Here is a 1069229-nt window from a genome sequence, read left to right on the forward strand (position 1 = left end):
TCTTTACTTAAAACCGAGAGTAGCAGTGGAACTAGCAATCTCTCAAATCATAAAAATATTTTCACTACACTTTCACTGTGTACCTATACAAAGAAGTTAAAATAATTCATACTAGTAATGTATTATATGTAGTCAGATTATTTTTAAATGGCTGCTGTAATGTACAGTATGGCCTTTTCAAAATATAATCTTGAGCAGTAGTCTAATTTCAAAGGTTGAAAAGTCATGCAGACTGATTGCTTTCATTTACTTTCCTGTCATTCGTATACTGTCTGCAATTGATGACAGGATGATATTAATTACACTGGAATCAACCTCATACATTAATAAGTTGCAAGACATAGCTTTTGAGTATGCATATGTATGTACCTATTCCATCTGAAATTCTCCCATTTTGGGCCTGTAAAATATTTCTTTTTAAAATTTGGGGAATGGAAGGGTTGATATGGAAAGGACCAGGAATTAATGCAAGTACTGGCAACAGTGGGGTTTCCAGTGTACTCTGGGTAGCTTTCAACGCAAAAGCTTACAATTTAACTACACTGTGCCATGCTCTTTTGAGTATGGAAAACAGGGTACCAATACTGCAACGTTCACTAGAAGCTCAGCTGAGATTATTGTATTCTCCACCTTTTATCTGGCATCTGTTTGTAATTACAATGAGCTTTGTTTACTGTGGATAAGGACAGTCTCTAAGGAGGACCCCAAAGGTCAGTGACTAATTCAGTAAACCACGCTGCCTCTTCATGACTGCCAATTGTTCTCCTAAGTAGCTGCGTTCTCTACATTGCAGGCGACTATTCATGACAACTATTCTCTTCTCCTATGAACCAGCATTTCAGTGGTTACATAGTGAGGGATTCAGTACTGGTGCTCAGAAACAGAAATCCAGTAAAAATTGCATTTCCCCATGTTGCCTGGTGAATTTGGAGAGATCATAAAGGGGAAAGGCCTTGCACGAAGAGGCTAAATAACCAATGCCCATCATAATAGAAATCACAGCCCGCCTTCACTATTCAAGTAACTAGCTTATGAATTCCTCTCACTATAAAAATCTAAAATAGGAATTCAATCTGTTGTTACTGAACTCTGCATTTGATTGACCACAAGTATCTGTATAGGCACAATAAGCTATCAGGTTAAAATAATGTTTCTTGCAACCACCAATCTTCTCTAATCCATAACTTTCTGAAAATTTCCCCCTTTAGGTTGAAACTGTCCATGCTTGATCATCATAATAAACTGGCTACATTTATTGAAACCACTGAGTTTAAACCAGGGGAGATATGCAACATTTGGTTGCACAACACTATTACTCTACAGTTTTAAGAGTTAAGCTGCTCTTGCACTCCTGAGATCTTGACTCCATGAAGTCAATTGCAAAACTCTCATTGAATTCACTGAGGACAGGATTTCACCCTCCGTCTTGGTCACGACATCTCTTAATCACCAGTCTATTACCAGAACAGTTTCTGTGGGACTGCTCCTTTCTGACAGGCCAACAATTCAATAGTTCATGTCCTTTTTCTCCATAACATCACCAAGAACTGAAGACAGATAAATCACATGCTTTCATGAATGGCAACAATATGTATTTTCTCAAATAAAATTGACAGATTCAATCCAAATGAGATAACAATACATTTAAAAAAACAGAAAACCACACATAAAACTCAAGAGATTGTCTAAATGATTCCTAAAAAAATGTCTGATGCTAACTGAACCCATAGAAACATTGGTTACAAAAGAAGGGTCTAAAAGGCTAACATATTACAGTCTCTATTTGACAAATGAGCTTGAGTCTCCTAAAGCTGCACTATGAAGTTATACATTTCCCCCTCTCTATAGAAAAGAATTTTGGGCTGGTCCAGGCCAGACAGAGAACCTCAAACTACTTTCATTCAGTAACTTGATGTATGTTCTTAATATTCCCATGTCATGGAAGTGATTGTTTCTAAAATAGATTAATTAATTCTACATACTTATAAGGGAGAACTAGCACTCTCAGGGTAAGGTATTATAATTCTATTAATACAGATAAATCAAGTATGTAAAACACACAACTCTCAGTATTTTGATGTGGAGTTTTCTCCCATTTTATCCTTTCCCCAACAAATGCACAAAATAAAATTAATGCAAAAAATTATATTAAAGAAACATTCAAGTTGCAAATGAAAAGAAGCCAGGAAGAAGTCAGGAAATAAAAAGGTTAAGGGTTTTGTAAAATGCTAGTTCATTCATGTTGCACATACTATATGCAGTATTTTAAAGTGTTCGGTCAATTGTTAAGCACGTAACTTCTCTGTAGTGCACAAGCTGTATGGATCAGTTCACTATAACAAAAAGTAAAGATTGTATAGTATTTTCTGATTTTGGTGTTTATTAAAAGCAATATGTTAAGGTTGTAAAACTAAAGCATTGCTTAGAACATTCTACCATATTAATTCACCTTTACATAGGAACAAAGATGTCAATACATGCTGAAGTCCTATGGATATTAATTTACCCTCGGAAAAAGATCACAGTGGTTTCTTCTTCATCTCTCACAAAATGTTTAATTAAAACCTTTGTAATACAACAGTCTTGTACCAAGTGTAAGGGCTACTTTAGGTCTCAAAAATATGTTGATACAAGACAAAAAAAACTATAGGTTTTTTTTCCATTAAATAAATTAAAAACTCAAAGTTGTGGCATCAGATGAAGCAATCAGTACAGGAGGCAGCATGTCTCAACTGAGTGCCCTAGCCACTGGACTGTTCAATCTCTCAATCTCTCCTGCTGATACTGTTCCACTTTGAATAAATTATGAAAGAATCATTGGAGCAGGGGCGACCGGACCCTGGGTCTCCCACCTCCTAGGTGAGTGTTCTAATCACCAGGCTACAGAGTCATTGTGATAGTTGTGCACAACAGCTCTCTTCCCCACCCCCACTGAGTCTCTCATTATTTAATCACAGTGCAACAGCTTCAGCATAGGACCAGAGATTTTAGGCTACAGTCTTTGGGGGCAGCTAAGCAGCATTTTTGTGAAAGTGACAGTTAGGTGCCTAAGTCCTTTTGTGAATCCAGCTCTTACTTCTTAGCACCTTAGGAATCTAGATAGCAGAAAATTTCTCCAACTTTTTATCAAAATCTGGGATCTCAACCACAAAGACAGGCTGTAATTTGAGTTAGTTTTACAGCCTTTCAGTCTTTCAAGATTTCCGTAATTAGTGAGTAACTATGACCTTCCTTAAAAGCTTTACAAATACATTAACACCAGGGCTATTTAGAATGTTCTGCCTTTATTTGATCAGATGGGAAGCTAGCTATCTGAATGTCAAATTAATTAAGGCGGGACAAAGATCTTTGAGCTAGGAGGACGGAGGAAATTGTCATGTATGGAACAAACCATTATGGGTCAAATTATATTTGGCCCTGTGTGGGCAAACCCAGGGGAAAGTACCACAGCCCAGCACAATCCTGAAGGAGGCCAGCATCAATTGTCTGACTATACTACATGGGTGGATGAGAGCTAATGGTCCAAAGCAGATGTGCCTAAGAAAGATCATGGAAGGCCATGGTACACCGAACACTAGACAACACTGGAAGGAAACTTGTTACACATTTTAACCTGCTTGCCCACATCCCTCTGTGCTTCCTTCCCCTACTCACTGAACATCTCTGCCTTTTACAGACATAATTTAGCCCAAGCCTAATAAAAAGGAATAATGGATAAAAGATAGCCCCAAATTAAGGTTAAATTAAAAATAAAATTCAAGTATCTATACACAAAAACAAAGAGCATAGGCAATAAATCTGAGGAATGTGGTCATGTATGTGAGAAAGTAGACAGAATGATGCCTAACATACATAAAATATGATAGGATAAATTGACAGAAATGGAATTTCATTATTTATGGATAGAATCTATGGGCCTGGGGCAGGGTGATGACTCACTGGCATGGCGCTTCCTACTGGTTGTCTCAGGAATTAGCTCTTCCAGCCCAGAGCACCCTCTGCAAGCCAGTGTCTCGCCTGCCGCTGGCCCCTCATGTCCCTCCCAGACTCCAGTGCCCCTTTACATCACGGTTCTGCCCCCAGCAGCAACTCACAGGCTCTGGGTCTCCCCTCCCAGGGGAACCCCCAACCCTCTATCCCCACCTTGCCTCAGTGGCTACTGCCAGTCATCATCTAGCCCCCACTCCCTGGGGCAGACTGCAGTCTGTAAATCACTTATCAGCAGGGGAGGTTGGACCAGCTGCCTCTACCTTTCTCTGGGCTGCCTCTCTGCAGCCCCAGTACCATTTGTAGGCCTTTAACCAGGGTTGGTGCAACCATTTAGATGACCTAGGTGGTCACCTAGGGTGCTGGAATTTGGGGGGCGCCATTTTCTTTGGCAACGACCGCGGCGGACGGATCTTCGGCCGCCCCGCTCGCCGCTTGCATTTAGGCTGAGCGAGCTGGGGCAGGGGAGCACGGGGGGTGGCCACCTGCAGCAAGTAAGGATGGGGGCGGCATGCAGGGGAACTCCCGGCCCAGCTCACCCCTGCCCCTCCTCCTCCCTGAGCATGCTATGGCTGCTTCACTTCTCCCGCCTCCCAGGCTTGCAGCATCTAAGCTGATTGGTGCCACAAGCCTGGGAGGTGGAAGAACGGAAGCAGCGATGGTGTGCTCGGGGAGGAGGCAGGGCAGGGGTGAGCTGCTTCACTTCTCTTGCCTCCCAAGCTTGCGGCGCCAATGAGCTTAGGCGCTGCAAGCCTGGGAGGCAGGAGAAGTGAAGCAGTGACAGCATGCTCTGTCACAGGGTGCTCGTGCGCGGAGCAGGGGTGAGTTGGGGCAGGGGGAGTGCCTCAGGGCGGAGGATGGGGAGCTGCCTCAAGGGGGGCGCTTCAGGGCAGAGGGAGGGAGCTGCCTCGGGGAAGGGGAGGGGCTCAGGGGAGGGGCACGAGGGGGGCACAAGGTGGAAGTTTCACTTAGGGCACGAAACATCCTTGCACCTGCCCTGCCTTTAACTAGGCCTGCAGCCTGGGGTTATGCTAGGCTGGAGCTCCTCAGCTCCCTCTGCCCTTCCCCAGCACTGCTCCACCTCAGGTACCCTGCTCAGCTCCCAGGCAGCCAGGTCTTTCACTCTCAAAAGGCTAGAGAGAGTATATTTCAGCTTCTGGCCCACAGCCCTCTTATAAGGGCCAGCTGGGCCTTGATTGAGCTGGCCACAGCTGTGGCTGCTTTCCCAATCTTTCCCCCTGCCACAGCCCCCTTCCAAGGCTGTTTTAAGCTCTTCAGGGCAGGAGCGGGGTGACCACCTCACTAAAAGGCCAATTCAGAACTTAGTTTTCATTCAGTCCATACTTAGGCAAAACTCTCAATGAAATCAATAGAACATTCAGTAAAGATCTCAGGATATGACCCTATTGGTTAAAAAAAAATGAAAGGGTTGGGATGCATTTATATTTAAATTATCGGTACATGTACTGACATAGAATTGCCTTTCAGAAGGAAAATGCAACAGTAAATCTTTATGAATTAATGTAATGTAGGAAAAGCAAAGTGGATGGGTGACAAACTGCCACAAATCTGACTCAAAATACATAGGGGAGGGGGTGAAGAGATCATTCTAGAACACACAAACATGATGAATATATTTGCATAAAAATTGGATCTCTGTGGACTTCTTGAAATATTTGGAGAATAATTTCTTGTTCCAAAAAGTAGGAAAACATACCAGAGATATTGCAATTTTAGATTCAGCCTTGATATAACAAACAGTAAGTGGAAAGACTAATGCCATATGGAAAATATATATATTTAAATATTATACTTAAGAGTGGAGAGGTAACAATTCTTGCATTCACATTACTGAAAAGACTTCATTGAGGATAGCATGAAGTGCTTTGAAGTGATAAAGAGAGAAAGCAAAGAAGGGCAGTAACAGTAAGAAAGTTGGAAGGTACCATACGAGGAACAAGGTGAAAAGGAGACATTGCTTATACAAACCAAAAAGTATATATGAACTCTCTATACCCTTTTTCTGTTTTAAACAAACCAGATGAAAGAGGGGAAGACTTATTCAAAGTTGACCAGGGATACATTCAAAGAAGTAATGGTCTTCACCTAAAGAAGAACAAGTTAAGATTAGATACCTAGAAAAACTTCCTAATAAGAGCTATTACTCAATGGAACAGCCTGCCAAGAGAAGCCACAGAGACATCAGAGGAAGTACTTAGAGAGAGATTAGATAATACACTCAGTTTTGGGCCCCACACTACAAGAAGGATGTGGAAAAATTGGAACAAGTCAAGTGGAGGGCAACAAAAATGATTAGATGGCTGGAGCACATGACTTATGAGGAGAGGCTGTTTAGTCTGCAGAAGAGAAGAATGAGGTGCAATTTGGTAGCTGCTTTCAACTACCTGAAAGGGGGTTCTAAAGAGGATGGATCTAGACTGTTCTCAGTGGTAGCACTTGACAGAACAAGGAGTAATTGTATAAAGTTGCAGTGGGGGAGGTTTAGGCTGGATATTAGGAAAAACTTTTTCACTAGGAGGGTGGTGAAGCACTGGAATGGGTTACTTAGTGAGGTGGTGGAATCTCCTTCTTTAGAGGTTTTTAAGGTCTGGCTTGACAAAGCCCTGGCTGGGATGATTTAGCTGGGGACTGGTCCTGCTTTGAGCAGGGGCTTGGACTAGACGGCTTCCTGAGGTCCCTTCCAACCTGGTATTCTATGATTCTATACCATTAAGCCACTCAAACTATTTTAGCTCTGCCTGGTAGCAACACCTTGAGCAAATTAGATATTCAGACTACCTCATCCTTCCATAATAATTGTCTTTTTAGCAATCACCACAAAATCAAAGTATTAAGCTTAACTATGCCATGGTTACACCAACTGTGGGTTTCTTTATGTTCACATGCCACCCACAGAAAAGAAAATGCCTACTTACAAATTCCCAATTGAACAAACAGCACACACCAGGCAATCATTCCCCAGTCCTCTTTCAGGCCCTAATACTGGGAGCTACAGAAAGCACTTAGAACTTTGCTTCTGGGCCCTACAATTACATATTAGCCACTTATGCAAGTGTCATTAGGCACAGAAAGCTTGCCTGCATATATCAGAATCTTGGTCCAGATCATGAAATCAAAGCCCTTGCAATAAAAATATGATTGTTAAATGGAGACTGAGCAACTCACTTAGTATTGGTGACTTACATATGAAACTAAATATTCTATGTTGCCAGAAAGCCTGCAGCAAAAGGAAGATAAGAGGCCGATATCTCTACAGTGCCAGAATTAAGATAGCTTGTCTATCTTACTTGTGCATTCCATCCCTTTAAATATTTGGGTTTATTTTTTAAATTTAGCTTTAAACTCTCTGAATTTGCATATAGGCATGTGTGTTGTCTGAGCGGAGAGAAAACAGACCATAAGCTTGAGTAGGAAACTTGAGAATGATCTCTTATTCAGTGGTCTTTCACTTTATCAAGACCCTCATGCAACACATCCTGGTCCTCTCTAAGAACCTGAAGACCAATAACTATCAATTCAACTTAACTCCACAGATTTGATTATTTCTAGTAGTCAATTGGCCCATCCATGATGGAAAAATTGTCACATAAGGAGTTTGAAGAATAAGGCACTGATGTGATATTTTGCCATAGGATATATTATTCACAGAAGCAGATATAAATGGCAAAGTATTGACAAACATGAAGCTTAATTAACTCCAATGTCTAAGAAAACTTTTCTGCTTCTAAACTGATATTTAGGTACTGGAATGTATTCATTGTCCTAAGGGCTCCATTACCCAAGCTCCAATATTTGCTCACTTCAATGTTTATTTTCCCATATTGCTTAAACACCTCTCATTATTCTCTCTTTTCCAATAATGTTGGGAGTGTAACTGAAAGGAGAATTCAATATAATTGCTCAACCCTTTATGGTAACTGCTGTGACGCTTATTTTTATGAATTTGGACAAACTACCAGCTGTCTTCAAAAGCAGAACATGATTGCACTTTCCTTTTAAGCAGGAATGTTTAGTTTAAAGACAGTCTTAGAATTATGCAGTTTGAAGAGAAAAAGAAAAGTTTGCTTTTGCTTTTGGCCAGGGGAGTTATAAGGGGACTGCATTTTTACTGCCTGTGAGGTACCAGATTAATCTAAAAATATTAGCGTTCATATAAAGAAAATCCAGGAAGTAAAAGGAACTTTTATTCTCTCAGAAACAGTCCTGTTCCTCTCACCTTTCAATCATACCATATAAGCTTTCTGTATGTTTTGGCACCAAAAAAGTACTTTTTTTCCCTTAAAAGCACAGGAAATTCTCTCTCATGGAATATACACTATAAAATGAAGCATGAAAATGGACTTAAATCTTTAAACAGTTAATTTTATTTTACATAAACAGCTGCTACTACTGTCAGAGGAAGCTAAATATACTGCAATTTAATGAAATTAAAAAATGAAAATGAGCCAAATGTGCCCTTGCTAAATACACAGTGAGATGCATGTAAATGAAGCCATCTCTCTTAAAGGCCTGCCTCCTTCCATTTGGAAGGCAGGGGTTTAAAAGTGACTTGTACCATTTAAAAATAAATTAGCTCTAAATTACGTGCTAAATACCTGGGAAAGCAAGGGTAAAAGCACCTTATGCTGAGATCCCATCGTCCGTCACTAGCTAAGCAGGAGTAAGATTGGTCAGTATCTGTAGAACAGACTCCTGTTAAACACCTAAGCGCTGCAAGACATAAACTTGGGTGATGCAGTAGAAAGTACTCTTCTCTCTGAGTGCACAGGAAACCAAAGGGCCAGCATGGCTCCGGACTAGAAGACCTTTCCAGCCCTACATTTTTATGTTGTTTCAGGGCATTGTAATACTGGAGAGATGGTTTCATGTCTCATCTAAAACACTAATGTCCTACCTGTTTGTGGTTATTGATCCCATGACAATTTTCAGAAGGGTACAAGTATTATCCTTTGTCTCTTAGCTACATTCAAATTCAGGTAATTACTTTCTGCATAGCTACATTTACCTTGCAATTTCAATCATGTGTAATTATCAGGGGCAGGCCCCAGCACACCAAGTGCGTGCTTTGGGCAGAAAGCCACAGGGGGCGCTCTGCCAGTGCCACTAAGGCAGTAGGTAGGCTGCCCTCGGCAGCTAGCCTGTGGAGGGTCCGCTGGTCCCACAGCTTCAGAGGACCTCCTGCAGGCACGTGCTTGGGGCAGCAAAATTCCTAGAGCCGCCCCTGGTAATTATTCACTTCTTTACTTGTACTCTGTGTACCACACCTGAATGAAGTTTAGCACCTGCTGTGTTGCCTTGCTGAGGTGCAGAGATCTTTGCACAAGAGACAACATTTTCAGAAGTGAAATTCAATAGGAGTTCAGACACTTACATTCAGTCAAAGGTGTTTAGACACCTAGCTCCCATTTCAATGGGAGTTAGGTGCCTAATTACCTTTGAGGATCTGGGCCTTAGGCACTTTTCAAAATTTTTGCCTGCATCACTGTAACAAAATGCAAACCTGCAGCTCACCCTCTGCAGTTCAGAGCCATTTCTTCCATGACAGAGGATAAACTTTGGTTTCTGCAGCAATGTCTAACATCCTTCCACAACAATTATCACTACTCAAACACACCTGCCATGTTATATACCAAAGGTAGTTATGTTCCTTTGGTGGGTAAAGTGATTCAAGTATAAAAAAGTACTTTAAAATTCTATAAAATGTTTTGTAAAAGCAGCAAAGAATCCTGTGGCACCTTATAGACTAACAGACGTTTTGGAGCATGAGCTTTCATGGGTGAATACCCACTTCCTCAGATGCATGTAGTGGAAATTTCCAGGGGCAGGTATATATATGCTAGCAAGCAAGCTAGAAGTAACGAGGTCAGTTCAATAAGGGAGGATGAGGCCCTGTTCTAGCAGTTGAGGTGTGAAAACCAAGAGAGGAGAAACTGGTTCTGTAGTTGGCAAGCCATTCACAGTCCTTGTTCAATCCTGAGCTGATGGTGTCAAATTTGCAGATGAACTGAAGCTCAGCAGTTTCTCTTTGAAGTCTGGTCCTGAAGTTTTTTTGCTGCAGGATGGCCACCTTAAGGTCTGCTATAGTGTGGCCAGGGAGGTTGAAGTGCTCTCCTACAGGTTTTTGTATATTGCCATTCCTAATGTCTGATTTGTGTCCATTAATCCTTTTCCGTAGAGACTGTCCAGTTTGGCCGATGTACATAGCAGAGGGGCATTGTTGGCATATGATGGCGTATATTACATTGCATCTGAGGAAGTGGGTATTCACCCACGAAAGCTCATGCTCCAAAACGTCTGTTAGTCTATAAGGTGCCACAGGATTCTTTGCTGCTTTTACAGATCCAGACTAACACGGCTACCCCTCTGATATAAAATATTTCGATTCTTGCAAAAAGCTATACATAGCTTTATAAAATCCCTACATGAGACTAAAATTTACTTTTTTTCATTCTAGGACTTCTGCAGTCATGGCTGGTCAGATCACAATGCACTTTGACACACCAGCATGTACATATCTTTTTGGTTTGGCCAACCAGGATATTGGAGCTGAAGGAATGTTGTTTGTTTGTTTCAGTGGTATGGATGTTTCTTTCCTGAGACACAAGTCAGCTTGAGGTTTCTTATTATTTCCAGCAAATGAGAAGATAATTGAAACCTTTTCTGCACTACAACCATGTTTCCTGTCTCAAGAGAGATTGGCAGATCTAGTAACACAGAGGAAGATGAAAATAAGGAATCATGTGCTCAATACTCCGTGTTTAAGGCTTACCTCATATCCATTCATATTGTTGCTGCAAAGACCATTCTACCTACCCATCATTTTGACGTGGAGCACTTCTTTTTGAACCCCACCATTGACTCCCTCTTCTGTACTGCATAAAACAAACTGCTTGTTTTGACTTTCCTGACCCTTTACAGTCAATTTCTGCCCCCCACACCTACCCACCTATCTCTCTCATTTAGTATCAAGCAGTTGATTCTTCCTCTGATCAGCTCATGTCAGCCTTCACTACACTACCCACATCAGTCTATCATGGCAGCCATTATTGTCTCAGTGTTTCCTTGTATTCCACTCTCCCCCAACTGTTTATATCCATCCACTGTTTCTTGATCTATACTTAGTGTAAGCTCATCAAGCAAGGACTGTCTTATTGTTCTGTGTTTGTACAGCACCTAGCACAATGGGGTCCTGGGCCATGACTGGGACTCCTAGGCACTAAATAAGAGCTCATAATTAATAACAATGATAACACAGTGGTCTGCCAATGGTAGTGACAAGGTTTGTTTGTTCTGCAGACATCTGTCCAGTGAAAAATAAACTGAGATCACCACCTTGGGAACTGGTTAGATTTCTGGCAGCTTTTTGGCTGTCTAAAAAGATGGGGGATTCTCTCTGGGGCCCATCAGCTTTGGAATTCAGCCCTTAGCTTAGGCTTGAGGTAGCAACTGTGTTGACCATCTGGATACACTGCAAAGTCCATCTGTAAGAGCTGGTTTTTGGGGAGGGCTGAGATAGGGGCAGACTGCATTTTTGTTTTGCATGATGGGAGTGTCATTTGTCCAAACCGAAGTATGTCATGGAAACATTGGTTTAGACAAAACTTTTCTCAGGAAAGATTTCTTAGTTCCAGGATAGAATTTCTGGTAAAAAACACAATGACACACATCTTAGAGTAGTTGATAATCTGGTGGATAGGGCATTGAGAAGGGAGACTCAAGTTCAATTCCCTTCCCTACCTGATTCTGAACCTGGGTCTCCCACATCCTAACTAAAGCCCCTACTAATCAAGCTATTGACTATTCTGGGAGTTTCCTCATCCTGCTCTCCCCTGCCCCCACAGTCCTGGGCCTGAGAAACCTTCCCAGTGAAATTTTTCCTTGAAACATCTGTTTAGATGAAATGGCATTTTTCAACAAAATGTTTTCTAGAAAATTTTTCTATCTAGGATCAAAAACAAACCACCACCTAAATGTAGCAATGACAATAGGACCTGCATTTCCTATCTGTACTTTTTTTATTCCATTATTAGATACATAGTCAAACTGGTAAGGATCTAAAATGAGAACTCACATCAAGCAAAATTGCAAACATTTATGAAAGACATAGCAGGGTAGATTTTTGAAAACAAATGGCACTTGGGCACCTAATTCCCATTGTCTCTAAATGGCTATCGAAAGCCATCTGTGCTCTTGAAAAATCTATCCCAAAAATCTATTTTGCAATTAAATGGAGGGTGAGGAGAAAAACTCTTTTCCTTTCCAATAACAACAAATCAGTTGGAGCAGTAGTTTGACATTGTGAAGATAGCTTTCTGAAGAAAAAAAAGAAAAAAACAGTACTGACTGTTTTTGAATGAACCTTTGGCCCTCAGGAAGCCGGGGATATTTGCAAGGCCATTTCCAGGCAGGACACAATAAATTAGAGAAACACTTTAAGGATCACTCAGCAACAAGATCTGTGATCCCTAAGCATGCATAACAGAATCTGTCAACAGCAGGAGAGAGGCAGAAGATTTTCAGTGATGCCCCAGAATTGCCATTTCTATAACCTATAATTACTCAAATAATATATAGTCTATCATCAAATGCTTTTGCAGAGATAGATTTTTTTTTTTGCTCTTTTCGAAAACAACAAATTGACTGATGTCAGAAACCACAGCAGGGTGGGGTTACTGAAGCTGAGCTGTCAGTTGGCATTAACTACCAGAAACTCACGGGTCAGATTTCATTCATTTCAATATCATGGGTTGAAGTCTGAAAGTAGTCTAAATCTTTGACCCTGAGTTTCCTCCCATTCCATGGCTCTTGCCAGAGGGAGTCAGCTGCTCAGTTCCCAAAGTCAGTGCAGCATTGCAAAGCCTGCAGAAGTGCAAAGTCCTAAGAAGCCTCTTGCATTACTTGTGCCTAAAGCCAACAGAAAGTTTTTAATGATTATTTGTGTTTCTCAAGCCATCCAAACTTTACAGATGTCACCTCTTTATTTAGATGCTCCAACTCCTAGCATCTCAAGTCATAGCTCTGAAAGGGCATTAAGCACAGAATGCATAGCCCAATCTGTTCTTTCCAAAGGATAGCAATCTTCCTATACAACATGAGCAGAACCAGAGTCTCCTGTCAGCACAATAGCCATGCACCACAATATGCTGGTTTAATTTGCTTTACATATGGAAGATTTTATACAGTTTAAAGTGTACTGAACACAGTTCCAAGCTGCAGCTGAATTTTATGGCAAGATTTACCCAAAACATATGACTAAATGATAAAACAATAGTGCTGTTTCCGAGGTATTCATGATGGACTTAAGGTTTGATAATTTTCTTTGAATAAATAAGAACAGAAATAAGCTTGCATAGCAGAAGATGGCTGTGGGAATCAAACACAAGCAACAGCAAAATACCCATCTCAAGACTTTTGATGTGGTTTGCAAGCCCTGTTTTAAATGGTTACATATGCAATATTACAAACTAATGCTAAGTATTAAAGATACTTCTGAATACTATGTATTACACAGAGCACAGTAAAGAATCTCTGCAATGCACTGGAAAAGTCTATCAATAAACACTATACTGCAACCCATATTATTGTCTACCTTCACTATTGGCCCCAGCTCCAGCTCCTACAAATATGCTAAATAAATTTCCTAGAACAGAATGTGCACAATTTCCAGAAACAAATAAAAAGCATGTAGAGTGGCACACTATCCTAAAACTACATGCAGAGCTTCCACTGATTTTAATGGGAGTTGCATGTATAGAATGTATCCCTATAGAAACAAACAGCCACAACTCTTACACATTAATCAGAAAAAATGTTAAGGTACTGAGTGTAACTTGAACAGATAGCTATCCTAGGCTCTCGCTCATTAACCAAAAGTCAGGCACAGGGCCGGCTCCAGGCCCCAGCGTGCCAAGCGCATGCTTGGGGCGGCATGCCGCGGGGGGCACTCTGCCGGTTGCCGTGACGGCAGCAGGCAACTCCAGTGGACCTCCCACAGGCATGCGGAGGGTCCGCTGGTCCCGTGGCTCCAGTGGAGCATCCGCAGGCACGCCTGTGGGAGGTCCACCGGAGCCATGGGACCGGCGAGCGGCAGAGCACCCCCCGCAGCGTGCCGCCATGCTTGGGGTGGCTAAATGGCTGGAGCCGGCCCTGGTCAGGCAGTCCTATTCTTTAGTGTCTGTGCAGCAGCAGAATAGTTTTCATGATTCAAGCCTCTGGGTCAAAGAACTCTTTAGTCTATTGAGAACCAGAAAATGATTTGTAACCAGTTTTTGCTAAAAATAATTCTCTTTGCTACCTGAGTTGCCCATCAGGCAGCGTTACTTAGAGCACTTTATAACTGCTAGCGGTATGGTGTCTTAACAAGTCAGTGGTGAGCACTTTTAAGTTCTTCAAAAAGAAATTACTTCACAGATTCCACGTCTGCTATTGTAATTTACACCACGGTGAAAAAAAGACTATCAGGTGAGGTAGAGAGAAGGATTAGTGAACCAGTGTATTACACATCAGCAACTTCATTCTCCCCACTTTCATCAACCCACTCTTTTCCCTCTTAAGTCCCTCAGTGTCCTTCTCCTTCCTCTCAATCCCTCTTTTCCTTATTTTCATTCCCTCCCCCACCCCCCAGCTCACCTCTTTGTATCAAAGACATAAATTGTAATGGGACAGGAGGTAGCCAGCTCACTAGATTCAAGTTTGCCCCATCCATTTCAAAGTTTAAAGAAGCTAAAGAACAGATATTTCTCTTACTGCTCAGCTGTGTTTATTTTCCACTGCCTGCAGCACTACCATTGTCCTTCAGATCTGTTTATTTTCCATCCACTGCTTGCCCAGCAGCAGCAGCAGCACAAACACAATCTAGATAGAAAGCTTTGCCCCTGTCCATCACAGCAGGAGCCATCCTCAGTGTCTATTGGGTTATGTCAATAGAGTTACAGGTGGGCAGACCACAGAAAACAAACTACTATAGGTCTAGGATTAGAACATACATAGCAGAGTCAGGCATAGAGAGGACTGGAGATGGCAGTCAGTTTCATTTGGTGGAAGAGATTGGGAATATGGAAAGTAGTAGCAAAGAGAGGACAGTTACAGAATTTGGGATGGGTTAATCATAATCTCTTATAGTTGCTTTTTTGTTGTTGTTTTTACAGCTATTGTCATTCATCCTTTTGATTCTCATGTATTCAATAATTACTGGAGAATGGCTCTGGACTCTATGAGTCATCCTCATACGGTAAGATGGATTCATTGCCTGATATTTCTGCTCAGATCCAGATTGGAGAATCCCTGTTCAGATGAGGAATGCCTATTTGCTGGCTGACCAGGCTCTCCTCCACATTTGGAGATGACAAGATTAAGAGCCTCAGGGTATGGCTACACTTACATTTGTGCAGCACTGGGAATTACAGCTGTGTTTGTACAGCTGTGTAGGGACAGCGCTGTAGTGTGGCCACACTGACAGCTACCAGCGCTGCAGTGTGGCCACATTTGCAGCATTTGCAGTGCTGTTGGGAGTGGTGCATTGTGGTCAGCTATCCCACAGAGCACCTCGTCCCATTTTGGCGCTATGGGTTGTGGGAAGGGGACGGAAGGGTGCGGGTCATTCCACTTCCTGTCCCAACACCCCGTGGTGCATCGCTACAGATCCCAGCAGTTTGGCACCATTATGAGTCTGCAGCGTGATTTCTGTTAGAAATGGAGCCCGAGCTGCTGAGGACCTTGCTGATGAATGTTGTCAGCACATCACGTTTGGCAGTGGAGCTATTCCTTCAGCTCCAAAGTGACAGTGAGGAGTCAGACGATGATATTGATTCGCCTGATGTGCAAGACACTAAATTGCTTGTGGCAGTAACGGACGTGCTCAGCACAGTGGAACACCGCCTTTGGGCTCAGGAGACAAGCACTGAGTGGTGGGATCACATCGTCCTGCAAGTCCGGGATGACGAGCAGTGGCTGCAGAACTTTCGGATGAGAAAAGCCACTTTCATGGGACTGTGTGAGGAGCTCGCCCCCACCCTGCGGCGCAAGGACACGAGATTGAGAGCTGCCCTGCCAGTGCAGAAGCGTGTGGCTATTGCAATCTGGAAGCTGGCAACTCCAGACAGCTACCGATCGGTCGCAAACAAGTTTGGAGTGGGAATGTCGACCGTTGGAATAGTGTTGATGCAAGTTTGCAGGGCCATTAATCACATCCTGCTAAGAAGAACCGTGATTCTGGGGAACGTGCAGGACATTGTGGACGGCTTTGCACAAATGGGTTTCCCTAACTGTGGGGAGGGGCGATAGATGGGACGCATATTCCTATTCTGGCACCACCCCACCTGGCATTCGAGTACATTAATCGGAAGGGGTATTTCTCTGTGGTTCTCCAAGCGCTTGTGGATCACCGTGGGCGTTTCACTGACATTTACTCAGGATGGCCTGGAAACCTGCATGATGCACGCATCTTTTGGAACAGTGCCCTGTTCAGGAAGCTGCAGGCCGGGACTTTTTTCCCAGACTGCAAGATCACAGTAGGGGACGTCGAAATGCCCATTGTGATCCTTGGAGACCCCGCTTACCCTTAATGCCATGGCTCATGAAACCGTATACAGGGAACCTTGACAGGAGCAAGGACTGGTTCACCTACAGGCTGAGCCGGTGCAGAATGACTGTGGAGTGTGCTTTTGGCCGTTTAAAGGGACGCTGGAGGTGTCTATATGGGAAGCTAGACTTGGGGGAAAGCAGCATCCCCGCTGTTATATCCGCGTGCTGTACCCTCCATAATATTTGTGAAGGGAAGGGTGAAACATTCAGTGAGGAATGGACCTTCGAGGTTCAACGCCTAGAGGCTGAATTTGCACAGCCAGAGAGCAAGGCTACTAGAGAGGCCCAGCACAGGGCTTCAAGGATTAGGGATGCCTTAAGGGAGCAATTTGAGGCTGAAAGCCAACAGTAATGTTTGGTGCCTTGCACGGGTGTGAAGTGCAGTGGTTACAATGATTTGCAGTGCCTGTTTTTCCCTTGGGGTACAGTATTTTTCACTGTCTGCAATAATAAAAACTGTTTTAAAAGCCAAGAAATCATTTATTCAAAATACAGTACATAAAAGGGCAGGGGGGTAGGGTGGTGAGCTGTACATTCAGAAGTTTGAATATGTCCTGCCTGGATTGCTGTGCAATGCCTGCTGCACTTCAGGATTAATATGCTGCATGGTGATGGGGGTTGAGTGCATAGGGTAAGAGTTGTAGTTCTCAGGGCTGGTAGGTGAACGTACAGGTGTTGGAGACAGGTGGTGGTGGTAAGAACCAGGCTGCTGGAGAAAGGTGTTTTGAGCAAACACTGGGGCACAAGGGAGAGAGCTTGTGGGGGGGGGGGGTTAGCTCGGTACTGATCTGCCTGCATGGCTACGAGAGACTGCATACAGTCCTTTGGCGCGCCAGGAGGCTTATCAGCTGCTTTGTGCTTTTCTTGGTAGCCAATTCCTTTCTCCTGCTTTGTGTTTCCCTCCACTAATGCATTTTCTCTCTCCAGTCCTGCAGCCTCTTACTCTCTCTGGCATACTGATTCATAACTGCTTTCACCAAATCTTCTTTGCTTTTCCTTGGTTTACGCCTCAAGTTCTGTAATTTTTCAGCAGGCTGTGATAGGGCTGGAGGATTCAAGGACACTGAAAAAAACAGAAATAGAAACATTTAATACAGAGGCTGCATTGTTTATTATCACAGTGAAGGAGTTTGTAGACTATTTGTAGCATCATTTACACATAGCAAACATAGCACAGAGAGGCCACTGCAGCGAAGACATGGTGAGTAAGGTGGTGAGTGTTTCTGCCGCGACTCACCTGGGAAGCGGAGCTGCTTGAGTCAGGGCTCACTGGGGTTTCTGTACATTGGGGAAAGCAGAGAGCAGCTGGGGGGGACCTGCACTGAACACTATCCCTACATTTTCAACAGGATTTTCTACTGCCAGATATATCACTGCTGCGTGTTACCTGGGAAGAGAGGGAGGGTCTTCTACATCAATGTGGATTCCGCCCTGGTCTCTATGCAGCTTGCCTGTGTGCAGCAATGGTCCCCCCACCCCTTGCGGCACAGTGGCGCGGATGCGTTAGCCTGACTGGGACAAGGACCACGGTGGCTCTCCCTATAAACTTGCGCAAGCGCATTGCCCACGCTCTCGCTGAAACTTTTGAAGAGATTACTGAGGCCGATTACAGAGACGTGATAGATCAAATCAATGGGCTATTCCACATCTAGGCATGCATGCATGCAGCCATAACCCCCCCTCCTCCTCCTCTCCCAAAACATTTCCATCCTTAAAATAAAAGCTGCTTACCAGAAACCCACTCCTCTGCTTCTTCTTCACCAACAAGTTCCAGCTGCTGCAACTGGCTAGCTTCCTCCTGGCTTGAGAAGAGCTCCTGGCTGCATGCCTCCTGGGACTCCGACGTGTCTCCCTCCACCCCAGTAGCCTCACTCTCGGCTTCCTCTACACCCTCCCCCACTTCTCCCTGCTCTGAACTCTCCATCGTGGTCCTCAGATTGGCAGTGGGGTCACACCCGAGTATGGCATCCAGCTCCTTGTAAAAATGGCAGGTCGTGGGGGCAGCTCCTGAGTGGCGGTTTCCCTCACGGGCTTTGCAATAGGCACTCCACAGCTCCTTTACTTTAACCCTGCACTGCAATGCATCCTGTTCATGGCCTCTTTGCAGCAAGGACTTTGATATCTGGCCATAGGTATCATAATTTCTACAGTTGAAGCGCAGCTGTGACTGCACAGCTTCCTCACCCCAAACACTGATGAGGTCCTGCAGCTCGGAAGTGTTCCATGCTGGGGCTCGTTTGGGGCGTGGAGTAATGGTCACTGATTGATTGATTGCACTCCACACCTGGCTGAGCAAACAGGAAGGGGATTTTTAAAATTCCTGGGGAATTTAAAGGGTGGGTCACCTGAGCCCAGGGCAGTGGAGTGCGAAACGATGAGCAGAGTGGCTGAAAAGGTATGCTGGGATACCTCCTAATACTCTGGAGGCCAATAAAAGCACTTTTGGTGGCCACACTTGATGACTAGCGCTGCATCACCAGCGCTGGAATCGCTACACCCCAAGCAGAACAGGTGTACAGCCAATGCTGCAGCCAGGGAGTTGCAGCACTGGCTGTGCTTTGCAAGTGTGGACACAGAGTGAGTTGCAGCGCTGTAACCCCATCACCAGCGCTGCAACTCTCCAGTGTAGCCAAGCCCTCATTCTTCCTTTGAGCATATGGTTTCCATTGATGTCAACAGAAGCCTCATTCATACTTCCACCAATAGAATTTGTCCTTTAAAGGGTAAACATCAATTTGTTTTCAAAACTCTTAAAACTTTCCTCATTACCAGTGTAAAGCATTATTATAAGCAACTACTTAGCTCACTGCTCCTGTAATAACATTTGCTTTGACATGCAGCACCAAAAACTGGGAAAGGTGATGCTGGACTGGTCCTTTAATTTAAATGAATTCCAAATCTTGCTGTACCAGCAAATTAGATCAGCTTTACTGCCTATCATATTTTCATCTGGAAGATTTTTTAAAATGTATATTTTAGTTAATTTGTCATTTTCACATAACATGTTTTTGGAAATTTTCATGTGAAGTTTTCATATCATGTGTCACTTGGACTGCATTTTCTTTGAGAAACCAAGTTTTCCAGTCTCAACCCTTAAGATTCAATGATTGTCACATCTGGCCAAAGGGCACCAAAAGTCTACAGCTAGCCTAAAATCACGCCCAACCTCCCGCTGCCCCCCCAAAATAGAAAAACATATGATGCGTTTCTTTTCTGTTCTACTCAATCTACCAACATCTTTAAGTAGATAGATAAAGAAACTAGTGGATGATTAGATACAAAGATTTTTATATACTCACTAGCAATGAGTACAATGTACAATGTGAAGAAGGTCTGAAAAGCCCAGGCTATGTTCTCAGAATTGACAATTCACAGCCTCCGTGTTTACCTGGACTCCTCACTGCTTCTGGACATCCAAACAGGCATAGCCACATAAAAAACACCCTATTACACCATTCCCTTCACTGATTCCTGATAGTTAAATTCAAGGTTCTGAACCCCATCTTCAAAGCCTTCTGTGGAACTGGCCAAATTTACCTGGGGAACCACCTCAACCTGTATGATCAGGGCCTCCCATGACAGCTACACTCCACTGAAACAATGGGACTATCAATTTCAAAAGGTTAAGCTGCACACACAAGAGACAGAACATTTTGGTGTGTGGCCCACAAATCTGGAACTCCCACCTGGAATTGATCAGAATGACCATGACCTTCAAAGCAACATGCAAAACCCACTTCTTATAGCTATTAAATAGATATATCTGATTCTGTGAAAACTCTGAGAATCTTTTTGTTCCATGTAAAATCTGATAGCAGTAGTTTTAGAGAGAAAGAATATGTGAACATGTGCGCACATACTACATAAACCACATTAAAGTTGCACAAACTGACAAGCCAAGCAATTTTAAGTTAACCGACACTCCATCCATAGCTCACACCATTCCTGTTTAAAAAAAAAAGAAAAAGGAAAAAAGAAAAAGGCCTAACAGCTCTGGAGAATGAAATATTAGCCTTAAGCTTGAAGTCCCTGGATTGTGTCTGTTTGCGTCACCACCTAAATTTCTGTGGATTTAGTTTCACAGACTGAATTTCACATTATTAGATGCATGTTTGTGTTCTGAAGTCCTTGCTTTTCTTTAAAATAAATGGCGGGGAGAAAGAAGAGTAAAGTACTCCTCAAATAATAACATTAGAGAGCTGAGTCCAGAACAATTACTCTTGTATTAGAAGGAAGCCTATGAGGAGAGAAAGAAGATTTACAAATGCAGGCCGAAGAAGTGGTTAGATTTCTGCTATTGTTTTCAGAGTGGGTTTCATTCCATAAAATACAAAGTAGTTTGATTAATTAGACACATATTTGGATGTGAGTACCACTCTGCCACCTCCCTTCCCATCAAGTTCAGCCAGATAAACCCTCCAGGTCAGATCCTCAGGTGGTTTAAGCTGGTGCAGTTTCACAGATTTAACTAGAGCTATGCTGATTTCTAACAGCTGAAAATTTGGTTCTCCAGATATAAATTCAATAGTTAAAGTCTTTTAACCACAACTTTTTACAGAGAATTATAAAGTGTACAGTCCACCATCTATCCGATGTGATGTGACCCTCTACATAAAACATAGTGTCTGATTGCTGACAGGCACAGCTGTGCTTTCATACAAATTGAGACACAATTACCTCTAAATTCAAGTCTTACATTCCAATCGGAGTGTCTCATTTCTATGCTACTCCTGAAGCTTCGGTCCACTGATGATCTACATCAGCCATTTTGGTTATTCAGTCCAAGCTCTGCCTATGAATCCTAGACAAAAATAATTTAACACTCTAGAGAGACTAGTGACAAAATTCAAACAAACTTGAATGCCACATAAATGCTTCCTGTGCCACTCAACAAATGTCCACCATATAGATGATAACGCAATTTCTTGCAGGCCATCCACTAACAAACCCAACCTAAACAATACCCGTTATGTTATTTACCTTCTCTGGTCCACCACATAATGTTACCTAGTGGAAATTATACAGAAATTGATACAGAGCAACTTTGCATCTGAACTAAGCAATATCCTTTTTTGAGCCAGACAAGTATCCCCCAAAAGTGATTCATGCTCTCATAAAACCTGTCTGATGAGTGGAAAGGCCAGTGGGACAATGAAGGAAGAGGAAGGAAGAAAAAAAGACGTGAGAATGAATAGACAATGCATTCTAGGGGCGATCCAGAGAAAATGGGAAGTGGAGTGATAGCAAATATTGTTCTCTGCAATCCCTTTGTTTTACATTGTTCACATTTTGGAAAACAGAGGTATTTGAATAATTTGAAAGAACTTGCACTCTGCTCTAGAATGAGTTAGCTTTAAGGATCTCTCATTAGAGGCTCCAGTCAGGATCAGAGGCCCATTGTGCTACATATTGTGTAAACCGAGAATCAGAAATGAAGGACTGTAAGGGATCTCAAGAAGTCTGCAAGTCCAGACCCCTGCACTGAGGCAAGACCAAGTAAACTAAGACCATCCCTAGACATACATAAAAAGACACTGAAGAGCTTACAATCTAAGATGGGCACCAATTAAATGAATGGATCTAAAAACGTGTTTTTATTCTTGACTGGTCTGGTTTGAACTCACTGTCTCTGTGATGACAGAGCACAAGGGAACACCAAGGATTATACTGGACTCATTGATTACGTGAAGGTGGTCATCAGTTGTAACAGTTTCACAAGTATTAACTTTCCCCTTTAATTTTTAATTTGAAGGAGGGGGGAAGTCCCACCTAAGGAAAACATTGAAAACCAGCACCCTATTCCAAAGATCACTCCACCCTTCATTTATAATTAGGGTAGGAGCAAGGTGATCCTGACCCCCTAACACCTGCTTGTGACTCCTACATTGAAAACTCCTGTCAAACCCTTCCCTGGAGAGAAGAGCTTAGAGCAAATGAATGCTGCTCAATGTAATATTCTGCAAGGGCAGAGGCACATTCAACAAGAAAAACCGCAACCACTTCTCTGAGCTCAAACTTTTGATTTAAAACTTTGTCCCTCTCAGCATATAAAAAGAATGAAGAGGCATGCACTGGGCTTATCTTTATCAAGAGTTCACAATGTACAGCCTTGTCAAGAACTTTTTCAGTTCCGTTAGCATCCTTACCACCACAACATTTTCCCCTTCAACAAAAAATGGTGTCCAAATGTCTCAGGGTGAAATACAGTCTAGTTGCAAGGCCACAGTGTCAACATCAATGAAATAACAACACAGCCATACTAATCAAGTCATGCTGCAAGAACTGGATTCTTAGAAAATTTCCAAAAAAAAAAATTTCCTCTGTAGCACTTAGATTAATAGATTTCAAGGCCAGAAGAGACCATTAAATCATCTAGTCTGTACTCCTGTATATAACACTGGCCAAAAAATTTCATCCGGTTACCTCTGTATTGAACCCAATAACTTGTGTTTGACTAAAGCATAACTTTGTTTGGCTTCCAGAAAGGCATCCAGCCTTCATTTGAAGACATCAAGAGATGGATAATCTATCACTTCCCTTGGTAGTTTATTCCAATGGTTAATAACCTTCACTGTTAAAAATGTGTGTCTTATTTGTGAAGGAAATTTGTCTGGCTTCAGCTTGCACACACTGGTTCTTGTTATGTCTTTCTCTGCTAGATTAAAGAGTCCTTTAATACATGTTATTTTCTCTCTATGAAGGTACTTATCTACTCTAATCAATCACCCCTTGCTCTTCTTTTTGATAAGATAAACAGATTGAGCTCTAAGTCTTCCACCGTAAGACATTTTCTCCAACCCTAGTAACATTTTTGTGACTCTTCTCTGTACCTTCTCTAATTTTTCAACATTCATTTTAAATTGCAACACCAGAACTGTACATAGTATTCCAGTATCTGCCTGACCAATTCCACATGCTGAAGTAAAATTCACCTCCCTACTCTTAATCACTACTCACCTTTCTATTTCTACATCCAAGAATCACATATGCAGTTTTTGCCACAGCATTACAGTGGGTGCTCATGTTGAGTTGCATGTTCCCGCTGACCCCTAAATCCTTTGCAGAATCATTGATTTCCCACATACAGTCCTCCATTCTGGAGATATGGCCTGTCTTCTTTTTTCCTAGATATATAACTTTGCATCTGACTGTATTTAAACATATTTTCTTTGAATAGACCCAGTTTACCATGAAATTCAGATTCCCCAGTCTGGCTCCTCATTATTTACCACTCCATCAACCTCTCTCTCATCTGAAAGTGCAGATTTTGTATTTACTTCTAGATACGTGATGAAAATGTTGAATAGTCTTGGGCCTAGTGCCGATTCTTGTAGATCCCCAGTAGAAACATTTAGTGTTAATGTTAGTAGCACATGACATTTTGATTAGCAGTTAAATGCCTTTCAAAAGCCTAAGTCTATTGCGTTTACCCAGCTACATTTGTCAACCAAACTTGTAATCACACCAAAAAATGAAATTAGGTTTGTTTGACCAGACCTATTTTCATAAAACCACATTGACTGGCATTAATTACATTCCCACTGTGACTGTGTACCCCATAAGGCTTTATGGGGGGTGCTTGCAAAGGTATATATGATGTAACTGGAATAGAGTTTTGCTACATATGCCATGTAACATATCTATGTAAAGGTTATGATCTACTGGTTATGTTCATCCTAGTTGTATGCAGGCACCATGTGTGTGTTCAGAGTTATGAACATTGGCTGTATAATTGCTTGATTTCTAAGTAGCTTAGTTAGAACATTTGGTCACTCCTTGGGAAAGGAATGTGCTCCATCAGGAAGCATTTAACAGACAAAAGAACTTGGAAGACTCCAATCCACATAAGAAGTCTACCTGAGGACATTCAAGGTAGCATGTGGGTAATGGCTGCTCTCTGCAAGTCCTGAGTCATGCATGGGCAGGTGACTTGCCCATGTGGTTCCAAATCTCCATTTTGTGACTGGATTCTACACAGGGGGAGGAGGGGGTCTCCACCCACAAGAGAGAGCCTATTTAAATCCCTAGGAGACTCCTCCAGAGGAGGTTCAGATGGCTAAAGAAGGAGCCTCTCCACCCCCCACAAGATACTGAAAGGAAACTGAAACAAGGGACAGTGTGCAAGGAGTGTGAGTGATTGCTGGACCCAGGCTAAAAGGAGATTAGCCTGTAAAAGGGAGCATTCTGGAACTGGTGAGGAACTGATCTGTATTTAGTCTGATTAGACATAGATTTGCACATTTTATTTTCTTTTGCTTGGTGACTTACTTTGTTCTGTCTGTTACGACTTGGAACCTCTTAAATCCTACTTTCTGTATTTAATAAAATCACTTTTTACTTTTTAATTAACTCAGAGTATGTATTAATACCTGGGGGAGCAAACAGCTGTGCATATCTTTCTATTAGTGTTATAGAGGGCGAACAATTTATGAGTTTATAATGCATAAGCTTTATGCAAGGTAAAACAGATTTATTTGGGTTTAGACCCAATTGGGAGTCGGGCATCTGAGTGCTAAAGACAAGCACACTTCTTTCTGTTAGCTGCTTTCAGGTAAACCTACAGCTTTGGGGCAGGTAATTCAGACCCTGGGTCTTTGTTGGAGCAGACAGGAGTGTCTGGCTCGGCAAAACGAGGTGCTGGAGTCCTGAGCTGGCAGAGAAAACAGGAATAGAAGTAGTCTTGGCACATTGGGTGGCAGTTCCCAAGGGGTTTCTGTGATCCAACCCGTCACACCCATACTTGAATTCTTATTGATTGAATCCCATATCAGCTTTTCCATTATTTTATCTGGGACTGATGACAAGCTGATAGGTTGACAGGCCTATAATTCCCCAGGTCATCTCACTTGCCCTTGTTCAACACTGGCATGACTTCAACAGTCTTTCAGTTTTATGGAATCTACTTACTGTCAGTGGACAAACAGCCAGTCCTCCTGTCTGGGTCCTTCCCATCCACAGTAGACAAATGTTATAAATTGCGCATTTGATATCTAGAGTTTCATCCAGTTGTACTGAATAATGCCGGCTCTTCTGAATTCTTCTAGGCCGCTGTTCCTGAACGTCTCTGAATTCATCATCTGACTGCATCATTGGAGAAGGGCATTGCTTTGACTTGACTGGTAGCAGCAGATCCTGACATAATAATAATCACATTCATTCAAAACCTAGGCAAACTCAATGTTTTTTCAATTATAATGAGAATTGGTGTCTTTCACATGAAGTATGATGCATGGAGGGCTCACCTGTTTACAGCATCATTACCATTAATAAAACAGTCTTCTGATTTTGTTTGAAGACTTCATGGGTTTTCTTTCATAAAGATGGATGGTTATTCTCCAAATAGCTCAGTGCGCCTTCATTTCAAGGGTTGTATGCATGCCCCAGAATCCTTTACTAGCTACTGCAACAACTCTTTTGAAGTATCATGGTACTAGACAAACATTTTGGTTTGTGTTTGGTCTGAGTTCAACAGAAGGGAAGAGGTGGATCTACCGAAGGAAGAAAGAAAAGGAAGGTGGTTGATACCATCCTACGTAACTCCATGGAACACAACAGGGAGCAATCACTGAAATCAATTAGTTGCTCTTTAAGGAAAAGGAGGAGCAGCTACAGGCAGGTCCTAGCAGAACAAAGAGACAAAAACATACCCAGTTGCTTGGCTATAGGAAATTGGCCATCTCCATGACATATATGTTCCATTTCTAAATGCTATGTCTGACACATTAGACTGTCCTGGAAAGAGGAATAATAAAAAAAAAAATCTTGGAAGGCATTTGTTAGCCTGGAAGGAAAATGTTCTGAAATGTACAAGAAACTTTTGTCAATAGATTTGAATGGAGGAGCAATGCAATGGTTAAATTTAAGTGACATAAATTTTAGTCACACTTATTATCTGTCTTTAGCATTCTGAATTAATTGCAACCTATTCAAAATCTGGTATTTTCAATTAACTGAAGCTTATTCACATCTGGCAAGCTAGCAAACAGAGAGAGAGAGAGAGAGAGACAGAGAGAAAGAGAGACAGAGCTTAGCATTTGGACAGCCTGGGAGAGCATCAGTGTCACTCTGGGAATGTTCCTGGCACAGTAGGAGGAAAACATCAAAGACATTGCAGATTTAAAACTACCTCCAAGAGTGCAATCTGTAGTGACAGGAAATGGAAAAATCATCCTCCAAAGAGACTGTGAAGGAAGAGGCTCTTCCAAGATGATAGTGGGTTCTGCACATAAAGCTTGTATCCTGTCAGAATTCCACTAAAGGAAAATGTACAGCTTTGGCCCTAGGTCAGAAGCATGTCTTCAGGGCAGCCCAGAAACCACAGGAACCAAATCAATTTTGGAAGGCATAGTTCAGTAAGGATGTCTGGTCACTTGCATGGCACATCTAATATATTAAAGGATAGAGTAATCAGGACACTAGCCTGTGACAACAACAAAAGGCTAATAAGGGTCTGAGATGGAATCCTGAAGAGCTGTGAGAAGACAAAATCAACTAGAATAACTATCAGAGAGTCGTCTGAAACCATACCGAGTGTGCCAAAATAATACTCATAGTAACCCAGCAGTGTCCCTTCAAAGTTTATGTTGCCTAAGCATGACTGATGGAATCAAAAGCTGCCAATAAACACAAGAAAAGCAAGACGATAGAACTTTGATACCAATGTAGATAGAAAACCTTTATAGTCCATGCACGTATTCTGTGTGCAATGCTCATGCATAATGCACAAGTGAAATTTTTCAGAGAGTACGTGTTATTGAGGATTCATAGGAAGTATTAATTGACATAAGCTTTTGATATGACAAATTCTGTGCATAGGATGGATTTTTGTAAAGTAGGGAAATGGCTTCATAAGCAGCTACGTATTCAAAGCCTAGCAGTCTGGCTATTAAGAACATACCAAAATCAATTACATTAAAATACTCACAATTAACAGATGCAGGGAGTACCAAAGTGAGAAATTTCCTAAGTAAATCTGTGACAGCAACCCTGCCTCACACACGTGGTCTATACATTTTGATATTGCACAGACATCTGAGAGGACTCTAGTGAAATATAAACACTAGATTATTCTTATTAAACATTTATATATTGCACCAGCAAAGTGTACTGAGAATGAGGACATGGGCTTTGATCCTTGTTTACATCTGAGCTGAACTTGGCGCAGCTCTGTTAAGAAGGCCAAAAATTGCCAACTTTATAGCTTCCTTATCCTGAGGCCAGCCATGGACTGATTCAGTCCCTGATGTAAATTAGAGCACATGCTGAGCTGGTCTAATTTACACACATCTGTCCATAGCCCCAGGGACCTGTTCCAGCTAGTAAGGATCAGCATTAAACAGACACAAAGCAGCCATAGCAAGGCTGAGAATATGGCCCATTGTCACTGACCTAAGGATCTTTCAGCCTATTCCTATATAAATTATAATATTTACTAGGGCTATCAAACAATTTTTTTAAATAATCACAATCGCAAGATTAAAAAAAAGTCTTGATTAATCGCAGTTTTAATCACACAGTTAAACAATAAGAATACCAATTTAAATATATTATGAATATTTTTGGTTTTTTTCTACATTTTGCAAATATATTGATTTCAATTACAACACAGAATACAAAGGGTACAGTGCTCACTTTATATTGTTATTTATATTACAAATATTTGCACTGTACAAGATAAACAAAAGAAATAATATTTTTCAGTTCACCTCATACAAGTAATGTAGTGCAAGCTCTGTCTTGTCAGTGTTCTAATATGGTCTGCGCTGACTTGCACTGAAATAGTTTGTCTTAAGCTGAGTGATTTGGTGCATTACCTTAGTCAGCCTAGTAATGTAAAGCTTGTCTCTTTGGCCATTCACTACCATTACCCCTGCTAATACCATCATTATATGGTCTCCATCAGAGATGGACCTAAACCATATATCTAGATGTGAACATCCCCCATATCTGAGAAGTCTGGATGCGGTTCTATCTTTGCTGCTTCATGCCATCTCTTCATCTTCAGAGAGAGACATTTACAGAGTTTTTCTGCTGTAACTTGCAATCTTTTTGAAAATGCTCTCCATAGACTTAAATGAAAATGTGTTTATCTTGTGCATTGCAATACCATCATAGTGACCTTAATGACATTTTTATAACAACGCTAATTACTATTTAAATGAACAAGTAAATGAATGACATTAATAAGTTGTGAAAGTTACTGTAGCATCTGTAGTTCTTTTCACACTGATGTCTTGGCCAGATAAAAACATTTTATAATAGTAAGTTATTAAATATAAATTGTTTTCTAAACACATGAAATAAAAAAAAGTTAGCAATAGAATATTACACAGCCAGAGGAACTCAGGCAAGGGATTGTAGGTGACTTATGTTATCACTGATATTAATTTTTTGTTTTTCTTCATATTTCTGTCATTGTAGTTTGGAAAGAGGTCCACTGATACAGAATTTAAAGGGAACTAGTTCACATTAAATGGGATGACATGCTGCAATGTAACTCACTATTAATTAGGGAGAACTTTTTTGAGGTTGCAAGGGACAAAGATACCCATTGGAACAAATGCAGAGGTAATATGTAAAGTTATCTAAAACAATCTCTCACACTTCCTTAGATATTGGTAATAGATTTAAGGGAATCCTAACTGATTTGACTTATGTGCAGGAGAGCTCTAACAAGGAGTAAGGAGATATATACTGAAGTAGCATCCATGAGCATACCTCTCCTGCCTCCTCAGCATGAAAGCATCAGCATCTCAGATTCCCTTATGCACTAAATCTAGGAGAGTTTGAAACAAATTCAGACATGACTAGGAAAGGCTAGAGAGTTTGGTGCAACTTGCAGTTTAAGGGCACAAGAAGAATCCATATCCTATACCAGTTTAGACTCTCTCTAGACTTAGACTCTTTTATACTCGGATTTAATTTTTTTTTGATTCCTTTAGACATGCCAGGTCAATTTTAGAGGTAAAGTGTAAATTAGAGCCCTGAATACTAACTAGACTTCTTTAGGGCTGCTTTCATTCATTCTACCGTAACATACTCCTCCTTCTGACCCCTTCATGGGTAGGCTATATTAACAGACTCTCTAACACATCAGCAGAGTGGATGTAAGTAGATCTAAGGGATTTTGAATGAAGTGGAACCTAAGTTTGTGCAGAGGTGTAGCGATTACAGACACCCAACACACTGTGCTTGGGGTGAATGTCAGACAGTCTATTTCCTGTTTATATAGACTTATTTCCTTGCTCTTTGCCCCCTGGTGGCCACTCTAAACATACACAACTAGTACCACATCCCTCCTTCTGGGAAGGAAAGGCTGTTAAAAACTTTATCGAAACTTTACTTTAAACAACATACAACAGGAACTATATATCAAACACAAACCAAGAATAAAAAGGTCTCTGATGGACAGGGTAGACAGCCTGACCCTTCATTAGGGATTTAATCTGCCTTTACATGAGGGATTTAGCCTGACGTTATAAGACATTCGGCTATTAATCCTCTAAGCATATGCTCTGGCAGGTCTTACCAAGCTAAGGAGGTGTCAAGCTAGCATCCAAGGTAGTAGGAAGGCCGACTGTACTTCTATTGCTCTAGGACAACCAGCCAAAGTGAAAGGGGCACCACAGCTACAGGGCACAAGGGCTGGCACCCCGAGTGCACAGCTGCAAAAATTTTCTGCCAAACAAGCTACACAAAGAAAAATAAACCGGGAAACTGAGCACAGACTCATGCATCGTCCTGACCAACGCTAACAACCTGGGGTAGCAAAGGTGAAAAACAGAAAATGGCTAAAAGAATAGTCCAACTATTTGTTGTAAGTCATAGCACAAGAACACTATCATCTGATCCGTACATTGATGCTTACATTGAGGTCACAAAAATCAATAAAAGCGAATGTCATCAGGATATGCAAAACAAGAAAAACAAAATACTTCATTGGTCAATGGAAAAGTAGAGAGCCAGTATTCCTAGGAAGATCATTTGACAGTAGAGCAAGGACTGGAGTCTCTGGATTCATTGTCAGGAAAGAAACAGTCCCAAGGACAGTGAGCTACGACATTATATCACTCTGAATAGCAGTTCTCACACTTCAGATGAAATGAAGGAGAATGATTAAAATTATTCAGGTATATGCTTCCACGCAGCAAGTGGAATATCGGCAAAGGACACAGCATAACTGGAGAACAAATTGCGGCAACTGCAAACACTTTTGCATGATATTGGGTTGGAAGTGAACATGCCAAAGATGAAGTGGATGTGGAATGAGCATTGTGTAGCAGTTATCATCACTGTAAACGGGAAAGTAATCAAGGAAGTCAACAAATATATTTATCTGGGTCAGAAGTTGAACAGAGACAACTTATTTGAAGGGGAATATAGTAGGAGAAAGATGGGGTAGGCAAGTTTCAACAGAATAAAGACATCTTTAATGGATGATGAACTGCCCATGAAGAAAAAGAAAGAACTGTTTAACTCCACTGTTCTGCCAGCAATGATATATGGAGCAGAAAGATGGTCAACGATGAAAGCAGAGGAAGAAAAATTCACTGTCAACAAGAGAGCAATGGAAAGGCGAATGTGCAAGATATCGCTCTACGATCATATATTGAATGAGGAGATCAGAAGGCATGCAGAGATGGCTGATGTAGTGCAGGCAATGTATGATGCAAAGAGAAGATGGGTGGGTCATGTAGCTTGCAGGCAAGACAATAGATGGACAACCCATATCAGTGACTGGATCCCCAGAGACCACAAGCGACAGCTGGGCAGACCAAAAATGTGCTGGGCCAATCCCATGACAAAACTCTTTGGCCAGAAATGGAAAGAACGTGCTCATAATGAAATGGAGTGGTGTGGCATTGACTTGCGTTCATGGAGGGACAGATGAGGACAAGCTGGACAAAGATAACTTTCTTGAATTCTCAAGCTCTTATGTAATCCTCCAGGAAAGCAGGAGTCTGTCTTTCTCTTACTGAATATCCAGATTATTCCTCAATTTTCTGCCATGGCTTGTCTGGCAGAGCAGACATTAACAATGGTTCTAGTGAGCTGATTCTCAGGCAAGCACAAATATCACATATTTCAAATCTGTTGTAGTCTGCACTCACCTCAGCACATGCTTCTGGGTTCTCAGTGCTTTCAGGCCTCTCTTCTGCCTGTTTTACGTTGGGGCAGCTCTTTGCCTGTTCTGGTTGGGGTGGAGGCTTATTTTTCCGTTTTCCTTTCCCTCTTTTCCTTTTTTGCAGAGACATTCTATGATCTGTTGGGTGTTTATTCGATCCCACTCTGACATCAGGTAGAGATTACAGAGACCCAGCACACCATTGCTGGCATGAATGCCAGACTGTCTTTTACCTGACTCTTACTTCCTTGCTTTGAGACACATAGTGGCTGCTTTAAACATTCACAACTAACACCACAGGAGTTTAATATACCACATGGTTTCTGAATGTAGCTCACTGACGCCAGACTAGGCATTGGAGGTGATTATGCCTTTTGACACTTACTCTCTTGTTTTGAATACTGTCAACAGCCAACCCCTTTAAAAATGCTGCCTGTAGCAAGGTGGTTACCCTGCTCCTGCCCTAAAGGGCTTAAACCAGCCCTGGGAGGGGGCTATGGCTGAAGAAAGCAGCTCTAAAGGCTGGGCTGATTGGGGGAAGTGGCTGAAGCTGGGACCATGCCCCAAACAGACTCAGCTGGCCCTGTAGAGGCGGAGAAGCCAGGGACAGACAGAGAGTCTCCCTCTGCCTGTAGAGCGAGATGGGCCTGGCTGCAGGGAGCTAGAGACAGGGTAGCTGAGTGGAGCAGGGCTGGGGAAAGGCAGAGTTGCTGGGGAGCTCCAGCCTGGAAAGCCCTAGGCTGCAGCCTAACATTGGGCTAATAGGTACTGGGGGTTGCAGAGGACAGCCCAGGGGTAGGCCAAGGCAGCAGGTCCAAACCCAACCTTGCCAGTGATGAGTAGGCTGATACTGCAGTCTGCCCCAGGGCGTGGGCCTAGACAATGACTGGCAGTAGCCTGGTACTGGGCGAGGTGGGGATAGTGGGTGGGGGTTCCCTGGGGAGGGGAGACCCTTAGACTGAGGGGGGGGTTACTGCCAGGGGGCAGCACCCTAGTTAAAGGGGGACCAGGGTCCAGGGAGGGACACGGGGGCTAGAGGACAGGTGGATCACAGGCCTGTAGAGGGCACTCCGGAGCTGGAACAAGCTAATTCCCTGAGTCACCAGCAGGAGGTGCTGAAGGGGTGAGTCCGCACCTCTACAGGGCCATTTTACATTTATTGAGGGTAAGTCTATGCTACCTGCCAGATCAGCGGGCAGCGATCAATCCAGTGGGGATGGATTTTTTGCATCTAGTCTAGATGCGATAAACTGATCCCCGAGAGCTCTCTGGTTGACTCCTGTACTCCAGCGCTGTGAGAGGCACAGGCAGAGTCAATGGGTGAGTGACAGCAGTTGACTCACCGCGGTGAAGACACTACGGTAAGTCGATTTAAGTACGTCAACTTCAGCTATGTTATTCACGTAGCTGAAGTTGCATAACTTAGATCGAGCCCCTCTCCCTCTCCCTCCCCCCAGTGTAGACCAGGAGTTAGGATCTCTAATAATTGAAGCTCTCACTGGTTTCAACTAAATGTAAGAATGGGCATAGCTGGTATATTATTAACGTTAGTGGTGTCCTAATGACATTCAAACCAAAATTTTTTTTCTTACTGTCATAAACAGATAGTTAAGGGTTAATGTCTCTTTTACCTGTAAAAGGTTAACAAACAGGGAACCAAACACCTGACCAGAGGACCAGTCAGGAAACAAGATACTTTCAAATCTCAGTGGAGGGAAGCCTTTGTTTGTGTTTTTTGGGTTTGGCTTTGTTCTCTCTGGGTCCTGGAAGGAACTAGACATGCAACCAGGTTTCTTGCCAATCTCCCTGCTACAGTCTCTTATATATTCAGAATAGTGAGTATTAAGTAAAACAGGCGGTTATAGTCTTTTGATTGTTTTCTATATTTGCAAATGTGTATCTGGCTGGTAGAGTTCTAATGTGTATTTGGCTGGAAGTATTTTAAATTGTATTTCTGCTGAAAGAGGCTTTTTCTCCAGTTTCTATAAGCTGACAGACCCTGTAACTTTTACCATCTAAATTGCAGAGATAACTTACACTTTTTTTCTTTCTTTTTATTAAAAGTTTTGCTTTTTAAGACCTATTTGATTTTTCCCCTTGTTCAGGCTCAAGGGAATTGAGTCTGCACTTAACAGGGAAGGAGAAGGGAGGGGCAGAGAAGGGGGGGAACCACCCTGATTTCTCTGTGTTGTGATTCAAGGAGTTTGAATCACGGTGATCTCCTAGTGTACCCAGGGCGGGAAAGATCTGGGAGGAAGAAAAGAGAAGGGGAGAGAAATGGTTTATTCCCCTGTGTTGTAAGACTCAAGTAATTAGGGTCTTGGGGTCCCCAGGGAAAGTTTTTTGGGGGACCAGGGTGCCCCAAAACACTATATATTTTTGGGTGGTGGCAGTGTATCAGATCTAAGCTGGTAATTAAGTTTAGAGGAATTCATGCTGGTACCCCAATTTTTTGGACTCTAAGGTTCAGATTGGGGAAATATACTATGACACTTACATTAAATTAATGAAGAGGGTAAATCATAAATACCTGTGTCATTCATTAAAATATAACTGTAAAGTTATTGGATGTATATTTTGTACAGATTTGTTTGGGATGGTCTGTATAAGCTAGACAGAAGCCACTGATAAACATTTTTTTTAAAATCTTTACTACATCCTTTTGTTAACTGAGTAAATTTGAAATTTCTATAATGAGTCAGCCATGCTAACAGTGAATTATTTTGGCAAACTGAAGTGAATGTTCATCACATACTCAAATAATGCTCACATCAAGCAATACTTCACCCACCCAAATGAACTTCCTCACCTGTATTTGAATATTGACTTTCTACTAGATCACACTAATTAAAAGAAACAATATGAAACCTATGCAGAAAATTAGAAAGTTAAAAATATGAGGGACTGGATTGTGCATGATATTCAAATTGGGACTGTGCTGGGGTTTCTACCTCACACAAGACCGGAAGGGGTTAAGATGGCCAGGTGGGCCAATTAACTCCACAGATTTCATGGGGAGGTGGGGTCAGGGGATTAATTGGGAACAGGCTCAACTTGGAAGGAACAGATGGGGCTTCCATAAAGTCCAGAAGATGACAAAAGAAAGACTTCAGGGAAGTAGGCTGCAGTCACTCCCTGCGAGAAGGGAGATGCATTAGGGGCTACAGGATAGTCCACAGTTGCTCCTTGAGAAGAAAGAGTTGTTGTTAAATATCTGCTGTTTGGACTGGTAGTGTGTTTTGTTCAGACTATTGCTGTCCAAACTGATTCATAGTTTGTACACGTTTTGATTGAAAACCTATCTGCTTGTCTTGCTTAGATTGTGTTTTGGGGATTGCTGTTCTGGGGCACATCAGTACTATAACAGAAACATTTGTAATAATTTTAATGATACATTTTTGTTTCTAAATTAATTTTTGTCAATATTAGATTGCACAGTGGTTAGAAAGAAAGGTTACTATAAACTGAGTCTCATTAAGAAGTAAGATATGTCTTCAACCATGTCACCAATAAGTAAAGTTACCTAAGCCTGGGCTCACCAACTTGTGCAAACATTGTGGAATAATTACAGTATTAGGCCATCTGACTGGTGGGCAGAGTATTCTCTTGCACTGTAGTACAGCATAAATACACCATTGATTAAACCCTCTGCTAGTATAAATTGGTACTTGTCCACTGAAGCCAAGAAAGCCAAGTCAATTTATACCAGAAGAGAATTTGGCCCTATATGCTTTACAATTTCCTTTAAAAATCATATACTTGCCATATGGGTTTTCATTAGTCTAATTCATCAGCCTGACTTTTTATAGCTACACTACCAAGACAATAGCACTGAGTAATTCTATACCATTGAGTAAATCAAAATTATTAGAAGGCTACAACTATCTTCTACAAACATAGCTCCAGCACTGCATACTAATTTAAAGTTATTGGAGCACAATTTATTTTTAGGACAGATTCAGTCTTCCATTTGGAAGTCCATATATTATGTTCATTTTGATTGCTACAGCTAATTAGCAGTTTGAGGTAAATAGAGGAGAGGCAGAAAGACGGCATATATTAACTTTTATTTACATGGCTTGAGGGAGGAAAGAATTACCCAATACTTCAATGATATTTCCATGAAGACCTAAATTAAGAAATTGATTCATGGATACATTTTAAAAGAACAATTTACAAGTAGAATTGTGCCGAATGAGTCCAAAGTAATTCAGTCACCACAGAAAAATCATTGTACTGCTCACTTCAGAGGAAATGGTTATGATGTGTAATTTGATATGAGAGAGGGATCGAAATAGGAACCAAATGTCAGGGAAATACAATGTGGCTGCTGGCAGATAGATTTGGTTGAGATGGTAGCCGACAGAGCGGGCTTGGGAATGATGCCTGAAAGAAGGGAGCAGAGGGAGCTGTTCACTGGCAGAGTGAACTAGTTTTAGGAAGAAGGGATAGAGCATAAGGAACTGGAATACAGTGCAATAAAAAGGGCCATAAACAGCTGGCCTGGGGAAAAGCAGAAATAGTTAGAAGTTCGGGAGCAAGGACAGCTGATAAGAATGAAGATAGTAAGAGCTGGCAGGGTGACAGTTATACTGTTCCGGCAACAGAATGAGCCATAACTAACAAGGAGAAGGAAAACGTTGCAGGGGCTTTTAACAGAAATGCTGCTGGTGCAAAGAAAGCATAACAAGAGATCTGGCCATAGATGGGTATCAGGAAACGAGAATGTAGGTGGTCAGGCCTAGTGTTCAGAGTCCAAATGCCAGAGCCCAGTGTCAAGGCAGGGTCAGAGCCAGGGATTGGAATCAAAGGTCAGAACTGAAGCCAGAGTGTGAATGTCAGAGCCAAGAATTGAAACAGAGCCAGGAATCAGAATTGAGGGTCAGAACAGGAGTCATGGAAGGCAGGAGCAAGATGTAACATCATTGCAACAAAGCTGGGTGCAGGACAGGGTCTAGACTGGAGTGAGGGTGGGTGCAGGGCAGAACAGGATTTGGAATGATGCACACAACAGGAGACAGAGAATCTATAGACATGTCTGTTGAGCAACTTCTGATCCTCTGCAGCTGCTAGGCTTAAGAGCAGGCCACCTGATTGACTTATCCAATCTGATGACTGGGCAGGCACAACTGCAGGCCCCCGTTCCTGACAGTGGGCTACAATGGAAAGTACTGCAATGGGAAGGCAGTAGAGAAATCTGTTAGGAGAGCAGGACTCTGCTTTTGAGAGGCTGAACAAAGTCAGAGGTTTTCTATCCTTTGGAATTTCCCTAGTAATGGCCTCTGAAAAATCAGTCATTGTCAGGGACATACAACAAAGCTTCCCTACTTCATAACACTGTTGAGAGGCTGAGGTAAGGCTTGGCTCAAACAGTCTCATCATTTTGAAATAAAAGAAACGATGTCTATTTTTGACATTGAGATTATGCATCTGGAAAGGGATCCGGGGATCATAGTGGATCACAAGTAAATATGAGTCAACAGTGTAACACTTGCAAAAAAAGCAAACATTGTGGAATATATTAGCAGCAGTGTTGTAAGCAAGACACGAGAAGTAATTCTTCCACTCTACTCCGCGCAGGATTATTGTGTCCAGTTCTGAGTTCCACATTTCAGGAAAGATGTGGACAAACTGGAGAAAATTCAGAGAAGAGCAACAAAAATGATTAAAGGTCTAGAAAACCTGACCTATGAGGGAAGATTGAAAAAAATTGGATTTGTTTAGTCTGGAGAAGAGAAGACCAAGAGGCCATGATAACAGTTTTCAAGTACACAAAAGATTGTTCCAAGGGGGAGGGAGAAAAAATGTTCTCCTTAATGTCTAAGGAAAGGACAAGAAGCAATGAGCTTAAATTGAGGCCAGGGAGGTTTAGGCTGGACATTAGGAAAAAGTTCCTAACTGTCAGGGTGGTTAAGCACTGGAATAAATTGCCTAGGGAGATTGTGGAATCTCCATCATTGGAGATAAAAGAGCAGATTAGTCAAACACCTGTCTGAGATGGCATAGATAATAGTCCTGCCATGAGCGCAGGGGACTGGACTAGATGACCTCTTGAGGTCCACTCCAGTCCTACCATTCTATGCTTCTGTGTAACCGTGGTTTGCTCAGGGTGGCACTTTGTTCCCCTCTAGTGGTGGAAAAGCCAGGTAGAGATTGATGCGTCTGATATAGCCTGGGCTAAAAGAGATGTGTCTTTTAGCTCAAGTAGTAGAAACTCATGCATTAAACTCAAGAGGTCATTTCTGTTTCATCCCCATTGCCAATACCCCTGAGTGGGTCATCATTACAAGTGGAGGCACCACTAAGATGACCGTATGGGGTCATCTCAGCAAGAGCAGCACTGAGAGGTGGAGCCCATAGCAGAGTGTGGAAAAGATCCTATTGTCAGTGGTTAGCAAGTTAGCAGACTCAAACTGTGTAAATGGAACCTATGTTGATACCTCCAAAATGTGGCGCAAGGACAGAGAACAGTTTAACAAAACTGCCAAGCAGATTGTGCAGAAGTCCTTTGGGCTTTAAAAAGAAAAACTGCAATGTTTTGTATTTCTCTCTAGTTGACAGAGAGCAGTATTTGGTGCTGATAATACCAAGGTGGCAGGTTCGAATCTTGTGTGGGTCACCACTTGTAACACTGACCCACATAGGGGCATCAGCAGTGGCGATCAAACCTGGATGAGCCTTTACTGCCTGAGCTAAAAGACACATCTCTTTTAACCAAGGCTGTAGCAGGCTCATCAATCTCTAGCTGGCCTAACCACCACTAGAGGGGGACAAAGTGCTGCTCTGAGCAAGCAGAGTTAGAGATAACTTATAAACACCTGCAGCCTTATTAACAAACTTTTTAAAAGAAGTATCCCCAAGTATATAGATGATTTCAGGTCTGCTGTACCTTTATTAGAAGACCAGTTCCATTAAGAAATCAATTTTTGGTAAGTCCCTCGAATATCGCTTAAGATAAGTTTTAATATAGTTTGTAAAGCCTTCCAGCAAAAAGGTGCTACATTAATATATTAACATCATACCCTTTCTGCTACTCATGTAGCAAGCATTTGCACAGTTCCATCTTTGCAGGTGTCTAAAATAGCCTATCTAAAGTTTTAAACTGAATTAGTTTTAAACTATTTTCCTTCTCACTCTGCTTCACATGAAAGGGAGGGATATAAAATATATAAAACTTCACGCATCATCATCAGAACAATATCCAGATTCATTTTCCATTTAGCTGTTATACTCAGAGATGAAGGGGGGGTTACTTACATTAATTAAAGTGGAAGTTAAATGAAGCAGAAACACTTGATAGAATGGAGAACAGCTTGTTGGGAACATCCACTATCCACTAAGATTATCATACACACCTGAGCAAAGTTTTTGAAGTTTTCAATGTCAGGGCTGCCCAGAGGATTCAGGGGGCTTGGGGCAAAACAATTTTGGGGGCCCCTTCCATAAAAAAAAGTTGCAATATTATAGAATACTATATTCTTTTGGGGGCCCCTATGGGGACCAGGGCAAATTGCCCCACTTGCCCTCCCCCCTTCTGGGCGGCCCTGTTCAATGTTGATTTAGGTGCAGTGTATATTTTTCTCAGAATTGTTGGAAAAAATATGAAATCCCATAGGTACCACTATAAGTTTCAAAAACTGACATCACATTATGTTATCCATTTAGAGAATATCATCATGCCGTCTGATCGGGAGATAATATTTTGTAATTCTCCTCTCATGGGTTAGATATACAATAGAAATCAAAGAGCTTCAAAGCTGAAAAAGGGTCATCCCAGTTTCATGCTGCCAAATGTCCAGGGCAAACCAATTTATGAAGCCACAGTTCTCCAAATCAAGTGCAATAAATGACAACTGTGGTCAGTGGCTGACCTCGCCTTACGCATTTTGTATTCATGCTTGCACCATACTCTGTTGAATAAGTAATAAGTTAATTATCTCAGAATGTATGCACATGTGCCTATTGTGTTCCCATTGGCTATACAAGCCATAGGTCAAACAGAAGCGAAGGTGGTTTATTCTGCAGTTTGCCTGCATCTGTGTTTGCTGACAGACTATATAAAACAACATCTTAAGAGCTAATGCAGAAGTTTACAAAAATGTTCAGAGTACACAACTGATCTCTAAAACCCCTTGGATTTTTTCCTTTTTGTATTAAAAGAAAGTTTAAAAATTGTTAACAAAATCCAAGTGGACTTTTCAGTACCCAACAAACCTACTGTCTGTCTTAAGAATGAACAATACCTAATGATTTTAATTATACTTTATATCTTAGTGACCATAACACATATGTGAGAGATGCCTCTCCAAGGGCTGCAAGTCCCTGAACTGTAGGACAGAATGCTGCTAATCAAAAGGTGCAACAAAGGATGTATTTCCACTTGGTTTCTCTGTACGCTCTCTGAAGAATAGAAGCAGTTTATCTTTGGAGCAGCTAGTCTCCAACAGCTAGTCTCCTCAAAGGCTTTATCCAGTTGTGTGGTTTTCCCTATTTCTCCTAGAGCAATAGGTAGTCCATTCTCACCATGTTTCTAGCCAATAAACATGGATTTACCAAGAAGTTCTAACAAATGCATCTGTAACCCCAAAGGCACTAAAACACATCCTATGAATCCCACAGACAAAGCACACTGGGCCAACATTGGTACAACATCACTAACTGCTATTTTCATTTGATTCAGTGGAGTTACATGGGAGATTATTTGGCTCATTATAACAACTGTGAATCTGTTCCACAATATCCCCTAATCTTTGTTAGCAGATGTCTGCCTTTGGACCACATGCTGGGTATAATTCTTCCATTGCTATTTCAAGTGCATGGTGAACAATTTAGCAACTGTCTCCTCCTGTCTGAGGAGCATCTGGCACAGGCAGATGCATACTGATCTTTTCTAAGAAAGAATTGGGTATCTTTAATGAATTATGGATATCAAAATATTTGCATTTAGAACATGGTGATACCTCCTTTATCAATATTTGCATATTTGCTTCTAGATGTTTAGCCGCCTATATGCTTTATAGGAATTTCATAATATAAAGTAGACGTGACTGAATTTATATTGACATTAGAGAAAGAGCAGTTTCATAGTGTCAAGGTCTTTCTCAAAAAACCTCAATTTAGCTTGCAAGACTGTCTTATTCTCATCAACTATATCTGTCACCCTGAAGCTCTCATCCTACAGTAGTGTAGTTCTTGTACTCTGTGTCACTATGTATAGTTTGGAATAATGTCTCAGACTAAACCTGTCTCAGGCCGATGCTACAATTACTTTCCAGTCACTAGTCACGCAAATACCTGAAGAGGAGAACAGTGGAAATGTGTGTAGAAATTTAAAAAAACAAGACTGTATTAATAGCAAAGTTAATGTTATAAAAAACTGTTAAACACAAAAAGTGTATATATTGAAGGATTTGTATATTTTAAGCGAAGCTGATTAAACATATTCTTCTTTTGCAATTCTTCCAACCATTTTCCACAGATTTTGAAAGTGAATTTCTTTCAGCTTTTCAGTAGCTCATTCTTATGGGTGAAGGTAAACTTAATTCAGCTTTACTCACATTACTTATTTGTTCTTCATTTCCCCTCATAGTATATCATTGAAGCTATAATATTAAAGGGCCTGATCCTATGGTCATTTCAGTCAATGGCAATAATAAATAACAGTCTTTTTAAAACTCAGATTAGAAATTAAATTTGCCTAAACTGGATCAAATTCTGATCTCTCAGGTACAATGATGCAACTCCAGAGTAATTCAAACTTCTAGTGAAAAGCCAAAATAATGCCAAATTCCACAAACTTCAGTGGAATCATTTCACCTTAAACACTGATATAAATCAGAACAGAATTGGGCGCTGTGCTTCAGATCCTTCAATAAAGGATTAAATTTGAGAAATGCATAAACTGGGGGCCAGATTCTACACACCATGAGTATGTGTGTCATATCTTGGCACAATGTGTTTAACAAAACACAGTTGCCTATACTTCAATCAATTGATGGTTCCAAATTAATTAACAAAATTAAAAATTCTAGATTGCCATTAATTTGTTCGTTTCTAATTAGTGTGGGGGCAAGACAATCCATGGGGGAAGGTGACTGAGAAAGTGTCTCATAACCTTGTTTCCTTAGCAATTTACACAGAAAATTAAGGTACTCTGACATGTCAAACTTACAATATTTACTTTATTGGACTTTAGTTTCCTTTTACTCTTTTCATATTAGGAAACTCTTTCAAAACTTCTGTAGTTTCTTTGCCTCTTTCAAATCCCTCTCTCTCTACACTCTTCGGCATATATTAGATTTTAAGTTTGCTACATGAATTAATTCCTTGTGATATGGTCCCACAGTTGGCATTTTACTGATCTAATAAAACCACAATAAAAATATTGTATACAACTTAATATTGAAACCCAATTATTGATTTTTAGGGCTTAATTTTCCAAGCAAAAGGTGGCAGTATGTTTGAAATTCCTGCAACCAGAGCTCTGGCAGAGTACCAGCTAGTCAAAGGGACATACGGTTAAAACATCACATTTTCCCTCACCACTAACAGAGCCAGGAAATGATGTGTGTTTTATATATATATAAAATAGATGTCACTCAATCATCCCCCACCTTGCTAATTATTTTTATTCAACAGTTACTTTTTCAAGAACAGAGATGCCAAGGTTGAAAGCAGGACAATGGCTTCACCGTGTTGACATCTGCTATGGTTTCAACCCTGACAGGCAGGCCATTTTTCAACACCATGATTTGGTTTCTGGGCCAAAGTGACATTTCTCTGGATTCCAGAACAACTTTGGGAAAATATTCTGATTTGAAGATGAAATCAGTGAAGAAGTCCAAAATTACACAGGTGTAATGGATATTGGAATCTCTCTGGCTCTATCTGTCCTATGATATTAACACCTGCACCATTTTTTGCTTCCATATGTTAGATGGTTTGACAGCAATCCTGACATTCTGGATTTTTGGGTTCATCAGGGAGTTCATAATGTAATCACAGTGTTCTTAAAATAAAAAATGAGGGGCTGATCTATACTTTTCCATCAACATCATTAACTTTTGGAACAGTTGCATAACATACTACAGTCATATATTTGATTAATGGGGGGTTGTAATATGTTATTTATTGAATATTTTTCTGTACATATAGGATGTCAAGCATACAGAAAGCACCAAGCAGCAAAGCAAAGCAAATCCAGAGAAAAGTCCAAAGAATGCCTTAGAGCCCCGCCTTTTCCAGTAAGATTTTAAAAAAGAAATACTTATTTTCCATTTTCCTTCAGCCTTATGAAAACAACTGGATACACGAAGAGATGGCATAAAAGAGCTTGTATCAGGAAATTGAACAGAAAAAAGTGGAAGGAAGAAAACAATGGATGACTGTGCCCTATCTTATTTCTAGGAAGTCTTCCCAAATGTCTGACACCTTCCCCAGCATTAAGGCATCTAAAGAGGCTACTTTATTCCTATCCAATAACAATTCCTTAGTGGGGATTCCAGGGGGAGGGCTTTGCCATTGACATGGCAATATCATTAAGCATAATGGCACTTTTTACCTAATCATTGAGTTTATTAATGTCAGTAAAATCATGCAACAATATTAAATTATTGGCATAAGCATGTGAACAAAGGATCTTGAGGCAATATTTGAGATATTCAAAGCAAATTATGTGAAACTTTTCACAGATTTGTGTGAAGTACTGTTTTGTGTTACAGAAAGAGGATGGAGTAGATGTGATATATTTTGCATGCAACTTCTAAGAAGCCATTATCATATATTTATCTTGTAATTTGGTTATGTAGAATAGGCAACAAAAAAACTATTGCATTTAACTATGCTGTGGGATCAATAACTGTGTGGAGGGTGAGGGTGTCATATTGTGTCTTGCTTCATGGGGAGACTCACCAAAATAAAGTTCCAAGGAGATCTTTTGTCTTGAGATAAGTACGCCGACTGTCAGTACTCAAGAACAATAGAAAGCAACAAAGTATGACAGCTATTACTTATTATAGAATGGTACCTAAGATATTTGTTAGATCTTAATTCAGGTGCTATTTTCTCTGTTTAATAAATTCAAGAGTGGCCTGCAAGTCTTTGGAAGTGATTTTCTTTGTAGACCTATCATACCATGTTGTATGATCTTAAATACTTACCTTTTCTGCATTCTGAAGACTGTTTTCAGTTGACTGATTAATTTCCATCACTTGGAGAAAAAGTTTAAAGAAAACTAAATTATAATAATATCTCAAAAATCTGGTTCTCCCCCATTCAGGATACAAATTACAAATCTTAACAATGAATTCCAAATATGAAAACTGCCATATAATTATTCTGATTAGGACAGATTCAGAACTGTTGAAAAGCGACATTTAATGAAGGGAATATGATAGAGGGCTACAAAATCATGAATGGTGTGGAATAAATATTTTCCACAATACAAAATCAGGGTTCACACGATGAAATTAATAGGCAGCAGGTTGAAAAGGAAATACTTTTTTACACAACATATAGTTAACATATGGAACTAATTGCTATGGGATGTTGTGATGGCCAAAAGTATAAGTGGGTTAAAAAAGAACTAGATTAATTCATGGAGGATAGGTCCATCCATGGCTATTAGCCATCATGGTCAGGGATGCAAATCCATGATTGGACAACTCTAAACTTCTGACTTCCAGAAGCTGAGAGGGGAAGGTGAGTGGATCTCTCCAAAGTTGCCCTGTTCTTTACTGGCCACTGTCAGAGACAGAATACTGGGCTCGAGGGACCATTGGTCTGACCCAGTGTAGCCATTCTTATGTTATTATGAAATTGATTTTAACTCAAGGCTTTATTTATTGCTCAGCAGTATTTGAAGTCTTCTTCTGAATTTGAAAAAGAACATCTATAACCTGCTCATGATGGAAAAGACAGACCAGCAGGCTCTCCTCTACATGCAACAATAATCCTAAGCCATAAATTTTGAAGATATTCAAACAGCAAGAGTGATTTACCAGTATTTTGACTTTAAAAATTGCCTCTCAAATTGAAGTAAGAAGACTGTGAATGCACTGTATAGTACCATACTGAGTAAGCAGTATAGATAACAAATATGCAGTATGTCTGTTCTAATGATGAACCCAGACTGCAGAGCGATAACACCATGTAGTCTCTCACAAAGCTAAGAAAATTACAGATTGCAGCATGCAAGATTACACTGTGCTAAGCAGTGTCAAACTCCATTGGCAGTTTTCATCTGTCAAATGTGTAATTACACGAGGATTATTGTTAGAAAAAGCACAAGATCTGGATAATGTGATCTTATTACCAACTCAGTCAGCCATTCATCTGAAAACATTTAGCAGATGAATGTGCATTGGATTAAAATAAATTATTTTTTCTCTTTTTGTGATGTGGCACCACTACTGTCCTTGTTTACAGAGATTAATAAAATCTTTGTGATACTCTTCTGATATGAAAGCCTCATCTCATAACTGGTATGGATGAGAGAACAGGCACATCAAAGCTAAGTAGTCCTGGCACACTGTGCCAACACCTGCCTGATAGCAAGACATAAGACAGCTCCCACTTCAAATTTCCTTGTAATGCTGTTATTTAAATATGTTGTTTATATGTATTAATCTGATTACCTTAGTTTGGAAGAAGGAATGAATTATCTCATCAGTATTCAGAAACATTATCATAGCATGAAAAGGAAAACTAATATGAGGATGACTGGATTTAGGGGATTGATAACAGGGCATGAAGCCTTTTCTACCTAAGCCAACGGCTTAAATCTGGCAAAGGCCAGTAATATCAGAAATTCATTGCTCTCTGAAGGTCTGTAAAGCAACATGCATATTTATGATGTTGTATAAATAATTGTGACTTTTCAGAGACCTGTGTGGTGATGGTCTCAGTCCAGTTTCTAATAGTTAGCTGTACATACCCAGTTACTGTTCCTTTCTTTGTCAAATTATAAAGAAAATATTATGGTAGACAATCCAAATCATTTGTAATAAGTAACTGAAATGATATACATTGGTTTGTCAGTTACTGATGGCATTATTTGGTTGTAAAGAAAGTAATAAAAATATAATGTCAATGAAAACTATTACCAACAATAGAACCTGCATCCTTGCCAGCATTCTTAAAAGAGAGACAAAGTATCAGCAATAACTACTGAAGTCAATGACTACTCAACCCTATTTTGAGACAGGGGTAACAACTAGAACCACTCAGGAAATTTCAAGATTTTTTTTTCAAAGTTTTGAATGTCAGTGAATAAAACAGATCAACCTTTTAGCAAAAATGTCAACTCATTTTTCAACTTGACCTACACAGCATTAACTTTTGTTAATCCTTTTTTAATCCAAGTGACAAGAAGCAGAAAACAAAAGTTCATTCGGAGCCCAACACTCATGTTTCACACCATTACATCAAACTCAAGTCACATCATGTACAAGCCACATAAAACACAACAAGAAGGGGAAGAATAAAAGAACAATGAAAATGAAAAGGTTTAACTGTGCTGTGGAGTTTTTCCTCTTTCAGTCCTCCTTAAATTAAAGAATGCACACACGGCATGTCGCCTAGTCACAGGCATAACTACCTGCATACAGGTTTCCTAGTGGTAGCCATGTTAGTCTGTATTAGCAAAAAGAACGAGGAGTACTTGTGGCACCTTAGAGACTAACAAATTTATTTGAGCATAAGCTTTCATGGGTTAAAACCCACTGCATGCATCTGATGAAGTAGGCTCTAGCCCACGAAAACTTGTGCTCAAATAAATTTGTTAGTCTCTAAGGTGCCACAAGTACTCCTCGTTCTTTTTACCGGTATACAGTATCTATATATAATTGGCTGATTGGGATATTGCAGATGGTATTTGCTAGCTAACTTGAAGCAAGACCAGACAGATGGGATCACCCACTTGTTTCAGAAAAAGGTTTTATTACTTTAGCAGTTATTCTATCCTGCTGTCATAGATGTCATGTGTAGCCAGCTACTTTAGATCCTGCTGGATTATAATAGAAAAGCTGTTGGTCTTCATGTTTGTAAGTGTGACTTAGTCAGTAAAGTGATAATGTAATATAGCACCTTCTGCCTCCTTTTAATGTGTCAGACCAATCACTGCTTACAGTGCTGAAAAAATAGAATTTAGTTGATGATGCATAAAACAGATTACAAAGCTTGTAAGTAGATTTTAGTCTGATTTATGCATCATCAGTAATTTCATATTGCAGAATTGTTTACTGTGATGATGCAAGAGGCAACATTTCCGAATACAGCTGGATTCAGAGATTCTACATTGAGTCTGCAGGACAGATCTGAGGGAGAATCTTTTAACCTGTAAATGGAAAATGTTTGCTATGGAATCATAAGAAATAAAAAGGTTACTTTCTCCAGGTCCAAACTAAGTTCTTGTTTGTCTGCTTCTTCAGACAGTCTGACTTCCAGCAGATTATATTTGGGTAATAGAAATACCCTCCATCCCTGATGCAGGAGGATAACACTATTTGTTAAACATAATCAAAACATAATGCTCTTTTAGCCCTGATCCAAAGCGAACTGAAGTCAATGGGTGTCTATCCTTTATGGCTGGGGGCCATGGATTGGGCCCGTATATCACGTTTCAGTGTAGAAACTTAGAACATCTCAAGCTGCTATACTCAAGACACATCATTTGTGGAAATGAAAGGGACTTCCAAGGAGCTGTTGAGGCCTTTGCTAGGTTATGAGATCTTTATGTGCACATTCTTCATGTCCCTAGCAAAGTCTTAATTCTATTAACTGACTATGGGCTTGTTTACACAGTAAATGGAGCCAAAGTAACAATTTATTGTAATTCACACTTCTAGTGATTTCAGTTCAAGTCTGTGGGCTGGTCCTCACTACAGGGAGATCAACTCTGCTGCAATCCATGCAGCAGGGATCGATTTAGTGGGTCTAGTGACGACCCACTAAATCAACAGCAGAGTGATCTCCGAGTCATCCCCAGTATTCCAACTCTCTGAAAAGAGTAAGAGAAGTCTACTGGAGAGCGTCTCTTGTTGACGCAGTGCAGCAGGGCCAGATGATGACATGCTGTGTCCTTAAGCTATGTCAAGTGTAAAAGGCTCCATACCATAAAAAAAAGAATTTATTATTTTCCACAGAAAGGACATTGAAAATATAAACACGAAAGCTTTATATTTGCATATATACAAAGGCAAAGTTGTAAAAATAGAATAATAATCTTCATTTTCAGCAGACCTCTCTGTAACGATATGACAGAAATAAATTTTATACAAATTATTTGAGCTAATTGCATACGTAAGTAAAGTAGAAGTAAACAATACAATATAAAAACTACAAAATAAAAAATACAGTAAATAATACAATTTACTAGAAGAGTTCTCAGGAGATTATTCTTCTCTGTTGGGGCTTTTAAATTGTGGAATTCCTTGTCTGAATACCCAATGAGACGCTGAGAGGATATTAGATGGCAATAGAGGATACAAGAGGCAATAGAGGATATAGAATATGGATAACCCACAAGCTTAAAGCTCAACTATTAGTGTTATTGATATGAATTACACCCAGGTAATAAGAAAACCATCAGAAAATTGTATGCAGGGTGTATTTTTCCAATATATTGATTTGTTTTTATAAACAGTTATGCTGAATTACCTAATTTCGGTACTAAAATTAGTAGCAGAAAGTTTTTATTTAAACAAGCAAAAAAATGCTATATAAATCTCAATATTTATAATATATCTATACAACAAATTATTTATATATGCCAAAAACCTGTATTATTTTACCAGGATACTTCTGTGAAAGTGCTATTTTGTCTATGCTCTCACAAGAAAACAAGAGCGGATATATAATTTTTTTTACACCATGAATAAGGAAAATTATCCTTCTTTTCATAGAAAAAAATGAAAAAATGTTTGATTAATTTTGTTAGGGAAAGACAAAGTTTATCCAGACTATATAAAAATATATTTACAAATGTTTGTTCTGGATTTAATTTTCGCTATGAAAAAATGAATTGCTGGAATTTTTCTTTTGTCTTACCATAAAAATACAACATATTATGCATATGATATGTGATTTATAAGTTTATATAAGACTTTTTACATAGCATACTACCTAAAATAAATTATCTTGTGTGCTCCAAATCCAGCTAGCAGAAAATCCCAGTCTTTTTTCAGGCAGACATCTCTCTTCATGTTTGCTTCTCTATCCTCTGTCTTCCCAGGACCACTAATTAATCTCGAGTAAACACCTTGGACACACAGAATGACAACAAGCTATATGCATGAAAGAGAAAAAGAATTTACTAGAAAAAAGACTGGTAATCACTAGAAAGGCATTGAGAAAGTGAGAAAAACTTGTCCATATTCAAGCAAATATAATGAATATTATAGGCTTTAATAGCCTATAAATCATATATGCACATAGTTTGAAAAAACTTGCTCACCAAGTACTCAGAATATTTTGATATATATATATATATCTTCCTTCACTTCTCTCAAAATCCTCTCTTTATCCTTTGGTCAGCACTCTCTGATATCTACTGTGAAGGTTCCCGAAACTAACGAAAGGAAGCCAACACAAATTTATCCTCCTCAGGATCCACTTGACCCAAGTCCATAAAACAATCACTTGCAAACTCAGTCATGTGAAGCATGGATAGTGCATGAAGCAGAAAGCGATGTGCACATTCAAGTACACAATTGTATGTATGTACAGATCAAAAGAAGAAAGAACACACTAAGATACAAGTAGGAACTTGGCAGGATTGCTTCATGACACTGCCATCTCCGACCTCACATTTTTCCCCGATTTTAATAGGCAGTGTGATTATTTATTTAAACAGTTATGAAGGCATGGTCAGAATTTTACCAGTAGTACCTGACCAACAAAACACTGCCTTAGGAGACTGATAGCAGACTTACTCATAGAAATACTAATTTTAAAAGTGCAATTATTTTTTGTCAACCCTGGCCTCCCACCTGTCAATAATGAACAATTAGTGAAGGGTAAGAGTAGAGTATGGGTATTTGTGTAGCCAGATGTGCATATTTTTGCTATATTTGAATGAAAATGTTTACATTTAGAGAGAATCTTCTTTTTCCCATATCTCCCTTATTTATCAACTGATTTTGATAAAATGTGAAATGGAGTCAGTTTTTTCTTTTTTAGAGGCCCCTCATATTGCTGTATCTTAGTCAGCTTATGCTTTAATCCAGCCCTGCAGCACAGGGAAGACACCGGGGTAAATCAACCTAAACTACATTGACTCCAGTAGCGTAACTCAAGTCAGCTTACCCCCATAGTGAAGACAAGCCCTGTGTGCGAACACCTCTTCTGGAGTAAGAGTGCTCTGTTTTGATATAAATTGATTTGATTTTTATTGCTGACTTAACGCTTGACATTTCTCTGTTCCATTTGCCATTTATACAGGCTCAGATGTGCCCATGGTTTTTCGCCATTCCTTCCGGTCCATGGCACAAGTTCATAGGTCTTGGAGCTCATCCTTTTCTCTTGATAGAGTCTTTTAATCATGTCCGCTGTCTTCCACATCCTTTCTTGCTGTCCTCTTCTTCTTATGCTTTCTTTGCTGGTTGTTCTTCCATTCTTTTCACATGCCCAGCCCACCTCAAACATACACTCTCCCACCCATCTCCTTTTTCACTGTTGCCATGTACATTGGATTCTTCTTTTCAGTTCTCCAGATCTCTCTCCTTTATACTTCCCAGTACACAAATACTTCTGATTCAGCTTCTCTCCTGAAACTTCAATCAACACCTCTTCTTCCGCCTTCCTTACTTGCATAAGTTTTCTTCATGTTTACCTTCAAACAATGGTCTTCAAACATAGATGCCCACTCTGATGCCATATTTACAAATTTCTCTTTGCTGTCAGCCAAAAGGGCCAGATTGTCAGTTAGTTTTTTGTGTCTCCTGATAATTAACTCCATAACTAGGAGGAAGAGAAGTGAACTCAGCACACTGCCTTGTCTCAATCCCATCGTCACATCAAAGCTCTCCAAAATTCCACTTATTGTTATCACTTTAGCTCTTGATCCTTGATACAGCTCCTCTATCATTATCATGTCTTGAAGTCCCCCTCCTATCTGCCTCAATACTCCAAACAGCAGCTCCTAAGGAGCCAAGTCAGATGTTTTCTCAATATCAATAAATGCTGCATAGCAGTTATGCCCTCCATTTATCATTCTTTCAAACTTTTGTCTCATTGCAAATAATGCATCTATAGCCAGGGTCCTCAAACTGGGTGTCGGGACCCCTCAGGGGGTCGCAAGGTCATTACGTGGGGGGGGTCACAAACTGTCAACCTCCACCCCAAACCCTGCTTGCCTCCAGCATTTATAATGGTGTTAAATATATTTTTAAAGGGTGTTTAATTTGTTAGGGGGGTCGCACTCAGAGGTTTGCGATGTGAAAGGGGTCACCAGTAAAAAAGTTTGAGACCCACTGATCTATAGCACTCCTTCCCTTCATAAAGCCGTGAGTTTTCACTGACTTAAGTTACATAGAGATGGGACACTCTTAGGATTTGTCCACATGCAAAAGTTATACCACTTAAACTATACTGGTATACTTAAAGGGTACAACCCTCCAAGTGTGGATGGAATTATATTGATATAAAGGTGCTTTATACTGGCATAATAATTCCCATACAGGGAGGGGGAATGGCTATACTGGTATAAGTCACCTTTATATCAATATAATTGTGTGCTCCCCAGGAGTTACTGTTTACACACTGGAATAACTATTTTTTTTAAAAATTGATAAAAAATTAAACCACACCCCTAACCAAAGTAGTTATACCATTGCAAAAGTGTGTGTAAACCAGAGTGTTTATGTGCACACCTGGAGAGAAATAATGAAAAGGTGTTAATTGCAACCAATTCAGTTTCATTTACTGCACAGTCTGATGCTCGCAGTCCTGTGACTTACCTCACATTTGGTGCTGTGAATCAAATCCATGGCTTTATAAATAGGGCCCTACCAAATTCACGGTCCATTTTGGTAGAATTTTTAAAATCACAAATTTCATGTTTTCATGTTTTCAGCTACGTACATCTGAAATTTCACGGTGTTATAATTATAGGCATCCTGACCGAAACAGGAGTTGGGGGGAGGTAGCAAGGTTATTGTAGGGCGGTTGCAGTATTGCCATCGTTACTTCTGCTCTGCTGGTGGCAGCTGTGCTGCCTTCAGACCTGGGTAGCTGGAGAGCGGCAGCTGCTGGCTGGGTCCCCAGCTCTGAAGGCAGAGCCACTGCCAGGAGCAGTGCAGAAGTAAGGATGGCCTGGTATGGTATTGCCTCCCTTACTCCCTTACTGCTGCTGCCTGCAGAGCTGGGCCATCAGTCAGTAGCCGCTACTCTCCAGCCATCCAGCTGTGAAGGCAGCGCAGAAGTAAGATAGTAATACTGTGACCCCCTTAAAATACCTTGCAACCCCCCTGCAACTCCCTTTTGGGTCAAGACCCCAAACTGAGATATGTTGGTCTCCCCCCATGAAATCTGTATAGTATAGGGTAAAAGCACACACAAGACTATATTTCACAGAGGAGACAAGATATCACGGTCCGTGATGCATTTTTCATGGCATGAATTAAATGAATTTGGCAGGGCCCTACTTATAAATCTTTCATGTAAACTAATGCCATCACCAGAAAAACTCACAAAAATGTCACACACACACACAAAGAAACCTGTGTCTGATGTGTGAACTTTCACAATTTTAATCAAAGGGAAGGATTTTGATAAGGGAAGGTTTTTTTACATTTCTTTGGAGTGAGGGTTAAGCTACATAAAATACTGGAAATGATAACAGTTTGCCCTAGATTCAGCATTACAAGTATTACAAGTCTATCAGTTTTTATTTCTAAATAAATGCAAAAAAATTGATAATTTTGCCAACATGAACAAAAGATTTTCCACCTTTACAGTTTTCAAGAATGGTAAGAGATATGGGCTGGCTCAGTTTGTGTGAAGAACAAGATTTACAATGATTATCTAACACGTCTGACAGCCTCACTGGTCTGTTGGAACTGTTTTCTATTGAAGGGCTTCATCCTGCAATTACTCCATGCATCTAACTCTCACAGGGATTTGCACATCTGGAGTTGCTACAGGATAGGGATTATATTTCATAGGCCACTGTGGTTCACTTTGATTCTGAAACTTAGTTCCCCTCACAAAAACTCTTGCAGAACCTGCTGTAGTTTCACTGGAACATATTGAAGGCCCTATTTCAAGAACTTTAGTTTCATATTTTTGATTTTTGAAATCTATAAAAAGTTTAAAACAATTCTACAGTGTGTGAGGGGAGTATTTGTTTTAGCTGGGTTTTTTTCCCCCCCAACAATATTTAGCATTTTTTCTTCTACTAGTAGCAATTAGATCTGAGTGAACTGAAAAATTTAAAAACAATTTTTTTGGTTCAAACTGAATTTTTCAGTGGGGGACGGAAGGAAGACACAGGTGATTTGGGGTTATTTCCAGATGTTTACACTTTTTAAAAAAAAGAAAGGAAAAAAGCTAAACTGCTAATCAAAATGCCATTTCAAAATAAAGTCAAAAGGACTTGTTGCAAAACGGCCAAAATAAACCATTTTGACTTTGAGCTGAATTCACCCCAAATTCATAAATAGTTTAGGTGACACAAAAAAATGCTTATTTTAGTGAATATATTATTTGCCATAAAAATGTTGCCCAGCTCTAGTATCAACCCCAGTGCTGTTTTGATTACCCCGACCACACTGACTTTACAAATAATACCCAAGTTCAGCTAAGTTTCGTTTTTGTTTTTAATAAAATCATGTCCTGGTAAAGCTACTGCTGTAATATAGCCTATGTTTCTCTTTTAGTAAGGAGACTATTCACAAATGCTGAAATCTAAGGGATTTTTCAACTGTTGTGCTGAGATTCAGTGACAGAATTCTTCTCTAACAAATTTTAAAAAAGGTTTCTTCAAGCAGTTTCAGATAAACAGTAATTAGATGAGGTCGTTAGTGCTTTGGCAAATAACCTGTTGGGGCCTGACAGCAGCTCTTCTTAAGAGAGAATAAAACATTCTGATAGAGTGAAATAAGAAGGAGAAAAAAAGGAAGACCATGTTAAATATTTACAACTTGTCTGCATGCCAGAAGAAAGATTGCCGGGGTTCTGGAAAAGGGCTCTTTTTCTAAATGGCTTGCTGAGCCTTCAGATAGACTCTTTCTGTCAGCATATTTCAACAGTTTTCTTTATGAAGTCTGTCTGGGGCTAGGGGAAGAAGTACTCAAGTTGTTCTATCCTGCATCGTATGAACAGCCTTTAAAAGAAAAGAAACCCCACAACATACTATTATGTGCAATCATTTAGACAGCACTGCAAGTTTACACACCACATTCAGAATAAGATGCCTTCTCTGTGCCAAAGAGTTTACATGCACACTTCAAAAAAAGCCAAGCTAAAAAGCATGTCTATTGCACTTTTAAAAACTGCAGCAGCAACTGATGCCCCCCAACAGCAGTAATGAATAGGGGCTGATGTCCCAACCACCGCTGCAGAGAGCGCATAGGTGCTGGAACTAGGGGTGTGGGGGTGCTGCAGCACCCCCTGGCTTGAAGTGGTTCCCATTATATACAGGGTTTATAGTTTGGTTCAATGGCTCTCAACACGCCCACTGTAAAAATCGCTCCAGCACCCCTGAGAGAGCCTGTATCAGCTGTGGCCCCACCACTTGATTCATGTACTTCAGCTCTTTAATTCTATAAAGTCTTTCAAGCTACAGACTTTGAATCCCCTTATATTTAATTCCCACCTTCAGTTTTCCCATGTCTCCAGCTACCTGCAGTATCCTCAAGCTTCTCCTCTGCAATCTCTAGTTCCAGTCTTCCTTCCTAGCTACAAGTTTCCAAGTTCCTGTCCTCTTTTCACATACTCTCCCTGTGCTCTGCTAGCACCTTTTCTAATGACACCTAACACTCTTCTAGCTGTTACTATAATGCCTCCAAAGGTCAGTAACCCTCCCAACTTCCAGCTTCTTCTGAAATCATACATCCTATGACATTTCACCTAGACCATAGGTTAGCGAAGCTTGACTTATCTAGCAAGAAACTACAGTTGCTGGCAAGGACTGGTTTCCATTCCCTCTTCAGAGAAAGGAACTGACAGACAAGAAATCAGATTCATTTACTGGATGCTGTGAGACTTTGGGTTGAGCACAAAAGTCAGATCTAAACCTTTTGGTATTTGAAAAAAGCACAAGCACCACTGAAACGAACAAAACACTGGAGGCAATTTACAGCACTGATTTTTTGAAAGCAGAGGAAGTGGAAGATTTAATAATTTGTTACACTTCTCTCAGAAGCCAGTTCTTAGTCTTTTTCACAATAATTAGATCTTTGTAGTCTAACAAAATAATTCCTGTGAATTAAGGGTGGAGGAAAGGGTTGAGCCCACAGGAATGGAGGAATGAGTCTGGTACACCATAGAAAAATTAACTGCAGTTTACCTGGGGATGGTCATAGGGACAGACACAAGCAAAGCAACTACTTGGTGTCCCAGGTTCCTGTGCTCCAAAGGCTTTTCTTCACTAGGAAATCTTATGTTTAGCTACTGTCACATTTCATGATGTCAGCTAATCATGGTTAAACAATTCTGAACTTGACTGGGCTTTGTCTACACTGGCCAATCAGTCACGGTCAGCACCATGTCAGCTAAGTCTTCCCCTAACAATTATGCTTACGCACAGTATGTCTACTGCAACCTTCATGTTGGGGTCTTTGTGCAGCTAGTTGGGGCGGGGGGAAGTTTATTGATCCTTTTAGGGGCTTCCTTACAATGTGTAGGAAGAAGGGAGAAAATCTAAAGGGATAGACAAGAAAGGCAGGATGCAGATGGGACCAGGTCAGGAGAAGATTGCTGTCTTTGTGCTTAATGGAATTGTGTGTGTGTGTGGGGGGGGGGGGGGGGAATTTATACCTCATGGAGCCCTAGAGAGGCCTTCTTTTACCTGGATCGGGTCAGATGACCAGTTCTTTTACCTGGATTGGGTCAGATATCCAGTGCAGGCACTTGACATGGAAGGAATACAGTTAACAGATCAAATGTATTGGGAAAGGATGTAAGGAAAAGCAATCCTTAAGGGAGGTGAGGAAGGGCAGCTCTGAGCTCTTACATCTGGAACAGCTGTGAGCTGACACCTCTCTTCTCTTAGCCCCCTTTCACCTCATATGAGGTGAGGGCAGCAGGGTCCCAGCAGCAAGAGGGCTGAGACCTGGATGGTGATTCTGTGGAGATGATTAAGGAATGATGATGACCTGCACTCTAAGATGTGTTGCTGGTATTTTAAGTGAATAAAGTTGTGGCCTAATTAAACCACTTCCATTGCTTCCTGTCTTCTTCCACTGTGGCAGATAATATTTCCTAGCAAAGAAAAGCTCTAACAATTTGCAGCCCCATAAGCTAAGGCTACTTCTGTGCAAACCTAATTATTTTGTTATTTTCTCTTCCTTGCTGTATTTCATAACAAATGAAAATAAGTGTTCCCTCCACTCCTATACAGAGCTGTACGACATGTTTTTCCCAAAAAATAGCAAATTTACCAAAAATGCACTTTGAGGGGACCCTAAACTATTTGTGAATTTGACTTAAATAAATGGAATAATATCAACCCCCAAAAAATGTTTTTGTGATTGAGGTGGCCATGCACAAAATGGCCAGAAAAGGAGGAAGTAGTAATAGTGCCTCCTTTAGAAGCTTTAGCTCAGTGGTTAGGGCACATACCTAAAGCAATTCCCCACTCTTGCTGATGTGAAAAAGGGGATCTCCCACATTACAGATACATGCTCTAACCTCTGAGCTATGGGATATTCTGATGTATGAGTCTCTTCTGTTAAAGTTGTTCCACTGTATATAAGTAATTAAACAGTTACTGGAGCAGGGTCTCCCAGGTCCTGGGTGAGTGCTTAAGAAGAATGGAGTCTCTCTCTCTCTCTCATTGACTAATTATTTATTCAAAGTGGAACAGCTTCAGCAGGACAGACTGAGAAAAACCCAACCCAGACTTCCCTATGGCCTGCAGGATTAGGCCACTATCCTGCTACAGTTCACATCCCTTCTCTGCATCAGGCAAAGTGAGGAATTAAAACCACATCCCAGCAGAGTGCCTTAGATCCTGGATGAAAACTCATCAAGGAGACACCATCACCTCCTCCCTATGAATCTAGCCCTTTAAAAATTCCCGGAAACAAAATGTTTCAGGTAGAACAAAAGATTTCCTCAACCCAAAATGGACTTTGATTCAGGAAACATTTCTGGAATTTTCAAATTTGGTTTGACCCAAACTGGATTATTTTTAAAAAATGTGATACTGAAAATGCATCTTTCACCCAGCTCTACTGCCATATGTCCCCCTTCTCTATAAAAAATGTTCTCTGGTTGAAGCCATTGGAAAAATTCTTATTAACATAATTGGGAGCAAAACTCTGCCAACACCTCTTTAAAGTAAGTGTCCACATTGATTTAAATGGAAAGCTTTCAACTGATTTATGAAGTATGTCACAAAATGTCATTGAATTTATCTTTTTCCATAATATTCAACAAAAGTCCTAGTTTAAGTGATAGGTATTTCACATCAGTTACAGCAATTAGCAAAAGTGAAAAGGGATATCCTGGAGTATCTGGCAGGTATCATACATCCATAGTACTGATAGAGCTTCCTGTAGCCAGACATTAACAGGGTGTTGTGTTTGGTGCCCACTTTCCTGGGCCCCAGGTACTTTCAGCCTCCTGAGTCTAAACAGAGTGCACTACCCCTGGGAGAGGTTTCTAGACACACACTCGGTGGGCAGATCCTTTTTCTAGCAACCCCTTTTTGAGAGCCGAGACCCCATGATTCAACTGCCTAGCCCTAATACTAGTTATAGCTACAGCAGAATTCCTGATAGCTTAAACAGACCCTCTCCTAGAACTCAAGCCATACTCTGGGTTCACAGTTTAACTTTTCAGGGTCACATGATAGGTAAAAGCAAACAGACACACAGGCAGACTTTGCACAGAATTCTGTTGTTCTTTACCTAGATAGAATGAGAAACACACACATATACACAAAAATACATCTACCTCCATTTCACTGCCACAGTTTCCTCACCACTCCGAAACAGTCTTTCAGTCCACACTCCTCTAAGAAGTCCCAGATCCTTCCTTTCCTCCATGCCCTTGGCTTATCATCCAGAACATGGATTCTCTGGTCTGGTCTAGTTCTCTTCCACCCCTCTCCCTCAACTTCTTCTGCTTCTGGTCTCTTCTCCAAATATCTGGGGAGCAAGAAATGGTCTCTTTTATAATCTCACACCCCCTTTCTCAGGTGATCTCTATTTAACCTCATTAGGTGATCAAAGTCCCTCATCAGATGGTCTGTTGCTAAGATTCAGCTCACCTGGGCAGATTGGCTGCCACACAGAAGAACTAATACTTTGTCCAAGGGTGCTTCTGTCTGAATAGAGGGTCACCAAGATTTAACAGCCTTCTCTAGTTAGTCCTGTGCCACCATCTCTTGGAATTTCAGTCCGACATGGAGATCAAAAGACAACAGAGAAGGAAGCAAGCCCCGTATTCAAAATGAAGTCTTACTTGTGTACACATGAAGAGCTCCCAGTACCAAACAGAACTAGTAAATTTTGTATAGACAGATTCCCCAAATCACCACAGCAGGAATAGGAGGTTGCTGTGTATTTGTTTCTTTAAAAATACAAAGAGAAAATGTACATTTTACAGATAACCCTTTTTTGGTAAATATTTTTCTTCAGCTTTTCAGTCTTATATAGGGATCAGAGTCTCTTACTAGTGTTAGTTTATTGAACAGAGGCATCCCCTTGAGAAAAGATTTTAGCTGTATACAGCATGGCCACTGTTAACCCCAACTACTCCCAGTGCAGTAAATCTGATTCCAAATTCCATTTTAAGGACTATTATTTGCTTTACCTCCTACCTAACAGGGTGAGGCAACAAGTCCTCCCATAAAAGAACCTAGTATTTTACTCTTGCATTCAACATTTTAATGGCTAAGCCTAGTGCAAACAGAATGGCACTTATGTTAGAAAAGGCATACCCCTTTCGTGATTCCTACATTTATATTAGCAGACCAAAGAAAAGTACCAGGACATTGTTTAAATGTGCTGTTTTTACTAAACTGTTCTTAATTAATTAGGCATTTAAAAGTCATAAAAACCTAATGCTATATATCACGATACAGGCCCATTGTAATTAACATTCTGTTTAACATTTGAGTAAAAGTGAAAAGAGAGAGATGAGGTGCTAGTGTCCGGCTCATTTCAAATACAGTAAGTCAGATTCAAGAGAGAAGAGTTTGTGTATCCTCAAGAATATTGTTAAACAATTACTAGGCTGTGCTCTTTCAACCAATTATATAATGAAGAATGTTGATGATTTCTAAAAGTAACTGTTGCTGTTTTTTTAACTCAGTAATGTGTAATAAACACACACAAACAGCTATGTCCAGTGCTGTGCCAGCTGATAAAAGGAACCATCATACACATAACTGACCATAATACAATTGGCTGTTTGCTCCAACTCCCTCTGCCCCTTACTTCATGTTCTCCAACCTCTTTTCACCCACTCTCTTCCTTAGTCTTTCAATCTAGCTCTCCTAATATAACCCCAAAGCAGGATTGAAACACCAGAGCAAAAACAAAATCTTACATGACATTTGCTGATCATCATCTGTTCAGTCTGCTTGTGTGTTATATCCCTTTCCCTTTGTCTGCTTTGTCTATTTATATTGTAAGCACCACTGGGCACGAATTCTGTCTTATTCTGTGGTTGTAGAGCACCTAGCACAACTGGGTTCAGTTCTTTCCTAGGTACTATATAATAAACATGGGGTTTTTTTTAAATTAAGAAGCTGGAGACAGTAGGTGTGTCTATCTTTGATAAATGTGGTTTTGGTATTTGGATATGGTGTAAACACCTATGATACTAGCCATTTTGTATTGGTGAAAAAAATAATTGCACCTTAATTCTAGGCTGAATTTGTAGAGTTTCAGCTTCTAAGGATCTTGTGATGCCTTTGTCTGCTAGATTAAAATGCCTTGTCACAGAGAAAAGTAAAACAAGATCTAATGGCTGGTGGCTAAAGCTAGACAAATTTAGACTAGATATAAGATACATTGTTTTACTTGAGATGGTAATTCATAGATTCATAGAGTTTAAGTTCACAAAGGAACATTAGGTCATTTCTGACCTCCTATGCATCACAGGCCATTACATTTCACCCTGTTACCCCTGTCTTAAGCACATCTTCCAGAAAGTCATCCAGTCTTGACTTAAAAAGAATTCACCACTTCTATTGGCAGTTCATTCCAATGTTTAATCAACTTCACTGTTAAAAATGTGCCTTATTTCTAATTTGAATTTGCCTGGCTTCAGCTTTCCATCATTGGTTCTTGTTATTCCTTTCTCCACTGAGTTAAAAATCCCTTTAGTACCTGGTATTTTCTCCCTGTGAAGGTACTTATACACCATAATCAAGTCACCACTGAGTCTTCTTTTTGATAACAAACAGATTGACCTATTATGTCTTCCTTCTCCCTTGTTGTTAATATTAATTGTGTGGGCTATCTGGTCACCATTAACCTTTTTATTGAAGACTGGAGCAAAGCAGGCTCTTGAAGCCATCAGTTATGAGCTCTCTTTCCTGGCTCAGTAGAGTATCTACACTTTCCTTTACCTTTCTCTTGCTCCTAATGTACTTATAGAACCTCTTCTTATTACCTTTTATGTATCTTGCTAGCCTTAACCTTTCTGACTTTGTCTTTACATGCTTGTGCTTTTCTTTTGTATTCCTCCTTAGCAATTTGTCCATGTTTCCATTTTTGTAGGGTTCCTTTTTGATTTTCAGGTCATTAAATAGCTCCTGATAGAGCCACATTGGCCTCATAGTATTCTTCCTTTTCTTCTCTTCACGTCAGAGTAGTTGGTAGTTGTGGGATTACTACGGTCTCTTCAGAAACTGCCAGCTCTCTGTCTCTTTTATCCCTTAGATTTTCTTTCCATAGGACCTTTTTTGAAGTCTATTGTCCTTATTCTGTTGCTCTCAGTCCTTCCTTTCCTTAGAATAACGAAATCTATCATTTCATGATCATTATCACCCAAATTGCCTTCCATCTTCAGATTCACAACCAATTCTTCCCTGTTGGTCAGAATCAAGTCTAAAATGGCTGTCCCTCTGTTTACTTCCCGCACTTTCTGGAAAAAAAGGACTAGTCAAGTTCAGAATTGTTTAACCATGATTAGGTGACATCACAAAATGTGACAGTGGCTGAAACATAAGATTTCCTAGTGAAGACAAACCTTTGGAGGACAGGAACATTGGATGCCAAGTATATCCCTATGATTGTCTCCAAGTAAACTGCAGTGAATTTTTCTATAGTGTACCAGACTCATTTCCCCATTCCTATGGGCCAGACCCTTTCCTCCACCTCTAATTCACAGGAATTATTCTGCTAGACTATAAAGATCTAATTATTCCAAAAAAAGAGGCTAAGAGCTGCCTGTGTGAGAGAGGTGTAACAAATTACTTAAATCTTCCACTTCCTCTGCTTTCAAACATTCGATGTCCTAAATTGCCTCCAGTGTTTTGTTCTTGTTTCAGTGGTGTTTGTTCTTTCTTCAGATTCCAAAAGTTTTAGATCTGACCATTGTGCTCAACCCATAGTCTCACAGCATCCAGTAAATGAATTGTTTTTTTCTCTGTAGTTCCATCCTCTGAAGAGGGAATGGAAACCAATGTCAGCAACTGTCATTTCTTGCTAGATAAGTCAAGCTTTCATTAACGTATGGGCTAGGTCAAATGTTTGTTTCTGAAAATCTTTACAATGTCTCATGTGGGCAGCCAGAATTTTAGGCTACGAAAATCACTACTAGCATTTGAAAATTTAGGCTGAATAGAAGTAAATCATAATTGTAAATCATATTTTCAAATGTGTATGTCAGCGTGCTCATGTTGAAAATTGTTTCCTTTGAACTTTCATACCACTCAGCTTAGTACAGTAGTATAGCTTGCTATTAAAACAAGTACTAGCTTGTTTTATAGATAACAGGAAAAAATCACTTAGTACTGTTCCAGACCTATGCTTGGAGGGCTGGCCCCCAGATTTGCAACTTCACCAGCCAACAGGATTGTACCATCTATGTAAAACAAGAGCAGGTCTGCCTCTATTAACCAAGGAATGATTGCTGCTATGCTGAGACTACTCTCATTGGGTGTTGGGTGCTCCTTTTCTTCTCTTACAGCCCTATTTGAGCTAGTTTTTGTTCCCATAATTGGGTACAATTATTCAGTGGCCATCTGAATGTAAATATCTGTCTTTACTGGAACATTTTCCAAATAAACAAATCTGCTTTTAGAATACTAATGTAAACATAGCCATATTTCCCTTCTTTCTTATTCCAAGTACAGTGCAAGAAATTTGAAATTACATCTTTAAGAAACCAACATTCTTTTGACAAATGATATATTATTTCTTCATTAACATAAGTACTCATGCATACGGTAAATCTATAACAGAATTAGCAGGTGTTTATGAATGGATATTTGTTTGTGGATACAGCATTTATGTTTAAACATGAGAACTGCTGCACTGATTATTTTTATATCTTCTCCTGGGTTTTTCATTTCATTTAGCAATGCAGAGATTATAATTATGATTCTCCTCTTGCTTACACCACTGTAGACTGGGAGCAGCTCTTTTAAAGCCTATGCAGTTACACCAATGTAAGACTGGTATGATTGAGTGGAGAATTGAGGCCCATGTTTCTAGCAACTGTACATATGTTCACAATGCATTACAGATGCTTAATATACTTTGTTCATTTTGTGAGTATATATTTAGAGTCTTGACATACAAAATTATATACACGAATAATTCAACAAATCTCTTAACTAGAATTTAGCTGAAAGCTGAAAGAATACATCATCAGCAGAGCTAAATTAACTGGGCTTTTATGACTTTTAAGATTAAATTACTGACATAAACAAGATCTGAAATTCCTCCACATAGCATACCACATAAACATCAGCAGAGCAAGAGGTTGAATATTTTCTTATACTGATTGTATGTGAGTGCAAAGAGGATTTCTCAGCTATGGTCATGTCTCATTTTCATTCACAAGGATAATAAGATAATAATAAGGATAATAATATCGGTGTATTAAAATAGCCAATTAATTCAATTGCTGACCTTGAGATACTGGTGTGAATTTATATTAACAGGTTAGCTAATTGTCTCACATAAAAAGGATAACAAAAAAAGCAGTTTACTGAGATTCTGCTAATGCCAGTTTCCAGCAAGAAGTCTGCAGCTCACAAGAGTTGTACTTTTATTTAACTTTACCTGTCTTGCTTTTAATTGGTCCTTGAGGAACAAGTTACCAAGCAATGGATCCAGTCACCCCATAGGTCCTGTAACTAGGAGTGCAGAGTTCAGCCTTAATTCTATGCTTCATAATTAAGCAACCAAGATGAATACACATACACAGAGTGAAACACAAGATCCCTTTGTAGTTTCACATATTTCCGAAGTACATTTTGATGTTCAGTGATGTACAGGGGGCCTTTTCTTTCCCTTCTATTATATGAAATAACAGAAAGATGCAGACATTTTGAAAGCCAATGTTCTGTTGTCAGGGGCGGCTCTATGTTTTTTGCTGCCCCAAGCACGGCAGTCAGGAGGCCTTCAGTGGCATTTCTGCAGGAGGTCCGCCGGTCACACAGATTTGACGGTGGTTCTGCGGGTGATCTGCCGGTCCTGCGCCTTCAGAGTACCCTCTCCCGAAGCCATGGGACCGGTGGACCTCCCACAGAAACACCGCTGAAGGCTGCCTGACTGCCACCCTCATGGAGACCAGCACACAGCTTCCCCCTCCCCCGGCTTGCCGCCCCAGGCACACGCTTGCTGCACTGGTGCCTGGAGCCCCTTCTGTCTATTGTATGTGTACAACATGGAAATTAAGTTAAATATCAAGCTTTTTAGGGTTTACGACAGTATTTTTTTAAAAAAACAGACCAAATCCTGCTGTCAGTTACCTCAATGTGACAATCTGGAATAAACCCACTGCCATTTCTGGAGTCACTCCAGATTTTCACTAGTGTAACTGAGTAGAATTTGGTCCATGTGGTTTAACTGTGTGTCTTCCAGTTCAGTGATTTTTATTTTCATTGTGTTTTTACAGCATGCCCCTATTTATTTTCATAATTTTTTTCATTGTTCTAATTCAATCTATACATTTCAGAGCTAGATCCAGCCTTCAAACCCCATAAATGGGATCTGTAGTCTGAGCTAGGCCAAATACATATAAAGAAATTGACCCACCACAAAATTGGATCTAAGTTTAAATTCCAATTCCATAATGCTTCCCTTTGAAGTCTGTATTATTCAGTCCTGGAGTTCTAATTCACATCCATCTCTAGTTTAGCCCCTTTTAATTATTTTTTTTAGGTCCTTTAGTTTTTCTTTCATGGTGTGTTCAGGAAGTTTATTTTTGTTAAATAGTGAGTTATAAATAAGAATTCCAAACTGATTATGGACTCAAAGATAATAAAAAAATATCCAGGCTGTATACCCTTCTATTTCTTGGTGATAACATGACAAATCCGCTAGCTAAAAGTAGAGGTGGGGGCACATTTATGTACCTCTCTCATACAAATTGAAAGAGTAGCATTAGCACTAGCAAAAACAGAACACATTTAGTCTTCCAGTTCCCAATATAAATTTCACTTTTTGAAGGTTTCAGAATTAAAGGCAGGAAGAAAAGATTACTCATCAAAAATGGTCCATATTGTATATGTATATATGTTACAAACATATATAAAATGTGTGTATATGTAGGTACATAGATATATATATATACACACACACATATGCACGGACACACAATTTTAACCTTTAAATTGTAATTGTAAAAAAAGTCCTCTGGGAACAAAGAGGCTGGTCTTGTGAAACATGAATGGTAAACTTGTTTTCTCTTAAAAATATCTTTGGCAATTCTGTAGTCTTTTCTTAAGAAAATAATGCCCATCTCCAAACTATGTCTCTAATTTACAACAACATAATAAAAAAGATAAAAAAATTATTAGCAATGGAACAGACATTAAGAAAGAGACAGAGAGAGAAAGAGAACGTTTGCCATACCTAATTAAAGTTTTTGGAGACTAAGCATGCACTTTGTGTAACCTTTAGCCATACTATTCTTACCATTTTGGTTTGGGTATGTTCCAGAGTTTTGCTAAAAGAGTTTATTGTTCTTACATTTAAAAGAGAAAAAATGGTCTTTAAAGCACAGATTTAAAACGAGAGGTCTAAGGCCAACATTCCTTTTTATTACATTGCCCAAAGACTGCCTCTTTGTTGCAAAGATGATAACGCAAAAGTAGATTAGCAAGAAAGACTAACTATGCACTGTGGAATAAACAATCTGTAAATCATTATTATTATTATTTGTATTACCATAGTGCCTAGGATCAGTTGCTTACACATTTTCAGGGAATATTTTATGTTAAACTCTTCTAACTTAGATTATTTATATTCTTTTGCCCTTTAGGAAAACAGCAAACTTTGCTGACCATTGCTTTCAACCAATTTCATGTCTAAATGAAAAGTAACAATTACAGAAACATGGGGTGTTTTTACCCCTTTTAATGAACCATCTTCTGTTTGTGAAAAAGACAAGCTTTCAAGATACACAGAACTTCTTTTCCATATCTGGACTCAGGCTATGTCAACACTGCAGCTTATGTCGATAGAACTTATGTTGCTCAGTGTGTGAATAAACTATCCCCCTGAGCGACATCAGTTACACCGACATAAGTGTCAATGTGGACAGTGCTAAGTTGGCAGGTGAGCGCTCTCTCACTAATGCATAAAATCAGTCTAAAGTTACTGTAGTTAGACTATTGCTTGTGCATACTTAGTTTCTTGCTCACCAGGAGTGCTTGTTTCCATGCACACTACAGTGCACCATGGGTAAGTATCTCAGTGTGCAACCAAGGCCAGCTCCAGCATTTTTGCCACCTCAATCAGAAAAAAAAAAAAAAAAAAAAGACACAATCGACTCTACCGCCGCCGCTTCATTCTTTGGTGGCAATTTGGCGGCAGGCCCTTCACTTCGAGAGGGACTGAGGGACCCGCCGCCAAATTGCCGCCAGATGTGCTGCCCCTCTCCATTGGCCACCCCAAGCACCTGTTTGCTGCGCTGGTGCCTGGAGCTGGCCCTGCGTGCAACTTGCCACCATCCAGAACACTGGTTTTTGGAGAACTTTTGGCAATGCAGGGTAGGGCAGAAATGAGATGCACAAAAGTGACTTAGACTGCAAAGTCAAGTTCCCATCATGCAACTTTCTCTATCCCATAATTTTTGCACCTGTTTTGAAAATCCCACAAACCTGTATGAGACTTGCCACCATTTCTGACAGAAGCATGGGAGCTGCACGGTTCAGAACTATTGTCATAAGTGTTGCAAGAACAGGAGGCACAATCCTCCAGTATTTGCAGAGCTGCAAGAAGAGCTGGGGAAACATGATGGTTTCCAGGAGAGCAGATTGCTGTGGGACATAGCAAGGACCAAATCAAGACTGTTGGTGATGTTCACAGAGTAGCTGCAAATGGTAGAGTGTTGCCTCTTGGCCCAAGAATCGAGCACTGACTGGTAGGATCGCATCATAATGCAGGCTTCAGATGACAAGAAACATCCTATTGCAGTGGATGAAATAAGGCTGCCATCCCTAGAAGCCATCAGCAAAGGATTGGAGAGTAACTCCATGAAAGGTTCATCGAGATCTGAGGAGGATTCAAGGGACATCTTTGTGTACCTATACAAACCATGCTGTATCCTCCCTCCCACCCCCACCACCACCCCCACAATTGTACAAGGCAATGAAAAACAGATAGCAACTCTACCTCTCTTTGTTGTACTGCTACCTCTTCTAGTAGCAGTAAATTAATGAAAAGTCAGTAGCTGTGTCCTGCTAAGTTGGGGGCACCATCCCTGTAATGGGAAATAAATGTACACACTTACCCAAGTTTCCTTTCACTGCACTGGGTTCACTCAGGCTCGACTGCCAGGACTGACTGGACAATGCTAGAGACAAAAATAGGTCCTGATTCACGGCATAGCTGTGACAACACAGTCACAGATCCCCCATCCTCCTCCTCCTCTAGTTCCTCAGAGGTATCCACAGTGGTCTGCAGGGTGGTGGTGGTGTCTCTGCCATGGATGGCAAGCAGCTCTTGGTTAAAGCAGCAATCTGAGGCTCAGCACTGATTCAATTGTTGACCGCCCTGACCTTCTGTGCCTATCACTGTAAAAATCTGCAGAGCTAGAACCTGGGACCCATTCCATATCACCCACTTCGAGGCTTAGGCTCACAGCCCCTCACAGCCCACTGACTGGCCGATAACAGTATGTAAGCCAGTAAGCCTTGATGAGGAGCTGTCTGAGCAACAACACAGACTGCCTGCTTCTTCTCCATGCACTGCTAACAATAGGCCCTAGATACCAGCTTCCGGCCTTGGCTCATCCTTGATCTTGCTTTCCAGTTGTCTGTAACCTGGTGCCTGACCCCAATCTCCTGGTAACCCGACTCTGCATGCCTCCTGACACCTACCTCTCGGTTTTCTCTCTGGCCTGTCTCAGACTCTAACCTCCTGGTAACCTGACGTGTCTGCCTCCTGATGCCTGACTCCCAACCTGCTCTCTGGCTTCCTGAGGTCTGACCTGGCTTGCCTCTTGCTCTGACCACTAGGTCAGACTCTTCATGTCCCAGGCATGATAGTCACAGTTCCTTCACTTTCATGCAGCACTCTTGCTGATCCCTGTCATACCCCTTCTCTTACATTCCCTGTGCAATCTATTTGTAGATGTCACCTTTCAATGACTGGTCCATAGCTGTGTTTGCACAGCCTCTTCCCTGCACAGGCCCAGGAGATCCAGTATCTTCTTATCTACTTGAGGCCACAGCACATCTGGAGCATGTAGCTTACATGGTCAATTGGGTAATTGCTAGGATTGCCAACTTTGGTTGGACAAATTCCTGAAGATTTCATCAGATGACATAATCTTTAATTAAAAGGTTAATCTTTAATTCCTGGAGACTCCAGGACAATTCTGGAGGGTTGGCAACATTAGTAATTGCACACAATGCTGGAGAACTGCTAGTTGTGCCCACCAAGATGGACAATAGGAAAAAGGCATTTCAAATATTTACGGGTTTTAAGAGTGGGAGAGGGTCTCCTGATCTCCATGACCCCGGGGAGTCATAGACCTGAAGAAGAGCTCTGTGTGGCTCAAAACTTGTCTCTTTCACCCACAGAGGTTGGTCCAATAAAAGATGTTACCTCACCCACTTTGTATCTCGAATACCTTGGGATCAATACAGCAAACAAAAAGCAACAATGACATTTGTGTAAGAAGAATCAGCTTAACGGTATTCAATACTTAAGTCCACTGCATTAACAGATGTCATTGGTTCAGATTATCCAGAGTTTAGTACACCTCTACCTCGATATAATGTGACCTGATATAACACAAATTTGGATATAACGCGGTAAAGCAGAGCTCCGGGGGGGTGGGGCTGCACACTCCTGTGGATCAAAGCAAGTTTGATATAATGCAGTTTCACCTATAATACAGTAAGATTTTTTGGCTCCCGAGGACAGCGTTATATCAAGATAGAGGTGTATATAGAAGTTGCACTAGGTTGTGTTCCTTATCTCATTAATGAAAATCTTACAAGTACTTTTGTTGTATGAGCCTGAGTGGAGCAAGGATACAATTTATAAAACAGTATCTATGAATGTGAAGCTGTTTTAGTATTCTGTGGATCTCAAAGTTACTCTTTTCCTTTTCACGCATTCAGCAAGACCTCCGATAAACCACCACAGTGGCAAAGCTATTAGTTAAAGGAAATGTGAACTTCCACATCATAAGGTAGGGTGTATAGGTAATCATGAAACAATTTATACAAAGATTAATTGTTACTGTAAGACAGGTAAAGCGAAAATCAATCAAGAGATATCTACTGGACAGTATTAGATTTTTATTAACAGATGTTTCTTTGAAGCAACTTTAAAAGATAAAGCTTCCCTAGGAAAAAAAGTCATCCTAAGCCATGTGTCCTTAAAAGTTTAATTTACATTTCTTGGATATTAGTGCTAACAACCTATGGTAATGAAACCATATTTCTATTTCACTAGATACTAGAGTTTCAGAAACATGATTGTCTTACCTATGGTAAATGCAAGCACTTTATTAAAGAACAAGACTTGTGTGTTTAACTCATTCATTTAAGTCATTTCTAATTTTTTTAAAAAGTCTTCTTCCTTGCATTCTTTAGCTGGATTAGTGAAAGCAAACATGAATAATAGCAGAACACAATTACTGCAGGTTTGAAACACAGCTGCAAGCAGCCAAAAGCAACACAAAAGGAACAAGTACAGATCAAATTTCTGGAAAAAAAATTCTAACCACAGTTGAAAAGCTAATAGTCTTTCCCTGGGTCAGATTTTACCACCATAACAGAAAAATTAGTAAAACAAATTAAACTTGTACACCTGTACTTTAATATAGTAACAACTGAAACCAAGTTATTTTTAAATTAAAAATATTTACAATTAAGTGTTACCTGCCATTTTGTAATGAAACTCTAATGATACCTTGATAAAGCTGGTTTTTAAGGTGGTAAATCAGTTATCTAACTTTGCAGGGAGAAACTACTATTCATTTTTGGCCAATTGGTAAATCCATTTTGCCTCCTCATGGTTTAAACAGCATAAGTAAATTCATGCCTAATAAAACTCCATTATGTCTTAATGATGTGTGCATATTGTAAAAGTTACTTAATTCAGAAGAACCAATGAATTTCACAAGATTTGTTATTCATTTAGGGACAGATATCACCAATGGTAAAATCCTACTTTTTTTGAGGTCAATGTCAAAATTCTCACTGATGTCTTTGGGGCCAAGGGTTCATCTCATGAGTTGTGATTTCAACAGGACAACTGACAGAATACGGTCTTTGAGTTAGTTGATCTGTCTCCATAATCCCACTGTTGGGGCCCAGCATTATTTTTTCTTAAGAGAAAAGCTTGCAACGACTAGTCAAATAATTATACTGACTCTTTCATTAAAAGATAATTGAAATAGAGAAGGCATGAGAAACTAACACATATTTGGCACTGCTTTTAATTAATCTTTCTACTGTTGCACTTATTTTTCCATTGCTATTGCCAGGAAGGCATGAAAATGGTGAATGCAATTCTGTGTTGTAAGTACAAGAGATTTAAGGCTGAAAGGCAATGAAGCTGCTGGTGTTTGTCATTGTAGTCTCAAACATTGTAAAACTCTTAATTGCAACACTACTGGGGCTAATATATTCTACATTGGCACAGAGTTCCACTCTCATGGAGGATTCAGAGTAGCAGCTGTGTTAGTCTGTGTCTGCAAAAAGAACAGGTGTACTTGTGGCACCTTAGAGATTAACATTTATTTCAGCATAAGCTGTAGCCCACGAAAGCTTATGCTGAAATAAATTTGTTAGTCTCTAAGATGCCACAAGTACTCCTGTTCCTCTCATGGAGGAGTTAGCAAGATTGGGGCATATGACTGTAGTTTAATTTTTAAAAGGCTCTAATTGGAGAAAAGTAATAATCTCTAATAATAATTACATGCAATATACAATTTATTAATATGCACTAGTCAACAATGCCAAAGTTAGGCACTCAAAATCCATCTTTAGATAGCTAATAGGTGGCTTGAATTTGGGTTGGAATTGTAGATGGTTCAGCACCTCTGAAGTTCTAGTGACCTCTCTAGCTGCTTATAAATGGGATTGGGTGCCTAAAGTCAGGCAGCCATTTTTGAAAATGTTAGCCAATGTACAAAGAATGGACCATTACTTCAAGATATTTGAGCAATACATAAACTGAGGGCTTTAAATAGTAGATACAATTACTGATCAGCTCAATGATATTTTCCAGTGTCAGAATGATTTATTCATACGGGTTCTTATTCCATGAGACAGATTCTTCTTAAAAGAGAACAGTGGGAGGCTTAATGATTGTGGATAGCTTTGCTAATGGGTGTGTCTAAACTAAGTTTCTGTATCCAATTCTTATAATGGAAATCAGTGTTTTGGAGAATGAAGCTGCACTGAAGGAAAACCCACACAGTATGAACATTTATTCTATCAAATATATTTCAGTAGATAACACAACACAGTGGGAGATGAAAATGTATACAACTTTCAACAGGAATATAGAGTTTCTCTCTCCTTATTTGTAGAGATCTACTGTTTACAGTATCAAAGTGAGAACTCTAGGAGCAAAATAACAAGACTTCTAAGTTTCTGTATCAACTATTTTGTGCAATACAATTACCCTGGCACTGCAGCTGATACACTTGGCTGATGTGCTGCTCACCACATTGCAACCTGTCTACAGTATCTTGCACGACATACAGGGAAGAACTAAGAATTGAAAGCGGCTTGCTTTTTCCTATCAGATTTGGTTAAGTAATCTAAAATAATAAACCCTTAGAGTGGCAATAGCCGTCTTTTAAGGTTTTTCCCATACATATCCAAAGCTCCTAACATTTTCCTTTCTTTTGTTCTTTAAATCTTATGTAAATTGTAAAGAGTAACTCAAATTCATGAAATGATGTGCTGCTTGTAATCAATAACGTTTGGACAACTTGTCATATTCACAGTAGTAACTTCTTGTTGTTGGCAGTATAGAGGTTCCCATTCCTCCTCAGGAAGCTCCTACCACTTGCCTACTATTCTACCCTTCCATCCATTATTTATTTATTTTTAAATAATGATTCCTGCTGATTCCAGCTCCAGCAGTACTAAGGGGATGCCATTAGCGAGGAGGCACTAAGAACAACCACACTTTGACCATGTTCCTAGGACTGCCTCTGCACAGGGGCTTTATTAACGTCACATCAGCACTTACCATTGCTGTGCAGTACTTTAGTGTGCTACAAACTACCGTCATTTCTAGACCATTCCCCAAACCCTTTATGACCAACCTTTGAATTTGCAAAAACAAATGAGTACCTGTCTTGCAGCTGGGGATTCCCAAATGCCACAATTTATTTGCTGCTTTAAAACATGGAACAGTGTTGGTGAAGCCATAGAAAGTGGTGTGGGTCATGAGCATTAGGAAGGCATGTACCTGCAGGAATCTGGAGCTTTGTGAAATTTATGAACCCATTTCCTGTAAATAAGGGTCCACATCCCACCCCTCCTGAGTTGAGTTTTTTTCCTATAAAATGGTTTTCCTAGCCAAAGCGAAGCCTGTGCAATTTGTTATAATTAGAAGGACAAGCACTAAAAACAAGGCTAGTATGTGCCCTATATAAAACCATATGCAGCATACACATTCCCTTTTCACCAAGAGAGCTTCAATTCCTAGCAAGCCACCTAGTCATTAGGTTTACACTCTATTATCCATTTTTGCCATTAGCATCTCTACTGTTCAAAGAAGTGAGCTGTAGCTCACGAAAGCTCATGCTGAAATAAATGTGTTAGTCTCTAAGGTGCCACAAGTACTCCTGTTCTTTTTGCAGATACAGACTAACACGGCTGCAACTCTGAACCCACCATGGTAAGTGCATGTAAGTATGTCGACTTCAGTTATGTTATTCACATAACTGAAGTTGAGTAAGTTAGATCAATTTACCACAGTAGTGTAGACCAGCTCCACGTAACAGAGAATTCTGGACTTCCAGTCCTCAGCACATAGAACTAGGGAGCCCCTTTAGTCTATTCAATAAATACTGATATTATTACTTTATTTGTGGTGTACAGTATGCAGTGGTAAGGCTTCTCTCTATAGACTGCATTTTAGGAGTAGAATGGGTTCTCGGGTCAGTCTGTAGAAAAGTCCCTTTGAGCTAATTCAGGATGGCTGTTGATAAAGAGGAGGCACAAGCACTCTACTCTCTTATGAAGACTTCATTTTTCTTCAAATCTAAAATATCAATCAGCAGTGTAGTTGCTAGGGCACTAGATTGGGATTTTGAAAATCTGAGTTTAGCCACAAATGTGTACAGTGATCTTGGGCAAGTCACTTCACCTCTGTGTCTGTTGTTTCTTCTTCCCTTTCTTTGTCTGTCATACAGACTATGTTCTTTGGGACAGGGACTTTTTAATCTCTTACTATGTGGGGTCTACACATGCTGCTGTAACACAAATAATAAGGCAACTGAACTGAAAGTATATTTCCTCTGTGGAAATGTCTATGGAAAAAACAATTTACTGTATATTGCACCCAGAAGAATACCACACCACTTTATTACCATAGGAAAAGATTATCTGCATGGCACAATTCATTTAGAAAAGAAAGTGAACGTTAATGATAAAGCCATCCACTCCTCCTATAAATAATCATGCTACTTCCAGTATGACAAGACCAATCCGTGACACAACACATCAAAGTTGCTAAAGTCATTTGGTTCCTCTGGCTATGGCTATTGCTTCCAAGATGTACAGAGGCCAGGGTTTATGCATCTATTTTTTGCTGCCCTATTTCTCCCTTATTTTTAAATTCTTTATTGACTTCATCTCACCTTAGGCTCAAAAGATATAATACAAGATTACTTTCCAGGTGACTTCCCCGAGCTCTACTAATTAGTCGAATTCTTTCTTTGAAGCACATACAAGCCATCAGTTAAGCCATCAGTTGAATGAAAAAACACCAGGCAAATTTTTGTCAGTTTTATGATGCTGTTTATTACTTTCTGTATTATCTCATTTAGAGATGAGGATTACTGTGCACTTCAGGTAATCCATGTGGATCCTTATTCAACCAAATCAAGGTACATCAAGGTTGCATGATGTTAACCTACCATTTTGGTTCCGATGTATGGGAATGCATGTGTTTTAGGGAAATTACAGCATATAACAAAACTAACATGTCTTTATTCAACAAGTTCACTTGCAGTGGTTATATCTGCACCTCAAACACTTTAATAAGAAATGAAAGTTAGGACCTAGTCCTTGAGTGGGAATCAAAGACATGCTCAAGAGTGCATTTCTCAAGAGGCATTCAGAGCTCTGGAGAATCAGAGACATAGTGTGCAGCTATCACAAGCTATTCAATTCAGTGGGATAAATATTCTTCTCTGATGAGAAAAAAAACATTTTGTATGCACAATACTGTTTGCCCATATCAGGCACATTTTATTTTTGAATGCTTCTTTTTCAAATCTGATGCAAAGAAAGGATGGTAGAAGAAGTCTCATTAATGCCTGAGCAGTTTTGATTTTTTCAATAGCCTAAGCTGACATTGTAGGCTTTCAACAGTACAACAAATAGTGGATGCAGATGTTGACACATACACATCGAAGCAACTTTTGCCAGTTCCCAAGCACATTTTTATGCACATAGATCACATATGACCTCCCATGTTGCTCACTAGGCAGTATTATTGCTTCACAAACATTATGAGATGTATGAGTCAAGCACCAGACACGTCTGCTTAGTTCATATTCCAGATCACAAAAGAGTCAGACACTGAGAAAGATAGCCTTAGAGCTACTTCTGTGAGAAGGCAGCTTCCACACAAATCCCTTGAAAACTAAAGTTTGATTTTGCAGAGAAGCAAATAAACAACAATCTAGCATATATTTACAGTATAAATATATAATATAATGTATAATATAATGTTTTGGAAAACAATGAGCAACTTGAAAAGAAAAAAAAATACTGAGTAATAAAATCCCATTCTCTCCCACTCCTGGCATGGAAGAAATGCAACAGCCATTGGGTTATTCCCTACTTACACTACTTCTTTCAGAAAAATAGTCGTAGTTTTTCCTTTGATTCTTAGGATGGATAAATTATTCATGGAGTTCATCAGAAGCCCTCCCAGTATTAATTCAGCAATGCAGTCAAACACGTTGTGACTGTTCAAAATTGCTAAACAGTTTTTACTGTGGACACTAAAAAAAGGGAGCCAAAAAACCCCAGTCCCCTTCAATCATCTCATAAAAAGGGTCAGAGAACAACTGCCTTGAAAAATCCAAACCAAGTCTAACACACATTCCTCACATTTGCAGCATTCCAGACACAATTAGAAGGAGAATAGAGAAGAGACTTGACCAAGTGCAGTATAAACAGCAATTACCAAAATGACAGCCAAGTTTATATCCCACGAACACATGATAAATAAGGCTATGCCAGCTAAACAAATCCATGTGAGGCAAACAAGTTCTTTCATGAGCCATGTTATCTCTATCAGAATGTTAAGAGGAGCAAGAGATTCCCTGAGCCTGAGGTCATCTGCAAGCTAAGGGAAAATAGTCATCATGGAAATAACACCTTTTTATCATCAGTTTCTAGCCAGAGAGTTTTATTCAAAATAGCCATTAAAAAAAAAACAAAAATCAAGACCCTGTTAATCAAGGAAGAGGGAAAAAATATACTACAAGAATATAGATAAATGTTATACTTAGTCTGAAAGCAGTTCAAAGAATGGCAACAATCCTGTTTACACTCAAAAAGAATTTGCAAGACCCTATGAAGGGAATGTTTCAAAATATGTTGAGAGGATCCTTTAAAGTATTTGATGTCTGTGTAAAATTACTTTTGCAATGGGATAAAGTTGCTAACTGGTATTGTAAAAAGAGTGCTAGCCACATGTTTGGTGTCAAAATTCCCTTCCCTTCACATCAGGAGCTGGAAACTCCACTTGAAACTCTTTGGGTTTACACTATTAGTCAGAGTATTCATAGCAAATGTGTGTCCAAGGACTCCTTATGATTTCCTCCAGTATATTCATGAAAATATTTCATTGACTAAATATTGGCCTATAATTTATGAGCTATTTGTTGCAAGTATTCAGGGTCCAAAATTCTAACTCTCTGGATTGCTTGGTAACCTGGGCCAATTCAAACAAAATATGCTTTAATACAGCCAAATGCAATGTTATGCATTTAGGAACAAGAAATGCAGACTGTACCTACAGAATGGGGGACTATAATCTGAAAAAGCAGCAACTCTGAAGAGGACCTAGGGGTCAGAGTCAGGAGCAAGCACTGGAACCTTAACAGAAGTGGAGGGGGGCATGAGCCCCTCACCCCATGGCCCTGCCACTGCTTCTGCTCTCCCCACTAAGGCCCTGCCCCCTAGTCAGGCTGGAAACTGGAGCTGGGCTGAGGTAATTGCCACCCAGGGAGCCTGGGCCACCACGGGGAGCCCCAGACCCTGCACCTGCCCTGGGTTGGGGGGCTGTGGTGCCTGAGAGCAGCCCCCAGCCCATGTCCCCACTTCCTGGGACACACCGCCTAGGGCAGGTGGAAGGTCTGGGGCTCCCCAGAGTGGCTCCCTGGGCAGCTCTGACCATGGCCTAGCTCCAACTTCTGGCCTGCCCAGGGAGTGGGGCATTGGGAAGAGGAGGAGCAAGGGCAAAGCCACAGAGAGGGGTGGGACCTCTTGGTCAGGGGCAGGGGGCACTAATGTAATCCTTGGTTATATAAATAGAGGAGTAGAGAGTTGATTTTACCTCTGTACGCAGTATGAGTGAGACCTGTACTGGAATACTGCATATAGTTCTGGTGTCCACATTTTGAAAAAGGATATTGAAAAACTGAACAAGCTACAGAACAGAGCAACAAAAATGATTCAAGGGCTAGTGAAGATGCCTTAGACTAGAGAGCATCAAAGAACTCAGTCTCTTTAGTTTATCACAAAGAAGGTAGAAGTGATTTGGTTATACTGTATCAGCATCTTCATAGGAACTAAAAGGGATCTTTTTTCTGGTTGCACAAACTAAAAGCATAAAAGAACCAATGGCTAGAAGCAGAAGCCAGGCACATTCTGAATTAGAATTAAGGCACATGTTTTTAACAGTGGGGACAATTCATCATTGGAACAAACTATGAAGGTAATTGGTAGATTCTCTATCTCTTGCCCAGACCAAAGAGAACTAGCTCACTCACTGCAAATCTAACTCAACAAACTTATCAAAAAATAAAGACATAAATCAACTGTGAACTCTGTGGCTCAGAACCTAAATTTTCAAGACACTCCTAAGATGGTAACATGAAAATCAATTTCCTCAGGAATGTACTTCTCAGTAAGGACTATTTCAATGCCAAATTTCAACTTTCCAACCTCACTGGTTTTGGCTGCGGTGCTATTAAAACAAAACAAAAAAATTTAAGAATAGGAAAAAATATTTCCCTGATTCATAGAGTTGAATAGTTTTTAAAAATAATCATCTTTAAGAAACAAAGCCTAGAATATTATAAACTAAAAAGTGAATGTTTCAGAAAGTTGAGTTACTAAAAATAGAGTTTAAGATTATTAATGTAATAAAGTCTGGAGCTACTCAAAAGAAAATCTATATGTTACAATTACACTTTTAAGTGTAATTCTAAAAAAGATCCTTCAGTTGGGTGAGGCCCCAGAAGCAGTACAAGGGGTGAGATTCTCACCCCCACTCTGACACCTTTATGCTGGGCAAAAGGGCCAAAGCAGAGTAAAAAGCCTCAATCTGGCTATGAAAGATAGCCTGCATCTGTCTTCCAAGGACCCCATCACAAACCCTGGGGTTTGGTGGGGTGGGGATGCAACATACAGCACTGCAGAAATTCCTGGCAGAACTAAGGCCAATTGAGCAGCAGGGTGATGCTGCCAACAGGCTGTGCATAGCTGTCTAAATTACATCAGGGACAGCTCCAGGATCAGGAGAGTGCAAGGATGGTTTAATGCTAGCTTAGATCCTCTCCCGCTGGGCTGCAAGTTCTGTGCCTCTTGCGGTATGTCTCTGTGGCTCACTTTTTCTGGCAGCATGTAGTGCACATACCCACATAGGTCCCCTAGCACCAGTATAAATAGCAGCATAGCCAGTGAGAGACTGCTCAGGCAGGTAGAGTAAAGATAGGCCTGAAGGGTGAGGGTATATATGCATGCAAGTACACACCATACACGCTCTCTATTCGCACAAGCCGTGCCTCCCCGTCTATACTGCTATTTTCAGCACTGCAGCTAGTTGCCCAGGTACAAACCCATCCAGACCTCCCAGGTACATACTCAGGCAGCTAACCTGAAAGGCTACCCATGTTACCCCAGCAACCCTGCTATTTAAAGAGAGCAGAGCTAGCGCATATGTCTGGCTATGGGTACGTCTAGACTACCCACCATATTGGCGGGTAGCGATCAATGGATATCGCATCTCATCTAGATGGGATATATCAATCCCTGAACACGCTCCTGTCAACTACAGAACTCTACCAGCATGAACAGCAGTAGCAGAGTCGACAGGGAGTCCATCCCGCGTCATGAGGACATGAGGTAAATCGATCTAAAATACTTCGACTTCAGCTACACTATTCATGTAGCTGAAGTTGCGTATCTTAGATCGATCCCTCCCCTAGTGTAGACCAGCCCTATGGTTCCCAGCTGTAATGTAGACGTAGCTCAAGAGGTGTAGTACTGAGTCTCACCATTCATGGTGAGAAACATCTTCGTTTGTTTGTTTGTTTGGAGAGCAGAAAAACAAAAGCAGGAAAGAAAAGAAAGTGAGTAAAGAGGGAAAGCAAAGGGAAGACAAGTAGATTTGACAAAAAGCCCATGATTTTTACTGTTCCTTAGCCTAAAATTTTTCATTGCAACCCTGGAGATAAGCTCAAAAAATTGACAGGACAGTTACAATTTATCACTCAACTTTAGAAATGCCAGACTGCCATTTCTAAGGTTTACATAAAAACAAAGCTTTCCCCTGATTTTAATTTCTATTGGTTGCAAGTCAGATTTCATTAGTAATCTATTTCTTTTAAAACAGACAGAAAAGTCGACTCTCTATTGTTTGAGGCGAATTTGGTTCATCCCATTCCAAATTATTCTGTCCAACAAACAAATCCATAAATCCATTTTGACAAATGCCATCAGATTAAACAATGGCCTTATGCATTTTTAGATCAAGAACTGTCCTTAGAGGAACCATGGGAGTTGAAGTTAAAAAAAGGGGAAGAGGGAAAGCAGCTTTGAAATGTCTGAGAAAGCCACTGACGTTGCTCCTATAAAAGCAGCAGAGTTTAATCTGAAATGGTTACCACCTGGAGGAAGTTCTTCCTCATTTCATATGGAAATATAAATTCCTTCCCAGCTAGGTAACTCTAATGGGTTTTAGTGTACCTGCCCCTTCAGAGAATGTCCTTCTGGCAGAGAGCTTCTCATTCTCTCATCCACACATGTGTATGGGGACAATCCCACAAATTACAGTTTCATCTCTGGGGTCAGGTGAGAAGGGAACCTGGACCTCACACCATGGGGGTTTCCCAGAATGCACAGTGATGCTGCACTGAATGATCTGTGCACGTGCGTACTATGTGGGTAGCAAAAACTACAATAATGTTTTATTATTTTGGGGGGAGCTGCCTAACACTTTCCATTCTACAAGATTTATGCAACTTTTTTTTCCTCAGAGGTTCCAGCAACTCCATTGTTTGCAGCAGCCCTCGGTGATGCATGCAGCAGGGGAAAGTCCTTGGGCTAGAGAAGAGCTTCTTCTTTGTGCCATGAAATTCTGGTCAGATTTATGTGAGATGAACTTTTGACAATCTGTATTCCCTTTCTCTCATTTGCTTTCCTCAGGAAACTTGTGGCAGCATGCTACAACACACTCACTAGAAACATTCTGACGTGCTACGCCCATACCACCACCGAAAAGGGAGAGTACTGAACAATGCTAAGCACAACTGGACCACCCTCAGACTCTGCATATAGCCACAGTAGTTCCTGGTACTCCTGACCCACAGTAGCTCCTTGAACTCCTGGAGAGAGAGAGAGAGAGAGAGAGAGAGAGAGAGAGAGAGAGAGAGAGAGAGAGAACGTGAGCGAGCACAGGTTTGTGCACCAGGCTGTGCTCCCCTCACCACTTCTTAGGGCCCCAGCTGTCTGTCTTGCCCTCACCCCACCTCCATCCCCAACCTTCTTTGCCCTCTACTGTAGTTATTCCTGTTACTCGAGTGGTAGAAGCTTCAGTGGATGCTAAAGGTTCAGAGTTCAAATTCCACTAACTATACACGAAGGAGGAATTGTTACAGTTGTATAATAAAATTTGATTTTACCCTTCTCCTTTCAATACAACCTAGTTTTTGTACACAGATTCCCTATGTTAAAAGAGCATTATTTCACTTGTAAAGTGAACCACTTGAGTTGCAGGATTTAAGGTTGCCTGTGCAAAGAATCTTCTGTATTACAAACAAGGACACTAAAACTTCCTACTTAATCAGTCTCTCCTTCCCTCTTAGTTCTTTACTGCCAGATAAAGTTACTTCCAGCTGTATCTGTGGGAAGCAAATGGTGTTATGCAGTGGCTAGCTAAAAAGTACACACCTGCCATAAACTTGAGAATATCTCAGAGGGGTGTATTGTACTGTGTTCCCAATTTGCCATGGAAAGATACAATGAAAAAAAGAATTGTGTGTCAACTACCATATGTTTTCAAGCATCTGTAATTTTGTTATATATATTGTGCAGATGTGTAATTCACAAAAACACACAGTCTGATTGCCATTTAAATTATGGCCCCTTTACATTGCTTTGGCAGTATAAAGGGGCCTTAGGGCACAAATTACATTTACACTCAGTCCAAAAGATCTTTTACACAGCCAGAACAGTCTAAAGCAGCCACAGTGTAAGTGAGAATCATGCCCACAGTATTTTGAGGGAGACTCCTGTAAGGTATCGAGAACGATTTATTTGCTCTTGTTCAATAGAAGAAAAGGGAAAAAGTTTTAATTTCCTTAAAGCAACATTTGCACTTTGCATAGAATAAGTCTGCAGATAACAGATTAGGTTCAATTCATACAAACTATGCATCGTTAAATTGTGATTATGATTCATTTGCTCATGTGGAATGCAAAGTATTCAGTGATGAGTTCCTTATCCAACACCCCATTCCCACCCCCCACATACACACACTCCAACCCCCAACAGTGAAACCTTGAGAAAAACAGAGTGTTTTCTCTACTCATAGCAGCTGTAGTGTGTCATCCTCTGATCAGAGGAAAATATAATGAAAATAATCATTCAGCAGTAAGAAGGTGGTATCCAGTGAAGATAACTGGGAATGAAAATAGACAAAGGGCCTGATCCTGGTCCCAATACTGTTAAGGGCCTCCAGGGCTTGGTTCTCAGATCCACTTGTGGAAGTGAGCAGAGGGAAGCTGGCTTAGATGAATCTAAGAAGCCTGCTTGCCTAACCAGAATCTCTTGGAAAAGGGATAAAACTGCCATAATGTGTTACTTCCCTCTTGGCCCCTGGCAGAAAGGGTATTCTCAAGAAAAAGAAGCAGGAGGCCTGAGCAACCCCATACCCAGCAGTTGACAAAACTGTGAGCACTCTGCATGGTGCTTATAAGAGCAGCAGAAAACGGATTTAAAATCTCTGTATGCCCTACCCAAGCAAATTCCTTGCTACTAGAGATCTGCAGTGAATCAACGCCCGCCATGAATGCACAGTTTAAGCCCAGTGAAGCAGCATTTTCTAAAAGAAAGAATGTCAATTTTACAAAAGGTAACAACATGACTCAGTCCTGAAATCTGCCCAAAAGCGACTCACCTAGACTTCTAGAGGACTAGGTCCACATGCATGTTTCAAATAAGCTATTCCTTTTACAGGGCTAGGACTGTCTTTTTACTGTGTGTTTGCACAGTGCCCGCACAATGAGGCCTCAATCCTGACTAGCAGCAAAGAATCCTGTGGCACCTTATAGACTAACAGACATTTTGAAGCATGAGCTTTCGTGGGTGAATACCTACTTTGTCAGATGCATGTAGTGGAAGTTTCCAGGGGCAGATATATATATGCAGGCAAACTAGAGATGATGAGGTTAGTTCAATCAGGGAGGATGAGGCCCTGTTCTAGCAGTTGAGGTGTGAAAACCAAGGGAGGAGAAACTGGCTTTGTGATTGGCAAGCCATTCACAGTCTTTGTTCAATCCTGAGCTGATGGTGTCAAATTTGCAGATGAACTGAAGCTCAGCAGTTTCTCTTTGAAGTCTGGTCCTGAAGTTTTTTTGCTGCAGGATGGCCACCTTAAGGTCTGCTATAGTGTGGCCAGGGAGGCTGAAGTGTTCTCCTACAGGTTTTTGTATATTGCCATTCCTAATATCTGATTTGTGTCCGTTTATCCTTTTCCGTAGCGACTGTCCAGTTTGGCCGATGTACATAGCAGAGGGGCATTGCTGGCATATGAGGAAGTATATTACATTGGTGGACGTGCAGGTGAATGAACCGGTGATGGTGTGGCTGATCAGGTTAGGTCCTGTGATGGCGTCGCTGGTGTAGATATGTGGGCAGAGTTGGCATCGAGGTTTGTTGCATGGATTGGTTCCTGAACTAGAGTTCCTATGGGGCGGTGTGCAGTTACTGGTGACAATATGTTTCAGGTTTGCAGGTTGCCTACCGACCGCTATGCCTACCTTCATGCCTCCAGCTTCCATCTCGGGCACATCACACGATCCATTGTCTACAGCCAAGCACTGAGGTACAACCGCATCTGCTCTAACCCCTCAGACAGAGACCAACACCTACAAAATCTCCACCAAGCATTCTCAAAACTACAATACCCGCACAAGGAAATAAGGAAACAGATCAATAGAGCCAGATGTGTACCCAGAAGCCTCCTACTGCAAGACAAACCCAAGAAAGAAACCAACAGGACTCCACTGGCCATCACATACAGTCCCCAGCTAAACCCTCTCCAATGCATCATCAGGGATCTACAACCCATCCTGGACAATGATCCCGTGCTTTCACAGGCCTTGAGTGGCAGGCCAGTCCTCGCTCACAGGCAGCCTGCCAACCTGAAACATATTCTCATCAGTAACTGGACACAACACCATAGGAACTCTAGCTCAGGAACCAATCCATGCTCGTCCACCAATGTAATATACGCCATCATATGCCAGCAATGCCCCTCTGCTATGCACATCGGCCAAACTGGACAGTCGCTACGGAAAAGGATAAACGGACACAAATCAGATATTAGGAATGGCAATATACAAAAACCTGTAGGAGAACACTTCAGCAAAGCTGGGGAGAGATTTGGGCTGAATTTCCTGATTCAATTTGAGTTCCTTTTATAAATAAAAGCCAACTGCCAAGAAGAGAATAAATCCTGGCCCACTTCAAAGTGTGAGGAGCAGCAGACACCTGAAGGAAGACACGTGTTCACAGGTAGCTAATGCAGAAACAATGATGGAGATGTATGCATAAGCATAATAGAACCCAGGAGACACCAAGAGCTTGGCTACAACCTCTATCCCACTCAAGAATATGATATAATGTGTCCTACAAGTAAATGTCCATGCTCCACCCCTCTTTAAGTGGCCACAGCTACAAGTTGGGTTCACTCAAGTCCATCTGAGGTTCTCTTTCCTCCGCCCTTTATTTTTCCCACACCAGGATTTCTTCTCTCAACCCTTCCTTTCTTTCCTACATTCCTAGTCATCTTCATCTTGCCTGCTGGTCTTTCCCATCACCTCTCCATTTGTCCTCCCCCAACATTGAGAGATTTTCATCCACTTCCTATTGTCCTTCCACTCCTCTCTTCACCCCTTCCCCTGCCTCTGCCAGAGCTCCTCCCAATAGCAACCCCTGGATTTTTTTCCTAGACTGTAAGCCCTTCTAGAAGAACATAAATTTCCCCAAACCTTAGAAAAATGTAGCAATAGACAAAACATATGAGCAAAAAAATTCTGATTTAATGATTCCACAGAACTTTCATTCAGCTCTACATCATAGCACAAAAAACAATTCACTCTTCAGAACCACATAACACAAGGTGTGGGACATACATATCCGCAGGACTTCTTTACAAATGACTACACTGAAATCTGGTGGAATGGCATTGGAAAGACAAATGTTCATGTTCATAAAGATAGATCTGTCAGCAGAATTTGACAGTTGGCCACAACACATTGCAGTTTTGCCTGAGAGACTCGGTAGGATAAATGGGACCGTGAATGCTGGCTCTGAGCCTTCTTTGCAAGCAGGTCACAGAACTGTTCCTCTAACTGCAGGATGTAGCGCCCTGAGAGCACACACCTGTAGAGTCCCATAGGGCATAATGCTAGTCCCCAACCTATTCATTCAAACCTGTCAAACTTCCAGGAGAGACTGCAAGATGTCATGGGCTTGATGCCAGCAGTACACAGATCACACTCAAAATCTACTGCTCCACATCAAACAGACAGCACCATCATCCAGCTTTCCCCAGGCCCAGACAAGTCACACTTCCACATGAAGTGAAGCTGTCTGAAAAACAAAACCCAAGTAAGAGAATGGTGATTGTGGTGGGAAAAAAGTCTTGTGAGCAACTGGATACAACCATCTCACCCTCCAATGAGATCATCGGCGCTCTAGTTGTCAAAGTAGTGCATAGCCTTGGGGTCCTTCTGAACACTTCACTGCTCTTGGACACTCAAGCAGCAGCAGAAAGGCTGTTTATAATCAGTGAGAATAATGGCCAGACTTAGCCCTGTGAACACACGTTGAGCACTTACAGAGTACAGCAGCAGTGAAGCCTGCATTTGAAGACTAAAGTTACTAACACAGTGGAACTCCAGAGGGTGAAGTAAGCTGCAGTCTTTCCTCCTGAGAAACATGGGGTGATTAGAACACACCAGCCTCATGCCTCATACACTGCACTGATTCCCTGTCCAAACTGGATCCAATGTTAAGTCTTGAACTTCAAACCATCAGTGAGCTGGACCCTGGCTTTCTCAGCAATCATCTCTTTCTTCATGACTACGATCTTCCATGGCAACTGTGATCATTAAGGAAGCTATTGCCAACTATGCCTAAAGTTAGAGTCACAGGGGGAGGGCTATCTTGTCATTTGGTCCATGGTTGTGGATTCCATACCACACTATGTTCCGAATTATATGCAGAACCCATCTCTTTACATTAACTTGCTTCCACTACAAATTCTAGAGGTGGAAGAAGGAAAACAAACATTTCAAAATGTCAGCTTCGCAGCATTACTTGACGAAAGCAATCACCTGACTGAATGGTTGTCTTAATTCAGCTCATTCAAATGGATATCAAAGAGATAGGCAGGTTAGAACTCTAGATCATATAAGGGATATATAAAATATTTACCAACAAGCAACATCGAAAATATCTTCTTCATGAAAGTTTATCTAGTGTGTAACATTGTTGAGTGTAATGGCAACTCTGGTGTTGATCCACAGCATGCTGTATTTAGTAGTTAAAAAAATAGAACTTATATAATGTGTTTTCTGAGGGGGAAAGAATAAGCAAGCAAACATACTACAGTCTTCTTCAAATCAGTGGCAGAGTCAGGATTAGGACTCTGAAGGAGTTGCATCTTATTAATAAATAAAAGTTTTGGAGTTTGAATACCTCATCATAACTAAGCTAGACTAATTCAGATATTCCTTGCTATGGTCAATTTGTCTCGTGCATAATGTCATTCAAAATAAGTTATATTTGTTTTGCTTACAGCAGCTGAACTTGTATAGACATACATTTTGCCATCATCTTACCATCATAAAAGACGTCTCAAGAGATCTGCACTCACAGCTTCATGGGCTGACTGATGACACTACATGTCCCATGCAAGGGACTAGGGAAATGGTGAATTCACATTTTACAAGAAAGCTTATGAGGAAAAAAAAGTTTCTTCCAATCACTTTTGCAATAAATATCCCCACTATTTGAAAATATTTTTCAGTTTGCCAGAGGCACTAGTAAAACCAACTGCCTAACATTAAATCTTTAGTGGGTTAGCTATTTCAGCTTTTTCCATCATTTCTCTCATCCTTCTCCCACTTTATTTTTAATTGTAGGAATTATTTTTAATAGACCGTGTGCAAGTTATATGTGGCATGACAAGAATGTTGGTTAAAGACCTGCTTTTCTTTGCGTGTGCTGGCTCGCATTATTCTAAATTTGAATTTGCTATATTTTTTTTTCCAAAAAGAGAAAGCATCAGAAAATAAGCCACTGTTTTAGTACACAATGGTTTTACTAGAAAATGGCCTAATCTTTAAAGAATCGTTACCTTCAGTTTAGTGAATTATAGGTTAAACTAAGGGCTTACAAAGACAAAACCAAATAATGTATCCCTAGTAAATTCACAGACAAAAAAAATTGTTAACTGGAATTAAAATGGAGAGAATGCCATAGTTATTAAAAAAAACATGCATTAGAAATCTTGAGTTAAGATTAAATTTTAAACTCCTACTCTGTGAAGTGGAAATACACAATTAAGACACGGAAATAGCCTTAATTCTGCCCTGCAACAATTCCAGATTATAATTCTTCCTGTGCCTTTCATACCAAGGGCTATCCCTTGAAAACTCTTCATGTAATTCATGGCTTGCATTCATGGCCCCTATATTGTTGGATGTGTTAGCAGTGGCTCAATGGATTTTTCTAGAAGTCTGAACTTTAGACCCATAAGTATAAACATTCTTGCCAAAAAAGCATACGACTACAGAAAAGAATTTAAAATATACCGTATATACTTGTTCATAAGCCAATTTTGGGGGATAAAAAAGTGAAGCATGAAAGAGCAGGGGTTGGCTTATCAACAGGTCTACACCAAAATTTGATGATTTTAAGCTCTATTGAATTATTCAATTGAATATCTAATACATTGTCGTTTTGTTTACCTGGAGCGTTCGCAGGCACGGAGCCCCTCAGTTCCCAGGGGTCACAGTTCGCCGTTCCCAGCCAATGGGAGCTGCGGGAAGTGGCAGCCAACGGGTCCTTCAGCCCGTGCCGCTTCCTGCAGCTCCCATTAGCTGGAACTGCAAACTGCTACCACTGGGAGCTGAGGGGATCTGTGCCTGCAGACACTCCAGATAAACAAAATGCCCCAACTTGCCAGCGGCTTACCCTAACAGGCCTGGAGCCAAAGTTTGCTGACCCCTGTTGTAGATCACTGATAATGGAACATCAATTCTGGATTCATTTCTTTAAAAATTTGCTAACATTTTATTTTTACTTAAATTGTATATTTGTTATGTTATAATTGAGATAAATGTGGTATTAATATAAATAAAACATATGGATTTCCATTATAAAAATTTCTCAATTCATGTCCATGTAAACAAAGCACTTAAAAACATGTGCTTCCCTAAAGTTCAATTTTCCTAATACTAGCTGTTTGCTTTTCCTAGTATTGTTCTACTACAGGATTATATTATAATTATTTTTATAGCACGTATTTATATTGATTGTAAAATAATTTATTGATGTCAATACTGCAGCCATTTAAAGTTGCAAAGACTTTGTTTAGTGGACTAGATTGGCTTGAAATGAATGCTAAAAGAGCACTGCTGCAGATCTGCATGACATTTGACCCATGCATTTCACAAAATGCTACACCTTACAAGCCAATCAGAAAAATACAATGAATGATAGTACTATGGAACTGGTGTGAGTCCGCTACTCTGTAATTTGATCTCTTCATGCATTTCTACCAATGGACCTCATAAATCTCAAGCCAATCTGAAAATATAACATGCAGAATCAATGGAATCTGTAATATAAATTTAAATAGCCTATCGCCACAGACATGCCAATCTACAGGGCTGCTTTGAAATAAAGAATAATAATTTGACAGTGATAAAGCAGGTGACATTCTCATATAACTAAATTATTATAAGATTTTCATACCAGTATTTAAAATGAACAATGGTGAAATCAAAAGAAAATGGTCTGCTTATCATGCAGCGTTCAAACTTAAAGTTGTTTGAATATGCAGAAGCAAACAATAATTGCACAGCTGCTCATGAATTCTGTATAAATGAGAAGCAAGGAAGAGACTGGTGAAAAAAGAAAACACTAAAAGACATGGCAAGAAGCAGGAAAAAATGTCCAAAGAGGTGCGCTTCATTTCCTGAGCTGGAGAAAGATCTCAATGATTGGGTTGTTGAATGTCGACAAAATGGGTACGTCGTCATTAGAACTGGAATTCGTCTGCATACTCTGCAAATGTTGAAAGGTGACAAATACCGGTCAGTAAAACTGTCAATGTTTGTTGCATCAGCAAGTTGGCGTACTTGCCTCATGAACCGTCATGGTCTCTGTCTTCATCAGCGAACAAAGATAGCGCAAAAGCTGCCGAGAGATCTGGAAGAAGAAAAACAAATCTTTCCAAAGGTTTATTATAAAACATCAAAAGGAATATGCATTTGACCTGTCACAAATAAGAAATATGGACAAAACACTGATGATATTTGATCTCCCGAGCAACAGAACGGTAACCAGTGTTGGTGAAAAAACAGTTTAATTAAAACCACTGATCATGAAAAAATCCATTTTACGGTGGTTTTATTGTGTTTGGCCAATGGATCAAAGCTCCCTCCTGTTGTTTTTAAAAGAAAACCTTGCCTAAAAACCATGAGATTTTCTTCTGGTGTCATCGTACGTGCACACGAAAAGGGATGGATGGATAAAAGTGGGACTATTGAATGGCTGGAAAAAATGTGGAATAAGAGACTTTCAAGAAACCTGTATCAGAGGGTAGCCGTGTTAGTCTGGATCTGTAAAAGCAGCAAAGAATCCTGTGGCACCTTATAGACTAACAGACGTTTTGGAGCATGAGCTTTCGTGGGTGAATACCCACTTCCTCAGATGCATGTAATGGAAATATCCAGGGGCATGTATATATATGTGTGCTAGCAAGCAAGCTAGAGATAACGAGGTCAGTTCAATCAGGGAGGATGAGGCCCTGTTCTAGCAGTTGAGGTGTGAAAACCAAGAGAGGAGAAACTGGTTCTGTAATTGGCAAGCCATTCACAGTCTTTGTTCAATCCTGAGCTGATGGTGTCAAATTTGCAGATGAACTGGAGCTTTTTTTGCTGCAGGATGGCCACCAATGTAATATACGCCATCATATGCCAGCAATGCCCCTCTGCTATGTACATCGGCCAAACTGGACAGTCTCTACGGAAAAGGATAAATGGACACAAATCAGACATTAGGAATGGCAATATACAAAAACCTGTAGGAGAGCACTTCAACCTCCCTGGCCACACTATAGCAGACCTTAAGGTGGCCATCCTGCAGCAAAAAAACTTCAGGACCAGACTTCAAAGAGAAACTGCTGAGCTCCAGTTCATCTGCAAATTTGACACCATCAGCTCAGGATTGAACAAAGACTGTGAATGGCTTGCCAATTACAGAACCAGTTTCTCCTCTCTTGGTTTTCACACCTCAACTGCTAGAACAGGGCCTCATCCTCCCTGATTGAACTGACCTCGTTATCTCTAGCTTGCTTGCTAGCACACATATATATACCTGCCCCTGGATATTTCCATTACATGCATCTGAGGAAGTGGGTATTCACCCACGAAAGCTCATGCTCCAAAACGTCTGTTAGTCTATAAGGTGCCACAGGATTCTTTGCTGCTTTTTCAAGAAACCTGCTATGCTTGTCTGGGGCGTGGGGTGGGAAGACAGAGGGCTCCGCACATTTCCCTTGCCTGCAGGCACCGCCCCCTGCAGCTCCCATTGGCTGGGAAAGGGGATTCGCAGTCAATGGGAGCTTTGCGGGAGGTACCTGCAGGTGAGGGCAGTGCCTGGAGCCCTCTGCCGCCGCCTTCCAGGGGCCTCAGGGAAGTGGGGCCAGCTGCTTCCAGGAGCAGCGCAGGGCCAGGGCAGGCAGGCAGCCTGCCCAAGCCCCACTGCACGCCGCTGCCACCCCGGAGCTGCTCCAGGTAAGCAGTGCCAGGCCAGAGCCAGGACCCTGAACCCTTCCTGCATCCTACACCTCAACCCCCTGCCCAGAGCCCCCTCCTGCACTCCACACTTCTCCTCCATCCCAACTCCTTGCCCTGAGCCCCTTCCTGCTCATCGCATCCACTCCCACACCTCCTACACCCCAACCTCCTGCCCCAGCCCTACATTCATAGCCTTGCACATAATTTCCCCACCCAGATGTGGCCCTTGGGTTTAATTCTGTAATAGTATACTTGTCATAAATACTGATAAGGAGGACTGACATACAAATGACAACACAGCTTTTCAGGGAGTAATCATAGCAAGGGTTAATATTGTGAATATATCATTAGAGTCAGAGGAGGGGCATATCCCAGAACAAAGAAATAAAAAGGCAAGAAACTAATGCAAGACAATTAGTTTGGTTAAGTAGTATATTAGTCCTCTTTGCTCCTTTGAGTGCTTACTACTGTAAAGTTAATTGTTGTTGATATTGGAAATATCAAGATTTTGTGTATTTTCATTATGAGAATATAGCCATTCAAACATATGGGGAGGGGGAGACACAGACATTTTTATTAAACAAGTCTCAAAACTTTATAAACAAAAAAGTATGTAGTCTAGCCACAGGGCTACAAACATTCACATAGACGGGAATCAGGGGTCAGATAGAGAGCTGGAAACAGAGCGTGTTTGGCTTTACAGCAAAAACATGAAGGGAAAAAAATTGTGGTACATTCTTCCTCATCTGATGAACCACTTAAAATTATAGCTGTGGTATTTAGTGAGAATAGGTCTGCACAAAAACACCAAAGGAATAACATTCAAGAGTCCTAGTTTCTCCTGTCAAGTTCAGGCCTGGGTAGATAGCAACAGTGGGATTTTTTTTACTCTAATCCGACTAGAGTCACTCACCCATCTCTCTAAACAAAACAAGTTCAGAGTTGCAGTATTCTTTGAGTGACTTTAAAAAAAAAAAGGAGAGAAGGTCTAATGGTGCAAAGTAGTAGCAGATTAGGTTGAGGGGGTAGAACAGCAGGAAAGGAAGGAGGAGGGAGTGGGTTTGAAGCCATTCATGTTATAAATATGTCATCCAAGACATTTCCTGGGGTTCTGAAGGGAATAGGAAACCATAGATGGTAGTCAAGTGGTTTGTCATCAGAACTCCTTACCAGATGTCTGACTCTATAACGTCTAGTTTATAGAAATACATTGCACTGTATAGAGCCTTCAAATTGGATGTTCCCATGCAAATACTGAAATCCACAAAGACAACTCTGAATTGAAGGGTGGACAGTGGACACCATGAATTACAGAACTAGTTGGAACCAATTGACACCACCACTTCAGCAGACAGCTCCAATTATTTGCCAGTTTACTAAAGGGATTAAGCCAGATACCAACCCAGCTGAACTGTGGCAGGGGTGTGGGGGAAGGTGCCTTTGAGTCTCCAGTCCTCAGCCAGTTTAGCCCCCCTATATGCAGGGCCAGTTCCAGGCACCAGCAAAGGAAGCAGGTGCGTGAGGCGGCCCATCGAAAGGGATGGCAGTTCATCTGTTGTTGGGGAAGCGGCGGCAGCACCTTAATCTGTCTGCTTCAGTCTTCGGCGGTGGGTCCTTCACTCCCTGTCTTCCTGTTCGATGGCCCTTCGGCATCAGCTCAATCTGTTTTTTCCTTTTTTATTTCCCCCGCCCCGCTGCTTGTGGCAGCAAAAAAGCTGGAGCCAGGCCTGCCTATATGCCATTTAGAGCAGCAAGAAATTATTCCGGCAGGCATAGTTGCTGGAATTCTATGCCTGCTTTTCCTCACATATCATGATCACTGGGACGAGGAGGGGATGCGGGATGTAAGTTTTGCCAAGGGGACCTATCTGGGAAAAACACCTATTTAATAGGAGAATACTGCTCCAGCTGCAGTGAAGAGAAGCTTGGCAGGGTAGCAGACAGTAGGTTATAGTAGTTGTTGAAATACAGGAGGGGACAGAAATGAGCCAAACTTTTGGGAGGCTAAGTTTCAGTATGAATTTCTACATGCAAATTCAGGGTAGCAATCAACAGAAGGGGCAACATGAACACACAAAAACCCTGGCACATACTGAAATCCAGGGTTATTCCAATATTATATGAAATCCAGTTTCATTCTTGTGATTTATAAGGCCTGAGCACTCTGTGGGAAACCAGACCTACAGTGGCGGCTCCCCTGGAAAATTCTGCAGTACTGCGCACATTAGCTGAATTATGCCAATAAAATTATTATTAGTGAAATAACAGACATTTAATATGTCATCTGAATTTCAGGCATCCACAACCCACTGAAATGAATGAGAAAGTTCACATCTTCCCAAACGATTGTTTCAGGCTGTATAACAAAACTGAGGCTGATGTCACTTCATCAGTTAATCTTCACAACCTAAGGGCAAGGAGCCATTATTTTCAATGAAAGTGGAGATTCTAGAACACAATACCATGACAAATTCTGCAGCTGAGAAAACAGAGAATCCTGTTTAAAAAAAAGTAACTGAACTCAGATAAAGTAACACCATAATATCCACTGTTGTCTGTTTATTCTGTATGTTAAATAGGCTACTTGCCTATTAAATATGTATTTTACTTTCCTCCTAAGAAAATATTTTAGTAATAGGTTATCTTAGAAGGTATCACACATGTTAAAGAGTTACAGATATACTTTTTGCAGCCAAGAAGCTCGGATATTGAAAGATTGTAACATTTTGGGAAGAAGGACTGTGGTTCGTACACGAGCCTTGGCCTTGGGAGACCTGAGTTAAGTGTTTTGCTCAAGGTCACCCAGGAAGTGTGTGGTGCAGCAGGAACCTTAGCTTCTCTGTGCCTCAGTTCCACATCCATAAAATGGGGATTAATGGTACTTTCCTATCTCACAGGAGCATTGTGAGGATAAATACATTGAAGATTCTGAGGCGTGATGGGGGTCATATAAGTAACGGAAAGAGTGATGTGATAGTTATGCATATGGGGAGGTAAACATCATGAAACACTTTTCAAGTTCAGAATTTACAAAACTAGTTTAAACTCAGACTCCTCGCCCCAGTCCATCCCCTCAACCCCCTCTCCTGCTCGCCCACCCCTTCCCCCTAGGGCTTCAACTTTAAAAGAAAATCTTTTCTAGTTGGTCAGAACACTGAGCTATACATTAGACAGAGATTAACCACGTATATCATAGTTAGGGCCAGCCACTAGTGCCATGCTAGTTTGCGGCAGATTATTTTCTATTTTTGCATTTTAATTTCTCTCTCTCTCTGCCTGCTCATTTTTTCACTTTCCCTTAGGTAGAAATGAAAACACACTGCTAGAACTTTACTCAAACTTTTAGACTCATGGTGTTCAAGTGGGTTCAAAATTAAGTAAAACAAGTTCATCCTCCTTTCCTGCTGAGAAACTCAGACAGACTCAGTCTGTCTGCCCCTCAGCTAACTCAAATTATTTGCTTGTAGCCAGGCTCCTTCTGGGCTGTCCATCCCTGCAACATGCCTTGCACAGTGGGATTCTTTCCTTCAGTATTGGTCTTTTTGGCATCATCTGGTACTACTAACTTTTGTCTATCAGAGGTGCTCTGACTTCAGACATAGAATCTTACTTCATATTGTTCCTGCTGAATGCTTATTACCAGCTAGAATGTGGAAGTAAAATAATCCAGGCAAGAATAATTCAGCACCACTGAACCATAACATTCAGAAACTGCTGAACCTCTACTACATACAGAAGACAGTCACAGAATCTGAATCTTGTTGGGAACTTCCAGCTAGGGAATACTTCCTTAGACCCAATTACTGTTTCCTGAAAGAAGAAACGCCATTAATCAACTCTAATAACTGACATCTTGTCAGCAAGGGAAACAAGAGGAAGGCACATACTAAAGCAGAAATCTGTCCCTCTATGTATATATGAACTATTTTCCTATGCATGCCTAAAGGTTTACCACTAATACTGTAGTATTCACAAGGGGCACATTAAATATTATAAAATTAAAGTTGGAATTATTGGAAAATAGAGCTGAACAAAAGTCAGAATTTCCATCCTGTGGGAAATTCTGATATTCTGACATATGTTTTAGTCCCAAATCAAGATAAAAAAATGAAACCAATTTTATTTCATGGAATGAAAAGATTGACCCAATCTGAAATTAAACTGCATCTGCCTAAGGTGCCATGGGGCCTCATAGGAGTTGTAGTTAGGGTATTTTGTGCCCTCATTCTTCCCAATGAGTTGGGCTCCCTGGATAGACAACTCTCACGATTGATCTACAGACTCATAGTAATGTAAATGACAATGCCCTAGCAAGTGACATCTTTTTCTGGCTACCTAACTTACCCCAGCAGTTTCAGGAATATCTTTCTCTGTCTTTTTCCTCTCCTAAACTATTGTGTTGCTATGTGTTATTGAACAGGTACATCACATTAGAGTGCGAGGAAAGTAAAAAATTGATTGGATGACCCGGTAAGGTCTAACTTCTATGACATATTTTGTATATCAGTCTGTTGAATGGGTAAAGAACTTTGGGATTCTCAGGATTAAAGGCACTATTACAGATGCAACCTATACACTATTGAGTAAATGCAGTCAAGTCTGGCACCAGAACCTAAGAATCCAACACTCTTATTCACTCCCAGGTGAGGGGGGGCTATGATCTCTTTGCAGATAACTTGACTGAGACAGCATGCCTCACATTTTTCTGTAGTTATCCCTCTGGCCATTGGAAGGCGGGAATGCCACAGAAAAATCACTGATTAGCTCTCCTCAGTAGACCACCACCACATGTGGTATATAGGTTTGCGGATAGAAGGAAGAAAGTGAGAAGTAAGGTGGAAACTCTGAAAAAGTAAATGAAGTAAAAACAACATTTACAAAAATCCAATGAAGAGGGAAAATCTTAGTACAATTACAACCATAATGGTTCAATATGAGGCCATGAAGAAAGCAACTGAATAGAAAATCCACTGTTAAAATCGTTTTGAGATTTGAAAAGAGAATTTTTCCACTTAATGCTCATTGATCTTCCGAGCCTAGTTTAGTAGGCTCTCTTTTTCTCTTGACATCTGAGGTTTCAAGCCTTATTTAATTAATAAAAAGCAAGGACCAAGCTTTCAGATGTCTAAAAATAAATATCTTCTAGACAGACACTTCCAAAAAAATAATCCCTGTTCATATTTTTTGCTGTTCTCACGTGAATGCTAAAGGTTACTGATTTAGTTTAAACATAACATTTTCATGGTTCATAAGAAAATCTGTATTATTTTACATTTTTGGCAACTTTCATTATTCCCCAGTGCTTCCTAGAAGTACTTATACTTTCCTGCTGGTGAGAGAGACTTTCCATGAAACATTATAAATATAGTAATTATTAACTGTGTTTTGTTTTGCTAATGTAGAGATAATATCCTAAAGGGAGTAAATCTATTCAACATGCAGCCCTGTGGCTACATTTTTCAATGTGAAATTGTTACGTTACAAAGTAGAAATTTAAATAGGTATTACAGGTCTGGCTTTATAAGAAAGAATACTACTAGTTAACTGTAATGGCTCTTCATCTCTCACATCTGACAGAAGTCTGATTCAACTTCTTGGGAATTGCAAGGGAGGTTGTTCATTAGAGTGTGGTTATGCTTTGAAAAATAACTCAGAATGGAACTGTGAATGTGTAGGGCCAAGGCTACGCTTTAGAGTATTGTAAATATCAGTATTTACATGAGGTATGTAGAGCGTGACAGTCACTATACATGTAGGTGCTAAGATTTACACTGTTTAGTCTTTCATCTCAAAGTCTGCACAAAGCATAGACCCTAGTTTGCTAACTCCCACCCATGTGTGCAGTGCACTTTTTCAGGACTGGATCCTAAACACACAGAGAGGGAAAAACCACTCAAATGCAGCTTCCCAGCTGTGCAGAACATCTCATCGACACAGAACACGTTGCACAACAGTGGAGTGAAGGGCAAACTATTACTCTGACAAGTACCACCAATGTTTTCAACTCAGGGGAGGAGCTGTCATGACCTCCTTTTATGGTCTTGATTGAATGGATCACTATTCTACAAAGAAATTATAGAGAAGTAATAAATCTCTATTTCAGAAGAGTTGAATTGACCTCCTGAGATCTGAAGTGTGTAATGCAAGAAATCTAGAATTTAAAACAAACACTTTAGGCTTAATCTGCTTAGCCATCTCCTATTGCAAATGCCAAAGAAATGACAGTTTCTTGATCTCATACATAAAATAAAGCCTAAATTCCATGGGCCTTCATTGAACAAGACTCCCCTTGCCTCCAATGTATATTTTACTCAATTAAAAAGGACCACAGAATTTGGACCAAAGCAGCATTTAATACTTGCTCTAACAGTGGAGTAAAAGGTCTGTTCTATTCTGTAACTGGACTTCTGCATCAATGCTTCCTCTGAAAATAGGAAGTTGCTCTTTTGACCAACAGCTCACCAAAACAGTCAGTTTTTAGAAAGATGCTGTCAGGTTAAGAAACATTAAAACAAAAAACTAAATTTCCTTGTTTATTTCATTCTCTTATTTCATTCATTATTTGCCAGGAGTCTTACTGAAGTCAATAGAGTCGGCCTGTACTAGTAATACTGCAGGACTGGGGCCTAACAGTGTGCACAGTCTGTTTGTGTAAGGATGTGCATCAGAGTAATTTTATCTGCTGGAATTTTGGGTGTTAATGAGAAAGAACTGCATGTGCAGCCAGATCTTTAGACAGGCCTCATCTCAACCACCATTTTTATCTGCACAAAAAATTACACCCACAATTTATCACTAGCAAACAATAGTACTTGTCAGCTTTTGCTTAGCAGTGCTTGGAAGTACTTTGGTTCAGGCTTCAGGCCTCAGATTGAGCCTCTGACATAAGAGTTTATATTTCAGGGCCTCATCTTACTATAGTACTTAGATGTAAAATTACCTTACCTTCTTTGCAGATATAAAATTAAATGCCTGTTTATGACAACTAACATTTTTGTCTACTATTTATTGCTAGGGCAAAAAGTTTGTGGGGCACACTCCCCAGAAGAGAAGCCCATTTTAATTCCTGGTGTGTCTAAGAAAGTCTAGGTCAGTCAAAGTATTACTGTAGGAAATTCTCCGGATGCTAGACATTTATATCCTGAAGTACAATATTCACACAATTTAGTAGTCTACTTTTAACTTATTTCACAATTTTCTCAAAGTCTGGTAATTGAACTAGGGGATTCTTTACAAGATGGGAGGTATACAAAAAATTGTACAGAGAGAGTATTAACATATAGAGATGGCCACTGGTATGACAGTGTGGCAATTCTTATGTTCCTTTAGCAAGTAATGAAATCCACTCTCTCTTGGAAGGTATACAGAGTTCCATTTGCAACTAAGAAAGGTGACAGTCCATATAGAATAGGCCTGAGAACATTTTACAGTGTGATTAGAAGTCTAGAGAATAATCTGAAAGAAAGTTAACATTAGAAAGTTAGAAAAGGGTTAGCCATTTTTATGGCCAAGTTAAACAAGTCAGCTTGCTTTCCTCACAGAGTTCCCGGGGCTTATGAGTCCTGGAATCTGGGTGAGAGAAGTCAGCTCTGATTATTATTGTTTGTGTTGGCCATTTAAAATGACTATCACTTTTCAGATTGTTATAAAGCATAGATTTAACATCTTTACAAAGTTGACCTTTTTTCTTATTTGACTTTTTTGTACATATTTTAAATATTTTATGATTAGATATCACTTATTTCCCTTCCTCTTTAATGTCTCTCTCAGTTTGATATGGGTAGACATTTTAATAATATCTTAATGGAAATATAGGCAGTCTGCATACAAATCAACTTTTTTTTTATTCATCCTCCTACATAGTGCTTAATCTAAAAGTGTAGTCAGTTATTGCAAGGGGACTAATGTGCAATTGTCATGAAACAAAGATGTAGAAGAAATTATGTTTAACTGTTAAATTAAAAATTTCATATTTTCTGGGTTTTAGAAGTTTGAGTTTTTGCAAAGCTTGAAATTCTGGAAGGGCACAAGCTATAACTGGCAATCTTAACTTTGTATTAAGAAGGTTTTTTTTTAAAACAGAAAGAAATGTTTGTTGGTAGCGGTTAGTTGTAATTCTCACCTAGGTTTGCAGTTGATATGCTACTATGGCTAGGAACTAAACAAGAGACCTAGCTTTTATATAGTGCTGTATAGCAGTAGCTCTGCTATAATACAAGCACTTTATCACTGTACTCTCTTCTGAAATGGAGGCCTAGGTCACTTTTTAAAGTAGGTCTCAGTTCCTACAGTTCTGAGGAAAACAATGCCTAAATACTTTTTCGAATCTGGGCTGAAATTATTTACTCAAGTCCAAGATGAAAGTCATTCCATACAGCCACACTGGAATAAAAGACCCGCAGCAGAGCCACAGCTGGGCCAGGTCAACTGACTTAGGCCCACAGGCCTCTGGATGTAGGGCTAAAAATAGCTGTGGGAGCCTGCAAGCCCACATTTGTACACAGCTATTTTTTAACCCTACATCCTGAGCCTCATGAACCTAAGTCAACTGACCTAGGTCAGCCATGAGTGTTTGTGTGTGGAAACATGCAAAGAAACAACAGATCATCTAGTCTGACCTCATGTATGTCAGAGGCAACTAAACATCACCCAGCTACTCCTATGCCAACCCCAACAACCAGAAACAAATCAAATATTACAGCTCTCAGGAGACTAAATGATCATGTTGCACAGGGAAAGAACAAAAGGCAAAGAACTGAATCCAGATTCCCCAGCTACCAGTTGAGCGACCTACACAGTGCAAAGACAAGTTTGTGTTTACTTCTTCATAAACATAGTTATGCAACTAGTAATGTAAAGACTCCTGCCTGTGTATAAAAAGAGAGCCATCTAACATTTGTTAATGTTATCCTGACTATACACAAGATTTCCTCCGAAATCTAGTTCTAGCTACAATCTTGTAAATATTGTCCAAGGCTCTCTTTGGACAGCTAACAGAAGTTTTCAGATCACAGGCCCTGGTTCTCATGGGGGACTTCTGCTGGGAGAGCAATACAGCAGTGCATAGACAATCCAGGAAGTTTTTGGAGTGTGTTGGGGGACAATTTCCTGGTGCAAGTGCTGGAGGAACGAACCAACTAGGGGCTCTGGCTCCTCTTGACTGTGCTGCTCACAAATAGGGAAGAATTGGTAGGGGAAGTAGAAGTGGGTGGTAACCTAGGCAGTGGTGACCAGGAGATGGTTGAGTTCAGAATCTTCAAAAAAAGGAAGGAGAGCAGCAGAATATGGACCCTAGACTTCAGAAAAAGCAGACTTTGATTCCCTCAAGGAACTGATGGGCAGGATCCCTTGGCAGGCTAATATGAGGGGGAAAGAAGTCCAGAAGAGCTGGCTTTATTTTAAAAAAGCCTCATTGAGGACACAGGAACAAACCATCCCAACATGAAAAAAAAATAATAAATATGTCAGACAACCAGCTTGGCTTAACAGAGAAATCTTCAGTGAGCTTAAACATAAAAAAGAAGCTTAGAAGAAGTGGAAACTTGGACAGAGAACTAGGGAGAAGTATAAAAATATTGCTCAAGCATGCAGGGGTGTAATAAGGAAGGCCAAAGCACAATTGGAGTTGCAGCTAGCAAGAGATGTGAAGGGTAAAAAGAAGAGTTTTATAGACTCAGACTCTAGGACTGGAAGGGACCTCGAGAGGTCATCGAGTCCAGTCCCCTGCCCTCATGGCAGGACCAAATACTGTCTAGACCATCCCTGATAGACATTTATCTAACCTACTCTTAAATATCTCCAGCGATGGAGATTCCACAACTTCCCTAGGCAATCTATTCCAGTGTTTAACTACCCTGACAGTTAGGAACTTTTTCCTAATGTCCAACCTAAATCTCCCTGGCTGCAGTTTAAGCCCATTGCTTCTTGTTCTGTCATTGGAGGCTAAGGTGAACAAGTTTTCTCCCTCCTCCTGATGACACCCTTTTAGATACCTGAAAACTGCTATCATGTCCCCTCTCAGTCTTCTCTTTTCCAAACTAAACAAACCCAATTCCTTCAGCCTTCCTTGATAGGTCATGTTCTCAAGACCTTTAATCATTCTTGTTGCTCTTCTCTGGACCCTCTCCAATTTCTCCACATCTTTCTTGAAATGCGGTGCCCAGAACTGGACACAATACTCCAGTTGAGGCCTAACCAGCGCAGAGTAAAGCGGAAGAATGACTTCTCGTGTCTTGTTTACAACACACCTGTTAATGCATCTCAGAATCATGTTTGCTTTTTTTGCAACAGTATCACACTGTTCACTCATATTAAGCTTGTGGTCCACTATGACCCCTAGATCTCTTTCTGCCATACTCCTTCCTAGACAGTCTCTTCCCATTCTGTATGTGTGAAAATGATTGTTCCTTCCTAAGTGGAGCACTTTGCATTTATCTTTATTGAACTTCATCCTGTTTACCTCAGACCATTTCTCCAATTTGTCCAGATCATTTTGAATTTTGACCCTGTCCTCCAGAGCAGTTGCAATCCCTCCCAGTTTGGTATCGTCCGCAAACTTAATAAGCGTACTTTCTATGCCAACATCTAAATCGTTGATGAAGATATTGAACAGAACCGGTCCCAAAACAGACCCCTGCGGAACCCCACTTGTTATACCTTTCGAGCAGGATTGGGAGCCATTAACAACTACTCTCTGAGTACGGTTATCCAGCCAGTTATGCACCCACCTTATAGTAGCCCCATCTAAATTGTACTTTCCTAGCTTATCTATAAGAATATCATGTGAAACTGTATCAAATGCCTTACTAAAGTCTAGGTATATCACATCCACCGCTTCTCCCTTATCCACAAGGCTCGTTATCCTATCAAAGAACGTTATCAGATTAGTTTGACACGATTTGTTCTTTACAAATCCATGCTGGCTATTCCCTATCACCTTACCACCTTCCAAGTGTTTGCAGATGATTTCTTTGATTACCTGCTCCATTATCTTCCCTGGCACAGAAGTTAAACTAACTGGTCTGTAGTTTCCTGGGTTGTTTTTATTTCCCTTTTTGTAGATGGGCACTATATTTGCCCCCTTCCAGTCTTCTGGAATCTCCCCCGTCTCCCATGATTTCCCAAAGATAATAGCTAGAGGCTCAGATACCTCTTCCATTAACTCCTTGAGTATTCTAGGATGCATTCCATCAGGCCCTGGTGACTTGCAGGCCTAACTTTTCTAAGTGATTTTTTACTTGCTCTTTCCTTATTTTCTCTTCTAAACCTACCCTCTTCCCGTAAGCATTCACTATACTAGACATTCCTTCAGACTTCTCAGTGAAGACCGAAACAAAGAAGTCATTAAGCATCTCTGCCATTTCCAAGTCTCCCGTTACTGTTACCCCCTACTCATTGAGCAGTGGGCCTACCCTGTCCTTAGTCTTCCTCTTGCTTCTAATATATGTTAGCAATGAGAAAGTGGTCAGGGAAAGTGTGGGACCCTTACTGAATGGGAACTTAATGCTTTTTTTCCCTTGGTCTTCACAGACAAGGTCAGCATCCAGAGTGCTGCACGGGGCAGCACAGTATTTGAAGGGGGTGAGAAGCTCTCAGTGGTGAAAAAACAGGTTAAGGACATGCACAAGTCCATGGGGCCAGATGCAATGCGTCCGAGGGTGCTGATGTGATTGCAGAGCCATTGGCCATTATCTTTGAAAACTTGTGGCGATCAGGGGAGGTCCCAGACAATTGGAAAAAGGCAAATATAGTGCTCATCTTTAAAAAGGGAAGAAGAAGAATCTGGGAAACAGACCAGTCAGCCTCACCTCAATCTCTGGAAAAATCATGGAGCAGGTCCTCAAGGAATCCATTCTGAAGCACTTGGAGGAGAGGAAAGTGATCAGGAACAGTCACCATGGATTCACCAAGGGCAAGTCATGCCTGACCAAACTGATTGCCTTCTATGATGAGATAATTAGCTCTGTGGATATGGGGAAAGTGGTGGTTGTGATATACCTTGACTTTAGCAAAGCTTGAGATACGGTCTTCCACAGTATTCTTGCCAGCAAGTTAAAAAAGTATGGATTGGATGAATGGACTATAAGGTGGACAGAAAGCTGGCTAGATCATCAGACTCAATGGGTAGCGAGCCATTGATCAATGTCTAGTTGGCAACCGGTATCAAGTGGAATGCCCTAGGGATCAGTCCTGGGGCCAGTTTTTTTTCCTCAACATCTTCATTAATAATCTGGATGATGGGATGGATTGCACCTTCAGCAAGTTTGCGGATAACACTAAGCTGTGGGGAGAGGTAGATACGCTGGAAGGTAGGGATAGAATCCAGAGTGACCTAGACAACTTGGAAGATTGGGCCAAAAGAAATCTGATGAGGTTCAACAAGGACAAATGCAGAGTCCTTCACTCAAGATAGAAGAATCACATGCATTGCTACAGACAGGGGACCAACTGGCTAAGTGGCAGTTTTGTAGAAAAGGATCTGGGGATAACAGTGGATGAAAAACTGGCTATGAGTCAGTGTGCCCTTGTTGCCAAGAAAGCTAATGGCATATTGGACTGCATTAGTAGGAGAATTGCCAGCAGATCAAGGGAAATGATTATTTCCCTCTATTCAGCACTGGTGAGGCCACATCTGGAGTATTGTGTCCAGTTTTGGGCCCCACTCTTCAATTTGTCCACATCCTTCTTGTGGAGAGTGCAGCGGAGGGCAAGGACTTATGAGAAGATGCAGAGGGAAGTGGTCTTATTTAGTCTGCAGAAGCAGGGCTGCCCAGAGGATTCAGGGGGTCTGGGGCAAAGCAATTTCAGGGGCCCCTTCCATAAAAAAATTGCAATACTATATTCTTGTGGGGGGCCCTGCGGGGCCCAGCACAAATTGCCCCACTTGCTCTGCACCCACGGACGGCCCTGGGAAAAATAAACCTTCTGCATCTCAGCACAAACCCAGTTTTGAGAAAACTTCTTTACAAGATATCACTGGTTCTCAGCATCAGCTAGTGCTAAAAGGCACTAAAGCTCATTAAAAGGGCTGGATAAATATTTTCTGTCAAAAACTTTCTGGATCAAAAACTAGAGGTTTTTAAAAAGCAGGAAAAAAATCACGGACAATGTCTGCTTTTCTTCAAAATTTGTTGTGGTTTTTTTAATTGTAAAGCTGAAATTAGTCTGCCAAAACCTGAATATGGTTTGAGGTTTCAGAAGTGTGGGCCAAATATTTGACTGTTTAAAGTTACAAAAATTCTGCTTAAAAAAATCCAAAAGACTTTCGAACCACCTCAGCTTGTGACCAAATGCCTGAGCCCATCCAGTCAGAGGTTTTTCCAGTTTCTGATATTCTGCTGGCTTCCTTGATTCATAATCGGTCTCCATAACTTTGGGTCATTTAGGTTAGAACATAAGAACAGCCACACTGGGTCAAACCAAAGGTCCACCCAGCCCAGTATCCTGTCTACTGACAATAGCCAATGCCAAGTGCCCCAGAGGGAGTAAACCAAACAGGTAATGATCAAATGATCTCTCTCCTGCCATCCAGCTCCACCCTCTGACAAACAGAGGCTAGGGACACCATTCCTTACCCATCCTGGCTAATAGCCATTAATGGACTTAACCTCCATGAATGTATCTGTTTCCTAGAGACTGGCTCCATGGGGTCCCTCACAAACTGGAGACAGTTACTGTGGGTTTGTCTTTAGCATAGACTATGTACATAGTCCACGAACTGAGCATTTGAGCTTGTTCCAGAATCTGGGATGAGCCTATGCTGTGAAAACTGAATTGCTCAAAATAGCACATGCATGTGAATGGACAGAGGGTGCTAAAATTAAATTAACCCAGGGGTTCTCAAACGGGGGGCAGGACCCCTCAGGGGGTCACAAGGTTTTACTGGGGTCACAAGCTGTCAGCCTCCACCTCAAACCCCGTTTTGCCTCCAGCATTTATAATAGTGTTAATTATATTTAAAAAATGTTAATTTATAAGGGGGGTGGTTGCACTCAGAGGTTTGCTATGTGCAAGGGGTCACCAGTATAAAAGCCTACTTTGAAGCCTCAGGGAATGCAGGGGTGGGGAGGTCTCCCTTGGTAGGGTTGGGAAGGATATTGCTCTTCTCATGTGATCCCTCCCCCAGTGGCTAACATTAAATGAAGCTACCCTCCCCTGACATGAATCTCCCTATGGCACTGAAATTAAATATAGACTGTAATTTGGCATTTGAGAAGTGCAAAGGGATAGTAGCCCTAATGGAAAAGCTAGCAGCTTGGCTCTTCTGCAAGTCTCAAACTCCTGAATGAGCTTTAGGGTAGGGAAGGTTGTGCCTCCAAAAACAGCCTGGCCCTGCCCCCTATCCATCCCCCACCCACTTTCTGCCCCATCCTGCTCCTTGTCCCCTCATCATCTCCCAGAGACCCCCACCCCCAACCACCACCCCAGGACCCAACCCCTGCTCCCTGTCCCCTGACCCTTATCTACCCCCCACCCTCTCGCCGAGTCCTGACAGACCCCAGTAACACCCACAATCCAACCCCCCCATTCCCTGTCCCCACCCAACCTCTGCCCCCTCCTTGTCCCGTGACTGTCCTCGGGACTTTCTGCCCCTTATCCAACCCCTTCGGCCCTGGCCCCTTACCCCCAGCTCCCCGCTCACCCGGAGTCTCAGCACATCCAGGAGCATCACTTGACAGCTGTGCAGCATGGCTCTGGCAGGGCCTGAGCTCCACCCCGCTTAAAGCCACGTGGTAAGGGGGTGGGACTGCAAGATCCAGCAGGGCCTGTGCTTCCTCCACTCAGCCTAGAGCTCACAGCCCCGCCCTCCTACCATGCAGCTCTGAGTGGGGCGGAGCTCAGGCCCGGGCGGACCTATGCTGCGCTGCTGTCGAGCAAAGCTCCTACATGAGCTGAGGCTCTGGAAGAGGGGTGGGGTGAGGTCAGGCTAGGGCCGGAGAGGGAGCCTCAGCCATTCCCGTGGGGGCTCCTGTAGAGCCTGGGGCAAATTGCCCCACTTGCTCCCCCCTTTGGGGGGCCCTGTGTGGAAGAGAAGAGTGAGGAGGGATTTGATAGGAGCCTTCAACTACCTGAAAGGAGGTTCCAAAGAGTATGGAGCTCGGCCGTTCTCAGTGGTGGAAGATGAAAGAACAAGGAGCAGTAGTCTCCTTAGAGGTTTTTAAAGCCCAGCTTGACAAAGCCCTGGCTGGGATGATTTAGTTGGAAGTTGGTCCTGCCTTGAGCAGGGGATTGGACTAGATGACCTCCTGAGGTCTCTTCCAACCCTAATCTTCTATGTTGAAATAGAGAGCCTTCTTTCCTTCCTAAACTACAGTGTGTCACATTGTTTAAATGTGTGTCATGGTATAATTCCCCACTCTGAACCTTAGCGTCCAAAAGATGGGGTACCAGCATGAATTCCTCTAAGCTCAATTACCAGCTTAGTACTTGTAGCGCTGCCACCAACCAGGAATTCTAGTGCCTGGTACACTCTGGTCCTGCCAAAACCTTGCCCAGGGACCCCCAAGACCCAGACCCTCTGGATCTTAACACAAGGAAAGTAAACCCTTTCCTTCACCGTTGCCTCTCCCAGGCTTCCCCTCCCTGGGTTACCCTGGAAGATCACTGTGATTCAAACTCCTTGAATCTTGAAACAGAGAGGAAAATCCACCTTCCCCCCTCCTCCTCTCCCCGACTCTCCCTGAAAGAAAACCTCTCTCTCCCCCTTCCCTCCTTTCTCCCCACCAATTCCCTGGTGAATCCAGACCCCGTCCCCTGGGGTCTCACCAGAATAAAAAAAAACAAATAATCAGGTTCTTAAACAAGAAAAGCTTTTAATTAAAGAGGGAAAAAACAGTAACAATTATCTTTGTAAATTTAAGATGGAATATGTTACAGGGTCTTTCAGCTAGAGACACTGGGAATACCCTCCCAGCCTAAGTATACAAGTACAAATTAAAATCCTTTCAGCAAAATACAAATTTGAACTCCTTCCAGCCAAATACACATTTGCAAATAAAGAAAACAAACATAAGCTTAACTCACCTTATCACCTAGTACTTACTATTTTGAATCTATAAGAACTTGTATCAGGGAGATTGGAGAGAAACCTGGTTGCATGTCTGGTCACTCTCAGAACCCAGAGAGAACAACCACCAAACATTAACAGCACACATAAAGACTTCCCTCCCTCAAGATTTGAAAGTATCCTGTCCCCTGATTGGTCCTCTGGTCAGGTGACAGCCAGGCTCACTGATCTTGTTAACCTTTTACAGGCAAAAAAAGATATGAAGTACTCTTGTTCTATTAACCCTTACTTATCTGTTTATGACAATGTGCTTTAAATGTTTTATGTTGAAGCAATGTCTTACTCATTAATACGAATAGGAGTTTTGAAATTAATCTGTATTGGCTAAGAGCAGGCTTGAAGTATTTTTTATCTGGAATAAAAAGAATTAATGCAGACCCATTTCTCTGGTCAAAAAAGATTAAAGAAAAAAATTATGATCTATTGAGATGTTCCAGTACACTATCTGTATTCCAGATTTCTGTTTGCTAGTTAAAATGTTTCTACTGCTCTTAATTTTCTATCATTCCTTCTTTTGGGACCACTTTGTCAGGACATGTTAAAGAAGTTATGCTTATTTATTGACATTATTCAGCCTAAGCAGCAAAATCTGAACATGCCAAAAAATTCAGACAGGTTCATTTAGATATTGTTCCTGCTTCAACATTTTTCAGTTGATTCAAATCTCATGTACACTGTGCTTTAATTTTTGAAACCTATTTGATTTAATGTAGAATCCAAACTGAAAGTTTTACACCTCCCTCCAAAAATCATTTAATCTAATGATTGATCTTAAATGTCAAATAGCTGGAATGAAAAATCACCATTGCACATATGATATAAACTATTACAATCTACTCCTTTAGAAATGTCACTAGAGAGAAATCAGGAAAAATCTTGGAAATAAAACAATTCAGAAACTTTACATGTTACATTCATAATAATTGCCATAACCTAGGTCATAGCACTGGTGAAAAGAACTCTGTATTTAGCTTGAAATATGGTAAAAATGCAAAGAACTATCAATTTGTTAAAAATCAATTAGCCAGAATATAGTAAACATGGAGGCCCCAATCATGGATGTTACATTGCACAAGTGAACACCCACTGTAATCTTTTGTAACTTACATGTTCAAATGTTCCCCATTAATATTATATTGTTAAAGATAAGCATGCAATAAAACCCAATTTAGTTTTCAGGTTCAAGCCTCTAGGTCAAAATTTAGTCAGTAGAGGACCACTAGACAACACTTTGAATGATGCAACTAAACTTTATTTTAAAAGAAAATGATTAGTTAAGCAAACAGGAATGCAACTACCACTTATACTATTTCATCTTTGAGTGTATCAGAGGATGATCAGTCCACTGACAAAAGACTGAAGTATGGCCTTATAATCATGAACCGAAACGTACCCTTCAGATGTTAATTGGAGTTCTCCCTCAATTTAGCAAGGCTACTTCTTTTATAGTACATTTGTAATACTAATTAATATTAAACTGTCCGATGGCATAATTATATTACCACCACCTCCTTAGTGCTTCTTTACTTTACACATTATTTAAAAAACTAACATGTGCTTCAATGTCCTTTCCTATTATGAATGTTTTATTAAAATTCTCTTTGATGATTCCTTAAGAACACTCAAAAACCATGCTCAAACCAGTTATAACCAAGACATAATGGCAGCATAACCTGGGCTGGTGCAAGGATGTTTCGTGCCCTAGGTGAAACTTCCACCTTGCGCCATCTCCCACCCCAATCCCCCACCCTGAGGTGCCTCCCCCACGGCAGCTCCCCCGCTCTGCCCTGAGGTGCCCCTTTGCAGCAGCTTAGGCGCTGCAAGCCTGGGAGGCGGGAGAAGTGAAGCAGCTATGGTGTGCTCGGGGAGGAGACGGGGCAGGGAGTTCCCCTGCATACCGCCCCCCCCTTACTTGCTGCAGGCGGCCCTCCTCGTGCTCCCCTGCCCCAGCTCCCTCTGCCTAAATGCTGGCGGTGACCAGGGTGGCCGAAGATCCGGTCGCCATGGTCACTGCCGAAGAAAATGGCGCTCCCCCAAATCCCAGCGCCCTAGGCGACAGCCTAAATGGTTGCACCGGCCCTGAGCATAACCCTAGGTGAGGGGTCGGCAACCTTTCAGAAGTGGTGTGCCGAGTCTTCATTTACTCTCTAATTTAAGGTTTCACATGCCGGTAAGACATTTTAATGTTTTTAGAAGGTCTCTTTCTGTAAGTCTATAATATATAACTGAACTATTGTTGTATGTAAAGTAAATAAGGTTTTTAAAATGTTTAAGAAGCTTCATTTAAAAATAAATTAAAATGCAGAGCCCTCTAGACCGGCCAGGACCCAGGCAGCGTGAGTGCCACTGAAAATCAGCTTGTGTGCCGCCTTCGGCATGCATGCCATAGGTTGTATACCCCTGCCCTAGGTAATACCCTTGCTAACTCTTACATTCCCATAACACTCTGTCTCCAACTTATCTCTAACTTTCTCACACTAGCAATTTCAATTTCCCATACTCCTCTATACTTAGGCTAAACCTAGCTCCAAAACCTAAATTCTACTTGTGATGGGCTAAATCACAGAAACCCCTTGGGAGTTGCCAACTGATGTGCCAAAACTACCTCTGCTCCTGTTTTCCCTGCCAGCTCAGGACCTCAGCATCCTGTCTTGCTGAGCCAGACATGCCCATCTGCTCCAACACAGACCCAGGGTCTGAATTACTTGCCCCAAAGCTGCAGACTTGACTGAAAGCAGCTTACAGAAGTGTTCTTGTCTTTAACACTCAGAAGCTCAGCTTCCAATGGGGTCTAAACCCAAATAAATCCATTTTACCCAGTATAGAGTTTATATGGGGTAAACTCAAATTGTTCACCCTCTATAACACTGAAAGATGCACAGCTGTTTGCCTCTCCTCCTCCCCAGGTATTAATACATACTCTGGGTTATTATAATTAATAAGTAAAAAGTGATTTTATTAAATACAGAAAGTAGGATTTAAGTGGTTTCAAGTAGTAACAGACAGAAGTAAATTACTAAGTAAAATAAAAACAAAACACGCAAATCTATGTCTAATACAGTAAGAAACTTAATACAGATAAGATCCTCATCAGTTCCAGAATGCTCCCTTTTACAGATTAATCTCCTGTTAGTCTGAGTCTAGCAATCACTCAGACCCCTTGAAGTCACTGTCCTTTGTTCCAGTTTCTTTCAGGTATTTTTGGGGGTGGAGAGACTTTTTAGCCAGCTGAAGACAAAATGGAGGGGTTTCCCACAGGCTTAAACAGACTCTCTTGTGAGAGGACACTCCTCCTCACTCCTACGGAAAGTCCAGCTCCAAGATGGAGTCCTGGAGTCACCTGGGCAAGTCACATGTCCATGCATGACACAGTTTTCACAGGCAGAAGCCATTACAAGATACCATGTGGGCATGTCTCCAGGAAGACTTCTTATGTAGATTGGAGTATTCCAAGATGCATTTTTCCTTAAGTGCTTCCTGATAGGAATTAACTTTGTGAAGTGCCCATTCACCAGGAACTGACCAAATGCTCTACTAAGTTTATTTAGAAATCAAGCCATACATGGCCAATATTCATAACTGAGTACAAAAATGATACATGCATACAAATAGGATTAACACATTCAGTAGATTATAACCTTTACATAGATGTTACATGGCATATGTAGCACAAAATATTCTAGTTATGTCATATATGCATAAAGTATATTTCCATAAAGCCTAATGGGGGGCACCGTAATTTCTTAACCTAAACTACCCTGTAAGCTACCCGGAGCCCAACTGCTCAGAATAAATTGCAAGATTAGGGCATAATTCCAGGCTTGGATTTTATCAGTTAACATGCAGAAAAGGATATTTGGTTTTATATAGTGATTTGCATAAATATGAAAACCTCAGTGTTCTTTACGAATTGAATACTTCCAGGGTTATAACTCCATAGAAAAAACCCAGCAGAAATTAAGTGCTCAGCAATAGTTAACATATAGCCTGGGATAGTTGAAGAACCTTCTTTTATTAGAAAAGTGTGAATTTTAGCCAGACCTACTCTTTTTAGAAGATATTAAGCTTCTCCTTAAGCAGGTTGTGGGGTACCATTGGCTTTTTTCCCCTGATGATCTGCCCAAACTTCTGAGAAAGATCTCTTTTTTAATGCTATGAACATTGTTTGGAATGAAAGATGATACGGCATACATCAGCTTCAGCCCCCCTGAAGCTACACCTCTGTGTAGTGTTCTAGCTAAGGTCATGTGAACTCCAGACACTGGAACCATCATGTTCATGCAATCTAAATGAAAATCAGGCATGGAGAAATTGAATTGTGTTCCACTAGCACAAATTCTGCCAGTAAAGGGAACCATTGCAAGAATTGAGAGGCACCTCCATCTGAACACACCCATGTTAGAATTCTGTCTCATCCCTGCCCCCCCCCCCCAAAAGGCGCATCAGCCTCTCCCAGAAGCTGATTCCTCCTACATCTCACTAGTGAGAAGTGACTCAGTTTGACCCTGCCCCTGGAAATTCTTCCTTCTCTCCCCAGGCTGCAGGGCCATTGGCTAGCTACTACATAGTGTTAGTTTATTCAGCCTTAAAGCTCCCCACCCCTCTAGATTTTTCTCTGCATCTGTGGGGAGAGACTACAAGAGGAAATGTTTTAATAAAGAACTTATTACTGAAATTCTGGACTCTGGACCTGCATCTGTTAGACTGCAGTTTCTGGCAAGATCATTCAAGCAACTGAGCAGCTACTGAATACTTTCCTTAACAGTAAGAGTCCCTGGAAGCTATAGCATAAATGCTAATTTTCAGCTAACAGACCATCCTAAGCGCTTGTAAAACTGTGAAGCTATAAATCATTTCTCTATGTGCTGTTATAAAAAGCAGTAATATATAAATTAGCATTACAGTTATAGAATTATTATGCTCCATAAATTATAGAGCAGGCCCTCTGACACACATCGCTGCAAGGCTCTAGGGTCTTCTAAAGAAACAGATGTCTCAGGGGAGATTAGAAAGTTTTTCTAAACACAAGATTTTGGGTGGTTTTATTGTGTGCAGACGAACTTGTTTTATCTTCTGAGACATCATCCACTGTAGAATGCACAAGTGGAGATATGGTTAAGGGGTGGGTAGATGCACTGAAGTTTAAGTTATGGGTGCAAAGTTCAGAGAGCCTAAACCTGGCTTGCATCTTTGACAGGAGGATGTTTATATTGACACAAGACCACAGAAGCCTGGACATGGGCAAGAGCTAATTCCTAGAGTATGAGTATTAGAAAAAAAAAAAAAGAGTTGCACAGGTTACTGAGGTGGCTGCAGGCCAGACCCCTGCTTTTCATCATGATCCAATAATAGAACCCCCAGAGTGCAGGCTCTTCTTGCTTATCTACTTCTGCTTCATCAGCCCTGTGAGGCAGAGACAGAAGTGATGGGACTTGCCCACAGTCAGTGCCACAGCTAAGAAGAGAACCTCTGGTCCCCTGATCTGTATATATTTCATATTCTATCTACTGGTCACTGATTCTTCTAAGGCAAAGTGGTTATGTGATTGGCCCAAAGGGAGTCAGCATCAAAGCCAGAATTAGAACTCTGTTTCCCCATCCTGCGGGTAGGCAGGCCTCTTCTGGTAAAGTTTACTTATGTTTTATAAATTCATTAAATACCTGACAAGGGTATACAATGAGCAACCACTTCTGATGTACGCAGACACACTGACATGCAGACAGTTTTAGAAACTAGATTTCCAACAAAGTCAAACATGAGGGCCTGGGGATACCTGCTGCCAAAGGGACTTTGCACTCTTCTGCAAAAATTGACTAAAAGGGAGGAGTCATTAGAAAGGAATGGGGTTCACCTGAATAAATCCAGAGATCTAATATAAAATCTGCCACTCAGCAGTGAGTCCTTAACTGCAACTTTAACTTAGCAGTGAGTTTTTCAGAAACAGATCACCTCCTCTTACCATGATGACAGGATGCAGGTATCTGGGGAAAAAAAAATAGAAATCCAATATTCCTTTTCATTGTTTGCCTTTACATTGTTAGGCAGCTGCTGAAATTCACTCTCTAATAATAGACAGTCACCTGTGTGTTCTGTATTTTCCAACAGCTGCCACGTCCCCAGCACATTCATAATTCTCCTTTTCCTGCCACAAAAGGTAACTTCTCCACATGTTGACACTATCAAGGAAAAAGGAGACTGAAAAAAATATATTTCTTACTTGAGTTCAGAAGAAATCAGGATAAAATATAGAAGGAATGTTGCAGAGGATTATGGATTTACTTCTATCAGAAGGCTCTGTCTTAGTCTGGAATCAGTTTACTCTATAACTCTATAGTATAATCACTCAGAGCTATACACTTATTTTAACAAGTAGTGAAGCTCAGGTAAAATGTCAGTCCATAAATTATAGTGATAGTAGCTTGACTGTGCAGTTATAGGTCTTAAAGAGCTTTCTTCACAATTTGCTAATTATTATAATTATGTTTTTTTGATAATTTTATATGACCCTTTTTATAAAAGAGTACAAATAATTTTTAATTGAAGTTTTACTCGAGTTTAGGCAAAAAACATTCGGCACTCACACAGTAGCTTCCAGGAAGCATTACTATTTAGGACAGTACTCAATTATTCATTTGCTTGACTGGTCAGACCAGAAATTGCAGTCTTCAGAAAGATACAGTCTTCCAAACAAAACAAATGAAGCGAAGATAAAAAAAACAAATGAATAGGAGTTCAACAGCCCCTTTTCTAAAAGAATGTGTTTCTCCTTGCCATTCTTTGGTATTCTACTGGAAAGCAAGAGGAAGACCAAGGACAGGGTAGGCCCACTGCTCAGTGAGAAGGGAGAAACAGTAACAGGAAACTTGGAAATGGCAGAGATGCTTAATGACTTTGTTTCGGTCTTCACTGAGAAGTCTGAAGGAATGTCTAACATAGTGAATGCTTATGGGAAGGGGGTAGGTTTAGAAGATAAAATAAAAAAAGAGCAAGTTAAAAATCACTTAGAAAAGTTAGATGCCTGCAAGTCACCAGGGCCTGATGACATGCACCCTAGAATACTCAAGGAGTTATTAGAGGAGGTATCTGAGCCTCTAGCTATTATCTTTGGAAAGTCATGGGAGACGGGAGAGATTCCAGAAGACTGGAAAAGGGCAAATATAGTGCCCATCTATAAAAAGGGAAACAAAAACAACCCAGGAAGCTACAGACCAGTTAGTTTAACTTCTGTGCCAGGGAAGATAATGGAGCAAGTAATTAAAGAAATCTGCAAACACTTGGAAGGTGGTAAGGTGATAGGGAATAGCCAGCATGGATTTGTAAAGAACAAATCATGTCAAATCAATCTGATAGCATTCTTTGATAGGATAACGAGTCTTGTGGATAAGGGAGAAGCGGTGAATGTGGTATACCTAGACTTTAGTAAGGCATTTGATACGGTCTCGCATGATATCCTTATCGATAAACTAGGCAAATACAATTTAGATGGGGCTACTATAAGGTGGGTGCATAACTGGCTGGATAACCGTACTCAGAGTAGTTATTAATGGCTCCCAATTCTGCTGGAAAGGTATAACGAGTGGGGTTCCGCAGGGGTCTGTTTTGGGACCGCCTCTGTTCAATATTTTCATCAACGACTTAGATGTTGGCATAGAAAGTACGCTTATTAAGTTTGCGGATGATACCAAACTGGGAGGGATTGCAACTGCTTTGGAGGACAGGGTCAAAATTCAAAGTGATCTGGACAAATTGGAGAAATGGTCTGAGGTAAACCAGATGAAGTTCAATAAAGACAAATGCAAAGTGCTCCACTTAGGAAGGAACAATCAGTTTCACACATACACAATGGGAAGAGACTGTCTAGGAAGGAGTATGACAGAAAGAGATCTAGGGGTCATAGTGGACCACAAGCTTAATATGAGTCAACAGTGTGATACTGTTGCAAAAAAGCAAACGTGATTCTGGGATGCATTAACAGGTATGTTCTAAACAAGACACAGGAACTCATTCTTCCGCTTTACTCTGCGCTGGTTAGGCCTCGACTGGAGTACTGTGTCCAGTTCTGGGCACCGCATTTCAAGAAAGATGTGGAGAAATTGGAGAGGGTCCAGAGAAGAGCAACAAGAATGATTAAAGGTCTTGAGAACATGACCTATGAAGGAAGGCTGAAAGAATTGGGTTTATTTAGTTTGAAAAAGAAGACAGAGGGGACATGATAGCAGTTTTCAGATATCTAAAAGGGTGTCATCAGGAGGAGGGAGAAAGCTTGTTCACCTTAGCCTCTAATGATAGAACAAGAAGCAAGGGGCTTAAACTGTAGCAAGGGAGATTTAGGTTGGACATTAGGAAAAAGTTCCTAACTGTCAAGAGTAGTTAACACTGGAATAAGTTGCCTAGGGAGGTTGTGGAATCTCCATCTCTGGAGATATTTAAGAGTAGGTTCGATAAATGTCTATCAGGAATGATCTAGACAGTATTTGGTCCTGCCATGAGGGCAGGGGACTGACTCGATGACGTTTCGAGATCCCTTCCAGTCCTAGAGTCTATGAATCTATGAATCTATAAACGGTGGCTGCCTCACGTGGACCATCCTAATCTTCCATCAAATTTAGTGCTTTCTCTCCCCTCACAGCAGAGAAGAAAGTAACTTAAAGGACCTACCGGTACGCCGGAGTCCTGAGCAGGGGGCGGGGCCTCAACTGGAAGAAGCAGGGCCTCAACCAGAAGAGGCATGGCTTTAAATCCCTGGGCTCTTTAAATTGCTGACAGAGCCCCAGGGCCTCCCAGCTGCCACCTCTACTCTGGGGCTCAGGCGGAGATTTAATAGTCCACTACTGTAGCGGCGCCTGAAGCCCCTGGCCCTTTAAATCACCACTAGAGCCCCGCCACCACTACCCCAGGGCTTTGACAGCAGGACTCGAGCGGTGATTAAAACATCCCGGGGCTCTGGCTGCCACTACTGCCCTGGGCCCTTTAAATTGCCACTGGAGCCCCTGGCCACAACCGCTACTCTGGGAGCTCTGGCAGTGGGGCTCCAGGGTGATTTAAAGGGCCCATGGCTCCTCACAACAGCCAGAGCCCCGAGCTCTTTAAATCACTGCCTGAGTCCCCAGGGTAGCAGCAGCAGCCAGGGCTCTGGCAGTGATTTAGAGGCTCCAGGTCTCCCGGCCGCCACTACTATAGCGGAGCCCGGGACCTTTAAATCACTGCCTGTCATAAACAGATAGCTAAGGGTTAATGTCTCTTTCACCTGTAAAGGGTTAACAAACAGTGACCTGCAACACCTGACCAGAGGACCAATCAGGAAACAAGATACTTTCAAATCTAGGTGGAGGGAAGCCTTTGTTTGTGGGTTTTGGGTTTGTGCGTTGTTCTCTCTGGGTCTTGGACGGGACTAGAGATGCAACCAGGTTTCTGCCCATCTCCCTGCTACAGTCTCATATTTACTTTGAATTGTGAGTAAGAAAACAAGGCGGTTATAGTCTTTTAATTTGTTTTTCTTATTTGCAGATGTGTACTTGCTGGAAGTAGCTTAAATTGTGTTTCTGCTGGAGAAAGCTTCTTTCTATTGTCTATAAGCTATAAAAAACCCTATATATTTACCATCTTGATTACAGAGACAATTTTTATGTTTTTCCTTCTTTATTTAAAGCTTTCCTCTTTTTTAGAATCTAATTGATTTTTTGGTTCTCTTTTGTAAGATTCCAGGAAAGGGAGTCTGCACTCACCAGGGAATTGGTGGGAGAAAGGAAAGGGAGGAGGGAAGAAAAACCTGCTCTCAGCGTTTATCTCTGTATCTCTCTCCGGGGAAAAAGGGAGGGGGAAGGGGTGATTCAAGGAATTGAATCACGGTGGTCTCCTAGTGTACCCAGGGCAGGAAAGAGCTGGGAGGAAGAAAAGGAGGGAGAAGGGAAATGGTTTATTCCCCTTTGTTTTGAGACTCAAGGAATCTGGGTCTTGGGGGTCCCCAGGGAAGGGTTTGGGGGGGACCAGGGGGATCAGGCCCCAAAATTCCTGCTTGGTGGCAGCGCTACAGAATCTAAGCTGGTAATTAAGCTTAGGGGAATTTATGCTAGTACCCATATTTTGGATGCTAAGGTTCAAATTTGGGAATTATACTATGACACTGCCCAAGCTCCAGGGCTCCTGGATGCCTCCGCTGCCGGGGTCTTCAACAGCAGGGCTCTGGCAGCGATTAAAAGGGCCTGGGGCCCTTTAAGTCGCCGGCCTGGGAAAGCCGGTACGTCCTACCAAACTGTATTAGCTTACTTTCAGCTCTGCTTCACAGTAAGTCCCATGTTATGGTGTAAGGGGTGGATGCTTCTCCATCAAATTATGGGTCTGACCATTGCCCACCCTGACACTGAAGTTTCCACTCTTTCCTCTGTTCTCCTAGGTAGATCCCAACCTCAGAGAGAATTGTATGCGTAGTCCCAGGCAGGAAAGTAGATGGATTTTAGGGTCACCGATCTGCCATATAGGAATGATTAGGGGGGGTTCATCACAACTTCTCCTCTGAGGAGATTACTTTAAACAAACCCTATCAGCATGCTTATGCCTGGCATTGACACTTGTACTGAGACTTTCTATTTAGCCCTTATCAGCATTACCAGGATCCCAAATAGAATACACCGAGCATTACTAATGCTAGCACTTGGTGATTTTGAATAGCTACCCCCACTGGTAGTAACTGATCAAAGTGGCAAACCAAACTTTCCCCAGTAAACAAGTCTAGATAAATTGCACATACACGCCTGACATCCTAAGGCAGATGCTTGTTCTTGTTCTTTGCCTGTAAGGCACTCACAAGTTTGCCAAATTAATTTAAGATCAGTAGGCTCCTAGTATAAGATTTAGCATCGAGAACAAAAATAAAATCATAGTTTTATGTGTACAGGGCAAACAACAACATAATTACCTAATGCCTTCCTAATGAAACCACAACAAAAAGAAGTTGTGGAACTAACACAACATTTGCCACCACCACATCGTTCACTGCCCATGTGTCTTATCGCTTTCCTGTACCCTTTGGATGTCTTATCTATTTAGCTCTTTGCGGCATGGACTGTCTATTACCCCCAGCACAATGGGGCCCCAATCTTGGCTGGTGTCGAGTCACTACCATAAAAAAAAATACAAATAGTACTAATTGCTCAGTTCAGACAACACACATTTCAGTGCCAGGGATCTTTCCAGTACAACTGAATTTACATAGAGCCTTTCATTCAGTGTATTCTCCAAATGGTAAGTAAGCCTCATGAGACCCACTGTGGAAGCAGATACCTATTATACCCCTTTTACAAAAGTGAGTAAACACAGAGGGCTCTTATAGGCCATAACCACAGAAAGGGTCAGAACAGAGGGACACTGACAGCAAAAGTTCCTGGAATTATTCTTCCTTTGCTGAGGTGAAGCAGGGGAATGCTTCTAGGATCCTTGGAGGAAACATGTTCAGGAACTCCTCCTTTTTGGAACTACAGTACGTACTCCCTTCTGGTCTTCAAAACAAAATAGGGTCCAGGACTCTCTTGCTGGGAGTGTCTAGAGTTGTAGGATGCACTACAATTTCCCTAATAAGAGAGAGAATCTAGATGTGCAAGGTGGTGGCAAAGCAAAAAGGCTCACTGTGCCCTATGAACCCTCTTGTGCACCCACAATCTGGTCCAGAGAGGTTGAAAGAGACTTACCTGTGTCATATACTCGGTTAATTTCAGAGATGTCAGGAGCCCTGATTCCCCCTCCCCTAAACTATAGTGATAACAGTACTACGCACTGCATATTGAATTCTTCCAATGAATTTCCCTTCCCCCCATTGAACTGCATGGATCTGAAGAAATTGAGAATCATGCAAGATGTTTCTTCTCCCACCCAATTCCCATCTACCATTTCCCTGTCAATCAAGTCTATTATTTTCTGCTATGACAGTGTGACTCTCTACTTACTTCTGTTGTTCCCACTCATTAGAGAAAGAAAATTAATGAAGTCTGATTTTTCAAATTAGTTCAAAAGGGCCTAAGCCTACATTTCTCACTCAGATATATAGTCCCATTCATGCATCACATCAGTAAGGGCTTGTAGAAAACTGACTCACTGGCTGGCACGGTCTCTGGTAGCTGGATGCAGCATTGAGACACCTTCCATCTAGGAGCTATTTAGGCCCTGTGATGGTCTGGTGTTTCTAATGACTCCACCCTCAAGAAAGGTCACATTCAGTCCCACCATTTCTTGACTAACCCAAACCTCCAAAACAGTAATTCGATGACCTTACACCAGGTCTTTGGCCTAACTTTGTGCTCAGTAGTCTTTACACTCCTTATCTCCAGGTCTCTTTTATGCCACCCCCTCAGTGGTGGGTAGGGAAACCCAGGCCTTCACTCCAGTCTCAGTTCTAATCCAGGGATCCTGTAACTGCACCTAAGATCTGCTTCTTCAAACTCCTTCTTGCCTATCTGGACTTACTTCTTACCTTGGGCTGTCTTTAGGCCCTTTTCCTGCCCGAGGCTCATTCCTTCACAGGTGCTTTACTCTTCCCCAGGCTTTGCAGAGGCTTTTCCTAATCTTGTATTGAACACCACATGTTAGAGGGCTTTCCCTTCACCCTCCTACTTCCCTGGTTCTTGTCACGCAGACAGCAAGCAGCAAGACCATAAGTCTGAAGTGCAGACAATGGGATGTTTATTGGGATTAATTTCCAATAAGTATGATTCCAGTTTCCCACCCACTTCCTGTTTGACCCCAGTTTATATACTAATATTCGCAGCTATACCTTAACCAATCATTTTACTGAAATTTAACTAATCAGTCCTAACATAGTGTAACATTATTCTCTAACCAATTATATCCCACTTCCCTAATTAACTTATACCTAGCAAAACTACATTATACAGCAGACAGAAACAATTAGAGAACCAGACAGATTAACAATAGAAAAATGGGGGCCACAAGGATAAAACAAGGGTTTCACAACCACCACCATTGATAAGTGATTTCTTGCCAGACAGGATGCTATCAAACTAAGTTTTCTTTAGCCGTCTTAAGATCTGTTTCTTTATCTGGTGGTAATGAGCACTATCAGGACAGGATCATTTTCCTAACAGCCCAATACCATCTTATTTCATTATAAAATAAAAATTAAGATACTTCAATTTTTCCCCCATTGTTTGCTTAAACTAAAAGAATGAAATTTATTTATGCTTGGAGAAAACATGGCTAAGTAAAACAAATAAAGTTCTGGCACAGCCTGTTGCATTAAAAAAAAAAGGCCAAAAGACAGCAAGCTTTGATTGAAGACACAACCATGCATCAATAAAATAATTGACCTGTACCATGAGATTTAAAAATCCGGTTCTCTCTTGTGGCAGAGCTCTGACCTTGCCTCCATGGGTCCTGCACTTCTGGGCAGCTTATGCTAGCCTCAGTGGCTCACTGTGACCCTCTACATAGCCCTTCTCTCTCTAGGGCCAGGGTTACAGTCTACTGAGTCCTTTTCATCATAGGCCAGGAAGGAGGTTGGAGAGAGAACTCCTACAGTCTCTATTGTCCATGGGGGCTTATTTCAGAACAGTTTAGCCTCCTATCCTGACAGGGGCCTGACTTACCCTCCCAGGAGATGTTCCTGTAGTGGTGGGTTGGGGGGAACCTGGGCCCGCCCTCTACTCTGAGTTCTGGCCCAGGGACCCTAATGGTAGCAGCTGTTGGCAGCCAACCTTTCACTGCAAGAGTTGCTACATTTCCCTAGGCCACTTCCCCACAGCTCTCCTGCTTCTCCCTTCTTCATTCTTACCTTAGGGCTCTCTTAACAATGGTTTGAGGGTGTCTTCATTAACCAGCCTTTCAGCTGCACTTCCTCTCCCCTGCCTGACTGGCGTAAGCCCTTTTCATAGTATCAGTGAGGCCTTAGAGTCAGGTGGTCACATTAGCTTAATGTCCTCACCTGACTCTTTGCAGGGTAGATAGAGTCAGGTGTTCTCATTAGCCTGGAGCAGCCCTTGCTCTGGTCAGCCAGGGAACAGAAAACTTTGTTGTTCATTAATACCAAGTATAAACGAAATTTCCACTACATGCATCTGACGAAGTGGGTATTCACCCACGAAAGCTCATGCTCCAAAAAGTCTGTTAGTCTATAAGGTGCCACAGGATTCTTTGCTGCTTTTACAGATCCAGACTAACACGGCTACCCCTCTGTTACTATACCTTCTATTTTAGTCTCAGTGCATATGGTCAGATTTGGTCTCTCCGAAGGTTAGCTGCAATGGGAGACTAATAGGAAAAGCATTCTGAACATATCTGACATGACCCATGAAAGTAAGTGCCTCTGAAAGATTCTAGGCATTGGTTAGAAAGACTTCATCACCGAAACAGCAGCGTGTTTCCACCAGAATCAGAAGGAAGCATTGGATATATTTGGTGCATGTATTCCAAATGTGAACACAGAGTTTCACATGAAGCTATCAAATGGAAACCAACTGGTGAGAAAATGAGGTCACCCAAGAGAAACTAACCCTCTGAAGGGGGATGGAGGGGCAGAACACTCAATCGCAGCACCATAGAGCAAATAGAAGCAGCACAGAGAGGAATGGAAGAATCTAGATTTGTTCTTGTGCACCAACATGGGCACAAGAGTCACTTCTCTATTGCTTAATTCTTGGATTGTCCTCATGGATTTTCTTTGAATCCTCTGCAATATAAAAAGATTTGTTCAAGAAGATAGGAGAAAGTTAGCGTGTGCCCATTGTTGAAGAGGACATGTTAATTCCTAATATGTTGGAAACAGTTCAAGGTTAGTTCATCTTAACAGAAATATGAGCCCCGGCTAGTTGTGATACAATGGCAGAGCAATTGCCGGTGGAACAAATGGGAAATGTTTGTAGACAACTGCACACCAATTGTTGAAAGAAGTGTATTCACCGGGTAAATTTTTTAATATAAGTTATAACAATATAAGTTTAGATGTAGTGACAAATGAAGTCCATTAATAGTACAGTTGAACTTCTTCATTTTTGTAACTAGCAGAGCCCATCTTACTAAAATGTCTTTATAACCAGTATATATTGCCTGGAGAATGGAACAAGTCACAGGAAAACAGTTGTGAATATGGGAATTTACAGTTTATTAACAAAGAACAAACCTATTTTGTGTCTCTTCAGTGAGTCATTCATTGTAAGATATAGATTGCAATGCAAAATGAGTAGGAGCACCCCAACTAAAGTTGTGAGCAATGGAATAATTACTAGACACATAACAGATGGCCACTATGACAAGGGGCACATTAGTTTCATGTTTATATTAAGAAAGAGGAGGAACTCAATGGTTATGTGAGGGAGTTGTAGGAAAGAGCTCAAAAAAAGCTATGGAAAGGTGGGGAAATTGTAAAGATTTGTAAGTGTTTATTCAAGTGCCAAGTACAGTACATTGGTGAAATGTGGTAGAAATGGAAAAAGGGAGGGGAGGGAGAAACACCTGATGTAAGCGTTACTGATTTCATTTCACTAGTACAGAGTATTGATTCGGTTCATCTGACTTGACCGACAACAGCACCACCCCCCAACTTGCATGTTCATTAGCATCAGTTGCACAAATGAGATTTAGATAAGAGGCCAGAGGAGGAAGATTACATGTGCAATTCCATTCAAAGTGTAAACAAAGGTGGCAGTTCATCTTCATAACAAGGATGATGAATTTCAGAAATAATTGGGACTAGGGAAGGGCTGTCAGTAATGTACTGCTACCTTTCACAACATCTTTATATTTAAAAGAACTCTGGCTATGATTATACTGCAGAGTTAACCGAGGTGACTGGCACTCAGGTCCAGTGATTTCCCTAGACCCCCCCCAGTTTTGTGAGCTAGTTACATACCAGTTCAGTGACTGTTTGGAAATCTGAATTTAAACTGAAACATTAATACACACTTCAAAAGCTTATACAGTGTATGATAAAATGTGTATCTGAAAAAGTATAATAGATTTGAAAAGTACAAACATAGACTAGCTTTCTTATACAGCTGTTTTTTATGATGTCAATGCATTCATTTCGGTGGTGTTGGCCAACCTAATAATTTCAAATGATGATTTGTAAGCAAAGTCTAAATGAGCTCTCCCTGACAGCTAGTGATGAGCTGGGGCTGCGGGGAAAGGTTTCAGGGCCAGATTATATTTCCATTCACACCTAATCTACCTATATATCCAGCAAACAGAGCTGTGTTGTCCAAGTGATAGATTTTGGCTGAGGTTGGGTTACAAACCACTCGAATGTGGGGGGAATGAGGTATGAAATGTTGTTCTTATTGTAAGAGTAAAGGGCAGTAGAACTGTAGCCTGTGATGATTTTAAGACATCAAGAGAGGGTGGGGACCTGTCCCTCTCCACTATTTAAAGACAGAGCTGATTAGGCTCCATAGATAGTCTTTTGTTCTGTTAAGTGACCACTGCAGCTGAAATCACTGACAATCAGGTCTAAGTGCTTAGTCCTGTTGTGGGGACAGTCTTTTTGTGTAAGAGACAACCCAGACTGCACTAGCAGCGAGCGAGGTTCCCGCACTGAGAGCTCAGCTGAAATCACTGAGAGCTGGTGGAACCTCAAGAGACCAACTCGCAGAGTCACAGTGGCAGGTGGCAGCCAGCAGCCGAAGGTGACTGTGCAGGGCCATTGGCAACAGAGTGGTGGAGTGAACGGTGGCACAACGAACAGACGTGGCCAGAGCGAACAGTGAGCAGCTGGAGGAACAAGCAAAGTGCCTTCTTGTCCCCTACCTGGAAGGTGTACTTACGTGAAAGCACCTCTGAACTCTGAGTCTCCACTGACCAAGGACAACACCGGTGAGTGGAGTGTGGTGGAGGGAAAAGTGAGGGGCATGTTAAATAAACATTTGTTTGTTGGACTATATTTTAGTCACTTTGCTCCAGAATGCTAGATTTGTGACTGGGAATGGAAACTTATATAAATATGTTTCCTAGTAGGCCAAGATTTTTAAAATGCATTGTTTGCCAAGGTTGTTTTCTCACATTGTTGCTATCTTGGGAGTTCATTATGTTGGGGAGTTTCTGTACTAAACATTTTCATTATTATAATTAATTTTTACATAAGAATGGTCATACTGGGTCAGACCAATAGTCCATATAGCCCAGTACCCTGCCTTACAACAGTGATCAAGGCCAGGTGCTTCAGAGGGAATGAACAGAACAGGTAATCATCAAGTGACCATCCCGTTGCCCATTCCCAGCTTCTGGCAAATAGGCTAGGGACACTCAGAGCATGGTGTTGCATCCCTCCCCATCCTGGCTAATAGCCACAGATGGACCTGTTCTCTAGGAATTTATCTAGTTCTTTTTATAATCCTGTTATAGTTTTGGTCTTCACAGCATCCCCTGGCAAAGAGTTCCCTGGGTTGACTTTATATTGTGTGAAGAAGTACTTCCTTTTGTTTTTTTAAAACCTGCTGCCTATTAATTTCATCGGGTGACTGCTAGTTCTTGTGTTATGTGAAGGATTAAATAAAATTTCCTTATTCACTTTCTTCGCACCAGTCAAGATTTTGTAGACCTCTATCATATCCCCATTAGTCATCTCTTTTCTAAGCTGAAAATTCCCAGTCATTTTAATCTCTCCTTCTGTTTCATACCCCTGATCATTTTAGTTGCCCATCTCTGTACCTTTTCCAACCTTTTAGGCTGAGTGACCAGATCTGCACACACTACTCAAGGTGTGGGTGTACCATGGATTCATATAGAGGCAATGTGATATTTTCTGTCTTATTATCTATCCCTTTCTTAATGATTCCCAACATCGTTGGCTTTTGTGACTGCTGCTGCACATTGAGTGGATGTTTCAGAGAACTATCCACAACAACTCCAAGATCTCTTTCATGAGTGTTAACAGCTAATTCAGATGCCATCATTTTGTATGTATAGTTGAGATTGCTTTCCCATGTGCATTACTTTGCATTTATCAACATTGAATTTAATTTGCCATTTTGTTGCCCACTCAGCCAGTTTTGTGAGATCCCTTTGTAGCTCTTTGCAGTCTGCCTGGGACTTAACTATCTTGAATAGTTTTGTATCATCTGCAAATTTTGCCACCTCACTGTTTACCCATTCTTCCAGATGAATATGTTGAACAGTACTGGTCCCAGTACTGACCCCTCAAGGATACCACTATTTCTCTCTCTCCATTCTGAGAACTGATAATTTATTCCTACCCTTTGTTTCCCCATCTTTTAACCAGTTATTGATCCATGAGAGGACTGCCCTCTTATCCCATGATGGCTTACTTTTCAAAAGTTAATTTAAATTAAATCCTTTTTTTAAAGAAATCTAGATCTATTGTGTGTTTTGGTGTAACTTGCATTTTCCTTATGTTAAATTTGCATAATCCTAACAAAACATTTACTTTATTCATATATCTCATTGGACCTGACACCCCCCCTGTAAATTCAGATACCCCCCCATTTCAATTCCTGGGGAAACCACTGCTCAGGTCTGACCACCTAGATTACAGTTGAGCCTGGGTATGCATCCCTACTGCAAAGCCCCACCCATCTTACTGTTGTCTGTTTCTGCACTCACCCCTGTGGGTGGGAATTCCATGGTTCCTTACGCTGAAACACTGTAAGGGACTCTGTGGAAAGGCATTGGAGGACTATCAGCATTTGAGACATGTCTGCATCTTCACTGCCAGTTGGGTAGCTTCCAGTGCAGAGGTTCTGCAGTCTGACTGTCCTAGGGCAAGGGTGTCAAATGTGCTGCCCATAGTACAGTTTCATCTTGTCTGTAGACTTCCCAAGAATTTTCAGACTTGTCTACATGACCCTGGAGTCTGCACTATAGGTGTGATTTTTAGAGTGCAACAATGTTTTGCACTCTAACTCCCCCATGTAGACTCTGCTAGTATGCAACAGGACTATATCAATGCACATTAAAGAACAGTTAGTATGCACCAGCAGGGTTCACTCAGGAGGAATTAGAGCACAGTACACCGGTGGACTCTACAAGCTGTACCCCCATAGCCCAGATTCCAGCACAGCAATCCTACAAAACCTCATGTGCAGCTGTAGAATCACTTTGATGCATTTAGCAGTCCCTGGAGAGGTATAAATCTGGTAGAAGCTGGTTCATGTCCAGACAAGGGGCAATGGCAGTGAAGACTGCTTACCTGCTGGGTAGAGAGTAGATATCCCAGCCTGGCATGTCAAAGAAGAGGAAACTTCAAATAAGTCAAGGGTGAATGCTTATTGCAGCCAGTAAACTCCCTCCTTTACATAAAATAAAAGGGGGAGAAAACACTTCTCTTCTTTCATTTCTTTATTCAGCTTGCGACAAGAGGCCCTCATCTTTTTCAGGCATTAGCCGTCACTAAAATCTAAAATAGAAGTTATTGCAATATGGTTTCTCTTTATTTTTATCTTAATTATTGTTGAATATGGCACAGGCCTGCCATATGAAATGAGTTTGACATCCTGTCTTACAACAAAAGGACACAAATTACAGCATTTTCACTCTAATGAGAGAGCCATTATGTGAGACAAGATCACTGATCAGCAGGGATCCTAGAAATCTGTTTGCCAAGGGAAAAAATGCATAATTTGTGTTTACACAAAAAAAACTCTCATTTTTACATTTTGTAAAAACATATATTAACAAAATTTTATTGAAAGTACCAGTGTCATTTATTCAGTGTGCACAATCTCTCCCTCCTGTGGCGGGGATTGCTCTAACTTGCACCAGCACACAACGAAACAAGTTAGAGACATAACTGGTAGGCAGTTCTTAACTTCTCTCCCTGCCACCACCTCCTACTCTACCAGCATCACTCCTTCTGTCTCCTGGATTGCTGTGTGCAAAAATGGGAGCCTTCCATTACTAGATGCCCCTCCAAGGCTCAGACAAAAAAAAAAAAAAAAAAAGTTAAGTTGTGATCCTACTTTTCCTGGTGCTCCTGAAGCAGACAGAGCAACTCTCCTCTGTGTATTGCAGCAGACAGTGGGGGAGGGCTACAATTTACCCCCTCAGGGCTGACAAGTAGCCCCTATCCACATGTTGGTACCCACACACACTCTAATAGCACTGTCCATTACCCGTTTACTGGCTACAGATAGTTGATTAACTCTACTTTTCTTACCATAGACAGTAGCACCTTCTAATTTCATTTTAAAATAAATGGCTGACAGAATTCATCAAGGAACTCTAAATTTCACTGTCAGATGAATGAGATGGTAAACGTCCCAGCGGGGGGGGGGGGGGGGGAATTTTTGCTAAGAATTTGTTGTCTGAGTGGCTCCAAAATTAGGATAGGGCTAAGTACAGTACAATTCTGAGTACAAAAAAAGATTTGTATGTGGAAAAAAACTCATTGACTGACAGGAACAGATTCAGGCTCTTTATATTTGACATGCTAATTTCTAGCCCAAATTAGATTATAAACCAAGAGTAATTCAAGGGAGTTACTGATAAGTCTAAAGAACAGTATTCAGCTCACTATGTAAATGAAAACTGGACTAGACATTGTACACATTGGACTTCCAGTAGTCAGTGTTTGTCACTTCTCTTCCCTCTAAATATCCATGTCAACCAAAAGTTGGAAGCTTTATGTACATGTAAGCAGTCTTAGATTGCATCTGGCGGTGAAAGCATATCAGAACCAGAACAGTATGTATTAGTTTATTCCAAATCCCCAAAACAGTAGTTAAAGATTCTAAAACAAGGTTTTTCCCTATAAAATCTGTGAAAGATTAATATCTGAAGCTAATCACATGTCAGCTCTGGTCCTCCAACATCACAAAAGCAAACTGTAAAAAAAAAAACTTAACAGTAAAGATCAAAGGGAGAAGGAGGATACATGTGCCAGCAGGAAGCCATCTTGCTCCATCTACAGACTCTTCACTCACCTCTTCTTTTGAAGTTAAAATAATCAAAATGGGGCTCAAAAATCCCATCAGAAATGCTAACTAACCTAAAGAGGGACCTCTTTGCTTTCCATGAGAATCCAAGCCAGCTGACTCAACTAAGTCAAAGACTGAAGCAGCTGTAGTTCTGCAGAACACATCGCAACACTGAAAGAATTCCTGAGACTTGAGTGACAGGGAGATTGGATACAATTTCAATATAGATTAGCGGCCTCTCTCGGCATCTACCATGTTAAATTTCATTTAACAATTACAAAACAAAACTCTTGAATCTAAGGAGTGAGGTTACCACTCTGAAAAATAGAACAGACAAATGCAAAGAGACAATCTGTTCCAACTCGTATTGAGCTCAGACACACTGCTTCCACCATTACAGAAATTGGTCCAATAAAAATATTACTTCGCCTATCTTGACCCTCATATCCTGGGACCAACAAAGTTAAAACAAATATTGCAAATACAAAGAGCAATAAGATAATCTGGCAAACAGGTTTAAGAGAAATGGCTTTGGTATGAGAATCATGAAAATACTTGTTGGGAAAAATACAAACTATTTTTCTTCAGAAGTTCCCTCCTGACATACTTCACCAGTAGCTCCTTTTACTTGATCTAGAAAGCTCAGATGGTATTAAGCTGAAAAGAGTTGGAAAGGGACAAACCCAGATGCACTAGGCCTAGTTCTCCATCACACTGAACCTTACACAGCCATTTACACCCATGCACATAGATGCTGGAAATGATTTCCATTATATACAGGGTTTACAGTTTGGTTCAATGGCTTTCAGCATCCCCACTATACAAAATGTCCCAGCACCCCTGCCCATGCAAAGTGGGTGCAAAATGTTTTCAAACTGGAGTGTTTATATTTTACATCTATTCTGCACAGGTATAAATAACTAACTACACAAGCCAATGCAGATTAAGGCCAGTTAAATTTCAGCTGCTAAAATTAATGATAGAATTAAAAACAGTGCCAGGAAAGTAGGAGAAATTGCCATTAAATCTTGTATCTCCATTTTTCCTGTTTTTAACCTGAACTGTTTCCCCACTCCCAGAATGGAGGGCCGTGGGGAAAGGGATGTATTAAGATAAAAGGAGATTCTCAGAGACACCAAAACTGGACACTGTCTCAAGTATCCAGCTATCATAGTTATAGACTCAGACTCTAGGACTGGAAGGGACCTCGAGAGGTCATCGAGTCCAGTCCCCTGCCCTCATGGCAGGAACCGGGTGAGTTCTGCAAGGTACCAGCAGAAGTTGGCTGTTACTTGAAACCTCAAAAACCAGTAACACCATAAATAGTACATTTTTAAGTGACATTTAATATTCATCCACAATACTCAATATCTAGAAAATACCAGTGTCCTTATTAAAACCTGTCATAAACAGATAAGAAAAGTTAATAGCACAGAAGTACTTTATATCTCTGACGGTAAAGGGTTAACAACTTCAGTAAGCCTGGCTGTCACCTGACCAGAGGACCAATCAGGAGACAGGATACTTTCAAATCTTGAGGGAGGGAAGTTTGCGTGTGTGCTGTTAGTTTTTGGTTGTTCACTCTGGGGGCTCAGAGGGACCAGACGTGCAACCAGGTTTCTCTCCAATCTCCCTAATACAGGTTCTTATAAGTTCAGACTAGTGAGTACTAGGTGATAAGGTGAGTTAGGCTTATGGTTGTTTTGTTTATTTGCAAATGTGTATTTGGCTGGAAGGAGTTCAAATTGGTATTTTGCTGAAAGGATTTTAATTTGTACTTGTATACTTAGGCTGGGAGGGTATTCCCAGTGTCTATAGCTGAAAGACCCTGTAACATATTCCATCTTAAATTTACAAAGATAATTTTTACTGTTTTTTCTTTCTTTAATTAAAAGCTTTTCTTGTTTAAGAACCTGATTGTTTTTTTATTCTGGTGAGACCCCAGGGGACTGGGTCTGGATTCACCAGGGAATTGGTGGGGAGAAAGGAGGGAAGAGGGAGAGAGAGGCTGATTTCTCTCTGTGTTAGGATTACTTTCTCTCAGGAAGAGTCTGGGAGGGGGAAAGAGAAGGAGGGAGGAAGGTGAATTGTCCTCTCTGTTGTAAGATTCAAGGAGTTTGAATCACAGTGATCTTCCAGGGTAACCCAGGGAGGGGAAGCCTGGGAGAGGCAGTGGTGAGGGAAAGGATTTACTTTCCTTGTGTTAAGATCCAGAGGGTCTGGGTATTGGGGGTCCCCAGGCAAGGTTTTGGGGGGACCAGAGAGTACCAGGCACTGGAATTCCTGGTTGGTGGCAGCACTACATGTTCTAAGCTGGTAATTGAGCTTAGAGGAATTCATGCGGGTACACCATTTTTTGGACGCTAAGGTTCAGAGTGGGGAATTATACCATGACAAAATCAGAGGCCAAGATTTAAAAGAGAGCTTAAAATTTACCTTCCTATATATACTTATATATACTTTAGCTAACTGATGGATTTTTGGAAGCGCTGAGCGTGCACAAGGACACATTCACTTCAATGGGAGCCACTGAACACTGAGAGGTTTTAACAGGCATTTTGGTGCCCAACATTAAGGCACTACAAATCTTAATCCTAGTTCACTAGAGCTGTGGCAGATTGAGGCCTAGCAGAAAGACCATGTACTAGAGTCACACACACGCTGTACTCCACCAAAAAAAATTGACAGTAGAGAAAGTCTGCTGTTTCTGGAACTGCTCCAACTCTAATTTCTAATGAGACAAGCCCCCCCCACCCCACCTTCTCAAAAAGGAAGGCATCTTGCCCAGATTGACCATTTGTAACCACATTTTGGGTTCATTAATGGTCAAAGATGGAAAAAACTCACTGTCTTCCAGCATATCAAAAACCAGTTGCATCCAAATCACCCCATTTACTCCACTGTATTCAGAGAATAATGGCAGATTCTTATTAAAAAAGTGAATTCACAGGTCCAATATCCAGAGACTGCCTAAAGCATGGATCCTGCAAACTATTTGCTTTAGTGTATCTTTCAGGAGTTTTGTTTGTCTGTGTTTCAAGATGTATTCTCAGTTTAAAAATTTGGGTAATTGTATAACCACCATTATAATAAAATGGAGAGTGAGAACATTGGAACAGCAGACTAGACAAACTGCTAAAATCAGCACAGAATCACAATTCCTAAGCAATAGAAAACCTTATACAAACATTCCTAAATATATATATCCAAACAATGGCTGACTATAGCCCAAGTGGTCCACACCCAGTTGTGAAATAAACATTAATAAGTTTTAGCAGCCACAAGAACTTGGAAGCAAATAATGATTTCCCCCCCTCAGGGCAGTTTATTGAAAATACACTTCATAGCAAAGGCTGAAGACTATAATGAGCTCAAGACTGGAACTCACTTGCAGCTATAAAAAAAGCTGTAGCTGTAGTCAATGTATTTTCTTCAAATTCTACTCATAACTTCCTAGCTGAATTCTCTCTCTGTACCCACAGGCTTTATTCTGCAACCATACTTTTGTCAAATCCAGAAAACCAGCTCAAGACTTCAGAAAATATTTGCTACCCCATCCCATTTGTCTCAATACAATAATATTTTTGGCAAGAGCACAGGCATGATTGTTTTCACTAGTCCTCCTTAAGAAGGTCTGCCCAGCATAGGAAAATGACTACAAGAACAAATCCTCACTTAACTGACAACATCTGTACACTCTAATTTTGTGGTTACTTGTTCTAGCATGTTTCATTACGCAGCTAAAAATGAAGGAGCTCAAGCATATTGCAGAAGGAAAACTTTTATATTTGCTGTGCCTTAGAATGGCAGCAATTCTTTGCATTCAAGTGCCCAATGGGCGGTATTTTGCATTGTAGATGAGCGGACTCACCCTTGCGGCACCTTCAGCCACAGCCCCCTCCCAGGGCTATTTTTAACCCCTTCAGGGCAGGAGCAGGGGTCCACCCTGCTACACACCCCCCACCTCAAGAACCCCTCCACCGGTGGTTGGGGTGTTGTCTAGCTGCCCAGCTTCCTCCTCAGCTGGGCCTGCAGAGAATCCTTCTCTGCTTGCAGGCTCTCCATCTTTTAGAGCCACCTGCTTACTTCCTCTATTGTTTGGGTCCCCACTGTAGACCTCCCTGGTCCTACGTGGGTCCCCACTTCCATTTGGGTTCCCACATTGGCCCTTCTGGCCCCTATGTGGGTTCCCTTTTTTAGGTGGAGCCTCTCTGCCCCAGCCCCTTTCTCTCTGGGGGCCTCAGTCTGCACTACCCCTTCCTGGCAGCTAGTCCCAGACTGAGCCTTAGCTTCTGACAGGCCCCCTCTCTGCCACAGGGGGAATGTCTCTTTAGGTGGCCTTTGGTGTGGCAGTGGAAGCACCCTTGGCGCTTTCCCCCTGTCACGGCCCTATCACAGCCTGTTTTTGTGTGGGCCCTAGCCCTTCCTTCTGGGCTGGCCCAGGCCTTGGGAGCCCTGTAGGGGCACTCTCTCCTTAGGTGTTCCCACTCCCCACAAGCTGGGCCCCCCCCCCATTACTCTCACAGGGGGCACCTTGTCTGGGTGAGGCCTCTCTGCCCCAACCCAGTAGGGACACTCCCTTCTCCAGCATCCCCGTCACTCACAGGCAAAACGGTCTTTAGGCCCCATACTGGCTTCCAGCCCAAGGTGCCTGACCCCCACTGCGGTCCATGTGCCCTCCCCCACAGCAGTTGAAGCAGCCGCACTTGCTGCTCAGCAAGCCAGGCCATACAGGCTCTCCAGTAGTAGTCACTTTTAATTTTCTCCACTATCTCAAAGTCCAGGCAATAGTCCCACAGTCCTTGTCCTGGCTCCTTGTATCAGGGGCAGATTGCTGTGCCCACATTCTCCACCACATGTCGATGAGCAGACACCCCTGTGGCACCTCCTGCTGCCGACTCCTGGGAATTAGCTTGTTCCAGCTCTGGAGCACCCTCTTCAGGCTGGTGATCTGCCTGTCCTCAGGCCCCCATGTCCCTCCCTGGACCCAGTGCCCTTTTACATACAGTGCTGCCCCCTGGCAGTAACCCCTCCAATCTTAGGGTCTCCCCTCCCCAGGGAACCCCCACCCTCTATCCCCACCTTACCTCGGTATATGGCTACTGCCAGTCATCATCTAGCCCCCAAACCATGGGGCAGATTGCAGTATCAGCCTACTTATCACTGGCAAGGAGGGTTTGGACCTGCTGCCTTTCCCTACCCCTGAGCTGTCCTTTGCAACCCCCAATTCCTATTAGCCCAATGCTAGGCCACAGCCTGGGGCTTTCCAGGCTAGAGCTCCCCAGCTCCTCTGCCTTTCCCCAGCCCTGCTTTACTCAGGTACCTTATGTCCTGCAGCCAGGCCTATCTCCCTCTATAGCTAGAGAAAGACTCTGCTTCTGGCTTCTCTGGCCTTCTTATTAGGCCCTATTGCCCAGTTTGGGGCATGGCCCCAGCTGCAGCCACTTCCCCTAATCAGCCCAGCCTAAAAGCTGCTTTCTCCAGCCACAGCCTACTCCCAGGGCTATTTTTTAACCCCTTCAGGGCAAGAGCAAGGGTCCACCCTGCTACATGCATGATCAATATTTTTATATTTAAACCTTAGGGGCACTTGACTTTTCACACACTGAGAATAGTATGGCATTTAACTAGAGTTCAGAATGCTAAAAGTAAACGGTTTTTGCTGCAGCTGGTGATGACAATTTCCGGTAGTTAGACTGACAAGTATGAAGAACACTAATTAAATCTAAACCACCTAAGGGTACAATCATCTAGAGATTTTATTGTGTCTTTTACAGTCTATGCAGGTGTTTCATCCTTTTCCCCATGAGTCTTCTACCCTGTAACATGAAGAATCAATTGTATTTTCTCTGTGGCATTCTGCCAGTGAATGCCCAAAGTAGGCAACATACTCATAAGTGAACCTCAAAAGGATCAGAGATATTTTTGGTTTGGATAATCATCCAAAAGTTTGAGGTCTTTAGTCCCATATTGAGTCTACCCATGTGACCTAAAAATCTGCCAGATCAGACATGGAAGAAATGTCTGGCACTTTTAATTTCAGAGATGTATGAAAGTGCAATTGGGAAGGGGAAAAACACTTTATTTTTCAAACCTCAACATTTTTTGTTTAAGTTTTACCTGTTAATAAAGATATGGGATTTATTTTGTCTAAACCCACTAACCTTTGCCTTCCATAGGTACTTGAGCATTTCAGATTTTTTTTATTCCCATTCGGAGATAGCACAGTGTTCACTCCAGTGTGTAGAATGGATACCCTATCTTGGGTAGACTGTGTAGACTGTCGGTCCTTCATCAGTTAAGACTGAGCTGATCACAACATGTCTTCCAATCTTCTCTCGCACTGGCCATCCTTCTCCATCCTTGTCCATATCTCCTTGTTAGGAAGTCATCCCATCTCTTTGGAGGCCAACCACGTGGTTGTTTCAGTTCTTGCAGATACCACTCAGATATCGCTGCAGTCCATCCGTTGTCACTGAGTTGGGCCACATGTCCCACTCACCACATTTTGCATTTTGGATACCCTATCTTACTATAGAAAATACCTGTGTTTCAAGAAGTTCCTATAACCATCTCCCACGGAAGCCAGTTCTGTCCTCTGTTATACAAGTACAACCAATTCAGCAGTGTAAAAAAGGGCAAGGTTTGCTTCATCATAAAGATATAGGAACTTGTTCTATTATATAAAGAACCATCTCCCTCCCAACAATCCTTATCCTCCATCCTGAATCAGTCCCAAATTTCTCTGAGGTTCTGAAATGTTTGGATAAGTTTGTCACTGCAGATGTATACTTTCTGCTGAACGTGCTCACCTCATGATTCTTTGCATTGGTAGGAGATATCCACAACTGTAGTGTGCATCTTTTCTTTAAAATATAAATAAATAAGGCACGGCACTTAATAGGACTGATCATGTTCCCCTTGGCTTTAACAGCAAGATCTGGCCCAAAGATTTGATTTAAACACTGAGGATGTAACAAATGGGCCTTCTCTTCAGCTTCCAAAGTCCCCCTGCCACACCTAGAGTTCTTTGAAGACAATGTATTTCCCACATAGAGGTGGAGGGAAAACCTACTGTCCCTCAACCCGTGGACTCGCAGTGTTTCCCTCCCTCACAGGAACTGCCTCCTGCTCCATAGAGCTCTCTGACTCAGGTGCCCTCTTTAAAACTTAATTGGGATCAGCTGACCAGGCACAGGTGCTCTGACCCTGCACCCTTTTAAAGGGACAGTGTCATCCTGTGACAGAAGGCTACACCACCTGTACTTTACTTGGTGTGAAGAGAGAATAGGAGATTTAAAATGGCTTCAGTACACTGCAGGGATCAAATGGAAGCAACAGTACAATTTACATACCAATCAGTTAGAAGAGGTGGGCTGTAACAGGGGGGAAAAAATCAACCTGAACAAAGGGCAGTTTAATTATATATCAATGTGCAGCCTCTTGGTGGTTATTTTTCCTACCAGCTCCACCCTTCTGACCCCACAGCATGTAAGTTAAACCTTTAGGTGGTATAAAAGTCTCTTAATTCGGTGCAAAAATGCTTTCTGGGGGTAGTGGGGAGAGTTAGGAAAGATACTTTATGTTCACCTCTTACAAGTGATCCAGAGAGGGGAAAAAGAAAATGGAAGTTTGGTATTTTTTCCCCACTAAATTTGAGTCTAAGCTCTACTGCAGGTGGACACCAACGTGAAGTGTGACTTCCTCATTCCCTGTATGTGTACAAAGAAATACAAAACTGCAAAGCAGATGTCATACTACGTTTGTTTAACAAATTAAATATAGATACTCAAATGAAACGAAATGATCAGCTCTTTGTTATTGCAGTAGATCCAAACCAGTGTAAAAATCCATAGAATAAATAATCTATATAATCCTCTGGATAAAGTAATTCAGCAGAATAACTTGTATAAACTCCAAGAATTTGCCTATGCTTCTACACACAACTAAGTCCTCATCTTTAACTTGAATGGCAAATACACAGGGCATGCTGCCTTCTTCCATAGAGCTATGCTATGCCTGGTCAGGATTGTAGACACAGGGGTCCATGGCTTCCAAAGAGGTTGTTGCTGTCACACAGTTCTGTTTACAATTTCAGCTCCCATTTTCATAATTGATTTCTTTGCATTAATACATTCAGGCTTTACTTAACCTTTGTTCAGAACAGAACATTTTCCTTGGTATTGTGGGTGCAATAAATCCTATAGTCACACGGCAAATATGATTATTTGCTCCCCATACATTTGTTAGTACTGAAGCCCAGCCCATTTAAAGCAATCCTGAGCCCGCCCTTTTTTAAAAAAGCTAACAACATTCCCCATTCACAGATGTGTAATTTGAATTATGGACACTCAAATTAGCTGGAAAGTAACCTTTACATTCACAATTCTGAGTCATGTCAAGCACCAGCAATTCCCACTAAGGTCAACGCGAGATGCTGATCCTGAATGGGCTGGATCATATTTCCTCCTGAAATCAATTGACGTTTTACTATCTGCTTCAGTGAGAACAAAAGCATGGTCATAGAAAGTTTAGAAACAAAAATTGTTTTGCTATCATCGCTACTGTAACCAGAAACTTAGTTTGCAACAAGTTCCACCTCTCAACAGCCACCTCAACTGTTTGCGAACAAAGGCAATAGGAACATGCCATCCCATGGATCAGCCATATATCTGAGCCAAGTAGTCTGACACCTAATTAAAAAAAAACCTATTGAACACTATGGATCAGATTCCAGATTATGTACCATTTATACTATATGCAAGTGGATATGCAGAGTGTAAACCAGCATAGAATTTAGCCCCATAAGTACATGTTGACAGAGATGTACTATTCTCTTCAGTTAGCCTGTGGCTATCCTTGCTCTTTTTGTTGTTACATACAGATACCAAGAAATGCAGTACATTTTAAGAAAAGTTGGCCTTGACTTTTGGAATTTCTTTTGGTTTTTGTTTTTGTTTGGGTTTTTTTTCGTTTTTTGAGGCGTGAGCTCACACAAGGGGCTAATTTCATTTTCTGAATTGGTTTACCAAGCTATTATTCTGTGCTTCCTTCATATTTCTCATAGCTCAACATTTTCAAGTCAGTTACAGGCCTTTAATACATAAATTTACCAGAGAGCAGTTCTGCTTTAGCATTCACTTACCATTTGTGAGCTTTGACAGTCTCCTGGCGGACATATTGGGGCACTGAAAGCTCTTAGTACAACACACATACACAGTACAGTATGAAAGACAGAACACTTTAAATAAGGGACCCTTGTAGACTTCTCCCCTAAAGTCTGAAGCATTTTACACACACACACACACACACACACACACACACACACACACACACACACACACACACACACACACACACACACACACACACAGCATTCTGTGCACGACAGCTCATTAACAAAGTCTGGGAAAGAGTTACTAATAGAGATTGAGCATGTATTTCCCTCAGTCTGCTCCAGTTGCTGTGTGGTAACTCTAAAACCCCTTTTCAGAGTGTTTGCCCCAGCTAAAGGGGCGGTTGTACCTGGCCCTGCAGAATAGGAGAGGTCAATAGCAGGTACAAGGGACATTCCCTTTCCTTGTGTCATACCCCCGTACAGGGCCAGGCACAGTTCCAATCCTTGCCCACTCTGCCCCTTGCAGAATTGGGGTGAGCCTCCCAAAAGGTTGTGAACATCCTCAAGTCTCACTGAACTGTAGTTCTGGGAGCTGAGCTTTTAAGATGCTCAGGCAGCCTGAGCACAATTGCCAAGCGTCTCTACCCACATTGCTAGGAACTTCAAGTTGTGTTGAGTGGTATAAGAAACGGGGGACACGGCACGGCCACAGAAGCTAGCCCAAAGCAGGTGGAGCTGACACCACATTCTGCAAAGTGGTATTAATGGGGTAACTAGTGCCTGCATGCCCCAGGTGATCCCTTGGACGTACCACCTTTCTCAGCACTCCCCCAACTCTGTGCTTTCACAATTTAACCGTAAGCAGGTGTAGCAACCATAGCACAGCCTTCTTCTAACACAGCAGTTAATGACCCACGGCTGTCTCATGTCAGCTGATTCAGGCTTTCGGGGGTCAGGCTAAGGGGCTGTAATATTGTGATGGGGAAGGGTCCCAGAACCCAGGCTCCAACTCGAGCCTGAACGTCTGCACCACTATTTTACAGCCCCACAGCCTGAGCCCTGTGACCTTGAGTCAGCTGACACTGGTCAGCCACAGGTGTCTAATTGCTGAGTAGACATACCCTAAGTCAGTGGTTCTCAACCAAAGGTATGCATACCCCTTGGAGTACACAGAGGTTTTTCCAGGAGGTACATCAACTCATCTAGATATTTCTCTAGTTTTACAATAGGCTACATAAAAAGCACTAGCGAAGTCAGTACAAACTAGAATTTCAGACAGTTACTTGTTTATACTGTTCGATAAACTATACATTGAAATGTAAGTACAATATTTATATTCCAATTGATTTATTTTATAATTATATGGTAGAAATAAGAAAGTCAGCAGTTTTCAGTAATAGTATGCTATGACAGTTTGTATTTTTATGTCTGAATTTTGTAAGCAAGTAGTTTTTAAGTGAGGTGAAACTTGGGGGTACGCAAGACAAATCAGACTCCTAAAAGGGATATAGTAGTCTGGAAAGGTTGAGAGCCACTGCCCTAAGTGACGTCTATGTCATGGCTCCCTGTTCTAAAATCCTGACTACGGTGGAGAAAGGAAAAAAAATCAAAGTTTTTACTGGCTTTAAAGTTTTTAAGACATTCAAAACTCTTCTCTAGTTTATGAAGAAAATCCCGATTTGCTAGAGCATTTCCAGACATTTTGATAGAAGACCCAGTCAATCAACTAGCGAGAAGGAAAACTGAATTCTCTCTCTATTTTACAGTAAATTGAATAGAAACTCTTGCATAAAGCTGTTCAGCCTATTTCCTCCAATGTATCCTTCACTTTAGAAGAGTTTTAAATCCGCACAAGAATAAGGAAAACTAAGGTGGGTGAGGTAATATCTTTTATTGGGCCAACTGTTGGTGAGAGAGATGAGCATTCAAGTTACACAGAACTGAAGAAGAGCTCTGTGTAAGCTCAAAAGCGTGTCCCTCTCACCAAGAGAAGTTGGTTCAATACAAGATATTACCTCACGCACATTGTCTCTTTAATATCCTGGGGCCAACATCACTGCATATAAGGACACAAAAGGCAGACAAAACTAAGTATTTTCCTCACTATTCTAAAAATAAAGGGGATACTTTAGAGAAGTCGTATAGCAAATAAACTAGAGAATTTCCTTTCTTTAGATTATTCTATTAATAATGCATAGGTCTTATTTATTCACCAGATGAGCAAGTGAATTTTATTTAATAGAAATACTGTATAAAGTATCAGTTATATATGGTCTATCTGCTTCACGGGCCAAACCCAGAGCCCCAGTCCACTCCAGTTAGCCAAACCAGGTAGATGTGTGGTGACACAGGGAAGAAATCCTCTTCCCTAGGACACACAGCAGCTGTGGAAGCTGTTATGACAAGGCTGCTTCAGCCCAGTGACTGAAGTTTATGTAACAGGCTCAGTTCCTCACTGCCTTAACATTTCATGTAGTCACACCAATGCAGTAGGAATTCTGCTTTAGTGGCATTCTCTGCTTCTTTACATTAGTGCCAGAAATTTACACTCCCTTTACAAAGCTATACTTGACTACACAAGTAATAAGATACAAGGGCAAAGCTCCCAGACTTACAAAAGGGGCCCATTCTGTTCAGCTAAGGGTTAGTTTTTAAAGGTGCCTAAGGATGCAGGTAGGTACATTTGAAAAATCTTGCTGGTTGCCTATATGCATCATTAAGTGCCTAAATAGCTTTAAAAATCTGGCACTAAGTGTTTCAGATATCATGGGAAAGAGCCACTAAGGCAAGCATAGCCTAGCTCAGTGGATTTTGAGCATTAGCCTACTAAACCCAGAGTTGTGAGCTCAATCCTTGAGGGAGCCATTTAGGGAACTTGGGTAAGAAAGCTGTCTGGGGATTGGTCCTGCTTTAAGCAGGTGGTTGGACTAGATGACCTCCTGAGGTCCCTCCTAACCCTGATATTCTGTTCTGTAATACCTCAGAACAAAGAGCTGATTTAACACTGTAGGATGTTAACAAGTAGTTCCTCTATGTCCAAATATTGTCCTTTAGCCCCCTAAGTGATAGTTTTGTCTATCATACTTGGAAGCTCCATTCTACAAATAGTAGCACTAACTACATGTGACGGGATGCTCAACTCATTACTAGGACAGTGCTTCCTTCTCGCCATTCTGGGGATTAGCTTCATGAGGTTGATGCCTCTTCCCGCAGTTGCACGGTGTCTCTCTGCCTCTCTTTTGGTCTACAGCCCCTCTCTTGTTCCACAAGCTGCTGCTATCTCTTCATGACTATAAGTGCTGGAACTAAGAGTGCTGGTAGTCCTGTTGAACCTCCTGGCTTGAAGTGGTTTTCATTATATACAGGGTTTACAACTTGGTTCAATGGCTCTCAGCATCCCTCCTTCAGCAGTCCTAGGCACTCTTCCCATTCGCTGCACCATAGTGCCACTCCCTCAGTCAGTGGCAGGAGACCCGAGAGCACCCTCTACACTGGGTTCCAGCTCAAGGACTCTCTAGTCAGCAGCCAAGGACTGTCCCCTCCTGAAACGTGCAGCCTTTTCCTGAGCCTCTTCCCTACCTTCTAGCTCTAGAGTTGCCAACTGTCTAATTGCACAAACCCAGATACCCTTGCCCCATTCCCTGCCCCTTCCTTGAGGTTATGCACTTGCCTCGCCCCTTCTCTGAGGCCCCACCAACACTCACTCCATCCCCCTTCCCTCCATCACTAGCTCTTCCCCAAACTCACTTACTTTTACCAAGCTGGGTCAGGGGTTTGGGGTGTGGGCTCTGGGCTGGGGCTGAGGGGTCAAGGTGCAGGAAGGGGCTTTGGGCTGAGCCTGGGGAAAAGGATTGGGGTGCAGGAGGGGGTGTGGGTACAGGCTCTAGGATGGAGTTTGGCTGTGGGAGGGCCAGAGGGGAACCAGGTAGTGCTATGAGGCAGTGCAGGAAAACCCAAGGGCCCTTGCGAAGGTCTCCAATATCCAGAGGCCCATCCGCTACTTTTGGAAAACACAAGGCTGGCAAAAGGCAAGACCTGTAGTTGATGGGATTCTAACCTCTGTGGGAAGCAGCCAATGGATTTCTACTCCATTGCCTTCACCTGTGTGTGACTTGGTTTACACCCCAAACCCTGCAAGGCCTGACCCCCTGACCATGAAGAGCAGCTTTCCCTCCCTCTCTTGCAGCATCACGTCTCAGTGTCTTTCCACATCCCTACAGTGGCTGAACATACCTTAAGATGGCAGGTGAAGTCATCTCAGGACAAAGCACTGAGACTTAGAGCCGAGAAGAGCTGGTCATCGCCATGCCAGAAGTATGCCAAAGCTTGTAGAAAATGACCTGGCTCAGCTAGTCAATAAAAGAGCCTGTCTGCGTCCAGAGTGGAGGGCCACACATGGTCTGACAGTGGCAGCGTCCCGCAGCAGTCCTTGGCCAAGGCCACAAAGGCTCGCTTCTTCTGTCCCATATGAATGAAGCTCTCCATGGTGATATGTTAGCCCCTGCAGTGCCATAACAAGGGCAAGGCGAGTGAGGCACTTGTCTCAGGAATGCAAAGCAGAGGGGCACAGTTCTACCACGATCGGGGGAGGGTCCCTGAGTCCCTCTCAGAGGGAAGGATCTGCCACAGAACTGCCAACGCCGCTTCATTCATTCTTCTGTGGCAATTCGGTGGCAGGTCTTCTCTCTGAGAGGGACTCAGGGACCCATTGCTGAAGAGCCTGGAGCAAGCCCTTGCCTCGAGTGAAAAAATTCCTTGTTATGGGCTCTGAGCCCACATCTTATCTGTCTGCTTTCACTAGCAAAGATGGTAATTTGGTACCCACCCCAGTGGCCTAATGGATAAAGCACTGCCCTTCCAAGCCAGTGATTTGTGGGTTCAAGTCCCACCTAGGGTGCTCTCTGCTCAGATTTGTGCTTACAGCCCTTGGCTTGACAAAAAAAGGCAATTGGAAACTCCTCCAGCTGCCATGGCATGTATTCAATGAAGTGGGTATTTACCCATGAAAGCTCATACCCTAATATGTCTGTTAGTCTATCAGGTGCCACAGGACTTCTTGCTGCTTTTACAGATCCAGACTAACACAGCTACCCCTCTGATACTTGGTAGCTACTTGGCAGCCTGTGGGAAAGTGGGCAGCTTCCTGAAGCCCTGGGAGACCCTGGAAGGCAAAGCAGGTGTCTCTCTTTTCTCACTCTCCTGCCTCCATGGACTGCAGACAAGTTGGGCTTTCTGGCTCTCTTGAGTCTCAGGGAAAGATGGCCCCCAAGCACAGCATGACTGGCAGAAAGACAAAAGAGCAACCACCACCCTCTTCTACTTCAGGAAGCCCTGCTGGGGAAGGGCCAGATGGAAACTGCTTAGTGCTGCGTGGCATTGCAGGAGCACCAAAGGCCCCTTGCAAAGGTCTCTGATATCCAGAGGCCTGTCCACCACTTTTGAAAAACACAAGGCCGGTGAAAGGGAAGGCACGTAGTCAATGGGTTTCTAAGCTCTGCAGGCAACACCCAATGGATTACTACTCCATCTCCTTCATCTCTCAGCCATGAATATACAAGCACAGCTGCTTTGCTGCCTACATGCCAAAACCTGCATGGGCTGACTCCTTGATCATGAAGCACAGTTCTCCCTCCCTCTCTTGCAGCATCACGTCTCAGTGTCTTTCCACATCCCTACAGTGGCTGAACATGCCTTAAGATGGCAGGTGAAGTCATCCCAAGACAAAGCACCGAGCCTTAGAGCCGAGAAGAGCTAGTCATCGCTATGCCAGAAGTATGCCAAAGCTTGTAGAAAATGACCTGGCTCAGCTAGTCAATAAAAGAGACTGTCTGCGTCCAGAGCAGAGGGCCATGCATGGTCTGACGGTGGCAGCGTCCTGCAGCAGTCCTTTGCCAAGGTCACAAAGGCTCGCTTCTTCTGTCCCATACGAATGAAGCTCTCCATAGTGAGATGTTAGCTCCCATCTCATCTGTCTGCTTTCCTCAGAGAAGAGTGTGACTTGGTACCCACCCCAGTGGCCTCATGGCTAAGACACTAGCCCTCTAACCCAGGGATTGTGGGTTCAAGTCCCACCTAGGGTGCCCTTGTCTCAGACTCTTGCTTGTGCTTACAGACCTTAGCCTGACAAATCACTTTACAACTCCCCCAGCCTGCTGTGGCTAGTTGACAGCCTGTAGGAATGTGGGCAGCTCCCTGAGGCCATGGCAGGCAAAACAGGGCTCTCTTGACAGGTGTCACTCTTTTCTCAGTCTCCTGCCTCCATGGACTGCAGACAAGTTGGGCTTTCTGACTCTCTTGGGTCTCAGGGAAAGATGGCCCCCAAGCACAGCTTGACTGGCAAGAAGACTAAAGAGCGACCACCACCCTCTTCTACTTCAGGAAGCAAGAGCCAGATGGGAACTGGGCAGCGCTGCGAGATGTCCCAAGAGCAACAAAGAGCCCTTGCGAAGGTCTCTGATATCCAGAGGCCCATCCGCTACTTTTGGAAAACACAAGGCCAGCAAAAGGCAAACCCACATAGGGGAAAGAACATAGTCAACAAGATTCAAACCTGCACATGCAACACCCAATGATTTCTACTCCATCACCTTCACCTCACATCCATGACTACACAAATGCGCTTGTGCTACAGCTTACCAAGGAGAATCTGGAAGGCCTGCCCCTTTTACCATGTTTTCCCCCACACCCAGGTATCTTCTCTGAGCCTCTCGCTTGTTTTTACTGCTCTTCCCTCAAGAAGACAAAGCAGCTTTCAAGCCCCCACTGCTGGCATCCTTTGACTGGCACATGCTACCCCCCCGCCCCCCCCGGAATTTTGTAGCATGTCTCTGCCCCTCACATACTCTTCCTGTTTGGCCTCTACAGCCGAGCTTCCTTGTCGAGCACCCATTTGGAATGCTGATGGATGCCAAATTCAGGAGGAAGTGTTTAGACAAGAAAAATGAAGAAGTGCTAGGCTGCTTGTGAACATTATACAAGTAAAACAGGCCTTTTTAGTCAACACTCAGCCAGGGTAAAACACACACTGCTCCCTCCTGGAGCTGTGGTTTCCTGTTACTCTGACCTACTCTTACTTGTTGCTGCCCCAGCCTGATTCAATGGTTATTACAGAGCACAAAAGAGGGAGCCTCCCTCTGATCCATTGCAATACTGCTCCATTCATTGGCCAGCAAGGTGCACTCATCTGGGCCAGATCTAGGCACCAGTAAAACAAGCAGGTGCTTGGGGAGGCACATTTCCAGGGTGCAGTATTCTGGCCATCCTTTTTTTTTTTTTTTTTTTAAACTCACATCCTCCCCTCTCACAACCCTGCAGAAGCAGGGCCATGGAGCAGCTGGGGATCCAGCATGGGAGCTGAGAACCCATGGGCCCTGTAGTTCCTTGCCTAGCTCCCTGCCTACAGAGCTAGCCCTGGAGCAGGGAAAGAAAAGACTGTTACTCACCTTTGTAACTATTGTTCTTCGAGATGTGTTGCTCATATCCATTCCAGTAGGTGTGCGCGCGCCGCGTGCACGTTCGTCGGAGACTTTTACCCTAGCAACACTCGGTGGGCCGGCAGGGCACCCCCTGGAGTGGTGCCACCATGGCGTCGGTTATATACCCCTGCCGGTCCGCCGCTCCTCAGTTCCTTCTTGCCAGCTACTCCGACAGTGGGGAAGGAGGGCGGGTGTGGAATGGATATGAGCAACGCATCTCGAAGAACAACAGTTACAAAGGTGAGTAACCGTCTTTTCTTCTTCAAGTGCTTGCTCATATCCATTCCAGTAGGTGATTCCCAAGCCTTACCTAGGCGGTGGGGTCGGAGTGAGATGTTGCGGAGTGTAAGATCGCTGAGCCAAAGGCGGCATCGTCTCTTGATTGCGCAACGAGTGCATAGTGAGAAGTGAACGTATGCACTGACGACCAGGTAGCTGCGCGGCATATCTCCTGGATGGGAATGTGTGCCAGGAAGGCGGTCGAGGAGGCTTGAGCCCGGGTAGAGTGAGCGGTGAGACGGCCAATTGGGACGTGGGCCAAGTTGTAGCGCGTCCAGATACAGGACGTTACCCATGATGAGAGCCTCTGAGAAGATATAGGCAGACCTCTCATACACTTCGCCACCACTATAAATAACTGGGGTGAGCGTCTGAAGGGTTTTGTCCTCTGGATGTAAAATGCGAGGGCTCGGTGGACATCCAGGGTGTGAACCTGTTGGTCCTTATGTGATGCATGCAGCTTTGGGAAGAAGACCAGTAGAAAGATATGCTGATTAATGTGGAAGGCAGAGACCACCTTGGGAAGAAAAGCCGGGTGCGGGCGTAGCTGCACCTTATCTTTGTGGAAGATCATATATGGAGGGTCTGCCATTAAAGCATGGAGCTCCAAAACTCGCCTGGCCGATGTGATAGCTACCAGGAAGGCCATCTTCCAGGACAGGTACAGCAACGAGCAAGTGGCTAAGGGCTCAAAGGTTGGGGCTGTGAGCCGAGTCAGAACAAGGTTGAGATCCCAGGTAGGGAAAGGAGGCTTAACCGGTGGGTAGAGGCGCTCCAAGCCCTTAAGGAATCTCGAAACTATCGGGTGAGAGAAGGTGGAACTGTTAGACTCCCTCTGATGGAAGGTGGAGATGGTGGCTAAATGCACCCTTATTGAAGAGAGTGCCAAACCTTGTTCCTTGAGGTACCACAAGTAGTCCAGGATAATAGGGATCGAAACAGCCTCTGGAACTAGGGAACGTTGTGTACACCAAAGAGAAAACCGCTTCCACTTGGCGAGGTATGTCGTCCTCGTGGAGGGTTTCCTGCTTCCCAAAAGGACCTGTTGAACCTGGGCAGAGCAGCGGAGCTCGGATTGGTTCAACCAGACAGTAGCCACGCTGTCAGGTGCAGGGACTGCAGGTCTGGATGGTGAAGCCTGCCGAAGTCCTGCGTTATAAGATCCGGGCAGAGTGGCAGTGGTATCGGAGTCATTAGGGATAGGTCGAGCAGCATGGGATACCAGTGCTGCCTCAGCCATGCCGGCGCGATCAGAATCAGTCTGGCCCTGTCCCTGCGGAGCTTGAGCAGGACTCTGTGGGAAAGGGTGGAAATGCATAGAGAAGATGTCCCTTCCAGGGGATCAGGAATGCGTCCGACAGAGAACCCGGGGAGCGGCCCTGAAGGGAGCAGAACACCTGGCATTTCCTGTTCTCCCTGGAGGCAAATAGGTCTATTTGGGGAAAGCCCCACTTCCGGAATACAGAAAGAAGGATGTCCGGACGGATGGACCATTCGTGGGACAGGAAGGATCTGCTCAGGTGAGCTGCGAGAGAGTTCTGGACTCCCGGAAGGAAGGAGGCTACAAGGTTTATCGAGTGGGCTATACAGAAGTCCCACAGTCGCATCACCTCTTGGCAAAGGGGGGAAGACCGTGTGCCCCCTTGTTTGTTTATGTAATACATGACCGTTGTGTTGTCCGTGAAAATTGCAACACAACGGCCCTGTAGATGGTGTTGGAAGGCCTGCCACGCCAAGCGGACCGCTCTCAGTTTGCGAACATTGATATGCAGAGTCAGCTCTTGCAAGGACCAAAGGCCCTGGGTGTGAAGGTGCCCTAAGTATGCACCCCAGCCTAGGGATGAAGCGTCCGTCGTTAGCGACACCGAAGGCTGTGGTGGGTGGAACGGGCGACAGGCACACACCAGGGAGGGTGTCAGCCACCAGTTGAGGGAGTCGAGGGTTTTTGTTGGGATTGTGACTATCATGTCCAGGGCGTCCCTGCTCGGACGATAAACTGAGGCAAGCCAAGTCTGGAGAGGGTGCATGCGTAGTCTTGTGTGCTTTGTCACGAAAGTGCACGCAGCCATGTGGCCGAGTAGGGCGAGGGTGTACGGACAGAAGTTGTTGGGAAGGCTTGTAGCCTCTGGATGAGAGAGACTATAGCCTGGAACCTCTGTGGAGGTAGACTGGCCGTTGCAAGATTCGAGTCCAGCATGGCTCCGATGAATTCTATTCTCTGCGTAGGAAGCAGAATGGATTTGTCTAGGTTGAGGATCAGACCTAGATGGGAGAATAGGTCCTTGATGACGTTTATGTGTGCGGTAACCTGAGCCTTGGAGGTCCCTTGAATAAGCCAGTCATAGAGATATGGGAAAACGTGAACTCGACGGCGACGGAGGTAGGCGGCGACTACTGCCATACACTTTGTGAATACTCGAGGGGCCGAGGAGAGGCCGAAGGGAAGGACCGCAAATTGGTAGTGATGACGGTTTATCACGAAGCGAAGGAACCTCCTGTGTGGGGGGTAAATTGCAATATGAAAATATGCGTCCCTCATGTTGAGAGCAGCGTACCAATCTCCGGGATCCAGGGAGGATATAATGTTTCCCAGGGATACCATGCGGAACTTGAACTTTGTGATGAATTTTTTCAGAGCTCGCAGATCCAGGATGAGCCGGAGGCCCCCTTTCACCTTGGGAATTAGAAAGTATCTGGAATAGAACCCTCTTCCCCTTAGGTCCTCTGGAACCTCCTCTATAGCTCCCAGCACAAGGAGTCTCGAAACTTCCTGCAGAAGGAATTGCTCGTGAGAGGGGTCCCTGAAGAGGGACGGGGAGGGAGGGTGGGAAGGAGGGGATGAAATAAACTGAAACGGTAGCCACACTCCACCGTGCTGAGAACCCAGCGGTCCGATGTTATCTGGGACCAAGCAGGGAAGAATGCGGACAGGCGGTTGGCGAACTGAAAAGGATCCTGGGAGGGAATTGGTACAGTGCTCCCGAGCTCACCCTCAAAAGTTTGGCTTCGGTCCCGCCAGTGGTTTGACGGGGCCGGAGTTATTACCCCCTTGCGGGCCAGACTGGCATCTCCGGGGGTTATGGCCTCTCCTTCTGGAGAAGTCCTGTCTTGGCCAAGGTGGTGGATAGGGGCGCTGAGGCTCTGGGCGGAAAGGTCGCCTCTGAGTCTGCGGCGTATGCATTCCTAGCGAACGCATGATCACACGGTTGTCCTTTAAACTTTGGAGGCAAGGATCCGTCTTTTGGGAAAAAAGGCCCTGACCATCAAATGGTAGGTCCTGTATAGTATATTGCAGCTCGGGTGGTAGACCCGACGCTTGTAACCATGATATGCGCCTCACAGCAATCCCGGAGGCGACCATTCGCGCTGCAGAATCAGCGACATCTAACGAGACCTGGAGGGAGGTCCGTGCAACTTTTTTCCTTTCCTCCAGGAGAGCCGAGAACTCCTGGCGGGAATCGTGTGGGACTAGTTCTACAAACTTCCCTACCGACTCCCATGTATTATAATTGTATCTACTCAAGAGAGCTTGCTGATTCGCCACTCTGAGCTGGAGGCCCCCCGCGGAGTAGATCTTCCTTCCCAACAAGTCCATGCATCTGGCTTCCCTCGATTTAGGCGCAGGGGCTTGTTGGCCATGGCGCTCTCATTCGTTAACGGATTGGACTACTAACGAACAAGGGGGAGGGTGTACGTATAGGTACTCGTACCCCTTGGATGGAACATATATTTGCGCTCTACCCCCTTGGCTGTAGGTAGAACGGATGCCGGGGTTTGCCAGATTGTATCTGCTCGAGCCTGTATGGTACTAATAAAGGGGAGGGCCACCTTTGTCGGAGCCTCCGCTGATAGGATGGTGACCACTGGGTCTTCCACCTCAGGAACTTCTTCCACGGGTAGATTTATATTAAGAGCGACCCGGTGGAGGAGGTCCTGGTACGACTGAAGGTCAATTGGGGGCGGTCCAGATGTGGCCATCCCCGCTACTGCCTCGTCTGGTGACGAAGAGGAAGAGACCCCGGGGACCAATGGGTCTTGAAGCGACTCTTGGTCCTGTGGAACGTCCTGGGGTGGGTCTTGCACGTCCGAGACCTGCGCCGGGAGATGTTCTGTACCCGCCGGAGGAGGTCTGCTCACTGTGGCCTCTGGCACCCTATGTTCGGAGGGCCCCGAGCACGGCGGTGGATATGGGGCACCTTGGCTCTGATGGTAGGCCCAAGGAGTCCAAAAGGACCACTGATGAGGGTCCTGCTGATTGTCTGAGTCCCCATAGGATGCCGATCCAGGAGGAGACTGATGGCTGACGAGATGGCCATGGTGGGGCGGAGACCGGTAAGTGATGGTCTCTGCGTCCACTGGAACCGTCCCTATGCGGTGCCGGGGAGCGGTGCCGAGACCCTTGACGGTGCCGAGATTGCGACCGGGACCTGCGACCAGCGTGGTACCCGGAGGTCGACCGGTGCTGGGAGCCGTAGTGCCGAGATCGGCTGCGGGAAGCCCGGTGCCGCGAGTGCTGACGGGACCTGGAGGGGTGCCGGTTGTGTCTGGACAGCGACCGGGACCTCGAGCGGTACCGCAACGGGGAACGGTACTGGGACTGCGAGCGGCCGCGGGATCGAGATCGATGGCGGGACCGTGAGCGTCTGCGGGACCTGGACCGGGACCGAGAGTGACGAAGTCCCATGGTACCGGGTGAAGGAGGTCTTAGAAGGGCCGGCTTGCCTGCGGATTGAGGGAACCACACCGGCGGTGCCGGGGGTCGAGGCAGCTCAGGCTCCGTTAAGGCGATCAGGTGCCGTGCCGTGGAGAACGTCTCCGAAGTGGAGGGCACGACAAGCTCAACCATGGCCCGTGCCGGGGGAGCTGGTAGGCACCGGACTCGACGGCTTGTCCGAGGCTGGAGTCAATGGTGCGGCGGAAGTCGACGCCGCGGCAGACGGCAGTGCCGGGCGGTCAGGCCTGGCTAAGCGCTCTGACTGCGGTGCGGACACAGCAGCCGCAGGAGGCTTGCGCTTCTTGCTTGAAGGTGACATTGAGCAGTGCCCGGTAGAAGCTGGTGCCGGAGAAGGTCGGTGACTCGGAGTCTTCACTGGGGAGGTATGCTCCGGTGCCGAAGAAGCAGTTGATCTAGGTGCCAAAGCCGGTGCCGAGGAGTGGGGAGTCAGTGCTGCCTCCATCAGCAACTGCTTGAGGCGAACTTGCCGCTCTTTTTTAGTTCGGGGCTTAAAAGCCTTACAGATCCGGCACTTATCTGTCAAATGGGCCTCGCCCAAGCACTTAAGGCAGGCTTCGTGCAGGTTGCCAGTTGGCATCGGCCGACGACAGACCGCGCACGGTTTGAAGCCTGGTGAGCCGGGCATGGGCCCATTACCGGGGTCGGGGATGGGGCTAATCCCCAATCCCGTCAAACTATCTACAATACACAAACTCAACTACTAAATACATTAACTAACTACAATTAATCGAACTATATACAATATAAGAAAAAGACGAGTGAATCGCTAGGGAGGTGGAGAACAGCAAGGTGCGCTCCACAGTTCCAACGACCTACACGGGCGGTAAGAAGGAACTGAGCAGCGGTGGGCCGGCAGGGGTATATAACTGACGCCATGGCGGCGCCACTCCAGGGGGTGCCCTGCCGGCCCACCAAGTGTTGCGCGCACACCTACTGGAATGGATATGAGCAAGCACTCGAAGAAGAACTACGTTTCCCAGCAATCCCTTGGCTGCTATCAACGGGAAAGGGAGGGGGCAGGGAGTGAGGTAGGTGTGTCATGCTGCAGCTTGCTGTAAGTTGAAAGGGGTGGCAGTGTGAATGGGGAACAAGTGTGCCCAAGAAGTAGAAGGCTTTGGCCCAGATATCCCCTTCAGAAGACATCCCCAGACTGGATTAGGGATACTGCTGTGACCTCACCTTGCAGCCCCCAAAGAAGGAATTGGGTGGACTAAAAAGACAATGTCCCTCTCTATCTGAAGCCTAGCAAGGCAGGTACGTGGATTCCACTAGAATTTAAAATGAAAAGTAAGGGAAGGAAGGCTCTGCTAGGGGACTTCAGCAGCTTTAGATACAGTACCAGGCACGTAGTAGGATTTCCACTTCTGAGCCATGGAAGCTGAAATTGACTTTTCCTTTCCAGATTTAGCTAATATTCAGAAAGGGAGTCTAGCACCTGCCTTCCAGATTTGAACACCCTCAAAATTCAGGAGTGCTCAAGCTCAGTTTGGGCAGCTGTTACTTCATTTCTCCCAAATCAAATAAACTGATCCACTGTAACTTGCTGTAGCAAAAGTTGGATAAAATTGAACCAGAAATGCTTCCCAGTGGTTTTTAGGACTGGAATTGCTATTTTCAACAGCCATTGCCTTTTTTTTTTTAAGTTTTATTTGTTTAAAAGGAAGACAGTGATATTGCATTGGCAAGTTTACCATAGAAACAAAGAATGGAACGAAAGAATAATAAAAGCATCTCAACTTTTCCTCATTTATGTAGGACAGTCTTATAATATGCATCCAGATAACCTCCAATCACACAAGCTGAAAATTGTTCCACTTTACTGCAGTTCTGTAACCATATAGGAACATCCTGTCTGTGTTCTATGCACATCCAAAATTCCTGATGAATGACCTGCCCTGGGAGCAAGTTACCAGTGACCCAGGGTTGGGACAGCAGGAGGGTGCAGGTTGTAGGGGAGAGCCCAGGGCTAGGGTGGCAGGGGAGTGCAGGTGGGGGGAGGACACTGGTGGGGGTGAAAGGAGGGAGCCCAGTGCTGGAGAAGCAGGGGGTGTGGGTGGGGGGCAGCCAAAATTTTTTTTGCTTGGGGCGGCAAAAAACCTAGAGTCGGCCCTGGCACTCACACATCAAGGAATTAATACTTTCGAGGCAGACTGGCCCCAGATACTGAACACACCTTGGCTTTTCTTTTAAAAGGCTTCTTATTCCAGAGTAGGTACAATTTTCAGTTGTGCCCAGACAGATTAAAATACAGGTGAAGAGACCAATAGGGAAAGCTGCACTGGGTGCAGATCTGGCTTTGGGCTGCTGGTGAGATATGCAATGGTGAGGAAATATGTCCACTGTGATCTGTGCTTATAGCAGTCTGGGCTGTGACCCAGTTCCTGACACCCTTCTCTACGAGATCGGACCATCACCTCTGTGATATGTCCAACTAGCCACTATAACCATGGCATTGACATTGTCTCACACTGAAGCGCAGCATAATCTGATTTCACAATCACCACAGCCATATACTTTCTTCTGTCTCCACACTTCGGCAAGTGGGGCCTTTCCTGGCCAGACGTCAAAGGTCATAGAACCATAGAATTAGAAGGGACCACAAGGGTCATCTAGTCTAATCCCCTGCCAAGATGCAGAAAGTATCATGCTGTCATAAACCTAGTCCCAGATTTGGACCTTAGCGTCCAAAATATGGGGTTTAGCATGAAAACCTCCAAGCTTAGTTACCAGCTTGGACCTGGTAAAGCTGCCACCACCCAAAAAATTAGAGTGTTTGGGGGCACTCTGGTCCCCCCAAACCTTCCCTGGGGACCCCAAGACCCAACTCCCTTGAGTCTCACAACAAAGGGAAATAAACCTTTTCCCTTCCCCCCTCCAGGTGTGCCTGGAGAGAGACACAGAAGCAAGCTCCGTGAATCTAAACAGAGGGACTCCACCCTCCCTGTTCCCAGTCCTGGAGAACAAAATTACCAAGAGCTAATCTCTCTTCCCCCCTCACCCAGAGGGAATGCAAAGTCAGGCTAGTAAATCTAACACACACAGATTTCCCCCTGACTTCTTCCTCCCACCAATTCCCTGGTGAGTACAGACTCAATTCCCTGGAGTTCCCCACTAAAGAAAAACTCCAACAGGTCTTAAAAAGAAAGCTTTATATAAAAAGAAAGAAAAATACATAAAAATGGTCTCTCTGTATTAAGGTGACACATACAGGGTCATTTGCTTAAAAGAAATATGAATAAACAGCCTTATTCAAAAAGAATACAATTCAAAGCACTCCAGCAACTATAGACATGTAAATACAAAAAGAAAAACAATAGAAACCTTACTGTCTTACTATATTGTACTCACAACTTGGAAACAAGATTAGAAAGCAGGAAATAGAAATCCCCTCATAGCCGAGAGAGAGTCAGGCAGAAGACCCCAGAACAAAGGACTCACACACAACAAACCCTCCACCCAGATTTGAAAAAGTCTTGTTTCCTGATTGGTCCTCTGGTCAGGTGTTTCAGAGTACTTCTTTCCAGGGGTAAGAGACATTAACTCTTAGCTATCTGTTTTGCCTCTTATCAGCTGTCATAACATAGCTTCCCCAACAGAACAATACTTCCTGCATGGGACTTATACAAACAAGCCATGCTGCTATAATCCTTCACCTTTAAAGGGGCATAATCACAATTTACTCGGCAGAATTTAGCAGGAAAAATGATCAGGTATAAGACAAACTAGTCAGGAAGCAAACAATAATCAATACTCTTCTTAGAAAAATAAAAATCATAATGTAAAATATAAAAAACAGAAATCTTACAATGACCCACCTCACCCCCCCAAAAAAAATGGCTGTCTGTCTCCCTCATATAAAAGCCAGAGAAAGGGTGGTTTCTGCTTATACAGAGTTAGATGCTATTGGTAATTTAACTTCTAGATAATCCATCTCCGTGGTAAATTCATTCTTTGTTTATACCTGAATTCTTTTATTCTACGATGTGTCAGTGTGAGCAGCAGCTGTTTATTCTAACCACAGTCCCACTGTGGCGTGATGGAAAACCCCCAGTATCACTTTTTTGAGAAACAGTAATTCAATTTTATGTCTTTCTGAATATGTTTCATGCTATTAAGCCATTGCAGTATCCATATTTATGTTACAATTATTTTTCAGGCCATTTTTTTTTCAGTATCTATCAATGAGTTTATAGGGATGTTAAAGGATTGTGTAAAAATTAATGTGGCACCTACTAGAATCATACAAGCCTTTATTGTCTACATACTGTTCCGATAAGCAAAAATAAATGCATTACTCTATAATATCCAAACTCATATCATCTAAAAAAAAATAGTAGGGGGCGCAAATATGCTTGCTCACCCAGGGCGCTAAAATGCTCAATTACAGCTCTGGGCAGAATGTGCAGACACTCTGAAATGTGCAGACAAGCAGTGCTTTGAGAAGGGGACTGCCAGATGCATCTCTATGGTCTAACAATCTCCACTGTTCTAGAAAGCCCCACCCACACTGCCCTAGCACACGACTGTTAGAAAGCAGAGTCGAATGCAGTGAGCCTGCCCCACTCACCCACCCAAGATATATCCAGTATGCTGGTACTACTAGGAGAAAGAGTCGGAGGGGAACCCCTCTATTGACCCTAATGAAGAGAATCCACTGCTGGCACTTGATGGAAAGAGGGGATCCCCATGCCTTGCCTCTGTGGGACCAGGTGGGCTTCCTTGCCAGCTCCACTCCAAGTTGGGAGAACGGCCCTGGTGTGGAGGCAATGCCACAGGAGTCCTCCCTTTTCATAAAGTGCATAGGGCTTTGCTTTGTCTTAATCTGGCCCAGAGTGCAAAAACTATAACAAATGTAGTGCAGTCTGTGGCTGCGTTATTATTAATTATTATTATTATTATTGCCTTCCTGATGTAAGCAGAGACAGGATGAGCTCTACCCTGACATCTGGTGGTGAATTATGGGAAGTGTGGAAAGAATTTCAGGAAGTGTGAAATCTCAGATATTTGCATGGGCACGCCCAGCATAGCCCAAGGCAGCCTGGGATGGTTATTTTGACAGCTCTGGGATCCCCAATTTCTTTGTTATTGGGGCAGGATAAATAAAGTGTTGCCACCTGATTATGTGAATGAGGAACTACGAGACTGCTTTATGACAGAGATGTCTCAATATAAATTAAGTGACACTTGCTAGACAAGGGACATGGGTTCCACCCCCCCCCCACCCCCACCCCCGTGACTTGAGAGAGGTTGAGGATTGGTGTGTGTGCCAGATGGTATGGGCCCCTTTTGAGGGCCTGGAACACCAATTGCACAGCCTCCTCTCTCCACTGTAAAAGAGTAGAGCTAATTTTGTATTCCATTAGGAGACCATCTAGAGACGGTTAAGCTGAATTCATGTTCGGCCAATGGTGCACCAGCACCAGGGCTTCCCTACTAAGAGCTGAAATCACTGAGTGCTGTGTTAACTAGTGGGGAAGCCTGAAGACCTATAATTAAGCGGCTGGCAAGAGCGGAGCAGTTTGCAGCATGTTGGAGCAGCCCATGGAACAGTGAGCGGAGTGAAGTGGTTTGCAGGGACATTTGGAGGAGCGGCACAGCTGGTATAGTGGAGCTGGTCGTGGTGAAGGCTGCAGCAGAACTCCATGGAGAGGCAGAGCAGTTGGCGCTGGCCCACGTAAGGTGCCCCTTAACACCTTGTGTGGACTTTCCCCCCCGCCATTTCCACCCAGGCTGTGGGGGTAAAACTCTGCAGATAAACTTTTGAATTCTGGGGTGGCACTGACCAGAGACTTTCGGGTTGTTGGTCTTTGGGGTGATTGGGCTTAAGACCCTAAGGGGGAAAGGACATTGCCAAAAGTACTTGGAGGTGGGTTTTTGCTTATAGTTTGTGTTATAATCCTTTTTGTGGTGTTTCTCCAATGGGATGCTACGTTGTTTCCTTCCTTTATTAAAAGGATTTTGCTACACTCAGACTCCGTGCTTGTGAGAGTGGAAGTATTGCCTCCTAGAGGCGCCCAGGGGGGTCTGGTATGTAAGTGTCCCAGGTCACTGGGTGGGTGCTCGAGCCGGTTATGCATTGTGTTATTGAAATGGAACCCCTGGATACTGAACCTGGCCCTTGTTGCTGCCAACTCAGAGGGGCAGAAGGGTTACACCATGAAGCAGCCAGATTCCCTCAACACTGCACAGCACTCTCTGGTGAGTGTAACCAGGTGGAGGGAGGAAACTGTGCTGGGGAAGTGTCCAACTTTCCTCTCTGTGTAGGTCACTGGTCTCTTAACTTTTGAGAGTTGTTCGCCCTCCCACCTTCATTCCCCTTGTCCATACCCCTCTGCCTCCACCCCCTGGAGCAAGGGCCAGGAGCTGGGCTGCAGCTCTTGTGGGGGAGCAGACAGGGGGAAGGGGACTGAGGCTGGGGTCACAGCTGGGGGTGGGGCTGGGGACGGAGCCACAGCCAGGCCACGATGGGGGCAGCAGCCAGGCCCAGGACTGACAGCCAGGGCCTCAGCCAGGGCCCAGGGTCCAGGACTGCAGCTGGGCGCAGGGCTGGAGCAGAGCTAGGGGCATGGTGGGGTTAGGTGGCACCCTAGGGGAGTGTGCCCCACAGTTTGGAGACCTCTGGTGTAGGTCATGAAAGACTCACACTGAGTTCGTTCAATGCTAGTTTTAAAAACTTATTTATTAGCATCTGAATAGTACAGGAAATCCTCTAAAAGTGTTAGGGACAAAATACATACATTTTCCCTACTAATATTTTCTCTTGCATGCTTATGAGTTTATATTGTAGGTGCTTTCAGTTATATCTAGGCACAATATAACAAAAGTCATCAATGGCCAGTGGATAAATCTTGAACACCCTGTTTTATGGAAGGACATGTTGCCTAATGCCCCCAGAAAGTCATGTTTAAAATGAAGCAGCCCTACTGTAATTGAAATCATATGCGCTAAGGCAATGGGTCTCAAACTAGGGCCGCCGCTTGTTCAGGGAAAGCCCCTGGTGGACAGGGCCAGTTTGTTTACTTGCCACATCCGCAAGTTTGGCCAATCGTGGCTCCCACTGGCCACGGTTTGCCACTCCTGGCCAATGGGGGCTGCAGGAAGCGGTGCAGGCCAGGGGACGTGCTGGGCCAGTGGTGTAGGGATCGGTCCTGGCTGGCAAACCACCAGAAACCGCCCCCTGCAAAACCCCCTTTTGCCTTTGCCACAGAATGCTGATTCGTCTCAGAATGCTGACTCCATATTATCACAAGATTAGGAAAATACCGCACGCTCTGCCCACATGCAATGGGTGAGGGGAAAAGGGGAAGAGAGAGTCCTCCACCAATGCGAAACAAGTAAACAAGGCTGTAAGCTATGCATGATGCTGTAACTGAAAGAATAAAAAGGTTGCCACGCCTCACGGCGGGGCGCTTTCCTGAACACACAAGCTGTCTGCGTCTGGTTCCTTCCCGCATCTGGTGACCCCGACGTGATTCCAGCCCTCCGTACCCACCGGCCGGTCGAGCCGTGGTGCACCTCAGTGCGTCTTTGCGCACTCCCTCGTGAGTATGGGGGGGGACTTGTCCGTGCAACAGAAGGCTCATGCGAAAGAGCTGGTTAAGTTACTCAAGGTAACTGGTCGCATAACAGCAGCACAGCAACATGTGGAGGCTTTACTCCATGTTATAGAGGTTAAGTGCCCTTGGTACCCCGAGAGAGGGTCTCTCGAGGTTTCTGACTGGCAAAAGATAGGCGAACGGCTTCGAAAAGAGCCGCGAGCGCCCATCCAACACATCTTGCTGTGGCAACGCTGCGCAGAGGCAATCGGGCACTTGTGGAAGGAGGCGCCCCCGCTTGCCTCTCCCACCACTACCCCAACTTCATCCCAGGTCACGGAACCTACATCCCCTTGTCCTCCCCTTAGGGCGACGGCTCCCAGTCCTACCCTTTTCGATCCCCCATTGCCGTCGCCTCCTTCTCCTTCCCCTTTGCCCTCGCCGGCTCAGAGCGCGGTGCAAGCCGCTCTCCAGCAGGCGATGGCGACAGGAGCTTCCCCCTTGTTGGAGGAATGGGAGGGAGAACTCCCAGCCCTTTATCCAGTTAATTATAGCTTAAACGAGGCCAGGGAGACAGTTGCTACACATAGCCCATTGCCATTCAAAGTTATTTGCGAACTGAATAACGGGATTCGCCAATCCGGCATTAAGTCCACTTATGCGGAGGGTCTCGTTGAGGCAATAGGCACCATTTATACCATGATACCGACAGACTGGAAACACCTGTTCCGAATGATTTTATCTCCCGCCCAGTATTGTGTGTGGGACAGTGAGTTCCGGGCTGCAGCAGTGGCCTGCTCCTCCGCGGCAAACATTCCTGACCAAATTTATGGGTCGGGACAGTTTGCGGAGGTGGAGGCGCAAATAGTGCTCCCAAAAGAATCCTTCCAACGCACCGCACTCTGCGTCATGCGAGCGTTTCGTCGCGTCCCCGCGACTGGCAAGCCCTTGTCGTCATTTACCAGCATTAGGCAAGGGTCTTCTGAGCCATTCCATCAGTTTGTAGATAGATTAAAAGAAGCCATTGCCCGACAAATTGATAACCCAGAAGCCCAAGAAGAGCTCATTCGTCGGCTGTCGGCAGAGCAAGCTAATGCCGATTGTCGCCGCATTCTCCAAACAGTCATTCACCGCGCGCAATACTCTTTGGCGGACATGATCCAGGCTTGTGCCGAGGTGGGGACACAGACCCACGCCATGGCATTGCTTGCCGGAGCCTTGCGCACCGGCAACAAACCTCTGGGCAATTGTTTTAATTGTAACAAGCCGGGCCATTTTCGCCGGGAGTGCCGGGCGCCGGGGGGAGGGGCTAGCCGCGAGCGGGGACAACCACCAGGAGGAGGGGGTGGAACCCGCCCGAACAAAAAATGCCCCAAGTGTAACAAAGGCTTCCATTGGGCTAATCAGTGCCGCTCTACCCCCTCGGGAAACTCCCAGTCGGGCTCCCCTCGGGCCCCGGTTTAACCGAGGGAGAGAGCGGTTTCCCTCCCCCTGCCACCTCTGGCAGTGCGGGCATCGATCTGGAAAACGCACAAGACATGAATTCTCAGCTCCCCGGGGAGGTACTCCTAATGCCCACTCAACTTCGGGGCCCCCTCCCTCCTGGAACGGTGGGGCTTGTGCTCCCCCGTTCCTCCGCTCACTATAAAGGCATTATGACCGTCCCAGGGGTCATTGATGCTGATTATACTGGCACCATCTATGCCCAATATTGGGGGCAGCTTCCGCTGTCCCTCAAGAAAGGGGAGTCCTGGTCCCAATTGTTATTGCTTCCTTACCATTGTCCTGCAGTTTCCCTACAGGAACGCACAGGGGGATTTGGCTCCACACGCGCTAACCCCCTGCAACCCACCACCGGCGAAAAGGTAACACCTGACTCAACTTACCACCCTCAGGTCGCCGCCGTGCTCCAACACATACACAATCGTAAGCCTACCTGTTCTTATCAGATCCACGGTAAGGTTTTGACGGGGCTCTTAGACACTGGGGCTGACGTCTCAGTAATTGCAGATAAGGAGTGGGACCCTTCCTGGCCCTCCGAAGTGGCCCCTTCGGTGTGGGGTGTTGGAGGTAGCCAAGCCTCCAAACGAAGCAGCAACTGGCTACCCGTGGTGGACCCTGCCACACAACTAACAGTGGCTCAGATTAAACCCTGTATCCTTCCCATTGGGTTTAACTTGTGGGGCCGAGATCTCCTTTCTCAGTTAGGAGCTACGCTTGTATTTCCTTAAACTCATGCACCCGTATCACAATCATTTTTACAACGAAAGCTGGCCTCAAACCGAGGTTTACACGGCTTTTGTTAGCCCCCTCCTTAATAATGGCATACACTGCGGTGACTCCGATCCAACTGCACAAAATGCCTATAGAGTAATATGTGACCCCTCTTACCGCAACCGGTTGTTTGTCCGACGCTCTTACTCACAAACCTCCTGCTCTGCGGCCCTACGCCCATTTCTGTATATTCGACAAATAGGGGGCCACTTTGAAGTGTACTTTATAGTCGCCCTCCCGGCCGACCAACCGCCTGCGGCGTTTTATGAGGAGGAGTACGGCGAGGACCGTGACTGGTGCCAAGCCTTAAGTACCCTACCTCCCGACTGGGAACAGTTGGACCAACATTATCGTGAATTCTCTCTCTATCCACCCATTTAATTAAGGTAATTTTCTCTGCCTTCATATGGCAGCTGCTTCCACCGCCTTAGCCCTCTCATGGAAACCTCATTCCCCTGTTTGGGTGGAACAGTGGCCTCTCCCCGCCGAAAAACTGGCCGCACTCAATGCCTTAGTTCAAGAACAATGTACAGCCCGACACCTTGAACCCACCACCAGTCCCTATAATACCCCTGTTTTCGTGATAAAAAAGAAATCAGGAAAATGGCGGCTACTGCATGATTTGCGAGCCATTAATAAAATCCTAGAGCCCATGGGCCCCCTGCAATGCGGCTCCCCAAATCCCAATCTTATCCCCCAGGGTTTTCAGTTGGCTGTAATTGATTTAAAGGATTGTTTTTTCTCCATCCCACTCCAAAACCAAGATAAAAAGTATTTTGCTTTTACAGTTCCTGTTCTTAATAATTCTTGCCCAACTCAACGTTATCAGTGGACTGTACTCCCTCAAGGCATGCTTAATAGCCCCACCTTGTGTCAACATTATGTAAACACTGCCCTAACCCCCTTTCGGCAAAAGTTCCCCTCTCTCCTTGTTTACCATTATATGGATGACATCTTGGTTGCCGCCCCTGTCCTCCCGAAGGAGTGGCTTAGTCAATTAACCTCTTCTTTGCAGGGTTACGGGCTACAAATTGCCCCTGAAAAGGTTCAGATCCATGAACCCTTTCAATATTTGGGCCATAAACTTCACGCCACCTACTCCGTTCCAATCCTTCCTTCTCTTCACATTCCCAACCCTGTCACTTATGTGGTTTTACAACAGCTTTTGGGAGCTATTAATTGGCTCCGCCCCTACTATCAGATTACCACTCAGACACTGCGTCCCCTCTTTATGGCCCTCACTCAGGGTAAACATCCCTCAGATCTTATTACCCTTTCTACCGAACAATTGGCTGTTTTAACTGCATTAAATCAGCTTTTAGCCCAACGCTGGGTGGATCGTGCCTGCGAGAATGTGCCACCAAAGTTAATCTGTCTTTGTGACACCCTGCAGCCCTGCGCCATTGTGGCTCAGGAGCCTGCTGCTGCCCCGCTACATATTCTTGAGTGGCTTTACCTCCCACATTCTCCTCCTAATACCTTGTCCCCCTTGGAACTTATGATTGCCCAGCTCATTACCAAAGGCCGACACCGTTGCCGCGCCCTTTTTGCATTGGATCCTGTGGAAATTGTCCTTCCTCTCCCATTGCGCAGCACCGAATCAGCCCTTGCTTTTTCTGATGCCCTACAACTGGCTTTGGCAGGTTTTGTGGGTTCTCTTTCCTATCACACTAGCAAGGACCCCCGCTTACATGCCATTCGTCACATTCCCACTAAGTTTCGTAACCTTTGCCAACATACCCCCATAGCTGATGCACTTACAGTTTTTACTGATGGCTGCCCCACCCGCGGTGTGGTTTCCTGGCGTTCTGACACACAATGGCATTCAAAATTTACTACTCCCCAAACCAGCCCCCAGCGAGCAGAACTTGCTGCTCTCTGCTTAGCCTTTTCTCACTTCCCCAATGTTCCACTTAATGTTATTACAGACAGTCTTTATGTTGCAAATGTTGGTACTGCTATAGCTGGCAGTTATGTTACTCCACTCATGGAGCGGTCACTCCTTGCCCTTTTCCTTACCCTCCAGCAATTGTTACGTGCCCGGACCCATCCATTCTTCATTGCACACATCCGTAGCCACCTCCCCCTCCCCGGGACGTTATCTGAAGGCAACGCTTATGCTGATGCACAAGTGCGCATTTCCTGGGTTCACTCCCCTACCTCCAGCCACGCCTTTCATCATCAAAATGCTAAAGCGCTTGCGCAACAATTTTCCATCCCATTGGACGAAGCTAAGGCTGTTGTCCAACAATGCCCGCAGTGTTCCTCCCTTCATTCCTACCCTCCCACTGGCGTTAACCCCCGCGGCCTCGGTGCCAATCAACTTTGGCAAATGGATGTTACACGTTTTCCCCCTTTTTCCCCTTGGAATTTTCTTCATGTCACTGTTGACACTTACTCCGGTTACCTTTGGGCCACACCCCATAAAGGAGAACGTGTTCGACACGTTATCAATCACTTTGTTCGTTGCTTTTCTGTTATGGGCATCCCAGCCAAGCTCAAAACAGATAATGGGCCTGCATACTGTTCTCAGCAGTTTGCTGCATTTTGCTCCCGTTGGGGCGTTGTGCACACCTTTGGCATCCCCTACAATTCACAGGGCCAGGCCATTGTGGAGCGTGCCAACCGCACCTTAAAAACAGCTCTCCTCCAACAAAAAACAAAAGAGGGAATTCCGCCCACCTTGCCAGACAAGGAGGAGTGGTTAGCACACGTCTTATATACAATCAATCATTTAAATCTTGTTTTTGATGGTACCCATTATGTTTCCCGCTTACAAAAACATTTTAGGTGCAAAGAAGAACTCCCCGCCCCAAAAGTGACGTATCGGCAGCTCCCCGGCACTACGTGGAGTGCCCCAGTTCCTTTGATAACCTGGGGGCGGGGATACGCGGCCGTCAGCACACCACAAGGACCGGTGTGGGTTCCAGCTCGTTACATACGTCTGTGGAAGGAGGACCCCACTTGCAACCCACAGCATGGCGTGGCACCAGAGCCTTAGCGATCCCATTCCTGATTTTAACCCGTTGATAACTACAACAGTGACTTTGTCTCAAGAGCGATACCGCGGTCCTCCCAATGCTCCAGTGACATGGGGGCAGATGAAGTCTCTCTCCCAACAGGCTGACCACCTGCTAAAGCAACAAGATAAGGAGAAGTCTCCGGAGAATTTCTTACTTGCCCTCATTGCTTGTTTAAATGCTAATTCTTGTGTTTTATTGAGCATAATGATATTTGTTGTTTGTCTGCCCTTGGGATCCGGGGTAGCACATCCCCCCTATTCCCCAGCTACCAATGTATGGGAGGTTCTGGCTCTTTCTATTAATCGTACTGATTTCTGCCTTTCCCAGCAAACAGCAGTAGGACAATTACTTGGTACATGTCTTATTCCAGTTTGCCATGATGCCAATGAAATAGAAAATAGTACCTGGTTTTATTCCAGCCTAGAAAGCAACACCACGATTAAGAATTTGGGCTTTTCAGCTTATCATAATTGGGGACCCCAGTCCCAACGTCTTCCAGATGGGGCTGTTCAGTTGCTTACCCCTTATGTTGCTGATTTAAATGCCAGCTGTGCACGTATGACCAATTGCACAGCACACACCTGTGTCACTCTCCCTGCCACCCCCCTTAATTGTTCCAGGCCATATAATATTTCCTACCTTTACAAGCACATAAAATTACCCCCTGGATGGTTCTGGACATGTACTGACCGAACCTTTAATTATATCCCAGCTAATCTTACTGATGGCACCTATTGCTGCATCAGCCGTCTGTCCCTCATTCTTATCCCCCGGTCCGAGCATACACCACGAGCAAAGCGTTCATACACTCAGCTGTCAGCTGATTGCAACTCCAAAGTCGATCTCCTGTCCAAAACCGAATATGTGGCCCTGGCTGCCTCTTTGGTTGGTATACCTGGCTTAACAATTATGAATAGCAAAAATCTTAACCGGTTAGCCTGTTCAGCAGCTAAAGCTCTTAATGCCACGTCTATTGCAGTGGCATTGCTTAATGAGGAACAAATGCAGTTACGCCATGGGTATTTTGCAAAATAGAGCTGCTATTGATTATCTTTTGCTTTTACATCATTATGGCTGTGAAAAAGTTAATGATATGTGTTGTTTTAATATTTCTGATCATTCTTATGCTATTGAAAATCAGTTAGCCATTATTAAGAATCTTACTGCTCAAATTCAAATTGATAGTGACCCATTTTCCTCCTGGTGGGACTGGCTGGCTAGCTGGCTGCCAGGATGGGGTTGGCTACATCAGCTAATAACCTACGGAGGACTCTGCCTCTTATTCCTCGTGCTCACCTGCTGTGGCATTCAGTGCATTCCCTCCTTAATTTCAATGTGCACCCAAGGGTGCCCATGGTCCAAACAAAAGCCTGCCTTTTCCTTTTAAAAACAAAAGGTGGAGATGTAGGGATCGGTCCTGGCTGGCAAACCACCAGAAACCGCCCCCTGCAAAACCCCCTTTTGCCTTTGCCACAGAATGCTGATTCGTCTCAGAATGCTGACTCCATATTATCACAAGATTAGGAAAATACCGCACGCTCTGCCCACATGCAATGGGTGAGGGGAAAAGGGGAAGAGAGAGTCCTCCACCAATGCGAAACAAGTAAACAAGGCTGTAAGCTATGCATGATGCTGTAACTGAAAGAATAAAAAGGTTGCCACGCCTCACGGCGGGGCGCTTTCCTGAACACACAAGCTGTCTGCGTCTGGTTCCTTCCCGCAAGTGGGAACCGCGATTGTCCGGATCTGTGGACACAGCAGGTAAACAAACTGGCCTGGCTTTCCCTGAACAAGCGGCGGCCCTAGTTTGAGAACCACTCTCCTAAGGTATGAATAGGAGGATTCTCATGTGCTAATCAGGAGGGTGAAGGTAGTTAGCCATTGTATAAACATGGACATGTATTTATTACTTGAGGAATGAGCAGGACATTGTGCACCATTGCTCGTAATATATACACTTGCTTTATCTCAGGGATTGGCAACCTTTCAGAAGTGGTGTGCCGAGTCTTCATTTATTCACTCTAACTTAAGGTTTTGTGTGCCAGTAATACATTTTAACCTTTTTAGAAGTTCTCTTTCTAGAAGTCTATAATATATAACTAAACTATTGTTATATGTAAAGTAAATAAGGTTTCAAAATGTTTAAGAGGCTTTCCTTAAAATTAAATTTAAAATGCAGAGCCCCCGGGACCAGTGGCCAGGACCCAGGCAGTGTGAGTGCCACTGAAAATCAGCTCGGGTGCCGCCTTCGGCAACTGTGCCATAGGTTGCCTATCCCCTGCTTTATCTGTTCCCTTTTGCAACCAGCAAGATTAAAAGTGATCAATATTCTGGCATTTGCTGAAGTTGCACTGTTAGAGGGCTTTCCCTCAACCCTCCCACTTCCCTGGTTCTTGTCACACAGACAGCAAGCAGCCTAAGACCAGAAGTCCAAAACGCAGACAATGCGATGTTTATTGGGGTTAGTTTCTAAGCAAGCATATTCTGAAGCCCTTTACACCAGTCAGGCTTAGAGTCTGTTCCCCGGTGTTCCTTGCCCAGCTGTGATGCCACAGAACGTTTACCCCACATCCTCTTTCCCGGCTCTGACACCACAAAGGATTTACCCAGTGTCCCTGTTCCCTATTCCCTGTTTCCTGAGAACAAGGCCTCAGACTATCCTAGTGAGAGAAGGCCCAAACACAGACGGACTTGTGAGTATGAGTCTTTGTTTTATACCTCTATAACTAGCTAAATGATAAAAATACTCCTAGGTTTTTTAAGTATGGGCCTTTACACTCAGACCTCAATATCTATATTCTAACAGGCACACTCTCTCACATTTAATAAAATGAAACAGTCAGTTTTAAGTGGGTTTGATCCAGCTACCAGTGGATTTTTAAGTGCACTGTTATGTTTGTCATAACTGTCCTACTCAGATCTGAACTTTAGAGTTCAGAACATGAGAAGCTAGCATGAAACCTCCAAAGCTTAATTACCAGCTTAGATCTGATAGCACTGCCACCAATCAGGAATTTTAGGGCCTGATACCCTCTGGTCCCCCCAAACCTTCCCGGGGACCCCAAAACCCAGATTCCTTGAGTCTCACAACAAAGGGGAATAAACCATTTCCCTTCCCCCTCTTTACCTCCTCCCAGATTTCCCCGCCCTGGGGACCCTAGGATACTCCCTGCTTCAAGTCCTTGAAACACAAGTACCAATAGATCTGATCTCTCTTCCCCCTCACCCAGAGGGTATGCAAAGTCAGGCTTAGTAAATCTAACACAAAGAGATTTTCCCCCTCCCTTCCTTTCTTAGTCTTAACCAGTGAAAAACACTTAAACAGGTCTTAAAAAGAAAGCTTTATATAAAAAGAAAGAAAAAGGACATAAAATGGTCTCTGTATCAAGGTGACAATATACAGGGTCAATTGCTTAACAGAAAAAATGAATAAACAGCCTTATCCAATAAGAATACAATTTAACACATTCCAGCAACTACACACATGTAAATACAAAAAAAACAATATAAACCTATTGTCTTACTATCCTTGTACTTACAACTTGGAAACAGAAGATTAGAAAGCCTGGAGATTCCTGTGGTCACTCTCAGAGCCCGGAAAAAGAACAGACCAAGAACAAATGACTCACACCCAAAACTTCCCTCCACCCAGATTTGAAAAAATCTTGTTTCCTGATTGGTCCTCTGGTCAGGTGTTGTTTGTTACCCCCTTCCAGGTGAAAGAGACATTAACCCTTAGCTATCTGTTTATGACAATGTTGTGAAACGCTGCACAGGAAGCGCTGCACAGGATGGAGAGCCTTTGGTCACACAATTCTTCAGTTTTCATTTCAGAGCAGTGCATATTTTAAACATGATGGCAACAAGCAGGACAATATTATTTAATGTACTGAACCACAGCCTTTAATGCCTCTTAAATAAATATATATCCCTTCTCCCAAAAAATAAAGTCTATTTTCACTCTTCTGTCTCCACAAGAGCATTATGTTCAAAGAACAAGAATGAAAGTGAAGCAAATAGATTCCCAGGGACCTCTGGTCTATGGAATTTTTCATCTGGTAACCTCTTGGTTGGAGAATTCCCATACTTAAAAAAAAGGAGAGAGAGAATTCACAAGTACTGACACGCAGCAAATACTTGGATTTTAGATGACCTAGTTATGCAACCCATGTCCTACTTTGCTGAAAGTAACAATATGCTCCTAATTTCAAAGATGAAATTCTTAATAAAAAGTCCATCTGGATATATTTAAGAGACCCACATAAAACAGATGGGTGGGGAAGCTGGTAGTATTTTGATTTTAGCCGTATATAAACAGTCATAGCAATTTTTGTGTGTTTATTCATTGTAATAATCCAGGCATTCAGCATAGTTCTTGTTGATCCAATTAGAATGGATTTACATTAACTTAGTTGTGCTGTGAGCGTAACATTTTCTAAGTTCCAAAAAGTTCTGCTTCGGTTGGCATGCTAGTGCCTTTTGATACTCCTGCCAAATGAACAATGCCTCATACTGGGTGACTGGAAGCAAGTGTAAGAAATTCCAGAGACACCATGCAAATCTTTGCTAGATAGGTAATTTTAGACCGTATAATCGTATTTCTGTTGCAAATTAACTTCTGCAAGTACCAGATTGTGCCTCCAAGATCGAAACCCTCCCATGTAGAAGTGGGTGGGAGGGGAGAAGGTCAGCTGCCTCTGCAGCATTGTCCTTCTCTGCTTTCCAGGCCACCACATGGGGTTGGGAAGTGCCTAGAGCTGAATTACCTTTCCCACAGATCCCCCACCACAGCAGGGATCCTCCTTTTTAAGAGAAGTAACAGGGGTACCAGTGGCTCAGAGTGGGGATGGGGGAGGTGCTTGGTGTTGCCATGGCATCAAGGGGAAGAGGAAGGCATGCTGAGGGGCCGGAGCTATTGCAAAAGTATGGTGCCCCCATATGAAAGGCCTTCACTGGCTATTGATCCCCTAGTCTGCTGCGGTGGCCAAGTATACTCCTAGTCTCTTAAAAGTTTTCTGAGCCACGAGACACAAATCAGAGGCCTCCTATGGGTTTGTTTTGAGACCTGAGTTCCAAACCCTAATCTAATTCTAACCTGGATCTGAAGAGGATCCTGTGGCCCATTTTTTAGTATAACTCACTGGAGTGGCAAGCACCACTTGGCATCGATTTAGTAGACTATTGTACAAATGGTTATTTTTAAACAATGGACTTTTTCAGGCTACATATCTATCTGCAACGATGCGGCTCCCATCACCATAGTATCCCAGCACTTCACAATCTAATGTATTTATTCTATCAGTCATGAAGTAGGGAAGCAGATGGGAAACAGGCTAAGTGAGTTGCCCAAAGTCACACAGGAATTCTGGGGCAGAGCAGGGACTTGAATTTCCATCTCTCAAACCCTAAGCTGGTGCCCTGACCACTGGACTAAGGTGGTCCTTTGAGGCACAGCATTTTTTTTTAATACCCATTTCAAATATCTGTCATTTCCCCTTTTATCAGGCACTAATCTGATAAAAAGTGGTACTTCCCCATATTGGGGGATGGGTGGATGCAGAGGATTTTTGGCTCTTACCATTAAACAAAGCTGGGGAATTTATTCAGTTTGTCTCCTCCTACTCTCCCTTTTCCTTATGCTTGCTGTTCCGCTGCCATCTGCATCCTTTAACATTCCTTGGGCCTGAATTTAAAATGATAATCCCCTCTCTCATAGTCTGACAGTTACATCTCCTCTCTATACACAGCCTAGGAGGAAAGGCAGGCAATTGTCTGAGGGGATTAAGATTTATACTGAGCAGGAGGGCTGCCTGACTTCCGCAGCCTCCTCACGTGGGCCCTAGACTCCTGCCACCTCTTCTTTGTGTGGCACTGCTCTGAGCTGGAAGAGATACTGTATCAGTGTCAAGGCTGAGGGACAGAATAAAGAAAGATTTTGTTTTTTTTTAAATCAAAAGGGCATCAAAGGCAAATCTGGCTGGCAAGTACACATCAGTTAAAGTTGGAGTGACACTGGGTTAAATTCTGCACTCATTCATATAGTGTGAATCTGGCATAACTATTAGTGTTGTATTAGCCACAGTGAGGTTATTCAGATTTGTACCAGCATAACAGAGAGCAGAGCTTTGGCAAAGTCTAAGTACAGAGTGAGTGCAAAAGTCCAGAGGTGGGAGGCACTCATAAAAACTGAAAAGATGTGGGACTTTTAGTGTTCAATTGTCCTTTTAAAATACAGACCTTTAGCAACGGGACGTGACTTCTGTTCATTGACATGGCTACAGCCCTTTGACTGCACTGGAAACTGCACTCTTGTACTCAGGTGAAGCATTTGAATCTGTGCCAAGATTTAAAAAAACAAACAAAACAAAAAGCACATTTTAAAGGCCCATCCCATCATTTTTATCTTAATGTCTCTTATAAGACAGGAATGTTATTCATGTGCCAGTATTTATACAAAAGCTTCTACTAACAAATGAAGGGTTCAAATTCCAGGTTGTTAGTGAGAATTATTCCAAGGACTCTACCTGCTGCCTGCAGCTCAGGTAGTGCTGAACTACTGCTCTGTCCTTGCTTCAGTCTGACGCAGGTGGCTATTCCCTACTGAGCTGAAGTACTTGTCTTCCCTTCCCTGTCAGTTATTCACAAAGTAATAGGCCAGGTTTGAACTTGGCTGCCCATTTCTCCCGGACCTGCTGACTTGAGAGACACAACGTTTACTTTATTTAAACCAGAGTTGTCTAGAACTAATAGGGTTGCACTGACATTTTTATTTCACTTGTCAAATGTGTGCACCTGACTCCTTAGTTATTCAGGCTCACTGGGGAGAGTTCTCCTTTTGTCCAGGAAAGTGAATTTAGTGCTGATGGAAGGTACCAGATTGACAGCCTTAGAGGCTGAAGACTACAGTTTACGCACAGCACATACACTGCATGGGTGGCATCACTGCATGCTTTCCCACACTGCCAGGTGCTTCAAGAGATTTATGTTCAATGTTCATGGTGACAAAGGCCATGTAACCACTTGGCTGGGGAGTGACAACATCTGGGAGTGTGAAGCTAACTTACAGTAATCAGACCTATGATCCGCAAGTCACCTTGAAGTATTCCAACTGTTACTTGCATTATGCAAAAGCAAAGATCATAGACTTCCAGTTGTCATATCAGGTGTCTGAGCAAGTTTTGCATCATTTCCACTGCTTTATCTAGTCAAATTCAATTCATACCAGGGTAGAAATCATACCATATTTTCCCTAAAGGACTACACTTTCACCCTACCCAGTTACCGCCAAGACAACGAGTAATTACTCTGGAAATCATTGCTTCCTTATTAGTGCTTGTGGTCAGGGGAGTCATTTAGTGCTCAACAAAGATGTGTGGTCAACATCTTTGAAAATCAGGCACAAGGGCCAGGTTTTAAAGATATTTAGATGACTAGAGATGCAGATAAGGTTTCTTGCGGGATGTGCTTTTGAAAGTCTCACTAGGTGCCTATCTGCATCTTTAGCCACTGAAATACCTTTTAAAAAATTTGCCCTAGGTAGCCCGAGTTGGGCACCCAGAAGTGAAAGCACCCCTAATTAGTGAACATTTTTGGAAAACGTAGGGCCTCAACACCACTGGGTGCAAGTTGGCCCTTAGTAAAATGGAGATCATATTTCTTCTACCTCACAAGGCCATTGTGAGACTTCATTCATTAGTGTTTGTAAAGTACTTTGGCCCAGATCTCCAAAGTTAGGGGCCTAACCTTTGGGGATCTGGGTTGTTGGACAAAGAATGAAAAGTGTAAATCATCTATTATCTTCCTGTCCTGACATAGCTTTCGTCTAGCTACCATATCCTAGATCCTCCTCTACAGTCCTTATTTTGACACCATATTATGAACATAAACTGCATCTACCTCAAAGTTTCATCCAGTGCAGTTATAACCACATTACAGCTGCTGTCTGCATTTTCACTTGTGCTTTCACTCTAGTGTGACCATAGTCAATTGTAATCCCTTGTATTTATAGAATTCCACTACTATTCAAGTTAGATTTTTTTATACTATGGTGATGGGCACAGTGTAAGAACCTAAGTAAGACAGAAGACTAAAGAAGGTGGGTGGGATTTTTGGTGTGCTTGTTTTATTTTGGTAACTTCCTAATAATTTAAATATTTTGGCAAAGGTTGAAATGAAATGTGTTGCTTTTGCACATGATCCTGTGAACTACCAGACAGGACTAACTTGCTACTACTACCTGCTTTGTAGTGATAATAACAGTAGGCTCTTATAAAGTGTTATTTATCCATAGAAAGTCCTAGCAAGATCAGGCCCAGTATTTCATAGCTCTGTTCTGTTTTTAACCTTACTGCACTGATTACAGCCTGCTAAGTTGCTGATAGTATTGGAACCAGGACCATTAGGGTACGTCTACACTGCAATTAAAAACCGAAGCTGGTCGGTGCCAGCTGACTTGGGCTCTTGGGCTAAGAGGCTGTTTAATTGCAGTGTAGACATTCAGGCTCAGGTAGGTGCCCAGGCTCCAGGACCCTGTGAGGTGGGAGGTTGCCAGAGATCAGGCTGCAGCCCGAGCCAGAACATCTACACTGCAATTATACAGCCCCTTAGCCTGAGCCCCATGAGCACAAGCCAGCTGGCATGGGCCAACGATGGGTGTCTAATTGCAGTGTAGACAGAGTCGTAGTCTTTACAAAGATTACAAGAAAGCCTACTTACAGCTTTCCTCTGAGCTCCTGAACAGGCCCAATTTTCCTTACTGTCAGGAAACTGAGCCAACAGCTCCATTATGGGGGTATACTTTTGCCAGCTGTGGAACCTGGCTGCCTGAACAATGCCTTGCCTGGTTATTTATTACTGGCTATGAAGTAGCCTTTGGTTGTAAGGCAGACTTGGTTCCTCATCTCACCCTTTTAGAGCGTCAGGAAGAAAATGAGGAGAAAAGCCACGTGACTCTTCCCTATTCAATACCTGATGTCCCCAAAGATATCATATGATTTGGTCCTGCAGTGAACAGAGTGTTTTTGCATCAGTAACCCCACTTGGCAGACCATTGCACACATTTATTTTCTGCATGAAAAAGTGCTTTCTAATCCAAAATTATTTTCCCTTTACCTCTTTTGATGGCGTCTCCACTGCTTATCTCTGCCAAGTTAAAAATAGTAGCTTGAGCTGAGATGGTCTTTCCCTTTGATGAACTAAGAACTTTTAAAGTTTAAATTAAAGCTTCTTTCAGGCATCTTTTTTAAGAAGCAGGATGAATTTAGAATGTTATTAGCAAGACTTCCTACTTGCTGCTTTAAGTACTACAATAAGTTATGAAGGCTGGTACTCAGATAATTCGATAGTAAATAAGTTAGGCAGGAAGGAATTTGCTGTTAGCAACTGGGAATTGGGACTTCTGGGTTCAGTTGCCAGCTCCATCACTAACTTACTGTACAGCCTCACCAAAGACACTTAGCTTGACTTTGCCTCAGTTTACCTATCTGTAAAGTGAGCATATTGCCTACCCAGTTGGTAGGGTGTAGACAGTTTTGGCAATTTCCTGGATTTGGGAGACCTGATTGAATTAAGATTGGGATCCATTATCTTAAATGCAAAGATGATGTATTATTGTAGTCTGGGTTTGCGTGTAACCTTGCTAGTGGGAAGATGTGATGTGAGGCCTGGGCATTCAGAGGATGACACTGAAATTGTGCCAGACAATAATGGACTTTTGAGACACTAAGTGTGAAGTGGATTTCCTAGAAAATACCTAGGGAGAGATTAATGCAAATCCTCACCCCCACCCCCTGGTTACGCAAAACCCCAGCCTTTTGAAACTGCACCCTGAGAAGTAGGTTTTTGTTTGCTAATTACCTGTTCTTGAAGATGAGATCACAGGCCCAAGCTGTATTAAGAAACAACTGAAATGCCCTCGGTCTGAATCTGAGACAAAGAATTTGTAACCATGAAGAAAACTCACTTGAGGGTTTAGAAGGACTGACACCTACCAAGAGCAGTAGAATTGGGGTGACCTCCGGTAAGATTTTTAGCATGCATGTATGTTCTTTTACTTTTAATATGTTTTCACTGTAATGCTTTCACCTTAAGAATAAATGTGCTTGCTTAGGCCTTGTGTACGCTACAGAGTTTTGTCAACAAAAGTTATGCCGCTTTAATTAAACCGCTGTTGCATGTCCACGCTAGCTGCTTGTTTGGGCAGAGTGCATCCACACTAGCAGCTCTTGCATCGCCAGAGAGAGCAGTGCACTGTGGGTAGCTATCATACTGTAAAATGGCTTCAGGGTGTTTTGGGAAGGGTTTGCAGTGCCTCATCGGGCAGGCACAGTGTCACATGATGTAGGTGTCTCAATCCCATCATTGCATGGGCATCCTACTATATTGCTGCTTTTCAACTGAAGTGTGTGTGTGGGGGGGAGCATGTGACAGGAAGTGTGTGTGGGGGGAAAGGCAGAAACAGAGTGCATGTTGGGGAAGTGTTTGAGAGATTGTGTTGGGGGAGAAATGTGTATGTGAGAGAGACAGAGCTTGTCTTGGGGAAGTGTGTGTGTGTGTGTGTGTGTGTGTGTGTGTGTGTGTGTGTGTGTGTGTGTGTTGAGGGACAATGTCTGCATGCTGTCTCTTTAAGTTCAGCAACCAATCCCGAGGGAAGGCAACCCCCCCTCCACATCAGCCCCTGGTTCTGCACAGCACAGCAGTCTCTCTCCCCAGCTCCTCCCTGCAGCAGCACCCCACTCTACCTGCCTGCCAATTCCACATTAATGATTCGATGATTCCCTCTGAGTTCTCAGACAGCCTTCTCAGCTGCCAGGAGCGGCATCCTCAGCAGCTCTGTGAGATCTCCAGGCTGAGGAATGTCAAAACTTTTCAGAGCTTTGAAAGGGGAGGGACGCATGCCTGCAGGGCAGCCAAGTTCAAAACAGTGAGCAGAGCAGTCACGGTGGGCCTTGTGGGATACTGAGGGAGGCCAGTTATGGCAACATAACAAATGGTAGCATCTACACTGATGCTTTGTCACTTTAACTTTGCCGCAAAAATGGTTTATACCTCTTGTCGAGGTGGTTTTAGTTTGTTGGCAGTCTGACTTGCTGGGAATATGACAATGGAATTCAGGGAGCAGAGCAGCCTTAACACCCCAGTCAGTAGGGGAAAGAAGCGGGTCTCTGCCAAAGGGAGGTGATAGCTGAGGAGTTGAGAGCCTAGAGTGGGTGCTCTTGGAGGATCACTACCGGAGAATATGGGGGCAGTTACCCTGAACTGTGACACGTCACTTCACCCCTCTATAAAATGAACATATTGCCAACCTATTTAGAAAAGCTGGACACGCACAAGTTCATGGGGCCAGATGCATTGCATCCAAGGGTGCTGAGGGAGTTGGCTAATGTGATTGCAGAGCTATTGGCCTTTATCTTGGAAAACTCGTCCTGGACGATTGGAAAAAAGACAAATATAGTGCCCATCTTTAAAAAAGAGAAGAAGGAGAATCCAGGAACTACAGACCGGTCAGCCTCACCTCAGTCCCTGGAAAAATTATGGAGCAGGTCCTCAAGGAATCTATTTTTAAGCACTTGGAGGAGAGGAAGGTGATCGGGAACAGTCAACATGTATTCACCAAGGGCAAGTCGTGCCTGACCAACCTGATTGCTTTCTATGTTGAGATAACTGACTCTGTGGATTTGGGGAGAGCAATGGACATGATAGCTATCGACTTAAGCAAAGCTTTTGATATAGTCTCCCACAGTATTCTTGCCAGCAAGTTAAAAAAGTATAAGTATGCCCAGTGGTCTGTGATGGGATGTTAGATGGGATGGGATCTGAGTTACTGCAGAGAATTCCTTCCTGAGTGCTGGCTGGTGAGTCTTGCCCACATGCTCAGGGTTTAGCTGATCGCCATATTTGGGGTCGGGAAGGAATTTTCCTCCGGGGCAGATTGGCAGAGGCCCTGGAGGTTTTTCGCCTTCGTCTGCAGCATGGGGCATGGGTCACTTGCTGGTGGATTCTCTGCAGCTTGAGATCTTCAAACCACAATTTGAAGACTTCAATAACTTGGACATAGGTTAGGGGTTTGTTATAGAAGTGGATGGGTAGGGTTCTGTGGCCTGCTTTGTGCAGGAGGTCAGACTAGATGATCATATTGGTCCCTTCTGACCCTATAGTCTATGAGTCTATAAGTATTGATTGGATGAATGGACTATAAGGTGGATAGAAAGCAGTCTAGATCATCGGGCTCAATGGGTAGTGATCAACGGCCTGATGTCTAGTTCGCAACCAGTATCAAGCGGAGTGTCCCAGGGGTCTGTCCTGGGGCCGGTTTAGTTCAACATCTTCATTAATGATCTGGATGATGGGATGGATTGCACCCTCAGCAAGTTTGCAGATAATACTAAAATGCGGGGAAAGGTAGATATATTGGAGGGTAGAAATAGGGTCCAGTATGACGTAGACAAATTGGAGGATTGGGCTAAAAGAAATCTGATGAGGTTCAACAGGACAAGTGCAGAGGACGGACGGAAGAATCCCATGGACTGCTACAGGCTGGGGACCAACTGGCTATGTGGCAGTTCTGCAGAAAAGGATCTGAGGATTACAGTGGAGGAGAAGCTGGATATGAGTAAACAGTGTGCCCTTGTTGCCAAGAAGGTTAATGGCATATTGGGCTGCATTAGTAGGAGCATTGCCAGCAGATCGAGGGAAGTGATTATTCCCCTCTATTTGGCACTGGTGAGGCCACATCTGGAGTACTGCGTCCACTTTTGGGCCCCCCACTACAGAAAGGATGTGGGAAAATTAGAGAGAGTCCAGTGGAGGGCAACGGAAATGATTAGGGGGCTCAGACACATGATTTATGAGGAGAGGCTGAGGGAACTGGGCTTATTAATCTGCAGAAGAGATGAGTGAGGGGGAATTTGATAGCAGCCTTCAACTATCTGAAGGTGGTCCCAAAGAGGATGGAACTTGGCTGTTCTCAGTGGTGGCAGATGACAGAAAAAGAAGCAATGGTCTCAAGTTGCAGTGGGATCTCAAGTTGAAGTCTAGGTTGGATATTTGGAAAAACTATTTCACTAGGAAGGTGGTGAAGCACTGGAATGGGTTACCTAGGGAAGTGGTAGAATCTCCATCCTTAGAGATTTTTAAGACCTGGTTTGACAAAGTCCTGGCGGGGATGATTTAGTTGGGTTTGATCCTGCTTTGAGCAGGGGGTTGGACTAGATGACCTCCTGAAGTCTCTTCCAACGCTAATCTTATATGATTCTACTTTGGGGTGTTAAGAGTGATAATCTGTCTGTGTTTGCAAAGTGCTTTGGATAGAAGGTGCTAAACACAATTAACTTGTTAATGGCAGGCTTAGGGCCCCATGCAATGTGAGAGGTCAGTGATATCATGATCCAGTGTTAAAACACCCTGTAGCAATACACACATTTTCCTTTCTTTTCATTAATCACCACACATGCCAGGAAACATTCTTGTCACCACAGCATGGCCTTTGCCAAATGGGAGAGGTGGTTCTCAGGCAGGCCACACTCTGCCCTGCTCTTTCATTCTGGAGTACACACCTGGATTAGCTCAGTGTGGCAGGGCTAGACTTTCTTGAGTGGTAACAGCTAATTTAGACTCCGTCATTTTTTATGTATACTTGGGATTATGTTTTCCAATGTGCACTACTTTGCATTTACCATCAATGAATTTCGTGTTCCATTTTGTCACCCAATTTTGTGAAATCCCTTTGTAAATCTTTGCAGTCAGCTTTGGACTTAAGTAGCCAGATCAGACCCACCTCTGGGAATCTCCTCCAGCTGCAGGAGGCTCTGGACCCCAACCCCACTTCCTGCTCCCATCACTCCGCAGCCATGTGGGGGGAGGGGTCACTGCAGAGGGAGCAGCCGTGGAGTTTCTTGCAGCAGGAGGAGGTTTCCAGACCCAGCTCCAGGACCAGCCCCTGCAGGAGAAGAAAGTCCTGTCTCTCCCCAGTGCAGCTGAGCCCAGCGCACAGTAGGACCCCCAATCTGGGGCACCCCCCAGCCAACTGCACTGGAACCGGGCAGGCGAGAGGCCCATACCTCTCCCCCTTTTAACATAGGCATAGTTATCAGCTCCCTCACTAAAAAGTGCAGCCCCTGCTTGTTTTGGTGCAGGGATGGGGAAGGGAATACAGAAGGAAGTGGATATTGGCCTAAGTTTAGAGTATATTTGTTAGGTATATCTGCCTCTCACACTCCCTCATGAAATTTGCTACCTGTTTGCTACCACCTCTGGTCCCTTGTAAGTTGGCTTTTTAAACTCTCCATTCTCCCTGAGTTAGCTCCCCCTTAGCTAAAAGGATCAATTGGGCCCTGAGCTGCTGTTTAACCCCTTCTATCCCAGGGTGGGGTTTATATACCACATCACACTCAGAGATACAGCCAGTTTGGTGGCTATCTTCCGTCGGAAAAACAAAATATAACAGAATTCAGTAATTGGGCTAGGAAAGCCCCTCTCTATGCCAGCTACAGGGACCCAGGCAGCTCAGAATTGAGGTGTTCTAGCAAAGCTATAAGGGGAGATGTGCACTAGTCTGCCCTTTCTACAGTACTTTTGATTTTTGTCCTTCACTTTCCCCAAGTCTTCAATTCAGTCATTACCAAGAAGAACAAGGTGTTAAGCTGGCTCCCAGTTGCAACAGCCATGTGATGAACTGCTGTTCTACCAGCCCAGGCAGCAGGAGTCCAACAATCATTCTGATCTGGGGATTCCACGTGATGGCTTATGCTACAATCACAATTTCAGGCTGACTTTTCCTTTTCCAGTGAAATTAGTTGAAGGTATGAGAGAGGGAGCTTTGCCTTAACTAGGAGCCTCTACTACTTCCCTTTCTCTTTTACTTGTCTCAGCTTGTAGTTACTTATTGAAATGTTACAGCCACCAGTTTTGCCAACATTCTCCTTTCACCACCCATCTATTGGTTAGGCCAAGTTTCCTTATGGTGATCAGCTACCGTTTTCCCATCTTCTATTTTACCAATCAATTAGTATCCATACACTGAAGATGCTGCTACTTTTGTAATGGCTCCCTCTCTTTCAGGTGCCAATGCATAGTGGAAGGTAACCAACAGAGAAACAGATTCACTGTAGCATGGCCTGGATAATAAACTATTTCCCTTCGAAGAATGTTGTCACACCAGGAATTTAATACTTCTCCATAAGGCCTGTAAGAGGGCTGTTTGATGTTAAGATAAAAAAGAGTTACCCACCTTTTGTAACTGTTATTCTTTGAGATGTGTTGCTCATGTCCATTCCATTTTAGGTGTGCGCACCCATGCATTGGCATATCAGGCACCATTGGCCCTACGCTCTCTTGGTTCCTTCTTGCTGACATCTCCAACAGAGGGGTAGGAGGGTGGGTAATGGGATGGACATGAGCAACACATCTTGAAGAATAACAGTTACAAAAGGTGGGTAACCATTTTTTCTTCTTTGAGTGCTCGCTCATTTAGATTCCATTCTAGGTGACTCACAAGCAGAATCCTCGGAGGTGGGCTTGGAATTTACCATCTTGCAGTTTGAAGCACTGCTCTGCTAAAGCCAGCATCGTCTCGAGCTTGCTGGGTCAGCGCATACTGCGATGTGAATATGTGGACAGACGACCGGGTCACAGCCCGACAGATTTCCTGGATCGGCACCTGCACCAGAAAGGCTGCCAATGATGCCTGTGCCATAGTTGAGAGAGCTATCACTATCGCTGGTAGAGGCACTTTAGCCAGTTTATAGCAGTAGCGAATGCAGGCCCTGATCCAGGATGAAGTTCTCTGAGCAGAAACTGGGCAACCTTTTATCCTGTCTGCTACTGCCAAAGACAACTATGTCAACTTGCGGAATGGCTTCATTCTATCTGTATAGAATGCCAGCACTTTCCTGACATCCAAGCCGTAAAGTCTGAGCTCCTCATCTGATGCATGAGGCTTCAGACAGAAGACAGGTAAGTATATGTCTTGGCCCATATGAAACTGGGAGACAACCTTGGGCAGAAATACCAGGTGTGATCGTAGTTGAACCTTGTTCTTGAAGAAGACCATACAGGGCAGATCCAAGGTGAGTGCCCTGATCTCAGACACCCTGCAGGTTGAGCTTATAGTGACCAGGAAAGAAACTTTCCAGGAGAGCAGCAGGAAGGAGCAGGTAGCCAAAAGCTCAAAGGGGGCCCCATGAGCCTGGACAGCATGAGGTTCAAGTCCCAAAGAGGGACAGGGTCCCAGACATGTAGATAGAGGCGCTCCAGACCCTTTAAAAACCTTGCTGTCATAAGATGGGCAAAGAAAGACCTGCCCTGGAGTGGAGGATGCAATGCCGAGATGGCTGCCAGGTGGACCTTGATGGAAGATAGGGACAACCCTTGAAGCTTGAGATGCAGCAAATAGTCCAAGACTCCAAAGCCCAGCACGTGAACCGCTTCCACTTAGCTACATAGGCAGCCCTGGTTGAGGGCTTTCTGCTGCCCAGCAAAACCTGTTGGACCCCGGCCGAGCATGCCTGTTCTTCTGTGCTCAGCCACATAGGAGCAAAGCTGTCAGATGTAGCACCGCCAGGTTTGGGTGCAGGAGGTTGCTTTGGCTCTGAGACAGCAGGTCTGGCTGAAGAGGGCAGTTGTTGAAAAGTCCAACAGCGTACTGAACCAGTGCTGACAGGGCCACGTTGGGGCCATGAGGATAATCTCTGTCCTGCTTCACTTTTACCAAGACACTGTGGATTAACAGCACCGGTGAAAAGGCATACACGCGCGCCCTCAACCAAGGGATGAGGAAGGCATCCAAAAGGGAACCTCTATCCAGATCTTGTATGGAACAGAACCCTTGGTACTTCCTGTTCTGTCTGGACAAGAACAGGTCTACCTGGGGAGTTTCCCACCTTTGGAAGATTACATCTACAACCTCTGGATGGAGAGACAATTCATGGTGAGATGAGAAAGTCCTGCTGAGCCAATCTGCCAGGACATTCCTGGAGCTGGGTAGGTGGGCTGTGACCAGATGAATGGCAAGCCGCACGCAAAGTCCCAAAGGCTGAGCATCTCTTGACAAAGAGTTGAGGATCTGGCACCTCCCTGCCAGTTGATGTAATACATTGTGGCTGTATTGTCCATCAGGACCTGCACCACTTTGCCTCTCAGGTGGGCAAGAATGCCTGGCAGGCCAGGCAGACCACCCTGAACTACCTCACATTGATATGGAGGGCTAAGTCGTCCCGCAGCCAGCGGCTCTCTGTGCAGTGCTCGCCCAGGTGATCTCCGCAGAGACCAGGATTTGAGACAGGGATGGAGTCATGACGGGGACCCCCTTCGAGCACTGACTGGGAGTCCAACCACCAGTGCAGGCACAGTATGACATGGTTCAGTACTCTGATCACTTGGTCTAGAGCGTGTTTGTTTGGGGTATAGACCAGCTACGCTTGGAGAGGCCGTAGGTGTAGCCGAGCGTGGGGAACCACATTGGTGCAAGTGGCCATGTGACCCATCGGGCATAGGCAGGTGTGGGCCATACTGAGCAGGTGGTCCCTTATCACACAGATCAGGTCTGACAAGGCCTGAAAGCGTGCTTCTGGAAGAAAGGCCCTGGCTCACATGGAGTCGAGAACTACCCCAATGAACTCTATGCAGTGCCACAGTGCCAGCGATCGGGACTGGCATCGAGACAATGACCTGTGGGATGGCAATTTGTGCTGGTAGTAGGGGGACCAGCGCCTCCCTCTTGGTGAACTGCATTGGGACGAAGGTGACCGCGACTGCAGTGCCAGAGATCGATGGCGAGCATCTGTCGACCTGGACGTAGGCTCCAGCATCCATCAGTCCGGAGGTGGAAAGCATGCCGTTGTCTCAGGGGCACTCCACTGCTCCCTCAGGAGCCTTATTGGTCGGCTTGCCCTCTTGGAGAGCCTTTGCAAATGCTTGTGGCACCTGCTGCGCTAACTGCCTGGGTGGAGACCTGAGCTGCTTCGACGCCTAGGAAGCGCGTGTTGGTGACGGTGCCATGAAGGAAGATGTTCTGGTACCACTTGCAGGACTCGGAGGAGGACCTTTTACTGGGCTAATGGCCCTCACTGGAGAAGACTGACTGCAGGACTCTGGGGTGAGCAGACAGCCCAAGGCAGTTCCTTTGCCCACTGCCCTCTGGCCTTTCTTCACTGGTTCCAGGGAGCAGTGCTTCTGCACCTTCTTTTTCAGTACCGGTGACGAGGAGCGGTGCTGGCCGGTGCATGGTGCCGGTGTACTTTTTACTGATGCCAAGGTGCTCAGTGACTCATGCCGAGAAGGCTCGGACTCTGGACAGAGGACGTACTTCATAAGGAGAGTCTGGAGCCGAATATCCCGCTCTTTTTGCATGCAGGGCCGAAAGTTCTTACAGATACAGCACTCGTCTTTGACGTGTGCCTCGCCTAAGTACTTGAGACAACTGCCATGAGGGTCACTAACAGGCATAGGCCTGATAAAGTCTGCACAGGTCATGAAACCCAGAGAGCAGGGCATGCCCTGCTGGGGGAAAAGGCCCAGCTGGGACTTTAACAACTAAACTATTAATGGGTACTTAACACTAATTACTAAGGCCTTGTATATAGTTATTCTTAAGGCACAAAGTCTGAAGGAGAAAACCCGCTAGTCCTTGTCGAGCAAGAAAAGGCACTCTAACTGACCCCCCCGGGGCAATAAGAAGGAACTGTGAAGGCACCTGATATACTAGAGGATCGGCATGGCATTCAAGGGGTGCCATAGCTGGTCCTATGGATACCGCTAAAGCAAAAATCTCTTGACAGCCACACACGTGAGCGCGCACACACCTAGAATGGAATCGACATCAACAAGCACTCGAAGAATATTTAATGTGATAAGGAATCATTCGCTGTGCTTCTATATTGCACAACAGAATGAGAGTTAAGGCATTAAATGGAAATAAAGTTAGTCTTTAAATCAGTTATTCTTTAGCTCCCATTACAAGAAAGTCTTCTTGCAGCTTTATTGTGATCTTTTACATAGGCCTAGTTTTCTCTACTGCTAGGAAAGTGGGCCAACAGCTACATCATGGAGATGAAGGAGCACGGTAGGAGACAGACTAGAATCACAAATACTGGTACATTTTCCAGACGACAACAACAGACTACCAGTCACACAATAAGCAGCTCTGGAAAGAAGGAAACCAGAAATTTTAGCCTGTCTTCACAAACTCAAGTGCCTAAAATTAGATGTCCACTTAGGCACCTAAATAAATATCACGATGTTCAAAACATGTTGAGCACCTGCAGCCTCTACTGATCTCTCAGTAGAAGCTGGGTTTCTAATGTTAAGCATCCAGGGTGACAAATTTCGCTTCCTTCAACTATTCTCAAAGGCAGGGAGCTGTGGCTCCATGACAGGCTCCCCTTAGCTCACAAGAATGTCCAAACCCCACATCCTTGGGTTCAGTCTACAGATTAGATGAGACTATATCTGGATGGGAAGAATTAAGAAGCAGCTGTATTCTACAGTTTATGCTCCCTCCAGGACCAAAATATATACGGAAACCCTCAAAATAATTAATGCTTCTCCAAGCAGTATTAGTCTGCGGAAAATCCCTTCCCTGTTTTATACTGCACAACTGTATGCAAGATCTCAACAGAACCATGCAGCGGTGTGGGAAAAAGCTGTAAGGGATTGTGAAGAGCAGGTTGCCCTTCAGAGGTCCTGGGAGCAGAGTTCTCCTTAAATGCCTTTGGGGACAAGTCCCATGCCCCTTCTGCTGCTTCAAAGAGGAACATTAAGAGGAAATACTTTGAGGTGACCCTCTGTCCCCATCCTGCAGACTTTGCCACAGGAGGGTATAGTATGGGTTTAAGAAAGCTCAGAGCCTAGAAAGAAAACATGAAAGAAATCTAAAGCATTACAAAAATTGGTAGATATTGATAGTAATTTTATCAAAGGCTCTAAGGAAGAGCCAACACAGTGACTCAGCTAGGACTTTGCCTTCCTATTGGGAAAGATACAAGATACTAAAAGATAGAGACCAAGTCAGTACGGGAAAAATGAGATTTTTTTTTTTACTTATTTCAGGCTAAAATGGCGGCAACCGTATCTGCTTCTCCTTTGGACTTTGCTGGTGCAGGACCCAGGAAACCTCTCTGACCCACACTCATTCACCTCTTGTTATTGATCCCTTCCACCACCTTTGATATTCACTGTATAGTTTAGCTATTGATGTTGACACATAAGAATTGGTTAGATAATTAAAATTATTCTAGATTTTGCTACAATAAGCAAAAGCCCTGAACAATAGACTTCTATGGGGATAGAATCTGCCCTTTGATTGTGTTAAATCAAGCTGATAAAAACGGAGACTCTCTAGTTTATTTTTTTTCTAACATTGGAACAAGGCAACTGTGTTTTAATGTTAATTAAATTAAATAATGAACCAGTGTTTTAATGTTCATTTTACGTGCTACTGTATGTACTTACGCTTTATAGCCCTATGGCCACATAGTCTGACCACTGGTTTTCAAGTTGATGTGATTTAGTAGTACCTTATCTGTCTAGCACATGAAGGTAGCTGTGCCTCAGATTTTCCTTTTGGCTTGATAGCTTAGTCCTGCAGCTGAACTGAAAATCTCCACCCCTTTCAGGGATAATTAAAGTCCATACTCTTTAACCAGTCTCTTTCCCTGGTTTTCACCCCCCACCCTGACAATCTCAAAATCTTCTCCCTTCAAGGTACAACAGCAACACCATCTTGTTCCATCGGAGAATAAAACGAGCTTGCGCCTTCCCAAGTTCCAGCATCTGGCCCTTAATATTGAAGCAGGTGTCAAGTCGGACTACCAGCTCCCCCTGCTAGTGACCTCTCCTACCTCCAAATACTTCCGGCTACAAACACTTCTTTCTCAGGGCACCTCAACCAGCTCTTGTCCTTTTTTAGGTGTCTTCACAGGGCTTTCCTCTGGCTTTTTTCTGAAGTTCCTCCTGCAGGTTCTTTTTCTAAACACTTTGGCTAGAGAAACCTAGTCACTTTTACCCCTTTCCTAGTCCCCTTCCAAAGACTCAAAGCAGATCGTTCTCCTTTCCTGATCCCTCTTGGACTGAGGGAAGTACTTCTTTCTAGCCCTGCCCTTTTCCCAGCAAGCATGTCTGTGAGGCCTACAGCTCCCAACTATCCCTGGGAACTAAAACTCTCAGAACACATAGTATGGGAACAGGATACTGTTGGATATAGGTCTGCCTTTAAAGGGGCAAGCACACTTGTTACAGCTCTAAACTGGTCTCTGTTCATTTTATTCTGCCCCATCCAGCTGCAGTTAATACACAGAAATGAGGTGATCTTGGGCAAGTCAACAAAATTTGTTCTATATTTATTTTTGGCCATGCAACTGAGTATTGAACTACATGAAACCAAGGACGTCTTCCAGATTTGGTTTGTGTTGCCATCAATTTGCATCAATTCCAAACACACGCACGCTTGTTATAATCTCGCGCACACACACAAAAGATGCAAAAGTAAAAATATTTTCAAGCGATAGAATAACCGCTGAACATCTTTCTCTGAAAAATTGTTTAAATGTATCTGCTTCTGTATTTGGAAAGGGATTCAATTTGAGGACTGGATTTCTATAACACAAGTCCCTCTCGCAGGATAGATTATGCTATTATTGGACCTGAGCCGAGGTTTCATCTATAGAATACAGCTGACAGCAGTTAAGTCTGAGGTGGTTTTGAGATTATCTAGAATTCTTGAATTGGCCGGTTGAAGCCATTTTCCTATTGTGTCTATGCACCACATGTACTCTCTTTTTATATTTCATTCTCTTTTCTATTATTTTTGGTTCACTTCTGCTCACAGTTCACATTTAGCAACAAACGCGTGCCCTATAGTTGCACACAGTCTATAAGCAGGAATCTGTCTCTATGACCACCCGCTCACAGTTGCAATGCAGTGCGACAGATTTCTGTTGTTGCAGAAGGCCTAGTTACTGGAAACTCAGATTTTTTATTTAAATGTAGTGTTCATGCAAGGAGACAGTCTGCCTGACAGCATCAGGGACTGCGGTCTTTTAGGTATGTCCAGTGGATCAAATTTTGCTCACCTTTACTCTGGTAGATATTCCTATTCATTTAATTGGGAATATGCACCTGAGTAAAGGCAGGCACTTTGAAAACTACTAATAAAAAGTGCTACAGAAGAGCTAGGTATTATTAGTTTAGGATCAACAGTGGGGATAGCCCCACACCACTTACATGTCTTAACCCTGATCAGGACGGATGCCCCTTTACAAGAGAGAAGACAGTTCATTGCTAAAGGTGACCATGGCTTTGCTGGTTGTGTTCACCAACTATCAACTCTTTTCCCAAAGAGCACCAACCCATCCATCAGATGATAACTTTGAGTTGCTAATGACTTGGGCTGGACTCAAACTACTGACTCAGAAGTGAATATTACAGACATGTTTTTGTGCCATGTGGACACTAGTTGAGCAGCTGCTGGAACACAAGATTCTAAAACAAAATAAAAAAATCATGGTCATCTTTTTCAATTTCAGCATCATAGGGTGTGCTTTGATTGGTTGCTTAGTTTTACGTACGTGTGTAAGAAAAAACCCAAAGTCAAGACCCAATGAAGACAATGGATGTTTTCCCATTGACTTGCCTGGGACCAGGAGTGAACCCTGGAGCAGCCAGCACATCCTTCGGCCCACGCCACTTCCCGCAGCTCCCATTGGCCTGGAGCGATGAACCGCGGCCAGTGAGAGCCACAAGCATGCTGAACTTGTGGAAGTGGCAGGTAAACAAACTGCCCCAGCCCGCCAGGGTGCTTACCCTGGTGAGCTGCGTGCCAGAGGTTGCCGACGCCTGATTTATATTAATGGCCCAAAGCTTTCTAACTTGGGTGCCTAAAGTTAGTAGCTAAAAACCATAGTTAGACCTGATCAACATTAGAAAAGTTGCACTGCTTTAATTAAATCTTTTAAAATTGATCTTGTTATAATCTTATAAACCTCATATACAGATGTACTTGAACCAGCTTAAACCTTGCATAAATCTGTTTAGTTACACTGAGTTAAGCCAGAGTTATGTGTCTGACTTAGAAGCCTAAAAGTATGTCTACACAGCAAAGAAAACGCATGGCTGCTTCATGCCGGCCAACTTGGGCTTGCAGAGCTTGGGCTGCAGGGCTGTTTCATAGATGTATAGACTTCTGGACTTAGAAACCCAAGCTCCAGGATGCTCTCACTTCACAGGATCCGAGAGCTCAGGCTCCAGCCTGAGCCCAGAAATCTACACAGCAGTGAAACAGTCCCGCAGCCCAGGCCTTGTGAGCCTGAGTCCGCCAGCATGGGCCAGCCAAAGTGTCTAGTGGCTGTGTAGGCATACCCTTAGGCATGTAGGAACCAAGTCCTATTGATTTTCAGTGAGACTAAGTCACCTTTGAAAATGCTCCTACGTAATTTAGGTGCTTTTGAAATTTTTACCCAATAATAATAATAATATTAATAATAATAAAAATCACTGACGTTTATGGGGTTTATTACAATAATTATTACAACAAAAGAGCAAAAAATACTGCAATGCTTTTGCTTAGCTTTTATTCCATCGTTATGGCACAGGATAGAACTTCAAGACAACATCATTGAATAAGTCTTCAGCTTCATTAAAATTAAGACTAGCATGTTTTATAAAAATCTTTTTATATGATACATTTTCCCTTATGTGAAAAAAAAAAATCCTCTTAAAATACTGAAGTACATTGCCACCTGCTGGTCATAAACATTTTTGCAGTTTAATAACACCAGAACTTGTGTAACAGCAACATCTAACAATGTAACATATAGTTATTGAACAAAATACATTTCCTCAAATTTTGGCACAATATTTATACAAAAAGCTGTGAACTTCTCCAAATGGCATTTTCATTTCTAAAACACTGCATGTGACTCTTCTATGAAAATACATGTAAATGCTTGCTTCGATTGCTTTGTTTTTTGTTGTTTAAAAGGAAAAGCCATATTTCTTTCTATTGTGTGCCTTATTTATTTATTTTTTTTAATTTGGATTCCAGTTCATTTTTTAAAAACAATATATAAAATCATACACCTATAAATATATATTATATATTATATACTGTATATATAAGATTGTAGTTGATCTAGAATGGGAGGGTAAATTTTTGCACTAAATCTGTGAGTTTGGTTTAGGCACAACCTTACTCTTGATTGATTAGCTGAACTGCTTCCTAACAGAATCTAAAAAATATATATATTCTTTTATAGCATTGTATCAAATTTTAATTTTGTTCACAAACTTATATTTATAAGAAAAAATATTTGGTAAATAAATTTCTCCCCTAGCTTACTACTACCCTTATAAAACATATGGCTTTTCATGTTTCATTCTATTTTAGTGTTTTTTATAGGCAGTGATCAGAAGGACATTTCCCCCCTTAACAAATTGTTTAAAAGCACAGAAACCAGCTTGTGCACTTTCTACAGAATTCCAACGCATATTATGGTAACACAAGTAAGTGCAGTGATTTTTTTTTTAAAGGCAGTCCTGATTGTCATTTGTATATGAACACATAATATATGATTATCATATATAACCCAGACTATACAATCATCAAAACTGCAGACATATAAATACACCTTAGCAACACCAAAGCAATAGTTTTATCTTACACACAGTTTATGCATACAAAGTTGTTAGACTGAAATGTTCATCTCATTTTTCTCTCTTAAAAGCTTGCTATGAAACAGGAACATACTGCATTTGTAAATGGACTGCTTGACAGTGCTATTTAAGATTTAAGGTGAACAAAATTAAAAAAAAAATGAAATTTACTTGGTATAAAACAAAAAAGTTTTCTAATGTCACTAGTCTTTCCCTATTCAAGAGAAGCGTAGGCTTGGAGGGCAGTTCTCTGTTAAGAGTCTGATCATACAAGGGTTTCAGGGAGGGCATCTGGGTTATCAGCTGATAAAAGCTCCCAAATTTGCCACCGCTCTCTTTGCCAATCGTGCCAGTCTGGCTCTGATACATTTTTATTGTTCTGATTATTGGCTGGAGTGGAATTGGTGTTACCCACTTTGTTCTGTGAGGCCTGCCACTGCTGACTGGAGGTGGATTGGTCAGTTGATTCAGCTGCTGGTCCTCCTGCTACTGTGGTCCCTGAACTTTTTTCTGGTCTTTGAAGTCTCCACAATGAGTGCACTGTTGAAGAGAGAGTTGGTCGCTGGGACAACGTAGAAGTTTGTTTTTTTGGGCCAGGATATGGGGGTGGTGGCCTCTCCTTTCTACTTATATCTTCTTGTCTCAGGTATGAAGGTTTAGCTGTTCTCGGCAAACATCCCACATTTGAGTCATGCTCTGTAAGGTCCTCTGCACTACTGAAAGTCAAATGCCGCTCAGACCTTGAATTGGACTGATCTGAATTCCTCCTGCCACCTTCAATTTGCGAAGTACTGCAAACGCGAGACACTGGGGGATGAGGCCTACATTCAGGAATGGCAGCAGCAGTCTGACTCCTTCGGATTATTTGCTTTCCATTATCCAATTCTGTGGCACTACCCTGCCACCGAGGCCAATTTAATGATAGGTTCCCTTGGGAAAGAGAGCACTGTCCAGGTCGCAATGAGCTGCATTCATAAATGTTTCCATATGAACCTGAAGACCAGAATGAGACAGAGAACATCAATATGACACACTGACATTTTACAAGTTACCACTGACTTATTGCATCCTATTGGCAAGGTCGGTGTTGGACCTGTATTATCTGAACTGTACCTGTTGTATGAAGTTGGTGACTTTAATACTTAGCACTGACACAATGCCATATAACTATTATACAACATTCCTGTGAGGTAAGGAGGTGCAGATGGAAGAAAAACTGAGGACAGGGAGTTAAGTGATTTGCCCACGGTATACAAGGTGTTAGTAGTGGAGTCAGGATTTGAATTCAGGCCCCCTGCCTCCAACGGCTGTGCTTAAGCCCCTAGCATACACTGCCTTTCAATTCTATTGTTCTGCTTTAAAGGAGATGAATTTCTATTACCTTATCTTGTGGCTCATTTTTAAGTGTTGTGCCTCTCTTTACCTGATATATTTGTAAAATAGTAAAGTAAAAAAACAAAATGGGAAGCAGAGGAATTGTTTAAAACCCCCTAAAGATGTGTCTAGAATGAATATCCACCATTTAAAAGCATACAAATGAAGGCCACTGATCTTATAAACATGCATGCACATGTTTAATTTTATGTACCATGAGTAGTTCTATTGGCTTCAGTTCATAGCGCATATGAACGTGCTTAAGCCTTTGTAAGACTGGGGCCTAGAAAGTATCAAAGAAATGTAATACCTGTCATTCCTTGATCTTTGGAGCCACATTTCAGTGTTGAATGCCAGGTGCCCCAGATATTGAAATGATCCTCTGGAACATCTACAGAAGAAGTAAAAGAACATGAAATGATCCCTTATAAGCACTTAATAGAAACACATGACTGGAACAATAAATAAATTAAAGGTAAAACTTTATCCAGCAGCACAAGATAAAAGAGCAAACATACTGATAAGCTGGATTTCCTGTACACCAGAGACAAAGAGCCAAATCTTGTTCTTAATCATTTAGGCTCAAATCTTGCAATGAGATCACTATGGAGAAGACCCATGAGCTTGCATGGAACCCACTGTAGAATTGGGGCCTTCCTTAAGTGTGTGACAAAGACCTCCCAGCATCCAGGATTTGGGGAGGCCTAAAGATGCAGATAGATGCCTAGTGAGATTTTTAAAAAGTGCCTAAATGAATTAGGGGCATCAAACTCCCATTGACTTCAATGGGAGCTAAGCACCTAACCTGTTCAGGCGTGTTTTGAAAATTCATCTGGCCACCTGTCTGCATTTTTAGGTGTCTACAGACCTTTGAAAATAATGCCCCAGATCGCTATATTTCCTCAATTTACCCATTAAGTACTCAGCAATTTTGATGTGAAGAGCCTTCTGGAGTGCTGGCAGCATACCAGTATTGGAGCATGAGCTGTAGTCCTTCACAGAAATAATCAATCGAATGGAATTTATAACTTGAAAGAATGTAATCGTTACAGCTTGAGGTGCCATCTGGTTACAGAAACAAGCAGTTAGACAAGGCCTGCACTATAACCAAGTGTGGGGAACACCCCTGGGAAGATGGGAAGGACAGTGGCAGTGCAAGGATCCCTACGCTGTTCTGCTAGCATGGCAGGGTTGAAGAGCGATGTGTGATGAGTTTTACTTTCCTAAATGGTGGCTTCAGCTTTCAAGAGTTTGGGAAATGCTACACTCTAATGAGCACAAATGCAGCACAATGGTATGGGGGCAGCCAGCAGAGATCACAACGTGAGTTGAGGGGCAGAGCCTTATGGCCCAACTTGGAAGGGAAGATGTCAGCTGTTCATTATAAAAGTAATCTATTGCTCCATTATATTACTCTTGAAGCATAGCACTCTTTACCATTCTTGCTGCACAAGCGCCATGCTCTCGCGTATCTAAAAGGTCAACAAATAGTGAATCCTCCATTATGTGGTGGGGAAGGATCCACAGGATCCTATATGGATCCAATTTTTATCATGGCTCAAGTACAGCGAGAGAAATTACACTGCTGGATAAGTAGGTCTGAAGAGGAGGAAGCGATTCTGCCACAAGGGGGAGAAACAACACACAACACGTCCTTATAAACAGCATGTGAAACAGACAGCATTCAATGAGCAAAATAAATACGTGCAGGTCCTACTTTACCTTTCCCAGCCCATGATCCAGGCGAATTCTCTCTTGATTTAGATTGCAAATGGCCAACCAACATGTATTGTTCAGGTACCTTGTACAGCTTATCTGAACTGAGGGCAACATCTTCTTGCATTGCCATCAGCGACCGTTCAGACAGTACCGGTGAGTTGTTGTCATAAGGGGAGACATCTCCGCTTGAGGCTTTGTTGGAGTCCGTGGAAGAATGCCTCCCTCCCATAGAGTATGAACCTTCTGATCGCAGCATCTCAGGGCTTCTGACAGAATTTGATAAACAAACATTTGTTAAGATACAGTATTCTGAGTCCATTAGATAAAGCTGCATTTTGACAACATAAAGAAAGGACGTGGTCATAGCTGCTGAAATGAAAACACTTTACAAGCAATACGGAGGAGACTTTTCCACAAATTTAAGGGATTAAAACTTGCCACAAAATGGCCAGCAGAGGCCAATAAACTTCAATGGATGTTGCAATTTAAAACAAAAACAAAAAACTGTACAGCTCACCCCTGGAAAAGAAACACACTGAATAGATTCCTTATATTACCTTGGCCATTTTGCCCTGATTCTGAAACACTTATGCTTAACATGAAGCATGTGGGATTATGCACATATTAAAATGTTTGCTGGATTAGGGTCTAATTAAAGTAAGATCTGGGAAAAGAGGGGTAATACATCCAGTTAGCTATGGCAAGGTAACACAAGAAACAACGAGGGGGAAAAGAAAGCAAATGATGTGAGAACATAACTTTAGTTATATGTGAGCGTCATATAATGTCTTACCTTGAATGATCTTTGTTATATTCTCTCTCTTCTTGATAGAGTTCCTGATAAAGACTTACTTAAATGGAAACTGTCACGTTTGGAAAGGTCCATATTTTCACTTTAAAAAAAATCCCTTCTAGCCCTTCTAGTATAGAACAACCCTACACTAAACCAAGGTATGGACAAATAGAACATGCAGAACACTTTGGGGGTAGACATTTAATTTTCAGCTTCCAATGATTTATTAAAAACAGTTTAAAAATATGATTTGTAAAATACCTTGAACCATGTTCTATATACTATGCTATAAACAAATAGCAAACTACTTCATTTTCTTAAAAACAAAACTTCCAGATCTTTTTCACCTAAAATGATCCCATTAGTAAGTGGATGTTTACTGAACTCCAGTATTTGCTTTCACTTATGTAGTTGTGGCACTCTCTATACTTAGATAGGAAAATGAGGAGGTTCTTTGAGATGCGTGGTCCCTATCTGTATTCCACTGAGAGTTTACATGTGCACACCATGCATCTGGAACCGGAGATTTTCACAGTAGTAGGGTCTGTTGGTCCATGCATGAGTCCTTTTCTTGCCTCCTGGTTTTGTCTGATGTGATAAAGGGCGGGGTGGACCAACCCCAGGTCTCCAATTTCTTCTCCACTGTAAACCGAAGAGATCCGCAGCAGATGGGAAGGGGGGCAGAAAGTGGAATACAGATAGGGACCACGCATGATGGCAGGTGGCCGTGGTCAAAGGCTGGGCTCTCGTGGAATGGGCCCTCACTCAGCGGGGGGGGGGGGGGGAGGAGGGAAGGGCGAAGCAGGAGGAGGCAGTGCCAACAACTGATAGAGTGTAATACACCCCAAAATTCCCTTGTAGATTCTCTGTGAAGAGACTGCCTGCCACTTAATACTCTCAGCTATTGCAATAGACAATTTAGAAGATTTCTTGATCGGTCTTGTTCTCTGCAGGTAGAAAGCCAAGGCCTGACGGACGTCGAGGGAGTGAAGTCATCATTCCTCTTTCAAAGTGTGAGTCTTCAGAAAGAAAGCAGGTAAGTGGATTGGTTGGTTCAGATGAAACCGGGGATGCAGGCACAGGGAAACTTTATCCTTATGGGAAGTAGTGAAAGGAGGCTCCGCCATCATGGCCCCAAGTTCACCTACCCTTCGCCAAAGGGCGGTTTCATTAGTATCAACAGAACTAGGTTAAGATCCCACTTGGGGGGCGATAGGTTGTATGGGTGGGAAGGTTCTGATGAGGCCTTTCCAAAACCAAGCAGTCAATAGGTGTGTAAATATAGAGTGTCCTCGCACGGTGGGGTGGAAGGCACTAATAGCTGCTAGGTGGACCTTGAGAGACTTGAGGGTGAGACCCGATGCCTTCAAGGACAGGAGGTAATCCAAAAGAAGGGAAATCTCCACTTCTGGGAAAAGGACTTTCTGTTGGGCCCAGAAGGCGAAGCAGTTCCACTTGGAATGGCAGGAACACCTAGGGGGCTCTTTCCTGCTGCTTGAGAGGATGTCTTGCAATTCTGATGAAGTCTAGGGACTGTTTGGTGTCCAAAGTTGATTTTTCAAGGTTGATGCTGGAGCAGGGGTGAGTTCAAATGGCTGGACCCTGTATTGAAAGGGCTGACAGACTACCGTGAACCTCAGGAACTGTTTGTGGGCCAGATAGATGTCTTTGTGAAAATAAATGTCCTGCATATCGAAAGCCGTTGCTTTCTTCTAATGACGGGATGATGGCTGCTAAGGTGACTATACAAAACTTGGGTTTGCGGATGAAGCAACTGAGATGATGGAGATCCTGGACTGATCTCCACCGCCCTTCTTTTTTGGGTATCAGGAAGTAAGTTGAATAGAACCCCCTCTTGATAGTCCAGAGGAACCCATGCTATTGCCCCTCTTTGTAATATGGAGTCCACTCCAGGGTGAGGATGCTGTTGTGAGAGTGGTCCTTGAGGAGGGATTGGGGAAGGGGTTATGGACAAGGTAGCATAATGAACTCAGTCATATAACCACAATGGAGAACATTTAGCACCCGCTTGTCCATTGTTATTGCACTCCAAGCTGGTAAAAAAGAGTGCTAACCATCCCCGAAGGAGGTGGGGTGGTAGTATGGCAGCAGACAATGTTGCTGATGGGTCTCCAGGGTTCCTCAGAAATATCTCTTCTGTGGGGGTTGCATCTGGGAGGAGGAAGATTGCGAGGATGGTCCTGAAGAATGAGATCTTTGAGTTTTCTGACTCTTCCTTGGTGGTTTGTAAGGCCATTGATAGAAAAACTGGGAGGTTCTGTAACACTGTGCGGGCTATCAGCAGATGAACTTACGTTTTGGTGCTGGTACGTAAATACCCAAGGAATGGAGTGTAGCTCTAAAATTCTTGAGGCTGTGGAGGAAATTGTCTGTTTTCTGGCTGAAAAGATGGGATTCATCAAAAGGGAAGTCTTCAGTGGTATTTTGTGAGCCACCACTCTCTCCTCATGACAATGCCCATGGCCAGTTAGCATGATGAGGTATCTGCCACATCTATTGTTGATTGGAGTGGGGTCCTCACTACCAGGGCCGGCTCCAGCTTTTCTGCCGCCCCGAGTGGGGAAAAACAAAAAGCTGATCGACGGCAGTTCAATCGCATCGTTTCATTCTTCGGCAGCAATGCGGCGGCGGGCCCTTCACTCCCTCTCTTCCTCTTCGGCGGCACTTCAGTGGCAACTCAAAGAGAGAGAGAGTGACTGAGGGACTCGCTGCCAGATTCCCGCTGAAGACCCGGAGGTACTGCCCCAATACCGGACGGACTGCCGCCCCTTTGTATTGGCTGCCTCAAGCACCTGCTTCCCTGGCTGGTGCCTGGAGCTGGCCCTGCTCAATACCAGTTTCTCCGCCTCAATTATTGCCTAGAAACAGGCTCGGTTCTTTTGTGGGAGTTTCTCAGCAAAGTGCCACAATTGCTGTAGTTCAGGAAATCATATCTGACATGTAATGCCAGATAATTTGAAATCCTGAATTGAAGGCTGGCTGAAGAGAAGACTTTGTGGCCTAAAAGGTCCAGTTGCTTGCCCTGCTGGTCAGAAGGGGCAGAGCGTGGATGCTGTTGCCCAGCCCATTCTATCGCTGCCTGGACCACAAATGAATTGGATGGGGTATGAGAACAGAAACTCAGACCCCTGGCCAGATACACAGTATCTTCCTCCCTGCCCCCGCTTTGCAGTAGGCATACATATCACTAGTGTATGCTAAATCATGCAAGCTGGCTCAAGGATAGCATTGCTGATTGGTAGAAATACTCTGCCTGACACTGATGAGTGAAGTATATCCAGCAGCTTACGCTGAGTTCCTCCAGGGGAGTGTGAATCTCTCCAGCCATTCTACGCAGGAGATCCTGGAATTGGTGGCAGTCAGCAGGAGATGGTGGGTTCCGGTGGTACTATTGGAACCGGACTGGGTGGTTCACCTTCCATTACAGGACCTAAGCATCTACTAAATAGGCAAAGCCTCCCCGATGGAACGGATGGGTTCCAAGGGAGAGTATTAGCGCCAGGATCCCCCATAGAGCCAGCATTACGGATCTGGAGAGCGCTGAGGAGGGTCCCACAGTGCAAGAAACAGGTGGCTCCATGGCAGCTAGAGTGAAGGATACTGCCATGATGTAGAAGGCCTCTGTTGGTAGTTGTAGTGGTGGGAAGGGATGGAAAATCACTGACTCTCATCCAAGTCCACTGAAGATGTAACTTGGAGACCAGTTCCATCAGCTGTACCACTGGAGCCAGCAGAAGCACGTACACTGCCAAAGCAGGGGAGTGAGGAGTGCCTCAGATGTAGCATGTCTTGTCCTGGAGACAACGTCTCCCTGGAAGCAGAGGCTCCAGAAGACATGGGGCCCTTGGCTCTCCCAGGGCAAATGCTTCCTGGGGCTCTGGTGCTTTTCCCCAACTTTCCCAGAGTCAAGGGCACTTTTTCAGTCCCTGGAACCGGAAAAGCAGCAATGGTCTTCCCAAGAGTGGATGACTCTAGCTCTGAGAGATGCCAGTGTTGACTGTGTGTGCAGGTCTACACTCAGTGCCAGTGGATCTGTCAATTTATGCAGCTTCTTTTCGTGCTTGTGAGCTTTAGGGTGCACTCCGTCCCCATGACTGGAACTTGTGGAAGGACGCTCTCCTTTCGTAGGCTTAGGGGAAGACTTACTGCCATGCTACATGCACGCTTCCTTACCTCCTGACTAGGCCCTAGCATTGGGTCCATAGTGGTGGTACAGTTGGTGCTGACCTTGGATTCCATAGTTTAAGGCGCACTCCTCGCAGCCTCAAACTGATGTACGGGGGGATTGCCCAGCCAGGGGCCAAATGAGATCTCACGGTGACTTCCATTAGGTACATCTGGAGATGGAGAGCTCAGCCTTCTTGGGTATGGCTGGGGAAGGACTGGCAGATACTGCACCTGGATGAAATGTGGGCTTCTCCCAAGCAGTAGAAGCAGGGTTGATGTTCATCTCTGACAGAGACGGAACACGGGCAGCAGGCACAGATTTTAGAGCTTGGGGTTTTCAGCATAATCCAGTATCCACACATGGGTACAGAGGGAAAAAGGGGAGTGTTCATAGGGAACAAAACTCCCCAAAAAGGAACCCCCATCCTAATCCTAAAATAGCAAACTACTAAAACCTACCATAAAACCAATAAAAATGTAAAAACGTTAAAAGTAACTGTACAATTGTATATTTTTAAAGTTTGTCACATGCAAGAGGACACTAATAGTTCCAACCTAGACCATACAGTGGTGAGAACGAACTGGAGATGCGGTCAGTCCGCCCTGCCCTTTATCATCTCAGACAAAACCATGAGGCAAGCCAAGAGTGTATACACAGATGAACGGACACTAGTACTTTAAAATTCTCCAGCTCTAGATGCATGGTGTGCATGTGTAAACCCTCAGTGAAATACAAAAGGGACCATCAGTTGAAGAAGAAACCATAAAATACTTGGATGAATTTAACTACTGCCTGTGTAATTAGCAAAATTTTAATGGCCCCTGCTGTATTAGCTTCTCTCCAACATTGCAATCTTGAATATATTACAGTTCTTAAAGTTAAATTAACAGGAAAAACACATTGTCACATACGATAAGTAATTAAACGATCATATGCTTTCATGCCTGATGTTTCAAACAGATTTTTCTTTTATTTGCTTCATTCTGAGAAAGACTTTTAAAGAAAAACATGCAAAATAAGTATGACATAGGTACACTATATGAAAGAAAGGCAGATTATGGGGTATTAAAGAGATAGTAAGAAGAATCTGTATCATTAAAGGAGGATGAGTAATGGGAATCCCTATAAAAATATCTTTTACAAGTTATGAACTACGTGAAGGAAAGAATAAGAAAAATGAATCATAGCAAACCATGCCATAAAGCACAAAGTAGAAGATGTGTTAAAACAATGACTCTACTAGTATCAGATCCCAAGCTTTGAAAATCCACTAAGTTTGTCTATTAAAGACTAGTTCAAAAATACCATTTCAGATTCCAGAGCAAACATGAAATGTCATTAAGGAGCCTTGTTCATTTCCTCGAAGGGACTGATGTCCTAAATTTATGTAATGTCACTCAGATACTGCTAGGATGGCTGCATTATAAATACTACTACTACTACTAATAATACTAATAATGAATCATTCTACTCAGGATCCATTCCTATCTTCCCACTGGAATCAAGAGCCATAAAAACATAAAAACCTAGACAACATGTTCGTCTGAGCAAGGAGTGTCTCTCTCTTTCTCAATATTTTAAGGCTTCCAAAAAAGAATAATCATAATTCTCTCTTGCAAGAAGCAACTCTTATATAGTGCAATGGTGTAGCAGCATCTGAGACTGGAATGAACTCCCCCAAGAACTAAGAATCATCACAAATCTCACCATTTTCTACTGCAAATGTAAGGCACAGTTCTTTGACCTTGTCTTTTCTAACAAACACATAGCAACAGATAGAAAGATACACACAACAAAAACAAGACACTCCACTGCACATGCCTCTTTCTTTGGGGAGAGGATGACAGAATAAACATCAGGTGACGATGTGTAGTCATACGGCTTAATGCACTACTTCAAGGCACTCAGATATTACAGTGATGAGTGCTATATGAAAACGTATATAGAATAAAATAGAGAATACAATCTCTAAGTATTATAGGGAAATATATATTCCAATTCCAGTTGGAGAGGGATTGTATGACTTAACATGCAACCTTTCACCTCTATGTCACAGATTAGTATTGATTAAAAGCTAGGGCTGTCAAGCAATTAAAAAAATTAATCGCAATTAATCGTACTGTTAAACAATAACAGAATACCATTTAAATATTTTTGGATGTTTTCTACATTTTCAAATATATTGATTTCAATTACAATACAGAATACAAAATGTACAGTGCTCACTTTACATTTATTTTTATTACAAATATTTGCACTGTACAAAACAAAAGAAATAATACTTTTCAGTTCATCTAATACAAGTACTGTAGTGCAATTTTTTTATCATGAAAGTTGAACTTACAAATGTAGAATTATGCACAAAAAATAACTGCATTCAAAAATAAAACAAAGTAACATTTTAATGCCTACAAGTCCGCTCAGTCCTATTTCTCGTTCAGCCAATTGCTCGGACAAAAAACTTTGTTTACATTTGCACTTCTTGTTCATAATGTCACCTGAAAGTGAGAAGAGGTGTTCTCACGGCACTGTTGTAGCTGGCGTTGCAAGATATATACATGTCAGATGCGCTAAAGATTCATATGTCACTTCATGCTTCAATCACCATTCCAGAAGACGTGTCCATGTTGATGGGTTCTGCTCGATAACAATCCAAAGCAGTGCAGACCGACGCCTGTTCATTTTCATCATCTGAGTCAGATGCCATCAGCAGAAGGATGATTTTTTCTTTTGGTGGTTCGGGTTCTGTAGTTTCTGCATCAGAGCGTTGCTCTTTTAAGACTTCTGAAAGCATGCGCCACACCTTGTCCCTCTCAGATTTTGGAAGGCTCTTCAGATTCTTAAAGCATGGTTCAAGTGCTGTAGCTATCTTTAGAAATCTCACACTGGTACCTGCTTCGCGTTTTGTTAAATCTGCAGCAAAAGTGTTCTTAAAATGAACAACGTGCTGAGTCATCATCCGAGACTACTATAACATGAAATATCTGGCAGAATGCAGGTAAAATAGAGCCGGAGACATACAATTCTCCCCCAAGGAGTTCAGTCACAAATTTAATTAACACATTTTTTTTAACAAGTGTAATCAGAATGGTGGCTGAAGCATGAAAGGGCATACGAATGTTTAGCATTATCTGGTATGTAAATACGTTGCAATGCCAGCTACAAAAGTGCTATGCAAATGCCTATTCTCACTTTCTGATGACACTGTAAAATGAAGTGGGTAGCACTCTCTTCCGTAAATGTAAACAAACGTGTTTGTCTTAGCAATTGGCTGAACGAGAAGTAGGACTGAATGAACTTGTAAGCGCTAAAGTTGTGCATTGTTTTGTTTTTGAGTGAGTGCAGTTATGTAACAAAAAAAATCTAAATTTTAAGTTGCACTTTCATGATAAAGCGATTGCACTACAGTACTTGTATGAGGTAAACTGAAAAATACTGTTTCTTTTGTTTATAATATAGAGTGAGCAGTCTGCACTTTGTATTCTGTGTTGTAATTGACATCAATATATATGAAAATGTAGTAAAACATCCAAAAATACTGAATAAGTTTCAATTGGTATTCTGTTGTTTAACAATGCAATTAAAACTGTGATTCATGCGATTAATTTTTTCAATTGCCATTAATTTTTTTGAATTAGTCGCGTAAATTAACTGTGATTAATCAATAGCCCTATTAAAAACCATTATCTAAAGAGAACTTCAAACAAAAAAATCTATCATTTTCAAATATTTTTACTCTATGATGACTACTTAAAAATGGTAAACCATAAATGGTCTTAAGGAACTATTTTTATTTAGAGGTAATTTAGATTTGATTCACTTTGCAGCTGGAGACCCCAAAGCTTCATCGTCATTAATGCGAAGTACAAAAATGTCAGGGAAATTATCCAAAAATCTGATGTGGTAATTAGTGCAATGTTAATAGTAATTAGCACTTCTCAATGCCCAACCCTATTACCTTTCCCTGATGTTTCATACAAGATACTCAACTTTTAAGAGAAGTGGAAAATGAGGAAACTCTGTTTTGTCTGCCTTTGAGGAGGAAAACAAAGAGATTGCTATGTTATGGCTAAAACAGAGTCAAGAAATTTTTCAGTGGCATTAAAAACATAGATGTGGAAGGCTGGTCCAGTGCATGCACCAGTTGTAGTAGCCACAGGATAATTTGCATGAGAATAAAATGTTGAAGTTGGTTTCATAGCTTAGTGTGTGAGAACAATTAATTCTTTGAGAATGGAGCTTGTCTATTGAATTATTAAGGAATATGTAAAGTTTTCCATCCCATGGGTCCAAATTGAAATCCATACTCAAGTACATGGTCAGCAAAATCCATTAAGGAATGTGGTTATATTTTGGAGGCTCATTTTGATTAAATCTATGTAGACATCTCCCTTGTTCTCTACTGCCTCCCTCTTCTCGCAGGAAAAATAACCAAGATATATGTGGCCAAAAAAATGCTCCCATGTCTTTAAATGGAAATTATTTTCTGCAACATACCCATCCCTTAGAAACAGCACATCCCTTGCATTAACACTGAGCCAATATTCTTAGCCAAATTCTTACCCAAAAGTTTCCAATCACAGCTGAAAACATACTTGCATCAACATAAATAGCAAAGAAAAGTGAGTCTTTCATAAATCAGTTGGTAGCCAGATAAAAGAAAAACGACAAAACATATTTCTATTCTCAGGGACATTTTAATATTCTATTTTTTAAAGTACAACAAACAGGTAGTACTGCACCTATTATCTCCTTCTGTCACTGAAAACCTTTCCTTGAGGGGTGGGAAGAGGAACTTGTGATTTGCACAAGATATCCACTGTCCCCTGCATGTGTGCATGTTGGCTGAAAAATAAGGATGCACAAGGAAAGATCAATAAGCTTTTTAGAGTATTCAGTGAAGGATTTAAGAATAAACCTTCACATGCACAACGTTTTGTAACTTAAGTCTATGATAAATCAGAACATGTATCCATACGTGAACACAATCATACATCTCTATATACTAGGGGTAGGCAACCTATGGCATGGGTGCCGAAGGCAGCACGCAAGCTGATTTTCAGTGGCACTCACACTGCCCAGGTCTTGGCCACCAGTCTGGGGGGGGGGGGGGGGGGGCTCTGCATTTTAATTTAATTTTAAATGAAGCTTCTTAAACATTTTAAAAGCCTTTTTTACTTCATATACAACAATAGTTTAGTTATATATTATAGACTTATAGAAAGAGACCTTCTAAAAATGTTAAAATACATTACTGGCATACAAAACCTTAAATTAGAGTGAACAAATGAAGATTCGGCACACCACTTCTGAAAGGTTGCCGATCCCTGCTATATACCATAGATGGTGAGGTCTAACATAAAGGCATACATTGGCATACATCTGAAATTATGTGACCGTACGACACCACAGAAAAATCATTGTTAGTGGATTTTAGAAACTTACTATTTATTCTGGAAGCAACCACAATGTGCTAGGCACTTTCCACATCCACAAGATACAGTCAGTCCATCCCGTCCCAAATAGTTTTCAATTTAGGAAACTCCTAAAAAATTATCTTAAATAGCTTTACCATAAATAATAATGTTATGATTTTAAGGTCTGATATCCTGGGACCTACTAGGGCTAGAAGGAATCCTATTAGAAAGCTGGCAGTCTCACTATTCCAAATATATAAAGTTATAGCATCAAGGCACATGGGTATAGGCAGGAATAGATCATCTATTTAACAGAGAAGAATATGAATATTTTGTGTACCATATTTATTCCGGTGACTGGCAGGGTTGTTTTTTTTCTTGCCCTTCATTAAACACACCGCTAGATCTGTCCATCCACTGTCAATACACTTTCTATTATAGCAATCAGAGTATTAGCAATGTCGTGTCTACTTCGGAAGCTTATGAATGTGTATGATAGGAAGAGGGCAACAGACTGGTCAAACTGCTAGCCATGATTCTGTTAAGGCACTGCAGGGTATATGTCAATGATAGTGTAATACATGTGCTGTGTTACCAAAAGCACAAGAGCACAACAAACACAAGACATGTACCAGTGGGTTACTAGGCTATAGTGCATTGAATATATTTATGTACACCTAATGGTATGTTCTCTGCAGCAGTACACAAACCTTTCTTAGAAACAGTAAAATTTTGTCTTCAGAAAACAATGTTGAAGAGGCGTAATTTCTTTAGAAGAGTCAATGTCATAGGGAGCACTCTCTGACTCCTTCAGAGAATGCAAAAGAACTGAGGAAAACTAGAATCTTTTGAACACTTCCAATGGAAAATGAAAATTCCCAGCAGGAACAGAGATCATGAAAAAACATATTACTCACGATGACTGGGAAGCTTTCCTTCTCAGCAAATAGTCCACAACATCTGGGTCAGTCTCTAACAAACTAATTAGCACTTCATTCTGTAGGTCAGGGGGAACCTACAATGAAAACAACATTAAGAAGTTAGTTGCAGAAGAATATCCTACAGTGTATTTTCATTTTTTATTATGCCCATTTTAAAACATGAGACTTGTGCATGAAAATAAAATTGTGCACAATTATATAAAATACTATGTAAATATAAGTTGATATAACTATGCATACATAAACTCATACACAAGAGAAAAATATATATAACACAGATGTATATAGGACTAAAAATCATCTTGTATGTCAGTGTTAAGTGACCACTATCAAGTATCTCATTGGTTTCCAGTACAGGTCTGGACAAAACCTATGGATTTCAAAGGAACTACTTGTGGTCGTACAGCTCCAAAGCTCTGGTTTAAAGAACTCACATTTCCACTTAAAAAGCCAGTGGAGCTTATAAAATCCCCAAACAAATAACTGGATTTCTTTTCTTTTAGAACCTGGAAAACTAAATGTGAAATTCTATACTGGAAGGACAGAGTATTCTAGGGCGTTTTTCTTATATATTGCCCAATCCCTTTTTGTTTAGAAATGAGAACATGGTGGTTGTACCTCCACACGTGTCCAGGCTTGCACTTGCTCTCTCTCTCGTGCGTGCATGCATGGCATCTACAGAGCAACATTCCATAGATGGAGTTCTAGGTCCATAAGTCATTTCAAGGCCTCTTCTGTGACATTGTGGATATCATCCAATTCACCTTTGAATCCATATTTACGACACTGCAGTATGATGTGTTCAATGGTTTGGATATTCTCACCGTAGTTGCACGAAGGGGAGTCTTTGATTTTTTACTTCAGCATCAAGTGGCTGCATCTTCTATGGTTTGTTTGGATGCAGTTCAGTGTGGTCCAAATTCTGTGTGGCAGGTTAAAATCGGGAGGGTGGTTTGTTGGGTCAGTAGTACAGATGCTTCCCGACTTACGCAAGCGTTCCATTGTGGAACGCCTTGCATAACTTGAATTTTGCGTAAGTTGGAAACTTATACCCGACCATTACGCAAAAACACAAAAACAAAAAAACCTCCTATTTCTAGCTTACGGAACTTTTTCCGAAAGTGAGGATTTGCATAAGTCGGGTTTGCATAACTTGGGGCGGGGGGGGGGGGCGTTTGTAATGTGCTTGTTTAGAATGGTAGATGATGTGCACACACTTTGCCATTCCCTGGCCAAATCCAGAGGCATGAGGTGGTCACATGTTTTTTTCAATTTCAGGCATTGTTAGGGTATGTTATCCATAACCGTCTGAATAGGAAGTGCTGGGTAATCTTTGGCATGTTTAAGTTCTCATGCTATGGCTCTAGCTCAATGGATAGCTGGAGATTCAATGTTTGCTAATAGAGATAGCCACAGTAGAGATGCTGATTTTAAAGTTCTCATGATGATTAGCATGGTCTGATTCAGCTGCTTACCCACAAGTTGGGTATGGCAGCTTCTTGCCTACACCGATGCACAGTACTCTGCAACTGAGTACAGAAAGGCCAAGACCAATGTTCATAGCACTGGGACAGTTGATCCCCAACTTGTTCCCACTAACTTCTGAATAATGCTGATGGGAGTCTTCACTTTAGAGGCTATTTTTTGAGGTGGTCATGAAAGGTCAGTGTGTGGTCAAGAATGATACTGAGATAGATTGGGTATGGGTCATAACGCACAGTTTCACAACAAAACAGAGTGGTTTGTGCAATTCTGTTGTCTAGGTGGAAAGTAGAGACTACTGATTTGCCTGAATTTGGTCTCAGCTGCCACTTTTGGAAGTACTCCTCCATGATCTTAATGTCAGATGTAAGGGTCACTTCAAGTTCTTTACAGATATGGGGCTGAGTTGCGAGTGCAAATCATCAGCATATACAAATTTCTGCACTATTGTTTCAGGCATATTGCTTGTGTATACATTGAAGAGTGTTGGAGCATCTACAGAGCCTTGTGCTAGCCTATTTAATCTATGAGGTATATGTACATCCTTCAGTTGCTAAGCATGCAGTTCAGCAGCCTGCGAATCCGCATGCAGGGGATCACTTTGGCCAGTTTCAGTAGCAGACCTTCCTTCTAGGCTGTGTCAAATGCTGCTGACTGATCAATGAAGGCTGTACCAGTCTTGAGTTTCATTGGAATCCTGCCTCGATGTATGTAGTGAGGGCCAGGACCTGGTTGCAGCACATTCTTTGCAGTTGAAAACCAGCTTGCTTCTTGGGTAGGCTGGTGTCCAGTGGGCCTGATTCTGTTCAGTTATCCAATTACTTAATTTCAATGGGAGCTGCTCAGTGCTAAGTACTTTTGAAAATCAGGCCATTTATTTAGGAGCCTAAATCTGGATTATCAAAGGGGCCTAAAGAAGTTAGTTGTCCAACTTTCACTCAGGGGCACAAGTGCCACAGGGCAAAAGTGGGACTTCAGTGGTGCCTAGGCCTTGGGAACTGTGCACCTAACTCTGCTTAAAAGAGAACTGGATAAATTCATAGTGGTTAAGTCCATAAATGGCTATTAGCCAGGATGGGTAAAGAATGGTGTCCCTAGCCTCTATTCGTCAGAGAATGGAGATGGATGGCAGGAGAGAGATCACTTGATCATTGCCTGTTAGGTTCACTCCCTCTGGGGCACCTGGCATTGATCACTGTTGGTAGACAGATACTGGGTTAGATGGACCTTTGGTCTGACCCGGTACGGCCGTTCTTATGTTATGCCTTAGGTCCTTTGAAAATCTCAGTCCAAAAGCCAGACTTTAAGCATCCATTTTGTTATACAGTAGCTTTTGGGTGCCTTTGATACGGCTGACCATGAAGCACACCTGGAACAGCCAGAGTTGTTAGCAGAGAGAGCTAAGCCTTGTTTTGGAATAGCTCTTATTGAAATGATACACAGGATAATATTGTCAGGCTGCTTATCTACCCACAAGGTCCTCCCACATGTGGTGCCATACGATTCTCTTCTCTCCCTCCCTTCTGTTCAGCATTTTCAGGGGCAGATAGGGTGAGGATCTGAATATTTCTGTCTCATGTTTGTGAATGATAGCCGACTGTCTCTCCGTTTCATCAGACCTGGCAGGGCAGTTGTTGACCATCTTACACAGCACATAACTAAGACTGTGACTTAGATGATGGTAAGCTGGGTGACCGTCTATCTGGTCAAGACTGAGTTTACAGAATCATAGAAATGAAGTGCTGGGAGGAACCTTATATTGCCCCTGCACTGAGGTAAGACCAAGTAAACTCAGACCACCTCTCACAGGTGTTTGTCCAAACTTTTCTTAAATCTCCAATGACAGGAATTCCATAACCTCTCTTGGAAGCCAATTCCAGAGCTTAACTACCCTTCCAGTTAGAAAGATTTTCCTAATATCTAATGTAAATCTTTACTGAAGCCCATTTCTTCCTGTACTACCTTCAGTGGGCCTAGGGAACAACTGATCACTGTCCTCTTTATAACAGCTCTTAACATACTTGAAGACCTCAGTCTTCTTTTCTCAAAACTAAGCATGCCCAATATTTTTAACCGTTCCTCAAAGGTCAAGGTTTCTAAACCTTTTATTACTTTTGTTGCTCTCCTCTGGACTCTCTCCACTTTATCTACATCTTTCTTAAAGGCTTTTTACTCTTTAAGGATAGTTAAGAGGCTGTGCCATCTTCTTTTTGACTTGGACCTCGCCACAGAGACACATGACCTATCACCTCCCAACTGAATTATTGCAATGCATTCTACGTGGAGCTCAACCTTAAAACCACTTGGCAATTTCAACTGCTGCAGAATATGGCAACTTGTCTTGAGGAGGTAGCAAGGGTTCGCTCACTGGGAGCATGTTGCACTAGTACTCAAGGATCTGCGCGGGCTGCCAGTGTGTTTTCCAGGTGCAATTTACATACTGAAGTTTTATCTACCAAACTTTAAATGTGTTGGGTCCAAATTACATCAGATAATTCATTGCTCCCCGTGCAATGCTGTAACAGAGAAATCACCTGAGGAACCTGAACTAACCATGTCTGGTTTGTTCATGATGGGTGGATCTGGAAGCAGAACAGTCTCAGGGGGTGGCTACAATGAAAGACGGGCAGCTGGCCTGTGCTAGTGAACTTGGGCTCGTGGAGCTCAGGCTAAGGGGCTGTTTACTTGTGGTATAGATGTTCAGACTCAGGCTGAAGACTTGGCTCTAGAACCCGGCAGGGGGTTGGGGTGTCTCAGAGCTCAGGTTCCATCCCAAGTCCGACCATCTACACCACTATTAAACGGTTCCTTAGCCCGAGCCCTGCAAGCCCAAGTCAGCTGTCATGGGCCGGCTGTGGGTGTCTAATTGCAATGTAAACATACCCTTAGTAAACTATGCAGTCTATTTCTGGCCTCAGTTTGTCAGAGTTAACAATCAGATGATGTTCAGGTCAATCTGCACAGTTCATTTGTTCTCCCAGGCATTTACTGGGAAATATGAATAGGATTCCTAATAGATTCCTTAGGGATGAGGGGGTGTTTGGGGAAGTATTTGGAGAGACATAATTTGTATTTCTTTGGACTATGTAGTAATTGTCATAAAACTTTAATATTTATAAATGCACTCAAGGCACAGAATGGGCACAGGCTTGAACAACAAAGGAAATACTGGTAATTGGAGATAAATAAATGCTCATTAATTAAAATAGATATAAAATCTTTATAATAATTGTGCATGTCCATGCACAATTTTCTCTTTTGCTTACATTTTGGGTGTTTGTTAATCAGTCCTTAAATAATCAATCTTCTTTCTACAGGAGTGCCCTTTTGGAATCCTACTGCCATAATCTAGCCTTGTGACCTCTCAATTTATGTGGCCTTTGTGAACAATAGATTTGATTCTAAAGAAAATTTTAGGGGAAAGCAGAGTTTGCTTCCTCCTGCATACTACGTTGAGTAAGTAACATCAAGTTGCTAATCATAAAAATATTCAGTAAACAGGACTTTGGCCAAAATAAAAAAAAGTTTGAAGTGTCAACATTTTTCCTTACAAATATAAAACTAAACAATTCCCTGAAAACTCTAATAGATTTATGGGAAGAAAAATCTATAAAATGAAAACAGCCAGCTATATAATGTATGTAGAATTTTAAAAAGGGTGAATGAAGCAACTTAAGCCTTGATCCTGCAACTGGATTTAGGCTGGTGGACGTTTCATAACACCCAAGTTTTGTTTTTCTTCATGTATAACATTTTATGCAAATATAATTCATTTGCATACATGTGAATGATTTGCATACAAACTGCTGAGGGTAGGTCATGGAGCTGCACAAAACTTGGCAGTGGTGGTGGGAATGCGCAGAGATGGAAGCTGTGAGGTTGCTGGGGCTGTTGATAATGCTGGTGGCTGCTGGGAGGAAGGTGGGTGCTAGGGTTCCAGGAGGGCAGGGGACTGTCAAAATACAAGATACATGGTGGTAGGGGCTCTACAGGTAACTAGGAATGGTGTAGCTGAGGAACCCTGGAGCTGTTATGAGGTCTCATCTTGTGCTATCTCCCAGCTGCCCATTCTTGACTTAGGTCTAGCAGGAGGACCATGGAGCAGTGTTTTTCAAACTGTGAGAACTGGCCAGTGGGAATGGGGGTGGGGCAGTGCCTGTGGACAAGAGTTGCACAAATCTGCTTTGCGCCTCTGCCTGAGAGTCGGACCTGCTGCTGCCCGCTTCTGGGGTGAAGCGCAGTCCGCGATGCCAGGACAGGTGGGAAGCCTGCCTCTGCACCCCAGCTGCGCCGCTGACCAGGAGCCGCTGGAGGTCAGTCTGCGCCCCAACCCCCCTGCCCCAGCCCTGAGCCCTCCCCACATTTGGAACCCCTTCCTGAACCCCATATCCCTCATCCCTGGCACCACCCCAAGCATGCACCCCCAGCCCAGAGCCCTGACCCACTCCCACACCCCAACCCCCTGCCCCAGCCCACAGCCCCCTGCCACACCCTGAACCCCTCATTCCCAGCCCCACCCTGCTGCCCTCACCCCTGCACGCCAGCCCTGAGCCCCTCCTACACCCCAAACCCCTCATCCCCAGCTCTGTTGGGTCACGAGCATCAACAATTTTCTTCAACTGGGTTCCCAGAAAAAAAGTTTGAAAACCACTGCCATGGACAAATGGTGGCTGGCGGCCTGCGCAGTGAATGCCATAGTGGCCTCTATCAATGACAATTGGGAACTGCAGGCAAATGCCTGCTGCCTCGCTGCAGCTGAGCTAGATATGTGAGAATTCACCTGAGATGCAGGAGTGTGTATCGGGGGTGCTAAATGCATGACACTTGGCAGCTTGGACTCCTGCACCCATGCAGAATTCCAGTGGAGTCAATGGGACACGATGTGGATGTATGAGTCTACCTACTGGGATCCAGTTGCATGACGGGGGCCTTAGTTAGGGAGTTGGAGAGCAGCAGTCTTTTATAGGCCCCTATCCTATATAACTGCACCTCTAAATCCCACTGCAATCAAAGGGAATTTGGGAACCAACATAAATGCACAATTGAGCCTGGACTGGTGGCAAGGATATCTCTACTATAGTAAATTCACTTTAGATTGCTGGTATTAATCTGAATTGCTGGAATCTGTTTTAGAAAACTAAGCATAATTATCTGGGTTCCTTCTGACAAACAGTATCTTCTTGACCCAGAAATAACTCAAAACCATTCTGAAGTCTGTGGTCTGGGCCAAATATCACATTGTTTCTATTAGATTTTATTTCACTAATCTTGCTCCACTCTCAATGCTGAAGCCAGTCATAGTGTTTAAAAAAACAAACTAAACCAAAAAAATCACCCTGGCAGTAATGCACTATATGTTATATACTGTGGCTGCATGCTCTAGTCCAGCTGTTTCTCAATTTGAAAGTAGTACAAATGTCAAACAATAACTATAAACAGCAGTCCTGGCATTCCCCCACTCCCTGGGGTTTGGCTAACAATTTGCTGCTGCCTGATTGGGAATCATCAGAGTTCTGCTACAAATAAATTTACGGGTCTGTTCCCAGCAACCCAGCAACTTTGCAAAGGATGCAGTGTGCTAATTTCACAGAGAACAAAAAAACATTTAATTGAACCCCAATAGTGACATTAACAAAATGAATACAGACCCATGGTGCTCCTATGAAACAATAAATACAAGACGTTTGAGGCTACTAAAAACAACTACTGACATGGAACGTAGTTTCATTCCTGAAAACAGGCACAAGAAAACAACAAACCACTCTGTATGTTAAACCCTGGGAAGAGCAAAATCTCCAGAGATGCTTGTGTGCTGTACATTTCAGAATGTTTCAAACCAATATACTTTAGTCATATAAAGAACATTTGGGTAGGTATAGTTTCCCCCTGCATCCAGCTATCCATCTAGTCTGGCATTCAGATACACAGACTTTAATTTCACTCCAAAAACGGAAAAGCTACTCCAGAAAACAAAAGAAAATGATTTCTGTTTTCCCTGCACTGTGTTTAACCTTCAGATAAAAATGCTAGCACTGAAGAGAGAAAGGAATAAAACTGTCACAATTAAAAGAGTCCACATGTAGGTTAGTCAATCCCTAAACCCCACCCTTTCCACTTTAAAAATCTGAATGTGTGCCTAGAGGGTAATGTGCTGAAATGTGGCTGTTCCATAAAATGTTCGTTCAGCGAAACAAAAATAATAATACTTCAACATTTGTTTTATGTAAACTTGCTGTAACAAAATCATTATTGCCAGCACTGCTCCAAGGAAGCAGCAGCTCTCACAGGAGCACAGCTCCATCATTTTTTTCCCTAGAAGGAAAAATATACCAGAAATGTTCCTGAACTGTAAAAGCAAAAGAAAAACAAATGGCTGAATGTTTCACTGGAACAAGAATAAAAAATAATGCACAGGATGTAATGGAAGGAAGTACAGTATGAGAAAGACAGAGCAGCTCATCTGATGCTGTTATTGGACCTGGCAAGCAGTGTTTACTCTCACTTTCTCATGCCCTTCTCTCCCCAGCTATGTCCTGCCCTGCAGTATGTTCCACATTGTGTTACATTCCTCAAACCTATGCTATCACATTGCATATTTTCCTATCTTCTCTCCAGCTCCCATCTATGCTCTATCATTACAGGTCCCTTTCTTTTGTCTTCCTGTTTTGAGAACTGATCACCAGCAGTGCAATGAATGCTGCTACTTAGTTATAATGGAAAACAAAACAGAACAGAACAGAACACACAACTATTCTTACCTTTCTAAGACTTAAAAAAGTTTTCTTTTTCTTCATGACATTTGTGTGAATTTAGTTTCCTTAAAATGAAGGAAAGATACCACTGACAATTCAGACCTGCACTAGTCTGTTATTCCAGCCCAGAGGCTCTCTTAAGCCAAGATCATAAATCATACTAAACTGAGTGATAGTTTTGTAGACCATAGGAAGAAAGACAAGATGCCAGGAATGTGATTTAACTAGGCCACAACTTTATTAAGTAATACATCTGGGAACTATGCAGCAATAACTTGTCTAGTACAGGTCATCCTTTCCTTATAATCCAAGCTTTTCTTTACCGCCCAGAATGGTGCCCTTGGGCAGAGAGAAGGGCTTATAACTAAGGCTACATTTTAGTCATGGGTATTTTTAGTAAAAGTCATGGACAAACCACAGGCAATAAACAAAAATTCACAGCCCGTGACCTGTCCATGACTTTTACTATATACCCCTGACTAAAACCGGGGGGGGGGGGGGGGGGGGAAGAGCAGCCTGAGTGCTGGGGGGGGGGTGGGGGAGATGACATGGTGCTCAGCCTGGGAACCACACTGGTGCTGGGGAGGGGGAGGCCGGCAGGCTCCCTACCTGGTTCTGTGCATCTCCCCCCACAGCAGAGAGTGGGTGTGGGAGGGGGCAGGGTGTTGGGGCATAGGATGGGGGTGAGGCAGGCTCTGGGCAGTCTTACTTGGGGAGCTCCACAGAAGCAGCAACATGCCCCTTGCTTAGCTGCTAGGTGGAGACATGGCCAGACAGCTCTGCGCGCTGCGTCCACCCCAAGTGCTGGCTTCGCAGCTCCCACTGGCCGGGAACCGCTGCCAATGGCAGCTGCAGGGGTGATGCCTACAGTCAGAGGCAGCCATGTCTCCACCTAGCAGCTGAGAAAGGGGGATGTTGTCACTTCCAGGGAGCCCCCCAGTTAAGTGCCGCCCAGAGCCCACCTCACCCTGTCCCGTGCCCCAACCCTGCCTCCACCCACCGCCAAACTCTGCTGCTGCTGGAGGGGTGGGGTGGGGTGGCCTGAGACTGCCTGAGCTGCCCCTGAGCCAAGCTCACTGCCACTGCAGAAGTCATGGAGGTCACGGAATCCGTGACTTCCGTGACAAACCCACAGTCTTACTTATAACTTCTCCTTTTGGATGCCTAAGAACAAATAGGCTTATGCTGCACTCGTTCTGTCCAAACAGTCAGCCTACTAAGAGCACCCCTCAGACCTGTCTCTCCTCAAGTCAATGAGGGGTTAGGGGCTGGCACCAATCCTTGAAGTGGCTAAAGGTTTCTCTTTCCCCTCCTGGCTCAGACAAAGGAATTTTCATTAATTGTATTACACTGCTGCATTGTTTAACTCACAACTTAATAAATAATTCAGTCCCACAAAAGCAGAAAAAATCATCTAGGAACTAATTTAGCATCTTCCTCTAGATATATAAATATTTGGTGCAGCTTAAACAAGTTTCCTTCCTAAATCTTTAGAGAACCTGATCAATCAGGATACATTCCCCTTATGTGCAAGAAGCTTTTTATCTACCCATTTTTAATGCTTAACCCTCATTACAAAGCTCGTTTCCTAAAGTAAGAAGATGTAGCCTGCTTACCAATTGCATTCAACCAATGCTAATCATTCCTTCATATAACAATGTTTGCTTAATTTATTTGAACGTAGTTCAATTTAACTTCTCGGTAACACCGTCTAGGATATCCTGACTTGAAGAGTCAAATGCAAAATCAGTTGGTGTAATATTAAGGAACATTCACCTACCATGAAAAGGGTTTCATAGTTTTCAATCATCTTTTGTACAACAGCAATGATTGCAGTACTCTCCTCAGCTCGAGCTGAACTCTGAACTGTGAATTCTTTGTCTGTAGACTTCTGCTTGTGCAACAGGTTAGGCCCAAATATCGTGGCCAGATTCAGTGATGTCATTTTGTTCCCAATAACCTAGAAGAAAAAGAATATAAATTAGGGACATGTTTTCTCTGGCTGTCCATCATTAGTTGATATTCTCTCTCTCTCTTTGACCTTAAAGAAGTTCATTGCTTCCAAAACTTTCATTGCTTTCATTGCTCTCCTCTCACAAAGCCCGGAAGTAGAAGAATAGGACCTAACATCTAACCACATAGCCCCAGCAAAGTACTACCGCTTTAGGCTAATTCCATGGGGGAGGGGAGGGACAGTACTGCTACTCTTACTTCTGTGCTGCTGCTGGTGGCTGCCTTCAGAGCTGGGTGCCCAGGCAGCAGCAGCCACTCTCAGAGCCAGACGGCTGGAGACCAGATTTCACAGGTAAGACCAGCTTTCACAGTCTGTGACACGATTTTCATCACCGTAAATTTGGTAGATCCCTAATTATTGTGTCTGCACTTTTCCACCAACTGCTAGCTGAGTGTGAAAATAGCAGTATTTTGGATGGGATTTTAAAAAATGCCTAAGCACCATAGTACTATTGACTTTCAATAGGATTTGTCCTCCTAAGCCATTTTAATGTTTGTGAAAATTCCATCCGCAGACATCCAAATATCTGATTGCACTAAAAATTGTTTAGGGTTCCTCAAGGAGCTACAGCTAGAAGCCATAAATAATTAACAATAAATAATGACTGTGTTTTTTACCCAAACACCTCAAAGTGCTTTACAAAAGTAGGTGTGTCATGGGGTGAGATCCACAAAGATACTTGGCACCTAAACCCCAGGCCTAGGTGCCTAAGTCCTGCTTTTGGCTCTACTTCGATGATCCACAAAACTCTCACTAAACACTGTGGGAACCTAAATTCACTCAGCACCAAAGTTTATAAAGTAAAATTTCTCTACGTTTCTGCCTCTAGGCTTGTGCACTGCTGTCTCCTTTAGGTGTCTGGATACCTATACCCCACACAAGCCCCAGAGCAATTCACGAACCAGGGAAAGAGAGGCATTCGGTCATCTCCGTTGCGTGCTGGGCCTGATTCAGTAGGTGTCCTCTGCGCACACCTACTGGATTGGGTCTCATTCAAAATCTAGACGGTGGAGGCACCCACTTTATAACATTTATTCTAGTGGTTAGAGCACTTACCTGGGATGTGGGAGACCTGGATTTAAATTCTCTCCTCTGACAGAGGGAGAGGAAGGATTAGAACAGGGGTCTCCTCTAACATTGAGCTAAAAATATCAATGGAGGACCCTGCTCCTCGGGCCATTTGATGTGGCAAGCCTAATTCCAGGAGAGGGGTTCACTAGCAGAGATAGGCACCTAAGTCCAAGCTGCAGGGAAGTGCTCATCTCTGAGAGAGGGGAGAGGCTTAGCATACACCCCTCTCCTCAGCTTCTCCCATTGGCTAGTTTAGGCAGCTCCCTGCATAGCATGCTGGCTTTTGTGGGTTGCGTTCTTAGGCACTTATCTCTCCCCATTCATTGTATAAGGAGCCTGGGTGCCTAGCTCAGGCTTTCAGGGTTGCAATGTTCTTCTGTGATTTTTCTAGGTGCCATGACACTCAGCACTGCAATGTTTAAACCTCTTCATGGATCCCACTCATTATCCCAATTTTATATATGGCAAACATGAGGCAGAGAGAGGTGAACTGACTTGCCCAATGTCTCACTGCAAGTCAGTGGCAGAGTCGGAAATGAAAGGCAGGTTCTTTGACTCATAGCCTTTTGTTCCATATAATATAATGGGATGAAACGAAACTAGGAAAAAATTAGGCTAGATTGAATTAGCTATTTCTTAACAGCGAAGTCTATTAGGCTCTGAATCTCCCACAGGAAGTGGTGGATGCCTCATTGATTGAGTCATTTAAAAACTACAATACATAACAGTCTCAGGAATATACTGTTGTAAACAACTGGACGGCAATGGGGAGGGCAATATTAAGTCAATTCCATCTTTAATGTTTATGATTCTAGGCTCTCAGTTTCTCATCTTTTATAAATATGTCCTTAGAACAGGGAGTAATGGAAGTGAAAGAACATGAATGATATGAACCTACCTCCTGGCCATCTTTGTCTGTGCTGTCTTCTGCATGGCTAGCCACCGTAAAGAGGAACTGCAGGAGTCTGTGTAAGGTGTCGCAGTTACAGGGAGGTAGAAGATAAATAAGAAGCTGTAAGGTGCTTAGTTGTTCATCTGGCTCTAATACTAAGAGGAAAAAAGAAAAATCTGAGAAAAACATTGAAACTAACCTAAATGGAATGTACACACACTCTGTAATGCTCCAGCTAGAAGAATAATATAAGAAAAGAATTGTATAAGGAGTTCACTGACCATGTTTCTCATACATTTTTAAAGGTAGGCTGATATAACTTCAAGTACATATCAGTTGCACAAAATATTTCTTTTTTATTCTGTGATCCTGTCTCAGCCAATAATGGAGTTGTAGAATTAATAGTGTCTGCTGTCTCAGATTTAAATTCTGCTTAAGTTATGGAAACAAAAGTAGGGTTTGACCTAATGTGCCTTACTGTCACTTTACATATATATTTATACTGGATATTGGTGGCTGCATGTACAGGCATCCAGGAGAATTTTAGTTTTAAAGTATTCTATTTGAATTTATGCTTTAACCATTTTTAATTAGTTTTCTTACGACTTTCTTTCCTGGAGCATGACTGGGAAACCTGAAAAGCAGCAAGAAAGAGCACATAAATTCTGCACTGTTTGTAGTCAGTTCATACATCTAAATGCAATGTTAATCAACAGTAGAGATGGGCCTGAGACAGGATCTCAAATCTGAAACCCAAAGAAGGATCTCAGTACACATATGAGTTTGCAGCTTGAACATCTTTCTTATATGGGCTAAATTTAAACACTCAGAAATCTGGCAGAGCTTGAATTCAGATTTTCAGCTTGAGACCTCGACAGGCAGGAGTATTTTGAACCATGGTTGTGAGTCCCGTGAATTATCATGAAGTTTGAATCTGAGTGTAAAATTTGGATCTTGGGTTTTGGCCTGTGTGATGGGGTGGTGTCCAGTGGTCAGTCCACCCAATCACGTAGCTTGTCTCTTTAAGGTTTGAAAGGTCCTTATATAATAGGAGTTATTGACAGAGAGGACTCATTCCTGGGAATAGGTGGTGCTTGGAAGAAAATCTCAAGGAGACTTGTGGAGGTGGGAAGGCAAGACTCCCCTCTCACTTAACCAACTGGGAATGAGCTAGGAGAAGGGGACCATTAATGCTATTTCCTCCCTCACAGCAGGAGAAAGCTGCCAAACTCTTTGACTCTGAGAATTAGGTGGGGCCAACTACGGGAGATGTCAGCTAAGGTCGTACAGTAAGTTTAACTATCGCCTGCTCCAGGAGGACAGATGAGGATTCCTGGCTTAAGGAGTGAGTTGAAAACTGCCTGAATTACCCAGCTCTAGAAGGAGGGAGGAGGTTCCTGTCTTACAGAGAAACAGTGTCTTTTGAAGTACACCTGGTCCAGGAGGAGGGCTGCGGAATCCTGGCTTAAGAAGGAGAGTGATAACCACTTGCATTACCCAGGCTCCAAGGAAGAAGTCCTGAGGCCCAGTGCCACACCAGAGGAATAAAGAACTGTGAGCTGAGGAAGGGTGAAAAACTTTTTGTTTATGTTCATGTCAGACTGCTGTTGAAGGGACTTTGAGTACCCCAGGAGGGGACTGAACTTTCAGGTGTGCAGGCCAGCGGCTAGGCCAGGGAAGACCCAGACAGGGGTGACCGACAGGAGGAGGCGACCCAGAGGAAGGCTAGCAATCAGGCACCCCACCGAGGGCACTGGACAATGAGTTCCTTTTGGACATATGGGGTTCACTCTGGGCCAGGGCCCCATGACAGTCTGGGTTAATTCCAGTCAATAGCTGAAAAAGTTAAAAACCATTTGTAATGCCTCTAAGGCAAAACTCCTGCAAGAGGAGGCAGGAGAAAAGAAACAATTCTTTGGCATGATTATTTTTTTTAGAGAGGAGCTGTATGTCACTGCTCAGAGGTTTGGAACACTAGAAATAATCCAAGCATTAGTGGATTAGTGGGCAGAATGGTAACAAGTCCATGAAAAATGTGGCATAATCAATGGCTCTGTCATTTATCTCATTACTCCATAAAGCCCTCAATCCAAAATTCGGATCTAATGAGGGAGACTCTTCCATCTGAGCAAGCCTCATTCATTTTAATGTGACTCTGCATGAGCATAACAATCTGCCTTTGCTGATCCAATTACAGAATCAGGGCTTAATATATTAACGGATACCACCACCATGTATATGGTGTATGTATGCACGTGGATAGATAGAATGTGATTTTCTATATACACTGAATAACCTCCATGCTGCTGAGAAATTTTTTTCTATGCTCTATCTATCCAGCATCAAAAGCAAGTAAAGCCCTTTGCAACATATGAGAAAATCCACAAATATTTGTAATGAACTGGAAGTAGAGGGGACTAGGGCTCTTAAATAAAGTGTTATTAGTGGCCTTGTGGAGCCTGTAGAACTGAGCTTGTGGAAAAACACTAAAAGAAGAGGTTGTAAAGCTCACAGAGAGTGTTGATGAAGGCGGAGTAAAGTTCTTTGGTGAGAAGTGGATCTGGCATGTCTCGTAGAAATTCTTTTAATAAAGCAGCAACATCATGGATGCTGTGTTCTTCTTCTAGCACAACATCTACACCACGGTCAAACTCTTCCCGTAACTGGAAAAAATCAGGACAAAAGAATAGTCACACCACTGCATCCTCATTAGTATAGTACATTACCTAAGAGAACATATTTTTAGATATGGATTTACCCACATTAACATTTCATGTTTGCTGTTCCTGGGAAGGATAGGCACACAACTCACATTTAGTTGCGACTATTTCCATTATTATACATAATCCCCGATATGTGCCAGATTCATTTTTTTTAAAAGGGGAGGGTGGTATTTTTGTTTTTCAATTAATTTATAGTATTCTTTTATCAAAAACAGAGTGCAAATGAATTTAATGCTCATGAAAATAAGAGAATAATATACTTGCTGGAACCAGTTATAATAAGAGTATGTAGTACTCCATACAGCCTTGCTCCATTATCCCTACTATTCAGCTCCTGAGCCCTTCAGGAGCAGAGAGAGACTATAAGTCATGCTGCATAGTGTAGCAATTTTCACAATAGGACTAAATAACTAAGAAAAGGCCAACAGTCAAATTTCTCGTGTGACTGGAGATTGCATTGGAAACCAGATGTCTAGAAGCAAGAAGCCAAGTTTGCGAACACATTGTGGCACCTTGCTCTGCTATTTCCTGCTTCTCCTAACCATTTATTTATCTTCACAAAATGATCACCATTAAAAAGTGAACAAACAGCAAAGTGACTTCATCACAGAATCTGAGTTCTAGGGTTGTTTCTAGTCACAATCAAGAGCACAAGAAATGAACAAGTCCAGAATGGCTGGCAGCAACAGATTTGCCAAAGGGGACATGGTGAGTCCATGGGCTTGTCTACACTACCATGCAGGGTCGATCTAAGATACGCAACTTCAGCTACGTGAATAGCATAGCTGAAGTCGACGTACTTAGATCTAATTACCACAGTATCTTCAGCGACTACAGACTAGTATAGACACGATAAATCGACCCCCACTGGATCGATCGCTGCCCACTGATCTGCTGGGTAGTGTAGACAAGTCCCATGTCACTAGCCCTGCCTCTTACTTATACACTGCCAATTTTGCATAGGGAGTGCACACTGAACCCTGTAAAAGATTGTCACAGTCCCCTTTCCAGTATGAGTGCTACTCCAGCACCCACTGAAGTATTTTGCATGTCTTCTTCAAACTGAATGCTCCCCGTTAGTCTTGTATTCAAAACTGAAATAGTGATTTATGAAATTACGTTTTCCAGAAGTACAGTACTTCAAATCTTTGCTAGTATGCAGGGAAATTTCATATATTTAAATCATCCCAATGACTAATTATAGGAAAATGTGGCTCAGAACAAAAAATGAGAGCTCCTCTCCCCCCCCCCAACCTACTTGTAGTGGGACTGAGATGTTTAAAGGAAATCATAGGCAGAAGAGCAGGCAAATCACCAGGAAAGTATATCCCTGCATTGATCTTAGTCTTGAGCAATGGAAAATCATGTAAGTGTAGATGAGTGTGGAAAATGCCACATTTTCTAATGAAAATTTGGTTCAAAGATTGACACTTTGGGAGTGTTTACGGGCCTGGTGTAAAAACTGTGGGCCCTCCTTTCACTGTGAGCCTTGCTATTAAGTGAGTGAGCATGAAGCCTAGACCAGCCAATTTCTTCTTAATCCATTATTACACTTCCCTGTCCATGAGACCCTGCTTTGTGGGTATCATTTTTCCAGCTGACGACTTCAAGGGATTCCATTCACAAGCCAATGCCAATCCTCAGATTGTGTGGCAGAGTTACCATCAAGCATCATAAATAGAGCTGAGTGAATAACTGATTTTTTCGGTTTAATGGCCAAATCGAAAAAAAAAACCCAAAAAACCCAAAGGAACCTTGTTCTGGTTTATTTAAATTAACATTTTCAAAACAAAATATTGATTTGAAATGATATTTTCAATGAACCCCACATGGTGAGGCAAAGCATTACCATTACTTCTAATAACACCACCTAGCTCTTATATAATGCTTATGGATTTATAGTACACAAAAGGTCACCAGGATGGCCTCCAAAGGGATGCTGTAATTAACAGAACATCAGACATATGTTGTCCATGGAATTATTTCAGTTTGAGATATAATACAAGAAGTATAAAAAGGCAATGTCTTTCCATTTCTCATTAAGAGATCTCTCAGACACATTGCTTTTAATTATAGTGTTTTCATCAGACTTTAGGAAGCATACCTGGTAAGCATTAAAAAATGGCTTCCAACTGAGGTTTAAGAGACTACAAGTAAAATGGGTTATATATTTGCAATTGCTCTAATACTTCCTTTCCCGCTCAAAAACCCAAACAAATCCACTGGCACACACATTTCTTTGTTCTTTGCAAATAAATTCACCTGAAATAGAAAACTCTCACTTCAGAAAACCCTTGTCCATCTTGTATGCAGGAAAGCCTGTGAACAGCTGTAGAAGCACAACTGAAAAAGTGTTTTGCAAAGCCTTCTACGGTACAGAAAATGGATAGAATTTTAATTGAAATCAGACCCTACATATCCCCCACTCTATCTTCATGATGACAGCATTTATTATTGTTATTGCAAAAGGTCCAGGCATTTCCATGTTGTTTGATAAAAACATAAGTTGATTTAATAAAAAAAAATAGTTTTATTTAATACAAAAATACCAAACTGTTTTGCCTTGCTAAGTTTTTGAAAGCTTGGTAAAAGGAAAAACAGGTAGTAAATGACTTTCGAAGTGGAGGTTAGCTCATTGCCTAGTTAATGACTGCCCAGCCTCTGGTTCATTCCATGGGAATGATATGATTGTAGGTTTGCACTTGCCATTCTTTAAACAACAGATATTTTGCAGTTAAAGCCTGTAGCTCAAATAGTAACTTATTTTTCCATGATTTTGCCAGTTTAGTGGGTGATCTGTAAGCTATCCGGGAAGTATAAAAATATCTAACTTCTTGGTACATAGCTCAACTCAGCTGTCAGAACTGGCATACAGGAATCTACATCTCTACGGGATATTGAATCCTGCCTTTCAGAATGCAGACAGCAGAGCTGGATTACCCACCGGAGTTCACCTTCAAGAGAACCAGCCCTGTGTCATGCAAGACCGCAGGTTTTCAGGATCTGGCTCATCCTGCTCCTTCTTTTTGCTTTTTTGTACCATATTGTTTACTTTGATACCTCCCTGTAACTGCTCTACCTCCAAATTTAGTATAACGGGTAGTGATCAATGGCTCGATGTCTAGTTGGCAGCCGGTATCAAGCGGTGTGTCCCAGGGGTTGGTCCTGGGGCCAGTTTTGTTCATCATGCTCATTAATGATCTGGATGTTGGGATGTATTGCCCTCTCAGCAAGTTCATGGATGACACTAAGCTGGGGGGAGAGGTAGATATGATGGAGGTTAGGGATAGGGTCCAGTGTGACCTAGACAAATTGGAGGATTGGGCCAAAAGAAATCTGATGAGGTTCAACAAGAACAAGTGCAGAGTTCTGCACTTAGGAAGGAAGAATCCCATGCACTGCTACAGGCTGGGGACTGACTGGCTAAACAGCAGTTCTGCAGAAAAGGACCTGGGGATCATAGTAGACAAGAAGCTGGATATGAGTCAGCAGTGTGCCTTTGTTGCCAAGAAGGCCAATGGCATATTGGGCTGTAGTAGTCAGAGCTCTGCCAGCATATCAAGGGAAGTGATTATTTCCCTCTATTTGGCATTGGTGAGGCCACACCTGGAGTATTGCATCCAGTTTTGGGCCCCTCGCTACAGAAGGGATGTGGACAAATTGGAGAGAGTCCAGCGGAGGGCAACAAAAATGATTAGGGGGCTGGGGCACGTGACTTATGAGAAAAGGCTGAGGGAACTGGGGTTATTTAGTCTGTAAAAGAGAAGAGTGAGGGGGAATTTGATAGCAGCCTTCAACTACCTGAAGTAGAGTTCTAAAGAGGATGGAGCTAGGCTGTTCTCAGTGGTGGCAGATGACAGAACAAGAAGCAATGGTCTCAAGTTGCCATAGGGGAGGTCCACGCTGAATATTAGGAAACACTATTTCACTAGGAGGGTGGTGAAGCACTAGAATGGGTTACCTAGGGAAGTGGTGGAATCTCCATCCTTAAAGGTTTTTAAGGTCAGGCTTGACAAAGCCTTGGCTGGGATGATTTAGTTAGAGTTGGTCCTGCTTTGAGCCGGAGGTTGAACTAGATGACCTCCTGAGGTGTCTTCCAACCCTAATATTCTATGCTTCTATACCTAGCAGAGGTTACAAGGCTATCCTCTGTCACCCATCCTTTAATGTGTGTGGCTGCTGTGAGGGAGTGAGAGAGTTAACTCCCAGCTCTGTCTTTATCATTGGACCCACCCCCAGGGTGCAGAATCTTTGCTTTCTCAATGTTCAGCTGACACTGGGACTTGGACGGGAGAGACCTGATTGAAATTAATAGGGGTAAGAGAGGTGATGCTTAGGAGGAGGAATTTGGGGGTTGAAGAGGTTGATTTCTCCGTATATAATTTAACATTCCGCAACTTCTGTGCAAGATATTTGTAATTTGGGTTTAATTTGTGATCATCAACTCTTTCTGGAATCTTAGATAGAACTGGCAGCCAAGAGTACTCCCCCTCCATTCAGTCAGGTATTTGTCAATTTTTTTTTCAAACCTGAATCTTGTGACTGAAGTCTACTCAAATCCCATGCTCTACACTGCTTCTTCAGGTGTGAGATGATCCAGACTATACTGAGTTTGCTAACCTGATGAGACCTTGATACCAATTTCACCAAAGGTGAAGGTGGGCAGTTAACATTGGGCAGAGGGAGCAATTCTTATTTGACCATTTTTGAACTTGGAAAAATCAGCTTTGGTTCAAGATTTAGGTTAGAATTCTTGTTTTCGTTGAACTATTTTGCTCCTTCCTGACCAGAAGGGGACTGGGGAGCTACCATAGATAATATCCAAATACCATAAAGTCACTTCCACAAAAAGCTCTACTTTCATCAGCTCTGAGGAGGAAAAAATAATCACATTACTGGAAATTCTATAGGTGAATCATCAAAAACAGTCAAGTTCATGTAACTAAATGTCTGCTCACCTGTCTGACTCTCTTTTTTGAGCTTCCAACTCTGAATATTCCCACTGTCTGGAGACCTGCAAGCATAGCATATCAGTAGCCTGTTTCACTGTTTAAAACTCGGTCAGAAGCTGCATTGAAACAAAAGCAATCTGAGCTATGTGCATTAGTACCACAGCAGAGAATAAAAGCATCTTTCTAAACATGTGTTTACCCAGCTCAGGAAACTTAAGGTGCCTCGGGACAAGGAGTTTATCAATTTAATAAAACTTTTGGATTACCTGACCTGCCTAACTGTAGCTCAGTGCCACTTTTTGTGCTATCTTTTCAGGAAATGTCAGTGCTACATCGACAGGCAAATAGGTGGATTTTGTGGTGGCAATTTTGCTTCAAGGGGCAGCACACCCAGGAGTGATATCACAGGAAGGAGAGAGGCAGGAGAAGTGTCCACAACTAACAGGGCTGGGACACGGCAGGGGGGGAGGGGGAGGGGCACAGAGGATAGGTCTTAGGACACTTCTAGCAGTCTGGGATTTTAGGATTCCCCCCTGGTTTTGTGTGTGCCTCTGAGTGTTTTCCTGAGGAGGCAGGAGAAGCAGGACATTTAGGTTGAGCAAGAGCTGAGACGAACTTGACCTGACGATAGGGTGACCAGACAGCAAATGTGAAAAATAGGGATGGGGGTGGGGGGTAATAGGAGCCTATATAAGAAAAAGACCCAAATATTGGGACTGTCCCTATAAAATCAGGATATCTGGTCACCCTACCTGATGGTAGATACAGCAGAGACTGGCTGGGGAGGAGGTTTTTATCAAAGGGGAAAATGAAAAGAAGTTGTACTTGTACTTTTGGCAGGTTGCTTTTTAGTTGTTAGTCAGTCTGGTCACTTAGACTGTAAGCACAATGGGCGGGGGCCTTTACGTGTTACCAGAATACAAATAATTAATATTTTGATGCTATATGAATATTCATGAGATATTCACTCACAAGCTAGCGAACATCAGTAATCAAAGAATTTGTCAACAGGTCTCACTTTACAAGCAGGTTGTTGTTGAGTGATAAGAATTTGAGATCATAATAATAGTTGATCAAATGCCTAGGTAAATAATGTTATTACCATGAAGTGGGTTAAAATATACCATCAATGGGTTAAATATGTGTATCACACTAAACATTAAAAGAACATGTGTATATATGCTTCTCTGAGTATATAATGTTTAGTTCTACATATATGAACCCTAATAAAAAATGTATCTTTCTACCTAAAGCAAAATGAAATACACTTACCATGTTTTTCTAAATGCTGGCAGCAGCTATCTACAAGCCGGGGAACCTGTCTATAAATAGGATTCAGACTTAGTTTCTTATCCCTTGCCTTTTCTTTCTTGCTTTGAGCTTCAGCTGGCAAAGAGAGTTGTAGAGCTTCTAGCAGTCGGGACTGATTGTCATCAAGATCTGTAATAGAGTCCACAGACATTGCGCCCTGTAAAGTACACATACATGTACAATCAGTAAGGATGGAATCAACTAAACAGCTCCCTTCCTCCAAGAGCATATATAATGAAGTCTTATATATTAAATAACATACATACAAAGTGCCCTTGATTCTCCACTTCATGACACTGTTTTACACCAATGGAGTTATACCAGTATAAAACCAGTGTTCTGGAGTGGAGAATCAAGCCCACTATAAAAAGAAGCCCAATTCACTGTTACTCTGCACTTTGTGTAATCACCTATACTAGCGTAAAGAGGGTATAAAACAGTACCAAATGTTTTACTCCTGCTTTGTGCTCATTTTTACTAGTGTAATTGCATAAGTGCAGGACAGTTGTAAATCAGGCCTAATGTATGTGTATGTACATTATCTATATAAACATATACATATGCGTGTATGTATATATTCACACTTTTTTACTGGGCGCACATCACTATTTTTTCTGCAATTGTGTAATAACCCCAGTGAAAAGGAATGCAAAGTACATTATACACACACACGCTTTATATACACAGACACATCTACAGTACTTCAGATAACTCTGCATGTATTTTTACTTTTGAGTTGTGAAGGACCAGGGATAGGCTCTCCATGGAGCTCTTTGACAATTCAGTCTTTTCTATTCTAAATATTTTTAAAACATTTAACATTTTAATAAAATCTTTAAATACATATATTTTTGAGCTAGAGGAAGGCACAAACTCCCATGCACTGAAAAAGGCTTAAGAGGTAAAACACTTTCAAAATTTGACACCTAAAAATGAAGGTCAATTATTCTCAAATACGAAAATTATTAATATCTCTATGCAGTGTTGCTGTAGCCACGCTGGTCCCAGGACATTAGAGAGACAAGGTGGGTGAGGTAATATCTTTTACTCGATGTTGGTTCAACAAAAGATATTACCTCACCTACTTTGACTCTCTAATATTTCTATAACAGTATTACATTTGATAGACTCATCCTGTTTAAATTCCTAGGCAAAAATCTTTTGGGGATACAGTTAAGCTTATAGATCACAATTAAATTTTTTTTTAGTAAGTGTTTTAATTCCATTGACATTTATTTGCAATCTAAACTGTTTCTTAATTAATGTTGGCATAGTAATTTCCTTTTTTATTTACAGATTATTTAAAAAACATATATAAAAATATAAAAACATCTACTGTAAACATCTACTGTAAATTTATAACTACAGATGTGATGTGAAGGAATTCAGTACATATTGTGCTATGGAACATAAGCCACTGTAGAATTAAAATCCAATACTCTGCTGGAAACCCTGGTAACCTCTTTAAATGCAAGATGTTCTGCTGACAGAGTATACAAATTCCACAACCTGCACTGGTGGAATATGTAAGCCCATAGAACCTCAGCAGTTCAGATGACAGAAGTTACTAATTCTGCTGGTACAATTCTCTATCAGTCCATGACTGAACTTTATAAATATTTCTTGCCCATGGACAAACTTATAAAGTCCACTGGGATCTGACTGAAAATTAAAATCTTTAATAACATCTAAAATAAGCATATGACCATCTCAGAAATAGTTCTTTTTCCTGGATCTCATAGAAGACTTATGAATAAAAGAATCTCGAAGTTGCTAGACTGATTCTTTTTTGAGATTCAGTTTTACAAAAATAATAAGACCTTTCACAAAGTCAGCTTCACCTCGATTTTCAGTTTCATTTCCTCAATGTCTGACTTCCCTCAATTCCTCCCAAAGCAAACACACACACACACACACAAAGATACATTAGCTACTGATCACATATGTAAACTTGCATGTGGAAATGACTTTTTTTGAGGATTCTGGACACAGGGGGTGTCAAAATTGGGTTTACAATGGAGATCTTCTTTTAAAACACCAACAATGTAGGATGAGATTTTCAAAACATTCAGATTTGGCTTAACTCTGCTCCTGCTGAAGGGCATAAAGAAATTCCTATGGACTGCAGTGGCAGCAGATTTCAGTTAATGCTGAGAGCTACTGAAAAACCCCACCCACAGTCACTACTGCAGATCCAGAAATACTGCTTGACACTGCCATCTCAGGAGAGTTTATTCCCCCTACACAACTTGCTTAATAAAAGAGATGGGACTGTGCTCACACTATTTAACAGAGCATTTTGGCATATACAACGTATTAACATAGGGCCAGAATCATCCCTGGCATAAGCAGGTGAAAATCTATTGAAGGCAATGGAGTTGCACCACCTAATGACAATAGCCCTTTTGGTCCACAGACATCTGTAGGATTCCATCATAAAGTTCCTACAAAGAAAAAGCAACAAAGGTGGGTCTCAGTTAGAGACTAATGACTAATGTCCATGTCCCATCGCCACCATAACTGGCATGGAGCCTGAGCTGAGAGGCCAAGGATTGACTATGTAAAATTAATCACCCGCTCATTCCTTGCAATACTCCCTCCAAGTCAGGGTCGAAGCACATTAGCAGGTGATGCTGACAGGATTGCACTGCTGCTTTCACCTTCAATACACATTTGACCATTTACTTTGATATATTTAATGAGAAAAGAAATTTGGGACTCCCAGAATACATTGCCCAGGAGGTAAAATGTAAGAGGCAGAGTACCCAGAGTCAGTATTATGGAATGGAACAGTTTCCAATGCTCTCTCTTTTCATCTGTGATGCTGGTAAAATATCTTCCAGGAGAAAGAGTGTGGGAGTAATAGGACAAGAACACCCCTGCAAGTTTACTTCTGCATCAGAGCATGTATTTCAAAATCTGAAGTCGAGGGTGCAGTATGAAACTATACCATACTTTTCTGTAGGCCCAAGGAGTATCCAGTCAGAAGTAAAATACAGTATGTGTCTCTAGGGATGACTGGAGAAGGAGAGTGATAGGCTATTATCAAATCTCAGGAAAGCAAAACTACTTAACTATATTTAAAATATGTTTGCAACATACATAGATATTTGGAAACTTATAGAGGACTTGGCTAAAATCCAATATATAAATCTATCTATCCCATTTTAAAGGAGATTGAATGAAGAAGAGACAATAAATCAGTGTCTTTAGAACACAATCTGAAATATGGTAACAAGAGTACTATTTCGGCAACTTCACACAAAAAAACCTCCCCGAATACTTCATGGGTTTCTTGATAGTATATTTTTCATTTTCACTAAGCAGTGACTGAGAGAGGACACAACAGCCAACTTCAAAGGGAAAGGAATTATTTATGGTAGAGATAGAGGTGATGAGATAAAACTAAGAGGGGATATCTAGACTGAATATTAGGAAAAACTATTCGATAGCGAAAGGCCTGAATGTGGAATAGTCTCCCACAGGAAGAGGTGGTAGCTGCATCAGTTGCAACATTTCAAAGTGGGTTAGAAAAAGCACTGGAGAATATCCTGAATGGATAACGAGGAGTCCTTGTGGCACCTTAGAGACTAACAAATTAATCTGGACATAAGCTTTCGTGAGCTAAAATCCACTTCATCAGATGCAACCTAGCTTATGCCCAAATAAATTTGTTAGCCTCTAAGGTGCCACAAGGACCCCTCGTTGTTTTTGCTGATACAGACTAACATGGCTACCACTCTGAAACCTATCCTGTAAGGAACACTTCAATAATGGCTGGGGAATGGACTAGACTGACTTAATGAACTGTAGAAGTTAAAGACAGAAGAGAAAATGTGAGGTTGTAATAGTTAATCATTCAAACACAATCTAATTAGAAAATTAGGGCTGCTTCTACTTCAACTGCTTGCCTTGGGCTACACTTTTATTTATCTCTGAGGTGAATGGTATGATATTACATCACCATGATTGTGTATTGAAACTTCAGCCACAGCACTCTGCAAGCTGAAATACTGGCTGCCATCTCTCTTGTTCATGCCAACAAGGTGTCAAAAACACAGAAAGCTAGGAACTTAGCATGGGGGTGGGGGGGCGGCAGAGAGACATATCTTTTAGATGAAAGATTAAACCTAGGTTTCTTCTGCTCATCCCTGATGGCAGTCCAAGTGGAAATTAAATATCTCAGAGAACTTTTTGAAAAGCAGTAGGGGATGGCTCCCATCTCCTGATCAATAATTCTCTCTCTCACTAACACAGATTCCAATAACTATGGCTGAAATAACATACTACTGAATTACTGTCCCACTTACTGTAATTGTTTTGTAATACTGGAATCTAACTTATTGCTTGTTGTACTTTGGGATACATTGTATTGAATACTGCATAAAATTCATTTTTATTTTGTTAACCGTATACTTTACAGAGTCCCAGAAGGTACTTCCCCTAAAAAGATTTGATGTGGGGGAGGTGGAGAAGACTGAAGGCCGCTGAAGATTCCTTGGGGATGTTTCTTTTTCCCTTAGATCCTCTGGTATCCCCAACACTTAGATTAGTTAGCAGGGTTTAATTTTTCTCCCCATTTTTCCACATAAAAAGGTAACGTGAGTAGCATTTATGACAGCTTGTTACAGTACCTTCTGGGTTTTTTGTAAAGAGCCCAAATTATGACATTATTTACTTTACTGCAATGTTGCATCAGTTCTGAGCACGGCATCAAGTTATAAAGCCCAAGGGATGAAACCCCGCAAATAAGAGGCTTATCAGATATCCATATCATATGCAGGAGCAACATTCTATTTCAATTTAGGCGTTAATACTTAGATCTGACTCCCACTGACATCAGCACTGGTTGGGTCAGGTCCCAGTGCTCAAATTCTCTGGCTAGCACATGGCCTGAGGAGCTGGGCTGGGCATTACACAGATGTGAGCAGTGGAGGGAGGAATCTTCCTTTGCAAACATCATCTTCTGCACTGCATGGTGATTGCAGACACCTGTGCTGCCCCTAGACTTCTGCCCCCACCTCATGCCACAGAGTCACACTTGTTCTGCTGCCAAGGGAGCCCTCAGGCAGGGGCCTGATTTGCCACCAAGGGCCTGATTTGGATCTCACACATGGTTTATCCTACTGTTATTTTCACTAACTTTAATAGAATTGCTCCTGATTTACTCTGAGGTATGTCACATCTGAATCAAGCCATAATTATTTTTACTAGTGGATGCTAATAATTAGATTAATTAATTTCTGGTTTTTTGGACTCTAAATTAGAATATTAATACCTATGAACATCAGTCACATATGTGTAGTCCATCTACCATCACCAGTTGAAAAAAATACACAAGGTCAGAACCTGCAGAACTGGATGGGCCAATTCAAATCAAAGTGGAGGAAAACTGAAAGCCTCGTATTCCTTATGGTGTTGTAATAATCATGCAGTGTCCATCTTATTCTCTCCTATCTTATTCCCAGTTGGGAAAGAAGGCTGACTATCAAGATTACAACTTCCTCCATTAACCAGGGCTGGCTCAAACCACAACCAGCTTCATTTAAATGTGGTCAGATACCATCATGCACAAGTTTCATTTTTGGTGCTGAACAGAGCCTGAGGCCCCTGCAAGTTCCCCAAGTGTGCATTAAGCTGTTACGGGCAAACTTACCCTTCTCCTGGCACGTGGTGCTGGCTCTGGTGTATTAGGGGAAGTGGACTCATTTGGTGTTTCCGAGGTCGAGCTAAGAGATGAGTTACTGCTTGAGAGTTCTTTGTTCTGTCTTTTAGTTCCAAATGGTAAGAGAGAGGCTACAAAGTCTGACACATCTTTCTGCTCTTCTCTCTGAGAATCCTGCTTGAGTTTGTAGGCCCGGTCATTAGCAATTACTTGGGACAAGGGCATTCCAAAAGCCTGCGGTATGAATTCTGCAACAAGAATAGAATTATTTATTTGTTAAATTTGTTTCACTTTATGCCATACTTGTAAAAATAGTGATCATCCCAAGACTCTTGATGTCTTTGACAATTTTCAACTATATAACAATGTCTTTAAGGTAACAGCTCCCTCTCAGTAATAACTCCCAGATAACTATATACTAGCACAGGGGTTGGCAACCTTTCAGAAGTGGTGTGCCGAGTCTTCATTTATTCACTCTAATTTAAGGTTTCATGTGCCAGTAATACATTTTAATGTTTTTAGAAGGTCTCTTTCTATAAGTATATATTATATAACTAAACTATTGTTGTATATAAAGTAAACAAGGTTTTCAAAATGTTTAAGAAGCTTCATTTAAAATTAAATTAAAATGCTGATCTTATGCCAACAGCCTGCTCAGCTTGCTGCCAGCCTGGGGTTCTGTTCGCCTAGGTCGGGAGCAAGCTGAGCGGGGCCACAGCAGGACCCTAGATCTGGGGTGGGGGGTGTTCAGGGGTCAGAGAAGTGGGCTGGGAGTGTGGGGGGGTTCAGGGCAGAAGGTTGGGTGTGGGAGGGGGTTCAGGGGTCAGGGTTGGGGGTTGGGAGGTGTAGGGAAGAAGGCTGTGGGGGGGGTTCAGGGGTCAGGGCAGAGGGATGGGGGCTGTGGGGGTGCAGGGCAGAAGGCTGGATGTGTGGGGGTTCAGGGGTCAGGGCAGAGGGCAGTGGGAGTGTGGGGGGTGTAGGGCAGAAGGTTATGTGTGTGTGGAGGTTCAGGGGTCAGGGCAGAGGGCAGTGGGGATGTGAGGGGTTCAAGGCAGAAGGCTGGGTGTGTGTGGGGTGCTCAGGGGTCAGGACAGAGGGCAGTGTGGTTGTGGGGGGAGTCAGGGGTCAGGGCAGAGAGCTGGGGAGTGTGAGGGATGCAGGGCAGAAGGCTGAGTGTGTGTGGAGAGTCAGGGCAGAGGGCTGGGGTGCTTGGTTTGTAGGGGTGCTCCCAGCCCCCTGCCCTGAGCTGCTCATGGCAGGGGGCTGGAAGGGATATGCCCTGTTCCACCCCTTCCCCAAGGCCCTGTCCCTACCTCTCTCTGCCTCCTCTATGGAGCTGTGTGCACGCTGCCGCTCTTCCCCCTCCCCCTTGCTAGGCCATCAGCTGATTGGTGCAGGGAGGGAAGGGGGCGGGGCAGGAAAGCACCGTGCTGGGGGAAGAAGCAGGGGAGGGGGGAAGCTTGGCTGCTGCAGGACCAAGCTTCTGCCTCCTGCCCCCACAGGAGAGAGTGGTGGGCGGAGGGGCTGAGTGGGGCTGGGACCGCGGCAGTGTGCCACTCAAAAGCGGCTTCCATGCTGTGTTTGGCACGTGTGCCATAGGTTGCCGACCCCTGTACTAGCAGCACAGTGCAGAGGAAGCATAGTCTGTGGTTAAGGCACTATAATAGGCTTGCTGGGAATCTGGATTCTGTTCCCAGCTCTGTCATGTACTCCCTAGGTGACGCTGGAAAAATCATTTCAGCCTAGTCTATACACAAAAGTTGTATAGATTTAACTATGCTGGTATAGATAAAGCAGTCTGACCCCCATGATGTGGGCGCAGCTATACTAGTATAATGGTACTTTATGTTGCTGTAGCTATTTCTATATGGATAGAGGAATAAGCAATAGTAGTATAAGGCACCTTTATACCAACATAACTGCCTCGGCACTGGGGGCTTTAACAGTGTGTGAGGGGAAAATATCATCCCCTAACCAACATAGTCATACTGGTAGCAAAATGGCATAGACTAGGCCTTAGCATGAATTTTTCAAAAGTGCCTAAGATGTTTTGGCTAAAATGATCAGCAGTGAATTGGTTAATAACACTGTCATTTAAAGTGTTGTTGTTAAGCTTTAGAGCTACAAGCCATTTTAGATTAATGGAGTCAGTTCATTTGTCTATTAGAGCTATTGGTTCAGTCCAGTTTCTTAAGTTACGTAAAATACTATGCAACTAAACAGAGTAAAATGTTTATTAAGTCTTTGAGACCAATTCATCCCTGGTGAAAATGGGTGCAACTCCATTAAAGTCATTGGCTTTGAACCCACATATATCAGAGCTGAATTTGGCACACAGACAACACAAACAGGGATGCAGAGGAAGCTATTCCAGCTTTAAAAACAAAGGACAAGCAGGAATTCCTATACATGCATTTTCTGTCACACTTTTTAGAAATACCCTGCTTCTACCAGACTTCCTATTGGGACCAAATGCCCAGCTGTATTTTGTAGAACACCTTTGTAAGTCTTAGCATTTTCACTGAGATTAACAAGGCATTGAAAAAAAAAGTGTACTCCCTGAATCTTGAATTAAAGCATTATTGTATTATCGTACCTAAGGTCACAGACTCTGTTTAGCTCCAGTTAGAGTCATTATCACTACACTTTAGAAGTAAAGCATGCTAAGACACAAACCAATTTAGTGACCAGACTAAGCTAAAATTGGGAAGCTGATCCACCCACATCAAGTGAGTTTGGAGGAGACTAATATACTGAATGACATTTCAAAACAACTTGCTTTCAATTTAGAACAGGTAAAAATATCACAACAGAATATTTAAGTTTTAATTAAGCCGTATGTACTGTTACTAATTCACCCCTAAATGAGATCACCTTTAAAATAATAAGATGTTAAAAATAAACACATGGTATTGTTTTGGGTTGTCTTCTGATTTTTTCTCATTTAGGGACCCCAATTTGGAGGCAAACATTTCAGGCTGAAAGTTCAACTTTAAAATGCACACACACTAACACAGACCTCCCTTCTGGTGTTTAATGGAGGACTTCATTTAGCCAATTGTTAACCCCTATGGTTGTGGAGCTGTCATTCATTCCTTTCCCGATTTCCATTTCTATCCCTCTCCTGTCTCTTCCTCATTACTCCAACCCTTTTCCTGCCCCCCACATTCTCCTTCCTCTCAGTATTTCACCCGCCTGACTTTGCCTCCCTGCTTCCAAGGTTCCCTGCCTCCAAATTGTTCTCTCTGCTCCCACGGTGACCCTTACACTGTGTCATTCTACTGTATCTACAACGTCCTCCTCCACCTTCCTACTGCCTCCTTTATTCAGCTGCCCCTTCCCTTTTCTGGGGAAGGTCATTAAGAAATTGGTGTTTGACCAACTCCAGCAGCCAATGAGACCTTCCAATATTTGGCTCCCACTCAGTCATGCTTGGCATTGGGATGCGATATAGAAACAGCATCGATCTCTTGCCCAACTATCTCCTGGCTACGGAAGTCAGATGATACTACTAGCTGTACCTTAACACTGTTGATCATGGAGTGCTACTAATCTGAATCAGGGACCTTGGCTGGTCTGGAAAGAATTGCCTTAAAATGGCTCCACTCTTTCCTGGTCACAAAAGGTACTCTGGGGCAACACTCTTCCTCCTCCAAGGCTGCCAGCTGTGGAGTTTGATTGTGTCACCCCACCTGTTCAATATGTATGTGCAGCTACTAGGGGAGATTCTCGAGAGCTATGGCTATTGTGCCATCACTAAACTGATGGTAGTCTGCCGTATGCCTTCTTCTCAGAAGATATTAGCCACTTATCTGATTTCTCAATGTGTGGCAGAGGTGGGGACCTGGATGAAAAATCAGCTGGCTTTGGTTCAGGCTAGATAAGAGGAAAGCGATGCTGGCTGGCAGTAGGAATCGCTTTAAAGAACTGGCAAAACCAGTAAGTTCCTCATTTCAAGAAATTAACCTGCCTGTTATCAAACTGGCTCACAAGCTCAAGGTCTCATTAGAGCAGGAGTAATCAGAAAATATTTTTCTTTGCTAACCAAGAGACGGTGCCCATTACTCTCAGATGGAGACCCAGCAGTTATCTATGCCTGTGTTACATCAAGGCTAGACTAGTGCAATATGGTCTACTGCAAAAAACTACCCTGAAGATCAATTGGAAACTTCAGCTAATACAAAATGTGGCTGTAGGGGGGCAACAAAGAAAGCCACCTTCATAGACATGCCTAACAGAGAAGAAGTTGCTAGCAGCTCAAAGTGGGGACCCAACATCTTTGCTAGAACTAAATTTAAATACTGTGGTACCAGGCTGTGAACCTGGGGGTATGATCTGAGCAAATCCTTTAGAAATCTGATGGACACAGGATTTGAAAAAACTGACTGGTGATCTATGGGAGGGTGGAAAGCTGAGATAGTTCCCTCAGAGTCCATTTGCAGCTAAGAGCTAACCCTTGTTGTTTCAGAAACAAAGATAGTCCAAGATATGGTAAATCAGAGCCATAGTTGGGAGGACCCTCTTTGTATGGACCAAATGGAGAAGCTCTTCCATTTAGCAAGGTAAGTAGACCAAATTGAAGGCTTCCTACTATTTAGCAGAACTTCCTGCACCTCCTGAGACTCCAGAGTAAACTCATTCTGAGGTTGTCAGCCTTGAAGCATCTACACTGTCAGATGGAGGGCCTTAAGGTCAGGATGAAGGAAGCGGCCCTGGTCTTGGGAGATCACATCCACACCTCTGAGGAGTGAGAGCAGAGGTCTGACCAATAGTGTTAGCAGAGTCGAAAACCAACACTGATAGATTCATGCAGGGACTATCAGAATAAGGAAAGCAGCATTTTGCTTGACCTTGGACAACACTTTGAGAAGGAGAACTTGCAGGAAAGCATACCGCAGACCTTTTGACCAAGATAGCAGGAAGGTACCTGTCAGTGAAACTGGACTGTGACCTGCTCAGGAATAAAATAGATGACTTTTTTTTATCTTTTGTTGCAAATAGGTCCCACCTGGGGAGTTCCCCACAGCCTTAAAATGGACCTGGTCACATTTGGTTGAAGAAACCACATGGAGTGACCTGCAACAACCTGCTCAGGAGATTTGCCAGAATGTTTCCAACTCCTGGAAGGTAAGCGACTCTCAGGTTGATAGAACTGGCAATGCAGGAATTTCAAAGGAGGATTGCGTCTTCATATAACTTTAACTAATGCCCCACCTCTGGCCCCTTGTTTGTTTACAGAGAACATGGCTGCTGTGCTGTCTGTGCGTATCAACAAATTCCATCCCTCGATATATGGAAGGGCCAGCACACAAGCTAAACAATGTCCTGAAGCTCCCTGCTATTTATTTGGAGACTTGGATCCTGAGAAGACCAAAGGCCCTGAGTGTGAAGCGGACCTAAGTGAGCTCCCCAACCTAGATCCAATACATCTGTGACTAGAGTGGGTGACTGTTGTGGTGGGGCAAAAACAACTCCCTCACAAACATTTGCAGGTTCTTTGAGGACACCAGTCCAGGGAGGACAAGACCTGAGCAGTCATTTGAACCATCATATCCATGTAACAATGGGCCTGTGAGCACACCGAGATGAGACACCTGTAGTTCTCTGAGGTGTAGCCTAGCATGCTGCACCACATAAGTGCACGCCGCCATATGCCATAGACGTTTGAGGCAATTCCAAAACAAAAATGACAGGGCATGCCTTTACATCTTGAGCAATGACCCACATTGTTTGGAACCTCTGCTCCGGCAAGAAAGCCCTGGCCTCTGTAGAGTCCACGACTGCCCCAATTAATTCTGTTCTTTGAACAGGTGTCAGAACAGATTTCTCTGTATTGATTAGGAGCCCCAGCATGTTGAAAGTGGACTGAAGAGTGGCTATATTGGAGAGTTCCTGAGACCTGAACCAGTCTCTCACTAGCCAGTCATCCAAGTAGGGAAACACTTGGACTCCTGATCTTTGCAAGAAAGCTGCTACTACAGCCATGCATTTTGTGAATATGAGAGGGCTGTTGACAGGTTGAAAGGCAGTACTGTGATCTGCCAGTGGGATCCATTGACCATGAACCTGAGAAATTTTCAGTGGCTCTGGTGAATCGCCAGGTGAAAATAAACACCCCTTAAGTTGAGAGCAGCAAAGCAATTGCTGGGACCTAGGGAAAGGATAATGCTAGAGTAGCAATCTGGAATTTTGTTTTCTTTAGGAATTTGTTTAGCTGCTTCAGAACTAAAATAGGCCTGTGATTCCCCTCTGCCTTCAGGATTAGGAAGTAACAGGAATAAAATCCTTTCCCCCTGAATGACATGGACACTTCCTGTATGGTCCCCCCAAGGAGAAGAGACTGGATTTCCTCAGTAGCACACTCGCGTGAGAGTGGTCCCTAAAGAGGGACAGGGAAGAAGTGGGAAGGGGTGATAGAAATAAATTGAAGGGTGTATCCCAGTTTCACCATGCCTCAGACCCCCTGATCTGTGGTGATACAGATCCATACACTTAGGAAGTAGTACAGGTGGTTGGCAAAAACTGAGGTGAAGAAAGATGGTAGTTTGGTAAGTGGTTGACTGCTGTCAATGACAGGTCAAAATGATTGTTTAGACTCTTTAGAGGACCAGTTTGCCAGAACTGGCAGTTGCAGAAGAGTGTGGAGGTGGAGGTGCCTCTTGTAACTTCTGCTCCTCCTTTTGGACAGGTCTTGGGAATGCAGTGAGAAGGACTTAAATAGTTATGACTGCTGTGAGAGGAATGGTTTTCTTTATGTTGCCAGTGTATAAGTCCCCAGAGACACAAGGGTCACCCTTGAATCCTTAAGGTTATGAAGTTTCTTATTTGTCTTATCAGTAAAGAGTAGGGGGCCTTCAAATGGGATGTCTTGAATGGTTTGTTACACTTCCAGGAAAATATCTGTCAACTGCAGCCAAGATGAAGATCATATAGTGATGGCGGAAGCTATAGCTTGAGCCACACATTCCATGACCAGGCTCATTAGCAATGTTGTTTTGGCAACTAATTTGTCCTCCTCCAACATCATAATGAACTCCTGATTTGTCTCACCAAAAAGCTTGTCTCTGAATTTCAAGATTTATCCCAAAGGCTGAAATCATATTGACCCAGCAGAGCCTGCTGGTTCATGATCCTAAGCTGTAAACCTCCTGTGGAATAAAGTTTCCTGCCAAACAGATCTAGACTTTGTGTTTCTTTCCCTTTCAAGGTAGAGGCATGATGTTCCTGTCTCTTTTTTTCATTGGCAGCAGCATCTATCAGGGAGTCTGTAGAATGGTGATTATAGAAGCGCTCAAATCCCTCTGAAGGGACATAGTATATTCTCTCCATGCTTTTAGCACTGGAAGGTAGGGAAGATGGAGTTTACCATAAAAACCTGACAAAGTCCAGGACAGCCCCATTAATAGGGAAAGCTACCCTAGAATGTCCTGAGCAAGCTAAAATGTCCACGAGCCTGGGTGATCTTTCCTGTACCTCTTCTGGTTGAACATCTCCAGGTACAGCCAACCCCATCAACAAGTCTTGATGAGCTCTGGAATTATTAAGAGCAGGACTAGCAGACTCAGTCACTATCTTCTCATCAGGCGATGAAGAAGAACAGACTAAGGCTTGTTGAGGAGCTCCCTTCTCCAGTTCCTCCATAGGAGAGTCCCTGAGCATTCTGTCTCCCCTGTACAGCCCTGATACGAGGGAAGGGAAGATAGTGACCTTGCTGCAGATGCTCCTGGCACCTAGGTGATATAGAAGGGTGGGAAGGGAGTAGAAAGAAGACTCAAGAGGGCCACTGACATGGAGGCGGGACCCAGCTAAGTGCAGGCCATTGGTCCTTAGAGTGCTGAGGCTGAGGCTGATACCACAGTGGGCAGACCTCCCACTGGGGCTCCTGGCATGCTTAGGTCAAGACACATATGATCTGACCTCTGAGTCTGATGAGTCCACTTCCTCAGACTATAGAGGAGCCGACCCCATTGGTACCAGGAAGACTAGCAGAGAGTCTGGAGACGGGGGGACCAGCAAGATCATCACTGGCATCCCTCTAGATGGCACCCTATAGAGAGGAGACAAGTGTAAAAGCCACCGGTACCAAATGGTGCTCTGGGACTGAAGCCACAACCGTGGGAGAGTGCACTTACAATCTTGGTACTGAGCAAGATTCTTAAAAAGCAGGGGAAGCCGGCCCCATCAGGTTAAGAAACAATCTGGCTCCCTTGAAAGCCTTGGGTGTAGAGGACACCAGAAAGGGCTCCGGAGTCTGCAGTACCAAAAATGTATTGGTACTTCAGGGATTGGGCTCAGCAGACCTTTCCCAGGCTCCAGAGTCAGTAATCCCTCCTGAGTGACAGACTGTGTCTGGGGATGTCTCCTCTTTGAACACACCTCCAGGTCCCTGCCTCAGCTCATTGCATTCACTGTAAACTTCAAAGGCCCTGGTCCCAAGACTTTGGGAGATGTATGTTGTTTCTTCTTAGGTACCGGCGATGAGAATCTGCCTCTAGACTCAGTTAGAAGAGGGAGAGCACTCTTAGCCAACTCATACTTGCTTGGTTCTCTTTCCGAGTGGGAAGGTTCCAACAGCAGGCAAAGCGCAGACTCCTTAAGCTGATACTTGAGTCTGAAAGCCCTGTTCTTTTTCAATTGGATTTTGAACTCTCTACAAATGTCACATGTCACTCACATGCACCTCAGCCAGACACTTAAGGAAGCTGGGGTGCGGGCAGCTCACTGGCATAGACTTATTACATTACTGACAGTCTTTGAAGCCAGGTATTAGTCCAGAACCAAGCCCAGTATCCAACTAGGAAACCACTCTCGAAATTTAAGATCCTAAACTTATTATATCTCAATATGTACAAACACACTACACGAGATCAAAAACTAACTCTACAGGTATCATATACACTATAAGAGGGAAGACTTGGAGATACGAAGATCAGAGGTCCAACAACTGTCACTGGTATAGGAAGGAACCGAGGGAGATTGGGGTCAGTGTGGCCCTTTACACATGTGTCATGGTGCCAGGGCCCAGAGGGCATTTCTGTTGCCCCGATGGATAGTGCTGAGGGAAAAAAACTCTGACAACTGTGCATGAGGTGCACACACACCTACAGTGGAATGGGCATACACGATCACTCAAAGAAGAATTAAATTCAAGAGTCTGAAGACTGGAGGCAGGGTGAAACTCTGGCTTCACTGAAGTCAGTGGCAAAACTTCCACTGACTTCAGTGGAGTGAAGATTTCACCCTAGATGTTCTCAGTGAGGGATCTGCTACTGGAACTTTGCTAGCTGGTCTAAGATCATACGGCCTTCCACCATGCTTTGATTTAGTAAGTCTTTTTCTGTGTGAAGGATTTTGATTTTTTTAAATGAAGAGTCCCTTAAGCTCTTAGTTGACATTAGTACAGAAGTGACATAATGTGTTCTTTAAAATTGCTCAGATGCTTAGAGATCACAAGAGGCACGTTTTAGAAATGTAATAAAACAAAACACAATAGGGCACTGACAAAGCCTGAAACAAAAATACTATAATAAAAAAAACTTTTTGTATTTATTATGGAACTCTTCTCTTCTTAGAATAACCCAAGGCATACTGACAACATTAGTGTTAATTATTACTGAAGCAGCCTAAGAGTAAACATAAGAAATACTTTTAAATTCACAGAAAATGGGTGGAAAATAAGCATGGAAGAAGAATATTTCCAGAATTTCTGGCTGCAAAGACCAATCAAATATTTATTCAAAGAAGTGCTTTTTCTCTAGAAATAACCAGCAATGCCCTTGGTCAAACAAATCCACCAGGTACAGCCTTCTTGATGTTCAGGAGGCTGAATTGGGCCCTAAATGTTTACATTCCACACAGAAACACAGGCAAATCGGATAATTCTCAGTTGCTGAACAAATCAAGTTTAAAAGTTTCATGGTCCATCTCTAGTGTTTTTTGAAAGCATAAAATATTTAAAATAAAACGGAACAATCCTACTGTACCATATTCCAGAGACTTAAACTCCCACAATGATGCCACTATGCATGTACCTTCTGAATTTTATTATGTGGTTCTAGTTTAGTGTTCAAGGAAAATACCTCACTATATGTTTTTAAGAGAAGGCTGTGGGAGAGGGAGCAAAGAATCAGCTCACTGATAAAATCTTGCAGGAGAAATCCTTTTGAGGCGGCATCTATCTCTGGAATGCAAGGGTGCACAGTCAAAGAAAGGATGCTTAAACTAACACCCATATCACTGTCTAAGGACAGATGAACGGCTCTATTTCTCCTGTCATCAAAATTAGAAGTGAATTTGTAAGGAACAGGATCTCAGCTGTCAGCATGCCAGGCATCCCATTCAGATCAACACTGACATTTTATTACTCGCCCGAACTGAGCACTCTCACTGTCAGCAGCAAAACAGAATGTTTGGAAAATGCTTAGGGACACACACAGACAACAAGAGGGACGGCCAGAGTGACTATAAATACAAGGAGGTGGAGAAGAGAAAACACTGACTACAATGTTTGGGTGGGGTGCTTGCTCTAATGTTTAGCTTTTCACATCCGGCAAGATTTGTTGTATCCTGCTGTGATGAGTCACTCAAAGTAGTTCAAACAAACAAAAAGGTACTTAAGTTTTTGAGCCTTTTCCTTTTCAATTAAATGATGATAGATGTAGCTGTCAAAAATGACAAAACACTGATATAAATCTAACTAAAGAACATGCAGTTTTCTTTCGCTGCCTGTGATGACCTTAGAAAACACTGGGACTTATCTGGCTACTGATACTTTCACTCCTGCAGAAGTAATAAAGTATATATCTATTTATATGTAGATATAGATAGATATAGCTATAATCTGCTGTTAAGTGAGTAGAACTAGATCTGATCCTGAAATATCAGTGATTAAATCACACAATACCCAGTAAAGTATGTGTTATTGTGCCCCATTTGATAGACGAAGCTAGACTGTACCTCTAGGGCACCGCGATTTGTTGAGGATAGTGCAGGGATGCACCATCTGGGAGAAATCAAGGAGAGAATGCACCTCTTGGAAAAACAATGCTTCCCAAGCCTGCTTCCCCCAGTGTGCCTGCCCTGCCCAAGGGCTAGCACAGAGGGAGAAGTCCCGGAGGGCAGGGAGCAAGGCCACACCTTCTCCCTTCCATCTGCTGCCCCTTTTCAGGCACTGTTCATCCCCGGGGAATCACAGAGGTAACTGTGTTTGGGCTCCCTGAAGCGCAGGGTCTGCAACTGCAGCAGGCCCTGCACAAGGGATGCTCCAGGGAAGGGAAGGCTCTTTGCACCAACATAAAGGTCGGCCATAATCGAGCCCATAATGAATGTTCTGGAAACCTAGACACATTGCTCTACCTGTGTTATTTCCTTCCTTGCCCTAACTGTGCCCCCTTCCCAGCTCTGAAGAGAGGAGCTACTAGCCCAATCTCTTAGGCTGGGTCACTAGTCGCAGGAGAACTTGGGACAAGTAACCGTGAATGAGTGAGTGCTCGTGACTCATTTTTGTGTGTAGTATGGCCCACATCCATAGAGCTGAGTGTTTGTTTTGTATCAGTTGCGCTATATTGGGAGACATTCTCTTTATAAAATAAATGGTAGAAAGTCTTGTCAAAAAAACATCACACACGAGATGAGGATAACACTCTGCTCATTGTGAAGCATAAAAGAAGGGAGGTTAGCTGTGACCTGCACTCAAGTAACATAGAGACCATTATTTGGGGGACTGGCTCATTAATAGTCATCACAGTGTAATCACATCCTCACAGAGGGGAACAATACCAAGAGGCACATTTTAGTCACTGGGGCTCATATGCTGCATGTACAGTGGAGAGGAGAGCAAATCCACAAGGGAAACTATGGTGAGGACCTGCAGAGTTGGAAAGTGGTTAAGCCTGATAGTGGCCCAACTCCTCCCTTGGCCACATCACCCACTCTGCTAAATATAATATACTGCTAAATATACAGAGACAGCCCTTTCATGCCTCAAACCTGCAGCCAATCCACATGTAACAGCAGCAAAATGGCTTTCTAAAGGGGCAGCACTACTCCCAGTGAGTGCTTTGTGATTCCCTTCCACAGAGTCACAGCTCAGGGCAGTGGCTATTGTTCTTGCAGGCTGGGGAGGGAGCTGCAAAGCAGTGCAGGAGGGAACCCTTCTGTTCAGATGAGCATACTCCACAGCTGGGGACCAGGATCCTTACGGACTCTTGGCCCTTTGCTCCCTTTTTCAACATTAATGCCTACCTATCTGTCAACTCCATCAATCCAGCAGCCTCTGAAGAAAGAAGGGAAAATGGGGTCTCTGTGGCTCATATAGAGCAGGAAATTTTCTCCACACATTTGTTCCCCTGTATGTTATTTTTTGCAGGAGTGGAACATATAGGCTTCTGATATTAAACTTCAAGATAGAGTGTTTGGAAAGGGTGGGGGAGGTGTTAAGCGAGACACATTTGAAACAGCCCAAAGGGGAAAAAATAAGAAATTAAAATCCATAGAATCAGCACAGAAACAGGTAAAAATGTGTAGTTAGAGTTATTATAAGTATTACAGAACACCAGGAAGTAAGTAAAAACAAGAAGGAATAAGCACAAACAATATGTTGCCCTTTGCTTGTGGTAATGATTCAGCCCTACGTAGCAAGATACATTCAAAAAAACATATCCAATAAAAAGCAAAAATTCAGCCTAAGATATGCTAACAGAATGGGAATTGTTGGCAGGTAACATGCTACAGCTAAGAAAAAAAATCTGAAGAACAAATACCTTATATAGAGAAAAAAATATTCGTAAGTATCTAAGCAGTACTGTAAGAGCCTGCCAGAGTCAGTGGTTGGATGAAACAAACTTATACACAACAAAGAAACATTTTAAAAGGCTAGAATGATGAAAAAAAAAAAAGATATTGTTTAAATGATCTTTTTCATAGTGAAATATGGGGAAAAGAGTAATCCTAGGGCAAGCATTTACATGTAACAAAAGTGAGAAGATATCTTTTCATAAGAAAGAAAGAAAGAAAAGAGGCATTGAAATAGCTCTGGAAGTACAATTCTGGAAAATAAACGTTTTTGATGGTACTATAAAAGTAATTGAACTGTTACAAAATACATAATTCATCTTTACAATCAGCTATTACACTAGAGAACAGTACACCCGCTGAAGGACAACAAGGAGATAAAATTTATTTAGGGCTTCTCTACATGGTGTGTTAGTGTGCACTAACGTGTCACACAGTGACTATCTGAGTGGACCCTGCTAAAAGTTCCCTACTGCACATTGCCATAGGACTGTGACCTACATCAACAAACACTAGGGAACTTTGAGTGTGCCTCAGCAGGGTCCACACACAGTGTGCGCCGTGGAATTTGCATCCCAGCTGGTGCACATTAATGCACTACACAGACATAGACAAGTCCTCAGACTCTCAAAAAAGCTTGAAAATAAAGATTTTCTCAAGACTATTAAAGAAGCTCAAAACCCTGTGATGGAAGATAAAATCCTGCCACACATTCAAAACTGGTTAAGAGATAGAAGACAGAGTGTAGGAACAAGTGGCCAGTTCCTTGTGCATAAGGAGTTTATGGTAAAAAATGTCACAAATCAGTTCTAGAATCAGTGTTGTTTACCATCTATTAACCAGCTTGAAAATGGGATGAATAGCAAACAGAATTTTCTCACAAAACTAAATTACTTAGTTTACTCAAGACTAAAGAAGACTGTGAGAAAAAAAAAACCTAGGAAGCTGAGCAACATGGTAGGTGATTAAATTTACTGCAGTCAAGTGCAAGGTAGCACACACTGAAAGAAAAAATTAAAATATGGTTATTCTTTGTTCAAAAAGGAGAAAAGTATCAGAGTTAAATAAAGTATAGGAATAAAATATCAGTGTTATGCGCACCTGACGAATGGAGGTTGTTTGTAACTCTGAAATGTTCGTAACTCTGAACAAAACATTATGGTTGTTCTTTAAAAAGTTTACAACTGAATATTGACTTAATACAGCTTTGAAACTTCACTATGCAGAAGAAAAATTCTGCTTTCCCTTTATTTTTTAGTAGTTTACATTTAACGTGCATAATGTAAACTACTAAAAAATAAAGGGAAAGCAGAATTTTTCTTCTGTACTGTATTTGATTGTTCCCCCTCTGCTGCCTCTGTATGTGTTCAATGTTACATCTGCTACGCTTAGTGACAAACGTAAGGTTTTACTAATATTTCTTCTCTTATCACTCCAGAGTGACACTGCTGCAGGAGAGTAAACTAGATTCTATTCTGTCAAATGAATCATCAACAAGTGTTTTTTTTTAAACCAAGTTCCAATTACAAGCAGTTAGCTCTCAAGAGCCTAAGGATTTTTGCAGGCAAGTAATCTAGTCTTAGAGTCATGCTGTTGAATGCAATAGCTTATAAAGTGTCAACTATCCACAATTCAGTGGAGGATGAGACCCCTCATTTTCCATGTACTACCAAGACCTTGTTGGATGATAGTCTTTTGGCGCAGTTGCCTCCACCTGGCTGCTGTATTCAGTGTATGTGTAGACTGCTTCTATATGGTCCTGAATAGTTCAATGAATAGAACAACTATAGTCATAAGAAAAATAAAATTGAAATAAATTAATACTTCACTCTGTTGTAGCATGTAATAATCTGCACTGCACTATAATTTGTTCAATTGTATTTTAAAACTGAATTTTGGTTATAAGAAATTCCTGGAAAAGTATGGTGATTAAAAATATGGGTAAATAGATAAGGCCAAAACCTGGAAATTTGACGAAAGGCAAGGAAAATTAAGTGTATTTGCATTAACTTATTCAGCAAATAATGCTCATAATTTAGTTAGGCTATTGAATCACCTAAATCAATTAGAAAAACTATTACAAAAATCTTTAAAAATAAACATGACATAGGTATTTCATTTTTTTCTGAAATTTATCAGCAATCTTAATGTGATAAAGCTTAATTATAACATTTATTCACACACGTTTCAGATCAACCTGGAGCCTTATTGATGAGTCAGGAAAAAACGAACAAAACAAACTGAAACAAACATGTGCCCTTTCTAGAAATGCACAAATAGTTAAAAAAATTACACTGGCTCAGTAGCTATATTAGTTACAAAATGTCATTTCAAAGCTCCATTCTTCCAGTTAATTAGTATATCAACATTCATGTCAGAATGCTAAATGCCATTAATACTCTTTCATAACTATAGTTTTTGATTCCAGGCCAACTTTTCTAGACCATCTTCTAAAACAGTGACTGCAATGTTAGACACACAATTATCTACAAGCACAAAACTGTGGGTGCAACTTTAGAGTCTGGTTTTAGGTGTCCTCACAAATTTGGCTATATATGTGTCACCCTGAACTTATCTGAAACTGACTGTACAGTAGCAATGATAGTTTGCCATGTTTTAAACAATAATTTCCGCTTGCTAGGACAAAAATATTGCTTGCGTAACAAAAGTTTATGTTGCACAGTGCAGCTAGATTATGGCAATGACAAAAAATACAATATAAAATATAGTATTTTTTCTATTGGGGAATAAATGACTAGATAATGTATTAGTTTAGGTAACACAGTCCTATTGCAGAAGATACCCATTTCAGTATACAAATTTCATAAAAATGTACAGCTATTAGATACATATGTACTTCTTTAATCTTCACTGTACCTTTATCTCTGTTTTTCTCCTTCCCTAATGAGTCCAGTTTCTTTCTTAAGGATTTTTTCCTCTTTTGTCCATCTATAAGAGAAAGAATAAGAAATATGTGAGGAGAAAGAATAGTTAAAGTAGTGTTATCCATAAACTAGAATATATACAGTTAAATTGTCAATTGCATGAGTGGGCACACTGAGAGAGGAAAGGGTATAAGAAGCCTTTTACGTGTACGTATACGTGTGTGTGTGAGTGAGAATGAGACAAATTCCAGGGACAGTCACAATCCTTGAGTTCAAGAGAGCACTGAGACTCTTTCCATTCTGTGCCCCTAAGAGGGTCTATGGAGGAGGTGGGACCATAGTATGCACATCTACCCACACACCAGTTTGCACAGTGGAAAGATCTCAAATGATACGTAAGTATTAGGTTTCAGAGGGGTAGCCGTGTTAGTCTGTATCAGTAAAAACAACTAGAAGTCCTTGTGGCACCTTAGAGACTAACACATTTATTTGGGAATAAGCTTTCGTGGGGTATAACCCACTTCATCAGATGCATGGAGTGGAAAATACAGTAGGCAGGTATAAATATACTGCACATGAAAAGACGGGAGTTGCCTCAACAAGTGGAGGGTCAGTGCTAATGAGGCCAATTCAATCAGGGTGGATGTGGCCCATTCCCAGCAGTTGACAAGAAGGTATGAGTATCAACAGAGGGAAAATTATTTTTGTAGTGACCCAGCCACTCCCAGTCTTTATTCAGGCCTAATTTGATGGTGTCAAGTTTGCAAATTAATTCCAGTTCTGCAATTTCTCGTTGAAGTCCAAATTTTTTGTTGAAGAATGGCCACTTTTAAGCCTGTTATTAAGTGTCCAGGGAGATTGAAGTGCTCTCCTACTGGTTTTTGAATGTTACAATTCTTGATGTCTAATTTGTGTCCATTTATTCCTTTGCATAGAGACTGTCCAGTTTGGCCAATATACATGACCGAAGGGCATTGCTGGCACATGATGGCATATATCATATTGGTAGGTGTGCAGGTGAATGAGCCATTGACGGTGTGATTGATATGGCTGGGTCCTATGATGGTGTCCCTTGAATAGATATGCGGACAGAGTTGGCAATGGGGTCTGTTGCAAGGATAGATCCCTGGGTTAGTGTTTCTGTTATGTAGTGTGTAGTTGCTGGTGAGTATTTTCTTCAGGTTGGGGGGCTGTCTGTAAGTGAGGACTGGCCTGTCTCCCAAGGTCTGTGAGAGTGAGGGATCATCCTTCAGGATATGTTGTAGATCCTTGATGATGCGCTGGAGAAGTTTTAGCTGGAGGCTGTAGGTGATGGCTAGTGGTGTTCTGTTACTTTCTTTGTTGGGCCTGTCCTGTAGTAGGAGACTTCTAGGTATCCTTCTGGCTCTGTCAATCTGTTTCTTCACTTCCCCAGGTGGGTACTGTAGTTTTAAGAACACCTGTAGGTGTTTGTCTCTCTCTGAGGGATTGGAGCAAATGTGTTTATATGTGAGGGCTTAGCTGTAGACAATGGATTGTGTGATATGGTCTGGGATGAAAGCTGGAGGCGTGAAGGTAAGTATATTGGTCAGTAGGTTTCTGGTATAGCGTGTTTATGTGACCATCGCTTATTTGTACAGTAGTGTCCAGGAAGTGGATCTCTTGTGTGGACTGGTCCAGGCTGAGGTTGATGGAGGGGTGGAAATTATTGAAATCCAGATGGAATTCCTCAAGGGCCTCCTTCCCATGGGTCTAGATGATGAAGATGTAGCGCAAGTATGGTAGCGGTACAAGCTGAGGAAGCATTGTTCTAAATCAGCCATAAAAATGTTGGCATACTGTTGGGCCATGTGAGTACTTACAGCAGAGCTGCTGACTTGAAGGTATAAATCGTCCCCAAATCTGAAATAGTTGTGGGCAAGGACAAAGTCACAAAGCTCAGCCACCAGGTTTGTCATGACATTATTGCAGATACTGTTCCTGATGGCTTGTAGTCCGTCTTTCTGTGGAATGTTGGTGTAGAGAGCTTCTACATCCATAGTGGCTAGGACTGTGTTTTCTGGAAGATCACCAATGTACTGTAGTTTCCTTAGGAAGTCAACGGTCTCGAAGATAGCTAGGAGTGCTGGTAGTGTAGGGCCTGAGGAGAGAGTCCACATAGCCAGATAATCCTGTTGTCAGGGTGCCAATGCCTGAGATGATGGGGCATCTAGGATTCCCAGGTTTATGGATCTTGGGTGGCAGATAGAATCCCCTGCTTGGGGCTCTAGGGGTGTCTCCATGTAGATTTGTTCCTGCGCTTCTTCAGGGAGTTTCTTGAGCATATAGTGCAGTTTCTTTTGGTACCTCTCAGTGGGATCAGAGGGTAATGGCCTGTAGAATTTGGTGTCAGAGAGTCGTCTAGCAGAGAGTGGCCTGAGTATTAGGTGTTATTGTTAGACAAGTGGAAAAACCAGATTCCACAATCCTACTACTTATGCCTCACCTGTAGTCATGGGGCTATATTTCAGTTACACTGATACACAGCTAATATCTTGGGGACAGGTAGGGAGAAAACCAAGACTCAAGGAAGAATACTGATAGTCATGTCAGATGGTTGCTATTTGACCAACTTCAAAAACCAGATTCATCAGACAACGAGTTTTCAATCTGTGTATGTCCAGATCAGTTCCGATGGATAAGAATTTTAGAAGAACAATTGTTTCAATATAGTACATTTAAAAAAAAATTCTATGAGGTATTAGGCCCTGAAGAGTTCATGTTGCACGGTAGGCAGGTTTCTTCTTGACTCAAATATTTCAAAAGCCTGGCTACCATTATTTTCTTAAGAATATAATGAAAAGTCAACAAAAATGACTTTATAACAGGTATAAACTCAATGCTCTAGGTTAAGTTATGTGCCTGCTTTAACTTGTCACTTTTTTGTGTTCTAATGTCAAAAAACTATAATAGACCTATACTGAATGTATGCACTACTCTAGCTAGTGATTAATGCATGTTTACTCTTAACATGCTGTTTTTGTAATACACAAAAGAAAACATGTACTATATTTGTTTCATTTGTATGGTAGCAAGAGCAACAAATATCGCCTCAGCATGTTTTCTTATACAAAGCAATTTCACAAAGAGGCTTTATGATTAGGGTTATTCAGCAGACATCTTACCATATAACAGTATTATTCATACTTTTTACCATTAGGTAGACAGAGCTATTTTTATGCACTTTCAAATATAAGTCTGAATACTGTCCCTGTTACAAAAAAGCATAACAGATTTTAGAATAAAATGTCAAATTCTGCTCTCAGTTACACAGTGTAAATCAGAAATAATTCAACTCAGGTTCAGAATTTGCCCCACATTTGGAGATATCCTCCATGTGAATTTCTTTCTTTCTTTCTTTTCTTTTTTTTTTTTTTTATAAATGTCTACTGATTTTGGTATCTCTACATTTTAGACATTGAAACTTCCATTCTATAATAGCGTTGCAGGCAACCAAAAGACATGCTTTCTGCCCAAATAACATTACGAAAAGGACCATATTTAGAGCAATGCTGTTTTACTCTCAATATACTCAGCTGAAAGTGGTGTCAAGCACTGGCACAAGAAATATGGGCAAAATTCTAAAAAATGCACGAGTAACACTTGCTGCACACAAAAAATCAGGATTGAATACATGCAAATGTATGTATGCACGCAAAGCCCCAATTTACACACGAGTGAGCCTTAGCTTCTACATCTTTGTGATGTGCCTTTGCAAGTTGGGACATAGTGCACAAGTTGTCAGGACCAGAGAAGGGGTTTGCATCAGAAAAAAGGACCAGTTTGGGTGGCGAGGGGTGAAAGAGAATCCAGAGAAGAGTCTTTAGCAGAGTGTATCCTTGGGGAACAGAAAGAAAGCCTTAGAATACCAGGGGAAAGTTACTCATCAGGTAGTGTAGGTCATCATCCATTCCCTTCCTTTGAACTTTAGCTATGAGTTGATGGTGGATATAAAGGAAAACCTGTGAAATGGGTTGAAGAACAAGTGGTGGGAGAACAAAGTGAAGGATATCCAACAACTTGCCTACGCCCATGACATGCATGGATTCTTCAATACTACCAAAGCCCTCTACAGACCCCGCACCCAAGGGCTAACTCTCCTTCGATCCAGGGATAGAGTCAACATTTTCAAGGACAACAAAATCAATCAATTCATGATGGAAGGAACACTTTGAAGACCTCCTGAATCGTAACTCCAATGTTGATGAAAACATCTTAGATTTAATCCCTCAACATCCCTTCAAGGAGAACGTTAGAACCCCATCAGCACTGAACAAGATAAAGAAAGCCATCAAACAGATGAAAGGCATCTGGAGCTGACAGAATCCCTGCCAAAATCTTCAAAGGAGAAGAACTGGCTTGTCAGCTTCACACCCTAATCCTCAATATCTGGAATTTAGAAGCAATCCCAGCCAACTTTAGGCATGCCATGATTGTGACCATCTTCAAGAAAGGAGACAAATCAGATTGTGGAAACTATAGAGCAATCCCCCATTGTCCACCTCCGGAAAGATCCTTGCCAAAATTCTCCTCAACTGACAGTTTCCCATTGCTGAGGAAATGCTTCCAGAATCATAATGTTGATTCAGGCCATTTTGGAGTACCAGCAACATGATCTTGACTACCCGCCAACTTCAGGAAAGGTGCTGCAAACAACACTGACCTCTAGTCAGGGCCTTCATCAATCTCATGACAGCATTCGACTCCATCAATCATGAGGTCCTGTGGAGAATGCTCCTCAAATTTGGATGCCTGGCAAAGTTTGTTGCCATCCCCCAACTCTTCCATGACAACATATCTTTGATGGTCATCAGCAATGGATCCAAAATGGACCCTTTCTTAGTCAAGACAGGAGTCAAGCAAGTCTGTGTCATCACTCCAACCCTTCTCCATCTTTCATCACTGACAAGCTCCCCTGCAGACTTGACATCCAGTACAGAATGGATGGCAAGCTATTCAGCCTCAATCCTAGACAAAGATTTTGACTAAATCAGTCACTGAAGTCCAATATGTGTATGACTGTGCTCTGTGCGCCCACTTGCAATACCTTAAAAAAAAAAACAGTCAACATTATCTCTGAGGCCTATAACCAGCGAGGCCTCACACTCAACAGCAACAAAACTAAATCAATGAGGAGTCCGGTGGCACCTTAAAGACTAACAGATTTATTTGGACATAAGCTTTCCCGGATAGAAAATCCCATTTCTTCAGATGGGTTTTTTACCCACAAAAGCTTATGCTCAAATAAATCTGTTAGTCTTTAATGTGCCACTGGACTCTTTGTCGTTTTTGTGGATACAGAATAACATGGCTACACTTCTGATACTTAACAAAACTAAAGTGCTCCACCAATAAGCTCCAAACCACCATCAATGGTGCCTCCACTATATCTTCCGAAATAAGAGGGATGACCGACGCACCAACCTCAGCATTTTGTCCCAAGCCAAAACCTCCTGCATTGAAGCTATGTTGGGCTGGTCATGTTCTTTGAATGCCAAACAATTGGCTCTTAAAGCAGGTCATGTTCTCACAACTGGGTCAAAGCCAATGGATGAGGAGAATGCAAAAAAAGCACTTCAAAGAACCCTCAACGCCAACATGAAGAAGTGCAACATCAACATAAACTCATAGGAAACCCAAGCCTTCATCCGACAAAAATGGAGAAGGATCTTGAGGAAAGGATCCCAACATTGTGAAACCCAACAAAGAGAACAGAAAATGGAGAAATGAGAAAGGAAGAAAGAACACGCTGCAGCCCGACTCAACAATCTAGATTCTCACTATCCACCAGGAAATGTCTGTTCCAACTTTGGTAAGATCTGTGGATCCCAGAATGGTCTCATTAGTTACCTGCAGATCCACCGATCACAACTGGCTATCATTTTATGGAAGACAATCATCCTCGAATTTCGAGGGATCACTGATCATAGATCCATCATCAGACCTATGAACCGGTACAATAGCTGAGGATCTGCCTCAAAGACAAGAAAATAAAGTGTGAAGGTTCAAGTGAGACAGATGGAAAAGTAAGACATTTGAGAATTTTGTTGAAGAATCTGATGCTAGTAGCTCTGTTCCAGCCAAGGGGACGGAGAATCAATTTTTTCCCATCAGAACACATGATTAAATCAAATATATTTCATATGTAAATAGTTTGGTAGCGATTTTTGATGCATTCATTTTGGTTATGTCAGGCATAAGGCATTCTGGAAATATTTGCAACTACTTAGGGACTCAGCACACTAAGAAAGCTTTGGAAATCTTACCCTTAACATTCTCCAATCCACTAACAATAAATAATAATGCTTTGCATTTATGTAGCACTTTATTTAATTTCTGTATAGTGCTTTGAGAATAGAAGTAATCCTCAGAGCATTCCCCAGAAATAGGTAAGTATTATTATCCCCAAGCAAAATTTACTCATTCTCCTCACTGTAGTGCTTTGAAGATTAATTACCGAATATCTGCACAGTGCTTTGAAAGTGTAGTGCTATCTACAATGAAATATCGTTTAGTATTCTAACCTGTGGTTAGAAGGTACTTAAACCCCAAAGCAACCCCCATGCCCATCGAGCTATTATCTAGCCTTCAGCATATATCAGGGGTCGGCAACCTTTCAGAAGCGGTGTGCCAAGTATTCATTTATTCACTCTAATTTAAGGTTTCGTGTGCCGATAATACATATTAACGTTTTTAGAAGGTCTCTCTCTCTCTATAAGTCTAAACTATTGTTGTATGTAAAGTAAACAAGTTTTAAAAAATGTTTAAGAAGCTTCATTTAAAATGCAGATCTTATCAGTTTAGTGCAGTGGTTCCTAACCTGGGGTGCACGCACGCACCCCCTGGGGCAGGGCCGGTGCAAGGATATTTTGCCACCTAGGCGAAACTTCCACCTTGCCCATCAGTTCATTGAGGGGCAAATCCCCAACGAGCCTTTATAGACCCCAGAGGCCAGCCATGCCCAGGGGCTGCTTCCCAGACCAGGTTCCTCCCTCACTGCCCCCTGAACTGCCGTGGAGGGTGCATAGCCCCTCTGCGAGCCCTCCCAACGCCACCCAGGTGGTCCTCGCCCCGAGTCCACTCACTGGCTTTGCTGAGCTTGGGCCACGGCAGTAGCTCGGCAGGGAGGAGCCACCTTCTGGAGGCACCAGAGAGCCAGTGCGTCCCGCTTGCGGCAGCAGAGAGCCCCAGCCATGGCAGAGCCGGCATGGTGCAGGGGGCAGCAGCTCTGCAAAGATGGTGGTGGCACTGCTAGCAGGGAGCAGCTGCGCCCTCCCACCCCTCCTGCCCAGGCTGTGGCCCGGTGCCCCCCCGGGGGTGCCTGTAGGCTGCAGTGGATGTATGTGGGTACCAGCCCCCATGTGCCCCCTGACTCCCCCCTCGTCCAGGGTTACCATATTTCAACAATCAAAAAAGAGGGGAGAGACCTGCCCTAGCCCCCATCCACTCCCTCCCACTTCCCACCCCGATTGCCCTGGTCAGAACCCCCCCACACTCCTTGTCCCCTGACTGCCCCCTCCTGGAACCCCACTCCCTATCTAAGCCTCCCTGCTCCTTGTCCCCTGACTGCACCCTCCTGAGACCCTCCCACCCTAACTGCCCCCCTAGGAACAGGACCTCCTACCTGTCCCCTGACCGCCCCAACCCTTATGAACACCCCCACCCCAGACAGGCCCGCGGGGACTCCCATGCCCCATCCAACCACTCCCCACCCTGTGACAGGACCCCCAGAACTCCCAATCCATCCAACTCTCTCCCTGCTCCCTGACTGCCCCCCCGGACTTCCCTTGCCAGGCCCATGCTGGTGAGTCGCTGGCTCCACATGGAGTGCTGAGGCAGTGGGGGAGCTGCGGGAGGGGGAGCTGCGGGAGGGGCAGCGGCGGCTCACACTTCCGGGAGCCGCAGAACCCGAGTGCAGTGAGCGGGGAGTTGGGGGGCGCACCTGCCCGGGCTGCGGCCTGGTGCCCCCCTGGGGAGGGGCTCCTGCAGTGGATGCATGCTGGTAGTGGGCCCCGTGCACTCCCTGGCGTCCCTAGCCGCACTCAAGCTCTGCAGCTCCTGGAAGTGTGAGTTGCCGCTGCCCCTCCCGCAACAGGCTCAGGGCCCCGTGCCCCGGCAGCTCACATTCCCGGGAGCTGCAGAACGAGCATGGTGAGGGGGGAGCCAAGGGGCGCACCTGCCACCAGTATGGGGTCCTGGTCGCCGGCCCTGCTTCCCCCAGCTGGCTGCGCATGCTGAGTGGGGCCGGCGGCCAGGACCCTAGCTGGAAGCCACGTGCCAGGCAAAATCAGCACACGTGCCAAATGCCATAGGTTGCTGACCCCGGCATATATTATCAACATTTTATTTCTATTCTCCCTTTGTCTATGATGTATTAATTTATATTAATTTTAAAAGCTAAATTAAAAGAATACTAGGGTTGCAAGGTGAAGTACTTAAAAAATCAGGAAATGACAAAATAAAGTATGCTTGCTTAATTTTATTCCCATGTGCTCATGCATTATGAGAGTCATTAATTATACCACCACTTTTTTGCAGAATTCCTGCCTCAATGAGTGTGCAGGTCAGAAGGAGCACAGAAATTAATCATTTGTTCAATATTTGTTATTTTGCATCTTTCTGCCTCATTCACTACCCAATTCTATGTTGTTCACTGTCCAACAATGCATGCTAAGGCCAACATTTTGAAAAATAAGAGACTAAGCCAGGCTGACTAGTCCATATTAATAAGTGATCTTTTTTATCAAAAGTGCTTTATCAAAATCAGCTGCAATTATAGCCAATTGGTGCTGTTGGGTTTTTGGCATTTTTGAAAATCAGGTCCCCTATGTATGTCCGTGGTTCTGAACCAAAGCCACTGCAGTCAACTGGAGCCTTTCTGTTGAAGTCAATGGAATTTGGACTCGGCTGTAAATAAGGTTTTAGGAACCTAACTTCAGGCTCCTGTTTTTGGAAACATGGGAAATTTATGCCTAAAAAGTGAATGTTAGACAAAATTATAAGCATCTGAAAAAATTCTGCAGACTACAAAGTTGCTTAAGCAACTTTATCTCTAGGTGTCTGTGACGCAGCCTATCAGCCCCACACTGACGAGGCAAGGATTCAGGAGCTGCTCTGGACACAGGAAGCCTCCTCAGCTCTGTTGGCAATGCTCCCACTGGAGGGAGTATTCAAAAGGGAGTGGCTCAATCTGGGCTGAACAAGAAGGAGAAAGTTGTGTACAGCAGCCTCCTGTCGAGAAGCCACCAGAACTCCAAAAAGCCAGGACTGGGCCTCGCAGCCAAGGCACCGAGAGCTGAGAGTGGCGACTTGCTACTGCCAGGGGAAGGGGTTCCAGAGACAGACCAGAGAGGAGCTCGCGATGGACCCCAAGACCTATTTATGATGATGACAGAGACTAGAAAAAGGGTAGGAAGTGACCCATGGAACATGCATGAGAGTACAAGAGCATAGGCCATGCATAAGTCTACTGTTCTGAATGGCCCTGGGTTGGAACCCAGTGAAATAGGGTGGGCCCGGGTTCCAGGATGTTTGGGCTGACACTGGCCAGCCATAGGTGTTTTATTACAATGTAGACATACCCTAAGGGTCAGATTCTGCTACTCTTACTCAGTTTGAGTAGTACTTTACTCCTCTTAGGGAAATCAATAGGTCTTTTTGAGACGATATTGTGGTTAGAAGTTGATAGGTGTTTGGCTGTGTGCGTGTGTTCCCTCTGTGTGCCGCCACAGCCCTGAGCAGACAGCTTGCACGGAAGACCTTGAGCAAACCACCCAATGAACACAAGAGCTTTTAAGGGACGAAGGCACCCAGCCTGGTTTATTGTCGACAAAGCATGGCACTAGTATCCCACAGACTCTGCCAGACCACTAATACATGTATGACCGTAACAATGGACCAGCTCAGTGAACAATGGGACTTTCCATTCCTCCCTAAGGCCAGAGAACGATACTCTGAGATACATCTTTATACCTCGATATGAACAAGTTAGTACTGTCCCTTTGACATAGTTAGTTACTGCCCCCTGACGTCACTAGTTATCACCCATCATCTTGTATATGTTGGTTCGATCAAAATGTCTCTATTATGTACTGTCATCCTGACCATATCTTTTAGGAAGGGTCAGTGCATTCCTGTTATTCTTGGAGAATGTTTTTGTACCATCCTTGATATTGGGATATTCTGGTACCACTTGATATAGGGATGCTTTTGCGTAAATACTCTGTCCCTAGCACTTCTTAGGAATGTGTATTTCTGCAATATCAGCCTTGTTCTTGCCAAATTTTGTTAGCAGGTCCTGACTCATACCAAGCCTCTAATACAAGGGCTTATGTCTTAGGCTCTCTTCCTACTACAGATAATTTTTTTACATCTAAGCTCATAGATTATATAGGATATCACAATCAAGCCTGAAGGGACTTGCCCAAGATCCTCCAGCAAGTCAGTAGTATAGCTGGGGTTAAAGTCCAGGAGTGCTTGGTTATCTGGAGTTTAGGTCATTACACTATTCAGCTTTAGCACAGCCCTCCATTATATGAAATTAATTTTTAATTAAAGTAATATACAGTAAAATGATAACAGCATTAGTACCTGCCATGTTATGTTACTGAGAAAACAAACTTTCTACTATTGTATGATATGATAGAATTATTCCCATCGTAATACGTTTCAAGAATTCTAAAACAAGAATATGATCCTACCACTCCTATTATTCTTATGCAAGGTCTGTATGAATAAGCCACATGACAAGTCTTTCTCAGTAGGTCATATGCAAAGAAACTTGAAGAAAAGGAAGAGGTGCTTTTTTCTTTTATGAGCACAGAGTTTTACAGAGCCTTTCACTTATTTTAATTCTTAACTGTTTTCAACGAAGGAAATATTCTCTGTCCCTTATGGGGCTACTGAGTAAAGAAATAAACCCATTTATCTGGTATCTTTCTTTTTCTATAAGATGTGTGTTTCTTGTCCATTTATGGAAGAAAACAGGGTTTGTTCTACAACAAAGAGCTATTTTCATCCAGTGCGGAGGGGATTTATCTGGGAGATAAATATCATACCCATGGCTTATTCAACACAGAAGAAGATGATAAATCTGTAATTGAAGGATATGTGATTTTTAAAAATATGGAAACAATTTAATATTTCTCTATAGGAGCTGTAAGTACGGTAATTTTAATTTAATGGACTATTACTAAACAAGTAAATTTATTTGTAAAAAAAAAAATAGGGTGGATTTACTTGAAGTGCAGTCCCACTCTGAAAAGTGGCTACAAATGGTTTCATGAATCAAGTTTGTTGTCTTATGGATTTCCATACCAAATTTGCTCATTAAAAATTATTCTGTCTCTATATGCCAGCCCTGAATACCCAGCCAGGGACCAAAAGTCTTGTGATTTGTAGATCATCACTTAGAATAAAGATTCTGAAATCAAAAGTTAATTAACAATTTGGTTGACAATGCATGAAAGAGAATAGAGTCTGCCACACTTTTCCATAGCTGTACTGTGTTTGGAGCAAGAAACTTCTATTGGTCACTAAAAAAAAAAAAGCAGATTTGCTTCTGGGTACATACATGGATCTAACTTGAAGAATAAAATGGTGCAGTTTTTACACAGTCATTTTTCTGACCTTAACTGCACTTTAATAAATCCTCCTTGCAATGTTTATTTAGATTAATACTGTTGAAATGCAAAGTCCCCATGTAGTAGCTTTCAAAGCTCTGCCAGCTGTAACACAGATGGAAGGTGAATATTTTCATCTAGAAGGTCATGGGCTAAAGTTTTTGGGATGTGGGGCATAAAGCCATTAAAAAAATTGAAACTCTGAGCCACAGATGTCCCCAGGCTGCTCCTCCTTCTTCCCTCCACCAACACAGCCTCAGAACCCGAACTCGTTGCGTGGCCAACTTAAATTCTGCACACCCTTTTGGCCTACATTGTGCTATGTTTATTTTGTGTTGAGTCTAGTCCCCCCACTCTGTGCCTATTAACCTGGCACACTTTCAGACTTTCCTTTTACACTGTAGAATAGCTGTTAAGCAGATAACTGTATTTAATGCATTTTGCTATGATCTTTCACATGTTCTGTTGAAAACTGCCCCTCAGCAATGCTAGCTTGAAATTGTTCCCTTTGGTCTGGAGGAAGGTGTTTAAGAAAAGAACCAAATTTTGCATAATTGCACATCAGTGCCTGCTAATTCACGACATGGAATTGTAGGGTTGCCAATGAGTAAGATTTTCTCTACAGAAGATCTAGGCACTTCTGGTGTCTGTCATTTGGAGTGGACTTATATCATTGTTGTTTTCCCTGTTTGTTCACTGCATCAACTACCAGAGAGTCGGGTGGAGGGTGAGAAAATAAGAAGTCAGAGTCCTTGGTGGGATCATAATACATTTCATTGGCTCTCTTACATTTAGAAGTTACTGTGGCCCAGGCTTGCCAATGGTTTTCGCAGGTTTCATCAGGGCCTCATTGATAGGAAGGGTAACTTTGGATGGTGTCACAAAGTAAACATGGTCCAACAGTTTGTTGAGATTCTTTGACATCCTCTAACATATATCGTCCTCATCACTGCATGAGGCTTCCTCTTCCATCTATGGCTGACAGCTTTTCAAACTGCCGAAAATCCATCGGCCATAGACGGAAGAGGAGGCCTCATGCAGTGATGAGGAAGATATGGTAGTCTGAGGGATAGCTTTTATCTGCCCTGGCCTCCAGATGCTCAAATGTTTCCTCCTGTTGCTGGGGTGGAAAAGCTTGAGTTTCCCTAACATCTAGGAGAGTGTTGCACTGAGGTGCTACAGAGCCTCAGACTGGGAGTACAGAAGAGTTCGCCTGACCTGGTTTCAAAATGGCCCAAAGGGAGTGCTTCATCATTAACGGTTGCAGCTTGATTCTCCAGATCTTCTATGCCCTGGATCTGAGGGCTAAACTCACTTCTGTGAGATATGCAACTCCCCTAAGCAGCAAATGCACTTAATATGTCTGCTGCTGACCAGGATCACCTGTCTATATGTGAGGCAGAGTTTAAATCCTGGCAAATAGTGTATGGCCCTCCTAGGGAGGATTTCCCTGGAGGAAATAAAACAATCTTCCAAATAGCTCCCTTTTATGGACCCAGCCACCCAGTTAGCTATAAAACTCCTGCGAATAGCTGTTCTCTACTTGCTTTACCTGTAAAGTGTTAAAAGAAGTGAGTGGACATCTGGCCAAAAGAGCCAATGGGAAGGCTAGAACTTTTAAAAATTGAAACAAGACTCCCCTCTGTCTGCCTGTGGTTGCTCTTGGAAAGAGGCAGGCAGGGCTGCAGTTATGCTGTAAGAAACTTGGGCCAGGAATGAAAAATTATCGGTATCATACCTAGAAACTACTCAAGTGAAATCCCAGATATGTAAGTAGACCAGGAAATATCTAGGAAGACGCAATTAGGTTTATCTCTTTCTATTTCTTTAAGGCTTGTGGACTCCTCTGTATGAAGCCCAAATGCTTTTGTTTTACTTGTAACCTTTAAGCTGGACATCAAGAATGTTCTTCTTGATGCTTAATTCTTGAAACTTGTTTTTTTTAATCTAGAAATAGCCTGAGTTTCCAGATATATTTTCTTTTTGTTTTTAATAAAATTTACCTTTTTTAAGAAAAGGATTGGATTTTTGTGTCCTAAGAGGTTTGCGCACATGTTGTTTAATTAGCTGGTGGCAACAGCTGATTTCCTTTGTTTTTCTTCTCAGCTCTTCCCCATAATGGGGATGAAAGGGCTTGAGGGTACCCCACAGGAAGGAATTCCTAAGTGCGCCTTCCCGAGTTTTGCACTTGGGTGGTGGCAACATCTACTCCTTCAAGGTCAGAGAAAAGCCGTAACCTTGGGAGTTTAATACAAGCCTGGAGTGGCCAATATTAATTTTTAGAATCCTTGCAGGCCTCCACCTTCTGCACTCGAAGTGCCAGAGTGGGGAATCAGCCTTAACAGGGGCCAACTTCTGTAACTGAGGGCAACAGTGGGACTAATGTTGTGAATTGACAGGGTCACAGTGTAAAGTAGTTGACGAAACAGGAGTAAGACTATAGTCACAGAATTATTATTTTTAGATTGGAGGAGTGTCCAAAGTGTGCTAGGAATTTTCCCAAACTCAAAGGTGGGCAAAGTTCCTCTTCCGAAGAGTCCATAACACATTAGGGACTTCCGTACTGCCATTGATTTTAAGTGGAAGACATTCAAATACTACGGTGATCAGTGGCAGTATAAAACCCAAGGACACATAGAGCACCATCTCTTGTAATGGGTAATATGAAATGTCAAAGCTGTGTACAGTACTGCATCAAGACAAATTGCAGTACAAGAAAATAATTCAGTTGTGTTCACAATAAGGAGGAGCCTTGCTGCTCCAGATGGCTTTAAGAGGAATACAAATTACAACTCTAAAACAGCTCTCAGCTCATTATAAACAAAAACTAAAACTTGTAATTGTCTGCTGGCTGGCACTGACTGAATAATAATAATAAAAAAGGTTTTACAAATCTTATGACTAGAAATTATATTATATTAAAATATAAATGAAAGCAGTGTTTAAAGTGACTCTCAGTTTGATCATAAGAAGATACTTAAAATATACTGAACTGAGGAACACACTTATTATGTCTCCAAGTTTGTTTCAGTTCTGTGGTTTCTAGAATGAGGCTGATCTGAATACAGTTCGCTCTCTCCCTTGGAAAATCCCACAGCAGGGGTTCAGGTGGGAAGAAAACTCCATGAGGTTTCCCTTGCAGATTTTCCTCAAATTCTTCTCTTCATGAACAGGGTTTGCTGTGAGAGAGTCTCCAAACTCTCTGGATCTTGAGGGATCTGCCAGAGGTTAGAGATTGTCTGCCTCTAAGAACAGTTCCAATCCTCCCTTTTCTTCCTGCCTGTGGCTGCAGAGTTTCATTGGCAGAGACCCCTCATCTGCTGTTGTTTTTGGCATCTCCCCTTAAAGAAAGAGCTTTACAAAAAAGATAATACAGCATCAGGCTCATTCCCCGCTGGTCTGATGCACATCCCACAAAACTCACCCTATTCCTTCCCTAGGTACAGATTCCTTCAGAGCTCCCTTGGGCATGGGACCCAATGAGATGGTAGTGCTTCTGTACACAGGTCTGGGGACCCCTTCTGTACACAGGTCTGGGGACACATTACAAACCCTAGCAATTTAGATATTATTCTTATGTACACTTGTTGGCATTTATTCTATTAGCATTTCATTTCAGTCATCCGTAGCATCCATCATATTAATAATGCACAAACATTATAGAATCATAGAATCATAGAACTGGAAGGGACCTCGAGAGGTCATCTAGCTAGACCCCTGCACTCAAGTATTACCTAGACCATCCCTGACAGGTGTTTGTCCAACCTGCTCTTAAAAATCCCCAATGATGGAGATTCCACAACCTCCCTAGGCAATTTATTCCAGTGCTTAACCACCCTGACAGTTAGGAAGCTTTTCCTAATGTCCAGTGGCAGCTCCAAGCACCACCGCTCCAAGCATGTGCCTGGGGCAGCAAGCCGCGGGGGGCACCCTGCCGGTCCCTGTGAGGGTGGCAGTCAGGCAGCCTTCTGTGGCTTGTCTGTGGGAGGTCCGCCGGTTGCGCGGATTCAGCGGCAATTCGGTGGTGGGTACACCGAATCCGCGGGACCGGCGGACCTCCCGCCCGCAAGCCGCCGAAGGCAGCCCGCCTGCCGTGCTTGGGGCAGCAAAAAAGCTAGAGCTGCCCCTGCTAATGTCGAACCTAAACCGCCCCTGCTGCAGTTTAAGCCACTTGCTTCTTGTCCTATCCTCAGAGGTTAAGAAGAACAATTTTTCTCCCTCCTCCTTGTAACAACCTTTTATGTACTTGAAAACTGTTATCATGACCCCTCTCAGTCTTCTCTTCTCCAGACTAAACAAACCCAATTTTTTTAATCTTCCCTCACAGGTCATGTTTCTAGACCTTTAATCATTTTTGTTGCTCTTCTCTGGACTTTTTCTAATTTGTCTACATCTTTCCTGAAATGTGGTGCCCAGAACTGGACACAATATTCCAGTTGAGGCCTAATCAACACAGAGTAGAGTGGAAGACTTACTTCTCGTGTCTTGCTTACAATACTCTTATCTCTTATAGGGGTTTTTTTGATATACAGAAATATGTATATGGATCACACACACCTCATGAAAGCTTCCAAATTCTGGTGCATTTGCTACTGGAATTGCTGTGGGCCATCTTTATCCTGAGGCTTTCAACTGTACTTTCACTTTACAGTACTAAAATAATTGTTGGAAAAATGACCGCACTGAGGTAATGCTAATTTCTGATTAGTTTGATAATACAGAAAAGGTTAATTCACAGACAATGTCACTGACATACATAATTCAAAAATATAAAGGAAAAAAAGGTCTCTCTTCTACCAGATCTTTTCAATAAATAAATCCATCTGTAGTCATCTTATCTTCGCTAATCAGCATTTACAGACTGAATTCAGACTTATAGCACCAACTAAAGCTCCTCCGCTAAAACTGTCCAATGAAGAAACTTCAGAAATTACTCATATACAAGGGATGCAAGAGAAATCCTCTCCAGGAATATTTAATTTATGTATTTAAGACAGATGTTTAGAAGTCACATACAAAGGTGATAGAAATAAAATTGGTATTTCAGCTAAATTACACAGCATAATATGCTCTTCAAAGTGGGAGACCTTGGCAATCAGTAAAGCAGAATATGTAGAACAGTAGTCAAAATGCTTCTATAGATGGAGATGCCAGTGTGCCAGTGTTATTAATACAACTTCACAGGTTTCCCAAGTGTAGTATATTTATTTTTGTTTTATTCTTTGGCTTTGAAGATAAAGAAGAGAACTATAACAAACAATAGTAATTGAATAAGAAGGTCACTACAAAAAGGTCACCACACAACTATATGGATCACTTTGCAAGGACTGAGTCCACAGAGATTAACATGTCTATGATCTCAGCCTCTCAGATTGTTAACTTTATGCATGACTAGTATCACTGATTACTGACAGACAGCATATAAATATAAGCGTGTGCGCAAATTTTTGCAGGATCAGGCCTACATCAAAAACAAAAGACATATCCTCTGACTGCCTAAGTCTTGGAAGACAAGGAATGAAGAAACATAGCTCTCTCATCTGCTGTATGGCCAACATCAAAGCTTTAAAAAAAACAACCACCCACAAATCATCACTTAAAAAAGAAATAAAAATCCCCAAACCATACTTTGAATCCTTGTAATTTGCCTTCTGCCTTTCGGATGCATTCAATTCATGTTTTCAAGCTTTTCTCCACAACCACAGATTTTTTTTTTTAAATGAAAGTTGAGATTCTCGTGTAAAATTCTAATAATGAAACACTAAATTTATTTTCGTTACCTTGTATCAATTGTAGATGTAGAACATCTACCTTAAGTATTATTAAGGAATTATGTTGGAGAGGATTTCTCATGATTATCACAAGAGACAATTTCTAAAGTCAGTGGGCTCCATGCAGTTATAAAAGGTAGGTGTGCAGGGATCACTGCAGGATTAGGATGTACATGAGCACTAACCCACAAAATCCAACCTCTAAGTGAATAATAGGCAGATCCAGAATTCCTTTTGCCTCATGGTCATGATATAAGCTCATGCAATTCAGTTTCACAAAATGGCGAATAAACCTGTTGTATGGAAATCTGGATCATCATACGTCTATCTACATGTATATTTGGAGCATCAGTAAGATCTCTTCCTGCAGTAGCATGCCCACTGTGAGGTAAAAATAGTTCATAAAAGTCATTTTTGAAAGCTAGCAGTCCCACTCTCACAGCATATCTTGTATTTTATTATCTACATGAGTGTTCTCATGACCCTGTCAAAAAGGCCCTCTGACATCTCTATCCATTCTGTAGTTGTATGGTGCCTCACGCAATATGGTCCTGCTTGATGACTGGTGCTCCAAGGCAATACCAAAGTACAAATAATAGATAATAATTAGAAAGACAAAGGTTCCCCTTCAGGCAATGAGGCAGAAGACATTTCTCATTGTGAATAGATAAACAGAAAGAGCTTTGGATCTAAAATGCTGAGTCTGTCTAAAATGCTAAGGCCTGAGGGCTTGACCCTATACAGTGCAGGGAAAAGTACTGCATGCATAAACACAAGGTTAAAAAGTGATTAGTGGGACAGGGAGAGCTGGGGAAGTCAATCTGATGAGCACGGCAGACAGTGCTGCTGTCCTGCCTTTGAGTTAGACCTGCCTAATAATGGGAGTAAGACTTTAGCATGTAGTTAAACACCTCATAGACTCATAGATTCATAGACTTAAGGTTAGAAGGGACCATTATGGTCATCTAGTCTGACCTCCTGCACAATGCAGGCCACAAAATCTCACCCATCCACTCCTGTAAGAAACCCCTAACCGATGTCTGAGTTACTGAAGGCCTCAAATCGTGGTTTAAAGACCTCAAGGTGCAAAGAATCCTCCAGCAAGTGACCCGTGCCCCATGCTGCAGAGGAAGGAGAAAAACCTCCAGGGCCTCTGCCAATCTTCCCTGGAGGAAAATTCCTTCCCGACCATAAATATGGCGATCAGTTAAACCCTGAGCATGTGGGCAAGACTCACCAGCCAGCACCCAGGAAAGAATTCTCTGTAGTAACTCAGATCCTATCCCATCTAACATCCCATCATTGGACATATTTACCTGCTAATAATCCAAGATCAATTAATTGCCAAAATTAGGCTATCCCATCATACCATCCCCTCCATAAACTTATCAAGCTTAGTCTTGAAGCCAGATATGTCTTTTGCCCCCACTACTCCCCTTGGAAGGCTCTTCCAGAACTTCACTCCTCTAATGGTTAGAAACCTTTGTCTAATTTCAAGTCTAAACTTCCTAGTGTCCATTTTACATCCATTTGTTCTTGTGTCCCCATTGGTACTAAGCTTAAATAATTTCTCTCCTGCCCTGAAATTTATCCCTCTGATATATTTATAAAAAGCAATCATATCTCCCCTCAGCCTTCTTTTGGTTAGGCTAAACAAGCCAAGTTCTTTGAGTCTCCTTTCATAAGACAGGTTTTCCATTCCTCGGATCATTCTAGTAGCCCTTCTCTTTACCTGTTCCAGTTTGAATTCCTTTTGATGAAGATAATGATGCCCATATCTCCTCAGACAAGCCCATGCTCCCCAGCCTGCCTTTAAAACACTGCATATTAGCAAGTAGAGCTGGCTGGAAAACGGAAATCTAAATTTTCAAGGGAAGGAATTTCCAGGAAAATTCCAACTTAGCAAAACCAAAACTACATTTTTAGCATGCCTGCCTCTCTGAAGGGCTCTTGTTAATTTCACTGGTAGCAGAAAGTAAAATACACAGCCTTTCAGGCAGGCTGCCAGAAGCTGAAAGCCCAGGCTCTCTGTGTCTCCCCAGACCAACTGCCAGAGAGGCAGCTGGACATGTGGACAGCAGGGGCACTCACCCTCCCTGCCTCCCCTCAAGCTTGGCTGCAGCTTCCCAACTGCGCACCTGTCAATTTTTCTCCCTCCTTCAAGGCAAAAAGGAAAGCTGACCAGAGCCTTCCAGGTGGGCAGCAGTCCTTTAGGTTTACCTGACAGAAAAAAAACATCAAAATTTTTCATCAGAATTTAAATCTTCCCCTGGAGAATTTAATTTTCTATTAAAAATAATTCTGACAGAAAATTCCGTACCAGCTCTGTTCACAAGTCTGACAGGTGAGGAGCAGATGTGAGCTAAATGTGAAGGATTATGCGTAGTTCTTAGCCTTTTGGCTCCATTCATAGCTTCCATTAATACTTGCTTACGCTCTGCACAGGGACTTACAGGACCGTAGTACAGATATTTTTATAGGATACAAACGGGCAGATGGCAGCATTGATGAAAAGGTGGTTATAAGCATCTGCATTTACAGTGTATTGGTTATGCTAGCACACATGCATTAATGTCTTTAAAGTTGATGTCAATCTCTATAACTACAAATGTCAGAGTACAGTTTACTTAGATGCTTCCACTGTTTTAATATTTTAAAAATACACAATACCACAGTCAATGATTAGAACACAATGACCAAGTTGGAGCACTTACAAAAATGCAAGCAGAGATAAAAATCATTGTCACCCTCATGTTAAGGAAAATGTGTAATGAAATACAATGAACAGTAATGTAAACAAAAAACTGGTTCAAAAATCTACTCCCTGCCAAAATAAACAAAAAGCAGAGAACACATAATTCTGGATACCCATTTTTATTCATAGCTGAACAGAAATATGCTGGACACAAAATGAAGTACCACACAATAAAAGTTCTGAAAGCTAAACAATCTACCTTTGCTCCATTTTAATGACAGGGTCTTGTTTCAAAATTTATGTTTTATTCTAATAGTGCCTTGATTCAACCTAAAATACTCAGTCACTTCATAGCTGCGTAATTCCACCCTAATTAAAAGTTCTATATTACTCCATAGTATTGATTTTCTGTGAGCCGAGATGCAGCACCTCATAGCTTGTGAAATCAGTTACCAAACATGAATGTAAAATCAGGGTTGTTTAATTTACAAGCTACTCAGCCATGTGCAGCTGCACATAAAAGAGCAAGATACGCTACAGTCTCCTTTTTGGAAATGCAGAGGTTTTTCTCCTTAGCTCTCCAAGGCAAATTTAGATGCTTTCATTAAGTCAAGATTAATTTTAATGATGATTAATTCGGTGACCTGCACACTATATTTTATAGGCATTATTTAAAACATCAAACATGGTAAATTTCCATTAGCAATCAGGCTTGCTTCCCAGTCCCCGCCCATGGTATACTACTACAGTATAACGAGAAATTTGTTCAAAAACCTGATATTATTTGCTGTAATTACTGAAGTTATTATATGCTGCACTAATTTTTGATCAAGTACATAATTAATTATGTTGATAAACATGGTTATTCTATGCAGAGGTGACACTGCAAAAATATATTGGTTGACACGGTTCATCTTTTTTGTCATCTTGATGATATTGACAGATAGTTTGCAGTCAATTTTGGAAGAATAAGAAAATTCTACAGCTCACATTGGTACTATTCTTGCATTTTTTTTCCCAGCACATTTTAGATACACTGAAATGAACCCACAAGTACAAAGTAAGCATATGGTGCTATAAGTATAATGTAAATTTACTTTGGAAAGCAATGCATGTTAAAACACAAACACTACATAAATAACACGAAGGTTCTGACACAAGCCAACAGAAGCAAGAATATTCATTGCTGAGACTGACACTCTGGTCTTAACTCAACCTGTTGCATCCAGGTATAGAAAAAATCCAAATTTTAGGCTACCATATAGGGCTCAAAATTAAAAATTGGGTATATCAATCTTTTATTTTAGTTGGGAATTGGTCCTGCTTTGAACAAGAGGTTGGACTAGATGACCTCCTGAGGGCCCTTCCAACCCTGATTCTACGATTCTACGATATTTGAGTGATCAGATTGGTGCAAAAAGGTGGAATTAAACACTTAAATGCTTGATTTGTTTGAAGACTGGGCCCAAAACATTTGCCGTAATGCTTTCCTTGTAAAAATGAAATCTCCACATAATTATATAATAATAATAATTTTTGTTGGCTCATAATATTAGAATGATATTGGGTTGTTAATAATAAATAATAATAGATTTGAAATAATAACCTTCTGATGGTCTTTTTTATTTTTATAACCTCTAAACTGGGTGTATCTAGTCCTTGAAATATTACACTGTGAACAAAAACAAAATTGTTCTCAGGTAGATATCCTGTGTTCCAGGTGTTTTGGGCCAGAATGCATTTTATAAATGCCTCTGCATTTAAAAGAAGGTGTTTAATGAAAACATTGACACAAGAGTAACTGAGCCTGTGCCACTCAAAAAAACACATTTCTCTAGCTGACTCAAATTTTACACTGTTGAAGCTAAATGTACATTCCCAAACAATCAGAAAAAATCAGAGGTCAGTAGGTGGTTTATCCATTTACTTCTCTCAAACTCCTATCGGGGACTCTTTCCCCTATCCCAGTCTCAAGGATCCTCCTTACCCACTAGCCCTGGAAATCTTCATTACCTTAAAATCTTCTAGTGGTTTTGCTTAGTGGCCTGCAAATTGGTTCCATGTAGGGTGACCATATTTCCCTACACTGAATACAGGTAAAATTACTCGCATTCAAGCGAGTTCAATGGCAATCAAACAGAGCTATGCAGTATAAACATTCAAATTTAACATTAAGTTGACTGAGCCCCTGTTAAAAAGAAATACTGTGCAGTTGAATTCTTTTTATCTTCTTATCTTTAAGGCTTTAGGGCAGGCCTGCACAACATGTGGCCCGCGGAGGCTCACTGTGCGGCCCGTGACGGGGAATCAAAGGGCTCTGGGCTGCCCGCAGCAACGGGGAGCCCAGAGCCCTTTAAATCCCAACGACGGCCGGGAATCAAAGGGCTCTGGGCTGCCCGCAAAGATTGCTGGCCGTGGCTGAGATTTAAAGGGCTCAGGGCTCCCCAGCGGCTGCAGGCAGCCCAGAGCCCTTTGAATCCCGGCCGCGACTCCAGCGGATGGACTAGGGCTGGGATTTAAAGAGCTCTGTCTCCCCTCCGCAACAGGAGCTCTGGTCCCTTTAAATCCCTGCTCCAGCCCTGCAAAGCTCTGGTTTCCCCCAGCCACCGGAGCCCCAGACCTTTAATTTGCCCCTGACAGCTCCCAGCCACCTCTTCAGCAGGGAGCCCCTGATTGATTTAAAATCAAGTATCACCTCCCCACCCCCAACCTTCCTTTTTGGCCCACAGCTGTTTTGGTGGGGCGTCACTGGGGAAGGACGGTTTGTTTCTGCAGGGCTAGGCGGTGCTGGGGCGGGGTGTTTCCGTGGGCCGGGAAGTCCTGGAGGGGGGGTGTTTCTGCAGGGCTGTGGGGTTTCGGCCCTCAGCTGTTTTCTTTGGAGTAATGTGGCCCTCGCCACTTTTCGAGTTGTGCAAGCCTGCTTTAGGGTTCACACAGGGAGGAGTGACACACACACACCCCTACCCTCCGATATACACACGGGGAGAGGTCACATACACACACACGGAGAGGTGATACACATACACTCCTGTATACCTCTCTCACAAGGGGTGGATGACTGACCAAGCCAACTTTCCCTGCCCAATGCTCTCCACTCTCCATGCCTGGTTGGACTCCTGGGACAGACCTGCCTCTCCTGGTACCTGGTGCCGCATCTTCCAAAGGCAACACGTGTGCGTGTGTGTGGGGGGGGGGAGGCAGGGTCACATGCCCCTCCTCCCAGATTTCTGCCAGGGTTACCAGACTGTGGCCAGCAGCAGCTTTTTGGCAATGTGCGGAAGGGAAGGGACGGGAGCTGCTTCCAGCTGTGGTGGGGGCAGAAAGGGAGGGACCTGGCCTATGTCTTTGCAGAGCTCATCTCTTCTTCTCTACTTCCCTCCCCACTCCCTCATGGCTGCAAGCAGCTTGTCCCTTCCTGCTAGCACAATGTCAAAAGGCAACTAACAACTCCAGACTGCTGCTGGCCACCGACATAACCCAGTCGCCTTCTGTTCCTTGGCTACAGCGTGGGCAGGAAGAGGTTAAGCCCTAATGATGCATTGTACAGCAGGGCACCTGACTGCAGGGGCTTCAGCAGCCTCAGAGCCCAGGAGCAGCTCCACACTCCCTGGGGGCAGGATCCAGGGCGGGGGAGGGGAGCAGGTGAAGAGGGTGCTTATCCCCTGCCCCGGGGGCTACTGTGGAGCCTGCAGGTTCAGGGCTTGAACAGGCTGGAAATCGCTTTGCCCCCCTCCACTCCAGAGCTTAGCTGAGGGGTGGAGAGGCTTCCCTGTGCCAGTGCTGTGCAGGACTTTGGCACATGCAGGGTTCAGCTCCTCCTGACCAGTGCCCCGAGCCAGACGGTCTTGGGTTTTCCTAGGGTGCCAGCCCAGCCAGAGGCAGTGGGGGAAGGAAGGAGCCTGCCAGCCAGACCGCTGGTGAGCTGATTGCTCCGACCAGAAGCTTGTTCTCCACACAGCTGTGGGAATGGGACGCCCCCCACCAGGGGGATATGGAGGAGCGAAACGTAACCAGCTCACAGCCAGTGCTGGCCAGAATGCAACAGGGGACGGGGCCAGTGATGAGCTGCCAAAATATTAACAACAGGTTCCCTCCTCCTCACCCCACGAGGGGGTCATGGCCGCCCCCGAGACTCCTGCCCCATCCACCCCCCCACGTTCCTTGACGTCCCCCCAGGACCCCTGCCCCATCCACCCCCTTCCCTGTCCCCTAACTGCCCCCTGCTGCCCCATCCAACCCCTCCTCTCATTCCTGATTGCCCCCAGAGACCCCTGCACCATCCAACAACCCCTTCTCCCTGTGCCCTGACTGCCCCCAGAACTCCTACCCCTGACTGCCCCCGTCACCCCATCCAACCCCTGCTCCTTCCTGACTGCCCCCCCAGGACTCTTGCCCCCAGTCAATCCCCCTGTTCCCTGCCCTCTGACTGCCCCACCCCTATCCACCCCCCTACTATCCTCCAAACTCCCCTGCCCTCTTCCAACACCCCCGCCCTGCTCCCTGTCCCCTTACCTTGCTGCTTGGAGCCGCGGGGCCGGGACCAGCACCGGCGCCACGGGGCAGGAGCTGGGACCAGCACCAGCGCCGCGGGGTCTGGGCCGGAGCCGTGGGGCCAGGACCAGCACCAGCACCGCGGGGGCCGGGCCAGAGTCGCAGGACCAAAGCTGGGGGCACTCGGCTGGGGCTGGGATAGGATGGGGCTAGGGGCACTCGGTCAGGACCAGGAGCCACAGGGCTGCAGCCAGGGGCACTCGGCTGGAGCTGGGGCTTGGACCAGGCTGGGGCTTGGGGCGCTCGGCCAGGGGTGCCAGGCTGGAGGGAGCCGCTTGGCTGAGACCAGGAGCTGGGCTGGAGGGAGCCACTGAGCGGGCCGCACTTTTCCTCCACTCCATGTCCCAGCTTACCTGCCTGCTGCTTGTTTCAGGCTTCCTGCGAACATCTGATTCGTGGGAAGCAGGGGATGGGGAGGAGAAGGGGGTGGAGCATTCAGGAGAGGAGGGGGAAGTGAGCTGGGGCCGGGGTGGAGTGCCAGAGAGTTTGTTAAATAAAGCCCTTATAGAACCGGTTGTCCTGGAACAACCGGTTCCAAAAGGCCTTCTAAATTTAACAGCCGGTTCCTGTGAACCAGTGCGAACCGGCTCCAGCTCACCACTGGGCGGGGCCCTGCTGACCAGCCTTGCACACCCACCCTATTGTTGGCCACAAGACCCTTCCACTCCCCACTGGTGGGTGGGTGGCTGGCAAACAGGGGTCAGGCCAGCAGCAGGACTCACCGGTACTGATGTGAGTGAGGCAGAATATACGGGACAATTTGCCTGTTTTTAAGAAAAAGTCGGGACACCTGCAGGAGGGCTTAAATAAGGGACAGTCCCTTGAAAAATGGGACATCTGGTCACTCTAGTTCCATATGTTTTATGGCCTTCTCTGACCTCCAAGGTTCACCAGCTGGGTATGGAGGACTTTTTTCATGGGCGGCAGATACCATAGGCTGAGGGAAGCTGTGTCTCCCCAAACAGCCTGGCATGGCCCCACTCATCCTCCATCCCCAGGCTCCCTCCTGCAATTCCCAGTGCTCTGCCCTGGCCCAGGCTGGCTGGGAATCAGGCCGGCCAGCCTGCTGCAGGGACTCAGGGAGGCTGATGCTGGGGCCAAGATGCCCACCCAACCCTCGGACCGTGCCCTGGCGCTCCAGGGCTGGGGGCGCTGCTGCTGTGCCATGACTCAATGACCTTTCAAGATCCCTTCCAGTTCTATGAGATAGGCATATCTCTATATAAAAAATGGGAGAGGGGTAGCTCAGTGGTTTGAGCACTTGCCTGCTAAACCCAAGGTTGTGAGTTCAATCCTTGAGGGGGCCATTTAGGGAATGGTGGTTAAAAAAAACTGTTTAAGGATTGGTCTTGCTTTGAGCAGTGGGTTGGACTAGATGATCTCCTAAGGTCCCTTCCAACCTTGGTATTCTATTATTTGGGCACCCAGCTCTCCAGGGGTCAACCCAGCCACCTGCTGCTGGGGCCATGGAGGGGGGGCTCTGGGTTCCTGCCAGGGACAGGGAGGGGAGAGACTGCAGGCAGGAGAAGAGGGGCCAGGGTCTAACCTCCCCCAGCAGCCAGGTCTCCAGCCACCCATGACTTTTGGGCAACAGGAGGCCTATACACATCTAGCAGACTGATGTTACCTCAGTGGCTCTGGGGATGCCAGGACCATAAGCCCTTGTGTTAAGTTGCTATGGAAACCTGAGGATTTACCTAGCTACAGACTGAGCCATTTAGTGAACACATCTTTTCACTGACAACTGTGCATAAGGGTCTATGGAGAATTTCAGTTCGAGAACAAGTAAGGCAGTTGAAAGAGCACCAGTGTTCCTTGGATTGCAGCACTTGTCTGCAAATGGGAAGGGTAGTGGCCACATCAAGCAATCCTCTGTCATCAAAGACAAGGGTGCTGTCAGGGCTGACCACTCTGAAGCATCAAGGAGAAAAAGTGTGGGTCACTCAGCCCCAGACTATGTTGAACTAATAAGGAGGGCAGGGATTGTGGGCTACCACTTGAGAACTGCATCTCCCTCAAAAAAAAACCCCAAAAAATAAAAACAAAGACAAAGCCAGACATCACAGGTAAGGAATGGATTCTCTGGCCCACAGGTAAGATGGCCCACTGGTGATCAAGGAAGAAAGGGCTAAGGAGGTAACTGTTAATATTTGGAGTTCAAATACCACCTGAAATAGCAGGATCTCTGAATAACATTCCCATTCCCAATCCTAACCTCACTGGAATACGAGTTTCCTCTATAACAGATCTATTTCGAGCAAGTTATTACAAAACTAATTCTATGTGCTTTTCAAATAAACCTGATACTTTAAAAAAAAACCCACAAATATTTTACTTAAGGGGTTGTATTTCCATACTGTATGGGATTCCCATAAACATCAATAAAACCATCACCCACCTTAAATCTCTCCCTTTCTGTGACGTTTACAAAAACCTTGACAAAAGTTAGGCCACTGGCTATTGTGCTAGTTGATATTGTTTTCTTGTACTCTCCCATCTGTATGGCTGTATCTATCGGTTGTCTCTTATATTTAGGTTGTAAAGTGTTTGGCATTGGGACCATCTTTTTTGTAATTTATTTGTACAGTGCATAGCACAATGGGGTCTTCCTCCATCATTGGGTCTCAAATATGCTACTGCAATACAAATAATAATCAGAAGAAAAAATTGCCTATAACAATATAAAGCTTTAAATTCATTTAGAGCACAGAAGAATAATGAGTGATCTGCTTATATTTTACTATCGACCTACAGATTTCTAGGACAAAGGCATTGTCCTGGACCTTCAGCAAGGTCATTTCAACGGTGTTGCTATGAAAGCACATGGTATTACTCGTACGTTCAGCTGCAAATTTAAAACAACAGCCACTCTCTAGGCATATATAAAAAGAGAACTTATTTTTCAGTCTCAATGCAATAATCATACGCTGCCTCAAACTGTCAAAACTAATCATAAATGAAACCAATATACAAAAAGCCATTAGTCTTTGTGTGCATCGTTGTTTTATTCTCAAGTGAGTTTTCAGCTTATGAAATGTGCCAAATAGAACTGTAAAGCTTGGACAAAAGCAGTATAAATGTCTCCACAATAGCCTGCTCATACAGCTCAGTACCCACACAGAAGGGCCACCTTTACAAGTGATAAAGCCACATGCTCTTCATGCTCATTTAAGGTTGAAATACTAGTGTGATGCTTACTGATCATGTCCCAGTGCTCTTTGGTGTGGAGGAGTGCAAGCCGTTTCATGCTGCTGAAGAGATCTATGATAATAGTCACTTAAGCTGTCCCTGGGAGATCAGGATGTGTCATCCCTTTTTGCAGCACTCCCTTGAGCATGCTGCAAATTCCTCTCTGCTCTTCAAAAGGAAGCTTCCCTCTGCTATTACCCTAACTTCCTCTGCACACAATTGTGGACACAACCTCTATTTCCTCCCTCTGGCACTCGACCCAACCCCTCACATGAAAGAACTTCCAGATTCATCTAGTTTGCACAGTAATTTGAAGATGATGACTGGGAGAAGTCAGTCCTGGCTGCCATCAAGACTCTAGATTCTCACAGAGTTTAAATAAGACAAGACCATTAAATTGTCTAGTCTGACCACCTGGTTAACACAGGACTTTAAATTTCACCAAGACATCCCTGTACTGAGATCAAATAAGTTGTGTTTGACTAAAGAATATCTTCCAGAAAGGCATCCAGTTGACTTCAAAAGATGCAGAATCTACCAATTCCCTTGACAGTTTGTTCCAATGATTAATCACCATACTGTTATTGTTTAAAAATGTATGGCTTATTTCTAATTTTGAATTTATCTGGCTTCTGCTTCCTGCCATTGGTTCTTGCTTTTCCTGCTAGATTTAAAGAGTGCTTTATAGTACGTGGTATTATCTCTCCTCAATGGTGACTGTAACAAAGCCACCTCTCAATCTTCCTTTATATAAGCTAAACAGACTGAGCTCTCCACGTTTTTCACAGGAAGGCATTTTCTCCAGCCCTTGAATAATTGTTGTGGCTCTCTCTTGCACCTTCATTTTTTCAATATAGTTTTTAAAGGACACCAGAACAGTATGCAGTATTGAGGTTACCAATGCTGTATACAGAGGTAAAATCACCTCCCACCTCCTATTCACTACTCCCCAGTTTCTACATCCAAGGATTGCATTCGCTTTTTTTGCTACAGCATCGCACTGGAAGCTCATGTTGAATTGCTTGTCTGCTCTGACTCCTAAGCCTTTTCAGAGTCGCAGCTTTCCAGGATATGGTTCCCCATTCTGTAGGTATGACCTGTATTCCTTGTTCCGAGATGCATATCTTTGCACCTGGCTACATTGAAACGTATTTTATTTGAATAGACCCAGCTTATCGAGAGATCAAGATCACTCTATATATCTTTCCATCTTTGTGTCGTTCACAAAGCAAAAATGATTTTACATTTACTTCCAGACAGATACTGATTTACTTGCTAAAAATACTGACTATTGATCCCTGCGGATCCCCAGCAGAAACACCCACTAGAATCAACTATGATCCCCCCCGACAACAACTTTTTGAGATCTGTCAGTATCATAAACAGATAGTAGGAGTTAATAGAACAGAAGTACTTTATATCTCTTTTGACTGTTAAGGGTTAACAAGTTCAGTGAGGCTGGCTGTCACCTGACCAGAGGACCAGTCAGGGGACAGGATACTTTCAAATCTTGAGGGAGGGAAGTTTGTGTGTGTGCTGTTAGTTTTTGGTTGTTGTTCTCTCTGGGTTCCGAGAGTGACCAGACGTGCAACCAGATTTCTCTCCAATCTCTCTGATACAGTCTTTTATATGTCCAGAATAGTGAGTACTAGGTAAATAAGGCAAGTTAGGCTTATGTTTGTTTTCTTTATTTGCAAATGTGTATTTGGCTGGAAGAAGTTCAAATGTGTATTTTGCTGAAAGGATTTTAATTTGTACTTGTATATTTAGGCTGGGAGGGTATTCCCAGTGTCTCTAGCTGAAAGATCCTGTAACATATTCCATCTTAAATTTACAAAGATAATTTTTACTGTTTTTTCTTTCTTTAATTAAAAGCTTTTCTTGTTTAAGAACCTGATTGTTTTTTATTCTGGGTCTGGATCCACCAGGGAATTGGTGGGGAGAAAGGAGGGAAGGGGGAGAGAAAGGTTAATTTCTCTCTGTGTTAGGATTACTTTCTCTCTCAGGGAGAGTCTGGGAGGAGGAGAGAGAAGGAGGGGGAAAGGTGCATTTTCCTCTCTGTTTTAAGATTCAAGGAGTTTGAATCACAGTGATCTTCCAGGGTAACCCAGGGAGGGGAAGCCTGGGAGAGGCAACGGTGGGGGAAAGGGTTTACTTTCCTTGTGTTAAGATCCAGAGGGTCTGGGTCTTAGGGGTCCCCAGGCAAGGTTTTGGGGGGACCAGAGTGTACCAGGCACTGGAATTCCTGGTTGGTGGCAGCGCTACAGGTTCTAAGCTGGTAATTGAGCTTAGAGGAATTCATGCTGGTACCCCATCTTTTGGACGCTAAGGTTCAGAGTGGGGAATTATACCATGACAGTCAGTTAGCAAGTTCTTAATTCATTTACTATGAGCTCTATAGATATTGTATAGTGCTAATATTCTAAATCAGAAAGTCAAACACCTTACAAAAGCAGACTCAGGACTTTTGGTGGTGCTGCAGCAGTAGGTACCGTAGATGGTACTTCCTTTGTGCGACTGGAAAAGTGGTGTTGAAAGAGACTAGAGGAGCAAAAGAAATGTGTCCTGTTCATATTCCTTTACATAAAGGTAAAGGAAGATGGTAACATGCTCAATTTTGGGCATTACAGCTAGTGGCACCAATTGAATAGTCTAACAGGACTGTCCAGAACTGCTTGAACCGACTCTAATGCTTTGCTTCTACTGTGAAGCCCCTTGCTCTGTGCTCTGTCTGGGGGCAGATACCCTGTTGGCAGAATCATGGAATTCAAGGCCCCATTTCTATGCCACTGTTGACTTTTCAGACCACAAGCCAATAGTTGTATAAGTTCATCTCCAGAATATTGGAGGGAACACTGTATGTGATGGAAAGTTTGATACATGGTTTTTATTTTGCAGCACATACACACAGAGGGTAGTTTTTGTCTCCCCAAATGCCTCTTTCATTTTGTAACATGAAATTTCAAAACTGACTACAATCAGCTGGATTGTTATCACAGTAATAACACGATCTGCCTAATTGCACTGAGATGTTTACTGCGCTGTTATGATGCCTATGTGATTATGGTATGCAGCCACATTACCAGTAAGAAATATAATTGAGCAATTTGGGGGCAGCCAAGGGACTTATTCATCTGACTCTGCACAAAATTCTGTGAAAACATCAACTAGTTTTCATACCACAGTATTGTTTGTAGACTCTACAAACAAAACATTTCCTATTTGTGATGTCATAGATTCAGTTTAGGGGAGAATCAATGGCATAGAGGAAAAAGTACAAGACAAAATATTTTTCATACTGGCCCATTTGCACAGGGCAATTTCTCCAAAAAAAGCCAGATTCAATGCCACTGAAGTCAATAGAAAGACTCTCACTGACTGCAATGGGCACTGGATCAGACCCAAAGATGCCAAGTTTATGACTGGCCCTGAGTGGTACATAAGTGCATGTGAAGAGGGCATATGGGACCTTTCCTTCTTTATGCCCCTGCAGGGGCAAAGCACAGTGAGGCAAAGGAAAGGGCAAAGTGGAATTGAAGAGCCATGCTTTTACCCTAGCAAACTGCAGCAGCGGAGATGGCTGGTCCCAGAAGGCAGTTGACACCTTACCCTCTTATATAAGGGCACAGTGACTGCTCTTTCACAGAGCTTGAGTACGGGCTGTTTCTGCTTCAGGTACAATGGATCCTGGAGCTCCCACTAGGACTCTCTAAGATGAAGTTGTGCCTTTGAGGCAAAATAGAGCCCAAGCAGTTTTCCAGAATTAAAGTCCCTGCACTGTTTCTTCCATTCCAAACCGTGTGTGTTTAAAGTGGAAGTAGAAGATCATTAGAATAAAAAGTCCAGGCTAACTAGTTTGATCAATTGCGTCTTTACAGCTTGCTAGATCAAAGAAAGAAAGGGGAGGGGGAGGAAAAACACAAAAATAAAAATAAAAAACCCTAAGGCCTGAACCTAGTAGTCTCCACTTTGGCCCTTCTCCCAACTCAATATATTGCCATATATCATTAGTCTTCATTTAAGGCCTTCAGCTGGCATTCAATCCATGTGACAATGCACACATCCAAGCCAAATGGAATTCTTTGTGTGATTTTCATGTGACTTTAAATTGTTTACTAAAATTCAGCTACATGTAATTTGTGACTACATGTAATTTTTGGTAGGAATCTCCCCAATTCTCCATGGCTTTTCACAAAAAAATTCTGAGTGTTTCAATACATTAAACAATGAAACAAATGCACATCGTTCAGATTTGCTAGTATGTACACAGTACAGTATTCCATTTTTCCAGGATTCTCTCAGCTGTGGTTTTTTCAGCAGCTGTATTTATGCAAGCTTCATTAGTTCCTAATTGCCCATATATTTCCTCCGTACTTATCTTGTTAAAGACCAATTACAAAAAACATTTCAATAGTTTAGCCATTTGTGCTCAGATTACACATTGGTGGGTGCTTTATAAATACGTTGATAGTTTTTAGAATTAGCATCAATTTCATCTTCTTAATGTATTAATGGGCTTGCTTTCTCTCCATTATTTATTACATGTTATCTCTATTGCTTTAACTCTCAGATTCCCCTTTAAGTTTGGAGCCTCTTTGTTCAGGACTACACAGTCACGGCCCCCAAGGAATTTACCATCTACCATAACATACTCCAGTGTTTCCATTCCCACTGATATTTGTAAAAGTCCTTCTTATTCTCCATAATCCACTTAGCTATCATTTAATTATGTTGCTGTCTTGATGTACTCTTTACTCTGCGAGCCTTAACTGTCTTTGTATATTCTTGGTTAGCTCCCTCTCTCTTCTCTATTTGCACGACAGGTTTGTTTGGTCTTTTTTAATTTCACATTTGGCCAATCTCACATGACACTACATTGGCTGCTTCTTGGTTTTTGCATGTTCCTTTTCACAGGAATTGTAGATTACTGTGCACCAAAGATGGTTACTTTAAGACTGTTCAAGATATCTTTCAGACTCATGCACTTCAAAGTGATTTTATGCTTGGCTTTCTCTCCCCCTCATCCCTCTTGCATCCCTTCTCCCTCATCATACAGGACATGGAGGGTCATTGCTCGCCACTGTGGCAATCAGACCATGGAGATCCTTCACTGCCCCCCACATCTCAGGTATCTGTAAGGCCCCAGTTTAGGAAAACAGTTAAACACATGCTCAAGCCCAACCCTATTCACCAGAGCACTTCTGAAGAGGTTTAACTTTTATCATGTTAAGTGCATTGCTGACTAGAGATGGTCTACTGCAGGCATAGTCAATTATTTTTTGTCAAAAAGTCAAAATTTCTTGGCCAAGGTATAGTCAAGGTCCAGACTCCAGAGAAACATTTTTCATCCTGCCAGTGCCCCTGTTCAACAAACGCATTCAATGCTGTGCAAAGTACCCAAGACCTATTGCTTATATTTTTAGTGCATTAAATGAAAAATAAAATCAAACTACTACATAACCTCCAAGAAAGATATAATAAATTACCTCCGAGACTCTGAGAAAGCACATAGCTAAAATGTCAAATAGATGGAAATATTAGTATTAAAACACTTTCAGACAACTGTTTAAGCTTTGAATTTGTTTTGAGTTTACAAGGAGTATTAATTCTGATTTTGTCAAATAAAATTATTGTAGGTATATTACCCCCTACCCAGCTTAGGGTAACTATATTTCAAGTTCCCCAATAAAGGACACTCTCGGCCGAGGGGGGAGTTGGGGAGGAGGGGAAGAGCTGAAGGGGAGAGTACAGTTTGGTGGGTGCTGGAGGGGATATTTGGGTGGTGCTGGAAGGGTGTGCATGTACTGGGAGGGGTATTTGGGGGATGCAGGAGAGGTGTGTGTACTGGACAGGGGCATTTGGGGGGTGCTGGCAGGGGTATGTGCAGCCTCACTCTTGAGATAGGGAGCAGTGTTGCTCCCTGTCACGGTGGCAAAGCAGTTGGTGCAGCCCATCAGTCTACATCTCTCAGCAGGCCTCTCCCCCTCCCCAGGGCAGGGAGCCAGAGCCTGGCTCTGTCACTCCTCTCAGACAGGCTCTGAGGCCCTGTGACTGGCCAAGAGGTGCTTTGCAGCTCTGCTTCCCTGATAGGAGGGGTGGCCCAGCTCCTCCCAACCCACCGATCACCCACCAACTTCCCACCACCCCAACAGCACCTGCTTGTTTGCCCACATGGCCCACTTGCCCCAGGGGGATTACTCCTGATGGCATTCTGCACCAAAAAAATAAAAATTCTGCACTCAATATTTTAAAATTCTGCAAATTTTATTTGTCAAATAAATGTGGAGGCTCCAGCATGGCACTGGGGAGCACAGCCCATTGGCTGCACAGACGTGGGAGACCACTTTGCAGCTCCCCCTGGGTCACAGACTCAGCAGTGAGGCTGCACCCAACCCTGACATAGTGCAAGGATCAGGCCTGACTCAGAAACACACAAGAGCCCTGTCTCTCTATGCCAGGTGCACCAGGTGTGGGCAGGCAGACTCAGCCAGGCAGTATCCAAGTGTGGAGGGGCTTAGTGCGAGGGGATCCAGGTGTGAGTTGTGAGGGTTCTGTGTGGGGCAATCTGGGTGTGGGCAACTCAGCAGGGGATCTGGATGCACAAGGATTCGAGGGGGGCGCTTCTGAGTGCAATGGTAATTGGACTCTGCAGGGGGGTCCAGGTGAAGATGGTTGGAGGTCAGCAGGAGAGGGGTGTGATGGGGATAGAGCTCGGCAGGGGGGGTCTGTGGGGAGGGGGTTAGTGAGGGAGTCTAGATGCCGGGGGGAGTGGGGTTCAGTGGGGTGGGGATCCAGGTGCAGCTGGCTGGGGCTTGGAGAAGGGGCAGTGAGGCTCGGTGGGGGAGGTTCTGGGTGCGGGGGGTGAGGCTCAGCAGGAAGTTCTGGATACACGGGGGTTTGAGTGGATGGGCAGCAGCATCCCGTACAGTGATCCTTCCACCTGCAGCCGAGGAATGACAGGTGCAAGAAGTGGGGAGAGTTTGCAGAGCTTCCTGCAGCCGGGGGAAAAATCTAGGAGTGGGTCTGACACAGTCCTGGATGCTGTGCAGGGGAAGAGGAAGTATCATCCTCTCCAGCCCAGCCAGGACCAGTACCCAAAACATACTGCTGGGGAGGGTCGCATGACTGCTCTTGTGGCTTCCCTTTGCTTCCCCGTCAGAAAGTCACTTTTCTGTGGGGAAGCAAAGTAATCTGCAGGGGACATAAATTCTGCATATATGCAGTGGTGCAGAATTTCTCCCGGAGTAGGGAATGCACCTGCATAAACAGTTGCCGTGCAGCCTGGCCCATCCATCGGCCCCCTGGTGAGGGAGACCTGCGTTGGGGAAAGGGTACGCGCCACATGGCTCCAACCATCGCTTGGCATCAGCCCATTTGACCTTTGCAGTCCACTCAAAGCTGTTGGTAATCTGGATTTGGCCCATGGTCCACCTATTGACTACCCTCTGGTCTAGTGAATCTGAGCCTAGGGAGGAGTCAGTTGAGAACTTGTCTCTCTAAAAGTGACATCATTTGAGCAATGACAGCAGCCCCTCACTCCAAGCAGGAAACAGATGTGGGAAAGGCAAATCTGGTCTAAAAAAAATTTCCCTTTTTTTTTTTTAATTATTTTTTTTTTAAATATACTGGGGTGGAGAGGCAGGGACAAATAACCCAAGGACTTCACTCTCAGGCTGTGTTTTCACTGCAAAAAAATAGGTGCATTTTTACACTGCAGTGACTAACTTGAGCTAGCTATCTCAATGTAAAATCCCAATGGATACAAGGCGCAGGTAGTTTTTAACCTCAGTGTAACTAATAGAGATAAATGTCATATATGCATGGACACTGGAGGAAAAAAAACTATCCCAGAGGGCTGCTGTTTGAAGCACAGATTGTCCTGCCATGGTCATTTTTCATAGAATATTAGGGTTAGAAGGGACCTCAGGAAGTCATCTAGTCCAACCCCCTGCTCAAAGCAGGACCAATCCCCAGATTTTTACCCCAGTTCTCTAAATGGCTCCCTCAAGGATTGAACTCATAATGCTGGGTTTAGCAGGCCAATGCTCAAACCACTGAGCTATTCCTCCCCCCAATAATTAGAGATATACCAATCACCTAGAACTGGAAGAGACCTTGAAAGGTCATTGAGTCCGGCCCCCTACATTCACTAGCAGGACCAATTTTTGCCCCAGATCCTTAAGTGGCCCCCTCAAGGATTGAACTCACATCCTGATGGTGAAATGTTGTTTGTACAAGGAGGCAATGTGACCTAGAAGAATAAACACTGAACTGGGATTTAGGAGACCTGGGTTCTAGTTCTGGCTCTGCCAATACCCTGCTGGGCAACCATTCACTTCACCTCTTGTTCCTTAGTTTCCCACTCTGTAAAATGGGACTATTGATACTTGCCTCCCTTTGTAAAGCAGTTTGAGATCTACTACCAAAGAGCAGCATACCATTTTCTATCTTTGCAATCATCATTTTTAAATCAATAAAGACTTTTCATAAATTCTCACACACGCACACTTATACATACATACACTTATATGTAAGTATGTACTAATGAGTGTTGTGTTTCTGTGTAAACATCAGCACAGAGACAGATAAAAGCTGTTCCCTTGTGGATTATCAACCTGCAGTGCCCAGAGTTCACGTTCTCCAATGCCTGGTATTACCAAGTTGGTTGGGTCTCCTCACCATCTGTAGACTTAACACAGGAGCACAGGAAATTGCAGCAGGGTGGGTGTGCAGAAGCTCTAGCAACTCCACAAGGTATCACTTCAGCTGCTCACAAGGCTGCCTGCACTTTCACAGCATTCCTTGCTGGTAATAGTGAGCAAGGAACAAGAGTACTATGCAGATGCTAATTTTCCAAATGAAACATCTCAAGGTATTTGAATATTAATATATACTCCGAAGTCCAGGATGACATTTCCTGTCTCGGTTTATATTCTTTACCACTGGAACTGCAGACAGATAATATTGCAGTGTTGGTGGTATCATTTGAATGATCTGTAAAACTATATTCATATCCCTAAATCTTTCTTTAAAAGGCAAGGGAGCTGTAGTGGTACTCAGAGAAGCTGACTGTATCTACTGATGACACACTCATGCAAAACTGCTCCGGTGTTGCTGGTAATTCTGGATTTATCAACCTGGGCAGAGATTTGAGGCAACTTCTGTAAGATTTTAAGAAAAGTCAGGCTGATGTCTTTCATCTTGTTCATATACAGTTTATTATTTGTACTGATTAGTGGCATTTTGTGTTTTAACTTCAATCAGCTTTGATATATCAAAAAATTGGTCCTGTGGCATCCCTACGCATGTGCTGCTGCCATATTTATGAACAACATCTTGAGCTGAATAAAGCTAAAGGTGTGAATTTAGATGCTTCTTTTTATCCCTTAAACAAGTGCAGAAAACATGAAGAAAACAACAGATAAACAGGTCTGTAGATTTATAGGGCCTTCAGAGTCCACAGAAGGAAATGGTAGTCTTTCCATTGGCTTCAATAGATTTTAGATCTGATACACAGTAACAAAGACAATGCTTTACAAGGGTACACAGCATCTCAATTCTGAAATCCCCCACCTTACAGCACCCAAGGAAAAGTTGAGCTAACAGGTCAATTTTTCAAAAGTGACTAATGATTCTGGATATGTCACTGTTTCGGTGCCGAATTTTAGACTCCTCAAATGGGCCTGATTTTCAGTGAGCACTAAGAACGCACTTTCAGGGAAATAAGGACAAATTATGGAATTACAGAGCAGTCAGTTTAACTTCAGTACTCGGAAAGATAATGGATCAAATAATTAAACAATCAATTTGCAAACATCTAGAAGATAATTAGGTGATAAATAACAGTCAGATGGATGTGTCAAGAACAAATCATGTTAAAATAACCTGATAGCTTTCTTTGACAGGGTAACAAGCCTTGTGGATAAAGGGAAAGCAGTAGATGTAGTATATCTTGACTTTAGTAAAGTTTCTGATACTGTCTTGCATGACCTTCTCATAAACAAACTAGGGAAATGCAACCTAGATGGAGCTACTATAAGGTGGGTGTAAAATTGGTTGGAACACTGTTCCAACAGAGTAGTTATCAGTGGTTCACAGTCATGCTGGAAGGGCATAATGAGTGGGGTTTCAGAGGGATCAGTTCTAGGTCTGGTTCTGTTCAATATCTTCATCAGTGATTTATAAAATGGCATAGAAAGTACACTTATAAAGTTTGCAGATGGTACCGAGCTTGGAGGGGTTGCAAGCGCTTTGGAGGAGAGGATTATAATTCAAAATGATCTGGACAAACTGGAGAAAAGGTCTGAAGTAAACAGGATGAAATTCAATAAACACCAATACACAGTACTCCACTTAGAAAGGAACAATCAGCTGCACACATACAAAATGGGGAATGACTGCCTAGGAAGGAGTACTGCAGAAAGGGATCTGGGGGTCATGGTGGATCACAAGCTAAATATGAGTCAACAGTGTAACACTGTTGCAAAAAAAGCAAACATTCTGGGATGTATTAGCAGGAGCGTTGTAAGCAAGATACGAGAAGTAATTCTTCTGCTCTACTCCACGCTGATTAGGCCTCAGCTGGAGTATTGTGTCCAGTTCTAGGTGCCACATTTCAGGAAAGATGTGGACAAACTGGAGAAAGTCCAAAGAAGAGCAACAAAAATGATTAAAGATCTAGAAAACATGACCTAGGAGGGAAGATTGAACAAATCGGCTTTCTTTAGTCTGAAGAAGAGAGGAATGAGAGGGGACATAATAGTTTTCAAGTACATAAAAGGTTGTTACAAGGAGGAGGGAGAAAAATTGTTGTTCTTAACCTCTGAGGATAGGACAAGAAGCAAAGGGCTTAAAATACAGCTAGAGAGGTTTAGGTTGGATATTAGGAAAACTTCAGTATCTGAATCGGGTTACACAAACATCTGTCAGGGATGGTCTAGGTGATACTTAGTCCTGCCACGACTGGACTAGATGACCTCTCAAGGTCCCTTCCAGTCTGATGATTCTACGATTCTGAAAACTAGGACCTTTTAAGGTCTCTCAGTTGGATACCCATAAACTGAGCCACTCAAAATCACTAGTTACTTTGCAAATCTTGATAACTTACAATGAGGTTGTTATGACCAAGGAAAAATATAATATATGATCATGCCAAGCAGCAACCAACATACTATATTTTTCTTCCCATGTTACTGTGACATGTAGTTTGTGGTTTACCAAACAGATGTTTAAACTTTCACCCTACTAAATAGAAATAATTGATGGAGCCTTACCTTTGGGAATAGTAATCTGACAACCTAGGTCACAGTCCTGCTGCAACTGATAAAAAGCCACTTCCTGTAGTCGGGCACGCTCCAACTCCGAAAGGCTTTGAACAGGAACTGACTTCAGCCGAACACTGCGTCCTGACATGCTGTTCCACGTGAAGTCACCCTACAGGAAATCAATTGGAAAAACATAAAGCATCATATGCACAGTTTAAACAAACATACCCTTCTCTTTTATTGGTAAGAAAAATGACACAGGACCTTTTCTTTAAAAATTCACTTCTTGGATAGTCCTGACCTTTGAAATGTCATCTTTGTTTTCCCAGAATCAATTAATCTATGCAAAAAACTAGGGCTGTCAAGCAATAAAAAAAAATAGTGATTAATCGCAATAACAACAACAATAGAATACCATTTATTTAAATATTTGAGGATGTTTTCTACATTTTCAAATATATTGATTTCAATTACAATACAGAATACAGAGTGTACACTGCTCATTTTGCAGTATTTGCACTGTAAAAAAACAAAAGGAATAGTATTTCTCAATTCACCTAATACAAGTACTGTAGTACAATCTCCTTATCATGAAAGGAGAACTTACAAATATAGAATTATGTACCAAAAAATTGCATTCAAAAATAAAACCATGTAAAATTTAGAGCATGCAAGTCCATTCAGTCCTACTTCTTGTTCAGCCAATCGCTCAGATAAACAAGTTTGTTGACATTGGCAGGACATAATGCTGTCCCTTTCTTGTTTACAATGTCACCTGAAAGTGAGAACAGGTGTTCTCATGGCACTGTTGTAGTGGCATGGCATGAGATTTACGTGCCAGATGCACTAAAGATTCATATGTCCCTTCATGCTTCAACCACCTTCCAGAGGACATGCATCCATGCTGATGATGGGTTCTGCTCGATAACAATCCAAAGCCAGTGCGGACTGATGCATGTTCATTTTCATCATCTGAGTCAGATGCCACCACAAGAAAGTTGTTTTTCATTTTTGGAGGTTCGGGTTCTCTAGTTTCCACATTGGATTGTTGCTCTTTTAAGACTTCTGAAAGCATGCTCCACACCTTATTCCTCTCAGATTTTGGAAGGCACTTCAGATCCTTAAACCTTGGGTCAAGTGGTGTAGCTATCTTTAGAAATTTCTTTAGAAACCTCTTCTTTGCGTTTTGTCAAATCAGCAGTAAAAGTATTCTTAAAATTAACAACACGGGTTGGTCATCATCTGAGACTGCTATAATACAAAATGTACGGCAGAATGCAGGTAAAACAGAGCAGGGGACATACAATTCTCTCTCAAGGAGTTCAGTCACAAATTTAATTAACTCTTTTTTTTTTAAACGAACGTCAACAGCATGGAAGCATGTCCTCTGGAATGGTGGCTGAAGCATGCAGGGGCATATGAATGTTTAGCATATTTGGCACATAAATACCTTGCAATGCTGGCTATAAAAAGTGCCATGCAAATGCCCAGTTCTCACTTTCTGGAGACATTGTAAATAAAAAGAGGGCAGCATTATCTCCTGTAAATGGAAACAAAGTTGTTTGTCTTAGCGATTGGCTGAACAAGAAGTAGGACTGGATGGACTTGTAGGCTCTGACGTTTTACATGTTTGTTTTTTAGTGCAGCTATGGAACAACAACAACAAAAAAAATCTACATTTGTAAGTTGCACTTTCACAACAAAGAGACTGCACTACAGTATTTGTATGAGGTGAATTGAAAAATACTATTTCTTTTATCATTTTTACAGTGCAAATATTTGTAATAAAAATATACACTTTGATTTAAATTAGAACAATACAATGTATACAAAAATGTAGAAAATCATCCAAAATATTTAATAAATTTTGATTGATATTCTATTTTTTAACAGTGTGATTAAAACTGCAATTAATCGTGATTAATTTTTTTAATCACAATTAATTTGAGTTAATCGCATGAGTTAACTGCGATTAATCGACAGCCCTACAAGACACCCAAAATAAAACAAAACAAAAGCCCACCACATAATTTCTACCTGAAAACATTTACCTATTACTGTTGCAAAAACATTAGGATTCCTAAAGAACCCGGGGTGTGGTGTGGTGTAGTGTGGAGGAGGAGAGTAACTGATTTTCCCAAGTTTCGTTTCTTTAGGCATTTAACAGCACTTTTTGTATACTCATTTCATACTGTTTTTCCTGTATAATCAATTTAACATACAGAGAATTCACTGGACTCTTTAAAATCCATGGTTTATTTTCCATAAGTGCTGATCCCTTTATGTTGGTCTGAAGAGGTTATACCAACAAAACAAACCTCTTCCCTACATATTCCCTCTCCTCCTCATGGTATGTCATGCCTAGGTTTATGCTGATTGAATGACAAGTTTCTAAACATTTGTCTAAACAGTCCTAATCAACATGTGTTAAAATAAATATAACTATACAACATGAAATGCTATATATTCAATAAATACCCACAGAGTTAGGAAATCTAATCAAGAGATTTAGCTATTCTGTCTCCCAGCTTTGGTGATGAATCTAAAATATTGGTCCATAGGCCAATATTTCATTATGATGAAGTAAGTAATTTTTTTTGTTAACGAGTAATAGTGAAATATACATATTTGCTTCAGGGTTAGCCATGAAATTCAAAACTAAAGTTTCACAATGGAAGCAAAGTCTAAGGGGACATTTTAGTGGCATTGGGGCAGAAAGAATTCCTTTGGTTCTTGAACAAATTCTGACCAAATTAAAAACAATGGTCCAGTTGTTTGAGCTGAGACTAGATGATCACAAAGGTAATTTCTGGCTTTATAATCTCTAAATCTTGAACACACTAGTGTGAACAGGGACAGCTGCCAGTGAGCATGATGCCCACCCCAGTTGGCAGGGCTGGGGTGGTACAGACATGCCAGAGGAGCTGCCCGCTGCGGTTCTTGGTAGAGGTTCCTGCGATTCCTGCAGCTCCACAGATATCCATAGATATGCATTTTGTATACATGCAGGACTCTACTACTAATAATGAGAAGTATTGACCACTCCCTTCTCAGACTTCCTACAAGACTATCAAATGTAACTGTCTACTAGGACCAACTTTTGCCTCTGCAGAGACAGACCTTGGCAGTAGAACAAGAGCAGGTCTGCTGTGCAAGGAGGGGAATAAGATTCTTGGGATTCACACTGTGTAAGGCACAGCTCTGTGAGTGCCTCCTGTACTGCAGACCAGGGCCATGTAGGGAAGAGGCAATGGACAGGTTAGGAAAACGGCACATATCAACCTATTTTACTCCCATCCATATGGGGAGGCATACTTGAAGAGATCCAGCCATTGGGTGAAGTGCCTCCTTGGAGAGGCACCACAGCCAGCTACTGTGGAAGATTCCTCTCCCCCTACCCTGAGCATCTTCCAAGGACTTAGTTCAGTTACTTGCTGTTGAATATGTATACCTTACACATACATATGCATGCACACTTTACTTAATTTGTTATAAAGTGTTTGTCTACATGGAGATGTTAGTGCACAGTAAGCTATGGTGTGAATTTAAAGCACACTAGCTACTCCATACTAATGCTCCAAGTGAACACTCTTCTACACACTGAAAGTGCCCTTAGGTGGTTTAGCTTAGCACATTTCCAAGGTGCATTAAGCTAATGCACGCAAAAGGCATTCTTGGGGTATGTCTACACTTGCAGAGTTTTTGCTTTGAAAGTAAATCGCTGGTTTGTGCACTCGCTTAATTCCTCAAGCGTCAGAGTGTGTCAACATTAGCAGCACTTCCATTGCAGATGAGAGCAGCACCCTAGGGCACCTATCCCACAGTGCAGCTCTCTCCATTTTGACAATGGGTCTTGTGGAAAAGGGGCGGTGGTGATTGCAGGGCATCCTGGGTCCCTGCACAGCCTCCTCTCCCCAAACACTGATCAGCTCCAGTAGCTCGGCATTGCTCCAAAGCTCCCAGGGCATTACAGAGGGAGGGGTCGATGTTGTTTACCTAGCATCAAAGCAGCAGAGCTGTTGGCCAGAGTGGTCACTTGGGCACTGTGGAATATCCCCCAAGGCTAAAAGCTGTGTGAAGAGGAAGAAAATATCTTCACATGCACATCCCCACCAAAGCATCACCGGTAAGAGCTGTACGCCTCTTGTGGAGGTGGTTTTCTTTTTTTGGTGAAACTTCTGAGTCTTACTGACAAATTCTTCAAGGGATCCAGGATTAGGATTTAGGTTATTAATTGCCTACAGCAACAGATTGTGGGTTTAAAACATAAGCAGGTGCAACCATCAGGAATCTGAGGTGTGCACAGTGTGCCGGATGTGGCCCCTAGTCATATTAGAAACTGTAAATAATAATTTTGATATAAGATTAGAATGATGATTTTATACTACAGCATTATTGTAATAGGGAATGGCTTTATTCCCTGCCATGTTAATGTTACAGGGTATACAACAAAGACTGTTACTATCAGCTGTACTTTTAATTGGTCATTTGTTCAAGTCCATTGGAGATACTTAAGATCAAAAGCAATTATGCTGGTTTGGTTTTTCTCCTGAACTACCAATGCTTCGCTGACCTTGGTAGTGTTTAGAAGTGTATTCACTGTAAAATAATTAAATATTTTTGCACATTATAAAAATTATACTGTGGAAAACATGGCGCGCGCTAGATATAGTCTTACACAGTTTTAACTTTCTTTCCTTAATTACTTCTATAAACTTGAGAAACTAAGTATACAACTGCCACTATGTAAACCTTTGGCTTACATTGGTAATTTATTTCAAATCCTTCCAAAATTGCTTCCAGGCCTCTCAACCATAGGAACTTTAGATTTTGACAGTTTATAGCCCCCTGACTCAGCTTTCATGTCTGTACATCTAATCCCTCTTTTCCTCACTTTCCAGCTGTTGCCATTTGTATGGACCAATAAAAATACATAAAAGAAAGCAAATAATTTCAGTACAACTTTAGTCCTACCACGTAAAATCAGTATACAGAATACTAGACATAAAATAGGAAGTGAATGAAGAATTAAGAAAAAGGAGACGTAAATATCACTAAATGTCCATTATAGCACTAAATGAACATTAAGGACCAAATCCTCTGTCCCACTAGGTACTTAAAGCTATTGTAAGTTTTTCCTTTTGGGCTTCTCCAAATGTGCAGGAATGACTGGGTGGTGTAAAGGTGGTGTTCTTTTTTGGCATCACTCTCTTAGCTTCCCCTTGCATAGCGGGCAATGAGGAATGCTCAGAACTCTGGGGATCCCCTGGGAGCTGTTACAAGCTGGTGCAACTCAGAGCACTGGGGTGGCCCTCAATTGCGCAGGGTGCCAAACTGGCCCCAGTATAGTGGGAGATCAAGGAATGATGAAAACCCTTCTGAATGCTGAGACTGCATAATAACAACAACAACAACATGTGGGAAACTAAGGGATAGTACATAGCCCAGAAACAGACCTGGTAAAAGATCTGAAAACCAACATACTAAGCACCAGGACTCTTAATTATTATTCAATATGAAAGTCTGACTTTACTAATGACTTCAACAGACAGGGTGAAATCCTGACCCCACTGGAAGTCAACAGCCAAAATCCGATAGACTTCTATGAAGCCAGTGTTTCATCCACAACATTTAACATCATGTTATAAACATCCTAGTACAGAGTCTCCCATTATGATCAGAGGCTTTGTAATCAATACCTTTCTTCTGACATTATTACATTTTGAAGTTCTGTGCTGATATTGAATTATCTCACCCTATGGAGCTACATAAATAGTTTACCTAAACACAATACACAGACTAATATTCTGTACATTCAGCTAGAGAAATCTGTTAGGCCATGTCTACACTACCCACCAGATCGGGGGATAGTAATTGATCTATCAGGGATTGATTTATTGCGTCTCATCTGAATGCAATACATTGAACCCCAAATTGACGTCGTACTCCCCCTCGGCAGGAGAAGTAAGCAGGGTCAATGGGGGAGCTGCAATAGTTGGCTTGCTGCCGTGAGGACAGCCAGGTAAGTTGAACTAAAATACTTCGACTTCAGCTATGTGAATAGCGTAGCTGAAGTTGCATATCTTAGATCGATCCCTCCTCTAGTGTAGACCAGCCCTTAGATTTGGCAAAAGATCACACTTTACAAACTATTGTTTTAGTTGTCAATTGTTTTCAAACAGTAGTTTGAATGTGACAATTTTAAAACACACACACACTCAGAGTTATCTTCCTCTTTTGCTAAATGCTCTGAACTGCCAACTGAAATCAGATGGACACAGGATACACGTTGCTAAGTTCTGCATAGCAAGACACCATGTGTAGAATACTGGAATGCTGACATCACCCACAGAGGAGAATGAATTCACACCCACACCAGAAATACATCACTAAGCAAGTCGACACGACCGAGCCCCAGGGTACATAAAGTTGTTGACTTTCAGTTATCAGGAAAAAAAAAGTGTCCCACTAACATTAGTATAAGAATAAAGAAGGATTTGGGAGCATAGCCCAGACAAGGGGAAAAGTGATTTCCCACCATCTTTGTCAATGATTTCCCAAAGTCATCAGACTGCTCCGAGTTGTTTCTTTAAGTTTATATGTAAAAGCATTTTCATAACAGAGGGCAATTATGGGCTAAATGCATAATTGAGAAGTTTTCAGATATGGTCCTTCCATTTCCAGACAAAACTGTTTATGATGTAAAATAGATACAGCCTGTATCTACTATTGTTAAGCCTTAGCATAAAGATAATTCAAGGCTTCTGAAGACTCCATCTGAACCAGTGGTCCCCAACCTTTTTCGTCTAGTGGGCGCCGGCCGACAAGCCACGGAGGACCGTGGCGGCTGACGAGCATCAACTGAAACGTCGCCGACAAGTGGCAACGTCAATAGGCATTGCCGCCAAAGTACCGCCAGCAAGCAGCATCATCCAGAGGCGTTGCTGCCGAAAATCGGTGGCATTTTGGCTGCGATGCCGCTGGATGCTGCTGCTTGTCGGTGGCATTTTGGCAGATGCTCATCCATGGGCCAGTACGCAGGCACACTTAGATGCCCTGGCTGGTGCCATGGTGCCTGCAGGCACCGCGTTGGTGACCCCTGATCTGAACTGTCCAAATATTTGTGACCCTCTTGTCAGAACTAATATTTATTTATAATAATAAATTTCAAAACAATGAGTCAAATTCAACAAAGCTGGCTCAGCCAGGAAAGCCCATTGCAATAGATGGGAGAATTCATCTCTCCATAGGGCTTCCCCCTGCTTTGAATGGTTATTCATCATTATTATCTGAGTCACTCTTGTAACAACAGAATTGATGTTTTTCAATATATCAAAGCTGATACATTATCTGACGTCATTTTTCTGAAGCTTGAACCTGGTCACATACAACTAAAGCACATACTTTACTTTCAGAACAAGAGAGAGTGGTCACCATTATGAACATCAGTATTTATTAATCATCTCCAAACAGGGGTATCTGAGATACCATTGTTGTGTCTTTACCTTTAAAGCAGGAAAACAGCCATAGTGCCTTAGTCTACATTACCATGTCACTCAGGGGTATGAAAAAACACCCCCAAGTGACATAAGTTACATCAACAGAAGTGCCAGTGTAGATGGTACTATATCAGTGGGAGAGTTTCTCCTGCTGACATAGCTACTGCTGCTCATGGAGGTGGTTGAGCTCTCTCCCGTTGGCATAGAGTGGCTACATAAGCAATCTTACAGCAGTACAGCTGTGCACTATACACTCATTAGTTTAGACACAGCCTTAGATCCCTTCTGTTTAGTAAGTGTTAGCAAATGTTGACTTTTTAATGGTACTCTTTTGTCCATGTATAATTGGGTAATAGTTCTTTATTAAATGTACAAGTGGTGAAGTTTCCATTTTAAAATATTAGTAATGTGTGAACTCTTCAACCTCTGTGGGTTCTGGCTCACCATAAGAACACAAGAACAGCCCTACTGGGTCAGACCAAAGGTTCATCTAGCCCCGTATCCTGTCTTCCGATAGTGGTCAGTGCCAGGTGCCCCCAAGGGAATGAACAGAACAAGTAATCATCAAGTGATCCATCCCCTGTCGCTCATTCCCAGCTTCAGGCAAACGGAGGGTAGGGACACCATTCCTGCCCATCCTGGTTAATAGCCACTGATGGACCTATCCTCCATGAACTTATCTAGTTCTTTTTTGAACCCTGTTATTGTCTTGGCCTTCACAACATCCTCTGGCAGGGAGTTCCACAGGTTTACTGTGCGTTGTGTGAAGAAGTGAGAAACCATATGAGAAACACGGACATAACAAATTCTGCTTGTTCAGAAATTGGCTTGAATACCTTTGTGCCCCGACAACACTGATAACGTGGTCTCAACTTTGGAGACAGTATTTGCTGGTTATTGCTGCTTGCAGAGCCAGCAGAAGATGTACACATTTTGTGGCTTAGTGGACACAGCAAGACCAGTGCCCACTTTTTTGGTCTTTAAACTTTTTCAGTGATAGGGTAAGATTTAAACAAACAAACAAACAAAACACACAAAACCCTAAAATTAAATTTAGAATACAGAAGGGTTTGTTTCTCCTCCCTTAGTCTAATCAAGTTAATTTTAGCTATATAAAATGTGAGGCCTAAATAATCTGGGCAGTGCTACTCTAATAAATTCTCCTAAATAAATACAATCATATGTAGATCATGTTGTGTTTACAGCTTTATTTGTCCTGGAGTAGTAGTAAAACTGGTAGAAAATGTGATGCCTCAGGATCAGGAAGGCAGATATTTTAAAATAAATGTGGATAATGCATAAGGTGAGCTATTATTACTGCAACTTTGCATACAATAAGAAGTTACAGGATGGCTGCATCAAAGGCTGCATAAGAACATAAGAACATAAGAACGGCCCTAGTGGGTCAGACTAAAGGTCCATATAGCCCAGTATCCTGTCTTCCGACAGTGGCCAGTGCCTGGTGCCACAGAGGGAATGAACAGAACAGGTAATCATCAAGTGATCCATCCCCTGTCGTTCATTCCCAGTTTCTTGCAAACGGAGGCTAGGGACACCATTCCTGCCCATTCTGGCTAATACCCTTTGATGGACCTATCCTCCATGAATGTATCTAGTTCTTCTTTTAACCCTATTATGGTCTTGGCCTTCACAAACGTCTTCTGACAAGCAGTTTCACAGGTTGACTGTGCATTGTGTGAAAAAATACTTCCTTTTATTTGTTTTAAACATGCTGCCTACTAATTTCATTTGGTGATCCCACATTCTTGTGTTATAAGAAGTAGTAAACAACACTTGTCTACCTTCTCTACATCAGTCATGATTTTATAGACCTCAATCATATCTCCCCTTAGCCGTCTCTTTTCCAAGCTGAAAAGTCCCAGTCTTATTAATCTCTCCTCATACAGAAGCTGTTCCATACCCCTAATCATTTTTGTTGGCCTTTTCTAAACCTTTTCTGATTCCAATATATCTTCTTCAAGATGAGGTGACTAGATCTGCACACAGTATTCAAGGTGTGCACATACCATGGATTTATATAGAGGCAACATGATATTTTCTGTCCTATTATCTATCCCTTTCTTAATTATTTGCAGCATTCTCTTTGCTTTTTTGACTGCCGCTGCACATTGAGTCGATGTTTTCAGAGAACTATCCATAATGACTCCAAGATCTTTCTTGGAACAAGTAGTATGATCTCCAATACTACTACATTCAGTGGGAAAGAACTGGCAACCCATACAAACAGGACCTAGCTAACCTGCTTTTATCATGTGTGTGCACAATACTGCCAAAATCAAGTTTTAAAAGTCATGAGATTTTAAAATTAGTATATTTGGAGTTCCTTTATTTATTTTCAGGCTTTTGAGCCTAAAGGTTCATGTTTTCAAGTTTTTATCTGCAATCACCTGGATTAGAAATTTAAATTATTTAAAAAAATGAAAGCTAAGATTCTCTTGTAATCTCATGACTCCAAGAATTGGGCCTTTAAGAAAAACATCAAATATCACAAGACTTACAATAAGATTGGATGAGTTAGTAACGTGTGTACTGCTGTGTGTACTTATATACAGGGATATCTGTGCACTGTTCATGCATCTCTATTTAGCAGAATAAATTTATAAATGAAAACAATCTGCATTTGCCAATTTAGTCCCTGCTATAACTCAGTTGCATTAAAAATGATTATATCTACACTATTCATGTCTACTCTCTCTCTTACCTGATCCATTACAATAAAATGTTGGATCACTCAACTTTTTAGCAGCCTTTGAAACCTGTAATTCAATATAAATCACTCTTTGTACTGTATCAGTGACCGCTCCCGATTCAAAACAATACTTTATGTAAAAATCTGCCATCGTTAAAAGAAATGACCTTGGGACTTAAAATAAAAATTAATTTGTTGATCAAATGAAAAAGCTATAGTGCTAATCTATATGCTAGGGCTGGCTGGAAAACAATTCTGTGTAGTTGGGTGGGGGGGACGGTTGGACTGATTCCAAAATTTGTTTTTCTTCTATGGCAGAACAAAAATGAGACCTGAATTTTTTTGCAAAAAAGAACAAGTGCAAGAGTTCCACCCCAGGCGCCTGGTAGTTCAGGCACTTGCCTGGCATGTGGGGAACCCAGGTGCCTGCTATGATTCAGGAAGAATAGAGACTTGAACCTCTCACCTCTCAGGTGAGTGCCCTAGCAACCAGGCTATTCTGGTGTCTCTTGCATTCTCATCTGCAACTTGAGAAACCTTTCTGACATCATTTTTGTTGAAACCAGTATGTTTCACAAAACACATTGGTTTCAACAAAAGAGCATTTTTGATTGGAAAAAGTTTCATCAATTCTTTAACTAGATCTACCATGCCCCTACATGACAGGTTATGCATTCCATCCAGACTGGATTTCTGCAATGCCCTGTAAATGGGGCCAGTTTTGAAGATAACTGGAAACTTCAGCCTGAACAGTACATGGCTACTCACTTATAAGATGCTCCTTATGAAAAGTGGTGTATCAGTTGCTCTGCAGTTGACTAGCTTCCAGTTTGTTTCCAGCTGCAACTGAACTCTGCAATTCCTCTCCGAAAGATTTTAAGTTTTGCTAACCTTCAGGCCTGTTGCAAGGTCTACTTATTGCATCAGGTTTTCCTCTGAGTTGCGGGAGTGGGGGGCTGAGTTTTGAAGGAGGCTTTTATGGTAAGGGGAGGTTTTTTTGAGTCTATTTGAGTTTCTGCTGTTATTTACTCATATTGCAATTATTTTACAACAGATGTACAGTATAGACATCTAAAACTGGTAACAGGCACACTTCATACATTGAAAAAATAAATAAATACCTCTTACGGATGAAGAATTTTTCAACTCATAGGCTACATAACTGCTCTACCCATTCATCTTTGTTTCACAGACTGTTCTCACACCTATACTGCTCATGTGTTCTCTCTCTTTCTCACATCCCCCCAATCTGCCCTGTCCTGCTAATTGATTTATAAAGTAGAAGGCTCTTGGATAACAACTCAGAATTGTACCACTCTGAGTAGTCAGTTGCAACCTTTTGACAAGGACCCAATGTATTAAATTATTTGGCACTGCCATATCTTCTGTATTCCAATTCCTAACCACAACAAGCAGATGTTTTAATGATTACACTGCTCAAAAAACCCCTCTCAGAGCAGAACTTAAACTGAAAATCATAACAGTGGCCATTAGCGCAAATATAGAGTGAAGGCTGATGGGCACTCACAAGTGCTCCCATTTTATCAGTTTGCCCTCATTTACGCATTGAATTAGTGCTGGCTCCTTTTGGGCTGATTTCTCCTGCATTTGGGGATCATGCAGCACATATGAAATGTCACCACTTCCGTGCTACTTGGTGAAAACATGTTTACAAAATTTAATCTGCTTATTTGCAGTTGTGGACATGACACTAAACTAGTTTGATGGCTCACTGTACAAATATTTGCTCTGACACTAAAGCTGATAGTGTTCCTTGATTTTCTTTATAGTTCCATAAAAACAACATGGAAAATTAAAAATAAATACAAATAAAAACATTATACATCAGCAGGAAGTATCAAGAGAGGAATCTTTTATAAATTACCCTCTAATCTCAGGTACCCCAAATTCAGACTATGTGCCTGCTAACTCGGCTGCAATTTCATCGTTTGCTTTAAGCAGCCCATTTGTTTTGGACAGGGAGAGGGAAAATTAGCCCATAAGTTCCCAATGTTATGAAAAACAGAAACAATTGCTAGAGTTACAAGCTCCTCCAGGACTGAGCCAACAGATGAACAGCTCGTATTCTACACAACAAATCATTGCAACTAACTGGAATTTAGAGAGACATGAAGGCAGTTTAGCTAGTCTATAAAACACAAGGCTTACAGTATATGGTGTTTTGCATAAAGGAATCTTTGCAGTTATAATTGTATATTTTGGGATTACAGAATCTTCACACACACTTAGAAAAACAATAAACTTACACAGATTTCAAAGCAGCTCAGCATCTGATTAAGCCATTTAAACAAAATCAACTGAAACATACAATGCCATCGATGGTTACATGAATTTTGCTTCTCTCAGGCTAGCTATGAAAACATGGATGATCATGAAACTAGTCTAAAAATAAAAGGTCTTTGAGTGCCTTTAGTTTGTTGATGGAATAGATTTCAGAGCTTGGTAAGTGGTAGGCACAAACTAAGTGCCAATTTTTTTCTTACTAAGCAAGAAGTGTTTGTTTTCTTAAAATTTAGCTACAGCAAATAAAAATTAAAATGCAGGAAGTTAGAGTCATCACAAACACTCCATTTCAGTTATCTCTAGCACACTACATATATACACATTTTGTTTGCTTACCCATTAACTAAATTCTGCAGTGTCTCCGGTGTCTTTTCTAATTTGGTCAAGCCACACTTGGAACAAGAACTCGATTTAGAATTTTTGTAAAAAATAATGCAGTTTTCCTGAAACTATGTATCAAGTGTCTGAGAAATAGTCCAGCTGGAGCAACTATGACTCCCACCATACCTTTTGCTCCCAGAGACTTCTACTATCACTAATCTTAGGAAACCAAAAACAAAACAAAATAAAATAATCTTTTCATTTCTCTGCTTCAAAGTAAGCTCAGCAAGTTCAGTGAGTTATGCCATGAAGTGAGTGTGTGTGTGAGAGCGAGTGACGAGAGAGAGAGAGAGAGAGAAGCAGACAAATTGCAACTGGATTCCCTGCTTCTTATTTCAATGGGATTGTTTTGAAGAAGTACAAGGAGTGGTTAAGAAGGGGCATGTCTCCCTCCTCTCTCTCCCCCCATTAAAAAAAAAATCCTTCTTCCACATGGCTATACAAACTCATAACTGGACTGTAACCGTGCAAGCTTTCCTTATTAGGAATAGACCAAAGAATGTTGGAAGCATCTGGTAAAATCACTTTGAGCATGTTAAGAAGCATTTGATGTTTTCCCTGTCTTTCCAAGATAGATAGGTTTTTTTTAAGAATTGTTTTCTAAACCTCCTCTGCCCTAACAAGCAAAACCTATACCCCAAACATCTTTTAAACAAAAGCAACAAAGAGGCTAAATATTTTATGGTTTGCTAGGGGAAAAATTCCTTAATAAAGATTTTGCTTCCTAAATAAACTCTATTGTATTCACAGTCTATGAGTACTATACTGCCATTTATAAAATGGAGGTGGGAGGAGGAGGAGGAGGACTAATTAAAAACAAACTCTGAATCACCAGTTATGTTGATTGCAGTTCTATTCCATATGGCACCACTATAAATGACATCTTTGTTTCTCAGCTGATATGACTTTAGCTCATAGAACTGCTCTCCCAACAAAAGGAAGACAGAGATTCCAGTTCACAGGGATTGGCTGATTGTATATCATCGTCAAGTTATTTGGTATTGAAATAAAAGGTTGTTTGTATGATTCCTAATCAAATTCAGAGCCCACCCCAGGCAAAGCTGCACTGTTAAGACTGTTAATGCACATCAGCAATTTCAGGGAAGAGAGATTAAAATAACATTGAAGGATAAAATGACATTTTAAAATTGTAAAAGCAGCAAAGAGTCCTGTGGCAACTTATAGATTAACAGACGTATTGGAGCATGAGCTTTCGTGGGTGAATATCCACTTCGTCGGATGCATGATATTCACCCACGAAAGCTCATGCTCCAATACGTCTGTTAGTCTATAAGGTGCCACAGGACTCTTTGCTGCTTTTACAGATCCAGACTAACAAGGCTACCCCTCTGATATTTTAAAATTGGAAACACCGGATCCTTTAAAGTTAAAGTAAAATATTTTAAAAAAAATCAACAACATTGGAAAAGATGGACATACACCCAAATGTTAACACCATCCTCCAACACTGCCTTGAGAACACTAGAAAATTTGAAATCACCTTATCCATGCAGAATATACAGCTTCAGATTATTAGTGACCCTTTTAAAAAAAAATCCTTCTTTTTGTTGTAAAAGAGCCCTGCCCTCTCAGAAAGGCAATTTAACTATTCAGACATTGAAAAGGCAGCGCAACAAAGGCAATAATGCCTCACTGTTTGCATAGGGTAAAAGTCATCCCTGTGCAGCACCAGACCTATGCACCATTCAAGTTTCACTTCAGCCCTGTTTCATGAGGCCAAGGTACCAACATCCCACTTGAGCCCTTTGGGTATTATGCAACAAATGTAAGCTATCATTAGACAAAGAGCCAGCATGCAGTCATAATGCATATAAAACCTCAGACAGAATATAAATCATTACATTAAAGGTGGCTCAAAATCTTCCAACAGAATGTTTTTCTGTCAGAAAATATCAATGGATTGAAATGCTCTGAAAATACTTAACTCTAATGCTAGCATCCTTTACACCTTAGCCCTTAACTGGTTGCGTATCTTATGTATTGCTTTTGTTTAAAGGATATCAACACACACACACACACACACACACACACACACACACACACACACACACACACACACCTACCTGCCCCTGGAAATTTCCACTACATGCATCTGACGAAGTGGGTATTCACCCACGAAAGCTCATGCTCCAAAACGTCTGTTAGTCTATAAGGTGCCACAGGATTCTTTGCTGCTTTAACATAAAGTTTGACTCAGGGTAGGAGAGGAGGGCTGCTTGAAAAATAATTAAGGAACTGTCTATCTTAGAAGGATGCCTGACCTCTCTGCTATACTATTAACGCTAGCCTCAATCACCTTGCTCTCCACTTCTGCCCCAAGCATCTTCATGCATCCTTCCATGTACCTCTGTATGTGTGGAACATTTTCCCCAAACTTATCAATAAAGACCTGTCCTCCTTCAGAAGACCCAACCTAGGTCAACATTTTCAAATCTGCCATGCACTTTACACTATAAACTGCTTTCCAGTAAATTACCTTTCACCTTCACTAAGTATTCTATTGTAACAGCCTATAGAGCCAGTTAGGACTGCATGGTTTTCACTGTGCTGCACACTATGGTCACTAATTCATGCACAGAAACATTAATGAGAGAAACAGAATCCTTCCATCCAAGAGCATGATCCAAAGCCCATTGAAGTTCATTGACTTCAATGGCTTTCAGGCAAGCCCCAAAAAGCATATGGTCCTCCAATTTGGTTTTTAAACGAGACTGTTTTATCTATAGCTAAATAAAAGCCTTTGAAACACAGCTGAGAAGTTCTAAAACCATTCAGTAAAGAAGAATAGTATATGCATACACAAACTAGCCAAGCAACAACTTAATTCCATTGCAATTAAGGTTGAACACCAACTTTTTTGAAATATGCCCTAAAAGACTGTTTAAACCTCAAAACTCAGCCAAATTCATGGAAGTTTCAACTAAATAATTTATCTCAGCCTTCAGATTATTGTAGTCAATGATCACATTCCCTGTTAAGCTATACGTATTTAGTGTTTTAAATATTTCCTAAAAAGCCTTCTCCATCCAATAAATCTTTTCTTGTTAGTCTTCGAATTTTCTCCAATTTCTAGAATTCTGTTATTCAAATATCCAGAACTGAGCACAATATTCCAGCTAAGGTCATTTATAGTGGAACTCTCATCTCTCTGGTGCGTATTGCGGTGCCTTTGCATACAGAGACCAATAATCACACAAGACAGATATGCAGTGAATCATTCAATTTAGCAACCCTTACTGAAGTGATTAACTATGAAAGCCATCATCTTCACCTTGAACTTGTAATCCAGTTACTGGAAGCTGGAAATACATCTTAACAGCAAAAAAAACAAACAAAAAAAAAACCCTCCTTCCTAATCACTCATAGGTTCCAATGTATTAATACCTTTTGGCTTAAATAAAGATCCCAACACATTCAATAGTTAGCAGTCAACATGTCAAGGTATTTTTTGGAGAATGTCACTATATCTAGATGAGTTTATCATTACATTCCTTGTTCTAGACATCATCATATTTGAGAAGGGTTCTTACACTCCAAACTGCTTTTGTTTACAAGTGGCTCCTAGCTTTCTGAAAAGTTTTCCATTTGGGCTGAAATTTTCCCAGCACAGTCTAGCCCTAAACTTTGAGCAAAATCCAACCATTCAGTTATGAGTTCTGTGAACAAGAAAGAAAATACACTTTCCCCATTATTTAGATTTGGTTCTTTCGCACTCAGACTCAAAACTATTTATCCTTAAGACTTGAAACTGAGTATGTGGCTAGACCTCGGTAAGTAAATAAATAATATCACTTTAAAATGATTAAACTAGTCTCAAAGTTCTAAAAGTTGAAAACTTAATTTTTGTGAATGTGCACTATATAACTTTTCACTAATTTTGAATTGTGCAAAATTCCAAGAACCAGTCCAGAGCCAGAATAGGGTTGACAAACTTCCAGGATTGGCCTGGAGTCTCTCAGAATCAGCACTGATCTCCTGGTGAGTATTGAAAGAAATCCGGGAGATTTTACTAGGATATTTTAAGAAAATGACATTACGTTCTGTTGGGAAAAATAAAACCTCTGGGAATAGCTTTAGGCAGAGTTGGCAACCTTAACTCCCACTCCAGAGAAGTGAAGGAGCTTATGCAAAGGGTCAGCCCACTCTCCAGTGGCCTCAGGGGAATAAAAGAACAGCTTTAGAGTAGTGTTGGTCTAAAAATTTCCATCAAAGTTGTTTTACAATGGGAAACTGGGTTTGCAATTAAAAAAAGAAGTGTGTGAAAAGTGCCTGCTTTCCATGAAAAAAAAAATGTATTCTGTTGAAGAAATAAGACAGTTTTTGGCTGAAAACCAAATGTATTTTGATTCAGAATGGCTCTGCCATGCCTCATGGGACTTGAAGTTCAAACACCTTATGCTAACATACTTCCCGAATGAGTCTGGCTCTCTGACCAAACTACTATTCCCATGATGAACCACGGCCAAGGATTCCTAGGACTTATCCCCACCCTTCACCAACAAGGAAAAGAGTGGTGCATCATTGAAGATGCAGCCTGGCCAGAAAGCCTGATCCATAGGAAAGACTGGGAGCATAATGAACCCAAACTACAACTCTCATGAGGCATGACAGCACCATTTTGAATACAAAGATTTCAATTTTTGATTTAAAAATCCACCATTTTCTGACCAGCTCTATTTTAGAGCCACCTTAGCGCTAAGTGAGCAGTAGTGCAGCTGAGGATTTGGCCTAAGGGTGCACAGGAAAACCATGATCACACTAAGTTATACACATTTAGTTCTGATGGAGTTCACAATTATTACATTCAGTCACTCATTCAAAAAAAAAAAAACAAACCAAACATTATTTATGAGCCCTATACAATATTAACCTTCGTGGGTTAAAATAAAAGAGTGAAAGACACCTGTGCATACAGCAGAAGCAATGTCAAATCGACTTAATATAGCTAATCAGTTTAAATGTTTACCAATTACTTGCTTTCAGAATATACACTGTCAAATTTATGAAAACTGTTAAGTAGTATATTTACATATCTTTGTAAAAAAGAGATCTTTTCCTTTAGTGTACCTCAATACACCTCAGTCAATTGATACAAAAAAGATGAATAATGTGGACAACATTTGATTTAAACAAGTGCTGCAATGTCATCTTGGCATCAGTGAATATGCATGAGGTAGGCTGGCTTACTCTACAAGATAAAAGAACAATTTATTGAGTCAGATAACTGCATACATTGTATAATAAAAACACTTATTTGTCTGCTTCCAAATCAGCAATGACTGGAAAATACCTACCACCCTAAATTACATACTGAAAACTGAGCTCAAAGTGGGTGGTTAGTCATTTACTTACTAAGATGTTTTACCATGGAATTTGCCTTCACAGTCTGCAAGAAGCACCATTATTTTTAACAGATGTCATTGTGCCCTAACTTACTGTACACTTTTTTCCACAATGTGGATAGGCATCAATGTATTTTTCATGTGTCCCAGGACACCTCTCAGTAGGAAATACTAGGATTCAGTTGATAATCTTTGGCAAACTATTTTAAATTAATAAGTGAATTTGAGAGAAGTCTTTATCTCTTAAGTAAACTTCTGCTACACTTAAGGTTGTCACCTTTCTAATTGCAGAAAACCGAACACCCTTGCCACGCCCCCTGCCACAAGTCCCGTCCCCTTTCCTGAGGCTCCGCTCCCCACTCACTCCAGCCCCCCTCCCTCCATCACTTGCTCTCCCCAACCTTCACTCACTTTCATTGGGCTGGGACAGAGGGTTGAGGTGCAGGAGGGGGTGACGGTTCCAGCCGGGGGTGCGAGCTCTGGGGTAGGCCAGAAATGAGGGGTTCAGGGTGCAGAAGGGGACTCCAGGCTGGGGCAGGGGGTGCAGGCTGTGGCTGGGGATGTGGGCTAGAGGATGAGGGGTTTGGGGTACAGGTGGGGGCTCAGAGCTGGGGCAAAGGATTGGGGTGTGGGAGGTGGTGTGGGCTCTGGGGGGGCATTTGGGTGCAGGAGGAGGCTCAGGGCTGGGTAGAGATGTGGGAGGAGGTGCGGGCTCTGAGAAGTTGCTAAGGGATGGGGTAGGAGTCTGGGGTGTGGGAAGGTGTGTGGGCTGAGGACTCTGGGAGGGAGTTTGGGTGCGGGAGGGGGTTCCGACCTGGGGCATGGGGTTTGGGGTGCGGCTCTAGCTTGGCAGTGCTTAACTCAGGCAGCTCCCAGTTCGTGGTGCTCCCGGAAGTGGCTGGCATGTCCAGTCTCTAGGTGTAGACATGGCCAAGGGGAACCATGGCCAATGGGAGCTGCACACCCGGCACTCGGGGCAGAGGCAATGCGCAGAACTTCCCTGCCCACCCCTGTCCCTAGGGGCCGGACATGCTAGCCGCTTCCGGGGAGCTGTGCAGAGCTAGGGCACGCAGGAAGCCTACCTTAGCCCCACTGCGCTGACGACCGGACTTTAAATGGCTTTAGAGCCTACATGTCCACTCAGTCCCACTTCTTGTTCAGCCAATCGCTAAGAGAAACAAGTTTGTTTACATTTCTGGGAGATAATGCTGCCTACTTCTTAATTACAATGTCACCTGAAAGTGAGGACAGGCGTTCGCATGGCACTGTTGTACCAGCATCGCAAGATACTTATGTGACGGATGCACTAAAGATTTATATAATAGAATCATAGAAGACCAGGATTGGAAGAGACCTCAGGAGGTCATCTAGTCCAATCTCCTGCTCAAAGCAGGACCAACCCAACTACATCATCCCAGCCAGGACTTTGTCAAGCTGGGCTTTAAAAACCTCTAAGGATGGAGATTCCATCGCTTCCCTAGGTAACCATTCCAGTGCTTCACCGCCCTCCTAGTGAAATAGTTTTTCCTAATATCCAACCTAGACTTCCTGCACTGCAACTTGAGACCATTGCTCCTTGTTCTGTCATCTGCCACCACTATGAACAGCCTGGCTCAGGGTTCCCAAACTTGGTTTGTGGCTTGTTCAGGGCAAGCCCAGCCTGTGCCGCTTCCTGCAGCTCCCATTGGCTGGGAACGGCAAACCACGGCCACTGGGAGCCTCGAGCGGTCGTACCTGTGGACGCTCAGGTAAACAAAGCATTTCACGGCCTGCCAAGTGCTTACCCTGAACGAGCTGCGAATGAAGCAGGAAAGATGTGTACACAAAATGCTCAGGGATAATGTTTTAAAAAGCAAGGCCCGCTGGCACACACAAACATGAGAGCATTTTTTGCATGCAGACCTCCAAACTCTCTTTCTGAAAACTCGCCCTTTAAAATCAACACAGCTGAATGAAAGGGTAAGCAAATAGGGTGGCCACATTTACAAAGCATTTGAAGCAGAAAAACAACACCAACATAGGGGGCAGACTGAAAATCTGTTTTTGCATAAAACACAAAAGCTTTCTGATGTTCTCTTCTCTCCCTTTTACAATTTGCTGTTGCTGGTGTGCCGGCTAAGTGCCCTCTGCTCCTATTTAAACTCTCTAATTGCCAACTAACAGCTTTCTTTAATCCAATTATTTTAATCTGTCCGTGTGAGGCAGATGCAGCAGCTGCTTAGCTCCTCTTACCACTCTTATTAATACCCTAATTAAAACATGCATTCATCAGTTGAAAGACCCATTCAAACCTCTTTAAATCTTACTTTCCATTATGGCTTTATTAAGGAAAGAGCTTAGTAAAAAGGAAAAAAATCAACATCCTAGATTTTAAGAGATTGACAGTGGCTGAAAATAGGCATGCAAAGACAGGAAGCTGAAGAGGTTTGTTGCAATAGCCTTGTAACAATTAATTATCTGGAAGAAGAATACAATTTGTCTCCATGTCCTGCTGTGAGGACAGAAGAACTGAACCCCTGGCACAACAACACAGCAAAGTGTGAAAACCTCTGTCAAAGCATAACTGCATCAAATAAATAACAATTCAGTACAGCCCAATACTTCTATTAAAATATAAGACTACAAAACACTATCATTTTGGAGATTATAATAGCTATATATTTCTCATCAGCATTATGTCCTTTACTAAGAAGAGTAATTTATATATTTAGTTGATGTAATATATTTTATTTAAGATAAACCAAGATAGTAAAGCATTTAAAGTCTGCATTTTAAAGTAGCAAAATCATAATGCTGTCTATAGTTATGTAAAGTCACGATTGCTACATGCCTATAGCGCACCAGGAATGGTTATGCTGGTGTAGGCCCCATTTGCAGCTAGTCTGCATACACAGGACCACCGTGGATTTCTGTGGGCGTTCCATGCATTGGAAGGCTTTCATCATTTGGCCTTTTGTCTATGTAAAGTATTCTCACATTCTTTAGTTTGATTAGTACACTAACATATGCAAAACAAGATCATTTAATTCCTGTCCAGAGATGGTGTTTCTGCAAAAACATATTGTTGGGCCAAATTATCTGTTGGCGTAAATTGGCTTAGCTCCATTAGCTTCAATTGGCATAGCTCCATAGGTCCATTAGCTGCTCCATGTGGGGAGAGTGTGGGGGCCCAGGCTGGGCCAGGGGGATGGATTGGTGGGGGGGACACATGACCAGCCACATGACATCCCCTTTAGATCGTGTCCCCACCCCAGTATGGAGAGGCACCAATCGTCTATGGCAGGGCGTGGTTGGGGGAGGGGGCAGAATGGGAAAGGAAGAGATGGTGTAGGGGCAGGAAAAGGTGGGGTGGGGCTTTGGGTGGGTGGGGGGTGGAGTCAGGGTAGGGCCTGAGATGGAGCAGGATGGAGCACTCCTGGGAAATGAGAAAGTCAGCGCCTGTGGCCCTAAGTGTTATTTACTCACATTGTTCAAATCCTGCACTGAATAAAGAAATGTTTGTTTGTTTTTTAAATGGTGTCTTTTCTGTGTCTCTTCTCACTATACTATATGAGTGCTGCGAAAAAGTTAATGAATTTTCCTCAAAAAATCCCCAGGAGGCTAGAAAGACATTTAACAGAACCATGGTAGGGGGTAAGTAAGGTAAAGATTGCAAGTGTCCAGAAATTCTGAGATTCTCAATTACTGGCTGACCAAATTGAGATACGAAGGGTCTGATTTTTTAGAGCAGCTGAGCACCTACAGTTCCCTGTGGAGCTCTGAACTTCTGAGGTGTCTCAAGCTGGGCACCAACAACATGAGAAAGACACAATTAGTGGTCACCTCCAAACATTTCAGTTTAAATTCATTGCCCGACATTACATAGGAACTCTGTGGCAGAGCCAGAAACATAACCCATTTCTCCTGGATTCTGAACCAGTTCTTCAAACAACATTCTCATTCTTTTTCGTTATTGTTGTTCGGTCGTTTTAAACAGACACACACCTTCGTGCCTCATTCACACTTTTCAATTTGTGAAGTAAATAAGGCAGAGATTCAACCACTGCATTCAATGCACAACTATCTCATTCAGAATCCATCCAGGAGACATAGAAATAGCCTTGAACTTTCCACCCCACAAGAATTTACTTAATTTTATTTCTGTTATTGAAAATGTCAGCTGGAGAAGAATCTATTCTTGCTTAGTGCATCGCCTGATGTAATTCCGTTAAATCTAATTGTCATCTATAGCAGTCAGGCTGGGTGGAGTCATGGACTCTATCCCTGGGAAGAAGGAAATTACAGATTCAACTACTGCAGGATTATTCTCTCGTAACCACTGAGTGCAGACTCTACAGCTTCACATCCTAACAGGCTCATAATTCCCAAAAGAAAGCAACTTTACAGGCTCATTTGGGCTGGATAAGCCTCTTAAAATGATAATGAAATATGCTAGGCTGTGTGTGTTTCTCTCAATTTTTAATTATGCTAATACTTCTTCTCAACCTCGGTCTATTTTGGTGCCAACCTCTGTGAAAGTAGTTCACAGCATCATTGCAATTCAACCTTAAAACTGCTTCCTGACGATCTCTGGTACTAAAGGCATGCACTCACTCCCACTGGAGTGGTATATTTGTCATTTACTTCAATGGGAGTAGGATCAACAACAAGAGCCTCTGAAGTAATAGATGCAGCAAAAAATACTTTAACAAATATTAATAAAGTTTAGGCAGGGAACGTGTGTTAATCTATTATTGTGAAGCACTGTGTTGTTAAACAAATATTATCTTAAACTAGTCTCTTGTCCTTTTCTGCCTTCCATTGTCCTCCCACCCAAAAATTATTCCTGAAGCAGAGCTTCTGTAACCCCAGCCAGATGCTGCTTTAAGTCCTCTAAGGAGTATGCTATTGCCAATCTATATTTTGTGAAAGGGGCTTTGATACTATGGTGATAGGCAGCATACAATACAAAATGGAAACATATACCCTCTAGAGATTGCAAAAAACATAGTCAATATTGCCCCATCCCCAGACAGAACAGAAAACAATAATAAGGATAGCATCCATTATTTCATACTTTCAGGAACAAAATTAATGGATTTAAAAGAAATGATGTTTCTCGGGTCTGTCTTACCATTATAAAATTCCATTTTTTTCCTACTAGACAACAGGTTCTGCTGAATTTTCTCAATTTATTGGCAATGAGAAAGAGAAAGTCAGTTATAGCCTTATTTTCTTGTATAGGACTGAAATAACACTTTTTCCAGATTTCCACAGAGAACTAAAGTTTAGTGGAAAAGTGCCCAGTAGCCAGAAACATTTGGAAATCAGTTTTACTCTTTCCCTCCCAAATAGGGTCTTCTGTAAATGTGCAGAAAAGAATTGTTTCCTTTTAGCAGCAGGGTGCACTCTTTTAAAATATTTATTCAAACATTCATTCCGGGGTTTGAAATGTATATGTTTCAGGAAAGTGTATAAATAAATCCATTATACAATATTCCAAGCTTGCATGAAAGTCTCAATCAAGACGTGCTTGGTTTTTGACTCTCAAGAAAATTAGACTCAATAAGGTGCAGTCCTGCTAGGTCACATACTGGAAAAATAGAATGGATGAGTTCACTATCATATTTTTATGATGTATTATTTGTATTGTCCTGTACATAGATTGACTGTAAATAAAGGGATGGAAGCCTGCAGGGGGAAAATTTCTGCTGCACAGAACCAGAGCTACGAAGAAGATAAGAGACAAAGGTATCAGCTATGTGTAAACTTGCATTTTCTAAGTATGAATGTGTGCCCCAAATTCCTGATTCTGTTAAACTCTTCCAGCAACTACACAAGTACACCTAAGCTCTGTACATCATGTTTCATGCATACCTTCCCACCAGAATCTCTCTGGAAATGTGCATACTTTTGTCATTCTACCATAAGTGTGAAGGTAAGAAACAATTCAGTCTACAAAATAAATGCTTTTTAAAAAAAACTTTGGCCTCTTCAAAACACATTCTTGCACTATATAAGTTTTAGAAAAAACACAAAACACAAAAGCCACATAAAAGGAACTGAATCAGCTAATTTACCCTACCAGGAAAAAAAGAAAATTGAGTGGGTTATGGATTAGCAGGTATAGTATTTAATACACCAATTGCATTGTTTTCTGCTCATTTGCCATAAACAAATCTGAACTAATTTAAGAGAAATGTTGTTTAATTTAGCAGTGTTTCATCATCCTGTAAAACAAAATTCTAACATGCCGTCAGTGTACCTTTAAGAAAGTGCCATTCCATGGGTACAGGAAACTCTGGCTGAAGTGAAGAGTTGAAAAAGGTTGCATTTAGTGCTTAGTTCAGGGGAACGCCTCTTTCTTAAAGGAATAGCAGTTTCCCATGTACCATGTCTTGGCTCATGAAATTATCAGCCAAACTCTTTCTGCAGCCCATGGAGATTCACAGCCTTATGTAGAGTGCTCTCTACTTAAAAACTCTGTAGGAGAGATGAACTGTAAAACACTGCTTCATGCCCTTGCTCTTAGCATACTGTGATTGTATGACCTCACTTCAACTGCTTGAGTTTGTTAAGTTAGCCTTCCCCAAGAACTCCGAGTGTGTTTAGATAATTTCCCCCTATCTTTCTGACTAAAATAGTTAACTTACTCATTCTCCATTTGCTAATTACATTTTATATTCACTAAGCCTGCAATAATTCTGCTGAAATAAACATATGCGGGTGTACATAACTTCTGGGAGAAGAGGGTTATTTTTGTTTGCTTTTGAATATACTCCATGTGTTCTCCATTTTCTCCTCGATCTTTTATCCTAGGAACTCAGAAATAAAATAAAGGGAATGTATTGAAAAGATAGTCAACTTGAAAATTCATCAACTTTCAGGTACGAACCTGCCCAGAGTCCTCAATTTTTGAGATTTTAACATTTTTCTATTGTTTTAAAATATTTTTCTTTATTCCTGTTGCTGTGTGCAAAACCCAACACAAACAGAAAGGGAAACTGACTGAGCATCCACAGCAAACAGTAAAACTGATTGTTCTCAAAGACCTACCAAATACATAGAAAAAAACAAAAGGCGAAAAATAGAAAAAAAGAAGATCTGTTCTTCAAATGTCACATAGTTATTTGAGATGTTTCTTGTAGCAAGTTAGTAAAGGATTTCAGAGAACATTATGATTTTTAAGATGACAGTGCCCCTAGAACAGTGCATGTTCTTTTTTGACTCTGCAATCCTAAATCAGGCTCTTCTCTCTTCGTAAGGTGCTCGAGCATATTCTAGCAGATAAAACAGAAGTATTCATTTTCAAACCCCCCCCCCAACTAGAAATACTTCTTTTTCATTACAAACAAAAGATGCACAGATAGTCTCGACTGCATGTTAATCACTTATAGCATACCTACAGCTGCTTCTGTTTACATTAACTTGGTATGAAATGCACTGTTATTCTTGAAGTAAATATTGACTGAGCAGCAAAGAGTTTTAAACACAAAATGCTTGAAAGGTCAGCTGCTACATTACAGTTAAAGAGATCACATTATTAATGAAGATGGTATTGAGCATTTCATCTGAGCATTTCATTCCATATTTTAGATATATGTCTCAATTTTACTATAAAAAAATACAGGGCTTTCATTTTCCATAGTTCTTACACCAGATTTGATCTCAGTTATACTAGTTTGAATCCAGTGTAATTCTATTTTAATAAATGGAGCTATTCTGGATTTATGCCTGTGTGGCTGAGGTTAGAATTTAGTCCATTGTCTTCTGAGATACTGCAGAACATCTCAAAGCTGCCAGAATTGGTATAAACTCCACCAGGTAGACACCTACCTTGCCAAGAACATTTATTTTAGGTTAGGCCCAGTTGAAAGAATTTCCATACCCTGTTGACAAATACTACAGATTTTTAAGCTTCAAAAGCCAAACAACTTCTGTCGATATGTATATGTAAAACATCAGATACACTCCCGCCCTCCACACATCACCATTGTGTCTGAGCTTTGGAATTCTATTTTGTAATTCTTGGGATTTTGTTTCCCCAATAAAATACTACACAACACTAGCATTAGCAGCACTGCCATCCTCAAGCATCCAAAAAAATCAAGAGTCAGCCCCAAAACTCACAAGATATTTAAAAACAAAAATAAATGGGTTCGGTTTATTAGCCTTCTGGTTCCTCAGACTTTTGGATACATGCTTTCAGGCTTTTCTCCACAACCATGAGAGCTGAAGTGTTGTTTTTTTAATGGAAGTTAGGAGTCTCACTTAATGACCTCTCTACAGGAACTGGGGATTCAAGGGAAAAAAAACACCAAATACCAAGCTGGCAACTCTGTGTTAGTATAATGTAAAGTTTTAAATATCAAATAGTCCAAAAAAATAAGGTAATTCCTGCAAAATTAACTTGGCCACCATGATAGCCTGTATCATTTTCTATTTTTGTATTCCTTCTTAATGTGGCAAGGCACCTTCTCAGTCTCCCCAGCCTCCGCTGCTTTTAGCCCTGGTGAGACAGGCTTGGGTAATCTGGTCCCCCTTGGGACACAGAGGAAGTCTGTTCCTTTCCTCCACCAGTCCTTTTAGAGCATAGTTCTCCCTTGTGGGAGAGAATACTGCCTCTCCTCCTGGTGAGGCTCACTGTCTTGCTGCTCCTAACCTCTTAGCAGCAGGGCTCCTTCTTTCTGTTCTCTCTCCCCTCCTTCCTCCCGGGGAGGGTTTAAAAAGGTCTCAGGCAGCCCTTAGTTGGAATCAGCTGATCCTAATTAACTTCAGGTAGCTCCCTCTCAGCTGATTCTAACTGATACCTTGGCAACCCCTTCTCAGCTGGACCTGACTGACCCATAGTTACCCCCCAGTTGATAGGGAGGAGGGCCTTTTAACCCTCTGAGACTGGTTTCTACCCCTCCCTTGTAACTGTCTGGCCTGAGTTTATCACATTAAATACAAACCTTATGTGTATTATTGTTTATATTATTAATGTGTGTGATGGAAATGGAGCTGCTCTGTAATTATTTATCAATATTATACACTGATGTGGTTATTGAGCTGTTTACTGTATGATTATACTGGTTTAGTTTAATAGTGGTCTGTAAGAAAAAATAAACAGGACAGAGAGAGCAGCTCAAAACAATCCTCCCCTTAGTAAACTCTCAAGGGTTGTTATGGGACAATGGAAGACCCACTGGCTCCAAAGCCTCTGGTCTGGCTTCTGCTGATCCTACCAAACTGGTTTTGACAAGTAGAACCAAGGCCCAAGAACTGACAAAAACAAAGAAACGCTGTTTGGATTAAAAGGGTTTCTCTCTCTCTCTCAAATCGTTGTTGGGGACCCGTTCAAGGAAGTCAGACTGATACACAAGCAGTTCATTGGCCAACTTGGAACAATTACTCTCCCACAGATGCTTTTTTGCTCTTATGGTGTGGTGAGGCCAATTAGCACCCAAGAGTGTTTCTCCTCTTGGCCTATTCCCTGCTACGCCCTGGCTAAGTGTCTCTAAAAATCTGGGACCTCTGCACTCTTTCAACATCCTGTAAATGTCAGCTGGCCTGTCCACCTTTGTTCCCATAAGGGTAGACCCATCTTACGTGCCCCTCACACCCATAAATCCTGCATCCAATCAACTGGATCATAGATCTCCACCTGTTTTTATGCCCAGGACTGTCCCATTGTTGCTGTGGCTGCCAAGCCTCATACCAAAACTTCTGAGTCATTGGTGCAACTCCGTGGACCAGCTTAGGTCAGACATATCATGATGGAGGATCTGGTAGGCATCGCTCTGAACTGTCATCCCTCCATGATGGCAGAGGATATCTTGGATCCCACTTCTAGTACTACGTGTTAATGGTTGCCTTTGCTCTGCAGCACTGTCCCGAAGCGAAACCCATGAAGCCTGCCTCAGTTTCCCTCCTTCTCTGAAGGATCACTCACAATCCAGCCCACCTGTTTGTCCTTTGTCACAACCATAGCCTTCTGGCTAGCTGTTAGACACCCTTTCCCTTTTCAGGGTGCTAAGAAGTCCATCTGACTCAGGGGGTACAGTCACTGGCTAGTGACTGGTTAGTTCACTGGTTAGTTCACTTGCTCAAGGCCTTAATGGATCCTCCTGTTGGGTCTGGTAGGCCCAAGCCCACCCACTTGCTGGGTCCCAGTGGTTGGTGCCAATCTCTCAAGCCCCAGCCTGTTTTCTATTATGGTCCTCTTGCAGTGCATTCCTCAGGTTCACCTTATGGTCCTCCCCACCCCCAATTAGTTCTCTAGCTTGGACAGTTCATCAGGCCAGCCTTCTGCTGATATCTGCCCAGTTGAATATCTCTTGAGGAATAGAAGCTGCTGCTAGAGACCTCTCTACCACCCAATAGGAGGCAAAAAAAGGATCAATTATATCAAAACAATAAAATCGGAAAGTTCTGTAAAAGTGAAGCAGAACAGGCAACTTGTGACATGTAAGGATTTTCTGTACTGTTTAGGAATGCTGGCAATTATTCCTGGTGATTTTGTTGTCAGTTAATGCAGATGGGCATTTTTCACTCCATGCTTTTACCATAGCTAATTACCATCTAACCAAATGACCATCCATCTACATCTAGTCTCACTTGCTTACTGGAGAAAACTATCCTCAACATCTAATTAGTGAATGCTTACAAAACTTTGAAATTACAAGTTACACAAAACCTCTGGCTTCATTTACATTACTATTGCATTTTCCAATGGTAACATGCCTCAACATCTAGGCTTCAGGAATCTTTATGTGGTCTCTGTGAATGAAACTGCTCATATTGCCCTTTCATATGGTGAACAATACTGTATCAGACAGATACATTTTTCTTCTGGTTTCCATATTTTCCCCCTCCAGTAAAATTTGGCACTGGCTCCCTGAGTGCCTTATAGTGTTGCCAAGCACACAGTTCAACTGGGTCAGATGCTTGAAAATAGAAAGCTGTTTGGTCATGGACTGATATGTTGGGTCATCTGCTCTGACTCTTCTGAACAGATTCCTAGGAACAATCTCCACTTACGTAGCATACGTACAGCTCAGCATATCCTCTTGTGCCATTTACAAGCAGAGTGGGTAGAATGGCTGACTGACAACTAGGACCATTCCATAAACCAGTGGCGACTCACTGTGATTATAATTGGCAAAATAACATTCTTAAACTGGAACACTTTTAGTTAACTTATTTGTTCCACAGACATCCAATCCAGATTTTTTTTCTGAGTGCTGATTGGCTGCTTTAGATGTGAAAATGGCTTAAATTGTGCAGAAGTAGGAAGAGTTCTAAAGCAGGAAGTAGGAAGAGCAGAACCTGTACTCATCAGAGTATTCTAAAGGTAAGTGTGACCCACTCATATAATGTTATTTTATAGCAAATTTAAAACTTAAACCTTCTCATAGACCAATTTAAGTAAGCTATTTCTTGTTCTGTATTTCCTCTGATGTCAAACTGTTAAAACAGAGCAACAACAACAAAAGGAAAAATATTAGTGTGTGAGTTCAGTGACATTTTGGGAACAATACCAACCCTGGATTTTGGTATCTGATAAATTTACTTTTTAGAAGTAATTAGAAGTATCGGCAATTACATATCGGTAAGTGTAATGTCAGTACTGGGCAAAATAGTTGAAACAATAATAAAGAATAAAATTGTCAGACACATGGAAGAACATGAATTGTTGGGCAAAAGTCAACATGGTTTCTGTAAAGAGAAATCATGTCTTACTAATCTCTGAAGGGGTCAACAAACATGTGGACAGAGGGGATCCAGTGGATACAGTGTACTTAGATTTCCAGAAAGCCTTTGACAAGGTCCCTCACCAAAGGCTCTTACATAAATTAAGTTGTCATGGGATAAGAGGGAAGATCCTTTCATGGACTGAGAACTGGTTACAAGACAGGGAACAAAGCGTAGGAATAAATGGTAAATTTTCAGAATGGAGAGGGGTAACCAGTGATGTTCCCCAAGGGTCAGTCCTAGGACTTATTCAACTTATTCATTAATGATCTGGAGAAAGGAGTAAACAGTGAGAGGCAAAGTTTGAAGACGATACTAAACTGCTCAAGATAGTTAAGACCAAAGCAGACTGTGAAGAACGTCAAAAAGATCTCACAAAACGAAGTGATTGGTCAACAAAATGGCAAATGAAATTTAATGTGGATAAATGTAAAGTAATGCACATTGGAAAAAATAACCCCAACTCCAGATACAATACGATGGGGGCTAATTTAGCTACGACTAATAAGGAAAGAGATCTTGGAGTCATCGTGGAAAGTTTTCTGAAGGCGTCCACGCAGTGTGCAACGGCAGTCAAAAAAGCAAACAGGATGTTAGGAATCATTAAAAAAGGGACAGAGAATAAGGCGGAGAATATCTTATTGCCCTTATACAAATCCACGGTACGCCCAGATCTTGAATACTGCACACAGATGGGGTCTCCTCATCTCAAAAAAGATATACTGGCATTAGAAAAGGTTCAGAGAAGGGCAACTAAAATGATTAGGAGTTTGGAACAGGTCCCATATGAGGAGAGATTAAAGAGGCTAGGACTTTTCAGCTTGGAAAAGAGGGGACTAAGGGAGGATATGATAGAGGTATATAAAATCATGATGAAAACCACAAAACCAAATGAAATTAGTGCGCAGCAGGTTTAAAACAAATAAAATAAAGTTCTTCTTCACACAGCACACAGTCAACCTGTGGAACTTCTTGCCTGAGGAGGTTGTGAAGGCCAGGACTATAACAGGGTTTAAAAGTGAACTAGATAAATTCTTGGAGATTAAGTCCATTAGATAAATTCTTGGAGATTAAGTCCATTAAGTCCTGTCTATTAGACAGGATGGGTAAGAAATGGTGTCCCTAGCCTCTGTTTGTCAGAGAGTGGAGATGGATGGCAGGAGAGAGATCACTTGATCATTACCTGTTAGGTTCACTCTCTCTGGGGCACCTGGCATTGGCCACTGTCGGCAGACAGGATACTGGCACGGATGGACCTTTGGTATGACCCAGTATGTTCTTGCAAAGCACAGATCAATATCTTTGATTAGTAAGAAGGCCTGCGGTACATATCTAAAATACTTCACAATTGAAGATTATTATCCTTATATTTCAAAACAAATTTTTAACCTAAGATTGTACAGTTTAATTTGGCAAAATGAATTACAATAATTATTCTCTTACGTATTTTTTTTATTTGCCCATTGCTGTGGTATAAGCCTTTTCATAGCCTAAATTGGGTTCTTTAATTATTTCAAATAAGAAGAGTGAAACACTGCTCCTCTCCAGCTGTAAAGGCAAGAATGAAGAAAGACCTAACCATTTGGCTAAGTGTCCAAGATTTCACAGTGGCGCTCACAGTGAATGTAGTTTGAAAAAGTAGATGCATCTTGCCATTCTTTTTAAATGTGGCCAAATTTATGCTTTAATGTATTTCATTCAGAACTGACTTTCATTGGTGTGAAATATCTTAATTGAGGAAGAAATATTTTAATTGAAATCCCTATTCTTAATGCATAAATAATGTATAAAACATGTTCTAACACTGAAAACTTCTGTCTTGGAGAAAAAAAAATTTTAGCATCTTAATTCTGCACAAGTAAATACTTTCAGCTCATGGAATTCTGAATGGTTTGTGGTGGAGAGGGCACAACATGTAGTACTAACAGGAGAAATTGTTTTTAGGATTAATGCACAGCAACAAATTCTAAAGCAATGATTTGGCCATTTCTCTATTCTAGGATAAAAATAAATGAGAAGACAAAATAAAACAACTAGCAACAGCAGAAGAGATTCAGCTATTCTAGTGAGGGAGCAGTCCCCAGAACAGCTTTTCAAGAGAAATAATTCTATCAGTTTTTCTCAGAAATCTCTTGAAGGTTTTGGAACAACACAGTTGTAAAAATTCAGCATAGCAAACTTTAGACTTCAAACTTTTTTGCACATTCTCCATTTGCTAAAACCTGGTGTTTTTTGTTTGTTTGTTTGTTTGTTTGTTTGGGGGGAGGGGGGAGGAGAGGAGGGTGTTTTTTGATTGTTTAACTACACCAGCACTCTTGTCTGAGAATCTTTTAAAAGTGTGTTGGCAAGTTCTGTTATGTTACTTTTGAATGACATTCAGCCCTTATGCCTTTAACTATGATGAATGAGGCTTCAAAGTTACAGGGAAGTGCCTGCAGAGATCACAGAAGTCTTGGAGGAGACAAAAAAGGTTCAAATAATCATGTTCTGTCTCAAAATGATATACAAGATCCAAAGGCATTATATCACTAAGACGCTGTTTCCACCCAATGCTTAAAAATGAATGACGTAACTTTCCAAATGGTCTATAGAAGACTTACCCTTGACAGTTACTGATAGTTTAATATAAAACAGATTCAGATGCTAACATGTTTGCACTGGTCTTTTCTGGTAGAACTAACCAGTACAAAACACTTTCCCTTCACATTTCAGGTACTGTACTTTGAAAAAGATGGAGGGTTGGACCTTGGTCACTTGCCTCCTAGGTTTCAACATTTGCTGTACTAGTGAGTATTAGATCAGCCTGTAATTCAGTGCTCAATTCCATTGACCTTGACAGCAAGTAATATCTTGAATTTGCAAATAGTGAGTGCAACATTAACACAAGTATAATTACATATGTACAGGCTTTATACAGGCAAACTTCACAGAACTAAGGATTATTAATTTTCGTAAAATACTTTGAAAAAAGTCTAAATCACGTAAGTCAGTAGTTCTCAAACTTTTGTACTGGGGACCCCTTTCATATTGCAAACCTCTGAGTGCAACCCTCACCTTATAAATAAAAACACATTTACACCATTATAAATCCTGGATGCAAAGCAGGGTTTGGGGCGGAGGCTGACAGCTTGTGACCCCCAATGTCATAACTTCCGACCCAGAGGGGTCCCAACCCCCAGTTTGAGAACCCCTGACGTGATACATATTATTACTACTACTACTACAACATCTGGAAGAAAATCCTGCTTTCCAGTGGGTTACTCTATCAGTCCTGACTGAACTGCTAAAAAGAGACTGGCATTGTAATTGAAAATCCATCCTCAGAATGCCTGAAATACAGCATAGGTATGGAATGCCATGGAGGTATGCTGAGGGAATTGGCAGCCACTCCAGGCCAAAGATTTGGATTCTTCCCCTAAGCTCTCAAACCCCAGTTTATGTGGTCTTTACATGAGAATGAAGGGGAGGTGGCAGCACTGAATTAAACCCTAATAGCAGGAAGGCTTTATGTAAAAATAAGCCATCTGAGCATGACTGCAGATAGAAGGCAACTTTAAAATTTAGCAAATCACTTACACATATGCTTAATGTGACTTGTTCCATTGATTTCCATGGGGAAAGCAAGAAAGCAAGAAAGAAATTCTGTCCTACTAGTACAGAGGACTATTTTGCATGTCGGTGTATAGCAACATGTAAAAAATTACTGGATACTTGAAAAGGAAGATCTGTTCCAGAGAAAATATGACCATGGCATTAGGAAAAGAGAATCACAACTTTGCAGTTTCCTAATCTCTGCTTTTTCTTAAAAGTATACAAATATTTTCAATTCCTCTGAGACTCACTGGCTTTACATTTTAATCACAGATTGCAGAATAAAAATAGGAAGGCTGGGGATGCAGACTTAAATGGTCTTCAGTATGCACAGTGTATTTAAATCTCTATCTGCAAAATGACCTAATCCTAAATTATGGAACTGAACAGTGACACTACAGCATATTCAAGTATGTTACTGTCTCTTGTTAGGTTTCAAAGAGATAGCCGTGTTAGTCTGTATCAGCAAAATCAACGAGGAGTCCTTGTGGACCCTTAGAAACTAACAAATGTATTTGGGCATAAGCTTTTGTGGGCTATAACCCACTTCATCAGATGCATGGAGTGAAAAAAAGTAGGCAGGTATAAATATACAGCACATGAAAAAATGGGAGTTGCCTTACCAAGTTGGGTGGTCAGTGCTAATGAGACCAATTTAATCAGGGTGGATGTGGCCCATTCCCAGCAGTTGACAAGGTGTGAGTATCAACAGAGGGAAATTTAGTTTTTGTAGTGACCCAGCCACTCCCGTCTTTATTCAGGCCTAATTTGATGGTGTCAAGTTTGCAAATTAATTCCAGTTCTGCAGTTTCTCATTGAAGTCTGTTTTTGAAGGTTTTTTGTTGAAGAATGGCCACTTTTAAGTCTGTTATTGGGTGTCCAGGGAGACTGAAGTGCTCTCCTATTGGCTTTTGAATGTTACAATTCTTCATTTCTAATTTGTGTCCATTTATTCTTTTGCATAGAGACTGTCGGGTTTGGCCAATGTACATGACAGAGGGGCACTGCTGGCATATGATGGCATATATCACATTGTTAGATGTGCAGGTGAACGAGCCCCTGATGGTGTGGCTGATGTGGTTAGGTCCTATGATGATGTAACAAGAGATCCACTTCCTGGACACTACAGTGCAAATAAGCGATGGTCATATAAACACCACTCTATACTGGAAACCTACTGACCGCTATACTTACCTACATGCCTCCAGCTTTCATCCAGACCACATCATACAATTCATTGTGTACAGCCAAGCACTAAAATACAACCGCATTTGCTCCATTCCCTCAGACAGAGACAAACACCTAAAGGATCTCTATCAAGCATTTTTAAAACTGCAATACCCATCTGGGGAAGTGAAGAAACAGATTGACAGAGACAGAAGGATACCCAGAAGTCACCTACTACAGGACAAGCCCAATAAAGAAAGTAACAGAACCATCACCTACAGCCCCCAACTAAAACCTCTCCAGCGCATCCTCAAGGATCTACAACCTATCCTGAAGGATGATCCCTGACTCTCACAGATCTTGGGAGACAGGCCAGTCCTTGCTTACAGACAACTCCCCAACCTGAAGCAAATACTCACCAGCAACTACACACCACACAACAGAAACATTAACCCAGGAACCTATCCTTGCAACAAACCCTATTGCCAACTCTGTTCATATATCTATTCAAGGGACACCTTCACAAGACCTAACCACATCAGTCACACCATCAGGGGCTCGTTCACGTACAAATCTACCAGTGTGCTATTTGCCATCATGTGCCAGCAATGCCCCTTTGCCACATTCAGAATGAGGTTGATCCTGTGGAATGTCATTCTCACCAGGCTCATGTAGTCCTCCACTTGGCCCTGGGAGCGGCTCTTGATCAGCCAGTCATCTAGGTACAGGAATACTTGCACTTGCTGCTTCTGCAGGAAGGCTGCCACAACTGACATGCACTTGGTGAACAGCCGAGGGGCCACCTAGAGGCCGAAGGGGAGGACCATAAACTGATAGGGGCTGTTGTTAACCATAAAGCAGAGGAATAGCCTGTGAGATGAGATTATGGACATATGAAAGGACACATTCTTCAAGTTGAGGGTGGCATACCAGTCCCCTGGATCCAAGGATAGAATAATGAAAGCCAGAGAGACCATGCTGAACTTCAATTTCATTAATCTCTTTAGGTTTCACAAGTCTAAAATAGGCCTGAGCCCACCCTTGGCCTTTGGGATTAGGAAATACTGGGAGTAGAACCCTCTGCCCCCAACTCCAGAGGAACCTCCTCTAATGTGCTGACTTGTAGGAGTGATTGCACCTCCTGCATTAGAAGTTGCTCATGAGAAGGTTTCCTGAAGAGGAAGGGGGAAGGTGGGTGGGAAGGCGGGAGGGAACAGAACTGGAGAGAATATCCCAATTCTACCGTGCTCAAAATCCATTAGATAGATAATTTCATGGAGGATAGGTCCATCAGTGGCTATTTATCAGGATGGTCAGGGATGGTGTCCCTGGCCTCTGTTTGCCAGAAGCTGGGAATGGGCAACAGGGCATGGATGACTTGATGATTACCTGTTCTGTTCATTCCCTCTGGGGCACTACATTAGCCTTTTTCCAGTCATCCGGGACCTCCCCCGATCGCCGTGAGTTTTCCAAGATAAATGGCCAATGGCTCTGCAATCACATACGCCAACTCCTTTATCACCCTCAGATGCAGCGCATCCAGCCCCATGGATTTGTGCTCATCTAGCTTTTTTAAATAGTCCTGAACCACGTCTTGCTCCATGGAGGACTGATTACCTCCTTCCCATGATGTGCTGCCCAGTGCAGCAGTCTGGGAGCTGACCTTGCTCATGAAGACAGAGGAAAAAAAAAGCATTGAGTACATTAGCTTTTTCCACATCCTCTGCCACTAGGTTGCCTTCCTCATTCGGTAATGGGCACACACTTTCCTTGACTTTCTTCTTGTTGCTAACATACCTGAAGAAACCTTTCTTGTTACTCTTAAGATCTCTTGCTAGCTGCAACTCCAAATGTGATTTGGCCTTCCTGATTTCACTCCTGCATGCCTGAGCGATATTTTTATACTCCTCCCTGGTAATTTGTCTAGTCTTCCACTTCTTGTGAGCTTCCTTTTTGTGTTTAAGATCAGCAAGGATTTCACTGTTAAGCCAAGCTGGTCGACTGCCATATTTACTATTCTTTCTATATATCGGGATGGATATATTCTATATATCGGGATGGTTTGTTCCTGCAACCTCAGTAAGGATTCTTTAAAATACAGCCAGCTCTCCTGGACTCTTTTGCCCCTCATGTTATTCCTCCAGGGGATATATCACTCCCAGTGCTTTCCCCATATCAACAGAGCCAGTTATCTCATCATGGCATGTACAGCTCCTCCCCCGCCCCAGTTATGAATTACACAAATTAAATTAAAACAAAAACAAATTAATTAACTACAAGAGGTAGATTTTAAGTGATTATAAGGGATAGCCAACAGATCGAAGCAGATTACCTTAGTAAATAAATAAAAAACGCAAACTGGGCTTAACACACTAAATAGGTATGATATAAATCAGCAAATTCTCACCCTGAGTGATAAACAGGCAGGCAGATTCTTAAGACACAAGTAGCCTTGGCTTTCCCAACTTTTCTTACACAGGCTAAAGATCCTTCTAGCCTGGGACCATCACTTCCCACAGTTCAGTCTTTGTTCCTCAGGTGTTTCCTGGTGTGTTGTTGTAGTGAGCATGAGGTCCCCCCATAATGTCATTTTCCCCCTTTTATATCTTCTCCCCACTTGCTGGAAAGCTCTTTTGCTGTGACCTGGGTCAAACAGTTCCCATTTTGTAGTGCTACATCTGAGAGGTTTCCATTATATACAGTTCCTGGGGTAATCCTTGTGCTTGTGTGCATTTCCTCAATAAACCATTAACTTTGTTTGGTCTTTTTACTGGTGTACCTGAAAGGCTGCTTGTGGGTGTTTTCAATCTCTGGACACGTTTCAACAACACATTCATAGCCATATTTCACATACGATGATAGCACATACAATCCAATGAGATATTATTGTCTAGCAGATCAAGACTTTTAGAATGACACATCACAAGGCATACTTTGCATAAGACATATCCCAATTACTTGACAGTGGCAAATATTGGGGTGTCAGGATGTTATGCCTATTAAAGGAACTGTGATGGGAAATCCCTTGGCAATGGACAGAAGAACTGACCCAGCATAACTGACACAGGCCTTGTGTCTAAACAAAAGCTGCATTTGTTTAAATAACTTGAATTAGTTATTTAAACCAATAGAAACCTCTATGTGGTCACATATCAGTTTATGACTGGTTTACATTCGTTTACTTTATATCAAAGCTAGATCATTGTAAGTTTCAAAATAAATTTTAAATTAAATGAAGGCAGTTTGCATGAAACACCAGATCATAGTGCCATAAGACATGCCATACCAGATAAGGCCATTCTTCTACCCTGCCAATGGCTGATGATGTTAACTGGTATTTCAGAGGAAGACAAAGAAATCCCATCGTACATCTAGCAAATTGTGCAACGCTGTACAAAGAGAAGAATATATTTTCCAGGACCTTGAATCTTGGATGAAAATGTAAACAAACTGACAACACAACCTTTGTAACAGATACAGTTAATAACATGCTGTCCTAATATGTTTTAAAAGAAAAAACCCATCCAATACAGTATATTGCTTCAGAAGAGCAAAAGAAGAGAGCAGTCACAAATGAGTTGTTTTAAAATCTATCTACAGATGATTGACATTCTAACTGCATAGCATGTTTTTGCAATTTATACTTTTTTAAAGTCGTATTAATTCTTTTATTCTAAATATGAGACTTCCACTCTTGTCATGCCTTAGAACCATTTCTAATCATTGGCATTAAAAAAAAACCCCTAAAACTAAAACTAACAAAAAACACGCGCACACATAACCTACCACTACTGTGTTTATGTATGAAGCTGGTTTTAATTTAGTTCTTTTCTCCTCTTCTTTCAGGATTAAAGAGACCAGGAAATCAGAAAAAAGCAAAAGTATTCTAGGCATTTTCACTTGCTTTCAAGAATCCAACATTCCACTGCAGTCAATGATGCATGCTTCCATTAACTCTACTTCTTAGTGAATGCTATAGCACCCCCCCCCCCAAAAAAAAAAGGAATAAAAAAGTACAACTAGCAAACAATAAAATGTTTAAAAAATATTAAAGTGCTTCTGTGTCTTTTTGTTGAAGCTAGAGCTTAAAAAGACAAGCTCTTGACACACACATATCAAGAATAATGTAATTATGGGATGTCACTTTTTACAATATATATAAAAAGAATGGAGTGCAGTATAAATTTTAACACCTAGAAAACATCTACCTCTGTTTTGAAAAAATAAGGTACAGTGCTCCAGGTTTCACAGAATGATCTTGTAAGGGTAACTTATAACTTCAAATAAGATGCAGTTAAAACAGGCGTGTGTATCATATACACAGTAAATGTCCTTTAATGAATTTGAATTGCACTATGTAATTTTATACAGAGAGAATTTGACACACACTGCTATGATGCAAACTGCTTAGAATGCAATTATGATAAATGCAGCATGAGGTTTGAATCTTTGGAGACTGTTTTCACAGATTTGTTTTTGCAAATGATTTTAACAACCAATGCCAGATCACATGCATTCCCTTGAGAATAATACGCATGTCTGAATTCCTGTTTTCTGGAACAATCAAAACTGGAGGGAAGTAAAATCAGTGGGTTAAAACCACTGGCTTCACTCACTCTTTTCCACAAGAGACCATGATTCCCACTGTGGTGATCTAAAGCTTAACGTATACATTGAAAATTAATGTAAAAGGGTTAATGATTCTTCAAAAAGCCAATTAAGGTTCCTGCAGTATTGCCAATTCTTGCGATTTTATTGTGAGACTCGTGATATTTGGTGAGTTTTTTTAAGCAACAGCGCCAGGAGGCAATGAGATTTAGCACTCATGGTTGTGGAGAAAAGCTTGAAAATGTGATCCGATCATACCCTTAAGGCTCAGAAATTAGAAGGCAAATTAAAAGAATCTGAAATCAGTTATTTTGTTTTTTAATCTCTTGATTTTTTTAAGCCAATCTTGTGATTTTTGGGACCTGACTTACTACTTTTAAAGGCTTATGGTTGGCAATGCTGTTTATTACCCTTTAGATATACATAATCACAGGGAGTTTTATATGCTGGTGTTGTAAGTGCTAAACACACTTCACTAATCCCACAAGGGCAGATTGTGGTCTGCCCTGTCTGCTAGCACAAGGGAGTAAGGAGACATAGCCCTTACCCCTTACTCCCTTAAATCAGCTACCATTACTGCTGTGCTCAATGCAGAAAGAGAAGAGCTGCTACATTCCCCCACAGAGGTGAATGGGGAGGTTCAGCGGATAGGAGGAGTCTACCCCCAACATGCCAAGCAGCACAGCTGCTCAGCTGTTCTGATGCATTGGACAACATATGCTAAGCCAGGTATAGACCCATTACTCCCTTCCCAGAGCAGCAGGAAAGCCAGGAGGAAGACTGCATCTCTGAAAGTTAAAATCACCCACCCAGGCAATTCCTGAGCAGTGCAACACCGCTTGTCCCTTTACTCTAGGCTCGTGGCAAATTGAGGACTGAGCTCTGAAGAGAGTGGACAATTAATGAGTAGCACCTGCCCTGACCAAGAGCCAAGAACTCTTTAGTTCTAATCCCAGCCCTGGCTTGGGCAATCTTAACCTCCCTATGCCTCAGATTCTCAAATGGAGATAATAACATGTACCCATAGTATGGGGGAGTTTATGAAGATTAGTTAGTCAGTAACAAATACTTAAAAGTACTTTCTTATTTAATACGATGAATGCATTATTTAAGTGCTATCTTGTCTCCATCTTGGGGTGGAGGGAGCCGAACGTCAAGGTCAAGGTCAATGGAGAGGCCCCTGTTGACTTAAATGGGACGTGGGCCCACCCAACTTTCCACACATATTTGATGAAAGGCAAGTTAGAAATATTTGCCTTTCATGTCCAAATTAACCCTTTGTCCTTGCTTTTTTACCTGAAAAATTCCATAACAATTTCAAAATAATAGTATCACCCTGAAAAAGAGAAGTAATTATCTGCAGTTGCCTCAAAACAAGTCCTATTTTTCCTTATCTGACCCAGTGGACACATGATCTTTTTGTATGGTTTGAGAAAAAAACAAAACCACCTCCTCATACACACATTATTTCTGACACACATGATGATTTTTTCCCCTATACATTGAAAAAAGTCTATCTGCAGGAATGCCTGCATTGCAAAAAAAAAAAAAAAAAAGGCAAGAAAACAAGGTTCAACTTTTTAAAAAACTGCACCTACAATTACTCCTACTCATGAAGCTCAACATTTACTAATGGAGGACAACGTACAGAATCAAATGTGGTTTTGCAAAGCACAGGTGTATAAGCTGCACAAATGAAAGAGTGAAGCTCTGTAAAATGCCAACATGATGTAGGACCCTAGGCCCCTTTTGAAAAAGTGATTTTGGCCCAGATTTCTGTAGGTGTTGCTCCACTCAGCATTGCAGCACTTAAGTCTCATTTTCAAAAGTGACTTATGCACTTGAGAGTCTAAGCCTCACTGAAAGTCAATGGGCCGCAGGCTCTAATGTGCTATGTCAGGAGGTAGGGTTCCTGGGGCTGATCTAATACGCTCTAACTTGCAAGTGTAGCCAAGGCCTTAGAATGGGAGACAGAGGAAGACACAGAGGAAAATGGGGCAGAAGTAGGGTGGGATGAAAAAGTCATGTTTTTCCCAGTTGGAGAAAAAGAGGGGAGAATCCCTGGGACTATCACTAAGAGAGGGAGGAAGCGCCTCCTGAAGGGAGCTGTAGAGGCACATGACAGGAAATCTATGTTCTACTGAAAGCCGTTAGAGGGAAGAACAGGCCAGCTGAGTTGTCGTAGAGATGTGAGCGGGGTAACAAGCAGATCGGATGTCTTCTCTTACAGATAAAATGAGGAACAGAACCTACAGTTGTCCATTGAACAAACTATAGGGATAGCAAGGTAGGGGCCCCTCTATAAAAGCAAATACAATAATGAGTGTTTCAGAAATGGGGGGTTGTGTGGCATTTCAAAGAACTGTTGGTCTTTGTGATGAACAGCCTAGATGCTTCTCTGAGTCACAGTGTTTTTCAGGCTTTTATTAAGGGATTCTTATTTATTAATCAAACAAAAAGCTCTACTTTAATGCCAATTGAAGACACAACCTCCAGCAGCCAGGGACCTGTCCCCTCCTTCTCAACACAGTTTACTTGCAAAATTGTCCCTGAAACTTTTTTAAAATGTTGGCAACTATGTCTGACATTTTGATTTGCTCAGGATGCCCCTGCTTCCTTTCATTTTCTGCTGTCCTCTTCCCTGCTGCTCTACTCTGCTGTGAGCAGCCTAGTGGGATGGTAAAAACCGTCTAGAATCCTGATTTCTGAAGTGTTTGGTGCCACCATTCCAAGCTAATTTTTTAATTTGAATTCATTCTGCTGCTGCTAGTGAGATAAAGCCCACTGAAGATGGGGGAGAAGGCTTCCATTGCCTCAATGGAGAGAGCAAAACGTGAGGAAGTAAAATGGAGGAGAATATATGTGGCATGTAGCACATTGTTCATAGAAGATACTTTGAATTTTCATAAGGACAGCTGCCAACTCCCAAGCAGAAAAAGGGCAGGTTTATAGACTTCAAGTGCAAAATATTAAACTCAGTTTTTTTTCAAAGTTTGACAAAGACACGCTCCAGTTCATGACATGCTCTAGTAAGTTCAAAGAGCTAAAAATGACACACACCGGGCTGAACTGAATTCAGTTTACAATTTATTTAAATAACTCAACTCAAAATCAATAAATCCTGGAAGACCTTTGTATCAAAATAAATATCGGAGAGGTATAAGAAGCATTACATCTATGGTCAGGAATTGATAACATAAACTGCAAACATGAAAGGAATTAGATTTCTTGGAATTCAGGCTGTGTTATGCAGAAAATTCAAATTATCAAGTCCTGGTTTTAAAGGAACAGCTTCAACTTAACTATTGTCTCTCTCCACTTCCTTTCCTACTCCCTCGGGGTATGTCTACACTACCCGCCAGATCGGCGGGCAGTGATCAATCTATCGGGGATCAATTTATCGCATGTAGTGTTGACGCAATAAATCGATCCACAATCGCTCTCCCATCAACTGCTGAACTCCAGCTCGGCAAGAGGCAGAAGCAAAGTCGACAGGGGAGCCGCAGCAATTGACCCTGTGCCGTGAGGACACGAGGTAAGTCGAACTAAGGCCTGGTCTACACTACGCGTTTAAACCAAATTTAGCAGCGTTAAACCGATTTAACCCTGCACCTGTCCACACAATGAGGCCCTTTATATGGATATGAATGGCTCTTTAAACTGGTTTCTGTACTTCTCCCCGACGAGAGGAGTAGCGCTGAAATCGGTATTGCCATGTCAGATTAGGGTTAGTGCGGCCGCAAATCGATGGTATTGGCCTCCAGGCAGTATCCCACAGTGCACCATTGTGACCACTCTAGAAAGCAATCTGAACTCGGATGCATGCCAGGTAGACAAGAAAAGCCCCGCGAACTTTTGAATTTCATTTCCTGTTTGCCCAGCGTGGAGCTCTGATCAGCACGGGTGGCAATGCAGTCCCAAATCCAAAAAGAGCTCTAGCATGGACCGTACGGGAGATACTGGAGCTGATTGCTGTATGAGGAGACAAATCTGTTCTATCAGAGCTCCGTTCCAGAAGACGAAACGCCAAAGAATTTGAAAACAATCTCCAGGCTATGATACAGAGTTCACAGCACAGTGCTGTGTGACAAGTGTAATGGAAAGCCAAAGAATCAAATGGACGCTCATGGAGGGAGGGAGGGGGTACCGAGGACTCCAGCTATCTCACAGTCCCCACAGTCTCCGAAAAGCATTTGCATTCTTGGCTGAGCTCCCAATGACTGTAGGGTCAAACACATTGTCCGGGGTGGTTCAGGGTATATCTTGTCAATTTACCCCCACTCTCCCCCCGTGAAAGGGAAAAAAATTGTTTCTTGACTTTTTTCAGTGTCACTATATGTCTACTGCATGCTGCTGGTAGACGCGGTGCTGTAGCACTGAGCAGCAGCATCCTCTCCCCTCCCTTCCCTGATGGTACAGTGCAGAAGGACTGGTAGCCATTGTCGTCATCAACCTGTGCGTGCTCCTGGCTGGCCTCAGGTGAGGTCGGCTGGGGGTGCCTGGGTAAAAATAGGAATGACTCCCGGTCATTCCCAGCAGATGGTACAGAACGGCTGGTAATCGTCTTCATCATAGCAACTGGGGGCTGAGCTCCATCAGCCCCACCCCCCTTTCATGTCTAAAGAAAAGATTCTGTACTGCCTGGACTATCATAGCAGCAGGAGGCTGGGCTCCTCTCCCCGCCACCGTTTAATGTCCTGTCTGGGCTATCTTAGCAGCTGGTGGCTGCCTCCCCCTCATTTTATCTCACTAAAAAGACAGTGTTTCTTATTCCTGCATACTTTATTACTTCATCACACAAATGGGGGGGACACTCCAACGGTAGCCCAGGAGGGTTGAGGGAGCAGGGAAGCAACGGGTGGGGTTGTTGCAGGGGCACCCCCTAGAATGGCATGCAGCTCATCATTTCTGCGGGATCTGACACGGAGTGGCTGTGCTCTCTGGTACACTGGTTCTCTAGTACACTTGCCCCATATTCTAGGCAGAATTGACTCTATTTTTAGATACAACATAATAGAAGGAAAGACTTGAGGAGTCATTCCCATTTTTGTCTTTGCGCCCCCCGCTGACCTCAGCGAAGGTCAGCCAGGAGCACCCGTAACAGCAGCAGACAGTACAGAATGACTGATAACCGTCATCTCATCGCCAATTTACAATGGCATGGCAGACGGTACAGAACGACTGATAACCGTCTCTGCTATCTTGCAAAGGCAAATGAATGCTGCTGTGTAGCGCTGCAGTACCGCCTCTCTCAGCAGCATCCAGTACACATATGGTGACAGTGACAAAAGGCAAAACGGGCTCCATGGCTGCCATGCTATGGCGTCTGCCAGGGCAATCCAGGGTAAAAGGGTGCGAAATGATTGTCTGCCATTGCTTTCACGGAGGAAGGAATGAGTGACGACATTTACCCAGAATCACCCGCGACACTGTTTTTGCACCATCATGCATTGAGATCTCAACCCAGAATTCCAATGGGCGGGGGAGACTGTGGGAACTATGGGATAGCTACGGGATAGCTACCCACAGTGCAATGCTCCGGAAATCGACGCTAGCCTTGGACCATGGACGCACACCACTGAATTAATGTGCTTAGTGCGGCCGCGTTCACTCGACTTTATACAATCTGTTTTACAAAACTGGTTTATGTAAAATCAGAATAATCCCATAGTCTAGACATATCTTAAGATAAGTCAACTTCAGCTATGCTAGTCTCATAGCTGAAGTTGCGTATTTTAGGTCAATCCCCCCCGCCAGTTTGATAGACTTTAGTTTATCTGGAATTAACCTCCATCTAGAAAAATTCCAGTGGGAGCCCCTGGAGCACACAGTCTTCATTCCCCTGGGCTGGTCAGTGTGGAATGGGGTGGAAGAAACACCACAACTCTCATGTTCTGTTGGCAGAGACTAGCACCACCATGTGGACCAAACCTGCAGAATCCTTGGACTCTCTGAGCACACAGAAGCCCACTGAGCTGGACCTCACTACGAGTCACAAAGGAAGGGGAGGTTACTTGCCTACAGAGCTATCCAACCCTTTCTTTTACCCACACACTGAAATTTTCATGCCAGCCTTTTACTTTTAAGCAGAATGACAAGCCAAATTTCACCTAGCATCAAATATGCAGACTGAATCTCTCCATTTGTTTTTGTCACCTAAAAATCACAGCAAAGCAAGATCTGGGTGCTCTCAACTACAGAATCCAATGGAGGGAAATGAAAATGACTACAGGGCTGGGGCACATGACTTACAAGGAGAGGCTGAGGGAATTGGGGTTGGGGTTGGACTAGATGATCTCCTGAGGTCCCTTCCAACCCTGACATTCTATGATTCTATTTAGTCTGCAGAAGAGAAGAGTGAAGGGGGGGTTGATAGCAACCTTCAACTACCTGAAGGGGCAGGGAGGTTCCAAAGAGGATGGAGCTCGGCTATTCTCAGGGGTAGCAGATGACAGAACAAGAAGCAATGGTCTCAAGTTGCAGTGGGGGAGATCTAGGTTGGACATTAGGAAACACTATTTCACTAGGAGGGTGGTGAAGCACTGGAATGGGTTACCTAGGGAGGTGGTGGAATCGCCATCCTTATAGGTTTTTAAGGCCCGGCTTGTCAAAGTCTTGGCTGGGATGATTTAGTTGGTGTTGGTCCTGCTTTGAGCATGGGATTGGACTACAGGACCTCCTGAGGTCTCTTCCAACCCTAATATTCTATGATTCACCAGAACTGGAGACAGAGATTTTAGGGAAGGGGCCGGGGGAGAGGAAAGCCCAGGGGAGCAGGGTGAGTTAATATCTTAATTCTTCCAGAACAAAACTCATCTGTTAACACTCACAGCTGACTGTCAAATCTCAACTTTTCCAAGCTGCAGTGAATGCATTCTATGCTTTATTGTTCTTGTGATAAATGTATATTTCTATTAGCAGAATATGTACAGACTGACCGTGAAATGTTTCTAGCAGTACGTACTATACCAGTTAATCAACAGAATTTACACAGTCATTCTCAAAGCACTGTACAAACATTAGTTAATCAATGAACAAAGAAACAAGGAAATGTAATGTAGGATTAATGTTTCCAGAATTATACAGAAAGTTAAAATATGCACGGTAAGAGTTTAATTTATATGTTTGATTTTACCACTTAATAAAATTTGATCCCTAAGTCATGTCATCTCTCTGAAGGTGATGTTGGGGGAGAATCAGGAAGCAGCCACTGACCCAGAGCCAGAATCTGCTTGACAGTAGACAAAGCTGCTTCAAAAGTGCTTACGGTGTGCAGGCTGTTCCCAGAACTCCATCAACAGACAGACAATTCCCTGGAATCTATTCTGGGTTAAGCAGGACGCTATTGTATTTCTGAGAGAAGTTGTTGCATGCTAAACAGGCAAAGTAAGCCCAGGAACTGGGCACACAGCAAAATTAAACATAAAGCTTAAAAAAAAGTGTGGCCTCTGACCAGGTCTGTGTTATTTTAAAACAGCTCGGAAGTTCAGTCTGCTGCATCAGCCCCAACAAATCTTATACAGTAGAACCTCAGAGTTATGAACACCTCGGGAATGTTAACACCTTGGGAATACCTCTGAAATGTTCGTAACTCTGAATAGAACATAATGATTGTTCTTTCAAAAGTTTATACTGAGCATTGACTTAATACAGCTTTGAAACTTTACTATGCAGAAGAAAAATGCTCTTTTTTCATCTCCACTGCTGCCTGTTGTGTACTTCCAGTTCCAAATGAGGAGTGTGGTTGACTGGTCAGTTTGAAACTCTGGTGTTTGTAACTCTGAGGTTCTACTGTATCAGACAAGAGCAACAGGACAGCACTTCAACCATCCCTCTCCAAAGTACACTAACTGTCTTGTGGGGTGGGAGGAGTAGAGCCACCTCTGTGTCAACCACGAAACCCCCCTTAGACTAGGGTACTTCCCAAAGCCAGTCAGCCCCTTTATGCTGCCACAACGGTGTACGTGACCCATAAGGGACTTGTAAACCAGGGACATAGACCCTGAGGGTTCACAGATCCAGGCAATCTATGATAAGTATATGGCCCCTATTATTGTAGTATCTGAGCACATAACCTTTAATGTATTTCTTTTTAAACACCCCTGTGAGGCAGGTATTATCCCCAAGGTCACACAGGGGCTCTGTGGCAGAGCAGGGAATTTAATCCAGGTCTCCTGGGTCCCAAGGTGGTGTCCAAATCACTGGATCATAGTTCCTTCCATTTATTGAGGAAGGTCCAAGTCAAGCAGTTCTGCTTAAGCAATACTGCATGAGGAAAGAAGTGCTCTCTCAGATAACCAGGTCCCAAACCAGTAAGTGCTTTATATGTTAGCTCTTAAATTAACCTAACCTCTCAAATTTCACTTACAAGCTGATAGCCACATGAGATCACAGAACACTGTCGTAATGAGCTCTCAATACAAAACTGCAATTAATAAGTGTACAACTGCCTTCTGCACTATTTACAGCTTTCTAATGGTCTTAAGGGTAGCTTTATGCAGAGCACATGGCATTAGTCTAGTTCAGTGGTTCCCAAACTGGGGCTCAGGGGGTTCCCAGGAAAAAAATCCCTAATGGCGGGCAGGGATCCTAGGCAGCACGAGGCCAGCAGCTTGGAACCCCATGACTTCCAAGAGCTAAGCAGATCAAAGCAAGCATATCTATCTCACTGAGGAGATTTAAACTACAAGACTCCTTATAAGAAATGGAAAGGGAGGTGGATATTTTTTGCTGTTCTTAAAATTAAATAAGCAGCTAGCATTGTTTTTAAAATTATTATGAAAAACAAGTTTAAGCTTTGTTGTAACATGCATTGTTTGTCTGGACTGCTCAAGCCCTGAATGCTTGTGTAGGAGGAACTCTTTGGATTGGCTTCTTAAATACCTTCATGCTGTTTCACATCTGATACTCCTTGATGAACCATAGGAGCCTTGTCTTATAACAGGCTTATTCAAAGTGATACAAACTACAAAAGTGAGATCATGGAAGAGTGTTGCCGTTTTCATAATGTAATACATAAGAACATAAGAATGGCCATACTGGGTCAGACCAAAGGTCCATCTAGCCCAGTATCTTGTCTACTAACAGTGGCCAATGCCAGGTGCCCCAGAGGGAGTGAACCTAACAGATAATGATCAGTGACCTCTCTCCTGCCATCTGTCTCCACCCTCTGACAAACAGAGGCTAGGGACACCATTCCTTACCCATCCTGGCTAATAGCCATTAATGGACTTAGCCTCCATGAATTTATCCAGTTCTCTTTTAAACCCTGTTATAGTCCTAGCCTTCACAACTTCCTTAGGCAAGGAGTTCCACAGGTTGACTGTGTGCTGTGTGAAGAAGAACTTCCTTTTATTTGTTTTAAACCTGCTGCCCATTAATTTCATTTGGTGGTCCCTAGTTCTTATATTATGGGAACAAGTAAATAACTTTTCCTTATTCACTTTCGCCCACACCACTCATGATTTTATATACCTCTATCATATCCCCCCTTAGTCTCCTCTTTTCCAAGCTGAAAAGTCCTAGCCTATTTAATCTCTCCTCATAATGGGACTTGTTCCAATCCCCTAATCATTTTAGTTGCCCTTTTCTAAACTTTTACTAATGCCAGTATATCTTTTTTGAGATGAGAGGATCACATCTATACACAGTACAGACACGTTTGTTGACCCCTTCAAAGAACTCTAATAGATTAGTAAGACATGATTTCCCTTTACAGAATCCATGTTGACTTTTGTTCAACAATTTATGTTCTTCTACGTGTCTGACAATTTTATTCTTTATTATTGTTTTAACTAATTTGCCAGCTATTGACATTAACTTACCGGTCTGTAATTGCCAGGATTACCTCTAGAGCCCTTTTTAAATATTGGCATTACATTAGCTATCTTCCAGTCACTGGGTACAGAAGCTGATTTAAAGGACAGGTTACACACCATAGTTAATAGTTCCGCAACTTCACATTTGAGTTCTTTCAGAACTCTTGGGTGAATGCCATCTGGTCCCGGTGACTTGTTACTGTTAAGTCTCTCAATTAATTCCGGAACCTCCTCTAGTGACACTTCAATCTGTGACAATTCCTCAGATCTGTCACCTACAAAAGCTGGCTCAGGTTTGGGAATCTCCCTAACATCCTCAGCCATGAAGACTGAAGCAAAGAATTCATTTAGTTTCTCCGCAATGACTTTATTGTCTTTAAGCGTTCCTTTTGTATCTCGATCATCTGGGGCCCCACCGGTTGTTTAGCAGGCTTCCTGCTTCTGATGTGCTTAAAAAACATTTTGTTATTGCATTCTGAGTTTTTGGCTAGCTGTTCTTCAAACTCCTTTTTGGCTTTTCTTATTGCATTTTTACACTTAATTTGGCAGTGTTTATGTTCCTTTCTCTTTACCTCACTAGGATTTGACTTCCACTTTTTAAAAGATGCCTTTTATCTCTCACTGCTTCTTTTACATGGTTGTGAAGCCACAGTGGCTCTTTTTTAGTTCTTTTGCTGTGTTTTTAAATTTGGGGTATACATTTAAGTTGAGCCTCTATTATGGTGTCTTTGAAAAGCGTCCATGCAGCTTGCAAAGATTTCACTCTAGTCACTGTACCTTTTAATTTCTGTTTAACTAACCTCCTCGTTTTTGCATAGTTCCCCTTTCTGAAATTAAATGCCACAGTATTGGGCTGTTGAGGTGTTCTTCCCACCACAGGAATGTTAAATGTTATTATATTATGCTCACTATTTCCAAGCGGTCCTGTTATAGTTACCTCTTGGACCAGATCCTGTACTCCACTCAGGACTAAATTGACAGTGGCCTCTCCCCTTGTGGATTCCTGTATCAGCTGCTCCAATAAGCAGTCACAAAGTTTTTTTTTAAATTTTGTCTCTGCGTTTCATTTGATTCTAATAAAAATACTGTAACGATAAATAATTAATAATAAATAGTGTGTAATAAGCATGTCACAAAAACAAATTTTATATTTCCAAGATCACTGATTTTATAATTTATACTCAGGTAAAGGAGAAAATCCCTGGAAATATTCATTTTTAGGAGAGGGTTCGCAAGACTTGACATTTGAGTGACAGGTGTTCACAGATTGTTAAAGTTTGGGAACCACTGGTCTAGTTTCAAAAGTGACAACTGTAAAGATACCTGTACATAGGCAAGCAAGAGAAAAGGACAAAATTTTCTCACCAAATGCATATGGCAAAAAAGTGCCCCTGGCTACTGCAGCTACCTGATTATCCATAAGCACACGTGTGTCTACGAAGATCCTGTTTAGACAGCCAACCGGCATAGTACGTGATGGGCACATTCTTTAAGTTGGTTTGTTAATATCATCGTCTTTTCTAGCTGCTTCTCTCAGCCAACTAATACTATGTCTTATCTAACTGAGCTGCAATTTACTCATCCACTTCTGAGGCCCCATCTCAATACAAAGGCTTGGTCTTCACTGATATCAAGGTAGCTCTTTCCAGGAAGATCACTAATAAGTGATAGTTATCTCACTGTAAAATCCTAGTGGAAATAAGACACTTGTAGATTTCACAACCAGGTAAATAATACATTCCCCACCCATGTATGATCATGCCTGGTTTTACAGATAACAAAAATAATCATTAAAACGGTACAAAATTAACTTAGCCAGCAAATCAAAGCAAGGTCAGAACATGAGAATGGCCAGAGAAGCTTCTTTCTATGACTCACTGCCTCTAAGAATACACTCTTAACCTTCCATAAAAACCCTGTCAAATAAAGGGCATTTGCAATATCTTTTGCATATCTTGGATTGTAAGTTTCTCAGAGCAGAAGAGGTCTGTGAGACACCATGTTAACTTACACTGCTATGCTTTATAAATAATTAGCCTTAATATTAAATTATTAAAACAATAATAGCCCAGATACTCCTCAACTCTCCAAATGATTGTCAGGGCAGAGAGAGTCCTCTCCAAAATCTCTAAGGAAGGGGAAAGACTCAGACAGGATGGCTGGTATAAAAAAAGTGCTACTTTCCATGGCATAGAAATTTAAAAGGAGTGGTAGAGACTTCCATCATCAACTTAAACCATCATTTTAATTATTTTTCTGTTTTCATCAGAGTAAGCCAAGGATGAGTTGTTATTTATTTAACCAAACAGTACTCTGTGCTCTACAAAGCTGTAAATATCGGCGGTAGGCCAAATTAAAAACAGACACCACAGTTGGGGTGTTTTTAAAACAGGAAAACACCTTCTTCTCCCCGTGGTCCTTGTTTCACTACACTGAACAAGGCAAGAACAACCCTCCATAGAGGTTCTCTCCTCAAAACAGTTTTAAAGAAACCCACAACTGTGTGTCAATACATAGATTTCATAAAATAGCAGCAAGACCAGGTCCCTCCTCATCTAGGGAAAGGAGAGCAGGATTTATATCTTCTCTCATCTCTATACCTCCTTGCCAAGAAAACTACATGTCCCAGCAACTGTGCTCCCTTGGCTCCCAGAGAAGAGACAACCAGGAATGACTTCGAGCTTGCCTTGTCCCATACCAATGAGAGAAGAGGGGTTGCAGTCAGCATTGCTCATGGAACCCCAGTCTTGGGGGCCTAAAAGTAGAGTCAGCAGTAATGGTTTTCCACCAACACCCTCCTGAGTATGTTTTAAGAAGCAAAATCTGAAACAGTGTGGTACTGGCCCACAGATGTTCCCTCATAAGCTTCAAAGAGCTGACATACTCCATTAAAGTAGGTTTGGTCCTTGCCTTGAAGAGCTTTCAATCTAGTTCAGACATATTTAGTACAGTGGTATCAGTATGAGTTCATGGTGCGCAATAAAGTAGCAATGAACCATTTTGAAAGGCTCCACAAAAGAGCATTTGGAAGTGGAGATTGATTGAACACGGCTTTGTTAACATAGAAAGAGAGAGCAAGGAAACATAGGCTCCATGGTATCTGAGAATGGCTGAGCTAATTATGGCTACATACTGTTTCTCCCTACATGATTAACATTTTCACATGTGGGTAGCAGGACTTGGATTTGTTTATCAAGAGGTTTTCAAAGTGTAATTGTAGTTTATCTTTTCCTGCCAATTCTGGTCATCTGGTTTTGCAGATGGAATTTCCAGTGAGTGTCAACCCCTCTGTAGCAAAGCTCTTTTTAAAAATAGGCATTGTCCTTTTTAAATAGTGAGAACTAAGAAAATTCTTTCATTCTGACTTTATGTGTGTTTAATCTAGAGAGCTGTCATACTATCTATGCTGTTCTGGTGAGAGAGAAAACCTGCTGCCTAGCCCCTACCCACATTGAGAACAGAAGAAAGTCAAGATAGAACTTAAACGATTTCTAGACTAATAAATGTAGTCTAGCAATGTATTGTAAAGACATAACAGACCACATAAAGCTCCTGTTACGAGATTCACAATTAAAAGTGTATCTTATTTTCAACGTTGTCTGTAACTTTGTCAGAATTCCCACCTATGATGTGGACTGAGTTCAAAAGAAGACTAAGCCCCATTTAAAAATATTGCATATAGATCTTAATTTAAAATCTTGAGCTGCACGATTGGGCCTGTATATCTTATTCAGGCACTCAGAAACCCATAGATCTGAATTCTGCACATGCTGAGCACATTAACTTTAATCAGAATTAATGGAGTTTGCGCAAACAGTAATTCTCAGGAGTCACAGCATAGAATTATAGAAGATCAGAGTTGGAAGAGACCTCAGGAGGTCATCTAGTCCAAATCCCTGCTCAAAGCAGGACCAACCCAACTAAATCATCCCAGCCAGGGCTTTGTCAAGCCAGACATTAAAAACTTTTAAGGATGGAGATTCCACCACCTCCCTAGGTAACCCATTCCAGTGCTTCACCACCCTCCTAGTGAAAAAGTTTTTCCTAATATCCAACCTAGACTTCTCCCACTGCAACTTGAGACCACTGCTCCTTGTACTGTCATATGCCACCAAGAACAGCCCTGGCTCCATCCTCTTTGGAACCCCCTTTCAGGTAGCTATCAAATTCCCCCTCACTCTTCTCCTCTGCAGACTAAATAAGCCTAGTTCCCTCAGCCTCTTCTCATAAGTCACGTGCCCCAGCCCCCTAATTATTTTCATTGCCCTCCACTGGGTTCTCTCCAGTTTGTCCACATCCTTTCTGAAGTGAGTGGCCCAAAACTGAACACAATATTCCAGGCGTGGCCTCACCAGTGCCAAATAGAGTGGAATAATCACTTCCCTCAATCTGCTGGCAGCGCTCCTACTAATGCAGCCCAATATGTCTTTAGCCTTCTTCGCAACAAGGGCACACTGCTGACTCACATCCAGCCTGCCGGGACTCCAGTGTGCCATTAAAAATACTGCCGACGCGGCAAGTTGCAGGGTCCGCGCTCCCGGGCTGGAGTGCCGGCCAAGCGCAGCAAGCCGCCTGCCCCTCCCCAACCTCCCCTAGAACCCTGCCGCCGCATGCAGCGCTCTGGGGGCTGGGGCTGCACGCTCCTGTGGGGCAGCGTTTGGCTCCGTGGGGAGGGAAAACCGCTCCCCACTCATCCGGAGCCCTGCCGCAGCGTGCACAGCACTCTGAGGGGTGGGGCAGGGCTGCGTGCATGGCGGCAGGGCTCTGGATGAGCGGGGAGCCTCATGCTAAGGGGTCCGGGGATGGTGGGGGGTTGGATAAGGGATGGGGGCAGTCAGGGGACAGGAAGCAGGGTGGGTTGGATGGAGGGTGGGATCCCGGGGGGGTGGTTAGGGGTGGGGGTCTCTGGAGGGGGCAGTTAGAAAGTAGGGGGGGTGGATGGGGCATGGGAGTCCCGGGGTCTGTTATGGGGTGAGGGGTGGACAGGGGTCAGGGCAGTCAGGGGACGGGGGCAAGGAGGGTCCTGGGGGACAGTTAGGGTGGCAGAGTCTCTGGAGGAGGTGGTCACAGGACAAGGAGCTGTGGAGTGTTAGATGAGATGTGAGTTCGGGGGGAGGGGGGCTGTCAGGAGGCAGAGGTGTGGAGAGGGGTTGGGGCAGGCAGGGAGCAGGGGGAGTTGTATGGGTCCAGAGTTCTGGAGGTCCTGTCAGGGGGCGGGGAGTGGTTGGATGGGGCATGGGAGTCCAGAGGGTCTCTCTGGGTGCGAGGGTGTGGATAAGGGTTGGGGCAGTCAGGGGACAGGTAGGGGGTAGGGTCAGTCAGAGGACAAGGCAGTCAGAGGACAAGGGGCAGGAAGGCTTAGATATGGGGTGGGGTCCCAGGAGGGGGTAGTTGGGACAAGGAGCGGGGGTGGGTTGGGGGTTTTTGGGGGGGGGCAGTCACCCAGCCCTCTGCCCTGAGCCCTGACCCTTCCCCCCCACAGCCCTCTGCCCTGAGCCCTGCACTCCCACACCCCCACAGGCCCCTGCCCTGAGGCCTGTACCACCCTCTGACTCCTTCACCCCCTCCCATGACCCCAGCCCTGATTCTGGCACCCCCACACATCCCCAGCCCCCTACCCTGACACCTGCACAGCCTCACATGCCCCCAGCCCTCTGCCCTGACTCTTGTACCCCCTACATCCCCAGCCCCTCCACATCCCATGCACCCTGCACATCCCCACCCCCACCCTGACCACCAAACGGGAGCTCCTGCACCCCCACTCACATTCCCACCTGCATCCCTCACACCAAATGGGAGCTGACCAGGTAAGTGCCCCCACACTCAAACCTCCTGCCACAACCCTGAGCCCTCTCCCCCATTCTAGCTCCTGGCCAGACCCTTCACCCCCAACCCTGTGCTCGGTCCACTCCCACCCTCAGCTCAGTGCAGAGAGAGGAAGAGAATGGGCCAGAACCAGGGAGAAGGTAGGTACCCACTGTATGTGGGCAGGGCCGGGACCCCAGACTGGCAGCGGGCTGAGTGGGTCCGGCAGCCGGGATGCCAGCTGGCAGGATCTGGCGAATGGAACCCCTGAGCGGCAGTGGGCTGAACTGCTCAGCCCGCTGCTGGTCTGGGGTTCTGGCTGCCAGACCCTTCCCAGCTGGGGTCCCAGCTGCAGGCCCCACTCAGCCCACTGCCGGCCTAGGTGAACAGAACCCCAGATCAGCAGCGGGCCGGTGGCATAAGATCAACATTTTATTTTAATTTTAAATGAAGCTTCTTAAATATTTTGAAAACTTTATTTTACAATACAACACTAGTTTAGTTATATAATATATAGACTTGTAGAGAGAGACCTTCTAAAAAAAATTAACATGTATTACCGGCACACGAAATGAAGACTCGGCACAGCACTTCTGAAAGGTTGCCGACCCTTGCTCCAATGTATCTACCTCTCCCTGCAGCTTAGTGTCATCCATGAACTTGCTAAGGGTGCAATCCATCCCATCATCCAGAACATTAATGAATATGAAGAACAAAACTGGCCCCAGGACCGACCCCTGGAACACGCCGCTTGATAACGGCTACCAACTAGACATTGAGCCATTGATCACTACCCATTGAGCCCAATGATTAAGCCAGCTTTCTAGCCACCTTACCCAATCCATACTTTTTAAACTTGCTGGCAAGAATACAGTGGGAGACTGTACCAAAAGTTTTGCTAAAGTCAAGATATTTCATGTCTACTGCATTTCTCACATCCACAGAGCCAATTATCTCATCATAGAAGGTAATCAGGTTGGTCAGGCATGGCTTGCCCTTGGGGAATCCATGTTGATTGTTCCTGATCACCTTCCTCTTCTCCAAGGGCTTCAAAATGGATTAGTTGAGGACCTGCTCCAGGATTTTTCAAGGGACTAAAGTGAGGCTGACTGATCTATAGTTCCTGTAGCGAGGCGGTGAGATACCCCACAGCCCCGCTGAGGGACAAACCTCTCCCAATCCCGCTGTGGGCGGAGCCGCTGGGTCCTGCGCTCACCCCTCAGAGGTCATGGCGCAGACCTGGAAGTATAAAAGCTGACCTGCAGAGCTCAGTAGTCCCCCAGCCACCGCCGGGACCAGACGTCTGTGGCCGCTGCCAGCTGGCGCTCACACCCGGCCAGCTGAGCCTGCCTCATGCTTGCTACCCCGAGGAGGACTGGCCGAGCCTGCCTCGTGCCCGCTACCCTGAGGAGGACTGGCCGAGCCTGGCCTGCACCAGCTACCCCGAGGGAGGGCCGAGCCTGCCTCTTGCCCGCTACCCCGAGGAAGGGCCGAGCCTGCCTCTGGCCAGCTACCCTGAGGAGTCGCTGAGCCCACCCTCACACACTTACCCAGAGGAGCCAATGGTGTTCGAGTCCTCGTAGCGTCACCAGCGGTCTCAGGTACCCAACAAGTGGGAGAGTGGAAGTAGCCCAGAGGCAGAGCCAATGTCAGTGTGTTGCTGCCAGGATCCCCACTGACAGCAGCAAGTTTCTGCCGCTGCTAGGGCCCCGGACTGGGATGCAGTGGAGTGGGAGGGCCTGCGTCCCCCCTGCCACTCTTCCAAGGGTGGCAGACTCCCCCTCTCCCTGGCCTGAGGAGGCCGAAACCTACTATTATTGACTCAGTGTTTGTTGCCCCACCCTGATCTAGGGCTAGGCTTAAAACTGTTGCTGCTCAGCCCTGCCTGAGGGCTGAGCATATTGACTCAGTGTTTGCTGCTCTGCCCTGACCTAGGGCCAGGCTTAAGACTATTGGTGGCAAGGCGGTGGGATACCCCACAGCCCCGCTGAGGGACAAACCATAGCCGAGCCACGCTACATGTGGTACCAGAAGTGGGGACTCTGCCCAAATGTGGGCACGAGCCCTTGACCCCTGTGAGAAAGGGTCTGGGGGAGAGCAATCCCCCACCGGAGACATGAACTTGGCCAAGCTCTTTGCCTTTTTGACGGAGAGCCAGGAGCAACAGCAGGCGGCCCAGCTCCAGCAGCAGCAGCAGCAACAGGCCGCCCAGCTCCAGCAGCAACAACAGCTGGTCGAGCAGCTGGGAGCCCAGCAGCAGCAGCTGGTTCAGGACCTGACAGCACAGAACCAAGAGTTCCTGCGACAATGTTTACAGCAGTGGGCGACGGCGCTGCCCCGGCCCACACACCTTCAGCCGGGAGGCATGGACGGACCCCTCGGCTAACCCTGCCCGTAAGACTGACCAAGATGGGCCCGCTGGATGACCCCGAAGCCTTCTTGGTGACATTAGAAAGGGTGGCCCAGGTCGCCGGGTGGGCCCCCGACCAGTGGGCCACCCTCCTGGCCCATATTTGACGGGGACAGTGCAAACAGCGTATCGGGGTCTATCCACGGAGGATGCCAGGGACTATACCCGGTGAAGGCAGCGATTTTGGATGCCCTAGATGTCAGCCTGGAAACCTTCCGGCAGCAGTTCCAGAGTCTCGCCTACAACGCAGGCGCCCACCCCCGCTTGGTAGCTCAGGAGCTGAGAGATCTGTGTCAGCGGTGGCTACAGCCCGACAGGCAGAACCCCGAAGAGCTCATGGAACAAATTGTCCTGGAGCAGTTCCTCCACATCCTCCCGTCGCGGGGAAGGGCTTGGGTCCTCCGGCACTGGCCCCCGACGGTCGCGGCCACCATCATCCTTATGGAGAACTTTTTTGCAGCAGAAACCCTGGTCAAGCCGGGTACGCGGGGCCACCCTCCAGGGCTCGAGCGCCCCAACCCCAAAAGGCGGGTGAACACCCGCACCAAGCCACGGACTCCCCCGTGGGGTCAGGGACCCCGCTATAGGTGTCCCAAGAGTCCGCCTCGACAAACCCCTGTGGGCCCCGAGACCGGAGCTAGCCGCACCCAGAGGAGTCCCGCTACGAGCCAGAAGAGTGGTTCGACTCGGCCCGGATGGTCCGAAATTGGGCCGTTTCTCCTGTGGGAAGCATGGCACCTCCAACAGGACTGCATGGAGATGGAGTGCAGCTTTGGACACGTCTGCTGCAGAGAAAACCGGGCCCAACAGCCGCAGGCTGCCAAAGTCACTGTGCCCGTAGTCGTCGGGGACTGCCAGATGTGGGCCCTGGTTGACTCTGGCTGCAGGCAGACACTAGTCCGCCAAAGTCTCGGCTTCCCTAAAGACCCTCGACTGGGATCGTCCAGCTGCAGTGCATACATGGCTACGTTTGACTGTACGCCAGTGCCCAGGTCCCACTTACCGTGGACGGAGTCATGCGAACCATCGTGGACAGCCTGGCCCCACGACTTGCCTACCCCATGATCTTGGGGCGGGACTGGCCAGAGTTTCCGGACGTCCTGAGGACACATATGCAGGATAACCCGGAGGTCACCCCCGCATTGGAAGGGGACTGCCCCGAGGATCCCACAGAGGAGGCTGAAGAGGTGGGGACTAAGAGGCAAGAAGGCATGTCGGATGACCTCCTGCTGATGCCCATCGACAACCCCCTGATCGACACAGACTTCTGCCAGGACCAGAGGGAGGACCCCACCCTGGGCCATGCTTACGAACAACTCGCAGCGGTGGACAGCACCCCAATTGATCCAGCCCGGACTAAGAGCTGGCTCCACTTCGAGCTACGTCACGACTGCCTCTATCGGGTGGATCGAGATTCCCGCACCAGGGAGGTCCAGACACAATTGTTGGTGCCTCGGTGCCACCGACGAGCAGTAATGCAGCTTGCCCACGACATCCCGGCAGCCGGGCACTTGGGCCAGGAGAAGACCCTCGCCTGAATTCTGTTTCGGTTTTTCTGGCCCGGGGTGCACCAAGAGGTGCGGAACTACTGCAGCTCCTGTCCGGAGTGACAGCTGGCCGCTCCCTCATGGACAGCCCTGGCCCCCTTAATACCCATGCCCATCGTGGAGACACCGTTTGAGCGGGTGGCGATGGTTCCTATATATTCTCGTCATCGTGGACTATGCCACCCGCTTCTCTGAAGCTGTCTCGCTCCGGAGCATCACTGCCAGGACTATTGCCGATGAACTGGTTAAGGTCTTTACCCGGGTGGGCCTGCCCCAGGAAATCCTTACCGACCAGGGTACCAATTTTACCTCCTGGTTGCTGCGGCAGGTCTGTGAACTCCTCGGGATTAAGCAGCTGCGCACCTCCGTATACCACCCGCAAACTGACGGCCTGGTGGAGCAGTTCAACCGGACCCTGAAAGGCATGCTGAGCAAGTTCTCTCCCGAAGACCTGCGCCGATGGGACGAGTTGATCCCACCATTGCTCCTGGCCGTCCGCGAAGTGCCCCAAGCCTCCACCAAATTCTCCCCCTTCGAGCTGCTGTATGGCCGGCGTCTGAGGGGCTCCTCGACTTCATGAGGGAGACCTGGGAGCAGACCTCGTCCTCAACCCAGGGCCTTCTACAGTATGTCCTCCAGCTGCAGGGCCGTCTCACCTGTGCTGGAACGCTAGCTCGGGAGAATCTGAAGACGGCGCAGGAAGCCCAGGCCCAGACCTATAACTGAGAGGCCCGGGCTCGCAAGTTCCAGCCGGGAGACCGCGTGCTGCTTCTCTTGCCCTCTACCGAATCCAAGCTCCTGGCCCGGTGGCAGGGGCCCTACGAGGTGGTCCGGAAGGTTGGGCCAGTCACCTATGAGATTAACAAGCCCAACCGCTGGAGGAAAACTCAGAGGTATCATATCAACCTCTTGAAACCCTGGCGAGAACGAGAAGGCCTCCTGATCAACCCCTGCACCCCAGAGCCTGAGTTAGGGTCCCGGGCTACCCTGCCCGAGGACCCCACGACACCTCAGCTCGGGGGTCACTAACGGAGGAGCAATGAAAACAGATTGGATGCCTCCTACAGGCATTCCGTAAGACGTTCACCGCCCAGCCAGGCTACACGACCCTCGAGCACCATACCATCCAGACTGAGCCGGGGGTGGTGATCCGAGAGTCAACTAGGCCCTTACCCTATCAGATGCGGCAGGTCATCAAGGAGGAAGTTCGGGTGATGCTAGAGCTGGGCGTTATCGAACGGTTGCAGAGTGAATGGCACAGCCCCGTAGTCCTGGTTCCCAAACCGGACGGCACCCAGCGCTTCTGCATCGATTTCTGCCATGTCAATTCTATTTCAAAATTTGACGCGTACCCGATGCCACGGGTAGATGAGCTGCTGGATCGGTTAGGCAAGGCCCGTTTCCTCACGACCTCGACCTCAGCAAAGGGTACTGGCAAATCCCCCTTGACCCAGCGTCCCGGGAAAAGACCACGGCCTCGGGCCTCTACCAATTCACCTGGATGCCCTTCGGTCTCCGTGGTGCCCCTGCAACATTCCAGCGCCTCATAGATCGCCTCCTTCATCCTCATCAAGAGTACGCAGACGATGTCATCATTTACAGTGATCGCTGGGAGAATCACCTGGAGTGTGTGGCGGCGGTCCGGCGGTCCCTACGGGCTGCAGGGTTGACCGCCAATCCCAAGAAGTGCCATACTGGGTGGCAGAAAACCACCTACCTGGGGTACGCTACCAGGAGGAGACAAGTGAGACCACTCATTGGAAAGGTCCAAGCCCTAGCTGCATGTCCACCCCACACCACAAAGTGGCAGGTGCGCCAATTTCTCTACCGGAGGCTCATCCCCGACTTTGCATCCATTGCAGCCCCTTTAATGGGCCTCCTGACTAAAACCAGTCCCCGACGGGTGGAGCAGACCCCGGAGTGTGACCGTGCCTTCTGGGCCCTCAGAGACTGCCTTTGCCGCTAACCCGTCCTGTACAGCCCTCGTTTTTCCCGAGGATTCATCCTCCAGACCGACGCCTCGGAAGTGGGATTAGGAGCAGTCCTGTCTCAGGAAGTGGAGGGTGAGGAACATCCCGTCATATATCTCAGCCAGAAATTATTTCCGTGAGAACGTCACTACGCCGTGATAGAGAAGGAGGCCTTGGCCGTAAAGTGGGCCTGTGATGCCCTGCAGTATTACCTTCTGGGGGCCCCCTTCCTACTTGTCACCGACCATGCCGGGCTTCGCTGGCTAGCCCAAATGAAAAATAATAATATGCAACTCATGTGGTGGTATCTGGCGCTACAGCCGTATGCTTTTACCGTCCGCCACAGGGCCGGTAAGGACCATGCTAACGCGAACTTCTTGTCCCGCCTGGGGGAAGTGGATGGGTCTGACCCCAACAGATGGGAGCCAGTCTTGAGAGAGTGGGGTGTGTAGTGAGGCGGTGGGATACCCCACTTCCCCGCTGAGGGACAAACCTCCCCCAACCCCACTGTGGGCGGAGCTGCCGGGTCCTGCGCCCGCCCCTCAGAGGTCACGGCGCAGACCCCGAAGTATAAAAGCTGAACTGCAGAGCTCAGGAGGAGCCCAGCCACCGCTGGGACCAGATGTCTGCGGCCGCTGCCAGCTGGATCTCACACCCGGCCAGCCGAGGCCTGCCCCGCGCTCACTACCCCGAGGAGGACTGGCCGAGCCTGGCCCACACCAGCTACTCCGAGGAAGGGCCGAGCCTGCCTCTGGCCAGCCACCCCGAGGAGCCGCTGAGCCCACCCTCGCACACTTACCCAGAGGAGCTGATGGTGTTTGAGACCGCTGGTGACGCTACGAGGACTCAGGTACCTGATGAGGGGGAGAGTGGAAGTAGCCCGGGGGCAGCCGACCCCCTCTGGCTGCAGCACTGCCAGAGCCAATGTCAATGTGTTGCGGCCAGGATCCTCACTGACAGCAGCGAGTTTCTGTCGCTGTTAGGGCCCCAGGCTGGGATGCAGTGGAGTGGGAGGGCCTGCGTCCCCCCTGCCACCCTTCCAGGAGTGGCAGATTCCCCCTTTCCCTGGCCTGAGGAGGCCGAAACCTACTATTATTGACTCAGTGTTTGTTGCCCGCCCTGACCTAGGGCCGGGCTTAAGACTATTGCTGCTCAGCCCTGCCTGAGGGCCTGAGTGTACTGGCCCAGTGTTTGTTGCCCGCCCTGACCAAGGGCCGGGCTTAAGACTATTGGTAGCGAGGCGGTGGGATACCCCACAGCTCCGCTGAGAGACAAACTGCGGCCGAGCTGCACTACAGTTCCCCAGATTCTCCTCCTTCCACTTTTTGAAGATGGGCACTATATTTGCCTTTTCCAATCATCCGGGAACTCCCCTGGTTGCCACGAGTTTTCAAAGATAACGGCCAATGGCTCTGCAATCACAAAAGCCAACTCCCTCAGCATCGTTGGATGCATTAGATCCGGACCCATGGATTTGTGCATGTCCAGCTTTTCTAAATAGTCCTTATCCTGTTCTTTCACCACTGGGGGCTGCTCAACTTCTTCCCATACTGTGCTGCCCAGTGCATCAGTCTGGGAGCTGACCTTGTTTGTGAAAACCTTGTCTGTGAAAACCAACATTAGCCGAGTACATTAGCTTTTTCCACATCATCTGTCACTATGTTGCCTCCCCCATTCAGTAAGTGTCCCACACTTTCCCTGACCTTCTTCTTGTTGCTAACATACCTGTAGAAACCCTTCTTGTTACCCTTCACATCTTCTGCTAGCTGCAATTCCAAGTGTGATTTGGCCTTCCTGATTACACTCCTGCATACTCAAGCAACATTTTTATACTCCTCCCTAGTCATCTGTCCAAGTTTCCACATCTTGTAAGCTTCCTCTTTGCACTTAAACTCACCAAAGATTTCACTGTTAAGCCAAGCTGGTCGCCTGCCATATTTGCTATTCTTTCTATACATTAGGATGGTTTGTTCCTATGCCCTCCATAAGGCTTCTTTAAAATACAGCCAGCTTTCTGGACTCCTTTCCCCCTCATATTTGCCTCCCAGGGGATCCTGCCCATCAGATCCCTGAGGGAGTCAAAGTCTGCTTTTCTGAAATCCAGGGTCCGTATTCTGCTGCCCTCCTTTCTTCCTTTAGTCAGGATCCTGAACTAGACCATTTCATGGTCACTGCTGCCCAGGTTGCTACCCACTTCTACTTCCCCTACCAATTCTTCCCTGTTTGTGAGCAGCAGGACAAGAGAAGCATGGCCTCTAGTTGGTTCTTCCAGCACTTCCACCAGGAAGCTGTCCCCAACACTCTTCAAAAACGTCCTGGATTTTCTGTGCACTGCTGTATTGCTCTCCCAGCAGATGTCACTTGATATCTTGCAGGTATCAAGTTCACAGGGCCTGATTTCCCACTGCCTTGTATCATATTCATCTGTATAAAGCACATTTAAAATTTCAGCACTCACCCACTTTGCATGAGAGTAAATGAGTACTGTATACATACTGCAGGATAGAGGAGAATAGGGCCCATTTTATCACAATTAGCAATTGCACCTCAGTCCAGCTTCCCTTTGAATAAGCACAATGTTATACCTGCTAAAAACTGTGCTTGCAGAAATTGTGCCTACTGACCCTGCCGTTAAGATAACTAAGCACATGGTTACACATGTAAATCAAACATTCAGTCATCTAGTGGTAGGATTTTGATTTGCAGAACGCACAGAGGGAGGCAACTTCTGAAAATGTGGGCCATAATCTGCTTTCATAAATAACATTTTTCTCTGCCCTTAAAAATGCTGAAAAACGGAATGTTGCTTATTTATAATCAAAGATTAGCATCAGCCTAGGAAATAAAGATTATTTATATTTTAAAATATGTAATTCAATCAGTATTAGAATAGTCAAACCCCTGTTCAGCGCTATTTTGAAAAAAGTCCTGCTAACTATATTGAGCCATTCAAGATGCATCAGTTTTTAAACACAACTGTAATTTCTTCAATAATTTTGATCTGGAAAAAGGAAGAGAGTTCTTCTCTTTTATATTCCATATGACAACATAACTATTTACTATTGATTATCTTAAATACTGTCAAGAGCTAGCCCTGGGTCACAAAGTGACTTGGGCAAGTCCAGTCACTATATGCTTGTGATGGGATTCCCCCATCTCCGGTAGAGAATGGGAAGAAACCCAATTAGAGACATGCTCCATGCCTGTGGGGTGATTGACTGGTTACCTCCCAGCCAGAGAGGGCAGAGCTGGGTGAAGATCCATTAGACACCTGGGCCTTATAAGCAGGCTGAGGAGCTCAAGGAGGGGAGACAGCAGAGAAGAAAGGACACTTTTGCGGAATTAAAGGAAGCAAGACAGACTCTTGTGAGGAAAGTCCTGAGGGAGGCCTGAGAGCAAGACAGACTTGTGAGAGAAGAATTGAGAGGGAAGTTGGTGATCTGGATGTAGCCCTGCGAAGGGGAAGAGGACCTCCTTGTTTATGGTCACTGGAACTTATAAAAACATTAGACTTTTGATACCCTGAAAGGGGATGGGGCTGGAAAAATAACCTAGCTGGAGGGTTAGGCCACAAAATGCAAACACAGAGGGCAAGCTGGAACAGTATATAGAAAGCAGCCAAAAGTGGGAGCTAGAGGTGCAGACCAGTTCAATGCCATATCTTGACTGAGGGAGGTGCTACACCTGAGCAGAAACAATGACAATCATCCTTTTTTAATCTCAGATTTCCACACTTATCACCATCATCAGTATTTCTATCTGTTTCATTTGACCACCTGCAAGTAACTTCCCTTTTTTTTTTAAGCTGTGGCAAGACTTCCTGACATGGACCTTCGAGATAGAAGCCTCGGTGCATTCTGAGAGCAAAAGAAAGTTGGACATGGATGGCTGAATTGGATACTGCAATACTAATAAGTTAAATAGTTTGCATTTTATTTCATCTCAATGTTTGGCTAGCCAGAATTTTACAAATATACCATATGCCTGTAACTTCCTTAAATGTTGCTGCCAGCTGGCTCAATATATGCTTTGTTCAACTGATTCAATCAATCCTTTGTAATTCCATACAGTAGGGGTCCCTGGACTTTTCATTATAATGAACATGTTGATATGATTGAAGCCCAAAAGTCAAACCAAAGATTGATATGGCTCATCAAACCCACCTTTGAAAGGGACCAAATAAATCCAAAATTATCTAAAAGTTCTCCCCGATATGAGTATGCCCTACTCCAAAAATAGTATTAAAAATGTAGAAGGCTTCCTCTAAAAGACATGTCAGAACATTTGAGGAAAGTTTACATGCCTTCAAAGAAGAAAGTGCCCCTACTGTACTTGTAATCATTATCTGATCATATTCCTTGCAAAAATATTAGGATAGCTCAAACTATCTATTCAAAAGTGCTTTTAAATTATAATTAAAAGGAGGTTGGTTTCATAAACACCTTTTACGTTCTCGGTACCCTAAACTGCTTTCCAGGCAAAGAAATATTTACCCTTCACCTTTAACCCAAGAACTAAGACTATTAGTCAAGGTGAAAAAAATTTATTTAATGAAACTTACTATTAGGACAGGTTGAATAGCAGAAGAAATATTCATTGACTATATTCAGCAAATCCTACTGGTATTCATGTAATAATACACTTACCAAGTAGTATGTGACTAACTATATGGCTGGTCGAATACTGCAAAGTAGTATTTGTCAGATGACTTAGCTGATGACCTGCGAAGTTAATCAAAATGCTACCTTCAACGACTGCTACTTGACAACTTCTACTTCTGTTACATACTTTCCCATTCTTGCTTGACCTCAATTTTTCTTTTTCTTTCCGTTCCTGAAGACAGAATGGTCTTCAGTGTTGCTTTAATATCCTCTTTCCCTTCCTCTCTCTCTAAAACCCTTTCCTCTCTCTTTTTCCACCTGTTCTCTTTCTCCCCTGTATTCTCTCTCTTTTTCTATTCTCCCCCACAAAATGTATCTGTTCACATTTCCCTTTTCTAATATCACATCATCTCTTCCCTTCTCTCTTGCCTAAACACACCCATCCATAGACCCACTCACCCATGTGAAATTTTAACAGATACGTAATAGTCAAATGAATAAATACACCAACCACAAATGGATTGGGGACTCTACTGTTCAAGGGCAATGTGAAAGGAGGCAACCCCCATTCTTTCCTAAGTTGCTGGAAAGAGATGGTGAATGTTTTCTCTCATTATGCAGTATGGCTCCAAGCCTGTTTCCCACTGAAGTCCCAGCTTGATAGGAAACGTCATGGATAAAACTAGAAGGTTCGAATCTTGCTGGGGCCTGGGTAGAGCTCTCTACCTCAGACTCTCCTTGCTGATGGCTCTTCACTCCTTCCTCAGTGACTCATCACTCCTCAGCACTAACCTACCTCTTCCGTCTGCTGAGGGGACCTGTTGCCTGGCTGTGTAGCTCAGGGGGTTAGAGTAGTCATACTAAAATACAGAGGTCACAGGTACAAATCTTGCTGGATCTGGGTAGTGGTCTGTGCCTCAGACACTTCTTGCTGGAGGCTCCCCGCTGCTTCCTCAGTCTTCCCTTTAAATTTAAGGGCCAGAATCTTATCTCTATTACAGCCGTGTAATGTAGAATAACTGGAGTTACTCCAGATTACATTAGCGTAACTGAGATGAAAATCTCTCCTTTAAGAGTTGAGTTAATTAATGTATAAAAATCCATTAATCACTTCTAATTGCCCCACTGAAGTCAATGGTAAAACTCCCACTGAAATCATTGGGAGCAGAGATAGCCCAATGCTGAACACTACTGAAATCCCACCATTAAATTCTAAATACCCCACTGTATGTTGAATATCAGGCCTGTCTGTATCTATGTATTTATACTTTTAAAAATATAGTGGATTTACATATATGGGACCTGATTCTGAAACTCCTACACTAGCAAAACTTCCACTTATGTTAGTGGAAAGCTGTGCCTGAATCACTGTAATGGTTTTCACTGAGCAAGGTCAGATGTCAATTCAAAACATAAAGCTTTCAGAATTTCCGTGCCTGTCCATCCATGCAAGCCAGTTCTGACATACAACTTTGTGAGCACACGGAACTTGGAAGGGCTTGCAATGTTCTAGTCCCAACCCAACTCTCTCCAAGCGGGGTTTCATTACTCCTCATTTGCCACATGATGAACAACAAATGATAAGCAAACGATCGTTTCACAGTAATAGGAAAGAGTTTCTAAAACTTGCGCAGAATACACACAAAGTCAAAGGGAAAACAGGAAAAGCGAATCACATTTAAAAATAGTAAAAAACAAAACACCCCTGGTGCACTTTCATTCAGTTCTAACATAATTTACTCAGGCAGAGCAAGGAATGCATTTTTTTCCTTGTAAAGTATGCTTTTCGAGATTCTTGAATCCTAGCTTTCTGGTGTATAAATAGATCCCTCTCTGCTATATCCATAAAGATCATACAACCTCACTAATATGGCTGAGTTGAACAAAAGAAGAGCCATTTCTGGGTTGATCTCAAATTATGTATTGTATTTAAAAAAAATTGGAAAAGTCTTAAAAAGGGGAAGCTGAACAACTCACTGAGACTTCTTACTGTTATTTATCCTAGCATCCGTAAAAAGTGTAGTTGCCTTAGCAACTGTTACATCATATTCTACATTCCTTATCTCTAAGACACAGAACTTTCTCCTAAACATACACATACAGATGCAGCAATTAGCTATTTGAAACACATGAACTTTGGTTCTTTTACAACGTTTAAAAGGAAAGATGTGTTAGAATAAACTGATAATCCTTCTCAGTGCTGTTGCTCAGTTTATATCTTCAGAGAGATATATTTATTAAACTATTCATTTCAAACAGAAGCAAGTATCTGAAACCCTGGCAACATGCAAAAGCAGCAAAGAATCCTGTGGCACCTTATAGACTAACAGACGTTTTGGAGCATGAGCTTTCAAGGGTGAATACCCACTTCGTCAGATGTCAGAGTGACAGTACCTGGAAAACTGCACACTTGCATTTTTATCAAACTATATAATTATATTTTACCAGTGCCTCTGACTATTCAAAAAGTTTAAATTCTCAGTTTCTTCTTCCCTGGCTTTACATTTCTTTCTCTGTTACTCTTTTACTACCTTAGACTTTGTAGAGAGTTCCAGTCTACATAGGTCCTTATATTGCATTCATAACTGTAGAATCTGAGCACATTCCAGTGGTTCATTAAGTGCTATGCCTAACATCTGTCATGTGTTTGTTCTCTCATCCTCTTCCCATGGGAGAAGTGCGTGCAGTGGAGTATTTTGTTTTGAATTTTTATATCTTTATACACACATACGTATATGCTTATGTCAGAGAAGGCCAGGTCAAAGAAATGCGCACTGCCCTTAAAGTAGAAGACAGTGAAGTTTGGAAGGGTACCTAGCTCCTCTGAGTGTTCATTCCATCGTCTTAGGCTGGCTGCTGAGAAAGCTCAAAAAATGCTATAGGGCAGACCACATTCTCATGAAGCAAGTCTGATGAGAGGGTTAAAAGATATTTTTCTCCACTGTGTGACCCTCCAACACCACGGATAACCTGAGAGCCACTGAAAACTGTTACATATGCCAGAACAGCACTAAAGTCTGCAGCATCTACGTTACAATTCTGATCCCGCTCAGTACTCGGACTCACTAACCAGGGATTTCATCCAAAATATTTTAGCATGTTTCCCATCCCACCTGCCATGGAGCCAAACTGGGGCTGATCAGTAGTATTACATCTGACTTAAGAAAAAAATAAAAGAGAAAAGCTGATAAGCTTCCTGTCTACAGAAATGCGTGAGACCATTTGGCCTGACGGAAAGAGAAAAATTAAAATGTCTGAAGCTGGCAGATGGGCTATTTCTGGATACATATCGGGGCACAGCAAGTTTCTCCTCAGAAAGACGAAAAAAAAAGAAATATGTTATGCGTCATTTGCTGTAGCATAAGCTTACAGGTTATTCTCTCTGGGTATTCTTTTAAATTGTTGCTGCAATAAATACGATAGCATTACAAGAAGTGTTAACGACTTAGGCATGAAACAAGGAAATGTAAGAAAACCTCCCAAAGAAAGTTTCCCCTTCATAGTCACCTGAGCATAATTCCATTTAAAAAGCAATGAAAGCCAACCGCTTTCTTATTGTTCTGCTCCTTAAAATTTCAATTCCTCCAGTTTCGTCAGAAGCGGCTGCTACTGAAAGCTAATGCACTGTAATTACCCAAGTTCCTGATTCTCTATGAAGGTTCAGCTCTGAAGGAGACAAAAATATTAAAAGCACAACAGCAAATGACCCTTTTGCAAAGGAAAGATAGGAGCCAATATGGCTCCATCAGGAGCACCTGACTGACCCAAAAATCAAGAAGAAATCCTACAAATAGAGGAAATGTGGATAAATTGCTACAGATGAGTACAAAAGAATAGCACAAGCATGTAGGGACAAAAATCAGAAAGGCTAAGGCACCAGATGAGTCAGACCTAGCAATAAGAAGAGAATCTATGAATACATTAAAAGCATGAGAAAGATGAAGGAAAGTGTAGGTCTTCTACTTAGTGGCAAAGGACAGTTAATAATGGATGTCATCAAGAAGGCTGAAGAGTTTAATGCCTATTTTGCTTTAGTCATCACAAAAAACCTTAATTGTTTCCAGATACTAAACACAATTAATATTTACAACAAGGTGTAAGGAACACAAGCCAGTATAAGGAAAGAACAGTTAAAGAATATATAGATAAGTTAGATGTATTCAAGTCAGCAGGGCTTGATGAAAGCAATCTTGGACCAATTAGCGATTATCTTTGAAAATTCACGGAGGATGGGTGATGTCCCAGAAGACCGGAGAAGGCAAAATACAGTACCTATCTTTATAAAGGGGAGCAAAGAGGACCTCGGCATTAGAGATCAGTCACTCTAACTTCAATACCTGGAAATATACTGGAACAAATTATTAAACAATCAGTGGATAATAATATCTGGAGATATACCTATCTCATAGAACTGGAAGGGACCCTGAAAGGTCATTGAGTCCAGCCCCCTGCCTTCACTAGCAGGACCAAGTACTGATATTGCCCCAGGTCCCTGCGTGGCCCCCTCAAGGACTGAACTCACAATCCTGGGTTTAGCAGGCCTGTGCTCAAACCCATCCCCACCATTGAAGGTTTTCAAGAACATGTTGGATAAACTTCTGTCAGGGACGGTCTAGTTATATTTAGTCGTTCTTCAGTGCATGGGAGCCAGATTAGATCATGTCTTAAGGTCCCTTCCAGCCCTACATTTCTTGTAAAACTGCCTTCCCCAGATTGCAGTGAAAAAGTTTACATTGAAACAAAAAATTCTAATAATAAATACAATTTAGATTCAAAAGAAAGCACTTTTATAACTGAAAGCAAAATAGAATATATTTTAAATTCTACAGATTTCCAGCTACAAGCATAAATTATCTACCAGAATATCTACAGAGTACTCTAACAGCCTTCAAAATAAAGAATCGACTCAAAGTAATATTATATACATTGTATTTTTGTAATCAAAGAACATTATACTCATATTAATGGGAAAATGCACTAAAACCATTATGTGGTAAATTTTTGTATAGTTATTGCAGCAGTTAATACAAAAGACTATAAGCTTTCTTTGATCAAACTTTCTCTTAAAAAAAATAAAAGTGTGTGTGGGGAAAATCTATTCTACTATCTATGACCAGAATAGAACCATAGCGTCACTTGAAATTAATAGTGAATTTCCCAAGAAACTCTTACTATATGTTGATAGACAAGCTGATGACTGTTGAGCACAGCGCATCATGGGATGCCAACGCAATGTTCCCATTCTCCCCTGTGACAATGTTTTGGTCCCATGAGACATTGCACAAACTTCCCAAAACACATTGCGGCAAGTTGCACTTTGGGATATTTACCCATGATGCACTGCTTTGTGCATCGATGCAGGCACTGCTAGTGAGGATGCACTTCATCAAGACAATGAGCATGGCGTGGCCTCACACAATCAACTTAATTCAGAGGCTCAAGGTCAAATCAGATAAAGTCGACTTAATTTTATAGTGTAGACAAACCCTAGGTTTGGGCTGGAAGGAAGCACCTGTCTGTGTTTGGGATCCACAGCGGGAATCCTCTCCTGCAGTCAGGCACCGAAGCTGTTTCTTGCAAGAAGGGTGGCAGTGCATATCTAACTGTACACTAAACAAGGGGAAGGGGGCAGAAAGGGAGGCAAAGTGTTTCCTTGTTACCACTAGCCCAGTAAGAGGGGAAATCCCAATTCAATTCCCCTCTGCCTGATGAGAAGAAATGGTTTTAACATAGATTTCCCTCCTTTCAAGTGAGAGCCCTAACTACTGGATTATAGTAGTATATCACTCTCCCTGGCCCAACACATATTTAATTATTTATATATAGTGGAATAGCTTCAACAGGAGAGACTGCGAGCCTGCACACCCACCTCCATCAGGATATCCCTTACTCTAGTGGTTAGTGCATTAAGTGGAGATATAGCTGTTCAAATCTCTTCTCCTTGGGCAGATGAGGAAACTGAACTGGGGTCTGCAATCTCCCAAGTGAGCTCCCTATAACCGCTACACTAAAGTTTATAAGAGAGGCCAACTGGCCCTCGAGCTGGGACTATTTTTTCAACAGCAGAGAGGCAGAAGTGCTGTTCTTGTGGTCAGTGTTGTTCACAGCATGCAGCAGCAACATGTTGGAGCCACAGTTTAGGAGCAGGGGCACACTCAGTGACCAGCGTGCACTTCCACCTCCCCACCTAGGCTGTGGCTGTATGGGTTCCAAGTGGCAGCAGTACTAACACTGAACCAGCCACCAAGTCCACAGCAGGTGAGTCAGGTTGGGAGGCAGGCACCTAATGGGAGACAGGAAGAGAAGGAAGAAAACATCTGCAGGCATAGGAGTAAACTGCAGCAGTTGAATAGTTCCAAACTAGGGTTGCCTTGTTTTTAAATATCCACAAAACAAGATTGGGAACTGCTGAGTGCTGCAAAAAGCAACAAGAAATACTGCTGGCGAATGTAGGTGAGTACTACTTAGTATTAATAATAATATCATCAGGAGGACAGGTGGGATGGGGATACTAAGAATATAGTCCTTTATTTTTGAAATAAAAACTTGGCAACCCTATATCAGACCCAGCACTGACTCCTGCAAGACCCATTCTAGGTATGCTCTCCCAGTTTGAAAGCAAATCATTGATAACCACTCTTTGAGTATGGTCTTTCAACTAGGGCTGTCAAGCATTTAAAAAAATTAATTGAGATTAATCACAATTAATTGTGCTGTTAAACAATAATAGAATACCATTTATTTAAATATTCTGGATGTCTTCTACATTTTCAAATATGTTGATTTCAATTAAAACACAGAATACAACGTGTACAGTGCTCATTTTATTTTTTTAATAGAAGTATTTGCACTGTAAAAAACAAAAGAAATAGTATTTTTCAATTCATCTAATACAAGTACTGCAGAGCAATCTCTTTATAATGAAAGTTGAACTTACAAATGTAGATTTCTGAACAAAAAAATCTGCATTTAAAAATTCTACTTCTTGTTCAGTCAACTGCTGAGACAAAAAAGTTTATTTACATTTGCAGGGGATAATGCTGCCCCCTTCTTGTTAACATTGTTGTAGCCGGTGTTGCAAGATATTTATGTGCCAGATGCACTAAAGATTTATGTGTCCCTTCATGCTTCAACCACCATTCCAGAGGACAGCTTCCATGTTGATAACGCGTTCTGCTCGATAAAAATCCAAAGCAGTGCAAACCAACGCATGTTCATTTTCATTCTTTGATTCAGATGCCACCAGCAAAAGGCTGTTTTTCTTTTTCGGTGGTTCCGGTTCTATAGTTTCCGCATTGGAATGTTGCTCTTTTAAGATTTCTGAAAGCATGCTCCACACCTCATCCCTCTCAGATTTTGGAAGGCACTTCAGATTCTTAAACCTTGGGTCGAGTGCTGTAGCTATCTTTAGAAATCTCACATTGCTACCTTCTTTGCATTTTGTCAAATCTCCAGTGAAAGCGTTCTTAAAATGAACAACATGGGCTGGGTCATCATCCGAGACTGCTATAACATGAAATATATAGCAGAATATGGGCAAAACAGAGCACGGGACATACGATTCTTCCCCATGGAGTTCAGTCACAAATTTAATTAACATAATATTATTTTAACAAGCATCATCAGCATGGAAGCTTGTTCTCTGGAATGGTGGCCGAAGTATGAAAAGGCATATGAATGTTTAGCATATCTGGCACGTAAATACCTTGCAATGCTGGCTGCAGAAGTGCAATGCAAACAACTGGCTCTCACTTTCCGGTGACGTAAATAAGAAGAGGGCAGCATTATCTCCTGTAAATGTAAACAAAGAGCAGCATGTCAGAGATTTACTGGATTGTATGTGAACCCGTGTTATATCAAGTCACGTTATATCGGAGTAGAGGTGTATATGAAAATGTAGAAAAACATCCAAAATATTTAATAAATTTCAATTGGTATTCTATTGTTTAACAGTACAATTAAAACTGCAAGTAATCATGATTACTTTTTTTTAGTTAATTGCGTGAGTTAACTGCAATTAACTGACAGCCCTACTTTCAACCAATTGTGTACCCCCCTTATTGTAATTTAATCTAGACCACATTTCCTCAGCTTGCTTATGAGAATGTTATGTGGGACTGTGTCAAAAGCCTTATTAAAACCAAGATCTACCACGTCTACTGCTTCCCCCCATCCATCAAGCCAGTAACCCTCTCCAAGAAGGTAATTAGGTTGGTTCAGCATGATTTGTTCTTGACAAACCCATGCTGACTATTCTTTATAACCCTATTATCCTCTAGGTGTTTACCAATTAATTATTTAATAATTTATTTCAGTATCTTCTCAGGTTTCAAAGTTAGGCCGACTGGTCTACAATTTCCTGGGTTCTCTTTGTTCCCTTTTTTAAAAGACAGTATACTCCCACTGAACTGAGAGTAGTCCCACTGACGTGGACAACTCATATTGGCTAAAATTAGGCACATGCATATGTCTTTGCAGGATTGGGGGCCTATGTTTGCGTAGCATCTGAATGGGCTCTTATCCGGTTGGCCTCTAGGTACTACTGTAATCCATGCCCACTTTGTGTGGCACTCTGTCCCTCTCTAGCAGCACCTACACCACCTAGAAATTGATGAGTCTGCTGCAACCTTGGGTAAGAGCCAGGTGTGACAGGTTGCTCCTCCCTCCCCTCCCCCCTGGCATACCACCCAATGTACTGGGGTCCCACTGAGCCTGCCCGTTCTTCCCGCCTGGGCTCCCTCACCTTGTCCTGCTGTGCCAGGCTTTCAAGCCTCCTCTAGCACACACACAAGTAGGGACACACCCAGCTGCAAAGGCACACAGACACTGAGATAAGCTCTGTGTGGGAAGACTCAGCTCGGGGATTGCCCAGCACTCAAGTGCACACCTCCTTTGGGCTACAAACCCAAAATTGCATTGTCTTGCGCTGCACAGAGAACTGTACAGTGTAAGCTCATGAAATTCACGCTCTCCCTCAATGTGAAGGAAGATATGTACAGCTTCCCCCCCGGTTATGAATTACACAAACTGGTTTTAGAATCAACAAAAAATAAGGTTTATTAACTACAAAAGGTAGATTTTAAGTGACTATAAAGGATAGCAAACAGATCAAAGCAGATTACTGAGCAAATAAAACAAACAGGCAAACTAAGCTTAATGCACTAAAGAAACTGGGTACAAATAATAATTTCTCACCCTAAATGTTGTTTTAAGCAGGTTACAGAATTTCTTTGGGTACAGACAGCTCTTGTTTGCAGCTTAAAGCTTCAGATATATCCTTCAGGGGCCAGAAACCATTCCAAGCCCGGGTTCAGTACCCCCCTCCATTCCCTTTTGTCTTGGTTTTTTAGATGTCTCAAGCAGTCATCCTGGGTGTGGATTCAGTGAAGCAGAATCTCTGATTAACTCACTCCCTGGACTTAAATAGGATTTACATATGGGGGGAATCCTTTGTTTCCCAGTTGACCCTAACCCCCTTCCAGTGGAAAAATACCAGCAGTCCAAGATGGTATCCCATACCAGGTGACATGATCACATGACCCTGCAGTGTCAAAGCAGCATCCCAAGAAGCTTCTCAGGAAGGTGGGAGATTAGTATCTTCAAAGTCCTATTGCCCTTCCTAATGTCCTTTCCACGTTGATTGCCTACCATCTGGTGGGCGTTCCCCAGATGCAAACACTTTTGTAATTGATACATAGTCCATATTCCTAACTTCAGATACAGAAATGATACATGCATACAAAAAGGATAATCACATTAAATAAATCATAACCTTTCCAATTATATCTTACATAAAATATCTTAGTTAAGCCATACTCATATCATAATAATAACTCTATGAAGAGTATGGGGGTGTAGTGCCACACCTGGTCACTTTGAGCTCATGCAGTAGAGGCTCATACATTTAGCTCCAGAGCTCCCAGGTTCAGTCCCACTCAACAAAGACAGGGGTCTGTCAGTGTTACACTACCACAATACAAATGTTTAATGATAGTTTACACCAATTCATCTGAGAGCAGAATTTGGTCCATTGAATTAATTACTACTGAAGATACTTCAGAAATTCAAATACCAATAGGATTTGTTAAACATAAAAGAGGGAAAGAAAGGGAAAAGGTACCACAGCTGTGCTATCGTATATTAAATATCAAGTTATGATGTTGCTATAGCATCTCACTTATGAATGCATAGCAACATAACATTCTATGATCTGGCTTGATAAGTTTTCTTTCACGGTTCAGAAAGGAAATGATCTCATCACAAGCCTTCCGTAAATATTACACTCAGACAGCCATAAATTCATTGTGAAACTGTATGTGACAAATATTAATTCTTGTACATAAAAAACACCTTCAATGGGGAATATGCTGTAAATGAAATTAAAAGAAAACAATCTATTAGCAAGAGGTATGTATGTATGTATGTATACTGCTGTGTAATTTCAACAATACACACAAGAATGTGCGCTTCTTAGTCCATTGGCACACACCAGAGGAATGAATGCTCGTAAAATATAAATGAAGAACTCATCTGTAGAGTTACAGCTTATATTTTAATAGCTTGCCTGTAATGAAATGACTCCAGATTTACATTAGTGTAGCTCATAGCTGAATATCACTCTTTTTAAAAAAGTCATTTTTTAAACCATAATAGTTTTCTACATGTTGTATGTTAGACAAAAATAAGCTTGTACATATTTAAGAAATATTGTGATTCCCTGCTCTCTAGAGTCTCAAATACTGCTGATGCTATTGCTTCTTCCTCCTTTTTGCTAATGAAAAGAAGTGTGTTTGAGGCCTGGTCCACACTACGCTGTTAAACCGATTTTAACAGCGTTAAATCGATTTAACGCTGCACTCGTCCACACTACTCTGCTCTTTAAATCGATTTCTGTACTCCTACAAAACGAGAGGAGTAATGCTAAAATGGATATTACTATATTGATTTAGGGTTAGTGTGGACTCAAATCGATGTTATTGGCCTCATTCTTTTACAGCAGCTACCCAGAATGCACTGCTCCAGAAATCGATGCTAGCCTCGGACCACGGACGCACACCACCGAATTAATGTGCCTAGTGTGGACGCGCACAATCGACTTTATAATATCTGTTTTATAAAATCGGTTTTAGCTAATTCGAATTTATCCTGTAGTGTAGACGTAGCCTAAGTTGTCAGAAGCCCAATGCTGCTTCCCTCTTCTGCTTTGACTAATTCAAATTGACAGGTACAGTGCTCCCATTCTGGTTGGGCCTTCATAGCTAACTCATTTCAGTGAGGTCGCTGAATAGCCAGAGATTGGAACTGGCAAGCTATTGGTGGAAAGGCTAAATGTCCCATTAGCAGATCAGTGAGTCATTCTGTCCCCATTCTGTGGTTGTGTTGTAACATTAGCTTGCATTGTTTCAGCAGAATGTAACCTGTAGGTGGGTGTGTGAGTGCAAACAGTACTACCTCTAAAAACATCTTCAATTCTTTTCAGGAGTGAAGGGGAAGAGAAGTAAAATCAACAGCTGAAGGAGAAGTGTGTGTGGAGTAAGCTGAAGCAGTATAACAACAGGAGCAGTGAGGGGAGGATGGAAAAGCACTAGTAAGAAAAGCTGCGATAACAGTGGGTTTAGGGCAGCTGCATCTGTGCCAACACAGGAGGCGTTGGTAACTGCAAGTACTATAGCTACATCCTTTTGGCAGAGCTTCAGATGAGAGGGCATGCTTTGAATCTTTACATTCTTTGATCTACCAGACAGCTCCCAATGTACCCCTAAAGTGGAGAGGATGACCTAAAAGGCCAGGAAAATAAAAGAGCAAATGGACTGGAACATATTATTAATTGGAGCTTATTATACTTATTAGAAATTTAAAATTTCAAGGAATTCAACTATAATTGTTTTAATTTCATGGTGCCCATTTATAACAGTTTAAACTTTTTAGAAAACAGTTTTAGACTTCACTTAATTCTGACTTATAAAAAATGCAACATAAAGACCCATTTCCGGGTTGGGCTTCAAGCGTTGATGATGCCAAATTAAAATCATTTTGAAAATACACGGTCTAGATGGGATATATGCTTTTAGCAATAATATTTTTTAAAAGCTATTAGGGATCAGCATAAGAACAGATTCACAATGAATTTGATTACTCTCTTTATTCACTGTGGACCAGTGCCCAGAACAAAAAAGAAGAGATACATTTAGGAGGATTGTCTCTAGACAGTCAAAAAATAGCTCCAGTAAGTGACAGGTGCAAGGAAAACTGCAAAAATAGGAACAATGTTGTCATAGTACTTAGTCAAAACAATAGCCTCCTTTCACTATCTTCCTCACCCTGGAAAAGAAAACTTATGCATAAATACTCATTCCTAAACAGCCCCCAGATAGCCACATTTCTCACCAACTTTGTAGATCTCTACTATAATCTAGTTCCTATAACATAGGAAGTTGCTTGTTTGTTTTTTTTTCATAAAGTTTGAAGTCCTGCAAAAAAAGAGTATTCTCAATAGAAAGTGGTGAGATGTGTAAGAGTTATGGAGAGGTCATCAGGGCTTAAAGTCCCTTTCCCCCCACATTCCAAATCAGCAAATAAACCAAAAACAAACCTACGTTTATTTTTTTGTTCAGTGCCTGAGTTGAAAAAACCCAACCCTAGGTCTCTTTGCATGTCATATAATAGGATACGTGCCAGTCCCTATTCCTCCACTTCTCAGAGAATGTGGTAAGGAAGGGATGCTTATTCTTTCAAGTCAAGCTCTGTGTGTGGCTATGCACTCAAAACGACATTCCCATGGTGGAGACATGCACAATTTGACAACATTCAATTATGTTAAATAATCTTAAAATAGACAGAATGAGAAAAACATGCAGTGCTGTTTTTAGACTTGTTCAATAGTGCTTTTCCATAGTGTGGCTTTTTTGTTTTTTCAATGTGGGATGTATTAGTTCATGTTTTAATGGATCTGTGGTCATTTTTGGTTCCACAGCCAAGTTTACAAAAGAGTTGCAAACTCTATTCCCCGCCTCGGGGTGGTCAGCTTCCCTTTAGCATCTGGGGCCGGCTGGGAGGCAGTGGTGAGTGGTGTCAGGGCCAGCTTTAGGCCGATTCGGCCGATTCCGGGGAATCGGGCCCCGCACCTTAGGCCCCTTTTTAATTTTTTTTTTCACTTACCCCAGTCCCCGGCTGCGGTCTGCTCCGGGGTCTTCCATGGTCCCGCTCCTTTGAGCGAAGCGCCGGCAGGAGCGTGGCGCGGCGCGGCCCCGCTCTTCCAGCTAGAGCTCCAGCCAGGGCGGTGGGGCTTGCTGCGCTCCAGTCGGGGCTCCAGCCAGGAGAGCGGGGTGGCGGGGCTTTGCCGCTCTCTGGCCAGGAGAGCGAGGCCCGGCAGCTTCGGCTGGAGCGCAGCAAGCCCCGCTCTCCCGTCTGGTGCTCCAGCCAGAGTGTGGCAAGCCCCACGAACCCGGCTGGAGCTATGGGCTCTTTAAATAGCCCCCAGAGCCCTGGGGCAGTGAGGGGCTCCGGGGGCTATTTAAAGGGCTTGGGGCTCCAGCTGCCTTTGCCACCCCGGTCCTTTAAATAGCCGCTGGAGCCCCGCCTCCTCCATGCAATCCCCAGCGCTCCCGCAGCTATTTAAAAGGTCCAGGGCGGAGTAGAAGGGGGTTTGGGGGCTACTTAAAGGGCTGGGGTTCCAGCTGCCTCTGCTGCACCCCCTGACCTGCCCACACCAGTCCAGCCCCCCCTGCCTGCAGCCAACTCTGCACCCCATGCCCACAGCCAGCCCCTGCCAAACCCCCTGTCCTGTCTCCAGCCAACCCCTGCCACACACCTCTGTGGCCTTGCTCAAAGCCAGCCAGCCCCACACACAGCCCTGCCCACACCAGCCCTGCAAACCCTGCCCGTCCTGCCCACACCCATCCCCGCACACCCTGCCCTGTCTCCAGCCAACCCCTGCCACACACCCCTGAAGCCCTGCCCACAGCCAGCCAGCCCCACACACACTGCTGCCCGCACCAGCCCTGCACACCCTGCCCAGCCCGCACCCCCTGCCCTGTCTCCAGTCAACCCTTGCTGCACTCCACTGCCTGAAGCCAGCCAGTCCTGCACTCCTCTGTCTTCAGCCCTGCAAACCCCTGCTGCACCCCCCTGCGGCCCTACCTGAAGCTAGCCCGCCCCACACCCCCTATCTCCAACCAGCCCCATACCCCTTGCCCTACCTCCAGTCAGACCCTACCTCCAGCCAGCCCCATGTCCACTGCTGCCCTGCAGTTTCCAGGGCAGTAACCCTGCACACCTGCTTCAATGAGGGGGGCAGGGAGCAGCTGGGACCAACACATGTGCACACCCCCAGGGAGTGGCGGGGACTCACACATAGACTCATAGACTCATAGGTCAGAAGGGACCAATATGATCATCTAGTCTGACCTCCTGCACAAGGCAGGCCACAGAACCCTACCCGTCCACTTTTATAACAACCCCTAACCCAGGACTGAGTTATTGAAATCCTCAAAATTGGTCTGAAGACCTCAAGCTGCAGAGAATCCACCAGCAAGCGACCCATGCCCCACGCTGCAGGGGAAGGCGAAAAACCTCCAGGGCCCCTGCCAATCCACCCTGGCCCCTGCCAATCCGCCCTGATATGTGAAACGGCAGTCATTAATAGCCAGTCAACAGCATATATGATGCAATGTATATAATATATAATTTTATTATTCATATAGTTATGGAAAGTAAATAATACATGACAGAAATGAAAGGCTTTCTTTTCCACTTTCTTTTTTTTAAGTCATCCCTGCCAGGGCTACACCAAAAATGTTCGAATTGGGCCCCGCACTTCCTAAAGCCGGCCCTGAGTGGTGTGGTAGAAGATGTTGATAACTTCCACTCTGCCAGGGAGCCTTCATAACTAGGGTGACCATATGTCCTGATTTTATAGGGACGGTCCTGATATTTGAGACTTTATCTTATATAGGCGCCTATTACTCCCACCCCGTGTCCCGATTTTTCACACTTGCTGTCCGGTCACATAAAATGGGTGCCACTACCTGGGGTGAAGGCATGGACAGGGTAGCCAAAAGAGGCACTATGGACCCCTCAACAACCTGTACTGCCTGGGTTCTTAATAGAGCTGCCTTAAAAAAAACAAAAAAACATGTTTTCACAAACCCAAAAGAAGGTCTGCACGTTTCAAAAATGAACTATTCTTCATTTGTTCAAAAAAAAAAAAAAGTCAGGTTTTGATTTTTCCTGCCTTCACCCTTTTCTCTCCCCCCATTTCCTGCCTCAATGCTGCCATTATTCTGCTTTCTCCTTAGGGGAGGCCAAAATGAGGGAATGGAGAAGGCAAAACCAAAATAAAAAAAAAAACACTTAACATCCAAAAAAAATCAGTTTCATCAAATTAAATAAATAAATAAATAAATAAATAAAAATTAACATTTAAAAAAAAATTAACATTCAGTGACAAAAATCTGACACCCCTCTGCTCCAGTTAGTGTTAATCAGGCCGAATGACTATAAGTAGGCCATCAGAAAGCGAGTACTATGCATTTTCAGCAGCTGAACTGCCATTTATTTTTATAACAATGTGCTGAGTCATGGAACTACAGATAGGAACATATACAAGCATGTGTACATCAAGACTTCCTCACAGTATTTAAGTTGGTGAAAATGGATCCATCTCAACTTTGCTCTACACAGATCATTCCCCCATGTTAGCCCACACTCCCATCATCTTCCCCCTCATTCAACTTCCACTATCCCCCGCCCCATCCACCCTCAAGTATCTTGTGTATTTGTCAAACAGCATAGAATAAAAAAACAAACATGGTATGGAACAATATAGAGGAGTAAAAACACGTTTGAAAGTGGTGCTGTAATTGATCCAAAAGAAATTGCAGATGATTAAGCTGTGTTGTTGACTTTTCTATTCAGGTTTCCTATTTCAATATTTTTTTTTCTGATAAAGGAGGAGAAATTTAAGCACAATAGATGTAACCACTATGTCACTTACATACGGGGGCCACGGATCCTTAGGGCTGCCAGGAACAAGTTTCGATTCTTGCTCCCAGCTCAGCACCTCATTCCAGGGATCAACCCCCATGATGCCACCGTGCCCCCCACCTCCTCGCTCAGGGGACCAATCCCCTTGCCTTGCTGTGCCCCTGCCCCAACCCCTCCGGGGACCAATCCCCTCCTCTACCCTGTCCCCCACCTGGGCAGGCAGGCAGGCAGGCTCTACGTCAGCTCCTCCCAGCCCAGCTCTGCAGGCAGCAGGTGAATCCTGGGACGAGGAGGGAGCGAGTGAAGGGGGTGGGGTGGGGCGAGTGATGGAGGGAGCTGGAGAGAGGAATGAGCGGGGGCAGGGCCTGGGAGAACGGTCAGGGAGGGGGCAGTGGTGTTGAGTGTTCAGCAATTAGAATGTTGGCAACCCTAAAGATGGAGTGATGACAGTACCATAAAACTGCACTTCAATGCTCACCACATTTCTTCATCTTTTAATGAAAAACAGTGATGAACAGTAACTACCTGTGCTCTTCAAGAGACTGGAAGGACTAACATATAATGCTAAAACATTGAGCAGATCCTCACGTGCTGTAAATTTCCTCAGCTGGTGTAAACTGCCACACAATTTACATCAGCTGAGGATCTGCCTGCAACTGCTTTACTTTATATAATAATTCTGAGGCATCACATGAAGTAGAAAATGTTAATTAAATGCTATTGCCAAAGTGATTTGTACATTTCATAATTTGCTCAGTCATGAAGTCTTACATGTCTGCTGTTAAAATGTGATGCATTTAGCAAACAGCTGAAGAGGCTGTCCAAAAGGGAAGGAAACAGAATGGTTCATTTAATCCATCTTCCTCTTTTCACCATACTCCCCACTGGACGGGGTGTAAACAGAGTGCCACAGCTATAAATATACCTGTTTTATACAATGAACACACCCTTTTATTGCTTATGATGAAATTTCCACAAGAAAAAAGTTAGAGAGAAACAAAGCAGCAACGGAAAATTATTTTAGTAGCAAATGTGTTCTGGTTCCTTAAAACAGTATAAGAAACTATCATCTTTTATTAAATTACAACTGTAGTTGTATAAAGGTAAATCCTGAGTTTTGATCAAATTAATGTAGTATTTTCATTCCCTTAATGTAAGGTTTTTATCAATTATATTTGCAAAAGGAAAGCAATATATGAGTTTTCAGCTCAAGCTGATTTAACATCATATCCATCAGCTTGTCCAGATAAGTGGAAATAAGGAACTTGACAATTTTTTCAAGTTGGAAACAAGCTATACAGCTAACTTCATTTTTAAATTACAAATCCTAGTATTGATATAAAGTTTGTTCTTGATATAAGGCACTATGTCATGGAAACAGTTTGATCTGTTTAACTCATATAATGAAACTTGAGGCAACAGCATTTCCAGAAACAGAAACCTCTTAGAGAACTTTAAAATAATGCAGCGAATTCTTTCCATAGCTGAAGTGAGGTAATAAAGTAGTGTAACGTTGAAACGACTGAAGGTTTTAACCTTCTAAAAGAACCCTTTCCAAAACAATAAAACCTTACACTAAACTAGTAATCTATTCCAGAAGCATTAAACTTTCTTGAAAGGCTGACATTCATCATCTAAAGCTCACTTAGGCCAGAGAGAAACATACACTGTAAAATTTAAATGTTCTGATGCCATTCCAGGAGAGAAAACAGTGTGTGTTTATGAGACAAGAGAAATATGTTGAAACAATAATTTCCCCCAGGATCCAGTTTAGTTATTAATTTTGCGAGGCATGGAATACAAAGGATCCTAACTATTGCTACTGTATTTTCACCGCTAATTAGTAGAGAGAGAGAGAGGCTGGTTTTGGCACTCTGTATGGAGGACCACAACTGATATTCCTTTTTGCTTCACAGAATGAAAATGCCATTATGCAGGCTCTCACCGCTTAAAGACAATAGAGGTTCATTTGCAACCATTAACTGTTTTCCCTTCAGATAATATGCTGTAATACTAATTTGTAAGAATCACCAATGACATAAGGCCTGATCTTACGATCCTTACTTACAAATAATCTTTATACGAGTAGTCCCATTGACATTAGTAGGGCCACTCACACAAGCCAGAATTAGAACTGGGCCCTAAAAATCTAACAAAGAGATTGAACAATCTGATAGATCTTACTTAGTGCCATACACAGAATCAGAAGTCTTTGGCAATCCAACTGGCTCACTTTCAGTCAAGGTTAGCAGCCCAAACTTGAAAAAAAAAAAAAAAAGGGAGGGGAGAGAAAAAGCTCTATTCAATGCACAAATCAGTTTTTGTGGAAGCAGTTAAAAAAGAACAGGAGTCATAAAAGTAAACACGGGGGGGGGGGGGGTTGCTAGGAACAGAGAGAGAGAGAGCTTCTTTTTCCGAGGGAGGGAGGAATTATTCAGCACTCAGATATCAATGTGATTACACTGTGGTACAAAAATCTTGGTGAGCAGACAGAAGAAAAGCCTATTCCGATGGGATAGAATTCCTCTGCCTCTCTATTACACTGTTTCCCTTTCTCCTGTCTTGTTTCTTACTATCCTCATTGTGCTCATCCTTCCTCTGCTTTTTACATAGTTTTTTCTCATATATAAGCATTGTCTCTTGTTTCTGCCAATCCTGATGTGTTATCATGAAGAAATGAAGCACTTCAGTTGGAAACAGTGCCCCCTTGTAGTGGAGGATGCACTGCATCTAAATGACTACATAACTCAGAGAAAGTTATGAAAAATGCCTGTATCTTCCGGCTTCACTTTTCGAAGAATGATTTGCTCATTAGAAGCTCTAGCAAGGCCATTCGAAAAGCGGTTCTTTCTGGATGTGGTCCGGTGGATCTTCTCCACCTTCCAAAAAAGGAAAATCCAACATATTGCAGACATTATGCCTATGATTTTTTCCCTTCTTTAAAATACTTTTATCAAAAAGTTCTTGAGATTTCAGGAAGCCCCAAGCTCCTGGCTCCCTCCACCAGCCCTTTTTATTGCTGTTCTTCAGGTTTAGTTTTCTGCTCTCAAGGGCACTTTTGCTGCAGGATACCAGGCTTCAGTAAGATATAAACTTGTCCAGTATATGGACAGGTTGCTGATATTTTGTTTGATGTGCACTGCATGTTCTCAGGAACCATACTGCACACACCTGATAGTGTATATAGCACTCCAAAACATCTGATAGTGCTGCCTAGCTGAATTTACTTAAACGTTCATATTATACTGGTTCTACCTCCTTTCTTCTTTTTTTTCCAATCTCTTTTTTCTCTTCTTTTTCTTATGTTTGTATATCTTCCTCCAGTCCTCTCCAATTCATACTGCAAAATCTGACAACATCGGGGGCCAGATTACGGACCTTCCTGTGCAATGATGCAAGGGAGTAAAAGAAAAGGCATCCCCTAATTCCACTGAGGAAATGTACTATACCACCACTTCTTCACAGAACTATCATGTCTCCCAACATACAGGGAAGGGGCAGGAGATTGGGAGTGGGCAGAGCCTTGACTCTGCCCCGTTCCCATGAAGCTGGTGGCATAATTACACTAGTGCATTGGAAAGGGTATGCTGCAGCAGGTCTATACCAGATGTGCTTATTCTCTCCTCAGAGCAGCAGGAAGACTGGGAAGCTACTCTAGGACAGCATAACAACATGCTACCTCTTACTCTAGGCTGCATCACAAACTAAAAACCTAGCCCTTAATTCTTAAACTGTGTGGCCAATTTTAGGATCTCAGCACCTCGTTTTTTTCATATTGACACAGCGGCTTTGTCACCATATTCACTTATGACTACAATACAGTTCATACGTAAAGGAGCATTCATCTCTTGAGTTTCTCTCAGCGGCAGCATGCAATACCACTCTCTCATTCTTGCCCTGGTGCCCTCGGCAGGCTGCTGGCCAACCTCGGTGGGTCTTCAGTGGCTTGGCCCTCCAGCCAACTCACAAAGTCCAAACAAACCCCTTCCAGCGTATTAAAGAGTCCTATAACTAACAATCTATTTGCCTTTGCTGGGATCTTCTGCTCTGGCTCTGGACCCTTTAAAATTAGCTCTTTGTTCAGGCTCTCAAATAAGTTCTGTCCCCTTCTTGGAAATTACACCATTTTGTCTGTGGCCGGTGGGGGAACCCAGGCACACACCTCATGTAGGATACAACCCAGGTATCCTATACACAGCAGCCACACAACTTTTGCTATGAAAATAGCGCAGCTGAAGTCAACATACTTAGAGCTACTTACCGCAGTGTCTTCTCTGCGGTAGGTCAACTGCTGACACTCCCCCATCAACTCCACCTATGCTTGTCACTCCACTGGAGTCAACGAGAGCGTGCTCGGCGGCTGATTTATTGTGTCTTCACTAGACGCAATAAATTGACCCCTGCTATGAGGCCCCCGCAGCTCCTTTTATCTGAGGCTGCTGAGCTCTGATTGGCTGTTACCAGGTCCTCTAGTTGTGGGCGGACCAGATCTCTGTGGTTTGTAAAGATGGCTGCTCCAGAGAGTCCTCTCTCAGCAAGCTTGGCGGACCCACATTTGTTGCTCTTTTCCTCTCAGCTCAATGCTTCTTGGAATGAGGTGTACTAGGACAGCGGGACCTCCACTAAGGAACCGCAAAGGCTGAAGACCCTCGTCACAGCATTAAAATCTCTCAGGAACAGAAGAGGCCCAGACATTCCACTAACAATATTATGTAGCCAATTTTTTTACAATTGTTAATTACAAGAATTTTTTTAAGATTATCCCAGTTAAGCTTCCTAATGCTCAGCAGCTTTACAATGGGTGCCAGCCTCACATCAGCTTGCTTGCATTGTATAATAAAGTTATAATACAGAGACAGCACTGCAACAACTATGATGGATGCATGTGCTCTTATTAATAGTTCACATGTGTTATTGGAATGTACACATTTTGGCTGTAATACCTTTAATTATAGATTATGTACTACCCAAACATCACAATATATTCCATGTGTATGGAAACAGCCATGCCACGTTTGTCTTACTTTCACATCACCTTTACCCCAATCACTTTTTTTTTTTTTAAATAGAAACAGGTTTGTATGCATAGGAATGCATCCTAGACCATAATCTTCCATTGGCTGTATGGTATACAGGATTGCCAACTCAATTTTATAGTGAGTCTCGTGATATTTTTTGTTTTTCTTCAAGACTCATCTCAAGTCCTGTGACTTTACGTGAATCTCAGCTTCCATTTAAGAGGGGGAAAAGTTTCTAGCCCTCATAGTTGTGGAGAAAAGCTGTGACCTGAGTGTACCCTATAGGCACAAAAACCAAAGGGCAAATAAAATTAACCCCAGAATTTTTTTAATCTCATAATTTTTATGTTAATTGCGTGATTTTTTGAGGCCTGACTTGATTTGCGAAGACTTGAGGTTGGCATTCCTGGATATAGAGGTGAAAAGTTTATAGTAAATTACAACCAGTAGATACTGCAGATCACCAGCATACATTAAGTGTATCTGAGTGCACACCTTCTGTTATTGCACAGGATGCATTAGGTTCCCTTGGTTTGAAAGGCTGATGAGAAGGGTCTTCTCTTTAAGGAGTTGTTAGTGGTGAAATTCATATATACAAATAAATAACTTCACTCATATGAGTGAGTACTCATGTTGATTTCAATGGGACTATTCTTGTGAGGAAAGTTAAGCATGTTCCTAAGTTTCTCCAGGTTTCTCCATGACTGGGGCTTACATTCCCCGCTACAGATTTCAGAATATTTGTATTACACACACAAAAGTGTGTAATATAAGCCATTTTTACTTCAGAGCATTGTATACCAAAGCTGAGAGTAGTAAAAACTAAGAACATATAACGCTTTTAAAATTCTACATCTTCAGTTCTACACCAGCTTTGCCACTTATATTGTGTAAACATTATTAATGGTGGAGAGTCAGGGGCAGTTCAGAATGTTTTAATACTCCCTCAAGTACTCCCATGAGTTCTGCTATGAATGACAAATATGTACCATGGCAGCATTTGAGGAAAATATTGTTAGATTCATAATGTCTTTAACTCTGGCAGTCAGAAATACAGAAACCTAGTATTATACAAATATATAAAATAACAGCTAATTCTCTCAAATAACTGCATAAGAAGCTTTCCACTTCTTTTACTGACATGGGTTTCAGGATATCTGGAGGATCCTGATCCTCCTACACTTTCTCCCCGGGTGTGCACTCAACGGTAAATGGATGCTCTTTTTAGATTTCCAGATGCTCAGATAATACGGTAGTGATCATGGCAGAAATGAATAGATGGGCTAGATCAGTGGTCCCCAACGTGGTGCCCGTGGGCACCATGGCGCCCGCCGGCGCATTTATGTGTGCCCGTCTACTGCCCAGCAGGGGAGAAAAGCTGCAGCCCCGTGCCTGACGGGGACAGAGAACTCAGGCTGCAGGCACGGTGTTCTCTGTTCGCGGCAGGTGCGGAGCACCACCTAGTGCCCAGCAGGGGAGACAAGCTGCAGCGCTGTGCCTGCCGGGGACAGAGAACTCCGGGGCTGCAGGCTGTGGGCGCTGGTGTTCTCTGTCCTCATGGCTTCTCTCCAGCTTCTCTCGAGTCATATATTATGTAATATTAAATGTGATGATTTTCATATTATTTAATGTACAAATACAAAATAAGCCTTGAAAAATTGTTGGCACCCGTCACACTCTTCTGAAAACATGAATGTGCTACTGGCCACAAAAAGGTTGGGGACCACTGGACTAGATGCACTTAGGATGGGATTCATGCAATGCTGATTTCCACTCCTGGTTTATATTATACAAACTTCAAGCTTCAGGTCTCACACATAATTCTAGCTCAGGGGTTCTCAAACTGTGAGTTGTGACCCTAAAGAGGGTCACCAGTGCTGGTGTTAGACTAGGTGGGGTCCTGGGCTGAAGCCCAAGCCCCACCTCCTGGGGTCGAGGCTGAAGCCCATTTGCCTGGGGCTACCCCCCTCCGCCTGGGGTGCTAGGGCTCCAGCTTTGGCTTCCCCCTTTCTACCTCCTCCCAGCAGTGGCTCCAGGCACCAGCGCTCCAAGCGCGTGCCTGGAGCAGCAAGCTGTGGGGGGCACTCTGCTGCTCCCTGCGAGGGTGGCAGTCAGGCAGCCTTCAGCAGCTTGCCTGCGGGAGGTCCGCTGGTCCCACAGATTCAGTGGCAATTCGGCGGCAGGTACGCCGAAGCCGTGGGACTAGAGGACCTCCCGCAGGCGCGCCGCCGAAGGCTGGCTGACTGCCATGCTTGGAGCAGCAAAAAAGCTAGAGCCACCCCTGCCTCCTCCCCCACCACATGCCTGGGGAGTTGGGGTCAGGCAGCCTCAGGCTTCCCCTCCTAGGCTCTCCCTCCTAGGGTTGTGTAGTAATTTTTGTTGTCAGAAGGGGTCACGGTGCAATGAAGTTTGACAACTGCTGTTCTAGCTGTTTCAAACTCAAGCTGACCTCAGACAAGTTAAGTGTATCTTAGCACCACTCCTCCCTAAAAGCTGTGAGCTTCTAACAGGTCAAGTTTCCAGCACTTGAGAGGAATGATGGTTCAGTGGCAAGGATGCTAGGCTGAGTTCAATTTCCTGTTCTGCCACAGACTTCCTGAGGGTCAGTCATCATTCTCCCTGAGCATCAGCCACGCCCACTCCCCATCTCCCTCCCCCCATAAAATGAGGATAATAAATGCTGACCTCTACAGATAATAATACATTCAAACATGCAAATAGCTCACCTACCATGGTAATGGGGGCCATATAAGTACTTAACATATAGACAGAACTCTCCTCTAGAAAGACACCAAAATCTGCATCCTGCAGATACTTGAGCAACTAGTTGATACATTCTGAATGTACCAGGACTACAATTATTACTTCTGTCATAATGATATTAACCTGTGTTTGTGGTGCTAAAATTCCTACTCTGGTTAATCTAGTCTACCTACCGACATCCTCCCATAATTTCAACTCATATTATTTTTCACTTCTCCCGACAAACCCCATTGTTGAATGTTATGACCTGCCCCATCCACGAGATGGGCAAAATAATCTTTGCATATTTTGGACCAAATTAATTTGCGATCTAAATTCTTTGAAGCCCAAGATGAATTTAACCCCTTAGAGTCTTAGGGTCATTCAAGAGAAGAGCTGAACTCTGTATAAACATATTGTATGATTATTATTGTGATTTCCCTCAGCACAGAATGGAATCTAAATAAGCACATACAGTTTAATGAAAAGCTATTTCATAGTAGCTAAAGCGAAATCTCCATGTGTACTCTACAAATTACATTAGTTAATCAGAATCAAACTTAACACTGTATTTCTCTGACAAAGGTCTCTGTGGCATACAACTGCTTTAAGCATTTTAGTAAATGCATACAATTTCCAGTACTAATTATCAAAACCATTCATGAATCTCAAAGCATTAAATGATATTTTATGACAGCAGATGGCATCATTTAGTTATTTTTAACTGTGATGCTTTGTCTGTTTACAGTACAGCATAATTTGTTTTTGGAAGCTTGGCAGATGTGATGTCAGCAAACAGTATTCCGGCCCAAAGAAAAGATATGCATCAAAAAAGAAGAAAACAGTGATTAAACCATCTCATTGGCCTACCTTGGGTTTAACTTCACAAAATCCTTACAATCGATATTATTTATCTCAGTTACACCTGACATTCCATGATGCATCCTAATTTTCTGATCCTGCAAGTAAGCCCCCTAGAAGCCACCAGCTGATTACATTCATATCTTGACATGATCAGTTTCAGTAATGTCTGCTTTACCAAAACATAGGAGACAAGACCTCACCTCAATGGTAATTTATGGTCTCCTTTTCCCATCTGTTCCCACTGGGATCATTAACTATTAGAACCACATCAATCTAAATTGCTTTATAATACCACATTTAAACTGCCAGTTTCTAGGTAATTCTCTTTAGAAATATTCACAACATTTTTCCTGGTTATACACAAAGCAGAGGATATAATGTGCTATTAAGACACATTTAAGAAATTCGTACGCCTCAGCCGGAATAAAAACTTTAATCTTTGCAAAAAAGAAAAGACCTTGTGAAACTGTGGGAATTAAAAATGACACTAATTCAGATTTAAAGCAACAACTGCAATTCACATAATGGTAGGAAACTGACTCAATTCTTTGTACTCATTCATCGTTAAGATGGAAAAACAACTTATGAAAATAGGGAACTGGAGACTACGGCAGCCTCACAAGTGGCTGAAAAACAAGATCTGTTATTCAGCTTATCTTTTTGTAACTTCTCTCTTGGTATCTGACCACAGTGATGTGAAAAAAGGCAAAAAGATAAACACATTTTTGTCTTTTCGAGCATAAAAACTTTGAAAGGGGGAGCAGTAAAAACAGAGAAATCTCTGCACAGTCTCAAACTGTTTTTGAAGAAATGGGGATTGAGAGAAGGGAATGAATTGGGCTATTTTCCTTTGCAGAAGAATACTAAAAACATTATGATCCATCACATGGTGTCTCTAACGTGCCCATCACTGTGGTTCCCAAGATCTCTCTCTATACATAACATAAATAGTTATATTTTTCCAAATGGGTCTGTTACATTTTCTGCATAGTTACACAACAAAATTAATAAATAGAGTGGTTGTTGGCTGTTTTCAGCATCGGATTGTTTTCAGGTAGCCCTGTTGGAACCTGCAAGGCTTGTAAGAGTTCTGAGACATTCCTCCCAGAAATTTCTGAATGTCTGGCTACTTGGTTTGGTGTTGGTGATGTTGGTCTGTTAGTCTATAAGGTGCCACAGGATTCTTTGCTGCTTTTAGGCCAGGTCTACACTACAGACCTATATTGGTATATTACACGGGGGGAGGTGAAAAATCCACACCCGAGTGACGTAGTTATGCCAGCCTAACCCCCTGTGTAGACAGAGCTGTGTTGACAGGAGGGGAGGTGGAGAGAGAAGCTCTCCCTTTGGCGTAGTAGCATCTTCACTAAAGTGCTATAGTGCTTCACTGCACGTGAAGAAAGGAAAGCCCTTAATCCTTGCTCATCAGGAATAGTTGGGATGTTAGTGAAAGTTTCTGCCTTCTTCAGCATGCATGCGAACAACTTGCCTGGCTCTACATAATTCTACTTTCTATTCAAGAGCAAATTCTCTCTCAACCACCAATCCTACAAACAGATATGCCAGTACACACTCTATGACCCACATGGAGTCCCGATGAAATTAATAACGCTGCCTGGATGAGCGAGGATTCACACTAGAACAGTTGTTTGCAGTAGAGGAGCCTTCATAAACTCAAATTTATGGTGAACTAGTTTCTGCTCTGTAGACTTATTTCTCTCCCCCTTCCATAAATGAAGAGAGGCTGATTATTCTTCCCCAATGTAGGACTTGAATGCCTCCCATAACATGGCCCAAGAACAGTCAGATTATAACCTGTATTTGGTATTCTGATAACATCCGTATATACCCAAGTGAAGACACTAGTTACTTGGTATGTATTTAATAGCAGCTGTATTCATAGGCTTATATGTCTTCTGCCTGTTATATGAGATCTTTAATAAAGATTTAATTATGAAAGCCAACATAGTAAAATAGCTTAGTTGCACAAGTTATGGATTTCAACAGAAGAGTGAAAAGGACTAAAGAGAGTATCAAACACTTGAATTAAGAAAAAAGATTTTAAAAAATTAAACATTTTGTCTTAATTTTTTTTCAAATCACAATGATAGCATGAAGCTCACTACCAAAGCATTTATCCTTTATCTACTCAGAGCCGGACAGGAAATGTTCTTTTTCAGCCACTCTCAGTGCATGCTGTTATACTTCTGAAAGACAAGCTAGGAAGTTTGGGGAAAAAAAACAAAAACAAAAAAACCCTAAATCTCTGACATGTTGTATAACCACACTGAATTACAGGATTCCCTTCTTTTTTTTTCCTCTTTGAGTTCGTCATTTTAAAGAGAGTATCAGCACTTTCTGTTTCTAAGTATTTCATATTTCTTGGTCTCATGACATATTCAGATTTTTCCCCCCCACTGTTATACCAACATGCCTGAACCGAAAATTGGAGGGACCACTTCTAAGGTACAAGGTAGTGTTCTTTACCCATTTAAACCATGTATTTTCTCCTGAGTCCAGTTTAATATGGCTACTGTTCCAAAAAAGTAATGGACAAAGATTATAAACTAAACTCACACAGCCAGTCATCCACACTGGGTATCACTACAATCATAACTGTAACCAAACTAGCAGTTGGCATAGACAACTGTATCACTTTTCAGCAGTTCTCAAACTGGGTCAGGACCCCAAAATGGGTCGCAGCCCCATTTTAATGGGGTCACCATGACCAGTATTAGACTTGCTGGGACCTGGGGCTGAAGTCGAAGCCTGAGCTCCACCTCCCATCCGGGGTGGTGGGGCTCAGGCTCTAGGGTGACCAGACAGCAAGTGTGAAAAATCGGGACAGGGGGTGGGGAGTAATAGGAGCCTATATAAGACAATGCCCCAAATATTGGGACTGTCCCTACAACATCAGGACATCTGGTCACCCTATCAGGCTCTGTCCCTCTCTCCCCCAACTTGGGGCGGCGGAGCTAAGACTCTGGCCCTCCCTCCCTCCACTTGTTGTCAGAATGGGGTTGCAGTGCAATGAAGTTTGAGAACCACTGACTTAGGTACTTTGTTTCAGAGTAGCAGCCGTAATAGGGTAAGTCTACACTATGAGATTATTCCGATTTTACATAAACCGTTTTTTTAAAACAGATTGTATAAAGTCGATGAACGCGGCCACACTAAGCATATTAATTCGGCGGTGTGCGTCCATGTACCAAGGCTAGCGTTGATTTCCAGAGTGTTGCATTGTGGGTAGCTATCCCATAGCTATCCCATAGTTCCCGCAGTCTCCCCCGCCCATTGGAATTCTGGGTTGAGACCACAATGCATGATGGTGCAAAAACAGTGTCGCAGGTGATTCTGGGTAAATGTCGTCACTCAATTCTTCCTCCATGAAAGCAACGGCAGACAATCATTTCACGCCCTTTTTCTCTGGATTGCCCTGGCAGATGCCATAGCATGGTAATCATGGAGCCCATTTAGCCTTTTTTCACTGTCACCATATGTGTACTGGATGATGCTGACAGATGCGGTACTGCAGTGCTACACAGCAGCATTCATTTGCCTTTGCAAGGTAGCAGAGACTGTTACCAGCTCTATTGCACCGTCTGCTGCTTTGGAAATTGGCGATGACGGTTATGAGTCATATTGTACCATCTGCTGCTGTCATGGGTGCTCCTGGCTGGCCTCGCTGAGGTCGGCCGGGGGCGCATGGACAAAAATGGGAATGACTTCCCAAGTCATTCCCTTCTTTATGTTTCGTCTAAAAATAGAGTCAGTCCTGCCTAGAATATGGGGTAAGTCTACTAGAGAACCAGAGAACACAGCCGCTCCGGGTCAGAGCTCCAGATATCCCGCAGAAATGATGAGCTGCATACCATTCCAGGGGGTGCCCCTGCAACAACCCCACCCATTGCTTCCCTCCTCCCACACCCCTCCTGGGCTACCATGGCAGTTATCCCTGCATTCATGTGATGAAGTAATAAAGAATGCAGGAATAAGAAACACTGACTTTTTAGTGAGATAAAATGAGGGGGAGGCAGCCTCCAGCTGCTATGATATTCCAGGCAGGACATTTCTATTACTCATTAAAAGGCGAGGGGGAGAGGAGCACAGTGTCCTGCTGCTATGATAGTCCAGAATCACCATTAGACATGGGAGAGGAGCTCAGCCTCCAGCTGTTATGATGAGGACGGTTACCATCCCTATTGCACTATCTGCCAGGACTGAATCTCCAGGACCCAAAGCTTAAAGAAGGGAATGACCGGGAGTCATTCTCATTTTTGCCCAGGCACCCCCGGCCGACCTCACCGAGGCCAGCCAGGAGCACTCATAGGATGATGACAAGGACGGCTATCAGTCATATTGTACCGTACTGTCTGTCACCGGGGAGGAGAGGGGAGAGGATGCTGCTGTTTAGCGCTGCAGCACCCCGTCTACCAGCAGCATCCAGTAGACATACAGTGACACTGAAAAGAGGCGAGAAATCATTTTTTTCCCTTTTCTTTGAGGGGAGGGAGGGGGGTAAATTGACGACATATTCCCTGAACCACTGGCGACAATGTTTTTGACCCTTCAGGCATTGGGAGCTCAGCCAAGAATGAAAATGCTTTTCAGAGACTACAGGATAGCTCGAGTCCTCAGTCCCCCCTCCCTTTCTCCATGAGCGTCCATTTGATTCTTTGGCTTTCCATTACGGTTGTCACACAGCACTGTGTTGAGTCCCTGCTGTGGCCTCTGTCTATCATAGCCTGGAGATTTTTTCAAATGCTTTGGCATTTCGTCTTCTGGAACGGAGCTCTGATAGGACAGATTTGTCTCCTCATACAGTGATCAGATCCAGTATCTCCCATACGGTCCATGCTGGAGCTCTTTTTGGATTTGGGACTGCATGGCCACTTGTGCTGATCAGCGCTCCACACTGGGCAAGCAGGAAATGAAATTCAAAAGTTTGCGGGGCTTTTCCTGTCTACCTGGCCAATCCATCCGAATTCAGACTGCTTTCCAGAGCGGGCACAATGGTACACTGTGGAATACCGCCCGGAGGCCAATACCGTCGAATTGCGGCCACACTAACCCCAATCCAACATGGCAATACCGATTTCAGTGCTACTCCCATCATCAGGGAGGAGTACAGAAATCAGTTTTAAGAGCCCTTTATATCGATATAAAGGGCTTTGTTGTGTTGACGGGTGCAGGGTTAAATCGGTTTAACGCTGCTAAATTCAGTATAAACGCGTAGTGTAGACCAGGCCTTAGTCTGGATCTGCAAAAAGAACAGGAGTACTTGTGGTAGCTTAGAGACTAACAAATTTATTTGAGCATAAGTTTTCGTGGGCTACAGCCCACTTCATCATCAGATAAATAGAATGAAACATATAGTAAGGAGACTACACCTCTACATCAATAGAATACTGTCCAAAGAATCTTACCACATTATAGGTGAAACTGTGTTACATCAAACTTGCTTTGCTCTCCCAGAGTCCACAGCCCCCCCCCCCCCCCGGAGCACAGCTTTACTGCGTTATATCCAAATTTGTATTATATCAGGTGGCGTTATATCGGGGTAGAGGTGTATATATACACATACAGAGAACATGAAAAGGTGGGAGTTGCCCTACCAACTCTAAGAGGCTAATTAATTAAGAGAAAAAAACTTCTGTAGTGATAATCAAGATGGCCCATTACAGACAGTTTGACAAGAAGGTGTGAGGATACTTAACATGGGGAAATAGATTCAATGTGTGTAATGGCTCAGCCATTCCCAGTTTCTCTATATTCAAGCCTAAATTAATTGCATCTAGTTTGCATATTAATTCAAAGTTCAGCATTTCTCATTGGAGTCTGCTTTAGAAGCCTTTCTGTTGCAAAATTGCCACCTTTAAGTCTGTTACTGAGTGACCAGAGAGGTTGAAGTGTTCTCCTACTGGTTTTTGAATGTTATGATTCCTAGTGTCAGATTTGTGTCCATTTATTTACATAGCGACTGTCCAGTTTGGCCACTATACATGGCAGAGGGGCATTCATTGCTGGAGATATATGCCTATGTTACACTCTTGCCACAGATTTACTTCAGGCTCTTATAACTGGTTTATGGGGTGTCACTTGCAGCAGCTCCAGAAAAAGTAATTTTCTGCTCACCTCTTCTAGCACTTTGCCACAGTGACATGATGCAAAATCGAAGAACTATGTCCTCTTTTCTCCCTTCTCCCTGCTTTTAGACCTGGTGTGGGGAAAGGTGGAATGTCTCAGTATCCAGCTGTATCAGTACAAACAAAAACCAGACTCATTGACATTAACCATACAAACCAAACTAAAAGGCCTGAGAACCTTTTGGCTGGAGCCAAAAGTCAATTAAGCAAATCAGAATAGAAAAGATGCTCAGCACAATCATATATTTTTAGCTATTATACCTGTTCAACTTTCTGGTCTAAGGCCCCGATTTACAGGACTGAACTTGTCTAGAGAAGGGCTTTGGAACTTCTGGTAAAAAACAAAAGGCTGAAACAACTGTTTTAATGCAACTATTCTCATTTTAAATCCCTGGAAATCCCACCTTAAGGATATTTGTATGCAAAACATACTGCTGTACTTACCACTTGATCTGTGCATAATAAATATTATTACTGCTTATACAAACAAATGTCATTTGAAATTCTTTGTAAACATATTACGGTACATTGCTATTTATAATAGGTGGGGTTACTGTTTGCGTTTTACCACTGTACTTTTTACTAAATGGTACTAGCTCCAAGCACCAAAGCCTGAACGATATTGTTACATTAAGGCTAATCATGAAACCTAAACATTAAAAAAAAAAAAAAAAAAGACAAAAAACAAACAAAGAACAAGTTTTGTACCTAAATCTGATCTTTCTAATGGTAGTCTGGGAATTAGAAGAAATTTTTATTGAGAGTAGATGGCAGATTAAATTACAAAAAAAGTTGTGTGTGAAAACAAAAACAGTGTTTTTCTAAGAGAATTTTCTCAGCTAGCTTACATATTCTAAACTGTTCAATATTTGCCATATAAACGTACACAGCTTTCTTACTTTCAAATTTTCCTGATGATCATCTTAACCTTATTTGATATTAATTTCACTGAATATTATAAACATATAGAGCAGAATATTTAATTTGGGGTATCCTCTGTTAGCAGTAAAAAAAAAAAAACACTTCAAAAACAAAAATCGACCACCCTTTGGTGTCTTGGACAGCATCCTAATGTCCAAAAGCCAGATAATGATCTGGTACACTGCTGTAAATTGAGAGTAAATCCAATTTAAATTGATTTAATCTGGATTTAAATAAGTGTAACAGAGACCAGAATCGGGCCGCAAAGCTAAGCGTTGAGCCCATAATGGTTTCTTATTCATTTGTCTATACTTTATTTCCAGAAGCTGATCCACATTTATAAAACCAGTTGGGATACCTTCAGAAAAAACGCTGTTATACAATACGCACATTTTATTCATATTGCAATTTAGCTGACAGAAAACTTTTAAATATGATAATGACTGAGAAGGAAGCTTTGACTTGGGTTTTTAATTTAGCTAGTCATTTACTACCAGATAGGCGTGGGAGTCCCAGGAGACCTGTCAGGGGGCAGGGGTGTGGATAGGGGTTGGGGCAGTCAGGGGACAGCGAGCAGGGGGGGCTGTATAGTGGACGTGGATCCGGGGGGACAGTTAGGGGTGGGGGGGGTCCCAGGAGGGGGCAGTCAGGGGACAAAGAGCGGGGGGGGGGTTGGATGGGTTGGGGATTCCGAGAGGGGCAGTCAGGGGGAGGAAAGTGGGAGGGGGCGGGGGCCAGGCTGTTGGGGGAGGCACAACCTTCCCTACCCAGCCCTCCATACAGTTTTGCAACCCCAATGTGGTCCATGGGCCAAAAAGTTTGCCCACCCCTGCCTTAGACACTTTTCAAAAAATTAGCCTTAATGCATACCACCCTGGCGAAGCTCCAGAAAGTAGAGAAATAGCCTGGTTACGATATCACATTTTTTAAGGGTCCACCATCCAGTTTCCTGTGTGCCTGTAAAATTCTTTGGCTGGTTTGGAGGGATTGGGCAGGTTAGCCTCAATGCAGCCCTTGTACTACCCAGCCACAGGATCCAGCTTCCACACACAGTGGCATCTTATACTTTTTCTCCCCACTGTGCACCCATGTAAGGTCAATCTTACCCTTAGAGAATACTGTGTATGCTACTTTCACTTAAAGAAAATGATGTTATCAGTGGTAGGACCAGCACTACAACTCATTTGTTCTAGTTCCATTCTTTATTCACCACTAAGCCTCATGGCCTTCTTAATTGGCTGGAGGGCCTGATGATGAGTGATGGGAAGAACTCTCTGTCAGAGCTAAACAGGCTTTGTTCCAGTTCATTGCTTTTCTTATATAGTCTTTCATGGTATTTATATTGGAGAATCAACCAGCACTTAATAATGCCTCAAAAGAGCAACACATTTCCAGATTGCCAGTGGTCAGGTTCCTGGGTCTTTGTGCATTTAATAAGGCTGTCAAACGATTAAAAACAATTATCACGCAGTTAAACAATAAGAGAATACCATTTATTTAAATATATTTGGATGTTTTCTACATGTTCAAATATGTTGATTTCAATTACAACACAGAATACAAAGTGTACAGTGTTCACTTTATAGTTATTTTTCTCACAAATATTTGCAATGTAAAAAAAAGAAATAGTAATACAAGTACTGTAGTGCAATCTATCATAAAAGTTGAACTTACAAATGGAGAATTTTGCACACAAAAATAACTACATTAAAAAATAAAACAAAATGTAAAACTTTAGAGCCTATAGGTTCACTCAGTCCTACTTCTTGTTCAGCCAATCGCCCAGACAAACAAGTTTGCTTACAGTTTGCAGGAGATAAATGCTGCCCGTTTCTTGTTTACAAAGTCACCTGGAAGTGAGAATAGGCATTCGCATGGCACTATTGTAGCCAGCATCGTGCCAGATTCACTAAAAATTCATGCTTCAACCACCATTCCAGAGGATGTGTCAATGCTCATGATGGGTTCTGCTTGATAACGATCCAAGGCAGAGTGTTCATTTTCATCATCTGAACACCTGTTCTCACTTTCAGGTGACACTGCAGATAAAAAGCAGGCAGCAGTATCTCCCATAAATGTAAACAAACTTGTTTGTCTCAGTGACTGACTGAACAAGAAGTAGGACTGAATGAACCTGTAGGCTCTGAAGTGTTACATTGTTTTGGTTTTGAGCACAGTTATATAACAAAACAAAAATCTACATTTAGATTTTTACACTTTCACGATAAAGAGATTGTACTACAATACTTGTATGAGGTGAACTGAAAAATACTATTTCTTTTGTTTATCAGTTTTACAGTGAAAATATTTGCAATAAAAATAAAGTGTGTATTCTTTGTTGCAATATAAATCAATATATTTGAAAATTTAGCAAAAACATCCAAAAATATTGAATAAATTTAAATTGGTATTCTATTGTTTAACAGCGCGATTAATTGTGATTAATTTTTTTAACCGCAATTAATTTTTTTGATTTAATCATGTGAGTTAACTGCAATTAATCAACAGCCCTAGCATTTACCCTAAAAAAGTGACTTGACTCTAAAAAAAAATCAAGAACATCAAAAAGGAGCTCCAATCACAGGTGAGGGAGAATTATGAGCAATTCCAAGCAGGTACGGCCTCTTTTGGATAAAACCTTGAATTCTTATGCTAGAGATAGTAAGTACCATACACTGGCATACAGTAAGTACTAAATGACAGGCACTAATCATGGTCCCAATGCCATTATACTGCAGCTGAGTGAAGAATGCAAGGCCTTGAAAAGTCATATTAACAATGCAGAAAATAAGCTTAGACTAAGGAATGTCAATTTGGTTAGGAGAAGCTAAAACAATCTTTTCTGAATAGATTTTGAGAGTCTGGAGAATACAAAGGTTTGATTTTCCTTTAACAATGCATTTCTGCTGCTATTTGTTGTAGGTATTAGAACCCCTCAGCTTTGTGAAGTGAAAACATGTCTTCCGTGTCTATTTTGAAGGCCAAGTTAGTAGCATAATATTTAGCATTTTTTATCACCAAAGCACTAAAAAGATGTCACCTAATACACTGACCTGCCTACACACACCTGTGATGTAGCTTATTATTACCGCCAATTTACAGGTGAGGAGACTAAGGCAGAAAGGTTATGTGACTTGTTCAGTGTTCCAATGGGGAGCCAGTGTCAGAGCCAGGGCTAGAATGCAGGAGCCATTAACTACCAGTCCTGTGATCAGACAACACCTGCTTCTCACTGCAGAAATGGGAATGTGGTTTTCAGGGTTCAAAACTACATTCCCATTCTGCTCCAAATGTTTTTAAGCAATTTTTCAGACTTGTTGGGGTGGGCTACCATATGTGAGGATGTTGTATAGGTTTTTTTATGTTAATTTCAGGGTTCATTTAAGCAACCAAATGATTAAGATTCTTTCTCCCTTGGCTGCTTAGAAACGGACTGATTTTAGTAATGGCTACAATAAACAAAACAACAAATTTGTTTGAGGGTTCAAATGCTCAGGAAGCCTTTTGCTGTCTGTGGTTCAATCTGTTTCCTCTTGAGATGTAGTCTAATATGCGGACTTCCTTGTTACAAATTTGCGTGCATATGGAGTTTTATATTTTCAATTAGCCCTACAAAGGTTTGGGCTGGGGAGGGGTGAGGGAGGGGTGGTGGAAATATCTCCTTTCATGAAACATGGAGTTTATCAGTGGGCAAGTCATGAGCTGATTAACGTATACGCACAATGCAAGAAAACAAGAGATGATGTAAATAGGAATGGCTAGAAATAATAAGGTTTTGATACTTTATTCCATTTCGCTTATAAAAGAAGTCACTAGAAAACTAGGGTGAACTTCATGCTCTGCTGAAATCAATAGGAGTTTTGTCATTGACTTTAATAGTACCATGATGTTATCCCTGTGGTTTCTTAATAATTTCTGCCATGGTTTCCACATCACTGAAATGTATATACCTTTGCCTTCCTTTCTAATTAAACAAGGGCCTTGGGGAATTACTCTGGTGAAAAAAAGTTGATTCCACTACAGCAGTGTTTCTCAAACAGGTCTGTGGACTCCTGGGGTCTCCCAGAGGAATCGAAAGGAGCCGTGGACCCTGCTGAGAAACTCCTCCCCTTCCCTCCCAGGTGCGCCTCCAACATGCTGGGGAACAGGCTTGTGTGTCCTGGCTCCCTAGTGCTCCCGGAAGTGATGAGCATGTACCTAGGGCAGGGAGACCAGAAGGTCTTCACATGCTGCCCCCACCTCGAGCACTAACTTCACACCTCCCATTGGCCAGGAAATGAAGCCAATGGGAGCTGTAGGGCGGTGCCTGCAGGCAGGAGCAGTGTGCAGAGAATCCCTGGCTCGCCCGCCTAGGATGTGCCAGAGGGATGTGCCAGTCACTTTCAGGAGTGCCCCAAGGTAAGCGCCATTGCCCTTACCTTCTCCCATACCCCAACCCTCTGCCCCAATCCAGAACCTGCACCCAAACTCCCTCCCAGAGCCTGCACCCAGAGTTCACACCCCCTTCCACACCCAGACTCTCTTCCAGACCCACACCCCGCAACTCTTCTGCACCCAGACTGCCTCCCAGAGCCTGCACCCCACAACCCTCCCGTACCCAAAATCGCTCCAGGAGCCTGCACCTCCTCCTGCACCCAACCCCCTGCCCCAGCCTGGTGAAAGTGAGTGAGAGTGGCGGAGAGCGAACAATGGAGGGAGCGGGGCTGGAGTGAGCAGGGGCAGGACAAGGGCATAGCCCCGGGTAAGGGGTTGGGAAGGGGGCAGGGCAAGGGCTGAACAGGGGAACTTGGGGTTCCCTGTAAATTTTTAAATAAAAATTGGGGTTCTTAGGTTACTAAAGTCTGAGAACCTAAAAGGAAAAGCTTGGAGAAATGTAAAGTAAGTATGTGTGTGTTGGATGTATGAAGGAGGCCACAGAAAAAGAAATAACATAAGCAGGCAGAAGATTAAAGAGGGAAAATATAAAAGATAGGGGATGGAGGAATAGCAGAGAATGGACATAAGGTGATAACAGTGGAGAGAGGGAAAAATAGGAGTAGAACATTATAAAAAAAATAAGGAAGTGCTTCCACATAAGTGAATGACAACATAATATACAAACATCCATCCAAACTAGCCAAAATTTGATATATATGCTTTTTTTTTTTTTTGGTTTGCTGATTGGAATTAAAAATCTTTGGCAATCCCTAACTGTGTAACAGCCTTTAGATAACAATTACCATAATTAGAGAAGCCCTGGAGCTGATAAAACTTCCACTGGGAGTTGAACTGGCCTCTGACTGACTCCAGGGCCAGAAAAGAGCAAGGGTGGTGTACTCTGACTTCTCCACCTACATCCATTTAAGTTATGCACAGAGCACTACCTCTGTGCTATGCAGAAGAAATCTTTCACTTCTGTGCTGTTTGTTACAGCTTTGAACTACACTCTGTGTGTTGGATTTCAAAGAGATATAAAAAACTATACTTTTACATATGAAAATGTGAACTCATCTTTATATGAAACATCGCCCTCACTGAAATTACACTCAGGTTGTTGATTATATCGGGTGAGATTCTAAAACCTTTATTGTCAAAATCAACAAGTATATTTGTGAAGTAAGGCACTATTCAATGTGAGCAATGGTGTCAGAATCTGGCCCACTGTAAATTCATGAATATCAGAAAGGAACACAAGATGCAGATTACAAATGCCTATTTTAGAGTAATTCTGGGAAGCATCTTCTCCACGCCCTAATCCCAACCTGATTGCTTGTTTTCACTCTTCTATGTACAAGCAGGTTCTCAGTGTATAAGGAGTTCCTTTGAATTCTCTCAAAGCTTAATTAGAGAGGAAAGCAGTTTATCCAATTCCTTTATTGAACCCATCACTAAAAACAGAGATCATTTCAGTCTGGACATTGTAATACTCCACAGCAGGCGTTCTCAACCTTTTTCTTTCTGAGCCCCCCCTTCCCCCAACATGCTATAAAAATTCCATGGTCCAGCTGTGCCAGGCCCAGCGTTAGGGAGTAACACAGGGGGCAATTGCCTGGGGCCCCATGCCACAGGAGGCACTACAAAGCTGCATTACTCAGGCTTTGGCTTCAGCCCTGGGTGGTGGGCTTGAGGCCCCAGCCTGCAGTCCCACACTGTGGGGCTTTAGCTTTCTGCCCTGGGCCCCAGTGAATCTAATGCCAGCCATGTTTGGTGGAGCCCTTGAAATCTGCTTAGGGCCCTGCCCCCCTGGTTGAGAACCACTGCTCTACAGGTATTAACACTTGGTTGCAGATGAACCAAATTCTATGTCAATTACATTGATATGTTATCAAGATAAAGTCACTGAAGTTAAATTAAGTTATTCCAGATTTACACCATTGTAACTGAGAACATCATTAATTGCTATTTATATTGTAGTACCTTTTGCATACTGTGATTAAAAAAAAATAAGAGAGAGGCACCAAGTCTCAAAGCCCAGCTCAGTTGACTAAGGGCTCACAGGACTCAGGCTGCAGCACTATAAAATTGCAGTGCAGACTTTCAGCTCCAGCCAGAACCAGGTTTCTGAGACGCTGCGAGGGGAGAGGGTCTCAGAGCCCAGGCCCCAGCCCCAGCTCAAATGTCTACACTACAATTTTATAACCCTGCAGAACGAACCTGGCCTGAGTCAGCTGACCCAAGCCAGCCACAGCTGTACCACAATTTTTTTATCGCAACATGGACATATCCAAAATATTCTAGGAAACAAACACAGAAAAAGGCTCAGTCTCTTGCTCTGCAAAGCATACCCTAAAAAAATGTTGATCCAGTGCTAACCACTAATAGGACATTGTGAAAAAAATAAAATAAAAGTCAGAATTTGCATCTATCTGATTTCCAATGAATACTGAATCGTTCTGGAGCACCTGAACTTTTATTTGAAATCAAGAGGAAAGTTCAAAGGAAGAATAATTTCCATTTCTGCAACAGCACAGAACACAGTGACAGAATTCATTTGGTGCATTAATCTTAACATTCCTTACAAGTGACTCAGGACTGCAGGGGAAAACATTCCCACTATTTGATCAGAGATACGTCATGTTTCCCAAACAGAATGGCTGACAAAAGCGCTAGCTGCACAGTTTTACCATTCTCACTCTCTTGATACGTCTGTTTGCAGACCTCCAGCTGTTCAGAATGTCAAACAGCTAAGGAAAATAATGTTCCATATACCAGGAAAATTAAACTAGTCCACAGACAAATAATTATTATAAGCCAGAGAATTCATAAACAATTATTTAATGATTTATGATCATGATAATCCTGAGTGAAAGCTTTTTAAAGCCACAAACAGCAACAAAGTAACAGAGAAAATATTTTTTTCCATAGCAATATTGGTTTAGACACTGAAAATCCATAAACATATGTTACATTGGGGCAGAACTTGAAAAAGCCACTCAACAATAGAGAATAGGAAATTTCCCTGGTGACTGGGGGAATACAGAAGGACAAGAAGCCATCAATTTTTGCGCAACTGAGCTTTTACAATTACCTGCATAAATGCTACTGTATATACTTGATTATAAGCCGTTTGTTTATAAGCCAACCCCCCAAGATAGATAAGTAAAAATAGAAAATTTTTATTACTTGTTCATAAGCCGACCCTATAATTCAGGGATCAGCAAACTGGTTCCTGGGCCATCAGGATAAGCCGCTGGGAGGCCAAGAAGGTTTGTTTATTTCATGTCCGCAGGCACGGAGGTAAACCTAAGCAAACAAAGTGTCCTGGCGTGCCAGCTGCTTACCTTGACGGGCTGGGACAGCAACTGGTGGGGAAATTTTTTTTGGCGGGGGGGAGAAGCTGGGAGTCTGGGGAGTAACCCCTGTGACCACCCCCCACATGACCTCACCCCTAGCCCTGGACCTCCACACTCTCCCCATCCCATCCTTCCCACCTTAGCTGGGGCAGGCCAAGGGAGAATGTCTCCGATTCAGCTGGAGCTGCTCCGGCAGGCTGGGCAGTGCGGCCGCAGTCTGCTCCAGTGGGCCAGACCGGGCGGCACAGCCGCAGCATGTTCCAGCAGGCTGGGCCGGGCGGCACGGCAGCAGCATGCTTTGGTGGGCCAGGTGGCGCAGCCACAGCCTGCTCTGGGGGCGGTGCTGAGCGGCACAGCTCCAGCCTGCCAGACCCAGAGCTGCAGCTGCTTCGGAGGCTGGGGGGAGAGAAGCATGGCCAGAAGTGGAGAGACTTTGGCCTCGCCTCTTACCTTCTGTCTCTGCTGGCTGTGCTGCCTCTCCTTGCGCTCTCTGTTGGGGGGAGGGGCTGCGTCCCACCTCTCCCTCTCCCGTTCATAAGCCTATCCCCTTCTCTGGTGCTTCCCTTTTTTACTAAAAAAATTTGGATTATGAAAGAGTATATATGGTAAGTATTTTTAATTAATGTTAAATTTTACAGAAGTGCTGAATATATGCAATTCTCATTAACTTTCATGGATGCTGAAGGTGGGTATCAACTGTTAAAATAAGTTTCTAGCCCCTCTAAATACAAATGTAAGTTTCATATGTGACACAATGCAATACTACTTCTTCAGTCTGCTTTCCCATGTGGAGCTAAGATGCAACTGACAAAACTGGAACTGGTTTCACTGCAGCTAGTCACCCCTCTATGGGCAGCTGTGAAATTGACAGGAATCATATCAATTTCATGCTGTAGCTTGCAGAAGCAATTGGCAGTGTTATATCCTTGGGGGCAGCCGGTTTAGGAAGAAATCACTTGAGGCCAGAGAGCAGACAGATAACAAAGCTACCATTTATTTACAGACACGGAGCTCACCTAACCGGCCGAAGCTGGCTGGCCTATCCTCTAATAATCTAACTCAGTTGCCATAGGAACAAAAACCATGACAACCAAATACACAACATATTCCTCCCCCCTAATAAGAACATCCCCTAAATAAAACACACACTAGACTAGAGAAGGAGGGTAGACTGCCTCCATTCCCAGCTAAACTCTGGGGATTATTTTGCCCCATAACTGTGGGTTCACCCTAGCTAAAGATGCAGCCGATGAGGAGGCCTTCTGTCTCTAGGTGAATTACGGTGAACTTCTGGTATTGTTGCACCCAAAAGTACCATGGGCTCAGGGTCCGCAGCACGAACGGGTGAGAAGATGGTATCAGCTCGTGCTCGGCAAAGGGGTATCTCAGCCGCCAGCAGTAATGGAGGAGAACAGTCAGGAACAGGTGATTCGTGATTCGGTGTCTCACCAGAAAAGGTGAAGTCAGACCACTCAACTGAAGGTGTGTCCTGAGGACTGGCAGGACCTGACAACAGTTGATCTATATCTCGTCGCCAGGTAAGATTCTCTGCAGTCTGGACTGTGTAGGAAACAGATCCTGTTTGAGAGATGATTGTGGCAGGGACCCATTTAGCTCTGGAAGCATAACTCTGAGCCAAAACTGGCTGTCCCGAGCTAAAGGTTCGGCCTTTTGCTCTGGGAGCCCATCTGATGACTTGATATTGTTGCTGACGTTGCACAATTTGTCAGGGTTCAGAAGGTTTCAGCAGATCAAAGCAAGTGCACAGCTGTCGTCCCATCATTAGAAAGGCCGGGGATGCCTTAGTCGTAGCATGAGGCGTGTTTCTGTAGGAAAGAAAGAAGGTATCCAGATGCTTTTAAATGGAGTGTTGTCCCCTTACTGATTTCAAAGCGTGTTTCATTGTCTGCACAAATCTTTCAGCTAATCCATTGGTGGATGGATGATATGGTGCTGATGTGATGTGGTCTATCCCATTTGCCTTCATAAAATTTTGAAGCTCCTGAGAGACGAACTGCTGTCCGTTGTCGCTCACAAGTTGTTCTGGCAGACCAAAACGACTAAAGAGTCCTCATAGTTTTTGGATAGTACTCTCTGCAGTAGTGGACTGCATTATAGAGACTTCTGGCCATTTAGAACGGGGATCTACTGCCACCAAGAACATGCTTCCTTAAAGGAGGCCAGCGAAGTCAATGTGAATACATTGCCACGGGTTTTCAGGCCAGTCCCATGGATGTAGGGGTGTCCACTGGGGTGCATTCCTCACACCCTGATATGACATACAAGCTTTTGCCTTTTCTTCAATAGCACTGTCCAATCCAGCCCACCAAAAATAGCTTCGTGCAATTTCCTTCATGCGCACTATTCCACAGTGACCGGAATGTAGCTGTTCTAACATCTGTGATCTCAGTGGTGGTGAAATGATGACACGTCTCCCCACAACAAACAACCAGATTGGACCGATAACTCCGTCCTCCTGGACATGTAGGTAACAAGGTCGGGTGAGACCGGAAAGGTTTGTCGAGATTTTCCATGCATCACCAGGTCCATAACTTAGGACAATACTGGGTCAACGCTTCTTTATCTGAGTCGCAGTGATGGGTGTATTCTCTACCTGTTCAAAGCAGAAGATTTCCTTTTGGGCACTATCTTGACGTTTGACCACCAAAGGCAATCTTGAGAGGCCATCTGCATTGCCGTGCAGAGTGGATTTCCGATATTTGATTTCATATGTGTGTGCTGAAAGTAACAATGTCCAACGTTGCATATGACTAGCAGCTAATGGAGGAATGCCTGTGTAGGGTCCAAAAATTGACGTCAGAGGTCGATGGTCTGTGAGAAGAGTAAACTTCCGTCAAAACAGGTACTGATGAAATTTCCGAATTCCAAAAACAATTCCTAATGCCTCACGTTCGATTTGGGTGTAGTTAGTTTCTGCTTTGCTTAGAGTGTGTGAAGCAAAAGCAATAGGTCTCTCTTCTCCCGAAGGCATAACGTGTGAAACGACTGCTCCCACTCCATAAAGGGAGGCATTGCAGGCCAATTGTAGGGATAAGGATGGACCAAAGTGTGTTAGAACTTCAGAATTTAGCAATGCATCCTTAGCTTTGTTAAATGCAACATCACAGGCTTCAGTCCACTTCCAGGCCTTGTTCTGCCCAAGGAGCTCGCGAAGTGGTTTTAGCAGTGTGGCTAACTGTGAGATGAACTTTCCATAATAGATCAGTAGTCCTAGAAATGAGGGCAGCTGGCTTACATTTCGAGGTGGGGGAGCGTCCACAATAGCCTTAACTTTTGCAGGGGCCTTATGAAGACCTGCAGAATCAATGACGTGTCCCAAATATTCAAAAGAGGGCTGGAAGAATTCACACTTGTCTTTGTGAACTCGTAGGCCATACTCTTCCAGTCTTTGTAGGGTAGCCTCTAAATTCTTCAAGTGATCCTCTTCATTCCTTCCAGTGACCAGGATATCATCCAGATAGCACTGAACTCCTGACAAGCCACACAAGATCTGGTCCATAGCCCTCTGGAACAGGGTGGGAGCAGAAGTTATTCTGAAGGGTAGGCGACAGTATCGATAAAGCCCCTTATGAGTCACAATAGTCAACAGCTCTTGGGACTTTTCATCGACGTGCATCTGTAAATATGCTTGACTCAGATCAGTCTTACTCAACTTTTGTCCTCCAGCCAGGCCTGCGAAGAGGTCATCGAGGCGGGGAAGCGGGTATTGCTCTTCACACAACACTGGGTTGACAGTGACTTTAAAATCACCGCAAATCTGGAGAGAGCCATCTTCCTTCACCATTGGAATAACAGGAGTGGCCCATGGGCTATGGGTAACTGGTATTAGGACTCCATTGGTGACCTGGCACTCCAGGTCTGCTTCAACTTTTGGCCTGATGGCTTATGGCCCAGATCCTCTCCAAAAACAGCAGCATGTTTCCTTAGTATAGAGGTTAGACTAGTTTCTTCTTTAGTCATCCGGTGCACTTCTGCCCAGTTCAGCTGAATCTTCCCAAGCCAAGACCTACCCATTAAGGTTGGGTAATTATCTCTCACCACAAACAGTGGCAATTTAGCAGCCTGTCCATTGAGCTCCACCTTAACATCAATAATGCCCAACATGGGCACAGCTTCTCCCGTATACGTCTTCAGAACAGTTTTTGTTGCCTTAAGTGGAAGATGCTGTAGATTTTCTTTATACACAGTCTCGGAGATCAGCGAGACGGCTGCACCGGTGTCCAGTTCCATGCGTACAGGTTTGCCATCCAACAACGGGGTTACCCAGTATTCATGTGAGCCCACTGCCAAGGACAAAACATGCAGTGGTACTTCCTCTTGCGATGAGGTGTCACCTTGATCATCTTGGGTCTGCTCTAGGGTATGTAGGGTTCCTCTTTTTGTCAACCAGACCACAGGTCTCTTTTTCTTTTGTTTACTGGCACACTCAATGTGTCCCTTTTTGCCACAGTGTCGACACACCAGGTCCTTACACCAGCATTCTGATGCAGGGTGAACCACCTTACCACAGCGGTAACATTTCTGACTCTGCACAGTTTTGTGGGGAGGTTCTTGTGACACTTTTTGCACCCTAGGGGATGCACCAATGTATTGCGCCTCCCTTGTAGCTAGTTCCATGGAGAAAGCAATATCAACAGCCTTCTGTAATGTAAACTGAGCCACTGTCAGTAGGCGCTTCCGTATAGCTTCACTGTACAGGCCACACACTGACTGTCACGCAGGGCATCATTTAACATCTCTTTAAATTCACAGTGTTCTGCTAGCTTTTTTAAAATTGCTACAAATTGTACAACTGTTTCATCTTCTTTCTGGTCTCTTTTGTGGAATCGATATCTTTCAGCAGTTACCAGTGGTTTGGGGGAAAAATGGGACCCCAGGATTTCCACAACGTCACTGTAAGATTTAGTCTCAGGCTTAACAGGGTGTAATAAGCTGCGTAACAGGGAGTAGGTTTTAGCCCCTACAACACTTAAGAATATTGGCACCTTCTTCGCTTCTGTAATGTCATTTGCAATAACAAAAAGCTCAAAACGCTCAGTATACACAGGCCACTGCTGTATATTCTCATCAAAAGGTTCCAGTGGCCTGGTCAGAGTAGCCATGATTTTTAGTTTCACTTTCACAGTCAGTGCAAACAAGTAGTTTTTTTTGTTTGTTTATTTTTTTACCTTGACTTCTACTTCCTTCTGTTACGGGAGCAGCACTGGAATCCCATCCATCATCGCCACTTGTTATATCCTTGGTGGCAGCCGGTTTAGGAAGAAATCATTTGAGGCCAGACAGCTAACAAAACTACCATTTATTTACAGACACAGAGCTCGCCTAACCGGCCAAAACAGGCTAGGCTATCCCCTAATAATCTAACTCAGTTGCCATAGGAACAAAAACCATGACAACCAAATACACAACAACTAACATGGCTACCCCTCTGATATAGTGCATAATCAGCTGTAACCCAAATCACAGGATGCAGACTACAAATGCTTATTCTGGGAAGCATCTTCTCCATGCCCTATCCCCTGCCTGATTGCTTGTTTTCACTCTTCTATGTACAAGCAGGTTCTCAGTGTATAAAGAGTTCCTTTGCATGGTCTCAAAGCTTAATTAGAGACGAAGGCAGTATCATAACCTTATTCCCAGATCTGGACCTTAGCGTCCAAAATATGGGGGTTAGCATGAAAACCTCCAAGCTTAGTTACCAGCTTGGACCTGGTACTTGCTCCCACCACCCAAAAAATTAGAGTGTTTTGGGGCACTCTGGTCCCCCTGAAGAACCTTCCCTGGGGACCCCAAGACCCAAATCCCTTGAGTCTCACAACAAAGGGAAATAATCCTTTTTCCCTTCCCCCCTCCAGGTACTCCTGGAGAGATACCCAGACACAAGCTCTGTGAAACTACACAGAGTGACTTCCCCTCTCTGTTCCCAGTTCTGGAACAAAAAGTACTTTCCTCTTCACCCAGAGGGAATGCAAAATCAGGCTAGCCAATTCAACACACACACAGATCTCCCCGATCTCTTCCTCCCACCAATTCCCTGGTGAGTACAGACTCAATTTCCCTGAAGTAAAGAAAAACTCCAACAAGTCTTAAAAGAAAGTTTTATATAAAAAGAAAGAAAAATACATACAAATGTGCTCTCTGTATTAAGATGATACAACACAGGGTCAATTGCTTAAAAGAATATTGAATAAACAGCCTTATTCAAAAAGAAGACAAATCAAAGCACTCCAGCACTTATATTCATGCAAATACCAAAGAAAAGAAAACCATAGAACTTACTATCTGATCTCTTTGTCCTTACACTTAGAAACAAAAGATTAGAAAGCAGAACTACTTCTCCAAAGCTCAGAGACAGCAGGCAGAGAGAAAACAAAGACCCCAGACACACAATTCCCTCCACCCAAAGTTGAAAAAATCCGGTTTCCTGATTGGTTCTCTGGTCAGGTGTTTCAGGTGAAAGAGACATTAACCCTTAGCTATCTGTTTATGACACGCCCCCCAAATTGCAGACAGTGGGGAAGCTCACTGGCGGCAATTTCCTTCTAGAACTTGAAAATAAACAGGTTAATACAACACATGCACCTTTACATATACTACTAAGTATATAACCAACAGACTTTTACATTTTAAGAACACTTTTTAACTACTGGATTCTGGGAAACTCTCACGGGAGAGTGCATCAGCAACTTTGTTAGAAGCTCCTGTGATGTGTTGAATTTCAAAATCAAAATCTTGGAGAGCTAAACTCCAACGAAGAAGTTTCTTGTTGTTCCCCTTGGCAGTATGAAGCCACTTTAGTGCAGCATGGTCAGTTTGTAGTTGGAACCGCCGTCCCCAAACATATGGGCGTAGCTTTTCCAGGGCGTACACAATGGCATAGCATTCCTTTTCACTGACTGACCAGTGACTTTCCCTCTCAGACAGTTTCTTGCTGAGGAACACGACAGGATGGAAGTTGTGATTTGTTGCTTCCTGCATGAGCACTGCTCCTATACCACACTCAGATGCATCTGTGGTTACTAGGAATGGCTTGTCAAAATCCGGGGCCCTGAGTACAGGGTCAGACATGAGTGTTGCCTTAAGTTGGGTAAAGGCCTTTTGACACTCATCAGTCCACTTAACTGCATTTGGCTGGGTCTTTTTGGTCAGGTCGGTCAATGGGGCAGCGATTTGGCTGTAGTGTGGTACAAATCGCCTGTAGTATCCGGCCAAGCCTAAGAAGGATTGGACCTGTTTCTTTGACCTTGGGACAGGCCACTTTTGGATAGCATCCACCTTGGCCTGTAGGGGGTTTATGGTTCCTCGACCCACCTGGTGCCCCAGGTAAGTCACTCTGTTTTGGCCTATTTGACACTTTTTGGCCTTAACAGTTAGTCCTGCCTGCCTGATGCGCTCAAAGACCTTTTCCAGGTGGAGTAGGTGTTCGGGCCAGGAGTCTGAAAAAAATGGCCACATCATCGAGGTAGGCAACTGCAAATTCTCCCAGTCCAGCTAGTAGACCATCTACCAGCCTCTGGAAGGTGGCGGGTGCATTTCGAAGGCCGAAAGGAAGGACATTGAATTCATACACCCCCGCATGGGTGACGAATGCTGACCTCTCCTTGGCAGGTTCATCTAGCGGTACTTGCCAGTACCCCTTGGTTAAGTCTATTGTAGAGATGAACTGGGCACGTCCCAACTTTTCCAATAGCTCATCGGTGCGTGGCATTGGATAGTTGTCCGGACGAGTTACAGCATTTAGCTTACGGTAGTCCACGCAAAAGCGTATTTCCCCATCTGGTTTGGGTACCAGAACCACTGGAGATGCCCATGCACTGGTAGATGAGCGGATTATACCCATCTGTAGCATGTTCTGGATCTCCCGTTCTATAGCAGCTTGGGCATGAGGAGACACTCGGTAGGGTGGGGTTCTGATTGGGTGAGCATTACCTGTATCAATGGAGTGGTATGCCCGTTCAGTCCGTCCTGGGGTGGCTGAGAACAATGGGGCGAAGCTAGTGCACAGCTCCTTGATTTGTTGCCGCTGCAGACGTTCCAGGGTGGTTGAGAGGTTCACCTCTTCCACGCCACCGTCTTTTTTCCCGTCGTAGTAGACACCGTCAGGCCACTCAGCATCATCTCCCTGGACTGTAAACTGACAAACCTGTAAGTCTCTGGAATAGAAAGGCTTGAGAGAATTAACATGGTACACTTTAGGCTTTAGTGAGGAATTGGGAAATGCTATGAGGTAGTTTACAGTTCCCAGGCGCTCTTGGACCGTGAATGGCCCTTCCCATGATGCTTCCATCTTATGGGCCTGTTGCGCCTTCAAGACCATAACCTGGTCTCCTACCCTGAAGGAACGTTCTCTGGCATGTTTGTCATACCAGGCCTTTTGCTCTTCCTGAGCATCCTTTAGGTTCTCTCTAGCAAGGGCTAAAGAGTGTTGGAGGGTGCTTTGTAGGTTGCTTACAAAGTCCAGAATGTTAGTTCCTGGAGAAGGCGTAAACCCCTCCCATTGCTGCTTCACCAACTGTAATGGCCCCTTAACCTCGTGACCATACACAAGTTCAAATGGTGAAAACCCTAAACTGGGATGTGGTACAGCCCTGTAGGCAAACAGCAACTGCTGCAACAGTAGGTCCCAGTTATTGGAGAATTCGTTGATGAATTTTCGTATCATGGCCCCCAAAGTTCCATTGAACCTTTCCACCAGGCCATTGGTTTGATGGTGGTACGGGGTGGCAACCAAGTGATTCACCCCATGAGTTTCCCACAGTTTTTCCATGGTCCCTGCCAGGAAATTAGACCCTGAATCTGTAAGGATGTCGGAGGGCCAACCTACCCTGGCAAAGATGTCTGTTAGGGCCAGGCACACAGTGTTAGCCCTGGTGTTGCCTAGAGCTACTGCTTCTGGCCATCGGGTAGCAAAGTCTACTAAAGTCAGTACGTACTGCTTTCCTCTGGGCGTCTTTTTTGGGAAAGGGCCCAGAATATCCACAGCTACTCGCTGAAATGGACCTCTATTATGGGGAGTGGCTGGAGAGGGGCCTTGACGTGGTCTTGAGGCTTCCCACTCTTTGGCATACCTCACAAGACCGGACATACTTGGCAACATCCTTGCCCATCCCCTCCCAGTGGAAGGACTTCCCCAACCGGTCCTTGGTTCGGTTCACCCCAGCATGGCCACTGGGATGATCATGGGCTAAGCTTAAGAGCTTCCCCCGGTACTTAGTTGGAACCACCAACTGTTTTTGCGGCTGCCATTCTTCCCGGTGTCCACCAGAAAGAATTTCCTTGTATAAAAGTCCTTGGTCTATAACAAACCGGGATCGATTAGAAGAGCTGAGAGGCGGTGGGGTGCTCCGTGCCGCCGCCCACGCTTTCTGAAGGCTGTCATCTGCTTCCTGCTCAGCCTGGAACTGTTCCCTTGAGGCTGGGGTCACCAGTTCTTCCTCAGACTGTGGACTTGGGCTTGGTCCCTCTGGAAGCGATGTAGGTGATGGGGTTGTTTCCGTTGCTGGTGAACCGCTCTCCGCTGGTGCACCTGAGGGTATTTCAGGCTCTGGCTGAGCCTTTTGGGTATGGCTGTCTTTTGCTTCTGCCAGTTCTGGCTTGCTGGCGCCCTCTGGCGTTGAGTTTGAAGATGTGGTTGCACTTGCTGGTGCTGGTTGCTGTTCCAGTTCCGGGCCTGGGACTGGAGATGCTGTGGCTGTTTCAGTGGTAGGCATGGAATCCGGGTCCACTGCCTCTGTCTGGGTCTCTGGTAACACAGACGGGGCCTCTGTGGACGGCTCAGGAACAGGAATGGGTCTGGAAGCTTGCCTGGTTTGGCTATGTGTAACCATTCCCACTCTCTTGGCCCGCCTCACCTGGTTGGCCAAGTCTTCCCCCAGTAGCATGGGGATAGGATAATTGTCATAGACTGCAAAAGTCCACATTCCTGACCAGCCTTTGTACTGGACAGGCAGTTGAGCTGTAGGCAAGTCTACAGCTTGTGACATGAAGGGGTAAATTGTAACTTTGGCCTTTGGGTTGATGAATTGGGGTCAACGAAGGATTGGTGGATAGCTGACACTTGTGCCCCCGTGTCTCTCCACGCAGTAACCTTCTTTCCGCCCACTCTCAAATTTTCCCTTCGCTCCAAGGGTATTTGAGAGGCATCCGGGCCTGGGGATCTTTGGTGTGATGGTGGTGTAATGAATTGCACTCGCATGGTGTTCTTGGGACAGTTGGCCTTGATATGTCCCGGTTCATTACACTTAAAGCATCTTCCATCTGATGGGTCACTGGGCCGAGGTGAGTTACTGGAGACTGGTGAGGTTGAAGGGTAGGGTATCTGTGGCTTTACTTGGGTGGTATGTGGGGTCTTTGGCTGTCCTCGGTTGTAGGGTTTATGGTCTGTGTGCCCCCTGTGGTAATCGTTCCCCTTGACAGTAGCTTTCTTGCTTTCTGCCAGTTCCATCCATTTGGCTCCAATCTCCCCCGCCTCAGCGATATCTTTGGGTTTTCCATCTTGTATGTACCGTGTGATGTCTTCAGGAACACCATGCAAGAACTGCTCCATTTGTATGAGGAGGTTCAGTTCTTCCAAGGTTTGAATGTTGTTTCCTGTTAGCCAGGCCTCATAGTTTTTTGCAATGTAGTAGGCGTGTTTGGGAAATGACACCTCTGGTTTCCAATTTGGGTTCTGAAGCGCCGACGGGCATGATCTGGGGTTATCCCCATCCTGTATCTGGCCTTGGTTTGAAAAAGTTTATAGTCATTCATTTGCTGCTTAGGCATTTCAGCTGCCACCTCTGCTAAAGGTCCACTGAGGTGTGGCCTTAATTCTACCATGTACTGGTCTTCGGGGATGCTGTACCCAAGACAGGCTCTTTCAAAATTTTCCAAGAAGGCCTCGGTGTCATCACCTGCCTTGTAGGTGGGAAATTTCCTGTGCTGTGGAGCAATAATTGGCGCCGGGTTGTTAGGGTTGGCTGGAGTCTGTTGCTTAGCCTTTTCTAATTCCATGGCCTGTTGGTGGGCTTCCCTCTGGAGTTCTATCTGTCTTCTGTGGGCCAACTCATCGTCTGCTTGTTTCCTTCGGTAGGCCACCTCTTCTTCTTCTAGTTTTCTTTTGTGTGCTGCCTGTTTGATTTGTTCTTCTCTTTCTTTCATCTCCATCTCTTTTTGTTTTATTTCCAGTTGTCGCCTGTGTTCAGCTTCTTTGAATTGGTCTTCGGCCTCCATTTTTGTCTTGGTAGACATGGTTCCTGTTTTCTTGTGTTGGGGTGCCCTCCGGTGTTTATCTTCTGCACTGCAGGCTCTGTTGCCTCCTGAAGTCTGCCTAGCAACAGTGCTTTTTTTCCTTTTCTCTCTCTAGCTAATGTTCAATGAAGGGAAACCAGAAAAACCACTTTATTTGCATGCATATAAGTGCTGGTACTTGCCTCCTAATGGGAGGGCTATTGCATGACAAAAGACCCTTAACAGTTTGGTAATGGCTTCTTGCTTATTATGCAAGCCACAAACTGCCAGAGAGAGCAGAAAAAAAATTCTCTCTGGTTCCCTTTTAAAACCAACTGTTTCTCTCTCTGCTAAAAAGCCCTTAGCAGAGAAAAGAAAAATATAATATTCCTTCTGGATTCTGTCTATATCCCACCGCTGCCACCATATTATAACCTTATTCCCAGATCTGGACCTTAGCGTCCAAAATATGGGGGTTAGCATGAAAACCTCCAAGCTTAGTTACCAGCTTGGACCTGGTACTTGCTCCCACCACCCAAAAAATTAGAGTGTTTTGGGGCACTCTGGTCCCCCTGAAAAACCTTCCCTGGGGACCCCAAGACCCAAATCCCTTGAGTCTCACAACAAAGGGAAATAATCCTTTTTCCCTTCCCCCCTCCAGGTACTCCTGGAGAGATACCCAGACACAAGCTCTGTGAAACTACACAGAGTGACTTCCCCTCTCTGTTCCCAGTTCTGGAACAAAAAGTACTTTCCTCTTCACCCAGAGGGAATGCAAAATCAGGCTAGCCAATTCCACACACACACAGATCTCCCCGATCTCTTCCTCCCACCAATTCCCTGGTGAGTACAGACTCAATTTCCCTGAAGTAAAGAAAAACTCCAACAGGTCTTAAAAGAAAGTTTTATATAAAAAGAAAGAAAAATACATACAAATGTGCTCTCTGTATTAAGATGATACAACACAGGGTCAATTGCTTAAAAGAATATTGAATAAACAGCCTTATTCAAAAAGAAGACAAATCAAAGCACTCCAGCACTTATATTCATGCAAATACCAAAGAAAAGAAAACCATAGAACTTACTATCTGATCTCTTTGTCCTTACACTTAGAAACAAAAGATTAGAAAGCAGAACTACTTCTCCAAAGCTCAGAGACAGCAGGCAGAGAGAAAACAAAGACCCCAGACACACAATTCCCTCCACCCAAAGTTGAAAAAATCCGGTTTCCTGACTGGTTCTCTGGTCAGGTGTTTCAGGTGAAAGAGACATTAACCCTTAGCTATCTGTTTATGACAGGCAGTTTATCTAATTCCTTTATTGAACCCATCACTAAAAACAGAGGTCATTTCAGTACGGACATTAATACTCCACAGCAGGCGTTCTCAACCTTTTTCTTTCTGAGCCCCCCCTTCCCCCAACATGCTATAAAAATTCCATGGTCCAGCTGTGCCAGGCCCAGCGATAGGGAGTAACACAGGGGGCAATTGCCTGGGGCCCCATGCCACAGGAGGCACCACAAAGCTGCATTACTCAGGCTTTGGCTTCAGCCCTGGGTGGTGGGCTCGAGGCCCCAGCCTGCAGTCCCACACTGTGGGGCTTCAGCTTTCTGCCCTGAGCTCCAGTGAGTCTAATGCCAGCTATGTTTGGCGGATCCCCTGAAACCAGCAGTAACCCAAATTTAGGTGCATAAATTTAACAATACAGTTTAGATCAGGGATTGGCAACATTTGGCACGCAGTCGGGTTGGTTTGTTTACTTGCTGTGTCCACAGGTTCGGCCAATCGTGGCTCCCACCAGCCATAGTTCACCACTCCAGGCCAATGGGGGCTGCGGGAAGCAGCATGGGACGAGGGATGTGCTGGCCGCTACTTCCCGCAGCTCCCATTGGCCCAGAGAGGGAACCGCGGGCAGTGGGAGCTGCAATAAGCCGAACCTGCAGATGTGGCAGATAAACAAACCGGCCTGGCCCGCCAGGGGGCTTACTCTGGCAGGCTGCATGCCAAACATTGCTCATCTCTAGTTTAGATATTAGCATCCAAGTATTCAGACATGTTTACTAAAGTCAAAAGGCATCTAAGCAAATAGTAATGGAACAGCCAGTTTACAGAAGCATGTTCCCTTTAATAACCACTGTAATTTACACTAGAAAAACCTGCAGAAGGATCACATACGACAGGTGCACTCACCTAGGAGTGATTAGGAGAACTTCCTGTGAGTGCCTGGGGGAAATGTGTAGCTAGAGGGCATTACAACAGTTGGACTAAGCTGCAAAAGGTCTCCATTCCTTTTCCTATAGACCAGCTCTCCTCTTACCATCTGGCTCTCCCCCTGGGACTTGCAGTATTTATGATTATTATTATGTATTATTTGTATTACAATAGCAACTAGGAGTCCTTAGTCTTGATGGGGGCCCCATTGTGAAGGGCAATGTACGAACACTCACACTGAAATCCTGGCCCTCCTAAAGTCAATAATAAAACTTCTTTCACTTCAGCTTGGCCAGGATTTAACTTTTAGACAGTGTCCGATCTCCAAAGCTTTACAGTCTCAGGGCAGAACACATAGGTGTAGTACACAATAGAAAACACATAGGTGTAGTACGCAATAGAAAGATTACTGGCGGAATGGAAAAAAGGGCTACCACAATACACACACATGGTTACATGACTAGCAACATGCAAAACGTGTAGCTATACATTTAAGTTAATGAGAGAACATAACTACTGTAATTGCCATAAATCAGTTTAGAATTTAATGTAGGTCTAGAAAAGAAACTCGTGATTCTGAGCTGTGATTTGAAGGGCAGGCTACTAGCACTAGCAAATAATTTGAGGGTGCATACGATGCCTAAGGAGCAGCATGGAAGTAGGCCCAAATATGTTGGTGGGAAAAGCAGACAAATAGGTGATGGCAACATTCATCATTGGTAGGTCAGAGGGGACAGGTCACAAAGCAGTCAGAAATGGGCAGGAAGATGCTAAATTAAAAAGCACCGTCTTGTAAACCTCAGATGGCAATTTAGTCACCTTAAAATATTCCACAATGCCGTTATTTGAGAGTTTGGCTCTGTTCTAGTTTTATTCTTCTGAAATGATAATCTTCAATTCAGAATGATTTCCTCTACTTTATATACAACCATTTACAATTCGTGTTATTCCCAGAACGTTTTTCTCCTTTATTGCAATCGGTGCCTGAATGGAATTAATCATTTTCATCCAAACAGGATTTCTCTACAATCAATCTTTTCAGTACCAATTTTAACCATGGACCAACATCTATATGACGTAATCTACTGAGACTACCAGATAAGGATGAATTTTATTACCAATAATTTTAATTGCAACCAAATAAGACAAATTATAAAAACTAAAAATCTTAAGGATCATAAAGCCAGTTCCTTTTACTATCAACATTATTTTTGTCTTTTGTATACGGCTAAGCATTTTGCCACTTTACGCTGCAACAGAACAGAAATGTTTACATGCATATAGTGTTCTTTAATCGTTTTGTTTCTCTTGCCCCACACATCATGTCAACAATTCCACTGCTCAAAATTTCTCCTCAAAATTTACACTCAGAAATCAAGACATACCAAACTGAAAACACAACTCCAGGATGTAAGACATTTTGCTATTCCAAGGAAACTCACACAGCTCTCTTGTGCCTGTTTCTCACACTACAGCTAATGACCTAAGACAAAAGGATGAAATCTGAGCAACTAACAATGTTTTTCATTTATCTTCAATCTGTCATTCTGGTTCACTAAGCCTTTCATCTTTTTTTTTTTTTTTGGGGGGGGGGGGGGAAGGTTGTTGTTGTTGAGCTCAGCACAAGAAAAGATAAAGTATCTCCAAGCCATGGCTTATTACAAGCTTTCAAGGAAAACAAGAAAACTGCCTTAATAACAAATTATATATCTGAAGCGAACAGACATTTAAATGAAAAAAGAAAGTGCAGGTACCCAGCTGGTATTCACGTTAATAATCTCCCTGTCAACAGGTAAAATAGAGAGACAACATTATAAAGTACATCTGCATTAATCAGACCATGTAGTTGCTAAGGTGATTTTCAAAAGGGCTAATTAATGCCTGTTTTACAAACATAAATTATATAGATTAAAAAGCTAGTGCGTAGGTATGTGTAAATAAATTAGTTATGATGGAGTTATTCCCAGGTAGAATGCAAGAAATCAAGTTTTGTCTACTGTTGTTCTAACAAAATTAAGGAAGATGAGGAGCAGAAACCTGAAGGCCTCACTCACTTGCTTCTCTTCATGTTGTCTGTGTCCCCAACAAAAGAGAGGAGGAAGAGACACTATTCTGCTCACTTTATTCTTTATTCTGCTCACTTATCCTACTGACCCTTTTTCTTCTCAGATCCACAAACAAACAAAACACAACACTGATTCACTGGTATCCGGAATAAGGTAAGCCCTTATATAGTGGAAAGAAGTTCAAAATTTCAGCAGAGGGGAAATTTTGACTTTCACAACACGTCAACTTCAAGGAAAAGAAAGCATCTAACAAAATTAAGTGGTGTTTATCCCTGATGCAACTATTTTGTACTTTTAATTGCCTATCCTGCACACTGCCCAGGATCCATTCAATCCAGAGCTACTATGCATCTTTCAAACCTCTGAACAACTTTCATATATAGGATAGTAATGGTCAGACATGGAGACCGATTAGATAGAAACCCCCACAAATAAGATTTATTTCTTTCACTAAGGCTATGGCTACACAAGAGAGCTAACAGTGGCGCTGCTGTAAGCTCTCTAGTGTAGCCGCTCCAAGCTGAAGGGAGAGAGCTCTTCCATCAACGTAATTAATCCAACCCCAACAAGCAGCTCTCCCGCCAACATTGCAGTCTCAACACCGGTACCTAGGTTGGTGTAACTTATGTCGCTCAGAGGGATAGCTTATTTGCACCCCTGAGCATCGTAAGTTATTCCAACATAAATGGTAGTGCAGACATAGCCCAGAACATCACACTGTTTGGTTATTCATAAAAGACAATATTCAATCCTGAAAAAGTAACTATTTTAAAGTCAGATTGTACATAACTCATCAAGGCAGAAACACAAACCGTACATCAATATAATGTTTGGAGTTCCCACTTTTCTAATTGTCTAAAGAATCTGTACTGTATTCTGGTGGTTGGCAAAGATACCTGAACTTCAAGTCATCCTAATGTATCCTATAGTACAGTGGTCACCATCCCATCAATTGCGATCAACTGGTCAATCCTGGAGCTTCTGCCAGTCAATCGCTATCTCCAGGCCGCTAAAAGTTCCACGGTGCAGTGGGGCTCACGCAGGCTGCCTGCCTGCCATGGCTCCATGCCACTCCCGGAAACAGCCGGGCTATTACCATGTCTCTGCAGCCCTGGGTGGCACTTGGGGGGTAGGCAGCTCCCTGTGCTGCCCCTACACCTAGCACCGTCCCCGTAGCTCCCATTGGCCAGGAACCAGCCAAAGGGAGCTGCAGGAGTGATGTTTGTGGGCATGGGCAGCACATGGAGACCAGCTGCCCCCATCCCAGGGGCCGCAGAGATGTGCCAACAGCCAGCCGCTTCCAGAAGCGATGTGGGGCCACGGCAGGCAGGCAGCCTGCTTGAGCCCTGCTGCACCACAGACCCAGGAGCCGCCTGTGGTAAGCACCTCCCAGCCAGAGCCTGCACCCCACACCCCCTCCTGCACCCCAACTCCCTGCACCAGTCCGGAGTCCACTTCTGCACCCAAACTCCCTCCCAGAGCTTGCATTCCTCACTCCTGCACCTCAGTCCCTTGCCCCAGGCTCAACCAATGCACACCCCAAAGTGGAGAATGTTACACTGATTTGTGACAATCCCTGAAGGATTTTGGATCTATAAGCCACAAATGACACTAATAAAAAGTAAAACTCATGAAATGTCCAGTGGATTCTATGAGGTTAGGTGCAGTGTGCACCATATGACCTCTGAACCCAAGTTTGCACCCCTCCCAGAGCTTGCACCCCAACCCTCTACCCCAGGCTCAGCCTGAGCCCCCACACACTCCGAACCCCTCAGACCCTGGCCCAGAGCCTGCATCCCCTCCCGCACCCCAACCTCTGCCCCAGCCCGGTGAAAGTGAGCGAAGGTGGGGAAGAGTGAGTGATGGGAGGGGGCGGAATGGAGTGAGCGAGGCAGGGCCTCGGTGAAGGGGCGGGGTAGATCCTGGGTTGATCTTAAATTCAAAAAGTGATCATGTGCATAAAAAAGTTGGAGACCACTGATACAGAAGAATTGCTATAGATAATGTACGGAGATTTTTTTTTTTTTAACTTTTTCCTGTCACTCCAAGTTCTTTTCATAGAAAATATAGAAACATAGCTTTCATTGGCTGAAGAAAATGAAAAAATTATGCCAAATATTCTCCTTAATTTAAAAATAGGGGAAATTTGCAGCACTAAAAATTAGATGAGGTGCCCACAGAAAGTCTGGGACTTTGCCAGAAAGACAACTCAGGTCTCCTTACACCTCACTCTGGCTTCACCACAAGACCCTCAGCCTTGATCTGAAAGTAGTAAAACTTTGTATAGCTGCTACAGTTTTTTTCACTCTGAATTTAATTTTAAATTAACAGCTGTCAAGCTCCTGTTACTTATGCTGGAAAAGATGCTGTTTCAATAAACAATGTATTGACTGAACTGGAGCTCTGAGAACTTTAAATCTTGCTGGCAGTGATATATTTTACAGTCTCTCTCCAGTCACAGCTCATCCAACATATTTGCACTGTGCATGTTCCTATAATGGTAAAGCACAAACTGAGGGTGAAATCTTGGCCCCATTGAAATGAATGGGACTTTTGCTATTAACTTCAATGAGGCCAGGATTTCACTCTTAACATTCCCGTTATACTCCAGTTCACTTCTAGTTTGGATTGTCCAGCATGACTACTTTCATGCAAGATAAATGGTATCATCCTTTATCACCTTCATTGGCTTTCTCATCTCTTTGACTCCATTCCAGACCGCATTCCTGCTTTTCAAACTCCTCCAGTGACTCAGAGACCCCTGACCCTAAACCTATTTGCTCCACTGCTTGCTTACTGTGCTACCCTGGGCTTCTTTTCTGTCATCTCCCAGTGATTCACTTGGGCTGCCCCATTGGTCTAGAACTCTCTTCCTTTCTCCCTCATCCCTTCTTCATTCAAACCAAGCTATCTGCCTTCATGCCTCATTTGTGTCCTCTTCCCACACCAACATCTCTATCTACCCTTTCCCTGGAACTCCCTTCCTGACCCTGCCCATGTCTGTCATGCCATCTCCCATATGTCAGGCAGACCCTTATTAAAACTCACTAGAAGGTTCTTAAAAACTATAGCTTCTAATATATAGACCCCTCCATTCTAATATATAGACAAAAACATGGTTAGTTTCAAGATGCCTGCAATGCCTCCCAATTGCCCTCACTGACATATTGCCCATGTCCTTCCCCTCTCCTAACCCAACATGTGTTTGTCATGTCCTCTGTTCTCACTCTCATCAGAATGTAAACTCTTCTAGGCCTCATTCATTCTCATTTACACTATGGACCATTTTACACCACTTATGCCATGTAAACTGTATTCCTGTGGAAATTCTGTGACATTGCGCATGTGTAGAATTTATGTCTCCCGCAATATATCTGCTTCTCTGCAGAAAAATGATTTTCTGATAGGGAAGCCACAAGAGCAGTCATGCATCCCTCCCCAGCCGTATGTTTTGGGTGCCCAGGGCAGCCGGCAGAGAGGTAAATCACTGTGGGGCAGGACGGGGGAAGACACAGATGATGGCTTCTACCCTGCACCAGGCTCAGCTGCTAATCCCAGCTGGTTTGGGGAGGACAGGACTTCCTCTTTCCCTGCAGAGCACCTGGGGACATGTCAGACCCACCCCCAGATTTCTCCCCCCGCTGCAGGAAGCTCTGCAAACCACCACCATCCGCTCCATGCTTCCTGCACCCATCGCAACTCAGCTGCAGGGGGAGGGATTCCTATACAGGGAGCTGCTCCCCCATCTGCCCAACCCCCACAGATCTAGATCCCATTGTACCCAGACCTTCCCGCCAAGCCTCACTCCCCACGCACCCGAATCCCCCCCAACAAGCCCCACTCCCCCTACACCTGGACCATCCCAACGAGCCACCTGCACCCTGTTCCCCACTCTACCGAGCCTCAACCAGCTGCACCTGGATCCCCACCCCACTGAGCCCCACTTCCTCAGCATCTAGATCCCTTACACACACCCAGATCCCCTTCTGAGCCCTATCCCTGTTGAGCCCCAACCACCTCCATCTGGACCCCCCTGCAGAATCCTATTGCCGTTGCACCCAGATCCCTCCTGCACTCAGATCCCCCCTGAGTCACCCACACCCTCTCACCCCACATCTGAATCCCACCTGGATCTCCCTCCACATTTGGATCCTGTCTTGCTGAGCCTGCCTGCCCACACCTGGTGCACCTGGCATGGAGGGGCAGGGCCTTGGGGTGTTTCTGGGGCAGGGCCAGTCCTTGCACTGTGTCAGGGTTGGGTGCAGCCTTACTGTGAAGTGCATGTCCCAGGAGCAGGGAGCTGCACAGTGATCTCCCACCTCTCTGTAGCCAGTGGCCTGTGCTCCCCAGTGCCATGTTGGAGCCTCCACATTTATATGACAAAATGTACAGAATTTTGCAGAATTTTAAATATTATGCACAAAATTCTAATTTTTTTTGGCGCAAAATTTCTCATTTTTTGGCACAGAATGCCCTCAGGAGTAAAATTTACATTCACTTTAAGGCAGTGATTCTCAGACTTTTGTACTGGTGACCCCTTTCACATAGCAATCCTCCAAGTGAGACCTTCTTTATAAATTAAAAACACTTTTTAATATATTTAACACCATTATAAATGCTGGAGACAAAGAGGGGTTTGGGGTGGAGGCTGACAGCTCCCAACCCCCCCTGTAATAACCTCGCGACTCCCTGAGGGGTCCCGACCCCCAGTTTGAGAACCCCTGGTGTAAGGTCACTTCACGCTGTGTAAAGGAACTTTTGTGAAAATGAGAATCAGGCCCTTTATATGTATTCTGAAGTGTCACTCACCTATGTCACCACATAAGAAAATACATAAATATCAATAATAATAATAATCTTCCCCTCTGAGCCAGATTACATTCCTCCCTTTCCATCTCACATGAACACCTTTGTCCATTTATCTTAAAGCATCATTCTTTGTGAAGTATTTGTTTGCTTTGTAGGAAGGAGGCTACAGAATACTCTTTGTCCTGTAATAAATGACAATGCACTATGACATTTATATTTACTTTAGTTTACTAAGAGTGTCATAGCTGTTTCTCTCTTTCTAAAATTCTCCTTCAGATTAGGCTTTTAAAAGGTAGACAATGCTACAAGAACAATAAATTAGTTTGAATGCAAACACACTGAACAATATGGGGCAGAAAGCAGTTTCTGTGCTCCCAATAATTGCAATGGGAGCTACATGGCCCCTAAAAAACTTTTAATAGAAAACATTACTACTATTATTTATTATAAAGCAGATATTTTCCACAGGCAATATCCAGCCAGTCTGTCTGTCTTGTAAAGGAGATAATAGCCTTCTTAGCAAGGAGATGCAAACAGAGCAAAAATAATTTCCCATGGAACAAAGGCTCAATCTTGCAAGGTGCTGAGTGCCTGAAGGCTCTGAGTGCTGTGGTTGCTGAACACCCAGCAAAAGTTCTCAGTACCACCCAGGACCATGCCCCAAAATAACTTTCTTTAGTGCCAACATTTTTAGCATAATACTGTCTATTGGATTGTGTGTTTTCTGGGAAGTGAGTGTGGTGTTCTGTCTTCGAATAAATCTTGTACCTTTCCAGTCCAAATAAACCTTTTTAATCATAAGCCTGAACACTGCTTTTCATGAACAAACTGTGACTTAACAGTAAAAAGCTAACTTGAATATCAGAAATAATTGACTAGAGTTAAATAAACTCCTCAAATGTAAAGCCCAGAATATATGGAGTCTCTCAGCGATTGCTCCATCTCATATTGGGACTGCGTCATCCTCAGAGCCCACCACAGCTAGTAATCCCTATTGTTTTAAGAAACAAATGAGAAAATTCCAAGCTAATGACTAAAAAATATTTTGAATGTTATGTCCATACGGATGAATATAACAAAGATGTACATGATTGGGTGTATTATCATTGTAAAAATTACTCTGAAAATGTATATGACTCACCAAAATGAACATTTTGGGCCAGATTCACAAGGGGGACAATGGGACTAAAAAAATAAGCATGTGTTAATTTCCAGGTGGTTACAACACTCATCTGGGAGATGGGAAACCTAAGTTCAAGTCTCTGATTCAGTGATTAAGTCTTTTATACAAAGTGGAACAGTTTCAACAGGAGAAATTGAGAGCCACCCATCCCAGAATACCCCATAGCCTAAGGCAGGGGTGGGCAAAAACAGCCCGCTGAATCCGGCCCATCTAACATTTCTGTCCGGCCTCCTCTGCCCCCTTGCCATCTCCAAGTCCAGGCTGCTAAAAGTCCCGCGGCACAGCGGGGCATTCAGGCAGGCTGCCTTTCTGCCGTGGCCCCATGCTGCTCGTGGAAGCGGTTGGCTCTTGGCATGTGTCTGCATGGCCCGGGGGAGAGGGGGGAGGGTGGCTCCGTGCATTGCCCCCCGCCCCCCAGCACCATCCTCACAGTTCCCACTGGCCGGAAACAGGCCAATGGGAGCTAAGGGGGTGGTGCCTGCGGGCACAGGTGGTGCACGGACACCTGCCGCCCCCCCCCCACAAGAGGCGCTCTGAGACATATCAGAAGCAGCCGGCTACAGCTGCTTCCAAGACTGGCATGGGGCTATGGCAAGCAGGCAGCCTGCCTGAGCCCTGCTGCGCCGCCAGCCGGAAGTCACCTCTGGTAAGCGCTCCCAGCCAGAGCCTCCACCTCGCACCCCAACCCCCTGTCCCACATCAGAACCTCCTCCTGCACCCAAACTCCCTCCCAGACCCACACCCCCTCCTGCACCCCAGCTCCCTGCACCAGCCCAAAGCCCCCTCCTGGACCAAACTCCCTCCCAGAGCGCACACCTCTCACCCTCTCCTGCACCCGGACACTCTGTACCAGCTAGGAGCTTCCTCCTTCACCCAAACTCCCTCCCAGAGCCCGGACCTCCTCCATTAATATAGTAGAAATGTGTGGCCTGTGATGACTTACCAAAATTCCAGGAGTAGCCCCCCTGCAAAAATTATTGCTCACCCCTGGCCTAAGGGTTAGGGCACTCACCTTGAAAGTAGGAAACCTGGGTTACAGTCCCCGGTCTAAATCAGGCAGAGAGGGGCAATGTGAACCTTGATATTCCACATCCCAGGTGAGTGCTCTTATTATGGGGCTACTAGGTATAAAAGGACCAGCACCATCACTTTTTGGATGGGTTACGTTATACTCTGAGCACGCCTACCAGATAGGGCCCTGCCGCAGAGATAGGTGGGGAAATGCATAGTTTGTGAATTCTGCTGGCATGAGTTAGGCACTGAGCTGCTCAGCACTGTCAGGCCGATTGTGCATGCCCACCAGCAGAAATGGGGTGACCTAGGGACTGTAGAAGCTTACAGGAGTTAGGCAGCAGCTGAAGCAGGGGTTTTGTGAATGTCAGTGGTGCTTAAATGTTGGACTTAGGCTCCATTACTGGTATACAGCTTAATTTTCACAAGAGGTCTTATTTTGAGGTGCGAGGACTTAGCCTTTGAAATGATGGCCAAGGGTTAAGTTGGCACACAAAAATGGAAATATGGGCAGTTCATCAATACATCTGAGAACTCTGGCTAAATTAACAGATGGTTGTGCCTCAGCTTTTCTCTCAAACTATGAAAAATGAAACTGTTTCTCTTGAGCAAATGAAGCATCTTCAAACACCACCTCTCTCACTCCTCAATTCCTGCTTCCCATTTGTGTTCACTTTCCATTTCTATGAACTTTCCTTTTCCTCCTGCATCTCATGTATGCGTAAATATGCCTTCCACACCATTTCCATCACGTCACCTCTATCTGTGCTTAAATCCTAATCCCCTCTCTCCTTTTGAAGTTAACTGCAAGAGCTCCACAAGTCTAGCTTTCTAGCCTCCAGCATGTACACAATAGTGCTTAGTAGCAGAAGAACTCATCTGCAGGATGGAAGACGATCAATGGTTTATAAGGAACTGTATCATCAGGGGACATTTGCAAGAGAAGATTAGGCAATGGTCTCTCAAGTATGCGGGGAAACCAGCATATCTCATCTTTACTAAGTCCAGGGAAGATAGTAAAGAACCCCAGGGGGCAGAATTTCTCTTGGGCTGGAAGGATTGTCAGCGGAGGATTTAAATGGTGCAGACTAGAACTTCCCTTTGGTGCTGGGAGTCTGCCAACACATAGGGAAGTCAGGATATGACCTCAGTATCTGAGCCTTAGGATTAGTTGAGCTTCTTAAGATTTTGTACAAATGCAATTGTTTTCATTGTGGTTCTGGCCTTTAATAAAACTTCAGCTTTTTTCCCCCACAAATCCATGGCATCATCATTCCACTGTGTCTTGAGGCCATGTCTGCACTTTCTGTGTGAGCTCTTGCTCTGCTGTAGCAGTTAACTAGCAAACAGACTTATTTTCTACCAGGGAGAAACAACTAATATAGTGTTAGTACACAGCCAGGTTCCTTGAAGCATATACTTCCTTGCTAATACCATCCATGATGATGCATAGACAGAAACAATCAAAAAAGCAGATATTGTCTTATCCCACATGAAACTTCAGTACAATAAGTACTCAATCTCCTAGGCACACTAGGTTAAATTTTCAAAAGCACATAAGGGACTTAGGCTCCTAAGTCTTGTTTTCAAATATTCTTAAGGTTCGTAAAGTGACTTAGGTGCTTTTGAAAATGTTACTCCAGCTTTATGTGTGGAGTGGGCAGAGGGCTAGGCTCTAGCACTTTTGGCAAAGAGAAGATAAAATAAGTAAGTGAATGGTGGGGTGGGGAAAGCTACTTTATAGTTTCAAAGGAGATTTTACACAATGGATAGCAAAAACAGAATCAGAACCTGTAATGCTAACTGATGAAACTCGTAAGATTTTGCATCTATAGTAGTAATTATTATCATAGCCAATCACTAAAACATTGTGTCACTTTCACGGTTAACTGAAGTGTCTGGGAGTGAGGGAGTCTGGTCTAGGCACATTGGAGGAAGTTCTCCCAAAGCTGCTGGCTGCAGGCCACACAAGCACTCCACTCCAGGTTATTGCAAGGAGTTTACACACACCACCATCCAGTTACACTGAGTGCCCATTCCCTTGCCTTCAGGAGACCCCGCAATGTACATCAATCCCCTGCTTCCGTGAAAGCAGTGCACCTATTCGCTGACTTCAATTGAGTTCAATATTCTCTTTAGCACAGGGCACTTAGATGTGTCAATAGTAAAACCAAATAGAAGTTTATTTAGCAAAGCTTAAGTTAAAGATTAAAATAAAAGGATCTGGAAACATAAGTTTCCAGGTAAAAGATAACCATAAAATGCAATCTATAACCTACAATTATTAAGAAGTTATTTTTCTGTCTAATAAGGTAATTCTCACCCAGTGGTCAGTTTGAGCAGCGCTTGTCCAATCCAGGCAGCTTGAATTCACATTTCATGAGATACACTGGTAGAGTGTCCCCTCCATAATGAATAACATCTTGTGGCCTTTTCCTTTCTTTTGTATAGTCCCAGGACTGCTGTTATAGTATAATTCCCCACTCTGAACCTTAGCGTCCAAAAGATGAGGTACCAGCATGAATTCCTCTAAGCTCAATTACCAGCTTAGAACCTGTAGCGCTGCCACCAACCAGGAATTCCAGTGCCTGGTACACTCTGGTCCCCCCAAAACCTTGCCCGGGGACCCCCAAGACCCAGTCCCTCTGGATCTTAACACAAGGAAAGTAAATCCTTTCCCCCACCGTTGCCTCTCCCAGGCTTCCCCTCCCTGGGTTACCCTGGAAGATCACTGTGATTCAAACTCCTTGAATCTTAAAACAGAGAGGAAAATGCACCTTCCCCACACCTTCTCTCTCCCCCTCCCAGACTCTCCCTGAGAGAGACAGTAATCCTAAAACAGAGAGAAATTAGTCTCTTTCTCCCCCTTCCCTCCTTTCTCCCCACCAATCCCCTGGTGAATCCAGACCCAGTCCCCTGGGGTCTCACCAGAATAAAAAATAATCAGGTTCTTAAACAAGAAAAGCTTTTAATTAAAGAAAGAAAAAACAGTAAAAATCAGGCAACCTAAAATAAAAAACTGTAGTGCAATGGGGCACATTCATGCTTGCCATAACTGTAAAAGTATAGGATCATGTAAAATAGATAAATTTATTCTGCTTCCTGAGAGTTTTCTGCGACTACAAATGAAGACAATGGAAATAGTTGCTATCATAACCTTAGTCCCAGATTTGGACCTTAGCGTCCAAAATATGGGGGTTAGCATGAAAACCTCCAAGCTTAATCACCAGCTTGGACCTGGTACCTGCTGCCACCACCCAAAAAATTAGAGTGTTTTGGGGCACTCTGGTCCCACTGAAAAACCTTCCCTGGGGACCCCAAGACCCAAATCCCTTGAGTCTCACAACAGAGGGAAATAATCCTTTTTCCCTCCCCCCCCTCCAGGTGCTCCTGGAGAGATACACAGACACAAGCTCTGTGAATTCAAACAGAGTGACTCCCCCTCTCCGTTCCCGGTCCTGGAACAAAAAGGACTTTCCTATTCCCCCAGAGGGAATGCAAAATCAGGCTAGCCAATTCAACACACACCAATCTCCCCTGATTTCTTCCTCCCACCAATTCCCTGGTGAGTACAGACTCAATTTCCCTGAAGTAAAGAAAAACTCCAACAGGTCTTAAAAGAAAGCTTTATATAAAAAAAGAAAGAAAAAATACAAATGGTCTCTCTGTATTAAGATGATACAATACAGGGTCAATTGCTTAAAAGAAATATGAATAAACAGCCTTATTCAAAAAGAATACAAATCAAAGCACTCCAGCACTTATATTCATGCAAATACCAAAAAAAAGAAACCATATAACTTACTATCTGATCTCTTGGTCCTTACACTTAGAAACAGAAGATTAGAAAACAGAACTACTTCTCCAAAGCTCAGAGAAAGCAGGCAGCCAGAAAACAAAGACCTCAGACACACAATTCCCTCCACCCAAAGTTGAAAAAATCCAGTTTCCTGATTGGTCCTCTGGTCAGGTGCTTTAGGTGAAAGAGACATTAACCCTTAGCTATCTGTTTATGACAGTTGCATAGTCACAGCTTTGGTCTTAGAAGAATACCAATGAAGCCATCTTCAGTTGCAGAAACGGACGGTAACTAGACAATGTTTACACTATGATGGATTTCCTGACATACTGTGAACCAGCAACATGAGTAAAGCATGACTTTGAATTTGATCCAGTTGAAATGAGCAGTAAAACTCCCTTTTACTTCAGTAGGATAAGAACAACCTTGCTGGATCAGATGAATGGTATCCTGTTTCTGACAGTAGCCAGCACCAGGTGCTTCAGAGTGAATGACCAAAACAGGTCAATTTAGAGTAATCCATCCCCTATCATCCAGTGCCAGCTTTTAGCTTTCACCAGTTAGTCCTGGGGTTTTATACCTGACCACCTTGGCTAATAGCCACTGATGGACCTATCTTCCATGAATTTATATTATTCTTTTTTGAATCCAGTTATACTTTTGGCCTTTACAATATCACACGGCAAAGAGTTCCACAGGCTGACTCCGTGTTGTGTGAAGAAGTACTTCCTCTTTTCGGTTTTAAAGCTGCTGCCTATTAATTTCATTAGGTGACCTCTAGTTCGTGTGTTATATGAAAGGATAAACAACACATCCGTGTTCACTTTCTCCACACCATTCATGATTTTATAGACCACATATATCCCCCCTTTATCGTCTCTTTTCTAAGCTGAAAAGTCCCAGTCTTTTTTACTTTCTTGTCATCCGAAGCTGTTCCATACCCCTAATAATTTTTGTTTTCCTTCCCTGCACTTTTTCCAATTCTAATTTATCTATTTTGAGATGAGGTGACCAGAACCGCATGCAGTATTCAAGGTATTCACATATCTAATCCCTTTCCTAATGGTTCCTATTAGCTTTTCTGATTGCCGCTATACACTAAGCAGATGTTTTCAGAGAACCATCCGCAATAATGCAATATATTTTTCCTGAGTGGTAACAGCTAATTTAAACCCCCATCATTTTGTATATATAGCTGCAATGTGCATTACTTTGCATTTATAAACACTAAATTTCATCTGCAATTTTGTTGCCCCCCCAGTCATTCAGTTTTGTGAGATCCCTTTTTAACTCTTCGCAGTCAGCTTTGGACCTAATTATTTTAAGTAATTTGGCAGAACTAATCCCCAGATGAAGCCAGGAGGAGGCACTCCAGCAGTGAATAGAGCACCCCATAGCAATCATGCTTTTTGATATCCACAGAATATGTCTAAAAGAAGCCCTTCATATCATATGTAGAATGAAAAAAAACACCATTATTATTTTATAACATGGTCTGTTGTTCCAGGGCCTGATCCTGCAAGGTATCCTGTGCTACAGTCCCAGTCTGGCAAAGTATTAAGCACATGCTTGTTGCTCTGTAACAAAGCCACACATTGAACAGGAATGGTGCTAAACCTAGGAGATTCATTCTAGTTATTCAATTCTTAAACCAAGAGCTTGCACTTAGTTCTCCTTCTATTCTGTTGCCTATCGTACGGTCAAATGTCACAATCAGTGATGCAAATAACTAGCCTGCTGGAAGGAAAGCTAAATGCAGGAGGGATAGGAAAGACAGGCTTGTAAAGCACATAGAAAAAAATTCAGTGCATGCAAAAACAACACCCAAACTTTTCAGTTTGTTCAATAGCTCAGACAATTTCACTGCTACAAAATAGCCATAAGCTAAGAGAGCATTCTGTGTAAGGACAGGCAAATGAGAATTATACTATACTACTCAATTACTGGTTATCAAATCATATAAACTGAAATCTAAATAGCCTCAATTATTACTTTCATTAATAATTCATGGCAGCTTATTACAGCTTATAAAACACGTTCAGGTCTTTCTTTAAGTGACTGCCTCCCCAGTCTTGTACAAATGGGAATATATTCCACTACTACCAGAACCCACTTTGAGGCAAAGAAACTGTAATATGCCTCAATTTTTCTGGCTGCTTTCCATGGCGCTATGCTTCTCTGCTCTTTTTTTCTGTTCTCCATTCCCCTCCGGTCCCTCTTGCATGATTCCATTTGCGTATTTAATGATTTATATAGCACCTATAGCCTTAGCAATTAGTTATACTGCTTATATCACCTTAAAAGGACGTGTTTACATTTGTGTTTTTTTCCCGTGCTCACTATGTCAAAGTTGTAAGAAGCCAGCACTTATTTCCCACCTGTTTTTTAAATGTGAATGATAAAACAGTCCAAATGCTGTTTCTTATTCAATTCAGATTTTATTATATTATTTGAAGTTATGAGATAGAATATGTATCTTGGTAAGACACAGCGTGAGAACTATTCTATAATTTTCACTTAAAAGGAATTGGGGGAGGGGAGGAAAGGATTCGCTCGCTCCTTACAAACTTGACATATTCAGCACACACACATGCAAAAATTTAAACAAGTCCTTTTAAGGCTGCATAGCTTCTGTCTTTAAAAAAAACTTGACATATTCGCTGAACTGGGTTGCTAGCGCTCTCCAGCGCTCCTTGTCAAGAGTCAGGCTGTTCTCAACACCCCCATGCATGGGGACAGAAAAGCTCCAGTCATTCCTTTGCCAGGGTGCAAGGGATGGCTTTCTGGTTGACTGATATTCCCTCCACGCAGCAGGAACCCTAAAACAAAATAAACATGCTTTCAAACCACCATTTAAAACACAGAAAAGGAAAAGAGTGTGAATTGGATTAATTACAACAATGAAGGAAGACTATTTTCAGCCCATTTTCCTTTTGGTGCGAGTGACTCTCAAACTAAATTGTTTGGTAACCGTCTCTCTTCTCTATACACATTGCCAGTAGACCAGTGGTTCTCAAACTAGGGCCGCCACTTGTTCAGGGAAAGCCCCAGCAGGCCAAGCAGTTTGTTTACCTGCCGCGTCCGCAGGTTTGGCTGATCGTGGCTCCCACTAGCCACGGTTAGCTGCTTCAGGCTAATGTGGGCTGCAAGATGGTCGACCAGCACGTCCCTCAGCCCGTGCTACTTCCTGCAGCCCCCAGTGGCCTGGAGCGGCGAACCGCAGCCAGTGGGAGCCGCCATCGGCCAACCCTGTGGAGACGGCAGGTAAACAAACTGGCCCAGTCCGCCAGGGGCTTTCCCTGAACAAGCGGCAGCCCTAGTTTGAGAACCACTACACTAGACGGTAGTCAATCTAACCCCTGGATTGCCAGCATATACAGTACTCTTACTCTAAAACTCAGGACCCTGACTATTATAACATGCTTTGGTATTTTGTAAATTTTGAAACTGCTGTTGATGTGGACAAGCATGTAACAATTGCTGGAGGTGAAATACACTTCCCCATTTTCCCTTCCTTGCCACATTTTTGACTCCAAGGACTAGGGTGACCAGATGTCCCGATTTTAAAGGGATAGTCCCGATATATGGGGTTGTTTTTTTTATGGGCTCCTATTACCCCCCACCCCATCCCAAATTCTCACACTGTTCATGGGGTTTGCATTGATTCAGAATGTACACACCACTCAGGGTACTTACATAGCACAACACAAGTCCTCTGCATGGTCTATAAATAGACTATGCATTTAAGTATTTCAAGAAGCAAGACCAATTATTTAGTATGTGTGTTATTTCACAGCTTTTAAACACTCATCACATTATAGTGTATGGGGTTTTCTCAAAGGAAGTTTTCAAAAATAATCTTTTTCCAGTATCTATCCCCAACCCATATATGGTCTCACTGTATATAATGGGTAGGTATTGTAATGCAAATGCTTTCTAAGAAAGGATAAACTGGACTTCATTCTAAATTACCATGGACTCAAAAATAAAATAAAATAAAATAAAATACATTGCATTATATTCTAGCACAACTGCCAGAATGGCACTATTCTTGTATAATTCCACTGACTACATTAGGCTACCATTACAGTACAAGACCAAAAAAGCATCTAATGCTCTGAAAATGAGAAATAGTCTTGCAATTTGACAGAGTACTGCAAATCTAGTAAGTGCTGTAGAGGTCAAATATGCATCTAATTCGCTCTTCCTTTTGGCAGGTGAAGTCTGGCACCCTGCTAGAAGGCACTTTTTAAAAGAGACATTAACGGCACAAAGAGCAAGCTATATCAATGCATAGAAAAGACTGAAAGTATGTTAAGAGACCACCCTGTCTTAACCAGGAGATCTTCAGTGATCTGAAACTCCAAAAAAGAGTAATACAAATAGTGGAAACTAGGTCAAATGACAAAGGATATATATAGATATATATTATAGGTCAAATATATCTATCTATATTCTATCGATATAGATAGATAGATATTATAGATATATCGAGATATAAAAACAACACAAGCATATAGGGACAAAATTAGAAAGGCCAAGGCACAAAATGAGGTTAAACTAGCGAGAGATATAAAAGGCAGTGAGAGAGCATTTTACAGATACATGAGAAGCAAAAGAAAGACAAGGGACAGGATAGGCCCATTACTAAACAAAGACAAAGACAATAACAGAAAATATAGAGATTGCTGAAATGCTGAATGCCTGTTTTGTTTGTTTTCACCAAAGAAGTTAGCAGTGACGATGATTAACATAGTGAACATCAGTGAAAATAGGTAGGATCTGAGGCTAAGTAGGAAGAGAACAAGTGAAGCATTACTTAGAGAAGTTAGATGTCTTGAAGTCATCAGGGCCTGATGATACACATTCTAGAATACTTACAAAACTGCCTGAAGACATCTCTGAGCCATTAGGGATTAGTCTTTGAGAACTTATGGAAGATGTGGACAAATTGGAAAAAGTCCAGAGAGCAACAAAAATGTCTATGGGTCTAGAAAACATGACCCATGAGGAAAGACTGAAAAAATTGGGTTTGTTTAGTCTGGAGAAGAAAAGATAGAGGGAGGACATAAGTCTTCAAGTACATAAAAGGTTATTATAAAGAGAAGGGTGACACATTGCTTTCCTTAACCACTGAAGACAAAACAAGAAGCAATGGATTTAAATTTCAGCAAGGGAGATTTAGGCTGGACATTAGGAAAAGCTTCCTGGCTCTACGGGGAGTCAAGCACTGGAATAAGATAACCCAGGGTTGAGGTGGAATCTCCATCACTGGAGGTTTTTAAGAGAAGGTCATAATACTTAGTCCTGCCTCAGTGCAGGGGACTCAACTAAATGACCTGTTGAGGTCCCTTCCAGTCCTACATTTCTGTGACTTCTATGATTTAAAGAGAGCTCTATCAGAAAATAGATTAATTTTAAAACGTCATTAAAATATAAATTGACAGTGTCCTTTTAACATATACATCTGATATTAAGACATAAAAATTATCACCATTATACTGTACAGTAATAATGTTATGTACACACAAGGGGGATAAGTTTCAGTTGCTGTGGGAACCATAACTTGTGGATGTAACATCTCAAGTATGACATTGTTTAATATAATCTTATGCTTTTAATGAATCCAAACTGGAAAACCAGGAACAGATCTATGTATGCCTTATTGTTTAGAGCAGGGGTCGGCAACCTTTCAGAAATGGTGTGTTGAGTCTTCATTTATTTACTCTAATTTAAACTTTCGCGTGCCAGTAATACATTTTAACATTTTTGGAAGGTCTCTTTCTAATATATAACTAAACTATTGTTGTATGTAAAGTAAATAAGGTTTTTAAAATGTTTAAGAAGCTTCATTTAAAATTAAATTAAAATGCAGAGTCCCCCGGACCTGTGGCCAGGACCTGGGCAGCGTGAGTGCCACTGAAAATTAGCTCACATGCTGCCTTTGGCACAAGTGTCATCGGTTGCCTACCCCTGGTTTAGAGTACTGGTATTCTGTCTCTCTGCTACACCCTCTTCCCCTGGGCATTACAGTTTTAGTACCACTTAGCAAAATGTGCAAAGGAAATAAATGCCAACATGATTTCAGGATACAACATTGTAAATATAGCATGAGCTATTTTGAAACAGTGACTCATGCAAAGTGTTAATAAATTTGTAGAGAAATTGCTTGCAACTACTTTAGTTGAACTACAAAAGGAAGGAAATTTCTTAAATGCTGGTTTTATTCAAAATCAAGATTAAAAGTGGATCTGTAAACAACTTATTCATCTGTAAATATCTGTCTTAAATAGCAATATACCTTCTGTAAGGTCAGATTACCTGGCTGTGTGTCAGTTTTCTGATGGTACAATCTACAAAAGACTCCAAGAGCTTAACGATGATTGTGAAGTTCACATTTTACTTTTGCTAAGAAATTTTCAAAGTCATTGCTAATAGATTCTGAGTTAATTAATTAACTCAGAGACTTTCAAAAGGTCTGCCCTCCCACTTCAATCTCAATCTCAGTGCAAGTGTATACATCTTTGATAGACAGTGTAATCCTCCTCCCTTTTTTCCCCTGCTTGTCCTTCCTGAGCAAGCTGTACCATTCTATACCAATATTCCAGTAGTGTGACAAGTTCACATTCGTACATTTACCTCCAGGAGGGGCGTCTCTGCCTGGACCAGAAGGATCAATGAGAACACTACCTGCACATAACTCCTTTACCCTTACTCACAAAGCCCTGTAGTCACTTCTGATCTGCTCAGGGTCACAACTTGCAGCATCATAGTGCCCACATGAATGAGCAGCATGAGGTAGCAGTCAGAGCACCAGCTGATCCTCTGCAATCCTTCTGTAATATCTCAGATATGGGTTCCTGACAGGCAATACACCTCTCAAGATGCCAGGCCAGGCCTGCAGATGCATGCCTCCATCCCCCCTTAGATGGGATCCACTGACCTCCACACCAGCCTTCATTTCTTGGGAGGGCTGGATGCGATTCTCTCAGCCTTAGGGGTACATGGCTGCTTCTCCTCCTCCACCTTTTGGGGGAGACTCCTCATCTCTCCTTGCCTAGGCAGCATACCAGATTTTTCTCTCTATGGATGGTGGTGCAAAGGTGGAGCACTGCCTGCTGCCACAGGAAACCAGCAGCCAGGTTCCTCCCAGTGAAGGAGCAGTTTCCTTCTGCCCTGGTGGTGCTACCACGGTCCTCTCTAGCTAGATTTCTTCCTTAAACTTGGAGGTCTTTAATTAATGCATATTTTCAATTAATTCCTCATGTGTATGCTCTTCAGCCTATCTACCTCCTCCCTTAGCTCTTACACCTGCCTCCTGAGAGATTCTACCAGTACGCACTTCTCACACAGCATGATCTCCCCCAACCCTGCTTTCTATGACGGGGAAATGCAGGCCACACTCTCTACAAATCATATCAGGACCTGGGTGAGAAACCATGGGTGGGTTCTCTGTCTGAACGTAGGCGAAGGAGCCAGGAGCAAACTGGCATTGCAATGCAGCCTTTCTGAACCATGTTGATTTTATTCTGCCTCCCTCCTTCAAACTCCCCTGTTAGGTAGTATGTCTTGATTTTTTTTTTTTACATCCTTTAAAAAAAAAAAAAAGCTAAGTTTTTCTGCTGCACTCCCTATGTTTATAAGGGATGGCAAAGTGGAAACAGTGAAACTGTCAAAACAAACAAATGGCGGTGGGAGAGCAGAGAAGTTTATGTAATTTCTTCCAGTTACAGTCTTCGTAGATGGTACTTGTAAGTATGGTGGGTACAAAATATTAAACAGAAGTGTAATTTTCATGTTGAAAATGTTCCTTTTACCGTTGCTGGGAAAAAAATTAAATTCCTGACTTTCATACATACAGCGTGCAGGAGTTTAATTCCATTTTGTTTGATGTAGGGCAAAGAAGATTGGGGGTAGGGGTAAGAAATCTCTCCTACATGAGTGGAAGATTCCAAAATTTTAGCAGAGTGTTTTAATTTATTATTAAACAACATTTGTATTTCAATAGCTCCCAGAGACTCCTTCCAGAATTGCTGTACGAAGCACATGTAGACTAAGGGTAAGATCCCTGACATCAATGGAAAGGAGGATTTCACCTTACATCTCTACCCAAAAGAGCTTACAGACAATGCTTCTGAGAGCTCAGAATAATCTCTATGTTTATTTCAACTACTCCAGTTGTACATTGCACTTGGTCCCAAATTAATGAATGCTGACACTGGGCCTCCTCCATGTATCCCCTTCTCTCTGATACACACTTTGTCAGTCTTCTCACTCTCATTGTGTCTCCCACTTCTCTAAACTTTTTTTCCTATTCAACCGTGTCTCAATCCTCTTTTTTCACAGAACCAGGCCTGTGCTACTACCTGCTCCTCCTACACATCACACTGGGGGGTAAACTGTAGCAGTGAAAATGATGAAATGTTAGTTTCATTCTTCTCTTCTTATTGAGGAAACAGCAGGTCAAACTCTGTTCTCCCTTACACTCTGGTATCCCACTATGTGCAAAAGCAGGACAACCTGGGCAGGATTCTCAACTGCTGTTGGGAAGTGTGACGAGAAGGCTGCTGAGAAAAGACAAACATGTACCTGTTCCCTCAGCCTGCACACACTGGCTTCCCCAAAAGCAGTGGAGAATCACCTCTGAGGTTCTGCTGCTCCTTCAAAGACACTTTCTCCAAAGAAGCAGCAGAGTGACACTGATTTAGACCTAAGTTCCATCTAAGCTGCGCAGCCGCACAACAGCCTAATAAGTGCCACGCAGACACTCAGGGCTGCGGCAGGAAGAGATGCTTCCCCCAGCCTTGGACCTGCCGTGGCCAGGAGTGACGTCTCTCCCCACCAGCCCAGCCCCAGAACTGCCGCAGCCAGGTAGAGAGGCACCTATCCCGCAGCCCCAGCCCAGGTGCTGCTGCAGGGAGAACAAGCTGGGGGGAGTCCTCTCTCTTCGCTGTAGACCCAGGGCAGCCTGCAACCCAAACCCTTCAGCACCACCCCAGAGCATCCCCACCCCACAGTTGGAATCCTCACCCCCCCACACACATCCCAACCCTCTGCCCCAGCCCTGAGCCCCCACCCACACCCTGAACCCCTAGGCCCCACCCCTGCCACATGAATTTTGTTACGTGCACCAATATAGTGCACATAACAAAGTTCACTCTGCACATGGGTGGGAAAAATTAGAGGGAACACTGATTAGGCGTGCATGAGTTTACTCTGCTGAAGCTGTGCCTCCTGCAAAAAGCAGTAGCATATGTGTAATCCAAACCTTCATGGAAATGTCAAATCAGAATGCAGGGTGATGAGAAAATGTGGAATATAATAATAATATTTAACATTTACAAAAGATTTTTCATTTTTCACAGCACTTTACAAAGATTAGGCTGAATCTTAGAGCTGTTCTGTACTCGAAGCTCTTACTGAAATTTAGAGGCTGATTCTCCAGTGAAGCCTCACAACAACGTTCATTGAACTGTCCCCATTTTACAGATGAGTAAACTGAAGAAAGGAAGTTAAGTGATTTATGAAAAGGGCAAAAATACCTTATAAGAATATTTTAGAAAATATCACTCTTTGTGCATTTGATTATGAAAAATTCCAAGTATTTGAAGCCCCACACTGACACATTAAAAATGTAATCACCTAAATACTTTTAAAAATCTGGCCCTAGGCAGTGGTCTACATTTTTAGGCACCTAAATACCTTTACAAATATGGCCCTGTGTCCACAGCAATTCTGTAGTTTTTAAAGGAATTCATCCAAACATAAAACAAATGACTGGATTATTTTATCCCCATCTCCAGGCTCTGATATCTCATAAATATTGGTCAAATGGAATTTTGCTAACCTTTTCAAGGGAATAAACAACTGACTTTCATCGTTAGACCCAGTATGACAAATTCCAGCCCAAACAATGTTTTTTCTCAAAAAAATTAGAAAAACCTGGAGAGACTTAACGTACGTGCCTTCTGAAACCACTGGGAGCAGGATAGGTTCACTAATCTGCAAAACACATGAGTAATAATTGCACTAGTTTGTTTCCAGAGTGTTATATTACTGTGTGCTACAGGCATTCTTCCCAAAGATGAAAAAGACTCCCAGGGGAAACAATAAATACATCCAGTCAAGAGGTCACTTCCCTTTTGTCTAAAGAGTCCTGCTAATAGCTGTAAACCTTCAGGAAATAGAGTAAGCGGCTAAGTATGCTCCCGCACAGAGGTGCTTAAGCTTTATTAACCAAATTCAGACAGGATGTGTAAAAAGGTGTAAGTTCGATCTACATACACCTACTTACATTGACTCACCAACAAGTGAGCAGGACAGCAGTTTAAACTAGTATTAGTAAGAGTGGGATGAAGATGTATATTAAAGCAAGGGATGACCTACAGGAGAGTAATAATATGTTTATTGATTTTCTTGCTGTGCTTCACTCTGTGTCTGAATTACACCAATTTAGACTCTAAGGGAATGTCTACACTTTGAGCTAGAGGTGTATATTCCAGCTCGAAGGAGACATCCACCCTAGCTCTGACAGAGCTAGAACACTACAAATAGAGTCCACCTGCAGCACAATGAGCAGCAGAAACGGGCTAGCCACTCCATGTATGTAGCCAGTGTCTTGAACAGGATCATACTCAGGTGTCTGGTGCTTCCTGCTGCTTGTGCTGATGTGGATACACGCTATTTTTAGCATGCTGGCTCAATGAGATGTAGAGCAGATACGTCTCCTCGAGCTGGGAATTACAACCCAAGCCGAAATGGAGACATCCCCTAGAATCAATGGGCCAGATTCAAGGTGGTTTGGGAAAGACTATAAAGTCCATACTGGCAAGTGGGTGTAAACCTCAGTCAGCGTAGGGGAGCCAATGAACCATATAATGTTTGATATCCAAACATGCTAGTTCATACGAAAGAGAAACAAAGAGAAAGGGAGAAACTAGGATTTAACAGGGATGAAATCCATGGGGTTGCACAGTAATTACTGTAAAACCTACATTTAACGCACAGATTAATGTTGGTGTTGTAGGGTTTTGACCCATCCTTCAGAATTCTATTGTAAAGATGTAATTATCTATTAAATTACATATACTAATGGATGAGGGGGATACAGAAAGATGATCATTGGCTATTACGTTTTATAGGAATTTTCCTTAAGGGCTAGCAAACATTGAACAACCAATTCTGTCCTCACTTACATCCTTGCAGAACTGATTGTAATGAAGTTGAATAATGCTGAGAACCCAATGTATAGTGAGTATTATGATTATTATTATTTACTATTTGTATTACTGTAGCACCTAGGAACCCCAGTCACATACTTGTCCCTCATTGTGCTAAGTGCAATGGAGCTGATTGTTGATTATGTGATGCTGCGAGACCCAAAATAAGGCAATGTATATCCATTCAACAGTGGAACAGTTGACACAAGTATACTTAGTTACATTATAACACCTACTGTACCCCTACCAGTACCTCGTAGGTATAAGTGTTTTCGCCTGGGTGATGTAGTTGTCTATTCTCAGTAGACAGTGTAAGTGTCCTTTTTAGCTTAACTACTTCTGCAGCTACCACCATTTTTTAATAGCGTTAAATACACTTGGGGTTAAATACACTATGAGATACTTATACTTAAAGGAAGAAGGATTGTAGGGAAAATAATTTCACAAAACCCAGAGCTGAGTTAAAATATTACATGTACCGAGTGCAGCATGACACTTTTCCCTGGTCTACACTATGAGTTTAGGTCGAATTTAGCGGCATTAGATCGATTTAACTCTGCACCCGTCCACCCAAAGAAGCCATTTTTGTCAATTTGAAGAGCTCTTAAAAATCGATTTCTGTACTCCTCCCCAATGAGGGGATTAGCGCTGAAATCGACATCTCTGGGTCGAATTTGGGGTAGTGTGGAAGTAATTCGACAGTATTGGCCTCCAGAGCTATCCCAGAGTGCTCCATTGTGACCACTCTGGACAGCACTTTGAACTCAGATGCACTAGCGAGGTACACAAGAAAAGGCCCGGGAACTTTTGAATTTCATTACCTGTTTGGCCAGCGTGGCGAACTCAGCAGGAATGTTTCTACGCTCCCCCTATCATCTCCGTCCCTGAGGTTATCGCAGATTAGAAGGTGAAAAAAACACACATGATGACATGTTTTCTGAGCTCATGCAGTCCTCTCGCACTGAGAGGGCACAGCATAATGCATGGAGGTATTCAGTGGCAGAGGCCAGGAAAGAATTGCTGTGTTTGCTTAATGGCAAAAGTATCATGCCTCTCTAGCAATCCTGCCTGAGCCAGGTCGCTGTGTCACATGCACTCTGTGCTGTGTCAGCCTTGGGTGGGGGCATGACTGCTTTGTGAGCAGGAAGGTCATAGATATAGACATTGCATTAGGTAGCTTCTGTAGCTAGAGAAAACATTCCTGTGAATTCAGCAAAATCTGTGGCAAAAAAAGAGAAGCCCTGTAGTGTAGTGGGAGTGAAAGTCCCCAGTTTGAAACCAGGTGGAAACAGGTCGCTGTTCCTTTTTCTCACTCCCCTCCTGCATTTTTAGTCTTAGAACAGACCGTACTGTGAAATTTTACTTTGAATTGTATCAATTATGAGTTAAATAATATGGAAGCTCTCTCTAAGTAATAGTCCCGGGTTCCTTACCCTTTCAGCTGCTCTGATAAATTAACATTTTTGTTAGAGTCAGGGAAAAATTTTCATGAAGCCTTTTATAGGGACTAAATGCTATCTAGGACTCTGAAATAATCTTAACGTGGCCCATAGAGTGCAATCCTTCATTCTGGATTTGTCATTCCACAATTTGAACTGCTCCTTACTGCTGTCCAGACTTCATGAGCCATGGGAGCAAGGGGCAGGCTGGGGCAGATGCGACCACACAGTGCTGCTTGCTGGGAGAGCAGCCTCCAGCTCGCATGTTATTCCAGGCAGGACTGAATCTCATGAGACGAAACTTGAAGAGAATGACCTAGAGTCACTCCCATTTGGTGCTCTAAGAGGAGGATAGCCATGCCTGTCCAGGCACCCTTGATCAACCTCACCGAAGTCTTCCAGCTGAGTGGGGCTGAGCGGATGGAGCCCCAGACCGGAAGCAGGCTCAGCCCACTTTCTGCCTGGGGTTTCAATCATCCAGGCAGGCAGCGGGTTAAGTGGGTCCAGCAGATGGGACCCTGGAAAAAAGGTGCAAAATGATTGTCTGCCGTTGCTTTCACGGAAGGAGAGAGGGAGGGGAGCCTGACAACATGTACCCAAAACTACTCACAACAAAGTTTTTGCCCCATCAGGCACTGGAAGCTTAACCCAGAATTCCAGTGGGCAGCGGAGACTGCGGGAACTGTGGGATAGCTACCCACAGTGCACTCTTCTGTAAGTCGATGCTAGCCGCGGTAGTGAGGACGCACTCTGCCGACTTAATATACTTAGTGTGGACATACATAATAGACTGTATAAAATAGAATTCTAAAAAACTGACTTCTATAAAAACGATCTAATTTCGTAGTGTAGACATACCTCTAGAAATTACAGTCAGGCATTATACTGACAAATCTAGTTTTGTCTAAGCACCTCACAAGCTTCTATATTGTCAAAAAGATAATATAAGGCCTGGTCTACACTACGCGTTTATCCGAATTTAGCAGCGTCAAACCGAATTAACCCTGCACCCGTCCACATAATGAAGCTCTTTATATCGATATAAAGGGCTTTTAATATCGATATCTGTACTCCTCCCCGACGAGGGGAGTAGCGCTCAAATTGGTATTGCCATTTCAGAATAGGGTTAGTGTGGCCGCAATACGACAGCATTGGCCTCCGGGAGCTATCCCACAGTGCGCCATTGTGAGAGCTCTGGACAGCCATCTGGAGTCGGATGCACTGGCCAGGTAGACAGGAAAAGCCCCGTGAACTTTTGAATTTCATTTCCTGTTTGCTCAGTGTGGAGAGCTGATTAGCACAGACGACCACGCAGAGCTCATCAACACAGATAAGCATTCAGTCTGAGAATCGAAAAAGAGCTCCAGCATGGACTGCACGGGAGGTACTGGATCTGATCGCTATATGGGGAGACGATTCCATGCTAACAGAACTCTGTTCCAAAAGACGAAATGAAAAAACATTTGAAAACATTTCCGAGGCCATGATGGAGAGAGGCCACACCAGGGACTCAGTACAGTGCCGTGTGAAAGTTAAGGAGCTCAGACAGGCCTACCAGAAAACCAAAGAAGCAAACGGAAGGTCCGGGACAGGGCCACAAACATGCCGCTTCTACACTGAGCTGCATGCAATTCTAGGGGGGTCTGCCACCACTACCTCACCCCTGTCCGTGGATTCTGAGGTGGGGGTAATCTTAGCCTTGCCTGAGGATTCCCCGGGGGGGAAGATGAGGAGGAGGAAGAGGAGGACGAGCTTGCAGAGAGCACACAGCACTCCATTCTCCCCAACAGCCAGGAGCTTCTTCTCAGCCTGACAGAAGTACCCTCCCAGCCCTTCCAAGCCACTGTCTCAGACAATGAAGCCATGGAAGGGACCTCTGCTGAGTGTACCTTTGTAAATATAAAACATGGTTTAAAAGCAAGCGGTTTTTAATGATTAATTTGCCCTGAGGACTTGGGATGCATTCCCGGCCAGTAAAGTTATTGGACAAGTCTGTTAACATGTCTGGGGATGGAGTGGAAATCCTCCAGGGACATCTCCATGAAGCTCTCCTGGAGGTACGCCAAAAGCCTTTGCAGAAGGTTTCTGGGCAGGGCAGCCTTATTCCGTCCTCCATGGTAGGACACTTGACCACGCCATGCATGTAGCAAGTAATCTGGTATCATTGCATGAAAAAGCCTAGCTGCATATGGTCCCGGTGATTGCTGGCATTCAAGCAACATCCATTCTTTATCTCGCTGTGTTATCCTCAGGAGAGTGATATCGTTCATGGCAACCTGGTTGAAATACGGGAATTTAATTAAGGGGAGGGACAGAGATGGTTGGGCTGTTTGCCTGTGGCTTAAAAGAAATCCTTCCCTGCATTTAGCCAAGCAGAGGGAGGAGTGGAGGGGGAATAGGCGCTGAGCTTTTTCGTGTTTGGCTAGCTGGGATCTTCCTTGCTACCAGCCACGCGGTGGTGGGGAGGGTGGCTAGCAGGGATCTTCCATGATAACAGCCACGCGGTGGGGGAAGGGGTAAGTGATCATCCCAGAGAATTACATGGGGGGGGGGAGTATTCTGGTGCTGCACGTTAACAGGAAAGAAGCAGCACTCAACGGGCTTTGCTTACTATTTGGAAAAGGAGGGTGCTGGATATATGAAGGCTGCAGAAGCCGAAAGACAATGGCTTACCATGGCCGCATGCAAGCCGAATTCTGCTGGCCTGACCTGTGTCTGTGATATCTAACATCAAAGCCGCAGACACTCAATATTAAGATGCAAAATGCAAACTTGTAATGAGATCACATGTGCTATGTAAGGTGAATAGTGTTGTTCACCATGAAAGAGTATAACAACCATTGTTCTGTAAAACGTATCTTTTTAAATACTTCTCTCCCTTTTTTCCCTCCCTCCTGCAGCTGCAAATTTTTCAAGTCTCCCTCCTCTGTCCCAAATGCTATCTCAGATAAGGCGGCAGAAAAAAAAGATGAGACACGAAATGTTCTCGGAAATCATGGAAGTGACCTGCAATGAAAGAGCTCATCTGAATGAGCAGAAGGATGTGGTATCAAAGTACAGGAAAGATGCCAGTAACTGTGAGGACAGAAGGGACCAACGTGAGGATAGGAGGGACGAATGTGAGGAGAGGAGAGATGCTCGAGATCAGAGGTGTAGGCAGGAAGATTAGCGGTGGCGGGATGCACCGCTGGGGCTGCTGCGTGATCAAACTGACATGCTCCGGCGTCTGGTGGAGCTTCAGGAATGGCAGCAGGTTCACAGAGTGCCGCTGCAGCCCCTGTATAACCACCCTCCCAACTCCCCAAGCTCCATAGCCTCCTCACCCAGACGTGTAAAAACGTGTGGGGGGAGGTTCCGTGAACCAGCCCACTCCACCTCGGTGGACAGTCCAAGCAAAAGGCTGTCATTATTTTGAAAAATTTTTAGTGGCCTTTTCCTTCCTTCCTATCCTCCTCCCAAACTGCACCCGGGCTACCTTGTCAGTTCTCTCCCTCTTTTTATAATGAATTAATAAAGAATACATGATTTTTAAATGAGAGAGACTTTATTTCCTTAGAAAGCAAGCAGAAATCGAAGGGGGAGGGTGGGTGGCTTATAGGGAATGAGTCAATCAAGGGGTGGGGGCTTCATCAAGGAGAAACAAACACAACAGTCACACCTTACCCTGGCCCGTGATGAAACTCGTTTTCAAAGCTTCTCTGATGCGCACCGCTTCCTGGTGTGCTCTTCTAATCACCCTGGTGTCTGGCTGCGCATAATCAGCGGTCAGGTGATTTGCCTCAGCCTCCCGCCCCACCATAAAGGTCTCCCCCTTACTCTCACAGAGATTGTGGAGCACACAGCAAGCAGCAATAACAATGGGGACATTGGTTTGGCTGAGGTCTGAGCGAGTCAGTAATGTGCGCCAGCGCACCTTTAAATGGCCAAATGCACATTCTACCACCATTCTGCACTTGCTCAGCCTGTAGCTGAACAGCTCCTGACTACTGTCCAGGCTGCCTGTGTATGGCTTCATGAGCCACGACATCAAGGGATAGGCTGCGTCCCCCAGGATAACTACAGGCATTTCAACATCCCCAACTGTTATTTTCTGGTCTGGGAAGTAATTCCCTTGCTGTAGCCATTTAAACAGAGTAGTCTTCCTGAAGACGTGAGCGTCATGAACCCTTCCCGGACATCCCATGTGGATGTTGGTGAAACTTCCTCTGTGATCCACCAGTGATTGCATCACCATTGAAAAGTACCCCTTTCGGTTTATGTACTCGCTGGCTTGGTGCTCCGGTGCCAAGATGGGGATATGGGTTCCATCTATCGCCCCACCACAGTTAGGGAATCCCATTGCAGCAAATCCATCCACTATGACCTGCACATTTCCCAGAGTCACTACCTTTCGTAGCACCAGCTTAACGATTGCTTTGACTACTTTCATCACAGCATCTCCCACAGTAGATTTGCCCACTCCAAATTGATTCTCAACTGACTGGTAGCTGTCTGGCGTCGCAAGCTTCCAGAGGGCTATTGCCACTCACTTCTCAACTGTGAGGGCTGCTCTCATCTTGGTATTCTGGCGTTTCAAGGCAGAGGAAAGCAAGTCACAAAGTTCCATTAAAGTGCCCTTATGCATGCGAAGGTTTCGCAGCCACTGGGAATCGTCCCACACCTGCAACACTATGCGGTCCCACCAGTCTGTGCTTGTTTCCCAGGCCCAAAATCAGCGTTCCACGGCTAGAACCTGCCCCATTACCAGCATGATCTCCAAAGCGCAGGGGCCCGCGTTTTGAGAGAATTCTGTGTCCATGTCCTCATCACTCTCGTCACTGCGCTGCTGTAGCCGCCGCCTCCTCGCCTGGTTTTGCAAGTCATGGTCCAGCATAGACTGCACGAGAATGCGCGAGGTGTTTACAAAGTCCATGACTGCTGTCTTGAGCTGAGCAGGCTCCATGCTTGCCGTGCTATGGCGTCTGCATAGTTCACCCAGGAATAAAGGCGCGAAACGATTGTCTGCTACTTGCATGGAGGGAGGGGTAAAGCTGTACCCAGAACCACCCGTGACAATGTTTTTTTGCCCCATCAGGCACTGGGATCTCAACCCAGAATTCCAATGGGCAGGGGAGACTGCGGGAACTATGGGATAGCTCCCCACAGTGCAACACTCTGGAAATTGACACTAGCTTTGGTACATGGACGCACACCGCTGAATTAATGTGCTCAGTGTGGCCGCGTGCACTCGACTTTATACAATGTTTTAAAAAACTGGTTTCTGCAAAATCGGAATAATCCCATTATGTAGACATACCCTAAAGTAACTGAAGATAAACAGTAGTTTCTCCCTCCATTGTCCTTTACAAGTGGAATGCTGCAAAATAAATTATACAATTTGCTCTCAACAAGACAATTTAAATACCTTCTAACAAGAAAGAGCTTTCTAACTGTTATACTCTACAGGGACCATTCAGCCGGATCTCCCTCTCGGATGTGGTGGTAGTTATGCAACTGCCATTACTTGCAGACCAATCATAATGTGGTCACTGGGTAATCTTGTGGATAACTTCAAGAGAAATATTTCCAACAAGAAGTAAAGGTACAGCACATAAACCTAGCATCAAAATGAACACAAATATGTATTACAGTGTATTAGATTACATATGTAGATAAGGTGTAAAAACAGACAAACACATAACTGTAAGTTACTCTTTTCCTAAATCAGCAACTTCTTAGCATGGGTCCTCACTAGCAAGAAAGGAAGGTATTGTTATCCAATCAATTTGTAAGTACATAGAAGACAACAGAGATATAAGGAATAGACAGCATGCATTTGTCAAGAATTAATCATACCAAACCAATTAAATTTCCTTCTTTGACAGGGTTATTGTCCTAATTGGTGGGGGGGGAAGGAGAGGGGGAATTGTAGATGTGATATATCTTGATTTCAGTAAGGCTTTTGACACCATCCCATATGACACTCTCACAAGGAAACTAGGGAAGTTTCTAAATGAAATTAGCATAATGTCGGTGCATAACCGGTTTAAAGATTGTATACAATGAGTAATTTATAAATGATTCATTGTCAAACTGGGTAGATGCAACTAGTGGGGTCCTAGTTGTCTGTATGGAGTCCAGTGCTAATCAGTCCAGTGCTGTATGGGGTCCAGTGTAATATTTTCATTATTGAAGTGGAGAGTATGCTTATGAAATTTGTGGATGACACCAAGCTGGAAGGGGTTTCAAGCGCTTTGGAGGACAGGATTAGAATTCCAAATGACCTTGACAAATTGGAGAATTGATCTGAAAATCAACAAAGTTATATTCAATAAAAACAAATGCAAATTACTATACTGAGGAAGGAAAAAAAAAGGAATTAACAACTACAAAATGGGGAATAAGTGTCTAGTCAGTAGTACTGCTGAAAAGGATCTGGGAATTATGGTGGATCACAAATTGAATATGAGTGAACAGTGTGATGCCGTTATGAAAAAAGGCTAATATTATTCCGTGGTGTATTAACAGCAGTGTATATATAAGACATAAGGAGGTAATTGTTTTACTCTACATGGCACTGTGGGGCCTCAGCTGAAAACAATACAAGGTTTAGAAAATACAACCTATGTGGAAAGGTGGGAAAAAACAAAACAAAACCACAAAAAACTGGGCTTGTTTAATCTTTAGAGAAGATGACTGAGAAGGGACCTGATAATAGCCTTCAAATATGTTCAGGGTTGTTATAAAGTAGATGGTGATAAATTGTTCTCTATATCCACTGAAAGTAGGACAAGTAGTAATGGGCTTACTCCACAACAAGGGACATTTAAGTTAGATATTGGGAAAAACTTTCTAACTATAGTATAAGGATAGCTGAGCTCTGGAATAGGCTTCCAAGAGATGCTATGGAGTCCCTGTCATTGGAGATTAAGAACATGTTGGCCAAACACTTGTCAGGGATGTATAGATTTACTTGGTCCTGCCTCAGCTCAGGGAATGGGACTTAACGACCTCTCGAGGTCCCTTTCAGCCTTACATTTCTATGATATGATTCTACCAAGGTACCCCTACATTCTGGCCTGGCATCCCATAAGGGCAGGTTGTAACTTCTATGATGCTCTTCTTTACGAATCAGCCAATACAAATCAACATGTAGGATCTGGATTTGAAGAACTGCTGAAAGTGTGTGTATACTGTGTATATATAAAGTGTGTGTGTGTATATACATATATATATAGCCAATGCAAAGTACAAGTGTTGTGTAGCACTACATTCTGTACTAGCAGAAGGTTCCAGATGTTTTTCATGGGTAGGCCCAAGCAGGCAGCATTGCAGCAATTTGGCCTTGAGATTACAAGGCCATAGATCGATGTGGAAAGGTCTCTATTAGAAAGGAATGGTTGCTGCTTCTAAGCTAAAAAGTGGAAAGAGAGACTGCACGACACAGCTGTCTGATAAGAATCTAGGAGCAGGAATGAATCCAAAATTATCCTGATGCTGCAAACTACATTAACAAATATCATGCCTGCACTGAAGTGGTATATACCTAATAGCCATGTACTTCTGAGTTCTCCATATCTGAGCAGCTCACAACCCTTGTTCCGTCTTTTAGACACTTCCTACTTAGAATAGCTTCCTTCTCATTTGGGTTGAACCTAAGCCAGTTTGCTCCCATCTTCCATCCCTACTTTTGCTAGACACAGTGAAGAGCACAGGAACTGTGATATTCATAAGTTGTCATTCTGACATATATACGTACTGGTGACAGTGCAGGCCAAGTCACATCACAGTCTCCCCTAGCATCTATTTGTATTCACTTAATAAGGGGTGATGACAAGCTGGAATCCTATGGAAGCTGGATACGAAAGCCCTCAATGAGAAAAAGTAAATACACAATACCACACTTTGCCATGTCTGAGAGAGAAAGGAACATAACTAGTGAAGGGGCTTCCCCAACCACTGACACCGAACTCTGCTGGCAAACATACAAAACCTCATTAATTATGTGGCCACTTCCCCAGTACTTACATTTTGCTCTAAAATAAATAATTTGTTATTTAAACCTAGTTTTTTCAGGAAAGCTTCCAAAGCTCAAAATGAAGCACCCACTAAAGGGAAATGTAATTGTACAAATACTAATGGCAGTGTGATATGATATAGGTGGTGAACCATTTACCACAGAAAAAACAAGGAAACCTCTAAGGTCATGGTATAAATGAAAGGCAAGAAGTCAGGTTGTTTCACCCAGAGGGTCACTGGGACGTGAGACAGTTTGTTAAAAGAAACAAAGGGAGCAGTTAGCATTACAGAATTTAAAGTTGGCCTGTATATCCATTCAAAGACCTACAACATATCTTGGCAAGACAAGGGATGATCTAGATGGGGCTATAGTTCTCAAGGTCCCAGTGGGTTGTTTTTCCATGTACATGCATTAACATATCCCAAGTGCTTTAATCAGCTAATATTTCTCTCTCTCAAGTTTTCATCTTCAGATTCTGTTTTCACTTTAAATTGTGTTTAAATACCAAATTATTACGCACAATTTACAAAATGGCCTAGAAATTTTTTTTTAAAAAGACTGCTCCGGTAAAAAAAGGGTCCAGCCTGCATTGACATGGAGATGTACTCAGGGATGAGAGTATAAAGTTTGTATTGTACATTATCAGGGATTTGTATACGCTGATGGGGGAAAAAGAAAAACTCAGACTCTCTATTCAGTTTTATTCAGGCTTGATAAATCAAATTTAACAATGTATCCTGACAACTCTTCACAATGTGCCTTTCAAATACAAACTTGAAAAATATCACTTTTCCATGTATTGTAAAATAATACATCAGGATTTGTGTGTTCTGCAAGAATACTGCACACTTTCAGAAATATAGACATTCAGGCCAAAATTTTCAAACTTGGGTGCCAGAAGTTTGGTGCCTCAATCCATATTTAGACATTTATTCAAGTGCTTAATTTCAGAAGTTCTAATCGACTGCCATTGAAGTCAATATTGATGATAGTTTGTATAAATTACAAGTTGATCAGTAAAATTATTCTAGATTGATATCTGTTATGTCTAGGTAAATCAGTCCTGCAGCGTATAATCGGGACATGACATATATAGAATTCAGGCACCTGAAGTTATGTACCTGAATTCATATTTAGGCACCAACTAGCCTGCTTTTCAGAGATTCTGAAGTCAACAGAGCTAATCTGGTTTTACACCAAAGTAACTGACATCATAATCAGGCTCAGACTCTAAAAAGTTAGCACATTCCAAAACAAACAAAGCAACATACAAAATAATCTTTAAGAACAAACAAATCAAGTGGGTCATGAAGTGTCAGATAGTATAGGCTCCTGGTATCACTTCTAAGGTAGGACTTAGACAACTGTTAACAAAAATGCAAAATTACACTTTTGGAGCAACACCAAACTCCATTTTGTATAGTTATAACGGACACTTACACTTCTCATACAACCCCAATAAACTTAATTCACATTGCAGTACTGTAGAATTGTTAGAGGCAATCTATAAAAAACGACTTCTTTAGTATCCATTTTCACATCAGCATTTTCTAACACCCCCTTTTTTGATTTAGTACAAAATATATGCAGGAAACCCTTTTTACTGTGTATGGTTGATAAAGTTTTACATTGCAATCATTACTAAGGAAACCGTTCTTATTTTTCTTTTTTAAACCAGTTAAGCCTGATAAGGCACAGGCTCTTCCCCAAGGGAGCTTTTGGAGGTAACACTCCCATAGAGCTCGTGAATACTAACAACATGGATGTGTCAGCCAGATTTCGCTTTATAAAGGATTTTTTTATTCCTTTTGTGAGGAGTACATTGCATGCGCACCTTCTGTATTCCCTGGATAGATGAAGCACTTTTATTTCCATTCTTGTATCCTTAAATACCTTTAGAAAATGATGAACAAGACAAAACATGAACTCTAAATGTACCTCATCAACCCATTAAAAGTTCAGCTGGGCCATCACTATGGAAACAGGTATTGCATTCAAACACAAGAAGAGAACTGTATTTCCATGGAGGACACTAAGCAATGGATAACAACCAGAGATACACTGGTAGTCAAAACTGAGGAAACACAAACTATGAAATTAAAGTCTTCAAGAGACTTAGCTAAGCATATCAAATAGAATTGGTTTGTTTCTTAAGGGGATACTGTCAGGTCTATTTTGACTCAAAAAGAAGATTTTGTATAAATAAGCTTTTTCAAAAGCTGCGACAAAAAAAATGCATCCTGTGTGTATATTTCTATTTCTGTTGGAATTTACAAAAAATATTCCCCTGCAGTCTCTGCAATGCATGCATTGCAGTATTGTGTTAATAAAGCATGAGACTAGGGGCTTGTCTACACTTAGGCTTTGTCTACACTGGCACTTTTGTCGCTCAAACTTTTGTCGCTTGTGGTATGAAAAAACACACCCCTGAACAACAAAAATTTTAGCAGCAAAAAGCACCAATGTGGATAGCGTCGGTGGGAGCCGCGCTCCTGGGGATGAAGCTACCAGCCCTGTTGGAAGTGGTTTTATTTTGTTGCCAGGAGAGCTCTCTCGCGGCAATAAAGAGTGGCTACACAGAGCACTTTACAATAGCGCAGTTGTAGCGGCACAGCCGCACCATTGTAAGGTGTGCAGTGTAGACGTAGCCTTACAGGGCTGCAACGTCATAGATGCTCTGGAGTGCTTAATGAAGATGATACCTACGCCGACAACAGGAGAGCTTCTCCCATTGGCGTAAGTTCTCTACCTCCCCGAGAGGCGATAGCGATGTCTTTATTGGGGATTAGGTCAATATAACAATGTCGCTCAGGTGTGTGGATTTTCCACACCTCTAAGAGACCTAAGTATACCAACATTAAATTGTAGTGTAGACCAGGGCTCAGAAAGTGAAAATAACCAGCAACTAACAACAAAGAAAAATTGCACTGACTATCTAAATACTTCTATGGCACCGATCGTCATAAGAGTGAATAACTTCATTCTCCAGGCTAAAAGAAATGCAAAAACTAAACAATAAAAAGGTCGCAGCTCATGCCTGATTCCTGGGCGGGCACTGCTGACCCAGATGCAGATTTAGAAAGTTATTAAGTTCCAGAGGAAAAAAACTGAACCAAACTATTAGATAAATGCCAAACTCACAGAGTCTATTATTTTTATTTCTGTCACATCACCTTAGTATCTGAGCACCTCCCAAGCATTAATGAGTTAATCCCCAAAAACAGCTCCCTGAGGCAGGGAAGTATGTTCACAGGAAAACTGAGGCACAGAAAGGTGATGTGACTTGTCCAGAATTATATGCGGAATGTGTGGCAAAGCCTGGAATAGAATCCAGATTTCTCAGTTCCCCAGCCTGTGCATTATCTACAAGGCCAACTTTCCCTCCAGGACTAAGCCTGCTACTAACCAACTGTGAAAGAATCTGCTACTTGCACAGACTTCCACAACACTGTGCTTTAAGGTTCATTCACAGAGGAACGGTGTTAATGCAGGTTGGTCAAATCTCCCATTAGAGATGAACTATACTGAGTTGCCTTTGTCACACTGTCTGGAGCAGCCCAAGACTGTGAGTGCCCACCTCAGGGCCAGGGGTGGCTCCAGGCACCAGTGCACCAAGCCCGTGCCTGGGGAAGCAAGCCACAGGAGGCGGTCTGCCAGTCGCCGTGAGGGCGGCAGTCAGGCTGCCTTCGGTAGCACGCCTGCAGGAGGTCCACCGGTCCCGCAGCTTCGGCAGAAATTTGGCAGTGGGTACACCGAAGGTGCAGGACCAGCAGACCTCCCACAGGCAAGCTGCCGAAAGCCACCTAACTGCTGTGCTTGGGGTGGCAAAATACATAAAGCCACCCCTGCTCAGGGCAGACTGCCAGAAAATAGGGCAGATATCCAAAACAGGTGGTGGGTTCTATAATTAGATTTCACCCAGCCAGTAACAAACGCAAACTCCTGGATCACTGTACCAGTCCCACCATGGAGTCACCCTTGACTCTCCAGTCCAGCCTGCCACCCAGACAAACTGGACCTTGTGATAAAAGGTCATTCAAACCAAACCACACAAGGCTGCTCCGAGTACCAAGAGACCAGTCACTCACCCCAGCTTAACTGGCACTCTAGATCCCACAACAAAGACAACGGTGGTAGCCAATTCCACAGTAAACCAACCAAAGGTTTGCTAGCCAAGAAAAGGATACGAGAGTCACTGAGAGGTTAAAGCAGGCAAAACAATTGCACAGGTGAGTCAGAGCTTACAATTCCGAATGGTGCTAGCCGTGCAATAAACAGCCAGTTTCCCAAAAGTCCCCTCAGGGTACCCAGATTGTCTCTGGGGAACTTTGCTTTGCATCTGGTACACTTCCTTGTAAGAAAACAGTCCAGAGATGCCATAACTTTCCTTGAATCCATACTTAACAGCTTCTCACAGAAAACAAGTCCACAATGTCACTACCCACCTGGGCTTTTCCTTTGATGACAGAGAGTGAGGAATGCATTTTGAGTCTTTGACCTCTGACACACAATAGCCACTTGCTTTAAAATTAGAACTTTGTGTTAAAAGTTCTTCATTTGCATTACACAAGGCTTATTTCTCACTTAATGGCTCGTTTAATGGATTATTTATTTACAGTGGTATACACAGCGTAAATGTTTGCTATTACTTTATAACAGGATACAGATAAGTGAAAACAATGCAAATAACATCCCACTAGTTTTCATGAAATTTAAAAACCAAATACACTCGTATACATTTAAAAATTACTTTGATCCATACAGTCAAACTTCAGAGTTACAAACTCCAGATTTACAAACTGACTGGTCAATCACACACTTCATTTAGAACCAGAAGTACACAATTAGGCAGCAGCAGAGACAAAACAAAAACACAGAACAAATACAGTACAGCACCCTGTTTAAGCATAAACTACTAAAAAAAATTAAGGGAAAGGTAAAAAAAGATTTGACAAGAGAAGAAATCCGTTTCTGTGCCTGTTTCATTTAAATTAAGATGGTTAAAAGCAGCATTTTTCTTCTGCATAGTAAAGTTCCAAAGCTGTATTAAGTCAATGTTTAGTTGTAAACTTTTGAAAGAACCATAACTTTCTGTTCAGAGTTACGAAAAACCTCCATTCCTGAGATGTTTGTAACTCAGGTTCTACTGTACAAATACACAAGTGAATTGACTTGGGGATTCAGCTTGAGCTGGCACCTGGTCTGATAGTGTCACAACCACATTTTACTAGAGTTCTGGATGGTTGCATGGAAGTTACGAACTCCTGTGCCTATCTGAATTAATGTCCTTAAGCTCAGCTCAGAAACAGATTTATTAAGCAATACCTCAGTAAGGACAATTCTTCAGCCACAAAGATTATAAATCTCACTGCAATGATAAATTATCCAATATAAGGGTAAGAGAAAATTCAGTGAGTTGTGTCTCATAATATCTATACTACCAAGAAGTATAAAATTCATACACATGGGCATATGCAGAGCCAAGACTACTTAGCATTTTCACTGCATGGTACAAATATTAACTAACTAATTTGAACTGAATTGTACTTTCACTCTGAAACTTTCTATGAGCTTGTGAGACACATAAGATTTTATTCTGCTCTCTGCAATAGAGGAGACCTCTCCTTCTTTCAACTTGGTTTCTCAATGGTCGGAGTCACTGAAACTTTCCATGATCGATGATACATTAATAGATTTCAGTGACCATAAATATCATTCTAAGCTTGACATACGGTTCATTGCTGAGTGGCACAATTTTAGCAGAGAAGCCACTTCCCAGTATTATGATTTTGTAATGTAAATCACTGCTGTCAATGGGAATTCGCCCCCCAGGTGAAGAATGCGAGATTGGGCTCAATAATAATCTCAAATCATGATCTATCATTTTTCTCCAGAACACAAACAACCCACGCTTTTTCAGACAATAGGATCTGTTAATCTGTAAAAACTAGAAGCTCAGACCCAGAAAAACTGTTGCTAATTGGGCTAGCTAATCTGCTCATACAACGTAGCTGAAAATATTCCTTGCATCCTGAAATTCTATTAATTTGAAATAGCAATGTGAAAACAGTTGAATACTCCTTTGATTATTTGAGTAATTGAAAAAATTGCTACTATCTTTTTAAAAAAAGAAGGTTCAAAATTATCATTCCACTAAGATAAATTACACTTGGGACTTACTATAACCATTGAAATAAAAGAGAGACAGATGTTTGTAGCACACCGTTCTATTGTTTCAGTCTGGGAACGGCTTCAGACACAAGACATCAGATAACATACCTTCAAACCAGAAGTACAAGCAACTCTATTTAAAAAATAAGTTTAGGATTCTGCAAAAGGAAATTCTTAAGTACTTCGATTTTCCTCAATCATGGATTTTTATTGTCCTAGTCTGAGTTTTAAAGGATCCTTCTAACTTAAATATCACATTTTTTTTGGAAAACACTGTGTGCATAGTCAGTCTGCCCTGTGCACAGCAACAGCAGAGAGAAATATTTAAAAGCACAAAAATTACCAGAGAGTCTGTGAAGGTGACACGGCAGTTGAGTGTCGATTGATCGAAGACTGGGCCAGAAAGAAGGACATGAGCCTACTGCTGAAAAAAGTCGCCTTTTCCTTAAAAAAAACCCACAGTGAAATAACTAGACTCTCTCTTTTCCTCAAGGTGAGAGAGAACACGCTTGCTCCCTCTCTGTCTCCCAGCTAGCTGAACAGTTGGAGTTTTGCTAGCCAGGGCAGCCACCTCCAAGGCCTGCCTTCTCCTTTTATCTCTTGTCCCTCCTGGTAACTCCAGCCTCTCCCTCCAGGCTGGCCACTTCTGGCATATGTCTCAGGGCAGGGATGATTTAAGTCACTGTCTTCAGGCTTGACCCTGGCCCATTGGAGGGGTTTATACCCCCCATCACAGGAACTTAAAAACAGGTGTAATGCCTGAAATTACTTTTAAATCATCTTTAATTGTCTAGATTTAAAGTTGGCAATGACCTTTTACAAATAATGTAACTATTACAATTCTGCTTAATAAGTATTTAAGATAAAAAAATGCTACAGCTCCATGTTTTTTTAATTGCTATTAAAGAGTTCAAAAGTTAATATAAATTTAAGAACAAATAGGCAGAGGCTTCCCATCCCATATCAGGGAGGTGACAATCCCCCTTTATTCAGCTCTTGTGAAACGGCACCTGGAATATTATTCAGCTCTAAACTCCCTCAATACCAGAAAGAAATTATTAAATAAGAGGGGATTCAGCAGAGAATAACAAAGATGATTAATAGGTTAATGGGACTGGCTTGGGAGGAAAGATTAAAGCATCCTACTTGGCTAGATGGCAACAGGCAAGGCGAAATAAGCATCTTCAAGTATTTACAATACCGCAATGATGTAAACACCAACTAGGGAGAGGAATTATTTGGGGTTGTCCAAATTACATAGTTAGAAAGTAATAATGGAATAAAGTTAAAACTAGAAAACAGGGTGAATGTTAGAACAATAGTGGAAGAAAAACCATTCTGACTGAAACATCAAAATTTCCCATTAGCTGACTTTTAAAAAAAACAGATGTTCCAACTAGTTGACAGGAATAAACTGTTCGCCAGTTGAAGCGTTTTTTCAGTGATAAGGCTCCAGCATTAAATTCAAAGCATAGCTGTGAAATAAGAAAATAGTTGGCAATCTTGCTCCCACTGAAATCAATAGCAAAATTCCCACCAACTTCAAAGGGAGTAGGATCAAACCCGATAAGAGTCACGTGATCCGAGAAGGCAATTCCACTTTCCATATTATAATATTAGCTTCAGCTAAATAGTTACACCTGATTCTTTATGGACAACAGCACGAAGGTTACATTTGTATACCTAGCACATGCTTAAAAATATATCATGAACTTTGTGAGTTACAATGGTATTCTGTTATTTTATTCCCTTTTATTTTTTAAAGAATGGCACGTAAGTAAACAGTCCTAATAAAAAACCAGAAATATTGTTATATAGTCCAATAATAAATATTTGTGGCTAAACAATACTGTAAGAGCACAATTTTTATTTCATATCATCATTAAGATAATCCAAGAACTTGCTTTTTTATTTAGTCCACACAACTATTTAAAATTTAAAAGAAATAGAAATAAATGACATTCAAATAGTAGTGAGTAAGGCCTCAATCCAACAAAATACTTAAGCATGTAAAACCCCTAAAATCAACTACTATTCACAGGCTTAAAGTTAAGCACATGCATACGTGCTTTGCTGGATCAGGATCTAAATTCTTGCTATCAATCTGTTATCTCTCCTTTGTATTTTTCATGCAGACAATAGAGCTCAATTAAACATTAGGCCATTTAAAGGTAAATTTGATTAATTTATTGATGTTAACTTTATTTTTATAATTACATTTTCTCCTCTGCCATGATGCAGAATAATTCAAACACAACAGCACAATTACAACAGGTGTTGTTCTTGCCACTTATCCGATGTGGCTGCTTATGGAGCCTGCTTCTTTGCATGACAGCAGACCTGAACTTTATGGCGGCTGACTGCTGCCATGAAGATGGAACTAGTGGAAAACCAAGAGAAACAATAACATGGTTCTAGCTGGTAGCTTCATGGTGGGCTTACAAACGTGATCGCAGGAAGCAATAGAAGTTGTAGTATGATACAAATGTTGTGTATGCAGTGTTGTTGTCACTGTGTTAGTCCCAGGATATTAGAGAGACAAGGCAGACTGAGCTAATATCTTTTATTTTATACAGAAGTTGGCCCAATACAAGATATTACTTCACCCACCTAGTCTCTATAAACTTTGTGCCTGTTCAAGAAACTTCTCCAAATATTAGTGGGGCAATTGTCCTAGTAAACAAATAGGACCCTGTATGTATCATGGTAAACAGGTACTGTATATACAGTTATCTTAACCAAAAATGTAAAAGCAAAGAAGAGAGTGAAATATGAGATTGTCAAAGGGACTACTCATTTACTGACAGTAACAAATACTTCAGCGGATTTATTACCACTACAGAGAGCTGGAATAGATTAAAAATATTCATATAGAAGCAACCAGCTTTTAGAATCTTCTTCATTAGCTGAGTCTACTAAGTACTATCTGTGACGGAGCAATACTATGGTTGAGTGGGTATGAAAATATTTTCAGAACCCCGCACTCAGTATAAAAGTACATAACTGAAGAAAAATGCAAACACTACTTCATTCCTGAATGTTCACTTAAACTTTTCATTTAAACAAATGTGCAACATAAAAGTTGTATAATAACAACTGCTGAAATAATGTGGAGGATGAGCCCTAGTAGTTGAAAGTGCCACATTCTGTCTCACTACTGGACATCAAGCTACATGGAAGAGAGTGTCCCTAGTTTTCCTAGCAGCGGAATTCCAATACTGATAAAAGTTACAGGCCCAATGTTGCTGTCACTTATACATGATTTACATCTAGGTGACTTTAACTGCAACAGAATTATTCCTGATTTACACCACTGTAAATGTGAGCATGTTCTTAATAATTCTAACTTCTGCATATGGCTTCAGGCAATAAACAGAGTGGAGACAGTTGGTTTTTTCACCCAAACAACAGAGAAAATGTTCCTAATAAGGCTAGTAAAAAGGAAGTGGTTTCTCAAGAGATCAGCTCTTGTAAAGTAAATGATACAACATGGTCTTATCACATAAAATGCCGGAGAAGCAGCAAAAGAATCAGTAACTGAAAATGACTTCAAGTACTGGCAATTCGTTCTTCCATTCAACTTGTTAGAGAAAAAGGACAAAATGCCAATGTAACTGTGATGCAGAGTCGCATCACTTCTTTAAAGAACATTATGCAAGAACAGCCCAGTTCTAAAAGCTGCCTTACTAAAAGAAATGAACTGGTTATGGCTTGTGCATATTGTATTAATAAAGCTAGCTTTTAAAAACTTCCTTGTGTTAAGTTTAAAAATAACCACCTCTCACCCTCTCCTCAAAAAAGGCAGTGTTGCCCCTCATACAAAGAAAAATCTCTAGTATTTTAACCTATTTAAGTTCTTATACTGTACCCCATTATCCTGTCATCTGAGTGCCTGTCACAGTACAGCACATTTACATAATTCTCACAACCAAATCCCTTAGTAAGCAATGCTTTCTGCTGGTTTCCTTTCTAAGTAACAGCCGCAATAGTTCTAAGGAGCTGCATCCTCCCTTCCCTGCACTTTACTCTTGGCAGCCAGGAGAGCTGACCAACTCCAGTGCTGTTGCACACAGTGCCGGCCTCTCACAGAGAAGGAAAGAAAGAGGAAACCTTGAGGGATCCCACGGAATGCCACACCCAGACGCAGCAATCACAACCCCCCTTTTTAAGTGCATCCGTATGAAAAGAAATGTCTTAAAAAACCTCCCCGACCACCCACTGTCCAAGCAAGCACTGGCCCTACTTCCTGACCCCTCACAGCTCATTAGGCCCTGGAGAGGAGCCGCTGCAGCGCTGTGCCTGTTCTCCCAGCCTGCTTGCCCGAGGGAGGGGGCGGATTAAGGAGGACAGGGACCAGTCCCCCCACGCCCAGCCCCCGGAGGGGGAGGCGGCCGGCCGGCCCTGCAGAGAGCCCCGCGCGGGGCGAAGCGCTGGCCGAGAGGCCCCCGGGGGCACTGACGGGCTCGGCCCGAGCAAGGTGCATGGCTGCCCGCTTACCGCTCTCACGTGCCTTCCTCTTCCACCGGCGGCCCCAAAGGCCCGTCGCCCACCCCCCCGGCCCGCTGCCGGGAGCGATGCTACAGGCGTGAGGGGCAAGTCACCCAGGCGCGCCCAGCCCGGGACGCTGCAGCCCAGGCAGCTCCCCGGGGAAACGGGCCGCGCCCCTGCCAGAGGGGGCCCGCGCACTCCTTACGGGACCCCTCAGCGCATCCCCCCGGCCCCCCTGCACCCCGGCTGCAGCCCCAGCCTTACTCGGGGCATCCACTCACCGCGTAGTACAGCGCCGGCTTCTCGTTAAACACCGAGTCTCCCATGGCTGGGGACACTCAACCCCCGCGGCGGCGGCGGCAGCAGGCGAGCGCGGCTGGCCCTCGCCGCCCCCTCACAGCGCCCGGGCAGCAGCAGCAGCAGCAGCGCCCGCGGGCTCCAACCCCGCAGCCTCTGGCACCATCCTGCAGAGCCGCCTGCAGCTTCTTGCCGCGCTCCCGCCCCTTCTGCTCCGGCCAGCCCCGCTCGGTCCCGGCGGAGCAAGAGGGGGGCGGGGGTTGGTTCCTTCCGCACTCAGCGCTAGCCGGGCTTTGCAAGACAGCAGCTCCGCTCTGAGCCGGCAGCCCGGCCTCCCCTGGGGCTGGGGCTCGGCCGGGGGGCGGGAGCAGGCGGGGCTGCGCCCGCCTACACCTGAGAAAGAAGCAGGGGAGTGCAAGGGACAGTCCCTTCCCGGGACTCCCAGCCAGCGGGAGCACATTGAGCCGTGGTGCAAGGAGCGCCGGAGAAAGCCCCCCTCCCTGTCTCCCTCCTGCAGCCGAAGGCTCAGTCCTGGCAGGCCCTGCTACCTTGGGAAGGGGGGACGGCTGGAGCCCGGGAAAAGAGGCCTCCTTGCTACAGAAAGGCGAGGGGGGCAAGGGAAAGGGTTTGGCGATGCAGGATTCAGCAGACGCAAGAGAAGGCACATTAGAGGGGGGAAAACCAGCCAGGTGAGACCCACCTCAGACAGTCCCAAGCCAGACGCCAGAAGCATCTGCTTCCAGTTCAACTTGTATTTGCATGAGGGCACATCTGCCTGCAGTCCATCCAGCAAACAGTGTTTAAAGGGGAGTGACAATCAGACTTTCTCCTAGAAATCAGGACGCTGGCAATCCCAGCTGGGAGCCTATTCTAAAATTTTGGAAGTATTAGTTTTAAGAGCAACTCACCCACAATTTTCAGAGTGGTAGCCGTGTTTATCAGCAAAAACAACTTTTTCACCCACAATTGTAACTGAAGGAGTGCCCTTGCCCTAATGCCATGTAATTTACAATATCTATCTAGGCTTAGATTTTTATCAGTAAATATCAATAAACGTCAGTTTCACCATACACACAGAAAACAACAAAAAAATTTCGATCAATAATCAAAATTTACATGGAGGCAAAGTAAGAAAAATGCTGATTGAGAACTTAGAATTGGATTTAAGGCTAAAAATTGGACATATGATATTGACAGTTTGTGTTTTAATGATTATAATACTTTAGCTTTTTGAATCTCAATGTCTACTGTCATTAAATAATTATTTTCACCTCCATAACTTCCCACAACTGTGAACATTTCAACTGATAAAAATTAAATAAAAATGCTTAAAAATAAACATTGATATTCTCCATCTAAATCATACAAAAATGATACAGGGCAGCACTTTAACATCAGCTGTGTAGATATACCCTAAAATAGACACACAAGGTGGGTGAGGTAATATCTTTTATTGGACCAACTTCTGTTGGTGAGAGAGACAGGCTTTTGAGCTACACAGAGTTCTTCAGGTCTCGATCCTGAAGAAAAAATAAATGAAAGATTTTTTTAAATGAAAAAAGATATTACCTCACCCACCTTGTCTCGCTAATATCCTGGGACCAATATGGCTACAATAAAACTCCATACCACAATGGAATAGGGCAGATTATCAAGGAATTTCACTGACCATCACCCAAAAGTAGAATGTAAATCTTGGGAAAGGAATAATCTTTTAAAATGACATTTAACATTAAATCATTTAATAAAATGACTCAAAATACATGCACATATTAATCTATTAAACTGGTATACTGTGTTCTAGAGGTTATCTACAGTACTCAACAGGTTCCAGTTATAGATCTCCTATCTTCATAACTCAGATTATATTTTTAGATTATCATGAGAAAAGGATCTGACACAAAATTGTCGTGAGGGGGGAGGTGGGCCTCAACAGCTTTGTTTCTGGCAGACAGTGGAATATTTTTATTCCCTGAAGGACTTCCGTTTTCATCAAATTTTAAGTAATTTGTACTGCTCTTCTTCTTGGGAAGTTAGTGGGGAACTGAATAGCAGCAGAAGAAGGAAGAATGAGAGGGAGATCATTCACTAAGGGGGAAAAAATTACATTTCAAACGTCTTCACAGATATAAGGACGTCTATTAGTCTAAAACAACCCAAACTGAGATATTTGGTTTCCTGAGAAATGGTTCCCTTTCCCCAGAAAGACAAAAGAAATGTTTCTGGCGCTTTGTTATTTATTCATTATAAACTAATTTCGGTCTGGGGCATTCCATATAATAGTATATACTCTTTTTAATTGTTGCCCCTCTTTCTTTGCTGTAAGCAGATACAATATTTTGCAGCAGAAAGCCAACGGAAAGTAGATTACCAGGGTTTGGGGAGAGACTTCCAACATTTATTACCAATGTATTGCCCATAAGCATTGCAGCTAAAACACTGGGGAAATAACATATTAAAATGGTCACTTGCAAAAGGGCAATGAAATACACTTGTGAAGGTTAGGATTGAGCAGGGGTGAACATGTTTCAATAATTATTTGAAAACAAAAATAAATGTTGAGGAGAGAGCATCGGAGACATGGAACTAGAGGCTTCAAAAGATAAAAACCTCATAAAGGCAGATGGTGGTTTCTGGAGGAAAGAATAGTAAAGAAAAGAGAGGGGACCTTGATGATAGACAGAGAGGGAGCATACAAGAGTGAGAAAGGACAGAGGGGAACAACTATGACAAAGAAGATTTTCAGAGGATTAAGAAATGCACAACCTTAAGAAAAGAAAGAAAGAGTTATGGTCAAAAAGCTATAAAAAGGAATATATTTCTGGATCAGTCAGACAACCAAAAAAGGTATGAATTTGAGATGCTTGTATATTTAACTATATTTTCAGTCTCCACGATGTAAAAAAAAAGAAGTCTATTTAGTAAGAAACATATTTTGATTATAATCAAACTTGTTTCATATGAAAAATCTTTTGTTCAATTTCAGAAGTTTGGAGAAGTGTAACAAAAATACTTCGGAGAGAAAAGGTGGCAGAGGCAATATCTTTTATTGTTTCAAATTCTGTTGGTGAGAGAGACAAGCTTGCAAGCTTACATAGAAACAATGAGGAGTCCTTGTGGCACCTTAAAGACTAACACACTTGTTTGGGCACAAACTTCCATGGGCAAAAACCCACTTCATGAGGTTGCATCTGATGAAGTTATAGCCCACAAAAGCTTATGCCCAAATAAATTTTGTTAGGATATGTCTACACTACCCACTTTACAGTGCGGCCATGGCAGGCCTGTGATGTGAGCAGTGTAAATATGCTTTATCACCGGGGGAGAGCTCTCCCGGCCATTAAAAAAACCAAAACACACCCCTGAACGAGCAGTGGTAGCTTTCACTTTCGGCAATCAAGGACTGTCTATACTGGCTCTTTTCAGGGCTAAAACTTTTGTCGCTCAGTGGGGTGTTTTTTCACACCCCTGAATGACAAAAGTTTTAGCGCTGAAAGTGGCAGTGTAGACACCGCCTTAGTCTCTAAGGTGCCACAAGGATGCCTTGTTTTTGCTGATACAGACTAACATGACTACCTCTCTAAAAGCTTACATGGAGCTCTTCTTCAGGTCTGGGAAAGGTTGGTACTCACAGGGGTGAAAGTAACTTACAGGACTTACCGGTACTGCCGGAGTCCTGAGGGGGTGTGTGGCCTCATCCGGAAGAGGCATGGCCTCTCAAAATTTAAAGGTCCTGGGGAACCAGCTGTGGCTGGGAGACCCAGAGCCTTTAAATCAACCAGGGGCTCCCAGCTGAAGAGGTGGCTGGGAGCCCCCCAGGGCTCAGGGGCAAATTAAAGGGCCTGGGGCTCTGGCCACCAGGGGGAACCCCGAGCTTTGAGGGGCTGGGGCAGGGATTTAAAGGGCCCAGAGATTCTGCCGCTGAGGGAAGCCCGGAGCTCTTTAAATCCTGGCCCCAGCCCGACTGCCAGAGCCGTGGCCGGGGTTCAAAGAGCTCTGGGCTGCCCGCAGCCGCGGGGAACTCTGAGCCCTTTAAATCCCAGTCGTGGCCGGGATTCAAAGGGCTCTGGGCTGCCCGCAGTCCTGGGGAGCTCTGAGCCCTTTAAATCCCAGCTGCGGCCAGGATTGAAAGGGCTCTAGGCTGCCCGCAGCAGTGGGGAGCTCTGAGCCCTTTAAATCCCAGCCGTGGCTGAGATTTAAAGGGTTCTGGGCTGCTTGCAGCCACGGGGAGCTTTGAGCCTTTTAAATCCCCAGCCCCTGCCCGGCTGCTGGAGCCGTGGCCGGGATTCAAAGGGCTCTTGGCTGCCCACAGCGGCGGGCAGCTCTGAGCCGTTTAAATTTCATCCGCAGCCAGGATTTAAAGGGCTCTGGGCTGCCCGCAGTTGCGGCTCTTACTGGCTCTTGCCAGTAAGAGTTACTGGCTCTTGCCGGTAAACCGGACCGGACCGGCTTACTTTCAGCTCTGGGAACTCAGTGTCATTGCTAAATACAAGAGGGAAGGGATTGTTTAACATAAGTAATTCAGACATTTCAATAGACAATTCAAGCTGAAATAGCCCATTAACAGTCTTCCAGTCATAGAGAGGAAAGGATGGTGGTGAAGCTACTGGGAGGTTGTTGGTGGGTTACGAATAGGGTGACCAGATGTCCTGACTGTATAGAGACAGTCCCGATTTTGGGGTCTTTTTCTTATATAGGCTCCTATTACCCTCCTCCCCCTGTCCCGATTTTTCATGTTTGCTGTCTGGTCACCCTAGTTACAAACTGTAATAAGCCATACATTCAGTGTCTCTTCAGACCATGATTTTTAGTGTCCAGCAAAATTTCAAATTTAAGCTCCCAGGCTCGTCTTTTGAAAGTGTTGTGCAGATTTCCACACAAAGGGCCAGCTTTCTCCAAGACACAGCCAACTTCTTCCACAAACATTGTTGACATTTCACCTCCCTCTACAGCAATCCTAGCAATGACAGCTTAGCTGCCTGCCTCAAATATTTGTAATACAATGGACAACCAGCAGGTATCTACCCCAAACACATTGCCAAACTCATCCATTTCGTCCTCACCCATAACAATTTTACATTCAACAACAAACACTTTGTCCAAAACATGGGTACAGCAAAGGGTACTAGGATGGCTCCCCAATATGCCATGGACCATCTTGCAGGAGAATTTCTGGACAAATGCACCACAGAAATCAATGATTTATCTGAAGTACATAGATGATATTTTCATCCTCTGGACAGATGACTTAAATTCCCTCATAGACTGCCACCACAACTTCAACCACCACCACCCATCCATTAAACTCTCTCTGGAACACTCCCACACCAGCACCAACTTTTCTGGACACCATAGTCAGCTTCAACAATGGAACCCTACAGGCAACTGTATACAAGAAACCTATGGATCACCATACATACCTTCACAGATTCAGTATCCACCCCAAACACATCAAGAAATCTGTTATCTACATCCAGGCACTCAGATACTACAGAATATGCTCTGAGGATAAAGTCTGGGATATGTACCTTAACACACACAAAACCATTATCACTCTACCAGAGAAGATCATATCCTGGAATGGGCCACCCAAATACCCTAAGAGAACCTGCTTCAATACAGAAACAATCCACCCCTCCCAATCACACACCCCTAGTTGTCACCTAAACCCCATGCTGGAACCCATATGAGGGTATCATCAAACAACTAAAACCTATATTCAGTTAGGGTTGCCACTCATCTGAGTTTTACTCAGACAGTCCATTTTTTGGCTTCTGTGTCTGGGTACCATTTAAGGTAGCTAGATTCCCAGTTTTTGACACCAAGAGTCTGGTTACTGTGCAGCAGGGGGAAGCACTGAATCATTAACCCATGCCAGCTCCTGCTCAGCTAGGGTTGCCTCCTACCTGCTCCTGCTTGGCTACAGCAGCTCCTGTCCCAGGCCCTGAGCAGAGGGAACCCAGCTGGGAGAGGAAGCGGAGACAATCCAGCAAGTGGCAGGGAGGGAGAGAAGTGAGTGATGGGGGTGGGGCCCTGGGAAGAAGAGGCTAAGCAAGGGCAGAGCCTCAAGTGAAGAGGTGGAGAAGGGGTGGGGCCTTATAGGAAATGGGGGAGGGTATGGGTTGGGGCCTCAGGGTCCAGCTAATAGCAATTAGAAAGGTGGCAACCCCTATATTCAATGGGGACCCTATCTTTTCTGAACCTGCTCTTCAGGCCTTCCATCAACCCCCACCTGTCCAAGTTCATCATTAGAAGCAAGCTCCCCGCAGACCAGAACACACCAAATCAAAGCCGCACCAGGCCCTTCTGGAACAACAGATGCAAAACCTGCAGACATATCTCCACTGCTAAAATGAGCACCAACCCCCACAACACACCTTTTGAGATCCATGAGTCCTACACATGCCTATCACATGTGATAAGCGAAAGAGAGTCCTGTGGCACCTTATAGACTAACAGAAGTATTGGAGCATGAGCTTTCGTGGGTGAATACCCACTTCGTCAGACTTCGTCTTGCATCTGACCAAGTGGGTCTTCAACCAAGAAAGCTGATGCTCCAATACTTCTGTTAGTCTATAAGGTGCCACAGGACTCTGTTGCTTTTTACAGATCCAGACTAACACAGCTACCCTCTGTTACTTATCACATGTGATGTACCTCATCCAGTGCACTAAATACCCCAATAGCAACTATGTGGGTGAAACCAGACAATCACTATGCTCTCCAATGAACTCAGACAGGAAAATGATAAAAGACAAAAACACCCTGTCACCTGTGGGAGAACACTTTTCACAAAGTGATCACTCTACATCTGACTTCTCTGTGTCATCCTCAAAGGAAACATGCACAACACATTCAAAAGATGAGGTTGGGAGCTTAAATTCCTAACTTTGCTAGATACTAAAAATCATGGACTGAATAGAGACCCTGGATTTATGGCTTATTACAACAATCTGTAACCCATTAAGAACTCCTCACAGGAGATCTCCCCTCCCTGCTTCCCTTCCCATGACTGCAGAGATGTTAATGGGGCACTTCACCTTGAATGGTCCCTTGAAAAGTGTTAAATACTTATCCTAAATAATCTGTTCCACCTTTTATTTAGCTGTGACACCTGAGTACATTTCCCAGACCTGAAGAAGAGCTCTGTAAACTCACAAGCTTGTCTCTCTCATCAACAGAAGCTGGTCCAATAAAAGATATTACCTCATCCACCTTGTCTCTCTAATATCCTGGGACCAACATGGCTACAAGATAGCTGTGTTAGTCTATATCAGCAAACCAATTAGGAGTACTTTGGGTTTAGCCCATGAAAGCTTATGCCCAAATAAATTTGCTAGTCAATAACAGGGGTGGGCAAACTTTTTGGGCTGAGGGCCACATCTGGGTAGGGAAATTGTATGCCGGGCTGGGGCAGGGGATTGGGGTGCGGGAGGGAGTGCAGGGCATGGGAGGGGGTGTGGTGTGCAGGAAGGGGCTCAGGGCAAGGGATTGGGACAGAGGAGGGGTGTGGGGCATATGAGGGGGCTCAGGGCAGGGAGTTGGGGTCCAAGAGGGGTATAAGGTGCAGGCAGGGGGCTTAGAGCAGGGAGTTGTGGGGCAGGGTCCAGGAGGGGTTCGGGCTCTGCTGTGGCAGCCTGTCCTGTCCCCGGCCCCGCGCTGCTCCAGGAAGTGCTGCGGCCCCTGGGAGAGGGAGGGTGGAGGGCTCCACGTGTGCTGCTCTTGCCGTGCCTCCAGGTACCTCCTACGAAGCTCCCATTGGCCACGGTTCCCTGTTTCCGGCCAATGGGAGCTGTGAGAAGCAGAGCCCTCCGCCCCCCCCACCTGGGGGCCGCAGGGAAGTGGTGCTGGTCGCTTCTGCAGAATGGCGTGGGGCCCGTGGCGCCATGAGGGGCAATCCTGCAGGCCGGATCCAAAGGGGCTGGATCCGGCCCATGGGCCGTAGTTTGCCCACCCCGGTCTATAAGGTGCTACAAGTACTCCTTGTTATTTTAGAAATACTTCAGGCACTTATTGAGACTCTTCACTCTTAATTATAAAAAAACTCATAACTATCACTGATTGCATCAGACATTTTCACATTAGAGGCTAGGGCTTAAAATAATGGTTTTCTAAATTTCCAGAGCAAAGTCATTATTGTAGGAGTAAAATAAGCCATTTCACTGCTAAAATAGAATGATGGACTCTTCGCAGTAGCCACAGTGGGACTGATGTAGGCCTTTCCCTTCCTTTCTGTATCTCTTTTCTGATTCTGCCCCATCCCTCCTATGTTTACCTTCATTCTGGCCTCCTATCCTAAAATTAGATATCATATAGAAATATGCAATGTTTCATGCATCCATACCCCTAGCTCACCTTGTCCTAATATTGGACTGGGATAGGAAAGGTAGATCCCTGAAGACACATTTCAAACTGGCCCAATCAACAACAAAAAATTTAAAAAAGTGAAATAACATGTTACCTGGATAATATGAAATAAATCATTTCCATAGTATTCTACAGATATTCTGCTGCTTGTTATTTTTTAAACATCTGATGATACCACTGCAGTTGTTTCCTTGGACCACTCTGTTAAGCAGCTCCACTGTCTGCTTGGGGACTGAAAACATATGAGCACATCAGTAGAACTTTCACCTCTCCTCTCCCACCCATTGCTATACTGTTGACAACAGCAGTGAAGACTAAACAGAATTTAACTGACTCTTATTTGCTTCAAGATAGCACTTTTGAAGCTATTAGGTAATTCAAACCACTAATTGAGTTTTACAGTGCAGAGCATTAGGGATACTGGTTTTTTTTTTTTAATATTTAACTGTTACCTTAGTTCTATCTCATAACACTAATGCTCTTAACCAGAAGTTAGGGAACCACACATTTGCAGTCAGCAAACAGTTGTGAAATTGTGGAGGTGTGACTGAGCATCTTAGACATAATCAACTCTCCCTCCTTCATTGTCCTTCTGACTAAGGTGCATGCCTCCTCTAGGCAGTGAGCGACTCAGGGCTTAAGAGGCCATACTAAATGAGGTCAGAGGGTTGTTCTCAGACCCACTCTATCTTTCTATTGTGGAGGTGATGTGGTTTAGTCCTCAGAGCAGTAAACAGGGCTCACCTCTTGGTTCTTCTCCCAACTCTCACTGTGTGACTTTGAGCAAATGTATTAGGTTTACTCAATGACTTTTTTTGCTCCATCTGTAAAATTTGGGCTATAACACTCACTAGTGGGATCTTCAGGTGAAAGGCACCCAACATTATATGTCATTGTCTCCTTGTACAATCCCTTCACTTCACTAGTTATACTCCTCTTCTGTGTCATCAAAACATTAATTCCATATCTTGGAGGTTTAGCAGAAGCTTCTTTTTTGCCTGCTGGACAGTGCTCAGGAGTGATACTGTCTGCCTATTCCTTCCTCGGGGCATTGGCACATTTCTCTTCTAACCAAACTTAGTTACAGTGTATGTACATTCCGCAAAAGGAAGAGCGCTCAAAGATAATGGACATGAAACTCAAAAACAAAGAATTAAAATGCAATTTTAGCAAGTTAGAGATCAATATTTATGGGTAGTGCTGCAGAAATCGTTTGTTTTTAACAATCTATTTCTTTGTAAACAATTATAGTTTATGTGCTGGCCCGTGTGAAATGCATTGGTGGTCTCCATCTAGTTCTTAATAAACATGTACCTACATCACCAAATCCACCAATACAATGCCGATGTCAAGGATTCAAAAGCTATGGAGAGTAAAGCATCATCTCATCCCTGGAGGTGCTCACTCAATCACAATGTTGAGGAACATTTTATTAGCGAAATAAAACTCCCCCATGAAAAGCAAGTTAAAGTTCCTGCCCATGGTAGTTTCCCTACAGAAGTCCTTGCTACTTGATCTGGTGCACAGGCAGAGAATACCATTGCCACACATAGGCATCACGTGAGTCTTTCAAGATCACTTGAAGTGGGGGGGCCAACGATGCCCAAACTGTGCCCCCCCACCACAAAGCCACGCCCCCACTTGGCGTCTTTCTCCGAGATCCCGCTCTTGCTCCACCTCTTTCCAGCCCTGCTCCATCTCTTCCCCCAAAGCTCCGCCCACCACTCACTCCTCTCTGCCCCCTCCCCTCACTATCACTCGCCCTTAAGGCAGGAAAAAAGTGGGAGAGTATAGTGTATGTGTAGGTGGGTTGGTTGTGCATCAGGGTATAGTATGTGTGTGTAGTTGTGCAGGGGGTATAATATGTTTGTGTGTATGTGCAGGTGGGTTGTGCAGGGGGGCATAGTGTGAGGGTGTTGGGTGGGGGAGTGAGTGCTAGATATTCATGTAACCTGATACTCTGTGATCCCCTCTTCAACCCGCCTTCATTTATGCCCTTGCAGAGTCTGGCTTGGGGAAGTGAAGCCCAGTCCCCCAGCCCTGACCCCCAGCTGACCGGAAATTCAGTTCCCCACAGCCTGACAGGTGCCCATCGAAAAGTGCTGCCCTGGGGCACAGAACAAAGGCTGCCATTCTCCTCGCCCCTTTGCTGCGTGACCTTCCCTGTCTCCCAGGGCATTGCACGGGGGGAACACTCCACTGGCTTGTTGGGCTCGCGTTTCCTGGGGGTTGTGGCTTATGCATCCCAAACATGCCCAGTCTCCCTTGTTCTGTGCAGCGCCCAAACACACCCAGGCCCCCTGTTCAGTGCAACCTCCCCAAACACGGGCCTCAGGGAAAGAGGTGGAGTGAGGGTGGGGCCACAGGGCTGACTAAGGGCAGTGCACAGGCGGAGCTAGAGTCTAGGCATCGGTGGTCCCACCCACATCTACGGAGTTCCCAGCGCTCCTACACAGGGTGCAAAGGTGGCAGGCTGGCTTGCCTCCAACGGAAGGTGCCCCATGCCTCATCCAGGATTTGCCCCCTGCATGGCCAGCCTCTTTTATTTTGGGGAGACTTAGCCTCCCCAGGCCTCTTATACATGCTGCCCACGTTGCCACACCACCCGAGGGAGTATCATTTGTTTCAGCACTGCACAGGTTCTAGAGCAGTGGACAGAGGGGCAGCACTGAGCGAGCAAGTTCTATGCATCCTCAAACATAGACACTGATATTGTAACCTGGTCATTACTTGGCCCATGTACAAAGTGCGGAAAGGCACTTTGCACCCTTTGCACACCCATATAAAGTACACATATAAAGGCCAAGCAGTCTGGTCATATGTGAGCCAAGTGTGCAAGATAAGACCCCAAATTACTAATTTACATCTACAACCATTCAGAATAAAGAACAGTCAACATATGAGAACATCACAGGTAAAATCCTAAAATAGTGAATGGGAGTGTTTCCATTGAGTTCAATAGCACTAGAATTTCACCCCCATATATTTACATTCAGTAACTACATCAATACATATTTTTCCATCTAACAGATCATAAAACTCTTGTATTTGTAAGTCAGTGTATGTTGCCCTCTGTGTGATGATAAAGATTGTCATCAGTAGGTTTGGCAAAGAAATTTAATTTAGCAGACTTGTATTCCAAAATAAAGTTAAATTACTTCACATTCCTATTTGTTTGCATAATGTTCCCTGGCTCCTGAATTTGTGAAATGTCACTATAAACATCTTTAAACTCAAACTTCTAAATATCTTCTGAGTCAAGAAATCACAGTACCATGTATTTTGTGCATTGCATTCTAACTTAAATTTAGCTTTTAGCTTGTAAGTCACTATAAATTGTTTATTTTTGAAAACTGAAAAGAAACACATATTAATAAGAAAATTAAGTAGGGTTGATGCACATGCATGCGTGTACTTCAATCCTTTTTGTTTCTGGAATATTCAAGGAATTGATTTTCAGTAATTGACAGTCCACTTGCAAAAATCTACTGTTTAGGGGTGTGGGATTTTTTGTTTTGTTTTTTTGTTTTGTCTTCTAGTGGCGCTTTTTTTTTTTCCAGTTTTTAACTCTTTGAATAGTAACTTCTCAGTGAGAATTTGTGAAATATTTCAGCTTCATTTTGACAATATGACAAAGGTTGCCAGTCAAAATTCTCTCTCATATTTTCAGTTGGAGTTCCAAAGCACCCTTGATTAGACCAAGGGCAGATGTTAGGAGTAGAGCTAAAGGGATTTTCTTTGAGTGTTAATTACATTAGCCAAGTTTCATTTGATAAGAAAAAAAAATCTTGAATACAGCAATGCAAATAATAAGCCTGAATTTGCCACCTTTGCATTGAGGCATACTTTACTCCAGAAAAGGTCCCACTGAAATTAATGAGACTACTCGCAGAGCAAAGTACTGCTCCATATGAGGATGAATGGCAGAATCAGGCCCTCAGCTTTTTCCTTTTTGAATTCTTTACTTCAGGTTGCATTCACTTTAGTCACTGAGGGAATCAATCTAAAATGCAACATTTAAGTCAGGAAGAAGCTGAGAAAAATGATCAAATAAACAATAAAATAAAAACGCACAAAATATATGGAAGCAAAATAGTAGCAGAGGCCAAGAAGTAACTTCCAGACTGAGACTTTCAAAGCTGCCTAGGGGATATGGACACACATCCAAATATCCTCAAGAGCCCTAAGGGGTCAGAGCTCTTTCATGTATTTCCTTCCCTGATGTCATCCTCTCACCTTTGCTGTTACCTTATTCCAGTGGTTCTCAAACTTTTCTGCTGGTGACCCATTTCACATAGTGAGCCTCTGAGTATGACCCACTCCCCTTATCAATTAAAAACACTTTTTTAATATATTTAACACAATTATAAATGCTGGAGGCAAAACAGAGTTTGCAGTGGAGGCTGACAGCTCACAACCCCCCATGTTATATCCTTGCGACCCCCTGAGGGGTCCTAACCCCCAGTTTGAGAATCCTCAACTTATTCTAATGCAATGTTTAAGTACCTTATTCTGTCAACACTGGTACATGTGCAGGCTGTAAATAAATACTGTCTGATCTTTTTTGTGTTAAATCTCCAAATTGTCCCCACTTTGGAAATCATTCGATGACTTTGCTTGCATTTTCCTAACAGAAAGGGGAAATCCTGTTATAAATTCAAGGGATGTGTAGGAGCCTTCCATGTGTAAACAGATATAACAATAATACTGTTTCCAGGTGAAGAATGTATGGACAGATTTCCCAGGGAGAAAATATTGAAATAAATATCACCTGTAGTTATTAGTGCTGCGAATAGAATGCCAAATAAGGTCTTTCCAATTCAGAGAAACAAATTACACTTTCTGATGTTAAGAGTACAGCAAATTTAGGCCCCACCCTGCAAAGAACAAAGGGCGGGTGGGACTACTACACTCACACAGTGCCCCTTCAACAGCAACCTGGCTCCATGCAGCCAAAGGACTCCACCCAAGTGCTGTTAACTGTAGGATGAAAGCCTTATTACCAGTTACTTTATTACTTAAAATAAGGTTTGGGGAGTGAGAGAACCATAATTTTGTTTCACTCAACTGATACCAAAAGAAATCACAGATACATAACAAGCAATAAAACCCTAAAATGAAACCTTCAAATGTCTACCTAAATAGAAGGACTGCATGGTCAACAGCTAATTGATGTCTTCAGCTATTCAAAATATTTGGACCAGCATCTTAACCTACTATGTGGACGTTTAACAAGGATTTGTATTTTGTTTTTTTATTTATTTAATGTTAATCAAGATTAACATCACTGTAACAATACTATATCCTTCGGAAAATAAACTGTTGTATCATCATTACAAGATAAGTAATGAATGTTTTCATGCAATGTTGCAATTCATATTCCATTTTGTATAAAGTAATTAAGCAATGGAGTAAAGGATGTGGTGACCAATAGCAGTCTTATTCCTATGTAAATAACTCACAAATGATGTCATTTTTAATCAGTTATGGATTGTGCAGGCAATGGCTGTAAATGTAATATTACTATAGTTCTCACAAGATTTGGGATAATGTAAAACAATTGAAACATTGTCCTTGTATTCTAGAAGTTAACTGAAAATTAGGTTCAAAATGTTACTCTTGGTATTAATGGCTCTTAAATCTTCCACCTTATTTCATTTACAAAAACAGATTCACATGTCAAAAATTTTCTAACATATACCTCATATATTTCTTATGAACTATCTTAAATTTCTCCATCTTTGCCACTTGTCCATTCTAAGAGCTATATATTGGCCTTCCTGCCACGGGAAGTTGCGTGCACAGATCTAGGGCAATGTTCAATTACTGAGCATTTGCCTGTTTTACTTCCTTGTGATGTTACATTAGTGAAACAGTAGATTCTTGGCCATATTTTGCTCTCAGACCACAACTCCAATTGCTAACAGTCAGACTTGCACAAGTAGACTGAGGGAATGATATGACTCTTTTTTGTAATTTGGAAATGAAAGGGACATTTTATTTAATTATATACTTGTTGGTATTTTACAGTATATGTGCATTGTTAAGTACTAAGATTCACATGACTGGGTCCTACACAAACGCTTGAGACGTCTGGCTTTATTCACTCAGGAATCCCACTGAAATGACTGGGACTACTTTTGAGAGGAAGGACAATTTCCATGAGCGAGGGTTGCAGGACTGGCTACTATATTTACTATACTATTAGTAAATTATTAAAGGAAAAAATTTCCTCCCATAGCAATTGTGAGTGGGGTTACATGATTATAAGTAATGGCAGAAAGTGTATCCACATTATTGTTTCAGTGATGTATACACTATGTCACTTACAATAATTTTCTGTCTGCAAGTCATGTTATACTATTTACCCAGCAAAGCATGATATCAAGGAAGTGAATCAAATATGGAAAGAAATGCTATTTTTTTAACCTACTGGATCATCCTGTAGGACTCCTAAAACAGGAGGACAGTGGGTTTGAGTCTCTCTTCTCCCATCTCCTCAGACGGACATAATACTTAGTTACTGATTTGAACAGTAATCAAGCCCTAATATTCCTTGGAGGGATTTCACATTGCATCCGTTAGGGATTCAAGTTATATATGGATTAATTTATAAAACTGTGTCTATTGTAACCTTTAAGCACACGATCAATAAAACACTGTAAAACTACATTTACATCAAAAAGGAAAAGGAGTTCAGTTGCTACCAGAGCAATTCTTTTTCTTATGTGCTCCAACAGCAGAACCTGAAAATCTGCCAAATCATCTGTCCAGCTTCTTTAGATTTATACAATAATTCACAAAAGTTGTGTATAACCCAATACTGCTTTTATTAAAACATTGGTAAACATAATGAAGAGAAAATACATTTGCAGAAATTTTGTTGTCTCCTACAAAAGTCATGGTAACAGTCCCTGAAAACTGCATCACCCCTAACTAATGATCAATACAGATGGCTGTGACAAATATGGCAATTTCCTGCAATATTCTTGGGAGACTGTATTGAATTAAATGTAATTATCTTTGGAGTTTATTGTATTAAACTCAGTTTCTGTATTATTGTGGGCTGGGATTGTATATAATCTTTTAAGGGGTCAGATGTGGTGGTTTGAAGGAATATATTGAACAATGTGACAGTCAGGAATGGACTTTTGGAACAAAGAATATGAAGTGGTTTTCCTGTGGAATATCTAGGAGGAGGTGAATGCAAAAATACAGCCATTTGAAATACACCGAGAGGAATGATGAGCTATTGTCTGCTGTTCACCTGTTATATGAGTCCCAAGCTGTATAAAGGAAAGACTCAACTATTTGTGGTTGTCCTGAATCGAGTCAGTTATGAACTTGTAACCATGGGGGAAAGCCAGTGATGAGTTTTGAAGGACACACCTATGAGGCTGGACTTGAGGTGGGCTGTGGTAAGCTTTTTAGTATGTGTATAGGTTCTTTTATTGGTGTTGATGTTTTGTCTGTAATGCTTTCACCTTAAGAATAAATGTGCTTGCTTACAAAGACCTGTGTGGTAAATTTAACTGCTGGCAATTACAATGTTCATAATCTCTAGAGAGAAAGTAAAATGCTGACCTTTTAAATGGTCTGCGTTGCTGGGGATATCACAGTGTGGGCAGGGAACACTGCAGCCTGGAAAGCCCCTGGTCCAGAGGAAAAGAGATGTTGGTCTCTGCCCAAGCATAAAAGTTGGTGTCCTGGGTGAACTAGGGAGAGGGAATGCAGGTGAAGTTGCCCTGAACTGTGAGAATGACCACTTCACTCCCACAGATTTCAGCCAGTGCCAATGGGGGATGAGGGATTTGGGGTGCAGGAGGGTGCTCTGGGCTGGAATTGAGGGGTCTGGAGGGTGGGAGGGGGCAGAGGGTCTGGGGCATGGGGAGAGGCTCAGCGATGCAGGCTCCATGGCATTTACCTCAAGTGGCTCTCGGAAGCAGCGGCATGTCCCTTCTCTGGCTCCTACACAGAGGCACAGCCAGGCGGCTCTGCATGCTGTCTGGTCTGCAGGCACCATCCCTACAGCTCCCATTGGAGTGCCAAAGGGGGTCATTGGAGCAGGGCCATTGGAATGCATAGGAGCTGGAGGGGGGCCATGCCACGGCTTCCGGGAGCCATGTGGAGCAGCCCCCGACCCTGCTCCCTGGCTAGAGCACCGAGGGGGGCCATGCCACAGCTTCCGGATGCCGCATGGAGCAGTCCCCGACCCTGCTCCCTGGCTGGAGCTCTGGAGCGGGGCAAGCCCCAGACCTCGCTCTCCTGCAGGAGCTCAAGGGCTATCTTAAAACGGCTGGCAGGCCTGATCCAGCCCATGGGCCGTAGTTTGTCCTCTACTGTTCTAAATGTACATATAAACTTAAAACATGGCTTTAACTGGTGTTTGTATATTTTTTTCTTTATATACGAATTAGATACAGTGCTCCTGTCAGCTAATTTCTAAATTATCTGCAAAAATCCTAGAGTTTTCAGATGCCTAAGTCCTCCCCACAAAATCTGAAATGGTGCCGCTGGTGTAATCCATTGATTTCAGTGAATTAATACAAGAACAAAGCTGGTATAATGCAGCGGTGAATTAGGCCTCTTTTGTCTTTTGTCTTTTTCATCCTTCTCCCTGGACTGAAAAATTAAGGGAGCAAGTCTTGGAAATGGCTCTGTATATAATTTGTGTCCACAAGCAAAGCCAGAATGCAGACAGAAGAGTGCCAGAATCTTGAGAGTTGTACTGTTTATACTGACGCCTGTATTCTCTGGCTACAGCATTTCAAAACTGCTTCTTCCACACAACAGCTGTAAAGTATCAAGGCTCTTGCAAGCTATCCACCTATTCATCTTCAGTTAGACCAACTAGCTACAAATGCTAAAACACCACAAAGAGTTAAAGAAAGACTTTCTTCACATTAGTGAAAAGAATTTAAGCTGTTTACAAGGTTCCGGTCTCAGAGTGCTACTGCCTAACAGTACAGTCCCCATCCTTGGTATCTTGTGGTGACAGAGTTAATGAAAATCCAAGCAGCATTCCAAAGATAGCCATGCAGAATGAGAGTAACCTTAGGATTGTTTTCTTAACATCTCAACTTGCCAATGAGGCAAAATGAAGTAATGCACTCTGTCAACATGTAGCATAAATGGGATCACTTGTCCATCTGTTAGGGAAACATGTAAAAAGCAGCTATTTGATCAATGTTAGATAAAATCCAATTCAGGCACAACCAGCTTGACTTTTTTTTAATATAGTTCTTTACATTTATATCAACCAAGAAACTATTTTGAGATTACTGATAAAAAAAATCCAAGTGAGTAAAAATTGCAATTTAATGTAACTCATTTACATATCACCATCTCTTTACATACTCAGTCTTGGATTAACGTCACTGTTGATGGAATTAAAATACTGGTCAGCTAATCCTTTGAGCGGTGAAAAAAATTCATTTCCATATGCTACTTCTTGTTTCAATCAATAATATATTATTTTTATTTTATAGTCGGAGGTAGATGGATTAGCTAACCTGGTACAGATCAGACAGGTGGTCACAAATTTACTGACTGCTTCCAAATTGAATTTTGTTGATCCGGACTTCTTAGACGAAGTTTCTGGAGCCAGACTTGTCATATGAGTTACTTCTAAAAGCCTCAGGTAAATATACACAGAATTCATTTTGTTTGACAAAGTGCTTTTCCTTTTCTAAATAATTTTAAATTAATCTTGAGCAAAAACAAAAGTTCATTCAGTACATTTCATGTTTGTTGTTTTTGATCCCTTTTGGGAAGCATTTCCCTTCCACCGGTCTGCACTGCCTCTCCCTCTTCTCAACCCTCTCATCTCCTTTCTTCCACACTCTTCTTCATGCCTCCTATATACACTGTCTCCTGTACCTGTAACAGTTTCTCTTTTCTTGTCCTCCAGGGACCACCTCCCTTTCAAATCTCTCCTTAAAACCCAACTCTTCAAGCATTTTGCCTCCCTTCCTCCCATCAGTATTAATCCTCACACCTTCCCTCTGTTATCCATACATCTGGTGTTGTGACTGTCTAATTTAGGCCTGATTTACACTTAAAATTTGTACCTATATAATAACTATGTCAATTAAGGGTGTTTGGGGGGTTTTTTTGGTTTTGTTTTACTGAAACAGTTTTATAATGGATGCAGCTGTACTGCTGCAAAATTCCTTATGCCAGTATAGCTTATTTCTCCTTCCTGTATGGGAACAGCCATATCTGTATAAGGCATCTTTATAACATCATAACTGTGTCAACAGTAGGATATTTGTACTGCATTAACTATACTGGTATAGTTAAAATACTACAATGTTCTAGTGTAAACTGTAAATCCCTCAGGACAAGGACTCTCTCTTATCTCTCTCTTATCTACACTACAGCTGGATCCACGGGCAGTGATTAATACGGGGGGCTGATTTATCACATGTAGTATAGACCTGATAAATCGACCGTCGATTGCACTAGTGTCAACTCCAGGACTGCAACTCCAACTCAATGAAAAGCGCAAGGGGAATTGACAGGAGAGCGTCTCCTGTCGACACACTGCAGTGAGGACACCGCAGGTAAATAGATCTAAATACATCGACTTCTGCTATGTTATTCAAGTAGCTGAAGCTGCGCAACTTAGATCAATCCCTCACTCCTCCACATAGTGTAGACCAGCCCTAAGGCTTAACCATACCCCAATCTTCAGTGCAGTGAACATAAAGGTCTGCCTATGCAAATCAGATTGCAGGATTGACATCTATGTTTGTAAAGCACCACAAAAATTTCCAGATTATCACAGTAAAGTATATTTACATGTTAATGTTTGTTACTAATGGTACTATACATTACAACAACATCTTTATTTTGCATAGCATCTTTCAAACAAGAATAACAAAGCTTTACAGAGTTAAATAGCAACAAAATAAAAACAATAGCAGGGAGAGAAGTTAAAATATATGCAAGGAAACAGTATGATGTTTTCAGATGAGAGTTGAAAATTGATGGAGATTTGAAAGGGAGAAAGATGTAGCTGAGCTGATCCAAACAGCAGGAGAAACAGAAAAAATAGCTGTTGTGTCAATGGTGGTCAGAATGTTTGAACAGACAGATAAAAAGCCAGTGTGGACAAATAAAGGGGAGTGGGGCGCATAGAGTAATATAAGGTCTAGGAGACTGACTGTAACAAGTTCGTAGAAAGTTCTAGAAACAAGGGCAACTATGAAGTTGATACTGAAATTACTAGGGACCCAGTGGAGTTGTTTGAGATGGAGCTGATCGGGTTGCACTTTTCTGTACCTCTGAGAAGGCAGGCAGCAGCAGCATTTTTTCCTGCTGCTGTCTGGAGAGCTGAGGCTTGCTTTAAAAAGGGAAGAGATGAAGGCATATTTGAGAATGATCCACGTAGCCTGTGGAGTCCATAGGTTCCGATCTGTACTGCTCCAATTTTATTTGTTCAAGAAAAGGAGTACTGTGTGCTAGGGCCTGTAATGCCTTGCTAACTACATCTCTATATAAAACATGAAGACAACTGCAAACTAGATATCTGTCAGTCTCCTGGACAGGCCTCTGTTTGGCAAAGCTTGTGTGCCCCTGATTTAAGAGAAGGATCATGCCCTGAATGTACCAGTTGTCTTGTAATATCATAGTGTCCATTTACTAAACAATAAAGCAAGCGTTGTTTGTTTTTCTGTGCCTGCAATCTCTCACCTATAAAGCTAGACAAAATCACTAAAAATAGCCACCGGGAATCTGTCGTAGTCTCTTGGAAGAGCAATTCAAGTTTGCTAGTCTAAAGTCTTGTCCACATACATTTGTACCAATAAAACTGAAGGTACGAAGTTAAACTAACTATTGAGTGGGGAGGCAGTGTAGACATGGCCAAAGTGTGTGTTACTGGATTTTTTTCCAGTCTGGTCCTTTGTGGAATATTAGGGCACAGTGGTTAGTCTCACACTGAGAAGTGAAAATGGTGATACTAGGACTTCTTCTGTTCTCCTCTCTCCCCAGAGCCTTGTGCTGAGAAAGCTCTACATCTCTGTATCCCTCAGAGCTATACTTGCATGCTTTAAACAGAGTTTTGCCAGATAGTCCCAGCTGCAGTGGTGGGTCCTGGAAGAAGAGGCAGCCGCTGAGATGGTGTAGCCATATACCATATTCTTTGCATTGTAAATCTCTCTCTTTATTTCTGTGTAATGTTCCTTTTATCAATTACTCCCAGTTCAGACCCTAATATTTCAGCACCGAAGAACCATCCAAGGGCAAAGTGCTTTGTTCCTTCTCCATGCACTACATAATTACACTGCATTTGTGCGATATCAGATGTTACAATGAGTGCCAGCAGTAGCATGAAGCAAGATAACCACTTAATATACTCTAACAGTAACTTGGCAGCTGTGCTCCTGAAGGATGGTAGTGACACACAGACCTACACTCCTGCATGTCTGATAGGAAACTAACCAAAACAAAGGAGGGATTCTAGGATGAAGGGAGGAGAGTGATCTGTGTACAATGTAAACAAACACTGGAGCCATCGGTGTAGTCTCACAGCTTAGATTGTAGCTAGACCATAACATTCCACAGGAGTATATGCATTACTCAGACCATTTTCTGTTTATTTTCTTAACAAAGGTTAGAAGGTTTTCAAGAATCTTTATAATGTTCTGGCAGGGAAGTGGAAGCAGGTCAGATCTCTAGTTATTAATCTTTCTAGTTTTAAAATGCTATAATATGATGTTGTAAACAGAATCATTAAAAATCTCTATTCAGAACATGTCCATTTATTTATGTATTGAGTTTTTAATTATTAAAAATGCTATTCAGAAGCTTTAACTTTTTAAAATCTTTTGGCACCACAAACTTTTTAGTTAAATATTATCATGGAATCATAGAAGATTAAGGTTGGAAGAGACCTCAGGAGGTCATCTAGTCCAATCCCCTGCTCAAAGCAGGACCAACCCAACTAAATCATGCCAGTGAGGGCTCTGTCAAGCTGGGCCTTAAAAACCTCTAAGGATGGAAATTCTACCACCTCCCTAGGGCCTGGTCTACACTATGCGTTTAAATCAAATTTAGCAGCGTTAAACCAAATTAACCCTGCACCCGTCCACACAATGAAGCCCTTTATTTCGATATAAAGGGTTCTTAATACCGATATCTGTACTCCTCCCCAACGAGGGGAGTGGCACTCAAATCGGTATTGCCATTTCGAATTAGGGTTAGTGTGGCCGCAATTCGATGGTATTGGCCTCCTGGAGCTATCCTACAGTGCACCATTGTGACCACTCTGGACAGCCATCTGGAGTCGGATACACTCGTCAGGTAGACAGGAAAAGCCCCGCAAACTTTTGAATTTTATTTCCTGTTTGCCCCGCGTGGAGAGCTGATCAGCACAGGTGACCACGCAGAGCTCATCAGCACAGATAAGCATTCAGTCTGAGAATCGAAAAAGAGCTCCAGCATGGACTGCACGGGAGGTACTGGATCTGATCGCTATATGGGGAGAGGGTACCACGCTGCAGAACTCCATTCCAAAAGACAAAATGAAATAACATTTGAAAAAATTTCCAAGGCCACGATGGAGAGAGGCCACAACAGGCACTCAGTACAGTGCCGTGTGAAAGTTAAGGAGCTCAGACAGGCCTACCAGAAAACCAAAGAAGCAAACGGAAGGTCCGGGGCAGGGCCGCAAACATGCCGCTTCTACGCTGAGCTGCATGCAATTCTAGGGGGGTCCGCCACCACTACCTCACCCCTGTCCGTGGATTCCGAGGTGGGGGTAATCTTAGCCTTGCCTGAGGATTCTGCAGAGGGAGAAGATGAGGAGGAGGAAGAGGAGGATGAGCTTGCAGAGAGCACACAGCACTCCATTCTCCCCAACAGCCAGGAGCTTTTCCTCAACCTGACAGAAATACCCTCTCAGCCTTCCCAAGCCACTATCCCAGACAATGAAGCCATGGAAGGGACCTCTAGTGAGTGTACCTTTGTAAATATAAAACATGGTTTAAAAGCAAGCGGTTTTTAATGATTAATTTGCCCTGAGAACTTGGGATGCATTCCTGGCTAGTACAGTTACTGGAAAAGTCTGTTAACATGTCTGGGGATGGAGCGGAAATCCTCCAGGGACATCTCCATGAAGCTCTCCTGGAGGTACTCCAAAAGCCTTTGCAGAAGGTTTCTGGGCATGGCAGCCTTATTCCGTCCTCCATGGTAGGACACTTGACCATGCCATGCATGTAGCAAGTAATCTGGTATCATTGCATGACAAAGCCTAGCTGTGTATGGTCCCAGTGTTTGCTGGCATTCAAGCAACATCCATTCTTTATCTCACTGTGTTATCCTCAGGAGAGTAATATCGTTCATGGTAACCTGGTTGAAATACGGGAATTTAATTAAGGGGACAGAGATGGCCTTTCCTACTGGGCTGTTTGCCTGTGGCTGAAAAGAAATCCTTCCCTACAGTTAGCCAAGTGGGGGTGGGGGAAATTGGTGCTGAGCTTTTTCGTGTTTGGCTAGCAGGGATCTTCCCTGCTACCAACTACATGGTGGGGGTGTGTGTGGCTAGCAGGGATCTTCCATGATAACAGCCACGTGGTGGGGGAAGGGGTAAAGCGATCATCCCAGAGAATTGCATGTGGGGGAGCTTCTGGTGCTGCACGTTAACAGGAAAGAAGCAGCACTCAACGGGCTTTGCTTGCTATTTGGGAAAGGAGGGTGCTGGATATATGAAGGCTGCAGAAGCCGAAAGACAATGGCTTACCATGGCCGCATGCAAGCCGAATTCTGCTGCTTGGACCTGCATCTGTGATCTCTAACACCAAAGTTGCAGGCACTCAATATTAAGATGCAAAATGCGACCTTGTACTGAAATCACATGAGCTATGTAAGGTGAATAGTGTTGTTCACCATGAAAGAATATAACTATTGTTCTGTAAAATGTATTTTTTTTTAAATACTTCTCTCCCTTTTTTCCCTCCCTCCTGCAGCTGCAAATTTTTCAAGTCTCCCTCCTCTGTCCCGAAGGCTATCTCAGATAAGGCAGCGGAAAAAAAAGACGCAAGACGAAATGTTCTCAGAAATCATGCAAGTGACCCACAATGAAAAGGCTCATCTGAATGAGTGGAAGGATATGGTATCAAATTACAGGAAAGATGCCAGTGAATGTGAGGACAGAAGGGATGCTCAAGATGAGAGGTGGCAGTAGGAAGATCAGAGGTGTAGGCAGGAAGATCAGCGGTGGCGGGATGCACCGCTGGGGCTGCTGCGTGATCAAACTGACATGCTCCGGCGTCTGGTGGAGTTTCAGGAACGGCAGCAGGATCACAGAGTGCCGCTGCAGCCCCTGTATAACCATCCTCCCGCCTCATGATGTTCCATATCGTCCTCACCCAGATGTGTAAGAACGTGTGGGGGGAGGTTCCGTGCACCGGCCCACTCCACTCCAGTGGACAGCCCAAGCAAAAGGCTATCATTATTTTGAAAAATTTTTAGTGGCCTTTTCCTTCCTTCCTATCCTCCTCCCAAACCACACATGGGCTACCTTGTCAGTTCTCTCCCTCTTTTTATAATGAATTAATAAAGAATACATGATTTTTAAATGAGAGTGACTTTATTTCCTTAACTAAGCTGTAATCGAAGGGGGAGGGTGGGTTGCTTACATGGAATGAGTCAATCAGGGTGGGGGGGGTTCATCAAGGAGAAACAAACACACCCTGGCCTGTGATGAAACTGGTTTTCAAAGCTTCTCTGATGCGCACCGCTTCCTGGTGTGCTCTTCTAATCGCCCTGGTGTCTGGCTGCACGTAATCAGCAGTCAGCTGATTTGCCTCAGCCTCCCGCCCCGCCCTAAAGGTCTCTCCCTTACTCTCACAGAGATTGTGGAGCACACAGCAAACAGCAGTAACAACAGGGACATTGGTTTGGCTGAGGTCTGAGCAAGTCAGTAATGTGCACCAGCGCCTTTAAACGGCCAAATGCACATTCTACCACCATTCTCCACTTGCTCAGCCTGTAGTTGAACAACTCCTAACTACTGTCCAGGCTACCTGTGTATGGCTTCATGAGCCACGGCATCAAGGGATAGGCTGGGTTCCCCAGGATAATTACAGGCATTTAAACATCTCCAACTGTTATTTTCTGGTCTGGGAAGTAATTCCCTTGCTGCAGCCGTTTAAACAAAGTAGTGTTCCTGAAGACGCGAGCGTCATGAACCCTTCCCAACTATCCCATGTGGATGTTGGTGAAACGTCCCTTGTGATCCACCAGTGCTTGCAGCACCATGGAAAAGTACCCCTTGTGGTTTATGTAGTGGGTGCCCTGGTGCTCCAATGCCAAGATAGGGATATGGGTTCCATCTATCGCCCCATCACAGTTAGGGAATCCCATTGCAGCAAATCCATCCACTATGACCTGCACATTTCCCAGAGTCACTACCTTTCGTAGCAGCAGCTTAGTGATTACTTTGGCTACTTGCATCACAGCATCCCCCACAGTAGATTTGCCCACTCCAAATTGATTCCTGACTGACTGGTAGCTGTCTGGCGTTGCAAACTTCCAGAGGGCTATCGCCACTCGCTTCTCAACTGTGAGGGCTGCTCTCATCTTGGTATTCTGGCGTCTCAGGGCAGCGGAAAGGAAGTCACAAAGTTCAATGGCTAGAAGCTGCCCCATTACAGAATGATCTCCAAAGCACAGGGGCCCGTGGTTTGAGAGAATTCGGTGTCCATGTCCTCATCACTCTCGTCGCCGCACTGCCGTAGCCGCCTCCTCCTCGCCTGGTTTTGCAGGTCCTGGTTCAGCATAGACTGCATGAGAATGCGCAAGGTGTTTACAATGTCCATGACTGCTGTCTTGAGTGAGCAGGCTCCATGCTTGCCGTGCAGATGCTTGCTATGGCATCTGCACAGTTCACCCAGGAAAAAAGGCGCAAAACGGTTGTCTGCTGCTTTCACGGAGGGAGGGGTGAGGCTGTACCCAGAACCACCTGCGACAATGTTTTTTGCCCCATCAGGCACTGGGATCTCAACCCAGAATTCCAATGGGCGGGGGAGACTGCGGGAACTATGGGATAGCTACGGGATAGCTACCCACAGTGCAACACTCAGGAAATCGACGCTAGCCTCGGTACATGGATGCACACCGCCGAATTAATGTGCTTAGTGTGGCCGCGTGCGCTCGACTTTATACAATCTGTTTTAAAAATACAGTTTCTGTAAAATTAGAATAATCCCATAGTGTAGACATACCCATACCCTCAGTAACTCATTCCAGTGCTTCACCACCCTCCTAGTGAAATAGTGTTTCCTAATATCCAATGTAGAACTCCCACTCTGCAATTTGAGACCATTGCTCTTTCATCTGCCTAGCTCCATCCTCTTTGGAAATCCCCTTCAGGTAGCTGAAGGCTGCTATCTCTTCTCTTCTGCAGATTAAATAAGCCCATTTCCCTCAGCATCTTCTCGTAAATCATGTGCCCCAGGCCCATAATCATTTTCAAACAATTCATATAAATTAATTCAATCAATTAATTCAATTGATTGAATTAATTCACATCAACTAATTTTCAATCAATCATACACATCCATTACTTATTATTAAATGTGCAAAATATGCCACAAAGGAAATATTCTGAAGCATGTGCTGTTTTTCTTTACATTCAGAGGCTAATTCTTGTTTCTGAATCAAGTTGACATTAGCTGCCACCTCATTTATAAGTAAAATCTTATTGCTTATTCACTACTGACTCTGAAACATAACAATGCTGGTATCACACACGTAAGTGCTCTCCACTGTACATCAGAACAAAACATCAGTACATCAGTGCCTTTCCTACTGGTGTAATGGAAAATCTAGATCAAGGAGATGAACAGAGGTAGGAAAGGAGAGGAAAAGTGTAGCTACTGCTTATGACGCGCTCTCTCGTTTTCTCTCTGTCTCTCTCTTTTTTCCACTGAGGTCAGGATCAGGCATTAAACAAACAAATGTCTACTCATGAAGATCCATTCTATGATCCAAGTGCAGGGGATTTATGCCCATAACTCTCACTAGTATTACTAAAACAAGTTCTGCTCTCATTTACATGAGGATTGCATCCGTGTAAACAAGAGCAGAATTTGTCCCAATCTTAATAGTTAAAAAAAAAAAATCACACAGTAGCTAAGAAATTTTTGAAAAGCCACCATTTTTGTGCACCATATCAGGCCAACAATATGTGCCACGCTCCTGCTGCTCTACAGCAGTTGACTAGCAAACGCTTTATTCTACCACTGACTCACTAGGGGGTCTCTAGTTAAATCACCTATAGTTGGAGATATACTTATCTCCTAGAACTGGAAGGGACCTTGAAAGGTCATTGAGTCCAGCCCCCTGCCTTCACTGGCAGGACCACCTAAACTTGTGTGTCTCATTTATACCTTTGTAAAATTACCCACTGACCTGTGAATTTTTATTAATTCTCCCCTTAGACACAACAAGTACAGTTCATCACTTTAGGAGAGTTGTGCATGTGTATCAGAGGGTAGAATTTGGCACCATGTTTATAACTGAGATCCTTTAGAGGAAGTAGGGTGACCAGATGTCCCTATTTTGTAGGGACAACCCTGATATTTAGGGCATTTTCTTCTATAGGCACTTATTACCCTCTACTCCCGTCCCGATTTTTCACACTTGCTGTCTGATCACCCTAAGAGGAAGGATTCTCTAAAAGCACAAAACATTATTATCATCATCATCCTCAGAGCCCTATACATTCCTGATGATTCTGTAAACAGCTACTCACAAAATGGAGGATGGAGAGGGAGCGAAAGAGAGAGAGTTAGTTTTGCATATCTTCAACTAGAAATACAGGGGAGGGGAAACACATTGATTACTAAATCAATCTGATTTTCTCAACGATATCTGTCATTGTCAAGGATAAATGAAGAAATCAATAGAGCGAGAAGAATGTTCACTCTTTTAAGTGGGTATGACAAACATTAGAGGGGTAAATATTAAAAGGAGTTGACATTGTCTTGTTAACTATTGTGACAGGGTCAGGCCAGATAGCTACAGGAGAGTGTTAGAAGGCAGATATATTAGTTCCAGATTAAGTAGATCCCTTTTCCCTGAATAAGGGAACAGGGGCAGTTCCAGAACAAGCAAAAACTTGCTGGAACCAACTAAGGCAGGCAGGCTAATCAGGACACCTGGAGCAGGGCTGCCGAGAGCGGGTTTGGGCCCTGGTGAAAAAATTTTTTCAGGCCCCCCAGCAAGGGCAGACTGGCTAAACAGGGCCAACGAAGCTGGGGAAGCCGGGCCCTGGACCCGCTTCTGGACCGCCAGGCCCCAGTAATTTGTACCAGCTTCCCCCTCGTCTCGTCAGCCCTGACCTGGAGCCAATTAAGAAGAAACTGCTAGATTCAGTTAGGACAGGCTGGCTAATCAGGGGACCTGAGTTAAATAGGACCTCACTTCAGTTTGTAGTGTGCATGCAAGGGGCTGGGAGCAAGAGGTACTAGGAGCTGAGAGTGAGAAGACATATTGCTGGAAGACTGAGGAGTACAAGAATTATCAGACACCAGGAAAAAGGTCCTGTGGTGAGATAAAGAAGGTGTTGGGAGGAGGCCATGGAGAAGTAGCCCAGGGAGTTGTAGCTGTCACACAGCTGTACTAGGAGACACTCTAGACAGCTGCAGTCCACAGGGCACTGGGCTGGAACCCAGAGTAGACGGCGGGCCCAGGGTCCCCCCCAAACCTCCCAACTCCTGATCAAACACAGGAGGAATTGACCTGGACTGTGGCTTCTACCAGAGAGAAAAGTCTGGGCTATTTCCTGACCCACATGGTGAATCTCTGAGGCGAGCAAATCCATCAATAAACGCAGGACCCACCAAGGTAGAGGAGGAACTTTGTCACACTATCCTTTTAAAATTGCTGTATTTTAGAACTGATTTCAAATTCATTTCAACACTAGAGGGTAACCCTAACCTATTTACTTAAGCTTTTTTCCTGAAGGCTTGGATTAAGGTGAGTAAGAGATTCTTTGCTAGAGAGGTTAGAAAATTTCATCAGTTGAGAAGGAAGAGATGCATTTATGGAGTTTTAGAATGGACATTCACTTGGGCCAGGATTCAGAAAAACACGTAAACCTGTGCTTAAATCTATTCCTATTCAGGTAGCATTTAAGCAAGTCCTTACAGGTAAAAATATGTTTAAATGTTGTCCTCGCAGGGTCCCAGAGCTCAGACTCCAGCCTGAGCCTGAATGTCTCACTGTAACTTTACAGCCCTACAGTTCGAACCCCATGAGCAGGGGCGTTGGAACAATTTGTATAGTGAGAGTGCTGACAGCCATTAAACCAAACTGTAAATGCTGTATATGATGGAAACCACTTCAAGTGAGGGGGTGCGGCAGCACCCCTCGTTCCAGCACCTATGCCCATGAGCCAGTCGGCCATGGGTGTTTAATTGCTATGTAGACATACCCTTAATTCATTCAAACATTGATGTAATCACATTCTACACTCTGTTGCCGAGCGCTCTGAATTGTCTCAGCAGCCTCTTACTAGCTCTCCCACACAGGTCTGCTAATTTGCCACAACTTTGAGATGCAGCAACCCCTCTGTTCTAGTCCTAAGTCTCTTATGAGCAAAGACCACCAAGCAAGCCTAATGGCTTATGATCAGTCACTGAAATTAGACTAATCAAACATGTCACTTAGTATTTTAATCCATACTTTGAACCCACATCTCCAGAGAGGAAAGGTGAATTACTGCACAATTTTTAACCCACATAGCTGCATGATTTCTAAAAGCCATGAAGCCGAACTAAAAATCTTTCCCTTTTTCTTTAATGCTAGTTTTGTTCTGCTGAAGGACAAGATGCAAAGATGACTTACCATGCATCACTGCAGCTTTTCTCCTTATTGTCCTATCACCCCCTCTCGACTTCCCAAAAACCCAGAGTAGGAGAGTGAGGGTTTGCACAGTTTTCCTGCAATCAGGCCTTGCAGGGGGGAGGAGGGGAGTTGACTTAAAATTTTTGACCAGTCCTAGTGCTAAATCCAGGTTTCTCTGACCATATCTTGAGGAGGGGCTCAACAACTTCCCTAGGTACTGTAGATTATTGCATTTCCTGACTGCTCCCATATAATTTTCCTAATATGCAGCTTGACTTTCTCTGTTTCTCTCACCTAGTTTTCATTGACTGCCCTTAGCAAGTCTCTCCTCTTCTTTTTTGTTACCATCCTTAAAAATATGATATAATTATAATATTCTTAAACTGTATTTGTGGCCCTTCTCCAAATCTATAAATACCCACTTCTACCTGTCTTTTCTATTAGAACCTGCCTGCTTTAGGTTCTTCGAGTTATCTTTGTCCTTTGAGAACTGTGGAGCACAAAACAGAATGCAGTATTCACGGTTTTACTAATGCTGTGTAAAGAGGAATGATCACCTCCCTGATTTTACAAGAGGTATAAACCTATCAATATACCTCAGAATCATACCCGCTTCACTCTGAATGTGAATCCAGGAAACAGGAAAACTAATAGTGCACACAACTGAAAACAACGTGATTACTTTAACCCACATTATTTATAACATGCTTCTGCATTCCTAATGTAAATAATAGACAATAATATTAGACTAGGTCTCTGTGGAACAGAATTTGAGGTAATCCTGGATCAGAAATGAGGAAAAGTTGGGAACCAGGCCCAGAATGGCATTTTCTATTTTTGCAAATGCATCACTCTGAGTGATGATGTTTAATTTATCTATCCCTGTCCAGATCCTGTTCCGCACTGCTGCTATCTAACCATTCTTCTCTGGGTTTTGATTGATGTTAGTTTGGCTTGGGATTTATTTTCCTCTCAATTTTATTACCTTATATTTAATGACATTGAATTTCCTCTTCGACGTCGCACAACTTGCTAGAACTCTCCATGTCCTTTGGCAATTTCACTGCACCATAATCACAACCATCCGTAATTTGGAATCATCATCTAGTTTAAAATTTCAAATCATCCATGAAAAGAGATAAAATATAGGATTGTCCTTCATACATATACTTGCATTAACACTGCTTGATACCTCAATATTGAACCAATTTGATCTTGATGGGAATCAGCTCTGAACTTACTCCATTTTTTGGGACAAAAATTTTTTTCAATGAATCAACAGAAAAGATTTGCCTGGCATGGTTGATTTTCTAACAACTCATGCCTCCCACAGAACATCAGTCAGATACCATCTGAATGTTTACAAAACAACTTCTTTATTTGCCACTGAATTGTACAAGATTTTAAAGTTAGGCAAATAGGTCAGCAGCTCCTTGAGGCATTTTATCATTTATGATGAATGAAGCTCCATTCACTTTTCTCCAGCCCTCTGAAATTTCTTTTTATCATAGAAGTTTAATGGCTCCCCATCTCTTCACAGAACCCCTGAGTGCAAATCAATCGTTAGGTGTAGCTGATTTAAATGTTTTGCTTATTCAAACATTCTGTATCTTACTTTATTAATGACTACATGAAATATTGTGCTTTACCTCTTCAAAACACTGTACAAACACTAGCTTGATTTGAACTTTGGGGAATGGAAGCAGAGGGTATTTCCAGTTGGGTGTCCATCAGGGAACTGATTTCTCTATTGTCCAGGCAAAGCCCAATTTTACTGACTTTAGGGCTCACTGCAAGGCCCCTGTATGCACACCAATGTCTCCTGAGTAAGTGGTGTGAGAAAAAGTCTTCTTTAGTGAGTTGGAGTGTGTGTGTGTTCTATTTTCAGTTGACTTTTGTTCATTTTTTCATTGTTATTGTATGGTTTGAATACTGTCAAACATGCCCAGAAATTACTGAGCACATTGTTTACAAATAACATACAGTAAAACCTGTGTAAAGCAGCTACTCAAGGACAAACATAATTGCTTAACGCAGGTGGCCTTTTAATAAAGGTGGAACAGAACCAAACACGTTTGGGGATATGATCTGGGGAAGTTTCACAAAACAGAAAGTTATTTAACAGTGATGTTCTCTTCTACAGGCTTCATTATAGATGTATCATTTTATTTAGTGTTAGATCAGCTTTATGCCTCATTTATGCCACTCAAGTCTCTGTGCTTGTTCATTAGAGACTGAGGCAAAGTATTTGTTAAATAATTCAGCCACCATAAACTTCTTTTTAAATAATAAAAATATTAATAATTTGCATTTATGCCATACCTATTCTACTAGGTTTTCAAAGCACTTTACAAACATTACTTAAGCCTCACGACATCCCTGGAATGTAGGTAATCCTAGATATTAGAAGCGGTATTATTGAGTCAGGGTCTGTCTTCACAGTAAAGTTAACTCAAGTTAGCCACATTCAATTTACTGTTACCAGTTTAGCCTAGTTCAAGTGAGTGGCCACACTACAAAATAACAGTGGAGCTGCTGTGTCCACACTGGTGCTGCATTCACTCATGTATGGTGCTGAAAGTTTATAAGGGGCATACCCCACGACTGATTCATTGTGCTGCAGTAAGATGAGCCCGCTTTATGAATTCTTTCCCAGTGAATTGTGGAGAACTTGTCTCTCCTTTCTGAGCACACTGGGGGAATTGTGGAAAGGCACTGGAGGACTAGCACCACCCCTAGATCCACAATGCAGAGTGGTCACATCAGCACCTGACAAATTGTGCTAACTTGAGCTTTAGCCTATACCCCCTGATGGGCAACATAAAAGCACTACCACACTTGAGACAAGGGGTTTTGGGTGTGGACAGGACTCAAGTTAGGGACAACAGAGTTAACTCACATTACTGTTTGCAATGAAAACAAGCCCACAGCGTTGGGAATACAACTTCTGACTCCCTGTTCTAACCATTATACCATATTTTCTCAGGGGCCCTTTCTACTTCTGGGATGACCTGACCTTCCATCCTGGTTTTCCTCTTGCCTGTGAAATGTTTTTCTACCTCTTCCATTCCCTTAGTTACATAAATTTGATTCTGCATTCTTGTCTCAAATATATTTTCAGTTCTGTTGGTTTTAACAAGCACCATGCTCATGTTTAGTAGTTTCTCTCATGTCTGTTCACACTCCTTTTCGTTATTTAGAATTTCATCTTATTTTGTTCCCAGATATTTTCTTTCTGCCCAGAAAGACACTGTGGGGAATTCACTAGAAACAGAGATGAGCCTGGCCTTGAACCTAGGTCTCCATTATCGCTCATAGTGGGCACTTTTGGTATGGAGCCAGATCCTTTGTTTCTCAGGCCCATATCTCCAATCAGAAGAGAGCGTTCCCTGGCTCTGGGCATCTATGTGGAATGCTGCAGTGCATGGGTAAAGTACCTAGTCTTTGTGAGAGGTAAGACGCTGATTGCCCAACTTTCAGCACAACCTGAAAGCTGGTTCCCAAGACCAATATTACTGTTGGCTCTATACAGAATTGCTCACAACCTTTGTGGGGAGAAGATACAGCCAGAAGAAAAAAGACAAAGGAAAAGAGAGGCACTCAGATGAGAAGTAATTGTCCACGGTGACCAAGCAGGTCAGTGGCAGAACCAGAAACAGAATCTAGATCTCTCGACTCCCAGTCCAGTGCGCTATCTGCTAGCCCAGTGGTTTTCAAACTTTTTTTCTCACGATCCAATAGAAGAAACACTTATCCCCACAACCCAAAACAATAATCTCTTTTGACTAGAGAGTTTTCATAAAATCTCAATAAAGGGCAATACATGCTAGCTTTAACCACTTCAAGTCATAACTAAAACAAGACGTCAACATTACTTGTAAAACATTTTAAAATACAGTACAAATAGACTAAAAAAGACTATCAGGTTGAGTTTCACTTACTTAATGTGATGTGTGGGCCTGCCTGTTCTTCATTATCTTGTTCCAATCTGGATCACAAGATGAAAGCACTACCTGCATATCAGGTGTGCTGTTGAGTTGGTTTCTTTCTTTTGTTTTTAACCTTGTCAAAGTCAAAAATCCCAGTTCACGCAAGTAGGTTGTTGTGAACCGTAGCAACAGTGGAACACTAATCTTACTTAACAGTATATATTCTTTAAAAACACTTATCCAAAATGATGACAAATTTGATTACTTATGCTGTGTTTTGAGTGTGCAACAGGTGAGTTGGAGCAGCTCTTTTTCTTGCTCAGGCATCAAGTTTAGCTCCATTATTGATTCAGGATTTTCAAAAGCAAAATAATCTTTCACCCAGAACTTTTCCTACAAATTTTCAACCCCCTCTGCAGGGAAGCAGAGACTAAAATTGTCAGATAAAGCAGTGAGATGTAACTGTATCAGACTTTTCATTTCATTCACTATTTCTTCACTGATGCTGTTCTCCTCAGCGTGTTATAAAGGGGAAGGGAACATGTAGTAGCTCAGACAATTACTTTTCAGTCACGCTTGTGATACTGCTAATGACTTTTGGTATGCTTTGTGATAGACCCAGGCCAGCTGGGTACAGCAGAGTAGTAGAAGGAATATATGCTTACCACTGGATAGGCAGTTTTCTGTTCCCTGACTGACCAAAGCAGGGGCTCCTCCAGGCTAGGGTGCACACATGACTCCAGTTAGCCTGCAAAGAGTCAGGTGAGGCTGTTAGGCTAATGTGATCACCTGATTCTAATTAAGGTCCCTCTGATACCGTAAAAAAGGATCACTCTGGTCAGGCCAGGGGAAGGAAAAGGGAGCCAGAGGAAAGGAAGTGCGGCTGAAGTGCTGGGCAATGAAGACACCCTCAAGTCACCGGAAGGGAGCCCTAAAGTAAGGGTGAAGAAGGCGTTAAGATAGAGCGAAGCGGGAGAGCTGTGGGGAAGTGGCCCAAGGAAATGTAGCAACTCTGGCCGTGAAGGGTCAGCTGCCAACAGCTGCTGCCACTAGAATCCCTGGGCTGAAACCTGGAGTAGAGGACGGGCTCAGGTTCCCTCAACCCGCCACTACAGAAACACCTCCTGGAAGGGAAGACAGGCCCCTGTCAGGATAGGAAGCTCAACTGTTCTTGAATAAGCCCATAGGGACAACAGAGACTGTGGGAGTTCTCTCACCAAACTCCTTGCTGGCTTATGATGAAAAGGGCTCAGTGGACTGTAACCCTGACCCTAGAGAGAGAAGGGCTACATGCAGGTTGCAGTGAGCCTCTGAGGTTAGCATAAACTGCCTGGAAGCGCAGGACCCATGTAGACGAGGTCCGAGGTCTGCCACAGCTTGTATCTGTTCACAGTGTTGAAACAAATCATTGCCTCTTCTTTGTAATTTCAAATTCAGATAGTTTAAAATTGGGAAAGTATCAGCTAGATATGACAACTTTATTAACCAACTGTCATCATCAAACAAATTTGCCAAGTTAGACTGTTTCTCTTCTACAAAAATTTGAATCTCATTCCTGAGTTTGTACACCGTTGTAAGCACCTTGCCCCATGACAGCTACCGTACTTCAGTATGAAACAGTAAATGAGTATGCTCCGCTTGCTTCAAAAATCCTGCTGTTCAGTGAGCTTCCTTTAATGAAATTAACCATTTTCACTATCTCCTACAGTACTGCCACAGGATCAGGGGAAATACCCTTGGACGCCAGAGCTTCATGGTGAATGAAACAATGATTCCAAACAACATCATTACCAGCTGCCTCAGATATTGTTTTCACAACTCTGCTATTTCTACCTGTCATAATTGCTGCACCTTCATTTGTAACTTCTTTGCAATTAGCCCAGTACAATTTGTATTTTCCAACTACGCAGTAACACAGTGCTTCTGTTGTATTTGTTGACAAAGTCAGATAACACAGCAAATCTCCCATAAAGTCATCTTGCCATACATACCTCACATAAACTACCAGTATTGCACAATTTGCAATATCAGTACTCTTGTCAAGTTGGATAGCAAAATCCCTGGGTGACAGTAACTGAGTAATAAGCTGGGCTTCCAAATGCTCTGCAATATCACATATTCACCAAGATATTGTGTTATCGCTGAGAAGAATACGTCTCAATTTTTCAGCAGACTTCTCATCAAAAATTGTACATACCCATGTCCAGAGATGCTGGAAGAATTATTTTTTCAGCAACTTTATGGGCTATTTTCTCCTTTGCCACATGATATGGAACCAAATACAATGCTAGTTGTGCCTTATCATTCAAAGTCGTTGTCTGACTAAAAACTTGCACTGATAACTAATTCCCATTGCTTCCTTTGAAAATATTCAATAGTCTTATCAGTGAGTGCCCCATGTTTTGTTTCTAAATGTTTTTTAAACTATGACATTTTTAAACTCATGTTTTGCAAGCACTTCACTGCAAACACCACACTGGGGCTTTGGATTTTGGCGTGCATTAGCACAACTGATGAAACCATATTTCAAAAAAGCATCATTACACTGCCTCGTCCATGATTTGGTTTTCTTTTTTAGTAGATGGTCCAGGCAAGGTCGACATGGCAGAAGTCTGTCTGTTATTACTAGAACTTTCTGTTACAGATGACGTACTTACATTTGTATTTTCATTTTCAGATGTAGATGGATTTGATGACTGTTTCTGAACTTATTTTTATTACAAAACTGTCCATTTTTCAGGATGAAGGTTTTCTGATTAAGCCTCACAACTCAAGTCTCCTCAGCATTAACAAAACTGATTGTGTGGAAAGCAGTCTAGTTAGGTGATTACATTCAAAACAGCTATCTTATGTACTCGTGCATACGAAACTCTCTGCAAACGAATAAGTCGTACTGGAAGTAAGTTAAATGTCCAAATTTAAATTCTTTTCCTGTTATTTTAAAACTGTAATGAAAGACATTTTCAGAGATCATGACATTTTACATTTGCAAGCGACCCAGTTCCTGATATTCCACAACCCAGTATTGGGTCGTGGCATGTACTTTGAAAACCATTGCACTAGACCATATTGCAGACATTTTACTAAGGGAAGTAGAAGACATGGATATAATGAGATGCATATTACCATAAATCTTCATTTTAGGAAAAGAGGGAAAATCTGCTTGGATCACAGAATGGCAACATGTTAACAGCATAGACCACTACATCATTCATGGAAAAGGTCACCTACATCCCAGTAACTTTTTAAAGGAAGATTAATCTTCTCTTTACAGTTAAATTAAAACATTGTAATAATACTTGCATTTCTATAGCACCCTTCAGCCCAGGATCTCAGAGTCCTTCACAGACATTAAAACTCAACACACCTCTGAAAGAAGTAAATTCACATCAGGTTGGTGGGAGGGCTGAAAACAGAACCCAAAATTTGTGGCTTCCATTTCTCTGTTTTGCTCTGATCATTAGCCCACAGACCATGTCTATGTAGCTGTTACACTGCAGTACCCAAGTACAGTGCCCTACATAATACAGGTAATATCTGATGCACCCATTGTTCTGTGTATATAAATTACGCTGGTGGTCTCAAACTCACTACAGACATAGTTCATAAAAGACGTAAAGAAGCTTCCTAAGAAGCCCATGAACATGGTTACACGGCTTCAATTATTCACTGATACGATACTGAATTGTCCAGAAAACTATATGCACCATACCACCACTATGGCTACCCCCGACAGATAAATAAAATGCAACATCTGTTAAACCTCATTTTTTTCTAAATTAAGCTGCTGCCAAACAAACATTGCTCCAAAGGGACATAATGTATATCATGACCAGGGACATAGTGATATTCAGACTGCCTACCGAGCAAAAATCCAAGGAGTTGAGGGGATGATACAACACTGAACCCTAACCTTCCACTATCCTTTTTTAAACCAATGCAAAATTTATATCCCCACCTACCCCACTCTCTGGTGATTCTGTCCCTCTCCTTGGTTCCTCTTGCCAGTCCACTCAGTTATTGGTGGCTCTGCCTGAATCCTCCCTTTTTCGCACTCACAAGTTCTGCCTGTCCCCCCAGAGGGCCAGCAAGGATCATCTAGCTAGTCTCCCTACTGCACTGGCTCTCTGCTCTCCCTCCCGCTTTTCCCCTGTAGGAAGTAGAAAAGGGAGATAGGGTACCTCCTGACGCCTGACTCCTACCCGTGAGACAGCAGTGTCTCCTGCAGGACTTACTGTTGGCCTCATGGGTCCCTGGCACTGCTGAGATAGCATCTAAAGCAAACCCATGAATCTTACAGAGATATTTCAGTAGGAGTTGAATTTTAAGGCTGATATGGTTTTTATTCCCTTGCAGTCATTGCCATCTCTCGAAACAGTTACAGATTCAAAAGACCAACCAGGCTTTTTTTCCTATTTGTTTTATAAACTTTTTAAGTAATGACAAACTCAGTTTGAATGAGCACAACTCAAGTCTATTCAGCTTACTGAATTCTCCATGTAGACTGAGTGTGTGTGCTTACACACAGACACACACACACAAATGAAAAAGAGTGTGCATGCATATGTGGGATTCTTTACGTTAGTTCCTTCCCAGCTTGCTACTTTGTTCTAATGTCACAGCACTGAGCTTCCATGGAATACAGCCCCTTTTGAAGACCGTGGACATAATTATTATTAAAATATTACAAAACAGCCTTTAGGAAGCACATAAGGATTTGCTTTATCAAAGCTGATATAAACTAAACATCTAGGTTATAGGACAGGTGAGCGTGTGGCAAAATAAGGGGTAAGCACAAGTACTCCTGTTCTTTTTGCAGATACAGACTAATATGGCTGCTACTCTGAAACCTGTGTTCTCAATGTGTTGTTGACAGAGACAACTGATGTCATTTAAGTTTAGGCTTCCTGCTAGCAGTGAAGTTTCAAAGCTGGAGGCTCCTTCAGACTGGAGCCAGGGGCTTCTGAAAAAGAGAAACAAAACTACTTGAGCCTCAGCAACTAGTCAGCCAACAAAGGCCTATAAAGCCACAACCTTGATGACTGACAGCAAAATATGAAGAAAAAGTTTAGTGCTGTAGACAACAGGGCCCTGGGAATTACCAAGACAAGGATAAATATTTTCTTTTATACGGTTGCCAAGTTTTGTTGAAGCAAATTACAGGAAAACTGCTCTGGATTTTTAATTCAATCAATATTTTCCATGTTTTAAAGTTTCTCACTCTGATTTAGAACACAAAATTGAGATGGATATAAACGAGCTCAGTAAAACAGATATTAGCAGTGTTTTAAGAATGAAAAGATCAGAATTTCTTTGCCTTTTTTATTTTTTATTTTTTTTTGTTAATTTAAAAGTCACCAAGGTAGGCCTCATCTATATTATAAGTTGCACTGGTTTAATTAGAAGTATGTTTTTAAATTGATGTCATTAAAACAATGCAAATCCTTTTAAGCTAAAACGATATAAGCCAGATTTAAATCAGTTTGAGTGTCCATGAAGTGTGTTGCACTAGCCTAACTAAATCCATTTAAAACTGATTTTAGTTTAAATCAGTGCAAAGCATAAAATACCTTTTAAATAATCCCTTCTGCAAAGGTCTCTGTCAGATGTGTAGTTCTGGCTTGCAGATGGTTCAGTTGGGCCACACCACTACTAATGCTCACCTGAGAGCTATTAATGTAGCACAAGCATAAAATGCAGTTATTCTATGAGACGCTTACTAAAAGTGGTATCTTGGGGTCCCATGTTTATTGACTCTAAGTGACTGCCATATTAAAGGTCTTTAGTTTACAAAGCAAAATACGGTTTTACTAATGGCCAGCACCCAAAATTCAATCTGGGATCTGACACTCAAGATAGGTTGACGTATCATCACTTCCTGTAAAAAATTCTGCTAGTCAGATTATGTTGCTATGTCTTTTGCAACCCTACTATCTTCAAATTATGGCCTGATATCTGTGCTACCTCACTGTTTCCAATGTCCTTTCACAGGTATGAGTGACTGGAATTTAGTAATCAATTCTGTATATGATGTCCAAGAAGGAACAGACTCCAGTTCAGATTATCCTAGCTGTGCTGGATCAGCAGGGCCAACAGAAATAAAAAGCATTAAAATCTTATTTTTCGTCATTAATACAAGCAGTGACTAGAAGCAAGTAGCAACCACTAAAAAGTAATTCTGAACACAGGGTACAAGTATTAGATCTGTGAGGCGACATCTTTACACAGTGACTTTTTAAAGAACAGTACTGTGAGATGCTATGGAAAAACTGCTCCCGTTTTCTTTAGTGCAATGGAGCACCACTTTGTTTTGTTTCCTGTCCCATCAACTCTCCTACAATGGTTTCCAATTTTATTTCAGCACTGATCTGACAGAATAATGTGTACATTTCAATAGCCAACGTGACAGGATTTCTGCCATTGTACTGACTGTGTACCCTGCTTACCTGTTCTGTATTTCATATCAACTCAGAGACTAGTGTGGATCCCATAAACTTAACTCTTTTCATAAGGATCACCAGTAGAGTTGGCAGGGAGGGGCTGTGAATTTAAAATGAATTAGCAGGGCTGGCGTTTCCATTTAGGCGACCTAGGCGGTCGCCTAGGGCACCAGGATTTGGGAGGGCGACATTTTGCCGCCCTCAGCAGCAATTCAGCGACGGGGGGTCCTTCCATTCTCTGGGTCGGCGGCGGCAATTCTGCGGTGGGTCCTTCACTTGCACCGGGACCCGCTGCCAAAATGCCCGGAAGACCGGGAGCACGGAAGGACCCCCCCCGCCGCAGAATTGCCGGAAGCGCAGAAGGACCCCCGCCGAGGGTGCCAAAAACCCTGGCGCCGCTCCTGTGAATTAGTTAAAGCACAGTAAACCCATGTGTGGAAGCTCTAATTCAAAAGTAAAGTGACCTTGTTGTACCAATTATATTAGACCAGTAAAAAAAACCCAGCAGGATCTTATTAAAGGGGACAAGACAAAGATGCCACATTTATTATGATAACAATTTATGACTAATAACTAATATCTTAATTCTTATACACACACACACACATTATACCTATTACCTATACACACATTCACACACACACACACCCACATTCATCAGGTGTTCTGCAGCTGCTGCATAGTTACCAGTCCTGAAGATAGCTTAAGTTCATGGCTTGATTTTGCAGCTTGGGTTTGTAGCTTGTGGCAGCTAACTGGCCAGGAAAGCTGGGCACAAGGCTGAGCTGGATCTCTGTTGGGCAGGCACCGAGGTTCTTCCATGTTGGCAGCAGAATGTTACCCAGAGTTTCTCATCTGACCCTTCTATTTTATAGGCTTTAAGTTTGGATTCAAAGTCTATAGGTCTTGCTGTGTCACGCTGCCTCTGGGTTTAGATTGATTACCCATCAATTGCAGGCGTGACTTTCAGCCTTGGACCTGGCTTTGATCTTCCTTCTGTTGTCCTTTTCTTTTTAGGGTGGAAGCTTCTTACTTTGTTTAGGGCTGTTGTCTAGGTCTTCAGCCATTGGTATTTGAACTTTATCTCATCAGGACAGGCGGGGGCTGGAGGTTGATTCCATCATTCATGCATACCTCATTCACACATCTAAACTAAACTAATAAGATTACAGCAAGGTTTGCAGAAATGAAGGTTGGAGGAAGCTTTTACAAAATGGAGTGAATGTTTTAAAATGGGGTTTGAATTACAATATGGAACAGAAGTTACAGTTTCAAGTGTAGTGAATGATGAACAGAAGTTACATTAATAAAGTGAACAATTAAAAACAGTTTCATTTATCAGTTCTACAACCTCAGGTTGCTTTAGTTTAGCTCATTAGGAAAAGCTAATTGCCAGTGAACACACAGAGTTTTTTCAAGAACTGTACAAAAAGTTACTGCTTTGATAAACATTTAGCCAATGGCAGATGTAGAAATGGAACCCATGTCTTCTGAGTCCTTCAACTGACCTTTCCACTGAGTCATGCCATCTCCTGAGAGATCATGAGCTACTGTAGCAGCCACTGCCTGCAGTACAGGTACTCCATGACCAGGGGTGAGAGAAGATTTGATGCCACTGAAACCCATGAAGTTCCCATAGAAAGACCTTACAGACTTTGAGCAAAGTGAAAGGATTTGGTTGGGAGTTTTGAAAGGGTCCCTTAAATCCCTAGTTGGCAAAGTACTTTGGGATCCTATGAGATTAAATATTTAATGTAAGTTTAAGGTACTAAACGTTTTTCCTGAGTGTATTATTCTTTATTTTTATAAATTCTACAACAGAGGTTCTCAAATTGGGGGTCGGGACCCCTCAGGGGGTCGCGAGCTGTCAGCCTCCGCCCCAAATCCCGCTTTGCCTCCAGCATTTATAATTGTGTTATATATTTTAAAAGTGTTTTTAATGTATAAGGGGGGGTTGCACTCAGAGGCTTGGTATGTGAAAGGGGTCACCAGTACAAAAGTCTGAGAACCCCTGTTCTGCAATAATATTTGAGGAAAAGAGCAAAATCAGGGACAGTCTTGTCAGCCTTCTGCCACATGGGGAGTACGAAGTAAGATCCTGAAATCCTCTCCCTGGGCTAGCAGTACTAAGTATATTGTGTAGATAGCTCAGCTAGTGTTTAGGGCAGCGGTAGTCAATAGGCAATCGCTGGCCAAATCCAGACTGCCAGATGCTTTTGAACGGACCCTGAAAATCTTTTTGCTTACTTAGTATCATCATTATTGTTCATTATTATTTTTATTTTTTAATTTCTCTGGAGTGTGAACCTTGACTATACCTTGACCAAGAAATTTGGACTTTGACAAAAAATAATAGACTATCCCTACTTTAGGGGAAGAAGGAGCACATGTACCCTACATTGCTAGTAAGTGTCTCAATCTCCCTATAGCTAGTGCGTGAAACTGTATTTAGGGACGGTAGAGTTCAATTGCTCGAGAAAGAGAAATTGCAACAAGGGTGTTGCCAGGGCGTGGGAGGGGCAGGTTGGGGGGAGACAGGCAGAGGTGCAATCAGTATAGACACTATTATAGAGGGACATACTACTCTTTCCAAAAAAGTGAGCTTTATAATTAGCTTGAAATATCTATTTCCTTTTATCATGGGGTGACTGGCCCCTTTAAGGGATGATAGGGCCAGCCACACCTGTGCTATAATTAATTAGCAGCTTCATCATCTGAGGTGATCGTTTAATGGACACCTGGGCCTTATAAAAGGGTTGAGTGAGATCTGTCTGGAGCTGGACCTACAGGGAGTGAGTAGGCTCCTGCAGAAGGCCCTAAACCAGCTTCTGCAGAGACTGAGAAGGGGAACCAGCCAGGGTGGCTGTGCTCTATCCTAGAGCCAAAGAGAATCTCAAAGGTAGCTCAGGAAGAGGCTGAGAACGGGGTCCAAAGGATGGGCTGAAGAAAAGCCTCCAAAGGGCAGCAGAATCTTTTTGTTTGAGACTTTTAGTTGGACACTGGCTATCCCAAAAGGGGTAGTGTTTGTTTGTGACATAGATGGAGGGCTAAACCACACAACAGTGTCTGGAAAACCAAGGACTTCCATCCCAGTGAGGGAAAGTGAGGCAGAGAATGCCTCAAGAGCCGCACTTCACCAGTAGAGAGCACTATGTAGTGGTCACCCAAGGATTGCCAGCTGTTTAATTGCACAAACCCAAACACCCTTGCCCCATCCCTGTCCCATCCCTTCCCAAGCCACGCCCCTGCACTGCCCCTTCTCTGAGGCCCTGCCCCCTGCTCACCCCATCTCTCTCCCTCTGTCTCTCACTTTCCCCCACCCTCACTCACTCTCATTAGGCTGGGGCAGGCAGTTGCGTGTGGGAGGGGGTGCGGGTTCTGGGCTGGGGGGTGAGGCCAAGGGATTCAGAGTGTGGGACGGGGCCCTGGACTGAGCCTGGGGCAGCGGTAGGAGTGCGGGAGGAGGTAAGAGGCTCTGGGCAGTGCTTACCTCGGGCGACTCCTGGAAGCAACCAGTGTGTCCCTCTGGCTCCTAGGCTCGGGGATGGCCAGGTGGCTCCGCGCACTGCCCCTGCCTATGGTCACCATCCCCACAGCTCCCATTGGCCCCAATTCCCAGCCAATGGGAGCTGCGGAGTCGGTGCTCATGGCAGGGCATGGGGGCAGTGTGCGGAGACCCCCTGGCTACCCCTGCGCCTAGGAGCCAGACATGCCAGGCACTATCGGGAACTGTGCAGAGCCGAGGCAGACAGGGAGCCTGCCTTAGCCCCGCTGCACCACCAACCGGACTTTTGGCCTATTAAAATCTCCCGGATTGCTTTTAATAGTCACTGCGGGATTGAGGCCGATTCCATTAGATTCCCAGCCAATCCATGAGGGCAGAGCCGTCCTTAGGATTTATGGTGCCCTAGGCGGGATTATTAAGCTGGTGCCCCTGTGCCTGTCTTGCTCTTAGCAACAGAAACATAAGCTTACACTATTGGAAAACTTGCCACATGCATATTATTAAGACGAGTTTAACTTAATTAAGCACACTGTAATGCTGATGGACTAGCACTAAAGAGGTAGCACTATAGAAAAAATTCTGATTTGACAGAATGATGCAAATAATATAATTTTTTTAATTTGTCAACATTTTATTGGAAATTTATATGAAGAGGTATTGAAACAAGGATTTGTTTTTAATTAAAAGCAATCTTTCTGGCTTTTTTGGCTGCAAAATCAGTAATAATGTCATTGTATGACAAAGACAAAGTAATGTCTTGTTTGATTGCAAGAATAGCAAGACCAATCAAGTGTTCCTGACTCCTTGTAGAGCGGAGATAGTTTTTAATGAGTTTTAGTTTTGAGAAACTCTGTTCTCCTGATGCTACTGTTACAGGAATTGTCAGTAGAATTCGAGTGGCAATGTACACATTAGGATATATGTCAACAAGTTTGTTGGTATGACTAAACTGTACAATGTCCAGCATCGATTTTGCATGTGGCAACACGGATGACAGTGTACTCAATTCTTCATACAGTTCATGTCTATTTAAATCAAAATGATCACTGTGCTTCAGGAGGCTCTCTAGGTCAGGGGTCCCCAACGCAGTGACCGAGGGTGCCATGGCGCCTGCAGGGGCCTCTCAGTGCACTCCCGTACTGGCCAGCGGACAAGCATCCGCCAAAATGCCACTGAAATTCGGCAGCATTTTGGCAGCAACGCCTCTGGATGATGCCGCTTGCTGCCGACAAGCAGCATCATCCAGAGGCATCGCCGCTGAAATGCCGCCGAATTTCGGCGGATGCTCATCCACTGCCACGGTCCTTCATCTGGTGCCCGCCAGACGAAAAAGGTTGGGGATCACTGCTCTAGGTTCTTGCACTTTGTCATTAGTTGCTCTTGTTTTCCTATTTCGTTGAATTTGGTCCCGCTCAGCCCACTGCCAGCTGAGTGAATTGAACCTCAAGCCGACAGCGGGTTGAGTGGCTCAGCCGGGGTCTCAGCCATCGGCTTGCTCAGCCCACTGCCAGCCTGGAGTTCCTTGGGTGTCCCCAAGCCAGCAGTGGGTGCTGAGTGGGGGCCAGTGGCCAGGACCCGGGGTGGCAATGGTACAGCAGCCGGAACCCCAGAGCAGCAGCGGGCTGAGCTACTCAGCCCACCGTTGCATGCCATCAAAAATCAGCTCGCGTGCCACTTTTGGCACATGTGCCATAGGATGCCTACCCTTGCTCTATACATTAGTAAGGAGATGAGCACATTACAGTTGTTGGAGGGCTCTATGTAGCAGTAACAGGGCTATAGGAAAGTCAGTCAACATTTTTGTTTCTCTGATGAAAACTGGCCCACTCCCTTCCCCAAACCAAACTTGTCACAAATAATTGTCAACAACTTAATTTTCTGGTTTTGGCTAAGATATTGATTTAATAAAATATATTGAAATTGAATTCAGGATTGTTAGTAAGCATTTTTGGTGAACAAATTTGTTAAATGACAATCTAAATGGCGACGCAGTACTGCTTTCATGCTTGGCTCACCCCCTCAGCCTCCTGGTCCAACAGCTGCAGTAGAGGAGGAGATAGGTGGAAAACTGCAGGACCCCAAAATCCACCTCGTGGGGTGCAGAGTGGCAACAGCAGCAGCAAACCCTCAGGTCCAATCACACACCAATGAGCACCACCGCCAGCCCAACAGACCATGGTCAAGTTAGCACAGCGTCTGATCTCAGGGACGGGGCACCCATGGAGCCACAGCAGCTCATCCTGGCCTGTGCAGCTCCCCCCGGATTAGATGGATCGCTGTCAGCCCGGGGGAGAGATGTGCTCCCCAGTTAGAGTGACCAGATCCAGATGTCCTGATTTTATAGGGCCAGTCTTGATATTTGGAGCTTTGTCTTATATAGGTACTAATTACCCCCACCTAGGCTGACCAGACAGCAAGTATGAAAAATCGGGATGGAGGTGGGGGGGGGGAGAAATAGGAGCCTATATAAGAAAAAGACCCAAATATTGGGACTGTCCCTATAAAATCGGGATATCTGGTCACCCTACAGATGAGTTCCTTCCCCCACCCCTTCCCAGAGACCCCAGCAGCCTCCCTCAGACTGTGCTGCATTCATGTCTCTCTAGGACCCAGCTGCCCTGCTCTTACATGCTCCACTGTTTCCCATCTGTCGGGGCTCCCAGCAGAGCAGTGCCCCCAGACCTAGTGGTGCCCTAGGCAGCTGCCTATTCTGCCTATGGCTAAGGACGGACCAGTGTGAGTGTTGGCAACTGTAGGTCACCCCTGTGACAGCTCTCTAAATGCCTCTGTTACTACATCATTCTGACTTTTCCTATATAACAAGATAGTAATGACTAGCTCAAAACTACCATGGGACAGGGCTTCTGAATAAGGCAGGAATCCTGCGAAAAAGTAGCATGTGATCAGTAATTAAAGACTGTATCATAATGCATATGCACAGAAGAACACCAAATTATAATTGGAAATATATTTTCAAAGGGCTGCTCTGCACACAGGTTTTGTATCAATTTAACTATATCAGTAAATCTATGGACATGAGCTATACTGATATAAGTACCTTTATAGCAGTGTAACTGCATCCCACAGTAGGGGTGGCACCATTTTAACTGTTTTTAAACTGATACATAGCTAAACTAGTACAGACACTGTATTGATAAACTCTAACTTTTGATGCTGCAAACTTTGCATTATTTTAGAATACATATTTAATATCACTTCATATTATATAGTCATATGTTTTCTTTTTAAAATGTGAAAAAACCCAAAACACTCTATAAGCAAAGAACAAACACAATGGGTGGTACAGAAGGTGCCAATGGGAAAAGAGGGGGTGGGAGGGCACCATTGTGTTAGATTCTCAGAAGCTCTTGGGCTGATCTAATTTATAGCAGTTTGCCCACTGCGGGCAACGGCTGGAAGACTTTGATCATTCCCATTCCCACCCTTAACACATGCCCATCATTTTGGGGGCTGAAGGGCTATGTACACTGCCATCACACCATGTCTGCACTGGGGGAATTCTTTGTGGACCATTTGCACCCTCTTACATCAACAAAGTAGCAGTAAGGGGACACAGTGGGTGACAGAATCTGCCCTTCTGACTTTCACTGCGCCTTATTGCTTCAACACTTGGTACAATCTTTATAGGATAAATATTGGTGTTATAGTCAGTTCTATTATAAAAGAAGAAATAAAATTACTTGGCAGTTTGACACTCAGAATTAGGTCAGATTGCTTTCCAAAACACAATGCGCTGGATAGGGTAAGTTTTCCCAATGGGCTACCTATCCATGGTGCATCGCACTCTGCATCATTACGAGAGCTCCTTGCACTCCGCAAATACAATGAACCAAGTATGCACACACACAAATGATGTATTAACTACAGCAGATGTATGCCAATGTAACTTGAGTCGACATAAATTTGTCGTGTAGATGTGGCCCGGGATTATGCTGCTGGGGAACACAGACTAATTATGAAGTACCATTTAGAGCTCCTCCACTGTAATTGTTTTACAAGGTCACCAGAGAACAGTTTCATTGCAGAACAACGACATTGCATCAAGTTTCAGAACTTCACCTATCCCTTTCATGGATTCATAGATTCCAAGGCCAAAAGGAACCATTCTGATCACCTATTCTGACTTCCTAAATAACAGAGGCCATAGAACTTCCCCAAAATAATTCCTTTTAGAAATAACATCCAATCTTGATTTAAAAATAGTCAGTGATGGAGAATCACTTCAAAGTACAAGTATCACCTACTGTTAAAAATTAACCTGCAATTTCACTGGAGATTACTTTAAGAATGTCAGCATAAAATGGGAAAAATTATAATTAATATGGAGTCTACTAAAATATCATAAAATTATATATCTTTGATGGTTTCCAAATGCATTTTTGTGGACCTGATTTATTTATATATCAGGCTTTTAAAAGAAATATTTAAAATATAAATTTAAAAAATCCAATTTTTAATATTTGCTTACATGTTTTTAAGCTATGCAGTGGTTCCTCTTCCCTCTCACTCTCTTAAGATAAAAGTTTGATCCTGCATGCCTTACTCATGTGAGCAATCTCATTAAGTTATTGAACTACTGACACGAGTAAAACATGCACGGCTTGTCCCAAAGACTTTATTAATTAGGGACCACACCTATAATCTTATCCATAGGAGTAATTTATGAGTAGTCCCAATGACGTCTATGATCTTACTACCTGAGCAGTAGTTTTTACTACAGTTAGTTAGTTTTTAGATTGAGTTAGAAGAATCTAGTATATGATAGAAGTCAGAAGCTTCTGAATTCTGACACTGGCTTTGAATATTGAGGTCTGGATTACACCTAAAACTTAGGTCAACCTAGCTACATCACTGAGGACTGTGAAAAATTTCACGACCCGCAGACACAGCTAGCTCTCACCTCTCCAGGCTGTGGATTTACCCCTTCCATCACTGTAATAAGCATCTACACTACAGCAGCACAGCTGTAACACCTGTAGCATAGAGATATCCTAACTTTCTTGGCCATCTTGTTGGTAGTGACTTATTTTCATTTTACAGAAAGAGATAGAGGTTAATATTTGTCTATCTCACAAGAGAATGCTCTAAAGGCACCCTTACCAGTATTGCTAAGTCTTATAAACAATTTTTTGTATTTCATCTTAAAACAAAACAAAGGTTACTGAATATTTACAGTTTAAATGGTTGATATCCTGGTTTTAATTAGCTGTCTTTGACCACGGTCCCATCTAGGAGATCCTTCATTCTTTAATTCACAAGGATAATTTTACATTTGTGAAGAACCCAGCCCAAGCCTGAATGACTACACTGCAAACTTATAGTACCGCAGTCCAAAACCCATGACCCTTAGTCAGCCCACATAGGCCAGCTGTGGTTGTTTTTATTGCAGTGTAGATATAATCGTCGAGACCAAGATAAGACTTAGGGTGACCAGGTGTCCAGTTTTCAACCAGAACGTCCAGTCAAAAAGGGATCCTGGCAGTTCTGGTTAGCACTACTGACCGGACCGTTGACTATCCAGTTGGTGGTGCCGCACAGTGGGGCCAGCAGGCTCCTTGCTAGCCTCCATGCTGCGTGGCTCCTGGGAAGCAGCTGGCATATCTCCCCTCTGGCTCCGATGCATAGGGGAAAGCAGGGGGCTCCGCAAGCAGCCTCCACCCCAAGAACCGCCTCCACAGCTCCCATTGGCTGGGAACCACGGCCAATGGGAGCTGCAGGGGCGGTGCCTGTGGATAGGGCAGTGTGCAGACCTGCCTGGCCACACCTCCGCATAGGAGCCGGAGCAGGGACATGCCATTGCTTTCAGGAGCTGCTTGAGGTAAGGCCACCTGGGTCCTGAACCCCTGACCCCCTCTCAGGTCCCAATCCCCTGCCCCAGCCCTGATCCCCCTCCTGCCCTCCAAACCCCTTGGTCCCAGTGCAGCGCACCCTCCTGCACCCCAAGTCCCTCATCCCCAGCCCCACACCAGAGCCTGCACCCCCAGCTGAAGCCCTCACCCCGTCTCGCATCCCAACCCACTGCCTCAGCCTGGAGCCCTCTCCCACACTCTGAACTCCTGATTTTTGGCCCCACCCTAGAGCCTGCAACCCCAGCCGGAGCCCTCACCCCCTCCCGCAGTCCAGTCCCCGAGCCAGCCTGGTGAAAATGAGTGAGTGAGTGAGGATGGGGAGAACAAGCAATGGGTGTGTGTGTGTGTGTGTGTGTGTGTGTTGAACAGGGGCAGGGCCTGGGAGAAGAGGGGGGCTGGGGCAGAGCATGGGTTATCGGTTTTGTTTGAGAATAAAATTGGCAACCCTAATAAGACCTAGTGTGTGGGGTGTGGGAGGAGGCACAGATTACCCACATCTGCAGGGTTCTTAAACATTCATTTGAAGCCTGTAGCGATTGCCAGTGTCAGAGACACAATACTGAACTAGACAGACTTTGGGTCTGATCCAGGCTGGCAATTCCTGTGTGCTTCTTCAAAGTAAGCCAATTCTGAGGCCCCAAAACCTTGACTGTCTCTCTGAATCTCTTACTTCAATAGAAAGTTTATGTTTATCCTGGACAAAGAGCAGTTAAAACAGGAATTAAAGCCAGAGCAGCTCCACTGACAGTTCAATAAACTACTAGCAAGTAGAATAAGCCTCACTCTTTTTATTACTTCAGAAAGACAAATATGTTGCTATAGTATTAGTATTTTTCTCCTTCCTGCATCAATTGATGAGGCCAGATATTTATTTAGCACAAACAGCCCCACTTCTGTCTTCTGAGAGTTTAAAGAGTTTAAAAGCTGCAGACCAAAACCAAAACCAAAACAACAAAGAAAGCCAAAGCAATATAGTAACCTTGTAAACTATAGCAACTGTGAAGGGGACATAAGAAAAGCCTAAGGTTGTCCTAACTAAGCCCTTTCTTCCCTGAAAATAAAGAGCTCAAGGGAGGTCACTTCCTTTGAACAAAGTGTTTCTTTTGTGATAAGGTCACTGATAAATAAAAACTCCACTAAAACACAAACAATGGCTGTTAAACTAATGGATCCATCCTGCCCCCATAAAGTCTGAATAGTGGCTATTATACCCAGCCTGGCCACACACTGTCTCTTCTGAGATTTACTTCACATCTTGGAAGGGTAGGGGAAGAACGTGATTCCTCAATAGCCCAGAGAAAAAGGCCACAATAAAACAAATTGTGCAGGCAGGAAGGAATGAAAAAATGTCTTGAATGGTTACTGCACTAACTGACTGGATACAACAGTTGGTTTTACCTGTAAAATGCAAATAGTTGCTGACAGACAATATAAGGCAGTAGAATGTTCCAGGAAATTTCAGGATTTCCAGAAACATTCAATTAAGGACCAGGTCCTGCTGGTTGTATTCCATTGAGTAGCCTACTCCATAAATGGACCCACTGATACAAATGGGATGATTGTGGAGAAAGATGTTGCTCAGCATAAGTAAGAGTACCAGTATTGGGCCCTATATATGGCTGAATGGAGCCAAAAAGAGCATGAAATGAAGCTGGATTAAATCAAACCAGTTGGCTACAGCAGACTGGGTTGGGTGGAGTTGGAGGAAGAGGTTTCAGACTAATCCAAAAATATACTTTTTAAATAAAAAATACTATTAAAAGAAGCTTTTTAAAAAAACCTATATTTTTCGGTGTTCTATTATGACTTTTTTATTCTGACCACAATTTACCTAAACCATATTATATTTGCATGGGATTTTGATACATTAACTGTTTTTCCCAAAATGCATTAATATTACACAATAGATCAGGGGTCTCAAACGCAATTTACCTTGGGGCTAGGGCCAGTCCTCAAGCCCTCCCAGTGGGCCAATAGTGTCATGGAAGATGGTGTTCAGAAAAAAAAGTTTATATTGTATTTTTTATTTTGAATTTCTTAGAAATAGTAAAACTGTCATACAACTTTATACGATTCTTCGCCTGCCAGAGAGTTTTTACTGTTTGCCAGATACTTGGCAATGCTTCAGTTCTGTCAGTTTGTTGATGTTTGGCCTCAGTGACTGAGCAGTTGAAACCTTCAGGATTGCAGCAAGGTGTGCATCAGACAGTTGTGTTCGGTATTTTGACTTGTTTATATTCATTGTAGAAAAAAGTGATGCTGCCTCCATGGCTGACTCTGCCCAGCAACTAGCCAACTCTCCCCCAGCCAATGGGAGCTATGAGGGGTGGTGCCTTCAGCAGACAGAGCCAGCAGTGTGACTGCATGGGGTCTCTCCTCCGTGGACCACCCAGTGGGGAGGTTCTCGGGCCACAGATGGCCTGCGGGCTGGGACTTCGAGACCTCTGGAATAAATATACCATAATCTAGCTGAGTCTAGAAACTGAGCTGGTTAGGTACATGGTACAGCGGTTTTGATTTCCTGGGCTCAGCAAAATCTTACCCAATACATGACTTTCCTCTTCAATATATAGATTTTCAAAGGATCACAAGAAAAATGTTCTTCACCCAGTTAAGAGCTGTGTGGTCATCAGAATTTCTATCCTGCAGAAAGTTTCACATTTCTGACGGTTTTTCCCCATTCCAAAGTGGAACAAAATGTTAAAAATGCAAATTTTTCTGTGGAATGCTAATTTTGGAAAAATTCTGGGCTAGATAGCAGGAATGAGCCTGATTTGCATCTGTGATTTGCATCACAGTATTAGCTTAGTGGTTTGAATATTGGCCTGCTTAAAATCAGGGTTGTGAGCTCAATCCTTGAGGGAGTCACTTAGGGATCTGGGGCAAAAATCAGTACTTGGTCCTGCTAGTGAAGGCAGGGGGCTGGACTTGATGACCTTTCAAGGTCCCTTCCAGTTCTGGGAGATAGGTATATCTCCAATTACTTTACTTTTTTTTATTTGTCAATTCCGTGGAATCTGTATTTTCCAACAGAAAACTGTTTCATCAGAAAATTTTCTCTTTTCTCTTTCACACATGCCGCTAGTCAACCAAACAGAGGTTTTGAGGGGCTTTTTTGGCAGGTGGAGAGGAGAGGAAACATTTCTACATGTTGCAGATGAGAGGAGAGGATAAATGTGAAGCTTTTTCCAAGGGGGACATATTTAAGATAGGAATCTCTTCAGAAAGAGACTTTTACTGAAGACACTGAGGCTATGTCTACACTACACTTTCGTCGGTACAACTTTTGTCGCTCAGGGGTGTGAAAAAAATACACCCGACTGACAAAAGTTTTTCCGATGAAAAGTGCCAGTGTGGACAGCGCTTCGTCTCCCGCTGACAAAGCTACTGCCCCTCATTGGGGTGATTTTATTTTGTTCGCAGGAGAGCTCTCTTCTGCTGACAAAGAACGGCTACACTGCATATGTAACCCATTCACCTAATAGGGACCCATAGTGGGAGCGGGGAGGGAGGAGTGAGTTTTGTCTGAGTCGTTGTTGCTAGGCAGATTAAGCACTCCACATCCAGAAGCTTCTGAAATTGGGTGTGGTAGTTTTGGGTCTGCTCCAGTAGGTTCCCTGTTGCTGGGGTCAGACTCTATGAGGGCAAGCAGTCAGGGCTGGTGCTTTGCAAAGGGCCATGTGCTCTGTGTGAGTTGGGAGAGGCTGAGCCCAGTAGCAGAAAGCAGGCTGTTTTCCCTAACTCTGAAGCATTTTGCAGCAGGTTAGTGATATTGTTAACCCTCTAACAGGGAAGCCAGGGCAATGCTAATTATAGGAAGGGGACATTGGAAGGGACAAATAACTTCTTCTGTTTTAATTGTATGCTTTGAATATTGTTTTGATTTTAGCCAAACTGTTCTAGTTAAATTGTCTCAACTAGTCTGAGTCACCAACTTTTCTTTACGTGCAGTAATGGGGAAGTGTCCTTTCTATTTTGCTGGTCTCAGTTTTGTATTTTCTTGTGACAGGGTTTTCTTTAAATCTATACACTTATCTACTGGTTGGTTAATCAGTTAGCTGACTGGCTAGCAGTGATTTCAGCAGAGGAAGAGTGTGCATGGATTCCAGCTGAAGATTCCTACAAGCAAGTGGAGGGAAGATGTTGTTTTGACCAGGGGTCTCAAGCGGCCCATGTTCGCCCCCCTGACCTATCTCCAGCCCAGGGGTGGGCAAACTACAGCTGCAGGATTGCCCCCCTCGAGCCCTGTGACACTCCCTGAAGCGGCTGGCATCACGTCACTGCGGCCGGGATAGAGGGGGGGGGAGCAGAGGGCTCTGTCCCTGTGTTGCCCAGGCTTCCAGGCATTGCCCCCCGCAGCTCCCATTGGCCGGGAATGGGGAACCGTGGCCAATTGGAGCTTCGGGTGAGGTATCTGGAGGGCGGCAAGCAGTGGGGTATGACAGGTGTCTGTGCTGGATCTGGTACTATTAAATGTTTTCTAATTAAATGTTTTACTAATTAATGATTTAGATAATGGAGTGGAGAGTATGCTTATAAAATTTGAAGATGACTCCAAACTGAGAGGGGTTGCAAGCACTTTGGAGGACATAGATTAGAATTCAAAATGACCTTGATAAATTGGAGAATTTATCTTAAAGCAACAAGGTTAAATTCAATGAAGTGCAAAGTACTACACTCAGGAAGGAAAAATCAAATGCAAAATGCTAGGCAGTAGCACTTCTGAGAAGGATTTGGGGGTTATAGTGGATTACAAATTGAGTATGAGCCAACATTGCAATGCATTTGCAAAAAAGAGAACTATCATTCTGGGGTTTATTAAGAGGAGCATCATATCTAAGACACAGGAGGTAACTGTTCTACTCTATTTGGCACTAGTGACACCAGTGTGCAGCATCCAGTTTTGGGCACAACACTTTATGAAAGATGTGGACAAATTGGAGAGACAGTCCAGAGGAGAGCAATAAAAATGATACAAGGTTTAGAAAAAACTGATCTGAAAACAAGACTATGGAGGGGGACCTGATAACAGTCTTCAAATATGTGAAGGGAGGCAGTGATCAATTGTTTTCCATGTGCATTGCAGGCAGAACAAGTAGTAATCTGCATAATCTTCAGCAAGGGAGATTTAGGTTAGACATTAGGAAAATCTTTCCAACTATAAGGGTAGTTAAGCTCTAAAATAAGCTTCCAATGGAGGCTGTGGAATCCCAATCTTTGGACGTTTTTAAGAACAGGTTAGACAGACACCTGTCAGGGATGGTCTAGGTCAGTAGTTCTCAACCAGGGTACGTGTACCCCTGGGGATATGCAGAGGTCTTCCAGGGGGTACATCAACTCATCTAGATATTTGCCTAGTTTCACAACAGGCGACATAAAAAGCACGAGCAAAGTCAATACAAACTAAAATTTTATACAGACAAAATAAGAAAGTAAGCAATTTTTCAGTAATAGTGTGCTGTGACACTTTTGTATTTTTACATCTGATTTTGTAAGCAAATAGTTTTTAAGTGAGGTGAAACATGGGAGTATGCTAGACAAATCAGACTCCTGAAAGGGGTACAGTAGTCTGGGAAGGTTGGGAAGTACTGGTCTAGGTTTATTTGGTCCTGCCTCAGTGTGAGCGGGGAATGGGGGGGGGGGAGTGGCTGGATGGTATCTCAAGGTCCCATCTGGGCTACATTTCTATGATTTCATTTAACCCTTGAAGAACACCACACATCTTGTCTTTAGTAGATTTTGCTTTAAAACAAACAAACAAACAAAAAACAATAAAGGGGACAATAAAGGGGATGCATATGTGAAGGCATTTGCAAAAGAAGATTGTAGTTGATTAGTGATATACAGACACTCCCCGGTTTGTGCAAATCCCGACTTACATAAAACTGGACTTACAGAAAAAGTTCTGTAAGCGCCCTTTTTTCCCCCGTAATTGTCGGAGATACGTTCCCGACTTACGCAAAACTCGACTTACGCAAGGCATTCCGGAATGGCTTCTGTACAGCAGATCCTGGAAAGCCCTAAGGATCCTGCTAAGCCAAAGATCAAGCACTGGGCTCCCTATGTTGATATATTACACAGACTAAGGTTATGCCTACTAGGTTGACTTAAGTTACTTCAATGATTATCCACTGCTGTAATTAAACCAGTTTTGTACGTCCACACAATGCTCCTTGTGATGGCAGCGCGCATCCACTGTTGGTGATCTTGCATTGACAAGAGAGCAGTGCACCATGGGTAGCTATCCCACGGTGCAACTCATTACCATCTGCTGGGTGTTTTGGGAATGGATTGCAGTGCCTCAGGGGGGCAGGCTCACCATCCCATGATGTAGTTTTCTCTGTCCCATCATTCCGAGGGCTTCCGACTATGTTGTGTGCTGTTTTTCAACAACCCGTGTAAACTGTCTGAAAGCATGGATCCTGCACTGTTCTCCGCCTTGTGATAAGCCTTATGAACACAACATGGCTGATTCTTCAGTATTTCATGATCTAAGAATCTGATACTGACACTGAGGTGTCTGTCCTCCTATGTGCCATGGAAAGAAACAATTCAAGATTGATTTTGGCATTCCAAGAGCAGCTCCACATGGTGGACTGTTGCTATTGTGCTCAGGAAACAAGCATTGAGTGGTGGGATCACATCGTGATGCCCGTATTGGATGACAAGCAGCAGCTGCAAACTTTCAGATATGCAAAGCTACTCTTCTTGAACTGTGTGTAGAGCTCCCCACTGCTCTACGGCACAAGAACACCGAAATTAGAGCCACCCTCACGGTGGAGAAGCAAGTGGTTATTGCTGTATGGAAGCTGCAACTCCACACTGCTACTGATCAATTGCAAATCGGTTTGGAGTTGGGAAGTCCACGGGGGGGGTTGTAGTGATGCAAGTGTGTAGGGCCATTAACGGCCTCCTGCTACGAAGGACTATGATTCTGGGCAATGTGCAGGAAATAGTGGATGGCTTTGCATCTATGGGATTCCCTAACTGCGGTGGGGTGATAGATGGCACACACATTTCATTTTTTGGCCCCAGACCATCTTGTGACAAAGTACATCAACAGAAAAAGCTACTTTTCTATGATTTGCAAGCGCTTGGTGGATCACCTGGGTCATTTTACCAACATCAATACAGGGTGGTTAAGAAGAGTTTATGACGCACACATCTTCAGGAACACTGGCCTATATAGAAAACTGCATGCAGGGATTTTCTTTCCAGAACAGAAGATGCCAACTGGGGATGTGGAAATGCCAATTGTGATTCTGGAAAACCCAGCCTGTTCCTTGCTCCCATGGCTCACGAAGCCTTACACAGGAAACCATGACTAAAGCAAGGAGTGCATCAACAGGCTCAGCAAGAGCAGAATGGCCAATTGAATGTGCCTTTGGCAGATTAAAGGGTTGCTGGTGCTGCCCTTTTGGCAGGATAGACCTCATTGAGGAAAATATTCCCATGGTCATAGCAGTCTGCTGTGCTCTTCATAACATTAGTGAAGCTAAGGGGGAAAAGTTTCTGCAGGGATGGAGCACTGAGGGGGATTGGCTTGTGGCTGCTTTTGAGCAGCCAGATACCAGGGCAGTTAGAAGGGCTCAACAGAGAGCTATTCAAATCAGGGAGGCTTTAAAGAAGCATTTTGACAGTGAGCCCCAGTAATATGTCTTCCTGTAATGCACTGAGACAGGCATTGTTTTTCAGCACCATTCAATGACCCTTATGATTGTGTGAGTGTTAGTTTTACTCTGCAAGTGTGTAGCAGACCATAAAAATTTACTTATAGAAATAAAATGAATCCTTATTTAACAGCTATAAAAACATTACTATTTCCTACAAGAGACATACCAATGTAGAGCACTTTTCAAAATGAGGTTCTTACAGCTGTATGTCCAGCTTTCATTGTGAAACATGTCCCTAGGCATGGAATGAATGGGGTACTGCGACAACCCAGGAACATGCGAGGAATGTGTGTGGGGAGTCTGGGGAGGGCATGGCAGGCAGTTCTCTATGGGCTGCAGAGGGAGGACAGAACAGATGTGTTCTGCTTGCAGCGCAGCCAGGGACCTCAGCATGTCAGTTTGGTCCTTGAGCAGCTGTATCATCTGCTTCTCCCGTTTCCTCTCCTGGCTTTCCATTCTCAGTTTTTAATTGATTGTCTCTCTGCTCGCAATCAGCTGCATCAGATGACTGCAGCTTCTCCTTAAACATATCTTCCTTATTCCTCCTGGTTTGTCTCATCAGACTGAGATGCTCAGCCGATGTGCAGGAGACCCTCAAGGGCACAGCTGCAGAAGCTAAAGAAACAATAGACCGAGGCAGCATTGTGAATGCACTCACAGCCTTGATTCATACAAGTTAGGGACACCACTTTCTCACTTTCCCTTGGCAGGCACACAGCATGGTGAAAGCCCTAAGCATGGTGATTTTGGGCTGGGAGGAGGACAAACGGTGGGGTGGTTTCCTAGGGGGATCGCTACAAGTGCATAGGGACGCTATTCTGAATGCTGGCACAACTTTTGACAAGTGGCGGTGGTAGAAATAGATATCTTGCTCTGAGGGTAACCAAGAATGCAAGGGTGCAGCTTCTGTATGTATGCAGTTTTAGACTGGGTCCGTATGCTTCTTGCCTGCAGAAGTAATTGCTGATTTGGGGAAGAAACAAGACAGCCCTCCCAAGGAACCTTTGGCAGAGGATTGCATAGTACCTCCAAGAAAGTTTCCTAAAGCTCTCTATGGAAGATTCCCAGGATATTCCAGTGTGCATTAACAAACTTTTCCTCAAGGCCCCCTCTGCGTAGCTGCATAGAGGAATGAAATGCAGATGCAAACAGTGCTAGTGTTAGTCATTTCTATCCCTTTTCTACCCTGTTCAAAAAAAAAAAAGGAGACCTCTGTCTCATGTCTCCTTGCAGTATCAAACCACGAGTACATACTGGGGCTCCTCTCTCCTTCATCAAGGGCACCAGAACCAGAGTGCTGGGACTGGCTAGACTCCTCAGAAGTCAAAAAGAGGTCCTGGCTCGCCACACCACTGAACGACCTTGTTGTCTGTTCCTCATCCTTCTCCAACTTGACCTCCTCATCCACCACTGCTGCGTGTCCCTTCTGTGCCCCTTCTCCATGCCACTAGCAATTTGCCTGTAGGTATCAAAGTTCCTATGGCTGGAGTGGAGCTGCAATTATACAGCCTCCCCTCCCCACAGACACAACTTTGGTGTACTCCATGCAGGAATATGTGTGCTGCAGGGAGCCAGCATAGTCAGCTAGATAGATGCTATGTGAGCTGTCCACATGGAACGAACAGAAAGAGAAATTTCAAACATTTCCAGGGCTTTAAATCAGGAGGATTGCATGCCTGTGTACCTGGCTGCAGGGCAGCAGAGTTCAAACTGGTGACCAGAGCAGTCAAGAAGAGCATTGTAGGACACCTCCTGGGGGCCACTTAAGGTGCAGTGATTACATTGATACTGAATCACTTTAACTTTGTTGCAAACAGCTCTAGGCCTCTAGTCAAGGTGGTTTTATTATGTCAGCGTAGCAGGAGAGTTAAATTGGTGGGAGGAGCATAGCAGTGTGTAAACCTCCACTGTTTGGTCAATGAAATCTGCCTTTTGTTGACAAAACTGTGTAGCTTAGACATGGTCTACGCCAGAAACTAAAGTTAACATTAACCACCCAATTCAGAAACACTAGTGCAGTTCTTTGGCTGAGACAGCTTAAACAAATTTCCAGCTATTTTTCACCCCATCTATCAGTCTGATCATTAATTTCCTCAAAACTGCAGTAGTTTAGTATGATTTAATTTGTGTTTTTAGGATGACATTATTCTATTACATAAAGTGTTAAAAAAATTAGGAATAGATTCTGACACGCAGTAGTTTATTTCCCTAGTAGTCGCATTTGCAATCAGTGGGGCCACTCACAAGGTAAGGTCCTAATCAACAGGCGTCAGGTTGGCAGAAACGGGTCCTAAATAAGCAAAAGTCAAATGTTATCCTCTCCATGAGCCACTGTGTACTAAGGCAAGTGCATTGCCAGCATGTGAATTTGTGATTGTTCTATTGGAAACCCCTCAGAACAAACATGCTGTTTTGTTTGAGTTTCAGTGAAGAAATTAAGACTGAGCTAATCCAAATGTTATTTTAGCTCTAGCTAGTCTCCTATTTCACTATAATTGACAGCACCCTGTTCAGTTTGAATAGCTTTGGACTTAACTTCACAAATCTCTATGAGTTAACGACTACAGTCAGAAAATTTCAGCCGTGATCTTGTCAACTCTGACAAGCTAAGCACTTGGGGTCACATTGGACCAGTCACATTACTTCTTGCACTGTGTAGCTGGAGGCTGTTATCTTGAGCTCAAGCATGTAAGCTTTTTTTCTTCTCTTTTCCTTTGGTTTGGGGACACGGAAGGTCGGGAGAGGTGACATGCTGTTGTTTTTTTTGTTTTTTAATTTAAGTGTCTAGCCTTCATGGCTGCACAGAAAACCTTAACGATGTGATCTCCTGTAAACTGCTGGTGCAGTGATGTTCTGAAACAATACCTCTGAAAGGTGTGACCTTCCTTTGGTTTCAACAAAGAGTTATTAACTCATAAGTCAAATGATGATAATTTGAAAACACTAGTAGCTCTAAGTGGGTCCATGGCTACGGTTGCATCCACAGAAATCAGGCCCAGATGTGCACTATCACACATGTATCTCACTTGGCTGAGAACGCAGCTGGCACCTAGGACCATTCCGCCTGCCAGAACCCACAGCAGCCTCTCTGAGCACCAGGGACAAACAACAACAAGCCTTGTGCTAGCAGGGAGGAGTAAGGATTTACATGTTGGGGATATGGAAAGGGGAATGTAAGATTGGCAGGGAGCTGTGACACAGGGGGAGGGATGCGGGAGGACTGCCTCGACCACCTCTGCTTGGACAGGTCTGGTCTGTGAACTCCTGCTCACTCCAGACTGCAGTGGCAACATCATCCTGAGGAATCCTGGGGAGGGGAGGCATCCAGCAAGGCTGGATGTGGGGCACAGAGTGAAAGGAAAGGAGCAGTGCAGGACATTGGGCAGAGAGAGAGAGCAGAGGGGAGTAGTGTTGGACGTGGGGCAGAGAGGGGAAGTCCCTAAAATCTCTACTCCACAAAAGCCTTGGAATAGTATGGAGGTGTAAGGAGAGATGAGGGGAGGCAGGGGCTGCTGGGAGGGGAACGTAGGGGAGCTTGGGTGGGGGGAGGACAGATATTCCTGCTTTCCTGGGTTTCACCGTAGTAATAATCATAAATCTTCTGACACTGAACTAACTTACTGCTGTGCTGCTATGACTGAAGAATGGCATAATCAATCAGTCTCTTGTACAGCGCATATACATAGTTATAGCAGTGACTTCGTTTAGTCAGTGTCAGAAGAACTTAAGTATGATTGTTATTAAGTCGCTACCTGACTACTAAGGTGGCCACTGGTACATTCCCAAAATACAGGACAGCTCATCTTCTGTTGGCCAGGGGCCGTCTGCATCACTCCACATGGAGGCGCTGCCCCACCCTTGCCCTGGCTGGTGTCCTTCTGCATCCAGAGTCTTGCTCATTTTCACTGGACAAAGTCATATCCAGGTCCTACTGAACAGGAACACTGCTTTGCAAAAGCAGAACTGTCTGGCTTCGAACTACATGAATGCCTCCCCTACTGACTTCACAATAAAAATTTCATAGCTGCTTTAAGTGTTCATTAACTAATGTGAATTTATGGTGATTACCTGCTGGAAATACCCTGGGGATACCAGCCTGGGCCCTCTCTAATCCCCCATCCCTTCTAGGAAGGCAGTGACCCCACTGACTGAAATTTCTCTCCTCTCCCCCATGCTCTCTCAATTGTTCATTAAGAAGATAGACCTATATTACAGAATCTAGATGTCATTATCTAATGGTATGTAACTTTGAAGTGCCGTATCTTAAATAACAGGAGATGAAGAACTCTTTGCTCATGAAAGCAGAGTCCTCTTTCTTGCTAAATACAGTTGGGACATACAATGGACTTTGAAGCCAACATACCCTCCCCATCATATCCTCTACGCTGGATTAGCAGTCACCAAGTGTTCATACCTAGATTTTACAGGAAGTGAGTGTATAAATGACAGACCCTTAGAGAAGGGATTGGAATAGATTCTCACTGACAATCATCACCTCAAGCACTAGGAGGCTGGTATAAAGGCAGATCCCATGATAACCAGGGGGTAGAGAGAAAGAGAAAGAAAGACACCGTAATCACCAATTTACCAGAACTATAATTATTAGATTTAACCCACTTAGATCGGCTGTTGCCTACCCCATATACTAGATATGATGTTATTCCATTTACCTTGGATTTAGTTGATTTAGTAATACATTTTGTTTTAAGATTTTTTTCTTTTAGTTTTTACAGTATCCAAGTATGCTGGGATAGTCGCTGTTGACCATTCTTGAAAGCAAATTTCTGACCTCTGGCAAGATACAAGAGGAGGTTAACAGGTACCTGACCTACAGCATTCACTACAAGACAAAGGGCAAAAGACCACTCCATCCCCAAGAAGTTGTGTAAACAGACTGACTGTAGTCAGTAAGGAATATGGGGAAAGACTAGTGACAAAGTGGAGGAGGGAAATGCAAGTTATATCAGTATACATATTAACCAAGATTTTCCCCTCAAAGTATTTGGGTTGTTTCCCTGGCAGAGTGAACTGATCACTATGGCTTCCAAATGGTCAAGAAGATTTGGACTCCCAAGAGTTAACTATTTACTATAAAGTTACACATCAGTACTAGACAACAACTCAAAATCATGTCCAAGATTAATCCAATTTCTCTGGGAAGTGAAAAGTTCCTGAGGATGATCTACCATCTACTACTCATCTTGAGAATTTAAGAGAATGTGAAAAACCACAAGGAAACATTCCAGGGACATCTACTGCTGCAATTCTGTCAATTGTTTCACAAATCTCAACTCTTTTTGAGTGGCTCTATCTGCTGGTAAGGATGAGAAACGATGTCAACCAACACTTCAAAATGGTCCACAGAAAATGATCAGAAAAGCAAACCATCGTTTTAACCTGGTGATCTACAAAGAATTCCCTTTCATTTTATATTCAGTCCAGGCTGGTGCTGTCTTCTGTTTCTGTTGTCAACACTTCACTCTGTCCACAATAAATAAGGTCCCTGGTAGGAATGGCGCTGAGTTATTCACTACAACTTGATTTGATAGATAGGAAAAGGCACATGAACATATACAAAGGCGTGCTTTTTCTCCTGCTTAAAGCTACTTTTTCAGCAATGGGCTGCCTATCTCTCACACAAAAGCGGTAACAATGTCATTGACCATATTGACTCAGGGAGGGAAGCACAAGTGAAACAATTGATTGTTCTTCCAGCATATTGTTGACTGCACCCTGAAACTTGCTTGTGACGAAATGGCACTATGGGGGCATAACGAGAGACTGAAAAGTCACTCAAAAGGGGAAACTTTCTTGCAACCCTTGATTTACTTCAATAATAGGATGAAACATTTCATAAAATGGTGTGGAATGCAGATAGAAACACATATACTTAAAAAACATTCCAAAATTAAATACTAGAGATGGCTGCATCTTGTGTCAGTGATGTCATTGTCACGCTGCCCAGAGTGGTTCACAACTGTGAGTTGCAACCCCAGGACAGACTGTCAAGAGGAAGGGAAGAGACCCCAAATTGGCTGTATGTTCTATAATTAGATTTCACCAAAGTGGTAACAAGTGTGAATTCTTAAAGCATTATAAATCTTACCATGTAGTCACAGATCATTCCAGTTTATCTTGCCATCCAGGCAAGCTGGACTTAGTGATAGTTGATTGCTGTACACCAAAGATCACAAAAGATTCAGGTTGTTTCCAGTCCCAAGAAACCAATCACTTACCCTTAGATCTCTCACCAAAAACAATACTTGTAGCCAATCCCATAATAAACTAACTAAAGATTTATTAACAAGAAAAAGAAATTAGCTATTTACAAGGTTAAAGTAGGCAAGCATATACGCACAAATGAGTTGCAGTCTAAGGTTTTAAAAGGTGACAGATGTAGTAATCTGTCAGCTCTGAATGTCTTTTAGGGCTAACCCAGGTTGACCTTGGAGAACTCTGCTTTTGTTTCATAGCTCCAGCCCTGTCAGAGTCCAAACAGCACAAGAGAGATGAAAAATTTTCATGTCAACTACTTTTCTTTCTTTCTTTCTTTCTCTTTCTTTCTTTCAGAATTCAAGCTGACGAGATGAACTCTATATTGCGATGTCCCACAATGGCCCATTTAGTTTTGATAAGCTTTCTTGAATAGCAGGAGATGATCCCTCCTGACAGGTTCACAGCAAACATTTTGCAGGTATAATGCAAACATTTACATATTACCTTACAGCATATGATAAATGAAATTATAAGTGAGATGAATGCATTCAGCAATTTACAAGCATTTTATAAAGTCAGTTATAAATTTGATATCCATCTTAACACATGTGAAACAGACTGATTTCCAGCAATGAATTTATGAGTGCTCAGCTGAGGCCTAAAGCCTCCTAAAGCCTAAAGAGCTAGCACTTGGTCTGCCAGCATTACAATCATAAAAGAAGAAGTCTTGTGGGCAGGCAAGTTTGCTCTGATGGCTAATGAATCTGAGGACCTCTCACATAGCACACACAGATAGAAGGCTACTCACTATAGATGTTGATACAGGTAAAGTAAAAGAAAGGTTTCCCTGGGCTTTCTACAGCAAAAGAAATGTTGGATGAAATTAATAAGGGCTCTCAATCAAAAATTGCATAGCACAACGTTGCTTTGATGCCAATGTCATGTCTGCCAAAATGAATGGTATCCAAACTGATGAGAAGGCAGCCAGAATCTATGCTCTTACATTAACTGCATGACACATTGGTTGAATCTGGTTGTTGTTTACCTAGCATGAGGGATCTGTCAGATCAACAAAATGTTTAGATTTATAGAGACAGTTCATTCCCTTTTCAGCATCTCTTCAAAGAGAGTAACAATGTATTCATGAGGGTCCAGGAACTTCATGGAATACGCAAACAGGAGATTGCTGTCATGAGCGATAATTTGTTGGATGTGTCTTTTTGGATACATTTGTGAACTGATTTATTGCATCCCAAAGACACTGGAGATACTGGGCAAGTGTGATGACATGCTGGCTGATTCAAGTCCTGGGCAAGACACAGATGGGTTGCTGTCAGGGATTTCATCCTTAATACCATCGCACTTGATGGTGATTATGTTAAGCATCTTGCAAGAAAGACAACCTATTTCTGATAGCCTACAGAAGGACAGAATGCTTCATAGGACACTGTCACACAGGGAAAGTATTCTAGTGAACCTGGTGGAATTGCGATCACCTGAATGGTTTGCTAAGATTTGGTTGATTGTTACTGGCATAGCACGTAAGGCTCCTGTACAGGAAGAAACACCAAGGCGATGAACAAAGGCATGCACAGTATCAGAACTAAATTCCAGCTATGTAATGTCTGAAGCAGTAAGAAGGCAAGCAGATGTGTATAAATGATGATGTGCAGTTATATTATCACAGAATCATGTTTGAGGAGATTGTCTTATCAATCAACTCAACGAGAGATTTACAGACAATCGTGATATTATCTTGGCTATATCTGCACTGTCCCTTTGTGAGATGTTCCTCAATATGCGCACACAGTTACTTCCCTAGCTCACGTTTCTGGAATTTGTACTGATTTTTTTACAGCACCTCCGTACACACACTGAATGCTTACTTGCAAGATCATCTCTGACAGTGTCACAAGTGATCTAAGAACTGAGTGACAGAGGAGTTCCAGAAGTGTGAAAGTTACTTAAGATGGCAATAACCTTCCCTGTGAATTTGTCTAATTTTAATCTCATTCCACACAATGAACAGAATCAAGAACTATACACTCAACAATGTCACAGGAAAGACTGAACCACCTGGCCATGACTGCAATAGAGCTGGATCAGTCTTGCAAAATAGATTTGAATAGACAGACAAATGTACCCAAGATGACTAATGTTGTAATAGGCTGTTAAAAAGATGGAAAACGACATCTGAAAAAAAGCTGTGAATACAGAGCATTTATTGTATTATGCAATATTATGCATCATAACTTTGTTATTGCTAGTCGAGTATCATAAGTAATATGATTAAACTTGTTGAAATAATAAATTGTAACAATAAATGTTAAGAAATGATACTGCTCTTTGTATTTTTTGTTGGTTAAGCTCACTCCTAAAATATCTGATACTTTCTGTTTTTTGACCACAAAAACACTTCAAGAAAAGCCTCGCTACCAATATTCTGCTACTTCAGCTTCCAGCCAGCATCTTAAAACCGAAACCACAGGGGTAAAAAATAATAGCTAATCAAAAACTACTCCAAAAAAGATTTTGAGTTTGAATTTTCATCTTGATTCTTACTGCTTTTGAATGTTCTAACCCACCACACTCCGTTTTCTGAACATTTAAAAAATATAGTGTGTCAACGGTAGTAATTCATTACCTATGACAAAAATCTTCAGAACAGAGAGAACTTTCACAGCATGTGACCTTATATTGCTTTTCTGAGACATGTACTCCAAAAAACCTAACAGGATTCTGAACATCTTGGAGACTCAAACCTTTGAACCTTCAAGATGAAAAAATTCTAAATTAGGAATCAAAACATTTTCTGTTTCCTAGCAGAACTTTAAAAGCACACAAACACTCCATGCAATCTGTGACCTAGCTGAAAAATGGATTTTATTATCCAAGATGTCATAAAATGCCATTCCAAATGAGATATATAACATTTTAAATTAATGGAGCTTTGTCCTAAAGATATTTTTAAGAGCAAAACGTTAACACTGTTGCCATAATAAGGCTGACTCGTGGCATGTTTTGGGAGGATTTTTATGTGTCTTTGGATGAGTGAATTTAACCACCCAAGAAGCGTAATAATCCCCCAGCATCCATTCATCGTGCAGCATTTTACTGATACAATGAAATGGAAGTTATGTAAAAGAAAGACATAGGTGAGGAAGGTCAGGCCTGTGCATTTAATGTGTATTCTTGATACCATTATGACATCACAGACAGGCAATCAGGAAGTTCCACTTACAATACATTCAGAGACATTTTCAAATAAACCTGATACAGTAAATCCTGACTGACAGCAATCCCTCTCCTCTTCTGAAATGAATCACACTCCTAGAGACCCAACAAAATTGTCCCCCTCAGCTCTTGCAGATCATTTAATGCTGAATTGTCTGGAACTGTACATAACAAATGGAAATTAGGAGATGTTAAAATCAACACAGATTTAGCTTAATACAAACTGTTAGAGCCAACTGTCATATTTAGCACACCTAGTGCATGAACCATTTAGCAGCTCTTCATCCTACTGCATCTAATACAAACCAGATTTATTTCCCTCATTCAGTTTGCAAGTTCACCAGATGAGTACCACACTAGGTCTGTTTATATATTTTTGGCTTTATAGCAAACAGGGATTTGGAAGGGGAAGATTTGGTGTTGGTAACGTATTTCATGGGCCTTCTGTTTACACAGCCAGCAGGGAAATGAGCACTCAGGAAGGTTCTTAACATAGGAAGTCAGATTACAAAACGCTCTGACTATTTCTTTTTAGCCAGCCAGCACTGCTGATATGGAAATGTAGGGTGACCAGACAGCAAGTATGAAAAATTGGGACAGGGGTGATGGTAATAGGTGCCTATATAAGATAAAGCCCCAAATATCGAATCTGTCCCTATAAAATCGGGACATCTGGTCACCCCATGGAAATGCTGAACACACAAAATACCAAGGGCTCCAGAATAGAAATGGGAAAGAGGGGACAAAAATAGAGTTGCAAGAGAGCAACAGGACCACAGCAGCAGCCACTGAATGACAACATTTGAAAATAATATGATACAGAACTTTACATTTGTACCAGATAAGTTACACTTATAATGAACCTCTACTATGGGCTTGTCTATGCTTACAGCGGCGCGTATGAGAGGCTGGGGGAGGCTAAGCCCCCACAAAAAAGGCTGGCCATGCATATGGTTGCCAACGTTCTAGTTGCACAAAACCAAACACCCTTGCCACACCCCTCCTCCGAGGCCCATGCCCTTTCTCTAAGCCCCCCCCCACTCCATCCCCCTCTCCCTCTGATGCTCGCTCTCCTCACACTCACTCACTTTCACTGGACTGGCTCAGGGAGTTGGGGTGTGGGAGGGGGTGAGGGTTCCGGCTTTGGGTGCAGGTTATGGAGTGAGGCCAAGAATGAGGGGTCTCTGAGCTGGGGGGGTGGAGCTAAGGGGTTCAGACTATGGGAGGGTGCTCTGGGCTGAGGCAGGGAGTTGGGGTGTGGGAGAGGAGTTTGGAGGGCAGGAGGGGGATTAGGGCTGGGGTGGAGGAGGGCTGAGGGCTCCAGCTGGGGATGTAGGCTCTGAGGTGGGCCTGAGGATGAGCAGTTTGGGGTGCAGGAAGGGTCTCCAGATTTGGGGGGGCTCAGGGCTGGGGCAGGGGATTGGGGCTCAGGGTTGAAGCACAGTCTTACCTCAGGTGGCTCCTAGTCAGCGGTGCAGCGGAGCTAAGGCAGGCTTCCTGCCTGTCCTGGCTCCGCATTGCTCCCCAAAAGCAGACAGGAGGTCCAGCTCTTAGGCAGGGGGGCCAGGAGGCTCAGCACGCTGCTCTCACCCACAGGGACCACCTCCCTCCCCAGCTCCTATTGACTGCGGTTCCTGGTCAATGGGAGTGCGGAGCCGGTGCTCGGAACAGGGGCAGTGTGCGGAGCCCACTGGCCCCACCCGTCTAAGAGATGGACCTGCTGGCCGCTCCTGGGGCACAGCACTGTGCCAGGATAGGTAGGGACTAGCCTGCCTTAGACCCGCAGCTGTCTGGGAGCTGCCTGAGGTAAGAGTCATATGGCCTATTCATGAAAAATGTTGCCTCCAGGTTTTTTGGTGTGGGGTGGTTTTTTTTGAGATAATCAGTCAAGTTTACACATTGCAGTAGTGTCCTACTTTTGAATTTTCTGTGCATTTCTAAATGGAATAATGCAGCCACCCCTCCAGCTATTACAATGCATCTGCCACACCTGTTATTTTACAGTGCTCAAGAATACTAGATGCCTTACAAAAGGGTAAATTTATCAAGGTCCCTTCCTTAAAACATGTACAGTCTAGAAAGGTAAACTGGGAGTTCACAGGTTTCTACTCCTTTAGCGCCTGATCCAAAGCCTATTGGTCCTCAGTGGGCTTTTGGTACTTAGACTGGTGAACACTGGCATGTTTTGATAGATGAGAGAAGCAAAATTAACTGAGTGTTATAAGCCATGTGGTGTTAGAAACCTTTCTAGTAGCAGAGGCTTATGTGAAATTAACATTTGGGAAGAAATTTAAAGGATTATTGGTGTATGTTTGATCCTTGTGATATGTGGATTAGGGTCCTGCATTTTTGTCAGAAACAGATTGAAGCATGTAGAAACTTCATGATGAGTGGAGATGTTATTCTTGTATTGAGAAATTTGCTCAGTAGAAGGGTAATATGAATTTTGTGCATGGTTGATTTACTCTAATATGTACAATTTATTGCTTCATTTTGTGCTGTTAATGAAACTCTGGATTTTCACACTAACTACAGTGTTGGGTCAAAGGGAGAAGGGGGAGAAAACAAGCCAATGGAACACGCTTTTTACACAGCTGAGGGGAGGAGAGGATTTTGAGTCTTTTCCACTCCTGGGCCACTCCAGTAACTCTTTGAATAATTGTGCTGCCAATTAAAATGCTTCTGACATTCCTGTGTGAGGTCACTTAATGAAAACTGTATGTTAGGAATTTATTGCTAAAAGAGCAGTCATCAGCTCCACATCACAGAGCACTCACTTCTCTCTCACCTGCCCCTCCTCCTACCTTTTCAAAACTCCTGGACTGCATAGTTGGAGGTAGTAATCAATCCTCAAATACCTTCCCTTCTAGATAAACATGAGTCCACAAACTGTGATCTCAAACAATACTTCACATAGGTAGCCCATATAGCCATGTGTGCTTGGTTTTCAGAAACAATGTAGTGATAAATAACTGTATCCACGGGTTTTCACATCTTAGTCTCATTGTTGCTAGGGCCCCCAACTACACCACACAGTTACAACAAGTCAGGGGCCAAGGGTACAACATGTTCACCATCTGACCCAGCCACAACACGGTTAAAAGCTTTTATTGTAGGCAGGGTCCTCATACCTGGGTTTAAAGCCCAGGCACTCTAAAGTTCTAATCCATTTGCAGGGATAATGTTACACTACAGATTTCACCTGTATTGTGAATAGGTCACATCATGTCCTTTGTTATAGTTGTAGTATAAACCGGGCCTAGTTCCTGCTTTTAGAATTAAATTCATGGTATCTGTGTCACATTATGTTGACACAGTTTCATTACCTCAGAACACGTCGAGTCAGATACTTATAAGATTTAATAGCTCACCCTTTTTTACTTAGATGGTCAAAATAGCAAACATTCCATTGCAAATAGAAAAGTCAGTTATGTATGCAAGGCAAGGAATTTGAATTTAACTTGCAGAAGTTTGTGCATCCCTGATCACTCACATCATGTTTTTATTTGGGATTTGAAGTGGTTTCCTCTACCATTGTTACAGCTTTCACATGACTATATATTTAGAACTAGCCAAGCTCGGAAAAAAAATCTGCTTGTTAACTGCTGTCCAAAAGGGCCCAATGTAGACATAATTATTAACATCTAGCTTCCATTACTACATTCATCCACAACAATTCTCAATGGTGCTTATTTGCTTCTGTCTAGTTCAGCCAGGACTGAGAGATATGATAACGATAATAAAATTACAAACTTACAAAATTACAAAGCACAAGTAAACCAACCATAAAAAGCACTCAGAGAATCACTGTGAGTATGTTGTGCTGTAGGGCAGTGCTTCTCAAGCTATCTGATGTGGAGGACCAGCAATTTTTTTTCCAATGTGCCAGGGACCGGTGCCATATTATTATCCTATTCGATGCTCTTATGAGGAAACTTGCCGCGGACCGGCAGCCGATGGCTTGCGGACCGGCACCAGTCCACGGACCACCACTTTGAAAAGCACTGCTGTAGAAGATCACACTACAGCCAAAGGAAGTTAGTGAGTGTTGTGTGTCATATCTTTTTGTCAGAGGAAAAAAAAGACAAAACATGTGATGGCCACTTAACACTGCTTAAATGGAATCAATGGAGTGACAATCAAAAGGAAATTCTAAATAGCTTGCCTGCTGCTGTTCCCAAAGGCGTTATTCTTACTTCAATTTGTAAAAAATGGGAGGGTGGGGGGTGGAGTAGCAAACTGGTTGTCTGTGACATGGAAATGATTTTGGCTCTTCACCAACAAAGGGCCTGATCCAGCCAGGTGATGAGTGCTTCCTGGAAGAAGCTGAGTGGAGGATTTAATTCCATTGACTTAACTGTGTGTTCAGGGTACTCAACACCTGCTAAAAAGCTCTTGCTCCCCAACAGAAACTGGTGTGCAATAGTGTCTCCTCAGCAGACCAGGGATAAAAACTAAGCCAAGATCACAAGTCAAATTCAATCTGGTGCCCATTTGTGTGAGTCATAAGATTACCATGCACCTTGCAATTTATACTCCATAATCTTTGAGGATATAACTGAACATCAGCATAAACGCATACTGGCAAAATACTTTGGACAAGCTTTGCCTAGAGCCTACTTACATTAGGCCAGTTTACACTATTAGTTCCTTAGTTTCTTGACTCTTAAGTTTGCTCCCACAAATTTTAATAAAGAAGAACTATGGTTTACCTTTAAGAGTGAGTATTTATTACAAAGACATTTAAAACAAAATTTGGATGAAGTTTTTAATTAAGTGAATTACAATCATCTTACACACACACTACCCAATTTACTTGAAAAATATTGCACTCAGAACAATGATATTAACTGGTAGCAAATTAACATATACCTAGAATTAGCCTATCTTCAATGTTTGCCTCATACAATTCACGCAGTCAGTGGCCTCTGTTTTAAAAGCATAATATTCCTATATATCTTGTCAGGACCAATTAACAATGGCTAAATACTTTAGCTGATGCATTATTAGTGTAATAACCTGTTTATTAAATTGTTTTAAATTAAAAAAAAAAGTTTCCTTATTTTGTCTTTCTGTTGTTCATAGATTTTAAGGGCAGAGAGGATCATTATGATCATCTCGTCTGACTTCTTGCATAACATAGGTCATATTTTTTTCATCCAGTTATTCAACTATGTCGTTGGATTTGGTGCAGGAAGTACAAGATGTCTCAGGCCTGGTCTACACAGAAAACGTAAGTCAACCTAGATATGTCGCTCAAGGCTACAGCAGCATAGCTGCAGCTGTAGTACTTGTAACGTAGACTAGTGTCTATCTTATCTTGTTACCTTCTTTTCTATGTTCTACCTGTCTAATTTTTATTGTCAGCTCTTCAAGGCCTGGACTTTGTCTTCTTACATTTAAGTAAAATGTCTTGCATGCAAGTGAAACTACGTGAATAAGAAATAGGAATAAAACCACCTAAATTTGGCCAAATGTAGCCTGCTCTAAGGCCAGGAGATAAAGAGAGACAAAAGTTGTGAACTCCAGTAACATAGCTTGCTCCTTACTTTTCCATGGCTTAGTCTTGATGACTAACTTTTAATCTAAATTCTCAAAAAAAAATAAAAAAAAAAATCAACAGTTTAAACGTAAGTAAAAAGGCAGCAAAAACTTGTTTGGTCACTAAAATCCATAGAAATTATTCTGAATACATCATGGGAGCAGATTTATTGAGTTAAGATGCCACTTTTATACTCACTTTTCAAATTAAAACTGCACTTTGGCCTCAAATTAATTCATGTCTGTCCAACTTTAGTGCACAAAAAGCTTTGCCCTAGACAGGCAGTCAATCATAATTTTTATTTAGCTTCTAGTTATTAAAAACAGACAAGGTCAAGTGCAATAGAGGTCAAGTCATTTTAATAGGGTGTTGAAAATGTTACTCTTTCTCCATCTTCTCTCTAAAGAAGAAAAATTGATAATAGAATATTATTGACAAATTGTTTTTGTTCTTCTTTCTGAAAATATGTATAAGAGCCCTGTGCTGAATTAGAAAGAGGTTTGCTTAGGGTTGTCAATAAATTAAAAACAATAATTGCGATTAATTGCACTATTAAAAAACAAGCATTCACAACGCACTATTGTAGACAGCGTCACAGGATATTCACGTGCCAAATGCACTAAAGATTCATATGTCCCTTCATGCTTCAACCACCATTCCAGAGGACATGAGTCCATGCTGATGACAGGTTCTGCTTGATAACCATCCAAAGCAGTGCGGACCGATCCATGTTCATTTTCATCATCTGAGTCGGATGCCACCAGCAGAAGATTGATTTTCTTTTTTGGTGGATTGGGATCTGTAGTTTCTGGATTGGAGTGTTGCTCTTTTAAGACTTCTGAAAGCATGCTCCACATCTCGTCCCTCTCAGATTTTGGAAGGCACTTCAGATTCTTAAACCTTGGGTCAAGTGCCGGAGCTATCTTTAGATATCTCACATTAGTACCTTCTTTGCATTTTGTCAACTATGCAGTGAAAGTGTTCTTAAAACAAACAACATGTGATGGGTCATCAGCCAAGACTGCTATAACATGAAATATATGGTAGAATGTGAGTAAAATACAGAGCAGGAGACATACAATTCTCCCCTAAAAAGTTCAATCACTAATTTAATTAACACATTATTATTTTAACGAGTATCATCAGCATGGAAGCATGTCCTCTGGAATGGTGGCCGAAGCATGAAGGGGTATACGAATGTTTAGCATATCTAGTACATAAATAACTTGCAATGCTAGATACAAAAGTGTGACATTGTAAATAATAAGCAGGTAGCATTGTGTCCCATAAATGTAAACAAACTTGTTTGTCTTCGCAATTGGCTGAACAAGAAGGAGGACTAGGTGGATTTGTAGGCTCTGAAGTTTTACATTGTTCGTTTTTGACTACAGTTATGTAACAAAAAAAAATCTACATTTGTAAGTTGCACTTTCACCATAAAGAGATTGCACTGCAGTACTTGTATGAGGTGAATTGAAAACTACTTTTTCTTTTGTATATCATTTTAGAATGCAAATATTAGTAATCAATAATAATAATATAAAGTGAATACTATACACTTTGTATTCTGTGTTGTAATTGAAATATATTAGATGAATATCAATATATTAATCGACAGCCCTAGTATTGATTTTATCATCCCGAAGGCTCCATATATACTCTACCCTGATATAACGTGACCCAATATAAACAAATTCAAATATAACGTGCTAAAGCAGTGCTCGGGGGGGGGGGTGCACTCTGGCGGATCAAAGCATGTTCAATATAACACGGTTTTACCTACAACACGGTAAGATTTTTTGGCTCCCAAGGACAGTGTTATACTGGGGTAGAGGTGTACATGTATCTGCACACACACATAAAAAGCCTTTAATGTTTTAACATGCAGCTCTTCCTCAGCATCATTTATTCAGTATGGCCAAACTTTAAAAGCAATTTAAATTCTGTATCTCAGCAAATACATTACTGTCAAACTGAGAAGCAGAAATGATAACACTTGATTTTCTTCTATTATCTTAATCTTTGGCAACAAACTGGAATAAAACTACTTCCAGAAAAATCTGCTACCATTCAGATACGACATAAAATAATTCATAGCAGGTGCAAAGAAGGCCATTTATGTCATGATGGTTTTGAAGGAGCTTTTTCCAAGACTTTGTTTCAAAGTAAGTTAAAGAAGCTATTGGTGCATGATGAACTCCAATATGGATTTTCTCCTTGGTCTTTGCTGCATTCACCTCCCTTCATTTTTAAAACGATTGCCAAGCTAGCACTTTATTTACATTGTCATGGAGAGAAATCAGCTGCAACAATGGAATAGCAAGTTTACTGTCTGCTTAACAGATACTAAACTTTCCAAGGACCAGATCTTGGATAGCGCACCCTCTCTTAACTTTATGTATCTAAGTAGTTCGATTGATTTCGCTAGGAATACTTGTGTATAAAGTTAAGCTGGTGCATAAATGTTTATAGGATGGAGGCATAAAGTGGTAAATTGAACCTCTTCAAAAGATACTTTGGACTGAAGTTTGAAAGTTTAAAGAAAATAATTTGTTCTGAACTACTTATTTCAACAACAAACCTTTAAGAGGAAAGAATGCAACCAAAGACACAAAAAGCTATATTAAACAGTCTTTAGCTAATGACGTGTGTTCAATCTAAAACAGGAAAGAGTTTATTAATTTTACAGGCCTCCTTTCTAGTAATACACACACTCACTTTCCTAAGTATTTAACCAAAGTCAGACTAGAATACCTCTTGTGTTACACAGAATCATATAGTTCCAAACAGCGTGTCATTCACAGACAACCACTGGACTGGTTTTCTTAGGAAACATCAAATTGGTGCCAATATTTTCAGTACCATCTTTGTTACACATCCATTAGAAAATGGAGAACATCCAGGGTTTGAGTAATACAAGATACCAACACTGGGTTGACCTGGTGCCTAATGACAAAGTTCTCTACTTCCCTGGGGAAACCTTGGTTAGATACCTAATCCCAGTCTCTCATTCTTCAGATTGGAAGGGGATATGGGTGCTTTCTTATACTGTTCAACAGTAACCCCTCTGACCACCTAACTAGCACTGATAAACTTCTAAAGGAAAGTCCGCTTCAGCTAACAAAATAGTAGCTATGATCTGGGATTTTAAGAGTGGAATATGTAAAACAGATGAGGTGTCCCCAGTGGTTTTGAAAAGAACATGGAGGTTTCCCAGGGAAATCAAACTGAGGTTAGCAACTGCTTCTGGATTTTGTCAGTAAAAAATGCTAACTAATGTCTTCATAGGAAAGTAGATAGATTTTAAGTTTTAAATTATCACTGATTTTCGATCCCAGTATTTTTCAGCCATCACTTTGCAGTTGTGATGATTGTAAAAACTCTGTTTTCCGCGCTCACACTATTTGTGCAAGTCTCATGATTTTGAGCATGACTATAGGCCTCTCATGGGACATTTGCAATAGGTCAGGATTTCTGCCCAAGTTCTACTTGAGCTGCACTCCCTGGCTCCAGAGGCTAGAGCAGGGAACCTGAACAGCAAGTGTTGGGCTGCCACCAGCAGAAGTCACGGCTCTGTTTACTGCGCATCTCTGCTGGTACAGCTAAACTAGGGCATGAAGAGCAGCAGCCCGCGGGGCATGCAGAGCTGCAGGAGCGCTTCCTACCTCCACTATTTCTCACCCCTACTTGTGTTATATTGGACTGAGATAAAAGATCCAAGGTGAGCAATGTGCGCTAGAGTTGCTGGGAAGGAGGAAAGCACCCCAGAAGTGTATGCTGTGTCTTCTCCATCCTACAGGGAACCACCTCCAGCATGGCTGCACTTAGCTCATCATGCCCCACTGCTGCTAAGCTGTATAGAGGGGAACTGGGCACATATATAGTCAGGCAACAACAACAAGAGTAGGCAGGGGCATGTAGGAAGAGTAGAGGCTGTTGAATGGAAGAACTGCAGGGGACAGGAGGTGAGGACAGTGCTTGGTTAGAGTAAAGTTGAACAAGTGGAATTTTATTAAACCCTAGGCATGGCTCTGTCCATGTGGCTGAGTTGCTTCCACCCTAACTCTTCACAGTCCCTGTTCTACTGGTGTCCCCGAAATAAAATAGTCGCTGATATCTCTGACTCCAGTTTCACAGATGATACATCTTCCCTATTTTAATATAAACAACATTGAAGACAAATAATTGACTCCCAGACCCCCATTTGTAGAAGTCTGACAATCTTTCTAAGAACTTCCTCTGCTCTTCCATACACCTCTCAAATGTGGATAAGCTTGCTACATTCCTTGCAAAATACTGTCCTAGTGCGGGGAACTTCTCCTTTACCCACTTATGCTCACTATGGGTATGGAATCCTGGCCACCTGCTCTCTTTTGTCGTCATCTCACTGCACATACTACTGGGGGTGTTGTGCCTCCTAGGGCTTCCATCCTCTTTCTTGAGCCTTCAGCAGCACGCCCCATGTCTAAGCATCTGCCTGTGAGACTGCCTTCCCAGAGCAGCTGCTCCTGCAGCTGCAGGTGGTGAGCCCGAGTGCCACAGACTATTGTGTTGCAAATCAGGAAATCTGTCATGTCCTCAAAATTGCATGTAGCAGCCAGCATATGTAAGGCAGTAACACAGGAGTCTATCCTCGCCCCAACCCTTTGGATTGGTTTCTAGTAAAAAACCTGTGTTACTCCATAGATTCTTCTGCTTTGGGGAGCAATAGTTCCTCAGGGCTCCGAGACTGCTGCTAGGTGTGGGGTGATGGAGAGCTTCAGGGTGCTGCAGACCTATCTGCTTTGTTCCCCAATAAGGCAAAGTAACCATAGGTGCCGACTCCATGGGTGCTCTGGGGTTCAAGGACCCATGGAAAAAAGCCACAGCTGTTTGGTGGGGCCGCTGATCAGCTGTTTGACAGCTGGTGGGAGGCACTGGGGGAGGGTGGAGAGCAGCAAGTGGTGGATGGGCAGGGTGCCTTGGGGGAGAGGACAGAGTGGGGATGGGAAAAGGCAGAGTGGGGGAAGGTCAGAGTGGGTGGGAAGAGACGGCACACGGGAGGGGTCTCAGATCAAGGGGCAGAGTGGGGGCAGGGTCTCGGGGCACAGCAAGGATGGTGCACCCCCCAGGAAAAGTAAGTCAGCGCCTGTGAAAGTAACATTTACTGGCCAGGTGTGTATACAGCTCAAACTTCTCTTTCCACCAGGTCCATCGCTGGGCTAGGTTTGTGTCTGCAATATCCAGGGCTCCAGACTGAGTTCCATGGCTCATGTGGCCAGAGAACTGAGAGCTCAGATGCTGTTTCATTTGCAAAGACTGAAGCTCAACGCAGGTTAAGTTGAACTAGTGGAAGATGTCCATGTGGCTGAGCTACCTCCAGCCTAACTCCCAGTATTCCCTTTTCTACTGTTCTACATTGTACTATTTTACATTAATAACAGTCCCGCAGGGAACATGGGCTCTCTGACACCAGTTCCACCGATCACAATACAGGATGGAGTGCAAGGAAGATGCTGAAGTGGGATGAGTGGTGGGTGTTTATTGCTTTCTCACGTTTCAAGTGGAGTTTCCTGAAATATGTGCATAAAAAGGGGTAATTTTCCCTAGGAGTTCAAAAAACAGAAGACAGACCAAAGAGAAGAGTGAGTTAAAAAAGAAATCCAATATTTTTAAGCCACTCGTGATTTTCAAACTCATGGGCTTGGCAGTACTTTAAAATATTTATTTTCTTTTATTAAATAAGAAATTGATTGTATTGCCTGTGCTTGATTCTATATCGCATGCTTGAGCATAGTGGTAGAAATATACTACATACAGCATCAGCCATAATGTCTTGCTTTGAAATTTGGTCTCCTAGTGTCTTTCAGCTTTGAACTCTCAACAACCTACATATTGTACTGTGCTCTCATTTACCTTGCAAAAGTATTTCAAATATGTGCTTCCCAAACACGAATCCACAAAGAGTATTAAGTAGCATTCAGTAGGAAACTTCCTTCTGTGGATTAAATCTTCAAGCCAATTCTGGTGCAGATGCTGTGAAAAAGCACTCACAGAAAGTGGTTCTAGATTTCCCTTGCCTCCCATCTTGTCCCATATATTATTATATTTGTACTAGAGGCTACAAGAATGAAACACCCATGGAATTACAACATTTAAAGGAGTCATGGTTTAATCCTATGAAAAGTGAATATCTGCTTCTGAAGTTACAGCACATACACCCAAGTGCATCCAGTTCTATGGCAGCTAACATTAAGACGTTTGTATTTTTAAAGCATCTTCTCATCTAAGGGCCCCAGGCTTAGATTTTCCAAAGGTTACTAATAATTTTAGGTGAATAACTTGAGATCTCTAAAAGGGGCCAGATTTTCAGACAGTGTTGAGTACCCACTCTTTGAAATTCAAGCCTCTTTAAAGGGATATCAAGTCAGGCACCCAAAACTTGAGGTACCCAAAACCACTAGTTACTTTGACAAAATGTAGACCTCAAAGCACTTAACTCACTCACAAAGAGGTTGTCTAGTAAAAATGTATTTCTGTATGTATTAGCCCCATTTTACAGATGGGGAAACTGAGGCACAACGTAATTAACTGCACACTGGTTTTTGTTGTTGTTTTTTTTTAAACAAAAAAAGAATTTCTCATAAGTGGTAGCAGTCTTGAGACTTAATGTAGACAAGGTGCTGGTGGCCACCAGAGTTTTAACTGCTATGTCATCTAGTCTAGATGTGCTCCTAGTAGGAGTGGTTAAAATATGAGTGCCTGGTCAGTATTAGTACTCCTATCATTGCTTCCACCAATTACCTTCCATGTCTTATGTACAACAATCCTATTGATACAACTGTGATGGGGTGGCATCCCATCGCTACCTTCTGCTCTGTCTACACAGATTTGGAGACCTTCAGTTGTTAGATGCCCCAGTGCAGTTTATTTACAGTTTCAGTTTCTCCTCAGTTTTCTGACAAGGAGAGGAGAGTGAAGAGATCTCTCTACCAAGAGACCCTTCCTGGTTCTGGCTCTGCTAGCTTGTCTCTTTCCTCTGCACTTCCTTCCTGTGCTTTTTATACCTCCTGAATTAATGGGCCAATTTGCTCATTAGTCCTCCCCCAGCTCATTCAAATCCATTAATTAGGCCTCATCAAGTTAACCCGGAAAGGGAATTAATTGGTGTTTTAGTGACCAGAGTACTAGCCCAGCTGTTGGTTCCCAGCATTTTGTCACAATACTCCAGAAGGATATTAGCCTTTTTCACGACTGCATCACATTGTTGACTCATGCAATTTGGGATCCACTATAACTCCCAGATAATTTTCAGCAGGGTTACTGCTTCTACTCTAGTGGGGTCCTGGAGTTCAGGCTTCAGCCTGAGCCTGAACATCTACACTACCATTTCATAGCCCTCAGTCTGAGCCTCACAAGCCAGAATCAGCTGATGTGGGCCAAACGCCGGTGTTATACTGCATCATAGACATACTCTTGGAGAAACTGACAACTCTCCTGAACGTTTTTCCTCAGATTTTCTTCCCAAGAATCAGGGGCGGCTCCAGGCACCAGCGCTCCAAGCGCATGCCTGGGGCAGCAAGCCATGGGGGCACTCTGCCAGTCACCGCGAGGGCAGCAGGCAGGTTGCCTTCGGCGGCATGCCTGCAGAGGGTCCGCTGGTCCCGCGGCTTCGGAAGACTTCCCGCAGGCGTGCCGCCGAATCCACGGGACCAGGGACCTCTCACAGGCAAGCCACCAAAGGCAAACTGCCTGCTGTGCTTAGGGTGGCCGCCCCTGCCAAGAATTATTACCTACTAGTTCTCTGGGTTTGTTAAAGTCTGCCTTTTTGAAACCTTTTGTCCTTATTTTGTTTCTCACACTCCATCCATTCCTCAGAATCATGTCATCTATCAGTGTGGATTATCACTGGGCCCAGGGGCCCCAGCCAATTGGGGGTCCCGGAAAAATGGGTGCCCCCACACGTCAACCTTGCTCCCTGGCAGAAGCACTGAGCTGGCAGAATAGGGCAAGTCCCCTTGCCCCGGACCCCACTCCCTGGCAGGAGCACTGAGAGGGCAGCGAGGGAGCGACTACAGGAAGAAGGGCTGGGGAGGGCCTCTTGTCCTGATCCAGGGCCCTACAAAAATGTAGACCACCTCTGTAATCTATCATTTCAGGATCACTTTCACCCAAATTGCCTTCAACATTCAGATTCACAACTGATTCTCCCTATTAGTCAGAATCAAGTCTAAAATGACTCTCTCCCTAGCTACTTCCTCCACCTTCTGAAACAAAAAGTTGTCCCCAGTGCATTCCAAGAACTTACTGGACTTCCTGTGTTTTGCTGTATTACTATTCCAACAATTGTCTGGATAGTTAAAGTCCCCCAGTACTACCAGGTCTTGTGTTTTGGATATTTCTGTAATTTGGTCCAGAAATGCCTCTTTCACCTCCTCTTACTGATTTGTTCATTTATAGTAGACCTTACTGTGACCACACCACTATTTTTCTTCCCCTTTATTTTCACCCAAAGATTTTCAACTGGTCTGCCTCACCTCCTTCTGGACGTTGGAACAAATGTATAAAGTTATGTACAAGGCAACACCTCCTTCCTTTTTTCCCTGCCATTTCATCTAAATTCACACCCACAAATAAAATTATAAATATTGAATGAACTTCTTTAAAAATAAGAAGAGCCAACCCGTCAAACACGATTTGAGCAGCATTTTTATCTCAGTGAGGAAATCTATAGCAAAGTTGTTTTCACGTCATTTATACCAATGTGACTGAACTGGTGAAAGTTTCATGGATGCAGAGCATCCATACTAGCTACCCAGTTTCAGATGCACACAGCCCTCCTTACAAGCACTGCAGGGCCTGTGGATAAGTGTGCCTGTCCCACAATTCCTGGTACAGCTCCTTGGTGCTGATACACAATGTCTACAGAATAGGGTGCCTAGCTGCTATGCCCTCAGACTATTCATGCTGATGGTTTGTTAGAAGGTGACCAGTCTCTCCTTGAGCTGTTGCCAGACCCATTCAGGGCATACCAGCTGAGTGTTTATAGCCCTTATCTTAGGTGTCAGTGCATGAGCAGGTATGGAACTTTATTATAATCTTTTCTTTATATGTCCGGTAATTATGTTTAATTGCATAGGTTCATTTTCTCTTTTCTTGTTTGGGTTTTCACTTTGGATAGGAAAACACAAGCTGTCTGGGCCCTGAGGATGCAGTGGTGGTCAGATCAACTCAGAGCAAGTGCAGTGACAGTGTTGTTGGGAACACCTTTGCACTATGACAAGAAGTTGTGTGTGGAGCTGGGAGATGTTTTATAGGTTTGCTGAGAGGTTGCCATGGTGGTTGCATCATTAAAATGCTCTTGGGTAAGCAAGACTAGACTGAGGGAAGGGGATGGGTTAGAGGCCATGATAAACTGAGCTGCCTAATCAATAGAGATTTTTGCTTTAAGCATGGATACCACAATATACTCAGGTTTTGTGGTGACAGGCATGCTTTAAGAACCTCATTAGATAAAACAGACTGTGGTTCTGGGACTGTATTTAAACTGCTATTTATTTATATCTTTTGTTTTGTTGTTTGGAGTTCTCTAATCATCTTAAAACAATAGTTTATATGGGTCCTTAATGCTACTCTGCCTTCTCATAAAAACACAACTAGCTAACTTCCTACCTAAAATATTTTCATCACAGAGGAAATACGTGAGGGAGAAGATGGAGAAAATTACTCCCAGTATATTAAAAAACCTTTCAGAGTTTTGTTTACACATAAAATAAAAGAAGACATATAGGAAATCAGCAGCAGCATTGTTAATTGAACATGTGCCATATTTACAGCTGTTGTTAGTAACCACTTGGGGCTCTCTACCCCTGGCTGACATTAACCAGGCTCAATGTCTTTTCTTACAAGAGCACTTCATTCTGCAGCCTCACAAAGAAAGGGTGTGGAACACTCTCATTTTGAAGGGACTCAGCACTAAATCTTAGCAACCCTTCCTTGGAAGTTCTGAAGATTTCTCTCTCTGCTACCCCAACCACACACTCACTCCCCACATCCTGCCCCCATGTAACCACTATTCTTAATGAACAGGACACCCTTTGAGCCACAATCCTTTAATGATCTGCAGAAGTCATTACTGAACATGTTATAATGAATCTTCTGACTTGAAAGATGAGGTCCCTTTAAGGGAGCCAGAAATGTTTAACTTTACCCCATTTGCTTAAGATGTTGATTTAAGGCAGAGGTCTCAAACACACAGCCTGTGCCCGCCCTCCGGCCTACCTCCAGGCCAGGAGTGGGCAAACTACAGCCACAGGATTGCCCCCCCTCGAGCCCTGCGCCGCTCCCTGAAGGGCTGGTATCACGTCCCTGTGGCCAGGGGGTAGGGGGAGAGAAGCAGAGGGCTCCGTCTGTGTGTTGTCCTGGCTTCCAGGAACGGTCCCCCCTCCCCCCGCAGCTCCCATTGGCTGGGAACGGGGAACCACGGCCAATAGGAGCTTCAGGCGAGGTACCTGGAGGCGCAGCAAGCAGCGTGCAGAGCCCTGCGTCCCTCCTCCCCCAGGGGCCGCAGGGACATTGTTCCAGCTACTTCTCAGAGCAGGGCCAGGGCCAGGGCCAGGGCCGGGGCCGGCAGCTTGCCCTGGCCCCGGTGTGCGCTGCTGCCACCCCGGAACCCGAAGTCCTCCTGCACCCCACCCCCCAACTGCCTGCCCTGAGCCCCCTGCTGCATGCCACACCCCAACCCTGTGCCCTGAGCCCCCTGCTGCATCCCACACCTCTTCTGCACCCCAATCCCCTGCCCTGAGCCCCCTGCTGCACCCCATACCCTAACCCCCAGCTCTGAGTCCCTACTGCATCCCACACTCCTTCTGCCCCCTGAGCCCCCTGCCTGCACCCCAGCCTCCTGCTGCACCTCAACTCCCTGCCCTAAGCCTCTGCCACACCCCTCATACACCCTCTGGGGCAGGGAGGGGGCAGAGTTGGGGTGGGGACTTCAGGAAAGGGGTTGGAATGGGTGCAGGGAAGGGGTGGGAAGAGGTGGGGCCTCATGGAAAGGGTGGAGTGGGGGCAGGGCTGAGAGCAGTGAGGCGGGGGTGTCAGTGATGCAGCCCTCAGGCCAATGAACTAGCCCTAATGTGGCCCTTGTGGTCATTTGAGTTTGAGACCCCTGATATAGGGTGACAGCTGTTGGTGATTAGAGTTCTCTAGATGCATGTGCATGTTAGAACTAGGCTCTGTATCTCTTAACCTAAAGACACAGGGTGATAAGCGACAAGGCAAGTTGGAACAAAAGCTAGAGCCATTGTAGTATATTGTTAACAATAAACTAATACTCTGCATACACCTATCGACTTTCATCCAAAATCTTAATGCATTTTACCCACACTAATAAAGTCTTATAATATCACTGTGAAGTAGATTTTAACCCCATTTTACAAATGGGGGAACAAAGGAACACTGGGCTTAAATTACTTGCCCAAGGTCACATAACAAGTCAGCAGCAGAGCTAAGACGAGGCTCTAAGAGTCCTGCCTTCTAGGCCTGTAATTACTCCACTAGATGACATTTCTTTACTTTATTCACTGCAGCATGGCACTAGGATAAAGTGGAAAAGAAATCTGCTAATCTGTCTTGGTAGTGTTAGTCCCTGGGAGCCTGTTCCTACAACAGGGTTTCTCAAACTGGGGTCGCCGCTTGCGTAGGTAAAGCCCCTGGCAGGCCGGGCTGGGTTGTTTACCTACCCTGTCCACAGGTCCGGCCTATTGCTGCTCCTACTGGCCGCAGATTGCTGCTCCGGGCCAATGGGAGCTGCTGGAAGCGGCGTGGGCCAAGGGACTTACTGGCTGCCACTTCCAGCAGCTCCTATTGGCCTGGAGCAGCGAACCATGGTCAGTGGGAGCTGTGATCAGCCGGATCTGCAGACGGGGCAGGTAAACCGGCCCGGCCCACCAGGGGCTTTCCCTATACAAGCGGCGACCCCAGTCTGAGAAACCCTGCCCTATAGTATATACTTCATGTTTGCTTTCCAGGGGCATGTCTCCTAGCAGAATCACATCCACTATTAATATACAATGACCCACAATGTACGTATCTGATTTCTTCCACCACCCTTTTAAGCATCTAACTTTGCTAATAGTTCTGCAAAGGTGTGGAAAGAAAATTCTAATGGACACAGAAGTAGGAAGTAAAGGGACTATTATGATAGTTTCAGAACTCACTAGAGAAGGACTGGTGCCATTCTATCTTGCATTACAGAACCAATATCCAACCTTGCAAACTTTCTCCATTAACAAACAAACTCTTTGACATTTCAGACACTACACTTCATCCCAGGCTAGAATTTTTCCAGGAACTTTGGAATACATATGTTCATTTAAATACACCTCTCTAAGTCCTACAACATGTAAAACAGAACAAGAAGTCTAAAGATTCCTCTATGGTGTGAATGTTTTTAATCCTCTTCAAAATACATGCAAGCCATTATTACAATCAGGTTAGGTTTTATTAACTGATTTTTAATTATGATGTTAAAAATAAATTATGTACGTGTGCTCCTAAGGGATGGATCTTTTAGAGAGTTTTATTATGGGGTTTTACACAGACTCTGTTGACAGCTTTTCTGGAAGTTACATTGAGCCTAAGCTTTACTATTATTTTTGCCATGTAACCATCTTATCATCTAGAGAGTTCACACATTCAGCACTGTTTTCTCTGTGTTATAATTCAATGAGTAGAGAAAGCATCAGCATCTTTAGACTATCTTATATTTATAACACACATCAACATTTTGTTTTGTTGAACCACAGACTTCAATGTAGAGATGGGTGAATCCATATAAATAAATTATGAAGCATGAAGAAATGTAGCCAGAAATGCAAAAAAAGAGTACCTGAAGCTTCCTTGAGATTTAAAAAAAGACTAACCAAAAGACAAACCACTGTATTTTACATCCCTCACTACTCTCCACATACTTCGTGGTTTTAATTCCATCAGAAGCAGAAAACACCAAAATAATACACTTGTGTGGCATCTCCATGCTAGCCAGGACCAGGAAGTGCAGGGAATTTTATGAGAAAGCTGATTATAGTGGGTCTCAATTTTAAGTTAAAGGTTCTTCAAGTAAATTCAGATATAGTTTGGATAAAAATATGAATCTATCCCAAATGACCATCCAAACCATGAATGTTCATTGATCGTGAATGGTGATATTACACAATGGCATCATATCATGTATTATGAAAAATATGGCAGACTGAACACACTGACACCATTTAAAACAATGCTGAAAGTATTTGTGTGTCCCATTTGCAAGGAACCAGATGTAAAGACAAGTAAGTTCATGCAGTCATGGCCTTATTGGGCAACCCTAATTTTTTTCCTAGCTTCCCAGAACATCCTCAAATCCCTACTCCACATCAGCTCATTGGTCTTTGGAGCTCTCCATTAAGAGGAGAAGACAAGTAGGCAGAATTTGTTCTTAACATTCCAAGCATCACTAGTTACAGCACTAAGCTATTTGATTAGTAAATCCAGAGACAGCAAAGCCAATTGCCAAGTGTATGGCCCATAACTACACTACAGTACCTACAAACAAAATTAGGTCAGCATTTTTGTGCCCATCAGATGCAAACTACATTGCAAGCTCCTCCATTCACATGAACAACCATGCCTCTACCTTACAATTTAATGGTCACTGACTGTTGCCTGCTCATTTCATTAAGCCCTCATAGCCAAATGGCAATAAATTGCAATTCTTCACAAACCATTTCTTATGAATAACCAAAGTAGACTGAACTTTTGCGCCCCTTCATAAACACATCAGCATTTATTTACAATTCTTATTTGTATTTCTCTTGCACCTATCCCTGCTCTAGGGACCTCGCAAAACCTTAAACTCATCATTACATTAAACCAAAAGTTCAATCAGTAAAGCACAAGGTTTAAAACACACCAAGAAGCTCTACTCCCCATGGAACTCTGACCTCCACATCCCAGCATGACCTAAACAAGTGGTTCTCAACCTGTGGCCTGTGGGCCACTTGCGGCCCAATCAGCATATAGCTGCGGCCCATGTGACATCCTCAGGACCATACCTGTAGCATAGATTGTGTGGATGCAGCCCAGATAACACATAAAGAGCTGCATATGTGGCCAACAATGGTAAATAGGTTGAGAACCACTGATCTAAACACATGTTTAAAAAATCCTGAATCCTTTGTATTCAAACCTGCCTGCTCTATCAACACTAGTCCCCCCCGTCATCTATTCAAACTTTACCATTAAACATAACCATCCTGCAATATCTTACAAACCTTATCTAAAATGGCAATCTTCACCCATGGACACAGCTTACTTTATGTAACTGACATCAAAGAACCCTCCTCAAAATTTGCAGAACTCTACAACAATTACAGACAAGTAACATGTATCAAAAGACTATGAACATATTCCTGGGTTAGTACATTGATCTGAAGTTATGGTGTTGCCTTTACAGTATGTGGCCCTGCACATACACTGTGGCCAGGCAAAGTTGTTAACCACTTTTGTCAAGTTCAGTATACGTATTTAAATAAAATAAAAACTAATGGTAAATGTAACAGAAATGCATACTCTGGTGCAGGGTTGGATTAACCTTTTGTGGGCCTGCTGCCAAACATATTTGTGGGCCTCCAAGGAGGCGATGGAGCATGGTGTGGGGAGGTCAGTCCTCAAAGCCAGGGGCAATGGGGCATGGCATGGCAGCAGGGCTGTCACTACCTATGGTAGTGCCCTACGCAGCCCAAGCATCTGCACCCCCCCAGCAGGGGGAGTGGCTGCCCCACTGCGGGGCCAACCCTCCATGGGGGGAGTGGGGCTGTGCTCAAGGGCTGCAGTGCCACTGGGGAAGGAGCTGTGGGGGGCAGCAGCAGAGCATGGAGGCCCAGGGGATTAGCGGGGGCCTGGTGCTGGCAGCAGGCGTCGGGCCTGTCCCCCACACCCCTGCACTCACCAGTGGCAGCAGGAAGCAGAGCAACCTGGCCCCAGCTCGCTCTGCTCCCCAGCACCTAGCCCTGTCGTTTGGAGGAAGGGGTCAGGCCCGCCCTTGCACTCACCGGCGGTGGTGGCGGGAAGCAAAGCAACACAGCTGGGAGCTGACAGAGCGAAGCAGGCTGGGGCTTCCCGCCACTGGTGAGTGTGGGGGCTTCTACCAGCTCCAGTACCCCCACTAATCCCACAGGTCATGTCGCTCGGGGGAGAAGGTTTGGGGAAGGGGTCGAATGGGGGCAGGGCGGGGGCAGAGCACAGGGACTAGCTGGGGATGGGGCTGGCCACTGGAGCCAGCGCCTATGCAGCATGCAGCTGCCTAGGGCACCACGAAATTTGGTGCCCCAAATTACGTGATGCCCTTCACAGCTGCATATTCTGCATATGCCTAAGGATGACCCTGCATGGCAGAGGAGGCCCCGCTCCACCCAGCCCAGTGCGAGGGCGCTATTTACAAACTGGCAGTTGCCAGATGCAGTGGCCCGCCTGGCCCTGTGCTGCCAGTGTGCCCCCTCCCCTCAGGCACAGGCCCATGCCATGCCACCCCCCACCTCCTGTCCAACACCCTACAGGCGCCGAATCTGTGGGTGCTCCAAAGCTGAAGATGGAAAGGAGCCCTCAGCCGGCCAAGAGGAACAAGTGATGCACGGTAGGGAGCCAGTGGGCTGGCAGGGTCTCAGTGTGCAGTGCAACGAAGCAGGCCAGGGCCCCTTCTAAGCATAGGCCAACACATAGCACCACTGTAAACCCAGTACTGCTCTGGTGAAGAATGAATTAACCTATAGGACAGTTTAATACAAGTTGTAATGATGTATGCCAGCTGCAGAGCTAGTATCCAGTGTCTGCAGATATTATGCCATAAATTATGCATACAATTCCTCTGAACATGTTTCAGTTTCTTGAGAGTCTATTTGACACTAGCCAAATAGCAAACTGATGAGAAAAATCTTGTTTTGTTTTTACGGGCGGAAATGAAAATCCAAAATGTTCTATGCTAGCAAGTAATCTGCTTGCAGCTAGATAAATGGAACAAGACTCCCACAAGTGGTCCATGAGATATAGCATCTGAAGAAGTGAGGTTTTTTACCCACAAAAGCTTATGCCTAAATAAATCTGTTAGACTTTAAGGTGCCACCAGACTCCTCATTGTTTCTGTGGATACAGACTAACAAGGCTACCTCCTGATACTTAGCTCTCATCTACTCAATAGTTAGGTCAGACCCCCTGCCACTGAACTAGAAGCTAGGTACAAATAAATTTTTAACCCAACTAAAAGCATCAAACAATGGAAATGGGGAAGCACTGAATATTAAAACATAACAGATTGTCATGGGTTAACACTCATGAGAAACGGATACTAAAAGAGAGACATTTCTCTGTGACTAATGCCCAATTTGCCTCTCTCTATATAAAGCAGATAGGCGCAAAGTGAGCTACAATGCAGTTCCAGCACAGCTTTCTGTTAGTCTCCATCAGTTTCTGCAGAAGCTGTTTCTGTAGTACTGTACGTTTATAAATACTCTGCATTTCACTAAATACTACTCTTTAGCTCCTGTATTGTGTGTTTCATTTTTTGCTTAAAAATGAAAGTTTTCTCCTCCACCCTCCTCCAGTGTAGTTAATCTCTTTAAAACCATAAATATAGCAAATTGGAATCATTCAATCGGTTGAGAGGCAGAAAATAAAATGAATTGTTTGACATTGGCAAGTTGAGTGGGCAATTGGGATAGTGACTGAGTGGAGTCCTATGTATATTGTGTGCATGATTTGGGGAGTACAAAAAAATTTGTAATCAATGACAAGCAGAAAATGAAAATAGTGTCATTGTTTCTGATTAGATTAGTTGAAGGTTTGTTTCTTTTTATTAGGAAGGGAGGTTTAGTGAGTGACAATTGTTCTCCCCCAACTGCCACATCAGAAATCTGCTTTTACACATGTGGGTACTTAAAGAGAAGAAAATGGTTGTGTTTTACATCAAATAATCTGCTTCCGGTTATTATTGAAAGTGATTGAAATGTGTGTTACCATCAAAACGTCATGCTACAATTTGTTTTACAAACGTGAAATGTAAATTTGTCTTGTCCAAGGTACAGCATGAATGAATGAAGAGGAAGTTTGGGTATTTTAGGAATGATTAGTCCTGTAGTGTTTATTTGAGTATTGTTTAACAAATGGAAAGAGGGCTGTATAAATAATTCCACTGTAGTTCAGTATACATTGAAAAGGGCTTTATCAGAAGATTCTGCTTCTCACATAAAAAAAAAAAAACTTACTTTACATCTTAAGATATTTTAGTTTTAGTTTTTGTTTTTACATATAACAAAAAAGTTTAAGCGGATTTGATTATACCCTTTTTGTCAATTAACATTTTTACAGGCTGCTTTGGGATGGCTAGTTCTATTTAAAATAATTTGAAACTGAAAGACAAATAAACATTTTTTTAATAGGGAGAGAAGTGGTTCAGAAGGATCTTAAAATTAGAAAAACAACTTATGGGGGGTGGGGAGGGGAACTCAATACCTCTCTGCAGTGTTGGTCAGGAGGGTGGATTCTATACACATACACATACACACACACAAAAAAAGGGACAATTTTCTAACACAAAATTTGGAACCCTAGCCTAGAGTGAAGCTGCAGTACACATATGTAGAGGCAGAAACGAAGATGCCTGGAGAACCTACACTGCAAAAATTTAGGTGTGGAGAGTGTTTAGGCCACCTACAGGGTTTGGGGCAGCTGAGCAGGGATTTTGTGAATCCCAGTGGGGCCTGATTTAGGAGTTAGTCACTTAAAGCCCTTTTGTGATTCTAGTCTGAGTCTTTAGCTAAGGTGTTATAATTGCAAAAAAAAAAAAACAACCCTTCAAAATATGACCTGGGTGTAACTGATGCAGAGATACCAGATGCAATAGATCTGAAAGTTTTAAATGCTCCATTCGTTCCAATGGGTGTCAACTCAGATGCCAATAACGTTCCTTTAAATGTCAACATTGTTATTTAATAAGTCAGTCAATTAATCAGTTACTAGAAAAAGTTCTGACTAGAGCCCCACAAAAATCTTTTAAACAAGACTTTACAGTGCATAAAGATGGAGTTATGGGATTGGGTAGAAACCATGGAAAAGTGAGTGGTTTCACATGGCTTGCAATCAAAACCAGGAAAAATTTGAAAATTTTGAATTAGTTTCACTCTGAGGGCTCGTCCAGACTGGGGGGGGGGGAATCTATCTTAGATACGCAACTTCAGCTACGTGAATAACGTAGCTGAAGTCGAATATCTAAGTTCGAATTACTCACCCGTCCAGACGGCGCGGGATCGATGTCCGCGGCTCTCCATGTCGATTCCGGAACTCCGTTTGGGTTGATGGAGTTCCGGAATCGATATAAGCGCACTCGGGGATCGATATATCGCGTCTAATCTAGACGAGATATATCGATCCCCGAGCAATCGATTTTAACCCGCCGATACGGCGGGGTAGTCTGGACGAGGGCTGAGTTTTGGGTGCAGCCAAACCTGAAAGTCAAAGCAAACCTCAGGAGGTATGAATCCATTTGAACAGAAATGGCGAAAAGGTTCCAGTGAATGTGTAAATTGAAGCCACTAATTTCAGCACAGCCCTCTCTGTCGGTTACCAAGGGGCTGTCTATACTACAGGTTATGCTGGTATAAATTTATGTTGCTGAGGGGTGTGAATAAGCCACCCCCTGAGCGACTAAGTTACACGGATCTAAGCACTGGTGTGGACAGTACTAAGGCGGTAGGACTTAGCTACTGCCTCTCAGGGAGGTGATTTTAGTCTTCACCAGCCATGCTACAGCGGAGCATATAAACTACCCATAAGCTTCTGTCTCAAGAGCCCTAATTGTAACAAGTGACAGTCTCATTTTGCTATCTAACAAACAGACACCCTACAATAACTTGTATAATCATGACTGTGTACAGCTCCCAGGATCACTTTAAATCCTGCGTCATCAGTGCTGCTGGTAGAATTTTACCAAGATCTGTGCTGCCTGGGATGAGGAACTTCTTAAAAATTTACTTTTATCATTAACGAAGTGTGGTTATGAAATCTCAAAAACAATATTTTTACATAAATACTACTGAGCAAAAATAGCTCATTTTGTTATAATTATAGGGCAATAATTGTTCTGTTGATTTTAAATCATATGCCCTCCTCACTGAAATTACCTTAAAAACTATTGGGTAGAGCTGGTTGAAAAATTTCAACCTGAGTGTTTTTCTATCAGAAAATATTATTTTGTCAAAAATGAAACTTTCTGTGAGCATGTGTTGACTTTGATGCAATTTTGTTTAGGAAAAAAATCAAAATGAAAAGTTTTAACAACATCAAAATGGCATTTGGAACAGGACATTTTGACTTTTTGTTTTGAAATGAATTAGTTTCTAAATGTTATACTTATAATAAAAAATAAATTTAGCAAGTCAAAAATTAAACATTTTGACTGACTCCAAATTAATTAATTTTTCAAAAATTTTGTTGTGGAAAATTTGAAAGTCTGTTTTTGAAAGTCTAGAACAAAAACAAATTGTGGAATTCCCTGTGAAACAGAAAGTCCAGTTCTTGCACAGCTCTACTGATGGCATATTATTACTCTGACTAATAATAGTCTACGCTGTATTACAGACAAAATCGTAAGATTGAGGAAAAAACAAAGTTTTTAAGTTCAGATTCTCTTTTGGAATAATAAGTTTAGTAAGTGAGAGGACTACTGAATATTTTCCTTACTAGCAAAAAGTTTCTACTTCCACTTTTCTTTTTTTTTCCTCTTTTTATTTATTTTTCAGGTGCAGTCTGAGGCTTTGCCATACCCCTCATCTCCACTTGGTGGCATTTCAGAGCTGCTGGCTATTTAACTACAGTGACTGGTGTGAAAAAATAAAGTTCTCATTCAACATGTTATTTTTGAATTACAGAACTATATCAAACCAAATTTCCTGAAAGATTAAACCTAAACCATGCAAGCTTTATTCCGGCTGCTGTCATATAATACTGCCACTTTTGTTATCTAGATCATTTTTATCTAACTTACGTTTTCAGGATGAATACCTTTACCCTGAAATATTCCTACCTTTTAACACGTTTATGTTGTGTTAATATTAATGATCATACACACAGACTCAGAAATAGGCTTGGCAGAATTCAATTTTTTTAAAAATTTCAGTGTATAATATCAATGCTTATTTTAAAGCACTTCTAAAATTTGTAGCCATTTAAATTTTCCCAGTTGTGCAAAATTATGGGCATTAAGCATTTTTTTCCTGATTTTTATCTATTTACATTTTCACGCTTGCAGGAGATCATGGGGGAGATTCAGATGATAATTATTTAATGACAGTAGACATTGAGATTCAAAAAGCTAAAGCTCTATAACCATTTCAACACAAACTGTCAACATCACTCATCAAAATATACAGAGTAAATATCCTTAAACTCTAGTAAATGCTTAAGCAGGATTTTTCTTATTTTGCCTGTCTGTACATTTTAATTATTATTGATGGAAATATTTTTCATCAGTTTATGTATTTATGGTGAAATCAATGTTTATTGACATTTACTGGTAACAATCAAATCCTTCCAAGCCTACTCAAAGCGGAAAGATTAAAATAGCCAAAGCATGAAATAGTTGTGTGAAACAGGGAGATCCCAAACAAAATTCAGTATGAAAACTCACTCAAACTTTCAGATTCGTCTCTAAACCAGATAAAGCGAGGTACTTTAGCACAAGTAGTCCCACTAAAGTTAGACACACACTTAATACCTTCTTGAAACAGTATCTGTGACTTGAGGTTACCTCTAGCATGAAACAAAAGGATATTTACATTTTTTCCTTTTAAAAGAAGAGACGAGGTTCAAGAATAGAAATAGGATTTTCCTTTTTACAAAGAGGTAAAGATCAAAATAATTAAAATATACACAAACAGGCAGAGAGTTAAAACATCAAAATGATTTTACTCTGTGCTTAAACTTTCACTTCCAACTGGCATTGGTTAGGCAAGTGGTGAGCTGAGACATTTTCCTGCTAAGCGCTTTTTGTTCTCATCCTCATGCTCACCTGTGGCATACTGTCAGAGACCTTCACTGGAAGCTCTCGGGGTTGACACTGTCTGTTATTTTTCTGCACAGTGCCTGACACAAATGGGCTTTGATCCTTGACTGGAGTCCTTAGGCACCACTGCAGTACAATGAGTAATTTCAGATCGTTGCACACAGCTAAACTATTTAATTGTATAATTGTATTCTCCTCCCCTGCCCCCCACTCCCCATTACGCTCACATGTTGCCTCCCATTTTCAACTAGATTGTAAGAGCTTCAGGGTTGGGACTGTGGCATACATTTGTACAGTGCTTAGCACAATGGATTCCTGATTCTGATTGCACCCTCTAGAATACTGGAATAAAAATAATTTCATATTTCCAAGAAATGTGGTAAGACTAAACTTCTCACATCAGAGGCTCTGTCTGCCTTGTACAGTACAGAGGACGCTGTCACTTCTCAGTGAATAAGACTGGTCCAATCTCTCCTAAGGTTATGGCCTCTGATGTTAAAGTACTTATTGCTTTCCACTTTGACTTCTGCTCCAGCCTTAAGCAAAATCAATTTGACATAGAGTGTTTTATAGATTTAAAGACACAGGCCCAGTCAGGAGCAGCCCATGCCATTTTCCTGGTCCAGGCAGAAGAAAATGTTTTTACCCCAACCTCCCTTCCCAGGTGGCTGAGCCCAAAAAACTCCACACACAACATCTAGAAAAAGCTAAGCGGCACAGCAGTTCAGTACCCCCTGGAAGTTGGCACCCAGGGCCATCACCCTGCTCGTCTGGCCCTAGTACCAGCCCTCTACCCAATCTTAACTAAGCTCTGACTTGCACGTGCAAATGCCCAATATGCACCAGTCCTAGCTTGGATGTGAGCATGAGTGGCAGGACTGCACATGATACATGCACTGCTGAAAGTTTAGGTAACAACATACAGTTCTCTAAATTTCTTAACTATGTAAACATTTATAAAGAGCAAATTCTCTCTCCAAAGTTAGTCAGCAAGGCTAATCCTCTCTTCCTGCTCCTTGCTTTGCTCTGGTATTATCTGCATTAGCACATTCATTTCAAGCAAGAACTTTATTTAAAAAGCCTCTATGTCTCACTTGGCTGACTCGTGCTTAAAACCCACTTATATGGACAGAATAATTTCTTCTCCTTTTCTACCTCTCAGCTGCTGCATTTTCAATTACAGTAGCTTTCAGTATGATAGTTTCTGTCCCTTATTCAGTCAGAATTCTCCACTCTTTCCCCGTGAGCTAAGCTCCATGTACGGTGCTCTTCTTTGTCCTCCGAGGCACTGGAATGGGGTGGAATTAGAGCATTCCATCCACAAAGGCTGCCCATTTAGAGCTCAGCAAGCAAAACATTTTGCTGATGCCATTGGAGTGAAGTCCTGGCCTTTTTCATGATGTGAGTGACTGGGCTTTCAGTGATGGCCAGTAAATCACTAAGGTCCTGATCCAAAGCCAAATTTAAGCAACTCTCTGTGTACTGAAATAAGCTTTCATTCCGGCCCTGAGGCAAACACTGCTACTATGTCTACACTACAAACTAGGGGTGCGATTCCCAGCTCGCACAGACATACTTGCTTGAGCTCTCATCTGAGCTAACATGCTAAAAATAGTAGTATAACCATGGGGAGTGGCCGCAGCACCACGGGCAAGCTGCCCTGAGTACAAAGTCGCTTGTACTCCATGGGTATCCACTCAGGGGGGCTGGCCTGTGCTGCCACTGCCTACACTACCGCAGCCACACTACTATTTTTAGCATGTTAGTTCAGATGAGAGCTGGCATAAGTATGTCTATGCAAGCTGGGAATCACGCACCCCAGCTTGTAACGTAGGCCAGTCTGTAAGGGTAAGATTAAATTTACACACACAAGTAGTCATATTGAAGTCCACAGGACTACTCATGTGAGGAGAGTTAAACATGTGCATAAATCTTTGCTGGATTGGGACCTAAATACATGGAGATATATCTCATAGAACTGGAAGGTCATCAAATCCAGACCCCTGCCTTCACTAATAGGACCAAGTACTGATTTTGCCCTAGTTCCCTAAATGGCCCCCTCAAGGGCTGATCTCACAATCTTGGGTTTAGGAGACTAGTGCTCAAACCATTGAACTATCCCTCCCCACTATAATAGCTTTAGCTTTATTTTTACCTCTCAGAGGACATCAGCAACCCACAACAGTGACATCATAAAATAAAGAGTAGCATCTGGAACTCCAGCATATGGTATTGCAGGGGTGGCCAACCCAAGCCTGACAAGGAGCCAGAATTTACCAAAATACATTGCCAAAGAGCCACAGTAATACATCAATAGCCCCATCAAACTCCCCTCCCCATTACCCCCAGCACCTCCTGCTCACCAGCAGCTTTGCTGATCAGCAACTCTCCCTTCCTCTCCATGCTTCCTTCCTGCCATGATCAGCTGTTTCACAGTGTATAGGAGGCTCTGGGATGGAAGGGAGAGGAACAAGGGTGCAGCAGGCTCAGGGAACAGGCAGGGGCTTTGGGGTAAGGGGTGGAGAGGTGGCAGGGCCTGGGGTTGAGCAGTGGAAAGTTGGCACCTGTAGCTCCAGCCCTAGAGTCAGCACCTATGCAAGGAGCCACATGCAGCTCCAGAGCCACAGGCTGACCACCCCTGTGCTATCACAACTCAGACATGGTTAATTCAGTATCCAGGGATTCCTTCCACACTTTTCAGTTCTCTCACTTGTCCAGTTGCCTTAGGCTGTGTGTGGTATACACACATATAATACATGTATACAAAATACCAGGCATGTTCATGAGGTTGCAGGTTTCTATTTCGTTTGTTTCTGTAAATCAGATTATACTATTTTGGCAGTGGCAGCAAGAAGCAGTTGGTTCAATGCTACCCCATCTGCTTAGCTTTGTCATTTGGGGGTTCATTTTTGCTGATCAATATTGTCTCATTGTTTCCTTGTACTCCCCCATCTGTCTATATCCAGCTGTTGTCTCATCTTATGCTCATACAGATGCTCCCTGAGTTACGCAAACCCAACTTATGGAAATCCAAATTTACAGAAAAAGTTCCGTAAGTTCTGTAAGCTTTTTTTTTTTGCACATAATTGGAGATATGTTCCCGACTTCACATTGCCAGCTATTTGGGCCACAGTGACTTCACTGAGACTACTCCTGTGCTTAAAATTAAACACATGTTTAAGCACCTTGCTGAATTAGGCTCTGTATGCTCACACTTCTCTGTGACTTCCCATTCTTCTTCCAAGGGAAGGGCAGCAGTTTGTAAACCTCATGCTGGAGTATTTCGCAAGGCATTAAGGGCCACCTGCCAAGAAAACTCAACTTTTAACCCCTCCTTATCTTGAGTACATCTCTACAGTAGACAGAGGGGTAGTTTTCTCTCTTCCCAGACCCTCATCCCAATCAGTTTGGGCTAGGATGCTTTCACCAGAGATGAATTGTGTGAACCCACAGGGTTAGCACAGTCGCCAACAATTATATATTTGCAAATGACAGTATTTCTGGCCACATGAATGCTAAGATTCTCTCCCATGCTTGGTAAGATGTCATTAATCATTTTAATAAGAACACAGAGTAAGCTATTTAGAATTCCCTGTCTCACAGTGTGTACAAATTAGCAAACAAAAAAAAAATTGTAGCCTGTATCCCAGTGTTTCAATCAGCATATGTAGCATGTAATGAGATCTAGCTACATACCTGAGGGATTTGCATTGCTCTTCATTACTGTAGTGTCAAAGTCTCTTGGGGTGAGGGATAGCTCAGTGGTTTGAGCATTAGCTTGCTAAACCCAGGTTTATGAGTTCAGCCCTTGAGGGGGGCCATATAGGGATCTAGAGCAAAAGTCTGTCTGGAGGGGGTGGTCCTGCTCTGAGCAGGAGGTTGGACTAGATGACCAGTCCCTTCCAACCCTCCTATTCTATGATCTTGTACAAAAAATAAATTGGCAATAGCAAAGTCCATAGGAGACCTCAGAGTCTTTGACTTTTCAGGTTATAAAAAGTTCTGATGGCAATTTTTGTTTGGTTTTAAATGTGGAAGAGATGGGCTGTTGATAGTGTGAATAAAAATGAGTTGACAGTCATTTCAAATTTTAACATAACACCCATCTTTTTCCCCTCATGCTTTTAACTTTTCAGAGACTCAAAAGCATACCTTTGGGGGTCTGTCTTCACTGCTGAGTTAGCCCAGGCTATTACTCTGTTGTTGCCACCAACTGCTCTCCCATCCCCATGTAAAACCCTTTCACTTGAGTTTATTAGTGCTTTCAACCTGGACTAGGAAATTTGACTAGAAGGTTCTGCTTTCACTCAGGTTGGTAATCCAGCCGCTTAGCAATGAAGATACTCAAGCACTGATAGTTCTCCAATGCCTTCTTATAATCCCACCCCCCCCACCCTGCGCTCCCCCAAGAGCCCAGGACAGAAATTCTTCCACAATTCATTGGGAAAGAATCAGAGCAGTTTTGCCCATGCTACTTCCCACAGCTCCCATTCGCCAGGAACGGCAAACCATGGCCACTGGGAGCTGCAGGGGGCCGTGCCTGCGGACGGCCAACATAAACAAAGGCCTGGTCTACACTACACATTTATCTCGAATTTAGCAGCATTAAACCGAATTAACCCTGCACCCGTCCACACAACGAAGCCCTTTATTTCGATATAAAGGACTCTTAATATTGATATCTGTACTCCTCCCCGACGAGGGGAGTAGCGCTGAAATCGGTATTGCCATTTCGAATTAGGGTAGTGTGGCCGCAATTCGATGGTATTGGCCTCCGGAAGCTATGCCACAGTGCACCATTGTGACAGCTCTGGACAGTGATCTGAACTCGGATGCACTGGCCAGGTAGACAGGAAAAGCCCCGCAAACTTTTGAATTTCATTTCCTTTTTGCCCAGCATGGAGAGCTGATCAGCACAGGTGACCATGCAGTCCCAGAATCAAACAAGAGCTCCAGCATGGACCATACGGGAGATACTAAATCTGATCTCTGTATGGGGAGATGAATCTGTTCTATCAGAACTCTGTTCCAAAAGACGAAATGCCAAAACATTGGAAAAAATCTCCAAGGCTATGATGGACAGAGGCCACAACAGGGACTCAACACAGTGCTGCCTGAAACTTAAGGAGCTGAGACAAGCGTACCAGAAAGCCAAAGAATCAAATGGACACTCATGGAGGGAGGGGCAACTGACGACTGTAGCTATCCCACAGTTCCCGCACTCTCCAAAACCACTTGAATTCTTGGCAGAGCTCCCAAAGCCTGAAGGGTCAAAAACATTGTCGCAGGTGGTTCAGGGTATATGTCGTCAGCCCCCACATGAAAGCAAAGGGAAAAAAATCATTTCTCGCCTTTTTTCAATGTCACCGTATGTGTACTGGATGCTGCTCGCAGACGTGGTGCTGCAGTGCTACGCAGCAGCATCCTCTTCCCTTCCCTTCCGGATGGCAGATGGTACAGTAGGACTGGTATACGTCATCGTCGTCCTGTGAGTGTTCCTGGCTGGCCTCGGTGAGGTCGGCCAGGGGCGCCTGGGTAAAAATGGGAATGACTCCAGGTCTTTCTCTTCTTTAAGTTTTGTCTAATGGAGATTCAGTCCTGCCTGGAATATCATGGCAGCTGGAGGCTTCTGCCTCAGGCTGCTCTCCCCAGTCAGCAGCATCGCGTGGTTGCACCTACCCCTTGCTACCAGGACTCACAATCAGATACTTAGACCTCTGCATTTTCCTGCAAATAAAAAAATTAAGCTGCCGTTTAGAACTGTCCCCCAACATAAATATCCTGGGACATTTCGTATTTTACCAGTGTCAACCAAAAGCCCACACACAAATGGAGATTCAGTCCTACCTGTGCTTCTATCCTAGTGCTTGTCATAGATTCCCATTTTCAGCTATAGGCTGAGTAAGTGCAGAATGGTGGTTCACTCTACTTTGCTGTAAGCCAACCACCTCCCCTCCCCACTTTGAACTCTGCTTGCAGAGGCAATAAAGTCAGTGTTGTTTCTTATTCATGCATTCTTTATTACTTCATCATACAAATGGGGAGAACTGTCATGGTAGCCCAAGAGGAGTGATAGAGAAGGGAAGCAACTGGTGGCATTGTTGCAGGGGCATCCCCTAGAATGGCATGCAGCTTATCATTTCTGCGGCTCTGACATTGTTGAATCTGGCCCATTACATCTAAATCGGTCAAAAGAGATCACATTCATCATTGGTACAACCCCATGACATACTGAATAATGCTGTAACCAACCCCACTGCAAGGCGTCATTGCGAGTGTTGGGGTACCCCTGCAGATATTTAGTACCATGCTGTCAGTTCCATGGCTTGGAGACAAGCACTATAAGTTCTTCAAGCACTAGGCTCTAGCCCAAGGGTGGGCAAACCTTTTGGCCTGAGGGCCACATCTGGGTGGGGAAATTGTATGCAGGGCCATGATTGTAGGGCTGGGGCAGGGGATTGGGGTGTGGAAGAGAGTGTGGGGTGTGGAAGGGAATGTGGGGTGCAGGAGAGGGCTCAGGGCAGGGGTTTGGGGTTTGACATGCAGGAGGGATGTGGGTTCCAGCCCAGCACTGCTTACCTCAAGCAGCTTTGGGGTGGCAGTGGCACACAGCAGGGCTCACGCAGGCTCTTTTCCTGCCCTGGCCCTGCGCCACTCCTAGGAGTGGCCAGCATGTCTGGCAGTGGCTCCTGGGGGTAGGGTGGGGCAGGTGGCTCCGCCATGCACTGCCCTTGCCTGCGGGTACCATCTCTGAAGCTCGCATTGGCCATAGTTCCCTGTTCCCGGCCAATGGGAGCTGTGGGTAGCAGTGCCAGCAGCGAGGACACCGCACAGAGCTCTCTGCCCTCTCTCCCTCCCCCAGAGGCTGCAGGGATGTGGTGCCTGATGCTTCCGGGAACAGCATGGGGCCAGGGCAAGCAGGGAGCCTGCCTTAGTCCTGCTGCGTGCCAATGCCAGCCCAGAGCTGCTTGAGGTAAGCGGCACCAGGCCGAAGCCTGCACCCCTCCTGCACCCCGCACCCTTAACCCCACGGGATGGCTTGACAGCCCTGATGGGCTGGATCTGGCCCATGAGCCATAGTTTGCTCTCCCCTGCTCTAGCTCTTATTGGGTTTCCATAAATGCTCACATAGATTACTAGAACTGCCAGAAACTAAAAGGTGCAATTACCCTAGGCACAATGATTAAGTTACAACCACAGTTAAGATCAAAACAATAGTTCCAAACCCAGCCCTATGGGACAATCCACTATAGGGACAGGAAGACTAAAGAATGGCATTAGACTTCCCTCTTTACGTCATCTAGCTGCACACATGCAGTTGCTCCCATGACTCCTGCTTGCCACCTACTACCCTGTACCATCCTGCTGTGGCTACTGCTGGCATCTGCCAGCACCAGACTACTTTTCTGCACTACTCTCAGCCTTTCAGTCCCAATTTGCAGGCTACCAGTTACCTGGCCGCCCCTTCACAGCCAGTAAGCAAGCAACTACTATTTTCCCTGAAGCTTGGTCCCTTCTGAATCTGACCTCAGAACTAGAAATGGTCAAAAGCTGGAATTTCCATTGCACAAGAAATTCCAAAATGCTGGGGGAGAATTTTCTTCCATTTCAGAAGCAGAATTTTCTAAATTTCCTCACAGAAGAGAAAATTTTAAAAAATCATTTTGAAATAATCAAAACATTGTTTCAAAAACTTAAAAACCAAAATTGAGCCTGAGAGCTCTTACTCTGTTGCCACCAACTGATAAGTTTCCATGAAGGTTCAACAAATAGGCATTTTCCTGACCAGCTCTTCTCAGGATGTTACTTGATTTCCTTTTCTTTATGATGTGGATTATACTCTCCTTGCTCAGAGTTCCCTCCAGTGGCTAGATTCTACCTTAGCTGAGCTGGAGAGGAAGGGAGAAGGTACCCAGTAATGAGGTAGCAGGTTCACAGGAATACTTTATTTGCATGGCACAACTGTGTTTTGAATAAAGTCAGTCTTAATTCACCCACTCCTCAAATGTTTGTGAGCAAGAAAGAATGGAATATTAGAATAAAATAAATTGCACATTTGCTATGAGCTTCATTTCTTAGTATCCCTACAAGTCAGTATTAGGCACTGAGGTTAATTTCAAGAAGATAATTGGCTTCTCCGAGTAATGCTGTTCTAGTGTCCCATGTGAGAGTACCTCATGTATGGGATGTGAAAGTTAAGGAATTTTAACTGACAAAGTTTCCATGGCATTCTCCTGTCACTGGCAAGGTCCCAGAGATTTCAGCACCCAAAAAGACAGAGCTCAGGAAATGTACACCCACCAACCCAGCCTATGGACTGCGGCCGCTGCACAAGAGGAGAGGCAGCATGGTCCTGTAGACAAGAACAATGACTGGGACTCAAGAGACTTGGGTTTATTCCAGCTCATCCACAGAGCTGCTGTGTAACCCTGGACAAGTCAAGTCACCACTTTGTTTCCCTTCCACCCTTTATATTCTCTATTCAGATTGCAAACTTTCCAAGGCAGGGACAGGCTCCTACTCTGTATAATGTACAGTCCCTAGCACAATGGCACCCCAGTCTCAGCTGGGGCCTTCAGGCACTGCTGTGGTATAAATAATTAACAGCATGAGCCGTAAAGTACCTCAGGATCCCTGCCAGCCCTTGAAACAGTCCAGTCCTCGTGATAGGCATAAAGTTGTATTAGACACTCTCAAAGCAAACACACTGACTTTCCTCATTTCGGGGGGGAAGAGGTAATCCAGCAGAGGCCTTGGGACTTCACCAAATTTACAAAACTCTAAACCTGTAAGGTTGAGGATAGTAAGAGCATGATGTGGAGGCAGCACTCGCCCTCTCTTCCTCATTAAAAGCTATCAACAAAGGACGCTGCCAAGTAGTAATAACAAAAAAATTACATTAAGAATTGAATTTTTCTAAAATTACAAATATTAAGAAGCTTTGGGTGCATTTTGCAATATAGAACTCCTGTTGTAAGGGATTTTAAGCGTTCACCCTTGTAAGGCTTTTTCTGAAGCTATGTAAGAATTCCGGAGTTTGCAACTCTATTTTTAGAAGTTACCCACTTGGGATCATTTTCAAAGGAATCTACTGTAAGCGCTGAGTCTCACTCTTCACACAACCTCCTCATTCTGTCAAAGTCCCTTTCTCAAAGCAGATAAGGAAATACCACAAAGGAATTCCCCAGGAGTCTTTACGACTCTTCAGTCTGAAATGCCTTCTCTGTGAGACGGTTCTACTGCAAAATATCTCCATTTCAAGGAAATGTGCAACCTGAAAAGCAGATTATTTTCTTTGTCCTCATTATTTGCCTTTTTGGCTCACCCTGCAAGTATGATTTCTCTCTTTGCAATTGCTATAAATGATTGAACTATTGAGGATGTTATCTGTAAAGTATATGTTCCAAGATGCTGGAAAATATACTCCCTTACCTTGTCCACTTACCCAAGTCTTTAACGGTTTTTTAAAGGCCTCTAGTACTGTGGCGTCTATACACTGATAATACAAATACATGTGCTCTAATGGCAGTATCTTTACTCCGTTGCTCACAGTATGCTTCCCCCGCCTCTGCCATGTCTTCTTTTTTCCAGTATTCTGTTTTCTCTCCCACAATCTCGATAACTGTGGTCTGGTATTGAGATCGTGACGGGTTGGATCCCCCTATGGGAATGCCACTGGATGTCCCACCAGTCCTACCAGCCTGGGTTTCCCTTGCACGGGGTTGCTGTGCCAGGCCCACAAGACCCTTTTCAGCACACACCCAGGCAAGGCCATACTCAGCTGCACACACAGACTGAAATCAGTTCTGTCTGTGTAGGAGGATTCAGCTAGGGGAATGGCCAGCACTCCGGTGCACACACCATCTGGAGTGTAAACCCCAAAATAATATTGTCTTGCACTGTATAGAGAGACCTGTATGAAGCAAGCTCATAAAAATTGCCCCCCCCCCCGCCCACGTGAAGGGAGATATTCACAACTTTTGTCCACCCCAGTATGAATTATACCAACTGGATTTTGGAACAAACAAGAAATACGTTTATTAACTACAAAAAGTAAATTTTAAGTGATTATAAGGAATAGCAAACAGAACAAAGCAGATTTCTGAGCAAATTAAACAAAACAGGCAACCTATGCTTAATTCACTAAAGAAACAGGTCACAAAATGTACTCTCTCACCCTAAATGTTGTTTTTGGCAGGTTGCAGAGTTTCTGCAGCTTAGAGTTCCAGTTATGTCTCTTTACAGACTAGACCCCTGTCTCAGCCTGGACTCAGCCCTCGCTTTTCACCAGCGTAGTTCCTTTGTCTCTTCAGGTGCTTTCAGCAGTCTTCCTTCTTGGGCAGGGAGGTAATGGAAAAGAGCTCTGATTGACTTACTTCCCAGCCTTAAGTAGGATTTACATGAGGAGAGAATCCTTTGTTTCCAGTGGAAAAATACCAGCTGTGTCCAATGTGGTACTCCGTACCAGGTGATACCATCAGATGACCCTGCAGTGTCAAAGCAACATCCCAGGAAGCTTCTCAGGAAGGTGGGAGATTAGTATCTTTGAAGTCTTATTGTTCTTCTTAATGGCCCATTGAGGCTGATTGCCTACTGTCTGGTGAGCGTTCCCCCAAGTACACACACAGTTGTAATTGTTATAGTCAATATTCCTAACTTTAGATACAGAAGTGATACATTCATACAAATTGGATAAATGCATTCAGTAGATCATAACCTTTTCAATGATACCTCACATGACGCATCTTGCATAAAACATAGTTATGCCATATTTATATCATAGCAATATTTCTATGAATATGAGGTGTAACGTCACAGAGAATACTCTGTTTCTAAGAGGTGGAGTTTGTATTTGACCATGGTCAGGGCTGGGTAAGGTGCTCCTCAGCTTGAATCTGATTTACCAGAAAATCTTATTCTCAACCAGTCTAGCTGAACCAGCACTGTGGAGCGTAGCTGCCTTTGAAGATTATGAATAACGATAAGTCACAGTGAGTCAATTTATGTACCTTGTTGATCAGCACTAGGACTTTAAATTTAGTCTCAAAGACTGGGCAGCCAGTGGAGCTCATGGATTATTGTGTCTGTACCTGCCTGTTTGGGTAGTTGGCCTTGACTTTAGCAAAGCTTTCGATACAGTCTCCCACAGTATTCTTGCCAGCAAGCTGAAATATGGGCTGGATGAATGGACTATAAGATGGATAGAAAGCTGGCTAGATCATTGGGCTCAATGGGTTTTGTTCAATATCTTCATTAATGATCTGGAGGACGGCGTGGACTGTGCCCTCAGCAAGTTTGCAGATGACATTAAACTGGAAGGAGGAGTGGTAGATATGCTGGAGGGTAGGGATAAGATACTGAGGGACCTAGACAAATTAGAGGATTGGACCAAAAGAAATCTGATGAGGTTCAAAAAGGACAAGTGCAGAGTCCTCCCCTTAGGACAGAAGAATCCCAAGCACTGCTACAGACTAGGAACCGAATGGCTAGGCAGCAGTTCTGCAGAAAAGGACCTAGGGGTTACGGTGGACAAGAAGCTGGATAAGAGTCAACAGTGTGTCCTTGTTGCCAAGAAGGCTAATGACATTTTGGGCTGTATAAGTAGGAGCATTGTCAGCAGATCGAGGGATGTGATCATTCCCCTCCATTTGGCATTGGTGAGGCCTCATCTGGAGTACTGTGTCCAGTTTTGGGCCCCACACTCCAAGAAGGATGTGGAAAAATTGGAAAGAGTTCAGTGGAGGGCAATGAAAATGATTTGGGGGCTGGAGCACATGACTTATGAGGAGAGGTGAGGGAACTGGGATTATTTAGTCAGCAGAAGAGAAGAATGAGGGGGATTTGATAGCTGCTTTCAACTACCTGAAAGGGAGTTCCACAGAGGATGGATCTAGATTGTTCTCAGTGGTAGCAGATGACAGAACAAGGAATAATGGTCTTAAGTTGTAGTGGGAGAGGTTTAGGCTGGATATTAGGAAAAACTTTTTCACTCGGAGTGTGGTGAAGCACTGGAATGGGTTACCTAGGGAGGTGTTGGAATCTCCTTCCTTAGAGGTTTTAAGGTCAGGCTTGACAAAGCCCTGGCTGAGATGATTTAGTTGGGGTTGGTCCTGCTTTAAGCAGGGGGTTGGACTAGATGACCTCCTGAGGTCCCTTCCAACTCTGATATTCTATGATTCTAGGCATTCCTGGAGGAACAACACTTTGTAGGAAATTCAGTTTCCTGGTGGCAACTACCTTCCCCCTTCACACTGAGTGAGACACAGCATTCTAAACTGGAGGTGACAAATACCCTGTCAACATGGCAAAGATCCTCATGAGAGAGGAAAAAATGTAGTCTCATGGCCAACAGGAGACATGTCTCTTGCCACCAATTCATTCTACATGTCCCAGAATGGTGAAGATTCAAATAAGACCAAGAGCTTCAGTAGTCAGAGGCCTTACACCGTGGGTAACTGCACTCTATCCCACTGGGAAGAATATAGTAATTGCATTTTAAAAAACATGAATTATATTGTTTTATTCAGGGGAATTGAGAAAACGTAGAGACAGATTTTGCTGTAGAGATCATGCGCTTACAAGACTTTCTACTCGTATTATTTATTTAGATTAATGCCCAAACTATGATAGGTGCTTGGACAAGATCCAATGATGGCCATCCTATAGCTAGTCTACAAGGAAAGGGAAACAGTACAAGACAACCTGTGCCTCTCTACAGAGGAGCTAGCGAACCCTGCAAGGACTGAGAGAAAATACTAGGTAAGTACCCTGTTCTTTCTCTCATAGTACAGAGGAGTCCTTGAACTCCTGAAGGTTTGTGTAAGGCGGTCACAACTGCCCCTCCATCTGTCTGGGAGGGAGGCCACATCCCCTTGCTACAAGTCCTCTGGATGAGCACAGTTCAGGGGGTGAATTAGCATCAGGGTCCCCACCACTCGGCCAGGTAATCCACTACTGAGTCTTGGAGCCCCGGTCCCCCGACCGGACAGGGCACTAAACAGTTATGGGACTCTAGCCTACAGTCAGTGTAGAGCAGCACTGTTCATAAGCCCCAGCCCTCTGGCAGAGCGAGGCAGCGAGCAGTTAGGCAGCTCTGGCCGCTATTCAGGGCAGAGCAATAACGAGTCTATTAGCTCAGGCCCTCAAGCAGGGCAGGTCAGCGAAGTCAGGAAGCTTGGGCCTGTACTCAGGAAGAGCAGTAATGAGTCTCTAAGCCCAGGCCCTCAACAGGGCAGCAAAGAGTCAGGGGTTCTGGCTCCAGAGGGCCACCAACAAACGCAGGCCTCTTGGCCTATGGTGAGGAGGCTGCCAGGGATAAGGTGGCAGGGGGAGGGGGACCAGGCCCATGGACTCTACTGCATCCCAGCCCAGGGCCCTAACCGCAGAGTGGTCTGCCAGTGGGTCAGCGGGGAAATCCGCCCGCAACATGCTGGTCGGCTGTCAGCCAGCAACACAGCCAAATGATGATATTTGGCTCCCCTGGGCTACTTCCTACACTCCTGTTCGAGGGGGTTACCTGGGACCTGGGGCCATCATCAGTCTTGCTGGGGTAAATAGCTAATGGCAGCCCCAGCAACTCCTTGATTTCTCCGGTGATCGGCAGCTCTAGCAATCCCTCCAGATCTCAGGCACTGCAGTGGTTGCCATCAGGGTCCGAGCTCCAGCAGCAAGTGGGAGATGTTGTTCTCCTCTGGCAGCTTCTCTACAACTGAGCTGGAGCAGGGGTCATCGGCCTTTTATATGGTTCCTGTCCCACCACTAGGCTTCAGCAGGGCGGGTGTGGGTGTCCCAGCTCTGCCCACTGGGGAGGTGGGGGTGGGGAGGCTTGCAGCTGTCCCTCCATCCATCTCTGAGGGAGGCCACACATCCTGTTACAGCGTGGTAGATGTCACATGTGAACCAGTTCCTTAAGACACAATTGAGTCCTATGGAAAACATCTGGGCATGCACATTAGAGTGAAGTGATATCACCAATGCTGAAGGTGTTTTGCTACCATCTCCTCCTATTCAAATGTGATTTATGGGAGGTAATAAACTTTTAAGCAACTCATCCTGTGATGTTTGGCTCAGTTTCCCAGAGGAATCATACATACTATGGAAACTAGGATAGATAATCTGTTTTTAAAACGTGCATCTGTTTCTTACACAAAAGTTTCTGGCACAAAATCTAGCTTGCAGTTAACAGATGGGTCCTTCTTGTATGGGATCATTTTGTAGATAACTTCCCTTTTAGATGGCCTCAAATGCTTTTTAATTTTCCATGAGAAAACCACTGTTTATATTCATGCTTGTCCATGTTAATGTACTTCTTATTAGGAGACAAAAAGTGCAAAATGTTAGATGTTTGATAAGTAATGTGTGGAAATGCAGTTTTCCAAGAGGTCAGTGACACCACCATCTGCAGTCAAATGAATGCCAATTCACCTGGGAGTGAGAGAAAAATTAAGATCTGCTACTCAGCAGGGAGAGTACCTTTTGGGCAATGCTTATTTTTAAATGTGATATCCTGGGGTGTAGCTCCGATCATGCTAACCTGGCCTTTTAACAGCAACATAAGAAGGAGGAAGCTGACCAGACTGTCATCACAGCTGAGTCTGAATCAATGTCAGATCTTCTGTCTTTTTCAGGCACTCACTGGAGCAAAGCATTGCTAGCCAGATGCCTTGAAATCCTATTTACATGGACTATGTGGGAAGCTCATCCTCCCAAGTCCTATGCATAAAGTCTATTCAATGAAAGAAACATCTAAACCTGGAAATCTTCCAAATAGGTCTCTGATATCCTTTCAATGCCTTCCTTTGATATACACAAAATGATCTATTTCCAATCTAATGAATGAAATAAATTAATAGCATCCTGCACTAGCCTGGCTCAGTAGATCAATGAAATTTAATCACTTCTGGCACAAAATTAATGTGAGGTCAGCATTTTCAGTTGGCATCCTGCCATTATTACAGAAATGATATATTCTCCTGGCAAGTAGTTGAACTTATAAAACACATAATGACAAAGAACGGAACTTGCTCTTAAGCTTTCAACATTTTCAATTCCTACAAATATAGGGACTGTATCAGGAGTTTGTCTTTTAAAAGAACCAGTTTTCCTATTAAATACTTGGTTCCAGCTATGGTGACTGGGAGGGAAGAGGTGGTCTCTATTTGATAGAGTGTTTTATATTGTTCAGCCTCATGGTCATCTAAAGCACTATTAATAAGAAATTTTCCTAGCTGAAAAACTTGAGCCATGTGAGAAGATCTATTTCTGATCACAACGGCAATGGCGTAACGGTTATCCGATCAACTGGACAAAGCAGAGTCATACACCCTAATCTGGAAAAGGGCCAGTGCAGAAGTTGTAATGTGTTATTCCATGATTGTCAAATGGGAGAGAAGGATTTCAAAATGTATCTCTAGAAATTCTGTAGGGTTGTTTGGTTTTTAAATACAACTAGTCTTAAATCAATAAAAACAAGTGTGCCCACTTAGCCAGGAACAAAGGATCAAGTAGTAGCTTTAAATGTTAGTTCTATGAATCAATGCAATGGTACAATGACATCAAAAAATGAAAGATGAAAATGGCTTGTTTACTGGTCCAACCATTTCAACCTCTCAACCAGCTACACTGTGTTTTTTGACTTTGCTATCAAAAAGTTGACACTTGGTGTTTACTTTAGAAAAACAAAATATTGAATCTAAAAACAGTTTCAGATTTGTGGGATTCTATTGTTTTTTAAAAGCTTCATTTTGATTAAGTACAGGTCACCATACTGTCTGAAAAGTTAACAGAGCAGGATCATTATTAAAAAAAGGCCGGGCACACTAACTACGTGCTCTAATATCTAAAAGATTGCCCAGAAGTCCTCTGATGAAATACAAAGGAGGAGAAAATTACAAGCAACAACTGGCCAACTCTAAATTCATGCACTGTAATGCTGTATGATTACGAAGAGAAATCAAATACACTGAGTTTAGAAAATGTCTCTTGTACAGATAGCAGCTAAAAAGACAGAGTTTACACAGGGTCTAAGGCAGAGGTTCTCAAACTGGGGGTTGGGACAAGAGGGTCACAAGGTTATTACATGGGGGGTCACGAGCTGTCAGCCTCCACCCCAAACCCTGCTTTGCCTCCAGCATTTAGAATGGTGTTACATATATTAACAAGTGTTTTTACTTTAAGGGGGGGAGGGTCACACTCAGAGGCTTGCTGTGTAAAAGGGGTCACAAGTACAAAAATTTGAGAACCACTGGTCTAAGGGTTTGCTTATTTTCATTTTGCATTTTTGCTGCAGAGAGGGTTTCATGCACACTATCTGGACTTTAAGTCCTTCCACAGACCATATGCCAATGGGGATCCTGTGCCTCCAAGACCCAGGAAATACGAAGGTCATTAAAAGGGGATGTGGGAGAAGAAAGCAGTAAGGCTTTCAAACCACCCTCAGTCAGGATTATCTTAACAACCACATCTGAGCATGCAAGCACTATTTCATCTTGTTTCTCCATCACTTGAAACCTTGACCAAGGTCTTGTAACCCATTTTCACCTCCCAAACCTCAAAATGAACAGTAGTTCCTTGTGCAATTTTGCAGTTTTTGCTGTCCTTTCTTTCTATAAACACCCTTGCCACATAGCCAGCATAACAAGGCAGGCATTACAATTCTTCTCTGGCAGAAGGCATAAAAACTTGTCTTGCTACCAAGCCTGGCAGGATAGCTCTCATTAGGAGAGCTTGCCTACATATATTGCTTTAGTGCACACCAGCAGGGATGCACATTCTGATGCATGCTATTGCTAGCATGTAGTACAGTAACTGGCATGTGTGGACTCTGCTGGCATGCACTAGAAGTTCCCCAGTGTGCATTAGTACTTTTTGAAATGGGGCCATGTTAACATGCACTAGGGAACTTTTAAATGAGCATTTGCAGGGTCAACACAAGCCAGTTGGTACACAACACATCAGTGTGCACTAAAATTTACACCATGGCTGATGATCAAGGCACCATGTAGGCAAGCCGAGAGAGTATGAAAAAGTGGCTTTAAGATAGCTATCTTCTGGAGAAAGACAAGGATCACGTTACTGACCTAGAGACGGCTTGGTATGTCAGGACTGAATCCAAGGGTCAGAGCACAACCTGAACCTATCGCAGGTGAAATAGTTTATTTAGTCATTCTAGCCTGACTATGGACCAACTTTGTTGATCTTCTCCCAGAGAAGAGGAACAGCTCTGTATATATTCTAAAATAAAGGGACAAGCTTTATTTTTGCCACTCTACAGGTAGGGTTTATTTTATTATCCCAAAACTTGGGGACTAGGTTAAAGTTTCTGTACCAGAGACAGGACAAACGTTTGTTCAACACTCTGAGGACAGAGAAAACGGTCTATGGTGACCTTTTTCCAATCTGTTAACCCTTTTTACTGCCTGGTATTCAGCTGTTTCTGGGGATACAAAGCCAACCAAAATCAGATAGCACCTGTTGATACATCCACATCCTATTTAGTTTCATAATAATAGTCTAGAATAAAATCATAGAGAATGAGCAATTCACTTTTCATTTTAAATCAAAACCTATCTTTTAAACAATCTATATTCCAAATCTTTGATGTAATCAGTGGAAATAGGTGTGTATCTTATATCCCACTTATATATCAAACATTTTTTCTGGCCATATCCATCAGTTATTTCATAGGATTTCAAATAAATAAAATGTCTATCTCCATGCTTAATAAGAAAAGCATGTCCTAAATTCCTCATGATCTGTGTGCTCCCCTCCCCGCAAAAATGTGGGAATAAGTCTCCATTCAAAGCTGTAGCCAAAACTTTTACCACTCTTTAGGTAACACTGGCAATGTTAATAGAAATATATCTTTTGAATATATTGTCCAGTGGGGAAATGTTTTACTTTGTAGTATTTGGAAAAAAGAACCAATGTTGCCTATCTCAGCAGTTTTCATATGTGGCTGAAAAGTATAAAATGTATTGATGAAATTTTACTAACACCATAAAAATGTGCTTGTTATCTACCATTGTGGAAAAATTGCTTATTTAATTTTTGCTTCTGAATGATAAGATTATAATAAGGTTACTATTGAACATTAGGCTCCTGTTCAAGACAAATTTTACCTTTTTCTGCATTTGTAATGTTTCCTCTAAAATAAAGTTTATATAATTGAGAGACACCCTGTCTCTCACGCTGATGCCTCTAGTCTACATATTCTGCAGTTTTGTATCACATATAGTGTATCCTGATATATCAGTGATTCACACTAAAATTATTAGAAAGATGTCAGAGACAAAGGCTGGATTCAGATATCCAATATAGAGGACAGGGGAAGAGAATCAACCAACAAGGGGGAGTGAGGAACCTCTAGTATTAACAAAAAACAAAAACAAAAAAAGACAACCCAAGTCTTCCAACTCCCTTAGAATCATGTCTGAAACTTTTCCTACACATAGTCCATACATCCTCTTTGCCTCCATGTTCTGGATCCCTTTCACATAGGTCTGCAATTTCCCCAGTACTTTTCTCTCTCTCTCCTCTATGGGGAAAAGTTAAGTTGCTCCATTTGTCCAGCTGAGGGTAAATAGGAGATCCCATTTCTGTAGTCTCTCTTTCTGATGAGCACAGCAAGACCCATAATTAGGTCTTCAGCTTTCAAGTAAAGATAACTGAATGTAACAGGAATCCTTCAGGCTTTATATATGTATATATACACACACACACACACACACACACACACACACACTATATAAGCAGGGCCTCAGACATGGTATCTGGCACACTAGGAACTACATTGCATCCGAGCACTGGAAATACTAGGGCATGACAGTCAGAAAGGCAACATAAGACCCTTGAGTGGGAAAAAAAGAAAAGACTGTCTCAATCCATACACCTTGAATTCCTGATGGGATAGCTTTACACCTTTCCTATTTGAAAAGGGCCCCAAAAAGGAGAAATCATTAACAAATTCAGAGTTCAAATACTTCCACAGAAGCCTTTTCTTATTGCAAATCATGGACAAGAGATAGGCTTGCTGAAAAGATCTGAACGACATTTCCACAAGGAAGATACACACCCACAATTGGTCAATTCATTCCACAGTCTAGGAGTACTCCAAGATTCCTCACTGACACCGAGCTCTCACATAGCAGCATCTGCTTGGCCAAGTGACTCCATCCCATCCTAGCAGATGAAGACTTGGCCTAAGTTATTCATGTTATTAGTGACTTCTTGGCTGGATTACAGCAATGCAATATACCTGGCATGAAGCCTTCAGCACTTACAGAACTCCAGCTAGTACAGAACACTGCAGTGAGTCTTCTCAACAATACAGATTACTGCAAACACATTAGACCTGTCCTCCACTCTCTATGCAGATTCCCATAGAATTTCAAATCAAGTTCAAGGTCTCAGTCCTTCTCTTCAAGGCACTGCATGGCTTAGTCTAAAACTCCAGAATGAAGACCGTAGTCCCCAACTTTGCTCCTCTGGCACAGTGGAACTCTCAACAACGAGAGTAAAGCTTGTAGTTCTTTCTCAAGAGGTGAGCAGAGACTGTGGAATGAACTCCCCTCAAGAGCTAAGGCCCATCATAAACTTCACCTCTTTTCACTCCAAATGTGACTTTGCCTTTTCGAACAGACACACAGCAACAGCGGCATTAAAAAAAACCACACACTTACACTCCCAAAAAACCATGCACTACCAGACCAAGACACTCCATTGCACTCGCTTCTCCCTCTAGGGGAGGATAAGAGAACAAACACCATGCAACAGATGGATAATTACACAGTTTAATGCCCTTTACAAGGCACTCAGATACTACAATGATAAGTGCAGTATAAGATCCTATATAGAACAGAAGTGCTTGGAGGTTGGAGATGGGAACTGAAGCAGCACACACTACCGTGTTAACAGTTGGGAAAAGCTACTTGCACAGAGAGACTTGAGTGATTATTCCTGGGTGGAGCCATCAAAGTCTGATGTGTCAAATGTAAGGAGCCACGCTGCTTTCCCCGTATGCAGCCAATGAGAGAACAGTAGTACTGATTTGGCTGCACAACTCTAAATTTAGGTATTTGCTCCAAAAAAAGAGCATCGGTTTTGACTGTCTGCTCGGACACCGTGGGACAATTCACTCTTTTCTATGGAAAAAGAGATTTTATTCCCAAGAACTGCTGACCCTCTTGGTGAGTTGGTCCGGAAAAGTCTCTCAACTGTGCTGTCTTCAGCAAGGGAAGGCTTGATATGGGACTCCACCAGAAGCTTTGATTTTTAAAGAGAGGGGGAGCCAGACTCCCTGGAGATTTCCCACCTCCAACCCTTCTTTCCTCTCCTCAGATTAAGGACTGGATTCAATCAACTGGATATTTTCACAGGCATTTAATCATAATGAAAAGTAAATAAAGATTTGGCAATGGGATACTGCATTCTGACTTCACAGTTAACTTACAACTCATTACCAGCCCATTTAACTAGACTGTGAAGATGCCAACTTCTATCCTACTAGAATACAGAAAATTGCTAGTTACTTCCAGATGATAATGGAGAAGTGACAAACCAGAGAATTCTATATAATTAAAAAAAGTGAAGTCTTCCAATATTACTATAGCCCTTTGAATTGCATATTACTTTAGGGCCTAATTCTGAATGTGTATTTTTAGTTAGTCTCTTTGAAGGTGGACAGGATGCCAAGGGCAAACCACTCTGGTCATTAAGGGGGGCAAGAGGGAGAGGAAGTAGAAGCATCAGAGTCGTAGTGGCAAAGCAGCATTGTAGCATAGAATACTGATGAGCAGATTCAAGCTGCTGACTTTTGCAGTTTCTGTACTGGGAGTTTTTTGCAAATCTCTAATCTCAATTTTCATATTTGACTAATATATATGTAACCCTTCTGCCCCTCTGAGTTGGCAGCAACAAGGGCCGGGTTCAGTATCCAGGGGTTCCATTTCAATAACACAATGCATAACCGGCTCGAGCCCCCACCCAGTGACCTGGGACACTTACATACCACCCCCCCCGGGCGCCACTAGGAGAGGATACTTCCCCTCTCGCAAGCACAGAGTCTGAGTGTAGCAAAATCCTTTTAATAAAGGAGGGAAACAAACAATGCGGCATCACATTGGAGAAACACCACAAACAGGATTATAACACAAACCATAAGCAAAAACTCACCTCCAAGTATGTTTGGCAATGTCCTTTCCCCCTTAGGGTCTTAAGTCCAATCACCCCAAAGTCCAACAACCCAAAAGTCTCTGGTCAGTGCCACCCCAGAGTTCAAAAGTTTATCTGCAGAGTTTTACCACCACCCCCAGCTTGGGTGGAAATGGGGGGGCACACAGGGTATTAAGGGGCACCTTACATAGGCCAGGGCCAACTGCTCCACCTCTCCGTGGAGTTCTGCTGCAGCCTTCACCACAACCAGCTCCACTACACCAGCTGTGCCGATCCTCCAGCCGACCCGTGAGCCATGCCAGCCATCCCAGCAAACCGTTCCACTCCACTCACTGTTCCATGGGCTGCTCCAACATGCTGCCAACTGCTCCGCTCTGCCAGCCACTTAGCGATAGGTCTTCAGGCTCCCCCATTAGTTAACACAGCACTCAGTGATCTCAGCTCAGCTCTTTCAGTGATTTCAGCTTGTAGTAGGGGAGCTCCAGTGCTGGTGCACCATTGGCCCAATGTGAATTCAGCTCAGCCGCCTCTAGATGGACTCTTTCTGCTGTTAAAGAGTAGAGCTAATTTTGATTCCATTAGGAGAAGGATGTGCAATTGGTGTTCCAGGCCCTCGAAAGGGGCCCATACCATCAGGTACACACACCAGCCCCCAACATCTCTCCATTCACTGGGTTTTGGAACCCATGTCCCTTGTCTAGCAAGTACTACTTAATTGAGGTTGAGACATCTCTGTCATAAAAGCAGTCTCATAGTTCCTCATTCACATAATCAGGGTGACACACTTTATTCCTCCTGCCCCAATAACAAAGAAATTGGGGATCCCAGAGCTGTCAAAATAACCATCTCAGGCTGCCATGGGCTATGCTAGGTGGGGTGGGCGTGCCAATGCAAATATCTGAAATTCCTTTCCACACTCCCTGAAATTCTTTCCACACTCCCTGAAATTCACCACCAGATGTCAGGGTAGAGCTCATCCTGACTCTGCTTACATCTAATAAAATAAATAATAATACACCTCTACCATGATATAACGCGACCCGATAAAACATGAATTTGGATATAATGCGGTAAAGCAGTGCTCTGGGGGGGGAGGGGTCTGCACACTCCGGTGGATCAAAGCAAGTTCGATATAAGGTAGCTTCACTTATAACGCAGTAAGATGTTTTTTGGCTCCCGAGGACAGCGTTATATTGGGGTAGAGGTGTAATAAATAGCTTTAATCACAAAATGAGCCATCTGGTTTTACCAGCTGATTAATGGTAATACTCAGATTATAAATAATCTATGTTCTCCCCCTGCACTGCAATAATCCCCAAAATAATTTGGCATTATCTGAAATTTCTAGTGTAGCTTTAAATTCAGTTGAAGTTTGAAAGAGTAGAGGTTGGAAGGGAGAAATTCTAAAACATCTTTTCACTGAAAGAAAATTAACTGAATCTGTGTGAAGCAAACAGGTTTAAACCATAGCATAAGAGATATAAAAGAGAGAATAGGTATTTTATTGCATTAAACTACAAAAAAAAAAGACAAGCATCTGACAAAATGATAACAGAAAGTTCACCCAGGCAGGGATAAAGCCCATTGTAGCCTTGGACAGTAAAAAAACCACCCACTCCTTGCTGATTTCTGCAAGGCATATTAGTGAGTCAAAAATGGGTATGTCTAGACTGCAATCACAGGGTGACATTGAAGCTTGAGCCAACATACCTGAGCAACCTTTAATCTAACTAGCTCGGGTCCTGGAGAAGTGAAACCACAACAGTGAGAGCTCCAGCTTGGGCTGCACAAACCTGCCTACAGCCCTGGATAATTACTTGTAGAGCTTGCACTGAAATCCACGCACGCTGCCATGGCTTTACTATTCCAGGACCTGAGCTAGTTAGATGAAAGCTGGCTAAGGTAAGGTAGGTAGCTCAGTCACACCTTGCCACTGCAGTCTAGACAGACATTAAGAAGTGAAGTAACTGGAGTGACAAGTTGCCCATTGGTAAGTTGCTGTAAGCCAAAGTAAGCTTGAATCTTATCTCACTCCTGCTGATACAGGGTGGTGAAAATTGCACCCTCCTGCCTCAGGAAGAAGTGCTGTGCCCTAGAGAGAGCAGGCAGAGTTTGCATTACTGTCCTCCCTCAGGAGTTCTGCTTGGGGAAGCTGTTTAATGCTGCCACGTAAGCTCAGTTAGAGCTTCTAATGGAGACCCAAGTAATAAACGAACACTGCCTCCCTGGCCAGTGCCACACACAGTGGGAAGTACTTTGGCTGTCTGCAGACCACTGGCAGAGAAGTAATTGCAGGCATCTTGTGTCACTCTGTATCCCTCTTCTGAGCAAAATTCCTGCAGCTGGGTGCTCTCTGCCCTTCATTTTACCAGCAAAGGCAGGCATACAACAAATGCTGAATCTTACATTGTCTTATCAACATGTCATTTATACAAGTACGTTACTTCTGACTTTAGCCCAGCATCTCTACTTTTGACTCTGAATCTCATTGGCTTGGTAGGTCATTTAAATAATACATATTAGAAAATGTTTGTGTTGTAATATTTTATTATTTATATATAGAAAGACCGAGCAACATCATGGATTAATACAGTCTCTTCTGGATGCAGAGCGCAACTTCAAACCTCACTTGGGTCACAAAAATTAGTTTGATGGTTTCACTCAACTGTCCTGGAATTTCAGATCACAAAAGTCAACACCAGTCTGCACTACTCTATCCAGTGATAACCGTTTGTTTCTTACACATCAGAATCCTGTGTAAAACTGATTGGAAAATTTTTAATTGGGTTTTTTTTTTTCTTCTCAGTAAAGGACAAACTTTTCATGAAAATATTCACACACAAAAAGTCCTGTCTCCTAATCAGCTCTAAGCATACCATGCCAAAAGGGATGGTTAACTGCCTTGAGGAATCAGGGCCACAGGGAGCAACTTTTGAATAAATGAGCAGTCAGAGTCTGATCCTTTACAATCTACTCTCAGCTTCCACTGATTTTAATGGGAGTCAAAGGAATGCAGAATCTTAGGAGACCAAGCCCCCAATTTTTGTCTGTGATAAGATTTTTGTTTTGCTATTGGACATTTGTTTTGTTAATATGTATTTAACATATTTGGCCCCAACTGTGACCAAAGTCTTGTAAACAAAAACTGGATTAAAACTGCATGGAAAAGAGGCTTCTAAGAATTTATAACTCAAGTTACCGGGCTCAATATAGGAGTGGCTGAATGCAATTTAATGGCCTGTGCTATGCAGGAAGTCAGACTAAATTAGATACTGGTCCTTTCTGGCCTTAAACTAGATGAAACTAATGTCCCTTAGTGCAAGAGCTCTGCTTCCCCTCATTTTCTAGTTCCTTTTGCCTGAAATCTGTCCTCTCAAGTCAATGAATTTCTAGCTAGAAACTGATCAGGAGATCTGAAATTAAACATTCAGGACTTGTACAGGAGTCTAAGAATAGCATACAGAACTAAAGCCAGCCTGCCCTCTCTGAGAAGCGAGAGCCTGTGGTGCGACAGAAATGAAAGACCTGTCCAGGATCACAGTCTCCAAGGACTGTAAAGCACTAGCACTGACACCCCAAAGTTCTTTTAACTATTTCTTCCTGACAAGAAGGGCGTTATTAAAAAATTAAAAAGCTAACAGCAGCCAAAACTGGGAGGAAGGACAGTCGAGGAATAGGGCATTGCCAAAAGCTAAGATTCTTGAGTCCAATTCCTGCCAGAAGCAGTATGAGGATAAAATACATTAATAAGTGAGGCACTCAGGAGCCATATAGGTACCTGGATAGATAAATCTGCAAAGACACAAGCAAAGTGTGTGTGCGGGGGTGGGGCGAGGAATTAATTCTAAAAAGTAAATGGAGATGACAATGGTGACGATTTGTATCGTGGTAACACTTAGGAGCCACAGTAATGAACCAGAATCCCATTGTGCTAGGTGCTGTACAAACACAGAACAAAAAGTTGTCCAGTTTTCTTGTCTGGGACAGATGGTACTGTGGCTACTACTCCATATTAGGATTTTGGAGACTTGTATTCTATTACTCTCTCCTCCAATGCCTTGTTGGCTGACCCTAAGCAGCTCTCTTATCTTCTGTGCCTCAGCTTCCCAATTGTGTAAAATGGAGCTTTATGTAAGAAAAGCACTATGCATTATTAACCTTGAAATTCTACCTGCTCCAAACAAGCTCTTCTCTGTTCAGTTGCCTTCTTGAAGGGACTGAGAAATATCTTTCAGAAGGCATCTCTTTGTATCAGTGTCAACCCCTGGCCTAGCGTGCTACATTACTAAGATTTACTTTTCTATGGAACTTGCTACCTAGGAAAGTTTTGACTGTTTTTATTCATTTGTTTATCTAGAAAAGGTCAGATAGATGCTGCATCTGTTCTTCTTTCATTGACCCCTTCTTGTGCTTGATGCTACTACTGAAGAGGACAAATGAAAGCACTTAACCAGTAATGGAACATTTTAATTATTTGACAGAATGGCACCCTGTCTTTTAAATAAAAGCCCTCTAGAACGGACAATGGAAGCCTGGTTTGTGTTTTCATTCTCAAGGATTATTCGCTATCCTATGAAAATAAAATCTTGAAGCATGCTTTCGCTGTGGTCTTGAAAAGTTCACTGTCCTTTAGAAAAATATTGCTAATATGTTTTTAACTCTAACATTGAGCAGTTAAACAAAAAGATTTACTGCAATTATAAGTAGTAGAAAAGCGTAGTAAAAATGTTAGCACTCTTCATTACCTTTTAATTTAAACAAAATATATATCCCTTTATCCATCTATTTTTTAAAAAACATATACGCCTAAGGCATGAACAATGAAAAATGCTCACATATCCCAGAAGATTCATTTACACCTCTGCAGTCTTGCCCCATTTTGTACTTAATCTGATGATCAAAATCACTTAAAGGTAAATAATCCAAGAACATATCCACACATGCAGTGAGTTGCAGCGCTTTCCCAACAACAAGATGTCAGCATTCAGATCAACTGTCCATATGTTGCCCAGCATAAGAGCAGCCATGCATACAAATTCATATTTTATTCCTAGTGCTCATGACTAGTGTTGATGTAATCCATAAAAGAGAGACAAGAAAAGATGGCAGTTAGGACTGCAGATAAAAAAAAAATAGTAAAATAAAGAGAAAATCTGAGTGTCTCACAGTTACTTGCCTCAGACACTTGTGGTTTGTGGAGAAGGATTAAGACCTACCTTCGGATGCAACCACCATTCAAATGTTAAACTACTAATAGTGCTAGAAGTAATGATGAAACTAGAGACTAAGGCCAATTCTGTCACCACTTCCTTTTAGCTCATGGAATGCCACTAACTGTGATTTCCCTCTACTATTACATCCATGTGACTGCAGTATTGTCCCTATATATAGAGCACAGGAAGATGAAGCTGTTAGGGAAAATTGGGATAATGTTGACGCAGGAGGAAAGTGTACTTTATCAGGAAACACTTTAAAAAGGTAAGTTAAAAAGTCTACCTGAACCATCCCATTTCCTCATTGATAGCAAGGGTACTAAATTTACCACTGTAAATGGAAGATTCACATACACATTTTTTGTAGGATTGGTAGGAAGCCTCTGGAATCCCTCTTTTTCACCTTTTCCCCAAATCAATGCACCACAACGAGCTTCTGAAGTGAGCAGTGTTGTATGTGGTTCCCTCCAGAGCACACTCATCGCATTCCTTCTACCAGACAAAGTGGGATATGCGTTCTCCAAGATCAGGAGTAAGAGACTGAAGTCTGATCCAAAGTCTGGACCCACCACAGGTTAGTGCATTCCAGAGCCACTGGACTAATCTGCTAAGTGTCTCCTTTGAGCCTACCATTCCTCATCCCAGCAAACTCATGTCTACACTTACCGGGGTTGATGCTGCTGCAATTGATGTGGGGGGAGGGTCGATTTAGCGGGTCTTCACTAGACCTGCTAAATGGACCATAGAGAACTCTCCAGTCAACTCCGGTTGCCAACTTTGCTACTTTGTCACTAGATTTAGTGACTTTTTGATTTCCCTAGCTAGAAAATAAGTGTTAAAGTGACTACTGACCAATCTAGTGACTTTCACTGCCAATTACTGTGACATTCAGAGAAAGAGGTCACCAATAGGTATACGCACAAAATCATTCACAAGCAGCTCGGTAGTGTTAATAAAATCTATTCCATGCTCTTCTTACTACATTCTGCTGCACACCAAGTCAATGTCATTACTCTCAATTGAGCATGTCCTCAGAAGGAATCACATTCCAGGGCTTCTTGGACTGAGATCACTAAAATCTGTACATGAGGAACAGAAGTCTGTGGAGGCTAATTAAATACTTTGCTAAAGTCAGGCACACTTTGGTGAGAGAAGCACATTAGCCAGGCCTTTTCTTGCTGCTCCGTAGTAGGCAGCACACCCTGTGATGCAGGGAAAGACAGCTAATGAAGCGGGCTGGACAGGACAGGGTAGCCAGGGGAGGGGTGCATTGTGCCCTTACTACAGTATCAAAGGTGGAGCCAGCTTGATTTCAGTTCCCCTTTACTTCTTCCCCTGGCTTGGCCTGGGGTTAGCTGCCCAGCTATTTTCTGAGATGAGACCCGGGAAGAATGGGGGGAGAAAAGGGAAGGGGGGGTCTGGCTAGCGGATTTTTGTTTTTAAATCTACTTTCTTGGCTCCCTGCAGCGCCGAGCTCAGGCCAGGTGAATGCCCTCTTCCCCCTGGTTCTGGGCTCTCCCTTTCACAAACCTGTCGGCTCAGATCCAGGCTGGCAAGAAAGGGAAGCTCAGCTGAAATTAATCAACCCCAGTCAACCTGAGCTGCAGTGTACAAAGCGCCCTTCCCCATGCGCAGAGGACAGTGTTGACATTCTCCAAGTATGAGGAAGAGCTGCTGACTCTAGAGGGGCCTGTTAGGTACACATCCAGTGCTGAGAAGGATTAGTTTTATTTAACAATGTAATATTTATATACTACTGTGCTAAAAATTGTAAGTATGGTAGTTAATAAAATGACACTGACAGCCCACTAAAAGCTTGGCTGTTAAAGGTCTACAAGCCCTCATACCACTGCACTCTCTCTCCTAGTGTCTGACAGTCTGATATTAGCCTGTTTTTCAGACATGCTGAGCACCCAGAGTGCCAAGCAGAGCCAATGGGAGATTCAGGTGCTCAGGAGTTGATAACTCCAGCGGCTATTATTCATGAAGTCGCACCTGCTTTCTATTCAAGACAGATATTAAACTATTTACAAAAAGTTCCATGCTGAGGAGCAAGTTGGGGTGTCAAGCCTTTCCCTGGAGAACTGTTAAGTCTTAAGTTTATTTAAATTTATGGTTTTGCTGCTTGTTTATTCTAGTTAGACTAACATTTATTCTTCCACAGGTAGCACCATGTTTGGCTGTGAGAGGCGAGTCCAATGAGGGGCATTCTATCAAATTTGCAGGTCCAGAATTCTCCCACATTTACAGGTGTTATTCAAGAATCCAGCACAATTTTAGTTTTTATGATGAGACAGCACAAATCCAGGAGCTTCTTAATTTGTAATCTCAGGAAAGAAAGAATTTTCATGTTCTCATCTTTTCTCTTTTGTTTTATTTTAAAGTTACAAGCTCTTCAATTTACAAATTAGGGTTCTGATCCTGCAAACAAGTAGACAGGTGTGTAACTTTACTACCATGAATAATCCTATTGACTTCAATGGAGTTGTATATGAATAAAGTTAAGCACAAATATAACTATACATACTCCAGGATTGAAATAATAGGGTTGCTGCAGGTCATGATTTGGGTTAATTGGCAAAGCTGCAGTCTGGGGAAGGAGACTGTAAATTACATAACCTGCCTGCATTACAGCCAGCTCACAGCAGTGCTATTTAGTCCCTCACCTCCATGAGCACTAAGATACACTACTAGAGAATGAAGCAACTAAGGACTGTCATGCGAAAATGCAGCTCCAACTTGCACATGCACGAACACTGACATACACACTACTACAGCAGCAGCAACAAATTCCACACTAGAGTAGTTGACATTGTTGAACATTTTCCCTCCAAATTTGGTGCTAACTTTTGCATCCTATCATTTTTCATCGGTTTTGAGTCCTCTCTCAATTTGCCTTTCTGAGAAATTTTGAGGCCTCCCACATTTTTCCTCAGACATATTTACATGCCCTGTTTTATACCTTCACAAGTAGCATAGGGATCTGTTTCACATTTTGCATCCTCATTACACTGAGCTGCCCCAGGCAGAGAAGTAACGTGATCAAGGTAACAACAGCCCCAAGGAGGGAAGCTAAGGGAAGCGGGGGTGACATTACAACCTGACCATTCTTAGAGAGGGAGCAGAGCAGTGGTGAAAGTTCCCATTGCTTTGGGACTGCTATTACTTAGCAAGACAGGACCTGAAAAGTCAGGATTCAGCTTTGAGTGACAGGAAGTACTGAAATCTCTACAATGGACACTGAACCATTCCACCACCATGCAGCCAGTGACACATATTTCAGAGTTAGTGCAGACAGCCAGAGTGCCTATAAAGGTACAGGCAGGCACTTTCTCAACTGAAGCAAAAAATCAGACCTCTCCTCAGCATGACATATTGAAAACTGTAAAATTTACAGGCAGGCACTTTAAATCCTGTCATGCTTGCAGGCTAGGGGACTCTAGAAGGAAATGTGATTCTGGGCCTAGCAGAGTGATTTTGCAGTCAGCCAGGTAGACCAAGGATTGTTATACTTTTGTCTACTAGATCAGTGGTTCTCAAACTAGGGCTGCCGCTTGTTCAGGGAAAGCCCCTGGGGGGCCGGGACAGTTTGTTTACCTGCCACGTCCACAGGTTTGTCCGATCGCAGCTCCCACTGGCTGCGGTTCACTGCTCCAGGCCAATGGGGGCTACAGGAAGCAGCGTGAGCCGAGGGACGTGCTGGCCGCCCTTCCTGCAGCCCCCATTGGCCTGGAGTGGCGAACCGCAGCCAGTGGGAGCCGCGATCAGCCGGTCCTGCGGATGCGGCAGGTAAAAAAACCAGCTGGCCTGCCAGGGGCTTTCCCAGAACAAGCAGCGGCCCTAATTTGAGAACCACTGTACTAGACTGAAAATCCCATTTGTTCTCCAGTAGGCAGACTGATCAGGACATTAAATCCTCTCTCTGCTAAGATAAATAGATTGAGCTCCTTGAGTCTATCACTAAGGCAGGTTTTCTAAACCTTTAATCATTCTCAAGGCTCTTCTCTGAACTCTCCAATTTATCAACATCTTTCTTGCAGTGTTGATACCAGAACTGGACACAGTGTTCCAGCAGCAGATGCACCAGTGCAGAATCCAGAGGTAATATAACCTCTCTAGTCCTACTCAAGATTCCCATTTATGCATCCAAGGATCACTCTGGTAGCTCATGTTCAGCTGATTATTCACCATAACCCTAGTTTTTTTAATTATTTTTTTAGAGAGACTGCTTCCTAGGACAAAGTCCCTCAGCTTGTAATTACGACCTACAGTCTTTGTTCCTAGATGTACAGATTTATATTTAGCCATAGTAAAACGCATATTGTTTGCTTGCTCCTATCTTACCAAGCGATCCTGATTGCTTTGTATCAGTGACCTGTCCTCTTCATTATTTACCAGTCCCTCAATATTTGGGTCATCTGCAAACTTTATCAATGATTATTTTATGTTTTCTTTCAGGTTTACAAAGGGGGGCCAGTTGAGGAAGCATTTGACTTTAAACCAGAAGTTTGGGTAGCAGGAGCCAGGTGAGCGAGCTGAGACTGAGGGACAGTGGTTACTGTTGTTATGGTCTGCCAGCAGATAATCCACCCTCTCCCACCAGAACCCCACAGAATACCAAAAGCATTACTGAATCTGGTCAACTGCGCACTGACAATCCCAGCAAGAATGCAGCAACCAAGGTACCAAAGCATGCTATAAGCCAGTCTGACTGTGGCCAAATTGCATGTAAAACATGCTATATGCCAGTCTCAACATAGCCAATAGCATGCTGGCAGAACCTGAAAATATTCAGAATTTAGATGCTCATGGGACCATCTGGAGGACCCATATGATGTGGACCTCTACTCACTACTGGACAATGATGTCTCCTGGAGGTTCTGGGAATTAGTTCTGCCAGGCTGATACCCCTTCCGACAATCAAATGCCATCACTCTCTTCTTCTCTCTCTCTGCAGCCCCTCTTTTGTTCCAAGAACTGCAGCCTCCTCTTCATGACTCGGCCATCCGGCCAGGTCACTACATGGTTTCCCCTTCTGGGGGGAATCAATATCTCTACTTGCCAGCAGTCTCCCCATTCATTATTCCAGGTACCACTCCTTCAGTGGCTGGCAGGGAAACCCAGATCCACCCTCTACTCTGGGTTCCAGCTCAAGGACCCTCTAGTCAGCAGCCAAGGCCTGTTTCCCTCCTGAACCTTGCTGCCTTTCCCTGAGCCTCTTCTTTACCTTCTGGCTCTCTCCACTCCTCTAGTTTGCCAGCCCCAAACTCCCTCCTCCCAGGGAGTAGCCACAAGCTACCTACCTCTATCAGTTGAGCGACACCTCCCTTTTCTCAGGAGTGACGGCAGACTACTTCCATGCAGCCTCTTTCTTTTTCCAGCTTCCTCGCTTTATAAACCCAGTCCAGATCCTCCCTCAGCAGGGCTTCATCAGCCAATTAGGCCTGAGCACTCCCTGGCTTTCCTCCAGGTGCAGCCTATAGATTAAGTTGACTAATTTATGCCTTAAGGCCTCGTGTGGGGTGGTCAGCCCACCACAGACCCTTAGCCCTGACACAATTCTCCACCAACCCAACAGGATGTTTTCTTCTCCAGGCAAGGAGGCAGGAACAAGCAGGCAACTTGCTACTCTCTGCAATATCTTTGGTGGGTAGATGTCTCTCCTTGCTGATGTTTTCACATGGCTGCCAGGGAAAACCTTTGACCTCCTAACAAGGCCTTTTTGTGAGGGTCAACAAGCTGCCCTTATACATGTACCACAGAAGGAAGCAGCACAGAGCTGCTCCCTGTTGCTGTTGCCACCTGTTTCTGGCTGGCTTAAAAATAGAGCAAATATATGTCACGTCCCCCCGACTTTGAGAAAATGTGTCAATGAGTTCTGACCAGGTAGAGTTGTCTTAGCCATCCATGGAACCAATACCTAATGTCTTTTGGGGCAAATCACAACCAACCTAACATAAAATTCAAAAAAGCAATGCCAAAAGTATCACACAAACATTGCATCATTCTTTCCATTTTTAATACAATTGCTGCTATTCTGCAGACATTTTGCAAAATAAAAATGAGCAAATTTAATTTCTGATGCAAAAATATTACAAGTAACTCACCCAGCTCTATTCTGTACTGCTATAAAAAGACATTCTGACTGACTTTATATTTGTTGTTAAGATGTCAGTGTGCAGGCAGAGAAAAGTTTGGACAAATAAATGATCATAATCATTGAGGAAACTATATTTTATTTTCAGGGTTCTTTGGGATTATCACAAACAATGGAGAGTAACCAGAAACTGTATTAAGAGCAGTTCACTTTGAAAGCAGTTCTTCCGAAAAAGAATATAACTAGCTGGGGAAAGCAAGGACAGGGAATAACCTTGTAATTCTGGTCTTTTTATGTATTTATTTTTACTGTTTTCACAGCTCAGCAAAATCATTTAATTGATACCAGTCTTGGCCTTTCACTCAGTCATCTCCCAGTGAGGGAAATCCAGGCTGATAGTGCTGCTTTGCTGTAATGGGATTCCTCTTCAAAGGATTCAATTTGACTAGGCCAGAGGCTCATATTGAACTGACCTTCCCCATCACTCATCACTGTCAGCATTAAGAGCTGTGACAACATCTGGAGCAGCAGCAGAAGCAGTACCTTGCAAATGAAAAATTCTCATTGTTTGCTTTCTTTAAGATGTTAGTTCTAAATTCAACATGCTGAGATTTATTTCTTGGTCAGTATCACTTCCAGCTGATGCATTTTGACTAACCAGCTAGAGGACAGTGTACATCTGCAATGATGTCTGAAGTGTTCAGTGCCTGTTTTTCCAGAGTCCAGTGTATATACAGAGATTCTCCTATCACTGCTAGTGGTTTACTTCCCTCTCATCTTTCATAAAAGTTTCTGCCACAGTAAAAGCTGGCATGGTTTTTATCATTTGTGTAAAATTAGCCTACTTATAAAATCTCAAGGGGGCATGTACAAAAATCAAAAGATAAAAGATGCAATTTCTTTGTTCTACAAATAATTAACAAAGAAAAATGGACTTTCCCAAGAAATCAAACCAAATGCCAACCCAGCTGCCTAATCTCTTCAGGTAAAAGCTGGACCCTACATCGTATTCTAAGATTCAACCAACTCACTTAGGCTCTAGAGACAATTTTTCTCCATTTATTATGAATATACAAAAATGGTACTTAATGTATCAACTAAGGGGGGGGGTCTAGATATAATATACCCAATTTAAAACCATAAAACAAGGCAATGAAAAGTTTATCAAACATTACAACCTCTCTCCTCTACCTAGAAACACACATCTCACCATTGGTTCCATCCCCATATGCTACAGACAATGCACTACCATTTAAAGTCTGTCCCAATAAGAACGCTCACCTTCCAGCCTCCTCTTTTCCCAAATGGACCAGACTTCCTCTCTACTGTCCTTTCTACACAGTTCTGGTGGGGGTGCCAGGAGAAATCATACTGTTCTAGTTTAGGAAAATATGCTGGAAGGCCACCATCCCTACTGGGGAAGAGTTATGATCTCTGATATAGTAAACTACTCGCACAAAACCCAAAACCTTTATAAAAGTGCACAGTCAGCTCAGCAACACTACTGTCATGATTTCGAGCACATTGTTTTGTTGAAGATCTTTCTTTATGAAGAAACACAAATGCTACTGGGAAAGGAAAAAACAATTCCCCTTCAACATGTGAGCCCCTAATTTCAAACAGACAGACATCGGGCACATTCCTGAGGGCACATGACAATAGCCAATGTTGCACTTCTCTCATGAAGTGTTAAAAAATAAAGCTGGTGCAAGAGAATTTTATGTTTTAAACAAACTTTTTTTCAAAAGTGATTTTTTTAAAGAAAATACTTTGATTTTTCCCACCAAGTATTTAAGTATTTTAGTTTTTGACAAAAAAAAATCATTCTCCATTTTTTTTTCTGTTTTCCAAGTTTTGGGTTTTTCCTATTGAAATTTTGAAGTCTTGGCTTAGTTAAATGGTGAGGCTTTCAAAATCAAAAGCTGTTTTTTTAAAGTTCCTAGTTTTGATTCAAAAGTCTTCCAGATGCTGTACTGCAGAATGAAAGCATGATCCATCAGCTACTCGTTATGCATAAGTTTTCATGCTGTATTTTTTCATTAGTTAATAAAAAGCATAATTTTCAATGAAGCAACAACCACTAGTATCTTTGTGAGAAGTCCTTTGGTCACCCTCATTAATTAAAGCATTTCCTCTACCCTCTTTCCTCCTAAGGGCCTAAATTCAGCAAAGTACTTAAGCACATGCTTAACTTTAAATATAGATTTACATGCTTAAGTGCTTTGCTGAATCAGCACCCAGGAATCTAGCCTTTCCCCAGCTGTTCACAGATACAGATATGAAATGAAAAAGGTCATATTACGCTGTGGGTTTCACCACTGATTTCAGTGGGATGTCCTGCTTTTCAAAAATAAATAAATATGATTCATTAACCCTAAGAAGATAAAACATTCAAAATTCAATTATCTTTTCTTCTCAGCATCTTTCATGTTTATTATGAAAAAGGATATACTATTCACTCTATAAACTGAAGTCACCATTTGTATGTACTTTGCATGTACTTGCCATCTTTCACTGCACAGTTATAATCCTGGATTAAACACCATTTTTAAAAGGAACCTATTGTTCTCCCTGTAAAATGTCAGGCACACTGGTGGTGCTATATACAAATGTTAAGCAATGAAAACCATCCTTTATGCCTCCCCCATGATGGGTACTTTGAAAATTAGTGCCATGAAAGAAAGGCAATTTAGCACTTACTGAAAATTTTCCCATTTTCCCATTCATAGATTTCAAGGCCCGGTAAGATAAGGCTTTAAAGGGTGCAGGTGGTATTCTCGCCCATCTTTCCAGTGGAGGGTAAGGGCAAGGACACATGCATCCTGAAGATGAATGTCTACTTGTGCATTTTGGGCGGGCTTTAGTTTCCTCAACCATGGAATGCTGTTCTGGGAAGGAGGACTGCTGGGAAAGAGATGGGGTCCACCTAACCAAGAGGCTACTGATACGTACTCTCACCCTTAATTCCAGTTTACCTCAATTTATTTTCTGGCTATTAGATAATATTTAATGTCCATACTAAAACATAAACAGCAATATCACCAAGGACATTTTCAATGTTAGGGAGCTGTCTGACTGTAAATAAGGAAATCTCATTATAAAGAGCTGTTGCAAATGCATACCAGCCAGACAATGACACAAAAGTCATGGCTTTCATGCTAATTTGATTCATATTCTATTTTTATAGAGTACTAGTCTCATAAAATACTCTAGTTACAATGATTTTATTCTTGTACATGCTGTACTGTAGAAAAAGGCTTAGGAAGACTTTAAACTTGCTTCTACGCAACAAATGATGCAGAATGTGAAAGAAGGGAATGACACGTTGAAATTATTAAGGCAAAACTGACATTAAGTGTCAGAGGTAACTGTTAAAAAACAAACAATGTAGTTTGAAAGCTGGTTTTAAAGGCTACATTCACCAACTCATTATGAAACTGAATATTCTCTTTTCTGATGGATAAAGAGACATTCGTAAGAAACCTATATTACTTGTATATTAGAGCATGTCAGTCAAGAGCAGAAATGGGCAAACTATGGCCCGAGGGCCACATCTGGCCCATGGGACCGTCTTGCCTGGCTCCCGAGCTCCTGGCCCGGGAGGCTACCCCCAGCCCCACCACCTGCTATCCCCCCCTGCAGCCTCAGCTCGCTCACTCTGCCACCAGCACAATGCTCTGGGTGGTGGGGCTGCGAGCTCCTGGGGAAGCGCAGCTGCAGAGCCCAGCCTGACCTGGTCTCTGTGCTGTGTGGTGGCAACGGCAGCTGTGTGGCCTGGCTGCAGCCAGGCGGTGCGGCTGTAGTGCCACCAGCCACCGGTGCTCCAGGAAGCGTGGTAAGGGGGCAGGGAGCAGAGGGGGTTGGATAAAGGGCAGGGGAGTTTGGGGGAGTGGCCGGGGGCAGGGGTGTGGAACAGGGGGTTGAATGGGAACAGGGGTCTGGGGGGGCATTCAGGAAGGAGGGGGGTTGGATGGGGTGGCAGGGGGCAGTCAGGGGACAGGGAGAAAGGATGTTTGGATGGAGCAGGGGTCCTGGGGTGGCCATCAGGAATGAGAGGAGGGGCTGGATGGGGCAGCGGGAGTCCGGAGGTGGTCAGGGGTCAGGGAGTGGGGATGTGTGGATGGGGCAGGGGTCCCAGAGGGGCTGTCAGGGAACCGGGGATTGGATGGGACAGGAGTCCCGTGAGGGAGGCAGATAGGAGGCAGGGGCCGGGCGACAACCCCCACCCCTAACCAGCCCTCCATACAATTTACGAAACCTGATGTGGTCCTCAGGCCAAAAAGTTTGCCTGCCCCTGGTCAAGAGCAAAATGGCTTATGAAGTGTTGGTAGCCCAGCTGCTGGACAAAGCACACCTGCCAAAGTTACTTAAACAACAACTTGCTTTCCCATCAGCAAATACACATACGTTACATTTGCACAATTCTGTTGTCTCCTTGAGGACAATAACTGCATAAGAGGCAAAACTATAGGGAAAAGCTGTCCATTCCAACAGGTATCCATTGCATATTTTGCACTTATTCATACTATGCACAGAATTTCCATTAACAGAAATGGAAGTTCAGCACATGAATATTCACTAGAAATGATCACTGTCAGATTTGATGCCAACGCTCATTTTTAGACCAAGTCTCACAATATTTGGTGTTATTCTTAGCCCTCTCACTCTCCCCGCACCTCCCCCATTCCTGGAGTGATGTGAATATTTGAGAATCTCAGCATTTCATTAAAAAAAAAAGTTTTTAGCCTTTATTATTTGAGAAAAAAGTTTGAAGAAAAATGCACCCTAAAGGCTCAAAAATCAGAAGGCAAAAAAACCCCACAAAATGTATTATTTAAAAAAAAATGATTTTTTAAGCTTGATTCATGATGTTTAAATAATTGAGGTTGGCAATGTGTTGAGAAGCTATAATGCCTCCATGCTTTGGAGCAGGGACTTGAAATTTGATAGGGTGGGAATTGGTGCTAGGAACGTGCCTTTTACTGGTCCCATGAAAATTCACCCAAATTTGGCCAATTTCTGAGCCGCTGAAAATCTCAAGGTCACACATGCTCAACAGAGACTTCTTAAAGTTTGCCAGCTATAGTCTCTGAATAGTCGTCTGCATGCTGACAAGACTGTACATGTGCCCCCCACAGAGCAACTGAGCATGCTCCATCCTGGGGGTGCAAAGGCTCAGCAGGATCCTTCCTGCAATTGCTCCTTGTGTCTGTCAGGAAGCTGCTATAGCATTGGGTGCCTGAACTTAGAGCTCAGAAACTGTCTCTCCTATAATCTCAGTGCTCTCACTGCTAGTACACATGCAGCGTGGTGGAAGAGTAAACAAGCAGCTTAATTTGAATGCAGACGGTTGAGGAACTAGGGGCCAACTGGGCAGGGTCAACACTGTGGAGAGGGTGAAATGGTGGCAGGACCACAGGTGAAAGGGGTGGGGAGGTTCCCCCACTTCCTCTGGTCCAGGGCCCCAGGAAACCTTAATCCGTCTCTGACAGTAATACACAGAACTTGTGTGACTCTTCTAGTGGTACAAAGGAGATCCAATCAGCAAGAAAATGTGTAATGCCACAACATTGTTGTGGTTCAGGATATGTTAACAGTTCTTAAGAGATAAATATAAGAGCCCATGTCTGAGAGTCTATAAAACACATTTTATATGTAAGATTAAAAATGCCATTTTTAGACTGTACTCATATTAGCAAATGCATTACATTAATAAAAAGTTATGGAAAAAAAATCTCATGAAGTGACCAAAACATGTCCTTACTCTAATAATAGAAGAGAAAACTACAGCTGGCAAATTTAGAGACAATTAAGTCAGTGTTTTACAGAACTCCAAATCACTGCCAAAATAAATATTCAGATAAAAGAACCCCGCTTGCACTCCCTGCTTCCTTAATTTTGTTTTCTTTTTGCTTATTACAAATAATTTTGAAAAATAGATTACAAAAAAAATAAATCTACAAATGTGTCTGTTGTACATTTGCACTTGATCACTGTTTTTGAGGAGGCTACCAATTGCCCCAAAAAAGACTCCAGCATTCTTCTTCCACAAGCAGTCTGTTATAAATAAAGGCCACAATATGCACAGGTCACATGAGGAAAAGGTAGTAAATTCCACAATATATGGGACTACCAGGCTCATAAAATGCCTTCCAAATGCCTGATATTTACAAAGTTCTATCAACTGATTAACAAGATGTGTGGCAATTCACCACAGTTATCAATGTCCTTTTATTTTCACTTGTTGTTTACACCCCTATGCCATATGAAGACATTACTTTGTGGCTAAAGGGTAAATCATCTTCCCACATCCACAGGGAGATAAGCCACATTGGGCCACATTAGATCCTGACCCTGTCCAGATGCATGAGAGTGGGTAAGGGAAATGAGAGGGAAGAGGCATAAGTAGCCTTTCCCACCCACGCTCCAAGGAAGCCCGGTATAGTTGCAGTCCTGGTGCTCTCTTGGAGTAAATATACACTGCAGATGGGTGCATGCCTCCTGCCTAGGGTTGCCAATCCTCCAGGATTGCCCTGGAATCTCCAGCAATTAAAAATTAATCTTTCATTAAAGATTATGTCATGTGATGAAACCAATCAAAACTGGCAACCCTACAAGTCCCACCTGGGTAGACAGATTCACGCTGTTGGTACTCGAGCTAGCACGCTAAGAATAGCAGCGTGGACGTTGCAGCATGGGTAGCAGCTCAGGTTAGCCACCCAAGCGTGGACCCAGGAGTCAGACAGGCTTAGACTTGGACTGCTAGCCCAAGCCATGGCCTATGCTGCAACATCCACACAGCTATTTTCAGTGAGCTAGCTCATGCAACTATAGCATACCATGAGTCTGTCTACACAGGCTGGGAAGCATGGTCCCACCTGCAATGTAGACTTGCTGTGACTGTAGAGCCCACACCTGTACTAGCCTTCAGAAGGTGGTTGGAAGGGCCATGCCCACCTCCACACTAACCATGAGAGCTGGGGGCCTCTGCAAAGATTGTGGACACAGCACTCTGTGACAGGTTGGTTCAGGAACTATACTCCCCAGAGCACTAGCAGGCACTGTGCCTTCTGAGCTTTCGGCACAGCATCCCTAATTATCTAGGGTTTATAGGATTCCCACCGTTGAGCATCTGTATTCCAGAGGATGCAGTATACAATAACTTGGCAGAGACTCCGCCAGACTATATAAACATTAGCTAACACCCCTCTCTTCCCCTTCTCAGGCTACAGAAGTCAATTAGTTTATCACTTCATAGCAGGGTGGGTTAATTTAAATCAAAGCTATTTAAATCACCAATTTTAATCATGATTTAAATCAGCAAGCAGGAAACCTTGATTTAAATCATCAGTTTTAACTGTTTGCATTTTTAGTTATTCTCCTAAAGACAAGATGACTCTTATCACTCAGTAACATGTTGATTTACAACTAAATATAATGTAAAGGCTAAATGTGGTGCTTTTTTTGCTAACTAGGAGGATACACTATCCACTCACTTAAGCAATTATATAGCTTAAGTTACATTTATTCAGATTCTTAATTTTTACATTTTTATTATGGCAGAAAATGGTGAATGATGCATTTCTTATTTACTAAATGATTATTTTTTCCTTGTAATTATTGTGTCAAGTTCTATTTAGACAAAATTTAAATTCAATTAAAATGCATAAAAACAGCATTTAGAGTTTTTAAAGTTATTATTAAATAAAATTATCTTAAATGTGCAGTATATACAAGAAAAAAGTTTGTCAACACATGTTTTGCATTTAAAACTAACTGATTTATTAAATAAAGGACGTATATCTGTACATAGTGAATTGAACAACTGATTGGTTTTGGTCACCATGCTCTTCAAGATTTTAGAACTAGTATCTCTCACCCTCTCACACCTAGTTTTTCTTCATAGATTGGACAAGGAAAAATCCCAATTGTTTTTTTAACTTTGTATGAACTAGTCATTGAACTGAACTAGTTGAATAAACTGAAATGCAGAAAATATTCTCTCTGCACCTACAGAAAAGGCTACTGCTGTCAAAAGCTGGTTCTAGTTATTTAGCCAGTGACGTCCGCTAGTTCAGTGGTTTTGCTTTCTTTAAAACTTGGCAGCAAAAATATACTACTTAATATTATTTTCTGTATTTAATTTAAATGATTTTAATAGATTATAAGAAGTTTTTTTTCCTAAACATATATTGTCAGTTTCAAATTTAACTTCAAATAGATTTTTTTAAAATAAACCTGTATTTAAATTTAAATTAAAAAACCCTGATTTTTGTTTTTAAATAGTTGATTTTTATCCACCCTGCTTTAATTTGTGTATGAAGAAAGAGTATGGCATTTAATCCAGAATACAGTGAAGTCTGTGGCAAGTCTTACCTTTTACAGGAGTGAGATCCATAGTCTAGAGTCTAGACTGAGCTCACATGAAATTTCTGTCTCCTATGCTCCCAAGGCTCCCCGTTTTGGTCAACAGTTTCTTTGTCCTGGTCACATGGAAAATAGCTGTCATGAGAGGTCATGCTTGCAGAGGGAGAGGGGATCTTTCAGATAGCTAGGGCCATTCCTGTGGGGAGCTGCGAATATCAGCCCAGAGACCTTGCACTGGGCTCTGTATTCAGAGAGTAGCCATTGCAGAAAATAAGCTGCAGGGGTGAATTTATAGGGACAGCCCTGATTTTTGGGTCTTTTTCTTATATAGGCTCCTATTACCCCCCACCCTGTCCCGCTTTTTCACATTTGCTGTCTGGTCACCCTACATACTAGACAAAGCTTTTTCAGGGTGCATGTCTTTAGTCCTAAATATCAGTTGAAATATTCAAGCCTGAAGGTAATAAATGCATATGTTGCAGTGACCAAGTTTGAGTTCTGTAGGAAAGGGTGCAGTGTCCTGGCTAGCTGCAGATAGGAGCATGAATTCTTTCTATTGGGGCATTCAATTTGTAGCATTGAGGCCCCTTTGGAATATGTAATGCTATTGAACAACATGAGGACTAAACTATATGCCTTTGGGGAATGTTATAGAGAAGGTCATTTTTTCTGAGTGCTTCCTTCTTCTGCCATACTCACTTTCATCCCACTTGGACTCAGCTCCAGCCAGTTTTCCTTCACTCTGGTACTGCCCTTGGCTAGGCAGTGAGAAAACTGGGTGATAGCGCAACTGATGTTTGATGTAAAGGAGATGCAGAGCTGGATGTCATTCACATAGTGACAGGTTGTCTCAGAAGCTCCCCTAATAGAGGGAATGGCCTTAGCTACTTGAGATCCCCTCTCCCTCTGAAAGCATGACCTCTCATGACAGCTACTTATGATGTTGAATAAGATGGGGGAAGAGGATGAAATCTTGTGAGACTCCACAGGTGATGATTCTGAAAGGGCATGAACCGTTGTCCTTCCAGATTTGGTCTGAGGGGAAGGATTCAAGCCATTACAGAGCAGATTTGTTTCCTAAAGACACATTTGAGTCCGTTAACACCAACATCAACTTCCAGTTAACAATTAAACTTGAAGCTAAGATTTATGCTAACTTTGTTTTAAAAGAATTTCTCACCTGACCTGCACATTACGTGTCATTTGACCAAACACAATTCATTATTGCATATCCTGTGTGCCATTTACGGGTCTTTAATTGTTACTTATATTAATCTGTTTTAACTATATGTTATGTGTTAATGTCAATACCACACAGTGCTTAATGGCAACTTTCTTATATGCCAAATAAACATATTAAAAAAGTTAATGGATAGTAATGTGAAAGATACACGTGGAGTAATTTACACAAAGCAAACAGATTGGTGGACTTTTACAAGAAATGTTATCTGATTCTGTGATATCCGATACGAAATAAGAGGGGAAATAACTGAAGCCAACAGGAAACAGCACTAACAACAATTCTCAAAATAAAATCTCATTTACTTAGCACTGGCCTGCACTGAATTATTTTCTTAACATAAAGATCAAAATGACCTTTTCCACAGTAATTAATAGAGTAAAGGAAGCAATCAGAGGAGCAGAAAATAATAACTGAAGTGGACAGATGTGTGTGAAACTGAACAGTTATTCCACATTGACATTTTTAGAATATAAGAGAAAAATGTCATCCTGTTGCTAGCTTTATCTGTTATTGTGTCTTCCTGAGGGGGAAGGGTGGGGGGCATACAGTATCTCCAGGGGAAAGGGAAACATTTTTTTCCGGAGAGATACACAACATACTTTTTTTCAGTTTCTAGGCAATTCCTGCATTTTCCATTATTTCTTTTTGACCTAAATATTAATTTGTTTTCAGTATCTCTACTCTACATAGTAGATGAGGCTAGTTCAATGAGACTCTTGGGAGCACAAAGAGATTCTTGTTGACAACCCCTTAAACTCAATCCTTTGTTCTGTTCCTGACAGAAAGGAAATTATCTGGGATGATATTGTTCTAGTTTTTGCAGGAAAAATGGCCACTTGTAAAAGTCTTTGGATGCATGTTTGTTCGCTGTATATATGCAAGGGAAGTAACACTTTTAATATTGTTAAATGAGAGGTAAGAGGCAGTTTTCTGTGCTACCATGAGACTCCAGGGTCCAGTTGTGGTTGTGTGTGCCTGCTGGGAGGATTGTGCATGTCTTCAAAACTAAAACCTGAACCACTTATTCTTCATAGTTATTTCAATGACTCAGAGGCTGTTTGTGTTTAGGCTACTTACCTATTATTATTCACAAGTAATAGCTCATAGTAAGCTTTGAAGCTAAAAACACTTTAAGACAAAGAAAAGCAAATTTAATTATACTTCTGTTTGTGTTATTGTTCATGGTTACCTTCCCCTACCCCCACCCCACCCCCAAAAAACCCCAACCCTCCCCCATCCTTTTAGGTTAATGTTTTCAAACCTGGCTGCCTGAAGTTAGACTCATAAATCTACATGTAGGCACCTAACTAAAAGTGGTCTGAATTTCAGAAGGGCTAAGCACCCACAAATCCCACTAAGGTGCTTAATGTTTCAGGAGGGAGGAGGTAGAGGGGAAGGAAATAGTGCCACTGAAGATGGAAGCTTCTCAAATGGTGCTTACGAAAACACACCCGAAATCGTTCAACAATACAATACTGAGCAACTAAATTTGTGCAGCTGACCCCTGGGTGACAACACATCACAAGGAGTTGCATCAGTGCTCATAAGTGGCTATCAAATCATCCTCTCATGCAACTGTGGACCTTAAAGACTGATGCTCCACTAGTGTTATTGTTAGTTTTGATTTGTTTTGTTTTAAGGTGGTTAGAATTTAATTTTGAGACTGAATTTACAGTCCTCTCTCACTTCCCAATTTGAAAACAGGATCTGGGAGGTGATAATAGGTGGAGCAGGACAAAAGAGATGCAGATGCTGCATCTAACCAGTGAGAGGCTTCCAGCTGACAACAAAGGAAACCTGTTGCAATGAAGAGCATTCTCTGTGCTCCAGGAATTCAGCAGAAGAGTGCACAGCACCTCCTAGACCCTTCTGCTTGACGGAACAAACTGGCCAGCACTATTTCAAAGGAGTGCAAGAATCAACAGTACGCATACAGTTACTGCCGAGAAGCTTCCAATCTGTTATAAAGAAAAGACATACACACAAAACCCCCACTGTAATCCAGGAAGCATGTATGCGTGTATGCGCACACACGTGTATAACATTACCAACCACAAGCATTCAAAAGCATGAATCCGGCCCCCAGAATTAGGACATTTTAAAAACTAAACAACCTTTGGATTATTTTGTCTTTTAGTTTCTGAGCCTTTACGGTCCACTTGAGTTATGTTTTCAAGCTTTTTGTTGCAACCATGAGGACTGGAAACTTACTTTTTATACATGAATGACAGCTGCTACTCTCACATGACTCCAAGAGCTGGGGCTTTAAGACAAACAACAAGTACTCAAGACTCATGATAAAATCATGACAGGTGGTAACACCAGTGGAAAGGAGAAGGGGGGAATACCACTTTTGGATGCCCTGCTTCAGTTGCAAAAGTTTGGGGTGGGGAATATGCTTGTGTCTACTGTAGCATTAAATGTATAGCAGAGGAGGCAATAGAAAATGCTACTCTGTGCCAGACAGCTCATCTGTTTTGGTCTACTGGTAGATCGGGAGTAAAAGTGGGAGGTACTTTCACACCTCAAACCTCCCACAAATCAACATTCTGAACTGTAACAAAACCATCAGACGGAGCCAAGGTTGACTTTGCCAGTTTACGTGACATTTGTATGATACGACATTGTTTCTGAACACTCAAGAATGGGCACAAGTATGCAAACCACTCAAAACAATAAACACAAAGGTGTCAGCCAAAAGTAGAAAAAGCAAATTTGTAAAGGGATTAATGACAAAGAGGCACAGGCCAAAGGGAGATTGATAGCAGTATTTTCAAAGTCAAGCTGAGCCTAGTGAAAAATGAATTGCTACCTCTTATAGCAAATTGAATGGATTTGCACTCAGAGCCAGATCCGCCTCACTTCTCAGTGAGAATCAGAGTAATTCTACTGAAGTCAACAGAGTTCCAATGCTCTGCAGAGAATCAGTTCGCCGGTCTGAGATGGCCCAGCTTAAAGTTCTGTAATTGTTTATCTAATGCTAATAAATTATTTGAGATTTGTTTCTTCAACAGGCCAGAGACAGGCCAACCTAAAAATAAGTTCTATGAAGAAAGCTACATAATTATATAGAGATCCCAGGAACTTGACAGCCCCTAGGTGGTGTTCCAAAGAGATTTTTTTCTCCTACATAAAAAAGTAATAAAATATTTTCCAAGGCTATTAATAGAACTATGTGCATATTCCTACATGTATATGTATTGCTGTACTACATTACCAAGACTGCCTTCACCACTCTCCGATTTTCTGGAAATAATCACGAGTATCTATTGGCTGCAGAATGGTGGAAACAGAGGAGAAAGTAAAGGCTGCACCAAGCCAGTGAGAATTGAAAACTAAACAGTGATCATTTAAAATTAGGTTTTAAGACTTGTTTGGAATAATAACAGAATGCTTCATTTTCAAACAAATCCTAAATGAAAAAGTGGCAAAACATCACTACTCATGGTCCAAGATTTCTTCTTCTCACTCCACCCCTTAACTTAAGCAAATATATTTAGTTTTACCTTCCTACAGAGTATGATAAAATTTGAAAAGCAATAGAGAAAAGTCTATTTTCTGCCTATGCAGAAGTCAACCTAAACCATGGATTTTTAATGAATATTGTTTTGTTAACACTTTCTAAAACAGAAAAAAAGTCCTCAATTTTATTCTGTTATGGAAGAAAGTAGCCATCCTATATAATGACTATTTTTATGTAGCACTGGGAATCAGGTACTGTGGCTCAGAATGTTTGCTGTTACATCCTTTATGTTATAGTAGATAAACTATTTTTTGTTTGCTGGAATTGCTATTCTGAATCTTTCAATCATAAGCAATCAGAAAAATTTCTAAACTTTAATGCCACTGGTTATAAGATTACTCAACGAACAACTTACTCTTTAAGAACCCAACTCCAACTGCCATTCACCCCCCAACCTATTATCATTATTACATCCTAAAGAGTGCTAGGCACATCACAAATGCATAAGACATGTTCTAGACCCAAAGAGTTTACAGCCTTAAACTAGACAAGATAAAAAGATTTGGGAGAAGAGATAAGAACTTGTGCTGAATCCTAAGTTTTTCCTCTTTTTTACTTTTATTATTATTACCAATGACTTAGCCTTATCTTCTTAATCTTTGCCTCTAAAACTCAGTTTACTGTAAACATTTAGCTTATTAAAAGACCACATGGCCATTAAAAAAAAATATGTAAAAACAAACCCATATACCTGAAGTTAATCCTGGCTCCACTCAAATTAATGGGAATTTTACCATTTGCCATTTGTGTGTCACATATACACTCAGAGATTACATATGTAGTTTAGACCCAGTAAATGGAAAATGCTGTATACCCCTTCCATTTGACAACTGCATCCCTTCATGACGTCTAAACCCCTCTACAAACGTCTTCTTCTTTCTCCACACTGACACAAACTCCAGTTTGACTCCCAATCTGAGTTACGAACACCCTCTCTCATGTCACCCTGCATGAGGGCATCCTCTTTTAGTTTATAACATCATATTTGAAAGGATTATTTTTAGGGCTGTCGATAAATCGCAGTTAACTCATGTGATTAATGTTTTTTAATTAATTGCAATTTAAAAAATTATTTGCAATTAATTGCACTGTTAAACAATAGAATACCAGTTGAAATGTATTAAATATTTTGGGATATTTTTCTACATTTTCAAATATAATGATTTCTGTTACAACACTGAATACAAAGTATACAGTGCTCACTTTATATTATTTTATTACAAATATTTGCACTGTAAAAATGGTAAAAGAAATAGTATTATTCAATTAAGCTCATACAAGTACTGTAGTGCAATCTCTATCGTGAAAGTGTAACTTACAAATGTAGATTTTTTTGTTACATAACTGCACTCAAAAACAAAACAGTGTACAACTTTAGTGCCTACAAGTTCACTCAGTCCTACTTCCTGTTCAGCCAATCGCTAAAACAAACAAGTTTGTTCACATTGACGGGAGATACTGCTGCCTGCTTCTTATTTACAATGTCACCTGAAAGTGAGAACAGATGTTTGCATGGCATTTGTAGCCTGTGTTGCAAGAGATGCTAAATATTTGTATACCCCTTCATGCTTCGGCCACCATTCCAGAGGATATGCTTCCATGCTGATGATGCACATTAGTTAAGTTTGTGACTGAACTCCTTGGGGGAGAACTGTATTTCTCCTGTTCTGTTTTACCCACATTCTGCCATATATTTCATGTTATAGCAGTCTCAGATGATGACCCACACATGTTCGTTTTAAGAACACTTTCACAGCAGATTTGACAAAACACAAAGAAGGTACCAATATGAGATTTCTAAAAATAGCTACAGCACTCAACCTGAGGTTTAAGAATCTGAAAGGCTGTCCAAAATCTGGGAGGGATGAGGTGGGGCGCATGCTTTCAGAAGTCTCAAAAGAGCAACACTCAGATGCGGAAACTACAGAACCTGAACCACCAAAAAAGAAAATCAACCTTCTGCTGGTGGCATCTGAGTCAGATGATGAAAATGAACCTGCGTCGTTCCGAACTGTTTTGGATCGTTATCGAGCAGAACCCGTCATCAGCATGGACACGTGTCCTCTGGAATGGTGGTTGAAGCATGAAGAGACATATGAATCTTTAGCGCATCTGGCACATAAATATCTTGCGTCACGGCTACAACAGTGCCATGCGAACGCCTGTTGTCACTTTCACTGTGGAGTGTAAACAAGAAGCAGGCTGAATTATCTCCTACCAATTGTAATCAAACTTGTTTGTCTGAGCAATTGACTGAAGCAGAACTGAGTGCACTGGTAGGCTCTAAAGCTTTACATTGTTTTATTTTTGAGTGGTTAATTTTTGTACATAATTCTACATTTGTAAGTTCAACTTTCATGATAAAGAATTGCACTCCAGTACTTGTATTAGGTGAAATATACTATTAGGTGTACTATTAGGTGTATTAGGTGAAATATACTATTTCTTTTGTTTTTTACAGTGCAAATACTTGTAATAAAAAATAAATATAAAGTGAGCACTGTACACTTTGTATTCTGTGTTGTAATTGAAATTAATATATTTGAAAATGTAGAAATCCAAAAATATTTTTAAAAAATGGTATTCTATTATTATTTAATAGTGCAATTAATCACACAATTAATTTTTTTAATTGCTTGACAGCCCTAGTTATTTTGGATAAGGTAATTTCTGAAAGCTGCTGGAACAATAACATGCCTGAGCACAATTAGCCAATCAACATTTGTTCTAAATTAGAGACCTTTCTAATCTGGTATTTCATTGACTGTGAGTGTTCTCTCATTCAGTATTGTGCTCAAGAGTTCACGGGTGGGGACTTCTGTAAAAGCTTAGAAGATTCCCTCCACCCCGTGTAGACCAGTTAATTTTTTGTTGAATCAAACAATGTCTTTTCAACTTGCCTCTGGACTCTGTTATTGCTCCAAACAACAAAAAAGCCATTGCTCTTCAAACTACCCTTCCTGATACTGTAGGTGAGCAGAAGTGCCTACTTTTGTATGTAAATGAAGCCTTTAGAAAGAATAACCTCTTCTTTCAGATAGCACACAAATAAACCATGCTCTTGTAGGAACAAAATATTTAATCAAAGGAATTTTTACAGATGTAAAATAAACAGAATTAATGAACAAAGAGGGTAAAGACCTCCATGTTTATGAATAAATTAAAGAGCTAAAGCCTTCTGTCACACAGAGATAAGAGAATTCTCATGTAATATGCCAAGGTATGTGGAGCAACTATGAATTTAGCCAAATTGAAAATGAACAAGAACCTCTTGAATGTATCCAAAGAAACAAACCAAACCAAAAGATCAGTATTTATAACATTTCAAGGTAATTTGTGCAGCTATATTTCTATATAGTACCAATGCTAATGTGCATTTGTAGCTAATAGGATAATGTAATAGAGTAATTAATTTATTAATTCAGCTCATTTACTGAAAGAATGAGAGCTCTATATCAGACACATCTGTAAACCATACCCATGCTTTTTGTTTTGTGGTTGTGGCTGTGGTCACATGTGTGAAGATGTGGTCACCCCATCTCGAAAAAGATATATTGGAATTGGAAAAGGTTCACAAAAGAACAACAAAAATGATTAGGGATCTGGAACAGCTTCCATATGAGGAGAGATTAATGAGACTGGCTTGGAAAAGAGATGGCTAAGGGAAGATATGATTGAGGTCTATAAAATCATGACTGGTGTAGAGAAAGTAAATAAGGAAGTGTTGTTTACTACTTCTCATGACGCAAGAACTAGGGGTCTCCAAATAAAATTAATAGGCAGCAGGTTTAAAATAAATAAAAGGAAGTATTTCTTCACACAACACACAGTCAACTTGAGGAACTCCTTGCCAGAGGATGTTGTGAAGGCCAAAACCATAACAGGGCTCAAAAAAGAATTAGATAAATTCACAGAGGATAGGTCCATCAATGGCTATTAGCCAGGATCGGCAGGAATGTTGTCCCTAGCCTCTGTTTGCCAGAAGCTGGGAATGAGTGACAGGGGATGGATCACTTGATGATTAACTGTTCTGTTCATTCCCTCTGGGGTACCTGGCACTGGCCACTGTCGGAAGACAGGATACAGGGCTAGATGGACCTTTGGTCTGACCCAGTAGGGCTGTTCTTATGTTCGTGTGGTATTTTTGTACTTCTTTAATTTAATATTATACGAAAGTTAGTATCATAGTAGTAGTACAACCATAAATATTGAAGTATCATTTTCATTCTAAAGCCTCTTGTTGCTGAAAATTCTCGCATCAGCTTTCGGTCCAAAACTGATTATTTTTAAAATAAATAAAAAATATATGTATAATGTTGGAGTTACCTGAATGTGAAAATAAAAAGGGTTTATGTGATCGAGGTCACAGTAGGGGCCACTCAATTAGGGTGTGGTCACTCAATTAAGGTGAACTGCAAAGAATGGGGCAGACAATCCCCCAAAAGCTCGTAGATATTCCAATACTTAGATTTAGCAAACCAGCACAAACCAGCTTCTTTATTACCTTACGGTAACTCAGAAGTCCAAACAACACAGTCCCCTTAAAGTGATCTGGCCCCAGGCCTCCGTCCAGGTACCCAAGTCAAATATGATGATTTTTGATCATCTTATTTCACCATATAAAAGAAAAGGTTCTACCAATCCCAAAGGATTGGACACATTAACTCCCAGGTTATTGAATATTTCAGATCTTACCCAAATATATGCTTCAGTCAATTCTTATTAACTAAACTAAAATTTATTAAAAAACAAAAGACAGAGAATATGGCTAGAAGATCAATATACATACAGACATGAGTTCAATCCATTGAGGTTCAGATTTATTGCAGAGATGGTGAGCTTCGTAGTTGCAAAGATTACTTTTAGAATTTAGTTCATAGGTTATGGTCCAATGTCCAATACCATTTCAGGGCGTTCCAGTTTAGGACTGGGATTTCAGTCCTTATGGCTTGAACTTCCCCCCGATAAAGCTTAAGCAGATCTGAGATGACAGAATCAGGACCCAAGAGTCTTTTATACAGTGTTCTAGCATCCACTTGACCACAGAGTCCTGGGTAAACAATATGCTTTTGATGTAACCTTCTGTTTTCTAAACACCACCAGTAATTAAATACCACACAAATTAACATAGGGAAATTTATCCGTTAGTCAGTCTTTAAACTTTAAAGAGACATATAGACAATGACATTACTTCACCCAAGATTCACCTAAATGTTAATATTCCCTTTTGATCTCTGAATTAATAGTTATAGTGACAGACAGGAACTATATGTTTACATGCTAGCATCCAAGATACACACAATTAGTATCACTTCTAATTTCCAACAATATAGGTTTGCATTTCAAAGTTATAGCTTACCTAGCCATAGAATGCCCCCTAATTACCATTTCTAACATGTCTTTAAAGGTTGGCTATGGGTCTTCCAACTTGCAAGCTGTTTAACCCTTTCTCGCCATGAGTTACATTTTGTATAAGATTTGCTGCAATTATACAGCAGTGGTAGCAATAATGATTTGCATGGCTATATTTTAATTAGACAATGTCACAGCTTAGTTCAGTTGCCTTTGTGTGCTTATGTCATGGTATATTTCCCCAATCTGAACCTTAGAGTCCAAAAGTTGGGGTACCAGCATGAATTCCCCTAAGCTTAATTACCAGCTTAGATCTGATAAGCTGCCACCAACCAGGAATTCCAGTGCCTGATACACTCTGGTCCCCCCAAAACCTTCCCTGGGGACCCCCAAGACCCAGACCCCCTGGATCTAAACACAAGGAAAGTAAACCCCTTTCCTCACCATTGCCTTTCCTAGGATTTCCCTCCCTGGGTTACCCTGGAAGATTACCATGATTCAAACTCCTTGAATCTTAAAACAGGGAGGAATGTCCCTTCCCCTTCCCCTTTCTCCCTCACCCAGAGGCAAAACAGATTCAAGCTCCGTGAATCTAAAATAAAGGGATTCCCCCTTCTCCCCTCCCTCCCTGTTAAGTACAGACTCAATTCCCTTGAGCCTCAACAAGGGGGGGAAAATCAGACAGGTCTTAAAAGCAAAACTTTTAATAAAAAGAAAGAAAAAAGTAAAAGGTGTCTCTGTACTTTAGATGGTAAAATTTACAGGGTCTGTCAGTTTATAGAAACTGGAGAAAAAGCCTCCTCCAACAGAAATACAATTTAAAATACTTCCAGCAAACTACACATTTGCAAATACAGAAACAATCAAAAGACTATAACTGCCTTTCTTACTAAAATACTCACTCTAAAAGACTGTAGCAGGGAGATTGGCAAGAAAACTGGTTGCACGTCTAGTCCCTTCCAGGACCCAGAGAGAACAAAGCAAAACCCAAAAAACACAAACAAAAGCTTCCCTCCACTGAGATTTGAAAGTATCTTGTTTCCTGATTGGTCCTCTGGTCAGGTGTCCGGTTCACTGTTTGTTAACCCTTTACAGGTAAAAGAGACATTAACCCTTAACTATCTGTTTATGACAGCTTAGACTACTGAAAACAAGCTATGATATGTATAGTATGTATGTTTGAAGAGACTGGGTACTGTGGTTTTTTTGTAGAAATTTGGTTTTGAAATAAACTTTTGGAGGCTTAAAAATAGCTCACTGAATATAAATAAGCTATGTTACAATAACCTCAAATCATATACTGAGATTTGCATGAGTGGCTATTTGAATTTGTGATCATTCAAATGCAGGAAAAGGTGAAAGTAGTGAGAAGGGCAACCAATGCCAATGAAATTTACATAAACTCTGCTGAGTTTGGATTGTCTGCTCATCTCCCTTTACCTACAACAAGCATTAGCCATCATTCCCCTCCTGCCCCCCAATTTATGTCCCTGTCATAAACAGATAGCTAAGGGTTAACGTCTCTTTCACCTGGAAATAAGTATCTGACGCACCTGACCAGAGGACCAATCAGGAAACAGGATTTTTTCAACTCTGGGTGGAGGGAAGTTTGTGTGTGAGTCCTTTGTTCTTGGTCTTCTGCCTGTATGCTCTCTCAGCTATGAGAGGATTTCTATTTCCTGCTTTCTAATCTTCTGTTTCCAAGTTGTGAGTACAGAGTTCATAAAAACAATAAGGGTTATTGTTTTTTTCTTTTGTATTTACATGTCTATAGTTGCTGAAGTGCTTTGAATTGTATTCTTTTTAAATAAGGCTGTTTATTGAATATTCTTTTAAGCAATTGACCCTGTATTTGTCACCTTAATACAGAGAGACCATTTTTATGTATTTTTTCTTTCTTTTTATATAAAGCTTTCTTTTAAGACCTGTTGGAGTTTTTCTTTAGTGGGGAACTCCAGGAAATTGAGTCTGCAGCTCACCAGGGAACTGGTGGGAGGAAGAAGTCAGGGGGAAATCTGTGTGTGTTAGATTTACTAGCCTGACTTTGCATTCCCTCTGGGTGAAGAGGGAAGTAATTCTGTTTTCCAGGACTGGGAACGGGGAGGGTGGAATCCCTCTGTTTAGATTCACGGAGCTTGCTTCTGTGTCTCTCTCCAGGAACACCTGGAGGGGGGAAGGGAAAAGGTTTATTTCCCTTTGTTGTGAGACTCAAGGGATTTGGGTCTTGGGGTCCCCAGGGAAGGTTTCTGGGGGGATCAGAATGCCCCAAAACACTCTAATTTTTTGGGTGGTGGCAGCTTTACCAGGTCCAAGCTGGTAACTAAGCTTGGAGGTTTTCATGCTAACCCCCATATTTTGGACGCTAAGGTCCAAATCTGGGACTAGGTTTATGATAGTCCCACACACTGGTTTAGAAAATTTAAACATGAAATTTCAAGTAAAAAACCCCAAACTCAGATAGTGACAAAGCAATTGAGCAACCACATAATGAAATAAACTGCAGTCATAATAATTTGCAACTGTAGAGGGTGTGCAGTTCATGTGCTCTTTGGTGCATAAATATGTCTAATTATTCTACTCCATCACTATGGTATCTGAGGACCATAAAGTCTATGAGCCAGATTCTCAGGTGTGGAGCAGCCACTTTGCACAGACCACAAATATAATCTAGCCCTAAATACAATTTAACTGATGCACAAAGGACAGGAAAACATAGGATAGTGTAGAGTTAATGTAGTGGCACATATACCACGCTCTTTTCCTAGTGCAGGGGGGGAAAGGGGTCCTACTGTCTTTAGCTGCATTTTCACTCTGCAGTTTTTGCAGCCAAGTTTAGGAGTCAACGAGAAAAGAGTATCAGCCCTCCACTCAGCAGCAGCAAGATCAAGGCAGTGCAAAGGGAATTCTAAGCCACTTTTGCACACACGTGCACATACACACACACATGCTCTGAACAGTCTAGCCACACCCCAAAATCTGGCCCTCTTTGTACAGATACAATTGTGAGCAAACATCTACACACATATCAGCATCGTCATTAAAACAAGGTACATCTGGAGCTGGTGCACAATAAAGTCATGGTTTATAATCCTGAACTTTACAACCAATTAAATCTCTAGATGCTCGCCACTAACCTGGCCAAGAGATACTTTATTAATATATATTACATCATTGTTAGGAAGTCCCAAACTCTGAGAAGTGCACACACAAACGTATCTGGGCAAGAAGGCAATGGTATAAGCAGTGAAGTTCCAACAAGATTTCAGACACATGGGGACATACACCCTGATTCCGCAAACTTATGCACATAACTTTTCCCCCTGCAGACCATCCCATTGACTTAAATGGGATTACTTAGATAATAAGATGAGGGAAGTGAATCAGTCTTTGTAGGGTCAGAGTCATACAAAATTTCATACACACAGAAGCCAAGAGAATTTTGCGAGTATGGAACACATTGCTATACCAGGTGTCATTTGTGGCAACAATCCACAGATGATGATACCATTAGCCCAGGACACAGAACCTGAATTTGCTTTAGATGTCTAACATTTGATAAAATGTTACACAAACAGGAGCAGCAGCTGTTCGAGCTGTGTTATCTATGGCCTGGTCTACACTACACAGTTAGGTTGATGCAAGGCAGCTTACATCAACCTAGTTGTAGATGTGTCTACAGTAAATTTTTGCTCCCGCTGATGTAAGAGCCCTGCTACACTGATTTAACAACATCACCTCCCCAAACAGCGTAGAGTCAGGGTTAATGTGGTTAGGGCAATGCAGTGACAGTGTACACATGGCATTACTTACATTGACTGTTACTGGTCTCCAGAAGCTGTCCCACAATGCCCCACACTGACTGCTCTGGTCACTGGTGTGAACTCCACTGCCCAGGGGTCAGGTGGACAGAAGCCTCCTCTCCCCTTTAAAGCCCTTTAAATTTTTTAAATTCCTTTTCCAGGTTGCCTGGCTTGGCGAGTACACCCAGCAGCTCTCTCTTGTTGCATGTAACTGCCCAGCTGACCATTCCAACTACATGTTGCAGATGTGGTCCTGACAGGAGCAGACAGGAGGTACTGGATCTCCTGGGCCTGTGGGGAGAAGAGGCTGTGCAGGCACTGCTCCGATCCAGTCATAGAATGTGGACATCTATGAGCAGGGGATGCATGAGAAGTGCTTTAGAAGGAACCAGCATTAGTGCCACATGAAAGCCAAGGAGCTGTGGCAGGCATAGCAGAAGGCCAGGGAGGCCAACAGTCTATCTGGTGCAGAGCCACAGACCTGCTGCATTTACAAAGCGCAGCAAGCCGTCCTTGGTGGACACCCACCACCACCACCCGCAAGAGCACTGTGGATACTTCTGAGGAGCCTGAGTCACTGACCCCTTGCCATGAACAGCAAGGCGGAAGACGTGGATGAGGAAGAGGAGTATGGAGGATAGGCAACTGGAGGATCCAGCGTGCAGCAAGCCAGGACAGATCCAGGGGTAGAAAGTATGCAGTTTCCTTTGAAATTACAGGGATGCAACCAAAGTAGCCGGACACATCTGTTGATTTACTCCTTTTTACTTGTACTAAAGATGCAGTGAAACCACCAAGAAAGGGAGAGTCACTATCTGCTTTTAATTCCCATCTAAAGTTAGGCAGAGGAGGCCACATGGAGCAGTTTGTTTATGTGCACCAGGATGTCCTGTGAATCCTCCATAGAGATCTCCATAGAGAAACTTTCATGGAGGTTATCTGCAATCGTCTGCCAAAGGTTTCTGGGGAAGGCTGCCTTATTTCTTCCACCACAGTTGGACACTTTCCCATGCCACTCAAACGATTACTTCAGCTGGTACCATTCCAGTACACAGGCTAGAAGCATCCGGACCCAGGCAGCCTCAGGATGCCAGCAGCAGCAGTGCTTGCTCTGCCTCTGTTACCCTCAGGAGTGAAATATCAACTAAAATCAACACTGCCTGTGGAAAACAGTGACAGTATTGAGTTCCATTGCCCTATACAGCCATATTTATCCCTCATTTTCCCAATTCATCACCCCCAAGGGCCATACTCTCACTGGGGATGTTGCTGTGACTGGCTCCATGCTGTATCAATCCCAAGAAGAAGTGAGAATATAGTGCTTACAACTTTTGGAGATCAAGGAGAGTGAGTTCAGTATCCTAAGTTTTGACTTCCATTATGAATACACTGACAATGGTACTTCCATGTGTTGTATCTGCAGCTGCTGCCACTGTGGCCTTCAGGGTATCCCCCCTCCACACCCACGGAACATCTAAGCCAGATGAGGAGAAAGAAGAGGATCTGGGATGACACGTTCCAGGAGATCCTGCAAGCCAGAGAACTGGAGCATCACCTTTGCAGACAGAATGAAGAAGGAAAGAGTGGCGAGGAGAAAGGCCCAGGAGCCCCAGCAGGAAAAGGAGAGGGAGATAATGGGAACATTGCACAGAGTCACAGTCTTGCATAGGAAGAGGCAATTAGTGGCTCTGCACACCTGCTACACAATGGCCCCTGCAGTGGATTTCCTGACTCCAAATTGATACGTGACTGACTAGTAACAATCTGTTGTTGCAAGTTTCTACAGTGCAATCACCACTCGCTTCTGAATAGTCAGTAAGGCTCTGATTTTGGTGTCCCTGAACCATAGGGCTGGGGCCAATTCGGCACACAGATCCAGCAGCATGGCCTTGCTCATTCAAAAGTTCTGCAGCCCCTGCTCATCATCCCATACCTGCGTGACAATGCGATCTCTTTAGTCAGTGCTTGTTTCTTGAGCCCAGAATCAGCCCTCCACCATCTCCAGCTGCTCTGTGAATGCCACCAACAACCGTGATTTGTTTCTTTCTATGTTTCTATTGTTTCTTTCTATGTCCCACAGCAATCTAGTCTCCAAGGAATCATCATGTTCCCCAGGGCTCACCTTGCAGCTCGCATATACTGCAGAATCATGCGCCCTGTGCCTGCAACATGCAAGACAATAGTGCAAAGCTGTGCAGGCTCCATGCTTCTGTCAGAGATGGTGGACACTGAGGAGAGACATGAGTTTGTGAGGATTTTTTAAAAGAAGGCATGAAATATTACAGGATGCAGATGAAATTATGGAATGGAGAACAGTGATTACGGGAAATTGACCCCATGCATCCAGTCTCCGCTGCACAACTCATTTCAATCCCACAAGACAGTGCAAAAACTTCCCAAAACACCACCCTGGATGGTGATGAGTTGCATAGTGGGATACCTGTCTATGGTGCACTTCTCTCTGCACTGACACAAGCACTTCTTGTAGTGTAGAAATGGCCTATGTTCAACAGGCTATTTTGTTTGAGGAACAGGAAGAATGCTCACCTCATAGAATTATGGTTTATTAATCGTTATGGCTTGTTAGGTCAGCTCTGGCTGTAATGAATTATCCATAAGAGAACAAGCTATAATTTACACAAAGTCATTGTCATAACATATTTCCCAGATTTGGACCTTAGCGTCCAAAATATGGGTGATATGTTATGACATGGTGGCAGAAGTGGGATAGAAAAATCACTCTCATAGCCGAGAGGGTCAGACCCAAGACAAAGAACAAAGAACTCACACACAAACTTCCCTCCACCTAGATTTGAAAAAGTCTTGTTTCCTGATTGGTCCTCTGGTCAGGTGTTTCAAGTTACTGGTGTTACCCCTTTACAGGTAAAAGAAAATTAACCCTTAGCTATCTGTTTATGACACGCCCCCCCAAATTGAAGACAGTGGGGAACCTCACTGGCGGCGATTTCCTCCTAGAACTTTAAAATAAACGGATTAATACAACACATGCACCTTTACATATACCACTAAGTATATAACTAACAGACTTTTACATTTTAATAACACTTTTTAACTACTGGATTCTGGGAAACTCTCACGGGAGAGAGCATCAGCTACTTTGTTAGAAGCTCCTGAAATGTGCTGAATTTCAAAATCAAAATCTTGGAGAGCTAAACTCCAGCGAAGAAGTTTCTTGTTGTTCCCCTTGGCAGTATGAAGCCACTTTAGCGCAGCATGGTCAGTTTGTAGCTGGAACTGCCGTCCCCAAACATATGGGCGTAGCTTTTCCAGGGCGTACACAGTGGCGTAGCATTCCTTTTCACTGACTGACCAGTGACTTTCCCTCTCAGACAGTTTCTTGCTGAGAAACACGACAGGATGGAAGTTGTGATCCGTTGCTTCCTGCATGAGAACTGCTCCTATACCACGCTCAGATGCATCCGTGGTTACTAGGAATGGCTTGTCAAAGTCTGGGGCCCTGAGCACAGGGTCAGACATGAGCGTTGCCTTAAGTTGGGTAAAGGCCTTTTGACACTCATCAGTCCACTTAACTGCATTTGGCTGGGTTTTTTTGGTTAGGTCGGTCAGTGGGGCAGCGATTTGGCTGTAGTGTGGTACAAATCGCCTGTAGTACCCGGCCAAGCCTAAGGATTGGACCTGTTTCTTAGACTTTGGGACAGGCCACTTTTGGATAGCATCCACCTTGGCCTGTAGGGGATTTATCGTTCCTCGACCCACCTGGTATCCCAGGTAAGTCACTCTGTTTTGGTCTATTTGACACTTTTTGGCCTTAACAGTTAGTCCGGCCTGCCTGATGCGCTCAAAGACCTTTTCCAGGTGTAGTAGGTGTTCGGGCCAGGAGTCTGAAAAAATGGCCACATCATCGAGGTAGGCAACTGCATATTCTCCCAGTCCTGCTAGTAGGCCATCTACCAGCCTCTGGAAGGTGGCGGGTGCATTTTGAAGCCCGAAAGGAAGGACATTAAATTCATACATCCCCGCATGGGTGACGAATGCTGACCTTTCCTTGGCAGGTTCGTCTAGCGGTACTTGCCAGTACCCCTTGGTTAAGTCTATTGTAGAGATGAACTGGGCACGTCCCAGCTTCTCCAATAGCTCATCAGTGCGTGGCATTGGATAGTTGTCCGAACGAGTTACCGCATTTAGCTTACGGTAGGCCACGCAAAAGCGTATTTCCCCATCTGGTTTGGGTACCAGAACCACTGGAGATGCCCATGCACTGGTAGATGAGCAGATTATACCCATCTGTAGCATGTTCTGGATCTCCCGTTCTATAGCAGCTTGGGCATGAGGAGACACCTGGTAGGGTGGGGTTCTAATGGAGTGAGCATTACCTGTGTCAATGGAGTGGTATGCCCGTTCAGTCCGTCCTGGGGTGGCTGAGAACAGTGAGGCGAAGCTAGTGCACAGCTCCTTGATTTGTCGCCGCTGCAGACGTTCCAGGGTGGTTGAGAGGTTCACCTCTTCCATGCCACCGTCTTTTTTCCCTTCGTAGTAGACACCTTCAGGCCACTCAGCATCATCTCCCTGAACTGTAAACTGACAAACCTGTAAGTCTCTGGAATAGAAAGGCTTGAGAGAATTAACATGGTACACTCTGGGCTTTAGTGAGGAATTGGGAAATGCTATGAGGTAGTTCACAGTTCCCAGGCGCTCTTGGACCGTGAATGGCCCTTCCCATGATGCTTCCATCTTATGGGCCTGTTGCGCCTTCAAGACCATAACCTGGTCTCCTACCTTGAAGGAACGTTCTCTGGTATGTTTGTCATACCAGGCCTTTTGCTCTTCCTGAGCATCCTTTAGGTTTTCTTTAGCAAGGGCTAAAGAGTGTCAGAGGGTGTTTTGTAGGTTGCTTACAAAGCCCAGTATGTTAGTCCCTGGAGAAGGCATAAACCCTTCCCATTGCTGCTTCACCAACTGTAATGGCCCCTTAACCTCGTGACCATACACAAGTTCAAACGGTGAAAACCCTAAACTGGGATGTGGTACAGCCCTGTAGGCAAAAAGCAACTGCTACAACACTAGGTCCCAATTATTGCAGTGTTCGTTGATGAATTTACGTATCATGGCCCCCAAAGTTCCATTAAACCTTTCCACCAGGCCATTGGTTTGATGGTGGTACGGGGTGGCAACCAAGTGGTTCACCCCATGAGTTTCCCACAGTTCTTTCATGGTCCCTGCCAGGAAATTAGATCCTGAATCTGTAAGGATGTCGGAGGGCCAACCTACCCTGGCAAAAATGTCTGTTAGGGCCAGGCACACAGTGTTAGCCCTGGTGTTGCCTAGAGCTACTGCTTCCGGCCATCGGGTAGCGAAGTCCACGAAAGTTAGTACGTACTGCTTCCCCTGGGCGTCTTTTTTAGGAAAGGACCCAGAATATCTACAGCTACTCGCTGAAATGGGACCTCAATTATGGGGAGAGGCTGGAGAGGGGCCTTGACCTGGTCTTGGGGTTTTCCCACTCTTTGGCATACCTCACAAGACCGGACATACTTGGCAACATCCTTGCTCATCCCCTCCCAGTGGAAGGACTTCCCCAACCGGTCCTTGGTTCTGTTCACCCCAGCATGGCCACTGGGATGATCATGGGCTAAGCTTAAGAGCTTCCCCCGGTACTTAGTTGGAACCACCAACTGTTTTTGCGGCTGCCATTCTTCCTGGTGTCCACCAGAAAGAATCTCCTTGTATAAAAGTCCTTGGTCTATAACAAACCGGGATCGATTAGAAGAGCTGAGAGGCGGTGGGGTGCTCCGTGCCGCCGCCCAAGCTTTCTGAAGGCTGTCATCTGCTTCGTGCTCAGTCTGGAACTGTCCCTTGAGGCTGGGGTTACCAGTTCTTCCTCAGACTGGGGACTTGGGCTTGGTCCCTCTGGAAGCGATGTGGATGATGGGGTTGTTTCTGTTGCTGGTGAACCACTCTCCGCTGGTGCACCAGGGGGTATATCAGGCTCTGGCTGAGCCTTTTGGGTATGGGTGTCTGTTGCTTCTGCCAGTTCTGGCTCGCTGGCGCCCTCTGGCGTTGAGTTTGAAGATGTGGTTGCAATTGCTGGTGCTGATTGCTGTTCCAGTTCCGGGCCCGGGACTGGAGGTGCTGTGGCTGTTTCAGTGGTTGGCATGGAATCCGGGTCCACTACCTCTGTCTGGGTCTCTGGTAACACAGACAGGGCGTCTGTGGACGGCTCAGGAACAGGAATGGGTCTGGAAGCTTGCCTGGTTTGGCTACGTGTAACCATTCCCACTCGCTTGGCCCGCTTCACCTGGTTGGCCAAGTCTTCCCCCAGTAGCATGGGGATGGGATAGTTGTCATAAACTGCAAAAGTCCACATTCCTGACCAGCCTTTGTACTGGACAGGCAGTTCAGCTGTAGGCAAGTCTACAGCTTGTGACATGAAGGGGTAAATTGTCACTTGGGCCTTTGGGTTGATAAATTTGGGGTCTACGAAGGATTGGTGGATAGCTGACACTTGTGCCCCCGTGTCTCTCCACGCAGTAACCTTCTTTCCGCCCACTCTCAAATTTTCCCTTCGCTCCAAGGGTATTTGAGAGGCATCTGGGCCTGGGGATCTTTGGTGTGATGGTGGTGTAATGAACTGCACTCGGTTGGCGATCTTTGGGCAGTTGGCCTTGATATGTCCCAGTTCATTACACTTAAAGCATCTTCCATCTGACTGGTCACTGGGTCGAGATGGGTTACTGGAGACTGGTGAGGTGGAAGAATAGTGTGTCTGTGGCTTTACTTGGGTTGTAGGTGGGGTTTTTGGCTGCCCTCGGTTGTAGGGTTTATGGTCGGTGTGCCCTCTGGGGTATTCGTTCCCCTTGACAGTAGCTTTCTTGCTTTCTGCCACTTCCATCCATCTGGCTCCAATCTCCCTCGCCTCGGTGAGATTTTTGGGTTTTCCATCTTGTACGTACCGTGTTATGTCCTCAGGAACACCATCCAAGAACTGCTCCATTTGTATGAGGAGGTGCAGTTCGTCTATGGATTTAACATTGTTTCCTGATATCCAGGCCTCATAATTTTTCCCAATGTAGTAGGCGTGTTTGGGAAATGACACATCTGGTTTCCACTTTTGGGTTCTGAAACGCCAACGGGCATGATCCAGGGTTATCCCCATTCTGTATCTGGCCTTGGTTTGAAAAAGTTTATAATCGTTCATTTTCTCCTTAGGCATTTTAGCTCCCACCTCTGCTAAAGGTCCACTGAGCTGTGGCCTCTATTCTACCATGTACTGGTCTTCAGGGATGCTGTACCCAAGACAGGCTCTTTCAAAATTTTCCAAGAAGGCCTCAGTGTCATCACCTGCCTTGTAGGTGGGAAATTTCTTGGGATGTGGAACCATAATTGGTGAAGGGTTGTTAGGATTGGCTGGAGCCTGTTGCCTAGTCTTTTCTAATTCCATGGTCTGTCGGTGGGTCTCCCTCTGGAGTTCTGTCTTCTGTGGGCTGCATCTTCTTCTTGTTTCCTTCTGTGAGCTGCCTCTTCTTCTTGTTGTTTTCTTTTGTGGGCTGCCTCTTCCTTGGCTAGTTCTGCATTAATTAGTTCTATCCATCTCTTATGTTCATTTTCTTTGTCTATGGCTTGTTGCCATGCTTGCTCCTGCCTTAGGCTTTCCTTGGAACTTATGTTTTCTGCTTTCTTATGCTGAAGCGCCCTCTGGTGTTTATTGTCTGAACTGCAGCTTCTCTGTTGCCTCCTGGGGTCTGCCTAGCAACAATGCCTTTTTCCCTTTCTTCCTCTAGCTAATCTTTTAAATGTAAAGTAAACCAGAAAAACCACTTTATTTGCATGTGTATTGTGCTGGTACTTGACTCCTAATGGGAGTGCTAAGTTCACAAAAGACCCTTAATAGTTCCTTAATGGTTCCTTGCTTAATATGCAAGCCAAAACTGCAAGAGAGAGCAGAAAAAAAAATCTCTCTGGTTCCTTTTAAAACCAAACCCTCTCTGCTTAAAAGGCCCTAGCAGAGAAAAGAAAAATATAATATTCCTACTGGCTTCTGGATTCTATCTATCCCACAACGCTGCATATGACAGTCATCCTTTGTGGGTTTAAATATTTTACTGTAAAACGTGCTACAGTCTACACATTTTCAACTGTTTCCTCTAAACTAGGTCATGATTAATAAAATGTTACATTGGGAGTGAAACAAAGCTGACAAATCCAAGTGACCTCGTACTAAGCATGTTTGAAGGCTAGAAGGCGACATACCTTAGTTCATGTTTTGCATTTTAATGTGGAGTCAACTAAGCACATTAACATCTGCAAGTCACACCACTGATGCCTGTACTCATACATTAACTACTGTTAAAACTTGTTAGAGTCCATAAACAGCTGCTTAGCAGAAATAAACCGATTTGTCAAGAATGATTGAAATGCATGTCTGAGCAGCTGAGTTAGACAGAATGGTTTCTGGTGGAAGACTTATTCTTCAAGGGAAAAATCCTTCTGTGAAACCAACTCCCTACCTACCACCTTCTATTTCTTCCTCTCTTCTGAAGCTATTCCTATAAAAATGATAAATAAAGCATTTGGCACTCATTTCTGCATCCAATCTGCCGCTGCTTTTCTCCTCTCTTTTTTTTAAATGGACCCAGTCAAGTTAATTTTTTTAACTCAAGAGATGGTGATGGTAGAAGTGGATATTCTGGAAACACAAGACAAAAAAAAGTTACTTTTGTAAAGAGACAGAGAATGTGGTAGTGCTTGGAGTAGTAAACAGAGCGGGATATTAATTGGCACAAGCTAACACCAAACAAAAATAATGTGTTCTCCAAGAAATACCTAATTTGCTGTGCAGAGTGCCAGATATGTGAGAATCTCAGACCTTTACAGTTATTCATCCATGAAGACTACTCTATTGCATTTCCTGTTTGCACAGTTATGGAAACCTCCCTTAGAACACATATTTGAATGTCCCAGATTTTGAATCAAACATACTTCAGGATGAGGAGCCAACTTTAAAAAAATATTAAAAAAAAAGAACTCTAATCCTTTTTAAAAAAATAATCAATTTCTAAACAGAGAAATTTGGATATGGCTGCCACTGAACAAAGAACAAAATATGAAATGCCAAGACTCCTCTTTCCCAGCAAATTGCCTCCTAAGAAACAGTGGGTTTCAGTTGTGTTTCCTTTTAAGTAGCATCTTATATCTATGAAGAAAGAGGTAGCAAGGAGATTTGTTCCTCTCTTTGGAGGAATCTTAATAGCTTTTTAAAAAAATCTTACTGTCACCCAGATATTACAATGGCCATCTTTTTATGCATATGGAAATAATTTCACAAAGTCATTTTTAAAAGCCACAATCCAAACAAAACAATAACCAGCCTGCCATGTAGATTTATATCCTGTTCTGTTCCTTTACTAGGAATGTGGCTGAACTTTATGTGAGCATTGCCAAAGCAAGGTTTACATTCCTGTTCTATACAGCTGGATGCCCATGCGGCTGCTGCCAGGATTGAGAAAGGGGAAAACCAACTAAAGCTTGGGTTGCCGGCTATGCAGCAGTCAGCATAACTCAATGCCATCAGTTCCATGAGAGGAATGCTAATGAGCAAGCTGGCACCATAAACCTGTTCCTAGGAAGCAAACTAACAACAGGGAGGGAGAAGGACTGAATGCTCACGCTTGAAATCTGGTTTTAGAGTATGAACAGCAACATCTAGGGTTGATTTTTAATGTCCAAATATAGTTAAATTCAGAGCGGAATAACATGATCACTATAAGGAATCTTAATATCACAGACAAACAGAAATGCCATCAACCTGACTGTATGGCCTTGCTTTGCTCGACCAAACAAAACAATGAGAAAGGGTTGGTTTGTCTATGCTACAGAGCTTCGGCGGTATAGCTACGATACTGCAGCTGTGACACTGTAATGCCATATTGCAGGCACTTGCTAAAGGTTTTTTTCTGTAACTCTAGTTAATCCACTCATTGGGAGGGCATAGGCAGGTCAATGGAAGAATTCTTCCATCAACCCAGCAGTGTCTATACCAGGGCACAGATCAGCTTAACTTTGTCTCTCGGGGATGCAAATTTTTCCATATCCCTGAGTAATGTAGCCAGCTTGACCTAAGTTTTAGGTGTAGACAAGGCTTGTGTGAGTGAATGAACGAATTGACAAGGTGATCTTGCAATCAGACCCACATGTCCTTAGTGAAGCTCACCAGAGTTTAAGTATAGGGACAAGTGACTGCCTACACAGACCTGAATCAGAATTCCAGTTCTACATAAGGTCTCTTGGCTGAACAGAGCTAGGAAACTCCCCAAGGTACTGTGCTAAACTTTGAACAGCAAGGTTGCTGTGACAGTACCTCCCATAAGGCTTTACGAAAATATGCTTAGAATGTGTTTTATGCTATATATGCCATGTAGCATATCTCAAAGGTTATGATCTACTGAATGTATTAATCCTATTTGTATGCATGTATCATTTTTGTATTCGAAGTTATGAATGTTATGAATGTTGGCTGTGTACTGGCTGAATCCTAAATAACCTTAGTAGAGCATTTGGTCAGTTCCTGGAGAAAGGAATGTTGAAATTAAGTAGCTAATCAAGAAACACTTAAAGGACAATGGATCTTGGAATGCTCCAATCCACATAAGAGGTCTACTTCAGAATGTTCAAGGTAGCATGTAAACAATGGATGCTACCTGTAAAGACTGAGAGTCATGCACAGACATGTGACTTGCCCAGCTGACTCCTAAACTCCATCTTGGAGCTGGACTTTGCATAGGAGTGAGGAGGGGGGTCTCCACCCACAAGAGAAAGTCTATTTATACCCCTGGGAGACCCCTGCATTTGATCTTCAGCTGGCTAAAAAGAGAGCATCTCCACCCCCCAGGATACTTGGAAGAAACTGGAACAAAGGGCAGTGACTGCAAGGGGTGTGAGTGATTGCTGGACTCAGGCTAAAAGGAGATTAGTCTGTAAAAGGGAGCATTCTGGAACTGGTGAGGATCTTACCTGTATTCAGTTTGATTAGACATAGATTTGTGCATTTTATTTTATTTTGCTGGGTGACTGACTTTGTTCTGTCTGTTACTACTTGGAACCACTTAAATCCTACTTTCTGCATTTAATAAAATCACTTTTTACTTATTAACTCAGAGTATATATTAATACCTGGGAGAGCAAACAACTGTGCATATCTATCAGTGTTATAGAGGGCAAACAATTTATGAGTTTACCTTTATACAGGGCAAAACGGATTTATTTGGGTTTAGACCCCATTGGGAGTTGGGCATCTGAGTGTTAAAGATAAGAACATTTCTGTTAGCTCCTTTCAGGTAAACCTGCAGCTTTGGAGTAAGTAATTCAGACCCTGGGTCTTTGTTGGAGCAGACGGGAGTGGCTGGCTCAGCAAGCCAGGGTGCTGGGGTCCTGAGCTGGCAGGGAAAACAGGAGCAGAGGTAGTCTTGGCACATCAGGTGGCAGCTCCCAAGAGGGTTTCTGTGATCCAACCCGTCACAGTGGCAAAGCCCAGCACTGCTGGAACAATCATTCCAGACAGGAAAGACTTGCAGTCAGGAGATGGATTTAGTTCCCAGCTGTGGCACAGATTTCCTGTGTTGCTTTGGTCAAGTCACTTAGGGCCAAACATTTAAAAGTATTTAAGGCACCTAAAGATAAAGAGAAGAACTTTCGCAATCCTAGCAGGTGCCTAGGTGACTAACCCTCAATGATTTCAATGAAAGTTAAGCACTTCGGCACTTTTGAAAAATCTAGTTTTCCATCTGTACAATTGAGATAATACTTCTTTTGACCATCTTATCTATTTAGACTACAAATTATTCAAGGCAGGAACTGTCTTTTGTTATGTGTTCAGAAGACACCTAGTACAATCTCAACAGGGCCCTAATAAATGCTACCATAATACAAATAGATAATAATGGGACACTAGTCCTGAATGGATAGTAGGACACGGGTTGGCAGGTTCTAGCAGAAACCAAACAGTCATGGCAATGGTGGGTTCTCTCTTAATATGTAATCTTTCAACCAAGCTAGAATAAAAATGGTATGATCCTGATGACACTACATTACATATGCACTTAACTTTATACAATATGAGAAGTGTCATGGAAGTTGCTGGGGCTACTGTTACTTAAGTTTTATGCATGTACATAAGTCCATATTAGATTATATCCTAACTTTCTAAAGAAAAAATGACACACATTCCGTTATGGAGTGGAATATAAAAATGAAACCTAGATATTAAACATATGAAATATTTTCCCTTTATATTTAAGGAATAACAATTATTTTTACAATACACATGAAGTTCTACACTTGTGTACCTAAGACAGTATAAAATGATATGATTCTGATATTGTATTGCGTTATTTCAGAAACAGCACATGATCATGTGAAAAACACTGATTGCTAATGCATGTGCAAAAGAGGGTCCCGTTAAGGTTGCACAATCTACTTTGACTTTGTCATTTCCACATTTTTGACGCTTTGCTTTAAACCTTCGTGTTCTTAAACATTCCGTATATATTCGATCATAAGCCAGTTCGTTTATAAGCCAACACCCCCAAGATGGAAATTTTTTATGACTCATTCATAAGCCGACCCTATAATTCAGGGGTCACCAAATTTTGGCTCCCGGGCCATCAGGATAAGCCGCTGGTGGGCCAAGATGGTTTGTTTACCAGGCATGAAGGTAAACCTAAGTAAACAAAGTGTCCCAGCCCGCCAGCAGCTTACCCTGATGGGCCAGGACAGCAACTGGTGAGGAAATTTGGGGGGGGGGGAGAGAAGCTGGGGGTCAGGGGAGTAACTCCTGTGACCACCCCCTACATGACCCCACCCCTAGCCCGGGACCCCCACATTCTTCCCATCCCATCCCTTCCCACCTTAGCTGGGGCAGGCCAGGGGAGGATGTCTCTGGCTTGGCCAGAGCTGCTCCGGCAGGCTGGGCGGCACAGCCACAGCCTGCCAGCTCCAGAGCTGCAGCTGCTTCGGAGACTGGGGGGAGAGCAGTGTGGCCAGAAGTGGAGAGACTCTGGCCTCTTCCCTTCTCACTCTGCTGGCTGTGCTGCCTCTCCTTGCCCCCTCAGTTGAAGGGGAAGGTGCTGTGTCCCACTTCTCCCTCTCTATACCCGTTCATAAGCCGACCCCCTTCTCTGATGCTTCACTTTTTTACTAAAAAAAATCAGCTTATGAACGAGTATATACGGTAGTTTGTGTATAAGAATAAATAAAGACACCGTTCAATGCACAGCAAGTCCAGAACTATGTCCAGAATTACTATCTTATGTGCAGGCATCATCCCCCATCAAGTTGAGGGCTGTGAACGGGAAAATAAATGAAGAATATGTTTAAAAATAATGATAAAAGGGAGCAACAAATAAAATGCTTGATACTAGAAAAGAGCAAAAGTAATCTAGAGACTATATAGATATGGAAACAGTTAAATGAAACTAGACTTGAGTTATATGTCTGCTGTACAAGCTATTCTAGGTATGGCAAGCACTTCCGTTCCCTGCCTACGGACCTGGTCTGCAGCTAGACATGTGCAAGAGCTGTTCCCTTTCAGCCTCTGTTACTTTCAGAAGAAAGCAACAGAACTGTGGAAAATGGTTCCAGTATTCAGTTCAGTTGCCCCATCTGCATACAATCATGCCCGTGAGCTACTCCCCACAAACTTGTTATCCCAACTTAGCCCACCTCCCTCCCACCTTCCCACCCCACCCCCGAGCCATACTCACCTCTGGAACTGCCGCTGTGCTCTACGAATCCCCAGGAGAAGTGAGAATGTAGTGCTTGCTACTTGTGTGTATCAAGGGGAGTGAGTTCAGTATACCAAGTTTCCATTTATATTGTGAACACACTCACAAGAGTACCACTGTGCATTGTATTTTTTGCAACTGGAAACGTGGCCTTGAGGGTCTCTCCATCCACAAGTGGAGCAGCTCAGCCAGAAGAGCAGAAGAGGACACAGGATGACATGTTCCAAAAGATACTGCAAGCCTCTGGTGCTTTGGATACCGAGCACAGGACTTGGAGGATCACCCTCGTGGACAGAATGGACAGGGATAGAGTGGAGAGGCAAAAGGCACAGGAAAAGGAGAGAGATGTGCAGCAGAGGATGCAAGCACTTCTCAAGCAGCAAAAAAACATGTTGGAGACTCTTGTTGACCTTCAGGTTCAACAGACCCATGCTCGCCTCCCTCTGTAGTCCATAGAGAACTGTATTCCAGGACCTCCCCTACTCATCCCACCAACCCACATTCCATGTGGAGGCCAGGGCCACTGCACTAACCTAAGCACTGCATCCCAGAGGACTGTATGGACAATAACAGCTGCACATTCACTGACCTATGCGAGGCACGGTTGGTGTATGTGTTTGTGAAATTGAAACGACTGTTCTGTCCCCTTCAAAGGTTCTTTTCCCTCTATTTATAAAGATTCATTCTGTTATGTCTGTTTGCATGGGTTTGGAATAAAAGTCTATTTATTGAAACTTAATTCATTTTTATTAGTTCACAACATATGTTGGCTGGATCTGATATTATTCACAGATAATAACAATAGGAAAAGCGATGTTTAGTCATGGGTATTTATAGTAAAAGTCATGGACAGGTCACAGGCAGTAAACAAAAATTCATGGCCCATGACCTGTCCATGACTTGAACTATATACCCCTAACTAAAACTTGGGCCAGTGGGCAGCGGGTGTCCTGCGGGGGCGGGGGTCTCAGGAGTGTGCTGTGGGTACTGGGGGGGACAGGCAGTGGTGCATGGCCTGGGACCCCTGCTGATGCTGGGTGAGGAAGGTTGGCCAGGCTGGCCCACTCAGCTCTGTGTGGCTCCCCAGAAGCAGACGGCATGTCTCTGCATAGGGGGAGGGAAGGCCATGGAGGTGCCGCACATCACCCCACCACAAGCACTGGCTCCACAGTTCCCATTGGCTGTGGTTCTGGCTGCTGGAGCACCTGCAAATTTTTCTCCATGGGTGCTTTGTGAGCCAGGGGAGTAAGGCTGGGTCTCACAGGATGACTATTGGCATTTCAATATCACCAATGGTAATCCTCTGGTCTGGAAAGAAAGTCCTTGCTTGCAGGCTTCTGAACAGGCCTGTGACTTAAAGATGAGTGTGTCATGTGCCTTTCCTGGCCATACCATATTAATGTCAGTAACAGCAATTCCATTGATATACTCTGTGGCAAGGTGGTGTGGTGCCAAAATAGGTATATGTATGCATGCCATCTATTTCCGCGCGGTAGTCCAGGAACCCCATTGCTGCAACACGACCCACTATGTCTTGCACATTGCCCAAGTCACAGTCCTTTGTAGCAGGATGCTATTAATGGCCCTGCGCACTTGCATGACAGCAACCCCAACAGTGGATTTTCCAACTCCAAATTGATTCCCGGTTAATTGGACTCAATCTTCCATTCCAAGCTTTCATACAGTGATTGCCACTTGCTTCTCCACGCTCATTGCAGCTCTCGTTTTGGTGTTGCTGCGCTGGATTGCTGAGGCGAGCTCTGCACACACTTTCAGGAATGTGATGTTGCACATCCAAAAGTTCCGCAGCGACTGTTCATCATCCCAAACTGACATAAGGATGTGATCCCACTGGCCAGTGTTTGTTTCTTGGGCCCAGAATGGGCGCTCCACCATCTTCAGCTCCTCCATGAATAACAACAAGTACCTTGAATTGTTTCTTTCTATGTCCCACAGCAAGCTAGCCTCCAAGGAATCGTCTTGTTCCCTGCAGCTCTGCAAATACTGCAGGATCAGGCGCATTTTGTTTGCAACACTCATCATCCTGCAATGCTCATTATGAAGAGCTGAGCAGGATCCATGCTTCTCACAGAGATGGTGGACACAGGTTTGCGAGAGTTTTTGAAAAGAGATGCAAAGCATTATGGGATACAGATACTATTATGGGATGGAGAACACTGCATCATGGGATGTTGAAACTATGTTCCCAGTCATCTCTGTGCAACTCATTTGCCCCCAGGAGGCATTGCAAACCCTTCCCAAAACACTGTGCGCTAAATTGTGGCAAGGTGCACAGTGGGCTAGCTACCCACAGTGCACTGTCCTCTGCACTAATGCAAGCGCTGCTAGTGATGATGCACACTGCCAACACAAGGAACATAATGTGGACATGCAAAAGTGATTTAATTACTGTGGCGGCTGTATATCAATGTAATTTAGGTCGACTTAATTTTGTAGTGTAGACTTGTCCCAAGACTTTAAACTAGAACCTAATACAATAATTAGCATAATTGTTTGGAGAAAAAAAGCATCTCTGTTGGCTTTGATAAAAGAGAAATTCATATCTCCTCTTCACAACAGATGTCAAAACCCCACAAGAAGGAAAAACAATATCTCAAGTTGAGTCCCCCTGAGATTATGTGCAAGGTCAAAGCCTTAATGTTCTTCAGCTCTTGAATCTAGGTCAGACAAGAAAAGTTAAACCCTTCACTGTAGTCCTTCTGTTGTAACTACACTTCAGTTTGATACTTGTTAGTCTTCTCTGAGACATATAAACAATAAATTCTGCAAGCTTCCTGTACTTATCCATGAAAAGCTTTTTCTTTTACCTCCAATTCTCCTTTTTTAGTTTACAGTTGCCTTTTTGTTGTTGTTGTTTTCATTTGGTCAGTTTTCTGAAGATCAAGCGGGAAAGGCAGTGCTTCATTACAATTGTACTGTCTTCCTTTTAAACTTACCGTACTTAAAAAAAAAAATTAGAAATGAGAGACATTTACATTCCCAATTACCCACTTGTATTAGATATTCCACTCTCTCTGTATCCTTAAGTCCTTATGATCCTGGAGTGTTACAAGTCTTAAAACTATGTTTTCATTGTAAGTGTAACTAGAATGGCAATTTGTGTAGTTGGGAGTTAGGTCACAATAGCCTTCCATCAGAAATAAAGCTGGAAGCGAAAGAGCAAGTAGGAATTTTTGGAAACCAATTATTTTAGGCCTACTCAAAAAAAGAAGATATACTATTATTAAGATCACACTAAGAACTACTCACAATAATCACAATGATTCAGTATGTAAGGCTTTTTTCTCCACCATGGCATTTCTGAAAGCTATTTTGACCTTGGAATTTGAGCTTTGTCTTGGCTTTGCATGGCTATGCAACAGCAGTGCTATTATGATAAGTACTGAATTTGAATTCACAAGTGATCTCAAAGAACTTCTACAGTTACTCCTACTAGGAAATTCAAAATATGGGATGATTTTAATACCTAGTACAACTATAACCATCAGATTAGTGAACTTCAAACCTTCACAGGCGTCAGAATCAGTATTAATGTAGTATCTCAGAACAAAGTTGTAGTTTTTCCCTCTACTGCTAGCCTTTAGCTACCAGTCTGACCTGTCACACACAGGCCAATTGCCTTTTTCCTCATGCCATAATAACAGCTGTGAGCTAGTGCTGACACGTTCTCATTTCACTCTTCCACATAAAGATGGTGTATTATTTGTAAGAACAACTGCTTGACTAGAACTGTAGCAGGGCTGGGGTAAAACATCTAAAGAGAAAATTCAAACTCACACTAAAGACTCACATTTGAACTCTCTCTGGATTGGGTTTTATTGCAGTGGTTCTGGTTTAATCCAAACTGACACTCATTTGTCAAGAATCTCTGGCTGCACTTCCTTCCAGACAATTCTACTAGCAGTAAACTCAAATACACTAGAACAAAAAGAGTGCAAGTCGTACAAGTAGCATCCTTCCTTGGCTTTTGGTCAATACATCCCCTTCTCTCTCTTTTTAGGTGAAGATCCTAAATAGGCTCCATGGCACTTAATTACTGACAATCTAGTAATGCCTCTCTTAGCTACCTCTCATTCCTGGCTGCGCATTAATGTCATCAAGCCTCAAACTATGGTTCGGCTTGGTGGGACATTTCCCTAGGGATGCTACTGGGACAGGACTTCAGAGTGTGTAGAAATTATGGGGGTTACCCTGTCACAGAATGCTTAAACATGATGTGAACATGTTGATCCCAGATGTTCTCTCTGCAGAGGATGACAGGAATATTGAACTATTTCGCCACAGCATAATATACTGGAAAATCAGTTTTGTGATGCAAGATATGAGAAGTGTGAAGCAGTAGCCACATGCTTGCTACATTCCAATTCTGATGAACTCACATCTGGATTAAACCATTCAGTAGTTTGCCCCTGGGGATGGTTGCTCACTTTCACATCTGAAACCATAAGAGTCTATCTTTGAAACTGGCTGCACTATTCTGAATAATAGCAACTTCAGATCAATCTTTTCTTTTCAGAGGTATAATAGTTGGAAAATAAAACGAGCTACAGTAGCACACATTTTTCAGTTTCTGGACTCTTAGTTGGCTTTGATACCCAACAATGTCAAATAAAAAACCTTTTGCAAAATTATAAATCAATAATTTTAAAAATCCATTCCCCCCCGAGCGTTAATGTGACCTGCAAGTCTAAAGAATTTTCTTTCTGTAAGATTTACTGACAGACAAACTACTATATGTTGATACCAAATGTTTAAACCTGACCAGGGAAAAGCAGTTGAAGGGTTTGTACCTCACTGTATATGACACATGTTTTAGTCCATGTTATGAGCTGCAAAGAGAACTCTGCAATGTTTTCAGTTGAGGTCTATGGGGTAACGATTAGTACAAGAGTTCAAACAAATAATGACTCACAGGGTTAGAAAACAGTCCTGGGAACAATCTCCATGAAGTGAAGAATGACGGTAGTACTTTCTTGCTACTTCCTGAAGTATGCATACAGAGGAAGTTAAAATATAAAATGAATGTATGTATTCGGTTCAAAATGAGCAGCCAGGTTATTTATGGGTTTCATCACGCACTACAATTCTTACTGTTTAAATTATGATTATTATATATCGGAAAGCATTATCATGAGGAAGTGCTTACAGAAGTAAGTTCTGCTTTTCCAATTTTTTTTAAGATAACAATAATTATTGCATTATTGTGTACACATTTAGTGAACTCTAAAGGGTACCTAACTTTCTCTGGCTGCATGCACTGTGCCACTCTTGCCAAATTTACGTTCGACTATGCCAAATTCAGCCATGTACTAGTGCAATAATCAGCCTAGTCCACAGGGAAAATGAGGTGCTGTCAAGATGGATTAAACAGTAGTGGATTCAGGCTGGTTATCCGAGAAACCTCAGAAATCTCTGTCAGCGCGTTTCACTGTGAAAACCTGGGCTGCTCACTAAAGCTGCTCATGGGAGGGCAGGTATCAGTTAATATAATTGTTTTTAAAAACAAAAGAAAACATATTTTGAAATAAAATGTTACTGAATTTTCAGGGTGAAATCCTGGTCCCATTAAAGTTATTGGGAAAACTCTCATTGATTTCAAAGGTACCAGATTTCACCCATACAATTTCAGCAAAAGAAAAACCCCAGTGTGATGGATTTGCAGGCGGTACAGGGCTCCCAATGGCAGGGGCTGCCAACTTGTCCACACACCACTTAACAGCCCCCATCCCCGCCACCAACCATGTAAATGGTGCAGGGATGTTTTCACAGTAGTGCAGCACAGGGAAAATGAAGATAGTTTACTCACTTCTCATTTCCAGAATACAGAGTTTAGTTCAGGTTACTTTACTCGTCCCTTTAAAAAAAAACAACAAAAAACAGCACAACAGTCTTCAGACCTAGAAAGTCACCTGCTTTGCTCAGGGGTCCTGTGGAGGAGATTTGTTTAAAATTTGTGTTACTTCCTAGGAAGAGTGGGGAGGAGAGATTTCTGCTTTGGCTGAAAGAAAGCAGCTTTCAAGCGTCCTTAAAATCCAAGCCAGTGAAACATATAAAAAGGGTCACCTGTCTCTAGATAAAGATAGGGACAGAAGAACTGCTCGCAGGAGACTCTTTGGGTATGCGTACACTGAAAAAAATAAAAATTAAAAAAACTCACAGCAGTGAGTCTCAGAACTTGGATCAGCTATGGGACTTAAAATAGCAATGTAGACATTTGCACTCCACTCTGGCTGGAGTTCGGGCTCTGAGATCAATCCCTCTCAGTGGGTATCAGAGCCCAGGCTCCAGTCCGAATGGGAATGTCTGCATTGCTATTTTGATCCCAATAGCACGAGCCCCACGAGCCTGAATCAGTTGACCCGGGCTCTGAGACTCATTGCTGTGGGGGTGGGGGTTACAGAATTGATGTACCCTTCCTGAACAGAAGTCTAGACAGGAAGCTTGTGAGAGAAGAGATTGGTTATATTTGTTCTGCTTTTGAGTCAAACAGTTGTTACACCATATGATAGGAAATACAGCCTGTGACTCAGCCACCTTGATTTTTAGTGTTGTGTAGCACTATGAAAGCTGTAAGCAAACCTGAAACCCCAGATTAGGTATTTCTTCACTTGGATTTTTGGTTAGAGTTTGCTGAACTGTGCCTAAGCTGCAACATTATAGAATACCACATGAACACTGTGTTAAACTGGAGCTAAGGTTAAGTACATATCAGTCACTTAAGGGTCGGAACATTACAGTGGCATTGTAATTGTCCCAAAAACAGGCACTATACACACAGGAAATCCAGAGTTAAACTTACACTTAAAAGATACCCGAACATATTAAAGTACAGAATTCCATAATTAAGGAATCCAATCTTTATGGCATCTGGTAATGACACCATGCAATAACCATACTTTAGTGCCCCATAGATTTTGTGGTGACAGACCACACTAAGACTGCTGTTTAAAGCCACAAGACACTTTCTCTTTTTTTCTTTTTCCCTCATGGGTCCTATTTTGATGAGCAGAAAGCATGTGTTTTTCAATCATGTTAATTTAATGTGACAAAAAGCCCTGTTAAAATGCAGACTAAAATGTGTTAGCAGACAGCATTGCCGTCTAGAGGAAAGACTAGACTAAGAGTATGTCTACACTACTCGCCAGATTGGTGCGCAGCGATCAATCCAGCGGGGATCGATTTATTGTGTCTAGTCTACATGCGATAAATCGATCCCCGAGCGCTCTCCCATCGACTCCTATACTCTACAGCCGCAAGAGTGGCAGCGGAGTGGCAGCAGTTGACTCACCATGGTGAAGACACCACAGTAAGTCAACCTAAGTATGTTGACTTCAGCTACGTTATTCACGTAGCTGAAGTTGCGTGATTTAGATTGATCCCGCGCAGTGTAGACCAGGCCTAGAACACAGCCAACTAACATGGCTTCAAATCTCAGATACATCCATGTCCACACTAGGCTTTATGAAATCCAAAAGTGGATCCCGGAACAGCACCCTGGAAAGAATCTCAGCATCTTCCCAATCCCAGCAACAGGGCAGGAACTATGCTTTTCATCAGAGTTTCTAGGAACCTCACTAGTGAGTATTTGCACAATTTTTTCACCATTGGCTAGTAGGTCTTTAGTAGAATGCATAAAGTGCAAAAAGACAATGCCTATAGAAAGATTATGATGATGGACAGAAAAGGCGATTGCACTAGCACAACAATATCATGGAGATGGTAACAGTCACACACCAAGTAAGGTTATAGATTCTATTACAAGCCCAATTCCTGCCTCACCTCCCTGCACCATTAAAATCTTGCAAAAAGATAAAAAGGGAATGTTGGTTACAAAATTAGTAGGTAAAGGTCTGCGGCAGCAAAGATCTGACTCAGAGACTAATCAAACAAGCTCTTTTTTAAATGACATATTTAAAAATGACATTTTAAAAAAAGTTAACTTCATAAAACTTGAAAAATTATCTTTTTTTTTTTATTGCTATCACATAGGTGAATCCAGGTACACCTCTACCTCAATATAATGCTGTCCTCGGGAGCCAAAAAATCTTACCGCGTTATAGGTGAAACCGTGTTATATCGAACTTGCTTTGATCTAGCAGAGTGCGTAGCCCTGCCCCGCCCCCGGAGTGCTGCTTTACCGCCTTATATCCAAATCCATGTTATATCGGGTCGCGTTATATCGGGGTAGAGGGATATATGTAAATTTATATGCCTGCCAATTCCTGTTTTCTAGCTATTATAGTCATGCTGTAGTCTATTCTACCACATTTCTGAAATTTAGTCAAAATTATAAATTATCAAAGGGTGAATTAGGAACATCATAATGACATGACAACTTTTACAAGGTGGTTCAGACCCTTGTATACTATACAATTTACCATGGTACTGATGTGCTTTAACAAGAATGGCCAAATAGTCTCACCTGCAGGTTGTACCTCAATTAATATCATAGGCAATATATCTGAACTTTAGGAATTAACTTATTCAGCATGCAAATGATTCCTTAGTAGTTAATGATTCAAACCAGTCACCTAGATACCCAAGTCACATTCCTCTATTGACGAATGGGGGTAACTCCATGATGAATATAGCTATGCTGGGAGGGTTATCATTGCACTAGCCATATGGCACGTATGACTATAAGTTGCAACCCTAGTTAGTTCTATTCTATATGCTAAATAGATTGTAGTTGGAGTTCCTTCATGAATCCTAAAAAAGGTGGTCAATTTAACTAGATGAAGTGGTTAGATTAGCAGGTAGTTGGATCTTAAGAAATTATTTGCTTTATTATTATATTTGGTACCTTACAAGGCGATGAAGAAGTGTGTTTACTGCAAACTCTACTTTAAGGACACTTTTTAGTTTTACCTTGTGATTATCTACTACACAATTGCACTTTTTCTAACATACAATCTGTATAGAAATTGTTCTATTGAATCAAGTAAAAGTTACAAGGGATGTGTCTAATAAACATCAGTGAAACTTGCCCTCATATCAGAAGTGACCTTTCCTTATCAAGATTGGCAGCAAGAGCCCTATTACTTATACAGTACTATTAAAAGACACAAGGGCAACAGTGGAACAAGCTGCCAATAGGATTTGTGGAATTACCAATTCAAAAGTATCTGGACAATTCACTATTATAGATGCGCCAAAGAAACGACAAATATTGCAGGCTAGATGACACCCAAATACACTTTCCATGGATAGAATGACTATGGATAGAAGCTCTCAAGTATCAGTTTTCAATTTTGTTATTTTGGGAACGAGAAGAGCTCCATGAAACATTTACTGCAGTGAAATTTTGTCTGATAAAATCTTTAAATTCTGTAAATTTTCTTCATAGAAGAGGCATTCTATAAAGCCACTAATATGTACATAATAATAAGCTATATACAGCCTGATTTGGATTTAGTCAGAAGTTTTATGAAAGAATGTTATTAAAATCTGCTTGCAAAACAATTCCACTAGAAGAAGTCCAGTAGAGCACACCTTCTGAAAAGCCTGTTGGCCAGAGAGGCAAGTTACAAGGCAAGTGACCCATCTTCTCACATGTGTGTGAAACGCATGCACTCTTATGGGCCAATAAAAAATATTAAAGCTTGTTTGCTTGAAAAGGGCAATATTCAAAATGGACTCCATTTCAATGAAATGGTGAAGAGAATAATAGCACTCTAGTAACACAGCTTTTCAACAAAGCCTCATCATGCAAGTACTCCACTTCCTCAGGACGAGGATAATGGGAACTGCCTCTATTGTGGAGATGATATACAATCAGCTCACAGGGCACCCTCCTCCAGAACTTTTAAAAATACATATAGTATGTTGACTAGCAAGCATCTGTACTTGCACCTGACAAACCCTGATCCTGCAACTTCATTCATATTATTTCTTGGTTCCATTCATGTCAATGGGACTATGAATGTTAGTAAAGTTAAACACATGCATGAAAGTTTGCAGGAAGAAAGTGGGGGAAAATTGACCCCTTCCTATGAGGGGATCTACGAGTCTTTAGAACTCTTTGCAGAGTAAGGGTCTGTGCTTGCAGATTCCTTTGCAAAATCAGGCCCAATGTGTGTAAGCGCTGGTCCTTGATCAGACGGGGCCAGCAGGCAGAGAAAGAGGAGATTGACAGTGACCAGGTAGGTAATATGACCTTTTTGGACAAAAGATTCTGCTTTCTAGTTTGTTTGCTGCTTCACTTATCTGTTTACTGCTGCTACTTTTTTTTTTTAACACCTAAAAGTGTGCTACCACTGCTCTTTACAAAGTATTCAGCTATGCGTTTCAGATAAAGATTCAAAGTCTTGGTTATTTTGCTTAACCTGTGAATATAATTTGAGAAAGTTCCGTGATGGGAATTATTCAGATTTTATTTTATTTTGTAAAGGAGGAAAAGTAAAAGCAGTGAAAATGAGAAAAGGTGTTAAACAGAGGGTGTATTTATTCATTCTGTTCTTATAACCAAGTCTGCTGTTCTGAAGTTGCTTAACAACAGAGCTCAGAATGTCAGAGGAAAATGCTGGAAGAAACAAAATAATTATTTGATATTTGTATTATTGTAGTACCCAGAGGTCCCCGTCAGGACTGGGGGATTGCACTGTGCTTTCTGCTATTCAAATTCATACACTAGATTCAAGACCAGTCTGCTCACAGTTATTCTGTATTTACTGGTGTAACTCAAGCTAAAAGGGATCAGACTTCAGCTCTTTGGCCTTAAAGAGACTAAGGAGGTGAGACAGTGATGAAATTAGGAAGAGCGAAAGTCACAGTTCCAGAATCTTTTTTTCTGGGTTCCTGTAAGCTAACACCCTGTCCTAGTGTACTGTGTTGCAATATATGATAAAAACAGCTAAAAATGTTTTAATCCACCAAAAGCATTTTGGAATGGTAGGACACGAGCAGCTTCTATTTCCCTATGCAATGGAATGTCTTCATAAGATCTGAAATTCTGACTCATGAAGGTAAAAAAGTCGGTTTCTTTTTAATTCATTTGCAGAAGACAGAGAAAAGAACACAAGCAAAATAAATTAAGTAATCCAAAAAATGCTCTCCATTGCAAAAAACTCAATTCAGTTAAGAATTTAAGGAACAAACCACTTTTAGCTGCTTGGCAGATTCTTCTAAGTATCTGTTCAGAAGCAAAGTTTCTCCAGATACCTTTGAAGGTTAACTGGAGTCTAGTAGTTTTCTATAGCTGTTTGTGAAATATAAAGGTTTATATTTTCAACAATGATTTTGTATGTGTTGCATTTTACTACTGTCTTTCTGAGATCTAAAGGGCAGAATAACAAAAACCCACAATATCCCACCGCATCCATGAATATATTCCAGCTTCACAAAAGGAGCAGCACTCATTACTACCACAAACAGCTCTTCAAAGGCCATATAGACCCCTCTCTGGAAAATTACTGCTGCAGGCCCAGGAAACTCTGTAGTTCCAGCAGCAGAGTTTTCTCCTGATTGTCCCATGGGGATTACCAGGAAGAACTTTTCCTTCTCCTTAGAGTGACCAAATGTCCTGAATTTATAGGGACAATCCTGAATTTGGGACTTTTTCTTATATAGGCTCCTATTATAGGGTTACCATACATCTAGATTATCCTTGACATGTCCAGATTTTGGGATGTTAAATAGCTGACCAGGAGGACTTTGTAAAAATCTAAAAAGGTCCGGGATTTCCCTCCCAATACAGAGCGCGGTGCAGCTGACAGAGCGGCGGGGCCGGATTGAGCTGCTCTCATCGGGCCTCCAGCAGCCAAAGCCACTCCCCTGCTCCCCCCTCCCCGCCAGCCTCAGCGTGCCGCACCAGCAGCACTCTGGGGGGACTGGGCTGTGCAGCCCGGTAAGGGAACTGGGGGGTTGGAGAAGGGGCAGGGGATCCCGGGGGGCAGTCAGGGGACAGGGAGCAGGAGGGGTTGGATGGGTGGATGCTTCCGGGGGAGGAGGGAGCTGTCAGGGGGCGGAGGTGTGGAGAGGTGTTGGGGCAGTCAGGGGACAGGAAGTGGGGGGATTGGATGGCCCAGGGTTTCTAGGGGGGCCTGTCGGGGGCAGGGGTGTGGAAAGGAGTCAGGGAAGTCAGGGGACAATTAGGGGGTGAGGTGCTAGGGGGGAAGTTAGGGTGGGGGGGTCTCAGGAGGGGGCAGTCAGGGACAAGGAGAAGGGATGCTTAGATAGAGGGTAGGGTCCCAGGGGGAAGTTGGGGCAGGGGTCCCAGAGGGGGCAATCGAAGACAAGGAGCAGGGGGGGTTGGATGGTTACGGGTTCTGTAGGGGGCAATCAGGGGGCAGGAAGTGGGAAGGATTGGATAGGGGGCAGAGCTACCCCCGCTCCCATGTAGTGTCCTCTTTTTTGAAAGTTCAAATATGGTAACCCTACCTATTACCCCCCTCCCCCATCCCGATTTTTTACACTTGCTGTCTGGTCACCCTACTTCCCCTTGTAATTGCAAGGGCAGCAATGCCCATTTCACCCACAGATGGATCCGATCTGTGGTGAAATCCTGTGGATCTCACGATACCAGCAGAGGGCAATGCACAGCCATGCCTCAACTTCCATCACAGCACAATGCCTCCTAGCTAATTACTATGCGTAGCTCATAAGTTTCTCTTTTTCACCAACACCAGTTGGTCCAATAAAATATATTATCTCACGCATCTTGTCTGTCTTTTACCATCCCAAGTAGTTCAAATATGTGAAGGGGGAGGAAATTTAATATAATGTTGACAAGGTCTCTACAGCTCTGAGAGCAGATAGTGCTGCAAATAGCAGTCTAGCTCTGGCATATACCCGAAACTGCTTATCCTTGACCGCTGCAATGCAACTGAACAGGGGTTTCCCTGTGATTGTGACTGGTGAGGATGCCCCTATTCCCTCTATTTGCATGCCTCCACGACTCCATTTGTATCTACTTTGCACCCTTTATAATGGAAGAGGAGGAAGTGATCCTTTATATTTCAAAAGCATAAAGACAGAGTATAAATAATTGGCAACATTTCTTGGAAGTTTTTCCAATGATGATCTGATTATAATGGAGCGTGAGGGCTTACTTAAAACAAAATTAAAATGGGAATAACAAAGCTTTTTGCAACAGGCAAGTTACTAACCAGTAGTTAACCAGCATTTTAAGCACAATCAAAAGGAGACAAGATAGATATTACTGACTTTTACATCTGCTGTTCTGCTTTTAATCTGAACCTAATTTTAAAAATTCATCCTTCATTCCCATTTGCCTCATCAATAAATGTATTCCAATATTACAAATATTGCATTTCTGTTGCCCTTTCCAGGCTGAACACCAGCCTCTGTGGTAAAACTAAGAGAAGGCTGGTTTTTATTGCTTTTGTTTAAAGAATACTGCAACGGCATCCTATTTATTACTATTCTAACTGCCGCAGCAATTTGTAATGTAATGGTTCAGAGTTATTTTGCCAGGGATTGTGTATCATATGCTGTATATCGCCTAATAAGCAGCTATTATTAAACACATATACAAAGTAAAATGAAACAGTCAAAGCATTTCAATTTTGTTTTAAAAAAAATATCAACCAAATCTTTTAACTAATTTCCTTTATTCCAGTCTGTCCGTTACTAGAGGGTCTTTTGAAAGATAAAAACCCTGCCTTGAAATTCTTAAAATGACTCAGTTTCAGTGTTAGCTCCACTCCCAGGTTCTCTTACAAACACACTAAGGGGTGAAGAAAAGAACAGCAAAACCTAGGAAAACACATTCTTTGTCTCTGCTGCTTGCAGCTTAGTTACTGGAGGTGAAGTCCTGATCCCACTATGTCGATGGCAAAACTCCCATTGATTTTAGTGAAGCCAGGATTTCACCCTGGAAGTCCTTAGACATGGCACACAATCCAATTAACCACTCCTGGACCCCTGTTTCACCCATCTGGCAAATTCTCGGGAATTGTTTTTGTTTTTCAGGCTGATCAGCCAGGAAAAATATAACCCTGCAACATCTGGCTGTGGCCAGACTTTTAAACAAAGACAAAACCCTAGATAGACAAGAAATAGAAACTGATACACTGGGAGGGGGAAAAGAGTGAAGGGAAAGAGTATAACAGAAACATTTGGTTCACAATTTAGGAGTTGATCATGGACACTCAGGGTGAGGAGTTATCTGCCTCCCTCTTAGCTGGTTGAGTTAGAATATCCTCCAGAATTAGGAAAAAGAAAGACCAACTATGTGTTAGTAAATCCCTGGATTTCAGCATATGGTTGGTGCCCATGACAGCTACACTGATCAGGATGGTGAATACACTGCTTCCGGAACACTCAAGTAAATTCTCAAGTGTCCAACACACTGACAACCATGTCCCATCAAAACAATTTTCCAGCTATCTATATGAACAATTCCCCTCAATGTGAGAAGAGTCTGTTCTGTTGCTATTAATAATCGAACTAAAGTCTTGAAGACTCATTGTCAATATTTTGTGCAATCCAGACAAACTCAGTAGCCACAATTTCTTTGACTTCCTTCCATACTCTCTTTTAACAACTTTACATAATATATATATCATAGCTTTTCCTGACCTCTTTCATGCACTTTGGACAATATGTGTGTCAGTTAAGGGAAGGGGATTAGCACAAGATTGCCTGCTACAAAACGTGAATTAATGTAGCATTTCTCAATAGTGTGAAATACTGTCTCAGGGTTACTAATTTACCAGGTAACATTAGGAAAGCCTTAACAGTAAATTCCTACTAGTATATTAACATATTGTACTGGAATGCAGTATAGGCAACAAAAGACTCAACGAAACAATTTGAAATCCATAAATGCACCAGCTTTCCATCCCAAATGAATCTATTTATTCTTTTATGAGAACATCTGCTGAGGGAAAGAGGATTTGGCCTTTCAGAGTTGTTCTTTTAGTCAATGCAAACACTTCTTACTTGGCACATGCTGGCATAATATTGACTAGTGACTGCCTTACAAATAGAAATGGAAAGGGAATGAAAAATGAAATAATTTGTGATTATGGAGCAATTTATTTAATTACAGTAATGGAAAATTAGCTATTTGTGATATTTCTATTCTAATACTGAAAGGTATACAGAGAAACTAAAGTGGGGCAGATTTTCACCCCATGTAAGTACTACATTTACACTGAGCTATTGAAAGTGGAAATATTATTTTACATATAAAGTTGTTCAGGTGTGATTTTCCAGCACTTGTAATTAGTTTGGAAATAACAGACACTTTCACAAAAAGTGATAGAGAAAAAAATATTTAAGATTGTGCTGTTTAAATTTTAATTTATTTTCAAATCAACAACATATATATTTAAACCATAAATCTGTAAGTTGGAAGTATTCCTAAATTACTAATCAAGAAGCAGTAATAGCTTACAATTTCATTCTTTTCATCCATAATAAAGTGATACAAAACACTAAAGCCAATCATTTATTTATTTCCTTTTGATGAGTTTTATTTATGCTAACAGAAGTTACACACCAAGCATATGTCAAGAGGATAATACACCCCAGTTAACCACCCATGGCTCTTACTTCTTTATTTTTAAAGCAATCCACACAGCATGCATCTGTTTTTTAAAAATTCCTAGCCCTAGCAGATGGGAAGATTATAGTCTGGTCACATTTTGAAGACAATTGATGTAGTGATGTCTGCCTGAGTCTGCAGACAGCCCGAAACAATAAATATGTCAGAGAGGGGTGAACTGCCCCCACTCATTTCAGCAGGTTAATTGTGAAGTCTATTAATGGACAAATTAAATTTCAACTTTGAAATTTCACTCTGATGAAAGCATACAAAGAGAGAAAACTTATGAAGAGGCCAATCCTGCTTTGGCATCTTAAATGGCTGGGACTTGTGAAAATAACATTTTTTTTTCAGTTTGACTTCTAGGCCTGCAAGATTAAATCATATGACTGTCCCCTTGATGTGATCTGAGCAGCTACTTGTTGTGCAGTGCAAAGCAGATAGAGCAGACTTTTTTTAATTAAAAAGGCATGAAGTGTTCCTGAACTCTTTTGCACCCTCTTGTCAGTGGTACAAAGAAATCAAATTTTGCAACAACTATTCATTTAAGAAGAGGAAAAAGCCAATTAGTTGGGAAGTAATCTTGTCTAGGAAAAACTGTTAAAGAGTTTTACAGAAGGTCTGCGCAAAATCTGTACTTCTTACAATTAGCTATTAGTGTACTTGACAAATACTCCATGAGATAGGAACTGTTTAGTTAGAAAACAAGTACATTTTTGTTTTCAGAAATATTGCTGTGCAGCAACTTATAAAGATGAAATTTGGAGGAGGAGGAGGAGGAGGAAGAGAGAGGACCTATCACAATCATCCAAGTTCCTTTCACGCTCATTCTCAATCCTCTGAGGCAAAGCATTCATCACCGTTTAGAAATAAATGCTTTTGCTGTAAAACAAATTGAGATGTTTGCCTCATCAACACTTATAATGCTGCAGCCACTACTTCTCCCATCAGTGTAGTTATTCCACCTCCATGAGAGGTGGCAGCAATACCCCGAGTGACATAGATGTATGTTTATAAGAGTATGGAAAAAGAGCTTGTGAAATACCTCTTCTAACATCTTAAAAAGGCAATGGTATAAGGACATAGTAATCCATACGAGAGTAAGTTTAAAGACACAGTTATCAGACTGTTGCCTATGTGCAGTCATAATTGTCTTCAGTTTAAAGTCTATGTCCCTGTTAAAAGGACTAAAAATAGTATTACAACTAGGGACAAAGATGTTCTAAACATAAACAGTTTATAAATTGTTGTTATTTCATATCAGTTCTGCACCTTCAGCATAGGCACTTATACACAATGGAATGTTAGTGCCATGCAGAAACTCCATATGAACTGCAGGACACCGTCCTTGGTTTGCTTAATTACTCCTGAAAGAAGGGAGATATTGATTATGTGATTACTTTCTCTGTCTAGAGTACCATCAGATTACTTTCTGGGCAATTTCCAGGAATTTTAACTCCCCATTATGACCAAATACATATTTTCTTAGGGTGGAACTGGAGTTAGGACAATGAGAAGTGCTTCTAAATATCCTAAATTTAAACGATAAACAATGTACTACAGGTATGTCTACACTGCAATTAAAAACCTGTGGTTGTCCCATGCCAGCTGATTCTGGCTCCTGGTATTCAGGCTAAGGGCCTGTTCAAATGCAGTGTAGACATTCAGGTTTGGGCTAGTGCACAGGCTCTAGCACCCTGCAAAGCATCTACACCACAATTAAACAGCCCCTTAGCCTGAGCCTGAATCAGCTGTCATAAACCAGCTGCGGATGTCTAACTGCAGTGTAGACATATCTTAAGAGACCTGTCACAGTTTCTTCCCAGAAGTGTACAGCAGCAATGCCTGGAGTGGCCTGTGTAGAACTGGCTGACAGACTGTTTTTTGTGACATGCTCTAACACCACAAGAAAGGAAATTTAAGTTTCAAATTCACAGAATGCCTAACGACCTCAACTTTTTGGTCAGTCTTCCAGCTTGTCATAACTAGATTAGGGATATATAAACATCATTTATAAAGAGTGGTCAGCTAGTCTCTGCATGCACTAAAGCAGAAGAAATGTATGGTTTGTGGTTTTTGTCTATGTCACATCTGAGACATATTAAATCCATAACTCAAACCCAATTTGGTTAGATTAAATTACCAATGTAAAACCAGTCAGAGAAATGATAGTGTGTGTGTGCACACATGAAAAGTCCTGCAAACCTTCCCTCCACCTCACCCTCATCCACACATAATATAAAATCCAACACTACATTGTGGGCAAATGTCTGTCTTAGTATGGGCAGGTGTGTTGTTTTCTCATCCAAGTGTTGCTCTCTTGAAAGTTTTGAATTAATGAGTCTGAGCTTTCAATTGGGCTGATCACTATTCTGATTCTAACCTATTTCTAGGTAACAGGTTAAATGGCATGATACAGTGACCCCTATTTGACAGGGGACAAATATTAATCCTAGCGAATAAGAGGGATATTTTCAAAAGCACATGGGGCAGTTTGGCATGCAACTCTCATGAAAAACTGATGGGAGTTGGGAACCTAACTCTAGGCTTACCTAACTCTGGGCTTCATCAGTATTATCTTCACTTTACAGAAGGGTAAACTAAAGCAGTAAGAAGTAATGTGATCAAGGTCACACAATAGGGGTTGTGCTGGGAATGAATTCTCAGTCCTGTGCATGAGCCCAAGACTATTATTCCCTAATTTATCCCTTCAGTGTCTCATTTCCTCCCTTTCCCTCTCTCAGTTCCAATCTCCCTTCTATTTTTTTAGATTGGTTCTCTCTTTGTCCACCACCTGGCCATTTCCCTTCCCTGCCATACCACTGGTCTTCTTCCTCTATTTGGCCCTGTTTCTTCATCCTTCACTGCAGTCCTTTGGTCTCTGAATTTCTCTATGACACTGTGGCCCTGTCTCTCACCATGACTGTCTCCTGTGGGTGGAAAATGCTTCTGGTCCAGGACAGAAAGCAGCAGTGCTGCCAGTCTTTTGCTCCCCACTGTGTTGCACTGACGAGCAGATTGGGTATAAGGGAGCCACCAGAAACAGTAAGGAGAAGTGGAAGTGGTAGAGTAGGAAGCTTTGGATGCCTGCTTGGTAGGTTCTAGTAGCAGGGAGAAGGAACTGAAGGGGAATGCCTGCTCACTGCCTGCAGCCTTTCTTGTGAGTGACACTTCAGCTGGTGTGAGAGAATGACAGCAGAGGAAAGAGTGACTGTCCCTCAAAATGAGTGACACCTGGAAAGTAGTTGACTGATGCGATATGATGTTGTTAGTTTGGAAATCAGTCCTTTTTGTAACCTTTGGAAATGTGGTTCTTTCCTTTGCTCCCGCTTTTACCTAATTTTCTTTGTAGTTGAGGAACTGAAGTTGGACATTCTCTTGTAAGCAGTAATGCTGCACAACTAACTGGTTGTGTTTAAGCTAGTGCTACGTTATAGGACAAATTTTGGTTCCACCACCCAGCCAGAGGAAATGCACAGGGATATCTTCTGGAATGGCAGTGGGGAGGGAAGCCACCTTCTGTGCTTCCCGGCTCACAAGCAGCAGTTGATTAATTCTATTGTTACTACTTCAGCCTTAGCACTGTAGGCTCTGAAGCATTACCACCCTCGGTCCTGAATCCAGGCTTGTAGCAATGGATCCACTAGCTCTGTTCCACTCCCATAAAAACCTCTGTATCCTACAGTGCATAAAACCCTAGAAAACTAGATTGCACAGCATGCAGTCTCCTGAAATCTGCTCCCACTATCTTCCTCCAACATGTAGAATGGAACTGCGGCTGTTCTGTGCTGTCAGGGAACATCGGCACCCATAAATGAATTAGTAAGGTTTGACAAGACAGGTTAAAAGTAATTATGGCTAAAGAATTTTAAAATGAGCCTATAAGAAATCCATTGGTGGTCTCAGTCCAATTCATAATGGGTATTTGTGTCCACACTGAAGAACCCTCACAGGAAAATTAACCTCACACTTGTAAATGTGAGTCCTTCAGGTCAGAAATGAGGTGCACTGCCAGTGAAGCATGCGTTGCCTTTATGTATGTGCTGTGACTAAACAGAATGCCTTTGTCACTGCTTGGTAAAACATGGCAACTGTGGAACAGCCCACAGCAACATAAAGGTTTAGGGTAGTCCACAGGCACACCACAGGCCAAATCCGAGCTGCCAGACGCTTTTGAACAGATCCCAAAATCTTTTTATTTATTACCATTATTGTTATTATTTTTGTATTATTTTCTCTTTTCACACACACACACACACACACACACACACACACACACACACACACACACACACACACTTTCATATATATAAGAGTTTATCACTAGCATGGATAAAACCAATTGACTAATGACATTTTATCTGAAAGGCCAGCCCAGTGCCCTTTAAACATTACACTGGAGAATTGTTTGTATTTACTCAAAAAGAAGAGCTACCTACTGAACCACTAACACTCCCTCCTGTAGCACCTGAGGGTTTTTTAGAGGTCTCCCATACAGATACTGACCAGGTCTGATCCTGGTATACTGGTGACATCTGATCCAATCATAGCACAAGATAATATGCTTAGTCTCTTGCAGCTGCCAATATAATGTTTCACAAAAAGCAAGGACCAAATCAAACCTTCAGAGACAAGGACATTATATATGTATATGTATTGTACTGTGATAAAGTTCCTCCTCTACCTTGGTGGGTCCTGCGCTTATTGGCGGATTTGCTCACCTCACTGATCTTCCCCTCTGGTGGAACCCACAGTCTGGGTCAACTCCTCCTGTGTCTGATCAGGAGTGCGAGGTTTAGGGAAACCTGGGCCCATCCTCTACTCCGGGTTCCAGCCCAGGGCCCTGTGGATTGGAGCTGTCTATAGTGCTGCCTATAACAGCTGCATGACAGCTACAACCCCCTGGGCTACTTCCCCATGGTCTTCTCCAAACGCCTTCTTTATCTTCACCACAGGACCTTCCTCCTGGTGTCTGATAATGCTTGATTGTCTGATAATTCCTCAGTCCTCCAGTAGCACACGCTCTCAGTCTCAGCTCCTTGTGCCTCTTGCTCCCAGCTCCACACACACGCTCCTTCTCCTCTGGTTCCTCTCTGCCTGACTGGAGTGAGCTCCTTTTTAAACCCAGCTGCCCTGATTAGCCTGCCTTGATTGGCTGCAGGTGTTCTAATCAAAGTAGCTATCTCCACTGCCTTCTAGAAAGATCTTAATTGGCCCCAGGTGCCTTGATTAACCTGGAGCAACTGCCATTTGGTTACCAGGGTACTAGGGATTTGTTTAGCCTGGGGCTAACATACCTGTTCCTCAGTACTTTACTGTAGTCATCTGGCCTTGCCCCATCACATATCCCACCCCCGCTCAACACCATAGGGTTGGGCAACTTGGGACGCCAGGCAGTGTGATCGTGAAAGACCATCAGCATTGCCATGGTGGCATCCAGCCCTGTGCCATAGGCGGAACTGGAATGGTTGGAGGGATAAGAACCACCTGGTGACCCTTGCATTCTTTTCCTTATTTCTCTGCATCCACTGGAGGGGTACATGGTCCGTCACAAGAGTAAATTGCCGGCCTAAGAGGTAATAATGCAGTGTCTCCATGGCCTATTTGACAGCAAGGCATTCTCTCTCGACTACTGCATACTTCTGTTCTCTTGGGAGCAGCTTTCTGCTTAGATAGAGGATCTGGTGTTCTTCTTCTCCAATCATTTGTGACAGAACCGCTCCCAACCTCACCTCAGAAGCATCTGTCTGTAAAATAAATTCCTTGGTAAAGTCCGGGACTATGAGTATGGGGTCATTACAGAGGGCTGTCCGAAGGTCTAAAAATGCCCCCTCTGCTGCGTCGGTCCACTTCACCATGTCTGGACCTCGGGCCTTCACCGGGTCCGTTAGAGGACTTGCCCTACCGGCGAAGTGGGGAATAAAACGTCGGTTGTAGCCTACCACGCCTAGGAATGCACGGACCTGCTTCTTTCGGGTCGGCCGGGGCCAGTTTTGAATCGCCTCTAGCTTATTAGTTTAGGGCTTCATTATACCCCTTCCTACAATAGATCCCAGGTCCCTAGCCTCTGCTAGTCCTATGGCACATTTAGCAGGATTAGCGGTGAAGCTAGCCCGCCTTAAGGTGCGTAGTACTGCCTCAACTTTCTCCAAGTGGGTTCCCCAGTCTGGCGTATGGATGATCACATCATCTAAGTATGCAGCTGCATAACTAGTATGGGGGCGCAGCAGCTTATCTATGAGGCGCTGGAATGTGGCTGGGGCCCCATGTAACCCAAAAGGGAGTACAGTGTACTGGAATAGCGCGTCTGGGGTGGAGAACGCTGTCTTTTCTTTAGCTTCTTTGGTCAGGGGAATCTGCCAATACCCTTTCGTCAGATCCAGTGTAGTCAAGAATCGGGCACTACCCAGTCGGTCAACCAGTTTGTCTATGCGTGGTATGGGGTAGGCATCAAATTGGGATACTTCAGTCAGTCAGCGAAAGTCATTACAGAATCTCATGGTACCATTAGGTTTGGGCACTAGAACGATTGGACTGCACCACTGACTGTAGGATTCTTCAATAACGCCTAATTCTAACATTTTCTGTACTTCGGCCTTGATTTCTTCTCTTTTGGCTGCTGGGATTCGGTAGGGTCTCAGTGTTACCTTGGCTCCGGGGATCATGCGGATATGGTGATAGGTCTCAGTCGTCCGCCCCAGTTTTGTAGAGAACACATCTCAGTTGTGATTAATCATGTCGGCTGCCTCGATCTTTTGGATTGGCGTCAAGTCGGGTGATATCTTCACTTGCTCATGTAAGTTATCCTCCTGGGGAAGGGTCTCCTGGGTGACTAAGCATGCCTCTCGATCATGCCAAGGTTTTAGAAGATTGATGTGGTAAATTTGCTCCGGTTTCCTGCGGCCTGGCTGCTGCACCTTATAGTTTACCTCTCCCACGGCTTCAAACACTTCATAGTGTCCCTGCCACTGGGCCAACAGCTTGCTTTCTGCTGTGGGCACCAGGACCATTACTCGATCCCCTGGTTGAAACTATCGAAGCTTTGCTTGGTGGTTATAATGGGTCCATTGGGTCTCCTGTGCTTTCTCCAAGTGTTCCCGTACAATGGGTGCAACTCGGGCTATCCGATCCCTCATCTGTAGTACATGCTCAACTATGTTCCTTCCGGGATTTGGCTCCTCTTCTCAGGCTTCTCTGGCTATATCCAATATGCCTCGGGATGGCGCCCATATAGTAGCTCGAACGGAGAGAAACCTGTGGAGGCTTGTGGAACTTCTCGGATGCCAAACATGAGGTAAGGCAATAGGATATCCCAGTCTTTCTCATCCCGGCTCACCACTTTCCTGATCATGGCCTTGAGGGTCCTATTGAACCTTTCTAGGTTTCTAGGTCTGTTTGTGGGTGGTATACAGAGGTCCGTAGGGCTTGTACGTGGAGCAATGAACAGAGATCTTTCATCAACTTGGAAACGAAAGGTGTCCCTTGATCAGTCAGTATCTCCTTGGGTAGCCCAACCCGGGAAAAGATCTGTACTAGCTCCTTAGCTATTGTCTTGGAAGCTGTGTTGCATAAGGGGATGGCTTCCGGGTATCGGGTTGCATAATCTAGTACAACCAGCACATGTTGGTGGCCCCGAGCTGTCTTCTCTAGGGGCCCAATCAGATCCATGACTGTGCGTTCAAATGGTACCTCTATTATTGGAAGAGGTATCAAAGGGGCCCGTAAGTGTGGGCGAGGGCTATGTAGCTGACACTCTGGACAAGAGGTGCAGTATCATCTGACATCTTCATGTACTCCTGGCCAGAAGAACCTCCGCAGGATCCTGGCCTGGGTTTTCTCTACCCCTAAGTATCCTCCAAACAGGTGACTATGGGCAAGGCTCAATATGGCTTTTTGATGTTTTTGTGGCACCAGAAGTTGATGTATCTCCTGCTCCTGCATTTGTACCACACAGTACAGGAGATCTTTCTTCACTATAAAGTAGGGTCCTGGACCCCGGACCTTCCCCTCCACTGGTATCCCATCTATCTCAGCCACCTCTTTCCTGATGTTATCATATCTAGGGTCCTCTGCCTGGTCCCGTCCGAAAGTCTCTCTCCCAGGACTAACCTGCCTGAGGTCCCAGGGGCCGGCTTCTGCTTCTTCCAACGGCTCGTTGCCATCACGGCTGGGGCCAGCCTCTGGCTCACCTTCCATGTTGGTAGTTTCTCTGATGGCTGCTCATGTCCATCTCCTACTAGCGCAGTCTTCTGTCCCTGGGTCAGGGTCTGGGTTCCCAAAGCCTTCACGGCCTTCCTTTCTTTTTTTGGTCTTCCGGGCCTTTTGGGGGGCTGAGAATAGATCCTGAGAAAACTCAGAAAACATTGGGGGTTGACATTCACCCAGTGATGAGTCGCTGCCAACAGGGTCTCCACCTCCCTCCAGACTCTCCAGGGGAAGTAAATTATCAAACCCTGGATAGTCCCTCCCAATAACTACAGGATATGGGAGTTTAGGAACTACGCCCACTGTCACCTTAATGGGGTTCCCCTGAACCTCCATCTCCACTGGGATGGTGGGGTAATGGCTCATGGCCCCATGCACACACGTCACTGCTACATGTTTGGCTTGCAGCAGCTGGCTACTTTTTACCAGCTTACCCGATATAAAGGTGATAGCACTCCCTGAGTCCACAAGTGTTGTAGTCTCTGCTCCATTTATCTTCACCGGCCTAGTATAGTTATGCGGGGCTAATGCGACGCCTGCAAGTTGGATAAGGAAGCATGGGACCTCCCATCCCTCAAGTTGCATTGCACAGGCTCCTCGGTGCTGGGTCACTGTGCTGCTATGTGTCCCCACTCCCCACATGCATAAAATTTATAATTGTTTCTAATCCTTCTCCTATCATGTGGGCTAGGGGGTTTAGTCCCAGGGTTCCCCCCACTCAGGCCAATCCCTTCCTTCTGGAGTCTCTGCTGGTTTTCAGCCCCCCTCTTCCTCGAGCTAGGACTCCCCAGGGGTTTGGCTGTCCCACTTTCCAGGGTTGGGGCTGGGTGTTTGCTACGAAGGGGGCTTTCCGTGGGTAGTCGGGTCAATTCCCTGGCTGTCATGCGTCTTTCTATCAGCGTGATCATCTCGTCATAGGCGGACGGATCGTTCTGGCCTACCCATTTGTGGAGATCTGGTGGCAGTGCCCTCATGTACCAGTCGATGACCAGAACCTCTAGTATCTCTTCCGGACTCCGGGACTCTGTTTGCAACCACTTTCATGCGAGATGGATGAGATCATACAATTGGGACCGCGGGGTTTTGTCTTCCTGGTACCTCCACTCATGATACCACTGGGCCCGCACTGCGGTCGTTACCCCAGATCTGGCCAGGATCTCTGCCTTCAGCTGGGAGTAGTCTGCTGCAGCCTCTTCAGGCAGATCATGGTAGGCCTTCTGGGCCTCCCCACACAGAAATGGGGCAAGGATGCCAGACCACTGATCTCGAGGCCAGGCCTCCTGTAGGGCTGTCGTCTCAAAGGCCAGAAGGTATGCCTCTACATCATCCTCCCTCATCATTTTCTGCAGCCAATGGTTAGCCCATATGAGCCGTGTCCTATCATGGCCACGGCTCAGCTCTGTAAGGGTCTTTACCTGGTTTACCAGTTCCCACAACATAGCTCGGTCTTGAGCAGCTTGGTCCATCAGCAGGCGATTAGTCTCTTGCTGTAGCCACACTGCTTCTTGCTGGGCGGCTACCTGGACACGGGTAGCCTCCTGCTGGGCCGCCGTGGCTTGTATCAGTGCCCACACTACGTCATCCATTGTGGTGACAGAATAAATTAACTCTCTCTCTCTTTTTTTTTTTAAATCACCCTCCTTCTTCCGCCGTGCTGTGCACACCAAAAATCCCACCCCTGACACCAGTTGTGACAAAGTTCCTTCTCTACCTTGGTGGGTCCTGCGCTTATTGGCGGATTTGCTCACCTCAGTGATCTTCCCCTCTGGTGGAACCCACAGTCTGGGTCAACTCCTCCTGTGTTTGATCAGGAGTGGGGAAGTTTGGGGGGAACCTGGGCCCGCCCTCTACTCTGGGTTCCAACCCAAGGCCCTCTGGATTGCAGCTGTCTATAGTGCCTCCTGTAAGAGATGCATGACAGCTACAATTCCCTGGGCTACTTCCCCAGGGCCTCCTCCAAACACCTTCTTTATCCTCACCACAGGACCTTCCTCCTGGTGTCTGATAATGCTTGATTGTCTGATAATTCCTCAATCCTCCAGCAGCACACCCTCTCAGTCTCAGCTCCTTGTGCCTCTTGCTCCCAGCTCCTCACACGCACTCCTTCTCCTCTGGCTCCTCTCTGCCTGACTGGAGTGAGCTCCTTTTTAAATCCAGGTGCCCTGATTAGCCTGCCTTGATTGGCTGCAGGTGTTCTAATCAAAGTAGCTATCTCCACTGCCTTCTGGAAAGATCTTAATTGGCCCCAGGTGCCTTGATTAACCTGGAGCAACTGCCATTTGGTTACCAGGGTCCTAGGGATTTGTTTAGCCTGGGGCTAACATACCTGTTCCTCAGTACTTTAGTGTAGCCATCTGGCCTTGCCCCATCACAGTGTGTATGTATGTATCTATCTGTATGTCTGTGAGTTGCACCAATGTCAATGAGGACAGAATTGGGCCTAATTTTGTTGTTTTTTTTTTAAAAGTAAAAATCTAAAAGATTAACAAGATTATATGATAGTCAAATAATTCAAGTTTAATATTAAATAAAAATAGCCTTTGCTTTCATATGTGAGCCTCAGCGTCAATCCATCTTTAATAATTTCTCCTCTGTAGTACACATAAATAAAAATAATTTTCCTGGAAGTATAGACACATTGATATAATCCCACTTTTAATTCCCCGCATTTATCTGTGACTCCAAAGCATAGTATGATCTTTGAGAACAGTTATTCCACATTAAGAGCTTGGCTACACTTGTGAGTTAGAGTGCATTAAAGCAGCCCCGGGTGCTCTAACTCATGACGGGTCCACACTGGCAAGGCATGTAGAGCACCCCAGACTATGTGGCTGGAGCACTCCTGGTACTCCACCTCGACAAGAAGCATAACGCTTGCTGTGCCCCAGCTGGGGTGCTGCAGCGCCAGTGTGGATGCCCAGGTCTATTAATGTGCTCTGATCGGCCTTCAGAAGCATCCCACAATGCCTGTTCTAGCCACTCTGGTCATCACTTTGAACTCTACTGCCCTGCCCTTAGGTGACCAACTGTCAGACCCGCTCTTTAAATTCTCTGGGAATTTTGAAAACCCCCTTCCTGTTTGCTCAGCCAGGCATGGAGTCCTCTCAGCGAATCTTTCCAGGTGACCATGCCTCCACGTGCCAGGCGATCCCCAGTATGGAGCAATGGCGAGGTGCTGGACCTCATCACTGTTTAGGGGGAGGAAGCTTTCCAGTCCCAGCTGCGCTCCAGCCATAGGAATTACAATACCTTCGGGCAGATATTAAGAGACATGATGGAAAGGAGCCATGACCGAGATGCACTGCAGTGCAGGGTTAAAGTGAAGGAGCTGCGGAATGCCTAATACAAAGCCCGCAATGCAAACTGCCGCTCCAGTGCTGCCCCTGCGACCTGTCGTTTCTACAAAGAGCTGGACGTGATATTGGGAATGACCCTACCTCGACTCCGAAGACTGCCATGGACACTTCAGAGCCCAGTTCAGCAAGGCAGGAGGAGTAGGAAAGTGGGAGCGAGGGTGCTGAGGAGAAGGGAGACAGCCCAGCCTCCCTAGATGCATGCAGCCAGGAGCTGTTTTCAAGCCAGGAGGAAGGTAGCCAGTCACATCGTGGTAATTGGCCTCAGTGATCTCTTCAAAGGTCTCATGAAGGAGTTAGGCAATCTGCTTGCGTGGGTTCCTTGGCAGAGCTACTGGGCTTCTTGTCCCAGTCAGGCTAACATGTCTGCACGACTGTGCCATGAGGGACGGGGGAACCATTGCTGAACCCCCGCAATCTGCATATGGGCCAGGGCAGAAGCTGCATTGTAGTAGAAGACCCTCCCTTGCACCCCAGGTCACCCTCAGCAGTGAGATATCTTCCAGAATGAACTCATCCTGTGGAAAATGTGGGCACAGTGTTCAGTACAGCCAAATTCTACATTACATGTAACTGGAAAGCTTATCCCTGCAGCTGTTGGCTCTCCCCAAGGCACAGAACCCCAGAGGCCAGTACGTCCGTGAAACAATCAGTCACCCTTGCCCCTGTGCTTCCTCACTATTTTGGGGTCCTGTGGGTTATGTGCGCTTGCTTTGGGATGGGCAATTTCTGCTATTGTGTAGACTGTGCTTGTCTTTAAGTATGGCCAAATCATTGCTCTGTCTGGTGTGAACAATGCTGCCTCTGTTAAGTGTTGCATTTTGGCTTTACAGATGCAACCTTGAGATTCCAGCTGTCCTTGTTCTCAATGGCCAAAAGACTCCAAAGAATCAGGAAGCGGCCACGTAGAAGCAAAGAGGATATGCTGCATGAAATCATGCAGCAGTCCCTTAATGAAAATAAAAAAGTGCAAGAGTGGCGGAAGAGTGAAAGAAGGGTCCGCCAGCAGAATGCGGAGCGCCGGCACCAAAGCACAGAGCGGCTACTAGGCATCATGGAGCGCCAAGCAGACTCAATACAGGCACTTGTAGCAATGCAGGTGGAGCACTTCAGCGCCCCCCGCCCCGCAGCCCTTGTCCCAGAACTCTTTCCCTTGTGCCCCCATGTCACCTACAACCCACTTTCCCCAACATCCAGGTTCTTATCGCCACCAGTTGCCTCTAACACCTGTAACTTCGCCACCCAATCCTGCATACTATGACCCTTACCCACTACACTCAACCCTCATCATCATGCATTTTAGCCAGCCTGAAGTGCAGCAGTCATTGCACAGCACTCTAGACAGGAAGGTTAAGTATAACAGGACATACATAAATCTGTGATTATCCCATTCCCCACCCCACCCCTTTGCCCTTTCTGTTTCCCAAGCAGTTGTGTTTCTTTTCAATAAATGAATTTTATTTTCAACAAATGAATTTTTTGGCTTTGAAAACTTTCTTTATTATTGCATTAAGTAAAAGAGACCTTAGCCCAGGAAAGCAACAGGCACTGCAAGTCAGTGTATCATACTTAGCAAACACAGATTCCTACTAACATTGGAACCACTGCACTTCACTGCCATTCAGGGCACCAAATATTGCTGGTGGCTTTCAGCCTCAAATTGTTCCCTCAAGGTATCCCTAATCCTTGCAGCCCCACGCTGGGCCCCTCTAATAGCCCTCCTCTCTGGCTGTTCAAATTCAGCCTCCAAGTGTTGAACCTCCGAGGTCCATGCCTGAGTGAATCTTTCACCCTTCCCTTCACATATGTTATGGAGGGTACAACATGCATATATAACTGTGGGGATGTTGTCATCGGCGAGGTCCAGCTTCTCATACAGACAGCACCAGCGGCCCTCGAAACAGCCAAAAGCACACTCCACAGTCATTCTGCACCGACTCAGCCTGTTGTTGAAGCGCTCCTTGCTGTTGTCAAGGCTCCCTGAATAGGGTTTCATGAGCCTCAGAATGAAAAGGTAAGCAGGGTCTCCAAGGATCACATGGGCATTTCAACTTCCCCTATGGTGATTTTCTGGTCTGGGAAGAAAGCCTCGGCTTGCAGCTTCCTGAACAGGCCTGTGTTCTGAAAGATGCGTGCATCATGCACCTTTCCGGACCAGCTTGCATTAATGTCAATGAAACGCCCACGGTGATCCACAAGCACCTGGAGAATCATAGAGAAATACTCCTTCCAATTTATGTACTTGGAGGCTAGGTGGGCTGGTGCTAGAATTGGAATATATGTCCCATCTATCGCCCCTCCGCAGTTAGGGAAACCCATTTGCGCAAAGCCTGCCACAATGTCATGCATGTTACCCAGAGTCACGGTTCTTCTGAGCAGGATGCAATTAATGGCCCTGCAGACGTGCATCAACACGATTCCAACGGTTGACTTTCCCACTCCAAACTGGTTCACGACCAATCGGTAGCTGTCTGGAGTAGCCAACTTCCAGATTGCAATAGTCACCCGCTTCTCCACCGTCAGGCAGCTTTCAATCTCGTGTCCTTGCACCGCAAGGTGGGGGCGAGCTCAGCACACAATCCCACTAAAGTGGCTTTTCTCATGCGAAAGTTCTGCAGCCACTGCTCGTCATCCCCGACTTGCATGACGATATGATCCCACCACTCAGTACTTGTTTCCTGAGCCCAAAAGCAGTGTTTCACTGTGATAAGCAGTCTGAGAATGCCACAAGCAATCTCATGTCATAAGCATTATGCAACTCGATATCATCAGGCTCCTCACCATCAGTTTGGAGCTCAAGAAGTAACTCGACTACCATTCATGACATGCTGGCGAGACCCATCAGCATATTCCTCAGCAGTTTGGAATCCATTCCTGCAGACCAAAAGGGAAGGCAGAGCACGCAGTACAAAAAATGTTGAAAGATGGCGCCAAATGTGGACGGAAGCACACGGATTGCTGGGATGCAAAGCAATGCATCATGGAGCACTGAGACAGGACCCAGAATGCCCTGCACCCCGTCGCCCCCTTCCCACAAGCCACAGCGCCAAAATGGGAAGAGGTGCTCTGTGGGATAGCTGCCCATAATGCACCGCTCCCAATGCCATGGCAAATGCCGCAAATGTGGCCGCACCAGTGTGCTTGCAACTGACAATGTGAACACACAGCAGCGCTCTCTCTGCTGCAGTCTCCGAGGGCTGATTTAACTCACAGCGCTCTCCATCTGCAAGTGTAGCCATGCCCTAAGTGAGAGGGCTAATTCAAACACTTCAGTACAAACATTCTGGGTTCTGTTCAGGGAACACATTTTCATTTCATAATCAAATACCTTTCCCCCCCACTCTCTTAAATATAATTGCTCTCAGAGGTCAAAAGGGGCCTGTAGGCCATACCCTGGTCACTACTGAGATCGGGGAAGATGGGGACAATAAAAAAAAGTTACTCAGGAACCTACTTACGGCTTGGCAGCTATGCAGAGAAAATCTGAAAGAGCTGTCCTTTCTTTATGTTTTTACATTTTCTTTCCTGACCTATCAAGCAACTAAGTCTCCTAATTTGGTAGCAAACTTCTCACTGTGTTTGTTTCTTTGATTACAATCCAAACAAACTGCTTTCATGCAAGGAACTGTGTCATAGCACAGTAGAGCCACCATCTGCATATTTCTGAGACGATGCAACCTGTATCCCAGATGTCTTCTGTGTGTGCACTGTAAGAGAAGATTACACAAGCAGAAAAAGGCAAAGGATTAGGGGCTGGCCAGCAAACAAGAATTCTATTTCATGAAAAAAATTGAGGTTTTGACATTTGTTTTTGTTCTGCACTGAAACAAAAACAAGGCCTTTTGACAATTTTCATGAAAAAAACATGAGAGGGAGAAAAACCCCAGATCAGAGCAGGGACTTGATCCTGGGTCCTCCACACTGTACGTGAGCACCCTGACTATCAAGCTATTATTTATTTTTGCTTTCTCTGCTTTTGAACAGAAATTCCATCTTTAACCTAAGAACCTTTCCCAACTAAATTTTCATTGACACAGACATGTTTCCACAAAATTGTTTTAGTTTTAATGAATTGGCATTTTCTGATGGAAAAACCTTCAATCGAAAAATACTTGACCAGCTCTACAAAGGATAGTCACTTTGGATTCACAGTCACAATGCACACAGAGTAAGTGTGGTTGGCAGCAATATCAGGATGTGGGTTGATTTCAGTCCAGGGCACTGATTACTACAGGGAGAAAAAACACACACACACACACACACACACACACACACACACACACACACACACACACACACACACACACACACCCCTTCTTTTAGCTGTGAAGATCTTCTACACAGATATTGAGAAATGACTGAAGAGAATCTTATTATCCTATGGATGGAAATACAGAAATTCAAAAGAACTCAAGACGAACCAAAGGAAAATGGCATCCAAAGAGATAAAAAGTTCCAGCTGCCTGTTGACCACATGAGAAATCCAGAACAGCTCCCAAGCTGCAAAAACAACTGTTCAAAGAAGTGTGCCAAGCATCCAGATGCTGCTGCTGGCAGAGCAAACATATCTTCCATAGGTTGATAGCATATGGACCTGGGGGCAGATATCCAAGAGCTTAAGCGTAAGGGAATAAGTGGCAGCTCATCACCCAATTTGTATCCTTTCCTATAAATAGGTGTTTAGAAATGATTTTTAAAAGCTTTAAATCCTTTGGAAATGGCCATTTTAAAATATTAAAATAAAAAGATGTTTGAACTGTATTTAGAGCAGGATGGGCACTCCTTCTGCTTATGCCACACAGAAAGTGATAAAATCAGTGTATTTTTCTTTGTAAACTCCTCATCTGCATACTAATCCCTCTCACTGGGATTTATTCTTAAAACATTCCAGATCCCCAAGCAGTTTCCAATAGCCGCTTTTTAAATCAACTCATGTCAGAGAAAGATTTTCTCCTCTGCCCCTTCACAAAAGAAAAAAAATTATACCTGGTGAAGGCGCAGGATAGATTAGACTCAGCCCTTTGACAGTAAAAACCTTTCTATAAATAAATATGTAACAAAATTAAAGTATGACATCTGGCAGTCCTTCAAAATAATGGTTTCAGATGTTTTCATGGCTTTCACTGAGCCCTTAGTGGACTCATGGGATCAAAGCTACCTGGCTCTACCTAGAAGGATATGAAAAATAGTCCCAAAAGGATTTTAAAATTCTCTAAGATAGTCCTAAAAATAGTTTGTGACCTATGGGAAACATACATAACAGGGAAACATTTTATAATAATTCTTACTCTCATTTATAATTTCTTGCATAAGTCTTCATGTCCTTTACCCAGAAGCAATTCAGCTACCTCAAGGTAATGCTGCTAAAATCTTTCACCCTGCCATCTTGTGTTTCATTTTTTTTCCTCTCACATTCACGCTTAAGATACACAACAAAGAAGTTTTTAAAATAGGCTAAATGAAGGAAATAAGATGAAACAGGAAATGGGTTTTCTGTAACTTTTAATAATAGAAACAAATACGCTAACATCTAATCAGGGTCCAGAGCAGAAAAAAAAAAAAGGGTCAGAGAAGACTAAAATTAAAAAAATATATATGAAACCCTTCTGCCCATCTGAGTTGGCATCAACAAGGGGCGTGTTCAGTATCTAGGGGTTCTGTTTCAATAACGCAATGCAAAACTGTCTCGAGACCCCATCCAGTGACCTGAGACAATTACATACACACACCCCTGGGCACCTCAAAGAGGCAATACTTCCCCTCTCACAAGCACGGAGTCTGAGTGTAGCAAAATCCTTTTAATAAAGGAGGGAAACAATGAGGCATTATGTTGGGGAAACATCACAAACAAGATTCATAACACAAACCATGAGCAAAAGATCCACCCCCAAGTAAGTTTGGCAGTATCCTATTCCCCTCAGGGTCTTAAGTCCAACAATCCAAAAGATCACCCCAAAGTCTCAAAAGTCCAACACCTCAAAAGTCTCTGTCCCTGCAGCCCCAGAGTTCAAAAGTTTATCTGCAAAGTTTTACACACATTACCACAACCCGGGGGGAAAGTGGGGTGGGAAGGGGCGCAGGGGTATTAAGCGGCACCTTATGTGGTCAGAGGCCAACTGCCCCACCTCTCTGTGGGGTTCTGCTGCAGCCTTCACCATGAGCCGCTCCACTCCACCAGCCGTCCTGTGAGCCGCTCAAGCTGTCCCACGAACTGCTCCACTCTGCCCTGCTTCACTCCACTCCCCGTCCCATGGGGTGTTCCAACAGTCCTGCAAACTGCTCCGCTCTGCCCTACTTCACGCCACTCCCCATCTCATGGGCTGCTCCAATTGTCCCGCAAACTGCTCAGCTCTGCTTCACCCCACTCATCATCCCATGGGCTGCTCCAACCGTCCCACAAACTGCTCTACTGTGCTAGCTGCTTAGCAATATATCTTCAGGATCCCCCACTACTTAAAACACCAAATGATCTCAGCTCTTTCATGGATTTCAGCTTGTAGTAGGGGAGCCCCAGTACTGCTGCACCATTGGCCCTAAGTGAACTCAGCACAGCAGTCTGTAACTAGACTCTTAATGGAATCAAAATTAGCTCTGCTATTCAACAGCGGAAAGAGGAAAAGATGCAGTTGGTATTTCAGGCCCTCAAAAGGGGCCCATACCATGAAGTACAAATACCTGTCCCCAACCTCTCTCTGCTCACTGGGTTTTGGAACTCATGTCCCTAGTCTAGTGAGTGCTACTTAGTTGATGGTGAGTCCCTCTGTCATAAAACAGTTCCACTGGCCTTGATTCACATAATCAGGGTAACAACACTTTATTATTCCTGCCCCAATAACAGAGAAACTGGGGATCCCACAGCAGCCAAAATGACCTTTGGGTGGCTGTGGGCTCATGCTAGGGTGGGTGTGCCTATGCAAACAAGACCAGCCCCTGAAGTTCTTTTCCACAACTCGCCACAGTTCACCACCAGATGTCAGGGTAGAGCTCATCCTGACTGCTTACATATGTATGTAATTTCAACTGTACATAAGAGGTTCAGATTCCATCTAGGGGTCAAGACTTAAATGAGGTGTCAGAGGAGGGCCCATGAAACTTCTAAAGCCCAATGAGGGTGAAGGGTGAGTATTAATGCACATTAAAAGCACATAATGTAATCTCTGGAGTACAAAGAGTATACCAAAGATTTCTGAATGAACCCTACTCTCAGTAGGAAATATCTACAGAAACAGACCAGAGATAATTAGAAGTTTTGATTAACTGGTATATGTTTATATCTGTATATGTTTATATCAATCATCATCAGTCTGCAAACTCCATTCTGTTTTGTGAACACCATTTTGATTGTAAACTGCCATGTGCTCTTCACTTTTGTACTGTAACCTTTATCTTGGGTTGGGACATCTAGGAGATGTTAGGATAGATCCTTATACCTAGCAGAGGATCTAACAATGGGAAAGCCATCAGGAGTCCTCAGTCTTGGGCAGGGATCGGCAACATTTGGCCCACGGCCCACCAGGGTAAGCCCCCTGGCAGGCCGGGCCAGTTTGTTTACTTGCTGCATCCGCAGGTTCGGCTGACTGCGGCTCCCACTGGCCGCGGTTCACCACTTCAGGCCAACGGGGGCTGCGGGAAGCGGCGCAGGCTGAGGGATGTGCTGGCCGCGGCTTCCTGCAGCCCCCATTGGCCTAGAGTGGCAAACCACGGCCAGTGAGAGCCGTGATTGGCTGAACCTGCGGACGCAGCAAGTAAACAAACCAGCCCGGCCCGCCAGGAGGCTTACCCAGGTGGGCCGCGTACCAAATGTTGCTGATCCCTGTCTTGAGGATCCTTCATTCAAAAGGATCCACCCTAGAACAATAGTCCAGTGGAAATATTTTTCCCAGTCTAGACCCCCAGCTAGGAGGCTGGAGTTAGGCAATGATTACCTGACAGGGGATTTTGAATCTCCTTGGAGGGTCACCTAAGTGAAGGGCCAGAACTCTATTTGAAGGATGGATCCTGTGAGCAAAAGTGTTCTCTCTCTCTCCAATCAGCCTTTGGTGGTCAACAAGAAGACTGAGCAGGAGGACTCTGAAAGGACACAAACCAAAACCATTGGAGTGATGAAGACGTGAGAGGGAGGGGTTTTGCTTGCACATTTGTTATTTTTCCCTGTAGTTCCAATTCTTGTGCTTTGTCTATGAGTAAAATGTGTCTGGTTGAGAAGTTCCTTTTGCATAATCTTTGGTGTTTCCTTAACTGTCACATGATCCCCAAAGGATTCAACAGTAAACCAGAGTACCTACAAGCATGAAGATATGGGGAGGGTATGCTTAAACTATTGCAGGCTTAGGGCAGAGGGACCAAGGGGTCCCATATCCCAGGAAAGGATGTGTTGTCAAAGAGTATGTCAAAGAGGCGGACTAAGACAGTATCTGGATGGTGTTCAGACCCAGTAAGCTTAAAGGCACCTGAGATCCAATGGTTGAGTCCACTGCAGCAGCTTAGTGTCCAACCATAAGGGGAGCTCAACCAGGGCTGTAACAGAAGTAAAAATTATTTTGAAATATCTTAATATTCCAGATGCAGTCACAATTATTCATGAGTGTATGCTTTTTGGCTGGAATCCTGATTGTCATATATGACATGAGGAAGATAATTTCAGTGAGCAGAAGTTCATCATCTCTTAAACTCTTCTGCAAACATAGGCTCAATAATTATACATATGTTCCTAACCAGATAGGAAAATGTATTTAAAAAGTGAAACACTAAAACACACAGATGTCCTGAGCCTCTTCCAATAGATAAGCAGTATGATGATGTTTCCCAGATTTTGACTCTACTTTTTTTTAGTCCTGTGTTCTGTTACAAGTAGCCATTTGCTACATGTTAAATTATGTCACCTCATGTTATGTCATCCAACATGTTAAATAAGTAAATTTTGTTCATATCGGTACATTTGCTTTCAGATCAGAGGCTGAAAGTCCAGTCTGATGTTTTATTAGACAAAAATGGAGCCAATCCCAAGACAAGCAGGTGATTTTTCTCAATTCACATTACTTCACAATGGTAGCATTTTCCACCTGTATGTTTCTGTTCAATACCTATGATACCATTCAAAGTCTGAACAAAAGAAAACAGAATGAAGATATTGCCTGATACTATTTATTTTTACAATTAAGGAAGTATTTGTTTAATTTCAAAGGCCAAATGGGTTTGAACAGGATAGGCAATTGGGAGTATGGCGTTTATTAATCAGTTTGTTGATAATAGTGGCTTAAAAGTCATGGGAGCTTTACTGTTTAAATATTTAAGCCAAATGTGTTATTTGTAACAGTGAGCCTTCTGATTACATTTTGATATGTTTCACCACCAAATTTTCAAAATTTGTTTTCTATATTGCACCTGTTAAGTATTCACATGAGCAAATCAGTAATTATGTATGAAAACTGTGCACATGAAGTTCAAATTGCATTTGCAATTAAATATTTCCATACGTACACTTATACTTTAGGGAGAAACACAGAGGCATAGTTTTGAAAAAGATAAAGATTTCCAACTAAACTATGTAATTTTCACCAGTTGAGGATCTGGCTCCATATGTTCAAAGGAAGACAGGGCAAATTAACATGCTAACTGTACATTTGCTATTAAGACATTTTATTATTGTGCTTGAAAACAAGAATCGCAAGTTCCTCTAAATAAACCACAAGTGGTTGGGCTAGACACAGGAATCACTTGGTGAAATTGTATGTCTCTGCTATGCAGGAGGTCAGACTAGATGGCCATAAAGGTCCCTTCTGATCTCAAATCCTATTATTTTGTCATAAAACACAGATGAACTAGAAAAACACACAGGGAAGGTTTCATTGTGCATATATGTTGGAAAAATGATAAATAGCTTAAAAATTGAAATACTTGCTACTGGAACAATAAAATGTTTGTTTTAAATGTTCACTTTAGTTTTCAATAGTCTCATAACAGCAGATCCCAGCCAGGAGGGGTATTGGCATAAATCTGTTAATTTGTAAAACAGTTTATTTAGTGGTTAAGGACTTGATGTCTCCATTGTGCTTTTAGTATGTACTGTTGACATGGATTGTAAAAATAGCTTTATTTTCTTTGGCTATAAACTCTTTGTATGATGAAGACCAAGCTACAGATAATGTGGCAACTGAATTTCCTCTCATAACTACCTCAGTGTTAAATACCCCAAAGGATGTGGTGAAACACAAATGAAAATTATCAGATATTTTAAATGAATGACCTAAATTGGAAGGAGAGGGGAGGCAAGGGAGATGCGATTCCAGCATAGGCACTGTTTTCACCACACATTCTGGCAGAAACTTTCACTGGTTTCATATTCCAGTAGTCCCTGTAGGAACTGCCTCCATTATTTTCAAATAGCCACAAACACTGCCTGCCCCTTACATTTGTTGTTCTCATTACAAGCCCAGCTATTCAGAAAGCCTACCTACTGCAGTCCAAAATACAGCTTTATTAAAATCCACACTCTTAGGACAAAATGTTGCTTTCCAAGGGATACATAGCCACAGAGCTCACAAAGGTTTAACACATTAGCAGAGAAACTATCAGACCTGTTGAATTCCAGCAGGTCAGCTCTTCATTAAAAATTGCTCTTGCTGGTGATATTCTTAGAGATATTGGAACGGAAAATAAAGTACCTCTCTCAACTCCCCAACAGAAGAACGCTTGACTGAAGTAAGAACGCCATCACCTGTTACTGGATTATCAATGGTCTGAGATGAGAGTGGTCCATTTCATTGGAGAGAGGCAGCCCAAGTGCTACTGGAGTGTTGAAGGGGCAGAAACTACACATCAGAAAGATTAACAGAGCAAACTTCAAAAAATTCAGATTCAAGATGGGGATGATCTGCAAACCAGAAAATAATCCAGTTTGCTATCTCATAGCTGTTAGCTCTGCAATGCCAGCACAGAAGTAAAAGCTAGCAGAGATTTGTTGTCATATCTAACGTCAGCAGATATCCCTGTGAATACAGATATACGGACCAGATTTGTTGAGTAAGAAGATGTCATCTTCATAGTCCTTTTTGGAATCACCTTCTAAAAATCCTTTGTTCTCACTACTTTTGCTTTCTCCTCCTGCCCTTCTCAACTCCAGCATTATTGTAGAGCCCGTTCTCAGCAACACCTAGAGTTAAATATTAATACATTATCCTATGTGATGTTTTCTCATTAAAATGTGACCATGCAAACTATTGTTGCTACCCTGTTATATAACTGCAGTGGATCTTATACAAGTATGACACATGGCCAGAAAGGGTTAAGCAGCTTGCAGGCTAAATAACCCAAAGCCAACCTTTAGAGACATATTAGAAGAGTATGTGAGTGGTAATTAGGGCCACTCCATGCTAGACAGGTTTGCATTTCAAAGTTCTAGCCTATGTTAGAAATTAAAGGTGATACTAATTATAGGTGTTTACTTATATCTTGTATGTTACCATGTAAACAGACAGTTCCTGTCGGTCACTGTAGCTATTGATTCAGAGATCAAAAGGAAATATTAATGTTTAGATGAATCTGGGGTGAAATAATGTCGTTGTCTATATGTCACTTTAAAGTTTGTGATAGGCTGCCTAATGGATAAATTGCCTTATGTAAATCCATGTAGCTAATTACTGATGATGCTTAGGAAATAGGCCCACTTCAAAGTATCCAAGATTGCCTGTTTTTCACCTAAGGACTCCGAACTGTATAAAGATGCATTGGGTCCCAATCTTTTTTATCTGAGATGCTTTGTGCAGGGGAAGCTTGAGCCACAAGGCTGAGATCCCAGTCCTGATTGGACCACCCTGAATATAAACATTGAACTATAATCTACAAACTAATTCTGGAAGAACTCTCCGCAACTACAAAGCTCACCATCTGTGCTATGAATCTGAATCTCAGGAATTGTACTCATGTCTGTATGTATAGCCATCTTTTAACCAAAATTCTCTCTTTTCTTTTTTAATAAATTTTAGTTGAGTTAAATAAGAATTGGCTGTAAGTGTGTATTTGAGTAAGATCTGGAATATTCATTAACCTGGGAGGTAATGTGTCTAATCCTTTGGGGTTGGTAGAACTTTTTTATTATGATGAATAAGATTTTCAGTAATCCTCATCATATTTGACTTGGGTGTCTGGGTAGAGGCCTGAGGCTGGGTTACTTTAAAGGAACTGTGTTGTTGGCTTCTGGGTAACCAGTGAGGTATTATAGAAGTTATTTTGCACTGGTTTGGTAAATCTAAGTATTGGAATTTCCACTAGCTTGGAGGACTGTCTGCCCCATTCTTTGCAGTTCACCCTGAGTGACCTCAGTTGGCTCCCCTGGGACTCTGGTCACACCCTATTTAAAAGTGGAGGTTCCAAGCTTTCAGTTAGCACACAGCATTCAGAATTGAAGCTGAACTAATCCATGCTTATACAGTGCTATGTCTACCTCAAGTGTCTGGGCCACATAAAGGATTACCACACTGCACAGTCATTCTGCTAACAAACCCAGGCCTCTAAGTTCAGGTGGTAGATGCTCATTCTCTTGGATCCAGAGGTCCTAAGTTTGATCCTCATCATCAATGATCCACCCAGGGGCCTGATGCAACAAAAATATTATGTTAATCAGATCACAAAACCCTGGCTATTGAAATGGCTACTCATCCCTCAGATCAGCTGTGCTATTTGACTCCTTCTTCCACTTATCACCACACAACGAGGCAGTCATCATGTTCTGCTGCCTTGTTCTCTGTCTCTCTTTACCCTCTCAAAACTCCATCCCTTCTTCTCTGATCTCTGTCTTGAGTATCTTTCACATATATCACTGCAACCTCTCCCACCTCCTCAATTCCTATTTTGTTCCCTTCCAGCCCACTTAAATCACCACCTAAACTTCTCAACTTCTCCTTCCCCATTTGGGCAATGTTTCTCCATTCACTGGTGTCCTCTATTCCCTCACTTATAAAGGCCAAGCCCTGATCCTAATTAATTTCACCTCACTTCTCCCTTTGCTCCTTCCACTTGAAGTTCTCTCCCTTGTACTGCAAGCACACTTCTTTCAGATCCCTCGTCAAAACACGTCTTTCACAAAGCCCACATATACTAACCATCTCAGTGAAAGATGCTCTCATCTTTTCATAGCTGAAAAACCAAAACTACACATTACTCTATGTATCCAACTTCTCTAGTTTTCTAGTTGATTTGTCAGTATTGCGAGGATTTTAGAATCAAGGCTAAGGAGGAAAATTAACCTGAGGTCACCACAAATTTCCTCCAGAAGAAGGAAAATTGACCTTCATTATTACTTTTTACAGATTTTTGATTCAGCTTAATGGAGATTTCTGGAAATTGGACTGTTTATTATTGGTTATTTGTGTTGCAGTAGCACCTAGGTGCCCCAATTGTGGCCCAGCACTCTATTGTACTAGGTGCTGTACAATCAGAATGAAAACGGTCTCTGCCCCCAAAGAACTTACAGCATCTCTTGAAATTAGCCCTGTAAATCTTTTTCATAAAACTATTGGAATTACTTAGCTCCTAGTGCCTGGTTGGACTTCAGTGAGTGTGCTGCATCAAGAATTCACTGATACATCCGAGAGACTGTCTTTTGGGGAAGTTTTTCAAGGGGTCAGTAGTGGGGGAGGGCTAGCTCAGTGGTTTGAACATTGTCCTACTAAACCCAGGGTTGTGAGTTCAATCCCTGAGGGGGCCATTTGGGGATTTAGCCCTGCTTTGAGCAGGGGGTTGGACTAGATGATCTCCTGAGGTCCCTTCCAACACTAATAATCTATCATACTCTATTCTTCACAATTTGTAATATTCTTAAGTTTTAAAATAGTATTTCTGTTTCTAATTATTTTGAATTGTGTGTATGTGTGTGTGTATGTTTGGGGAAGTTATTGATTTCCACCCCGTTATCAAAGCATGACTATTAAGCATGTCAACAAGTCTGCGAATTGGCACTATGCTCCCCCTAGTGGCTGACGAGTACTTGGAGCAACAGAAGAAAAATACTGGAGGGTCATTTAAAACAGTCTTAACATCAGCAGCGAAGCATGGGGTTTATTTAATATTCAGAAAATGGAAGACAATCCCTACTACATAACAAAATTACAGTTTAAAGGCAGGTCAAATATCAAGTTTTCAGTACACTGTTCAGCAGTGTACTTTTAATTCTGTCAGTTTAGGATCCTGTAATAATGATGCATTTTTCTGATTGTCTATTTAGACTGTAACTTTTGGGAGGGCAGAGACTGCTGTAGCCTAAAGTTACCTGATCTGGGAGGATATCCCGGACAATTAAAAGTTGGGATGTGAGCTCCTCTTAAAGGTCTAGCTCTTCCTGTGACAGGGTCTCAGTTATTTAATGAAAGCTGATTCCTGCAGCATATGAATCTTGAGAAAGCCAAATACATCAGATAGTGTGTGGTATACACAACAACCACCACCACCTTTTGAGATGAGATAAAAATATTTACAGCTTTCATATCTCATTGCCTTTTATTAAATTGGGTATTTCACTTAGAAACCAAAAACACTGCTAAGTACGGTATTTGTCAAGTAGTAAAAAATATTGCTGTGTTTAGAAAGCAGTCTAATCACAGAGTGGTTTAAAGATTAATTACAATTGTACTGAGTACATTTTTCCACCTCTCCTATTGTTCAACCAAAAATATCCTCTTCAATGAAAACCTTTTGAAGTAATGTTTAATGTCCTTTTTAAAAGTAGTTGCTTATTTATGAGAGACATTTGTTTACATTTAGTCATTACGTTTGTTATCCCTTCTTGGAATTACTTTGCTTTGATCCTATTTCTCATAGCATTATTACCATCCAAGTTAGTATATGCGCACTGAGAGAGGGAATGAGACTTGACTTGAGGTTTTTCTAGGTCACCACCAGGAATTAAGCTTAATAAATTGTAATATAATATTGCAAATTAGATACATTTAAGGGATTAATCACCTCTACATGCATCATTTTCAATGATGTGACAAAAACAGAAGAATGCATTAGTATAACCAAAGGATCATGTAAGGTCTGCTTTCCAGGATGAGCTGTATATATAGGCAGAGATTTCAAAGGCAACTAGGAAAGTTTATGTAGATTTCCTCCATTTATGGCATATTACTATATTGTAAAGATAAAAGAAAAGGGAAAAGTTTTGGAAGGAAAATAAACCCTCAAGCTAAGTTTAGGTAACCTCTAACTTAACTCTTCCTTTGGACATGTTGTTCATTTAATCGCCCTCTGCAAGGTTTTGTGCTCCTTCCCCTGAAATATGGTGCTGACCACTGTCAGAGACAATATTCTGGACTAGATGGAACACAGGCCTGATCTAGCTGGTGTGACACTGAGCCAAAAAGGGTTAAGCAACCAGCAGGCTAAAAAGTGACCCAATTTCAATCTTGAAGAATATATTAGAGAAGTATTGAAATGATAAGCAGGGCCACTTCTTGTAAATCGTTATCAAAGCCACGTTAAATGGTTGAGGGTTCTGTACTCTTAGAGAATTGTTAAGTAAATACTAATTGTGTTTGCCTGTGTTTACCTAACTCTTGTTAGATGTTAACAATGTGATCTAATCAGCTTATACATGCTAAATTTCTTTTCCTGTCAGTTACTATGTTCTATTGATTCAGAGATCAAGAGGGGATATTAGCAATTAGGTGAAACGTGTGGTGCAATAACATGATTGTCTTTATTTCTCTCTGAAGTTTGTAGTAAATTACCTGTGAACCTCTGAATGGTGAATTCCCTTATGCTAATCAATGTAACTAATTACCTGGGCATACACAGGAAATAGGAATTGGCTATAGTAACAATGTATATTACCTGTTCTTCATTGAAGGAATGCCCACTGTGTTATCTGTGTCAAGAACCTACTGTAGCCTGCCAGAGATCTGCAAAAGAACTCTAGGGCCTGATTCTGTCATCTCAAGTCTGCTTGAACCTTGTCAGGGGAGGTTTGACTCGCAAGACTGAGGTCTCCAGCTCTAGTCTGGATTACCCTGCTACTTTAAATGGAAGAAATTAAACAGGCTCTGCACATAGACTGCCTATTTGGACTATAACTTTATGAACTGATTCTGGATGGATTTTTTACAACCCGGCAGCACACCATCTCTGCTATGAAACTGACCTAAGAACTTTATGCATATCTGTATGTATAATGATCGTTTAACCACAGTATTCTTTTTCTTCTTTTTTTAATATATCTTAGATTAGTTAATAAGAATTGGCTGTAAGAATGTATTTGGACAAAATCTGAATTATTCATTGACCTGGTGGGAAATGTGTCCAATCTCTTAGGATTGGAAGGATTTTATATATAGTAAATAAGATTTTAAGTAATACTTACCATATTTGACTTGGCTGTCTGGGTGGGAGCCCAGGGCTGGATTGCTTTTGGGGGATCTGTATTTTTGGCTTCTGGATAATCAGTAAGGTATTGTAGAAGCTGTTTTGTTGCTGTCTTGGTGAATCTAATTATTAGAATAAACCAACAGTTTTGGGGATCGTCTACCCCATTCTTTGTAGTTTTCCCTGATTGCGCAATCTGTGAGGCCCCTCCAGTAAGCACGGTCATAGCCCTCATTTAGACTATGAAGTTATACATTCTGAATCACTAGAAGTAATTTTCCCATTGGAAATCTGGGAATGTTTTGGTTTCCACTTCCTTTTATAGACTTATTAATTCACAAGTTACAGGGCCTTAAACCTGTCATTATTCTAGGATTGTATTTTGCCTGTTCTGCCCCTCAAGCCAACATAATTTCTCAGCCCTGGGTGTGTAATTCCCCACTTGGGGGAAAAAAGAATATTTTTTCCTGAACAAAGGGTAAAAAGGGTTTTTTCAGTAATTAAACAGAGTCTGTTTAAAAAAATAGTGTCATTTGACAAATAAGAAATATACACTGGTTTCCTTCACTGTAAGTGTATCCTGTAGCATTTGTTGTAAATATTTACGCACACTTTGCCATAAAAATTAGGGAGGAGGAAAAAAATGTAGTAGGTAGTATGACAAAGTTCCTCCTCTACCTTGGTGGGTCCTGTGCTTATTGGCGGATTTGCTCACCTCACAGATTCACCCTGTGGGTTGGGAAACAGCCCAGAGACCTTCCCCTCTGGTAGAAGCCACAGTCCAGGTCAATTCCTCTTGTGTTTGATCAGGAGTTGGGAGGTTCTGGGGGAACCCGGGCCCACCCTCTACTCCAGGTTCCAGCCCAGGGCCCTGTGGATTGCAGCAGTATAGAGTGCCTCCTGGTACAGTTGTGTGACAGCTACAACTCCCTGGGCTACTGCCCCATAGTCTCCTCCCAACACCTTCTTTTTCTTCACCACCAGACCTTCCTCCTGCTGTCTGATAACGCTTATACTTCTTAGTCCTCCAGCAGTATACCTACTCACTCTCAGCTTCTTGCACGCCTTTTGCTCCCAGTTCCTCACACGCACTTCCTCTCCCCTGGCTCCCTTTGGCCTTACTGGAGTGAGTCCTTCTATAGCATCAGAGGGGCCTTAATTAGAGTCAGGTACTTAACAGCCACACCTGACTCTTGGCAGGTTAACTGGAGTCAGGTGTTCTCATTAGCCTGGAGCAGCCCCTGCTCTGGTCACTCAGGGAACAGAAAACTGCTTATCCAGTGGCCAGTATATCTCCCTTGGACTACTCTGCTCTTCCCAACTGGCCTGGATCTATCACAGTAGTTATTTAACATATCGTTACTTCTTTTAGCCCAAGTGGCTAGCCAAAAATTCGGAATCTTGGTTGTTCCAGTTAGGAGAAATGTGGTCAGATGCCTTTGATACAAAAATGTTTATTTACAAGGAATGTATAAAGCAGTGGTTCCCAAACTTGTTCCGCCGCTTGTGCAGGGAAAGCCCCTGGCGGGCCGGGCCGGTTTGTTTACCTGCTGCATCCACAGATCTGGCCAATCATGGCTCCCACTGGCCACGGTTCACTGCTCCAGGCCAATGGGGGCTGCAGGAAGTGGCACGGGCCAAGGGACATACTGGCCACCGCTTCCAGCAGCTCCCATTGGCCAAGAGCAGCAAACCGGGGTCACTGGGAGCCGCAGTCAGCTGAACCTGCGGATGCAGCAGGTAAACAAACCGGCCCAGCCCGCCAGCGGCTTTCCCTGCACAAGCGGCAAAACAAGTTTGGGAATGGTCTTGTTTCCCTGAACACAAGAAGAATCAAACAACAGAAGCCAGTTTCCTTGTTTACAGCCCCAAACCTCTTTTAGCCAGCAACTCTCAAAAGCCTGTGTCTGTCGCTTCCCTTACACACACACACACACACACACACACACACACACACACACACACAAAGTTCTCTGTCCACATAATTCTAATTCCTGGGCAGACTTGCATATGCTTTTTATTTTAGCTGGGAGTTGCTATAATATAGCTGAGCTGTTTCTTACAACTATCTTAAATGAAGGGTGGCAGTTACACCCAATGGCTTCAATGACATTTTGCCCAACCAATATCAATATTTTGTGACTCTCTGGTGATCCTCAAATTTTTATGAAATGTCTGATTTTTGAAAAGAGCAATTAATTTGTTTTATATTTATTATTTCTTTGTTATTTTTTGTAATAATATGCATCTTTTACTGCTCCTATTTTTTTTATATTTTTTTTGATGTACCGATTTTATGTTTACTATACCATGGTAATAGAAAGGTAAATAAAATAGATGTAATATCCAAAGTGAGGTTTGCTAGATTTTTAATGTGATCTGCATTTTGTCTATGGAAATGCTTTGGAAAACTTCAAACAACTGAAGAGTAACTCATTAAAGAACCAACTTTTTCCTTCTCTTCAGTGCCATGATAAAGTTTACTTAATGTGACCATTTCAAAATTCATCAACTCCTGTCTCCTCTACATTCATGTGGGAGAAAAGTCAAGACTCAAAGGCACTTAAGAAAGGAATAGTAAACATACAGAATTTTTAAAAACATGGAAAATGAGGGGATGTGATGTTCCTTTCAATGTTCTGCAGTTCCAAATGTATGTTCTTGTTGTGAAATTATGTTTCTTTAAATCATTTATAACCGAAAGTAGTACTATTATCTCTTCCAAACAGAAGAATGGTTCCTATGATCAAACCCCCCACCCCCAAATCCTGGGCATAGTGGAGAATCAAGACCTAAAAGTGTAATCATAGGATCCATTCCTCTCTTTGGAAGAGATTGGCCCCTCAAAAGGCAGCGACTGAAGAGGCCAAGGCTGAGATAGAGCAGATCCACGTCTTGAGTTTGGAGTTGTCTTACAATCCAAGCCAAATATAACAATGTTTTAACTCCAAACAAAAGCTAATAATAGTGTCTGATCTTAATTTACAAATCAGCATTTTTAAATACATTTTTGAAACCTTACCAGGACTGAAAGGTTTATCTACAGAAGCTTGTCATTGACCACAAGTCTGTACAAATAAATTCTTTTGACACTTGCACCAAAATGGATTTAGCAGGTACTATCCTAAGAAAAGAATCATCCTCCAGCCCTGTAAAGAGTAACAACAATGTTCAAAAGGTCCTATTAACTACCAGCAGCCTTGTTTGTATATATAGGAAGCAATCAATAAATGGCCTCTGAAAAGGGGCGTTATCCCCTTCCTCTCCCCCTCCCCCATTTTCTATTGTTTAAAACACATATACACAGTTCAGCAAAATTCTTGTGTATAGGATTTTTGAAAGCACTCAGCACTGAAACCAGTGGTAAAACTCCCTTTGACTTTAATGGGAGGACTGAATATTTTAAAAACCCTGTCTGGACATCAGAGTTTATGGTTCACCTTGATAATGAATGGATACAACTAGACTCGAAGGGTATGTCTACACTAAGAAATTAGTTTGATTTAATAGAAGTCGATTTTTTAGAAATTGATTTGATACTATCGTTTGTGTGTGTCCCCACTAAGCACATTAAGTCGGTGGTGTGCATCCACAGTACCGTGGCTAGCGTCAACTTTCAGAGCATTGCACTATGGTAGCCAGGGGCAGCTCCAGGCACCAGCACGCCAAGCGCGTGCCTGGGGCAGCAAGTCTCGGGGGGCGCTCTGCCGGTCACCACAAGGGCGGCAGGCAGGTTGCCTTTGGCGGCATGCCTGAGAAGGGTCCGCTGGTCCCATGGCTTCAGCAGACCTCCCACAGTCTGCCATCGAATCCGCGGGACTGGGGACCTCCCATAGGGAAGCCACCTAAGGCAGCCTGCCTGCCGTGATTGGGGCAGCAAAATACCTTGAGCCGCCCCTGATAGTAGCTATCCCACAGTTCCCGCAATCTCCGCCCCCCACTGGAATTCTCGGTTGTGCTCCCAATGGCTGATGGGGCAAAAACATTGCCGCGGGTGATCCTGGGTACATGTAGTCAGCACCCCCCTCCCTCCCTCCGCAAAAGCAACGGCCAAAAATCATTTCTCACTTTTTTTCCTAGGTTACCTGTGCAGACAACATACCACAGCAAGCATGGAGCCTGCTCAGCTCACTGTCACTGTACGTCTCCTGGGTGCCGCTGACAGATGCAGTACTGCAGATTTGCCCACTCCAAATTGATTCCTGACTGGCCAGTAGCTGTCTGGTGTTGCAAGCTTCCAGAGGGCTAGTGCCACTCGCTTCTCAACTGTGAGGGCTGCTCTCATCTTGGTATTCTTGCGCTTCACGGCGGGGGAAAGCAAGTCACAAAGTTCCATAAGTTCCCTTGCGCATGCGAAAGTTTCGCAGCCACTGTGAATCATCCCAGACCTGCAACACTATGTGATCCCACCAGTCTGTGATTGTTTCCTAGGCCCAGAATTATCATTCCATGCAGCTCCTTGCCATTGCAAGTTGGCAGAGATGGTTAGCAGTCATACTGTACTATCTGCTGCTGTCTCCTGGTTGCTCCTGGCCTGCCTCGATGAGGTCGGTCGGGGGCGCCTGGGCAACAATGGGAATGACTCCCCAGGTCATTCTCTTCTTTAAGTTTCGTGTAATGGAGATTCAGTCCTGCCTGGAATATCAGGCAAGTCTAACAAAGAACCAGAGAGGCAAATGGCCGCTCTGGGTCAGAGCCCCAGACATCCCGCAGAAATGATGGGCTGCATGCCATCTAGGGGGTGCCCCTACAACTACCGCACTCTTTGCTTCCCTCCTCCCCCATCCCTCACAGACTACCTTGGCAGTTATCCCCTCATTTGTGTGATGAATTAAGAATGCACGAATTTGAAACAACACTGACTTTATTGCCTCTGCAAGCAGAGATCAAAGGGGGGAGGGGAGGGCACTTGGCTTACAGGGAAGTAGAGTGAACCACCACTCTGCACTTGCTCAACCTATAGTTGGACTGCTCCTTACTACTATCAAGGCTTCATGAGCCATGGGAGCATGGGGTAGGCTGGGGTAGGTGTGACCACGCGGTGCTGCCTCCAGCTGGCATGATATTCCATGCAAGACTGAATCTCCATTACACAAAACTTAAAGAAGAGAATGACCTGAAGTCATTCCCATTTTTGTCCAGGCACCCCCGACCGACCTCACTGAGGCCAGCCAGGAGCATCCACAGGACGACAACGACAGCTGCCAGTCATACTGTACCGTCTGCCGTCCGCAATGCTAGGCAACGGGATGCTGCTGTGTAGCACTGCAGTACCGCGTCTGCCAGCAGCGCCCAGGAGACATACGGTGAGAGTGAAAAAAGGCGAGAAACTATTTTTTGCCGTTGCTTTCACTGAGGGGCGGGGGGGGGACGACTGACGACATGTAACCAGAACCACCCACGACAATGTTTTTGCCCCATTAGGCACTGGGACCTCAACCTAGAATTCAAATGGTTGGCAGAGACTGTGGGATAGCTGCAGTCATCAGTCGCCCTTCCCTCACTGAGGGCAACGGCTGAGAATTGTTTTGCGCCTTTTTTCCGCGCAGACGCCATAGCACAGCAAGCATGGAGCCCGCTTAGATCGCCACGGCAGTTATGAGCACTGTAAACAGCATGCACATTATTCTGCAGCACATGCAGCACCAGAATCTGCAAAGGCAAGCGAGGAGGCAACGGCAGCTACAGCAGGGCAGTCATGAGAGTAATGAGGACATGGACAAAGACTTCTGTAAAAGCGTGGGCTACGGCAATTTGTCCATCCTGGTGACAATGGGGCAGGCTCATGCATGGAATGATGATTCTGGGCCTAGGAAACAATCACAGACTGGTGGGATCACATAGTGTTGCAGGTCTGGGATGATTCACAGTGGCTGCGAAACTTTCGCATGTGCAAGGGAACTTATGGAACTTTGTGACTTGCTTTCCCCTGCCGTGAAGCGCAAGAATACCAAGATAAGAGCAGCTCTCACAGTTGAGAAGCGAGTGGCACTAGCCCTCTGGAAGCTTGCAACACCAGACAGCTACTGGCCAGTCAGGAATCAATTTGGAGTGGGCAAATCTACTGTGGGGGGCTGCTGTGATCCAAGTAGCCAAAGTGATCTTTGACCTGCTGCTATCAAGGGCAGTGACTATGGGAAATGTGCAGGCCATAGTGGATAGCTTTGCTGCCATGGGATTCCCTAACTGTGTTGGGGTGGTAGATGGAACCCATATCCCTATCTTGGCACCGGAGCACCAAGGCAGTGAGTACATAAACTAAAAGGGGTACTTTTCAATGGTGCTGCAAGCACTGGTGGATCACAAGGGACGTTTCACTAACATCAACATGGGATGGCCAGGAAGGGTACATGACATTCGCTTCTTTAGGAACTCTGGTCCGTGTCAACGCCTGGAGCAATGGACTTATTTTCTGGTCTGGAAAGTAACCATTGGGGATGCTGAAATGCCTATAGTTATCCTTGGGGACCCAGCCTACCCTTTAATGCTATGACTCATGAAGCCATATACAGGCAGCCTGGACAGTAGTCAGGAGCTGTTCAGCTATAGGTTGAGCAAGTGCAGAATGGTAGTAGAATGTGCCTTTGGACGTTTAAAGCACGCTGGCGCAGTTTACTGACTTGGTTAGATCTCAGCGAAACCGATATTCCCATCGTTATTAGTGCTTGCTGTGTGCTCCACAATATCTGTGAGAGTAAGGGGAGATATTTATGGTGGGTGGGAGATTGAGGCAAATCGCCTGGCTGCTGATTACACGCAGCCAGACACTAGGGTGATTATATGAGCACAGTAGTGCGCGGTGCGACCAGAGAAGCTTTGAAAACCAGTTTCAAAGACTGGTCAGGGGGCTACGGTGTCAAAGTTCTGTTTCTCCTTGATAAAAATCTGCCCCCTTGGTTCACTCTACTTCCCTGTAAACCAACTGCCCTCCCCTCCCCCCCTTTGATCACCGCTTGCAGAGGCAATAAAGTCGTTATTCAAAATTCATGCATTCTTTATTACTTTGTCACACAAATGGGGGGAATAAGTGCCAAGGTAGCCCGGGAGGGGTGGGGGAGGAGGGAAGCAACTGGTGGGGTGGTGGAGGAGCGAAGGACAGGGCCACACAGCACTTCAAAACTTATTGAATGCCAGCTTTCTGTTGCCTGGACAGTCCTCTGGGGTGGAGTAGTTGGTTGGCTGGAGGCCCCCCAACCGCATTCTTGGGCATCTGAATGAGGAGGCTATGGAACTTGGGGAGGAGGGCGGTTGGTCACACAGGGGCTGCAGCAGCGGTCTGTACTCCTGCTGCCTGTTCTGCTCAACAATACGCTGGAGAATATGAGTTTGATCCTCGAGTAGCCTGAGCAATGCTTCATGCCTCCTTTCATCACACTGATGCCACATCTCCTCTCGCCGGTCCCTTCTGTCCTCTCGCTCGTCCCTCCTGTCCTTGCGTTCATTTTGTACTTTCCTATACTCTGACATTGTCTGCCTCCATGCATTCTGCTGGGCTCTTTCAGCGTGGGAGGACAGCATGAGCTCAGAGAACATGTCATCACGAGTGCATTTTTTTTGCCTTCTAATCTTTGCTAGCCTCTGGGATGGAGATAATATAGCGAATGTTGAAACATGTACAGCTGCCAGAGGAAAAAAAAAGGGAGAGTAGTATTTAAAAAGACACATTTTAGAGAACAACGGGTACACTCTTCCACGGTGAACCAAGCTGTTAACACAGGGGTCGGCAACCTTTCAGAAGCGGTGTGCCGACTCTTCATTTATTCACTTTAATTTAAGGTTTTGCGTGCCAGCAATACATTTTAATGTATTTTAGAAGGTCTCTCTCTATAAGTCTATATATTATATAACTAAAATGTTTAAGAAACTTCATTTAAAATTAAATTAAAATGTTGATCTTACGCCGCCGGCCCACCTCAGCCTGCTGCTGGTCTGGGGTTCTGTTCACCTAGGACGGCAGTGGGCTGTGCGGGGCCGGCAGCCGGGACCCCAGACCAGCCCACTGCCAGTCTGGGGTCCCGGCCCTGCCCACATACAGTGGGTACCTACCTTCTCCCTGGTTCTGGCCCATTCTCTTCCTCTCTCTGCACTGATCTGAGGGTGGGAGTGCACTGAGCACAGGGTGAAGGGTGGAGGTGAAGGGTCTGGCCAGGAGCTAGAATGAGGGAGGGGGCTAAGGGTTGCGGCAGGGGGTCTGGATGTGGGGCACTTACCTGGGCAGCTCCCATTGGGTGTGAGGGGTGCAGGTGGGAATGTGGGGGTGTGTGTGCAGGAGCTCCCGTTTAGCGCTCAGGGTGAAGGTGGGGACCTGGGGGGTGCAACAGTCAGGATGAGGGGGGGTGCATGGGGTGTGGGGGGGCTGGGCATGTGGAGGGGGTGCAACAGTCAAGGCATAGGGATGGGGGCATGTGAGGGGGTGCAGGGGCTGGGTATGTGTGGGGGTGCCAGAGTCAGGGCTGGGGTCATGGGAGGGTGAAGGAGTCAAGCAGAGGGCTGGGTGCGTATGAGGGGAGTACAGAGCTCAGGGCAGGGGCCTGGGTGGTGTGCGGGGCTCCAGGGCTCAGGGCAGAGGGCTGGGTGTGTGTGACGGGGGTCAGGACAGAAGGCTGGTGTGTGTGTGTGGGGGGGGTCAGGTCAGGGCAGGACTTCCCCCGCTTTTTCTCTGTCTCCACCGGGAGCAGCGAGCATGCTGATTCTGCTCCTTCCCAACCCCCTCCCTCGCTAGGGCCATCAGCTGATCAGCTGGCAGGGAGGGAGGGATGGAGAGGCGGAGGAGGGGCAGGAACCCAGCACACTACGGGAAGAGGCAGGGGAGCCAGCAGGACCAAGCTTCTGTCCCCTTCCCCCGCGGGGTGGGGGGAAGCAGAGGGCAGAGAAAAGTGGGCCGGGCCAGGCAGGGCAGGATTTTTAATGGCACACTGCTGCCTGCTGGGACTCCGGTAGGCAGCAGTGTGCCATTAAAAATCAGCTCGCGTGCCATACATTGCTGACCCCAGTGTTAACATTACATAGCACATGTGCTTTCTTTACAAGGTCACACTTCGACTCTTATAGTGAGGGCCTGCCGATTTGGTGTGTGAGATCACACATGCAGGGCTGGTGGAGCAACAGAATTTGGCTTGTAGGCAGCCATGGTAAGCCACAGTCTTCTGGCTTCTTTAACCTTCAAAACATGTGGGAATGGTTTCAAACAGCAGCGCCCTCATGTACCATACCAAGCACCCGTTGAGTTGGCCATTTAAAAGGGGCTGTGGTTTTCAGGTTAATGTGCAGCACAAACCCAACTAAAGCCCTCCACCTGACCTTATTTTCTGGGATGATCACTTGACCCTTCCATGCACCCCATGGTGCACAGAAGGGATGATTTCTGTTCAGACACAGGCAAACAGCCCAGAAGGAACAACCGCCTCTGAATGTCTCCTTAATAAAATTCCTCTATTTCAACCAAGTGACCATGAATGATATCACTCTCCTGAGGATAACACAGAGAGATAAAGAACGGATGTTGCTTGAATGCCAGCAAACACCGGGACCATACGCTGCCAGGCTTTGGTATGCAATGATTCCAGACTATGTGCTACTGGTCTGGCATGGTAATGAAGGACAAAATAAGGCTGCCCTCCCCAGAAACCTTTTGCAAAGACTTTGGGAGTACATCCAGGAGATCTTCACTGAGATGTCCCTGGAGGATTTCCGCTCCATCCCCATACACGTTAACAGACTTTTCCAGTAGCTGTACTGGCAGTGAATGCATCCCAAGTCTTCAAGGCAAATTAATCATTAAACACACTTGCTTTTAAACCATGTACAATATTTACAAAAGGTACACTCACCAGAGGTGCCTTCGCCGCCTTCAAGGTCCATGAGCCTGCCTTGGGTGGGTTGGGAGGGTACTGGGTCCAAGGTGATAAACAGTTCCTGGCTGTCGAGGAAAACGTTTTCTCCGCTTCCTTGCAGTATACTAACTTCAACGTCCTCTTTCTCTTTATCATTCCCTAAATCTGTATTCCTGTTGCACGAGAGTCCATTGACAGAGTCAAAGCACAGAGGTGGGGTAGTTATAGGGGCGCCCCCTAGAATGGTATGCAGCTCATCATAGAAGTGGCATGTCTGGAGCTCTGCCCCAGAGTGGCCGTTCAGCTCCTTAAGTTTCATGTGGCACTACTGCGGATCCCTGTTATGGCCTCTGTCCTTCATGCCCTTTGAGATTTTTTCAAATATTCCAGCATTTCATCTTTTGGAACGGAGTTCAGATAGCACAGATTCATCTCCCCATACAACAATCAGATCCAGCACCTCCTGTTCAATCCATGCTGGAGCTCTTTTGCGATTCTGGGACTCCATGGTCACCTGTGCTGATGAGTTCTGCATGGTCACCTGTGCTGATCAGCTCTCCAGGCTGGGCAAACAGGAAATGAAATTCAAAAGTTCTCGGGGCTTTTCCTGTCTACCTGGCCAGTGCATCAGAGTTGAGAGCGCTGTCCAGAGCGGTCACAATGGAGCACTCTGAGATAGTTCCCAGAGGCCAATACCGTCAAATTGCATTCACATTACCCCAAATTCGACCCAGCAGGGTTGATTTCAGCACTAATCCCCTCGACGGGTAGGAGTACCGAAATCAATTGTAAGACCTCTTTAAGTCGACAGAAATGGCTTCATCGTGTGGACGAGTGCAGGGTAAAATTGATCTAATACTGCTAAATTCGACCTAAATTCGTAGTGTAGACCAAGGCTAAGAGTGACAAAAAAAATTCCTGAGTAAAATGCCTCCACCCAAGAGCCTGCTTCTGATCTCACTAGTGGAACTCCATTGTCAATGGTATTCCAGTTTACACCTGTACAGGTGATCAGAATCAGACTCCAAATTGCTTTTAGCATATGAACAATGAATTCTTTTAAAAAATAATTTAGCACCTAGTTAACCCAGCAATTGATGGACAAATATACCAGCACTATGCCACTGTTAGGTCCTCCTTATATAAATAGCTACAACATGAGATCCTGATGGATCAACCTATTAGAATCCAGTAAACATTCATCAATAGATTGCCATTAATATTTAAATAGGTTAAATTTGAGGGCTAAACACAGTCATGTACTTAAAGGGACCCTATAAGTGCAGTAGAGTTTTGTTATTTCAGAGATAAAAGCATATTTATATACATTCCCAATATTACATCATGAAAGCTATTTAAATTTCAGTATCATTTCACTATTTTAGGCTAAGTATGTAGATATGGAATATCATTCAGTTTAACAATTCCCATTTCAAGATAATTGTTTGTGGACTGGGTGAAACATCATTGAATCTCGTGTGTGTAACCGCCACCCTTCATTTTAAATAGCTATAAAACAGTTAAGGTTCCTTTATAGTAGCCCCCACCTCACACAAAGGGCACATGCATGTCCACACAAGAATTAGAACAACGTGGGCAAAGGGCTTTGCTGGGTATTATTTTGGGTAAGGGTGTGGGTGGGGTGGGGAGAACACAAAGAAAAAAAGCCAGACGCAGCCTGGAGAAGCACCTTGTGGGTCTGGTTAAAAGAGGGCTGAGGCTGTAAGCAAAGAAACAGTTTCCTGCATTTTCAGTTCCTCCTGTGGCCAAGGACACAGGACTGTCTGTATTCTTTGTAAACAAACAATAGTGCCTCAGGAGTACATGATTATTGTTAATTAAATGGTGGAATGGAGAATATATTAAAATTCACTCTTGAACTTGTTTTCAGAATTAGAAATGATTTTTTACTAGAATCAGTCCATTTCCTTACTCTCTCTCCTAAGCTCTCTAGGGTTATGTCTACACTGGTAACTAAACAAAAAAACTTTTGTCTTTCAGAGGTGTTAAAGAAACACCCGCCCAAAAAAGACAAAAGTTTTGCCAACGACAAGCACCAGTGTGAACAGCGTGTTGTCCTGCTGACAAAGCTAACACTGCTCATTGGGGGTGAAAGTTTTTGGAAGTATTTTGTTGGCAGGAGAGCCGACAAACAGCAGCTACACTGCACGCCTTATAGCAGCATGGCTATAGCGACACATTTGTGTCGCTAAAAGTTGTGTAGTGTAGAAATAGCCTAGAACCCGACAGTTACATACATCAAATGTGTTCAGGGTGGTAAAACTGTATTTGCACTGAAAAAAATGTTGAAAGAAATCAAATATGATGCTCTGTTAGCTTTGCGTGGGCATCCAAAAGAGTGGAGTGCAAGGCTTCCAAAACTATATCTCTACCAATGTGATATATTCCAATTGGAATATATCTCTACCAATGTGATATATGCCATCATGTGCCATCAATGCCCCTCTGCATAATGGCATATATCACATTAGTAGAGATATACACCAATTGGTATCTATATCTATATATGAGAATTGGATAAATTCATGGAGGTTAAGTCCATTAATGGCTATTAGCCAGGATGGGGTAAGAATGGTGTCCATAGGCTCTGTTTGTCAGAGGGTGGAAATGGATGGCAGGAGAGAGATCACTTGATCATTGCCTGTTAGGTTCAATCCCTCTGGGGCAACTGGCATTGGCCACTGTCGGTAGACAGGATACTGGGCTAGATGGACCTTTGGTCTGACCCAGTATGGCCGTTCTTATGTTCTTATATATCTACCAATGTTATATATGCCATCTATGTACTAATGCTCCTCTGTCATGTACACTGGCCAAACTGGACAGTCTCTATGCAAAAGAATAAATGGACACAAATCAAATGTGAAGATACCATTCAAAAACCAGTCAGAGAACACTTCAGCCTCCCTGGACACTCAATTCCAGACCTAAAAGTTGCAATCCTTCAACAAAAAAAACTTCAAAAACAGACTCCAACGAGAAACTGCAGAACTGGAATTAATTTGCAAACTGAACACCATTAAATTAGGTTGAATAAAGACGGAGAGTGGATGGGTCATTACACAAATTAAAAACTATTTCCCCATGCTAATTTTTCCCCTACTGTTACTCACACCTTCTTGTCAGCTGTTTGAAATGGGCCATCCTGATTATCACTACAAAAGTTTTTCCCCTCCTGCTGATAACAGCTCACCTTAATTGATTAGTCTTGTTAGAGTTGGTATGGCAACCCTTATTTTTTCGTGTTCTCTGTATATGTGTGTGTGTGAGATTATTATACACACACACACACACACACACACACACACACACACACTGTGATGAGGCAAGGCCAGATGGCTACAGTAAAGTACTGAGAATGTTAGCCCCAGGCTAAACAAATCCCTAGGACCCTGGTAACCAAATGGCAGTTGCTCCAGGTTAAATCAAGGCACCTGGGGCCAATTAAGATCTTTCTAGAAGACAGTGGAGATAGCTACTTTAATTAGAACAGCTGCAGCCAATCAAGGCAGGCTAATCAGGGCACCTGGGTTTAAAAAGAAGCTCACTCCAGTCAGGCAGGGAGGAGCCAGAGGAGAAGGAACGTGTGTGAGGAGCTGGGAGCAAGAGGCACAAGGAGTTGAGAGTGAGAGGGTGTGCTACTGGAGAACTAAGAAGTACAAGTGTTATCAGACACCAGAAGGAAGGTCCTGTGGTGAGGATAAAGAAGGTGTTTCGAGGAGGCCATGGGGAAGTAGCCCAGGGAGGTGTAGCTGTCATGCAGCTGTTACAGGAGGCACTATAGACAGCTGTGATCCACAGGGCCCTGGGCTGGAACCCGGAGTAGAGGGCAGGCCCGGGTTCCCTCCTAAACCTCCCCACTCCTGATCAGACACAGGAGGAGTTGACCCAGACTGTGAGTTCCACAAGAGGGGAAGATCACTGAGGTGAGCAAATCCACCAATAAAGCACAGGACCCATCAAGGTAGAGGAGGAACTTTGTCACACAGTAGGAAGATATCTATCTATCTTCCTACTGTATTTTCCACTCCATGCATCTGATGAAGTGGGCTTTAGCCCATGAAAGCTTATGCCCAAATAAATTTGTTAGTCTAAGGTGCCACAAGTACTCCTCGTTCTTTTTACTCCGCAGACTGATCTCTCTCAGCCCTTCTGTGAAGCCCAGGTGTCCATTAAGCTTTCACCTGGCATGCTTAGTTCTACCCCCTTAGGCTGGGAGGCAGCTAATTAATTATGGCACAGGTGGGGCCTAATCTCCATTTGTAGGAGCCAGTCACCTTCTAAAAGGTCAACTAACCAACCTCTGGCAAATTAATCTAAATAGTGGTGGTTTCTTTCACCTGTGAGGAATAGTCTCTTTCCCGTCTCCAGGTTGCCACAGAAAAGTAATTACAATTTTTTTGAAGCTATCCAGTGTGATTACAATTGTTCAATAGCACAAAATGGCTGACTGGGACACTCAAAATGCAAATAAATTGCCTCTCTTTTGATCAATGGTTGGATGAAAATTAACAAATCATTCAGATAACTATAAATGAAGATTTTTAGAAGGCCAATGACCAGACTGTGGCACATTTCCCTACACACTTCCATGATTTGAAATATCTAAGGCCTGGTCTACATTGGGGGCGGGGAAATCGATCTAAGATACACAACTTCAGCTATGAGAATAGCGTAGCTGAAGTCGACGTCTCTTACATTGACTTAGATTGACTTACTTTGAGTCCTCGCGGCACGGGATTGACGACTGCCACTCCCCCGTCAACTCCGCTTCCACCTCTCGCCCTGGTGGAGTTCCAGAGTCGACAGGGAGTGTGTTCGGGGATCGATTTATCGTGTCTAGACAAGATGCGATACAGCGATCCCTGATAGATCGATCAGTATCCGCCGATCCGGCGGGTTGTGTAGACACCTAGCAGCCTAATATACATCTAGCAGCCACTAGACGGAGAACTAAAACCTATTAGCCTACCTCCCAGAACCCACTTCCAGCTGCTGAGAATGGAGTGAGTGCCAAGGTTCTTATCAGGGCTCTGCCCCATATTCTGTTGGGAGGCTTAATCTTTCACGCCAGCCTCTGTCTGGTGGATGGGATAAGTATGAAGCTCTCTTAACCTCATCTTGCTGCAGGAAAGAAAAAGACCTCTATCTCTTCACCCTCAATCTGTGAGTCTCCTAGCTCATGTGGGCTGATGGATCTCCACTATTCTGCCTGGGCCTTTCATTTTTCTGGTGCTCCTCCCCCATGAATACTTCAGTACTAGCTTTCACTTCTGCTCCTGCCCTTTCAGAGGGGACAACAAGGTTAAAACTGACAAGATTTTTGACTGCTGTCACAGGGTTCTAAATCGCAGCAGGGAATTTCAGGTTAACTCTTGTGCTGCTTGGCGAAGATGTGAGCAGTAGAAGACCCTGGAGTTGTCGGACTGAAGAAATAAGAAGACAGAACTGTCTCAGTTCACACTTGGATTATCACTGCAATCAAAAGGGCTAGAAACTTTTGTTTTTAAATGAACACTTAAAATTCTGCCAAAGACTGGTAGTGTAATCCTTTCGCTCATTAGGGGAAAGCATGCAATCAAATCTTTTTTTAAATCTTGGTTACATTTTTCCAAATAACAGAATAAAAAACATCAGAATAACTTTGATTAATAATGGAACATTGTGAAAAGAAGGAATCCTCCCATTCTGCTCAGCAGCAATGAAGATAACCAGATCTAATCTAAGGATATTTAAGCACTGCTACAAGCAATATATGACTCATAACATGCCTGTCATCAAAAACTGTTTAAAATACAGCCTGGGTTAAATAAACAAAGACTGATCATGACTGTAAGCAGCAGTGTTCAGCTGGGTTCAGTTGCTGCATGTACAAAAGTCTTGTTGGATGAATATTCAAACAATGCATTCAGCTCCATGACCTTGGACTCTGTTAAAGAAAATTCCATGAGATCTCAGAGGTCTGATCTTCCACGACCTCTCTGGAAGGGAAGTTTGAGAACAATTTTTTTGAAAGAACAATATGAATAGACAGTAAGAGAAACTGAAAAATTTTAAAAGAAGGCTGAAGAAAAGTTGTAAAATTAATAAAACTGGAAAACAATGAGGGAGAAACTTCAATAAAGTGAAATCGCAGTATGCTTATGGGGGGGGGAAATGAAACAATTGCAGAATCAAAATAAAATCCATTATGTGTGCCCATTAGGAAAACTTGTTAAACCTAGATGTAAAATGCCATGCAGATGATGTAGACCCATGCTGCAGTAACATCAGTGGAGACCAAAGTATATTACAAAATGTGTATACTACTATTTAGGATATATGTTTCACAAGGGCGCTTGTGAGAAAATGAACGTTTTAAACTCAGTTATGATCCTAAAATAAAAGGTGCTACAGAAATGCAAAATGAGAACAGGCACAATTTCCTTCACTGCTATAAAGCTCAAACTGTGACAAGTCTTAGTTACAATGACAGAAGCAAATGCTGCGTGTGCTTAAAGTACATCTGGTACAGAGAAAGACTAGCAAAGGAGAAGTCCCCTTGATACTGCACCTACCTTTGTCTTATAACCATGGATTCAATTATTGCAAACATCTGTACTGGAGATTTGGTGACCACAAGAATAGTTCATTGACTGGCCTCTTGAGTATGAAGATTGTGGATCTGACAGGAAATCTAGACAAACTTCTAGAGAGTAATGAGGAACCGCCTGTGATCATATTCGAATTAATTATACAGAGGAGGTGTAATACAGAAAAAAAGAGAAATTGAGGCTGAGGATACAGAAAGCTAAATGACTTCTTTGCATCAGGTCTTCACCACAGGGGATGTTGGCGGGGAGAACTATGATAAAACTACTCTTTTTAGATAATAAAAATGGTGTCCTGTTGCAGGTTCCTGGAAGAAATATGTAACATTGGATACTACACTGCAATTAACAACCTGCAGCTAGCCTGTGACAGCTGACTTGGATTCATGGGGCTCAGGCTAAGGGGCTGTTTAACTGCAGTGTAGACATTCAGACTCAGGCTGGTGCTCAGGCTCTAGGACCCTGTGAGGTGGGATGGTCCCAGAGATCAGGCAGTTGCCCCATCGCCAGCACCCAGCACCTGGAGGTATGTGTATCCCTGTCTCCGAATGCTGGGAATTGGGCTGTACTTCCATCACCCTCACTGTATCCCTCCTCGTCTCAACTGCACCCCTATCCCTCACCCCATCATTGCATCCCTCTCCATCCCAACCCCCCCCCACCGCCCTCACTGCATCCCTCCTCTTCCCAACTCCCCCATAGCCTCATCCCCTCAGTCATTGCATCTCTCCCCGTCCCAACCCCCACCACACCCCCATCCCCCTCACTGCATCCCTCCCTATCCCAAACCCCCGTTCCTGCATCCCTCCCCGTCCTAACCCCCCTGCACCCCCATCCCCCCATAATTGCATCCCTCTCCTGTCCCATCCCATTCTGCCCCCCACACCTACCTATTCCAGCCCTGTACCCCTTACAGTGCTCTCTCATCCATCCTCTCCACCTCCCAGAACTGCCACCCCCATGTCCTTCACCCCCACACCCCTGCACCCCATTCACTATCATACACTGCTGCACTCCCATTATGTCCCTATACACCCCTGTGCCCCCCACATCCTCAGGCACCTGTAGCCTTCTGCCTCTCCCTGCAACCCCATTCTTTGCACATACCCCCCACACTCCCTCCTCTTACCTTCACTGCCCCCTCTTACCCCCATCTTGTTCTTGTCCTTGGCCTCTTTCCTTCCCCATCCTCTCTCCTCCACCCACTCCCCCATCTTTTCCCCTCTAGCTCACCCTCCTCCCTTCCCAGCGGGGTGATTTAAGCAGCCTGTGGTGGGGCAGCTGCCCCACCCCCATGTGAGAGGGGGCTAGAGTAGGCCAGAGTGTCTGCGCAGGCTGGCAGCCAATCAGGAAAGGGCTTACTGAGAGCCAGTCAGGGCCGAGACTGGAGACGGCCAATCAGGGCTCAGCTTGGCCATATATAAAGGCTGCCCAGAAGCGCATCAGGCGGTCTGTCCCAGACCTTCATGGGGGAAGATCTGTCTCCAGAGCAGAAGACCAGCACCTGGGACAGCGCAGTGCTGGGCAGGCTTGGGGGAGTAGAAGGGAACTTCAGTCCTTACCTGCCAGGCTGCAGGCCCTGAGGGAAGGGCCTAGCTGGTGCAAAGGGGCCGAAGGGGAAGTGGCCCAGGGACAGATGGACAAGTGGAGAGAAGGAGGGCAGGGAGGCTGCCACTAAAGGGTCTCTGGGTTGGGACCCAGAATAGTGGGTGGGCCCCCCCGTCCCCCTCCCCCGTGTACTGCACCTGGCCATGCAGTAGGGTGGCTGAAACAAACTGCAACTGGCCCTTGAGACAAGGGGCCAGACTTTAGAGGTTGGGGTTGGCCACTGGGGCCAGTGCAAGGACTGTTAGAGATTCATTGATGAAAATGTGGCCAAAAATATAGTTGGGCCCTAATTCACTGATGGTCTCAAACTGGTGTTGGAAGCCATCAGAGAGCCTAGCAGGAAACTGATGACAAGGAATAATGTGCATATTACATCTGACCTTGTCATAAACAGATAGCTAAGGGTTAACGTCTCTTTCACCTGGAAAGAAGTAATCTGAAACACCTGACCAGAGGACCAATCAGGAAACAAGACTTTTTCAAATCTGGGTGGAGGAAACTTTGTGTGGGAGTCCTTTGTTCTTGGGTCTTCTGCCTGTACTCTCTCGGCTATGAGGAGTGAATTTTTCTATTTCTTGCTTTCTAATCTTCTGTTTCCAAGTTGTGAGTACAAAGATGGTTTGTTGTTTTGTATTTACATGGATATAGTTGCTGGAGTGCTTTGAATTGTATTCTCTTTGAATAAGGCTGTTTATTCAATATTCTTTTAAGCAAATGACCCTGTATTTGTCACCTTGATACAGAGAGACCATTTTTATGTACTTTTTCTTTCTTTTTAAGACCTGTTGGAGTTTTTCTTTAGTGGGGGACTCCAGGGAATTGAGTCTGTGCTCACCAGGGAATTGGTGGGAGGAAAAAGTCAGGGGGAAATCTGTGTGTGTTAAATTTACTAGCCTAACTTTGCATTCCCTCTGGGTGAAGAGGGAAGTGCTTGTGTTTCCAGGACTGGAAATAGAGAGGGTGGACTCCCTCTGTTTAGATTCATGGAGTTTGCTTCTGTGTATCTCTCCAGGAACACCTGGAGGGGGGAAGGGAAAAGGTTTATTTCCCTTTGTTGTGAGACTCAAGGAATTTGGGTCTTGAGGTCCCCAGGGAAGGTTTTTGGGGGGACCAGAGTGCCCCAAAACACTCTAATTTTTTGGGTGGTGGCAGCTTTACCAGGTCCAAGCTGGTAACTAAGCTTGAAGGTTTTCATGCTAATCCCCATATTTTGGACGCTAAGGTCCAAATCTGGGACTAGGTTTATAATAGACCTACCCTAACAGTTGTCTCTGTGCTTCCCTGGAATACTATGTGTCACCAGCTTAATACATTCTGGACCACCATACTAGAACAGAAGCCAGTGATCAGAACTAGGCTGAAAGTATCATGTTCTGAAGGGGAGTGGGGAAGAAGACACTAGAAGGAAGCTAGTTTAAACTAGGCACTTGTTGAATGCACCCTCATAGCCTGGCTAATGTTTAAGCACATACTGCTGAAGTAGGTGGAATTGTAATGATTTCATTTGCAATTCACCAGTAACAAAGCCATGCAAAACAAAAGTAATTGCAAAAGATACCACATGCACTTTCAATTAATCTATATTTACACACTAATGTATATAATTTAACAAAGTAATGCAGTTGGTTCATGGTCAGTCATTACCTCTTCAGGATTTCCAATAGAACATTCACACGTGAACTAAGCAGAAAAAAAGGCAAAGAATGAGAAAGTCCTCTTACTGCTAGCATTTTGACTATTTAAAATTGCATTTGATATAATATATTTGATATAACAAACTACATTAACCATGTAACATTAGTGTTCTCTTAAGCACTCTAAAGTCAGGATATGCTGTTAAGGTTGGATATGCAACCTTCACGCTGATCTCATTATGAGGCAATCTTTAACTATGTGGTCACACTGAATTTCTCAAATAAAATATTATGCATATTTACCTACAACTTTAAATATTTAAGTATAGCATCTTGTACTATTGGAATACATAGAGTAGTAGAGACAACCAGTCTATGAAAGGCATTTGCAAAAAGTACATAGTAAAACCAGTTACCCAGCATTTTCTACATACTAAATCTTCACTAGTACTTTCACAATTATTGACATACATAGCCAACCTAACTCTGCAGCTAAATTACCTTCATAGCGAATGACTTAATTCACCAATTTCTACCCAAGGAAGGCTGAACTGTAGTCAAAGAGAATTATAATTCCTATGTTATAGTAACAATGCATCAGAAGTTTTTAAGCCAACTTAATAAACGTAAGTTAAAGACGACTTTGGGAGAAAACTTGCACTTCTGAGCCTCCTCGAATGTGCAGTCAATAGTGAGTTTCCATTTTTATACATCTTTCTTATATACCACTGAGCTGCCAAAGCTCAACTGTGAAACACAATGTGGAACAAAGTCCGCCAAATGAGGGACATACAAAAAGTATTCATGCAAGAAACTCAAAATTATGCAGGATTGACTCGAGTTTAAATAATTTTTAAAACTTCAGTTACAAGGTTCTTTATTTCTGACGCAAATAATTTTCAACATTAAAAGTGAGAGGACACCAAATTTATGTAGAAAGCAGATAACAGACTAAAATGAGTGATGTCTCTTGAAATGAGGGACCATTGAGATATATGCTTCCAGACAAATAAGATTAAACAGCAAAAATTTAGAGCGTAAAGATAGTGTTTTCATGTGAATTTTGATACTCCCATAGACTTTCAGTCTATGAGGTCCAGGAAGGTATTACTATATTGACTCATTATCATAATTTTGTCATCCATGACATGCACAAAACTGAAATTATTCTCATCTTTAGTTAACTGTTTGAAAATAGCAACTGTAGAGGCAAAAACAGAATCTGTTTTATATAAAAATTATGGAAGGGGATAAAGTAATTTAATGCCTAATGTGAAAGGCATGTCACATGTCACCTTCTAAAATGCTGCAAGCTAAGAAGTGAAATTTTATTAAAATTAATGTTTAAAGTCAAATTTACATAAGTTAAGAGGGATGGTACTGTACATCTTTAGTCAGGCTTGGGTTATGAGGGATTAAAAGTATCGGTTACAAGGTTCATGAGGTACATACATATCAGATAACCAGCTGTCATAAACAGATAAGTAAGAGTTAATAGAACAGAAGTACTTCATATCTCTTTTGCCTGTAAAGGGTTAACAAGATCTGTGAGCCTGGCTGTCACCTGACCAGAGGACCAATCAGGGGACAGGATACTTTCAAATCTTGAGGGAGGGAAGTTTGTGTGTGTGCTGTTAGTGTTTGGTGGTTGTTCACTCTAGGGGCTCAGAGGGACCAGACGTGCAACCAGGTTTCTCTCCAATCTCTCCGATACAGGCTCTTATAAGTTCAGAATAGTGAGTACTAGGTAGATAAAGCGAGTTAGGCTTATGGTTGTTTTCTTTATTTGCAAATGTGTATTTGGCTGGAAGGAGTTCAAATTTGCATTTTCGCTGAAAAGATTTTAATTTGTACTTGTATACTTAGGCTGGGAGGGTATTCCCAGTGTCTATAGCTGAAAGACCCTGTAACATATTCCATCTTAAATTTACAAAGATAATTTTTACTGTTTTTTCTGTCTTTTATTAAAAGCTTTTTCTTGTTTAAGAACCTGATTGTTTTTTAATTCTGGTGAGACCCCAGGGGACTGGGTCTGGATTCACCAGGGAATTGGTGGGGAGAAAGGAGGGAAGAGGGAGAGAGAGGCTGATTTCTCTCTGTGCCAGGATTACTTTCTCTCAGGAAGAGTCTGGGAGGGGGAAAGAGAAGGAGGGAGGAAGGTGAATTATCCTCTCTGTTTTGTGATTCAAGGAGTTTGAATCACAGTGATCTTCCAGGGTAACCCAGGGAGGGGAAGCCTGGGAGAGGCAACGGTGGGAGAAAGGGTTTACTTTCCTTGTGTAAGATCCAGAGGGTCTGGGTCTTGGGGGTCCCCAGGAAAGGTTTTGGGGGGACCAGAGTGTACCAGGCACTGGAATTCCTGGTTGGTGGCAGCGCTACAAGTACTAAGCTGGTAATTGAGCTTAGAGGAATTCATGCTGGTACCCCATCTTTTGGATGGTAAGGTTCAGAGTGGGGGGATTATATCATGACACCGGCATAGACTCAGATTGGGGTGAGGGAGTTTTTAAAATGTCAGTGGATAAGTGGGCTCAGGTATGCCACCCATGGAATATATTTAGAGTCCAAATAAGTACATGAGTGGGGTGCGTCCCCTGGTTCGTCAGGGAAGGAAGTGGGTTATTTCACTGGCCAGTGGCCTCAATTACTCGACCTGGTACTGACAGTGTCCCATGATGTGTTCTGTGTAGATGTCTCTGGACTAGCTGATGGTGTTGGATATCATCAGCTGTCTCATGAGCCGGACGTAGTGTTGACCAACTCTGCATGCTCTCAGCACCGGCTTGTTGTGGGGGTCCCACACGCCCAGGGTTCCCAGGACCAGGGCGTAGATCTGGACCTTGTAGCCCTAGGCTCTCATAGTATCGGCCAGCGGGGTGTAATTCAACACCTTCTGAGCTCAGACCTCATGGAAGGCCAGTGAACTGTTTTCAAATGGCACCATGATGTCTACCATGAGGACCGTCTTCTTTTGTCGGGTCGCAGTCAGCTGTCTGTTCCAGGAATGGCTGAGTCAACAGTGATCTTCCCCAGGGATGGCAGGATGGCTTTCACCAGCCAGGGCCAGCTCCAGGCGCCAGCACGACAAGCGCATGCCTACGGGAGGTCCACTGGAGCCGCGGGACCAGCGGACCCTCCGCAGGCATGCGGGAGGTCCACTGGAGCCGCAGGACCAGCGGACCCTCCCCAGCCACATCTGCGGGAGATCCACCGGAGCCGCGGGACCGGTGAGCAGCAGAGCGCCCCTGCGGCATGCCGTCGTGCTTGGGGCAGCAAAATGGCTAGAGCTGGCCCTGTCACCAGCTGGTTCTGGATGGCGTTGTGGCGGTGCTGCCAGGCTCCGGAGTAGTGCTGGCATCCACACAGGACGTGGGGCAGGGTCTCATTGGAGTAGCTGCACTTCCTGCAGCGCTTGTCCTGGTTGTCATAGCAGATGGCTCTGTTGAGGGGTACACAGCTGAGTCAGGCCTGGTGGACAAACCGCCAGTCGGCGAACCTGGTGAAGCTGCCCCTGGGGAGGAAGTGGTTGCTGGCGTCCCACTTGCTGGGCACCTCAAACACCTTGCCCTGATCCAGCTTCCACTTGAGGTTCGCAGCATAGTGGCAGCAGATGGCATCTTTCAGGGTCCTTTCCAGCATCGTTCTGGCAGTTGGGTGACTATGGTGTGATCCGAGGTCTTTATGAACAGCATCAGGACTCCCAGCTCCCCTCACACCACTTCCAATGGCAGCTGATCCTCTTTTCTAGGCGTCTCGAGGCATTGTGAGCGAGGGACTAGAGAGAGGACTGGTCTCCCCCTTCTCTCCCAAATTCAGCTTCCAGGGAGCCACTGAGGTAAGTGGCGATGTCCTGCAGAGAGGGGGCCTGGCCATGCATTTCCTGACCACATCCCGTACAGCTTCCTCCATGATGCTCCTCACCATCGAGTCCGGGCACACCAGGAGGCGGAAGGCGTGGGTGATCACTACCACGTCACACAGATCGCCCATCCAAGGTATGTTGGTGCCACCCTGCCTGTGGTAAATGTCAATGATGTTGGTGCTGGCCCTCTGGAGAAGGTAGAGCCATTTCCTCACCAGCTGCCTGATGGTGCTGTCGGCCTTTTTCAGGGGCACCTTGGCTATGGCCGATCCCCCAAGGATGAAGAAGATGCAGGGGATCAGGAAGGTATTGAGGGCGCTGATCTTTTGCCAGGGGGTGAGAGCAGGGAGGAGTTGATTTGGGCCACATCCCGCAGGATCTCTGCAATGGTGTCTTCGGGGGTCTGTCAGATGCAGACTCCTGTGGGTGTGCCCAGGTGCTTGGTATACCTCTTCCTCCTCGAGGCCAGGTACTACACCTCCATAAGGCCAAATGTTGCAGTACATTTAGATCAGGCATATTATATTGTTGAGCTATATGTATTTATGAATTCAATGATTGCAAGTAGCAGGTAGGATATGAGGCTCACTGTATACATTTTGGATTTCTTGTTCATTCAGTTTGTTGGATTAAGCTGTGAGGAAGCAGCACTTTCGAGTGAACATTATTTATTCCTGACAGAATGCCAATCACTGTTTCTATGCTGGTTCGTCATGTTCAGTAAATATAGGCCTGATCCAGAGACTATTAATATCAAAAGAAGTTTCTCAGTTGACTTAAGTGGGCTTTTAGATCATTCCCCAAAAGATCAGGAAGTCTGTGGACTGCTCAGCTAGAATAAAGCATGTGGTGCTCACACACAAAATATTAGCTAGAGAATTACACAGGGGCGGTCATGAGTCAAAGTTTAGCATTATACCTGGAAGTGCAAAATTACAGGACCTGACTGTGATCCCTTAAATAACTATTAACTCCAAATATGAAAATTTACACATTTTTTTAGAAATATTTGTTATTGTTTCACTATTACTGTAAATGTGAATAGGATTTTCTTTCTTCACCAACTGTCATACTAGTACTTCCCAGCAGGAGTTCCCATTAGAGTATGCAGATTAAGACCAAAGAAATACAGCTCCCACAACTGTATGAAGAAATAAGGTAAACTGCTTTAAAAAAAAAAGTGTTCATAATTCACATAGTCAAATGGAAACCTTATCAGAGTCCTAATCTACATCATTGCATTGTCTAGATAGCTTCTTATTTCACTGGTCAGTTACTTTAACTTTTTTAAATAAAAAAGCTCAGTAAAAATATTATCCTTTGTATTTTAGAGTAAATAAAATTTATTTTTTATATTATGGTTCTCATTAATGATAAAATGTATTGCTATTAGTATTCCTTGTATTTCTGTAATCCCTCTCTCCCCCCACCCCCGAGTCCCAATCACGGACCAGGACCCATTGTGCTAGGTACTGTACAAACACAGAACAAAAGATGGTCCCTGCCCAGTGATCTCACAATCTTGTTTTATAGCTCCTACTCAGCCAGGGCTGCCTTCTACCTGTTTTGGGCAGCTGCAGCTCCCAGCACTGGCTCCGCAGGTGAGTCCTTTCTGCTCCGGGCAGAGAGGACGTGGGGGGAGAAGGGAAAAGCAGCAAGCAACAGGGAGTAGGGGGAAGAGGCTTGAACAGTGGTCAGGGCCTCAGGGGAAGGGACAAGGCAGTGACAGACAGATGGACATGCAGATGCTGTATGTTAGGACTTTGGGTGGAATCTCAGCCCCTCCCCAACCCTGACTTACCAGGGTGGATCCAAAACCTGAGGAGATGGTCCAGTGAGGAGGCAGCCCCAGTTACTCATGGAGGTTGGAGACACCCTATCCCAGACACAGTGAGGGAGGCAGCTCTGCTCAGCATCCAGACCTGGCTACTCAGAGTAGGGAGGGAGCCCTACCCCTGAGTCCATGCTGCCTGGAATCTGGAATACACAGGGGTACCCCACCCTCCCACCCCAGTGCCATCTCTGGCAGATTTTGCCCTTCAGACCTCTGTGGCAGCGTGTAACTGACATCATCATGCAGCGATGTGCCCAGGAGTGGCACAACCACGTACTGCAAATGGAATTCCACACGAGGTGTCTTTGCACCTTTGGTTTCATTATTTCTGTAGGTGCAACTGAACCCATGCACACCCACTATTGCTGCCCCTGGACATACACCTTTAGCAGCAAGATGTTCTATCACCCCTCTAACTCTCTTACTTGCTTTCCCCAAAGCATGGTCACCCATTCAGTCTTCCAAGGATTCCGTTTGAACAGACTCACTCTCACCTGCATCCAGTCACACCCAGTGTGACACTTTGGGGCTCAAACCAGACCAGTGAGGGGTTATGCCATCACTTGCCCTGCAATACTGCTGTGGCTCACAGTTAGGGGTGACCAGACAGCAAGTGTAAAAAACTGGAACGAGGGTAGGGGGTAATAGGTTCCTATATAAGAAAAAGCCCCCCAAATCAGGACTGTCCCTATAAAATCAGGACATCTAGTCACCCTACTCACAGCCCTGACACCAACAGGCAGCATACAAGCACGCAGGTCACCTCTGGCTTCCACCACCCAGTTTGCAGAGTGACCCCAACACTTTCCCAGTCTCAAATTTCCCCAAAGCCATCTGTCAATGTGACAATCTGCTGAGGTTCCCAGATTTGCAAGGTACTGTGTTACCCTGACACACCAGGTTGTCTACTTTGCCAGCAATCTCTTCAGGATTCTGCCAGTCCAAACTATGCCTTGCAGGTAACAAACAGTGAACCCCAACTCCTGAGTTCCCCAGAGACATCTCTCTGCAGTGTCCAGCCCACTCCTGGAGCATTCACAGAAATTAAGTTTGTAGCTCTTTTAAAGAGAGAATACACTGCAGATCATTAATTTAACTGTAGTCTGACAAACACTCTTATTTCAATCACAGCACTGATTTGGTTTACAGTAAAACAAGTTTATTTAACAAAAGGAGATATACTTGGCATGACCTAATCCTCAAGAATGAGAGGATAGAAATGATTATAAAACAGCCAAAAATAAATACACACTTCTAATACTAAAACTTAGTCTCTGCAAATTACAATCTGTGCCTAAGCAGGTTTCTCACCTATAGTCAGATCCTAGGGACTTCAGTCCCTTTAGATGAAGGGCCCAAAAGTCTGTGATTTCAAGAGCTCTGGCCTCCTGAATCCCCCTTGAGATGTATTCTTTGAAAAATAAGCCCAAAGTTTCAGTTTCATGTTGGGATGTAGATGCAATGATGTCTTGTCCCCCACTTGTTAATTTGATAGCTTTGTTTACCTTGGATGATAGTGTACCTACATTGTCTTTGCCTGATCCCAGGCTGGTCAGACAAGCAAATACACATTCCTTTGTCTAGGGCAGACTGGGCTTATGCATTGCTTGCCAAACATTTTAAGAACATAATCCTATCATATACTTATAACTCTTAGTACACAGCCCCCATACATACCTACACAAGAATATTAATGTTATTAATTTTTCAATTATTTGTATTATATTCCCCTTTTGGGTATATATCATGACAACAGCGTATTAGGTGCAGTGAGTACATCAGGCCTCACAAGAGTTGCTGACACAGAGTACTGACCCGTCAATGGCTTCTGTGTAACACCCCTGGCTTCATTTGACCTCCAACTGAGTCAACTCCTAGCAGAATGTGTCTCTCTCTCCAGGCCACCTTCCTTGTTCTAGAATTTCCCGCTCATAAGTATCTAGGGAGTTCAGTGATATCCGATGCTACTCGAATAGTGTATCAAGCTCACAGATGTGATTGTGAAATTAGTATGTTATTTGCTCATTTTTGAATAGGAAGTTATGTTACAGTGGATTTGATACACTGAAAACATAGTTAAGAGATTTGCAAGGAAGCTGAACGTCATCCATTTTTGGCCAATTCAATTGTGCTTCATTTCTTTTTTGAAACAGCTGGACACTTTTTATGTTGCAGGAAACACCTCTTTCTCTTCTGCTTTGAGAGATGCCTTGACACAGAAGACAGCCAAAGACAGACAAGATCAAATCTTGTTGATAAACATGTACCTTACTAAGAAAAAAGAAAAAAAACATATTATGCAGGTTTTTTCCTGGCATGGCACATGGAAATTTTTAAATGTTTAAGGTGGAAATCCATCAACCTCATCAAAAAACTCACACAGATACAGAAAGACATCATCTTCCTCTCCAAGTGCAAACAGATGGACATCATACCAAATGGACTGAAGGTAAAAAATCCACTGCAATCAACATGCTACACTGACTATGGTGAGAGATTGTGCCACACACTCTCAAAGAAACTGAGGAACCATCTGATCAACATTCTGTACAGCAGACAGGAGAAGATCAAGAATGAGCTCTCAAAACTGGAGAGACTCTTACAAAAGCAACTTTCCACACAAACTTTCACGTGGCTGGACTTTACAAAAATGAGACAAGCCATTTATAATGCACACTTTACTTCCCTACAGCAAAAAAGGACAGTAAACTATCTAAACTCCTACATGCCACAGGGGGCTACAACAGTGGTACCATTAACTCACCCAACAATATTTAAACTACGTTCGATGGGGACAGGTGAGCAAACCCCACAGGTAAGTGGAGAACAAGACCTGGGAGATGGGTTGGAAACAGGAGGGAGCACGGGCTATAATGGCAGAGAGGAAGGAGGGTCAGGGCGAAGCTGGGAGGCAAGATCAAACCAGTATCTTAGATGCCTATATACAAATGCAAGAAGTATGGGTAATAAGCAGGAAGAACTGGAAGTGCTAATAAATAAATACAACTATGACATTATTGGCATCACTGAAACTTGGTGGGATAATACACACAAATGGAATGTTGGTGTGGATGGGTATAGTTTGCTCAGGAAGGATAGACAGGGGAAAAAGGGAGGAGGTGTTGCCTTATATATTAAAAATGTACACACTTGGACTGAGGTGGAGATGGATATAGGAGACGGAAGTGTGGAGAGTCTCTGGGTTAGGCTAAAAGGGGTAAACACAGGTGATGTCGTGCTGGGAGTCTACTACAGGCCACCTAATCAGGTGGAAGAGGTGAATGAGGCTTTTTTCAAACAACTAACAAAATCATCCAAAGCCCAAGATTTGGTGGTGATGGGGGACTTCAACTATCCAGATATATGTTGGGAAAATAACACCGCGGGGCACAGACTATCCAATAAGTTCCTGGACTGCATTGCAGACAACTTTTTGTTTCAGAAAGTTGAAAAAGCTACTAGGGGGGAAGCTGTTCTAGACTTGATTTTAACAAATAGGGAGGAACTTGTTGAGAATTTGAAAGTAGAAGGAAGCTTGGGTGAAAGTGATCATGAAATCATAGAATTTGCAATTCTAAGGAAGGGTAGAAGGGAGTACAGCAGAATAGAGACAATGGGTTTCAGGAAGGCAGATTTTGGTAAGCTCAGAGAGCTGATAGGTAAGGTCCCATGGGAATTAAGACTGAGGGGAAAAACAACTGAGGAAAGTTGGCAGTTTTTCAAAAGGACGCTATTAAGGGCCCAAAAGCAAGTTATTCCGATGGTTAGGAAAGATAGAAAATGTGGCAAAAGACCACCTTGGCTTACCCTTGAGATCTTGCATGACCTACAAAATAAAAAGGCGTCATATAAAAAATGGAAACTAGGTCAGATCACGAAGGATGAATATAGGCAAATAACACAGGAATGCAGAGGCAAGATTAGAAAAGCAAAGGCACAAAAAGAGCTCAAACTAGCTATGGGAATAAAGGGAAACAAGAAGACTTTTTATCAATACATTAGAAGCAAGAGGAAGACTAAGGACAGGGTAGGCCCACTGCTCAATGAGGAGGGGGAAATAGTAACGGGAGACTTGGAAATGGCAGAGATGCTTAATGACTTCTTTGTTTCAGTCTTCACTGAGAAGTCTGAAGGAATGTCTAGTATAGTGAATGCTTACAGGAAGAGGGTAGGTTTAGAAGAGAAAATAAGAAAAGAGCAAGTAAAAAATCACTTAGAAAAGTTAGATGCCTGCAAGTCACCGGGGCCTGATGAAATGCATCCTAGAATACTCAAGGAGTTAATAGAAGAGGTATCTGAGCCTCTAGCTATTATCTTTGGGAAATCATGGGAGATGGGGGAGATTCCAGAAGACTGGAAGGGGGCAAATATAGTGCCCATCTATAAAAAGGGAAATAAAAACAACCCAGGAAACTACAGACCAGTTAGTTTAACTTCTGTGCCAGGGAAGATAATGGAGCAGGTAATCAAAGAAATCATCTGCAAACACTTGGAAGGTGGTAAGGTGATAGGGAATAGCCAGCATGGATTTGTAAAGAACAAATTGTGTCAAACTAATCTGATAGCGTTCTTTGATAGGATAACGAGCCTTGTGGATAAGGGAGAAGCGGTGGATGTGATATACCTAGACTTTAGTAAGGCATTTGAGACAGTCTCGCATGTTATTCTTATAGATAAACTAGGAAAGTACAATTTAGATGGGGCTACTATAAGGTGGGTGCATAACTGGCTGGATAACCGTACTCAGGGTAGTTGTTAATGGCTCCCAATCCTGCTGGAAAGGTATAACAAGTGGGGTTCCGCAGGGGTCTGTTTTGGGACCAGTTCTGTTCAATATCTTCATCAACGATTTAGATGTTGGCATAGAAAGTACGCTTATTAAGTTTGCGGACGATATCAAACTGGGAGGGATTGCAACTGCTTTGGAGGACAGGGTCAAAATTCAAAATGATCTGGACAAATTGGAGAAATGGTCTGAGGTAAACAGGATGAAGTTCAATAAAGATAAATGCAAAGTGCTCCACTTAGGAAGGAACAATCAGTTTCACACATACAGAATGGGAGGAGACTGTCTAGGAAGGAGTATGGCAGAAAGAGATCTAGGGGTCATAGTAGACCACAAGATTAATATGAGTCAACAGTGTGATACTGTTGCAAAAAAAGCAAACGTGATTCTGGGATGCATTAACAGGTGTGTTGTAAACAAGACATGAGAAGTCATTCCTCCGCTTTACTCTGCGCTGGTTAGGCCTCAACTGGAGTATTGTGTCCAGTTCTGGGCACCGCATTTCAAGAAAGATGTGGAGAAATTGGAGAGGGTCCAGAGAAGAGCAACAAGAATGATTAAAGGTCTTGAGAACATTACCTATGAAGGAAGGCTGAAGGAATTGGGTTTGTTTAGTTTGGAAAAGAGAAGACTGAGAGGGGACCTGATAGCAGTTTTCAGGTATCTAAAAGGGTGTCATCAGGAGGAGGGAGAAAACTTGTTCACCTTAGCCTCCAATGACAGAACAAGAAGCAATGGGCTTAAACTGCAGCAAGGGAGATTTAGGTTGGACATTAGGAAAAAGTTCGTAACTGTCAGGGTAGTTAAATACTGGAATAAATTGCCTAGGGAGGTTGTGGAATCTCCATCTCTGGAGATATTTAAGAGTAGGTTAGATAAATGTCTATTAGGGATGGTCTAGACAGTATTTGGACCTGCCATGAGGGCAGGGGACTGGACTCGATGACCTCTCGAGGTCCCTTCCAGTCCTAGAGTCTATGAGTCTATTGTTAATCTATTCAACTACACACTTAGCTCGGCAGAAGAGTCTGTCCTGTCTTGGGGATTCTTTCTGCCCCACCACTCCCACAAACATGATGCAGTTCTGCGGTGATCTGGAAGCCTACTTTCACCATCTCTGACTTAAGGAATATTTTCAACACACCACTGAACAGAGCACTGACCCACAGGAATCCTCCTACCAACACTACAAGAAGAAGAATTCTGTGTGCATCCCTCCTGACAGTCGAAATGACAGACTAGACTTCTACATAGAGTGCTTCCGCAGACGTGCACAGGCTGAAATTGTGAATAAACAGCATCACTTGCCCCATAACCTCAGCAATACAGAACACAATGCAATCCACAGCCCCAGAAACAACTCTGACATTATAACCAAAGGGGCTGACAAAGGAGGTGCTGTAGTCATCATGAACAGGTCAGATTATGAACAGGAGGCTGCCAGGCAACTCTCCAACACCACACCACATTCTACAGCACTGTCCTCCGATCCCACTGAGAGGTACCAAGAGAAACTATACCATCTGCTCAATAAACTCCCTGCTATAGCACAGGAAAAAAATCTACACAGACACACCCCTAGAGCCCCAACTAGGGATATTCTGCTACCCAAGATCCACAAACCTGGAAACCCTGGACTCCCTATCATCTCAGGCATTGGCACTTTTACAGCAGGATTATCAGGCTATTTGGGCTCTCTCCTCAGATCCTACACTATCAACACTCCTAGCTATCTTCGAGACACCACCGACTTCCTGAGGAAATTACAATGCATTGGTGATCTTCCTGAAAACACCATCCTTTACACCAATATTCCACATGAGGATGGACTACAAGCTTTCAGGAACAGTATCCCTGATGAGGCCATGGCACACCTGGTGGCTGAACTTTGTGACTTTGTCCTCACCCACAACCATTTCAGATTTGAGGACAACTTATACTTTCAAGTCAGCAGCACTGCAATGGGTACCCACATAGACCACAGTATGCCAACATTTTTATGACTGACTTAGAACAATACTTCCTTAGCTCTCGTCCCCTAGCACTCTTACTCTACTTACGCTACACTGATGACATCTTTATCATATGGACCCACAGGAAGGAGGCCCTTGAAGAATTCCACCTGGATTTCAACAATTTCCACCCCACCATCACCCTCAGCCTGGACCAGTTCACACAAGAGATCCACTTCCTTGGCACTACAGTGCAAATAAGCAATGGTCACATAAACACCACCCTATACTGGAAACCTACTGACTGCTATACTTATCTACATGCCTCCAGCTTCCCTCCAGGACCCATCACACAATCCATTGTCTACAGCCAAGCCCTAAGATACAACCGAATTTGCTCCAATCCCTGAGACAGAGACAAACACCTATAAGATCTTTATCAAGCATTCTTAAAACTACAATACCCACCTGAGGAAGTGAGGAAACAGATTGACAGAGTGAGACGGATACCCAGAAGTCACCTACTACAGGACAGGCCCAACAAGGAAAATAACAGAACACCACTGGTCATCACGTACAGCCCCCAGTTAAAACCTCTCCAGCACATCAACAACGATCTACAACCTATCCTGGAAAACAATCCCTCACTCTCACAGACCTTGGGAGGCAGGCCAGTCCTCACTTACAGACAGCTCCCCAACCTGAAGCAAATACTCACCAGGAACTACACACCACAGAAACAATAACCCAAGAACCAATCTCTCTAACAAACCCCGTTGCCTACTCTGTCCCTATATTTATTCTAGTGATACCATCAGAGGACCCAACCACATGAGCCACACAATCAGGGGCTCATTCACCTGCACATCTACTGATATGATATATGCCATCATGCGCCAGCAATGCCTCTCTGCCATGTACATTGGCCAAACTGGACGGTGTCTATGTAAAAAAATAAATGGACACAAATCAAACATCAGGAATGGTAACATATAAAAGCAAGTAAGAGAACACTTCAATCTCCCTGGACATTCTATAACAGACTTCAAAGTAACTATACTTCAACAAAAAAAACTTCAAAAACAGACTTCGAAGAGAAACTGCAGAGCTACAATTCATTTGCAGATTTAACACCATTAATTTGGGCTTGAATAGGGACTGGGAGTGGCTGGCTCACTCCAAAAGTAATTTTCCCTCTCTTGGTATTGATACCTCCTCCTCAGTTATTGGGAGTGGACCACATCCACCCCGATTGAATTGGCCCTGTCCACACTGGTTCTCTACTTGTAAGGTAACTCCCTTCTCTTCATGTGTCACGGGTATATTTATGCCCATATCTACAATTTTACTCCATACATCTGAAGACGTGGGTTTTTTTCCCCATGAAAGCTTATGCCCAAATAAATCTGTTAGTCTTTAAGGTGCCACCGGACTCCTCGTTATTTTTCCACATAGAAATGCTTCAAAGAAAAGAAAAACCCCAGAACTGACTATGAGATTATTCAAGCAATGAATAAGATGTCCAACATTCTTATTAGTTTCTCAAAGAAAAGACATCTTATCACACAGATCAACTATCTCTGTGAAGCTATATGGTTATATGCCTTCATCTGAAACAAAAGAGCACATTTTATAATGCCTGAGGGAAGCCAAAAATAAACGTACTATCTGCAGAAGACTATCACTTACAATAATTGTAACTCAGAGTGGCAAGTTACCTGACATTGCTGGAACCACCGTTCTCGGTTCCAGAAAAATATATAGGGCTAAATCCCATTCCATGTGCCAAACCACTGGGCGGACATAGTCCAGAGCATTCTGCAGGAGCCCACGGGTAGGGGAAAGGAATCCAGTCCCCTCAGGCCATGGAAAGACAGTGTAGCCACTGCGACTGCCATTGTAATCCTGGGAGCGGAATGATGGAGTCCCACTGCTCTTGTGTCTCTGCCTCCATTCAGCAGTGGATTTAACCAGCCACCTCCAAAGCCTTCTGCAAATGAAGCACCATAAATACTAGATGGTATTGTGCAAACAGTCCACTCTATATGAGGTCCCAAATTCTGCCTCTCTCTCATGTAGTGGAACTTCTCTGTTTCTGCTGCGTCTGGAGCCCTCTGCAGCTGTGGAGGGGCAGGCAAGCTCTCCCCAGCAGAAAGCAAGACGACATCATGGTTTGAAGTGAGTTTTCATTTTGAAGCCCTCTTTATCAGGATTCCAAATGAGCCACCCTTCATGCTCAGCTCAATGTCACATTCCACATTGCTTGGTTTTCGAAACAGACAACGAGTAACGGCTCCATGAAACAGTTTGAAAAACATAGAACAATAGCATAATATACCGTTGAGCTGTAACATCACACTGAGGGCTTGTCTACATCAGAAAGTTGCAGCGCTGGTGAGGGAGTTACAGCGCTGCAACTTTGAAGGTGTACACATCTGCAGGGCACCACCAGCGCTGCAACTCCCTGTTTGCAGCGCTGGCTGTACTCCCGTTTTGTCTCGGGTGTAGAGGATCCAGCGCTGGTGATCCAGCGCTGGTAATCCAATGTAGACAGTTACCAGCGCTTTTCTTGACCTCCGTGGAAGGAGGAAGCCTCTGGTAATCAAGCTGGTTTCCTTTCCCGGTTTGCTCTCTCGGTCCCGGAGCCACCCAGCAAACCGCAGGGAAGGAGACCTGCTTGCTCGGGGTTCCGGGACCGAGAGAGCAAACCGGGAAAGGAGACCAGCTTCGCCGCGGTTTGCTCTCGCGTTCCCGGAGCCACCCAGCAAACCGCAGGGAAGGAGACCTGCTTGCTCGGGGTTCCGGGAACGAGAGAGCAAACCGGGAACGCCGCGGTTTGCTCTCTCGGTCCCGGAGCCACCCAGCAAACCGCAGGGAAGGAGACCTGCTTGCTCGGGGTTCCGGGACCGAGAGAGCAAACCGGGAAAGGAAACCAGCTTCGCCGCGGTTTGCTCTCTCGGTCCCGGAACCCCGAGCAAGCAGGTCTCCTTCCCTGCGGTTTGCTGGGTGGCTCCGGGACCGAGAGAGCAAACCGCGGCGTTCCCGGTTTGCTCTCTCGGTCCCGGAACCCCGAGCAAGCAGGTCTCCTTCCCTGCGGTTTGCTGGCTGGCTCCGGGACCGAGAGAGCAAACCGCGGGGAAGCTGGTTTCCTTTCCCGGTTTGCTCTCTCGTCCCGGAACCCCCCTTGAAGCCGCCCAACAGCGCTGCAGTGTGGCCACATCTAACACCACTTGCAGCGCTGGTTGCTGTAAGTGTGGCCACTCTGCAGCGCTGGCCCTATACAGCTGTACTAATACAGCTGTAACAACCAGCGCTGCAAAATTTTAGATGTAGACATGGCCTGAGTTACCATAAACAGAATGAGATTTCAAAGAACAGATCTAGAAAGACAAACACAATTGCTTTTTTTGGACAGAATTGCAAAATTAGGCCAGGCACTGCACTCTTCACTCAGTCAAAATTCCCATTCACCTTCAGGGATAGAGTATCTGTCTCTTAGTGGGTAAAAAGGAATACAGTATATATATTTAGAATTTAGTACTACATTAATACTGTCTCAGGAAGTATTTCTTGAAAAGTAATTTCCAATTAGCTCGGATAGGAACATTGTCATAAACTGAAAAACAACTGAAAATAAATAGTGATGATAATGAGCAATTTAATGTAACACGTTGTGGTAAAATTTCTCATGCCACAAGAATGACTGTTAGACCCAGCCTTAACATTGTCAATGATCATCAGCAAGAGGGAGCAAACAGTACATTAATGACATCTGCAAAGGATACAAAACAAGAAGACGATGAAGTCAGAACATGGGAATTATGGGCAAAAAATAAGATTCTTCTGGGAAAAATGAATACACCCAATAATAAATTTAAAAAACTTAAAATAACGCTATTTTCCAGTAAGTATTTCTGTAAGGTTGTAAGAGACCTAAGGTAAGATTTTCAATAGCACCTAAGTGACTTAGGAGCCTAAATTCCATTTTCAAAAGTGACCTAAGACCCTATGTTATTTAGGTGCTTTTGGAAATCTTACCCCTAAATATGACTGTGACAGATATAAAGCCAGGATTATTGAAGGATTGTGTGATAATGTGCCAGTCAAGAATGGACTTTTGGGAAAATAAGTGTGAAGTGGTTTTCCTGGGGAATATCTAGGAGGTAAATGCAAATTTCCCACCTCTGCTTATCCAAAAATCCAGTCTTTTGAAGCTATCCCCTGAGGGGACTTTTGTCTGCTGATCACCTGTTACATGAGGCCAAGATCAGGGACCTAAGCTGTATAAAGAAAAGACTGAGCTGCCCAGCTGGTTGCTCTGGTTCTGAATTTGAGAGAATTATGAACTTGTAACCATAGGGAAAACCCAGTTGTGGGTTTTGATGGACTGATCCTTCCAAAGCCTGATGATGGAGTTGGAGTGATCTCTGGTGAGCTTTTCAGCATGCATGTAGGTTCTTTTATTGTTTTAATGTTTTATCTGTAATACTTTCTCCTTAAGAATAAATGTGCTTACTTAGAAAGGATTATGTGGTAACTTGTAACTGCTGGCAATTGCACTGTTCATACCTTCTGAAGAGAAAGAAAAGTATAGACACTAGCCTGTTTAGGCAGTCTGGCTTGCTGAGGATATCACAGTATAGACAGGGAACAGTACAGCTGAGAAAAACTACAGTCAAATCTGTTTGCAGCAATAAGCGATGATCTGTCTGATCATACAGACAGCCTTTGGGTGTATCCCCTAAGCCTTAAATAGCATGCCTGGGCCAATCAGGGAATGTGGCAGGCTCTGCTAGCAGGGGTCTCTGTGGGTGGGACATACAGCAGTTCTTCAACCTGTAGAACTCACAGGCTGCTGTTCCCTACTTCACCAGGGCTGTCTGGTGGTGGTGTGGACACAGCAGCTGCCCAGGAGCCAGAAGACCTGGGTCCTAGACCCACGGATCTTCACAAAAAGAGGAGATGAGAAGGCTGATTAATAAGGACTGAGGCGATCAGGCTTGGGAATTCACTCTACAAATACTTGAAGGGTGTCAACACCAAGCAGGCAGAAGTGTTGTTTAATTGGTATTAAGAGTAATGGAATAAAATTGGGAACAGGAAAATTTAAACTAGATGGTCAAAAAAATTGCCTTGCAGCAAAACATATTAAGTATAGTATGTTGTCTCAAGAACCTGATGGAAACCTCATGAAATGAGATATTTAGGATTAGACAGGAGAAGACACTAGAAATTTATTGTAGGGAACGTGCTTACATTTGCAGAGAAAGAGAGACAGGATGACTTAATAGGTCTTTTCCATCTCTAACTTTAGGATTTCATGAATGGATACAAAAGCAAGCAGCGAGGAACAGAGGTCTATACACCTTGATTGTATAGCTAAGATGAAAGGAAATGGGGAGAAGGAAAAAAACAAAACAGGAAATAAGCAGCTAAGCAAAGTAATCCTAAGGTTGAGAAATATACTTGTCTAAAGATCCTAGCAATTAAGATTTTGCTTTAATGTGGGCAAGATCTTTTGTCAGATCAATTTCATACACTATGTTGGAAGCCACCCTCGTTTTATAGAACTTTTCAAACAAATGCAGACTTGCTGAGATTACTGAAGAGGGGGAAAAGGCATGGAAAACCTCATTGTCTACAAAACATATTTTGGAAGCTCAAAACAAAACAGTGGTAAATCATGAACAGTGCTACTTTTAAATAGAACTGTGGAAGCACATACTTCACCAAGTCAATTTGGTTTTTTTTCTCTCTAGGCTGTGTGGCCCATATTTCCCAAATTCTGTTTAGTTTAACTTTAGCTGTTCCCAATTACATAACTGTCACCATTACTTTGTAAATGTCAAGGTCAATCTGAGATTAAATGTTGCTGTGTAATATAAAATAGACACCTCTATGCATTGTCATACAGTAACTCCTCACTTAAAGGCGTCCTGCTTAACGTTGTTTCATTGTTACCTTACTGAACAATTAGGGAAAACACTCATTTAAAGTTGTGCAATGCTCCACTCCTTGTTTGGCTGCCTGCTTTCTCCACAGCTGGCAGCCCCTTACGCCGCCCACCTGCCAGCAGACCTCACAGATCAACGCTTTCCCCCTCCTCCCGCACTCTCCTGCCCCAGGCAATCAGCTGGCTTGCAGGGAGGAGGGAGGGGGGAGAAGTGAGAACTCAGCACGCAGGCTCCCCCTCCCTCCCCACCTCCCGAATGCCACAAGCCAGCTGATTGTCCCAGGCATGGGAGGCGGGAGGGGGAGCCTGGCCAAGTCCTCGGTCCTCCCTCTTGCCCCGGGCAATCAGCTGGCTTGCCGCATTCAGGAGGCAGGAGAGGTAGGGGGAGCCTGCGCGCCCAGTCCTCGCTCCTCCCCCCTCCCTCAAAAATGCCGCAAGCCAGCTGATTGTGCCGGGCAGGAGGAAGTAGGAAGGAGCGAGGACTCAGTGCGCCTCCCCCCCCCCTTCCCTGCCTCCCGAACGCGGCAATCAGCTGGGTTGTGGCATTTTCAAGGCAGAGGGGAGGGAGGAGGAGCGAGGACTCAGCACACAGACTCCCCCTCGTTGCAGCGTTTAGAAGGGCGGGGAGCCAAGACACTGCCTGCGAAGTAAAGGGGAAGGAGATGGGGGGGGGGAAGATGGGGAAGAAATTTATAGGGGAAACATAACTACGACTTTAAGTGAGAAGTTACTGTATTATCACGCTTTTTCCCTCCCTTTATACCTGCTGAAATTCTCAGTTCAAAACGCAGCTGAAGAGATCTTTTCTTCCTTTCATATACCTTTGAATTTCTTTTCCCTTCTCTGTGCTGTTTCTCTCCAATTTTATTTTTTGCCTCTTTAAAACATTTTGGATGATGGTTTGAATGAAGGTCATACAAAATGAAGCTGCCATTATACACCCAGAGTATAGTTATGTTGGGTGTTTAGGAACACTCTCTCCAAATAATACTTCACACCTCTTGAAAAAAGGTAGTTTTGGCACTTTGTTGATTAAACCTGCCCTGAGCACAAGGAGACAAGGTAAAACAAACAAAAACCACAAGAGCTGCATGGAAAATGGTAATTCCATTTTGTAGTGCATTTCAATATTTGGTTTAGTTCTTATGTGAAACAAACTCCAACAATCTGAAGATTCTCTAAAAGAGGAAATGGAGTCCTAGCTCCAAGGCAGGCTGCCCTAGAATGGTGGACCCTGGATGCCCTAGTAGGTGGGCTGCTGAAGAGCCAAGCAAGTTAGCTAGCAGGAAACCAGGCAGGTTTTGAAACCTACCCAGCAGTCAGAGTTCAATCAGACCCCTGGCTAGGTTCCATCAGAATTTTGCTTAAATTGAATAGTCTCCATAAAACATTTCAATTTTGACAAATCAGAAAATATGGAAGGAAAAAAATAGTCATCAGAATTTTTCCAACCAATTCTAAAAACACACATATATTGTTTTTACATTTGTGCTACCACCAATTCAGCTGCAAAGCAACTGTGAGAGATTTCCCCAAAAATGCTAGCAGAGAAGAAGTCTCTGAGAACAATAAGATGAGAGACATCTCTCAACACAGGCCTTCCTCAGATAAGCATTGTTTCTCCTGCACTGCAATAATTCAGACATATACAGTTTGAAATGTGACTGAAATGAGGGAAGACGGGAGAGTTGTAATCCTATAGTGGCAGAAATGAGGTTTCCTTTTATTTATACACAAATTATGTTTATTTCCACCATTCAATATTATATCAAGCTGCCAAATATGAGGGACTTGATTTTCTCCTGCCTTATACCTTCTGGAGCCATTTATTCTTGGGTGTAAAAACTTGGGTGTAAAAAATTACCAAATCATCATTTGTGTGTAAGCATTTTTTTTTATTATACCCATTTTACTCAGACAAGGGGCAATGCAGGGGAGATCAAGACCAAGAATGATTAAAATCAATACCATCCTAGTCAGATTACATTCTGTATAGCACCCTCAAAGGGACTGTCTTTCACTAGTGTCTCTCCCTTCCTCTGTCCCCACAGGGAGTTATCAATGGGAGTGTCTAAGATAGAAAAACCTGTTTTCAAGCACTACTGTAGCTGCACCTATATTAACACTACTATAGATCAAGCTTTAGGCCAGGGGTAGCCAACCTGAGCCTGAGAAGGAGCCAGAATTTACCAATGTACATTGCCAAAGAGCCACAGTAATACATCAGCAGTTCCCATCAGCCCCGTTCCCCCCCAACCTCCAGCACCTCCTGCCTGCCGGCAGCCCTCCTGATCAGCACCTCCCCCTCCCTCCTGCCTGACACAATCAGCTGTTTCGCAGTGTACAGGAGGCTCTGTGAAGGAGGGGGGAGGAGCAAGGGTGCAGCAGGGGAGGGGCGGGAAGGGGCGAGGGCCTTTGGGTAAGTGATGGAGTGGGGCAGGGCCTGGGGTTGAGCAGTGGAAAGTTGGCACCTGTAGCCCCATCGCCAGAGTCAGCACCTATGCAAGGAGATGCATATTAACTTCTGAAGAGCTGCGTGCAGCTCCAGAGCCACAGGTTGGCCACCTCTGGTTTCGGCATTCTGGTCTTTATGACGTAGTGCGAAAATGCCTGAGCCTGGATACTAATGTCAGTACAGTTGCACAGATGCTGGAAAACAGGTAGGAAGTTCTGTTGTGCAGGCCATCATTAGAAGGGAGAGGGAGCTCATGAGCCGGATTGTCACCGTTTCTGTTGACGGAAGATTTGTGCAAACAGAGGAGTCTTACATTGTACTTTGAAGGAATCAAAACATGGCATTCATGCTGACCTTTTCCAGCAGAGCTGCACAACAAGGTACCCTTTAACATGAACACATTGTCACCAGCAAGCCTCATCTTCAGCCCTGCCAAATACATCTTACCTGTTGGTCCCCATATTTTTGAACTTGAGGAGAGGGAGAAGACGCACTGAGGTAGTCAAACTGCAGCTCATTAAGAACTTTGAAGATGAGTGACAGGACGTTGTACTGGATTCAGTACTCAGTAGGAAACCAGTGCAAACCATCATTATTCCCAGACACTTTGTGTTGCCAGCTATAAGAATTAATGAATAATGATAGTACATGCATCCGACAAAGTGGGTATTCACCCACGAAAGCTCATGCTCCAATACGTCTGTTAGTCTATAAGGTGCCACAGGACTCTTTGCTGCTTTTACAGATCCAGACTAACATGGCTACCCCTCTGATAAACGCCAGTACAGTACACATCTTAATGATTTCGCATTAAAACTATTGATAAAGCACTTGCTGATGTTTTGCTACTTGTGTCATGTTACCTTAGGGAATATACAACATTACAAAACATTAGCTCAGGGGTCGGCAACCTACGGCACACTGCCAAAGGTGGCATGCGAGCCAATTTTTAATGGCATGCCAAGGTCCCGGCCGCCGGCCCCACTCAGCCCGCCGCCAGCCTGGGTGAACGGAACCGCAGGCTGGCAGTGGGCTGAGCAGGCCGGCAGCTGAGACCCCAGCTGGCAAGGGGCCAGCAGATGGAACCGAAACCCAGCCAGAACCCAGAGCCGGCCGATGCTGGGGCGCAGCGCGTGGCGCACTCCCAGCTGGGGGGCGGCTGCTGGCTGCCGGAACGCTCCTGCAGGCTGGCGCTGGCGGCTGAAGCAGCAGGCAGTCAGGCAAGTGAAAGGGGCCGGCAGGAGGCGTGGTGGAGGTGTCCGCGTCCCAGCCTGTCCTGCTGCCCCTCTCTTGCCACTGTGGCTGGACATCAGGGCACAGCAGGTACGTGCCGTCCCTGCGGCCCATGGGGGAAGGGAATGGCAGGCCAGAGGGTCTTCTGCAGGGCTGGCTTCAGCGTTTTTGCAGCCCAGAGCAGCAAAAAAAAAAAAAAAAGCCGCGGCTTCAGTCTTCGGTAGCTTGTCCTTCTCTCAGTGAGGGACCCGACGCCAAAGAGCCTGACATGCCCCGCCCTCCGTTGGCCACCCCAAGCACCTGCTTGCTGGGCTGGTGCCTGCAGCCAGCCCTGCTCTTCTGCCGCCACCCCCCATTTGCCTGCAGATGCAGTGCCCCCACACAGCTGGCCCATAGCTCCCTTGGCAGAAACAGAAAAAGCATGGGGCAGGAACCCATCAGCCATCCAGGTAACCTGGCCACAACCGAGACTGTCCCAGGCCAGCCCCAAGTCCCCATCCCCCTGGGAATTCCCCCTATACCCACCAACCTCCTGCCCTGAACCCCTCATGCCACCCAACCCTGACTCCTACAACCCCCATGCTCCCAGCCCTGACTCCTGAACCATCCACATCCCCACCCTCTGCCCTGATCCCCCCGCACGTCAACCCCCTGCTCAGAGTGTTCCCACACACACATCCCAGCCCCTGAGCTCCTCCCCCCCCCCGAGAGGGGGGTTGTAATATGACAGTACCTGTAAGAAATTTAAGTTACTTTTACCCCTGCTGGATCCCCAGACCAGCAGTGGACTGAGTGGGGCCAGTGGCAGGCTGAGAGGCTCAGCCCGCTGCAGGTCTGGGGGGCTGGCGGCCAGCCGGTGTCCAGACTTCCAACCCAGCTCAGCCCACTGCTGGCCTAGGGTACCAGCAGCCAGCCCAGGGCTCTGCTCCTGGCCTCAGCCACTCCCTGCTGTGGCACACATTGGAAAACTCAGCAAGGAAAAGGATCACACTAAACTGATAAGATCGGCATTTTAATTTTATTTTAAATGAAGCTTCTTAAATATTTTTTAAAACCTTATTTAGTTTAAATACAACAATAGTTTATTTATATAATATAGACTTATAGAGAGAGACCTTTTAAAAACGTTAAAATATATTGCCGGAATGCGAAACCTTAAATTAGAGTGAATAAATGAAGACTCAGCACAGCACTTCTGAAAGGTTGCTGACCCCTGCATTAGCTAATATGAGTCACAGTTAGGGGGAAAAAAAAAATTCAGACCAAGGATCAAAGTGGTTGGTTGCCTTAGCAACACAGGTGACAGGGGAAAGAAGGGCACAATTTTCCCCAGTTTTGATGGGGAAGAAATTTATAGGGGAAAAAAGTTACTTAAACTGTACCTACAATATCTGTGTATAAATGTGGTTGTCATCATAATCCCATTCTTATTTACTTATCATCTGGTGTTATTATGATAAGGATATTATAATAGAGACCCATGTCCCCTGATTATACACAAGGCTGAAGACTATCTCTTCCTGCTCTCTGAAAACTATTTTTAGGCCCAGTCTGCGCTACTATTTTCACCAAATTTGTAACCAGTTCCTGGCATGGTTAATTCTGTTACATTGGAGGGTGTTGGTGGCTGCCAGGAAGCCTGTCTTTGATCTAGGAGCAATCGCAGACCGCATTGAAGCTTATAGGCGCACTAGCCACCTTTCAATGAGGCTAAATGAGGGAGAAATTAAATGTCCCTTTGTTTAGAGACATCTGAAACAGAAGCCACCACATAAGTCACTAGACCATATAGGAAGATCAGAATAAGAACTAAATTAGGGATCATAAGAAGGGTTTCCACGGGTGAGTGCAAATGCAGGGGTTGGGGCACTGATGGTGAAGTGTCTGTGTGTCCCCAGGTGCTGACTCCATGGGTGCACCAGGGCTGGAGCACCCACAGAAAAAAAAATAGTGGGTGCTCAGCACCCACAAGCCACCCCGCCGATCAGTTGTTTGGTGGGCCCTGGCAATCAGCTCCTTCCCACCTCCCCCAGAGCCTCCTGCTCACCACCGAAGTGTGCAGTGGCAGGCAGGAAGCACTGAGGGGAAGGGGTGGAGCGAGAGCAGGAAGAGGCAGAGCGAGAGTGCGGTGCTTGGGGGAGTGGACAGAGAGGGAATGGAAAGAGGTGGGGTGAGGACAGAGTCTCAGAGGAGGGGGCAGGAAGAGGTGGAGCAAGGGTGGGGCCTTGGGGGAAGGGGCAGAGGGGGACAGAGCCTCAGAGCCAAGCAGGAATGGAGCACACCCAGGAAAGCTGATAGTTGGCAGCTGTGTGTGTGTGTCAGAAGCAGACAGGAGAAAGCCAGAGATCTGTGAGTGTGGCCCTGGAAGGAAGCCAAGAGAGAGATTCTTTGGGGCATGAGATTAGTTGGAAAGCAGGGTTGGATTTCTGAACAAGAAAACTATCTCCTGATGTTTGATTCTTATTGTGTTCAGGGAAACAGTACTTTGTGTACATTCTTTGTAAATCAACAGGACTGCACGAAAGAAACATTTGACTCGCATCAGTTTGTCCTTTAACAGAAACAACCCAGCAAGGCTCCAGATATTGGCTAACCACTCAGACCAATGGGCAGCAATATGCAGTAAGCATGGTAACCTTAGTTTTTCACCTGAGGTTGGCAAATGGTTGCCTGCCTGTAACTAGTTTAAAACTCTTCTTTTTAACTTTGTGCAATGTAGAAAGGATTTCCCAGCGGGTGGTGGGCAACCAAATCTCGTAGTTAGAGCCAGAGTTCACAGAATGCCAGTCATGAGACAGGAGTCAAGAGTTGGTTAGGTCAGGATACCCAAAGGTCAGAAGCAAGAGACAAACTGGAGATCAGAACCATGAATTGGGAACTTGAGTCAGGCTGGTCAGAATACCAGAGGGTCAGAGGTGGGAGACAAAGAGGTTGGGAACCACAAGGCAGATGCTATGAGTCAAGCCAAGGAAGCAGGAACAGGACCACACCCATGAAATCCATTTGGCCAGTTTTCCTTCCTCCAAGCTGTGTGAATGCATTATTAGGACATCACAGAGTGCAGGTGCAGGTCTGTGCCTGTTCTTGAAGTACCCTACCCCATGCTGAGAAGGTGAGAGAGAGCTGCCTAGATATTCCCATAACGTACTGATACAAAGCCTGGTTAAGCAACATGTTAGACCTTGTCGACACGTGCTGTGGCATGGAGGGTACATGAAACGACAGTGAAAGGCATTGGCAGGAGGGGAAGAAGAGGGAAAGGCTCAAGCAGTGGGGAGCCGCCAGAGCCTTCCTCCTGCCAGACTCATTCCAAGCTACCAGAGCCTTTCCGTGTGATAAGGAATGGCTCCAGCAGCTCCCTGTGGCAGAGAAAGGCTCTAGGAGTTGGGATCTGCCAGAGCTTTTCCCTGCTGTCTTCCCCCTGCCAGAGCCTTTCCCTGCTGGTAGAGTCTTTCACTGTGGTAGGGAAAGGCTCTGGCAGCGCAACACTACACTGCTAAAAATAGCAGAGTAGACCTGGGAGGCACTGCCTGGGTGTATACAGAGTCATGTGGATTATATGCCCTAAAGTTCCAGCACAGGGGTCGGCAAATTTTTTGGTCCAAAGGCCACATCTGGGTGAGGAAACTGCATGCAGGGCCATGAATGTAGGGCTGGGACAGGGGGTTGGGGTGCGGGAGGTAGTGTGGTGTGCGGGAAGGGGCTCAGGGCAAGGGATTGGGGTGCAGGAGGGGTGTGGGGTACACCAGGGGGCTCAGGGCAGGGGGTTGGGGTGCAAGAGGGGTGCGGCACAGGAGGGGTTCAGAGTGCAGGCTCTGGCCCGGCACCACTTACCTGGAGCGGTTCCGGGGTGGCAGCGGGGCACCATGTCCCTGCTGCCCCTGGGGCCGGGGGTGAGGGAGGGCAGAGGGCTCTGCGCGTTGCCTTCGCTTGCAGGTACCTCTCCTGAAGCTCCCATTGGCCGTGGTTCCCCGTTCCTGGCCAATGGGAGCTGTGGGGGGTGATGCCTGCAGGCGAGTGCAACATGCGGAACCCTCTGCCCTCCCTCGCCCAAGGGACGTAGTGCCAGCTGCTTCCGAGAGCGCTGCAGGGCCTGCGGCACCACGGGGGTGGCAATCCCACAGGCGAGATCCAAAGCCCTGATGGGCCGGATCCGGCCTGTGGGATATAGTTTGCTCACCCCTTTTCTAGCCTGTCTGTACCCTTCTCAACTAAGCAGTGTCTCACAGTCTACAACAGTATTTATACCCACACTGGGGGTATATGCAGTGTCTATAGCATACACAGCACCGTAAGTGTAGACATAGCCTAAGATGCAAACACACAAACATGGTCAAACCATTGAATGTTGTGATTTTTATCTGACAAAGTACAATCTGTAACAACTAGATAGTTGTACCATAGTGTAGAGTAGAATAGGGGTCTTTCTTTGAGTCATAGGGAATGTCAACCCCAAGACACACATACACCCACACACACATATATTAAAACAACCAAATGCACTTAACTTCTAAACAGGATGTTATTATGAGGGTTAAGTCTTTCCATAAATACATAAATGCTTTCAAAAGAAATTACATTAGATTATGGTCCAAAGCTTGGCCAGAATTCATTTAAAACAGTAAAAAAAAAAAAAAAAAAAGAAAGAAAGAAACTTTTCTTCATGGTATAGGAAGAACAAAAACATATCACCAAAATATTATGAAATTTAAGAAATTACTGAAGATCTGTTAACCTTCAGGCAACTATATGCCATTTGATTTTCCTCTTGATCTTTAAACTTTCATATAACCTGTGAGCATCAGCTTTTCCCATTCCTTAAAGTCACTGTAAAACTGATTGCATCTCTTCTAAAAACAAGTGAAGGTGAAATATCTTGGATAACATATCCAAAAGAGTCTATTGTGAAGAAGGTCTTCGAGAACACAATTCTGAAAGACTTATTCAATAAATTAGAAGTACTACCTCCTAAGGGAATCAAAAGACGTAACAGAATGAGAAACATTTCCTGTAAGAGAAATATTTTTAGCTCTTTCAGAGAGAGAGAGAGAGAGGCAAATAAAAACTGAGGAGAACACTGCCGACTTGTTTCTCACCAAATTATTCTCAAAGGGGGCAATTAAATTGAAATAATATTTCAGAGACACAGAATGCCAGTGCTGCAAACCACTGTTTAATACAATAATGGCTGAACACACACTGATAACTAGAAATTAAGAACTGAAAATAGCATAGGAAAAGTGGTTTGAAACATTGCAACCTCTGTCTTTTAAAGCAATGTTATGAAGGTTCATTCATTGTGACATCACTGTGAACCACATTCAACAAATCAGTTGTATATTTTGGAGCTGCATGATCTTTGTATGCAAATTTAGGATTATATCGTTTTAAATCAAATTTAACCCATATTTACAAACATGTACTTTACACCTTTGGCATATAGTCTCAACTTCTGTACGAATGTGCATCAATGCTCACTTAAATCCTCACACACTGAGCTGACATTCAAGTGTATCCCTTTGTGACAGTCTAGGAAATCTGTCTACGTAAACCTTATTACCTCACCGCTTTGTCTATATCTTTTATTGGACCAACTTCTATTAGAGAGAGATACACACTTTCAAGCTCCACACAGCTTTCCCAGACCTGAAGAAGAGCTCTGTGGAGCTCGAACACCTGTCTCTTTCACCAACAGAAGTTGGTCCAATAGAAAATATTACTTCACCTAGTTTGTCTATCTCATATCCTGAATCCAATACAGTTACAATACTTAAAACATATGTAAAACTTACCAATTTTGATTGATTTTATTATTTACTCCCTGTATCACGTTTATCAAACAAGCTATTTGCTAACACATGTGACCCTATCTTGACAGATGTTACAGGAACATCAAGACTCACTAAGATTTGACTGGTCTACTTCCACCATACAATGAGTTGGCTATAGAAGGTAGCAGAGCTAAAATAAACCAATTTTTTCATTCTGACCTTCAGGCGCATGATAACAAAAACCAGATCACCTGATGGGGTACCCTGATCACCTAAAGGGGCTTGTAGACTGGCCAAGAGGATCACATGGAGACAACCGGGAGAAACTAGTTTCAGGGTCTAGGCAATAGGACTGCAGATTCCCAGGGCTGAGGGGTCTCAGACATGGGTCAGCACCTTGAGCACGTGCCTAGCGATGCAGAACCAGAGATACAGAGCCTAAACTTTGCTCTGCTCCAGGAAGCCAAGAGCCCATGAGTATTCACTATTTTGATCCAGTACAACCATCTGGTGGATGTCCAGCAGGGGAAGTGCATCACAGTTCCAACACCTCTCAAAAGGCACCATTATCTGATCAATTATTGGATCTTGCTTTCTCTCGGCTACAGTGGAACATACACCTACCTTGCAGTAGATGTTGTAGGTAATACAAGGAAAAGTTAAAAACTTAAATGAAAAAGCAGGCCAGGTATTTGTATAGACATTAATCATTGTTAAGGGAAAAAAATAGACAGAAGACCAATAGTAATGGCTTTGAAGATCTATGATTGAAAGAAATCAACAAAAAGAAACCCATGTATTATTCCAAATATCTTTGTCTTCAGTGGGACTTCTCACTTAAAGTAAAGGATATCCTTAAATACTTTGCTAGTTTAAGATCAGAGTGCTCTACACCTTGCAGGATTGAGCCCTGAATATCAGCTTCTGGCTAACAAGAGTTGTGTAATTTGAATCCCAGTTTACCTCCCCTGCCCCTCCTTTACTTGCTGTTAAGCAGGAGTAGCATTTGGCTTCTTCTCCTCACATCCTAACCTCCTGGTTCAGTCAAAAAAGAATGTAATTCAGGAAGTGCACGAGTTACATTTCAAAATAGCAGTGTTGTTCCAACCACACCACACATCCTTTATGTTCTAGGATATTACACTACACATTAAAGGGAACCTGGCAAAATAAAAAAAAAGAGTTGGCTTGTGCTTTTTTGGCACCAATTTTTTAATAATTAAGAGGAAAAACTGAAAAACCTGTGACAAAAGTGTTTGTTTTTTTCAGTTTTTTTAAGGATAGAAATTCAGGTCTTCTACACTGTGGCAACTGGAGAATGATTAATACCGTGACACCACAAGAGAATTGTGGAGCAGGGGTGGAGCATCCCTCAAGAACTGGGGAAGTCAGCGTCTCTGCTGGTGAGCATGTCGTGTGTTTTAGATTCCCTTCTGCGGTGACCTACAGAGGCTATAAAATGCTACAGCAGCCACCTAGGGAGCATTGCCTCTTCAGCTCCAGCTGTAGCCATGTATGCTTGTAGCTCTGGAGATCTCCAGTTCAATCCTCAAGAGGGAAGTTGTCACATTAACACCTTTCTAATTCCAATGCCTGATGAAAACTTTGGAGAAAGAATACCTTTGCTACAGATTCACTAACCCATCTTTGATTTTTCAAAATAAGGAAGCTACAGAATATTTAAGACACAAACATATGCCTTTCAGGCCTTCTTTATGAATGATCAAAGAATACAACACAAGAATTCTCCATGCTCCTCTTTTTGCAAACAAACTATAAAGGAGAAGCTTTTTTATTTAGAAATTTTGCACAGAAGCTGCAATGTGACAGGAAGTAGAAAAACTATTGTAGAAAAACCTTCCCCGGTCTAAACATTTTTTTTAAAACGGAGTCTAAACATCATGTGCAATGTAATCACTAATGCTTAACGATCTCATCCTGCAAACTCATATTCATGTGAATAGCCCTTACTCAACTTGAGTTGTCCCATTGACTTCAGAGATACTATCCACATGAGGCCCCAAGGAAATATACACCTGTATCATAAAAGGACCCCTCATTCCAATTACCAATAGTATTAAGTTATAGAAAGCTTTCTAATGAAATATTATTTGCTCTTTTTCTAGCTTGATATTTCTGTGCCCCATCCCAGTCAGTATAGTTTTTAATTTCTGAGCACTAAGCTTAAAAATACCATTTGCCTACCCAGCAAACAGCAGCGGCTCCAGACATCAGCGCAGCAAGCGCGTGCCTGGGGCAGCAAGCCACAGGTGGCACCCTGCCGGTCCCTGCGAGGGCAGATTCGGCAGCCACAGGACCGGCGGACCTCCTGCAGGCAAGCCGCCGAAGGCACTCTGCCTGCTGTGCTTGGGGCAGCAAAAAAGCTAGAGCCGCCCCTGCCAGCAAGGTGAGTAGGAAATGCTGGCAAGTGAGGGGGCAGATAGGGGTGATGTTATCAAAGTCTACAGAATTAAGCTTTTAAAATATTAAGGGACTGATTTTCAATTGTGCAGAGCTCCCACTGACTTTAACTGGATTTGTGGGTGTTCACATCTTCTGAAAATCATGCCTTAAGTTATCCGCCCTTATGATTTCAAAGATTAATTGTGAAATAATTAAACTAAAGCAGCGTTGTCCTCCCAAGTGTATAGACAGGCAGCTTCAGTGCCCCTGCTTTTGTTCATAGTTTTGCAAACCAGCAGCTTGCAGTGACATTAATGATCCCCTAGTTTATTGCTCAGCTTCTTTTCAGAACCTTACCCAGGCAGTAGGGAAACTGACAAAAATAATGCCAGTTTTCACTTTGTTTCTGCTTGGAAAAGCTCTAAGCAGCAGTAGAGTGCACTGGAGCTATTCATGATGGAGGGCCATCCAAATTGAACAAGAATGTCGAATTAAGTGTCTCTCACAACACCCAGGAGGAAGGGTAGGGGAGCTGATTCCCCAGCTTGATACAGTACTCCAGAGCCTTTGGAAAAGGAGTGGGGAAAAGAGTTCCTCTTCCTTCCCAACATCCAGAAGAGAAAATAGAAGGGCTTCCGATGTAAGAAGCATGCACTGATGTGTTGCCACTACTTTAACAAGAGTTTTTACAAAACAGTCCATTGGCTAAGGATGCTTACACTGTTTATTCCTGAGTAATAGACACAGTACATTAGCAGAATGATCAGGCTGTAATTTGAATTGTGTAGCTCAGGGGTCGGCAACCTTTCAGAAGTGCTGTGCCGAGTCTTCATTTATTCACTCTAATTTAAGATTTCACGTGCCAGTAATACATTTTAACGTTTTTAGAAGGTCTCTTTCTATAAGTCTATAATATATAATTAAACTATGGTTGTATGTAAAGTAAATAAGGTTTATAAAATGTTTAAGAAGCTTCATTTAAAATTAAGTTAAAATGCAGAACCCCCAGACTGGTGGCCAGGACCCAGGCAGTGTGAGTGCCACTGAAAATCAGCTCGCGTGTCGCCTTTGGCACATGTGCCATAGGTTGCCTACCCTGGTGTAGATCTTGTAGGAGAACCTTGGGCTGTCCTCCCATCCAACTCATCACAGCAAAAACACGCTAGAAAGACACAGGTCTGAAAAATGGAAGCTTCTCCACCACAGCAAAACAAAACAGATACATTTCATACTGTGGTTTTCTATTCTAATATTAAGTGCAGAAGAATAAGCAGCAGACTTTACATAAGCTGACAGTTAAAAGAAAAATTCAGTTCTGAATACTGCTAGACTTTTCAGTTTGCAAATGTATTTCAGTCATTAAAAAGATATATACCTTCTGATGTAGCAAACAAATAAATCCTTAACTTCTGTGGGACTAGCTTAAGTAAAGTTTTTGCAGAATTGGGGCCTTAGGTAATCATCCAAATATTTATATGACCTTTTCAAAAGTATTCAGTTTACTTAAAAACAAACATCATTTATATGTAAAATATTTACTAAATAGAAAAAATAATTGAAAACAAGACTTTTTTTTGGCAAGTGAAAAACAGGAATTTTTCTTTAAGAAATTTCTTAAAAGCAGAGCTGACATCTGAAAAGAAACTGAGGAACACATCTGGAGTTTTTCCACTGTCTTCAGTACAACCAGGATTAAGCCCTTATTTAAATAGGTCACATATGAGCAAGGAAAGACTTCTTGTTGTGGTTTTACAGTAATACAAATAATACACAATAAATGCTCCACTTAAAAATATTCTCTTAGTTATAAAACTTTCTTATTCATCCAGTTACTATCAATGCACCTGGAAAGCAAGAGTTGAGAAGTAAAAAAGAGATAAAGTTCCTAGAGAATTGCAGGACTCTTCTTTACACCATTCCTTCAAATCCATTAGAATCTTGTTGCAGAATCAAGACCATTTAAAGCCTAATAACTTTACATGACTTGGTTAGCATAGTTTACTATTGAAGCTTGAAATCCCACACGTAACTTTGATTTTTAAAGTCATTAGTGAATGTCAAATTGTGCAAAGCTACAAGTCAGCCTTCAGAAATCATTCCAAAGAGGGTCTATTTATAAAATGCCAAAGCCAAATAACTGAAATAAAAAGGTAACACTATCCTTAGCTCAGCCTCACATGCATAATTATTACAGAGAACTTTGAACAGTGGGTGATTCCACATATAGTACGTTCTGTAAAGTCTGAATAGAATTGGGCAAGTCATTCTTATCCAGCTGTTCGAGTGACATGAGGATATGAAGATCTGACACATGGGTTTCCACACATATCATGACAGCCTAGTTTCACAGGGGCTCTCTGAACATCTGTACACAGCTGGGATTTGGAGAAGATGCAGGGTATTCTTCTCCAGGTTATTTTTTTTTAATACCTACCATTTGATTCGAAGACAGATCCTCTAATTGCCCATATGCTTCTCTTTCCCCACCAGGCAGCACGCGTCATGGAGACTGGAGCAAGCAGCTATGGGAACTGCTTGGCCAAAAAGATAAGAAGAAAAGAGATTCTTCCTACATATTTCTCCTCGGGGCAGTGCTGGAGGGGAGAGGGGCTTATGGAGCTATTGCCACCCCAAAATTTGCCTTAGGCTCTGTCATAAACAGATAAGTAAGAGTTAATAGAACAGAAGTATTTCATATCTCTTTTGCCTGTAAAGGGTTAACAAAATCAGTGAGCCTGACTGTCACCTGACCAGAGGACCAATCAGGAGATAGGATACTTTCAAATCTTGAGGGAGGGAAGTTTGTGTGTATGCTGTTAGTTTTTGGTTGTTGTTCTCTCTGGGTTCTGAGAGTGACCAGACGTGCAACCAGGTTTCTCTCCAATCTCTCTGATACAGACTCTTATGTACTCAGAATAGTAAGTAGATAAGGCGAGATAGGCTTATGTTTGTTTTCTTTATTTGCAAATGTGTATTTGTCTGGAAGGAGTTCAAGTTTGTATTTTGCTGAAAGGATTTTAATTTGTACTTGTATACTTAGGCTGGGAGGGTATTCCCAGTGTCTATAGCTGAAAGACCCTGTAACATATTCCATCTTAAATTTACAAAGATAATTTTTACTGTTTCTCTTTCTTTAATTAAAAGCTTTTCTTGTTTAAGAACCTGATTTATTTTTTTTTTATTCTGGTGAGACCCCAGGGGACTGGGTCTGGATCCACCAGGGAATTGGTGGGGAGAAAGGAGGGAAGGGGGAGAGAAAGGTTAATTTCTCTCTGTGTTCTGATTACTTTCTCTCTTAGGGAGAGTCTGGGAGGGGGAGAGAGAAGGAGGGGGGAAGGTGGATTTTCCTCTCTGTTTAAGATTCAAGGAGTTTGAATCACAGTGATCATCCAAGGTAACCCAGAGAGGGGAAGCCTAGGAGAGGCAACAGTGAGGGAAAGGGTTTACTTTCCTTGTGTTAAGATCCAGAGGGACTGGGTCTTGGGGGTCCCCGGGCAAGGTTTTGGGGGGGACCAGAGTGTACCAGGCACTGGAATTTCTGATTGGTGGCAGCGCTACAAGTACTAAGCTGGTAATTGAGCTTAGAGGAATTCATGCTGGTACCCCATCTTTTGGATGCTAAGGTTCAGAGTGAGGAATTATACCATGACAGGCTCCCTGCAGCAGCCACCACTCTCCTGCCTCCCAGCTCTGAAGGCAGAGTGGAGAGAGCTGGGGCTGCTGGCCGGTTACCCAGCTCTGAAGAGGGCAGTGCTGCCACCAGCAGTAGTGCAGGAATAAGCCCAAGCAAGGGGTGGGGAGCTCAAGAGCAGCCACCCAGCCCATGTCCCTGCCTGCTGGGGCGCACAACCCAGGGCAGGTGGAGGGTCCGGGGCTCCCCATAGCAGCACAGACTGACCCGTTCTGGCCTGGATGCCTGGGCCCCATCCCCCACGGTCACTGCTCCACAAGGGCTCTGCCTCTGGTGGCAGTTACTAACTGGGAGCAGTCGAAGAGCAATAGGGAGCTGAGGAGCAGTTACAGCCCCAGCCAGGGTGCTGGAACAATTTTTATAGTGTGCATACTGATGATGGAAACCATGGAAACCATGTATTTGGTTTTTGTTATTACTACTTCAAGCCAGCACCTCCAGTACCTTAGTTCCAGCACAACTGGCCCCGGCCAGGGGGTGGGGTCTTGGGGAGAAAAGAGGAGGAGACAAGGCCAGAACTTTGGAAGAGCAGGGGCAGGGCCATGGAGAGGAGCAGGACATCATAGCAATGGGGGGCACAGCCCCACCAATTTTCTGTCTAGCCACCTCAGCCTCCCCACCAGGAAGAGGCTGGCACCACCCCTGCTTCTCCTCTAGAAACGCTTCAGTGTGTAGCCCAGCTGTTTTCACTGTGCACATGGGGAAATATTTGGACCTCTACCTCAGGTACTTACATGGCCCTCATCACCATAGTATCAGAGCACTTCACTATCTTTAATGTCTTTGCCCCCACAACTTTCATGGGAGGTAGGGCAGTGTTGTTAGCCCTACTTTACAGATGGGGAACTGAGGCCCAGAGATGCTAAATGACTTGCTCAATGCCACACAGGAAATCTGTAGAGGTGGAGCAGGTCTTCCAAGTCCTAGGTTACTGCCCTAAACACTAGACCATCATTTTCCTCTGAACACTTATCAAAAAGTATAATTATATCAAAAACGTAGGAGTAAAATTAATATAAGAAGTATTTGTAATTCATTTATAATCCTAAAACTAATAAATTGGAAGTATATATATAAAGCATCCATGTACAGTTTTAGTCTATAGCAGAGTTTTTAACAGCTGAGTAAACTCTTATTCATTATGAACTTCCTTTTTCCATCTGACATAACTATAGATGTGCTACAAGGGATGGTGATAATTTAGATTCTGTACCTTTTAAAGTTACAGTATTATAAATAATTACCTCATGTTCACCATTTCAGATCATTCTACTCTAACACGTCAACCAACTTATTTTGCCACAGTGATGGTGTTGCACTATAAAAGCAGAATTCTTTATTTCCCAGCCTAGGGATAAGGCTTTAATTAATAAGGAATGGATATGAAATAATTAAATAGGTTATTTATAAACATGATTTTCTGATGGTACTAGGTTGAATACACATTACAAGAGCTGAAATAGAATTAATGACTGTACATAGAAGTTTTACTAATGTATTCAATGGGAAGACTACTTGCATACATTTTTTAAAGATACAAATTACAGTTATTTACATTTTTAATTATTGCTGACTATATGGGTGAGTAATTAACGTTTGCACAGCACATTGACAATATAAAGTGCTCTGTAACGGTCAAGTATTACTATTGTATGGGAAGGATCTTCACATAACCCTGCCACCTCATTCACTTCAGTTTTCACATTCAAACTCCATGCCAACATGCTTATTAGATACAACCTATCATAGCTCTACATTTCCAGCATTCATCCATAGCAAATGCTCTGGCTATGGTTGAAAAGAAACTTTCATTCCAAGTCCCTAGTCATGCCAGGGGGTTCACATAGACTGACCCTTGCACTCTCACAGAGCTGTAGTAAGCCTCAGAAGAGTCTGCTCAGGGGGCCGGACACATGTATTTCCTTAAAGGACTGGGGCCTAAACTTGTATTTTGAACTGCTGGAAACTTCCTCAAATCTCTTCCGTTGCACTGAAATTTCATGCATATTGTCTCAGCCTTATGGTGAATTAAATTAAAAAAAACATATAAAAGTGTATCATTAAACACATATGTATCTGTTTCTCTAAAAATCTGCCCTTGCCAGAATGACTTCCTCAAAGTGTAAGAGATTACTTACTAACATACTCATTTTCTTAACCTCATAAATGATAGTTATAAATAGAGTATTCAAATTTCATGGAGTCAAATAAAAACCTGGAAAAGAACAGCACTGTAACAAACAACATATGAAACCATATTGGGTTTAAATTCAACTAAAGGTCCCATGTTGTAAAATTCCACATGGTAAAGTGCTATAAGACAACTAATGAATGAAAAAGTGATTTATTTATTTAAGAATGCTAGATACACACCAACACTGTCAATCCCCCTTGCTCTTTAGTTTGCAGACTAAGGAACACATCCAGTGCTGTACAGTTACACCACACATTGCCTCCATTTTGCAAAGAACTCCATGAAGACATCCCTCCAGCCACACATGCTGATTTCACTAGGGATTGGTGGTAGGGTGACCAGATAGCAAGTCTGAAAAACTGGGACAGAGGATGGGGAGTAATAGCCACTTATGTAAGAAAAAGCCCCAAATAACTGGACTGTCCCTATGAAATCAGGACATCTGGTCACCCTAATTGGTGGAGATGCAAGGATCTGCCTATGTAGAGCTCTTTGCAGGATGGAGGACCACGGGCTGCCTAAATCCTGGACTAGGTTAAGCAATCACTGAATGAAAATCACACACCTTAATTATCCTAGAAAGTGTTATTTACCAGTTCTGAACTCATCATGACAGGGCACATGCATTCCTACCCTTAACGTATGCTGACATTAAAGTCCAGATTACCTTGTCCAATGTTTCACTGTGTGTGTTTTTGCTACTGAAACTACTACTCCCATAAATTTTCTTTGATATCTACTGAATGTAACTCCTATATAATTTAAAATGTGTTTACATGTAAAAAATTCTGAATAACTTCTGACCAAAACTTTCAATGTTCCTATTCTCCAAACCATGTATTTAATCCCCAGTCTCCTTTACATCAAGTATACAGCTCTTTGTCACCATACAGCATTGATAGCTGTTGAGAGCTTTTATGTTTAGTGTTATATTTTGCTCTTACAACTATCTTCTATTCCTCTGTCATGATAGTTTTCAGCTTAATTTTGAACCACAAATCATACTCATATTAAGCATTTTACTTAAGAATTCTACATCAGTACTAGAATGATGGATGAGATTTCATTAACTGCTATAGAAATGAGAGAAAAGGTGGATGAGGTAGTATCTTTTATTTAACTAACTTCTGTTGGTGACAAGAGATAAGCTTTCTATTTTATATAAAGCTCTTCTTCAGGAATGGGAAATGTACCTTATAACTCTACCTTGTTGTCCTTATGGAAGAAGGTTACCTTCTAACTGCAATTTGAATGCATCAAAAAAATTAACCACAAATAATTAACAAAATAAAAACTGTACCAAAAATAGAAGGGCTAACTTGTGCCACATTTAAACGTAAGTAGTTTACAGCTATACTTGATCTTCAAACCAATTACAATCAACAAACAATGTCACATTATTTTAATAGTGCTGTCAACCAGCTATAACTACAGAACATAAGACATAAACTAAACCAATAAATATTTGCATTGTTAAATTAGATTTGTTTTGGAATGCAGTGGCTACTCATGTGGCTCAAACGCATCTATGTGGTCAGATAAACTGAGATCACCGGGTGTGCGCAATAAAAATAATGCGCCTATCTTGTTAGAAGCCACTACATATTCAAGTTTATGAGGTGTTAGAGTGGGAGGGGAGAGTTTTATGTGCCCAGTACAACTATATATGGAATTAATCTTAGAAACATCAAATACAAAAGTTTACCCTGCCAACAAAGCAGATCGAGTTTAACTTTAAAACCCCTGTATTCTTTAAAGAAATATCTGTGAAAAAGTATGTGTTTTTTGAAGAGTGCACAACAATTAATATCTACAGCTATCCATAAGTATTTATAATTCTGTGTGTGTTTGTTGTTTCTGTGTTTGTGCATATATGCTTGATTCTTGTTTGTTTCTACTACAAACGCGAATAAGAGAATTACTAGGAACAGACTTCAGAAATATGTGACTGATCACATATTTCAATTCTTAAGGAACATACACAGCAAGACCCATGGACACATCCCCCTCCCCCGCTTTCCCGGACTCAGCCGAGGCTGGAAAGGCAGCGTACAGCCACTCGGAACTCTCCTTCAGTGCTCTAGGTGCACTCTATCGGCCAAACCTGTCAAGTGCTCTCCCGTCCTCACTGACAGACCAGGAAAGGCACCTGCTACAGCCATGGGATTCTCCTCGGCCACACAACTCCTCCTTTGACCTCTAACAACAGCAGCGGCAGAAGCCAAATGCCCCTAGTATCTGACTAACGCAAACCAGGAGCTCGTGGATAGCTCAGCGACCTGGGAAGAGAGAGATGAGCAGGGCCCCTTTCCCAATGTGCAGAAGGAGCGGAAGGGATGGGGGGAGGGAGATCCACCCCAGTAGGACCAAGGGAGCCTGCCCTCAGAGCAGAAGGACCACTGGATTCTTTGCTGCTTTTACAGATCCAGACTAACACGGCTACCCCTCTGATACTTGAGAAAGTTGGGGATTCCCGGGAGCCCTGTCCCGAGGGGAGGGTCCATCCTGCCACCTCTCTCGGCCCAGCTGGCTGGGGGCACTCTCGCGCTGAAGGGGAGCCCTACCTCGGATTTCCACACGATGTAGGAGGAGGGGTGGCTGCTGGGCGCCTGCTGCCCCTTTCTCTGCTGGAGCCACTTCCTCGGGGAGAAGAAGATGCTGTTGGTGCCGGTGCCGGCGCCGCCGCCAGGGGCGCTGAGGGCGGAGGCGGAGGGCGTGCGCGCCAGGAAGGGCAGCTCCCAGGCCGTGTTCCTCTTGCCCCGGGGGCTGGATTCGTACTCGAAGTGGAAGCTGCCCGAGGGGGACTTCTCCAGCGGGGTGCTGGGGGTGGAGAGCGAGCCGCAGAGCGGGCCGCCCCCCGGGCGCAGCAGGGCGCGGGAGGAGAAGGCGGCCAGGCACTCCGCCGAGGGGCCGCCAGCCGCCCTGGCTCGGGGCGTCCTGGCCGGGGCGTCCCCCTCCTCCCGGCTGTAGCTGCCGATGATGGCTGGGTCCAGGCTGCGGGTCTGGCGGAGCCGCCGCTTGGAGAGGCTCTTGGAGGAGGCGGCGGCCGGGGAGGAGCAGGAGAAGACGCTGTTCAGCAGGCTCTGGGCGGACATGGTGGCGGCCGCCCCGAGCGGAGCGCTGCGGGGAATGGCTGTGTGTCGGGGGCAGGAGGGCGGGTGTCCTCCCCGCCCCTCGGGGCGAGCGCCGACTCCGGGTCCCGGAGCGGGGCGGTCAGCGGGTGCCCGCGCCGCGCGGGGCTGCTGCTGCTGCAGATGTGGAGTCCGCAGGGGCCGGTCCCGGCGCCGGCAGCGGGAGGCTCATGCTGGCCGCAGGGCGCCCTGTGTGCGCTGAGGCTTTGCAGCCGCCGCGGTCACTGCGCCGGGGGGCGGGCGGGCGGGGTGGGTTAGTGGCGAAAATGGGAGAGAAGGAGGCAGCAGCCGCGGGAGCTTTTATCGCAGCGCTCCAGAGCCTGCCAGAGTCACTCCCCCCGCGGCAGCGATGCGCACGGGATCTGCCCAGTCCCCTCGTACGCGGCGGGAGGGGAGGGCAGCCGGGTGTCCTGCGGCTGCCTCCCCCGCCGGGCGCACCCCGCATCCCCAAGCGCCGCTCCGAGCGCAGCCGGGTGAACTAGTGGGGGACGAAACGGGGGTGGGAGATATCCAAAGGCGGCTGAAACTTTCCCGGGCATGAGCCCATCAGGGAAGTACATGGCCACATGAAGAGGACCCCTCCCCCAATCGCTGCCTGTCGAGTGGGGGAAGGAGGTGTTAATAATGGGCCACCCTCGCCCTGGGGCAAGTGCCCCTCGCAGCGTGTTGTTTCGCTGGTTGTAGTCCCTTGTCAGCTATCCCACAGCTATTGGGTTTCATGGCAGGATGTTTACACATATTGAATCGGGGCTTGAGCCGACCCAGGATTTCATTACACGTCCTCTTCGGGATAAGCACAGCTTGCGTTACACCTGCGATTGTTATGCAGGTATATGAATGATGGTTATTGCTCCTGAGAGTCGGGGACTAACACAATGGCGGGGCCAGGTCTGACAGAACAGCAGGTGCTCTGCAAACTTGCACGCCATCCTGCCGCTCGCCCCGCAGCTGCTCCTGCCGGGGCCTGCCCAGAGCCCCGGGCCCGGACTACCGGGTGGATCTCCTGTGTGGGATGCCCGCCGCCTGGCTTTCTCGCTGGTTCATACTCCGACTGGCAAACGCAGTGACCGGAGCTTTGTGGAGACTGACTTTTGTGGTATTGGATTTGTCACTTATCTTCTGCTGAACCTATTTCAACCTAGGGGGGAGTAAAATGAAGTATCAGCAAAGAGCACTCGATTTAAACTTATTTCCCAGTATTTTGCTAGAATTTTGTTATATTGGGAAGTGCATTTGCTTCAAAAAGGTTTTTGTGGATGTTCAAAAACATTTTTTTTCCAGCCTTATTCTGTCTCGTGCCTGATTGGAGAAAGCTCTGTAAATCATTCATATCAAATCACTTGGCATATTCCTATCTGATTATAATCTGTCATAAATACTACTATAGAGCATAATTTTGCAGAATGTTTATATAACTATACATTTCCATTATAGTGCTGTTCCTTCAGCCTTGTTTTCAGAGAGAGCCTCAGGGAATGGCTAAAGTAATAGGCAAAGAGGCTTCTATTTACATGGGTCAGATCCTCAACTGGTGTAAATTAGTGTAAATCCTCTGCTTTTTGAGTTTTTTTCCCCATCCTGTACCAACTGAAAAGATTCTTCTGTTTTGTTTAACCAGAAAGAATACTATATTGAGTTCAGACTCTGCTTCCTCTCTGACAAAGTCCAGCAGAATAAAAGCACTTAGAAGAGACATCTGACAAAAGTCCATAGGGATGGCATGGGGGAACAGCAAGCATTATTATAGTAATCAAAATTAAAGACATATGTGTTTTTCCACATGGTTAAGAGCAGCAAAAAAGGCGGGATTCAATATATCTAGGGTCACTCTTGACAAATAACGAATCCAAACAAATAACTAACCCCACCCAAAATCCTAGGAAAACCAAACACTCCCTTCACAGGCAGGACTTCCCCACTCCCAGACTGTGTACAAACAAGGACATCTTTATTAAGGGAAAGAGAACACAGTCATACACTTGGAAAAACACAGCAACATAACATAACATAGATACACACACACACTCACATATATGTATGCAAATAAAGAGTAAAATACACTTCCCGTTCCAGCAATCCATCTAACGCCCATCTCACCCACCAGTGAGAATGTTTCACGGGTATTAAAAGTGCCTGGACCATACCACCTCACTCATCCTCCAAACCCCACTCATAGCTGGGATCAGGGATTAGTAGTAGAGTGTCTGTGTCTGAATATTTATCTCTAGTCATAAGAAAGCTGCTTGTCTGGAACCACAACTACCTACCCCATCTTAGTGATTCAACTTTATTAAAGTGCTGGAAAAGCAGGACATCATGGTAGTGTACTCAGTTCTTCTGTTCTCTACATCTTCTCTCGACATTGTAATCAGCCTGCATTGCCTCTTTCAGCAAGCCTCCAAAAAAGGGGAGCCAAGAGCACTTAGGACCTCAGCATAGAATCTCTACTGCTTGAAAATTAGCTCTTTGCCCTCTCAAGCCTCTCTGGGAGCCCACATCCTATGAAATCTAAGTTCATGTATAATTATGCTGACTAGAGGAATTTTTTCCTTTTCAGCAGTAGAGGGAGTAGAGAGCTCTTTCCCCTCTGAAGCTTTTGGCCATTAGACTTAGGGCTTGTCTACATCAGAAAGTTGCAGCGCTGGTGAGGGAGTTACAGCGCTGCAACTTTGAAGGTGTACACATCTGCAGGGCATCACCAGCGCTGCAACTCCCTGTTTGCAGCGCTGGCCGTACTCCCGTTTTGTCTCGGGTTTAGAGGATCCAGCGCTGGTGATCCAGCGCTGGTAATCCAATGTAGACACTTACCAGCGCTTTTCTTGACCTCCGTGGAAGGAGGAAGCCTCTGGTAATCAAGCTGGTCTCCTTTCCCGGTTTGCTCTCTCGTTCCCGGAACCCCGAGCAAGCAGGTCTCCTTCCCTGCGGTTTGCTGGGTGGCTCCGGGAACGCGAGAGCAAACCGCGGCGAAGCTGGTCTCCTTTCCCGGTTTGCTCTCTCGTTCCCGGAACCCCGAGCAAGCAGGTCTCCTTCCCTGCGGTTTGCTGGGTGGCTCCGGGAACGCGAGAGCAAACCGCGGCGAAGCTGGTCTCCTTTCCCGGTTTGCTCTCTCGTTCCCGGAACCCCGAGCAAGCAGGTCTCCTTCCCTGCGGTTTGCTGGGTGGCTCCGGGAACGCGAGAGCAAACCGCGGCGAAGCTGGTCTTCTTTCCCGGTTTGCTCTCTCGTTCCCGGAACCCCAAGCAAGCAGGTCTCCTTCCCTGCAGTTTGCAGGGTGGTTCGGGGAACGCGAGAGCAAACCGCGGCGAAGCTGGTCTCCTTTCCCGGTTTGCTCTCGCGTTCCCGGAACCCCCCTTGAAGCCGCCCAACAGCGCTGCAGTGTGGCCACATCTAACACCACTTGCAGCGCTGGTTGCTGTAAGTGTGGCCACTCTGCAGCGCTGGCCCTATACAGCTGTACTAATACAGCTGTAACAACCAGCGCTGCAAAATTTTAGATGTAGACATGGCCTTACAGAGAGAAGAGGCATATCAGCCATCCACCCAGGACCGGCGCTAGGGGTTTGAGCACCCTAGGCAGATGGCAATTTCGCTGCCCCACGCGCTGGTCCGGCGGCTCCGGTGGGGCTGCTGCAGTGGTGCCTGTGGAGGGTCCGGTGCTCCGCGGCTCCGGTGGAGCTGCCGCAGTCGTGCCTGCGGGAGGTCCACCGGAGCCTTGCAAGGAGCTGACCGTCCGCAGGCAGGACTGCAGTAGCTCCACTGGAGTTGCGGACCAACGGATCCTCCGCAGGCACCACTGCGGCAGCTCCACTGGAGCCACCTGCCGCCCCCTCCGGCAAAACGGTTCCCACCAATTATTCAGGCACCCTAGGCGGTTGCCTAGGCTGCCTAAATGGTAGCACCGGCCCTGCATCCACCTTCAAATTAAGGATTCTCTCTACACTATGTTTTTCAAGTGCTTTGTCTAGTTTTTTTTTAAATTGTAAGATGTAGCTTCTCCCACTTCTCATGAGAGACTGTTCCACTGCTTAATTATTGCATTATGCTAGTTACTCCCAGTTAACATTGCAGTGAAGGTTCTATTTAAAGCTAAATTTTGCATTCTAAGTAATGCTTTCAGTGAGGTCTCATGCAGGTATAGTAACTCCTCACTTAACGTTGTAGTTATGTTCCTGAAAAATTCGACTTTAAGTGAAACGATGTTAAGCAAATCCAATTTCCCCATAACAATTAATGTAAATGGAGGGGTTAGGTTCCATGGCAGCTTCCTCTACTCTGCAAGCACCAGGAGCGGGGGCCTCAACTCTCAGCCCATCCACTCCACCACTTCCCCCAAGCCACCACCCTTGACCCGCCTCTTCTCCCTTTACTTCGCAGGCTGTGTCCTGGCTCCTCCCCACCCCTTCTAAATGCTGCAGGCCAGCATGCTTGCACATTTGGGAGGGAGGGGGAACCTGAGCGCCTAGTCCTCACTCCTCCCTCCCTCCTGCTTCGAAAATGCCACAAGCCAGATGATTGCTGCATTCGGGAGGCAGGGAAGGGAGAGGGGAGGTGCGCTGAGTCCTGGTTCCTCCCCACCCCTCCTGCCCAGACAATCAACTGGCTTGAGGTGTTTTCAAGGGAGTGGGGAGGAGCGAGGACTAGGGGCAGGCTCCCATTCCTGCCCACCCCCCCCCCTCCTGCCCAGGGCAATCAGCTGGCTTGTGGCATTCGAGAGGGAGGGGGAGCCTGCATGCTGAGTCCTCACTCCTCCCTCCTGCCTCCAAAACGTTGCAAGCCTGCTGATTGCCCCAGATGGGGGGGGGGAGGAGAAGGGGAAGGTGGAGATTTGCTGGGTGTGCCAGCAGGTGGGAGGTGCTGGGGGGGGGCTGACAGCTGTGGAGAAAGCAGGGAGCCAAACAAGGTAAGAGTGGAGCATTGCACAACTTTAAATGAGTATATTCCCTAACTGATCAGCAAGGTAACAATGAAACAATATTAAGCAGAAGGACTTTTAAGTGAGGAGTTACCCTACAAGCTAACATCTGAATGAGCTCTCCCTTGCCACCTAGTGATGAACTGGGATGTGGCAGACGGACAATTTCCTGCAATATTCTACTAAATGAAGTTTACTGAATTATACTTGATTGAATTCTGTTAATAGATTTGGAGTCCGTTGTATTAAAATGCAACTGCATATGTGTTGTTATATATATTTTCATGGGAAGGGTAAATAGGAGAACAGCAAGAGATGATTAGGCAAATTAACTAAGGTTGTAACCTCTTCAGAGAAACCACCCCCATGGAAATGTATACATGTACTTGTTCAAACTGGTTTCTCCAGGGACCAACAAAGGAAAGACTTTTTGGATAAATATCTTAGTTTTAAACTGGCACGTAGCCTTCTTCCTGACGCAGCAGACAGACCCTCAATCCTTAAGGTAGGGGGGTTGGAAGAACTGGTCCTGCCAGAATCCTTATTAGGGTTGGGGTTGATTCTGGTAAGCTTATTGGCATGGAGGTAAGTTATTTTATTGTTTTTCATGTGTTTTCTCTGTAATGCTTTTTACCTTAATAATAAATTAGACTTGCATAGAAAAAGCTGTGTTGTAACTTATAACTGTAGCAATTCTCCTTGTTAACCATCTCTGAGGAGAAAACAACCAAGCGCCCTTAGGCAACATGTCTGTGCTGGGAAATATACAGTGAAGGCAGGGAACTGTGCAGCCTGGAAATACTCTGGTCAAAAGGAAGAGAGGTGTGGGTCTCTCCACCCAAGAGAGGTGATAGCCAGGGGAGCTGGAAGCCTGAGAATGGGTGCCCTTGCTGGACTATGGAGGGAAAATACACAGTGCTTAATTTGTAATGAAAGAGGGCCAGGGCCAGGGTGCTTGGGGCGGCCCACGGAGAGGGGTGGCACTTCTGGCTCTTCGGTGGCGGGTCCCTCCCTCTCGGAGCAAAGGACCTGCCGCTGAATAGCTGCCAAAGACTGAAGCAGTGGCGGTAGAGCTGATTGTGATCGCAGCTTTTTTTTTTTTAACTGCTTGGGGCAGCAAAAACCCTGGAGGCAGCCCTGGCCAGGGCTCCAGCATCTGTTTAACTTTCATAATTCAAGCAGCAAGCCCAGAGGTACCGGGGCTATGAACTGCCAAGCCCAGAGCTTCTGGAGCTCAGTCTTGGCAAGCCCTGGCACAAATTAAGCACTGGAAATACAGATGCAGTTGCCTTGCACCGTGACATGGGGGGAAAGACCTCAAGAGCATACCTTATTTGCATAGACAAAACTATTTTGCCTAGGTAATCATCAGACAGACCCGCTTTGTCAAAGTGATCAATTCTGGCTGCTTTGGGTTAAAATTCACTTTGGTCTTGAATGCATGGTTAATTCAATGTTGTTATCCTCATTGAATGAGCAAAACTGTACTTAATATGCCCTAGTGTGTGTGGGGGGGGGAGGGGAGAGTCTCCCTAACTTCAACCTCATTCACTAAGCAGGGGATAGTGATGAAAAATTCAAGTGAAAGTTAAAAGGGGTGAGTATTTGGTCATAAAGTCTTTGTTTAAAGAACCCCAGTTACAAAAAATTGATTTTTTCCTTCCTATGTTTAAAGACAGATGATAAGATTCAATTCAATGTATCTGCTCAATGGTCATTAGAGCTGAAATCACTGATCAGCTGTGAGTATAGTTTTGTGATGAAAAATAACATGCAGGATTTAGTAGTGAGTTTCCTCACTACCTACTGAAATCACTAAGAACTGGGTTATGGGAAGGAACCTCAGAATTTGATACTGCAGCTAGAGGCAAATGCAGCAGAGACAGTAGTGAGCAGTGGCAAATGCAGCAACAGGTGGCAGCAGGGACAGCAATGAGAAGCAAAAAAGTTTGCTGCAACAAGCAGTGACAAACAATAGTGACAGTGGTGTCCAGCAGCAAACGTGTTAGTCAAGCCCCCCCTTCATGTGTGAGACATGAACCCATGCAAGTGTACCCTTGAATTGTCTGACTTTGCTGACTGCAAATAGCTAGCTGCGCAATGGCACGGAAGAGAGTGGTGTATTAAAAGGACATTTCTCCATCAGACTTTCACACCATTATGTGAGAAGTTAAAGCAAAGGACACTGCCCAAGATTCTGCTGGGTTGGTGTTTAGTTATGGTTTGCATACTTTTGTATCACTGGTACAGTGTTTTCCCAAATTAATGCTGAATTCCTTCTGCTCTTAATAAAAGTTTTCGTTTGTTATACACAGCCTCAGTGCTTGTGAGTGGGGAAGTATTGCCTCTTAGAGGCAGCATGAGATAGTATTTAGTTCTTTACCCAGATATCTAGGTGAGGGGTGTCACTATTTAGGTTTTGTAATGTTAAGAGGAACCCTTTCCCAGGGCTCCCACGGCTATTTAAAGGGCCAGGGCAGTAGAAGCAGGCTCACCCTGGGGTAGAAGGGGGCTCTGAAGGCTATTTAAAGGCTGGGGCGGTAGAAGCAGGGGAGCCTCGGGCCCTTGCAATAGCTGCTGAGCCCCAGGCTGCTGCTGCTACCCCGATGGGGAAGGGAGGAGGAGGGGGCACTTACTGTACAGGGTGGGCTGTACCTGCACCCCCTGTCCACAGCCAGCCCCTGTCTCCAGCCAGCCCTGCACCCCCCTTTTTTAAGTTTCTTTTTTTTTTGTTTAGTATTCCCTGCTGGGGCCCCACCAAAAATGTTCCAATTGGGCCCCACACTTCCTAAAGCTGGCCCTGGATATTGAACCCAGCCCTTGTTGCTGTCAACGCCACCTGGCTGAAGGGTTACACATGGTACCAAGAAGAAGGTCTAAAATGTAAAATATGAATAGTTATTTTGACCTTGATTTTGGAGCTGCATGACACAATGTTAGCAATATTGGAACCCCTGTGCGTTGTGCAAACTTCTTTACAGAGCTGCAGCTATCAGCTCTCTTCCTCTCCCCGTCCTCCAGACTCATCAAGGAACATTATGGGGACAAGAGAAGAGAGAGGAGTAGAGATGCTGGGAATTGAAGCTGTATCCTGCTTTCCCCAGTTATCCTGTGGGAAATGCACCTGGACATCATCAGCCAGAGAATCCAGTTGTAAAATGCAGCCTGAATCCCCTCTCATACCCTCCCCAATACTCCATCACTGGGAAAGGGCTGCCTAGGTTACTGTTCCAAGGGGGGGGGGAGAAGGCACAAGTTGTTTCCCTTTGCACCTGTCCACAAAGTGGGGAAGGGGTCCTATGGTTCCATTTCCCCTATTCAAGGCTTCCCTGTATACTATATGCCTATCTCCAGTGAGTGATCCAACTCTGGATCGCCAGTTACAAGTGCCAGTTTAGCAACTCACAGATGGATCATGAGAATCATAGGCCACATCTACTCTACAAAATTATGTTGACTTAACTTACGTCGACATATTGCCACCCCAGTTATTAAATCACTCATGTGTGTTCAGGGCCAGCGCTTCCATTTAGACGACCTAGGCGGTTGCCTAGGACACCAGGATTTGGGATGGCGGCAATTCGGCGGTGGAGGGTCCTTCCATGCTCTGAGTCGGCGGCGGCAATTCTGCGGCGGGTCCTTCACTTGCTCCGGGACCCGCCGCCAAAGTGCCCCAAAGACCGGGAGCACAGAAGGACCCCCTTCGCTGCAGAATTGCCGCCAACAACCGGGAGCGCAGAAGGACCCCTGCCTAGGGTGCCAAAAACCCTGGCACCGCTCCTGTGTGTGTTCACCTGCAAACTCAATCATGTGAAGCATGGATAGCACATGAAGCAGAAAGTGGCGTGCACACTAAAATACATAACTGAACATATGCACAGATAAAAAACCCCCACTAACACAGGTGTCAGCAACCTTTCAGAAGTGGTGTGCTGAGTCTTCATTTATTCACTCTAATTTAAGGTTTCACATGCCAGTAATACATTTTAACATTTTTAGAAGGTTTCTTTCTATGTCTATAATATATAACTAAACTATTGTTGTATGTAAAGCAAATAAGGATTTTAAAATGTTTAAGAAGCTTCATTTAAAATTAAATTAAAATGGAGAGCCCCCTAGACCAGTGGCCAGGACCCGGGCAGTGTGAGAGCCACTGAAAATCACCTTGCATGCCGCCTTTGGCACCCATGCCATAGGTAGCCTACCCCTGCACTAACACTTAAGAAAACTAGTAGCGAAGGCAGTGATTTCCCTACACCCCCCCTGAATTTCCCCAACACCCCCACCCTAGTTTTGTGAGCTAATTACATACCAATTCAGTGACTGTTTGGAAATCTGAATTTAAACTGAAACATTAATACACACTTTAAAAGCTTATACAGTGTATGATAAAATATGTGTATCTGAAAAAGTATAATAGATTTGAAAAGTATGAACATAGACTAGCTTCCTTGCTTCCTTATACAGTGTTTTTTATGATGCCAGTGCATTCATTTCGGTGGTGTTGGCCAACCTGATAATTTCAAATGATGATTTGTAAGCAAAGTCTAAATGAGCTCTCCCTGACAGCTAGTGATGAGCTGGGGCTGCGGAGAAAGGCTTCAGGGCCAGATTATATTTACATTCACACCTAATCTACCTAGGTATCTAGCAAACAGAGCTATGTTGTCCAAGTGATAGATTTTGGCTGGGGTTGGGTTACAAACCACTTGAATGTGGGGGGAATGGGGGATGAAATGTTGTTCTTATTGTATGAGTAAAGGGCAGTAGAACTGTAGCCTGTGATGATTTGAAGACATCAAGAGAGAGGGTGGGGACCTGTCCCTCTCCACTGTTTAAAGACAGAGCTGATTAGGCTCCATAGATAGTCTTTTGTTCTGTTAAGTGACCATTGCAGCTGAAATCACTGACAATCAGGTCTAAGTGCTTAGTTCTGTTGTGGGGACAGTGTTACTGTGGGGACAGTGTTTTTGTGTAAGAGACAACCCAGACTGCACTAGCAGCAAGCGAGGTTCCCGCACTGAGGCCTTGTCTACACCACAAAGTTGCAGCGCTGGTGAGGGAGTTATAGCGCTGCAACTTAGGAGGTGTACACATCTGCAGGGCATCACCAGCGCTGCAACTCCCTGTTTGCAGCGCTGGCCGTACACCCGTTGAAACTCGGGTGTAGAGGATCCAGCGCTGGTGATCCAGCGCTGGTCATCAGGTGTAAACACTCACCAGCGTTTTTCTTGACCTCCGTGGAATAAACAGGTATCCCAGCATACCAGAGGAAGCCTCTCTGGTAATCAAGCAGGTCTCCTTCCCCGCGGTTTGCAGGGGGGTTCGGGGAACGCGAGAGCAAACCGCGGGGAAGCAGGTCTCCTTCCCCGTGGTTTGCTCTCGCGTTCCTCTAACCCCCGTGCAAGCAGATCTCCTTCCCCGCGGTTTGCAGGGGGGTTCGGGGAACGCGACAGCACACTGCGGGGAAGGAGATCTGCTTGCACGGGGGTTCAAAAAACACTGGAGCAAACCGCTGGGAAGGAGACCTGCTTGCAGGGGGGTTCAAAAAACACCGGAGCAAACCGCTGGGAAGGAGACCTGCTTGCAGGGGGGTTCAAAAAACACCGGAGCAAACCGCTGGGAAGGAGACCTGCTTGCACGGGGGTTCAGGGAACACCGGAGCAAACCGCTGGGAAGGAGACCTGCTTGCAGGGGGGTTCGGGGAACACCGGAGCAAACCGCTGGGAAGGAGACCTGCTTGCAGGGGGGTTCGGGGAACACCGGAGCAAACTGCTGGGAAGGAGACCTGCTTGCAGGGGGGTTCGGGGAACACCGGAGCAAACCGCTGGGAAGGAGACCTGCTTGCACGGGGGTTCGGGGAACGCGAGAACAAACCGCGGGGAAGGAGACCTGCTTGGGGGGGGAGGGGTGTTCGGAACACTAGAGCAAACCGCGGGGAAGGAGACCTGCTTCCCCGCGGTTTGCTCTCGCGTTCCCCTAACCCCCCTTGAAGCCGCCCAACAGCGCTGCAGTGTGGCCACATCTAACACCACTTGCAGCGCTGGTTGCTGTAAGTGTGACCACTCTGCAGCGCTGGCCCTATACAGCTGTACTAATACAGCTGTAACAACCAGTGCTGCAAAACTGTAGATGTAGACATACCCTGAGAGTTCAGCTGAAATCACTGAGAGCTGGTGGAACCTCAAGAGACCAACTCGCAGAGGTCACAGTGGCAGGTGCCAGCTGAAGGTGACTGTGCAGGGCCATTGGCAACAGAGTGGTGAAGTGAACGGTGGCACAACGAACAGACGTGGCCAGAGCGAACACTTAGCAGCTGGAGGAACAAGCAAAGTGCCTTCTTGTTCCCCACTTGGAAGGTGTACTCACGTGAAAGCACCTCTGAACTCTGAGTCTCCACTGACCAAGGACAACACCGGTGAGTGGAGTGCGGTGGAGGGAAAAGTGAGGGGGCATGTTAAATAAACATTTGTTTGTTGGACTATATTTTAGTCACTTTGCTCCAGAATGCTAGATTTGTGACTGGGAATGGAAACATATAAATATGTTTCCTAGTAGGCCAAGATTTTTAAAATGCATTGTTTGCCAAGGTTGTTATCTCACATTGTTGCTATCTTGGGAGGTCATTATATTGGGGAGTTTCTGTACTAAACATTTTTATTATTATAATTAATTTTTACATAAGAATGGTCATACTGGGTCAGACCAATGGTCCATATAGCCCAGTACCCTTTCTTACAACAGTGGCCAATGCCAGGTGCTTCAGAGGCAATGAACGGAACAGGTAATCATCAAGTGACCATCCCCTGTTGGCCATTCTCAGCTTCTGGCAAACAGGCTAGGGACACTCAGAGCATAGTATTGCATCCCTCCCCATCCTGGCTAATAGCCACAGATGGACCTGTTCTCCAGGAATTTATCTAGTTCTTTTTATAATCCTGTTTTGGTCTTCACAGCATCCCCTGGCAAAGAGTTCCCTGGGCTGACTTTATATTGTGTGAAGAAGTACTTCCTTTTGTTTTTTTAAAACCTGCTGCCTATTAATTTCATTGGGTGACTGCTAGTTCTTCTGTTATGTGAAGGATTAAATAAAATTTCCTTATTCACTTTCTTCGCACCAGTCAAGATTTTGTAGACCTCTATCATATCCCCATTAGTCATCTCTTTTCTAAGCTGAAAATTCCCAGTCATTTTAATCTCTCCTCCTGTTTCATACCCCTGATCATTTTAGTTGCCCATCTCTGTACATTTTCCAATTCCAATATATATTTTTTAGGATGGGTGACCAGATCTGCACACAGTATTCAAGATGTGGGCATACCATGGATTTATATAGAGGCAATGTGATATTTTCTGTCTTATTATCTATCCCTTTCTTAATTATTCCCAACATTGTTTGCTTTTGTGACTGCTGCTGCACATTGAGTGGATGTTTCAGAGAACTATCCACAATGACTCCAAGATCTCTTTCATGAGTGTTAACAGCTAATTCAGATGCCATCATTTTGTATGTATAGTTGAGATTGCTTCCCCATGTGCATTACTTTGCATTTATCAACATTGAATTTAATTTGCCATTTTGTTGCCCAGTCAGCCAGTTTTGTGAGATCCCTTTGTAGCTCTTTGCAGTCTGCCTGGGACTTAACTATCTTGAATAGTTTTGTATCATCTGCAAATTTTGCCACCTCACTGTTTACCCATTTTTCCAGATGAATATGTTGAACAGTACTGGTCCCAGTACTGACCCCTCAAGGATACCACTATTTCTCTCTCTCCATTCTGAAAACTGATAATTTATTCCTACCCTTTGTTTCCCATCTTTTAACCAGTTACTGATCCATGAGAGGACTGCCCTCTTATCCCATGATGGCTTACTTTTCAAAAGTCAATTTAAATTAAATACATTTTTTTTAATTTTTTTTTTTTTTAGAAATCTAGATCTGTTTTGGTGTAACTTGCATTTTCCTTATGTTGAATTTGCATAATCCTAACAAAACATTTCCTTTATTCATATCTCTTTTATATATCTCATTGGACCTGACACCCCCCCTGTAAATTCGAACACTCCCCCTAATTTCAATTCCTGGGGAAACCACTGAGCGAAGGCATTATATGACTGAGCGTGCGGGACTGTAAACAAAAGTCTACACTGCTATTGCATCAACCCAATTATGTCAAGCATAATTCTATGCCACTCGGGGAGATGGTGTTACTAAACCAGTGCAGAGAGGCACTTACATTGGCAGGAGTCAAATTTATGTGAAGACACTTTCACAGCGAGGTCGACTCAAGGCAGCTTACATTGACCGAACGCTGTGCTTTAAACTCTGCTCAGCAAGTAAGGTTTAAACACAATTAGCTTCCACAAAGCTGAACATGATTTGTCCTGATCTATGTTAACTGTTATGCTACATCCTGTCCAGCATTTTATCATCACAAATGTTCACAACCGTGTTCAGATGGCAATGTTTTGTAATGGAGACCAAACCTGAGACTTCAACTGACATGTATGTCTCTCTCTAAACGAATACAAATTGCACTGCATATATCTTTCATTGCCTTCAATCATAAACAGGAATCTTGCATGTTTCCTATCCAGACTCGTTGGATCTTTCATTAGCCACTCTTTATTTCAGTTTTTGCTTCCTTCTTTAGCCCATCTCCTCGCTTGTTACAACCTGCTAACGTAATGACATTAAAGCACCCAAATTTTCCTTTTTTCCTGCCTGCTGTTTACTGCATGACTAAAATTTTGAACGTGCTGTATTTATTAACTCCTACCTCTGCTAGCTACTATTTGAGTTTACTACTCAGCACTAACCTCCACTCAGCTCAAACTCCATTACTGCAGAGTATGAAAAGTTTACCAGACATGTCCTAGCTAATAACCATTTTTACCCACAGTGGCATTTGTAAGTTGCTGAGAAATGTACTGAGATTCCTATCAGGTTTCCTACTCCATGTGGTAAGGTACTGAGATTCCTATCAGGTTTCCTACTCCATGTGGTAAGGTACTGAGATTCCTATTAGGTTGCTGTTTCTGGCCATTGTTCTTTTGCATGACTCTCTGGTAGTAGATATCTGATAAATTTGAAGACCAGCTCCCTTCTACCTGCTTGGTGAATGAGCTTTTTTATTATCTTTTCATCCCACCCAGACCCTCCTGGTAATTGAATGTCATTACTATTCCTATCCTTCCCTTAGCCCATTGGCAGTTAAGGCAAGTTTCTCTGATATTCTACCCTTTCTCTCATTTCCAGTATATTTATCCTTCTGTGCCACTATTATTAATTATATTATTTATTAGTATTTATGTTGCACTAGTGCACAGAGCACCAATCAGGATCAGGGCTCTGTTGTGCTAACACAAGGATGCATGTCTTGCTCAGAAAAGCTTATATTTTTAGGCTCAGCCCTGACACTGCTTTCATAGGGGCAAAGCCCTGCATGCATGAGGAGCTATCTTGACTTCAACACTGGTGTCCACCCACACAGAGGCAGTTGCAGAATCAGGGCCTTAGACAATGGACATATGAGGCACGTGGAAAGAGACACGCTCGAATAAATATAATGATATGGTCTGTGTTATTTTTTTTAAAGGCTATAATGAAGTAGATGCCAAGTGTCTGCATTCCCTTCCCTCCTCCCCCAACCTAACCATTGTTTGGTATCTGATTTCTGATAGGTTTCATGACAGATGTGGGTTTTGAGGAGGGATTTGAAGGAAGAGATTTACGGATTACTTTAGAAAAGGAGTTCTATGCGTAAAGGGCAGTGTGTAAAAAGATGTGTGGAGGTTTGTGTGAGAAGCTGATAAACAAGCAGATAAGGCTGGTATTGTCAGAACAGAGGGTCTGGAGGCAATACAATAAAAGACCAAAGTGAACAGTTTTAGTGACTGTCTTTGCTGCTGCTTTCTCAAGAAACAGTAATATGACACTGATTGCTGGTTATGCTGATAATATGGCATGATTGCTGGTTATGTTGCTGCCCACGGGGTTTTCAGTGGCAGCCTAGGACTATGTCTACACTATGAAGTCTATGAGTATATAGCCCCTATTGTAGACGCAACGTATGCCAACAGCAGGAGGAGTTCTGCTGGTGTAGGAACACCAACTCCCTGAACAACATTAGCTATGCCAGCAGAAGATCTCTTGTGTGTTTACACTGGGCGGTTTGTTGGCACAGCTATGATGCTAAGGGGTGTGGGTTTTTCACACCTCTGACCAACACAGCTATGCCATTATAAATGTAGAGTAGGCCTAAGTCTAGAATCTTTAGTAAATTATTAACAGCAGCACAGGCAATGGAGCTCCAATTCACATTTGGAAGGTTATCTTAACATTTGTAAAATGAAAGCTTAAATTCTGCAAGAATTATTACTTGGGTCCCCTGCTCCAGAAGGAATGTTTACTATTTTCCCTATCTTAATCTTAATGTCAGAACTCATCCTGTTGCTATCTTGTTCAATAATTGACCGGCCACTCTGAGTTTGAAGATACTTCCTTCAAGTTTTAAAAAGTATATTTAAAAAAAACAGTAGTAGAATTAATATGGATTACTAAAGCAATGGGATCACGGAGAGAGTTATTCTGAGGAATGAATGAAGTTAATTGTTATGAAGTGTAATTGTTAATTGTCATCAGTTTCATTCCAAATCAGCTTCAGTCCCCACAAATGGAGTTTTGCCCTGAGCCATGCTGCAGGCAGACCTAAGAAACCACTGTCCTCCTGCTTAACTAAAGATATATTTTCTCGAGGCCCTTTGGCTACCATAATTCCAGCCTGCATGTGCCATAGGATCCCAGAATTTGCCAATTGTTATTGTTTTAAGTCAAAGCTATATTTGAGTTCTATCAACACAAAATTATATCTTAAACCAGTTAATTACTATTTTTAAAACTCATATAACCCAGAGCCAGCCGAACCTAACATATAATGTATTACTTAAAAAATGTATTACTTAAAACTGTCAGAACTGAAAAATCTTTACTGTATATTGGCACATGAATGACATTTTCAAAAGGAGTTAACCAAATATGAATGAGAAAAAATCTAGACTAAAGCTAAAAAAACCTCAATCTCCGGAAACCTTTAAAGAGTCAGTATAAATATTGTATAGATCCTACTACACTCACTATTGTGCTAGCAGGCTGCTCAGGCAAGTTTTGGAGAATTTATTGTGCTGTACAAAATTTTCAGCAAATTGTGATAATACTAATGCCCCAGTTTGATGAATTCAGAGTTAGTAAGAGGTTGAGTTTTGGTTGGTTGGTTTTTTAAGTTACTTAAGAAGAATTTAAAAACAAAATGTTTAAAAACTCATCACTAGAAATGTACCTACTTATGCCAGCAGTAATTTTTGCTCATAGTCACTACAGAAAATGAATGAAACGTCGCTACAAAATATGAACTTCTTCATTTCACAAACTGAACACAGATCCTCCTGCTACTGTGACTAAAACCTTGTTAAACTTAATTTAAAAGTTAATTGGAAAGAAAATGACAAAGGAGTTGCATCCTTTCATTACTGCTGTACAATGTATCAAAATGGGCTCAAGTATAATTAAAAATATGTAGTTAACTTATTTTTTTCTGCTTCTTTCTTACATTAGAAACTTGAGTCTTACATTAGAAACATTAAGTCTTGAATTAATATGTTTTGTCAGAGGACCAATTGGAGGACTGGAGGTTTTAAATAAAACAGTGATGTCACAATAGGCTGATACCTAAGATGTAGCTTTCCTAGTCCTCAGCTGAAGAAGGAAGGGTTGTTCAGTTTGTAACAGAGACCTTATGTACATCATGGCGTAAGTGGTAGCATACATCACCAGCATAGAAGTGTTTTTACCACTGTATTGTCTAACCCTGTTTGGAGCTGCCACTCAACAGGGGTGTGCTCTGAAAGCAAGACTTCAGAATTCTGTTCCCGTTGGCAAGTGGGTGAACATAATGTCCATGCAGGATAGTAACCATGTCCCAGATCCTCAAAGGTGTTTGGGCTCCTCACTCCCATTGAAATCATTGAGAGTTATATGTCTAAATACCTTTTGAGCATCTAGGCTCAAATACCTTTCAATTTTGTTAATGACTTCAATGGGAACAGGACTGGGCCATCCAATAACAAAAGATTTGGACATGACTGGAACTGCAGCTGATTGCAGGACCCTGGCTCCCTCCACAGTCCTTACATTTATTCACTCCTGACCTGGCTCAGAACTCCACAGGTAAGTAGCTATGGAACCTCCTAATGTCAGCAGACTTCACTCAGACCAGCAGTTCTTATCTGCTAGAGCCTGATCCATAAGGACATTATATTTAAAAACATAAATTCTTTATAAATAGAGATACAAATTAATAGTTAAATGAGATAAATAAGGAGCTGAAACGATTCTGGCCCCCACATAATATTTTTTATTATAGATTAGATAGAGCCTTTCAGTAACCAGCTTTACACTCCAAATCAAACACTCCCAACATATTACACTCTTCAGCCAAGAGGTTCAGATGAACACATAACTCTAACAGGAAATTAAGTCTTACTAACCAAAGAAAAGAGTTAAATGAAACTGCAAATACAAACTCATAACAATGTTTCTCTCAAATGCCATTTACTGTGATGTGTTCCCTGAATCACCAGCAGCGCATGCCAAACCTGTGGGGGAAAAAACAGAAATTGAGCTTTTTTGGCTTAATTGGCTTGTGAGCTGTTTGTTGGCTAGTTTTTTGTTTATAGCTTGTTGCTTGTTTGGCCTGTAGCTTGTTGCTTCTTTTTTTGATTGGCTCCTGGCAAGCAGGGGCAAATGGGGAAGGGGGGGAAAGTCAGGGATGCACAGTGGGCCCACCACACTGCACTCAGGGGGGTCTAGTCACATAGAGTGTTGGGGTTCTTAGGGACTGGTTTGTTTTGGCCTTGTTTTGAAATGGGATTAGCTTGATTTTTGGTTTATTATGAAAGTCGGGGTGCTTATTTACTGCATGAAAGTTGGCAACAGTGGCACACACAACTGTGTATCACACACGAAACTGTTTGGCTATAAGCCACCCTGAGTGAATGGTCCCCTCTCAGGATCTGCTTTCACAGTCCCTCCCCTTAAACTGACAATATTGTCTCAGCAGAACGGAGCTGTCTGCTATTAGACCCTCACCTATACAGAGCAAGCAACCATGTTTAGCAACTGTATTTAGTTAAAAATTGCTGGATAGTGTGTCAAGAAGAGCCAAACTGTGTTAGAGCCAGGTTTTATTAGCCCTGGTACAGAGGTAGCTCGCGCTGGCCATGTCCATCCATGCTTTTGCCCAATTAGCTAGACGCATAAACTATGTTACCACACAGCTGCTTTGTATACCTAGTGGGACCGTAGCTTGTGACATGATTTGGGGCAGTCAGCCCATAGCTATATTGTGTTTAAACTGAGTTCACCTAGCACGTGCTTCCCTAAGTAGGGTCTTAGAAACAGTCCCTGACTGCAACAACAGCTTTGGGGACCCGCTTCCAGCCAGTGCGACGCCGCAGCTCTCTCTGTTCTGAGTCACAGAAAGCTCTAAGCATGAGGCGGGGGCCGCACACGGGGCACCTGCATTGCGACTGGGCCCCGGAACACAGATGTGAGTCCCGGGGTGTGTGTAAAACTGGGGAGGGAGGAGCAGCTCGGGCCAGAGGGCGGCGGTGAGTCCCTGTCACGGGGCGGGGCCGGGCCGGCCCGGCCCTACGGGTACCTAGTTCCGGGGAGCAGAGACGGAACTGGCTGGCCCAGGCGGCTGTAGGGCCCTGGAAGCACCGATCCGCCCCGGCCCTGCGGGCTGGCTCCTGCCGCTCGGCCCCACCACTGGGGCTGGAGCCGCCGCCTCCCGCGGCGCGTCAGCCGCAGCCGCGCCGATGCCACGTGGGAGGCGGAGGAGCCGCCGGCGGCGCCGGCTTGGAGCCCCGGGGCTCCCCCAGGCGCAGGGGGCGCCGCTGGCGGGGCGCCGAGAGGCGGGAGGTTCCCGGGAGCGGGCGGGGCTCGGCCTGCCCCGCTGGGCCCCGCGGGAGGAGGTGCTCGGCGGCGCCCAGGGAGAGCTGGGCCTAGGGGCGCTGGTCCCGGTCCCGCCCGGTAGCGCGGCGGGGCCTGCCGGGGTCGCCCACCCGTGGGCCGCCCCCGTCCCGCTCCTCGCCCCGCTCTTGGCCCCGCCGGCCCCCCGAGCGCAGGGCAGCGGCCTGCCCGCCGCGCTGGGCATCTTCCGGGAGCTGGCCGGGCTGGCGCGGGAGCCGGGGCCCGCGGGCAGCAGGGCGGGGGCGGCGCCGCGGCTGAGGACCGTGTACGTGAACCCCAGGTGGCTGGAGCGGCAGGCGGCCTTGGCGGCGGCCCCGGAAGGCCCGATCGGGCCCCAGGGCCCGGAGGCTGCGAGCGGCTCGCCGGGGTCTCCGCCCGCCACCCAGGGAGAGCCCTGCCCGGAGGCAGCGAGTCCCTACGTGGGGCTGCGGAGACCCCTGGGCTACCAGCTGGCGAAGGCCACCAAGGAGCGGATCTGGAGGGGGGAGTTCATTGACCTGTTCTCCTTGCTCCACACAGAGCTGGCCCCGGAGCACGAGCCTGGCCAGGGGCTGGGGGACACGCTGGACCAGTGGGTCTCCGCCTTCCTGGTGTACGCCAGTGTGCTGTGCGAGAAACACCCCAACAGGTGTGGGGCCATGTTCAAATACCTGGATGTCATCCGCAAATTCCACGCCACCTACGGCGGCACTTCCTGGCTGCACTACGACGAGGACTTCAGGCGGCTGGCAGCTAAGGACCCCACTATGGCCTGGGGGGATGTGAACTTGAATCTGTGGATGAAGTGGATGGCCCCATTGAAGCCATCAGCAACCAGGCAGCCGCAGGCTGCGGGTGACCAGCAGGCTCCACTGCGGTCTCAAAATTCCAGGACAGATGATAAAAGTCAGGTGTGCCGGGCTTGCAACAGTGGCATGTGCTCCCACGCTGTCTGCGCATTAAAGCAGAAAAGTACAAGATGCCAGGGGCATCAGGGTGGTGCCCATGCATGCTGTGCATCCAAAGGGGAAGAGGAAGGAGGGCAGATTGAAAGACCACAGAAAGCAGAAGAGCAGCAATGCTCAGAATGTCACTCGAGTTGAGACAGGGCCTCACTCCTAATAGTCTAGAGATTTTTTTCAAACAGATACAGATTATTTGGCTAAAAAAGTCAGCTATGGATTCTTAGTTGACTGATGCAGCATGGTTTAGGGTGTAAACAAAGCTCCAGCAAGTTAGAACAGAACACTTAATACAAAATGTGCTCCCTACTTGTATTCATTTTTTGTACATGCTACTACCCCACAGAAATTAGTTATTGATACTGTTGTAATGTTAAGGCCCCACCTCCCAACAGTCTGTTTTTCCTCTTTGTAAAGAATATGTTGCTTCCCAAGGAATCCCAGGTGTGTGGGAAAGAAAACCAGAAGACCTCTGATTGTTTTAAATATGTTCTTAATGATAGAGTTATTCATATACAAAACAGAATGTGCATGAGATTTTGCTGTTGTCATTTTGGGAGGTTTTGGCATCTCCAGGTGGGGTGAAAGATAAAAGCTGGTCAAGAGTGCACGTCAATGCAAGTGAGATAAACCAGAGTTTTGGTGGGCCACTGCTGATGAATAGAGGATTCAGGTCAAACTCAGGATTCAACAGATGAAATCCACAAGAGTTTTAGCTTGCCTTGTGCAAAAGCACAAGAAGAAGGCCTTGTCTACATTGAGGTTTTGCCATTATTACAGTCAGGGTGTAACTGGACTGGTGCAATCCCTAAGGTACACCTGGTGGAACTTATTCCATTTGAAGCAGGGAGGGGCTCTTCCACCAGTACATATAGCAGTGCTGTCTGTGTGCATGAGGGGTTGCACCTGTCCAGTTATAATAATGACTGAAATGAAAGCAAATCCCCAGTATGTACAAGGTCAAAGACTGAATATTGAGTCTCGGGTCAAATGTATGCTAGTTTAAAGGCTTTGTTAATGCATTCACTATTATTTTTTTAAATTGTTTTGAGGACCGTAGGAGCCAAACTAATTTTTGGTGCATCCTTTTGGATTCTTGCTATTCTATATTGTATTTTTATAGTGACTGGCACAGACCTGTTAAAGGGTGGGACTGTAGTCGCATGATCTGGAGATAGATAATTTTTCTAGAATTGCAAGTATTTAATCAGTCACTAAGTCTTGTGTTTTGTACCATATCAAAAACTGGTTTGTCTGAGCCAACTGCAAAAACAGTGGAAATGGGTGCCATAGAATGTGTACCAAATAACAAGTACTATAATAGCTCCCAGTGCAGCTATTGTGGCGTTAATACATTTTTGTAATGATAAGCATAGAGTATTATGCAATTTGTTCTGACATCTCTTTAGACTTCTCATTTCTGAAATGTAGCAGATCAGTTTTTACTTCACTGCAGATCTTGTCATGTGAGTACTCTAAATATAATATTAGACATATTTTTCATCCTGTTAGAGATTGGATTTGCAGTTTGTAATCTTAATCAGACTCTTTAAGTCTGTTAAAGGTTATTCTAATTATTAGTACTGGGCATGGAACAGCTGTTGTATTAATCACCAGAGGTTTTGATCCTCTTCCTGTTGAAGTCAGTGGCAAAACTCCCTCTAATTTCAACAGGACTAGGATTGGGCTCAAATTTGCAGTGTTTTCCTAAGAATTTGAGGAAGCTGTCAGAACTTACTAGCATATCCAAAGTGTTAAATATGTGTGGGAGGATTCTTTTAAATGGATTCAGAGAAATAGTTTGTATTTTACGGTAAGGGCTTGTCTGAAATGAAAAATTGTATCCACCTTAACTATAATGGTAGTTAACTCTACCAGTGTAGTTAAAGCAGTATAGCTGCCCCTAGCATGAATGCAGTTGTATTAGTATAAAAGAGCTTATACCAGTGTAGCTTCCCATGAGGAAATAATCTCTCATACTGCTGTAACTGCGTCCACACTGGAGCACATACAGGTATAACTATTTCAGTTTTTAAAAAAAAATAGCATTCCTAACTGAAATAGCTATGCCAGGATATCTGTTATAGACCAGACCTAAGTTAGTGTGAGGCTTCCATGGCAGGGCACTGATGAAGGCACAAAAGTGTCATGGAGTTGCTTTCCTTATGGGTGACTTGCAAAGGAAAACATTTTTTTTCCTGAGCTATTTATTGCTCCTTTATGATGTATAAAGATGGTCTCCAAGAAATAAAAGTTGTGTTGTCTGTTTGTGCTGGAAGACTATAGAACTAAACGGAATAGTAACATCACATTAAGCTTAAATCTTTTTTTCATTCTTGAATGACAGAAGGGGATGCTGTCTTCGCACAGGGAGCTTTCTCCCAGCTGTTTGTTTGAATATTTCTTTTCTTTTTTTTGCTTTATAAAAACAAAACAATAAAAAAATTCAGTTTTAAGCAGTGTGACTAAACATTCTTTCCTTTTACAATTAAAGGTTGTGGAAACTACATCTTTGATTTCAGTTTCTTGTAATGTTTTATCCCCCTCAGTTCTCCTGTTCTACAGAAGGTTGATCACAGCTAGAACAAAATCAAGACTTGATATTTCTAATGTAAAAATTAGAAAACTTTAAAAAAACACATGTGGCACTCTTTACTTCATAAGGAAGCAATCAAGAAACAATTTTTAAGGGCTGGAGTGAGAAACAATATTTTGGTATTGGACTCGATAGCATCAGTGCGTCAAACTTTTTTGTCAAGATTAATTTTAGGTAATTCTCATTTTTTTTTTTTTAATACCACATTCAAGGAGAGAGCTAGTTGGAAGGGCACTCCAGCTAAATTGGTGAGTTACATACTATAACTGACTAACTCTTAAAATTTAAATGTGTGTGCATTTGTCAAATACAGAATTTTTTATAGGCACCAACAGCCTGACTTCATTGTTGTTTAAGTGGAGCTCAGGTATTCTAATGCATCCATTTACCTCTGTTTTTACTGCATTGCATGCTCTGCTAAAGAAGACATAGGAGATTCATTTTACCCAACCAGCAGTTGTAGCAATGGAGTACAGTCAAGCCAATTTGTTGGACAGTAGGAATACTTGCAGTGCAGCATTTGACACAGACCGTCCAAAGAGGGCAAAGATTCAGGAGGGTGAATGAGTTGAGCTGCCTTTGCATGAAGTCTGAAACAACTTCCAGAAGGGGAATCCTACTCTAAAATGCTGCATAGAAAGTATAAGTTAAAGTGAATATTGTAATTACCAGATAGTTTGTCCCTTCTCATTCAAGCAATTTTGTGCTGTTCTAGGTCCTTTAAAAGATCACACCTGAATATTTCAAAATCTGTGAACTACACTTATTTTAAAAAAGATTTCAAATATTTGTCTTTATTAATTTTGCCATTTCATGAAGAATATCTGCAACAACATATACTGAGTTGAAATAATACCCTACATTCAATAGATCAGCAGCTGTTGACAGTTTTATAAGATTCACACAGCAATTCCTCTCTTTTTCCTCTGGGGGAAAAGAACCATTAACTTCCATTGGCACCTTCAGAGAAGCCATAAGACAGTCATACATACCTCGCTTCTTCTCCACACATAGAGATAACAAATTATTCTGCCATGCATCTCAATAGTATATCTAGCATTGTAAATATCAGGTTATGAATGGTTATTGTCTGGCGCCAATGAAAGTTAGATTAGACGGATCATGGCTTAATTTTTTTTTTCCAGTGTTCTGTATTTCTCTCCCCCTCAATTCACATACTAGGACGTATGATCAAAGTGATAATAGTATTAGGTATCAGAAAATCAACCATTAGCTGTTCTATTTTCCTATTCTTGGTTGTCACAATATTATGCACTAACTTGAAATGTTTGTAAATTCATATTAAAAATGTCTGAGACCTCATCTAAATAAATTTTTTTTATATAAAAATGTCATGCTCAACTTTTAGCCTTAGACTCATTTTTTGTTCTCCCTGGTGCTGCCATGTCCCCTTTAATTGCCTTCTGACCCTTTGTGGTTTTGGTTTTTCATTGTGATGGTGCAGCAGAACCTTTTTGTGCATGGAAGGAAATTTTCCTAGGATCATCTACAGAAGATACTTTTGGACATGGAGCTTTTGTTTCCTTGGAACTTGGCAGTGTGTTTTACAAGGGTTTCCTGAGTGCAGTAACTGTTCTGGGGACAGATTCTCAGCTGGTGTAAATTCATCTAATTCCAGTGACTTTAGGAGCTGTTTATACCACCTGCCAATCTACTTCCTGTTGTCCAGAAGTTAGTATGACTTAAGAGTTGTGCTTGGATAATTCATGCTGTACTTGAGACAGTAACACTTTGAAAGTCCCAAAATAGGGCCTCCATGAGTACTCCAGTAGTCAGTGGACCACCTAGTACTGTAAAATCCAATTTGTTAATTTTATAGCTCTGCAACTGAAAAGGCTTGTTTTAATTAAATGCGTTGTCCAGGTGCTGAGGATTGCCATATTTGAATTTCATATTTTCCTGTTCTTTACCCCCCTTTTCTTCCTGCTTGTGTTAAAATTCCTCTACTCAGCAATCATGTCTCCCACCCATTGCTACTGCTGCAGGTGCTGACTGGGGAAATGGTTGTTAACATTGATGCTATTGTGACAGGATCTCTGGGGTGCAGCCTGGAATTGTGAAGCTTAACTCTCCTGCCTGGGCTGTCTCTCATAATGCCTTGCTAGTGACCATCAGCAAACTCCTCCACACCCAGCTATATTGCATGAATGTTCACAGAGCCACTCATGAATCACACACAGGCATCAGAGCCAAATCACCCCCCGCTCTCAGCACTGTACCCCAGGAATATACTGTCTTGCACTGCTCAAGATGAGTAGTGAAACTTTATTAATTGGCTCTCCACTTTATCAATGGAAAGTGGATATACACCAGTCTTTGCAAAATCTGAGCAGATTTGCCATGGACTTCATATAAACTAACTGGTAGAGATAAACAGTTAAACAAATTTATTGACTACAAAAGATAGATTGTAAGTGATAGGCAAAAAGTCAGAGTTAGTTACCAAATGAAAAAATATAAGCATGCAGTCCAAACTCTCAACCCTGTTAGACTGGGCAGCAACTAGATTAAGCAGTTTTTCTCACCCCTCTGGATATTGCAGTCCTTAATATACAGATTTGTCCCTTAAAGCTGGGCCAGTCTCCTCTGTTGGAGTCTTCAGTCTTCTAGTTGGAAAACACAAGTTCAGGCATGCCTGGGTGAGTATTGCTGAGTCTCCAGGCAAAGTTGTGTGTGGCCTCATGTGGGTGAGTCATTGAATTGTAGCTTCCTTGCTGGAAATGGCTGTTAATGAGTTGTTTCATACCCCACCCAGGCACTGGTTACTTTCATTGCTGTTGCCTCTGGCGAGCTAATATCTGGCTGAATCCCCAACTTACAGCATGTTTTAGTGACAACCATACAACATAATTCTCATAACTTCATATGTGTTAATGATATGGATAGACAAATGACTTTCACCAGATCATAACCTTTCTCTTGATACCTTACAAGGCATGCTTTATATCAGGGGCCAGCAACCTTTCAGAAGCAGTGTGCCAAGTCTTCATTTATTCACTTTAATTTAAGGTTTTGCATGCTGGTAATACATTTTAATGTTTTTTAGAAGGTCTTGCTCTATAAGTCTATATATTATATAACTAAGCTATTGTTGTAAAATAAACAAGGTTTTCAAAATGCTTAAGAAGCTTCATTTAAAATTAAAATGTTGATCTTACGCCACCGGCCCACTCAGCCCGCTGCAGGTCTGGGGTTCTGTTCACCTAGGCCAGCAGCAGGCTGAACAGGGCCTGCAGCCGGGACCCTGACTGGCAAGCATCCGGCAGTCAGATCCCCAGACCGGCAGTAGGCTGTGCGGGGCCGGTGGCTGGGACCACAGACCGGCAGTGGGCTGAGCGGCTCAGCCCATTGCTGCTCAGGGGTTCCATCCACTGGCTTCTGACAGCCGGGATCCCATACAGTGGGTACCTATCATCTCCCTGGTTCTGGCCCATTCTCTTCCTCTCTGCACTGAGCTGAGGGTGAGAGTGGACCGAGCACAGGGTTGGGGGTGAAGGGTCTGGCCAGGAGCTAGAATGAGGGAGGGGACTCAGGAGATTTGAGTGTTGTACCAATTATATTAGACCAGTAAAAACCAGCAGGATGTTATTAAAGGGGACAAGGCAAAGATGCCACATTTATTATGATAACAATTTATGACTAATAACTAATATTTTAATTCTTATACACACACATTATACCTAATACCTATACACACACACACACATTCACATTATACCTAATACCTATACTCACACACATAAACACATTCACACACACACAAGTGTTCTGCAGCTGCTGCATAGTCACCAGTCCTGAAGATAGCTTAAGTTCATGGCTTGATTTTGCAGCTTGGGTTCGTAGCTTGTGGCAGCTAACTGGCCAGGAAAGCTGGGCACAAGGCTGAGCTGGATCTCTGTTGGGCAGGCACTGATGTTCTTCCATGTTGGCAGCAGAATGTTACCCAGAGTCTCTCATCTCACCCTTCTTTTTTATAGGCTTTTAGTTTGGATTCAAAGTCTATAGGTCTTGCTGTGTCATGCTGCCTCTGGGTTTAGATTGATTACCCACCAATTGCAGGCGTGACTTTCAGCCTTGAACCTGGCTTTGATCTTCCTTCTGTTGTTCTGTTGTCCTTTTCTTTTTAGGGTGGATGCTTCTTACTTTGTTTAGGGCTGTTGTCTAGATCTTCAGCCATTGGTATTTGAACTTTATCTCATCAGGACAGGCTGGGGCTGGAGGTTGATTCCGTCATCCACACGTACCTCATTCACACATCTAAACTAAACTAATAAGATTACAGCAGGGTTTGCAAAAATGAAGGTTGGAGGAAGCTTTTACAAAATGGAGTGAGTGTTTTAAAATGGGGTTTGAATTACAATATGGAACAGAAGTTACAGTGTAGGCAAGTGTAATGAATGGTGAACAGAAGTTACATTAATAAAGTGAACAATTAAAAACAATTTCATTTATCAGTTCTACATGAGTGTGGGGGCACTTACCTGAGCAGCTCCAATTTGGTGCGAGGGGTGCTGGTGGGAATGTGGGTGTGTGTGTACAGAAGCTCACGTTTGGTGTGAGGGGTGGGGCTGGGTATGTGGGGGGTGCAAGAGTCAGGGCAGAGGGCTGAGGGGATGTGAGGGGGTGCAGGTGTCAGGGCAGGGAGGGGGCTAGGTATGTGTGGGGGTGCCAGAGACAGGGCTGGGGTCTTGGGGGGGCAGGTGAAGGAGTCAAGCAGAGGGCTGGGTGTGTATGAAGGGGGTACAGGGCTCAGGGCAGGGGCCTGGGGGGTGTGTGGGGCTCAGGACAGGGGCCTGCGGGGGGGGGGGGCTCAGGGCAGAGGGCTGGGTGTGTGTGGTGGGGGTCAGGGAAGAGAGCTGGGTGTATGTGAGTGGGGGTCAGGGCTCAGGGCAGAGGGCTGCGGAGTGTGTGAGGAGGGGGCAGGACAGGCCAGGGGGCAGGAGGGGATATGCTCAGGGCCGGTGCAAGGAAGTTTCGCTTAGGGCGTGAAACTCCCACCTTGCTCCCCCCAGCCTTGCAGCAGGTCCCCCCTGCCTCCGCCCTGAGGCGCTCCCCCACGTGGCAGCTCTCCCCCCGGGGAGCCATGCAGCACCTCCCCACCCCAGTTCACCTCTGCTCCATGTCCTCTCTGAGCACGCTGCCCCCGCTCCAATTCTCCTCCCAGGCTTGCGGCGCCAAACAGCTGATTGGCACTACAAGCCTAGGAGGTGGGAGAAGTGGAGCAGCAACCGTGCGCTTGGGGAGGAACCACTGTAAAAAAAAAAATTGGGGGCACAGCTTTTTGGCGCCCCCAAATCTTGGCACCCTAGGCAACCGCCTAATTCACCTTAATGGTAGCACCGGCCCTGTATATGCCCCTATTCCACTCACCCCACTGCTTCTCTGCCTCCGCAGGGAGCAGTGAGAATGCTGACTCTGCTCCTTCCCAACCCCCTCCCTTGCAAGGATCATCAGCTGATCGGCCGGCAGAGAGAGAGGGATGGAGAGGCGGAGGAGGGGCAGGAACCCAGCACACTACAGGAAGAGGCAGGGGAGCCGGCAGGACCAAGCTTCTGCCCATAGGAGTGCACAGCACATTTCGTTAGGGTGTGCACCCAGGGAGCCCTGCCCTAGCCCCGCCTCTGCCATGCCCTAGTCCTGCCCCCACTCTGCCCCCATCCACTCCCTCCTACTTTCCGCTCCCTGACTGCCCCCCTCAGAACCCCCAACCCCCCCGCTCCTTGTTCCCTGACTACCCCCTCCTGGGACCTCTGCCCCAACTGCCCCCAGGCCCCACCTCCTATCTAAGCCTCCCTGCTCCTTGTCTCCTGACTGCCCCCCTAGGGTCATACCCCCTACCTGTCCCCTGACTGTCCCGACCCTTATCCACACCCCTGCCCCAGACAGATCCCTGGGACTCCCATACCTATCCAACAGCTCCCTGCCCCGACAGGACCCCCAGAACTCCCGACCCATACAACCCTCCCGCTCCCTGTCTGTCCTAACCCCTCTCCACGTGCCTGCCTCCTGACAGGTCCCCCCACCCAGAACTCCCAACTCAACCAACCCCCAGCTCCTTGTCCCCTGACCACCCCCTCCAGAGACCCCCCACCCTAACTGCCCCCCCAGTACCGTCCTTGCTCCCAGTCCCCTGACTGCCCTGACCCCTATCCACCCTCCGCCCCCTGACAGACCCCGGGACTCCCATGCCCCATCCACCCCCCCTGCTCCCTAACTGCACCCTCCAGAGACCTCCCCACCCCTAACCACCCCCCTGGGATCCCACCCCTTATCCAACCCACACTGCTGCCTGTCCATGACTGCCCCCAGCCCTTATCCAACGCCCCCCCCCCACCCTGAACCCCTTACCATGAGGCTTCTACCAGCATGTTCTGCTCCGCACAGAGCCAGACACGCTGCCCCGCTGGAGCGCGCAGCCCCGTCCCTCAGAATGCTGTGCACACAGTGGTATGGCTCCAGAGGAGGGGGGAAGGCAGGGGAGAGGCCGGTGGCTTGCTGCTCTTGGCCTGGCACTCCAGCCCAGGAGCACGGACCCCGCGGCTTGCCGCGCCGAGAGAGTAGGGCCATTTGCCCACCCCTGCATCAGGGTGTGCCTGGACACAGCCTGTGTGCACACCTGTGCTTCTGACCCCTGCCCCCACAGGGGGGAGGGGAGAGTGGATGGCAGAGAAGAGCAGGCTGGGCAGGATTTTTAATGGCATGCTGCTGCCGGCTGGGACTCCGGCAGGCAGCAGTGTGCCATTAAAAATTGGCTTGCATGCCATCTTTGGCATGCGTGCCACAGGTTGCTGACCCCTGCTTTATATGCAAGATCACAATCATATATAAATGAGGCATATGGGGGCTACAGGGTGCTCCCCAAGATATAGAATGTCACAGCTATCATCAGTGACACTTCTGCTGGAGAAACATCGTGTAAGAGCAGCACAGGTGTTCCTCCAGGGGTTATGGAAAACACATAGCCTTACTTCTGCCTCTGAACTTAACTATCTCCAGTATTTGTTTCCCCCTGAACTTGCTTAACTCAGCCCTCACAGCCTCCTACTATCCTCAACAGCTAGTTACTTGGCACTTCTACTAACTCCCATTCTATCCATGGGAATGACTGGCCTTTTCCCTTATGAACACTGAAGTTACCATACCTTTGGTTAGTAATCATCCCAGTTGTGTGCACAGCAATTTTTTCTTTGCTAAGTTTCACCAAATATAATGGGATCTCTAGTTGGAAATACTCTAAAATGCTCAGGACCTAAGTTTGCATTAACTGACTTGCTTGGGAGAATCAGCACCATTACAGCGTTATGGGATTCTGAAGTAGCCGAGCAGGCCCAAGCGTATGTACTGCTTGAGATAACTCCAAATAGTTTTTCTGATTTCTAGCAAGATAGAGAACGTGTTTTCACAACACCAAGCCTCTTGTGTCTCCTCTGCAGAATACACAGGGGCAGTTCTAGGCACCACCAAAGCAAGCACGTGCTTGGGGCAGCCCATTTGCAGGGGCGGCAGGGATCCAGTATGGGAGCTGACAACCAAGAGGGGGCTCTGGGAGCTGTAGTTCCTTGGTTAGCTCCCTGCTTATAGAGCCAGCCCTGGAGCAGGGAAAGAACTACATTTCCCAGCATTCCCTTGGCCACTACCAACAGGAAATAGGGGGAGGGAGTGAGGTAGCGGAGATCTCATGGTGCAGTGTGCTGTGAATGGAGAGTTGCACTGTGAAGGGCAGGGATACCATATTTTAACATTAAAAAAATAGGACACTCCACGGGGAGGGAGGATAGCCCCACCCTGCCACCATCCACTTCCTTTGACTGCCCCCCACAGAAACCCCAACCCATCCAACCCCTGCTCCCTGTCCCCTGATCACCCCCTCCTGGAACCCCTAACCCTAACTGCCCCCCAGGATCCCACCCCCTATCGAAGCCTCCCTTCTCGTTGTTCCCCATTGCTCCCTCCTGAGACCCCCCCCAAACTCCCCCATAGGACCCCACTCCCTACCTGTCCCCTGACAAACCCCTGGGACTAAAATGCTTATCCAATGACTGCCTGTCCCGTGACTGCCCTCCCGAGCCCTGACCCATCTAACCCCCCTTTCTCCTTGCCCCTGACTGTGCCGCCGAACCTCCACCCCATCCAACCCCCCCTGCTCCCTGTCCCTTGACTGTCCCCCCCGGAATCCCCTACCCCTTCTCCAACCCCCCAGCCCCCTTACCGTGCTGCTCAAACCAGTGTGTCTGGCTCCGTGCTGCGTCAGACATGCTGCTGCATACATGCTGCCATGCTCTGCCATGGAGCCACAGCCCCTCCTCCCCCACAGCACCTGCCTTCCAGATTTGAACACCTCAAAATTCAGGAGTGCTCAAGCTCAATTTGGGCAGCTGTTATTTCATTTCTCCCAGATCAAATATACTGATCCACTGTAACTTGCTGTAGAAAAAGTAGGATAAAATTGAGCAAGAAATGCTTCCCAGTGGTTATTAGGACTGGAATTGTTATTTTCAACAGCCATTGCCTTTTGTTTGTTTGTTTGTTTAAAAGGAAGACATGATATTGCATTGGCAAATTCCCCATAGAAACAAAGAGTGGAACAAAAGAATAATAAAGGCACCTTAACTTTTCCTCATTTATGTATGACAGTTTTATAATATGCATCCAGATATCCTCCTATCACACAAGCTGAAAATTGTTCCTCTTTACTGCAGTTCTGTAACCATATGAGAACCAATCCTGTCTGTGTTCTGTGCACATGTAAAATTCCTGCTGAATGACCTGCCCTGGGAGCGAGTTACCAGTGACCCAGGGCTGCGGTGGAAGGAGGGTGCAGGTGTGGGAGGGAGAGCCCAGGGCTGGGGCGGCAGGTGCAGGTGTGGGGGGAGAGCCCAGGACTGGGGCGGCAGGAGGTGTGAGGGGGCAGTGGTGGTGGGAAGGAACGGGGGAGCCCAGAGCTGGGGCTGCAGGGGTTGTGGGAGGAGGCGAGGGGGAAGCCCAGGGCTGGGGCAGCAGGGGGTACGGCGAGGAGCCCAGGGCTTGGGGCGGCAAAAAACCTAGAGCCTGCCCTGATCATACAACGGGGGAGAATTAAGATAGCCAAAGGGATTTGTCTTTGGGCTAGCTGATAGTGTCAATTGGCTAAAAGAGTGAGCTTATACTAAAGGCAGCATCAATATAATGGAGTTTCTTCACTGTAAAAACACCTCTAGTAACTTCTACCCAAAGTATTTGAAATTAATTGTGAGCATTTGAAAAATGAAATAATATTAACATTATCCTGACCTGACTGATAAAGTGACTTGTCTTATCATCCTCTCTTTAGCTGAACGAGCTGTATCTGGAGAAACCTCTGCTCACCAAACACTTGACTCCAGAAAAGTGATAACCTTTGAGCTCTAATATGTGGGGGTAGGGAGAGTACCATATATGATTTAGATGTGGCTTCAACTGCTATTCTAAAGTGCTCTTTTTTTCTTTCATACTGGAGCACTTGGCTTGTTTTGTGTAAAGGCCAACAGGTCAGGAATCAGCTGAAAAGGTGTCAAATCTAAGCTTTGCTATCCCTGCTTTTGCACAAGTAGTACTTTGAGCTAGCTCAACTGTGAGTGATGTTTTGTGGTGCTCTTCTTTCCTCTTCTTTGCCAGTCAGGGTAGAAAAGTATGTATAGGGCTAGATTCTATTCCTCTTTGCATGAGTAAGTGTTTATAGGTTTGGATTTTAATAAAGCAAAGCATCACAAAGCCTGCAAAGCATTAGTCAAGCCAGATAAAACACCCATCTTTAGTGTATGCACTGGCATCAGACTAATCTCCTTTTGGGGCATAACACATTTCCATTTGGTTTTCATTGTTTTCTTCCTGGAAAATACTGTTTATCATAGAACTTATGGCATCTTGCTGTCCTGCATGTTAGTGGGCATTTCGCAAAGGGATAGATGAGATTTTTAAAAATGGGACTTATTTAATAATTAAAACTGAATATTTTTTAAGTTGGCCTGTTTCCTATATTTGATCTTTGTTTAATGGACCCTTTCCACGTCCTATGTCCCAGCGCAATATTTCTGTGTTAAGGTTTCTAACATAGCAGGGGAATGTTTACATCCAAACAGAATATTTTCTTTTTCTTTTTTTCCCATTTGCAAACAGTTGTAGCCATAGAATGCCTTCCACTCCACTGTTTAATTTGATTCTCAATTTTAATTCCATTTAAAGGCTCTGGAATGAAATTGTGTATTTGAAAAGACTTTTACCTTGGTTAGGTGAATTACTTTAAACTAGTATTGGTGGATAATTCAGTCAGGAGGTGGAAAATGTCCTTTGCCATTTAACAAATGAGGTACCAAAATTCTAGAGTTTCAACATGTAAGAATGACCTGCGTGGTAATAAATACAACAAAAAGTTGTGGTACTGATGTTTGTTGTGGGGCATACTTGCCCCCATATCATCCTCTGCTGCTTGAGCGTGGTAGTGGAGGCATTCCCTGCTTGAGTTTCCTTCTGCAAAATAGGTTTCCTCTGCTCTCCACCCACCTGTATGTTGGAGATGTACCTGAGCCCTAGGGCCAAGTCACAAACAAAACTTAACCCCTTCTACAGTAGCAAAAATCCAAACAAGCTATAGATTCTTCTGACCTTTGGGGCTTCTCTTCAGTCCACCCTCTGAGCCCAGTTCTTAGCCCCTTTCTAGGCTACCATTAAGACCTGCATGCTGTTTGGGAGGGGGCCAGGTGTGAGCTACAGCAGCAAATTATTGTGAGACACTCCAAGGCCATGTCTACATCTAAAATTTTGCAGCGCTGGTTGTTACAGCTGTATTAGTACAGCTGTATAGGGCCAGCGCTGCAGAGTGGCCACACTTACAGCAACCAGCGCTGCAAGTGGTGTTAGATGTGGCCACACTGCAGCGCTGTTGGGCGGCTTCAAGGGGGGTTCCGGGACGAGAGAGCAAACCGGGAAAGGAAACCAGCTTCCCCGCGGTTTGCTCTCTCGGTCCCGGAGCTACCCAGCAAACCGCAGGGAAGGAGACCTGCTTGCTCGGGGTTCCGGGACCGAGAGAGCAAACCGGGAACGCCGCGGTTTGCTCTCTCGGTCCCGGAGCCACCCAGCAAACCGCAGGGAAGGAGACCTGCTTGCTCGGGGTTCCGGGACCGAGAGAGCAAACCGGGAACGCCGCGGTTTGCTCTCTTGGTCCCGGAGCCACCCAGCAAACCGCAGGGAAGGAGACCTGCTTGCTCGGGGTTCCGGGACCGAGAGAGCAAACCGGGAACGCCGCGGTTTGCTCTCTCGGTCCCGGAGCCACCCAGCAAACCGCAGGGAAGGAGACCTGCTTGCTCGGGGTTCCGGGACCGAGAGAGCAAACCGGGAACGCCGCGGTTTGCTCTCTCGGTCCCGGAGCCAGCCAGCAAACCGCAGGGAAGGAGACCTGCTTGCTCGGGGTTCCGGGACCGAGAGAGCAAACCGCGGCGAAGCTGGTTTCCTTTCCCGGTTTGCTCTCTCGGTCCCGGAACCCCGAGCAAGCAGGTCTCCTTCCCTGCGGTTTGCTGGGTGGCTCCGGGAACGCAAGAGCAAACCGCGGCGAAGCTGGTCTCCTTTCCCGGTTTGCTCTCTCGGTCCCGGAACCCCGAGCAAGCAGGTCTCCTTCCCTGCGGTTTGCTGGGTGGCTCCGGGACCGAGAGAGCAAACCGGGAAAGGAAACCAGCTTGATTACCAGAGGCTTCCTCCTTCCACGGAGGTCAAGAAAAGCGCTGGTAAGTGTCTACATTGGATTACCAGCGCTGGATCACCAGCGCTGGATCCTCTACACCCGAGACAAAACGGGAGTACGGCCAGCGCTGCAAACAGGGAGTTGCAGCGCTGGTGGTGCCCTGCAGATGTGTACACCTTCAAAGTTGCAGCGCTGTAACTCCCTCACCAGCGCTGCAACTTTCTGATGTAGACAAGCCCCAAGAGTCTCTCTGACTCTGGGCTAGAAAATTCAGCCCCCAGGCTGGTTTCCCTAGTGCACTCTGTTCCTTGTCACCTGCCTTGCTCTAGTAAAGGGCAGTGGGCCCCAAACTGATTCGCCAGTGTACCTTCCTGCATAGCTCAGTATCTCCCACAAAAGCCTACCCATTGCCTCTGCTTCTAACCCCTGACTGAGTGCTCTCTCCTTTTTTAAGGCCTAGGTCTCCTTTAAACTATCACCTGACCCCCTTAGCCCTACCTCTCAGGCTGAGAAGTAGTAGCTAATTAATTATAGGACAGGCATGGCTCATCCCTTCTCCCCTTAAAGGGACTGGTCACCCTGAGACAATATTATAAGTTCTAACCATCAGCTATTTCACGCTGTGAGGTGCACCCAGCTGCTCATGAACAAAACATGGCTAATTTTGTAGTTTAATCAGAAGTTGAGCTAGTAGTGAAACCTTGGGGGTTAACTTCCAAGGACCTGCTTAGGGAATTCATCCATTAGAGATCTCTCTGTAGAAAAGGCCATAGGACCTGCCCCAAATTTGAAGGACTTCATGGATTTGTGTGGAGACCTACTGTTTTTGCACTGGGCCTGGGCCATGGTACTACCCCCTCTAGCTCCATGGCAGTATGGCTACATTGGACTGCACTATCTCTTGCCTATAGTTACCCTTGGGGAGGAGAGGCCTTCATGGAATGGATAATACAATGCAAGCCTATTTGTAAGAGCAGAAACATAAGAACGTAAGAATGGCCATATTGGGTCAAATGGTCCATATAGCCCACTATCCTGTCTTCTGGCATCTGTTGCAGCAAAACCTCTGTCTTTAGGGGGATGGGGGTGAATCATAACATCCCTGAAGACAAAAGTTTTGTCGTTCAATTGCCAGTGTAGACATAGCCTCAGAGAGACACAGCTCTGAGTCACAATTCCTCCCATCCCCTCCCAGGGTGAGGTGGTATGGTTGTAAATTACTTACAAGGTAAGCTCTTTGGGGTAGGAACAGACTTTTTGTGTTATGTTTTTACAGTACTTAGCATAGTAGAGTCCTGGTCCATGATTTGGGCTCCTAGGCACTATGGTAACCAAACAGACTGAAACATTAAGGAGAATTTTTGTTGCAGGAAAAGAGTGTAGCTCATTCTGAATAAGACGATGTTGCATTTTAGGCCTGAGTCTTGCAGTTTATAACATGCAGGCATACTCCTGTACTCGTGCACATCCCTATTGAGGCTTTCCATAGGCACAGGAGTCCACCCCTGCATTGTAAATTGCAGGAGTGGAGTCTTATTGTCTGCTATCCAGGAAGCTGTCTTGGTATGAAAGTTCAGTGGTTTTTAACTCACCCTTGCCCTAAATGTGATGATGACTAAAATAACTGGAGGCTGTGAGAATGATCACACAAACCACTGTCTGCAGTTGTGAGGAGCTGAGAACCTCCTGCTTTGGTATGTTCCTTTCCTTCTCACAGATATATAGAACTATACATTAAGTTTAAATAAATACATTTTTTTAAATTATCTGAGCAAAAACAAGGTCTGAATAGTTTTCTTAATATCCAAATAACTGTTTTTACTATGTATGTAATTCAGAAATGTCCCAGTGGAGTTTCCTCATGCTTCCTCTTACTTTATTTCCACAGCAATATCAGAGCTAAATGCCATTTAGAAGTTCTATCCTAAAGGCAGCCTCCCTTGATATCAGACTCTCAGTGGACGAGGATGTTGCATGTGCTGGTTGCATCACTAGTGACAGGTCTTCACAGTCTTAAATTACATTTTGGGCAAGCACCAAATGAACTGCATTGTGTGTCATAGATTTACCATCACTACTGTAGATACGTGTGCCGTAAATTGCTTAAGCTTCCGGGATTTGTTATCATGCTAAACTAGATAATTTGAAAGTGGATGACAAAATAGATCATAGACAGTTTCTAAGAGTGGGAATCGTTTGAATACTCTCTTGCTGCACATCATCCAAATATCCCAGAAAGACTTTCCACTGCCAGAAAAATGTTTATTACATTTTAAAACAGGATACATCTTTCTAACTGTATATGTTCATGTTGTAGTCAATTAGTTTTCTATATACTAAATATAAACCTTTCTTACCTGGGTAGCAAAAGTCATCATATTCTGCTGAGACAATAATGTAACTTCTCTTTGCCACTGTTAGATCTCATAATGCACTGAAGCTCAGAATCAATACTGAGTGCTTTTATTGTGCAGAATTTTAATAGATAGTTTTTGAGTTAGGAAAACATATCAGCATGCTAAATAGATTGTAGTTCTAGGCAAAAAAAATTAGTTGGAACTTGCTGCAGTTTTGAATTGTGAGAATTCTATCTGAGAATAGCCATCTCTCATGGGAAAAAGACAGGAAAGGATAAATGAAATAAATAAGAGAATTGGGATGGAAATCATGAGTTACCAGCAACCCAAAGTGGAAAGTGGAATACAACTGTTTATCTTAGAATGTATGCATGTAGTAGATGTACATTTCAAATCTAGAGAGCACACACTATCTGTCCATTCTTTCCATCAACTACCTTTATGCCATTATCTAACTAAAACAATTAACATTTGTATTTTCAGATAGCACAAATACTTTAATAGGATAATATATTTTGTACCTTATAACTAATGGGAGATAAACTGTAGTGATATATTTAGGTGGTTAAATCTGATGGATTGATAATTTTGATCCTTTCCACACCCCACTTTAAATTACACCTTGTATGCTGACTAGCTGGTTACTTTGTTGTCTAGTGGAAAATATACAAACTTGGTAATTTTGCTGTTTGATCTATTCTCTCATTTAATAAACTCAGTGTTATAGTTAATCAATACATGGACAGCTTCTGATACTTATGAAAAATAGGGGTAAGAGATTCTCAGTGTAAGCGAAGAAGAGTTAGATATTTAGGACCAGATCCTGGTCCATGAAAAGTCTCCTTTGTGTTGTTCAAAGGTTGGATGAGGATTAATTTAGGACTTGTCTACACTTACAGCACTGCACTGGGGCAGCTGTGCTGCTGTAGCGCTTAGTGAAGACGCTGCCTATACTGTTGGGAGAGCTTCTGCCATTGATGTAGGTACTCTACCTCCCTGAGAGGCGGGAGCTACATTGAGGAGAGCAGCCCTCCTGTTGACACAGCATGGTCTACACTGGGAATTAGGTTGGTATAACTGCATCACTCAGAGGGGCAGATTTTCCACTCCCCTGAGCAGCATAGGTATACCAACATAAATCTAAAGTGTAGACCAGAGTTTAGTGTGGGAGACATCTTGGTTGATGTGAGTAATTGCAGCTGGTCCTACACAGCTCTCATGGTTCCTCTCCAACATAAGCGATTTACTAGAGTGAGAGAACATGGCTAGAGAATAATCTAATGATCACTTTTGACATAAAGGCCCAGTTTCAAGCAAGCATAATTTAGAACAGCCCTGAGGATCAGGGTAGGGGCAGAAATTTGGCATGTCACTCCTTCCCACGTGTGCTGAGCTCATCTAAAGTACACCTGTAGCTTTCTGTAGAATTTTGCGTCTTAGAGCCATACAGTGGAGGAGGAGGGAAGATAAGCTACAACGGTGGTGCCTGGAGATCTTACACTTTTGGTGGCCAAAAAGGAGATGCAGTGACTACCAGGACTGGCTCCAGGGTTTTTGCTGCCTCAAGTGGCAGAAAAAAAAAAGCCGTGATCACAATCAGCAGCAGCTCCACCATGCTGCTTTCTTCTTCAGTGGCAATTCAGCGGCAGGTTCTTCCCTCCAAGTGGGACCGAGGGATCTGCCGCCAAATTGCCGCTGAAGAGCCCGACGTGCCACCCCTCTCCGTTGGCTTCCCCAAGCACCTGCTTGCTGAGCTGGTGCCTAGAGCTGGTCCTGGTGACTACTCCTGACATACTCAGCAGAAGCCCTTGTACACCTTTGGAAAAAGCATGGCATTCACTTCCCAAGCACAACCCTCTAGTTGCAAACTGCTGCATGAGGTGGATGGAGACATTGCCACATACCTACACTATCAAAGCAAGCCCTCTCTGGGATAGCACTGCTGTCACTGGAACTCACTCACCCTCACTCCACACCCAGAGAATGCAGGTATTATAGAGCACGGGGCAACACACTTTTTTACTTCGGTAGGCAAAGCTTATTCCACATGCCAGGGGCTCCTTCCATCCCTCCATTCCACCTCACTAGCTCCCTTTGTTGCACCTCGTGTCCCCCTCTATTTCAGGGACTCTGCAATCCCACCAACTTCTTCCTTCATGTCAAAGGCTCTTAGTAGCCTCCTTATCCCCCTTTTCACCAAAATCAATAGGGTTCTGCCCAGTGATACCTTGAACATTCCCTGAAATTTTGGAATTGATCAAATGGGGCATTCAAAAGTAATCATATTACAAACAGACAGACAGACCAAAGAGAGCAATGTGGACCTGTGAGTTGCATGTAGGACCTCACTTCACTCAGCCAAGTATTAGAGCTGGATGAAAAACTGGACAACATTTTGGCAAAAAAATGACCTTTTTGGGAGGTCAAAATTCCGGATTTTGGACATGTTCAACCAGTCCAACATATTGTAGCTGCTCCCTGCACAAGAGAGGCAGCCATAATTCAGCTCTTGGACTTGGGCTTCAACGGGGTGAGGGATAGCTCAGTGGTTTGAGCATTGGCCTGCTAAACCCAGGGTTGTGAGTTCAATCCTTGAGGGGGCCATTTAGGGAACTGGGGTAAAAATCTGTCTGGGGATTGGTCCTGCTTTGAGCAGGGGTTTGGATTAGATGACCTTCTGAGGTCCCTTCCAACCCTCATCTTCTATGATTCTGTAATAGAAATCTCAAAGGTAAGGTGAATAATGGGAGTGAAGATGGTCAGGAGACACTAAGGGTATTTAATATTGTAGCCAGTCTTTGTTTCCTCAGCCAGGACTATCAAATCATTAAATAAGCTCCTTGCCAAGCTCTGGCTGCATACTACAATTGCTGAGAACCATCCCAATTTTGCCAACCTACACAAGCTTGTATGCTTTATGGACCTTGGATTGAAGGCTATGTAGACCTTGTGGCCAAGGAAAAATAGACAGGATTCCCTTTTTGAGCAAACCAATTGTGCTCGTTACTGTGGCTGCTGTTGAGTAATATGAGGCATGCCTTCTTTCAACAGCAGGGCTCTTTCTTCTACAGTGCTGAAGATTGACACAATGGTCTTGTCTACCCTAACGAAATTTGGCATGTGATATTGCTGTTTGGTCCCTTAGCCTGCTTGTAACACCACAGAGCCACATGCAAAAGTGCTTTCAGTGGTGCACAGTGTCAGGATCACACCTGTCTTTGGATTTGATTTGCTTTGAGCAAAGCTAGCCCCCATGTGGTCCTTCACCTAGCTAATCTCTGCCAGTGCAGTGGCTGCATACTGGGGAATGAATTATGTCACAATAATCCCACTTGCACAAACAGTCCTCCCGTTACCGATCCATAGTGCATTGGTCACTTCTTAGCTACTACTGCCAAAGAGCTTCAGACATGGACCAGGACCCCACAGTCCTAGGCACTATACAAACATAGAACAAAAAGTCAGCCCCTGCCTCAAAGAGTTTACAATCTAATCTTTGACATCCTATGGGATCTTGTGTCTGCATTGTACCACAGAGGGCCAGCGCTTGCTGGAACCCACTTACTTGCACAAATAGCGCTTGCAAATATTTGCCTGATATTTTATCAGCATCAATTTCTTCCACGATAAAATTCTCATAAATTTGTAGTAACTTAATCATGCCTTAGAGGAATACTTCCTGCGAGTTTATTGCCAGGAGCATGTGTGTGGGCACTGGTGACTATAAGGAATGATGAGGTAATGCAATCTCATCTGAACTCTCTCATATGGAACACCCTGGTCTACACGAGCACCTTGATAAGCATGGCCCCACTTGGTCTGGCAAGCTCTTACATTTCAGAAGGCAGTCTAGAGAAACTCACACCAAGAACAACAAGAAGAACAAAAGAAGCATACAGCAACTTTGTGAAGATGAATCTCTGAAGTACATCACTGAGATGCAAACTAAGACAATATTCAGATCTGAAACTAGACAAAAAAAGTCTATCATGGTGGGTTCAACATGTCAAAGTAATGAGATGAGGGACAAACCAAAACCCAGCTCCAAATACCCCCCGTATTTTGAGGGATTTGATATCCGTAATCTAGGAATCATCTCTACCAATAGTGTATTAGACATTTGCTTCACTCCAGGCTCTCCTGAGGGGCTAGGTGTTGGTCCGATAAAGGTATCACATCACATCTTCCTTCTGTATTCTTTCAAGAACTAATACAGGAACACAAACATAATCCTGTCAAATTGCTCTTTATAAAGAAAGCATTATTAAAGAAATCTCATTTTAAGGTTCATTTAAAATCTGACACTTTTAAAATCCCATTCCTACTGTCTGATTTGTGATGTTCCATGGCAGGATCAGTTGATTGTATAACATTTTACTTGTGAAAATAAAGTTAATATAGTTGTCTTAATAAATGCTGAAGAACTTTATTATTTGTACTTTAAAAGCTACTTAAATTACCAAATCTATTGTGGAATAGTTTTAAACTACAACTGTTTTTTAAATAAAATGGGCAGCTCATCAGCTGAGGTATGATCCAAAGCACAGTGAAATTAATGGGACTTTTTCCGTTGACTTCATTGTGCATTGGATCAGGTCCTTGGTATAAACTGGCATAGCTCCATTGCCTATCTGGCCTGTTGTCTTTAGCAACTAATGCAATAAACAGCACTTTTCCAAGGGCCCAAAGAGTGAGTTCAGGTTAAGGTCACATGATTAAAAGGGTTATTTGATCCTTGGGAAGATGTTAACCAAACCTTTCAGGAACTTTTGGTTGGTGGGATAATTGAAAATAATAAAACTATCCACTTGCAAACACTGAAATGGCAGACAGATGCACCTTGAAAGAATAAGAGGAGAGACTGAGATTCTTTAGTCCAAATAATTAGTCCAAAATAGATGATAAGAGAACAAGATTGGAGACAGATAGAAAATGTATGGTCAGCAGATAACTATTTCGCAAGGTAACCATAAGCCAGTGAGCTAGCATATCAGCCCATCTGCGAAAGAATATGCTCTAGCAAAAGAATCATAATGTCAGTCTCCTTTGTTTTCAGGGCTTCAGTTTCAGTTCTTCAAAGTAAAAGTATTTAGCACAAGTTCAAAATCTCAGTCATGTCCTCTCCCCCTTGACCCAGGGTCTTCTACAGGAGCTTATTTACTCCCTGCAGCTCTTGCACTCCTTCCTAAACTGCTCCAAAGCCATCTAGATTTAAGCTAGGAGCTAAGGTAAGCCTCTCTTCTCCCTTCTTTCTCTAGCATGGTTCTTGCAGGATTACACCCACCAGGCTATCTACCTGGGAGGTGCATAGGAACTGAATTCTTTCTTCTGATCTATGGACTCCAGTAAAAACCTTCCTACTCCCTCCAGTTCAAATGAGTTACTAGCTGGCTTTTATGAGGACCAGATGATATGCAGCTATCACCAGATCCCTTGCCTCACAGTATCAGATGGCAGGGTGCTGGTGTGTGGTAATGCCAGGTTAGACCCAACTACTTTAAAGGGCCAATCACCCTGTGACAGTAACATTGCAGCATAGATGGCTTTCTATACTGTAGCATAAACTTTTGTACTTCTGCAGCGCTTGAATGTCAGAAGTAGTGACTGTCACAAAATGGGAAGCATGTCAACCTTCACTAACATGAATGGGCATGGTTCACACTACTTAAGTGTGTCCTTCTTATCTTATCTTTGGTAGCTTGATTGGCCCTGACCAAAAAGGTTAGAGAACTTGGTCCAGATAAAAAATAAGTGTGGAATGGCTCAAACTACCCAACGCTTACTAACTAAGGCATTGTTGCTCCTTCAAACGCTTAGATAAATGCTTCTCCTTAAACATGTGAGTAGTCTACTTGAAGTCACAGGAACTATTTGTGTGCTTAAGGTTAAGAAGTGACTTAAGTGTTTGCAGAAGAGGTGTGTAATTAATTACCAACATAATCATAGGTGCTGACTTCCCCTCTTTCCCCATGGTGCTCAATCCCCCCGTCTGCCTCTGGCCCTGCCCCCATTCCAACCCTTTCCCCAAAGTTCCCACCCCAACTCCACCCCCTCCCTGCCCCTATTCCAACTCCTTCCTTAAATCCCTGCCCGGCCCTGCATCTTCCCAGCCTCCTCCCCTAAGCGCGCCACATTCCTGCTCCTCCCCGTCCCTTCCAGAGTGTGCTAATGCTGCCAAACTGCTGTTTGGTGGCAGCCAGGCAGGAAGCACTGAGAGGTAAGGGGAGGAGCGGGTATGCCGCGTGCTCTGAGGAAGTGGAGGAGGTGGAGCGCAAGGTATGGGGAATTTAGCTGCTGGTGGGTGCAGAGCACTCACTAATTTTTCCTTGTGGGTGCTCCAGCCCCGGAGCACCCATGGGAGTTGGCGCCTATGAATATAATACAGTCTAACTATAAAAACTAGGGTGACGGGCAGTTGCATATAATCTCTGAAATCACCAAAGGCATGCAAAGAAGGTCCTTACACCTTTAACTAGCTATGGAAACAGCTGACATGGATGGGGCCACAAGTCCCTTTTATAACCAGGACTCCAAATATTCAGGCATCTCTACACTACAAACTTTGGTCCACACAAATTATGTCAGTGTAAAGCTTGTGTGCAAGCATGCTTGACTGCTTGCACGTGCTTCACGTGCTCACTAGGAGTGCTTGTGTTGATGCAAAGTGCAGTGCACTATGAGTAGGTATCCCAATGTGTCACATGCCACCTGTATCGGGGTGGTCACCCGCTCCTGGCCTGAAAGAGTTAACAACAGCCCTGGGAGAGGGCTGTGTCAGGGGAAAGCTGGGCTGATTGGGGGAAGCAGCCTCAGCTGGGGGCCACGCCCCAATCAGGGTCCAGCTGGCCCTATAAAGGCCAGTGAAGCCAGGAGCTGACACAACCTCTCTCTGCTTTCAGAGAGAATGGGGCCTGGCTACTGGGAAGCTCAGGGTACCTAGAGTGAGGCGGGGCTGGGGAAAGGCCAGAGGGGCTGAGGAGCTCCAGGCTGGCACCTCCCCAGGTTGCAAGGCCTTGTCCAAGGCCCCATGGAGGTATTGGGTTGCAGGGAAAGGCAGCAGATCCAAAAAACTCCTTGCCTGTGATGAGTGGCTTATACCGCAGTCTGCCCAAGGGAGTGGGGGCTAGTTGGTGACTGGCAGTCTACCCCTTGCTTTACTGTTTTAGGAAGTTGTTCACTGGTCACCTTAACTGAATCTTTCCTTAGTGCTGTCATCATGCCAGCAGGTGAAGAATGACAGTTAAATATGCTTTCAGCAGACTGAATGAATATTGTTGGCGTTTCCCAGTAGATTGGATCCCAATGAGAAAAATATCCTAGTTGTTATGCAGCACTCAACAGGCAGCTATAATATCTGTGAGGCAGTTGCCTCTGGGATGGAGAGCAGAGATGGAGTGGCTCTCTGCTGAGTTTGAACAGCTAGACATAGGGGCCATTAGAAGATCTCCGTGTGGAACTTGAAATAGCACTTTAATGGTCAGCCAGAGCAATGTGCTTTGCTGGACTGTGCTCTATCTAGCCCTGAAGTTTTGGGGGCTGTTAGGAATTGTGTAGGGCTTGGTGTACATATATGAATATCACACTGTCTTTTAATGAACCCATGAATTATGTGGTGCTTGCTGTTCATGTATAATTAAAAAGCGACAAAGAGTCCTGTGGCACCTTATAGACTAACAGACATATTGGAGCATGAGCTTTCGTGGGTGAATACCCACTTCATCAGTCTATAAAGTGCCACAGGACTCTTTGTCACTTTTTACAGATCCAGACTAACATGGCTACCCCTCTGATACGTGACATGTATAATTAATACACTGTTTTTCACTGAATTTATGAGCTCTGAGGTCCTGTTCTACTACAAGTAAAGTGTACTGTGAGGAATGCTAGGCATCCTGCAGTCTATGTTATGAAGTAATAAAGGTAAATTTAATTCCAAAAAATAAAAATTTATTGTGTAATAAAGTGCAAAACTGTGCAGTTAAAAAAATACAGTGCAAACTCAAAATCAATTACCAGACCGAACTTTAAAAAAGTAGGGTAGAAAATGTTCCTGTCCATTTCTGCCTAACACACACCAGTTACGGTTCTCACAGGTCACTGTATGTGAAGCTGTGGTTGTCCTGACTGTCCTCAAATGGTAGGGGTAGAGATGTGGCCCATGATGCCCCATGAAATGTTGCACTGGAGGGTGGAGGGAGCTGCTGAAATGGTGTTCTCCATGGACTGCAAAGTGAGGCGAGCTCATTACCGTTGAACTTGCAGGTCAAGAAGAGTCTGCAGCATTTGTGCTTGCAGCCTGGGAATCCCCATTACATCCTGTTGCATCTCCCTCTCCTTTTGCTGCTGGGACTCCTGGGCCTTTCTTCTGCCCAATCATTCCTTCTCCAGGTTGTCTGCTGGATTCACCCTCCAGACCCTCTTTCACGGTCCAGTGCAGTTCTTGCTTGCAGGATATCAGTGAACATGTTCTTCTTAGTCCACTTCTTTCTCCTCCTCCTCAGGATCAGGCATCTGCAGGTATGTAGAGGGTAACCCTCAAGGTCTCAATGGCAGCAGCTACAGATAAAACAGACAGATGTATCATTGTATGTACAGTCACAATGAAAAGTGTAAAATAAGTTTCAGAACCTCTCTTCTTTTATTCCCAGATTCATAGATTCATAGATTCTAGGGTCAGAAGGGACCAATATGATCATCTAGTCCGACCCCCTGCACAAAGCAGGCCACAGAACCTTACCCATCCACTTCTATAACAAACCCCTAACCTATGCCTGAGTTATTGAAGTCTTCAAATTGTGGTCTGAAGATATCAAGCTGCAGAGAATCCACCAGCAAGTGACCCATGCCCCACACTGCAGGGGAAGGCGAAAAACCTCCAGGGCCTCTGCCAATCTGCCCCGGAGGAAAATTCCTTCCCGACCCCAAATATGGCGATCAGCTAAACCCTGAGCATGTGGGAAGACTCACCAGCCAGCACTCAGGAAAGAATTCTCTGCAGTAACTCAGATCCCATCCCATCACCAACCACTGGGCATACTTATCTGGCGATAATCAAAGATCAATTGCCAAAATTAGGCTCTCCCATCATACCATCCCTTCCATAAACTTATCAAGCTTAATCTTAAAGCCAGATATGTCTTTTGCCCCCACTACTCCCCTTGGAAGGCTGTTCCAGAACTTCATTCCTCTAATGGTTAGAAACCGTCGTCTAATTTCAAGTCTATGAGTTTTGAATAAGACATGTTTGTGATACTTCAGTAAAACGCCACTCTTCAGCCCTCCCAATGGTGAGTATGGCCTGCCATGGACAAGGTGGAAGGGGTAATGAGGAGGGAATTATTCAGCTATGTAAATCAATAACATTTCGGCCCCTGTTTCCATGGACATGAATAGGGCAATGGCACTGAGCATGGGCACTATTTTCCACAGGTGGTGGTGATTTTAGCTGATATCTCATTCCTGAGGGTCACAAAGGCACAGAGTACACAACTGCTGCTTGCATCCTGAAGCCACCTGGCAATGGTACCTGCTGAAGTCATTGCAGAGCGGTGTGGGAAAGGGTCAAAAGAAATAAGACAGCTAAAATCTTAGGGAGAGGATTGCAGGAGGGTATCTCAGGAGGACACAAGGAACATCCCTGTGTACTTATACAAACTGCTCTACATGACTCCCTGTGCCTAACCCTACAGGGGGATGAAAAGCAGATAACTCTACCTCTGTTTGTTGTACCGTTGCCTCTTCTCATACTAGTAAAACAATAAACAGTTGATACCTGTGTCCTGCTAACCTGGGGTTGAGCCAGGTGCCATCTTCACATTTAAACATTGTAAGGGAGAATGCATGCACACACTTACTTAAAGTTCCTTCCCCTGCATTGGGCTCATCTATGCTCAGCTAGTGGGACTGGCAAGACTGCAGTGAAGTCTAGAAAAGATCCTGGCTCACAGCATAGCTAGACCTCCCCCGCCCTCTGCACTGCATCAACAGTATATCAACCATGGCTTAACGCCATTTGGAGAAGTGGTGTTACTGCATTGCCATAAATGGGCACTTACATCAGTGGGAGACAAATCTGAGTGTAGACAGGTGCACAAATAGGTTGACGCAATGTAACTTACATCAAACTAACTTTGTAGTGTAGACCAGTCCTCTGTGTCATGGGCTCATACTTGTACAGCTCCAATGGGCACCATTTCCAAAAAGATTCCTGCAGCTCAGTAGCATCAGAGGCATACTTGGAAATATACAGAGGCCACCATATAGAAGAACATTCTTTGTTGTGAAAAAAAGAGCCACCATCGATTTCTCTACTAGCAGATCTTTTAATATAAGAAGCCAAATGTCAGTAATAATGTTGGTTGGCATATGCTTCTACAAAATAAAGGTCTCCTTGCAAATTATTTTAACAAGAAATCAACATTTGTTTTGCCAGTATATAACTTAGTTACAGTAACATCAGTTATACAGAGACAATCTCATTTTTTGGGAACCTTATTGCATGTTTACATGGCACTCTGAAAGCAACCCAGTGCATTGCATGAGGGTGAATGTATATACTGGCAAATGATTATTGTGGCAGATGTTGTGTATGAAATAAATAACTGAGGACAGTTTTATGTTACTGCTGAATGGATTAAGTAGCCAGGCCACCTTGAGGAAAATGAAGGCAATAACAGCCTTTACTGACTACTTTGTGAAGGGGAGATTGAATGTACAGTAACTCCTCACTTAAAGTCGTCCAGGTTAATGTTGCTTCATTGCTGATCAATTAGGGAACATGCTCATGTAAAGTTGTGTAATGCTCCCTTCTAATGTCCTCCTTATGGGGAAATTGGATTCGCTTAACATCATTTGGCATTTTTTCAGGAACATAACTACAACGTTAAGTGAGGAGTTACTGTAGTATGTACCCAACTAGTTAGATTCTAATATCTAAACTGTATTGTTAAATCTATTCACCTAAATTTAGGTTATTCCGGATTATGTACTCTATGTATTATATGACTTTTAAAAACTAACTTTATATTTGTGGATAATCTTAGCACTATACCCAGATGTACAGACACTCTTTTCCCAGTCTATGTATTATAAACTTTTTTACATGATTTAGCTGTGTGTTACTGTTCCTTTGTTCTACCAAAATTCAGGTTCATTTACCATGAGTTTTATTTTTTTTCTCAGCAGAGAATGTTACACACTGTAGCCTAATCAACTGCTACTTTCTTTACTTCAGGTTAGTGCCATCTTGGATAACACTTTCAGACAAAATCCACATTCTGCATCCTGTTATAATTCAGGCCAGTTGGCAGCCTTCTTTGTGAAGAAGTAAGGCATAAGACCATATTGAGGAGGAAATTGCAGCATGACCTAACAATGGCTTGGTTGTAGCGATGGTAACTGAGAGGGCAGTAGAAGGAAGCGCCCCTCACTTTACCCATTTATAGATGAGCAGGCTTCAATGTTTACAGTTCTGAAGACCAAACCTTCAAACCCACAAAGCAGTTAATAAAAGAAACCCTAATAAATCATAATAGCCCCTGTTAATCCCTATGTTAAAAACAAAGTTTAAAGTTTTCTTAAATCACACTAAGCAGATTTATCAATAAACATGTTAGACATGAGGGTATGAAATGACCAAAGTGTTTGGCCAGCATCAGGCCATTCTCAGTGTTTGAAATCACACATTAAATTATGTGGCTGTGAGGTGTTGATTGGCTTTGGTAATTCATTGATAAGCGTTCAGAGACGTGGTATTTCTGTTCAGTTTCCAACTTTTAAATCATCACAGAAATTATATATTTGCCCCTCATTTGGTTTTCCTAGACTCTAGCTACTGGCAAACTTCAGTCTTCTTTTCAACCATGTCCTTGCCCTGCTAACGCGAGTGAAGCAGTGCCAGGTTTTGTAAATATCCTTCTCAAAAGTGTGACAAAGTCAGATCTGACAGTTATAAGAGAGTGATGGAAGCCAGATATATCTGTCCCAGAAAGTCCTTTCCCCCTATGAATTGAAAAGAGGTTACTTCAGGTTAATTGGAGACACCTGAATCCAATTAAGGGCTGCCAATGACCTTTAACCCCTCTCCCCCACCAGTCCCCCTTCTCCTGAGAGGAAGGGGGAATGAGAAACAAGCTCTAGCAGTAAAAAGAGGGTCCTCCTAGGTGGATAGCTGTTCTTCTCCCTATAAGGAAACAACCAACTTTACTTCTGTTTGGGGAAGGGCTGGCAACCAGAAGCCAGCATAATAAGTCAAGGCCCCAGGGAGGGAGGAAGAAAATATATTTCTTATGTGTTGTGAGTCTGGCTTTTTTGCTTAAGAGAACTACTTGGGCCTACCCGTAGGCCTACCTTGTAAATATTTGAAAAAAACAAAAACAAAAACAAAGTGAAGAATTGATTTACTCCAGCCCCCCACTGCCAAAGGGGAGAAACTCTGAGACTGACAAGGCCAAAGAGATACCTTGTCACAATGAGCATTTTAATCTCTTCTTCAGACCCCTTGTTTTTATTCTTTGTTATTTCTGGATATGTACAATAAATAAATCCAGTCGTTGTACTCAATAGCCAAGACTAGTCTACTGAAGAACAGCATGGTCTGTATGATCCAAACAAACCTGAACACCTTTAGGCTATTTGTCTGACATTGACAACTGACTTCAATAAATAAAACTGACAATATAAACAAAATGTTATGGTTAGATGGTTTTTTTAACATAAAAATTTGTAAAATGGAAATGCTAAGGCCATCATTTGGATATCAACTATAGTTTTAATATGGCATGAGGAACGAACCACTTAGCTTCTACTAACATCACTGATCACATAGCCCACCTTCTCAGTATATAGGCTAGAAAAATATTTTCTGGGAGTGTAGAAAATGATCTACATGTTTTCAGATCTGATTACATATAACAGAAAGACAACTTTTCCTAGTGAAAGCATAATAATAACAGTAGTAAACAAGGAATATGCACTTTTCTAGCAACTGTTAATTATGGATTTCAGTGTGCTTTACAGACATTAAGCAATTAAACCTCGGAATAGCTGTGTGAGGTATTTAGGTATTATCAATATTTTACAGATGGGGAAATGGAGACAGAAATGTAGGCTGGTTTGCTCAAGTTTGATGCAGAAACCATATTAGTAAATACAGGTGAAATCCTGATCTTACTGATTTTAACAGAACTTTTGTTCTTCAGTGGCATTGGGATTTCACCCCATATTTCTTGATGCTAAATTCTGTGTCTGATGGGTTCCCTGGGGTGCAACCTGGAACTGGGGTACCATTGAGCCCTCTGTCTTACCAACTTGGGGTCCCTCTCACACTGTGATAAGCTGAAAACCTCTCTAGGTCCTGCACTTACACAACCATCCACAGGCAGGGACATACCCAGCTGAGTTACATGAATGCTTCTCCTAGCCACTCATGAACTAACAATAGAGAGGCTCCAGCCAATTACCCTAGCTCCCCAGCCTAGGGCCCACAGAACTGTACTGTCTTGTCCTGGTCAGAAGCCTGACCAGTGTAAATTTATTACCCAGTTTGCCACTTCTACAAAGGAAAGTGGATGTGTACCAGCTTTTGTACACTGAGCAGACTCACCAATCACTTCAAGCAAAACATATTGTTTTAAGTAAAATATAAAACAGATTTATTAACTACAGAAAGATAGATTTTAAGTAATAAGTGTACAGATCAAAGTTGGTTACTTAAGAAATAAAACAAATTTTACAAATTTTATAAACTAAACAGTATTTGAATCAAGCAGTGTCTCACCCTGATGGTATCGTTCCTTAATACACAAGCTGCGATTCTCCTTTCTATCCTGGGACCACCTCCTTGTTCAAAAGCTTTGTCCTTCAGACAACCTCCTTGTTCAAAAACTTTGTCCTTCAGTTATTTCCAGGTGTTGAGTTGTGGAGGGAGTGAGGTCAAATGTCACTTCCCCTCCTTTATAGGTTCCTCCAGCTTGCTGGAAAGATAATTTGCTATGATGCGAGACAAGAAGTCTCCATTGTCTACATGCTCTCTCTGAGAGGTCTCCATTGTATACAGTTCCTAGGGTAATCCTCGTGAGTGTGTATTCCCCTTAATGGGCCATCATCAGTGCCTGCTTGCCCCATTGTTGTATCTGAAAGGCTGGCTATGGGTGTTTTCACAACATATTTCCGTAACATACACACAACACAACTTCATAACTCCACATACAAGGATAGCACATAAATATTAATATCCTGTTGAATTGTAACAGAGCAAGACTTTAAAAATAATACCTCACAAGGCATACTTTGTACAATATATATCACAATTATATGACAGTGTTGCTTTGGGGTACAGAGTGTCACACTGTGCTTTAACAACTAGTAATTATCTAACTTCTTCATTTATTTATTGGACAACTTTAAAAGAGAAAGATCCTCTCCCAGGCCCACCTTCCCTCCCAACCTCCAATCCTTCACTGGTTGGTTTTCAAGCTATCTCTGTCTGTGGACTACCCGGGAGGGCTTCATATTTTATTGGTAAGCAGCCATGGCAATCAATGGAAGAAGGCTATCTTTCAAACAGAGGCCAGTTTGAACAGTGTTTGAGAGAGAACCAGAGAAAGTCTGTTCCACACTAGCAATAGGGTTTCAGATGCCATATTCTCCCATGTCCACATCATGTGCTACATCACTGCAGTTGCACTGCTCTTTGTGCACTTATCCTATGGTTCCCAGCACATATCTCCTGTCAGAGATTTCAGAAGGCCTGGGAACCAAAAGGCAATGTGGAAGAAGAGGTCCAATTCCCACAATTGTCTGGGAATCTCCCATAATTCCCCAGAAACCAGCACTTTTTCCAGGTCTTTTTCTCAACATGGAAGCTAGGATGAATGCCTCAGCTGTAGCTTTTGAATGGTAGCCACAAGGTATCTTTGTGGCTCCAGTGAGGTAGTGGGGTTTACTCCAGCAGTATCTGCAAAGAGCAGAGATCAAGACCAGCACAGAATTATTGCTGGAACAAGCATGCCAACCTCAATCTCTGGCATAGCTGCATATAGGCATTTTTAAATGATGATGTGTACTAGGTGGAGTGCTGCTTTTGGGTCAGGGTCACAACCAGAAACTGCTAGACCAAATGCTTTGAGACCTAGGATGAACATTAATATCTACATAACTACTGACTGAGGAAGGAGACATTGACAATTGCCCTTAGAACTGGCTATCTTGCATAGTTACTTGTCTGTAGGGCACCAGTATGGGGCTGGAGAGCCCAGATATTATGCAAAAATAATCATACTTGCATGAATGTTTGTAAATAGTGAATAAAACACATATTTGCAGTTTTCAGTCTGTTCTATTATCAACCATTACTGTGTATTTGGAGTATATCTTCAGTGCAGCTGGTTGCATAGTTACAGGATTCCATATAGTGTAGCCAGTGCATAGTGCTTAACTGTTTGAAAATGAATCTGGAAAATTTCCCAAGGTATGCATTTGCCTTTCTAATACACCTCAGATGATGAGAATGAACAGGGAGGCACTCAGAACAATAAATAACAGTGCTGGACTATTTTATTTCTATAGAATAACTTTCTCCTGCTCAGACATGTACGCACACGCACCTCCCCCACAATCTGGCATATTTTGAATAAAGCATCTGTATGCTAGATATACATAGATGAGTTTGAGTTGCTGGTAAACCATCTGCAGAACACACCACAAGCTGGTTGTTTGATTTGGGGTGAATTAAGAGAAAAGGTTACTGAGAGGGAGTGGGAGAAATGGGGGGAAAGAAAGTTCACAGCTCAGTTAAGAAACCTTGGAGTAAAAATTCTTTTCACTGCTCTTATCTCCCTCCTTCTCAAGTTTCTTTGTTTTTCCCCAGATGTAACATAAAAGTTGTGCCAAATAGTAATGAGAACACTTGGTTGCAATCCCAGACAGTCATTTTTCAAGCAATTTTTCTTGGTTTTAGTTCCACCAGTCACCTCATACTTATGTTTTAAAGGTTGATTACTTTGGAGAATTTTGATGGGTCAGGTATTTAAATTCTTGCACATTTTTAGAGGTATGCACAGATAAAATATTTACAGATAGAAATATGATTTAAAGTGGAAGTTGTCCCTTTAAACCTCCTGGCCAGATTTTATGCTGATTTATGCTAACCCACTGATTTGAATAGGATTGCAGGGCTTTAAATCAGTGCAAGCTTAATGGTTATAGTTCAGCTTTCTCCTTCTAGTTTGTAGCCATTAATATAAGCAAAATGAAAGCACAGGTAAAAGGACTGAGCTCTACAGGGACACTATTTAGTGCTTCTCTCTCCACTATGTTGGCAAAACTCCATCTTCTCTGTTTTGTTCTGTTGCCAATTTTTTATTCTTTCCCATGGTCCAAGCAGGATCCCTGCTGCCTTTAGTTTAACTGGTCCATTAAATGGAACAATATCAAAGCCTTCCTGAAAATCTAGATCAGTCATGTTGTATGCATTTCCCGTTATCCAATTCATCTGTAAATTTCTCCAAAATATACATATGCATTTAAAGCCAATGAGATTAGTTAGATTGGCTCTTTCTATTAAATTTGCATATTTTCCCTAATCTTAAGGCTTTAGGCCAGTGGTCCCCAACACCATGCCTGCGGGCACTATGGTGCCCACCGGGGCATCTATCTGCGCCCGCGTATTTGCTGGTGGACAAGCATCTGTCAAAATGGCACCAAAAAGCGGCAACATCAAGAGGCATTGCAATCGAAAAGCTGCCGAAAAGCAGCTTCTACACCTATTTAGTTAAATTGGTACACAAATTGAGTGTATACAAGACTTTAGAGTGGGGATGTCAAACTCATTGGAGGAGAGGCCAAGAGTCCATATTTAAATGTGATCCAGGGAGTGAGATATAATTTCTGGACTTCATAGTTCCCTCACTCCACAGTAAATCTCCCACTCATATCAGTAAATTTGCTCTGGGATTAAGAGGACAATATAGTCTTTATGCAGTAACTAAACTTTTTCTTTCCCCAACAACATTTCATTCAGTATCACTCTCTAAAATAAAATTTAAAAAAAATCTCACTTTTAGGCCACTGCTGCTTCTGCTTCTTTCCCTTTTGTTAATAAGGGTTGCGAGGGGTTGTATGGGAGAATGAAGAAAGGCAGCTGGGAGAAGAAAAGGAGCAGCTTGAGGAGAAAATTTCACATTTTGAAACTTTCTCTTCCCCTGCCAAGTGCCAAGCTCCCCTTTCTGGCACAAAGTGAGGACCTGAAACATTTATTTTACCCACTTTTTATTGTATAAGCCATGCTGGAAACTGCAATATTTTTGGCATTTTTTTCTGCAGTAGCAATCGAGTTGAAAGTGAATGGTGGAGCCACAAACTGGTCTTTTCCCTTCTAATTCTCTGTGAGAAGGACAAAGAGGGCGGGGCTCCACTCTGCAAACTTGTAGCTTCTTGTTCTCTGTGAACACAGAGTATCTTCCACATGGAGGTCTGCTATGTGCCACATCAGCTCCTTGCCTCCTTTGGGTAGCATGGCCCCTGCAGGAACCATGGTGCCAGGGCCCTGACTCATATTTGCACCAGAATCACCTTCACATTGTGGAGTTCTAGGAGGATGAAGTAAGTGTTAAGATATTAATGATTCTTTATCTGCAGTAACTTGCCCCAACTTCTCCCACTAGGGTGACCAGACGTCCCAATAAAACTGGGGCTATACCGATATTTAGGCATTTGTCCCATTTTTTGCTACACTGGTGAGACCCCCGCTATGTGTCTCGATATTTTCTTCCTCTCATCTGGTCACTCTGGGTATGGCTACATTTGGAATTTCAAAGCGCTGCCCCGGCAGCACTGCGGGAGCGCTGCCGCGGCAGCGCTTTGAAGTGTGAGTGTAGTCAGAGCGGCAGCGCTGGGAGAGAGCTCTCCCAGCGCTGCACGTAAACCACATCCCTTACGGGTGTAGTGTGCAACGCTGGGAGCCGCGCTCCCAGCGCTGCTGCCCTGATTACACTGACGCTTTACAGTGCTGTATCTTGCAGCGCTCAGGGGGGTGTTTTTTCACACCCCAGTTGCAGCGCTGTAAAGTGTGAGTGTAGCCAAGGCCTCTGTCTCCCACAGATTTGGATGGGGTTGAAGAGAAAGTGGCATTATCGGAAGATTAGAAACCAATTGTATTAAGCCTATGATGTTGCCTACAAATGCTGCTCTTAATTTAAAAGCTTTATTTTTAATTTATCTATTCCAGTAATTAAGGATGTGGCCTGCCCTAAAGGAGGTTCCAGATGAAGCTGCGGCCAGCTAACTTTCCCTTGAAAGGATACGGACACAGCCAGCCAATCAAGAATAGACAGTCAAGCAGTAAATCTTCTAAAACAAAAGTAATATTTATTGAAAAGTGAGTGGTTACAGTGAAAGAGTAGAGATATAATAGAGTTACAGTTAAACTGGTTAAAAAGGGAATGATGCAGCGCAGCAAATAAAAAAGCAACACTACAATAACAATTTCAATTAACTCGATGGCATATGACGGTAGAATCATTCACTTAATACTCTATACCAGTGGATGGCACTCCCATTTCAAGCTTGGATCCCTGGACACAGGATCCCTTCTGCACTTATTTGACGGGGACCACAGGACGATGGCCTTTGTTATTTCAAAAACAAATTTGTATTGACCAATTAAAGGAACATTTTCCCATTCACAACTAAGTGCATGCCAAGTTTCAATGTTTAAAACCAAAATTAGTTTGGGGCTAGCCAAGACAGAAAGGGTCGGGGGGAGGAGGGGGAGTGAATCTGAAAACAAACAAACAAAAGAGTTTTTTAAATGTTTAGATAACTCAGAAGAGGCTTAGCAGGCATTTGTGAAACTTTCCATAAGGAAAAAAAAAATCACTTAATCATGTATGGGCTAAATGAAGCATGTAAAATGTCAAACCCTTTAGAAGAAAATTATAAGCCACTGAAAATGGGGATTTAGAATAAGAGTGCCATCTCAACCTTAACTATACCTTTGCTTCTCCAGTGCTCTAATAAAAATAGATGAAGTTAAAGAACAGTCTCCTCAGTGTGAGCTTTTGCCCATTCAATTTGTGTAGAAGTGATTCAGAGTTACGTCATGTGAGAGAAAGATTGTCAAGAGTACTGCTTGAAAAGATATCTTCATTACACTGGCATTGTAAGGGATTTTTCGCTAAGGGTTGCTTTGAGACCCCTGTCACATAATCTTCCTAGAAATTGCACAAGTCAAGGACTACCTGTGTTGGAGACACCCAAACTTTCTTTTTAAAATTCTAAAACATATTTCAGTGGTACTGTATATCATGATTTTATTGGAGCCTCATTTTGTCTGATTTGTTCAGTCTACATGTATTGAAGCCAAAAGACGAATGGAATGCACTGATTGGGTGACCCCACAGCATAAAAGTAAATATACAATATGTTGTTATTTTAAAACGATCTTTGGATGGTCTTTTATACTTTGGATTAAGCAGTTGGCTATGTGGTGTGCAGCCCACGGTCTCAGTAGGAATAAGACACCAAGGAAGTCCCAGGCTCAATGTCTAAATTAAAACTGCCCAGTAATGATTTGATCGCATGCCTCCCAGCAGAAATGTAGGTGACTTTACCAGTGGACACTTGGGTGCCTAGGGACTTCAGGTGCCTACAGAATTAGGCAGCAGCTGAGCAGGGGTTTTGTGAATATCAGTGGCACCACTATGTGGAACCTGAATGTCTAAAGGGGCAGTTAGATGCCTATGTCTCCGTTGTGAATCCAGCCCTCAGGCACTATAATAATAATAATAATAATAATAGTAGTACCTAGCTCTTATATAGCACGTTTCATAGGTAGACCTCAAAGCTCTTTACAAAGGGAATTAAGTATTGCTCCATTTTACAGAGAACTGAGACACAAGGTGTGACGTTGCACCACATATGTTTTATGGAAGTAAGCTAGTGACTGTGAATATAATGTAACTGGAATATGCTTTATACTAAAGGTCTCTTGCCAGGTATCATTACAAAGCTTATAATCTACTGAGTGTGTTCATCCTATTTGTTTGCATGTATTATTTCTATGTCTGGAGTTAGGAGAAAAAGATATAAACTTGTGTTACTGATGTAAACATGTTAAGTGTAAGCCATTAAGGGTGCTTCACAATCAATGAACTGTGAATGGATTTGCTTACCTGGAAGCCTTCCTATGTACGTGTGTCTTCCATCTACTAGGTAATGAAGAAGGAGGTCTTACAGTGACATGTGATCATGTCACCTGAACTGGAATCCAACTTAAACTGGTCCTTTTCCATTTAGAAGGAGGGGTGGGAAGCCAGGGAGACAAAAGATTCCCCACCTTGGGCCAAAGCTATAAGAGGGAGTGGAACAGAACAAAGAGGGCTGCAGTCATGAGAAAACGCCTAGTTACCACCTGACTTGCAATTAACAAGGATAGTACCAAGGGAAATGATTGGGCCCAAACTAAGATGGCATCTAGTCTGTGAAAGAAGCTTATTGGAACATCTCTGAGGGTGAGATTTACCTGTATTCAATTACTTAAATTAGGCTTAGACATGCGTGTTTTGTTTTATTTTACTTGGTAACTTACTTTGTTCTATCTGTTATTACTTAAAACCACTTAAATCCTACTTTTTATACCTAATAAAATTGTTATTTATTAATTAACTCAGAGTAAGTGATTAATACCTGGGGGAGCAAACAGCTGTGCATATCTCTCTATCAGTGTTATAGAGGGCAAACAATTTAGGAGTTTATCTTGTATAAGCTTTATACACAGTAAAATGGATTTATTTGGGGTTTGGATCCCATTGGGAGCTGGGTGTCTGGGTGCTGGAGACAAGAGTACTTGCTGAACTCTTTTCAGTTAAGTCTACAGCTTTGGGCGCGTGGTTCAGATCCTGGGTCTGTGTTGCAGCAGGGAAGTGTGTCTGGCTCAACAAGACAGGGTTCTGGAGTCATAAGCTATCAAAGAAAACGGGCTGAGAGGTAGTTTCAGTACATCAGGTGACATCTCCAAGGGGGTCTCTGTGACTGAACCTGTCACACAAAAAGTGGAAGTGCCTTGCCTAAGGTGTGACAGTTCTGAGGGTGCTCAGGATTGTAAGTCATCTTGTTAGCTCCCCTGCCACCAGTGTTAGTGAGACTCAAGATCAGCACTTTGTTTAATACTGCAACACTAAGATATAATTATAGCGAAAACAAGAATAAGTTTATTTTCAAAGATTCAAGAGATAGTGAGTAAGGATAATGAAAACAAGGGGTTACATATAAAACAAAATCATAGCATGCCTTCTAGAGACTAAATTTAACTGAACAAGCCAACCTCCTGTCAGCAGCTTATCTCACCCCAGATGTCTTCTGCTGCTTTTTCAATGAAATCTAGCTGGGATCCCGTTTTCATGAATGTAAATGTACTGCTCATTTACTTCTTAGGCCCAGGATGAGGGGGTATCTTCCTTGCCTTCTACTTATAACTCCCAAAATTCATTGTCTGTACTCAAAGACAGTATAATCCCTGTGGCTTGCTTTCCTATGTGCTGCCCCATTGACTTCACATTCCTTTGATAATTTAGTATGTAAATGTGCAACCATTGTGTTAGCTTATAGTTCTTAGTTTACATCCAACGGAAAGGAGGGTGAATAAACATCCCTTGTCTGACAGGAAACCTGTCTCTCCACTTCTGTTATAATACAAAATCTAAGAACATATTTTTAGTATACATACATAACTCCTGACATAGTATCAGTATATACATTTCACAATGATCAGTCTAACCCTGGCTTTCATTTAGGATCTCACATGATTTTCTCTGGCAAACCACAATCATGATATTCTTGTAGCCTCCTTGACAGTTAGCACTGAGGGCTTCTTAGGGTCACACAAGTTCTGTTCCCAACAGAGCTGGGAACAGAACTCAGGCCTCCTAAATCCCAATCTAGTGCTCGGTCCTTTTAGCCACACTACCTCCCTCAGTGATGAGTGCCATAGAAAAGCCTCTGAGGAAATTAATAATTCTGTCTTCAGAGCAGGGTTTGAATAGTGTGCAGTAAATAGGGCCTCAGGCCATACATTCAACAATGAGGAGAAAACAAAATATTGAATAGCTGCTCATTAATGCAGCACCATCCATCTTGTGCACTGAGTGAAGCAGAGGTCCAGTGGGAAAACATAGTATGTAGTTACAGACTGCAGCATAATACATACATCTATGGGGGTTAAATTAAGATTGCACCAGCAACCTTAATTCTGGCATTTCCTAACTTCTAAGTGCTTGACTTTGAAACCTTAATAAAATTCTTTTAGAGTTTTTGTGTTCAATTTCCACAATTTTTAGAAAAGCAAAATGAAAAAACAGAAATTCCATCATGGGGCATCACATGGGTCATTAGCAAGGTTAGAACCTTCAGATCCACCACAAACACCTCTTCCACTTGATAATAACTTATTACTGCTTATCAGTTAGCTTCTCTTTGTGGAGTAGCACTAGAAGGGGAAAGGACCCTTTTCCAGTGGCTTTCAAGATATTTGCTGACAACAGAGGAATGGTGAGACTCAGGAATCTTGGATTCTATTGGCTCTGGTGTGCTCTACTGGGCACAGACTCTGCTGCCCTTTCCACTCAGGCTTCACTCCTTCAGCCGGACCCTTCCAACTTGTCCCAGTCCTGTCTCTTCTCCTTGTTCAGTCCCTTTTTCCTTGCCTACCCAGTCCCAGTCTCCATTCCTCAAGCGTCTCATCGTAGGCCCAGTCTCCTTGCCCAGCCAATCCTACTCTCTCTCTTCAGGTTTTTCTGTCTGAGTCCCAATCTTCCCCACTCCTCATTCCTAGTTTCCCCCTCTCCTCACTCTTCCCAGTCTCACTCTTTTTGCCCAGTTAGTTCTAGTTCTCCCGTCCTGACTCCTCCTATGACTGGTGTCTCCTCTCACTGGCTCCCAGTCCCAGTCTCCATCCCAGACTCCCCATCTAATCTCATCCTCTCCCTATACCTCAACCCTGGACCTTTGTTCCAGTTTCTTTTCCCAACTAGTTCCAGTTCTTTCTCTGCACCTCAGCCCCTTGTCAGATACATCTCCCTCCCCACCCTCCTTCTTCCTCATACTGCTTCCTAGTCTCAGTTTTCTTGTCCAGCCTGTACCAATTTCCACCCTCCTCTCAGGTCTTCACCCAATCTCAGTGTCCTGTCCTCACCCCCAGTCAATTGGCTACCAGTTTTTCCTCAGACCCCACTTTGCTTACTAGCTTCCAGTCTCCTCTGGGTCTCAGTCTCCTTGTCCACCCAGTCCCAGTCCCAGTCCCAGTCTTCCCCCAATTCCGAGTCACAGTTTTTTTCCCCCAATGTCCCAGTTTACCAGACTGCTTGTCTCAACCTACTCCTTTCCATCTCCCTCTGGTCTGGGTTTTGTCTTTTCTGCATTCAAGTTAGGCAGCTTCCTCCTCCATGCAGCCTGGATCCCAGTAGGGGGGTTATTGAGCACACAGGAGACACAGGGTCCTTGTTCTCAGTTCCAGTGTCCTGCCTCACCCTGGGAAACAGCAATTACAGAGAAAGTCCTGTTAGCCTTGGGCTGGAGCATGCTCAGTCACTCAGTGTGGATTGTGCATGAGTAGTCCAGTCAGCGCCAGGAGCTGTAAGAGGCTCGACCATGCACACTGAAGATGGAATCTTCAGACATTTTAGAGGCTAAAATGAAGACATCTCTACTGAATATGTGCACGCTGCCATTTTTTAAATGCTTATAACTTGGCAAAATGTAGGCAGATGTTTTCACAGGGATGGCAAAAGGCACATCCTTGACACAACAGTCACCCCCTTGCTGCCAAATTTCAAGTCCCTGCTCTAAAGCATGGGTGCACTAGAGCAGCTGTTCAAAGAAAATGCCACCCTAGTCCTAGCCTTGTTCTCAGAAGCAGCTGAACTATTTTGTCTGAAATTTTCCAAAACAATTCAGCCTGAAGCAGAGACCCAGCATGTAAAATTTCAGACCAAACTGTTCAAGTTTGGCAAAGTTATATGTAACTGAAATGGGAAATGTCAGGAAACCTTAATAACAGGCAGAGATACCACATACACTCCTGTTACCCCACCCCACTATGATAAATGGAAATGAAGCCCTTACTTCCAGAGTTTCCCATGGCTTTATGTATGGTACAATAGTGATTGCCCTTTTCATATCTCTTAATTAAATTATGGAAAAACAAGAAGTACACTTTGTATAAGTAATGTCAGGATCTCTCTGTAGAGCTGTATCCTGAAAAGAACAAGTGCCTCACCTTCTTGGGTAAAGGTTTATGGAGCCATTGTAAACAGCTGAAATTAGTGTAATTAGCAGGGCTGAACCTGAAGGAGATTTGAAAGAAGCAAATTTCCCCTTAATAAAATGAGTTAGTTGTTATGTTGTAAAGGGAGATTGCAGAAGCAAAAAAGAGTTTCCCCTATTAAATGTTTACTGTCTGAGCCTTGCTAATGATCGTCTCAAAGAATTTAGAAGTTGATTCTCTCCTCCCGTTCAAGTCAATGGCAAAATTCTTATTGGCTTCAGTGGGAGCAAGATTAGCCCTTTACTTGCTTATACATGGGGATATAATTTTCTTTATATATAATATTGCGAATCAGCCCGATATTAAATAGTACCAGTCATGTAATATTTCTGAAAAGCTGTACAATGATTATTGTTGAAGGGAAGTTTTTTATGAGTTGTGCTTTGATTCTCACTATGGAGTCTGCGGCTCTGACAGCTTGATGTCTCTGTTCAGTTCCTTCCAGTGACTTAACCGAGAGGGGACAGAAATATTGGAAGCATGAGTTATTATACTGGTGGGAAGATTTGCATGATTGGATTATGAAGGATTAAAAGGGCGAAAGGAGAGGGAGAATGGGACTCTGTCAAAAATGGTATACCTGTTTCTGAGTCATCGATGGAAGCAAATGATCTTGATTTCTTATGAATCAAATCTCTAACAGGTAAAACACAAGATGAGGTAGTAGTTGATGTCTGCTACAAACCATTAAATCACACTGGAGAACAGGATGAGCAGATTCATAAGCACTTATCATTAAGGGGTAGGGAAAAAACTCTGTAATATTGGGGGACTTCAATCTGAGCAATATACCAGAGGTCTTCCAGGACTACACTGTCCCTGGAATTATCTTGGACAAGTCTGTCATTCCCGTCTATAGTGGATCAACACCATTACTAGAGTTCCTTTTGCTCCTTATGTACTTAAAGAACTCTTTATTGTCTTTAATTCGGTGGGGCATGGAGGTCTCCTTTTCTCCTTTGACTTCCCTTATCAATTTTCTACAATTTCTAGCTTCTAATTTATATTAATTGCTATCAACCTCCCACTTTTTTTCCCATCTGTTATACATTGCATTTATTTTTTACAGCTGCTTTCACTTCCCTATTAAGCTAGACTGTTTTTGTTTGTTTGGGTTTAGTTTTTTTAACCATTGTAGTCTTCTTTCTTGATTATAGGATTGCGGCTTCTTGGGCATCTAGTAAATTGTTCTTAAACCATTCCCAATTATCCTCACTTTTTTCTGTTTAAATTCTATTTCTCAGTGGATTTGGCTCATAATTGTTTCAGCTTTGTGAATTGGCCCCTTTAAAGCACCAAGTATTTATATTACTGGTTGGCACTTCATTATGTTTGCACATAACAGATATAATCATGCAATGGTCATTTTTCCCCAAGCAACCACTAATTTTAGTTCTATGATCAATTTTTCTTGATCTGTCTCTGGCAAAAGGAGGTAGTGGAGGAATCCTGCTGGGGAAGAAGCAGATGTAAGAGAAGCTTTGCAGGGGCCAGGAAAAGGAGCCAAGAAGCAGATGACAGAGGCAAAGCATAAGAAGTTATTAGTCTGGAAATTTATTTATTGAACTTTCTGTTGCCCTGAAAGGGGCATGGATTTTATGTGACTTGGCTGGAGGCCTGAGCCACAAAAGACACAGTGAGAGGCAGTTGGCTTGCAATAGGCACAGGAGCCGAGGATAATGGCAACCTCACGCACTGACACAAGGGGGCATTATGGTGGCAAACCCAACCTATCATCACCTACATTAAATCGATTAAAATCTGGCTTTCTGGTAGGTCTCGAAATGTAATTGTAAATGGGGAATCATTAAGTGAGTGTGTTTCTAGTGGGGTCCTCCAGGGATTGGTTCATGGCCCTATGTGAACCATTTAATATTTTTAGCAATGACCTGCACAAAAACATAAAATCATGCTGATAAGTATAGATGAAACCTAGATTTGAGGAGTGATGAAGAGGGCAGGTCACTAATACAGCATGATCGGGATTGCTTTGTAAGCTGGGTATAAGCAAACAATATGTGTTTCAATAAGGATAAATGCAAATGTATGCATCTAGGGACAAGAAAGTAGGCCATACTTATATGGTGGGAGATGCTATCCTAGGAAACAGTGACTAAAAAAGACTTGGCTATCATGTGGATTATCAATTGAACCTGAGCTCTCAGTGCAGTGCTGTGGCTAAAAGAGCTAAGGTGATCCTTGGATGCATAAACAGGGAATATTGAATAGGAGAAGAGAAAGCATAAGAGCATAAGAACAGCCATACTGGGTCAGATCAATGGTCCATGTAGCCCAGTATTCTATCCTCTGATAGTGGCCAATGCCAATGCTTCAGAGAAAATGAACAGAACAGGCAATCGAGTGATCTATCCTCTGTCATCCACTCCCAGCTTCTGGCAATCAGAGGCTAGGGACAGCCAAAGTACTAGGTTGTATCCCTGACCATCTTGGCTAATAGCCATTGATGGACCTTAACTCCATGAACTTATCTAGTTCTTTTTTGAACTCTGTTATAGTTTTAGCCCTCACAACATCCCCTGGCAATGAGTTCCACAGGTTGACTGTGAATATATTACCTCTGTTATTTGGTACTGGTGTGATTGCTATTGTACAGTACTCATGTGTACAATTCAAGAAAAAGATGAAAAATTGGCCAGGATTCAGAGAAGAGCCACAAGATGGATCGGGAAACACATCTGTTTGTGAGAGATTCAAGGAGCTCAAAATATTTTGCGTATTTAGCTTATCAAAGAGCAGGTAATTTGATCACAGTCTACACGGCCAGAGAAATTTTGTAATACAGGGCTCTTCAATCTAGCAGACAAAGCTATCACAAGATTCAGTGGCTGAAAGTTGAAGCTAGACAAATTCAGTCTAGAAATAAGGTGCACATTTTTAACAGTGAGTATAATTAATCTTTGGAACGACTTACCAAACTTTTTGGTGGATCATGGATTCTTCATCACAGGAAAGTTTAAAATCAAGATTGGAGGTTTTTCTAAAAGATATGATCTAGTTCAGTGGTTGTCAACATTTTTTCCTTTGTGGACCTCTAAAAAATTTTGAATGGAGGTATGGACCTCTTTGGAAATCTTAGACATAGTCTGTAGACTCCCAGGGGTCCAGGGTCTGCAGCCCATGAGTTGAAAACCACTGATCTAGTTCAAACAGAAGTTAATTCAGGAAAGTCATTTGGCCTATCTTATACAGGAGGTCAGACTAAACTATTACAATGGTTCCCTCTAGCCTTAAAATGTATGAAAGCTACAAAATATGGATTTACAGGTAGTAATACAGGCTCTGAAATAAAAGCACTCAGAATATTTATCCAAAGTTCCACAGGTTTTGGAGAGCTGTTTCTTCATCACATTGTGTCTTTTCTGTGTGGGGCCAGTGAAGATGCAGAAAGGCCAAGGGATGAGCCTAGTCGCACAACCCGGTATCTACAGGAAAACTTGACCCAAACCCCACTGATTTCTGGCTCAATGTGGGTGCGACACTTCACTCCATATTTTTCATGGTTGTAGATTATGATCTGATTATGACATAATTACGATGCAATTTGTACAAGATGAGTCATGTAAGGTGTCACTGGAAAAGTTATAATTTGCTGAATATGACTGTCTTATTTGTGTATATGTATAATTTTGGATCTAAAGTTATGAACATTGACTATGTATCTATATTTCAAATGTAGGTTTCAGAGTAGTAGCCGTGTTAGTCTGGATCCGCAAAAAGAACAGGAGTACTTGTGCCACCTTAGAGACTAACAAATTTATTTGAGCATAAGCTTTCGTGGGCTACAGCCCACTTCTTCGGATGCATGAAATGGAACATATATTGAGGAGATATATATACGCATACAGATAGCATGAAAAGGTGGGAGTTGCCTACCCACTCTAAGAGGCCAATTAAGTAAGGGAAAAAAAAACGTTTGAAATGATAATCTAGATAGCCCAGTACAGATAGTTTGATAAGAAGTTACAGGGTTTAGCTGATTGCCATATTTGGGGTCAGAAAGGAATTTTCCTCCAGGGCAGATTGGCAGAGGCCTTGGGTTGTTTTTTTTTTGCCTTCCTCTGCAGTGTGGGGTATGGGTCACTTGCTGGAGCAGTCTCTGCACCTTGAAGTCTTTAAACCATAGAATATCAGGATTAGAAGGGATCTCAGGAGGTCACCTAGCTCAACCCCCTGCTCAAAGCAGGACCAATCCCCAACTAAATCTCCAAATCACCCCTTCAAGGTTTGAGCTCACAACCCTGGGTTTAGCAGGCCAATACTCAAACCACATCCCTCCTCCTGTGATTTGAGGACTTCAGTAGCTCAGACATAGGTTAGGGGTTTATTACAGTGGGTGGGTGAGAGTCTGTGGCCTGCGTTGTGCTGGAGGTCAGACTAGATGATCGTAATGGTCCCTTCTGATCTTAAAGTCCATGACTCTATTTAAAAAAAATAAAAAAAAAGCTTAACCCACACCTGGTGAGCCTTCCTGAGAATGCTCCAGACAGCCTGTAAGTAATGGCTGCTATTACTCAGCAGGGCATGTGACCAGACTACATGACACTGATCTCCATTTTGGGTACCTGTATTTTTCCACAAACTGGGCAGGTAACTGTTTGTGGAACAAAGAATTCCCGCCATATGTTAAAGCTATACAAAGTGGGGTGTGACATCATTAGGGGGCCTCACTCCCCACACAAGAGAACTTCTGAAAACACCTGAGGAACAAAGATTGGAGGACTGGGGGAAGTGCTGGCCTCAGGCTAAAAGGATTTCTAACCAGTATATGGAAACCTGGTGAACTGCTTGTACCATCAGCCAGAGTGAGAAATTGCTAATTCATATCCAATCTATCTAGTATTTTAGGTTTGGTTTGCAGTTTTGTTTATTTGCTAAGTCATCTGCTTTGATCTGTTTGCTATCACTTATTATCACTTAAAATCTATCTTGTTGTAGTTAATTAACTTGTTTTATGTTTTAATCTAAACCAGAGTGCCTTTGATGGAAGTGTCTGGGGAAAATCTCAGCTTGGTTTAAAACAAGCGTATTGTGCATATTCCTGTCCATACTGAGAGAGAGTTGAACTGGGCAATAAATTCACACTAGTCAGCATCTTAATCAGGGCAGGATGGTACAGCTCTGAGGTCCTAGGCTGAGGGACTGTGGGTTATTTTGGCTTCAGCCTCTTTATTGTTGATTCATGCAGTGGCTGGCCAAACCTTGCATGCAACTGCAACTGGGTGTGTCCCTGACTGTGTGAATGCTGGTGGGAGTGGTCTATAGCCTGTCACTGTAGCACAGTGCTGAGAGGGAGTCCAGGCTTGTGAGACAGAGGGCTCAGAGGTAACCCAGTTCCAGATGGTATCCTGGGCGGAACATAAGAACATAAGAATGGCCGTACCGGGTCAGACCGAAGGTCCATCTAGCCCAGTATCCTGTCTACCGACAGTGGCCAATGCCAGGTGCCCCAGAGGGACTGGACCTAACAGGCAATGAACAAGTGATCTCTCTCCTGTCATCTGTCTCCATCCTCTGACAAACAGAGGCTAGAGACACCATTCCTTTCCCATCCTGGCTAATAGCCATTAATGGACTTAACCTCCATGAATTTATCCATTTCTCTTTTAAACACTGTTATAGTCCTAGCCTTCACAACCTCCTCAGGCAAGGAGTTCCACAAGCTGACTGTGCGCTGTGTGAACAACTTCCTTATATTTGTTTTAAACCTGCTGCCTATTAATTTCATTTGGTGACCCCTAGTTCTTGTATTATGGGAATAAGTAAATAACTTTTCCTTATCCACTTTCTCCACATAACTCATGATTTTATATACCTCTATCATATCCCCCCCTTAGTCTCCTCTTTTCCAAGCTGAAGAGTCCTAGCCTCTTTAATCTCTGCTCATATGGGACCTGTTCCAAACCCCTAATCATTTTAGTTGCCCTTTTCTGAACCTTTTCTAGTGCCAGTATAAAACCTGTCACAATGGGGCCTCTCTCTCCATGTTTCTCCCAGAATCCCATCAATGGCAGCATGGTTTTCCCTTTTGTCACTTACATTCTTCCCAAACCTTTTACTCTCTGTCTCTTCCCATTGTGTATGCAGTGTTAATGTAGCCATGTTGGTCCCAGAATATTAGAGAGGCCAGGTGGGTGAAGTAATATATTTTATTGACCCAACTTCTATTGGGGCGAGAGACAAGCTTTTGAGCCACACGGAGCTCTTCTTTTTCCTTTCCCTGGCCTGGAGAAGAGCTCACTGTGGCTCGAAAGCTTACTTTTCCCATTATTGGCTTATTAATTCTATTGTTACTATCACAACTAGTACTGTGACCCTGTGCCTGAAATAGTGTCGCTGGTCTCATTTACCAGCCTCCTTTTCCTCTGTTAAATTCCTCTTTAAAACCCTGTTCTCTAAACAATTCCTTCTCCCTCACATCTTCAATAATCCTCCATTTGTAGTCCTATTTTATTTGTGAAATCCCTTCAACTGGGAATCTTCCAAATCTGTTTGTTAAATGCTAAGTAAAGTAAAATAAAAGTAAATAATCTCATCAACAGAAGCCCAAAGAACAACCTCAGTTATTTAAATATCATTTGATAACCTAGGTTTCAGATAAATTAGGGAATTGAACTCACAGAAGATATGGGACAAGACTCTGTTTCAGATAAGAGGGAGCTTCAAATGATTGGGGTAAGGATAATTAAAGTTGCATTTGAAAAACTCATGAGAAAAATTGAAGAACTATGGAAGGAGAGATTATTTTCAAAAGTACCTTCAAATCATCTGTATAGAACAGTTTTAAATGAAAAATAAACACTTCTTTTTACAATGTCACCTGAAAGTCAGAACACGTGTTCTCATGGCACTGCTGTAGCCGATGTTGCAGGACATTTATGTGCCAGATGTGCTAAAGATTCATATGTTCCTTCTTGCTTCAACCACCATTCTAGGGGTCATGTGTCCATGCCGATGGTGAGTTCTGCTTGATAAGAATCCAAAGCAGTGAGAACTGATGCATGTTCATTTTCATTATCTGAATCAGATGCCACCAGTAGAAGGTTAATTTTATTTTTTGGTGGTTTGGGTTCTGTAGTTTCCACATCAGAGTGTTGCCCTTTTAAGGCTTCTGAAAACATGCTCCACACCATGTCCCTCTCAGATTTTGGAAGGGACTTCAGATTCTTAAACATGGGGTTGAGTGCTGTAGCTATCTTTAGAAATCTCACACTGGTATCTTCTTTGCATTTTGTCAAATCTGCAGTGAAAGTGTTGTTAAAATGAACAACGTGCTGGGTCATCATCCGAGACTGCTTTAACATGAAATATATGGCAGAATGTGGGTAAAACACAGCAGGGGACATACAGTTCTCCCCCAAGGAGTTCAGTCACAAATTTAATTAACACTTTTTTTTTTTTTTTAATGAGCATCATCAGTATGTTCTCTGGAATGGTGGCTGAAGCATGAAGGGGCATATGAATGTTTAGCATATCTGGCCCATAAATACCTTGCAATGCTGGTTACAAAAGGGCCATGCAAATGCCTGTTCTAGGGTGACCAGATCACCCAGGTCAAATATCGGGACGCGGGGGCGGGGAGAAGGGGAATAAAATGGCGGCAGAGAGGAAAAAACAACAACAACCCACCCCCGATTCCTCCTCCCTCCGCAAGCATTGGAGGGAGGCCTGGGAGACTCAAGGGAGTGCGGGGCCGGGGTGAGTGTGAGTCCGGCCTGGCCCCAAGCAGGCAGGACTCAGGCGCGGTACCTGGAGGGAGAGTAGGGGATGGCCTGCGAGGCCAGGCGGCAGCTGTTCTCCCCATTTGCGCAGCGGGAGTCAGGAACAGCCGCTGCTGCAGCTCCCACTGCCACAGGGGGAGGAAGCGGCCGCTGGCCAAGCTCGGCGGCTGCGGCTGTGGCGCCTGGGCCCGAACCCCCCGAGCCTGGGCCTGCTGCGGGGACCCAGCGCACATGTTGCTCCCAGCCCCTGGCCAGTCGCATCTGGGCTGACTGCCCAGCTGGTGCAATCCTGCGGGCGGCCCCAGAGTGGGAGCAGCAGGCCCCAGCCCCCCCATCCCACTCGGGTCCCGCAGGGGAATGAACGGGGCTGGGGTGCCGCTGCCTCCGCCGCGGGATTGCACCAGCTGGGCAGCGAGCCCAGATGCGACTGGCCAGGGGCTGGGCGCAGCGTGCGTGCTGGGTCCCCGCAGCAGGCCTGGGCTCGGGGGGTTCAGGCCCGGGAGCCAAAGCTGCAGCCACCGAGCGCTATGTGCCACTTCCTTCCCCCGCGGCAGTGGGAGCTGCAGCTGCAGCTGCTCCCGAGTCCGGCTGCCCACGTGGGGAGAACAGCCGCCGCCTGGCCCCGCGGGCCGCCCCCTACTCTCCCTCCAGGTACGGCGCACGAGTCCTGCCTGCACGAGGCTTATCCATCTCAGGCTTATGTTGTGCAGAGTGAAATTAGCCATATAGTGAGGGGGAAGCTTTAGCAGGATTGGCATCCATGTTTCTTGTTAGGTTCATAAAGGGATTATATACTGATACACTCAGCAATCCACACTGTGCACAACAAACATATACCTTTGTTTTCATGTATCTCAGATGATTTTGACCTTTCTAACCATGGGGACTCAGCAGGGGGAAAACATTTTTCCAAATGATTGAGACAGATCACGAATCACTGACGAATATGAGCACTTTCCTAGTTCAGGAAAAAAGCCATTTTCAGAATGAGGTTAACAACAAAATGTATGCTACAGGGGAACAGTGCTTCATACTGAGGAATGAGCAAATGTATGATTGAGGTTTTTATGAAGTGCTTACTACTTACAGTACAATGTGTTACTATCAGATCAATTGAGGTAAAAAGATATGATGTGCAACTGTGCAAGTTATGGTGAGACTGTGCTGCAGAAGCTCCAAAATTGCAAACGGGAACACATACACCTCTACCCTGCTATAACACGACCCGACATAACACGAATTTGGATAAAATGCGGCAAAGCAGTGCTCTGGAGTGGGGCAGGGCTGCGCACTCTGGCGGATCAAAGCAAGTTCGATATAACATGGTTTCACCTATAATGCGGTAAGATATTTTGGCTCCCGAGGACGGCGTTATATCGGGGTAGAGGTGTACATGTAATAAAATACAAATGTGAAGGTTTCAATAACATTAATTTGGTTACGTTTCACATGAGTAGAATTTTCAATTGTTGGTAGCGTTAAATGTATAAATTAATGTAACTATATGCACTGTCTCTCTAGTTAATGGACGTTAAATTTTGGCAATTTAATTTTGTGGTTTTGAAAGTTTTTGTGTTTATATAGTATGAAGTTTGTTCAGTTTTTCTTTATAGAGTTATTTGTAAGAGTGTCTTTGGTCATATATACCGTTATTATATATTTCATGAAAATTTATTTTAATTTATAATCTTAACATAATTATTTTCCTTTTTGTTTAGTGTTGTGGATTCCTCTATGACTATCTTCACATTACAGGTGTAATCTGGATAATTTAGATTGTCAAGAACAGATGCTGATTTTTTTTGAATTTTTGACATTACAGATGAAAATAACAAAATTGCCTAAGAACTGCAGATACAATAGTGAAGTTAGCACTAGCATCATGTTGGCGGGCCTTTTAAGGGTAGCGAGGTTCAGCCACACCCCTGTGGGATATGGGGCCCCTTTCCTGATCAACTGGGTGATTTCTATACAAAGGGCTGAGAACACTGTTTGTGGGAAAACCTACAAAGGCAGTGTGAAAACAAGGAGTCTTTGTGGCGCCTTAGAGACCAACAAATTTATCTGGGCATAAGCTTTTGTGAACCCACTTATACAGTATATTAAATACCTGCGCCCATATTTTCCACTGCATGCATCTGATGAAGTGGGTTTTAGCCCACAAAAGCTTATGCCCAAATAAATTTGTTAGTCTCTAAGGGCACGTCTACACTACAGGATAAATTCGAATTAGCTTAAACCGATTTTATAAAACAGATATTATAAAGTCGATTGCGCGCGTCCACACTAGGCACATTAATTCGGTGGTGTGTGTCCGTGGTCCGAGGCTAGCGTCGATTTCTGGAGCGGTGCACTGTGGGTAGCTACTGTAAAAGAATGAGGCCAATAACCTCGATTTGCATCCACACTAACCCTAAATCGATATAGTAATATCGATTTTAGCGTTACTCCTCTCGTTTTGTAGGAGTACAGAAATCGATTTAAAGAGCCCTTTAAATCGATATAAAGAGCAGTGTAGTGTGGACGGGTGCAGCGTTAAATCAATTTAACGCTGTTAAAATCGGTTTAACGGCGTGGTGTGGACCAGGCCTAAGGTGCCACAAGCATGTCTCCTTGTTTTTGCTGACACGCTAGCACTCTAAAGGCAGAGTGAATTAGCCGGTGGCGCTGCTGGAGACTCCAGGGACTGACAGGCAGCCCAGGAGGGACTGGGACCGACGAGGCGGCTGAAGAGGAGGCAGCTGGGCAGCCACCTCCAGCAGACGGTGACTGGCACATATCTCCAGAAACGCGCCACACGTCAATCACGCAGCCGGGGGAGCAACACCCGCTCCTTGCCCCCACCCGTCTCCGTGCCCGCGGCGGGGCCCCTGCTCTGCGGCGCGGGGCCCCCGCCGGGGGGCGGGGCTAGCTCAGGCCCCATCCCCGGAGGGGGCGGGGCTTCTCCACGCTTCGCCATGACGAACAAATGACCGCGCGGGGAATGAGATTGAAGTTCCAGCGAGGCGAGCGCGTTCTCTGCTTCGAGCCCGACCCCACCAAGGCCCAAGTGCTCTATGATGCCAAGGTGACCCGCCGGCCGCGCGCGCGCCGCTCTCCAGCCCCGCCCCCCGCCGCGCCGCGGCCTCCTCGCGCGCCCTCCCCCCCTTCGCGCCGGGCCCGCAGTCGGCGGAAGTGGTTGCTCCGCCCAGCCGCGCGGTGGGGGTGTGAGTGAGACAGAGACAGGCTCCGCCCCCCCCGCCGGGGTCTGGCCCAAGGGGCTGCTGGTCCCTCCACCCCCATTTCCCGCTGGCTCCAGCCGGGCGCCCCGGTCTCTCCCGCCGGAGCCTCGGGCCGGGCCGCCTCCGCCCCGCCCCGCCCCCGGCGCGGTGCCGCGTCACACCGGGGCCTGGCTGCTGCCGCGGCCCGACCCCGCCAGGGGGCAGCAGCCCCCGCTGCCTTCGGGCCGCCGCCGCGCTGAGCCCCGCGTGCTGCTGGGCCCCTTTCCCCGCCGCGCTGAGCGCCTGGAGCCCGGCGGCTCCGATCAGGACCCGCAGGGGTGTCCGGGCGCCCAGCTCCCCTGGGCGTTAGTCGGGGTCCGGCACTTCAGTACCTTGGAGCACCGGGGCCTGAGGCCGCCAGCGAAGCGCTTCGCCTGCTCCGGGCTGTGTCCCTGACTTACTTAACATCCTTCCCCGGGCGGATGTGCTCGGCATGGGAGACGGTGGCAGCTGTGTGGGCTGCCAGTCACGGGCTCGCTCGCTCGTGTAATAAAAGCTGTGAGCGAGGAGACTCCACCCTCACAGCAGGGCTCTTCGTATCCTAGAAACAGGAGCGGTGTGGACGGGCCTGGGCCAGACACACGCCCATCCGCAATTCCTTGTGCACCTGCAAAATAGTCTCGGATACTTGCAAAATAGTCAGCACTCTAGAGTTCAGTCCTATGAGCCTTTAATAGGTCCAGTGCTGTTAGGGAGCCCTCCCTGCGAAAAGCATCTTAAGTTTGGACTTCAAGTCAAAGGTGCAGTTGAATTAAGCAGAAACAGAGTGGGTAAAGTGGCAGTGTGTGATGAATTACATAGTGTTGGCTAAGTGGTTGACTTCTAGGCATTCTGACTTTAAAAAAAAGGTGTAAAAAAGAAATTTAAATTTGGTTTTGGGTGTTAACTAAGTAACATTGAAACACCCTTTAAATATAACTCCTAACTCAGACTGTGTAACGGTGCAAATTCTTGTCTTTCCAGTTTCAAGGACTTCAGCAATTTTGATTTTTTTTTCATGACACTCAAAGGATAATTTGAAACCTTTAAGTCCAATTTTAATTTCTGTGATAGAGGACTTTTCAGTTTCTCTCTTTGAAGACTGCCCTTTTAGTTGCTATAAGAACATCCAGGCTTGTATGTCTGACCTGCTCCCTTTAGAGTTTCATTGGGATAGTTGCCTGCAGGAGCTCCTTAAAATGGGTGTTGCAGAGTTGTGTATTATTTTGTTAATGCTCCCAAATGTATTTGCAAAAGATAAAGAAAAAACAAAAAGACCCATTCTCTTCTGTGGCCCTTGCTCCTTAGCTGGATCACAGCTCCTGTGATGGACTGTGTTGATTTAACTGGTGAGAACACTGCAGAGCATCACAGATGTGTTACAGGTCTGGTGAGGGAGCCAGGCCCATAGAGGAGAATGCGGGCATGAAGCACCTGAACTACACAAGGCACTGCAGCAGCACAGGTGGATACAAATTAATGTTGACCCAAAACAAAATGTTTTGGTTCAATTCCGCAATCCAAAATATTTAAATGAAACTGAATATTTAGTTTCTAATTTCCAGTGGAAAATAGAAAAAATTCAGCAAAATTGAAATTGTGGAAGTTGCATTTTATGCCCAAAAAAACCCAAACAGAAAATTTCAGGCCATCTCTAGTTTATATAATTGATTTGATTATTGTGAGCATTGTGGAAGAGATGAGGTTTTTCAAGGGATTTTCCTAAGAAGCACTATATAACACTCCTGATATGTGTGGTGTGTATGTTGAGTGTGTATTTAAGTCTTATGTGAGGCACAATTGTCCAGACTAGATTTTAAGTTATTTGACAAGATTTAAGGCAATCCTTCAATCTTCTAGATTGTTTAGTTTTTTGGGAGATATCAAAGTGAAAGTACTTTGAATTCAAGTCTGTTTATATGAGTAGGTGGAATTGCGGTACTAGATGGAATAAAAGTGCAGTCTGTGAGGGGCTATGGCTGTATTAGCTTTTAGTATCAAGAATATCTCCATTCTCAAAATCTGCTGTGTTATTTCACTTGGAGTTCAGTTCAGACATTCGCAAAGCATTGTTCTCTTAACTCTGCAGTTTGGCCCTACGTGCTGTTCACGAGAAGAGCGTTCAATAGTTTTAACTAAGCATTTGGTCTTCGTTCTGTACCATGATGTTACTGGTTAGTCTCCTGTACCGAAGGTCTGCAGAAGCAACTCATGAAGGAGATAAGGTGGCTACTTGTCCAAATGTGCAAATCCACAGTGTTCCATCCCTCTTCTTCAGAGCACGTTTTGGGATGGATAAGAAATGAGGATAGGGCAGGGCCCATTGGTAGTCTCTTCAGTGTCTAGATCTCAGGTCAGTACACAAACATTGTCTATCATCTTTGCTGCTCTTAGTAGTTCCATGGGCTCAGGAGACGGTACATGATTTACTACAGTATGGATGTTCAAAGGCAATTCAATTAGGTTTCCATTTACTCATAATTATCCATTCCTTTCTTGCGCCCACAAACCCATTCCTAAACACTTATTTCTATAGAAAGTGCACTGTAATCTTTGTATCATGCCACATTCTTTGTTTTCTTTTTCAGATTGTTGATATTGTTGTTGGAAAAGATGAGAAGGGCAGAAAGATTCCAGAATATCTGATCCATTTTAATGGTTGGAACAGAAGGTGAGAATATACAGTGCACCATTTTATATAAAAAGTTTTTGTATTTACAAAATCTTTTCAGTGACATGCTGTAGCCTACAGGATGGCGTAGGGTAAGAAATAAGTAGAAGTTAGGTTTTGGGCCTAAATTAGCATAAGAGTAGAGGAGTATGGGAAGTGGAAGTTGCTAGTGTAAGGAAGTTGGAAATAGTGTTATGGGTAGGACCCTGCCAGTTTCACAGCTGTGAAAAACACATCACAGACAGAGAAATAAGCCCTTCCCCATGAAATCTGATCTCTCCAAAATCAGCTGGACTGGGGAGGGACAGGGTATGTCTTTCCCCTGCACAGCTGTTATCGGAGGGAGGTCAGACCCACCTCCAAGGCAGTGGAAAAGTGAGGTGTACCACCCTCATTTCTGCGGTGTAGCAGCCCCAGTGCTGGGCTCCAGGTGTCCGCCTCTTGCGGCTCTTGCCAGTGCTCGGGGCACCTGGGCTGGGGGCTGCTATCGCTGCCCGCAACTCTTGCCATGGCTCTGAGCTGCTGCTCTCCCTCCCACCCCCCGGCAGCACCTGCTGGGGCTAGGGGCTGCCCAGGCTTCATCCAGAGCTCAGAGACCTAGGCTGGAGGCTGCCACACCCTGCAGCTCCAGCACCTGCAGGTCCTGCCCAGCTCACCCTACCCCCTCATTCCCTCCACGGCTCCTTCTGGGCCTTGGGGCTTCCACTCCTTGTAGCTCCTGCCTGTGCTTGGTGACCTGGCCTGGGAGTCCACGGCTCCATCCACCGCAGCTCCTGCTAGACTCAGGGCTGCCCCCCCCCCCACCGTGGCTCCTGCCCAGGCTCAGGGACCTTGGTTGTGGGCTGCCACTCCCTGCAGCTCCAGTTGGGACTCAGGACTTTCACTCCACACAGATCCTGGCTTCTGTCCCCCTTTCCCTCCCTGGCTTCAGGCCAGGCCCAGGGCTGCCGCCCCCCATGGCTCCAACTGGGGCTTGGGGTGCCCTGGCGCAGGGCTGCTGCCTCCCAAGGCTCCTTTGTGGGCTTCTGGCCACCCAGGCTCAGGGATTCTGGCCCTCTCTTCCTGGCTCCTGCCCAGGCTTGGTGCTTCAGCCCCTGCGGCTTCTGCCGGGGCTCAGGGTGCCCGAGTTTGGGGCTTCAGCCCCCACAGCACTTGCTGGGGCTCGGGGCTTCCACCGCGTGGCTGTGCCAGGGCCAGGGCCCCCATTTTTGAAATTTTCTGGGGTGCCTAGGCATGGGCCCCATGAGCCCATGCCTTGATCCATCACTGGCCCTGACTAGCTTCTAGGAGCCCCTGGTTGGGGCACTCCCAGCAGCGCTGGGGTGATCACACCTACTTCCACCTCCAGGAGCCTCCTCTAGCTGCAGGACACTCCACAGCTGTGGCCTTCAGAGATGGTCTCTGAAGGCAACACAGAAGTGAGTATGGCAATCCTGCAACCTCCCTACAACAGCTTTGGGCCTTATCACAATCCCCTTTTGGATCAGGACCCCCCCAGTTACAACACAGTGAAATTTCCAGATGCAAACATCTGAAATTGTGAAATTGACCAATTTTAAGACCCCAGGGACATGAAATTGACCAAAGAGAACCTTGATTTTGGTAGGACCCTAGTTATCGGAAAGTAAGAATTAGGAAGGATATGGCCCAGGGTTATGATACCATTATGTTTTGGTTATAACTGGTTTGAGCAAGGTTTTTAACGAGTACTTTTAAAAGTTGTGAATGTTCTATTAAAATATTATCTATATTGATAATATGGGAAAGACGTTGATGCAGATGTTAATTTAAATGATGTGTAATATAAAGAGCCAGTAAGAAGGTAATGGGAATATAATTATGGAAAAGGGCAGTTTAAAGTTACTTAGTATTATAAATGAGTATAAAAGGAGTAACCTTGCTAAATTTCAGGAGATCTCCAATTAACATAAAAATGGCACTGTTAGGTTCCAGGGTTATAAAGCTGTATTTCTCTCTGTTGTTGTACTGATTACCCATTGATAATTTGAGTGTAATTATAATTGTATTATTTATATTAATTGGGAACATTTCAACATAAAGATTACGATACCTCATAGGAAGAAATAATACTATAATGAAAAAGGAGGACTTCAGTTATCTTTATTTTGTGAATACTTTTAATAAATGCTTTCTATGGGACTAATTCATTTATGTTGACATATTGGTTTATGGCCCTGGTGTAGTTGGAAACTCAAACTCTATCTCTGTCATAATCTGAGTTGCTTGATGGTGAAGTCTGGAAACATTCTGATGTTGACAGAATATTCCTTAACATTATCTTGTTGCTTCAAGTACTGCAACTTATAAAGTTAAGGAGAAAAGCTCAGTGTCTCTCTCTCTAATTTAAAAGGAAAAATAAAGCCAAAGGATGGTGCAAAAAGATGCAAGTCTACATCATAGTACCACTTAATTCCAGATTTTGCTTCTAAAGAGCACGAAAATATTACTTTGTAGATGACTGTAAATCTACATTTGTCATTCAGTATTTATTGGTAAAGTCAGTTTCTATTTATTAACATTTTTTTCTTTTGCCCTGTATTCAGCTGGGATAGATGGGCAGCTGAAGATCATGTTCTTCGTGATACAGACGAAAACCGCAGATTACAACGTAAATTGGCAAGAAAAGCTGTAGCTCGCATGTAAGGAATACGTTTATCTCTTGCCTTCAAATGGGCTCTTTCTCCAAAAACAGATATGTCTGTAATACTTGCTAGCCTTTTATGGCCTCAGAGAAGAACAGGGTGGCAGGAGTATAGTAAAATGTAAAAACATTGATGTGTCCACCACCGAATATTGTCCCTCAATTAAATTATCGTTGAAGTGATAAATACAATCACAAACATTCATTGCCTATGCATATTTTATTCTTGCTTTTGCATATAGCATTGCTTCTTATGCTTTTGCAGCAGTAGTAAACAAGTGGAATAATGACAGATTGAACAATTCATTCAAATCTTCTTTAGGAGAAGAAAAGGAAGGAAGAAGAGACATTGTCGGCTGCCTGGTGTTGACTCTGTGTTAAAAAGCCTTCCTGCTGAGGAAAACGATGAGAGTAGTGAAAATTGTAAGTTGTCTTCTCTTTGATTCGGTGACTACACTTGCATCATGCTATTTACAAAATTAACTTATTAAACTACTGTAGCATCTCAATTTTACAAACTTCAATCTTCTGAACAACCAGTTATATGAACAATTTTTCCCGAGTAGATGGGGTCGGAGGGGACACACATAACGAAAGTGATGTTGATGAGGAACAAGTTGACATCCCTTCACAATCTGATGCCTTCATTGTGTTGGTAATCACTTTGCAGTGATTTAAAGGACAAGAAAACAATGCAGGGCACCATACTGCAATGTATCCTGTATCTACTGTAAATTGAGATGCTCGGTTTTATGAACTCGATCCTCAATTCATTCATAAAACAAGTTTTACTGTAATTGTGCAAACTGAACAATCTGATTTGCTACTGGGTTTGGTATTATAGGCATGTAATAGCACTGGCTAGAATGTTAATATAACCATATGAAATATATTAGTATGTTTTGTATAAAACATGAGCAGATGTTACACCAAGATATCCTCCTCCTCTCCCTACCCTTGAGGCAGACAGTACTCTTTGCTTCACCCTCATTCAACTCTTCTGGGCACTCTGGCCCAGATTTTTAAAGCTATTTAGGTGTTGCTGCTCTCGGCATGTCAAAATCTAACTGACTTAGGAGGTTAAATCTCATATTCAAAAAGGGATTTAGGCATGTAGTTGTTGCGATGCAGAGAACAGCAGCACCTAAATATCTTTAAAAATCTGTCCTCTACCCTTTGATCTGAGAGTAGTGTTGCTCTGTCTGGCTCCAGCCTCTCCTGTCGTCCTTGCCTTGCTTGCGCAGTTACCTTTTTGGCTTGTCCTGATCTTCTGGGCAACAGGATTTTTCCCTACCTGCATGATAAAGAGATCTGTTTCTTGCCTCCAGCAGGCTGGTGGTTGTTCCTGGCCTCTTTCTTCTATCAGCCATCTAGTCCAGGGCATTTTTCCAGTAACTTTAAGGTCTGTTTGTATTGTTTTGCAGTGTCAACACTTCATTAGTATGCTGGCCTTTGTCATTCCTCTGATTCGGACATCTTTACACCATTGTTATTTACCACTTTTTCATTTCAACATTTGGTATAACTTGTTCACAACTTGCATTTGGGCATATGAAGTGGTATTTATTTAAAAGCTTTTTCTTCTTTTTGCCTTTTTAAGCTGAATACTGTAACCTTTTGCTTACAATGAGAGTCCAGTGAAAATTAAGAGCTACTGGTTGTTGAAAAATTTTGTGAATTTGCATATATTGGGGAATGCTCATCATTTAAAGTTGATATATGAACATTCTGTTTGTTTGAGTTTCCTAACTATTGCACACTAAAATACTTAAAATATTCATTCAGCATTTCTAGTTTATACCTCATTTCAAAAAACAAACCAAACAGCCTTGAATTAAATGTTACAAAGTGAAAAATTGTTGGGTATGAATCTCTGTCCAATGTAATATGCAGAATAAATTTGCATATTTATTTCTCTCTTAAACAGCTATAAGTAGTTCTTCTGATGACAGTGATGAAGGAACGGATGAAGAAATAAAAAGTGAAGAAAGTGACATTGAAGAGAGGACAGACATGGTATATTCCTATGAGCTCCCTTGATTTTAATAATACTTACTACTTTGCATGATTGAAAACTGGGAAAATTGAGACAGGTTAAGTGAATTAATTGCTCAAGGCCATGCAGCATGTAGTCATAGGGCCAGGACTAGGGGTATGGCTACACTTGAAACTTCAAAGCACTGCTGCGGTAGCGCTTTGAAGTGTGAGTGTGGTCGCAGCGCCAGCGCTGGGAGAGAGCTTTCCCAGCGCTGCACGTACTCCACATCCTCATGGGGTTTAGCTTGCAGCGCTGGAAGCCGCGCTCCCAGTGCTGCCTCACTGTTTACACTGGCGCTTTAAAGTGCTGTATCTTGCAGCGCTCGGGTGTTTTTTTCACACCCCTGAGCGAGAAAGTTGCAGCGCTGTAAAGTGCCAGTGTAGCCAAGGCCTCAGACTCATGATTTTTTGACTCTTAATAGAGATCTTATTGTAGTAGAGCTATTCAAACGCCTCGAAGATGTTTTATTCCTTTAGATGGCATTGCTCTCAATACAAAATGTATTAACTTAGATTTGTTCCTCTTGTTCTATTTCCACTCTTAAGGTCTGCCAGCAAACAGCACTACCCGGATTTATAGTTAGTGTAAAATGTTACTAGTCTCCTCAGGTGAAGCAGATTCTAATGCCATCAGGATTTTAATGGCTGACGTACAGAGTTTCTTTAAAGAGGGTCTGCCAACTCAGAGTAGGCTAAAATTTAGACCTATTTGTAAGAATCTAAGACCAGTAGAAATATTTCCACTGTACAAAAACGTCAGTGGAAACAGGTATGTGAAAGCTGTTCATAATCTAAACACTGCAGGAGATATCATTTGAAAGTGAAATTGGTTAACAAACAAAAAGTGGCCTAATTGATAATTTAATTATTATTAAATTAAATTTAATGTGAATGAGCAAAAAGCAAACAGGAAAACAGTGAAAAAACGTAGAATTTTTAAAACAGGACTTTAAAATAAATTGAAGGTGTTACTGGTAAGAAACTACATTGTGTACTGTTACATGTATTTTACCATACAAGTAATTAGATTCAGTTTCTATTTCGCAGAAATTTTAAAATTTGATCTAGTTTTGCCTAAAATACTACAGTAATTAACTAGTAACACTAATCATTTTTTCTTACACTGATTTGTGCTGTTGCAGAAAGAAGAACAAGAGATTCACAGTAAAAGGGATATGGAAGAAAGAGCGATAAGTATAGAAATTCCTGAAGTTTTGAAAAAAAAGCTTGAAGAAGACTGTTATTATATTAACAGGAGAAAACGGGTATGATTGGCTAAATGAGGGAGAGTATAAGAAAAAATACCTGAAGGCAGTCAAAATTTGTGCTTGCATGTAGTGATTTCCATTATTTTAGCTAACTTGCTTTCATAGCAAAACTTCTAAGATTTCAGGGGATAAGGCTTCTAAATTACTAGAGTACTGAATTAACAATATATTAATCTGTAAAATGGGGGTTCACATCTTTATTTGGTTTTGTTTTAGGAAACTTGGAATAGAACATTAAGCTAATCCCCTTCTATCATATTTATATGTTCCCCAAAACTGGACACACAAGGGATTGAGCAAAAGTATAATTTAAGGAGCAAATTTGAAATATATGTATAAAATTTTGCTGAATAGGCTTGTTAATTAGGCTAGGCAGTGGGTCACAAGTTAATGTTGTGGCTCATTGCTTAAATCCATAATTATATTATTTGACAGTCATCAAATTGTCTCTTCAGCTAGTGAAACTGCCTTGTCAGAGAAATATAATAACTATCTTGGAGTCATATGTGAAGAATTTTGCCATTAATGCAGCGTTTTCAGCTAATGAAAGATCTCGACACCATCAAATGACTTCACATGTCAACATGAACCTTCATTATGTCCCACCAGAAAAGAAGTAAGTCATGTCTAACGTTTGTTTGGGTGTAGAGGAAGAGCGGATTTGAATTTCAAGCCCAGGTTTTAGGTGTGTGCTTTTGTGCCCATCCATATACAGTGGACTCATACCCCAGTGTATAAGACAGCACAACAATATCAGGACAACTTTATGTTTAGAGATAAGAAAATTACTCTTCTCCAAGGAGTTGATGTTGGAATTGTTAATAATACAGGGATGTTACCACAATACTAATTTAACCATAAATTCCTTTATTAAGTCCAAAGGCCAAATGGTATTTTATACAATTGCTCCGAACATACCTAACAGCCCAAAGTATGAGCAGTCACTGCACCCAAATACAACAACAAAGCATTCATAAGCATGCGATCAGTATACTTACAGATAGTTTCCCCTGCATTTGGCATTCTCATCCTGGTGTTCTTCAGCATGATCAGGTAGGGTCTGACAAAGAACCCTCAAATTGATAGCTTTTTATACCCTTCAACAAACAAATGATGTCATAGCTATTACTACTTTAGCTACCAAACAATTTGAGACAGTTCACCCTTATTTCCAGTCTTAATCCAGACAAGATTTACAGCCTCCTTTTTCCCCAAGGCCTCTCCTTCTTGCTGACCAGTAGCTTTTTTTTGTTGCACTTGGGTTCACATGGCGCTTTACTTTTTAAAATAATACTGGTCTGTGGGATGGGAAGCTCCATCCTGGCTCCTTTTTGAACAGATTCTCTCTTATTTAAAACCATCTGCAGTCACCCCTTTTGGTCAGAGGTCCTCTTTTTAGAGACTTCACCTTACTTTATTAGTTATTCTTTGAACCAACATCCTCCCTAGTTAATTTCTTTTGGCCTTAGATTATTACTTTCAAGACCTTCTTTCTACTTGCTAGTTAGGTCCTCTCATTATAGCACATATATTTCCTTAACTGAATTTAAGCTAACTAATTATTTCATATTTATTCTACATTTACATTACAATAAAACATCACTCTCCCCTTCTGTCACATAAGTCAAGGCTTCTATTTTAGTCATTTTGTTAAGAATTTCTGTATATATGGTGCATTTTCACCTCTGCATGACAAGAATCTAATTTTGAGCACTAAGAGGTACCTATCTTCCACTGCAGGGACTGGTGTGAGACACCCCCTGCTGAAGTAAAGTTAAACTTTGAGCTTTATGAGTTGACACCTGGTCAAGTTATAGGAGCACAAACTCCAAAAGTGCAGGTGTATCACAAAATGCCTTCAGAGGACACCAGTTACAGGCAAGTCACTTTCTTGTGTGATTAGGCTGCCGAATGCTCTTAATCTCAAGCATCATTATGCAGTGAAGATAAATGTGTGTAGTGATAAAACCATCCATACATGGCATTTTTGTGATATTTTTTGAAGCTCGTGATCCCTCCTGCTCTGGGGTTAACTCCTCTTAAAGTAACAGTCCGAATGGATGGGCTGTCCTATTTCAGGCTAACATTGGGGTGTAGTCTTTAGTCCTTTTAAAAAAACAAACAGACTTGAATTTGTTTTGTCACATTCTGTTTTAGCAATTCAGAATTGTCTTATTCCCTGCAGTGCTTCAGTTTGTATTATCATGTATCATTCAGTGTTTGACAGGATAATGATACTTAGGTTCTTTTTGCAGTACAATATCCCAAACCAGTGCTTATCATGAGACATCAGAAATAGGAACAGAGAACTAAATGTACTTTTTTATTAATTTAAACTAGTGTATGTGTACTAATTGAGACTATTAGATTTTTGAATGTTGATTTAAATAAAATAAATTACAGCTAATGGGAGCAGTGGGAAGCACCAGGCCAGCACGTCTCTGTTGCCCGCTGCTTCCCACAACTCCCGTTGGCCGGGAAGGGTGAACTGCAGCCACTGGGAGCTCCGGGGGGCCATGCCTGCTGACGGTCAATGTCAGCAAAATGTTTTACTGCTCGCAATCAGATTACCCTGATGGGCTGCATGCGGCCCGTGGCCCGCTGGTTGCCCACCATGGCTGTAAGTAGTAATTTCAAAGCAACAATTCCAGGACACACTGTCACTTACAAGCAAATTAAGGTCAAGGGATTATCTGCCACCTAAATTAGAGAAACTTCGTCCTCCTTACTGTTCACAAAGAGTTAACTAAATAATGAAATGGTATGCACTGTTTGAAAAACAGTGCTTTCCCAAAAGCTGTATTCCTTTATCCTTTCCCATACTTTCATACCATTCTATGGTCTGTTTATGTGAATTTACAGGTATTTCCTTTGGTGTCTTTATTAATGGGAGTGTCCCAGCTTTTCACCCAGATTAACAACATCCATGTGAGATAGAGTTGACCTATTTTGTAGACTAGGGGTGGGAAATTTTTGGCCCAAGGGCCACATCTGGTTGGGGAAATTGCATGCAGGGCCATGAATTTAGGGCTCGGGCAGGGGCCTGGTGTACAGGAAGGCTCAGGGCAGGAAGTTGGGGGGGCAGGAGGAAGTGCAGGGTGCGGCAGGGGGCTGAGGGGTAGGAGGGGTGCAGCAGGGGGGCTCAGGGCAGGGGTGTAGGAGGGGTGCAACAGGGAGCTGAGGTGCAGGGTGCAAGAGGGTTCGGGATGTGGGCTCTGGCCCAGCGCTGCTTTTCTGGAGCAGCTCCAGGGTGGCGGTAGCCCACAGCAGGGCTAAGACAGGTTTCTTGCCCGTCCTGGCCCTGTGCCATGCCACTACCAGAAGCGTCAGCACCATGTCCCTGTGGCCCTTGGGGGAGAGGGGAGCAGAGGGCTCCATGCGCTGCCCTCGCCTTTGGGTACCTCCCCCGAAGCTCCCATTGGCTGCGGTTCCCTAACCTAGAACTGAATCTCCCTCTCTCTCCTTTTCAACCTTTTCTCTAGTGTTGAGTTATGTAAAGAAATGGTGGATGGACTGAGGATAACCTTTGACTTCATTCTTCCATTGATTTTGCTCTATCCCTATGAGCAAGCACAGTTTAAGAAGGTGACTTCATCCAAATTCTTTCTTCCAATCAAAGAAAATGCAGCAAACACTAACAGGTAAGTTGGATAGACTCTGAATTGAGTCATGAGGCAGTAAACACATTATTTTGTTGAGCACTGAAATACATTTTGAAATAGGTAGGGTGATTAATCATAACAGTTGCTTTTGTATTTCAGAATCGCTTTTATAAAATCTTGAACTCTTTCTTCCAACCATTTGTTTTTGTGGGGGGTTTTTGTCCTGGTTTGGAATTTTTGTTGCAACCAGAAGGTTAACGTAACCTTGGAAAGATATTAAGGTGGAACTAAGTGGTATAGAAGGAATCTGAAAATTTGGGAATAGATTAAGGTTTACATTTGTTTAATTGGTGTAAAGGGCTTCAACACTAGAAAAATAAATACTTATATTTGGGGAACACAACATTTTAAATAATAAGCCACATTGTCCCCCAATTTTCAAAAGGAGACTTTAACCCTAATTGGGAAGATTATTTAGCTAGATCCGAGAAGACAGGATTTTTTTCTTTTTTTTTAAACCTGGAAAGCTGTTCTCTTTTATAATTATATGAGAGGCTTTCTCCTCATTTCCCAGAAATCAGGAGGAGCTATCCCCGAGTCCACCTCTGCTGAATCCACCAACTCCTCAATCCACAGACAGTCAGCCTACAACAGGAGAGCCAGCAACACCCAAGAGGCGTAAAGCTGAGCCTGAAATACTACAGTCTCTGAGGCGTTCTACACGTCATACATCGAACTGCGACAGGTTGTCAGAAAGTAGTGCATCTCCACAACCTAAACGACGGCATCTCGATACGCCCGCTTCAATGCCAAAACTGTTTTTGCATCTGGAAAAAAGTAGGTTTCAGTTTTATGATATTACTGTAGATCACAACACCTTTGTGGGCTGCAGAACAAATATGTTTGTCTTGAGTAGTTCCTTATTGTCATATTAACCTTTTGCTTCTAATTTTTTATGTACAAATGGGAAATCTGTAGCAACTGTGGGGGAGTTTTAAGCAAGTAATGGAAACTGGGCAGAGAATGACTTTTGTGAGAATCATGGGAAAGACTTGGAAGTAGGTAGCACTAGTAGTGGAGAGGTGAGATTGTAGTAAAAGGAGAGCCAGCTAAGTGAGAAGACTCTGAGTGGTGACTGGCCTACTGTCACACAGGAGCTGCAGCTGTGATACATGGTAGAGAAGAGGAGATGAAGCTGCATGCTGGGGTTGTGAAGAGGTAACCTTTTAGGAAGTTAAGGGAGAAGAGCTGGTCAGTATGTTCAATTTGTTTTGGTAAGGGCAAAGCACTTCTGAAGTACTGGAATGTTTTTGTTTGCCAGCTTTTTCCAGTGTGCTAAATTATACATACTCTTTCCAGTATAAGTGTTTGTTTTATGCACAGAAGAGTTTCTGTTCTGAAACTTCTTACATTTCCAACACATTATAAAGAATCCATTCATTGCCCAGTATGAAGGATCCTACCTTACTCTTGTCCCTCCCAGCCTCCCCTTTAAAAATAAAAAAAATATATATCCATGATGTCAGAAATAGGAACTGTAAATTGAGTTGAGGAAAAACTTTTTCTCCCCTCTCTCTGTCCTGTTCACTGATTACTTTTGTCCTTTAGCTAAAACCTTCTATATTCTGTATGGCTTCTAAACTAATAATAGGTACGCTTCATTTTGTGCCACTTTGTGGGCAACAAATGAAACTTTTTTTACTTATTCACACTTTCACTAGTAGAGGGCATCTCATAGCTCATTACACTTGATAGATAGACTCATAGACTCTAGGACTGGAAGGGACCTCGAGAGGTCATCGAGTCCAGTTCCCTGCCCTCATGGTAGGACCAAATACTGTCTAGACCATCCCTAATAGACATTTATTTAACCTACTCTTAAATATCTCCAGCGATGGAGATTCCACAACTTCCCTAGGCAGTCTATTCCAGTGTTTAACTACCCTGACAGTTAGGAACTTTTTCCTAATGTCCAACCTAAATCTCCCTTGCTGCAGTTTAAGCCCATTGCTTCTTGTTCTATCATTGGAGGCTAAGGTGAGCAAGTTTTCTCCCTCCTCCTGATGACACCCTTTTAGATACCTGAAAACTGCTATCATGTCCCCTCTCAGTCTTCTCTTTTCCAAACTAAACAAACCCAATTCCTTCAGCCTTCCTTCATAGGTCATGTTCTCAAGACCTTTAATCATTCTTGTTGCTCTTCTCTGGACCCTCTCCAATTTCTCCACATCTTTCTTGAAATGCGGTGCCCAGAACTGGACACACTACTCCAGTTGAGGCCTAACCAGCGCAGAGTAAAACAGAAGAATGACTTCTCGTGTCTTGTTTACAACACACCTGTTAATGCATCCCAGAATCACGTTTGCTTTTTTTGCAACAGTATCGCACTGTTGACTCATATTAAGCTTGTGGTCCACTATGACCCCTAGATCTCTTTCTGCCATACTCCTTCCTAGACAGTTTCTTCCCATTCTGTATGTGTGAAACTGATTGTTCCTTCCTAAGTGGAGCACTTTGCATTTATCTTTATTGAACTTCATCCTGTTTACCTCAGACCATTTCTCCAACTTGTCCAGATCATTTTGAATTTTGACCCTGTCCTCCAGAGCAGTTGCAATCCCTCCCAGTTTGGTATCGTCCGCAAACTTAATAAGCGTACTTTCTATGCCAACATCTAAATCGTTGATGAAGATATTGAACAGAACTGGTCCCAAAACAGACCCCTGCGGACCCCCACTTGTTATACCTTTCCAGCAGGATTGGGAGCCATTAACATCTACTCTGAGTACGGTTATCCAGCCAGTTATGCACCCACCTTATAGTAGCCCCATCCAAATTGTACTTTCCTAGCTTATCTATAAGAATATCATGCGAGACTGTATCAAATGCCTTACTAAAGTCTAGGTATATCACATCCACCGCTTCTCCCTTATCCACAAGGCTCGTTATCCTATCAAAGAACGCTTTCCGATTAGTTTGACACGATTTGTTCTTTACAAATCCATGCTGGCTATTCCCTATCACCTTACCACCTTCCAAGTGTTTGCAGATGATTTCTTTGATTACCTGCTCCATTATCTTCCCTGGCACAGAAGTTAAACTAACTGGTCTGTAGTTTCCTGGGTTGTTTTTATTTCCCTTTTTATAGATGGGCACTATATTTGCCCCCTTCCAGTCTTCTGGAATCTCCCCCGTCTCCCATGATTTCCCAAAGATAATAGCTAGAGGCTCAGATACCTCTTCCATTAACTCCTTGAGTATTCTAGGATGCATTTCATCAGGCCCTGGTGACTTGCAGGCATCTAACTTTTCTAAGTGATTTTTTTTACTTGCTCTTTCCTTATTTTCTCTTCTAAACCTACCCTCTTCCTGTAAGCATTCACTATACTAGACATTCCTTCAGACTTCTCAGTGAAGACCGAAACAAAGAAGTCATTAAGCATCTCTGCCATTTCCAAGTCTCCCGTTACTGTTACCCCCTCCTCATTGAGCAGTGGGCCTACCCTATCCTTAGTCTTCCTCTTGCTTCTAATGTATTGATAAAAAGTCTTCTTGTTTCCCTTTATTCCCATAGCTAGTTTGAGTTCATTTTGTGCCTTTGCTTTTCTAATCTTGCCTCTGCATTCCTGTGTTATTTGCCTATATTCATCCTTCGTGATCTGACCTAGTTTCCATTTTTTATATGACGCCTTTTTATTTTGTAGGTCACGCAAGATCTCAAGGGTAAGCCAAGGTGGTCTTTTGCCACATTTTCTATCTTTCCTAACCATCGGAATAACTTGCTTTTGGGCCCTTAATAGCGTCCCTTTGAAAAACTGCCAACTCTCCTCAGTTGTTTTTCCCCTCAGTCTTAATTCCCATGGGACCTTGCCTATCAGCTCTCTGAGCTTACCAAAATCCGCCTTCCTGAAATCCATTGTCTCTATTCTGCTGTACTCCCTTCTACCTTTCCTTAGAATTGCAAATTCTATGATTTCATGATCACTTTCACCCAAGCTTCCTTCTACTTTCAAATTCTCAACAAGTTCCTCCCTATTTGTTAAAATCAAGTCTAGAACAGCTTCCCCCCTAGTAGCTTTTTCAACTTTCTGAAATAAAAAGTTGTCTGCAATGCAGTCCAGGAACTTATTGGATAGTCTGTGCCCCGCGGTGTTATTTTCCCAACATATATCTGGATAGTTGAAGTCCCCCATCACCACCAAATCTTGGGCTTTGGATGATTTATTGTTCTTGTAGGCTGTCCCAGGTGATTGCTCATCCCACTGATGTGGGGGGGGGGGGAGTGTCCACTGGGACTAAGTATTCTTGGCAGATTTTGACTAGTCTGGGAACTTGGGGGTGGGGGAAAAGAGCTGCAGACTAATACTTGCCCAGTGTTCTGGAGTTTCTGCTGGCTGGCTGTAGGGTGAAGTGCTCTGAGTGTCTGGGGTCTGTAATAGGCAGCCACAAATGGCTCTGTGCCCACCAGATGGAAGGCCACTTGGATTGTTCTGTAAGACACGCTGGGTGAATAGGTTTACAAGGATTTGTCTGAAGTGGTTGGTCTAAAAACTGGTTGCCTGGCTTTCACATGATGTTCCGCAGCTTTGAAAATCAGGCCAAAGGTTTTCAATTGAGCTTTCAGGTGGGAGGGATAGCTCAGTGGTTTGAGCATTGGCCTGCTAAACCCAGGGTTGTGAGTTCAATCCTTGAGGGGGCCACTTAAGGATATGGGGTAAAATCAGTACTTGGCCCTGCTAGTGAAGGCAGGGGGCTGGACTCAATGACCCTTCAGGGTCCTTTCCAGTTCTAGGAGATAGGTATATCTCCATTATTAATTAAATTTCTGATGGTTGAGTGGCGCTCACAGGAACAGTTCTTTTTAGTTCAAGTCTGCACAAACTGCCTCATTCACATTGTCCACACACATGTGTGACTTTTCTGACCTTGTAATTCATTTAATTCAGACATTTAAATGAGATTTGATCATCTGGAAAAATTACTCTTAAAAACGGATTCCGTGTTTGTCATGGTATAAACCCCCACTCTGAACCTTAGCATTCAAAAGATGGGGTACCAGCATGAATTCCTCTAAGCTCATTTACCATCTTAGTACTTGTAGCACTGCCACCAACCAGGAATTCCAGTGCCTGGTACACTCTGGTCCCAAAACCTTGCCCGGGGACCCCCAAGACCCAGTCCCTCTGGATCTTAACACAAGGAAAGTAAACACTTTCCCCCACCGTTGCCTCTCCCAGGCTTCCCCTCCCTGGGTTACCGTGGAAGATCACTGTGATTCAAACTCCTTGAATCTTAAAACAGAGAGGAAAATCCACCTTCCCCCCTCCTTCTCTCTCCCTCTCCCAGACTCTCCCTGAGAGAAAAAGTAATCCTAACACAGAGAGAAATTAACCTTTCTCTCCCCCTTCCTTCCTTTCTCCCCACCAATTCCCTGGTGGATCCAGACCCAGTCCCCTGGGGTCTCACCAGAATAAAGAAACAATCAGGTTCTTAAACAGGAAAAGCTTTTAATTAAAGAAAAAACAGTAAAAATTATCTTTGTAAATTTAAGATGGAATATGTTACAGGGTCTTTCAGCTATAGACACTAGGAATACCCTCCCAGCCTAAGTATACAAGTACAAATTAAAATCCTTTCAGCAAAATACAAATTTGAACTCCTTCCAGCCAAATACACATTTGCAAATAAAGAAAACAAACATAAGCCTAACTCGCTTTATCTACCTAGTACTTCTTATTCTGGACATACAAGAGACTGTATCAGAGAGATTGGAGAGAAACCTGGTTGCATGTCTGGTCACTCTCAGAACCCAGAGAGAACAACAACCAAAATCTAACAGCACACACAAACTTCCCTCCCTCAAGATTTGAAAGTAACCTGTCCCCTGATTGGTCCTCTGGTCAGGTGACAGCCAGGCTCACTGATCTTGTTAACCCTTTACAGGCAAAAGACATGAAGTACTTCTGTTCTATTAACTCCTACTGTCTGTTTATGACAATGTTGTTGTCTGTCCCAAAGAAAAATTATGGAACAGGGTCATAAAGTCATCGTTTTTCAGAATAAAAATGCAAATCTGCTCTTTTTTTTTTTAAAAAAACGACAGAGTTCTTGTATATATTCAGTCATATAGGTAGGACCCTACCATATTCACAGCCATGAAAAATGCGTTACAGACCATGAAATCGAGTGTTATCTCCCCCCCCAATGAAATCTGATCTTTTGTGTTCTTTTAGCCTATACTATACCAATTTAATGGGGGAGACTAGAGTTTCTTAAATTGGGTGTCCTGACCCAAAAGGGAGTTGCAAGGGGGGGGTCATAAGGTTATTTAAGTAGGGGATCGTGTTATTGCCACCCTTACTTCTGCACTGTCTTCAGAACTGGGTGTCTGGAAAGCGCCAGCTATCGGCTGGACGCTCTGCTCTGAGGGCAGCGCACTGCCAGCAGCAGCGCAGAAGTAAGAGTGGCAAAGCCAGACAGTGCCTCCTTCTGCACAGCTTTCTTCAGAGAGTGGCGGCTGACTGAGGGCCCAGCTCTGCAGGCAGCAGCGCAGAAGTAAGGGTGGTGATACCATGCCATGCCATCCTTACTTCTGTGCTGATGCTGGCAGCAGACTGCCTTCAGAGCAGACCTTCTGTCCAGCAGTCTCTGCTCTCTGGCCACCTGTAGCAATGCCAGAAGTAAGGGTAGCAGCATCGCAACCTCCCCTGCCCCCCACTTCACACAATGACCTTACAACCCCCCCAACTCCTTTTTGGGTCAGGACCTCCTATGATTACGCCCTAAAATTTCAGATTTATATAGCTGAAATCATAAAACTTACAATTTTTAAAAATCCTATAACTGTGAAATTGACCAAAATGAACCCTGAATTTGGTAGGGCCCTACATCTAGGCATACTTTATTTTTATCCCTGGTGAATCAACACAGTTGCGGGAGTGAACTGGATACTTTTCTGGTTGTTTTATAACTGGAATTATTGATAGTTCCAGTGGTAGGATGATCTGTCCAAAACTCGTTGTCTTCTAATTATTTCTCCTGTTAGACCACTGCCTCTCCAGTAAAGGCAACTAAAGACAGCTTTTTAGTCTTTGAGCAGTGATAATAGAACCAGAAAGAAAACAGCTGGACTTGAACATCGCGATTGAGTTTGCAATGCTGTCTGTTAGAAAACACTTGTAAACCTGAACAAATTTGATCTGGAAATTTATTTGGACACGACGTTTTCACAATTCTCCAATATGAGTTCTACAAAGTAATTTGTTTTTCGAGCATTGACCCTCTTCTAAAGTATTGCAAGAATGTTTCAGGGCTGAAGGCTGAAAAGCCAATAAGTGGGCTGGGGGATTGGACCAAGCCCTGGAACTCTTCTCGCTTAAACCCATCTGCCCCACTTGCCGTCCCCCTTGATAACTTTACACAAAAGCTGCCAGCTTTACTGATTGGTGCAGGTCAGAACTGAAGGGGCAATAGTGTTTTGTTTTTGTGTTTTGTGGACAGATTTGATAAACTCGTAACAGGTGTTTTGTGTATTCAGTTTGTTCCGATGTTTAAAATTTTAAAGGTTTTAGCAGCAGGGGTTGACTCTCTTTAATAGCTGCATAAGAAACTGACCTTTCTAGCTGAATGAAATAAATGCCACATTTAATGGATCTTTGTGTGAAGTATTTTTCTGTTCACTTTTTGAAGAAACGCCAGTCCATAGTGGGTCGTCATCACCTATCACTCTGACTCCTAGCAAAGAAGGGAGTGCAGTATTTGCTGGCTTTGAAGGTAGAAGAAATAACGAATTCAATGAGGTAACAGCTATGCTGAAGAGGCATCTCCACAATTGGTGCCCCAAACTGATGTTAGATTTATGTGGAAAAACTTGGGACCCTGTAAAATGCAACATTTTTTTAGCAAGGCAGTAGCATCTCTATAGTTCAGAGTAAAATAGTAGTTTCATTACTTATTGGTTTATATGCTTAGTTTCCAATCCACCCATCACCCTGAAGACTTCTTTTCCATTCTGTGGCCAAGTTGGCTTTTTGTCTGTCCAACATTTACTTTAAAAATGAAGTCACTTTGAAGAGTGTGTGTGTGTGTTATATATATAAAAACACAGTAAAACCGTTAAGCTAAATACTTCTTTTAAAATTACTACTCTGAGAAATTAGTATGACTGGGAAAAATGGAGCTACTATACTTTTTTTTCTATGTACTGATGGAAAAAACAGCATTCTGTGTTTCTGCTGTTAACTCTGTAGCACTAGTTACGTAACAAAATGCTTATTCCTAGGACTGTGCTGGCATTGGTTAGATAGGCTAATGTACAAGACAATCAGGAGTGCGTTTGTGTTAGGAGGCATGGACTCTACAGTATTGTAGTGTGTACAGCGAAGCTTCGAACGGTGTTAAACAGCCTTTTTAACATCAAACAAGAAAGTTAAATAAAAGGAGGAACGTAAGAAAATATTTAAAAAAAATCTGATTGTCTTCTAATCCAGATTTCTGTGTGAATTAAGTCAGGCTATAGGCTATACTACTTTTGATCACACCTTGATATATTTTTCTAACCAGAATGTTGTATTTAGGTGTTGTCTTGGAAACTGATGCCGGAGAACTATCCCCAAAGCGATCAGCCACCTCCTCCCTCTTACATCTATGGATCTCAGCATTTGCTGCGGATGTTTGGTAAAACATAACCCTTGTTTTATGAAACATACATCTGTATGCTGTACATCTAAATTGATGGTTTTACATTACTGTTTTAATTTTTTTCCAATAGTGGCCTCAGGTAAATTTGGATCATAATTTAAAACTATTAGGTCCCATGTGCACTTAGAGAACAGCCATTTAAAAAAACTTGGTATATCTCACAGTGGTATCACAGCATTGCAAAATGGAAATTTTTGTGTTTAATGCAGTTGTCTAGTTGCAGTAAAATATTTTGAAAAATGTGCATTAGATTTTAAATACACTTAAAAAAAATTTCTTTATATGAGCATTTAAAATCTGCCTGTTGGGTATTGAAGCCACGGACAGAGTTCTGAGCTCACTTTGCTAGCTTTGTAGCTGTTACACTGGAGATAATATTTTTATATATATCTGCAGTGTATGTCAAGAAACAGAAGTAATAGTATTAACTTCCTCATTACATTTATGTACAGTAAGTGTTTTGTGGTGGTGATTGTAAATACTTTTAGAAGAGAAGCTGCTAGGAGAAAGATTTTTATATTCCTCTTTGATGAGTATTAAGTCAAATATAGGGTGAAAGCAATTAAACTGTTTAAAATGTAGACTTAAGTAGTTTTGTTTATTTCTCTGTTTGTTTACAGTTAAACTTCCAGAGATACTGGGGAAGATGTGCTTTCCTGACAAAAATCTAAAAGCTTTGGTAAAGCATTTTGAACTGTTTTTGAGGTAATTTGACATCCTATATTACGTGCAAAAATGATGAGGTAATATTGGCCTAAGCTTTCCAGGGTAACTAGTGATTTTGGATGCCTTGATTTTTGGGTGCCTGATGCAATACCCTTAAAGGCCTGTTTTTTTGTTTTTCTTTCGTTCTTTCTTCCAAGAAGCTCTGATTGCCATTGAAGATCAGACTCCTTTAAGGCATGCGATTGGGAATGCAAAAATCACTAGTCATTCTTGACAATTTAGGTCATTGACTCCATCTGGTGTAACTGCCAGAGCAAATTATTGTCCTTAAACTTTGTCATAACTTTTGTTAAGATGCTTCTGTAATTGATAGACTCAGTGGGGAAGCAGAACTGTAGTCTATGATGGGCATATAGTGGTTCAGAATTATAGCACATAAAGCTTTTATTATTGACCACCAGACACAAAATATCCCATCTATCTTGGCCTGGAAATAAATTTTATAAATGAACATTAACTTACATCTGCACAGCTTGCACTGAGGTCATAACCTGAAGATAGGGAAGTAACGCAGATACAACTGAGGGAAGAAATTTGGTCCCCAGAACCTTTGTTAAAGATGTTAACTTATTAAAAGGAAAGAACCAACTTGTATTTTAGGTCCCAACACAAGTTTGCCAAGGTTGAAGCTATAAAAATCTTGTAAACTGAATGTACTTGGTCAGGAAGGCATTGAAAGAAAATTAATAAACCTCTTTTAATGTCACATTGTGTGTGTCTTCAAAGTAGTCACACATTGAAAAGTGGTTATGTGGAACTAATGTATCAGAAGATGTGTAAGGTTATCATGTCTATTTAGTTTATGAACATATGAAATGAATTTTTTTTGTGTTGATTGTTGAAAATAAAACCAATCCTAATTGTTACAGTTTATCACAGTATAACTTTAAAGCGTATAACTACAGTTCTGGTGAGTCAGTTTTTTGATCACTTTTTTTTATTTGATAAGACCTTCCAACAGTAATCAACATTTACTTACCATAATATTGCTTCTAACAGGATCACCATTATTCAGCAGTTGGATATTGTTTTTGCTTGGATTGAATATTATTTGATGCTTAACATGCAAGGTGTTAGTTTATTGCCTTGCTGTATCTCAAGTGACCTGTGTCTGGATGACAGCTCCGCATTTCCATAATATGTACATATCTGCATTTTGTTAGATAGTAGCCTTGAAAGATTATCACATACACTTATCAGGCAAGGCACAATATGTCTGTGCATATCCTTGCCATTGGGCAAAACATTTACAGGTATTTTACACGCAAGTTATGGAGTGGGGAAAAAATTGCTTTTCACAAGTAGCTAACTAGAATTTTTGCCAAACCCTTTAGTCCATATCTATCTTAGACTTCCATCAAGTTATCATGCTGAAATTTCTACTCTTAATCACTAACATGATACCTAATTATAGATGTTGCTGAATTATTTCAAGTTTTAACTTGTAAAAATAAACTTTTCTTGTTGGTTTGTAGTGATGGTTGAGCAGAACTTTTTGCTTAGTATTTCTTTCATCTCTCTCTCATATTGCATAGTTTCTATTGCTGTCCCACTCAGTCTTCTGTATATGGGCTCAGTCATCGAAGTGTCTGAGCACCTCCTGACTGTTTTTAAAGATAAAAATAATATCCTTGACCCTATACCCTTATTTGAAAAGTTTTTGGGTACTATATTGATATCAAACATGTATTTGTGTCTTTCTACCATCCCTAGACTACTGGTAGTCTGAAACCTTTGCTTAACAAACATGGCATCACTGAAAAGTGCTTTCATTTTTCAAGGTTTACATACTGTCATTCTGCTTTTAAAGACACTCCCAATTTTATATTGAGAGTGCAGTTGCCTATAATTGACTAAATGCATTGCTCCTGAAAATCCTTTCATTTGGCTTTCAATCCAAGTCCATTTTAACTTGTTGTATTACATTTTAAGGCACTAGATGATAATGGCCTTCATATGTGATAGAGCTTTTATCACAATGTATCTTAGCCTATCTATTGAGGTTAGAGTCAGCAAGCTGATGGCACATTCAAATTGTAACTCAAAATCTTAGAAAAAGGCCTCCAACTATTTTTCTGGATTATGAAACTCTTATTACTATAGTCACTACTCTGTGTTACAAGTTTTTAAAGAAAACTAATTGTTTCATGGTGCTTCCTAAATAATTTTTGTGATATGCTTTCTAAACCAAGGAGAGTGATGCTTTTTTAAGTCTATCCCTCTCTTTTATACTGAATTATGATTTTTATAATCTGTAGACCGAAGGTGGACAAACTACGGATCCAGCGCTTCCTTGAGCGGTGCAGGGCCAGGGACAGAGCAGGCATGCAGGGAGCCTGCCGTGGCCCCGATGCATGCCACTGCCACCCCAGAGCCTGAACCCCTCCTGCACCCCAACCTCTTGCCCTGAGCCCTCTTGTGCACCCTGCACCTCTCCTGCACCCCAACCCCCTTCACTGAGCCCCCTCCTCCAGTCCGCACCCCTCCTCTTCCCCAATCCTTTGCCCTGAGTCCCTTCCTGCACACCGAACCGCCTCCCACACCCTGCACTCCCTCACGCAGCCCAACCCCCTGCCCTGCATACAATTTTCCCACCCAGATGTGGCCCTCGGCCCAAAAAGTTTGCCCACCCCTGCTGTAGACTGTTGGAAGTATTGGTTTTTAATTTGTGGGCACCTCTAAAGGAGAGTTTCTTAAATGTAGCTCTTGCTGTAGGAGAGTCTTACTCCTATTTTATTTGAATTTCTGACAATTTCTGTAAAATAGATTCTGAATTTGTGCTGTAATTGTCCCAGCAGAAAGGACCATTAGCTTTATTAGCCAGACACTAAACTGCTTTTCTTAGCAGGTATGCGAACATCTATTAAGCAAGGATATTTATAATCCAAAGTAGTTCAGTGGAGTTTTCTCGCTAGAGCAGTTGTCACCAACCAGTCGACAGTGATCAATCAGTCAATCTTAGAGGATCTCCCAGTTGATTGCAGTCTCCAGTGGGGCTGCCGCTGAGGCAGGCTCCCTGCCTGCCCCAGCCCCACACCGCTTCCAGAAGCGGCCAACATGCCCCCGGGAGGGGTGGGGGGAACAGAGGTCTCCCTCTGAGTGCTGCTCCTGCCTTCAAGCACCGCCCCTGCAGCTTCCATTGGCTAGTTGTGGGGAGCTGTGGCCAATGGGAGCTGCAGGGGCAGTGCTTGCATAAAGGGGTAGTGTGCTGAGCCACGTGCCCCCTCCTCCAGGGGCCCCGGGGTATGTTGGCCCCTTCTGGGAGTGGCGTGGGTCCAGGGTAGGCAGGGAGCCTGCTCTAGCAGCAGCCATGCTGCGCCACCAACCAGGAGCCACCGGAGGTGAGTGCTGCCTGGTGGGAGGCTGCACCCTGTCCTAGACCAGTACAGGTTCGAGTAAGTTTTTGATCGAGTGAGGAAAATGAAAATGTGACAAATTGAAAGTTCAAAACCATGTGGCCATTTATTGATGGGGGATAAGTTGCAACTTGGGCTGGGGAGGAGAGCTTTTACCAACTAACAATACTATTAGAATGAGAATATTTACACAACTTGAAACAATCTATTTACAACCAACAACAGGAAACCAAATGATCTGTGATTAACTGCTCACCAGAAATTAGAGCAGATACACCAAACTGAGTAAACTATATACATTAACCAAATATTGTAAAGTACAACAATTAATCACAATAGCCATCAATACAACAATTTTACTTTCATATACTATATACATAACTTGGTACCAAGTAAAAGAGGGGAAAAAGGAAGAAGCTAAGCAGACAGAATATTTACAGCAATTAGAATGCATATACCACACTCCAGGCGCAGCTAACCAGCAGTACAGACACCAAGGGCATAATGAATTGGCGGGAAATAATCCGTAACGACACGACCCGAGCCGGCTAAATCCGCAGGAAACCCTTCTGGCTGAAAGGGTGATCAGGCCTTCCAGCTAACATGCGGATACTCCTGCAGATTTTGGCGCGAGACATGGTTTTATTCGAAGGCTCTTACTCGTGTCAGCATCTGATTGGTCCCTAGCTCCTTCACCTTCCAGGTTCTGAGCTGGAGCCCTCCACGTAAACAGGATCTGCACATGGCACACTACCCTTATGCACACGGCACGCTGGTATTTTTGCACAGGGCACTAGCCTGACCCCTAGGTGACCAGTCAAAAAGAGCAGGAAAATGCACACAGCACTATAATGTAGCACACCGCACTATGATGTTGCACACGGTACCAGTGTGACCTTTTGACCGACATTTGTCCAAACAGATGCCGTGTTTGAGCATAGGCTTTAGGGCTGCAACACACCCCAGACCTCATCTGTCTCCCAGAGCCATTACCCCATATCCCCTCCTGCACCCTGAACCCCCTCCTCTTCCCCAAGCCTCAGCCCTGACCCCCCTCCCAGAGCCAGCACCCTGTACCCCCTCCACCCCAACACTCTGCCCCAGCCAGGAGCCCCCTTCTGCACCTGAGCTCTCTCCCAGAGCTTGCACCCTTCACCCTCTCCTGCACCCCTGCCCCAGGCTCATCCCAGAGCTCCTTCCCACACTGCAAACCCCTCCCAAACCCCAACCCCTTATCCCAGCCCAGTGAAAGTGAGTGACGGTGGGAGAGAGTGAGCAGCGGGGGGGATAGAGTAAGTGGGGTGGGACTTTGGGGAAGGGGCAGGGGCAGGGGCATGGTAGATCCTGGATTGCTCTTAAAGTCAAAAAGTGATCTTGGGCGTAAAAATGTTGGAGACCACTGCCCTAGAGAATATAATTTGGAAAAACTCAGAACTTCAGAACCTTAATTTTAAAGGTAAAAATAACTATTTTTAAAATTGTCAGATTAGTCCTTAACAAAGGAGAAATTGAGTGAAGAGAACTTAACTCTTTAGGTTGGCTTTCTCCTCATATTGTATATGCTAGCAGTCCTCTAGATGACTAGTGACTATACAGTAAGGAGTCTCTTTTCCCTCTCTCCTGCACTTGGAGTGAGATTTATTTTGCCTTTAATAAATAGGAGCTGAGTTTGTTAGAGACAAGTAGCTTACCCACCTGACGACAGTTCAGTGAACATCTTGATGAGAAGCTGCACAGTTCAGAATGGCAGGTTGAAGTTCTCTCCTTTTTTCTTTAAATTGTGGCTGATCGAAGGGAGAAGATCTACACTGTCCATATAGTATAACAGTGTTCCTAACCCCCCTTTAAACTAACCAGTATAGATCAGGCATAAGTAGTTTACTATTACACTGTTGGCATGAACCATGTTTAAGTTTTATTTAAGAAAAAAATCAGTTAAACATTTTGATCTCTAGTGTAGACAGGGATTTAATCTCTGAATTTTAGAGAGATGAATTTAGTGTTTAAATTTATAGTATCACTTAAGTCTCTGGGCTATTGCAGTTTGTCCTGAATTGAGAAACTTTCTTTGATATACCACTTTTGTCTGGAAGCTTATTTTACACTACATTTACTCACAGCCTGATGGATGTTATAAATGAGATACTGCTCTGTAATACTTCTCAGTCAAACATCAGATTGCTTCTGGACATGACTGATTTCAGTTTTTCAGAATAAATATATTGTAGTAAGAAATATAGAAAATATACACTGTTTTTTCATTAAAAGAACAGCGTACCCATTCTGCTCAGCAGAGCAGTTTTACAGACTGTATTGAGCATTTCTTCATGTACCGTTAAGAAATGAGTTTTAAGTACAGTACTCTTTTTGAAAATGTTCAAATTAAAACTGGCACTTGAGAAAACACTGACCCTGAGTCCTAAACAGTTCAAAACACTTGCTTTAAGAAGTAAAACTGGGTTGCAATTGAGGCTAGTGCCTAACTTGCCATTTCTTGGTTCTGATAATAGTGAGAGTAATCTATCAGTAATAGCTTCCAGTCCTACGCTTCAGTGAATCAAGGCAGCTTGGGTCAGGGGCGGCTCCAGGCACTAGCACGCCAAGCTTGTGCTTGGGGCGGCAAGCTGCGGGGGACGCTCTGCCAGTCACCGTGAGGGCGGCAGGCAGGTTGCCTTCAGCAACATGCCTGCGGAGGGTCCGCTGGTCCTGCGGCTTTGGCGGACCTCCTGCTGGCTGCCACCGAATTCGTAGGACTGGGGACCTCCTGCAGGCAAGCCACCAAAGGCAGCCTGCCTGCTGTGCTTGGGGCGGCAAAATACCTAAAGCCGCCCTTGGCTTGGGTTAAAGTGGTCATGAAACAGTAGAGTTCATAATTCTATGGTAGGAGGGAAAACAGCACAACAAAGATAATAGATTTCAAGAAGGTGGACTTGAGCAAATTCAGGAATTTGGTAGGTCAGATCCCATGGGAAGCAAGTCTAAGGGGAAAAACAGTTTTTCAAAGAGACATTATTAATGACACACACGAGCAAACTATCCCACTGCATAGGAAAGATAGGAAGTATGGTGAGACACCCTCCTGGCTTAACAAGGAGATCTTCAATCATCTGAAACTCAAAAACGAAGATTGGTAGAGGGCAAATATAGTGCCAGTCTATAAGGGGATTACAGATCAGTCAGTTTAACTTCAGTACCTGGAAAGATAATGGAGCAAATAATCAAGCAATCAGTTTCCAGACACCTAGAAGATAATAAGGTGATAAGTAAGTCTGGATTTGTTAAGAACAAGCTTGTCAAACCAGCCTAATAGTTTTCTTTGACAGGGTAAGAAACCTTGTGGATAGGGGGGAAGTGGTTGATGTGCTATATTTTCACATATATATATTTAGGGAGTACAGTTATAAAGTTTGAGAACGATACCAAGCTGGGAGGGGTTGCAAATGCTGTGGAGGATAGGATTGTAATTCAAAATGATCTGGACAAACTGGAGAAATGGTCTGGAGTAAATAGGATGAAATCCAATAAGGACAAATGCAGAGTATTCCACTTCGGAACAGGCAGTTGTACACACACAAAATGGGAAATGACTGCCTGGGATGGAGTGCTGCAGAAAGGTATCTGGAGGTCATAGTAGATCACAAACTAAATATGAGTCAACATTGTAACACTGCTTTTTTTTTTTTTTTTTTTTTTTTTGCACATCATTCTGGGATGTATCTGCGGGAGTGTTGTAAGCAAGAAATAATTCTTCCACTGTATTCTGTGATGATAAGGCCTCAGTTGGAGTATCATGTCCAGTTCTCGGTGCCACATTTCAGGAAAGATGTAGACAAATAGGCAAAAATCCAGAAAGCAACAAAAATGATTAAAGGTATGGAAAACATGACCTGTGAGGAAAGACTGAAAAAGACAGGGTTGTTTAGTCTTGAGAAGAGAAGACTGAGGGGGAGGGACAAGTTTTCAAGTACATAAAAGGTTTTTTACAAGGAGGAGGATGAAAAATGGATCTTGTTAACCTCTGAGGATAGGACAAGAAACAGTGGGCTTAAATTGCAGCAGTTGAGGCTGAGGTTGTATATTAGGAAAAACTTTCTGTTAGGATAGTTAAGCATTGGAACAAATTGTCTAGGGAGGCTGTGGAATTTCCATCATTGGAGGTTTTTAATAACAGGTTAGACAAACACCTGTAAGGAGTGGTCTAGTTATTACTTAGTTCTGCCTTAAGTGCAGGGGACTGGGCTAGATGACCTGTTGAGATCCCATCAAGTTCTACATTTGTATGATTTTTATCACTAGGTTCATAGAGGTATGTGCATATTTGGTGACACTGAAATTAGGTCTGTAAGATGGTCATGTCCTACACAGAACCAGGAGAAGAGGTGACTTGAGAGAGATGAGATTTAGTATGAGACTTTATTTTTCCATAACCATCTGATGGGTAGCATAACCTATGAGAGGCAGATTTTTCTTGCTTAACATTGTTCTGAGATATGAAGGCTGTTGCCACATAAGCACAATTAATGAGGGGAAATTTTAATTTCTCTAGTAGATCCATGTGTCCAGGAATTCTCACCCTTGGGACTTCATAGTTCTGTAATGGCACTGGGTGTAACCCCCCCAGTTCAAACCTTTTCTGACTTAGTGAATTTAAGATAGTGGATGCTGGTGCAGGAACTCCTTTTATTCACAGTGTACAGTAGCACGTATCACCTATGACAGCTATCTCAAACCTTCCTGCCACATACCATGGGTATAGTGTAAGAATTCCCCCCCATCCCCCAGTTATGTAATTTCAGTCTATTTTTAATAAAATATGCTATGGGGCTGTAAATTTTTTGGAGCAGATGTCACAGATTTCTGTCTGTCATGCGAGGCACCTAGCATACCTTGATATGCTGTTTAAATAATAGAAGATGGTATTAGTGTGAGCTTCCGCACCCATTTGCCATAATTCTGATCTAGAGCAGCCACCTCTCAAAGAAAGGGTAAGTTCACGTTCTTTCCTCCGATATCCTTGGTATCTGTGAGCAAAAGGTACCAGTTGTAATTAATCTTCTGTGTTGTGGACACGTCTCTACTGGAACTGGTCTTTCAGTCAAATCTATTTGTTTCATGTAGGTCCTTGAACAGCTTCCAGAAGACTACAGCTATTCACCATTCCTCTTATTCACTACTTTTCTTCTATTTATTCATTAGGATTTAGAGAAAAGTATGTTAGTTCCTAAAATGACACTTCTGAAAAGTTCCAATAAATGTATCTTTGCGAGTCCAACGTGTGGCTTTTCAGATTATAGGAAAGTGCTTTCCTAGTAGTCCATAGCTTTTTCTATTAGAATCTAATAATCTTATTAAAACTCAGTAAATCCTGTAGGCGGCTATTTCATTGCATCCCTTAAAGCTTTCTTTTAAGAATATTTTAAAGCAGCTTACTTCCTGTACTGCCGGTCTGAAACCTTTTGTATTATGGCAGTAAATAATTTTATTTCTTTTCATACTTTGAATATTTTCCAGGTAGAGAGTAACGTCAATATTTGACAAAAGTATACATGAGTTTAATCTTATGAGACCAATGAGCAAAATCTTGTGTGTGATTATTTTCTGTTGAAAATCAAAGTTGTTGCAGAAGATGTGACTTTACGAAAAATGTCCACTGGATTGTGCAGCCATCCTATTTCTAGAAGTAATAAGTAATTTTGTTACTCGTAGTAGTCTGTTGTGTCCACTAGTCTGTGCTAATGTGCAATTAATGTTAAGCAGTTGTGCTACTAGAAGCTTCATACAAGTGTGATAAGGTTACAGATTTCAGATATTCAGCTGATAAATGTTTAATGGAATATTTTGAATATTTTAAGAAAAGATGTTTGCTACTGAGCTGGGAAGATGAGGTGAGTTGAAATATTCTGAGATAAGAGCTGGTTAAAAGTGGTTATTTAACAAATGTGAACTCTGTCAGGAGCCTGGTTCTGTTGCTGTTTCTCATGTTGAGTAGTGCTTTATTCTCGTGAATAATCTCTCTAATTTCAGTGTAAAAACTCTGATTAAAGTTTTAAGTAAAGGCAAGTGTTGTAGAGAACTCCTTTCCGTGGTTGCTCTAGTCTGTTTCTATTTAAAATGAAAGATAAACTTCTGAGTTTTTAGTAATTAATGTATTTGTTTAAATTTTGATTGCCTTATGTGTAGAATCTTCTTTTTCAGTATTCTTTGCTGCTTCAGTTTTCTTAATATACAAGATCAAAAGAAATTACTTATTTAAGGGGAGCTTAGTGAGGAGTAAGGTTGGAGAAATGTACAGTTTTTTTATACATTATACGCTGAACATCATTGGTACCACTTTCATCTAGATCGTATATACTGAAGTATTTATTATACTAAATTTACTGACTGCAGTTCTGGTTTCTAACAGATAACTCCTGTCCAAGAGCCAAGCACAATGGGGCCAGATTGCACATTTGAACATGGGTAGGGAAGCACTGAAAAAGTATGGCTAATAGTTGGAAATACTAAGTGATAAAAACTTTTTTTTATTTTTTACAGGGATTATTTTTGAGAAGGAGGGGTTTTGTTTTGTTTTTTTACTAAACTTGTCCATTCCCAAACCCTGGTTTCATGTGCATGTGTCCCAGAGAAGAGGGGAGCTTGTCAGTTTTAGTAGCTCTTTCCTCAAGCATTGGTGGCTGCACCATTGCTTCCTGGGCTTAGCTCTCCAGGCTACACTGCTTGGGTCTCCCTCATGTTTCTGTATCAAAGCTGGGTTCCAGGTGAGGCTTCCAACCCCCTTTTTTTGCATGGCTTCATGGAAGAGTGAAGGGAATGTTCACTGTAAGCCAGGTAACTTCCTCTTATGGGGAGAGCTGGAAAACAAGAGGCAGGTCACAGCAGAAAAAGGAGACAACAAAATGTCACCCTGCTGCAACAAAATGATGCATTTTGTGGCATCTTGGAAAAATGCCAAATTAAGTGGCCGTGGAACTGCAGTGTCTACAAAAGAACAAGTATGTGTGGAATCAGGGCCTGCCCTAGACCAAATGGTACCCCAAGCAAGGAGTGTCTTCGGTGCCCCCCCGTTAAACTTTTGAGTACCTTATTTGTTATCACAGTTGTAGTCCATTTCATGATTTTGATGCACTATTTGCATGCATTATTTATCCCTATCATATGAGATGATAAATTTGCACACTAGGATCTGTAAATCTATATTTATCATGCAATGTATAAGCAAATAAAATTTAGTTTCCTCTAAGTTTATAGAAACTTTTTAATTTTAAGAATAACTGAAATGTACTAACATCAAAAACTGAACAGTGTACCAACATTGGGTGGACCCCAGTATTAAATATTACAGTGGACCTTAGAATGTTAACCCTAGTCCTCTAGTTCAGAAGGTCATTTTCTTGCCTTAGCCCTCATAAACTGAATCACAGCATCAGAGAGATCCAGGGATTGGCCAGTGGCATTTTCAAGCGGTAAAATAGCAAGCGATGTCAGCCTTGTTGGCAATCGTCGATCAAAGATATGTTTTAGTGAGCATGAGTTTTGAAAAGCTGTGCTCATCACTTGCGACTCTGACTGGCACCATGAGCAGAATCCTCAAACCTATCCATACATTAGTGTCCTTCAGTTCTGCATCTTGAATGAATTGGAGAACTTGGAGTGGAGAGTGCCGCTCTGTGTCAAAATGTAACAGGTGTTGTCTGGTTTGACATAGAGGTCTTTATCATTGACATCTGAATATTCCCCACATGTCAGTGTCTGATGAAGGACCATACAATTGTTCAAGAGTGTTTTACAGTATACTGGAGCTTATTACGGTCATAGAAAACTCCTCAGGTCTTACTGTGGTGCTTCATTTATCTGAACCTTTCTTCGGTGGACACTTGAGCAGTATCAGTGAGCAAGCAAAAAACTCTCGAATTTTTCTTTTGAGTTTCCCATTACCTCATCTCTTCCCCCATAACCAAACTTTCTCTTCTTCCGATGAATACGAGTTTTCTTGAAGACCGGCTGAACTCCTAAGTTTTCCACCATTTCTTTGCCAACAGTGATGGCATCTTCAAATCCATTGTCTCTCATAGACTCATAGGTCAGAAGGGACCAATATGATCATCTAGTCTGACCTCCTGCACAAGGCAGGCCACAGAACCCTACCCATCCACTTTTATACAACCCCTAATCCTGGACTGAGTTATCGAAATCCTCAAAACTGGTTTGAAGACCTCAAACTGCAGAGACTCCACCAGCAAGCGACCCATGCCCCACGCTGCAGAGGAAGGCGAAAAACCTCCAGGGCCCCTGCCAATCCGCCCTGGAGGAAAATTTCTTCCCGACCCCAAATATGGCGATCAGCTAAACCCTGAGCATGTGGGCAAGACTCACCAGCGAGTACCCAAAAAGGAATTCTCTGCAGTAACTCAGTTCCCATCCCATCCAACATCTCCCCGCAGACCACTGAGCAGACTTATCTGGTGATAATCCAAGATCAGTTGCCCAAATTAAACTACCCTATCATAACATCCCCTCCATATACTTATCCAGCTTAGTCTTGAAGCCAGATAAGTCTTTTGCCCCCACTACTTCCCTCGGAAGCCTGTTCCAAAACTTCACTCCCCTAAAGGTTAGAAACCTTCATCTAATTTCATGTCTAAACTTCCTAATATCCAGTTTGTACCCATTCGTCCTCGTGCCTACATTAGAACTAAACTTAAATAATTCCTCTCCCTCCCTAACGTTAACCCCGCTGATATATTTATATAGAGCAAGCATATCCCCCCGCAGCCTTCTTTTGGCCAGGCTAAACAAGCCAAGCTCTTTGAGGATTGCTAATGTAGTTCCTATTTTTAAGAAAGGGAATAAAAGTGATCCGGGTAATTATAGGCCTGTTAGCTTGACATCTGTAGTATGCAAGGTCTTGGAAAAAATTTTAAGGGAGAAAGTAGTCAAGGACATAGAGGTCAATGGTAATTGGGACGAATTGCAACACGGATTTAGTAAAGGTAGATCGTGCCAAACCAATCTGATCTCCTTCTTTGAGAAGGTGACGGATTACTTAGATAAAGGAAATGCGGTAGATATAATTTACCTAGATTTCAGTAAGGCGTTCGACACGGTTCCGCACGGGGAACTGTTAGTCAAATTGGAAAAGATGGGAATGAATATGAAAGTTGTAAGTTGGATAAGGAACTGGTTAAAGGGGAGACTCCAGAGGGTCGTATTGAAAGGTGAATTGTCAGGCTGGAAGGAGGTCACTAGTGGAGTCCCTCAAGGATCGGTTTTGGGACCGATCTTATTTAACCTTTTTATTACTGACCTTGGCACAAAGAGCGGGAATGTGCTAATAAAGTTTGCGGATGACACGAAGCTGGGGGTATTGCTAACACGGAGAAGGACAGGGATACTATTCAGGAAGATCTGAACCACCTTGTAAACTGGAGTAATAGAAATAGGATGAAATACAATAGTGAAAAGTGCAAGGTTATGCATTTAGGAATTAATAATAAGAATTTTGGATATACGTTGGGGGTGCATCAGTTGGAAGCGACGGAGGAGGAGAAGGACCTTGGGGTGCTGGTTGATAGCAGGATGACTATGAGTCGCCAATGTGATACGGCTGTTAAAAAAGCAAATGCGATTTTGGGATGCATCAGGCGGGGTATTTCCTGCAAGGATAAGGAGGTGTTAGTACCGTTATACAAGGCGTTGGTGAGACCCCATCTGGAATACTGTGTGCAGTTCTGGTGTCCCATGTTAAAGAAGGATGAATTCAAACTGGAACAGGTTCAGAGACGGGCTACAAGGATGATCCGAGGAATGGAAAAACTGCCTTATGAAAGGAGACTCAAAGAGCTTGGCTTGTTTAGCCTGGCCAAAAGAAGGCTGCGGGGGGATATGCTTGCTCTATATAAATATATCAGGGGGGTTAACGTTAGGGAGGGAGAGGAATTATTTAAGTTTAGTACCAATGTAGGCACGAGGACGAATGGGTATAAACTGGATATTAGGAAGTTTAGACTTGAAATTAGACGAAGGTTTCTAACCATTAGGGGAGTGAAGTTCTGGAACAGCCTTCCGAGGGAAGTAGTGGGGGCAAAAGACTTTCCTGGCTTTAAGACAAAGCTTGATAAGTATATGGAGGGGATGTTATGATAGGATTGTTAATTTGGGCAATTGATCTTGGATTACCACCAGATAGGTCTGCTCAATGATCTGCAGGGAGATGTTGGATGGCATGGGAACTGAGTTACTGCAGAGAATTCCTTCTTGGGTGCTGGCTGGTGACTCTTGCCCACATGCTCAGGGTTTAGCTGATCGCCATATTTGGGGTCGGGAAGGAATTTTCCTCCAGGGCGGATTGGCAGGGGCCCTGGAGGTTTTTCGCCTTCCCCTGCAGCGTGGGGCACGGGTCGCTTGCTGGTGGTTTCTCTGCAGCTTGAGGTCTTCAAACCAATTTTGAAGATTTCAATAACTCGATCCTGGGATAGGGGTTGTTATAAAATTGGATGGGTGGGGTTCTGTGGCCTGCCTTGTGCAGGAGGTCAGACTAGATGATCAGATTGGTCCCTTCTGACCTATGAGTCTATGAGTCTCCTTTCATAAGGCAGGTTTTCTCTGTAGGCCACAACAAAATCAAGGCAACTTCTCATCAAAATAGTAGCAGTTGTCATGTCCATTGACTGAGTTTGTAATGCCTTACTTGGAACAGGATATCATCCAAACCACAGTTGAGACCAGAAATTTGAAGTCAGTGATCTGGTTTGGCTAGCTTTGTGCCTTGTTGAATTCTGGCCTCAGCTTTACTCGAGTGCACCAGTTCCATCCAGGCATTGTAAACCTCAGTCACTTGGTAGCTCACTGGTCTTATGCTGTCAATGTGGCTTTCCCAGCAAGAGCCACTTATCAACTTCATGGTCAGATTTGTAACGTCTGTGAGGATCTTCCATCTGATAGTTGATGCTGAAAACAAGATATTTATCCTTTGCAGTACTCTGAAGAGGGATACTGAATCTAAAGATAACACTGCATCTGACACAACTAGGCTGGGAGAATGGCAGCTACAAGGCACGAAAGAAAGCTCTTGGATTCAGCACAAGGACCTTTGTCTGGATGCCACTGTTTCTTCCTTCATGTTCATGCCATTGTTGTAGCCTTGACCACAGCAGTCCTGAAGCTTTATTTTATTCAAAACATTGATGAACAGTTCTGCTAGGTCTTTTCCAGTACTCATCCACAGACCGGAAACAGATAAAGCATTCGTTTACTTGGCTATAGCCTTCCTCCTCAACAACAAATCTTACTGTAAACATCTTTTCACAGTGTCTAATATCAGGAATGCAGTCCATTATTTTGGTATAGTACTTCATTTTGCTGAGCTGCATCAAACACCTTCCTTGCCATAAGGTCAATCAATTTGTTTTGAATAATTTTGCTGCAGTAATAGTCCATAGCTTCTTTACAAACTTCTATACATAGGTGCTCACGCATGACATCATCGTATTTCCCCAGGAGCTCTACCAAACTGAGGAAATTACCGTTATGCTCAGTGAACAACTTATCTGGCCAGCCCTGGAAAGCCAAATTATTCTTTGCCAGGAAGAGGATAATTGAGATCAGACGCTTGAGCACATTCCTCCAATGCTGGGTTTCTGTATTAATGTTGCATAGGTTTTCTGCATCTGTGCATTTATTCAGCTTGAGTCTAGAGTTGACTGACATCCATTTGGCGTAAGCTGTAAAATTGTTAGGTGACTTTTCATGTTGCTTCAGAGAATCAGCTAAATTATGCCAGCGATTGTAATCGGAAAGTGCAAGCAGTGACTTGGCATTCTTGTCAATTCTTTTGTAACAAAACCAGAACGTTTTGTCCGTTGGTATTGAGTAGCTAACACCAATTCAGTTTCTCACCATTCTCAAGCACTCTTTCAGTGCGACTTAGAGAAGTGTTGCTTCTACTCATTTGCTGGTAATGTTATATTCTCAATTTTTTTTTCTTGGCCTGTTCAAAATTGTATTATCATTATCAGCAGCATTTGGATCACTGACCATAAAGCAGAATCTAATGTATTGATTGTAGTGTGCAGGTTTTTCTCACTACCGTTTGTCATCATGCGAGGCTAATTCTTTATTGTTTCTCTCCTTTTCATGTAAACTAGATTCTTCTTTGTCATCACTCTCCTTTACAATGCCAGGAAAACTGGATGATTCTCCATCACTTTCCTCACATTTCATTCCTTATCTTCAGGTAAAGCTGTTAATTCCTTAGTAATAGGACTTCCATTATTTACACTTTGCTCCTCAATTTCTTCTGCCCTGGGACAATCGGTATTGCCTAAAGCCTGGTCTATGTTCTGCTTCAGATGTTCTCCCATCAAATTTTCCTGTTGCTGCAAACTGGATTACAGTTGAGCTTTTCACTTCCTTTACTGAACTCCTCAAGGCTTCTTCGGGGGCATCTATTATTTCTTACAGAGGAAAACAGACAATGGTAGGGAGCAAAAGTCTATGTTCCGCAGCCTTAGAAAGTCATCAAACGTGTTAAGCATGGCAAAAGAAGTAACAGTATTTGTTATATTGTTGTGTAGATAGGTGTTTTGATAGATATCTCTGGCATTTCTGTCTTCATGTCTTAAAACACAAGTATACTTTCACAATTATACAATGAAACAAGGATCACAATATTGCAGTTGGGCTCTCATTTTCCTTCAGTTTGCTGACTTATATCTTGCTGACTGACTGGCAAATCCCCACCCCTTATATACTCACAGGGGCATGGCTGACAACATTGTAGGAGGTTTGAGGAAAGTGTATTTCTCAAAGTCTGGAAGGTTCCATGAGATTTTTACAAAGGTCCAGAACGTTGTAGAAGATTAGTGAAAAATGAATCCACATATGGAATACCTGAAACATTTTACTTCAAACAGTCTATTTTCCCTTTTGTCACTAACAGCAAAAAGAGCACCCGAGCCCAGCACCCCAGGTGATTGCCTGGCTTGCCTGGCCTTAAATCCATTCCTGTGTGGGAGTGACGGGTCAATGTCTGTGTGTGAATTAAAAATCCATGAAAGAAGGGCTAATTCTGAAGCACTTAGAGGAGAGGAAAGTGATCAGGAACAATCAGCATGGATTCACCAAGGGCAAGTCATGCCTGACTAACCTGATTGCCTTCTATGAGGAGATAACTGGGTCTGTGGATGAGGGGAAAGCAGTGGATGTGTTATTCCTTCACTTTAGCAAAGCTTTCAATACAGTCTCCCGCAATATTCTTGCCAGCAAGTTAAAGAAGTATGGGCTGGATGAATGGACTATAAGGTGGCTAGAAAGCTGGCTAGATCGTCGGGCTCAACGGGTAGTGATCAACGGCTCCATGTCTAGTTGGCAGCCGGTTTCAAGTGGAATGCCCCAAGGGTCAGTCCTGGGGCTGGTTTTGTTCAATATCTTCATTAATGATCTAGAGGTTGGCATGGATTGCACTCTCAGCAAGATTGCAGATGACACTAAACTGGCAGGAGTGGTAGGCTGGAGGGTAGGGATAGGATACAGAGGGACCTAGACAAATTAGAGGATTGGGCCAAAAGAAACCTGATGAGGTTCAACAAGGACAAGTGCAGAGTCCTGCACTTAGAACGGAAGAATCCCATTCACTCTTACAGACTAGGGACCGAATGGGTAGGAAGCAGTTCTGCAGAAAAGGACCTAGGGGTTACAGTGGACGAGAAGCTGGATGTGAGTCAACAGTGTGCCCTTGTTGCCAAGAAGGCTAACGGCATTTTGGGCTATATAAGTAAGGGTGTTGTCAGCAGATCGAGGGACATGATCGTTCCCTTCTGTTCGACATTGGTGAGGCCTCATCTGGAGTACTGTGTCCAGTTTTGGGCCCCACACTCCAAGAAGGATGTGGAAAAATTGGAAAGAGTCCAGTGGAGGGCAACAAAAATGATTAGGGGGCTGGAGCACGTGACTTACGAGGAGAGGCTGAGGGAACTGGGATTGTTTAGTCTGCAGAAGAGAAGAATGGGGGAGGGGGATTTGATAGCTGCTTTCAACTACCTGAAAGGGGGTTCCAAAGAGGATGGATCTAGACTGTTCTCAGTGGTACCAGATGACAGAACAAGGAGTAAAGGTCTCAAGTTGCAGTGGGGGAGGTTTAGGTTGGATATTAGGAAAAACTTTTTCACACGGAGGGTGGTGAAGCACTGGAATGGGTTACCTAGGGAGGTGGTGGAATCTCCTTCCTTAGAGGTTTTTAAGGTGAGGCTTGACGAAGCCCTGGCTGGGATGGTTTAGTTGGGATTGGTCCTGCTTTGAGCAGGGAGTTGGACTAGATGACCTCCTGAGGTCTCTTCCAACCCTGATATTCTATGAATGCTCACAGGAGGAAAGAAAATGGGATTATACTTACTTTCAAGGGTGTAAGCTGAGCTGACGGTTTTATTGGATATCCAATAAAAGCTATCTGTGTAGAGCTACAGATTCCATTTAAAATAAATATGGGTGAAAGTACCTAGTAGGCAGAGGTGGTGTCTGCTACAGTTACAGTTGCGAAAACATTTCTGCAATATCCCCTTGTTTTCATATGCTTATTTCCTGAAACTTTTGTTTTGCACTGAAATTTTCCATACATAGTCTCTATCCCAGCTGTTTTTTTTGGTGATGCTTGAGCAAACTCCTTCAATCTCCTTTAGATTTGAAAGTATGAGGGGAAAGGCTGTGTTCTACACTGCGTGTGTAAGACTTTAGCACCTTTTAAGCTTTGAAACTTGTGCATGAAGGACTATGTACATCAGCACATGCTTTGCTAAGATTAAAAAACGCTTTGAGAATTGCACAGCCTATTTTACTGCATCTTTAAACCTAAGTCTTTGTCCGATTTTAATCTGTGTGCTTTCTTCTCAGGTTTCTAGCCGAATATCATGATGACTTCTTCCCAGAGTCTGCTTATGTAGCTGCATGTGAGGCTTACTACAGCACCAAGAATCCTCGGGCAATCTACTGAAGCTTTTACTGAACAATAAATCTGCTGTACATAGCCCATGGTTGTTGCTGCTTTGCCACATAGCTACGAGGTGAAGATGAAATGGAATTTGAATGGCCTTTTTCAGATAGGAAAAAAGGAGTCGCTTCTATGACTACTGGATTCATTAGCAGAGATGGACCACTTCTTGTTTCAGAGCCATGCAAAGATTGCATTCTGAATTGCTCCAAGTGTTGCATGTAAGCTGCACTTCTAGAAGAAGCCCTGCACTGATTTCTAATGCATAGGACTGCATAAAGCTCTTACTAAGAAGTGGGGGTGGGGGGAAGCAGGTGCATTAGCAGTGGGACGCTTTCATGAAAACAATTACCTCATGCTGTCTTTCATTTTAACATGAACTGTTTTCAGCATGAAAAGTAAAACTGGCTTCACTCTCGTGTAAGAAGAATGCATAACTGGCATCCTGTGGATTTCGTGTCACACACAGAACCCACACTTCATTTTGTGAAACAGTCATGGCAGGAAAGAGTGCTGCATATAGAGGAAGAATTGCATAGCGATTTTATTGTCATGGTCTGTGACTCAAGGAAGTAGTTTTCTGTGGCTTAAAGCAAGCAACATTTTTCATTTTTCTTTTTAAAAAGCATCTGTCTTTCCCATAGTAGGTTGCCACAGTTACGAGTGCAGACCTCACCAGTGATTCATCTTATCCATGTCTGTGAATGATTCCTAAAGGCATTAAAAAACAGGATGTTCTAACAGGTTCTCACAGAGTAAGCATAGAGTGAATAAAGTGACAGCAGTTACTTTGGCAAACTTTTTTCTTAATAAAGAAACTGGTTGATAATTGAAGGTGTGATATTTGGGTGGATGATCTCAACAACAGGGTTTTGTTTGGGCTTTCATTGAATATTTTCACTAAATATTATTATGTAGAGAATGGGAGGTGGGAGTTGTGACTGTAAAAATGGCACCTTTTTGTACAATTTCTGTCCGTAAAGCAGAGGCACATCTTAGATTTCCACTGACAAATTTTACTCTCTTTAACACTGCAAAACTCATGCAGCTGTGTGAGAATGAGCTGGATTCTGTTATCCATCATCCCTCTGACAATACATACTTGGCAGAATTAACTGTTTATCTTGGGTACTTCCATTTCTGTGATTGCCTCACAATCATTAATGTATTTATCCTCACAACACTCCTGTGAGGCAGAGAGGTGCTGTTATCCCCATTTTGGAGATGGGGAATCTGAAGCAGAGAGAGGAAAATGACTTGCCCAAAAACACAAGAAACCTGAGCAGGAAATTAAACCTAGGTCTCCTATGTCCTGGGCTAGTGCCCCAATCACTGGTCAGTCCTTATTCCCTTGAAGCACCCCAATTATAGAATGATTGCCTGTGATTCTGGAGCCAAAAAGAACCCACTTGAACGTGCAGGTCTTGGAGTTAGTAAAACCATCTCTTTCCATGTAAATCACAAATATATTCTGTAAGAAGTAACCCAGATCTGAAGAAAGAGCTTGGTGTAAGCTTGAAAACTTCTTCAATTGACCCAACTGCTGTTGGGATGAGAAAGATATTACTTCACCCACCTTGTGTCTCTAATATCCTGTGACGAACATGGCTACAATAGCACTGCATTACCAGTTAATGTCACTTGTCAAGAGTGGAATGGCATGTTCGAGCCTTGAACTGAAAAGGTAGAGTGACCTTGGTTTTAGTGAATGAGAGACTGCAAAAGGAAAAACTTCTACAGAGTCTTAATGTCAGGGTAGCTGCACTCATTTTGGATCCATACCAAGATGAGATTTGGAGACCCTTATTTCTAAAGATTCATTTAGTGGTGCTATTTTTTAAATTGTATTCCTGTAGTACCAAGTTTCCCAGGCCATAGTCTCCATTCCAAAACTGTAGAGATTCTGAATCTACAGTACAAGCTGAGTAGTTCACGATCCTCTTTAATATGGAACACTGTCATAAACTTGATATAGTAGGTGGTAAATACCATTCAAATATTAATGTCTAACAAGATATTAAGCTTAGAATATCGCTGAAACTCCATCCTTAATCCTCTCCATTGTGGCAGAGTGTTTTTTCCCTGTCAATGCCTAAGAATAAGAGGGCAGGTTGAGAGTAGAATTTAAACGTTATTGCATGGTTATGTTTAACTGTAACAGTGACATTTTTATGCATGCCATGACTATTTATTAATGTCTGTATTCAGTTTGCTCAGTGATTTGAGAAGCAGTTTAGGTAGTACCTACATGCATTGTGCCTTGTTCAAACCAGTTGTATGAACTCATTTTCATGAGTAACCAATTTCCCCCCATCTTGCTACCTCTACACCATTAGATATAAAAACAGACTCTTGCATCCTATAAATCTGCTGCAACATGTGTGAGCTTGGTCGAAATATTCATTGATTTGTGTTGAGTATAACACTAAAGGCAACCTGCAAATCTTCCTACAAAATTTCTTCATCTAGAGCAATATGTTTATGAGCACTCTGCCACATTACCAGATTCCTCAAATGGAGCAGAGAGACTTGCAGGCTATCTTTTTATACCTATGGTTTAATTATAGTGGTACTGAAGAAGCTGCTATAGGTGAAGGTTAGTGAGCATTTTGGTTACTTATAATATGTGTTGTAGGCTGCTTTTTAAAAAGAAAATCCTCCCAACAGAAACACTTTGGTTATGTTTAGATCTCATGTGTGGCTGAGTAGGAGGTAGTTTTACTAATTGTTCGTTTTTAATCGAAGTTTAAGATGGATTTTATAATTTTTACTGTGGGTAAGTGACTAGTGCACAGTTATCTAATTACTCTGGCATTAAATATCTGTTTTTTAATAAAAATTTTTGAAATGTACAATTGATATAAACAGCAGCTAATTGAATATTTCATAAGGCTTTTACTCAGTGACAGATGGATGATATGACACACACAATATATATGCAGTATTGCCAACCTCAATCATTCTGAAGTCATGAGTTATTCCCCAAAAAGGCGTGAGATTGGTTTACAAAGCATGATGTTTACCTTCTGGTTTTTTGAGTCTCTAAGACATACATGGGTGACATTTTCACACTTTTCTTTGCAACTATGAGCGTTAGAAACTTTTTTGTTTTTTAAATAAGAGCTGAGATTTTCAGCTAACCATGAGCCTCCAAGAACTGGGACTTTAGGAAAGTATCACAAGATTGGCAATAAAATTGTGAGTTAACACTGCATTGTTGCAGTATGCCATTAAATTCAACACACACTCTTTGCAGTTTTTCTGATGCAAACAGATGTGAGACGTAACTCAGCTTCCAATAGGAGTGTTTTTCATATAAGAAGTAGTTGCTTAAACAAATTGTACTGTATATACTGGTCTACCTATGCCAAAAGGATATATCTATAGTTTATGGAGCAAATAATACGTTTTTATGATTTAAAGTTGCTCGCAGTGAATATTAATGTCTAGCGGAAAATGTATAGGTAAATACTATATCAGCACAAAATTATACTTCTTTAGAAAGAAGGAAATGATGACATTGTGACACTTCTGAGTCACTGACATAGTGGTGATATTGTTCATATTGCTCCTGACTCCCTCCTGAATATTTCAATTTGTTTTGCTTATAAGAATAAGGGGAAAATAAGTTACCTAATGGTATTGTCTTAATCCTCTTATTACTGAATCCAGAAGAGACAGGAACTAACTTGTTCTTTCTGTCACTGACCAAGCACATACTATGTACATCAACAGTTCAGGCTGACTTGAGGCCCTGTAGTTGCTTGCGGCTAATGGTATTTGGATCCTGTTAGTTACAGAGCCCCATTAATTATAAATCCTTTCTCTGGCCTTGCACCAAACTTATTACAGATGTCCATTTGTATCACCATATTAAACAAGAACAACCAAAAAGACAGTGTTTCTAAATGGAGGACAAAGGCTGACATGAAAAAAATAATGCCCAGAACTTGGAAGAAGCATATTGTTTGCCAATTTTGTCTGTGCAAATAACTGGGTAATTTATTGTTCGCAGGAAGAAGCAGCTCTGTGTGGCTTGAAAGTTTGACCAGCAGAAGTTGGTCCAATTAAAGATTACCTTACCCACCTTATCGCTAGGTAATTTATTGTAAATGTACATAAATATTTAGAAGGACTGTAAAGGAAAACTTGTGACTGGGATAGGGGGAGGGGAAATAAGATCAGTCCTACAGATTCAACTGCAATTCCTGACAATGAGGTGTAAGATGCAGATGATGGTGACTGGACGCATTTTGGCCAGATAGCAAGTATGAGGTCTTGGCTACACTGGCACTTTACAGCGCTGCAACTTACACTCAGGGGTGTGAACCCCTCCCACCCCCCGAGCACTGCAAGATACAGTGCTGTAAAGCGTCAGTGTAATCAGTGCTGCAGTGCTGGGAGCCGCGCTACACCCGTACAGGATGTGGTTTACGTGCAGCGCCGGGAGAGAGCTCTGTCCCAGCGCTGGCGCTCCGACCACACTCACACTTCAAAGCGCTGCCATGACAGCGCTTTGAAATTTCAAGTGTAGCCATACCCTGAGTGTCTTCAAAAAGTCTACTATTTTATCATCATCTGGGATAGACGATAAAGCCAAGGGTTCATATGATTCAAAAACTCTTGAAACTGCTGTACAACTAATGGGCATTTTTATTATTAACCATAGATAACCAGTGATTTGGGGAAGGGCAAATGTAGTTCCAGTCTTTATGAAGGTGAAAAGGGACTCATCATCATATACACATTGTGCTGAAATTCATGTGAAATTCACACTTTGTACCAAAGATCTAGACTCCCCTTTTTTTTAAGATGGTCCTTTGGTTCCTGGCTAAGTAATGCCCAAAACAGACCCCTGTGGAACCCCACTTTTATACCTTTCCAGCAGGATTGGGAGCCATTAATAACTACTCTCTGAGTACGGTTATCCAGCCAGTTATGCACCCACCTTATAGTAGCCCCATCTAAATTGTACTTTCCTAGTTTATCTATAAGAATATCAGGCGAGACCGTATCAAATGCCTTACTAAAGTCTAGGTATATCACATCCACCGCTTCTCCCTTATCCACAAGGCTCGTTATCATATCAAAGAATGCTATCAGATTAGTTTGACACGATTTGTTCTTTACAAATCCATGCTGGCTATTCCCTATCACCTTACCACCTTCCAAGTGTTTGCAGATGATTTCTTTAATTACTTGCTCCATTTTCTTCCCTGGCACAGAGGTTAAACTAACTGGTCTGTAGTTTCCTGGGTTGTTTTTATTTCCCTTTTAATAGATGGGCACTATATTTGCCCTTTTCCAGTCTTCTGGAATCTCCCCCATCTCCCATGATTTCCCAAAGATAATAGCTAGAGGCTCAGATACCTCCTCTATTAACTCCTTGAATATTCTAGGATGCATTTCATCAGGCATCTAACTTTTCTAAGTGATTTTTTACTTGCTCTTTTTTAATTTTATCTTCTAAACCTACCCTCTTCCCGTAAGCATTCACTATATTAGACATTCCTTCAGACTTCTCAGTGAAGACCGAAACAAAGAAGTCATTAAGCATCTCTGCCATTTCCAAGTCTCCCGTTACTGTTTCCCCCTCCTCACTGAGCAGTGGGCCTACCCTGTCCTTGGTCTTCCTCTTGCTTCTAATGTATTGATAAAAAGTCTTCTTGTTTCCCTTATTCCTATAGCTAGTTTGAGCTCATTTTGTGCCTTTGCCTTTCTAATCTTGCCTCTGCATTCCTGTGTTATTTGCCTATATTCGTCCTTTGTAATCTGACCTGGTTTCCATTTTTTATATGACGCCTTTTTATTTTGTAGGTCACGCAAGATCTTGTGGTTAAGCCAAGGTGGTCTTTTTCCACATTTTCTATCTTTCCTAACCAACGGAATAGCTTGCTTTTGGGCCCTTAATAGTGTCCCTTTGAAAAACTGCCAACTCTCCTCAGTTGTTTTTCCCCTCAGTCTTGATTCCCATGGGACCTCACCTATCAGCTCTCTGAGCTTACCAAAATCCGCCTTCCTGAAATGCATTGTCTCTATTTTGCTGTACTCCCTTCTACCCTTCCTTAGAATTGCAAACTCTATGATTTCATGATCACTTTCACCCAAGCTTCCTTCTACTTTCAAATTCTCAACGAGTTCCTCCCTATTTGTTAAAATCAAGTCTAGAACAGCTTCCCCCCAGTAGGTTTTTCAACTTTCTGAAATAAAAAGTTGTCTGCAATGCAGTCCAGGAACTTATTGGATAGTCTGTGCCCCACGGTGTTATTTTCCCAACATATATCTGGATAGTTGAAGTCCCCCATCACCACCAAATCTTGGGCTTTGGATGATTTTGTTAGTTGTTTGAAAAAAGCCTCATCCACCTCTTCCACCTGATTAGGTGGCCTGTAGTAGACTCCCAGCACGACATCACCCGTGTTTTTTACCCCTTTTAGCCTACCCAGAGACACTCAACACTTCCATCTCCTATGTCCATCTCTACCTCAGTCCAAGTGTGTACATTTTTAATATATAAGGCAACACCTCCTCCCTTTTTCCCCTGTCTATCCTTCCTGAGCAAACTATACCCATCCACCCCAACATTCCAGCTGTGTGTATTATCCCACCAAGTTTCAGTAATGCCAACAATGTCATAGTTGTATTTATTTATTAGCACTTCCAGTTCTTCCTGCTTATTACCCATACTTCTTGCATTTGTATATAGACATCTAAGATACTGGTTTGATCTTGCCTCCCACCTTTGCCCTGACCCTCCTTTCTCTCTGCCATTATAGCCCATGCTCCCTCCTATTTCTGACCCATCTTCCAGGTCTTGTTCCCCACTTACCTGTGGGGTTTGCTCACCTGTCCCCGTTGACCCTAGTTTAAAGCCCTCCTTACTGGGTTAGCCAGTCTGTGCGCAAATATGGCCTTTCCCCTCCTCGAAAGGTGAACGCCATCTCTGCCTAGCAGTCCCTCCTCGAATAGCATCCCGTGGTCGAGGAAGCCAAAGCCCTCCTGGCGACACCATCTTCGCAGCCGGGCATTCATCTCCACGATGCATCTGTCTCTGCGTGGGTCCCTACCTTCAACAGGAAGAACTGAAGAGAATACCACCTGTGCTCCAAACTCCTTAACTCATACTCCCAGAGCCCTGTAGTCACTCTTGATCTGCTCAGTGTCACACCTCACAGTATCATTTGTGCCCACATGGATGAGTAGCATGGGGTAGTAGTCAGAAGGCCAGATAATCCTCGACAATGCCTCTGTAACATCTCAGATACAGGCCCTGGCAGGCAGCATACTTCCTGGGATGAACGGTCAGGGCGACAGATGGGTGTCTCCATCCCCTTCAGCAGAGAGTCTCCAACCACCACTACCCTACGTTTCTTATTATCAGTGGTGGCAGCAGACCTCCCCGCCTTAGGGGTACGAGGCTTCCCCTCCTTAACTGTTGGGGGTGATTCCTTCTCTCCTGTATCAAGAAGAGCGTACCGGTTATCTATTACCACAGCAGGAGGGTTCGCAGCAGGGGTGGAGCACTGCCTGCTGCCAGAAGTAACCAGCTGCCAGTGTCCACCCTGAGCCATCTCCTCCTCCACTGGTATGTCAGTAGTCCTGTGAGCTGGGACAGCTACGTCAGCTGCCACATGGATACTGTCCAGGAATTGCTCATGGATACGGATGTTCCTCAGCCTAGCCACCTCCTCCTGTAGCTCTCCCACCTGCTGCCTGAGAGATTCCACCAGTAGGCACCTTTCACACTGGATGCCACCCCCAGCCTGGATATCAGTAAGTGGAAATTGCAAGTTACAGTCTTTGCAAACCCACACCAGAATCTGGGTAAAAGCATCCATGCTTTGGTGCTCTGTCTGGCTACAGGCGCAGGTGGAAGAGACAGAAGCAGTGCTGCCACAGGTGTTGCGGGTCCTCCTAACCATCGTAAGCCTCCCTCTGTCAAACTCTCTCAAATTCCCATCTGCAGCTCCCTGTCTGCTCTGCTCTGCTTTAAACAGAAAGGTTTTGGATGTGGCTTGGTTTATAGGTTCAGGGGACCAATGGGTCACAGATGAGACTGACAAGGGACCCCCACTCCCTTCCTACTCCCCTTCCAAACTCCCTTGTGAAACTCCCTGTTAGCAGCTCCTGTTCGCTTGTGCGCAGCTTTATAAAGCCCTGGCCTGAGTGAATACCCCGCCCACTGGTTAAGGCTCAGCCAATTACCAGAGGCTTCTAGCTTTCAAACCTTCCTTGGTAGCTCAGCCTCCAACTGCCAGCTACAGCACAGGGTCCTTCAAACAAACAAACCACCACAACAGACAAACAGACTGACAAACACAAGCTCAGCACACAGCAAGTAACCCCCAAACACAAACACACACACTGCAGACAGTCACTTACCCCACAGATGCTGTATTTGCTCCTCCTTCACCTGGAGAACTCCCTTGCAAAACTCCCTGTTAGCAGCTCCTGTTCGCTAAGCTCCCTGGTTGCTTGTGCCCAGCTTTATAAAGACCTGGCCTGAGTGAATGGCCCGCCCACTAGATATTAGATATTGCCCCGCCCATTAGATATTGCCTAATTGATTTGTGTAATCATGCAGTAATAATTATACAGCATCCCTACACCTAGACCAAAGTTCTATTTTGGTATAATAATATTCAAATGGAAAAAGGATACATCTGGTCAACCTACGGTGTATAGCTTAATGTTGATGATATCTTGATGTCTGTCAATGCTATGAGAGGAATATTTTTTATGTTTAGAATAACTGTGGGTGGATGTGTGGCTAGAAGCTTTGAGGTGAAGTGTATTTATTTTTTACTTACTCTTAAGTGCTGTCAATAAGTTACTACTTCTGTTTCAAGCTTTTATAATGTATCATGAACATGCAGGTGTTGACATTTCTCTCTCCTTCCTAATTTGGAAACAGATAAGATGAGAAGTGAAGTACAAGATTTCTCCTGTTAGTAAAATTGATTTGTGTGCATATCTATTTAAATATGTAAAGGCATGCAGTTGTCATTATAGTGAGTCATGCTGTATCTGAGTTCTGTGTCATTGTTTTTAATTAAAACATTTATTTAGAAGACTAATTTAGGAGCTCAAAAATATTTCCAACCAATAAGACTAAGCTCTCATTTATGATGTAAAATGCTTAAATAAGTAGTAAGGTAGTCATGGTATAGGTACTTGGAGGCACGTAGGTTGATGAGTTGTAGGCAACATGAGTTCACAAACATGTGCCAAACTTAATTGCTTCTTTGATTCAATTACAATTTCAATAGATAAAGGACATAACCTAGCTAGATTTCTGTAGAGGTTCAATGGGTTACCACATGGGAGTCTAATTAAGCTGAAATGATATTGTTCGAATAAACATAATTTTGGTTTTTAGTACAAAATTGGCTGAACAACAATAAATAGAGAACAATTATAAATGGTAAGATAGCAAAGCGGGGCTCAGCAAGAGCAGCATATTGGAACTAGTAGTGTTAAATTTCTTAAGTGATCTGGAATAATAACAGAAATAAAAACTGTACATTAATCAGATTCACAGATGCTATCATATAACAAGTGTTTTCAAAGAAAGTGCTTGTTAGAGACAAACTACGGAATGTGTTTATCCAATTTAGAAAAAATGAGAAACACAGAGATGATTTTTGAGAAATGCAAGGCAATTTTGTAAGCTAAGGTAACACTAATGTTAGTAGCCACTGGAGTCGATAGATTACTGCTTTTGCCAGCTGACAAGAATACGTGTTCTATAACTCTGCCTCATGTCATGTAATAGGCCAGGCAATTTAGCTCAGGCTTTAACAGCAATCTTGTGTGTCACACTCTTTTCCTCAGAAATAGAGCTGGCTGGAGGACAACAATTAAAGTAAGCAACAACTTTTGTAATTTGTTTTCATGTTACATTGGAGTGAAAGACAAATCTTTTCAATATTTTCACAAAACAGAATTGTGTTGAAATGTCCATTCTCATATGGCCAGGCCAGGTTTTCAATTTGTGTCTTGGCGTTCTTCTCTCTCTCTCTCTCTTTCTGGAAGTGACCCAGCAGTCCACCCTGTACCGCAAACCTTCCCATCGAAAACTTCATCCAATTCGATGCAAGTCCGGCAAAAAGAGTAAATGGAACAACCTGAATCCCTCATTGTGGAAAAGTACTTTGCACAAAACTGGAGGAGAAGGTTGCTGCGCTTCCAAATTTCTGAAAACAAGTGTATTGCAGATAAATTTGAGAAGGAGAAATCCTCCACATCGATGCATGTGGCAGATGTTAGGGGCTTAGGATTGTACAATAGACTGCACAAAATGTAGATCAAGCTGCTAAACAAAGCCATCCAAACTTTTGAGATTATTGTCACTTTACAAGAAATCAAAGGACTGGGAAACCACTGACCATTATTTGTGCCCTTGGGCAAGTCACTTAATCTTTCTGTGCCTCAGTCCATCTGTAAAATGGGGATAACTACACTTCCCTACCTCATAGGGATATTTCTAAAAATTGTGAAGTGCTTGGTCACTATGATGTGGGTGAGTGTTGGGAGACACAATAGATATTTAGATACTTTTTCCAAATGAAACAGGAGGCAAGCCGTGAAAGAACTGAAGTACACGTACAAAAGTGTGGCATTAAGGCATTAAGATAAAAAAAAAACCCACACCCCAACCCTACTTGACAGTCCAAGCATGGAGGCCAACAACAGAATTGGCACAGAATGAGTTACTCCCTATAAGTGCTCCCTTTCAGTGCAGGGGTGGGAGCATATTGATGGATGAGCTTGCAGTATCTTTCTTTAAAGAAAAAAAGGGTGTAATAATATGAAATAAAAATTGCTCCTGCAACACACATTTCTGCTTTTGGAGGTGGAAAAAGGTGAGCAACACACTGCAGCTCTAGCTGACGCAGCAGTTGCATTATGTGGGTTGGGATGCTTTACATAATGTGGCATGGACACAAATTCAAAGGTTCTCGTTAAACACCTTCAACCCAAACTATTAAAACATGATCTCTCTTTATTTTTATGCAAAGCGCTGTTTTGGAGAGATTTTGGTCTGTCTGTCATTAGCACAATATTTTCTTTTCAACTTCCTGTTTGTATGTTATGGTCATTTTTTATGTTTTCCCCATTCCTTTCAAATTATTAGGATTAGAAGAAAGCTACACCACTTTAGAAGTCCCTGTAAATTTTCAAAATGACTGAACATTTTTCTGTTTACGACTATTGGCTTGTTTCACATCTTCTGGTGAATGTGGCATGCAGATGAGCCATGCTGCACGTAGGGTGGGGAAGTGACTTGTACAGTCAGGATCCCTGGGGAAAGAGCAGTTTGCTGGATATGCAAAACTTCTGAAAATCAATCTCTTTATTTAAGGTTTCTAAATGCAGAGTTAGATGCCAAATTTAGCTCCCTCCCCTTCCCATTTTTGAAAATGTCTGCCAATAAACTTATATGTAGTTTTTTTTTATGATTGAATGCACAACCCACAACATAAAGGTAGAATACTCTTTAATCAATAGCCTGTAAAAATTAAAGAAAAATATTAGATGGAAAATGTTACATTGGAGTGTGCAGTTGTAATTGTTCTTTGTTTTATGCAGGAGCATAGTCATGGGTGGTCCTGGGTTGGCTGTGAGCACTCATGACTGCCTAAATCTGAGCAGGGTGTAGTACTGATAGGTGTAGTCCTGAAACTATTGCTAATAATTAAGCAGGAGTGATTTTCAACAAAGTGGATGACCAACTGTCTACCATGGAGAAAGAGTGGACTTTATTTTGGGATTCTACCACAGAGATTCCTGGAGAACAACTGGGACAAAAGAGAAAAAAAAACAATGCTGGATTACACATGATAACTTCCAATTATGGAGGAGAAAAAAAAGTGCAGTGCTGATGGGAAGGTCAGAGGCAAGTCAGTGAGGGCAGGAGGAAATGGGTAGTGGACGAAAAGAAGCTTCTTGAAAAAGCAGTGAAGAAGGCTTGTTAAAATGATCATAATGACTGGTGAAATAATATGGCGCAGTGCATTGAGGAAGCCACTGAAAGACATGACCAGAAATCAGAGTTTGAAGGCCTTAATTGGACATGACCATAAATGAGACTTTGAAGGCCTTAATTGGACATCTCTTCTCATGGCTTCTGCCAGTTAAGGACAAAAATGGAGAACACTGCCAGGATATTGATGCACAACTTAGGCACTGGTGTGAGCATTTTTGTAAAATAATGAGTGGATATCCACCAGAATGTAAACTACAACTTCATCCAAAATGAATCCTGCAGAAAGCAGCTTGGTGTCACTGTCCACAGCATCACTTCCTCTAAACATTTTCTGAAATCATAACCCACCCGGTACTGACAATATTTCATCTGAACTGCTTAAGAGTGTAGATCTGGACTTAGTTCAATGGATTCATAGAGTTGTCTTAAAAGTTTGAGAAACTGGTCACTTTTTAGAAGATTGGGAAAAGGGGGGCTGCATCTTCCCTTTTTTCAAAAAAGGAGAGAGAATGGCTTGCTCAGATCATAGGGAATTAATGATGCTGACAGTCCCAGAGAAGGTGTTTATGATCATACCATTGAGCCAACTGAAATATTGTCTCAATCAAAAAGAGACAACTAGTGTGGTTTCTGCACAGGTGATCTACAATCCATGCAATTTAGCTGTGTGGAATGTACTGAAACACAAGTATAGCAACAAAAGGTAGTTAATACGCTTATCAACTTTGCAGCTACTTTTGACTCAGTGGGTCAAACAGTACCACGGATACTTTTATACTAGTATGGGGTGTCTGAGCACTTAGTGTGCCCAGGGCAGGAAAGGTACCACACTACATTTAGCTGTAGGCAGGCCAATGGATGAATTAGGCTGGTTTTCAGTATAAGCAGAAGTGCACCAGGGATGTTTCTCTCACTTACCTTATTAATATTCTAATAGACTATCTGATGACAAGGCTGATTGAGGCCAAAATAGGAGGTGTGAAATTTTGAGATTTGTCTTTAGAGGATCTCAAGTATGTGGATGATATTACCTGATTCTGAGAGGCTACTGACCAACTACAGCTAATGCTGAAAGAGCAGTGAAAAATTGCAGAATCTATGCATCTTAAATCAGTGGTGATGAAACCCGTCTTCCATAAAACAGAAATCAATGACCTGCCAGCACTGCATATGGATAGTAATGACACTGAATGGGTGAATAGCTGTATCTATCTGGGTAGTCAGTTGACAGCAGGAGGTTCTATAACTGAAGTAATCATGTCAGATTGGTCTTGCATCAGTGACATTTCAGCATCTTCAAAGGCCTCTGTTTAGATGGTGGATGTCTGTGTGACAACTAAGATGTAAGTATTCAACATGTAGTAACGACAGCTCTGTTACATGGAGCAGAAACCTAGCTATTAAAAATAGCTGAGGAGAGAGCCTAAACAGTTTTCACTGTCCAAAGTTATGGTATATTTTTAACATCCATTGGTTTGATTTCCTCACAAATGAAGGGCTTCTAAGACACTTCCAGCAAGTTGCAGTCTTGCATCACTTGAGAACAAGATGACTGCAATGATGGGGTCATCCAATGTGCAGAAGAAGGTACGCTTTGACAGAAGGCTTTTAGATCTGAAATTAAAGGAAGCAGAGTATGAGCCAACCACAAATGAGGTTGGAAGCATGCAATTTTGAGGGATTTAAGAAGCCTAAATCCTCCAATACTGACTCTTGCCGAGGAAGAAACTTCCAAGGGATTGTTCAAGGCTATAGTCAATTCTACATTGCCACCATGGCTACATTGTAGCCATCCGTGAATATGCCTGCTACTGTAGTACTGCCAATACCTCCTGAAGCATACTCAGGCACTGTCATTAATATAATTCCCATATTCTGAACCTTAGCGTCCAAAATATGGGTACTAGCATTAATTCCCCTAAGCTTAATTACCAGCTTAGATCCTGTAGTGGTGCCACCAATCAGGACTTAGAGTAGAGTGCCTGATAAACTCTGGTCTCCCCCAGCACCTTCCCTGGGGACCCCAAGACCCAAATTCCTTGAGTCTCACAACAAAGGGGAATAAACCATTTCCCTTCCCCCTCCTCCCTCCAGGTGGTCCCTCCCTGGGCTCCTGGAGAGATATACAGATTCAAGCTCCGTGAATCTAAACAAAGGGATTCCCCTTCTCCTTCCTGCTCTCTTTCCCTTCTCCCCCACCAATTCCCTGGTGTACACAGACTCAGTTCCTTTGAGTCTTAACTAGGAGAAAAAAATCAGACAGGTCTTAAAGCAAAGCTTTTAATAAAAAGAAAGAAAAAAGGTAAAAGTTTATCTCTGCAATTTAGATGGTAAAAAGTTACAGGGTCTGTCAGCTTATAGAAACTAGAAAGAAGCTTCCCCCCCAGCAAAATACAATTTAAAATACTTCCAGCAAACTACACATTTGCAAATAAAGGAAAACAAATAAAAAGACTATACCGCCCCTTTCTATACTCACAAAATTGGAATAGAAGATTAGAGAGCCTGTAGGTACGTGTGGTCACTCTCAGAGCCCAGAGAGAACAAAGCAAAACCCAAAAACCACAAACAAAGGCTTCCCTCCACTGAGATTTAAAAGTATCTTGTCTCCTGATTGGTCCCCTGGTCATGTGTTTGGTTCCCTGTTTGTTAACCCTTTACAGGTAAAAGAGACATTAACCCTTAACTATCTGTTTATGACAGGCACCTGAAATCCAGGATGTATTGACACTTTGGCACATAAGAAAGCTATGCTCTAGCAGCTCTGCCTTGTCATTTTGAGCAAGCCTGTGCATGTGCCCAGTTTGGCAAGTGAAGCCCACATCCAGCACACCAGAGCCAGAAAGAGGGCATGGTGCGGTGTCATGGGCAGGGCCCTAGCTGTGTGCAGACACACAAATCACCTGCTGCTGTGGTGGGCTCCTCCAATTTGGTGAGCAGTGAGAGCCAATGGGCTGAAGCAGGGAGCTAAACCCTGCCCCCAGGGACAGGAGTACTGCTATGCGGTGAATGCCCGGGGCTTGCTGTCCAATTCCCCTCCCCCCAGGATCTTCCTTCCACAATGGCCTCACATCTCCCCCTCAGAGACTGGGCTTGTCCTCATGCACATGGGGGGCGGGGAGGTGCCTATCCACTCTGTGCACCTGGAGAGCCCTTCCCCACAGAGTTGGAATTCCGGTCACTCCCCCCACCCAGCTACAGAACCACCCTCAGAGAGAGCCGACACAGACCCCCCTCCTCCCTGTGTGGGTGTTGGGGCAGCTTCTCCACCTCATGGGGCCCACGCCTTATTTTGCACTCCCAAAGGCCATAGCTGTGTGTACCAGGGGAAGGCATCTCCTCCAGTCAGAGAAGTTTCTCTTGCTTCTTCTCTACCTTAGACCCAGGGAGTTGGGCGGTCTTGGATCAGGTGGCCAGTCTGTGCCGCCACATCCACACCATTATTTTTAGTGCGCTAGTTTGAGTAGGGTTAGTGTGAGTCTGTCATTTACCATCCACCATATGTTAGGGCCCACCCAAATTTCCATTCCTCGCTATATCACTGGTTCTATGTGGTGTGTATTACTTTACAGCCTATTTAAAAAAGAAATCCAAAATAATCAGTATATTTTGGCCTGCCACAAAATATATTAACATTTTGCACCCCGTCTATATATTTCTTAAAAGTATGTGTAACAGGACCATGTATTTTGTTTCCACAAATCTCTCAGAACAAAGCCGATTTGTATGGTGGTGGCGGTGGTTTTTTTTTAAATATTTAGGGCTGAATGAAGTGTGTAAGGTAGCTTGTTAATGTTATAGAAAAGCTTTGGTGCTGACTAACTGCAGTCAATAAGGGTCTTTTAACGCAACTTCTGGTGTCTTGCTTGAATTGCAGTTTCACCTCTAGTTATAAAAGATTGCTGCTAGGACTGTCAGTTTGAGTAATTTCATGTGCTTTTTAGGCCTGCAGCTGTTAATGGACTTCAGGATCACCAGTTTGATAAATAATTCAGCCTTGAGCCATTTTTATTGCAGTTTCATTTTTCATATTTTCCTTCTCTGTACTGATCGTATCAAATCTAAGTCTGCTTTAAATTTAATTAAGTGTCTGGGTTTGGCAGGGCAACATGGTTTCCTAACCTATAGGAGTCTTACAATACAACAAAGAAGCTTAATTCATACACTTGCTGTAAAAACTTCAGATTTCTTTAAGCTGAAATGACAGGCTTTTCACATTTAAGACCTGATTTAAATGGCTGACTTAAAAATTTAGCTGTATTGTGTGAATAAGGGAATGATAAGTGTCCAATTTATCAGCACTGTGAAATGTACTTCACATTTTGTAAATCATTTTGCTAACTTATTTGATTTTCATCTAAAATAGCAGTTAAAATGGGATGATGACCAGATGAATGCTTAATATATTTTAGTTAATATGATCTGTATTTTAAAAGAACTACAGTGTTCCATTTTCTAAAATTATAAATTGTGGCCTAATCTTCAGGCAACCACATCATTCCATTCCAGGCCCTCCCATCTTGTCATAACTCTTGATCCATATTGTGAAAGTGGGCCTTCAATTTTTCACATAGACTGCATTGGTGTTTTAGTTTCTCATGACATCACTGCATTAAACCACCTGAAGCCAAAAATGATGTATAATTTAGACATAAGCCATATCTACACTACAGAGTTAAGTTGATGTAAGTTATGTTGATGATCATAAACTGCTGTAATTACATTGCTTATGCATGTCCACACAATGCTCCTTGTGTCAGCAGAGCATATTCACAGTTGGTGCTCTAGCACTGACAGAGAGACCAGTGGACTGTGGATAGCTATCCCACTGTGCAAATTGCCACCTTCTCTTGCTAGGAGTTCTGGGAATGGATTGCAGTGTATCATGGGCGTGGGATCACAACCCAGGATGTAGTATTCTCCGTCCTATAATTCCAAGGGCTTCTGACATTTTATGTAATTTTTCAACTGCTCCAGTAAACTTTGCGCGCGCCATCTCTGCCTGAAAGCATGGATCCTGCAACTGCTCACCAGTCTTGTGATAAACCTTATGAACACAATGTGGATGATCCAGCAGTATTTCATGAGTTGGGAGTCTGAACAGGAATCCATGGTGCCTGCCCTGCTGTGCACTATGGAAAGAAACAATTCAAGATTGATGTTAGCATTCACAGAGCAGCTGCGCATGACGGACCGTTGCTATTGGGCTCAGAAAACAAGCACTGAGTGATGGGATTGGATTGTGATGCAGGTATGGGATGATGAGCAATAGCTGCAGAACTTTCGTATGCACGAAGCCACCTTCCTTGAACTGTGTGTGGAACTCACCCCTGCCCTGTAGTGCAGGGACACCAACATGAGAGCTACCCTCACAGTGGAAAAGCAAGTGGTCATCACTGTGTGAATGCTGCCAACTCCAGACTGCTACTGGTCAGTTGCGAATCAGTTTGGAGTTGGGAAGTCCATTGTGGGGGTTGCAGTGATGCAAGTGTGCAGGGCCATTAATCGCCTTCTGCTATGAAGGACTGTGACTCTGGGCAAGGTGCAGGAAATAGTGGACGGCTTTGTGGCAATGGGATTCCCTAACTACTTCTCTGTGGTATGCAGGTGCTGGTGTATCACTGGATCATTTCACTGACATCAGTGTGGGGTGTCAGGGAAGGTGCATGAGGCACACATCTTTAGGAACACTGGCCTGTATAGAAAGCACTCTGCAGGGACTTTCTTTCCAGACCAGAAAATTCCAATAAGGGATGTGTAAATGCCCATAGTGATCCTGGGAGACCCAACCTACCACTTACTCTGGTATATTATGGCTCATGAAGCCTTATACCAGAAACCTTGAAAACAGCAAGGAGCACTTCAACCTCAGGCTCCAGCAGGTGCAGAATGACCATAGAATATGCATTTGACAGGTTAAAGTATTGGCGGTGCTGCCTTTTTGACAGATTAGACCTCAACGAGGAAAAGATTCCCATGGTTTTAGCAGCCTGCTGTGCTCTGCATAACATTTGTGAAGCCAAGCGGGAAAAGTTTCCCCAGGAGTGGAGCATTGAGGTGGCTTGCTTGGCAGCTGATTTTTGAGCAGGCAGATACCAGGGCTATTGGGGGCTATTTGAATCAGGGAGGCTTTGAAGCAGCATGTTGACAATGAGTCCTGATAATGTCTTTGTGTAATGCATTCAGGCAGGTATTGTTTGTTTGCCACTTTGAATGACACTTGTAATGATTCCTGTCTGAATGTTAATTGTAGTATGCAAATGTGCTGATTGCTATTGTGTGTGAATTTCTGTTGCAAGCACAGTATATATGTCACAGTAAAGAATCATTATCTTTGTAAGATTAAATTTTTATTAAACAGAAATACACAGAGTAACACTTCTTACAAGGGCTATGACTTTCATGAATTTTATGAATTTCAGCACTCTCTGAAATGAGGATCTCACAGCTGTGTGTAAATCCAGCTGTCATTATGGAAAATGTCTCTGGAGTACTGTGATGGGCTGGGAACATTTGGGGAATGTCTGTGGGAAGTTTGGGGAGGGCATGGAATGCAGGAGGAATTGAGCATGGTGTGTTCCTACTGCAGTGCAATCAGGGACCTGAGCATCTCTGGTCCTCCATGAGCGTTATCATCTGCTTCTGACCTTCTATTATTCGCTCCTGCCCCTGTCTCCTCTCCTGGCTATCCATTTCTAATTTTCATTTATTTCTTTCTCCATACTGAAGTGATGATCAGATGATTGTTGCACTTCTTGAAAACATGTCCTCTTGGCTCCTCCTCATTCACCTCTTTATCTGCTACAGGTGCTCTTCTGGGTGTAGGAGCTGATCATCAAGGGCTCATCTAGAGAGGCAAAAGAAATAATATACAGAGTCAGTATTGTGTGCGCATTGCATACACCTCTTTCTCAATTTCCCTTGGAAAGCATGTAGCACATTCAGAGCACTAAACATGGTGAGTTTGGCCTGAGGGTTGTGGGAGAGAGGTGCAAGATGGGACAAAGGGTCTGTGTGGTTTCAGAGTGCATCAGTACAAGCGCCCTAGGGGCACTATTCTGAATTCTGGCATGGTTTTCCACAGGAAGGGAAGATCTAAGCTGATATCTCACTACTGAGGGTAACCAAGGCTGCAAGAGTGCATCTCCTGTATGCGTGTGGCTGCAGACTGGGTCCATATGCTGCTGGCCTGGGTGCTTGTTTGGTTCCTGCAGAAGTAATTGCCAATTGACGCAGCAAAGTTCCCTACAATGGAGGAAGAAACAAAGTAGCTTTTCCAAGGAAACTTCAGCAAGGGATTTCAGAGTATCGCCAGGAAAGTTTCCTAGGCCGTCACTGCATAGCTGCACAGGGGAATGAGAAACAGATGCAACATTACCTAGTGTTTCAGTCCCTTCTCCCCACATGCACCATGTAACCAAATAAGGATACCTTTTACCTCACGTAGCAATACTGTTTCAAAGCAAAATAAGTACTTATCAGAGCTCCCTGCTTCTGCTTTAAGCACACCATAGCCACAATGCTGGGACTTGCTAAACCACTTGGGGGTCCAAAGAGGTCCTGGTTCACCGTGCCACTGGACGAGCCTCTTGCCTGTCCCATATCCTCCTCCAACTCAACCTCTGTGTCCACTACTTCATCCTCTGCGTTGACTCATGGGGATCTTGACAGTGGAGTCACCACCAAGGATGGCATGCAGCTCCTTGTGGAAGCGGCATGTTTTCAGCACCGCACTAGAGTGATAGTTGGCGTTCCTTGCCTTCTGGTATGACTGCCTGCCTCAACTCCTTGATCTTAGCACAGCACTGTTTCCCTTTTGTGCCCCTTCTGATTGATGACACATGCAATCTGCCTCCTCTATCCAGAGATCCATCAACTCCAGTGGACTTCAGGTGGAACTCGTTTGCTGTGGAAAGTCTGCATGGTCACCTGGGAAGATGCAATGTAGCTGTCCACGCCAAGCAAACAGGAAGTGGAATTTAAAAAATTCTGGGGCTTTAAAGTGAGAGGGGCTCATATCTGTGTACCTGGCTGCAGGGCAGCGGAGTAGAAACTGCTGACCAGAGCGGTCACAATGGGCATTGTGGGACACATTCTGGAGGCCACTTGGGATGACATAAAGCAAGCACACTGTTTACGCTGACACTGCGTGGCTCTAACTTCATCGCAAAAAGCTCTATGCTGTTCATCAAGGTAGTTTTATTATGTCGGCTGAGCAGGAGTGTTAAAATGGCAGGAGGAGCATTGTTGTGTGTACACTTCCACTGGTTTGCCGATGAAACCTGACTTTGTTGACAAAACTGTGTAGTGTAGGCAAGGCCTTAGAATCATGATTTCCCAGGTATGAGTCCCCTTCCATTCAGAAAAGTTCTTTCACTTTTATTATCTCGCAAAACTACTAATTAATCTATGATCAGAAATGAAACACAACAGTGTGCATAAAAAATACAACAAGCCAATGTAGTCTGTCCTATCTCATCTTCATCTTATTAGCCCCAGCAAGATGAGTTACACAACAGCACTGTTAGCATCATTTTCTTGGACCAAACACAGTCACAGATGTCCTGTCAAGATACCCAGCTTTGTCTCTTTGCTTTAGTAACAAACACAATAAGATTTGTTAATCACCATTGGTTTCTATTCTATAATGGTTATTGGCCTTTCTTCTTCTTTTGCTATACTGATAGCACATTGACTCTCATCTCCTTAAAGTCATCAAGATGCCATATATTTGTTTTTCTCTCCTTGAAAGATCCAATAAATGGATATGTATTTACTGTAGACTTAACTCTAGTTATCTACACTCAGGTTACTCTTCTTGAGTTAGCCTAGCATGAGTGAAAGCACAGAGCAGTCACAGCCACATTGTGAAACAATACTTGTTGGTGTGTCCATTCTGGCTCTGTTTTCAGTCGTTTGTGCATTGCTAAGACTGGAGGCATATTCCATGGTTCTTACAGCTGCAGAAACTGAGCCACTCTACAAATTCTCTTGTATTGGGCAGAGGTGGTGGAAGTTCTGGGAAGGTATGAAAGTACTAGCAGCACTTTAATGGTGCTAGCCTGCATGCACACTATAAAATGGTCATTTTAGCAGCTAGTTTAGCAGTTAACGAGCAACAAGTTGTGCTCATTAAAGTTTTAGACTATGCCCCTGATGGGCTAGTCAACTTTAGCTAAAAGCACTAGTGCACTTGAGTTAAGGGATTTTATGTGTGGATGGGAGTTGACTTCGTGGCAACTCTTGAATTATAACTCTTAAATTTGCAGTGAAGACAAGCTTTATACCTTCCTATATCGCATTCTTGCTGGCTTTTGGGAGTGAGGGGCGAACCTCAGAAGCTTGGAGGTTCTGTCTGTTTCAGCATCCAAAGATTTGGCTACTTTGGTCTGGAAATCTCACGACTGGTGTTTTTTTCAAATACTTCCTTGTTTCAGTTGGGCTGAAAATATATATATGAGGGTGGTGTCCAATATTTTGGTACTTCACATTCTGAGCCATAAGGAAATGTGACTTAGTGTGATAAAAAGAAATGCACATGTTTGGAAGCAGTTCTACTTCAGAGTGACAGTGTGTTTGTTTTGGAGTTGTGAAGTGTGTTAGTATGTTTGGGAGTATTGATGTTTGGATGGTATTGCATGTGTCATGATTTGGCTGGATGGTAATAGCACAGTAACAATTCAAACAATAAACTTCACTTGGATACTATATTGAGGGCACCATAGAGGTGACTAAATCAAAAGTAAATACAATTGTATTGCTGTATAAACTAATCTTGTAAAATGTGTTTTGTCATAAGATCAGAGAGCGATTTAAAGATCCAGCCTCCATGTGAATTTTCATGAGAGAGGACTCAGCTCCTAAGGCATTAGTGTCTCCTTTAATGCTATTGCAATTGTTCTGAATATAGTTGCACATTAAAATCATAACCATTAGACCCATGCAGGGAAAATAGCCTTATTGGGTACTTCACTTTTAATCTAAACACATGCCTCTTTTTGATCCTGTAGGTGTTTAACTGGGAATTTTAGTTCTATGACTTATTATATTAAAGATGAACAGCCTAATGATCTATAGATGCCACCAGCTCATCTAACACTGCAAGATGATCTATTACAGAGAGATATAAAAGCTTGGCCAGAAGAATACAATGTGTTGACATTGTCTCTTTCTTGAAGTGGAAGGGTTTGCTATTAAAATGTGTGGGAGAATGGGATAGTGCCAAAGTAGTATCTTTGGCACAAAATCAACAAGTTTTAAGCAAACTTCCATACCATGGAGGCACAGTAAACATTTTCTCTTTTGATGGAACTGTAGGCACAGATTCCAGCTTCCAGTAACTGAAAACGCTGAACAAAAAGATAATCCCAAACAATGCAGTCATACACAAAGATGTGCTGCTAAATTTAAATCCATAAATACTCATTTATAAGAACAAGATACAAAAGACAGGAAGAAATTGATTTGAAAGATGGGAATTGGCAGAAACTGTTCTGTAAGTGCCATAATGAATAAGAACTGCCACTCAAAACAGAGAGTGAGCAACCAGATATTTAATGTCCACTTTACTCCTGTTTTTTTTAAGTCCTGTGGGCAGTAGCTTTGCTTTTCGCTTCCACACAATTCTGACGTGTTTAATACCAAATTTAAGTGCTTTTTCCCAGATGCTATGGTGACTCCTAAGGAGTGAAAAGAATTGTCCTGTTTGCAGAACTTGGCTTACACACTTGCGTCCCTGGGAAATCATTTTGTACATACATGGTTTTGCAAAAGGAAGTTATGCGGGGGTCAGAGTTTAGTTTAGCTACAAGAATGAGGAGGTTGTATTTGTGAGAATTTATCTGCGTGCTTTCAGACATCTTTGCTGCAAGCAAAAGCTTTTATTTTAGACCCACATTTGCATAATATAATTGTGATGGGTTCAGTCACAGAGATTCCCCTCAAGACTGTCACTCAATGAGCTGGGCTACCACTGAGAACACCCCTCTTTCCAGAACAGTGCCTCTCCACTCCTGTCTTGCTGAGTTAGACACTCCAGTCAGCTCCAGCACAGACCCAGAGGTTGGGCCACACCTCTCTACAGTTCACTGAAACTGAAATTCACTCAGACCAGGGGCTTCTCAGTTAACAGGGACTTTACCAGCGCCCAGTGTTCAGCCTTTCTGGAAGCCTGAACCCCTAATTAATCCATTTTACTCTGTATAAACTTATATAGGGTAAATTCAGAAATTGTCCTGCCGTCTATAACACGGATAGAGAGATATGCACAGTTGTTTGTTCCCCCAGGTATTAATTACTTATTCTGGGTTTACTAATAAACAAAGTGATTTTATTAAGTATAAAAGTAGAATTTAAGTGGTTTCAAGTAATAACAGACAGAACAAATAAGTCACAAAGCAAATAAAACAAAACATGCAATACAAATAAGCCTAATACATTAAGAAACTGATTACAGGTAATATGTCACCCTCAGAGACATTCCAATAAGCTTCTTTAACAGACTAGACTCCTTCCTAGTTTGGGCCCAATCCTTTCTCCTGGTACAGTCCTTGTTAGTTTCAGCAGATATCTCAGGTGGTAAGCAGGGATTTTTCCTCATGACTGGCAGCCCCTTTTGTCCTGCTCCCCTCCCCTTTTATAGCTTTGGCACAAGGGTGGGAATCTTTTATCTCTGTGGTCTCCACCCTTCTTCTAATGGAAAGAGTACCAGATTTAAGATGGATTTCATTATCAGCTGACATGTCACATGTCACTGTAAGACCCTTAGTCTCCATTCCCCAAGGGCTGGCCCACACGTACACAGGAAGGCTTTCAAGTAACTAAGGCCATTTATAACTGATTGTTTCTGGAGCACCCTTAATAGCCTCCACTTAATATGTTTACCTCAGAGATACAAGTTTATATGTTATTCTCCTAACTCCAGACATAGAAATAATACATGCAAACAAATAGGGATGACCACACTCAGTAGATTATAAGCTTTGTAATGATACCTTACCAAGAGACCTTTTGCCACCAAAGGATATTCCAGTTACATCATATTCACATTCATAAGCCATATTTTCATAAACATATGGAGTGAAACATCACAATAATATTCTATGTATTGTTGCATCCAGTTGTTATTCCATTTTTATTTACGTAATATTTGCACCTCAGAAAATGCCACATCATGAAAGATAAGCTAGAAAGAAATGATCTCAACATCATAGCAAGATCCTTCTCTGATCCTTCTGCCTGTATCCTTTGCTGATCATACATTTCCAAGGCCTGTGTTTTGCAATTAAATTCATGGCAAGCTGAGAGCTTCAGATTTTAGTTTTAAATGTTGTGTTTTGTTTCATCCTTTTGTATCTGTGTGTGTGACCTACGAAGTGATTTGAAGCTCTCTTGCCTGCCTTTATTAAAAAACAAAACAAAACAAAAAAACGGGAACAAACTTTATCACCACATTTTTATTTCCTTTGTGATCTAACTCCAAGTCTTGGGCTGTGTATACATTGACCATTTTGGTGAAATCTCCCATTGTGCACTATATCAGTGCAGCTACCTTGATGGTTAGAATGTTGGAACATTAGTGTAGATAGGGTTTGGGCATTCTGCCACTGGATCTGCAAGTCTGGCTTTGATTAGGGTTAGACAATACAGTAATAACATCTGACTCCTATCCACACTAATGTGCCTGCTCTGCTGCTGCTAGTGGAGCTGTACAGGTGGTACATGCAATGGTGGGAGATTTCCCAAAATATGTCAGTATAGTGGCAGCTTTCATAGGCCTACGTGATGGTTCTCAGGGTTCCCAGGAACCGTGAGATACCTTGTTACCACCTGCCTCCAATATGAGAGAGTCTTGCCTGTGCCTGGCAGGGTGCCAGCTCCTTAACATCACCAGCTTTTCAGCTACTCAAGCACTCTCCTCTGGGCTATGCCAGCCCAGACCCTGCCACTGACTTCTCAAAAATCCCAGATCCTCTGTCCCAAAGAAGCAATGTGCCCCAGTTTACCAGATTTACGTTAAATCATCACACCTGTAAACCGCACAGAACTTGTGAGCACTTATAATAAAACAAAAATAGATTCACTTAAGAAAGGTTAAAGGTATAACTAGAAAATGAGAGAACTGGTAGAAACAAAGAGTTACAATACAAACCAAACTTAAAAAACACAAACCTGGGTCTCCGCTTATGATAATTGCCTTTCCTATCTAATAAAGTAGGGGTCCCCACCCCGCAAGTTCAATGTGTTGCAAGGTTGGCTGGTTTCATAAAAAAACAGGATCCAATCTTTATGAAAGATCTCTGCTCCACAAGGGTTTTCTCACTGAATGGATTCAGAGGACTTCTCCTCTGTGTTATACTGAAACAGTCTTTAGTGCCTATTTATATAGAGGGGAAACCTGTCCATGTTCCTTTCTTCCCTTGACGTGGTTTCATTTGTTTGCAGTTGCCTCTGATGGTTTTTCCATGGAAATCTTAGTGTTGTCCAAGGCTAAACAATTGAGCCCTGCATTGTATCACTAGCTAAACAAGGTGAGATGACAACTTGCTCCTGCCTCAATGAGCTATTACCGAGACACATTATCCCTGGTGACTAACCTTTATTCCATGTCCATAAATATACTTTCAATATAAACCATTATTCCTTAAATGCTACCCATACACGCATCGTACAATGATTGTGCATCTGACAAGTTAGAGCTTCCTGTAGATACCTGATTTACAGCAGAATCTGAAATGAGCTCTCCCCTGACATCTAATGGCGAGCTGTGGAAAAAGACTTCAGAACTGATCTTGTTTGCATGGACACACCAACCCTGCCTAGGTGCTCAGCATGATGGATTGCTTGCCCAAATGATCACTTGTGGCTGGTGTTGGATTCCCAGTCTCCTTGTTATTGGGGCAGGAGTAATAAAGGATTGTTATCCTTGTTGTGTGAACTGAGGCCGCAGAACTGTACTTGACATAACCCCAATGGAGGGATTTGCCCCTCAACTGAACAACACTCACTAGGCAGGGGGACGTGGGTTCCAAAACCTAATGAGTGGAGAGAGTGTGGGATGGGTATTTACTGGGTGCTAGACACCATTTGACTCTTCCTTTCTCCATGGTATAATAAAAGAGTTTATTTAGACTCAGTTGAGAGTCTTGTTACATGCTGCAGAGCTGAAATCACTGATATCTTGGTCTAAGTATTAAACCTACTTTGGGACAGTGTCTCTATTGCAAGAGAATGTTCACCAGCAATAAGGCTCCCCCACTAACAACTGAAATCACTGAGAGCTGTGTTAAGTGTGTGTGTGGGGCCCCTGAGTGGACAGCTGGTGGAAAAGCATGGCAAGAGGCTAACAGGATGGCTTGTGGAGAGGCTCAGCAAGTGGTCAGAAGGTGGAGAAGTGTGGCAAGCAACCAGCAGAGAAGCTGGTGGAAAGGGCCAGAGCAAAGCCCTGCAGAGGCGTGGCAATTGGCTCTTGGGTTGACGAGCAAGTGCCCGAGCAGTGCAGTGTGTAAGGTGCCTCCTTACCCTCCCCACCTTCCACACGTGGTCGAAGGTGAACTCTGTGGATGAACTGGGGGTTCACTGGGACAGCAACTGTGAGTGGGGTACAGAGAAGGGACAGGCACTTTAAAGGGACTTTTGGGTTGCTAGACTCAAGAACCTGAAGGGAAAAGGACACTGCCCAACTTACTTGGGTGTGGGTCTTTTGTTCATGTTTATGTTTATCAACCCTAGTTGCCGTGTTTTCCCAAATTAATGCTGAGTTACTTCCCTCCTTTTATTAAAAGTTTTTGCTGCTCTCAGACTCTGTGCTTGTGAGAGGAGAAGTATTGCCTCTCAGAGGTGCCCAGGGGGTGGTGTGTAGTTGTCCCAGGTCACTCGGTGGGGGCTCAAGCTGGTTTTGTGTTGTGTTGTTGAAAAGGAACCCCTAGATACTGAACCCAGCCCTTGTTGCTGCTGGCTCCACCTGGCAGGAGGGTTACACATACATGTTACTCTTTATGGATAAATATCCTCTAAGATAAGTTTGGTGTAGTGAGTTTGTCAGGTCTGAGATAAGAGTTGTTTGCAAAGAATAGACCCTTTGCTAAGGAGCTTTTGTATCACACCTTGAGAGGCGTTCAGGAATTTCAATCACAAGCTATCCAGATCCAAAGGGCAGAAGGAGAATAATTGTCTTTGTTTGTTGATGGGAACAAAGGAATAGCAAATCTGAATTGTTCTGGAAGGCCAAGCAGAGTGGATAGCAAATTACATCAATGCCCTCCTATCTAGAATGATGGAACATGGCTTATGTAAATTACAACTAGAGACATTAAAAATAAAAGGTAGGTTTGTGACAATTACTATTATGGCTTGAGTTTTATGATAGTGCCTGGTAGATTCCTGCTAGGTTTAGGATCCCATTGTGCTACACAAAGACATAGGAAAGCAGGGATCTGACTCTAAAAGATAATGGGCTATGAGTATGATTGACTGGTAATTCCTATGCTTCTGTAGAACTTTTTTAGAAAGCTCAGGTCAGCAGAGTTTGACTGTAAAATAACGGTTTTAGAAAAAGAGGGACTGAGAAAATGAAAATGGTTTGTGCCTATTTTTACCCTTTTATCCGTCTTCAGTACAGAGACCTGTTTTTACTTTTGTGTAATTTTATATAGGTTTTGGGGGCAGTTGGCAGACATGGCATACTGTTGGTTAATAATGACATGGTTTTTCTTCAACATTAATTGTCCTGGTCCTGACAGACTTCCTTTTTGGATCAAACACATGATATTTGAGAGTTTGAATATAACTTCAATATATTCCATTTTAAGCCCCCCGATTGCTGCAAAGGTCTAAACACGCTAACAATGCCCCTTTTGCATGTGTACTGACCTGATAGGCTAATAATTCATCCCAAAACTTTTGTGAACCAATGGAAAAAAGTATTGGGAAGTTGAATTTTAGAGAAGCCATGAAGATATATTCCATTTTGTTTAGCCTTCTGCTATATTCCTAATGTAGTCAGTGATTTATCTGTGAAATTCCTAATGGGTCAAGAGAGAGCTAAACACATCATGAAGACATCAACCAAGATAAATGGCTTGTCACATTATCCATCTGTTAATGAAAACCACAGAAAAATATACTGAGCAAGGAAAAGTACATTCTATGGCTGGGAAGCTATTGAAGATTTAGTGCCATGGAACAAGTAGCTTAGAAAAGAAATTTCCTAGGCTTTGCCATATACAAAAAAAGGTCGATGCTTTAGCTTTTATTTTAAGCTTCAGGGATTACCAGTATTATTTCTTGATTCTTTATAGTCCATTCTCCATGTGTGGAACAGCTAAGAAGTGTATCTTCTTTTCCTTCTGCTGGGATGGCACAGGGTTTTTCCTTTGAAACCAGGTATTTCCCATGATCTAAGTCAAATACAAGCTTTTAGTTAATGAAAATGATTCCCCCCTCTTCTAATTAGTTTACTGAGACCAATATTTTCAAAGCTGACTGAGACAAAACAAAGACAAAACCAAAAATTTTGGGTGCCTCCATTTTTTGCAGTGCCAAAATGAAAAACCCTAAAGGGAGCTATTAAGAAAGAGAGAAAGAAAAACTGAGCACCTGAAAATCAGAGTGGGTAGTGTCTCATTTTGGGCAACCAAAAGTGGAGTCACCCAAAATCACTGTTGCTTTTTGAAAATCTTGGTACATAGGTCTGGATTTCTGTAGGAATATTGCAACCAGAGCCAAGGAGTGGAAGAATTAAGCCATCTGCTACACAGGTATAGCTTCAAATGACAGTGAAAATTCCCTCTTCAAATGCGTTCCTTTCTTTAGCCGTCTTAAAACTAAAAAAAAAGAAAAGAAAAAAATTGCATTGGCTATAAAATGCATTGCTACTGTAACTCCATCATGACAGAGGTTAGACCTGGGGATGTTCAGAAATGTAAAAGCCTGTTTAGATAAATGCTGCACTTACACACAACAATTCTTACAACAATAATGCTGTTTGAAAATGATAGAAAACACTTAGGGAAGATACAGTTTTATGAAGTGTATGAATCATCGGTCTTTTGGGGAGCTAGCTTATATCTTCCTTCTGCTGATTCTGCTCTAATATACTGATTTAATTTCTGACCCATCCTCTGGAGAGAGGGGTTAATAATCACAACCTTGAGAAGGCATTGTCAGTGTTTCAAAAGAGAGCAACCAGAGTTATGGAGGGGAGAACAGATTGTTCCCCATCACTGCAAGCACCCTCTGTAGCTGATCTGGGAATAGCAGAACTGCCAGCCATGTGGTGACTAGACCTGACCTGCGAAAGTAACTCTGGCAAGATGTTTTGTTTGGGAAAACTGATGGCCCAGGAAGAAGAAGTAGGTGAACGCCCCATGACTAATTTTGATATTGTAGTCCGTCCTTTGGAAAGGTCCTTGGCACACAATTCTGTCTGTATATGGGTTAGAGAGAGAGCACATTTTTGGATGTAGTCTAATTGGCTAAAGGTCTCTTACATGCGTCATGATATTATGAACAGAGTACCTTCTGATTGCTACAACTATCCTAACAATTGATTTTTATCTGTCGATAGGGTTAGTACTGCCAAGGAATTTTCTTGGCCCAGCTGCAATTTTGTCAGCTGGTTCTTTAAAGACTAGTCAGGCTTATCTGCACCGCTTTGGTCCATCTATCTCTTGGTGTTACATGTGTTTAGATTACTGATTAGATTTCTTATGGGTTTTTTTGCACTCTGCTTTCATTCCTGACTGTAAGTAGGCCATGATGAATTCGCTCTGAGGTTGGATCATATTTAAAGACATATCTGTTTCTTTCTCAGTGATGTTGTAAAACAGTCAATATGATACTAAAAGTTATTTCATATTTTATTATTTACATACACTGTTTATTTACCTTTTTGCTTCGTTTGGACAATGAAAACTGCTCAATTGCTTTTACTTTCTGGTTCTCAAGCATTAGCATAGTCCTGCAATGTTTAGGCGGCACATGGTGTGGAGGGAATAATTAAATCTTAACAGTGCTGGCATCTGGAAAATAAAATTAAGGCATGCAATAAAAACATCTCTTGATGAACTTCATAAATATTTTAAAATGAAATTTAAATGTGGGTCTACATTAATGTGGGGTTTCAGATTTCAGAAGACATTTGGATTTACTCTGAATTTTTAGGACCTTATCCAAAGTGTAAAATCAATAGTAGTCTTTCCCTTGACTTCAGTGGGCTTTGAATAATGCATTTCATGGAGATTTTGGTTATTTTTATTTGATTGAGCATAGAAAACATAATTTCCCTACATCCAGTTTTCTGTCCTGGTCTGTCTGGTGCTTCTCTTCAATTCCTTTCTAAACACCTTTAGCTATTTAAGAAGCTTTTCACTCTTGGAGAAGGGAAGAACCAAAAGTGAGCAACTGTCTATCATCCTGTTGAGATGCAAGGAAAAGAGACAGATTCTAAAATCTAGTGATGAAAGCTTAAGGGCTGGTCTACACTGAAAAGGTAGCCTGGCATAGCTACATTTTTCAGGAGTGTGAAAAATCCACCTCCATGAGTGATGTAGTTAAACTGACCTAACCCTAGGTGTAGCTAGCACTAAGTTGATGGAAGAATTCTTCTAGCTACTGTCTCTTGGGGAGGTGGATACCTACAGTGACAGGAGAGCCCATCTTGTTGCTGGAGTAAGTGCGTACACTGCAGCACTATAGGTCTGGAGAAGGAAACCGGAGTGTTTAAATTAAATACAAAGTGGGACAGATTGTTAAGCAGAAGGGATTCACATATGTTGAAGTGGGCAATAAACAATCCTACAGTGGTGGGACAATGGAGGATAGTCAGCAGGATATGTTACAGGGTGTTGGAATTGGCCATAAAACCAGTGTCTTGGTTAAGTTCATAGTTGTTACTGTCCAGCAGAGTTATAAATGTAAGTTCCAGCCTTGTCTTTTGAAGGCATTGTGCAGATTTTATTTGAGAACAAGAACTGAGAGGTCAGATGTAGAGTGATCATCCTATGAAAAGTATTCACCCACAGGTAATAGGTTGTAGTTTTTTTTAATATCATTGTTCTGTGTGAGTTCATTCAAGAGTGTTTGTTTGTTCTTCTGGCCTTCAGACAACCCCCCCCTCCCTCCAGTCTCACCAAGCTTATTCTCAGACCAGTCTCACCAAGCCCCTCACAGACCAGGACACACCAACTCAAAGTGGCACCAGACCCTGCCAAAATAACAGATGCTAAACCTGTAAACATATTTCCACTGCTACAATGATCAATATCCCATCCAACACAACTTTCCAAGAATCTTACACATGCGTGTTGCAACATGTGATGTACCTCATCCATTGCACCAGATGCCCCAATAACAATGATGTGGCTGAAAATAGACAATCACTATGTTCTGCAAGGGGAACTATGCCTACAAAGAGAGCTTCACTTGTGTAAGCTTTCTTCTCGAATTACTCCTGTGACACTTTGGGAGATGCGGTAATTAAATACAATCTCAGAATTGGTTGGGTAGTGGAACCTGAACTGAAAGAAGAAAAAGGGCTCCCATCTGGTAGCAAAGAGTGCATCCCCAGTGGCAAGGACTCTGTTCAGGGTCCTATCGGCTATTAGTTCCCCTCCACTGAAGAACCTGCACCACTGGCAGGGCTTTTTGCTGAAGCCATAGAGGACAGCAGCAGAGCTGAGCAAACTCTCTGGTGAGGCTCCTTCTATCTAGCTACTAGATAAAGCTAAAATCACTGTGGCTGGCCTGGGTGGTGGAGATTGAGGACAGAACCAGGAAGCACTCTCCAAAGAACTGGAACCAGACCTCCCCAAGTGCACCTCAGGACTCTAGGAATACACTACCCACTGATGTGAGTTGGGTTTAGTGCATGGCAAAGGGAGAAGAGAAGTAGGAAAGAGACAGTTGTGTATTGGACATTAGAAACAGAGTTAATGCACTACTGCCAAAGTCACTATGAGAAATGATTTATTTGTCATTTAAATACATATATTGTTGATGTGTTCAATTTCCTTGTAATAAAATGTCCATAAGAACAGCCATACTAGGTCAGACAAAAGGTCCATCTAGCCCAGTATCCTGTCTTCTGACAGTGGCCCAATGCCAGGTACTCCAGAGGGAATGAATGGAATGAGTAATCATCAAATGATCCATCCCCTGTCGCCCATTCCCAAGTTCTGGCAAACAGAAGCTAAGGACACCATCCTGGCTAATAGCTATTGATGGATCTACCCTCCATGAATTTATCTAACTCTTTTTTGAACCCTCTTATAGTCTTGGCCTTCACAACATCCTCTGGCAAAGAGTTCCACAGGTTGAATGTGTTGTATGAAGAAATACTTCCTTTTGTTTGTTTTAAACCTACCGCCTATTAATTTCATTTGGTGATACCTGGTTCTTATGTGATGGGAAGGATTAAATAACACATCCTTATTTACTTTCTCCACACCAGCAATGATTTTATAGACCTCTATCATATCCCCCCTTAGTCGTCTCTTTTCCAAGCTGAGAAGTCCCAATCTTATTAATCTCTCCTCATACAAAAGCTGTTCCACACACCTAATTATTTTTGTTGCCCTTTTCAGTACTTTTTCCAATTCCAATACATCTTTTTTGAGATAGGGCGATCAGCTCTACACACAGTATTCAAGATGTGGGTGTACCAGGGATGTATAGAGAGGCAAGATGATAGTCTCTGTTATATTATCTATCCCTTTCCTAATGATTCCTTTTTTGACTGCTGCTACACAGCTATCCATGACTCCAAGATCTCTTTCTTCAGTGGTAACATCTAATTTAGACCCCATCATTTTATATGTATAGTTGGGATTGTTTTCTAATGTGCATTATTTTGTAGTTATCAACATTGAATTTCATCTGCCATTTTGTCACCCAGTTTTGTGAGATCTCTTTGTAATGCCTCTCAGTCTTTTGGACGTAACTATCTTGAGTAGTTTTGTATTATCTGCAATGTTGCCACCTCACTGTTACCCCTTTTCCAGATAATTTATGAATATGTTGAACAGTACTGGTCCCAGTACAGATCCATGGTGACACCACTGTTTACTGCTCTCCATTCTGAGAACTGATCATTTATTCCTACCCTTTGTTTCCTATCTTTTAACCAGTTACTGATCATGATAGGACCTTCCCTCTTATCCCCTGACAGCTCACTTTGCTTAGGAGCCTTTGTTGAGGGACCTTGTCAAAGGCTTCCTGAAAATCTAAGTACACAGTATTCACTGGATCACCTGTGTCCACATTCTTGTTGACCCTTTCAGAGATATCTAGTAGTTTGGTGAGGCATGTTTTCCTTTTACAAAAACCATGCTGACTGTTCCCCAACAAATCCTTTTCATCTGTGTGTCTGATAATTCTGATCTTTACTATAGTTTCAACCAATTTCCCTGGTACTGAAGTTAGGCCTGTAATTGTTGGGATTGGCTCTGGAGCCTTTTTAAAAAATTGGGGTCACATTAGCTATCCTCCAGTCATCTGATATGGAAGCTGATTTAAATGATAGGTTACATATCATGGTTAGTAGTTCCACAATTTCACATTTGAGTTCCTTCAGAACTCTTGGGTAAATGACTTATTACTGTTTAGTTTATCAATTAGTTCCAAAACCTCCTCTAATGACACCTTAATCTGGGATGGTTCCTCAGATTTGTCACCTAATGTCTCAGGTTTGGGAATCTCCCTTATCCTCAGTTGTGAAGACTGATGCAAAGAATTCATTTAGTTTCTCTGCAATGGCCTTATTCTCCTTGAGTGCGCCTTTAGCTGCTGGTTGTTTAGCAGGTTTTCTGGTTTTGATGTATTTGTGACACTACACCCATATTTGTCATAATGACATTAGGATATGATTATGGCATAATTATGATGCATTTTGTACAAAATGAGTGATGTAAGGTGTCACAGCAAATCATTACTTTTCCAGAATGTTTATCCTATTTGTATGCATGTATCATTTTTGTATCAGAAGGTATGAATATTGACTGTGTATCTGTATTTCAAATGTGCTTACTCTGGAAAACACTCTCAGCTAGCCTTTCAGGTACAACAATGAAGAAGCTAGACCATGCTGATGGCCCATCAGCAAAGACAATGGACCATGGAAGAACTTAGCCTTCCTGAGAATGCTCCAGCCACTCTGTAAGTAATGGGTGCTATGCTTCAGCAGGGCATGCAAGGGCAAGTGACCAGACAACATGATATCGAACTCCATTTGGATACTGCATTTTGCCACAAACTGGTCTGGGAACTGAATTTGGAACAAAGGGTTCCAGCCATATGGTAAAGCTATACAAGGTCATCATCTAGTGGCCTCACTCCCCACACAAGGACATTCCTGGAAACACCTGAGGAACAAAGACTGAACTGGGGAAGTGTTGGTCCCAGGCTAAAAGGATTTCTAGCCTGTGTATGGAAACTTGGTGAACTGCTTGTACCATCAGCCAGGGTGAGAAATTGCTAATTCATATCCAATCTATCTGATATGTTAGGCTTAGTTTAAATTTTTGTTTACTAGGTAATCTGCTCTGATTTGTTTGCTATCACTTATAATCACTTAAAATCTATCTTTCTATAGTTAATAACTTGTTGTTTTGCTTTGTCTAAACAACTTTGTCTTTGAATGAAGTGTGTGGGAAAAAATCTCAGCTTGGTTAACACAGGCTTGCTGCATATCCTTCCCACATCGAGGGGAAGGTGAACTTTATTAAAGAGCTTACCTTGTCAGATCCCTATGCACTGTAAGATGGTATAATTTTGGGTTTATACTCCAGTGGGGGATACAGGCCTCAGGAACTGGGAAATTGGCTGTCTATCTTTGAGTGGCTTAGGTAAGTACTCAGGTAGCTCAGTTTGGGTGTGTGGCACCACCTGCCAGAGTTTATGCTCCCTTATATTTTCCTCAATAGGATTTAACTTCCACTTCTTAAATGATGCCCTTTTGCCTCTAACTGCTTATTTTCTCTGTTGTTTAGCTACAATGGCACATTTTTGGTTCTCTTACTATTTTTTTAAATTTGGGGTGTACATTTAAGTTGAGCCTCTATTATGGTGTCTTTAAAAGCTTCCATGCAGTTTGCAGGAATTTCACTTTTGGCACTGTACCTTTTAATTTCTGTTTTTGTGTAGGGTCCCCTTTCTGAAATTAAATGCTACTGTGGACTGCTGTGGTGTCCCCTGCCCCAGCAGGATACTATATTTTATTATGTTATGGTCATTGTTACCAAGTGGTCCAGCTATATTCACCTCCTGGACCAGATCCTGTACTCCATTTATGACTAAATCAAGAATTGCCTCTCCTCTTTTGGGTTCCAGGACTAACTGCTCCAAGAAGCAGTCATTTAAGGTGTCAAGAACCTTTCTCTGCATCTTGTCCTGAGGTGTACCCAATCAATATGGGGATAGTTGAAATCCCTCGTTGTTGAGTTTTTTATTTTTATAGCCTCTCTAATCTCCCTAAGCATTTCACAGTCACTATCACCGTCCTGGTCAGGTGGTCGGTAGTATATCCCTACTGCTATATACTTTTTATTCAAGCATGGAATTTCTATCCATAGAGATTTCATGATACAGTTTGGTTCATTTAAGATTTTTTTACTTCATTTCTTCTTCTTTTTTTTCGCCACATATAGTACCACTCCCCCATCAACATGACCCGTTCTGTCCTTCTGATACATATTGTACCCTGGTATTACTGTGTCCCATTTTATTATCCTCATTCCACCAAGTTTCTGTGATGCCTATTATATCAATATCCTCATTTATTTCAAGGCACTCAAGTTCACCTATCTTATTATTTAGACTTCTAACATTTGTATATAAGCACTTACTTAATTCGTACACAGACAATATTTCACCACTTGCAAGCTCTATTTCAGGGTGTAATGGAATTACTCCTGTATTCACACCTACATACTATTGTAATAATCTTTGTAGAAGATATGCCTTGTAAGGTATCATTTGAAACTCATAATTTGTTAGTCAGTATTGTCCTGATAAAATGTGTGGTACCACTGTACATCAAGTTATAAGAAGTTGTATGATGTCGATTGCATGTTCAAAACTCACTTAGCATCAATCTGATCAAACAGGCTTGTCTTGAACAAAGGAGTGTATGTTTGCCTTAATTTGCATTTAACAGAGTCACCAAGCAGGAAAGAAAACCATGGAATCTCAAACAGGCTGGAAGGGAATATCCTTCCACATAGATTTTGTCTCCTAGTTCCCAGCTGGAAATGTTTTTAAAGAGGAGGACTGAAACAAAGAAAGAAAGGAAAACATCCCAGGAACCCCCCTTGTCTATCTTTGGTTTCACACCGCAGAAGACAAAGAAAAACAGCCATTTTTGGAGGAAAGGTTCTGAGCTGAAGATGTTTGATCAGTAGCCTTACTGGAAAAATGTGATGAGAAATTTACCTTGAATCTGATATAGTTTGTTAGGCACTAGTAAGCGTTTTACCTTTATTTTTGTTGTAACCATTTCTGACTTTTCTGTCTCATTACTTACTCAATTAACATCTATCTCTTTGTTAATAAACTTGTTTTATCTAATCTAGTGTGTTCAAGTGGAACTGTCTGGATAACTCCATTTAAAATAATCTAGCATATTATTCCCTTAAAGGAATAATGGATTTAATTATTTGGACTGGCCTGGAGAGGGCTCCTCAGTACAGGACATACCTTTTTGGAAGAAAATCTGGGACTGGAGTTATGTTGGGGTCTCCCTGCAGTATAACCAACGCTGGTGAGAGCTAGGATGTGACTGGCAGGCTGCAGTTACACACAAACACTCAGAGTGTGACTTGCATGTTGGAAGTCTGTTTGTGAGTGGCCCAGGTGGGAGCTACTTCGTAAGGCACCAAGGTTGCAGGGCAGGGATGACACAGCCTCCCTCCCTCCACTAGTCTGGATTGTACCACAGTATGTCAAATTTAGGGAAAATATTTGGCCATCTCAGAGGCTCTGGGTGGGGTCTAAACCATTTGTTTTAATTTTAAAGCAAATCCTAGCTCTTTGAACCTGGTTCCTGTTGTTGCCAGCATCCCCTTGCAGAAGTATTACACTTATGTCAGGTATTACATCTTCAAAATGCCATACAAATATGAATGAATCTAACTTTCCCCACCTGTAGAGGGATGTTGTGAGACTAATGATTTTGTCTCACGAGATGAGCCAGTGGCAGGCAGGGGTTACTTTTTGGGAGTGCTTGTGTCAGGTTCTCTCCCCCACTCTGAACTCTGGATACAGATGTGGAGACACCTATGAAAGACCCCCAAGCTATATTCTACCACTTAGGTTAAAACGTCTCCAAGGCACAAATTCCTTTCCTTGCCCTTGGATGGTATATTGCTGCCACCACCAAGTGATTTACACTAAAATTCAGGGAAGGTCACTTGGAAACCCTGTCCCCCAAATATTCCCTCAAGCCCCTTCACCCCCTTTCCTGGGAGGCTTGAGAATAATACACCAACCAGTTGCCTTAGCAATGTGAGCACAGACCAGACCTTTGATCTCAGTGTCCTGAAGACAATCAGGTTCTTAAAGAAGAACTTTATTTATAAGAAAAAAGTGAAAGAATCACACCTGCAAAATTAGGATGGAAGGTACTTTTACAGGGTAATAAAAAGGTTTAAAACACAGAGGATTCCCCTCTGGGCTCAACTTCCAAATTACAAAACAGGAATGAAACGACTTCTTTAGCATAGGGAAAATTCACAGCCAAACCAAAAGATAACCTAACACATTTCCTTGCCCTACTCACAGTTTCTGTGGTTTTAGATGGTATATATTCAGGAAATATGTACCTGCTTTGAGTTCTCCCTCCATCCAGAGAGGGAACAACCCACAGAACAACAAACAAATCCTTGCCTCAAGGATTGAAGAGTATCTTCTTTCCTCATTGGTCCTTCTGTCAGGTGCCAACTAAGTTATTTGAACTGCTTAACTCTTTAGGTAAGACAATCCAGTACAGCTGCAAAACATACATAAAGGTCGCTACCCTTCCCTCCTATATTCATGACAGCTTGGATCTTAGTCTCTGTGTCCAGTCTACCAGAGCCACACTGCCTCTTCTATGCAAGATTCTTGTACTGACAAGCTGGCAGATTTACGTTGCCAAGAAGCGGACAAAAAAGGCCTTTATTAATTCATTCTTTCTGCAATAACAAAGGAAGCTGTGGATTCCATCAACTGAATCATTCCACAAAGAAAAATTGGTCTCTTCGTTCCTGCCAGCTACTTACTAAAATAAACTCTTCATGGTTGTTTATTAAAATGCAATCATGAAGTACTCCCTTCTGTTCTGTGCTTCCACATTAATAAGCAAGATCTTAACTAATCATCAATGCCTTTCTACATTGCGAGAGCTTACTAATGAATGTGAAATTCCCTTTGTAACAAAATGTGGAAAATTATCAAAAATAGTGAATACATTTAGAGAACAATGGAATGCTGTTTATATCGCATTTCATAAGCACAGAAGTAGTTTGCAATTTGTAAAAATTCTTTTATCAGTTGTTCATAGTCTTTGGAAATGGGTTCTTTTAGAAATCTGCTCAAGAGCTTACACACAGAGTGTGGTAATTTCTTTTTTTTAAATGGTGTTACATAATTTTGTTAAAGTAGAATTCACACTCCATAACATGTCAATGGGTGTTTTAAAAATGCCCAGTAGATTGAGGTCCCAATTCAGAAAGCATCCAAAGAACTGCATCTTCAACACCCTCCTCCCTTCTGCCTCTATGCCCTGTTTCTGGGAGATCTCATTCATAAATAGAACTTGAGCTATCATCTTCATGCTAATGACTTGCAGATTTATCTCCCTCGAAGATTTACCTCTGGACATGTCTCCTTCTGCTCAAACTAAAACATCAGCTTTTCTTTCTCAACATCTCCTCATGGATCCAGCTGTCAGGTAAGCTAGCCTTAGCCAGAACAGAATCTTAATATTTCCATGCTCCTACTTTGTCAGTTACTGTGGACAACACCACCATCCTCACTTTCAGTAGGCTCATAACCTGGATATCTCTCTTGACTCAATTTTCTCTCTAGATTCTCATATCCAGGCTATGTCTATATCTTGCTGTTATTTTCTGTGTAGCATTTCAAAGACTGACCTTTCTTCCCCATCTACACAGCTAAATTTTTTTCCAGGTCTACTTATCTTGTATCTCAATTTACTGCAACCTCTTCCTCTTTTATCTTAGCAATAGTCCATTTTATACTATTTATATCCATTCAGATTGCTGCAACAAACCATTTTCATAAATCCCAAGGCCAGAAGGGACCACTGTGATCATCTAGTTTGACTTCCCATATAACACAGGCCATATAATCTGCCAAAAATAATTTCTAGAGCACAGCTTTCAGGAGAACATCCAATCCTGATTTAAAAACAGTTTGATGGAGATCCACCATGGGTTAGTTATCCTCACCATTATATAATATGCCCTATTTCCAATCTGAGTTTGTTCTAGCTTCAACTTAAACCATTGGATTATGTTATATGTTTCACTGCCATGCTGAAGAGGCCATTATTAAATATTTGTTCCCCATGTAGATATTTATACACTGTATTCAAGTCATCCTTTAACCTTCTCTTTAAGCTACAGTGATAGACTCAAGGAGATCAATATTTAAGGCATGTTTTCTAATTCTTTAATTCTCATGGCTCTTCTCTGAACCCTTTCCAGTTTATCAGCATCCTTGAATTGAGGGGAACCAAAACAGGACACAATATCCAGCAGCAGTTCCACCAGTGCCAAATATAGAAGTAAAATAACCTCTCTACTGCTGCTCAAGATTCCCTGGTTTATACATCCCAGGATCACATTAGCTCTTTTGGTCACAGAGTCTCATTGGGAGCTCATGTTCTGCTGATTATCCACCATTACCCCCATGTTTTTTTCAGACTCACTGCTTCCTGGTATAGGATTCACCATTCTATATGTACAGCCTACATTATTTGTTCTTAGATGTATATATTTACATTTAGCCATAGTAAAAAACACATTGTTTGCCTGTGCTCAGTTTACTAGGTGATAAAGATCGCTCTGTAGTTTACCAGGTGATAAAGATTGCTCGGTAGCAGTGATCAGCCCTCTTAATTATTTACCAGTCCCCAAATCTGTGTAATCTACAAACTTTATCTGAGGTGATTTTGTTTTCTTCCAATCATTGATAAAAATGTTAAATTCCATGGGGCCAAGAACCAGTTCCCGTGGGAAACACACCTACTCAAAGACAATTTCCCATTTACAATTACTTTTGAGACCTATCAGTTAGCCAGTTTTAAATCCATTTAATGTGTGCCATGTTAATTTTATATCATTCCAGTTTTTTAATCAAATGTTGTGCGGTACCAAGTCAGGCGCCTTACAGAAGTCTAATATTATGTCAACACTATTACCTGTATCAACCAAACTTGTAATCTAATCAAAAAAGATCAAGTTAGTTTGGCAGGATCTTTGCACCGCTTATTATGAGATGGGTAATATTATTTCCATCTCCTATCGTGGCCCAGCCTTAGGCGCCTCCTGTTAAAAATCAATTGGAGGTTAGCCCTATAGCGGCCGGCTGCTTCCACGTGGATCCTTTTTAAGATTCACTCACTCAGAGGCTTGTACAACGTTTATTAATTTTTATTAAACAGTATATTAATAATTGTGTTTATATGAGTTAATTCTTCTAGTAGTCTTATAACTATAGCCAGGTAAATATATAGTTAAAGTGAGGTAGCTAGATAATTATGAGCAGCATATAAAGGGCTATCTTATATAACAAATATAACAATTTGTATATCTATTGGAATTATAAGCTTATATCATACTAACTTTCTTTTAGCTATACGGCTGATCAGGCCGTGCGACCTTAAATTAAAAGCCTTACCTTAATTCTTTTTCAAGCGCTTGATTTAGCAAAGCAGGTTTTTGCTCTTTACGTGTGCTGTAAGGCCAGCACTCTAGAGCCCTCTGAATTGCCCCTTTTTTTTCTGTACCCAGAATCGACTGACGCACCAAGAGGCTCCGGATACCCCCTAGGATGGTCCAGGTAATACCCAAGATCTCCCTTGGTGGGGATGTGTCTTGGGCCCCTTTCCAGTCCGCTCACTCGGGCTCTCGGCGGCAAAGCCTACTTGGATCTCCCTTGGTGGGGATGTGTCCAAGAGGCCCTGCCCCCTTGTCTCCGAGGATTTCGGGGTTCTCTACGGACTCCGGTAACAGCGATTTTGTTTCCCTGGTTAACGATGCCCTTAGGCACCGGGCAGAGTTCACCTTAGGCACGTCCCTTTCCGAGGATCAGGTACCCCCTTAAGTGACTCGCCCCGACTTCTCTCATGCCGCGTCTTTTATTTGATTCTGAGGTACAGGCATTTACGTTCACCAGCGCTTCTTATGCTAATTAAGTTTTAGCTTGTGGTTTGCGGTTAAGCGCATCCTGTGCAGCCGTTGCTTATGACATCAGCTGTTCTAAGAATCAGCTGAGGCTTCTTGCTCTGTTTCTGCATAGCAACCAACTAGGGTTTATAGGTCAAACCAGGCCAGCATTCACATCCTCCCTTTTTTACCTACATGCTGTGAGTGGTTTGACCTAATCTTCCTCGTTTATTAACTTTTCATATTTTGGCTTGATACATGCTTTAACAATTATTCCGATTATAGTTAGCACACTACAAGTTACAACAGCGCCTATTATCCATATAATGTTATCAGCAATCATTTTAACAATGTTGACCGGTTGCATTAATACCCCTTTTGATATCTCAATTCCTTGTTCTATTTTATTATTTAACCATTGTCCGGCCTCACCTAGGGCCATAGCAAGTCCTTTAAGAAAAGCTTCGCCGGTTATTCCGGATCCCATGCCCATAATATCCGTTTGTTCTAGTGGACGCATATGTTCCCAAATATTCCAGTTCTGCATAATGTCCAGCACGAATAATGTCCAATAATGCCTGTAACTGGGTATCATTGAATGGAAACTTCATTGGAATCGCCATACTTCGGTCAAATCCATTAGGGGCAAGAACCATACGTCCTTTTCCTCTGGGAATACATCCCCATAATAAAGTCCACATTTATCGTTTCGACAAAAGGCGTTGTCATTATCTTCATTTCCTGTAATCATTTCTGCTTCATAACTTTTTGGTACACAAGGTGTATAAATGTTTTTAAACACGTTCGCGGGTGGGCTACAAAAGTACTCTTGCTTGTTATATCCCTGCGACCCATTATGACATGCTAGATTTGAACTCCAATATATCATACATGCTTTGGTAGTACAATTAATATGCTTTCTTATTACAGGTCCTTTTAGTCCTATTATACATGCATAATCACATTGTTTTCGAAAGTTACAATTATAAATATGATACACCTCACGCATTTTTTTTATATGTTCTTCCCAAACAGTTTCATTTTTACAATTTGCATCAAATGAGTTATTTAGTTGTCCAATTAATAACTGAAAGATTTGTACAGTGGCATCTATTTTTCTATAATTATTCTCTTGCAGCTCCTTTAATGTGCTTTTTATTCCTCCGACCAAACTTCCCATTTGATCATTTAATTTATCTATCCACTTATAATTTGCTGGGTTTAAGTAAGTCATTACGTCTCGTTTACTTCTAGGCCTTGTCACATTACCCTTTAAATATAATTTAGTGGTTGCATATACTGTTGGGAATTCTCTGGTCATGGATAAATTATTTCCTTTCCAGTTCACATCCCCTTTAACTATTAATAGCCTATTATACACTTGATTTGGGCAAAATGGGTTGTCCCACTCCCTTGTTTTTGCAAAAAATGGTTCATAATCCACTTTATATATGCAAAATTAGTTATATTTGGAATTTTAAAATATGAATAACAAAAACATCTTAAATGACAACTATCCTTATTCTTACTTTTATTCTCTCGCCCTCATCTTGACCTATCTCTTCCTCTGTCTTGTCCTTACAATTACTAATATTTACTGACCCAGATACGTTATACCGACTCATATCATTAAACGAACAATTGTGGGCACAAAGCTTTGTTATTTTTGCCCAATTTATATCGATTTCACAATATGAATAATTAGAATTACAATAATGATCACTATTGTTTCCCACCGAACCATTTGGATATATTATTTCCACATATTTTATATAATACTGACTGCTCCCATTTTTTACCTTTCCCCAATGTTTTAATCCTACGTATCGAAGTCACCTCTATTGTCCCGTTGTTGTATGGAATCTTCATTCCATAATTAAGACGATCAATGGGATTGTTTAAAATAGAAGTATTTAATTTATTGTGGATTATACTGGGCCTACTAGTGGGCCCCCTCCGAGTCCCGTAAATACCCCCAATACTGTAATATTGGTAACATTTAGGGGATCACCATTAAAATAGCGGCCCCCACTTACATAAGGCACCATCCTTCCATAATGATATCCGTTCCGGTCGAAATATATTGAAGAGTTAAAGGATACTATATAATTACTTTGATTAAATAATAGTACTCTCATATCCAGAGGTATATTGTTCCCAACTTCCGAATTCGTTTGTTAAATTCCACCAAGTTGTATTAATATCCAGTCCACAATCTTCAGCTGCCATACTCGACCTTGTCCAAAGGCTGAGGATTACAAAGACCTAGAACAGAAAATCTAATAAACTTGTTATAGCATTATGACTGTTTTATCCTGATCATGGACATTTTGTGGTTCACTAAGTCTTAGCCACTTTTGGTGTACATCTTTCTCTATTCCATTTTCTAACTGTACTCTATATCGATATGGAGTTGGTCCCCAATCTAATATTACAGCCTTTTGAGCACTTTCCCCTGGTCTGTGACACCATACCAGTTCTTGTAAGGCGTATCTAGGCTGCCAGGGCTTAGTAGGCAGTAATTTTACATCAGACTGCCATGGAGTGTTATGGTAAGCCATCCAGGTTTTTTCTTGGCCTACTTTTTCTATTCCTCGTTTTGCTATTTTGATCGCCCCTTCCACAGCACCATGGCTTTGGGAGTGGAGTGGGATATGTAGATGCGATGTTATTTTCCAGTCATGAACCCATTGAATCCACCTTTTACTGTTAAACGGTGGCCCATTATCTGACAAAATATACTGTGGAATTCCCCAAAAGCAAAATACATTTTCCAAAGTTTTAGTTACATTATCACATGCCAAGGTTTTAAGATGTTTAACATAAATATTTCCTGTTTCCCTTTGTAAAATTACGATCCATTCTTTTCCCATATGATACATTAGATCTATCATCCACACTCTGGATCCTTCATATTCCTCCTGAGTGTGATAATTTTTATCCTGTCTTTTTTGATCAGCTTTTTCTGCACATATTTACAGTTCAATCTTTTTTTCTGAGCTTGGTCTATTTCGCTCGAGGAGAATGCCAACTCTTTCCACATTTGTTTTTCTGTCTTTTGAGTTGGGTGATAATCCTCATGTGCCACAGGGTTTAAATATGTGGCTTCTTCCCCATATTCATCGACAAGTTGATGTAATTCTGATTCATTCTCATCATGACTTTTGATTTTACACAATTTTATTTTAGGAGTTTGTTTGTTTATCCACTTCTGCTGTTTTAGGATACTTCTATATATCCAATCACTATCTACTCCTATTACCCATTGATTTCTGTCTCCATGGTTTAAGCAAAAGTGCTTAAACAATTGACTATTTCCCTCCCGTTCTGCCATTTGAGTACAATTTTTTCTCTGTTCTTTCTGACCTTTTTCTATTATTCCTGCTTTTAACATACCACATATTGAACAACCATAACTCCATATTCCTGAAGCGTTTCCATCGCTACTTCCATCAAGTGGCATTATTCCCCCACAGATGGGCTCTATGTGATCCCCTCCTTGTTTATATCCTATTTTTTTATGTATGCAACTCCAATTGTTATTCCACCATCCATCTCCTGGATGCAATTTTCTATAAGGGCTGACCACTGTTATAATATTCCCATTGCTTGTTCTAATCCACGGATGTCTTTCTGCTAATTTAGTCATTATTTGCTCAAAGGAATCTTCCCTATTATGAGAAATAACATCAAGTACCATGTCTGTTTCTTTATCTATTATAACAGATGATTCCAATTCTACCCTAATTTCCACCTTTTGTGGTATCCTAATACTAATATGTCGGCTAAGGTCAGCCTGTTCCAATTCCTCTCTTAACAATGAATTAAAGTCCTCCTGACAACCAATAGTTGCCCCCAATCGTTTTGTGGCTCCTGGTGACAGCCATTCCTTATAATAAATAAGCTTACCCAAAGCATGCTGTTGTTGCTTTTCTGTTTTATAATATTCTCTGCCATTGATTTTAACATATCCCTGGTTTTGTCCATTAGTTTAAATCGCCCTTCCCCTAATAATTTTCCCATAATTTCAACTTCTGATCCTATTTGCATTTTTTCAGATTTTATACGTAATTTATGTTCTTTAAGAACTGTTATTACTGCTTCCACTTTAACTTCTACATCCTCGCTGGTGTCTCCGCAAATGATTATATCATCCATGAAACAAGCACACCAGCTATACGGCTGTAGAATTTTATCCATATAGTCTTGAGCATAGCTAGGAGAGTTTACCCATCCTTGCATTAAAGTGGTAAATTTCCAAGCGTCCCCTCCTATTTTAATGCATCCATGATTGTGAGGATCTCGGCAGGGGATGCTGTAAAATTGATCTGTTACATCCAGAATTCCCCACATTTTACAGTCTCCATTTTCTCGGATAAAACTCATTATATGATTAATATCCGGACCTCCAGCTCTAATAATGGTAGCTTTATTTAAATTCCTGCAATCTACTACCCAGTCTCCACTCTCCTTTCGCTTTCTTTTTAACTACCCAAATAGGGTTTAAATGTCCCGGGTTTTGACAAAATTCTAGTACCCCTTGACCTTTTAATTTTTCTATTAGGTCCATTGCCGCTCTTTGTTGTTCTTTATTTAAAGGATATTGTTTGGACTTTATGGGGGGGTTGCCTGTTTCTAATATTGGTATGTTTATTAGCTTTGTTTCATTTACATATGTTGAGATCATTTTTAATCCTTTCTTTACAGCTGGATCATGCTTTAATGTTTTCCAATCTTTCATGGCCAATATGTTAAAATCATGATCCATTAACATAACATCAAGGGGGCTTCCATTAATCTTAATTTGTCCATATTCCACTATCTTTTCTCCTACCCCTATAGCTATTGCTTGTCCCCTCCTTTGCCAGGTTGGTCCTTTTTTGCAAATCACTGAAGTTTGAGCTCCTGAGTCTAATAGCCATTTTTTCCCATTATATTTAATATCTACTAAAATCAAATTTTTAAGATTCCCCCTTATCCCTTTTTCTTGTTCTTCCCCCTCCTGGGAGATATTATTTAGGAGGGCCTTTTCCTAACGTTCAAATTTATCTACCCATCCAAGTTGTTTGGCCTTAGTTATGAGAGCTGCTCCTTTCAATCCTACTTCTGTTTGTCCCTTATCTCTTAAGAAGGCCCAAGCCGACCTTTCTTTGCCAGGTATTTCTTTCCATTTTGGATTACTTACTACCTGATCTCCTTCTTTCTGTTTATTTTCTATTTTCACTGGTTTTTATCTTTAGGCTTTGGTCTCCCCCCTGAGGTTACTCCCTCAAGCTCATAAAAATTCTGAGCTTGATACATGGCTTCTGGCAGCCACGGTTTCTGGTACTTCAATCCTCGAGATAGTATCCCACGAGGGTCTATTCCATCCCAATCTAAAAACCCCCCTGTTAGGTCACTTTTAGTATTCCAAATTTTCCCCTCCTTCCATCCTCTCATTACCACAGCTCCTAAAACTTCTGAGCTTTCGTTTGCTTTTAAATCATCATCCCACCATCCTGCTCTGGTCAATTCCCTTAAAACCTTTAAAATAGGCTTTGCTTGGGTTCCTAAATCTAAACTCAAGTCATCCTCAGTTTTATCTTTAGGGAAAAATTCCCTAGGCAATAGGTGCCATTCATCTGGTCCTACATAGTAATTTCTCCAATTTTCTCTGAAACATTTCCCTATTATTACTCTAGGGTTATTTGAGAAGAGGTCAGATAACTTTTCCTCCTCCTTATCTTTATATTGTCTAAATTTTATTACTTCTCTTTGAATTCCTCCATCTATTTTGATTTGTCTCTCTGCTATTGGAAGCACCAGAGCTTTTAAATCAGGATATAAGCCCGGTTTTAATTTTCCTGGGGTGGGTCCTGCGTCTATATAATTAATATCCTCCGGTGGTGCTGAAGGATTTTTAAAGTCAGGTCCCATTCCTTGTTTAAAGATTTTATTACAAATTTGAGTGACCGTTTGCATAGTTAGAGGCCCTTCTTTTTCCTCCCCCCTTTCTTTTATACTCTCATAGGTATAGGGGGTGGTGCTTCTATTGCCCCGACCGGTTTCATAGTCACTTCCTTTTTAAAGTTCTGCTGTTCCCACTCTGCTATTTGCTCTTTTTCTGCTTTCGTAGGGTATTTCATTATTTTAGAAGAGTATTCTGCTAATACCGTGGATTTATCTTTTCCATATATTTTCCGGGGTTTTTCCCCTTTAAGACAAACAGGGTAACTTTTCCAGGCAGAGTCCGTTTTGGTTACTGGTTGGATCTGCACCCTAGGCTTATCTATTTTTCTTTTTAATTTTAACTTAGTCGCTCCTTTGTATTTCAGGCTTCGAAATATGTTAGCATAATCTCCTGATTTAATCCCTCCGTCAATCCTGAGGCTTCAGGGAAAATATGGAAATAATGCAACATGGATGTCCCCCTTGGTCCGGGGCTGTCATAGTTTGATTCATACATAATACTCCCTCCTGGGTAGTGGTTACTTCCACTATACCTCGGCCCTCATTTACCCGTCCATCCTCCTGAAGACAAGTAAATCCTCCTGCATATCTAACCTTTATTCTTACCCCAAAACAACTTTCCGGGCTCAAAGATGAAATATCATGACTCAGTACATGCAACAAATGTTCTATTCCCGTTAAGGCCCTTTCATCATATATTTGCTTGTATCGACACCCTAATCCGGGCGGACAATACTGTTCATTACTCACCAGTCCAGGGATCGCAGGTACTGAAGGTGGAGGAGGTGTTGGAAATTTCCGAGGCCTTCCTCCTTCTGCCATCCTAATTTATACACAGTTATTTACAATTATACAACAATTATCCTATATACACGACTTTTCGCCTACTCTTTATACCGAGTTTTCTTTTATCTTGTCTGGACAAAACTGTTCCTGTATCCCATCCAGTTGTGCTAATCTGAGGCGATACCTGTATAACAAGCGGTCTTGTTCTTCGGCCATCAATATATTCCACACAGAATATAGTATTAACATAAATATTGGCCAAAGCATTATGCATATAGCTGTTAATTTCCATATCTGATCCCATCCGGTTGGAAACCAAAGATACCCAACAATAACCAGAAATGTTATCAATACACTGTAACAACCAATACCTATTATTAGCACTAGCCAAAATACTACCATCCCAAGTTCAGTGAATTCTTGTGATTCTTTCTTATGGTCCAGATGTAACGATCCTGACTGATCCTGGGTCAATTTTTTCCATCCTAGTAGACCAAGGATCTTCATTATTCCAACAGTGCAACTGACTTAGAGTTAACACCGAAAAAATAAGTTGCGCCGTGGGTACTTTCTTTTGTAATCCTAGAAATTTTGCTTGACTCCTTGTAATCAGAATCAGAACCCAATCGCTTTCAATGCTATAAAACTCTAACCCATACATCTGCACCAACGTACTCTTTCCCTACTTGACGTTATTTTCCTTGCATAGACCCTTATAAGCCCCCAGTTTATTTGATATTCACACCACACCTTCCCAGTTATGGCTATATAGGTGGGTGTTGGTGGAAGTAATGAATCATCGCCTGTTCCTAAGTGGATTCCTTTTTCTACTGTTAACAACCCTATCCTTTTTAATGAGCTGACCCACTGCTCCCAACTCACTTCACCTGTCCAATCATTTGTAAACAAATCCTGAACTATCAAATATTGGTTTTTAGAGATTTTTCCTTTATAGCGGAACTCGTTATCTCCTATAAATCCCTCGAAATATATCCAGTATCCCATGAACTTAACCTTCCTCCCTCTTCCAAGGTTCCAGTTAACCTACTTACTGGGTTTCACTGGCTCGCTTTCAACTGATTATATAGGTTTCTTCAAAATCCTAAAGTTATACCGCCATCTGGTGGAGAATCCTGCCGACTACGCCATGCACCGCTTATTATGAGATGGGTATATTATTTCCATCTCCTATCGTGGCCCAGCCTTAGGCGCCTCCTGTTAAAAATCAATTGGAGGTTAGCCCTATAGCGGCCGGCTGCTTCCACGTGGATCCTTTTTAAGATTCACTCACTCAGAGGCTTGTACAACGTTTATTAATTTTTATTAAACAGTATAATTATAATAATTGTGTTTATATGAGTTAATTCTTCTAGTAGTCTTATAACTATAGCCAGGTAAATATATAGTTAAAGTGAGGTAGCTAGATAATTATGAGCAGCATATAAAGGGCTATCTTATATAACAAATATAACAATTTGTATATCTATTGGAATTATAAGCTTATATCATACTAACTTTCTTTTAGCTATACGGCTGATCAGGCCGTGCGACCTTAAATTAAAAGCCTTACCTTAATTCTTTTTCAAGCGCTTGATTTAGCAAAGCAGGTTTTTGCTCTTTACGTGTGCTGTAAGGCCAGCACTCTAGAGCCCTCTGAATTGCCCCTTTTTTTTCTGTACCCAGAATCGACTGACGCACCAAGAGGCTCCGGATACCCCCTAGGATGGTCCAGGTAATACCCAAGATCTCCCTTGGTGGGGATGTGTCTTGGGCCCCTTTCCAGTCCGCTCACTCGGGCTCTCGGCGGCAAAGCCTACTTGGATCTCCCTTGGTGGGGATGTGTCCAAGAGGCCCTGCCCCCTTGTCTCCGAGGATTTCGGGGTTCTCTACGGACTCCGGTAACAGCGATTTTGTTTCCCTGGTTAACGATGCCCTTAGGCACCGGGCAGAGTTCACCTTAGGCACGTCCCTTTCCGAGGATCAGGTACCCCCTTAAGTGACTCGCCCCGACTTCTCTCATGCCGCGTCTTTTATTTGATTCTGAGGTACAGGCATTTACGTTCACCAGCGCTTCTTATGCTAATTAAGTTTTAGCTTGTGGTTTGCGGTTAAGCGCATCCTGTGCAGCCGTTGCTTATGACATCAGCTGTTCTAAGAATCAGCTGAGGCTTCTTGCTCTGTTTCTGCATAGCAACCAACTAGGGTTTATAGGTCAAACCAGGCCAGCATTCACAGATCTATTTTACATAAACCCATCTTTATTTGCATTAACTATATAACTCTCCTTTAATACTTTATTAATGAGTACCGTACCAACCATTCCATTATATTGCCCAGGATCTGTGTCAGGCTGACAGACATATAATTATCTGGGTCTTCCCATTTATGCTTTTAAATATTGACACATTAACTTTCTTCCAGTTATGTGGAACTTCCCCAGTAGTCCAAGACCTACTGAAAATAAACATTATTACTCAAGATTAGGCCACTTCACCCTTTCTTTGCATCCCTCCACTGGCTACCCATCCTCTACTGGATCAATAACAAATGACTTGTCTTCACCTTTCAGATCCTTTCATGATCAATCCCTGTGCTAGCTGTCATCTCTTACACAATAGCGAGATGCGGAGTCTGTCTGTGTTCTGTGTATGATGCCAGTTTTGATTGCCCATTTAAATATTTTTTCAACAAGCACCTTTGCATTTTCTCTCCAGCTGCCCCTTTTTGTCTGGCAGAAATATCCTTTAAATAGCTGCAAGGCCACCTCATTCTCCTCTCTTAAATCTTTCTTTTAAACTCTTCCCTTCTGTGATGCCTGTGGACAAAAAAATCTCAACAATTGGTAAGTAGCTGGTATGTTGTGACCACTTCTTATCATGCTGACCGGCACTGACTCCTAGTTCCCTTGTGCTGCTTCTCCCCCAGTCCCCACCAAATTTGTTTGTTTGCATTCACCTATTACACATAGTCTTATCCTCAGATTGTACACTCTGTAGGGCAGGCACTGTTTCTTTGTTATGTGTTTGTACAGCACCTAGCACAGTGGGCCCTGTCCGGCCGCTAGTGGCTACCATGGTGCAATAATCATAATGAACCTCATATTTAGGGAAGCATTCAAACACATCCTTAACTTTTAAACATGTGTTTAATTCCCATTGAAGTCAATGCTACTTAAGCAAATGCTTAAAGCTAAGCATGTGCTTTCTTGACTCTGGGCCTTAGATTGTAGCCTCACAATCTAACGAGCTGATCAGATGATGAACATAAGCACATGCATTAGGATAGCATAGATTACACAATATAATCGAGAGTATTACTAGTCAATTATTATTGACGTTTCTATGGTACCTGTTATTGTAATGTGATTACCCATAATAATTCCTTGCATTGCTATAGCATCTTCTATCCTACAATCTCAAAGTGCTTTACAGACATAAAAGGCCATGTTCTATGAGAGGCTGAGAATTTTGGGAGCTGCAAATAAATAAATAAATCTTGACTTGCCTGTTAACAGAGTTAAATATGAGTAGGGAAAAGCTTTCAGGTTTGTTCCATTTATGCAATTTTATGATCATTTTTGTTCCTAATGTCTGAAAATAGAGATTGTTTAGTTGGTATCCTGATACTGCCTGGGTCACGTACCCCAGCACTGTGACTTCAGGACACTGAGGCACTGCTTTGGAAGCTCGTTCCTTCTCATTTGTGAACAGCCCTCGATGCAGCTGATTGGCTGCTACAGATAGAGCAACATACTCCCAATGTCTCAGTGTTATGTAATTGTACTGCAGTAGTTCTAAGGCAACAGTGATAGGTGCCATGCATATGCACAGTAACAGACCGTTCTTGCTGTTCTCCAAATAGACAAGACAGACAAAGGAAGTATATCTCTGTTTTATAGTTGAGGAACTGAGACACAGAGACTTTGGCTATTTCTACCCTGCCCCACTGTTCACACTACAGGTGTGTGAATAGTGTTCACCAAAGGGCTGCATTGTAACTTCCCCTTGTGGACACTGCAGAGGTGAACTAAAGGGGTCTTAATCTAGTTCACATTTACATGGTCCTATTTGAAGGGGATTACATGGATGTAAAGTAGGAGCCTTTTAGTTCATGCCTGCACAGGGAAGTTACAGTACAACGCTTTAGGGTGCACTGCTATTCACATCCCTGTAGTCTGACTTGTGGGGCAGTGTACACAAGCCTTAAGTAACTTGCCCAATGTCTCATAGGAGTTCTGCTGCAGAGCTGATGATTGGATCTAGATCTCCTGAGTCCTAATGCAGTGCTTTAGCCACAAGATGATTCTTTTACTCACGTTTGTTCCCTTTCCTTCCCAGCCTTGATAATTAAGCACTTTCAGTGGAGAAAATGTTGGGGAACTCGGTATCAACACTCACCCCACCCTTTTCTTTTGTTTAGCAGTCTGTATTTGGGAGAATCTAGAAGTATTCAAATTATGGTGACAATAGTGATAGGTTGGGAAGTCTACCTGATAATATTCCTTTGTACTAAAGATGTTTTCACCACAACCATATTAGGCAGGGCCGGCTCCAGGCCCCAGTACGCCAAGTGCGTGCTTGGGGCGGCATGCCGCAGGGGGCGCTCTGCCGGTTGCTGGGAGATCCACCAGAGCCGCGGGACCAGCGGACCTTCCACAGGGAAGCCTGCAGGAGGTCTACTGGAGCCGCGGGACCGGCGAGCGGCAGAGCGCCCCCCGGGGCGTGCCACCGTGCTTAGGGAGGAGAAATTGCTAGAGCCGGCCCTGATATTAGGCAACAGAACCAGAAGGAGAGTGGCTGTGTGATCTGAATCCTTGATGCTGGAGCACTTAGATGATCTATCTCGTTCAGGTTCTTATGCAGCAAAGTACTTCAGTGCACATTTTTAAGTTTGTAACTCCAACTGACATCAATGGGACTAATCATATAACTAAAATTGGGCCAATACCTTGCTGGATCATGACCTAAAGCAGGAGTAGAAGTAGTCAGTGTGGCCACTTGTGTAGGTGTGTCATAGAATCACAGAATATCAGGGTTGGAAGGGACCTCAGGAGGTCATCTAGTCCAACCCCCTGCTCAAAGCAGGACCAATTCCCAACTAAATCATCCCAACCAGGGCTTTGTCAAGCCTGACCTTAAAAACCTCTAAGGAAGGGGATTCCACCACCTCCCTAGGTAAACCATTCCAGTACTTCACCACTCTCTGAGTGAAAAAGTTTTTACTAATATCCAAACTAAACCTTCCCCCACTTCAACTTGAGACCATTAGTCCTTGTTCTGTCATCAGGTACCACTGAGAACAGTCTAGAGCCATCCTCTTTGGAACCCCCTTTCAGGTAGTTGAAGACTGCTATCAAATCCCCCATTTTCTCTCTCTGCAGACTAAACAATCCCAGTTCCCTCAGCCTCTCCTCGTAAGTTATGTGCTCCAGCCCCTAATCATTTTTGCTGCTCTCCGCTGGACTCTTTCCAATTTTTCCACATCCTTCTTGGAGTGTGGGGCCCAAAACTGGACACAGTACTCACCAATGTCGAATAGAGGGGAATGATCACATCCCTCAATCTGCTGGCAATGCCCTTACTTATACAGCCCAAAATGCCGTTAGCCTTCTTTGCAACAAGGGCACACTGTTGACTCACATCCATCTTCTCGTCCACTGTAACCCCTAGGTCCTTTTCTGCAGAACTGCTTCCTAGCCATTCGGTCCCTAGTCTGTAACAGTGAGTGGGATTCTTCCGTTCTAAGTGCAGGACTCTGCACTTGTCCTTGTTGAACCTCATCAGGTTTCTTTTGGCCCAGTCCTCTAATTTGTCTACATCCCTCTGTCTCCTATCCCTACCCTCCAGCGTATCTACTCCTCCTCCAAATTTAGTGTCATCTGAAAACTTGCTGAGAGTGCAGTCCACGCCATCCTCCAGATCATTAATGAAGATATTGAACAAAACCAGCACCAGAACCGACCCTTGGGGCACTCCACTTGAAACCGGCTGCCAACTAGACATGGAGCCGTTGATCACTCCCCGTTGAGCCCGACGATCTAGCCAGCTTTCTATCTACCTTATAGTCCAATCATCCAGCCCATACTTCTTTAACTTGCTGGCAGGAACACTGTGGGAAACTGCATTGAAAGCTTTGCTAAAGTCAAGGAATAACACATCCACTGTTTTCCCCTCATCCACAGACCCAGTTATCTCCTCATAGAAGGCAATTAGGTTACTCAGGCATGACTTGCCCTTGGTGAATCCATGCTGCCTGTTCCTGATCACTTTCCTCTCCTCTAAGTGCTACAGAATTGATTCCTTGAGGACCTGCTCCATGATTTTTCCAAGGACTGAGGTGAGGCTGACTGGCCTGTAGTTTCCCGGATCCTCCTTCCCTTTTTTAAAGATGGGCACTACAGTAGCCTTTTTCCAGTCATCCGGGACCTCCTCCGTTCACCATGAGTTTTCAAAGATAATGGCCAATGGCTCTGCAGTCACATTCGCCAACTCTTTTAGCACCCTTGGATGCAGAGCATCCAGCCCCATGGACCTGTGCTCGTCCAGTTTTTCTAAATAGCTCCGAACCACTTCTTTCTCCACAGAGGGCTGGTCACCTTCTCCCCATACTGTGCTGCCCAGTGAAGCAATCTGGGAGCTGACCTTGTTTGTGAAGACAGAGGCAACAAAATCATTGAGTACATTAGCTTTTTCCACATCCTCTGTCACTAGGTTGCCTCCCTCATTCAGTAAGGGGCCCACACTTTCCTTGACTTTCTTCTTGTTGCTGACATACCTGAAGAAACCCTTCTTGTTTCTTAACATCTCTTGCTAGCTGCAACTCCAAGTGTGATTTGGCCTTCCTGATTTCACTCCTGCATGCCTGAGAAATATTTTTATACTCCTCCCTGGTCATTTTCCAGTCTTCCACTTCTTGTAAGCTTCTTTTTTGCGTTTAAGATCAGCAAGGATTTCACTGTTAAGCCAAGCTGGTCGCCTGCCATATTTAATATTCTTCCTACACATCGGGATTTTTTTTCCTGCAACCTCAATAAGGATTCTTTAAAATAGAGTCAGCTCTCCTGGACTCCTTTCCCCCTCATGTTATTTTCCCAGAGGATCCTGTCCATCAGCTCCCTTAGGGAGTCAAAGTCTGCTTTTCTGAAGTCCAGGGTCCATATTCTGCTGCTCTCCTTTTTTCCTTGTGTCAGGATCCTGAACTCTACCATTTCATGGTCATTGCCTCCCAGGTTCCCATCCACTTTTGCTTCCCCTACTAACTCTTCTCTGTGAACAGCAGGTCAAGAAAAGCTCTGCCCCTAGTTGGTTCCTCCAGCACTTGGAGCAGGAAATTGTCCCCTGCACTTTCCAAAAGCTTCCTGGATTGTCTGTGCACCGCTGTATTGCTCTCTCAGCAGATATCAGGGTGATTGAAGTCTCCCATGAGAACCAGGGCCTGCGATCTAGTAACTTCTGCTAGTTGCCAGAAGAAAGCCTCGTCCACCTCATCCCCCTGGTCTGGTGGTCTATAGCAGACTCTCACCATGACGTTCCCCTTGTTGCTCACACTTCTAAACTTAATCCAGAGACTCTCAGGTTTTTCTGCAGTTTCATACTGGAGCTCTGAACAGTCATACTGCTCTCTCACATACAATGCAACTCCCCCACCTTTTCTGCCCTGTCTGTCCTTCCTGAACAGTTTATATCCATCCATGACAGTACTCCAGTCATGTGAGTTATCCCATCAAGTCTCTGTTATTCCAGTTACATCATAGTTCCTTGACTGTGACAGGACTTCCAGTTCTCCCTGCTTGTTTCCCAGGCTTCTTGCGTTTGTGCATAGGCACTTAAGATAACTCGCTGATTGTCCCACTTTCTTGGTCTGAGACAGGAGTTCTCCCCTCTTGCACGCTCCTGCTCGTGCTTCCTCCCGGTATCCCATTTCCCCATTTACCTCAGGGCTTTGGTCTCCTTCCCATGGTGAACCTAGTTTAAAGCCCTCCTCGCTAGGTTAGCCAGCCTGTTTGCAAAGATGCTCTTCCCTCTCTTCGTTAGGTGGAGCCCATCTCTGCCTAGCACGCTTCCTTCTTGGAACACCATCCCATGGTTGAAGAATCCAAAGCCTTCTCTCCGACACCACCTGCATAGACATTCGTTGACTTCCACAATTCGACACTCCCTACCCAGGCCTTTTCTCTGCACCAGGAGGATGGATGAGCACATCACTTGTGCCTCAAACTCCTTTATCCTTCTTCCCAGTGCCATGTAGTCTGCAGTGATCCACTCAAGGTCACTCTTGACAGTATCATTGGTGCCCACTTGGAGAAGCAGAAAGGGGTAGCAATCCGCACATGCACACTCAAAGGTATGTTCATGCTAGTTTTGGTGGATGGAAGCTATCTTATTTGAGATATTGAGTGTGCAGGGATTGATTTAAATACATAGAAAGAACTGTCTTGTTAAAAATGTCATCCATATCTTTTTTTAAAAAAAGGTGGTGGTTGTTGACAATAAAAAATGTTCTATTCTTTCCTCAGGGACCAATCAATTCAATAAATTATATTTTAAAATGCTTGTCAATTCCTATAAGGCAATTAGCAGACTTTCCAATTGGCCTTTAAAACCTTTCACAATTGGAAGGCTATGAAATGCAGGTATTGTTACAAACAATGAAAGTGACAACCTGGGCTTCTGATGCACAGTTTGTGGGAGAAACATATTTTGCTTTGAATGGAAGTACTTTTATTCTTCTAAGGAAGCCAACACCAGAACTAGAATGTCTTTGGTTTAATTTTTTTAAATTCATAGCTTTTATAATTTCTCCAAAGGGAAATTTACTGCACTGTATGTTCTATTGCAGTAGAAGGAAAAAAGGGCACTTCTTATGAAAGAAACTGAAAGGGAAGTTATTGGCTAAGCAGTTTATTCCCTATCCATCAATGCTTTTGGTTGTCAAATGCCATATGTTTTCAGATCTGTTCGTTTGTTCTGTGCTTCAATACCATTTTCTATCATTTGTCAGTGTGGCTCGAATATTTTGTGAATTACCCGGTTACATGTGCTAACCTCACACTGAGAAAAAGGAGTTTAATAAATGTTCCTTAGATAAAGGTTAAACAAAATCTATATCTTAAGAAAAGGTGAAAAATCAATGTTAGAGGGAAAAGGACAACAGTCATCTATTTTTCATTTGAAAAAAGCTAATTTTTTCTTTTATCTCAAAAGGCATATGGAGCTTTCATAGATTAATTAGATGATGAAATGTGTTTATTACCTCCTTTTTGCTTGATCAGACTACCTTGACCTGCTTATCTCCTCTTTTAGATGAATTTCTTCATGAACAGATGAAATGCTTGAAAAAATGTACTATGCAAGTTGGAATAACTTTGTAAATCACTTTATTTAGGACCCTCTTTCCATATATTTTCTTGTGGTGAGGAGAAGGGGCATTGCTGCTGATTAAGGGTCAAATTCTGAACTCCTTATTTATTTTGAGTAATACATGGATTGAATAGTCATATTTTTTCAATAGGGCTGCATATGGAGTAAATTATTACTCAACATGAGTGAGGGGAGCTCAATCTGTCCTTTGTAGGGATACTTTTATGCAAACTATCTTTGTTGTTTAGGAATCCATCTGTTCACTCCTCACCTGAAGTCATACTCTTCATCTGTATGCAACCTAATAATTATCTCATAATAATAACAATTAACGGTGTAGTTATAAGCAGAGGATAATGACGTCATCTGAGGAGTAAGTGCCAGTCAGATTAACTCTTCTGAAACTAAGATCTAGTTTCATGATTGTCCATAGTCATACAGAATTGGGTAAAGAGATACAGATAGTACAATGTATTAACAGGAATTACAGAATAATCTCACTAATTACCACTTTGCTACACCCGAACGCTTCAGAACATGCACAGAAGGGCTAGTGGCCTATCTCCACTTCTCAAAAATTTAATAGAACATGCTCTAATGAGGTCCTGTGTTACTAAAATCCCATTATTGTTACAAAATATACTACATTACATTTACGGGTAAACTATTATTCAAACTAAACTAAACTGAGCAAAGTACACTTACGATGTATCCTGCTTAGCCAGTGAGGGGCGCAGTTCTGCCCCCATTAGGTGAAGTGTGGTGCATTCCTTTCAGAGTAATCAACCTGAGTGAGGATGACAGAGCTAGGCACTGAGTCACAAATTCAGTACTTGGCAATGGGTCTGCCAGTCTATGATTACTGCAAATTGGCCAGGTGCTTTGGTATTTCTAAAAATAAAATAGTCTAGATTTTCAACTGTGTTTTAGCGAATCATTATGAAAAAGTACTCCTCTGCTTTATTAACCCAAAGATACTAATTTAGGGCTAGGCTGTGACTTTGTCACAAGCCCTGAGTGAGGACAGCATGCTGCTATGCTATCCCATGAACATGTTAGGAACTAGACCATGACTCAGACAACAGTATGGTCTCTGCTCCCCCATTTGTTCTGGGATTAGGAAGGGGCTGAGACGGCCTAGAATGAACCACATCCGGCACAGATTTCCTCCTCCAACCTGCTCACCTACATATGCGGTGCAGAGTCAAGGCTTTATCTCCTTCTTGCTCAACTGCATGGGAGGCCAGGAGTAGACACCACACGATTCTGCTTTTCCCACAGCATTGTGATCTATGATATGGGTAGCCCATGAAGAGAAATAAAAGGTAATACTTGTGAACGTCCACATTTTAAATAGCACAGTGTGCTGTCCATGGTGCTATAGCTAAAGCTGTGCTAATATTTCCATGATCAACTCTGGTTTATGCATGTTCAGGCTTGGCTCTCTCACACTATTCTGGGCACAGACTTGGCATGCGAAATCTTAATCTGTCATGCAGGTTCTTTAATGCTAGATGTGGGAATTTTCTTTTAAAATTATAAAATTGTCAAATATAAGTGCTGAATTTTTTCCCCCACTCACAAAATTCAAAGTAAGGGAAGAACTAAAACCACCATACTCTCATTGATGTAATTTGACCATGTAGTTCAATAAGAGAAATTTAACCTCAATTCCAGTGCAGTTATATGTAAAATTTGTCTGCAGAGCCAATGGAATCATGTTTCCCTTAGTTACTTCATTGATTTCCCTCAACCTTGTGTACTCTATAGCCTCTCTCAGATCAGGAAAATTAGTGTCTTCTGTCAATAATGCTATTGAGAAACTCAGGCAGTAGTTCAAATTGGAGGAACACTTTAGCTCCTTGGAGGTGTCCTATGAGGTTTGCAGGTGAACTCATGCAAACTATAAGTGACGCATTTTTTTTTACTGATGAGATAGGAGTGATCTGGGCTCTAGTTCTGGGCCTTGCTTTCTGACTTTGGGAAAATCATTGCTCCTCTCTGTCTCATTTCTCTTCCCACCCCTTTCTCTGTGGTCCCATTTAGATAGCAGTCTCTTTGTCTCTTAATGTTTGTACAGTGTTTCCCCCAGTAGAGCCCCAATAGCAGTACTTCAGTATTCAACAGTAATTCAAATACTAAACAATAAGAGAGAACTCAAAAGGCATTGAACAACCTTTTTTCACCAGACTAGCAGAGTTAAAAAGATGGAAATGTGAAGTTTTATATCACTAGCATAATGAAGATGTTCTGACCTGCACTTCGTCAGTAACTCCCCTAGGACCCCATATATACGATGAACAGGATGGGTGACTGTTACCCTAAGAACCGCTAAATGCCAACTGGCAAAAGGTCACTGTTCTGCAAAAGCAACTCCTATCAGGCTCGACAAAGTCACAATAGCACAAGCACACTGCTTTCACAATATTTACCCTAAAGGGTCGTGTGAGTGTCTAATGAAAGCTTAAGTCATACCAATCCTCCTTATTATTGCATGATAGATGTACGGGTGATATTTAAGAAGTTGTGTATTTGTTCTGGAAATGTGTTTAGGATTTGTGTCCCAGACACGTTTGGCAAGCTGGTTTTGCCAAACAAAGGGATGTGGGATCACCTGCCTTGGTTCATGTGTAAACTAAGCATTATAATGCTAGCACAAAGAGAACCCCATTTACATGTGAAAGTCAACAGGAAAAACAGGTGGTTGGGGGATGTGAAACAGAGGAGTATGGGAGACATCTTGGATCCAGAACCCCAGGAAAGAAACCACAGGGAATAAAAACATCACAGACTGACATGTAAGCAGAGAAGATCCTGGGCACAAGAATGTGCTTTTGGAAAATGCTTTCCTGAGCTCTCTTAATTTAGAAAGAGAAGAACTTTATTTTTCACTTTAATACAGTCACTTTCTTAAGGTCTCTGCAACTATGAAAATAAGCTTTTGAAGACTACCTGTGAATGAAAAACTCATTATTTTAGTGTAAACCTTGTAAATCCTGACTATCATCAGGAAAGCATTTCAATGCATAAAACAATTTCTTTGAGAAACATTTCCCATTTGATTTATATTTTTAAAAGAAAATTGTAAAACCAATTTGACTAATTAAAAAGGTATTTTCTTTTCTTTATCTGTGAGGAAAAGATAAGGGTTCTTTCTGTATTTTGTTCCATGTTGTTGCATAATATGAAAACTACAAGGTTTTCTGATGTCTGGTATATGATACCTTTTTGTTTCCCCCTTTCATTCACAAAGTATACTCTTCTTTTGTTCACAAAACATAATGAAAATCTAGATAAGAGCGGAAATAAAGGAAATTGTACCAGAAGCAACCTCAAATTTATTCTGTTAAAGACTGTATCCATTGGCACCAACTTAAATTTTTTTAAAATAAAAAAAATCTCAATACTACATAGCTATCTGAGTTAATTGACATTTCTGTGGGGCTCATTACCTTAGTGTTTGTGATGCTCAATATTAAAAGTACTTCATTTACCTCTTGATACAACTCTTCTGCCTTCTTCTGACAGTGGTCTCTGATCTTGGAAGGGTGTTGAAGGATAATGTCATCAATGCAGTCTAGACAGGACTATTTGTTTTTGCAGTTCCTTCTATTGGTGAAGAGTTGAGTTCAGTCTGATATCCTAGAGAATTTGTTCCATAGGTGTGTATTCTGACTTTGGTTATAATGAAACCTTGTTTCTGACCCTACTGAGTGCACTGGTAGGGAGAAGAGAATGTCATGGAGATAATTAGTCCTTAGTCCTTCTGAGGCTTTGAAGACAAGGATTAAGATTTTGAAATGGATCCAGAATTTGAATGGTAGCCAATACAGAATAAGCATGTGTCAGTCCCAAGGATAGTGAATTGTAATAGTCTAGTCTGGAGGTGAAAAGTATATGAACTGGTGTTGCTGGGTTGAGAAGCAATAGAAATTATTTCTAGTATGTCATCACATCTCCCTGATTATCCAGGAGCACTGTAAAACACTGTAAAAACTCTCACCACTGGTGGGATGAGAAATCTTCTATGAATGGTGAAGTCAAGTTTTCATCTCATTCTTCAGCGCTGTTTGCCTCCCAGCCAGTATCACTTCCGTCTAATACGAAAGCTACAAAGTTATTCTGATGTGTCAGGTGCATATGATACCTTTTGTTTCCCCCTTTCATTCACAAGTTGTACTCTTCTGTTATTCACAAAAGATAATGGGTTGAGCCAGGTGGCCCTTCATCCAGACCCTACTATACTCAGATGTTCTGTCATTAGGGGAATCACATTGTCCACACTGATTAAGAAGGTGATGCAAAGGTGAATGTTGTCCATGTGCTATTAGCACCCAGGATAATAGTTGCACACACATTATTGCACCACACAATGTGCCTTAGGGTATGTCTGCTCTAGTATTGGGAGATGATTACAGCATATTAGGCATATCCAAACTAGCTTTGATCAAGCTAGTGCACTAAAAATAGCGGTAAAACCTCAGCAGCAGCACAGGCTAGGTACCCAAGTATGCACCAAGGTTCCCAGATGGTCTTATACTCTTGGCAGGTAGCCTGTGCTGTTATCTATGTTGCTGGTGCTTCAGTGTCACTGTGTATTTTAATGAACTAGCTCAAGCAAGCAAGCTCGGGTGTCTCTCTCTATGTGTTGTAATCACACCTCCATACTGCAGTGTGGACACACCCTCAAAGGCCTCATTTAGATGCTGAAAGGAAAGCTTATAGGATTGACCAATGCAGGACTCCAAGGGCTCTTGGAGTGGATTGGCCATGGGTATTGTCTTTTCTCCACTAATTATTTTACATACATGATATTGCTGCAGTTGCAATCAGCAGAGATGCTTGACTTGGTGCTTAAATGAAAAGGAGGCTTTGTCAGGGTATCCTGTGAGAGCCCTGAAACTCAATATTGCCCAGTCTGAAACAGCTTGAAGTTGTTTACCTTGTAGACATCCTGAAAAGCCTATATTTTATCAAGTTTCTTGGGAAGACAAGGGATATAGATGAGAGTTGGTAGGCTCAGGGAGGATGGAGTATTGTAATGCCTCTTTCGGTGGGATATTTTGCTATGTGGTAGGCAGGAGGGATGAACAATGAGCTGAACTGGTATTTGTTGTGTTAAGTAAGGTTTTGCAAAAGGTTTCTATAATGTGGGAGAGCTATATTTTTCTTGTCAGTTATTCATCAAAATACATAAATCATTTGTTTACTGTTGTTTTTCTTGTATCAGCACAAAGGATCTGATCTGCTGCTCTGCGTGTAGAAATTTTAGTAACTCTAATTGGAAATTCACAAAGAGTACAGCTGCAGGAGAAGGCCCCCCACCCCTCCATGACGCTGGCCAATTAAAATGTATTCAGATTTACAAAGAATGAGCCAATTCCACAAGCATTGAAGCAAGCGTGTAACTTTACTCTTATGAGTCCTCCCATGGACTTCAGTGGAATTATTCATGTGAGTAAAATCACACATGCATGCTTTTTCAGGATCAGATCTTGTGTATATTTCACAGTCGTTATTAGGTGTCGTGACTATATTAGGGAAATTGCTCATTACCTAAAATCATTTTTACAATATTGTTAACAATAATCTACTATATTTTAAGTAAGGAAGAGATTTTGTAAGGCACAAAGGGAAGGTAAGCACCAACTCCTTTTTGTGCCTCTGAAAATCTTCTAAGTTTATCTAACATAGATCTACTGCTTCTTTCCTGATGCTGAAAAATCCAAACTACACTAAATAAAGAACCCAATCCTACTCCCATTAAAGTTAATAGGAGTTTTATTATTTATCTTCATGGAGTTAGGACTGGATCAAAAGAAGCAGAACATCTGAGAAATGTGTCTGTAGAGAATCATATGTTTTCTCATAAACTTCAAACTAAATGGGTTTTATCTAGAGACTCTTACATATGTGTGCCACCAGACCTCATTTAAAAATAAACAGACATCTCAGTAAGTTCTTTCCAAAATTGTCTGGTCTTACTTTATATCCAGATACATAAAAACCTAAGTGGGAGGGAGGTTTAAGTGCATTGAAAATGGAATGATGTCTTTGTTTTTCCTTCAACTTCTTCCAATTGTAATACAGACAGGCAGATACAGCTTTTCGTATGTTAATCGGACTCTGGTGTTCACCAGTCACTTATTAAAGACCAAAAACTCCAGTCACTTAAATGGCTGACCATGAAATACCATACATCATGAATGATTTCCAATTCAATGGGAGTTTTGGGTACCATGGAAGTGCATCATTAGCACCAGAGATGAGACTGAAAGAGTAGTGTGGTTGCACTTTTGGTGCCCTAAGATCCCATCAGTGACCTGCTGCAATTAACTCCAGTTCTCAGTGGGATAACTGATAATTTGAATAATGTATGGAGCTTGTAACAAGCTGGCCTTCTCCCCAGCTCACAGAGGACCCACTGCCACACCCAGAATCTCTATCCAGGCAGTCTTATTTCTCCAAATATAGGCAAATACAACAAAACAGTTTTTCTGCCCATCCTGGGCTATGGCTTCCAGGGTTTATTCATCTTTATCTTTTAGTCCTTCCATGCTCTGTTCACTGAGCACTGCCAATAGGGCTTTTCTCCCTGGAGATCCTTTTTTTTCTCCAGCTGGTTGCCACTGTCTCCCCTGCCAGAGGACTTTGGCAGTCACTCCCAGGGAATTTCCTGCTTTTGGCCTGTTTCCCTGTTCCCAGGGAGTCAACACTGAGAACCCCAAGTCAACACCGAGAACCCAAAGTCTGCTTTCTCTGCCTCTTTCCCAACTAACTCTCAGATGTGATTCACTCAGGCTGCTCCCTAGGGAGCCTTTTCTTATAGCCAGTTGATTGTGACCAGACACAGATATACTGGCCTTGCTGTCTCTTAATGGCCCAGTGCCACCCTGTGACAGAGCTCCTTGGTGCTAGCTAAATAAACAGATAATATAAGAAAAGGTTCTGCATAAGAAGTTCAGTTAAATGAGACAACTAGTGAATGTTTTACTCCAGATAATTTTTCTAAATTGGTTTTGCCAACTTGAATCAGTCCAAGGTAGGGTTTTCTCTAGGATCTATCACTGTAGATTGAAGTATTCCATGAATGGAATGAATACCTCTTTAAGGGGGAGATGTGGAGTTTGGGGAGGGGAAGGATTATTAAAAGTAAGTCTGAATATTTTATTCCCATCTGTTCCTGCTTGATACTATTTATATTAAAGCAAATTTGGATGTATAATATTTTCATAAATAATAGAAGAGCCATAGTTCCTTAAAGTGTGTTCTGAAATGCACTCATATTTATTTTGACATTCAATATAAAAAATGTCAAAACTGATGCAATGTGCTTATTTTAGATGTGGTCTGAAGAGAGAACACCAAGTGCAGTGCAGCTAGAGAGAAACGAATTTCTTCAGACAGCAGAGAATGTGGGTCACTTTCATTTTAGGTTGAAGTGGTGAAGGACAAGACCTTAGATCAAGAATTGGGGAACAGGAAAGATAAAGAGACTTTACATCATTTTTATATCTCCTGTATTCTGGGGATGAGAACAGCCTTCAGCGTAATTTATAGTAGGCCCTGGGGCTTCTGTAATTTACACTTTGCTGCAAGAGTTCTCCATCAGCATAGACTAGCTGGAGCACAGTGGTCACTGATCACTCCCTTATTCTGTGTTTCTTATGGTAGATGCTATGGTACCCAAGTCATGGATTGAGACCCCACAAAAAGGCAGTAGCTACCCCAAGTAGTTTACAGTCTGAGTTTAAGACTAGAAACAACAGCAGATATAAACAGGCTGATAGAGAGTACAAGGAAACAATGAGCCATCAGTCAGCATGATAGGCGCTGCACTACTTTGAATAAAGTAAGGAGTCCCTCGCTCTAAAGGAGATAGATTCATAGTTTACATCCTGTCTGTCTGTCTTTTTTTAAATAGACATACTCTGCCACAGTCAGAGGCCTTGTCCATATATTTAATATAAATGTTTATCTTTTCTACTTTAGAAGTCATCTGGATGTTCACGTTGTTGTTACCAATGGAGCAGTATCTGAAGATAAGCTTTCCCTGAAAAACTTTCATCTTCTTTGAAAAAAGGAAAAATGAATGTTTTGTGACTGACATGATTTGGAATTTTTTTTTAAAAAGCATGCATATCTCTGACCTGTTTTAAAAATCTGCTCCTGTTCTCCACAGTGCTGAGTCAGAACTGTTTGAAGGTGCACTTCTTTGTGTTTTCTTGTAGGTGGTATTGTTATGTATTATAAGCGTTTGAATGTTAATGCTCGTGACAATGAAAGACTGGTAGCAGTAGCTAAGTGTAAGTGTTGTGTGGTCTAACACTGCGCAGTGCTTTCCCATTGGATCTCCGACAATCTCATTTCTACCTTGCTGTTCTAATCTTGGATTTTCTGAACACAGGCTGGCAATCTTTGGCAAACTGTTCAGTAGGCCTGTGATGTGATAAACCCAACAGGTGCTTGACCGAAGCCATCAAATTCATTTCACTAGTTTCAGTTAAAAAAACAAGGCACTTCAATAGTATCAAGTGACCTTGCGTATGTTAGCACATACAGGCACAGCCCTGGGATAATGACACTGGTACAAGATGAGTAAATCAAATAAACATTTATTTTTATTACTGAAAAGGGACACAGAAGCAGGTCCTCTCCTGCTGTTACCAAAACCTTCCCCTTCCTACTACAGGTAGGATGAATAGACCCCTCTGAAACACGGGAGTTACTTCTTGACACTGGAGTAACCATACCCTTTAGGGGCTGTCTGTGTGTGCTCCAAGAAACACCCACTCATTCCACCAGTACAGTAATTCTGCTACATGTGTATGGCTTCTTTCTAGTGTAAGCAAAGCCAAAAGACAAAGACTGTGCAAAAACTAATTGATAGAAAGGATAGCCCAGTGGTTAGGGCATTCATTTGGGACTCCTGAGGTCTGGGTTCAATTCTCTGTTTTACACCAGACTTTATGCATGACCTTGTGCAAGTCACTTAGGCTATGTCTACACTGTGAGCTGGGGCTGTGATTCCCCTGGCTGTACACAGATGGTAGCATGAGTATAAATAGCAGTAAAGCTGCAGTAGCATGGGCAGTGGCAGTGGAGGCATGGCTGAACTGTGCTGAGTATAAAGCTGCCTGAAACTGATGGGTATGTTCTCAGCACAGCTCAGTCATGCCTCTGCTTGGCTATTTATACTCATGATTAGGGCTCTGGCTGCCCCAGGGACCACCCAAGCAGCAGCCAGTGTGGCTAGCCCCATTGCCACTCCAGCAGTGGCCGGTACAGCTGACTGCAGGGTCACTCGAGTGGCTGGCTCCAGAGCCACTTCATTCAATGTAGTCCAGAATCCCAGACTAGGTGGGCTTTTGGCCTGTTCTTGTATACTTGCCTCTGTCTTTTGATTTGTGATATTGTAAATTCCTGAACTCCTTTAACATCCTCCTTGAAATAATCCCATTTATATATGCCTGTAGACACTCGAAGTATGAGGTTGCGTATATCCTGATTTCTGTAAACAGAGAATCCTCTCCATATTTCTTCCACTGTTGAATTACATAAAGAAATATATGTTTGCTGTGTTGTATCTGTGTTAGTCCCAGGCTATTAGAGAGATAAGGCGGGTGTAGTAATATTTTTATTGGACCAACTTCTGCTGGTGAAAGAGACAAGTTTTTGAGCTACACAAAGCTCTTTTTCAGGTCTGAGAAAGGTACTCAGAATGTCCTGGCTAAATACAAGGTGTGCCAGTTTATTTAGCATAACTAATTATCACATATTCTAAGGGACTGTTCTAGGTGAAGTGGCCTGTTAACACCTCTGCAGTCACAGGACCAAAAAAGGGGGTTAATGGCTTACAGATTGTTGTAATAAATCATCAATCCAGTGTCTTTATTAAGACCATGATTTTTAGTGTCTAGCAAAAGTTATCAATTTAAGCTTCCAAGCTTTGCTAACAGATTGGAAAAAAGTAGCCTCTTGTGGGTTTTAAAAATATGTTTATATATATTTATGTGGCTCAACATTTTTGACACTGTCCTGGATATTTGATGGGAAGTCTACAAACCTGAATATCAGGCTGAATATCAATACAGATCCTGCTTCTGTTAAAGAGAAAACCTCAGCGGCTTCTCTGATAGTCATTGCCTCTGTAAATCACTCAGGGCACATGACCTCTTAAGCATATCTTGTTTCTAACTAGCAGAAAGATGAAATTTGATTGGCCTTCAAGCACTTACTGCCACTCTCCTCCCAGTCTCTTACACAAACATACAATCCCTTTTCTAGCTTTTTTCCCCTCTCTCCTGCTGGTGCACTGACAAAGTAACTCTAGCTTGCACCACCATTCTCCTTCTGAAAAGAACCAAAACCAGGACTGCGTTCTTAGAAAGAGCAAGAATAGTTCTACCCTTGGAAAGAACAAGTTTATTCCTGTTCTTTATCATGGCGAGGGACTTTGGCAAAGAGAGAAATCAGCAGACCCTCTGCATTTCCTGGGACATCAGCAAGGTCACATATGAAGAAGAGGAGGAGCAGTTTTGCCCGTGAGTAATAACAATGAATTCTGTAGCTTCCTTTTTATGATTTTCACAGGATTCACAACATACTGAAGACACATTAGTAGATCTGAGAACTGTTCCTGAGTTACATAAGGGAACAACAAAGCACATTTGACACTTTGCATTCATATATGTAAGTGTATTAGATGGCCAAGAGCACAGTTAGAGGATGATCTAGGTAGAGGAGAACAATGGACCATGTATATCCCTGATGGTTCCTTCATTTGTACACATGCAGACCTTCCAATGAAATATAAAATGTTTAAAAATAATTTAGAATGAAGGAAGATAAAGCTAGATACTACAGCTTTTGAAATAGCAGACAGAGCTGCTACAGGCTATGTTATTGTCCGAATACAGATTTTTATTTTTTTTAAAGGATTGGTTGAAAGTCTATATTTTCAAAAGATCCATACACCCCTGCAGTATAGGCTAGTTGAGAATAACTATTGTTACCTAAATATTGTATCTTTCAGTATTAAAGCCCAGAATATGAATTTATTTGTGTGTGTGTGAGAGAGAGAAAGAGAGAGAGAGGATTTTGACAGTATATCTTAGCCTGATGCAATGGCAAAGTCAAGTTTTTCTCATGTTTTAATCTTTTAAAAAGAGCAATCTAAGCAGAATTTCAGTAGTAATTGGTGATGTCTCTTTTGATCAGTATACAAATATTGAACTCCAGCAAACTCTTCTAAAGCTGTTTGACAATACACAATCATATTCAAAAGCCTTTTAAAATCAATAACATATATATTAATGGATGCAATTTTTAAATAAAGTGGACATCTTTCAGATATAGAAGTTGTCCCATGAAACTGGATATTTCACAGCTCTGCTAATGGTGCCATCTATTTTCTACAGGTATGTCCAGCCCTCCCTCATCCCTGATGGGCACTGGAGGCCTGGAAAAAAGCAGAAGTACTGCAAGTTCACTTAGAGTAATAAGGTTTGGGGAGCAAAGAACCTGTGCAAGGGATCTGCTCCATCTATAGGATCTGGGACAGAGCTCAGTAGGGTCTCCCTGTGACTTAGAGGGAGTGATGGGGCTGGTTGATCAGCTGTTATGCATATCCAGCAGCCAATGCCCTCACCCTTTCAGAGGAGAGGGATACTGCAGCCCTGAGGCTACAGTATTCACTGCAAAGCAGCACTGCGATGATTCAACCATCTTTGTGGAGGAGACATTTTTTTTCTCCTGTCATTCAGTGCCATCCCTTGTGACAAGATTGTGCATGCAAGCTGGACATTAGAACTAGAATGTACCCTTCTGCATTTATGACTGTACAGGATCACTGATCCTTGGCACTGATTTGATCTCAATTCGCTCTTAGAGCAGCTGCAGAGTTCTAAGCTGCACCAACTGCAAGGAATCTTTCCAGTAATGGATCACCAGAGCTTGAGTTCTTCAGCCGTGCCACTTTCCCCCACATATCCTCTGTGCAGGGTGAGAGAGTGTGGTATGAACCTGCCAGATTTCCGTCCGTCCCACTCTCTCTCTCCCCCATGCCCCGCAGGAGGAATTCTCAACTTGCTGGATAAGACAGCTCTAAGGCAGCTTTTCATTGTTCAACAGGACCAAGTCTCTGGCCCTTTGCATTAAGAATACTGAGTACTGAAAGCTCACAGAAAACCAGGCATGATCAACCCATATTGTGTGTTTAAAAAAATAATTTGAAAATATCACTCTCTGCTGTGGACATTATACCAGCAGAAAAAGAAGCTGAACTCAGATTTGTGCAAATTATTCACTCACGTCTCCCATACTGTTATGCATATTGTTTAGTCATTCTCTTTAGAAGAAAGAGAAGGAGAAGTAATAACAAAAACAGCAACAAATTTCAAAGTCAAACAATCATAATACAGTAAAACCTTTTTTATCCGGCATACTGGAGGAATGGGGGGGTGCTGTGAAGAGAAAAATTCCAGTTAACTAAGAGGGAGGGATTTGGGGTGTGGGAGGAGGCATGGGGGAAGGGGTTGGGGTGTGGGAGGGGGTGCAGGGCGCCAGATCTCGGCAGTGATCACCTCGGGTGGATCCCCACAAGCGGCGGCGACCTGTCCCTGCTGCTCCTAGTTTTTTCCAGTTAGTGTTGATTTTATTCACTTTGTACATGGATGAAAATTCAGTAGCTGTGTGATCTTCACATGATTATTTATATACAATTTGTTAACTAATCATACTGATTATAAGTGATCTGTGTACATGGTAAAGATGTAATTTTTGCTTCACACGTTTATAGTTTCCCATAAATATACTCTATTTAGAAAAATTGCAGGTTGCTTTCATCTCATTTTTGATGTAAGTATCTACTTTATTGAAGGGAATGGGCCTGAGGTGCATTGGGCCAAATCCAAAGAAGTGCAAAGCACCTTCAACTTCCACTGAAATGAATGGGAATTAGAGGTACCCTGCACATTTCACTGTCTGGCCTATAGTCTGAATTTGGATACGGCCTCTCCCAGAGTTCATGAAGGTGTTTATTCCATACGTTCATATCTGGGCTAATTTCTATTATGGAGCAATTTCATTATAAAAGTATCCTAATGGAATGTCTTCAAAATGTGATCACCTCTCCTATATAGTCATGTATGCAATATGTAATTGCTAAGAAGCTTTTAAAAAGATTTTCTCTCTCTTTAGGGGCAAGGACTGTCATTTTATTATGTCCGTACAATGATCAAGAAAAATGGGGTCCCAACTTGGTGGAGTCCTCTATTATTATAGTTAATAACAATAGATTCGATAAAAATAATAATAGATTCAAAGTTTGTTTTCAGGTAATAATCATTCCAAAGATGCTTTTGTACAATGAAGACAAGATTGTACAAAAGAGAACATTGTGGAGATGTTGCATTGTATATCAAGGATAAATAAACTTATTCTGAGGTCCACAAGAAGGTAAGAAGTCAACCAGTTGAAAGTCCTATTTAAAGATAATAGGGATGACATAATGGTAGGGGTTTGGTCACAGAGACCCCCTTGGGACTGTTACCCAATGTGCTGAAACTACCTCTGAGCCCATTTTCCACTGCCATCTTGGGACTCCAGAACCCTGCCTTGTTAAGCCAGACACGCTAGTCTTCTGCAACACAGATCCAGGTCTCAAAGCTTCAGACTTTAACCAAAAACTGCTCAGCAAGTCGCCTATCTCCAGCTCCCAGACCCCTCAGCTCCCAATGGGTTCCAACCCCTCCAAAAAATCTGTTTTTACTCTGTATAAAGTTTATACACAGTAAAATCATAAATTGTCTGCCGTCTATAACCCTGACAGAGCGAGATGCACAGCTGTTTGCTCCCCCAGGTATTAATAACTTATTCTGGGTTAATTAATAAACAAAAGCTATTTTATTAAGTATAAAAGGTAGGATTTAAGTGGTTTCAAGTAATAACAGACAGAACAAAGTAAGTCACCAAGTAAAATAAAGCAAAACACACAAGTCTAAGCCTAATACATTAAGAAACTGATTACAGGTAAATCTCACCCTCAGAGATTGTCCAATAAACTTCTTTCACAGACTAGACTCCTTCCTAGTCTGGCCCCAATCTTTTCCCTTGGTACAGTTCTTGTTAGTTCCAGCTCAGGTGATAACTAGGGGATTTATTATGACTGGCAGCTCCCTTTGTTCTGTTCCACCCCCTTTTATAGCTTTGGTACAAGGTGGGAATCTTTTGTCTCTCTGGATCTGCACCCCTCCTTCTAAATGGAAAAGCACCAGGTTTAAGATGGATTCCAGTACCAGGTGACATGGCTACACGTCCTGTGAGACCCCAAGACTCCATTCTCCCTGGCTTGACTCACACAAACACAGGAAGGTTTACAAGTAAACAGAGCCATTTACAACCAATTGTCCTGGTCAGTGGGAGCCATCAAGATTCCAAGCCATCATTAATGGCCCACACTTTGCATAATTACAATAGGACTTCAGAGTAATACTTCATATTTCTAGCTCTAGATACAAGAATGATACACACATACAAACAGGATGAACACACTCAGTAGATTATAAGCTTTGTAATGATACCTTACAAGAGACCTTTTGCATTAAGCATATTCCAGTTACATTATATTCACACTCATTAGCATATTTCCATAAAACATATGGAGTGCAATGTCACGGTGCACTATAGACAACCAAGTCAGAAAGAAGAGATGGATAAGGCATTTCTAAAACAAATAACAGAAACATCTAAAACACAAGACTAGGTAGTAATGGAGAACTTTAATTACCCACACCTCTGTTGGAAAAACAATACAGCAAAACACAAAATTTACAATACAATGCACTGGGGACAACATTTTTTCAGAGAGTATAGGAAGTAACCAGGGAGACAGCCATTTTATGGTTGATTCTGGTCAACAGGGAGGAATTGGCAGCAAATCTGAAGGTGGGAGGCAATTGGAGTGAAAGTGGTCATAAAATGATAGATTTCATGATTCTAAGAGAAGGAAGTAATGAAAGCAGCAGAGTAAGGACACTAGACTTCAAAAAAGCAGCCTTTAACAAACTCAGAACACTAATAAGTAAAGTTCCCTGTGAAGAAAATCCAAGGAAAAAAGGAGTTTAGGAGACTAACACTCTAAGGAGACACTATTAAAAGAACAGCTGCAAACTATCCTGATGCAAAGGATAGAAAGAGTAGGTAGAGGTGAATATGGTTCTACCAGGAGCTCTTTGATGGCCTGAACTTTAAAAAGTAATCCTACAAAAAATGGAAACATGGGCAAATTGCTAAGGAGGAGTAGGAAAGAATAACGCAAGAATGGAGGGACGGAAGACAAAGGCTAAGCACAAAACAAGTTACACATAGCAAGAGATATTAAAAAACTCTTTCTTATTGCTTTTTAATACATTGGGAGCAAGAGAAAGATGAAGGAAAGAGTAGGTCTTCTACTTAGCAGGAAAGGAGGGGTGATAACTAATAGCAGCAATATGTCAGTGTTTAACATAAACAGTGTTGTCACTAAAAAAATTAATGGGGACCAGATACTCAGCACAAGTAATATCAACAACAAGGGGAAGGAATGCAAGCCAAAAGATGGAAAGAACAAGTTAAAGAATATTTAGATAAATCAGATATATTCAAGATGGCAGGGCCTGGAGAAAGTACTTAAGGAAGTAGCTGAAGCAATCCCAGAACCGTTATCAATTATCTTTGAGAACTCATGGAGGAGGGTGAGGGCAAGCATAGTACCTGTCTTTAAAGGTGGGAACAAAGAGGACTCAGGGAATTATAAATTAGCAGCCTAACTTTGATATCTGGAAAGATAGTGGAACAAATTATGCATCTGGCTGGATAGCTCAGTGGTTTGAGCATTAGCCTGCTAAACCCAGCGTTGTGAGCTCAATCCTTGAGGGAACCATTTGAGAATTGGTCCTGCTTTGAGCAGGGGGGTTGGACTAGATGATCTGTTGAGGTCCCTTCCAACCCTAATAATCTATGATTAAACAATCAATTTGCAAGGACCTAGAGGGATAATAGGGTTATAAGCAACAGCCAGCATGGATTTGTTTAAAAACCATCATGCCAAACTAAGCTAAATTCTTTCTTTGACAGGGTCACTGGCTAGTGGGTTGGGGGAAGCAGTATACATGACATATCTTGATTTCAGTCAGGGTTTTGACCTGACAGCCCCACCTGACATAGTCATAAGGAAACATAGTCTAGATGGAATTCCTATAATGTAGGTGAGCAACTGGGTGAAAGACCTTACTCAGACAGTGGTTCACTGTGAAATCACTGGGAGAGTATATTTAATGGAGTCTTGCAAGAGTAAGTCCTGGGTCCTGTACTGTTCAATATTTTCATTAATGACTTGAATAATGGAGCGGAGAGTATGCTTATAAAATCTGTGGATGACACTAAGCTGCGAGGGATTGCATACACTTTGGAGGACAAGACTTGAATTCAAAACTATCTTGAAAAATAGGAGAATTGGTCTGACATCAACAAGATGAAATTTAATAAAGAAAGTGCAAAGTACTTCACTTAGGGAGGAAAAAATAAAATGCACAGTTACAAAATAGGGAATAACTGACTAGGGAGTAGTACTGCTGAAAAGGAGCTGGGAGTGACAGTGGATCACAAATTGAATATGAGTCAACAATGGGATGCGATTGTAAAAATAGACTAATATCATTCTGGGGTGTATTAATGTAAGTGTTGTATGTAAAACACAGGAGATAACTGTCCCACCCCACTTAGCACCAGTAAGGTCTCATGTGGCATACTGTGTCCAATTCTGGGTGTTACACTTTAGGAAAGTTGTGGACAAATTTGGCGAGAATCCAGAGAGGGGGAAAAAAAAAAGATAAAAGAAAACATCATCAATGAGGAAAGGTGAAAAAAAACCTGGCATGTTTAGTCTTGACAAAAGAAGACTCGGAGAGGCGGGGGACCTGATAATAGTCTTAAAATATGTTAAGTGTCGTTATAAAGAGGCTGGTGATCAATTGTTCTCCATGTCCGCTGAAGATAGGGCATGAAGTAAGGGCAGCAAGGGAGATTTAGATTAGGTGTTAGGGAAAACTTTATAAGTGTAGCTAAACTCTGCAATAGGCTTCCGAAGGACGTTGTGGAATCCCCATCACTGGATATTTTTAAGAACAGGTTGGACAAACATCTGTTAGGGATGGTCTGAGTTTACTTGCTCCTGCCTCAGCGCAGGGGGCTGAACTTTATGACCTCTTGAGGTTGCTTCCATTCCTGTTATTCTATCATTTTAAAGTCTGCTGTACCCTTAAAAATAAATATTGATAACTATTTGTCATAGGGCTGTCTTTCTTTCCTTAAAACATAGTTGGTTACCTTATTCATCACAGTGGTTTTTTCTGAGAAGTTGAAGTTTGCTACAATCTGTGCTTGATCCTGTGAGGCACTGTGAAATCAGTGGTAGTAAAGGGCTCTCAGAAACTTTCAGGATTGGGGTTCTGGTAGAAATTTGTTCTGAAGACCAGCTCAGCCTCAAAAAATAGCCTTTGTCTGCTTTTGTTTATCCAAAAAAGTGATTGCTACTTAATTTTTGTTTAAACTAGGTAGCATGCTAAAAGGTGTCAGATTAACAACTGTAAGAGTGAAGTCCTATATAGATCAACAGAACACATACAGTGGAGGGGAGATCATCTTTAGGAGGGAAGAGTGTGCTTATAAAAATTAATTTAATTCAGCACTTGGTGTCTGTAATGAGACTGCCATTTGTGATGGGGGGCAAGATGGCTTAGGGAACTTGTGACGTGGTCATTTGTTCACTAGGAGCAGCGTTGAGATAATAAATTTGTTACTGTTTAAGAATGAGAAAATTTGTCTAAGTCACCAAGAAATTTTCATTCTCTTAGGGAGATGGGTCCATAAATTCACTAGCACAGAAGTTTTTTGTCTTGGCATTAGAGCTAGATGCAAAGAGATCCCATATTGGTTTTCCAAAAGTCCGGACTATGCTGTCAAACACCCTCTGGTGGAGACACATCTCCTCTTGATCCATACTTTTGCAGCTAAGCCAAACTGTGTGATATTCATTTTCCCTTTGATATGCAAGGATTGAACTGACATAATGTTTATCTTGGCCTACCTGAAGGTTGTGACTTCCATTTGTTATGAGTTCAACTGTGGGCCCCCTTGTCTGCTTGTGTATTTCATGGCAGTAGTGTTGTCTGTGAACACAAGTGTGTCTGGTGTTTAAGGTAAGGAGGAGTGCCTGAAGGGCTAGGCGAATTGCTCTCAGATTCAGAATGATTTGCAGTGTAGTGAGATTCCATCCACGAGCACTGACTTTGTATCATGTATGCAAGTGTGCGCTCCCCATCTCTCCAAATCGGAATCTGTCGTTATGGTGTGTCATAGTATAATTCCCAAATCTGAACCTTAGCGTCCAAAATATGGGTACTAGCATGAATTCCCCTAAGCTTAATTACCAGCTTATAGTAACTAAAAAGAAGCCTCCCTCCAGCAAATACCATTTAAAATACTTCCAGCAAATTACACAATTGCAAATAAAGGAAAAGAAAATAAAAAAGACTATACTGCCTTTCTACCTTTTTACTCACAAAATGGGAATAGAAGATTAGAGAGCCTGTAGGTACGTGTGGTCACTCTCAGAGTCCAGAGAGAACAAAGCAAAACCCAAAAAACACAAACAAAGGCTTCCCTCCACCGAGATTTGAAAGTATCTTGTCTTCTGATTGGACCTCTGGTCAGGTGTTTGGGTCCCTGTTTGTTAACCCTTTACAGGTAAAAGAGACATTAACCCTTAACTATCTGTTTATGACATGGTGTCTCTCTGTGACTGTACCAATTGTATATGCATGAAACGAACATGCCTAGAAAACACAATAGTCCTTCATGCAAGAGTGTGGATGGTGAAGGATCTTGTATATTTGCTCCAGAATCCACGCCTGCCAGTCTTTGGAGAGTGGCCCTGGGGAGTGTGGTGTCCAGCTAACCCCCACATGTTCTATTGCCTGGGTAGAGACTAGCTGGCTTTTCTTGAGACTGATTTATATACCCATGTTACTGAAGAGTGTGTACTGACAGTTATGTGTCCTTGACTGAATGAGCTGTTTGTCAGAATGTCATAAAGAAAAGCGTATAGATGTCCCTGTTTCTAACATAGGAATGTCAGTCTTGCCAACAAGACTTTTGTGAATACAACTGTGGGAAGTGGCAGTGCCAAAAGAGAGGGCTTTGTACTGCATGGGATGCAAACTTCAGGTACTATCTGTGGCCTGGAAGGATAAGGATGTAGAAACATGCCTCCTTTAGGTCCACTGAGGTTAGGAAATCTCCCATGGTGGACTGAGTGGTCTCTGTTTTGAACTTGTGGGAGTGAATCAACTTGTCAAGTGTCTTTAAACCCAGGACCACCCTGTCCTCCTCCTGATTTCTTTGGAGTATGGAGTATCAACCTTGATAGCTATCCTGGTCTGGGACAGGCAGTTTGGAGGAGGTGATCAATTTGCCTAAACATAGCCTTCCTCTTGGATGGGTTGAGGGAGAGGGGAGACATCTGGGGCACGTAATCCTTTTGAATTCTAGGGCATAGCCCTAGCAAATGATGTCTCACCCATTTGTTCATAGTGGTGGTAAATCAGCTGTGAATGAATAAGAGACATGCTCCCTCAGGGGTATGTGGGAGGGAGAATGGCAGAGGTTGCTTTTGGGGCGACCCTGGCTTTACCTCTGTCATAAACAGATAGCTAAGGGTTAATGTCTCTTTCACCTATAAAGGGTTAACAAACAGTGACCTGCAAACACCTGACCAGAGGACCAATCAGGAGACAAGATACTTTCAAATCTCATGGAAGGAAGCCTTTGTTTGTGGGTTTTGGGTTTGGCTTTGTTCTCTCTGGGTCTTGGACGCGACTAGAGGTGCAACCAGGTTTCTGCCAATCTCCCTGCTACAGTCTCTTATCTATTCAGAATTGTAAGTAAGAAAAGATGGTCATAGTCTTTTAATTTGGTTTTTTTTCATTTGCATATGTGTACTTGCTGGAAGTAGCTTAAATTGTGTTTCTGCTGGAGAAAGTTTCTTTCTATTGTTTATAGTTAAAAGACCCTGTAACTTTTTACCATCTAAAGTGCAGAGATAAACCTTTTACTTTTTTCTTTCTTTTTTATTAAAAGTTTTGCTTTTAAGACCTGTGAGATTTTTTTCTCCTAGTTAAGGTTCAAGGGAATTGGTGGGGAGAAGGGAAGGATAAATTTTCTCTTTGTGTTATATTCACGCAGCTTGAATCTGTACGGCCTCTGGGTGAGGGGGAAGGTAACACTCCTCTCAGTGTGGTGATGCAAGAAGTTGAATCAGGCGATCTCCTAGTGTTCCCAGGGCGGGAAGGAGCTGGGAGGAAGAAGGGAGGGGGAAGGGAATGGTTTATTTCCCTTTGTTGTGAGACTCAAGGAATTTGGGTCTTGGTACCCCCAGGGAAGGTTTTTTGGGGAGACCAGAGTCTATCAGGTGCTCTACTCTAAGTCCTGATTGGTGGCAGCCTATCAGATCTAAGCTGGTAATTAAGCTTAGGGGAATTCATGCTAGTACCCATATTTTGGACGCTAAGGTCCAGAATTGGGAATTATACTTGACAACCTCATGTATTCTTAGAGACTCTGGCACCTCTCTTACCATATCTGTATGAAGCTTCATATCCCAGGAAAGGCTCCTAGGGCAGAAAGACAGCTTCAAACTCTCTTCTGAGTTTTATTTATCATTAACAAAGAAGAGAGATTTTTTGTTTTTTGTCTGGTGCTTTAGAAGTGGCTTTTTCTCTTAGTCTCCAAAAAGTTTCTTTCCCAAGTATGGGTTGCTACCAAAACCTGTTTGGCAGAAATATCTTCCTTCCATTCCCATAGCCATAATATCTACTTGTTTCAGCACTGGACACCATCCATCTGACCTGAAAGCAGGCAGGTGTCTGAAACTAGGGCAGATGTTTGGGAAATTTTCTTTAAGGAGGACCCCAACTCCTCAGCTCTTTTCACCTTTGTGAGGATGTCAGAGAGCAGGGGCTTCAAATCAGCCAATACTGCTCTGGTGGAAAAAGTGGCCACTGCTGAAGTTCTGAGGGCTGCTGTGGCCACTTCATAGCCTCTGTGGAGGACTGAGTCCACCTTTTCATCATTGATATCTTTGGGTAGGAAGTCCCATTCGATGACTGTGTCCTCAATGAGGATTGACAAGACTGCATCCATTTGAGGTAGAGCTATCAAGAATGCTTTAGACTGGTGGACATTGTAGAATTTTTGCTCAGATGCTTTGCCTTCACTGGGGTTTCCCACTCCACCTTTGCAACCTTAAGCAGGGCGGCTGGGATGGAAATGTAAAGGCCAGTTTTACAGTCTATTCGAAAATATTTTCAAGTATTTTCTGTGTCTTTGACCTCCTCCTCATACTTGTCCTTTCCATCCAAATGCTCAGGGAAGATACCAAGAAAAACAACTGCCTTTCTCAGAATAGATTAAAAAAATGTGCAGGGAATAAGAGTTCCAGGGATCTTCTTGGGTTTCCTTTGCCTTGGATTCTGAAAGTTTATCTTCTTCTGAGGAGGAGTGACTAGACTTAGAGGATTCTGTTGCTTTATGTCTGTTTGTGAGCTTTACTCTGCTTAGAGGGAGGGCTACCAGGAGAGAAGGCTGAGGATTTGTAGTCATAAGAGTCCAGGGAACAATACCTATTCCTGTACTTTATACCCTTATGTCTTCTGGTGCTTATGATCACCTCATGGGGCTGAGAGAAGGAGGAAGATACAGATCCTTGGATAAACTGTCTCTCCTATGACCCCTTAGGGATCTGTTCCTGCACTTTTTGGATCCTTTTTTCTCCCACATGAACTTCAGGGAGAGGGGGAAGTGGATGAAGAATGGCTTCCTGTATCTCCTTACTTCCATTGGATGCTACTGGGCTGGGATGACTTTAATATGGCCACTGAGCAGGCAGTGCCAGAAGCCTATTGTAAAATGGCTGCCTGTGGAATGTGAGCTCCTTGTGCCAAAATGGCTTCTGTAACCCTGCTACAAAGGGAAGAGAGAGCACTGACAGGGAAACTAAAGAATGGAGAGGGCGACCTGACTGCAGCACACCCAGGGTATGTGTGTCCCCTGGCTACACATGTAGGCCCCTGTTGGCTGGTAGAGGGGAGGAGGGAAGGTAACCAGGCCCTCTGGGGATTTACCCTGCACTGGATATAGTGACTGGAGCAACTGGGGCCTCCACTTTACACCCTCTGGGGGTGAAACACCCAGTGATGAAGTCTGGTCCATGTCAGTAGCCAGAGATTGAACCCTCAAGGCCCGTTCTTCAGCACCTTGCCTTTCTGGGACTCTTCCTTTGTCCATAACTGCTGCTGTGCTGTTCTTTTGGGGCAGGCTGGCAGCATGGTATGGTAGCAAGACTGGAGAAGCAGAAGGAACACTTTTCCACTTCAATACACTTTTGCCAAGGATGCTGAGCACAGGGTACAGACCCTGCCCTTTTACTTCTTTTTCAGCCATTACCAGGGACTAGTTTGGGGGGAAAGCATGATAAAAGGCCTCATAATTGTCTACAACTCTATAGGGTACATTAAAATAGCCAATAACCTCAACCTCCAAAAACAAATAAATGGAGAGCCAAGGAAAACAGGACCTGGAAAAAGAAGAAAAAAAGTAATTGGGTGATGGACAGCATACAGTAGAACAGATTCTTAGCCTGCTTCACCTTTGGCTGCAGAGAAAATTCTGGAGAGGCTCTTCAGCTGTAGGAGGTATCTGGCAAGTCCACCTAGCCAATCAAAAGCATCTGACTGTGCCGCCTATAATATGGGGGAAATGAAGAACCCATCCACATTGAAATTTTGGACCCATCCTCCACAGTGAGAATTTGTTTAACAATAAAAATAATTAAATATAAACATATCTTTCTCTGAACTTCTTGAGGATCCATAGCCCAAATATGGCATCAACTATGCTCCTCTCAAGCTTGAATCCATACTGATCAGTCCAAACTGCTTATCTCATAGACTCATAGACTCTAGGAATGGAAGGGACCTTAAGAGGTCATCGAGTCCAGTCCCCTGCCCTCATGGCAGGACCAAATACTGTCTAGACCATCCCTAATAAACATTTATCTAACCTACTCTTAAATATCTCCAGAGATGGAGATTCCACAACTTCCCTAGGCAATCTATTCCAGTGTTTAACTACTGACAGTTAGGAACTTTTTGCTAATGTCCAACCTACATCTCCCTTGCTGCAGTTTAAGCCCATTGCTTCTTGTTCTATCATTGGAGGCTAAGGTGAACAAGTTTCTCCCTCCTCCTGATGACACCCTTTTAGATACCTGAAAACTGCTAGCCTGTCCCCTCTCAGTCTTCTCTTTTCCAAACTAAACAAACCCAATTCCTTCAGCCTTCCTTCATAGGTCATGTTCTCAAGACCTTTAATCATTCTTGTTGCTCTTCTCTGGACCCTCTCCAATTTCTCCACATCTTTCTTGAAATGCGGTGCCCAGAACTGGACACAATACTCCAGTTGAGGCCTAACCAGCGCAGAGTAAAGCGGAAGAATGACTTCTCGTGTCTTGTTTTACAACACACCTGTTAATGCATCCCAGAATCACATTTGCTTTTTTTGCAACAGTATCACACTGTTGACTCATATTAAGCTTGTGGTCTACTATGACCCCTAGATCTCTTTCTGCCATACTCCTTCCTAGACAGTCTCTTCCCATTCTGTATGTGTGAAACTGATTGTTCCTTCCTAAGTGGAGCACTTTGCATTTATCTTTATTGAACTTCATCCTGTTTACCTCAGACCATTTCTCCAATTTGTCCAGATCATTTTGAATTTTGACCCTGTCTCCTTCCTCTTCTGAAAAGTTAACTCTTGTCTCACCAGAATCATGTGAGCTTCTGGGAGCAATGATGTGAGAGCTGGAATCTTTTGTGTCTGCTACCTTGGAGAATTGCTCCAGGACATGGATTCTAGGATATATTTGGGAATGAAAGCCAAATACAACTGAGCTAAAATGGGGGCACCCTTTAGAAAAAGAATTGGCATGAAGGAAGGCTGAAAGAACTGGGTTTGTTTAATCTGGAAAAGAGAAGACTGAGAGAGGATATGATAGCAATTTTCAGGTATCTAAAAGGGTGTCATAAGGAGGAGGGAGAAAACTTGTTCACCTTAGCCTCTAAGGATAGAACAAGAAGCAATGGAGATATTTAAGAGTAGGTTTGATAAATGTCTATTTGGGATGGTCTAGACAGTGTTTGGTCCTGCCATGAGGGCAGGGGACTGGACTAGATGACCTCTCGAAGTCCTTTTCAGTCCTAGAATCTATGGATCTATGAATATAGGACTGAGTTGCATGTTGAGCTCTGTGGGTCAGTTGGCTTAAAGTGGAAGTGGACAATTCTGCAAACAGGCATGAAATTCCATCAGAGTGTAAAGTGCCAGTGCTCCTGGGCCCAGCCCTAATCATGGCACAGCAACTACAATCTGAATATATTTTAAATTAGAAGTGTTCTTGAGTCTTGCATGCAATTTGGATTGCTCACTGACTTGCTGACATGATTTCCCATTTCTCCCTGGTTTGTTTTGCGCTCTTGTGCTTGGTCATACAAGTCCACGATAAAGATAGAATTTGCCAGGTGATGAATAATGGTAAACTCATACTAAAACAACTGTTGAGGGTCTTGGTCACTGCTGTATCCATAACTCTGCCAGATAGACTGATATAACAATATGGTTTTATGGTTTACACTCAATTTCTATGGCTGCCTTTCAGTTATATTACTTTACCCCAGCTACCTAACATACATTAAAACGATCCTTCAGCTACAGTGATTATATTCTGACCTTTTAAAGCTTACTGTCAAAGTAAAGATTTTTATCCTGTATTACAGATAATTGCTGACTGGGCTTAATACAATCCTCCCAGTGCACTGAAACAGAAGGGTCTGTGATTTCTGTGATAGATCAAGTAACCTGACTGGTAAAAGCGGCGGGGAGAGAAGCCTATGGTAACTGGATCTTTGCTACTTGGTGTATTTTAGGTTTCCTACTTAGGTGCAGTTTGTAGTCTCTGCTCACAAGCCTTGATGGACTGCTTTGGATTGTAGCTGTCTGTGATGTACGCTAAGACACCAACATTTAAGGGCAGATTTAGGATTTTAGGGGCAAAAAGGCTGTCTGCTACTAAGCTTCTTAATCAATGAGGTTAGAGAAGGAATAGAAGGTGCATTAACCCCATGCACCAACCTCCATTTTAATAACCCTTTTTCCAGTAGCCATACCATGTATATGGCTCAGCAGGTGTTTCAAATGGAAAAGAAATTTGATAGAAACCATGGCACATTGATCTGTCTGCTGCAGGTCTATTGGAGCAGTGTAAGTTTACTCACCCACAGTGCCCCCTTCTTGAAACTTCCTCTTTCTTCTGCACTGTCAGCTCAAACAGCTTTTCCACTGCCATGCACATCAACTATAAGCTTAGGGTCTCCTTGTTCCCCTGCCTGGTATCCTCTAACATTCCCCAATCGACCTGAGTGTTTATGACTTGAACCCAGAGGCCACCTCCCTCCATAGCCATCCTCTGTTGAGGTCTCCATTCAAGAACCTGTCTCCCTTATTACAGCACTGCCTACTGTCTCCTAGACCTTATGTCACCCACTGTTTCATCATGGAAGAAGAGTGCTCCTCCAGTTGTGAGGGGAGTCCTCTTTTATAGGGGTTTTTCTTTCAAGACCCCTCTTAACTGATAGGCACCCTCCTATTCCTTAATTAGATTGTACATGGGGGTACTCCCTCCTGGGTTTCCTCTCTCATTCAGCTTGCATAGCCATTGTAGCTCCATGACTCCTTACACTGTCCAGAGAAATCATGATGGGGAGACTATATCTGCATGTTCTGGAGCTCTTGCTAAACTCACTTTATCATCTCAGTCACCAACAGCAGGTCAGCCATGGTATCCACCTCTCTCATGGTTATCACCTTCTGCTGCTCTAATGTCACTGCGTTGTTGCAGGATCTGCATGACTTCCTCCATGTCCAAATTGCTCCCCCATTCCTACTCCCAGGGGGCGATCCTGTCTCGTGTCAGTTTCTGTTACTCTATTCAAGATGGGAAACCCTGTCCTCAGTCCTCCTTCTTTGTTGGGTGGGGACCCAGGTCCCACTTGTCACATGCCTCAGTTACCCTTTTGGCTATATAAATCAGTCTTGATTCAGACTTTACCTTCAGAAACTCCTTGTTTGGGAGGAGTTTATTCATTAATAGCCAATAAACTAGCAAAAGACATAGTCCCTGGCCTTAGTTTCCTCTTCACAGGAGTCATCGTCTTCTTGTTGTCTTCTCTCACATGTAAACTGCCGGCAGCCCCCACTTAACTGCCATAGCTGCTCTGCCTCCAGCCACGCTGGGGTTTAGTCTCTTGTTTGCTATTCCTCACTGGAGAGCTTGTCTCTTAGTTAACTGCTCCCTCTCCAGGGTGTGTATCTCTTTGTTAACACACTTCATCTTCCTACTCCCTTTACAAGAGTCAGGATCAAACTGTTATCAGAGGGGTAGCCATGTTAGTCTGGATCTGTAAAAGCAGCAAAGAATCCTGCAGCACCTTATAGACTAACAGATGTTTTGGAGCATGACTGTAGGCTCTCTGGTCTAGAGACAGATACCAGCTCTCTTCCTGGAGCTTTCTGACAGGAGCTCCCCACTGTCTCCCTTCCTCAGGGACACCAACCGTTCTCTTGGTCCAGTCACTATTCCCCCAGAGGCCTACTCCTTCTCCTGTGGGTTCCTCCAGCCAGCAACAGCCACAGGGCTTCTCTAGACAGTGATTCTCCCCTCCATTGGGCAACTTCCTCTTTATACTTTCCTGGCAGTCTCCTAACTCAGCTTCTCCATTTCTAATTAGCCAAAGGGGCACCACCTCAGGGCCGCCCGGGGGGGGGGGGGGGCAAGTGGCAGGGCTGCCCAGAGGTGAGGGGGGCTGGCAAGTGGGGCAATTTGCCCCAGGCCCTGGGCTCCGCAAGGGCCCCCATGAGAATGGCTGAGGCTCCTGCCCCAGCCCGACCTCGCCTCCACCCCTCTCCCGGAGCCTCAGCGCATCCAGGCCCATCCCTGCACAGCTGCACCATGGCTCCGGCGGGGTCCCTGAGCTCTGCCCTGCTCAGAGCCGCGTGGTCAGGGGGTGGGGCTTCGAGCTCCAGCGGGGCCTGAGCTCCCTCCACTTGGCCCGGAGCTCGCAGCCCCGCCCCCTGACCACACGGATCTGAGCAGGGAGCAGCTCAGGGACCCCGCCGGAGCTACACTGCAGCTGCCGAGGGAGGCTGCTGGATACACTGAGGCTCCAGGAGAGGAGGGAGCTGGGGGTAAAGGGCCGGGGCCGGGGGGGTTGGCTGGCTAAGGGACAGGGAGTCCCAGGGACAGTCAGGGCACAGGGAGATGGCAGAGGTTGGGGGGACGGCCAGGGGACAGGGAATGGGGGGGTTGGATTATGGACATTGCAGGGGTCTGTCAGGACTCAGTAGGGGGTGGATAGTGGTCGGGACAGGGAGCAGAGGTGGGTCCCTGGGTGGTGGTGGGTGGGGGTCTCTGGGGGACGGTGAGGGGACAAGGAGAAGGATGGGTCGGGGATTCTGAGGGAGGCAGTCGGGGGGCAGGAAGTGCGGGTCAGATAGGAGGCAGGGCCAGGCTGTTTGGGAGGCACAGTCTTCCCTACCCTAAAGCTCATTCAGCAGATTGAGGCTTGCAGAAGAGCCAAGCTGTTAGCTTTTCCATTAGGGCTACTATCTCTTTGCACTTCTCAAATGCCAAATTACAGTCTATATTTAATTTCAGTGCCATAGGGAGATTCATGTCAGGGGAGGGTAGCTTCATTTAAAATTAGCCACTGGGGGAGGGATCACATGAGAAGAACAATATCCTTCCCAACCCTACCAAAGGGGACCACCCCCCTTCCCTGCATTCGCTGAGACATCAAAGGGGTTAATTCAGTGGTTCTCAAACTTTTATACTGGTGACCCCTTTCACATAGCAAACCTCTGAGTGCAACCCCCCCTCTTATAAATTAAAAACACTTTTTTGTATATTTAACACTATTATAAATGCTGGACGCAAAGCGGGGTTTGAGGTGGAGGCTGACAGCTCATGACCCCCAGTAATAACCTCGTGACCTCCTGAGTCGTCCTGACCCCCAGTTTGAGAACCCCTGGGTTAATTTAATGTTAGCACCCTCTGTCCATTCACATACATGTGCTATTTTGAGCAATTCAGTTTTCACAACATAGGCTCATCCCAGATTCTGGAACAAGCTCAAATGCTCAGTTCATAGAGTATGTACATAGTCTATACTAAAGTCAAACCCATTGTAACCGTCTCCAGTTTGTGAGGGATCCCATGGAGCCAGTCTCTAGGAAACAGATAAATGCATGGAGGTTAAGTCCATTAATGGCTATTAGCCAGGATGGATAAGGAATGGTGTCCCTAGCCTCTGTTTGTCAGAGGGTGGAGATGGATGGCAGGAGAGAGGTCATTTGATCATTACCTGTTAGGTTTACTCCCTCTGGAGCACTTGGCATTGGCCACTGTTGGTAGACAGGATACTGGGCTGGATGGACCTTTGGTTTGACCCAGTGTGGCTGTTCTTATGTTCTAACCTAAATGAATCCAAAATTATGGAGACCAATATGAGTCAAGGAAGCCAGCAGAGTATCAGAAACCTGGAAAAATCTCTGACTGGATGGGCTCAGGCGTTTGGTCACAAGCTGAGGTGGTTCAAAAGTTTTGGATTTTTTTTAAGCAGAATTTTTTTATTGTTTCTTTAAACAATCAAACACAGCAAGCAGAAAATATTTGACTACACACTTCTGAAACGCCAAACTGTATTAAGGTTTTGGCAGACTAATTTCAGCTTTTCAATTAAAAAAACACAACAAATTTTGAAGGAAAGCAGACATTGTCCGTATTTTTTTTCTGCTTTTTTTAAAAACCCCGAGTTTTCGATCCAGAAAAAGTTTTGATGGAAAATATTTGTCCAACCCTTTTAATGAGCTTTAGTGCCTTTTAGCACTGGTTGATGCTGAGAACCAGTGACACCTTGTAAAGAAGTTTTCTCAAAACTGGGTTTGTGCCTAGATACAGAAGGTTTATTTTTCCTAGGGCCGCCTGTGGGTGCAGAGCAAGTGGAGCAATTTGTGCCAGGCCCCGCAGGGGATCTTTTACCAACACTTCCTCTTAACCTATTACATTTCATTAGCTCATTGGCTCAAAAGATTAACTCAAAACACTTGCATTTTTAGTATTTGTTTTTATTCCTGTAGGGCCTAAAGGTTGCAACTATGATCACTGCCTGAGTGTGCTATGAGCTGCATAAACTTATAGTAAGAGGCAGTTCTGGTTGCAAAGAGCTAGCATTCTAAACAGAAGAAGCAGAGAGAGGAAGTAGTATTGCCATCTCTATTTTCAGATGGGGAGCTAAGGCACAGAGAAATTAAGCAACCCCTTCCAAGGTGACACAGGAAGTCAATGGCTGATGCTGGAACTGAATGCAGATCTCCCAAATCCCAATCCAGGGCTTTCCCCATGAGACTAACCCTATTCTTTTAGTTTAATATTTAAATGCTAATGATACAGCACATACAGAGAGCACGCTCACTTTTACTGACAGATAGGGTGACCAGATGGCAAACGTGAAAAATCGGGACGGGGGTGGGGTGTAATAGGAGCCTATATAAGAAAAAGACCCAAAAATTGGGGCTGTGCCTATAAAATTGGGACATCTGGTCACCGTACTGACAGACTACATAAATTCAAAGGATATAACACTTATAGCAACAAAATGTTAGTGTTATCCTTTTTATTATGAGCAAAATCAACACTAGAGGCCAACTGAATATTTACAAGCCTGACCTCAAACTGTATTCCTAAATACCAGGTGGAGTCTGGTAACACAGGCTTTGCACTCCCAGACCTTGTAAACACCATTGTAGAGGCTACTTTTGAAAACCTGATACAAAATGAATGGGGTTAAAAAGCATGTGATTTAGTGTAAACCAACAAAAGCCAGCAAACCCAGAGTTGAAATCTGAGATAGCAAGATTGTGAAACATAGATTTTTAGATCCTTTCTTGTTTAGTTCCTTCCCGCTTTATTACAAAGGACTTTGGCAGAAAAATATTCTTGATAGATTATCTACTTGGGCTGATGATTCCTGTCCCTGCTAGCCAAGGAAGGGGAATAGAGATGTTAACTGATATATTCTTTCTACAGAAATCCTGCCAGTATTTCTCAGTGGGGTTGTTAAGGTAGGCACATTCTGGAGCACACCTTGCTGCTACTGTGAACAGGAAGAATGTGCACCTTAGCTGTTGACTGGAATATATTTATTGGTTGGCTGGGAATCAGGAAAGGTCCTTTCTCCCCACAAAGAAAACCACAGTCCAGGCTCCATTTGACATGTGGGTCTTAAGCACTATGTAGTGATTCTTTGGTGCTTATGCATGGGGAAAATGGTTTCTATAGCTTCTCTTCCTTTGCAGTGCCCTAGAAAAAAAGAATTTATCCCTGTGACATCACATGAGGAATAAATATGAGTTTTTAAAAATTGCGATGTCATGCTAGTGTTGCTGGTAATTAGGCTGAGCCAGATCAGATGAATTATAAAACACAAACCTTCAGCCAAGACAAACTGATCCCAACATTTTTGAAATTCAAAGAGTTTCATTTTTTTAATGTTCCTTTAATTTTAGCATTTCTTGAGCAAGGAGAGAGCGAAATGGGACGAGAGTGAAGAGGCAGGGAAGTCAGTGTCTCAGTAAATGTTCGTGCTCAGGGAAGGTGCCCTATTGAAAGCCCTTGTGAGGGAAGCCCTTAGTTATTCCACTGAACAACAGCCACAGAGTATGTGTCCCTGCACCATCCCATCAACATACCTGTCTGGTGTCCAAGAACCCACCTCAAGGAACCAGGTGGTAGTTTGGATTCTTTGCCCACTCATTTCTTGCCCACACTTTGCGGGGATTACTACCAGACATGATTTTGAAATGGGGACCTGTGACTAGGCAGACAGCTGATTTCATAGGATCACCAACTTGCCATCACATGGTAATTTACTACCAGCCCGGGCTGGATTTGTACTAACAACCTAGAGTTGAAAGGCTGTGTATCCTGTGCCGCACCAGTCCCCTGATTACCCATTTCCAGGCAATCTTTATTTTTTCACTGGATGGCTCGAGTCAGACCCTTGGTATTTGTTTTAATAATTTTCTGTCTTTAATTTACAGTTTGCTCCTGGCATCCATCCTTCCCATGTATTCTCTAAAAGAACACTAGCTGGCTGAATGTTAAAAGCAAACATTTTAGTGGCACACCCCCACAGTTTTCAAAGGCTGAACTTTTGTTTCATCTGTGATGTTATACAACCCTATTTCCATGGCAAATGCACAGCCACAGGCTTGTCAAAATGCATGGTCTATTTAGCAAAATTGTTGAGACACATAAATGCCATATGCAATCTCCTATACTCTATAAATATGTTTTTAAAAACTGTGTTTTCCTGCTCTGATTAGGTCTGTCTTTTGGGCACTTCAATGGATGTATTCAGTATCAAAGAGTGGTTCCAGCCTTGCTCTCCTTAAATAAGAATACATAGTTCAGAAACAATCATGGTACCTTTTTATATTTTTCCTCTATCTTTTATAATCCTCCATTATACGTGGTATTTGTTCTGTTCCACCCACACTTATTTATCATGTATTCAGAAGCTTTTCCTATTGGGTTGTATAAGGCACCAGTAATTCACACACCTGTTTGCACTTGAAGATAGAATAATACTATTTTGAACCTCAAACACATTTTATCAGCGGGTCTCAAGTAGCTGTGTAACCACCATATACCAAAGCCCCTCAATTCTGCAGCAGCCAATATGACAGGCAAGTGCCCACATAGTCATTGTACACATGAGGTGACAGAAACAGAGGGATGTGTCTAAGGAAAGGGAAGGAGACCTCCTACCTGATGAAGTGGCAGAGAGCCAAGAGAAGGCATGTACAGATGAAGTTTTGTGGGTCTCTGCCCCACCCCTAGAACTCGAAAAGAGCTCCCTTCATTGCCAAGGAGGGGAAGGGAGAAAGACAGCAGCAGACAAGGATGGATTAGGCATAGGTACCATAGGCCCATGCTTAGGACCCCAGCTCTGAGTCGAATGATGAGTAGAACTGATCAAAAAATGGTTTGTTTTTTCCCTGTGGAAAACTTCAACTTTCGGCAGAAATTCAAAACATGAAATATTTTGTCTGAAAACAAATATTTCAAAGTGGAAATACTTCCACTTCAGTGGTCACAGGCCTTTGGCCTGTATGCCTGTCAGTGTGGCATTCAGCACCTGCAACGCCTGCAAGCATAGGGGCCTGAGGCAATGAGGGGGCTCCATGAGAGTCAGATCTGGCCCACAAAGGCCTTCCTTTTGTCCCACCAGGCATCAATTGCTCCATCCGGCTCCCCACCTCCCCACTGGGGGCTCTGCTATATGGATGGCTGTGCTACCTGGCTCTTGCTCCACCCCAGCCTCCTGGTGGTTCCGGCACCTGCGCTCCGCTGCCTGGTCCTGGCTGCAGTGGTCCCATGCTGACCTGTCTCTGAGCACCACCCTCCACCAATTTGAGAGACGCTCTGCAGCTGAGAGGAAAAGGGGCCACCTGGCAGCCCAGGAGCACAACGACCAGAGCTGCCAGAGCTTAGGGCCAGCTGGAACCAGGTATCAGAAGCCCACAGTGGGGAGCAGGAATGAACAGCTGGCATCCAGCAAGCCAATCAGAAGGCCCTAGGCAGCAGCCCCTGAAGGCCATCATCCAAGCCAGCAGATGCTAGTGCTAGGCCTGGGAGGGGGCTGCTCAGTGGTTGGTCTCCACAAACTTCTGCACCCTGGGACTGGGCAGGGGCATGCAAGCGCTGGAGCTACTGGAAGCCCGGCCCAGGGTGTATCCAGTGATGGAGCCAGAGTTAGAGTAGCACAACCACCCAGACAGCAGAGCCCCCCTCTCGAACAAGAGCTGGGCACAGGCATGGGGAGGTGGGAATGGGATGAGCTCTAGGGGGAGTCATTCTCTGCTTCCCTGGGCCTCTCCCAGCTCCTCCATTGCCCCATCTTCCTCCCACTACCAGCTCCTCTCACTCAGGAGGTACACTGGCAGGGGCTCCAGAACTGAACTTTGTAGGGAGGCCCCAGAGGACAAACACCACCTCAGGTCCATGTCCCAGTCCTGTCTCTTCCCTATTCCATCGCAGTGCCTCAACCTAATGAACCCTGCCCTCCCTAGCTCCTCATCCCAGTTTCTGCACTAGGTTCCTTGTTCCAGACTCCTTGCCCAGTCAGTCCCAGTCTCCCCTACAATCTCAGTCATTTTGCCTGGCTCACAGTCCACCCCTATGCCCATTTATGCCCCACAACTAGCTCCCTGTCATAGTCTCCTTGCCCAGCCAGTTCCAGTCTTCCTCTGCCATCCTGGCTTCTCATTTGATATCAGTCTTCCTCCTGCCCTGCAATGGTGCCACATCCCCACCCATTTCTACCGGTCTCCCCCCTCAAATGTCTTATCCCAATGTACTCCCTTTACAACCCACTCCTTCCTCTAGGCTAGCGCTTGTCTCCTCTGCTTTCAAGTCAAGTGTCCAGGCTGCCTCCTCCACACTGCCTGGGCTAGGCACCAGCAGGGAAGCCTGAGAGTACAGGAGAGACAGGATCTGGGCTCTCACTTATGGTGCCTGGTGCCACAGCACCCTGCACTGGCCAACTGGAGCAGTTGCAGGGAAAATCCTGCTCAGGTCCCTGAATCCCTGTGCTGAAGCATGCTCAGTACAGATAGACTCATTGGAGAATTCAGGTGCCAAATTCTAACAAATCTATACTGATCATGTCCAAATGGAGATTCTATTTGTCTAGGAACTTGGCCACATTTTGATGCTTTTTTCATGGAACAGCAAAGGGCACATCTGACATCATGGCAAACCTTCTACCAAATTTCAAGCCCTTGCTGTAAAGGCTCTAGAGCTTCTCAGTGAAATGGTTTTCACAATTTTTTTCAGCATGGACACAATAACATACTTTTCCCTAATCTCATTCTCAGAAATAGCTGAATGGTTTTAGCTGAAACTTTCAAGCAAAATTCTGAAGGGAGATACCCAGTATGGAAAATTTCATCTGAGTTAAAGTTTGGCAAAGTTATAAACAACTGAAAGGAGTCTTATAATGGCAACTGTTCAGCATCTTAGCTACCAACTATCGGGGTAGTCGTGTTAGTCTGTATCCACAAAAACAACACAGAGTCCAGTGGCCCCTTAAAGACTAACAGATTTATTTGGGCATAAGCTTTTGTGGGTAAAAAAACCTCACGTCTTCAGATGCATGAACTGCTACCAACTGTGCCTATAATAATAAAGGTCATACAGCAAATTAATCATCATCATCAGTGATCCCTCGAGGTCAAGGATGATCTCTTTCACAGGTTTTATTTTTCATGGGTCCTTTGGTGACTGAGGAGTCCAATCCTTGAGCCACAGGCTCGTTGGCAGACATTGCAGGTGGTGTTGGAAAACATGACTGGGCCATGATTGCTGCGTGACAGTTGTCTTTCCTTTCTTTTTTGGTGTTTTTCCACAACCAGGGCAAGGTGAATTCCCTCAAAAGTAGATGTTCGCTCTCTGACAAGTCTTCACCAGTTATCCCTATCCTGGGCTGCTGTCTCCCAGTGTGTGGTGTCGATTCCACATCTCTTGATGTTTATCTTGCAGGTGTCTTTAAAGTGTTTCTTTTGGTCTCCCCATTTCCTTTCTCCTTTGGTGAGTTGGGCATACAGCAGTTGGTTTGGCAAGCATACATCAGGCATGTGCACACAGTGTCCGCACCACCTCAGCTGGTGCTGGATAATCAGGGCCTGAACACTGAAGATGTTGGCCTCTGAGGACACTGACAGCAAACTAGTGACAGAGCAAGGAATAGATGTAAGGAGTCCTGACTCCATGTTTCTTACTCTGATAACTAGACTGCACCAAATGACACAGCCATGCTTGCATAATTTGGGGGTGGGGAGTGGGGTTGTTAAAGATACATAAAAAATTAGAGGTTAGTCTGAACTGGAATTTTGGATCTGAACTCTCCCACCTCATGAATGTGAGGAAATTTCCACTTAGAACCAGAGCCAAACTTCATGCTTCGTTCTTTCTCTAGAAAAATTAAAAAGTAGCTGGCTGATGTGGGAACATGCACAAAGCAGTAGTATTCAAGGGCAGAAAATCTATAAAGAAAAATTTGAGAGAAAGTGGAAATTAAAGTAGGGCAGGGAGGCTGGAAAGTTTCTTAATATTGCCATTAGTATAGACTTTCTGGCTAATCATCCTCCTCTCAACTTACCAGAAGCAGAGCTACTGGCATGTGGTGCTCTGCAGATGGTTGCACTGCAGTGGCATTCGTACAGCTGTACACATTGTAAGGGGTGGACAGCTGTTCAAGGTACTGTTTTGCCAGCTAGCTAGACATCTTTGGGGAATCTCCAACTGTTGTTATGCAGAGAGAAGGAAGAGAGAGAGAAAATAGTTTAATAATTTTCCTCACTTCTTCCCTTCTAAGCCTTGTTCTCGGTTACTGAGACAGTCAACCAATGATCTTTATGTACCCTTTGTTATCTACTCTTATAGGCAGTCCCCAAACATTGCCTGACTCATTAGGGCTGCATAAATACTGCAGGGAGAAAGAAGCTGAGAAAACATCACAAATACTTCATGAATTCTAATGTGCCATTTCATGTGACCATGTTTTAAATAAAATTCCTTTTTATTTATGTTCTCACAAGCTTTTATATAGTACAGCTTTGTTTGTATGAATGTTTCTGGAAAATGAATTTAGGGTGCATAGCTGACCAGAAAATATTAGATTTGCTTTGCTTTGCATACTGGCTATTTCAAGCGTCTTTTGTTTATCATTTTTACAGGGAAGATATTTGTAATGAAAATAATATAAAGTGATCAGTGTACACTTTGTATTCTGCATTGTGATTGAAATCAATATATTTGAAAATGTAGAAGAACATCAAAAATATTAAATAAATGTCAATTGGTATTCTACTGTTTAACAGTGTGATTAAAATTGTGATTAATCGCAATAAATTTTTTTAATTGCAATTAATTTTTTAAAGTTATTTGTGTGAGGTAATTTCACTTAATGGACAGCCCTAGTAATAATGGATATTTCCTGTAAGGAAACAATTTAGTTTTTCCAAAGTTTATAAGAACTTGTGGCCATTTTCAAGAACAGGTGCCAAAAGTTAGGGTCTAAAATCCTTATTTATGTGGCCTTGTTTTCAAAAGGGCTGAGCAGCCAGTAACTCCCACTGAAGTGAGAGCGCAGCACTTCTGGAAATCGGGCCACTGTGAAAATCTTGACTTTGATATTCAGGACAGTAGCACACAACTATGGTTTTGTTAAACCAGTGGAGGACTGAGAACAGAGTTAAGTGAGAGGCTATTAGCTGATTTATCTAGAAGACTCACTGCCACAGGATTTATAGAGGCAAACAGCTTAGGAAGGTGTGTGCTACATACAAAGTTGTCATGGTGTCACTGTAAGTTTTGTAATAGAGTCTTTCATGGGTTAGATAGCCCAGTGTTTAGCACACCTAGTCCTCCCTCCTGGTCGGCCAGGCTTACAGTCATGATCCTCCTCTACTCAGAGGAACAGTGAGGAGTACAGGTGGTTCAAGTCTCTCCTGTAGTGGGGACAGAGGTAGGGGAGTGTGGGCCCACTAACCCCCAGCCCAGGGCGCAAGGAGGGTCAACAGTGTATGGCCCCCAAAGATGCCTTCTGAGTTACCTAGGGTTACCATACATCCAGATTATCCTGAACATGTCCAGATTTTGGGGTGCTAAATAGCCGTCCAGGAGGACTTTGTACAAATCTAAAAAAGTCTGGGATTTCCCTCCCAATGCAGAGCACGGTACGGCTGCCAGGTAGCTATGTCAGGTAGCAGTTTACTACAATAGCAGTTTCCTACAGTCCGTTATATATTGGTGACTGCTACTGGTAGCACATTCCTACGTGGAGCACTTTAATACACTTTAATGCACTGGCTGGGTTGAGCCGCTCCAGCAGCCAGAGCCCCTCCCCGCTCCCCCCTCCCCCACAGCCTCCACGGGGGAGTGCAGCAGCATGTCCATGTGGAGCAAGACATGCTGGTCTGAGTGGCATGGTAAGGGGGCTGGGGGGTTGGATAAGAGGCAGGGGCTCCCAGGGGGCAGTCAGGGGGACTGGGAGCAGGGGGGGTTGGATGGGTCAGGGGTTCTGGGGGGGCTGTCAGGAGGCGGGGGTGTGGATAGGAGTCAGGGGAAAGGTAGGGTGTGGGTACTAGGGGGCAGTTAGGGTGGGGGGTCTCAGGAGGGGGCAGTCAGGGACAAGGAGAAGGGGAGGCTTAGATAGGGGGTTGGGTCCCGGGGGGGCAGTTAGGGGCAGGGGGTCCCAGAGGGGGCAATCAGGGGACAAGGAGCAGGGTGGGTTGGATGGGTTGGAGATTCTGTATGGGGCAGTCAGGGAGCAGGAAGTGGGAGGGAGTGGACAGGGAATGAGGTTACCCCCCCCATGGAGTGTACTCATCTTTGAAAGTTCAAATATAGTAACCCTAGAGTTATCCTCCCTGAGTCACTTCCTACCACTGCATTCCTCTCCCAGCTTTCAGCCCCAACTACGCTGAAAAGAAAAGGTAAACAACCATCAGCCCCTACCAGGCTCATCATACAGTCTTATTCCTCACAGAGGCTTCTCCTGCAATCTTGTCAGGCCCCTTCAGGGTAAGGCTGTCCTCCTTCCCATCCTCGCCTTTCTGAGCTGGGCTGCTCCCTTTGCAACCCCTTCTCCAGTTGCAGCATGCTCTGGAGGACTGGAGGAGTTGGGCTACTTGGGCCCAGTACCATCCTTTAACCCCTTCCAGCCCTGTGTGGGGTTTGTACATCCCATCACAGATGTGATTTTAAACTAATTTAATTAAACCAAAGCAGCTCTCTGTGTGAACACCCTTACACCAATTTAAACTTGACTTGTACTGGTTTGACTAGCACCTACACATTTATAAGTGCAAGATAAAGTCATAAATATCAAACCTATATATAAATACCCAAACTAGTACCAATTTAACTATATCAGTTTTTAATTTGATTCAAGTTAAATCAGTGCAACCTGTATGTGTGGACATGGCCTCTGTTTCAAAAAAGCATATAAATATGAACAAGAATAGCACACACAGTTTTACATTATTTTAGCTAATGTAAAGGCTATCAATCTTCATGCTGTGGGGTATAAACTAATCACCTGCTGTCATAAAAAGATAGCTAAGGGTTAATGTCTCTTTCACCTGAAGCACCTGACCAGAGGACCAATCAGGAAACTGGATTTTTTCAACTCTGGGTGGAGGGAAGTTTGTGTCTGAGTCTTTTGTCTGTCTGCCTGCTTTCTCTGAGCTTTGGAGAATTAGTTTCTGCTTTCTAAACTTCTGTTTCTAAGTGTAAGGACAGAGAGATCAGATAGTAAGTTATATGGTTTCTTTTCTTTGGTATTTGCATGAATATAAGTGCTGGAGTGCTTTGATTTGTATTCTTTTTGAATAAGGCTGTTTATTCAATATTTCTTCTAAGCAATTGACCCTGTATTTTGTCACCTTAATACAGAGAGACCATTTGTATGTATTTTCTTTCTTTTTATATAAAGCTTTCTTTTTGAGACCTGTTGGAGTTTTCTTTTCTGGGAAATTTCAGGGAAATTGAATCTGTACTCACCAGGGAATTGGTGGGAGGAAGAAATCAGGGGGAAATCTGTGTGTGTTGGATTTGCTAGCCTGATTTTGCATTCCCTCTGGATGAAGAGGAAAGTGCTTTTGTTTCCAGGACTGGAAACGGAGAGGGGGAGTCACTCTGTTTGGATTCACAGAGCTTGTGTCTGTGTATCTCTCCAGGAGCACCTGGAGGGGGGAAGGGAAAAAGGATTATTTCCCTTTGTTGTGAGACTCAAGGGATTTGGGTCTTGGGGTCCCCAGGGAAGGTTTTTCAGGGGGACCAGAGTGCCCCAAAACACTCTAAGTTTTTGGGTGGTGGCAGCAAGTACCAGGTCCAAGCTGGTAGCTAAGCTTGGAGGTTTTCATGCTAACCCCCATATTTTGGACGCTAAGGTCCAAATCTGGGACTAAAGTTATGATACCTGCTATTGTAAGGAAGGACTCTTTCCACATTTAGGTCTATTATAGGTGTTTAAAGCCTTCTGAAATAGCCTGTATCACCAAATGCCAAAGAGAGGCTACTGAACTAAATGGATCATTGGTCTCTTTCAAGATGACAATTATGGTCTTATGTAAAACATAACAATATTATCCTGATACTGGGACTAAAACAAAACTAATGGAAAGAGAACAAGTAATCCCATTCCACCTGACCAGATTCTTTTCTTGTCATTAATGGAATGGAGGTGGGGTCACCAGTAGAATTAGGTTTGTTAGCTAAATGAATAGTATTACAGAAGTTTCTTATGTCATATGTGCCAAATCTTGATTTAATCAATGTGATTTATATAAAAGATCATTTTTAATCCCAAAAGTCAGAATTTTAGCAAGGATTTCTGAATCTAAATCGATCAGAGCAGGAGATCAGGTCATGTTCAGTTTTGGAATCTTAACATTGGGAAAACATCCTTGTGAGCTGTTACTGAATTCTTACTGAAATAAGAACTTCCATTTGGGAACTATGACGACTTTATAGATTTTTTTTAAATGAGGCAGTAAAATCCACCTGCCCCATATACTTTTTAGGGTTTATTGAATTAAATTGCCTATCTTACTTTCTTTGGGCTGGTCTACACTACCGCTTAAGTCAATGTAATTTATGTCGCTCAGAGTGTGAAAAAGATACCCCCCCTTGAGTGACTTAAGTTACATCGACCCAAATGCTGTCCACACTAATGACATAGCTGCCACCGTTTTCCATGGGGGAGTAATTATGCCAATGGGAGAGCGCTTTCCCGTTGGCATAGCATATCTTCACCAGATGTGCTACACCAGTGCAACTGCGCCAATGTATTGTGGTAATGTTCTTTGTTTGTGAGTAGCAAATTCATGGATGGAACCAGAGATTTTGAATTTCCCAATTGCCATGTATTTGAAGTCTCAACCATAAAGCTGCATTAATTCTGAATTTTAGTGCTGAATTATAAAATATGGCTTAATGAATTAGTCCTGAGAACCCCTGAGGCACCTAACTGAGAAATGGGAGCCAAGTTCTGTTATGAATGCTTCTTGCTTCTCCACATCATGTGCTGTAGTAAAGTGGTCATCATGGGGTTAACTGGATTACCCAGAGTATTAGGGATGGAGACATCTTCCTTCCACTCCTCTCTTCTTTTGGTTTGTCACTGGGTGTTCTCTCTCCCACCACCTTCCCCCAGTTGTCCATGAGGCTGTTAAATAAAGCAGGAATTTGCAGTTTTGAATCCTGTGGGTATAGTGTTATTTTGGTTGCACTGAATTATCCTTTGATAATATGAGCTAACCTTCACTGCACTGCTGCCTGTTTCCCATGCCCCAGCAAGGCCCCTACAACCACCTTAACTCTTCCTGGCTCTTCTGAGCAGGCAAGAGGCCTTATGCTCCCATCCCACCTTGAATGAACTGCACGCTACTACTCTGTTGCTCACCCCACCAGGGGCATGAGATGCTTGCACGTTACTTGCTAGCAATGCATTAATGTTTACAATGCAATCAGAGGTGTGACTGAAGCATATGTCCATATATGCAAGCTAGCTTTGAACTAGCTAGCTCAAACAACAATATCAGTGAAGCTACAGCAGCCCGGGCTGCACCAACCCATGATCCTGGGTATGTACTTGAGTGGCTAGCCTGTGCTGCTGTCCATGCTGCTGTAGCTTTAATGCTATCATTATTCCAGCTAGCTAGATCAAAACTAGCCTAGGTACATCACCACATGCCACAGTCACACCTCGGATTGCAGTGTAGACCTACCCTAAAATGCATTACTAGCAAGAAAGAAGGACAAACATTTCTACATCAAATTAACTAAATATTACTAGTGTTAATTCTTCTTCCACTCAGCAACTGTTGTGTGCCATTTCCTCTACTTGATTTATGGGAAGGGTTGGGTCATAACAGACATGCAGTTAGTGGGGGGTGGGGTCAGATTATAAATCCTAACAGCCCTTCCTCCATACCCTCACTCCCTCTTCCTAATCAAAAGCTTCTTAAAAGCCAGTTCTAGTCCCCCAAACTAGTTGGTGTTTAAAGTATGTAACCTCTAAGATTAAAAGCAAATTTTACTAACAGATTATTGTTTTGAGCTCCCTTTCGCTAACCAGATACACCTCAGGGGAAAATAATTATTTAGCATTACAGCATCAGTCCCATAACTCTCCACTGGTTTCTTCCTCTATTTCTCACATATTTTATCATTTTAGCCAGAGCATTCCTAACCCCAAAATCTGAGCAAAACAACCTAACCCCTATGTACTAAAGTTCACAAGCTTCCTCCGGGCCAGTTTTAGTTCTGCTTGCCAGTAGGGAATGTGATTCATTGGAGCTCTGCAATGCAGTTACAGCTGACTGGACTTTACTTGTCATAATATCCCAGACATTTAAGTAAAAAATGTTAACATTAATCATCAGTTGCCAGACTCATTAGACTATATAAAAATGTTAGTGTCTAGGTTTTTGGGGGGGTTTTTTGTATTAGTTGAATTACTTCCACCTGTATAAAGTAAGTCTATATTCCAGTAGTGCTTGCAGACCTAGGGCCAATATTATTTTATTAGAAACTAAACGGGTGCATTCAGACTTGTTTTAATCATATTGAGAAAGAAACATTTCTTTTATTCAAGCATTATCTTGCACAGAAGGAATATATATCCCCTAATAAACTTTTCATTTCTTTATTTCTCATTTCTTATTTTCTCAGTACTAGTAGACAAAAAATAGCTTAATAGTTCCCCCAATGAGAATGATTTTTCCCCCCAAGCCGTTTGCTGTGTATAAACTGAAATCTTTGGAAGGGAAATATGCTTTCAGATCATTAAAATGGTTATATTATTGCTTTTGCAGTAACCAAGAGACCACCCTGTTAAAGATTGATGTATATCTGAATATATTAATAGCTGATTGTAGGCAGAGGCAGCTCTATGTTTTTTTCCTCCCGAAGGCATGGGTGTCAGGGCAGCCTTCGTGGGGTTTCTGCGGGAGGTCCGTCCCGGTCACGCGGACTCAATGGCAGTTCTGCAGGTGATTTGCCGCCCCATCGCCTCGACGTACTCACCGCCGAATTGCTGCCAAAGCTGCAGGACTGGAGGACCTCCCGCAGAACCCCGCAAAGGCTCCCTGACTGCCGCCCTCACAGCGACTGGCAGCCCGCCCCCCGTGCTTGCCGCCAGGCACACGCTTGCTGCGCTGGTGTCTGGAGCTGCCCCTGATTGTAGGACACTAGAGATTATTCCAACACAAAACCAGTCAGGAAACAAGATGAGGAGCTCTTTGAGACACTGATGTGTATTTTTAATAGAAACCTAGGAAATTCCAAAAGATTGGAGGACCGCCAGTGTAGTTCCTACATTTAAAAGGGTAAAGGTGAGATCACTCAGGGAACTATAGACAGATTAGCCTGAGCTAAGCCCAGGTAAAATAATGGAATAGTTAGTTCAGGACTCTGTCAACAAAATATACTTAGTCAGTCAGCGTGGTTTCACAGAAGGTAGCTCTTGTCCAAACAAACCTGTTTTGGGGTTTTTTTGGACAGATTACAGATCTGGTTGCTAAAGGCAAGTGTGTTGATATAGTGTACTTGGATTTCTCCAAGGCTTTTGCCTTTGTACCACATGGCACTTTGATTAAAAAAACTTGCTTTATATGGAATTAACAGGGCACTCTAGCTCACTGGCAAGCTCTCCAATGTAGCTATTAATGAGGAGATACCACCGACTGGGGCCATTTCTAGCCAGAATAGTGCAGGGATTGGTTTCTTGGTTCAGCTATTTAATATTTTATCAATTATCTAAATGATGATATAAAATATTTACGGTAAAGTTTTACAGGTGACACAAAGATTGGTGGTATAGTAATATGATCAGGGCAGGTTACCATGCCAGAGTGATCTGAATCACATGGTTAAATGGTCACAGTCCCCAACACAGTACCTTTTAATATAGCCACATGAAAAGTAGTACATCGGGAAACAAAGACTGCAGATTATACCTACAACGCTGGGAGATTCTGCCCTTGGAAATCAGTGGCTCAGAGAAGGACTAGAGGGCATCGTAGATAAGCATCTCAACAGAAGCTCTCAAGCAATGCAGCAGCATAAAGGGCTAATGTGATCCAGGGAAGTGTAAATAGGGGACTGTCAGTGATCTTGCCTTTTATGCGCATTGGTAAGATTGCTACTAGAATATCATGTCTAGTTCTGGTGTCTGCACTTCAAGAAAGGAAGTGGAAGTACTGGAGAGAGTTCAAAAGAGGCCACAGAAAATGATCCAGGGGCTGGGAAAACGAGGCTTATGATGTGAGGTATAAGATAAGGTGGAGAGGTGACTCAATCACTGTGTCTAGGTGCTTACATGTGGAAAAGATAGCTGATAGTGGGCATGGTTTCAGCCTTGCTGACACAGGCAGAACAAGATCCAGTGGTCTGGAAGTTGAAGCTAGATAAGTTCAACCTTGAAATAAGCTGCAATTTCCTAGCTGTGAGAGTAATTGGAACAGTTTAGCAGCAGAGGCACTGGGCTCACAATCACTTGGAGCCTTTAAAATAAGATTAGATGTCTTTTCTAGAAGACTTGCTTTAATCTAGCTTCTGTGGTTTCTGTGTGCAGGGGAGGGGTGAAAGCGGCAGGTGTTAGGCTGGATGGTTGTGATGGTCCCTTTTGGTTTTATAATCTGTGAATCTATGAGTCCCCCTGTTCATTCCCTTCCTTCATGGGCCTTGAGGAGAACAGGATTGCCTGCTTTGCCCTCAATATTCTCCAAACACATGCAGTGCTGCCTTAAGACAATGACTAAAATCATATCCCATGCTTCAAGGCTTTAACTGGTTCCCTGTAGGGAGCAGCAAGGTTCCTACCCCCTCCCCTGCACAATTTGCCCAGAGGTATTCTAGGGTTGTGGGAGGTGATTGTTTTTTTTGCCTTCCTCTGGAGTGACAGAGATTTGGCCATAGCTGGAGATGGGACACCAGTTGGAGAAGACCAGCACTCTTAGATAGTATAGTTAATCCTCTTTTTTTAGATGCCTAGCGGGTGTGTCTTCCTCATATGCTCAGAATCAAGCTGATCACCAGATTTGGTGTTAGGAAGGAATTTTTCTCCAGGACATGGGGTGTTTCGCCTTCTTCTGAAGCATGGATCATGGGGCATGGATCGCTTGTTGGGATCATCTGAGCATATCTCACTTAATTAATTCCCTGCCATGCGGTGGCCCAGGCATTGGTGAATCCTAGTCTCTCCTGTTCTCTGCCTGTGGTATACCTAACAGTTTAGTCTCCTGAGGACTGAAAATCTTAGTACTAAATAAATCATTGGGCTCAGTATCATGGTGCATGGGGAAATGTAATATTGATATATAAATGTAGTATGATATACAGGAGGTCAGACTACATGATTCTAATGGTCCCTTCGGTCTTAAAACTCTATGAAATCTATGAAAAGCTCAAGATGAGAGCACTCCTTTGAGAAATTCCAGCTCTAAATGCACATTATGAGGGTAATTAACCAATGGAATACATTACCAGTAGACATGGTAGATTCTTCGTCACTTGGAATCTTTATATCAGAATTGGCAGTTTTGCCACTGACTTTAGTTAGATTAGGAGTTTACCCTGACTGTTTTCTGAAAGATATGCTCTAGTTCATCCACAAGTTATTGGATTCTATGCAGAAATTACTAAGTGAAGTTTTATGGCCTTTTTTATGCAGGAAGTCAGCTAAATGAGCATGACCAACCCTCTGCACCCTTATAATCTCTAACCTCCTAACACTGCAGTTTGTGCCTATTCTGCAGTGGGGGTTTTTTGCACTTCTGTGACACTGTCCATCTGAGGAATTCAGCCTGGCTTACAGACATCAATGAAATTAGATGGTATACCTAACAGTTTAGTCTCCTGAGGACTTAAAAGTTTTAGTCTAACTAAAGTCATTGGGCTCCTGATGGTATATCTGTTAGGTAATAAAGCAAGTCCTCACTCACCTCTCCAACACCCGAGTTCGTGCGGGAGGCTATGGGCACACAATTCTGTCAGAGACCAGACACAAATGCGTTGATCAACGGGCTCACACTAACCCAAAGCTTTAGAATAAGTGTGGCCCCTTTATTAGGGTGAGCATCAATATTTATACACAGAAGTAAACAAAGTGATTAATAAAAGATAATGGTCATGCATAATCAATCAAGATTTTACAGGAAAAGCAAGTTTAACAAGTAAATGCATAGAGATAAAGGCTAATGGCTACTTGATAAAGGGGGTGTTATGAGTAAGTTTGCAGGTCAGTGCTTTGTTCGATAAAGGGTTCAGAAAGGATTATGCAGAGACGGCCAGTCTGGGTGTGTTTTGGCTCCAAAGTTCACCAAAGTTTAGACCCAACATTCCTCCATTTGTATCTTTGAGATAACTATTAATCAAAAAGCTACACCCTATTTCAAGATCTCAAGGCCGCTTGGCAATTTCAGCTGGCCAATTCGAAGAGAGTAATGCTTTTAGCTGAAGTGGAAAAGAATAAACTGACTTACATGAGTTTATGAGGGAGGGGACACACTGAATACAGCAACACAGTAGTATAAGGACTACTATGGCCCCAACAACACCCACCAAGAGGTTTTTAACCCACCCAAGTCCGGGCAGCCAATTCCCATAAGGCTCCCCACCAATCATAGGTGGCTGGCCAGAGGAGTAGTTTTTAGCCATTTCCCTTAGGTGTTTGGTACGTTTGAAAAGTGTCAGAGTAGGTGTCATTTACAAAAACACAGCATTCTTCCATTTATGAGGGGCGCAAGTTTCTCCCTGGGCTGCTAACATCATATCTAAAGCCATTCTGTTTTGCAAAGCTACCTGGCGCAGCTGGGACATTTTCCCGGCCTGATTTTCAAATAGGGTTGCAGTTTCATTGGTCAAAGATTCTAATAGTCCCTGTAGACGGATGATAGCACCCTTCAAGCTAGTGTGACCTAGCCCACCGCTGCCAGGACAAACCATCACGGAGATTATATCCTCTGTCAGTTTCACGAATGTTACGAACGTGGGGAAAATGAGGGGGAGTGAGGGAGATGCGAGAAGGCGGTGCCATTAAATATATGTTGCATTTACTTGTTCCCACAAAAGTTGACCCTTTTTTTTTAACAAAACACAGTGATCCTGTTTGATTGGTTACCCTGAGATATTTGTTAATTAGCACTTTTGTTTTGTCCCATGTAAGATTGGGTTGGACTGGATCTTTTATTCTAGTCGGTGGCATCCAAGTCATATTAGCAGTGGTTAGGGGAATGGGTGTGAAGGGGAGTCCCTGTGCTGCATTTACTGGAAATTGAGTACATACCCAGCAATTACTTCTATTTTCTAAAATACGAGTTTTAACCTCGTGGGAATATCTAATAAAAGCATATCTTCATAAGCAGAAAATAACTAAAAAGCATAAAAAACATACAGTTGTCAGAATAAAGGTTCCTCTCATTTTTTCCGAGTTAATTTAAGTCCTAATGTCTGAGAGAGGTAAGCTGGTCCACTGGTCGAAGGCAGTGTCCTCAGTGGTGACAAGAGCTGCTGGTCCCGTCACTGTGGTCCACTACGGCTGGCTTGACGTGGGAGTGGTGGATCCAAGATTTGCGTCCTTTCAGGAACACTGCAGTCTGGGTTGTTAAAAGAACCTGGTGGGGTCCCAGTAACCTTGGCTGGAGGGTGTCGTCACGAAGGAACTTTTTGGCCCAGACGAAGTCCCCTGGTTGGAACGGGTGGATTTGTTCCTCCAGCGGCACGGTCTGGGAAAACTGCGAGGCTTTCCAAAGGGTACGGAGGCGAGCCTGTAGGGAGAGAAACTGACACGCGGTCATATGATCCCCTCCCAATAGTGAAACATCAGCATGTGGTAGCGCCCCGCCTTTGAAAGGGGGGTGTCCATAGAGCAGTTCAAAGGGGGATAATCCCAATGCGCGGGTTTGGGCGAGTACGAAGGTGAACAGGACCAAGGAAGTACCTGAGGCCACTTTAATCCTGTTTCCTGACAGTATTTAGCCAATGTAAACTTAAGTTCCCTATTCATACGCTCAACTTTCCCGCTAGACTGGGGGTGGTAGGGTGTATGGAAGGAGTGTGAAATGCCCAGTCCTTGTTCTAAACGGCCAAGGACATGACCAGTAAAGTGAGGTCCGCGATCTGAGTCGAGCACAAGAGGGATGCCAAAACGGGGTACAATATCTCTAAGGAGAATCTTCGCCACTGTGGCAGCAGTACAATTAGCAGTAGGAAAAGCTTCGACCCAGGAAGTCAGAGGGCAAACCAAAACAAGGAGGTGCTTTTTCCCAAAAGCCTTTGGCATATCTGCAAAGTCAATTTGAAGATGTTGAAATGGAGCAGCAGGCGGAGGTCTTCCACCCTTAATTTTGTTAAGAGGCGGAGCAGGTCCATTACGCTGACATGTGCTGCATGCTTTCACTATTGATAGGCAATAGGGTTGAATGCCTGGAGCATACCAAAAGCGAGCGATAGTGTCCACCGAGGGCGTGCGTGCCGTAGTGACCCCCTTTATCATGGTGCAGCGAACTGCCACGGGGTATGTGGAGCGAGGGAGGCAGGCTCGGCCATCTGGCATAAGCCAGGTCCCTTTGACCAGAGTGGCCCCGAGGCTCTCCCACGATTGTAGTTCAGCAGCGGGTACTGGTACGGGGTGCGGTGGAGTAAATGGGGAGGTTGCAATAGCCAATGTGGGCACGGCTAAAGGTAAGGTGGCAGCCTTCTTGGCGGAGGCGTCAGCCAGGGCATTCCCACGGGTAACGGGGCTACTATCTTAGTATGGGCCCGGCAGTGAACTACAGCCAGGACAGAGGTTTTTGGAGGGCGTCCAAAAGCTTGTGGATGAGGGGGAGGTGCTGAATGGGTTTACCGGCAGCTGTCTGGAAACCTCGAAAACTTCCAGAGGTGGATATGACAATGCACAACTCCAAAAGCATATTTGCTATCAGTAAAAATGGTAACGGTCTTACCAGCGGCCAACTGGCAAGCTCGGGCCAGGGCATAGAGTTCAGCGGCTTGGGCTCCCCAGTTGCCTGGCAGTGAGGCGGCCTCTTGAATGTCCCATTCAGAAGGTGGACAGCATAACCAGTGAAACGCTTGCCATCAACATAGAAGGAGCTTCCGTCCGAGAAGAGGATGCAATCGAGATTGTCCCAGTGGCACGTCAAACAGGTTGTCCCTTATCTGTAAGATGCTGGAAACTACTTCCACACAGTCGTGCTGATCCTGGAGGACTGGCAGGTCAGGAAGCAAGGTAGCTGGATTAAGGGGTCCACACCTTTCAAAAATTAGGTTAGTGTCTTCTAAGAGTTCGGCCTCTAGCTGTTGCTGACGATGGGCCGAAAAGACTTGGGTTGTGCCCCTACGCAGAAGGGCTGACAAGGCATGAGAGGTCCAAGCCGTGGTAAAATGACCCAGGGTTAGGCTCTTTGCCTTTGTGATCAGCAGGGCAGCTGCTGCCAAGAGTCCGGGTGCAGGATGGGGTTCCCTGAGCGACAGGGGTCGATTTGCTGAGAGTAAAAAGCAAGCGGGAATGGTGGGGCCCGCTTAGCTGGGTAAGGAACACCACTAGCAATTCCGCCCCTCTCGTGGACAAAAAGGTGAAAGGGTTTGCTGTAATTGGGGGGGCGGAGAGACATGGAGGAGGCCACACTGTTCTTGAGTAACTGAAAGGCTTTAATAGTGTCCGGGGACCACTGCAAAGGGTCAGGAGCAAGGTTAGCAGTGAGTCGGTGGAGCGGTTTGCTTAACTCCCCGCAGGATGGCAACCAGGGGCGACAGAAGTCAATTAATCCTAAGAAACCTCGAAGTTGTTTCTTGGTGTTCGGTAGAGGGCAGTTTTGAATAGTCTTTATGCGGGCTGGGTCCATCTGTTTTCCCTCTGGGGTTAACAGGAAGCCCAGATATCGGACCTTCTGTGAGACCCACTGAATCTTTTTAGGGTCTACCTTGTGGGCCTCTGGTGTGGTAGGTATAATAAAAGTGCCTTACCATCGATGCGGAGGGCAGCTTCTTCGCGATTACCTAATAGGATGTCATCTACGTATAGGACCAATGTGGATCCCTGCGGACTGGTGAAACCTTTCAAGTCGTGGTGGAGGCACTGGCTGAAAATCGTGGGGGCTGTCTCTGTAGCCTTGAGGAAGTCGTTGCCAGACATACTTTGTCCCTCCCAGGTGAAACCAAAGAGATACTGAGAGTCTGGGTGCACAGGAATGCTGAAAAAAGCTGATTTTAAGTCAATAACAGTGAACCACTCAGCATCCCAGGGGATTTGGCTGATGATAGTAGCTGGGTCAGGAACTACTGCATGAAGAGGGACCACATACTGATTAACAACTCGTAGATCCTGTACAAAGCGCCAACGAACAGGGTCTCCGTTCTTTTTAGGAGGCTTTTTGACAGGCAGTATAGGGGTGTTACAGGGAGTGCGCTGAGGGCGGACTAGCTTTTGTGCAATGAATCCCTCGATAATGGGGCGGATGCCCTCCCGGGCTTCCAGCGACAGGGGGTATTGAGGGACTGACGGGGGGGTTAAGGAAGGCTTTACCTGAATCCTTACGGGCTCTGCCGAAAGGAGCAGGCCAACATCAGTGTCAGAAATTCCCCAGAGGGTTGAAGGCAAGTCAGTGAGGTCAGGGGAGAGAGAGAGGGGTGTTTCCCAATTACCCTGAGTAGGGGCCGAATTTCCTAACACTGTCATCAATAATCCTACCCCTTCAGGAGTGCAGGTTAAAGTAGCCTCAAGCTTACAGAGTAAATCCCGGCCCATCAAAGGGATCGGACAAGCTGGGGAAAAAAGAAAACGGTGAGGAAAACATTTATCAGCATAAATAACATTCAAAGGCAAAGTGAGTTCCAGAGACTGTGGGTTGCCCTCCACCCCAGTCGCAGTTTTAACCTCAGAGGATAGCCAGGGAGAGGGGGCATGATTTAAAAGAGAGAAAGTAGCCCCAGTATCAATGAGGAAAGAGACAGGCAGTCCCTGGACTGAAAGGGTTAAACGAGGCTCTTTGCTGGGAGGGGAGAAAGTGAGAAAGGAGCCGGCTAAAGACATTAAGGAAATAAGACCATCACATTGTTTGCCTTCGCCCCCGGGGTACCGTCATTGAGGAGGCTGAGTTTGCTGCAGCTGCTGCTGTTTCCCGTAGTTGATCCAGGCCTGGGGAATTGGCTGAGCTGGTGGTGCAGGGGTGTATTCCTCACTTGTGTAAGCATCTGCGGATGCAACTAGACCCTCTGGGCGTCCCCAGGGGCATTCACGTTTAAAGTGACCAGGCTGTCCGCACTGAAAACAATTTCCTGATGGCTGGGGTCGCCAGGACCCCTTTCCTCGGGCACCCTGGAATCCCCTGCCACGGCCACGGCCTTTGCCTCGAACACCGCCGTGAAAAGCTAAAGCCATCAGCTTATATTCTTCCTTTTTCTCTCTACTTAACAACTGATCCACATCCGTATAAGTAGGATTATAACTTAAAAAACAATCTTTCTAGAAGTTCTATGATCTTTCGGGGATTTTCCCCAAAAGACCCTGACAACTGTCCCCACTCTTTCAAGTCCCATTCTAGCCATCCTTTATATTCCACAATACTAGCATGTTGCAACCGTTCATCATTGCCCATATAAGGTTGATCATGCACCTGTAAAGGCATCTCTCTAACTATACTTTCCTCGGGGGGGGGGGGCATGCACCCTGCCGTACCTGCTTGGACATAAGCCTAGTAACTACTCCTCCCGAGGTTTGCCCCTCCATTTCCTCCTCATCCTTCTGCACAAATTCCAATCTGGTATCCTGCAGATTCCCCTCTGCTACAAGGAGAGAGTTCCCCTGCGGAGGAATAGGGGCAGGTGCAGAGGGGACCAGCTGACGAGTCAAAACACGCCGTGGTCTACACCCTTCATCGAAATAACCTGGAGGGGGTTCACTCTCGGGAGAGTACCTGACTGCCATAATTTTTAAAGATTTCCACAGCTCTGCTGCTGTGTCCCAACAAAACCAGTAACATAACTGTCCCGGATGGTCTTTTTCGATCTGGCTCTTTACTCCTCTTAAGGCAGCCTGTTCGAAAGAGCCATACGAAGGCCACCTTATCTCCGGGTCGGCCAATACCGCGGTATACCCAGTCCAATCCCTTACACATAGTGTGTACAATTTCTTCCTAGACATTCCTGTCTGTACTGGGAGTTTCCCTTCGTTCCATAACTTATTTACAATCCCCAACGGACTCTCAAGAGGCACGCTAGTCCCTTGACCCATGGTGTCTGACAGGAGCCCTCCAACTGGCATTTACCCTGCTGTCCAATACACGACCCCTCAATATTGAATTGGCTGGGAGAAATCTCCTGTGGCGCCTTGCCAATTCATATATGAGTGGTCTGACCACTGGACAGAGGTACCGCACCAGAAGGTATCCCGGACGAGCCCCCAAATTGTTAGGTAATAAAGCAAGTCCTCACTCACCTCTCCAACACCCGAGTTCGTGCGGGAGGCTATGGGCACACAATTCTGTCAGAGACCAGACACAAATGCGTTGATCAACGGGCTCACACTAACCCAAAAGCTTTAGAATAAGTGTGGCCCCTTTATTAGGGGTGAGCATCAATATTTATACACAGAAGTAAACAAGTGATTAATAAAAGATAATGGTCATGCATAATCAATCAAGATTTTACAGGAAAAGCAAGTTTAACAAGTAAATGCATAGAGATAAAGGCTAATGGCTACTTGATAAAGGGGGTGTTATGAGTAGTTTGCAGGTCAGTGCTTTGTTCGATAAAGGGTTCAGAAAGGATTATGCAGAGACGGCCAGTCTGGGTGTGTTTTGGCTCCAAAGTTCACCAAAAGTTTAGACCCAACATATCCACCCCACACAAGGCAGAAGAGGTTAAATTAGGTCAATTAACTTGATAGGTTGCACCTGGGGAAGTGCGAGGGATTGAAAGGCTCATTTATGATCAAGTCCATCTGGGCAAAGGCAGACTGAGCTTGTGTGACATTGTCTGATTAAAATATAACCATGCAAATCATTATTGCTACCAATTATATAATTGCAACAAATATTATACAAAATATAACTCATGGCCAGAAAGGGTTAAACAGCTTGCAGGCTGGATGACCCAAAGCCAACCTTTAAAGTCATGCTGAAAAGGTATGCAAATAGTAATTAGGGCATTCATGCTAAATAGGTTAGAACTTTGAAATGCAAATGTATGTTGTTAAAAGTTAGAGGTAATATTAATTGCGTGTATTTTAGATGTGGCCTGTCTGTCACTATAGCTAGTAATACAGAGATCAAAAGGGAATATTAACATTTAGATGAATCTTGGGTGAAGTAATGTCATTTTCTATATGTCTCTTTGAAGTTTGTGATAGATTGCCTAATGGATAAATTGCCTTATGTTAATTTGTATAACTAATTACTGGTAGTGTTTAGAAAGCAAAAGGTTGCATCAAATGCCTATTGTTTACCGAGGACTGCGTGGTCAAGTGGATGCTAAAACACTGTATAAAAAGACCTACCTGGGTCCTCATTCTGTCATCTCAGATCTGTTTGAGGCTTCATACAGGCAAAGTTTAAGCCATAAGGAATGAGATCCCAGTCCTAAGCTGGAATGCCCTGAAATGGTATCGGACATTGGACTATAACCTATGAACTATTTGTGAAAGAACTCTTGGAACTACAAAGCTCACCATCTCTGCTATGAATCTGAACCTTAAGAATTGAACTCATGTCTGTATGTATACTGATCTTTTAACAATAATCTCTCTTTTGTTTTTAAATAAAGTTTAGTTTTGTTAATAAGAATTGGCTATAAGTGTGTATTTGGGCAAGATCTGGAATATTTATTAACCTGGGAGGTAATGTGTCCAATCCTGTAGGATTGGTAGAACCTTTTCTTTTATATGATGAAATAAGATATTCAGAAATCTTCATCTTATTTGACTTAGGTACCTGGATGGAGGCCTGAGGATGGGTACTTTAAGGGAACTCTGTTAGTGACTCCTGAATAATCAGTGAGGTAATTAAGAAGCTGTTTTGTGTTGGCTTGGTAAATCTAAGTATTGAAATATCCACCAGCTTTGGAGATTGCCTGCTCCATCCTTTGCAGTTCACCCTAATTGAGTGACCTCAGCTGGCCCCCACTGGGACCCTGGTCACAGCTTGTGTAAAGCCAGCAAGCTGAGAACAGAAGGGGGCAGCAGGGGCAGTAGTCTGCAGTCACTTCCTGTGAGGAGGGAATTTGGGCTGGTAAACAGCAGGGAGGGGGGAACAGAAGATTGTGCAGAGAAGCAGGAAAGAGTCCAGGGAAATAGCAATAGGGTGTGGGAGCAAGTAGACTGGAGTTGTTAGACACAGAGTTGCTGGACTGGAACTCGGAGTAGTGGGGAGGCCCAGATTCCCCTACCAGCTGTGGGGAAAGCGGCAAGGACCTGACCTTGGCTTGGAAGACAGTCTGGCACAGGTGAGGACAGCTAATCCAGTGGGACTTTGAACCTCGGAAGGGAAAAAAGCTATAGTGACCTGGTCGGAGGGCCAAGCCTGAAGATGGAGCAACTGAGTCATGAAGAGAGAGAGTGCATCCTGAGTCGCGGAGAGAGAGGATATGGGATGTGTGAATGAGAATTGGGAAGAGAATTCAGCTTGGGTGGAGCTAATCCCCAGAGCAGCCCATGACACCTTGCTACCGTAATACAAATAACGAATAAAATAATTATAAAGGAATGCTCCACTGCTGTAAATTGTCTCACAATGGCAGCATACGGTTACAGGCTCACCGCAGTATGTAACTCCCCAGTCATACAGTCCCCTGTTCTTTAGAGAAGCCTGTCTGCTTTCCCTAATCTTTGCTGTACTAACTGTTCATAACAAGAAGGTTCAAAAGCAGGGGGCAGATCCTCCATAGCCATAGCCATAGCTCCATTAACCAGCTGACAGTCTGCTCCCAGGTTAACAAATCACTGTTGGGCAAGGCAGTAGGGAAAGGACAAAAACAGGCCTGAAGCAATGCTACTTTGGCAAAAACAGGCCTGAAGCAATGCTACTTTCACAGATAGATATGATAGGGATGATATTTGAGAACAGTATTTAAGCAAAAGCTCCTATCACAAGAAAAAAGTTAACACAATAATGTAAATATGTTGGAAAGGCTGCACTGGTGTCACTTTCCATAGCACAGACTTCAGAAAGAAAGAGAGAGGAAGGTGCTGCAGGGAAAAAAGTGTTAAAATGGCTAGGAAAAATAAGCTTTTAATTGATCTTTAGCAATATTTTAAAACTAAAATGGACACACTCAAGTTCCATAAAGATGCATTCATTCAAACAGAACAGCAATTCATTGCTTTATAGTTTGCTTTTCTTTATCAGTACACATTGTTCCACTTGGCCCCAGAGGTCTATTTCATAGTTATATGCCTGACCTGATGCACAATTAATATATAGAGAGAGTGTGTACTGCAGCTGACCTGCATAATCTTCTTGCTAAGGTCAGCTACAGTACAGACCTCACAGGTCAGGATGATCTTCTGAATTGCCAGTTTATATAACACCACTGACTGGGGCTCTGAAAGGCTTTTAAAATTCATTTACAGTTTAGGAATGAGTCATATTGCTTTTTCATTTAATGTGGAGAAAAAAAATGCCTAATGACTTCCTTTAGGATATTATCATGTTCTGATGGAGGAACTGTAAAATGTATTCATGCTGATGGTGCATATGTATTTTCTGATCTTCTTACTTTGGGGTAAACATAAAATCCCACTGGAGGGCAGTGAATATTCTTCCATACCCTCAGCAGTCATGGGCGAGCCATTCTTCCAAAACTGTTACTAGAAAAGGAAACTTCCAATTTGTTAGAAAAAGAAGACCCTGACATATATAACCTTGTATATAACAATACTGCTCCAAACAAACATTTCTATTAGAATAGATATTGACACCAATAAATGTAAACCAATTACTTGTGTACATGTACATATATAACAGTGCTAAGCCAATTTCTGTGTATTTATTGGCACAACATTACTACACCGGAAACACTGATGTTACCTGGTATTGGGTAACAATTCCTTTTCATAGCCTACGTCCACACTACAGCTTTAAATCGATATTAGTAAAATCGATTTTATAAAACAGGTTTTATAAAATCGATTTTACGCATCCACACTAGGGCACATTACTTCGGTGGTGTGCGTCCATGGTCCCAGGGTACCATCGATTTCCAGAGCAGTGCACTCTGGGTAGCTCAGTAAAAGAATAGGACCAATAACTTCGATATCCATCCACACTAACCCTAAATCGATTTAGTAATATCGATTTTAGGGTTACTCCTTTCGTTTAGCTGGAGTACAGAAATCGATTTTAAGACCCCTTAAAATCGATTTTAAGTGCCTTATAGTGTGGACGGTTACAGCGTTAAATCGATTTAACGCTGTTTAAATCGATTTAACGCTGTAGTGTGGACCTGGCCTTAGACTCATAGACTTTAAAGTCAGAAGGGACCATCATGATCATCTTATCTGAACTCCTGCATATTGCAGGCCAAAGAACCTCACTGACCCACTCCTGTAATAGACCCCTAATCTCTGGCTGAGTTTCTGAAGTCCTCAAATCATGATTTACAGACTTAAAGTTACAGAGAATTCACCATTTATCCTAGTTTAAACCTGCAAGTGACCCATGCTGTAGAGGAAGGTGAAACGCCCCCAACCTGACCCAGGGGAAAATTCCTTCCTGTCCCCACATATTGTAATCAGCTACACCCTGAGCATGTGAGCAAGAGCTCAATATCCAGATTTCGTAACCAGAGGCTAACCTCTGCATCAAGGGAGACTAGGCATTGCAAATTGCCCCCCAGATGTCTAATTAGGCACTCTTCCGCCACGAGTTATTGTCTGCAATGCTGCCCCACGGTTGCAGTATGGAGAAGAAACCAGGCCAAGCAACTCTGGACAAACCAGAGAGTCACCTGATGAGTCAGGTCCAGGATCTGTGATCAAGTGGACAGGGAGCAGGTGCAGCAATGGACTCCTGAATTTAATTAGTTTGTGAGATTTTCTTTCCCACAAATGCTTCTACTCTATAAGAATACAACTTTCAGCTCCCTGGTGATGCTGATCATCTTGGTGTAATGCAAAGACCAGTGGCATTCTTGTCCAGGAAAGTATGAGCTCCCATAGCAAGAGGTGTTGAGAGATCAGCCATGGTGTCACACCCTTGTCTGCAGAAGGATCCTTCTCCTGAATACAAGCAGACCTTCAAACTGGTGCTGAGTATTTTTTCCTGTCTGAAAATGGGGGCATTGGTCAACCAGAGATGTAATAGCTTGCAGATGTAATAGTACTGGTACCTTGTCAAAGCTCTGGCACATACAAACTGGAGGTTGGTATCTAATTCAAGCAGCCACTAATAATACAAGTAGCTGAATTCAATAAGGTAAGAGTGGCAGCTGCGCCCTCCATACTGCAAAGCAGTAGTCAACTGGAGAAAACACCAGGATCAATACAGATGTATAAAGGACTTAAGGATCTGCTCCCGAGGATGGAGGGTCCCAATCGTTTTCATATCAAGGCAATATGGGAAGAGATCTTTATTTTCAGGTGTTCTAGCTGAGGTAAATATGTCAGGCTATGGTGGAGTTTTACTCTTAAATATGTGCCAACTGGCTGAAATAGCAGTAATGGTCCCTGTACACAAATCGAGATGGGTCCATTTAGCAAGACAGTTGTTTAGATGGAAAGTAGTTGCCACTGTCTTGATTTCATTAAGAATTAGTCTCCATTGCGGTAAGTAAGTGGTGAAAATGTCCACAGCTTGGCTGAGATTCCCTTCAATCATATGGATATCATTTCCAACGCCAGCAGTATAGATGTTATCAGCATACACATACTTCTCAGCATGTTTCAAGAAGGCCGTATATGTGTATATTGAACAAAAGGGGAGTTAAAACTGACCCTAGTGAAAGACCATTGAGGAGATGTTTCAGGCAACTAAATTTTCTCCTGGGCTTGCAGGATAAGGCTTTGGTTGCTAATCATTCCTTGGATGAACTGCACGTTCAGTCTACAAGGGATAACTTTCAGCAGGTTGCCATAAGCCGGACATGCCAGACAGTGTCATAGGCTGCTGTCAGATCAATAAGAACAGCACCAACTTTCTTTCCTGATTCATGTGTTTTTTATATTTTGAATCAGACAAAGGATCTGATTTTGAGTGCATCATCCCCTCCTGAATCCAGCCTAAACACAAGGTAGCTGGGGAACAACTGCCTCATTAATCCGCATTAGAATTCATCTCTTCATCAGCTTGTAGGTAACACTCAACAGAGAGATCCGTGGGTAGCTCTTTGGTCTCTCAACAGTTTCCCTGGCTTGGGAACAGCTATGTTTGCTCTGTGCCAGTCTTTTGAGATGCTGCAATCCTGGGTACAATTCAGAAATCAAAGCAGCCAGCTTTTGGTGACTGGCCCAAAGTGAGAGAGAAACTGATTGTGGATGTTATCTAGACCTGGGGGCCTCGTTATGCTGCAATTGACATATAATGAGGTTGAGCTCCTGATCAGTAAAGGAGCCAGCAGGTTTGTGTCCCCACTTGGGGCCTGTCATTTTTCAGAAGCCATCATTTTAACTACATGACTGAAAACTTTACCTGCATTAGGAGCTTTGCCATTGGCCACCGGCAGAGATGCAGTGGAGTTTGTAGTGACTAGGTATGCCCTCTTGCTCAGACTAGAATCTCCTCTGTCTATTAATATCTTGCCAGGCATTGTGGCTGGATTGTGTGAAGTTCAATTTGGAAACAAATTCTTTCAGTTGCTCTTGCATGGTTTGATGTAGAAGGTGGAAAAGGCCTCTACTTCTGACAAAAACCTCCTCTTTGTTCTTGGTGGATATGAGACCTGACGACTGTGAAGAAGCACAAGGTGAAGTGGTATGGCCATGTAACAAGATCATCTGGACTATCAAAGATCATCCTCCAAGAGATAGTGCAGAGGAAGAGAAGAAGAGGTAGACAGAAGACGAGATGGATTGACAACATAAAAGAGTGGACATGAATGGACTTCGCGGAGACTCAAGCACTGACACACAATCAGCAGGATGGAGACAATTGGTTGGTTGTTCATGGTGCCCCAATGACCAATGCCGTTATGGGTGTGATGATGATAGTCTGGTTGTATCGGATGATCATCCAGAAATTATTTGTTGATGCAATACCCAGAGTATCGTTTTCTTTGCAGCAGCCAGAACTTTATCACAGAAAACTTAGTAGATGGAACTGTTCCAAATATCTAATTCTGGGCCTTTACCCACAAAAGACTCCACCTCGAATTGAAACAGATGCCTCCATGCTGCAAAGTTTTCTGGAGGCCACATGTAGTTGGAATTTGGATACCCATTGTGATCAGGCATAGCTGATGCTGGGATCTAGGAAACAGATCAAGCACTTTGCGCTTTATGACCACCGAAAGGAGTTGCCCAGTTATAGAAAAGGTGAAGTCAGGAGAAGAAACTGAGGTCTGCCTTTTGCCATAGGAAGGGGGTGGCTGCTTAGGATCATATAGAAGCTGCAGGTTGACTGTCTATGCCCACTCCTCTAGCCTTATTCAATCCACATCATCATCTGCAGGGGGAATGGTCTGAATTAAAACTGCAGAAGACTAAGGGTTCTGAGAAGACGGTAAGAAAGGAGTCAGACAGTTGGAAGATGGAGGTTTGTAGACACTGATAAGAGTCAGGTCCTTCACTTTTACAGCCTGCCATTCAATAATCATGTGGACCTGATGCTGCTGCTGAAGTTTCTGGAATGCTTTCCCTAACATGGGATGCCATTCCATACTGCCTGTGATGGAGATGAGGCACAACAGCAAAGCCAGGAATTGGTAGATGAGTGTCAGTAGTAGAATGTGTTTCCTGAAGCAGGATGATGTGTGCTTCATGGTCTATGGCCAACTGGAGGAAGATATGGAGGAAGTGGCCCTCTTGACCACTGAGGGCAGGTCTGCACTAAAAGTGCTGCATCTGCACAGCTGCACTGATGCCACTGTAGAGCATCTGGTGTAGACACCGTATGCTGGCAGGACAGTGCTCTCCCGTCAGCATAATTTCTCTACCTCTGCAAGAGGAGGAAGCTCTGTTGCTGGGAGAGCATCTCCCACCACCATAGAGCTGGTGTCAACAGTGCTTAGATCGCTGTAACTTGCATCGCTCTGGGAGGGTGTTTCTTTTTCACACCCCTGAGCGATGTCAGTTAGATCAACTGAAGTGGTAGTGTAGACCTGCCCTGAGATTCCCTCAATATTGTGATACAACACCTTGAAAGCAGATCCCAGTGATAAGGTTTGTAATGCTAATGGGGACCAATTGGATGATGATTCCGTCAGGCTGTATTTGTCTTTCACTTTTTACAATGAGAACTTGAGCTTACATTTTGCATTTACAACGAGGAGTACTTGTGGCACCTTAGAGACTAACAAATTTATTTGGGCATAAGCTTTTGTGGGTCTGATGAAGTCGGCTTTAGCCCATGAAAGCTTATGCCCAAATAAATTTGTTAGTCTCTAAGGTGCCACAGGAACTCCTCGTTTTTTTTGCTGATAGAGACTAACACGGCTACCAGTCTGAAAGGTGTCATTTTGCATTTAGTTTACTTTAGCTTTGCTTTTCGCTGCTTGCAGGGGATGCCATGTGAAGGCAGTAGACTTCCAACTGATGTACTACAACAAAGAGAACCTGTGCAGCACTTGCTTGTAAATAACCTATACTTGCTGTCTGGAAGACAAACTAATGATTATTTTTTAAAAGGGTAAACAACAAAGGAAGAAAAACTGATGTATGTGTTTCTTGATTCAACTCCTTACTTCATATTTAATTTTTGTAAAGAAAAAGATTTAAGCAGAGATGGGTTTAATATCAAAGTGCTATAGCCACAATCTAAACATTTTGCAAGTTCAGGATAAAGGCTAAACTACCTGGAGGCTACATAGTTTTGTGGTAAAGGCACTAGCTTGAGATGCAGGAGGACTGACTTCTATTTTTGGCTCTACCACAGACCTTTGGCATGACTGTGGGCAAGTTACTTAATCTTTCTGTCTCTCTCTTCCCTCCATCCCCATTCCCAATCTGTAAAATAGGGATTATGATTTTGTCTTGTCTACTTACATTGTAAGCACTTTATGGCAGGGAGTGTTTTCTTTCCATGTGCCTGCAAAATCACAATGAGCCCCTGAATTTGTCTGAAACCTATACACAATACTGCAATATGAATTAAGAAGAATAATTCAGAATTGTTTGAAGTAGTAGCAGTTTTTGAACATACAGCTTTTAAAATGATATCTTCATATTCCAAATTCATACAGTGCTAGTGAGATGCTCACTGAGGTAATGATCAAAGACTGGTAATCAAAAGTATATTTTGTATTTGCAATCCTGAGAAAAAATATTTACACATAATCATCATCTGTGTTTATAACTATTGTATGAGAGATTTTATTATCCTCCATGCCCAAGAAAAAAGCTTGAGAAGAGACCACATTATCAGGGCAGAGTTGTAAGTTATTTGACCCCCTGTGAAACAAGATGCCATGTCTGCTTATACTGGGACTAGAGGTAGAAATGGGGTATACTATATACTCTGCTTTTGAAAAAAATGCAGTGTGAGAGTGACCGTATTAAGCATAAGGACACAGCAGGTTATACAAGCTGTTTTCGCTGACACTATGCTTTAGTATTTGCAATTCAAGAAACGGTATTTTCCAGCTTTCTACAGTTGAAGCCAATTTTTTTCTTCTATGATCTCATATTTTGCAGTCACTGTGTGTCTGTGTTTCCATGTGCAGGTATTTGCAATTGAAAATTAGGTAGCTGAGTGCACAAAGGCCAAGCTATGTTTTCAGTTTGGGGGTTTTGTAGAGTCAAATGGGCACTCAGGAAAAATTAGAAACTGGTTTGAATGATTGATTATTACATTCCGAAAGTATATCAAGTCAGCTGTCTCTTTGTTAAACCACAATAAGTACCATTAGAAAATATATAACATGGAGCCTAATGAACTTTAAAGCAGAACATACTAAGGCCATATTGCTGAAATTGCGATACCATTTGGAGAGTGTCTTTCTGAAGATTACTTAAGGTTTAGTATAATTTTATCAATGGTGATAGCATACTTCATGCACTCAGGATTGCTGGTTGCACACAAATACTATGGATTAAACAATTGTATCATCAGTAATTTCCTTCATGATAGGAATACAATCAAACCAAATTTTGGAAAGAGGCATAGACCATAAACTGGACTGAGTTATTCTGGTACAAAATAAGGCAGTCATTTAGACTGCTGCGTTCAAGAATGACTGTCAAAAGGGGCTGAAGAGGCAACTAAATTATTCAGGACTTTGGGAGTAAGTAAAAAGTGACATCTCAATAGCTTCAAAAAAAAAAAAGAAAGAAAGAAAAATTAAAAAATGGATGGAGTTGCTCAAACTAGGGTGACCAGATGTCCCGATTGTATAGGGACAATCCTGATATTTGGGGCTTTGTTTTAAATATTTCCCCAAATCCCCTCCTCCATCCCCATCCTGATTTGTCAGCATCTCTGTCTGGTCACCCTAGCTCAAACTCAAATGGAGGATACAGCATGGAACTGGAGCCAGATTCTCAGAAGCCCAACTACCTTTGAAGATCTGGTTCTTAGTTCATACAGCTAAAGATAATGGGCCTTATTCTTCTCTCTTGCCCTGCACCATATGTAGTCATTTATTCCAGTACATTCTGGGTGGGAACCACTGTCATTCTGACTTTGTCCTGGTGTAATTGATTGCACAAGGTGCAGGGCAATGGAGATTTAGGCCCAATATATGCAACTTATTACTAATCCAAATTCAAGAGGAAAGGACTGGAGCTGAACAGAGCACTGCCACACATTACAGACTGAACAATTTAATTATATGGAAGGTTGGTGGAATACAAAACAAATAGCCAAATTAAACAAAAGGGGGAAAATAAGGTCAATCAGAGGGATTTAGACAGCACTTCAGATAAATAATTCAGATATAATGCAGCCAATAAGTATTAAAGTGTCCTTAAACCTATGGCTAAGCAATTCTGACAAAGTCTGAAAAACTCTGACCTTCCTGCAGAAAAAGCTTCTTTAAACTAAAAGTCTATATGTTACATGAATGAAAGCCTTCTGGAAACAATAATGCATGCTGAAAATGAATATGTTAGCCACGAGGATGTTGGCTAATATAAGATGGAATAGAAAAAGTCTTCATTGGAATCTTATTACCAATTTGTTTAGTATCGCTTGTCCCCTTGAATTAAATATTTTTGAAGGTTAATGTGCTATTAAAAGACTGGGAGGCTGATACTAAATACATGTGTCTTGTTTAAATACTGCATACAAAGAATGAATTTTAAAGCAAGGAAAACAGTGAACTGATCTATGTTTATTTTAGTGGAAAGCTATATCCATGCATAAAGTCTACAAGTATCCCCAAACAGGGCTGGCTCCAGGCACCAGCGAAGGAAGCAGGTGCTTGGGGCGGTGAATAGAAAGGGATGGCACTCCATCCATTGTTGGGGCAGCTTGTCCAGGTCTTTGGTGGCGGGTCCTTCACTGTCCTCTTCGGGGGCACTTCAGTGGCAGCTCACTCAGATTTTTTTTTCTTTGCCGCTTGGGGCGGCAAAAAAGCTGGAGCCAGCCATGTCCGCAAAGACCCTTTGATTTATTCTAAAATTAAAAAACTTGATTTGGCAAATATTTCTGGTTTTTATCCAACTTACCTATCCTCTAGTATGTATTAGTAATGAATCAAGCCCCAGCTACATCAAAGACTACATTTCGATCTATGAACCACACAACACCTGTGAGCTTCTGGGATGATGCAGATCACAAAGCCCAGGCTGAAGCATATGAGAGCTAGGGACAAAGCATTCTCTGTCAGAGGATCCAGCTATGGAACAATCTCCCAGACAAGTTCAAGAGAACCAGAGTCTGACTATCTTTAGGAGATGTTGCAAAGCCTTCCTTTTTGAGAAAGCCTTCCCCTCACAGGTTACACTCACAACTCAAACACTCTTTTATTCCGAACACTCCTTACAGCTCTCCTCTACCCTCCCAAACAAGAAAGAAAAATTACCCAAAGCAGAATTTTCACTCTGAAAAGGGAGAAGTGCCAGAGACTCCATGAAATTCATTAGGGACTTTGCTATTACTTTTGATTTTTATATAGAATGCACTCAGATACTATGGTGATGGATGTTAGTATAAAACCCTAAGATAGCCAGATGTATTAAACATGCTGATGGTGGCATGGGGAAAAGTCAAAGTTCTCCACCTAATTCAGGCAGTATTTGCAGAGATTTTTATATAAAGCTAGCAATATTCTCAAATCTGATTTACATGTTAAAATAGCAGCAGTCAGTTTTCAGCACATGCGAAGCCTCTGTCTCCTGAGAGAGTCACAAAACAATCTCGTTAAGAATCATACTGAAATGTCATGACAATGCTTTAATTGTGACATTGCTTCATTACGTGATGTGGCGTTACCATCCCTTCTTGAGGCAACATCATGCACTGCTGATATTCTTTCTTCCCTATACTGGTAGCTGAGAGAAGAGGTCTCTCTTGAGACCTCTTTGAAGGAGAAGAGAAAGCTCCCCTTCTCCTGGCTACAGAGAGAGAAGGAAGCAAGCCAGCAACATAGTTGCTAAACTAGATTCTCATAGTGTATTTCCTGAAACTGGATGATGACCCAGCACATAGGGTGATCAGATGTCCTGATTTTATAGGGACAGTCCTGATTTTGGGAGATTTTTCTTATATAGGCACCTATTATCCCCCAAACCCCTGTCCAGATTTTTCACACGCCCTCTGGTCACCCTACCAGCACTTGTTGTTTAAGAACACTTTCACTGAAGATTTGACAAAATGTAAAGAAGGTACCAATGTGAGATTTCTAAAGATAGCTACAGTACTTGACCTAAGGTTTAAGGATCTGAAGTGCATTCCAAAATCTGAGACAGATGAAGAGTGGAGCATGCTTTCAGAAGTTTTAAAAGAGCAACACTCCAATGTGGAAACTACAGAACCTGAACCACTAAAAAGGAAAACCAACCTTCTACTGGGGGCATCTGACTCAGATGATGAAAATGAACATGCGTAGATCTCCTCTGCTTTGGATCGTTATCGGGCAGAACCCCTTATCAGCATGGATTCATGTCCTCTGGAATGATGGTTGAAGCATGAAGGGACATAAGAATCTTTAATGCGTCTGGCACATAAATATCTTGCGACGCCGGCTACAACAGTGCCATGTGAACACCTGTTCTCACTTTCAGGTGACATTGTAAACAAGAAACAGGCAGCATTATCTCCCGCAAATGTAAACAAACTTGTTTGTCTGAGTGACTGACTGAACAAGAAGTAAGACTGAGTAGACTTGTAGGCTCTAAAGTTTTACATTGTTTTATTTCTGGATGCAGTTTTTTTTTACATAATTCTACATTTGTAAGTTCAACTTTCATGATAAAGAGATTGCACTACAGTACTTGTATGAAGTGAACTGAAAAATACTATTTCTTTTGTGTTTTTATAGCACACATATTTGTAATAAAAATAAATATAATGTGAGCACTGCACACTTTGTGTTCTGTGTTGTAATTGAAATCAATATATTTGAAAATGTAGAAAACATCCCAAAATATTGAAATAAATAGTATTCTATTACTGTTTAACAGGGTGATTAATTTTGCGATTAATCACAATTAATTTTTTTTAATCATTTGACAGCACTAATTATTACCTCTTAATTACTGCCTTCCAATATCTAAGAAAATGACCAACAAAACTGGCATCACAGTCTAACCCTTATAATTAGGGTCCATCCAAATTCACAGCCATGAAAAATGCATCACTGACCATGAAATGCGGTCTCCACCCCTGAAATCTGGTCTTTTGTGTGCTTTTTACCCTATACTATACAGATTTCATGGGGGAGATGAACATTTCTCAAACTGGGGGTCCTGACCCAAAAGGGAGTTGCAGGGAGGTCACAAGGTTATGTTAGGGGGTATCGTGGTATTGCCACCCTTACTTCTGCACTGTCTTTAAAGCTGGGTGGCCAGAGAGTGGTGGCTGTTAGCCAGGCGCCCATATCATGCCATTCTTATTTCTGTGCTGCTGCTGGCAGTGGCTCTGTCTTCAGAGCTGGGGACCCGGCCAGCAGCCGCTGCCCTCTGGCCATCCTGTTCTGAAGGCAGCGCTGCCACCTGCAGCAGCACAGAAGTAAGGGTAGTAGTACTGCAACCCCCCTACAATAACTCTGTGACCCTCCACACACACACACACAATTCCTTTTGGGTCAGGACCCCTACAATTACAACAGCATGAAATTTCAGATTTAAATAGCTGAAATAATGAAATTTGCTATTTTTGAAATCCTATGACTATGAAATTGACCAAAATGGACTGTCAATTTGGTCAGGCCCTACTTATAATAAGTGGAAATAGTTATCTCGAAACACAGCCAGCAGTCAGTTTCCCTTGTGCCTCAATGGAAGATGATACCATGGATCCACTGCACCAGCTTATTTAATCAGGTATCATTTGTACTATCGTTAGAATGAGTAGATGAATATTCCACTGAGAAAATGAGGTTTATGGTGTTTACCTATCACATTTAATTATGTAAATGCTTAATTTCTGCTTTGTTTGTATGCTATTTTTTAAAAGACTCAGTCCTTGCATTTTTTCTCCCATAACCCATTTGGCGGTGGAACACAAGGAAAAAATATGCCCAGTTCTTTCTCTCTTTGCAATGAACTAGTGACTAATTTATTCATCTTTAAGACCTATTTGCACACCTATGCGTACATATTTCAAATGTGTACAATGAGATAAAGCACATTGTTTTCTGGATTTGGGGTTTAATTAAGCCCACTGAATTTCAGCTCGTAGGTTACAGGGAGAATCACTGGATCACTCACACTTCTGTGGGTTGTGTTTTGTTGTTAAAAACCATGAACAATTTCAACAGTTGTTTTTGAAATTACACCCAACCTTTGAAAACAGAGGTTACTTACTGCATCAGTCTTGTAATATACTCCATAGAAAGTAAATTGTTTCCTTTGGGTTTTTTCCTTCAGTCATATAGACAGGCTTCACAGCTGAATATAATGACAAATACTGTATGTTCACCAAATACTGTATGTTCACCTTCAGGCCACTGCGTTATTTGCTAGTAACTGAATTTCCTGATGCTGTAGTTATACTGTGAAATGTAGATATGCTATGCCACTTTCTCCGTACAGTGGGCTACCTTATGTCAGTTTATATTTATAGGCAACTTTCTAAAGTCAATGCCCCATGAAAAGGGTAGAAATACATGTAGATTCATTGTTCAAAATAGCAAAACATGAAGAATGTTTGCATTGTTTAAAGAAATGACAAATAGCTAATACAGTAACACCTTGCTTAATGTTGTAGTTATGTTCGTGAAAAATGCGACCTTAAGCAAAACAATGTTAAGGGAATCCAATTTGCCCATAAGAATTAATGTAAATTAGGGGGTTAGGTTCCAGGGAAATTTTTTTCATCAGACAAAAAATTATATATATATATATATATATATATATATATATATATATATATATATATATATATATATATATATATATATTCACACACACACACATATATATACAGTAGAACTTTTAAACAAACAATTTAATACTGTACACAACAGCGATGATTATGAAGCTAGGTTGAGGTGGTGAAGTTAGAGGGTGCATCCCAGGGAATGCCTTACTGCTAAATGATGAAGTAGCATTCGGCTGAGCCCTCAAGGGTTAACATATTGTTGTTAATGTAGCCTCACACTCTACAAGGCAGCATGAATGGAGGGAGGGGAGACAGCATGGCAGACAAAGACACACACTCTGTGTGTGGGAGAGACAGAGATGTGCATTGTCTCTTTAAATACTCCCAGATATCTTCAAGACACCACTGACTTCCTGGGGAAACTACAATCCTTTGGAGATCTTCTAGAAAACACCATCCTAGCCACTATGGATGTAGAAGCCCATTACACCAACATTCCACACAAAGATGGACTACAAGTCATGAGGAATAGCATCCCCAATACCGTCATGGCAAACCTGATGGCTGAACTTTGTGACTTTCTCCTCACCCACTACTGTTTCAGACTTGGGGACAATTTATACCTTCAAGTCAGTGGGGTTGCTATGGGTACCCGCATGGCCTCACAGAATACCAACATTTTTACGACTGACTTTGAACAACACTTCCTCAGCTCTCGTCCCCTTACACCCCAACTCTACTTCCGCTACATTGATGACATCTTCATCATCTGGACCCATGAGAAGGAGGCCCTTGAGGAATTCCACCAAGATTTCAATGATTTCCACCCTACCATCAACATCATCCTAGACCAGTCCACACAAGAGGTCCACTTCCTAGACACTACAGTGCTAATAAGCGATGGTCACATAACCACCACCCTATACTGGAAACCTACTGACTGCTATATATACCTATATGCCTCCAGCTTTCATCCAGACCACATCACATGATCCATTGTCTACAGCCAAGCTCTAAGATACAAACACATTTGCTCCCATTCCTCAGAGACAAACAGAATCTCTATCAAGCGTTCTTTAAAATGCAATACCCACCTAATAAAGTTAAGAAACAGATTGACAGAGCCAGAAGGGTACTGAGAAGTCACCTACTACAAGATAGGCCCAACAAAGAAAGTAACAGAACACCACTAGCCATCACCTACAGTCCCTAGCTAAAACCTCTCCAGCACATCATCAAGGATCTACAACTTATCCTGAAGAACGATCCCTCACTCTCATAGACTTTGGGAGACAGGCCAGTCCTCGCCTACAGACAATCCCCCAACCTGAAACAAATACTTACCAGCAACTAAAACACCAACCTAGGAACCAAACCATGTCCACGTATCTATTCAAGGGACACCATCATAGGACCTAACCACATCAGCCACACCATCTGTGGCTCATTCACCTGCACATCTACCAATGTGATATATGCCATCATGTGCCAGCAATGCCCCTCTGTCATATACATTGGCCAAACTGGGCAGTCTGTATACAAAAGAATACATGGACACAAATCTGACGTCAGGAATCATAACATTCAAAAACCAGTAAGAGAACATTTCAGTCTCTCTGGTCACTCAGTAACAGACCTAAAAGTGGCAATTCTTCAACAAAAAAACTTCAAAAACAGACTCCAATGTGAAGCTGCAGAACTGGAATTAATTTGCAAATCAGATACCATCAGATTAGGCCTGAATAAAGACTGGGAGTGGTTGGGTCATTACAAAACCTAAATTTAATTTCCCCATTACTAATTTCTCCCTACTGTTACTCACACCTTCTTGTCAACTGTCTGTAATGGGCCACCTCTTACCACTTCAAAAGTTATTTTTCTTCCCTTGGTATCCTGTTGTTAATTGATTTATCTCATTAGACTGACCTCACACTTGGTAAAGCAACACCCATCCTTTCATGTATTTCTACCTGCTCCTGTATTTTTCACTTCATGCATCTGATGAAGTGGGCTCTAGCCCACGAAAGCTTATGCCCAAATAAATGTGTTAGTCTCTAAGGTGCTACAAGGACTCCTTGTTGTTTCTGCTGATACAGACTGACACAGCTACCACTCTGAAACCTGTCACCACATTCTAAGTACATTGCCTTTCAAAAGATCAGGAACTGCAGCCAGCTCTCTCCATCCTGAGCCCTGTACTGTTCCCCTGCCCCTGCTCTGTATGGAGATAGGGTAAGCAGGGTGCAGGAGCAGGGGGAAGAACATTAGTTTTCCTCTTCCCCCCTCCCCTGCACAGCAAGCAGGAGGCAGGAGGCTCCTGGGAGCAGCTCCAAGGCAGAAGCAGCACATGGCAGTAGGGGGAGGGACAGCTGAACTCCTGGCAATTGATAGCCTGCTGGGTAGCTGCTGCACGGGAAACGTAGGGGAGCGGGGAGCTGATAAGGGGGCTGCCAGTCCACCCTGGTTCCAAGTCCCCACCAGCTATTTCCAACGGGTTGCTCCTCCTGCAAGCAGTGGACAAAGCTGGCGGCTACCAAACGTTATAAGGGAGCATTGCACAACTTTAAATGAGCATGTTCTCTAGTTGATCAGCAACGTAACAACGAAACAGGGATGTTAACCAGGATGACTTTAAGTGAGGAGTTACTGTACAGAAAATGGCCTGCTAAAAATTCAATACCCCTCTGTCATTATTCCTTCATTTCAGTCTATAGTGCTTATGAGGCTAGTGTGCCACTAGGCAAGAGTTTCATTTCAGTATGAAATGGATCACTGGAATGGACCATATGTCCAACATCATGAGAAATTTATAGCAATCCCCATAGAGGATGTCGCTTGATTTGCTCATCCATTGGTCTGTAATGTACATATGTTGTGCATTAATTGTATTTTGGGTTTGGGATGATAGAAAGTTTGCTATGGACATTCATGCAAGTGTACTGTTCTAAATTTTCAGTTTTTAGATGCTCATCCTTTTTTTCCCCCTTGGGCTTATTGGGTTTGACTGTTTTTATATCCTCATTTGTTAATGATATTTATTCGTTGTGTTCTGAGTTTCTGATATCTGAATAATATAGTGCACATTATATGATAGCTATGGACCCTAATCCTTTATCCCCCACACACTACAGTTGATTCCAATAGGAGTTTAGCATGCAACAGAATTGGGCCTTACACTTGCTCTTCTTCATTCTGACAGTACAATCTATAGAGTCCTGATCTTCTTGGGGAAAGATGCCATCCAGAAAGAGCTGATGAGTATTTTATGGCTCACATTACTAAGTACATTGAATTGCAGAAGGACACCTTTACTGAAGATTTGGAGGAAGTCTTATAGAGCCTTCCCATCTTTAAGATTTTAATAGATTGTGTGGCCCATGGCTCTAAACAAACAAAGCCTGAGCTTTCTTTTTGATCACTGAATTATACATTTAGTCATATGCCAGAAGGGGCTTTCACTTGTCCAAGTGTCTGTAGTCAGGATTATGGTCTGGTCCTTGTGCTGCCATGGAGGGCTTTAGCTCCCTTGTCTTATCTTTCTCCACTGCTGCTGACTCAGTTTTCTCTCCTGCGTCGCCATCCTTTAGCAGCTACAGCACCTTAAAGTGTGCTCACTTACGGACACCTGGAGGAATGGCTTGCTAGTTAACAGCTGGCTGTAGAATTATTACATTAGCATGAAGTTTTCTTGGGGTGCCCAGAACCAAGGATGACCTTGTTACTTTTATGGTTTAGCAAAAGAGAGTCTTTCTAGGGTTAAGTAGGTGACAGCTCCCACTTACTCCAGTCTGATAGCTACCCTAGGACTCTGCCAGCCTTTACTTTCCTTGCAGGTAACATTTGGTGCACCTCAGTACCCAAACCCCCTTGAAGAGTATGGCTTTGTGGTATCCAGCCCCTGTCATTCAACACTCACAGTAATTGCAGAACATATTTTAAATATTTTTATTAAAGCTAATGTTAAAATGATCTAATACACAGATTAAGGAAAGAGTGTCTATACACCTGGGTATAATGCATAAATTATCCAAAAGTATAAAATTTGGTTTAAAAGTCATAACATTCATATAGTACATAAGCTGCTATATTCCAAATTAAGGTTAATAAATTTAATAATACAGTAAAAATATTAGCATCCAAATATCCACATAGCATCACTCATAAAAATTTTAAGTATCAGAGGGGTAGCCATGTTAGTCTGGATCTGTAAAAAAACAACAAAGAGTCCTGCGGTAATCACATGCTTCTGACGAAGTGGGCATTCATCCACGAAAGCTTATGCTCCAATACATCTGTTAGACTTTTAGGTGCCACAGGACTCTTTGTTGCTTTTAATAAAATTTTTAGTAGCTTGTGGAAACAAATATAGCAATGATTGTAGATTGTCCCTCAGTAATTGAGAATTTAGGATAGGTTTTCCCTCAGTAAATATAATCCATCAGAGAAGTATTTCAGTTACTTTCCCGACTTTGCTTCTCAATGGCACTCCAGCTCATAACTCCTGGTACTGTCAAGGTCTGGTGATATATTCTAAACAGATGTCCCTTGACCACCTGATGGTGTCTGACATCATGAGTTGGCTCATCAGCTGAGCGCAGCGCCGACCGATTCTGCATTCCCACAACACTCGCTCGTTACTGAGATACCGTGCGCCCAGGACTCTGATAATCAGCATGTGTGTTTGAACCTCATAACCCGTAGCTCTCAAGGCATCAGCCAAAGGAGCATATTTCTCCACCTTTTGAGCTTGCGTATTGTGGAAGGCCAGGGTCCTGTTCTCAGAGGGAACTGTGATATCCACCATGATGATCTTCTTCCATTCCTCTTTAATGATGATGATGTCTGGTCACAGTTGGCTGTCCATTCCAGAGTTCAAGGAAAGCTTCCCCGTAAGTGGTGGAATAGGTTTGACTAGGTGATCTTGGATGGCATTGTGGCACAGCTTCTGGGCTCTGGAGTGGGGCTTGCAGCTGCATAAGACATGGGGTAGCGTCTCATTGACATAGCCACACTTTCTGCATTGCTTGTCCCAATTTCCATGGCAGATGGCTCCCCATTCAGTGGGATGCAATTGAGCCGGGGTATCTGGATGAACCTCCAGTTGGCAAATCAGGTGAAACTAACCCTAGGGAGAAAATGGTTGATGGTGTCTCATTTGCACATCACCTTGAAGACCTTGCCTTGCTAGGGCTTTTATCTCAGGTTTTCCATGTACTGCCAAAGGATGGCAATCCGCAGGGTCCTCTCCAGCATAGTTCTACCTCTTAGCGTGATGACTGTATGCCCTGTATTCCTGACCTGTGGCAAGACTCCTAGTTCCTGATGTTCCTTGCATCATGTCCAGTGGCAGCTGATACGCTTCTCCAGGTGTTGTGTAGCATTGCAGGCACGAGTCTAAAGTGAAGCAAAGTCTCCCCCATCTCTTCCAAATTCGCCTTCCAAGGAGCCGCTGAAGTAAGTGGTGACATCATGGTTGGAGGGGATCCTGGCAATTTGCTTCCTGATGACATCATGCATAGCACTCACTGCGATGTTCCTTGCTATGGCATCTGGGCACATCGGAAGGCGTAAAGCATGAGTGATCACTGCAGCGTCACATAGACCATGCATTCAAGGGACATGGGCACTGCCCTGCTTGTGTGAGATGTACACCAGCTCATTACTGGCTCTCTGGGGAAGAAACATCCACTTCTTCATTAGCTGCCTTATGATGTTGTGCATCTTGTTGAGGAATTCCTTCACCACGGCAGATCACCTCAGGCAAATGAAATACAGGGGATCGGGAAGTTGTTCAAGGTGATGATCTGCCAAGGTGCTAGTAGGGAGGAGTCAATCCTGACCACATCCCATAGGATCTCCACAATGGTATCCTCAGGTGTCTGCTGGACACGAAAAACTGTGGGCGTGCTGAGATACTGGTAGTCTTGCCCATCCTCAATTACAATTATGGATTCACCTTGGATCTGAAACAGTCTCACCCGGACCAAGTCCCTTCTACTGCCATCAATATGGAGGGATGTGCACTTCCTAGTATTGAAGCAGAGTCCCATCCAGTTGGCAGCCTGGCTGGTGACATTGAGCATTTGTTGGAGACTCTCAGGGTTGTCTGCTTTGCATGTCCCTAAACCTCTGACTGATGGAAGCTGGGAATGGATGACAGGGGATGGATCACTCAACAATTGCCCTGTTCTGCTCATTCTCTCTGAAGCATCTGGCACTACCCACTGTCAGAAGACAGGATACTGGATTAGAAAGACCATCGGTTTGATCAGATATGACCAGTCTTATGTTCTAATTGCCAAGTCTGCTGCCTCCAAAGAGGTAGTATATACACCAGCTTACTTGATTCAACTAAGAATTCACAGTTATGATAAAACAAAAAGATGTTTATTAACAAAGATAGAGATTCAAGTGATACAGAATAAGGGTAGTAGAAACAGATATGGTTACAAATGAAATAGAAGTGTAACACACTGCTAAGACACTAAACATAACCTTAACAGGCTAAAATCTTTGTCTCAGATAAGTATCTCACCTACAGTAACCTCTCAGCATCACCAACCCTCTGACCCAGGATCCAGCTTTCAAGAACACAAAAAGCATTCCCCTTTGCTCCCTCAGTGAAGGCCCCCATAGGGGTTCTCTTATCTCCTTGTTATAGTCCAGAAGACCTTTTTGCAGATGCCAGGCTGTTTTTCTCACCCTTCTGTTAATTTGCTTTTCCTGTTGACAATATGCAAATGAAGCTTGCTTTGTGTTGGCTTTTCCCATGCTCTATTTGCATCAGAGACCAGGGCAGACAGGTAAATCAATATTTCAAGGAAAACCTTGTTTCTCAATTCTGCCTGGTTTGCTTGGTTTACATATGTTTTCAGTATAAATATACAACTTCTTAATCGTTACCTGTACATGTATCACACAATGATTATGATGACCAGTATGATATAAGTTTTCATTTGATACCTTAAATGACATTCTTCATAGATAAATACCATGACATCAATGTGTTAGGTGTAGTGAGTTTGTCAGGCCTGACAGTAGTTGCTGTTCCATGACAGTGAATGCTTTGCCAGTTGGCTTTGAGAGGTTCTTAGGGTCACAGTTAGACATGCACACTTCCAACTCAGCATAGACCACTTTCAACAAAGTCAAAATATATTATGCTCAATGAAAAAGACTATGAAAAGGAAAAATGTGCATCATGGATGTGAAAGAAAAAAATCCATCTTGATTTATAGTCTTCCTGGGCTTGTGTGTGTCTGGGGTGGGGGAAGAGAAGGAGGTAGCTAAAGAGGTACAGCTGGACGAAGTCCAAAAGTCTACATAATATTAAATGATGCTGTCTGCATTTATACAATGTCTGGAAATCCCTGGAGTATTTCAGTATTGCTCCCTGTCACAGAAACGTGTGCTGTAGAAGGAACAAATTCGGCATTGTGCTTTTAAGTAGTTACAGTAGTACTGTGCACATTCCTAGGCAGTCGTACGTTAACATTTCCAGCAATAGGAAACTGAAGTGCATCAGGCATACACCCTTAAAGAAGACTAAGAGTCAGATTCTACTACCCTTACTCTTTCTAAATAATACCTTACTCCACAAGTAATTCCATTAATTTTCAATAGGGCAAGTCATGGAGTAAATTGCTGCTCAACACAAGACTGGTAGAAATCCAGGCCAAGAAATAAACTTGGGGTAAAATCCTAGCGCTATTGAACTCTCTTGAAGTTTTGCCATTGACTTCAATGAAGCCAGGATTTTAGACACTTATTTATATTGCTGCTTATTGCAGGTACTCCACAGTCCTGAAAACCTTGAAATCCTGGATTTAATGAAGTCAGTGAAAAAATTCCCATTGACTTCAGTAGGGCCAGAATTTCATCCTTGATGTTTGGATCAACCAGCATCTTTTAAAGGAATGCTCATCTTATCCCTTAGCTTTTTTTGTTTGTCTGCACCATATGCTCTGCTGTGTCTTAAGATACTTTACGTTCCTCATCAGCTGAATTACAGGGGGAAAAAATTAAAAAAGCTAATATTCCAAAGGCTTGTAATTAGGTTCATTTTGATGCCTGGCAAAGCTGGAAGTATCCAGGTTTGTCTCTCCAAGGTACTTACCTTGTCCCATTACCACAGGATCTGAACACCTCCCTTCTGTAATCTATTTGTCCACAAAGCAGCCCTTTATGGAAGGGAAGTGCTATTATCCCATTTTACACTTGAGGAACAGAGAGACTGAGTGACTTGCCCAAGGTCAACAGTGACAAGTGATTTAAAATGGCTCGATTTTTCAAGTCCTTGACTCGAGGCAACTAAAAAAAGCCTGATTTTCAGATGGTGCTGAGCACTCCCCCTCTGAAAATCAGGCTGCTTTAAGGTGTTAGGCAAGCACCCAAAATCACTAGCCATTTCTGAAAATTATGTCCAAAGGGACTTGCCCAAGGTCACACAGGAAGTCTGTGGGAGAGAAGGGAACTGAGCACAGATTTCCCATATCCTAGGCTCAAATACCAACCACTGAACTGTTCTATTTTTCAAGCAAACTTTTACCTAGTGAGCTATCTCCCAACAATTAATTGGACTCTAGCCTAAATGAAACCAATAGCAATGAACATAAACTATATCAAGTAAAATGGAAGCTGGAGGACAGAAAAATAATTTGAAGAGCAGGTAACCTAAAATAGAAAAACATATAATACAAAATTCTCTAAGTGCATCAGAAGTGGTACCTGTGACAGAATCAGTGGGGTTGTTGAACCATTAGGGAGTCAAGGGAACAAAAAGGGAAACTAAAGATGTTGCAGAGAAGCTAAATTATTTCTTTGCATTCATTTTCACCAGAAATGATGTTGGGAGATGGCTCGTTTTTCCTGCTAATAAAGATGAATCACTATGAGACTGAAGTGTCCAAAGAAGACATGCTGGAACCAATTGCTATATTAAACAATAATAAATTTAAAAGGAAGACTGGATAGTATTCAGTCAAGAGTGTTTTAAATCCTTACTTCTCCATCCCAGGACATCCCATTCACTGTTACAGACTAGGGTCAGAATGGCTAGGAAGCAGTTCTGCAGAAAAGGACCTAGAGGTTACAATGGATGAGAAGTTGGATATGAGTCAATAGTGTGCCCTTGTTGCCAAGAAGGCTAACGGCATTTTGGGCTGTATAAGTAGGGGAATTGCCAGCAGATTGAGGGATGTGATCATTCCCCTTTATTTGACATTGGTGAGGCCTCATCTGGAATACTGTGTCCAGTTTTGGGCCCCACACTCCAAGAAGGATGTGGAAAAATTGGAAGAGTCCAGTGGAGGGCAACAAAAATAATTAGGGGGCTGGAGCACATGACTTATGAGGAGAGGCTGAGGGAACTGGGATTGTTTAGTCTGCACAAGAGAAGAATGAGGGGAGATTTGATAGCTGCTTTCAACTACCTGAAAGGGGGTTCCAAAGAGGATGGATCTAGACTGTCCTCAGTGGTACCAGATGACAGAACAAGGAGTAAAGGTTTCAAGTTGCAGTGGGGGAGATTTAGGTTGGATATTAGGAAAAACTTTTTCACTCAGAGAGTGGTGAAGCACTGGAATGGGTTACCTAGAGAGGTGATAGAATCTCCTTCCTTAGAGGTTTTTAAGGTCAGGCTTGACAAAGCCCTGGCTGGGATGATTTAGTTGGGAATTGGTCCTGTTTTGAGCAGGGAGTTGGACTAGATGACCTCCTGAGGTCCCTTCCAATGCTGATATTCTATGATTCTGTGAATACATCCATCCCTGATCTGGCTCCAACCTCTGCATCAGGGTTTTGTAGGAACTTTGACCTGAAGTCGATGAGTTACTAATAAAAACACACAATATTACTAAATCAGTTGACAGTACAGTAGCAAATATAGGATAACTGTAAGAGAAGTGCTGGGGCGTGATTATGGAAATTATAGACTAGCAAGTACTTCAGTACTAGGTAAATAGGTTGAAATGATCATTAAAGTGCATTATAAAACATCTACAAGAAGATGAAGACATGACAGGCACAAATCCGCACGGCTTCTGTAAAGGAAAATCATGCCCCCAATCTACTAATATTTTTTTGAATGTGTCAACAAAGTAGCAGACAAAGAATTGGCTGACATAATTTATTTGGACTTTTGAAAACACCTTTGACAAAGTCCCGCACATGAGGCTATTAAGGAAATTAAGTAGTCACAGGGGACAATTAAAATCACTGTAAAGGATTGGAAACTAGCCAAGGGTTAGAAAACAAGGAGTAGAAATAAATGCTCAGTTTTCATCATGGCAAAAGGTGGGATGATTCAAGGATCCATAGGAAGAATGGTGTTTCATATATTTATTATGGATGGTAAAATTTGCAGTTGACAGAAAATTACTTAAATTAGTCCAAATTGGAATATTATCAATTAATGGCATGCCTTCACCTTGAATACTGTGCCCAAATTTTGTGGGTGCATGTGGGTGTGTGGTGCGAGTGGCGGCAAGGGATCTCTTTTGTTGCCTCAGCATTTCTTCCTGGGGGGTGGGAGAAAGGTGCTGGATTAAATCAGTCTGATTTGCAAGGTGGACCTCAGGGAAGGCTCAAGTAGTTCTCTAAAAAAAAACCCCACAAAAACAACTCCCCCCCCCCCAAGGAAGTACATCTCCTTGCCCACACTGGAGCACTGACTTATTATGCTGGCTTCCAGTTACCAGCACTGTCCCAAACAGAAGAAAATTCAATGTTTCCCCTATTGGGAAGAGAACAGCCTGCCACCTAGAAGAAGCCTTTTCTCCTTGCTGCCCTGGGCAGAGGGCTGGGAGGCCCGAGAGCAGCCACTGTCCTCTGTGCCTCCCCCCTGGGGTATGCTATCCAGGACAGGTGGAAGGTTTGGGGCTCCCCTCAGCAGCTGGGGTGCACTAGGCGGCTCTTACTATGGCTCCAGCTTCTGGCCTGGCCAGAGGACAAGACCATGAGGAGAAGAGGCTGAGTAGGGGCAGGGCCCCATGGCAAGGGCAGTTAAGGCTCATCTCAGCCCCTCCACCAGGAAGAGGCTGGCACCACTAGCAGGGTCCGTGCTTTGGGATGGGAGAGCTGATCACCTCTCTGCACCTGCCCAAGGTAACTGAGGAGCCTAAATACCTTCCAGGCTCTGGGCCAGAGAAGCTAAGGCCCAGATCTACAAAGGGACTGAAGTGTGTGATGCTGGGCATTGCAATGCCTAACGTTCAGGCATTTAGACAATCACAGGAACAATACTGCAATCCATAAAGCCTAAGGGAGGTGCCTTGGTTCCTAGACAATGCACCAGGAGAGAGAGGCACTTAAGAATGGGATCCACAAAAGCCAGCATGCTAAGTGGAGTGCTACTTAAGCTAGCTAATGGGAGATGATGAGGATGTGTGTCCTAAGCCCCACCCCTCTCATGGAGATAGGTTCCTAAGTTCAGGCTGCAGGGAGGCACTTATGTCTGCTAATGATCCACAATTGGAAATCCTTCTTCTGTAGTTAGGTGGCTTAGATAACTAAGCCATTTTTTGTGAGAATGAGTTAAGTGCCTGCCTCAGTCCTCACAAAACAGCTGCAGGAGGAGCTGCTCACCTTAAAATTTGTAGCCTAGTGGTTAGAGCACTCACCTGGAATGCAGGAGACCAAGATTCAGTCTCCCCCTCTACTTGAGTGGGGTATAGGATTTGAACAAGAGTCTCATCTTTTAGCAGCTTATGCGACTCACTGATCTATGGGATAGTCTAACATAGGGAGTCCCTTAGTTTTTCCTATTGAAGCTGTTCCATTTTGAATTAAATAAAGCATGATTAGGCTAGAGAGAAACAGAGTGAGACTGACTCTGTAGCCTGGTAGTTTGGGCACCTATTTAGGAGCTGGGAGAGTCAGGTTCTAGTCCCCCTACTCCAGGGCCTAATTTGCAATGAAAGAGGTGCTGGGGCTCAAGCAACATTTTACATTCATATCTGATTCAGCAAGCCCAGAGGTGCTAGGGCTATGAACTGTCAGGTGCTAGTGCTCAGCCCTGGAAAGCCTCAGCAGAAATTAAGCACTGCTTTGCTCTAATGACTCTTTAATTATTTAGACACAATGAAGGGCTTCAACAGGAGAGACCTGGGGAGCCCTCACATCAGAATATCCCATATCTCATTGGTTTGAGTATGCTCTTGAGTGGGATGAGAGCTTTAACCCTGGGCTAAAAGTTTAAGGTGGGCAGTGGCATGACCACAGGCCAGATTTTGAATTGGAAGTTGTCCAGCAGGTGGCCTCTGGATACACCTACCGGATTGGGAGCAACAGGTGAGACAGGCACTCTTCTGCTTCCTCTCTCCCCCAGTTCATAGATTGCTCTGGGAGATAGGCATCTGGATGCCTAGAGTTAAGCAGCAGTGCACATACCCAAAGATAGAAATGTAGTTGCCTAGGGAGCTTGTGCAGCAAAAATTTAGGTGCTGAGTGAATTTAGGCACCTATGTTGCTAGATTGCAGACGACTGAGGGTTTTGTGTATCACAGTGGTGCCTAAAACTGGGCTGCCTAAGTCTGATATTTAAGCACCTAAGTCCCTTTGTGTCAGGTCAGAATTGAAAACCTGCTACTGCTATGACCATAAGCAATACAACCTGTATTGGTCAACACCAATTGATGGGCGGCAGTTAATTAACCCAGAAACATCAGAAAGTACCAATGGCTTCAGGCAGATGAGTGCCTGAGGAGGTCAGCAGAACCCTTGATGGAGGAAATGCCATCAAAAGGCTGATGAGCAAATTCACTCAGTGTTTTTGCCCACGATATCCACACGGGACAGACTGGTCACTTCAGCTGTGGCTGATAACCAATATAGGATTGGAGCCCCCAAAGGCAAGCAGATGGAAGATCTGTGCACTGGCAACTCCTGCAGAGGAGCTGGTTCCAAATGTATTGATTCCCATCCTTCCTTTGGTCCAAACCAGTGAAGTCGAGAGGAGGACGCTGACCCATGGGCAAAGCAGTACCTCCATATCAACTGCCCAGGCTATTGAAGCCACATCACATGGAAAGGACACTCCATCCTTGCTGGTAGCTTCGATACAACACAGAAGGTAGCAGTTGGAGGTTATAAGCTCTCACTTGATTGGCATAGAGGAAGGTGCCATGGGTCATCTTCAATGGTGGGAGGAATCACTGCATTCCATTGGTCAGCCACCCCCTGCCAGAAAGCTGGTCAGCTCCCAGACAGTGAGGTGCTGACCCGCCACAGCTGTTTGCTATTGGGGTGCATGGAGCTAGACCAAAAGTTGAAAGGCAGATGGAAACCTTACACCTGACAAAAATTAGAAACCCAGAACTTTCTGGCTTGGAAGATAGACTGTCAGGACCATGTGTCCAGGACTGACAAACGATTCTGACCTACAATACACGAACAGCATACGGAAGTCAGCTTTGATAGACTGAGCTTTACAAACTCAGCGTTGACATTGCAGCACTACAGGAAACAAGCCTTGCAGATGCTGGTTCTGTCCAAGAGACCAATTACACCTTCTTTTGGAAAGGTAAAAGCAACGAAGAAAATCGTTTCCATGGTGTCAGTTTTGCTGTGAGAAACAAGTGGGTAAAGCCCCTAGAAACACCATTTGGGAAGTCAGAGAGTATCATCTCACTTAAACATCAGATAACCATCGATGCTGTGAACATCATTAGTGCTTATGCATCAACACTCAATCTAGCCCCAAGGAGAAGAATGCTCTTTGCATCAAGTCGTCCAACTGAGCAACTTTTTGTCCTCGGTGATTTCAATGCAAGAGTTGGCACAAACAACAACTCATTGTCAGATTGCCTAGGACATTTTGGCATTGGCAAGATGAATGAGAATGGCCAAGGACTTCTTGAATTCTGTGCTCAAAATCAAATGTGCATTACCAATTCATATTTTACAGGAAAAGATAGCCACAAAGCGTCGTGAAGACATCCACGATCAGGCCACTAGCACCAAGTAGACGTTGTTGTCATCAAGAGGAAAGACCTACCCTTAGTGCAGAACACTTGCGTGTTTCACAGTGCTGATTGTGAAACTGAACACTCTTTGATTATTAACAAAGTGAAGATAACAGCCAAGAAACAATATAGAGCAAAACCTAGGAGCAAGCCCCAAATCAGTGCCATTAACATCAAAAACCAGACTGACAAACTGACAATATCCTGGACAATCCTTATGGAATTAAGATAAACTATACTGAATTAAGATAAACCTCATTGAATTAGGTTGATACCTTTGGGATCCACAGTGTTAAAAATGCAGTTGCATGTATGTTCTTGTGGAATTTCATGTAATTTCTCTAGGAAGAAGTGGGTGCTAATGTAATTTGTTTGCTTATCAGCCCTTCGAAGCCATCCCCTGATAAGGTCTACATATACTAATGCAAACTGGATTCTCCAGGGACCAACAGCTAAAAAAAGAATTTTGAATAAAGAGCATGGTTTAAAACTGGCTCAGGGCCTTCTTCCTGATTCAGCAAATGGATAGGACCCCTGATTCATGGAGGGCCTAATCCTTAGGGAAAGTTGGAAGGATTGGGCCTATTGAAGCCCCTTAAGACTAGGTGCTTGTTCTGAGGTGAAGCTGTGATGAACTTGACACCACAAGGAAACTCCTGGGGAGTGGTGTTGATGGACTGCTCCTGCCAGAGCCCATGTTAGGGTTGAGGTGATCTCTGGTTTGCTTATTAGCAAGGGTGTATATCCTTTTATTGTTTTGAATATGTTTTCTCTGTAGTGCTTTTGCCTTAAGAATAAAATAGGCTTGCAAAAAAAGAGCTGTGTGATAACTATACCTGAGGGCAGTCACTGTTAGTGTTAACCATCTGTCATAAACAGATAGTTAAGGGTTAATGTCTCTTTTACCTGTAAAGGGTTAACAAACAGGAAACCTGAGATACCAGAGGATCAATCAGGAAACAATATACTTTCAAATCTCGGTGGAGGGAAGCCTTTGTTTGTGTTTTTTGGGTTTTGCTTTATTCTCTCTGGGTCCTGAAAGGGACTAGATGTGCAACCAGGTTTCTTGCCAGTCTCCCTGCTACAGTCTCTTACATATTTAGAATAGTGAGTATTAAGTAGAAAAGGCGGTTATAGTCTTTTGATTGTTTTCTGTATTTGCAAATATGTATTTTGCTGGAAGTATTTTAAATTGGATTTTTGCTGGGGGGAGGCTTCTCTCTAGTGTCTATAAGCTGAAAGACCCTGTAACTTTTACCATCTAAATTACAGAGACAACTTTTACTTTTTTTCTTCCTTTTTATTAAAAGTTTTTCTCTTTAAGACCTGTTTGATTTTTTCCCCTTGTTGAGGCTCAAGGGAATTGAGTCTGTACTCACCAGGGAATTGGTGGGAGAAAGGGAGAAAGAAAGGGGGGGGGAAAGGTGGAATCCCTTTGTTTTAGATTCACGGAGCTTGAATCTGTCTATCTCTCCAGGATAGCCCAGGGAGGGAAAGCCTGGGAGGGGGAGAGAAGGGGGAGAAAAAACCTGATTTCTCTGTTATGATTCAAGGAGTTTGAATCACGGCGATCTCCTAGTGTACCCAGGGCGGGAAAGATCTAGGGAGGAAGAAAGGAGGGGAAATGGTTTATTCCCCTTTGTTGTGAGACTCAAGGAATTTGGGTCTTGGGGTTCCCAGGGAAGGTTTTTGGGGGGACCAGAGTGCCCCAAAACATTATATTTTTGGGTGGTGGCAGCTTATCAGATCTAAGCTGGTAATTATGCTTAGAGGAATTCATGCTGGTACCCCATCTTTTGGACTCTAAGGTTCAGATTGGGGAATTATACCATGATACCATCTCTGAAGAGAAAGCAAGCAGGCCTGCTTGGGCAGCCTGTCTCTGCTGGAAATAACATAGGAAAGGCAGGAAACTGTTCAGCCTGGAGATAGGTGTCTCTCTCCCTTCTGGCTGGGGGGTCTCATCTCCAGAGAGGTGATGGCTGGGGGAGCTGGAAGCCTGAGGGTGGGTGCCCTGCCTGGCCCACTGAGGGGAAATACAGGTGCAGATGCCTTGAACTGTGATAGGCAAAAGAGGTCATACACCACAGTGCATGTTATAAGAGTTGGCTGCTTTGCCTGCTGCCTACTAGAGTATGAGTTGAGTCCACCAAATGGCTTTTACTTTATAAACTCTGGTTAGACTCTGATAATGGTGCCAAAGAGGAAACGTCAGTTATGTGAATTGACCAAACTCCCCCAGACAATTAATGAGGGGAATATAAAGCTATTCTCCTCTCTAACGGGGAGAACAAAGAACACTAGTCTTGAACACTTCTGTAAAGTGATACAAAGGGAGCTGTGGGGTTCCTCAGGCTTTTTTCTGCTGAAACGTATAGCTGTGCCTACACTATGATTTCCCACTCTCGCCATCACTAGCTCAGCTCTACCTATTGTAGCAGTTCTGGAAGTGTTAGTGTGGGATATGTTTTTTAGGAACACAAATCACAGGGGAGGCAAGAATTATCAGCATATTTTAATCAGGGGTGGGAAAGCTAATTTTAATATATTTCAGCTTTTAAAAAATATTTTACACAAAATATTTTGGGATCAGGTTAAAGAATTACAGAGCACTGGGTCCAGATAGATTTTAAAACCTCTAAAGGCCATGAGGAATCAACCAGTGTGTGACATTGCTATTTCAGTTGATAACAAGAGAAGTTAGACCACCTACTGCTTGCACATTGGCACTGTTGTAACCCAAATCCTGCAAAAAAACCAAACCAAAACAAAAAAAAAACAACCCACACATAGCTTAGAAAAGTAAGAACTCTGCTTTTGTATCGGTTTGGTTTCAAATGATGCACTTTATTTGAAGTTTTATCAAATGAAGATGATGGTGTTGATATTCAGCAAAGCTGAGTTAGGTGCATATGGAACTTAGTTTTTAGAAGGTCAATTTAACTATTTCACTACTGAACAAAACATACAAGGAAGTAGAAGGACAGTCATTTGCTGTTCTGCACACTCTACCATGGGCTGGTCTATGTTACAAAATGTCTTCATGTTCAAACAGTCATGAAGAGCTGAGTTAGCTGACATGATAGTGGCCACAACAGCTGGCAGCATGTAGAACAGGGCAAAGTATTGATAGGCTTCCATCAGCTAACTTGATTTTCATCAATCCTATTTGGTTATGATAAAAATCCCTAGTGGAGACGAGCCCACAACTGCCATCTCATTTTGTTGTCATGAGTGGGCGGCACTAAGCACCACCAATTCCCCCCACACACACACACAATCTGCCCATTGAGTACAGGAGACCCAGAACTGAGGCATTTGATCGTTCCTCCAAGCATTTTAGCTTGTTTGTTTCCCCCTCTAAGAAAGGGGAGGTCAGACTGATTTACCTTCCCTATATTGGGGACTAGAGTTTTGTACAAGCAAGAGAGTGCAGGCCTGAGAACTCTGGTCTAGAGACATTGCAACTCCAGGTCAGAAACTTATGCCCAGGAGTTGAATACATAGAGTGAGAATTTCAGTATACCGGTTGTGCCTTCTGGAAGAAGAAGCAGAGCTCCCCCAGTAAATATCTATTTAATCCTTAAAATGGGTCTCCAAGCTTTGGAGAGTAGACCAGATCCTATTACAGGGGTGGGCAAACTTTTTGGCCTGAGGGCCACATCAGGGAATAGAAATTGTATGGAGGGCCATGAATGCTCACAAAATTGGGGTTGGGGTGCAGGAGGGGATGTGGGCTCTGGGCTGGGGCTGGGGACGAGGAGTTTGGGGTGTAGGAGGGTGCTCCAGGCTGTGACAGATGGGTTCGGAGGGTGGGAGGGGGATCAGGGCTTGGGAAGGGGGTTGGGCTGTGGGGAGAGGCTCAGGGGTGTGACCCCCAACCCAGCACCCCCCAGAGCAGGGCTGAGATGCATGGTGTGACCCCAGACCCGGTGGCCCAGCCAGAGCGGGACCGCACCACATGGCTCGGTCCCCAACCCAGCACCCTGTCTGGAGTGCCGGAGTGGGATCGAGCCATGTAGTGTGGCCCTGGCACCGACCCTGCGCCCCGGCTGGAGCAGGGCCACACCACGCGGCTCGGCCCCTGATCCAGAGCCCCAGCTGGAGCAGGGACAAGCCGCTTAGTGTGGCTCAAAGGCCGGCTTAAAACAGCTCATGGGCCAGATCTGGCCCACTGGCCATAGTTTGCCCACCCCTGTCCTATTAACTGTCATGTAGCTCATAAGTTTTTCACAAAGATTGGCTGATTTCATTTCCATGTTTGAACCCCAAACTAGGAGAGCTTTGCCTATCTGGTGGCTTCAATGCAAAAGGTTTATAGAACTCTATTTCCTGGATAATTGCTTCTTCCAAATCCTGGGACAAATTCCTCCCTGGTGCGGCTTCTTTGTAGTCAGTGGAGTTGTACCAGGGAAGAAGTCCGACCTTTTAAATTACAACAAAGACCCTTAGCAGAATGTTACAATTTATCTTTAATTTTCATTACAAAGCACTTTGAGATTTTCGAACAATTAAATCAATGGCTGCATTGCACATACAATTTAGGGCATGAAAATGAATACCATATTAATACAGACTACTAGAGATGTGCAAGGGGGCCAAGTTACAGTTGCTATGGGAACCATAACTTTGAATTACATTACTTTTGTGCAGTTAAAATCTCAGTATTAAGGTTGCATTATGGTTTCTTGCTCTGAATGCAGAATTTATTTTAAATATGTACCACTTGCCTTTTTGGTGAACAAAAACAGTGCTAAGATGTGTATATTTGCAAATAGAAAGAAGCTTTTAATTCTCTTTGATTTTTTCATAGTAAAATTTATTTTTCTACTTTATTTCCTCTAGCAGCAGTAACCTTGCCAAAATGACCTTTATTGTTAACAGTAAGAATAACACATGACTTTCACTGTTGGTGGTCATTCAGTGGCAGAAAATCATGTAAAATATTGATATAGAAGGTGTCACCAGGTGACCAGATTCTTTTTCTCGGTTTGCAAGTAAAAGGTCGATCTTAGGAAGACATGCTGTAGTGTTAATTTTTGCTTAGGCAAGGTTCTGGTAGAAGCAGATTGTGGGTTGAGGGGGCTGTGTGAGCAGCACAAGAGCTTGTTCTCTGCCTTGGTCTCTGACTGGAGTCAGTTTTTGAGGCAGCGTTGCTCTCTGGGAACCATGCACTGAATGAGCTGAAACGTCTGAAAGGAGGGATTGCCTGCATATTGTTTCAGCTTCTCAGTCCCAGGACTGCATTTTACATTTTACCAAAAGAAGTTACACTTAGAATATACCCAGACTCCATGTCACTGATTTCTCCTCCTCTGGGAAGCTGATTTGCAAGGCCTTAAATGTGCTACCATTCAGCAGAAGGGTAATGCTGGCTTCAGACTGACACACTGCTGTCAGAAGAAGAGGCAACCAGATGATACGCCGATAGGCAACATAATCTAGTGGAGGGGACCAAAAGTTAGGAGACATTCTGGTTTTGGTTCTACTGATTCATTGAGTGATCCTGGGCAAATAATTTCCTCTTTGCTTCCATTTCCCCATCTTTCTGTGTATGTATAATATTTATGTATGTTACAGCACTGGGATTTTGAAAATGTGGGCTATCCCACTATGTTGCCCACTCTTCCCTCTCTCGCAGCTGTAGTTCATAGTGAGTTGGACAGAGTTGTGGGACTGAATGGTCAGGTAGTGGCCATCCAATTGTCTGGGGTTACAGTAGATGGCATGTCATGGTTTCCTAGGAGTGTGCTATTGGAGAGATGTAGACCTCTTGTTTGAAATAGGAATGGCTATCTGGACACCATATTGATGACCTGCCAGTGGCACACTAAGTGAACATGCAGCTTGTGTGCCAACATGCCTTAGCTGCTCTCTCTTATTTTCTGATCTCTAGGGAGTCCACCAGTATTAGTATCTCTTGGCTTGCACCTGCCAAATCCTTGATAAGATTGTGATCCCCAAAATCAGCCTGAGTTGCCCTCACCCAATATGAAAGGATGCTGATCCTGCATGCCATTCCCATGCCCATCCTTTTCTGTGTGCTCCCTTCCTTTGGTACTTGCACTCTCTGCACTCATCCAGCCCAACTCATTTGAAAACTTCATGCACCCCTCACTCAAATCTCACTTATGCCCTGGAACTAGCACTCATGCATATTTCCCCACATGCAAGCGATAGAAAACAGAGCTTTCTGTGTCCAAATCAAACTTATATTATTGTTTACTGTAAGTAAGGTTTCGTTACTGTAATATTAATGGATGCCGGAAGCTGGAATACACTCTTTTCCAGGCAAAGATGTACTTTTCAAGGAGAATTCAGCATCTAAAAGATTTCCAATCATAGTATGTAAAGTAAGTCAAAAGAAGTCATTTCAAAGAATATCTTTTGATCCAATATGCTTTTTCCCTGAAGGTTTGATCAAGTTAACTGGTTGCATGAATTGTTACCTATTGCAGGAAGAGATGCTAAAAACTTCTGCCTGTCAATTCATGCAGATATACAGCATAATCTAAAAAAGCATGTGCAGTAACTGACAGCAATGAATACTGAAACAGATGAAAATCATGAATAATTCAGTAAAGTGAGAAAATCACAGCTGAGAATTAGTTCACAGGTTGTCCTATTTGCACTTCCTATAAAGGAGAAGAATTAATTACAGCTGGAACTTTTCCTGTGAGTTTCCACTTAATTATGGAAAAGCAAAGAATGATGGTGAGATCACAAGTGCCTAAGAGCAATTGTACTTTTGAAATCTTTAAATATGAAATCCAGTGACTGGGAAGGAAAACCCACTAAAATGACATCTCTGTAACTGAAAGGCAAATATTCATTTTCTCTGAAGTATATATTAAACTTGACATAGAATGATTGGTTTGCCACAGAAGCTGAACTGTAAAACAGATGCTACTGCACAGACTAAACAATCTGGTTAGCTCAGCAAGGGCCTGGTGCAAAGACAACTAAAGTCCAATGTAAAGAGTCCCAGTAACATCAGTGGATGACAGATCATGCTACAGCCTGGTTCTTTGTGCATTTCTTATTACTGGTAATATTATGGAGAGGAAAGATCCACTCCATAATTCAGGTTGAAGCCAACTTCCATAATATAGTCCTATATTAGTCCCCCTATCACTTTGGCTTGGAAAATCAACTTGGCCAGAAAGTCATTCTATTAGTTTGTAGAAAGCTTGAGGAGAATTTGTCAAATTGATTTTGAATTGCAGGTTATCAGAAATTTACCCTGATTTGAATTTTTCATTTGTGTGTAATTTTTCTGTCTCTCGAACATACAAACTGCTACTTACTGTCCCTGCAAACTTTTCAAATAGAAAAATCTCCCACCAGCTATAGCCGTGAAAGCAGGTTTCAAAATTAATCTTGTATTGTTGCTCTGGAAAGGCTAGGGCTCAATCCTGCTCTTATTGATAACTTGGGCTTGGACTAGTTACTTCAGTGTTTTCAGGCTCTGGCACTGTGTGTGTGTGTGGGCATGTTGTCCTTTGTCACCTGGCTAAAGTTTAGGAACAGGTCAGAGAACTGACAACACTGCATGGATCTCCCTCTTCTTCATCTTTGCAGGAGCAGGAGTCATTAAGGAAGTGTGCTGACATAGATCTGTACCTGACTGAGACAAGTGCAAGTCTGGCATATCAGACCAATCTCCTAGCCATTCTGTCCTCCATAAGACCTGGTCAGATTCAGAAACCCAGCTTTTAAATCAGACAGGAAAATAAAATATACAAAATGAGCTTGGAACTAGCATCTTGTGCAGTAATGGCCAAAGCTTTGGAAACACCCGCTGTAGCTTTAATTAGGAAAGAGGTGCCAGATTCTGCAATCCTTACTCCTACAAGCAGTCCTTCTTTATTTATGTGAGTAGTTCCAATGGTTTCAATGGGACTTGTCAAATGAGGAGGGACAACTTGCCTGAGAAAAGGGTGCAGGATTGAGTCCTGGCAGTGTAGATTAGTTTGCTGGGAGATACGATCAATGACAGAATATGAGGATCAAAAGAATGCTATAACTGTACTGATTCACGCCACTAGCAGAGAGATTTTCATACAGTAATTACTCTCATTTGCACCCTACTTAATACTGAAAGGGAACAAATCATTACTATTGTATAAAATTGTAGGCTGCTAAGATAAGGCTGGTGTGAATATCTTAGGGCCATATTGATACACTTACTCATACAAAACAGTACCTTACTCCTAAACTACCCCCACTGAAGTCGATAAGACAGCTCACTCTCAGTCTGAGTAAAGAGTCTTACAATCTAGTTCCCAGAGCCAGCACTAGGCATAAGCAGCCTAAGCAAATAGTGAAGGCCCCATGCAGCTCCAGGATCCCCTCCCATGAATTATTAGTGTTGGGGGGAGGAATATTCCTGCTTTGTGCCCCCAATGGGTTAGCATTGCACTGCTAGTCCCTAATATTTTGGCACGAACTGAACTGAAAAGGACCCTTTTAGTGGGTTCCTTAATGAAAAAACAGAAGAATCTTCATTTTGGACAGAGTAATTGTGCAACTCTCTTTTGAGGTTACTTGTTAACATGAAGTAAGAGCTGAAATGTAACCAATGGAATAAATGAGATGGTGACCAATAAGAACACGATAGATGGTTGGAATAGGGTCTTGCTGCTCTGCCCACCAGTGTCAGAACAAAGATATTGCCTTTGGCGGCTGATGAATTGACACTATTGTGACTCTCTGTACCTCAGGGGAACACCCTACACCCCCATGTTCATCTTTATAAAATGATTGTGTGGTACCCAATGCGAAGTTTGTCATTTTGGGTGCCTTGGGAAGGCTCATAATGCACTGAGCATGGTTGTTATAGTGATATTATTGTAATTGTTACAGTAATGTTATAGTAAGGTTATAGGTTATAATTTCATGTATATAGCTATGAGGCTGAAAATGTATCCTCGTGGCTTAAAATAAGCCCAGTCAAAAACTCTCCAAGAGCAGAGATGCAGTTCACAGCTCATTAGGACAGGTATGGGACAAGCCTCACAGGAATGAAGGATGCTGGCCTAGGCAGCAACAAAAGAATCTGTTGGACTCTCAAGAGAGTCACTCCTCTTTCTTTGGTCAGTTTGTCACCGCGATGAGGTAATGCTCACCTGCCTCCGAATGGGGGGCAAAGCCAAGAGGGAAAAAAGGACATGATAAAAGAGAGAGACATTTGCCATGCTCTTCCTCTGTCTTCCACCTACATCTATTAACACCACACCAAGGGACTGAAGTGCTGATCAAAGGGGAGAGCCTGGCTGAAGAGTAACCAGCCAGCCTGTGGTGAGAAGCATCTAAGTTTGTAAGGATGTTGAAAGTGTTAAGATCAGCTTAGAATACGTTTTGCTTTTATTTCATTTGACCAACTCTGACTAATGTTTTGACTTATAATCACTTAAAATCTTTCTTTATAGCTAATAAATCTGTTTGTTCTACCTGAAGCAGTGCGTTTAGTTTGAAGTGTGGCAGAGACTCCCCTTGGAATAACAAGCCTGGTATATATCAATTTCTTTGTTAAATCGCTGAACTCATATAAACTTGCAGCATCCAGGAGCATAACTGGACATTGCAAGACAGAGGTTCCCAGGGTTGTGTCTGGGACTGGAGATATTGGCTAGTGTCATTCTGTTGCACAATCCAAGGAGCAGCTTACATGCCAGAGGATGTGCGTGAACAGCCCAGGAGTAGGGATTCTCACAGCAGAGCAGGGTAAGGCTGGCTCCCAGAGTCAAGGATTGGAGTGACCTAGCAGATCACCGGTCCAGATAACACCAGAGGGGAATGTCAGAACTATAAACGGTGCAACTGAGGTAGGCAAAGGCGTCAACCACACTGAAGATCCAGTTTATGAAGAAGCTGTAGATAATCTTCAGTGGTTTCGGACTGAGGCTTCTTATAACATTTTTTTTTCAGCCACTAGCTGAATATTAATTAAAGAGACATTTGTGTAATACAGTTTCCATTTCCTGATATGCAATCTTGACTGTACTTAGCCTAAATGGTACAAGTTAGCCATTTAATGAAAGATTTTGCCCATAAAATGTACTTTCCACAAGCACTTGTTAACCAAATAAGCTATTTCACAGACATAGAAAAGCACCTGATTGACACACACTGTGCATTAAACGAAAGACTCATCCTGGGAAGCTTTCAGTAATATGGCATTGAATACTAAGCTGTAGAAAGTGCAAGGAACAGAAATAACAGGCTTCTTTAGAAGAATACAGAGCACCTCGATCATTGTGATGAAAAGAACAGCTCAAGATATCTAGATGGATGATTTTTTCTTGTTCAAATAGTGTTGCTGGCATTTGTGTTCTAGGCTTCAGAGGTATTGCCTCCATAAGGTAACAGGAAAGCAAGCTTTAAAAGACTGACACCGAAATACTGCCCATGAAGGCTCTTTGGATAGTGCCCTACCTCCCTCCACTTCCCTCACAACCACTCTCGATAGCCCTCTTCTCCAGCTGACCTTGCTTCTGGATATTCACATGTTAATGCTTGAAAGAGCTGCTGAGCTGCCTCTAGCTTTGTTGCAGCAATGTACTGCCTCCTTCACTAATGTGTGTCATTGTGTATATGCTGTCATTGAACAGGCTCTGACTCACTGCTGTGAAGAGAATAGAAATGGCACTCTAATATTATGGTGCATTGAGCTAGAGCAAGGAGTTATCTTTTTCATTAAAATTCAGCACATAATGATTGTTAACATTATTATTCATTTGCAGTTCTAATTACCTAAGCATCTTCACATCCATGATTTTTTTTTGGCTCTTCCATACATTCCTAGATCTTTGTGTCACTTCTAATTCTGAGAATAGCAAAGACTTTTAAATATATATATTTATAATCCTTTCTGAGCACAAATAAGTTAATGCTCTGTAAACCCAAAGGGAATGCAGCCTAACAAGATATGTAGGGTAGGATTTATTTCAGTATAGTTTTCAACCAGTGAATCTGCGCTTTCATTGCAGTAGAGAAAGAAAAGCTGTTATTTTGGAAAAACAACAAACATAAGAATTAACAAACAAACATGAATACTGCAAATGTTCTTCTGGAGTTTCAGTCATTTTCTAGATACAAACTTAAAAAAAACCCAACAACTATTGCTGAATGTAATTCACTTTAAAGTCAGTTGCTCTGGCTAGCTCACCCTTTTGAGTACTTTCATTCCATTTATTTCTGTATACAAATCTGGTACATTTACTTAATGTAGCTGAATTTTAGATGATTGGACAATATCTCCCCTTTAGACCCTTTCAAAATTAATTATTATTCTGTTATAAAAGAATATTCATCTTCTGTAAAATCACTACAGTTTCCTTAGTTACAGTACATCTAATGATTTACAGTTTAAAAAAACATTAGTTTATGCTGCTGGGATTCTCTTGAGTTATAGGGAGAAAAAGGACAACATCACAAAATAATTTTACTGTGTAATCTGCTAGATATGCATCTTATTTAGCAGTTAGCGCTTTAGCTTTTTTCTCTCCCCACTCAATGTTTGACCTCTTAGCCAGCCTCTGGTTTTTCCATCTTAAGTTTGAGAGCTAGTGACAAATTGAAAAGAATCTGAAAATGCTAAGTTATTTCCATTTTAGTAATTTTAGATTTGAAAAGTAATTGAAATTTGTTTGTATAGCAAGACCCTTTATACCTCTTAGATAAGCTGGAAATGTTAACATGTCCCATTTTTCCTACCCTCCAAGAATCTGATCAGTAGTTTTTCCATCTCTGTATTTGGGATCTTTAGAGACTTCCCTCCACCCTGTCATTTTGCAGTAGTCATTTAAGTACAGTTTCCTCCCATTCTTTTGATTTTTGAAGTACATGAAACATTCCAGTATCCATGGAAAGGTTATTACTGTAACTCTGTACAAGTTCTCTTCCTCCTCCTGTAAAACACCAATTGATGTTGCTCTGTGAAATGCCTGGCAGATGTGTCATTTCTCTCACACATCTTGTCTATTTTGAACCATAACTTCCATGATTAATCAGAAAGAGGCGCAGAGCAGAAAACAGCAAGGGAGACCAGTCTGCCAATGTTCTCTTGTTAGTCATAAGGACATACATTTTTTTCTTTGGACAGAGTTTCTAAAATCCATGCAATTGGCTTAGATGTAATTCCCTGGATATATAAAAATATTATTTTAAACAGTGGATAGTTCAGCAAAGCCACTTGCATGGACTTTAGAAACTCCACCCAAAGAAAAAAATGTATGTCGTATGACTGAAAAAAGGACTGGTGGGGTTGGTGGGGTTACAGCAAGAAAAAGGGGTTAGGGTTCTAATCCTGGTTTTGGCACTGGTTTGCTGCACAACTCTTAGTAAGTCTGTTATGCCAGGATTTTCAGACATGGTCTATGACCTTGGGTGCCTCATTTTGAGACACCTTGAACCTGATTTTTCAGAGGTGCTGAGACCTGCATGTCCCTTGATATGGATTTTGTGGTTGGCCTCTTAACACTACGCTCTACTTGCCTCAAGATAGCCATAAAAAATCAGAGATTATTTTAGATAGGATGACCATATTTTCGCAAAGGGAAAATGGAACAGTCCCAGGCTGGCCTGAGCCCAATCCTCCTCCCCCTCCCCTGCACGGAGCTGGCCCAAGCACTCCCTGCCTCTCACTGGTACAGGGCTGGGCTGAGGTTCCCCCTACCCCCAGGGCCAGCCCCAAGCCCCGTCCCCCAACACCTGGGGCCGACCTGAGCCCCTGCCCCCTGTGCACAGGCCTCCCAAGTCCTCCACCTCCCGCCTGTGCAGGGCCAGCGTGCATTCCCTCTCCCCACTAGCACCCAGGGCCAGCCCGAGTCCCTCTGCCACCCACCCACAACCCCTCTTTGCCCCATGTGGGTTAGCTGGTCCTCCGAACTCCCCCCACTGCCTTGCCATGCACAGAGCTGGTCCTCTGAGCCCTCCACCCACATCTCCCCCTCCCACTTCCCCCTTCCTCCCTTGCATGGGGCTGGTCCTCCATGCCCCCCCACTGCAAGCCCGCATGTGGCACAGTCTGAGGCCCCCCTCTAGCCTTGTCCGGTGCCACCTGAGGCCCCCCTCTTCCTCCATGCATGCAGGGTGGACTGGTGGGCCCAAGCCACTCTCTCTAGCCCTCCCCCCAGTGCTGGGCTGGCGTTGCCTCCCCTTCCCCATTCGTCCTCCATCAGTTGGCAAGAGCAAACAGGACAAATGCCCAGTTTTGTCAAAAAAGTTGGAATGGCTGGGACAGAACCTAAAAAAGGGACTGTCCTGGCCAAAACTGAACATATTTTCACCCAAATTTTAGAAAAATTTGACTTAAACCTCTCTGTACCACCTTTACCCATCTATAAAATGAGTATGACAATCCTAACCTCATAGATGTGTTATGTGTCCTTAATGTAGTCCTCTTCAGATCTGGAGTTATTGTTAGACTGTTTAAGGTAGAAACATTGCTATGTTCTGCAGTGTGAACAGCCTTAAACCATGCGCACATGAGTTCAGACCATGGGGGAACTGGGGAAATGTTTGTGATTTTTAAAGAAAATGTGTTCATGGTATGTACTACGTATTCACTGTAATATAAACATTCTACAGACACTTATATATGACAGGTGTCAAAAGATGTCCTTAAGGTCTAAAAGGACACCTATGTTCCATTTTGTTTGGCTCCAACGATGCTCTCTGGGTGAGTATTATTATACCTCCCTCTACTTACAGATGTTGACAGCCTCCACCCTTCAAATCACTTCCCAGTGCACAGAGTGAAAAATAAGTCTTCTTCAGTGGTTTCTGCTGTCTGTACTGATTTGCAACCTGTGTGAAAACTCTTGGGTATTTTTTTAGAGCCCCAAACCAACATTCTACTGTTGAGGATTGTAAATTCAACTCCCTGAAGCAGAGGTGAAAAACACAGAATTTTTAGGCTAGTAGTACAAAGTATAAAGGACCAGAGGAAGTGCAAGCAATCTGGGACCTTGGAGGGGAGTGATACAGAGGAAAGAGAGGATATTTTGGTTATGGAAGTGAAGGCAGCACAGGGAGCAGAAGCCACCCAGAAGATTCTGTCTAGAGGAAACATGGCAGTGAAGGGAGTGGATTGAGGGAGTCTGATCCATTATTATAAAAAAGACATAATTGTCCACTCTGGGGATTTTACATCTTCCTGGCCACTATCAGAGACAGGACTCTGGACTAGACTGATCATTATTCTGATCCAGTGTAACAGTACATACTGTACATTCTTCTGTTCCTATTTTGAAATCAGGCTTATAATTCCTTCTCAGAATTTTGGTGCTCATGTAAGCAAACCTAGCTTTGTTCTGATGCTTTATGAGATCACCGGAGCCCTTCAAAGGGATTATACTGCCATAGTTCAGATACCATTATTTGATGACGTACCAGCTATAGGGCTTGGGGGAGCCCTAACTATAAGTAAGAGTATGAAGCAGAATAGGCTTTGGCTGAACCACTTAGGTGGTACCCAAACACATCAACCCTTTGTAAAGATAAGGAGGGGATGACAGTGTAATGGATGAGGAGGTTTTGTATTAACTAGCAGGTACAAAATAACAAAAAGCATACAGAATGTAATATATAATTTAGTTGTATCAACGTATACAAGGAGAGTAGAAGGAGGGGCATCTTTGTACTGGTCTAGGGGACAGCATCATGTTATGTTGATTGAGTAGGTACCTTGTCGCAGGCTTACATGTGTTAGTGTACCTATAGATCCTATGGGGCACTAGTACATGCTTTGTCAACAATACATTTGGCCAAGTGCCCTCTTTACCAAACCGAGCCTGTAATCTTCCTTTATGAATAATATAGAGGTCTGTTAAGTCAGCAAGCTGCACTTTCTGCTGGGGCGAGTAAGCAGCAGCTCCTGAAATCAGCAGTACTAGCAGCAATAGCAGCACGAACAACATATATCTCTATCTCCATATGTCTCAAACCCAAGTTACTGAATGAAAATACATTAAGATAAGGAACTTGAACCAGACATCAAAAAGACACTCAAGAGGAACTCTATTTGCAGTGTGATTTTGAATTGTTAAGTAACATCAGGAATTAGACTAATCAATGGTATCTAACTTTTTTAGAGAAAGAGATTTTTAGTGTAACATGGAGAAAACAGAAAGGAGGTATTGTGAGCTAACTGATTTTAAACTAATCCTATAGAAGCTGATAACCAATTTAAATGTTACTGTAACTCTTTGTTTTCAAAACTATGATGGATATTGGTCAGCTTTGGTTCACCCATTAACAAAAGCAGAATTTTTTTTTCAAGAGAAGATTCTTTAATAAAAAGGTCTCTTTCACATTTCATATCTTAAAAAGAGCTCAGAATTTTAATTACATTTTTTAAACAGGTAAAGTTACTAAGTAATTCCTCCTAACAATCCTACTTTCCTTTTCAGTAAATGGTAGAATAGCCACTGGCAGACTGAATTCCACTGAGGTTTTTATACCTTCCTTATTACCGTAGTATCTAAACATTGTCCATAAATACATAAAGCAACACGACTATAATCTGTTACATGTGGTTCTTTTTTTTCCCCCACTCTCACAGCTGGAAATTTTGTAGAATTAAAAAAAAAATATGGTCACTGTGCCATGTGTTTATATTAGGGAAGGCAAGGTCAAACAAGTGAACCTTTTAATGGAAATAAAGGTGGTGAGGATTGTGATTCTTCATTCATTCTGCAATCTCGGACTGGGTCTCAAGAAAATTCAGTTTCTTGCATCAATGAACAGTACCCTTACAATGTTCCATTGTGCATGAGGACTGTTTTCATGCTGGAGGTCTAGGTGAATTTAGATGCCCTGGGTCCATGGAGGATCTTGAAGTTAAGGATTAAGACCTTGAACTTGAGTTGCTATTCTATGGGAAGCCAATATAAGGAGCAGAGGACTGGTATGATGTGATTGCTGTAGCCCTTGTTCCTGAGGAGACATGCTGCAGCATTCCATACTAGGTTGGTGTTTGCTTAGGATTGATGGCTTCATGCCCACTAGATAGTATTGTTGTATGGCCAAGAGGTGACTAAGGTATGTATTAGTGAAGGCAGGTCAACATTCACCAGGATGGGAGTGCATTTCTTTTTCAGCTACAGATGATAGTCGTGCCTAGAAGTAATATGTTTTATGTGACTTCTTAGCAGCACCAAGGAGCTGAGGGTTATTCAGAGACTGTGGATTGACATGACCAGTTGTTACCTGCATACATCTTCAGCCAAACAAGGTTGCATCTGTCTGCAAACTCCTCAGAGTGTTTTCTTTTGCCATCCAGCATAATCTGTATTTTACTCAGGTTCTGATTTAATCAGCTGTTCTTCATCTGTGAGCTGAACTAGTCCAACCACTAAGGGTATGTCTACAAAGGAGCTGGAAGGTGTGAATTCTAGCTCAACAAGACATAGTCATACTAGCGCTGATCAAACTAGTGCACTAAAATAGAAGTGTAGCTGTGGCAGCAAGACCAGTGAAAGAGACTAGCTGCCTAGGATGGAATGTATACCTTCCAGCTCTAGTGCTGACATACTCAATGGCAGATTAGTGATAGGGGTATTGTTGTATGATGTGAATAACTATGAGTTGCCACAATGAATGACAATGAATAGTCACTGGGACAGAAAAAGAATGTGAGAATGACTCTATAAGCTGGTGGTTAGAGCCCTCACCTAGGATGTGGAAGGTCAAATTAGTGAATAGTTTCTAGTCAACTGAAACTGTGTATTAAGCAGATATATTCAGCAGTGCAGGAGATCAGACTAGATGATCATAATGGTCCCTTCTGACCTTAAAGTCTATGAGTCTATGAGTCTATGATAGTTTATCTGCAAAGTTTTGCTCACCTCTATTCACAAATCTTTGGTGAACTGTCCTGTAGTGTCCAATATATCTTTAGGTGTATATGAGATGAACTCAAGGAAAGAAGGTTGCTTGTTTGCTGGCCAGCTGATGGAGATTGGATTCATACAGCCTGAAAAGTATTTTCATATGTGGTTGCTTAGGACCCAAGCCTAGAAGTTATTATGCTTGCAGCAGTCCACCTGTGCACTCAGTAGAAATGGCAGGATTAGAGGCTTTATTAGCTACCTAATTTGAAAAAAAAATGCTTTAAAATAATAGTAGATGTACTGTATTATAAATTACAATGAAAATGTTTAGATAACACATCCCAGTTAATATTTAATACATTCATATCTTTAATACATTCATATCATTAAACAATCACTAATAACTGGCTACTTAATTAAAATGTTAACCCTGTGTAATGGAGCCTAAAAATTGCTGGGTCTGAGTGCCATCAGTAGCAATGGTTTGTTCTTAGTGATTCACCCACATCCAATGCAGCCATTTCTGTGGTGAACTTCATATTGTTAAATGATCTTCCTTACACATATTAGTGAAGGCTGTCTTTATTCAGTGCAGCATGGCTTTACTTAAAAAAACAACTAAAACCAATCCTATTAGTATGTGTTTTTGAGAGCAAAAGTGACCACTTAACAAATCCCTACTCACTTCTTATGATAAGAAAAGAAAGCAAAGTTAGCAATTAATGTAATATTACACTCATTAAAACCTGCTGCAGTTTAATTTAAACAGACCTAACAAAATAGCTGCTATTTCATTTTTTGGGTAAATATAATAGAGTGCCTTTTGTATTGCTTAAAAAGAACTACAGTTGACAAAAGCTATTTTCTGCACTTATGTGGCATTTAGTGAGCATATAGAATACAGTGTTGTTCGAAAAGTGCTGACTGTAAATGAGAGAAGATTTTACATATCTGATCTCCTGTGTGCTTTGCTTTTCTTATAACATACAGCATGGCATTTTTGAGATTTCTGTTAAAATACCCAATACTAGTAAAAGGCTTTTCATTTCAGACTAGATACAGTGCTGAAAAGAGATGTAGGGTAATGGCTGGGACAACAGTCATCCTTCACCCACATAAGCCTCCTAGTCCTTCTGATATTTTAGAGAAACAGTTGATCTTCAGACATTAATGAATTTGATTAATAAGGGAGAAGGCATTCCAGGGGATTGTGTCCTTACATTCCTGTAGATAGAGGTCAGTACATGACGAAAAATATTTGCCTGAAACCATCATTCAGAGAAGGTCAGCTCTTTGGCTCTGGCTTTCAATTCTCCCTTTTTATATTTCTGTCCTGCTATCCTGCCTATCAAAGGAGTTAATAGAGAAAATGGTTCTCCCACCCAGTACTCAGGCCTAGTTGTTGGAGTGGAGTTCGAAACCAGATTAAGGGTTGGGACTGGGCCAATGGTAGCACTGGAACTGAGGTCTGGAGACAGGCTGGGGTCAGAATTGAAATCAGAATCTTGTAAACAAGCCAAAATCAGTACCGTATCTGGAGTCTAGGTGCAAGCCAAAGGTCGAAGCCAGGTGGCCAGAGTTCATGGACAAACCAAATCAGTACTATAGCTGGAGTCCAGATACAGGCCAAAGGTCAAAGCCAGCTGGGCAGAGTCCGGAAAGGTCAGGAGGTGGAGGCAAGGCTGGAGCAGGTCAGTAATAGGGCTGGAGCAAGGTCAGAGTAGGAACAGGGCTCTGTCAAAGCTGGGGCAGGAACAGATAGTGGATCAGAAGCAGGCTGGGGGTCTAGAGAGTCTGTTCCACTGCAAGACAGCAGGAGGGCACCTGACTGGGTAGTCCTGTTGCACAGACTGACTTCCCTTTCTGTTCAGGGACAGGCTGCTGTCATGCACCTGAAGGCTGAGCTACTGCAGGCTCTGTGGGGAGGAACATTTAATGCATCTGAATTGTTGCCACATGTCTGAGTGATGACTCACTGTCTCTGTTGGAGGGGCACCTATTGAAGTGCTGGGGATGGGTGGGTGTGGGTCATCCCATTACTAAAGGCTCTCCCCCTTGGGTTCAGGGGAGGAGCCACTGGACCCAACCATCAGCTAATCACAGGGACTATCAATGAAAAAAACGGGGATGGCAGTGAAGGCACAGGGATAAAATCAGGGATCCAGTAGCAGACACTAAGCAGACAACCCCAGACAGTGCCCGCTGCTTCTCAAAGGCATTCAGAGAGGCACTGGACACAGCTCAGAGGAACTCTGCCTGGATATATGACTTCAGGAGGGGTTGGAAATAGGCCCCCACAGCCACAGAGCACAGCTTCCTCCTCCTGGTATTGTGGAAGGAGGAGGAAGCTGACAAGGAGGTCTCGCAACTTAGTGGGACCATGGACGGGGTGTTCATAAATCAGGAGGTGTGGGGAAAAGAACAGCCAGAATCTCAGGAGGAGGCTCTGGAGGAGCCAGAAGAGGGGCTGCAATCTGGCTCACCCAATATCAATGTGTGCCAGGGTCTCCTCTCACCACAAAAGGGGTAGGTTTTGGGGAAGGTGGTGAATGACGCCAGGTGCACACCCATGCTCACGGCTCCATGAAGGAGCCCCTAACTAATATCCCCAGTGGGACGTGGGACCAGAGTGGAATATGGACTTGCCCACTGTGGTTCTTTTCCCTCCTAGGGTGGTAGACTGTCCCACCACTTGGAGTCAGGGCATGACACAAGGGCGAGGAAATGAACAACGTGGAGCACAAGCAAGTTACATGTCAGGAGTGGCCAGAGAGGCTCATGGACAGGGGCCCAATGGCAAGGTTCAGAAGGGCGGGGGTGATGGGTGGGCTGGGAGCACCCTCCCTCAGGATGCCATTGGAAGGGCAGGTGAGCAAGCAGGCGTGGTTTGGCTGTGGGTTTGTCTCACAGGTTTAAACAAAACAAAGGTTCACCTAAATTTTCACTAGAAACTCAAACTCATTCTTCAAGAGTTTTAAAAAAAAAGAAGGGGTGTGACCTTGACCTTATTTTGGTGAGAGGTGGAGCTTGGAGACCAAGGGCTCAATCTGATATGGTCCCTTTGTGCCAAATAGAGGATATGCCAGGGCATATTATGGGCCGAAGAGGTAGTCAGAGCATTTCGGCCTCTGATCTTTGACTGCATAATTTCTTCTTGTAGGGAATTTATCAGCCCCCAAATTTTCCCCAAACTTATGATAATTATATTATTTAATATGCAATTATTAAATAACAAAATAATAATTCATTGTTCTTATTGTGATGTAAGTAATAGGAATGTTAGGAAATGTATAGATGCCTTCATAACAGAAAGCTATTTTTACAACTGGACAAGCCTTTGTCAGCTACATATTGATCACTCACTACATTTCATCCTTAGGATATACATATTTGAGGGGATTTATTCTTCCAAACATAACAGGATGGAACCTTTCCTTGGTATTGGAAGCTTAGCAAATACTTAAATTTAAATGAATAGTGACTGTTTGGTAGTGTGTACACAGCATGAAATAACTTCAGATATATACCTCCTTATAACATGCATGTTTTTGCTTTTAATTATAAAGATATCTTCATCAGTAAACAGTAATGACCTTTCCAGCCAGCACCCAGTCTTTAAGGATCCTTATAATAATGGTTCAGATTGAGACATGCCACTTGGAAACAACATTAATCATGGTGCTCTACAATCTTCCCAGGTCAATGAATAGAGGCCAACCTGATATTAATATCCATGCTGATATTACTGGATCTGTCTGCAGTAGAACTGGTTTCATTGAAAATTTGATTGTTTTTTCATTAGAGGAACCACAAAATTTTTAAACAGAAATTTAGGTGGCGTGTGAGGAGGTACAGGCTGCAGTCAGCAATATGCTGTACATCTCATTTTTAACAAACCCAGACAGAGCTGTTTCTCAGTGCCTGGCAGAAGTAGGGATCTGGATGAAAGTCAGCTGGTTTAGTCCAGGAAAACAGAAATGATTCTACTTGGAAGAGAAAAGCAGAGTGAAGACTGTCAAAGCAAAGTCTGCTCCATCAGCTGACGGTGTCTACCCTTCTATCATCAAAGTAGTTTGCAACATTGAAGTTTATTGGCCTACTCACTGCTCCTGGGTCACCAAAACTACAGTAGTGGAAAGCAATGCCTTCTTTCATCACTCATTTGCCAGAAGATTGGGGAAATTCCTTTTAGATGTAGAATCCTGATGTGAAAATCCACAGCTCTGTTACCTCAAGACTGGATTATTCCATTGTACAGTATCTGAGGCTAACCTGGATAGCCATTCAGAAGTTTCATCTGATATAGCATGCGACTGCCCACCTTTTTAGGCTTAAGTTTAAGCACATGCTTAAGTGATTCTCTGAACAGGAATCCTTTCTGAACAGAGGCTTTGGTAGGCTGCATTTTTCTGCATAAGGGTTGCTCCACTGTCCAAGTATGGTGTTGGGGCACATCGCAGCCTCTTTTTGGATGAGAAATTTAAAAATCAAGATGTTGATCACTTGTCCAGTGGCAGTTTTTTTGCAAGACTTAGGGGTGGCATTCTGGACACATTACTATTTGGGTAACTGCATACTGCGGCCTTAAGGTCTCCCTGCACTTTTAATCAGATGTGATATTTACTCTGAAACTGTTGTGCGTTGTTAGCTGCTGTCGTTCTCCAAACAAGGCTGCTCTTTGGGACTGAGTGACGTGATTCCTGATTGTAAAGCACTTGAGGCTCCTTCAGAATGAAAGGAGTTACTATTATTATTATTATTGCAGACATTGTTATAAAGAAAATGGACATAAAATGCTGCAGATAAAATTGAGGTTGAACTAGGACTTTGATTGTTCTAGACCCTTTTCAGTGACAATTTTATCTTGTTTGAACGTAGCAGTGCTATAGTGGATTAGACTCATATAAACCTTTTTAAGGTCTGATCCTAGTCCCAGTGATATCAGTGACAAAACTTGACTTTAATTAATGAAAGTAGGATCAGGCCTTAATGACTGTCAGGTAGCAAAATCCTCTTTGGCTAAAGAAGTGACTTCCACTGAAGTGACTGTAAATATAATATTGCTTATAAAGCATTGGCTCACTCTGTGGAGACAGGCAGGCATTGGCAATAAGAAAACTTGAATCTTTTCTGCCTACTGGAAAATGTGTAATGCACTTCCCTAAACTCACTTATTTAGTGCTATTGTTAGAATTTACAGTGCACCTTAATTACAGTACACCCTGTAGCTCTTCTTTGGACAGATATACATAGTGAGTGTTTCAATAGTCAGCACGCACACAGGTCTAGTTAAATCAAAGGTTCTGCAAACAGAGGGTCCGATCAGCCCTCCCACAGGTTGAGAAGGATCTAGAGAGGCAGGACAATGATGGGAGGTTCATCTTGTGGACTTTTCTGTAAATTGTCATTTCATGGATAAGGGGATGGGCAAGCTATGATATTAGAGGCAAGGCCGATATTACCAACACCAACCAACAGAGCCTAGAGGCCCTTCCCTTCCTCCAAAAGATCTGATAGAGAAGGAGCTGTCCCCAAATGGATAGCCTCAGTATTCCCAGTGCCCCATGCACCCCTGCTCCTATGTTAGCAGCATGGCTTTTGCAGAACCTGCACTGCCACTGGGTGGAACCCTTCCTTGAAGCTTGTTAATGGAGATTACCCAGATGAGGTTAATATAGTGCCATATATTTTATATTCAAATATATTCATATTATATTTTAATACTGATTGTAACTTAAGAGTCCTTCTACTCTTAGTTTATAGAGCAGGGTTTTTCTGATGATATTGAGAAGTCTGTATGAGACTTCATAGTTAACATCCAGATTCCTAATTAAGAAAAAAACTCCCTTTTTAAAATAAACTGGGAATCATCAAAAATACGATTTTGATTCTCATAAATATTGTATGAGCAACAGTGATATTTGATCAATCTTGTGCTCTTTTTCCAAAAGAATCATGTCGTAAACTGCTTAAAAGCTCAGAGAACCAGAAGGATTGAAGCTTAACATTCTTACCTAGCAGATAAAATCTCAGCACTTTTGTTTCACTTTTATACAGTCAGAGAAGTAAGTGCCCCTCCAATAACTGATAAAGGATACGCACAAATAACCAAATTATTTTTCTAAACTCTGTCTGTTGGGTTAGTTATGCACCCAAGTAACTTTACTTATGCAAGTAGTTCAAGAGAGCTTGGTGCATATATGTTTGCAGAATTTGGCTCCTAGGCAGTTGCCAAACAGTGATCACCATGCAGAAGTCCACATTGTTATCGACAAGAACACTCTAGACTTATATACTCATTGGTACTGTAATCCTTACTCTGGTAACACTCCTCTGATTTTGTTCCTTCATTATGAGTCTCAAAACAAATGTACCCAGACTTGCCGTACTAACCTAAAGAGATAGACCAAAGTTTTCAAACCTGGATGCCTAAAGTTAGGGTCCCATTTATCAGGCGTCTAAAATGAATTTAAGAGTTTAACTGTAATCATCCTTGTTCAAACATTTTGGCCATAAAGGACACATCTCTTCACAGGATAATAGTAAGTTTCAGAGAAAAGGTGAGGGTTTAATTCAAACGTGGCCTCCATTTGCAAGAACCCAATAAACTGTTCTCAGAAGTTTGCTTCTGCAGTGAATTGTCAGGAAAAAACATGACTGAGTTGCTTTTACAGAATTATGCCTACAAAAATGGAGGACCAATCTGAATATTGGTTCCTGAATTCCAATAATTAGCGCTATTGGGAAGAGTAATCTAGTTAGGGGCAGGGTAGAGGTATCGATTTTTAGATTTTAAGATTTTAAAAATAGACACCTATCCAAAGCTTTAGGTGACCAACTATAATAAATAATAATAGAATCATAGGACTAGTTGGACCTCAAGAGTTCTTCTAGTCCAATCTCCTGCATTCAAGGCAGGACGAAGTATTATCCAGACCATCCTGACAGGTGTTTGTCTATCCTGCTTTTAAAAATCTCGAGTGATGGAGATTCCACAACCTCCCTAGGCAATTTATTCCAGTGCTTAATCACCCCGACAGTTAGGAAGTTTTTCCTAATGTCCAACTTAAACTGACCTTCCTGCAATTTAAGCCCATTGCTTCTTGTCCTATCCTCAAAGGTTAAGGAGAATAATTTTTCATCCTCCTCCTTGTAACAACCTTTTATGTACTTTGAAAACTGTTATCGTATCCTCTCTCAGTCTTCTCTTCTTTTCTCCATACTAAACAAACCCAATTTTTCAATTTTTCTTCATAGGTCACGTTTTCTAGACCTTTAGTCATGTTTTTGTTGCTCTCCTCAGGACTTTCTCCAAATCGTCCACATCTGTCCTGAAATGTGCCCAGAACCAGACACAATACTCCATTTGAGGTCTTATCAGGGCAGAATAGAGGGAAAGAATTACTTATTGTGTCTTGCTTACAACACTCCTGCTAATACATCTCAGAATGATTGCTTTTTTTTTTTTTGCAACAGTGTTACAGTGTTGACTCATATTTAGCTTTTGATCCACTATGACCTCCCAGAGCCTTCTCTGCCGTACTCCTTCTCAGGCAGTCATTTTCCATTTAGTATGTGTGCAATTGATTGTTCTTTCCTAAGTGGAGTACTTTGTATTTGTCCTTATTGAATTTCATCCTATTTACTTCAGACCATTTTAAATTTTAATCCTATCCTCTAAAGAACTTGCAACCCCTCCCAGAAAACTTTATATGTGTACTCTCTATACCATTATCTAAATCATTGACAAAGATGTTGAACAGACCGAGACCCAAAATAGGTCCCTCTGGGACCCCACTTGATATGCCCTTCCAGCATGACTGTTAACCACTGATAACTACTCTCTGGGAATGGTTTTCCAACCAGGTATGCACTCACCTTATAGTAGATCCATCTAAATTGTATTTCCCTAGTTTGTTTGTGTGAAGATAATGTGAGACTGTATCAAAAGCCTTACTAAAGTCAAGATATACCAGATCTAGCACTTCTCCCCATTCACATATCTTGTTACCCTGTCAAAGAAAACTATTAGGTTGGTTTGACATTATTTGTTCTTGAAAAATCCATGCTGATTGTTACTTATCACCTTATTATCTTCTAGTGTTTGCAAATTGATTGCTTCATTATTTGCTCCATTATCTTTCCAGATACTGAAGTTAAGCTGACTGGTCTGTAATTCCCTAGGTTGTCCTTATTCCCCTTTTACTAGATTGGCACTATATTTGCCCTTTTCCAGGCCTCTGGAATCTCACCTGTCTTCCGTGATTTTTTGAAGATAATCGCTAATGGTTTAGACACCTCCTCAGTCAGCTCCTTGAGAATTCTAGGATGTATTTCATCAGGCCCTGGTGCCTTTAAGACATCTAACTTGTCTAAGGCCTTGTCTATACTACAGGGGAAATTTGATCTAATCTATACAATTTGATTTACATTAATAGTGTAACTCAAATCGACATAGCTTAGATCTACTTACCGCGAGGTCCACACTGCGTGATGTCGATGGAAGAGCATCTTCTGTCAACTTTTCCTATTCTTCTTGATTCGATGGAGTACAGGAGTCAATGAGAAAGCGATCTGCGGTCAATTTAGCAGATCTTCACTAGACCCGCTAAATCGACCACTGATGCATCGATCGCCACTCATCAATCCCCCAGTAAGTGTGGACAAGCCCTAAGTAAAAGCAGCAAAGAATCCTGTGGCACCTTACAGACTAACAGACGTTTTGGAGCATGAGCTTTCGTGGGTGAATACCCACTTCGTCAGATGCATCTGACATGCATCTGACATGCATCTGACGAAGTGGGTATTCACCAACGAAAGCTCATGCTCCAAAACGTCTATTAGTCTATAAGGTGCCACAGGATTCTTTGCTGCTTTTACAGATCCAGACTAATACGGCTACCCTTCTGATACTTGAAGCCCTAAGTAATTTTTAACTTGTTCTTTCCCTATTTTAGCCTTAGCTCCTACCTCATTTTCACTGGAGTTCACTATGTTGTATGTTCAATCACTATTAAACTTCTAACTAGTTTAATCTCCTTTTGCGCCTTGGTCTTTCTAATTTTATCTCTAGATGTTTATGCTGTTTGTTTACATTTATCCTTTGTAATTTGACCTAGTTTCCACTTTTTGTAGGACTCTTTTTTTTGCGTTTCAGATCACTGAAGATCTCCGGGTTAAGCCAGGGTGGTCTCTTGACATATTTCCTATCTTTCCTATGCAGTGGGATTGTTTGCTCTTATGCCCTTAATAATGTCTCCTTGAAAAACTGCCAACTCTCTTGAACTATTTTTCTTCTTAGACTTGCTTCCCATGGGATCTTACCTACCAATTCCCCGAGTTTTCTACATTCTGCCTTCTTGAAATTCATTATCTCTATTGTGCTGTTTTCCTATCTACCATTCCTCAGAATCATGAACTCTATTGTTTCATGATCACTTTCACCCAAGCTGCCTTCCACTTTCAAATTTTCAACCACTTCCTCCCTATTTGTCAAAATTAAATCTAGAACAGCCTCTCCCTTAGTAGCTTTCTCCACCATCTGAAATAAATACATTCCAAGAACTTGTTGGATAATCTGTGCCCTGGCTGTGTTATTTTCCCAACGGATGTCTGGGTAGCTGAAGTCCTCCATCACCACCATATCTGGTTTTGGATGATTTTGTTAGTTGTTTAAAAAAAAAAACCTCATCCCCCTCTTCTTTCTGGTTAGGTGGTCTGTAGTAGACTCCTACCATGACATCACCCTTGTTTACCCTTGTATTCTTAATGCAATAAATAAAAACTCAGAAGTATTAAAGTAATCACTTCAACAGGAACTCAGTCAGACAGGCACATATAGATGTTCCCGAACAGGGGCGGCTCTATATTGTTTTGCCACCCCAAGCACGGCAGTCAGGCCACCTTTGGCGGCAGTTCTATGGGAGGTCCGCCGGTCTTGCACCTTTGTTGTACCTACTGCTGAATTACTGCTGAAACCATGGGACTGGAGGACCTCCCACAGAAACGCCACCAAAGGCGTCCTGACTGCCGCCCTCACAGTGACTGGCAGGCCGCCCCCACGGCTTGCCGCCCCAGGCACGTGCATGCTGTGCTGATTCCTGGAGCGGCCCCTGCTCCTGAAGGATATATGAAGATGTAAAATAAGATATATTGTTCATCCTCTAAGGACCTGTAAAATCCGCTTGCAAATTGTATAAGGCTCCCATTTCTAGTCCTCATGGATAGCAAGATACTGTAGCAGCTATATAAATCTGTTACTGCTGCAAGATTGAATATTGCTTGGCCCAATCCAGAGACCAGTGTTACTTTGGATGGCAAAGAGTGGAGAATTCTGCATTTGGTTAGGAAAAAGGAAGTATTCTCAGACAGGTTGAATTTTTTTAAAACTGTGTGATTGAAGGTAAAGGGTTTGTGGTGCAGAGTTTATGGAATGCTAGAGTAGGGCCCAATGGAGATGAACCAGTGGGCAGATGCTTTCAAAGGTATATAGTCAATGCCATTGTTGATGAATATGGATGGTACATTCATATGATGACTTGCATTTATTATATACTTTTTTCATGTATGTGTAAATAAATATGGAGTTAGACACAGGCTACTATTCCAGATGTACATGTAAAGTAATATATATAATATAAATAACATATTTAACATATCCTGTATCCAGAGTGAGCTAGTGCTGAATACTTCAGAAGGAAGTTATCAACTCCATACACAATTAGCTGTGCAGTGCTGTACCATGGGGAAAAATTCTGCCTGACCACAGTTGATGATTGATGTATGTCAATAAACATGGACTAATGTAGTTTACAGTTACTGGACAAAACATTCAATTTTTCAGTTGTTTTGCCATTTAGTTCCGCACAGTCACTTACATAATGTTAAACAAATACATTGTTCTCAGTTGTCTGTGTAACAAAAATGCAAATGCAAAGGCTTTTGGTTTTTTGGTTTTTTTTACAGAACATGTATAAAGAAACCTCAGAGTTAATGGAAGGAAATGGATACAGCTATGAAATAATTATCAAGACTATGATACAAAATCAAAACCTTCTGACAAGTTTCTTTAAAGGCTTTTTACAAGGAAAAAACCCTAACATACATATTTTAACAGTTTTTTTAAAATTTATACAAAACTAGTAGAGAGATCCTTTGTGGGAAAGCAGTTTTTGCATTGTAATTCTCCAATCATCTTACTCTGTACTCCCACTCAGACATTAATTAAACTTTTATAGCCATTCAAACGAACATCTAAACATCCCAAGCCCAGAGTGGCTTAAGTACAGCCTCAGGCTATATCTGGCCCAAATCCACTAGAATGGCTCTATGCCTAATCTTTTGTTCCAGCTATTGACTGTTATCAAGCCCTTTTTCCTTCACTTTTATCATCCATTGTCCTATGTGAATTTACTGAGTTTGTCCCACTTTAGTTTTGCCCATTGATGCAACTGATTTTTGTGTTTATGTTCTGTTTTCCTGTAGTCAACTTTACTAGTTATTTCAATAGTAACGTTTTCAAGTAACTTGCTGCATCTAGACTGTTAGACTTCAGCGCAGGTACACTAGCAATGAGTTTGACCCTTTGACTTGTGGTTCCATGTGGCCTGTGATTAACTGATGGGTTGTGACATATGACTAAACATGTAGCTGACCTTTGACACTAGATGTTGTAGTTATCTTCAAAGGGGTTGCAAATCCTATTTATTCTGAATTATGTGCTCCAAAAATGTATGCTAGAATCCAGACAGGAACAGATACAAACCTTCAGGACAGAGGAAGTTCTGAGCTTAAAGGCATGTGGGATCTAAGGGTTGGGTCCAATTCATCAGTCTGGTGTCTGACCACAAGGGGGAGCTTAGCCAATGCTGAAACAATTTATATTTTTTAAAAAAAAAATTGAAACTTCCATTTATCTGAATGAGTCTTGTGGTAGTGAAATGTTATACTGGGGTTAGGGATATTAAATAAATCTTTGAGACCTGAATTCAGTTTGATCATTTTGAGTCACAGGGTGAGATAAGACAAATAGTTTCAAATGCAGATAAGAAATGAAACAGCCAGTTAACAATCCTTTGATTGGTAGATACTTTGCATCACTTTAATATAGTTAACTGTAATTTTATATATATATTATAATTATTATTATTATTTCAGAGTAAGCTTATTCAATCATTAACACTCTTTTGTTATTCAGCCCAAGTAATGCTGCACTGCTAATAGCTGACAAGAATATTGCTGGTGGTCAACATACATTATTTGTGATGAAAAACTTTTCTGCTCTATTCTTTGCTGAATATCATTAGCCCTACCATCTATTTTACACTGATCTTTTTACAAATAGTACCTTTAAAGCCAAAGAACTTCAGATTTACTGTTTTGCAGTTATAGACTAACTACAGGAAGTGCCAAGTGATTCCAAGTTATGTTTTTAATATGATACAGCAAAATCATTATATATAAAACTAATATTGAGTCATAGATTCTAGGTCTGGAAGAGACCTCGAGAGGTCATCGAGTCCAGTCCCCTGCCCTCATGGCAGGACCAAATACTGTCTAGACCATCCCAGATAGACATTTATCTAACCTACTCTTAAATATCTTCAGGGATGGAGATTCCACAACCTCCCTAGGCAGTTTATTCCAGTGTTTAACCACTCTGACAATTAAGAACTTTTTTGATGATGAAGGTTATCTTTCAATCTGTGCTTACCAAAATTTGGAGAAAAGAAGAGTGAGTTTTGGGAGACCTATTGGCCAAAAGCTGTTGGCAGCCGCATTTAAAAAAAACATATTGAATCTTATTTCCCAATCAAGGACAGAACATTATATTTACAATGTAAGTGTCCTGAAGCATAAACAGCTGATTATTTTGATCTGCTCTGTTTGGAGGGAGGAAGAGGGGAATCAGATGGTGTACCTAGAAAATTCAATATTTATGACAGCGTGGGCATTAATTCTGGAATCTGCCACACTGCAGTTTTGATATATTACAAAGACAGTTGTATAAATCTGGCAGTTGACACAGCAAGTTAATGAAGAAAGCAAATTTATAATTTTTTGCTTACTTCTGGTAGGTTGCATGAAGTTATAAATAGCAGAATGTGGAGGGATATTTTCCCCTCTTGTCCTCATTCATTTTTTTAAAGATTAATGAGGAAGGATTTAACAGAGCCTCATTAAGTGCCAAAAGGAATGACATATATGTTAACATCGCTTTGGGATCTGTGGCTTTGACTCCAAGAAATTAATTTATAACTCGTCTTAATATATTTGAGATTACTTAATGCTTTTCTTGCATGTTACCAGAACGGTAATAGAGATAAAATCTTGAAAAGAAATACAATAAATATCAAGCTGTTCTCTACATCCTCTAGTGCAGATGTTTTTTTTCTCTGCTCTCGTTTCTTCTGTCACTTTCATCTTGCTTAAAATACACAGCAACAGGCTTTGCCAATTCGGGTATACAATGCCCTCTTGATTGTAGTATATAATTACAACTGAATTTCTATTGTTTCTCCACACTAATTTATAAAGGAGGGAAAAAGACATCTGGCTTCTATGGCTTTGTGTGGGCTACTGCAACACAGAAATGAGTTATTTTTTAAACTGAATCAAGTCTAAAATAATTAACATTTCTTACTCACTATCATATTCTGCCTTATGTGAAGAAGGTCACAAAAATCATACAATGACACCTCCTCCACAAACACTGCAGTATCATAATTGTACATTGTATTATCTGGGTCCATTCCTGAGGAAACTATATCACTTTTTTATTAAAAGCAGAAACTTTTTTTTTCCGTTCCAGTTTGCGTGACTTTAATTAAAAAAACAAAACAACATAATGACTGCCACGTTCAGTATACATAGGAGACATATTTTATAATAAAACCCTGCCTGTCTTTCCTAGGGTGTGCAGGAGCTATATATATAAGAACTGAAGACATTTGTGCTGGGTCAACATCATCACCACCATGCATTTATACAGTGTCCTTGACCAGATCCACAAGGGTGTTTTACAATAAAACTCATTAAAAATGATCGATATTTAAGAACTGTTAAAAGCAGTCACAAATGTATTTTTTTTAATGTAGTTCTAAATGGTGAAACAGACTGGGCAGTTTTAAAGTAGAGATAAAAAGTAAGTTTAACAATCGACCAGCACAATTAGAAAAAGCTCTGGCTCTCAATATCACAAGGTTATAAGTAGGACAAACTAAGTAGCCATCTGATTCTGAGCTTAGTCAGCAGCTGCAAACCGCATGGTAGTAAGCAGTTGGTCAGGTAAACTGGTCCTTAGCAATTAAAGGTCAAATCCTCCTCTCAGTGCACAGCCTGAGTAAAACAGCTTATCTGCACGCAGAAATGAAGTCCTCTCTCTCAAGCAGAGAAGCAGCAATGGAGCTGAATTGTGGCTACCCGTGCAACTTCCCCTGTCCTGATCTCAAAAAGCTCCTGCAGAACACAACTCTTGTGCACAGTGGTTGTGGACCTGCCTCCCACAGTTTGCCCTGCCCCAACATACACCCAAACAGTATGTTGCACCATACAGTGAAACGGCAACACCAGGTTACTGTATTCAAGGCCTTCTGTGGTTGAGAGATCCATTGGATTTACCCAGGGCTGATGAGACGCAGGGGAAGCAGGTACAAATTACTGGGGCCTGGTGGTCTGGAAGGGGGCCCATGGCCCGGCTTCCCCAGCTTCGTCAGCCCTGTTTAGCTGGTCCGCCCTTGCTGGAAGGCCCGAAAACATTTTCACCGGGGCCCGAACCCACTCTTGGCGGCCCTGGATTTACCCCTAAGTGTCTTGTAGGTTAATAAAATAATGTCTAAATCCATAAGAAATTTTACAGGAAGCTAACGTACAAGTTTGGAAGTGGGAATAATATGCCAAAAATAAACATCAGGGGACAAATTGTCAGTTGAGGCTGAGATCCATTCAGTGTTCTTAGGCCGTACTAAGCCACAGCAGCTGGCAATGGTCACCAAGGAACCATCTACCATTTGGAGAAATCTGGGGAGTGATGTGTTCCTATGCTGAAGCTGCAGTGGGGGAGTGGTGTAGGAGCTGAGCATGATGACCCTGCCCATTGGGAGCTCCTCCACATTGGAAGAAATCATTTTCTCAGGAGATGAGGAGGGATTTCTGTCTTTGCACCACCAGAGCCCCAGGGTGTGTTTTTTTCTTCGCTTAATGCAGAGGTGGGTAAGATTAGGAAGCCTGTTATTAGTTGGTATCCACAGACACTGGATAAATACATATTTAAATTTCAGCACTTGCAACAGTTAGTTATGGCACTACCTCAGTGTCCCAGAGCATGCGACGATCTCAGTCTCTGATTAGTGAAGTATGCAGAAATGAGCCCAGAGTCTCACCTCTCTGTATTTTTGGTACGACGATGTGATTCCAAAGTGCATCCCATTCAAGGGGTAGTATTAATTCCTTTGTTAGCATCCCACATAGGGCAGCAACTTTTACTTCCCAGAGGGCAAGCCAGTATGCCAGCCCTATTCTTGTCCTTTGTAAACCCACGGCTTCAGAGCTCATTCTTGTTTAGCCCTTATTTCATTATATTGCCTAAAAAACAAGTAACACTGCTCTACAGCCAAAGTGCTTCTGAAATAAATGTAGTCCAACTTTACTAATTCTGGGTCACTGAGAACGAAAATGATGCTTCAAATTGTTGATTGGCTCTAGTTTTCAAGATATGCTATTGGGTCAGTATGTACGACCCTTGACTTGGGAATGGCGGAGGATAAGCGAGTTATAAAGGGAAGGGATCTCAATTTAAGCCAGAAATGACTAAAATACATCTTTGACTGGATCTATGAATAAATCTATGACTGGGTTTGGACAGTACTTGCTTTTTAGGCAAAACAATGAATGATGCAATCTGAAGCTGGTATTGCATCATACATGATATGAATTGCATCATGTTATTCCTAGAAGTCATGGATGATGCAATCATAACTAAGCTTACATCACTCTACTGAACAAATTGCCCTATATCAGCTCTAGAAATCATACGGTGTCATGCTCTCTTATTTGTCAGTGTTTGATTTTGCAAAGGGTCACATTTCTGTTTAACCAAAGTGAGCAGAGATGCCTCGTACTTGTGTGAACAGTGCAGATAACTTCTGCTATGTTTGTGGTGAAGTGACTTTTGCATCACAAAAGCACAGTATAACCACTATGGTTAAGAAAGCCTATCACCTTTATTTTGGTTGCAAAATTGGAGATTAGGACAAGAGGCGGGCCCCACACATATGCTGCAACACTTGTGCAACAAATCTTCGCCAGTGGTTGAACAGGAAAAGGAAATCACTGCCTTTTGCAGCACCAATGATTTGGAGAGAGCCAACAGATCATACCAGCAATTGTTACTTCTGCATGGTGCCTCCAGTTGGGAAAGGTGTGTCAAAGAAGAAAAAGTGGACTGTGCATTATCCAAACATTCCATCAGCTAAACGCCCAGTACCCCACGGAGAAGGACTGCCAGTTCCTGATACACCAGAATCATTCTCACTTGAGTCAGACGAGGAAGAGGAAGAGGATGAAACTTCTGGTCCTGAACCATCAATGTCACAGGACCCACATTTTCTCCCATCCTCCTCCTCTGAACTACACCTCATAACACAAGGTGAACTGAATGCCCTTGTCAGGGATTTGGAACTACCCAAGAGTAAGGCAGAACTGTTGGGCTCCAGACTACAGCAGTGGAATCTCCTGGAGGCTATCAGGGCAAATGCTTGCTGGACAGTCACAAGAGATGCTCCATTTAATGAATACAAGAGACAAGCCAAGAAGCGCCGAGTAGACACTGAATAGGACTAAACTATGTACAGAATAGTTTTTGCCTTTTGTTTCATAATCAATTTTATTGATATAACCCTTTTGCTGATTTTTAAAGTGTTACATAAACAGGACAGGTGAAATATTATCATGTAAAGCAACCCTAAACACATGAAAAGACCTAGGTTTACAATTTATGATTAAAACTCTACTATCTACACAATATACATAGACATAAAATGTAAAAACTTAAATATCTTAGAAACAGTAGCCAGGTCCCGTGCCGAGGCGAAGGTCTCTGGCGTCGATGGGACCAATAGCTCAACCCCAGATCTTATGGGGGAGCTTGGCGGAACCGGACTCGACGGACCCTCCGGGCCCGGAGTCGACGGTGCCGGTAGCGCCGCGGCAGATGTCAGTGCTGGGGGCTCCACTCGAGTCTGCCTGGATGGAGTTGCAGACTTCGAGGGTCTTGCTTCTGCACCCGGTGCCGGGGAAGGTCGGCGCTGGGGAGTCTTTCCGGTATTGGCGCGATCCGGTGCCGGTGTCGAGATGACGGCCTGCGAAGCTGCCGGGTCGAGTGTCGCTTCCATGAGGAGAGTCCTAAGTCTCTGGTCTCTCTCCTTCTTTGTTCTAGGCTTAAAAGCCTTGCAAATGCGGCACTTGTCCGACCTGTGCGATTCCCCCAGGCACTTTAGACACACGTCGTGAGGGTCGCTGGTCGGCATCGGCTTCTTACAGGCCGCACATTGCTTGAAGTCCGGCGAACCAGGCATGAGCCTGGTGCCGGGAGCCGGGGAGGGCTACGGCCCAAACCGGCTAACAAATATCTACAATATTATTTACACTATTAACTATATATAACTAACTACACTTAACTACTAACTATCAACCGTAGAACAAGGAGAGCTAGGGACGTGGAGGACAGCTATGCCGCACTCCACAGTTCCAACGACCGACACGGCGGTAAGAAGGAACTGAGGAGCGGGTGGGCCGGCAGGGGTATATATCAGGTGCCATGGCGGCGCCACTCTAGGGGGCGACCTGCCGGCCCACTGGATTTGCTAGGGTAAAAAGTTTCCGACGAACGTGCACGCGCGGCGCGCACACCTAACTGGAATGGATGTGAGCAATCACTCGAAGAAGAACTTAAATATCTTAGAAACAGTAGCCAATCTGTTGTTTTAATTGTCATATTTTAATTCAGCACATCAAAATACATAATAAATATCACATTTTATCTCTGAAGCAGACGACTTCTCAAAAATTGTAGACCAGTGTAATAGAAGAGTAACACGTTCATTGTAGTTGTAAAACATAACTCTTTGCCACCTGGAAGAGAGAAACATGCAGAGAGGAGGGAAAAGGTTGCCCTTTTCTAACTACACTGAAAGACCCAGAGAATGCATCTTCTAGAGTATAATTATTCTGAATGGCAGAAAGTAAATCCCAAAGAATTAAGAGTGAATGTCCGTATTTGAGTCCTTTTTCACAGTAACAGCCCTTGCTAACCTCAACTTCAATATAGATAGGGCGTACAAATATGAAAAGAATATTTTTTAAAAAATGCCTCCTGAACCTTTTGAAAATGCCTTAGGTCAGTGGTTCTCAACTAAGGGTATGCGTACTACAGGGGTATGCAGAGGTTCCAGGGGTATATCAACTCATCTAGATACTTGCCTAGTTTTAAAACAGGCTACATAAAAACCATTAGTGAAGTAAGTAGGAACTAAAATTTCATACAGACAATGACTTGTCTATATACTATACACTGAAATGTAAGTACAGTATTTATATTCCAATGGATTTCTTTTATAATTATACGATAAAAATGAGAAAGTCAGACTTTTTCAGTAATAGTGTTTGTGACACTTCTGTATTTTTATGTTTGATTTTGTAAGGCAGGAGTTTTTAAGTGAGGTAAAACTGGGGGTATGCAAGACAAATCAGACTCCGGAAAGGTTGAGAGCCACTGCCTTAGGTGCATATTGTTAAAGGATATCTTGGGCGGGTTATTTTCAGCTCCTTATAGTTTGCCACATACAATACAGCTATAAATAACTGTGCCATCTACAGTTTTCAGGCATACAAAATCATATCAATTTACAGAGGTTTGGGCCTTTCCAAAACACGTGCTACTACGAGCTGGGAAATGAGTGTGTGAAACCTGATATACTTTTGGGGAAGATTTGAAGAGACAGTTTTTTGCACGCCTGTTAGCCAGCAGTTCTGACTGCTGTATCCTGCAGTGTGGCTGACAGTTTGCATATAGCAGGGAACACATGGAGTGGGAAAGGTGCAGAGGAGTCGTTATTTTCAATTTCAGTATATGTACATGTGTGTATATCTCCTCTGCAAACAGTGGGAAGTGGATTTATACTTGATGTGTAAGTGGCTACATTTACAGTGTGTTTCTACTTGAAAAGTGAATATATAAAAATGTACCCTCTTTCTAAACGAATCTACTCCCTATGTGTATTCTTTTTTGTGACAAGCAGAAGTTTTAATATAGTGAGAGAAAGAATGCATGTGTGTGTGCACTGGCCAGAAAACAACACTTCCATTTCATGAAAAAATTCAGTTTAGAAATGTTGTTTTCATTCTGCATCCAACAGAAAATGAGACTTTGAGAGAGCAAGAGAGAAATTCCTACCCCATAATAGTCGTTAGCCCAGTAGTTAGAGCACTCACTTAGGATGTGAGGCCAAAGCTCAAGTCCCTGATTCTCTCTTGTTTTGACCAGAAATTCCATCCTGGATCTAAGAAACTTTCCCAACCAAATTGTCATGGAAACATATTTAGATTTTGATAAATAGTATTCTTCAATGAAAAAAAGTTTGTCAATTTTTAACTCCTCCTAGTCCTGCAGAATAAATAAAACTGAAAGTGAGCAGGGTTCTATTCCTTTTTGGGGTATCATCAGTAGAATTGTTTACTAAGTTCTAGAGCTGGTCAAAAATGGATATGTTTTTATTCTGCAAAAAAAAAATCGAGCTTTTGCTAAAAAATCAAAACCCAAAATATTCCAAAATCAAAATACATTGATTCTGAAATGCTGCTGCAATGCCTTATGGGTGTTTTAGTTAGAGTGTCTCCTGTTTCAATTCTCCTCTGTAGAGCGGGTTCCCTGCTCATGCTACATTTTTCATGATGTACTATAGGTGATGGGAGACAGTCCTGTGAAGATTAAATGTTATTGGGGAATCTGGCATTTCAGAATCAAAATGGTTTGGTTTTCAGCATTTCAGTGTTCAGTTTTTTGATGAAAATGCAAATTTTCTGCAGAAAGTTGACTTTTTTAAAAATGTGTTTAGTCAAAAACCCATTTTTTTGTTGAAAAACAGTTTTAACTGAAAATTTGACCAGCTCTATTAACTTTCAGTCAGCTGTGCAAACCTACTGAAGAGAGGGAAGATGGTCATGTGATTAAGTCAGTGGACTGGGACTATGAGATGTAAATTTTATTCCACAAACTTTGCCTTTGCTTATCCTCACTATGTTTCTGCCACACTTACTCATATTGAGTAGGCCAATGCCCTCCAATGGGACTGCTCATGTGGGTAAATTACTACTTACTGTCATTCATGTGTGTGAATTACCATTCTATTTAAGGAGACTTCAACACTGCCCACATGTTAGGAATCAGGCCCTGCAGCAAAGTCAGTCTCCAAACAACCTAATGAGCACAGCTGGTCTGTTGTAGGCAGCCTGATTGGCTACACTGCCTGATTGGTTGGAAGAGTCAGCAAACAGCTATTAGGCCCAGCATCAACAGTAGTTTGGCGGCTGCTCAAAGTATTTGCTGATAGCTGTGATAGCTTCCATGTATGCTTGTTCCCAGCCCTGCTCCTGCCTTGGCCCCAGCCTTCTCTCACTCCAGGTAACCCAGTCCTGAATCTCAGCTCAGATTCCTGACTTCAGGCTTTGGCTCTGACCCTTAGCTCTGGCACCTGGCCCATGACCCCAGGCTTCAATCCCCTGCTTTCTACTTCTGCTTGACAAATGAGACCTGATTCCTGCTTTAACCATGAGGCACAACCGCTCACATCCTGGTCACTGACACCACATTCCCTGGCCCTATAGAGAGGGGAAGGGATAGGAATCCTAGTCATACTGTGCAATCTTCTTGTATGGTCTGTGCCATGGATCCACTCTTGTGGTCCTGTCTTAATTCCTACCCCAATCTGTGCAGTGGCTCATTATCCAAGAGGAAGGAAACTCAGACATGCACTTGTTCAATGCTGGCCATGCTCATGTGCCCAGTGTCGTTAGTGTTCATCGCTTAGTGTTTATTGAAGAGTCAGTGGAGTTACCTCCTGGATGAATCTGGCCCATTGTATCCCAAAGGGGCTGTAACCCTGGGATCTTGGTATATTCCCTTTTTTAATTTATTGGCTACAAAAAGGTAGATTATAACATCTAGAGAAGTGTTCCTGTTGAACTCTAACAGCTCTAAATTTAAAGATAGGTCATATAATAGTGATAGAACAGTTACTTTGTTTTGTTTGTTAAAGCGCAATTAAAACAAGACTAGAAAGAGAAGCCAGAAAGAATAAACAGGGAGAAATGATTTACTCTCTGATCCAACAAAATAAATCTATTTTTACACCCTGGAAGTAGTTTCTTTATGCTCTTGTGTTATCATTTGTGTACTTGCCATATCACATTGCATATAGACACTCTCCTAAAAAAAAAAAAAAGTGAACAAAGATCTAAGCACTAATCTGTCCTGAATGCATGAGTCCAAGTTTCTGCCAGTTTCTGGCCATCAAGCACAGAAAGAATTGCAAAGATGACTTAGTTTATAACTAAATATAAAGACTCTTGAGGCCACTACTTTGCTGTTCACTTCAGTAGGAACAAGATCAGATTCATGATTAATGCATAACACAGTAATTCATTATGAATCACTCTGGTCCTGATCCAAAGATGGTAGAAATCAATAGAAAGACAGCCATTGACTTTCAATGGACTTTGGATTAAACCCCCTTGCAGAAAAAATGCATTCTGTGAGTGAAAAAACGGAACATTACATTTGCATCATTTATTCACCAGCTGTTAAAAAGTACATCACTTCACAAATGATGTACCAGAAAGGAAGGTTATTGTTATGTATATGAATGTGCACTTCTGCTTTGGTGATTGTTCCTCTTTGTTTTTATTAAAATCATGGATGTGAATCTTTTGAAAGTGATTTTGTCTTTCACTCTACAATACTGTAGGTGATGGACTTTAACTGCTTTTATGTGACACTATTGCTGTTATTTAAATTATATTGAGGACCTCAGTGGTGACAACTGTGCTTCTTGTTCCCATAATTTCGGCAATGTCCTTGCTAAAAGAAAAGTTAATAGTGTGCAGCATTTTTAACAGACCTTTGATAAAACCTGGTTTATCATTGAATCTTTATAGATTGCAAGCATTTAGGGCCTTATTCAAAGCCCCCTAAGTCATTTGAAACTTTTCAATTAACTTAAATGGTTTTTGGATCATGCAATTACAATAACACACCTGCAATCTGAAAAATATTTGCAATATTTGCATTTATTTGCATTGATATGGAGAATTTTGAAGAGGTAACAAAATACTTTTCACTTACATGCATCGTTTAACAAAAGTCTTCAAAGAGCTTTACAAGTAATTTACGAAGTTATAAAATACCTTTGTGCTGTACAGTAGGTCAATATTATTTCTATTTTACAGATAAGTAAGTTAAGGCTCAGAGAGAGTCTGAGGACTCCCTAGTTCACACAAAGCATCATTGAAAGAGCCAAGACTAGAAACCAGAAGCCCATCTGGTCTAATTCACTAGACAACAACATCTTCTTGACAGTTTTATATCATTCTGGTGCTGAGTTGTTTGAGGAACCTGCATAGAAGATTTTCTATGTAGATTATTTGATAATTATCTGTGATTTTTACGGTTGAATAATATATAATGACAAGTCTGAAAAGATCAGTTTTAAAAAATGGTAAAAAATTACAGTATTCAGGTATATTGATTTTTTTATTTAAAATGTTAGTCATCAGGTGCTGAGACATATGTACAAGAGGAAACATGCAACCTTGTATTGTATATAAAAACCTACATTTTGAAAAGATCCATGATAAATGTCACTTGACTGAAGGTTTCTGCCCATATTACAGTATGTGCTAGGAGAAATGCAGTACAACAAATTAAAAAGATGATAAATAACTTAACAAACGTGATGCACCCACAAGAGAGCTTTCTATTAAGTGAAATTCCTTGTAGTGTTGGTCAGCACTTGAATCTGTGATGCTCCTAATTTATATGAATTACTCCAAGGAAATCACTAACTGCGAACTGGTTCAACTTGCTGACAGCACAGAAACAAGAGGACTAATGAGCTTCAGGTAGAATGCAGAGATTTAAAGCAGACATATATGCAGGCTGACATATATCTCCTGTCATTTAACACTTACAGATTGGAAGCGATAAAAATATTGGTCCGTAGAAAATTGCAAGTGCTATATAAAATGGGTTCAAATAAAAACTGGAACAGAACACATAATATGTCTTTAAAAAAAAAGAGTCCTATGCCTTCTCCCTCCCACCTAATGCATTAGCTTTTCCTGAGCTCAAAGTAGAACATCTTGGATTCACTGGAATACAAACCAACAATCCGCTGTCAGACAGAAATAATCTATTCTTAACTTATGTGCACAACACAGTGAGATGAGGCAATGATATTCAAATGAGGTCCGTGGTTCACTAGATGAATTTAATTATTTCTGGTTTGTTTTTTGCCGTAGGGGCTTCTTTTTGGTGGAAGAAATTCAATATTAGTACTTGGATGACTTGCAGTATACAAATAACACTGCTGCGAGCATATCAAAAGCTATGTTCAATTATAGCTCAGCTAAGAGAGTAAGGACAATGAGGTTACATCTGTTATTCACAACCTTCCGCAGAGAAAACTATCTTACACATAAACTAGGGATAATGTTGAGATTAAGTATACTTACATGGCTCTTTGGAGACCCATAGCCTAGGAGTAGTCTCATATAATCACTCTGGGAAAAGGTTAAAGGCTTAAATTTTCAAAAAAGACTAGTAGTGATTTTAAGCCATGTTGATGTGCCTGATTTTTCAGAAAGTAGCCACTATAATTTTTTTTCAAAGCCAGACCCAAAAATTAAAGTGCCCCAAAGTACTGATCACTTCTGCAAATTTACCTAGAAAAATTACCATAATGATAAGCTTGCAATGGAGACACTCAAAGGTTTGGGGTTTAGCTCAGTAACAGGCAGGGAAACAGTAAGAATTCCTGTGACCAGTATTTTTACCCCTTTTTTTTTACCCAAGAGTCATTGCACTATTTTTTTTTTATCATAAAACTGTTAGTGGAGGACAGCAAAATTAATTTTGCGGAGGACAGATGGGTTCTGGCAAATAAGTGGAGGATTTTTCCCACAATAGTAGGGGGATTTCTCTATGTACTGTAAATATAGCATGGCCAGAGGGCAGCAGGAGAGGGTTAGAAGAGAGCCTTATTCCCTGTAGAGGGAAGTAAGTTTGCTATAGATTAATTAAAGCACCTGAAGCCAATTAGAGCACCTGAAGCCAGTCACCTGATAAAACTCCTGCTTCAATCAGACAAGTGAGCAGAGAGCAGTCTGGAGGAGTTGGAGCAGAGGAAAGTTTGGAGAAGTGCTATGGTGGGCTGTGAAGATCAAGACCTTAGGTAAAGGGGCACCTGGCTTGTGCAGAGGGAGGGCAGGAAGCCCCTACAAGCTGAAGGGCAGGAGAGGGAAGCAGCCCAGGGGAAGGAACTGCTAATTCAAGTGGTTTACTGCTATCCCTGTGGCCCCTGGGCTGGGACCTGGAGTAGAGAAAGGGCCTGGGTCCCTCCCTCTCTACTCCTCTCCTCTAGGACATGAGTGGGGCAGTTAATATTCCAGTTCAGGGGCACGAAATGGTGCCCTGAACCTCCCCGCCCCCAAGAAGAGAAAGTGTGAGACCCATCACAGTAATACTGGCAATTTGCCCCAGTACCCTGGCTGACCAGAGTGATGAAAGGATCACAGTCCCTGCTCCAATTCACTTCCCCCCAGTACCAGTCTGCCTTGGCTTTCCTTCCCATGCCTGTGGAAACAGGATATGCACCACACAGGGAGGACTGAGCCCAGAGATTCCTTGGTGCTTACATCACTCTCTCCCTGGGCAACTCTGGACAGGGCTGAGGGTGCCCCAACTCCAGGATACTCCTAATGCCCTTGTTACCGTTTTAACCCATGATCACTGCCATTCACTCTGACTTATACAATTTGTTTACATTAAAACTGTTTCCTTGGGTACTAAGGAGCACAGCATGGCCTGGGGAGAAACAGGCTCTGAGAGGGTCAATGCAGCTGTCTCTAAATCTCAATAAACTCTCCAGTTACCACAAATTGACAAGGGTGATGCCAGGCCTGGATGTGATGCTGCGGGGGGGCTCTCCCCCAGGTGGCAGTGGCTCTGTGTGGCGGTACCCCTTCTCCACCTGCAGTTCTGCCCTTCTGTCAGGCCATGTCCACCTCTGGGGCCAGCATTTGATGCCCTCCCTGGATGCTTGGGGAGTGGGAACCATCTCTCCTTAGGCCAGCAAGTGTAGCCCCTCTGGGCGAGCAGGAGACTCACCCCATTGCTATCAACCCAGCACTCCCTTGCACTTCAGCTGCCACCCTGCCAACCAGCTCCTAGCAGCCCCTCCTCATGCAGCCTCCTCACTGGCCTCCGTCTGCTGCCCTCGCTCCCTGGGTAGACAAGCTGTCCCTGGGAGCAGGTACCCTGCTGAGCTGGCCACTCAATGGGGGAGAGGGGAAGAGGGCAGAGGCAGGGCTGTCTGTGGGGGGGAGGGAAGCAAGTGGGGCAATTGCCCTGGGCCCCGCAGGGGGCCCTCACGAGAATATAGTATTCCATAATATTGCAACTTTTTTTTTTAATGGAAGGGCCCTTGAAATTGCTTTGCCCAAGGCCTTCTGAATCCTCTGGGCGGCCCTGGGCAGAGGGCAGCTGGAGAGGCCTGTGGCAGAGGAACCAGTCAGCTGGAGGGGCAGGGCTGTGGCAGCTGGAGGGGCCATTGGGCTACACACAGAGATGAGTGGTTGAAAGGGGAGCTCGACTGGATTCACCTTAGATTTTCCCTACATCTTTCATTGTCACTCGGGTGTCTGTGCCCAGCTCTATGCATATACTTCTGACCCAGGGCCCAATTTTAAAGAAGTTTCAGTTTTTACCAGATGTGCTTGCCCACTCCCAGCCCACAGGAAAATAATGGAATAAAAACACAGTGTATTCAACAGTTGGCACCCAGAGAGACTTGCCTTCGGGAAGTGTGTATGCTGCTTGAAATTGTTACTTGTTTTTCCACCATCTGCACTGGAGATATGAGGCTTGTCGCTGCTGATGTAGCACCTCTGCATTCAGGCACTACAAGCAACATTTAACAAGGTGCATCCTCTTCCTGTGTGATCCTGCTGTGTCACATCAGCCTTTCACCTCCACAGTGCAGTGACTCTTTATATTGCATTGTCGATGCCCCTGCTGCTCAATCCTCAAAAGAAATCAGTGTCCACTGAAAATGACAGATTGAGTGAATGATTGCTCCCCACTCAGTATTCTGAAAGAATTTGGCTTGCCACTCACTAGGAAACTCTGTGTGAGCAGTTTAACCTTGACCATAATTTGTTTCTCTTGGTTGTCAAGGCATGTCTGTGTCAGTGACAAGTTAGAACTGATATCAGTCTGCAGTTGGCACCAGTCTTCCTGTGTCACAATTCTATGACCCCACAGCATTCACCTACAATAAGTGTCACTTTCTATTTGGCAGATGAAGTAAGGACTATGATCCTGCTAATTGTACCTTAGCATCTGCATACATCTTATAAGAGAGAAAAGCAAGGTTTACCCATGCTAAGGTTTTTCTCTCTGGGTACATTGGCCCTGCAGCTGGGAACTGTTTATGTAGACATACACGTGCTAGTTTTGATCGAGCTAGTACTCTAAAAATAGCAGTTTGGTTGCAGTAGCATGGGTGGTGCTTGGGTTTGCTGCCTAAGTACGATCTCATCTGAGATCCTAGGTTTATACTCAGCTCAAGCCATGTTGGTCATGCTGCTATTTTTTGCCTGCTAGCTTGATCAAAGCTATCAAGTGCATATCTACCCACACTGTGAATTACACCTCCCAGCTGCAGTGTAGACATACCATGCTGTCTATTATACATTCCACTAATTAAGAAGGAGATTCTGCCACCTTTACTCACTGTGAGTAGTACCTTCCTCTGGGAGTAGTCCCAGAATGGTAGTACTTAGCATGAAGAAGGATAGAAGAATATGTTTGAAGGAAAATATATTTTCCATTGCCCACTAATTTCAAAATGCATGTGGTAATAACACCTGTTACAAATGTGCAATATATCTGAAAATCAAGGTCATTTTAAAAAATATTCTATTTATTGGTTTTATGATAACAGATGGTAACATATGCATATATTTCTAAGCATGTCAAATGCTTTAAATAACTTTGCAGTGGTAAAATCAGTGGATATATATATATAAAACCATAAACTTCAATAAACAGGAAGTTAAACATAAGCTTAATTCTAAATAAATACAACTAATACTAATCAAAGCTAACAGAGGCTCCACTGGGATAGAGCTTGGGCTGTACTACAGAACCCACCATACAATCTGGATATGGCTAGAGACCACTTTTATATTTTTAATGAAATAAATACTACTGGGAATTGTGTGATTATGGGATATTTTAATTTCCCAGCAACAGATTGGAAGACAGGTGCTACCAATAATGATAGAACCCAGGTATTTCTGGATATGATAGCTGATAGATTTCTTCACCAAATGATCACTGAACCAACAAGAAGTGATCCATTTTACACTTAGTATTGGTAGGTAGTGAGAATCTCATAGAAGAACTGATTGTAGAGGACAATCTTGGGTCAAGCAATCACGAGCTAATTCCATTTAAACTAAATGGAGGGGTAGACTAGGATCCTTTATTTTAAAAAGGCAACCTTAAAAAAAAACAAAGGAAATTAGTTAGGGAAGTGGACTGAAGAAGTCAAGGATCTGAAAGTGGAGAAGGTTTGGAATTACTTTACATGAAAGTTGAAGAAAGTATCTGAAGCTTGCATCCCAAGCAAGGGGGAAAAATTCATAGGGAAGGGTCTCAAACCAAACTGGATGAAAAAGCATCTCAAAGAGGTCATTAAGAGAAAGCAGAAAACCTACAAAGAATGGAAGGTGTGATGTATCAGCAAGGAAAGCTACCTCTTGACGATCAAAAAGTATAGGGAAGAATTGCCAATGAGAGCTGGACCTGAAAAGGAAATTAAAAGCAATAGTAAAAGGTTCTTTAGCCATATAAATAAAAAGAAAACAGAGAAAGAAGTGGGACTACTAAGCACTCAGATTGGTGTGGAGATCAAAGATACTCTAGGCATGACCCAGCACGTAAACAAATACTTTACCTCAGTTTTTAATAAGGGGAGTGAGGAGCTTAGGGATAGTGGCAAGGTGAATCATGGAAATAAGAGTCTGGAAGTTAAAATTACCACATATAAAGTGGAAGTCAAACTCAAACAGTTTAACGGGACCAAATCATGGGGCCTAGATATTCTCCAACCAAGAATAGTAAAGGAACTGGCACATGAAATTGCAAGCCCACTAGCAAGGATTTTTAATGAATCCATTAACTTGGGGATCATACCCTTTGACTGGAGAATGGCTAATATATATATTTATTTCTAAGAAAGGGGGGGAAATGTAATCTGAGAAACTACTGGCCTGTTAGTTTGACGTCAATTGTATGCAAAGTCTTGGAACAAATTTTAAAAGAGAAAGTAGTTAAGCACATAGACGTAAATGGTAATTGGGATAAAATGCAACAAGGTTTTGCAGAAGGTAGATTATGCCAGACCAACCTGATCTCTTTCTTTGAGAAAATAACTAAGTCTTTAGACAAAGGAAATGCAGTAGATCTAATCTACCTGGATTTCAGAAAGGCATTTGATACAGTTCCACATGGGAAATTATTAGCTAAATTGGAGAGGATGGGCATTAATACAAGAATTGAATGGAGGGTAAGGAACTGGTTAAAAAGGACTCTACAATGGGTCATACTGAAAGGTGAACTGTCAGGAGGGAGGTTACTAGTGAAGTTCCTCAGGGCTCAGTCTTGGGACCAAACTTATTTAACATTTCTATTAATGATCTTGATACAAAAAGTGAGAGAGTTCTAATAATGTATGGATGACACAATGTTGTGCAGTATTGCCAATACGGAAGCAGACTGGAACCTCATACAAGAAGAGTTGGATGAACTTGAAAACTAGGGTAATAGGGTGAAATTTAATAGCGCAAAGTGAAAGGTCATGCATTTAGGGATTAATAACAAGAATTTTTGCTATAAACTCGGGATTTATCAGTTGGAAGCAAAAGAGGAGGAGAAAGACCTAGGTATATTGGTTGATCACAGGGTGACTATAACCCACCAATGTGATGCAACCGTGAAAAAGGCAGTGCAATCCTAAAATGCATCAGGTGAGATTTTCAATAGAGAAAGGAAAGTGTTAGTACCATTATACTGGCGAGATCTCTTCTGGAATACTGTGTGCAATTCTGGTCTCCCATGCTTTAGGCAGATGAATTCAAACTGGAACTGGTGCAGAGAAGGACTAGTAGGATGATCCAAGGAATGGAAAACTTACCTTATGAGAGGAGACTCACAGATTGTGGCTTGTTTAGCCTAACTGAAAGAAGGCTGAGGGGAGATATGATTGCTCTCTATAAATACATCAGAGGGATAAATACCAGGTGAGGAGTTATTTAAGTTAAGTGCCAATGTGAAGACAAGAACAAATGGATATAAACTGGCCACCAACAAGTTTAGATTTGAAATTAGATGACGGTTTCTAATCCTCAGAGGAGTGAAGTTCTGGAACAACCCAAGAAGAGCAGTGGGGGCAAAAAACCTAACTGGCTTCAAGACTGAGTGTAATAAATTTGTGGAGGGGATGGTATGATAAGACTGCCTACAATGGCATGTGGTCCATCTGTGACTGCTAGTAGCAAATATCTCCAATGGCTGGAGATGGGGCACTAGATGGAGAGGGCTCTGAGTTACTACAGAGAATTCTTTCTCAGGTATCTGGATGGTGAGTTCAACTGACACCCTCAGGGTCTGACTGACTGCCCTATTCGAGAGTAGGAATGAATTCCCCCACCCCCAAGTTAGATTGCCAGAGACCCTAGGGAGTTTTCTTCTTCCTCTGAAGCATGGGGCTCGGGTCACTTGCTGGTTTGAACTAGAATAAATGGTGGATTCTTTGTAACTTTATGCCTTTAAATCATGATTTGTGGAATTCAGTAACTCAGCCAGAGTTACTATTATAGGAGTGAGTGGGTGGATGAGGTTCTAGAAGTCAGATTAGATGATCATGATAGTCCCTGCTGGCCCTAAGGTCTATGAATCTAATAGTTCAGAAACAGTCATCATCTAACTCCAATACTTAGGGCTAGATCCTCAACTGGTGTAAATTAATGGAATCTAGTTGAAATTACCAGCTGAAGATCTGGCCCTAAGTATTTCAGTATTAAGGAGACCTGTTGAGATAGAGAGGGCAGTATGTAACTCAGTATGTGATATTATCTTAGGCAAATCACTTGCTGTGTGTCAGTTTTTCTCTATTGTTAAAATAGGAATAATACTGCTTAACTATCTTTGCAGAGCACTTTGAGATGGGCGGATGACCAGTACAAAGTGTCTGTATTGTAGAATTGGTTCCAGACCTGATCAAATTTTCTAATATAACTTCATGTATTGTAGCATTCTTTGCATCAAGCCATAGATCCATAATTTAACATTTAGGGTGTCTGTATGTAAGGGTCTTTTGGGGGTTGGTTGGTTGTTTTGCTCAGATACATTGATTGTCAATGTATCTTTTGACATAATTGCTGCTAAGAATATAAACTCTAATATTTTAAATGTTTGTAATAGGCATTGGCATTTCTGAAGGGCATCATTTTGTTAACAGAACCAGGGCCAGGTCTAGGTTTTTTGCCGCCCCAAGCAAAAAATTTGCTGCCCCAAGCTCCGACAGTACAACAGCCCAAGCCAAATAAATAAATAAATAGATGGCTGGAATGCCACCCCTGGAATTGTGCCACCCCAAGCACATGCTTGCTTTGCTGGTGCCTAGAGCCGGTTCTGAACAGAACAACTCACAACAGTAAGCATTACTTTCAGTAGTGTTTCCATAAATTGTAGCACTGACAGCATGGATGCCCAGGGTAAGACTGTAAACCCATACCCATTTTGCTTTAATGGTAGTTTAACATAATAGCACAGTGAAGGTTCCCAGAGGTGCAGATACATTTGACGGTGTAAAGTTCAGTATAAAACTCTAGACAGAGTGGACGTTGTCTGGAAGCATTATTTATAAACTATATCCATGTAATGTACCATACGCAGGGTACCCTGTAATCCATACAACACAAATGATAAACACACTAACTCTCTGAACTATAGTACATCCCTAAGAGATGCGGAGATCAAATACAGTTAGCAAATTGTGACTCAGTTTAGATAAACTGCTGTACAACAACATGCAGCCGTTCACTGTTCTCCTAACTAGCTTTGACTATAGCAGTATGATGTTATTTTTCTAAACAGTGTTTTCCCAACAAATGGCTTAATAATTGCGCTAGCTACCGTACATGATCAAACTATTTCTGAAAGGAAATGGCTGTCTATGGGAATGCTACATGGCCTGTGTCATCAAGACTGTAAGGTAAAGCTTTGTTCCCTTATTATTTTCTGTAAAGCAGTGGTGTGCATGCTTTACAGCTCCAAAGGCCACACTGGCAATTTACCAGCAGCCAGAGGCATGCAACTAATTTACATACAACTTTAATCAGAGCTCACTTCTGCTACTATTTTATTTACTTTTATTCATGCAGAGTTCTAGAAGTGTACACATTGCTTTACACAATTATAGGGAATCCTTATCCTCAGAAGTTTTATTGAAGCCACTGGAGTCAACCTGGCGTAAAACTTGTGCAAGTGAAAAGAGGATCAAGCCCATAGTTTATGGGAATTAAACACCACTTGGTCTGAGCAAAGGGGACTTAAAGCTGCCCTAAAAGGGCATCTGAGGAAAACCCTAGGCTGATGTAGGGCTAGTATAGATGGGCCTGCACCCAGCTTTCCCAGGATAGGGATTGGGAGAGGCCATCTCAGGTACAGGAGGGGGCATGGCCAATGTGTGCCCTGCTCTGGTAATTCCTGCCAGCGTAAAGTAACCTAGAGAGTCATGACAAACCAGTGCAACTTAGAGCAGCCCTGACACAATTCTAATTGAATTAGGGATGAGCCAGCCTCTAACTGTACCCAGGATCAGTAGAAGGATAAAGTGGCAGAAAACCACTTATTTCTTCTCTCTCCCCAAGTTAGGGTGACCAGATCACAAGGGTGAAAAATCAGGATGGGAAGGGGGTAATAGGATCCTATAGAACAGGGGTAGGCAACCTATGGCACGCGTGCCGAAGGCGGCACGTGAGCTGATTTTCAGTGGCACTCACACTGCCTGGGTCCTGACCACTGGTCCGGGGGACTCTGCATTTTAATTTAATTTTAAATGAAGTTTCTTAAACATTTTAAAAACCTTACTTACTTTACATACAATAGTTTAGTTATAGACTTTTAGAAAGAGACTTTCTAAAAACATTAAAATGTATTACTGGCACATGAAACCTTAAATTAGAGTGAATAAATGAAGATTTGACACACCACTTCTGAAAAGTTGCTGACTCCTGCTATAGAAGATAAAGCCCCTAATATTGGGACAGTCCTGATAAAATTGGGATGTCTGGTCACCCTACTGCAGGTGTGCCAATCATAGAGTGAGCAGATGTGAGGATTTAGCATATGGAATGCATCTAAAAATCAGGTACATAAAAAGCTAAAGGACCTGGTTTTCCTCTCATTGACACTGATTTTACACCACTGTAACTGCACTGGCTTCAGTAGAGTTAATTCCAATGTATTCTAGAATAAGTGAGAAAGCCTAGTATAAGCCTATTGTGTGGCACTGAGAAAACCTGAAGTCAGGAGAAGGGAAGGGTCCAGCTGGAGAAATAGAAATATGATGGGGAAAAGACCTGAAAGTTTAGATAATCAAAATATTCAGGGCTTAATTGAAGGGGGCTTTGGATGGATCAGGAGACTGTATGAGATAATAACATTCAGCATCTTTCAAATCATTGTACAAAGGTTACCTAGTTAATCCTTGAGGTAGGCAAGTGTTATCCCTATTTTGCAGCTGGGGAAACTGAATCAGAGAAAGGTTAAAGCCTAAAAGACAGAGCCAATGTCCACTGAAGTCAGTGGAAAGATACTGTTTGTTTTTCAATGGTCTTTAAATAAAACCCTAAATTTTCAGATGTGGTCACTGATTTCACGTGTCTGACTTGAGATATATTGTATCTGATTTTTTAAAGGTTCTGAGCACCCACATCTCCCCTTATCTTCAGTGTTCTACCCTTTTGAAAATCCAGCCCAACGTTTCTCAAGTTGAGCTTCAAAAATCAGTAACCACTCTTGAATAACTATCTGTTCACAATTTGCCCAAGGCCACACATCAAGTCAGTATAAGAGCTAGGATTAGAATTCAGGCATTGCTGTCATCCAGTCTCATATTTAGATCATACTGCCTCTCCGATGTGGAATCTTTCACTCTTACATCACTGGTTCAAACCAAACTCAGGTGGATAGCAACTGAAATGGTGACAGGATGTTTAGCCTACATGCTGTGAATTGTTCATAGCTGCCTCTATGAAAAAAATACCACCCATATTTGCATCAACACCTTTGTGGCAGTCTCAGCAGAGAGGTAAAGAACTAAATTACAGAGACCAAACTACCTTCTCATGCTACAATGGTCCCTCCAGGCCATAGCATTTTGAGGAAGCTTTCAGTGTTGAAGTTTGCACACGTCCTATAAATTAAGTCTCTAATGCTTTTAGTCTAGCATTAGATTTACATTTTTAAAGAATCCAGACCATTCTGGATCTTTACTTTCTCAATTTAGGGAATTTATGAGATTCTTAATATAATAACAATTCAGCAGGATATCAACATTGCATTTTTAATGAGCCTTCATCATAGTGGTTGCATTGATTTTTTTTCCCATGAACTTTCCCTCACCTTTCCAGCCACATATTCCTTCTTCTGTTGTGCTGCTCCCACTGGGGGTCTGGGTCAAAAAAGTTTCTTTGGCCTGGTCCACAATTCTTTTGTTGAATTAAGCTTTAGTAAAGCTTATTTTCAATATTTGCAGCACAACAGTAATTACACTACAGCTGTTTATAGCAATCTGGTTCCATTATTGGGATAAATGACTCAGACTTGTAGTTTAGCCACTCAAGTTCATGATTATATTTCCTCGTAAAACAGCATGGTGGTATTTTTCAGGAGCATTTGATTCCCTGAGATATTCTGTTATCAGAGTGGTTTCATTGGAGTTCACTTTTCATATGACATCACCAGCGAATGACTAGCTATTCTTTCAGCAGTATTACTCTTATTGCAGTATGTTTTAAAGTGAATATCGCTGTATCAATTCAATCAGGTAGGAAATAGCTACAAGTTTTAAATTTGATCTTTTTATCCTAAATAATTGTAAATGTTATTCACTATGTAGGCTAAGATTTTAAAAACTGACTAGTGATTTTGGATCAGCACCCACTCTCTGAAAATCAAGCCTCTTTAAAGACTGAGGCACCCCAAATCACTAACAACTTCTGAAAATCTTGCTAATTCCTGCGCACTGGTTCATACTGTGATGCAGTGCAGCCTGTTTTGTACAGTCACTGAAAACACTTTTCTTCAATGAATAGAGGGTAATGTTTAAGATGTAACCATCAATCCAATCAGACGAAGGGAAAATCCAAAAAAATTACATAGTTCCATTATTACTATCACCAGATACCACTAGTGCATCATTAATATTAGTCTAAAAGCACAATGAAAATGACTATTGCTGTTTTATCAGAAAATGTTGCCTTATATACTGTGCTCATAGTAATGCATCTTATAACTATGTTTATTCAGGTTAATCTCAGGACATTTTTCAAGGTTAAGCTCCAAAATAGTTTTTTTAAATTGTCACTAAATCATTATGGCATGGGACAGCGGTTTTCACATTGATCCCCCTATGTCTGTTTTATCGACATGGGACGTAATGTATGTGTGTCACTGTAGTAGAAAAGGCAGTAGCTGACTCTGAAGTAACAAATGCAACATTAACAGTTTATTTGCTAATGTGGTTTGGCGCGCTGAACAGGGTAAATCCTGAGCAAGAGATACTCAACAGGATTCTGTGAGACAGAGGCAAAAGGCAAAGATTTCCAGCCCAGGACTGCTGAGTTCCTGGAGCAGTTCTCATCGCTGACAGCTTCAATCTACTTTAAATACAATGGACATTTATGATAATCCATTGGGAATCTTTACTGTGATTCAGTGAGTAACCTAATACATTTGTACTTTATATTTTAAGTTAATGAGAACATAAATATTTAAATATATGTGTACTTTGCAAAGGCAATATGTTTTAAAATATCCGCACTCCTGTGCACTTAATGATAAAACATGTTTTGAAATGAGTTAGTTAAACATTGAGAAAGGTTTGACCTTTGAATTGAGCTAATCTAAGCAGAGCTTCACCAAAATTGTAGTATGGACAGATTGGCTAACTTGCTGAAATGTTGTAGCACTGCAGAAAACTTCTGAGTTTCCTTTTTCACTGTGCATATATTAGAAGTTATTTATAATGCTAGTTTTGGGGTGAACTATGTTTCTCTTTCTTAATAAATCTGACCCAAAAAAGTATTCATTTAAGTATTCATTTAGCTATTGTATCAATATATTTTGATTTTGCACCTGGAATATTCATTGGAAAAAATGTTCCTTTAAAAACTGATTTCCTATGCACTAGGAGTTTGGTTTGTGTTTAAAAACCAAGATTATTTCACATATCAATTACCCGTTGAAAAGATGTCCCTGTATTCTATACACATTTGGGTTTGTTGCATGGGAAATTTCTATTTCAAAAGCTGTTTAAGTATATTGCGTTCAAATGTAGTTGACACCATTTTCTAGAACTTAGAGTATGGGACTGGGAGTCAGGATTCTATGGGACTAGGTCAAGACTCCTGAGTTCTATTTCCAACTTTGTCATTGACTCACTGTGTAGCTTGGACAAATTATGTATCCTCTTTGAGCCTGTAATTTTCCATCTCTAAAATGGGTATAAAACACTAACCTACTGAACAGGGCTTTAATTAAGGCCATCAGAACATAAGAATGGCTATGTTGAGTCAGACCAATGGCCCATCTACCCCAGTATCCTGTCTTTCAACAGTGACCAGTGCCAGATGCTTCAGAGTGATCCATCCCCGGACACTCAGTCCCAGCTTCTGGCAGGCAAAGGTTTAGGGACACCTAGAACACAGGGTTGCCTCCCTGACACATTCATGACAGATAGATGATCTAATTCTTTTTTGAACCCTGTTATATTTTGGCCTGCACAACATCCCATGAACACGAATTCCACAGGTTGACTGTGCATTGTGTGAAGAAGTATTTCTTTACATTTGTTTTAAACCTGCTGCCTATTAATTTCATTGGGTCACCCTAGTTCTTGTGTGAAGAGGGAAATAAATAAATAAAATAAAAATAAATTCCCTATTCACTTTCTCCACATCACTGATGATTTTATAGACCTCTATATCATATTCCTTCTCTGTCATCTCTTTTCTAAGATGAACAGTCCCAGTCTTTTAAATCTATCCTCATGGGGAAGTTGTTCCATACCCCTAATCATTTTTGTTGCCCTCCTCTGTACTGTACCATGGATTTATATAATGGCATTACGATATGTTTTATTTATTCCTTTCCTAATGGTTCTTAACATTCAGTTAGCTTTTATGACTGCTGCTGCACATTGAGTGGATGTTTTCAGAGAACTATCCACAATGACTCCAAGATCTTTCTTGAGTGATAACTAACTTAAACCCAATCATTTTTTATGTATAGTTGGGATTATGTTTTTCAATGTGCATTACTTTGCATTTATCAACATTGAATTTTGTTGCCCAGTCATCCAGTTTTGTGAGATCTCTTTGCAGTCAACTTTTTTATCTTGAGCAATTTTGTATCATCTTCAAACTATGCCTCCTCACTGTTTACTTCTTTTTCTAGATCATTTATGAATATGTTGAACAGCACTGGTCCCTGTACAGATCCTTTCAAGACCCCACTATTTACCTGACTCTATGAGAAAACTGGCCATTTATTCTTACCTTTTGGTTCCTATTTTTTAACCCACTACTGATCCATGAGAGGACCTTCCCTCTAATCCCATGACAGCTTATTTAATGCTTATGTTACCCTGTTCCACTCTGGAGCAGTTGTACGACTACTGAGTCTGCAAATGGTTCTGTGCTACAAAGATTATTTCCCTGTTGGACTGACATTCAACCAATACATTTTTTTTAGTCTTCTATTAACATTTTTATTAATTACTTAAACATTTTGTACATCAGTTTACCCAGCCATAAAATACTTATTAAACAGCAAGCAGTGTGATATGTATACGCCTTCACTGAGTAATTGTATGATCAGTAATTTTGTCCTTCCACAACCCAGGGCCGGCGCTTGCATTTAGGCGGCTTAGGCAATCGCCTAGGGTGCCAGCATTATTAGGGGGTGGTATTTTGCCAGAGGGGGCGGCAGGTGGCTCTGGTGGACCTGCCGCAGTCGTGCCTGCGGACGGTCGGCTGCTCGCGTGGCTGCGGTGGACCTCCCGCAGACACAACTGCGGCAGCTCCACCGGAGCCGTGGGAGCAGCTGACCGTCCACAGGCAGGACTGCAGAGCCGGGGGACCTGCGTTCAGGGTGGCGAAATGGCCGTGTGCCTAGGGCGCTCAAACCCCTAGCGCCAGTCCTGCCACAACCTATCCCCTCCCTATTGTTTGTCACCACCACTTGTCAAGTCATGTCTTAAATATAGATTGTAAACTCTTTGGACATGTCTTTCTAGGTCTTCTTTGAAGTGTCTAGCATATTTTGGGTACATTAAAGTAATAAACAGCATAAGACTGAATTGTCATTTTTTTCAAGCCAGATCCATCTTCCAAGGACAGATCTCCCCACTCTAAGATAGAAGTTGCCAGTCCCCCTCTCCTATTTCATCATCTCTCTTCTTTTGGATCCTTCAGAGGATAATCCAGGGCTAGGAGGAGGAGAAGCCGGTCAGAGATAGGAAGGGGAACTATTCATAGATTCATATCTGCCTCTGGCCCCACAGAAAAATCCTGAAATAACAGAGCTGGTGGCTCCCCCATTCTCTCAGAGTGGCAGGAGGGAGAGACTGCTGCAGGCAAAGGGAGTAACTGATGATGTGTCTCTGGTGAGAGAAGGCAGCCTGTTGAAGTGATGATGGCCACGGCCTTCCATAGATCACTAGGGATCTCCTAGGTTTGGGCACCCCATGGTCTGTTACGCAAAGCAAGGCAAACCCTGCCCCTGTGAGGGAACAATGTGATGGAAACTCTATAAGGAGATCCCTGCAGAAATGTATTGTGGCAGAGGATGATCTGAGTCCTACACATTTATACATCATAGTGATATAAAGTGTAAGTCTCTTTTTTTTCTAATGACTAGTTTGTAAAATGTTTTGTGATATACCTCTCCCCAGATGATAAGCACTACATACAATAAGGGTAGGTTATTATTACACTCTGTGTCCTAAGGTGTAGGTATGACAGAGTGAGAAATGTTTATTAAATGTCTTTTTAGATGTCATTCCTTTAATGCATCTTTCAGAACAAAAGATGCACAAACTCTCTAAACATTGGTTATAGGGGCTCTGCCATGCAGCTGGGACTGTGCCGGAAAGCATGCTTACCATGCAAGTTCTTCTCCAGACACTAAATAACCTTGCAAACCTTGCACAAGCTTAATCAAAGCCAACAAGGACTTTAGGAGAAACACAGCACACAAGACTGGAAAGGAATACATTATTCAGAAATATGTTTAAGCCCTATAAGTTGCTGGAGGGACATGACACTTGTTATCAGCGGTCAAGAAATGGGGCATACCAAGGATAGAGAATGGGTAGGGAAATGAGGCCTCTTGAGAGGACAGGATGTCCTTGTGCCACTTACTGTACAGAACTGAGTCATTAGAGACATAGGGTGAGATTTTCAAAAGCTCTCAGCACTGGCTTAACTCTGTTCCAGCTGAAGCTGGTGTCAACATTAGCATCCAACTTTGCATCAGCATGTTGTTCAGGTTTCATTTTGGCACACTCTTCACTGCATGCTCAATGGGCTGGCTGTGAAGTGAACTTACAGGGGAGATTGAAGTCTGTTTCACTAGAAATTAACACTTGTGTCTTCTGTGCCTGGGCAGCCATTAACGTCTTCCCTGCTCAGTCAGAGATCACTGTCTCAAGTGTTCCACTCCTAACTCATCCAGCACCATAAAAGCACCATTCCCCCAATAGTCATGCAAGGAAGATGAGAAACTTCAACAATGATGGACAGCACTGAATGTGCTTTGGGAGCCAGTTAGTGTCCCTTTGTGGCAAGAGAGGCTCTCAGAAACAAGCCAGTTTCAGAGGGAGTTAAAAATCAACTATTGGTTCTGCTACTTTTTTAACTTTTTTGAAAAATTTAAAGAAACATGTTGTCCAAATTAAAATAAGAAAGACCCATCTGACAGGCCTGGCATTGTCGCAAAAAGAGGATGTATTATTCTTATAGTTCACAACACAAGTGGGAAACAAACATACAAAAGACCTTATCACTATGATTCAACTGGTCAGAGGCTCCGTCCTCAGTTTGACATGCTGTAATGAAACTCTTTAGGTAGGAATAAAGTGGTAAAGAGTTAATGATGTGCTGGTTAATTCCACAATCTCAAACTTGTTTCCCAGCAAAGCTCAAATGACTTGCTAGGGCCAAGGCCAACCCTGAAACAGTGAAAGGCACTCCAAACTTACAAAAAGGGAATCAAAGCTAGGCTGGCTTTGAGCCAGGTCAGCAATTGACTTGCCAGTCTTTGTTTAACCTGCATTGTGTTTACTATGATCAGGTGCTTACCTGGCAAGCTGTGATGGCAACACAGTAACACATTTAATGCAGTTTTTGCCCAGTTTAATACTAGGTTTCCAAAAATTTGCCCTGCTGGTCATAAAGCCTATTTTTGATGCTAGTTAATATCTCACCTATTTAGGTTGTTATATTGTGCTTATCACCATTATGTGGAAGACTGTGCAGAGGGTGGAATGACATTGGCTCTGAAAGGCACAGTTAAGCTCTCCATCACAGGCCATACACATAGACGTGATTGCACAGCTTGCACAATTAGTGAAAGTGCTCTGCCGGAGAGCTCATTTAGGTGATGTAGTTGGATCTGTGACCTTATCAAACTTGTGAATCTTGTCTGTTCAATAGGCACCTTAAATAGCTGACATCTGTCTAGAGTTAAATAAGCCACATGTAAGTAATTTTGTCATGTTTATTGGGAGGGAAAAATTCTGACTAATTGATTCTGTCACTGTGCTTTCATTGAATCTGGCCACAGGCCACCAGTATTGAAAATCTTCTCAGACCTTTAATTCAATATATGGTGGCTGCCCTTAAGCTTTGATCTCTGCTGTTTTCCCATCTCTTGTATGTCTATGTTAACTAAACATTTGAAATCATTATTTTTCTAAAAACTATACAAATTGTCAAAAGAAACTTGGAAACAGGCAGGTAAGTTAGGTGTGAACAACTCTAGCAAATTGTTCCACAAGGAAAAAAGTGGGTAAGACAACAGCAGGTGAGAATTTGAGATTCAGATTGAATTTGCTGAAAGCATTAGGCAAATCTTAAAAAGAAGTTCAAATATAGCCAAAGCTGTTGTAAAAGAGTGTGGCTACCATCTGGCTATAGTTTGGTGACCTGTGTAAAATGAATTGTTGATCTCAAATATAGGCCACCAAAATCCTGTTAGATGGTAACATCATGGTGACCTTTGAACTGGTGACCTGTATGTGAAAGTCTCAAAGTGGACACACAAACACTATCACAGTTGTTACTAATCTCAACAGAGGCCAAGGAGTGACTAGCCTATGGTGAAGTCCTTCCATCATTAGAGGTAGTTCCTCTGGTGTCTTGCTTACTGGCAGGGTAATGCAGGGTAATGCAGGATAAGTATTCTATACATCTCCTGTGGACATAAAGACTTGTAGTATCCTTACCTGTCAAATCTAGGAACTTTCAGTAGCATTACGTTAATTTGAATATATTTCTAAAATGCAAAAATAAAGTTGACTAAACATTAGACTGATTCACCAACAGATAGAAATAAGCTGAATTACACCAGAGAAAAAGTGCAATATTACAATAGTGAATCAGGCCCCTTGTTAGATTGGCAAACACTTTCTAGCACATTCTTTCCATCTAGAGGGTCTTCCTCCCCTCTCTTTCCCCAGCCCTCAGCACTGGCCATAAAACAAAGCATAGAGAATCTAATTGGCAACATCAGTCTTGAAACTATTTGAACTCAGTGCTAACAGGGGCATAAAACCCCCAAGAAGTATTTTTTTCAAAAAGGTCCACTGATTTGGAGTGTCTCAAATTAGGTGTCCAAATTAAGACACTTTGGACCAGATTTGCAATGGTATTTAGATGCCTAAAGAAGCAGGTAGGCACCTAGTAAGATTTTCAAGAGCATCTATGTAGGTTAGGTGCCGAACTCCCATCTAAACCTTTTTAGGTATGTTTGAAAATCCCACAAGGTGCTTATCTGCATCTTTAGGCACCTGAAATCAGAGGCCATTTTTGAAAATGTTGGCCTATGTTTCTTTAACTTTGTGAATGTTTTCAGTGGCTAGGAGGGAAAGCATTCTTTTGGTCTGCTGCACTGGCAAAGACAAGAAGCCAGCCCTATGCTGTTATAGTACCTGATCTCTGTAAGGTAAGCATCCTTCTGAAGGGAACTAATGTTACTGCATACTCTACTCTGTGTTCAACACTTTCTTTACTCAGATACAGGGGAAAAGATATTTAACTGTGGTTTCTCTCCCTCTGATTTTACTGACAAGATTAAGTGAAAAAATTACTGCCTTGTCTTACAGTCCTTTATTTTATTTTTTTTTGCTCACAGTACATTTTCTGTTATTTTTGCTATCAGTGTCTTGAATTTCAAGTATTTCAATAAATTTCGTGTTGCAGTTGTCAGTTTCTTGCAGTGAAAGACACTCAGGTTGCATAACATATAGTGTAGCATACACTGCACGTGTTGTAAAGTGAACCACTGTATAATAAAATATTCACATAAATACATAGTACCAGAGGTCTTTGCTTTTCAGGTAACACTTAAGCAATATTATAAAGAGGAGTGTACAAAAAAATCATGAGTTTTTTATGAATTGTACCTTTTCTTCTGTTTATGAAGAAGATAACATTAAATGTATCCATTATTTGAATTCTGTCAATAATTCTTGATTTGTAGCTCATACATGTCCGTCCCTAATGCGGGTTCGGGTGAATTTTAATTGAGAGAGGAAAATTAAAACCCAGACAGACTGAAAATAAATAAATAAATCCACGTGGCCGTTTATTAACAGGGAAAAAAATCACAACTTGGGCTGGGGAGGAGCACTTCTACCAACTAGCAGTATGATTAGAACAAGAACATTCACACAACTTGAAGCAATCTATTTACATTCAGTAACAAGGAACCAAATAATTTAAAATTATCTGCTCTTTAAAAAAGTAAAATAAATACACTAAATTAAACGAACTGTGCGCACATTAACCAAACACTACAAAATATACCAACTTACTCTAATAGCAATTATTATAACAATTTAGCTCTCAAATACTGCGTATGCACAATTTTACACCAAATAACAACAATATATATACAGTTCTGCAGAAGAAAACTAAGCAAAGCACAGAGTATTCACAGAAAATTAGAAAGCAAGTACCATATTCCAGGCGCAGCTGACCAGCAGTACAGACACCAGAAGCATACCAAAGCCGTAGAAGATAACTTCAAAAAAATAAATGTCACATCCCGAGCCGGTTATATCAGGAGGAGACCCCTGGCTGAAGGATTGATCAGGTCCTTCAGTCAGTATGTGGATACTCCTGCAGATTCTGGCACAAGGCATGGTTTTATTCAAAGGCTCTTTTACACTTGTCAAAATCTGATTGGTCCCTAGCTCCTTCACCTTCCAGGTTCCGAGTTGGTGCCCTCTACATAGATAGAATCTACACACGGCACACTAGAAGCTGCTAGAAGCTGCACCCAGCACACTAGCATGGTTTTGCACACAACCCTAATCTGACCGTTTGAACTGAACTATGATTGGTCAGATTGGATCCCTTTGCTCATGGCATGCCGGTATTATGCACACAGCACTAGCCTGAGCCCTAGGTGACCAGGCAAAAAGAGCGGGAAAATGCACATGGCACTGTAATGTTGCACACCACATCTTAAGGTAACACACAGCACCACGGTGTTGCACATGGCACCAGCGTGACCTCTAGATGACCTACAATTGGCCATACAGACACCATGTTAGAACAGAGGCCTTAGGGCTGCGACAATACACAAACTATTCATTGCAAGCGTTTGATAATTGAAATTCAAGCTTTGTTTGGAGACACAAGTCACATGGTATTGTTTCTGTTTTCTGAGTGGAGGCTTCTGATATGAACACAAATTTAAAATTAAATCTCCATAAATATTGTGCAATATCAATTCAAATTTACTGTTGCATGGACTTTTCCGCCAATAAATTCAAATGCTAGAATATTCCTAAAAAGCAATCACTCTGGAACAAATTCATTTAAAAATGCAATCACTTCTGGAAAATGCTTTGCCCAGCTGTAATGATTAAAAGAAATCTGGCATTTATTTGCACATATGCTAATGGTTATCATAGTCTGCTTATGGTTTTCTCTAAGATAGCTGTTAGCCTCTGCAGCTATAGTGACCTTGAGGTTCACCTAGCTTCCCAGATGGACAGAAACAGAGGCTAATTATCTTTGAACTGAACTTCAGGTTAAAGCCTTGGTAGCAGTTTAGAGACACAGTACAACACTTCCCCCATTTAAATTGACCTCTGTTTAAGCAAAACACCTAGTTCACTGATGTGCTGGTAACTTACATTGATTGATGAGTATTATAAATTGCTCCACCATTTAAATTAACCTATTTATCAAAAGGCTGTGAAAAATGTGCATAGTGTGGTCCAAACGCATTGCTTGATTTGGGCTTTTATTATGGATTTGGACAGGTTTGCAGGTGCTCTTCAGCAACTCTAGCTGTGTTTGGACAAACCCAGGCAGAGTTTAAAATAAAATGCTGCTCTGTCTTGGGATACCCCCTTCCTTCCAAAGGACCCCTCAGTTCTCTGGGCAGTCGTAAGGGCCCTTCTTACCCCCACCCACGTAGGTCAGCTAGCAATACTTAGTGGGGTTTACCCCATTCCTCACTTAACATACTTTTGTTGACAGCTGGTTAGCTCTGTTTCTTGGCTCTTAAGGAGGAGGCTATGTTACCAGGTCCTCTTGTATAATCTTCAGTGGAACATCACAGAGGCAGGCAGCCTGCCTTCCACAGTTCTGCAGTAACTGAGCACAGAAGTTTCTGCTTGGTCCAGCTTCTGCTATACTGCCAGTTTACTTCATTCTTGGGCCAGATGTGCCCAGTCCTACACTATTACCAGTGCAGCTCCATCTGTGGCAGCTTCAGTTAAGTGCTAGTATAGACTACACATGCATTTATCACCATGTCATCTAGTTCCTGAATGAAGTAGGTCTAGATGACAGGGACTTAAAAACATCAAGGGTTGGTTCTACTTCTCCTGTTATCACCAGTCAGATATGCACTTGTGCTTGTGCAGCAGGGAGAGATTTTTTTTTTTAAATGCCAACGTAGACAAGGCCTTAGTGAGAGTGGGAGTGAAGTTTCTCTTAACATTGTAAGTACATAGCTCAGAAGACACATAGGGCCAAATGGAGCTATACTTATTTACATCTGCTGAGGATCCGGCCAGTGATGGCTTGAACTGAGAGAGAGCTCCAGGCATGGGAAGATAAACTTAAATATGCTGTTTGATAGAAACAGTTATTTAAAAGGAAGAAATATAAAACTAGCCTGGAGAGATTTGTTTGGCTTGTATTTGCATTTGGAAAGATGAGGAAAATGTATTTTAGTATATTTCAAACTTCAAGAAATATTTTTTGTCCCCCAAATGGCATTTTGGTCTTAACTGTATGGGTGAGATTCAGTGCTGCACTTAAAAACCATTTATTATTTTTTCTTAACACACATGCTGAATCTAGAGCATCACAGCTTAATAGATGCTGACGACCTATCGAGAAAAAGGACAGGAACAACTGAGGTCTACCCCACCTATTCACTTTCTCCTGCTGTTGCAGAAAGAAGGGGGATACATCTACTAGATGCTAATAGATGATCCCTGCCCATAATCTAGAGCAAGAAAACATACTGATTACCCTGCTAAGAACCCCGCTCATCTGAGAGAGAAAAAAATTCCCTCAAAGGCCAATGTTTCAAACCTTAAGCATCAGAAAAATTGCTACAGTGTATTGTCATACTGATGACACATTATTAGTTTAACTAGTATCTAAGTGCCCTTTACAAACAAATCATTAATTTGAATAGATACATATAATCTGTTGAAGTGGATAAATTGGATGGTATGAGGAATTTGGTAACATTGTTCTGTGTAAGAGAAACGTTATGCAATCTGCCACCAGGAAGAGGGATATCATATGTATTTTGTATTAGTTGCTACCTCACTTATACTAATCCAAATGCCTAAATTCTCAATAGGCCTGTCTTTTTATTATTAGTATTTGTTTATTTTAAGGACAATAGTTAAGGAATCAACTGATTCAAAAAGATCTATGGTTCTTATTGCTGAAGGTCATGCATTTTGACTCTGCACCCAGTTGACCTAGTCAGTGCAAGCCTTTTAAAAAAATTCTTCAGTAGATGTAACCCTGGACATCCATATAGAAGTGAAGGCTTCATATAAATTTCCCTTGTCCCTGAGAAGCTTTCTTTCTAATTCATAAGGGTCAAAAAGGTTCCTTTCATGAAAACAATTTAGAAAATTCAAAGGTAATCAAATTCTAGGCTCTATGCCATCCGAATGCCACCCAGCAGGAAAAAAATCTCCTTAATCCTTTATTTGTTTTTATAAGTACCTGTTTGGCAGGGGCCCTTCCCTTTTGTACTGTAGGCACTGAATCTTATTTAAACTTTTTATTTTTCCCTTGCTTTTAAAATGTTCATTTCTCTCAGGTATCTATTAAGTGTAAAGTTCACTTGATTAATCTCTGAGATTTTTCCGCATCCCCAGCAATGGCAGCCATGGATTTTGCCATAAGGTGTCATATTCTTTATATATCTTTTGGCCCTAGATATGTATCTGAGGGCAGTGGGAGATGGGGCAGAGTGGGCAACATGAATATCAATTTTAGAGTGGTAAATGCATTGCATTTTAGAGACAGGATTACTTGCATGTTCTGAATCAGGAAGCTTTCCTAGCTAGACTTCTCATGAGCTAAGTTCCCAGAACATCACTTCTTTTGCAACAATTGTTGACAGGGAAGGCATATCTTAGCAGTTAATAACGAGCTGGTCACTTACCCAGCTGGCCAGTCAGTAACTAGAAATATCTGACCCGAAAGTCATTTCTTCTTGTACAAACTTCTGTTTATTAATTATCATTTTTATTTACTCTGTGTTGCATCTCAGTTTATTGCAATTTATTTTACTATATTATATTGGACCTTTTGCTAGATAGTACCAGACTGGTATTGAAACCAATCGGAAAGCAGAATTATTACATTTATAACATCTTAATAGTTGCTTTTCTCCTTGTTTACTTGCACTTGAGATGTTATGATGGGCATAATTTGTTCCACGGAATGTAAACTTAGACAAACAAGAGACATCAAATAAACTAACTGAGAGGGTTTAATTTTTCCAGTTAACCCTTTAGTACCACATTCTCAGAGAACCCAAGTGTATTGAGCCAAATCCTAGCTGAAAAGAAAACTTGGGAAAGTTAATTTTTTCATATGCACTAATCTTCTCTTAATGAAACATAGCTTTTCATTCCCTTTGGGTATAGAATCTATGTATTCTTCTCATGTATGACACTTTAGAAAGAGTTATAAATAGCTGTTATTTCATCATTGCCATACTTCAGTGCTTCATGACATTAGTGCTTATTATCATTGATGATCCAAGGTATTAAGGTACACAATATTTTTCCATACTTAGACTAGGACAATACTGCTGTCTCTCAGCACCATTCAATAACTGCTAATAAAAAGGTAGCTATAAATAAGGTTTCTTCATCATATCACCCAATTTGGCCATCATGATTACAAAAAGAATGGTAAATTCAGTCTTACGGTGCCCTCTTAAAAAGATAGTGAATTAATTTGAAACTTGTAATGTACTAATTGTGAAGAAAGTATAAACATAAACTTACATTAGGCTGCTAACAGCATCTCTAAGCAACCTGCTAGCTTGCTCTTTTGCTAACAGAGGCTGTATCAATGTGGGTGGGTGGTCCAAGCTTATTAATATTTATTCACACTTTTAAAGTGACTTTTTCTGATTATATGGATCAGAATTGCTATTATTGCTGCTTTGCTAATATATTATACCACCTTCCTGCTAAATAGTCAAAGACAGTTTAGTCTTTTATGAGCATCATGTCTGGATTTTTACACATTTTATATTTAAATGTCCCTCCCTCTGCTGTATGAGAGACTGAACAAAACAGGCAGAAATGTACCTGTCTCTAGACATATGAAAGTAGTGTTTATTGCAATGCTGACTACTGCATTTTATGATTCTTTTTGTAACACTCATAATCCTTTTTTTTATTATTGGGAATCAGTTTTAAAAAAATTGACTAGCCCTTCAGCTGACCTCTAACTTGCCCATCAGTCTTGGATCCTTCTGAACCATTTACACTCAAATCATTATTCCTGCTGCTGTATGTTCCATATATTGTACCGGTGATGCACTTGTGGCACTGTAAAGACAATGCTAATGTGTAGACAAGCTTATATGAATATATTTTTAGTATGGTAGGTAATATATGCACAGATATTCTTATGTGACTAATAGCAATGTATTTAACAAAATCTGTACTGCAGATTGTACCTAAGTGTGTAGAATAAAAGTTAAAAAAGATAAGGTAATGTATGTTATAATAGGATTGTTGATAGTTTTATCAAAATATTTAAATCACACATACGTTCTGAACATTAGTGTGCTTTACCCAGGTTATTTTAAAAATAAGACTCAGGAGGAGTACAGCATTTGTGGAGTGAAAGAAGATGGATCGCCATGAACAAAAAGGTTGTGGAGGGAGGATTAGGGCTGTGATACAGTAACTAAAGAATTATGGCATAGGACAAAGCTAATTATAATTTACTGGAAGTAAGGGTAGTGTTCAAGAGGGATTAGATGGTAAATTGGTAATGGGATAAAGAGCATTTAACCCCAAAGTCACCTTTTGAATTCAACTCAAATCAGCACTGACAAAAGCTATTACCATCTGATGGCTTCTGGGTGGGGTGTTATGGGGTATCCATCTGCACAAGCCCTGAGTGGGTTAATTAACCTTATATGCTGCACCTGGAGGGGAACCACATCTTGATAAGGCAGATGAAGCCAAGATGGAATAGCATTATAAATCAGGAAGTGGGAGAAGGAAGGGGCTGCAAGGAGGAGGCTGGCACTCATTCCTTAGTGGGGGTGAGAGGAGATCCAGAGGGGGCAGTAAGCCCTGGAGTCCTGATGCAGGCTGGGGAGTTTAGTAAGAGGCCAAGAAGGATGCAGGTAGCTATGGGGAGCAGAAGAATCTCTGGTGGCAAACTCAAGATAAGCCAGAAGATAGAGGTGGGGTAGAAAGGAGACAGGGAAACAACAACACAAGCTGAAACTGAGCAGACTTAGATTGCTAGCCATAGAGTCTATAGGCTGGAACCTGGAGTAGTGGGTAGGCCTGGGTTCCCCTACCAGGCACTGGAAAAGTGGCACAGAACCTGGAGATTTGGAATGGAAACTGTTTGAGACAATGTCTGGACAGCTTGTCCAGTGGGACTTTGACCTTGGAAGTGGGTAAGGGGGGGACTATATAGTGACCTGGCTGGAGAGCTGAGTCATAAAGAGGGAGCATCCCAAGTCACAGAGAGAGGGGCCATACTGTGAGCAGCTACTGGAGGAGAATGTCAGGTGGGTGAGAGATAATTTCCACCTGCAGCAAGTGGCCCCCTTCAGAAGGAGTTTATGAGAAATGAATTGGTCACTTCAATCTTCACTCAGTGTATGGATATTTACATTATAAAACCCACTACTACATCTGGCATTCGTTAGTCACACTGTTAGCAGTCTCGTGAGGCCTGGGAGAGAAAAGGCATGGGAACTGAGACCAGCCCTGGAGCTGGTCTCCATGGAAGCGCAGTGGAAGAAAGAGGACAGAGGACCAGGTGGCTGATAATGGCCATATAAAAGTCATTGGCCAATCTCTTCCTAAATAACGGAAAAGTGGACCCTTGGATCTACATTATAATTAAACCAAATATGGCCAGGCTTTGAAAAGTCAAGCAAACAGTTAACATTGCTTATCTGGTGTTATCCAATTATAAATAAACATTTTCAAATCTGGTGCTTAAAATTAGGTATCTAGAGCTGTATTTAGGCATCTAAATTGAAGCTGCTTAGTGTTCAGAAAATCTGGATGCTTGCAGCTCCCATTGATATTACTGGTGGGTTGAAGATGATGGAACTTGTGGCTGAGGAAGACCTTGGAACATCGAGCCACTTCTGGAGCTGCCTAACTTCAGGCAGACAAATTAAAAAATGCTAGTCAAAGTAAGGAGGATCAAATGAACTGTAAAATAGGCCTAGATCCAGCAAAGCAATTAGGCATCTGTTTAAATTTAATACTCGTGAGCAGTCTGTTTCCCAACAACCCAGCAAAACACTTGCCTGTATAAGGGTTTTGCTGGATTTGAGCCTTAGGGTGTAGTTTTAAAAATGTGCTTAAGTCCCATTGAAAGTCAGTGGAATTTGTGCTCCTAAGTCACTTAGGCTCTCTTGAAAATATCTCTATTACCTTCCAGCCCGCAGTCCTTATTCATGTAAAACTTCTGATTGGACTCAATGGGAAGCTTAGTCCAAGTTTTTTCCACTGTGATGTAATGACAGAATTTTTTTTTTAATTCATCCTGAAGAACGTTTAGCTAGTGGACTAGAAAACACTAAGGGAGTTTCAACAGTGAAAGGAAGAGAAACTAGTAATCGAAAAGAAGTGATATAAATCATACAGAAATGTGTTGGATTCTCTTAATTTCTATTATTTAGGCAGTATTTCCTACCAGATGTTTCACTGGACTGGGAGTCATAGGAACTGGGTTCTGTTCCTAACTCAGCTGATGACCTTGGGTGTGTGATTTTCCTTTTCTGTGCCTCCATTTCTCCATCTGTAAAATGGGGATAATGATACTGACCTCCGTTGTAAAACTTGTTGAAATCTATGGATGAAAAGCTCTATACAAGATATTATTACTATTATTCATAATTGCACTTACACTACCGCAAGTGGGCCGGATATCTCCAGGGAGAGGGAATAATGTGATTGTAGAGAGCAAACAGGATTTGAAAAGTCATCTAATTAAACATTAATACAAAAATTCTTTCAGAAAGAGAGCTTGCTTCACACTTTGTAGGGGATGATCCATTTTGTAAATGTTTATATTTCTCATTTTAGTTCTTTAATGTAATTATTCAGTTTTCTAGGCTTGATAATATAAGTGATAAAATGTAAATGGTTAAAAATAAAAGTCTCCAAATAGTATTTTGGCAATCTGATAGGAGATGCAATATGTATCTATTACCCTGTAAATCTAAATTATCGGCGCTTGTGAAAGATTATTTCCATTTATTTTGTTTGGTTGTATAATATGTTGTGGTGAAGGCAACAATAGTGTTAACTTGTGATGGTTCTAAAATTCAATAGATGATTACATTATTTGCTATATACATTTCTAGGGTCAAATCCTAAGAGGTACTAAGCATCTCAGACTCCCACTGAAATCCAGAGTGGTTTCAGATACCCAGCATCTTCTAGGATTTTACATCTATATTCTTGGATAACTCCGCCTTGCACCCACACATGCACTTTATTTTATTCCATTATTGGAAACATTAACTGGAATTTATTTTTCTACATAAGTGTTATAATAGAGGAAAGAGGTATGAATGTATTTCTACCACGTAAGATGGTTTTGCACATAAACCTAATTCATACCAAGAATTTAGTAGTGGGAAGAAACCCTCTGGCTATAAAAGTAATCCATTCACTTTATACATGCTGTTTGGACCTCTTGGAATTAAAATGGGTTATCTTTAGTAAAGTTAATTCACTGCTGTTTTATGATTTTAGCCATTTGTGTGCCTATTTCAAAAATATAGCTCTGTTAGCATAATGATTAGGTAGTGGTGGCTGGACAGTCTTGAGATTTGAGACAGGGATGGAATTCAAGAGATATGGTCTCGCAATTCATCCTCAGGCAAGTCAAAAACAGGTTTTGTCTGCATTAGTCCCCTCCAGGGGTGTGAATTCTAGTGCACACTAGGGTGTTGCATGCTAACTAATTTGTATGGACCCTGCTGGTGCTCATTAAAATTCCCTAGCATGTTTTAATGTAGTACTGTTTGAAATGAGATTACATTTATGTGCACTAGGGAACTCCTAGTGCATGCCAGCAGGGTCCATTTAGTGCATGACATCTTAGTGTACACTAGAAATTACACCCCTCTCATGCAGACTAATGCATGATGTACACAAGCCCTCAGGTAAGTTTCCCATCTGTAAGAGCAGATGACATGTATTGCACAGGGTTTTGCAGGCTAATGTGGGGTTTTTAATTTCTGCTTTGATGGGAGTTAAACGATTCTGAGTTTCATGATTTTTTAAAAATCCTTACATTTCTGTCATTTGACTATGTTGCATGTGAGTGAACATGAGTGTAGATGGTTGAACAGACTTCAATAAGAGCCTGGAAAGCTGCAAAGTCTAATCCTGGGCTCCATGATGAGTGTGGAGAGAGACAACAAATAGGGGTTCAACTACAACAAATAGGGGTTCAACTACAGGCCATGAAGATGCTCGTTGAATAGACTGAACATGGCTGATATAAATTATACATCTACACTATCTTCCATCCAAGGATCTCAAAGTCTTTTGTACATATCTGTGTGAGAGAGGTGAGAATTATTGTTTCCATTTTACAGGTGGGAAAATGGAAGCACAGAGTGTGGGTAGTACTTTCAATTACTTACTGCATGGGGTGTTGTAAAGATAAACTAATATTTTAATAAGAGCTGTAAATTTTAATAATACTGTAAAGAGCCACAGAATCTATACATTACGTTATTGACATAAATTCTCTCAAAGTCAGTGGCAGAGCTGAATTAGAACCCAGAATTCCTAGCTGCCATTCTTATATTTAAGCACAAGACCGAGCATTCTTCCCAAAAGATGCACCACAGAACACAGCTGAGAAAGCTAAACTGGTTTTTTTTCTCTTGCTATTTATCGTCTTTTTTGGTTTCTTTTAATCTATTTTGGATGTCCTGGCCCATTAATTTGTTTTTTTAAAAGGTTTGACTGATGTTTGCATAATTACTGATACAACTGAATTAGAATGGTTATTTAGAAAAGTAAGTAAATAAAACACCAGACCAGTAGACTTGAGGCTCTCTACTAACTTGTTTCCAAAATGGGTTGTTTGGAGTGCTCAGCAGCTCTTCCCTGTCTTCTAAGGAGGGATTCATGAATTTAATCAACACAGGCAGTGAGTTGCATGGAAATGTAAATAGCAGTTACAGATGAGATTTGGACTACAGTACTCATTTCTGCTTTCCCCTAGGCAGTATGGGTATTTAAGAAGATAGTCTCTGTCCCAAAGTGAGTAATCATGTTCATTCTGATTTGGCAAATTTGTTTTCAGATTACAATTCACTGGGCCCACTTTGGTGCACACATTCTCCAATATGTGACAGTGAACAGGTACAGAATCAGAGTTACACAATGTTTTATAGACAAACACTCCCTATGTATGACTGATATTTCAGGAATCAGCACAGGAGGAGTGACTGTGGCCAAAGGAGAGAGCCCAGAGTGCTTTAGATTTCTTGCAAAAGGAGCACAAAAGAAAAGTAAGACAATCCAGTGAAAAATTGCCAAAAGTAGTGATTTTTAGATTCTTATTAATTTCTCTGTATCAATTTTTTTTATATCAAATCTCATGAAAAATTCAAATACAACCCAAATTTAGTTCCATGTTTTGGGTTTTGCCACTTCAATGATATTTTTACAAAAGTAAAGGTTTAAGGCTTCTGTTAAAACAGAACTGTAACACAACCTTATCTATGAAGCTGTTATTGTACCACAATACCCCAGAGCACACCAACTTCAGCAATATTAAATGTACGAAGTTCTTTGTAGCGTTAGTTAGTTAAAATAACATTTTTCGTAGAAGCTATTGTTTCTGTGCATCTTCCTCAAGTACAGTTACTCTCTCTCTTCTGGCCCACAGCTAACAAAAGTGATCAGTGATTTTAATTGTCCCAGTTTTTTGGTGTCCAATTTAAGACACTTAGAAGGGTCCTGACTCTCAGAAGATGGGTGCTTAGCACAAGCCCGCAAATCACAAATCACTTTTGAAAATCTTGGCCAGTGTTGTGTGGGTGTGGAGGTTTTTTTGTTTGTTTGTTTTTAAACCTTTCTTTCTACTCCTTCTGGTAAGAATATTCTTAACGGCTGCTTGCAAGAAAATTAGCCAAAGGAGACCTTTGATTGCTGGCATTGTTGCTCATTAGGACACATTCTCTCTTGTACGTAATCTCCTTATGGAATAGTGTGGTTGAGGTTAATAGTGAGAACGCTTAATTCAGCTATACTCTCACCATTAAAGGCTAATGGTGAAAGATGGTCGTCTCATTTGTTCTAGACCTATAATATCTTGGGATAAGTGTTTTGGGGGAGGAGGTGTTAAAAATTATGTATGTAGGTTTTGTGATTTATATCTCTGTGGCAGAAGAGCTAACTTCTTTGATTTCCTTTTTCATTCTGATTTATACTCCTTGAATCCCTCTTATACACATCATACAAACTGGCATGTGTGTGGCCTTCTGGCTGCATGATTCACAGCCTTGTGTTCTAGCCAAATGCACCAACACAGCTCATGACTATGCATTGTTGGCCAGCATTGTAACAGTTAGCAGCTTTCTGTGCCGCTAACTGTTACATTTTACTCACTTAGACATACCATTTTACTCATTTCTGTAGGGAAGGGGTGCTCTGAATATCATGTTTCAAGTCTTTACTTTGACTAATTGTGCAACTCAAAAAGACCCATAACCTACTTTCACAGCCCTCTGAATTCCTTGATTTTCTTAGAGATAAGGTAGGTGAGGTAATATCTTTTATTTCACCAACTTCTGTTGGTGAAAGAGACAAGCTTTTGAGCTACATAGAGCTCTTCAGGGCTTGCTGATTTTTTTTTACAGAAACATCAAAGGCTTAAGTGCCTTTATATTGCATTAACACTTTCCATAGGGGACTGCGTAAGACTGGGAATTTATCTTGTCCTTCCCATCTTTCCCCCGTTAGAAACAAACCAAATTTCTCTTCAGGGATTTAGAACACTGCTTTTGGCATTCAAACATCATGGTGCAATATAAGAATTTAAATAAAAAAAAAAAGGTAGCATTTTGGCAGAAGGCCAGATGCAGAATTATGATCAATTATTTAGAAACAGAAGGATTTCAGATTAGTCATGTCTTCTCTTTCTTCATTGTTTGTTTCAGTATCAGAGGGTGGCTTTCAGGAGTGGTGGAAGTGCCCTAAAAGTGCGGCGATGGGGGAGCCCACAGGCACCCGAACCATGGCCTCATCCTCACATCACCCCTTCCCACCAAGGCACCGCTTCTGTACTGCCTCTCAAGACCCCACGCACCTCTCCACGTTTCAAAGTGGGGGAGACTGGCCCCCCCTTATTCTGGCAACCTGGTGGCTTGCCTTTTAAGAGGTGATAGGCTTCAGTCCACTTGTGACAAGCTTAACTTGCCTCATTAGGCAGGAAAATAATTAGTCACATCACCTTCCTGTCGTGAAAAAACTGACCAATCTGAGGGCTAAAAGGAAGAGGCCTGGGGCAGCTAAAGAGCTGCTGAAGCTAGCTGCTGGAGGAGTTTCTGGGGAAAAGAAGGAAACCAGTCACAGGAACCCCTAGGCTTGAAAGGCGACCTATAGGCCAGGGAAGCTAGGAAAATGATATTGAATAAATTGGACACCAAGAGAAGAGGAATATTGTTTTTAAAGACCAGGGCTGTGACTGAACTATTCTAGGAGGTCTCAGAATGAAATTGAGGTAGGCTGCTTGCAAGGCTACCCCAGGCCATGAATGGGGTGCCCTGGGAAAGCTCCTGCCTACATTTAATTATTTTTAAAGAGTCATTTTTTAAATGGCCGAACTGTATCATAGTACTGGGCAGGTTAAGATATTGGAAATGTTAATTTCTTGCTTGTGAATATACACCTAAAATACTCCTTTATCAGAACAAAGACTGTTCTCACATGGACAAGTACTGTAAATGATGATTGACAGACCTTAAAAAAAAAAGGTAAAAAAATGAGGCGTTCAGCATAGGGAAACCTTCACATAGCAGGATGCTTAAAACAATAAGCCAGTATCATTCATCAAAGCATTCTCAGTGCTTTTCAAAATACAGTTTGTATCATTTGATGGCATCTTTCTAGTGCTATCACATCAGCAGCTTTCTTAAGAAAAGCCAAGTGAGAACATGAAAACATTTTTACAGAGCAAGAGACCCCAGTGAATGAGGTGTTATATAACCTACATTTGCAATACTACCACATTGGGTTGTAATTACGTCAGATCTCATAAAATAAGCTAAACTGGACCTCACTGGTACTTGGAAGGCAATCCTCCAAGGAACACCTAGGTGCTGTAAGTAGTAGTAATGATTAGAGGTGCACCTCTTGCCCTCTGAGTCAGTACCATGCTAATATGTAATGCCCTCACATTATGCTGTGCTAATGGAGGTTCAGTTTATGGGCCCAATGGATGTCCTGTCCACATGTGGTTGTTGAAGAGCCCTTGAAAATCTTGGAGAAAGTGGAGTTCTATAACCTCATTGTCTTAGAGAAATTCTAGTTTGGATCATTACATTCTGCCTCCCTACATTCTCTCTGTAGTTTCAACTGAATCTGGTATTACTGTTCACTGTGGACTGCATGTCCACAGCTGTTGTGCGGTGCTGAACAGCAAACACGTTCCATCTCATACCTGTTTCAGTGCTAGGTCAAGTTGTGTATCCATATATTATCATAGCAGTGTGTGTGCACACACGCACATGCATGTAAGTACAGAAAGGACGCATAATGATGTAGCATGGCTTACAGACTTTAACAGTGTGAATACGGGTTAGCCTCATTACTTAAGTGACCACCTCAAACTTTTGCCTATAAAAATTTCATGCCACTCCACCCCATAATGTTTTCACATTTGCTACACTTCACAGAATAATTATTTTAGTAATGTTTCAGAGAATTTATTAAAACTTTTGAAGCTAATTCTCCCCTTGTGTAGTTATTTACATCAGTGCAAAATGAGTATAAAATGCTACAAATCAGAATGGTAACTCTATACACTTGCTTTTTCTGGTGCAAATAACTACAGAAGGTGCAGAGTAATAGAGAATCAAATCTTTTGTATCCCTTTGTCTGCAAAGCTAGGTAGGGCTGGCCAAAAACTTGGCTTTTCTGATTAATGAGAGATTTTGATATTTTAAAATTTGGTTTCATTACAACTGAGACAAACCATATTTTCCTAAATTTCTTGTGAATTGGAAAGCCTGGAAAAAAAAATTGGAACCATCAATGCATGGTGTTTCCAAAACAAAATATGCTCCCCAGGACATGCAGCTGCTAACAGAAATTGACAGTCTTGTCAGTTTCACACTGCTACTGTCAATTTCAATCAACAGCTGCTAGGACTCCCAGGGTTTTGGCTCTGAGGCAATCCTGCCATGTGGACTGCCTCTGGGCTGAGGACCCTCAGGTCAGTTCAGGAATCAGCAGCATGGTGAGCCAGCTGGCCCGAGAGTCTGGAAGCTAGACTCTGGAAACCCATCCCAGCTCCACGGCAGGGAGTCTGGAAGCCCTGGCATGGCAGGATTGAACCAGAGCCACATACACTGGGTTGCCTGGCCCCCAGGCAGTCCATGTGTCAGGGCTGCCCCAGAGCAGTGGGCTTTGGAAATCTGGGCTTACCAGCAGCCCACCAGCCTGGCAGACAGGTTCCACTGGAATCCTGGTGGGCAGGATTTGGTCTTAAACCTTGATGCTTTCACAAGACAATTTAGGTCCAATGCACCTGGCATTTTCCAGCGAAATTGTTTTACTGGAAAGTTTCCAACCAGTTCTAAAGCTAGGTGCTTCAATCATATAAGCCTAATTGTATAGGCCTTGAATAGGCGGAAAGATAACTGAAAGATGTTTGAAACCTCTAAAAATTTCCTAAAATAGCCCCTTTATATGTTGTCATATTTATGCAATCTGATATCACAGAACCTACAGGCACCACAAAAAAAGCACTATGTATCCCATTGGAAAACTGTGACACCCATTTTCAATGCAATAAAACCCTTATTTCTGGCCCCAATGGATTGTGAGATAAGACAATAAACCTGTCACTAATCCAGGCATATATATATTGCCCATTCCAAGCTGAGGTCAGTGTAGTTCAGGGAGAACAGAGTAAAATATTTTGGACAGGTTGTACTTGGAAAAGAAATAATCTTTAAAATAGAAGCGCTTGCAAGTCACACAAGTGTCTGGAATGTTACAATAAATGATGAAGATGGAGCAGGGGAAGAGTGCAGCTGAAATGGTCAAAGGTGCACAAAAAAATTAATTATCACCTGGATATGCAATTTATCAAATAGATACCACCATATATGTAGCAGCTCCAGTAGTGAAGCGCTGAATGAAAAAGTTCAGTGAAGGCTTGGGCTTGAACACAAATAACCTGCTGTAACTAAAGTTTTATTGCAGAGGTTAACTTGGCAAAAATCCTCAGACACATTTCTTTCCATGCAGTCTTACAAGCAATGAACTCAAATATAAAAACAAAAATTACAAACTAAGTAGCATAGAGCCTTTGTTACCAGAGCTTACTGCCCTGGATCCTGGTGATTACAAGTTTGTTTTCTCTAAACTCTAGGAGTCAATCCACTTCTCTTGCATATCTTCATTCTGTGTGTACTCTGTTTCACAAATTTAATGCTGCTTTACCAACAGTTGTGCAATATAGAGAGTCAGGAAATGTACAGTGAAGGCTAAGAGCTCAACATTTATCCTTTCCCCTTTTGCTTTGTGGTTTAAAATAGTCTCTTGATAAATAATTTGTTATCAGCTAATAAAATATAGTACACACATTGTAATTTCATAGCATTGAATGCAATATAGAATAATGAAAGTATTAATCGGCCATGGCTTAAGTCAGTGTGATCTACAAAACAAGTCAAGTTTGAAGAAATATTTTTTTCTGCTTTCAGTATACTAGAAATGCTGAAGTACTATAAGAAGAACTATTCTGACTATATTTCCAACCCTAATTGACAGCAAAAATATCTGAAATCATGAAAAACATTGCACTTGTCAAGTTTTCAGCTCTGTTCAAGAAACTCAAGTGTTTGGGTAGTCCACAGATATTTGAGAATCATCTGAACTTTTCTATGCTTATCCAAACTGAATCCAAATTTGAATTTTGTGAGATTCATCTGTCACTGATGATAACACTATGAATCAAAGTTCAAAAGAAAAATGCCTAACTATCCTGCTACAGATGAAGTGTTGAGGGGAAATATGTTAGAATTTACTGAAGACCAAGATGTGCACTAGCAGAGAAGTGAACAAAGAATGTAGAGTACCTTTCCCATTATTCTTCTATGCTTCTTGCTGAAAATATACCCCTTTTGTACTGTATGCAGAAAGGCAGATACTGTTCACTCCCAAACAATTGTGTGTCAGTTCAAATTATTTGTAGAACAGAAATACCTCATTTCATGCTTCTTACCCCTTTCTCTCTTTCACTCTTTTGTTGTGACCCTTTCTGTTAGATGTTGGCTTTATAGCTAGCATGGGATTAACCACACATTACTCCCCTTTCATGCTTGCCTTCTCTTTATATACATACAGCCAACCTCAACCCCAGAACTCTCCAACCCTCTGTGGTGGATGGCATATGCTCACTGTGACCTGGTTATGTAAGAGTTCATTTCTCCTAGTTCTGACCCAAAGTAATAAGAAGAGGGGAAACATTGTTTCCAGAAATAAAACAGATTACTTTAATCCCACCCCCACTGTAATGTCAATCATTATTATTATATGTTTAACCATTGCTGAAGGGAAACGAAAACAGCTAGTCATTTGTTTAAATACAATTACTGTTTAACCTTAGGAAACAATCCTCCATTGTGCCTGTTTGTTTCTCCCATGACCTGCCCATTTTCTATATTAAACTCCTACGTTCAGATACAGCATCAGACATCCTGCAACTGCTTACTATTCATATTAAAATGTTTTGTCTTAGAGCTAGGTCTTGTCTATATATAACTAATCTAGACAGCTTTACTGCAAGGTAAGTCTTCCTTCTTGCACAAATTTATGATTATTGCACTTTTCCAGGAAGATCTGTATTTTTTTCCTCTTTCCCCCTTCTCAATATCAGGCTAATTAAGTGTCATCTGCTAAAGGAAACTTTCCATTATGTATATATTTAATTTGTATTCTCTGCTTAGTACAGTGTCTCAGTCACATCTCAGATTTTTTTTGAACTACGCTGTAATACAACTCTAGAGCATCACTTCATTAAAATAAGATTCAATCACCATTGCTATTTACATGCTGTCCAACCTACACAAGGCCTGAAGGGGTAAATTAGGCCAATTGAACTATCGGCTGCACCTGTAGGAAAGCCAGAGAGTGCTAAGGCCTAATTTGCTGATAAAGTTCAGCAGGGGGAGGATCTTGGCCAGGTTTATAAAGCCAGAAAACTAGCAACAGAAAGGGGCTGCAGGGAAGTAGTCTACAGTCACTTCCTGGAAGAAGAGGTGTGTTGGGGCTATAAAGAGTAGCCTACAGTTACTCCTTGTGAGGAGGGAGTTTGAGCTGGTACACCCAGGGAAGGTGGGGGGGAGGGGAAACAGAAGCTGTAGGAAGGAGTCCAGGGATGGAACAACAAGGGTTGAGGGAAAGCAACCATAGTTGCCAGGTACAGGATCCCTGGACAGGAACCCAGAGTAGGGGTAGACCCAGGTTCCTTAACTGGCCACCGGGGTAGTGGCAACATCAGGGCAGTGCTGGAGAAGACTGCCTGAGACTGTTTATGTGGAAGGACTTTAGGTAACTCCTGGGAGGGGAAACCATGTAGTGACCTGGCCAGAGGGCTGAGTCACGAAGAGGAGGCTGCGGTTCCTGGGGTCTGCAGAGCAAGAGCAGAAAGGGGTCTGCAGAGCAAGAGGACCATGGGAGGGACACTGCCAGAGGAGGGTGCAACACCTGGCAGAGCTAATCCCCAAAGCAATCAGGAGGAGGCACCACCTGTGATGAGTGAACCCTGTCACAATGACTAAATATTAAGATCTTGCAGTCTTAAAAACTACTACCCTAGTGTGATTACTTCCAATAATTTTTAAATGTAATGGAGTATCAATGGGGATTTTTATATTTTTAAATGATTATTATTAATACATATAAAAGTAATCAAATAATAAGATCCTAATACTTACAAAATGCTGTTAACATTTTTTATGTCCTCTTGGCAAGACAGCTGGTCAAACACTGGAAGGCTTCTTGTTACTAGTGGCTTTGATCTTGTGACAGACACAATTCATCCCACAACAATAAATCATTTATGGTGGTGAAGCGGTGGCACAAGTTTCCGCATCATAAACTCTCTTGACCATCAGAGGAGTCTGGCGCAGCTCTCATGCCCAGAAACCAGTGTGAATAAAGTCATGGATTGCTGTTTTTATAAATGTCCACCTTTATATACATTTTCATTTTTCCAGAATTCACATTTAAAAAAATACTTTTCTGAAAGACAGTAACCATCAGCATTTGATAATGTATCACCTGATCTAGCTAGAAATCTCAAAATGCTTGGCTAGTATTAATTAATCTCATAATACTCTCTGAAGGATTAATACGTCTGTTATAGATGGAAGAACTAAAGACAGGGAAGATAAGTGACTTGCCTTCATTTGCAACATCTAATTAATGACTGAGCCTGGAATAAATCCCAAGAATGACTCCCATGCTCTAGTTCTAGCCATAAGACTATACTCCAATACTGTTATAAAAGACAATATGTTCTTAAAAAGAAAGATGGGAAATCAGTGCTCTATAACTTTGTTGCACTTAGTCCCCTTATCTATAGCAAACTAAGTACTGATCTATCCATTTTGGTTCTTATCAGGTATTTTCCACCACAGTATCTGAATGCCTCCCACAAACAGAACTAATGTACTATAGTGCACTCAGGTCCAACACATGCGCTATATTTCCCCCTTCTCCTTAGATGATGGCTGGAACACTCCCCCCACCTTTTTTTCTTAATATATGTGTGAGAGAGTTCTCTTCTCCCTTTTATCTTCATTTCTGTTGCTGCTTTTTGGGACATCTAAGCTAAACAAGTCTCTTGCATTTAGTTCTGAAGGCAGTGACATCTGTATGTGTTCTTACCTGCCTTTAGAAGGGTGTCCCATCTTCTTAGGCCAGTTGCAGAAAAAGCCCTTTCCCACCATTTGCATGGATTTGATCCTTGAGTTTGACAGTCTCATTGTTCCTGTGGTACATAACTGATGAGGAAGCTTTTACTTCTCTAGTGAGAAGTGCTGTTTTAGGTAACTTGCCCAATAACATGCATGGATGGTCTTAAAGATGAGGTTGAAATTAACCTGGTGTTCTATGGAGAGCCAATGTAGAAGCCCAAGGGTGATGTGCACCTAGTGTTTCTCAAGAAGCAGCTTCTGCATTTTGGACAAGTGGTTGCTCTTTTTAAGGTCAGAACACTCATTCCCAGGTACAATGAATAGCAGTAACTCAGCTTGGAAGTCATAAAGGCATAGATCACTGCATCCAGGTCATTATCCAAGAGTACAGAGCTCAGACTTTCTGCAAGTCACGGATGAAGGAGGGCATCTGTTTCTGTGTGCGTGACCAGAAACCATGAGGAATAAGAACACAGACTGACTTGCTTATGTTGAAAACAGAGTCCCTTAATAATGGTAGATGCTATGGTGGTGGCAGCTACTCTTCCAGATGTTTTGTGTTCCCATTAGCATTGCTTCTGTCCTGGTTGGGCTTAGTTGCAGTCATCTGCCTTTCACCCATGTTCTGACCTTGGTCAGAAACAGAGATTGCTGGGTAACAATTTCAGAGTAGCAGCCATGCTAGTCTGTTTCCACAAAAACAACAGGAGTACTTGTGGCACCTTAGAGACTAACAAATTTGAGCATAAGCTTTCATGGGCTACAGTCCACTTCATCAGATGCATGCAGTGGAAATACAGTAGGAAGATAGATAGATAGATACACACACACACACACACACACAAAAAGAGAGAACATGAAACAATGGTGTTACGATACACACTTTAACAAAAGTGATCAGTTAAGGTGAGCTATTATCACCTTAACTGATCACTCTCATTAGAGTGTATATGGTAACACTCATTGTTTCATGTTCTCTCTGTGTGTGTATATAATCTTCCTACTGTATTTCCACTGCATGCATCCGATGAAGTGGGCTGTAGCCCATGAAAGCTTATGCTCAAATAAATTTGTTAGAATCTAAGGTTCCACAAGTACTCCTGTTCTTTTTTTGGGTAACAATGCTATTAGCCCTGGAAGTCAGTGAGCAAGAACGCCTACTGTGGGTATTTGAGAGCATGATGTCTCGTAATTTCCTCTAATGTCTTTAAATGGATGTCGAGCAGGATGAGTGATGGTATGGAGCCTTGATGATCCTCACAGGCCTGGTAGCAAAGGAGAAGCTGACCACCAACACTCTGTGATTGCAAGCCAGAGGGGAGGATCTCTTCCAGCTCACTGCTTAACCATTAACTTCTGCTGCTCTTTCAAGGCAAGATAATATACTGTATTGATTAGTACTGAATGCTTCAGAAAAGTCTAATAATCTGTCAGTGGACTAGAGGAGGTCATCTGTCAGTGGACTAGAGGAGGTCATCTGTCAGTGCAACCAATGTTGTTTCTATTCCATGTTCTATACCCTCAAGGCTCTACACAATCCTTCATCTTGTTTTACATCCATTTAAAGACACTGGGGGAAATCTTGGGACATCATGGTCTCATACAAACAGTATGCTTGGGAAAAGCCCACAGGTGCAGAGGAGCAGATGGTTTGGGTAGAGACATCCCTTGGGGATGAGTTTATTAAAAGGGGAACTCCATAATCCTAGTAAAAAGGATAGGAAAGAAGTTGGTAAAATACAGGTTGGAGCTAGTGAGGAACAGTCATGGACAAGAGTGCCATTTAAATATAACACATGAAGGCAAGGAACTGAATATTGACAAAATGTACATGGGTTTATATACAAATGCTAAAAGTATAAATCCTAAAATAGGTGAACTAGAGTGCCTGGAATTAAATGAGGATATTGATATAATAGGTATCACGAAAACTTGGTGAATGAGGATAATCAATGATACACAGTAATACCAGAGTACAAAAATATAGGAATGACAGAGTAGGTTTCGCTGGTGGAGGAGTGGCACTATGAGCATAGGGTCAAAGTAAAAATCCTAAATGAATCAAACTGTACCAATCTGTATGGATAGAAATTTCATGCTTGAACAATAAGAGTATAACAGTAGAATTATACTACCAACCACCTGACCAGGATGGTGATTGTGATTATGAAATGCTCAGGGAGATTAGAGTGACTACAAAAGCGGAAAATCCAATAATATTGGAAGATTTCAACTATCCTCATATTTACTGGGTATGTGTCACCTCAGGAAGGAATGTAGAAATAAAATTTCTAGACACCATGAACGACTACAGCTGGGAGCAGCTTATCTTGGAGCCTATAAGGAAAGGGGGAATTCTAGATTTAGTCTTAAGTGGGGCACAGGATCTGGTTCAAGAGGTGAATATTGCTGAACCACTCAGTGACCATAATATAATTAAATCTAACATCATTGTAGGGGTGGGAATGCCGAAATGCCCCTACTATGGTAGCATTTCAAAAAGGGGAACTAAACAAAAATGAGGAAGCTAGATAAACAAATAGAAAACTGCATGATGACTACTTAAAGACACCATACTAAAGGCTGAGACTAAATGTATACCCCAAAATAATTTTAAAAAAACCCCAAAAACAAAAAACAAACAAAAAACGCCACAATGGCTAACCAGCAGAGTAAAAGAGGTGGTTAGAGGCAAAAAGGCATCCTTTAGAAATTGTAAGTCAAATCCTAGTGAGGCAAATAGAATGGAGCATAAACTCTGACAAGTCAAGAGTACAAGTATAATATGGCAGGCCAGGAAAGAATTTCAAGAGCAACTACCTAAAGACACAGAAACTAACAGCAACACTTTTTTTTAAATTGACGAATTAAACAGTAATAAGTTACCAGGACCAGATGGTATTCATCCAAGAGTTCCAAGGGAACTCACATATGAAATTGCAGAACTAATAACTGTGGAATTTAATAGCTTAAATCAGTTGCTGTACCAGATGACTAGAAGAAATCTAATGTGAAACCGATATTTAAAAAAAAGGCTCCAGAGGCGATCCTGGCAATTACAGGTAAATTTAACTTTAGTTTCCAATTCCAAATTCCAAATATAGATGAATATGCTACGTTGGGGAACAGTCAACATAACTCTTTGAAAAGGAAATCATGCCTCACCTATTTGTTAGAATTCCTTCAGGGAGCCAACAAACATATGGAGAAAGACGATCTACTGGATACAGTGTACTTGGACTTTCAGAAATCCTTTGATGAGGTCTCTCACTGAAGACTCCTAAACAAACCAAGCAGTCACAGGATAAGAGGGAATGTGCTCTCATGGATTGGTGAGAGCTGGTTAAGAGATAGGAAAAAAAAGGTAGTAATAAATGTCCAGTTTTCACAATAGAGAGAGGAAAATCGTGGGGTCTTCCAAGGATCTGTACTGGGGCCTGTGCTGTTCAGCATATTCATAAATTAACTGGAAAAATGGAGTGAACAGTGAGGTGGCTAAACTTGGAGCCAATACAAAATTACTCAAGATAATTAAGTCCACAGCTGACTGCGAAGAGTTACAAAGGAAAGTCACTAAACTGGGCGACAAAATGGCAGATGAAATTCAATATTGATAAATGCAAAGTAATGCACAGTGGAAAATATAATCTCGATTATACATACAAAATGATGGGGTTTTAATTAGCTGTTACCACTCAAGAAAGAATTATTGGAGTCATTGTGGATAGTTCTCTGAAAATATGCTGTCAGTGTGCAATGGCAGTCAAATGAAGCTAGCAGAATGTTAGGAACCATTAAGAAAGTGAAGGATAATAAGACAGAAAATATCACAATGCCACTATATAAATCTATGGTACACCCATACCTTAAATACTCCATGCGGTTCTGGTCACCCCATCTCAAAAAATATGTTAGAATTGGAAAAAGTACAAAGAAGGGCAACAAAAATGTTTAAGGATATGGAAGAGCTTCCATGTGAGGAGAGATTAAAAAGACTGGACTGTTTTGTTTATAAAAGATGACTAAAGGGAGTATATACAGAGGTCTATAAAATCATGAATGGTGCAGAGAAAGTAAGTAGGGAATTGTTATTTACCCTTTCACATAGCACAAAGAACCAGGGGTCACCAATGAAATTAATAGGCAGCAGGTATAAAACAAATATAGGGAAGTACTCCTTCACACAATGTACAGCCAATCTGTGGAACTCATTGCCATGGGATGTTGTGAAGGCCAAAAGTATAACTAACTTCAAAAAAGAATTAGATAAGTTCATGGAGGATATGTTTGTCAATGGTTATTAGCTAAGCTGCTACCTTTGCTCCTGGCGTCCCTATACCTCCAACGGCCAGAAGCTAGAACTGGAAGCCAGGGATGCCCTTTTCTGTTTATTTCCTCTGAAACATCTGGCACTAGCCACTGGTCTGACTCAGTATGGCAAGTCTAATGTTTTTGTGTCCAAGCCTGAAATTTGAATGGGAAGGGTCCATGATTTTTGTACTGAATAAGTGCATAGGCAAAGCCACAAATCAAAATTTGAGGAAATGAGCATTTTCTAGATCACATTTAAAATCTCAGATAAAAGTAAAACAGTTCTACATCCCCAAACTGTCCAGTTCCTTTAATATGCTTCATAGTATAGCAAATGGTCCATTCTTGGAGCCAGTTAATGGAGCTACACTAACTTACACCAGCTGAGAATCTGGTTCCTGAGATTTAAGAAAGATATACAGGTTGGTTTCACAAATTAGACACAGCAGTAAATAACAAATATCTAATCCCAAATAAATGCAGTAGCGTCATACTGGCCCACATGAGGATTTGGGCACTTGTGCATATGAAGGGTGTCTGAGACCTATTGATTCATATAGACCTGCAAAGAGGGTGTATATATGTTTGATTATTTGCTGTAATGATAATCCTTCCTGATGCATATGGGTCCACAAAGAGACTTTCTGAAAGTGAGACAGTTGTGAGGAACAGTGACCAACTTTGCATCATAAAGGCTTACAAGGGTACTTTATTGTAAGTTGATTTCTTGTTAAAAGAAATGAAAATTTCAGTATCAAATTCAATATAGCTAATCAGTCAGGCTGGTATTTCAATTTGTTTTGTTCATACTGTACTAATGCAGGGCAAAACTATGCAAAAAGTTCAGTAAATGGTACTTAGAGTGTAAGCTTCTTGGACCAGGGACCATCTATTTATTCTGATTGTACAGCACCTCGCATAGGCCATGTCCATGACTAGGGTACCTCAGTCTACTGTGTGAAAATAATAAGGCAGAATTACATCAAAACTCCAAACTTCTAGCTAGACATCTCCAAAGTGACTCATGAACACTTCGGACACAGTAATTTGCTATTGAAATATTATCAGTAATGCCCAATCTTTAAAAAACATTTAAAGCAATCTTGTTGCACAGACCTACAGAGGCATGTTTTTTAATCCATATAAACACGAAATGAATAGCTTCAGCTGACCACAAAATGTGTCTGCTAAAGCTGGTCAAAAATGGGATTTCTCGCTCTTTTATTTCCATCAATGTTTTGGAAATTTCTAATCAGCATTAGTGCCCACACCATTCACCATCCAGCAGCAACATGGCATACAGGTGAAGCTTCCATTGCATCTTGAGTTACAAGGTTCCTACAGCTTTAAACAGTGGGGCATATACACTACAAGTGACACTCCTGCTTCCTGAAACTAATAGACTGTGCACTTGTCTGACAAGTTGCTGAATCTGTTGTAGGTTTATTCCCTCAGATTTTCCAATGGCAAATTCAGGTAAAGAAGCATATCACACACCATTTCTGTAGCTGCTTGTTCCATTAAACCAGGGGTGGCCAACCTGTGGTTCCGGAGCCACATGCGGCTCTTCAGAAGTTAATATGCGGCTCCTTGTACAGGCACCGACTCTGGGGTTGGAACTACAGTTGCCAACTATCCAATGTGCCGGGGGGTGCTCACTGCTCTGCCATAGGCCCTGCCCCTACTCCACCCCTTCCTGCCCCCACCCCTGAGCTTGCCATGCCCTCGCTCCTCTGCCCTCCACCTCAGAGTCTCCTGCTCTCCATGGAACAGCTGATCAGGAGGTCCTGGGAGCAGAGGGGTTGGAGTGGCCAATGGGGCTGCGGGAAGTGGCATGGGCTGAGGGATGTGCTGGCCGCAGCTTCCCACAGCCCCCATTAGCCTGGAGCAGCAAACCGGGGCCAGTGGGAGCCGCAATCAGCCGAACCTGTAGATGTGATAAGTAAACAAACTGGCTTGGCCTGTCAGGGGGCTTACTGCTTGCCAAACGTTGCTGATCCCTGTATTAAGACCTTTCAAAAGTTGATGCCATAATTTTCCAAAGAATAAACTAAGGACTTGTCTGTACTGGGTTTGAAACACTAGAGTAGCTGCACTGATATACCTACACTAGAGCAAAGCCAGGCTAGCACTGGTACATTGTGATTTGTACTAGCACAGTTTACTTAGATCTGAAACACACAACCTTATAGTACAAAAAAAACTTATACAAGTATTTTTCTGTTCTTTTAACCAGTGCATTATATTCCTGGAAAACATATTTATTTAAGGAGTTAAATAATCAATATAAAGGGAAAGAACTTATTCAATATATATTATCCTATAATACAACCATCTTTTGATGTCTGTCATCATTCTGTGCATTTCAAATTTCTTGTTAATATTATTGTAGTTGTATTAAAGGAATACTCTTTCCCTTGTTATCATTTAGTTAAAATTCTCTCAGTATTGCAATTCTGAACAGCTATATTCCGCAGGGATTATATTTTTGATATTTTTAAATTACGTTAGTCTGAAACAAATCTGCACTGAAACATCTGTCTAGTTATTTTTTTATTGTTAGAGAGGAAAACTAAAAACAATCCCCATGGTTTCAATTGCTTTTCTAACAAGATGTCGCAAATGAAAATTTAAAATAATTGAACTTTAAAGGCGGTCTTTAATGGGAACTACTCACTTTTTATATTTTGTTTTCATTACTGGTTAAAACACTTGACTTTCAAAGGCAGCTGCTGAACATATGCACTAGTTACTGGTCAGGAAGTTTATTTTTCATTTACATCTTCTCATTGAAGAGATATGGACAAACATCAACTATGGAAAAATTATTTCAGTGCAAGTCTATGGGGATGCTATTACAATGTCAAAACAAAATATCTTCCCTGCAAGTTATGCTGCCATGAAAATAATGATTATGATTAAAAAGAGAACTGAAATTCTACCAATGTAGACCAGAGTCCAGGGTTCTCGGTTTCTGTTGTAACATTTCATGACCTCAGCAGAAGCCGTGTCATCCCTTTGATCAGCATGCAAGTCCTATCGAGCCCTATGCAATTACAAGTTACCCACCAAAGCACCAGATAGTCACCTGTGATACTTCCAGTCTAGGCAGACCTATTTAGGAGGCAAGTTGGCTTGGATGATAAGGTACAAAAGGTTCAAGGAAGAAAGAAGTTGAACACTAAGGTGTCAGAGAGACAGAGAGTAGGTATGGCAGGTTGTACCCACCAGAGACAAAAGGTCATGGCAGCATTCTACATGTCTGGAGATAGATGAAGATGGGTAGGCCACTAGAAGGAAGAGGACCTGGAGAGATTTCTCACAGCTAAACGTTTCCACTCAAGACCACATCCTCAGCATGGAAACTGTGAAGATATCTCTTCAGATCCAGCTGATCCAAGGAAACAGAGAGATGTATGGGACACACCTGTGGATGGCAGATTGGCTAACTTTAAGAAAATCAAGTTAGCCCACAAAGAGTTCTCCAACCATCCAGGGAAGACAGACAATCCTTTGTTGGGGAGTTAATACTCAGAAGAATTGAAAGCACATTCTACAAGAGACAGGACATTGTGCCACCTTGCCAGAGCCAAGACATGAGACACCACTCTTAGATTGGGTAGGCTTTTGGAGTAAATGGGAAAGGATCCATTGGTGATGTTTCATATTGGCAGTAATGACACTGTTTCAAAATATATCACAGATAATAGATGACTTCAGCAAACTTGAAAGCACGCTGAAGAAGACGGATGTACAAATGATCTTCTGAGATCCTTCCAGTCCTACAAATGAAACAAGACAGAAGGTTTTGGAATTGAACTTCTGGCTAAGTAAATGGTGTAGAGTGGAAAGCTTTGGTTTTGTGGAACATTGGTACATTTTATACAGGGAGCAGGAGAGGTGTGACTTATACTGCCTTCATCTCCGTAGAAGGGGGACGAATCTTGGGGATAGGCTGGCTAAAGTAATCAGGACAACATTAAATTAATAACAAAAGGGGAAGGTAAAAAGAGGGAGGATAGGAGAATTCAGCACACAATTGAGATCTTGAGAACAAAATTAAACAAGGAACCAAAAGAACATGAAGAGAAGAAATTCTTTTATGGCCTATACACCAATGCTAGAACCCTGGATAAAAACCAGGAGCAATTGGAAATGCTCATTTATGAGCATGAATTTGATCTAGTTTGTATTATTGAAATCTGGTGGAATGATTCCCATGATAAGAATTTTATAACCTATTTAGGAAGGCTCAAGTGGGCAAAAGGAGAGGGGGAGTGGCATTCTGTGTCAAAATGGCATTACCTCTTTCTGAGTCTCTAATAAGCATTCAAGATCACTTTCTTTCAAATTATGGATCAATCTTCTAATCGATAAATCACAAGATGTGGTATTAGCTGATGTCTGCTACAGACCACCAAATCTCACTGGAGAACAAGATGACCGCCTCCTTACATACCTATCTTTAATGTCTAGAGGAAAAGCTGTGTGATCATGGGGGGACTTCAATTTGAGAGGCATGCTGCTGAAAAGCATCCTTTGAATTTCTACTTACTAGAGATGACAAATTCCTAACACAAAATGTTGCCTCCAACATGGGGGAAACTGTTATTAGACCTCATCTTGGCAGATATAGAGGAACTAATCACAGAACTAAAAATTAAAATAATCATAATACAATTGCATTTATAATGTGCAAACAGAATAAAGTCCGACCAGTGAACTACATACTGCTGCTTTAAAAGGGCCAATTTCACAAAGTTGAAAACAACTATGAGCCAAATCCTCTAGGAAAAAGTATCAAATCATAAAAATGTGAACAATAATTGAATTATTTAAGAACACTTTACTAGATGCTCCAACAGCTTCAACCTCACAATTGAGGAAGAAGGCCATATTGCTTAAAAAACCAACCTGATTTAGAGAGGAAGAGCAGGCAGGTATAAAATTTATATGCATAACAAATGAAAGAAAGAGGAAGTTGATAGTATATAAATGATGACTATAAATCGGAACCTAGAAATGGTAGAAAATTGATAAAGGGAAGCAAACAAACACAAGAAATAATCTATGGCCAGCACAGTTAAGGACAACAAGGAGGAGGGTTTTTAAATATAGTGGGAACAAAAATAATCCTAACAATGGTATTAGTCCATTACTAGATGGAAATGGAAGACTTATCAATAATGCAAAAAAGGCAGAAGTGTTCAATAAATATTTCTTTTCTGTATTTGGAACAATATAGATGATGTAGCCATATTATATATCTCAGGAGGCTATTAAACTGCAGCTACTAAATTTAGACATTTTTAAATCAATAGTTCTGGATAACTTGCATCCAAGAGGTTTAAAACAGCTGAGGGCACACTAGATCATTAATATTGACATTCAATAAGTCTTGATGTTTGAGAAGACTGGAAGAAATCTAATGTGTCAATATTTAAAAAGAGTAGACTAGCTGACCAGGGTAATTATAGATCTGTCAGTATGACATCAATCCTGGGCAAGATAATGGCATAGCTAATATGGAACTTGATTAATAAAGAATTAAAGGTGGGTAAAATAATTAATGTCAATCAATATGGGTATATGGAAAATAGAACCTGTCTGACTTGATATCTTTTTATGATGAAATTACAAGTTTGGTTGATAAAGATAATAGTGTTAATGTAATACACTTAGACTTCTGCAAGGCATTTTACTAGGTACGGCATGTCATTTTGATTAAAAAATTGCAAAGGTATAAAATTAGCATGGCACATTAAATGCATTAAAAGCTGGCTAACCAGTAATGTAATTGTAAATGGGGAATGATCACTGAATAGGTATATTTCCAGTGAGGTCCCACAGGGATCAGTTCTTGGCCCTACTCTTTCCAACATTTCTATTCATGACCTGAAAGAAAACGTAAAATAATTATCAATAAAGTTGGAAGGTGATTGTGGCTGGGCGATGACTCACCAGTGTGGCATCTCCTGCTCGTTGTCCAGGGAATTAGCTCTTTCCAGCTCCTGCTGGCTGATGTCTCACCTGCCGCTGACCCCTGTGTCCCTCCTGGATCCCGGTGCCCCTCTACTTCAGGTACAACAGCAACCCTCTGTCTTTGGGTCTCCCCTCCCAACCCTCTATCTCCACCTTGCATCAGTGGCTACTGTCAGTCATCATCCAGGCCCAGCTCCCTGGGGCGGACTGCAGTCTGTAAACCACTCCTCATCGGCAAGGGAGTTAGGACCTGCTGCCTTTGCCTATCTCTAGGCTGTCTCTCTGCAGCCCCAGTACCCTTTTGTAGGCCTTTAACTAGGGCTTCAGCCTGGGGTTTTGCTAGGCTGGAGCTCCTCAGCTCTCTCTGCCCTTCCCCAGCACTGCTCCACCCTAGATACCCTTCTCAGCTTCCCAAGCAGCCAGGTCCTTCTCTCTCTCAAGCTAGAGAGAGTGTCTTTTGTCTCTAGCCCTCAGCGCTCTTCTAGGGCCAGCTGTGGCCTGATTGGGGCATGGCCTCACCTGTGGCTGCTTCCTCCCAATCAGCCTGGCTTTTCCCCACTGCAGCCCTCTCCCAGGGATATTTTATGCCCTTCAGGGTAGGAGCAGGGTGACCAACCCTGCTGCAGTGACCCAAAAATTGGGAAAATGGTAAATAATGAAGAGACCAGGACATTGATACAGATCAATCGAGATTGCTTGGTAAGCTGAGTGCAAGCAAACAATACACATTTTAATATGGCTAAATGTATACATTTAGGAACACAGAATGTAGGCCATACTTACACAATAGGGGACTCTATCCTGGGAACAGTGACTCTGAAAAAGGTTTTGGGGTTGTAATCAGCTGAACATGAGCTCCCAGTGCAATGCTGAGGCTAAAAGGGCTAATGTGCTATTTAGATGAATAAATGGGGGAATCTTGAGTAGAAGTAGAAATGATATTTCACCTCTCTATTTGGCACTGGTACAGCTGCTGCTGGAATACTATATCCAGTTCTGGTGCCCACAATTCAAACAAGATACTGATAAATTGGACAGTGTTCAGAGAAGAGCCACAAGAATGTTTAAAAGATTAGAAAACATGCCTTATAATCACAGGTGCTGACGTTCATTTTTCCATGTGGGTGCTCCACCCTCGCTCTGCCCCAAGGTCCTGCCCACTCCCCAAAGGCCACGCCCTCATTCTGCCTCTTCCTGTCCTACTTCACCACTTCCATGAGTGCACCTCACCCTCGCTCAGCCTCTTTCTGCCTTTGGTCCACCTCATCCCCCCAGTGCCTTTCATCCACTGTCAAACAGCTGATCAGCGGGTGGCTGGTGGATGCTGAGCTCCCACTATTTTTTTTTCTGTAGGTGCTCCAGCCCCAAAGCACCCACAGAGTTGGCACCTATGCTTATAGTGATATACTCAATGAGCTCTATTTAGCTTAACAAAGAGAAGGTTAAAGGGTGACTTGGTCAGTCTATAAGTACTGACATGGGGAACAAATATTTTATAACAGAGAAAAGTGTAACACCATCCAATAGCTGGAAGTTGAAGCTAGACAAATTCGGATTGGAAATCAGCATACATTTTCTAACAGTGTGGATAATTAACCATTGGAACAGCTTAGTAAGGGTCATGGTGGATTCTCCATCACCGACAATTTTTAAATAAAGATTGGATGTTTTATCGAAAACATATGCTCTAGAAAATATTTTGGGGAAGTTCTATGGCCTGTGTTATACGAGAGGTCAGACTGGATGATCACAATGGTTCCATCTAGCCTTGGAATATATGAAAAAATACACAAAAAGCAATTCACTAGGTATGGAGTCAAGATAAATGAAATCCTGGTTTTCCTAAATTTTTCTACTACCTATTCTTAGTCTAGGCTACATAAGAAGTGTTTTAAAGTTAAAAGGTTTTTCGTCTTCCTTAACTAGAAAAGCCAAAGATGTCCAACTTGACTATGACATTGCATTGCAGCATATGGTCCTGATGGTGATCTCATGTATGCCATATATGTATTTACTTATTTATATTATTCATATAGAATAAATTTCTTAATTTTGGTAGCCATAAAATGAACTGGAGAACCATGAAATAAATAACTTGTCCCCACTTTTTACCTCCCCACCTGCAAACTGTCTACTCAGCTGGGACTCATCCTTACAATCCAGACTTAGCAGCAGCTTTCTAACAGCAACCATATTTCATAAAATAATAATAATAATAATTAATAATAAATAATCTCCCAAAACTAGTTTCCTTGAATGTTCAATTTCTGTTCAGGTTACAGTGGCCTGAAGTCCATGACTGATCCATTTCAGACTATGACCAGTGAAAGTTTAAAGCCTAATAAACATGAATCATTTAGTGCTAGAAGCAGATGCCGCATTCCAAATGAGGTGTGGAATAATATAAAACATTTGTTTCTAGCTCTGGACTAGGAGTGGAGAGGAAGTGAGGGCAGAGCTGGGCCTGGAGGCAGAGCAGTACTGAGGGCTGAACAGGGTTGGAGGTGGAGCTGGTCTGGGAGCAGAAGTGTGGAACTCCTTTCCTGCCCCCTGTGGGGGCTGGCCCCAGCCCCGCTGCATGGCCCCCAAATGTTTGTCCGCACTCCCCTAGAAGGCACACCCACACTTTGAGAACCACAGCTCTAAAGGGTAGCATAAACAAACTACTTAATGGTTTGTGCATCTGGTATAAGGGACTTATTTAAACTTGTTATGCAGGTAATGCAAAGCTCACTTATGCCTTTAATACTCAGGAATTAGCAGCAATCCCTTTTTTCCTTCTGGGAATGGATCCAATGAAGAACAGTATTGGGTAATTGTTCTTCTGCCCTAATGATTCTCTTGCATGGGGGACTGCAAAGTTCTGGTCTGTCATCACACCTTTTTCACTGTGTAGGTGAGGCTGCTGTGAGTGTTCATCAGACAATTTGGGTTGTAGTGCCAGCATCACTATGCTGATGACACTCAGCTCTGTCTCTTCTTCTCATCTCATCTAGACAATACTGTCTTTCAGCGCTGGCCAAGATTAGGGCTAGGGTGAGGACTAGCTATGTCAAACTCATTGCAAACAAGAGGGAGAAGATGCTGTTGGCTGTTGGAAGCTCTCAGAGGGGACAGCAGAACTGGTATCCGCCCCCTTGATCTGCCTTACAAATTTCACAATAGAGTGGGTCAAATAAGATTCCCAAATACTTTTTCATAATTGATCAGCTGCTGCAGACAAATGGTTTTGGTTGGTTGGTTGGTTTCAGTCTGTGCTTGGTGTGGAGATTGCAGTGCAAAGTGAATGAGAACCTCTTATAGTTGCCTTTGATTTTGTCACCTCTAGGTCGGAGTACAGCAAGATGTAGTCCTAGAGATATACCTGTTGTCCATCCAGAAACTTCAGCTGGTGCAGTATTTTGCTGGCTGTCTATCTATTTCAGTGGCATGACAGGGAGCATAGGACACCTCTGCTTTGCACTATGCATCCAGTTCATTCCTAGATTAAATTCAAGGTGTTGGCTTTGACCTAGAAAGCCCTGCTACCTTAAGCTTTGTATTCATTAGACTTTTTATTCTATATGACTGGCTGTCAAGAACATTCAGATTTATCATAGTTGATGAGAATGAGAATGTTGGAAGGGATATTAAAGCTCGTGCTGCTGGGTTTAAGACAATCTCTAACTATTAGAGACCAGGATGAGGATGACCTATATGGAGAGCAAATTATCTGCCTACTGTGGGGTTCTTACGCCTTCCTCTGAAGCATCTGGGACTGGCCACTGTCTCAGACAACATGCTGGACTAGATGGTCCATGGGTCTGATCTTATGTGGGAACTCCAATGTTTTTAAAGCAGGAATGGTAGGCAATGGTGGGAGTGTTAGTATGGGTGGGACACTAGTGTTTTTACCACCATGTTTTCTAATTTTGCTCAGCGCAGATTTAGATAACATGGTGGTAACACTTCTGGTAGCTATCTGACTGTGGTCTCTGTTAAAGTTTCCAACATTGCTACCACTGGCGGAGCAGTCCCATTTGCAGTAATGGACAATTTTTTGTTTAAGTCTAGTGCTTTAAAAAACTTTTTTTTTGGTCTTTTACCCATTACATAATAATTAATAATAATAATAATAATTAATAATGTGAAGAAACCACATGAGCACAGTGGGATCCAAATAACCATATTTACTAAATATGCAGACCAAGGCCTAGTCACATATACAGACTTCTGCTTTGGCTGGTTTCTAAAACATAGAACACAGTGAGACCCCTAGAAGGCTCTTAAACTATTTAAAGGGATATTATCCACTTCCTATACTCTACAACCTCTTCTCCTCTGTGTCTATCCTGACAGTAGACATCAGCTGGAATCCCCCAGATTTATATATCATGAGGTTGATGAAAGGGCTTGGTGAAGAGGCAATAAATATGCAGTTCACTCCCCACACTGGTCTCACAGAGGCAAAGGGTCTGATTCTCATTTACATTAAGGCCCCTTTGCACCACTCTGGAAGTATAAAGGGGCCTTAAAGTGGCTGTAAATATAACTAACACCAAATGTGACATTTACACTCAGTTTAAGGCCCCTTTACAGTGCCCTAGAAATATATGTGTGTATGTGTGTGTGTGGGGGGTAATGTGAATGAGATTGAAGCTCAGACTGTGTTAATCTTTAGGCAAAATTTTGTGCAACTAGGTAGCGTGGAGGGAGGGTGTGCGTGTGTGTGAAGTTTTATTGAATGCATTAACTGGATTTCTTTGAGCTGTTTAACTGAGATGTATTAGGTCTGTTTAATGTAGCTTCCATTTTAAATTTGCACTTATAGATGTGTTGTGAGTGCATTTTATAAAATAAAAAAAACCCATTGTATTAGTTCCCCCTAGAAAAGGGGAATGAGGTTAATACCTACTTCCTAACCCTAGAAGACTGTTGTGAAAATTAATTAGTTAATACTTGTCAAGCACTTGACAAATGTGAAGTCATATATATTGCTATATCTAAGGTTTCCGACTTTGATTTTATTTTGTCACACAATATTAGGTGTTTTTTCTTTAAGACCCCCAACTTGTAGATTAATGTGTTTACATGAGAATCTCACTTTCTTTAAATGGAAGCAAAGTTTCTAGCCTTTAGAGTAGGGTGACCAGATAGCAACTGTGAAAAATTGGGATGGGGTGAAGGGTAATAGGTGCCTATATAAGACAAAGCCCCAAATATCGGGACTGTCCCTGTAAAATCGGGACATCTGGTCACCCTATTGCAGATAGAGGCTTGACAACATGATCCACGTATACTCTAAATGCTCAAAAAAACAAAGGTGAAGAAAAAAACCCAGAGTGAGAACATTTAAAAAATCTCATTATTTTATGCCAATCTCATGGCATTTGGGGGTCGCTCTCTCAATTTTCAAATCCTGGGGCTGGCAAATACTTGCTGCAATGTCTTGGCACAAAAAAAATCTGAACTTATGCTGTTTGCCTAAGTTTGGGCTTTACCTTACAGTCCTTATTCATGCAAGACTCCTGTTGATTTCAGTGGTCTGGCCCCTATATTGTAAATACTTCAGGTCAGTTCTTTAAAGGACCATGTACGCTTACTGCTGCATGAGTAATAATGAAAATAGTAACCTTAACCTTGCTGAAGGATCTCTATGACCTTTAATTTGTACTTAGCTTTTTATTTAAACCTATGCCTCCATTATAATAAAACAAGATGATTTGATTTTAAATTCTGTGGCACTCTATTCCATTTTGCCTAGACAAGCTTTGACTTCATATGCCTGCAGACTCAGTGCTATGGTACAGTTTATCTCCTTTGCAAACAGGGAGCTTATTTAAATGCTATAAGAAAGAATGAAAATGAAAAGAAAAATATATCAGTCCATGGAGGATTGCAGACAAATTGATATAAGGCAGTCTAAACTATACACTATTCCAAGTGGAAAACTAGATATAAGTGTCATGTTGAGCAACTCTGGGAGACTAAAACTCCTTTTCAGCAACATAGATTTGTATCAAATTGTATTGAAGAATTTGAATAACATTATACATGAATGTTACAGCTGCACTGGTATGGATTCAAGTATTCAGGGTACTAGAAAAGCAGCCAATTGTTCAAAGTTTGATTATATAATGATTGCTTTTCTTAAGGCAATTTACAACAGGATGATCAAAGCCACTTTTTCTCTTGTCTTCCTATTTTCACCTGAACTTGAGTGACAATATGACAGTCTCAACAACTAGGGAGCAAATAGTTTAGGCAGAAATTAAATGGCGTGGTAGTTATGACATCTGCTGTAAATTTTAATTCATATTCACATTGTAACAGCTTTTTGGCTATTTAATAATTTGTTTAGGGGAAAGGAAAGGGAATGGATAATAGACTTTGATCCATGGATTTCCACTAACGAGTAACCAGAATAAATGCATGGTGTGGAAATGGTGATTAGCTAAATTTATATTTGTTTTCAAATACTATTTAGCAAGGTTTGAAACAATATTTAAATAATTTTAGCTTGAAGTCAATTGAAACTATGTTTAACACCATTTAAAGAAACACTGTTCCTTGAGCAGAAATGAGTCCAAGCTATACAATTGGGATCTGGGTTTAAGTCCCCATTTTGTACTCTCACGGTTAGGGGCTATTCTGATTTGATGGGTTCTTTACTAATTCCTGGCTCAACTAGTTTAGGCACCTAAATGAAGTGGTCAGATTTTCAATAGTGCTCAGCATCAACTAGCAGCACAATCACCACTTATTTAGCTTACCGTTTTGAATTTTGGTTGGATTCTTTTAAACCTCCATTGGCCTAGCAGAATGTTACTTCCATTTCCAGTATCTTGTATTAAATAAAGTAGGCAATTCAGCAGCAATCTGAAGATAGTAAAATACTTGGCCATGTCATAAGGGTATCACTCACAATGCACTGAGATCCAACCTTTTCTAGCTCATTTTTATGAATTGCTTTGTTTTGTTTTGCTTTGTCACCAAGGTTATGCTGTAGATTATATGTACATCTTCAAAATGAGAATAGTTATAATGGATAGAACATCAACGTTAAGTTAGTAATATAGCAATTGCCTTACAGGATCAGATACTAGTTAGAAGTTGATGTAAGCCCTGAAACTTAAGGGCTTATAACTTTTCCAAAAGTCAAGGTTACTTAGCATTTAATATTTATAGTACAACCTTGGATTTTCTCATTAGCCATTTAATTAAGTAATGGACAAATACCCAAAGGATGTGTATAATTTAGGGGTCTGCTCACATAAGTTAGGAAAGTACAAATATATGCACATACCCAACTTTGAAAGACTAACCCTGAAAAAAACCCAGCACATTGCTGATATAGTACACACACAGATAACTGTACTAGCCTCTGTACAGAAAGTGAAGAAGACATTTATAACATCTTATAACCATCTATACTGTACTTTTGGGGTTGATTCAAACCCACAGTCTCTGTAACGTATTCCATTCACTGTAAGGGAAAATAAGAAAATAGCTTCTTTTTCTCTTACCCTTTGCCCTTCTGCAGGAAAAGAGAAAAATCTCATTTAGAACTATGTTCTCTACTGCAAGTAGCAGTGACCTTCTTGGCAGCTTCACTGATATATTTTGGCTGATAAACTTGAAAGAGCCCTGGACCGCAGTCATTTTTGAAAACTAGAAGTGAACTGAAAACATCAGTGCTCACAGACTGCCAGAGCCAAGTACTGACTTCTTGGACCCTACTGAAAAGCTTCTCTCTTTTAACCATTGGAGTGTGCCAGACACAATGCAGTCAGTAAACACTTGTGTATTGGTAAGACTCTTTCTCCACCAGTTTTGGAAACAAAAATTGTTTTCTTTCTGGCAGATAGGATGATATCTGTTCAAGGCCTATTAAGTGTTACTGTTTATTTTTTTTATTATTACATAAATGTATAAGATACCTATTATTAGAAGATCTGAGTGCACTTCACAACATTTAGATTAGAAGCAAGTAACAGTGTCCCCAGCACCCCTACATAGCATATAAATTGCTAGTCTGAAAAGAAGAGAGCTGGCAGATGACTAAATGTCAGTGCTTTCTAAAGGCCTGTCTTCAGTAGAAAGCCTAAAGAGAGTGATCTTACATTGTTCTCTGAAAGGTGCCAACCCTGTGAACTGATCAGCACAGACTGATCCTTATGGTTTGGAGCACCTCATTGACTCCATTTAGGCCTCCATATGGGTGTAACTGTCCACATGTGTGGATTACCATGCAGGATCAGGCCTAAAGTGGCCACACTAAATTCATGTAGTGTGATATCTGGTGGGACAGAATTGAAGGACCTGCCCACAAGTGCTCCCTACAGCTGATTCCCATGTGTGCTACCCAAGAGTACTGCAAAAGGTATGGGGATGAAGCATTTCTGAGTACTGGGATCTGGACAATTTAGGTCCCTGAATTTTACCCAGATTTCATTTTGCAGCCAAAGCAAAGTGTGGCAAACAGATGTGACATACTCTTGTCAGTCTGCCTAATGAGCTAGGCAAACAGATTCTGGTAAAATAAAATGAACAAAGCCATATGATAATCAATGCCTTAATCTGCAGGTTTTTGGATCCTTGTCTGTAAGGTATCTGCTAATGGGTCCTAGAATGCTTGTTTTCTCATGGCCTCAGTGGTTGATGTTACACCATCTATCCCAAACCATTACAGTGGTGTAATTAGGTAAAGAAATATTTTCAGATTTGGACTCAGGTTATGGAGTATTTCAGTGTCAGTTACAATGGATTCACTAGAATTGTGAATACTTTTTCCAAGAAGATTGTGTTCGCCTTGATTTCCATTTGTGGTTTTGGGCTCCCATCAGTCTTTCCAGACACCCCGTGGGTGTGATGCTCCATCTGCTTTGTTGTTCCACATTACAGTGCTTTATTTCTCTTCTAGAAGAATTGCATTAGTGCAATTGAAATTAAAATCCCCAGTGCATCTTACCAGTGGTCACTTGAATAATCAGAAATGCCTCGAGCTGCAATCTGCTGAAGACTCCTTATCGTATTACTCAGTATGCTGAACAAGTAACTACCTTACTGTATTTATTCCTGCATTGAGATTAGTAGTCCAGTCTTACACCTGAAAGAAACAACATTCTTAATGCAGGCACTATAACACATCATTTATACACACTGTTCAAACCAAAACTGGACCCTGATTCACAGAACTGACTTTTCTGATTGTTACATAGGCAAGATTAGCACCTGAAGCACAATATTACTTTCCCAAACTAAAAATAACTATCAATCTTTGTGAGACCTCATATATAATTCATGTTTAGAGATTTATTAATCCAGCTATTGAGAACAAGAATGGCATTTTTAGTGGATAAAAAACTGACTTGTATTATCCTTAGAGATGTGAGACAAAATTTTCAAACGTAGGTTCCTAAAGTTAGATTTTTAAATCCATATTTAGGCAACTAAATAGAAGTGGCCTGACTTTTTTTCAAAAGTTGCTGAACACCGAGCAGTGTCTTTCAACACAAGTGGAATTTGTGGGTGCTTAACACTTCTGAGACTTTGGTCACTTACATTTAAGTGCCTAAATATGGACTGAGGAGCCTAGCTTTAGGCACTCAGGTTTGAAAACAATGGCTGTGAGATTTTTAATTAATTTTGGAAAATCTGTGTGTGAGAGAGTGTGTGTGTATGCATGCACACATTTTTTACCTTAGGTCACTGATGGTTATTTTTGTTCTTTACAATGAAAGCCTTATCCATTCCTTACTCCCTCGCCTCATATCTGACATATATCCCTTATTAAGTCTACAAAAAGCAAAAAGCTTTCAGCATTTCTTGAACACTATGGTTGTGCCCTATTATGACACTGAAAATGAAAGAACATATAATGTTTGTTAGATTGACAAGTTAAAGAATTTACAAGCCACAGTTAAATGTGTGGTATGATGCTGGTAGGGAATAAACAGTACTGAATATTCCTGGAGATTTTAAAAATCAGTAATAAACAACCCACCTTTTTCCAGTTACTGGTATATCTCCCTTGTTGTCTGTCCCCTTGAATGCTCTCCTAATCCAAATTAGAATATCCCTATTAATTTTAAAATCTTTCCTTGGATTTGATCATTTTAAAAGAAACATCAACCCCCTGTGCCTGTTCCACAATCCTGAGTTCCCTTTCATGCCTTTCTGTGGGCCAAAAACTCCAGCTAACCTTTAGTCATTTGCCAATATGTCTACTTCCCTAGTGGACAACACTTATAGTGTGGTTAAACACTGGCAATGCAAGAATCTGAGGCACAATGAAAATGGAGGGCCATAGTAAAACAACAAGAATTAAATACTAAAATAAAGAAGACAATGATATACCAATGGTATTATTATTTTTCATACTTAATTAGTTAAAAAAAAAATTTTTTTTTTTTTAAATCTTACCTGATGCTGCCACAGAACTTCCGGGCTGCCACACAATTGTGCTGAAGAAAACATAGGATCAGTTTACAAGATCTGTCATTTTTCAAGCAGAATAAATGAAGCCTTGTCTATTATTGCATCCTTCCATTTTTCTCTCATTGTGACTAAAAAATAAAACAATGTAAAACTTTAGAGCCTAGAAAGTTCACTCAGGCCTACTTCTTGCTCAGTCAATTACTCAGACAAACAAATGTATTTACAATTTGTGGGAGATAATTCTGCCCGCTTCTTATTTACAAAGTCACCTGAAAGTGAGAACAGGCATTCACATGGCACTTCTGTAGCAAGCATTGCAAGGTATTTACATGCCAGATATGCTGAACATTCGTATGCCCCTTCACGCTTTGGCCACCATTCCAGAGGACATACTTCCATGCTGATGATGCTCGTTAAAAAAATAATGCATTAATTAAATTTGTGACTGAACTCTTGGGGGAGAATTGTATGTCTCCTGCTCTGTGTTTTACCTGCATTCTGCCATATATTTCGTGTTATAACATTCTCAGATGATGACTCAGCACATGTTGTTTGTTTTAAGAACACTTTAATTGGAGGTTTGACAAAAAACTCAAGAAGGTACCAGTTTGAGATTTCTAAAGATAGCTATAGCACTTGACCCAAGGTTTAAGAATCTGAAGTGCCTTCCAAAATCTGATTGGGACAGGTCGTGGAGCATGCTTTCAGATGTCTTAAAAGAGCAACTCTCTGATATGGACACTACAGAACCCGTACCACCAAAAAGAAAAAAAAAGAAAGAAATCAGCCTTCTGCTGTGGCATCTGACTTGGATGATGAAAATGAACATGCATTGGTCTGCATTGCTTTGGATAGTTATCAAGCAGAAGGCATCATCAGCATGGTCACCTGTCCTCTGGAATGGTGGTTGAAGCATGAAGGAACATATGAAACTTTACCACACCTGACATGTAAATATCTTGCTACACTGACTACAACAGTGCCATGTGAATGCCTGTTCTCACTTTCAGGTGACATTGTAAACAAGAAACAGGTAGCATTATCTCCCACAAATGTAAACACACTTGTTTGTCTCAGCAATTGACTGAACAAAAAATAGGACTGTGTAGACTTTCTAGGCTCTAAAGTTTTACATTGTTTTATCTTCGAGAGCAGTTTTTTTTGGTACATAATTCTACATTTGTAAGTTCAACTTTCATGATAAAGAGATTGCACTCCAGTACATATATTAAGTAAATTGAAATAATATTTCTTTTGTTTTTACAATGCAAATATTTGTAATAAAAAATAACTAAACTGAACACTTTGTATTGTGTTGTAATTGAAATCAATATATTTGAAAATGTGGAAAACATCCAAAAATATTTAAATCATTTGTATTCTATTATTGTTTAACGGCATGATTAATCATGATGATTTTTTTAATTGCCTAACAGCCCTATTTATTTATATTACTGTAGTGCCTAGGATACTTAATCATGGACAAGGACCATATTATGCCAGGCACTGCACACAGAACCAAAGACTATCCCTACCCCAAGGAACTTACACTAAGACAAGAGAAAAAACCTGAGTCCAGACAGGAAAATACAAGGGGATAATGAGACGATATTGGTGATAGGCAGTGGTCACAGCACAACAGCAGCCTCGGTGCTGGAACTAGGGGTGCTGCTGCACCCTTTGCCTTGAAGCGGATTCCATAATATACAGGGTTTAAGGGTTTGCTTCAATGGCTCTGAACACCCCCACAATAAAAATTGTTCCAGCACTCCTGAACAGCAGCTTAACTCTTGTCAAGCCTTTCGTAGGCATCACATCAAAGAAGAGTTTTCAGGAGGGATTTGAATATGAATAATGAAGTAGCTTTGCAGATGTTTACATGCTAAATGCTTTCCTGAATCAGGGCCTTTGCCACTAAGAGAGCTATTGGATCTAATAATCATTCTTTGTTCCACCTCTCTCTATTGTGTGCTGTTAATATTTCATACATATTCCCCATAGGAAAAGGCAATTTACCTTAAGTAGAAGATCATCTTATATTAAAAAGAACAAATGCATCATAGATTTCTCATACTTCCTTGCCATTTCTTTGAAAACATCACTGCTTAGCACCACAGTACCTTATTTATTGCAAGATTGTATCATACTTTGTGACTGAGTTCCTGCTCATTATCTCCATCTCATCTGTCTGTCTGCTCCAACCTGTGACCTCTTTTTTTTTAAATGTAAGACTCGTACAGTTTATGAATTTTGAGTTCATAACAGTAACCTATATCTTCTGTGCACCATTTCTTTTAATCAACCAGCTTGTATAGCGTCTTATTATGAAACTCTGGCTTCAGCAAAATTGTTCCACTTAGTAGAGTGCCTGTTTACATTGGGCAATATAATACTACATATTTTTAGGCTGTTCATCAACCAGAGTAAAATTAAAATGTATGAACATATCCCTCTCTGGATTTCTTGGTTTCATAGTTCCCAAGAAAAAAATACTAGGTTATCTATGCTTGTTCAATTCTGCACCACTCTTGGGTTAATTTTGGGTGTTATGTGACATGTCACTTCCACCTCATTTGAAATCTCTTAGATTGTGTGGCAGAACTGAAACATCATTTCTTGTTAGTGGTTAAGTTTGCAGGGGCCAGAGACCAACTCATGCCTGTTTAAAAATTCTGTTCAAGATGTAGTATTTAAAAAGACATATGTACTAACTGGTGTTTAGCTTCAAGGAGGGTGAAGGAATTTCTTGACAACATTGGTCAATTTCTTCACCAAGGACAGGGTAGGTCCATTACTTAATGGGGGGGAAGGAATGGGACGGGAAATAATAACAGGTAATGTGGAACTGGCACAGGTGCTTATATGACTTCTTTGTTTCACCAAGAAGGTGGTGGTGATTGGAGATCTAACATAGCGAATGCCAGTGAAAATGAGGTAGGATCAGAGGCTAAAATAGGAAAAGAACAAGTTAAAAATTACTTAGACCAATTTGATGTTTTCAAGCCACCAGGGCCTGATGAAATGAATCCTGGAATATTCAAAGAGCTGACTGAGGAGGTATCTGAGCCATTAGCGATTATCTTTGAAAAGTCATGGAAGACAGAAGAGATTCTAGAACACTAGAAAGGGCAAATATGGTGCCAATCTATAAAAAAGGGATATAAGGACAGCCCAGGGAGTAACAGACCAGTCAGCTTAACTTCTGCACAGAAAGATAATGGAGCAAATAATTAAGCAATTAATTTGCAAACATCTAGAACAGAGGTGGGCAAACTACAGCCCGTGGGCCGCATCTGGCCCACAGGACCATCCTGTTCAGCCCTCGAGCTCCCAACCAGGGAGGCTTGCCCCCAGCTCCTCCCCCGCAGCCTCAGCTTGCCATGCTTCCATGCTGTGGGTAGTGGAGCTCTGAGTTCCTGCCGGACTTCCCCTAGGAATGTGCATCTTACAGAGCACCAAGACTGGCAGCCATAAGTAGTACACCATAAGTAGCACATTCCTACAGGGAGCAATTTAATACACTACACCTGGCCCTCCATACACTTCGGAACCCCAATGTGGCCCTCAGGCCAAAAAGTTTGCCCATCCCTGATCTAGAAGATAATAAGGTGATAAATAACAGTCAACATGGGTTTGTCAAAAACAAATAGTGTCAAACCAACTCGATGGCTTTTTTTGACAGGATAACAAGCCTTGTGGATAATGGGGAAGTGGTAGATGTGGTGTATCTTGACTTTAGTAAAGCTTTTTACTTTCTTGCATGACTTTCTCATAAACAAACTAGGGAAATGCAACCTAGATGGAGCTACTATAAGGCGGGTGCAAAGCTGGTTGGAAAACTGTTCCCAGAGGGTAGTTATCAGTGGTTCACAGGCATGCTGGAAGGGCATAATGAGCGAGGTCCTGCAGTGATCAGTTCTGTGTCCAGTTCTATTCAATATCTTCATCAATGATTTAGATATTGGCATAGAGAATACACTAATAAAGTTTGCAGATGATACCAAGCTGGGAGGAGTTACAAGTGCTTTGGAGGAGAGGATTAAAATTCAGAATGATCCGGACAAACTGGAGACCCGGTCTGAAATAAATCGGATGAAATTCAGTAAGGACAAATGCAAAGTACTCCATTTAGGAAGGAACAATCAATTGCACACATACAAAATGGGAAATGACAGCCTAGGAAGGAGTACTGCAGAAAGGGATCTGGGAGTCATAGTGGACCATAAGCTAAATATGAGTCAACAGTGTTACGCTGTTGCAAAAAAAAAAGCTAACATCATTGGATGTATTAGCAGGAGTGTTGTAAGTTACCCACGAAAAGTAATTCTTCCGCTCTGCTCGATGTTGATTAGGTCTCAACTGGAGTATTGTGTCCAGTTCTGGGTGCCACATTTCAGGAAAGATGTGGACAAATTGGAGAAAGTCCAGAGAAGAGCAACAAAAATTATTAAAGGTCTAGAAAACATGACCTATGAGGGAAGATTGAAAAACTTGGGTTTCTTTAGTCTGGAAAAAAGACTGAGAGGGGACATGATAACAGTTTTCAAATACATAAAAGACTGTTACAGGAAGGAGGGAGAAGAATCGTTCTTCTTACCCTCAGAGGAGAGAACAAGAAGCAATGGGCTTAAGTTGCAGCATGGGAGGGTTAGGTTGGACTTTATGAAAAACTTCCTGTCATTGTGGCTAAGCACTGGAGACCTAGGGAGGTTATGGAATCTCCATCAAATACCTGTCAGGAATGGCCTACATCGAGGTGGGCAACCTCTGGCATGTGGCTCACCAGGGTAAGCACCCTGGCAGATCAGGCTAGTTTGTTTACCTGCCGCGTCAGTAGGTTTGACTGATTGCCGCTCCAGGCCAATGGGGGTAGCGGGAAGCCGTGTCCAGCACATCCCTTGGCCTGTGCCACTTTCTGCAGTCCCCATTGGCCTGGGACGGTGAACCGCGGCCAGTGGGAGCTGCAATCAACCAAACCTGCCGACTCGGCAGGTAAACAAACTGGCTCGGCCCGCCAGGGTGCTTACCCTGGTGAGCCGCATGCCAGAGGTTGCTGACCCCTGGTCTAGATAATACTTAGTCCTCCTATGAATGCAGGGGACTGGGCTAGGTGACCCCTTGAGGTCCCTTCCAGTCCTATGATTCTATGATTGTATATACATGGACATGGAGGAAATCTCTAACTGTTATAACATTTCACAGAGAGTTATATGTATTTTGAGAGGGATAAACAAATGGATTGTCAAACACGTGCACAGTCAACTCTAAAGATTCAAGGTTGACTAAAATGAATATAAAAGGTTGAAATATAAGAAGTGCTAGATAATTATTGATGAGTTCATATACTATCATGATCAACCATCAATGCCTGTGAATTTGGTAAGAACCAGATTCTTCTGATGAAATTGTATCCTTCACTGCCATTTTGAGATTGCCATCCATGCTGCAATATCATACTGGTTCATTGGTTTTAATACCTCTCTTGTCTAAATACACAATCCCCATAAGATCCTTTATATTAGTGATATCATCACCTATTGTAGGAGAAGCACATAACCTGCATTTCAATTTTAAAAATCTCTCTTTGTAATTTTTACAGACTATGCATGTTTTCCTTTAATGATTTAGAATTTCAAACAATTTACTTAAAATTGTAGTTCACCTTTAAGATGGTTTTCAACTCATCTGCTGAAAAAATATGGAAGTGAGACTTAAAAGTTACTTGCAATGGAAATTGACGGTAGCCTGGATCACAGCCCCTTCAAGAGGTTTCAAACAGTATCTTTGCAATGGTGGCAGGAATTCACCTGATTTAAAATAAATTGTCCGGGACCAAGTTTTATTAATTATGTAGATGGAATAATTAACGTAATGGTCCATTTGCAGGGCTGATATAATTTGCACCTACTCTCCCTCGGAGCCCAACTCATGTAGTACTACGGCTCACTGTTTCTAGCTTAGGCTCACTGTGCCTCAAAAGAAAACACATACACAAAAGTATTTTGATAGCAACAAATAAAAAAAGCTCATTTATAAAGACAATTACACTGCACCTTCACAACAGCATCCCTGGAACCAGTGCAATGTAGATGTTATGAAGAGGTAGTATTATTCATAGAAATTTAATTTAGTTTTCATCTACTCTTAAGTCAGGGTGCAGAAGTATTATTACATGCTGTGTCTGTTACAACAACACACTTTATAATGAGGTTGAACTGTTGAATCTCTTTTCTTTATAAATACATCTAACACAAGGACACAGATATAGTCTCTGAAATTAGGGTTTTAAAAGCCACATATAGGACATTTCACTGTAGAATAATACAGAATATTGGTATATAGTGTCATGGTTAAAATTATTATATAAACAACTTGTCTTTAAAAAAGTAGCACACAGCAATAAAATATTCTTAAAAGGCCCATATTTACTACTCTGTTATATGAAGAAAAATACAGAGGGAAATGCAGCCAATGAGTGATGTCAACTTCCTAATCAATTAGAAATTTTGTCTTTGGCTGATTATTGATGTTACATAAGTATTATGTATATTACGCTACTTTTGGTTGTTTGTTCTCATGCAATATTTACATAAACCTTTACTGCAAATGACTAAAATATCAGATGTGTATGTGTGAGTTCAATCTTGTCATATTCTGGTGACTACAGCCTGTAAATGATAACACCATATGCAGAACATCTAATAGTAATGAATAATCTACATGGATGACTTCTATTAAACAGCTCAAACCACATCTACTGTAGTGTACTCTCTGCATTCATGATGCTTCTGTAGCTGGAACCGGTATACATAGTAATATGCAGATTCAGCTCTGAGAAATGACTGCTGGGATTATATTGTAGATGTAGATGCAAAAAGTTCTAAAATGAAATTAGTTTACAAAATCTTACCAAAATATGATACTTTGTGATTTTGGTAGGGTTTTACATTCCCCTTTGTGTGTAAGTCAGTCAAGTTCCATAACTGTCAATGGACAGGATACTCAAGGAGAAGGTTCAGTGACAGTACTGAGAGCATTGGTAAGCATTATGGAAACTCTGTGCTCTGAGCCTTTCCTCAGGGTTGCAGTAAAGTAACCCTGCGTGTTGTACTGTAACTCATAATTTGGAATGAATTCATCCTGTCTGGCACAAGAATTTATAATTTATGGGACTGGTGACATGCATCAGCGGGTTCTCATGGTATGAATTGTTAAATTCTTGTTAAAATACTGTCACACCACATACTGAGGCATTGTTTGCTCTCTATATATGATAGATCACTTTCTTCCAAAGTTTCTCCTGCCTTGTTTCACTGGGTAGGTGAAGTCTGCCCTGCTGCCCTCTGACTGAGATGTAGTTTCACCCTCAATCCTCAAAGATCCCAGAGGCATTACAGGAGGCCAAGTCCATACATGCAGAAGCTTTGTGCTTAAGCACTGACTCTGGAGTCCCAGTTTCCTCTTCAACCCCCTTGACCCACGCCCTAGTAACACAGAGCTAAAATGTGGCCCTCATTTTGTGCATTTCAGACATGAACACATGGTCTGATTCCTTGTTCATGTCTCTGTGTACGTCTAGAATAGGGATTCCATGATTTTGCTTGACCTGAGCTATGTCAGTTGTTCCATGTTTGTCTCCCCACCTGCCCTGAGACACTTGTACTGCTGCAGTGGTCACTACATTAGAAAAGAAAAAGACGATGGTTAATAACCGTAGCAATAGCTCATCCATCCATTCAGAATACTAAGGAATGAGATAACATTTTGAATTCATTTTCAAATTCCAGTAATTTCTTCCAAGGCACTTTCACCTTGGACCAGAGATAGCAAGGGTATATAATTAGGATCCACTCACAATAATGCAATTGGGTAGAAATATCAGATTATTGCCAGAATAGCACTAGTGAAATGGAGAGGGAGAGAAAAAGAGAGCTGTAGTCAGTGTAACAGGACTAACAAATGTTATTCATTGCAGTCAAAGACAAGCTTTAGACATTTCTTTGCAGACAGAGACAGGAAGAGAAAGGCAATATTTGAGGAAGAGAGGGAAAGGTCTGATAAGTTTGCACTAGTTATTTGCATGGATGATTTCAGAGTACCAGTTTCTATTCATGAAAATCTGCATGAGTATAAGGGAGTACACATTTTCCACAAAGTGTGATTGGAAGACATGGATTCTTTGTTTTGGAGAGGTTTTTGGATTAATTGGTATCTCTATGAGATTTTCAAAAGTGTCTATATCTGACAATAGGTGGGCTATGTAGTGTAATTATTCCCCAAATTTATATGGTTTGTGTCACTTTGTTTTAGCATAATCTGTTTAGGACTATCTTCCATGCATTGATTAAAAAAAAAAAAGCTGGCATGAAATGTGATTGCAATTACACAAGAGCAGCATGTTACTTAGGTGCCTGTGGCTGGCACATGGACCAGTAATAAAATGTTAAGTAAATAAAATGCTTTGGCCAGAGCGCCTAATATGAAATTATTAGCAATACAATTGTTTTAATTTGATACTTTTTACATTGTGGTGTCCTCTCCCCCTGCACTTATCTGCCATTTCAGTCTAGCCATGTGGTGTGACTCAGCCACTCACAGTGCACGCTGATCTGGGAACTTCATCCTAACCAATAATAGTGGTCTGTGTGGCAGGTCTGGGGAAGACAACCATGGGGACACATGGGGAAACTAAATGAGGTGAGTGAGGCAAGGACTTGACAGCTGCCACTTGGGCTGCAAAAAAAGGGAAAGGAGGAGCCAAGTGAACACTTTCACCCTCCTTTTAATCTATAAAAGCATATAGCGTATCAGTTAGGGCTATTGAAATAGTTTTCCTGGCCATAAGCCTGCAAAATCAGTCTTCATCAATACTTGTAACAATAACAAGCTGCATAACTGGTGTAGATGGCTCGTTATCAGATGATTATCCTCCTCCTGACCACCCAGCTTGTTAATCTGCCATCTCCCCTGTAGCATCTACATTTTGGTTCCTCACAAGCAGATCATGAGACACCAGGCATTTCAGTGTCTAGTTCTTCATCCCCAAGTCTGCCTGGTTCATGGTTCTCTTTGGCCCTCACCACTATGCTGTAAAGCCACCTTTGTGTCAGGCTTCAAATTGTAAAATAGTCATTTGATAATTTGGTTCTGATCTTGAAAAAATGTATGCATGTGCTTAACTTTGCATACTGTGAGTAGTTCCATCAGCTTCATTAGGACTATTTGGGACTCACAGTGTGTAAAGTTAAGCACATACTTAAGCCTTGCAAGATCTGGGCCTTTGTTTGTTTGCTCCTTATTGTTTGCCTAGCCTACTTTGAGGCTATATAAATAATACCTTTAAAAACTGGTTTCTAACCAGCTGAAATTGAATTGTCTTTGTAACATTTGCCAATCAATAGAGCAGTGTGATTGGCAGGCACAGATTCTTCAATTACTTAAAGTTTGGTATAATTTTAAATGAATGTAAGTAGCATGCAGGAAACCAATAAATGTTTTGATATGCTTAGCATAAAATACTTCATTACACATTTTAAAATGTGGAGATATCCCGCACACGTATGGTAGATCAGCAAGTGATTTTGTGCCAGTTGTTCAGTGTTCTCATAATGTAAACAGACAATCAATCATTCTTTGTTTCTGTTTTAAAAGAATAGTTTGAAACCTGAGTCAAGCTGAGTGTTCGTACTGCCTGTTCTTTTTTGTACTAGTACCAGTAAAAGTTCATATAAAAAATGGTGCCTTGTTTTTTTTCTGGCTTTTAGAGTCTACCTATTGTGCTCTGTTGTCACTTGTGAAATTCTTGGTTAGTGTGGGGGTTGAGGGAAAGCTGCCCAAAAAGACTTGGACTCTGTGGGGTAAAGAGCATATCAGTCTATTTAGCAATTGAATTGTGAAGCAGAGAAAAATACAGAGGAGGAGAAAATACATTCCCATGGTGGGAAATTCCAGGAAGCATGCCTTTATGTACATTTGTGGGTGAATTTTCCCAGTTTCTTGTTCTGCTCCCTCACTAGAAGCCAAGGCCTTGATCCTGCAAATGGCTCTGAGAGGTTGGATCCTTACACCCATTGGAAGCCACTTGCTGGACAAGGGATCAAGGCTGTGTCTCTTCTATGTGGGCTTCTGGTATGCTATAACACAAGAATCAGTTGTCCCATTTCCCAAATGCTTTAACAGGGAATGCTCTTAATTTAAACTAAATCCCCACAAAACTGCTTTGCAATGTTTTATATTAACCAGTGTGACCTCTTTTCTTAAATTGTCATTTGTGTGGCTGATGCACAAAGCATATCACAGCAGTGTGAGCAACTGATTACTGCCCACGTGCACTCCCTCTCCCCCCTCGCATGAGAATGGGAGCATACTTAAAAACTCCTGAGCATACTTAAGAACATAAGAATGGACATACTGGGTCAGAACAAAGGTTCATCTAGCCCAGGGGTTCTCAAACTGGGGGTTGGGACCCTTCAGGTTATTACGAGAGGTCATGAGCTGTTAGCCTCCACTCCAAACCCCACTTTGCCTCCAGCATTTATAATGGTGTTAAAGATTTAAAAAAGTGTTTTTAATATATAAGGGGGGTCGCACTCAGAGGCTTGGTATGTGAAAGGGGTCACCAGTACAAAAGTCTGAAAACAACTGATCTAGCCCAGTATCCTGCCTTCTGACAGCAGCCAATGTCAGGTGCCCCAGAAGAAATGAACAGAACAGGCAATCACCGAGTTATCCATCTCCAGCTGCCCACTCTCAGCCTCTGGCAAACAGAGGCTAATAGTCATTGATGGACCTATCCTCTATGAATTTATCTAGTTTATTTTTTAACCCTGCCATAGTCTTGACCTTCACAACATCCTCTGGCAAAGAGTTCCATAGGTTGACTGGGCGTTGTGTGAAGAAATACTTCCTTTTGTTTGTTTTAAACCTGCTGCCTATTAATTTCATTTCGTGACCTCTAGTTTGTGTGTTATGAGAAGGAGTAAATAACACTTCCTTATTTACTTTCTCCACACTTCCCTGTGATGTTATAGACCTCAATCATATCCCTCCTTAGGCGTCTCTTTTCCAAGGTGCAAAGTCCCACTCTTATTAATGTGTCCAAATATGGAAGCTGTTACATACCCTTAATAATTTTTCTTGCCCTTTTCTGTAACTTTTCCAATTCTGATATCTTTTTTGAGATGGGGTGACCATATTTGCATGCAGCATTCAAGATGTGGACTTATCATGGATTTATATAGAGGCAATATGATTTTTTGTCTTATCTATTCCTTTCTTAATGATTTCCAACATTCTATTAGCATTATTGACTGGTGCTGCACATTGAGTGGATGTTTTCAGAACTATCCACAATGACTCCAAGATCTCTTTCTTGAGTGGTAACAGCTAATTTACACCCATCATTTTATATATATAGTTGGGATTATGTTTTCCAATGCGCACTACTTTGCATTTATCAACATTGAATGTCATCTGCCATTTTGTTGCCCAGTCACCCAGTTCTGTGAGCTCTCTTTGTGACTCCTTGCAGTCTGCTTTGGACTGTAACTATTTGTAGTAATTTTGTATCACCTGCAAATTTTGCCACCTCACTGT

General features: G+C 42.8%; 2 protein-coding genes across 11 annotated transcripts; one reads left to right on the forward strand and one right to left on the reverse strand.

Moving 5' to 3' along the window:
• Positions 1-185703: 185703 nt before the first annotated feature.
• On the reverse strand, positions 185704-708115 carry ARHGAP6 (Rho GTPase activating protein 6). Of its 4 annotated transcripts, none has more exons than XM_030572709.1 (13): positions 707510-708115; positions 281605-281764; positions 242479-242550; positions 226801-227057; positions 221106-221301; positions 219840-219895; positions 214671-214821; positions 212165-212313; positions 209962-210141; positions 199924-200021; positions 188611-188873; positions 187199-187279; positions 185704-186507 (listed from the first exon to the last, which is right to left on the reverse strand). In XM_030572709.1, the coding sequence occupies exons 1-13, from the start codon at positions 708038-708040 to the stop codon at positions 185780-185782; spliced, it is 2922 nt and encodes a 973-aa protein (XP_030428569.1). In that variant the 5' UTR covers positions 708041-708115; the 3' UTR covers positions 185704-185779. The 4 variants fall into 4 exon arrangements, with proteins under 4 accessions (XP_030428569.1, XP_030428578.1, XP_030428595.1 ...); XM_030572718.1 differs by lacking the exon at positions 707510-708115 and adding an exon at positions 444436-444548; XM_030572735.1 differs by lacking the exon at positions 707510-708115 and adding an exon at positions 294616-294808.
• Positions 708116-779597: 71482 nt separating this feature from the next.
• Positions 779598-822777, forward strand: MSL3 (MSL complex subunit 3). 7 transcript variants are annotated; one of them, XM_030572764.1, is made up of 15 exons: positions 779599-779751; positions 782512-782594; positions 785159-785254; positions 785579-785679; positions 787184-787272; positions 788436-788558; positions 789017-789177; positions 790302-790439; positions 792044-792202; positions 792738-793000; positions 799853-799962; positions 800740-800839; positions 801484-801568; positions 817089-817177; positions 819829-819912. In XM_030572764.1, the coding sequence occupies exons 1-14, from the start codon at positions 779653-779655 to the stop codon at positions 817135-817137; spliced, it is 1656 nt and encodes a 551-aa protein (XP_030428624.1). In that variant the 5' UTR covers positions 779599-779652; the 3' UTR covers positions 817138-817177; positions 819829-819912. The 7 variants fall into 7 exon arrangements, 6 of the variants coding, with proteins under 6 accessions (XP_030428640.1, XP_030428624.1, XP_030428607.1 ...); XM_030572747.1 differs by lacking the exon at positions 817089-817177 and having other exon boundaries at positions 779600-779751; positions 819829-820754; XM_030572794.1 differs by lacking the exons at positions 779599-779751; positions 817089-817177 and adding an exon at positions 780450-780710 and having other exon boundaries at positions 819829-822777.
• The last annotated feature ends 246452 nt before the right edge of the window (positions 822778-1069229 follow it).

This window comes from Gopherus evgoodei, chromosome 1, assembly GCF_007399415.2.
Source record: "Gopherus evgoodei ecotype Sinaloan lineage chromosome 1, rGopEvg1_v1.p, whole genome shotgun sequence".
NCBI lineage: Eukaryota > Metazoa > Chordata > Testudines > Testudinidae > Gopherus > Gopherus evgoodei.

Bases quoted from the DNA above. Each gene is read 5' to 3' on its own strand.
- ARHGAP6 (XM_030572709.1), bottom strand. From the start codon at position 708,040: ATGTCCGCCCAGAGCCTGCTGAACAGCGTCTTCTCCTGCTCCTCCCCG. The intron at 242,551-281,604 runs GTAAGGCTCCAT...TTTCTCTTATAG, and splicing joins TCAGATTACTATTCCCAAAG to ATGGACAAAAGAGGAAAAAA. The intron at 214,822-219,839 runs GTGAGCAGACAT...GATTTTTTCCAG, and splicing joins CAAAAAAGAGAGTCAGACAG to TTACGGGAAGAGTTTGACCG.
- MSL3 (XM_030572747.1), top strand. From the start codon at position 779,653: ATGACCGCGCGGGGAATGAGATTGAAGTTCCAGCGAGGCGAGCGCGTT. The intron at 790,440-792,043 runs GCAAGTCACTTT...CCTTTTCTCTAG, and splicing joins TCAGAGGACACCAGTTACAG to TGTTGAGTTATGTAAAGAAA. The intron at 801,569-819,828 runs GTAATTTGACAT...CTTTCTTCTCAG, and splicing joins CATTTTGAACTGTTTTTGAG to GTTTCTAGCCGAATATCATG.